Source organism: Amblyraja radiata, chromosome 16, assembly GCF_010909765.2.
Source record: "Amblyraja radiata isolate CabotCenter1 chromosome 16, sAmbRad1.1.pri, whole genome shotgun sequence".
NCBI classification, from domain to species: domain Eukaryota; kingdom Metazoa; phylum Chordata; class Chondrichthyes; order Rajiformes; family Rajidae; genus Amblyraja; species Amblyraja radiata.
This window is the reverse complement of record NC_045971.1, coordinates 20,301,749-21,455,181: the sequence shown is the minus strand read 5'-3', so window position 1 is coordinate 21,455,181 and position 1,153,433 is coordinate 20,301,749. Positions and strand designations below refer to the sequence as shown.

Here is a 1,153,433-nt window from a genome sequence, read left to right as displayed (position 1 = left end):
CTTCATTTACTCCCCGGCCTTCATCTCTCCACCCCCGCGCCCCCGCCCCCGGGATTCATTTCCCACAGTACCTTTCCTAATCAAAACTCTGTCATTCAGGTGCAGACAATTATAGTTAATGGGTTTAGTTAGAGATTAAGTACGGAAACAGGCCCTTCGGCCCACTGAGTCCGCACCGACCAGCGATCCCCGCACATTAACACTATCCTACTGCTAAGGACAATTTTACACATATTCCAAGCCAACTGACCTACATACCTGTACGTCTTTGGAGTGTGGGAGGAAACCAAAGATCTTGGAGAAAACTCGCTGTCTGGAGAAAGTTTGATAGTTTCTTTGTATACCTTGTGGATAATGTGCTTCCATTGCTTTCTCCAATTTATCTCCTGAATAGCCAAACACTAATCTTGAACGTTTGCCACCTGGTTAAATATAATCCCAGGAGAAGAAACAAATCTGTAATAGCTCTAAAGTATCCTTTTAATAATTTTTGTAATTATCATTTTCACTATGGAATTCAGTCAAACCTAAATTTCTAATTTAACCCTTTAAATCTAGGTATACGTCGAGTGAAATATAACACTATTTGTAAGTTTAGGAATTACATATAGTACTAATAGCTACAGAGGTCAAGAGAAATAGTGACAGCGGAAACAATGTACTGAATTTGGATGAGCATGATCACGTTGAATGATGGAGCAGGTTTGAAAAATCAAAATGGCCACCTTGCTCCTTGCTTCATTTTTTCTATTCCCAATCAAATGTAGTGCTTAAAACTGAACGCATTATTCAGATTTGTGTCTGTTGATGGGTGTTGCAGCATAAACATAATATCCCCTTATGTTCCCTTCCCAGCCGCTCCCGTATGAAGGCCAGTGTTCCATTAACAATATATGTTACTCTTTGTACCTGTGCCCCAGTTCTAATGAGTCCTCCCACACAACCAAGTCCACATTTTACTCTCTAGAAACAAGGGACTGCCGGTGCCGGTTTACAACAAAAAAAGAGGAATGTGCTGGAGTAACTCAGTGAGTTGGGCAATATCACTGGTGATGTTTTGGGTCAGGACCCGTGTTCAGATGGATTGTAGGGGAGGAAAGCTGGAAAAGAGGGAGGGCAGGACAAAGCGTGGCAGGTGAACACAAGCAGAGATTTTTGATAGGCAGATGGTTGAACAAAGGCTCTGTCTCCCCTGGCTTCCCACTGCTGTGGTACCTGGATGGAGGCGAGGTAGGAGATACAGGGACAGGTGTTACATTTCACGTGGTTACAGGGGAAAAACCTGGGAAGGGGCGGGTTTGGATGGGAAGGGTTGAGTGAACCAAGGAATTTCAGAAGGAGCAATCTGCAGGAGGTGGAAAGATGTGGCTGGTGGTGGTATCATGTTGGAGGCAAATGTGTTTGTTGCACATGCTGGCAGAGTGAAATGTGAGGACCAGGGGATCTCTGTCTGAAGAAGGGTCTTGACCCGAAACATCACGCATTCCTTCTCTCCAGAGATGCCGCCTGTCCCGCAGAGTTACTCCAGCATTTTGTGTCTATCTTGGATCTCTGTCTTTGTTGCATCTTGGGGGGAGGGGGAGCAAGAGCAGAATTACAGGAGACACGGGTGAGGGCTCCTTCTATGACAGCTGGGGGGAACAACGTTTACGAAAGGAGGAGGACATCTTGGATATTGTCGATTGGAAAGCCTCACTTTGGGAGCAGTTGCAGTGGAGACAGATGAATTGAGTGTACGGGGATAACGTCTTTGCAAGAGGCAGGGTGGGAGGAAGTATAGTCCAGTTAACTGGGAGTCGGTAGGTTTGCAGTAGAGGTCAATCGAAAGTCTGTCTACTGTGATGGAGACAGATCAAGAAAGGGGGGAGAGAGGTATCAGAGATCGTCCAAGTCCAGGGCAAAGTAGAAGTTTACTCATTTTACTCTGTTACTGCTGATTTTTCATTGGTGAAATTAGATTATTTTTCTTTCGGCAGTGGGCGGCTTGACTTAAAGTTCTAAAGCAAAGCTCTCTTCTAACATGTCTACATGCTCTGTCCACATGCCTTTATTATTTCCTGCTCTCATCAAGACAGATTGTTGACCTTCGTAGCACAGTAAGTCACAGGCATTGATATACAACGTTCTAGCCCAACCCATTGATGCATTTGGTGAAAAGTTTGAATTTACTTGTTGAATGTCACAAGCCTCTTCGTGCCAATCAAATACCTTTCCCATATCTCTGTGGTCTCCCACTTTCAAAACGATTGCCAATATGTGGCACAAGATTACGACCTTCAATTCTGTATACTCCTTGGTAGAAAACCTTTGGAGCTTTCATTGAAACTTTAGTGTAGGTTTAAATAGTCAACATATGTGGATATTCTTTTGTTTATTTGTTTATTCAGTACTTGTCAAAAATAATTCAATTTCACAGATGAGATCTAACTCATCAGATTCATCTTGTAACTGACCTTAATAGGATCTTAATTGTTCGACCAACTTTTTGGCTGAGACACTGTTTTACTTGCATGCCAGTCCTCCTGAGTGTATTAATATTCTCCATATTAGTGATCAAAAAGTAGGTTTTACTTTGCCAGTGAATAGCATGTGTTTGCATCACTTTTTCTGTTTATTAAAAGAAAACTTGCTCTTGAGGTGCTTATTGGTTTGTGGAAGCTGCCAGATGTTAAATGAGAAAAAAAATTATGGTATTTTGCTTGGTTTTGTTCATCTCTCTTCCTTTCTTTTAGGTCGAAAAACATTTTAGAGATTTGGAAAATCAGAAGTTAATGCAGCAACGTTCACAAGCACAGCAAACACAGAAGGAAACTGCTTTGTCGTCCTGAGTGGCTTGAATAGTCCTTTGCAGAGCCTAATGGGGGAGGGATAGGGATTTTTTTTTCCTGGGATGGGGAGGGAGTAGTCCACATGTTTTTTCCAGGGAGAATCTACAGTGAGCTGACATTTCCACTTCGAGAAGAGAATAGACTTTACAAAAAAAGCATCCAAGACAACACTTATTGTAACTTGACTAACCATAAATTACCTTTTTTCTTTGTTTGCTTTTAAAAAAAAATAAAGTCATATTTTGTTAATTTTATTTTTTACATGTTCATTTGCTTTTCATATTGTCATTACACTCATTTTAGGTAGATCCTAAATTGCTGTCTGTGATCTGCACAACACAACTTTTCAAACATTTGTTAATGCAAGAAACCAGCTGGTCATAGTAACGGTGTTCTAAAGAGGGAAAAAGCAAAGCAAGAAGGTAATTTAATGCGTTAAGTGGTTGTCCCATGTAGGAGAAATTTCCTTTCAAGTCCTTTTCTTTTCCAGAAGCTTGTTCCCAGAAGGAATAAGTCCAGATTTTTTTTTAACGTCACTGAAAAGTCTTCCAGTGAAGAATTGAGTATCTGATGATGGAAGATTTGGCTCATGAGCTTATATCCTCTGACTGTGTACAGAATAGGTTTGTCTTGCTAAGACAATGCTTACGGAGAGAGTGGTCATGTTAAGGATATAACTGTTCATGCAGTTTTGCATGTGTCATGTACTGTACACTTCATTAAATTGGAAGAAAAAAGGTGTCGCCTGGTCTTTGCATAATAAAATTAGACAGTAACAGTCATTTAAAGTCCTTTTTATAGGCTGGTGAAGAATCTATGATAATGTATATTTTTATTCGCAGTCCCTGTCAGCACAACACTATAATATAAATTGGAGAAATTTAAAAAACATTTTAAAGCTGAATCTGTTATTGTCTTATTTTGATTGAAAATATGAAATTAAAGAGAGTAAGAAGAAATGTGTAACCAGTGTTCTTTATTCGGTACACTTATTTTCCCTGTAGAGATTTTATTAAGTCGGGGGGCGTTTTGTCACAATTTCCATGACACCTTTCTGGAATATCTGAAAATTTAATATGTTCTTTGTTCAACTTTTTTTTTAATTCCAAGCTATCACTTTTAGTGGATTCAAGTCACAAACCATTTTGATTAGTCTAGAACTGGATGGAGGAGTGAATTTGTTGTAGAATTGTAAATCATTTTCCTACACTTAACACTCTTATTTCCTTTGCCCATCTCTTCCTCCCAAGATAGACAAAATGCTGGAGAAACTCAGCGGGTGAGGCAGCATCTATGGAGTGAAGAAAATAGGCAACGTTTTGGGTCGAGACCCTTCTTCACACTGATCCAAGATACAATTTTACATGTGGTATTACATTGTTCAATTTTATTGATTAAATAACACAATAAATAGACATTGTTGCAATCCACTACTTTGCTTAAAGTTTACTTAGTAACTATTTGTAATAGCCTGAGCCAAATCACTGCCTTTTGTGTAGTGAGGTGATTTCTACATTTGCCCCCCACTTGGTGGACTATTGGCAAAGGAGAGTGGGTTTTCCAGTTGCAACAATAAACATCCTCTGCCCAGCTCGGATTTTATTCATCCAGGGACTGCCATAGTGATTCTTCAATTAAATTAAGCATTTTATTTTATAAATTATGTATTCTTCGACCAATGTGAAGATAAATGAGTATCATTGAGTAAATTTTCACAGAAACAATCATTTTATGCAGTTATTTAAAAAGCTTTGGTTAAATCATTTTACGAGTTTCATGAACAATGCACTTAAATTTTGGTAAGTATGTATTTGAGCCTTTTTCATGTTTGGATCAAAGAAAGAACTCTGGGAAGGGTGGTGCAGAACTTGCTAAAGTCGCTGCTCCTAAGGCAAATGACAATCTGGTTTAATAATCTGGGTTGATCATTCCCTGCACCTGTGGTTCATTGTGAATTTAGCATGATATTAGCCATTATAATGCATGAAAATAATCAAATTAAAGTACAGGTGGCGCTTGAGGAAAAACAATTGGGTCGGCACCCTTGCACCTTATTGCTCAGAAGAAGTCCTCGTGTTCATTGATGGACACCAAGCAAATGAGATGCATTTCCACCGACTTTAGAAGCTTTGGCTGCACACTGCAATTGGTGCATGAGATTTCAGTGTTTAGTATAGGTGGTGCCTATTTCATAGTTGTGTTTGATGCCAGGAATAAATTATCCTTGCATAGAATTATCAAGCTCAAACTGTTAACATGGTAAGCACAGATGTACTTCTGGCCTCAAAGCAAAATTGGATGAATAATGTTTGTGCAGGCTGCTGGTGATTTGATTCCAGGCCAGTCTCCTGAAGGTTTAGTTTGAGCACCTTTTGCAGAAATGTTTCCCCCCAAATTGACCTAATTGACTTGGCAATTGTGAGAAATGGTGAGTACTGTAGACAACAAATAGAACACAAGCTGACCAAGTAGGCCAAATCCAATGAACACATTTTTTAATCTTATATTCATATTTCCTCATTTTAAATTTGGATGTTTCAGCCCATGTATGAGGCTGACATGTGCAATGCATTTGACCATCATAGACAACTTGTAACGTGGATTTATCTAATATTTTGTTAATCAAATTAACTTTTGTGTTTTTATTTCTTGGGTGGGTTTATTTTTGGAAATGCAAATTGACCAAATATAAGTAAAATGGAAATGGCATCTGAAACAAACATTAAAATCAGTTCCTTTACTTGGTATTTGTAGCCTTCTAACCTGATTAATATCATTATTCTTGTGAATAGTTTTTCTCAGAAATTAATTTAAACCATTAATGTGCCTACCAAGTGTTAAATTTATGAAAAGGCTACCATCTTGTAACTGATAATTTAGCACTAGGAGTAAAAATGATAGTTATGGAGATCAAATGTAAAATGGTTTAAAGCTCATTCTTGTGAAATTTTCAAAGCTATCAAATGCCAGGAATGCAAATTAGTTAAAGCTTGTATCATTTTAATGTCTGGAAATAGTATGGGGTTTTTTTCTAGTCCATTTTCAATGTAGTTGAATGCATTGATGGCTACCGGCAGTACAGCCCTATCCAACCAAATTGTCTACTCGTGTATTGTAGTGTATTTGGATGCTTGGAACTGACTCAAAAGAACTCTCAGATACAGGAGTAAACTAACAAGCTTCTTTATTGCAGGACGCCACCATGAGTCTCCCCCAGCGCATGCGTCCCCTCGCACAAGACATAACTTATGCTAATTATATTACATGCATCACACTGCTCCCCCTTTAACTTGGAGGCAGGTAACACCATTCACATTATATACATTACACTGCTCCCCCTTTAGATTGGAGGCGAATAACACCATTTCTAGTACATTAAATATAATTGATTAACACACAGTTGCAAAATTATATTATTGCAGTCATCTTACATTACATCCTCAGAACTTAAACTGTATCTAAACTTAGCACTTATAATGGTTCATTCCACTCATTTTCCTTAAACCAAATACATTACCCCTTGGTTTATGTGTTATCCTTCTGTGTAAATTGCACACTCTTTCTAATCACTCTAGCTCTACCTGTACCTCTGCCTCTTCCCTTTTTAAATATCCTAATCTAATTTGCAGATTTCTTCCTGTTCTTGAAATTCTGCTAAAGTTAACATTTCATCTGTTTCTGTTCTTTATTTGTAGGTGGGATCTGACACATGACTGCAGGTTTTTGTTTTTCTGTCGCTCAATTTCCTGGCCCTACGTATTTATCTGCTCTTGTTGTATAATGACATTCTGCAATGCATCACCATTTGTCCATTGCTCAGTGAAGGAAGCTCCATGCTGGACTATACTGAAGTGTCCTAATCGCAATCGGTCCTGCATACTTTTGTCTCGACCGACAAGCCTCTCATCTTTAGACTTTTCTGTTAACACCTTTTTGCTCATCGTCACACATTTATTTAACCGTTCTTTGCAACGTTTAAGCCTTGTCTGCTGTTCGTCTATTTGTCTTCTTAAATCACCTTTCTGGTTATTCATCAAGCAGTAGGATCTATACTGTCCTTGCAATACAGCAGTGGCTTTGATTTGCGCTCTGTATATTTCTCTTACTACATAAGCACGATAGTGATACTGCACTACAACTGCTGTATAAATCGGTTTGAGGAAGTCTTTCCTATATCGTTTAAGCCTTTTGTATCGTTTCAGCCTTTTCTGTTGTGCATCTATTTGTCTCCTTAGGTCTTTCCTATATGAACTCATACGGAGTACTGACTGCACTTTTACAGTAGCTCTCTTTTGCTTAACCACCATACTCTTGTAGGCAGTTTGAATGGTAATAGTTGCATCCCTCATTGACTGATATTGCACAAACTGGGAATGCCCTATTTTACATGCTTTGTACCATCTCTGGATCGAAATGACTGCTTGTCGCATAGCTCTGTACCGTACCCTTAATCGGTAACCACGGTATGCAGCTTGCAGAGTGACTACAGCCGCCTTTTGCATCAAGAAATGCTTTCTTGTAATGCACATTCTTATGAATGACTTGGTTTTCTCTACCAATACTCTGGCTTTGATCTCGCGGTATAAGGCCTGAATACACACCACTGCTTCTCTTAAACTTACGCTGTCTCACTTGGACATCTCTTATCTGGCATGCTCTGTATCGTTGCTGTACCGCAATGGCAGACCAGCGTAGTTTCTTAAAATACTGACGCTGTTTATACATCTGATAATAAGTCTGTATGACCTTGACAGCTTTATGCATGCCCCGCAGTTGCCTTCGAACAAGCATTCCACGGTAGGCTGCCTGAAGCAGTACAACGCTTCTGCGTTCCTTCATGTAAGTTTTGCGATCACTTTCCATTTGAAGGTGTGCCCTATAATGGGTTTGTACTATTATAGCTGCCAATCTCATTGCCTTGTATTGACGGTATACTCTGTGCCTTCTAAATGCTGCTTGTATTACCGTTGCTGCCTTCTGTTTGTTACGGATTTCTTTCCGTACATTCATACTTTGCACTTGACCTTTGTCCTTTTGCACTTGACCTTTATCCTTTTGCACTTGACCTTTATCCTTTTGCACTTGACCTTTGTCCTTTTGCACTTGACCGTTTCCCTTTTGCACTTGACTTGTGTCCTTTTGCTCTTGGCCTTGGTCCTTTGAGGGACTCTGCCCTCTTTAGGTGCAGGTCATCCTGAAAAACCCCGGGCATCCCCTCCATGTAATTCTGGAGAGTCAAAAGAGCACTCGGAACAACAACTGGCTCCTCTCCCTGCCCTGTAGAACGGAGCGGTTCAGGAGATCCTTCACCCCTGCAGCCATTAGATTTTATAATTCGGACCGCTAGGCTGTAGGGGGATGCGTTTTGCAATTTTTAATTGTTAATTATTGGTCTTTTTAAGTATTTATTGCTCTCAGGTAGTGTCCACATTGTATTCTATGTATTTTCTGTCTGTGTTCGTTTTGAATCTGTGGTTTTGTTGGTTGGGGGCTTCTGGACATCTGAATTTCCCTGAGGGGATCAATAAAGTATTTATTATGATTATTATTATTATTATTATTTAGTTCAGGCTCCTTACCTCTGGATGCCCTTGGAGGTTTTGGTGAGAAATGAGCCATTAATGCCTCCTTACACTCATACATTTTATCTGTGGGCTTTGCTGGCAGCAGTAACATACGTAAGGTTTGATAACCCTCTCTTCCTAAGCCTAATATGAACCATGCTCTCTTATTCTCTGCAGCGATATCATTGGAAATGAAACAAGCCTCCAAGACTTTGGTCCATTTCTCAAAATTACACCCATAATCTAACGGGCACGTTTCCTACAATTTGAAAAGCCATTCTACCTGTTGCTATTCAGGTGCACTATCTTCTTTTCTCTCACTGTGTATTCTGCACTGGACTTAATCCTTCTACACACTAAGAAGTGATCTAGCCCACTGACTATTACTAATTCTTATAATAATAGATTTATACTATTAACCAACATTTCATGTTAATAGACATTTAGAACATTTTAACCATATTCCTGCTATGCACACAGATTTACTATTAATAACAGTGACCAATGCATTACATCCAAACAGTCCCGCTTTTACTGTGAAGGAATAGTGAACAATGCATTACATTCAACAGTCCCGCTTTTACTTTGAAAGATTTCACCGGTCCAGCTTGTTGGCCTATGGACTCCGGTGCCTTCTCGACCTCTCGAGCTGTCCCCACCGGTACTTTTGCTGCTGGCCTCACCAGACCTCCACTTTTGCTGCTTTTGCTGGCTCCTCCGGGCTTCACCGTTACTTTTGCTGCCACTGGCTCGCTGCCAAATCGACTCCCGCTGCTCTGCTGACTTTCCTGCCCGCTGGCTCCACAGCCCTCCCGGCTGCTACTGGACCCGCTGCTCGGCTCGTCGCTGGCTCCGTGGACACCCTACCAAAGGTGTGTCGCTGCCAGTTACTGCGGCTAGTCCCCGCTGTTCCAAGCATCAGGACTGTGCCCCGCCGTCGGGGGCTGGCTAAGCGCTGTGTCCCGCTTCACCCTCGGCCGGACTTCCTCTCATGTCCGGGCTTTCCCCCTCGGCCGGTCCGCTTCTCTTACGCGGCCAGACTCTCTTTTCTGCTCACGGTCGGGCTGACTGCTCCCTGCTGGGCTTTCTCTGCTCACGGCCGTCTCTTGCGACCAGGCTTTCTCTGCTCACGGCCGTCTCTTGCGACCGGGCTTTCTCTGCTCACGGCCGTCTCTTGCGACCGGGCTTTCTCTCACGACCGGTCCGCTTCTCTCGTGGGCATTTTTTAAATTTTTTTTACTCTGCTGGACCGCTTCTCACGCGGCCGGCTTTCTCCCTCGACCGGGCTGGCTCTTCTCCCAGCTAGGCTGACTCCGTTTCGTCGGTGGCTTCAATGTCCGTGACGTACCCGGTACTAGGCCCTCACTCGATGTCGCTGGCGGCTCCTGGGCCTGGCTGTGGGCTACACAGCCCTGGAAAACGTCCGAAGTCGGTGGCAGCTGCTGGGCCTCTTCTGCCCCTTTGCCTTGGCTGCACAGCCCTGGAAAATGTTCCAGGTAAGTTGACACCGTCGCTGTCTTGCTGGTTAGGCTTCCAGCTTTCGGCAGCGTTCTTCGGTGACACTTACTTACTGCCCCACTTGTTTTCCTTGCTTCCTGTTCCGACCTTTCTTTTCTTTGGCGCCAATTCAAAACCATTTGGCGCCAAATCTTTTGGCTTGGTGCCGTTCCACTTTGTTTCCAAACACAACTTTTTAACTTTTCCTGACAGCCCTTCTTTCCTTTTTTGTTCTTTTTTCCTCGTCGTGCTGTTGTTGTGTGTTTTGGTGTAACAATTCACCTAAAACTTATACAAAGACTATTCAGCTTGAGGAATTTGACAAAAAAACCCCCAACTCCGTCTAAAATGAGTAACAATCCGAAGGACGACATCTTGCCACGTAGACACAACATAGAGATAGCCTGACAAAACTCACCAATTTGTACAGCTGATGTTTTAAATGCAGTCCCCGGCATAGAGGGATCTGCAGGCCTCTCTTGTCCCGCTCGCAAACAACTGCGACACAACTCCGTATCTACAGTTTAAACTTAAACAATCCTGTGTGTTGCAAAACAGTCCTGTGGGTGAGTTCACAAACTCTATCCCATCCTCGTCGCCAATTGTAGTGTATTTGGATGCTTGGAACTGACTCAAAAGAACTCTCAGATACAGGAGTAAACTAACAAGCTTCTTTATTGCTGGACGCCACCATGAGTCTCCCCAGCGCATGCGTCCCCTCGCACAAGACATAACATATGCTAATTATATTACATACATCCCAGATGATGACTGCTGGCAAACTATTCAACAGGTTCCAGTCTAGCTAAGAGTAGGGGTCTTGGCTCCTTTATAATTCCAATCTGTTGCCACTGGGTGCCTAAATTGATGTGTGTACTACTGCAGATGCCCTGGGCTATAGATGACTTAACTACACAATGTTGAAATGAAACTTGGTCCTGTGTTAGTTCATTAACATGTAGGATGCTGTCTTTATCTATAAATTAATGAAGAGTGGACAATTCTACATTTATCCTGAGTTTTCCTTGTCACTTGTGGCCAGTAATTTCATTCTTACTGGATTTTTCAATTTCAGGCAAGCAACTGCTTGCTTCCAGTATCAACTGACAAGGCTCTTGAGCTCAAGAAAATATCTTCCTCACTATAAACTCGAGGAAAATGACGAATTTTTCTCAAAAGATCACAGACACAGTTGTGACTGGAAAGTGAGCAGTTACAGAAATAATAACCGCTAGCCAGCCCCGCTGACTAAGTGCAAGAGATTCTGCTCGGCACTGCTTGGTTCGACTGCTTCCAGTTGTGACAGTGGAAGAGAGGAGGGAGGGAGGGAGTGGAGGGGGGGGAAGAAAAAGGTTGGACTATTGAGAGAGAAGGCATGTAGAAGATGCCCGCAGCAGCTGACAAACTTTCCCTGTTGCATCCAAAATCTTGTTTATATGTACAAATTGCCCATGAGTTGGGTGTAACCCATCCAACTCTTAAAAGTATTTCATAAACATTGCAATAGCAGGTGTGTAAGTTGTGTTAAATGAATGAAGAATTCATGTTTAAACCCAAGGTGGTTAATTATGATAGGCACAGAAGTGGTCCTGGGGAGATAGGATTTTATTGGATGATGGATCAAATCCCAGCCTATTCTGCCTCTCTTTATGCTCTCTTATTTCCTTTGGCAGTAAAATGATGCATGTTAAATACAGCAATACCCGTAAACTCGCAGGAGGTAATCTCTTGCTTTGTCTTACTTTGTTGATTCTATGATGCCCTCATGGAATTTATAGAGGTTAATACATATTTGGGCCACTTATCAATATTGTATCAAAAAATATGTTTGAAATGAGTTGGTCATCGAACAATTTTTAATTTCACTCTTTCCTCTTAAATGTCTTGATGTACAAAATTCATTTAAAAAATGATCGTTAAAAGTTTCGTCCCCGTTAAATAAGATCCAGCTGCTGAGAAGAAAAGAAATTGCACACATGCCAGAGGTGATCAGAACTTGCTGCTTAAGACCATTCGGCCAAGTTTATTTTATGTTCCTGAGCTTTAATGATCACTTATATTTTATGTTAGCGTCCTGATTCAATGGTAACGGGCCCATCTGAGCCGGAGGATCAACGATTCAAGCTCTATCTTAAACACGGTCCAGAATAACATTTTAATACAATGATGAACAACTGTCACATGGTCAGAGATAAGCCTTTGAGATAAAAGGTAAAATAAAGCATCCTTTTGTCAGGTAGACTAATTAGAATTGATATTTTAATGATATGCTTATAAAAATATATTTAATTATATAAAAAGTATTTGCACTTTGCAGAATTAAATGCAATATCGAGATGGGGTAGATTACAAAGATGGGACAAGTAATTTAAGATATCTTTAAATCTTGTAACACTGCACTCGGCAATAATTACATGGATGTGTATATTTACTCTGGGGAAAACATTTGATACTGTGCTAGAATGGTAATGTGTAATGGGAAGAGTGCCAAAAGGTTCCCGTGGAATCTTGATTTCAGTTATGGTCCTTGGGATAAATGTAGAGGGAAAGATAAGATTCAGTAGCATTGGCATTTTCCAAGGGACAGACTGAAAAGTTGAAGTCCTGGACATAGGATCTATTGAGCAACTGGGAACATTTTATTTCAATACAGACTGAGCTTGTTAGACCTGATATCAAAAGACCTATTAAAGCTCCAGCAAAACAAAATCCCAATAACTAAAGCGAAGGCCAACTTAATTTTACAATGGAGACAATTTAATATCTTAAATTCAATGTCCAATTGACTTGTAAGTCCAATTCTGAAAAAGTAAGTCCTTGTCAATGACCAATGATCACCACCACTTCAGATTATTTTGGCTGAACAAAACAGCAAATAGCAGCTAATAATGCAAGAGTGAAACTGAATTTAAAAAAAATATTATTTTTTCTTTTTGTCATAGATGCCAACAGCGTTTACATGGATTAGGTAGGGCATAGGTTTTTGGTAACTTGCCTGTGGAAGGAAGTTTCAGTTACTACTGTATATAAGGTGTGGTAATTCTGGTTATTGATGACCAGCCTGAAGTCATTTAGCTTGTCCATCATTCTTGCTTCTTTATTCATGCAAGTTATTATTTAGTGTCATTTAATTGATCTAAGATGTTAAATTTCAGTGGTTTGGGATTCTTATTCCACGTTCCTGCAGCTAGAAGTTCAACTTTATGAGTTATTTTCAACCTGAAATACAGAGTTTGCAAATTGCTAGGGCACTTTGTGGCATATTTAATCATTGTTTTATGTATTTCACCATCAATATCCACTACTTTATGTTTCTCAGTACTGAACATCTGTTCATTTGCTGATCTTTTATATAACGTCTCATGAATATTGTTCTCTGGACATCCTGCTGTTGCACGCTTCATTTTCATCAGCTTCATTTTTTTTGACTAATTATAATTCCAAGATTATGTGCAGATGTAACAAATCATCTATTCAAGTCCCTCATTCAAATCGGCCACATTTAAACCCCGCTTATGTTTTATGCCTGTGTGTTTTCGGTAGAGTTTAGGCCATTCTGAAACATGTCGGAACCCAACACTGCCATGTAAATACAAAGATGTGGCTTTTTTTTTTGCCTGGGCTACAAACACAGTGCCCTCCATAATGTTTGAGACAATGACCCATCATTTATTTATTTGCCTCTGTACTACACAATTTGAGACTTGTAATAGAAAAAAATCACATGTGGTTAAAGTGCACATTGTCCGATTTTAAAAGGGGTATTTTTATACATTTTGCTTTTAACATGTAGAAATTACAACCGTGTTTATACGTAGTCACCCCATTTCAGGACACCATAGTGTTTGGGACACAGCAATGTCATGTAAATGAAAGTAGTCATGTTTAGTATTTTGTTGCATATCCTTTGCATGCAATGACTGCTTGAAGTCTGCGATTCATGGACATCACCAGTTGCTGGGTGTCTTCTCTGGTGATGCTCTGCCAGGCCAATATTGCAGCCATCTTTAACTTATGTTTGTTTTGCGGACTAGTCCCCTTCCATTTTCTCTTCACCACATAAAAGGCATGCTCAATTGGCTTCAGATCGGGTGATTGACTTGGCCACTCAGGAATTTACCATTTTTTAGCTTTGAAAAACTCATTTGTTGCTTTAGCAGTATGTTTGGGATCATTGTCTTGCTGTAGAATGAACCACCGGCCAATGAGCTTTGAGGCATTTGTTTGAACTTGAGTAGATAGGATGTGTCTATACACTTCAGAATTCATTATTCAGTTGTATCATCAATGAAGGTAAGTGAGCCAGTTCCCTCAGCAGCCATGCATGTCCAGGCCATACCACCCCCACCACTGTGTTTCACAGATGAGGTGGTATGCTTTGGATCTTGGGCAGTTTCTTTTCTCCTCCATACTTTGCTCTTGCCATCACTCTGATATAAGTTAATCTTCGTCTCAGTCCACAAGACCTTTATCCAGATCTGTGGTTGCTCTTTTAAGTACTTAGCAAACTAACCCGGCCATCCTGTTTTTGCGGCTAACTAGTGGTTTGCATCTTGCAGTGTAGCCTTTGTATTTCTGTTCATGAAGTATTCTGCAGACAGTGGTCATTGACAAATCCACACCTGACTCCTGAAGAGTTTCTGATCTGTCGGACAGGTGTTTGGGGATTTTTCTTTATTACAGAGAGAATTCTGTCATCAGCTGTGGAGGTCTTCCTTGGCCTGCCAGTCCCTTTGCGATTAGTAAGCTCACCAGTGCTTTCTTTCTTCTTAATGGTGTTCCAACCAGTTTATTCTTGTTTCTCAGTCTCATAATGGCTTCTTTAACTTTCATTGGCACAACTTTGGTCCTCATGTTGACAACAGCAATAAAAATGTATAAAGGTGATGGAAAGACTGAAGGAAAGACTAGGTGTTGAATGTTCCCTTTATATCTCCATTACAGAGGCAATTAAACACACCTAAGCAATTACAAACACCGGTGAAGCCATGTGTCCCAAACATTATGGTGCCCTGAAATGGGATGGGGGGGGGGGGGGGGGGGGCGCTATGTATAAACACAGCTGTAATTTCTACATGGTGAAACCAAAATGTATAGAAATACCCTTTAATAAAATCTGACAATGCACTTTAACCATATGTGATTTTCTTCTATTACAAATCTCAAATTGTGGAGTACAGAGGGAAATAAATAAATGACGGGTCTTTGTCCCAAACATTATGGAGGGCACAGTATGTGTCAGAGTCCTACAGCATGGAAATAGGTCAATTGGACCAACTTGTCCCTGCTGACAAGATACCCCAATCAAGGTGGTCTCATTTGTGTGTGTGTGTGTGTTGGGTTCATATACTTCTGAAACTTTCCTATCCATGTACCTGTCCAAATGTCTTTGAAATGTTATTATAGTACCTCCTCTCCAAGTTTGTGGATGACACAAAGCTCGGTGGCAGTGTGACAGGATGCTGTGAGGCTGCAGGGTGATTTGGATAGGTTGGGTGAGAGGGCAGATGCAGTATAATGAGGATAAATGTGAGGCTATCCACTTTAGTGGCAAGGACAAGAACAGATTATTATCTGATTAGGAAAAGGGGAAGTGCTACAAGACCAGGGTGTCCTTGTACATCAATCACTGAAAGTAAGCATGCAGGTGGGGCAGGCAGCGAAGATGTTGGCCTTAAAAGCAAGAGTATTTGAGAAAAGGAGCAAGGAGTTCCGACTACAGTTGTACAGGGCCCTGGTGAGACCACACCTGGAGGATTGTGTGCAGTTTTGGTCTCCTATTTGAGGAAGGACATTGTTGCTATTGAGGGAGTGCAGCGTAAAGTCGCCAGTTTAATTCCCGGGATGGCGGGACTGACATGATGAAAGAATGGATCAACTGGGCTTGTATTCACTGGAATTTAGAAGGATGAGAGGGTCTCTTATAGAAACATATAAAATTTCATAAGCGATTGGACTAGTTTAAACTAAATAGTGGGGGGGGTGGGGGGGGGGGGGTGAAGGAAGACAAAGTGGAAATACAAGGATGGAGTTAAAGAGAAAGAGATTATAGGAAAAGTTAAGAAATACACCAGAATTAATGGGACTGGAAACTCACAAAAGGATAGAATATGGCAGTGAAATAGGAATCGATGTGTGAGATGAGTAATGGATTAAAATTATTATATATGAATGCAATAAGTATAAGAAGTAAAGTGGATGAGCTGGAGGCTCAGTTAGAGATTGGTAGATATGACATTGTGGGGATTACAGAGACATGGGTGCAGGAGGATCGTGTCTGGGAATGAAATTCACTGCCTTGCGAGAGGTGACATTGGGACTGACGATGTAGAGTCACTGTGGATAAAATTGAGGGATTGTAAAGGTAAGAAGATTGCCACTTTTCATTTCACTGCACATCTCGTATGTGTATGTGACGAATAAACTTGACTTGACTTGACTTGGCTAATGGGAGTTATCTACAGGCCCCCAAACAGTGGCCTGGATATAGGGTGCAAGTTGCAGCAGGAATTCAAATTGGCATGTAATAAAGGTAATGCCACTGTGGTAATGGGAGATTTCAATATGCAGGTAGACTGGGAAAATCAGGTTGGTTCTGGACCCCAAGAAAAGGAGTTTGTCGAGTGCCTCTGAAATGGATTCTTAGAGCAGCTTGACTGGAGCCTACCAGAGAGGGCAATTCTGGATTTAGTGTTGTCTAATGAATCAGATTTAATAAGGGAACTCAAGGTCAAGGAACTGCTAGGATGTGGTGACCATAATATGACAAGTTTTAATCTGTAATTTGAGAGGGAGAAGGTTAAGTCAGAAGTGTCAGTGTTGCAGTTGAACAAAGGGGACTATGAAGGCATGAGAGGAGCTGACCAAGGTTGACTGTAAAAGGATCCTAGCAGGAATGATGATGGAACAGCAATGGTGGGCATTTCTGGGCATAATCCAGAAAATGCAGGATCATTTCATTCCAAAATGGAAGAAAGATTCTAAGGGGAGTAAGAGGCAACCATGGCTGACAAGGGAAGTTAGGGATGGAATAAAATTAAAAGAAAAGGTGTATAATGTAGCAAAGAGTAGTGGTAAGCCAGAGGATTGGGAAACTTTCAAAGGACAACAGAAGGTAACAAAAAGATAGCAATACGGGGTGAAAAGATGAAATATACGTGGGTAAGCTGGGCCAAGAATATAAAGAAGGATAGTGAAAGCTTCTTTAGGTATGTTAAGAGAAAAAGATTAGTAAAGACAAATGCAGAAACGGGTGAAATTATTATGAGGAACAAGGAAATGGCAGAAGAATGACTACTTTCATCCTATCCCCACATTGTTTTATGTACCTTGTTTTGGTAATTAACATATCAAATGTTGCAGTGCCAATAACAATTTTGGATGTGTCTTGTACTTTTAATTCCATATTCCACAAAGGAACAGTGCATCCACCCCCCCCCCCCCCCCCACCCCTTGGATGCGCTACTAATTTGAATTTTTGTTCCATGAGACATGAATGATAAAATACCCCAATGCCACACCACCTTTAATATACAGCAGAACCTTTCATTGTTTAAAAAAAAAAGAGTGTTTGTAGAAAGTGACTGCGCTTGCTCTATCCTCCTATATGCTTATGTGATCTGGATTACTTATAGAGGGCACTATGGCGCAGCTGGGAGAGCTTCCGCCTCAAAGCACCAAAAACCCGAGTGCAATCCTAACCTCAAGCGGTCTGTGGAGTTCGCACATTCTCCCTGTGACCACAAACCCTGTGGGTTTTCTCTGGGTGCTCCAGTTTCCACCTACACCTCAAAGATACACAGGTTTGTAAGTTAATTGCCCCTAGTGTGTTGGGAGTGGATGTAAAAAATGGGATAACAGAACTGGTGTGAACAGTTTGGTGTGGACTCAGTGGGTCAAAGAGCCTGTTCCCACGCTGTATTTTTCCACCAATCATAACTGAAGGCAATGGTAATGTATCACCAATGTGGTCTTTGCAAACTCTCGTTCTTGTGTGCTCACTGACCAACGTCCCTAACATTGAGGCCCTAGTTATTGCTGGTCAGCTGCATTAGGTGGACTATATTCTTCGCATAGCCTACACCATATGAAGTTTTTGAAGAATGTGTGTGCAAACCTTGAAGCAGTACAATATCCCAACAGATTCTAGGAAGCCTGTGACTGTGACTGCTCAGAGTGTAGAAGTAACATTCAGGTTAAATTTGGAGTAATGTGTTTGGTTTTGGTCACCCCCTCTGTAGGAAATATCAAGTCAAGTTTATTCGTCACATAAGCATACGAGATGTGCAGTGAAATGAAAAGTGGCAATGCTTGCGGATTGTGCAAAAAAAACTACTAAACAGAATGGAACAAAATCAGTAATCACATATTTGTGGGAGAGAAAAAAAAGAAGGAACAGCAATTTTAAAAAGACACCACACAACAGTAAATTGGTACAGTAAGTTAGTCCCTGGTGACTTAGGAGTTTACAGTCCTAATGGCCTCTGGGAAGAAACTCCTTCTCATCCTCTCCATTTTCTCAGCATGGCAACTGAGGCGTTTGCCTGACCGCAGGAGCTGGAACAGTCTGTTGCTGGGGTGGAAGGGGTCCCCCATGATCTTGTTGGCTCTGGATTTGCACCTTCTGATGTATAGTTCCTGCTGGGTGGCAAGTGTAGTTCCCATAGTGTGTTTGGCCGAACGCACTACTCTTTGCAGAGTCTTCTTGTCCTGGGCAGAGCAGTTCCCAAACCAAATTGTGATCTTTCCGGACAAGATGCTTTCCACAGCCGCTGAGTAGAAGCACTGGAGGATTCTCAGAGACACTCTGGATTTCCTCAATTGCCTGAGGTGGTAAAGGCGCTGCCTTGCCTTACTCACCAGTGCTGCAGCATGTGATGTCCATGTCAGATCCTCTGAGATGTGGACTCCCAGGTATTTAAAGCAGCTCACCCTATCCACAGTATCCCCATTTATCTTCAATGGTGTGTACGTCCTCGGATGTTGTGCCCTCCTAAAGTCCACGATCAGCTCCTTATTTTTTTTGACATTCAAGAGGAGGCTGTTGTCCTGACACCAGAGTGCCAGATCAGCCACCTCCTCCCAATCGGCCTTCTCATCATTATCAGATATCAGGCCCACCACCACAGTGTCATCAGCAAACTTGATTATAGAGTTGGAGCTGAACCTTGCCACACAGTCATGTGTGTACAGGGAGTACAGTAGGGGGCTGAGGACGCAACCCTGGGGGGATCCTGTGCTCCGGGTGAGGGACTTTGATGTATTTCCTCCCATCTTGACTACCGGGGGCCTGGCGGTGAGAAAGTCCAGGACCCAGGCACACGGGGGTGTTGAGCCCTAATCCCAGCAGCTTCTCAACAAGTTTGGTGGGGACTATCGTGTTGAACTCTATGAACAGCATCCTCACATAGCCCCCCTTCTGGCTGTCAAGGTGAGAGAGTGGTGTGCAGAACCTGGGAGACCGCATCGTCCGTGGATCTTTTTGGACGGTATGCGAATTGTAGCGGGTCCAGGTTGCGGGGGAAGAAGGCGCATCAAATATGTTGTTAAGCTGGAAAGGGTGCAGAGAAGAGTTAAGAGAATGTTACCAAGACTGAGGGCCTGGGCTATAGGGAGAAATTAGGCAGACTTTGACATTATTCCTTGGAGTGCAGAAGGTTGAGAGGTGATCTTGTAGAAATGTATAAGATCATGAGAGGAATAAATGGGGGTAGAGGCACAGTCTTTTACCAGAGGACATGGGTTTAAGCTGAAAGGGGAAAGATTGAACAGGAACCTGAGGGGCAACTTTTTCCACACAAAGGGTAGTTGGTACATGAAATGAGCTGCCAGAGGCAGATACTATGACAACATTTAAAATGGTGGCCGACTAGGAAAAGGGGAGATGCAGCGAGACCTGGGTGTCATGGTACACCAGTCATTGAAAGTAGGCATGCAGGTGCAGCAGGCAGTGAAGAAAGCGAATGGTATGTTAGCTTTCATAGCAAAAGGATTTGAGTATAGGAGCAGGGAGGTTCTACTGCAGTTGTACAGGGTCTTGGTGAGACCACACCTGGAGTATTGCGTACAGTTTTGGTCTCCAAATCTGAGGAAGGACATTATTGCCATAGAGGGAGTGCAGAGAAGGTTCACCAGACTGATTCCTGGGATGTCAGGACTGTCTTATGAAGAAAGACTGGATAGACTTGGTTTATACTCTCTAGAATTTAGGAGATTGAGAGGGGATCTTATAGAAACTTACAAAATTCTTAAGGGGTTGGACAGGCTAGATGCAGGAAGATTGCTCCCGATGTTGGGGAAGTCCAGGACAAGGGGTCACAGCTTAAGGATAAGGGGGAAATCCTTTAAAACCGAGATGAGAAGAACTTTTTTCACACAGAGAGTGGTGAATCTCTGGAACTCTCTGCCACAGAGGGTAGTCTTGGCCAGTTCATTGGCTATATTTAAGAGGGAGTTAGATGTGGCCCTTGTGGCTAAGGGGATCAGAGGGTATGGAGAGAAGGCAGGTACGGGATACTGAGTTGGATGATCAGCCATGATCATATTGAATGGCTCGAATGGCCTACTCCTGCACCTAATTTCTATGTTTCTATGTTAATACATTTGGACAGGTACATGGATAGGAAAGGTTTAGAGGGATATGGGACAAATATGGATGGGTGGCATTAATGTAGATGGGGCATCTTGGTCGACGTGGACAAGTTGGGCCGAAGGGCCTATCTCCATGCGTTACGACTCGATCATATTGAGAATATCAGTACAATGCATGCGGAACACACAGAACCACCTGAAAAACTATCCACCTCACGTACTCTTGTCAGCTGCCTCAGCTTCATCCATGGAATAATCTGTAGTTTTGCCATTGAGATGTGACCACCTCGGATCCCACAAATCCAGAATGGAAACAAGCTCTCCTCAATCTGAGGACCACTACTAGATAAAATTCTTGAGTAGGAGTCCATTGTTGGAGAAGGTTGTAACTATAAAGCGATAGGCTTGCAATGGAAATGGGAATATAAGATTATACAATAGGAAAGATGTGAAATATTTAAGATGTTAACATTCAGTTAGGATTAAACTTTTCCTTGAAGCTTCAGTTTATTGAGCAGAGGTGTTAACTCTGGGATTAGCAAAGTTTGTCCCAAAATATGGATAGACAGATATTTAGCTCTGAAATGAGAGATTTCTTCATCAGAAGTGGCAAATCTTTGTAACTTCTTACCATGGAGGGAAATGAAGGCTAAGTCATTGATTGCATTTAAATGTGTCTTCCATATTGGATGTTGGTTTAAATTTCACCTGACTGGATCCCAGGGCATTTGTATAATTAAGAGACACACTTCTGACAAAGGCTCATAGAGTCATAGAACACAAACAAGTTCTCTATTCCACGTATATTCTGACCAGCAAGTTCCAATTTCTACTGAAAGATCTTAAATCTTGCAATCTTCTGAAACATTTTTGTTGGATATGCACTTTCCAAATTTATAGAGATCTTAAATTTATGTGTATCACTTGTCCTTTCTGCAAAACATACTCTTATAATTGAATTATAAAGTCATTTTATAGATCAATAGATGTCTAGATGTTAAAGGAGGCAAGGAATAGATGGAGAGGATATGAAAGCAAAGTTGGGATCGCGGATCAGCCAGGAATTTGTTAAATGGTAGAACAGGCTTGAGGGTCCAAATGGTCTATATTTGCTCTTTATTTCTTATTCAGTCAAGCTTCACATTAAAATATAATGAAATTATATTCTGCCTTATAATTGCTTAATATAATTCTATTACGTGGCCATGATTTTATAGGTTTTCATCAAACCAATGTGGCCTAGGTGCAGTAAATTCTTGTCAATAAATCATCACTGGAGAATTTCTGTGAAGTGATAGGGAGTTTCTTCTTTCAAGTACCTTTATTCAGCTTGCTTCCAACTGCTCGAGTTACAGTTTCCACAGTGCCGTATGACCATATTGCTTTCAATGTTTTGCTTTGAAATAAACATCACTTCTAGAGTCTTTGCTGTGACTCCAGAGAAGTTTTCTGCCAGAATTGTTTTAAAGAAACTTTAGTTGATAATATTTTAAGAGTCAAGAGTGTTTTATTGTCTTATGCCCCAGGTAGAACAATGATAGTCTTACTTGCTGCAGTAAACAGAATATGTAAACATAGTAAATTGTAAACAATATAATAAATGAGAGGGGAAAAAAAGTCCAGTGTGTGTATATATACGTATACTCACAAATACACATATTTATATATGCACGCACGCACACACAAACAATAGTAGTGCAATAATAAGAATAATATTTAGTCACTATAATTTGTTTGCCGTTTAAGTGAGTGAGGTTCTCAAAGCTGGAGCTGATGACAAATCATTTGAATTGTAATTTTTTCTATTGAGAAATGAATGACAGATTTTATTTGAAGCATTCAGATTTAAACTTTCCATTTCATTTAAAATGTCACATTTGCTAATAAAGGAACTGACGGAGCTAATACAGCATTTAAATATTTTTTACTGTAATCTGTGCAGCAACTGTCTAATATTCCTCATTCTTTCCAGATTATTTACTACCAGATAAATGTGTCTTCCATACTGGAGGTTGGTTTAAATTTCACCTGCTTGGATCCCAGGGGATTTGTATCATTAAGACACACACTTCTGACAAAGTATGAGTCTTTGAACACAAACAAGTTCTCTTTCCCATGTATATTCTGACCAGCAAGTTCCAATTTTGCAATCTTCTGTAACATTTTTGTTGGAGATGCACTTTTCCAATTTTCTAGAGATCTTAATTTTACTTGTATCTCTTATCCTTTCTACAAAACATACTCTTATATATGAATTAGAAAGTCATTTTATCGTTTCTTAATTTCTGAAGTAGATAATAGGTGCAGGAGTAGCCATTCAGCCCTTCGAGCCAGCACCGTCATTCAATATAATTTTGGCTGATCTTCCACAATCAGTATCCTGTTCCTGCTCGCCATATCCCCTAACTCTGCTATCTTTAAGAGCTCTTTCTAACTCTCTTGAAAGCATCCAGAGAATTCCACAGATTCACAATTCTCTGGGTGAAAAAGTTTTTCCTCATCTCCTTTCTAAATGGCCCTCCCCTTATTCTTAAATTGTGGCCCTTGTTCTGGATTCCCCGAACATTGGAAACATGTTTCCTGCCTCTAGCATGTCCAATCCCTTAATAATCTTATATGATTCAATAAGATAACCGCTCATCCTTCTAAATTCCAGAGTATACATGCCCAACCACTCCTTTCTATCAACATATGACAGTCCCGCCATCCCGGGAATTAACCTTGTGAACCTACGCCACACTCCATCAATAGCAAAAATGTCCTTCCTCAAATTTGGAGACCAAAACTGCACACAATGCTCCAGGTGTGGTCTCATTAGGGCCCTGTACAACTGCAGAAGGACCTATACTCCTATACTATACTCAACTCATCTTGTTATGAAGGCCAACATGCCATTAGCTTTCTTCACTGCCTGCTGTACCTGCATGCTTACTTTCAGTGACTGATGAACAAGGACCCCCAGATCTCGTTGTACTTCCCTTTTTCCCAACTTGACACCATTCAGATAATAATCTGCCTTCCTGTTTTTGCCACCAAAGTGGATAACCTCACATTTATCCACATTAAACTACATCTCCCATGCATCTGCCCACTCACCCAACCTGCCCAAGTCACCCTGCATCCTCATAGCATTGTCCTCACAGTTCACACTGCCACCCAGCTTTGCGTCATCTGCAAATTTGCTAATGTTACTTTTAATCACTTCATCTAAATCGTAATGTATATTGTAATTAGCTGCGATCCAAGCACCGAGCCTTGCGGTACCCAACTAGTCACTGCCTGCCATTCTGAAAGGGACCAGTTAATCTCTACTCTTTGTTTCCTGTCTGCCAACCAATTTTCTATCCATGTCAGTACCCTACCCCCAATACCATGTGCTCTAATTTTGCCCACTAATCTCCTATGTGTGACCTTATCAAATGCTTTCTGAAAGTCCAGGTACACTACATCCATTGGCTCTCCCTTGTCCATTATCTTAGTTACATCCTCAAAAAATTCTAGAAGATTAGTCAAGCATAATTTCCCCTTCGTAAATCAATGCTGACTCAGACCGATCCTGTTACTGCTATCCAAATGTGCCGCTATTTCATCTGTTATAATTGACTTCAGCATCTTCCCCACCACCGATGTCAGGCTAACTGGTCGAAAATTCCTTGTTTTCTCTTATCATATTATGGTCACCACCTCCTAATGGCTCCTTTACCTTGAGTTCCCTTATCAAATCCGGTTCATTGCACAACACTAAATCCAGAATTGCCTTCTCCCTGGTAGGCTCCAGTACAAGCTGCTCTAAGAATACATCACGGAGGCACTCCACAAACTTCCTTTCTTGGGGTCCAGTACCAACCTGATTTTCCCAGTCTACCTGCATTTTAAAATCTCCCATAACAACCATAGCATTACCTTTGTGACATGCCAATTTTAACTCTTGATTCAACTTGTACCATATAGCTAAGCTAATCAAGTGATTTGATGGATCTGAATGCCAAATTTTCTATACAGTAAATGGTAGGTGTGTAAAACATGCTGCCAGGACTGGTGGTGGAAACAGAGGTTTACGAGGCTTTTAGTCAGGCACAGGACTGGCAATGTATGGAGGTATCCTGATTATGTGTAAGTGAATGTGCAGTTTAATTTAGTGCCGTGGCTGGCACAGACATAGGACAGTTCCGTTATGTTCTAATGGCAACATTACCCATAGGTTGTGTGGAACCGTTGAGTGTCCTGATGATACTAGCAGAAGTGATTCAAACATAAGTATTGGCAGTTTAGAAGGATGAAATTACCATAGGTGGAGCTGCTGACTTACAGCGCCAGAGACCCACATTCGATCCTGACTATGGGTGTTGGCTGGCTGGAGTTAGTTCATTCTCCCTATAACTGTATGGATTTCCTCCGTGTCCTCCAGTTTAATAATAATATATCTTTTATTGTCATTGCACGTCAGTGCAACGAGATTTAGTGAATTTCCTCCCACAATTCAAAGACGTGCGGATTTGTAGGCTAATTGGCTTCTGTAAATTGCCCCCAGTGGGAAAGCATGGAACTAGTGTACGGGTGATCGGTCAGTGTGGACTTGGTCGGTTAAAGGGCATGTTAAAAGGCATCTGTATAACTAAATGTCTCATCTTGACCACTTCCTGTCTGCGCTGTATATTGATTTTAGAAAAAATGCTACCCTATATCGCTATGATTTTTGGCCATCTTACTCACAGTCCTCCTCCGTTGAGGCAGCCCCGAAGACTTTTCCGATCGATGAAAAATAAAAAAAGTTATGAGTGTTTAAAAAATCTTGAGATCAGCTGATTGGTCCTCTTGCCTGTCAATCACCATGATGAAGGTAACGCCCCGTTCGGGGGGGGGGGCGGGGGGCAGGACTATAGAACCCCGGATGCCTGGACATGAGTCAGTCACTCTGGAAGATCGCAAGGGAGAGTCCACGATTCTAAACTGTGAAACAACTGAACTGTGAGTCTGCAATGTACTTGCAATAAATGATTTGTTAGGAGCTTGAAATGCAATGAAATTGGATTTGGTGGCCTGCACTCTGCTTGAAAATGCTGTGCAATTTAATTTGCTGGCCTGCACTCTGCTTGAAAATGCTGTGCAATTTGATTTGCTGGCCTGTTTGAAAATGCTGTGCAATTGGATTTGCTGACCTGCACTCTGCTTGAAAATGCTATGCAATGGGATTTACTGGCCTGCACTCTGCTTGAAAATGCTGTGAAGTTTGATTTGCTGGCCCTCACTGCTTGAAAATGCTGTGAAATTGGATTTGCTGGCCTGCACTCTGCTTGAAAATGCTGTGAAATTGGATTTGCTGGCCTGCACTCTGCTTGAAAATGCTGTGCAATTGGAAGTAGTCAGCCAGTGAGTTCACAGGCTGTCAGTCCAGAGGCCATGAGTTAGTTCAGAGGCCGTGAGTCGGTGAGTGAGCCCAGAAGCCATGAGTAGGTTGCTTACCACCCCCCCACCCCCCACTGTCATCCCCCACCTCAAGGCGCTGCCCTCCGCCTGGCTGTAGGATGCTCCCCATCCCGCCCCCTACTGAAGCCGCTCCCATCCCCTGCTGCAGGACAATCCCCTCCCTCATCAGCTCACGACAGCCCGCACCTGAAGTCGTCCCCCTCCCTCGGCTGCAGGACGTTTGCCACCCCCCACCCTGACAGTCCCCGCCTCCAAATGTTTTACACAAATTCTTCAGTGTTCATTAACAACTGAAATTGTCTTTAGGCTGCTTTTTCAACATCATGTCAGGAAAAGGGACAAAAAGAGCTGCAGGATGGTCAAGCAAGCACGTAAAGGAACTTCGAGAAGCAGCAAGAATCAGAAGAGAACAAGAGACACAAGTAGAGACATCTCAACGTCTCGCAGATGACCGAGAAAGAAGACAAAGGAGAAAGGGTCAAGAGGCGCAACCAAATAGAACTAAACGTTTTGAGGATCAATGAGAAAGAACGCAAACCACAAGGGATGAAGAGATGCCACGAAGAAGAAGTGAGCGTCTCAAGGAACGACAAGAAAGAACACAAAGAAGGGATGAAGAGACACAACCAAAAAGAACTGAATGTATCAACAAGAAGACCACAAAGCAGTGGAAAAGAAAGATGACCACAAAGATGCAGTGAGCATCTCAAGGATCAATGAGAAAGATTGCAAAGAAGAAGGGTCCAAGCAACAGGAGATGAAAAAACTAAAAGACTGGCTGAACAGCAGGCCAGAGATACACCACTAACTTTTGCTGCATGAAGGGTCAGGTGAACATTGCTCCTCTGCGGGCACTGCCTGATGAACTCATGAGATTGTATGCTGTTGACATATCATAGGCAAACAAGTTCAGAAAAAATATTAGACAATACAACTGTCTCTTTCAACTGACATCATTTGGTGCCAAGGAAGTGGTGCCACCCGGATGGAATCCAACAGTGATCATTCAAGGCCAGGTTCATCATTTTATTGGTTCGTTGATGCCTGACCTAGACCAACAAAGTCGATTCTTGCAGAGCTATTTTATGGAGTTGAAAAAAGGATCTCCAATCATATTAATGAGAAACTTGGAACCGCCAAAGCTATGCAATGGAATGAGGACGATTGTGGAAAAGCTACACAATCATCTGATCATTGCAAAAATCAACATGGGAGCCTTCAAAGATGACATTGTTCTCATTCCTAGGATAGCACTCAATTTAACAGAAGGTGAAGACATTCCCTTTCAGCGGACCTAATTCCCTATTCAATCAAGTTTTGCTATGACGATCCATAAAGCGCAAGGACAAACAATGCAGAAGGTGTTGATCTACCTTGACAAACTGGTATTTCAGCATGGACAACTATATGTGGCTCTTAGCCGAGGAAAGATGAAAGAAAATGTCAAAGTTTTCCTGAAGGATGGAACATCGACCAAGAATGATGACCGTTGAATGATGACTTCTGAGGTAAATTCTCAGAGTTACTTTGCTAAAATTTGACCGCTCAATCTCTCTATATTACAATTGTCTCTTTTTATCAACAGCAATGAGACATCAAGAGGCAGTGAGCAGCAGAACACAACAAGAGACACAACAAGAACTGAACTTAATAAATCTCATCTTTAGCATTTAAATTGTTATATTTTAAGAGTCATTCACATTTTAAACTTTAATAAATCCTTTTTCCACTTTTCATGCCTGCGTGTTCTTCATCACAATGGGAACCTAATAGGCAGGAATGGCTGCGCTGTCGGAGAGCCACTATGAGTGCATGGGGGGGCGGTTGAGCGGCGATGAACTGAATGCGGGGGGGGGGGGGGGGGGGGGGGGGGATGGAAAGGAGCAGAGTGAAGGGGGGAGGGGTGACTGAGTGAACTGCCATGTGAACCAGCCTTGAGTGACTGGATTGCCAGCCCATCAGCCATGAGTAAGTGAACTGCCAGCCCACCAGCTGCAAGTGACTGACGTGCCAGCCCACCAGCCATGAATCACTGAACTGCGAGTCCAAGAATTCATTCAGTCCATAATGTCATACTAGCCCTCTGGAAACCAGTCCCTTCAGCCCACAACATCCATACTAACAGATACTACCAGACATCCAAGCAAGGATAGACTTTCCTCCTTCATTGCTGTGATCTGTAACAAAAGATGAAAATGTCTAAAATTGATTCTCCACCCTCTCCCCCTTCTCTCTCAGAGTCTGTCACCTGTTTTGTGCAAAATGTCTAGTAGTTTCTGAGCTGCCAGCCTGCCAGATCTCAGTTATTGAGCTGCCAGCCTGCCAGGCCTGAGTGACAGCTGCCAGCCCAAGAATCCATTCAACCCATAATGTCCATACTAGCCCTCTGGAAACCAGTCCCTTCGGCCCACAACACCCATGCTAGCGCTCCAGAAAGCACGCCCCCCCCCCCCAACTGGCCAGCAATATTGGAATTGGTGGAGAGGTGGAATATTGCATTGGGGGACCAGCCCTCCTGTGTGAAGCTGGGACCCAACTGGTCCCACTTAGTCTAGTGATATTTATTGGAGACACAAGGAACTGCAGATGCTGGAATCTTGAGCAAGTCACAAAGTGCTAGCAATACTTTGTGAGTCAGATAGATGGCATGTCAGGTTGGGATCTTTTTCAGACTGGTTTTAGTGTGTTGCGGGGGGGGGGGGGGGGGGGGGGGGGAGAAAGGTGGAAAGGAGAGGTGGAGGCAAGACAAAGCCTGGCAAGTGGTAGATAGATGTGGGGGGGAGGGGTGTTGATTGGCATATGGATGGAGTAAGTGACAAAGGGTAGAGGTGAAAAATAAAAGGCTGTCAAACGATAATATTAATAATAATAAATTTTATTTATGGGCGCCTTTCAAGAGTCTCAAGGACACCTTACAAAAATTGAGCATGTAGAGGAAAAACATGTAAGGGGAATGAAATAAATAGTAGAGACATGACTAGTACACAAAGTAAACACAGAATTCAATACAAAACACAGTATGAGGTAATTAATGCACAGATGAAAAGGGACGGGGACGTGGGGCTAAGGATAGGCAGAGGTGAAGAGATGGGTCTTGAGGCGGGACTGGAAGATGGTGAGGGACACGGAATTGCGGATCAGTTGGGGGAGGGAGTTCCAGAGCCTGGGAGCTGCCCTGGAGAAGGCTCTGTCCCCAAAACTGCGGAGGTTGGACTTGTGGATGGAGAGGAGACCGGCTGATGTGGATCTGAGGGACCGTGAGGGTTGGTAGGGGGAGAGGAGGTCAGTGAGATATGGGGGGGCCAGATGGTGGAGGGCTTTGTAGGTGAGGACCAGGATTTTGTAGGTGATCCGGTGGGAGATGGGAAGCCAGTGAAGTTTTTTGAGGACTGGACTGATGTGATGCCAGGATTTGGTGTAGGTGATGAGTCGGGCGGCTGCGTTCTGGACCAGTTGGAGTCGGTTGATGTAGGTGGAGCTGATGCCAAGGAGAAGTGAGTTGCAATAGTCCAGTCGGGAGGAGATGAAGGCATGGATGAGTCTTTCAGCAGCAGGCGGTGTGAGAGAGGGTCTGAGTTTGGCGATGTTGCGGAGATGAAAGAAGGAGGTTTTAATGACATGGCGGATGTGAGGCTCAAGGGAGAGGGTGGAATCAAAGATCACGCCAAGGTTGCGGGCCTGGGGAGATGGGGAGACAGTGGTGCCGTCGATGGTGAGAGTGGGGTTATTGATTTTGCTGAGTGTGGCTTTGGAGCCTATGAGGAGGAATTCTATCTTATCGCTGTTGAGTTTGAGGAGTGAAGTGTAATGCTGGAGGAAGGGCTGTAGGTAAAAGGTGGATGGATAGTGGGGGAAATGGGTACTGTATGTGCTGCTGGGGTTCGGGGTGGGGGGAGGGGAGAGGCACAAACAATAGGCATTCATATTGTTTAACAGAAAGGGGTCATTGTAACGAAATTTGGTGAACATTTCAAATATCCTTTTCTGGTAACTTCAAAGTGTATTAATATATGAATTCTGATGCTATATAGTAATAATGGGAAGGGGTAAATTATTTACCCCTAATCTACTCTTCGGCCGGAAACTATAATACATGATAACATTTTCATAATGCTCATAAATAATCCTTTATTATTCATTTACGTGCATCCATTGACCTCTACCATGAAAATGAAACACGTGCGCATAGTAAGAAAACAAAATGAATGAAGCCAAATAAATCATCCATTGTGTTGCACGGAACAAGCAAATAAATGGATAGATGGCAGTGCATTTGGGGCTGAGCTCCAGTTCATGCTTTTCAGACATTTAGAAATTGCTTAAACTTCATCTCATTTTATGAGGTAGTGATTTGAAACTGTGCCAACAATTTTGGCTATTCATTATCCTGTGATGGATAGTGCTTTGATCCTTTATAGATGAAACATTGCAGCATATTGAAGGAATTACAAATTCCTGGGGATTATCTACTTACAAATTGAAGTATGTGGTATCCTGGGCACGAGGTAGTGACTTGATTATACTAAATAATATTTTTCTCTGTGAATTGGCGATGAACAATTTATCATTTTTGTGTGACCTGTCGTTTAACTTTACGGCTGGCACAAGTGTCGCATCTTGTGGAGCTGCTGCCTCACAGCGCCAGAGATCCGGGTTCAATCCTGACCTCATGTGCTGTATGTGTGGAGTTTGTATGTTCTCTCTGTGACCGTGTGGGTTTCCTGCAGGTCACAGCATGGAAACGGGCCCTTCGGCCCAACTTGCCCGCGCCGACCAACATTTGTCCCATCTACACAAGTCCCACCTGTCTGCGTTTGGCCCATAAACCTATCCTGTCCATGTACATGTAACTGTTTCTTAAATGTTGCGGTAGTACCAGCTTCAACTACCTCATCTGCTAGCTCATTCCATACATTCACCACCCTTTGTGTAAAGAAGTTACACAAGAAAAAAAACAGACTGGTCTGGTTTCCCTCACACAACTGTAAATTGTCTGTAAATGGGTGGTTGAAGGTCAGCGTGGAGTCAGTGGGCCGAAGGGCCTGTTTCCATGCTCTATCTTTAAATGGATTTTACAATACAGAACTTTGAACGCTGTGACCAATGGATAAAATAGAATGTTCGATTAGTTACCATATGTCTACGGTTGTGCTATAATCCTACAATCAAATTATCATTCCATTTTCTTGCTTAATGAAACTCTGGTTCAAAATTGATACAGTATCTTATCAATAGGCCAATGCAGGCCCTGCAATTCTAAATTGGGAAAGAAGGGAGCAGTGCTGTTAGAAACAACATGTTTTATATCCTGACTGACAGCCAGCAGTGTTGCTTTTTATTAATATGGTGCTTGGTTAATAAATATTGTGAGACAGGTGATAATTTTCTCAGAAGTGGTTTATGTAACAGTACACACCTCACTCACCTACAACCATGCTGTAAATGGGATACGTAACATTGACTCACTAATATTGAATAACAGAATACATTCCTAGAATGGTAAGCTTCTGCCTGGAGGTTGCATTGTTATGTAAAAATATTCTTTTTGCAAAGAAGAAAGAATCGATGATCTTCTTTCTTTGTGAAGTATCTAGTATAATGAGCACTAGAGAATAACTGCACTAAATGTAATTTTAATCTGTGAAACCACTTTGAATTGGTGATGAACAATTCACAGTGGGTTTTTTTAGTGACATGTCAGATCTTCACAGAAAAAATACACAAAGTTGTCTTTCAGATTGTAATTGCACAATAAAACATTTTAGATGTGGCACAAAAGCAATATAATTTAATTCTATCAACCCTGGCACCTCATTTGTTGTGGAATTTTGACTGTAGAGAGTGGGATGTCCAAGTACCATTAAATGCAAAATCGTTATCTGCTTCAATAAGCTTTTTCTTCTGCTAAATTTTATAGATTAGTATTCACAATGTACTTTGTTAAAAGCAAATTATGACATAGTTTCTATTTTTAAATGCATTCATTTGAACTGTTTTTACTTTATAAATGATTCAGTATTGCAAAAGTCCCCATAGCTTAAGGGTATATTCTCAAACATTCATCACAGTTAAAATATAAAATGTTTCATTCTTGAATTTATGTCTTAATTTTCATGAAATTTAGACTTCTCTCCATTTCAAAGCTGCTGTTCTTCATACAATTTATTCAACTCATTTCATCATCCAGCTGTAGAAGGCCATAAAATGTCAGGTGTAGATTTAAACTTTACAAACTAAATTTTATTAAGGGTCTCCTTTGCTGTCAGAGTATTGAAGTATACTATTAACTCAGTGATTTACTTCAGCATTACAAGACTAAACATTCTAACTTCACGCAACCATCTGTTTGCCTAATTTGTTCCTTATGTTTCTTTGATTAATAAGACCTTTCTGGGATAAATATTCATCTATGTTCCTAATAAACACAGGTGTCATTACTCAGTTGTATCTCCAGTCCATGAATATTGGATCTTTGAATGAATGTTGCCCAGGTTTTGATTATCACGTATGACGAGTGAATGCAATAGATACCCGGACAACACAAAGTAACATTAATAATGGACAATTCTCCTGTTCAAATTTATTCATGACTGAAATTCCTCAGTCTATTATTAGACTCGAACATTAAGAGATCTTTATTACTGTTTGCAGAGGTATGCAGTGTAGTGTCATTCGATCCTCAGAAATGCAAAGATGTAAGGGTTTCCGAGAGGTTGGGTATATTCTCAAATTCTTGGGTGATCTGAGCTCCAACTGATAACACTTGGTAGAAAATTTCAATCAGGAGACTTCAATAGCTTTTTCACATATCTCATATCTCCTTCCAAGCTTTGATTCGATCAATGTAGCTGGAACTTTAGCTATGGCTATGTTGCTCTGCAAATTTGATTTTCTGGGAGTGTTTTGTTTTGGAACCTATAAGGGCCAATGTAACTCCAGTCTTTTGCCAGACAGGCGGTGAATCTGTGGAATTCATTGCCCTAGATGACTGTTGAGGACAAGTCATTGGGTATTTTTAAAGCGGAGATTGATAGGTTCTTGATTAGTAATGGCATGAAAGGTTACGAAGGGAAGGCAGGAGAGTGGGGTTGAGAGGGAAAAATAGATCAAAAATAGATTGAATGGCCTAATTCTGCTCCTGTGTCTTATTGTCTGAGAATGTTTAAGAAAATGATCAAGCACTCCAGTAGATCCTTTTGGATTTTATAAATTTCAAAAGATATATACTTCACAAGAAATCCACAAATAGGATTTTAAAACAAGGTTATGCCAATATCTTGCTGAAATTACACTAACTTAATCAGCTTTGCTAAATTCTCAGCGGAAAACTAACTTTATCTTTGAAGGTACAGTATATACACTGAGTTTCCTGCTGTTCTTAATATTATTTAATCTCTTTTGCTAAATCTGAATTTAACATCAAAAACATAAAATCGGAAACATATTTAACTTTGTGGTAATGGAATCCCTCAAAATGGTGGCACAAAATAGTCAATTTTAATTAACTATTTATTTCAAGTCTCGAAACATAGATTTGTACAACAGAGAAAAGGGCCCTTCAACCTATGTTTATGCAGATCTCTTTCCATGTCTACACTAATTGAATTTAGCCTCACCATATCTATCTCCTATTCTTTGCCTATTCAAGTCTTAAAAGACATAGTGTTCATATCTGACTCCATCCTTTCCTCTGGTTGCAAGTTCTGGATGTAAATCACTCTCTGTGTTAAAAAAAAAAGTTGCTCCCCAAATCCCCTTTAACACTTCTTCCTCGTGCCTTAAATGCATGCTGTCTTGTTTTTGATACCCGTAACATCGTGACAAGATTTTTAACTACTTACCCTTTGTATGCCTCTTATTAATTTGCATATCTCTATCACCATTACACTGAACTAAACTAAGCATTCCTTGGCATCCTTTGCTCCAGGATAAACAAACCCAACCTTTCCAAGATAGACACAAAATGCTTGAGTAACTCGGCGCAACAGGCAGCATCTCTGGAGAGAAGGAATGGGTGATGTTTTTGGTCGAGACTCTGCTTCAGACTGATCAGCCTTTCCAATCTCTCACAATAATTATAGTTCTCCAAACTAGACAACATCCTGGAAATCTCCTCTGCACTCTCTCCAGCACAACTGCAGCGTTCGTACAGTATGGAGACCAGAACTGCACACAACAGTCCAAGTATAGTCTAACCAGTGTTTTATAAAGTTGCACCATAACATTGCAACTTTTACATTCTAAGCCCCGACCTATGAATATAAACATGCCATGGCCGCCCCTACCATGTCATCTACCTGTGCGGCCACTTTTAGGAACCATGGACTTGAACACAAATTTCCGTCTGTTTATCGACATTCCAGCAGGCCCGACCATTAGCTGTACATGTCCTACCACTACTTGACTTCCAAATGAACCACCTCACACTTGTTGGGATTAAACATCATCTGTTGATGCTCCCCCAACTCTCCATCTGATCTACATTTTGCTCACCTGGAGAAAACTCAAGTGGGTACAGGGAGAACATACAAATTCCGTACATACAGCACACGCAGTCAGGATCGAACCAAGGTCTATAGCGCTGTAAGGCCGCAACTGTGCCACCCCAAATGTGGAACCTGGCAAATGCCTATTAAAGTTCATGCAGACAATATCTACCTCCCTGCCTTCACCAGTGTTCCTCGTTACCTGCTCAAAAGAAAAATTAGGAGCCGGATTCTTCCCACACTAAGCCATGCTGACTATGCCTGATCAGTCCTTGCCTTATCCATTTTCCATCACTACTTCGAAATATGGTCAATGTTCCCAAAGTACAGTATTTTCACCACATGCCCAGTTCCATTTATTAACATACGGTTAAGTACTGTTCTGTCTCAAGTAGACTCGCTGCAAGTTGTCTCAAACGTTGTTGATCGCGCTCAACAAATTCTGTCTTGTGAAAGCCTTGGGAATCAGACCATCTCAGGAAATGTTGGAAAAATTGTCATCTCACACGACTATATATTTAATAGACTCTGTCATCTCAGATCCTGGTTAGATGGACCGCTTGTTTGTGGTCAAGGGGGCTGTATACGGGTAGAATTCATCTGCTTTACCTGATCATTGACAAAGATCATGGCAACCATTCTAAAATCACTGAGATATACTGTGTGGTGACATCATTTATTTTGCATAACATAATGGCTTGGTAATTGTCAACAAATTAATTGCACCTTTAATTATTAATGTGCAACAAAATCAGCAATTTGTCACGAGAAGGTAATGTAAGTTCCTTTTCTCCACATATTGCCAGGCAGTTTGCTTCATGCTCTCGTTAGTCATGATAAAAACATAAGATTGTAATTATGCCATTAGACCCTAAATGCAATTAATTCCACTTTGTGAAATTTCTAGCTTGCACAGTATTTAATACTTGCATCTTATTCAACACTGGCATCATATCTCCACTATGGAGCGTTGGTAATTTATGTTGCAACGATTCCGTTAATGAAATGATTTATGCTCCTGACATTGAAGAAAACAAATGAAGCTGTGGAATCGCATTCCAGCGGATCAGGGATTTTTTTCAGGTAATACTTTTTGGGCACTTAGGTAATCATCTTGGTAATATTTTTGCCATCCATCATAATTTCTGTTATTTTCTTAGAAATGCAAAGTAGATTAATTTCTTGCAGAAAATAACTTGGCAATATAAGGCATAAGCAGGAATATTTTAATATATGTCTTGCTGCTCAAATTAACTTCCCCAGGGCGAACGCTATAATTCCACTACATTGGGGTTAGTTACCAGGTACTCTGATTATGCTGATTCATTGCTTTCTCTTTGATGTTTTAGTGGCTTTCCTTTCTTTCCATCTTGGAGCACCTCCTTTTTTTCCCTTCTCTATTTTTCTACATTTTCTGACATTTACTCTATTTCTTTAATGTAGTCGGTGGAGGAGAAAAATAATTGGGAACAAAGTTGATGACATTCTGCATATTGCGTTGACATTAGAATATAGAACCATACAGTACAGGAACAGGCCCTTCAGCCCACAATGTCTGTGCCAAGATAAACTAATCTCATTTATATACACATGATCCATACCCCTCCATTCCCAGCATAAACATAGATATTCCTAACTCTTAAACACTAATGTATCTTGGTGGGCGACGCGACTCTTGTCAGCAGCGGCCTCTGCAGTCCGTCTGTGTTTTTTTTTTTTTTTGTCTCGTTTTTATGTAGTTTTTGTTATTTTTTTTGTTGGGATATGTGTGTGGAGGGGAGGGGGTAACTTTAAAATCTTTCCCTGCACGGGAGACCCGACCTTTTCTTTGTCGGGTCTCCGTTGTCGTTGGGGCTGCAACGTGGAGCGGTCTCCAACAGGAACGACCTGGGGCTCCAGTTGTGGAGCTGCCGACTACTCACCTCACCGTCGCGGAGTTGGCCGAGTCCGGAGCGGGTGGAGCGGTGGTGGAGCGCTGCTGCGGGTCTGGCGGACAGCGGCACCGGGAGCCCGTGGGTCCCTGCTGGGAGACCGCTTTTCGGGGCTTCCGCAACAGCGACTTCTCCCGCCCGAGTTGCGGGGTTGAAGAGCACCTGGAGCGGGGCCTTACAGCATCGCCCCGCGCAGCTTGGAATGGCCGCGGGACTTTGCGAGCGCACGCTGGGGGCTCTAACACCAAGACCCGGTGCGCGATCTTGCATCACCCGGCGTGGCTTTAATGACCGCGGGACAATCGCCATCGCCAGCCGGGGGCTTTGACTTTGACTCTGACATCGGGGGGGGGGGGGGGGGAGTGCAGTGGAAAGATAAGTTTTTTTGCCTTCCATCACAGCGATGTGATGGATGTTTGTGTAAATTGTGTTGTGTCTCGGGTCTTTTTGTTTTGTAATGTATGGCTGCAGAAACGTCATTTCGTTTGGACCTCAAGGGGTCCAAATGACAAATAAATTGTATTGTATTGTATTGTATTGTATCTGCTTCCACCACCACCACTGGCAGCACATTCCAGCCACCCACCACCCTCTGTATAAACAAACTCACACCACACATCTCCCTTAAACTTTGTCTCACTCACCTTTAAAGCTATGTCCTTAGTCTGACATTTCCATCCTGGGGAAAAGGGTACTAACTGTCCACCCTATCTGTGCCTCTCATAATTTGATATACTTCTAACAGGTCTTCCCTCAACCTCCGCGTTCTGGCGACAACAATCTAAGTTTGTCCAACCTCTATAGTAGCCAGTACTAAGAATCAAGTGTGTTTAATTGTCATATGAGCTGACAACAGAACAAGTCAAGTCAAGTCAAGTTTATTCGTCACATGCACATACGAGATGTGCAGTGAAATGAAAAGTGGCAATGCTCGCGGATTGTGCAAAAAAACAAACAAACAGACAAACTACAAACAGAATGGAACAGAATCACATATTCTTTTACATATTAAATATTGTAGGCGAAAGGAAAAAGGGGAAAAAAACAGCAATTAAAAAAAAAACAGTAGAATGTTACAGTAAAGTTAGTCCCTGGTGAGATAGGAGTTTACAGTCCTAATGGCCTCTGGGAAGAAACTCCTTCTCAACCTCTCCGTTCTCACAGCATGTCAACGGAGGCGTTTGCCTGACCTTAGCAACTGGAACAGTCCGTTGCAGGGGTGGAAGGGGTCTCCCATGATCTTATTGGCTCTGGAGTTGCACCTTCTGATGTATAGTTCCTGCAGAGGGGCGAGTGAAGTTCCCATAGTGCGTTCTGCAGAGCCTTCTTGTCCTGGGCAGAGCAGTTCCCAAACCAAATTGTGATATTTCCGGACAAGATGCTTTCCACAGCCGCTGAGTAGAAGCACTAGAGGATCCTCAGAGACACTCTGAATTTCCTCAATTGCCTGAGGTGGTAAAGGTGCTGCCTTGCCTTACTCACGAGTGCTGCAGCGTGTGATGTCCATGTCAAATTCTCAGAGATGTGGACTCCCAGGTATTTAAAACAGCTTATCCTATCCACAGTATCCCCATTTATCTTCAATGGTGTGTATGTCCTTGGATGATGTGCCCTCCTAAAGTCCACGATCAGCTCCTTAGTTTTTTTGATGTTCAAGAGGAGGCTGTTGTCCTGACACCAGAGTGCCAGATCAGCCACCTCCTCCCGGTAGGCCTTCTCATCGTTGTCTGAGATCAGGCCCAACACCACAGTGTCGTCAGCAAATTTGATTATCGAGTTGGAGCTGAACCTTGCCACACAGTCATGTATGTACAGGGAGTACAGTAGGGGGCTGAGGACGCAACCCTGGGGGGATCCTGTGCTCAGGGTGAGGGACTTCGATGTATTCCCTCCCAGCTTGACTACCTGGGGCCTGGCGGTGAGAAAGTCCAGGACCCAGGCACACAGGGAGGTGTTGAGCTCTAATTCCAGTAGCTTCTCGGCCAGTCTGGTGGAGACTATCGTGTTGAATGCTGAACTGAAGTCTATGAACAGCATCCTCATGTAGCCCCCCTTCTGGCTGTCAAGATGGGAGAGAGTGGCGTGCAAAACCTGGGAGACCGCATCGTCCGTGGATCTGTTCAGACGGTATGCGAATTGTAGCGGGTCCATGTTGCGAGGGAGGAAGTCGCAGATGTGTTTCTTCACCAGCCTCTCAAAGCATTTCATGACTACCGAGGTGAGGGCCACCGGACGGTAGTCATTCAGACAAGCTGGGGAGGCATTTTTAGGTACCGGTACAATGATGGATTTTTTGAAGCAGGCAGGGACCACGGACTTATCCAGGGAGAGGTTGAATATTGTAGTGAGCACCGGAGATAGCTGCGTAGCACAGGACTTGAGTACTCGCCCCGAGATGCCATCGGGGCCTGCAGCTTTCCTCGTGTTCACCCGTGTCAGACATTGTGCTCGGACAACGAGAATGTGTGCACATTCCTCCCTTCAGCTTCAATTGCCAGCCCGCTGGTGGTGTTGTCGTTAGTCGGTAGACCTGGGGTGATGTTGCCCGTCTCGAAACGAGCGTAAAAGGAGTTCAGGTCATCAGCTAGGGAGGTGCCGGCACTTGCGGATGTGTGGAGGGGGGTGCTCCAGCAGTTGGTTACAGTTCGTAGCCCCTGCCACAGGTGTCTGGTGTCCTGCTGCTCCATCTGTGACTCCATCTTGTCTCTGTACCTCCTTTTTGCGTCCTTCACCGCCCTTCGCAGTCGGTAGGACTCTACCTTGTAGACGTCCATGTTTCTGGATGCCAAGCCCGAGTTGTGGGCAGCGGTGCGAGCATTCAAGGCAACACGAACGAACCTGTCCACCCAGGGTTTTTGATTCGGAAAGGTGCTTACCCTTACCGTGGGGACGATGTTGTCGGTTGTCAATGACATTCTTACTTGTTGCAGCTTAACGGGCCCATTAATACAATAACACGCAGATAAATATATAACAATAATAATACAATAAACTAATAACCAAAATATTAGGTAGCCATAATAGTGCAAAACCGAAGTCCATAATGCAGTCAAAGAGACAGTCAAGAGAAGATCACGGTTGCGGAGGGTAGTGTGCTGTGCCTTGTTCATTGTGGGGAAGAAGCTGTTCTTCAACCTGGTGATCATGCTGTTAAGGCTCCTCTACCCTGATGATAGTAGTGAAATAACTTGCATTTCTGGTAACAAGCACCACAAATAAAGTGAGATTTCTAAAACTGTGTATGGTAGGGTGGGGGGATATAGAAAAAGTTAAGTTCACCTTACTTATACCACAATATGTCGACTTGTAAATTTAAATAACGGAGAAAACTGGATGTCAATTCTAATTTGAACAGCCAGTTTCAACACCAGAGGAAACAGCTGCCTGTACATGTGACAGCTGAAATAATTGTAGATTGTCAGTTCATAATCAGCCACAGTGTCTGTAAACATAACTAAGTAGAAATATTAGTACTCAAAGTAATTTCTTTGCACAACATAAGGTAAGAATTACTGTTAGGATTGTTCTAATGAATACTGTTATTTTAAAGGGAACATTGACCTTTTAAATACATTAACACTGCTGTTAAAATCGCCCAAAAGGAACTTGATAAAGTGTGAAATATCCTTAACATAATATTGACAACAGTAATTTTCCGAGGGTTCAACAGAAATGCTTTGGGCAGGAAAAATCAACATACTCTCAGTCTGAAGAAAAGTCTTGACCTGAAACCCTTTCCCCAACTCTTAGTCTGAAGGCGGGTCTCGACCCGAAATGACACGTATTCCTTTTCTCCAGAGATGCTCTCTGACCCACTGGGTTACTCCATCTTTTTGTGTCTATCTTCGGTTTAAATCAGCATCTGCTGTTGCTTCCTACACATGCAACTGTACTACTTGTTTTGCATTTTTTAAATTCAGTCCCGAATTTCGGATGTCATTTGGAAAAGATAGCCTCAGCCCACAATGCTCCTTAATTGTTCCATGGTGGGAGCTGGAGGATGAACACTTTGGTTGTTTTTAGCAGGGATAGATCCAGATTCTGTTTCAATTTGATGGAAGTCGGAAAGCAATCTGTTTATAGGTGCCTGGGGAAACCTTGGGTCATGCAGAAAAGTTGATTCAAATTTCCTGCTGTGACCAGGTTCACTTGGTGTTCAGTTTCTTCTTCTGCAGAATATAAAAATAGATCAGTAGGAATGGGTTTTGCATTTAATTTTTGTTATTGACTGAGAATCAAGGTTAAGAATCATATCAAACTACATGTGATAAAGATATATTCTGCTTGGGTAGCCTTGAACCCAACAGTATGGATACTGAATTCTCTGATTTGAAGTAATACCCTAGCTCTGCACACATTTTACTAACCCCAGTCACCCTACTCATTTCTGCATCTCTGTATGTGTATTTCCCATCTTTGTGCCCCATATTTCCCTTTTATCCCTCTTATTCCTGTCCCCATACCCTTTCATCCCTTTCCACCCATTTCCTTCACTCAGGCTTTACATTTCACTCCTCCTCTTTCCCTGACATCCTTTTTGTCTCTTTTTACCTCTAGTCTTTGTCACTTATTCCACCTATGACCATAAGATAGGCGTAGAATAAGGCCATTCAACCCATCGAGTCAATTCCAACATGGCTGATCTATTTTACCCTCTCAACCCCATTCTTCTGTCTTCTCCCCATAACCTCTGACTCCCTTACTAATCAAGAATCTATCAATCTCCGCTTTAAAAATACCATAGGTCTTGGACTCCACAGCCATGTGTGGCAATGGATTCCACAGATTCGCCACCCTCTGGCCAAAGATATTCCTCCTCGTCTTCATTTTTAAGGTACTTCCTCTTATTCTGTGGCAGTGCCCTCTGGTTCTAGACACTCCCATTACTGGAAACATATCCACTCTATCTAGGCCTTTCATTATTGCATAGGTTTCAATAAAATCTCCCCCCTACCATTCTAAACGCCAGCGAGTACATGCTCAGAACCATCATACGTTAAATCAATCATCCCTAGGATGATCCCCCTGAGTTACTCCAGCATTTTGTGTCTACCTTCGATTTAAACCAGCACCTGCAGTTCTTTCCTGCACATCCCTAGGATCATCTTGCCTGTATCCATCTATCACTTGCCAGCCTTTGTCATAACCCCACTGCATTTCCATCAGAATGGCCCAGACCCTGCAACTCCATCGTTTATTTATTTATTTTTTTCCTGTCAACTAAGTGCTAGTAAGTGACATTACTTCTGAAAAGATATTTATTTTGCTGTGACGGCAACAGTTAATCTTCATTAACGGTAGCTGTAAAGCAACTGGCTTTTAAATAATTAATCTTGGTTGATGAGGGTAATCTTAATCAAATCTGCGTTGCCGCTCTGTGCAGATGGAAGCTTCCAGGTGTAACATCTGTGGTGACGGCAGAAGGGCAAGTCGGAAGAAAACGAGAAATGATTGGAAGGAGTTTCACATGTGACGGTCTCGGCTCTATAAAACAATCAGTACAGAACCAGACCTTCAAACCGAAAATACCTTCCACCTTGCAGAGAGGGGTAAGTGATATCATTGAGATATTCAGATCGTGTTACCAACATGTTATTAATCTAATCAATTGCTGCCCTGAGAAGCAAAAAGAGAAAAAATACTTCATGCACTGTAAATTTTAAACATAGTTAATGCTGGAAAAAACACACAATGGGTCAGCTGTCATTTATGGATATTTCAGCCAACTTTTATTTCTAGAACAGGTTCTGAAAATTAAGAGAGCTGCAGACATATTCCGAGGAATGGAAGAGGTAGTTATCAAATGACTGACCTGCTGCGCGTTTCCAGTATTTGTGTTTTTGTTGGATTGCCTGACTGCTTAGAAAAATATTGAAACATATGCAGTAATTTCTTATTAGTCGCAGTGAAATGAAACAGGCTGTTGCATCATATCTAATATATCTTTAAATGGAAGACTGCTGACACACTGGACATCTTCCTAGAGGTTGGGGGAAAATCTCAAAGGTGTTCATAACGCCCAGGAATGTTTTCAGTTCCGTGACTGTTTGCACTAAATTTGCCCACAAGTGCTTTGAGCCTTTGTCTAATATTTCTAAAAGCAAAGTTATATGATCATCATTTACAGAATGCAGACTGACTTTGGAGAACTTCAGCTAACCTGCTCTTTAAAAAAAAATTTTTTTACTGACACCAGCTGGTGGAAATGCCATTGAGAGAAGTAAGAATTTTGTTGCAAATTATTGTTTTATGATATGTTTCTTTTTGTAACTGATTGTCTTCCAATTAATTTGTTGGTTTAAGCACAAGCTATTTATTACAGTGCTGTGAATATTTAAATTATTATTTTCTTGTTAAATTCATAAAATCACAAATAAAAAACAATTGAAAAAGAATGCCCGGACTTGATTCATAGCACAAGCCACCACTGGGTCCATTGTCACAGCGCTGATCTTTTGTTCTCACTTAGACCCATGCACCTACACCAATCTCAACCCATGAATGTGTACACACTTTGCCCAGTTTACATTATCAATTTTGAACATCTGATGTGGATCTCATTACGGATGAAGAGTATTTTTATATTTTTGCTTATCAGTGCAGCAATTGATTACATTAATAACCAAAGGAGACTGGTTTCCTTAATTGTTTGGGAAGGATGCTGCTTGACACTGAAGATAGGCACAAAATGCTGGAGTAACTCAGTGAGTTAGGCAGCATCTCTGGAGAAAAGGAATAGGTGACTTTTCAGGTGGAGACCCTTCTTCAGACCCCAAGTTAGACCATCTGAAAAAAGGTCTTGAGCCGAAATGTCATCTATTCCTTTTCCCAGGAGATGCTGCCTGACCCGCTGAGTTACTCCAACACTTTGTGTCTATCTTCTTTAATTGCTTCTTGTTCCAGGTTTTGGCTTGTAATAAGAGCATCGAAATAGAAGCAGGGATAGGCCACTCTTACCCTAAAGCTAATATCACCATTCACAAGGTCATGGATGATCTTTCACCCACTTTCCTGCATTAACCCAATATCCCTTGATTCTCCCTTTCAATCAAACGTCTATTGAATTAGATCACAGATGGACAAGTGACTGAGCCCTCAGTCTCTTGGATACAGTATTTGAACTATTCCTCACTGCTTTGGTGAATAAGTCTTTCCTCACCCAAATTCAGAACGGCTGATCACTAATCTGAAGACTGCGATACCTGTCTTCCTGTTAACTTGTATTTTATCATCTTAATGGCAGAGTTATCCAAGACTGGACCTAATATTCACATTGGTCTAATGATTTGCTCTGGTTAAAATAATACCATAGCTGGCATGTTCTGTCATAAATTCAATTTTATGATATAATTCCTTGGAAAACATACCACAAGTTTAACCAAAAAGTCAAGAGTGTTTTATTGTCACATGTACCAGATAGAATAATAAAATGCCTACTTGCACCAGCACACAATATGTAAACATAGTACACTGTAAACAATATAATAACAAGAAAAAAAGTTCAGTGTGTATACACACATATACACACACACACACACACACACACACACACACACACACACACACACACACACACACACACATTACACACAGACACATTACATACACACATTACACACACAGACACATTACATACACACATTACACACACACATTACACACACACATTACACACAGACACATTACATACACACATTACACACACATTACATACACGCATTACACACACACACACACACACATTACACACACACACATTACACACACACTCACACACATCACACACACACACACACACACACACACACACACACACACACACACACAATATACCTAATATATGTAATATAGCAGCGGTTCCTGTAAATCAGATGGTAATAAAGGATTAGAATGTATATTTGTTGTCAGCATTTTGTGGACCAGGGGAGAAAAATTTAACATTATGCTAAGTCATGTGATTTTTTTATTGTTATAGGTACAAGAAGGTATTTGTAGATTTGGATGTTCTTTAAGTTGACGCAGTCAAAGACCAAAGGACAAAGGGGTGTGACTATGCTGACAAAGTAAATGTATCAAGAATGAAGAAAGATCCTGGGTGACCATTGGCAAGACGTGGTTGAGGTGACACAAGTTAATGGAAAATAACGGTCATAAATTTATGACTGGGAAGGTCAGCTGGCTAAATATTTTTGGAATTTGTCCCTGACTCTCCAAAGCCTCGGTTTCCAAAGCACTTGGACGAAAATTGAAAACAGAATGAACCCAATAATTACCATTTGCCTCGGTGCCTTGTTAAGCATCCTGAAGATCGATGGATTTAAAATGTGCCCCCACCGTTGCTCCTGCTACGATTTCTCCCACTTTGTGGACTGTAAAAGGCGGTCGCTGACTGCTATCCCGAGGGATAACCCTCATGGCATTTGGATGCTGGATATCAGATACAACAACCTGACGGAACTCCTCGACGGTGCCTTCCGCGGCCAGTGGTCCACGCGGATTGTCCTGCTGGCTGGCAATGGAATCCAACACATCCAGTCAGGAGCATTTGAGTCCTTGAATTTTCTGGAAATCTTGGATCTGGATCAAAATCGGATAAAGTATCTACCGGGCTATTTTTCTGACAGTCTGGAGCACTTGATAGAGCTGAGGTTGTCCAATAACCTAATTGAATACATGCACGGGAACAGCATGCGGAATCTAGAAAACCTGCAGAAGTTGGACCTGAGTGGCAACTGGATCACGGCGATGGAAACGGGGGTTTTCCGAGGTCTGTCCAAACTGCGAACCCTGTTGCTGAATAACAACAGGTTGGTTGTCATTGAGGATGGTTACTTCCTCATCCTCCAGAGCCTGGAAGCTCTCCACTTGGAGAATAATACCATTTCGGCCATTCAGGGAGAAGCCTTTAGTTCTCTGCGGAGCTTGAACCTCCTGTGTTTGAACGGGAACCGCTTGAGTCACATCAAGTTCAAAACGTTTCTGAACATCCAGACCCAGGGCACTCACCTGCAGCTCGCTGACAATCGCTGGGCGTGCGACTGTGATCTTCAGAGAGTCTTCGTGAAGTTCTTTAGCGTCCGCCACCTACACGTGGACGATTACAGCAACATCACTTGCTCGGAGCCCGGACATCTCCAGGGTCAGTCGCTGTTGGCCGTGGATTCCCAGCTGTGTGTGGCCGAGACCGCCACCGTGCTGGTGATCACAGGCACCGTGCTAGTCACCGTGATCGCCGCCATCGTCATGGCCGAGAGGAACCGAAATAAAACCAGGAACAAGAGCTGGAACGACAACGATGGGCCCTCCGACCCACAGGAGAAGTGATGCTTGCCCGAGGTACCTGATACACGCCGCCGGCCAAGTCGTTGCACCGGCTGCCACAGAGCATCCCATCACCAACACACAATCTCCCCCCAAAATGCTCTTGACAAATTGTAATCACCACCTTCTCAGAAACGAACATAACCATTTTGTTTTTTAATGGGAATCCCTTTTATCCCAGGGTCTGTCAGGGCCAAGTCAAACTGTGAATCGTTTATTATTGAGACCCGGGGAATTGCAGATGCCGGAGATCGTTTGCAAAACACAATGTGCTGGAGGAACTCAGCGGGTCAGGCGGCGTCTGTGGATTTCAGCGTGACTATGTTTCTGATTGGGACTAATTGCAACAGGGGGAGAAAGCTGGGAAAGGGATGAGGGCGGGACAAAGCCCGGTAAGTGATAGGTTTTGCTTTTTGATCAAGAATGAACACTTTCCAGGGACATTCACAAACTCCCGCCTCCTCATCTGCCAGAGTTACTCCAGCATTTTGTGTCTATCTTCTATTTTCTATGCATGATCTATGATATATATATCGATCTATAGATATGTCCATAGATAGACACAAAAATCTGGAGTTACCCAGCGGGACAGGCACCATCCCTGGAGAGAAGGAATGGGTGATATTTCGGGTCAAGACCCTTCTTCAGACCTGGTAGCCTGTCCCGCGGAGTTACTCCAGCTTTTTGTGCCTATTTTCGGTTTGAACCAGCATCGACAGTTCCTCCCGACACACACTAGATATATCGATTATGGATCATGAAAATCAGAGGGATTTGGAAGTAGTCCCACCTGCTGTCGGACCAGAGGCTCTGGTCGAAGGAGTTCTTCATCTTCGGTGGTGCGGGGTCTCGGGGAACTGGAGACACAAAGCAGTGACGTGGGATATATATGTAACACAAAGGTATCAGGCAACTGCTATATTGATTAGTGCCTACTTAGTCAAGGGGGAAGTCATTGCTCTTGAATTTCAAAGTTATCTTTGAATAACATTCGCTATGAAGGGGATATTATGCTCTTTTTGCATCTCAAGGTATAAAGACACATGGAGGATTCTGAAGAAGAGTCTCGACCCTCCAGTATTTTGTGTCTTTCTTCAATATTTACTATTAACTATTTCCTTAAGTTTGACCCTCAACAGGAGTGTTTTTTCCCAATAATATAGATTGACAAATTGTTCCTTGTACTTTGCAAATTATGACTACCGTTTGCAATGCATGCAAAAGCATTTGGGAGATTTGAACTCAATGCAACTATTTTCCGCTCACGTTTAAACTTGCAGAATGTATCATTTTTAATTGATGGAAAACTTCGGTCAACAATCTTGATTTTATATTTCATATTTAAAGTAAATAAATGTTCTTCTTTCGTATGGCGTGCACAGCATAAAGTTGTAGGTCAACTTGTTCTATTTGATCTTGTTTGTGCAAGTCGGGTTGATTGCATTAGTCGAAACAGGGTGGACCACGTGAAGGTTGCAATCTCCCACCACAGTAAATAAATTACCTTAATAAATTACCTTTAAAAACTCAAAAATAATTATTGACAAATAGATCCTGGTTCTACTGCATATATTTTGTCAGGAAATGCTACACAAATCTAGTTAATCGGCAAGACTATGTTCATGATATCATCACTTATTAATTGACAATAGAGATAGGTGCAGGAATAGGCCATTGGCCCTTCAAGCCAGCATCGCCATTCAATGTGATCATGGCTGATCATCCACAATCAGTACCCCGTTCCTGCCTTCTCCCCATATTCCCTGACTCCGCTATCTTCAAGAGCCCTATCTAGCTCTCCCTTGAAAGTATCCAGAGAACCGGCCTCCACCACCTCTGAGGCAGAGAATTCCACAGACTCACAACTCTCTGTGTGAAAAAATGTTTCCTCATCTCTGTTCTAAATGGCTTACCCCTTATTCTTAAACTGTGGCCCCTTGTTCTGGACTCCCCCAACATCGGGAACAGGTTTCCTGGCTCTAGCGTGTCCAAACCCTTAATAATCTTATATGTTTCAATAAGATCCCTTCTCATCCTTCTAAATTCAAGAGTGTACAAGCCCAGCCGCTCCATTCTGACTGGAGCGGCTGGGCTTACCCACTGACTACAAAGATGCCCTCATTGCTGCAAAATCTGCCTACCTCTCCTCCATATTCACTGATCCCTGCCTAAACCACAGAACCCTCTTCTCCACAGTGGGCAACCTCCTCAAGCCTCGAGCCAACACTCTCCCTACCTCTACTCCGGTTCTCTGCAACTCATTCCTCCACTTTTTCGCTGATAAAATCAGCACCATCTATCAATCTTTATCCCCTGTACCCGACTCCCCAGCATCTACTCCACCACCTACCAAGGCCCCTCCTTTCAACATCCCCACTGACCTCCTTACCCCTCCTCCACACTGCTTCCTCTCCCAGTTTGACCTGGTCACCCCTATTGAAATCTCCAAACTCATCAGCTCTTCCAAACCCACTACCTGCTCCCTCGACCCTCTCCCCACTCCCCTGTTGAAGTCCTGCCTCCTCGTTCTCTGCCCCTACCTCACTAATCTCTTCAACTCCTCATTGTCCCAAGGAATTGTCCCCTCCGCTTTCAAAACTGCTGCCGTTACACCAATCTTAAAGAAACCTGGTCTTGATCCCTCCTCTCTCATTAACTACCGCCCAATCTCAAACCTCCCCTTTCTTTCAAAAACCCTGGAGCGTATCGTTGCGTCGCAACTTCATTCCCACCTCCTTGCGTATAACCTACTTGAACCCCTCCAATCTGGCTTTCGCCCCCTCCATAGCACAGAAACTGCTCTCCTCAAAGTCCTCAACGACCTCCTCACCTCTGCTGACACTGGTTCCCTCAACATCCTCATCCTCCTCGACCTGAGCGCAGCCTTCGATACAGTGAACCATAACATCCTGCTCACCAGACTCAAAGACCTCGGCATTGAAGGCTCTGCACTCAGCTGGCTCCGTTCCTACCTTTCCAACAGATCCCACTTCATCTCTCTCCACAACCACACCTCTGCTACAGCCGCAGTCACTCAAGGCGTTCCCCAAGGCTCCGTACTCGGCACCCTCCTCTTCATCATCTACATCCTCCCCCTTGGTCAGATACTCCGCCACTTCAATCTGGACTTCCACTGTTACGCTAATGACACCCAGATTTACCTTGGCACCAAATCCCCCCACAACCCCCCCCTCTCCCATATCAACTCCTGTTTGTCAGCTATAAAAACCTGGATGCAACATAATTTCCTCAAACTCAACAGCGATAAGACAGAATTCCTCCTCATAGGCTCCAAAGCCACACTCAGCAAAATCAATAACCCCACTCTCACCATCGACGGCACCACTGTCTCCCCATCTCCCCAGGCCCGCAACCTTGGCGTGATCTTTGATTCCACCCTTTCCCTTGAGCCTCACATCCGCCATGTCATTAAAACCTCCTTCTTTCATCTCCGCAACATCGCCAAACTCAGACCCTCTCTCACACCGCCTGCTGCTGAAAGACTCATCCATGCCTTCATCTCCTCCCGACTGGACTATTGCAACTCACTTCTCCTTGGTATCAGCTCCACCTACATCAACCGACTCCAACTGGTCCAGAACGCAGCCGCCCGACTCATCACCCACACCAAATCCTGGCATCACATCACTCCAGTCCTCAAAAAACTTCACTGGCTTCCCATCTCCCACCGAATCACCTACAAAATCCTGGTCCTCACCTACAAAGCCCTCCACCATCTGGCCCCCCCATATCTCACTGACCTCCTCTCCCCCTACCAACCCTCACGGTCCCTCAGATCCACATCAGCCGGTCTCCTCTCCATCCACAAGTCCAACCTCCGCAGTTTTGGGGACAGAGCCTTCTCCAGGGCAGCTCCCAGGCTCTGGAACCCCCTCCCCCAACTGATCCGCAATTCCGTGTCCCTCACCATCTTCCAGTCCCGCCTCAAGACCCATCTCTTCACCACTGCCTATCCTTAGCCCCACGTCCCCGTCCCTTTTCATCTGTGCATTAATTGCCTCATACTGTGTTTTGTATTGAATTCTGTCTTTACTTTGTGTACTAGTCATGTCTCTACTATTTATTTAATTCCCCTTACATGTTTTTCCTCTACATGCTCAATTTTTGTAAGGTGTCCTTGAGACTCTTGAAAGGCGCCCATAAATAAAATTTATTATTATTATTATTATTATTCTCTCAGCATATGACCGTCCCGCCATCCCGGGAATTAACCTTGTGAACCTACGCTGAACTCCCTCAATAGCAAGAATGTCCTTCCTCAAATTTGGAGACCAAAACTGCACACAATACTCCAGGTGTGGTCTCACTAGGGCCCTGTACAACTGCAGAAGGACCTCTTTGCTCCTATACTCAACTCCTATTGTTATGAAGGCCAACATGCACTCGCTTTCTTCACTGCCTGCTGTACCTGCATGCTTACTTTAATTGACTGATGAACAAGGATCTCCAGATCCCGTTGTACTACCCCTTTTCCCAACTTGACACCATTTAGATAATAATCTTCCTTCCTGTTTTTGCTACCAAAGTGGATAACCTCACAATTATCCACATTAAACTGCATCTGCCCACTCACCCAACTTGTCCAAGTCACCCTGCATTCTCAAAGCATCCTCCTCACAGTTCACACTGCCACCCAGCTTTGTGTCATCTGCAAATTTGCTAATGTTACTTGTAATCCCTTCATCTAAATCATTAATATATATGTAGCGGTCCCAGCACCGAGCCTTGCGGTACCTCACTAGTCACTGCCTGCCATTCTGAAAGGGGCCTGTTAATCCCTACTCATTGTTTCCTGTCTGCCAACCAATTTTCTATTCATTTCATCAATTAGGGCACATAATACCATGTGCCCTAATTTTGCCCACTAATCTCCTATGTGGGACCTAATCAAATGCTTTCTGAAAGTCCAGGTACACTACATCCACTGGCTCTCCCTCATCCATTTTCGTAGTTACATCCTCAAAAATTCCAGAAGATTAGTCAAGCATGATTTCCCCTTTGTAAATCCATGCTGACTCAGACCGATCCTGTTACTGCTATTAATGGAATAAGATTGGTATACACGCATAAATAAGTAGCGGGAATACTGTACTACATCCCCAAACAATATGATCATAATAACTTGTATTTACTTATTAATCTGATGTTTTAACGACCCCCTCATTTCTTGGTTTCCCCAAAATAAAATTGTATTTGTACAATATGGAACATTACAATAATTATTTTCACGTGAGCAAGACGTTGCATTTGTTTATCATATTTACACTATGTTAATGTGGCGTCGATTTTTCACTCCCAAACATTCCAGTAGCGCTAGTCTTTCAAGTTTACATTTTTACCACCCCTCTACAGTGTTCGCCTTTACCTGTGGCCCCATGGACTGTGCTGGGTGCGCCAAGCTTCAGTGACTGTCTCAGCTCATAGTCCTGTTGCTTCCAATGTTGCAGATTGTTGCATTCTGCTGTGAACAATCCCATCTGCTGGAAGATCAGGTTTAGACAGACCAAAGTGATGATATTCCAGCAGTTGTTGATATTTGTTTTGGTGTGCACCCTTAGAAATACCATATAGAGCCCAGGCTCCTGAGTTGAACCTTACAAAAAACATGGCGTCTCTTTCAAGACTCTTCACACACACACACACACGCACACATCCACACACACGCACACACACACACACACACACGCACACGCATGCACACGCACAGAGCTTCAAGTTCCCAAGAGTGATTATCAACAACAACGTGTCCTGGACTAGCCATATCGTAGCAATAACCAAGAAAGCACACCAATGCCTCTACTTCCTTATAAGTTAGGGTAGTACACTAAACTAGGAAGTGGATTACAGCCTCGTCTGTGTTGCAGCCACCTTGATGGCAGCATGAGATGGAGTTGACTTTGGATCTGACAGGGAGAATCCTTCACCAGTCATCGCCAGCCAAGCCAAATTGGTGTTTGAGTATTCTGGTGATGAGGCATTCTATCAAATGACTTTGGCAATCTGCTCAAGAAATTGTGCACCAGGATCCCCATCTCCTTTTCCCAGAGGGCCTCATGGAGATTTCCTACACACCACTACCCGATTGACTTGTTTTATAGCACAAACCTTTCCACGAAGAACATGGCACATTCGGTGGTAATGTGGCCAGACCTAACCTTCAATACACAGAGGACAATTAGAATCTCAGCATGTTGTGACATTTAGTGATTGTGGACACAGGATCCCAACACACGATGTGGCCCCACACATACAATACAATTCCATTTATTGTCATTTGGACCCCTTGAGGTCCAAACGAAATGTCGTTTCTGCAGCCATACATTACAAAACAAAAAGACCCGAGACACAACACAGTTTACACAAACATCCATCACATCGTTGTGATGGAAGTAAAAAAAAACTTATCTCTCCACTGCACTCTCCCCCCCGATGTCAGAGTCAGAGTCAAAGTCAAAGCCCCCGGCTGGCGATGGCGATTGTCCCGCGGCCATTAAAGCAACGCCGGGTGATGCAAGGTCGCACACCGGGTCTTGGTGTTAGAGCCCCCGGCGTGCGCTCGCAAAGTCCCGCGGCCATTCCAAGCCACGCGGGGCGGTGCTGTAAGGCCCCGCCAGGTGCTCTTCAACCCCGCAACTCGGGCGGGAGAAGTCGCCGTTGCGGAAGCCCCGAAAAGCGGTCACCCAGCAGGGACCCGCGGGCTCCCGGTGCCGCCGTCCGCCAAACCCGCAGTTGCAGCCTCCGAATCTCCGGGGGTCGGGTGGCAGCAGCGTCCACCACAGCTCCACCCGCTCCGGACTCGGCCAGCCCCGTGACGGTGAGTAGTCGGCAGCTCTGCAGCTGGAGCCCCAGGTCGTTCCTGTTGGAGGCCGCTCCACGTTGCAGCCCCAACGACAACGGAGACCCGACAAAGAAAAAGTCGGGTCTCCCGTGCAGGGGAAAGATTTTAAAGTTACCCCCTCCCCCCACCACCCCACACACATACCCCAACAAAAAAAATAACAAAAACTACATAAAAACGAGACAAAAAATAATAAAACACAGACGGACTGCAGAGGCCGCTGCTGACGAGAGTCGCGCCGCCCACGATCACAGACACATGGAAGTTATTATCAGAGTGAAGGCCACACTGCATATATTTTTCTTTCATATGTACATCACAGTCCTACCAGTGCAATCCATTTGGGACCTTCATCTTCATTTAACCCTAACTTATCCTCAGACCTGTTATCCCAACAAGTCTCAGTCCTGCACCAGATTGAGCTCCCATTGCAGTATTCACACGATGAATGAAAACTCCATGAAATGTCTCTGACTTAACATCTTCATATTCAATGAATTCATTAAATGTTTTTGAAAGTATACCCTTGATCATATATTCCATCAAAATAGACTACATGCACAAAGCCTCATAAGTCACATATACAAATTTACATCCATATAGTCCTTACAATATCTCTGTGAATGTATGAACAGAATGGAGTTGGTGCATAAGAAAAGGTCCAAGTAAAAACAAACAACAAACCCAGCAGAGCACTTACATTGTTGTTTGCTCAGAGACAATCTTCCTCCAGTCTCTGTAATATTAAAAGTCAACAACATGACAATCTGTTTTCATTTTTGTCTGCCAATCACTGTTGCATTTTTAAGAGCAATTCACCACTGCAATTTTCTACTTCATGGCAGAAGAATGCAGGGCTGGAAATGCAGAGACATCAACCCTGCCAAACTGGATTGTAATTATTCATCGAATGCCATCTGTTAGTCATGCGTGAGAAACCTGGAGCATTAGAAGAGGATGAAATGTCTCCTTACCCACAATAACTAATTAAAATGATCCATGAAGCCTGAAGGTTTGTTGGTAATTGAATTGGAGCTCGGTTCATTTTGGAGACCCGCTTGTATATGCTGGAGTGCGTTGGGAACTTTCTGTCACTTAGTGAGTGCAGCGGCAGGGGGTGAGCTTAAATGTCCTTGTTGTGACGATTCTTGTTGTTTTGCAAGGAGTAGACCCATTGCCTTGCTATTTCAGTAAAGAGCCTGAGTCACATTGCCAACGCTCAGATAAAGCAGCACCTTGTTCCCACATGACCCAGACCACACACAGCTGGACAGATAAGTGACAAATGCCATGCTTGTTGTACAAGTGCCATTCAATGTTCCCCTTTGAAAAGAGACCATCTCACCTTAACCAAAAAACAAAGTGCTGAAGGAACTCAGCGGGTCAGGCAGCATCTGAGCCTTATGACCCGCTGAGTTCCTCCAGCACTTTGTTTTTTAGCTCAAGATTTCAGCATCTGAAGTTTCTGTGTCTCTTCCTCACCTCGATGACTTCCCCTGAATAATCCAGCATCAACTTCCTGGACCAGAAACCTACCTGGACTTAGCTCATTGGATATCCCTTGATGTGAATCTCACCTTTCAGATCCTCAAAGACTTTAACCCCATTTACATGCCGCATTAGTGTTATGATGGAAACAATTTTATCAGTATTGATTTTCTCTACTATCACAACATCCAAGAATATTAACATTATCCAAGACTGAAGCTTAATTTGTAATCCATCTATCACCTTGAATATGGGGTCAAGGAAAGAGCGTTCATGTCGTGGCCCTGTTTCCACCAATCTTTCCACCACTACTCACAAGAAGCGCAAGAAGCTCAAGACGCCATTGTATGCAGATGCCGAGAAGTGTGTTCAGCTCTGGCTGAACAATTTCTAATCTTGTGATGTGGATTCGATAAGAAGACCTTGAATATACCCACCTTCCTGCATCAAAAAAACATGGTTCCAGTATGTACTTCTACCTTTTAAAGAGCTTCAGCTTGCCAAGTTTCCATACAGCATGCCCATCAAAACCCACAATCTCCTCCACATAGAAAGGCAAGGGGAGAAATAATATGGGAACACCACCACCTGGTGCATTTAGGGAGGTGTTACAGGAGTCATTTTGCTTTACCAAATGTTGGTGGAATTCATCGGGTCTGGCGGCACCTGAGGCAAATGACCCACTGAGTTCCTCTAGCACTTTATTTCTTCAGGGCCAACGTGAAATTAACAGAATGATATTAACATAGGAATCATACTGAAATATAACATAGTTATAAAATTGTAGTACTATACGTAGAAAGAAAACTCTATATAGCTGATATAGAATATAAATTCTTCAGGATTTCTCATGAAATCCAGGCTTCTGAGAGGATAAATTGTCAGACTAGCTGGGAGGAAATAACTTTAAAATCTATTCCGCTGACCAATTAAAAAGTGTTAAAAATTAAAAATGTTAAAAAATCTATTCCAATGACCAATTAAAAATTAAATTTCCGACCCAAAATACCGCAGCACTACAAGACTGTTTCAAAACCACACAGTGGGCCATTTTCAGAGAGGCAGCAACAGATGACAGTGGCATCAACCTCCAAGAATACACAGAATCCGTCATCGGATACATCAATAAATGCATTGATGATGTAACGGTGGTCAAAACCGTCAGGAGGCGTGCCAATCAGAAACCTTGGCTAACTGGGGAAGTGTGTTCCCTACTGAGAATCCGGAATGCTGCATTTAAATCTGGGGACAACGCAGCATACAAACTGGCAAGGAGTAACCTATCCCGGGGGATCAGGGAAGCGAAGAGGCTGTATGGACAAAAACTTAATAGCCACTTCGCAAATGACAAAGACACACGTCGCTTGTGGCAGGGATTTCATACCATCACTGACTACAAGCCCCCCCCCGTTGCGGATATGCCAAAACGACCCCTCTCTACCAGATGAACTGAACGAGTTCTACGCACGGTTTGAGGTAAAAAACAGCACCCAGACACGTGCACTAATGCCATCTCCCAGTGACCAGTCGCTCAGGCTGTCCACAGCTGGAGTTAAAAAGGCCTTTGCCAGCATCAATCCACGCAAAGCTGCAGGGCCGGACAACATTCCTGGATGCGTTTTAAGAGACTGCGCCGAGCAACTGAAAGATGTCTTCACAGACATTTTTAACATCTCACTCAGCCAGCCAGTAGTGCCCAACTGTCTTAAGAGTGCCACCATCGTCCCTGTCCCGAAGAAACCAAACCCAGCCTGCCATAATGACTTTCGACCAGTGGCTCTAACACCCATAGTAATGAAGTGTTTTGAGCGACTGGTTATGCAGCACATCAAAAAGAGTCTACCTGCCGACCTAGACCCACTGCAGTTCGCCTACAGAGCCAACCGATCCACAGAGGACGCAGTCTCATCAACACTGAACCTCGTACTGTCACACCTTGATCGGAAAAATACTTATGCCAGGATCCTCTTCATAGACTTCAGCTCTGCTTTTAACACAATCATTCCGCAGCAGCTGGTGGAGAAGTTGGAGCTATTGGGGGTTGATGCTGGCATATGTAACTGGGTCCTGAACTTTCTATCGCAACGGCAGCAGACAGTCAGGATGGGCAGTAGGACATCAAAAACCATAGCTGTGAGCACTGGCTCGCCCCAAGGCTGTGTCCTAAGCCCCCTGCTGTTTAGTCTGCTTACACACGACTGTACTGCTAGACTCAACAATAACTTCATCAACACGTTCGCTGATGACACAACAGTGGTGGGTCTCATCAGTGACAATGATGAGTCGGCGTGCAGGATGGAGGTGGAGCTGCTCACAGGATGGTGCAAATCCCACAACCTCATTCTCAACATGGGAAAAACTAAGGAGATGGTGGTTGACTTCAGGAGGGCGGAAAAACAACACCATACACCTCTGCACATCGATGGAGCTGATGTGGAAAGGGTCAGCAGCGTGAAGTTCCTAGGACTCCACCTGTCAGATGACCAGCAGCGACTACACCCTCTCCGAAGACTATGGAAAGCAGGTCTCCCCACTACACACCTACGAACTTTTTATAGGGGGACAATCGAGAGCACATTAACCTACGGCATCACTTCCTGGTTCGGGAGCTGCAAGGCGTACGAACGGCACCAACTAGACAGGATTGTGAAGACTGCCAGCAGGATTATTGGTGCTCCACTCCCTTTTCTGCTGGATATATACAGGAAGAGATGTATCAGCAGAGCCATCTCCATCATCAAAGACCCCTACCACCCATCGCATCACATATTCTCCATCCTGCCATCTGGAAAGAGGTACAGGAGCATTAGCTGCAAAACCAGCAGGATGCTCCTCAGCTTCTTCCCGCAGGTTATAAGACTGACAAACGGACTTTGCCCCCTGCCAAAGTATCGCGCACCAACCACCAACCTGGACACACTGCAGCAGAGCCACTGTGGTGCCGCTGCCGATTGGAACGCCTGTTGATGTTTAGTAGAGAGTAGAGTGTTTAATTTGTTCATGATGATATATGTATTTTTATTTCTATTTATTTTTTACTGCACACTGAATGGACACTGGTTGAGCAACGTTTTTTTGTTTTCTCTGGGTATGTGAGTACTCAGGAAAATGACAATAAAGATATACTTGATACTTGACTTGACTTGAAAATAACTTAATACAAGTACAAAGATCCGTAACTTTGTGTTGGGTAGGGGTGTGGGAGATGTGGAGAGGGTGGGATGTGAGGAAGAGGTTGCGGGGGATGTGGGGGAGGGAATGGGATGGGGGTGCAGAGAAGGTAGAGGGGTAAGATGGGTGGGGGTAAGAAAAAAATTACTGGAATGCTTCCAGGGTCGAGCGATTTCAACGCTAGGCTACAATATAAAGGTTGCAGTTATTCTTCTTCAAACAAAATAAGTTGACAGGAGTTGTATATGGTGATTGGTTGAGGTAGTGTAACTAGAGGAATTGCTGTTTCCATTAATAATGATTTAAGAACCAAGAGACAGAGTTTTAACATTTCGGCTGATCGAAAAAAAAAAAGCTGTTTTACTGAGAAAGTGCTAAGCATGGGATTTGTTGCCTGTAAGAGTGCTGGAAACAAAATCAATCAGTGTTTTTAAAAGATAATTATTCAGGAAACAGTCATTGGCAGGCTGTAGGGGAAATAAAGTGAGATGGGGTTGCTTTCCCAGGATCCGGTACACATTCAGTGGACTGAACAGCTTCTGCCTGTTCTGTAAACATATTATTGTGTGACCGCCCTTGTCTTTATTTATGTTAGGTCGGCCTTTTTTCCCCTGGAGCATAGGAGACTGAAGGGTGACCTTATACTTTATATGAAATCAAAAGGAGGCGAATAAGCACAGTCTTTTCCCTTGGGTTTGGGAGTCTAAAACTACAAGGGATAGATTCATGGTGAGAGAGGAGAGATTTAAAATGACCTAAGGGACACAGAGGGTGGTGTATCCATGCTTGATGGGGTGGCAGAGGCGAGTATAATTTATACATTTAGAAGTCGTATGGACAGATAATCGATAGGAAGGGTTTAGTGGGCTATGGGCTAAATGCAGGCAAATAGGATTAGCACAGTATGCCACTATGGTCAACATGAGTAGGGTTGTCCGAAGGGCCTGTTTCCGTGCTATATAACTCCATGACTGTATAAATAGCAGAAGGAATGCATCTCCTCACCCACTACCATCATGGCCACTCTATCAGGCACCTTCTGCTCCATCTAAAGAGAAGTCCACTATTCTCCAGTCCACTCCAGTTTTGGATATTATGAGGTGATTGCTGAGGCCAATAATATCACCTCTTAATACCCAAAACTCGAATGGACTCTCAAGCCCTTCTCAATCACGGGAAGCTGCATAAGAAGGTGTTGCTTACTGGATGTTACATTGACCTGAACTGCAAATGTTCAGTTTAGTTTATTGTCACGTGTCCTGAGGTACAGTGAAAAGCTTTTGTTTCATGCTATCCAGTCAGCAGAAAGACAATACATGATTAGATACATTAGACAATACTGACAAATGCTGGAATCGTGTGCAAAAGACAAAGTGCTGGAGGAATTCAGTGGGTCAAGCAGCATCTGCGGTGGGGAATGGACAGACAGCGTTTATGGGTCGGGAGTCTTCTTCGGGCTCAGTGGTAAAGAGATTAGAGAATCAATTCTTTCAATCAACATCTGACCATTCATATGACTGCTTATTGATGACCTTTACTTATTGCCTCTTGTTTTGGCCTACATAGAAACATAGAAAATAGGTGTAGGAGTAGGCCATTTGGCCCTTCGAGCCAGCACCGCCATTCAATATGATCATGGCTGATCATCGAAAATCAGTACCCTGTTCCTGCTTTCTCCCCATATCCCTTGATTCCATTAGCCCTATGAGCTACATCTAACTCTCACTTGAAAACATCCAGTGAATGGGCCTGGCTCCCCCTCCCATTCCCAATCCGACCTCTCTGTCCTGGTTCTCCTCCATTGCCAGAGTGAGCAACAGCGGAAATTGGAGGAACAGCACCTCATATTCCGTCTGGGGACCTTGCGTCCTTATGGCATTAACATTGAATTCTCCCAATTTGGCTAGCCCTTGCTGTCTCCTCCCCTTCCTTAACCCTCTAGCTGTCTCCTCCCACCCTCCCATCCGCCCGCCCTCGGGCTCCTCCTCCTCCTCCCCTTTTCCTTCTTTCTTTCCCCACCCCCCATCAGTCTGAAGAAGGGTTTCGGCCCGAAACGTCGCCTATTTCCTTCGCTCCATAGATGCTGCTGCACCCGCTGAGTTTCCCCAGCAATTTTGTGTACCAGTGAATGGGCCTCTTCTGCCTTCTGTGGCAGAGAATTCCACAGATCCACAATTCTCTGGGTGAAAAAGTTTTCCTCATCTCAATCCTAAATGGCCTACCCCTTATTCCTAAACTGTGACCCCTGGTTCTGGACTTCCCCACCATCGGGAACATTTTTCCTGCATCTAGCCTGTCCAATCCTTTATGAATTTTCTATTTTTCTATAAGATCCCCTTTCATCCTAAATTCCAGTGAATATAAGCCCCATTCTTTCATCATATGTCAGTCCCACCATCCCGGGAATTAACCTGGTGAACCTACGTTGCACTCGTTCAATGGCACAAATGTTCTTCCTCAAATAAGGAGACCAAAACTGCACACAATACTCCAGGTGCGGTCTCACCTGGGCCCTGTACAACTGCAGTAGGACCTCCTTGCTCCTATACTCTAATCCTCTTGCTATGAAGACCAACATGTCATTTACTTTCTTCACTACTTGCTGTACCTGCATGCTTACTTTCAGTGACTGATGTACAAAGACATCTAGGTCTTGGTGCACCTCCCCTTTTCCTAATCTGACATTATTCAGATAATAATCTGCCTTCTTGTTCTTTCCACCAAAGTGGATAACATCACATTTATCCACATTATACTGCATCTGCCATGCATCTGCACTCTCCTTTCCAAGTCACCATCACAGCATCCTCCTCGCAGCTCACACTGCCACCCAACTTTGTATCATCTATAAATTTGGAGATAGTACAACATTTGTACATAATCCTAGCTCAAACTACTCAATGACTGTGAAGGATCTTTGTGCAAAAAAACACGTAACAGCAAATTATATGGTACTACATTGACACCATTCAAAATAATGTCACTGTTTCTTTGAACCATTTTAACTGCTGCAATATGCTAATGATAATACATGCTTATTCAAATACAAGTTTCGGTGGAATGGAAGTCATAACTCATAAACTGAAACTTTGGAAAACACGGTTCTGACTCTTTAATTTCGTAAAACGTGAAACACAATAGACTAGATTTATTTTTGATGAAACCAAACAAATAAACTAACTAGTTGGGAATTATTTATTGAGCCAGAGGGATGAGCTTGTGTAGAAGGCAGGCGGGCGGCCGGGGGGGGGAACCAGCGCTCGGAGACCGGGTTTCCGGACGGACCCGAGTTGTGGTCGGGCGGCCATGGCGCTGGATGTTCGCAGGCGCTTCTTTAAATTCCTTTTGCGCTGCGGCGCCGCCATCATCACCCGGTTCCCCTTCTGGAACTGCTTCAGCATGTTGATGCTGTTCGCCGAACGAGCTGATCAGCGCAGGTGAGCGGGAGGTGGGGCTCGGGGCAGAGTGTGGAGAGGGGAGGGGAGGGGAGGCGATGATGTGTGGGGGGAAGGTAGGGGTGTGGGAGATGTGGAGAGGGTGGGATGTGAGGAAGAGGTTGCGGGGGGTGGAATGGGATGGGGATGCAGAGAAGGTAGAGGGGTGTGGGAAAGGGGTGAGGGTGTGTGGAGAGGGTGGGGTGTGGGAAAGGGGTGAGGGGGTGGGGTGTGTGGAATGTGGGTGTGGAGAGGGTGGGAAAGGGGAGAGGGTGGGGTGTGGGAAAGGGGTGAGGGGGTGGGGTGTGTGGAATGTGAGGGTGTGTGGAGAGGGTGGGGTGGGGAGGGTGTGTAGAGGGGTGTGGGAAAGGGGTGAGGGTGTGTAGGAGGTGGTGGGAAAGGCGAGCGGTGGTGGTCACCGGGTCCGCTGTGTGGTGTTGTCCCGGGGGCGGGTGTGGCGCGGGTGGGGTGTGGGCGGTGTGTGTCGCTCGGGTGTGCCCGGGCGCTGGGGTGGGTGGTGTGGCGCCGGTGCGGGTGTGGGCCGGGCGTTGGCGGGGCGCCTGTCTAGTGTGGGGCGATGTTTTGGACCTGGCGGGGGGTGTTTGGGTTGCTGGCGGGCTGATGTGACAGGGTGGGAGAGAGGTTGGTGTGGTTGGGAGTGTGGAGGAAGGATGATGTGGTAGAAGAGAGGGAGCAATGACAGTGCTGGGTCTCACATAGAGTGTCATCCAGGTATTTTCGTCACAGGTTATGGAATTCCTACCTATGTTTCCCTGGTCATCCACATCGTCACTTCCTCTCTTCCCCCATCTGACTTATGAAAGTGTTTAATTATGAGACCACATCTATTATCAACGGCAGGACAAATTCACATAATGCATGATACATGGCCTCTTTGGAGTTATCACAAATTAAACACCATTTAATTTTGCATCCTTGAAAATTACAAAGACAAAATGTGCAATTTGGGTTCTGGGGAATATGATCAAAATCAAAATGCACCTGATATTTTGAATGAGGTATTTCATATAATTCTGTGGTTGCATGCTTCTCTGAGCTATAATATGAGATGCAAGACTCTCATATGTGTTGTTCATTTGGTTCTGTTTCTTTGTATGTCTGATTTTATTTGCTACAGCGTTTCCACCTGTGCCTTCAACAGCCAACACTCTAAGCTCCAGGGAAACCTTTTGTTTCCTTACATTTTTTTCCTGTTGAGGCACTTGAAACTATGACCCACATTTTAGTTGCCTGATTTCCTATCTCCTTTGTGTCGTGGCATCCCATCTCCTGGAAAGTGTTGTGGAATATTTTATCATGTTAGACTTTTTATTTAAATATAATTTATTATTTTTGAAAGGAATTGCCATTCATTCAGTTAAGTTTGGGAGGTGGGCAATTGATATGTTGTTCTGTTCCAAGTAAAAATGTCATTGATCGTTGTTGGTACAAATGACAATTAAACACTCCTGACTCTTTATTCTTGAATAACAAGTTGTGCAATGCATTCCACCATTGACTAGTGATTGTATCAGATGTTTATTAGTTACCTCAAATAAAATGTATTTAGTTATAAGGCAACTGTTGTGGGCACATCATTACAATTGTGCAGTACTTTTTATCAGTGCTCTGAATGAAAAAAAAATTTCTGGAACCAAATGTAATTCTGGTGGATCTCAAATATTTTGTGACACTCTGGAAATTGGTCCAGGCATTTTTGTTGTGCTTGAGCAGATCAACTGTTCATTACTGTTTAAAGAACATTTGAATGTCAATTCATGTATTTCAAAAGCACTTTGTTTTAGGGCAGTCTTGGCTCAAATGGGTTTTACTGGACTGCAGAAGTGTGATTATAGGAGGGTCCAACCTGAGCAGGTCACAGCCCATTACTGGGAAAATAATTTGGTAATTTCTATAACCACCCTAACCATTTGCCACCAAATCACATATACGGGGTTGCTTGTCCACCACACCCAGATTCTTTACCCCCACCAGATATGTGGTCCGGAATCACCAAAGCAATATGGCTGACAAGTAACCTAAGACCTGCTCGCCTCTCCTTTCGGAACCTGGTCATGACCTGAGCCTACCTATTACCCTCCATACTTTGTGCGCTCTGCACTGGCGCAGTGGTGCCCTGGTTTGTGACTAAATTTCCTTGAGATTGGCCCAAAGGTCACCGTTCCACTGCACAACATTTGACAGAAGCACCTCTGCAGATGCTGGTGAATTTCTGGGGCATCCTGTTGAAAGTGCATTCAGTGGCCTTCAAGCAAAAGTCAAGCCTGTTAGCTTAAAACAGAATTACATTAAAGTAAACATGCATTGCTGGAGTAACTAAGTGGGACAGGCAGCATCTCCGGAGAGAAGGAATTGGTGACGTTTCAGGTCGAGACCTTTCTTAACCTAAAACGTCACCCATTCCTTCTCTCCAGAGATGCTGCCTGTCCTGCTGAGTTACTTCAGCAGTTTGTATCTATCTTCGGTGTAAATCAGCATCTGCAGTTCCTTCCTACACATGACATTAAAGTAATCTCTGAAATAAAAAAGGTGCAATGTTAAAATGAAATATAGTGACTCATGGACTTTTAGGAAGGGAATTGGCATGGCATTAAAACTCAATAAAATTCATTACACATTGTATTTTTCCTCCACTGTCAATTTTAATTGCATTCTTGCTAGATTGCCAAATATCATCTGTAAATATCGTATTCAAGCAGCCTTTTAAAATCATCTTCCCAAAACATTTATTCTTCATATGTGCGTTAACAGGAGGTGGCATGTTCTTTGTGTCCAAAGGATTTGGAGCTGTGGTAAATGTTCAACAACGCCAGTGATTCATGTTCAGTCTTGAACCCCGTTCTTTGTGTGAAATGCGCATGTTTTTAGTTTATTTTAGAGATACAGGGCGGAAACAGTCCCTTCGGCCCACCGGCTCCGTGCCGACCAGCGATCCCTGCACATTAACAGTATCCTACACACACACTAGACAATTTTTACATTTACCTAGCCAATTAACCTACTAACCTGTACATCTTTGGAGTGTGGGAGAAAACCGAAGATCTCGGAACAATCCCACATAGGTCACGGAGAGAACGTACAAACTCTGTACAGACAGCATCCGCAGTCAGGATCGAACCTGGGTCTCCGGCGCTGCATTCGCTGTAAGGCTGCAACTCTACTGCTGCGCCACCGTGACTGCCCTTCTCCCGATGAGTTTCTCCCCTGAGTTCCCCGGTTTCCAAAGTTGTGTGGATTGGCAGTTTAGTGTCTCAAGGTGTCCCAAAGTATCTGGGAGTTGGAGGGGGAGAAGAGATTAGTGGGAATGGGATTAATCCGTGTCTTGGCACAGACAAGATGGACTGAAATTGTTTCCCATCTTTCAAACACGTTGATTCTTTTTAATAATGTAATTTATTTGGCACAAACGTAGGGCCACAGGGCGATTCCTGTGATACACTGTTCTATGTTATATTTATCTTGCCTTTTTACCAATTTGTTTTACCTCAATCTTGCGTTTCTGCTTAAATTAAAGTTTTTTTGGAAGGCGGCTATGGTTGGTGGATTCTATCCTTATTGTGAGGAAATGATGGATATACATTTTGTGAAATTGTACTTGTAAATATCTTGCTATGATGAATTGTTATCAATGATGTCAAGGCTGGTTTATATTGGCAGCATAAATGCCTGTTCAAATGTACAACTGTATATTTCTCTGGCTGTCCAGTGAAAGTGATTGGCTTTCTGCCTTCTTTTAGGAAGCCGGATATTCCAGTGCCATACCTCTATTTTGATATGGGAGCTGCAGTTATCTGTGCCAGTTTCATGTCCTTCGGTGTGAAGAGGAGATGGTTTGCCTTGGGAGCTGCCCTTCAGTTGGCTATCAGCACATATATATCATACGCTGCAGAACAGGTGCACTACGGGGACTGGCTTAAGGTACGAAAACCACAGTTTGAGCATTCTGCACTATCTCAAACTCCACTGCAAGACTAGCTCCACTATAAATGGAGGTGGCAAGAAGTAATTGCCTCTGCTATAATTTCCATGCATCTGTTTCTATTGTTAATGTGAAGTCTCCTACTCCATGGACACAAAGTGCTGTAGTAACTCAGCGGGTCAGGCAGCATCTCTGCAGCACATGTATAGGTGACGTTTCGGGTCAGTACCCTTCTTCAGACTGGAGTCAATAAGTCTCAAGAAGGGCCTCCAGGGATGGTGCCTGACCCGTTGAGTTACTCCAGCACTGTCCTTTTGTGTAAACTTGCATCTGCAGTTCCTTGTAGGTATGTTACAAAACATACCTTCAGCGGCGCTGCAGTACTGCCACTGGCCGTGTGCGCGACTTTGGCGCCTTTGAGGAGGGGGAGGGATTAAAATGCCGTTTTCTCCTGCCTGTTGGAGTCGATCTTTCTCAGGCTGTTCAGCTGCTGCAGAAAAATCGCTCCGACATCCGTTCTCTGAAGTTTTTGAAAAACATCGCTGGACAATTTAATCGCAGGAGTAAAATAAAAATCTACTTTCAACGCCGACAACGGGACGGACCTCCCGTATGGGACAAAACATAAGATAAGCCGTTTACTTTACATATAAACTTGCTTCTTACTTTAATCCAAATTTAATCGGCAAAAAGGTGATTTAGGCCCCTTACGAACCGGCAGTATTTTTCCTGCCGATATGGGGTTTAAATTCACCGCAAACCGCAACGTTCCAAACGATCGCGTTCCACAAAATCCCACTCGCAAGATGATTTAAATGCCCATTAATTTACGGGAATTAAACACTAAATTCCTTCCATTTGGCCTATAAATTCATGACAACGAGATTTTTAAATCATGTTATATTGTGAATTCTTGTATGAATGTTATTTGGACACTTGGGCTATTTAAAAATGTTAACAATTTCTTAAGAAATGGATAGATGTTTAGATCTAGTAATTGAATTTTGCAATTAGCTACAATTAGGCAACTAACTAATTATATGCTTTAATTTCAGGTCATCCAAGTAAGATTGTTTCATATTTGTTTCAGATTGCTTCAATCTATAATAACTGAAAATTTATTTCAGTTCTCTTAATTTTTAAGAAAGATATGAGCTTTTGACTGTCCTCGAACACAGCTTTTGAGTTAAGTCAATGGAAAAGCAATAGGGAACAAGATGCTAATTTCAGAGTATGAGAATGGCCATAACTTTTTTTAATACTGATGATATGAAAGTGAATTAGGTGTCATATTAAACTTCTTTTTATGCTTTATCTGATGGGATAAATTGCAGACTTGATTTTTTAAATCTCAAAATTTTGTGACATTGCTATTCCTTGTTTCAACATTTCTCCTACTCTTATGTTCAGGTTAACTGTTTACTCAATTACTTGCTCTTTCTGACTATTCAGATGGTGAAATTGAAATAATCCTGAGATTGACTTTATCCTCCACCTTGAAGAGCAATGGTTCTTGGTGATGTATTTTAACAATAGGATAAACATCCATTACGCTATGGTGTGGGGATGCTTCTATTTTAAATTCATTATTTTAATCAATCTAAAAGCAAAAACAGGTGATTAGAACTTTTTCCAAAGTAATTAAAAAGAAATAACTGAAATATCATATTTACATAAGTGTTCAGACCCTTTACTCAGTACTTTGAGGCTCCTTTGGCAGCGATTACATTCTCAAGTCTTGTTGGGTATGACGCTACAAGATTGGCACACCTGTATTGGCACACCTTACCTCGGTAGTCATGAAATGCTTTGAGAGGCTGGTGAAGAAACACATCTGCGCCTTCCTCCCTCGCAACATGGACCCGTTACAGTTCGCATACCGTCCGAACAGATCCACGGACGATGCGGTCTCCCAGGTTTTGCACACCGCTCACTCTCATCTTGACAGCCAGAAGGGGGGCTACGTGAGGATGCTGTTCATAGACTTCAGTTCAGCCTTCAACACGATAGTCCCCACCAGACTGGCCGAGAAGCTACTGGAATTAGGGCTCAACACCCTCCTGTGTGCCTGGGCCCTGGGACTTCTCACCGCCAGGCCCCAGGTAGTCAAGATGGGAGGTAATACATCGAAGTCCCTCACCCTGAGCACAGGATCGCCCCAGGGTTGCGTCCTCAGCCCCCTATTGTACTTCCTGTACACACATGACTGTGTGGCTCGGTTCAGCTCCAACTCAATAATCAAGTTTGCTGATGACACTATGGTGGTGGGCCTGATCTCAGACAACGATGAGAAGGCCTACCGGGAGGAGGTGGCTGATCTAGCATTCTGGTGTCAGGACAACAGCCTCCTCTTGAACATCAAAAAAACTAAGGAGCTGATCGTGGACTTTAGGAGGGCACATCATCCGAGGACGTACACACCATTGAGGATAAACATAGAAAATAGAAACATAGAAAATAGGTGCAGGAGTAGGCCATTCGGCCCTTCGAGCCTGCACCGCCATTTGATATGATCATGGCTGATCATCCAACTCAGTATCCCATCCCTGCCTTCTCTCCATACCCCCTGATCCCTTTAGCCACAAGGGCCACATCTAACTCCCTCTTAAATATAGCCAATGAACTGGCCTTAACTACCTTCTGTGGCAGAGAATTCCACAGATTCACCACTCTGTGTAAAAAATGATTTCCTCATCTCGGTCCTAAAAGTCTTCCCTCTTATCTTTAAACTGTGACCCCTAGTTCTGGACTTCCCCAACATCGGGAATAATCTTCCTGCATCTAGCCTGTCCAACCCCTTAAGAATTTTGTAAGTTTCTATAAGATCCCCCCTCAGTCTTCTGAATTCCAACGTGTACAAGCCGAGTCTATCCAGTCTTTCCTCATATGAAAGTCCTGCCATCCCAGGAATCCTCCTCACAGCTAACACTGCCCCCCAGCTTCGTGTCATCCGCAAACTTGGAGATGTTGCATTCAATTCCCTCGTCCAAATCATTAATATATATTGTAATAGCTGGGGTTCCAGCACTGAGCCTTGCGGTACCCCACCAGTCACTGCCTGCCATTGTGAAAAGGACCCGTTTACTCCTACTCTTTGCTTCCTGTCTGCCAGCCAGTTCTCTATCCACATCAATACTGAACCCCCAATACCGTGTGCTTTAAGTTTGTATACTAATCTCTTATGTGGGACCTTGTCGAAAGCCTTCTGAAAGTCCAGATATAACACATCCACTGGTTCTCCCTTATCCACTCTACTAGTTACATCCTCGAAAAATTCTATAAGATTCGTCAGACATGATTTACCTTTCATAAATCCATGCTGACTTTGTCCAATGAACTCACCACTTTCCAAATGTGCTGCCATCCCATCTTTAATAACTGACTCCAGAATTTTCCCCACCACCGATGTTAGACTAACTGGTCTGTAATTCCCCGTTTTCTCTCTCCCTCCCTTTTTAAAAAGTGGGGTTACATTAGCTACGCTCCAGTCCTCAGGAACTACTCCAGAATCTAAAGAGTTTTGAAAAATTATCACTAATGCATCCACTATTTCTGCGGCTACTTCCTTAAGTACTCTGGGATGCAACTTATCCGGCCCTGGGGATTTATCGGCCTTTAATCCATTCAATTTACCTAACACCACTTCCCGGCTAACCTGGATTTCACTCAGTTCCTCCATCTCATTTAACTCCCGGTCCCTTGCTATTTCCGGCAGATTATTTATGTCTTCCTTAGTGAAGACAGAACCAAAGTAATTATTCAATTGGTCTGCCATGTCCTTGTTCCCCATGATCAATTCGCCTGTTTCTAACTGCAAGGGACCCACATTTGTTTTAACTAATCTTTTCCTCTTGACACATCTATAAAAACTTTTGCAGTCAGTTTTTATGTTCCCTGCCAGTTTTCTTTCATAATCTATTTTTCCTTTCCTAATTAAGCCTTTTGTCCTCCTCTGCTGGACTCTGAATTTCTCCCAGTCCTCTGGTAGGCTGCTTGTTCTGGCTAATTTGTAGGCTTCCTCTTTTGTTTTGATACTATCCCTGATTTCCCTTGTTAACCACAGATGCACTACCTTCCCTGATTTATTCTTTTGCCAAACTGGGATGAACACTTGTTGTAGTTCATCCATGCAGTTTTTAAATGCCTTCCGTTGCATATCCACCGTCAACCCTTTAAGAATCGTTGGCCAGTCTATCTTGGCCAATTCACGTCTCATACCCTCAAAGTCACCTTTATTTAAGTTCAGGACCCTTGTTTCTGAATTAACAATGTCATTCTCCATCCAAATGAAGAACTCAACCATATTATGGTCACTCTTGCCCAAGGGGCCACGCACAACAAGACTGCTAACTAACCCTTCCTCATTACTCAATACCCAGGCTAGAATAGCCTGCTCTCTCGTTGGTTCTTCTACATGTTGGTTTAGAAAACTATCCCGCATACATTCCAAGAAATCCTCTTCCTCAGCACCCCAGCCAATTTGATTCACCCAATCTATATGTAGATTGAAGTCACCCATTATAATGGTTTTACCTTTGTTGCACGCATTTCTAATTTCCTGTTTGATGCCATCCCCAACTCCACTACTACTGTTAGGTGGCCGGTACACCACTCCCACTAGCGTTTTCTGCCCCTTAGAGTTTCGCAGCTCTACCCATATCGATGCCACATCCTCCAAGCTAATGTCCTTCCTTTCTATTGCGTTAATCTCCTCTCTAACCAGCAACGCTACCCCGCCTCCTTTTCCTTTCTGTCTATCCCTCCTGAATATTGAATATCCCTGGATGTTCAGCTCCCAGCCTTGGTCACCCTGGAGCCATGTCTCCGTGATCCCAACTATATCATATTCATTAATAACTATCTGCACATTCAACTCATCCACCTTATTACGAATGCTCCTTGCATTAAGATACAAAGCCTTCAGGCTTGTCTTTACAACACTCTTACCCCTTACGGCAGATTGCACAATGGGCTAAGTGTTCGGCTGGCGACCGGAAGGTAGCCGGTTCGAATCCCGCTTGGAGTGCATACTGTCGTTGTGTCCTTGTGTCCTTGTGCAAGACACTTCACCCACCTTTGCCTGTGTGTGAATGTGTGTGAGTGATTGGTGGTGGTCGGAGGGGCCGTAGGCGCAGATTAGCAGCCACGCTTCCGTCAGTCTGCCCCAGGGCAGCTGTGGCTACAGAAGTAGCTCACCACCACCGAGTGTGACTGAGGAGTGAATGAATAATGCGATGTAAAGCGCCTTGAGTATTCTAGAAAGGCGCTATATAAATCCCATCCATTATTATTATTACAATTATGTTGAAAAGTGGCCCTTTTTGATTTTTGCCCTGGTTTTGTCTGCCTGCCACTTTTACTTTTCACCTTGCTACCTATTGCTTCTACCCTCATTTTACACCCCCCTGCCTCTCTGCTCTTGCACCCATCCCCCTGCCACATTAGTTTAAATCCTCCACGACAGCACTAGCAAACACTCCCCCAAGGACATTGGTTCCATTCCAGCCCAGGTGCAGACCGTCCTGTTTGTACTGGTCCCACCTCCCCCAGAACTGGTTCCAATGCCCTAAAAAATTGAATTCCTCCCCCTTGCACCATTTTTCAAGCCACGTATTCATCTGCAATATCCTCCTATTTCTACTCTGACTGGCCCGTGGTACTGGTAGTAATCCAGAGATTATTACCTTTGAGGTCCTACTTTTAAGTTTATCTCCAAGCTCCCTAAATTCACCTTGTAGGACCTCATCCCTTTTTTTACCTATATCGTTGGTGCCAATATGCACCACGACAACTGGCTGTTCACCCTCCCCCTCCAGAATGTTTTGCAGCCGTTCAGTGACATCCCTGACCCTTGCACCAGGGAGGCAACATACCATCCTGGAGTCTCGTTTGCGGCCGCAGAAACGCATATCTATTCCCCTTACAATTGAATCACCTATTACTATTGCCCTTCCACTCTTTTTCCCCCCCTCCTGTGCCGCAGAGCCACCCATGGTGCCATGAACTTGGCTGCTGATGCCTTCCCCTGATGGGCCATCTCCCCCAACAGTATCCAAAATGGTATACCTGTTTAGGAGGGAGATGACCGCAGGGGACTCCTGCACTACCTGCCTACTGCTTTGCTGTCTATTGGCCACCCGTTCCCTTTCTGTCCTCTTACCTTTTACCTGCGGTGTGACCAACTCGCTGTACGTGCTATTCACGACTTTCTCAGCATCGTGGATGCTCCAGTATGAATCCAGCCGCAGCTCCAATCGTTCAAAGCGGTCTGCCAGGAGCTGCAGCTGGACACACTTCCTGCAAACGTAGTCACCAGGGACACCGACCATATCCCTGATCTCCCACATGTTGCAGGCTGAGCAAACCACGGGGCCAATCTCCACTGACATAGATTACTCCCAAATTAACTCTATATTAAATATTTAAAAAAACTTTATCCTTTAAACTGTACCTTTACTAATAAATACTGTACCCTTAACTCCCAGAATCCTTAACTCCCAGAATCCTTAATTCCCAGAATCCTTAACTCCCAGAACCCTTAACCTGAAAGCAGAAATGTAAACCTGGGGTTGCACCCAATCAGCTGCTTCCTCTGGTCCTCTTCCACCAATCAGAGGCTTCCACCAGACCCCTTCTCTGGAAGTGAGATGGAACGCTGCAGATTTTGGTAACTCCTCCTCGCACCAACGGCTCCCCGGGCCTCTCTGTGGATAGGGTGAGCTGTTTTAAATATCTGGGAGTCCACATCTCTTGAGGATATGACATGGACATCAATATGACATGGACATCAACATGGACATGGACATTTGGGGTGAACTTGGGGTGGGGACTGGACATTGTGCCTTCCCCCACAGTGCTACCCACTGTGGGGGGATGATTTTTTTGTCTAATTGTAGTCCTGTAGGTCTGTGTCCAAGATGGCTGCCGTGAAGAGAGAGTGGATGTTGGCGCGCTTTGGCTGCCGCTGCTCTCTCTTCACACTGTGTTTTTGATTTTCTGTTTTTGGATTGAATTCTGTTTTTAATTTGTGTCTCTGTGATGTCTTTATTACTTGTTATATTCCGATTATATGTTATTCCGATTACTATGTAAGATGTCCTTGAGATGTCTGAAAGGCGCCCATTAAATAAAATTTATTATTATTATTATTATCACACGCCGCAGCACTCGTGAGTAAGGCAATGCAGCGCCTTTACCACCTCAGGCAATTGAGGAAATTCAGAGTGTCTCCGAGGATCCTCCAGTGCTTATACTCAGCGGCTGTGGAAAGCACCTTGTCCGGAAATATTACCATCTGGTTTGGGAATTGCTCTGCCCAGGACATGAAGGCTCTGCAGAGAGTAGTGCGTTCGGTCGAACGCACTATGGGAACTTCACTCGCCCCCCCTGCAGGAACTATACATCAGGAGGTGCAACTCCAGAGCCAATAAAATCATGGGAGACCCCTTCCACCCCTGCAACGGACTGTTCCAGCTGCTACGGTCAGGCAAACGCCTCCGTTGCCATGCTGTGAGAACGGAGAGGTTGAGAAGGAGTTTCTTCCCAGAGGCCATTCGGACTGTAAACTCCTATCTCACCAGGGACTAACTTTACTGAACCTTTTTCCTTCCGCCCACAATATTTAATATGTTAAAGAATATGTGATTCTGTTTGTAATTTGTTTGGTTGTTCGTTTGTTTGTCTTTTTGCACAAAGTCCGCGAGCATTGCCACTTTTCATTTCACTGCACATCTCGTATGTGAATGTGACGAATAAACTTGACTTGACTTGACTTGATTTGGGAAATTTCTCCCATTCTTCTCTGCAGATCCTCTCAAGCTCTCAGGTTGAATGGGGAGTGTCGATGCACAGCTATTTTCAGGCCCCTCCAGAGATGTTCCATCGGGTTCAAGTCCGGGCTCTGGCTGGGCCACACAAGGACATTCACAGACTTGTCACATAGAAACATAGACACATAGAAAATAGGTGCTGGAGTAGGCCATTCAGCCCTTCGAGCCTGCACCACCATTCAATATGCTTATGGCTGATCATCCAACTCAGTAGCCCTCTCTCCATACCCCCTGATCCCTTTAGCCACAAGGGCCACATCTAACTCCCTCTTAAATATAGCCAATGAACTGGCCTCAACTATCTTCTGTGGCAGGGAGTTCCAGAGATTTACCACACTGTGTGAAAAATGTTTTTCTCAACTCGGTCCTAAAGGATTTCCCCTATATCCTTAAACTGTGACCCCTTGTCCTGGACTTCCCCAACATCGGGGAAGACACTCCTGCGTTGTCTTGGCTGTTTGCATAGGGTTGTTGTCCTATTGGAAGGTGAACCTCCGCCCCAGTCTGAGGTCCTGAACGCTCTGGAGCAGGTTTTCAACAAGGATCTCTCTGCACTTTGCTCCGTTCATCTTTTCCTCGATCCTGACTAGTGTCCCAGTTCCTGCCGTTGAAAAACAACCGCACAGCTTGATGCTGCCACCACCATGCTTCCACCTGGTTTCCTCCAGAGGTGATGCATGGCATTCAGGCCAAAGAGTTCAATCTTGATTTCATCAGACTAGAGAATCTTGTTTCTCATGGTTTGAGAGTGCTTTAGGTGCCATCTTGGTCAGGCCTCCCTGACCAAGGCCCTTCTCCCCCGATTGCTCAGTTTGGCTGGGCGGCCAGCTCATTGAAGAGTCCTGGTGGTTTCAAAGTTCTTCCATTTAAGAATGACGGAGGCCTCTGGGCTCTTCGGGACCTGCAATGCTGCAGAAATTGTTTTATACCCTTCCCCAGATCTGTGTCTCGACACAATCCTGTCTCGGAGGTTTACGGACAATTCCTTTGTCTTCATGGTTTGGTTTTTGCTCTGACATGCACTGTCAACTATGGGACCTTATATAGACAGGTGTGTGCCTTTCCAAATCATGTCCAATCAATTTAATTTACCATTGGTGGACTCCAATCAAGTTGTAGAAACATCTCCAGGATAATCAATAGAAACAGGATGAACCTAAGCTCAATTTTGAGTGTCATAGCAAAGCGTCTGAATACTTACGTAAATGTGATATTTCAGTTATTTCTTTTTAATTACTATGTAAAAATTTCTAAACATCTGTTTTTGTTTCTTCATTCTGGGGTATTGTGTGTAGATTGATGATTTAAAAAAAATGTATCCATTTAATCCATCCAACACCAGCCTGTTTGTGATGTAATGGCACTAATATAGACATTATTTTTGGAAAACAAAATAATTTGAGTCTGAATAAGGGTCTAGACCCAAAACGTCACCATTCCTTCTCTCCAGAAACGATGCCTGCCCTGTAGAGTTACTCCAGAACTTTGTGTCTACCTTCCATTTAAACCAGCATCTGCAGTTCTTTCCTATTAATTTTGGTCCAGTTGTGGCCTACATTCTAGTTATTTTAATTTCACGTTTTACTGGTATAGGCAGACACGGAGTAGCTTGAGTTTGGGGAATGGCCTGTATTTGTGTCAGTATTATAAGTGATTTTGTTGAATTTTTATTCTCTTAACAAAATTACTTTGTATTGATATGTATTTCTTTTATTTTCTCTCTTCGCACACGAATCTCGCATCACACATGAAGTTCGGATTGTAATCTATATTAGAGAGGTAAATGTGCTCCAGCTACCCATTTCTATGGTTGATCAGCTAAAATAAGTGAACATGCAAGGGAACTTGCAGGACATCAAACATAGGTTTTGATGAGGCTTTCACTATTGCTCTGTCCACTGCAACAATTTTTCTCCATATGCTGACAAAATACTGGTTTGAGAATGCCCAAATAACTCTCAAAAGGGATTTTGGGATGGCTTGCCCATAAAGACTTTGCCCAAGCAACATTTCTTTTTTAGATTGGTTTTAACAGCATAAATCTCCTTGACTTCACTGCAGGAAATAGTTTAGTTTAGAGATACAGTGCGGAAACAGGCTCTTCGGCCCACCAAGTCCGCGCTGCCCAGCGATCTCCGCACACTAGCACTATCCTACACATGAGGGATAATTTGCAGTTATACCAAGCCAGTTAGCCTACCGGCCTGTACAACTTTGGAACGTGTGAGAAAACTGGAGATCTCGGAAAACCCACACAGGTCATGGGGAGAACGTACAAACTATGTACAGACAGCATCCGAGGTCAGGATTGAACCTGGAACTCTGGCGCTGTAAGGCAGCAACTCTTCCGCCGCGCCACTGTGCCACCCTGAGTAATAGAAGTGTATTTGTTCAGTCTAATGATCAAAAACCTAAAACATTTGATGTAGTAAGTTTCAGTTCAAAGGTATCAAAGGTATTTTATTAGTCACATTCCCAGGTGTAGTGAAGTGAAATGCTTTTTGCCATTTTGCAGCACACAAAAAAAAGAATACAGACATAACACCAATAAGAGTCTTAAACACAAAGAACATCCCCCCACAATGGCTCCCACCATGAGGGAAGGCACAAAGTCCAGTCCCCAACCCCAGTTAACCCATAGTCGGGCCCATTGAGGCCTTCACAGTTGTCTCTATGGAGGCCCGATGTTCCAGGCCGTTCTCGCCGGGTGATGTTGCTCCGGCGTCGGGAGAGTCCTCCCAGCGGCCTGGGAACCCTGGAACGGCTGCTTCCGCACTGGAGGCCGCGGCTTCCGAAGCCAACAAGGCCGCGCCGGTTGGAGCTCCACAACTGGCGATCTCATCTAGAGATCCCAGGCTCCCGGTGTAAAGTTCAGCGCCGCCGCCCGCAGCTGGTCGCTCCACAGTCCCGCAGCTCCGCGATGTTTTCCCCAGCGATCCTCAGCTCACCGGACCTCCAGCGCGGCGACCCGGGCAAGGCATCGCCCGCTCCACGATAGCGCTCCAGCGCTGTGCCGCCGCCGAAGCCGAGGTTCTGGGCGGTCCCCGACAGGAAACGCCGCTCCAGGCCCGCTGGTAGGCCGCGAGGACGGGTCGAAGCTGCAGCCCGGAGAAAAGCTGCCTCTCCGACCAGGTAGGGACCCTGAAAGGTAGTTTCCCCCTTCACCCCCCCCCCCCCCCCCCCCACTCCCCACATAAAAAAGTCTAGACCTCCAAACAAAACACTTAACTAACTAAAATAAAAAATAAAAAGATGAAGAGACAGACAGCTGCTGGCTGGGCAGCCATGCACAGGACAGCGCCCTCTACAGTTGGACCCTTTGTGATGTTTGTGTCTCTGGCATGTTTCAATGTTTGAATCCCAATGGATATTAAAGGGATATCAAAATCCAATTTATGTCTTCCGGGCAGTGATTGAAATCTGGTGAAATGTTATTACTGGGCGATGTCATTATTCAAATATAAAATACTATAAACCTATATAAACAAAATGTGATGAGATTGATGTAGTAAATAAATCCTGTATTGCGGAAGTAAGTAAATGAGCATTTTGAATTCCACAGGTAAGGATGTATTCCAGGACTATAGCTGTAATTGGTGGATTTCTGATATTAGCGAGTGGAGCTGGCGAGATATATCGGCAGAAGCCTCGTACAAGGTCGTTACAGTCCACGGGGCAAGTGTTTCTTGGCATCCACCTTATTTGCGTGGTGAGTAATTGACCTTTTTGACACTACAAATTATAATTTTTATATGAGCAACTTTCATCTATACATGCGAATGTTGTGAATACTGATATTTTATTGCTTTGTGTTTTTGAATAAAAGAAATGTGAGCTAATCCTAACCTAATTCACTGTGGCTTCTAATTCCCCCCCCCCCCCCCCACCCAAAAAAAGCCTTTCAGCAGTGCTGAATTGTATTTCAGTTAGATTTGGACTGAGGTAGTGGAGATTATAGAAGTTAGAAATTAATGGTGACAGAGTGGCACAGCTGATCGAGCTGCTACCTTACAGCACCAGAGACCTTGGTTCAATCCTGACCTACGGTAATATAGGTTCTATCGTGACCTCATGTACTATCTTCATGAAGTTTGCACATTCTCCCTGTGACCGCATGTATTTCTTCCAGGTGCTCCAGTTTCCTCCCACATCCCCAAAACGTATGGGTTTATAGGTTAATTGGCCTTTGTAAAATTGCCCCTAATCTACAGGGAGTCGATGAGAAAGTGGTATAACATAAAACTAGTGTGATTGGGTGATCAATGGTTAGAGTGGAATGAGTGGGCCAAAAGGCCTGCATCCACACACTGTGTCTACAAACTGAACGATTTGTTCATTGGCACAGACAACAGTTATAATAGGTGCCAGTTTAAATCATGATATTCTAATTCTGTTGTATTTAATCTTTAGGCTTACTCCCTGCAGCATAGTAAGGAGGACCGCCTGGCCTATCTGAATCACATCATAGGAGGTGAAATTACACTGCAGTTGATGTTTGTATTTTATGCTGTGCTGGCTTTGTCTTTCCTCTCTGGATACTGTGTACGAACTGCAGCCCAGATGCTTTCTATTCTTATGCCCATTGTAATTCTGTTCATTGATGGAAATGTGAGCTATTGGCACCATTCACGCAGGGTTGAGTTCTGGAATCAAATGAAGCTGCTTGGGCAGAATGTGGGCATTTTTGGTGCTGCCATAATTTTGGCCACAGATTGCTAATGTTATTTTAAAGGTGAAGTTCCTCATTGCATGGCACTAATAAAACCTTGTACTGCTATTTATTTGACATTTAAAAAAATGTATAGGTTCTTAAATATATTTTCAATATAGAAGATATTCTCTCACAATTCTAAAGATAAAGTGAACTGTGTGAGCAATTGCTTAGATCCTGGTGAACATTCAATCTAACCGAGGGACAACATTTTTGCTCCTGGCACTGTATCTCACTTTCCAGGACTGTATTGAGATATTGGGTGCTTGCCTTAGGCAGATGAACATTTGCACCAGCTATATGTATCTGAAATATTGGCTCATTTTGTGTTAATTGATATATTTTCACCAAATTCCATGTGCTGCATCATGAATGATAAATACGGCCTGTAATTTGTTGCAACATGATGTCCTGTGATTTATATTACTTATGATTCCATTGTTCCTTGTGGTATAATACTAAACAGTTCTATTATCGTGTACGAATTGATTTCCTCTCTTAAAAGCATACATTTTTTTTTCCAACCTCCATTTCCTTCGTCTGCTTCCCATGGTTATTTATGCAAGCAAGATGAACAACACCCACACAGCTAGTGTATATTAGTTGTTCTAGTTGGCAGCCTAAACACACTCCTTACTTCTTGAGACCGTGGATCTGTGACAATCCACAGTTGGGGCACCATCACATTAATATTCATTGTGATTGAAATTTCAGTTTTGTTTGCAATGTCAATGATTTTTTTTTCTTTCCTCCAATTTCACTTTGTGCTATAATTCCCTCAGTGCTATAATTTTCAGTAACAGATTCTGCAGGGTTACTCTTCTGGAGTTTCTCCCTTGGCTCTGTAGAAGCTGGATCGGTAAATCAGAAGACGATTAAGCCCAAAAGATATGGTGAATTTTTAGGGGGTAATAATGACCACGGCAGTATAAGTATTGTCTTGAGTCCTGGCATCAATCCTTTGAGTGAAATTATCATTGTTTTAAACACACTGATTTATTTTTTTTCATAAAGTAAATAATTGATCTCGCCTTTTAACCATTTTGTGTTGATTTGTTTCACCTCAATCCTGTGTTTCTGCTGAAAATTTAAAAAATGTTGGTGAGCTGTGGTTGTTGGCGGTCAATCTCTCTGGGTAAATCACGAGCTACGATGAGTCGTTGCTTTTGGATTTATGTTAAGTTATAGTTTTTTTTTTTAAATGCCTTTTTATAATCTAAAAGTTAATGAGGCCCACTGTTTCCAAAGTGTAACGGAGATAGTCAGAACTTTCATGAATTCGTGGGAGTACATCAACTCATCAATAGCTTCAGATTTACTGAGAGCTTTTCTTTTTCCCCTTCATCCAATCCCTATCTACTGAACAAAATTGTACTAAAACTTTACAATCCCTCAAGCTGTTGTGCTCATCCTGCAAACTGAGTTTAAAAAATGAAATCGGGTTTAAAACAAATGAATTGTCTTTGTGAAGAAATGGAGGATCTCTAGTTTCTGTTAATTTTATAAATTGTTCAGCATGTGGACCCTCTCCAAATGATGAAGGCATCGATTGTGATGAAGATATGAATACATATCATGGCCTGTCTAAAACAATAAAGCTATTTTATCCCATTTCTCCATTGTGATCTCACTTAAGTACAAAGGATTTCCTCTTTGTAAGAAAATAGGCTGAAATGCAATTCAATTTTAAATGGACATTTAATTAAAAATACAGAGACACAGCGGGTTCACTATGTTTAATATTTGTAGGCTTTATATCGAATTATCTTTTTTATAATATTTGTGACTACTTATGCAGGAAGAGAAAGAGCTTGAATGAATATTTTACAAAGACAATGAATTCAAAAAAAGACAACTAATTCACAATAAAACATGCTGAATGTTGAAGTGATTTAGGATTGTAAATTGAAGGGGTTGTGAATTGTGGCATCTGAAAACTAGGATTTATATTGTACATGGTAAAACTGCAACTGCCCTAACTGCAACTGATTCTAAAATGTTTGTAAATTTGACTAGATTTCAGTGGGATTTAAAGCCGCGAGTTTCTATAATCTGTACTGAAGAATGTAAAACAAAATCAAATCTATCTTTGTCTATATTGTCATTGTTACTTTCCTTCCATGAAGAGTATGTTTGGATTAAGTGAATGGTGGGAATTTGGATCAGCTGGATCCAGGCCCCTCACTCCTAGTTGTTTCTTGCAGGTTGATCTGTATTGTATAAGGCTTCAGTTGTGTTTGTCTCCGAGCGATTACATTGTGATACTGTATAAGTAACATATTGGGAGTAAAATGTTCATTAAAAATTATATCATATAAATGAACAAATGGCCATCATTGATCCCAGGCAATTGTTTGAATGACATGATCTATAGAAAGGTTTGAATGCTCCTTTGTTTAAAACGTTCATGATGAAGAAAACTAAACTCAGCAAGTCAGTCAACATCTGTGATGGGAATGGACAGAAAACTTTCCGGGTTGGCACTCTTCTCTTGAGAAATTTTTAAATGGAAATCCATTTTCCACAGATAGCTTTTGAACAAATATTCTATTTTCAATATAATCTACATTTGGAAAAATGGGGATTACCAGTCAACTGAAATATGTACCAAGCTGTGATTCGTTCAAGTATTCATTGAAGAGCTTGCAACCATAAATTATTTATTAAAATGAAGTGTAGTTACTTTCTTCGTAGGCAGCATTCAAGGGCAAGGATGATTTGCTTCCTCTGGAGTGAAGAGTAGAAGATGCCTCAGTGTGATTTCTTTCACTGGGGGATGATTGTTGCATATGAGTTACCTTAAGGTCTTGGCAGGGTGATGCCTTGGTCTAAGATGATTAGAGCTGGCCTTGTTCCATAGACTTAACATGAACTTGCATAAGTGCCTGTATCTATATGCTTGTACCTGTATTCACACGCAGGTACATTCCATCAACACATGGGCAAACACTATCACACATGCTCTTATCCACACACTTCCTCACCCCACCACATCTCTCTCCCTCTCCCAGACTCTTGCCTATGTATAGTCAGTGAAATTCAATCTAAATATGTTTACAATGCATAAGTAAGAGCATTAATATAGTTGTAATTCAAATATTTTGTTTCACCATTTAACACTAGGCTGATTGACATTCTCCATGAATTGTTTGTATTTATGTAACTTTTTTCTAAACATATTGGAGATGGAAGTTGCTAATTTCATCAAGTAAAGAAGAGCCTAATGAAATCCAATTCATTGCAAAATCTTTTTACTTATTTATACCACACCAATAAATATAGTTGAGATTTCCTCTATAGAAAACACATATTTTGTAATTACTTGGGCAACATTTCTTCAATTGCATCATCCCTTATTGTTCATATGGAATCCCTTTTGATGTGAGAACTGATGAAAGAAAGGACTACATTAAATACAATTTCAACAAAATACAATTCGTATTTGGAGAACGTTTCAAGCTGAAGGCATACTTTGAGGATTTTTTAAATGAAACGTGTAGTATCTCTGGTGCAGTGAAATGAAACCCAATTTTTCAATACTTTTGCTGGTTATTTGAATAAAGGGAATTAGCAAATGAAACTGTTTTAAGCTTTAGAAACAAACTTGTATTGCAATGAAGTGTCCAAACCGTACTAGGTTGATCTAAGTCAAATGTTGATCTGTCCATTTAATATCTTTGTATTTAAGTCAAAAATACGTACGTTATTATTATAATTAGAAAACTCGGGTCCACCAGATTGATTAAATGATCGTATTCATATGTTCATAGAGTTTTATAATGGGGAAATATTTCTTTTTTAAGGCAAATCTATGTTATTCCCATTGGCTCATATCGCTCCAAACCTTTCCCTGACCACATACCCCATTACCTGTCCAAATGCTGTTTCAACATTGTAATTGCATCTGTCTCAACCACTTTCTCTGGCAGCTCATTCCACAATGCCACCTGTGTGGAGAATCTTGCCCCTCGATTCCCCTTTAAATCTTTCCTTTCCCCTTTGAATCTTCAACATACCCCATGGTCTCTAATCTTGGACTCCCCCTAACCTGGGAAAATACTGTGATTATTTACCCTATCTGTGCCCCGTATAATTTTATACACCTCTTTAAAGTCACCCTTTGCTTCAGGGAAAACAATCCCAGTCTAATCTCTTTATAATCCAAACTCTCTAATTTAGGCAAACTTCCCCTGAATCTTCTGGATCCTCTCGGGTTTAATCAAATCCTTCATATGATGATTCTCTTTGGATAAACAATCTTTTATTAATAACGTACGTGCCAATTGGAACATGAACTAGTAACCGTGAATTATTTACTGTGCGAACTTGTGTAAATTGTTTACGTAACCTTGATGTCAGCGACTTTGACGTCAAAGTGTTTTGTAATTAAATGACAAGAGTACCTTTTTGTCTACTGTCTTTCTATAACCCCAATGATGTATCGTGAACTTTCTACAAATACTTTGACTTTTTTGTGACTCTGTAAGTACAGTGTGATTTTTGGCAATGGAAATCTTTTGATTCGCGTAGATGCTGATGAAATGTGTTACGACATGTTTAAAAAAAAAAAGAGTTCATGTGCACACTGCTAAATCTGATCCTCGGTTATGTTAAATCAATCTGCACTTCCCTCAGTAACTTCTCCAAGAAAAAGGATTGAAAACCAAAATCTGACTTATTTAGTTGTGCTGTAGTTTACAAAAATGCCAGGAGCAGTGATTTTAGTCCTTTATAAGAGCGATGGTCATACAGCACAGAAACAGGCACTTTGGCCCAACTTTTCCATGCTCACCAAGATGCCCCATCTAAGCTAGTTCCAACTGCCTGCATTTGACTCACATACTCTAAACTTTTTCTGCTTCATGTATCTATTCAAATGTATTTTAAATGTTATTGTACCTGCCTCAACCACTTCATCTGCCAGCTTGTTCCATGTACCCTCTGTGTGGGAAAACCTGCTCCTCGGGTTCCTGTCAAATCTCTACTTCACCTTAAACCTATGCCCTCTAGTTATTAAAGACCTGATTCTAGGAAAAAGACATCCAATGATGCCCCACATCATTTTATACCACTGTAAAATCACCCCTGACACCTCGGTCACCTATGCTCCAAGGAATAAATTCCCAACCTGTCCAACCACTCCCAATTACTTAAGTCTTGTAAATATTTTCTACGGCTTAATCCTTCCAATAGCAGAGTGATCAAAACTGAACACAATAATTCAAGATAGGCACAAAATGCTGGGATAATTCACCGGGACAGGCAGCATGTCTGGAGAGAAGGAATTTATTGTTGGTGTGGGCCTATGGCTGGAGAATGGGGGTGTCGGTGGGAACGGCAGCTAGAGTTATGGTGATCTGAGGGGAAGAATAGAATTAGTCCTGATGGTGGTTTGCTGATTGGTGCAGACACAACAGGCTGTTTCCATGCTGTATGATTCCGATGAACAATCTAAGAAAATGCATTGAAATTATATGTTTGCTAAAATGTTAAATATTTTCCAACCGATTTAAAAAAAAAAGGTAGTTAAGATGAGAATTTGAAAAAATTGTTCAGCAGTGATTTCGATTTAAAAACTAATGTAATCGGCTGCTCAGAAAGAGTGCACTTTACTGTTTCTTTGTCGCCAATTGACAATGAATGGCTGAAAAAATAAAGTGAAAAAGCACATGTAAATTTTATAGAAGGTTCAAACCACCTTTTCATTGGGTAACGAGGTATGTACTCCAACCTTTTATTTGGTTCATGTTAAACCCTGAATTAAAGTTTAGAATTTTATCAAATGTTTCTCATGCTCTAGATGAAAATGTGAATTGTATGTAACTTCAGCAATAAATGTAATAAAGTTTCAAACAATATTTTGTGTCACTTCTTAATCCCGGGAAAAATAGTTTTTTCAGAAACTTGTTATCAATTCGTCTTAAAGTTTGCATGTTAAATATTCATTTTGGTTAGTTTGCTGCAAGAGTATTAATATTTTGTTGTAATGTATAAACCTTTCTTCGATCGCACATTCAGCTGCGATCATGGGCAGAATTATTATCATTAGTTGTGCCCACATGAGAGGTTTGGGTTTATTATTGTCACATGCACTAAAGTACAGTGAAAAGCTTTGTTTTGCATGCTGTCCAATGTCTATTAACAAGCCATTGCGTGGTTCTTGCATAGTATTTAGTGGTATCTCTTAGAATACTTTATTTTCCTTTTTTTAAAAATATGTTAAGAGTTTCTTCCCACATTAATCAGAAATAACCATACATCTTCTTTCAATCTGTAAAGCTTTTAATATGTAAACTATTTCCAACCAAATAATTATTTTCCTTTCTCGTTGTTCAATTTAAACAGCTGTATCTCCATTTTTATTTTTACCCTGCACCTTGAATTTCCAATATTTGAATGCCCCAGTATTTCTGGGCCTTCATAAAAAAAATAATTATCAGCATTTTTATGTAAAAATAATTAAATGTCAAATGTGGAAGTGTCAAATCAGAAAATCTGAAATAAAGTAAAGAATGTTGAAATGTTTAGTAGGCCAGACAGCATATGTAGAGAGAGAAGCAGTTAATGTTTCAGATTCACGACAGGATAGTGCTAGTGTATGGCGTGGTTACTGGTCGGCGCAGACTCAGTCGGCGCAGAAGCGTGTTTCCGCGCTGTATCTCTAAAGTCTAAAACACTTTATTTTCCAGGTGAACACAGCCCCAATATCTTTTAAGGCAGCTCATTAGCCCCAGGTTAAACAACCCATTTGACTTGTCTTCATAATTGTCCCCCTAGAGCTGTAGTGCATGCCATCTACAGAATGCAGAACAAGGGCATCAGAAGCCGAGGAACTTTGCAGCTAAACTTCCAAGTTGCACATTATCCTGACTCACCTTATTATCATTCTGTAATCATTACTAGATCTTGCTCTCGGAACTCCCTATTCAACAGTTTTGTCGAAATACCTTTACCAGAAGGACTAAGTGATTTGAGAAGGCAGCTTGCCATCACCTGAAGGCCAGTGCGGGATGAGCTGCGTCTGCAGGCTTTGTTCACCATGTTAAGAACCTGAAATCTCAAAATAAAATAAAATATTTTTTTGTTTTGTTGCATTTATCAGTTTGCCTTGAAAATTAAGATTTCGTTCACAATGTGGGTGAGGTATTTGTTCATTGAATTTTACTAAAAAGGAGATGTATGGTAGAACTGACTGTAGTAAATATGAATGTTTTAGCAGGATCAGCTTCAGTTTGATCAACCAGGTATTGTCCTACATTTTCCTCAATTCTCACTTAAGGTTATGTATGTATCAATCAGATTTTCTTTAAGTGTTAGTCTTCATTAAAATAATGAAGAAATGATTTTGTGTTTTTATAGATGGGATGATGCAGAAGAAAAGAATGACAGGAAATGGAAATAATTTTGTTAAAATGGTTGCTGATGCTGCTTTGCAAAAGTTCAGACGATTCCTTGCAGTAAATAGGGATTCATTGTGTTCCTCAAACTCTGTATTGCAATTTACTGCAATGAGAATCCCATTTCCTATTAAATCTCTCTCCTGTGGAATTGTTTTCTCTCAACGATTCCGCAGGTAGGCTGTTTATAGCCAAGAGAATTCTCGAAGAGTGAATTTTTATTCCATATCTCAAATTTTGGGTAGCGATTTATAAATTTGTTTGTGTGAATTTCTGTTACCAGAACTGTGTAATTCTGGCGTTGTCTGGATTGTATTGTGAATTATTTGAGACAGGTCAAAATGTAGAAGGACACCAACTATTTTGTGTGTGTGCGTGTGTGTATAATTAATACAATTTATGCTCAAATGCACAACATTAGGACTCAACAAACTTCCCTTGCTAATAATGTCAGCTTGTGTGAAAATTGGAAGAGTTGGCCCATATACAGACTCCAGCACCATCATCTCATCTTATGAATATCCATGAGGTGCAGTGGGCCAATGGAAGGAGAATTGTACTCCCCAGAGCTAACATTAACAATTATGTACCTCATTCCTCCATGACATTCAAGCCAGGCAATCCAATGCAATGAGGAAGATGGACTGAAATATGTTCAACCAAATGTTGGTTGGTAGTGCAAAGTAGAGGAGGGCTTCAGCGATCTCTATCAAAGAAATGGGGATCAGTCCTCGGTCGACTTGATATACTTCATGAGGTAACAAGAAATAAATTAACCCATTACATGCAGCACGAGTATTAGTTCCTAACAATTTCTTGGAACTGATGCTTTGAATTTAATCTGAATAAAGGTTTCCGATTTGATTGGACTAAAAGTAACTGAATTTTAGAGGTGAGATCAGAGTTAATTCCCTGGACATCAAGGCAGCGTTGGACAAAGTCTTAGCTCCTGAATTGCTTTGTCAAGATGCAAGAAACTGCTCGTGGTGTAATCTTGAACAAAACACAAAGAGCTGAACGACATCAGTGGGTCAAACAGCATCTATGGAGGGAATGGACAGACAACATTAAGGGTTGGGACTCTTCTTCAGACTGACTAACAGGGAAGTGAAAGCTGGAAAAGAGCTGGGGGAAAAAAAGAACAAAGCCTGGCAAGTGATTGGTGGATATTTCACTGCTTCTTTGTCATTAGTTTTCCCACCACTATAAGATCAGGAATGACAAAGCCAAGACTTTCAACAATTGCTCTCGTGCACAAACTAACTTCTCTGCCTCTAGCTTGTCTCTGGCTTCTCTTGTTTTTTTTGCAGTCTTTTTCTTTTTGGTTTTATAAAAACCTGTGTATAATTTAAATATGTTTATGTGCCTGTGATGCTGCTGCATGCAAGATTTCCATGACCTCACTACTTATGCATGACAATAAACTGCAATTTAAGACTGAAAGAGTAAGGAATGACATTGATTGGCAGTTTTGTAGGCCTCATTATCTGGCAATCTTCATTAAATTGTACTAAAATGGGTGTGTACAATGCTGAAGATATTTAAAAAAAAACCACAATAAATGTTCATGGTGGGTAGCACATTATGTCACAGTCACGTGCACAGGCCCATTTTGCCTCACTCTGACAATGGAGGAGACCTAAGACAAAAAGATCAGTGTGGGAATGTGAAGGTGAATTAAAGTGTTTAGCAACCAGGAGATCAGGTAGGTCCAGTGGACTGAGCGAAGGTGTTCAGCAAAACGACCGCCCAGTGTACGTTTGGTCTCGCCGATGTACGAGTCCACATCTTGAACAACAGGTACAGTAAATGCAGCTAAATGCAAATTGGAGGAACAGCGTCATATTTTGCTTGGGCAGCTTACAACCCAGTTGTATGAATATTGCTTTCTCTAACTTAAAGTAACCCTGGCATTCCTTCTCTGTATCCCTCCCCCACCCAAGTCGCACCAGCTTCTCGTTTTCACCCAACAAACAGCTAATAATGGCCTGTTTCCTTTATCATCCTTACTTTTTTGGATCTTTCATTCAATTTTATTTCTCTACATCATCGTCTATATCTCATTTCCATTTCCCCTGACTAGTCTGAAGAAGGGTCTCGACCTGAAACGTCACCCATTCCTTCTCTCCAGATGCTGCCTGTCCCGCTCTTACTCCAGCTTTTTGTGTCTATTTTAGGATTAGGTTATTATCCTATTTAAGATTAGTTGCCACAACTGCCTGAAGAATGAGTATGGGAATGAACTGTAGGATGACTGTAGGCATCTGTGGTTCTGTTTACAGCACGTTTAGAATAGAAAGTGTTTTAATAGCCTGGTGATGGCAAAAACGATGGAAGTGAAGAGGTCCATAATTTGAGCTATTGGGAATGAACTGAGGTGATGATTTGGGGCGAAGGAAGAATGCAGCAAGTGGTAAATTTTGGCTGTGTAAATTGAAATTCCATTGAAGCAATGATTAAAGTCTGCGTATTAGTTGGTGGAAAGGAATTTTCACCCTGCACATAGAAAATAGGTGCAGGAGGAGGCCATTCGGCTCTTCGAGCCAGCACCGCCATTCATTGTGATCATGGCTGATCGTACCCTATCAATAACTCATCTGAATACCAAAAAACATTTGTCATCATTCCACCTTTGTGAAGAGTAAATTTGCAAACATTGCTCTGTAATAACAGGTACAGAATCTCACACATTAAGGAGTAATACCTTGACAACTTTTATTTTATATTATGGTGTTCAATCTGTTTGTCAGACCAGCAATTAGCTATGTGGACTGTTTCCGGGGAAGTATAATCACTGTTTAGAGTAGGTTCTGGCAAGGATAAAGCACACACTGGAGGAATTAAATGGATCAGGCAGCATCTGTGGAGCAAATTGGACAAATAACATTTTGGATTGGGATTCTTCTTCAGACTGTAAATTTCAATTTACGTAGCCAAAATTTGCCAGTCGGTGTATTCTTACTTCTCTACAAATCATCACCTCAGTTAATTATCAAAATTCATTATGACCGTTCTTGTTCATTCATTTCCAGGAGATCAAATTATGGACCCGTGCCAGAATCAACTTGCACTTAGAATAGATATGACAGAATCATTTGTTGGCTGCACAAGTATGCGGATTGAATAGTTAATGCAGTTTCTAAGAGATTGGGCAGCACAACAGCGCAGTGGTAGAGTTGCAGCCTAGTGTCAGAGACCCAGGTTTGATCCTGACTATGGGTGCTGTCCGTATGGACTTTGTACATTCTACCTATGACCGTATGGTGTTTTCTCCAGGTGCTCCGGTTTCCTACCACACTCTAAAGACATACAGGTTTGTAGATGAATTGGCTTCTGTAATTTGCCCTAGTGTATAGGATAGAACTAGTGTATGGGTGATTGTTGGTCAGCCTGGTCTCAGGGGGGCAGAAGGGCCTGTTTCTATGCTGCATCTCTAAACTAAACCTACCCATGTTAATTCCATGTTTATTAACAAAAAAATATTAGCAACTGAACTGTTGTAAAGTGGCAAATACCAAAAATATCAAGGAAGATATTTGAAGAGAAGCAACAAGATTTAGTTTGGTTTGAAACAAAAAACAGAAGGCGCAACAAAAGAACAATGTAAAAGCTATGAAAAGCCCAGCAAACCAGGGGCGTCTATCGGGTGAAACAGAATTAACTGGCCAATTCTAATACAAAACAAATATTGTGGAATTTGACATTGCTACCAGAAGGTGCCCGGTTGGAAGACGAGATACTGTTCTTCAAGTTTGTGTTGCACTTCATCAGAACTGTGCAGGAGGACACAGACCAAGAATAAGGGGTTGGCCATTTAGAACGGAGATGAGGAAAAACTTTTTTACCGAGAGAGTTGTGAATCTGCGGAATTCTCTGCCTCAGAGGCCAATTCTCTGGATGCTTTCAAGAGAGTTAGATAGAGCTCTTAAAGATAGCAGATGGGGAGAAGGCAGGAACGGGGTACTGGTTTAATCCAAAGATAGACATAAAATATTGGGAGTAGCTCAGCGGCACTAGCAGCATCTTTGGAGAGAAGGAATGGGTGATATTTCGGATCGAGACCCGTCTTCAGACCTGTAAGGTGGTCACTGAAACTGCATCTGGTTTCTTCAAAGTAAAGGAGACTACATTGTGAATGCAATACCCTCAACTAGATGGAGTGTAAGTGAATTGTTGCTCCACCTGGAAGGACTGTGTGTCCTTAATGACATTAATAAAAAATGTCTAGTTTGTGTAGGATAATGTTAATGCGCGGTGATCGCTGGTCAGTGTGCACTTGGTGGGCCGAAGGGCCTGTTTCCGCATTGTATCTCTAAATTAAACTAAGGGCAATTTACAGCGGCCAATTAACCTACAAACCTGCACATCTTTGGAATGTGGGTGGAAACAGAGCAGCCGGTGTTGTGAGGCAGCAGCTTCACTGCTGCACCACTGTTCTGCCCCATTAGATATGACAGAAACAGAATTGGAGAGAATGGAGATTCAACCGGAACAAAGTAGTTGAAGATTGCTGAGGAAGTTGTTGGGCATAAAGTGGGGATTGGTTGTTAGTGCATTACCTAACAATTACACTAAAGTCATGCAGAAGTTTCTGCGATGGAGAAAGGGAAGAGTTTGGTGTTTTCTGAAGCACGAGTTGTATTAAATGAACATTAGATGTAGCAGATGAACAGAAGTTTGAGCAAGATGACACAGCAAAAGTAATATATACAGCAGAAGGTACACAAAATTGCTGGGGAAACGCAGCAGGTGCAGCAGCATCTATGGAGCGAAGGAAATAGGCGACGTTTCGGGCCGAAGCCCTTCTTCAGACTGATGGGGGGTGGTTGGAGAATTGCTGGGTATGCCGGTGGATAGCCAGTCGGTACCGATGGTCCGGTTGGGGTCCGAACTGGGAGGTAGGGAACTGGAGCTGGAAGCCGTGGGGTATGAGATGGAGGCGCAGGCAGGCCCCGAGGAAGCAAATGTGGCTGTGGTATCGAGTCTGGGTAAGGGTATGGTCGTACAGTTGGAGGGCAGGGGGGATCACAGAGGGTGTGCAGTTAGAGAGGAGGTTGTGAAACTGTCTCCGGAGAGAGGAGGAGAACTTCTTCAAAGTAGGCATACCTTGAGGAGATATCGCAGTGGAGTAGACAAAGTGTTCAAAAAGGAACTGCAGATGCTGGAATATCGAAGGTACACAAAATTGCTGGGGAAACTCAGCGGGTGCAGCAGCATCTATGGAGCGAAGGAAATAGGCGACGTTTCGGGCCGAAACCCTTCTTCAGACTGATGGGGGGTAATATATACAGCAGATTGGTTGGATCAGAGTAGGAATTGGGGATCTTATTAACGCAAAAAGTGACAAAGTTGAACAGGCATCATCTCTGGAGAGAAGGAATGGGTGACACTTTGGGTCAATCCCGACTACGGATGCTGTCTGTAGAGTTTGTACATTCTCCCTGTGACTCCAGCTCCCTCCCACATTCCAAAGACATGCAGGGTTGTAGGTTAATTGACTCCAGTCAAATTGTAAATTATCCTGACTGTACGATAGTGTTATTGTACGGGGTTGTCACTGGTCGGCGTGGACTCAGTGGGCCGAAAGGCTCGTTTCCGCACTGTATCTCTAAAGTCTAAAGATGAATAAAAGCACATGCATCAATTTTTAGTAAATTAGGTTAAATAAATCACTCGTACAATAAATATAGAACTTTATTTTAGATATATTTCCCCAATGCCTAGCAGGATTATATCACCACATTTTTAACAACCTGTTCAAAGTTATATACACTTTATATTCTTTTTACAATTCTTACAATTCACTAAAATCTGAGGCACTTGCTCAATTAAAAATATATACAATTCAAGATGGGTTTTTTAAAATTTCGGATGGGAAACTAGCAGATTTAGTCTGATGAAGGGTCCCGACCCAAAATGTCGCCTGTCTATTTCCCCCACACATTCTGCCTGAACCACTGAGTTCCTCCAGAACTTATTTTTTTGCAGCAGGTTTAGGTAATAGTGCAGAACGATGCAACATCAACATCTGTATAATACAGATCAGTAGAATAAAAACTAAATGTGATAAGAAACACAAGAAACCAGCCAGGTGTATCAATATTGCCTTTATTCATGAATTCCAGAAAATGGCTGTTGTACAGTCACATTATTGCAATCACAGGCTATTCTCTACACTTTACAAGCAGAATAGTGATCACAGCAGGACCTCAGGTTCCACTTCTCCCTATTTCGCCTCTATAGACTGGAGATAATTGTAGCTTTGCTCCTATCCCATCAAGAGGAACTAACTCAGCACAGTACTAACTAACTGAACTGTGTGATTAAATTGGATTAAACTTAAATATGTCCAAGTAGTTGATCACAGTCAAATACCAAGTTCCCCTGACCAACTTCTGCATGACTTTAGAGTAATTCAGCGCGGAAACAGGCTCTTCGGACTGACTTGCCTATGCCGACCAAGATGCCCCATCTACGCCAGTCCCACCTGCCCGACTTTGGCCCATATCCTCTAAACCCTACCAATCCATGTACCTATCCAATTGTCTTTTAAATGTTGTTATAGTAAAGAAACTTTGTAAACAAAAAAGTTCCAATTTCATTATGATAATTGTGTACACACAGGAAAGTTTATAGTCTGAAAATCAACCATTTCACCAGGACTTATTCTACTATGTACACTGCTGAACAAAATAAACCTGTGCGTAAACAGGGATGTGGGAAGCATAGATAAAAATAATCAGTTAAAATACATTCAGATGCTAATTAAAATATCTCATAACAATGCACTTACGCATTTTTTAGATATTTGTAATGCAGAACTTTTTGCTAATTTAATTTCCTTAAGGTGATCTGACATTTGGCATGTGACTAATGTCTGTCAATATTTAAGTGATGTTATCTCTTTCCACAAATGTTTTTTTAAAGTCAGTCCATTCTATGACTTATGGCCTTTTAATGTTTATTTTAGTGTCATGATACAGGACAAAATAGATTGCACCATAGATTACAGTACTCAGTAATTTTGCTGCTCCAAGATCTCAAATGGTTAGATTAATTACAAATGATGCTGAATGACTTATGCTGACAAAATTACGGGTTTCAAGATCATTTTTCTAAATTTGCTGGTTGGTTGTATTTGCCTCCATTCAATTTCTTTAAGTTTGATATAATTGAATGATCAAAACTAAATACAACTAAGTTCTCAGCATGGCCAATACAGTGGCACAGCTGACAGAGCCTCAACAGTGCCAGAGACCTGGTTCAGTCCTGAATTTGTGTGCTGTCTGCATGGATTTTAAATGTTCTCGTTGCAACTGCATGGGTTTCCTCCCAAACCCCTAAGACGTGAGTTTGTAGGTTAATTGGCCTCCGTAATTTGTCCCTTGTGTGTCGGGAGTGGTTGGGAAAGTGGGGTAATGTAGAACTAGTGTGAACGGACGTTCAATGATAGGGCAAAAGACTGATTCCACGTTGTATCTTTAAGCTAAACTAAACCTTTTTTACCCCTCTTCCCCATGTAACCCCCCCCCCTCCCCACCCATTAATATTCCTTCCTCTTGCTTCACAATTCACACCTCTTCTCTCGACTCACCACATATTTTATCTTTTTTATCACTGGCCTGAGTCCAGTCAACTCCCCCCTCACCTTTGTCCCCCCGTTACCACAGTCTGAAATACCCACCCAAAACATTGCCTTTCCATGTTCTCCAGAGATGCTGCCTGACCTGCTGAGTTACTCCAGCACTTTGTATCTCTCTTTTTAATCAGCATCTGCAATTCTTGTGTCCACACTAAACTATGCAACCCGTGCAGTCACGGGAAGAACGTACAAACTCTGACAGCACCCATAGTCAGGATCGAACCCCGGTCTCTGGTGCTGTAAGGCAGCAACTCTACCGCTGCAGCACTGTCCATAAATATGTGTGTGTGTGGTGCCAGTCAATTATAATTTTTCATTTGCACCTCTTTTAAAAAAAAGAATTAGGGTAAATCCATCCAAATACAAAGAACTGAAGTTTGGAGAAATGGGACATTTTCTTTATTGCACTTTTTACAAGCTCATCACGGGTCATTTATCAAGTAACTACCCCCAAGCAGATTTCCTGTGGCTATCTATCCACAGGAAATATGCCATGTTATAAAACAGCTGGATAATTGCAAATTCATCTCATGTTGTATAAATTGGAACCATCCTTTATGAATGTGTATTAGAGTTACTGAGTCATACAGCATGGAAACATGCCAATAGGCCTGACTCGTTCAAGATGACCAAAGTGCCTTCCTGAGCTAGTCCCATTTGCCCCATATATCCCTATAACTGTCCTATCCATAACTGTCTTTTAGACACTGCAACTATACCTGCCTCCACCACTTCTCCTGACAGCTTATTCCATGTACCCACCAGAGACAGCCCAGAAAGTACATTTGTGCACAAAATACTTATCCCCATTATAAAGATTTTAAGGCGTAAACATTTCATGTCATTGAAGTACAATAGCATTTGATTTCTTTTTTGAAAGAATAGTTATAAAGGAACACCATGGTTTATGTAGCATCATATTTTTGCTATATTAATGGTCTGAATCAACGTTTAAAGAGGAACAGCTGAAGCAGAATTAGACACCACATCAGAAACAAATCCTCATAAATGGACCCATCTATGATCATCATTGCACTAATTAAAAATACAAACCGAGTCACTCCTATCACCACACTATGTTATTATTCAAATAGTTTCATTAATAAATAGATTACTAAAATATAGTTTCCCTCTCATAGTAAAGATTTCCACTGATGTGATCTCTGAGATGTAAAAGACTCTCCCAAAAATTGGAGAAGAGAATTAAAGCAAAACACACATTTGCTTTTTCTTTGCACATCATCCTTGTCAACAACCATGAAGGTTGCAGAAGGCAGAGGATTTGAAAGCCCTCAAGAGCTCAGAATTCAAAGTATTGTCACCTGAAGGTATCAGAAGTGCAGTATTTGACATTTTCATTTCTGCTACTAAAACATTTCATTATGTTGCAATGAAAAATTTAAGACTTTGAGGATTGCAGGATAATTAAATACTAATCAAGAAAACAATGATCGTTGAATCAAAAAGCTTAAAGTTGCCTAGATTCTAGCCTTTTAGTTTAAAAAAAATCTTTCAGATATTTGTACAGACACTATTATGGCTTGTCTGTACCAAGGCAGGCACGCACATCAATAGGTTGATAAGAATTTGCCTTTTGGTTGAGAATATACAGAAAGTACAAACTGGTATGACCCCTTTTCTAGGAAGGAATGATGAAAACTTTCATTCACTAGATAAATGGAAAAATGAAAGAAAAATCTGGCACAAACTCTTTTCGAGTAAATAACGGGTCTAGAATTGAGGGTAATTCTTTCAGTTAATTGATGCATTCATGCTTAGTGCTTGGCTACCTTCCATTTAGAAAATATAATCACAATGTTCTTTTTAGTTTCTCTATAAAACAAGGGCTTGGATGAGAAGCAGTTCCTTCGGAAGAAGGATATTTCTTTTGACCATTCTGAGATCCCTCCCAGGTGGCATCTCTTTAGTGAATGGTATATATCCCCCCTTCCCTCATGCAGGCAGGATCTGCCAGTCTACCATATCCATCACTCTGACATTAGGTGGAGCAGCAAAACCAGATCTGGCTGTTTTTCAACAAAGCCAATTGCGACTTTGCAAATCAAATATATAATTTGATCATCAGGGATCAGGTCCGCAATGATCCTGATATTCACTTACAACTTCCATCCACTAATGCTAAGAAAGCAAAATATGGTCAAGGAATAATAATAATAAATTTTATTTATGGGCGCCTTTCAAGAGTCTCAAGGACACCTTACAAAAATTTAGCAGGTAGAGGAAAAACATGTAAGGGGAATGAAATAAATAGTAGAGACATGACTAGTACATAAAGTAAAGACAGAATACAATTCAAAACACAATATGAGGCAATTAATGCACAGATGAAAAGGTAGGGGGACGTGGGGCTAAGGATAGGCAGAGGTGAAGAGATGGGTCTTGAGGCGGGACTGGAAGATGATGAGGGACACGGAATTGCGGATCAGTTGGGGGAGGGAGTTCCAGAGCATGGGAGCTGCCCTGGAGAAGGCTCTGTCCCCAAAACTGCGGAGGTTGAACTTGTGGATGGAGAGGAGACCGGCTGATGTGGATCTGAGGGACCGTGAGGGTTGGTAGGGGGAGAGGAGGTCATGTCCAAACTGACTTCTAATAGATTGCACTTTGTGTTCATTCTTTCCCAAAATCAACCCGACCCCTCTTCCTGCCAAAATAGATGCTCAATTGTCTCCCAAGGCAATCTAACCGAGTCATTTAGTCAGGTTTTTGATAAACTTGGTCATAAGCTTCCCTGTTATACTTGATCTAGCTTTAATTAAAGAATGCTTACTAATTACTTTGTTACCATCGATCACAAAATATTAAAATCCAGTGACAGACTAGGGAAGTTAGCTTTAAAACCATCACGTTACTGGAGGTTTCATTAGCTTTAGTTTTATTCACAAAAGCATGGTTAATTTAAGTAGACGTCACCCCTCTTTTACCATAATTAGTATTTGAAGGTAAGCTTGTAAAAAAAGAGCGATTCAAACCAATAATCTTTGCAATAAACTGAAGCATGTCTAACCTTGCAGTACAATTGTTTTTTGGACATAGATGGAAAAAAATAATAATGCATTAAGTGAAGCAATTTAGTTTTCTGTCAGAGAAGAAGTTTGCTCATTTACAGGCACCTTTGGTTTGATAAAAGAATCGGGCAAATTTTCAGCATAGTCCACCAAGTCGTAAGATTCACGCATATTCGATAGGCCGTACCAAAATACTATCCATTGTCCAGTTGTAAAGCTTCCATCACATTGCTTGAAATACCTGCACAAATGAAAGGCATCTGAGATTGGCTGCGTACTGACTTGTCTATGGTAACAATAAAGGACACTAACTCTTTCGGAAGAAAAGAGATTAAAATAAAAGATAAAAGAGGAAGAAATGCAGTAAAATAAATGAAAAACTAGTGCACTTACACACTACAGGGTGAAAAAACATGCCGTGCTGGAGGAACTCAGCAGGTCAGCAAGGTCTGAAGAAAGGTCCTGACCTGAAGTCTGAAGAAGGGTTTTTACCCGAAACATTGCCTATTTCATTTGCTCCATAATTGCTGCCTCACTCGCTGAGTTTCTCCAGCATTTTTGTCTTCCTTCGATTTTCCAGCATCTGCAGTTCCTTCTTAAACATCCTGACCTGAAACGTTGCTTGTTATTCAGCACTGATTATCTTTAATGTGCTGTTGTGTTCCTTGAAGCCCTCTCTAATCACATTGATTGATAGATTCAATTCACATTGTGTAAATTCTATGGATAAAATTAGAATTATCTGAAGCCTCACTATTGATATGTAAACTTTGTAGTGCAGATTACTTTAAAATATAAAGTATAGTTCAAAGATAAATTTACCAAGGGTTGATTCTGTTTGTTGCTCTTGATCTCCAAAAAAGTGACTCAAAGTCCTGTTGAATACATTCCCATAACATCAGACTCGTCCCTTGGCCCCGTTTACTCGTACTGACAACAAATTTATCAAGATAGGGCATCCCATTCAAGACAGCTTCTGTGGTGATAATTGCAGCGGCACTGTACCTGTGGGAAGATAGATCGAGATTAGCTGAGTAAGCAATTTAAAATCCATTCTCACGTTATAATTTATCGCAACATTTCATACCGAATGTCAGTATTTTGGCTACAAATTAATGTTGCACAAAAAATGTGCCTCATTACATTTCAATGTATTCAACAATAACCTGCCTTAGTTCTGCTTCAGTTTTAGATCTGTGTTACACCAAATGATGTCAAAGCCACAGCTGCATCATTTTGCATTCCTCGGAATAATTAAATGCATTTTTATTTCCCATTTGGATTTTTCTGTGCCATATAGCCGCGGAGGCATCCTTAGACTTGTGTTCAAGCAGTTATTAATTAAATCTGTCTACTTGTTGGGGAATAAGCCAGAGTCGGACTCTGCTCTGCATTGAGTTAGTCAGTCTCAGTTAGGAAGATAGAGGGATTGTCACAAACTGGCCTCAGTAGGTTTGAGCCAGATGAGGGAGTGGGAAGCATGGAAATGGGGGAGAAGCAATTATGGGTCCCATTCTTGAGGGTCTTCTGCAAGTGTAAAAATCAGGCGAGCAGTGAAGTTGCATTCTTCTGCAATGGCCTAAACATTCTGGTGCTCCAGATGCGATGTACTAGACTGGCAGTATGTAGTAGGCCAACATATATTCTGAGTTTGGGGCCAGCACCGAGTTTCATCGTGTGAGGTCCAAGATACCTCAGATAGATTGAAGGAAGAGAAGGGAGCTAGGCCGGCAATTGGCCAGCGATTGTAGTGCCAGCCATTTGGGGGAGGTGGGGGTGAGATCTCTAGGTTTGATTTTGGCTTTGGGGAATCTGGGTGGGATTGTTATGTTCTGCTCCATGGTGGTAGGAGTCAACCATGATTGAGTGGGTGCAGAGGAGGTTAGAGACAAAGTCTGGGTGGTGGTGGGACCACAAATGGGTTGGGTTTTGTTAGTACAGAGGCCAAAGAAAACCTCTCCAAGTAGGTAGCTTAAAAGGGTTCCACCAAGAATTGTTGAAAGTGGGTCAATCCACAGTGTCTGATTTGGTCAGATGATCTTCTTTAGATCTTGATGAAGCAAGTCTCATATTGATTATGTTCATTGTGAAAGTCACCATCTGCAAAGGTGGGTTGATCTATCTGATGGGACAGCTGAATTTGGCAGAGGTGCTGTCCAAAGGTGCGATGTACACCGATGTGTGGCACTGGATACTTGTTGAAGGACTCTGTGCCTGGGGTGCATTCACAGGGAGGTCCCAGAAGTAACTCTCCCACCTTTGTGAAATGAGCAATCGAAGATGTGCTGGCGTTGGAGAGGGTCCAGAGGAGGTTTACGAGTATGATCGCAGGAATGATTGGGTTAGCATATAATGAGCGTTTGACGGCACTGGGCCTGTACTCCTGGGAGTTTAGAAGGATGAAGGGGTATCTCATTGAAACTTACTGACTAGTGAAAGGCTGGATAGAGTGGATGTGGAGAGGATGTTTCCACTAATGGGAGAGTCTAGGACCAGAGGCCATAGCTTCAGAATAAAAGGATGTACCTTTCAAAAGGAAATGAGGAGGAATTTCTTTAGTCAGAGGGTGGTGAATCTGTGGAATTCATTGCCACAGACGGCTGTGGAGGCCAAGTTAATGGATATTTTGAAGGCAAAGATTGACAGATTCTTTATTAGAACGGGTGTTGGTGGCAATGGAGAGAAGGCAGGAGAATGGGGTTGAGAGGGACCTATAGATCAGCCATGATTGAACGGTGGAGTAGACTTGATGGGCCGAATGGCCTAATTCTGCTCCTAGAACAATCAAATACCCAATTGCTTGGCTCATCCAATCAGAATACCATTCCACGGTGTAGACATTGTGATGGCTGTGGAGTCTCTGGCCTTGGGTTTTTTTCTGTCTGTGATAAATCTCAACTTGGATTTCATTAATGCCCCTGATTTACCTTCATCCTTCCTATATTATGCATTAGTTTCACTTCCCAATCATGTCTAAGTTAACAATAACCAGCTGCAACCATTTGCAGTTATTACACCACTTGAGGTAGAAAAAGGTGTACAAGATAAAGGAGAAATAAACGGCAGTGGTAGCAAATCTCTTACCCTTCAGACAAATAAACAGAATGTAGCTTGGGCTTTATTGCTGACATGTAGTCCTCGTATAGCTCTTTCCCAAAAGATTTATTTATGAGCATTATTAGACGGCCTGTGTCTATTTCCTCAAGGTTTGTATACTTGCGGATGGGTTCTGCATTTTTGAAAAGAGTTCCCGCTCCTGAAACAAATTCAGAAAGAATATTCAGGGGTCATCTTCTCAAATGTGGTGCAAAGATGTTAACGTTATATTTTCCTCGGTTCTTCTCAAAGCTTTGCATTCCTTGATGGGGAAATCTTCCCTGGATAGCAGCCACTCTGTATGGGCACTCAGTGTCCATTGTTACTAAAACATTGCTACTAAAACAAGCCCCATCTTGTCCCAGTACAACACTAACCATACATGTTTCCAGAGACTGGTAAGACAGCAAGTACAAACCCTGGACATTTCTTCCCCTCCAAGCCCAGCTAAAATTACAATATTTGCAGATTGAACCTGGGGTACTCTTAATCTATTTACCAAATAAACTTAAAGACAGACACAGAAAGCTGGAGTAACTCAGCGGGTCAGACAGCATCTCTGGAGAGAAGGAATATGTGACGTTTCAGGTTGAGACCTTACTTCAATCTGAAGAAGGGTCTCAACCTGAAATGTCACCTATTCCTTTTCTCCAGAGATATTGCCTGACCCGCTGAGTTTCTCCAGCTTTGTGCGTCTGTCTTTGTTTAAATCTAGCATCTTCATTCCTCCCTAAACATACCAAATCAACTTGTTGAGTCAATAGAAATATTGATCAATATTCAACTTTATTTTCTGAGTTTCAACACCCTTCAGTTATTCAGTGAATACTGACAGTGACTTTTTATTGTCAACGTGATGTGTGTGGTGCTGAAAGTGACAGGGTTTAATGTCTATCCTAGACTACTCTTGAGAAAGTGGCAGATAGCCAGATATTCAAATATATGCTTTGTCTTAGACGGCATTCAGCATTTTGAGTGCTGGATTTGCAGATATACAAAAAAGTGGAAAGTATTGAATCAAACTTCTTCATCATGAAGACAGTGGAAAGGGTTTGGAGACGAGACATCTATTGCAGAAATACCCAGCCACTGATCTGCTTTTGAACCACACTGTATCTATATCATCAGTTCTGTTAAGTTTCGAGACATTGGTGAAAATTAGGGTATTGGTGGGGTTGTTTTCACAAAGGTGATGCTCTTGAGTGACATGAAGAGCGCTTTGGGGATAGTCATTGCTTGCTGCTTGTGTATCACTTGTGTTACATGCTACTCTTCCACACATCTCCATTAGGGTGGAAGTGTCCAACACTAGACGGTATAGCTATAAGATAAGAGCGGGGACGTTCAATGGAAATGTGTTGGTCGGGTCATTTTACAGAGTGGTGGGTGCCTGGAACGCATAGCCAGGGGTGGTGCGATAGTGTACACTTAGAGGCTTTTAGACAGGCACATGGCAGGGGAGGCATTTGCTTATCGGATATGACATCCCAATATTTTGGTAAGATTGATATGGTTCAGTTCAATTGGATGGTATGCATTCATTCTGAACAAAGTGGAAGCATATGGCCTCACTCATTACCACAATCAACATTAGTTTTGAGGCCCAGCATAGTGTGCAGGGCAAGAACATAGTGTGCAGGGCAACAGCTTACCAGCAAATTTCTGTCTTAGCTGGTGAGCTACCAGCAGTCAACAGTATCGTGAAAACTGTATAAGATTTTTTAATTGGTTCTCTCTTATTCTACTGCATATAATGATCAACGCAAGCTCATTCCTGGTAAAGGAAATGTATAAATCCTCAAATAAACACGGCTGGCTGCCAGTACCTCAGGCACTCCAGCTCATTAGTGGTTTCACTGATAGGCACCAGGTCCACTTTAAGAAAAATATGCTTTTAATAGCACACTGCTCAAGGGCATGGTTTGTGCTGGGGTTTTAATTAATTTCTACCCTTGCATGTTATCACATTATGTGATAACATAAAAAGGGAAATCAAAGAAATGGGAAAGCATTAAGGTGGATTAGAGGATATGGAAATCTGCACCAGGGAAACATGTGCTTGTAGGTGATCTAATCAAAAATGTATTAGAATGAATCAGGAATCAAAGTGCAGCTGTGGAGGGTCAGATAGAGATATCTGGAGGCTGTTAGTTCTTTGATTGGCTTTCTCTGCAAGTAGAGTGAGACCTGATGGAAGTATATAAAGTTATGAGAGGTAAAATGGAATAGATAGACAGTACCTTTTTCCCCCAGGGTGGAACTGTCAAAGACTGGAGGTCATAACATTAAGGTGAGAGTGGGAAACTTTAAAGTTTCAGATTTAGTTTAGTTTATTATCACGTGTGCCGAGGCACAGTGAAAAGCTTTTGTTGCGTCCTATCCAGTCAGCAGAAAGACAATACATGATTACAATCGAGCCATTTAGATTGTATAGATACATGATAAGGGAATAGCGTTTAGAGCAAGGTAAAGCCAGCAAAGTCCGATCAAGGATAGTCCCAGGGTCACCAATGAGGCCATAATTCTAATTCGCCCCTTTAATGTGGATGTCCCAACCTTGTCGACAGATCCTGCCAGTGAGTCTGTCGTTATGATCTGCTGCTGACTCTGTGGCGTGGCGCAGTAGCAGAGCACAAATTCCAACATTTTGCAGCATTTAAGTTGGCAAGTCCGCTTGTGAATCCTGTGCCAACGGGTCAGGAGGGTATGGAGGGGAGGGGGTTATGGAGGGAGTGACTGAGGGTAGGGAGTGACTGAGGGTAGGGGAAAGGAGGGAGAGATAAGGGTGGGAGGGGAGTGAAGAGGAGGGGGAGGGAGTGTTGGGGGATGAGGGGAAATGAGCCGCACCTGCACAGTTGGGGCTATGGGTGAGTGGTGGAATATTGCGTTGGGGGAACGGGTGAGTGGTGCAATATTGCGTTGGGGATACGGGGCCCAACGGGTCCCACTTGGTCTAGTTTCATTTTAAATTGTGATCATTTCCTAATCATTTTGATTACTCAATTGTGTTAACTTTATCGTAGAATGCAATGCATTCCCTAATAATGTACATTATTTAATATAATTCAAATATCGATAGGATTAGGGTTGCAGGAAAGTAAGTAAAATTTGATGAGGCAGTCCGAAAGAATATTCAGTCTATATTAATAGGAGAAGAGAGGGAATTAGACTATATCAGTCTGTAGGGTCCCAACCTGAAAAGTCACCGATCCATGTTCTGCAGAGCAGCTGCCTGACCCGTTGAGTTACTCCAGCATTTTGTGTCTTTTTTATGGATATCTAAACAGGTCTTTTGTCTCGCCCTGAACCAGTTCACTGGAAATTGCAAACTGCATTCTGAGCTTATCTAGAACAGATTTAGCCAGGTTTTGAGTTGGGACAACAGACACCCGAATTATGGAGTTTAATATTCGATCTAATGAAAAATTATTATTTTCTTCTAACTATCTCTATTTTAAATGATAGCAGGCTTTTCCATTCCGGTTTTTTCACTCCTTGACTAGTAAGATAGTCCTTGCCGAGCTAACAAACCCTCAAACCCAAACCAGATAAATCACTGAATTATGAAAAGTACAAATACACAGGATTTGCTAGCTTTGTGCAGGACTTGGGAACAAGTGGCCCAACAGGGAAGCATTAAACAAGAACATCCTGCTGTTCACTGTTGCAAGTCAGAGCAAGGCATCCCACAGGAGGGATGACATGTAATGCCAGGAATGGGATAAGGATTCCGATATATTACAGTGCAGTCATAACTTTGCTATCTTTAGCATGGGACCAGAGTATTCAAGACCTCTGTCTGAAAGTCAAGCGCATAAAGTTTCATTGTACTGAGATCAATATATCTGTCCCACACAATTGTTAAACCTCAGGGATCACAGTGGCCCAGATCTTGCTGTGCTAAGCCAGTGGTGTTGTGAACCATTTGCATTTACCCAGATGATGCGGATGTGGGTATCTGATTTTGTGTACTCATTACTTCTGTGATCATTAGCCTATATTGTCTTCCAGATTGTCAATGCCTCTTTTTTTAAAATCTGGATCCATGTTTTATAGTTTCTCCAAGTCCTGTGACAATTACTTAATTCCTACACTTTTCCATGATCTCGGCACTCCCATAATTCTGGCCTATTGTCCAACTTCAGTTTTAATTACTGTGTCATTAGCAACTGTGTCATCAGCTACCTGGGCCACAAGTTCTAGAATTCCAATTTCATACCTTCCGAGTCTCAGTATATGGAAATGAGGTACTGCAGATGCTAGTTTACCAAGGAAAGACACAAAATGCTGGAGTAACTCAGCGGGTCAGGCAGCACCCGTTTCAGGTAGGTCCTGATCCAAAACATAATCCATGTTCTCCAGGGATGCTGCCTGACAAGCTGAATTACTCTAGTATCCCTGTCTCTCATTTTGGCTTCATCTTAAAATATATAGTCTTTTGCGGCTCAGTGTAAAATTGTGTTTTATAATGCTGCTGCGAATTTACCCGGGGAAGTTTTGCGATGCTTAAAGTGTAATATAAAGTTATTCAAAAAACAAAAGTCTTTGTATTGAAAAATCTAACATCCATCCCTAACTATAGTTTCTTCTCTCTCTACATGTTTTGACTGTTGACTAAATGGAACATTTTTGTTTGTGATTGTTGATATCTCTCATTTTGAATTACCACTACCAAAATACTACTCCGATCTTGCTAGCATCAAGGTCGACAAAAAAAAGCTGGATTAACTCAGCGGGACAGACAGCATCTCTGGAGAGAAGGAATGGATGATGTTTCGGGTCGAGGTCCTTCTTCAGACTGAAGAAGGGTCTCGACCCGATACGTTAAAACCCGAAAAGCTGAGTTACTTCTGCAGTTCCTTCATCAAATTCACTTTCTGGTTCTCACAGCGAGGAAACAGTGAACTCACAACATTGCAGCATGATTATCTTCAATAAACAACTAAGAAACATACTTTTTAAAAAAAAGTTGATTTTATTGGTAAAATATGATTATTATCCGATTTATTTTCACCGTGTCTCAGTAGATGTGACAAGAATAAATCAATACCTTTTTTCAAGTTTCCTCCGAGCTTCAAATACACATCCCTCTTTGCTTTTCACAGTATTGAAACCCATCACATATTTACTCCCTCACAAAATGAAGATTCAACACACTGCTCCCCACATCCTTCTGAACCACACGTGTTTCTGTGCCAAGCTTGGCATTATTTAATTACTACATACCAATTTTACCTTGTTTCAACCTATTGTATGCCATGCCCATCTTTAGTATGTTATATTAGAAACATAGAAAATAGGTGCAGGAGTAGGCCATTCGGCCCTTCGAGCCTGCACCGCCATTCAATATGATCATGGCTGATCATCCAACTCAGTATCCTGTACCTACCTTCTCTCCATACCCCCTGATCCCTTTAGCCACAAGGGCCACATCTAACTCCCTCTTAAATATAGCCAATGAACTGGCCTCAACTACCTTCTGTGGCAGAGAATTCGAGATTCACCACTCTCTGTGTGAAAAATTGATATTGAGCCTGCTATTCAGATGGTTCCTAGCCCTGTTACTGTTGACAGCTATTATTGTTATTATGAGCAATGCATAGAGTACTAGAAGAACTTGGCAGGTTCTGCAGCGTCTGGCAAGGAAGTTGACTGACAACGTTTCGGGTAGGGTCCGTCTTCAGAGTTTGCATCTCTTTATGTGTCAGTGGTGGTGATGGGGACAGATACAATAGAGGCATTTGAGGCTTTTGGATCGGCAAAGAGACATGCAGGGAATGGATCATGTGGAGGCTGTTGAGTTTAGCATAGAGTTGCGCCATTTTTCAGTGCAGGGTCAGAGGGCCTGTTCCTGTGCTGTACCTTTCTATGTTCTATTGTTGTTATTATATACACTATCTAAGTAAGAGAAAATAAATGTAGAATCTATCAATTGCAAGTAAAGTAGAAAAACATATTTTACAATGTTATTCTACTGACGATCTTTCAATAGTTCCTATTTCCATTATACAAATGCAGTAACACCCTTAATGACAATGGTACCTTTGTGACTGAAGAGCTCTGCGAGAATGGTGTCGGCTGATGTGATGACTGCAGAAGATTCTGAGGGCATGTGGTTGAGCAGATCGGTTATCACCTTGGCTTTCTGTTCCTCTTTGTCAGTAATCCAGTTAGTATTTGATAGAAGATCGAGGTCAGATGGAAGATTGACCTGTCCCACCACCTGTGTCGTGTAAAAGGGCACATCACTGAGAACTGACAGAAACAGCAAAGACATTTTATGATTACTTCATATTACATTTGGACCTTTACTTGGGAACGGTAAATCTGGGTGAATCAGGAAATGCTATACAATTGGGACAGAAGAGATTGCAGATGCTGGAATCTTGAGCAAAAAATAGTGCTGGATGAAGTCAGCAGGTCGGGCAGTATCTGTAGAGAGTATGGTTAAATTACATTGCGAGTCTGGATCTTTGGACTGAAGAAGGTTCCAGACTGAAAATGTCATCAGTCCATTCCCTCCATTGATACTGACTGACCCATTAGGTTTCTCTAGCATTTTGTTTTTTTGTTCAAAGTTATACAGTTGCTGCTTTAAATCTTATGAAACTGCTATTAACTTATCTACTACCCAAATAGTGGCTATATTTTTTAAAAGGGTACAAATTTATTTTATGGATATTAACACTATATCCTGATTTCATCCCCCTTAACCCTTCCTCAGGAATATACTGATATTAAGTATCGCCATATCATTACTATTAATATATTTATATGAAGAATTTCAGAAGATGTTGATAGTTATTTTATTTTACAGAGAGCACCAAACCATTTAAAAAGTTTGGAGACCTTACCTCACAGATTAATTATTCCCCAATTTTACTGCAGATAGTCACCATAGTAAGGTTCAAAATCACAAAGTGGTACTGGCCATATTAAAAATATCAATATTCAAGGATATTATTAAAACCTTTGATGGGATAAACATATCTAACAATCACTAGAAATATCTGAGGCAGATTATTTAATTGGCTGGAACTATTTTGGAATAAATGCTAAAAATCCAAACCAATACTGAAATGAAGGGTTGGGTGATGTTTTGGGTTGAGACTACCTTATCTATACACTTCCTTATCTATGTACCTCCCACTCCCCAGACATTAGTCTGAAGAAGGGTCACGACCCGAAACGTCACCCATTCTCTCCAGAGATGTTGCCAGGCCTGCTGATTTACTCCTGCTTTTTTTTGTCTATTCTCTCTCCAGAGATACTGCCTGTCTCGCTGAATTACTCCAGCATTTTGTGTCTATCTTCGATTTAAACCAGCATCTGCAGTTTCTTCCTACACATACTGAAATGAAGGGTGCTTAATAAATGACGTTACAATTGGACATCATACTGGGGGGTACTTTGGTTGTAAATTTGTTCTGTGTCACACGTGCTAATACATTGTGTGTTTAATGCATTTATATTGTATGCTGCTTCTGGCTCCATTGTCATTCACTTCCAAGATGCTAGAAATCTCAGACACAAAGAAACTCCAAAATTTCAGAAATACTTGGCAAATCATGCAACTCTTATCCCGAGAGAAACAGCTATAAATGGTCAACTAAATTACTTTTAACAAAACTGACAAAGGCCAATAACATGAAAGGTGAACACTGTTTCTCTCTCCGCAGTTGATGTCTGACCTGCTGAGTATTTCCAAGATTTTCTTCCCTTTTATTTCAATATAAAACATGACCATGCAAATTTTTATTGCTAAATCGTACTTTTCTCAATGAGCCACAATAGTAAAATGCAAAGCTCAATGGAGAAAACTAGACTTTTGCAAGTTCATCATAGCTTTTGTAAATCAATGAACTACCTAGAATTTAAAGTCTTTACAGGATCTGTTATTATTCTAGTCAGATCGTAAATGTGAGGTTTGGCCATTTCGGTTCAATTGACACCGTTGATTATGATTAAGAGTAGTAGTTTCACCTTTGCTTAATCAAAAGTTGCGCATTAATTTGTGGGGATTACATAGGTATTATAAACAAACATCAGTGAACTGATTTTCCATGTAATGATAATATATATTGTATACTTTAAGAAAGCTTTGTTAATGGTGCACAATTACAAGATGACTGACATACAAATAGTTAGATGTGTATGAAACAGTAATAATGTTTAGCTGACAGGTAAACATACAAATAAATGTTACATCATTGGTATCATATAAGGATGTAGATTACTGGAAATAAACTATATTACGTAAGGCAGAAAAATGAGAAATATCTATATTGGGTAACAAAGTTTGAGAAAGGTATATGTTAGATAACAAATTATTGAGAAAGTTATACATTAGATAAAAATTACTGAACAATAAATTATATGTCAAATCATTGGGTGATTATACATTGGGTAAAATTACTGAACATTATCTTTATATTGGGTTACAATGAAAATTATTGTAAAGTAAATTAGATATCAAAGCTGCAAATTATTGCGAAAAACATATTACGAAATATCCATTAGATTCCATCTGTTCAAAATATCCGCCCACTGTATCTCAAACATGCACATTACATGCACAATGCTCCTTCAGCCTAATACACAGCCATTGCATCCACTTGCAACTAACTGCAGCTTGCATGCTACAAAGCTTGTCACATTCTGCACATCCTACCTTTTTACTGCCACAATAGTAAACAGCTTGCACCACACAAAACATAGACTGAATGTCCATCAATGTAAACCACATTAAAAAAAAATCACACAATAAAGACACACAAAAAGAATCCTAAAGGGCCATTTAAAAAAAAGATACATGCCGAGGGCTCCTGTTTGTGTGAAGGCGGAGAGTTGTATTTCAGATCCTATAATGATATTCGTTCCGCGCTTGGCTGGCCTCAAACCTCACGAGGAACAAACATCATTGTCATGGATACCAATATGTATCCTCTATTACTGTTCACATTTAAAACTCAATAATAATTATACTCAACCAATTCAGTAAATGGTTCAAATCAATTATTTCACTAATATTTGCAGCTTCATGTTTGCTTTTGTTTCCTAAGCTCATGCATGGAGTATTGTGTGCTCGATCTTATTGTGCTGAAATCAAAACCCTTCTCATTTTTGGATTGGGGAGAGAAATGCTAGACATTGTCACATTCTGAATTCAAGTTATGAAACTTGGTGAACTCACCTCAGGCCTGTTGCCAAAGGGAAAACGGGATTATCAGAAGCTCTTTGCCAAGGCAGGTTCCCTACACCATTTTGAAAGGCACCATTTTGAGAGGCTTCTTCCCAGAATGAAAGATTGCAGGACTCTGGCAGATTAATAGAGGATTAATGAAAAAAAGGCCAATCAAAATTGAAAAACAAATAATTGCTCATCACTTGTTCTCAATCACCTCCAATTCTGTATATTTAATTTTTATTGTTCCAATCTGTATTTGTCAGCCTGACCCTTCTACCAGCTCCTTTTTTGATACACTGCCACTGGAGTGCAGATGCTCAAATCTTGAGCAAAACACGAAGTGCTGGTGGAACTCTGTGGGTCAGGCAGCATCTGTGGAGGGAATGGATGGTGACATTTAGGTTCGAGTCTGTTTTTCAGACTTTGAAGAAGGGTCTCTATCTGAAATATCACCTATCCATTCCCTCCACCGATGTCCCACAGCCTGGCCCACTGAGTTACTCCAGCATTTTGGTTTTTGATAGTGTTTGATGTTTGCATTGTCTTGCTGACCACTTTGCTAATTTGCAGCCATCTGGGAAGTATTTTAAAGGTTTTCACCAAATTGTTTTGAATTTAGTTTGTTTAATTGAGGGTACATTTTCATTCTGATATGGACATGCAAAAATGTTGGTTGCACTGGAGTCGGTCTAGTCTGGCACTGGTCGCTTTCCTGTGAGTTTTTCTTCCAGCTTGGCAGATAAGGACATCCTGGCTGTAACATTGTGCCTCACCTTTGTGGTACAATTGAGATTTGGTCCTCCAAGGTACAGCCTCTGTGGATCTCAATGATTTGGAAAAAAAATACAAAAATAAGTAAGACTGAAAAAGACTGGAGGGATCTTGGTTATCAAAACATTGGCTGGCATAACACTAAAATAGTCACAAAAAACCCCCATGAAAGGTGGGACATGGATTTGGTGTACTTAGTGAATAATTGTACTCAGTCTTCCATTGGGGCAAGTCCATATGCCAGGGTCTGTACTGTTGCCAGCAGAGGCAAAATGAACAAGGAAGAAGTGGAGTGTATTCTTCCAACCATCTCAATGGACTCGTGCCAGAAATGACTCCACAAAACGTACCTGTAGACTCTCCTCACAGCTGGTACCAACAGAGATAGTCCGACCCTGAAAACGCACGTTGGCACTTGAAGCAGCGTTTTGACAACGACGAAACTGAAAAACAATTACAATGAGGTCTTCTTGTCTCGTGCAGGCCAGCCTCAGAAGTGGGTCTGAAATTGGCAACACCAGGGACCATGCTGGCAGTGGGTGGTCCGTGCCAGTCTCCTGGTTCATGATCTGAACTTCCTTCGAATGGCACAATTTAACAAATGTGGCATGCAACACATTGGTGAGGCCGCATTTGAGTATTGTACTCAGTTCTGGTCACCAAGCTATAGGAAGAATGTCATTAAGCTGGAAAGAGTACAGAGATTTACGAGGACGTTGCCAGGACTCGAGAGCCTCAGCTCCAGGGAGGTTGGGCAGGCTAGGACATTATTCCTTAGATCACAGGAGGCAGAAGGGTGATCTTATAGAGGTGTATAACAATCACAAGAGGAATAGATAGGGTGAATGTACTGAGTTTTTGTTTAAACCCAAATTAGTGGAATTAAGAACCAGAGGCCATATGTTTAAGGTGAGAGGGGAAAGATTTAATAGGAACCCGAGGGACAATTTATTTCTGAGTATGGTGGGTAGATGGAACAAGCTGCCAGAGGAGGTAATTGAGGCAGGTGCAAGACAACATTTAAAAGACATTTGGACAGATATATGGATAGGAAAGGTATATAGGGATATGGGCCAAACGCAGACAAGTGGGACTAGAGTACATGGGGTATTTTGGTCAGCATGCACAGGTTGTATGACTCTAAACAGGCCACCCTCTTGCAAAGGTACTGAAACCACAATGAATTATTACAATTCTGTTGAACCCATTGTCAGCATTGAGCACGTCTGTGTTAGCTATGGTACAGCTCATTACAGAGTAAAGCTCCCTCTACCCTTACTGAGCAAAATACTTTCATTCCAGTTTTATTTCCAACGCAACATAATTTTGATTCTTCAAAAGAACTTGGAAGTTTAGTGGATAATTGTGCAAAGTAATGGGTACAGTGGTGTGGGAACACCTCAACTAGAATTAGAAAGAGGGTAACCAGACCATTTGAAACCACCTGAAGGAGAAGATTTTCACCTAGGTCATGTGAATTACAGGTCCTGAGGTTCAATCACTACCTAAAACCTTAAACAAAGGAAGCCTTGGCCCCACTGTTAAAGAAGAAGGAAAGTATTACGGCGCACTTTAAAAACAAAGTAGAATGTTACTTATACATCCAATTAACAAACATAAAGTGTTGATTCCTATATTCTTATTGGTAAAGACACGGGTTCGATCCCGACTACGGGTGCTGTCTGTACGAAGTTTGTACGTTCTCCCTGAGACCTGCGTGAATTTTCTCCGGGATCTCCGGTTTTCTCATACACTCCAAAGACATACAGGCTTGTAGGCTAATTGGCTTGGTATAATTGTAAATTGTCCCTAGTGTGTGTAGGATGGTGTGCGGGGATTGCTGGTCGGCGCGGACGGTGTGAGTCTATTTCCGCACTATATCTCTGAACTAAAGTTCACTACTTGCAGCAATAATCTGGGCTGCATGGTGGATGAGCAAGAGCTCAGGAACTGACACTGGTAGGATCCCATGCAGAGTTAGATATAGCTCTTAGGGCTAACGGAATCAAGGGAAATGGGGTACTGATTCTGGTTGATCAGCCATGATCATATAGTATGACGGTGCTGGCTCGAAGGGCTGAATGGCCTATGTTTCTATGATCAAGAATTTTGTTTAGAGATACAGCAGAGAAACGGGCTCTTCGGCCCACCGAGTCCACACCGACCATCGATCACCTACCTGTTCACATTATTTCTATGTTCACATTATTTCTACTTTCTCATCCACTTCCTACACACTGGGGACAATTTTACAGAATCTAATTCACTTGTAGACCCGCAGGTCCTATGATGTGAGGGAACCGGAGCACCTGGAGGAAACCCACACAATCGTAGAGAGAACGTGCAAACTCCACAGACAGTACCCAAGGTCAGGATCAAATCCAGGTCTCTGACACTGAGGCAGCGGCTCTTCCAACTGCGTCGCTCAACCATTCTGTCAACCCGGGAGAAAACAGCTGATCTGTGTTTCATGAAGACCTGCCACTTTCTGCTGGCCACAAAGCAGGCCGCATTAGATTAGATTATTCCTTTAATAATCCTTTTCAGGAAATTACAGTGCCACGACAGCTTCAAGACAAACATAACACCACGCTTTCATACATAACAAGTTAAAATACGTTAAAATACAAGTTAAAATACAATTAATTAAAAAAAAGTGCAGTTATTTATGCTCATTAAAAAGTCTTATAGCAGCTGGTAAACAGGACTTCCTGTATCTCTCCGTTTTGCACATTGGTGCAATCAGCCTCTGGCTGAAGATGCTGCTCTTGATCACCTTCAGGGCATGGAGTGGGTGAGTGGGGTTTGTCATTATGGAACCTAGTTTATTTAGAGTTCTGGCCTCTGCCACCTCCTTCAACACTGGTATCCACAGTTGTAACATGGGGGTTGGATGCCACATGTCTGAGCTTTCACTGTATCATTACTAACAAAGTCAACATTTAATTCTCATCCCTAACTGTTAGTCTTTAGTAATGGTGCTGGTAAGTACAGGCCCACACCCCTCGTGAATCAATGAGGTCCATCCAGCGAGGACAGAGATCTGGTGTAGTCCCTGCTGGGACATATCATGGGACAGTTGCAAGTCATAGAGTCCAACAGTGTGGAAATAGGCCCTTCGGCCCAACTTGCCCACACCGGCCAACATGTCCCAGCTACACTAGTTCTAGCCCCAGATACATTTGGCCCATATCCCTCTAAACCTGTCCTATCCATGTACCTGTCTAAATGTTTCTGAAACGTTGCGATAATATACTGTAAGCATAAGTGAACCATACTGTTGTGGGGCTGCAGCCTAATCTGAATGAGGATGGACAGATTCCCTTTCCTTGGGAATCACCTTTCCAAATATCTGGTATTTTCAGGGGCATCATTATTGATGTTATTTTTTTTAAATAACATTTGTCAGATTAATGTAGTCCCCAGATGCTGAGGTGAGATTAAAACTCTTGTCTTTCATTATTCCAGATCTCTGAATTCTTAGTCCAGTAACTCATGCACTAAACAGCATAGTTGGTGCTGACTCAACAAAGCACAATTGTTTTGATCATTTTGATTAGCTGTGCATATATATCAATGCTGCAGCCTGCACTGAAGCAAACCTGTAAATGTCATTTTGACTCTACTGCACTGGTTATTGCACTGTGTTCAGTCCTGATTTCATCCAGCATCTGATGACTGAGCATCCCAATCCATTTGAGAATTCTCCTCACCTTATTCCAAGTGCCTGAGCCCTTTATCCAGAGACTGCTAGTTCCAGATCCACAGGGTCCTTGCGACCACCTTGCCAATCCCTCTCGGAATCTCGTTTTCACTTCTCAGAACTACCGAACAGCAGAGATGTTGTTAAACGGAAAGCTGTGCCGATGTGGAATTCATTTTCTGGGTTTGGAGTTGAGCCCGAGACTGTCAACATACGAGATAAGATTGGATATGGCAAAGACCCAAACTTGTTACAGAACAAGTTATGTAATTAGGATAGAAACTAACTGCTCAATTGGAAGGTAAACATAGACATTGTCTGACCGGTCCAAGTGATCTGTCGCTGTGTTGCAACATCTATGCATCTCTGCATATTATTTGCCTGTTTACCAACCTTAAGTTTTTGTATGTAGTAACTAATCAAAGCTATCAAAATTATTTATTTAATCTATAATTGGTTATGAGGGTGACCGGGTTCTATAACCAGTGAAAAGCCAATGCTGAAAGCTATCTAACCAGACGGTGGCAAAACACATTGAACAATAAACATTTCCCAAAAGCTAACAGTTCTTAATAACATAACTCACTGGCTACTACACTGAGACTTAATGTGTTTGTCAGATTCCTATTCCTATTTTTGGTTTAAAATAAATGTCTTCACTCTTCCATTAAAATTTAATTCAAAGCATTGAACGTTCCTATTTTAACATCTCAAATTCCTTCATTTCATTACCTTCAATAATTTGGAAGGGTACTCCACTCATGCTTTCACTCTGTATTTACAAAAACAGATCCACATCAGGGGTAGAAATCCAGAGACACCTTTCTTCCACAATTCAGTAAAATAATTTCTTAATGCTAGAATTAATGGAACAATGATTCCTCCCACAAGAAAATATCAAATTATTATCTCAGATTATTATTTTCGGAGTTGATTTAGCGGAATTCCAAATGAAAGGACTACCTTCTACTTGGCTGTGATTAGCCTCCTTGATGAAAAGCAATGAATTAGCATTTCCTCTATTTCAGTTTCATTAATTATCTTCTATACCCACATGGAAGTTAGAAAGGGTATAAAAACATGAAAAAAGGGCCATGCGCCCATGATCCAAGAATGAGCATTGTTTCTGTTGATTTTTGGTACATTCCTGAACCAACAGCTTACCAAATGTTTTGAAGAACAGCTTGTGGTGTTTTAGTTCTGAGCCAATAAATCCTATTTTACTTCGGAGTCACGTGAGTGACTACGTGAAGAACCCGCCAGGGTTCATATCGTCTAACGCATGTCATATCGTCTAACGCATTGCGTACGACTGGCAGGCTGAACGTGTTTCTCCTGCCAACAGTCAGACCTGAAGGTAAGTTTTTAAAACTTTTCCCAGGTTTTATCTTCCTACAGGGACCTCTACTTAGAGGTCCTGTTAAAGCCCGGGGCGAAGTCCGGAGGACCCAGTCAAGGGAATACCGGTCACGACCTCGGGCATACCCGACATATAGCCGCATTAAAGACCGCGGAATGCGGGAGCGGTGAATTCGCCTCTCGGGCCGCTAGCGTTGGAGTCAGCAGCTTCACCCTGGTGCCGGTGGCACCTGGGGGGGGGGGGGAACATCGTGGATACCCCGCGACACAAACCACTTTTAAGACCGCGGAAGGCGGGAGCGGGCGGCGGTGAATTCGCCTCTCGGTCCGCTGGCATTGGAGTCAGCAGCTTCACTGGTGCCGGTGGCACCTGGGAGGGAAAACATCGGGGATACCCCGCGACATATGCCGCTTTTAAGACCGTGGAATGCGGGAGCGGACGGCGGTGAATTCACCTCTCGGGCCGCTGGCGTTGGAGCCAGCAGCCTCATATTACTGGCACCTGGGAAACACAGTGGGGATACCCCGACACACAGCCGCTTGAAAGACCCCGAAATATGGGTAGCGGGCGGCGGAGAAGTCGTCTCTCGGGCCGTTGGCGTTGGAGCCAGCGGCTTCATACTGGTGCCAGTGGCACCTATATAGCGGGGATACCACCCGACAATGTATATCGCGGCTATCCCTTTCACAGGGACCGCGGGGATACCCAGCACGGCGGGGGGGAAGGCCCGACTACTAGGGAACCCCGGCTGCATACAATGACCTCGAGAACAAGCTCGAAGGGGGGTGGAGCGTTCACCCCGCAGCAGAAGGTTTAAAATAGGACCTGCAGGTAAATTCTTTACTCTCAAGTTGTTTAGTTCTATTTCTGTGAGGATGTGTTACAGGAAAGGAACCATGGACTAAGTACAAACGGAGACTGACTGCGGATGACCGCGGGAGTGCGGGCAGTCAGCGGTCGGCTACACCTGGACCGCTAATCGATCATCAGTCTCCGACCTGGCACCTGCACAGTCGGAATCGACACCTCAGACTGACGGGAAAGTCGGGCTGTGAAGACTCACCGCCGGCGGGAGCACTGTGATCGCATATCCCGCATGGAGCGGTTGATGGAGCAGATGCTCCAATGTGACATGCTCCGGTATATGGAGTCTAGTCACCATGGGGTCCTAGGACGCCCAAGACAGCACCTTATTGAGGGCTGCATAATGCATCTCCCTCGACAGAGGGGAGCATTAGGAGTCACCTCTGGGCTGACTCTGAAGACAGGGGTTTGGCTGAAGATACCAAAAGTGTGCAGGGGGTGCAGGAACAGCAAAACCAGCAGCAGGAGCTCGACGAGGGCCATCGGGCTCAGGAAGGCCACATCATCACACAATAACTCACATCCCCGGCGGCAGCACCCCTACGCACCCACCAGCAAACCACGATGCACTAAAGCTGGTGAAAGCTTGAAGGCCGTACAACCAGAACATAGGTCTTTTTTAGGCCATAGCCCAGAACAGCCTTCCTGGAAGATGCACCAACCCCCTACTCGAGCTCCTCTACCTCTCAGGAGGAGCAGAAGTGCAATCATGCACAAATGGTTGAGGCAGCTCCTGGGTCGGGTTGCATAAGTCCTCCCATTCGGATAAAGGTATGGAGCCACATCGATGACGTCTCCCGTCACGGATACAAGTTGGTAATACTTAAACTGGTTTGAATATTTACACTGGTTTGGGATAACATAAGATTAGTTTATACTGCACAACAGGTATGGTGGAGTTTGCCTTTCAAGGCAGGCTCACAATATGGGATGTGGACTGATCAATGTCAACAGCCTCAACCCGCATGTGCAGTATAGACATTTCTGAATAACTTCCATGTGATCATTTCCTTTCACAGAAGATATTTGAAATTTAACTGGATGAGGCAATGATACACTCAGTAGCGTTGCAAAATGGGCTAACTTCAGTTTCCAGATTATTACCAAATCACTACAATCAGTGCTTCGACTGCACAGAGCTAACAAATAAGTGGCATGGCCAATCTGGATGATATTGAACATACTGTATTTTACTAAATTAGCCTTATCAGCCACATAGCTATATTTGAGAAATTGAGGTTCTCACCCGTCCAGTTAAATTCAAATTAAGTTGATACCAACTGAAACTATTGATTATTGGGATACAATCAAATCATTTATTTGTCTGCGATCAGCTCTGAGACAAAAGATTAGACCTCTGCTATTCTCAGCTGAAACTAACAAAGTCACAATGATGGACGAACTGTATTCAGCGTTGCTCCACTAAAAACCTCTCATCTGTAAATCTTCAGTCATTTCCAAACTGATGCTATTGCCCAAAGATGGGAAATCTACTAATATCATCTCTAGATACGGAGGCAGATGGGATTAGCATGAGTTATCAAGTGTTCAGTTATGGTATCAACTGCCAATGGACACCAGGTGCATTCTGTGCATTAAAGGGCATGTGGATATGCATAACCTGCATGCACAAGTCCAAGGTGATACACTTTGGTGGTGGTATATGTTAATCACAAAGGTACAATCAAATCAAAGTATCCGGTGATAGTTTTCCCTAACCGCATTTAGCACTGGTGTATTATCATGCAAAATTAATGACAACACAGAATGAATGTGTGATCACAAAGCATTTAATAACATTGTGGATCGATGGAACACTAACGATTGAGATGCTTACATCCAGGCTCAATCAACAGTTGCAAAAAAATACAAGGCATATTAGTGGCGAAGGGTGCATTCTCGCTACACAAGGGAGGAATGTTCTTTATGTCTTCCTCCATTTGGCCTCAATAGACGGGTCTTGCAAAATTCAGCAAGATTCCCGCTTCCAGGTTTCCTATAACCCTGCCTGGGTTATATACCCATGATTCCCGCTGATGTGGGGAATGAGCATAAAACCTCACATGGTAATTTCTGGATAAAAAGGATGCTGGTTCAGTTGTAATGTTGAAACCATCCTCTGCATGATATAATCAATTCATAGACTTACAGACTCTGAGAGACCGTTTCCTGCGGCTCGGGTTGTCTAACCATAAGCATTAGGAGTGCTCACTGCAGATTGCAGGAATAGCACCAAATAGCAGCAAACCGAATAGGAGATGGGAAGTATTGTTTATTCTTCTTCACGTTTAACTCGGCACGGATGACTGACACATTGAAATTCAGTTTTATGGGATTATAACATCAAGTTAAAATTCCATTTACTGTGCCTGAAGTACCTCCTCATCATTTGGCTGCGGAGAATATAAACCACTCTTTCCGGTCTCACCCTCTGACGTCTAGATTATGAAGGGTATCGTCAACTAAAAATCTCCTAGGCCTAGGGACGCAGAGATATGGGTTGTTAACATTGTGCTACGTCACTTCGCCGATAGGCACCAGCAACATCCCTGTCCTTGGTCAAACTCACGTACTAGTGGTTATGCCATAGCATTGAGTACAGCGCTACGGGTCCAGTCACTGGATAGAATGATCATATCTGTGGGCTATAATAACATGTTTTGTTTATGATTAGTCAAGCAGAGTAGACAGGGACACAGACCAAACCAGATGTTGCAAATACCATGGACCTTGGGTTGCGTGTGATCACGCATCTACACCAATGTGTCAAGGTCCCTAAGAGCCTCATAGACTCTGACTAGCAATATTGTTAGTTACATAAAACCTCGTTAGAAGGAATCACTACAAATCTTCTCCAGAGGGTTAAATGGGTCTGGCATATACAGGAGTGTACATTGAAATTGAGTCCCACTCTACCAGGACCGCTATACCTCAGCAGCAGGCTTGTGGACCACATCCTAGCGGCTGCAGGATGGTCAAACTATTAATCTGTACAAATATTCAGAATAAACCTATTGCCAGATCGGGGGTATTTGCCAATTCTATGTTAGGTATGGTTCATACTTCCTCCAGGTTGAGGGAGGTTACGATTCCAACTATTGTTCATTAATGGCATCAACATGTCTATATCTATGTCATGTCTGAATGCTATATTAATGTTCACTCATCATTGGCCCACTGATGCTGTGTATGACGCCTGGACTCGTTTCCACGGCATGAAATCACAGAGCTTTAAAATCTTCACGTAGTCACTCACATGACTCCGAAGTAAAATAGTAAGATTAAACGAGAACTTACCAGTTTGAAGTTTGATCTTTATTTTATGAGGAGTAACGCTGAGGGATTACGTGCCCTCCACGCCCACCCTCGATCATAAAGTTCAACTGGTATCCTATTTCTCTAATCTTACTATGCTCAGTTCATTTACTGTTATCTGTGATTTCACACCGCTGCTTTGATGATTGACACGCATGCGTCCTGGCGGGTTCTTCACGTAATCCCTCAACATTACTCCTCATAAAATAAAGATCAAACTTCAAACTGGTAAGTTCTCGTTTAATCTTATTATTTTGTTTAATTCTCCTAACCATGTGGCTTGTGCTCTTATTACACCTATCAGATAACCTATCTTCTTGCATATTTTTCGGCATATCATTCCCATCTTACCTGCAACGCAGTGTTCTCCTTGGAAAGAATTCCCAATATTGAGTTTTTGAGATGGAGGTTGGAGGAGTAAAATATGTTAGGTTGGAAAATATTGTCCATGCAGAAATCAGTTCACTAACTGGGTTGGGGAAAAGCATTGTTACAGCAACGAGGGCAGTGAGGGCTGAAAAGGTTTTCTGCTCACCAGTGGGCAACAGAAGCACTAATAATTTATAGCACTGATAGCAACGAGGTGGAAAGGGTTCATGTTGATGTCAGATGAACTGACCAGATTGGGAAATTAGATCAAAGGTAGATGGGATACCATATCTTATCAAGCCCATACCATCTTCTCAAATGTTAAAATAAAAATATATTGGCAGCTCTCCTTAGGACCAAAATATATTTACACATTCCACAACAATTTAGTCAACTGTCTTTTATAGAATATCCAGATGTAACAAGTGTACAGTGCACAAATAAATGTTTTACTCACCTTTTGATTACTGTCCCGAAGACCTCCCGAGTTGTTCAGAAACATCACTTTCAGAGGCTGCATGATCTTTGCAATGTGTGCCGTGACACCCAAGGAATTTAAAGGCACCAGTTGTCCATCGGAGGTCTCTCCCACAGAGCAGATGATAGGAATGTGACCCAACTCCAAGCTCCAACTTAGTAGCTGCTCGTCAACTGAAACAACGCTCCCAAATCTGTGCAAACAAAATCAGTTCATCCAAGGGGGGGTCCAATGCACATAATATGGCCATTAAACCATCAATGAAATTTCTTATTTAATAAAAACACCAACAAGAGCATATTTATAATGACAGCGAAAACAATATTAAGGTGTTTGCAGACTAAAACTCATTCCTAATTAAATAGATGGATCTGCCAAGTCCAAAGGCTGAGTTGATTTCACCAATCTGCACACATGACATGGTACTTCATTGCTTGTATTGTTTGCTTTAAAATCAACTTCTAATATATTTTAATGCCTTTCTTAATTATATCAATTTTGTTTTAAAGAGCAAGTACATTTCTGAAACTTCCATGCACTTTATTTGAAAAATGATAGCTAAAACTTTTAAAGGAGGAACTGATTCTCCAAGTGGGGGGTGTTCAGAATAGATTTGATCATTGGAGCCAGGCTGCTCAGAGTGAAGTCCTTCACATTAAGGACAATCCAATCACTTCCCTATAAAGCAACTGAGCTGAGATGATTGGATATTTTGAAATAAGATTTGATTTTTTTTGTTACACTAGGGTATTAAGAGTTAGGGATCAACAACTGGTAAGCAGAGTAAACATATAATGAAGTAATCCTTGTGACACAACTGGTAGACCTGCTGCCTCACAGCGTCAGAGACCCAGGTTGTATCCCGATCTTGGGTACTATCTATGTGGAGTTTGCACTTTTTCTGTGACTGCATGGGTTTCCTCCGGGTGCTCTGGTTTCTTCCCACATCCCAAAGACGTGCGGGTTTGTAGGTTAATTGTACAATTTCCCCAGCATTTCCCCTAATGTGTAGGGAGTGGATGAGAAAACGGAACAACATAGAGCGGGTGTGAACGGGCAATTGATGGTCGGCCTGGACTTGGTGGGCCAAAGGGCCTGTTTCTATGCTGTATCTCGAAACTAAACCGAATATAATAAGTCTATGAACAGTACAACAGGCCTAGTCTAAGAACATAACTGAAATAGTCCAGGAGATCCCAATAACTATTACATTTTTAGCCAAGATTGGAGGATCGGGTCAGCACCTTAGCTTACGGTAGGACCGTACAGGTACGATATCAGAGGATAAGCTGTTCCCGAGTCTGGTGGTACACGCAAGGTTTTTTTAATCTATTTTTCTTTATTTCCCTGTGCATTTATGTTCTTAAACAATTTACAGTTTAATGATTTGAAATGTGATTGTCTAGTTTATTTTTTAAATTATTTAAATAGGTTTCACCTGATTTTTAAACGCAGTAAAAGGCCATCAGGGTGGTCTGGGCCTGAGGTTACATGATGCATCAGCTCGAGGCCTGGCTGCACCTTTGTCCTAATTCGCCTGCCAGGTGGGCAGAGCAAAGTGGCTCTCCAGGTCACTGGGACTCTTGTGCCTGCAGAGACTATTGCAGGTGTGCAGCGAGAATGGTTGTGGGCTTGATTGTGTTATTGGACATTGGACTTTTTCTCTAGAACTAGAGGTTACACCTCTAAACTAAATATAATAAGTCAGTGAATATTGAAACATACATGGTCTTGAGAACATAACTGAAATAGATAGAGTGGATGTGGAGAGGATGTTTCCACTAATGGGAGAGTCTAGGACCAGAGGTCATAGCCACAGAATTAAAGGGCGTTCCTTTAGGAAGGAGATGAGGAGGAATTTCTTTAGTCAGTGTGTGGTGAATCTGTGGAATTCATTGCCACAGAAGGTTGTGGAGGCCGTAAATTGATATTTTTAAGGCAGAGACAGATAGATTCTTGATTAGTACAGGTGTCAGGGGTTATGGGGAGAAGGTAGCAGAAAGGGGTTAGGAGGGAGAGATAGATCAGTCATGATTGAATGGTGGTAGACATGATGGGCCGAATGGCCTAATTCTGCTCCCATCACTTATGAAATAGGCTGGGAGATTCCAATAACAATTACTTTTCTAGGCTAGACATTTCAAAGATTAAGCATTAGCTGAAAACCTCATGGACATCTCCCTCTGCATTTTTGTGAGTTCTTGCTGGAGCTCACTCCAGGCAGAAAATGAATTAAATAAACAAATTTCCATGCAACTGCTCTCTTGAAAAAGTGACCTAATTCTATTCTGATTCACACTGATGGCTGGTGAGTCGTTCCATGTAGAATAGTAAGATTAAACGAGAACTTACCAGTTTGAAGTTTGATCTGTATTTTATGAGGAGTTACGATGAGGGATTACGTGAAGAACCCGCTCAGCACTCATGCGCGGCATACTTCAAAACAGCGGTGTGGAATCACAGATAGACAAGGTTATTGAAGTAAACATAGTAAAGACAAGGAGACATCAGTTTATGAATTTGACCCATATTATTGAGGGTGGGAGCGGAGGGCACGTAATCCCTCATCATAACTCCTCATAAAATACAGATCAAACTTCAAACTGGTAAGTTCTCGTTTAATCTTACTATTTTACTTCGGAGTCACGTGAGTGATTCTGTGAAGATTTCAAAGCTCTGTGATTTCAAACCGTGTAACAGTTATTACTACATCACTGCCGAAGTATTTGAGGGAGGAAGTGTGTTATCGTACCAACCAATGAATCTGTTTGTAGAAAAACACAATGGTATTTTTTAACAATAACAACAAAGAAATTAAATTGCTCCCTTGGGCTTAAATTAAATATTTGCAGTCTTTCCTGCAAATAAAACAGGTTTTGCCAGCGGCTTATTATAAAATTTCTGAACGGTCTTTCCCCCCACCATCCTGCTGTAGCCAGGATGTGGTTTATAGGCACGTCCATTCTTTTAGCCGTCGACGTGGATGCTGCCCTGGTGGAATGAAATTTGTACATGTTAGTTTTTATCCAAGCAGCTTTTAGCACCTGCTTGAGCCATCTCGAAATGGCTCGTCACCCGACCATAAGGTTTTTTATGACTGACCCACAAGGCTTTTCATCTCCCTCGAGTATTTTGGTTGTGTCTATGTAGGATAGTAGGGTCATGGCACATAACCGTGTTTATGACGGGTAAGCCCGGAATTCCACGACTGGATTAGGTGTTCCTGGTCTGCTCTGTTTGATCATTCCCTGGATAACGACAGAGATCTGGTCTGGAGCTGTGAGCATGGTGTCCAGTCGCAATAGGTGTAGTGACTGGACCCTCTGTGCAGATACAAGTCCCATCAACATTAGTGTTTTGAGCATAGATGGTTCCAGGTTGAGGGATCTGGCTGGTGGCCATCCCCTGAGGTATGTCAGGACCACACTGACATCCCATATATGGGTGTACCTTGGTCTAGGGGGTTAGAGTTGTAAATACCCTTCATTAGTTTGACCACCAGCTGGTGGGACCCCATGGCCTGTTGTCCTGGAGCTGGTTTTAAATAGACAGGCAGGGCAATTCTAGCTGTGTTGATGGCTCTGTAGCTGAGTCCTTCATCGTGGTGAAGGTTCGCCAGGAATTCCAGTACGTTGGTAACTGTAGCGGTTGAGTAGGTGGTCCCTGTATCCAAGCAGTGCTTCTCCCATTTATTGATGCTGGACAAGTGCTGTTTTTTAGTGGATGTTCGGTTGGATGCTGACATGGTGCCGACGGTTTGTTCTGATAATCCCAGTCCCAGAAGTGGTTTGTGCAGAATCTGCAACCCAGGAGTTTGATTTTTTCATGGCACAGGTGGCTTGTGCCCGACACTGGGTGTTAATAACTCTGGGTCACTGGGGAATACCATCGGAGTTTCAACAACCATGTCATGGAGTATTGGGAACCATGGCTGTGTAGGCCAGTCGGGTACTATCAAAATACCTGAAACAGAGTCCATTTGTACTGTGCGTAGTCCCCGACTGATGAGGCAGAAGGGAGGAAATGCATAGAAGAAGAATTTCCCCAATCCAGCGCGAACGCATCTACCGCTGCTGCCTCAGGGTCTGGTTCCCAAGCGACATACATAGGTACCTGGTGATTTAGCCTTGATGCAAATAAATCGATATCTGGCGTGCCATATTGCTTTTTTTGGGGGGTTTTTAACATCCATTCGATGTTGTCATTAAATTTACGTGACCTGGTGTCTGCCACTGTATTTAGCTTACCTGGCAGGTAAGTTACTGATAGCCAAATATGTCTTTGGACACACCATTGCCAAATTGTGTTGACCAACTTGTCGCATGATACCGATTTTATGCCGCCCATATGGTTAATGTAGGCCACCATCGTAGTATTATCTATTTATAACCGTACATGCAAGTGATGCATATTTATGCATATGCTTTTAAACCATAAAATTCACCCAACATCTAGATAATTAATGCCCATTAATTATAAGTGTAAGTGGTAACGATGATTCTGGGTTAGTCCATCTACTACTTGTGCTGGATATAGAGTTAGTTGCTCCCCAGCCTTGAGCACTGTCATCTGCTTGGATAACTGACGTAGGGTTAGTGATGATAATAGGCTGAAAACTATGTCAAACGTTTTTTGCCCACCACTGTAGTTCTGATATTACTTCAGTGGGTAACTTCATGAAATTATCATAATGACCTGTATGTTGTTTTTGGTACAAAGGTCCGAATTATGTAGCCGGAAATGCTGCTACCATTTTCCCAACTACTCTGTTACTTGTCGAGTAGTTGGTAGTTTGTTGACCATTAAATTGTTGCATGATTGTGCCAATTCAACTATTTTGTCTCTTGGCAATGTTACAGTCACGTAGACTGAATTAATTGTGAAGTCCATGATAGTGGATGGCTTCAACTTAGATTATCTGGATGTAAGGCAACCCCAGGGTTTCGAATAACTGTTTGGTAGCTGAACAGCTAACATAGTCAATTTCATGGTCTTGCCTACCATTTAGGATATCATCAAGATATGCCATGACAATATGTTTTTGTCTTCTGAATATTGCCAGAGCTGGTTTTAGTGTCTTGGTGACACTCTTGGCTGATGTGAACCCATTAGGTAACGCTTTAAACTGCTATAGCTGCCCCATCCAGGTAAATCTGCGATGATCCTTGTGAATGGTACTAAATAGTAAACATCTTTAAGATGAATGCTTGCCATGAAGTATCCTTTGGAATTTAGTTGTTTGGCAGTAACAACCGGTTCCATTTTGAAATGTATATACTTAACAAACATATTTAGTGAAGTTAAGTCAATGATGATGCGACATCCACCATCTTTTTTGGGTTTAGTGAATATATTTGATACGAATTGCAAGGGTTTAGGTTTCCCCATGATACTCTTTGTAATTATTCTCACCAGTTCAGCTTGTCCCTCTTGTTTCTTTAACGGAGAGGGGTAAAAAAATACCCTCTGGGGTGAATGTTGACCTGGTGGCAATTTTTCTAGTATGAACTGTATTTGTATTCACTAATGCCATTGAGTATATACTGATCACTCGTGATAGACTCCCATGTGTTAGTATTACTCTATATACTGGTAGGAACCAGACCCACCTACCTCCATGGTTATGGGTATTCTTCTGTTTCCTGCCGGTCCAACGAGTGTTGCACGTCGTCTGACATGGCGGTGACGTTGGGGGGTGGCACATTTTCCATGGGGTCCGCTCTGGGCCCTGGTCTAAAGAAGACTTTCGATGATAGAATGCGGACCCCGAGCTTTCATCAGTCCGATATGGTAGACGTTGACTGATGGACGCGATGGGGTGCTGCTGCGTAGGAATTACTGTTTTTGGTTTGCTCGTCCCGGCCCTGCCCTCATGAGCCGAAAGTTTTGTAAAAACCTCTTGCATGTCCTTCATATGCTTTGTGAGGTTTTTGCCAAAGAGCAGTGGGTCTGGCTCAGTGGCTGGGGTATGCACAACCCCGCAATGTAGGATTTATGGCAGGTCTTATGACTTGTTTACGAAGGTTGTGGTCATCTCCGTATTTGTCCATGGAACGAGGAGAAACGATGTGATGGCTGACGTCAGGCTTTTAACGGCCTCATGTACGTGGGGTTTCCACGTAGCTGTCCACCACACCTAGCAGCTCTTCCTGTTCCTGCACCCCTTGCATACTCCCGAGATCTTCAGCCATTGCCCCTGTTCTTGACCAGCCCAGTCCTGGTCACCAAAGCTATCCTCTGGAAAGGAGGAAGCAATGGACAGTGCACAAGGCACTGTGGAGGGAGTGCCTGACCCCCCCCCCCCCTGCGAGGGCACCCTTCCTGGGGTGCACCTCGCTGGAGCTCCTGCTCCAAGAGCCGCTCCATGCGGCTCAGGCGGCTGTCCCTCCCCCGCCTGGGTGGAGAGACGTCCCCGTCCGATAAGTTGGAGCCACCGGCCGGACGCCTCTTCCATGGCTTTACTTCCAGCCCGCTGCTCAGACGCTAGCGGGGCTGGGCTCGGCGTCGGGGAATAGCGGACCGCCCGGTAAGCGGTCCTACCGCCTTGTTGCTGCCCCCGCGAGATGGAACGCTCCTCCGTGGAGTCGAGCGGGGGCAGGTCTGTTCAGGCGGCTGTCTTTCCCCCCGTGCGGGGGGAAAGACGTCCCGTCCGATAAGTCGGAGCCACCGGCCGGACGCCTCTTACGTGGCGGTACTTCCAGCCCGCAGCTTAGGCGCTAGCGGGCTGGGCTAGGCGTCAGGATAGCGGAGCGCCGGGTAAGTGATCCTACCGCCTTGATGCTGCCCCCTAGATGGAACGCTCCTCCGTGGAGTCGAGCGGGGGACAGGTTTGTTCTAGAGCCTTTCTTCTCTGCCGGACAGCGGAAGGCTCCCTGTGAAAGAAAACCCAACGTCAGCTTAACTGACGGTCCGTTCTTTCACCTCCATAGCGGGAGCGCCTGACTCCCGCTGTGCCGCTGTTGCTCTGCTGGACATAATGCCGCGCATGCGTGCTGAGCGGGTTCTTCACGGAATCACTCACGTGACTCTGAAGTAAAATTAGCTATGGTGTGCTTGTCAACACAGAGCTGACTTCCAGACATAACCACTGCAGTGTGAAATTACAGAAGGTGCCAAAGGTCAACTGACCCTGAATGCACCAAGTATGTATTTAGGTTTATTATTGTCATGTGCATTGAGGTACATTGAAACACTTTTGTTGGCATTCTATTCCATAAAATCAGGTATTACTTTATTTTAATGCACTAACCAAAACTCAAGTGCAGAAAGTAGAGCAAAGAGAAAGATCCCCTCGTTCAGAATATGGTTCTTAGCACTGAAGCGTAACAGCTCCAGAGAAATAATCCAGTGTCTGTAATATGAGCGGTTGCAGAATCAGGACAGTACCAGAAGTCTGTTAACAGAGGGGAAGAAGCTATACCTGAGTCTGGTGATACGTGATAAGTTATCTAATTTTATTTCCCAGGGCATTTGTGTTCTTAAATAATTTACAGTAGTTTAATGTTTTTAAATATGATCGTCTAATTTACTTCTTTAATTATTTAAATCAACGTCACCAGCTTTTATAACAACTGGGCAGTCGAGGGCCATCAGGGTGGTCTGGGTCTGAGGTCACATGATGCATTCGCTCGAGGCCTGGGTGCACCTTTGGTCCAATTCACTTGGCAGGTGGGCAGAGCAGAGTGGTCTTCCAGGTCACTGGGATTCTGTGCCTGCAGCAGATGTGGGCCTGGTCATGTTATTGGACATTGGACTTTTTCTCTGTAGCTATCACCGCTCTGTAAGTGTTGCTCTGTAACTGTTGCGGCACAATGCTGTGAACCAGCATTGCTTGGTTCCCTGGACGTTCAGTAAAGAGCATTTTCTCGCCTCTAGGTCCCCCTCCCCCCTTCCTCCCTCCCCTTGCCCACCTCTATCTTTCAGTTTGAAGAATGGTTCTGGCACGAAACATCACTTGTTCATTTTCTCCGGAGATGCTGCCTGACCCACTGAGTTACTCCAGCATTTTGTGTCTATCTTCAGCTGAGAACTCATAGTTCTCTGATATCTTTTTCTTCATGCAACCTGTTGTATGCGAGTTTGGCTTGTTCGTACTCATGTATAGGATTATCTGATTTGATTGGATAACACACAAACAAAAGCTTTTCACTGTTCCTTGGTACACATGACAATGATGAAGTTGACCATGATGAAGCAACTATAGAAACATAGAAAATAGGTGCAGGAGTAGGCCCTTCGAGCCTGCACCGCCATTCAATATGATCATGGCTGATCATATAACTCAGTATTCTGTACCTGCCTTCTCTCCATACCCCCTGATCCCTTTAGCCACAAGGGCCACATCTAACTCCCTCTTAAATATAGCCAATGAACTGGCCTCAACTACCTTCTGCGGGAGAGAATTCCACAGATTCACCACTCTGTGTGAAAAATGTTTTCCTCATCTCGGTCCTAAAAGATTTCCCCTTTATCCTTAAACTGTGACCCCTTGTTCTGGATCCTCTGTGGACTATGCGTGTGGTTGGACTTTAGTTTTGCACTACTATGTTCCCCATGTATTACGGCTATTAATTTATTGTATTACTACGTAATTATCTGTGTGTTATTGCGTTGTCGGGCCTGTTAAGCTGCAGCGAGTAAGAATTTAATTGTACTGTTACCACTACATAAGACAATTAAACACTCTAGATGAATCCTGTTTAAAATAGGAACTGCAGGTTTGACACAGTGCGACTGAAATGCATTAGCTCTGAAATCACCACTGCCTGCTGCTAACAAATCAAATCATCTACAATCAATGGGAGTGACTATGGAAATATCTCTTGTTGGATCAATTGAAATGCCAATAATTATTTCCCTACTGTGGTTGGTAGTAGAACTGGGGATGCAGAGGATGGGACCACTCTCTGATGCCTCTCTTTATCCAATGTGACTGAATTAGACCAGTGGCAAGTACATATATCTTGCATTATATCAATTTTTTAGCTTCTGTTAAATGTTAAGAACTTCACAATCAGTCATAATTATGTCCAAATCAATGACACTTTTAAACTTGTGTTGATTTGCCCACACAAACCATGGTTATTTTAGGTCGTAAGTAATGCAGCTGTACCTATTGGGAAATGAAGGCCTCTTTGCATGGAGCATGGCCCCGCCATTAAAAAACGGCATGGTGACAGCTGAGTTCCTGTGCAGTGCGTCAGTCAGGATCTTGCAATTCCTCAGTAGTAAGGATTTAGTTTCCGCAAATGAATGTGACGTTTCTTCACTGTACTGACTAGATAATCCGATTACAACAACAGGCTTCATGTCCATACGTTGCAGGAATGCCAAGCCAAACGCCAGACTGGACACCATCTCTTTCGAGCAAAAGATCTCTTCATCCACCTGATGAACATAAAGATAGGGTTAGTTGACATGACGGATCAGTTCTTGGGCAGCCACTGGTGCTGTTCTATTTTCAGACCATTAGCACACGGCATATTTAGATTCCTCTTTTCACTGGCTCTAAGTTTTTTTTTAAAACCACAAGTCATGTGAATCCTGGGTTGGGACCTGGGAGTTGTTATGTAATCTCCTCAAAAATCAGTATAGCAGACTATTCACTTGGTAGAAAGAAGAGAAAGTGGATTTTCTATAGATGATAAACCATTAGATGTTTGCATTGAAAGGGAATGAAATGCCCTTGTTTGCAAAATACAAAGTTAGCATACCACTTCAGCTGTAGCAAAGAATAATCAAATTTCCTGACATTATCTTTAATTTGCCAGCCAGCTGTTTTATTAAACCAGTATCTTCCTTTGCAAACTCTGTCTACCTCAAACCTTGCTTTCTCACCCACTTTGTACTATTAGCAAACCTGGTTACTTTATGTTCTGTCCCTTCTGTTAACTTGATAATATAGATGGTAAATGTAAAGGCTCTCCAATGATTTTCATCCAAACCCTCCAATAGCCGACCAAAAAAAGACCCACTGTTTTCAGCAATTTAACTAATCCATGCTAATATCCACACTTGAATGCACCTTTATCTGTGGAACAATCATTAACATGTCACATCTTATCAAATTCCTTTAGAAAACCCAGATATCCAATAGCTCCCTCTTATCTACTCTCCAGAATCCCTCAATAGGTTTTCCAGGATTGCACAAGCCTTATTTGTCTTCCTTAAAACCATGTTAATGTTGTTTTTTCTAACTTTACTAGTACATTGTTATCATGGCCTTAATAATGGGTTCCAGTCTTTACCCTTCAACTGTTCAGTACCCCCCCCACCCCCCTCCCCCCCAAGCCACCACGATAATCTTGAAAGAGCAGCAACTACATTTCCACAAACAGAGATAATGACCATTCAATCATTTTTTTGAACAGTCATGTAAGAGATAAATGTCACTAGAGACACGAGGAATGCCCCCTTGCTCTTTTGAACTTTTGTGTTGTTTATTATGGGTTTTACAGAGCACTATGTTTATATCTGTTGTACTGCTGCAAGTAGGAATTTCATTGTTCCGTTTCGGGACATACAGTGCCCTCCATAATGATTGGGACAAAGACCCATCATGTATTTATTAGCCTCTGTACTCCACAATTTGAGATTTGTAATAGAAAAAGAATCACATGTGGTTAAAGTGCACATTGTCAGATTTTATTAAAGGCCATTTTTAAACATTTTTGTTTCACCATGTAGAAATTACAGCAGTGTTTATACATATTCTCCCCCATTTCAGGGCACCTTAATGTTTGGGACACAGCAATATCATGTAAATGAAAGTAGTTATGTTTAGTATATTGTTGCATAACCTTTGCATACAATGACTGCTTGAAGTCTGTGATTCATGGACATCACCAGTTGCTGGGTGTCTTCTCTGGTGATACAAGTTCAACCATATTACAACCATTTTTTGCTTATGCTTGTTTTGGCGGTTAGTACTCTTCAGTGTTCTCTTCAGCATATAAAAACATACAATTGGGTTCAGATCCGGTGATTGACTTGGCCACTCAAGAATTTACCATTTTTTAGCTTTGAAAAATTCCTTTGTTGCTTTAGCAGTATGTTTGGGATCATTGTCTTGCTGTAGAATGAACTGCCGGCCATTGAGTTTTGAGGCATTTATTTGAACTTGAGCAGATAGGATGTGTCAATACAATTCAGAATTCATTATATCAGCAGTTGTATCATCAATGAAGATAAGTGAGCCAGTACCTTCAGCAGCCATACATGCCCAGGCCATCACACCCCCAACACCATGTTTCACAAATGAGGTGGTATACTTTGGATCTTGGGCAGTTCCTTCTCTCCTCCATACTTTGTTCTTGCCATCACTCCGATATAAGTTAATCTTCGTCGCATCTTTCCACTAGACCTTTTTCCAGAACTGTGGTTGCTCTTTTAAGTACTTCTTGGCAAACTGTCACCTGCCATCCTATTTTTGCATCTGACCAGTGGTTTGCATCTTGCAGTGTAACCTCTGTATTTCTGTTCATGGAGTCTTCTGTGGACAGTGGGCATTGACAAATCCACTCCTGACTCCTGAAGAGTGTTTCTGATCTGTCAGATAGGTGTTTGGGGATTTTTCTTTATTATAGAGAGAATTTTTCTGTCATCAGCTGTGGAGGTCTTCTTTGGCCTGCCAGTCCATTTGCGGTTAGTAAGCTCACCAGTGCTCTCTTTCTTCTTAATGATGTTCCTAACAATTGATTTTGTTAAGCCTAAGGTTTGACTGGTGTCTCTAACAGTTTTATTCTTGTTTCTCAGTCTCATAATGGCTTCTCTGACTTTCATTGACACAACTTTGGTCCTCATTTTGATAAACAGCAATAAAAGTTTCCAAAGGTGATGGAAAGACTGGAGGAAAGACTAGGTTCTGAGAGCTCTCTTATACCTACATTAAGGAGGCATTTAAACACACCCGAGCAATTACAAACACCTGTGAAGCCATGTGTCCCAAACATTATGGTGCCCTGAAATGGGGGGAGCTGTAATCTTTACATGGTGAAACCAAAATGTATAAAAATGGCCTTTAATAAAATTTGACAATGTGCACTTTAACCACATGTGATTTTTTTCTATTACAAATCTCAAATTGTGGAGTACAGAGGCAAATAAATAAATGATGGGTCTTTGTCCCAAACATTATGGAGGGCACTGTATAACAATAAAACACTCTGACTACAAATAGTTGTGAGATATTCTATGTTCAACTGAGAGGGAAGGCAGGACCTTGTTTTAATGACAACCAAAGAATGGTGTTTCTGACTGCGTAGCACCATCTCCATACTGCATTAGACTCTTGCTCAGTAGCTAGAGTGGGACTTGAATCCACACAATCTCTGACCCCAAGATGTGAGTGTAATAGCACGATTGACACTCCAGTGCTTTACTTGATTAATTTTAAAATATAGCACGGAAACAGACCCTTCGGGCACTGAGCCCACGCTGACCATCGATCACAGATTCACACTGGTTCTATGTTATCCCGCTTTCTCATCCACTCCTTACACACTGAGGGCAATTTAAAAAAGCCAATTAACCTACAAATCAGCAAGTCTTTGGGTTGTGGAGCAAATCAGAGCACCCAGATAAAAGCCACGTGGTCATTGGGAGAACATGCAAACTCCACACAGACAGCACCGAGGTCAGGCCCGAACCTGGATCTCTCATTGAGAGGCAGCTGCTCTACCAGATGTGCCACTGTGAGCCCTCACCGAGCAACTATGTGGCGTCATCCTTTATATGGAGGGACTTTTTCTGCTCTCATGCCTCTTTTGATCAGAGAAACATAGTTGGCGGTTGAATCACAATCTATGCCAAGTCCATGACGCTTAATGCAGTTAAACTAAAACTGGAGGTTAATCTTCAAGCCAGTTATACAACACATTATGAGAAAAATTCAGATTGGGAAAAGGCCAAAATAGTAACTCATCAAATGTAGCTTCTGTTCTTATTTCTACTACTCCTTTTGTCAGCATTTATGCTAAAGCATAGATTAATCAGTGCAACAATTGAAACTAATTTCTGGAATTGAAATTGCCAGCACAGCAATTCTTTTCATTAGATATATCAGTGTTTTAGGAATTTTTAAATGAAGATTAAAGATAGGCAACTGTTTTTTCCTTCATGTCCTTGTAAAACATAAAGCATTCTGAAAATTCTATTACTTTTAATTGTGGACATACTTTGCTACTTTGCCCCCAAGTTCGTTGTTCTCGAGTATCTATCCAAATAACGACCTTCTGAAATGTACGTTTGGCTCAGTTTTCTATTTATGTGAAGACCACGTGAAGGATATGTGGCAGACATTCTTTCCAGGAATAAATTTCACGGCCGTGGTCTGGCTATTGCCACCGTTGTTACTGCCCAGATCTGTAGATTAAGTTTATGTCTATGTTGTAATAACAGAGGATATTCAGCCCATCGGGTCCATACAAGCTCTCAACAGAGCAAGTGCACCAGTTCCATTCCCCTTCCACCTTCGCTCCTCGCAAGCCCATTGGCTCTCTTTACAAACTCTTCCCAAATGTTTATGTTTTAATCTGCAATCTGCATCAGAAAGTAAGCAATTATGACTAACTGGGATAACATTGCTAGTTACCAATGTGTTTATTTCCTTTGCTGAATCTGCACAGTGTTCAATTGTGATCAGTTTTTAGTTCAATTCTCTATACCCCCCAGTTGTGATCAAACATTAAAACACCTTTGAACACGGATTATACAAACTAAGACTTTGCACCTCGACCTTGCTGAGCTGCTACGGAAAATCTATTCACTAAATACCATGCTAATTTTACTTTTCTATCTGAATAAAGGTGTCAGATTGGATTTAACATTTCCTTGTAGGTGAAAAGAGTTTGGCGTTTTCTGGCAAGTTCCATTATCAAGTTTGCTGGCAGTTTAGTACAGTTTGTGCCACTGTCTCACAGCTCCCGGCTATTGGCTCCCAGGCTCAATCCTGCCCTTGGCTGCTGCTTATGAGGAGTTTCCACATTCTCTCAGGGATCATATGGGCTTCCTTTGGAAGCTCTGTTTTCCTCCCACATCCCAAAGACATACTGGTAGATTAATTGGCCTCTGTAAATCACCCTTAGTTTAGGTAAATAGTGAAATAAACGGGGAGTTGACGAAAAGGTGAGAGAGGATAAGGTGCAGACATATGAGTAGGTATGTTGCAAAGCCTACCTGAAGCGTCGTTGAAGATCTGCTGCTGAGGGTGTGCGCGATTTTGGCGCCGTTTAGAGGGGGCGGGTTTAAAACCCGATTTTCTCTAAGCTGTTCCAATCGAAAATGTTCAGCCTAGTTAATTATTAACGAAAAATCGCTGGAAGACCCCGTCGCAAAAGCTATTATTAGGTTTAAAGGCCTTGAATAATAGTTATAGTAGTTTAAAAATCAATCTCTAAACCCGCGACCGCCAGCAACCGCAGGGTCTCATAAAGCAAATGGCAGAAGTTAGGTTGTATATTTTTACATTAAAAAGGGCTTCTAAAGATCCCTTTATACTAAGTTTAATATTGCGAGTAGCTCAATTTGGGCCCATTATATCCCGCAGTATTTTTCTCGGCATTTGGGGCACAAATCTACCGCAATGTGAACGTTCTAAACCAGCGCGTTCCACAGGGACCCACTGGAAAGCTGATTTAAATGGGCATTTATTTACAGCAATTAAACACTAAATTCCTTCGATTTGGCCTATAAATTAATGTAAATGAGATTTAAAAATCATGTTTTATTGTGAATTATTTGTGAATATTATTTGGACATTTAGGCTATTTAAAAATGTTAATCATTTATTAAGAAATGGATAGATGTTTAGATCTAGTAATTGAAGTCTGAAATTAGCTACAATTAGGTAACTAACTAATTATATGCTTTAATTTCAGGTCATCCAAGTAAGATTATTTTATATTTGTTTCAGAATGCTTCAATCTATGATAACTGAAAATTTCATTCAGTTCTCTTAATTTTTAAGAAAGTTATGGGCTTTTGACTGTTCACGATCACAGCTTTTTTGTTATGTCCATAGAAAATCAATAGGGAACAAGATGCTCATTTCCCAGTATGAAAATGGCCATAACTTTTTAAATACTTGAGATATGAAAGTGAATTAGGTGTCAGATTAAACTTATTTTTATGCTTTATCTGATGGGATAAATTACAGACTTGATTTTTAAAATCTCAAAATTTTGTAACATTGCTAATATGAGGAACTTGCTCAGCTGGGAGCTAGCACCGACTGACGGGGCAGAAGTCCTGCTCTATTGTAGTAAGTTTAGTTTAGAGATACAGCATGGAAACAACCCCCTTCACCCCATTGGATCCACACTGACCCGTTCACACTAGTTCTACATTATCCCACCTTCTCATCCACTTTCTTCACTCCAGGGGCAATTTTACAGAAGCCATTTAACCTCCAAATCCGCACGTCTTTGGAATGTGCGAAGAAACCAGAGCACCATGAGGAAACCCATGCTGTCACAGGAAGAACGTACAAATTCCACACAGACAGGTCATGACCGAATGGGTGTCTCTGATGCTGTGAGGCAGCAGCTCTACCAGCTGTGCCACTGTGCCGCCCTACAGCAAATCCATGAGCCATTACAAAACAAAACAAACTGCTTTCAAATTGCCATGTTCTTCTGCGGGGTTAGACTCAGCATGCGTTCCAAGGACTTCTTGGTGAACAATCAGCATGCAGTATTCTGTGCAACTATAGGTTATTGGTCAGATTTGCTTAGAATCTGCTTTGTGAATCCCTGCCTGAAATTTCAACGCTTGATGTGAATCCATTCCTTCCTTGCCACCTCGCTGGTGCAGTGCCTTTGTATGGTTCTATCATGCGGATGTCCTCACCCAAACTTTATTCCTTGGTGCACAACAGGCAAGGAGTGATCTTATAGAGGTGTATAAAATCATGAGGGGAGTTGATATGGTGAATGCACAGCCTTTAACCTGGGGAAGGGAATCAAGAATCAGAGGATGGAAGGTTAAGGTGAGAGGGAAAAGATTTAATAAGAACCTGAAAGGCAAATTTGGGTATATGGACAGCTGTCATGCCAGAGGAGATAGTTACAGCAGGTACAATAACAACATTTATCAGACAATCTGCTACCTCCTTTTATTTTTCCTACCTCCGGTTCCCTCGTCTACTTTCATTTTGAAGAAGGGCTCCCACCCTAAACGTCACCCACTTTTTTCTCCGGAGATGCTGCCTGATCTGCTGAGATACTTCAGCGCTTTGTGTCTATCTTCAACATTTATAAGACACGTGGAGCATGGATAGAAAATATTTCGATGGATATTGACCAAATGTCGGCAAGTGAGACTAGCCTAGATGGTGCAACTTGGTCAGAGTGAACCAAGTTGGGTTGAGAGTCCTGTTTCTGTGCTGTATGACTCAAACGATGAGCCTGCAAAGCAAAATTACCAGATGTTGCTGGGAAGTTAACATTTATCAGTCTATGTTTGGCAATCTTGTCCAGATACAATAGTCCCCAATTTATTGGCTGTGTTCTGTTAACTGTTTCCCAACAGCTCAACTCTCTGACATTTTCTGCTGGGAAATGTGTTCTCTAATCCCTTAGAGAGCTTGGACCCTGTATAGAATCTGAGAGTTTATTCACCTGAATGATGATTATACTTATGGGAGCTTTCATATTATTTAGTGTTCTGAATATTGAGACATTGAGAGACACGGAACAATTCTTTGGCAGTGACAAAGCTGGGGCAGGACTTGCCAGCTGTCTAAGAAATCCCCTGGGAAGGGCCTGTACTAGCCTGCCCATATCCCTTCATTGCGTTAAACAGGGTCCAATTTCTTCTCTGGGTCTTGTTCCCTGACACTAGAAATGTCTGTATTAGCGCAAGGAATGGAAAACAATGATGAGAGTATAGCTGGTAAAAAATATGCCAACATCTTTTGCTTTGATGAAGGGGAAAGATAAAATTATTTTGGTTTGGGGATAATGTTAATAAAGTCATATTTATATCTCACCGTTAGATATGTATATATTTTCTTGTAATATTCTAAAGAATATGTATTATCTTAGGCACATCAAACATACTGCAAACTGTGTCATTGTATACCAGTTGCTTTTAAGGCTTTCGTTCTTAAATTACTGTCTGATATGTTAAGTAAATTGTATACTACATTCAGTGACAGGTCGTATTTGGCTCAACAGGAGTGAATCTGAGTTTGTGCTCCCTTTGCAGAACCAGAACTGAAATGAAATGCATGACAGTGCAGAAACTCCAAAATATTTCATCAAAACACCTTCTGGAGTTGGCTGCAAGAGTGAAAATGATCTGTCACTTGAGATGATAATAGTCAGTCAGACTTCCATATATATATATATACATATACATATGCTGGAAAGGAGACCCATCAGGAAAGGCTGGCAGGAGGTGGTTCTGGTAGCCACCTCCATGTGTTTTGAGTCCCCGCGGTGCAGGAAGAAATGTGATATCCTTACTAGTTCTGTGAGAGTGGTTTGCACAGCATTGTGTATATCTCCAGAGTGAAAATGCATCTTATGCCGAGTTCCTTAAGGAAGGAGCCAGATATCAAGAAATGCAGAACATTGTGACAAGCTACTTAAGTAGGTGGAGCAAGGATTAACTCAATCTTGCATTATAATTGGTGCAGTTGGATGAAAAGGATTCTGAATTCCATGCGATTTACTGGAGATAACAATTGAAGGATGGAGAGTAGCGCTTGGGCTCCTCTCGATACTGTGACTTGCAACATCCTCAGTGTAATTATCACTGTATCACGCAGTTCTAGATAGATTATATAATTTCTTCATGATTGCAATGTATTGATGATGTTGTGATCAGCAAATTGGGAAAACTGACAACTGAGCCACTGGTGAGGAAGTTGAGATTCAATGTGACCTTGTTCACCATGGTCCATGATGCAGGAGACCCTGCTGGTCTTCCTGCAGAATGTCACATATCTCAGGGATGACTGCCTTGGGAAATCTGAGCCAGTAAGTATATCGCTCAAAGGAAAGTCCAAGTCAGAAGACTCCTTACCTCAGAATGAATGCCACATTTGTAGATAGTTAGTTAGTTGCTGGATGCTACAGAGCAACTTCCCTGTTGGTTGTAGGAGACTTTGTAATGAACAAATTGTAGTTAGTCCTAAATTTGACCATTCTGAACTCCCATTGTTGGCAGTAAAAATTTAAAATGTGAGTAACTATCAAGAGATGTTCCTACATATTATAAAACTTTTTCCATAACAGTCACAGATAGATTGGTGCTTTCAGTTTCAATTTACATCAGACAATTTACGGACTGAAATGGGGATCACACAAATGGAAAATTACAGGACAGGTATGCTAACATGGAACACACACGGGAGTGCCCATTCTAATTTACATGACTTCACCAGGAAATATTTGGTGGTGTGATCACAAAAAAAGACCCTAGACCCCAGTGTCTGAGCTGAACGTGATTAAGAAGTTAGACTAATCTCTACCTGCACGAGCTCCATATCCCTGTGCCAACCTAAAAACCTCTTAAATGTCACTCCCTTACCTGCCTCCACCATCAACCCTGGCAAATTATTCCAGGCACCCACTACTCTGTGAAAATAAACACTTGCCCTGTCCATCTCGTTTAGACTTCCCATTCCACCTTAAAGCTATATCCTCCAATCTGTGACATTGATTGTGAAAAAACGTTCTGACCGTCTACCTCATCTATTCTTAGAATGTAATATACTGTTATCAGGTGTCCCCTTCAACTTCCAACGCTCTATAGAAAGCAATCTAAGTTTGTCCTACCTCTCCTTGTATCTAATACCCTCTAATCCAGGCAGCACTCTGGTAAACCTAGCCTGCACCCTCTCCACATCCTTCCTGTAATGGGATGACCAAAACTGCACAACACACTCCAAATGTGGTCTAATCAAAGTCCTAGAAAGCTGAAACAGGATTCCCTGACTGCTAAACCCCCAGAACGATGAATGCAAGATTACCATACGCCTCTTTACCACAACACTGTGTTTCCAAGAATAACCAATAGACTGGGGCACCTTTACTCAATAAACTGATCGACCATAGCAGGTTGATTTTGTCCCACTAATGCAAAATCTGTCACTGTCAAACTTAAATTATTCACAACCACAAACTAGAAATAGGTATCTCGATGCGGGCGGTTCAGAAAGCTTCCCGTCTGACTCACTTTACTCCCAGCAATGGAACCGAATAGTGGGAAGTTCATGACACAGGCACCAACTTGTCTGTGCAGCAGATGAACTGCAATTTGATTTTAATTTGATTTGATTTGATTCAATTTATTGTCATTGCACTTTTCAGTGCAACGAAATGGTTTAGCCTGCAGTCATAACATAGAATAAATAACAAACACTCAACACAGTTTAAAGTCCCAAAGTCATTATCTCTTCCCTCCTTGCTCGCCCTCTGCGCTGAGGCAATCCAAGCCTCCGATGTTGTGACCCCGCCGGGTGATGGTAGGCAAGTCCCGCGGCTGAATCCGAGCTCCGCAAACGGGCCGGTTCAAACTCCGCGGCCCGGGGCGGCCGAAGCTGCCGTCCTCCAGTCCAGCGGACGCAGCTGTAGTTGCGGGAGCTCCGGAAAACAGAACTCGAGCTCCCGATGATGTCGTCCGCGGCCGAACCTCCAAGGCTCCAAAGTCGGGTCGCACCGTAACCACAGCCCCGAAGTCGGCCAGGCTCGCGTTGGTAAATCCTGGCTCTGCCTCCGCAGCCTCGAGGTCGGTCGCAGTTGGAGGCCGCCAGCTCCGCGATCAGCCTCAGCGCAGACAGACACGGAGACGGGGGATACGGCAGGAAAGGTCGCACCCCCCCCCCCCCCCCCCCCCGAAGGAAGTCAAAAAACATGTTACACCCACCCACCCACACATACACAACTTCCGGTAATTCTACAATAATCCACCAAATCTCACCCATGTTAATTTTTTACCGTCCCATCCACACCCTACCAACACCCACCCTCCCCCATCCGCGGGGCAACAGTGGGGAGAAACTCTGCTCGTTTAACACAAACGTTGTAAGATTTACAAGCGCTGTCGACTTCTGCAACCACCCAGTCTCCCCTTTCCCCAGCCCCGCTCAAAGCCGGCTCGGCTGCACGTCAATGCAGGATTAAAAAGTAAATTGGGGACAGTGCGATCAAATAATACATGCCTAATATATATATATATATATATATGCTCAGCGGGTCAGTGAATATATATATATATATATATATGCTCAGCGGGTCAGTGTGTATATATATGTGTATATATATATACACACACATACTGACCCGCTGAGTTACTCCAACACTTTGTGTTTTGACACAAATGCATGAGCATATGCACAAATGCATAATCAAAACACCAAGTGCTGGAGTAACTCAGCGGGTCAGGCAGCATCTGTGGTGGGGAATGGACAATGCTTCTGGTCAGAACCCTTCGCCAGACTGAAATGACCTCAAAACATCCCCCTGTCCATTCCCTCCGCAGATGCTGCGCGACCAGCCGAGCGCTTGCAACAAGTGATGTTTTGATCAAGTTTCCAGCACTTGCAGTTCCTCCTGCCTCCGTGTATATAAACATTTCAAACGAAATGCGGTGATTATTTTGGCCACACGGTCACCCTCCAAGCCATTTTGGGGGCTAGATCTTTGCAGACCAGCTGTCCATAGCTGCAAACCGTGAAGCCAATTTGACCGTTTTTTTCCCAACTGCACTACTTTGCAACTGAAGGCATAAGAGTGAAAGTAACTGGCATTGGATTGAATGTAAAGGGGGGTCCGTGAACTTACTTCCACCACGGCGAAGAGCCTGGTGCTGGCGTTCTGGAACTGGGTGAGCCAGTAGCGGGCTTCCCGGGGGTCGGCGCCAATCTCGTTCAGGAACATCCTGACGTCTTTGTAGACCAGGGAGCGGGCGATCTGGTGGTGAGCGACCAGCGGCGCCGAGCGGTCCACGTCTTGCAAGGGAGCGCCGCGCAGTTTGCAGCTCCGGCCCGCTTGCACCGCGCTGAGCCGGCGGAGTCCCGGACCGCACGGCGCGGCTCGTTTGGACGAGAGGAGACGGCCGGCTGTGGCCACCGCACGGCTGCCGGCTGACGCCGAGGTCGCTGAAGCCATGATCTGCCTCTGCACCTCCGAGTCTGGGTCCCGGCCCTGTAAAAGTTGCCGAGCCGTCAATCGGGAGTGTGTGTTTACCAGCAGCAACCTGGTGCCTGGGGGGTTGGACATACGGCACCACCCACCCAAGCCTCAGGCTTACTATTGGAGAGCCACCTCACTGCTCACCGAAAGGCCCGCCTTCCACTTGCTCAAACATTGCTCCTTTCCAAATGTAAATAAAGCGCTTGGGGGCAACGAAGTGGAACTTGTTTCCTTGATGCCAATACATTTTCTTTCATCAAAACGCAACAAAATGTTCGAGGAACTTGCAAAGTAACATAAAGGCACTGCAGTTGCGAGTTTACACCGACGATAGTAGTCACAACAACAAGGTCTTAAGGAAGACATTACAGTAGAGTTTCCTCTGCAACTTCTTGGTTCACTCATCTCTTCCAACCCAAACCACCCCCTCCACAGGTACTTTGCCCTGCAACCTGTCCTTATTCATCCTCCCTCAACTCCATCCCGAGACCCCAGCAGTGGCAGTGGCAGAGTTGCTGTCTTACAACGCCAGAGCCCCGGGTTCGATTTTGACCTCGGGTGCTGTATGTGCGGAGTTTATACATTCTCCATGTGACCCCGTGGGTTTTGTCCGGGTGCTCCGGTTTCTTCCCACATTCCAAAGACGCGCAGGTTTACAGGTTAATTGGCTTCTGTAAATTGTCCCTACTGTGTCAGATTGATCAAGTGTACAGGGTGATCGATGATCGGCGTGGACTTGGTGGGCCAAAGTGCCTGTTTCCACACTGTATCTCTAAAGTCTAAAGTAAAGTCTAAAGCAATGTTTTCAGGTGAAACAGTGTCCTTGTGCACCTCCTCTAAACTCATCTACTGCATCTGGTGTTCCCGATGTGGGTTCCTGCACATTGGTGAGACCAATCGTAGACTTGGCAACCACTTTGCCAAACAATTGTGCTTGGTTCGCCAAGGCCTACTGGATCTCCCGGTTGCTAACATTTTAAACTTCCTTTTCCATTCCTGCACTGACCTTTTTGTCTCGGGCCTCCTTTGGGTCAGTTCTTCAGACTGATTTCGGGCGGGAAAAAAACCAGGAAATCGTGTAGGCCTTCTCCCTTCCCTGCTATATCTCACCTTTGTCCCAACAATCTGCGTATCCGGGAATCTGTTGCCAGCTGCGATTTGTCCGGCCCCTGCTCACTTTCGATCTTTATTCTGCTCATCCCTGCCATCAGTCTGAAGAAGGGCCCTGACCCAAAATATCATCTTTTCATTTTCCCCAGAGATGTTGCCTGCCCACTCTAGCACCTTATATCTATCACTGGTAGAGCTGCTTCCTCAATGCCAGAGACCCTTGTTCGTCCTGACCTCGGGTGCTGTTTGGGTGGAGTTTGCATGTTCTCGGATAACATAGAATGAATGATCAATGGTTGGCGTGGATTCGGTGGGATGTAAAGCATTTTACCCTGCTGCATCTCTCAAATCAATCGATCAAAAGCTCAGCAGACCAGGCAGCATTTGTGGAGGGAATGGACTGACCATCATGCAACCCTGCTGCTCCTATTAACTATCTATACTTCATACTTCCTTGATAAACGGACAATATAACAAGAAAATAATGTTTAATTGTCATATGCACCACAAAGTCTTACTTGTTGCAGTTTTACACTCTGCACTCCAAAGAATAGCTTGCCCTATCTTTCCCTATAGATCAGGCCCTCGAGTCCTGGCAACATCCTTGTAAAACCTCTCTGCACTCTTTCCAGCTTAATCACATCCTTCCAATAGCAGGGTGACCAAACTGAACACAATACAGCAAATGTGATCTCACCAACGTCTTGCACAATTGTAACATGATGTCATAACTTCTATACTCAATACTTGGCTGATGAAGGGCAATATACCAAAAGCCTTCTTTACAACCATACTTATCTATGATGCCACTTTCAGGGAACTGTGTCACTTTACACCGAGATCCCTCTGCTTTACACCACTCACCAGAGATTCCTCATTTGGACTTTAATTTTAATGCTGGCATCAATGCACGAATTGCCCAGTCTAGCCAGCTCATGCGGGATCATATTGTCCGGTCAACCCATCAGTATGGATCAATAGGGAGATGGGTAGTTCAGTACCTTTGAAACATTGGGAACTACCTGAGGGCATATTGCACAATTTTGTTTTGTTTATAGTTTAAGCGCAGCTCGTTATTATTACAGGTCTTTGCAATGCTGCTAAATATCAGTCAAGCTACTTGGCAATTCTAATTAATAAAAACATGCTGATAATAAAATAAAGAGCTAGATGTTCTCATGGTGCATATGTACAACTAGAAACAGAGACAACCTTTCGTTAACATCCATAGTATTTTGTTTTTAATCCAATGGATATTTGGAATAGGTAACACCAGGTCATAATGTCATATGGCCATAAGTGACAGGAGTAGAATTAGGTCATTCGGCCCATCAAGTCTACTCCGCCATTCAATCATGGCTGATCTCTCTCCACTTCTTAACCCCATTCTCCTGCCTTCTCCCCATAACCTCTGACTGTACTCATAATAACCTCTGACTGTATTCTGACTCATAACCTGTACTAATCAAACTTGATCATTTAACAGTCATTCTTATTTAGTAAGTGTTTTCTACACATTTACAGCTTTAATCAAAAGAAGAATAGTAATTGTGTATTTAGTTTCATTCCCAGACTTGATCACCGCTTTCACTCTTGTCTCCCGATAATAAGTTGGGGATTCGTACAGTATGTACTGATGTGAATGGAGCAGACGAGTAAATTGATGGTTGAGTAAACACTGCTTGAGTCAGAGGTGTTGCCTTTTGGATGAGACTTTAAACATGTCTCATTTGCCCATTCAATGTGAGATATTGCTTTTTCTGGCGTTGCTAAAAAATTTCGAAACCATCTTAAAAATCCTAATTGCTGTTTGTGAGACCTTCCTGTGTGCTTCTCGTACGCAGCAACTATTGGTAGGCGCCAAAAATATTTACTTCATTGGAGTCACCTGGGGTGGCTTAATTCATGAAAGGAGATATAATAAAGATGAAAATCCTCTGCCGATGATTCTCAATCCAGTTTCTTACCCTTGCAGAGCGAAACTTCAACTCCACAGTGATATTCTTTCACACTCCATACAACAGGAATTCACAGTCAGACAGATCTAGTCTAATGAGTCTATCCTCAATTATCAACAATACGATGAAAGAGTCATCAACAATGTCTGCTGGCAATGCCCAGTTTGGGTTTTACCAGCACTACTCAGCATCCAATCTCACTACTGATGCTAACACTAGTGGGAGAGTCTAGGACCAGAGGGCACAGCCACAGAATAAAAGGATGCTGTCAAAAGAGAGATTAGGAGGATTTTTTCTAGCCCGACGGTGGTGAATCTAGAATTCATTGCTACTGGCAGCTGTGGAGGATAAATCTTTGGATATTTTTAAAGCTGACAGTGACAAGTTCCTGATTAATAAGGGTGTCAAAGGTTATGGAGAGAAGGCAGGAGAATGGGTTTCAGAGGGAAATATGTTCAGCCATGATTGAATGGTGGAGTAGACTTGATTGGCCAAATGGCCTAATTCTGCTCCTATGACTTATGAACTACAGCCATGATCCAACCATGGACCAAAGAGCTGAATTACGATGGCAATGTGAGAGGGATTGCCTTATTTTGAGGTCTGGAAGTCAATCATCACAGCCCAGGACAACATCGTGAAAGTTCCACATGGCAATATCCCGGGATCAGCCATCTTCATCAATGAAGACCCTTTGATGATTGGCTCTTGATTACACAATGTTGAATTCCATTCTCATTACCCCAGCAAATGAATTAATCCTTGGCTACATAAGTTCATAAGGTAAGGTGACATTCATGAGGTAACATTCAGGTAAGGGGTGAACAAATGGCAAATGTTGTGACAGAAATGTGCAGACAACAACCTTTTCTAGTAAAACTCCAACCATCTACCCTTGATAATCAATAGCATTAACATCACCAAATCACCCATCGTTAACATTCTGTGGATTCCTATTGACCAGAAACTTAACTAGATCACTATAAAAAAAAGTGTGGCTACAAGAGCAGGTCAGAGGTTGAATATGGCGAGGTGACATGCCAAATCCTTTCCACCATCTGGAAGGCACAAGTCTAGGGCATGATGGAATAATCTCCACTTGCCTGGTAATTCGAGTTTCACTGTACCTTAATTGGTTCACCTGACAATAAACAGACCTTTGAACCTTTGAGTGCAGCTCTAACAACACTTCAGAAACTCAATATGGTCCAGGTCAAAGCAACCCAGTTGATCAGTTCCCCATCCACCCCCCTAAATATTCATTCCCTTCATCCACAGTGCATTGTGACTGCAGTGTGCAACAGCTACAACCTGCAATACCATTCCTTATCTAGGATACTCCAACAATGTGCCCCAAATACATGCTTCTATGGACAAGTGATTCATTGAGATGGACAATATCCTGACCAAGAAATGTGTCACTGTTCCTCCATTGTTGCTTGAGTGCAAATTCTGGGACATCTTCAATAACACACCATGGAATTCCATTCATCATGGCTCCAATTGTTCAAAGTGTCAGCTCACCATCACGTTCTCAAGGGGATTCAGGAATGGGGAGCCCAAATGTTCATTCTCTACCACTGATGTACAGTGGCTGCATGACCCTCGAATGAGCAATGCAATTAATATTAGGGGTGCACAGTGGTGCAGCGGGATAGTTGTTGCGTTAAAGCATCAGAGGCTTGGGTTCGATCCTGTCTATGGGTGCTGTCTGTATAGAGTTTGTACGTCCTCTCTGTGATTGTGTGGATTTTCTCCGGGTGCTCCAGTTTCCTCCCACATTCCAAAGACGTGCAGGTTTGTAGGTTAATTGGCTTCTGTAAATTGTCCCCAGTGTGTAGAATAGAACTGGTGTACCGGGGACTCGGTGGGCCGAAGGGTCGGTTTCCACGTTATATCTCTAAACTAAACCACTCACCTCAGCTACTCTGAAACAGCTGCCAAATCCTTGACCTCTACACCAAGAAGGCCAAGGGCAGCAGGCACGTGACTTTGATGATCCCTTCCAAGTTGCACGCATTCCTGAAATAGAATATGTATCCTTCACCATCACGAGGTCTAAAATACTGGAAATACTTTCACCTGAAGGACTGCGGTGGTTCATGAAGTCAGCACAACCCGACCTCCTCAATGGAAACTAGGTGTAGGCAATAAACGCTGTCTTGCCAGCAACACACAGATCCTGGAAAGTGAATAAACAACAACAAAAATAAAAATGTTCTCGACGTCTGTAAGGCAGCAGCATTACACGTGGTGTATGTCAGCAGACATAATCTAGAATGGCCTTAAAACCAAGTTTCTGAGAGTGTCTATGACCTTGGATTTGGCTTTTAAGTGCCATGCTAGGGTTTCTGGGATTGCAGATGAGAATGAGGATGACCTTGTGGATATTAAAGATTGTTCATGTAGGCATACCTGCTGCAGCTAAAGTGTGGTTTTCTGTGAAATCAGGGTGGACTAGGTGTGCTACTTTGTTGCAGATGGCCTGTTCCTGTTTTTCGCTAATTTCTCTTGTGATGGCCATGGAATCACCTCTCCCATTTTCAGGATTTCTTCTTGCATTTCTGCCCACTAGACTTTGAGGGGGAACCCACTGACATTATTGGTGCTATGATGACTGCATGATGAGTTTTGGTCATTTATTTGTGAATTGTCTTGCAGAGAGTGTGCAGCACTTGGCTTAAGAATGCAGGACAAATGAGTTAGGCCACATATAATATTGCAGAGGATCTTAGAACATCAGTGCACACTAGTTCTGCTATAAGCATATCCTATTGATCACTGTTTGGACCACAATGGCTGAAAATCTCACTGGAGACCAAATATTGGTCACAGTGCTACTGCTGATGTTCTCTTTGATAAACTGAATTCCAGAAAAGCTCCACTTAGCTGTGGTTTTAGAGATACAGCCCATCGAGTCCGCACTGTCCTGCAAACTCCGTACATTAATCCTATCCTATGCACACTAGGGACAATTTACAATTATACCAAGTCAAGTAACCTACAAACCTGTACGTCTTTGGAGTGTGGGAGGAAACTGGAGCTTTCGCAAGAAATCCCACGCGATCACAGGGAGAATGTAAAACTCCATACAGCCAGCACCGCTAGTCAGGATTGAACCCGGTTCTCTAGCGCTATAAGGTAGCAACTCAGCCACTGTACCGCCCATGAACTTGGCTACAAGAAAATCTCTCTTCAAGAATGACCAATAACCTCTGGAAATGTGCACAGATTGCTAATGCAAGAAATAGTTTGTTTTTCCACACGACCTTGGTTTCATTTGATGGGAGAAATGAAATGAGATGAGAAAAGAAAAACACTAAATTGCAACAAGGTCAATGTTCCATAGTTATCAACTGAGGATGGACATCAAATTTACTGACAGCCACAGATTAAAGGGGATTTAGACCCACAATGAGGTTATTGCCTTACAGCTGCAGCTCAAGCCTGCATTCTGCTTCATTGTAATTCTCTTAGTCAGTGCTTTTAATGTCCAATTCTTTATATTTTTTGCCCTCATACCCCCCTCTCTTTTTCCTCTCAAACTGCTGCCAGTACACCTAACATTGCCAACTACAGAAATATGAGCTTAGATTGCAGCTCTTTTCCATCTAACTTTTCTCATTTTTACCCCTGAGCTGTCAATCCAGCTCATGTTAAGTCAGGAGTGTTTAATTGTCATAACTACCCAGCCAGAACAGTAAAATTCTTTCTTGCAGCAGCATAACAGGTCTGTAAACATTACTCAATAGGTAACATAAAAACAAATCTATAAATAACATTCAATACATAAGAAATAAACGATATTAGTGCAAATCAAACCAAAAGTCCAAAGTCCCTAATTCAAGCAGGACCTTTTTGTTGTTGTTTTGTAGTGTTCAATAAATAGCCTGATCGTTGTTGGGAAGAAGTTGTTCCTGAACCTGGAGATCATGGTTTTTTGGACTCCTATACCTTCTTCCTGATGGCCAGGGTGGTGTGGGTTGATGATACTGGCTGAGCATAATGTGTTGTGAATCTTTGAAAGCATCAATGCTCCAGTCAAGCCTTGTGCGATATTAATGCAAATCTATCGATTGCCATTAAAGAATGAGCGCAAGAGGTTGTGCCTGTGAAATGATTAATAATCAATTGACTTTTTCAAAGCTCAGCTGTTCTTAAATTTTGAAACAAGGAACAAGGAATATTATCTGAATGGTGGCCGATTAGGAAAAGGAGAGATGCAACGAGACCTGGGCGTCATGGTACACCAGTCATTGAAAGTAGGCATGCAGGTGCAGCAGGCAGTGAAGAAAGCAAATGGTATGTTAGCATTCATAGCAAAAGGATTTGAGTATAAGAGCAGGGAGGTTCTACTGCAGTTGTACAGGGCCTTGGTGAGACCGCACCTGGAGTATTGCGTACAGTTTTGGTCTCCTAATCTGAGGAAAGACATTCTTGCCATAGAGGGGGTACAGAGAAGGTTCACCAGACTCATTCCTGGGATGGCAGGACTTTCATATGAAGAAAGACTGGATAGACTCGGCTTGTACATGCTAGAATTTAGAAGATTGAGGGGGGATCTTATAGAAACTTACAAAATTCTTAAGGGGTTGGACAGGCTAGATGCAGGAAGATTATTCCCGATGTTGGGGAAGTCCAGAACTAGGGGTCACAGTTTAAGGATAAGAGGGAAGTCTTTTAGGACAGAGATGAGAAAATCATTTTTTACACAGAAGGTAGTTGAGGCCAGTTCATTGGTTTTATTTAAGAGGGAGTTAGATGTGGCCCTTGTGGCTAAAGGGATCGGGGGGTATGGAGAGAAGGCAGGTACAGGATACTGTTGGATGATCAGCCATGATCATAGTGAATGGTGGTGCAGGCTCGAAGGGCCGAATGGCCTACTCCTGCACCTATTTTCTATGTTTCTATGTGTCTATGAACTGCAGTTGCTGGTTTACACATAATGCTGGAGTAATTCAACAGGTAGAGCAGCATCTGTGAAGAACATTCCACCTATGCATTGGTGCCTAACCTGCCGAGCCCCTCCAGCACTTTGTGTCCTGCTATTCAATTTATACCACATTTTTTATAGAGTAAAACCTGTTTAAATCCAGATATTGATTTGTGGAATTCGCGAGATAAAGCTTTTGGGACTCAAATTAGGATTCACAGTAGCTGAAAGGTACTGTACTAACATACATAAAAATTATGACATTCATACATGATAGAAACAAAGTTTACTTTCATAAATCAAGTTGCAAGCAAGAAAGAATTCAACTAATACTCAGTTTCTTGCCTTGCTTACTTTAGATGAACCATTGTCAGTATACTATTGGTATAAAGTGGTGTAGGAAGGAACTGCAGATGCTGGTTGAAATCGAAGATAGACACAAAATGCTGGAAAGACACAGACTAATCAGTCTGAAAAAGTGTCTCGACCCGAAACGTCACCCACCCCTTCTCTCCAGAGATGCTGCCTGTCTCGCTGAGTTATTCCAGCATTTGGTGTCTATCTTTGCTATAAAGTAGTAGCGCGGCATTTTGCTCATTACCCTAAAGACATTAAAGTCACTGATTCCTGTGGATAAGTAAACGTGCAATTTCTAGGTCTTCTAGTACAGCGAGATGGCCGTCAGGGAATGTTGCCGACTGGCCTATTCCAGACCTCAGGAGTACGTGCTGAGGAAAGCAGTGAAGCTCGGTGAAGCCTTGGTGAAGGCTCTGTGGGGGACGACTACAGTCTAGGGTCCATCCACTGCTGGACATTGAGAGGCAGAGTCCAGTGGGCACACCCTTCAAAGAAGGGAAGGGATAACACACCAGGGGACACATGAGTGGCAATGGTGTTTTGTTTAAAGATAAGTGTGAACACTACTGAGTATGACACTATTGAACGTGTCAACACTGAAAATGCCAGAAAAGGCTTTGCACCGTTTATGTTTTATATATTTTTTTTATTGTGAATAAAATTTATTTTTGAAATAAAATTAAAAAAAATCAATCTGCAGCATGGCCATGAAGAAGAGAAGCAATTGTACATTGATGAATGACTGTCTAACATGGGTGGAAGTAGTAATCCCATTTTAATTGAATCCCAACATTAAATTTACAAGAACATCCACTTGATTATTTTCTAGCTGACCATATTTCATAACCACGTGCACATGTTTAAAACATTAACCAAAGAAGATGCAAAGTCTAATCCAACTAAGAATGTAAAGGAACCTGAATGCTCAATAAACATTTTTAACCAGTGGGTTCATGGATCGTGTTAATGTAAACGTCATTGAAATAGCCTGGGGAAAATAGCTTTAAGAGACAGCACCTTATGTTACTGGGTGGGGAAAAAGTGTCATGCTTTGAACAGCTAAGGCTGATCTGTAAAAAAAGGACAGACTTGTGATTGAAGACTTTTTTTTCCGACTTCCAAGAAGTCACTACAATTTTAAAATAAAAAAGATATCTTCATAATTTATATAACAGGTGGTTGGAAACTATCATCTTACATTAAACATAAGTGTTGCTTCTTCACACTGTCTATTTTTATCCCACTTGATTAATTTCCAGCTTACCATATTTCAAATGACCACATGCACTATCTTACCCTGCAATAATTAAACAGAATACTGTTTGTGCAAAGTCTCCCTGATTATAAATAAGAAATATACGAAATGCTCGCACTGCGACTCCGAAGACGTAATTACTGCATTCAATTCTTTGCCAAGACAGATGGAAACTTATGACACAATGTGCCAAGTTAGGAGATTAAGACCATCCAATCTTTATTGACTCATTACGTTTCGTAGTGAGCCAGCAAATATAATTTTAGATTGTTTAATATGCTAACTAATTTGAAATTGCATTATACAGTTCAAAACGGGCTAGAAAAGTAATGCATAACAAAAATAATCCTTATCAAGAAATTTTAGATCTTTAAACATAAGATCCCAAACATGAGTGGATAGTTATCATTGGTGACAGATTGTTATAGAGAATCAGCAGTTATTTCAAATAAATGTACATCTTTACCAATTTCCTTTCTGTTTTAATTTTTGTGTGCTTTATATTAAAATAATGTGGAACATTTTGCTAATTGTTCTTAAATTCTCATGTTATTTTAATAATATATATAGCTAATTAAATAACAACCCAGAAACATGTTTTGAAAGATTGCCTGGGTAACTCTAAGTTGCATATTTAGTTACCCAGGCATGTGCAATACAAAATAATGAACTCACCTTGGAGAATGTAGAAATGTCATATTTTCTAAGTAGGAAATTTATTTTCTTAGCACAGCGCACCAATCCTTAATTGCTCCTCTCTTTCCCTCTCGAGGTAATTTACAAGCATTCCCTTGAGAATCTTCAAACTAGCTGAAAAAAAGCTGCGTAGGAAGGAACTGCAGATGCTGGCTTAAACCAAAGATGGACACAAAGTGATGGAGTAACTCAGTGGGTCAAACAGCATCTCTGGAGAAAAGGAATAGGGGATGTTTTGGGTTGAGACCTTTCTTCAGACTGAGAGTCAGGGGAAAGCTGCTTCATTTGTGTGCTTATTCTTTAAGCAGTAGAACAGGTGTAACATAGCTCCTTTAAAAGCAATGCCTGGAGATGCAAAGATCCATGGAGGGCTGATGTTCACAGCAGGCTTAATGGATCCAAGGCCCAGTAACAAAGAGGCAATGAATTACCTATCTAGGAGGGGGGGGGGGGGGGGGGGGGGGGGGGGGGGGAGTGAGATTTCTACATTCTCCAGACATCTAGATAGTTTCACAGAAGAGGAATGTTCCTCTGAGACACAAATGCAGTTATTCAACTAAGCTGGTAAAGGAGGAGAGAGAGAGAGATCCGATTGAGAAGGATGGTTACCCTGGGAGATGGCAATCTGCAGGTAAGGCAAATAGACAAGAGAAAGTTGTGGTTGAGCAGGGAATCAAAATGCTCGTGTAGTGGTGGCTAGATTGGGTGGGAGAGGCTGCGACTGGAATAGCAAAGGCAAGCAACAAATGGGGAGGTTGCGGATATGGACACATCAATTTCCACATACAGTGCAATGTTGGGATTCACTTTGTGTCCATCCAGGAAGTATTCAGACCCCTTCACTTTTTCCACATTTTGTTACGTTACAGCCTTATTCTAAAATGAATTTAAAATGTTTTTATCATCAATCTACACACAATACCCCATTATAAAAAAAGTGAAAACAGGTGTTTAGAAATATTAAAAAGAAATAACTTAAATATCACATTTACATAAGTATTCAGACCCTTTACTAAGTACTTTGTTAAGGCACCTTTGGCAGCAATTAGAGCCTCAAGTCTTCTTGGGTATGACGCTACAAGCTTGGCACACCTGTATTTGGGTAATTTCTCCCATTCTTCTCCACAGATCCTCTCAAGCTCTGTCAGGTTGGATGCAAAGCATCGATGCACAGCTATTTTCAGGTCCCTCCAGAGATGTTTGATCGGGTTCAAGTCCGGGCTCTGGCTGGGCCACTCAAGGACATTCACAGACTTGCCTCGAAGCCACTCCTGCATTGTCTTGGCCGTGTGCTTAGGATCGTTTTCCTGTTGGAAGGTGAACCTCTGCCCCAGTCTGAGGTCCAGAACGCTCTGGAGCAGGCTGTCATCAAGGATCTCTCCATACTTTGCTCTGTTCATCTTTCCCTCGATCCTGACTAGTGTCCCACCCAGTTCCTGCTGCTGAAAAATATCCCCACAGCATGATGCTGTCACCACCATGCTTCACCGTGATGAGTGGTGCCTGGTTTCCTCCAGACGTGATGCTTGGCATTTAGGCCAATGAGTTCAATCTTGGTTTCAGACCAGAGAATCTTGTTTTTCATGGTCTGAGAGTCCTTTAGGTGCCTTTTGGCAAACTCCAAGCGGGCTGTCATGCGCCTTTTGCTGAGGAGAGGCTTCCGTCTGGCCACTCTACCATAAAGGCCTGATTGGTGGAGTGCTGCAGATGTAGTTGTCCTTCTGGAAGGTTCTCCCCTCCACAGAGGAACTCTGGAGCTCTGTCAGAGTGACCATCGGGTTCTTGATCTCCTCCCTTGCCAAGGCCCTTCTCCCCCGATTGCTCATTGGCCAGGCGGCCAGCTCTATGAAGAGTCCTGATTGTTCCAAAGTTCTTCCATTTATGAGTGACGGAGGCCACTGTGCTCTTCGGAACCTGCAATGCTGCAGAAATTGTTTTATATCCGTCCCCAGATCTGTGTCTCGACACAATTCTGTCTCGGAGGTCTACGGACAATTTCTTCGTCTTCATGGCTTGGTTTTTGCTCTGACATGCACTGTCAACTGTGGGACTTTATATAGACAGGTGTGTGCATCTCCAAATCATGTCCAATCAATTTAATTTACCACTGGTAGACTCCAATCAAGTTGTAGAAACATCTCAAGGATAATCAATGGAAACAGGAAACAGGAAACAGCTCAATTTTCAGTGTCGTGGCAAAGGGTTTGAATACTTATGTAATGTGTATTCATATAACAGCTGGATATATGACATCTGATCATGCAGTTATCTTCAAGCCACTCTGTTGTTGGACAAGGTTTAAGTAAATTACTGTGACCTTAAAACGTACATCGTTGACATTGATCTACAAATAAGCAGAGCCAGCCAGTCTAGGAAAGACAGACTTTTGATCTCTCCGACATACTGTCATCGTTCATTTCAGCAAACCTGCCTTCCCTTCTGATAACTGGATATTTGCCTGCCATACACTGAGATAGAAGATAGATACAAAATACTGGAGTAACTCAGCGGGGCAGGTAGTATCTCTGGAGAGAAGGAATGGGTGACGTTTCCGGTCGAGATCATCTTCAGACATAGAAGGCTGTCAGCTCATCATAAAGTCTGACTTGCTTTGACAGAGGTAACAGTATCTCTCTCTCCCTCTCCCTCTCCCTCTCCCTCTCCCTCTCCCTCTCCCTCTCTCTTTCTTTCTCTTTCCTGAAACTAACCCCATCACCATCAGTAAATAGAACAAGTCAGTCCATCTAAAATTTTCACTATCAAAACTGAACCATGTTAATCGTTGACTTAATTTTCGATCTAGTATGGGTTATGAGCAAAGTTAATGATCACAAATAAATCGGATTCCTTTTGGACATTAGTAGGCACAATATTTGAATTGCCAATCAATATGACTATAATTTTTTAAAATATTGTATTATCTAAAATTTTAATGAAATTGGATCATGTGAAAAAGGAAATTGTTTGAAAGGGAACCTATTTAATGTGTAGTTGCTGTAGTAACATCTGGAATTAGGCCAAATGTGTTGCAATCTTTCCCTATTGCTTCAGGAGGTAGTTTCAAGCAAATGAAGGATTGCCAACAACTCTCTTGCATAAATTATTCCAACACTGTGCAAGCTTATCAATAGTACACAACTTCAGAGTTTTTTAAAACATTCAGCAAAGTTCATTTTCAGCAATTGTTGTTTTCCTCAAAGTCATAAATGGGTACATAATTAGTTCAAGATGTTTACATTGAAAGTGAGAGAGGGGAAAGGGAATAATTAGACCTTGTAAACCTGCAGTCCTCCAGAAAACTGGATTAATTAACTTTCTATTTAAATATCCAGAGAATCTCGAGAGTTGATATTCCAGTAGCTGGAAAGATCCCTTGGTGATCTTTAACCAGCTGAACCCCACCTACTACATGCAACAGGAGTTTGGAGCTTGCTCACTGAAGTGTAGGATGCAGAGTAGGTTTGGACTTGTTCATCCCTCACTTTTAGCGACATGAAAGATCAGGGACTCGATCATTGTTCAGTACGAGCTGGAGAGTTTGCATTGCCAAGTTTTGTTTTGGTTAGTAATGTTAAAAAGTTGCAAATTTTGAATGGTGTGAACATAGAAACATAGACAGGTTAGGCAACAATGCATAGGTGGAATGTTCTTCACAGATGCTGCTCTACCTGCTGAATTACTCCAGCATTATGTGTAAACCAGCAACTGCAGTTCATAGACACATAGAAACATAGAAAATAGGTGCAGGAGTAGGCCGTTCGGCCCTTCAAGCCTGCACCGCCATTCAATATGATCATGGCTGATCATCTAACTCAGTATCATGTACCTACCTTCTCTCCATACCCCCTGATCCCTTTAGCCACAAGGGCCACATCTAACTCCCTCTTAAATATTGCCAATGAACTGGCCTCAACTACCTTCTGTGGCAGAGAGTTCCAGAGATTCACCACTCTCTGTGTGCAAAATGTTTTTCTCATCTCGGTCCTAAAATATTTCCCCCTTATCCTTAAACTGTGACCCCTTGTTCTGGACTTCCACAAAGACCTTGGTCACCTGTCACACAGAAGCTGAGCGTCAACAGATGTCACATGAAATAAAAACAGAGTCCAATCGCCCTGCTGTCGACATATTGTGCTGTTATTTTAAACATAAAGAGAGAAATAAACAATGTGACGTGAGTCGCCCAGGCCTTTTTTCTCACTTCTGAAACATTGGTTCACTCTGCCTTATAGTGTGTTTGACCTGGCTGGAGGCTCAGAGAGATGAAATGGGGGAGAGTTAGACAGAATTCGAAGCATAAAAATACTTTGAACACTCATACAGGATCGTATTGTAAGATATTGATGACGCTATAAATGAGTTATTACCTTTGAAGTACTTTCAAAATATATTTGCAAGATATTTATTTCACTTTTGTTTATTCAAGGTATCTGGGGTCTCAAGAAAGTCAGTGATTTATTCAGTGCCCTCTCCCTGACATGCAGTTTAAAGAATGGACTCGACCTGAAACGTCACCCATTCCTTCTCTCCAGAAATGCCACCCATCCCTCTGAGTTACTCCAGCATTTTGCGTCTATCTTCAGTTTAAACCAGCATCTGCTGGTCCTTCCTGCACTGTGGTTTATTCATCCATGGTTTCCCTTGAGCAGGTGATGCAGCCTGTGGTGAACAATGTTTTTCCAGTAGTTTGTCCTTGAATACACAAGTTCAGGGCTATCATAACCATGGAGTACATTGGCTAGGAATACCCAATCGAAGAATAAATGCTGTTTAATCCGATGGATAAAAAAACAGAGGGTCTGCTTGAGAAAAAGCAGCATGTTTGGCACCTAGGGAGGAGGGAAGGAAGGAAGTTGATGCTGTGACAATCCACAATTCCACACTTCTGGGCGTCCTGAACAGTATCCTATCACATTGGAGAAAACATACTTGGACAAGTACATGGATCGGAAAGGTTTAGAGGGCCATGAACCAAATGCAGGCAAATGGGACAAGGTTAGAGGAGGCATCTTGATCGGGCATGGTCAAGATGGGTTGAATGGCCTGTTTCCGTGCTGTCGATTCTATGTTTCTATTCATCATTGTTTTGGTTGAACGTGCACTAACCTAGAGTTTATTGCCTGATAAAAGAAAACCAATACTAAAGTTCCCGTACATGCAAAGCTAGATATACCCCGCGAACCTCCCCCCGCCCCTGGTGCTAAATCTAAAGTGAACGGGCTGCGAAAATGAAACGCAGCACATAAAATTCTCTCAATCTTAGTCATGCTGTCAAATCTCAGATTTCCTTGGAGGGATGGGTTGACATTTTCTTCTTACAAAGGAATCAATTTTACAAAATAAGATTTCCTTCATGTGACTTAAAAAAAAACAGGTTTTAAAATCAACTTCTAAATATGATGTCATTATTTAGCACTACTGCTCAACATGTAGTTTCAATCTATCAGGAACAAAAACAAAAGTGCTGCAAGAACTCAGGCAGGCAGGCAGCATCTGCGGTAAGGGAAACTCATCGGCGTTTTTGGCGAGTGACTCCTCCTCTGATCCTATTTCTTCCCACATTTCAGTCTTAAGCAGTTTCCAGTATCTGCAATTTTATTTGTTTTCCTTCTGCCTGTTAAATCTGGGCCTTGGTGAAGATCGCAGCTTTCAATTATATTCTGCACTGTTTGATGGGCGTCACATGCCAGCAGTTCATTTTGCACAGTATTGCTCTGAAGTGACTGCATTCCGAACTTGCTTTGATCAACCTGACTTGCCTTACTGTGTATGGACACATGCAACATAGCTTCATCTGGAATAGTAATCATATATCACAGGACCATTTCAATTGTCAACCATTCGGGTGGAGTCCTTTATTAATAAGTGTAAATCTAAAAGTCTCCTGCCGGGTAATCAAACTCCAAGAATGAAATATTAGCCTTTGGGGAAACTTGTTAAAGGTCTTTTATTCTTTTATCCATCATCCTTTTATTCTTTGCAATTTATGCCTTTGTTGTTCAGCCAAATAGAAATGTTTCTCAAACCAAATATTACCACAAGGTGGCACTCAGACGAAGAAGTTAACATGCTCGCAATCCTAAGTTTTCCTTATCATATACAGTCCTCATTTCTATGGAAGATGTTTAATTGAATTTTGAAGTGGAAACAAATGTTTTAAATAATTTAGTTATGCTAGCTACCAATAATGCAATGCCAATTTTAAGTTAGCTTGCATGGCTAATTTCATGCTTATATTGGCCATTGGCAGCTTACACTGTTTCAACACCACTTAAAAAAGGAGTATATGACCAATTCACATTCAGTGCTATAACTGAGAATGTAACCATATATAATGAAACCCGAGGTTCCACAGTGTGAAACCCTTAATGCAAAATTGTACGTGTTATCATCTGCCCATATCTTGCTTTTGTTCTTGTTCCTGCGCTTTGAACTATTTATTCTAACACCTGTCTATCTGTGTACCTACATATTATATGTGATAGAGTAATACATTGTACACTAAATATTGTTATATATAACATGCGAATGAGGATGGGATAAAAATAACATCAATGCCAAATATCAATTGTTACGATAAACATTGATTCCAAAATTGTAATCTGCACAAAATACAAACTTAAACATTTATTTAAATTCACTTTGATCTCTTTGTGTAGGTCTCACTGTTTGGGCTTTGGTTTTCGGAAGAATATTAGCAAGGTGATGATTTATTGTTCTTCTGAAAGAAAGTGTGAAGTGTTGCGGATTGTCTGACTTCGGCAAATGAAGAAAGCGAAAGAAAGTGATCTGGGCAATCTAATCTCATTAAAAAATACATTGTAATTGGACAGAATGTAGGAAATCTAAGGGTTAACTTGTCCTTTGTCAGATCTTTCAAGTGAAGCGTCAAGAGTGTTTGATTTTCAAATGTACCAGCAATGAATGAATAAAATTCTTACTTGCTGCAGCTTTACAGAACCATCAATGCAATAGCATACAAATAAAAATACTATGTTTAAGAAGGAACTGCAGATGCTGGTTTAAACCGAAGATAGACACAAAAAGCTGGGGTAACTCAGCGGGACAGGCAGCATCTCTGGAGAGAAGGAAAGGGTGGCGTTTCAGGTCGAGATCCTTCTTCAGATTGTAAAAATGCAATAATGAGTACTACAATAAATTAATAATTAGTAATCCTAGGTGTTCAGACCACAATAGTGCAAAACCAATGTACAGTACTTAGTGTAACCAGAACAATGTCAGAACCAATGTCAAAGTCACCCACCACTCTCGGTGTAAAGAACTTATCTATCTATCTATCTATCTATCTATCTATCTATCTATCTATCTATCTATCTATCTATCTATCTATCTATCTATCTATCTATCTATCTATCTATCTATCTATCTATCTATCTATCTATCTGTCTATCTGTCTGTCTGTCTGTCTGTCTGTCTGTCTGTCTGTCTGTCTGTCTGTCTGTCTGTCTGTCTCTAAAACTCTTCTCTTGTTTGTGTGTATGTATATGTGTGTGTGTGTCATCTGAGCACAATCTGGTTAATTCCTATTTTCTTCCAAACGCTAGGCCACAGCCTTCCCATTTTCACACATTCCACTCACATTTTCCCCGATAAACATCTTCCCATCGCATTCCCACCTATATTTCTGAACTTTTTAATCGCTTAAAGTTTTAAAAACAGCCTGAATACTCGCCCATTTCGGGGAAAAAAAACCTCGAGTGACGTCACAATGGACTCGCAAGGCAGGACGGGACACTCTGGGAGGGAGGGGCCACTCCAGCGCTCGTGCGGCGGCTGCCGGCGCCCAACATCTGGTGGCAAAGATTGGTGCCGCGGGCCCTGGCTGGAGCCGAGCTGGAGTGAGAGCCGAGCCCGGGGCTTGGGATGGGGCCAGGACCGGGGCCGAGAAAGAAGCCGCCGCTGGAACCAAGGACGAGCCTGGGTCCATCATTATAGACGAGCCCGCAGATAAAGGCGTAGCCTGCACTACAGCCCATGCAGCGACCAAGCTGGCGGCTACAGTCTACAGCCAGGGCCGGGGCGGGTACGAGAACCAGGCCGAGTTCCAGGTCCTGACGCTGCTCTACGACCTGGGTAGGTCCTGGGCAGGGAATGGGAGTGAGGGGAGGTGGATGAGGGAAATGAGGAGGAGGGAGATGGGGTGGGGAGTGGGGTGGTAGAGGGAGTTGGGGGGGGGGGCGTGTGGAGGAAGGAGATGGGAAGGGGTGGAGGAGGGAGATGCCCCCTCCCTATCTACCCTCACTCCCACCCTCTCTACCTTCTCCCTCTCTACCCCTCCCTCTCTACCACTCACCCTTGCCCTCTCCCTCTCTACCCTCCCTTCCCCCAACTCTACCCCCCTCCCTCTCCCTCTACCTCCCTCCCTCTCCCTCTACCCCCTCCTCCTCCCTCTACCCTCCCTCTCTTATTCCCTCCCTCTCCCTCTCTACACCCTCCCTCTCTACCTCCTCCATCTCCCTCTCTACGCCCACCCTCTCTAGAAGAGGGAGGGTGAAGAGGAAGAGGAGGGAGTGGTGGGGGATGAGAAGAAATGAGCCGCGCCTGAGCAGTTGGGGGCTATGAGTGAGTGGTGCAATATTGGGTTGGAGAAATGGCTTGCGTTGGGGGAGCAGGTGACTGGTGGAATCTTACGTTGGGGAGCAGACCCAACCAGTCTGCACTTGGTCTAGTCTCCTATAATCTTTCCTCTCACCTTAGAGCTATGCCCTCTAGACTTTGACATTTCCACCCAGGAGAAAAAGGTTCTGACTGTCTATCCTACCTGTGTTTCTCATATTTTTAATATAAATTTATGTAGAAGGTTTCTTTTTTCTTTCGGTTTTCTTGACTTGTCCAATTCACCAGTGAGCAACTGACTGGCACATGTGACACAAATCAACAGAAGCAGTCTGCAAAACTGCCACTTGAGGTTGGTTTAACAAGCAAACAAACAAAACAGTCAATGTCAAGTTCTCCCTCATTTAGAGAATCCTTGCCCCAGGATTCTTCAGAGGGCTTTTATGCCCATTTAGACATATTTTGAGCAAGGTTTCTCAGCTACAATGTGATACCAACAGCAGTCACATCTTCCCCTCCCAATCCCTTTCTGTTTTCTGCCAGGCCCACTCTCTCTTTGAATCCTTGGTTCACTCTCTCACCTCAAGCACTTTCCCCTGAATCCGTACACCCTCTCTCTCACCTCCATCCAGGGACCTAAACAGCCTGCCCAGTTGTGACAGTGATTTGTGTGTGTAACAAAATATATGTAGGAATCAAGGATTTGGGTCTATGAATGGAGAAAGCACATCTCAAAGAGCACAAATAACACATTATTAAAGCAAAATGGTAGTAAAATACAAAAATACTATCAATAAAGTAACAATACAAAATAACAGGTCTCATGGCCCTCTGCGTATTCGAGTCTGTTATCTGCACTGGCTGGCACCATCACACACCACTGTCCTAGCTCTCTTTTTCCCTCCCCGAAGGTGAAGCTCTCCTCTAGCAGCGCGTTAGTCATTTCTACTTTTTTTGAATTTTTTACTATGTCCAAATGTCTCTCAGTGTGTCTTGTGTGTGTGTGTGGGGGGGGGGGGGGGGGGGGGGGGGGGTGGTGAGGGGGGGGTAAGGGGGAAACCGCTTTTGGTCACCTCCTCCACGGAGAGGTGATTTTTTCCATGTTGCCTCCCTCGTGGCCTAACACCAAGGATTGGTGTGGCCTTTCCCGGAGTCGGGCCCGGAGCTTCAGCAGCGGGCGCAGCGTGGACTTTCCCCGATCGTTGGCCCGTTCAGCCTGGAGTCGCGGTCTGCAGAGCTTCTAGCCGCAGGTGCGGCGTCCGGAGCCTGAGATCCCTCGTTGGGGACCCCCGGAGAAGAAGAGCTCCAACCCACGGGCCCGCGGCCTACAACACCTTGAAGCCGCGGACTGCGGAGCTTTTAGGTGCGGCGTCCGGAGCCTGGGATCCCTCGTTGGGGACCCCCGGAGGAGAAGAGCTCCGACCGCCGGCCTGCGGCCTACGTCATCCTGAAGTCTTCGGTAGGGAAGCAACGATTTGGGACACCTTCCAGCCTGTCATCTGGCCTCCCGAAGCAGCGACTGCGGAGGTTATGGCCCCGACCACGGGGAAAAATGGAGGAGGGCTGACAATACTTTGTGCCTTCCACCACAGTGAAGAATGCTGTGGTGGATGTTTGTGTTATATTTTTATTGTGTATTATGTGTTCTTTTTTATTGTACCGCTGCTGGCAAAATTCATTTCACTGCATTTTATTGTGTATGTGATGAATAAATCTGATTGATTTATTGATTGGAAGAATGCACTTCTATAGTAACTTTATCTCTGAGAACAACAGATGACTATGTGTCAAAACTAGCTACCCTCCTTGGTGCATAATGGTGTGAGTTATGTGTCCTATCAGACACCGGGCTCGTCCCGGATGTCTCGAGGACAGCAAAGCTTATCTTAGTGACCTCGCAAATGGCTTCAAGAATTACTGGTCCCTTCAAGTTAGCCTAAGTATTCTTTGAAAACATCTACTAAGCAGAGTTTGAAATGTGGTGCTGCTAATTTAGCTGACAGCTCCATTTTAGCGGACATAGTCGGTTTATCCCTTATATTACAATATGCTCTTCCTCCAACCTCTCCTATTGCATTAGAAGCATCTTGCGTGGCTTCCTCTATGCTGCTGAGACCAAGCACAGACTATGCAACCATATTGCTAAGCATCAGCACTCTGTAAGCCATGGGGACCTGGAGCTCCTGGTTTCAAGCCATTTGAATTCCTCTTTCCATTCCCAAACCAACTTGTCTGACCTCAGCCTCCTCCACTGTCAGGATTAGGCCAAATGCAAACTGGAGCACCAGCATCTCGCATTCTGCTTCGGTAGCCTACAGCCCAATGGCATGAATATTAAAATTTCCTATTTCAAACAGCCCACTTTCTGCCTGTCCTTTTCTCTCTCTTTCTGATCAACATAGGTCCTTTCACGCATATCCTTCTTTTCCAAAACTTCCTTCCCCGGAACTTGAACACTCAGTTTCTTTCCCTCCGCTATCTAGATCATCAGTCTGAAGAAGGGTCTCGACCTGAAATGTCACCTATCCTTGTTTTCCATCTATGCTGCCTGACCTGCTGCGTTACTCCGGCACTTTGTGTCTTTTTTTTTGTAAAGCAGCATCTGCAGTTCCTGGTTTCTATGTCATCTGCCCATTGCCCACAGGCTCATCCCACAGAGTTCCTATCGCCTCCCATTCCCATCTGCCCACATTCCCCGTCCTTGTCTGCTTCCACTCTTCCTTTCTTATTAGATTTCATAATCTGCAACTCTTTGCTATCTCCACCCATCACCTCCCAATCTGTATCACTATCTCCAACCTTCTACTTGACTCCATCTGCCAATTAACCCTCCCTCGTCCCATAGAGTCAGCGTGGAAACAGGCCCTTCGGCCCAACATCTGGATCCACCTATCATCTACCTTGCCGCACTCCAACCAATTCCATTTTTTTACTGGCAATCTCCTCTCTATTCTTTTAATGCAGATGGCCTCAACCTGAATAGTTAACTGTCTATTTCCTTCCACAGATGTTGCTTGGCCCACTGAATTCCTCCAACACTTTTGTAAATCTCAGCTGATCTTTGTAATTTAAGTGTTTTTTTTTGTCCTGTGACCTTTGCCAGTTTGTGAGTCAATAAGCAAACCACAAAATGGTGGAGGAACTCAATGGGTTTGCCAGCATCTGTGAAGGGAATGTACAGACAATCTTTTGGTCTGGACCCTTCTTCAGACTAGAGAGTAGGGAGGAGAAAGCTGGAAAAGAGAGGTGATGGTGGGTCAAGGCTGACAAGTGAAAGGCTTGTTACAGATGGGGCATTGATTGGCAGATGCATGGAGTAGGTGACAATGATCAGAGGTAAAAAGAAGACAAAAGGGTCTCAAATAAGGAGGAGGAGTGAAATGTAAAGCTGAATGGCGGGATATGGGTAGAAAAGGATAGGGGGAGGGGAAAAAGTGGGGATAAAAGGGAAATGGAGAACTTGGGGATGGGAGATGAGCATACGGAGGAGGGGAAAGGAGCAGTGTGTCTGAGTGAGGTGGAGGTGGAGAGAGAAACGTGTGCGCACCATGGTGGGGGTGCAGCGGAAGGAAAGGGGGGTAGGTGGGCGGTGGGCATTGCTTAAAATTGGAGAATGTAATGTTCATACCATTGAGTTGTAAGCTACCCAAGCAGAATATGAAGTGCTGTTCCTCCAGTTTGCGTGTGGCCTCACCTTGGCAATGGAGGAGGCCTGGAACGGAGACATATGGGAAGGTGCATGGAAATGCCATGACCTGGAGTTTCCTTCCTTCCTTGGTCATCAGTTGCCAGCCACCCTGATTTGTTCTGACATTTTCCTACCTCCAGTTCGCCCCCCCACCCCCCTCACCTCCAACCGCTCGGATTTTAGTCTGAAGAAGGGTTCCGACCCGAAACATCAAGTGTTGCTTTTCTCCAGGGATGCTGCCTGATCCGCTGAGTTGCTGCAGCACTTTGTGTCTCTGTCCTAAAACTGATCCACCCTGACAGTTTTGTCAGCTGGCAAAGCCCCATCTCCAGCACTACTAACCATCTAAACTGTAAGGATGCTCCTTTTCATTAAATATCACTGATATTCAGTGCCATTTAAAAACCATTAAAATCCAAGAACATTTTTTAAATAATTAATTAGCAAAATCGATAAATTATTAAAAAAATTAAACTAAACCAAAATAATTTTAAAGAAGAATCTTGCCTTCCTCTTTGCTTCCCAGTGTAAAAGTTCCCTTGAAATCACTAGTGGGCTGAAATGCTCTGTCAATTTAGACCCGGCACAGGATCTGAGAGACAGACCTCTGGTGTGATGCGTAGGAAGGAACTGCAGATTTTGGTTAACTCCCAAGATAGATAAAATGCTGGAATAACTCAGCGGGTTAGGCAGCATCTCTGGAGAGAAGGAATGGGTGACGTTTCGGGTCTGAAGAAAGGTCTCGACCCGAAACGTCACCCATTCCTTCGCTCCAGAGATGCGGCCTGTCCCACTGAGTTACTCAAGCATTTTGTGTGGATCCCTAGTGTAATGTATTTGCCTGTGAATGCATGGAGATATTGGACTTAACACAGCATAAACTGCTCTATTGTTCTGCCCGAAACCACCAGCATTAGTTAGGAAATTTTGGTGCTGTATGTGACTGCTGATTTATCTTGTGTTTGCATTATTATCTTCAGTGTAAAGTTGCAATATATAAAGTTTGTCAGTTTAATCCTGAAGGAGATGTGAATATTGAATGGAATATTTAGATGGTGGCATGATTGACACTGCAATCATATTCTTATTTGTGTGTTGCTGAGTCTATTAGGTTTTTGGTTCTTTTATTCCTTTCCCCACGGAGTGCATTGCAACAAAGCAAGCTCAGGAATTAAATGGGATTCAATGCTTATTTATATCAGTTAACCTTTTTAAGTAGGATTGAGCGAATCAGCACTTTTTATCTTCACTTGAATTTGTTGAAGGTAGATAAATGTACAGTAAATTGTGTTAAATTGCAGATCAAGTCAAACAACTGACTGTTCTTTTCAAAGGAGAAAGTAACTAAACCATGGTAGGAGCAAGAATGGGGGTGTATATTGCGTACTGAATATCTGTATTTTTCATATATTTGCTTTATCGACTTTTATTAAAGAAGAAGCAGAGAGGTGAATACTAACCTTTCTTTACTAAACCTGGTAGAAAGTAATGACAGTAATTTCTGATAATCCCATTACTTGGTAATCCGAATGGTTCAGCATCTGGTTTACCCAGTGATGTTTCCCACTTTCCCGTTAAATTCACCGGGTAGGGTTGCCAACTGTCCCGTATAAGCCTGGACATCCCATATATTGGGCTAAATTGGTTTGTCCCACACGGGACTGCCCTTGTCCCGTATTTGACTGCTACTACTTGGGTCGAGGGGACTGTCGGGTCGGAGCGGCACGTCCGGCCCCGCCTCACCCGTCCCGACATAGTGCAGCCTGTGGAGTGCAGCAGCAGTGCCTCTCCCATGGCCCTGTCGGTTGGCGGCCTGGCTGGCTGTCCGACCTTCGGACCGTTGCTTACCGCCGACACCACCATCCCTCCTTCTCATGGCCGATCATCAGTTCATGAGTTTGATGCTGTGCCGGGCCAAAACTCCTCAGCTTCCCCATTGGCTGGGCTTTGTGTGCAGTCCAGCACCCGGGCCAACTCATCATTCACCCAGCCATGGCCGAGTTGGTCAACAAATTGCCATCAGGAATTTGTCCCTTATTTTGATCTTTCGTCCCTTATTTGGGAGTGTGAAAGTTGGCAACCCTATCACCGGGACTCCATTGCTTGTAATCCATTTTAACTCACTGGCCCCCATTTCCTGTGCTCCAGTGAAACGCACCAGGGCCCTGTTTCTTGAGCTCCCCTTAAGCTCAAGGGGCCCTGTTTCCTGCTTTCTCTTCAAACCTACCCAGACCCTGTTTCCTACGCTCCCTTTAAACTCTCCAGGACCCTATTTTCTGCGCTCTCTTCAAACTCATGGGGACCCAGTTTTTCACACCTGCTTGAAACTCACCACATTTATTTCCCATGCTCTCTTGCAATCCACTTGTTTTCTTAACTCCCCTGAATGTCACTGCTTTCCCTTTCTCATATCCTTTTAAACTCAGCAGGGCCATTTCCTGCGCTTTCGTTAAACCTACTGGGTTCATTGCAATATTTATTTAGCGACCAAGTAACATCTCAAATTTAGTGAATTAACAATACCGTGGGATATTAATAGGTACAGCAGCCAATAGTGCTGCAAATTTGGCAGTCTGGCATCACTGTGGTACATGGAATAGTACAGCATAGGAACAGGCCCTTCAGCCCACAATGTCTGTGCCAAACATGATGCCAAGATAAACTGATCTCACCTGACTGCACATGATCCATAACCCTCCATTCCCTGCCTAACCAAAGTCTCAACCATGCCAGATGAATGGAATTTTACTGTATCCTTGACAAATGTAGTCTGATTTGGAGCGTACACTTTGCTGATTTCCGACAACCAAGAAGCTCAGCGAGCTCGTACTTTTACGATTGCAATGACAGGGAAACTTTACGTTTGCCGTCACTGTAATGAGAAACCGACGGCAATTTTGGAATAGCTGTGAGCGAGAGTTTAAATTCTTAAGTCGCTGTCAATGATTCAACCCACACTCACTCTCATGGTGCAGTGTTGGCAGCCCTCTCCACCACAACCCAGGGGAATAAATGATCAGGCAAGTGTTTCTGAAGTAACCTCACTTTGACAGGCTCTGAAATAGTTATGCTTTTGATGAGGTCCCAGTGAGCATTTAATGATATACAACGCCAATAATACCCAAGGTAAATAGTAAATTCATTGAACCTATAAACAACATATATATATTAGAATATATATATTTCTAAATAATATGACTTTTAAATAATGTTATAATTTAAGTTATAATTTTGTCTTTTTAAATAAAGTTTAGTATTGATATTTCAAATCCAAACTTAATGAGTACATGCTCCAATTTTTATTTTGTGTTTCATAAAACATTTGAGGCATGTGATAGAAGTTTTCTTTTCAAGATGGCCCCGAATCTTCTCCATAAGGCTATCAGGGTTCCAGGCAAGAATTGCAGAACATGCGAAAGGCTCCATTTAAATCATATAGATGCAAGGAGACTGGCCGGGCGTGAATAAACATCAGGGATGACAAGAAACAAATTAGGGACAACCCCTGCCAAAGGTGCTGGGTGAGCTTAATGCCTTTTGCATCTGCTTTGAGCAGGTGAACCAAGGTTCCCCCCACTCCCCTCCGGTTTCCCTCTAGGTCTGTCCTATATAGTCATAGAATGGAAACAGGCCCGTCTGCCTAACTTGTCCATGCTGATCAAAGTGCCTTTCTGATCGTCCCATTTGCGTCCATTTGGCTCGCATACCTCTAAGTCTTTCCTATCCAAGTATCCGAGTGACCTGCACGTCCAAGGGAGGCAATGGCTAGAAGCCTAGATCAGTCTTGGGCTTGCCTGGAACGGGCAATGCTCATAACAATTAGAGCGTGAACTGGACTTTGAAAATGGTGCCAAAACATGGCACCTCCTGCATGCAGGATCAGTGGACTATTTCCGTCCACTTGCTAATTGAGGATGTGCTCGGGTGTAACAATGCTCGACTGGACGGTTTGTGAGAAAATAATTTCACAATGCGTTTGCATTTCGCACCTGTGACAATAAAGGCACCATTGAATCATTGAACATTGCAATTGTACCTGCCTCTATCACTTCCTCTAGTAGCTCATTCCACAAACCCATCACACTCCGGTCCCTCTAAATCTTTCCCATCTCTCCTTAAACTTCTGGTCGTTGAAGATAATGACACTCTGTTACCATTGTCTTTGAAGACGTTCTCCTCCTCTCTCTGACGAGGGTTCTGCACCCCCTCTGTGTTTCCTCCTGCTCATTTGTTCTACATCACTCTATAATCACCATCTATATCTCTCGTTTCCCTTTCCCCCGACTCTCAGTTAGAATAAGGGTCTCGACCAGAACTGTCACTTATTCCTTTTCTCCAGAGATGCTGCCTGACCCGTTGAGTCACTCCAGGTTTTTGTGTCTATCTTCGGTTTAAACCAGCATCTGCCGTCCTTTCCTACACGTCCTGTTGTACTGGTTGGCTATTGCAAAAACCCGCTGTGCTAAATTTTGACTGCTTAAAACTGAATTCACCTTCGGCTGGTTCAGTGCTTACTGCACAGCCTCTATCACATCAGTAGCTTAGCAACCATATGCATTTTATTGCATCACAACCACAGCAGTACATTTCTCTGCAGTGTGGGGTTAGCAAATAGTGTTGGTCGCTTTCCAAAGATGTTGCATTTCTGTGATCTTGGACATATTTAAATATCTTGGGCTGTGGTGAAACAATTATTTTTTAATTGAATTTTGTATTTGTCGGGCTAACATTCTCTGTGCTGGGGAATTATGTTCATCTTCTTTACATTATTAATTCTTCCAATGACAAGCACAGCATGAGCTTGCAGTCAAATCTCATCTTCATTACTGCATCCTACAGTCCTGTAAAAACAGAGCTAGAATACGAGGCAGGTTGCCTTTTTACATTAACAAACTTTAGGATCGGAAGCTGGAGCAAGCCATTTGTACCTTCACGTGCTCTCCTTCATTCAATAAGATTGTGGCTCCACACACTTTATTTCACACCAGATCAACAGGGGTTGCGATTTTCTGGCTCTCCGCTCTGCACTGGACTACTTGGACGGTTAGAACACGCACATCAGGCTGTTGTTCATCAACTAAAGCTTGGTGTTCAACATAATTACCACTTCCAAACCTGTTAACAAATTGGGGTCTCTACTCATCCCTACGCAACTGGATCTTTGACTTCCCCTTGGACAGACCACAATCAGTATGGTTTGACAACAACTCTTCCTCTTCGATAACCATTAGCACAGGCGTACCTCAGGTCTGTGCGTGCATTCCCCTGCTCAATTCACTCTATGCCGAAGATTGTGTGTTGAGACACCGTTCCAATGCTATTTTTTAATTTGCCCACGTCACCACTGTTGTCAGAGCATAGGGGGGAAGTTCAGAAATCTGATGAAATGGTGCCAGCACAACAATCTTGCTCTCAATGTCAGGAAGACCAAGAGGTTGATAGTTACTTTAGAAGAGAAAGCCAAGGATCCATGGCTTTATCGTCAGGATAGTGATGGAGAGGGTCAACAACTTCAAGTTTCTTGGCGTACATTGTCTCTGTCCTGGACCCAGCACATTGGTGCAATCTTGAAAACGGCACATCACTGCTTCTTTATCCGTAAAAGATTATGGAGATTCAATATGTCGCCTAATACTCTCTTGAACTTGTTGCATGGTAAAGACCATACTGACTGAGTTAGTTTAGTTTATTATTGTCATGTGTACCGAGGTAGAGTTAAAAACTTTTTGTTGCGTGCTATCAAGTTGTATCTCGGCCTGGTTTGGCGACTCAAATGTTCAGGAGCAAAGGAGATTACAGTTGTAGATGCTGCCTGGTCCATCGCAGGTACTGACCTCACCAAAAGTATTGTTTAATAAAGCATTCTCTTTATCTTGAAAATCGTCAATCTGCTTTCAAGCTAACGAGAATGCTTTATTATGAACAAAACATGCAAGGTCAAATAGAGTCACAGAGTCACACAGCACAGAAACAGGTCCTTCAGCCCAACTTGTCCATACTGGCCAAGATGCACAATCTATGCCTGTCCCAATTGCCCATATTTGGCCCACATCCTTCTTAACCTTTCCTGTCCATATATATACCTGTCCAAACGTTTTTTTAAATGTTGTTATAATACCCACCTCACCTATCTCGTTTGGCAATTCATTCCATATACCCACCACCCTCTGTGGGGAAAAAGTTGCCCCTCAGATTCCTCTCTTTCCCCTCTCACCTTAAACCTATGTCCTCTGGTTCTTGATTTCCCTAATCTGGGTAGACGTCATTGTGCATTTGTTTTATCTATTCCCCTCATGATCTTATACACCTCTATATGATCACCTCTCAGCCACCGCCGCTTCAAGGAACAATGTCCTAGCCTGACCTTGCTCACCCTATAGCTCAGGCCCTCAAGTCCTGGCACACCCTCGTAAATCTTCTCTGCACTCTTTCCAGCTTAATGACATCAATCCTATAGCAGGATGACAAAAACTGAACACATGTCCAACGCGTTGTATAGCTGTCACAACTTGAGGACAAGTGCTGGAGTAACTCAGCGCGTCAGGCAGCATCTGGAAATAGATAGATGATGTTTCGGATCGTGACTCTTCTTAAGACATAGAACTCTTTAGATTTATACATATGCAAGGCGGCACAGTGGCGCAGCGGTAGAGTTGCTGTCTTACAGCGTCAGAGACCCGGGTTCAATCTTGACTATGGGTGCTATTTGTATGGAGTTTGTACTTTCTCCCTGACCATGTGGGTTTTTCTCCGGATGCTCCGGTTTCCTCCCACACGCCTAAGACATGCAGTTTTGTAGGTTAATTGGCTTCTGTAAATTGTAAATTGTCGCTAGTGTGTAGGATAGTGCTAGTGTACGGGGCGATCGCTGGTCGGTGCGCACTCAGTGGGCACAAAAGACGCTGGATCTCTGAAGTCTAGATAGTAAAGGAATATAAATTCAGGATCACCAAACCCAGTAGGGGGCACTGTCCCCAAACTTAGAAAATCTCAGCAAGATTACTTTGAGCAAGGCTGAAAAATGAAAGACAGACCTTATTTGAAACTGCAGAGCAATAAGTACTCAGTTCATTAACTACAAATTGTGAGAGGCTGTGCAGTTTTCTTAACATACTGTGCATGATTGTGATAATCAAGATAAAAAAGCTACACTGTATGAAATTGGGGATTTGCTCGTCTATCAATGTCATCGCAGGTTAAATGTATCCTCCAGTTGCAGGTTACCCAACAATGTTACAGAAACCATCAGAAATGTACTAAGTCTCATAGACTAATGCTAATTAAAGCACCAATTAAGCAAATAGTTCCATACTTTTACCAGAATGTCTTCATAATTTATTTTTGTCATACTTTGAATATTCCCTGGCGATTCAACTAAGTAATCACTTAATGCATCGGAAATAAGTATTTTGTGTCTGAGTTGCCCAACCATGGGCATGGTACTTGGCTTACCTGCCCACACTAGCCAACATGTCCCATCTACACTAGTCCCACCTCCTTGCATTTGGTCCATATCCCTCTAATCCTGTCCTATCCATGTACCTGTTTATTTGGATGTTCTGGTGAAGGTTCTTTAACATAAAACATTTCTCTCTCCACAAATGCTGCCTGACCAGCTGAGTGTTTCCTGTTTTTTTAATTCTTCATTACTGGGTCTGATCCTTGTTTGGGTCCAGACCCAGAGGATTATAGTTACCTTAACTTCCGTCTGAAGGGGCGCAGCAAACACTTAGTTGTACTAAAATATCATTAGAACTCTTCAGCCAGCACAATGAATTCAATACTTTGTCCAGTTGACATTGTGAACTTCTTCCCATTAGTTTAAGGAATCTGTGCTCTAATTGGGAAAGCTTGGTCAGTCGAAGTTCTGGATATTAACTAGTAGGGCATATGTATTTGGAGGTAATGCTACGATCAGGAGAGAATGGGCCTCAAAATCATTAATGTTGTCTCGTAATCACCTTAAGTCTTATGGCAGCAGATCAAAATTGGACCAGGTAGCCTCTGCTAATTGCGACCTATTAACCTCCCTCAGCTGTTCCATTTGCATCACTCCACGTTGAACACCACGTGACAAAAACAAGGACATCTTCTTCATGATGGGGAGCTTCAAGAGATAGCGGCACCTCTGCTGACCAAGTTGGTCTGATCCAGGAGGTTAAACCAATTGGACTGCACTAACTGCAGAAGGTAAACCAATTTAAATTCATATTCACCTGATGTATTTGGTAGGAGTCTTCTCTGCCTGGTCTTGGTGGAGATAAAGCCTATTGTATGGCAGTATCACCATGTGAATTCAGGCGTGTGTTAGCTGTGTCTCTCAATATACATAGTGGGTAGTCAGAGGTAGCAAACCTTTATCTCAGCGTGGCATAACCCACATCTACCACAACCATTAGAACATTCCATTTGGAATGTACAAAAGCAACACCAGACCTACCTACAAGCACGGTGCCAATTTAATGAAGTTAAGGGCCTGTCCCACGAGCATGCGACTGCATGCGGCAAGCGCGACCAAACCGGAAGCGGGGGCCGCGCGGAGGTCGAGTGATCCCCGTACAGGGCCTGTCCCACCAGCATGCGACTGCATGCAGCGAGTGCGACCAAAGCGGGGCCGCGCGAAGGTCGAGTGATCCCGTACTATTTGACGTGAAGTCCGCAGGAAGTTCGCGTGTGACGTATGGCGTCAAGACGCTGCGTACGGCGTCAAGACGCTGCGTACGGCGTCGAAACGCTGCGCACGCCCGTCGAGGCGGTGCGTACGGCCTCAATGCAGCTGCGGGCAGGCAGGCCGTTGCCGCGCGGAATTTTTGGACAGTGTCAGTTTTTCGGAGCCCCGCGCGATGTCGGGACCAGCTCTGCACAACTCCATACGGCTCCGACGATCGTAGTGGGAGCGGCCCCGCGAGGCCGTATGGCTCAAGCGACCACGTTAGGTCGCGCTTGCCGCATGCGACTGCTCGTTGGACAGGCCCTTTACAGCCGGTTTTGCACAGTGGTGGATAATGGAGCAGGCTTCAGAAGAAGGAGCCTCTTGTCAACACTATCCTCAACACTGGCAAGTGCCCAGCATCAATGCTCAGTCTCAGCCCAGTCAATGCATTTCAAGTGATATCCAGAAATGAGTGATTGCCTTGGAAAATGGCAAAGTCAATAGATCAAAACAATATGCCGACAGCCATGCTGGAGATAATTGTTCCAAGATTACTTGCACCTCGAACCAAGTTCCTGTCATAGACACATCCTCCCGAGGTTACCAACACCCAACTTATATTTGGCTAATACATGCAAACAAGCTTTTGGGAGATGGTCAGAATGGATATGTCGGTTGCAGGCATCTTCTGGCATGTGGGAAATCGGTTCATTGACAATATCATTGCATCTTGCAGTGAAATCTGAATGGTTGAATTAAACGCCCTGCTTTAACTACACATTGCCCGTGTTTGGCCTATGTTTATATTTAGAGATATTGTTGGGCAGCTACATTTCCAGCTTGCAAACTCTTTATTTTTTTAATTTAGAGATATAGCATGGAAACTGGCCCTTTGGTCCACCGAGTCCACACTGACCATAACCACCCATTTACACTAATCCTACAATGATCTATTCCAACTTTACTTTAAACGCCGATCAGCGTTCATCCCGTACACTATCACTATCCTACACACTAGGGATAATTTACAACATAGAAACTAATTAACCTACAAACCTGTACGTCTTTGTAATGTGGGAGGAAACCGGAGCACCTGGATAAAACCCACGCCATCACAGGGAGAATGTACAAACTCCTTACAAACAGCACCCGTAGCATGGATTGAACCGAGGTCTCTAGTGCTGTAATGCAGCAACTCTACCACTGTGCTACTATGCTGCCCTTTTATAATACCAAATTTTATTTGGTATTATAAAACACATAGAATCCATAAACGATATCTATGTAAACCCAAAGAAATTGGTGGACTGGCTCTCCCCAATTTTTTATACTATTATTGGGCAACGAATATTAAAAACGTAATCTATTGGTTGGCCAACACATGCCAACAGGTAAAATGGTTAATAATGGAGAGAGAGGATTGCTCGCCTTTTAATATAGGCGCGATTCTTCTCTCTCCAATAAATTTGAAGAAAACACTATATGAGAAAAATCTGATTATCCACATTACCTTATGAATCTGGAGACAAGTGAAGTCAACCCTTAAACTGAGGAATTTATCTCTTCTCTCAACAATTGCCAACAACCCTTCGTTCAAGCCATCTATTTTAGACAAAACGTTCACACATTGGGAAAGATTAGGAATCAAAAAACTCAGAGATCTTTATGAGATGGGAACTCTTCTCGCATTTCAAGAATTACAGTCGAAATATCACCTGAAAGGTAATCAATATTTTAGATACCTTCAAATTCGAGACTATCTGAAATCATATACCCAAGACTACCAATCTTTGTTGCCAGGCCTACTAGACGAATGTATGAATAGAAACTCGGAGTCAAACAAGTTAATATCATATCTGTATAACACCCTTTTAAATATAGAAATCCCATCTTCAGAAGTAATTAGAAGAGCTTGGGAAGATGAACTTGGCCTAAAAATTCTAAAAGACAGACGGGAGGAAAACCTTCTCTATATACACAATTGTTCGATTAACGTTAGGCATTCGTTAATTCAATTTAAAATACTGCAGACTCTAATATTCAAAGTCTAAACTGAATAAGATCTTTCCAAATGTATCTCCTATTTGTCTCTTGTATAAAGTTACATAATTTCTGGAGAAGAATTTTTGAATTTTTTTCAAAAACACTAAAATAAATAAATAAATAAATAAAATAAAATCCAGTGCAACCAATTGCCTTCATAAGTCACCTAATTAGTAAATAGAGTCCACTTGTGTGTAATCTAATCTCAGTATAAATACAGCTGTTCTGTGAAGGCCTCAGAGGTTTGTTAGAGGACATTAGTGAACAAACAGCACCATGAAGCCCAAGGAACACACCAGACAGGTCAGGGTTAAAGTTGTGGAGAAGTTTAAAGCAGGGTTAGGTTATAAAAATATATCCCAAGCTTTGAACATCTCACGGAGCATTGTTCAATCCATCATCCGAAAATGGAAAGAGTATGGCACAACTGCAAACCTACCAAGACATGGCCGTCCACCTAAACTGACAGGCCGGGCAAGTAGAGCATTGATCAGAGAAGCAGCCAAGAGGCCCATGGTAACTCTGGAGGAGCTGCAGAGATCCACAGCTCAGGTGGGAGAATCTGTCCACAGGACAACTATTAGTCGTGCACTCCACAAATCGGGCCTTTATGGAAGAGTGGCAAGAAGAAAGCCATTGTTGAAAAAAAGCCATAAGAAGTCCCGTTTGCAGTTTGCCACAAGCCATGTGGGGGACACAGCAAACATGTGGAGGAAGGTGCTCTGGTCAGATGAGACCAAAATTGAAGTTTTTGGCCTAAATGCAAAACGCTATGTGTGGCGGAAAACTAACACTGCACATCACCCTGAACACACCATCCCCACTGTGAAACATGGTGGTGGCAGCATCATGCTGTGGGGATGCTTTTCTTCAGCAGGGACAGGGAAGCTGGTCAGAGTTGATGGGAAGATGGATGGAGCCAAATACAGGGCAATCTTGGAAGAAAACATGTTAGAGTCTGCAAAAGACTTGAGACTGGGGCGGAGGTTCACCTTCCAGCAGGACAACGACCCTAAACATACAGCCAGAGCTACAATGGAATGGTTTAGATCAAAGCATATTCATGTGTTAGAATGGCCCAGTCAAAGCCCAGACCTAAATCCAATTGAGAATCTCTGGCAAGACTTGAAAATTGCTGTTCACAGACACTCTCCATCCAATCTGACTGAGCTTGAGCTATTTTGCAAAGAAGAATGGGCAAAGATTTCAGTCTCTAGATGTGCAAAGCTGGTAGAGACATACCCCAAAAGACTTGCAGCTGTAATTGCAGCGAAAGGTGGTTCTACAAAGTATTGACTCAGGAGGGCTGAATACTTTTGCACGCCACACTTTTCAGTTTTTTATTTGTAAAAAAAATTGAAAACCATGTATCATTTTCCTTCCACTTCACAATTATGCACCACTTTGTGTTGGTCTATCACATAAAATCCCAATAAAATACATTTACGTTTGTGGTTGTAACGTGACAAAATGTGGAAAAATTCAAGGGGTATGAAAACTTTTGCAAGCCACTGTATATAGGTTAATTGGCATGGTGTATGTGTAAATTGTCCCTTGTGTGTGTAGAAGAGTGTTAATGTGCGGGGTGATCGCTGGTCGCCGTGGACTCGGTGGGCCGAAGGGCCAGTTTCCGCGTTGTATCTCTAAACTAAACTAAACTAAAAGCATATAACGAGCAAACATAACCTGCATTTTATGGGTTTCTCATCAATTACATTTTCCAAGATTCTTTCATAAAGCATTATTGACACTTTTTGTACATAACAGTAGGAATTTTTAAATTCTTGTTATACTGAGAGTCAGAGTGTGCTACCGTGGTCATTTTCTGCTCTCATCTATAAAATTCACTGTCCTTATGTAATGGTCACCTTAAAATTTAGAAATACTCCCTCGGGGAAATCCATTTATCAAATTGTACAACATAGAAACTGACCTTTCGAACCACGTGTCTAAACTGATCAAGATGGCATATTGGGCCAGTCTCATTTGCGTGCTATATCCCTGCAAACGTTTCTTATCCATATATTGTCCAAAAGTCTTTGAAAAGTCGTCTTCTTCTGCAGCTTTTTCTGGCAGCTCAATCCAGGTACGACCATCCTCTGAGTGAAACAGTTGCCCTGAGGTCCCTCTTAAATCTTTCCTCACTCACCTTAAGCCAATTCCTCTCTCACCTTAAGCCATTGTACACCTCAATAGGGTTGTCCCTCAGCCTCCTGTGCTCCAAAGAAAAAAGTCCCAATCTATCCAAACTCTCCCGATAACTCAAGCTAACATCCCAGACCACATCCTGGTGAATCACTTATCCAATTTAATGACCACTTTTTTGTAGCTGAGCGATCAGAATTGCACACAATACACAAAGTGTGGTCTCACCAACGCCTTGTACAGCTGCACCACAATGTCCTATTTCCTTGGCTCCAACACACCTATTGCAGTATCCACGTCACAGGATATTCTCCATTACTTAAACCTTATTCCCTTGATTTCATTGTGAACCATTATAAAATGGGTATGAAGTACAAGAGCACCACTACTTAATATTTCTTACCTTGATGCACATACATTTCATAAAAGCAGCAAAAAAATCAGATATCTGTCCATTTTTATTCATATCCTGGAGCTATCATATATTTGTCAATTTCCAACCACAGAAAAATTGAGCTTAATAAACAGCAAGCTCCAGCATTTTTCTTAATCAATATAATCTTCAATTGATGAATTATATTTAATTTAGATTCTATGTTCCCTGCACTTTCCTATTGCCAGGAAAATGTACAGTTTCTATTTATATCCTTCAATGATAAATAGATGGCTTGTGGAGGTTCACAGTGCCATCTGATCAGAAATCTGATAGCTTTACTTTAGTTTAGTTTAGTTTAGAGATACAGTGCGGAAACAGGCCCCTCGGCCCACCAAGTCCGCAACGACCAGCGATCCCTGCACATTAAAGGGCCTGTCCCACTTGGCCGTCATTTGCGCGCCATTTAAGCGACCTCCAAAAATGTGGTTGTCCACATTTGTCCTGCGCTACCCACATGGGTATGGAGGAGTGTGGAGTTGCGCGCGGCATGGAGTGTGGAGTTGCGCGGTATCACGCGACGCTCCGGGATTTTGTGTTGCACGAAATCCTCGCCCGCCACCTGCGTGACGTATCGTGTATGCACGCTGACGTGTTGGGTACGCATGCTGACATATTGGCGTCGCACGCTGGCGTCATGACGTCTCACGTCACCGTGCATAACCACCAATCACGTGCACCAGACTGTGATTTGCGCGCGATGTCGCGCGTAACGACGTGTCGGCCTAATTTACATATGACGCGTAAATGAGGCACAAATGACGGCCAAGTGGGACAGGCCCTTAACACTATCCCACACACGCGAGGGACAATTTACATTTAAACCAAGCCAATTAACCTAAAATACAAAAAGCTGAAGTAACTCAGCTGGACAGGCAGCATCTCTCGAGGGAAGGAATGGGTGACGTTTCGGGTCGAGACCCTTCTTCAGTCTGACACATTCCAAACATCACCCATTCCTTCTCTCCAGAGATGCTGCCTGTCCCGCTGAGTTACTCCAGCTTTTTGTGTCTATCTTTAGTTTAAACCAGCATCTGCAGGTCCATCTTACACAATTAACCTACAAACCTGTATATGTTTGGAGTGTGGGAGGAAACCGAAGATCTCAGAAAAAACCCCACGCGGTTACGGGGAGAACATACAAACTCCGTACAGACAGCACCCATAGTCAGGATCGAACCCGGGTCTCTGGCACTGCAGGTGCTGTAAGGCAGCAACTCTACCGCTGCGCCACCGTGCCACCCACGTGCCCTGCCCTACCATGTTTCTCCAAAGTTGCTTCTTTATATCTTTACCTCGTTCAAAAAGCATTAATTATCTTTCCTCCACCTATAGCCAGGAAGCTTCTCCGTGGATTGTCACCTTGTCGTGGTGGAGAAGCTTGTGTGGTCCTGAGATCCTGAAAGCAATGCCGTCTGGAGCTATGCTCCTGGTAGGGCCACCCTTGGCGGTAAGGTCGAGGGGGGGAGGACTCTGACAAAGAGCAATCCAACCAAGTCCTCAACTGTGGAACAGGCAGAAGATGATGGCTGACCTTAGTGGAGCATCACAACAGCTGGGAAGGCGGATGAAGGCTGCAGCAGAAAAGGGTCTCCGGTCGTCTTGGACTCCATGCCACTGGATCCTGACCCAGATCTGTCAAGGACCGTGTGGTGGCTGTCTGTGCACCAGTCTCCCCACGTTAAGCAAAGTCGCGCTCTGGCGTCCTCCAACCCTGGAGACACCCATGGTCAGCCATCACCAAAGGGGGCCTAAGAAGTCAGGAAGAATTACAATTTTCGGTATCTTTCATGATATGTGGTGTCTTTTAATGAGCCACACCGAGAGTTGTGCTGAAGATGAGCCAGGTCCGTACTCAGCAAGAGAAGACACTCAGAGGAGACCTGCTGATGGAGTCTCTCTGAACTCAAGATATTTCGTTTTTTTACTCTTTCAGCACCAAAATATAGGTGATTAGGCGATTGAGGCATAAATAGGGCAAACAGTCAGAACCTTTTTCACAGGGTGTTAAATATCAAAGATTAGTGGACATCGGTTGAAGGTGACAAGGGCAAAATTTAAAGGAGACTAGACCAAGTGGGACTCATTAGGCCCTGTTCCCCCAACGCAATATTCCACCACTCACCCATAGCCCCGAACTGCGCAGGCGTGGCTCATTTCCCCTCATCCCCTAGCACTCCCTCCCCCTCCTCTTTACCCCCCTCTTCTTTCCCCTCTCCTCCTACCCTCACCCACTCCCTCCCTCACCTCTCCCTCCCTCTCCTTTCCCCTACCCTCAGTCACTCCCTCCCTCCCTCCATCACCCCTCTCCTATCCCTACCCCCACCTCTACATCTATCTCCCTGCTCCCCCCCCTCCTCACCTCTCCCCTATCTCACCCCCCCCCCACTGAACACAATGTTTAAATAAAATGTCTCCTCCTCCCCTTCCCCACTATCCCTCTCCTTTCTCCTTTCCCCTACTCTCAGTCGACTCTCTCGCTCTCCTCTTGTTTGTGTGTATGTATATGTGTGGGTGTGTCATCTGAGCACAATTTGGTTAATTCCTATTTTCTTCCAAACGCTAGGCCACAGCCTTCCCATTTTCACACATTCTACGCACATTTTTCCCGATAAACATCTTCCCATCGCATTTCCACCTATATTTCCGATCTTTAGCAGATTTATGAGACATAATTTCCCATGCACCAAGCCACGCTGACCATCCCAAATCAGTCCTTGTCTCTCCAAATGTTGGTAGATCCTGTCCCTCAGAACCCCTTCTTGTAATGCACCCACCACTGACGTCAGGCTCAACTGCATGTAGTTCCCTTGCTTATCCTTGCTGCTCTTCTTAAATAACTGTACAGCATCGGCTACCTTCCAGTTTTCAACCTGTCACATGTGGCTAAAGAGGATACAAACATATTTGCAAGGACCTCTTCTGTATTGTTAAAAAAAATGGGGCAAAGTTTAAAGCTGCACTTTCTTAGAACTGAGATTTTCAGAGTTCTCAGTGTTCGGTTTCTCAGAGTTCGATTAAAAGCAAAGTTGAAATTTAACAATGCATCTTTCATTAAATGGGTTCATAGAGTCAAAGAACCATCGAGTCTATGACTCTATGGAAACAGACCCCTCGGCCCAACTTGTGCCAACACCGGCCGACATGTCCCATCTACACTAGTCCCTCCTGCCTGTGTTTGGCCCATATCTCTCTTAACCTGTCCTATCCATGTACCTGTCTAAATGTTTCTTAAGATTCCTGAAGAAACCTATGGGTTCCCAAAGATACCTTTGAGCTAGCCTGGCCTTCGAATTCATGAAACAGTAAGGGTTTGAAAATAACGAGGCCTGAACACTTGGGATTCGAAAGGAGCAGCTGATGTGACATCTGATCATTTTTCAATATGAATTGTTGGTGGAATCTTTATATTTTTTGCATTAGGCTCGGCAGCTGCCGCAACTATTATAACGATAGATGCCTCACATTATTGATGCTGGTAATTTTAGTGAATGCAGCCTATTTTTCGTCAATAATTCTCTGTTTGAAAAGGCCAACATTTGTCTCGTCTATTCCCTTTCTGGAAGATCTTGGTTTGGCTAGCAAACTAAGGATTATGTTGAAGATAGACACAAAATGCTGGAGTAACTCAGCAGACCAGGCAGCATCCATGGAGAAAGGAAATAGGTGACGTTTCAGGTCGAGACCCTTTTTCGGACCAGCATCTGCAGTTCCTTCCTACACACTAAGGATCATGTTGATAGCACTTTCAGATTGTTTGACTGAATTTGTATGTGAATCTAAACATTGATATTTTTATGATATTTGAATCAATTCCCTCTGGAAGGCGACTCCGGACTGTCAAAGCTGGCACAGCCAGACATAAAAACAGCTTTAAAAACACGAGTAGTAGCTCTACTCAATAACCAAAAATATGTAGCCTCCTTTTGCTCTGGTATTTTATTTAATTCACATGTTTAATCGATAATGTTTTCTTTTTTATGTTTTAAGTCTCATTCTTAACTGTCACTGTATGTCATGTTGTCATTTGTGGGCAGAGCACCAAGGCAAATTCCTTGTATGTGAATACTTGGCCAATAAACTTATTCATTTCATTCATTGATATTTTATAAGGATTGACAAAGCATTGAGGGGTTGATGAAACAATGGTTCAGTCTGAGAATAAACTTATCAGGTTCTTTTATGTTAAATTTAGTTTAGTTTAGTTTAATTTAGAGATACAACATGGAAACCGACACTTCGACTCACCGATCCATGCCGACTCTTGATCACTCGTTCACACTAGTTCTATGTTATCCCACTTTTGCATCCACTCCCTACAAGTAGGGACAATTTATAGAGGCCAATTAACCCAGTGATTCCCAACCTGGGGCCATGGCAAATTTCAGGAGGCCACAGAATTTTTTTGGGATTTAGGGGGCCACAGGTTCAATGAAGGGGGCCACAGAGCTGCCACCCTGTTGCCTCCTAAATTTCAGTTCTAATAAATTTAAATCTTTTTATTTTTTTTAATTTAATTTTTTTAAAATTTATTTATTTATTTTTAAATTAGAAGTACGGTAAATTACAATACTACACAACACATATGTCTTAATACATTTTTTGTACCGCTTCATTTTTTGAGCTTTAAGAAATAAATTTAAATCTATGTAGTTGAAATATTTTTGATGTTTGTGGAATAGAATAAAAGAGAATATATGTGCAATTAATAGACACTGATATTTTTATGGAAGGTATAATATTGAAGTACTTTTTTTCCGCTAATAATGTCAGGGGGGGGGGCACAGAAAAATTAAAAGATCCCAAGGGGGCCATGAGCTAAAAAAGGTTGGGAACCACTGAATTAACCTACAAACTCACATGTCTTTGGGTTGTGGGAGGAAACCAGAACACCCGGGGGGAAACGCACACAGTCACAGTGAGAATGTGTAAACACCACATGGGCAGCACATGAGATCAGGATTCAACCTGGGTGCCTGGCATTGTGAAGCAGCAGCAGCAGCAGCTGTACCACTGTGCCGCCCTTTTGAAGCACTTTATCCCTGCAAAGGGTATTGAACATTCAATGGTGTTTTGGCAGTTACAGTGTATTCCCATTGTAAATATGTAAATCTGCAAAGCTACCTGTCTACAAATGTTAAAGCTAAGTAGGTAATTATAGCTCCTGAAACTGTAGTTAAATGGTTATTGAGCAAAGTACAAATTGCTGGACGAACTCAGTGGCCCAAGCAGCATCTGGGGAAGGAATGGAGGGGCAACGTTTTGGGTTGGGTCCTGTCTGGAGAAGGATTCCAACCTGAGATGCCGCCTGTCCCTCTTCCTCCCCAGATGTTTCCTGACCTGCTGAGTTCCTCCAGCACTTTGTGCTTTGCTCACGACTTCACCATCTGTAATCTCTTGTGTCTCCGTTAATTGTTTCCTTTGTGTTTAAAAGATATGGAAACCCGATGAAAACTTTGAGTTTGTACTGAGATGGTCATCATGAGAACGTCCCAAGAGCTATAGCAGCTCTGAACCGGCCCTAATGAGTGCCCCCCCACCCACTCCCTTTGGACAGTCTCCCTCAGATGGTCACGTCAATCAATTCAGCTTGCTTATTTATGTATTGTATTTATTTACCTTTCTTGTACATCAGTGGAGCTGCACACTAAATCTCGTTGCACTGACGTGCAATGACAATAAAAGATATTATTATTATTAATATTATTATTATTGTCTGGTTCTCCTGATGAATAAAGATGTTCATATCTACGACTCCAGAGTGACTCAGTTCACAAGTCACAATTATGATAATGGTTTAATAGAGAACAGTAACCTTGTCTTATCTGTGTACTTATGGAGTAAGGATGCCAGTCATTCATTCACTGTATGTGGACATCGCTGACAAGGCAGGCTTTTATCGTCCCATCTAATGATCTCCAGGTTTTTAAGATTGCACTATATTAGTGGTCCATGTGTTACAGTATATAGAGGATTTCTTTCCAGCCAGATGATAATATTAATTACAAGGTGGAATATTAATTCTTCACGCTATTAAGCATGTGTTCTTCAACACTCCCGTCCATCTGCTCATTTTTCATTCAACGGCAGCTCTCCGTGATTAACCACGCAAGAATTTACTCATGATTAAATATTGAAATCTGACTAAGGAAAATTATAGAATCATCTATTATCTATGAATCGTCTATGAATTATAGAATCAAGTGCAGACTTTTATCTGCACTTCACAAGGCCAACATAATCAAGGGCCATTTTCACCCCAGTCATTCCCTCTTCTCCCCTCTCCCATCAGGCAAAGAAATCAAAGCTTGAAAGCAAGAGCGGAACTCGTTATCAAAACATGGAGGGGACCGGGGGACACAATTTTTTGCCGGCCACGCACGCACACACACACACACACACACACACACACACACACACACACACACACGCACGCACGCACACACACACACACACACGCACACACACACACACACACACACACACACACACACACACACACACACACACACACACACACACACACACACACACACGCACGAGGCTTCGGAGGCTCAATCCAGCGCTAAATGCAGCTCAACTCTGCCTGTCTCACCGGGTTAGCTACAGCCCTGTCTGGACTGACGGGATACCAGCGCTGCTTCTCCACGCTGGCCATATTTCCTGCAAGTCCAGGAAGGGCTGTAGGCTTACCTGGTGGGACAGGCAGAGTTGAGCTGGGTTTAGCGCTGCTTCTCTGTGCTGGCTGTGGGCCTGGGGGCACCGCGCCCGTCTGACTCCCGACCAAAGATCCTATAGCGGAGGATTTTTGCTGCCGACCTCTCTGGCCACTGGGGGGGGGGGGGGGGGGGGTACGCGGGAGGAGACGGCACATGCCGGGGAACCGGCCGGGAACGATCCTGGCTGCGGATGAGGCGCAGGTCTGTGCCCCGTCTCCCTCCTCCAATCACCGCACTCGATCCTCAGTCCCACCCCCCCACCCACTCCTCCCTCCTCCAATCACCATGCTGAATCATCATGTCCCGCCCCCATTGCCTGCTGACCGACGTCTCTCTTGTCCAATCGGCGCCCTCGATCATCAGTCCCACCCCCACTGTCTCGCGGAAAGCGGAGATTTCACCGGGTTTTAAAATCCGGATTACAAAAACTTGGGGGGGATGTCCTACCTCGCAAAAAATGGGGGGGCGTGTCCCCTCTGGCCCCCCCGGGTTTTCCGTCCCTGCTTGAAAGCACGTACCACTAGTTTGAGGAACAGCTTTTTCTCCAATGTTATCAGGCTACTAAACGGCTCTTTGATAAGCTAGAGGGTAGACCCGATCTTCCAACCTACCTCATTGTGGACCCTGAACTTTTTATAACTGAAATTTTAATGCTAAAATGCTGTACCATTATATTCTACACTCTTGTAGCTTTTTTTTTTGCACGACCTGCTGTACTTGTGTTTGGTTTAATTGGACTCATGTATAGTTTGTTTGCTGGATAGCACGCAAACAAAGCTTTTCAATGTATCTCAGTACATGGGCGGTACATGTACAATGCATGACTTAACAATCCTATCAACAATTAGAGAGCGGCCCTGAACTACCATCTACCTCAGTGGAGACCCTTGGATTATTTTTAATTGGACTTTACTGGACTTTATTTTACACTGTGGACAGCTTCATTGTAATCATGGACAGTTGATCTGCTGACTGGATAGCACGCAACAAAAAACTTGACTGTACCACAGTACACATGCCAATAAACAAATACTACACGCATGGCAATAATATATTAATATCAATATCAATCAGATGGTATATTTTAACAGGGGAAATGAATAAAGATTCAACTGCAGAAAAAGCCATGAAGTGTTATGATTAAAATATGGGATGATTGTCATCTTGTATTTCAATCTCATTGCTGATTGAACAAACTATCTGTACAACAACATTCATATAGTGCAAGAAAAACTGACAGGAATATGTCTGGATTTGTTCCTGCAACACTACTGTAAAGGCTAAAATGATAAAAATGCTGAAAGCTAGTCCAGTCTGAAGAAGCATCCCGACCCAAAACGTCACCTATCCATGTTCTCCAGAGATGTTGCCTAACCCACTGAGTTACTCCTGCACTTTGTGTCTTTTTTGTGAACCAGCACCTGTGGTCCCTTAGGTGTACAAACAAAGCAGTGGTAATTTTACTTTTCAAAATGTTTTTATCCTTTTTAAGTGTAAAGCTATTTCAGCAGTAAGCTATTTTTACAGTGGCTCAGCAGAATGTGGCTGCAATCCCCATTACGGGGAGGGGGAACTGTCGGGGGAGGGGGGGGGTGGTGGTGAATGCAATTGCAAGGTACTTAAAATGCAAGGATGGAATTATTCTTCCTGTTGCCCTTTTCTAAATCTACTGGTTATACAGCTTGTCCGTCAATCTTGTGTCATGATATTTAAGTGTACACTTTCCACCTAAGGGACTTACACCTATGAAACAAACTATTGCTGAGTTAAGTTTTAGACTGCAATAAACATTTGCAGTTGAAGATCTTGCATCAAGCTGAGAACAGATTATTTTACAGCTTTGTGGTAAGAGTATAATTTTTCCATATTAGTACTTACTGTTATTCTTTCGACTTTAAAAAATGGTTCTGCAAATGGAGTGATTAAATGAGTTTATTACTTCTTCTGCTCCCTCAATATATATTAACATTTAACAGATCAAAAGCTACTGAAGTTATTAAGGAGTTTATAGTTTCCGAGTGAAGCGATTGACATATGTGAGGAGATATTGGACAGATTATCTTCCATTTTGACTGTCTGATTAAGCAGCTTTCTACACGTATTGATTGTCTGTCAAAAAAATCAATGAGCTTCATTTAGAGATACCAATGGCTAAAACCAGTTTTAAGTTGCAGCAACTATTTCCATTTGAAGTCGTAGAAAAGTATAAATGACCCATTTTGTCAGATTGATGAAGAAATGGCTGTGCTGAAGGAAAGAAGTTTGAAAGGAAGAAAATCAAATGAATACCGTCAACTGAAGAAAATATAATGACCCTACGGGGTGAAATTAAATTTGCCTTTAACCCTGCTTCTTTGAGCAAAGTTCAGTGCTGAGAGCAGGGAATAACTAAATTTATCTCTACACAATAAAATGGGTGATGGCATTATGTCAGTCTTTCATATGAAGTGCAGTGAGCTCCAAGAAAATTGCATTTTTGTGACATATTTGTCAATATTACTACTTTTCTTCGTACTTTGCTGACAGGGGCAATTTCTGCAAATGGTCTTGTTTGACGCCACTGGTTTTTGAAAACCTATCATGAGAGTGGAAGCCGAGATTGTGGGGGTGAGAAGTTCAACTGTTTGCCAAGGAAGCAAACACTGGTGTTGGTCTTCCAGATTTTACTCACTGACCGATGGAACGAGCTGCCAAAGGAGGTAGTTGAGGCAGGGACTATCCCAACATTTTAGAAACAGGTAGACAGACAGGTACATGGATAGTACAGGCTTGGAGGGATATGGAGCACACATGGGCAGGTGAAACTAGTGTAGAGGGGACAGTGTGGGCCGAAGGGCCTGTTTCCACACTGTATCACTCCATGTCCTGGCATCCACCATTTACACCAGATATGATGGCAGCATTAAGATACTTTTAAGAGAGGCAGGTAATGGAGGGATATAGATCATGTCCAGCATTTGGGAGTAGTTTATCTTGGCATCATGACTGGCACAGACATTGTGGGCTGAAGGGCCTGTACTGTTCTATGTTTGATGCTATGTTCAATTTGAAAACATTTGATGGGGCTGCCTGATACAAGTCTTAAGTTTCTTATAAATCCAAGTTGTCATCTTATAGCTGTTGTTGCATCCAAGCTGAAAAACAGAGGTGCAACTAATTAAGCAATATATTGTGCTTTCATCCTTTGTAGACCAGGTATAGGATCACCTAACAGTTAGTGTTTGTGCTCTCAATTAGGCAAATCCTGACCAGCTGTGGGCTCCTATAAGGCACGACCTGGGACTGTTCTCTTCGCTCAACGTGGTCATCAGCGTTGAGCTGGTTGATGCCTGACCTTCAGAGGCTGGCAGGTTAGATCAAATGGCTGTTTGGTGGCAGAGACATGTTATTAAATCCTCCAACCCACTTACAGAGCTAAAGTTGTCTTGGAACTCGGATTGGATTGAAACTGCATACAAACTCAATGAGAAGCTTCCGTAGGTGCAGCAGAAATTTCCGACTTTTTGGGGATATGTTATGGGTCCAGCACTTTAAATAAAATGTTTAAGCTTCTGAAGAATGTACTTAAACAGAGCTGAGTTCTTGTGAGAAATCGCCAATGAACTTCTTGAAAATCAGTTTCTGCCCAAAGTGGCTTCATTAATGGGCGATGATTGTTATTACGTGGGTCTGGTCAGGTGCAAGAGATTTCTATCCCACTTCCAACCAGGCGGCAATGGCACTGGCTAACTGGATAGGATCTGGGACTTAATCATATTTCCTGCATGGAGTACCATTGTTGCAATGTGAAACACCTCTATATTGCTGCCATATGCCAGGATTCCTACAGGGCATAATTAGCTTTGCTTGTGACACTGTTGTCTCTTTGTGAAACACTGTGCCAGTGAGGAATAAAGTGGAGGTTCCACCTGTGCTTGGATTCTGTGTACCCACAGGAGGGGAAATAGGAACAGCAATGCATGCACAGCTCATTGGTAATTGTGTATGCACAATTTGGCAGCAACTTTGTATTTTTATATGTAAACCAAGAACAGCTGCAATAATGTCTTAAGAACCTTTAATTGTAATTTGTGACATCAATGCTGTACTTTGCTGGATTTGATTTGTCCTATGGCATATCTTTCATTCGTTTGTCCTTTGTACCTTCATATCTCTAGTTTTCCTCTCCCCTGACTCAGTCTGAGGAAGGGTCTCGACCTGAAACATTACCTATTACTTTTCTCCAGAGATGCTGCCTGACCTGCTGAGTTACTCCAGCATTTTGTGTCTATCTTTGGTGTAAACCAACATCTGAAGTTCCTTCCCACCCAAGATTTTAAGGCGTCTTTTTAAATTAACAAGCTATGGAGAAAAAAAAAATTCAAAATTAAGTAGCTGTAATCTATTTTTACTTAACCAACATTTTTAAATCTGCTGAAAATCTTGACATTGCAGATGCTGAAATTAGGACAGAGAATACTGGAAACACTCAGTAGGTCAGGCAGTATCTGTAGGAGGAGAAACAAAGTTAGTTTTTCAGATCAAAGACCTCTTGGGAACTCCTGACAAAGTCTTATTGATGTGAATCATTAATTCTGGTTCCCTTTTATAAAGATGCTTCCTGACCTGTATAGTCTTTCCAGCATTTTTCTTTTTTGACAACAGTTGAGAATTTGTTCTCTCGCAGTCATTCTTTCCTCCTCCTCCTCCTCCTCCTCATCCTCCTCCTCAATTTCTTGAGTTCTCCTCCTCCTTCCCTCGTAGTCATTTTCTTCACTGCTCCTTTGAGCTGGTGTGGATTTCTGAACAAGCTATCATTGTAAAGAGCAGACACGAGCCGTTTTGCCATCCTAACTACCGCAAAATTTGGGCCAAGCGATCTTTCATTTCAACTGCCTGCAAAGACTCAACAATGGTCCCTGCACTACATTGCAGACTGTTCTGGATTGGCCTCCCTCTAATCCCTGCATGATGAGTCAAAAGCAAGGTGTACGAAGACCTTGGATACTTGGGCCACATCATAACTCTTCAGCAGCCTCTGGTGTTGGCCTTGATTCTCCAGGAAATTGACGGTAGTTTTGGGATTTCTGAATGAGGTAGATTATTTCGGAAAAGGAGAAGATGCTGTCAGCCATTCAGCACGGTATGTACCAATGCTGTCTCCAGCATTTATATGATTATGGAAATCAATGATGCAGCGTGAATTAACTGCTGCCACTTAAAGATAATTTGTTCAAAGAGTTTGCACCAGCTCTAAGAGACGCAAGGTGTGTTTTTGCATAGCAGAAGCTGATTTTAATGGAAGAGAGCAGCTACAAGAGACCCAGGTAGCACAATTTGAAATGCTAGTTAATTTATAAATGATTAAAAAAAAATTCCGATAGCTTAATGATTTAGAACCATTTTTTTCAAATAGATTGTTAATTTAAAAAGACTTCGCTATAAAGTCTTCGTAATCGTTTTTTAATTTAAAAGAAAAGCCATTTAAAAATATTTTCAAGACTTTTAAAAACAAAATTGACCAATAGCTTATTAATTTGAATTTTTACAAAAATCATGAAAGCTTTTAAAACTTCAAACACTGCTTATTTCTTGCAACAGTTCAGATTTAATCTAAAGTTGATTTTTTCCCTGTTTTTTGGGGGGAAGACCTAGACTTTATTGTCCAAGAATATGCCACGATGCATAATGTCAAGCCGTAAAAACTTTGCAGTGCTCTTTCTATCTTCATATTGGAAGAGCTTCAGAATGTTAATATGTGTAGGAAGGAACTGCAGCAAAGAAAGACACAATGCTGGAGTAAATCAGCGAGACAGGCAGCACCTCTGGAGAGAAGGAATGGGGGATGTTTCGTGTCGAGACCCTTCTTCAGACTGTTTTTCATTGAATTTGGCAATGACTGTAATTTCGCAGCTGACTGCAAATGCTCTGCCTCATGTCATTTGGCCCACTGAATATTTTCATAAAGTTTGGGCCAAGAATTTGAGATAGCCACTCGCATATCCATAAAGATTTTAGGAAAAACTTTCCTCGGAGAGTGGCGAGATGTGGAACTCCTTACAAATTTGGTGTTGTTGAAACAAACAACATATAGATGCATTCAAAAGGAAATTTGATGACAATGAGAGGTTGAAAGCTATGGAAGAATATGTTAGTGGGGTGAGTTGAAACTTAAACAGAAGGCTCCCCCTGGTTTGAAGAGCGAGACTGGATGTCTTGTTTCAGTGCTGCAAGTTCTCCACCCGGATATATGCTGGGTAAAACAAAAGCAACACAATTTTACAGCTCCAGGTATCTCCAAATGCTTGACAATCCATTACATTTTGAAATGCGGTCACTGCCACGACATAGGAAACGTATGCAGGGATATCCAACATAAAAGCCAGGTAATTTGCGTTCTTGTTGTGAATTGAGAAATAAAGGCTGGTCAGTTTACAAGAGCGTGCAAACTTAAGTTAACGCCATTGGATCTTGAACAGTTGCATGACAGACCAGGAAGAGTTCTGCTTAATACCTCATCCAAAAGACACTCCACCAACACTATAGCACCAGAATGCCAGTTTGTGCTTGGGTGGGATTCAAACCCATGTACATCTGCCTGAGCCGCAGTTTACACAGTGGGATCAGATAATGCACTATAGCCTGATGCCTAAAGTTTAAAAAAAAACTTGAATCATCAAAATATTTTGTGTTCAATTCTCTAGCATTAATGGATGTGTATATCCTTTTTTTCTGGCATCTGGGTGTATTTTTTAAAGATTGAAAGGATAGTTTTGCAATGGTGTACTCTAAAATCTTTAACCACGTTTCCAAGTAAGTCTGATTAATTATCTGTCCCTGAACACTATTTTCAAAGGAGCCTTCTTCCCACAAATCACCGACAAGGGACAAAATAAATTGCAGCAGACTTCTGTGCCTTGGTGAGATCAGAAGTGTAAATGAAAAAAATGAATGTTGCAGATTTATAATACACTTGGGCTGCAATGTCCTCCATCTGTACTGAGAATCTCCCCCACAATGTTTTTGTGCTATCATTCACACTGATCCTGTCATTCTGAGCCAGCCCAGCATTTTCATCACTGTCTCATCCACAGCCTTCTGTTGGTATGTGATGCTAGCAAACCTAGCACTATGCCTTGTTAAAAATCCTATTCCCAGTGGTGTAGCTCAAAGACGCACCTAGCTTGGCGATTGTGGCAATCTGACTAGAAGGTCCAGATGTGTTAGAAATAGCTCCCTGACAGGCCGCGTGACATAAAGTCACTTCCCAATGGGCCACAGCCACGCCCGACAACAGGCCTGGCTCATTGGCCCGGTACCAAGAACCAGCTCGGTAAGGTTGCCGCCTGGCCTCTTCTCACCCCGAGGACTGGAGAGGAGGGTGTCGTGCCGAAGGCCAGTAAGCACACCAGAGGCGGGAGGTAGTGCAAGGCCTGCTGGAGGCCCTGCAGCATCCTGGGGCTTGACCAGGCGAGCCGTGGCCATATCCCAACTGTAAGCCCAGCTAAGGGGTGTTGCCTCCTACTTCCTCGGTTGATTGTGGGAATGCGCCCTGTCCCACCTCCTGGGGAATAAGGGCTGAAGAGGGTCAGGCGTAGAGAAGAACATCAGTTTGCAGACGGCTGGATGGAAGCAATGGCTGCAACAGGCCTTTGTGGCTCGCTGCAGCTGAGATTGTAAAATGGTACATCTTCCACATGTACTCAGTGGGCTGCTCTGCACATTCTGTACTAACCAAGGGGTTGTGCTTGTGTACAGGGATAGTCTTACTGTATGCAAAAAAATGTACATAACTGTGCCTGATACACATGACAATAAAGAAACCATTTTATCGTTGAAATGTGTATGTATTTTGATCAGCATCGTGTCCATACCATTTCACAAGGACATCTGAGATGCGGAATGCACACACTTTAAGATGCCCATTATCTAAAACCAACATCTGCAGTTCATTCCTACACATCTAAAACTGAGTGCTTGAGGAATTGATGATTTTGATTAACTGGATAAGTTCTTCAAATCTACAACGGGATAGTGGGATTGTAGATCCAAGTGGAGCATCCTGCAAGAAGATGGAGAAGAGGTTGGGTTGAGTTCCTCCAGCTGTAATTTAAAGAACTGAGAAGCAAGTTAAACGTAAGGACTTCAAATCACCTCCACTCTTCTTGCTGGTTCCAACGTCTTGTGAAATATTCAATTGAAACCGCACTGTATTCCACTCCAACTCATTCTTCCTCAAATTCTTAAAGCAAATGGGTTCCTTACATCCTTCTAATTTTTATTTTGTCATATTCATCTAAGATCCAGATTAGGCAATAACCCGTCACTGCCTCCCAATTTGTCTAGTTAATCCATTAACCCTGACTGTAGGCCACGTGAATCAGCCTTTGCTTCATTCTTCAATAAGGGGGAGAGAGGGGGAGAATCTAGTAATAGGATAATCCCAATAGATCTGTAAGAGGCTAAATAATAAACTCTGATAAGGACAGTACACTTTCCTTTGGCCCCCACATCAGCAATATCACACGCTCTGCATACTTTCATCTCCGCAACATCTCCAGACTCCGCCCCTCCCTCTCCAAAGACAATACAAAAGTCCTCATCCACGCTCTGGTCACATCCCGCATCGATTACTGCAACGCCCTCCTCACTTGCACCTCCAATAAACTTCTTCATCGCCTCCAATGCATTCAGAACTCTGCAGCCCGGATCATCACCCGCACCAGATCATCGGACCACATCACACCCATCCTCACTCAACTCCACTGGCTCCCTGTGCACCACCGGATTAACTACAAGATTTTACTGCTGACCTTCAAAGCCCTACACCACCTTGCTCCCCAATACCTCTCTGACCTGCTGCTACCATACACTCCTTCCCGGTCACTTCGTTCCTCCTCAGCTGCAATTTTAACTGTCCCCACATTTAGACTCAGCACCATGGATGCCAGAGCCTTCAGCTGCTCTGCCCCACGTCTCTGGAACACTCTCCCACCTCCCATCCGTCACCTGGACACTATCGATCAATTCAAATCACAACTCAAAACACACCTGTTTAGATTAGCATACCCGACATAACTTCCACCATGTTCACCCTGATTTTAATGACTTAAAATGTTTTGTGTATTTTTTGTTTTTTTTGTTTTTTGTTTTTAATCGACTTGATTTTAATATTGATAAATGTATTGTGATTTTATGTCCTGTAAGGTGTCCTTGGGTGTCCAGAAAGGCGCCAGCAAATAAAATGCATTATTATTATTATTATTATTATTATAATATCTCCTGTTTGTTGCTGACTATACAGTTACATTTCACTTTCTTATGTTATTGATGTCTATTTAATGTTCTTTGAAATCTGATAATCGCGTCCTCCTGGTAAATAGTTTCAGGTATTGAAAGTATTCCTTGGCATATGAATCTGAATAAAATGTATATACTACAGTTCAGGCGATGGATTAATCTTCAATTTTGTCCCTTAAGGTTCAGTAATAATGGGAAGCAGTGGAGGAGGTGGAAGAACTTCGTCTTAATTACGAGGAAAGCATTCAACTCTTTATGTATGCAGTTGTCATATAATTATTGTTATAGTATCTACTTACTAAGCAGTCCCTTGGGATTGAGAATGCCTTGCTTCCATTATAGTTCTGTAATTCCTGAGAGGGCTAATGAGGCCAATGTTTGAACTGGAGACTCTTGGAACATGGAAACAGGCCCTTTGACCAAACTTGCGTGCGTGCGTGCGTGTGTGTGCCCCCTCCTTGGCTTCCTATAACATATTTACTCCCTCCCCTTAAATCTGTGTCCTCTGGTTCTCGATTCCTCCACTTTGAGTAAAAGACTCTGTACATTTACCTTATCTTTTCATCTCATGACCTTCCATGCCTCTATAAGATCACCCCACATCCCCTGTGCTCCAAGGAATAAAGTCCTAGCCTGCTCAACCTCTCTCTATAGCTTGGGCCCTCGAGTCCTGGCAACATCCTCGTGAATCTTCTCTGCACCCTTTGCGGCTTAACAACATCTTTCCTATAACAGAATAACCAATGCAATACTCTAAATGCAAAACTCTGCATCAGTGGGGTTAGAAACAAATTGACATTTTGTATTCAAAAGCCTTATTAAATCGAGAAAAGAAAGCAAACAAGCATGTGATGTTGAACAGTTTGCTATTAGTCCTGAAGATGACCTCCACTCCTTTAATATTTTTATTGAGGTGAAGCACCCTGCAAAGGAAGATTGTAAAAAATGAAGTCAAGGCAATGATGTAGCCTTGTTTGGTGCTTATCTATTCTGTGAATAGCTCTTTTGTAGTTCTGTTGATTAGGAATGTGGCTTTCATGTCATCATGAAGCCGACAAGATGGATTCAGAGTTCAGCTGGATCAGTGGCTGAGGAATATGATCTACAGTTCCTTATGTTTGGAGTTAAAAACTCTAGTGAATCTGAAAATGGTAATCTCCTTTGGTCGGAGCTGATTTTAGGCAGCGCAGAAACCGGTCCTTTGACCCACCGACTCCACGCTGACCGGCGATTACCTAGTACACTGGCGCTATCCTACACACTAGGGACAATTTACATTTTTAAGCAAAGCTAATGAACCTACAATTCTCAACATCTTTGGAGTGCGGGAGGAAACCGGAGCACCAAGAAAAATTGGTGTTGAGGCTTCAAGATTGGTGTTGAGGCTTCCCTGAATAAGCTGTTGTATGACAAGAGTCAAGGGCACTCATATCCAAGGTCGTCTTGGTTGAAGAGATTCTCCAAACATTTCTTCCAGTGGCTGTCTCTGCATTATTGATAAATTCACTTCCACTCTCTGCCTTCAGTGAGGTGGAGCCTTGCCTATAGATTGTGTTGACAGTAATTTATGATGATACTGGAACAATAGTCCAAAGAAATTGGATTCAAATCAATGTCCGAGCAAATGAGAATTTGATTTATAGTTAAGGACATAGATGTGTGTTGGACTGTAACATGCATGCATTTTAATGAAATTAGTTTAATATACTGTTTATCTTTATAATTCTTTGCAGTCACATGCTAATACTATTGATTATTTTATGCTTGCCTCTTGATTGCGACTAACTGTGTAAAATTGCAGCATAGATTGAGGCATACAGTGTACTGCGAAGATTTAAGACGACCGATCACACCCTTCTCCAGGCAACCAGAGGTAGGTAATAAACACAAAATGCTTGAAACACCCAGCAGGTTCGGCAGCACCTGCGGAAAGGGAAACCAAGTGCATTCTTCATGTCCAGGACCCATCATCAGAACCAGTCAGTCAATCTGATGAAGGGTTCCCGACCTGAAAAATTAACACTTTCTCTTTCCACAGATGTCGAGGGTTTTTTTTAGTATCTGTTTTATTGCAAATTTTTATTTCAGTTCTTTTATTTTCATTTAGGGTTGGATACTTAACACAGTCTTTATCACCGACAGTCATATGCCAAGAATATATTAAAACAAGATATTTGCAATATATTACAGATATGACCTAAAATTAAAAGGCATTTTTGTTACTGGAACTCCATGGTTACTTATCAATTCTTCTTTCAGTACTTGCTTAAAGTTTCCAATAGAACATCAGAAGTTGAAAGAAAGAAATGTTTAATGTTATTTCTGGTAGGATCTAATGGCCCGGCTATTAGTCACCATCAGAGCCTTGTCCCCAAGATCAGATACAGCACCGGCAGCAAACATTCATGGTTTCTGCCCTGATGTATTGCATCTCTGTTTAGTTTAATTTGAAGATGGATCTGCCACAACGATCCTTCCTGTCAAATAAGCAGAAGCAGGTTTTCAATGCAATTGTGCTTAATTTCAAGATGACTATGGAAGGAATTGGCAGGGTGTAAATTTCTCTGAAAACGTTACCTAAAGTGAAGCACTGAATTCTACCAAGCAGCCATCAAGAGCACTCGGATGTGCAGTGATATTTATTGAGGCCACAGTTCAAAAATACACTTCTTGTGCTCTCGTAAGTTGGATTTGACACGTGAAAAAATACTTGATGTCACCTTCTGTATTCCTTTTGAGGTTTGTTTGAGGCATAAGTAGGTTAATCTGGACTTTTCTTGCAGGGAGGAAATGCCAAAGACTAGAGGCCATTGCTTTGAGGTGAGAGGAGCACAATTTAAAGGTGAATGCCTGAAATGTGTAGCCAGGGGTTGTGGTGGAGACTGATAAGATAGTGGCCTTTAAGAAGATTTTAGGTAGGCAATGGATTTGCTGGGAATGGAGAGATATGGATCACATGCAGGCAGAGGAGATTCATTTAAATTGGCATCATATTTGACAGACATTGTGGGCTGAAGAGCCTATTCCTGTGCTGCACTCTTTCTACGAAACCACATTTGATTTCAAACTTTACCCAGTTCTGATGAAAGCTATTGAAACATTAACTTTGCTTTTCTCCTCCTAGATGGTGTTGGGGCTGCTGCATATTTCCAGCATTTTGGTTTTTATTTCAGGTTTCTACCACCTGCCGTTTTTTTGCATTTTGATTCTTTTCTGACTCTGTTCCACAGCAGAGATCAGAGTTAATTTAACACCAGCAGCCTCTGCTGCACCATTTTAGTGATGAATTGGTAAGGATAAATGTATGAGATAGCGAGCGTCACTGTAATGTTTTTATACCAGGTATTTGTGTCGTCTTTCTGTGTGAGACGTGCAAATTCACGTCAAATGATAAAATGTTTCATATTGCAAGATTACGGATATCTGTGTTCTAGTTCTTGTGCTTTCAGCTGCATGGGCTCTAAGCTTTTGAATCCTTCTTTAAACCTATCTGCCCCACAACCTATTATCAGTTAAGGTGCTATCTATCCAGCATACCTATGCTTCTTTATCCAGACTTTTGGCATTGTCCAATTAGTTTTAAATGGGATAAGTATACTTTTATAATGAATCTCCTGTTAATCCCCTTTGCATATTTTGCCATGCTAGTGTAGGTATTAGATTCATAGAGTGATACAGTGTGGAAACGGGCCCTTTGGCCCAACTTCCCACACCGGCCAACATGTCCCAGCTACACTAGTCCCACCTGCCCGCATTTGGTCCATTTCCCTACAAACCTTTCCTATCCATGTACCTGCCCAACTGTTTCTTAAACGTTGGGATAGTCCCCGCCTCAACTACCTCCTCTGGCAGCTTGTTCCATACACCCACCAGTTAGTAATAGGTTGAAATATATCGGGAAGCCGACTAGGCGATCCAGATTCTGGTTTCTCATGGAAGACTAGATGGAGGGAGGAAGTTCCGAGCAAAAAATTAGCCTAGGTCGGGTGCATCAGTCATTTATTGTTAATAATCATCAACCTAATCTCGCCAAACCCCAGAGCCATATTACAATTACCATTACTTTAATATGAAATTTAATAAATGTCATCCCCACTTTCATTTTTATTGGGGGATTTTAAAGAAGCCCGATCTGCAATGATGTCTCTTTGATCAGATGTTGTTTGATTCGTGTTATAATGTGTTGTAACGATTCCAGAAGATTCCCGCAGCCAGGCTGAGCAGCAATTTTGTCAGCCTGTGCATCATGAATGTGAATGAATCTCTGACGTACACAGTTTCCACGCTCAATTAGGTGTAACTAACCAAGTTCATCATCGGATTAGTTGATTGACGGGAAGTGTCAATTTGATTTGTGTAGATTGTCAATAAGTCATTAGCATGATAGAAATTTGCTGCCTGCTATTTCTCTCATCTGTGTGATTGTGTGCAATTTCATCCCTTGCTTGCTTTCATGCACAATTAAGTATATTTTTCTAAATTACATTTCACAGCAATTAAACTTGCTGTTCAGATCTGAACCACCAGATCTCTGGCATTTAGACATCATAATATCGGGAACACAATATAATGCTTTAAACTGTACAGTATTGTTAGACTTTATGCTTCCTTTATTTTATTTAGCTTTTCCAAATTTGTAGTAGTTAGCCAACATCACGGAAATGCTTGCTTACTATTATGCACATGTAACTACTTGAGATGAAGCCAAATGCTCTTTTTTCCACCCATGTAAAGAGCCAAGTCTAGGTTAATTCAGTTTCTTAATTGCTTTATATGCTTCAGGAATAACAAGCAGGCATAGATTGAAGTTGGGAATAGGAACAGGCTGGAAGTAGATAACCTTTCTTGGTATAATACCATTAGTTTGTCCAAGTGTTTCGAACTAACTTTAATTTCATTGGAACCAAAGTGTTGTGAGAAATGTTACCCAAAAGCCTGTTGCTGGACACTACCAGGTGCTGACTACACAAGTGGTGGATGCTGCCAATGATCTTCAGTTGTACAGGATTGCCTGCTGTACAAAATTGTCTGCCAGTGATGAAAGCAAATTTGAGACTCTCGATTATTAAACTTAAGGGGATTTACCTGACCAGGCTTGGCAGTCTCATCTCTTGGCCCCATTCTCTTGGCTTGGCCCCATTCTCTTCTTCCTGTATATGCTCCCCTTGGGCCAAGTCATTCAAAGGCACGGCATATCCTTCCATTGCTATGCAGACGATACACAATATCTCCCCCTGAAGCCCAACAACCGATCAAATCTACTTAACCTTATCCACTGCCTCGAGGATATAAAGTGTTGGATGGCCCAGAACTTCCTCCAACTAAACGAGAGTAGGTCTGAGGTCATCCTTCTTGGCCCCTCGGACTCAATCAAAACTATAGTAGGCAGCCTTGGAAGCCTTAAGCGGCCTTTTCACGGGGCGACTTGACGCAAGAGTTAACCAGAGCTTAACATCGTGGGAACCTCGTGCGATAACAGTACGGCATTCGTGGACCACCGTGGACCACCGTAGCGCTAACGGCAGGTAATTGTGTATCTTGGTCACTCGGGAGAAAATTCAAGAAAGTTTGAATTTCTCCAAGAGTGACTTGCACACTTGTGGTTGAACATTGCAACATTATATGGACGTAGTGGCCAGTGCGATATCCGTAATAACTCTTGCGGGTACCGTGGGAACTCCTGCGAACGGTGAACCCGGAAGCTGGACAGAGGGGACAGAAGGTGAGTAAAAATTGTCTTCTGTGGGATTGAATTTAAAAAATAAATAAAAATAAAGATTTGCATCCGCATATGGACATCAACTTATTCATGAGTTATGTTAATGAGATTCAAGAAAATAACTATAATCTTTAAAAGGGACTTTAAAAGGGACTTTACTGAAAGGTTACGCATTTTTATGGTCCGTGAGAAATTTTTCACATGTACTTCTTTGAGAGATACAGGTCGGAGTCCTCGCCGACTAGCGATCGATGCCTTTCCGAAGCAGGGTCCGGAACGCTACCAATCAATGTTGTACAGAGACCCGTGTAAGGAGTGAACTGCACATGCTGGTTTAAACCGAAGACAGACACAGAAAGCTGGAGTAACTCAGCGAGTCAAGCAGCATCTCTGGAGAAAAATAGCTGATGTTTCGGGACGAGACACATCTTCAGACTCAATTCCGATTAGGCTGTCTGAAGAAGGGTTCCGATTCGAATCGCCACCTATTCTTTTTCTCCAGAGATGCTGCCTGACCCGCTGACTTACTCCAGCTTTTTATGTTTTTCTTCCCAGATCTGACTTACCTGCTGAGTTACACCAACATTTTGTCTCCTTCTGTGCGTATTAACCAGCATTAACCAGCGTCTGCAGTTCCTTTAGACATTACCTAACTTCAGATTTTAGAGATATAGCGCGTGGGAACTCCTGCGAACGGTAAACCCGGAAGCTGGACAGAGGGGACAGAAGGTGAGTAAAAAAGGTGGTCTCAATATCGACAAGGGAACATGTGTCCTTCGAGGACGTCCCACCTAATTGTCATTGTTGGATAATCTTTTTAACAGGAACACTTGCAGAGATGGCTCCCAGAAAATCTCAAAGAAAGGGGGTAAAGCGTGTCAGAGATGTTTTTGCCATGTTGCTCTATTCAGTTTCTATATTGTTTCAGTTTCTATATCTATATTGTTGCTCTATTCAGTTTCCCAGGGGGTCGGGACTGGACTGGAGTTGGGAGGGAAAGGTGGGGGAGTCGAGGGAGAGGAGGGGGAGACAGATGGGGGTGTCTTCATTTACTGGCGGCGGGTGTCTGTCACTGAAACAGGCAGGTGAGATTTCACATCCACCTTGTGTGTGCCTCTCTCTCTCTCTCCCTCCCTCCCTCTTACACAGGCTGAGAGACTCTGCCTCTGTGAGTGTACGTCTCTTTCTCCCCCTCTCCCACACACAGTAAGACCGAGGTACTGTGCTCAGTCCATCTGTGTCTCCCACATACACAGTAAAACATGTCTCCAAATGAGCCAATTCAACCAAGGGAGGATATTTATAGTGTGTGAAAAAAAAAGTTACATCATTTGTGTCACGTGTAGTTCACGATGTTCATTCAAGATTTAACGCGAAAGCTCGGGAGACGGACAAGTCACTCGCACAAATAACAGAAATGCCGAGTACTGTGGGAACTCTTTATCTACCCCCCGTTATATCGTGCGAGACTCGTGCTGGACCACGACCACATCACTCTGGTGACATCTTGCGTCAACTCGCCCCGTGAAAAAGCCCCATTACCCCATTACTCAAACCTCACGTCAAAAACCTTGGCGTGATATTTGACTCAGCGTTGAAATCTGACAAACAAGTCAATGCCGTGGTAAAAGCTAGCTTCTTCCAGCTTCGGACGATAGCTAAAATAAAACAATTCCTCCAGTTTGACGACCTTGAAAAAAATCATCCACTCATTTATCTCCTCCCGCCCCGATTACTGCAACTCCCTTTACACTGGCATCAGCCAATCTTCCCTGTCCCGCCTGCAACTGGTCCAAAACGCCGCAGCGAGACTCCTGACGGGCACCTGAAAAAGGGACCACATCACCCCGATCCTGGCCTCTCTCCACTGGCTCCCTGTGCGGTTACGAATAAATTTCAAGATCCTTCTTTATGTTTACAAAGCCCTTAACGGGCTTGCCCCCTCCTACATCAAAAATCTGCTTACCCACTACACCTCCTCCAGGTCCCTCAGATCGGTCGACTTGGGGTTACTGACCATTCCGCGGTCTAGGCATAAGCTCAGGGGCGACCGCGCCTTTGCGGTTGCAGCTCCTAGACTGGAACAGCATCCCTCTTCCCATCAGAACTGCCCCCTCCATCGACTCTTTTAAGTCGAGACTTAAAACTCATCTTTACTCTCAAGCCTTTCTTGACGTCGTCTGAGGGAGGGCTATATGTATGTATTTATGTATGTACTTAATCTATGAACCACTGTTGTATAATATTAGTACCTCCACCAATGTAAAGCACTTTGGTGAATGAGAGTTGTTTTTTAAATGTGCTATAGAAATAAGGCATGATTAGAACATCACTGCACCACATCCAAAATCCTTCCTGGGACAACATGGGTTTTCTCCGGGTGCTTCGGTTTCCTCTTACATTCCAGTTGTACAGGTTTGTAAGCTAATTGGCTTTGGTAAAATAGCCATCGACTCTATCTGCATTTCATGCTACTTCGGGAAAAGCAGCCGACATAATTAAAGACTTTTCCCATCCCGGCCATTCTCTCTTCTCCCCATTCCAATCGGGCAGAAGATAAAGAAGCTTGAAAGTGTGCACCATGAGACTCAAGAATGGCTTCTTCCATTCTGTAGTCGGGCTTCATGAACAGCTCTTCCACAGGCCTGGGTGTAGTCTGATTTTCCTGCATCTCATTGTGGACATTGGATTTTATCTCGGGAACTGTTGCAATGCTGCGTTCGACATTCTGCACTCTGTACCTTTCCCATTGCTCTACCTATTATACTTGCGTTTGGCTTATGATACATAAGTACACTGAGTATTTATGTATAATATCATCTGATTTGATTGAATAGCATTCAAAACAAAGCTTTTTGCTGTACCTCGATACATCTAACAGTAACAAACCTAAGTCTAAGTCTAAGTAGAGGAACCTGGGTGTCCTTGAACACTGATTACTGAAAATTAAAATGCAGGTAGAGGGAGCATGCCATATATTGGCCTTTATTCTGGGAGGATTTGAATTCAAGACTAAAGACTGAAGAAGAGTCTCAACCTGAAAAAGTCACCTATTCCTTTTCTCCAGAGATGCTGCCTGACCCGCTGAGTTATTACAACTGTTTGTGTCTCTCTAAAGACGCTTTCATACTATTGCATAGGGCCCTGATGAAGTGCATCTGGAATATTATGTGCGTCACAAAGAATGGATATAATTCAGTCCGGGAAATGCAGCAAACATTCACCAGATAAATTCCTTAGATGGTGGATTTATCCCATGAAAAGAGATTAATCGGATTAGGGGCTCAACACTGCAGCATGAATCTGTGCGATTTTCCAAGCAAGAGGGCAGTGGAGGCTCAGCTGCTGAACTTAACACTGAGATCAATAGATCTCGGCGATTAAGGGATACGGAATTAATGCAGGAAAAGTGGTGCTGAGATAAAGGCAACCACAAGCTATTGAATGGCCTATTCCAGCTTTTATTTCTAAAGTGCTTATCTTTTTCTGTTCACTTTGTATAATTTAATGCATGGTGTGTGGAGCAGACAAAGCTAAACAAATATTTGCTGTATCATTCATTACGTTCAGATACATCAGTTATCTAATATTTTATGATCCACTAGTTTGCTTTGGACAATGGGATGCATTTGTTATCGTTTAAAAGTTTACTTGATGACAGGAACACTATATAACTTTCACTTTTCAAGCTTTACATATCACCTATCGTCCTTGGGCACATTATGTCTCAGGGCAGAAAAGCAGATGTTGTCTTTTTGATTAACATTGTACCCCAGCGGAACACCAAGAAAACAACCTTTATTAATCCTAAAAAACATCTGCTAAAATGTCCTCTCAAGATTGACACAAAGTGCTGGAGTAACTCATCAGGTCAGGCAACATCTCTGGAGAAAAAGGATGGATAATGATATTTTGGGTTGGGACCCTTCTTCACTCAGCAAGTAGAGGGGAGGGAACTGGAGGTAAGAAAAAGTCAGAACAAATCATGGCTAGCAACAGATGACCAAGGAAAGGTGGAGCCCACAATGGTCCATTGTTGATGTTGAAACTAAGAGAATATTCACTGGCAAAACATTTAAATTGTGGCATTCATATCTGTCTCTATAACCTCTAAATTAACTTCTCATTAGATGATATTTACCCATCTGGGCACATTCCACTGACCTGTTTCGATGAGTAAAATTGTCACAGTGGCATCAACTTTTGGAACATTTTGTTTTGCTAAGTTATAAAAAGAATCTCTGCTGATAAATATGCTTCTTGGAGGGTTCTGTGCTGTTGTGTTTGCAATAAAGTGAGAAGCTGGCTTGAAATAAAATAGAAAATGTTGGAAATTGCTCAGCTGGTCAGGCACCATCTGTGGAGTGAGAAACGACAGTCGTGTTTGAGCCTGGTTACTTTTCACTAGACCTGGCAAATATTAGAGATTTAGCTCATTTTAGGCATGTTAACAGCCAGTGAAAGGTGCAAGAACACAAGGTGGGCCTTGGAACTTGGAACATAGAACAACACAGGAACAAGTGTCCATGCTGAACATGATGTCATTAAACTGATCTCCTTGGCCCGCATATCCTTCCATTCCTTGTATATCCATGTGCCTATCTAAAAGTCTCTTAAATGTTGCTATCTGCTATCATATCTGCATCAGCACATTCTGGGCACCCACCAAACTTTGACTCTCTCACCTTAAAGTTATACCCTCTAGCATTTGATATTTCATTCCTGGGGGAAAAAGATTCTCAATAACTACCATATCAATGTTGTTCATAATTTTATCTACTTCTATCAGGATTCCCTCAGTCTCCATTCCAGAGAAAACAATCCAAAGGCATTGGGGTGAAAGGGGGTGGAAAGACTAAATTCAATTCAATTCAATTCAACTTTAATGTCATTGCACAAATACTGAGTATCGGTACAATGAAATGCAGTTTTGCGTCAGTCCGTAGTAGTGCAATATAGAAATTAAAAAAAAAGAGGATACAGAACAATAAAAAATGCAAAATAATTAAACAATGGGGGACGGAGGGATCGGAGGAATCTATCGGCGGGACTCCAAGTTCAGCAATGCGACGGTATGATTGTAGAAGCTGTTCCTCATCCTACTGGTACGAGACCTGAGGCTCCTGTACCGCCTCCCTGATGGGAGGAGGGCAAACAGTCCATGATTGGGGTGGGAGGGGTCTTTAATGATCTTCCCAGCTCGTTTCAGACACCGTTTTCGGTGGAGGGCATCCATGGCAGGGAGCGGGGCGCCGATGATGTGCTGCGTGGTTTTCACCACCCGTTGTAAAGGGGTTCATGTGCAAGGAAAGGGGTTCATGTGCAAGCATTGTTCATGTCCACTAAAGGGGTTCATGTGCAAGGAAAAGGTGATGGTATTGGAACAAAACAAATACATTGGGTATAGAATGGAAATTACTACTGTAGTTCTGTAGGAGGTGATAGTGGTGGTGACAGTAGGGGGTGACCAGTAAAATAGATAAGGGAGAATCCATGGGTGATTTCTAGAGGCTTTTGATAAGGTCCTGCATAGGTTGGTCAACAAAATTGGGGAGCATGGGAATATGAGGAATGTACTAGTGGGAATTGATTAACAAAGAGAAAACCGTGGGATTTAATGAGTCCCAGGGTGGTAGGCTGTGACTATTGGGTACCATGAGGATCTGTGCATGAATCCCGGCTGTTAATAATCTGCGTCAAACACTTGGCTGAGGAGATGAACTGCCATACTGTATTTCCATGTTTGCTGGTAACACAGACATGAGTGTGAGTTAGAGCCGGACAGTAATGAGTGAGTAATCTTCATTATCTTTATATAGTTATCACAAAGGGAAAGTTTATTTCTAGGATGTAAAGGGTTGATAGTTGGTGTGAGAATGAACCACTTTTGCACCTGGACTGTGACTTGAATGAGTCAGATTTGGTTGCTGGGCAAAATAGCTCAACATTTAAACCTGGAATAAAATCTTCAGCTAACAAGACTTGACAGTGCTGTCAACATTGATAAGTTGGATGGACCTTCACCGTGATATGATTCTGGTACTTTGAGGACAAGGGGGTGTTTAAGGAGAGTGGCAGGACATTGGCACAGTGGGTAACACTGCTGCCTCACAGCACCAGAGACCCAGGTTCGATCCTGACTGTGTGTGCTGTCTATGTGGAGTTTGCACATTTTCCCTGTGACTGCATGGGTTTCCTCCGGGTGCTCCCGTTTTCTCCCGCAGCCTGAAGACGTGCAGGGTTTATAGGTCAACTGGCCGCTGTACATTAGAGGTGAGGGGAAGTTGAGATAATATAATATCAGTGTGGGACAGGGAACTGGGCGGTATGTGAAGTGGCGTGCCACCTCCACTTATGCAGGGTTGGAGACACAGCAAGCGATACAGGCTGGAATCTTTATTTATTTTTTTTTAAATTGCTAGAGGAACTGAGTTCATTTCTGCAGTTTGTTTTTTTACTTATGCAGGGTTTCTGTTTGTTTCTGATGCATGACTGTGAGTCCTCCAATACCATCCCAAATGGTCCTCTTATGCTCTGAGCGGCCAAGGTCCAAAGGGTTTTGAGAGTCGTGAAGATATTGCACTTCTGCTAGGAAGCTTTGGGCCATGGTGTTGAGGATTCTTTAAAAGACATTTGGACAGGTACATGGACTGGAAGGATATAGAGGGCTATGGACCAAATGCAGGTAAACGGGGCAAGCCCAATATGCCAACTTAGTCAGCTTGGGCAAGGTGGGCTGAAAGACTTGTTTCCATGATGTGTAGCTCTAAGACTCTGCTGGTTACCATTACATATACAAGTTGTAATTGGTATATGGTAACAAAATACAAATATAAATTCAAGAGACCAAAGACAAATGGTAACTTCATGAATCTCTAAATGATGCAACTGGTTTGAAAACTGCTGAAAATGAATATTATTTTTGTGTGTAAACCTTTTTGATATATCTTCTATCCAATGACTATAAAGCTGTCAGCAAACTGCTGATGCCAGATTAATTATGTTCTTGTTTGCACTCAGTATCGGGTATATGTACTGTATGTATTTAATCATGCCATTTAATTCAAGACCTTAAGTTGTTCTTTAATTGGCCTAAATTTTTGACAGAAATATGACAACGAGACCTGGCTAATAAGCAGAACACAGATTTCCTGTAACGTTTAATGCATGTTAGTACAAGGATCCTGCCTAACAGCTGGAAGAAGCAAAAGCTAAAACAAAGTTAAGGTGCAAAACAAATGGAACTTCATCTGTGACATTTACACTGACTATCAAAGGTAAATGTTTCACCAGTGCATTCAAATGAGTGGATTAAATGATAACACATTTTGCCATAACCTTTATTTGCTCCCATGGTACTCCATTGATTTATTAGTTCCTATCTCATTTCGTTTAACTTATAAACTCGCATTACAAACCTGAAATAAAACCTGATGTTCTGTCTCCCATGGACTGATGCTGGAGCTGAATCACTCTTTTCAGAGCTGCACAATTGAAAATGATGCTACTTATTTTGTGTATTATTGATATCATTAATAAAAGTACTCGAACGCTTATTTCCACACCATGGACTGGGACTTTGAGAACACAGTGTTGCAATGATTTGGACCAAATTGTTCGTGGAGTGACATTCACTCCCAGGGCAACCATGTGTAAGTAACACATTGCAAGATTGGGACCTCTAAGTTTGGAGCTTGATTTGCCATTAATAGTTTGCATCCCATTCCCACCGCACCCTCTTTTCACCAAATCCTTCCCCAAAGCTGCAACAATACCACTCTTGATCCACCATAGGCACTTGGACAGGTACACTGAAATGAAAGGTTTGGACCCAATGTGGGAAAATTGGATGACCTTAGATGGGCCATCTTGGTCAGCATGGGTGAGTTGGGCCGGGGTGGAAGATTGCAACCTTCACGTGGTCTGCCCTGTTTCGACTAATGCAATCAACTCGACGTGCACAAACGGAAGATCAAATAGAACAAGTTGTCCAACAACTTTAGGCTATGCACGCACACGAAAGAAGAAGGTGAGTTGGGCCAAAGGGCCTTTTTTTCCTGCCATATGACTCCATGACCAGCCTCATTGCCCTGATTCCTGATGCCTTATTGGACAGGAACAGCTGCTTTCCTACAACTGCAAAGTTCTTGAAATGATCCACACAATTCTACACCTACCTCAACCACTGAACACTATGGACTACCTCTTGCACTACCATAGGCTATAAACATCGACCATGTTTTTGTACTAATGTCTTGTTATTGCACAGTCTTTTTCTTTTTGTTGTCTTGCATGCTTTGTACAATTTATACATTATGTCGGCTGGTCTTTGTGCCTGTGATACTGCCGCAAGCAAGGTTTACATTGTACCTGTATCTCACTGTACTTTTCTGACATTAAACACAATTTGACTTGACTTGATCCTCTGAATGTTCAAACACCTTTGGGGGGAGGTCATGTAGATGGTCCAAAAGCTTCTGAGGGCAGAGATCCTCACACCCAAGACATCGACCTTTCATTACAGTGTTGAGACATATCCTACATATCCTGATTAACGCATCGTGGCAGGGATATGCCATGAACCATGTGTTAATACAAGAGATGGCCTCTCAATGTCTTACCTCATTTCAGCAGGGTGATTTGAATGAGAGTCCATTAATATAAACATTCACCCATTGGCCTCTGCGTAGTTATAATGGTAACAATTCAGAATATCCCACACCCGATAATGGGCTCAATGGCCTTATTGTTTTTCTATTTTGAATATTTGGATCTCATTTTAATTAATATATTCTATCCACATAATTTTATTATTCCTGAATATTCTCTAATGCTTTGTCATGGATGGGCAACGTTTGACCTGCTGAATTACTCCAGCACTTTCTCTTTTTTTGTAAACCAACATTTGCAACTCCTTGTTTCTATTATTCTTTCACAGCAGTCTCTGATGTCTTAAGATGTCCTCTTTTTTCATTAAATGTGATTTCCCCCGCCTGCTGTTATGGATGGAGCCCTTGCCAGCATTTGTGTTGCACAGTTCTCTCTCTCTCCCTCCCTCCCTCCACATGGAACAAGATGGAGTTCCACTGGTCCTCGCCTTCACCCCGTCAGGCTCTGTATCCAACACATCATTCTCCGACGTAATTCAATGTGATCCCATCACAATTCACATCTTCCTGTCCTCAACCCTTTTTGCTTTCAGTAGAGACTGTGCTCTCTGCATTTCCTTAGTTCGCCGCCCAAATCACCCCCTCCCCAGCTACTTTTCCCAACAACTATGGGAGGTGTAACACCTGCCTCACCACCTCTCACCTCTACCCATGGATCACTGCAGCTTTTCCAGGCGAGAGAGAGATTCACTTGCATCTCTTCTAACCCCGCCTTTTGCATTCGGTGCTCCTGATGTGGCCTCCTCTACATCAGCAAAACCTAGTGTGGACGATGCATTGGTTTCACTGAACACCTGCGCTCGGTCCATCAAGAACTGCTCCATTTCACAAATGCCAACCATTTTAACTTCCCTTCCTATTCCCATACCCACTTTTCTGTCCTGAACTTCCTCCACTACCAGAATGAAGCTACACCCAAAATGGAAGGACAGCACCTCATATTCCACATGGAACTTGCAACCCAATGGTACCGCCTATTACCTCAACCCACCCTTGGTGTGCATACGTTTCTCCCACCATCCCTGTCACCCTATTCCTTTAGATAGACACAAAATGCTGGAGTAACTCAGTGGGGCAGGCAGCATGGCAGCAGCTTTTGTGTATATCTTTGGTTTAAACCAGCATCACCAGTTCCTTCATACTCTCCCTTTACTTTTCTTGCCTTCATCTCTCACCCATCTCACCTGTGTCACCCATTTTCTCTATTATTCCCCTCCCCCCCATCCATTTCCACTTAAACCCCTCCCTCTGGCTTTACATTTCACTCCTCTTCTTTCCTTATCTGATGCCCTTTTCATCGTTATCTGTTAATCTTATTACTTTAAATTTTTTCTTCAACAAACGTCTCACCAGCAAAAGGTTATATTTAAAAAAAGTAAATTGGGTGTGGTATACATCTCCAACTTTAGAGAACTCAGTTTGGGGGTGGCCATCTGTGCTGTGTTAAACTGAATGACCCAATGCAATGAACTGATGCTGAAGTCCTAACTGCAGCAACTTGAGCAGCACAAATTTGTGCAAATAACTCTGGCTCCATCAAGTCTAGTCCTTTTTAAACTTCTGCCATTACCTTTCTTCAGTCGTTCAAATGACAATGGGGTTTTATCTGCCTTAGCAGCCAGATTTGCCAACTGCTTGCTTGTGACATTTGCAAATGGATACTGGTCATTAGGAGAGCTCAGTGTCAATAAAGCAATGACATTTATATGCACTAATATTTACACATTTGATGAAGAGATTGAGTCTGTAATGGTCAGAGTAACACGGATAATAAAAAACTATGATTAAGGAAAAGTTTAATAGTACCCTGGTTATATAAGCTGTCGATAACTGTTTACTTTCAGGAGGCTTATGGGCTTTGAGACAGTGACTACATCACCCTGCATTAAAACACAGGCTGTGAGATTTTAACCCATGGATTGACCAGAAGGTGGAAGTCTCAATCTTATTACAGATGCTTAGAGTGAGTGAGGAATAGATCGACTTTGCCTCAATGTCTAGAGTAGATGGAGCCTGAATGTGAGAAGAAGGGATGAGGATGAGTTCAAGGGCCAGAGAGAGCAGAGAGCTCCTTGCACAATCCAAGTGGCTGGTGGCAATGAGGTTGTGGCTCAGGCTTGGGTGGACACAGGGTACCAAACTGTTTATTCATGTAGGGATCATGTTTAGTTTAGAGATACAGTATGGAAACAGGCACTTCAGCCCACCAAGTCCGCACCGACCAGCGATCCCCGCACATTAACACTATCCTACACACACTAGGGACAATTTGACATTTATACCAAGCTAATTAACCTACAAACCTGTACCTCTTTGGAGTGTGGCATGAAACTGAAGACCTCAGAGAAAACCCATGTAGGTTCACGGAGAGAGCGTACAAACTCCTTACAGACCCGTAGTAAGGGTTGAACCCGGGTCTCTGGTGCTGCAAGGCATATATACACGCCCATGGCTGGCGGTATAATGGGAAGGGTTGACTCAAACATGAAAATAAGAAACCAATTTCAAACCTAAAAGTATGAAAGATAAAAGAGCAGTTATTCCTAAAAACAGACGGTGGGAGAGATTGGCAGGTCAGGCAGCATCCCCAGAGGCTAGAGGGTGTCTCTTTTGCATATCAAAAATAAACTTGATATATAATAAAAAGTAGATTCAAATCAAATACTGTACAAAACTTGTATTACATTAGTCATATATTTTGCACTCAATGTTGCTGGTGTTATACAGGTAGTGTTAGTACCACCTTCTTTCCTTAAACTTAATATTAAGTTAAGGCTGATGATTGTTTGGGTCAAGACTCAGGATCGGGAATGAGAGGGAAGATTGGCAGTATATAATGGCATGACGGGAGGGGGGGGGGGGGGGGGGGGGGGTAGGACAAAGGCTGGTAGGTGATGGATGGAACTAGAGGTTGGAGATGATGGGCAGACAGAGCCATGTTGGGAAGGGAGATGGGGACAGGAAAGGTGAACAAGAAGAAACCTAGATATACAGGTGAATATGTGTGGGAGGAGATCACTGGGAGTGTGGGTTTTCTGAAATTTGACAATTCAGAATTGGGTTGTAAGCTATTCTAGAGGAATATGGAAGGTTGTTCCTCTAATTTCAATTTGGCCACACCAGAATGGAAAAGGCTGAGGAAGGCAGTGTCGTGTGGGAAGAAGAGCTAAAAGATATGAAACCAGAAGCTCAAGATGGAATCTGAGCAGTGAGATCCTCAAAATGGCTATCTGGTTCCTGCAACATATCTATGATAATATACTGTAAGCAATTTATTTGATTAAAAATCTAATTGAAACAAGGAACTGCAGATAACTCGGTGGGTCAGGCAACATCTCAGGAGAATATGGATAGGTGACGTTTCGGGTTGGGGCTCTTCTTCAGACTGATCTTTATGGGCTGGAGGATGTGCGGAAGTTACGAATGACTTGATATTCAGAGTTCTAATGTGGATGGCACATTGCAATTGATGTTTGCTGCAAACATTTCTCCCTACAACTTTGTACAAAACTTATACATGTTGTTCCCCATCACCCAATCCCTACTTTGCATTTGGGTTTTCACCTGCTTTTTAAAGCATTGGAGAATTTATCTAGCTATCTTACTTTGATTCTGTTTTGTTTAGATTCCTATTCAATAGTGTAGTTTGGATTCATTTAGAGATACTGCACAGAAATGGGCCCTTCAGCCCACCTTGTCCATTCACACTTGTTCTGTTTATCCCACATTCCATCTTTGAATAAACATCTCTGAGGGACACCATCTTTCCTGTGTGAAAGATGCTGCAATTTTTACATTGTTCATATATTGTGCTAGTACGTTGGTATTTCTGTGGATGTCTGCAGGAATCAATAGTGAGGTTCACACATCTGGGAAGGCAAGAGTGGTGCATTATTTGCCTCTGAGCAGAGATGCTGAAGGGAGAGCTTTTGCCATAGTTAGTTTTGATCTACTTTTCCTGTTACTTCAAGCAGTTACCGATGCTCTGTGATTCTAAAGGGCCTGTCCCACCAGCATGCGACTGCGTGCGGCTAGCGCGACCTAACGTGGTCGCTTGAGCCGTACGGCCTCATGGGGCCAGTCCCACTTCGATCGCCGGAGCCGAATGGAGTTGTGCGGGGCTGGTCCCGACATCATGGGGCTCCGAAAAACTGACACTGTCCAAAAATTCCGCGCGACAACGGCCTGTCGGCCCGCAGCCACATTGAGGCCGTTCGCAGCACCTCGACGGGCATACGCAGCGTCTCAACACCGTACGCAGTGTGTCGACGCCGTACGCAGCGTCTTGACGGCGTATGCCTAGTGCGTGGCGTTGCGCGATGACATCACCGCCAGGCGTGTCGATGCGTGATGACGTAGCCGCCCGACGCCATGCGACGTCCAAATTCAGTCGGCCCGCCTCCTGCCCAGCTGATTGGTGAGTATGATGTCCGGACCAGCCCGCACAACTCCAGACGGCTCCGTGGTTGGAAGTGGGACCGGCCCCGCGAGGCCGTACGCCTCAAGCCACCACGTTTGGTCGCGCTAGAAGCATGCAATCACATGCTGGTGGGACAGGCCCTTAATTGCCCAACCTTGGTGGATGTTCTGACCCTTGTTATGGATGCTCGCTGCATTTGTTATTTCTAGGTATCTGCACAACTGCAGTTATACAAGAAAATCCCAAAGTTGCTGTTAGGTTTAGATTTAAGTTGCTGATGATGAAAGCCTACAGTGTTGCAGTCTTCAGTGCAGAGATGTGTGATTTGAAATGAACTTCATTACTCGGACAGTAAAAACTATTAAAATTATCATGAGTGGGTGCTTTTGTAATCGCAAACCACGGAAGTGGCGGCGCTGTGATACAGCTGCGGCTCGCCTGCAGTCTGTCTGTTTTTACTTTTTATGTTGTTTTTTTTTGTCTAGTTTAGTACATTTTTTGGTTATTAGGTGGTGTTATGTGTGTGGGGGGAGGGTGAAACAGAGCTTTCTGTCTCTCCCTTCGGGGGAATGCGACTTTTTGTCGTATTCCCCTTCTCTTCCCCCGTCTGCGCTGAGGCCTAATGGCGGAGCTGGCGGCCTCCAACCTGCGACCGACCTCGAGGGTCCGGAGGTAGAGCCAGCCAGGACTCACCAACGGGAGGCTGACCGTCTTCGAGCTGTGGCGACGTCCGGGTAGCGGCACGACTCGGCGCTCCGGTGAGGGCGAACGGTGCGGGGCTGAGACACTCCCGTGCGGCCGGCACAGCTACTGGCTGGAAGGCGCTCCCGTGTGAGCAGCCTGGTGCGGGGCTGAGACGCTGCCGTGCGGGCGGACCGGCTCCCGGCTGGAAGGTGCTCCCGTGTGAGCAGCCCGGTGCGGGGCTGAGACGCTGCCTTGTGGGCGGCCCGGTGCGGAGCGGAGACGGTGCTACGGCGGCTGAGGCGGCGGCGACCTGGATCCGGGGCTCGGCCGCGGGCCAATGGAGGACAATGTCAGGAGCTCGCAGGTCACAGGCTGGTGCCTGTTTTCCGGAGCACCCGTTGCAACAGCTGCGGGCAGCTTTGACCACCCCCCGGGCCGCGGAGCTTGAACCGCGGACTGACTTACCATCGCCCGGTGGGGTATCGCCTCGGCGCAGAGGGAGAAGAGGAGGGAAGAGACAGTAACTCTAAGACTTTTGCCTCCATCACAGTGAGGAGGTGTTTGGTGAACTCACTGTGGTGGATGTTAATTTGTGTTTATTGTGTTTTGTTATTATTACATGTATGGCTGCAGGCAACAGCATTTCGTTCAGACCGAAAGGTCTGAATGACAAATAAAGGATTCAATTCAATACAACTGCTGCTGAACAACTTCTCTTTGTTTCTGTGAAACCAATTTTATTTGTGTGGTTTATAATTTTCACTTCATTAATGCTGCAGAACCTGCTAAATGTTTGCAAGATTCTTTGGATTTCCATTATCCACATTAATTGCTTCTGGGTTTTCTATATATAAAATATTTGTTGTTGCCGCTCTTTATGTGGCAACTCTTTGCATACTGTGTGTATGCAACAAAGGCTTTTCACTGTATCTCTGTACATGTGACAATAAACTAAACTGAAACTATAGTATGCAAAAATAAGAATTTCACTGACATGTCACGTAATAATAAAGGATCCATCAATTAATCAAATTCTTTGGTTTCATGATAAGAATTATTTTTCCCTCGCTATTTAGGTTTAATTTAGAGATACAGCATGGAAACAGGCCCTTTGGCCCACTGAGTTCACACCAACCAATGATCCCTGCACAACAAGGTCATCCTACACCTGCTGGGGGCAATTTACAATTTTATTAAGCCAATTAACCTATGCGTCTTTGGAGTGTGGGAGGAAACTGGAGCACCCGGAGAAAACCAACACAGGTCACAGGTAAAACGTGCAAACTCTGTACCATAGTCAGGATCCAACCCAGGTCTCTGACAATGTAAGGCAGCAACTTGACTGCCGTGCCACTCCTAAAGCTTGCTTATGATATTTTCATTTCTAACTTGTTACCATCTTTTGTGCCTTTACTACTTGACAGGCTGCAGGCGAGAACTCTTCCATCTGATTAGCTGCTGAGACCTCATGATGAGTGTAGCTGAATCCCCTACACAGGTGCCTGTTGGAATTCCCAAGGGAAAAAGCCACAGCATACCATCAAAACCTAATTAGTCTTTGAATGTGCTCCATAAATCTTAGTCGAATTTCCTAAGCTGTCTTCGGTGTGCTCAGCACTTTAGGTGCTGGGGTAGTTTAAATCTTAGAGTCTGGTTAGTCTGCGGAAGGGAAACTGAGTGACAACAGGAGTTAATGGAGAGAGGATAAGATCAGCAAAGATGTTTTTGCAGCAGACTGCACAAATTGAATGCTTTACTCCTGATGTTTTTGCCTCCTTGCTCCATTTTGTGTTAAAGTGCAGTTTGAGTTTTGAAGCTCTTGTGATTTAATTTGGAGGAGTTGTGTAATGGTGGATGTGGGTGAGAGAGGGGTTTGGGGTTGGTGTTGTGTTGGTCACTGGCATTGATACAAAAACACTGACCTGGAAGAAAGAAACTAAGATAAGGGAAGACGGATGGGATAAAAATCAGAAAGAGATGGAGAGCATTTGCAGGTCAGGCAATGTCTGTGGAGAAAGAGAGAAATAATGTGTAGGAAGGAGCTGAAGATACTGATTTCAACTGAAGATGGACACAGAGGGCTAGGCAGCATCTGAGAGAAAGAATGGGTGACGTTTTGGGTCGAGACTAGGGTTGCCATCTTTCTCACTCCCAAATAAGGGACAAAAGATCAAAATAAGGGACAAATTCCCAATGGCAATTCGTTGACCGACTCGGCCGGTGCTAGGTGAATGATGAGTTGGCCTGGGTGCTGGACTGCACACAAAGCCCAGCCGGCGGGCCAGCTGAGGAGTTTTGGCCCGGGCACCGGACTTTGCGTGTGACGTTGCGCGCAAAGTCCGGCACCCCATCCAACTCATGAACTGATGGTCGGCCATGAGAAGGAGGGGTGGCGGTGTTGGCGGTAAGTGAAGAACCGAAGGCTGGACAGCTGGCCGGGCTGCCGACTGTCGGGGCCATGGGCGAGGATCTGTTGCTGCACTCCATGGGCTGCACTATGTCGGGATGGGTGAGGTGGGGCTGTACGCGGCGCTCCCCTTGACCCAAGTAGTAGCAGTCAAATACGGGACAAGGGCGGTCCCGTATGGGACAAATCAATTTAGCCCAATGTACGGGATGTCCCGGCTAATACATGACAGTTAGCAACCCTAGCCGAGACCCATCTTCAGACCTCAATTAATTAAATTAACTAATTCAGAATTAATGTGTCAGGCTGCTGACTCTTCCTCAGAATAATAAAAAAAGTAAAATTGTGCCATCTTGCAATTAATGGAATTGAATTCAGCTGTTATCATTGGGAAGCATTATCCTACGGTTTCAAATCAGTACTTCTTTGGGACTGAGTGACATGATGCCCTGTGCAGCTTTTGTTAATATCATGGGAAAACAATGACTTGTACCCATAGCAATACCATCAAAATAACTTCACTTAATACTTTCAAAATTGTTTACTTTTTTTTTAAGTAAGAAAAATAGTAAAAATGAGTGTATCTGTTTCTTGGACAAGATCAGTGTCATTAACACATTGCTAAAAATGGTGCTGGCAGATGGTATTCTGGGATGTGTCCTGCATTCCATTCTCCCCATTCTTCTTGGGTTTAGTTTGGTGATACAGAGCTGAAACAGGCCCTACGACCCACCGAGCCTGCACCGACCAGCGTTCCCCGCACATTAACACTATCCTAGGGACAATTTACCAAGCCAATTAACCTACAATCCTGTATGTTTTTGGAGTGTGGGAGGAAACTGAAGATCTCAGAAAACCCACGCAGGTCACGGGGAGAACGTACAAACTCCATACACACAGCACCCATAGTTGGCAGCAACTCTACCGCTGCGCCACCGTGCCACCCCATCTGGTCTGTTGCAGCTGTTCTAAGAATGATCCCACACTGGGCCTTCCAACATGTCTCCCAGTTTGCAAGTCCTCTCCACTATCATTGTTGACATTGTCATAATTTCTATTGTTCTATTTCCTGCAGCTCTGATCTCTCCTCCTTCCCTCACAGATCTCAAATGACTAAATTAAACTTCTCATTTGTTCTATTTAAATTTGAATGTTCACTTGCTAGTATTCTACATAGAGAATGATGAGATTCCAGCATTTCTGGCCATCATGGTGTGATTTAAAGTTCTATTGTTTTTTTGCATTATTTCTATTTTATATAGCACATGATATATTAGTCTTGTGTTATATCCATTTTATATTTTATTCAACTCCGATGAATGGTTTTCAACATCAAACATTAACTGCTTTACCTTTCCACAGATGCTGTTTAACTGGCTGAGTTTTTCCAATTTTTCTGTTTTTTGTTTTGTATAATATTTATTGGTGAAACATTTTCTAAAGAGCGCAAAGGAAAATGACTCCACAACATGATGCTGTTGTTAGAACAGCATCTTTCATCTATTAACATCCCGACAGATCAGTTCAGGACTAAACTGTTATCCTGTATTGCCTACTCTTAAAACGACTCCACCGCTTCTTGGCTTGTTTCACTTCATTCCCCATTTTGTGAAAATCATTTAAAAAAAAAACCCAGCAGATGCTGGAAATATGAAATATGAAACAGAAAACATTGGAAAATCTCTAAGACAGATAACATCTGTGGAAAGAGGCACAGTCAATACTTTGGATCTGTAACCCTTATAGTGATAATGTCACACAGAGTCCATGCTGGCCAAGATGCCCCATCTACACTTGTTCCACCTATCTGTGTATGGCCTATATCTCTCTAAACCTTTCCCATCCACATACCTGTCCACATGTCTTCCACTACTTCAGAGTTTTCCCATTTTACCGCTTTGCACCTCCTCATAATAATCCATATGTTCCTCCTTTAGAACGGTTTGCCTCAGAAAGTAACTTTCAAAAACTATGGGGCATTGCTTTAAGGTGAGAAGGGTAAAGTTTAAGGAGACATGCGGGGCAAGGCTATTAGAGGGTGGCGAGCACACTGTCGGAGGTGGTGGTGGAGGCAGATAAAATAATGGCATTTAAGAGGCTTTTGGATAGGCATATGGATATACAGGGTTGGAGAGATGGGGATTATCTGTGTGGGCAGACAAGAATTGGTATTTGCATCGTGTTAAGCACAGATAATGTGGGCCGAAGGACATGTTCTTGTGCTGTGCTGCTCTATGTTCAATGTTCTTAACTGATTTTGATAGCTTGATGACAAATAGAACATAAAACATGATCATAGAACAGTGTAGGAACCAGCCCGCGATATCTGTAGGGAGCATGATGCCAAGTTAAACTCATCTCCTCTGCCCACATGTGATCCATATCCCTTAATTTCCTGCATATCCACATGTCTCTAAAAAACTCTTAAATGCCACATATGTATCTCCTCCACCACCACCAACCCTGGCAATATGTTCCAGGCACCCTGCCCCTTCTGAGTAGAAAAACGTATTGCCCTGCACATCTCCTCAAAACTTTATTCCACTCAACTTCAGGCTATGTCCTCTAGTCTTTGACATTTCTACCCTGGGATAAAGGTTCTGACTGCCTATTGATAAGCTCAGATAAATTAAAAAATATAACAAACGACACATTTGAATTTGAGAATGATCAGAATTGAATCAGGTTTCCTGTGTGGGACATATTTTCAGAATGCACAGGTTTCATTTTAATTTCTGTTAGCACTGACTGTTGCTATCGCATTAGAGTGCATCAGTTATACAATTAAACATAGATGCAGGGCTGCCAACATTGGGTGAGAGTTGGGAGTGAGAAATCGCTGCAGTATGCACCATATTGCACAATTCCAGTGGGGGGGTGTTTCTTGGGAAGAGGGTGTCCCCCTCCCATTGGAATTGTGCAATATGGTGCATACTGCAGCGAGTCTTTTAACTTACACTTGAATACAATATATATGCTTTAAATTGGATTGGAGCATTTTTGAAAGGGGGGAGGCTGTGCGATCACTTATCACTGGCCTTGGGGCTACCCGGTGAGGGAGTGGAGCAACCGAGTGGGGAGAGGGTGTGGAAGAAGGGTAGGAACTTTTTGAAATTTGATGTATTAAAATCATGTTTTAGTGCACTGTAGAAGTATGATTTCAATGTTTTTTGTATGAAGTATTTTTAAGACGTAACTTTTTAAGGGGTAACTTTATCCACACAAAGGGTGATGGGTGTATGGAACAAGCTGCCAGAGGAGGTAGTTGAGGCAGGGACCATCCCAACATGTAAGCAAAAGTTAGACTGATACATGGATAGGACAGGTTTGGAGGTATGGACCAAAAGCAGGTGGCGTAGCTGGGACATGTTGGCGGGTGTGGGCAAGTTGTGCCGAAGGGCCTGTTTTCACACTGTATCACTCTATGACTACATTATACCTCCACCATGCATGAATGCTTCAAAATCAAGTGATCGAGTTTTATTGCCATATACTCAAGCATAGAAACATAGAAAATAGGTGCAGGAATAGGCCATCGGCCCTTCGAGCCAGCACTGCCATTCAATATGATCATGGCTATTCATCTAAAATCAGTACCTCTTTCCTGTTTTTCCCCCACATCCCTTGATGTCATTAGCCCCAAGAACTAAATGTAACTCTCTCTTGAAAACATCCAGTGAATTGGCCTGCACTGCATTCTGTGGCAGAGAATTCCACAGATTCACAACTCTCTGCATGAAGAAAGTTTGTCCTCCATCTCAGTCCTAACTGGCCCCCCCCCCTTTATTCTTAAACTGTGACCCATGGTTCTGAACGACCCCAACATCGGGAGCATTTTTCCTGCAGTTACAGTAAGTGAAAATCTAGCAGGCAAGCAGGATGCTTTCACCAACCACCCCCATTTGAAGTCCACTATTTTCCACCGTTTCTACCCAGTGCTTGGTACTTACTTCCAGCAGCCACTGGTTGTCCTCCAGGATGCACTCTCTCTCCTCTCAACCCCTCTCTCTCCCCCCCCCCTCCATCTCTCCCCTCCATCTCTCTTTCCCCTCTCTCTCATCCTCTCTCCCTCTCTATCTCCACTATCACCCCTCTCTCCCCCCTGTCTCCCCCTCTCACTCTCTCCCCTTCCCTCTCTCTTCTCTCCCCCCCTCTCCCCCCCTCCCCTCTCTCTCTCTCCCCCCTCTCTCTCTCCCCCCTCTCTCTCTCCCCCCTCTCTCTCCTCTCTTCCCCTCTCTCCTCTCTCTCTCTTCCCCCTCTCTCCGTCCCGCCTCACTCTCCCCCCTCTCTCTCGTCCCCTCTCCTCTCTCTCCCTTCTCTTTCCCCTAACTCTCTCTCCCCTCTCTCATCTCTTTCCTCCTCTCTCCTCCTCTCTCTCCCCTCTCTCTTTCTCCTCTCTCTATCTCCTCTTTCTCTTTGCCCCCCCATCTCTCTCTCTTTCCCCGTTTCTCTCTTTCCCCCTCTCTCCCTCTTCCCCCTCTCTCTTTTACCACCCCTCTCTCTTCCCCCTCTCTCTCCCATTCTCTCCTACCCTCTCCACCCCCTCTCTCTCTCTTCCCCCTCTCCCTCTTCTCTCTCTCCATTAACCCCCCCCCCTCTCTCTCCCCTCTCTCCTCTCTCCCCCCTCTCTCTCCCCACTGTCTCCCTGTCTCCTTCCCCTCTCTCTCTCTCCACCTCCCTTTGAGAGTCTGTCCCTTCGGTACAGAGACTCTCGCGGCAGCGGTAGCGGTGCTTCCGACGCCTCCGACGGCCCGGACACTCGCACTGTCCGGAATGCTCCATGGCCGAAGCTGCAGCGAGCGGCTCGCTAGCCGCGCAAATATTCGTCAGCCCCGCAAACTCACCAGCCCCAGCTCCCCGCATCTGTATCCGCCCGCTGCTCCCATCCCTCCCTCAGCCCCGGCTCTCCAACACCGCGGACCATGCAGCTTATCCGAGTTTTGACATTTTTGTTGATCACAGAATTTCTCACCACAGAGCGTGAGAAAGTTCTGATCAGCGTGAGGGCGTGAGAGTTTGCTTGAGGGCGTGATTCTCACGCTCAAAGCGTGAGAGTTGGCAGCCCTGTAGATGGTTGTGTTGATAAATGCAGTGCACAGCACAACTGTTTATTACAAAGGGCCAATGGGTTTGTGCTCATTTAGTAAATTACAAATTTCTCAACTTTGTGTACTTCAGATGGAAAACTCAGCAATAATTTCTGTATGTGATTGCCAGAATCTGCACTCAAAATAGTTGGTTTGTACTCTGGAGCTTTCTTGTGGCCAAAATTATTGCTAGAATAGACTGCTATACAGCCAGTAAATTCAAAGACTGGAGCAGACAAAGTGACTGTGGAAACAAGTCTCTGTTTGAGCTGATGCTTTTGGGAAGGAAAATTGTTATAATGTCAGCATAAAACGTGCATGAATGACAATTTATATAATTGTGGAAAGGTTTGCAACTGAAATCACTTTGATAATAAAATAATAAATTCTTTGGGCAGCTTTGAAAGAACTTCTTTACAAATTAAAGGGTGGTTCAGCGGTAGAGTTGCTACCTAACAGCGCAAGAGACCCGGGTTTGATCCTGACTACGGGTGCTGTCTGTACCAGGGGCGGAAAACCCGGGGGGGTCCATAGGGGACACGTCCCCCCCATGTTTTGGGAGGCGAGGGACATCCCCCCCAAGTTTTTGTCATCCGGATTTTAAAATCTCCGCTTTCCTAGAGACAGTGCAGGTGGGACTGCTGATCGAGGGCGCCGATTGGACGAGGGAGACGTTGGTCAGCAGGCAATGGGGGCGGGAAATGATGAGTCAGCGTGATGATTGGAGGAGGGAGGAGTGGGGGGGGGGGGGTGGGACTGAGGATAGAGCGCGGTGATTGGAGGAGGGAGACGTGGCACAGACCTGTGCCTCATCCGCTGTCAGGATCGATCCCGGCCGGCTCTCCGGCGTTGTCCCATCCCCACCCGAGTGCCCCCACTCCCCCCCCCCCCACGGGTGGCCAGAGAGGTCAGGAGTCAGACGCGAGCTGTGCCCCCGGGCCCACAGCCAGCGCAGACAAGCAGCACTAAACCCAGCTCAACTCTGCCTCTCCCGCCAGGTTAACCTGCCTGGGCTTGCAGGAAATATGGCCAGCGCGGAGAAGCAGCGCTGGTGTCCCATCAGTCCAGGCAGGCTGTAGTTAACCCGGCGAGCCAGGCAGAGTTGAGCTGTATTTAGCGCTGGACTGAGCCTCCGAAGCCTCGCGCATGTGTGTGTGAGTGTGCGCATGCGCGCGCGGCCGCCAAAAAATGATGTCACCTCCCGGTCCCCCGGTCCCCTTCATATTTTGATAGCGAGTTCCGTGCCTGGTCTGTACAGAGTTTGTACATTGTGACCGCATGGGTTTTCTCTGGGTGCTCCGATTTCCTCCAACATTCGAAAGCTGTACAGGTTTGAATGTTAATTGGCTTTGGTAAAAATTGTAAATTGTCCATATTGTGTAAGATGATGTTAGTGATCACAGATCGGTGCGGCCTTGGCGGGCCGATGGGCCTGTTTCTCTAAAGTCTAAAGTATTGGCCAAAACATTCCTTTGCAGTTATCAAGAGGAGGAGCCATCTTGGTGAACGGCTGCTAGCCAGCAGCCGTCCGTTTTAAATCCGTTTTTTTAATAGTTTTTAGTGAGTCCTGTTTTTTGTTTGTAGGGGATATGGTCTTTTTAATGTGGGGGGTAGGTGTAAACTTTATTTCTAGGTCCCTACCTGGTCGGTGTGGCAGCCTTTTCTCCGGGCTGCCCGTCGACCCGTCCTCGTGGCCTACCTGCGGGCTTGGAGTGCCGTTTCCTGGCGGGGACCGCCCAGCACCTCGGCCTCGGCGGCGGCACACCGCTGGAGCGCTATCGCGGAGCGGAGTGGAGCGGGCGACGCCTTGCCTGGGTCGCCGCGCTGGAGCTCTGGCGAGCTGGACCGCCGAGAGCAACATCTCCGGGCTGCGGGTCTGCGGAGCGGAGAGGCGGCAGTGCGGAGAGGCGGCAGTGCGGAGAGGCGGCGCCGACTTTTTAATCGGGAGCCTGGGAGCTCCAAACCGGCGCAGCCTTGTCGGCTTCGGCAGCCGCGGGCTCCAACCAGGAAGCGGCCGTTCCAGGTGGCCCAGCCGCCGAAAGGACTCTCCCGACGCCGGGGCAAGACCACCCGGTGAGAACGGCCAGGGACATCGGGCCTCCGTAGAGGCAATTGCGGTGGCCTCAGTAGGCCTGACTTTGGGGTGAACATGGGGTGGGGACTGGACATTGTGCCTTCCCCCACAATGCTATCCACTGTGGGGGGATGATTTTTTTTTGTCTAATTGTAGTCCTGTAGGTCTGTGTCCAAGATGGCTGCCGTGAAGAGAGAGTGGACGCTGGCGCGCTTTGGCTGCCGCTGCTCTCTCTTCACACTGTGTTTTTGATTTTCTGTTTTTGGATTGAATTCTGTTTTTAATTTGTGTCTCTGTGGTCTTTATTTCTTGTTATATTCCGTTTGTATGTTATTCCGATTACTATGTAAGGTGTCCTTGAGATGTCTGAAAGGCGCCCATTAAATAAAATTTATTATTATTATTATTATCAAAGTCATTGCACTGCAGTGTTATATAAATAGCTCTCTAAAAGAAACTTAAGTTTACTATATTTCAAGTAACCAACTATTTCAGTTTTGGTGAAAGCAGTTATTGACTTCATAACACTTTTTAGAGTTATAACAATAAATAGTGCAAGATACTGCCCTTTTTTAAAAGTGATGGCTATCCTTTAACTTTTAATCTGTCATGGACATTGATTCCAGGCAGTAACTGAAACTGCATCTGTCCACAGTAAATACAATAAATTGTAGATTTTCCCAGGTCATGTGGTGGTCCTGTCAAAGAGATTGGATGTGCTTCTTATTGATGAGTGTACCCGTATATTTAATGGGTAAATCAGCAGAAAGCATTTTGTAGATTTAATCCAAAGTTTGAAACACCAGTCCAATGTTTATATAGTGAAGGCAAGTTTATTCTCTTGCACATGTACGGTGAGGTACCAGTACATTGAAAATCTTGCAGCAGCATTACAGTTACACAGACTCAGACAATGCAAAAACATAATTATTCATAAATGACATACATATTCTGCAGACAATGAAAAGACTGTGCAAAAAAAAAAATAAGACATTGGTGCAAAAATGCACGATTAGAAACTAGTCCATGGTAGTGCAGGAGTGGTTCATTGTGTTCAGTTGTCCCGATGCAAGTTAGAGTCATAGAGTTATACAGCATGGAAACGGGTCCTTCAGCCCATCTTTTTCCCCCTTCCTCTTACTCTCCTCAGAAAGATTCTAAGGGGAGTAAGAGGCAACCGTGGCTGACAAGGGAAGTTAGGGATGGAATAAAACTAAAAGAAAAGGCGTATAACATAGTAAAGAGTAGCGGGAAGCTTTTGGGAGACTTTCAAAGGACAATTCAGAATGGCACGCAGTGGTGAGTGGAGTGCCACAAGGCTCGGCGCTGGGGCCACAACTATTTACAATATATATTAATGATTTAGATGTTGGGATTAAAAGAAACACTAGCAAATTTGCAGATGACACAAAACTGGGTGGTAGTGTGAACTGCAAAGAGGATGCTTGGAGGTTGCAGGATGACTTGGACAGCTTGGGTGAATGGGCAGATGCACGGCAGATGCAGTATAATGTAGATAAATGTGAGGTTATCCACTTTGGCAGCAAGAACAAGGAGGCAGATTATTATCTCAATGGTGTCCGATTAAGAAAAATTGAAGTGCAACGAGACCTGGGTGTCTTTGTACACCAGTCACTGAAAGTAAACATGCAGGTATGGTAGGCAGTGAAAAAAGCTAATGGCATTTTGGCATTCATAATGCGAGGATTTGAGTATAGGAGTAAAGAGGTCCTTCTGCAGTTGTTCAGGGCCCTGGTGAGATTACGTCTGGAGTATTGTGCGTAGTTTTGGTTTCCTAATTTGAGGAAGGTCATCCTTACTATTGAGGTAGTGTAGCATAGGTTCACGAGGTTAATCCCAGGGATGGCGGGACAGTCATATGAGGAAAGATTGGAAAGACTGGGCTTGTATTCACTGGAATTTAGAGGGATGAGAGGGTATCTCATAGAAATGTATACATTCAGCCCATGCTGAACAAGATGCCCCATCTACACTAGTCCCACCTGCCCATGTTTGGCCCATATCCCTCTAAACCACAGGGCTGCCAACTCTCACGCTTTGAGCGTGAGACTCACGCCCTCAAGCTCATCAGAAATTTCTCACGCTCAGTGGTGAGAAATTTTGTGATCAACGAAAATTTCAAAACTCGGATAAACTGCATGGTCCGCGGGTGTTGGAGATCAGAGGCTGCGGGAGGGATGGGAGCAGAACCAGCGGCCGGAACAGATGCGGGGAGCCGGGACGGATGAGTGTTTGCCGGGGCCGGCTTGTCGCTCGCTGCAGCTCTGGCCATGGAGCACTCCGGACAGTGCGAGTGTCCCGGGAGTCGGAGGCGTCGGCAGCGTTGCGCCGCTGCCGCTGCCGCTGCCGCTGCCGCTGCCGCTGCCGCTGCCGCTGCCGCTGCCGCTGCCGCTGCCGCTGCCGCTGCCGCTGCCGCTGCCGCTGCCGCTGCCGCTGCCGCTGCCGCTGCCGCTGCCGCTGCCGCGAGAGTCTCTGTGCCGAAGGGACAGACTCTCAAAGGGAGGTGGAGAGAGAGAGAGAGGGGAAGGAGACAGGGAGAGGGGGGTGAGAGGAGAGAGAGGGGAGAGACAGGGGGGGAGTGAATGGAGAGAGAGAAGAGGGAGAGGGGGGGGGGGAGAGGGGGGGGGGGTAGTGAGAGAGGGGTGAGAGGGGAGAGAGAGGGGTGGAGAGGGTAGGAGAGAATGGGAGAGAGAAGGGGAAGAGAGAGGGGTGGTAAAATAGAGAGGGGGAGAGGGGGAAAGAGAGAGATAGGGGGCAAAGAAAAAGAGATAGAGACAGGAGAAAGAGGGGAGAGAGGGCAAGGGGAAGAGTGAGGTAGGAGGGAGAAATGGGGAAGAGAGGGGGGAAGAGAGAGAGGTGAGAGGAGAGACAGAGAGAGAGGGGAAAGAGAGAGGGGAGAGTCTGTGGAGAGGGAGAGAGAGGGGGAGATAGAGAGGGAGGGAGAAAGAGGTTGGGGGAAGCGAGGGGGAGAGAGAGGAGAGAGAGGGGGGAGAGAGAAGAGGGGGAGAGAGAGAAGAGAGGGAAGGGGAGAGAGTGAGAGGGGGAGACAGGGGAGAGAGAGGGGTTGAGTGAGTTAGGGGAAAGAGAGAGTTAGGGGAAGGAGAGAGAGGGAGGGGGGAAGAGAGAGAGGGGAGAGGGGACAAGAGAGAGGGGGAAGAGTAAGGAAGAGGGAGAGAGGGGGGAAAGAGAGGGGAGAGAGGGGGGAAAGAGAGGGGGGGAGAGAGAGAGGGGGGGAGAGAGAAGAGAGGGAAGGGGAGAGAGTGAGAGGTGGAGACAGGGGAGAGAGAGGGAGAGAGAGAGAGTGGAAAGAGAGGGGGAAGGGAGAGATAGAGGGGGGGGAGAGAGAGAGAGGGGGGTTTAGAGGAGAGAGAGAGTGGAAGAGAGGGGGGAGAGAGAGAGAGTCTCTGTGTCGAATTTGCCCAGGTGACCGGCATGGATCAGGCTGCGGCTCGGTGCATCCTGGGTAGAAACGGTGGAAGATAGTGGACTTCAAATGGGGGCGGTTGGTGAAAGCATCCTGCTTGCCTGCTAGATTTTCACTTACTGTAACTGCAGGAAAAAAGATCCCGATGTTGGGGGCGTTCAGAACCATGGGTCACAGTTTAAGAATAAAGGGGGGGGAGGGCAGTTAGGACTGAGATGAGGACAAACTTTCTTCACGTAGAGAGTTGTGAATCTGTGGAATTCTCTGCCATAGAATGCAGTGCAGGCCAATTCACTGGATGTTTTCAAGAGAGAGTTACATTTAGTTCTTGGGGCTAACGACATCAAGGGATATGGGGGAAAAACAGTATAGAGGTACTGATTTTAGATGAATAGCCATGAGAATCAAATACACAGGACAAGATGTTAAGAAGTCCCTTGTGCCAATAGGTGGGGAGCATTTCACGACATTCGTTGATTGTTGAGAGTGGTAGACGCTCAACATCTGTGGGGGGGGGGCGGGGGGGGGGGAGTGGATACGTATATCTTGGCCTGGGTAACCTTCAGGACAGTTGGGCACAGGACACATCATCAGTAGTGTACCCTTGCATCACTGGGTGTTTCGGCCTTTTAACACTATACACCCTCCACAAGGGCGGCCCGCTGCAGGATGATCAGCCCTCAGCGCGTGTGCCGTGTCAAACCGTCCCAAAGATTCACCCTGAAATACTTGGGGCCCAGCATGGGTCTTTCCGCTTGAGCCAAATCCACCGGCTGCTTCTTTCAGCCGCCTCTGAGAGTGATCTTATGGTCTTCCGCAGAGCCTGACCGTGGATTCCAAGCTCCTTCAGCAGTCTGATGGTAGATGACGCAACAAATCCTCTGCATCCCACTTCAACTGGATAGACTTTGGTGTTCCAGCCACGCTGCGTTGCCTCTGCTGCAAGCTCTGCGTAACGCAGCTTCTTACGCTCATAGGCCTCCTCAACAGAGTTCTCCCATGGAACTGTGAGCTCTATGATGTAAGCAGTCTTCTGTGAAGGGGACCAGAACACCAAGTCTGGCCTGAGGTTGGTGGAAGCAATTTCAGGTGGAAAAACTAGTATTGAATGGCAGTGCTGGCTCGAAGGGCCGATGACCTATTCCTGCACCTATTTTCTATGTTTCTATGCTTGAGTAAATGGCAATAAAACTCGATCACTTGATTTTGAAGCATTCATGCATGGTGGAGGTATAATGTAGTCATAGAGTGATACAGTGTGAAAACAGGCCCTTCGGCGCAACTTGCCCACACCCGCCAACATGTCCCAGCTACGCCACCTGCTTTTGGTCCATACCTCCAAACCTGTCCTATCCATGTATCAGTCTAACTTTTTCTTAAATGTTGGGATGGTCCCTGCCTCAACCACCTCCTCTGGCAGCTTGTTCCATACACTCATCACCCTTTGTGTGGATAAAGTTACCCCTTAAAAAGTTACCTCTTAAAAATACTTCACACAAAAAACATTGAAATCATACTTCTACAGTGCACTAAAACATGATTTTAATACATCAAATTTCAAAAAGTTCCTACCCTTCTTCTACACCCTCTCCCCACTCGGTTGCTCCACTCCCTCACCGGGTACCCCCAAGGCCAGTGATAAATGATCGCACAGCCTCCCCCCTTTCAAAAACGCGCCAATCCAATTTAAAGCATATATATTGCATTCAAGTGTAAGTTATAAGACTCGCTACAGTATGCACCATATTGCACAATTTCAAGCTGAAAAATGTTCCGTCCCAATGGGAGAGGGACACCCTCTTCCCCCCCCCCCCCCCCACCCACCACCCCCCCCCCCCCCCTGGTCGCGATGCTCCCCCGGGCTTGGTCTCTCGCAAATTTCTCACTCCCAACTCTCACCCAATGTTGGCAGTCCTGAAACCATTCCATCCATGCATAAACCTTTCCTATCCGTGTGACAAATTTCCTTATGGTGACTATTATTGTATTAGCTGCCACCACTTTTTCAGATAAACCGGGAAGTGGTGTTAGGTAAATTGAATGGATTAAAGGCCGATAAATCCCTAGGGCCAGATAGGCTGCATCCCAGGGTACTTAAGGAAGTAGCCCCAGAAATAGTGGATGCATTAGTGATAATTTTTCAAAACTCTTTAGATTCTGGAGTAGTTCCTGAGGATTGGAGGGTAGCTAATGTAACCCCACTTTTTAAAAAGGGAGGGAGAGAGTAAACGGGGAATTACAGACCAGTTAGTCTAATGTCGGTAGTGGGGAAACTGCTAGTCAGTTATTAAAGATGGGATAGCAGCACATTTGGAAAGTGGTGAAATCATTGGACAAAGTCAGCATGGATTTATGAAAGGTAAATCATGTCTGATGAATCTTATAAAATTTTTCGAGGATGTAACTAGTAGAGTGGATAAGGGAGAACCAGTGGATGTGTTATATCTGGACTTTCAGAAGGCTTTCGACAAGGTCCCACATAAGAGATTAGTATACAAACTTAAAGCACACGGTATTGGGGGTTCAGTATTGATGTGGATAGAGAACTGGCTGGCAGACAGGAAGCAAAGAGTAGGAGTTAACGGGTCCTTTTCAGAAGGGCAGACAGTGACTAGTGGAGTACCGCAAGGCTCAGTGCTGGGACCCCAGCTATTTACGATATATATTAATGATTTGGAAGAGGGAATTGAATGCAACATGTCCAAGTTTGTGGATGACACGAAGCTGGGGGGCAGTGTTAGCTGTGAGGAGGATGCTAGGAGGCTGCAAGGTGACTTGGATAGGTTGGGTGAGTTGGCAAATGCATGGCAGATGCAGAATAATGTGAATAAATATGAGGTTATCCACTTTGGTGGCAAGAACAGGAAAGTAGACTATTATCTGAATGGTGGCCGATTAGAATGCCACAGAATGTATTTGATGCAAGTTCATTAGCTATATTTAAGAGGGAGTTAGGTGTGGCCCTTGTGGCTAAAGGGATCAGGGGGTATGGAGAGAAAGCAGGTACAGGATACTGAGTTGGATGATCAGCCATGATCATATTGAATGGCAGTGCAGGCTCGAAGGGCCGAATGGCCTACTCCTGCACATATTTTCGTTGTTTCTATGTTTCCATGTTTCTATAATACATTCCAGAAAATAACCGCAGGTCTCCATGTCCTTTACTTACTTTGCCTTTAAATCTGTGCTCTATGACCACTTATTCCCAGTAAGTGGAAAGCATTTCTCCTTACCTAGACAATTAATACCCTCTTGATGTTCCAATCCCTACTTGCCCACATAATAGCAATTAGCAAGCATCAAAATCAAACTTCTCTCTTTGTGGCCAGTTTAGTTTAGAGATACAGCATGGAAACAGGTCCTTCGGCCCACCGAGTCTTCTTCAACCAACGATCACTCATCCACTAGATCTATACCCTCGGGACAATTTACGGAAGCCAATTAGCCTGCAAACCTGCACGTTTCTGGAATGCAGGAGAAAACGCATGCAGTCACAGGGAGAACGCGCAAACTCCATACAGAGAGTACCCATAGTCGGGATTGAACCAGGCTCTCTGGCACTTAAAGGCGGCAACTCTACCACTATGCCGTCCTCGGGTTGTGACCACAGAGACAATGGAGACACCAGAGACTGCATGTGCTGGGTTGTTGAGCGAAGAACAAAATGCTGGGGAAACTCAGCATGCTAGGATGGAAATGGACCCTTCTTCAGTCGTCTGCCCATTTCTCTCCACACATGGTTCCTGGCCTGCTGAGTGTCTCCAACCCTTTTTTTTGCACAGAAACATTGGCTATGGGGATTTATTTATTTTGAAGTATTTGACTGAATATGGAGGCAGATGATGCATAAATGCAATACGGTGTTATTTTAAAAAAAACCTTAAAATGAACTTGGACAGTGAGTAGAAATCTGGACGGGAAAATGCCTGAAAGAAAATTATAATTACACCTGTCTACATCAGCCTTTTTTATGTAGCCTTTTCTCGTATTAAATTATGTGAAATGGACTACTGTTTCCATATTTGTGAATGTGCTGCTTTGAATATCAATGAGGTATCTCAACTGACCTAAAACTATAAATAGTCTCATTGCCTTGGGGCCCTATTCTGATAAGATTGCTCCTGACTCATTTTTTACCTAAGATTGTTGTAATACCTGAGAAGGGTGAAATGAGAATCTGTATGTACTGCTAAAGTCTGCTATTGTTATTCACAAACATAAGTGCAATGTGAATTTTAGTGCAAAATGTAGGGCAGTGGTAGATTTTTTTTTGCAGTTCAATGAAACCATCTTTGTGCAATGATCCAGGGGGTTTAAGGATTCATTGGAATGAATTGGTTTTCACTGTATTAAAAGTGAAGTGTTGACAAATCCTGGACCAGAAAGGCAGAACTAAGATGCATGGCTTTGTAAGTTAAGAAAGAGAATTAAGAAAGACAACAAACTTTGTTGTAAACAAAAAATGTTGGGAGTTGTGGGATTATTATTCCTGTCAAGTTTTTAGTGCCTGGAGACAAAATAAATTAATAGACATTCATGGAAATTGTGAAATATGGTCATTTTCATGATTTGTGTTCAAGCCTATTCATTGATTTTACTTCGGAGTCACATGAGTGACTACGTGAAGAACCCGTCCAGCACGCATGCGCGACATGAGGATGGTCACCAGCTAGATCTCTCACCTTAGAACAGCTAACCCTGAAAACGGTCATGCTGATGGCACTAGTCTCAGCAGAAAGGGTCCAGTCCCTACACTTACTTCGACTGGTCAACATGGTTATAACACCAGACCGCATCACATTCACTATTCAGGAGCTGGTCAAGCAGAGCAGGCCAGGAACTTCAGGCCTTGTCATGGATTTCCGGGCATACCCACCTGACCCTCGGTTATGTGTCAAGACCATTATTGTTTTACAAACAGATTCATGGTTGATTACGATAACATACTTCCTCGGATGACTTCGGCAGCGAGTGAAGTATGAACTGTTACACGGTTTGAAATCACAGCGCTTTAAAATCTTCACGTAGTCACTCACGTGACTCCGAAGTAAAATAGTAAGATTAAACAAGAATTTACCAGTTGAAGTTTGATCTGTATTTTATGAGGAGTTACGATGAGGGATTACGTGCCCTCCGCTCCCACCCTCAATTATAGAGATCAAATGGTAACTTAATTCTCCTTTTCTTTACTATGTTTATTTCAATTACTGTGTTGTTTTCTGTGATTCCACAACGCTGTTTTGAAGTATGTCGCGCATGCGTGCTGGACGGGTTCTTCACGTAATCCCTCATCGTAACTCCTCATAAAATACAGATCAAACTTCAAACTGGTAAGTTCTCATTTATTCTTACTATTTTAAATGATTCTCCATTTTACAGCTGCATTAAGTGGAAAGATGCTGGATTTTCACTACACTGATTAGTATAGACAAGCTTAAATGGTGAGGTTTTAGTGTTAGCTCAGGGGAGCTCTTTGCATCATTCCTCTGGTGGATAAGAAAGGTGTTGTAATTAAAACTATATTGGTGGTGGTGCATTCAGCGCCGCCGCGGGGCTCCCGTGTGGAAGGGAGAGAGGGACTAGGAGTTGGCGGTTGGCATAAACTGGTTTGTGACTGGATCAAATGGCAACTCAAGTAGGATTAGAGGATGACGAAGATCAAGATGATAGGGCTTATGGTGACTGGACGGCAGTGTCTAGTCGGAGATTAGGGAGGAATCAAGGAGAAGGAGGAATCAGGCAAAACGAGCTCAGCCAAAACAGCAAAAGGAGTTTTGAAGGGAACAGTTCAGAAGAGGATAGGAGAACGGTTCGGAAAAAGGTTGAAAGGAAGGAGGTTAAAATAATACTGAAATTTAGAAAGGAAGATGAGCATGTCAATTTAAGTCCGATAGCTTTATCCAGGGAGCTAAAGAAGAAGGTAGGAGAGGTGGAAACAGCTAAGATTTTGAGAGACGGGAACTTGTTAATAATATGTAAAACGGAAGAGCAGAAAAATAAGGCTCTGAAGATTGAAAGTGTTTGCAAGAAGATGGTTAGTGAAAGAAAGACTCTGGGTGAGAGTAGAAGGGGAGTAATAACAGGTATTCCGGTAGATGAAGACCTGGAGAAACTCAAACGGAGTATTTTTGGTGGCCAGGTGAGTGTAGCTAAGAGATTGTTAAGGACAGTGGAGGGTAAGAGGGTAGAGAGCTTGTCTGTGCTTCTGGAGTTTCAGCAGACTGAACTACCAGAAAAAGTGAGAATCGGCTGCATGATCTTTCCAGTGAGGCCTTATATCCCTCCACCGCTCCGATGTTATAAATGCCAGAGGTATGGACATATAGCAGCGGTGTGTAAGGGGAATCAGAGGTGTCCCAAGTGTGGAGGAGAGCATAGATTTGAAGAGTGCAGAGAAAATATGCAGGATAAATGCTGCAATTGCGGAGGACCGCACAGGGTAACGTATGGGGGATGTGAAGTCAGGAAGAGGGCTGTGGAGATTCAGCAAGTGAAAACAGTAAGTAACATAAGCTACTCAGAGGCAGTGAAGAAGGTGCAAGGACAAAGGGGAAGAGTGGATATTAATGGGAGAGAGAATCATCCGTTTTTGAGATCAGAGGAAAGTCAAGCAGTCAAAACTCACACAGAACTGACAGCTGATAAGCTAATTGTTTTCATTGCATATGTAATCAACTGTACTGATCAGGTTAAACACAAAACAGAAAAAATAAAAATCATTGTTAAGGGAGCAGAGAAGTTTTTGGGTTTAAAAGAAGTATCATGGGAGAGTATCAATAAAAAGCTTGAAGGAGATGGAAGGGAGGAAGGTTCTGGTGATAGGTCAAATTGATTATATTACAATGGAACGCAAGGAGCATAATAACAAATGGACAAGAGTTTAAAGGATTCATTAAAGAGTTAAAGAAGAAACCAGAAGTCATATGTATTCAAGAAAGCTGGCTTAAGCCTTCATTAGACTTTGTCATCAAAGGTTATGATAGTATCCGTAGAGATAGGGGGGAGGGAAGTGGAGGGGGGTGTGTAATATTTATAAAGCAAGGAATACAGAATAGATTGTTGGTGAAAGGAACAGAATTAGAATATTTAGTGGTGGAAATTTGGATAAGAGAAGGTAAGGTTAAAATTGTTAATTTTTATAATCCGTGTAAAAGGCTTTCATTGGAGTTGATGGATGAACTTGCTGGGTATTTAGGGGGGAAAGTTATATGTTGTGGTGATTTTAATGCTCATAGCACGTTGTGGGATGATTCTAATGATGAAAATGGGATGGTGATTGAGGATTTAATGGAGAAGAATAACCTTGTGTGTCTTAATGATGGAAGTGGGACACGAATCAACATCAGAACAGGGTCAGAATCAGCCATAGACCTCACACTAGTGTCAGACTCATTGGCGGGTGTTTGTTCATGGGAAGTAATTCGAAGAACAACGGTAGGAAGTGACCACTACCCGATAGAAATAGTAGTAGGAGTGAGTTTAGAGGAGTATAATACAGAGAGAATACAAAAGTGGTCTTTTAGTGGTGCGGATTGGGAAAAGTTTAAGACTATTAGTGATCAAGAAATGGAAAAAATTGATATTTATGAAGATGTGGATAATTTAAATATTTCTGTTTGCGAAGCCATTTTAGAGGCAGCAACAAAGTCCATTAAGAGGAAAGGAGGTAAGCACAACAAAAAGAGCGTACCATGGTGGACTAAGGAATGTGACAAAGCAATTAAGTGTCGAAATAAAGCTTTTAAAATTTTGAAAAGAAATCACAATTTTCAGAATCTTATTGAATACAAAAGGTTGCAAGCAAGTGTAAGAAGAGTAATAAAAAATGCAAAGAGGGAATTTTGGAGGACATTTTGTAACTCAGTGGGAAGGGAGACAAAAGTAGGTCAAGTTTGGGGAATGATAAGGAGAATGAAAGGAATTAAAAGAGAATACAAATATCCAATCCTAACTGACGGTGAAATTACAGCAGTGAAAGATGAAGAGAAAGCAGAGATGTTGGCAAAATCTTTTGCTAAAATTCACAGTTCAGACAATGTTAGTGAAGAAGGAAGAAAAGGAAAAGAAAATACCATAGCAGAGAATAGACCGTTAATACGACATGAGGAAGACACTAACGATGTTCTTAACAAACCATTCACAAAGACAGAATTCAACCGAGCTCTTAGAAAACCAAGATGTCAGCACCAGGTAAAGATCAGATTTGTTACACCATGTTAAACCATCTCAGTGAAACATCCAAGGATTTTTTGTTAGAATTTTATAATAAAGTGTGGGAGGGTGGGAAATTACCGCAAAGGTGGAAGGAGGCAGTAGTAATCCCAATAGGAAAGCCAGGTAAAGATCTGACAAACCCAGGGAATTATAGGCCTATTGCGTTAACATCCAACATATGTAAAGTAATGGAAAAAATGGTAAATGAAAGGTTAACATATTATGTAGAAAATAAAGGATATTTATCCAATTACCAGAGTGGTTTTAGGAAGGGGAGAAACACCATGGATCCAGCTATATGTTTAGAACATGAAATTAGGAGAGCACAAATTAATAGAGAAAGTGTAGTAGCTGTATTTTTTGATATTGAGAAAGCATATGATATGATGTGGGGAGAAGGGTTATTAGTGAAACTAGGTAAATTGGGGATTAAAGGTCGTATATTTAAATGGATTAAGGATTTTTTATTTGGGAGGTCAATACAAGTACGAGTTGGAAATCAATACTCAGGAACATTAGATATTGTAAATGGAACACCTCAAGGGAGCATAATAAGTCCTTTACTATTTTTAGTAATGATAAATGATGTGTATGATGAAATTGTAAATGAAATGGGAGTTTCACTGTTTGCGGATGATGGGGCAATCTGGAAAAGGGGGAGAAATGTGAAGTTTATTGTGCAGAAACTACAGAGGGCTATAATAAAGGTACAAGAGTGGTCTTATAAATGGGGATTCAAATTTTCTGTGGAAAAGACAAAGATAATGTTTTTTACTAGGAAGGAAATTGGTAGTGAGGTTAAACTAAAATTATATAACCAGGAATTGGAGAGAGTAAAATACTATAAATTTTTAGGTTTATGGTTTGATGAGAGGATTACATGGATAGTTCATATTCAGAAAGTAGTGGACAAATGTAAGAAGATACTTAATGTAATGAGATGTTTAGTTGGATGTGATTGGGGGGCAGATAGAAAAGCTTTGAAGGCTATATACAATGGGTTAATTAGATCTGTGTTAGATTATGGTTGTGTGGTGTATGGGTCCGCATCAAGTACTTCTCTTAAAAAAATAGACAACATTCAATATCAGGCATTGAGAATATGTACAGGTGCAATAAAAACAACTCCAACAGCAGCATTACAGGTTGAAATGGGGGAGATGCCTCTAGAGATGAGAAGGATACAGCTTTCATTAAATTACTGGATTAACCTACAGGGCCAGAGTCAAGAACACCCAGCACAAGTTACTATCAAACCATGCTGGGAAAAGGAGAGAAGGGAAACAAAAAGTTTTGGATGGACAGTGACCCAGAGAGCAGTACAAATCGGCATAGCACAATTAAATGTGGTTCCAACAGTTCCATTACCTTCAATTCCACCTTGGATACTTCCAGATGCAACAGTAGACTTTACAACATTAGAACAGGAAAACAAGGATAAACAACATAGGTATAATTCAGTCATCATACAGGAATACATTGACAGATACTACAGTTTTGTCCAAATTTATACAGATGCATCAAAAGATTCAGTAGATAAAGTAGGAGTAGCATTTATTGTACCAGAATTTCACATCAAAGTAGGGAAGAGGATCAATAATGAGGTCTCAGTATACACAGGTGAAATGATTGCAATATTGTTAGCGGTACAGTGGGTCGAGGATACTAGGCCTTTAAGGACAGTTATTTGCTCAGATTCAGGTTTAGCAATAAAGAGTTTACAGCACAGCCATTCAGACAGTAGACCAGACATTTTGATTGAAATACAACAAACACTATTCAGAATTCAAATGATGGGGCTTACAGTCATATTTTTATGGGTACCAGCACACATTGGCATTAGAGGAAACGAAATGGCAGATAAGGTAGCAAAAGAGGTAGCAAAAAGAAGTAAAATTGATTTAAGTATTAACATAGGTAAAACTGAAATCAAAGACATTATTAAGCAAAGACTGAAGGAAAGATGGCAAAAGCAATGGGATGAAGAGCGGAAAGGACGGTGGTTCTACAGAGTCCAGAGGAAAGTGGGAGAAATGAGATGTGCAGGAAAAAACAGAAAAGAGGAGACAGTAATCTCAAGAATTAGATTTGGACACACTGGTCTGAACAGTACACTTTTTATAATAGGCAAGCATAATACAGGTAGATGTGAATATTGTGGGCAAGAAGAGACAATAGAGCATGTCATTGTACATTGTGAGAGGTATGAGGAGGAGAGAGAACGGATGAGTGAGCAGTTCAGAAAAGAAAGAATACAATTTGATTTGGTAGATATTTTGCAAGGAAGTTCATATAAGTGCTATCAAATCCTGTTGCATTTTCTTAGGGTAACCAATTTGTTCGGAAGGATATAGGTTATTAGTATATGTAATGGTGTTGTTTGATCCACACTCCATGCCAGTTGGTGGCGGTAATGCACCAAAAAAGTTGTTTGCCAACCGCCAAAAAACACCACATAGAAGAAGAAGAAGAACTATATTGGTGGAAGTCTTTGTCAGGTCACGACTGAAGCCCTAGAAGCAGGTATATCTGATCAGAAGAAACTTGGGTTTTATCCCTGGCCAGGCTATAACCCCGTTAGACTGGTAGCCTTGTAGAGTCATCTGAAGGCTCCACTCTGAGGACCAAAAAGAAATCAATAGAATGTGACTGGAATCTTGGCTCAGTTTACCACTGTTCGAGTGGACGCTCAATTAATTAAACGTAAAAATCACTTAAAATATCACACTGTTTCACAACATGTTGGAATCCAGTCAATAAATTGTTCTTTCTTGAATTATTAATGAAAAGCAGAGTGCATATAAACGGAGACTCGAGAAAATGCAGGTTAGAAAATTGAGCAAAAAGCCAAGCACTGAAGGAACTCAGCAGGTCAGCCAGTATCTGTGGCGTGTCAATGTAGTTTCTGGCAATCTTTTAAAGTCTGTTATATTTTCAATAACATTTAACTATTAAAATATATATGGAGATGAGGCTGCAGATGTTGGAATCTTAAGCAAAACCCAAACTGCTGGAGGAACTCAGTGGGTCAGGAGCAAGTTTAGTCTGCAGAAAGCTCCCGACCAGAAAAGTTCTCTGTCCATTCTCTCCAAAGATGCCAACTGAACCACAGAGTTCTTCCAGCAGTTTGCATTTTGTGGAGAGACTTGCTTTGGCTTGTAATTGATGCTTAATCAGATCATTAACTTTCACCTCAGTTCTTTCATACCATCAAATATAAATGCAAGAATTTTGGTTCCAGCTTGCTCATCGAGGATACAAAAATTCATATTTTCTCACCACAGATAAATACTGAAGTTAAGATCACTTTAGGATTTTGGATCTGCTCTGAACTTTTTCTTTAAGCACTTGCTCCCGCATTTGACATTACTTTCAATATTTAATCTTTAGCCCCATACGGTGTGGAGAGCATTTTTGCTGTAGATGATATCTGACTAAGCTCTTGAGAGATAGCAAGACCCTCTTGGGAATTAATGACTTTGAAAAGCAGGATATTGGTTGTTCCAGACTGTGAAGTGGTTTGGGGTGGGGAAAGTAGTGGCAATGTACAATTTTGATCAACCATTAGAGTTTTAAATAGAAATCACTATATATTGGAGAAGGCCAAGGACATTTTGGAGTCCACATAGAAACATAGAAAATAAGTGCAGGAGTAGGCCATTCGGCCCTTCGAGCCTGCACCGTCATTCAATATGATCTTGGCTGATCATCCAAATCAATATCCCATACCTGCCTTCTCTCCATACCCCCTGATCCCTTTAGCCACATCTAACTCCCTCTTAAACATAGCCAATGAACTGGCCTCAACTACCTTCTGTGGCAGAGAATTCCACAGATTCACCACTCTCTGTGTAAAAAATGATTTTCTCATCTCGGTCCTAAAAGACTTCCCTCTTATCCTTAAACTGAGTTCCCTTGTTCTGGACTTCCCATTTCATTTTGAATCGCATTTAACTAATCAAATTATATGGAGACGCAAGATGCTGCAGATACTGGAACCTTGAGCAAGGTACAGTGTTGGAGGAACTCAGATGGTCAAGAGAAATTGAAGTCTCATCTCAGTTGTTAGTCCATTCTCTCGCCAGATGTTGCCTGATCCGTTAATTTCTTCCAGCACTTTGTGTTTTAATCAAAGTATAGGTTGCATTCTGAATAAAATTTGACATCATCAAAAAGGTATTATTAGGTTGTCTCATTAGTGCACAGATGTAAACATTGGCAATTTGTTCATCCCAGTCTATTTTGTATCGGTGTGTAAATAATGTTGTGCTGCATAAGTTTGTGATCAGTGGCCTCCTCATTTGTAGCTGGTCAGCTCCATCCCAGAATGGGTTGGAGAGTCAATGAGACCCATTCCCCACTCACTAGCTGCCACAGGCATTATAGTGGCCCCCAAATCTCTATCGTCTTTCTGCAGGTACTATTGTAAGATTTAAAAAGTATTTAGATAGGCACATGGCGGATAGGATAGGTTTGGAGGGATATGGGTCAAACTCAGGCAATTGGGACTAGTGTTTATGGCTCAGATAGACACAAAATGCTGGAGTTACTCCAGCTTTTTGATTCTATCTTCGGTTTAAACCAGCACCTGCAGTTCCATCCTACACACTATGTAGATGGGGCATGTTGGTTGGTGTGGGCAAGTTGGGCCGAAAGGGAACGTCCGAACTAAGGCTGTTTTCCAGAGCTGTATGACTCTGACTCATTACATTTCCTTTAATTAAAAAATGCTATTTATTATTCTTGGAGTTAATGTTTTTCCTCATTGATGTGAGACTCGCATCTCTCTCCCAACAATATCTCTATAACTGTTTGAGTTGTGTTTAGATTGCTGGCTGTTATTTTTTAATGGCAACTTCAGTATGCATTAGTTCCAGATTGTTAAACCTCTGCTGAAGTAAATAAAAGAGAACTTTTTATCTTTATCCAGATCTCGTGCTGTTTACAAAATCGGCCAGCTGAAGTCCACAGTTTCCCCCTGTACATGTTATGTAAAAGTTTTCTCTTCCTCTCATGCTGGATAATTGATTCAAGTGGAGTTTGGCTTTAGGTCATTTTTCACTTTCTAGCTTTGTAAGACCTGCTCAAATACTGACGGACAACGAAACAGTAGGTAACTGAACTCTCCCTCTCCAAATGTAAAATTCTATGGATGCTGGAAATTTGAAAGAAAAACAGTGCTGGGACTGTTCAGCTGGTCAGGCAGCATCTGTGGAAAGAGAAACGGAGCTCTCATTTCATGTCATGAACATTACGTAATGAAGACAATGGTACCTCATCTGTGGCTGAAGATAACTATCTGTTCCCGATGTTGGGGAAGTCCAGAACAAGGGGTCACAGTTTAAGGATAAGGGGGAAATCTTTTAGGACCGAGATGAGAAAAACAGTTTTCACACAGAGAGTGGTGAATCTCTGGAATTCTCTGCCACAGAAGGTAGTTGAGGCCAGTTCATTGGCTATATTTAAGAGGGGGTTAGATGTGGCCCTTGTGGCTAAAGGGATCAGGGGGTATGGAGAGAAGGCAGGTACGGGATACTGAGTTGGATGATCAGCCATGATCATATTGAATGGCTGTGCAGGCTCGAAGGGCTGAATGGCCTACTCCTGCACCTATTTTCTATGTTTCTATGTTTCTATCTCTGCCAAGGCCTCTGCAATCTCTTCGCTAGCTTCCCATAATGTCCTCTGCGGTACCCGGGGACATATCCAGCGTAATATGCTTTACGAAGGCCAGCTTTCTCTTTTGTAATGTTGAAATGTTCCAAACATCACAATTTATTTCTCTTAATTCCTTAGCTGCCATGATCCCCTCCATGGTAGTTGCAGATGAGAAATATATTCATTTAAGAATATTTGGGAAGACATAATCTGAAAATAAATGATAATATACTGCAATAAAACCAACAGAGTTGGATTGTGTGCCTTTTAATGCGGTTCAATGTTTTTATTGATCTGAATCTGGTTTACTCTTTTATATGCTGTTGACATTAGTTTTATATTTTTAGTTCTTATGTAAACAATTCCAGCAGTAGATTAATCTCAATCAATCCTTTCTGTTTTATTCTATCAGATAAAATCTGATTTCTACTGTTCACAAGCTTGCATATAGTTTAACTTAATCCTATAATGAGAGTTATATGTAATTATTGATTGATGGATGTTTGGATTCTGTCATGAGCATTTTATATACCATTTCTCAGCTTTGCGCAGTCAACTTTGATTGTTTGGTTGAAAGATACATCATGGAAACGAGTCCTCAACCCATCGCGTCCACATCCACCATTGATCACTTGTTCACACTAATTCAGCAATACCCTGTCCCACTTAGGAAACCTGAACGGAAACTTCTGGAGACTTTGTGCCCCACCCAAGGCTTCCGTGCGGTTCCCGGAGGTTGCAGATGGTATCCGGAGGTTGTAGGTAGGGAGACTAACAAAAACCTCCGGGAACCTCCGGGAACTGCACGGAAACCTTGGGTGGGGCACAAAGCCTCCAGAGGTTTCCGTTCAGGTTTCCTAAGTGGGACAGGGGCATTATTCCTCTTTCGCAGCCATTCTCTACACAATAGGGGCAATTTGCAGAGGCCAATTAACTTCCCAACTCGCACGTCTGTGGGATGTGGGAGGAAACTGGAGCACCATGAGGGAACGTGCAGCCTCACAGGGCAAATGCACAAATTCCACAAACTCCACACAGACAACACCGAAGGTCAGGATCGAACCTGGGTCTCTGGCACTGTGACGCAATGTTCTGCCTTTGTTTTACAAAACTAAGGCAACAGCTTTACTTGGTGTATGCCTTGGATACAAGGGTAATAAACACATTTTCATTTTTGGATTTGAATGTTTTTAAATCACCGGGGGAATCTGAAGATGATGTGCCGCAGATAACAAACCATTGATTTAATGCTACCTTTTTTTTCTGAAAAAACATTTGAGATACTAATGTAGGTCTAAAGAAATAATTCAATTCCAACATCACTGTTTGAATAGTTGAGAACCTGCTGATTTAAATTGTGAGATTCCGCACTTGAGGACTATGGCAGATTCGAATGCTAAATTATTGAAGGCAGAACAAAACAAGACTTCACATTCCATTCGGCTTCAGCGGGACTTTTTGGGTCTGGTCACAACATCAGCAAAGCAACTGATTCTGCAGGTGGTAACTGGAATAGCTGAGCTGCTTTCTGAATGTAGATTTCAACATAAAATGCCTTAAAAACCATAAGGATTAGATCCAATCTGTCCAGTCAATTTATCATTCTGGGGAGCGGTAAAGTGAAGTTCATCTGCTCAGTGGGAAGCAGACAAGATTATACTGGCTACCTGTTTTATATCCAACTTGGAATTGATGGAAAGTAAAATTGGATCGTGTATAAATCCAGTGCCTTATCTGATCCTATTCTTATTCTACCAAATGGAGAAATTAAAGTGAACTTTGTGATTTTGTGCTTGGGTACTTTAGTTTAGAGATACAGCATGGAAAGAGGCCCTTCTGCCCATCGAATCCACGCCGACCAGCAATCACCCGGTACACCAGCACTATCCTACACTCTAGGGACAATTTACAATGTTCATGGAACACTGTTTGTATTACACAGTCCAAATTGTTTTGATAATGTGATTTTATGAATTAAGAACACAACTATTGACTTGTAGAAGAACCACCTGAATATAGGCCTCAGGATGATGCAGTAAATTTGACAGAAGCAAGGCAGGGAGTTCAATGAGGAGACCTCTTAAGTGATGGGTATGTGGAATGGGCTTCCAGAGGAGGTAGTTGAGGCAGGTACAATAGCAACATTTAAAAGAGTTTTGGATATATACATGGATAGAAAAGGTTTTGAGGGATGATGGGCCAATTTCAGGAAAATGGGACTTAGATGGGGCATCTTTGTCAGCGTAAACAAGTTGGGCTAAAGGGCCTTTTCTGTGCTTATCACTGGAGAAAGGATATTCTTTAAATTACACCATTTTGAAAAGTGTAAAAAAGCAGAGATTATTTGTTATCCACTGGCACAAACCCTTAAAGGAGTGAGTCTTGAAGTGTTTTCACAGATTTGTGGGTTAATATTGACATTTAGTAACAAAATGGCCTCAATTATTGAAAATCATTAATGCAGCAGATTGCAATCTTTGAAGCTGTAGACAATGTGCCGCTGAAACCTCCTTTGTAATCTGGTCAGCGGGAACAAAAGAGGTCAAAACTTTCAATCAAATTAACTGCTTCTTCAATGTTAGCCACCAGAGTTGATCCATGCTGTTGTGTGCACTGTGCCTACTGCAGCTCCACTATCAGGGTTGGAATGCCAAAGACTAGAGGCCATGGTTTCAAGGTCTGAAAGGCAACGTTTAAAGGAGATGTCAGGGCATTTTTTTTAATGTACAGAGAGAAGTGGGTGCCTGGAAGGTGTGATTAGAGTTAGTGATGGAGGCAGATATGGTAATGACATTTAAGAGGCTTTTTGATGGGCATAGGGATATGGATCGCATGCAGGCAGGGAGATTATTTTAACTTGGCATCATGTTCGGCACAGACATTGTGGCCCTCAGCGACTATTCCTATGCTTTTCTGTTCAATTTTCAATGTTAATGGTAATCCAGTGATATCTATTGAATTGTACAACTGTGTCAGAATGGGTTTGTGTTAAATTATGTCAATGAAAAGATTGAAATCTTATAAGGATGAACAGGTTTCATTGTGAATCTTTCCTCTCTACCTCGTTCCTGATTACTCGCTGGTTAATTCTGTGAAGAAGATTCAAATTATTACTTCATTGATTTTCTCTAATGGTTATCTGTTTCTCTAAAATGAAACCAGGAAGTGTTAGACCACTTCATTAAATTTCTTAATGTCACCTTAATTTTCTCTGTTTAATTTGTCAATTTTCATCAAAGTTTTGCGTGTTCACTTGATACTGATAAAGTTGCATGCCAGATGTGTAGGTTCATGTGCGCCCCACGTATACTTAGACGCCGTGCATTCTGTTCGTTGCTTAGCGGGGCAGTAAATTGCAGGATAGTACTTTGTAAGACTGTGAAAAGGTTCTGTTGGATTCTTGTCTCGGAAGAAACTCTTATTTAGATTAGAGATACAGCACGGAAACAGGTCCTTTGGCCCACCGAATCAGTGCCGACCAGCGACCCCCGTACACTTACACTATCCTGCACCCATTGAGAATAATTTACAATTATACCAAGCCATTTAGCATATGGACCTGTACGTCTTTGGAGTGTGGGAGGGAACTGGGGCTTCCAGAGAAAACCCACGAAAACCCAGAACGTACAGACAGCACCCACGGTCAGGATTAAACCCGGGACTCTGGCGCTGTAAGGCAGCAACTTTACCGCTGCACCACCATGCTGCTCATCAGGTGGCTTCCTCAGGAAATCACCTCCAAATGAAATATTTGTACCAATGAAAGTACCAATGAAATATTTTCATTTCCTGTGTTTAATATAGAAACCAAGTTAATTTGCAGTGAATTTGATGTAATGCAGTGAATTTTGTGGTTGGCGGCGGAAGATCAAGGTTCAGATTAAACTCATTTCATTCGGGTGATTGAGTGTTGCCAGAATCAATTTGGATAGGAACAGAACTCTACGCTATTGAATATTAAAACAAAATTATTTTGTGCAACTGCAATGTATGAGCTTCATGTTCAGCCTGGGGCAGATGATGACAGCTAACTTGCAGCCCACCTTGTTTGAATGTCACTTACTTGGAACACCACGACTAATGACATCAAATTACACACAGACGTCAAGGAAAAATCTTCAGGTCAAGAGTGCAACTTTTGATTTTCTGCTTGATATGATTTTTGCATGATTAGTTATTTACTTCATTTCGGACAAGGTACGCTAATATCAATTAATTCCCTTTGGAATAAAACATTCTTTCTGTAGATGGGTTTCCTATAATCATTTCCTTAACATCAAATTCTCGACAAGCTCAATGCCACTTGAATGAAATCTACACGACAATTTGGAGACGCAAGAAACTGCAGATGCTGGAATCTTGAGTAAAACAACTAATCGCTGCAAGAACTCGGTGGTTCAGGCAGCATCTGTGGAGGGAATGGACAGGTGATGTTTTGGGTCGGGACGCATCTTCAGACTGATGGAATAGGGGGGGAAAACTGGAAAAGAGAGATGGGGGTGAGACAAAGCCTGGCAGGTGATGGGTGGATACAGGTGGGGATGGGGGGGGCGTATTAATTGGCAGATGGGTGGAGTAATTGACAGAGGCGAGTGGTGAAAATGGGAAAAAAATTGTGTCAGGTAAGGAAAGAAGAGGAGTCAAATGCAAAGCCAGAGGGAGGGATACGGGTGGAAAGGGACAGGGTGGAAGGGAAGGAAAAATATGGGACTGTGATGTGAGATGAGTGTACGAATGAAGGGAAAAACACAGGGAGATTGAGGTTGTATGAAAAATGTGTGTGAACTGGTGGAGGGTGAAGGGGAAAAAGCGAGGGGGTGGTGAGACAGTGGGGTTATTACTTGGAGAATTCATTGTTTTACGGTTGGGTTGTTGGCTACCCAAGTGGAATATGAGGTGCTGTTTTTGCCAGTTTACCATTATACATTACCTGATATAATTAAATATTTCAAATTGTTGAGCATTAATATTTTCAAACCAAAGTTTGACACTGAAACTCAGAAGTAGGAGACGGGACAAACTACCACTGAGTAGAAAGCAGGTTACTGCCCTCCCAAGCCTGATCAGGCATTCAACATAACTCATACAGAGTAATACAGAATGGAAACAGGCCCTTTGGCCCAACTCGTCCATGCTGACCAAGATGCCCCATCTAAGCTAGTCCCATTTGCCTGCATTTGGCCCACATCTTGAACCTTTCCTATCTATGTACCTGTTCAAATGTCTTTTAAATGTTATAGTGTCTGCCTCAACTCCTTCCACTGGCAGCTCCCATATATATTCTGTGTGTGCCTGCCTGGCAGATCCTTGTACCGGAGGCCCTCAAGTCCTGGGAACATCCTTGTATATCTTCTCTGCACTCGTTGCAGCTTAATGGCACCTGACCTTGGCCTTGATTCCATTTTGTTACTGGCTCCCCATAATCCTCTGTTTTATTTTGGGGGACCCCTTCCCCCCCCCCCCCCCCCCCCCCCCCCATTGACCAGTTTTGAACATAGTCAATGATCTCTGGGTATAAATTTCTAAAGCAGCTTAGTTCACTGGGAGAAGGAAGTCCTCTTGATCTTCATTTTAAATGAGCATCATCTTATTCTAAAACTGTAATATGCCCCACCATAAGGTGAAACAGCTGGGGTTTTTTAATCGGTCTGAAACAGGGTCTGACCTCTAACATCATCTGTCTATTCCCTCCATAGATGCTGCCTGACCTGCTTTGTTTATCCAGCACATTGTTATTTTCCTCTTTTAAAATGATCCCCTCTCAAGGAGAACAGGAGATTGAAGTGGTGTTTTTAAGCAGCAAATTTCCGAACCACCAATTGTGTAGCAATCAAAATCCTGTCTGGTTTAAATTGACCTGAATCTAGATTGCAGAAATCAGAGGCCCTCAAAATTACACTGACACTAACCACACTAATCCTGCATCTATCCTATTATTTATTCTCTGCACCTTTTCATCAACTCCCCCCAAATTACCCAACCTACCTATATACTGAAGGCAAGTTATGGTGGCCAATTAACTTACTAACCCACAAGTGGGAGGATTTCAGAGCACCAGGAGAAAAACCGCAAGATCCTAGGTAAACTCACAAGATCCCTGGGAGTTACACAAAAATGCTGGAGAAACTCAGCGGGTGCAGCAGCATCTATGGAGCGAAGGAAATAGGTGACGTTTCGGGCCGAAACCCTTCGGTGACATTTCGGGCCGAAACCCTTGGGAGAGTGGGTTAACTCCACCCCGAGGTCAGGATTGAATCTGGGTCTCTGATGCTTTGAGGCAGTGGCTTTACCTACTGCACCTCTGTGCTGGAGAGAGAATGGTAGCATGGAGAAGTTGGGCGATGAGGGATTGGGGAACTTAATGGAGCGGCCATGGAGGGACTTGAAACAAAAATTAAGATTTGAATGCAGAGTTATTTTTGGTATGGCAGTAAGTGTAGGTCACAAATGAAGGGGTGGTGCAGCAAGATATGGTTAGAAACGTACAGTATAGTAACAGGCCCTTCCTGCCCTCCATGATCATCACGATCAAGATGCATAACCACACTAATCCCGTTTTCCTGCATTATTACTGTATCTCTGTATTCACATCCTATCTTAAGTACTGATCCAAATGCCTTTTGAATGTGGTGATTGCTTCTGCCGCCATCACCTCCCCCAGCAGCTTGTTTCAGATAGTACGGCAAAGGGTAGGTGGGCAGTAAATGCTACCTTTGCCAGCAATGCTCACAGCCTGAAAAATGAGATTGGAAGGCATAATTCAAAATGTTGCAAAATCCCTTTTTAAATATACTCAGATTGACAAGTAAATATAACTCAAGTTAGACACAAAATCCTGGAGTAACTCAGCGGGACAGGCAGCATCTCTGGAGAGAAGGAATGGGTGACGTTTCGGGTCGAGACCCTTCTTCAGCCTTCAGACTGAAGAAGGGCTTTGACCCGAAACGTAACCCATTCCTTTTCACCAGAGATGTTGCCTGTCCCGCTGAGTTACTCCAGGATTTTGTGTCTATCTCAAGATTTAAACCAGCATCTGCAGTTCTTTCCTACACATTATAACTCGAGCTATTTTGCTGCGTGTAGGGGCTTATCACAGGCTGATTTTTTGCTGTGAAACATGAAACAAAATGCATGAGTTGACATTGAGACATTTGCTTATTGCGAATATGATGTATTTGATGGGAAATTAATGTCAAAACACCAAACCCATGGCTCACTGACCCCAGCTCCTGGAGGGAGTGATTGATATAAAAATATATTTAAAATCAATTCTTACTCACTGAAGGAAAAGGCAATTTAACATGAACTGAAGTTGAGGTTAAAGAGTTCACTTTATCCTCCTAAGATAAGGAAACAATAAAACGGAAAAGAAGAAAACAGTGGTGGCAGATTTGTTTCCTGCTATGAGATCCCGCTTATTCAAATTTAAGTTTCCAGCAGCAGTGAGGTGCTGTCCCAGCCCTTTAATTAAGCCAGTATCACAAATAAAGCTTATCAATTCCTCTGTTTCCTACCAAGATTGAGGAGATTTGGTATGTGGCTGAATACTCTATCAAAGTTTTACAGGTATAGTGTAGAGAGTTTATGCTATCATGCTCCTGCATTAGTAAGCTGGTAGAATCTAGGACGAAGACCAGTATTGGCAAGCTGAGTGTCCAAAGCTTATCTTGGAACTAGAGTTGGGAGATTCCGTTGGTATAGCAGAGAAGAGACCTCGGTCTTCAAGGAAACTGTGAGCAGTTGGATAATGGTAAGAGATATCTCACTTGTCAACAGCAATGTAAGTGAGCCTCATTGAGAAGGATTGATGTGGCTATCCAAACAATCGCCAAAGATAAGGGAGACATGCTAAAAGGTGGTGACAAAAGGAAATGCAGATGCTGGTTTACAAAAGAAAGCACAATGTGCTGGAGTAACTCAGTGGCTCAGGCAGCATCTCTGGAGAACATGGACAGGTGACGTTTTGGGTCAGGATCCTTCTGACTGATTCTGATGGAGGGGTGAAATCTGGAAAAAAGTGGGGGCAGGACAAAGCCTGATAGTGACGGGTGATAGGCAGATGGTTGGACAAAGGCCAGAGCTGAAGAGCCAAAAAGTGTGAGATAAGAATAGAAGAGAGAATTGTGAAGCCAGCGGAAGGAATACAGGTGGAATGGGCCAGAGGGGGGCAGAAGAGTTGATATTGATGTGAATCCAGGTGGATTCATATTGGAAATAAATTTTTGATACTATTTCTGTAGTTTTAGGTATTGATTTACAACCTCATCCTATTACTGCAATTTTTGGGCTACCAATGTTAGATTCTATTCACCTATCCCGTTCAGCCCATCGGTTGATTGCTTTTACTACATTAATTGCCAGAAGATCTATTTTATTTAAATGGAAAGACTCTAATCCTCCTACCACACTTCATTGGTACTCTGAAACGATATCATGTTTACATTTAGAAAAAATGAGGAGTGGCATTGTTGAACCATTGGTTACATTTGATAGGACTTGGTGAAGCTTTATTCAATATTTTCACACGATATAAATTGCCTCCTCTCCAACCGTTATAATAATTTTCGTACCTTTATACGGTGGAATGGATTTGGCGGCAACAGGGATCTAAATTGTTGAAATTCTTTGCAGCCCAGATTCTGTTTTTTTTTTCTTTTTCCTTTTTTTTGTTTTGCTTATTTTAGTTTAGGGGTTCTGTTTTTCTCTTTTTTCTCTTTTTTTTTCTTTTTATATTTTTGTTTTTACATATACAAGTTCTCTTTTAACCATTCAACTATATTTACATAGAGACCGGGAGGTCTATACCCAATGTGTATTTTGACACTGGATTCATACTTAGGTTATACTTGTTGTTAATGTAATCCTGATCCCTATGTATCAATATCACTGTTATGTTTATCATTGTTTTTTTGATTTTGAAAAATTAATAGAAAGATCTTAAAAGAAAGAAAAGAAATTGGAGAATTTGGTGTTCATACTCTCCAAGCAGATTTTGAGATGTTGTTCCTCCAGTTCATAGATGGTATTATGAAGAGCAGGCCACAGAACATTTCAACCTCTTTGATTTGCAAGTTAGGGTATCCCATCCAGGGTTAACTGGGCTTCTGTGTCACAAAGTCCCACTGCCCACTCTCGAGCCTGTGTTCCCATGCCACAGCGTAATACGGTGTGGAAACAGACCCTTCGGCACAACTTGCCCACATCGACCAACATGCCCCATCTACACTAGTTCCACCCGCCTATGCTTGGCCCATAGCCTCAACTACCTCCTTCGGCAACTCGTTCCATATACCCATCTTCCTTTGTGTACACCCTGGGTGTACCCCTCCGTTTTCTTTTAAATCTTTTTCCCCCCTCACCTTCAACCTATGTCCTATGCCAAACTTTCTCTTATTTGGGAGATGCCCATCTGGACATTTTTACACCTCGTGTGGTTCTCGCATTTTGGATGTTACATTTCGATGCACAAGGAACAATCTGCTACAACTCTCAAATGACTCATGTAGAGTAATTAATGGAAATGCACTGGCTTTACTTATTTAGAAAACTGATGAAAAAATATGGATACCAAATCTTAAAGTGATGTTTTCATGCCTCTGTGCCAAAAAGCACCCATACGGATACTCAGCAGTGACATATTATTTTCTTGGCAATATCTTGTCATATATAACGTATTCAACACTGTTTCATTTCTAGATGCACCTTCAGACAGACATTAGTCTCACAGACAAATTAGAGAGAAAAGAATAACATGCCTCTTCAGACTAAATATCCCTTATTAAAGGAAGCTTTTCACAAGTGGTTCATTGGCAAGTGCTTCAAGCAATAATTGCCAGAATTAGTGCACTGGTTGGCATGGACTCGGTAGGCTGAAGGGCCGGTTTCCACACTATCTCCAAACTAAACTAAACTAAACCTGAATTTTATACTCTAGTCCCTTACCGATGAAGGCCACCGACAGCTGTGGAGGCCAAGTCTATGGAAATTTTTATGGCGAAGATTGACAGGTTATTGATTAGTACGGGTGTCAGGGGTTATGAGGAGAAGGCAAGAGATTGGGGTTCAGAGGGAAAGGTAGATGAGCCATCGCGGAGTAGACTTGATGGGCCAAATGGCCTAATTCTGCGCCCAGAACTTATGAACTAAGAATGTAGAAGCAGAAGTGATGGATGGTGCGTTGCAGTGGGTGTGGGTCATGGTGTTGGTGGAGGCAACCAAGGAAGGCCCTGCAGCAGCCGGGTGAGTGAGTGGATTGAGCGCAGCCTGCGGCAGCTGCACAGGGCAGCAGTGTTGGGAGCCAACAGCATCACGCCCTACCTCATTGTTCCTGTGGCGTCAGGACACTGGGCCTGAAAGTGCGAAAATAAGAAACTGCATATCTCCCTGGGCCAACATCGGATGTTCCGGAGACTTAGAAGTTGCATGATAAGTGCCAGAACATGGCAGATCTCTGTGGCTGTTGTAGAAGAGGATCGATTGTACTATTAAGGATCTGTTACATGGTATGATTTGACACAATGGTATGCAGAGAAGCATTTCACTGCATCTCTGTACATCTCTGTAGAGCGGCATGGTGGCGCAGTGGTAGAGTTACTGTCTTAAGGGCCTGTCCCACTTGGCTGTCATTTGCACATCATGCAGATGGCGCGCAAAGATTTTGTACATCACAAAATCCTGTGACGGCGCGCGCGGCCGCGCGTCACTGCCTATGTCATCACGCACCACGAGCGCGTAATGCGCTCCATGCGCACATCACATGCGTGTCATGTCGCATAAATTACGCGCAAATGACGGCCAAGTGGGACAGGCCCTTTACAGTGCGTGCAGCGCCAGCGACCCGTGTTCAATCCTGACTACGGATGCTGTCTGTACGGAGTTTGTACGTTCTCCCCGTGACCGCGTGAGTTTTCTCCGAGATCTTCGGTTTCCTACCACACTCCAAAGACATACAGGTTTGTAGGTTAATTGGTTCGGTATAATTGTAAATTGTCCCTAGTGTGTGTAGGATAGTGTTAATGTGCGGGGATCACTGGTCAGTGCGGACTCGGTGGGCACGAAGAGCTTATTTGCGCGCTGTATCTCTAAACTAAACTAAATAAACTACACTAAATGTGGCAATAATAAACTAAACGAAACAAATCTAAAAATGCTGTTTCTGCATCAGTTTCAAAGGAATTTGATATGTCAGGAGAATCGTGCGTTTAATACTAGAGGGATATTATTGGCATCTCTCCTCAGTGGGCAACAGATTGTTCCCTTCAGGAGATTTGCATCACATGAGAATTTTCTCAGGAACATTTTTAAATGATAGTTTGGGAGCAGTCTGATAAGGGTACCACACGGCGAAACGCACTTCACAGTACCCTAGGAGAAAGAAATGCAATCTGAACAATCCCCAGCTGCTCTCTGGCAAATCTCAACGTGCTAACTCCTGGATTATGGTACAATGTGAAAAACATTTCTTGATCCAAATATCAGCAGTTTCATTCAAAGTTTCTCAACTCAACTATAACCAGGAAGCACCAGAAATGCTCAGAAGGTTAATGGGAATGCGTGGTGCAAAAGGACAAAAGTTCACCAGAATTTGGGACATTTTATGCTTTTGGCAGTGCAGGAAGGAAGGTTGCAGGGAACATTGTGAAAGGATGGAAGGCAGGAGAAACTGAACAATGAAGTAAAAATAGACGCAAAATACTGGATTAACTCAATGGGTCAGGCAACTTCTCTGGAGAAACGGAGTAAGTGACGTTTCGTGTCGGAACCCTTCTTCAGAAAAAGTGTCTATTCCTTTTCTCCAGAAGATGCTGCCTGACCCGCTGAGTTACTCTAGCATGTTGTGTCTATCTTCACTGTATACCAGGATCTTCAGTTCCTTCCTACCCAATGAAGTAAAAATGATACAAAGCAAAAGGGGGTAGGAATAGGATTGGAAAAGAGAAAATTTGATTTATTTAAGCAAAGTCGAGTCCAGAAGGTTGAAAAATGTCTTTGAAGTGTTGTTCCTTGAATTTGTCTTGACTTATTCCAGAACAGTGTAATAGTGGCGTTCAGAGTGGGATAGGCCTCTGGTGTAAAGGTCAGAATACAGACAGATCAGAGGAATTAAGCAAAGGTTATTTAAATCGATGCGCTCAAAGGAGATCATGTCATCGGCAATAGATGCAATATACAAAGTTGAAAGAAGTATAAACGTATTGCTGTATCGCATAGAAAGAGTGCTTGAGATATTGGACAGTGGGAGAGAAAATAGGAGTCAAACGGACAAGTGTTGCATCTGCCACAGTTGCACAAGACTGTTGCAAGTGAATGAGTGAGAGCAGGATATTGTGGAGAACCCTGTTGCCTCTTAAAAAATGCTGAAAACGGACAGAAGCGATGATGTATTTTATGGTGAAATCATGATGAAAATTACAGAAAACCCCCCAGAATAAACTATAGAAAATGGAGAATGGAAAATGGGATGGAAGCTGAGGATAATGGGAAGATATCCAGTGCCGAGAAATGGAGTTGAGTGGGAACATATCAGACATAGTAACGGTTTAAAAGGTGGGGAAGTATCTTTGGTTGTGGATATAGAAAGACATAAACAATACATTACAATAGAAGGTAACTTCATCAGCTCAACTATGTGGGGATTGAGGAACATGAGGAATGAACTAGAATTGTTAAAGAAATAACAAAAGTAGAACAGAGCATCTTCAGGGTAGCTTTAAGAATTAGAGAGTTGACAGGGGACATTGCTTATTTACTGATCGGTGGAGTTGGAAGAAGGGAAATCAATAAGGTGAAGATTTTGGATAAAGGAAAGTAAGGGAAAAGTGGGAATTACAAAACATAGCTAATTTTGTAATTCGTGCAAAAAACAACAAGAAGCTGGTCAAACTGGTTAAACGAGCTAGCTCAGTGCTGGAGGGGAGAGTAGACTCTGGGATGGATGTGCTTGAGAGGCGTATGAGGCACAAGGTGCAGGTCATCCTGAAAAACCCCGGGCATCCCCTCCATGTAATTCTGGAGAGTCAAAAGAGCACTCGGAACAACAACCGGCTCCTCTCCCTGCCCTGTAGAACGGAGCAGTTCAGGAGATCCTTCACCCCTACAGCCATTAGATTTTATAATTCGGACCGCTAGGCTGTAGGGGGATGCATTTTGCAATTTTTAATTTTTAACTGTTAATTATTGGTCTTTTTAAGTATTTATTGCTCTCAGGTAGTGTCCACATTGTATTCTATGTATTTTCTGTCTGCGTTCGTTTTGAATCTGTGGGTTTGTTGGTTGGGGGCTTCTGGACATCTGAATTTCCCTGAGGGGATCAATAAAGTATTTATTAATTCCATGAAACAATTCATGCTATGAAACCACAGGAATAGCTGGATCTTCACTGGTTCTCTTGATTTTGCACTTTCTTTTGGAGAAAGTGTTTGAATTCAAGGGAAATTGTTTATTTTGAGAACATGTTCAGTCAAGTGATGAACTCAGCGCGTCAGGTAGCATCTGTGGAGTCGTGGACAGGTGACTTTTTGGATCGGGACCCTCCTCCCTTCCACAGACACTGCCTGAGTTTCCCCAGCACCTTTCCTTTTGCTCACGATTCCGACCAAATTTCTTGCGTCTCTCAGTCAAGTGGACGATGGCAATGGCTATGTCTTTGACTTAGGTTTAGATTTTGGTTTATTATTGTCATGAGTAATGAGGTCCAGTAAAAAGACAAAGAACAAAGACTTTGTTCCTTTCTCGTTGAAGAAAGAAACATCAATGGAAACATCAAGAAAGAAAGCTATAGTAAGAGAAATGGTAACTCTTAAAGTAGCTAAGAAAGTATTGTGGATGCCAGGATTTTTTGTACACTGGTTGGACAACCATGAGAGACTGTAAAAATGTCTTGTGGAGATGAGGTCAGCAACAACGGTGCCTTAGTTTTGAACACAATAGATCACAAAGTGGCACACAGCAGCAGCACTCTTTATGAGCAGGTTTAGTGTTATCTCAGTTCACTTTGGGAGGTTGAATGTAAGGGGAAAGTATACAGTTAATGGCAAGACCCTTAATGGCATTGGTGTAGAAGAGGGTTCCTGGGGTCCTAGTACATAACTCGCTGAAAGTGGCAACACAACTAGATCGGGTGGTAAAGATTGTATGCTTCACTGGTTGAGGCATTGAGCATAGACTAAGGAAATCATATCTATAAGACGTTGCTATAAGATGTTGGCTAGTTTGCATTTATAATGCTGTGTGCAGTTCTAGTCGCCCCATTGCAAGAAGGATGTGGAGACTTTTGAGTGGATGCAGAAGCGGTTTTCGAGAATGCTGCCTGGATTAGAGGGTATATAGACTATAAGGAGAGCTCGGATAAACTAGGATTGATTCCTTTGAATGGTACATAAAATATTGACAAGAATAGGGCAATGATTAATCAACATAAAAGGCGTTGGCTGAATGGATCACTATGGCTTGGTGATCTAACTAGGGTTCCAGAGGGATTGGAGTCAGGGCCTTGGTTATTTACAATCTGCAGTAAAACTGTTAAGGGCCTGTCCCATTGTACGAGGTAATTCAAGAGCTCTCCCGAGTTAAAAATCAAAATCAAACTCGGGGTAAGCACGTAGTATGTACGTAGCAGGTACGTCGGAGCTCGGGACATCTCTTAGCAGCTCGTAACGCTAACGGTAGGTACTCGGGAAATGCGGTAAGCTTGTGAAGATTCGTGAAGATTTTTCAACATGTTGAAAAATGTCCACGAGAGCCCCGAATACCTACGAGCGGCTTTTACCGTAATTCTCTGAGTTCGAATCAGGGGAAACTCGGGAAAACTCTTGAATTAGCTTGTACAGTGGGACAGGCCCTTTAATCTGTCTAAATTGGGACTTTGGCACTGGACTAATGGATGTTGAGAGCATGATTTTCCCAGCAGGAATACCTGGAAGTAGGGAGGGGACCATAGTTTCAGAATAAGGCATTATCTGTTTTTAAGACAGAGATGAGGAAGAGTACTTTTTCTTTCTCTCAGAAGGTTGTGATTCTTCGGACTTTTCTATGCCAGAGAGATGTTTAGAATCAAAAGTGTTCAACTCTCATATGTACTGGCAATGGGATAATGAAATTCTTACTTGACGTGGCTTAACGGGCATTACTAATGCAAGAGCATACAAATAAATACAGCATACATACAAATAAATATTAAGTAATCAATGATCCAATACATTAATAAAGGTAATACTGGGTAATCATAATAGTGCAAAATCGAAGTCCATAGTGAAGCCAAAGACACAGCCCATAGAAGATCATAGTTGCTGAGGTTAGTGTTGTGCAGTATTCAAGAGCGTGAGGGTGGGAAGAAGCTGTTCTCGAACCTGGTGATCATGGTTTTCAAGCTCTTGTACCTTCTTCCTAATAGTGGTCAAGAAATTAGTGCGTGGCCAGGGTTGTGTGGATCTTTGATATTAGCTGTCATTTTGAGACGGAGCTTATAGATGCCTACGGTGGTGGGGAGGTCAGTACCAGTGATGGACTGGGCAGTATTTACCTCTTTGTAGCCTCCTTTGTTCCTGGGTTTACAAGTTGCCGAAACAGGTCGTGGGCAGGAATTGATAATCATTTAAACTGCAAGGGAATTGGAAGGGTGGGGAGGGAGGGGGTTTAGGGAGAGATTGGTGTTGATGCTCAGGGATTGATTGACCTGATCCTGCTTATTTTTGGTCTTCCCTAGTTAATCCTTAAGGGAGAAGCATTTTACCTAGATGCTAGTGCCAGTCTTAGCTTCCTAGTTTCAAGCCATTGCGGCTGAAAACACAAGAACTGACTTCTTTGAACCAATTTTTGACTCAGAAATTGGCATTAAATTAATTTATCTTGCAAAATCATTTTACTGATTGATTCAGTTAGTATTTCTATCATTAGTTGTTACGAAAAATAAGCACCTGTATGATCCTCATCTTACTTTACGCTTCCTTGAGTATTCTTCCTAATTACTCTCGAATTAATATCGAAATACTGACTGTTGCAATGAAATTAAAATGTAACATGCTGACCTATTTTAATCTTTTTTTAATTACTGTTGGAGATAAGCAAGTGTTTCACCACTGTAATAGCAATACTGCTTGAAGATTATTAACGTAAATTACTAAAGTACCTCCACTTGAATATTTTATCGTCTTGACCAAATTGTGCATCATCAAAGAGTGATATACCACTTTCTAAGTGCTAAATGTTATATCAGATATCATTGATATTTGATTAATATCTGATTTCTCTTCAAGATGTAGGTCTTTAAATTTTTGCAGGCTAGAATGTATTTTACCAGTCTGAAGAACGGACTCAACCCAAAACGTTGGCCATTCCTTCTCTCCAGAGATGCTGCCTGTTCCGCTGAGTTACTCCTGCTTTTTGTGTCTATCCATGCATATTATCAGTTGGGTTTCCTGTGCCTTGGATTCTAACGTTCATTTTATACCATTTTAAAATCTTTCCTGCAACAGCGTGATATTAGTTCTTGCAGCAACTTTGCTTTGATCTTTACTGTGATTATTTAAAAAAAGCTAAAATTCAATATATTTTGCACTTTGTTGCAGAGGTGGCGTTGCATAGCGGCAAACCAATCAACTGACTGACCTGCATGGTGCTGTGGAAAATGGATTGAAGAAAGTCGCTTTATTTCTGGTGCTTTGCAAGCACTTTACAAACAATTAAGTACAATTGAAGTGTTGTCAGTGTAGTAAACTGGGGAATGCAGCAGCTGATTCATGCGAAACCATCTCCCAAAAATAGCTGCCTGCTGTTTGTTGCACCCACTCCCTGCACTTGCCATTTCCCCCATCAATAGTATTCTTGCACCTGATTTATTTTTGGCTGAGGGGGTCAGTTGAGCTACAGAGCTTTAGCAAAACACAAAATACTGGAGGAACTCAACGGGTCTGACAGCGTCTGTGGAGACAATGTTTTGTGTTGGGAGCCTCCTTCAGTTTGATGGAGCAGGGGAGAGAAACCTGAAAATGAGGTGTGGGTGGGTCGAAGCCTGTCAAGTGATATGTGGATACTGGTGAAGGGGGGGGGGGGGGGGGGGGAAGGGGTGAAGGGTTGATTGGCAGATGGGTGGAGTAAGTATCAAGGACTAGAGGTGAAAAGGAGACTAAAAGGCATCCGATAAGGAAAAGAGAAGTGAAAGGTAAAGCTGGAGGGGTTTAATCTACAGCCTTTGACAGCTGGGATTGAACCAGGAGTGTTTTAAAATAAGCAGTAAAGTTGCATCATCAGACAAAGTCAACCTGGTTTCAATGGAAGAGAAATATAATTTGAAAATGTGTTTGATTTCTGAACTAGCAGGGCAGGTAAGAAGGCGCACATGGATGTGAAGTGGATTTCCAGAAGGCTTTCAGTAAAATCTGTTATATAAAAAAGGCACGAGGCTAGAAATATATTCGCAGGACTCCAGAAAAATAGTTGCACTGTTGAATATTTGCATAACCTAAATGAAACAGTTTTGCCCACATATCTGTGGATCCTAGTACCTGTGAGAAAATTAATCCACTCAAATTCTGTGGGTTATTTCTTGTAATCAAACCATAAAAACCTGTGCCTCAAGGTCAATGTTGGACTGTTAACATAGATGAAGACGCAAGAAACATCAGGTGCTGGAACCCTGTGCAAAACACAGTGCCGAAGGAACTCGGCAGGTCAGGCAGCATCTGGGGAGGGAATGGACAAGTGATGATTCAGGTCAGGACCCTTCTGCAGACTCGGACATAGATGAAGAACTGAACATCATGCCTCCACATTTGATTCCAACAAATAGATATGCAGGAAAACAAGTTGTGAGAAGCTCCCAGACTCAATAAGAGGATGCAGTCGGGTTAATTAAGTGGGTAAAAATATATGGCAAAGAGATTAAAATGAAAGAAGATGTGAGGATATCCACTTTGGTTAGAAGAGCAGAGAAGCAAAATATTATTTAAATATGTAAAGCAATTGAATGTTGGTATTCAATTGAATAATAATAATAATAATACATTTTATTTATGGGCGCCTTTCAAGAGTCTCAAGGACACCTTACAAAAATTGAGCATGTATAGGAAAAACATGTAAGGGGAATGAAATAAATAGTAGAGACATGACTAGTACACAAAGTAAAGACAGAATTCAATACAAAACACAGCATGAGGCAATTAATGCACAGATGAAAAGGGACGGGGACGTGGGGCTAAGGATAGGCAGAGGTGAAGAGATGGGTCTTGAGGCGGGACTGGAAGATGGGGAGGGACACGGAATTGCGGATCAGTTGGGGGAGGGAGTTCCAGAGCCTGGGAGCTGCCCTGGAGAAGGCTCTGTCCCCAAAACTGCGGAGGTTGGACTTGTGGATGGAGAGGAGACCGGCTGATGTGGATCTGAGGGACCGTGAGGGTTGGTAGGGGGAGAGGAGGTCAATGAGATATGTGGGGGCCAGATGGTGGAGGGCTTTGTAGGTGAGGACCAGGATTTTGTAGGTGATCCGGTGGGAGATGGGAAGCCAGTGAAGTTTTTTGAGGACTGGAGTGATGTGATGCCAGGATTTGGTGTGGGTGATGAGTCGGGCGGCTGCGTTCTGGACCAGTTGGAGTCGGTTGATGTAGGTGGAGCTGATGCCAAGGAGAAGTGAGTTGCAATAGTCCAGTCGGGAGGAGATGAAGGCATGGATGAGTCTTTCAGCAGCAGGCGGTGTGAGAGAGGGTCTGAGTTTGGCGATGTTGCGGAGATGAAAGAAGGAGGTTATAATGACATGGCGGATGTGAGGCTCAAGGGAGAGGGTGGAATCAAAGATCACGCCAAGGTTGCGGGCCTGGGGAGATGGGGAGACAGTGGTGCCGTCGATGGTGAGAGTGGGGTTATTGATTTTGCTGAGTGTGGCTTTGGAGCCTATGAGGAGGAATTCTGTCTTATCGCTGTTGAGTTTGAGGAAATTATGTTGCATCCAGGTTTTTATAGCTGACAAACAGGAGTTGATATGGGAGAGGGGGGGGGGGGGGGGGGGTTGTGGGGGGATTTGGTGCCAAGGTAACTCTGGGTGTCATCAGCGTAACAGTGGAAGTCCAGATTGAAGTGGCGGAGTATCTGACCAAGGGGGAGGATGTAGATGATGAAGAGGAGGGGGCCGAGTACGGAGCCTTGGGGAACGCCTTGAGTGACTGCGGCTGTAGCAGAGGTGTGGTTGTGGAGAGAGATGAAGTGGGATCTGTTGGAAAGGTAGGAACGGAGCCAGCTGTGTGCAGAGCCTTCAATGCCGAGGTCCTTGAGTCTGGTGAGCAGGATGTTATGGTTCACTGTATCGAAGGCTGCGCTCAGGTCGAGGAGGATGAGGATGTTGAGGGAACCAGTGTCAGCAGAGGTGAGGAGGTCGTTGAGGACTTTGAGGAGAGCAGTTTCTGTGCTATGGAGGGGGCGAAAGCCAGATTGGAGGGGTTCAAGTAGGTTATACGCAAGGAGGTGGGAATGAAGTTGCGACGCAACGATACGCTCCAGGGTTTTTGAAAGGAAGGGGAGGTTTGAGATTGGGCGGTAGTTAATGGGAGAGGAGGGATCAAGACCAGGTTTCTTTAAGATTGGTGTAACGGCAGCAGTTTTGAAAGCGGAGGGGACAATTCCTTGGGACAATGAGGAGTTGAAGAGATTAGTGAGGTAGGGGCAGAGTACGGGGAGGCAGGACTTCAACAGGGGAGTGGGGAGAGGGTCGAGGGAGCAGGTGGTGGGTTTGGAAGAGCTGATGAGTTTGGAGATTTCAATAGGGGTGACCAGGTCAAACTGGGAGAGGAAGCAGTGTGGAGGAGGGGTAAGGAGGTCAGTGGAGATGTTGAAAGGAGGGGCCGTGGTAGGTGGTGGAGTAGATGCTGGGGAGTCGGGTACAGGGGATAAAGATTGATAGATGGTGCTGATTTTATGAGCGAAAAAGTGGAGGAATGAGTTGCAGAGATCCGGAGTAGAGGTAGGGAGAGTGTTGGCTCGAGGCTTGAGGAGGTTGCCCACTGTGGAGAAGAGGGTTCTGTGGTTTAGGCAGGGATCGGTGAATATGGAGGAGAGGTAGGCAGATTTTGCAGCAATGAGGGCATCTTTGTAGTCAGTGAGGTGGAGTTTGTAAGCTTCAAGGTGGACTGTGAGAGATGATTTCTTTATAAGTCGTTCGAGTTGGCGACCAGTCTGTTTCAGTTTACGAAGTGCAGGTGTGTACCAGGGTGAGGATGTGTTGAAAGTTACGGTTCTTGTTTTGAGGGGGGCCAGAGTGTTGAGGGAGGTAGACAAGGTGGAGTTGAGATGGTTTGTGAGATCATCAGGTGAGATGGGGGCTGAGTCCAGGGGGAGAGTGGTGGAGAGCAGGTCAGAGAGATGGAGGGGATCAATGGATTTTAGATTACGGAAGGTGATTTCTCGGAGGAAGCGGGGGCGAGGTGTCGGAGAAGGGATGGTGAACCGTATAAGCTTATGATCAGAGAGGGGGAAGAGGCATGGATGGAGGTCGAGTACCGGTTGATTTGTGGAGCAGACCAGGTCAAGGATGTGACCTTTGTCATGGGTGGGAAAGGTGACGTGCTGAGTGAAAGAGAAGTTGTCCAGTAAAAAGGCGAATTCAGATGCGAGCTTGCAGGTGGGGGAGTCCATGTGAATATTTAAGTCACCAAGTAGCAGCAGACGTGAGGAGAGGGATGAGGCAAGTGTGAGGAGTTCAGTGAAGTCAGATAGGAAGGAGGGGTTTGGTTTAGGTGGCCGGTAAATGAGGATGACTGTCATGGAGGAAAGGGCTTTGAAGGCGAGGAATTCAAATGATGCTACTGGGGGGAAGGTGAGTTCAGTGATACGAAAATTCTGGTTAAAAATAACAGCGAGGCCACCTCCATGGCGGGAGGGGCGGGGTTTGGAAATGTAATTAAATCCAGGTGGGGATGTTTGATTGAGGGAGAAGAAGACATTGGGTTGTTGCCAGGTCTCAGTGAGCAGAAGGAAGTCCAGAGTGTTGTCAAGGATTAGTTCATGGAGGGCAAGGGCTTTGTTGTTGAGCGACCTGGTGTTGAGGAGGGCAAAGTTGGCATTGTGAGAGGGTGGAGGGATGGGGGCAGGCTGGAGAGATCTGAGGTTGTCCCGGTTGACAGTGCGTGCGGTCAGCTGGGATGGGGGGTGACGCGGTTGAGGGGGGGCAGAGCGTGGTAATGAGCAGACGGATGGAATGGAACGTCCGTGGTTGAAGCAAACACGCCTGCGCTGAGAGCCTCTGTGGATGTAACGGGGTCGACGCAGAAGTCCAAGCTGTTTAACGACCTGGATGCAGGATGGGATGTGGTTGTTGCAGAAACCAGCCATCTGCAGAGTTGAGTATTTGAGCATGATGGTGAGGGTGCAGAGAGGTGTCCAGCGGTGCAGGTGCAGGTGGAGAGAGTATCCAGCGGTGAGGGAGCAGAGAGGTTGTCCAGCAGAGCGGGTGCAGCGAGGTGTCCAGCAATTGAGGGAGCAAATAGGTTGTCCAGCAGAGCAGGTGTAGAGGTAGTCCAGTGATGAGGGTGCAGAGGTAGTCCAGTGATGAGGGTGCAGAGAGTATCCAGCAGTGCAGGTGCAGAGAGGTTGTCCAGCAGTGCAGGTGTAGAGAGGTTGTCCAGCGGTGCGGGTGTAGAGATGATCCAGCTGGTGCAGGGAGGTGTCCAGCGTCCAGCGTCGATGGTGCACAGGCACAGGAGGTGCCCAGCATCCAGCGTCCAGCATCGATGGAGAACAGGCACAGGAGGTGTCCAGCGTCGATGGTGCACAGGCACAGGTACAGGCAGGTAGGTAACAGTTAACAGGTAGGTAACAGACGTCGGGGTGGGGGACAGCGGGCGGAGAAGCGGCGAACAGTCAACGCCAGCGTCCTCTCCAGGTAGCGTGCAGGGATTCAAGCGGTTCTGGCGGCTAGCTGTATAGGCCGCAGGGGGACGATCGTTCAACGGTCGAAAACGGCCAAAAAAGACCACAGACCACCTCAACTGGAGTGACCCTCCAGTGGTCCCATGACAGGTGGGGTAGATCAAGACCTCGTCCGGGAAGAAAATATACCGCAGTCGGCAATTGAAGGAGATGAAGCCGATTCGTGGTAAGGGACCGTTGTTAATTTGAAATTCCCGCCGCCGCCATTTTCCCGAATGTGTGTCCTCATTTAAAAAAACACAGAAAATTAGCATATTGATATTCGGAGTAACTTGGAAGACATTTTAACTATTGGTTCTAATGCAAATAGTTTGGAATCCTAAATGAAAATCTTCTGCAATTAGTTTAGTTTCCACAGTATGGAAACAGGCCCTCGACCAACTGTGTCCATTGATCATCCCCGCTCACGAGTTTCATGGTGTCCCACTTTCGCATCCTACACACATTAAGGGCGAAGTTCAGAAGCCAATTAATCTACAAACCAGCACGTCTTTGGAATGTGGGAGGAAACCGGAGCACCGGGAGAAAACTCGTGCAGTCACAGGGAGAACGTACAAACTACACATAGACAGCCCCTGTGGTCAGGATCGGACCCGGGTCTCTGGCGCTATCAGGTTGCTGCTTTACCGCTCAACTACTGTGTCGCTCCTAAAGCATTTGGTTTCTTCAAAGCAGGAGAAGGCACCCTGAGTCATAAAGCTGTACGCACGGAAACAGGCCTCCAAACCACCTTATCCATGCCGACCAAGTTGGCATCATGGGCTCATCACATTTGCTTGTATTTGGCCCATGGCCCTCTAAGCCCTTCCTATCTGTATATCTGTCCAAATGTCTTTTAAAAGTCGTAATTGTATCCACTTCCTCTGGCAGCTCATTCCTGATATGGATTACCCTCTGAGTAAAGGAAAGAACCGCAGATGCTGGATTAAACGGCAGATGGATACAAAAAGCTGGAGTAGCTCAGGGTCTTGGCCCGAAACGTCACCCATTCCTTCACTCCAGAGGTGCTGCCTGTCCCGCTGAATTACTCCAGTTTTTTGTGACCCTTTAAGCGAAAATGTTGCTCCTGAGCTTCCTCTAAAATCTCTCCCCGCTCCCCTCTCACCTTTAGCCTATGCCCTCTAGTTTTAGAATCATCCATCTTGCAGTGTTGCGCTCTCTCTAGTAGGGCCCTCCATGTATTGATTAAAGGAACGGCATGATTATGTTGGCATCGCAAGCACTGCCATCTCTGGTGGAGCTTCTCTAAATTGCCTTGGAGAGAATGAGAGATGAATTAATTGAGACATTGTGGATTCTGAGGGATTGACAAGGTAGACTCTTTGAAGACTTCAGTCCATTTTGCTATTCCTGGCCATTTGCAGTGGAGATGATGCCCTGAGAGAGGCAGTTTGACAAATTTGTCATCGGGTCTGACAGCATAAGCTGTACATACTCTCATTAGTTCAGTATATTTTTTTATCATTTCGACTGTGCTTGTCAATTTAGATCCCGCTGGGCTCAGACTCTCCTCTCTGCCAGCTGTCTTGATAATGGCAATTACATTCATGGATGAAGCAAATATTCAACAGAGACAAGGCAGGAAAAAAAAATACTTAAACCAGTTGTTTTTTCCCCACTGAAATTTCCAGAAGTAGTGTACTGTAAAGAAATAAAAGCAGTGCATGTTTTGTGATCGCATACACTGGTGAGGCATAATTGTACCTCTGAAAAGTGAAAAGCTATTTCATTTTATAGCCACGTGACATGCATATTTATTAATCGTGTCTACTGGCACCTTTTTAAATGTACAAAAATAGCACTGATTAAAAGTAAAACATGTTTCTATTTGCCATTTATTGTAGAATAAGGTTGATAATTTTCTTCTTTTAAGCAATGTTCATACAACTCTCTTTGTTTGTCCCACCACACTTAAGCAGTTAAACACTGGGTGACCCATTTGGGTGCAAAGGTGCCCTGAAGGTATGATGTACCCGATGGTCATTTTGCTCATTGGCAGCCTGACGCCAGCCTCAAGCTCATGATCCCATTGAATGGCGGCGCAGGCTCGAAGGGCCAAATGGCCTACTCCTGCACCTATTGTCTATTGTCTATTGTCTATCTCAGAGAAAACCCATGCGGTCATGGGGAGATCGTACAAACTCCGTACAGACAGCACCCGTAATCGGGATCGAAAGCAGGTCTCCGGCGCTGCAAGGGCTGTAAGGCAGCAACTCTACCCTTTGTATCACCGTGGCCGTCCATCTGTATGCAAAACAACAAATTTCGCTGTGACCATCTCACGTATGATAATAAAGTATCAATCAAACCTCCCTATAGTGCTTAAAATAGTACATTAAATGGGCTACATAAAAATGGTACATAAATGTGTCAAGTGATCTTCAGGTCAATCGCCTCTGCAGTGAGACAGTTGAAGATTACAAGTTCTGGGCTCAATGACCAGGAGAAAGTTACATCCTCTCTGCTTTTTGTGCTTGACATTTTGAAATGATGGGCCAGGGATGTGTCTGACACGTGCAAGAAAGCTTTTTTTCCCCTTCAGATCGGTGTGTTAAAAGCAGTCTCAAATCTTTTCTTTTCTGAGCGCTGCAAAGATATTTGCTATGCATTATTTAGAAGGCAGTTGAAGAAAGCGCATGGGGTTCCCAGCCATGACAGCTGAGATCACAATCAACTTCACTAATTCCTGATCAAACCTCAGAGTGTCGTTGCTTTTCATTGTTTTCCTTCCCTTTGTAAGGGCAATCGCATGGTAATATATTGAAGATTTCAAAAGGTAAAAGTCAGTAAATGTTTCAACCTTTTTATAAAATGAATGGTTGCCATTAACAATGCATTAATGAGTTTGTGTTTATCTTCCATTACTGCACAACAATCCCTACTGATGTGGAGGGCAAGCCCCGTGCTGTCACTCTATTACAAGGCTGATCGCAGTCTGGGATCCTTCTGCTGCTGGACATTGGGGGGCAGCGTGCAGTGGTCCACCATCCCAGCCCTGCCTTACGATGCCACCCCCGACTCGCAAGGTGCACCAGCGAGCCTTTCTTCACCCACTGCACAGTTGACATGGCTGTATATTTAGATTAGTTTAGAGATTCAGACGCTTTGGCCCACTGAGTCCACACGAAACGAGCGATCCCCGCACATTAACACTGTCCTACCCACACACACACACACACACACACACACTAGGGACAATTTTACACGTGCATCAAGCAAATTAACATACATATCTGTACGTCTTTGGAGTGTGGGAGGAAACCGAAGATCTCGGAGAAAGACCACTCAGGTGGGCCTCCGTCCCCTCTCTCCTGCTGCTGCTTCTTCCTGTCGGCCCGTTGCTTTTTCCACCTGGCCTCCATTCATCCCCCTCACCTCGTTCTCCCCTGGAGGAGCGGATATATTCCACCTTGGAAGATGTCAGCAACTCGGGGGGAGGAGGAGGCGGCGGTGGTGAGGTGGGGAGCGAAAGAGAGGAGGGATCCCCATAGTGATCGAGCGCATCCTGTCATTAGCGGCGGCCTGAAGAAAGTGCGGCCTGTCCGGTGCTACAACGTGAGCCGCAACAACAGCTGTGTCAACCGTCGAAGAAGGGCTCGCTGATGCAGGACGGCGGCATCGGCACCTAGTTTCCTGATGAAATGACACAAAGTGCTGGAGTAACTCAGCAGACTGAATCAGTCTGAAGAAGGGTCCCGACATTACCTATCCATGTTCTCCAGAGATGTTGAACGATCTGCTGAGTTACTCCAGCACTTTGCGTCCTTATGTGTAATAACCATCATCTGCAGTTCCTCGTTTCAACTACATACAATGATAATACCTTACTTGGTTATAGCGGACAATCGGCAATAACGGACACCATTCCCACCAACCTCCTGTCCCATATGGTCCGTTATAACAAGGTTTTACTGTACTGTCTTTTGATCCTGCAACCAGTCTAAACCAAAGATACTAGAGGAGCTCCTCTAGTATCTTTGGTCTAAACCATATAGTCCTTATATGTGGAGTGGAGCCCCTGCCGGTCACAACTTGCAGCTGTCTGTCCTGTCTGTCTTTTCATCCATTTTTGTTTTGGAGGTTTTTTTGTATTTTTTATGTGGGGGGGAGGGAGGGGGAGAAACCTTTCCAGTCGCTACCTGGTCGAGGATGCGTCTTTGCTCCGATCCGCATCTTCGCCCCCTCCTAATGGCCTACCATCTGGATTGGCGTGGCCTACGCTGCCGGAGACCGGCCAGAGCTTCAGCGACGGCGCAGCACTGAGTTACCATCGTGGAGCGGGCGATTCCAATCGGGGATTGCCGTGTTGGGCCAGCTGATTACATCGTGGAGCTGTGGTTGCGGAACTTCCAGCCGCGGGCGGCGCTGACTCTAACATAGCGGAGCCTGGGATCTTTGCCGAGGTTCGCCATCATTGAATCTCCGCCCAGCTCGGCCTGTGGACTTCGGTAGGAAGTGGCCGATTCGGAAACTCCAAGCCACAGAGTGTTCTCCGTTCCGACACCGGATCTCCATCATATCGGCGACAGGGCCTGAAACATCAGGCCGCCGTTGCGGCAAATGTGGATGCCTTAAAGGCCCCGACCACGGGTGAACAAGTGGAAGAAGACTGAACTTTCTTGCCTTCCCTCCCAGTGGGAAACGTTGATACCGCTGTGGGGGATGTTTATGTTAAATTCTATCGCTGTTTGCCCTGCCTCTGTTTGTGTCTACCTGATCTGGTCTGTACAGCACTTTGGTCAACGTGGATTGTTTTTAAATGTGCTTATTAAATGAATATATTATCATTATTTTTATTATATCTTTGTTTCTTCACAGCAGGATTCTTGGCACTGTTTTGAGTACTTAAGTCACAAAGCATTTTCAATTGCTTTGTAATTTGGAGATGTGTTATTGCAGATTTATTGTGAAATAGTAAATTCTTATTATTGTGCAAGTCTTTCAGTTGATTACTATCTTGGAATTGCCGTTATGTTTTCATTACTGCTGATGAAAATCGTGTTTCCTTGATTCCTTCAGGTGATCAAAAGCTGAGAAGAAGGAAAGAATACACAAACTTAAAATGTGAAACCATTAAGAAGTACATTCCCTGGTGACTGCTCTGAAATCAATGATCTCAATCCACTTATCTACTGATCTGAGTATCAAAGGGGTTTACAGTGAAGGGCAGCGGCCAAGAAAATACTGCTTATATTATCTTCGGATATGAAAGAAGGTAATTTTGCCCATCGGTTTTATTCTGGCTTTCTGTGCACCAGACCATTTCCCCCCCCACAAACCCCCCCCCCCCCACCCCCCCAACTTACTTCACTGTAACCTGTCCTCATTCACGTGCCCATCAAGTTGCCACCCATTACCCTGGGGCTAATTTACAGTCAGCAACTTAACTACCAAGCAGCTCATAATCACATAGGGCGGCATGGTGGCGTACAGGTAGAACTACCACCTTACAATGGCAGAGACCCGGGTTCGGTCCTCACTACAGGTGATTGTCTGTACGGAGCTTGGACGTTCTCCCCGTGACCAGCGTGGGTTTTCTCCGAGATCTTTGGCTTCCTCACACACTCCAAAGACTTACAGGTTTGTCGGTTAATTGGCTTGATTATAAATGTTTAAAAAATTGTCCCTCGTGCATGTAGGGTGGTGTTAATGTGTGGGGATTGCTGGTTGGTGCAGACTCGGTGGGCCGAAGGGCATGTCTCCATGCTGTATCTGTAAACCAAACAAAATCAAGTCAAATTTGACACACAGAGCTGGAGTAACTCAACGGGTCAGGCAGCATCTCTGGAGAAAAAGGATGGTTGATGTTTCGGGTCGGGTCAGGACCTTTCTTCAGAAGGGTCATGCATTATTTTCCTCCAGAGATATTGCCTGACCCGCTGAGTTACTCCAGCACTTTGTCTACCTTCTGTATTAACCAGCATCTGCAGTTCCTTTCCACACACTTCAAGTCAAGTTTATTGACACATAGTATGGCAAGGTACAGGTATGATTAAAAGCTTGCTTGCAGCAGCATCACAGTCACATAGACTCAAACAACACCCAAAGGGTGAAAGATGTGTTGGAAGGAACTGCAGATGCAGGGTTAAACCAAAGGTAGACACAAAGTTTCATTGTCTGTAGAACTCGATAACACCAACCCCACCGCTAACAGTTGACAGTGCGGGCTCCACCTTTCCATGATCATCGTTGCTTTTTGCATATCTTTCATTCACTTGTTCTATATCTCTCGTTTTCCTTTCCCCATGACCCTCAGTCTGAAGAAGGGCCTTGACCCGAAATGTCACCCATTCCTCCTATCCATAGTTGCTGCCTGTCCCGCTGAGCTACTCCAGCATTTAGTGTTTATCTTTGGTGAAAAGGGATGTACATAAGCCCACGTCTCGGAGCTTGGTAATTAATTTGCAGGGGATGATTGTGTTGAATGTCGAGCAGTAGTCAATGAACAGCAGCCCGATGTGTGTGTGTTCTTATTATCAAGAGCAGAGTGGAGAACCAGAGAAACAGCATCACTGCCATAACCAACCTTTTGAAGCATTTCATTATGGTGGATGTAAGTGCAACTGGACAGTAGTCATTGAGGCATGCTCTATTTGGGTACTAATCCAATAAGTACCCATTAGAAACAAGTAGGAACCAGACTGCAGAAGAATGGCCTTGAACACTCAGCCAGTTGAGCCGCACAAGTAGTTAGTGTTCAGCCAGGTCCACCAAATACATTAATCCACCCTCTTGAAGGATGCTCTGATGTAGGCCTCAGCGACTGAGATCACAAGGTCATCAGGGGCTGTCGGGATTCCTGTAGGTGAGCCATTGCATAATAGCCCGTGGTGATGTGGCATTGCCACTTCTGCAACACGGATTTGCATTGTCGGAAATGATGTTGTAAACCCTGACACAACAATTGGGCATCCATCTGTTATTCCAGTTTAGTGTGGAATTGTCTCTTCATGCTCGCGATGGCCTCGTGGACTTCGTACCTAGCCAACTTGTATGAATATAGGTTGCCTGTCCTAAACGCCATGCATATAGCCTTCAACAGATTATGAACCTCCTTATTTATCCAGGGTTTCTGTTTTGTTTACATTAAAGGTACAGCATGGACACAGGCCCTTCAGCTCACCTAGTCCACACCGACCATCAATCGTCCATGCATACTTGTTCTGTTATTCCACTTTCGCATCCACTCCCTGCACAGTAGGGCAATTTTACTGAGGCCGATTAACCTACAAAGCAGCACATTTTTTGGGATGTGGGAGGAAACCGGATGAACCCAATGTGGTAACTTGGAGAACGTGCAACCTCCATCCAGCCAACACCAGAGGTCAGGATCAAACCTGGGACCCTGGTGTTAGGAGAAGCAACTCTACCAGCTGCACCGCTGTGAACTTGGTGACTATGGAACATTTATTCAGGACCTTGAGCAGTCTATTGCTTTGAAGCAGACCTATATCTGTTGGGTGCATCGGATAATCAAAAGACTGCTCATGCATTTAAATGGCTTGCAAGCCTCTTCCTTGCTACTGTACTTCTAGTTGCAGATTTCAGCTTTAGAAGTTCAAAACACGTGTGCCCATGTGTTCTTGTAAAATAACAGGAACCGCACATGCTGGTTTACAGAAGGGGACACAGAGTGCTGGGGTAATTCAGCAGGTCAGGTAGCATCTCTGGAGAACATGGATAGGTGACGTTTCAGGTCAGGACTCTTCCTCAGATTAATTGTGTTGGAAGGAATTGCAGATGCTGGTTTACATCAAAGAGAGACACAAAACTTTACCCTTCTATATCTCTATGTCTTCTCAGTCGAAAGAAAGGTCGGCAGGTAAGAAGGGACGGCACTTCACCGCCAGATGTTCCAGGTGCTGAGAGCACGAGTTGGACAGGAACACTAATGCAATTATCAAGAAAGCTCATCAGCGCCTCTACTTCCTGAGAAGATTACGGAGAGTCGGTTTGTCAAGGAGGACTCTCTCTAAATTCTACAGGTGCACAGTAGAGAGCATGCTGACCGGTTGCATCGTGGCTTGGTTCGGCAATTTGAGCGCCCTGGAGAGGAAAAGACTACAAAAAGTAGTAAACACTGCTCAGTCCATCATCGGCTCTGACCTTCCTTCCATCGAGGGGATTTATCGCAGTCGCTGCCTCAAAAAGGCTGGCAGTATCATCAAAGACCCACACCATCCTGGCCACACACTCATCTCCCTGCTACCTTCTGGTAGAAGGTACAGGAGCCTGAAGACTGCAACAACCAGGTTCAGGAATAGCTACTTCCCCACAGCCATTAGGCTATTAAGCCTGGCTCGGACAAAACTCTGATTATTAATAACCCATTATCTGTTATTTGCACTTTATCAGTTTATTTATTCATGAGTGTATATATTTATATTATGGTATACGGCCACACTGATCTGTTTTGTAGTAAATGCCTACTATGTTCTGTGTGCTGAAGCAAAGCAAGAATTTCATTGTCCTATACAGGGACACATGACAATAAATTCACTTGAACTTGAACTTGAGGTCTCGACCTAAAACGTCGCCCCATTCCTTCTATCCAGAGATGCTGCCTGTCCCGCTGGGTTACACCTGTAGTTTGTCTCTCTTCTTCAGACTGTTCTCCTGTACACTGCTTGCAAACTGTCACCTCTCTCCAGCATCAAAGAGATGTGTGAGGAAGCCAGGGCACCAAATAAAACCCATGTAGTCTGAGCAAGGACACCAAACTCCAGACAGCATCAAAGGTGAGGATTGAACCTTGGTTTCTGGAGCAATGAGGTAACAGCACTACCTGCTTCACCATTGCACTGTTGCCCCTTTGTTGCCCTACCAACCTTTTGTTATTCTAGGGTTTCCTGACTTCAACCTTGAAAAGTCCTTTCCTGACTTTTTGACCTATGCCTCTTCCTAAACTCTCCAACTCCAATAAGAGTTGCATCATATTTTATTGCCAATAAAATCTTGAATTAATTAATTCAACCCTAAATGTCTGGAAATATTGCCCTGACGTATAATTTCTCTGTCGCTCTGTGTCATTTTAATCTTGAAGACCAAGTCTCACTTTGCAACTCATTGCAAAAACACTCTGTGTTTTTGAAGGGGTATCTAACTAGAAGTTTGTAAAGTTATAGCATCACTTTGATCTTTGTAGTCTTTGCATTCAGAACTGTACATTCAACAACCAGTCTGATTTGTTTTTGTAAAATTAATGAAAATCAAATGAAAATGCTGCAGGAGCTGGAAATCTAAAAAGACAATGGAAAATGGTGCAAATACTAAACAGGCCAGGCTGCATCAGATGTAGTACAACTTGCTGAGTAATTCCACCAGTGTCTGTGACTTTCTTTTGTATATGTGCACAGCATTTAAAAAATCTATCAATGTGAATCACCCAGGTGTCTATGGACCTGCCTTTCCACTGTTAAGAAAATCATCTTCCATTCTCCTTTATTTAAATTTGCCTTTGCTGTAATGCATTTGACACTGTTTTCTCTGTACGTTTAATCATCTTACATCTTACTGATCTGCAGCAAAACATGGAGTATTTCTGTCATCCAATGTGCACACACTAATTAAAATATTTCTTCAAAGGCATCAGATAAGTTGTACATCTTAGTGCTACAGGCAGATCGTATTTCAGTATTTTCTCTCACTTCAGGTAGCCCCGGCATTCCCCCTCTCTCTCTCTCTCTCTCTCTCTCTCTCTCTCTCTCTATCCCTCCCCCACCCAAGTCGCACCAGCTTCCCATTTTCACCCTACAAACCGCTTACAATGGCCTGTTTCCTTTATCATTGCTACTTTTTTTGCATATCTTTCATTCCTTGTTCTTTATCTCTCCACATCACCGTCTATATCCCTCGTTTCCCTTATCCCTAATCAGTCTGAAGAAGGGTCTCGACCCAAAACGTCACCCATTCCTTCCCTCCAGAGATGCTGCTTGTCATGCTGAGTTTCTCCAGCTTTTTGTGTATCTTCAGTATCTCTGCCAGTGTGAAATAGTAACATTTCTTCCATATGATAAAATCATCATTAATGGTTCAAGAGTAGAATCAATAGAGAGTCAAGAGAGTTTTATTGTCATGTGTCCCAGATAGGACAATGACATTCTTACTTGCTGCAGCACAACAGAATATGTAAACATAATACAGAACGGGAGATAAAAGTTCAGTGTCCATAGACTATAGACCATATATATACACATTAAATAAACAGATATAGTGCAATAGTAATAATACACTGTTATTGTTCAGAGCTTGTTTGATGTTGTGTTTAATAGCCTGGTGGCTGTGGGGAAGTAGCTGTTCCTGAACCTGGATGTTCCAGATTTCAAGCTCCTGTGCCTTCTTCCCGATGGCAACGGAGAGATGAGTGTGTGACCAGGATGGTGTGGGTCTTTGATGATGTTGGCTGCCTTTCTGAGCCTTTTCCACGAGGTTTTTAGGTTTAGGTTTTTTATTGTCACGTTTACTGTGAAAACAGCGAATGGCTCTTATTTGCGTGCTATCCAATCAAATCAAGTAATACTATACATGAATGCAATCAAGCCAAACAGAAATACAAAAGTAGAGCAAAGAGAAAGATACCAGAGTGCAAAATATACAGTAGTTTCCAAGCATTGCAGCATAGCATTATCGGAGAAAATGTCCAATATTCGCAATAGAAACATAGAAACATTGAAAATAGGTGCAGGAGTAGGCCATTCGGCCCTTCGAGCCTGCACCGCCATTCAATATGATCATGGCTGATCATCCAACTCAGTATCCTGTACCTGCCTTCTCTCCATACCCCCTGATCCCTTTAGCCACAAGGGCCACATCTAACTCCCTCTTAAATATAGCCAATGAACTGGCCTCAACTACCTTCTGTGGCAGAGAATTCCAGAGATTCACCACTCTCTGTGTGAAAAATGTTTTCCTCATCTCGGTCCTAAAAGATTTCCCGCTTATCCTTAAACTGTGGCCCCTTGATCTGGACTTCCCCAACATCGGGAACAATCTTCCTGCATCTAGCCTGTCCAACCCCTTAAGAATTTTGTAAGTTTCTATAAGATCCCCCCTCAATCTTCTAAATTCTAGCGGTTACAAACCGAGTCTATCCAGTCTTTCTTCATATGAAAGTCCTGAATCAGTCTGGTGAACCTTCTCTGTACTCCCTCTATGGCAAGAATGTCCTTCCTCAGATTAGGAGACCAAAACTGTACGCAATACTCCAGGTGTGGTCTCACCAAGACCCTGTACAACTGCAGTAGAACCTCCCTGCTCTTATACTCAAATCCTTTTGCTATGAATGCTAACATACCATTCGCCTTCTTCACTGCCTGCTGCACCTGCATGCCTACTTTTAATGACTGGTGTACCATGACACCCAGGTCTCGTTGCATCTCCCCCTTTCCTAGTCGGCCACCATTCAGATAAAAGTCTACTTTCCTGTTTTTGCCACCAAAGTGGATAACCTCACATTTATCCACATTATACTGCATCTGCCATGCATTTGCCCACACACCCAGCCTATCCAAGTCACCTTGCAGCCTCCTAGCATCCTCCTCACAGCTAACACTGCCCCCCAGCTTCGTGTCATCCGCAAACTTGGAGATGTTGCATTCAATTCCCTCGTCCAGATCCTTGCAGTAGGATGGAAAATCAGGGCTGGATCATAGCTTATGGAAGGACCATTCAGAGGTCTGATAACAGAAGGGAATATACTGTTCTTGAGTCTTGTGGTACATGCTTTCAAACTTCTGTATCTTCTACCCGATGGGACCGTGGAGAGGAAGGAAGGACAAGGGTGCAGAAAGTCTGCAGAGATCTGTGCAGGAACATCTGCTGATTGTGATCTCCAGATCTCCAGTAGATCTCCAGATGACACCAAGATTGCTGGAGTGCGGGCTGGGAGGAAGGCTGTCAAAAAATACAATGGGATATTGATCAGCTACAGAAATGGGTGGAGCAGTGGCCAATGGAGTTTAAAATGAGCAAATGTGAAGTGTTGCAATTTGGGACGTTGAATGTCAGGGGAAGATTTACTATTAATGGCAAGACCCTTAACACCATTGAAGTACAATGGGATCTTGGGATCCAAGTCCATAACTCCCTGAAAGTGCCATCACGACTAGATAAAGTGCTAAGGAAGCATTTGATATGGTTGCTTCATCGGTAAGGGCATTGAGTATAAAAGTCAGGAAGTTGTGATGGAGCTTTATAGGACTTTGGTTAGGCCGCATTTGGAGTATTGCGTGCAGACCTGGTCATTTCATTACAGGAAAAATGTGGTAGGGTCATTGGAAAGGGTGCAGAGGAGGGTTGCCAGAATGTTGCCTGGATTAGACAATAGACAATAGGTGTAGGAGTAGGCCATCCGGCCCTTCGAGCCAGCGCCGCCATTCAATGTGATCATGGCTGATCATCCACAATCAGTACCCCGTTCCTAATAGACAATAGACAATAGGTGCAGGAGTAGGCCATTCGGCCCTTCGAGCCAGCGCCGCCATTCAATGTGATCGTGGCTGATCATCCCCAATCACTAGATTAGGGGGTATTAGCTACAGGGAAAGATTGATAGACTTGGATTGTTTTCCCTGGAACACCAGAGATGGAAGGGAGAATGATGGAAGTACATAAAATTATGAGAGACATTGATGGGATCGATAGTCATAATGTTTTTCCCGGGGTAACAATCTCAAATACTAGAGGGCATAGGTTAAAGGTGTGAGGAGCAAAGTTTAAAGGGGATGTGGCCAGCAAGTATTTTACACAGAGGCTGGTGAATGCATTTGGAACATGCTGCTGGCGATGATGGTGGAGGCTGATATGATAGTGGACTTTAAGAGAATTTTGATAAGCACATGGACATGCAGGGAATGGAGTGATATGGATTATGTGCTGTTAGATAAGAGTTGGCATCATGTTTGGCACCGACATTGTGGGCCAAAGGGCCTGTTTCTGCGCGGTACTGTTCCATGTTCTATGTGCTGTGAGGATGGCAGCAGGGTGCCGATGGCAACTTCTGTTGGAAAACATAGTCCTCTTTCCCCTGTACTACTCCAAACTGAGCACCACACAGCAAATGTCAGCCTGCAGCAGAAACCAAGTCAGGGGCAGATTAATGCCCGACCGCACGTAGTCAAATTTCCTGAGCTACGCAGTGACCCAGAAATACTTGTTATTTCATTTCACTCTGGAAAATAATCTATTAACACTAATATAACACTGAGAAAAAGCACCATGTAATTGAATTTTAAGCTGCGATCCCTTCTTTCCCTCTGGAACAAGGGCTCCATTAAACCACGTTGTGTTCTCCCCACACACAAATTTAGCATTGTATGTTATCCTTTTATACCTTCAAGTGTATTGATTAATTAAGTGTCAAAAGCATAAAATCTGCTGTGCTGCACATTAGTAACTGCTTTTGCTTTACACATTTCCCATTTCTTTCTGCATACTAACAGGTGATTAATAATTCCTTTTGCTAACTTCCTAAATGTAAATCTGTTAATCTTTCATCCAAATTGACTCAGTTTAACACTCCATTAATCACCAACTACTAATGTCTAGCCATTATACATATCATAGTCAGGCTACCAAAGGTTTTCTGTTACAGCAACACACTATTATTAAAATTAATTACAGAAACTTGTCATCAAGTGTCCCCAAGTTGGAATAACATTGGAAATTGAGGATCACATCTACGGCTGATTGAGTAACTAATTCCTGTGATTGCACATTAAGTCTTTTGCAGCATTGCTACCTTACCTTGTCATAAAGATGTCACATCGTAACTTTAAGTGCATTTTATCTACAATCAGCCCTTGGCAGAATGGATCTTGAATCATGAAAAGGGTTCAGAGATTCATGCCAGTCTTTCTCCTCCAGCTAGATAAATGACCTGTCTGTCACAAGTGGGAATTAGTCAGATATGGCATCTTGATTACAACGAATGTCAGCTGCAGAGGTAACGGACTGCACCAGCAAGATACCACCAGTACAGCATACAAGCACCAGGAGGAAAGGTCACATTGCAAGATGACACTGCTCACCTGCGTCACAGTTTGATTTCGGATACCACTGCACAAGGGCTTGTAGGAATGATGGAGTTTTAATGAGATATTGGAATTAGATATTGGGGAAGTTCATTGATTTTGCAAATCTCTTCTGGCAAGCAGTTCTTCTTCTTGTGTATGGCGTGCACAGCCTAAAGTTGTAGGTCAACTTGTTCTATTTGATCTATTTGTTTGTGCACATCAGTTTGATTGCATTAGTCGAAACAGAAGTTGAAAAATTCACACACATTCACATGGTTGTTTCTATGCAAAGTATCTACAGTTTTTTTTTTTTTTTTTTAAAGGTGTCCATGCTTGGTCCTCTGTTGTATTCTGTTAGGTCTGACAAAGTGTTTGTTATTTTACTCCTAAACAGGCCAGTGATGGAAAGCAGTAATTTGAAGCTATTTAGTTTAATTTACAGCGTGGAACCCTTCGGCCCACCGAGTCCATGCCCACCATCGATCACTCGTTCACACAAGTTCTATTTTACCCCACTTTTTCATCCACTCCCTGCACATTAGGGGCAATTTACAGAGGACAATTAACTCACAAACCTACACGACTTTGGGTTGTAGGAGGAAACCAGAGCACCTGGTGGAAACCCATGCAGTCACTGGGTGAGCGTGCAAACTCCACGCACAAAGCACCTGATTTCAGAATCGAACCCGGGTCTCTGGCGCTGGGAGACAGCAGCTCTACCAGCTGCCGTAGGAAACCTGAACGGAAACCTCTGGAGACTTTGCGCCACACCCAAGTGTTCCGTGCGGTTCCCGGAGGTTGCAGGTGGTTGCCGGAGGTTGCAGGTGGTTTCCGGAGGTTGCAGGTAGTGGAAGCAGGTAGGGAGACTGACAAAAACCTCCGGGAACCTCGGGGAACCGCACGGAAACCTTGGGTGGGGCGCAAAGTCTCGAGTGGTTTCCGTTCATGTTTCCTAAGTGGGACAGGGGCATAATTTCTTCCGCCCATATTTATTGCAACTGTACATCTGGTCATAATTGTATGTCTTCCCTTTCTTCTACGGTGCTGCGTGCTTACTGACAAGTGCACACCCAGGTTGGCATGGACAAGTTGGGCCAAAGGACCTGTTTCTGTGGTGAGACAATTGCAATGAATGTGGACTATCATGCAGCAAAGATGATGTTTCAGATTGGTGAGCCACCAGCATGTACTGTGGGTATCAGGTGCAATTGTGGTGGGTGGTTCTCTCATCCTTGAGCCAGGCCCGGGTCCTACACCAGAGCCCATGTACATGAACATTCAGGCTGGTGGAATCCTGCAGGGAATGTGGGCACACTATAGATGCTGCATTAGAATGAGGCGTTCCAAGAAGAGCAGAGGGGGTAATTGGGGCAGGTAGTATAACAACATTGAAAATACATATGGACAGGAAAGTTATAGACTGATGTGGGCTCAATGCAGGCAAATGGGACCAGCTTAGATAGGGCATCTTGGTTGTCATGGGCAAGTCAGGTCAAATGGCCTGCTTCCGTGTTGTCACCCTCTTAATTGCAGCTCAGATCAGAACATACAGGGAAAATCTCATACAGAATGTATGAATTTCTTGAACCAGTAAATTTATTCAGGGTTTGTTACAGCGGGTACTGCCCTGCACTTTGGGTGAGAGGTTAGATATTCCACTGACTCAAAACACCTCCAGCAATTCATTTGCATTACCATAGTCACATGCATATTTAACATTTGCACACTAATTCATCAGTAACCTATTTTTCTTTGCAGAATCTGATCCTTGTTTATCTCTGTGCAGTTGCCTCTTTCTGCCTGACAGCTGACATTTGTCTTCATTTAGGAAGAAGAAGGGTCTTTCTTGACACAAAACATCACCAATTCCTTCTATCCAGAGATGCTGACTGTTCCGCTGAGTTACTCCAGCATTTTGTGACTATTTTCGGTGAAAACCAGCATCTGCAGTTCCTTCTTACACATTTGCATTCAATTGCCTGAAAGCTATTTTCCCCATTTCCATTGCAAATGGCCACTATTATTTATGATCATGTCATGCAGTCTTGACTCGGCTTATCTTACGATCTGTTCCTCTGCACTTGGCCTGCACTCAAACTCCATTTGTTTATTGGACACATAGTGCTGTAGTAACTCGAGGATAGACACCCAGTGCTGGAGTAACTCAATAGGTCAGGTAGTATCCCTGTTGGGAGCCCCCGAGATGCTGTCTGACCCGCTATGTACACCAGTATTTTGTGTCCTTTTTTTGTAAACCAGCATCTGCAGTTCCTTGTTTCTCCATTTGTTTATATTTGCTCCAACTAAGTATGCCTTATAATTCCTACTTCTTCCAAAGTGACAATAGACAATAGTAGACCATTCGGCAGTAGGCCATTCGGCCCTTCGAACCAGCACCTCCATTCAATGTGATCATGGCTGTTAAAGGTCACAATGTGACCTTTAAGCTTCCTTCACAATTGGCCTAATTTCGTACAATCCATTCCCAGTTAGTATAGAACCTCAGTTGACCATTTACAAACTTCTCCATTTCACATATAATTCCCAGAGATTCCTTCTATATGGTGTTTGTGTCTTAGTTATTGATTTACAAGGCTGAGCATTGCCATTATTATCATAAAATAAACTAATCTCCAGATTAAGAACATACACCTGTACCATTAACTCTACCTTTTGCCTCAGATGCTGCCTGGCCTGTTGAGTATTTCTGGCATTTTCTGTTTGTTTCAGATTACCAGCAACAACAATTTTTATGGGGGGGGGTTTGGTAACTCCACAGGTGGCACAGTGGGGCAGCGGCAGAGTTGCTGCCTTACAGTGCCAGAGACCCAGGTTCGATCCGGACTACAAGTGCTATCTGCAGGGAGTTTGTATGTTCTCCCTGTGACCTGTGTGGGTTTTCTCCGGGTACTCCGGTTTCCTTCCACACTCCGAAGACGTACAGGTTTGTAGACTAATTGGCTTGGTAAAATTGTAAACGGACTCTGGTGCGAAGTAGCGCTAGTGTGCGAGGATCGCTGGTCACTGCGGACCTGGTGGGCCAAAGGGCCTGTTTCCATTCTCTATCTTTAAACTAAACTCTCCACCTTCCATTTATTCATTGATAACATAAACTAATTTGACGGGCATTTCATTTGTAATACCTTTACATATTCAGTCTAGTAATCTACTTCTGCAATTGATGTAGTAATATTGGAGGTCATTTCTGTGGCTACTTGATTTCTGTACCTTTGACAAAAGTTGTTTGTCATTGAACACCTGGAAGATTAGTTAAACCAGTTATGCTGCTGTTAAAATCAATTATTTTATCCTGAAAATACACAAGATCTATGTTAAATAACCACTCGCATTTCCCTATGCTATTTTTCTGAGAATAAATGAGCAAGCTCTAGCCTGAATAAAGCTAGGATCAAAATAATAATACAAAAACCGTACATCAAGCTTCATTATTATAGGAACAAGCACATTATTTCAAAAACTCATAAATCAAACATGTGTAAAATCAGCAATCCTGCATATATAACTAACCTTGATGGAAGTTTGGTGTCACAAAATGAGGCATTTAAAAAAAAAAAACTCTCCTTCATTCTTCATAATAATTACACGGAAACATTCTTTACAGTTAAAATATGTGGATAAAACAAATTTCATTCGAATGCAACTAGCAGCTACCAATGAAATACTTGTCACTAAAAGCAAATGAAAGTGTACAAAGGATATAAATAACAGTCAGTAGCCCACCCTCTCTTTTGAAGCTGCCAACATTCAACTTTAAACTATTCTGGCTCTCGTCGCTGATGGAATTGTAAAAAAAAAGACAGGTCAAAGGAGCACACTGGTAAATGGAGTAGAGGTTTAGGAGAACTCTGGAGTGATTGCCAATGCTTTCATCTTGTTATGAAACTCTCTGCAAGGCATTCCACATCTCTAACCGTTTTTCTTAAAGTACACTTTATCTGGATTTGAAGGAAGATCAAGGTCAAGCTATTTCTAAGTCCCTCTCTCTCAAATGCTCAGAGTTCTTGACTCCACATCAGTTTCCGAGAAGGGAATTATGTGCCTGCTCGGGTAATGAAAGTAACTTTATAGTGAGTCATAGTCATACAGCATGCAAACAGGTCCTTCTGCCCAACTCGTCCATGCCGACCAAGGTGCTCCATCTAAACGCATCTCATTTGCCCACCTCTAAATCTTTCCTATTCATGTACCCATCCAAAGGTCTTTCAAATGTTGTTATTGTACGTGCCTCAACTACCTCCTTCACAGAAGCCTTTTGTTTAATTCAATCTTCTACCCCCTTTGGAAAGGCAATTGGATCTGATTATTTTTTTATCTAGTAAATGCTTGGGATTTTCTTATCACCCTCAGCACAAATTATGACGATATTCAATGAGTTTCACTGCGGCTTTTTAAGATTGGTGTGGGAAGCCACATCTCGCAAAGTATGTGGCATTCTGCTCCAAATAGCGGCAAAACATGGCGCCTCTTGCATGCGGTCTCAGTGGACTATTTCTGTGCACTTTGCTAATCGGGGTTTGTCCTAAAGTATGGCAATACTTCACCAAACTGGATGAAAGAAAATAATTTCACTGTGCATTGGTACGATAGGAAGGCACCATCGCACAATGTGAGTGGAAATCATCCTTTTTACCCTTCCTGGATCAAAGTTTTCAAATAATTAATTAACCATATATTAACATAAAATGTTGCACACATTACTTCACTCATACATGTTGTACTCAATTGTTAGGGATCGAGTTTTTACATTTTCAGTTAATTCTGCCAATTATTTATGCTGTATTATTAGCACAGAAAACCGATGGTAATAATCTATATCCAGAAATCAATGTTCAATCATATAACACTATTTATTTCTGAGCGATGTGATTTAAGACAGACATCTTGAGTGAAACACGATAATAACCACTGCTGATTTTTGTAGACAAAAGATGCCAGTACACATATTGTCCCTTGATGTTGGTGTCTCTGGCGCATCGTTGTCCAAAAGCTGCTTAAACGGCCTGATTGCCTCATTTTCTTTTTTTAATATTACAAATTTTAAAATCCCGTTTTTGACTTTTTGAAGGTACCATGTAAAACATATTCGGCTTGTGTCGTGAACTCTGGAGATTTAACTGTGTACTTCTTGCTGTAAATGTCTCCTTGTGTATCTGGTGAACTTTTCCCTGGTCAGCATCCCTCCTTGAACAATAAACCCATGTTGTTTCAAGGACTGATCACTACCAGTGCGGACTGGGATTGTACCATGTTAAGCGAATACTAATATGCAAGGGCAATTTGAGGTTAAGGAGGAGGAGGAGGTGTTGGAGCTCTTGAAGTGATGGTCATGGCATGACGTTCACCACAGACATTATGGATCAAAGGCCTGTTCTATGATGCGTCAGATTTTATAGTGTTGATTCTTTGTCCACACTGAACCCAGGTCACTGTAGCTGTGATTCAGGTGCACCTCCTGCAGCAATAATGTTCTGCTGAGATTCAGCAATGGCCAATGCCTTGACCTGCACTTTGTTGCTCAGTAAGCACTTGACATACCATCTATGTCTTACTATGAATTGTAAACCGATCAGAGTTTCAATGCCTTTTGTTTATGAACTAAGAAGGGGGGCTCTTGAGTGAAACCCTCTGGTATAGATGGTGATTTATTATTGTCATATGTACTGAGATGTACTGCGTATAAAATATCATTGAATTGACAAGAGACAATAGGTGCAGGAGTAGGCTATTCGGCGCTTCAAGCCAGCCTAAGAGCTCTATCTAACTTTCTCTTGAAAGCATCCAACGAACCAGCTTCCAGCTTCTCTGAGGCAGAGAATTCCACACACTCTCAGGAAAAAGTTTTTCCTCATCTCCGTTCTAAATAGCTTACCACATTCTTAAACTATGTCCCCCTGGTTCTGGGCTCCCCCAATAGTGAGAACATGTTTCCTGCCTCTAGCATGTCGAAACCCTTAATAATCTTATATGTTTCAATAAGATTGCCTCTCATCCTTCTAAATTCCAGAGTATACAAGCCCAGCCATTCCAATCTATCAACATATGACAGTCCCTGGGGCATTGTGTTACATGCTATCTAGGCAGCTCATGCCATATATAATATCAGGTTGTGCAAAAGAAAAAATAAGTGCGTAGAATATAGTGTTACAGCTACAGAGAAAGTGAAATTGTAAAAAATTGCAAGGGCAACAACGAGGTGGTTTGGAAGACTGAGTCCATCCCTAGCTTATGACAGGTCCGTTCAAGAGTCTGAAAACAGCGGGGAAGAAGCTGTTGTTTGTGCTTTCAAGCTTTTGCATCTTCTGTCCCAGGAGAGAGGGAAGAAGGGAGAATGATTGAGGTGTGAATGGTCCTTGATTATGCTGGCTACTTTCCAGCATGTTGTCTTCTTTTATCACATTCACTTTAACCCCATGAAATATAAACAGAAAGCATTGAAAATTCTCATTGGAATAGGAAAGACTCATTGCAGTCCCATTGATAGGACTTGAACTTGAAATTTTAACATATTCTGTATTTTTTTTTTTAATTTTTCAATTACTTTCATCATGGATGAGTCACTGTTGCAGACTTGAACTGAGGCTAACCATCCACTTTATCCATTGCTTTAATGCAAGTGCATAATGAATAACAGGGAGTTGATCTTTTGCCACAGGCTGCACCCTCCCACTCTTGCTGAATGTTGCCCTTTAAGTTCCATAATGATGAAGAACATTTTGCTAAGAAAGGGAAGTTGATTGACTGTGCTAATGAAATGCGTGTGTCACGTACAGAGAGAAAAAGACAAATGGCATAGGCAAGCCCTCGGCTTCTCAATCTGCTTGCCAGTTTATATCTATACTACACAATGGGATCACAACACTTAACAATAGCATAATACAAGCCCCGAGAAACATGAAACATGTCAGCGTCACAACACCACTGCCTGAATCCTAAACACCTGCAAGAAGCTGGAAAAAGATAGAACCTTGAATATTACAACAGCATGCAACTTTGAAATTATTCATTTTATATGGTAGTAACACAACATCCCTGTGGACTTTGTGAATTTGTTAATTAAAACAATTCAAGGCTATACATTTTCAGGGAATTTATCATTGTGAGATATTTTTCCGAAGATAGACACAAAACGTTGGATTTGCTCAGCAGGGTCAGGCAACATTTTTGGAGAAAAGGAATATGTGACGTTTTTGGGTCGGAACCTTTCTTCAGGAAAATATTTCAGGGAAACAAATATTTTTCCCTTTTTATATATATTAGAGTAAAGGTTTTTAGCTCTGTATAGTACCTAAGGGTCATGGAGCTGTACAGCGCAGAAATAGGCCCTTCGGTCCACGTTATCCATGCCAACCAAATGGGTATATCAGATTAGTCCCACTTGACCCACAGCCCTCTAAACCCATCCTATCCATATATCTGTCCAAAGGCCTTTTAATGGGCAGAAGTAGCCCAGAAATGGGGAATCTTACGTTAGGTCATCATGCTCCTCTGCCATTATGATTCTCAATTATCATTATCACACTTGTTAAACTTCTCATTTACGATCAGTTTGGCTTTTATAAAACCATAGAAATTAGAAGAAAGGGATAACATATCAAATATCACATCTTTCAAAAACAGTGAGAAGGATTATATAAACCCAATTTCATAGAACGTTGACCAGTACAGCACAGGAACGGCCCTTCCACCTACATTGTCTGTGCCGAACATGATGCCATGTTAAACTAATGCCTGCACTCAATCCATATCCCTTCCTTGCATATCCAGATGCCTATCCAAAAGGCTCTTAAATGTTACTATCGTATCTGCCTCCCCATCCTGGCAGCGTGTTCCAGGCACCTACCACTCTCTGTGTACTGAACAAAAACTTATGCCCAGCATATCTCCTTTCAAATTTCAGTTGGGAAATATCAAGTGTGTGTTTGAGATAGCTGAAGATCACAGCGATAAAGAATGAACGACAAAGTGTTACAGTTGTGGGAAAGGGTGATCTGGAATCGGTAACTGCTTTTTTTATGGGGAGGCAAAAAATGAATTATTTATATTCATGTCAATGCATAATACTTCAGTAGACGGTGAATACAGAATGACGACCATGTGATTCTTCAATTTGTTAACAGGGAGAGTAACAATGTGAATGCAACATTGTGAATGTAAGATGTAATGAAAATCGTACCATTTATAATGGTTTGAGCAAAAGGTTATGGCTTTGGTACACAATTAATTGCATTGATGCTCGCTCAAAGAGCTGAAATCTTTCCTGAGTTATATATCATCTGGAAAATGTGGTTCAGAAATGTGGTTCAGAAATGGTTCAGAATTGATATCACATCAAAAAGAGAGGCATGAAACAAAGCAAGGAAATTATAGGTCAGTAAATTTTGTGCTGATGTTAAGAACTGCTTGGAAATCTCGTCTCAAAAATATCATAGAGAAACATCGAGCTGCCAAGCTACAATGAAATTTAGTAGACATGGATGCAAAAGTAAAAGGGCTGTCCCACTTGGGCGACCTAATCCGCGAGTGTAGAAGAGTTTAGGCGAGTTTTAAAAAAGTGTCATGGTCGTGTTGACTCGCCGAAGTAGAACACCTCCTGCGACCTTCCTCGACTATGTATAGAACCACCTACGAATATGTTCAAGACCCCCTTCGACTATGTAGAAGACCTCCTTCGATCTCCTTCGACCTCCTTCTACTATGTTGAAGACTAGCTTCGACTATGTACGATTTAGTCGAGGATGGTCTCTAGCAAATTGGACCCCGAATAGTGGAGAGTGAGGACCACCCCCTTTGACCTCAGTCGACTACAACGAAAGCCAACTACGAATAGCGACGAGTGGCTGCAGCTCAAATGATCATCAGAGAAGATGAGATCATGTTAGCATTTTCTTTTTCACTATAAAATGCCTGCCAGATTAAAAAAAAAATCATTCTGAGCCATGCGTGCAAGGAAGGAACTGGTGAGGAGGATAGCAGTAAAAATACAACTCCTGCTGTTTGCACCAGCCCTTTTGCTTCTGCAGCCTAAAGGCAGAATGGTAAGAACAAGGGTGAAGAGGAAGCACAAAAAGAGGTCTCAGTGGGTGAAGCCCCTCTTGCAAAGAAGATTCAGGCTTGGACAGTATGAGAACTTGATAAATGTCAGGATACTCCTTCACCTTTCCCTCGAAAAATCTGATCTTCTTGTCCCTGTCCCTGTACTCCTCGTTTTCTTTATCATACAGGATGGCATCCTGCTGGAACCATTCAACAAGGTCTCTCTCCTGCTTCCTGGTAAAAGTATAGGGCAAAACCTTCCTCCAGCCCTCCCTCACCACCTATGGGGCATCTGCCTCTGATGCTGTGTCAGACACAGTAGAAAGGGCTGCTTTGCTGCCTTCAAATGAGGCAGTGAAGGATGGGGTTGTGGTGGGGACATTGCCTACCTCCCTGGTCTCCTCCTCCAGGGAGCTCTCATGCAGGGCTTCCTCCTCCTGCACTCTCACCTCCTGTGGCATCTCCTCCTGCCACTCCTCCTCCTGGGTGGGCAACACCTGCATGGCAGTTTTTTTTTAGGGTTGTGCCCTGCCCTTACGCTGCTGCCTGTTTGGTGCCATCTCTAAAGTGTCTCCTCCAAAAAACTCTCCAGCTATGAATGAACACACCCTGGAATGACAGGACGTCACGTGCTGCTGTTTACATTATCTTTTTTTTCTATTCACCTTTTTTTTCTCAAGGACCTTCGACTACCTTCGAGTACCTTTGATTACCTACGATAGCATTACGACCTACTACGAACTACCTCGACTAAACCTATGAGTAAAAAAGTATCGATTTTTACCATGGCGAACATTTTTTACTCGCCGGCATTTTTCAACATGTTGAAAAAAACGCCACAACCTAGCTGAGGCCTCGAGTACGCGGGGACCACTCTCGAGCATGAAGGAGAGTTACAAAGACCTCCTAGGACCTCGTGTCGACCATGCTGCGAGTCTGAGTCGAGGGCAAACTCGCCAGAACTCGCGGATTAGGTTACCCAAGTGTGACAGCCCCTTAAAGCTCATGTTTGACCCACAGTGAATTCTTTAAAGAAGTAACGAAAAGAGTAAACAATTGTAACATAATTGGTGTGACATGTGGAGTTGCCAAATACTTGTGATGATGTACTCATGACTCATGATTAATAATAGAATATACTAGACCAGGTGCGGACCCGTTGGGCACCATACCCCAAGGACATATTCCACCACTGACCCATAGCCCCCAACTGCACAGGCGTGGCTGAGGGGTTCCTATTGAGACGCCAGGGATCACTGATGTGACGCGAGTCACAGCAACTCTCCCCCAACTGCGCCTCGCCATACCTCTTCCTAACCCTATCCTCCTCCATTCCCCCTCATCCCCACAGCACTCCCTCTCCCTCCTCTTCACCCTCCCTCGTCTTTCCCCTCTCCTCCTCCCCTCCCCCCACTCCCTCCCTCACCTCTCCCTCACCTCTCATTTCCCCTACCCTCAGTCACTCTTACTCCCTCCATAACCCCACTCCCCTCCCTACCCCCTCCTATCCTGCTATCCCTCACCTCCCCCGCTCATCACCCCCCCTATCCCAACCCCCCCACACTCCCTCCTCACCTCCCCCTCTGCCCTCCTCTCCCTCTAACCCCCACTCCCTACCTCCCACTACCTCCTGAGTTTTTTTGAAAGTCGCGATTTTTTAATTGTAATTAGATTCGGGATCAAATTGTGGCATCATTGTGACATCATACGCAGCTAACAGACAGGGTGTGGAAAAGTGATTTTTGAAAAGTGGGTTTTGTAAAGTTTAAAATATGAATAACTTGTAAAATATAACATCAATCCGAATGAAACTTGCCACAGCACACCCCAGGACAATGGTGAGTAAGGCGGGCAAAGATTTGTAGCACTATTGTGCACCATTTTGGTGTAGTTCCAGGATCACACACCACGCATACAAACAAACAAGATGAGAGTTTTACTAATATATAGATGTAGTCAAAAGAAGTAGCAGAATGGTCAGGAAACTGGCAACAAATCCAAATAATAAAGCCTTCATGTTTTTAAGACCAGTAAGTAAAAAATGGAATTTCACATGGATTAATGCAAGGTATACCATTCATAATTTGCATAATATTTCATACTTGTTACTCTAAAGCGGAATATCAAAATGAGCTAAGATATGGTGCCCAAAATTGCTCACAATATTCCAAATGCGGCCTTACCTGTGCCTTATAGAGCCTCAACATTATATCCCTGTTTTTGTATACAACCCCTCATTAAATAAATGAGCAGCTTACTGATCTGGCTGGGTATAAATGTAAAATTGTCCCTAATGTATATAGGGTAGTGTTAATGTGCGGGGATCGCTAGTTGGTGTGGACTCGGTGGGCCAAAGGCCAGTTTCCACGCTGTATCTTTAAACTAAAAACGAAGCTTTCCATACTGGGTCCAAATTGTGTTCAAACACACTAATCCTGATAAAGTGCCAGGTTAGAGGATTCTAAATCTAGAGAGTACAAGCTTAAGGTGAGAGGCGAGAGTTTAAAATGGACCTCGGGGCCAAAATTTTCACTCATATCTGGAATGAGCTGCCAGAGGGAGCTATAGAAGTGGATCCAATTCTGACTTTTAAAATGCATGCGGACAGATATATGGTCAGGGAGGTTTAAAAGGATATGGGCCAAATGCAAGTAAATGGAACTAGCGCAGCATGCCAGCTTGTTCGGCATGGACAAGGTGGGCTGAATGGCCTGCTTCCATTCTGCATAGTTCTTTGACTTGTAGATGCTCTTTAAAAAAGACCCAGAAGCCATTCAATGTCAAGAAAGTAGCACATCACTGCCACCTCAAGGGAAGTTAGGTGTAACTAAGAAATGCTGATCTTGTCAGTAATTCCACAGTGCATAAATGAATGGAAAAAGCCAATGAGTGTATGGAAGGAAGATGGTTAAATTATTGAAACCAAAAACATAATTTAAAAGCCAATTATCTAATCTCTAATTTGCATGTGGAGAGTGAAATTATGTAGCCTTTGTGTGAAATGAATTTCGAGTTTGGCTGTAATGGAAATTATAATATGCTTTGCCTCATTTGAAATAATTCTACATTCCTCATTTATATTTCTGACCTATATTCCCATAACCCGTGATTACAGTAGGAAGGGCCCATGTAAACTCATCACTTAACCACCAGTACTGGACATAGGAACGTGCTAGAAATTAATAATCAAATGCTTTACAAAGAGGAACACTGGGACACAGCATACAGCACAGGAATAGGCTCTTCGGCCCACAATGTCCATGCCCAACAGGATGCCAATTTAAACTATTCTCTCCCTGCACATGATCCATATCCCTCCATTTCCCTGCATATCTTAGTGCCTGTCTAAAAGCCCCTGAAACACCACTGTCATATCTGCTTCCACCACCACCCCTGGCAGCGTGTTCCCATCACTCTCTGTGGGGGGAAACATGTAAGAAGTTACCCCACGCAACTCTTTTAAACTTTGCCCCTCTCACCTTAAAGCTGTGCACTCTAGTCATTGACGTTTCCACGCTGGGGAAAAAGGTTCTGACTATCTACCCGATCTATGCCTCTTATTATTTTATACATTCCTGTTAAGTCTCCCATTGTATTTAATTTCAATAAAATGTTTCTAACTGTGAATGAACTGAACAATCTATAATCTTTTGGGGAATAAAATGGGGGAATGCCTTGAATGAAAATTCAGCAGATGGTTGCAAACTATGACATCTATAACCATCTAGAACAAGAGGAAAAATGAAGATAGCAGTTATGAAAATTTCAGAAATGAAGGGTGTTATTTTGTTGGATGTGAATTTGATGGGTTAGACTGGATTTCAGACTTTCTCATTATCGATTGGAAAGGTTTGGCAGACTAGAATGCATTGTGCTATTTCAGCTTGTCCTTCATTTAGATGCTCCATATCTCTCAGTGGTGGAAATAAGCCCATTGATCCCATTGAATTCATCAGCAGCCTATCTAGCAGGCCTAGAGAGAATTAATAATTGAAGGACTGTCAAAGTTTGTGCTGTCCAGTATGAACGGAATGTTTAATGGAAAAAAAGAAATGTCTTCTTTTATCTTCTGCTTTATCAGTTTCAGAACATCTTAAACCTGGGACCACATCACTGCTCTTTTTATCTTTATGAAGTTATAAAGCTTGAACAGTGATTAAAAAACATTGCCTTTTAACCCGAATAAAAGGAAGCACTTCAACTCAGTTAGAAAATTAATTCTTGCACTTAATCATGGACAATTTGAGCTTATTGTTATATGCACAAGTACGGTAGAGTACCTTGCTTGCAGCAGCATCACAGGCACCTGGACTCAACCAAAAACACCAAGACATAAATCATACAAACATCACACAAAATTCTCAAACTCAGCGACGCAGTAGGTAGTGCTGCTGCCTCACAGCACAAAGTACCCGGATTCAATCCCGACCTCAGGTGTTGGCTGTGTGGAGTTTGCACATTCTTCCTGAGATGTGTGTTTCCTTCGGGTGCTCCAGTTTCCTCCCGAGATCCCAGCTATGAGCAGCTTTGCAGATAATTGGCTTGTGTAAGAATGTTTAGGGAGGGGTTAAGTAAATGGGATAACATACAGCTGGCTTGAATGGGTGATTGATGGTCGGCTTGAAGGCGGTGGACTGAAGAGCCTGTTTCCATGCTGTATCTGTATCTTAAATAGTAAATAGTAAAATGGCTGTGTGTTATATGAGAATTGTGCCCGAACAGCCTGTGACCCATATGCTGTGGCCATGGCGCTATGTTTAAAGCCCATAGCGATGCAGCCGACAACTCTGTTTAAACTTTTACGCGCCAAACTGGCAGCGCTGTGTGTATTGATTTGCGCGCCAACTGTAGTGCAGTGTATTGCTTTACGCGCCAGTTTGCGGCTGATAGCACTTTGTTCCCAAAGGTGGGGAGGCCTCGCTCGGATGCAATCCCATGTTATAGTTTGAATTTGGGAGCAGCGCTATTGGCCAGTATTTACCGGCGGTTATTGATAGAATGGAACGACTGGGGTTGTATACACTGGAGTTTAGAAGGATGAAAGGTAATCTTATAGAAACATATAAGATTACGAGACTAAGTGGGACCCGTTGGGTCCCAGCATCACACGGGAGGGCTGGTCCCCAACGCAATATTCCACCTCTCCATCAATTCCAATATTGGTGGCCAGTGGTGGGGGGGGGGGGGGGGTTTCTGGAGCGCTAGTATGGGTGTTGTGAGCTGGACTGGTTTCCAGAGGGCTAGTATGGACATTGTGGGCCAAATGGATCTTGGGCTGGCGGCTCAGTCACTCAAGCCTGTTGTGCTGGGAGCTCACTCACTCACGGCTGGTGGGCTGGTAGTTGATTCACAGCTATTCCATGAAATTCCATTTCAAGCAGGGTGCAAGGCCACCAAATTCAAGTGCAATTTCTTACCACTTCAAGCAGGGTGCAAGGCCACCAAATTCAAGTGCAGTTTCATACCATTTCAAGCAGGGTGCAAGGTCACTAAAGACAGCGAGTCGTGACCTCTCCCTCCTCCATCTTGCAGAAACTGAGCCACGCCCACAATTCTGGGTTTTATAGTCCCTCCCACCAGAAGGGGCGTGGCCTTCATGGCATGATTGACAGGAGAGAGAATCTCAACATTATTTAAACACTAATAACTCTTTTATTTTTCATCTACGGGAAAAATCCTCAGCACCTGATGAGCGGAGGGGGACTGAGTAAGATGGCCAAAAATCACAGCCATACGTGGTAGCGTTTTTTCTAAAATCAATATAAAACGCAAACAGGAAGTGGTCAAGATTAGAATTTTAATTATATAGAAGGCAAGGTAACTTTAATTAGGCAAGGCAACTTTAATTTGGCAAGGCAACTTTAATTAGATAAAGCAACTTTAATTAGGCAACACAGCTTTATCATTTCCAAACCAAAGGCAACACAGCTTTAGCATGTCCAAACCAAAGACAACACAGCTTTAGCATTTCCAAACCAAAGGCAACACAGCTTTAGCATTTCCAAACCAAAGGCAACACAGCTTTAGCATTTCCAAACTAAAGGCAACACAGCTTTAGCATTTCCAAACTATATTTTCCAACCACATTAAGGGTACTGACAGGTCAGGAAAACCACTCGCAGTTTAGTAGACATGTGTTCAGTGTTATTCACTGCTCAGACTGAGAGATGTGACCCTCTCGCTCCCCCATCTTGCAGAGACTGACTGAGGCACTCAACACTTCTGGGTTTTATAGTCCCTCCGAAGGGGCGTGGCCTTCTGGAGAGAGAATTCCAACATTTTTTAAACACTAATAACTCTTTTATTTTTCATAGATGGGAAAAATCCTCTTGCCCTGTGCAGCGGAGGGGGACTGAGTAAGATGGCCAAAAATCACAGCCATAAGTGGCAGCATTTATTCAAAAAATCAATATACAGAACAACAGGAAGTGGTCAAGAATAGGCTTTTAGTAATATAGATTAAGGGATTTGACATGCTAGAGGCAAGAAACATGTTCCCATTGTTGCGGGAGTCCAGAACTAGGGCCCACAGTTTAAGAATAAGGGGTAGGCCATTTAGAAAGGAGATGAGGAAAAACTTTTTCACCCAGAGAGTTGTGAATCTGTGGAATCTGCCTCAGAAGGCAGTGGAGGCCAATTCTCTGGATGCTTTCAAGAGAAAGTTAGATAGAGCTCTTAAAGATAGCGGAGTCAGTGGATATGGGGTAAAGGTAGGAACGGGGTTTGATTGTGGATGATCTGCCATGATCACAGAGATTGGCAGTGCTGGCTCGAAGTGCCGAATGGCCTACTCCTGTACCTATTGTCTATTGTCTATTTCAATGACTGATTTCTTACCTGTATAAAGGGAGCTAGGAAGCCATGTTAGTTTGATAGTTTAGGTATGAGGGGGGTTTACTATCGGGCTGAGTCGCGATCAGCGCCGTGGACGTAGGCAGAGAGAGAGAGAGAGAGAGAGAGAGACATCTGCTGCTGTAAAATGGACCCCGCACATACCACGAAAAGTATTGTTTCTGTTGTCTCTTGACAATAAAACTGATTTGTATGTAAGCAGACGAGTGAGCCTTTTTCTGTCCTTCTTGTCAGATCCTTAAACCTGTTCACTTGTAACATTTGGTGTAGTCGGCAGGATCTGACGAGTTGAATAGAAAATGTTTGATAAAATAAAATAGCAAACGAGATGGTACTAGTGCAGGCCCAAGTACCCCCTGCAACAAGCTGCTGTCCTCAGTGCCCGCAGCAGGCCCTGCTGCAGGTGGGACCAAGAACCTCGAGTCTTCAAGCTCCTCTAATGCTTTTAACGGGTCCCAAGAGAAAAGTTTATTGTTGTAAATTTCACCTGAATAGATCAACACTGGCATCTGCAGGATTTGATCGACTCGCATTGTTTTGGAATGTATATGGCGACCGCGATAATTATGCTACATTGGAAGGTCACAGTGGTTCAGTGATGGAATTGCATTATAACACAGATGGCAGCATGCTTTCTCCAGCATCAACAGACAAAACTGTAGCAGTGTGGGACAGTGAAACAGGTGAAAGAATCATTGGACTTAAAGGTCACACATCCTTTGTGAATTCATGTTATCCAGCCCGACAGGGACCACAGTTGGTCTGTATAGGAAGTGACGATGAAACAGTGAAGCTATGGGACATTCGGAAGAAGGCTGCAATCCATACGTTTCAAAATATGTACCATGTACTGGCAGCAACATTTAATGACACAAGCGAATAGATTATCTCTGGTGGTATTGATGACGGCATTAAGGTTTGGGACCTCTGATAAAACAAGTTAATTTCTATCATGCGTGGTCATATATACTCGGTGACTGGTTTGACCCTGAGTGAGTAAAAGAGAATATCACCAACCTTGCTGACCACATCCAGGAAGTAGGAGAGAAGATTTGAAGGGTCGAAGAAAAGTACCACGACTACAATCCCACAGGAGGATGGTGGACAACAGTGGTGCACTGGGGACTGACCATTGGGACAATCTTGTTGGCCATAATATTACAACGTTGCACGTGCGGTTTGGCATCACGACCACGTGGACTTTACTACAGCCTGTGGGCCGGATGTAACGAGGTAACGCTTGCGGGCCAGATGTGACGGTAAGCAGACTGTTCGAGGGGTGGAATGTTTTTGAGAATTTTGCCCGAACAGTCTGTGACCCATAGCGCTGTGGCCATCGCGCTATGTTTAAAGCCCATAATACTATGGCCGGTAGCGTTATGTTTAAAGCCCATAGCACTGCGGCCAGCAGTCCTATATTTAGAACCCATAGCGCTGCGGCCGACAGCTCTTTGTTTAAATTCCCACCCAATAAGCCGATGGCGCTCTGTTTCAACCTTTGTGCGCCAAACCGGCAGCGGTGTGTGTGTTGCTTTACCCGCCAGTCTGCAGCTGATAGCGCTTTGTTCCTAAAGGGGGAGGGGGCTCGCTTGGATGCAGTCCCCTGCCATTGGTTATAGTTTGAATTTGAGAGCAGTGCTATTGGCCAGGACTTACCGTCGGTTATTTCAACGGCTGATTTCTTACCTGTTTAAAGGCAGGCACTAGGAAGCCATAGATTAGTTTGTTAGTTTAACCATCAGAGGGGTTCACCGACGGGCTGAGTCGTAATCAACGCCACGGACGGAGGCAGAGAGAGAGAGAGCGAGAGCGAGAGAGAGAGCGAGGGGTGCTACTGTAAAACGGACTCCGCGCATAGTAAGACAAGTATTGTCTGAAGAAGTGTCTCGACCCAAAACGTCACCCATTCCTTCTCTCCACAGATGCTGCCTATCCCGCTGAGTTACTCCAGCATTTTGTGTCTACCTTTGATTTATACTAGCATCTGCAGTTCTTTCCTACACAAGTATTGCGTTTTCTCTCTTGCCAAAAAAACTGATTTGTAACTAAACAGATGAGTGAGCCTTTTTCTGTTCTACTAGTCAGATCCTTGAACTTGTTCCCTTGCAACACTGTTTACAAAAATATAGATTCATGCAAAACGCAATGCCAAAATAAAAGTTTGTGGTTGTGCATGGATTGGTCGTAGTGTTCTGTTGTTGAGGCAGGGTTAGGGTTGTGTGAGGTCGGGTTAGTGTTCTGAAGAAGAGTCTCAAGAAGGGTCTTGACTAGAAACGTCACCTGTTCCTTTTCTCCAGAGATGCTGCCTGACCCGCTGGGTTACTCCAGCATTTTTTGTCTATTGTCTGCATAGAGACTGTATTGTCTCCATAACATGAAGAGAGTTTTTAGAAACATAGAAACATAGAAAATAGGTGCAGGAGTAGGCCATTTGGCCCTTCAAGCCAGCACCGCCATTCAATATGATCATGGCTGATCATCCAAAATTAGTACCCCATTCCTGATTTCTCCCCCATATTACTTGATTCCGTTAGCCCTTAGAGCAACATCTAACTCTCTCTTTCAGTGCTTCATTCTCTGGACCATGGGTCAGATCCCTCTTACCTCAGACATGACAGCCACTGAGGCACAGACAACAGAATCATTGTTATCTTTGCTTTGGGCGATATCAATTTACTTAATGAGACGTCTTCAGTTTTAGAAGAGAGATGTTTCCATGATGCAATGTTTCTGCTTTTCTATATCTTTCATATCACAAAGATGTTTTCGGAGTGAATCGGTATTGATTAATGAAGGGATCCTGCCGTGGTTAACTACCGTCTGAAATAACCAGTGAACTGTTCACTTTTCTCCAACCATCCGGAACGGGCTAATAGTGCTTTGTCAGTGAAACCCATGTCAAGAGAATGAATGAAAAGGAACCTCCTTCAAATTATACTGCGTCTAATAATGTTAGCAAAATTGACTGAAAACTCAACATCAGCATTGTTCCTGAATGGAGAGCAAAAGGCTTATGTGGGTATTGCATTCTTCAAAAATGCCTTGAGTTGTTTCATGTTTGATTAATTATTCTAACCTGTAGTCCTAACCTGTTTTATTAGTTGTCCTTCACACTAACCGTGCGATGATGAATGACCAGCTACTACTCATGATTGGTGTTGAGAGTGGAGTGCTGGACAGAATTTTTATTCCAGTTCAGTGGGACTTAAACCGCACAGGTGGGGACTTGATCTAAATTCTTAGCAGAAGAAGCATTTTGAACAATGCACCAATGCCTCAATAATGGGGTGAGGATAAAATACTCAAACCGAGTTTCAAACTGAGATTTACGGTAATGGCTGCTCGTAGGTACTCAGGGCTCTCGTGGACATTTTTCAACATGTTGAAAAATCTTCCCGAGTCTTCCCGAGCTTACCGCGTTTCCCAAGTACCTGCCGTTAGCGTTACGAGCCGCTAGGAGACGTCCCCGAGCTCCGACGTACCCGCAACGTACATTCCACATGCTTCCACGAGTTTGATTTTTTTTTAAACCCGGGAGAGCTCTTGAATGAACTTGTACAGTGGGACAGGGCTTATATTCCAGCATTTTGTGTTTGCCTTCTATCATGCAGACCGGGCTCCCCACCATTGACTCCATCTCTATTCCTCCGGAAAGCAGCCAACATAATCAAATACCTTTCCCACCCCCGTCAATCCTTCTTCTCCCTGCTCTCATCATTCACAAAATACAGATGCTGCAAACTGCACACCACCTGACTCAGCTTCTTCCCCTTTGTTATTAGAATTTTGAATGGTTCTCTCATAAGCTTTTTCTTTGTAACTGTTTGCCACATTGCTGAGAACTACATGATGGACTCTGTTTCTTCCTCCTCACTCTACCTTTTCTACGGGGTTGGCTTGATTGTGTTCATGTGTAGTGTTATCAGATTGGGTTAGATAGCACACAAACAAAAGCTTTTCCTCGGTACAAGTATCAATCATCAACCTATAGCAGGTGGGCACTCAGATGTCCCCAGGTCGCATATTGCCTTTGATCCTTCAGATTCCCACATTCACCAGGTGGCTCTCTCCTTTTTTCCTTGTGCTCTCCCCCTCTTCCTCATGCATTCTCTCCTTACATCCCCTCCCTCCTCCTCATTTCTCCCTCTGCCCATGCACTCTCCCTCCTGACACTCTCTCCTTCCTTGCTCTCTCTCTGTCCTTGTGCTCTCCCTCCTTGCGCACTCTTTCCCTACTACTTGCCCTCTCTCCCTCTCTCTCTCTCTCTCTCTCTCTCTCTCTCTCTCTCTCTCTCTCTCTCTCTCTCTCTCTCTCTCTCTCTCTCACTCTCATGCCTCGTATGCTCTCTCACTCCTCTCATGCTCTCTTTTCCTTGCTCTCTCCCATCACCCCTTCTCCATCTTCCACACACTCTCTGGCATTCTCATCTCCATAGTATGCAATCTCTCACTTCCAGACTTTTTCCTTTTCTGCACCCTATCCTCTCTCGCTGTCTGCCCTCACCTCTCTCTCCATAGTTAATGGTGCTTTATTTGTCACATGCAACTGCACAGTGAAATTCTTTTTGCATATATTACACATGTTGGTGCCACCATTTGTGGCGGCATTATTCAAATTCCAAAGTCCGTTTGGCCCACACGCTCTGTACTGGAGCAGTTCCCGCGAACCGACGTCGCTTTCCCTTCCTAGACCAGCCATCTTTGTTTCCCTGCAGCCACTGGACCTGAAGGCGCTGGAGGCATTATCCAGGTTCACCCTCCTGCCGGTCCTTACACCTCGCGTCCGACTTCTCCAGTCCCCTCACGGTTACACCATCCACCGAGTTTTCGGGCGGGTTCCCGGTCCCGTTGACCGTCGAGCTTTCGCTCGAGGTACCGTCGACTGTGGGTGGGATCCCGGTCCCGCCAGAGACCACAGTGAGTAAGCCGGGCCTACTGAGAGGGTCCTCCGTCTTCGGTCCACGGCGGGCAAGTCAGGCCTGCATGCAGGGAGCGTCCCGGCCCACTACTCACCCCTCTATTCCCATTAACGCCTCCCAAAACCTGTTCAAAGAACAAGCATTTTACTTTGGACTGTTCTGTGACAAATAATTGAATTTTGAGCCATAAAGACTGCAATTTGTTTACGATGTATTTTTAATTACTCAATAGCCCCATCGCTGTGACATTATCTATTCGTTCAGAAGGATAAAAATTTCAGTGAAAGTTATTTTTTGTTGCTTCCGAACTTCAGGATTTGCAGAGCAGTGCACACAGCTACAGAAATGGAGGAACACTTTTATTTATTATTATCCCTGATTCTCTACTATCTGTTGGCAAAAAAATCAATCACTGTATTAATGAAACTAATAAATTGCACATTTGTAATAATTGTAAGATATTTATTTGGTCAGAAAATCAATACAATTGCTGAGGCTGCATTCCTTAGAACTGACTCATCCATAGCTATTCAATAACAAAAACTGTAAATAACAAGTGTAGGAATGATATATGGAGCGAGTGAGAAGGTGAAGGCAAAGGTTTGCGCTTGTTTGTATCTCTGGTGTAAAAGCGGTGTTTATATTGTTAACATTGGTGGCTGGATCCATTTTTCAGCATGGTGGATATAGTACTGCATTAGCAGTTCGGGGGCCCGTGCTAGTTTCTTAGTTCCTCATAACACTGAGGAAGGCATGTTTGGCCCATCATGTCCGTGCCAGCTCCCAGAGAACACACATCAATCCCGTTCTTCCAACTGATTGTCCCTCTAAGCCATTCTTTCCACATTGCCATCAACACTCATAGGTTCTACCACCCACCCTCACTGGGGGTAATTTACAGTATCCAGTTAACCTGCAATACTGGGGAGAAACTGGAGCATCTGGTGGCAATCCACATGGTTGCTGGATGTACATGTAAACTCCACACAGACGTCCCTCTAGGCCCGAACTGAACATGGGATTGCTGGAGCTCTTCTAGTCACCACTGTTCTGCTCCAGTAATCCATCAGGTAGAGTCACAGTCATACAGCATGGAAACGTACCCTTCATCCCAACTTGCCCACACCGACCAACATGTCCCATCTACACAAGTCCCACCTGCCTATGTTTTGCCTGTATATCTCTAAACCTATCCTATCCATATACCTGTCCAAATTATTTGTAAACCCTGTATTAGTACCTTTCACAATTATGTCCTCTGGCAGCTCGTTCCATATACCTACCACTCTTTGTGTAAAAAAAGTTGTCCCTCAGGTTCCTATTAAATGTGCCTCCCCCCCCCCCTCCCCTCTGCTCCCCTCTTACCTTAAACCTATATCTGGTTCTTGGAAGTCTTGCAGGCCTGTAGGAGAAGGCCACAATGGAAGCTGTGGGATGGTTTCCTGAAAAGACTGTCAAAACCTTTTGGCAGAATGTCTCATCACCTGAACTCACCAAGACCTTTGCTTGGCTGGCATTCACTCCTCGTGCACACTGCCCCTGAGATGGCTGTGGTGTGGATGAGACCATTGTCTACCTCTTTGTGGACGGTGCCTTCCTAAGAAGCTCTGGAAAAGGATGCAATGGTCACTGTTGCGATTTGAGCCTTGGAGCTGTGTAACAGTGGACTCCTGATCTGCAGGCTGTTCCCAAGGACGCTTTCTGACCCAATCATCAATTAGATCGTCAACTTATTGATCTTCTGAAGAAGGGTCTCGACCCAAAATATCACCCATTCCTTCTCTTCTGAGATGCTGCCTGCCCCGCTGAGTTACTCCAGCACTTTGTGTCTATCTTCTAAGACTTATTGATCTTCCAATGCAGAGTGATGTCTGGGAATGGTGCTAACAGTTGCATTGCAAGTTGCAGATGGACATGTAAGGGATGCATTGAAGTGGCACAACCAATGAAAAGGGGAAGGACTACAGTCAAGGTCCTGCCACTACTGCACAGTGTGAGGCTGAGTCCTATGTAACAGCCTCGCAAACACCTCCTAGATGTCTTAAAGAAGACACATGAGAGGTGCTGATGCATCGTAAGAGAATGTATTGATTTGATGACACAATCAATGTAAAGGACGATACATATCGAATATTCTTTGGTAAAAATATTTATGTATAGTTTTGAAAAAATGTAATCAGTTGTGTAATATTTACAGACAGTCACGTAAAGGCACAGAATTCAATGGGCCAAACTGAACTAATGGATAATCAATCCTTCCATAGAGAACCGTTCAGCTGTTAACATCTTCAACATCAACACATATTGGGTCGAACACAGAAATCTGACCCTGTGGATAAAGGTAGGCGGTTTGATTATTTTGCTCTGTTCCTCTATTCTGATGTTTTTAGGTGTTTGCGAATATCCTAATGAATTAAAATAACTTCAAAAACAATTATAACATTTTATTTTTACATTGAATAATATATTTGAATTATTCATAGTTACAAACAAATTTAAAAAGCTTACTTTTTAATAGTTTTTAAATTAATTTTATTTGTAAATGTCAATAATTCAAAAACTGGCTGCCAGAAGCCATCAGACCATTACAGGGATGGCGTTTTGGGCTCCAACTCCTGAAGACTGCTCCTGGTGTGGAGCTTGCTTTGCCACATCTTTTGGGCTCTGTCCTCTGTGACTGGAAAGTTTAATGGTTGGCACCTCAGACAGTGACTCACCTCAGGCATTGAGTCTGGGCAGGGGGCTAGATGCAGATTTGTTCTGATCTACTTAAAATATAGTTTAGATACGCAGCAAGGGTAATCAATGAAAAGAGATAGGTAGAAAAAGTTACAGCATAAAGTGAATATTAGAAAATGTCATTCCATACGTTTGACAGAAATCAGTTTCAGACTTTTGGAAGGTGAAAAAGCAGTTCAAACTCGATGTGGGACTTTGCTAATGATATTTATACCAGTTCTTCATTAAATTGTATTGAATCTAGAGGAAAGCAGAACATGAAACAATGAAAACCAATTACATATTTATTTAATTTTCTGTCTTTGTCTACACCGGCAGATCTCAAGCGTTTCATCCCCAGTGGTGCCTTAGTTGGAAGTGGTGAGGTTGTGGGTGATTCACAAAGCAAGCATCATCCAGGTGTGTGGGGATGGGATGGAAAAAGTGTCACTTCTGCAGAAGTTTTGTGAGATGGAAAGCTGTGCAATCTGCATCTCAACCTCTTTTCTCAGGCGAAGGACACTTAACGAAAGAAAGAAATGAGACTTTTGGTGCAATTTTCACAATCTTATGTTGACCCATGAGAGTAAGAAACGACTTTCCCAGCATATCATTGCAAAGTATTTTATCTAAAGTCCCTCAACCTTCATCTGGTAATGACTAGGTCATCCAGTATCATTGATTTTATTCCATGGGACAGGGGACTTTTTTAAAAAAAAATTTACCAAATCCAGGTCGATCCTGGTTTATGTCAGGGTTCCATTCCTGTGAACTGTTCATATCACAAACGGTTCACAAGTCGGAAATTTGTCAACCTGAGTTCTCACGCAGCAGAAGATTTCTGCAGCTCTGTTATTGCTAGCAATCCATCCTTGTTCATCCATATGGGCTGTACATTAGTCGGGCGTTCATAAGATGAGGAGGACTTGTATGGGCAAGCAGTAAAAACTTCAGTTTGGCATCTCATCCAAAGTTGAACCATTTAGCAATCACACACTCCCTCATTCCTGCACTGACGTTGAGTTTAGTTTTGAGATACAGCATGGAAACAGGACCTTTGGCCCATCGAGTCCACACCTACCACTTTCTCATCCACTCCTATACACTGAGGTAATTGATGAAAGCCTCACTTACAGAGTCCAATTATCCCACAAACTTGCACATCTTTGGGATGTGGGAAGAAACTGGAACATCGGAGGAAACCCATGCGGCCACAGGGACATTGTGCAAACTCCACACAAATAGCACCCAAAGTCAGGATCAAACCCAGGTCTCAACTGTGAGGCAGTATCTCCTCCAGTTGTGCCACTGTGCTGCCTATGAGTGACCAAATATTTGTCCTCTGTTTTTGTTCAACTCATGACCTTGTCACTGATGGGTGAGATTGCTGGCTGGATGAATAATGTAACTGTGTGCAAGCTTGCCTAATGATAATGTGCCACAACTAAACAGCGCAGGGCTCCACGGCCGATTATAGTGGTGACATTGTGGGAAGTTTCTATTGCTTGCTGGCAGGTTTCTGCAATCAGTCAGTTCATCCCCAGTAAAGAAGTGATTAGAAATAAGTGGGATGATTGCTTGAAATTACTGCGTTAGAAAAGGCTGTGCATCAAATGGTTTGTTGTCATCTGAAAGTGTATTATTCTTTGGTGGTAGGGTTATGTTGGGAAGAAGAAGACTGGTGACTATTAATGTTATCGGATGGTAGTAGAATCATGCAATGTCTTTTTATCCATTAATGGGTGAAATTATTTGTTCCATAGTAAAACCCTCACTTTGGTAAGGGCGTCCCAGTGGCACAGCTCATAGAGCTACTGCCTCAGAGCTCCAGAAATCTGGCTTCGGGCCTGACCTCGAATGCTGCCTGTGTGGAGTTTGTATGTTCACCCTGTGACTGTGTCGATTTCCTCCGGGTCTTTTGGTTTCTCCCCACTTTGCAAAGACATGCAAAAGTGTTTACAGGTTAATGGGCCTATGTAAAATGATCCCTAGTGTGTAGGGAGTCGATGTAAACGTGGGATAACATAGAACTAGTGTGAAAGGGCGATCGATGGCTGGTGTAGAATTGATGGGGCTGAAGGTCCTGTATCTCCAAACTCCACACCCCTCAGTCTCCTACACTCCAGGAGAAATGAACCCAGCCTATCCTATCCCTCCTTACAACGCTTCAATCGCAGCAACCTCCACGGCACCTTCACCAACACGATCACATCCATTCCATCGTGTGTTGCCGTATCTCCTCCATGTTAATCATCCAGTGGCTGCCCGATCTGTGAACCATTTCACTGTAGTGATCCTCCTGAGTGCCCTCAAATAGCCTTTGGAGAGAGAAATACAAATCTATTTCTGAGCTGCGGAAATCGCGCTCTGCAAGCGTTGGAGTCGTCAGGCTCGTGATCGCAGCAGCTGCTGAGCTTCATAAATAGTCATTGGGAGTGTACCCGGTGAACCCAGGGTCCTTGCAGCTGCTCCATCATCAGTTCTCCTTCTGGCTGATGGAAACATAATCTCAGTGGGCAGCCAGGCCACAGCTAGTGCAGAGCCGTTTATTTAGTTTGCCCTGGCTCTTTCCCACGCACATGTTCTTTCGCCTTGTTCCTCTGATTCTTCCCTCCTTGCAAGTACTTATCAAAATCCCCTCGGAAGGGTACAAATTAATCTATGCTCGCACTTGCACCTCATCCAACCTCATCTAATGTATTCGCTGTTCCAGGTGTGGACTCCTGTATAATGGCGAGACCAAACGCAGGCTCAGTGATCGTTTTGCTGAACACCTCCGCTCAGTCCGCCTGAACCTACCTGATCTCCCGGTTGCTAAACACTTTAACTCCCATTCCCACACTGACCTTTCTGTCCTGGGCCTCCTCCATTGTCAGAGTGAGGCCCAGCTCAAATTGGAGGAACAGCATTTCATAATTTGTTTGGGAAACTTACACCCCAGTGTTATGAACATTGACTTCTCTAACTTCAAGTAACCCTTGCTTTCACTCTCTCTCCATCACATCCCCCTTCCCAGTTCTCCGACCAGTCTTACTGTCTCAGACTACATTTGAGACTCTGTTTGCTTTGTTGTTACCTTCTCCCAACTAACGATGATCTATTCTATATTTTTCTTGACCTCCGTTCCCTTTGTCCTGTTTTCACACCTTACACTTCCTTATCTATACACTTCCTTGTCTATACACTTCCTTATCTATATACCTCCCACTCCAGGCAGTATCTCTGAAGAACAAGGATAGCTGACGATTCGGGTCAAGGTCTTAATACAACATTTGTGCAGTTGTTTGTTTTCCCTTCTCACCTATATCTTGGACACCTCAAGGGGCTGTCCCACTGCGGCGACCTAATCTGCGAGTTTAGAAGAGTTTGCTCTCGACTCAAACTCGCAGCATGGTCGACACGTGGTCCTAGGAGGTCCTATGAGGTCAATGGAACTCTCCTTCATGCTCAAGGGAAGTTCCCGCATACTCGCGGCCTCAGCTAGGTCGCGGACAATTTTTCAGCATGTTGAAACATTTTCCGCGAGTAAAATTTAGTCGGCATGGGTCTTTTTAACTCGTAGTGCAATGGAGTGGGGTCGCTATTTAGTTACAGGCAGTCGAGGGCAGCTGTAGGCAATCTCTTTCTCCCCACCACTTCATCAGCCTCCAACTTCTAGGGCCATTGCCTCATCTTTATCATGTCCATTCCCTTCACATTTCCATTACCCATCAGGAAGGCCACAACTTCAGCTGCTTCCTAGTACAGAGACCCAACCTGTTCCCGTTAACAGGGACGGCACGGTTCCACAGCGGTAGGGTTCTTGCCTTAGAGCGCCAGACCGAATGCCTTAGATTCGGCTTCCTGAAGTCGATCACCAGTTACTTTGTTTTGCTGATGTTGAGGGCGAGGTTGTTCTATTGACACCATGGGACTGAGTCCTCTATTTCCTTCCTGCATCTCGCCATCATTTGAAATCCAGCACACTAAGGTTGGGTCTTATGCAAACTTGTGAATGGAGTTCCTCGAGCAGTTTGTTTTTGGCTCAAGATTCCAGCATCTCCAGTCTCTTGTGTCACTGTTTGTTTTGCATACCATGTATAAACCCTTCAACCATGTGCAATTACTTAATTTCATTCGCACTACTTAAACCCTTCTCAACTTTAAGCACGTCTGTCAAAGCCTTTCCCTGCTCTCATATGAAAATCGATTCATTCTCCAGTTTATTCCGTGATCCCCTGTCACTGGACATATTCCAAGGAATCTGCACCATACCCTTTGCAATACTTCAGTCGTGTCCAAAATCTGGTGTTGGAATCAGGCACAATATTCCAGCTGCAACTGAACGAAGAATTTGTACGGATTTAATATAGCTTTCTAAGTTCTATTTCTATTTATAAACCTCAGAAGCTCACATGATTTATTAACTTGTCCTGTCACTTTAAAAGATGTGCGGAAACAGCCTACAGGCCACTCTGTTGTCGAACTTGGGTTTAAAATGGAACCATTTAGCACGTATTCGTTCCTTTAGTTTCTCTATTAAAATAACAGTGGTGAGAACGGCACAATGGTGAGGACGGCACAATGGTGGGGACAGCACAGTGGCGCAGCTGGTAGATCCGCTCGGCACCAGAGATCCGGGTTCAATTCTGACCTCGGGTGCTGCCCATGTGGAATTTCTCCTTGTGACTGCACAGGTTTCTTCCGGCCGCTCCAGTTTCCTCCCACATCCCAAAGATACGTGGGTTTGTAGGTTAAGTGGTTTTGTAAAGTGTCCCCAGTGTGTAGGGAGTGGATGAGAAAGTGGGATAACATAGAACTAGCGTGAATGGGTGTTTGATGGCTGGTGTAGTTACGGTGGGCTGAAGGGCCTGTTCTATGCTGTATCTCTTAAGCTAAAACTAAAACATTTCTGGAGTGCCAAAAACATTCTTAGATGATTGCTGAGATGGGAAGATTTGCATTCAACCCTCATATCTGGCACAAGCTGAATCTATATTCTAGATTACCACCATTAAAATGTTTACAGAATCTGCATCAAAATGGTGCAAACTTGATGAACAAACAATCTAGGTGTCTTTCTGCACCACAACATTAATTATTTCTCCTGAGTTTATTTTCAGCATCAAACATTCAAAAAAGCAGGTGACATTTTGCACTGTAATTAGAAACATAGAAACATAGAAAATAGGTGCAGGACTAGGCCCCTCGAGTCAACACAGCCATTCAATATGATCATGGCTGATCATCCAAAATCAGTATCCCGTTCCAGCCATTTCCCCATAATCCTTGATTTCATTAGCCCTAAAGAGCTAAGTCTAACATCCAGTGAATTGGCCTCCACTGCCATCTGTGGCAGAGAACTCCACAGATTCACAACTCAGGGTGAAAAAGTTTTTCCTCATCTCAGTCCTAAATGGCCTACATCCTTATTCTTAAACTGTGACCCCTGGTTCAGAACTCTAACATCCGGAACATTTTTCCTGCATCTACCCTGTCCAATCCTCTAAGAATTTTATATGTTTCTATAAGGTGTCCTAAATTCTTGCGAATACAAGCCCAGTTGACCCATTCTTTCATCATACGTCAGTCCCGCCATCCCGGGAATTAACCTGGTGAACTACGCTGCACTCCCTCAATAGCAATAATGTCCTTCCTCAAATTAGGAGACCAAAATTGCACACAACACTGGAGGTGTGGTCTCACCAGGGCCCTATACAACTGCAGTAGGACCTTCTTGCTTCTAAACTCAAATCCTCTCGCAATGAAGGCCAACATGCCTGCTGTATCTGTATGCTTACTTTCAGTGACTGATGTACAAGCACACCCAGGTCTCGTTGCACCTCCTCTTCTCCTAATCTGACACCATTCAGATAATAATCTGCCTTCCTGTTCTTGCCACCAAAGTGGATAACCTCACATTTATCCACATTAAATTGCATCTGCCATGCTTCTGCCCACTCACCCAAATTATCCACGTCACCCTGCAGCTTCATAGCATCCTCCTCGCAGCTCACACTGCCACCCAGCTTTCAGTCATCCGCAAACTTAGAGATGTTACATTTAATTCCCTTGTCTAAATCGTTAATCTATATTGTAAACAACTGGGGTCCTAGCACCGAACCTTGCAGCACTCTACTAGTCACTGCCTGTCATTCTGAAAAGGACCCGTTAATTCCTACTCTTTGCTTCCTGTCTGCCAACCAGTTCTCTATCCATGTCAATACCGTACCCCCAATACCATGTGCTCTAATTTTGCACACTAATCTCTTGTGTGAGACCTTGTCAAAGGCTTTTTGAAAGTCCAGATACACCGCATCCACTGGATCACCAGAACCTGCCCCTTGGGAAGGCAGGCCACTCCGTTTATGGTTGAATAAGCATGGGTAGTAGTGTTGGTTCAGTCAAAGGTGCCTATGTGCCATGGATAGGTGGGAGTCTGTGTCGTTGATTTCTTTAATGTTTAGGTTAGAGGCACAGCATGGAAACAGGCCCTTCGGCCAACCGAGTCAGCACCGACCAGTGACCCCAGCACACTAACACTATCCTACACACGCTATGTCCTTCATTTACACCAAGCCAATTAAATTACAAGCCTGTACATGAACCTACAAACCTGTGTATGGGAGGAAGCCAAAGATCTTGGAGAAAACCCACGCAGGTCATGGGGAATGCATACGAACTCCGTACAGACAGCACCCATAGTCAGGATTGAGTCCATGACCCTGGCGCTGTAAGGCAGCATCTCTATTGCTGCGCCATCGTGCCGCGCTTCTCTCTTCCTTCTCCAATCTGACAATCAACCGCTCCTGAACTGTATTCACCCATCACTTGCCAGCTTTTGCCCACCCCTCCACCTCGCCTCTTTCCACTCTTTCTGCCCTCCACTCTTTCATTCCAGAGGAAGGGTCCCAAACTGACACGTTGGCTGTTGAGATACAATGTGGAAACAGGCCCTTTGGCCCACGAGTCCACACCAACCAACAATCACCCATATACTAGTTCTATACTACACCTTAGGGACAATTTGCAGAAGCCAATTAACTTACAAACCTGCATGCAGTGTGTGCTCGTGGAACAATTTATGTGATGGATTGACTACTGGGTCTAATTTCTGAGAATGCCTGGTATCCACATATCTTCTGATTAAAATTGACATTCTGCCCTAACAGGCAGACATGAATAACGAGCATTGTCCTTATTGAAATGCAGTTAAACATAGATTATGTAACATCAACACCAATCATTTATAGCTGAGCAAGAATGACAGAGGAATTAGAAGATTGGTGTGGGAGCAGAAATAGATCAGAGTGGCCATGGTAGATATCTGTAAGATTTCAACTTTGTAAAGTGACTGGTGCTCTAAGGGTGGCAAAGTGGCACAGCTGGTGAAGCTGCTGCCTCACAGCACCAGCAACCCAGGTTCAATCCTGACCTTGGGTGCTGTGCGTATGGAGTTTAGGACATTCTCCCTGCAACCACGTGGGTCTCTTCCAGGTGCTCCGGTTTTCTGCCACATCCCAAAGACGTGCAGGTTTGTAGGTTAATTTACCTCTGTAAAAAAAAAAATCCCTGAATGTGTAAAGGAGTGGATGACTAAGTGTGATAACATAGAACTAGCATGAATGATTGGCTTGGGCTCAATGGGCAATGTTTACATGCTGTTTCTCTGTACTAAATCCAAGGGAACTAAATGAAGGGAAAACCAGAAGTCGTTTAAGGAAAAGCAATTCATTTGCAAGAATCTTCACTGCCCCAGGCCTGTTGAGTTGCACAGCAGCAGATTTCCAGTTAACATCTGCTTCCACAGTTGAGGGTCCATGCTGTTCTTGAACGCTGTTGGTGCACTGAAAATAAAACACAGGAACTATTAGTAATGCATTGTATGCTAATTGGCATCACGCAGCCTTCACCCATACACGCATCACGTGTGTTGAGCATCACACGACAACTTACCAACACGCACCATCTGTGCACAAGCACAGTCGATTTCCTGATAAAGTTCCATCACATGGAACATAAGAATGTGACGGTACACAGCAGAATTGTTTGTGCTCACAACTCTGGCGATGTTTCTTTATTAACATCTTCTCTGCCTCAGTTTTATTATTTCCTTCGGCATCTGCTCCCTCTTTGGTATTCAGCATAAGTATTATCTCACTCCCTCCGCCCATCCCAATCTATACCGAGTGTGGGGTGGAGGATAAAAAGACAGGGAAATCCTTAATGTGCAACACCTCAAGGGTGGTGAATGGCAGCAGAAAGCACATAATTTGGGTCCAGAAGGTTGCAAAGATTGTGCAACAATACCCTACTCATGACCACATATCAGGATAACACCTTCTTTGTGCATTAGTTCTGTTGCGGTTTCTCTGCCTCAGATAGATTGGTTCCTTTTGCATCTGTTCTGATTTTGTCTTGTGATTTTTTCCCCCCTGCCACCTGATTGCAGACTCCTTTAGTGATTCTGCAATGTTTTCTTGCGCTGGCCCATGCTTTAAAAAAGACTGAATAACTGGTTGCCTGATAAACAGATTAGCTCAATGATACCAAACCAGATCAATAGTGTTTTAGTGATATGCTAGACTGTGGGACCCATTGGGCCCCTTTCCCCCAACGTAATATTCCACCACTCACCCGTTCTCCCAACGCAACCCGATCCCCCAACACAATATTCCACCACTCACCCATAGCCCCAACTGCTCAGGTGCGGCTCATTTCCCCACATCCCCCAGCACTCCCTCGCCCTCCTCTTCACCCTCCCTCTTCTTTCCCTTCTCCTCCTTCCCTCCCCACGCCCGCCCTCACCTCTCCTTTCCCCTGCCCTCAGTCACTCCCTCCCTCCATAACTCCTCTCCCCTCTCTACCCCATCCTCTTCCTCTATCTCCCTGCTTCCCCACTCCTCACCTGCCCCCATCCCACTCCACAACTAAAGAGAATGTTTAAATAAAATTAAACAACAATCCTCGCCCTCTCCTCCTACCCTCCACCAGTCCCTCTCTCTCCTTACAACAATGTAACAAATCTCTCATTGCACTGGGTGTTCTGTCATGTGTAACATGGTAACAGGCAGGGCGTTTTAAAGTGAAAAGTTTGATTTTTTTAAAGTGAAAAGTTAATTTTGTTAAGTATAAAATGTGAATAACGTAAAATATAACATCGATCTGAATTGAACAATGCTGTGTTCTTTAAAACTGACTTTTTTTTTAATGGAAAAGATCCCATTGTGATGTCATTGTGGGGTGGAGCACTGCTGATGGGCAGTTTATGTAAATGAGATCCCATTGTGATGTCAAACGCTGCTAACTGCCAGTGCAAGTTCAAGTGATTTTTGTCAAAGTGGATTTTGTAAAGTTTAAAATGTGAATAACTTGTAAAATATACCATCAATCTGAATAATGCATACCACAGGACAATGGTGAGTAAGGTGGTCCAAAAATTGTAGCGCTATCGTGTACCGTTTTCACGTAGTTTCGGGATCACACAGACAGAATCACAGACATAACAGCAAACAAAGTGAGAGTATTAGTAATATACTAGACCAAGTGGGACCGGTTGGAGGAGGCAGGGGGACAGGAGGCCTGGTCCCCCAACGCAACCCGTTCCCGAAACGCAATATTCGACCACTCACCCATAGCCCCCACGGGAGGCCTGGTCCCCCAATGAAACCTGTTCCCCAACGTAAGATTCCACTACTCACCCGTTCCCCAAACACAACCCGTTCCCCCAATACAATATTCCACTACTCACCCATAGCCCCCAACTGTACAGGTCGGCTCCTTTTTTCACTGTCCCTCATTTTAAACTTTTTAAAAAATGCAATTGCACTGACATTTTTTTATTCTTTAATGTGATGTAGATGCCACTGACAAGGCCATCTTTTCTTATCCAAATCTAATGATTAAACTTCCAATTTAGAGAGCAATTAAAAGGCTTTGCAATCACACATATGCAGGGTTAGGCTGGCAGATTCTTCCCCTACAGGGCATTTGCTGGCAAGGACTCTGGGATAGCAACAGTGTTCTGGGATAGCAACAATGTAGCGGGTAGGGCTACAATCCCATAGCTGGGAACTGCCAGTGCAGATTTGAAGAAATCCTTCTCAAAGTGGGATTTTGTCAAGCTAAAAATGTTAATATCGTTAAATATAACATCAATCTGAACGAAACTTGACACAAACCACCACAGGACAATTGTGAGTAAGGTGGTGCAAAAAAATTTAGCACTAACGTGTGCCGTTTTGGCGATGAGAGTTTTCGTAATATATAGATAGATAGATGTACTGTATATATATATATCTAAATACTTTTAAAACTCTGTGTGTGTGTGTGTGTGTGTGTGTGTTTGTTTGTGGATGTATGTCTGATTAGATTTTCAGATTAGATTTTTGGCCTTTACAGGAAGGATGTGGAGGCTATGGAGCTGGCGCTGATGAGGTTTAGCAAAATATTGCGTGGATTAGAGGGTATTAGCTATAAAGGCAAGGTTGGAGAAACTTGGATTGTTTTCTCTGGAACGTGGGAGGCCGAGGGGAAATCTGATAGAAGCGTATAAAATTAAGTGAGGCATAGATAGGGTAAAAAAAAAACTTTTCCCTAGAGTGGAAATGTCAAAGACGAAAGGGCATAGTGTTACAGTGAGAGGGGGAAAGTTTAAACTTTTCCGATGATTCGCCACTCTTTGAAGATGGATAAATCTCCCCGACCTGATCAGGTATATCCAAAGACACTGTTGGAAGCTAGAGAAGAAATTACAGGTGCCCTGGCTGAGATATATGAAACTTTATTAGATACGGATCAGGTACTAAATGACTGGAGGATGACTAATGTGCCTCTATTTGACAAGGGCTGCAAGAAAAAGCATGGGAACTATAGGCCAGTGAGCCTGACATCTAAGGTAAGCAAGTTAGTGGAGGGGATTCTGAGGGATAAGATATATATGCATTTGGATAGATAGGGGCCAATTAGAGAGAGTTAGCATGGTTTTATACATGGGAGATCGGGTCTTACAAATCTGTTGCGATTTTTGAAGAAATAACCAAAAAGGTTTAAGAGGTCAAAGGCAAAGACATTGATATGGACATCAGCTAAGCATTTGATAAAGTTCTGCATAGTAGGCTGCTCTGGAAGGTTAGGTCACATCGGATCCAAGCTAGCTGATCAGAGAGAGAATTGGCTTCATGGAAGAAGGAAGAGAATGATGGTGAAGGGTTGTTTTTCAGACTGGAGGCCTGAGACTAGCGGTGTGCCTCAGGGATTGGTGCTGGGGCCATTTCCGTTTGTGGTTCTTCTTCTTGTGTATGGCGTGCACAGCCTAAAGTTGTAGGACAACTTGTTCTATTTGATCTTATTTGATTGTGCACGCCGGGTTGATTGCATTCGTCGAAACAGGACGGACCACGTGAAGGTTGCAATCTCCCACCCCCGTTTGTGGATTATATCAATGATTTGGATGAGAATGTAGAAAGCACAATTGGTGAGTTTGCAGCTGACACAAAAGTGAGTAATATCAAAGAGAGTGAAGATTGTTATCAAAAATTACAGCAGGATCACGATCAGTTGGGCAAGTGGGCTGAAGAATGGTCAATGGAGTTTAATGCAGTTAAATGCAAGGTATTGCATTTAGGGAAGTTAAGATATGGTGGCCAAGAAATCTTTCAGTACATTGGTCTTTATCAGTCAGAGTATTGAGTATAGAAGTCGAGATGTTATGTTACAGTTTACAAGATGTTGGTGAAGCCACACTTGGAGTATTGTGTTCAATTTTGGTCACAATATTATAGGAAGGATGTTGTTAAGCTGGAGTGCAGAAATTTATGAGAATGTTGCCAGGACCTGAGGGCCTGAGCTATAGGGGGAGGTTAGGCAAGCTGGCACGCAGGAAGATGAAGAGATCTTAGAGAGGAATGTGAGAGGAATAGATAGGATGAATGTAGTCCTTTACCTGGAGTGAGGTAATCAAGAACCAGAGGGCATAAGTTTCAGGTGAGAGGAGAAAGATTTAATGGAAACCTGAGGGACATTTTCCACATCGAGGGTGGTGGAACAATTATGGAACAAGCTGTAGGAGGACGTAGGTAGATACTATCTTCTTCTTTTTCTTGTGTATGGCGTGCACAGCCTAAAGTTGTTGGTCAACTTGTTCTATTTGATCTTGTTTGTGCACGTTGGGCTGATTGCATTAGTCGAAACAGGGTGGACTACGTGAAGGTTGCAATCTCCCACCCCAAGGCAGGTACTGTAACACATTTAAAAGATATTTGGACCGGGACATGGATAGGAAAGCTTTAAAGAGATATGGGCCCAATGTAGGCAGGTGGGACTAGCGTAGACGGGGCATCTTCGTTGGCATGGGCAATTTTGGCTGAGTGGTCTGTTCCCATGCTGCATGACCCTTTGACACTAACTGTAAGAAATTTATCTTTATTTCAGTCCAAAATGGACTATATATTTTGAGAATATGACCCCTCGTTCTAGACTCCTTGGCAAAGGGAAACATTCAGTTCCATTAAGCCCTCTCAGAATTTTTTGTTCACTCAATTTCTTCTGAACAGGGATTGAACATGCTCTCCTCATGTGACAAGTACATCATTGCAGGAACCAGCCTGACAAACCTAAAATATTCCCGGTGTGGCTTCAATTGCAGTAAAATACAGAATGCTGGAGTGGCTCAGTGTGTCAAGCAGCATCTGTGCAGGAAATGGACAGGCGACATTCTGCTCATCTTCAAACCGGTCATTCCCACCACAGATGCTGCCTGACCCACTGAGTCTGCCAGCACTTTGTGTTTTGCTCAAGATTCCAACAATTGCAGCATCTTGCGTCTCCGTATGATTGCAGTGCTTTGAAAGCAATTTCTTAGGCAATTTACCTAATCAATAATAGAAAGTAGGAAGTACTTTGTCCCACTATTCATTCATTCCTGCAACAGCCCCTCTTACAGAACGAAATAACAACTGATTTCAGATTCCCAACCACAAATGTCACATATCCATGTACTCTAGGCATGCTGACTGACCCGCTGAGTTACTCCGACTTTGGAAAGAGTTACAAGATGGAGGCACAGGCAAGCATTTAAGACAGTTCCCTCAGTAACTCCGTGGTCAATTCGTCCCTTCCCACCCAGACCACCCCCTCCCCTGCAACCGTAGAAAATGCTACACCTCCCCCCTAAAGTGTCGCTTTACCTCCCCCCTCGATTCCATCTAAGGACCCAAACAGTCTTTCCAGGTGAGGCAGAGGTTCACCTTCACCTCCTCTACTGCATCCGCTGTCGTAGGTGTCACCTTCTCTACATCGCCGAGACCAAGCCTAGGCTCGGTGACCGCATTGCCAAACACCTCCGCTCAGCCCGTATTAACCAACCTGATCTCCCGGTTGCCCAGCAAATCAACTCCCCCTCCCATTCTGAATCTGACCTTTCTGGCCTGGGCCTCCTCCATTGCCAGAGTAAGGCCCAGTGCAAATTGGAGGAACAACACCTCATATTTCACTTGGGTAGTTTACACCCCAGCGGTATGAACATTGACTTCTCTAATTTCAGGTAGTCCTTGTTTTCTCCCTCCTACCCCTCCCCCTTCCCATCTCTCCCATATAGCCTACTGTCTCTTCCTTTCTTTCTCCCCCCCCCCCCCCCCCCCCGACATCAGTCTGAAGAAGGCTTGACCCGAAATGTCGCCTGCTCCTTTTCCCCATAGATGCTGCCTCACCCGATGAGTTTATCCAGCATTTTTTGTCTAGTTTCGCCGAGTTACTACAATATTTTGTGCCTTAACAGATATCAGAAAGGTGTGTTTGTTCATCTGGCAAATTAAATCTTTTATTTTCAGGTAAACAGAAGGCTGAGTGATTGCTCGTAATAGCACCAATGAAGTGTTAATGGCTTTGTTAAACCTTTTCTGTGGATTACTTTAATCTTAATGGATCTTATTTCAACATCTGCATGGAGATACAGATCTAAATAGTTAACAACTACTGACGCTCAGCCTGGTTATGTAAATATATGACACTGTATAAATCATCACTTGTATTTCAGGCAAGGTTCTGTCAGTTAGTGAAGTGAATGTAATTTAAGTTTCTTTGACTGGAGAATAGTGCTCTAAATAGACATTTTGAAATCCAAGCAGCTTCATTTGAATCCTTTTGATTGCCGACCTGCTGTGGTTTGACTCACAGGCTGAGGTGGATCAGTGACGACACTAACTAACGTCTTGGTCTTGCAGCATACCTGACACACTGCTGAATCAGACTCAATTTGCAGCTAATTCTCAGTGTGAACTAATCCGTCACGCTTGTCACTAACGGCTTTGCGTCTAAAGTGCAGGATATTTTTACAAAAACCCATACTGGAGATTATTAAAGGGCGAGATCACAAAAGCACTCAGGAGGCGTGAGCAAGGAGGAGTGAAACTGGGTCACGGTTCAGATCTGGTTGGGTCAGAAGTGCTTGGTCTTGGATACAAATTCTTGAATGAAGTACTGAGTTTGTGATGCCTGTCGTACTGCCCGATGGCATTGGCATGATGCAGACCAGGCACAGAGAACAGGCACATTGCTCCTCATTCAGCTGGTTTTCAACAGGAATCAGTCTATTTTCTCAGATTGGAAATGTAATCCTAAATTTAGGAAGATGGAAGAAAGAGGTAATTTTGATTGGATTGCAGTTATATAGGGTGGAAACAGGCCCTTCAGACCACCGAGTCCACACTGGCCATCGATCACCCATTCATACTAGTTCTATGTTATCCTACTTTTGCATCCACTCCCTATACACCAGGGGCAACTTACAAAGGCCAATTAACCTACACACCTGCACGCCTTTGGATGTGGGAGGAAACTGGAACACCGGAGAAAACCCTCGCGGTTACAGAAAGAATAAGCATACTCCACACAGATAGCACCTGAGGTCAGGATCGAACCCTTGTCTCTGGCACTGTGGGGCAGTGACTCTACCAGCTGCACAACTGTGCTGGCCAGTGATATTGGGAAGTTTCAGTAACTATCAATCTCCCCACACTTCCTCCTACACTCAACTCCTTTGGCAGACTGCAAAGAGGCAGGACTGTCAAGGTAACAAGATGACATAAAGCTGGGTGGCAGTGTGAACTGTGAAGAGGATGTTAGGAGGTTGCAGGGTGACCTGGACAGGTTGAGTGAGTGGGCAGATGCGTGGCAGATAAATGTGAGGTTATCCACTTTGGTGGCAAAAACAAGGGGGCAGATTATTATCTCAATGGGGTTAGTTTAGGTAAGGGGGAGGTACAGCGAGACCTGGGTGTCCTTGTACACCGGTCGCTGAAAGTTGGCATGCAGGTACAGCAGGCAGTGAAGAAAGCTAATGGAATGTTGGCCTTCATAACAAGAGGATTTTAGTATAGTAAAGAGGTTCTTCTGCAGTTGTATAGGGCTCTGGTAAGAACACATCTGGAGTGTTGTGTACAGTTTTGATCTCCTAATTTGAGGAAGGACATCCTTGTGATTTAGGCAGTGCAGCGTAGGTTCATGAGATTGATCCCTGGGATGGCAGGACTGTCACATGAGGAAAGATTGAAAGACTAGGCTTGGAGTTTAGAAGGATGAGGGGGATCTTATAGAAACATATAAAATTATAAAGGACTGGACAGGCTAGATGCAGGAAAAATGTTCCCAATGTTGGGCGAGTCCAGAACCAGGGCCCACCGCCTTAGAATAAAGGGGAGGCCATTTAGGACTGAGGTGAGAAAAAACGTTTTCACCTAGAGTTGTGAATGTGTGGAATTCCCTGCCACAGAGGGCAGTGGAGGCCAAATCACTGGATGGATTTAAGAGAGAGTTCTAGGGGCTGGTGGAATCAAGGGATATGGGGAGAAGGCAGGCACGGGTAATTGATTGGGAACGATCAGCCATGATCACCATGAATGGCGGTGCTGGCTCGAAGGGCCGAATGGCCTCCTCCTGCACCCATTTCCTATGTTTCTATATTTCTATGGGCCATGTTCGTCTTTGGTGCTCGCAGAGGACAGTATAATTCAAGAGAGAGTTGAAAGGTGCTGAAAAAATGCAGAAATTATTTACGAGGATGTTGCCAGGACTTGAGCTACAGGGAGAAGTTGGGCAGGCCAAGACTTTATTTAGTTCAAGTAGTTAACATTATATGTGAAAAAGATACATCTTCTAGATGCGCTGGGACGCATCCTCAGTGATGTGACCTGGGGTCATCGGGTGTTTCGAGTCTCACAACATCAGGCACCCCCGCCCAGGCGACCCAGCCGGGGTTGATCAGGCCCCGACTTGCGTCCCAGCAGCAACCGCCCACGGATCAGCCATCTTAATAACTGCTCTGCAGGGGTTGGGAGACTCTAGTGTGTGGAGGGACTGGGCTCTGTGGGGTGAATACCGTCGTGCTCCTCCTGCGCCTCACCAGGTTCAAGGCCTGTGTGCTGCACCTCTTTCCCCTTCTCCGAGCATTTCATTCTTGCCTGATGGATTTTTAGGCCACGGTGGTTCATTAGGTCTTTCCGTAGCTTTGTTGGGTGTCTTTCTCACAAAAGACACAAACTGGGGTGCTAACCCAGCCTGTCCCGGGTGCCGTCTTTCCGTGCCGTCAACTCTCTCCAGTAGACACCAAACTATTCGTGGTTGTCACCCGGTCTATTCCTAGGTGACACTGGCTGAGCCAGACTTCAATGTGAAAAATATAGATTATTGCAAATTATATGTATTTATTCAGAACTTCTTGATTCTGCTCACAAATCCACTACAGCGGTTAGAAAGTAATTTATTTCTGAATACGTAACAGAGATCTTGATGGAAACATGAAAACCGAAGTTATGAACATGATATGTGAGCAAGGAAAACGATCTTAGAAGTAAGGTCCCAACCTGAAACACCAGCTATCCATGTTGTCCATCGATCTGCCTGACCTGCTGAGTTACTCCAGCACTTGTGCGTTTCTTCATGGAATAAAATAGTTGTAGATTTGGTTTAAGTGATTTGAACTACATGAATGCCCAACCCCCAGTCTTATTGCTCAATTGTGATTTTTTTTTTAACAAAGACAAGTCTTTCAGTGAAGATACTGTCGACCCAAAGTGCTGCAGTAACTCAATCAAGTCAAGTCGAGTCAAGTCAAGACAATTCAATTTCTATAGCACATTTAAGAACAACTCTCTTGACCAAAGTGCTTTACATTGGTGCAGGTACTAACTTGTTACACACAGTGGTTCATACATCAACAGTACATACATAAATACATACAGCCCTCCATCAGAGGACGTCAAGAAAGGCTTGAGAGTAGAAATAAGTTTTAAGTCTAGACTTAAAAGAGTCGATGGAGGGGGCAGTTCTGATGGGAAGACGGATGCTGTTCCAGTCTAGGAGCTGCAACCGCAAAAGCACGGTCGCCCCTGAGCTTATGCCTAGACCACGGGATGGTCAATAACTCCAAGTCGGCCGATCTGAGGGACCTGGAGGTGGAGTGGTGGGTAAGCAGATTTTTGATATAGGTGGGGGCAAGCCCTTTGTAGACATAAAGAAGGAGCTTGAAATTGATTCGGAACCACACAGGGAGCCAGTGGAGAGTGGCCAGAATAGGGGTGATGTGGTCCTTTTTTGGGTGCCCGTCTGGAATCTCGCTGCGGCATTTTGGACCAATTGCAGGTGGGACAGGGATGATTGGCTGATGCCAGTGTAAAGGGGAGTTGCAGTAATCAAGGCGGGAGGAGATAAATGAGTGGATGATCTTTTCGAGGTCGTCAAATTGGAGGAATTGTTTTATTTTAGCTATCGTCCAAAGCTGGAAGAAGCTAGCTTTTACCACGGCATTGACTCGTTTGTCAAATTTCAATGCGGAGTCAAATAATACGCCAATGGGTCTGGCAACATCTCTGGAGAAAAAGGATGGGTGGCATTTCGGGTCAGGACTCTCGTTCGGATGCCTGAAGACGACCCTTCTTAACCATATATAACCATATAACAATTACAGCACGGAAACAGGCCATCTCGGCCCTACAAGTCCGTGCCGAACAACTTTTTTCCCTTAGTCCCACCTGCCTGCACTCATACCATAACCCTCCATTCCCTTCTCATCCATATGCCTATCCAATTTATTTTTAAATGATACCAACGAACCTGCCGCCACCACTTCCACTGGAAGCTCATTCCACACCGCTACCACTCTCTGAGTAAAGAAGTTCCCCCTCATGTTACCCCTAAACTTCTGTTCCTTAATTCTGAATTCATGTCCTCTTGTTTGAATCTTCCCTATTCTCAAAGGGAAAAGCTGATCCACATCAACTCTGTCTATCCCTCTCATCATTTTAAAGACCTCTATCAAGTCCCCCCTTAACCTTCTGCGCTCCAGAGAATAAAGACCTAACTTATTCAACCTATCTCTGTAACTTAGTTGTTGAAACCCAGGCAACATTCTAGTAAATCTCCTCTGTACTTTCTCTATTTTGTTGACATCCTTCCTATAATTGGGCGACCAAAATTGTACACCAAACGTTTCTTCAGACGTTCTGACCCGAAACATCACCCATCCTTTTTCTCCAGAGATGCTGCCTGGCCCATCTCAGGTAGGCACTCTGTGTCTATCTTCAGTATATACCAGCATCTGCAGTTCCTTTCTATACTCATCCTTCAGTACTTTGACTTTGAGATGATCTGCATAACATCTGCAAGGATGTTACAGGAGATTGTGTAGGATTAGATAGTTTGTGGATTCCAAGGTGTGCATTGAAAAGGAGGCTGCTCAGTAATAAGAATCTGAATGTCAAACAGCCATTTGATATTGCTCAATTAATGGAGAAAAAACACAAGGCTGAAGAAAGGTCCCGACCCAAAATGTCATCTGTCCATTACCCCCCACAGATGCTGCCTTACCGCTGAGCTCCTCCAGCAGTTCGTTTGGTTGCTCATAATTCGCACCGACATCCAGTGAAGATCCAGACTCCTAACTAGTTGGGTCCCATCGACTACATCTTCTCAAAATGGAAGAATCACCAGACGAGATCACACAACGCTAGGTTTAGTGACCATTAACGTGGAACTAATACACCAGAGAAACAGGATCTTCAGTTACCATGTCTGTGCCAGATATGATGTGGTTCAACTAATCCCTTCTGCCTGCATATATATTTTGTATATCTTTCATTCATTTATTCTATATCTCCATATCACCGCCTGCATCTCTCATTTCCTTTTCCCCTGACAGTCAATCTGAAGAAGGGTCTCGACCCGAACGTCTCCTCTTCCTTTTCTCCAGAGATGCTGTCTTACCCGGTGAGTTACTCCAGCTTTTTGTGTCTATCTTCGATGGGTGGAGTATGTGACAAAGGCTCGAGGTAAAATGGAGACAAAAGGTATCAGATAAGGAGAGGAGGAGATGTGAAATTTAGAGATGGTGGTTGAAATCTGTGTGCAATGGGGTTGGATGGGGCATAAATAAAGAGGGGGGGGGGGGGGTAATACTTGAAATTGGAGAATTCAAAGTTCATACTGTGTAGAAAGGAACTGCAGATGCAGTCTGAAAAAGAGTCCCCACCCGAAACATCAGCCATCCTTTTTTTCCAGAGGTGCTGCCTGACCCAATGAGTTACTCCAACACTTTGTGTCTCTCTTCAATATTCATACTGTTGGGTTGAAATCTACTCGATTCTGCTCTTGCAATTTGCATTTGGCCTCACCCTGGCAATGGAGATGTTCAAGGATAGAGTGGCCAGTAGAGGAATGGGTAGGGGAGTTAAAATGGTTATGAAGCATTTCACATCAGTCTGAAGAAGGGTCTCGACCCGAAACGTCGCCTATTTCCTTCGCTCCATAGATGCTGCCTCACCCGCTGAGTTTCGCCAGCATTTTTGTCCACCTTCCATGTTTCTTTGGTCATTTGCCTGATTTCACACAAATAAAACTATCATTAAATTCTATTGAAATCCTTTTGTGCTCTGGGTTTAAAATGTTGCCATGGTAGAACATCATTCATTTTTTGAGGGTCTCTTTTGTTTTAAATCTACAGGTTAGGATATTTGAAGAATATTTACACAAGAATTAATAATAATCAATTATATTATTGGTAATAGGCAAAGTGATTTGAAAACTTGCTGATAGATTTTTAATTTCCACTTTCCTAACTATATCTGGACATTAGTTATCTCAATGAGTTATGTTTAAAAACAGATGCATCACTTTTCATTAAAGTATAAATATGGTGCTATTAAGTATAGCAAGGCAGTCAATCATGCAGAAATGTATTTGATCTTTTGCAGCTAACTGCGACAGAATAATCACAAGCCTGGATATTAGATTGAAAAGTCGCTGTAAACATTTGTTGATCAATTCATGAAAAATGACATTGAATCTGAACTCCCCCTATTTAAAAGGCATAGGCCTTCACTCCTGTCAAATACCATTGAATTGTTAATGGGTTGATGCACTATTATAGCAGTTTCCAAACCAATTTCATGTCCTCCAGCATTTATCAAATTTCATCAGAAGGTTAAAATACGGTAGATTATATGTACACTCTAATGATGATAAGTACATTTCAGAAAGATTGTATTGGCAGCAAAGCTAGGGTTGTGAAGGTGTCGAAATTACTTGCTTTTCAGTTGCACGGATAAGTATATTCTATTAAGTTTCTACATTTGATATTTGGAAGAGGTGTTAACCCATTTAACATGTTTATAGTCCAAACCACAGCCTCCACAAGAACAATAGTCCATGATTTTTTTTTGGTTTAGTTTAGAGATGCAACATGGAAACAGGCCATTCGGCCCACCGAGTCCACGCCGACCATCGATCACCTGTTCACTCGAATTATTTCACTTTCTCATTCACTCACTACACACAGACAAACCCGTGCGTCTTTGGGAAGTGGGAAAAAACTGGAGCACCCAGCGGAAACCCAGGTGATCACAGGGAGAACATGCAAACTCCACACTGACAGCCCCCAAGGTCGGGATCGAACCTGGGTGTGGAGTGCTATGAGGCAGCAGCTCCACCAGCTGCACCACTGTGCTGAGCATGTCTTCTACCATCCTGAGATTGTCCTTCATTGGTGCCTTGGTCCATGTTGCTGCTGCTGTTCCACCTGTCCCAGGACAATCTTTCCCCTGTTCAGTGAGACCCAGGAGAGCGCAGAGCCTAGGGCAGTCCAAGAGTCAAGTGTTTACTTACCAAATGTACTGGCAATGGAACAATGGAACTCTTGCTTGCTGCAGGTGAGCAACACCATGAATGCAATAGCAATCGCAAGGGGACAGCTATATGCCCATAGTGGTTTTACCGGATAGTGAGGCCTTGATTATCCACACCCCCCCCCCCCCCCACCCCCCCTTCACCTCCCCACCCCACCACCACCACCACTCCCCACCGACCACAACAGCATCACTGACTGTCAATGCTGCCACAGTTTTCTTGGTGGAGTTTGCACGTTCTCCATGGGTTTCCTCTAGGTACTCCAGTTTCCTCCCACGCACCAAAGACGTGCAGATTCGTGCGTTAATTGGCGCCTGACAATGGATGAGAAAGTAGAATAACATAGAACTAGTTTGAACAGGTGGTCGATGGTCAGCATGGATTCAGTGGGCTGAAGGGTTTGTTTCTACGCTGTATCTCTAAACTAAACTGAGACATGTTAAAAGTAAAAGTTACGTTAAGAATATTAAAATAAGGGTTCAAAGATTGACAGATACAGCATAGAAACAGGCTCTTTGGCTTATCGAGTCCACTGACCATAGATTAACTGTTCACACTAATTGTAAGTTATCTCACGTTTGCATCCACTCCCTACATACTCTGGGCAATGGCAATTTACAGAGGCCAATTAAACTGCAAGCCTGTATGTCTTTGGGATGTGGGAGGAAACCGGAGCACCCAGAGAAAACCAACTCTGTCTCAGTGAGAACATGCAAACTCCACACAGATTGAACCCAGGTCTCTCATGCTGTGAGGCAGCAGCTCTACCAGCTCCCCCACTGTGCTGCTCAACAATTATTAAATTAAACAGAGCTGGCATAACCCACATATCCTGCAATAGCAATTCTGCTGAAAGGACGGCTGTGTTGTATCCCAGCCATGGTACACCTACTGCAAGGCCATGGCTGAATCTTTACAGGTTTGGTATTATTGTAAGCTGCTACAATAATAATCAGTGGTGCAGTTGAGCCCTCCATTCATCCACTCCCCAACAACCCCCTTTCCCCACGTTGGGTTAATCTTCTAGCTGATTGAAATGACACCCATCCTGTTCAGTGCTGAATTGACACAAAGTCAATTCCAATGTTGCCGGAACTCGAGGGTCTGAGCTATAGGGAGAGGTTGAGCAGGTCACGGTGGCGCAGCGGTAGAGTTGCGGCCTCACGGCAGAATACAGCGCCGGTGACCTGGGGTTCGATCCCGACTAGGGGCGCTATCTGTACGGAGTTTGTACGTTCTCCCTGTGATCTGCGTGGGCTTTCTCCAAGATCCTCGGTTTCCTCCCACATTCCAAAGACGTACAGGTTTGTAGGTTAATTGGCTTGATAAATGTAAAAATTGTCCAGTATAAAATTGTCCAATTTCCAGTATAGTTCCTGGTGGACTCTTTGGAAGGTACAAGGTGCAAGGCTGGGACTCTATTCCCTGGAGCGCAGGAGGATGAGGGGTGACCTTATAGAGGTGTATAAAATCATTAGAGAAATAGATTGTGTGGACGCACAGAACCTCTTGCCCATAGTGGGGGAAATCAAGAAACCGAGGGCATAGGTTTAAGGGGAAAGCGGAAAGATTTTATAGAAATCTGAGGGGTGACTTTTTCACGCAAAGGTTGGTGGGTGTATGGAACTAGTTGCTGGAGGAGGTAGTTGAGCCAGGACTATCGCAACATTTATGAAGCAGGTTCATGGATACCTTGTGCTCTCTTATTACTGGGTAGATTACTCCAGCCTGCCTTGCTGTGATATGATTTTTACATCAGTGCACAACCAGTAAACTCCGGGAAGCGGTGCACCTCCACAGGATACAACCTCGCTCTACTTCAACCTTGATACAGCTGAAAATTATGGAATGCATTTAGCAGACGTACTACACTGCTCTTTTGTCTATTGTTTATAATGTTCCATGTATTCTAGGGCGGCATAGTGACGCAGTGGTAGAGTTGCAGCATTACAGCGCCAGAGACCAGGGTTCGATCCTGACTACAGGTGCTGCCTGTACGGAGTTTGTAAGTTCTCCCTGTGACCGCATGGGTTTTCTCCGGGATCTCCAGTTTCCTCCCACACTCCAAAGACGTACAGGTTTGTAGTTTAATTGGCTTGGTATAATTGTAGATTGTCCCTAACGTGTGTAGGACAGTGTAAATGTGCGGGGATTGCTGGTTGGCTAGCCGAAGGGCCTGTTTCTGCGCTACAAACTATTCTGACATGAAGTATATCAGATCTCGTCAATTGAGCAGAACCACCGACTGAGTGTATAGACAGGAATGAGATTAGGATCATTTTCTACATAGTGCTCTAATTGGATTGATCTAAAAATACTAATGCATCAAACCAATGGATGCAGTACACCCACAGCAACATGAGTCAGAAACGAGATGTAGAAAGTACACCCTCCTTCGTAGAAATACTTGAAATAAAATGGTAGATGTATTTTATTGCTTACAAATTTTCCCTGTGGATTTTGCTCCCTTCCTGAAGATTTTTGGTCCTTCCCGAACACCAGGTACTCATTAATCCCTGACCATTCTCTTTGGTTGCCAGGCCATATTCCACATCTTCCTAAACCAGGTCCAATCCTGGTTGAAGATCCATATCCAGGATTTCCAATACTCTTTGCTGGAGACAAACCTGGAGCAGGAAATTATTTCGAATACCCACACATCCTTAGTCTGGGAGTATGAGGACCAGTGGTAAAGGCTCTAATGATGTCGCAGCTCTGAGCGACATAGACAAGACTGAATGGGGGAATGTCTGGAGTATAATAGGTCGTCAAATGAATTCACTGTGCTTTTCAACCAGTTGCAGGACAAATTTCACAAGTCAGAAGATCTTTTTGCCAAGTTCTTGTTTTGCCCATATTTTTTATTCTGAATAACGTTTATTTTGATTTAAAAAAAATCTAAGTTCTACAGGGTGTCAAGTGTTGTGGGGAGAAGGCAGGAGAATGGGATTGCGAGGGAAAGATTGATCAGCCATTATTGAATGGCAGAGTAGAATTGATGGGCCCAATGGTCCTATTCTGCTCCTAGAACTTACGGACAATACTCCAAATGTGACCTCACCCACGTGTTGTATAGCTGTCACATAACATCCCAACTTCTCTACTCAACACCCTGATTGATGAAGGCCTATGTATTGAAAGCCTTCTTGACCACGCTATTTACCTGTGATGCCACTTTCAGGGAGCCATGAACCTGCACTCCTAGATCCCTCTGCATTATGAACGTATAACTTATGGTGGAAAATGTATCAGATGTAAATTTATTTTTTAATAATCAGTTTAGGATACACAAGTTGAGGATACACAAGGGAGCGGCACGGTGGCGTAGCGGTAGAGCTACTGCCTTACAACGCCAGAGATCCGGGTTCGATCCTGACTACGAGTGCTTTTCAGTACGGAGTTTCTACGTTTTCCCTGTGACCTGCGTGGGGTTTCTCCATGATCTTCGGTATCCTCCCCCATACATGTTTGTAGGTTATTTGGCTTGGTATAAATGTACAATTGTCTCTCGTGTGCGTAGGGCAGTTAATGTGCGGGGATCGCTGGTTGGTGCAGACCCGGTGGGCCGAAGGGCTTGTTTCCAATATTCATCATTTGTGCTAATTTCATACTATTTAAATATGTTCAATGACTTGTCCTTTTTACATGACATTGTTATTATTATGTGTACAGTTTCAACACTCTTCAATAGTCATTGGTGAGTACATGAGCTTTAATTAGGCTCAGTTTGGGTAATTTTGTGCATTAACTTGTGACATCTGTCATCTGCAGAGTATAAACAGCCTTTTGGCAGTGAACCTAGGTCATAAACATAATTTGCATCAAACACACCCTGGCCCCTGTCATGCTAAATATGATTTCAATCTTCAAAAATAACCAATTTAGGTTTTTTAACACTTTGTTGCTGCAGGAATATTTAATTCCTATAATCTGTAAGTCTTCAACGATGTAATAATTATGTTGCGTGAAATTTTGACAGAATTCAAGGTAATAATTTCATTGACCGAGACCTTTTCAGTTGCTTAACTCAATGGCATAGAAGTGATGCTCTTCACATCACATGAATCACAAGCACACCAGAGACTACACTACCAGCTCAGGAGAACTTCAATTGCAATTTGAGTTTTTAACCAATGTATGTAAAGCAGTCCAACAATAGCGGTGATTTCTCAAAATACCTTTAATGAGCACACTGATGTTCTCCATTTTAGACAGGGCTGGAATCCTCTGCAGTTGTATTCTGATGAATCTACTATTCTGAAGCAATCAGCAGACGTCTGGAAGTTCTGTTGTATCGTGCAATGTTTGTGTATCTCCATGAAAAGGTGTTTGTTACTTTTCCCAAAACCATGCTCCATTTTGTTCTTCTCTGCAATGGCTGTTCTTGGACAATTTGCAGAAGCCAATTGACCTCCAAGCCTGCACGTCTTTTGAGGAAACCGGAGCACCCGAAGAAAACCCAAATGGTCACTGGGAGAACGGACAAACTCCGCACAGATAGCACCTGTAGTCAGGATCAAACCCATGGCTCTGGCACTGTGAGACCCGCAGCTCTACTGCTGAGCCACTGTGCCACCCTAATAAGTTAGAAAAAAAGTACACATACCCATTTTCTTAGTCAAAGAAACATATTGAATTTGGCTGACAAAATTTGTAAAATTAAATGCTCGGGTTTCCTCGTACATGTTTAACTATCAACTGTAAATTATTGCTAGTAGAGGTAAATGGCAAAGAATGGAAGGAAGTTGTTGAGCATGTCAAGGAGAATAGGTTGCGGGGCTGCAGGGGAATGAAGTCCTCACTCCCACTCACCCTGGATCAGCATCAATTTGCGTATAGAGCTAATAGGTCAACGGAAGATGCCATCAACACAGCTCTACATTCTGCACTGGCACATCTGGAGCATCCTGGCTCATATGTGTGGATGTTATTTGTAGATTTTAGTTCTGCATTTAATACTATCATCCCCAGCAGAATGGTGGACAAACTGTCTGATCTAGGTGTTAATGCAAACACATGTGGATGGATTAAGGACTTTTTAACAGACCGCCCACAGACTGTCAGGATGGGGCCCAATTACTCCCCAGTCCTGACGCTTAGCACAGGTGCGCCACAAGGATGTGTGCTGAGTCCCATCTTGTATACAATATACACTTACGACTGTATACCAACACACAGTACAAACAGGATCATCAAGTTTGCGGACGACACGACTGTGGTGGGACTGATAAACAACGATGACGAGTCTGCCTACAGGGATGAAGTCCAAAAACTGACCGTCTGGTGTACCAAAAACAACCTGGTACTAAACCCATCAAAGACAAAAGAACTTGTCGTTGACTTCAGGAGGAAGAGGAGAGAGGAACCTGCTCCCTTATACATCAAAGGAGACATGGTGGAGAGAGTCAACGACTTTAGGTTCCTGGGAATAAACATCTCCCAGGACCTCAAATGGCAAATGAACACCGTCACTCTCTTGAAGAAGTCTCATCAGCGGCTGTATTTCCTGAGGTCTCTACGGAGAGCTAACGTCTCACAGCCGCTGCTGCTGTCCTTCTATCCATGTGCCATGGAAAGTATCCTCACCTATGGAATCCTGGTGTGGTTTGCCAGCTGTACTGTGGCTGAGAGGAGGGCGCTGCAGGGAATTATAAAAATTGCGCAGCGCATTACAAACGCTAACCTGCCCTCCTTGGGTGACATATACAAGGCCCGATGCTTGCGCAGGGCCATAAATATCAAGAAGGACACATCCCACCCTGCCAACCACCTTTTTACTCTGCTACCCTCGGGGAGGCGACTCAGGTCTCTGCAGGCTCGCACCGGTAGACTAAAAAATAGTTTCTACCCATGTGCGGTAAAAGAGCTTAACTCCAATAGTGAACACTGGGAAGCAAGAAGTAACTTCGAGGAATACCGTTAAATTCTTTTAAACTCTTTTAAAAATGTATCTATTGTTTTACTATTAACTGTACATATGTGTATTGGTTGTTGTGTTGTATTTCTTTTAACGGAGGAGAAGCAAATGGAATTTCGTTGCTCAGTTTTGTGCAATGACAATAAAATATTCTATTCTATTCTATTCTATAAGATGAATGGGATTGTTCTGCTGGGCCATTTTGTATCCAATGGATTAGTGGTAACCCTATGTGTTATAAATATGTTACATTTATGTGGTGCCTTTTATATCCCTTTCAGATCTTCCAGCCAATGCACTCCTTTTAGAATACAGTAAATGCAGCTGCTACTTTCTGCACAATGAGCTTCTGCAAACAGCAATGTGATAATTATCAGGTAACGTTTATTTTGCGAATGATAAATGAGGGTCTCATTTTGGTCAGAACCAAACAAACGGAGTAGGTTGTGAGGGGAGGAACTGCCGATGCTGGTTTAAACCTAAGACAGACACAAAAAGCTGGAGTAACTCACCAGGTCAGGCAGCATCTCCGGAGAAACGGAATAGGTGATGTTTCGTGTCGAGACCCTTCTTCAGATGAGTTGTTTGTATTTCATCTTAAATCAATGGGGAATGAGTCAGTGGGGCGGAGGGGTACTGGGACTGGGCTGAGGAGTTGCCAGGTGGTGTGTGAAGATGATGACATTGTCTGCTGTGTATCTGCCCCTAATCCAAGGCCTCAAGCTTCTTCTTCTTCTTGCTGTGTCACTGCATAACGCAGGCTCTGGCACATGGGTTGAAGACCTTGAGATCTTCTGGTTTGCAGGACTCTGGGAGGAGGGGGCAGGTAAGTAAGTGCTACATAGTTTGGGTTGCCTCCCCACAGTCACATATGGTTGGTCCATCGTTGTTGTACCCCCACTTCTGCATGTGGCCTTTGCATCGTCCGACCGGTGTTGTGGGGGCAATTGAGGCAGAGCCAGACTGGCCATGTCTCTTTCACTCCCAGTGGAAGGGACTCCTCAGGGTATAGTGTCAATGTGTGGGGGGTTTTGATTGTAGGTGTGTCAAGTAGACAGAGTAGTAAAGAAGGCTTGCCTTCATCGGTCCGGGCATTGGGTATAAGAGTCAGGAAGTCATCTTGCAGCATTATAGTACTTTGGTTAAGCTGCACTTGGAGTGTTGTGTGCTGGTCTGGTTGCCCCATTACATGTAGGATGTGGAGGCTTTGGAGAAGGCACAGATGAGATTCATCTGACTGCTGGGTACAAGGAACTGGAGATGCTGGTTTCCAAAACATGACTCAAAGTGCTGGAGTAGCTGCACTCCAGCACTAGGTACAGGTCTGAAGAGGTGTCCCTACCCAAAACATTGCCTATCAATGTCCTCCAGAGATGCTGAGTTACACCAGCACTTTGTGTCTTGTTTGTCAGAATGCTGCCTCAATTAGAGGGTATTACCTATAAGACGAGGTTGGACAAACATGGATTGTTTTCTCTAGAGGGTTGGAGGATGAGGGGAGACCTGATAGAAGTGTATGAGATTATGAGTGAGGCATAGTTAGCATAAACCATTCAAAACCTTATTCCCAGGATGCAAATGTCAAAGACTAGAAGGCATAGCATGAAAGTGAGAGGCGCAAAGTGTAACGGATTTGTGCGGAGCAAGATTGTGGAACACAGGTGGGTGTCAGGAATGCTAGTGGGGGTAGATATAATAGTGGTGTTTCAGAGGCTTTTGCATAGACACATGTATATGCAGGCATTGGAGGATCGTGGATCATGTGAAAGCAGAGATTAGTTTAACTTGGCATCATGTTCGACAGACATAGTGGGCTGAAGGTCCTGTTCCTGTGTAGGAAGGAACTGCAGATGCTGGTTTACACCGAAGATAAACACACAATGCTGGAGTAACTCAGTGGGACAGACAGCATCAGGCAGGTCTGTTCCTGCGTTGTGCTGCTGTTCTATATTCTACGATTAGTTCTTCTGCAGGTATCATTGGTCAGGATGTTTTTACTCTGCTACAAAGCTCGTATGGATGGATAAAAATACATTTCTGATTGCTGGTAACTGTGACGGAGATAAAGGCTGACAGAATCAGTGTTTATTTGCGCTTGTGTGAGAATCGCCACATTTTTAGCACCACTTGGATTTCCTTGGGTAAAATGACACCTGAGCACAGTGTCATCTACAGTGTGTTCAAATCAGCATCAGACATTGCAGTCAGCTGTAATATCTTTGTTTCCTGTGTTTCTGAGTTTGTTAGTTTTTGCTCTGAGCTTTCGCAAGCGGCAGAGGAACCAAGGGAAACAGCGACAAGAATAAACTGTCGAGATTAGTCACCATATATGCGTATGGACAACAAGAAATGTATGCTTGACAGGTATCACTGCAACCTTGCTGTGGCCATTAATGCTTTAAATTATTGCTGTTCTCCTTTTGGATTGAGTACTTGTTTTGATAGTTTATCACACTATTCCTGTTACTGCAGAGTCACTGGGGAGCAGAGATATAACCTAAGGTGCTCCAAACTAGACACGCGTGGGTTTTCTCCAAGATCTTCAACTTCCTCCCACACTCCAAAGACGTGCAGGCTTGTAGGTTAATTGGCTTGGTATAAATGTAAATTGTCCCTCGTGTGTGCAGGATAAGTGTTAATATGCGGGGATCGTTGGTCGGCGCAGAATCTATGGGCCGAAGGGCCTGTAACCACGCTGTATCCCTGAACTAAACTGAACTGAACTGAACTGAAGATCACACCTAATGGAAGCTCACACCTAAAGTGATTAACCTCACATGCAATCAGTTCCTCATACCTTAATTTCCTTGTATTATATGATGAATAATAATATTGGATTATGAAGTGACATCAGGTCTTGGCAACGTTTCAGAAACATTTAGACAGGTACATGGATAGGACAGGTTTAGGAGGAGGGGGTGGGGGGGAGGGGGAAGTGGAGAACTGGAGATAGGGAAAGCCGGAAAAGAACAGACTGGCTTTTTCCTACAACCAGTTCCCCCCTCCACCTACTTTCAGTCTGAAGAAGGGCACCAACCCGAAACATCACCAGTTTATTTTCTCCAGAGATGCTGCCTGACCTGCTGAGTTGATCCAGAACCTTGTGTCCATCTTCGGTATAAACCAGCATCTGCAGTTCCTTCCCACACATTTGGATTTAATAGACCCTGACTGCACATACTTATCTAGAATAGAGCAGTCCACCTTACCTAGGGTGGCACGTTGGCACAGCAGTAGAGTTGCTGTCTTATAGCGCCAGAGACCCGGGTTTGGTCCTGACCACGGGCGCTTGTCTGTACGGAATTTGTACGTTCTCCCCGTGACCTGCGTGGGTTTTCTCCAGAATCTTCCGTTGCCTTCCACACTCCAAAGACAAACAGGTTTGAAGGTTAATTGGCTTGGTAACATTGTAAACTGCCTCCAGTATGTAGGATCATGTTAGTGTTGGAGATCTAGCGAACGGCTAAAGATGAGAGCTGACCAGTGGCTTCTGTCAAAACTTTTTATCATTTTTAATTGTTTCTAACAATCAGAAACAATTACAAACTATTAACATGTCTGTCAATATTTTCAGAAATAAAAATCACTAATAATTTTTTTTATATCTCATTTTTACCCAGAAGTAAAAATAAATCTTATTTTTTCCTGCAAGTTTTCAGGTAGAGAATTGCCAGTCAAATACATTGAGGCTGATCCTACTCCAAAACACATTGGGGAATGATTTAGTATTTAAGTTTTAGAGATACGTGGAAACTGGCCTTTCGGCCCACAGAGTCCATGCCGATTATCGATCACCTGTTCATACTAGTTCTATATAATCCCAGTCTCTCATCCACTTCCCACACACCAGGGGAAATTTACTGTCCAATTAGCCTACAAACCTCAGTCTGAAGACGGGTCCCGACCCGAAACATCACCTATCGATGTTCTCCAGGGATACTGCCTGATCTGCTGAGTTACTCCAGCATTTTGTTTCTTTTCTTGGTAAATCAGCATCTGCACATCCTTGTTTCTATACCCTACAAACCCGCACATCTTTGGGATTAGAGCATCAGGAGGAAACTCACGTGGTCACAGGGAGAACGTGCAAACTCCACACCCGAGGTCAGGATCGATACTAAGTGTCTGGAGCTGTGAGGCAGCAGCTCTATCATCTGCACCAATGAGCTGCCCTCTGTCTCTGAGCCACCTGGAGAGGTGGATTGCCTGAAGTAACACTGAGGAATCCCAGTGAAAGAGCAACCTGCGGGTGGTGGTGTTCTATGTGTAGGAAAGGACTGCAGATGCTGGTTTAAATCGAAGGTAGACACCAAATGCTGGAGTAACTCAGCAGGACAGGCAGCATCTCTGGAGAGAAGGAATGGGTGACGTTTCGGGTCGAGACCCTTCTTCAGATTGATCAGACAGACTGATGGTGTTCTATTGTACCTGCTGCCCTTGCTCCACTTGTGGTGGAGGTGACAGGTTTGGGACAACCTTGGTAAGTAAACGTAGTCCGTGTTATAGAAGATAGGAAACTTTTCTTTGATTTATTTTTTGATCTATTACATATAAGACTCTAGTGAAGTGACTGACTATTTTCCACTTTAAACTTTCCATCTCAAAAATGCAAACAGTAACTAAATTGCTGTTTGCTCAGCACCACTACTATCTTTAAAAGGAAAGTTAATACCACAAGGATAAGGCGACCTCATTGACAAATGATTGGAAAGATGTTTACCTAGTGGGTGGGAAGCAGATACTAAGTGGCTCCCTCCATTGCCTGTGTGGGTGTTCACTCTGCTAATGGACCAGCGCCTTTGATTGGGTGCTTGATCAAACCTTGGACTTGACACCTGAAAGTTAGGTCATTTCATCCTAGCAACACCAATGAGCGGAAAGAAAGTGGTGGAAGATATGTTTCTAAAAGTAATTATCGTTTACATTATCTGTGGGGATGCAGAATTGCTAACCATGTTTTAAAATATCTCTGCACCAGAACCATGAACAATACAGCACAGGAACAGTGTCTTGAGCCCACACTGCTTGTGCTGAACATTATGCTATGTTCGCCTAATTTAATCTGCCTGTAAATGATCCATATCCCTTCGTTCCCTCTATATCCGTGTGCTTAGCTAAAAGCCTCCTAAATGGCATTATTTGCCATCTGCCTCCACCACCATCCCTGGCAGCAGGTTCCAGGCACTCACCACTCTCTGTGTAAAAAAAACAGACTTGCCCTGCATATCTCTTTTAAACGTTGCCCCCCTCACCTTAAAGCTACGCTCCTCAGTCTTTGACATTTCAGCCCTGGGGAAAACATTCTGACTGTCCACCCTATCCATGCCTCTCATAATTTTATATTTTTAAGTTTCCACAGACCACACTATGGCAAAAAACAGTCAATTTGTAATCAATAAATGCCTGAAGTATTGAGCATTGATGGCAAGGTTAGTATTAATTTATATATCTAAATGTCCTTGAGGAGGTTCTGGTGATCATTTTCGAGAGAGAGAGAGAGTCAAGAGTGTTTTATTGTCATATGTCCCAAAACGGAACAATGAAATTCTAACATACAGCAGCACAACAGATATGTACACATATTACTCAGTAAAACCATAATAAACAACAAAAAAGCTCAGTATATATAACCAAAATGGACAAATAAATAGACAATAGTAGTACAAAGTAATGTTCCCAAGTCTATGTAGTTTGGATCCTATTTGGTGGTTGTAGTGTTTAATAGCCTAATGGCTGTAACAAGAAGCTGCCCCTGAACCTGGACGTTATAGTTTTCAGACTCCTATACCTTCTTCCAGATGGCAGGAGTGAAATAGGAGTATGCTCAGGGTGATGTGGGTCTCTGATGATGCTGGCTGCCTTTTTGAAGCAGTGACTCGTGTATATCCTTTCCAATGACGATAGGGCATGGCAGGATTCCAAAGCAGGGCATGGCAGGATTTTAGACCCAGCCAATAAAAAAATACAAATCTCCGACAAACGCAACCATGTTCCTTCATTCTTCTCCAAGTCGGGGCGTTGTGCATGTTGATGGGGCACACGTAGATGGAGGTGTTCCCATGCACCTGCTGCCCTTGTCCTTAGTAGCAGTAGGGAGCAGAGGTCTGCGTATGTTTTCAGAGTCCAAGACATTTTATAGAAATCACACAGTGCCACACTATGTAGCGGTGGTGGATAGAATGCGTTTATGACACTAGAAGAGGTGGCAATCAAATTGGATCCTTTATCCTCAAAGATTTAGAGAGTATTTCATTATGCTTGTGACTTTCCTGTAAATAATGTGAAAGGCTTGGGCTAGCAATGGATCAATCATTCATTTGCCTTTGGGCACACAGCCTGTGCCCTGTTCTTCTATTTGTATTATAGAGTCACACAGCAGGGAAACGGGACTTTCAGCCCAATTTGTCCATGCCGACCAAAATGCCCGATCTAATTAGTCCCATTTGCCTGTGTTTGGCCCAGGTCCCTCTAAACCTTTCATATCCATGTTCCTGTCCAAAGTGTTTTTTTTTAATGTTGTTATAATAACTGCTTTGACTATCTTCTATGGCAGCTCATTCCATGTACCCGCCACCTTATGTGGTTGGCCTGCTTAAGTTTCTAGTCACGTTATTTCCTACATCAATCTCTGTCTTGATGATATCTAGATGACGCTACATGTTGGCATGCACTGGATCATTAGTGAAGAGATGTGATGGGACTGATCATTGTGTAATCATTGGCAAACATCCCCACTTCCAACTTTATGAAGGAAGAATTGTCATGATGAGCCCCTAAAGATGGCTAGCAATGTGAGGCAGCTGTGAGGAATTCTAGCACCAATGCCCTGGAGCTGGGATCCATTGATTTCCAACTAACACAACCATGTTCCTTCATTCAGTTGTGATTCCAGCCAGTGGAAGGCTCGGATGTTCCCGATGTTGGGGGAGTCCAGAACCAGGCGTCACAGTTTAAGAATAAGGAGTAAGCCATTTAGAACGGAGACGAGGAAACCCTTTTTCTCACAGAGAGTGGTGAGTGTGGAATTCTCTGCCTCAGAGGGCGGTGGAGGCAGGTTCTCTGGATGCTTTCAAGGGAGAGCTAGATAGGGCTCTTAAAAATAGCGGAGTCATGGGATATGGGGAGAAGGCAGGAACGGAGTACTGATTGGGGATGATAAGCCATGATCACATTGAATGGCTCGAAGGGCCGAATGGCCTACTCCTGCACCTATTGTCTATTGTCTATTGTCTATTGGTTCTTGATGCCATGGGCCAGTTGGCAGTCAAATGGTGTTTTGATATTACGGGTAACTCAATGTTTTAAATCTTGCCATTGATTTCCTATTCCTGTTCTTCTCTAACATTTCCATATGCTCATAAGTTCTTCTCTAACATTAAAAGTTCTTCTCTAACATTTCCATATGCTCATAAGCGGGCGATGCCTTGCCTGGGTCGCCGCGCTGGAGCGACGCGCTGGACCGCCGAGAGCAACATCTCCGGGCTGCGGGTCTACGGTGCGGAGAGGCGGCAGTGCGGAGAGGCGGCGCCGACTTTTTCATCGGGAGCCTGGGAGCTCCAAACCGGCGCGGCCTTGTTGGCTTCGGCAGCCGCGGGCTCCAACCAGGAAGCGGCCGTTCCAGGTGGCCCAGCCACCGAAAAGACTCTCCCGACGCCGGGGCAAGACCACCCGGTGAGAACGGCCAGGGACATCGGGCCTCCGTAGAGGCAATTGCGGTGGCCTCAATAGGCCTGACTTTGGGGTGAACATGGGGTGGGGACTGGACATTGTGCCTTCCCCCACAGTGCTACCCACTGTGGGGGGATGATTTTTTTGTCTAATTGTAGTCATGTAGGTCTGTGTCCAAGATGGCTGCCGTGAAGAGAGAGTGGACGCTGGCGCGCTTTGGCTGCCGCTGCTCTCTCTTCACACTGTGTTTTTGATTTTCTGTTTTTGGATTGAATTCTGTTTTTAATTTGTGTCTCTGTGATGTCTTTATTACTTGTTATATTCCGATTATATGTTATTCCGATTACTATGTAAGGTGTCCTAGAGATGTCTGAAAGGCGCCCATTAAATAAAATTTATTATTATTATTATTAAGTTCATAAGTCGTCAAGAGTCAAGAGTGTTTTATTATCATATGTTCCAGATAGAATAATGAAATTCTTACTTGCAGCAGCACAACAGAGTATGTAAACATAGTACACTGTAAATTAGAAAGAAAACAAAAGTTCAGTGTGTGTATATATATACACATCCTCACAAATACACAAATATATAGATCATGTGTATATATACACGGGGAGTCTTTTTTCAGCAAGTTTCTAATTGAAGCAGCACAGATTGGGAACTAAATGGAGGACTAGATCTGTATCAAGCACACTAACAGTATGCAACAAAGAATCACAGCAGCCTTTTAATTCAACGAAGTGGTCATATTTATCCCGAAAGACCCCACACACCAAATCATGGTCAGTTATCTTAAGGAACAAGTATCTCGATATCTGTAAACTGAACGTGTAGCTAGGAACTACAGATGCTGGTTTAAACCGAAGATAGACACAAAATGCTGGAGTAACTCAGTGGGACAGGCAACATTTCTGGATAGAAGGAATACGTGACGTTTCGGGTCGAGACCCTTCTTCAAACTCAGTCATTCTGAAGAAGTGTCTCGATCCGAAACGTCACCTGTTCCTTCTATCCAGAGATGCTGCCTGTCCCGATGAGTTACTCCAGCATTTTGTTTCTATCTTCATCTGTAATCTGAATGTCGAGGAGACACCTCCGTAAAATCAATTTATTCTTAAGAAGTTCTTAAATATCCATGGAAGACTATAAGATCATTGATCCAATTGTGAAAGAAAATCCGGGACAATAACACTGGCAATAGTTTTCCACCCCGAGATGTTTTGAAGTTAGGCCGGGCTGCCGAAGTCAGAGCGGTAGCTTATTGCGACACCTATACGTTCTCAGGGTAAATAACAAAGGCGAATGAGAAATGATTAACAAGGTTCGAGCTGTGGAAACTCCCCGAGAGCAAGATTGCAGGAAGGTCTGTCAGACCTGAGCCTAAACAACGATTCTCCTCTGTAGTTAACCCTCAGCACCAGTTCAACGTCTGTCTGTCCGCCTGGCTTTCTTTCCAACGCAGAGCAGAAAGCAAAATGCTGGCGGAAACTCTGATGCAGAGCTTTGACCCAAAACGACGACAAATCCTTTCCCCTCAAGAGTCTGTCATTGGTTTTGTCTTTTTGCACTATTATTGTTTCTTTGTTTGTTTTACGTGTGTGTATGTAGTTGAGCCGAAGGACCTTTTTTTCCACGCTATATGACTCTCTCTCACGTATATGTGTGTGTGTGTATATATGGTCTGAAGAAAGTCTCGACCCGAAACATCACCTATTCCTTCTCTCCAGAGATGCTGCCTCACCCGCGGAGTTACTCCAGCATTTTGTGTCTATCTTCTTTATACACACACTGAACTGGTTTACAGAGTACTATGTTTACATATTCTGTTGTGCTGCTGTGAGTAAGAATTTCATTGTTCTGTTTGGAACATATGCCAATAAAACACTCTTGACTCTTGAAGAGTCCCGACCCAAAGCGTCGCCTGTCCATTCCCTCCCCAGATGCTGCCTGACCCGCCGAATTCCTCCAGCACTTTGTGATTTGCCCAATATTCCAGCATCTGCAGTCTCTCGAGGCTACCTTCCTAATCCATCTCAAAATACCAAAGTTGTCTTTTCTACACTCCGTAGATTAATGGTGGGGAAAATTTCCAAATTGCACATATATTTCAGTGCGGTTCGCTTTTTTTCTCCTTGGCTAAGCAGATATTGACAAAATTGTGAAATATTTCAACAAACTACCAGCGCACGATGAAAGTTGCTGTTCAAGTAATCAGTCATGTTCTGTCAAGTGTAGCACTGCTGAATATCGTTTAGTAAAAACGCCACAAAGGAACTGAAATATTTAGAAATAATCGGATGAAGTTATGTGCACTGCTACGATTAGTATTCGAGCGATTGTGTGACCTTTGTTGAGGTGGAATCATGAAATGTAGCTGCACAATGAATTGCAGATACTGGAATCCTGAGCAAAACACAAAGTGCTGGAGGAACTCAGTGGGTTAGACAGCATCTGTGGAGGGAATGGACAGGCGGCGTTTCGGGTCGGGACCCCTCACCCGTCTGAAGAGTCCCGACTCGAAACGTCGCCTGTCTGACCCACCAGTTCCTCCAGCACTTTGTGTTTTGCTCAGATGTAGAAAGTATATTTAACACAAAAAATTGGGGGGAGGGAGGGGGCTGAAGCGTTTGATGTGTAGAGTTGGGGAATCGTGCAATGAGGACCCAGCCGTTCGGTCCCCCATGTCCACGCTGAACAGTAGAGGACCACAGATATCAGCCCCTGTCTCTAGCAATTGGTTGAAATGTGTAGGAATGAACTGCAGATGCTGGTTTACACCGAAGATAGACACAGAAATGCTGGAGTCACTCAGCGGGACAGGAGGCATCTCTGGAGAGAAGGAAATGGTGACGTTTCGGGTCGAGACCCTTCTTCTCCAGTTACCCCAGCATTCTGTGTCCATTTCCAGCATTTGATCCACAGACGTGTACACACTTCTTACAAGCAGTCAGCGAAACTGCATTAACTGCTCTCTCGACAGCGTGTTCCAGCTACTCACCACTCTGCGTGAAAAAAAAAAAGATTTGTTGATAACAATTCATCAGGTGGGGTTTACAGTGAATCACAGTTATTAATTCCTTAACTGAGGGATGGGAGAGTGAATGTTTCTCTGGGCTGTATCTGTGACAGTCCGGCATCACCGACATGGCGAATCCATGTTAAATATAGCTATTTTTAAAGTGTTTTGATAATGGCCTAGATTTATGCTTCCAATCCTACGGTTGCGCCAGGTCTGATGCAACTTTGAAAGAGACTTCAATTTATTTTATGGCATCGTTCATACTACACACGAACAACGCTCAGCGTTGGAAGGAACTGCAGATGCTAGTTTAAACTGAAGATAGACACAAAAAGCTGGGTTAACACAGCGGGTCCGACAGAATCTCTGGAGAAAGGGAATAGTTGACATTTCGGGTCGAGACCCTGGGTTTAGTTTCGACCATCGGTGTTTGTGGACTTGCACACTACTGCTTCACTTGGATTTAGTTCACCGCCACCCTTTCCCCGTGTTATCAGACATGTAAACTCTCGCTTTTAGATTATACAAGTGAATCAGAAGTTGATTCGTCTAATATGCAAGAAATGGGGGCGGGATTACATCTATCATTTAAGTTTTATTTATTCAGATCCACATTCAAGGGGATTTGTGTTATTTGAGTTGGTACTAAAAGTAGATCAATCGATGTCATGATTTCAAAATGTTTTAGGGATACTCTCAGTAAAAAAAAACCTCAAGTATTTTAAATTCTGCTCGAATCATTTTTAAATTAAAAGATTAACTGACTAAATATTACTGCAATGACTGTAATACATTATTTAAACATCCTTTCTGTCTACTAACTCGTTAAAACAACGTGTCTATTTCCCAGAAGAAATATATATATATATTTAAAAGCTGGCATTAGAATAGTTTTGTAGTGACCACTTATATATATAACTATTGCATGCATCGATGGAAATGACCAAGTGGGCATTAAGGTAGCTGGGAAATGATTCTTAAATGTCAGTCTGCTACGTGTCCGTTAGTTCTGCCTTGACAACTTTTTACTCTGGTCGAAAGCGTTTGCTTTATAGGATTATTTAAAAAAAAACGGAGGTTAGGTTATCTCCGTGTGGGGTAACAAGGACGGTTGAGTGGATATCGATTTTCCTATAATTCATTAATGCAAAGTAAGTCAAAGGAGGTGATGACAATGAAGCGCCTCCCTCGTGGTCTTAGAGTCCGCTCATATAAAAGGGACCCGGGATGTTGAGCGGCATCAGATGCAAGCTGGGGACGGCTGAGCGAATCAGTCAGGACAGGTACAAGGAGATTTTCTTTGATCGTCGGCAAGACTCTCAGACAATAGAGAACGTGAGTACATGTCTTCTTTATCCAAGTGCATTGCTTCCAATGCCCGAGTTACTTTATACTGTTTTCCTCCCCCACCCCCATCGACACCCCACCCCCAGTTGAAATGTTCTAATCTCTCAAAATGAACGTGTAAAATTATCTAGCGGTGACAGCAACAACCGGCGCAGGCAAACTTCAGGGAACACAACTTTCTGTCTCTGTAGTACTACTCCGTGCTAGTTTGCTAGCTCTAAGTTAATATATAGTCCCTATCATTCCAATAGGTGTATGTTATCCATCTCTGTGTTCTCTGAGGTGTGGGATGTGGGTGCGGAGGAGAAGGCATTGATTTGTCTAAAGGATACACAAGCTGTTTAATAAATATCTTCGGCTGCTTTCATCCTAGAAGCTTAGCATTTTTGTGTTTTGAGGGGAAACAAAACTGCTTTATTCATGCTTAGCGTCCATTGATTGATCATGGGCTGTTGTACATAAAATCACACACATCTCTCTTTTAATGGAAAATCATTTTAACGTCCTGCAGTTTGCACTGTTGTGTGTTTGCCTTGCTCTGGCATAACTTTAATGGTACAAAGAAAACTCTGCTGAGCTGAATTAGATTTGCAGATAATTAATATCATTTCTGTGTCTGATTCACAAGCGAGTGGGAGCAGGAATCTGTATTTTTGGAATTACTCTTCATCTACCTAAATGCCACTGCATTGGTTAGTGTTGGACATTGCATGGTTATAAGTGCGGGGGAAATAACTCATTATTAAACACCTTTAGCAGCAATAGAGGAAGAAATATGGGGAACTTAAAAATATATATAATTTAAAAGATACAGCATGGACACAGGAGGCCCTTCAGCCCACCAAGTCCATGCCAAACATTAATCACCTGCTCACACTAGTCACACAATGTTATCCCATTTGCGCATCCACTCCCTACACACAGGGACAATGTAGAGAGGCCAATTAATCTACCAACTCTCGTTTCTTTGGGATATGTGAGGAAACCGGAGCACCCGGAGGAAACCCATGTCGGCCCAGGGAGACCGTGCAAAATCCACACAGGCACAACACCTGAGGTGTGGATTGAACCCGGGTCTCTGGCACTGAGGGGCAGCAGCTCTACCAGCTACGCCACTTTTTATTGGTAACTCATGGTAACTTTTCTCAGTTACGTTCACTGTTTTTATGTCACGGTGAGCGACAAAGGGTGTATGGAATGGAGAGAGTGTAAGGGAATGAACATGGGTGTAACAGAGCTACAATTCATGAGAAATCTGCTGTATTTGTGCAAATCAGCAAGAATTCAGAATCTCTATTAAAATGATCCATTTATTAAGAATGTAGAATTCAATGTCTTTAATCATTAATGTTATGATATATGTATTATGATATACTCAGATTATTTATTCAAAATCTTCAAAACATTTCCGTCCATCATTTGCTCTCCCAGAGGTTATTTTATTTAATTGAGCTTGAATAAGAAATCTCCTCTATTTTCCTTACATATTTTTATGTCTGGAAGCTGAATAAAGAAATGTTTTCTTTTCCATTTCTCTTCCACATTTGGCATAAGATGTGTAACATAGTAGTGAAGGTATATCATAAGTAATGTTATGTGATTAAATTTATTATGCAATTAATGTAGAAAACAGTTTGGCGTTTTACCTTCTTCCTCTCCCATTGTATTTCCTCCTTAATTTTACCATTGTTTTATTTTGTTTTATTTTTGTGCTGATATCACATGTTTGCAGTTTAATTCGGGATTATCTGAATTCCATTCATGTGTTTGTAATATCCAATTTCAAATATTGTGTCTGTTTGTCCAGCATACCTAAAAACATATTTTTTGACTGAACAACTTGAGCCCTATAATACATTAATATTTTAAAGTTATTTAGAAAATTGAAACCATGCAATAAGGCTTTTTTTCTGCCTAGTTATATTTGCTTGACAATATTTTTATTTGAAACCAGAATAGGTGAATTTAGTATTAATTCCAGGTTAAGTTCTTGTGATCCTCTCTCATAGACAAGAGTGTTCTAGTTTGTGCGTCCTCACCCAAACCTCACGCGCATCCAGTCGTTCCAGGTACTTCCTCTTCAATATCTGTCACTTGACCCTTCTCCCAACCAGGTTGAAAATGTTTTGAAACAAAGGACTGCAGATGCCGCTTTACACCAAAGAGAGATACAAAGTGATGGAGTAACGCAGCGGGTCAGCATTTCTGGAGAAAAAGGATGGGTGACGTTTTAGGTCGAGACCCTTCTTCAGGCTTAAAACCAAAGATAGACCCAAAGTTCTTCAGTCTGAAGTAGGGACCCGACCCGAAACATCACTCATCCTTTTTCTCCAGAGATGCTGCCTGTAATGCTGAGTTACTGCAGCACTTTGTGTCCAGCTCAGGTTGAGAACATCAATGTTCATCCCACCACTCAATGCAAAGTTTAATGAAACTCGTGAATTTCAATTAAGGCAGTTGAGCTCCTTTCTGTTTTTGAGAATCCCTCTCTTTAATCAGTACTCGTTGTTAAAACACTACTTCTAAATGTGTAAAAGGACTTTGAAAGTGTTCCAAGGTCAAAATAAGATAATGTTAAGAATTTAAAAACTAAAACAAGCTTCTAGATAATCTCAGTGTGAAGAAGAGTCCTGACCTGAAATATCCCCGCCACAGATGCTGCCGGACACATTCAGTTACTCCAGTACTTTGTGTTTAGCTCGAGGTTCCATGTGTCTCTCTTCTATTCTAATGTCGAATAGATATTGTGAATGCACAGAGTCTTATACCCAGAGTAGGGGAATCAAGAACGAGAGGACTTGGGTTGGAGGGGAAAGGTTCAGTAGGAATGAGGGGCAACTTTCACAAAGAGGGTGGTGGGTATATGGAATGATTTGCCATAGGAGCTAGCTGAGGCAGGCAATGTAACAATATTTTGAAGGCATATGGACAAGTACATGGATAGGAAAGGTTTAGAGAGATATGCCAAAATACAGGCAGCTGAGACTAGCATATGTGAGCTACATTGGCCGACATGGACAAGTTGGGCCAAAGGGCCTGTTTCTGTGCTGTATGTCTATAATTCTGGATAATTTAGGTCTACTGTACAACTTTAGGGAAGGGTTTTTGCTGATTTTCCAGAGTCTAATCTTGGTGCACTGCACTGATATCAGTTTTTCTTTTTCTCTATGCAACAGATGGTAGCTGTGCAGAAACCTTGGACCACCCTGTTTGTCCTTGCAGTGTGTGTGCTGGTGTGCCTAGGGACCTTGGTGGATGCCTACCCTCCGAAACCAGAGAACCCAGGAGACGATGCACCTCCCGAGGAACTGGCGAAGTACTACTCTGCTCTCAGACATTACATCAATCTCATCACACGACAGAGGTAAGCTGGTACCACACATCATTGAAAATGTAAGATAACAACTAAGTTAGCATCTATTCACACCGCATATTAATACCTCACACTACAGTCAGATCCTGCTGCAGATCATTAGCAGTGCTAAGCTGTCGTATCATGTGATTGATCTGAATACTTTACTCCCTTTGTTGTTTAATTTTTTTAATATATACAATATAGTCATAAATCTCTCTGTAGCTTTGGTTGATTGAAAGATACAGCACGGAAGCGGGTCCATTGACTCACCGAGTCCACGGCGACCATCAATCACCCATTCACGCCAGTTCTACTATATGTTATCCCACTTTTGCAAACACCCCCTGCACATGAGGGGCAAATTACAGGGGGTGATTAACCTACAAATGCGCACGTTTGTGGAATTTGATCTAGATCACCCGGATGCAGCCCACGTGGTTACAGGGAGAATGTGCAAACTCCATACGGATGGTACCCGAAGGTCAGAATTGAACCTAGGTCTCTGACACTCTAAGGCAGCAACTCGCCCGGGTGTGCCACTGTGCTGCTCTTTTGGCAAGTGCACTCTTCACAGTTCAGGCTAAATCCTAGGCAGGGTTAGGCCCATTAATCATGACTGTTGCCGGAAATTGTTTGTGCTTGTAGATTTGTTGAGCAACGGGAAAAACAAAATGTTTCAAACAGAAAAACTCAACAAGCATCCTCTGGATGTCCTAGTGATGCTCTTTCCTTGGAGTGTAGTTGCTGTTCTAACACATGAGAAGGGCATCAGGCCTTTCTCCCTGTTTCCAGTGGCCTGCCATCAGGAACAATCTAGCCACATATTAGAAATTTAGCTGCTTCTGTGAAGTACCAACAGTACTCGACGCATAAACCAACAAAAATGAAATGAAGAAGCAAGGAACTGCAGGTACTCGTTTATAAAAATAGACACAAAGTGCTGGAGTAACTCAATCGGTCAGACAGCATCTCTGGAAGGAGGTATAGGTGATGTTTTGAGCCAGGACCTTTCTTCAGACTGAAGAATGAGATGGATGATCGACAGTCTGAGGAAGGGTTCTGACTCAAAGCATCATCTTTCCATGTTCTCCAGAGATGCTGTCTGACCCACTAAGTTACTCCAGCTCCTTGTGTCTGAGAATGAAATGAAGGCAATTTTGAAGTTTCTGTCTCAAGTATTGCAGCTACATGTCTTTACATCTTGTCTTTGAATCGAAGCTTAAAGCGGTGATTTGCAAAATCTTCTTCCTGCACGATAGTATCCTATTCAAGAGCAGTATGGTTATTGTGGGAAGATGAAGACTTAGTGAAGATGAGCTATTTAATTTCTAATTGCTTTTTGTAATTTTGGTTTGATATCAGAAAAGGATTGAGAACAATTACATTTATTGAGCCAATATTTTATAAGGAGTGCACGACTCAACATCACATTAGAATATATGGAAACGAAATAACTTGCAATTATAAAACACTTCCAATAACCTTGAGATATCAGAGTACATATAGTCAAAACACTTGTGAATTGAGGTCACAGTAGGAAACCAGGTAGCCATTCTTATTGGGAAATATTTCTCTTATAAAGTACAGAGAACAAGTACCCATGCATTCCAAATATTTGTTTTCAAGAATGCATTTTTTGCTTAAGTATAAATAGAAAATACTCAGCAACTTGCATGGCACAGTGCCGGAGACCTAGATTCGGTCCTAACCTTGGGTGCTGTCTCTTCAGAATTTGCACATTCTCCCTGTGATTGCGTGGGTTTCATTCGAGTAATCCGGTTTCCTCTCATGAACCAAGGAAGTGCGGGTTTGTAAGTTAATTGGCCCTCGTGTGTAGGGAGTGGATGCGAAAGTGGGATAACATACAACTAGTGTGAACGGATGATTGATGGTCGGTGTGGACTTGGTGGGCCGAAGGGCCTGTTCCCATGCTGTATTTCAAAATTAAACTAAACTCAAACCAACACGCCAACAGTGCTGAGATTTCCGATCTATTAGATTTAACATTAGAAATCGCAAATTTTTCCCATGTGGAATGTGGCTGACTCTGTATATATTTTCCAGCTTCAATTGCTCTTCACAAACTAGTGCAGAGCTGCCTCTTAAAATCCTGCCGTCCTCATCATGCATTGCGATCTGTCCGGCTGTGATAATACTCAATAGTATTAAACCATGATTTCAACAGACAAGATCTCGTTCCAGTTATTTGCTCTTAAGTGGATCTTAGTTTCTGTGCCACATTTCCGTACATTATTCTCAGTTTATTCTGAATTAAGGCATCTAGGTGCATTCCAGGAGTTTTAATCTTGCTCCCTTGGTACAATCATTGTTAGAGTAAAGATTTTCCTATATCTGCACGTCGTCATTCATTATAGCTTTGTAGATGGCACACACTCAAATGTTGCAAGATTCATTGATGCAACTTTAAAACAATCTCATGATTCTACCAGTTGATGAGAAAATGTTTACCCAAAATAAATATAAACATGTGTTGTACATTTTATGCTTGACTGTAGCCATGTTGCCAAGTTGGAATGCTGGAGCTAATTAACTTCCTGACCTTCTGTTTACTGATGATCCTGTTCCATCTTAAATCAGAAATCTGACAGTTCAATTCACTACACCGTTCTTATTGTACATGTCATAAGAATAGGAGTAGAATTAGGCCATTCGGCCCATCAAGTCTACCACCATTCAATCATGGCTGATCTATCTCTCCTAACCCCACTCTCCTGCCTTCTCCCCATAACCTCTGACACCTGTTCTAATCAAGAATTTATCTATCTCTGCCTTAAAAATATCCACTGACTTGGCCTCCACAGCCTTCCGTGACAAAGAATTCTACAGATTCACCACCATCTGACTAAATAAAATTATCTTCATCACCATTCTAAAAGAATGTCCTTTAATTCTGGGACTATGACCTCTAGTCCTAGACTCCCACTAGTGGAAACATCCTCTCCACATCCACTCCATCCAAGCCTTTCACTACTCTGTATGTTTCAATGAGGTCCCCCCTCATTCTTCTAAACTCCAGCAAGTATAGGTCCAATGCCAACAATGCTCATCATAGGCTAACCTACTTATTCCTGGGATCATTCTGTTAAATCTCCTCTGGACCCACTCCAGAGCCAGCACACCCTTCCTCAGATATGGTGCCCAAAATTGCTCACAATATTCCAAATGCGACCTTGCCAGCTCCTTATAGAGCCTCAACATTACATCCCTGTTTTTGTATACACACCCTCGAACTAAATGCCAGCATTGAGCTTGTCAGCAGCTTACTGATCTTATCTTCACACCAGTGGCTTTCTGATAGTCTTTCAAAAGAGTACTGTCAAAAACAATTTCCTGAAAAGGATTTAAAGGAGAGTAATATTGTTAAAAGCACAAGGTTTCAAACAGGCCCCGATGTAAGTTAAAAAAGATTGCTGGATCAGACAGTTATAGGGTGGCACAACAGCGAGGCTGGTGGAGCTGTTGCCCCACAGTGCCAGAGACCCGGGTTTAATCTTGACCTTGGGTGGTGTCTGTGTGGAGTTTGCTCACTCTCCCTCTGACCATGTGGGTTTCCTCCAGGTGCTCTGAATTCCCTCCACATCCCAATGACATGCAGGTTTGTAGGTTAATTGGCCTCTGTAAATTGCCCCTAATGTGCAGTGAATGGATGAGAAAGTGGGATAATATGGAACTCGTTGGTGATCGTTGCCCGCCATGGACTAGGTGGGCTGAAGGGCCTGTTTCCATGCTGTATCCCTAAACTAAATAAAATTGAAAAAAAGAGAAAAATAAAACTCATGAATGCAGGAAATGTGAAATAAGAACAAAATATTTTGAAAATTTGCAGAGTATAAAGCTGCCTCAGATGTGTACCTTCATGTGTAATCCTTCCAGCTGGTGACTGATATGTATTTGCAATGTTTTAACCTGTTTGTGATAAGCAGTATTTACCTGGAGTGATGTCATAGTACATAATGGATTCTTAGTACTTTCACATTGTCTGTAACATCAGGAACATTTAGCCCATTTGACAACATTGTGTGTTTTATTTACACAGATGAATTTAGTAAATGACTCTCCCTTTTTCTTGGTTCTACGTTGAAAAAAACCAGAACAGTTTTGTCTTGATTTTTTTATGTGGCTTATAAACAACTGGGGTAATAAATGTGATTAGAAGCCAGCTTAGTTAAGGAACAATGTACTACTGGTTTCTCACTATAGGTCTTTTTCAACAGTTCCCAGATCAATCCCTCAATTTAAAAATTCTCAAACTTACCTCTCTCTCTCTCTCTCTCTCTCTCTCTGTGTATTCCAACATGTCCCGGCAACCCTCCAAGATGTTTTTGCTCCCCCACTTTTGACTGCTTTTAAATTCCTGCTTGGAATCACTACACCTTTGGTAGTCAATTCTTTAGCTGCTTTGGCCCTGAGCTTCATAATTTCCACTCTAACCATTTCACCTCTTCAATTTCTTTGTTCCTTGCTCTTTGTTCTATTTCTTCACTAAGCTTTAGCTCATCCTAAGACCCCAAATCAAATATTGCTTGTAATATTTTTGTAGAATATCTTGGAATGTTTTACTAAGTAGAAAGCACTATGGGGAGGCACAATGACACAGCTGGTAGAGCTGCTGCCTCACAGCGTCAGAGACCCAGGCTTGATCCTGACCTTTGTGGCATTTGCACGTTCTTCCTGTGACTACGTGGATTTCCTCTGGGTGGTTTCCTCCCACATCCCAAAGATATGTAGGTGTGTGGATTAATTGCCCTCTGTAAATTTCCTCTAGTGTGTAAGGAGTGGATGAGAAAGTGGTATAACATAGAATTAATGTGAGCAGGTGATCGATGGTCGATGTGGACTTGATGGACCGAAGGGCCTGTTTGCATGCTGGATCACTAAACTAAACGATATAATTGCAAGGTAGACATAAAATGCTGGAGTAACTCAGCGGATGAGGCAGCATCTCAGGAGAGAAGGAATAGGCGACGTTTCCTGGGGATTCCCTGGTCAACTCGTCCCTTCCCACTCAAACCACCCCCTCCCCAGGTACTTTCCCTTGCAATCAAAGGAGATACAACACCTGCCCCTTTACCTTCCCCCTCGACTCCATCCAAGGACCAAAACAGTCTTTCCAGGTGAGGCAGAGATTCACTTGCACCTCCTGCAATCTCATCTATTGTATCCGCTGTTCCCGGTGTCAACCTCTCTACATCGGCGAGACCAAGCGCAGGCTCGGCAATCGTTTCACTGAACACCTTCGCTCACTCCGTCTTAACCTATCCGATCTACAGATGGCTCAGCACTTCAACTCCCCCTCCCATTCCCAATCTGACATTTCTTTCCTGGGCCTCCTCCATTGTCAGAGTGAGGCTCAACGCAAATTGGAGGAACAGCGCCTCATATTTTGCTTGGGTACTTTACACCCCAGTGGTATGAACATTGACTTCTCTAACTTCAGATAGCCTTTGCTTTCTCTCTCCATCCCCTTCCCAGATCTCCCACTAGTCTTACTATCTCCAACTACATTCTATCTTTGTCCCACCCCCTCCCCTGACATCAGTCTGAAAAAGATTCTCGACCTGAAACGTCACCCATTCCTTCTCTCCAGAGATGCTGCCTCACCCGCTGAGTTAGTCCAGCATTTTGTGTCCACCTTTGATTTAAACCAGCATCTGCAGTTCCTTCTTATATTATATAATTGCTATCTTTTCTTGTGCCCCAGTACACTTTACAATCTGTGGATCTCGTTTAAAGTGAGGTTATTGTCAATGTAGTCAAATTGAAAACCAATTAGCAAAACATCAAAATATCATTTTGCTATTTTAAAATCTTAAAAATCTATTTAAAAATCTTAAAATCAGCAAAAGATTGGATGACCAGCTGGTTGTATTGGTTGAGATATGGTTATTGATCAAGATAATTTTTCAACATAGCACAATGGATTATTTATCTCACTTGAATTGGCAGGTAGTGCTGTAGTTTAGCATTTCATCCATAACAGAGCTGTCTGAGGCTTTAACTTAACTTCTGCATTTAAATCCTAGTCATGTGCTCCCTTCTAAATTAAGTGAATGTGCTACCAATGTAACAAACCTACATCTGGCGTGTACATGTTAGTGATGTTAATGGTAAAAAACTTGACTGGCAGATGGGTCCTTAATTATTATCTTTAGGACTTGTTGTGATGTGTTTTATACACACACTCAACCCAAATTTAGGGACTATGCAGTCATTAGTGACTCACCAATTAGTTGTATTAAATTATTGCAGTTAAAATTGCTTATTTTGATTAGACCAACATAATTTCTGAGTATAAATAGCCAAACGGGCTTTAATCCAACATTGTTAATCAAGTGTAGGTGTTTTATCTTGCACCATTTGCACTCAACCCAAGCTGTTGCATAACCACATGTAGCACCCAGCCAGGGATAATGAGGGAAAATAGTTGGCAAGTTAGTTGACTTGCTTTTAATTATAGACATGGCATGGATTCATATTTACAGTGGCATGAAGTTACAGGCGAGCTGCAAAATTATTCATTTAACTGCAGGTAGCTACAATGCAGAGATAGTTCAATCATGGAATGATAATCCGACCTTCATGCCATGGGGATATTTGCAGAGTGTGGAAATGGAGAGGTCTGATGCTGCTCTTGATGTGCAATCTGCCAAGGGTTTTCTGAGTCCAGCATTCAGACACAAAGAACAGTCATGTCAGAAATGGCACTGAAATATCACCAGTGCCAATTCCAAGTATAAACCGTGGAAGGAGGAGACATTTAGCCAAAAAGAAGATTGATCTAACTTTTTTTTTAAAACGCATCCAAAACTTTTAATAAGATCAATTACAGTAAATAGTCCACAATTATAGAGAGCACAATATCCTGAAGATGGACACAAAGTGCTGGAGTAACTCAGTAGGTCAGGCAGCATTTTATGGGGAAAAAGGATGGGTGACGTTTCGGGTTGGAACCCATCTTCAGATCCTGAAATAGTATTGGATTGCAGAGCTGAGAGGCAGTATAATGTATTCTGCTGCCTTGATCTTTCATTGACCTGACTGCATTAAGAAATCTTCCCAAGCCATTTGGTGCCAATTAGTTTAAAGTTGACCTCATGGTTTCCCAGTTTTTGTGTTAACATTATCATCTTATTGCCCATGTAGAAACAAGGAATTTGAAATGCTGGATTTACACAAAAGGACATGAAGTGCTGGAGTATCTCAGCGGGTCAGGCGCCATTTCTGCATAATATGGATAGGTGACATTTCTGAAGAAGGCTCCAGACCCGAAACATCACCTATCCATGTTCTCCAGAGATGCTGCCTGACCCGCTGAGTTACTCCAGCACTTTGTGTTCTGTCATCTTCTTGCCCATCTTCATTCTGGTGTTCATCCCATTTCACTTTAGTTCTCCTGATTTTCCTGCTCGGCAGTAAATTCAGAGAAATAATATATTAAAACAAAAAGCATGGAGTGAGAGAAACTCATATGTATGTGCTCCAAAGCATCCAAAAGCCAATACAGAATATTTATCTAATCTTTCAATATGAATTATTCATTCTTGACCACTTGCCTACTAAGGCATCTGTCAACCTCAAAATAGGCAGGAAATATTAAGCTTAGGAAATAAATTTTAGCAGAAATCTTTATCCCAAAACACGGTACCATTGAGTTAAAGCGAATAACATGGATTTACTTGAAGGGAAGCTAAGTTAATGAATGAGAGAGGGATAGAAGGATATGTGGATTGCGTGTGATGTCTTACATGTGGCATAACATATCTTTACAGATCACTTGGGCCTCGGATTCAATGTATTTTATAATAATGAAACTTTCACCCAACTGGTCCAGACAATTTTATCATTCTCAAACTCACAAAGAAAGCATTACATGCTTTGCCTTAGGTAATTTCCTGTTCTCTTACAAATACTGTACTGCTCCAGCACAATCAACAGCAGTTCCACTTATATATTATATGCCTTCAATTTCGATCAACTTTGCACACAAAAGATGTGTGGAGAGTGTAATACTCATGTTATCTCACGACTGACGGATGTGGCATACAACTGTTTTGCAGCTAGCCCTGTTTTCACAGAGTAAGATCAGAAATCACTCATTAAATACCATCTGTCACATGTTCCGAACTTGCGTCTTTCCAAAGTGTCCCAGGATAATTAAAATAAATCAAATGCACATTTCTCAGTTACTAATGGGAAACTTGCACAATATATTTGTACAGGTGACTGGAAATCTGTATGAACTATTTTATTCCAATTAGAGGGCATACGTTCATAAATTCCCGGAGCAGAGTTAGGCCATTCAGCCCATTAAGTCTACTCCGCGATTCAACCATGGCTGATCTATCTTTCCCTCTCAACCCCATTCTCCTGCCTTCTCCACTTAACCCCGACACCCATACTAATCAAGAATCTGTCAATCTCTGCCTTAAAAATATCCATTGACTTGGCCTCCACAGCAATGATTTCCACAGATTAACAGAGTTGTCATTGAATGGAAAGTATAGTGATATATTGTAGCTTGATGTACAGGGGTGATTATTAATCTGTAATTGAACATTGTTTTTCTTTTCTCTGTAACAGATATGGAAAGAGAGATAATCCAGAAGCTTTGTCAGATTCCCCCTTTGATGAAAGCAGAGATCATGTTGGGAAGTCAAGGTAAACACAGCCTGCAGAATGTTACTAATGCTTGAGCGGACTGCATCCTGCAGTCAATTGAAACTGACTCACTCACTCAGATAACTTTAAAACCAACTCAGTAATCATAAAGATAGGCACAAAATGCTGGATCAACTTAGCAGGACAGGCAGCATCTCTGGAGAGAAGGAATGGGTGACGTTTCAGGTCAAGACCCTTCTTCAGAGCTTTCTTCAGTAATTATAAAGATGATTCCCGCCTTTTCCAAAGAATACACGGATTTTCTTCTGCCAATAGAAGAAACCAATTAATTTAAATTACTCTAATATATATATTTTTTAAAGTATGATTTCAATAGCAACTGCAAAAGCTGCACTCCAATGTAAATAAAATTATTTTTTCCAGTGAGATGGTTTACTCAGGTGTAATAATGCCTTAGCAAAAAATTAGTTTACCATTCTTGGTGAATTTTATAATGAATAACTCATTATTAAAAATTCAGATTGGGTATTTTTCAAGGGATTGTATGGTCAGACTAATTCATCAATAGCTTAAATGTGTAACAGTCTGATCGATTGAGATAATGTCAGTGGACAAAGCAGACAATAGTTCATCCTATGATGTGAGCCCCAGACAACTGAGAGCAATTTCAGGGCTTTCACATTGAAAGTATTTGGGATGTTCACAAGTATTTAGATTCATGATTCAGGTGAGGGAGGTGCAGTAAATGTAAACTCTCCTTAGTGGATGGTACAAAGTTGGGGAGGATCATGAGATGTGAGGAGGATATGGAGAATCTCTAGAGGTATTTGGACAGATTGAGAGAAAGGCCCGATGCGGTCTGACCCGCTGAGTTCCTCCAGCACTTAGTTTTTTGTTCAGAACGTGGTATGATGTGGATAAATGTGAAGACTAAGAAAGGCAGCGGTACAGAGTGACATGGATATCTCTGTGTACCAATCAATGAAACTAAGCATGCAGGTGCAACAGGCCATTAAGAAGGCACCAGGTATGTTGTATTTTATAACCAGAGGGAGTGAGAAAAGGAACTGGAATGTCTTGTTGCAATTGTACGGAACTCAGTGACACCACACCCTGAGTAGGGTTTGAATCTTGTTATCTGATAGAACGTGGAACAGTACAGCAATAGACAATAGGTGCAGGAGTAGGTCAATTCAGCCCTTCGAGCCAGCATCATCATTCAGAGTGATCATGGCTGATCATCCACAATCAGTACCTCGTTCTTGCCTTCTCCCCATATCCCCTGACTCTGCTATCTTTAAGAACTCTATCTAACTCTCTCTTGAAAGCATTCAGAAAATTGGCCTCCACTGCCTTCTGAGGCAGAGAATTCCACAGATTCACAACCCTCTGTGTGAAAAAGGTTTTCCTCATCTCCGTTCTATATGGCTTACCCCTTATTCTTAAACTGTGGCCCCTGGTTCTGGACTCCCCCAACATCGGGAACATGTTTCCTGCCTTTAGTGTGTCCAAATCCTTAATAATCTTATATCAATAAGATAGCCTCTCATCCTTCTCAATTCCAGAGTATACAAGCCCAGCCACTCCATTCTATCAACATATGACACCTGCCATCCCGGGAATTAACCGTGTGAACCTACGCTGCACTCCCTCAATAGCAAGAATGTCCTTCCTCAAATTTGGAGACCAAAACTGCACACAATACTCCAGGTGTGGTCTCACTAGGGCCCTGTACAACTGCAGAAGGACCTCTTTGCTCCTATACTCAACTCCTCTTGTTATGAAGGCCAACATGCCATTTGCTTTCTTCACTGCCTGCTGTACCTGCATGCTTACTTTCAGTCACTGATGAACAAGGACCCCCAGATCTCGTTGTACTTCCCCTTTTCCCAACTTGACACCATTCAGATAATAATCTGCCTTCCTGTTTTTGCCACCTCACATTTATCCACATTAAACTGCATCTGCCATGCATCTGCCCACTCAACCAACCTGTCCAAGTCATCCTGCATCCTCATAGCATCCTCCTCACAGTTCACACTGCCACCCAGCTTTGTGTCATCTGCAAATTTGCTAATGTTACTTTGAATCCCTTCATCTAAATCATTGATGTATATTGTAAATAGCTGCAGTCCCAGCGCCGAGCCTTGCGGTACCCCACTAGTCACTGCCTGCCATTCTGAATGGGACCTGTTTTTCCCTACTCTTTGTTTCCTGCCTGCCAACCAATTTTCTATCCGTCAGTACTCTACCCCCAATACCATGTGCTCTAATTTTGCCCACTAACCTCCTATGTGGGACCTTATCAAATGCTTTCTGAAAGTCCAGGTACACTACATCCACTGGCTCTCCCTTGTCCATTTTCCTAGTTACAGAAGGCAGTTTGAGATTTAATTATTAACTATATTAAGAAAGGTTGTTGGACAGAGTACTACAGGCTAAAGAGATCAAGGAATATGGTAAAAACTGGAATAGTATTCATCAGTTCATAGTCACATAGTCAGCCCAGTTCACCCACACTGAACAGGATGCCCCATCTACACTAGTCCCACCAACCCACATTTGGCCCATATCCCTTTAAACCTTTCCTATCCATTTAGCTGTCCAAATATGTTTTAAATGTTGCTAGAGTACCTGGCTCAACCACCCTCTATGTGAAAAAAAGTTGCCCCTTAGGTTCCGACTAAATCTTTCCCCTCTCACATGAACCCTATGTCATTTGGTTCGTGGTACCCCTACTCTGGGTTATGATCCTATTGAATGGCGGAAGAGATTCAGAAAGGTTAATGGTCTATTACTGCAGCAAGTGTTACTGTTTTTGCATTTGCAAGCATGTAAAGAGTTGTCACTGCTGTATGTGAACCCTGGAAGTCCCGCTATATTTACCACTGCACAGTCTGTGCTCATGTGGCTCAAGGAATGGGAACGGGGATTGGTGTGACATGACAGTACAATGTAAATCCAGTATTCCACTGGAGAAAGCTCTCTCAGTGCATGCAAACTCTGCTGATATAGTACACCTGGTGGTGCCTTGCACAGACAAACTGCTGAGACTTCTACCGACTTGGCTGGCTGGCTGGCTGGCTGTCTGCCTGTGCATCCACTTCAGAAGGTGAAGATCAGAACGAGACAGAAAGAGAGAGCGAGAGAGAGTTCTAAATGTAAGTCGTCTAAATAATGGCATTCAGTTGCAGGAATGGAATCAAATTTGCAGTGGTGGTTTTGACTTAGAAAGGGTTTCTTTCGTGTTACATGACAAGAAACGTAATTTCCCACCAGGGATGACGAATGTTCCAGTCATTTTCATGTAAATATTGATAGTTTGATTCTCACCCAGATATAGTGATGGCAGGAACACATTACATTGTCTGCCTTCATCTCCTGGATTAATCCCATGTTTATCAATGATGGGGACAAGGAAAGGTTTCAGTAGTTTAGTTTAGTTTAGAGATACGGTGCTGAAACAGGCCCTTCGGCCCACAAGTCTGTGCCGGCCAGTGATCTCCTTCGACTAACACTATCCTACACAAGAGGGACGATTTATAATGTTTACTGAAGCCAATTAACCTACAAACCTGCACGTCTTTGGAGTGTGGGTGGAAACTGGAGCAGGCGGGGAAACCCACTTGCCCACGGGAAGAACGTACAAACTCCGTACAGACAGCACCTGATGTCAGGATCAAACCCGGGTCTCTGGCGCTGCGCCACTGTACTACCCGTAATCCTTGCACAAATTGTTCAGCTATTTAGTTTGGTAACTTTCCCAATTTGCAGGAACCTGGGGGTTTTTCAATGACGCTGCCTATTCCTGATAGAACGGAATTGAAATTACTGTTCTACTCACATTACCAGATTTTGATCTTAGTGTGTTCACAGACAGAAAATTTAAATTCCAAATGGCACCAGTATGCACTAATTATCAAAGCTTCAGGACATGCACACCGCATAAGAATGTCACTTAAACTGAGATCTGAAGAACAACTGGTAATCCAAATGAAACTCTTATTAGTTCTACATACATACGTTATACTGTGTTCACATAATAACATCTCTGAATGCAATTCAAATTGTATTGCATGGGATCCAAGGAGAGATAGCTGAATGGATAGAAAATTGTCTTAATGGAAGAAGCAGAGGGTGATGATGGAAGATTGCTTCTCAGACTGGAGACCTGTGACTAGTGGTGTGCCTCAGGGTTCGGTGTTGGGCCCGTTACTGTTTATCATCTATATCAAAGATTTGGATAAGAACATACACGGCAAGATTAGCAAATTTGCAGATGATGCAAAAGTGGGTGTTTTTGCAGATAGTGAAGATGGTTGTGAAAAATTGCAGCAGGATCTTGATTGGTTGGGCAGGTGGGCTGAGGAATGGTTGATGGAATGTGAGGTGTTGCATTTTAGGAAGTGTATCATAGGCAGGACCTACACTGAATGGTAGGGCTCTGGGGAGTGTTGTGGAGGAGAAGGATTTAGGAGTGCAGGTGCATGGTTCCTTGAAGGTGGAGTCACAGGTAGATAGGGTGGTCAAAAAGGCATTTGGCACATTGGCCTTCATCAGTCAGAGTATTGAGTATAGACGTTGGGAGGTAATGTTGCAGTTATATAAAATGTTGGTGAGGCTGCATTTAGAGTATTGTGTTCAGTTCTGGGCATCATGTTATAGAAAAGATGTTGTCAAGCTGGAAAGGGTACAGAGGAGATTTACAAGGATGTTGTCAGGGCTAGAGGGTCAGAGCTACAGGAAGAGTTTGCGTAGGCTGGGATTCTATTCCTTGGAGCGCAGGAGAATGAGGGGTGATCTAATTGAGGTGTATAAAATCATGAGAGGAATAGATCGAGTAGATGCAGAGTCTCTTGCCCAAGTAGTGAATTGAGGACCAGAGGATGTAGGTTTAAGGTGAAGAGAAAAAGATTTAATAGGAATCTGTGGGATAACTTTTTCACACAAAGGGTAGTGGGTGTATGGAACAAGCTGCTAGAGGAGGTAGTTGAGGCAAGGACTATCCCAACATTTAAGAAGCAGTTAGAGAGGTACATGGATAGGACAGGTTTGGAGGGATAGTTTGGTGGGACTAGTGTAGATGGGAAATGTTGGCCGGTGCGGGCAAGTTGGGCCGAAGGGCTTGTTTCCACATTGTATCACTCCGTGATTCTTATGACTCTGTGACTCAAGAGCCTTAGTTAAACTGAAACAGTTTAGACAATTTCAGAGCCAGGCTTTATCCCACTCCCATCTCTCTTTTCCATCTTTCTCCTCCCTACTCCGATAAGACTGAATAAGTATCCCGACCCAACACATCTCCAGCCCATTCCCTTGACAGATGCCGTCTGACATGCTGAATTCCTCCTGCATTTTTTGTTTTGGTTTACATTTAACTGCATTGGAATATATTTCAACCTACTGTTATAACATACAATTTAAGTGTTATGGAACATTACTTTTGCTTGCTTATTTTACCTTTCGCCGACTGGTTCCTTGCTGGATCAGTTTTTTAAAGTTTATTTCTAAACTCCTTTGATGTCACCTTGTCCCAGTAAAAAAGCATAGCCCTGAAGTAATGATGTATTTAATGAAAATGATTGAAGAAAAAGCATAAATACACATTGAGAACATTGTGTTGGAAAGAACTGCAGAAACTGGTTTAAATCGAAGGTAGACACAAAATGCTAGAGTAACTCAGCGGGACAGGCAGCATCTCTGGAGAGAAGAAAGTGACGGGTCGAAACGTCACCCATTCCTTCTCTCCAGAGATGCTGCCTGTCCTGCTGAGTTACTCCAACATTTTGTCTCTACCAAGGAGAACATTGTATTTGTTTTATTGAAAAACCTGAGAAGGACCCATTGTGAATTATTAATTGGAGTGACTTCATGTGAATCAAGGAGTACTAACTAGGATGTGTAACTAGGATAAAGCTCTTTTTTAATTAATAACAAACCTGCCCATTTAATAATGTGCACAATATAATTATGCCAAATATTTAAGTACTTGCTGACACAAAGAACTGCAGACGATGGAATCTCGAACAAAACGCAAACTGCTGGTGAACTCTGAGAGTCAGGCAAGAAGGGTCCTGACCTGAAACGTCGTATGTTATTGAAACATAGAAAATAGGCACAGTAGTAGGCCATTCGGCCTTTCGAGCCAGCACCGCCATTTAGTATGATAATGGCTGATCATCCAAAATCAGTACCCCATTCCTGTTTTCTCCCCATATCCCTTGATTCCGTCAGCCCTAAGAGCTATATCTAACTCCCTCTTGAATACATCCAGTGAATTGGCCTCCACTGTCTCATGTGGTAGAGAATTCCAGAGATTTACAACTCTCTGGGTGAAAACGTTTTTTCTCATCTCAGTCCTAAATGGCCTACACCTTATTCTTAACCTCTGCTGACCTTGAAGTGTCAATTAAGTGTCCATTTCCTTCACAGATGTTGCTTGACTCATTAAGTATCTCCTGTTCTTTGTGTTTTGCATTTCACTACTGTCATTCCTTGGACATTTTAATGGGTGTAAACCTCCACTTAATATACGGTTTTAACTTTTTACCTATTTCAATATTCCTTTTCACAGATACGATGATTCCTTGATGTGGTGATTTCATCCTCATTATACCTTTTGTGTTTATGCATTTTAATTATGATGCAGAAGGACCTGATCTCTGAAGAATTATGAGAAGATTACACCAAACCAAAAGGATCATTGCATGCAAACCTTTTTCATGCATTGAGAAACCATCAAAGCTTTTTTTTTGTGGCAGACAATTGTACATAATTTATTGTTTAAAATAATATACAGCAATCAAGGAAAAGAAAACAAAATGTGGGGTCTTTCTGAGGAAAATAATCTCGTTTGTATTGTAAAAATGTTTATGTGCAAATAAAGTTTAATGGATCAATCAAAATTGCATCCGAATGATGTCTCTGTTTATTTGAAATCACATGCGCAGACATTCTCGGACAACCCCTTTCAATTTTTTTATGATCTTCAAGAGTTATACAAGTTCAGGGACTTCACAAACTGTTCACAGAACATTTTGAAATGTTGTCCCAATTGAAGGAAGTACCATTACTAATTTACATACATCAAGCTCATATGAAAAGGATAATTTGGTTCAGTTAAGCATGGATGCAAATGTTCGCTCACTATTTGGATACTGGCATGGATCTTTTATACTCGCTTCAGAAGGTATGCACTGCTTTAAAGGCAGACCCTCTGACAGACATCTGGGGATGGCACTATGGCGCAGCGGTAGAGTTGCAGCTTTACAAAGCCAGAGACTCGGGTTCAATCCTGGCCACGGGTGCTGTCTGTACAGAGGTTGTATGTTCTCTCCGTGACTATGTGGGTTTTCTCCCAGTGTCATCAGGTCATAGGTGATAGCAGAATTAGGCCATTTGGCCCATCAAGTCTATTTCGCTGGTACACAAAATTGCTGGGGAAACTCAGCGGGTGCAGCAGCATCTATGGAGCGAAGGAAATAGGCAACGTTTCGGGCCGAAACCCTTCTTCAGACTGATGGGGGGTGGGGGGGGGGAAGAAGAAGGAAAAGGGGAGGAGGAGGAGGAGCCCGAGGGCGGGCGGATGGGAGGGTGGGAGGAGACAGCTAGAGGGTTAAGGAAGGGGAGGAGACAGCAAGGGCTAGCAAAATTGGGAGAATTCAATGTTAATGCCATAGGGACGCAAGGTCCCCAGACGGAATATGAGGTGCTGTTCCTCCAATTTCCGCTGTTTATGAGGTGCTGTTCCTCCAATTTCCGCTGTTATGTATGCACTGCTTTCGCTATTCTGTCATGGTTGATCTATCTCTCCTTCCTAACCCCATTCTCCTGCCTTCTCACCATAACCCCGACACCCATACTAATCACGAATCTGTCTATCTCTGCTTTAAAAATATCCATTGACTTGGCCTCCACAGCCTTCTGTAGCACAAATTCCACAGATTCACCACCCTCTGACTAAAGAAATTCCTTCTCATCTTCTTCCTAAAGGAGCGTTCTTTAATTCTGAGGCTACGACCTCTAGTCCTAGACTCTCCCACTAGTGGAAACATCCTCTCCACATCCACACTATTCGGTACGTTTTGCCCCTCATTCTTCTAGTCTCCCCTCACTCACCCAGTGCCCTGGATTCCTCCCACACTCCAAAGACGTGCAGATTTGTAGATTAATTGGGTTCGGGAAAATTGTAAATTGTCCCTAGTGTGGAGGATTGTGTGTGTGTACGGGGTGATTGCTGGTCGGCGCAGACTCAGTGGGCTGAAGGGCCTGTATCTCCAGAGTCTAAAGATCTCGAGAAACACTTGAACCCAAAGCTTCTGATATAAAGCAAATCACAAACTGTTGGCTAAGTGGGTTAGGCAGCACCAGTGAAGGGAACGGTCAGATGACATTTCAGGTTAGGACCCTTCTTCAAACTGATGGAATGGAGGGGAACTAGTGGTGGGGCAAAACCTGGTAAGTGATAGGTGGATCGACATGGGGGTGGGGTGATTGGCAGATTGGTGGAATAGGTGACAAATGCTAGAGGTGAAAAGGAGACGAGAGTGCCAGGTAAGTAAAGAAGAGGAGGAGTGAAATGTATAGGTGGAAGGGGAAAGAGGGGATAAACGATAATTTGGGATTAGCGTTGGGAGAGAGAGGTGTACGGAGGGGAGGAGCAGGGTGATGGTGAGGCAGATGGATGCACAGAGTGGTGGGGGTGCAGGGGGAAGGGGAGAGGGGAAGGGGAGGATTACCTGAAACTGGAGACATGTTGAAGTCTTCCAGCATTTTGTATTTTGCTCACGGTTCTAGCATCTGCAGTTCCTTGTGTCCTCATTTCTGATTTAAAATGGCGCAAGTAGCTGAATTAATTGTGATGCCTTTTGGATGTGGTGGATTTTGGTATGTCATGGAGCAAACCAACTTTTAGCTTTTAGTTTCAGAGATACAGTGCAGAAACAGGCCCTTTGTCCCACCGAGTCTGTGCCGACCAGCGATCCCCGCACACTAACACTATCCTCCACGCTTGGGACATAATTATATCCCATCTAAAATATGCCAGCTATAAGTTCTGCCCTTTGCTTTCCATGTGCTTTAATGGCTGTCTGGTTCATGGTGTCTTGCCAAATGATATTATGTCTGTAATGTTAGTGCCTGTGATTAAAGATAAAGCTGGTAGGCTCAACAGTATTGATAATTACCGACCTATTGCACTAGCCAGTATCTTATCTAAAGTACTGGAGAGAATATTGCTGACAAAGCTAGAACTGTAAGTCCTTACTACTGACAATCAGTTTGGGTTCAAAAGAAAACATGGAACTGACCTGTGTATCTATGCTCTTAAAGAGATTGTGTTCAGGTACACAAGCCTGAATTCATCTGTATCCCTATGTTTTATTGATGCGTCCAAGGCATTTGATAGAATTAACCATGAACACTTGTTTGTAAAATTGCTAAATAGAGGTGCCCCTAAATTCTTAGTGAGAATCTTAGTGTTCTGGTATGCCCATCAAACGTTTTACGTTAAATGGGACAATGTTGTATCTGCTCCATTCTGTGTTAGTAACGGAGTGCGGCAAGGAGGAATTTTGTCTCCTATTTTATTTAATGTTTATATGGACGAATTGTCAAATCAGTTAAATAAGCTAAAAACTGTCTGTCTTGTGGGCAACACTATTGTTAATCATCTGATGTATGCAGATGACCTGGTCCTGCTCTGTCCATATAGTGCTGGGCTGCAGCAGATGCTGAAGGTGTGCTCTCAGTATGGCCTTGATTATGACATTAAGTATAACGCTAAGAAAAGCCGCATAATGGTAATTAGAAGCGCTGAGGACAGGGAATCAACTTTTCCGACCTTTTATTTGTCAGACAGTCCTCTTGCTGTGTGTGAGGAAATTAAATACTTAGGTCATGTCATATCTGATGACTGGAAGGATGACAAAGACCTCTACCGACAGCGCTGTAAAATTTATCTTCAAGCCAACATGCTTATAAGGAAGTTTTATATGTGCTCTGCTTCTGTGAAGTGTTCCCTGTTCAGAACCTACATCACACCGTTATATACTGCTCAATTGTGGTCTAATTATAAGAAAAAGTGTATGCAGAGGCTTAAGGTTGCATACAATGATGCAATGAGGTTGCTACTTCGTGTCCCTAGGTGGCATAGTGCCAGTCAATTGTTTGTGTCCACTAGAGTGCCAACCTGTGAGGCACTCTTAAGACAGCTGATGTTTAGTTTTATGTGTCGCCTGGACAAATCAGAGAACCACATAATTGAAGCCCTAGTCAGCCCTCTGAAAAGCTGCTATAGATTCACTTCTAGGCTAAGACGGCATTGGTGCAATAGCTTATATATATTTTAGGCTAATATGCAATTTTTTAATGTATCTTTGTAATTCTTTGTACTGTTTGATGTGTTATATGGACCTGTGTCTGAAATAAAGCTTTAATAATAAAATAAATAATAATATACCAAAGCCAATTAGCCTACAAACCTGTACGCCTTTTGGAGTGTGGGAGGAAAACGGAGCTCCCAGAGAAAACCCCCGCAGATCACAGGGAGAACATACAAACTCCGTACAGACAGCGCCCGTAGTCAGGATCGAACCAAGTCTCTGGCACTGCAATGTAATATACTCTGGCGCTGAATATATAAAAGTCAGCATGTACTCTACAAGACATTTATTAAAATATGAATGATTTGTGTAGAGAGATGATTTTATTTCAGACTTTGAATTGGGACATCCTGTTTATATTTTAGCGTTGAAGGGCAGCACAGTGGTGCAGCGATAGATTTCCCGCCTTACAGCACCAGAGACCCGGGTTCGATCCTGAATATGGTTGCTGTCTGTTCAGAGTTTGTACATTCCCCTTGTGACCACGTGGGTTTTCTCTGGCTCCTCCGGTTTCTTCCCACATCCCAAAGAGGCGCTGTCTTGTAGGTTAATTGTCCCTAGTGTGCAGGATAGAACTGGTGTACAGGAGAACGCTGGTCAATGTAGACTCGGTGGGCTGTAAGGCCTGTTTCCATGCTGTTTTGCAAAAACTAGAACTAAAATATTATCCCACGGAAGGAATGGGTCAGATGGCTTTTACATGAGATTTGCTGATGTTTCCAAGAGGGGTCGCTGTAACCTTAAATTGCTGGATTTCACTGGGACATTACTGGAGGTGATTTGACCAGCTCTGCAAACTATAATAACAACTCCTCATTTGCTTATCCTTCTCTTCACCACAACTTACAAATAACAATTGTTGGAACATTCTAATATGCTAATGAGCTCAGAAATAAGTAGTTCATAAATATTGGAATTGATCGTGTTGGTTCAAAGCGTTTGTCACTGAGAGCTTATAACCTAACCAGACTCTCCCAGTACAGGCCAGGTGATAGCTCTATTTTAAACACCCCCACGCTGTACTCAGCCGTCCTAGCTCACCCCATTCACCCAGGCATCAACCAACCATTTACTATGTAGACCCTGCCAGGGTTTGACTTACCAAAATGCAACACCACACATTTACCTGAATTAATCCGTATCTGCCATTTCTCAACCTATTTGCCCAGTTGATTATGATTGCATTGACTCTTAGATAAACGTATTTACTGTCCATAATACCGCCAATTATAGTAACATTCGGAAACTTACTAGCCATGTCACCTACATTCCCATCCAAATCATTAATATAAATAACGAACAATCGTAGAGCCATCACCAATCTCTGGGACACACCTTTTGTTCCAAGCCTCCAGTCTGAAAAACAGCCTCTTATCACCATCCCGCCTCCTACCTTCAAACCAATTTTGTATCCAGATGGCTAACTCATCCTCAATCCCCTGTGATCTACATTTCCAGACTAGTCTACCATGTGGTACCTTGTCAAAAGCCTTGCTGAAGTCTATGTTGACAATGTCTACCACACTGCCATCTGCTTTCTTGAATATCTCTTCAAAAAATTCATTTGAATTTGAGAGACACAATTTCTCACACCCAAAGCCACACTGACTGTCATTAATCAATCTGTGCCTCGTGAAGGATTGCTTTTTTCCAGTGTGAAATTAAATCAATAGCGGCTGATAATTTGCGGCATGGTGGCATAGCAGTAGAGTTACTGCCTTACAGCACCAGCGACCCGGGTTTGATCCTGACTACAGGTGCTTGTCTGTATGGAGTTCTTACGTTCTCCCCGTGACCTGCATGGATTTTCTCTGAGATCTTCGGTTTCCTCCCATACTCCAAAGAGGTGCAGGTTTGTAGGTTAATTGGCTTGGTATAAATGTAAAGTTGTCTCTATTGTGTGTAGGGTAGTGTTATGCCCCTGTCCCACTTGGGAAACCTGAACGTAAACCTCTGGAGACTTTGCGCTCCACCCGAGGTTTACGTGCGGTTCCCGGTGGTTGCAGGTGGTTGCATGTAGTGGAAGCAGGTAGGGAGACTGACAAAAACCTCCGGGAACCTCCGGGAACCGTACGGAAACCTTGGGTGGGGCGCAAAGTCTCCAGAGGTTTCCGTTCAGGTTTCCTAAGTGGGACAGGGGCATAAGTGTGCGGGATCGCTGATCAGTGCGGACTCGATGGGCTGAAGGGCCTGTTTCCACGCTGTATCTCTAAACTAAACTAAACTTTCCCCCTGAGCCGGTACTGTATCTGAACAGCGTGTTCATAAGGAAATGATTGTTGTCATGGAGAATTGGGTTGAGAGGGAAAGAGAGATCAGCCATGATTGAAAGGCTTAATTCGGCCCCTGCATCTTATGAACAGGGTACGCAGCAATTAATTGCCTTGGCATTTGGACAGAGTTAGCAGAAGAAAAAAAAAATTTGATTGTGTGGGCCATGTTTAGCATGGACCAATCAATTACTTTAGAAGTTAAATATAGTATTGCCAATCAGATGGTCTCAATGAGGAGTAGTGGTCATCGGTTAAGAAGACCCTTAATTTTTTTTATCATTCACTTGGTTGAAAAACACAGACTTTTGCCTGTCTTTGACCTGCCAGCAATACTCATGAAGATACTCAGGCATTCGAATTTAATCATCCAGAAGGTGAAAGACATGAGTCGCAACTTTTTCAAAATTATTTTGATGTTGGAAAAGATTTTTTGCACAGAAATAAGCCTTTTGGCCCACCTCGTCTACATGGGCCATCAAACAGTCATGCGCAGGAATCCCATGTGCAAATCCCATTTTATCCTCCCCACATTCCCAACTTCCCTCCAGCTTCGAACATTCACTTGAACACCAAATTAAAGTGACCAATTAACCAATCAGCCGGCATATCTTTGAGATGTGGATGGTAATCAGAGCACCTGGAGTCGAAATCCACACGGTCACAGGGAGAATGTGCAAACTCTACACAGACAGCAGCGAGCTGAGCTGAGCTGAGCTGAGCTGAGCTGAGCTGAGCTGAGCTTTGAATTGGGTTGCTGGTGTGGTGGTGGCCGGAGATTAGAACCTGGATCTGGAAATTTAGGTTGCTCATGATTGAGGCACATGCACACGTTAAACCTGTGAGAGTAGAAGAGGGGCCACAAGGCGTGTAACTAAATAAGTAAAAGGGGTTCTGTCTGCGTCATTCTTCTACTGCTGGGCTGGGATCAGTTTTAGGTGACGACCAACGCACCTTGATACAACGTGATCTAACTTCCTGCTTTGGAGGAATGACATTATCCCAGTCACCACTGATACATGTATTTGCATCATCAGGCCTAATCGTCCCATTGCAGGATGTGGAGGCTTTGTAAAGAATGCCGAAGAGGTTTACCGGAATGCTGCCTGGGTTAGGTGGTATCGGCAACAAGGGGAGGTTAGACAAACTTGGATTGTTTTCAATCGGACCAGAGGTTGAGAGGAGATCTGATGGAAGTATATAAAATAGTAAGATTAAACGAGAACTTACCAGTTTCAAGTTTGATCTGTATTTTATGAGGAGTTACGATGAGGGATTACGTGAAGAACCCGCTCAGTGCGCAGGCGCGGCATACTTCCAAGCAGCGGTGTGGAATCACAGATAGACACAGTTATTTTGAAGTAAACATAGTAAAGATAAGGAGACATCAATTTATTAGTTTGATCCATATAATGAGGGTGGGAGCGGAGGGCACGTAATCCCTCATCGTAACTCCTCATAAAATACAGATCAAACTTCAAACTGGTAAATTCTCGTTTAATCTTACTATTTTACTTCGGAGTCACGTGAGTGACTACGTGAAGATTTCAAAGCTCTGTGATTTCAAACCGTGTAACAGTTTCATTTCACTCACTGCCGAAGTTCTTGAGGGAGGAAGTGTTATCATAATCAACCAATGAGTCTATTTGTAGAAAAACACAATGGTATTTTTTAAACAATAACAACAAAGAATTAAGTTGCTCCCCTGGGCTTAAATTAAATATTTGCAGTTCGTAAATCTTTACTGCAAATAAACCAGGTTTTGCCAACGGCTTATTATAACATTTCTGAACGGTCTTTTCCCCCCCCCACCATCCTGCTGTAGTCAGGATGTGGTCTATAGGCATGTCCATTCTTTAGCCATCGACATGGATGCTGGCCTGGTGGAATAAAATTTGTACATGTTAGTGTTTATCCCAGCAGTTTCTAGCACCTGCTTGAGCCATCTCGCAATAGTTTGGCTCGTCACCCGACCATAAGGTTTTTGTGACTGACCCACAAGGCTTTTCATCTCCCTCGAATATTTTGGTTGTGTCTATGTAGGATAGTAGGTGGGTCATGGCACATAACCGTGGTTCTGGTGGGTAAGCCACGACTGGATTAGGTGTTCCTGGTCTGCTCTGTTTGATCAGTCGCTGGATAACGACAGATCTGGTCTGGAGCTGTGATCATGTTATCCAGTCGCAATAGGTGTAGTGACTGGACCCTCTGAGCGGATACAAGTGCCATCAACATGAGCGTCTTTAGTGTAGCTTGCTCGAGGCCGGGGGATCTGGCTGGTGGCCATTCCCTGAGATATGTCAGGACCACACTGATATCCCAAATATGGGTATACCTGGGCTTAGGGCTTGATATTGTAAATGCCCTTCATCAGTTTTACCACCAGTGGATGGGATCCCATCGCCTGTTGTCCTGGCGCTGGTTTGAGATAAGCAGAAAGAGCACTCTGCGCTGTGTTGATGGCACTGTAGCTGATCCCTACATCGTGGTGTAGATAGGCCAGGAACTCCAGTATGTTGGTGGCTGTAGCTGTTGCGTAAGTTGTCCCTGTTTCCTGGCAGTACTTCTCCCTTTTTTGATGCTGGTTAAGTACTGCCTCTTGGTGGATGTTCGAAGGGATGCCGACATGGTGGTGATGGTTTGTTTGGACAATCCCAGTTCCAGGTAAGGTCTGTTCAAACTTGCAACCCAGGCGTTTAATTTTCTCATGGCATGGGTGTTTAGCTTACCTGGTAGGTAAGTAGCTGATAGCCAAATATGTCTTTCGACACACCATTGCCAAATCATGTTGACCAATTTGTCGCATGATAATGATTTTATGCCACCCATATGGTTAATATAAGCCATCACCGTAGTATTTATCAATTTGTAACCGAACATGCAAGTGCTGCATATTAGATACATATGCTTTTAAACCATAAAAGGCGCCCAACATCTCTAGATAGTTAATGCCCAGTGTAAGTAGTAATGATGACTCTAGGTTAGTCCATCTACCACCTGTGCTGGATATGGAGTTAGTCGCTCCCCAGCCTTGAGCACTGGCATCTGTTTGAGTAACTAAAGTAGGGTTAGTGATAAAGATAGGGCTGAAACTATGCCAAACGTTTTCTGCCCACCACTGTAGCTCTGATATTGCTTCAGTGGGTAAGTTCATGACACGATCATAGTGACCTGTATGTCGTTTTATTGCTTGTACCTTTGCTCTCTGTAAATATTTTGATAGTGCAAAGGTCCGAATTGTGTAGCCGGAACTGCTGCTACCATTTCCCCAATTACTCTTGCTACTTGTCGAATAGTTGGTCGCTCGTTGACCATTAAATTGTTGCATGATTGTGCTAATTCAACCATTTTTGCCTTTGGCAAGGTAACAGTCATATGGACTGAGTTAATTGTGAAGCCCAGGTAGTCCATGATAGTGGATGGCTTCAACTTAGATTTATCTGGATGTAGGACGAACCCCAGAGTTTCGAGGAGCTGTTTTGTAGCTGATACTGCTGCCACAGCCAATTCCATCGTTTTCCCTACTATCAGAATATCATCCAGATATGCCATGACAATATGTTTTTGTTTTCTTAGTATTGCCATGGCTGGGTTCAATATTTTGGTGAATAATCTTGGGGCTGAAGTTAGCCCATAGGGCAATGCTTTGTACCATCCAGATAAATTTTAGGTATCTGCGATGATCCTTGTATATGGGTACTAGATAGTAAGCATCTTTAAGATAAATGCTTGCCATGAAGTGTCCTTTGGAATTCAGTTGTTTGGCATTAACATATGTCTCCATTTTGAAATGTATATACTTAACAAATTTGTTTAGTGATGTTAAGTCAATGATGATGCGACAGCCACCATCTTTTTTGGTTTTAGTGAATATATTCGATACAAATTCCAAAGGTTCATGTTTGGTCTTTTCGATGACCCCCTTTGTGATAAGTCTCACCAGTTCAGCTTGTCCCTCACGTTTCTCTTTGACGGAGGGAGAAATACCCTTTGGGGCCATTGTTGAAATGGCGGCGTTTTTTCTGATATGAATTGTATTTTATATCCACTAATGCTGTTGAGTATATACTTGTCACTCGTGACCATACCCCATGCTTCTTTAAACAAGTGTAATCTCCCCCCTGTTAATAAAGCACCCTTATTCTCTATATGCTGGTAGGGACCAGACCCACCTACCTCCATGGTTATTGGCGATTCTGTTTCTTCATTTTCCTGAAGATTTTGTTCTGACGTGCTGGCGATGTTGGGGGGAGGCGTATTTTCCAGAGGGTCCGCTGCGGGCCCTGATCTAAAAAGATCTTTGGGGATAATGTGCGGACCCCAAGCGTTCACCAGTCCCATATTGCGGACATCGACTGGTGGATGCCGTGGGGTGCTGCCGCTTGGGTATCGGAGGTCTTGGTTTGCTCGTCCCGGGGCCTGCCCTCATTAGGCCGAAGGTTTTTGATGCTTCCTGCATCTCCTTCAGTTTTTTATTGAAATCTTTCCCAAATAGCAGCGCGTCCGTCTCCGCAGCTGGGGCTTTACACAAGCCAGCAAATTTGGGATTGAGGGCAGGTCTTATGTTTCCCTCCGGAGATTGTTGATCTTAAATTGTGTGGTACACATTAATGCCAGCACATCCTGCTGGCAGGTATCAATCTCCGTGGTCTCCACGGAACGAGCAAAGGCTGTGATGGCCGACGTCAGGAGCCTTAGGATCCGCTGTAGCTTGAGTTCTTGGAACCGGATGTGTGACCCCACATGCCCCCAGATTTGGCTGTTGACACTTTTTACTTTGAGGGCCTCACAGTTTTCTGGTGCTGTGTGTTGTTTCAGCACCTCAGCGAGCACCTTTTCCAGTAATGGTTTATTGGATAGATGGTTGATGCTGGCCGCCATTCTTGGTTCCAGCGGTGCTCCAGCCCGTGGGGTTGCTACAAAGCGGTCCATCACACCCAACAGCTCTTCCTGTTCCTGCACCCCTGGCATACTCCCGAATTCGTCCGCCTGCCCCTGTTCCAGACCAGCCCAGCCCTGGTCACCAATGCTAGCCTCCAGTAATGAGGGAGCAGAGGGCAGTGCATGAAACACTGTGGAGGGGGTGCCTGACCTCCCTCCGCGAGAGCGCTCTGTCTGCGCATCTCGCTGGAGCTGCTCCAATAACTGTTGGATGCAGCTCAGGCGGCTGTCTCTCCTCCATTTAGGTGGAGACATGTCCCCGTCCGACGAATCGGAAGCCACCGGCCGGATGCCTGTTCGGATGGCTAGACATCCAGCCCGCAGTTCAGGCACTAGCGGGACTGGGCTCGGCGCGGTGATGGGGATAGCGGAGCGCCCGGTAATTGTTCCTACCGCCTTCTTCTGGAGCTTTTGTGCCTTGCAGTAGCGAGAGCGCCCCTCAAGCAGCGCGTCTCGCAGGCACCTGCTCCGAGAGCCGCTCCAGCGGCTCAGGCGGCTCTCTCTCCCCCCGTGCGGGTGGAGAGACGTCCCGTCCGAAATCGGGAACACCTGCCGGATACTTCTTCGGGTGGCTATGCATCCAGCCCGCTGCTCAGGTACTAGCGGGCTGGGCTCGGCACGGTGTCGGGGAATAGAGGAACACCGGGTAAACGCTCCTACCGCCTGTTGCTGCCCCCCTCCCCGACGGGAAACGTTCCTCCTTGAACGGGGGACAGTTTTGTTCCAGAGCCTTTTTCTCTGCCTGTAAAAAACACAAGCAGAAAAAGGCTCACCTGTAAAAGAAACCCGACCTCAGGGTACTCACCTGACGGTCCGGTTCATTCTGTAGCGGGACCGCCTAACTCCCGTTGCAGCCGCTGTTGCACTGCTGGCGTAATGCCGCGCCTGCGCACTGAGCGGGTTCTTCACGTAGTCACTCACGTGACTCCGAAGTAAAATTATGAGCGCCCTAGATAGGGGAGAAAGTCAGAACATTTATTCCTCAAGATGGAAATGCCAAAGACTTGAGGGCAAAGCTTTAAGGCAAAGTTTAAAAGAGTTGTGTAGGGCAAATGTCTTTACACAGATCATGGTGGGTATCTGGACCATGCTGTCAGGGGTGATAGTGGTGTTTAAGAGGCTGTTAGATAGATAGGCATGTGAATATGGAGGGGTATGGATCACTTGCAGGCAGAGGAAATTTGTTTTTGTGGGCCAAAGGGCCTGTTCCTGTGTTGTACTTTTTCTATGTCCTATGTTTAGTGTTAGGGTGCTATTCAACTGATGGTGTCCAGGTAAATCTCAGGAATAGCGTGTTCTCTCCAGAAGTATTGTTAATTACATTCTGCTCTGGGAATAAACTATTTTCTTTCCCCTGATGCACAGCCCTTCTTTCGTAGGACTAAATGTATTTTATTCTTTGCATGAAATCAATACAGTAGGGAGAACATCAGTACAAATAAAAGATAGTTCAAGATGTGCAACTATTCAGAAGAATTACAGTTAAAATCAGCTCAGCAATGTTATATCTGAGTGGTGTCAACATTTATTTGGCTCTCAAACCAGAAATGACGGCATGCCAAACTAAGCAGAGCAGTAATTTGTGGTTGGTCTCGAAACGTGTGCTGTCAGTTTTCCAGTTGAACAATTGCCACTGGGAAGCTAAAGTGATGATTATGACACTGCAACAAACTTGGTACGTTTCCTGGACCAATGATGCTGTAATATTTTGCAAGGAAGTCTCAAAAAGTCTGCAGTTCTTCCCCTCCTTATTACCTTCACTGCAGCCCATGTGCAGATGCAATGAAGACCCACTCAGTATGAGGTAGAGCTTAAGATTTTACTTCGGAGTCACGTGAGTGACTACGTGAAGAAGGGCCGTCCGTCTGCGTGCGCGTCATTACGTCTGAACGCAACGCGCGCGACGGACTGGCAGAGGCATTGTGCCCTCATAGCCCGTCGGGATGGGCAGGTAAGGGAAGTTGAATTACTTACCTGCGTTCTTTCGGGCTTGAAGCTTTTTGTAGTTTCAGGGCCCAGATGTCGAGGAGACGGCAGGGAAGTCGGCTGCCGAAGACCGCAGCATTCCCAGTAGCGGGCGACGGTCTTGTTTCCCGACATTTAGCGCTGGCAGCAGAACCGGCAGGAGACTTGTTGCAGGAGGAGGAGTTCCGTTGGTGGTCCCGGCGGGACATAAATCCACCCGCAAGTCAAACAAACCCGTTGACTCAGATGAGTCCGGGGGGGAAAAGGGATACGCTCCCTCAACGGAGAGCGTCTGAGGACGACTCTCCCACATGGAGCAACTTGTTGGAGAATTTGCTCCAACAATGACCTGCTCTAAAGGAGGGAGCTGTGTCAGCCCGGGGCCTACAGCAGTGCCAGGAGCCTCGCACATGGGGCAGTCCAATGTCTTCCCCATTGGAGGGGGAAGTACATATGGAAGAAACCACTCTGAATCAGAGTACAAAAACAGGGGGGGGGGGAAACCTTCCCAGGGACAAGCAGAAGAAAGGAAGTAAGTAAGTAACTTTTACTTATATAGCACTGTTTAAGTTAACTTGCATTGACACCAAAGTGCTTTACATAAAATAAATAATAAGCACAAAGAAAATAAATACTTCTGCAATCATCCAGGTTCCACTGGGTGCTTCCCTGGATAGAGATCTAGCAAATGTCTCCTGCTCTGAGGAGAGGAGCATTCACGGTCAGTTTCAGTCTGACCCAAAGCAAGAATCTCATTTAGGCCCGCTGGAGGGGCCATGTCAGCGCAGGTATCCTCAGGGGCCTGCGGCAGCACCTGTTTTCAGGGCTGCCTACAAATCTCACTCTCAGTGGAGGGCAGTGTGAGTGATCAGTAGGTAACTGATCTCGAATTAAAGTATGAACATACTGAAGCACATGCATATGGCCTCAAGTTGGCAGAATATCCGCACAAATGCCGGCAAGGGAACAGCGCTATCAGGGTGACTTTGGAGAAACCAGCCGCCCAATCCTCTCTTCAGGTAAGACCAGAAGAAGGAAGCAAAAGCTGTCGGACCAATCAAGGTACCATCAGTAGGCAACAACACACCCCACACCTCCATAGGGGGTAAGCAGTTCACTGAAGCCGGTGGTAGCTTGAAAGCTGGGCACGGAAATATGATCAGTCGTCTTTCTAGGCAGACTCAGAATTATGGCCAGAATTGCCCTACAAGGCAGGCTCAGTATGATGAGGTTTTCAGACCAAGACCCAAGCAGAGGTCAGGAGAAACATGGAATCCACACTCCCTACCAGTCCTACTCCCAATCAAGGAGAGAAAAGGAACCCGCATCAGGGGCCTTTGGGCTTACCACAAGACCACCGGTAGCCATGGATGTAGGTGGGTCTGGGTTTACTGAAACAAGGGATTGTGGACCAGTTACATGTTGGTGATTTTACTCTTTGTGTTTTTGTTCAAAATGACAATAACATGAATTTCAGATCTGGTTTTAAAAAACAGATAACAACATGTGATTATTTTTTACTGCACAACATACATAGGGGTCAAGCAGACTTGGAACTCGGACCGGAGTTGTCTTCAAGGCAGGCCCAGTATTTTGGGCAGGATTGCCTTCCAGGACAGGTGACAGATGGAGGATGTCACTTCATCCAGGTTTAACTCATTTGTACAGTACAGACTTTCAGAAACAGCAATTTTTTGTTACGGTCTAACTACTGTTTTATAGGAGCTTCCTATAAAATGGTCACATGGCATGCATCGACCTCAAAGATGCATACTATTCGGTGTCTTTTCACTAAGAACAGGAGATATTTGAAATTTAACTGGATGGCATGGCTCTGCCAAATGGGTTGACATCAGCTCCTAGACTATTAACTAAACTACGGAAACCAATTCTGGGGCTACAAAGGTCTCAAAACCACATAGTAATGGCATGTTTGGAGGACATTTTCATTTTTTGAGTCACCAAGAATTGGCAGAAGCATCAGTCAAAGCAAACCAAAATCCTGTTTGAAAGAATTGTTTACCTCATCCATCCAGTTAAATCAAAATTGACACCTACAAGGGTAATTGATTACCTAGAATTTACTATCAAAAACAGTAAATATGTTGGTGACTTCCAAGGCCAAGGTACACGGACACATGGGATGTGAGCATGGTACTAACCTTATTTTGACAGTGGGGACCGCCTATAACTAACCCTGAAGGTGGTATGCTGACAAAGAGTCCAGACACTGCAAAAGCTACGGTTGGACTACATGACCACCAATATGAACAACATAACATTCCTAATCAGGAACCTGATAAAACAGAGCAGGCCAGGAATGCCAGGGATGAAGATCCAGTTCTTGGCATATCCAGAGGACCAACGGCTGTGTGTGTGGTAACATACTAACACCACTATCTGAGAGTTACGGAGAAACTCAGAGGCTAAGAACAATCGGTCCTCATCAGCCATAAAAAACCGCACCAAAAGGTGTCAACTCAAACCATCTCCAGATGGTCAAAAGAGGTAATGGCGGTAGCAGGAGTAAACATTTATAAGGTTAAATCTCACTCCACCAGGGCTGCATCTACGTCGGCAGCAATGGCTATGGACGTGCCTCTTGGCGACATCCTAGTGGCTGCAGGATGGACGAATGACATAACAGTCCACCGGTTTTATAACAAACCCATAACCGGGCTGGGGGTGTTTGTATGTACCATTTTAAGTTCTGTCCCTTAGTTTCCCCCCAAGGTTGGGAGGGGTAACTATTTAAAAAAAAACTTTTCTTTCATTTAAAGCATCAGTGTCTTTACTTAACTACGTAATGTCTGAATGCTTAAATGATTACACGCATCCATGGTCAATCCATTCAGTGTGTGACGCCTGGATTCTTAACCGGCGTAAAATCACAGAGCTTTGAAATCTTCATGTAGTCACTCACGTGACTCCGAAGTAAAATAGTAAGATTAAACGAGAACTTACCAGTTTGAAGTTTGATCTTGATTTTATGAGAAGTTACGATGAGCGATTACGTGCCCACCGCTCCCACCCTCATACTATCAAGGTCATATGGAAGTTCTAGTTTCTTCACAATCTTACTATTCTCAGGTCTTCTTTTTATCTGTGATTTAACAACACTGCTTGGAAGATTGACGCACACGCAGACGGATGGCCCTTCTTCACGTAATCGCTCATCGTAACTCCTCATAAAATCAAGATCAAACTTCAAACTGGTAAGTTCTCGTTTAATCTTACTATTCTTCACCGCTAATAATTAACTACTGTGCACAAGAAAGCATCAGAGTTATATCACCTGGTACATTTAGGTTCTCAAAGCCTATATGTATATGTATATATAGTGAAGTTAAGATTAGTTTATATATATATTCTTATACTACAGTGTGCAAACGTAGGTCTAAAGGCTCTACTTGCTTTAATAATAACAGAAAATGTTGAATCAGGCTGGAATTATAGTTGTGGAGGCCAAGTCTGGCCATTTTTAAGGTGGACATTGACGGATTCTTGATTGGTAAGGGTGTCAGAGTTTATGGGATGAAGACAGGAGAATGGGGTTGAGAGGGAGCGATAGATCAGCCATGATTGAATGGTGGAGTATACCATGAGCCGAATGGCCTAGCACTTATGAACTTATGATTGTGCAGTTTTATGATAATGGTATATCCCTCGTAGATATAGCATGGTACTTTTCTAAAAGATGGTAGCTCATCTCCAATGACGGGCAGCACAGTGGCCCAGAGCTCTGGCAACTTGGGTTCAATCTTGTGCTGTCAGCGTGGAGTTTGCACGTTCTCCTTGTGAACACAATGCTTTCCCTGTGACCACTGGGTTTCTCGTGGGCACTCTGGTTTCCTCCCATATCCCAAGGATGTGCCGATTGGTAGTTTAACTGACCATTGGCTTGGTATGTAGCGTGAGTCGTAGATTCTTAGGTGATTTGATGGGATCAAAATTGAACTAGTACACATGGAAGCTTAATGGCTGGTGCAGTCTGCAGTGGACCAAGGAGCTTGTTTCCATGTCGTATCACTCTATCGTTTATAACAGTTACCTTTCTTGTAATCTCACAGCAGAATGGCAGAATGCCAATGGAAGTATCCAAGTTCATAAGTCGTAGGAGCAGAATTAAGCCATTCGGCCCATCAAGTCTACTTCGCCATTCAATCATGGCTGATCTATCTTTCCCTCTCAAACCCATTTTCCTGCTTTTTACCCGTAACCTTTGACACCCTTACTAATCAAGTTGTAATATCTTTCAATTGGTTTTCCTATTGTTCTTAGTTCATGATTTGTATCATTACATTTCTTTCCTCTGCAGTGTTTAGATTAATTTTCTGCCATCAATACCTCAACAGAATTCTCAAGCCTCTTATGTTTGGGCCACTTCTGCCATAGTTTGATGGGTTCAGAATTGGTCATGTCTGTTTAATTTAGTTGAGCGATATGACCTGGAAATAAGCTCTTCAGTCCACCAAGTCAGCGTTGACCATTGATTACCCGTTCACATCAACTCTGTGTTATCCCTCTTTCTCATCCACTCCCTGCACACGAGGGGCAATTTACAGCAGCCAATTAACCTTCAAACCGCACGTCTTTGGGATGTGGGGGGGAGAATGGAGCAACTGGAAGAAACCCACCCGGCCACAGGGAGAACTTGCAAACTCGACACAGTCAGCACCCGAGAACAGGATCAAACCGCGGTCTCTGGTGCTGTGAGGCAGCAGCTTTGGCCATTGGCACCACCGTGCTGTTTCTCATGCTTACTGAAACTGTAACTTTAGGCTCTTCCACAGAGTTACAAAGAGCTGAAGTATGCAATGGAACAAAATTGTTTGTGACTCTTTTAATTCAATCATATATATATATATATATAGTTCAGGGTTCATATTTTGTTGCACCATTCACTCTGCTTATGGCTTGGCAGATTTGTTATGATTTGTTATTTTGTAATTATTCGTGCATCATCATACCCATCACCATGTTCATTCCTTGACAGCTGCTTTTGTGAATGGCTACAGATGGTACACTAAAGTTTTTCCCATTATAGGTTTGGGTAGAAAAAGCTAGGATTTAACACAGCAATACATCTCCTGACTGTAGAAACAAGGAACTGCAGCTGCTGATTTATAAATAAAGACACAAAGTGCTGGAGTAACTCAGCGGGTCAGACATCATCACTGGAGAATATGGATAGGTGACGTTTCGGTTTGGGGCCTTCTTCCGACCAAAGGAGGGTCCCAATCTGAATTGTCATCCATCAATGTCCTCCAGAGATATCTGAAGTAGGGTCCTGACCTGAATTGTCACCCATCCATGTCCTCCAGAGATGTTGGCTGACTTGTCCTCCAGCACTGGAGCATTTGTTTTTGTTAATCAGCATCTGCAGTTCCTTGTGTCACCTGAATATTGTGCACACGTCTGGTCTTTTAACCAAGAAAAACATATACTTGAGATCGAGAAGGTTCTCCAGATTGATTTCTGAAATGGTGGGTTTGAACCACGATGAGTGATTAAGCTGGCTAGAGATGAATAAGAAGTGAGTGCAATCAAAGATACAACATTGTTAGTGTTTCACAGAGTAAATATTGCAATTATGTTTCCTTTCTGATCCTAAGGGGTTGGCAAGTTCAGGACTATGGTAGATCTTAGTGAATATCTATAATTCCCTACTGACAAGCATACCATAAATCAATTTTTTGTATATGTTAAAGATAGTTGGGCAAACTGTTGACGTTAAGGAAATCAAGGCAATGGTAAAGTGGTAGGTACACAAAAATGCTGGAGAAACTCAGCGGGTGCAGCAGTATCTATGGAGCAAAGGAAATAGGTAACGTTTCGGGCCGAAACCCTTCTTCAGGGAAAGTGGTGCTGTGTTAAAAGTTCAGCCACAATTAACTAGTTAAACTAGCACAAGGACTGAATAAGCTACTTGTGCGTTCATATCATGTGTGCCTGTGGATGGTGTATGTTCTATCCTTCTCTCCACAGATGGAGAGAGTCAGACATGGGAGATACTTCTGACGAAAGATGGTTGTCTTGAAATTTAAATTATATCGCGCTTTCTTTTCCACCATTGTATAATTGAAAATCATTCATTCTGTTTCCAGATTGAGACAATATGATGACTATTTCTGTTAACTCTGCATCTCTCCAAAAATTTGCCTGGGCACTTCCTGGTATCAATCGCCCTCGTGACTCTAATGTGATTTCTGGGATGACATCAATGCTTGCGCAACGCTTCTTCTGGAGCAATGGATGTGCGCTGTGTTTTTCCTCATGAGTGGCTCCTGTCTCCACTGCCACCATCCCCTGAGCTGCAGACCATCCCAGATCCCTGAAGTGATTAACTACCCACCTAGATCACATGACTCCCACCCACGGACAGGGAGCGTGAGTCGGCTTTCCTCACAATCACCCTTCCACCCCCATTGTTCCTCCCCACTCACAACCTAAACGGCCGATCCTCCGCACTCCCCCTCTGCACATTTTCATGTGCTGCTTGGTCCACTTTGCCTCACCCCTGATTAAACTTCTCACCACAAGCACTGGACTCTCCACCTGCACCCCTCTCCCATAACCAGGGCTGTGATTCTGTACTTCACGGTCCTTCACTAGGCCGCGGGTACAAGTGGTGATCAGATGATGCCCTAGAATTCCTCGACAAGTGTAGCACACTGTCGACTTTTAACTTCTCATCTCGGTTAGTGGACTATACCAGACATACACCCCAATTATTTTCTTATTTTCTTATTTTGACAATCGTGAGCTGCAAGTTTAAACAAAAAGTTGCAGCTTGATTTTAGCCATTGTAATTTACCCAATATTCCACACGGTGGTGCCATGGGCCAAATTGTAGTTAAATAAAAGAATGGTCTGCGATCTCTAAAGTCCAGTTATGTGTGAACTTTTAATCTTCACTCATTTTTCTGCAGGGAAATGGGCTGGGCCCATGACATTCAAAGGAACCATTGCCAATTTAAGAACAAAATGAAAGCACTGTTCCTATAGTTTAGGGATACAGCGTGGAAACAGGCTCTTCGGCCCACCAAATCCAAGCCGACCAGCGATCACCCGTATACTAGTTCTATCCTAGAGACAAGTGACAATTTACAGAAGCCAATTAACCTATAAACCTGCATGTCTTTGGAGTGTGGGATGAAACCGGAGCACCAGGAGAAAACTCTTGTGGTCACAGCGAGAACGTACAAAGTCCGTACAGACAGCACATGAGGTCAGGATCAGACCTGGACACTGCTGTGAGGCAGCAGCTCTACCCTTGTACATCTAACCTATTGCCAAATGAAGCATGCTCATCAAGTTATCACCGAGGTTCACACTTTGACAATGTGTCCCTTTGCCAGGGTGAAGTTCATTGTAAGGATGTTTTATGTGTTGGAAGGAAATGGAGATGCTGGGTTAAATCAGACACAAAAAGCTGGAGTAACTCGGACAGCATATCTGGAGAAAAGGAATAGGTGACAGATTGAAGAAGTATCTTGAACTGAAACGTCACCTATTCCTTTTCTCCACAGATGCTGTCTGACCCACAGAGTTACTCCAGCTTTTTGTGTCTTTGTAAAGATGTTCTACATGGTTGAAAAGTCGTACTCTGTCCATTCTCTCCAATCATATGTCCATTCCCACTACAGATGCTGCCTGGCCCGCTGAGTTCCTCCAGCATTTTGTGTTTTGTGTTGTGGAAGATTGTAGTCTCTTGGTGACTGTTGTTGCTTTGACCTGGGCATTTGCTTCGTATATAGAGTCTGGCACAAGAAACCGATGTGAAAAAGTATAAAGCCAAAAACCAGATAGCCAAGCATCTAGGCACTATTAGAGGCATTGAATGCAGAAGACAAATGTCAATAGGCAATGCTAAGAAATGGCCCACACTTGTTTCATAGCATTGATCTAGGAGATCCATTTGCAAAAGTCTGCAAATTCTGGGCAAGATATATTGTGAGGAAGTTAAAAATTCTGAATACATAGGATGGTATGGCGGGCGAATAAGCAAGCCACGGGTGGTGAATCAAAGAGATCTTTATTGCTGAAGTAAAGAGAACAACACACACTGGATGGGGGAAGGCTGACCCGGGGCTGAATACTTATACTAGGGCACACCTCTAAACCTTGTGACAACTCCTTCCCGCCATTACCATCACGTGACCCTACCCCCGACTGCTGAGGCTTCGCATAGTAAATGGCCTAACCACCGGGTGGCGCCACAGTGCCATATTAATGGTGGTACGTACAAACTCCATACAGGCAGCACCCGTAGTCAGGATCGAACCTGATTGTCCCTTCTTCTTGCAAATCAGTTTGCATCATTGAAAACATTTCTGAAGTATTTTCTCTCCCATCCAATGATGTAAGTATCATTAATTTGCCTGAGCTGCATGATATTTGCTGAGTTTTGTTTGGTTCGACCCAAGAGTGGCTTTTTTGCTCTGGATGCATTCGCCTTGTTTGGCCATCTGCACTACGTACTCCCAGAATAAGCATGTTGTTGGAAGGTTGCTATTAATTCGATACATAAATACACCATTCACTTCAAAATCTAAGCCAACAACCCTTCATTGATAACCAGTGAACAAACACAATCAGTGCTCTCTTATTGTGTGAGTAATGTTTGATCTATGTGCTACCAAGCATTTTAACATCAAAGCTTATCAATCTACCCTTTGTTACCTTGTGTTTGGTAATATCACATGAGTATCAAAGCCTAACATTGATAAATGGACAATAATTGCTGCCAACATTTGGTATTCTCTGGAATATTATCGATCGTGCTGATGACCATAGGCAGTCACTTGTAAATTAACTTTCAATAAAATAGCACATTATAATTATTGGTGAAACTGACAGACATGGGATTAAAGGCTCATGGGAGTGTGGGTAGTATTTGGCTAATGGGTATAGAGCAGGGAATTGTGAGCAATTAGTTTAGTTTAGGGTTACAGCACAGAAACAGGCCCTTTGGCCCAACGAGTCTGTGCCGACCAGCGATCCCCGCACACTTATACTATCTGCCACACACTAGGGACAATTTACAATTATACCAAGCCAATTAGCCTACAATCCTGCTCGTTTTTCAAGTGTGGGAGTAAACTGGAGATCCGTGAGAAATCCCACGCAGGTCATGCAGGGCCGGATTTAGATGAAGAGAGGCCCAAAGCTATTTTACTTGTGAGCCCCCCCCCCCCCCCATCTCAATCCCCCACCCCCATGACTAGAGGGCCATGATTCCCCGACAGTGACAGTGTGACACTTTTAGATCCTGCTGTATGTTGTCATTAAACAGTTGGTTTTAAAATACATATTGGATTCACCGCGGAGCGGGCGATGCCTTACCTGGATCACCGTTTAAAGCTCTGGAGTGTTGGGCCTGCTGCTTCAACATCATGGAGCTGTGGCTTGCGGAGTTGCCAGCCTCGGGCCGCGCTGATTTCAATATCGCGGAGCCCTGGGATCCCTTTGCCGAGGGCCGCCAGCGTGAATCTCCGCCCAGCTCAGCCTGTGGTCTTCTGGAGCCGCAGTCTCCGGTAGGAAGTGGCCTATTCGGAAGTCCAAGCCGCTGAGAATGTTCTCCCATTCCGACGTCGGTTGGTGACCCCCAAATTTCATTGTACCAATGGCCATGGGGGGGGAGGGTCCAAGAGGAGGGGGTCCATTGGTTCGGGAAAAGGGGTCATCAATGGGGGCGAGGACTCCTTCCCATGGAAGAACGGTGTGAAGTGGAGGCAACGGAAGAAGAACTCCAAATCGCGGCGAGTTTGGAACTCATTGAGGTGGGGACGGAGGGGAACAAAGGTGAGGCCTCTGCTGAGGACAGACCGTTCGGTATCTGAGAGGGGGAGGTCAGGGGGGATGGTGAACACACGGCAGGGATGGGGGTTGGGGCCGGAGGAAGGCAGGTGAGTGAACTGAGGCCAAGGCGATGTCTGGTGGAGGGGTGGAGGGGTGGTGGGTGGTCAGGGGATGAGGACTGTAGTGTGGGTGGGGAAGAGCTGGGGTCACATGGTTTGAGGAGAATGGGAAAGACCCAGTGGAACAGCCACTGAAGTTATCAGAATGGGGGGGGGGGGGGGCGGGGGGGGGGGGGGGCTAGCACTAGGACCCAGCGCAGTCAAACCCAGGGGAGTTGGAGTCTGCAGCCTGGAAACTTCAGGCCCGGTGCTGAGTCCAGGCTGCAGGTAAGGCGATGGCTGCGGGCTGCTGGAGAGCGCTGGAATGGCGCGGGTCAGCAGGCAAAGCGTAGGAGGCCCCGGTGGGTTGATGGTCAGTGGGGCGGCGAGTTTTGACAGGTCCGGTGAGGCAGCCTGTGAGGTGGGGAGGTGGGTAGGCCCCAGTGCGGCGGGGAGGCGGGTAAGCCCGGTGCGTTGGGGAAGTGGGTAGGCCCGGTGCTGGGGGAGGTGGGTAGGCCCTAGTGCGGTGGGGAGGTGGGTAGGCCCGGTGCTGGGGGAGGTGGGTAGGCCCGGTGCAGCGGGGAGGTGGGTAGGCCCGGTGCTGGGGGAGGTGGATAAGCCCTAGTGTGGTGGGGAGGTGGGTAGGCCCGGTGCGTCGGGGAGGTGGGTAGGACCGGTGCTGGGGGAGGTGGATAGGCCCGGTGCAGCGGGGAGGTGGGTAGGCCCGGTGCAGCGGGGAGGTGGGTAGGCCCGGTGCGGCTGGGAGGTGGGTAGACCCCAGTGCGGTGGCGAGATTTTGCGGGGAAAAAGGGTTAAATAAACCACATACCTTTTGTTTTATCTTGCACATGCGATCCGTGATGTTGAAGGTGTTTTTATTCATGTAGAACGGATTTTCAGCATCAGGTCTGAGGATCTTTGGAGCAAATTCCTCTCCACAACGATTATAAACCTCACCTGCATTTTAATCCCGCCCCCCCCCCACCCCACGCCACCGAAGCCTCCGGAATCACAAGCACAGCATCACTGATGGTAGGTTTTGTAACATCGCCACTATGTCAAACGTTTTATACACCTTGGTTGAGCGGGCCGAGGTCCCCCTAGATCTTGAGGTCCTAAACTTAAGCTAGTCTAGTTTATACGTAAATCTGGCTCTGAGGTCACAGGGACAAAGTACACACTCCGTACAGACATGTACCCGTGGGATCAGACTTGGGTCTCTGGCATCGTAAGACAGCAACTCTACCGCTGCTCCACCGTGCCACCCAATTCTCAGCAGTGACATTCAGGAAAGGTGCCAAATTATAGAAGTAGGTGAAGAGACTTTTAATTCAATGGTATCAGAGATGAAACCTGCTATGTGTAGTGACATTTTGGGTATAGTACTGATTGCAGTGGAAGAGCAGTCAACAGGGGAATGTGCATGAATCTAAAAAAAATGGGAACCTGCCAATCCAACATAAGATGCCACCAATCGATGTTCTCCAGAGGTGCCGCCTGACCTGCTGAGTTACTCCATCACTTTGTACCTTTATTTAAACTGAATTCATTCTTGAACTCTGCATGCTACTGTCAGAAAAATGTCCTTTAGCAACTGTCTGCCTGTCACTAATATTCAAATATACACTCAATAAAGTAAGAATTGCAACACCAGGTGACCTTAATAGCGCAAAGGTGAAAACCATAGTGCAGCAAAGGCACAGTGTGTAAAGGATCATCATTGCTGAGGTTAGTGTTGTGCAATGTTCAAGAGCCTAATGACGGCTGGGAAGAAACTGTTCTTTAATCTGGTAGTCATGGTTTTCAGGTCCCTGTACCAGCTTCTTGATGGTAGCAGTGAAATGAGAGCACTGCCGAGAACACACTGAACTTTTATCTCCCGTTCTGTATTATGTTTACATATTCTGTTGTGCTGCAGCAAGTAAGAATTTCATTGTCCTATCTGGGATATATGACAATAAAACTCTCTTGACTCTTGATGGTGTGGATCTTTGATAATATTGGCTGCCTTTGTGAGTCACCTGTAGATCCCTTTGATGGCGGGGACGTCAGTACCTGTGATGGACTGGACTGTGTCTACTACTCTCTGTTATCTCCTTTGTTCCTGAGCATTCAACTTGTCAAATCAGGCCGTATGCAACCAGTCAGTGTGCTCTCTTGCTTCCATCTGTAGAGGTTTGATAGAGTGTTCACCAACATGCAGAATCTCCGCGATCTTCTATGAACCAGAGGAACTTTCCCCTCATGCCCTCTTTTGGCCAATGTAAGTAACTGCATTGCTACAATCTGATGGCTGTTAACGTTGTCAATGATCATTCAGAGAAAATCCTACCTACTGTCACTATGTGAATAGTCTTCATCAGAGAGCTGCCCTGGTTCATGGAGAAAGCCATCAGCAACCTCTGATAGCAATATGCATGCGTAAAATGTGTGCGAATCAATGAGGCATCAATATGGCCTTATTACTGGTCAAATGTATTCCAGGAACTTTCCTCGTGTTCAATCCTGATATTTATACCAATTGTAATCTGGTAGATTTATCATCTCAATGTAAGTTCATAGGAACATAATTAGGCCATTCTGCCCATCGTGTTTATTCCGCCATTCAATCATGGCTGGTCTATCTTTCCCTCTCAACCACATTCACCTGCCTTCTCCCAATAACATTTGACACCCATACTAATCACAAATCTGTCAATCTCTGCTTTAATAATACCCAATGACTTGGCCTCCACACAGCCGTCTGTGGCAAGAAATTCCACAGATTCACCACACTCTGACTAAAGAAATTCCACCTCATCTCCTTTCTAAAGGTACGTCCTTTTATTCTGAGGCTGTGCCATCTGGTCCTGGACTCTCCGACTAGTGTAAACATCTTCTCCACATCCACTCTATCCAGGCAATACATTAATTGGAATTGTAAATCATATGTTCTCTGTCACGAAAATGGATGTTTCTTGAGTGTTAGTCAAGCAATTATCCTCCCCACCTCCAAAATATTCTGTGATATATCATGCTTTTGAAGAAAAAGAAGTGTAAATATGTGTTTACCTTTTTTCCCCTGGTGCCTGGTGATGGAAAGTAGTTGTTAATTCTTGGAGTGTCAACAACACTATTCACACAATAGAACAATAAATAATCATATTCCTCACGAAGGTATGTACAATATCACACAGCGACCAACACATTTTTTCCCTGGACATACATAAAAGCTCACTGTAATACTTGAATGTTCAAGCTGTGGTCATTCTGAAACAAAGTATGTTGTACCTTTAAGCCATCCATTCAACTATTGAATTGTTCCTTTAAAACTTAATGTTTTTTTTAAATCATTTTTTAGCTAACAGAATAAAATAGTGTATCATTAGAAAGATGAGGGGGATTTCTTCAGCCAGAGGGTGGTGAATCTGTGTAATTCATTGCCACAAACGACAGTAGAGGCCAAGTCTTTGGGTATTTTTTAAATGGAAATTGATAGGTTCTCGATTAGTAAAGGTGTCAAAGGTTATGTGAAGAAGACAAGAGAATGGGGTTGAAAGATAGATCAGCCATGATTGAATGCCAAAGTAGATTCGATGGGCTGAATGGCCCAATTCTGCTCCAATGACATGAACTCCCAGTCAAGTAGAATGCCCTGAACAATTTGCATCCACTCTCTATAATGGGCAGCTCAGTGGCATAACTGGTGGAGCTGCTGCCTTGCAACACTAGAGACTCAGGTGTGTTCCTGACCTCAGGTGCTACCTGTTTGGAGTTTGCACATTCTCCCTGTGACCACGTGGATTTCCTCTGGGTGCTCTGGTTTCTTCCCACATCCCAAATTTTGTAAATTGGCCTCTGTAAAATTGCACTTTTGTACATGGAGAATGGATGAGAAAGTGGTATAATGTAGAACTAATGTGAACAGGTGATTCATGGTGGGTGTGAAGTCAGTGGGCAGAAGGTCCTGTTCCCATCTCTAAACTCTAAAGTTAATATAATGGCCTACTCTTCACCCTGTCTCCATGCCCTCCAATTGCCCCATAGCATTTGAAGAACACCGTGTTCTTTCATTTCCAGCCTCCATTGCATCTTTACTTCCCCTTGCCTTCAATTAGGGATCCATTCCACTTCAGCTGCCCAGCCCCAGTCTGCTTAATAATTAATTTTAGATTTCTGTTTGTCTATTACCAGATGCTGGACAAATACCTATCTACATAAATGTCGTGAAGATGTTGAGAGCGAGGTGATGATTATTGATGTTGGAAGCAAACATGGATCCCAACGTCTGTTTTTAAAATGCATCCCAAAAGGACAGCATGTTGGGATTGGGAGGTGTCCAAGAATAGATCCTTAGTGGATTCTGATACCAATATGCAGATGGAAAGGTAAAGCACAGTGAGTGTGATTGGAAGTAAAAGATAAAATCAGCTGGACAATGGAAGTTTAAAAAAAAGACAAAGTGTTGTAGTAACTCAGCGAGTCAGACAGCTTAACTAGAGAACATGGAAAGGTGGCATTTCGGGTCGGACCGAAGAAGGGACTCGGACCGAAACGTCACCTATCGATGTTATCTCAGGTATTGCCTGAATTACTCCAGCACTTTGTGTGTTTTTTTTTTGTAAACCAGTTCCTTGTTTCTACACTGGAAGATAGGAGAGGAGTGTTTGAGGAGGATTCTGAAGAAAAAAAAGGCATAAAAAATTACCTGTGGGTCAACATTGCCCATCGTGAGCAGAGAATATCAGTAGCGTTCTTTGTTGCTGTGCTGGAGGTTCTATTACAGGAATAATGGGTTTAGACTCAGAAATAACCTGTGTGTTCGGTATAAATTTCCATTCACTGCACATGTTCAAAATGTAATAACAAATCAGCCATTCATTGCTGCCAGGATTGGAGGGTATTGCCCATAAGAAATGCTTGGATTGTTTTCTCTGAAAAGTCGAAGGTCGAGGGGAAGAAAGATATACAATTATGAGAGGCATAGATAGGATAGACCATCAGCACCTTGTTTCCCAGGGGATAAAATGTAAAGGACTAAAGGGCAAAGCCTTAAGGTGAGAGGAGCAAAGTTTAACGGAGATGTGTGGAGAGTGGTGGGCACCTGGAACATGCTACCAGTGGATGGTCGAGGCAGATACGATAATGGCATTTATGAAGGATTTAGATAGGCACTTGGATATGTGGGGAATGGAAGGGTATGGACATGTGCAGGCAGAGATCAGTCTGGCTCGGCATCTTTTTTGCCATGGGTGGTGAGGGCCAAAAGACCTGTTCCTGGCCTATGGCCCAACCTGCCAATATGCCCCAGCTACACTAGTCCCACATGCCTGCGTTTGCCCCATATCCCTCTAAACGTGTCCTATCCATGTACCGGTGCGATACTGTTCTATGTTCTATGTCCCATATAATGTAGAGATTGATATGTCACCCCTGCAATGCAGGTTCAGCATTTGTGTAGTAGCATTTTCCCAATTGTGGGCACAAACTACTGCATTTGCCACTTGGCAACGGTGGTCTAATCAATTTCAAACAAATTGCTTAAATACAATAGGTATTGAAAGAGAAGTATTGTGATCAAGGCTATTCTACAACAATGTTTCTGCGAGAAACATTGAGACATGTTACACAGTAATGATGATATTAATGGCATTATTCTCCCATTTGTATTGAATTCATTTCTGATAGGGACACCCAATGCTCTACCCTTTCACAAAATACATTTTCACAGCAACATTTGGAACCCTGCCACAACTTGTTCAGCCAGAGATAATACAGAGTTATTCTGCAGCTTGAGACAGACATTATATAATTCATTTCACAAAACGAAAACTGATAAAATGAGACTTACGAAAAAATCATCAAGAAGCCAAATTCATAATCACCAAAAAAAACTCTATTGGGACGGTTAAACAACTGAAGAGATATCTCTATAACTGTTTCAATGAGAAAAAAAAAAGTTGAAAATCGTTCACGGCAGCGGCAAGAATGAAAAGTAACATTTCTTAAGGCACTGTATAGATTGCCCGTGTCAAAGGTTAATCAATGGTTTGATGCACCGTGCTAAATGGGGCCCTTTACCCTGAAGGATGACTTGAGAAAAAAGATCATCAGGCTGAGAAAGTGTTTAAACAACTGCCTTGCCACTCTGTTACTGTATACTAATGTGTGATGAGAACTTTATTGCTTGTGCTGATTTATATGTCTCTGCTGGACTTGAACTTTACATAACACTGATGATTAATTCCACAATTATGATATTTAATCCTTTGTAACATATTTGAATTGTGTAGTAAATTTAATTAAACATTTGGGTCACTGTGACTTTGAAAGAACAGACAAAACTGAAGAAGAGAATTAATCACGTTTGGCCATACTAAACGGGCAAGCTAGATTTCCCTGCCGATGTTGAGTGTGTTTAATTGTCATGTGTACCAACAATGAATAATGAAATTATTACTTGCAGCAGCGTAACAGGCCTGGAAACACATTGCTTATAGATAGAATATAATAAATAACATTTCAAAAAATTAATAACCACAATATGAGAGCAAAAAAACCCCCCAATGTTTTTGTATAACAATTAAAGATAGTCCATTGAAGTTAATATGTGTAGTAATGACCTGAAGAAGCTGGTTTACACCGCAGATAGACACTAAATAGAAACATAGAAAATAGGTGCAGGAGGAGGCCATTCGGCCCTTCGAGCCAGCACTGCCATTCATTGTGATCATGGCTGATCATCCCCTATCAATAACCCGTGCCTGCCTTCTCCCCATATCCCTTAGGGACTCCACTAGCCCCTAGAGCTCTATCTAACTCTCTCTTAAATCCATCCAGTGACTTGGCCTCCACTGCCCTCTGTGGCAGGGAATTCCATAAATTCACAACTCTGGGTGAAAAAGTTTTTTCTCACCTCAGTCTTAAATGACCTCCCTTTTATTCTAAGACTGTGGCACCTGGTTCTGGACTCACCCAAATGATTCACATATTCTGTTGTGCTGCAGCAAGTAAGAATTTCATTGTCCCGGGAAATATGGCAATAAAACACTCTTGACTTGAAATGCTGGAGTAACTCAGCGGGTCAGGAGGCATCTCTGGAGAAAAGAAATGTGATGTTTTGGGTCGAGACCCTTCAGACTGAGTCAGGGGGGAGAGAGAGAGAGAGAGAGAGAGACCTTTTCCTGTCTGCCCTGATTGTCAGACTGAAGAAGGGTCTTGGCCCGAAACGTCACCTTTCCTTTTCTCCAGAGATGCTGCTGAGTTACTCCACCATTTTGTGCCCTTTTGCATAAACCAGCATCTGCAGTTCCTTGTTTCCACATTGTGATGAATCTCTTCCCAGTGCTCAATGATTGGCAGCTGTGTTGTATTGCTCCACTTGGTAAATGGCAGAACCTTTCTTGACATGTTAAAGGAACAATGGGAGTTCTAATTTTAGTAACCAGGAGATAATATTTGGATGGAGACACAATGAACTGCAGATCTTGGAATCTTGAGCAAAACACAAAATGCCCGAGGAACTCAGCCAGGCAAGGCAGCATCTGTGGAGAGGATGGACAGGCAATGTTTTGTGTTGGGATGATCTTCAGACTGATGTCTAATATTTAGATGGCAGATTCGTCGACAAGTAAGTACATTTTGTACCAGGTACAGCTCTGTGGATTCTGTTGCCTGAGTTTACCTGCCATTGCTAGAATTTATCACTTTATGATGTGATGGCAGGATTAAGAAACAATCTATAGAACAATCAATGATCACAGTGCATTTATATCATGCACACTTAATTTGTTATCATCTGAGGACATTAAAAAAGACTGGTCTGCCCCAACAGCTGCTGACAACGTTCTACCGCTGCACCACGGAGAGCATACTAACGTATGGCATCTCTGTGTGGTATCTCAGCTGCACGGAGGCGGAGAGGAGAGCTCTTCAGCGCGTCGTCAACAGAGCGCAGAGGATCATCGGGACAGAGCTACCAGCCTTGGAGGGCATCTACCACACGCGGTGCCTCAGGAAGGCCCTCAGCATCCATAAAGACTCATCACACCCCTGCCACGGTCTGTTTCAACTACTTCCCTCCGGCAGACGTTACAAGGCCTTCTACGCCCGAACCTCCAGACTCAGGAACAGTTTCATCCCAAGAGCTATAGCGGCTCTGAACCGGCCCTAATGAGTGCCCCCCCACCCACCCCCTTTGGACAGTCTCCCTCAGATGGTCACGTCAATCAATTCAGCTTGTTTATTTATGTATTGTATTTATTTACCTTTCCTGGACATCAGTGGAGCTGCACACTAAATCTCGTTGCACTGACGTGCAATGACAATAAAAGATATATTATTATTATTATTATTATATATGACAGTGACATATTGAGTTAAATCATTATGCCTATGTTAATCATTCACAAGCATCATTAATCTTGCTATATTGCTACTTAAAAGTAAGAATATTGCCTTTATGAAGGGATGTGAGTGTAGAAGTTTCCTTCGACTTTAAAAAAGTGAAATGCCTGTACGTTCAGCTCTGCATGCCTAACTCCCACCCATTATTTGGAGGGTGGCCATTTAGAACGGAGATGAGGAAAATCTTTTTTACCCAGAGAGTTGTGAATCTGTGGATTTTTTCTGCCTCAGAAGGCAGTGGAGGCCAATTCTCTGGATGTTTTCAAGAGAGAGTTAGATGGAGCTCTTAAAGATCGCGGAGTCAGGGGATATGGTGAGAAGGCAGGAACGGGGTACTGAATGTGAATGGTCAGCCAAGATCACAGTGAATGGCGGTGCTGACTAGAAGGGCCGGATGGCCTACTCCTGCACCTATTGTCTATTGGTTGAAATTTCACCCTGCGCTATTAACGCCAAAAAATTAAATTGAGAGTCAATTACGAAAAAGACATTGCGACAGACGTATGGATTGGAAGGGTTTGGAGGGGTATGGGCCAAATGCAGGCAGATGAGACTAGCCAAATATGACAACTTGGACAGAGTGGGCCGAAGGGCCTGCTCCTGTCCTGTTCAGCTCTCTGGCTACACTGCACCCACTTCCTTGTAATTTAAAGATGTATATTCCAAGCTCCATTTCCAATTGATTCAGACATGGATTCCATCCCTCTTAAACAGAGTGGCTGGGTTCAGATCAACAGATGCTGTGATTTTGATTTGATTTTTTTTTAAACACACATTTCTATAGTCTTAGCCCCAGGCAAGGAAATGATGGGAAGAGTGATGTACTGTGGGCCTGGGTAGATATGTGAGCAGCTAAAAGCTGTTGTGGAAAAATGCTCTTTGAGTCAATCTGGAGATGCAAAAATGGATATTGTACAGGACATTTAACCAATCAAGTCCTTTACAAATTATTTGCAAATTAGCCAACATCCTGAGGTTTCGAAAATAATGATTTTTATGTCAATTCCTGTTTTAATGATATTAATATTTTAATTGAAATATTATGGAGAGCCATCCAAATCAATAAATTTTCATTCACTAAAGAAATTATTTCCTAAATTTCCTCATTCTCTTTTTTGCTCTTTCTGAGGATAAATATTTATTTTAGCTGACCAGAAATTATCCATCAAATCAGCTCGTTCTTGTTTCAAGTGCTTGTTTAATTACTCCGAGGTATAATAAATATGTTTTTCTAGCTCTTTAGTTTTAGATTATGCTGCACATTACTCATTTACATGATGCCAAGAATTCCCATGTGTATGCTTTATGTAATTAATAAGATATTTCAAGGTGGTATCTAGGTGTGTTGTCAAACCACATCTGACACAAGGACATTAGGGCAGCTAACTTAAAGCTTGGCTAAAGAGGTTAATGTGAGAAGAGTCTCAAAGGAGGGGAAAAAGGTAGAAATGCGGGAGTGATAGTAATAGGCAGCTGAATGCACAACCACCAGCGATATATCAATCAAAATCGGGAATGTGCAAAAGGCCGGAGCTGGGAAATGACAGATAATTTAAGGTTTCTGGGTGTGATGAAAGTTAGGGATATGAATACACGGATGAATATGGAAAAAAGAACTGCAATTGAATCATTGCAAGCCAAGGAGTCAATGATGATTAGTGTTTAGAGATACAGTGTGGAAACAGGCCCTTCAGCCCACCGAATCTGCACTGACCAATGATCACCCATACACTAGTTCTATGTTGTCCCAGTTTCGCATCCTACACACACGGGGCAATTTACTGAATTAACCTACAAACCCCCATGTCTTTGAAATGTGAGAGAAAACTGTAGTATTTCAGAAGAAGGATCCCAACATGAAACATCACCTCTCATGTGGTCCAGCAATGTTGCCTGATCTGCTGAGTTACTCAGGCAGCATCCATGGAGAGGGGAATAGACAGATTATGTTTCAGACTGACGAAGGATCCTGACCTGAAACGTCATTTGTCATTTCCTTCCGCGGATGCTGCCTGACCCGCTGAATTCCTCCAGCATTTTGATATTAGCTTAACTTTATGAAAAATGGATTGAGATATTGCTTTGAGATACAGCCAGAAGTAATTGCTTCAATAACCAAGTCAACAATGCTAGGGTGCAGAGTGTCCAGAACTCCATCATCTCATTACTGCATCATGATACTGAGGAACCACAGTATTGTGGGTGTAGTGAATGAGGCCACTGGGCTGGTCATTAGTCCCACTGATGATAGAATTTGGCTTTATATTCATTGCAGAATGTCATTGAAGAGCTACGATTCATATCCTAACAGGCACTACCGACAGTCCGATCAGTCACCGAAAACATTTCTTTGAGCTGACAATAAACACAAAATGCAGGAGTAACTCAGCGGGACTCTACCAGACGGGCAGAATCTCTGGAGAGAAGGAATGGGTGACATTTTGGGTTGAGACCCTTCTTCAGACCGAGAGTCGGGAGAGGGAAACTAGAGACAAGGAAGGGACAAAGAGCATGTAAGGTGTGAAAACGACAGATCAAAGAAGATGGTGATCAACGAAACGTACAATGATTGATTGTCGGCTAAGGGGAAGGTGACAACAAGGCATGCAAACAGTAAAATTAATCAGTCGGACAGTGAAACGAGTACGAGAACTATGGTGGGGGAAGGACGGAGATAGAGGAAAAGCAAGGGTTACTTGAAGTTAGGGAAATCAAGAATCATACTGCTGGGTTATGAGCTGCCCATCCGAAATGTAAGGTGCTGTTCCTATACATTTCATTGAGCTGCTTGCTGTTAGTTTACGAAATAGGCTAAATCAGTGCAGATGTACTTAGTGCCAGTTAGTTCATGATACCAAGCTGTGCATCTTTTCAGGCAAGCTTGCCTGGTTTGGGGAATGCAATTAGTGGACTGAAGTGCAATGTGTTACTGCACTGGAGAGCACTGTGGCAACAGCTGCAGCTCATCTCCACGGCAGTGCAGAAGGAATTTCAGTCAACCTTTGTGACAACACCAGGAGTCAGACAATGTTTTGAAGGTATTTGTTAGATTAGTCCTCATTGTCTCCTTTTGTGAGGCAGTCCTTGTATAATGCAATAAACTAGGATTAGAACAGGCACAAATTATGCTCCCAGATATATTTCCGAATCCAAATGTGATGTATTTGAAGTAAGTCGAACATTTCATTGTGAACACAAATTAATTTTAACTCCGGCATAGTGATGGACGTTATTTGTGTGACCATTCTGTCAAACTGTAGACAGCTCAGTACCAGTGTGGAACTAATTACAACTACACTAACTTATCTTACTTTGTAAACTGTCAGAAAAATGCAAAAGAGAATGTTATTCCATCAATTGGGAGTGATCTGAGAATACAGCAGCGATGGTTAGCATTTGGTTCACATATGCTTCAGCAAGACAGGGAAGATGATTTCTGTTGTCATAGGAGATCCTATGACTGAACCAATTTGCTGATATTAACCAGACATGAGAGGCTGGTTTCCCTCAATGGCCTAATGCAATAAGATAATGATTCACTATTGGACACTCCAGAATAATAATATAGAATAGTGCAGTATTGTACCTTAAAACAGATCATTGTTGCGGCAGCAGAGTGTTACAGCAGTTGCCGGACAGTTCCAGTGACCGAGATTCAATCTTGGCCTCCAGTGCTTTCTGTGCAAAGCTTGCACGTTCTCCTGGGATATCACGAAATTCCTCCAGGTGCGCCACTTCATGTTCATAAGACGTAGGAGAATACTTAGGCCATTCGGCCCATCAAGTCTGCTCCACTATTTGATTATGGTTGATCTACCTTTTCCCCTCAACCCCATTCTCCTGCATTCCCTTACTAATCAAGAACCTATCAATCTCGGCTTTAAAAATACTCAACGACTTGGCCTCAGCTGTCTGTGGCAATTAATTCCACAGATCCACTATTCTCAGGCTAAAGTAATTCCTCCTCATCTTCATTCCAAAGGTACATTATTTTATTCTGAGACTGTGCCCTCTGGTCCCAGACTTTCCCACTACTGAAAAATCCTCTCCACATGCATTTTATCGAGGCCGTTCATTATTCAGAAGGCTTCAATGAAGTCCCCTCTTATCCTTCTAAAACTCCAGCCAGTTCCACGTACCAAGAATTGCCAGTTGGGAGGCTAACAGGCCAATGTAAATTGCATTGGAGTAAATTGCTAGAGTAATTGAGGGAAGTTGAGGGTGCTATTGGATTGCAAAGAAAATTGGATGGGGAATATGATTGTTATGTGAGCCAGCTTAAACACAAAATGAATGACTTCTGTGTTGTAAGGAAAGATGGATATGTAATCTAAACTTTCCTGTATTGGACTACAAAAATACTGGAATTGCAGTCAAGATTCCACTTCCATTTATAATCTTTGTATTTGATCACTGATTTGGGAGCAAGGCTTCTTCAGCAGTTTTAGTCGTTGGTTGCAACCATTCAGTGCGGGCATAAACCTGGGGGGGGGGGGGGAGGGGGGGAAGAGAAGGGGGGGAGAAGGAGTGGAGACACTTTTAAGAAGTCAGACAACGTTTAATAAAGTTTATCGGGCACTTAACCTACAGGTCGGTTTTCCTTGGTCCTGAAAACTCCAGTGAGCCAATTAAAATGCTCGGTCAGCGAAGGAGATTGCCTACGGCTGCCCTCGATTGCCTGTAACTACATAGCGACCCCTGCACTATGAGTTAAAAAGGACCATGCCGACCAATTTTTACTTGCGGAAAATGTTTCAACATGCTGAAAAATTTTCCGCGACCTAGCTGAGGCCGCGAATATGCGGGAACTTCTCTCGAGCATGAAGGAGAGTTCCAGTGACCTCAAAGGATCTCCTAGGACAATGTGTTGACCATGCTGCGAGTTTGAGTCGAGGGCAAACTCGTCTAAACTCGCAGATTAGGTCCCCGCAGTGGGACAGCCCCTTAACAGTGCAAAGCCAGAGTATTTATCACAACCTAAATGTAAAAGGACTTGCTCGACACACAAAGTCTTTTACTAAGTATCTTTATTAAAGGCACTACACACATTATGCCCTAGCTGTCCGTGGTCATCACTGGAACTAGAGAGCGAGCTGGAGGTGGGGAAGCTACAATTATACAGGAGACAATGGGGAGTGGTTAGTAGTGGTGAGGTCACTATGTTAAAGGAGCATGCACTGATCTACATCCTTCCTCTTGGAAACAAAAGCGACCACGGCTCATACGCTAGAATCAGACCATAAGCAGGGAACAGTTAGACAATCATGATACAGACTACTCGCACACTCCGTACTGGACAGGCGGCTTGACCAACCGCCCAGAGCGGGTGCGCAACCCGCCTTCCCCTTCAACCGCAGGAGCTGCAGGTACGGGGGCAGAGACAGAGGTGGGAGATCCGGGTGAAGAGCGCCCAGGGGAAGGAGGAGAAGGGGGGGGCGAAACAGGTACATCTGCAGGTGAGGCAGGAGAAGGAGGCTGGTGTGTGCGGGGCACAGAGAGCTGAGAGGGCAGTGTCTGGGGCATGCGAGGAGTGACAGGGGCAGGAGGAGTTTCGGGCAGTGGGGAAGAGATCAGCGGCGAAAACGGGTCTGCGGGAGGCGGAGCAGGCTCGTTGACAAGCAGCAGGTGCTGGCGTGTCCGACGGTACACGGTGCCCTCGTTTCAATGGTGAAGGAGTTGCCCAGAATGTAGTCCTTGAATTTGGAGCATGCGAACACCACGGCAAGGAGCTCCTTTTCGATCTGAGCGTAGCGCTGCTCAGCAGGGGTCATGGTGCGAGAGGCGTAGGAAACAGGCAGCTGCCGATTGTCATAGAGCTGCAGGCAGGCGGCACCGAGGCCGAACCGAGATGCATCGCAGGTGAAGACGATTGGCCTGTTCAGGTCAAAGTACTTTAAAGTCGGGGTGCGTGCGAGCTTGGACTTCAGGGCCACGAAGGCCGACTGGTGGTGCGGGAGCCAGACCCAGGCATTGTCCTTCTTGGTCAGCTCCCTCAGGGGGGCACTCAGTTCGCTGAGGTCGGGTATGAACTTCCCCAGGTAGTTGACCATGCCCAGAAAGCGCTGCAGGCCGGGCACGTCGGTGGGAGCGGGCATTTCGGTGACCGCTGCCATCTTCTGGGGGTCTGGCTTTAGTCCCCCGGCCGTGAAAACGTGACCTACGTAAGTGACTTCCTGAACGCGGAACCGACACTTCTTCGGGTTAAGTTTGAGATTGATCTCACGAGCCCTGTCCAGGACTTGACGGAGGTGCAGGTCGTGCTCAGCGACGTCCCTCCCGTACACCAGGATGTCATCCACAATGATAGCGCACGGCAACCCGGCAAACAGCTGTTCCATGGTGCGCTGGAAAACCTCGCTAGCTGAGTTGATCCCAAAAGGCATGCGGAGAAAACGGAACCTGCCGAAAGGTGTGCTAAAGGTAGTCAGGAAGGGGGAACGTTCATCCAGAGGGATCTGCCAAAAGGAGCTCTTGGCATCTAGGACCGAGAAAACTGTGGCCGGACCGACCTGTGCAGCGACGTCCTCCACCGTCCGCATGGGGTAGTGCGGGCGTTGGATAGCAAGGTTCAGGTCTTTTGGGTTGATGCAGATCCTGATCTCGCTCGCATCCTTCTTGGCAGCGACGACCATGGTGGAGACCCACAGGGTGGGAGCGCTCACCTCCTTGAGGATGCCCGTGGCCACCGTGTCACGCAGTGTGGACTCCACGCGGCCCTTCATGGCAAAAGACACCCGGTGGGCCGGTCTAATTACCGGGTTGACCCCCGGGTCAACAACGATTTTGTAGGCACAGGGCAGTTTGCCCAGAACGTCATCAAAACGGTCGGGATACTCGTTCAGGGGGTCCATGGGAGCCTGCACCAGGTGGATGTCGCGGTGGAAAGAGACCAAACCAAAGTCCTGGCATGCACGGGCGCCCAGCAGGGTGACGTTTTCAGATTCCAGCAGGAGAAAAGTGAGGGGCCGAGAGGTCTCGAGAACTGTACAGATAACCGTGGCCTTCACCACGGCGACCAGAATACCTCCCCCATAGGCATGAAGGCGGGAGTCATCGGGAGTCACCATCTCCCCCGAGCTTATCTGCTTGAAGAGGCTAACAGACATAACATTGGCAAACGCACCAGTATCGACCTTCGCAGGGAAGGAGTGTCCATTGACAGTAACATGCACGGAAGGATCTGTTATCAATGCAGTTGCACCCAAAAGCGAAAACACAGTTGAATCACCATGGGAGGAACTCGTATCAGAATCAGGGAGTTCAAGCTGGTACTGGGAACCAGGCGCGCTATCACAGTCCGCAAGGTTGTTTAGACTCCTTCTAGGAGCAGGGACAGGTTTCCCACGCGATCGACAAGCTGCAGAAAAATGGTTCAGCTTCCCGCAGGAATTACAAGTTTTACCCTGCGCTGGGCAAACGTTGAACTGGTGTGAAGAGAAATTACAATTGGGGCAGCGACGAGGGGTGACCTTAGCGGGTGCAGAGGGGGTGAACCGGCGTGGCGGGCTATTGATCCGCCGGCGGCCAGCAGTACCGGTGAAATTGATGTCCTGGGACACCAGTTGAGATACGGAGCCAACAGCAGAGGCCATGCGAGCGGAATGCATGGCATCCTTTAGCGATAGATCAGGCTTCATCAGGAGCTCTTCACGCAGCTTAGAGTTTAGGAGACCGTTGACCAGGACGTCCCTGATCATTTCGTCCGGTGTAATCGCTTCAAGGCGGCACCGCCGAGCCATATGTCGCAAGGAGGCAATGAAAGCGTCAATGTGCTCACCTGGAACCTGACGCCTTGTGAAGAACTTGAAACGCTCAATAATGTTATTGGTGGGTATATCGCATAGGGCAGTGAATTTGGCTATGAGACATACCGGGTCGTAGCGGTCTTCCGGAGGGGCGAACTCGAACGATGCATAATGTTCCATTGCCTCCGGACCAGCCAGGTTGAGGAGTAGGTGAGCCTGTACCGCAGGAGTGGCACCAGGATGAGCGATCGCGATGTAGTGTTCATAGTCGCGCTGGAAGACAGTCCAGCGGTGCACGATGTCCGCGTCAAAAACGAGCTTGTCGGGACGACGACACGAGTTAGCCATAGTAAAATGTTGAGGTGGGGACACAACTGGGATAAACAAATAATAAAATAAAGCCGATTAACAGGAGACGCAAGTCTACCGCGCTGACACCATGTAAAAGGACTTGCTCGACACACAAAGTCTTTTACTAAGTATCTTCATTAAAGGCACTACACACATTATGCCCTAGCTGTCCGTGGTCATCACTGGAACTAGAGAGCGAGCTGGAGGTGGGGAAGCTACAATTATACAGGAGACAATGGGGAGTGGTTAGTAGTGGTGAGGTCACTATGTTAAAGGAGCATGCACTGACCTACACTAAATAAAATCCATAGTAGATCATAGTTACAGAGGTAGGGTTGTGATTCGTGTTGTGCAGTGTTCAAGAGCTTCATGGTTGCCGACGGTAATCTGTTGATGCTTCAGCCCTTCATGTGCACCCTTTCTTCAGCCTGCCATTGAATTTTCTTTTGGCCTCTCACTTAAGTGAAGGAAATATGATTGTTTTCATCAATATTTTCCTGAGACAATGCAAAGAATAAGGACAACCTATCCATCGTTTTCGATCAAGACCCTGAAAAATTCCAATCAATCAAGATACTTTTTAAAATCCAAAAGTACTGAATATTGATTTATTCCAGTTATCAAGTAAGTATGGATACACAAGCAAATGCAGATGCTGGAATCTTTAGCAAAGTGCTGGGGTATGTCAATGGGTCAGGCTGCATCTGTGCAGGGAATGGATAGGCGAAGGGTATAAAGAAGGGTCCCAACTTGAAACTTTGCCTGACACAAAGTGCTGCAGTAACTCAATGGGTCAGGCAGCATCTCTGGAGAAAAAGAATAGTGATGTCTCAAGTCGGAACCCTGCCCCAGATTGAAAGTAGAGGGATGGGGGAGGAGAATAAACTGGAGGCAAGAAAAGGCCAGAACAAATCAGGGCTGGCAACAGATGACATCAGGAAGGGCGGAGCCCATAATGGCCCATTGTTGGCTAGGAAAGGTTCAAAAGCTCATGTGTTAGGAGCAGAATTCGGCCATTCGGACCATCAAGTCTACTCCGCCATACAATCATGGCTGACCTATCTTTCCCTCTTAATCCCATTCTCCTGCTTTCTCCCCCTAACCCTTGACTTAACAAGAGGGATACAAGGAACTAGTTGGATGATTAGAGGAGGGGGGAGAGAGGGGAGGGAATGCCTATCCATTCCCTCCACATGATGCTGCCTGACCTTCTGAGTTACTCCAGCACTTTGTGATTTGCTCAATTAAATTTCGGAAAGGAATAAATTTCAAAAGGCACATTTCGGGAAATAATTAAAATGTAACCATAATCTCCACCTAAATTTGGCTCGGAAGAGGGAATATCGACTGCAAAAGTTTTATTTCAGGAATAAATGGTCTACCTTTGCTCTCTCCTGATCTTGGAGAGTCTCACTTATCAATGATTTTAATTGGGATCTCATGTATGAACTATGGATTTCGCCACTAGAGCTCAGTAGACGATTAAAAGCTCTTTTTTTAAAAAAGAGCTCTGCATCTCAGATGATTTTGGAGGGGGGTCGGACTTTACGGCTGTGTTATCAAGGATAAGTCAATGCCCCTGAAAGAGAAGCAGGAGCGATGTGGGTTGAATCATTTCCCCCCACGCCTTGGTAAGCAGGGGGAAGCATTGCCACTTTAAGAGTCAGTGGATGAGACCGAACTGACAGCAGCTCTGTTCCGCCGGGGCAGACCGACACGCCACTCTGGAAGACACACAGAAGCGAAAGGGAGGATTTTGCACGGGGAGAATAAAAATAATAATAATAATAAAAGGTAAGATGTGAATTGCGTGGCGTGCCAGCTGCTTGCAACTTCGCACAATTGTGCAGAAGCACCAGACGAGAGAGTGCAATTGATTTTTTTTTGGATCTAAACTGTAAACAAGATGCGACTCCCCGGGTGGCAATGATAAGATGCATGAGATGGGGCTGATGCCGGATAACGCAAGTATTTGACTATTAAGAAGTGATTAGTAAAGGGCGTATTAATATGTCTTGGAAGTGTATGTACATCCAGCAATAGCGCCTTCTTGCTTAACTCTGGTTGTATTGATCCAGCATTTCTTCACACATCTCGAAATACAAATGTTTTGCAAATGTAATTAGGGGGAAATAAATCAGTGCATTCGGGTTATATTAAGGCCGCACTGTGTGACCAGGCGAATCTCTTCCTGGCCACTCTTGGTCTTATCGCAGTGATAAGGAATTCTTCTGGGTCCTGCCGCCCGCAGCTTCATGGTTGTATTGTGTAAATATGTCATATGGGCTGCATCGTAATCTGTACGTTTAACTTCGCTTTGTAATAAGAACTGCCTCTTGTCCCAGCAAAATAATGTACACATTTTAATGAGGGGCGCACCGGCTGAGAGGCGAGTAGTCTCGAAATATAAAAGTGAAACTAAATGGTGGAAATGCTCATCAGGTGAGACTGTCCCAATAGAGAGAACATTTCACAACTGATGTCAGTTCATTAACTTGAATTATTATTAACTGTTTCACTTTTGAATGCTGTTGAGTATTTTCTCTTTCCTGCATCAATGTAGGTTACTCCCACTGAAATAATTTATTAGAATTAGTCTGTAATAGCCAATATCTTGAAAAATGTTCATTAATGTTTCAAATGGAAAAGTATTAATTCCTCTGGACCTGCCCCGACAAGGAATAAACTCGTTGTTTAATTGTAACAGACCAATATTGCAAGTAGTTTATAATTCGGGTCATTTTGCATTGAATCGTATAAACATTGAATTATTGTATAGTTCTATCAAATCATAATGACAAACCAGATGACAAGCATAATATTAAATGTCATATGTCATCATATGTCTTTTGAATTTGATTTTATATTGGATGATCTTTTAACATGTTTTCAGCTCTCAAAATTGTGTTGTGCCCATTGTACTTGAAGTAGAGGAATTGATTTATTTTGGGGGAACGTATGTTGTTACTGAGCCCTTCTAGTCAAATAGAATGATAGTAAATATCCTTAAAGCTACCCCAACAACATGCTTTGGACCTTTTCTACCCATTTGATGTTGTTCCTCATTCCCTGTAATGCGTTTCTGATGTTGTTAAGTAAGGTTGTCAGTATAACACAGAGTATATTGAGCTGTGCAAATGGACGCAAAGTACTAGAGTACAGCGGGTCAGGCAGCATCCCTGGAGAACATGGTCCTTTTCCGTAAACCGGCATCTGCAGTTCCTTGTTTCTGCTCTATGGACTGCGCTGTGGTCTTGTAATAGAGCTGGGTGTTTACAAACCAAGATCTCTAAGCCAGATGATTTCAGAGGCTTCACCTGCCTTTCAGAATCGATACAAGGAGCAGATTCTAAAACCACAAGCCACTTCATTACATTTAGTACTTATTCCTTTATTATAAACTAAAAATATTCAAAAGGCCATTTGTATAATTGGGGAATGATTTTAAAATTCACCTACACATTGCAGATAACTGAGGATCCCCATCTTTTATCAGTGTTGCAACTGATAATATCTTTTGCAAACTGGCACCTGCAAAATATTCCAGTGTACAATGTAACTGGATGTAATCATGTATAGTCTTTCGCTGACTGGATAACACGCAACAAAAAGCTTTTCATTGTACCTCGGTACACGTGACAACATTAAACTAAACACACATTAAAATACGCCATATACGGGAGAGATGAATAGTTGCCAATACAATTGAAAATGGAACAGTCCCAAATATTTGTAATTTTATGCCAAGGAATGTAGGTGCCAAGGTATTATTGATTGTGTATAGGAATTTGAGATGTTGTTCACTGTTTTATCAGTGAGGCTGGAGTACAAGACCAGGGTGCATACCATTCATTAAAGCAGTCATGTTCTGAAACTTTTAATTCATTAAAGTGCCTGTTCCGTATTAAAATTTGGGCCTTGTTTATTGATCTGCTACACATGAAAAGACAGACCGCATTTAATTCCTAAGTCCCTCCGGGGACGGCCAATACTGCACATTCCGTGCAATTCTGGTCATCCATTGCAGGAAGATCTGGAGGATTTGGAGAGGATGCGGGAGAGATTTATCAGAAAGCTCCCGAGCTTAGAGGGCACTATCTACAAGGAGGAGTTGGACAAGGTTAGATTGTTTTCTCTGGAGCATCGAAGGCTGAGGGAGGACCTGACAGAAGTACATAACACTATGAGAGGCAGAGATAGTGTAGACAGAACCTTTTTGCATGGGTAGAATTGTCAAGGACAAGAGGGCAAGGTTTTAAGGTGAGAGAGGCAAAATATAAAGGAGATGTGTGGGGCAAGTTATCATTACACAGAGACTGGTGGACTGGTGGCATTTAAGAGGCTTTTAGATAGGCACATGGATATGGAGAGATGTGGATCATTTGCAGCCAGAGGAGATAAATTCATCGTGGCATGATGTTTCGCATGGACATTGTGCTATATCAAAAGAGACTAGCTGAGCATAAAATATTACTCAATAATTAGTTCCCTTCAAAAATTAACACTGAATGTAAGACTATTATTTACTGTGGCTAAAGCATTATACTCAAATGTTTATCAGACAGTAAAATATATTTCACTGAACAAAAACCAACTGCCGGAGGGACTTGGTAGGTCAGGCAGCATCTATGGACAGATGATATTTGTGGGTCAGGCAGCATCTATGGAGGGAATGGACAGATGACATTTCCAGTTGGGAGCCTTCTTCAGACTGATGGAAAAGAGGGGAGAAAGCTGGAGAAGAGAGGTGGGAGCGGGACAAAGCCTGGCAAGTAACAGGTGGATACCTAATAGGGGAGTGGTGATTAGCAGATGGTTGGTGTAAGTGACAAAGGCTAGAGGTGAAAAAGAGCCAAAAGGGTGTCAGATAAGAAAGGAGGAGGAGGAGTGAAATGTGGATAGAGGGAGGGAAATGGGTGATAGAGGACAGAGAGAAGAGAAAGTGGGGGATAAAAGGGAAAAATGGGATTCGGATGGGAGAACATATGGAGGAAGGGAAAGGTGGAGGGTGACTCGTGTGGTGGGAGATGGTCAGGGAAATGCATGCACACCCTGGTGGGAGTAGGGGCAGCAGAAAGGGAGGATGGGTTTTGTGGGGGCAGATTATTACTTGAAATTGAAGAATTCATTATTTATAACATTTAGTGGTAGGGTACCCAAGTGGAATATGATGTGCTGTTCTTCCAGTTTGCGTGTGAGCTCACAGCAACAGCAGAGGCCGGAATGGGAAGGGAGCTAGAATGGTTTAAAATGATTGATTATCCTGGGAGCTCTAGCAGGTCTTGACAGACAGAGTGCAGGTATTTGCAAAATAGTTGCCTAGTCTATTGCATACATTTGACTTTTATTAGTGCAGTGGCAATGTCTGTCCGGTTCAAGTCTGTCTGTTGGTCCGATCTATTCTAATAGCTAAAAACTAGGGGTCACAGTTTAAGGATAAGAGGGAAGTCTTTTAGGACCGAGATGAGAAAGTCATTTTTTACACAGAGAGTGGTGAATCTGTGGAATTCCCTGCCACAGAAGGTAGTTGAGGCCAGTTCATGGGCTATATTTAAGAGGGAGTTAGATGTGGCCCTTGTGGCTAAAGGGATCAGGGGGTATGGAGAGAAGGCAGGGATGGGATACTGAGTTTGTTGATCAGCCATGATCATATTGAATGGCGGTGCAGGCTCGAAGGGCCGAATGGCCTACTCCTGCACCTATTTTCTATGTTTCTATGTTTCTATGAATGTACCAGGCAGAACCATACGGTACAATTGTGTTAGTTAACTTCCGATAATATGTCTTAACAAATAGCAGCTCCATTGATTGAAAAATGCAGCACGGAAATAGGCCCTTCCATCATTCACCTGCTCTAGCTCGTTCTATGTTATCCTACTTTCTCCTCCGCACCCTGCACATGAGGGACAATCTGCAGAGGCCTTTTAACCTGCAAATCCGCACATCTTTCATATGTGGGAGGAAATCGGAGCAAACCCACGCACTCACCAGATAAATGTGCAAACTCCGCCCAGACAGCACCCGAGGTCAGGATCGAACCGGGATCATTGGCGCTGTGAGGCAGCAATTCTACCAGCTGTGCTACTGTGCCACGTCATATTTTCTTACGGTGTACAAGAAGGATTTTCTCACTCAGTCTATGCTGGTTGACAGAGAGATCCCATTCCCAAGTGGTTTTGTATGACCCTTTATCGCTCACGTTGACTTCAATTCTTTCTTTTAAAAAAAATAATTCTTGGAAAGGAATGTGTGATGCTGGTGTAAAAGATTAAACTTTTGTTTCACAAAATAAGCCTTCAACACTGTTTAGCTGAGCCATATTGAAAACTGTTTTTCTCAAACTCTTGAAACATTTGATGAGAATTTGAGATATAATCTTTTTCCTAGGTGGTCACTGAAGCAGATCAGTTTTCCAATCTCTTGGACCTAAAGGGCAAGAGAGAGATAGAGATGTGCCGGAGCAGTGTGCTGCAGTGAATATTGCCGTGAGTGTAGCTGAGGATCTCATTTTGAAGTTTTTGGCAACCTTTGCGTCTAAAGTTCTGTGTATTAAAGTTTTTCAAGTGCATTAGAGGCTGAGAGGAGACCTGATAGAATTATATAAAATGATGAGAGACCTGGATAAGGTAGACAGTCACAACCTTTTTCCTTGGCTGGAAATGGCTCTGGACCAGAGGACAGAGCTTTAAGGTGAGAGGGGCAAAGTTTAATGGAGATCTGTGGGGCAAGTTTACTTTTACACAGAGGGTGGAGGGTGCCTGGAAAATGCTGCCTGGGGTGATGGGAGAGCCAGATAGGACTGTGGCCTTGAAGAAGCGTTTGGATAGGCATATGCAGGGAATGGAGGGATATGGATCATATGAAGGCAGACGGGATTAGTTTGTCCAGGCATCATGTTCAGCATGGACATTATGGGCCAAAGGGCCTGTTTCTGTTGTATCTGTTTCTGATCTGTGTACTGTGAAATATTGATATTGCTATCTATTGGTAACACGTTCGTTGCTTTTATTTGTTATCAAAGTCTTATGAGATTTACAACCAGTAAACCTTTTATTATATAACAACCCTCAAGAACAGTCGGAATAATTGGATTCTTCATGGGTATTTCTGTTGTTTTGCATTAATCGAAGTATATTTTTCTTCGCCAATTTTCATTTTGTTTCTGCTTCCCCCAGACGGCATTGACTCCTTAATGAACAATGATTGCAAGGTACTCTGTCCTTTCAAGGCACTTGCAGACTGTCAGCACATGTGTTGTCGAATTTTGTGACAAGCTCCTGATCACAGAGGACATCAAGGTCGAGACTGAGTTGGTGTCTTTTGCTGCTGAGCTTGGGTGACTTCTGTCAGTGCAGAAGAGCTGCACTGACCCCTGTCTTCTATAACCACAGGTCACTGGCATGAATTGTGAAGCCTTTGCTGACATCTTGGCGGAGCTCAGCTAACTGTGTACAGATTGCAAATTGAACCTGAGATTGCACTATTTTCTGCAGCTTACCTGTTCGCTGAATTGAGCTCTGATCCTTCAAGGGATTAAACAGCCCATCCACCTCTGAAATGTTCTTTTCAGATGGGCATACAACTGGTTGTTTTCAGCTGAGCCATTCTCGTTGTTTGAGAATGTTAAAATGTTTGAACTCATTGTATACAATAGAGCAGGGTGACACAGTGGCTTAACTGGTAGAGCTATATCCTCACGGTGCCAGATACCCAAGTTCGATCCTGACCTCCGGTGCTGTCTGTGTGGAGTTTGCACATTCTCCCTGTGACCTCGTGGGGTTTCCTCCTAGTACTCCAGTTTCTTCCCACATCCCGAAGACGTGTGGATTTGTAGATTTCCCCCTAGTGTAGGGAGTGCATGTGAATGTGGAATAACATGGACCTAATGTGAATGATGATCGATGGTCAGCGTGGGCTCGGTTGGCTGGTGCCTGTTTCCATGCTGTGTCTTTCAATCGATTCAGTTAAAACCATCTTCAACTATAATATGAAATCTCAGTGGACACAATGGTAATTCAATACAGTGGCCTGACGAATAATAATTGAGAACTAAAATTATACATGATAAAGTTTGGTTTGCTAAATTATTGTTCTTAAGTTTGCATGGTTGGATGAATAAGCAAAATAAATACATTTTCAAAATTTCCAGTGATAATGTGTGTTGCAAAGAAAAAATGATTACATTTCCAATTTGTGTCCTTGTAATTGGGATGTACAGCTTCAAGTGAGCATTTATTTCCCTCCATAAATGTGTGATCCATTCGGCCATTAGTGAATCTATCGTGTCGCTCTGGGATTTGTATTCACAAATGATCCAGAATAGGAAAGGCAGATATTCTTCCTGGAGGAATATTATTGAAGCAGACAAATTTTTATGGCAATCCAGTTATTTCAGAGCCACACTTCTGATGGTTGCATTTTAAGTCCAGATTATTTAAGTAACTGCATATAAATTCCATGATGTGGGAAAGGCATAGCATGACATACACCATCATGAAGTGCTTTGGAGTTGTGTGCTAGAACCTGTACCGGGGTTAAGGTGCACAATAACTCCAGCCTCCCAGATCGCCTAGATCCAGTGCAAATCACCAACCTCCAAAACAAGTCCACTCAGATGCCCTTTCCCTGGCCCAAGATTCAACCCAGGAACATCTGGCTAACAAGGTCAGCAACAATAGGCTTCTATTTATTATTGACTATACCTCTGCCTTTAACCACAAAATTCAAACACCTGGATGTAGGATTCAAAGTACCCTGTGCAACCCCCACCCCCTCTCCTCCCACTGTCTGTAACTGGATCCTTGACTTCCTGACCCCTAGGCTGCACTCATAAGGTCATGTGATAGGAGTATAATTAGGCCATTCGGCCCATCACGTCTACTCCACTCCTCCATTCAATCATGGCTGAACTTAGTAAGCATAGGCGACAAAGCATCCACCACGTTAATCCTGAACACTGGTCTTCAGCACGGCTGCATTCTATGCCCTTTAATATATTCCCCATACATTCACGACTGTGTGGCCAAATTCTGCTTTAATTCCATGTACAGGTTGCAGATGATACCACTGTGTTGGGCCAGTTTGCAAACAACTGCGAGACGGAGTAGAATTAGAATTAGAATTAGAATTTCCTTTATTGTCATTCAGACCTTATGGTCTGAACGAAATTTCGTGCCTGCAGTCATACATACAATAATACAATAATAAACAACAATAAACACAAATTAACATCCACCACAGTGAGTCCTCCAAGCACCTCCTCACTGTGGTGGAGGCAAAAATCTTAGGGCTGCAGTCTCTTCCCTCCTCTTCTCCCTCTGTGCTGAGGTGATACCCCACCGGGCGATGGTACAAACAGTCCCGCGGCTCACGGAACCCCGCAAACGGGCCGGCTCAAACACCGCGGCCCGGGGTGGTCGAAGCTGCCGCCCTCCAGTCCAGCGGATGCAGCCGCTGGCCCACGGCTGAACCCCGGACTCAGGTCACCGCCGCCAGAACGCCGTCCCAGCCACCGGAGCACCGTTCCAGCCCCGAGCCGGATCGCCCTCACGTGAGTGCCGTTCCTCCCTCGAGCTGGGCCGCCCCGACGATAGAGAGATAAGTAGCACGGTCTGAAGACGACAACCTTTGTCTTAATGTTAATATAACATAGGAGCTGGTCATCGACTTCAGGTAGCGGGGTGGACTACACACCCCAGTCTGCATCAATGGTGCTGAAATGGAGTCGGTCAAGAGCTTCAAATTCCTTGGTGAAAATATCACCAACAATGCTAGCATGCAAAGAAAGATTGTCATTGTTTGTTGGTACACGTGACAATAATAAACCAATGTATATGCCAATACAATTCAACATCTGACTTGTGGTGGGCAATGTATATTTAAGAGTTTAATGTAAAATGTTCAGTTTTTGCTGTTATACGCTGTACATTTGAGAGTCAATTGTGTTCTTAAATGTAGGGAATTATTGAATGTGTGACAGGCTAGTGTTTGCTATTTTGCTTTGCGGTTTTAAAACAGTGTGTATTTTATTCAATCCTTCGCACAGAAGCATCTTTATAGTTTTAATGTCCTTCAGAAAGCATGTAATGTAATAAGTCAGGAATTGTTTTTTTTTGAGAAATGCATTATATTCATTAAATGTAATCAAATGTCCTATCAGTGGTGCCTTTGGGATAAACTGAAGGGTATGCTTGTAGATTTGGCTCATGGGTCTGATGGTTGAATATAACACTTCATTTTAGCATTGCACAGAATAGATCCCATTTAAACTCCAAAGACTGAATCATTCATTGCCACTGTTTCACAAATTTGTCTTTGTTTCAGTAAACACACACTTCTGCAAGTATTTGTTGGTTCCACCTCTTCAATCTGGAGCTATAAGCAGTGTCATTTGCTGCAAATTTTATTTCATTGGTTATCTCAAAGCAGCCAGCTGCAGAATTCTGTGTATCAATGGAAGTTGCAGTTGGTTGAAAAGTCTGATGCTGTTCCCCTTGGAGTTTTGCATTATTTTCCAGATTTTTACAGAAAATTGTTAGCTGTAAATTATTACAACATCCTTGTGCAACCTTTCCCTTCTCTCTCATCCATATTCTGGAAGCATCAACATCATTGAGTCAGCTTTCAAGAAATGGCTAGTGGAATTCACCTTTTAGAGCTTAAAATATCATTCATCGTGGATTTCTTGTGTGCCAGCAATCTCATGGACCAAAGCCTTTGGTTCCTCATTCTTCCACCCACCCACCCAAAAAAAAATATTTGAGATTCCTGTTGGCAGCTGATGTTTACATATAGATTGTTTTAATAGACTGTAGCAGCCAAATGGAGAAACCCTGATGTCTGGGTTCTGATTGGGAATGATCAGCCATGATCACATTGATCATGGCTCGAATGGCCGAATGGCCTATGTCTGCATCTATTGTCTATTGTCTCTCTCTCCCTTCTTGCAGAGGGTGGTGAATCTCTGAAAGGCATAGATAAAGTGGATGTGGAGAGGATGTTTCCACTGGTGGGAGAGACTAGGATCAGAGGGCACAACCTCTGAATAAAAGGATGTACCTTTTCAATGGAGATGAGCAGGAATTCCTTTATCCAGGAGGCGGTGAATCTGTGGAATCAATTGCCACAGACGAATGTGGAGACCAAGTCATTGGGTATTTTTAAAACCGATCGATGGGCTCTTGATTTGTAAAGGCTTCAAAGGAAACATCCTCTCCACATCCACACTATCCAAGCCTTTCACTATTCGGTAAGTTTCAATTAGGTTCACCCCTCATCCTTCTAAACTCCAGTGAGTACAGGCCCAGTGCCGTCAAACGCTCATCATGTGTTAACCCACTCATTCCTGGGATCATTCTTCTAAACCTCCTCTGGGACCTCTCCAGAGCCAGCACATCCTCGGATTTGGTACCAAAAATTGCTCATAACACTCCAAATGTGGCCTGGCCAGTGCCTTATAGAGCTGCAACACGACATCCCTCTTTTTGTATTCTAGTCCTCTTGAAATAAATGCTAGCATTACATTTGCCTTCCTTACCACCAATTTGATTTGCAAGCTTGATGCATGGGTGGCCTATCCTGTTCTTATTGTCTTATTTATTGTAGAAAATGCTGAGGAATATTCTAACTGTGGTGTGAATGGAATCAATACAGACCAATGTGTGTCTGTGGTTAAGATATTGATTTTAAATATTGTAACTTCAGCGGGTACCACTTGAGTCAATAGTACCTCTCGTATAGAGTAGTTTTGTATGAATTGGTGGTTGGATTAGAATCTCCTAGATCCTGTATAATCTAGAAATAAAGATCACTCACAATTATGAAGATGTCATTCAGTTAATCTTCAGAGAAAACACATTTTGGAAATTATGTAATCAAAGTTGAGCCATTTATAAGGTTATTTTGACAAAGAAGTCTTTTTATGTCATCCGTTTAAAATTGGTTGTGAAATAGTTAGTTGTTAACTCAGTGGGGAAGAATTTTACCCAATAGAGGGAAATACTTCCAAACCATTTTCCATTACTCTTTTTAATGTAAAAACTGCCAAACATGCAAGATGTCTTATGGCAAAGGTCAAGTGAAGGTGACAGCACAATGTCATCTTTGTGTTAAGATTAGTAAAGGAATGAATTAAAACCCGCAAGACCAGATTTAGCAAATTTGCCCTCTTGGTAAAATTCACATAGACGTTTGACCTTGACAGCAAAAAACTGTTATCTTTAGTTTAGTTTTGAGATACATCGCAGAAACAGGCCCTTCGGCCCACCGAATCTGCGCTGACCAGCGATCCCGGTGAATGAACACTATCCTACACACACTTTACGGACAGTTTCCAATTTTTAGAAAAGCCAATCAACTGACAAACCTGTACGTCTTTGGAGTGTGGAGGGAAACTGGAGCACCCGGAGAAAACCCACGTGGTCACGGGGAGGACGTACAAACTCCGTACAGAGAGCACCCGAACGCGGTTCTCTGACATTGTAAGGCAGCAAGTCTACCACTGTGCCACTCAGACTGTTAATGGACTCATCTGTTAAAAAATAATGATGTTCAATAGAGGTATCGCCACCTGTTGAGCGATATTTTAGCCCAACGGTTAATTCTCTGACCAGAGGAGATAGAGCTCCCTTGATTTCCTACGTTTGGAATATCCTATTGTAGTTTCATTCACATTGGATCTTCAGATGTTCCAAAAAGCATTCTTGCTTCCCAAGAACTTTGAGTGGAGCTGCAGAAAAGATGCTCAGCTGTCAGGAGAGAAACTCTGTACAATGATCTTCTGGGTTGCTTCATTGCAAAGAAGATCCCTGTCTCCTAACTGCTTGCAACTGGAGCGGGCATTGGGCTACACTTTTGAAGATTGAAGAAATAAGGTATGTTGAAAAATACTCTGTAGAACCTCTACAGGTGTATGGCAGAGAGCATATTGGCTGGTTGCATCAAGGTCTGGTTCGGCAACTCGAACGCACTGGAACAAAGGAGGTTACAAAAAGTGGTGAACACAGTTACTGACTTCCCCACCATTGAGGGGATCTATAGGAGACACTGCCTCAAAAGGCTGCCAGTATTATCTAGGGCCCACACCACAACTCTCATTTCACTCCTGCCATCTGGAAGAAGGTATAGGAGTCAGAAAACTGTAACGTCCAGGTTCAGGAACAGCTTCTTCCCACCAACCATCAGACTATTGAGTACTACGAACTCCAACTAAACTAGGAACTGCCTGGGTGCATGAGGGACTTTGGGCTTTGGTTTGTTTTTGAGGTTTATAGGCTTTGCTTATTGAACTTCCTTTTTTGTTCATTATTTGATCTATTGTGTACTGTGTTTGCAGACGTGTTACGCTGCTGCTGCAAGTAAGAGTTTCATTGCTCCGTTATGGGACATATGACCGTAAAACACTGTTGTCTCTCTTGACTTGCTGTTACCTTCCCACTTTTGCTCCAGTCATTTAGCAAGGGAAGGAGGGAATATGTAACTCCAGCTGAGGGGGAGAAACCGGATGCTGATTAACTGGGAGCCTGTGTCAGTATTTTTCCTGCGGGGATCTGTTGAAAAGATTTCAAAAGGACTTTCTCCTCTCTGCAATGCGTTAATGTTTTTTGGGCATGTTTTTTTAATAATAAATGGGCATTTGTCTGCAGCCTTGAGGTGGGAACAGTGTGCATTTAAAACTCCAGACACACAGATTGCAGCATGTGTCAGATGATGATTTCCAACCCTGAATTGTCAGTTTCTTTTATTTCCCTTTGGATGTGTTGTCATTTTCGAGAGCCTTTTGCAGTCATGGCACCATGTCTATTGAGACTAGCACGTTTGTTAAAATGACAGTGGGCATCAGTGACCAAGATGCAGCTGGTTTCATGCCTGTCGCGGCCAGGAGCTGGCTCTGGAGCCTGGCTGTTCACCCGGGCTCTTCACCCCATTCAATAGATTCACCTGAAGTCGAAGACGGATGTGGTGTGAAGACCTCCCTGGAACCTGAACATTTATCGTAACTGCAAGGTACCTGACAGCCTTTCCTCTCGTTTAACTTGAAATCTCTAATTTTCCATTTCAAATTACTGACCTTAAACACCAGAGCTGACATGACCTCATATTGTGCTTGTAGAAAGTTCCACAGGCAATCATTTAGTTGTACGACATGGAAACAGGCCCTTCAGCCCAACTCATCCATGCTGACCAAAATTCCTTATCTACTGTAAACTAGTCTCATTTACCTGTGCTTGGCCCATATCCCTCTAAACCTTTCCTATCCATGGGCATGAACAAGTTTATGTATTTTCAATGTTGTTATTGTTCCTGCCTCAACTATCTCCTCTGGCAGCTCGTTCCATATACCCACCACCTTCTGAGTGGAAAAAGTTGCCGATCATGTTCCTATTAACTCTTTCCCCTCTCATCTTAAACCTATGCGTCTTGATTCCCCTACCCTGGGTGGATAAAACTCCCCAATCTCATTCACCGTATCAATTCTCATCCACCGTATCAATTCTCATCATGATTTTATACACCTTTACAAGATCACAACCTCCAGAGCTGTTTGCTCTAGGTAGGATTCCAATCATTAGAGGGTTTACCCCTGATTTGCATTGACTCCAGTATAACCAGGGCTCCTTAATACCAGGCGCGATCCAAAGCTGCTTAGATGTCAAGAGTAATTCACCTTGCGTCATCTTGGGAGTTTAGCACTTTGGTCCATGTTTGGACTAGGTGTGGAAGGTCCATAAGAACCTACATTATGATTGTTTACAGTTCTGCAGGTAGGTAATGCTTCCCCTATATTCCTTGTCGCTGCCAGATTCATACCGCTAGATCTATTCTTAATCGATCCTCTTCACCAGTGATGATAGTGCCACATACCATGATGTGGCGTATTGGCAGCTTGATATCCACTGCAGTCTCGTCCATTTAATGCTGCTATGGATGTATCTGCGAGAGCTAGATTGGTCAAAATGAGACCAAGAAATGATTCTCCTGTTGGTTCTCATGCCCGTGATGAATTGTGTCTGGCAGCTTTGTGCTATTGGACTCGGTGAATTGACAAGCTATTCTTCCTGGAAAACTAAAGCAAAATATCGTAAATACTTTGTGGGTCAGGTAGCATCTGTAAAGAGAGTGTTGATGAGTTGCCGTTAGTTAATTGTCAGGAAACAAATCATTCTCAGTCTCTGGATTTGCAGACACTGAGGAAGGCTGTCAAAGTATACAGCGGGATATAACTCAGCTATAGAAATGAGAAATGTCAGATGGAATTTAATCCCATGAAATCCTGGTTGGCGCAGTGGTAGTGTTGCAGCCTTACAGGTCTGTGCGTGCCTGGAACGTGCTGCCAGAGGTGATCGTGGAGCCAGATATTATAGTGGTGTTTAAGAGGCTTTCAGATAGGCACATAGATATGCAGGGAATGGAGGGATATGGATTATCTGCAGGCAGCGGAGATCAGTTTAACTTGGCATCATGTTTGGTGTAGACACGGTGGGCCGAAGGGCCTGTTCTTGTGCTGTACCACTCTATGTTCTATGTCTCTGCAGATGCTACCTGACCTCTTGATTATTTCTCAGTTTTAATTAAGGTTTTCTTCAAGATAGACATTGAAGCGCTTCAACCCCAAGACAGTATGTTGCAAGCCTTGACACAAACAGTGGGTAACATGGGCAGTAATAATTCAAGAGATGAGTGATGATAATGATTGGTAAACTAGTGGATGTTTCATTATCAATATTTGTTATTGATACAAATGAGACAGCAATATTGGAGTCTTTGGGCCACTGCCTCCCACCTTGTACTGCCATCTGCCCCATTCTTGGTGAATTTGTTTTGCTGGTGTCCCAGCCACACCAATGAATATCTTAGTCATCATTTATACCCGCAGAACTGTACGTGAGTAAGGCTATTGCTTGACTTTTCTACAGGGCAGGTCTAGCCCACACCAGTCAACAATGGAACTGTGTGGCTCTGCGTTTGAATGGCATGATGTACCTAAGCTCTAGGTGAGTGATGTACTGACAGCTTCAGAGGGCGGTGAAGAATCGATGATGATGAGCATAATGTAATGCCGATCAAAGGAAGAAAGTATTAAATGCCACGTTTAAATTCAAGAAAATTCGTGCTTAAGTTCATGTCAAACAGGATATAAGAGAGAACTGCATCTAACCTTTGGGGATAATCTTCACTTCTCTATCTGTTAAAATATTCTTAAGCGGCTTGTCCCTTATTATGAATGTGTTGACAAATAATATGGGACCTCGTGTTTACTCATGGTGCGTGTTCAAATGTATTGAGCTTTCATGAGGCGACAAATAGACCATTTTTTTCCTTTTTATGATTTTATAATGGAATGTTGAACCGTTTAACAAAATTGCAGGACTGAAATATCTGTACTATGGACAGCATAAAATCTGTCATGGGAGAAACTGTGAAATACGCATAACATTGTTCCAAGCAACTATATTGGGCCCAACCATTTTATTCAGTCTGACTGTGTATAATTTCTGTCTGAGGGATGATTTTTTTTTATTGCCTTGGTGGAATATATTTCCAGGTACATACCATCTGAATTGTTTTATGAAAAAAGATTAAACAGGAGTGTTCAATGGTTACCTTTAATCGGGATTATATTCCCAGCGGACTCCTTGAACACTCTCGCTGCACAGTTTTTAATAATTGGTTCTATTACAATGCAACATAAAATCCTGCTTCATCTTTAAATAAAGATCACATCATAGTTGGACTCGAGTAACTCAGCAGATCAGGCAGCATCTCTGGAGAACGTGGTTAGTTGGCGTTTTGGGCCGGGACCCGTCTTCTTTATCCTTTTGTGGAAACCAGCGACAGCCGTTCCTTGTTTCTACATCACGTTACAGTTGGTGTCCACTGTGGCCAAAACTGTCCGATGTTTTTAGACTTTAAAGATACAGCGTCGAAACAGGCCTTACAGCCCACCAAGTCCATGCCAACTAGTGATGGCCCTGTATACTAGCACTAAACTACTCCTCAGGGGCAATTTACAATTTTACCAAAACCATTTAACCTACAAACCTGTATGTCTTTGGAGTGTGGGTGGCAACCGGAGCACCTGGAGAAAACCCACGCAGGTCCCTGGGAGAACATACAAACGCCATACAGGCAGCACCCGTGGTCAGGATTGAACCTAGGTCTCTGGTGCTGTAAAGCAACTTTACTGCTGCACCACTGGACCACCCTGGACCATCAGAACCTTTTGCCTAGGGTGGATATGTCAAAGATTAGAGGGCATATCTTTAAGGTGAGAGGGGCAAAGTTTAAAGGAGATGTGTGGGCAAGCTCTACTGTTGTGCCACCCCAGTTACTGTTACTGCAGATGATTTGCCAGATCATTAAAGACTGCATTGCGTGCACCCTCACGCACAACCACCCCCTCGCACAAGCATGCACTCACACGGTGACACGCTCACACTCTTACAAACTTCAAACTTCAATGTACAAAATCTTGATGGAGATTTACTGGATGATTATTTTCCATGTTATTATGAAAGGGACTTCATAAGATTGAATAAAACATCTATTGAATCTTTTCCTGGAAGCTCACTTATGTTTGGTTCAGGTTTTAGTCCTGTTTAGTCTTGTATTATTTATTGGCTCAATATGTTTTTTTTCTGAAGCGCCACAGCTGCAGAGGAAAGCGTACAGTCCAATCAAGTCTTGCTCCTAACTACCATATGGTTTTCAACATTTTATTGTGTAGGAAGGAACTGCAGATGCTGGTTTATGTTTGTAGAACAAAAATTTGCCTGGCATAATTCTTCCTGCCTATGAACTCACCTGGTGAACATCTATATGGAGCCTTTCATGTGCTGGAAATGTCCAATAGAACAGTGTGTTTGCCTGGGTTTTTACACTACGTTTCATTTAAATACAATGAACATTTAATCCTTGGAACTTCTTGCAATTTTGCAATTTTATTCAGGAAGTCTAATTGATCCAGAGTGAAGTTTCTGGAATACAATTAAGTCATGCTGTGCATTTAAGAAAAGAAGCTGGCTTAATTCCCTGAAACAATTCAGATATTTATCTGCTTGTAGTCTTGGCTAGATGCTTTAATTAACCGTATTTCGCCTTGTTCTCGCTTAATGCAGATAACGCCGAGCTTTACACTTCCAGAAAATTATCCACTTTTTTTTAATGTTAACTTTCAATATTTCATCTAGAGGCTGCCATGATTTCATTGTCTGACTTATTTAATGCTTTATTGTCCCAGTTTCCCTGTTGTGATAAAGTTATATCAAGAAGGTAGCAATGTGGACAAGACCTTTCTACAATGCTTAGTGGTGACCATTGTAATGAATAATTCTGAGTTACATGTACTGATGTGCTAGAGTCGCAGGGTATAATTTGCACAGATTGCCTCTTTGCTCCTTATAACTTTTTGGCAATACTCGCATGGGTTGATAATGCCACCTCTCTCCTTTCCCTTCCCACTCTTTGTTTCCACGCCAACTTGTCTGGTCAGTAGGATGTTGTTGACAATGGCAGTTTTCTTCCATCCTAAGCCCAGCTCCAGAACACATCGCAAAGGCATATGTACATCGTGTTTTTCTCTAGAAAGCTCCCAACAGTTTGGGAAATTGCAAATGTGAACCTCCGTTCGAGAATTGTGAAAGAGAAAACTTAGGAAGTAGAATTTGATAACTCTAACATCAGTCATCAAGGTGGTGTGTAATTGTCATATGTACCAACAACGGAACAATGATGTTTTTACTTGCTGCGGCTTTTACTTTTTTTTAACTTGTTTTTTCTTGCTAAAACCTGCGACAGATCCACTACTGCAAAATGCACAAATAAATGTACAATAATCAATAACATAATCAATTCATAATCAGTAATACTGGGTAATCCGACCATAATAGTGAAAAAAAACCTGAAGTCTGTAATGAAACTATAGTCCATAGCAAGGTATAGTTGTTGAGATAGTGGTTCGTGTTGTGCAGTGTTTACTGGGAAGAAACCTGATGGTCACAGTTTTCAGGCTCCTGTATCTTCTTTCCAATGGTAATGGCGAGATGAGAATGTGTCCAGGGTGGTGTGGCTGTAGAATCATATCAGCTGGTTTTTTTTTTAAGACTGTACCTCCTGTAGATCCCTTCAATGGTGGGGAGGTCAGTATCCGTGATGGACATGGGAAAAATCCACCATTTTCTGCAGCCTCCTTCATTCCTGGGCATTGGAAAAATACTGGAATCCATTAAGAATGCAATAGTGGTTAACTGGGAAGAATATTATTGGGCAGAATCACCATTCCTGAATGAAAGAGCAATGTTATATAACAATTTTTATTTGGAGTTTGAGGTTGGATCTTGCGGGTAGTGGGTGGGCAGCCAAAAGAGATTTGATCACGTACCACATAGCCACTGTACAATATAAGGAAGTTGATTGCAATAATGTAACAAGGAATGAGGATTGATTTAGTTTAGAGACACAGCGCGGTAACAAGCCCTTCGGTCCACTGAGTCCGCACCAACCAGCGATCCCTGCACATTAACAATATCCTACACACACTCGGGACAATTTACATTCATACCAAGCCAATTTACCTACAAACCTGTACATCTTTGGAGTGTGGGAGGAAACAGAAGCTCTACGAAAACCCATGCAGTCACGGGGAGAGCGTGCAAACTCTGTACAGACAGCATCCGTAGTCGGGATCAAACCCGGGTCTTTGGTGCTGCAAGCGCTGTAAGGCAGCAATTCTATCGCTGTGCCTTCTGATTGACCAAAGAAAAACAGGATAAGGATTATTTAGTTATTTTTAGATTGACAAGCTATAACTTGTGAGTTGCTTCAGGGATCACCTCAAATCAGTAATTTAAAATATGCATTCTATTATTAATGGTTTAGATAAATGGGTTAAGTGTAATCTATCCAATGCTGTTGATAATTGTGCAAGTTGGAAGACAGATTGCAAAGGGATATTTGTGATAAGTATTGGCTTATTATAGTCACTTGTACAGAGATACCGTGAAAAACTTTTGCATGCTATACAGTCAAATTATACTTCACAGGAGTACAATTATGCCATGTGCAAGCACAACAAATAGTACAAAGAGAAATGTGCCAGAATGCAGAATATAGTGTTAGAGCATTCTAGTGACCCAGTTACAGAGAAAGTGCAAGATCTGCAATGAGGAAGGTGCAAGATCGGGACTACACCGTAGCATATTCAGATTCAGATTCAAACTTTATTGTCATTGTGCAGTGTACAGTACAGAGACAACGAAATGCAGTTAGCATCTCCCTAGAAGAGCGACATAGAATATGAGCAATAAATATATTTACGTACATACAGTCGTGGTAGTGCAAATGTTTTTTTCTGGTGGAAGGAGTGTCCGGGGGGGGGGGGGGTGACTGGCAATCACCGAGGTACAGTGTTAAGTAATGTAACAGCCGCAGGGAAGAAGCTGTTCCTGGACCTACTGGTCCGGCAACGGAGAGACCTGTAGCGCCTCCCGGATGGTAGGTGGGTAAACAGTCTGTGGTTGGGATGAGAGCAGTCCTTGACGATGCTGCGCGCCCTTCGCAGACATCACTTGCTTTGGACAGACTCATGGAGGGGAGTGAGGAACCGGTGATGCGTTGGGCAATTTTCACCACCCTCTGCAGTGCTTTCCGGTCGGAGACAGAGCAGTTGCCATACCATACTGTGATACAGTTGGTAAGGATGCTCTCGATGGTGCAGCGGTAGAAGTTCACCAGAATCTGAGGAGACAGATGGACCTTCTTTAGTCTCCTCAGGAAGAAGAGACGCTGGTGAGCTTTCTTGACCAGAGTTGAGGTATTGTGGGTCAAAGAGAGGTCATCAGAGATGTTGACCCCCAGAAACCTGAAGCTGGATATGAGAGACCATTCACTAGTCTGATAACAGTGCAGAAGAAACTGTTCCTGAATCTGGTGGTATGTCCTTTCAAGCTTCTGTATCTTCTGCCAAATGGGAGAGGAGAGAAGATGGAATGACCAGAGTTGAGTGATCCTTGATTATGTTGGCTGCTTTCCCGAAACAGTGTGAAGTATAGGTGGGGAGTCTGGTTTGTGTGATGGACTGGGCTACCTCCACAACTCTGCAATTTCTGGCGGATTTGGGCAGAGTTGTTCCCTAACCAGGCTGTGATACTGACCATTGAAGGGCACATATTTGGTAGAGGGGTATACCAGGCAATGCAGCACATGAAGGAGAAGAACAGAAGAGATTGATTATATGTACCAAGAATAGATCAATGAAATTCTTACTTGCTGCAAGATTGCAAGCATTTAACACAAGGTAAGTAGCTGGATCTACCAACTGGGAGCACTAAACATGTTTTGATGCCAGTCCCCACCCTGACTGCGGGTACTCGTGCGGTGTTTGTACGTTATCCCCGTGTCCTGCTTAGGTTTTCTCCAAGATCTTCGGTTTCCTCTCACACTCCAAAGACGTACAGGTTTGTAGGTTAATTGGCTTGGTATAAATGTCAAATTGCCCCTAATGTATAGGATACTGTCAGTGAGAGGGGACTGCTGGTCGGTGCAGACTCGGTGGGCCAAAGGGCCTGTTTCCGCAATGTATCTCTAGTTTAGTTTAAACTAAATTAAACTGCAGGTGCTGGAATTCTGTGCAAAAACACAAAGTGCTGGAGGCAGCATTTGCGAGGGAATGGACAGGCGACATTTCTGGTCAGGACCCTTCTTCAGATCTTCAGGAATGTATCGTCATTCTTGTGCAATTCTAAAACCGAGCTTCAGGCACACAATGCTGTTTGCCACTGAGACACTTGCATCAACTTCCTTTACCATTATATCATTCCTGTAACTGATATCCACAATTTCAGTTATTTTACTTCCAGTCCGTAGCATTCGGACTATGATCAGTCTTATTGCCTGCGATCAGGTGTGATATTTTTTATTCGTATTCTATATTTGGTGGTTTTCAATAAATCCAAGTTGCTGGAAGTGATTATCCTTTTTGTTATTACACTCTAAGTCCTCTTTACCTGCAAGGCATAGGGGCACAGACTTTCTTTGGATAACACAATTACGGATACTTCTTAAGCCCCTGGCAATGTCACCAAGTCTGTAATGATATATAGCTGTCTACCCATCCGTGGACAGAGCAACTTGCAGGTCACTTCCAGCTTGTCAAACCATGCACAGTTTGCTTTTGATTTACTGCTGCCTTGCAGGGAAGGGATTGACTAGCTTTGGACTTTTCTCTACATCCAAGACGGCTGGTAACTGATGTGTACCTCTGAAGAGACTGGATTGGCAGCAGAATGTTCGCAACTAAAAAAAATATATAAAAATATCTAAAATAGATATTTGGAACAGTATTAAGGAGGTCTACAATCAGAGGGGTGCATTAAAATCGGAGCTATGTGGGACTGTGTCCAAGACCTTTGAACTCTGATTTTTGTAAGAAAATCTTTCTTGTAAAAGAAAATGTATGGATTCTTTATGGGAGGCTATTTGGGCATAGAAGGAAGTCCATGGATGTCTGCAAATGTGGGAACCCAGTAATGCTGGCAAATGGCATTGTCCAAATATTCCCCGTTCTTTATTTGTCAAAGTTTATTGGAAAGTGCAGGGGCAACTCTGCGGGTCAGGCAACATCACTGCAAGACATGGATAGGTGACATTTTGGGTCTGAACCCTTCTTCGGACATCCACAATGAGTCTAATGTAGGGACCCGACTCAAAACGTTATCCATCCATGTCCTCCAGAGATGCTGCCTGACCTTACTGAGTTACTCCATGCTAGCCCTATGCTAATGCTGAGTTACTCCAGCATTTTGGCTTCTGATCTGTAACCAAGCATCTGCAGTTCCTTGTGTCCACTCTTTGTTGGAAGGACCTCTCCTGTGAATGAAATGTCTGGGGGATCTCTGGTGGAGTAATGAGCGACAGACTGGAAGATAATGAAGCCATCTGCTGTATTGCTGAGAAAGATCTTGTTGAAAAGATATTGAGAAGTGGACAAATCAAAAAGCAAAGTCTGGTGGTTGGATATCAGTTAAAAACAGGAAACATGAGAAACACTTAGAAAGCCAGTCAGCACTTGTGGAGAGGATAACGCAATCAACATTTTGGGTCAATGAACCTAACCTTCAGGCAAGTAGCATGAGAGTGTGACTGAGAGTATTCCCATGTTAGATGTTTTATCTGGGAGGACAGCCTTGGAAAACCTACTAAGCCTAAAAACAGATTGTAGAAACAAGGAACTGCAGATGCTGGTTTACACAAAAGGACACAGAAACATAGAAACATAGAAATTAGGTGCAGGAGTAGGCCATTCGGCCCTTCGAGCCTGCACCGCCATTCAATATGATCATGGCTGATCATCCAACTCAGTATCCCGTACCTGCCTTCTCTCCATACCCTCTGATCCCCTTAGCCACAAGGGCCACATCTAACTCCCTCTTAAATATAGCCAATGAACTGGCCTCGACTACCCTCTGTGGCAGAGAGTTCCAGAGATTTACCACTCTCTGTGTGAAAAAAGTTCTTCTCATCTCGGTTTTAAAGGATTTCCCCCTTATCCTTAAGCTGTGACCCCTTGTCCTGGACTTCCCCAACATCGGGAGCAATCTTCCTGCATCTAGCCTGTCCAACCCCTTAAGAATTTTGTAAGTTTCTATAAGATCCCCTCTCAATCTCCTAAATTCTAGAGAGTATAAACCAAGTCTATCCAGTCTTTCTTCATAAGACAGTCCTGACATCCCAGGAATCAGTCTGGTGAACCTTCTCTGCACTCCCTCTATGGCAATAATGTCCTTCCTCAGATTTGGAGACCAAAACTGTACGCAATACTCCAGGTGTGGTCTCACCAAGACCCTGTACAACTGCAGTAGAACCTCCCTGCTCCTATACTCAAATCCTTTTGCGATGAAAGCTAACATACCATTCGCTTTCTTCACTGCCTGCTGCACCTGCATGCCCACTTTCAATGACTGGTGTACCATGATACCCAGGTCTCGCTGCATCTCCCCTTTTCCATTCGGCCATCATTTAGATAATAGTCTGCTTTCCTGTTTTTGCCACCAAAATGGATAACCTCACATTTATCCACATTATACTGCATCTGCCAAACATTTGCCCACTCACCCAGCCTATCCAAGTCACCTTGCAGTCTCCTAGCATCCTCCTCACAGCTAACACTGCCCCCCAGCTTAGTGTCATCCGCAAACTTGGAGATATTGCCTTCAATTCCCTCATCCAGATCATTAATATATATTGTAAATAGCTGGGGTCCCAGCACTGAGCCTTGCGGTACCCCACTAGTCACTGCCTGCCATTGTGAAAAGGACCCGTTTACTTCTACTCTTTGCTTCCTGTTTGCCAGCCAGTTCTCTATCCACATCAATACTGAACCCCCAATGCCGTGTGCTTTAAGTGTAGCACAAGTTACAGTTACAGTTACTGTAGCACAAAGTGCTACAGTAACTCAGCGGGCCAGGCAGCATCTTTGAAGAACGTGGATAGGTGACGATTCATGTCGAGACCCTTCTTCACAATAGTTTGCTCGACAGAAGGTCCCAGCAGATGTGACGTCTCTGTCTGCTTTTTGCGGGTGAGCAGATCTTTTTCTGGGTTCCGCGAGATCTCGGAGCCTCCCTGCGCTCTGTGCCACACTGATGCCCCAGGGAACAGGCTGGCAGCAAGGCCACCACTCGGGCACCAATTGAATGAGTGAGTGAGTAGCTGAATTCTACAGAAAACACCGACTTAGTTTAAACACACTCGACACACTTGGGGAAATTGCTTTACCAACCTGCAATTAGCTCTGAAGCTGCCTGATTCCAGCATCCTCCCTTTACACCATGCTGCTGCATTCATAGTTTTTATGAATCCTTAGTTGCTCTGAGACGGTTCAGAAATGATTATTGTTTGCATTCTAACGCTCCAGTAAGGATGAGTCGGGGTGTTTTGTGAACAGTGATGTCATGAGATAAATATCTAATGCAGAGCAATGTCCTCAGTGCTAACATAAATAGAATTCTCTAGCGCCTGGTCCAATTTCCCAATGGTGCTGCTTCACCTGGAAAAGATTGCGAGGGTGATTGGCTGCAGGTTGAGTCCATTTTTCTTTATGCATGATTTGTGCTTGGAAAAACTGGTTGTAATCAGTCCAATTTCACAGATGTCATCTTAGTCTCCTTCCTTACCCCATACTTCAAACCCCCTGGTGACAAATGGGAAATGTGTTATTTCCAGCAATGCCGTGACTGCACTGTAATATATTTGTATTGAAAATGGCCATTCCTTTTAAACATTTGTTTGCTACTGATTATTCCTTCAGCTGCAGAAAATACACATTGTGGTCTATTTGTGCAGGTTGCCCTTTCAGAGGTCTTGATATGTAAATGTTTGATGCTGCTGTTGTTTGTAGATTACGAATGAATTCCCTATTCAGTGTCAGAATCAACCTAGTGTATTCTGCTTCAAACTGGAAGCTGATTTTTTTTTTGTTGGTAAATCCATATGAGATCCGGAGACATTTTTCTATGTCCTGGTTATCTTTCAAAAGAATTGGAAATATTTCGCAATTCATATTTATTTTGGGGAGCGGAAAATGTTTAGTTTAGAGATACAGCACGGAAACAGGCCACCCAGTCCGCACCGACCAGCGATCCCTGCACACTACAAAATCCTACATACACGAGGAACAATTTACATTTAGACCAAAGCCGATTAACCTACGTCTTTGGAATGTGTGAGGAAACCGGTGAAAACCCACGTAAGTCACGGGGAGAACGTACAAACGTAAATAGCACCCGCAGTCAAGGATTGAACACTGGCCTCTGGCGCTGCAAAGGGCCTGTCCCACTTGGATGACCTAATCCATGAGTTTAGAAGACCCTAGACGAGTTGAAAAAAATGTCAAGGTCTTGTTGACTCGCCGAAGTAAAAGACCTCTGACGACCTCCTACGACTATGTCTACGTACTCCTACGACCCCCCCCTCGACCTCAGTCTTCCACACCTAAGACCAACTACGACTAGCTACGAGTGGAAAATTATCACATGATAAAATGATGTCATGTTTGCATTGTTTTTCTCGGGCCAGTTACCGACCTACGACTACCTACGACTACAATCATGACCTACCAAGACCTACCTACGACCTGCCTACGAGTAAAAAGTATCAATTTTTTCCATGGCGACTTTTTTTTACCCGTGGACATTTTTTATCCGGCTGGAAAAAACGCCGTGACCTACTTGAGGCCACGAGTACGTGGAGAGCATTCACAAGCACGAGGAAGAGTTACGAAGACCTCCTATGATCTCGTGGCGACAATGCTGCAAATATGAGTCAAGGGCAAACTCGGCAGAGGTCGCCAATCAGGCCGTGAAAGTGGGACAGGGGCTTAAGGCAGCAACTCTATATTGTGCCACCTGCGCTGGCATAAGGTGCTGGCAAAGCTGTCAATGTTTTGCTGCGGCAGTTGAGAGTCAATCGGAGATACAGTGTGGAAGATATTTGGCCCACAGAATCTGCGTTAACATGCAACCTTTGCACTTATCCTACATCATTTCTTTACTAAACTAGTGATGTGTTTTCCTGTTCAGTTGAAGCCACCATTACACCATTACACCAGTGATGGTGTAATATGAGATGATTACACCATTCTGATATAATTCTGATCTCCTCCAAACTTGTGTGCTTCTAGAGGCAGAGTCACCAGCATGGAAGCATGCACCTCAAAGCATTGTTTCCATGCTGATCACCTGATCACCTAAGTTATTCAATCCCATTTAATTTCCCGCAGGTTCCCGATATCTCTCCTCGGATTCTTCCGCTTGCTTACATCCCAGCGGCTGTTTACAATGGGCAGTTAATTAACCAACCAGTCATTGGAGTATTAGTCTGAAGAAGGTTTGGCCCGAAACGTCGCCTATTTCCTTCGCTCCATAGATGCTGCTGCACCCGCTGAGTTTCTCCAGCATTTTGTGTACATTGGAGTATTGTGTGCATTCAATGCATTCCAATGCATTTCGTTGTCTCTGTACTGTACACTGACAATGACAATTAAAATTGAATCTGAATCTGAATCTGAATCTGAATCTGTGTGCAGTTCTGGTCACCCCATTACAGGAAGGATATAGAGGCTTTGGTAAGGGTACAGGGAGGCATACGAGAATGCTGACTGAATTCGAGGGTATGGGTTATAAAGAGAAGTGGTCAAACTTAGATTGGTTTTCTGTGAGGTTGAGGGGAAACTTGATAGAAGTATTTAAAATTGATAGGGTAGACATTGATAGGGTAGACTTTACTTTAAGACTTTAGAAAAACAGCGTAGAAATAGGCCCATCGGCCCACCAAATTCGCGCTGACCAGCCATCATCCCATACACTTAGCACTATCTTACACACCAGGGACAATTTACAATTTTTACAAAAGCCAATTAACCTACAAACCTGGATGTCTTTGGAGTGTGGGAGCAAACTGGAGCACCCAGAGAAAATCCAGGCGGTCACAGGGAGAAGGTACAACTCCGTACAGAGAGCACCAGTGGTCAGGATTAAATTCGGGTCTCTGGTGCTGTAGGCAGCAACTCTACCGCTGGGCAACTATGCCGACACTGTCAGAACCTTTTTCCCCCACAGAGATTTGTCAAAGATTAGAGGGCATATCTTTAAGGTGAGATGGGGCAAAGTTTAAAGGAGATATGTGGGGACAAGTTTTTTTTTAACACCGAGGTTGATGGGTGCCTAGAACATGCTGCCAGGAGTGGTGGTGGTGACAGATATGATAGTGGTATTTGAGGGTTTTAGCTAGGCACATGGAGATGCAGGGAATGATGAGAGGAATAGATCAGGTAGATGCACAGAATCTCTTGCCCAAAGTAGGGGAATCGAGGACCAGAGAACATAGGTTCACGGTGATGGGGAATAGATTTAATAGGAATCTGAAGGGTAACTTTTTCACACAAAGGGTGGTAGGTGTATGAAACAATCTGCCAGAGGAGGTAGTTGAGACTGGGACTAACCCAATGTTCAAGAAACAGTTAGACAAATACATGGATATGATGGTTTTGGAGGGATATGGACCAAGCGCAGGCAGGTGGGACTAGTGTAGCTGGGACATGTTGGCCGGTGTGGGCAAGTTTGGCCAACAGGGCTCTTTCAACACTATCACTCTATGACTCTATGACATGGACTATATGCAGGCAGAGGAGATGAGGCATCGTGTTCCACACAGGCATTGTTGGCCAAAGGGCTGAATCTGTGCTATATTGTTCGATCTTGTCTGTGAGGCAACCGGTCATCCTGGCCAAATCCACATAGTGGCAGGAACAACAGGAGATCAGGATTGACCAAGGGTCCATGGAGCTCCGTGGCAGTGCTCCACTAGCTGCACCAAGGGTTTCCGGTATCAGTGAAGACAGCGGATGCTGGAATCCAGAGCAAAAATTTAAGCAGCTGGAGGAATTCAGCAGGTCGGGAAGCATCTGTAGAGACCAAGAGATGATCGATGTTTCGGGTTGAACCCCTGCATCTGCATTTAGAAAGGATGTCCCAACTTGCCCAAAAACTTTCCTGACCATTTATGGCAACCCACAAAATCCCATTCCCACATTTTATTTACTAGTTTTTATAACTATCGGGTCTTTAATATGTTTCAGAATGTGCAGAAGCAAAGTGTGTTGAATGTTGATGCTTACAACATTGAAACACATTTTAGACCAGGTCAGATTACGTAAAAATTCTATTCAAAAGTGCGCACTACCTCACATGTCCAATATGTGTATAAGATGATGAGAGGAATGGATAGGGTAAATGCACAGTATTTTACCCAGAGCGGGGGAATCAAGAACCAAGAACATATGTTTAAGGTGAGGGGGGGAAAGATTTAATAGGAACCTGAGAAACAAATTGCTACTGAAAAGGTGGGTGATATGTGGAATGAGCTGCAGGATGAGGTAGTTGAAACAACTTTTAAGATACATTTAGACAGGTACTTAAATAGGATAGGTTTAGAAGGATGTGAGCCAAAGGGAGGCTGGTGGGACTAGCGTGGATGGGTCATGTTGATCGGTGTGGACAAGCTGGGCTGAAGGACCTGTTTCCATGCTGTATGACTCTATGACAATATACTGGCTTTGGAGCAGTCTCCTTGTTTGCTTTCGTTTATTGCAAGACCCAAGGGTTTGCTTGGCAATCTTGAGTCCTGTGTCATTAGAGATCAACTCTGTTGAATAGTGTATGTGTGCAGTTACTGTCGCTCACATTACAGGAAAGTTGTTGAGGCTTTGGAGAAGGTGCGGAGGGTTGCACCATGACCTTGGTATCCATCAGAGAATGACCTGTGTCAGAGTGAGCATTCCAGTAGCTGCGTCTGTTGAGGATGTTGTGAAGTGAGCCATGACTGTCTTGACCAGATCTGGTTGGTGTCCTGCCCTGAATGTCTCCAGGACACCTGGCATGGATAGTTTGGAAAGAAAGTATTGGTTATGTAGCACTCATGATGCAACTGAGGCCTCGAGGTCTCTGGTCATGGTGATTGATTGTTCAATGTCCATGGTGACTGAGGGAATTTGGGCTCCCCAACTCTTTTTGTTGAACTCCCAGAGTGGGTCCGGATAGCTTGGGAATTTTTACAATGGTAGTTTAACTGCTTCAGTGCCACCCCTGAGTAAACTCTGGTCCTGACCAATAGTGGGGAAAAAAAACTTGGCAGTGAACAGGTTAAATCTCCTCATAGAACTGACCTTTCATCTGTGTGGCACACCACACTGTTAGATCAACCTCTCCTATGCACTTAACTAGTAGATGAAAATAACACATCCCAAGGCATCTACCAAGATTTGCAGTGGATGTCTCAAAGCAAAGATTCGTTCTTGCTGATGCATTTCCACTGAATTCCACCCCAACCAGATGAATGGGTGATGCTTCTTTTTCCGTAGTCTGTTGGTGTACACATGAGATCCTTCCCACAGAAGCAAGCACTAAAGGTGGTATTGTCTGCATTCCAGCGGTCCTGTTGACTCCAAAACAGCGTTCACCTTTGTGGAGTCCTCCAGTGTTAGAGTGATCACATGCTACTTATAGCATTAGCCTCTGACTGTTGTATTACCAGCCATTAATTTCCATTGCATTTGGGAGGGATGATGTCAAGAATAATTGAGGCCACACGATACATATAATGGCAGTGCATAATCACAGAGTATCTGTAGCAGTGCTTTTCAGTGCAGTTTTTCCATTCACTCTGGAACACTTTCAATTAAATTGAATTTTGTGATTTTTTGGGGGTAAATTTTGTTATTCATACCCATGTTTACTGTTGCCTTAAAAGAGATATTAACATAATTGTTTTAAACAGGGTGGTTCCATTAACGTTGCAGGCAATGCTTGATGTTCAAACTGGATGTAAAAGTGGACAGGATTTTTCATTTGTGATTTAAATTTCGATATTCAGTTTTACAATATCAATGATGTGACAAAGTACTTCTGCAGTGATGTGGGTTGTAGGGGAATGGGGGTGGGGGTTAGAGGGGTTTAGTGAGAGTAGGGGGAAGAGATTTTCATTTCATTTCAGTGATCAATCAATGAAAGTCCCCGTCACGACAAATTAGTCTCATACTGACAGTCTATAGTATTTGGGCTGTGCTTCCTTAAATCTCCTGCAACCCACTGCACTGCTCCCCAGTATGATAGCTTCTGATGGAATACAACCACCCACCTCAGAACAGCAGTTTACCTTACATTGTGCACGAGAAACTACTCACTTAAACAATAATTACATTTGCAGTTTTTAGAAAATGTGGTCTGAAATAATAATAATAGTGGAAATGATGGGGGGGGGGGGGTGAAATTCCTTCTTGTAAACATGCAGGCACTAGGGTTCATTATGCAATGAGTTGACTGGTGCATTTCTGATTATTTGACCTCTAGCTAATGTCAGTGGACTCCGCTGGTGTTCTCATGTACCAGTATTGTGTAAATCCTCAGTTAAATAACGAGCAGTACACGAGCAGACTATTAAATAATGCACGTGGACACTGCTGGCGAACTCTGTCCTTTTGCCTGACTCTAAATCCGCACACGAGATTGTATTTTGGAAAGTGCCATCCTATATTTATAAGCTGCTACATACTTTACCTTATGGATTTCACTAACCTGCCATTAAAGGTGTCTTTCTTTATATTGAATAGTGAAGCTCGCACTCTGATGGTAATAACATTTTATTCTAATGGTTTAGAAGATCGAACCCGAGGAATGTTCTTAAAACTTGGAGTCTCAAAATGTGGAAGATGGTAGGAGGAGATTTTGTGAATCTTTTATGAGTGTAGCAGCAGCTTGTTTGTTTGCCTCCAAAGTTAAGTGAAAGGTGCTAATGTTATTGTGACATGTTGGTTGTTTTCTAGTTGCAAGGCAACTCTTCTAGCCCAACGTCATGGCAACCCGGAAGCTGGCCAGCAGTGTTTCAATGTTGGCGTCAGGCCAGAAAACAGTTCCCTCCAAAATGATTCCACTTTGTAAACACATGATGCATGACAATGAATGGAAGTGTATAAAATTATGGGAGGTATAGACGGCCAGAATCTTTTTTCCAGGGTGGAAATGTCAAAGACCAGAGGGCATAGCTTTAAGGGGAGAAGGGGCAAAGTTTAAAGGAGATGTGTGGGAAATGGCGGGAGCCTGTAGCATGCTGCTAGGAGTGGTGGTGGAGGTAGATACGATAGTGACATTTAAGAGTCTTTTAAATAGGTATCTGGATATTCGGGGAATACAAAGGGTATAGATATTTGGACTGAGATCAAGAAAAGAACATTTCACCCAGAGTTGTGAATCTGTGGAATTCTCTGCCAATTCACTGGGTGTTTTCAAGAGGGAGTTAGATTTAGCTTTTAGGGCTAAAATAATCAAGGGATATAGGGAAAAAACCAGAACGGGATACTGATTTCAGATGATCAGCCATGATCATAATGAATGGCGGTGCTGACTCGAAGGGCCGAATGGCCTACTCCTGCGCCTATTTTTCTATGTTTCTATCATATGTGGGCAGATGAGATTAGTCATCTTGGTTTGAATGTTCGACACAGACATTGAGGGCTGAAAGGCCTATTTCTGCGCTGTCCTGTTCGTATTTTCATTATCTATGTTCTAATGTTTACATGGGTTTTGTAACTTTAAGCTAATGATCGCTGCCTTGAATATAGTCAGCAACTGAGCCTTCACAACCCTCTGGGGTGGGGAATTCCATAGACTAAATGTAACCTCATCCCATATCTCAGTGCCGACCCTTATTTTTAGCCTGTGACCTCTGGCTGTAGACTCCTCGACCAGGGGAAATCTCGTCCCCCGCATCCACCCTGCCAATTCATGGCAGAAATTTGTAGGTTTAAATGAGATAGGTTTTAAATTCTTCTAAACTCAATGGAGTAAAGACCCAATTTGTTTAACCTCTCGAAGGTCAGCACAAAATGCTGCAGAAACTCAGCGGGACAGGCAGCATCTCCGGCGAGAAAGAATGGGTAAAGTTTCGGGTCGAGACCCGTCTTCAGATGCTGCCTGTCCTGCTGAGTTACTCCAGCATTTTGTGTCTACCTTCGATTTAAACCAGCATCTGCAGTTCTTTCCTACACATTCTTTAACCTCTCCTTGTGTGTCAACTTACCATCGCAGGGATCGCTGCTCTGAACCATTGGTGAACTCCCTCTGGTGATCCACAGGTGAAAATGCATCCACAGCGCGAATGGGTAGAGTCCTGGGTTTAGAACAAGTGATTGGGGGAAAGTGCCATACCTCCAGGTAATGTGTAACTTAAAGGGAACCTGCAGATGGTGCAGTATTCCTTTAGAGGCAGAGAGTCATTCAGCATGGAAACTGGCCCTTCGGCCCAACCTGACCATGCTGACCCAGATGCTCCATCTAAACTCGTTCCATTTAGTTTAGAGATAATGCATGGAAACAGGCCCTTTGGCCCAAGTGAGGGATGAACATAAGCTGGGACATCGTGAATAACTTCTTTGCTCTGATTTGAGAGAATTCCATTGAATCTTTCACTTTAACCAAGGAGAGCAGAATTAGCTGTGGTTTAAAGTTTCAATTGGAGTCAGTTCATGTTTGTTTGTCACACAGGTGCAGTGAGGTGTGGGTACAGTGACAATCTTGGTTGTGGCAAAATCACAGACACATAGATTTGGCCGACATATTATACACAAATTACACACAAATTATACACTACTATAATGCTAAAGATTGTGCAAAACAAGACATTAGTGCCAAAACATTAGTCGAAACAAGTCCACGTTAGTGCAAGAGGTGGCCCACAGTGTTCTTTGCTGAGGTAGGATTAAGCTTGTGTAGGTCAGTTTGAAACCCTGCTAATTGTGGGAAAGTAGCTTTAGACTTCACCTCCTATGGGCTTCTGCACCACCTGCCAGAAGGTAGCAGTGGCAAGAGGGCCCGGCCCAGTTCTTGATGATAAATGCCACCTTTGTGAGGCAGCGTCCCACATTGACGTTTTCAGCGGTAGGGAGGGCTGTGCCTATGATGGACCAGGCTGAATCCACCACTCTGCATTCTCTTGAGTTCCTCTGTATTGGAATTGCCATACCAGTCCACAATCCAACCACTAATGAGCCTGTCCCACTTTGGGGATTTTTTTCGGCGGCTGCCAACGACTGTCATAGTCGTAGCAGGTCGCCGAAAAAATGGCGACTGGACCCCCCTACGACAATGTCTACAACAACCTACCACCTAGTCGACGTCAAGCTACGGTAAGCTACCGACAACCTGTGACCCATTAGGACGTACACCTACGACCACACCTACGACAACCTACGTCCACCCGCGTCAAGCTAGAACAAGGTAAGACAATTCAGTTGCCGGCACCTGTCGGCGGTTGACGTAGGTTGACGTAGGTAGTTGCCAATGGAATTCGCCGAAGTCAGCACTGGTGACTACCTACGTCATCCTGGCGACAACCTACGTCATCCTGGTGACAACTTACGACAGCACCTACGTCAGGAGAAGTCAAGATACGACAAGTCCACGACCGCTGACTGTCGCCGAAAAGTTTTGAACATTTCAAAATCCAGCGGCGACCAGAAAAACACTATGATTCTTTGGGCGACGGCGGAGACCAGCGACCGGGGTGTCGCCTGTATGGTCTCCTCAGTCGCCTGTAGTCGCCTAACAAATCGCCTAAGTGGGACAGAGGCATAAGGATACTTTCAACACTACATCTGTATAAGTTTGTGAGCGTATTCAGTGACACACTGAATCTCCTCCAATTTCTAAGAAAGTGGATCATAAGATCATGTGATAGGAATAGAATTAGGCCATTCGGCCCATCAAGTCTACTCTACCATTCAATCATGGCTAATCTATCTCTCCCTCCCAACCCCATTCTCCTGCCTTCTCCCCATAACCCATGACACCAGTACTTATCAAGAATCTATCTACCTTTGCCTTAAATATATCCACTGACTTTTCCTTCATAGCCTTCTGTTGCAAAGAATTCCACAGATTCACCACCCTGAGACTAAAGAAATTCCTCCTCATCTCCTTCCTAAAAGAACGTCCTTAAATTCTGAGTCCTAGACTCTCCCACTAGTGGAAACATTCTCTTCACATCCACTCTACCCATGCCTTTCACTATTCTGTGGGTTTCAATGAGGTCCCCCCCCCTCATTCTTCTAAACTCCAGCAAATATAGGCCCAGTGCCATCAAACGCTCATCATATGTTAACCTACTCATTCCTGGGATGCCTTTGTGATCACATCAATGGGCTGGGATCATGTGTAAGAAAGAACTGCAGTTGCTGGATTTAATTGAAGGTAGACACAACTCAGCAGGACAGGCCGCATCTCTGGAGAGAAGGAATGGGTGACGTTTCGGGTCGAGGTCTGAAGATGGGTCTTGACCCGAAACGTCACCCATTCCTTCTCTCCGGAGATGCTGCCTGTCCCGCTGAGTTACTCTAGCATTTTGTGTCTACCTAGGCTGGGATCAGGACAGGTCATCTAAGATGGTAACACTCAGAAATTTGAAGCTGCTAACTCTCTCCACCATTGTTATCTCCCACCTATCACTTTCTGAGGTTGGTGATCAGTTCCTTGGTAGTATTACTGCTGAGCGAGAGGTTGTTTTTGCAGGTCCACTCGACTAGATGTCCTGTCCATCTCCTGTGCTCTAACTCATCAACACCCGGGACGGCCAACCCACACTGATGTTTTCTGCAAAGTTATGGAGGCCATTGAGGTTATGTTTAGTCTTTCAAAGCTTATAGCCTCTCAATGTGGAAGCATGAATGTTACCATGTGTGTCACAGCTAGCATGTGGATGGTGCACCACTGTTCAATCCCGTTTCTTCTACCTTCCCTCATCATCATTCTCAACTTGTGTTTTCTCTGGCATTGATTAGCCTTGCTCCTTTGCTAATTCTTTTCTTGTTCAATTCCCACTCCTTTCATCCTTGTGAGGTTTACAATTCCCTGCAATGCCGTCTTTTTCCCCATCCCTAACATTCCCACCGGCTGTGCTGTCATCCCTGCCCACTCTACAGTGGGGCCCCAAATAGCCACAGATTTCCTCTCCCACCCGCCGCTCCTCCTGTGAGCATTAATGCTACTTGTTGATGCATCTGACACTTTCCTTTCATTTCTAGCACGACAGATGGTTCAATGCCTGGTGGGGAGGAAAGAAATTCTGTTCTTGCAAACATTGGCAGTGAGCAGCATGCGTTATCTGTAGTTTGTGCCAGGAATGGAAGGGAGAAGGGTGGGACTTGGATACGGATTGTTAGTACCCAAACGTGCAAAGAACTGGGACCAATGCCTCTTGCTTACTCCTTTTGGCAACACTGACCTATCTGCCCAGATGACAAGCTTGGCTGTTAAGTAATGGTGTATGTTATCATTTACAACTACTAATGTGTATTATGTGTGTGCGTAGAGTAGCTTGTTTTACAGGCCGACCATCTTCCCATCGTACTTAAGGCCATTTTCAATAAGAAACAGAACATTTCCTCTGTAGCTATTGATTTTGTTAATTACATTTTCAGAATTTGTATCTCTCAAACATCCTGTTCCTGTGATTATTTAAAAAAATATATAATTAATCACTAGGTTAATTGCCAAGAAAGGACCTGTATACTCCAGGGTCTTTTTGTAAGAAGCTAGCTTGTGATCTTTCCATTACATGCATACTCCGCTTCCTGAAAGAATAAGATAAATCTTATTCACCGCCACTCACCGCCTCCCTGGGGCCACCGATGCTGTTACTGTCGACATGTATCTTTACTCCAACCCCCCGCGGACCTCCACCAGCCACTCTGCCGACCCTGGCTTCTCCACCGCCCAGCCGTCGCCACAGCTGAGTTCCAGGCCCAGCAACAGGCCCACAACCTCCACGATGCAGACTCCAACACCACGTGGCCTGACTCTGCTGCGTCCTACTGCTCCCTCCCTCCCTCCTTCCCTCCCTCCTACAGGGAACCACACTGGGTCTTCCCCTTCCCGCTCTTTTAACCAGGTCACCCCGACCACCCCCCCCCAACTGCACACTAATCCTCCCCCCTCCTCTCTGAACCCCCACCATCTCCCTAACAGACCTCTCCTCGGCCTCCGTCCACTCCCCGGCCCTCCTCTGACCCCTACCCGCACTCTTCACCACCCCCCCCCCTCCCTTTCCGATATGGAACGGACTGTCCTCAACAGAGACCTCGCTTTTGTTCCCCTCCGCCCCCACCTCAACGAGTTCCGGGTCCACCACGACATAGAGCTTTTCTTCCTCCGTCTCCGTGCCTTTTGTCTATGGGAGCAATCCTTAAACCCCCAGTGATCACCCCTTCTCCCGTTGCCACTTGCAACATGTTAATATTATTTAATGTTGAACAGATTCATTGACAAGCTGTTCGTATACCCAGGTCTAAGATAGGTTTCTAACTCCCTGTCATCTATAATAAGATTGCCGACTCCTGCATCTGATACTTTGCTTGTCTTTGTACCATCCCAGCCCACCTGCAACTGACAGATTTATTTTTGCTCTAAGGGCCTGTCCCACTGTACGAGGTAATTCAAGAGCTCTCCCGAGTTTAAAAAAAAAAATCAAACTCGTGGTAAGCACTCAGAATGTACTTAGCGGGTATGTCGGAGCTCGGGACGTCTCTTAGCAGCTCGTAACGCTAACGGCAGGTACTCGGGAAACGCGGTAAGCTTGTGAAGACTCGTGAGGATATTTCAACATGTTGGAAAATGTCCACGAGAGCCCCGAGTACCTACAAGCGGCTATTACCGTAATTCTTCGAATCAGGGGAAACTCGGGAAGCTCTTGAATTAGCTCGTACAGTGGGACAGGCCCTTTAGCTGCATCCAGGTTTCTCGTGTTCAAATCTTCCTGTTGCTCATCTCGTGTATTTCTGTAACCTCCCGCTGTGAAAAACTCCGTGAACTTTGCATTTCTCCGTTGTTGTCCTCTCGCCCACAACTTCACTTCACTTCACCAGGATTAGATGACAGAATAATTTGTTCCTTTAAAACTCTTTGACATTTAGACTTTAGAGATACAGCGCAGAAACAGGCCCTTCGACCCACCAGGTCTGCGCCGACCAGCTAGCACCCCGTACACTAGCACTATCCTACACACTTGGGACTATTTGCAAAATACAATTATGCCCCTGTCCCATTTAGGAAACCTGAACGGAAACCACTGGAGACTTTGTGCCCCATCCAAGGTTTCCGTGCAATTCCCGGAGGTTGCAGGTAGTGGAAGCAGGTAGGGAGACTGACAAAAACCTCCGGGATCCTCCGGGAACCGCACGGAAACCTTGGGTGGGGCACAAAGTCTCCAGAGGTTTCCGTTCAGGTTTCCTAAGTGGGACAGGGGCATAACCCTACAAATCTGCACCTCTTCGCAATGTGGTTGGAAACTGGAGCATCCGGAGACAAACCAATGCGGTCACTGGGAGAATGTACAAACTCTGTACATGCAGCACCCTTAGTCAGGATCGAACCTGGGTCTCTGGCACTGTAAGGCAGCAACTCTACCACTGTACCACTGTTGCTTTCTGTCTCTTCTGAACTGCAACAATAAACAGAAATTGCGGTGAAACCTGGTTTTAAAATGTGAGCTGACCCACAGTGCACACAAGAATGATCAAAATTATCCATCAAACCAGTTTCTTTAAGCAAGTTGTAACTGACCCATCCGAGCGCCCTTGGAGACACGAAGAACTGCAGATGATGGAATCTTGAGTAATTATTTGACATCTTTTTGTCTCCTTTTCGCCTCTCGCCTTAGTCACTGACACCTTGAGAGAAACATTGGGTTCAGTGACAAAAAATAAGATGTAGTATATTTCTGTTAAAACATGAGAATATGGCTACGTACAGGGTGAAGCCAATAGTTTCAATGCACCATCTAACACCCTAAACATTTGTATCTGCCTCTCCTGTATAATGGCGGCAGTGCGTAACATCTACATGATGCAGAGCATCACTTTGCAAACTCCTGGATTGACAGTACCAAGCTGCAGGCACCAAGTGCGTGGGAATACTTTAAAGAGCGCAAAACTCAAGATATCTTGACTTGGAAATACATCAGAACTCCCCCATTGTCTCCAATCTTGTCAGGTCCAGTCTAGCAGCACTGGGAGTACCTTTAGCTCACCATCTGCAGTGATGCAAGGAAGAGGTTCAGCATCACCATCTTGGGAGTGGTGGAAGGATTTGCATGTATGACCTGCATCCTGAATCTGGCTTTCAGATGGGGCCCAGTAGCCTTCTTAATTACGGCTCACATCGGGACACCACACACAAAGAAAATCTCATAAAGTGGTGGTGAGTTTCTTGAACAAGTTGATTTATTGAGGCCATATTTCAGTATATAATCGAGAGCACTCCTGGGGGATCTCAAAAATGATCTGCTGGTCCAGAAATCTTACAGAGCTTTATAGTATTTGTGTTACAATAGTGACATGCAGATCCTACAGTTTCACAATAAATCATCACAGTCCTTATCTTCATAATTAAGTGTTGTGGCCATTGGGTATTAGTTTGTACAGGGTTTACCTGCTAGTATCCTTATTGTAGTTAACCCTTTCAGGCTTGTGTAAGAAAGAACTGCAGATACTGGTTTAAATCTTCAGTCTGAAGAAGGTTTCGACCCAATATGTCACCCGTTCCTTCTCTCTAGAGATGCTGCCTGTCCTGCTGAGTTACTCCAGCATTTTTGTGCCTACCCTTTCAGGCTTGAGTTCTAACCATTGTCATATTTTGCTTCTCTTGTGAATCATCCTACATTCTAACTCCAATACATTGCTATCCTTGTTCTAATTGAGTAGGAAGGAACTGCAGATGCTGGTTTAAACCGAAGATAGACACAAAAAGCAGGAGTAACTCAGCGGGACAGGCAGCATCTCCGGAGAGAGTCTGAAGAAGGGTCTTGACTCTAAACGTCACCCATTCCTTCTCTCCAGAGATGCTGCCTGTCCCGCTGAGTTACTCCAGCTTTTTGTGTCTATCTTCTTGTTCTAATTGACCTGGCCTTGCAGTCTCCCACTCTAATTACTGCACTGGTCTTTTCTACTGTGACCTTTGAGTTACCTTTACTAAGTTAGCCTGATTTCCAAGTTAAAGCCCGTCCCACGGTACGAGTTCATTCCAAGAGCTCTCCCGAGTTAAAAAAAAATCAAACTCGGTGTAAGCATGGAGAATGAACGTAGCGGGTGCGTCGGAGCTCGGGGACGTCTCTTAGCGGCTCGTAACGCTAACAGCAGGTACTCGGGAAGATTCGCTAAGCAAGGGAAGACTCGTGAATATTTTTCAACGTGTTGAAAAATGTCCACGAGAGCCCCGAGTACCGACGAGTGGCCATTACCGTAAATCTCCGAGTTCGAATCAGGGCAAACTCGGGAGAGCTCTTGGAATGAACTCGTACCGTGGGGCAGGGGTTTTAGGCACTTGAGGTGACCGTATAGCCAACTTTCCCCATGTCTTCATGATTCCTGGAGATTCCTTCTGCAGAAGTATGTGGAGATGGGTTATAAATTCTGAGCCTGACAACAACACCCACTTCCCACAGTAGAAAAAAGAAAAGAAAAAAAGAACGATTAGAAAATGTATTAAAATGCACAAGGTGGTGAATTAATGAACCAGATAGAAACTGTGAGGAGAATGAACGGAAGTCGTCTTTGTTCGTCTTCAGACTGAAGAAGGGTCCCATCCAGAAATATCGCCTGTACGTTCTCTCCACAGATGCCGCCTGATTTCCTCGAACATTTTGTGTTTGTTGCTTAAGATTCTGCTGTTCCTTGCGTCTCTGAAAATGTGTTACAGTGCCTGATTATACAATAAAATACATTGCTCCCAGCTACCACACCCTACTGGTCTGATCCACTATCCAATTTGTCCAATGACCAATCAAAGAATCAAAATGGTCGTTTTGCCGACTCCCTCTTTAAGTAATCCATTTTTATAAAAATGTTCTTCAATTATGGGAAAATTGAAACGCATTTAGCAGCTAATAACACCAACATGAACAATTTACTGGGAAGGGGAATATATGCAAATGGCTTCAGGATATTTTGTGAACTTCCTAATTTGCTTTGCACATTTTAAATTGTTATAGCTGCAGTTCTTTTTTCTTTATGTATGTGTAGCTTTTTCCCCACATCTATTTTGTTTGCCTTGTTGATATTTCATGAACATTTCTTCACCTGAAAGCAAATCTAATTTCTGTGACCATTCAGTTCTACATAATCTCATAAATGTTGCCATCAATGTAAACATTAATAACTTCATTCGGAATGTTAATTTTAAGCCACCTTATACATTTTTCAAAAACGTTTTCTTTCAACTTCTGAATAGGATTATGAACATTAAGAATTTTATTTGTGAAGAAACAACTTTATCCTGGCCTCTGGTTATATGTGCTAGTCCAGGAGTCTCTTGAGACCATTGCAACATAATCCCTGGTAGCTGCAGATGTGTCAAAATAGCCTGAATGTTGTGGGTCATTCTTGCTACATATAGCTTGCTGCAGTTCTGAACGTTGTGCAAACTAGGAAATGCCAAAGGCTTCAGCTAATGTCAAAGGAAATCTCTGTGCTATTTGCTTCTGATCTCGCGGCAGTGCAAGTGAAGGACACTTTGCCCTTCCCGCCACTTCAAGTGTTCATGCCTGCAACACAACTGGAACAACTCGAGAGTGAGCTGCAGAGGGACGATCGCAGGCATATTTAGACTTGGAGGTGCAGTGGCAAGCATGCCTCAACTGATTTGAAGAAATATTCTTTATCTTCAGCAATTAGTCAATTGAAAATTGACTTCTAGATTACAGATTCTCTAATGAATCAAGCCCTATGGCTGGAAGCATTTCTGAACGCTTCTTACAATGTGAATAATTATGACCACATCATTCATGCCACTACTGTCTCTTGAGGCAGTGTATGAGCAACAGTAACTGGCTGTCTCTGGCAAGCTTGCTGTGTGGCGAATCTCTTAGGACTTGGACCTAATTTTATTTTTGTGTTCTGTAGCCACATACTGTAGGGTAAGATAGCTTCTTTACAAAATGTTGCATATCTGATATATCACGCTATTGTTTCTGACATTGCAAAATAGATTCTCTTAAGGCTATTGAGAACATTGTCAAAGCTTTTGTTGGGCAGTATTTACAGATATCTAATCATCAATGTTTTACATTTCTCAAGGCTGGTGTAATTACAAATAAATTACATATTTTAAAAGATAAAATGATCAGTGTCTGTATGCCGAAGCAGTTAAAATCTGCTAAATTTCCTGCATTGTCCTTTTTTAAAGACTTCAGACTTGATTATTTTTAAAGTACGATGGCTGAAGGAAAAACAACAAAGTGCTGGAGGAACTCTGGGGATGGGGCAGTTTCAGGTCGCCTCTGTGGTAGGAATGGATAGATGATGTTTTGGGTCGGGATCCTTCTTCAGACTGATTGTAGGTGGTGGGGAGAAAGCTGGAAATGGGATGTAGAATTATAAGTAGATACCAATGAAGAGAGAGTGATTGAAAGATGGGTTGAGTCCCAGTCTGAAGAATAGTCCCTCCGCAGATGCTGCTTGACCTGCTGAGTTCCTCCAGTACTTAGTGTTTTGCTCACCATTACAGCGTCTGTAGTTCCTCCTCCTCCTCCTCCTCCTCCTCCTCCTCCTCCTCCTCCTCCTCCTCCTCCTCCTCCTCCTGCGAGGTGGAGGATAAATGGTTGCAGGAGGGCTGTGATTGGAAACTAAATATTCCAGGATTTCGTTGCTTCAGGTGTGATAGAATTGGGGGCAAGAGGTGGAGTGTTGTATTGCTTATCAGGGAAGATATTACAGCAGTGCTTTGGCAGGATAGATTAGAGGGCTCGTCTAGGGAGGCTATTTGGGTGGAACTGAGAAATGGGAAAGGGGTAGCAACACTTATAGGGGTGTATTATAGACCGCCAAATGGGGAGCGAGAATTGGAAGAGCAAATATGTAAGGAGATTGCAGATATTAGTAGTAAGCACAAGGTAGTGATTGTGGGAGATTTCAATTTTCCACACATAGACTGGGAAACACATTCTGTAAATGGGCTGGATGGGTTGGAGTTTGTAAAATGTGTACAGGATAGTTTTTTGCAACAATACATAGAAGTACCTACTAGAGAAGGGGCGGTACTGGACCTCCTGTTAGGAAATGAGATGGGTCAGGTGGCAGAGGTATGCGTTGGGGAACAGTTCGGGTCCAGTGATCACAATACCATTAGTTTCAATATAATTATGGAGAGGGACAAAACTGGACCTAGGGTTGAGATTTTTGATTGGAGAAAGGCTAACTTTGAGGAGATGCGAAAGGATTTAAAAAGGAGTAAATTGGGACAGTTTGTTTTATGGGAAAGATGTGGAAGAGAAATGGAGTAGATTTAAAGGTGAAATTTTAAGAGTACAGAATCTTTATGTCCCTGTTCGGTTGAAAGGAAATCGTAAAAATTGTAAAGAGCCATGGTTTTCAAGGGAAATTGGACACTTGGTTCGGAAAAAGAGGGAGATCTACAATAGTTATAGGCAGCATGGAGTAAATGAGGTGCTGGAGGAGTATAAAGAATGTAAAAAGAATCTTAAGAAAGAAATTAGAAAAGCTAAAAGAAGATATGAGGTTGCTTTGGCAAGTAAGGTAAAAGTAAATCCGAAGGGTTTCTACCGCTATATTAATAGCAAAAGGATAACGAGGGATAAAATTGGTCCATTAGAGAGTCAGAGTGGCAAACTATCTGCAGAGCCAAAAGAGATGGGGGAGATATTGAACAGTTTCTTTTCTTCGGTATTCACCAAGGAGAAGGATATTGAATTATGTGAGGTAAGGGAAACAAGTAGAGTAGCTATGGAAACTATGAGGATCAAAGAAGAGGAAGTACTGACACTTTTGAGAAATATAAAAGTAGATAAGTCTCCAGGTCCGGACAGGATATTCCCTAGGACATTGAGGGAAGTTAGTGTAGAAATAGCAGGGGCTATGGCAGAAATATTTCAAATGTCATTAGAAACGGGAATAGTGCCGGAGGATTGGCGTACTGCGCATGTTGTTCCATTGTTTAAAAAGGGGTCTAAGAGTAAACCTAGCAATTATAGACCTGTTAGTTTGACGTCAGTGGTGGGCAAATTAATGGAAAGAATACTTAGAGATAATATATATAAGCATCTGGATAAACAGGGTTTGATTAGGAACAGTCAACATGGATTTGTGCCTGGAAGGTCATGTTTGACTAATCTTCTTGAATTTTTTGAAGATGTTACTCGGGAAATTGATGAGGGTAAAGCAGTGGATGTTGTGTATATGGACTTCAGTAAGGCCTTTGACAAGGTTCCTCATGGAAGGTTGGTTAAGAAGGTTCAATGGTTGGGTATTAATGGTGGAGTAGCAAGATGGATTCAACAGTGGCTGAATGAGAGATGCCAGAGAGTAATGGTGGATGGTTGTTTGTCAGGTTGGAGGCCAGTGACGAGTGGGGTGCCACAGGGATCTGTGTTGGGTCCACTGTTGTTTGTCATGTACATCAATGATCTGGACGATGGTGTGGTAAATTGGATTAGTAAGTATGCAGATGATACTAAGATAGGTGGGGTTGCGGGTAATGAAGTAGAGTTTCAAAGTCTACAGAGAGATTTATGCCAGTTGGAAGAGTGGGCTGAAAGATGGCAGATGGAGTTTAATGCTGATAAGTGTGAGGTGCTACATCTTGGCAGGACAAATCAAAATAGGAGCATTGAGTATAGAAGTTGGGATGTAATGTTAAAATTGTACAAGGCATTGGTGAGGCCAATTCTGGAGTATGGTGTACAATTTTGGTTGCCTAATTATAGGAAGGATGTCAACAAAATAGAGAGAGTACAGAGGAGATTTACTAGAATGTTGCCTGGGTTTCAGCGACTAAGTTACAGAGAAAGGTTGAACAAGTTAGGGCTTTATTCTTTGGAGTGCAGAAGGTTAAGGGGGGATTTGATAGAGGTTTTTAAAATGATGAGAGGGATAGACAGAGTTGACGTGCAAAAGCTTTTCCCACTGAGAGTAGGGAAGATTCAAACAAGGGGACATGACTTGAGAATTAAGGGACTGATGTTTAGGGGTAACATGAGGGGGAACTTCTTTACTCAGAGAGTGGTAGCTGTGTGGAATGAGCTTCCAGTGAAGGTGGTGGAGGCAGGTTCGTTTTTATCGTTTAAAAATAAATTGGATAGTTATATGGATGGGAAAGGAATGGAGGGTTATGGTCTGAGCGCGGGTATATGGGACTAGGGGAGATTATGTGTTCGGCACGGACTAGAAGGGTCGAGATGGCCTGTTTCCGTGCTGTGATTGTTTTCTTCTTCTTCGAGGAGGAGGGAGGCGGAGGAGGAGGAGGAGGGAGGAGGAGGAGGAGGAGGAGAGGAGGAGGAGGAGGAGGAGGAGGAGGAGGAGGAGGTGGAGGAGGAGGAGGAGGAGGAGAGGGAGGAGGGGGAGGGGGAGGCGGAGGGGAGAGTGATGATGCGGATTTTAGTATTTGAGTTCGTAGTCTCTGTTCTTCTTTTCTTTCTTCTTCTTCTTCTTCTTCTTCTTCTTCTTCTTCTTCTTCTTCTTCTTCTTCTTCTTCTTCTTCTTCCCCACCCCTTATTCAACTGCTTATAATTATCTTATACAAATTTAGCAGCTATATGTACACCAGCAGCTATATGTACACCAAATTATTTACATTTATACACTAATCAAATATTTACAAAGCCATACAAAAAAACAGAAAAAAATAAAAATATATATAAAAAAGAAAATAAAGAAGAATAAAAAAGAAAAAACCCTCATATACTATACAGTATCTTAGTCATATATACAACCCATCACCCTATAATCACCCTTCCCAATACAATCAGTATAACAAATATCCCACTCAAAATCACCTATCCTCATCCCAATATCCTTTAAAAAAAAGTGTTTTTGTACATCTTTTTAAACTGAATTATGTTTGTGCTAAGTTTTATCTCCTGTTCCAGACCATTCCACAAATTCACCCCACAGATTGCTAAGCACATACTTTTAAGAGTTGTTATGACATTGAGTTTTTTTAAATTAAGTTACCCTCTCAAATTATACCCACCCTGTCTTTCTATAAACAGTTTTTGTATATTTCCGGGAAGTAAATTATTTCTTGCTTTGTACATTGATTTGTGCAGTCTTAAATTTAACCAGATCGGTGAACTTCAGTGTATGTGACTTTAAGAATAATAAATTGGTGTGTTCAAGATATCCAACGTTGTTGATAATTCTTATTGCTCTTTTTTGTAATGTGCATAATGGCTGTAGGTTGGTTTTGTAGGTGTTACCCCATATCTCCACACAGTAACTCAGAGTGTATTATACAGAGTATGTAATGATTTGTGGTCCAGAATGTGTCTTGATTTTCCCAATATTGCTATAGACTTTGCCAGTTTTGCTTTAACGTGGTTTACAGTATATGTGGTTTCCAGCAGATTTTGTGGTCTAAGATCACACCAAGAAATTTATTTTCATATACTCTTTCTATACTTATGTTATCCATTTTCAATTGTACTTGAGAGTTTGTTTTATGTTTTCCAAATAGCATAATCTTTGTTTTGCTTAAATTTAGAGACAATTTGTTGACACTGTTTTAATTTATTCATTTCTGATGTGATCCTTGTGATTCCGGTGGCTGAACGAGTGCTTGATGAGATTCCTGCTTCTCAATTTGAGAATAAGGAGAGAGATTCTTTCAATGTAAAAAAAAAACCCAACAAACCTCCGAGGGCATTTGTAAGCAATCCTATTTTACCGTTTGCTGATTCCAGCAAATTCCTTTCCAATTGCATCTCCTGACCTTTAGGATTTGACTACATTTCTTTCCATTCATAAGCGGTATTCCCACATGCTGAACCTCTCTCAGTAGCTGCACTTAATCCTCTACAATGTACAAGTGTGTTCAAAACATGAACGATGCTGCCAGCTCCAATTTACTTTTATATTCTTGAGCAAGACAGAAGAAAGAGTTTGTACATCAAAAGAAAACTGGAAGCACTCGGTATTTGAACCCGTGAAGATCGTTGACATGACGCTTTAATTCTCTTTTTCCACAGATACTGTTGAGTGTTTCCAGTGATTTCTGTTTTTGGTTAACAAGGGAAAATTTAATGCCGGGTGCAGTACTGGTCCGCCACCGATTTCCCCAGCAATTGGTGGTTCGGGCCCCCCCCTCCCCCCCCCCCCCCCCACATTTTAATCTGGAACCCCCCCCCCCCCCCCCCCCCCCCAAGGGATGCCCCCCCGAAAATGTGGCACCAAGACTGGGTGAGGTGGCCGATCACATAGAAGCATAGAAAACAGGTGCAGGTGTAGGCCATTAGGCCCTTCGAGCCAGCACCGCCATTCAATATGATCGTAGCTGATCATCCAAAATCAGTACCCCGTTGCTGCTTTTTCCCCATATCCCTTGATTCTTTTAGCCCTAAGAGCTAAATCTAACTGTCTCTTGAAAACATCCAGTGAATTGGTGGCAGAGTAGCACTGCGATAGATTTGCAGCCTTACAGCACCAGAGACCTAGGTTTGATCTTGACTATGGGTGCTGTCTGTGTGGAGTTTGCACGTTCTCCCTGTGACCATGTGGGTTTTCTCCGGGTGCCTCCCACATTCCAAGGCATGTGGGTTTGTCAGTTAATTGGCTTCTATAAATTGCCCCTAATGTTTAGGAAGCAAAACTGGGTGAACTAGTGTGCAGATGATCGGCACAGAGTCGATGGGTCAAATGGCTTGTTTCCACCAGGTATCTATAAATTAAACTAAAAACAAACTACATGAAATATATACAATAAAGTAAGGATGCACCATTCTCAAAGAGTCATAGAGTGATACAGCGTGGAAAATTGGGCCAACATGCCCCAGCTATACTAGTCACACCTGCCCCCGTTTGGTCCAAATCGCTCCAAACCTGTCCTATCCATGTACCTGTCTAAATGATTGTTAGACATTGGGATAGTCCCAGCCTCAACTACCTCCTCTGGAAGCTTGTTCCATACACCCACCACCCTTTGTATGAAAAAGCTAACACTCTGATTCCTATTAAATCTTTTCCCCTTCACCTTAAACCTGTGTCATCTGGTCCTAAATTCACCTACTCTGGGCAAGACACTCTGTGCATCTACCCGATCTATTCCTCTCATGATTTTATACACCTCCATAAGATCACCCCTCATCCCCCTGTGCTCAAAGGAGTCCCAGCCTACTCAACCTCTCCCTATAGCTTAGACCCTCTAGTCCTGGCAACATCCTTGGTAAAACTTCTCTGTACCCCTTCCAGCTTGACGATATCTTTCCTGTAAAATGGTGCCCAGAACTGAACACAATACTCTAAATGCAGCCTCACCAATGTGTTATACAACTGCAACATGACCTCCCAACTTATATACTTAATACTCTGACTAATGAAGGCCAATGTGCCAAAATCACCTGCACTCCTAGATCCCTCTGTTCTACAACACTCCCCAGACTTCCCAAAATGGAACACCTCACATTTTTCTGAATTAAATTCCATCAATCATTCCTCACCCCACCTGGCCAATTGATCAAGATCCTGCTGCAATTTTTCACAACCATCTTCACTATATGTAAAACCACCCACTTTTGTATCATCAGTAAACTTGCTATTCTTGCCATTCTCATCCAAAATCGATGAAATCATGGTGACGTGTGAAAGTATAGTGCCGAAACTAGGGATGTTTAGGCTAGTTTAGAGATACAGCGTGGAAACAAGCCCTTTGGCCCACCGAGTCCATGTGACCATCGATCACCCGTTCACATTCGTTCTTTGTTTTCCCTCTTTCGCATCCACTCCCAACACACTAGAGGCAATTTTAGAGGCTGCTTAATCTGCAACCATGCACATCTTTGGGATGTGGGAGGAAACTAGAGGAAAGCCATGCGGTCACAGACAGAACGTACAAACTCCATACTAGCAGCACCTGAAGTCAGGATAGAGTTCGGGTCTCTGGCACTGTGAGAAATTAATTGTGAAATTAAATTGATGTGCTTCGTGGAAGATTCCATGAGAAATAGAAATGCAAAAATACTGAGGATTTGCACATGAATTGCAAGGCCTGTGATATATTTTTCCCAATTCATTTTTGCATTGCTGAATAATACAGAGAGGGTGTAGGACATGTGCAGTGACATCCATTAACATGAAGCCCACGTCTACTCACCACTTCAGAGCTTTCAGTTTATTTGTCATAGCCCGGCATGTTGCTGGCTACCTCGTGTAGAAGCAGGCTCTCTGCAGTTTAGTATAGCTTGCTTCTGTTTAGCTGCGATCTCCCCATCCCAGAGAGATACTAGTCTGCCACTGGGTCCATGGCTGACGCAACCATTTTGATCACGGGCCCCACCGCTTGCAAATACAATTGCACTGACTCTCAAGGCATTGGATGGAACTGAATCAGCCTTGCTGTAGGTGAAACCATAGGAGCTCATGAGTAGGCAGTACTGTAAGGGCCGTGGGAGTTAGTTACTGCCAATGGTTGTTGTTGGCAGGGGATTCTGGTCAGTAATGGAGGTGAGGAATGATGAGTTGGAAATTGGAAGAGTGGTGGAGAGGGTGGATGGGTGGGTCCAGCGAGTGTTGTAAGCTGTGGGGAAGGGGTTGGTAGTCATGGGAGACAGCAGAGGAGCTGGTATCGGGAACAATTTTCCTGCATCTAGCCTGTTCAATCCCTTAAGAATTTATATGTTTACATAAGATATCCTCTCATCCTTTTAAATTCCAGTGAATACAAGCCCAGTTACCGTCCGGCCCAGCGACCGCTCGCAGCCACCCGAGCTGCTTCCCTCCCTGGCCTCAATGCGGTGGCTCCGTGCAAGGAGCATCGCAAGTGGGTTACTGGCATGATCCCCTCCTTCACAACGCCCCTGCCCTCCCTGCAACTTTACCCCAGGCTTTACCCCAAACGCTGTGAAATGAATCCCCCCCCCCCCCCCCCACCCCGGGAAATACGGTATTCAAAACATAAAGCACCAAGAAATGAACTTACCACATTATTGGTACACAAACTCCATTCTTCTCTCTTTGTTTCCTAAGATACTCTTAAGATAATGGCAATCCATATTTGAAAAAACCCGGCAAGAAACTAGCGCTGTGCATGCGCAGTACTGCAGAGGCAGAATTTCAGCTGCCTTCAGCCCCGCTTGTCATTGACGGCTTGAAGCAGCACTGACGGCATGTGGGCTGTACAGACCTTCGCGTGTTGCAAGTACTGCGGGTGAAAGGCACGGAGAATTATGCCGACCTAAGAGATCGATCTCTAAGATAGGCATAATTCTCCTATGCCTTTATAATTTATAATTAGTAATTACCATTTTATAATTTTAGTCAGGGTAGGCAGTGCCTACCTTGCCTACCCGGACGTCACATGCCTGGTGGATAGATACAAAGAGTTGGAGTAACTCAGCGGTAGCATCTCTGGTGAAAAGGAATAGGTGACGTTTTGGGACAAGACCCTTCTTCAGATTGAGAATCAGGGGAAAGGGAAACGATGGATATAGATGGTGATATACAGATATAGTACGAAATATGAATGAAAGATATACAAAAAGCAACGATGATCAAGGAAAGGTGGAGCCCACAATGGTCTAATGTTGGCTGTGGGGTAGGTGATAATGGTTGTTCAAACTGAACTTGCATGAAAAGGTTTATTCACAGTAAAGGGGGATGATAAGGACAAATTTGGAGTCTGTGCAGCGTCTCAATCCCTCACAGCAGATGAGAAGGCACTGGCGGTCTTGTGCTTGGCCCGGTAGCTCAGTCTTGCTCCAAGTCTGCAAAGGAAGGCAAGGTTAGTAGGGAGTCCCCCACTTTCTTAATTTACACTGGCTAGAACTTCCCTTGGTCTTAAGGAGCAGGGTTGATGAGGAGCAGGTGGGTCGATCCTATACTGGCTCATGGGATCGAACTGTTGCTCCTCTGGCTGTGGCTTGGCTCAGCCTGGAGCACTGTCCAGCATGCCGGTGTATCCCGGCAGACAGGTGCTGTCCATGGTGCTGGTATTCAGCTGTCTGCTGGTAACAGGGATCAGAGAAAGCCTTGGAGAAGATCTGTCGTCACACCCTCCATTCCATATCCATGTGCCTGTTATACCCTGGATCAGAAAACTGGCATTGGAAAACGTTGAGTGTTGAAAGAAGGTGAATAGGAAAATGCATTGTGATACGGTTTGTAGAACTATTGCCTTGTGGCTCCAGTGACCTGGTTGCAAGCATGAGCCTCCACCACTGATTGTGTGGAGTTTGCACATCCTCCCTGTGGCTGTCTGGGCTTCCTCTGGATGCTCAGGTTACCTCCCACATTGGAAGGATAATAGACCATTGTAAATTGTCTCTACTATGTAGCTTGGTTTAGTTTAGAGATACAGTGCAGAAACGGGCCCTTCGGCCCATCGAGTCCGCACCGACCAGCGATCCCCGCACATTAACACTACCCTACACACACTAGGGACAATTTGCACTTATACCAAGCCAATTTACCTACAAACCTGTATGTCTTTGGATGTGTGGGAGGAAATTGAAGAACTCTGAGTAAACTCATGGGGAGAATGTACGAATTCCGTCCAGACAGCATCCGTAGTCGGGATCTAACCCGGGTCTCCAGTGCTTTAAGCCGTGTAAGGCAGCAGTTCTACCGCTGCGCCACCCTGCCGCCCATTTTAATTTGTTTTTTTGAGGCTATTCATCCTACTGCCACAATGTAGGTGCATGGTAGAATCTGGGATGAGTTGATATTTATGTCGGGAAAATAAAATGGGATTAGTATAAATAAGTGGTGCAAAGGGCATGTATCTCTGCAGTATGATGCAGGATGGATGATCGGATGTCAGAATATAACGGGAGTAATTTAAGCAGGGCCTTAGGAGCAACTCTTTCACTCAGCGGGTCTTTATTTGGAATGAGCTGCCAGAGGAAGCTATAGAAGCAAATACAATTATGATTTTTAAAAGACATTTTGACAGATATATGGTTAGGAAGGATTTAGAGGGCTTTGAGCCAACTGCAGACAAACGGGACAAGCCGAGCATACCAACTTGGTCAATGACGGCTAGGTGGGCCCTCGGCCCTGTTTCCGTGCTGTGAACATTTGTGACTGTATATGGATGAAACCGGTAAAAGGCTAACTCATGACCCATACTAGAATTGAACAAATAATTACAGCTGATACATAGGTGATGTATTGGAGGTAAGCACAGTGCAAGCATTTGAAATGATAATCTATTGTACTGGAAAATGAGAGCGAGGAACTAGTTACCAGTGTTCAGTGGGTAGCCTGTACTTTGTTTTAGACTTTAGAGAGAGAGTGTGGAAACAGGCCCTTTGACCCACCGAGTCCATACTGACCAATGATCACCCCGTGCCAATTAACCTAGAAACCTATACGTCTTTGGAGTGTGGGAGGAAATTCCCAGTGAAAACCCACACTCTCACAGGGAGAGCGTAAAACTCCGTACAGGTCTTGATACACCCGTAGTCAAGATGGAACCCGGGTCTCTGGTGCTATAAGGCAACAATGCTGCTGCTGTACCATTGTGCTGTTCTGTGATATTTAAATATCATCATTCCGGATTTTAGTTTTACTAACCTGTGCTTTTGGCATCACTTCATGGTTTAAGTCATGATTCAGCGGTGCATTTAAAAATGGGCGAATTAATTTAGTTGGGCTTTGGAACTGAAGTCATCTTGCCAGAATCCAAATAAAATTGAAACCAACTAAGAGGTAATTAAACGTTCAAGCACCAAATGCATGGAGTTAAAATTGTCTGTAAAATCATCCTATCGATAGCATGAATAGAAAATAAATTAATTAAATTATCTTCATAAATTTTTAAAAAGCCATTAAAAAAAAAATACATTCTCTCCCATCTCTGATCCTGCTCCCTTTGCTTTCATTCCCCTTCTATCTCTCCTCCTGATCTCCCCAATCCCATTTTCCTCCCCCCCCTCTCAGTCTCCACATTTCATCCCTACTCTCTCATCTGCGCTTCTCTCGGTCTCTCTACTCCCGTTTTCCCGCATTCCATCCGCTCTCCCATAGTTGCATCAAGGCCTGGCTCAGCAACTCGAATGCCCAGGAATGAAGGAGATTACAGAGAGTGGTAGACACTGCCATGGTCATGTTCTCATTTCATTCCGACAACTGGGAAGAAAGTACAAGAGTCTGATTTGTTGCATGCTTCAATGTCAAGCTGCTTTTTGCTGCTTCATTGTCACTCCTGCTGTGAGATTAGCATTTTTCTGCTCATGCGTATGATGTACCCTGCCCAACTTAGTCAGAAGAAGGATCTCGACCCGAAACGTCACCCATTCCTTCTCTCCAGAGGAGCTGCCTGACCTGCTGAGTTACTCGAGCATTTTGTATCGATCTTCAGTATAAACCCGTATCTGCAGTTCCTTCCCACACATTTTGTCTGCTCCACTGCAAAATCTCCCCAACGTAGCAGACTGAGAATAGCTTGGTCCTCAGTAATAGAATGTTTGCCTGGGGGAGAACACTGACGTTGGTTTGCTTTATCTTCCGGTGAATTTGGAGGAATTTGTAGAGAAAGCACTTGGTATTTTCCCAGTACCTTAAGATGCCTGCTGAGGGTGGCCCAAGCGTATAGAAGGATTCCCGCTGCTCTCTAACATCAAATTCCCCAAATAGATACTCTATCCCAAGTAATATCATGGGAAGAGATTGCCAGGTAGACAGAAGAAAAGATTCAAAGAAATGCTCAATGAAAAAAATGCAATTTCCTTGCTCAAAGTTGAGGAGCAGCTTTCAGCATGGTGTTGAGAACCTCGTGTCCACGCATTACGAGCACATTGAGGTGGTGCGTGAGTGGTTGGAGAATCAAATCATCTCTCAAACTATCTGCCTGCCAGCTGTCCCACCCGTGGAAGCATTTGTGGCAAAACACAAAGTGCTGGAATAACTCAACGGGTCAGGGATAATCTGTAGAGCACGTTTCAGGTCAGGATCCTTCTTCATCAGAAGCATCTGTAGTTTCCATGTTGGCTTCAACTGTGAGTCATCTTTAATCCCGAGGGAGTGCCCAAGAGGAAGAATGGTACTGCTCAGAGAAGAAGTAGATGATCCAATGAGAAGCATAACACACCCGTCAGAACTGGATCTCCCACATTACATCTGTAAAGGATATTTTTGTCAAGATACAGCGTGGAAGCAGAGCCTTCTGCTCAGTGAGCCCATGCCAGCCATCATTCACACCTTGACAATAGTTCTATGTTATCAAACTTTCATATCCACTCACTACACACTAGGGGCAATTGACAGAGGCCAATTAACGTACAAACAAGCACGTCTTTGGGATAGTCAGACAGCGTGGAAACAGGTCCTTCGGTAAAACTTGCCCACTCCGGTCAACATGTCCCAGCTACAGTAGTTGCACCTGCCTGCTTTTGGCCCATATACTTCCAAACCTGTCCTATCTATGTATCTGTCTAACTGTTTCTTAAACATTGGGATAGTCCCAGCCTCAACTACCTCCTTTGGCAGCTTGTTCCATACACCCACCACCCTTTGTGTGGAGGGTATGGGAGGAAATGGGTGTGCTTGCATTGGACAGTGTTTACTAATGTCCACCTAGCATTACTGCATACTAAACCATATTTTCCTTGAAATGTAGCCCTTTTTGCTCTTGCACCTGCACTTAAAATCTTTTTTTGCAATATATCATCATAGTTGTCAAGTTGGAACAAATCCTGTGCACTGCCATATAATTATAACAAATTTAGAGTGACACTTGCTCTGCAAGAAATGACTGTTTTCTTGGAGTGGAGAATTTAACTACAGACTAAATCATCACGGCAAATGTTCTCCAGCGGCAGTCTACTTACAGTTGATGAAACCTCATAGTCATTACTCTGGTAGAAAATACCATAGTCATTGAACAAAACAGACAATTGAGCAAGTCCGGCAGTATTGGCAGAAAGAAAACTAGTTAATGCTTGAGGTTGAAGACTAGGAAAGAGAGGAGGAGATGTGTAGGAAACAACTGCAGATGCTGCTTTAAATCGAAGATGGACACAAAATGCTGGAGTAACTCAGCGGGACAGGCAGCATCTCGGGCGAGAAGGAATGGGTGATGTTTTGAGGTCAAGACCCTTCACCTGAAGAACGGACTCAGCCCGAAACATCAGTCATTCCTTCTTTCCAGAGATGCTGCCTGTCCTGCTGAGTTACTCCAGCAATTTGTGTCTATCTAAGAGAGGAGGAAAGTTGCACAGAGGTTAAAGAAGTGAGGGACAGACAAAGGAAATAGAGATTTTTGCAAAATATAAAAGTGCTGGAGGAACTCAGTGGGTCAGGCAGCATTAGAGGGAATGGAGAGGCAACTTTTCGAGTCGGGGCCTTTCTCCACAATGCTCAGAGATCTTCAGAGTTATTGCCTCTACCTGGTGTAGCCATTGATTGTCTTGTATGCATGAGGTCTGTTAGTTTCCACGGTGGTTGCTGAGAAGAGAATAAACAATTTAACACAAATTATGCTCTTCACTTCCCTTCTTTATGAAAATAATTTAATTGACTGTGGAAAAGCATCGCTGTATCCTGAGGTTGAGCGGGTGAGTGCATAAATGCAATTCTTTCTTGGCTATTAAGAGGCTTTGGGATACGCACTTATCCATTGAGTTCACCATCTCAACCAAATGGAGGGATATTGAGCGCAAGTAGGCGCAGGAGATTTGTTTAATTTGGCTTCAGGTTCTGCTTGGACATCGTGGGCCAAAGTGCTTGTTTCAGTGCTGTGCTGTTCTAAGATCCTTCCTCAAAGCCACAGCTGTTGGAAAGAGAATCAAAAATATTGAGTTGAGAAGAGAATTCTCAAGACTACATTAACAGCTTTGAGGAACAACTGATGGAATGCAATGGGAGATGTCAGTTGAATTCCATCTTTATTCTTTGTCTCGTTGATGAGCTAAGAAAATTAAAATATCTCAAGTTGGGTTCAGAAATGTAACAAAATTCCTGGCAGCATCTTTAACATGGCTTTGAATCAGTAGATAGACACAAAATGCTGGAGTGACTCAGCGGGACAGGCAGTGTGTCTGGAGAGAAGGAATGGGTGACGTTTCTTCGGACTCCAGAAGGGTCTCGACCCGAAACGTCATCCATTCCTTCTCTCCAGAGATGCTGCCTGCCCCACTGAGTTACTCCAGCATTTTGTGTCTATCTTCAGTGTATAACCAGCATCGGCGGTTCCTTCCTACACTTTGAATCAGTAGATTCAGATTTCATTTTTTATTAATATATCTTGATTTTAGAGGGACTTGACATGAAATTCAGATCAGATTTAACTTTCTGAATACTAGAAGGGTATCTACATTGGACATGGACGTAAAACTTAAGCTGTGTCAGACGAGGTATGTTGCATTGCCATCTTTTTGAAACTATTGTTGTGATATGCTGGATGGGTGTAGGATGTTCTGATGTCATGTGACCAGGAGCAATCTGCAGTGCAGGTGCAGAGCAGAAGCCCTTATGAGCAGCAGCCATTTTAAGTTTGAAGTTATTAAATGTGACCCATGACACCAAATGGTGTCTCTGTTCCTTCTGTTTATTTGGAATTTACAAACGGAAGTAAAAATCAAGACGAGGTATTTGTGAGTGCCTTGTTGATGTGCAGTAAATAAAAAAGGTAAATTATGATGTTACTAGGTCCACAATTCTGATTTGATTCCATCTCACACATTTTTTCAACTGAGATAAAAGCTCAGCAAAACCAGTGGACATAGTTCTGAGGAAGGAATTTTGGAGGGGATTAGAGGGAAAGGTTTTTTGCATGGAATTAAATTGAGTTGAATTAATATTAGAATTAGTAGTACAAAGACGCACACTTTTGTAGGTTGATTGGCTTTGGTAATTGTAAATTGTCCCTAGTGTGTAGTGCTAGTGTAACAGAGATCGCTGGTCGGTGCCGACACGGTGGGCTGAAGAGCCTGTGTACGCACTGTATCTCTAAAGTCGAAAGTAATCCGGCCTTGATCTTATTGAATGGCTGATCATGCAAAAGGGGCATAATAGCTTATTCTTGCTTCCATTTATTATGCTTTTACAAACTCCCTCGCATCAGGTAGAGCTTTTAGGGGATTCACCAACTCGGGCAGTTTTCCTCCAGCTACTGATGCGATTATACGTTTTATCGTTTTATGTTTCAGCCTCTGCAACAAAGATGGACAGCGGGAGGGAGAAGGAGTCAGAGAGCCAAATGCCAGCGCGCGTTGGGGGTGGGGGGGGGGGGGGTGGGGGGTGGGGGGTTGATGTAACTCGGCCTCGCGACGTCCGCAGCCGTTGATAACTGCCAACTGACAACAGCCCTTTAAAGCCGCTAAGGCAAGACGCGTTCGCCCAGGAGCGAGCGTTGACAGCAAAGAAGCACCGGCTGACTCTCTGGAAACCCACAGCTGGAATGAGTGCGCAGGGGATGGGAGGGGCGCGCAGGCGGGCGGGGCTTCGCGAGCTGCGCCGGCTGCGAGGAGAAAGTTCAGCGATAGCGGAACGGAGCTGTAGAATGTTTGTTCTGCAGAACATATGAGGAGAAGTTCAGCGCGTGAGGAGTCGCTACCCCGAGATCTGTAGAACAAAGAAGCTATAGCGGAACGGAGCTGAGAATCTTTGTTCTGCAGAACTTTCTCGATCTTTCTGCACCCTTAATCCACAGCGGTGGGGGTGGGGGTGGGGTGGGTGAGCCTGGATTGTTGGGCATGTGGGCATTGTGACGTCAGCAGCAGCGTTTATATTTAAAAAATTGAATTTTGCGAACAATTTTATTCAAAATCTGGGGAAATAATTGACCAAGGAGTGGATTTCTGAACTCATAAGTTACCTACCGAAATTGTAAAAATCTCCGCGTTTTTGCGTCTGGTTTTCGAGGAGATACGTTTCACATGCAAAGTGACACACCCACATCCACACCCACCCACCCACCCACACACACACACACACACAGTTTTAAAAGTATACTAGACTAAGTAGGACCCGTTGGGTCCCAGCATCACACAGGAGGGCTGGTCATCCAACGCAATATTCCACCTCTCCACCAATTCTAATATTGGTGGCCAGTTGGGGGGGGGGGGGGCTTTCTGGAGCGCTAGTATGGGTGTTGTGGGCTGAAGGGACTGGTTTCCAGAGGGCTAGTATGCAAATTGTGCGCCAAATGGATTCTTGGGCTGGCGTCTCAGTCAATCAAGCCTGTTGTGCTGGCAACTCACTCACTCACGGCTGGTGGGCTGGTAGTTGACTCACGGCTAATCCTTGAAATTCTATTTCAAGCAGGGTATAAGGCCACCAAATTCAAGTGCAGTTTCTTACCACTTCTAGCAGGGTGCAAGGCCACCAAATTCAAGTGCAGTTTCATACCATTTGAAGTAGGGTGCAAAGCCACTAAAGACAGCGAGTCATGACCTCTCCCTCCTCCATCTTGCAGAGACTGAGCCACACCCACATTTCCGGGTTTTATAACCCCTCCCCCCCCCCCACCGGAAAACGTGTGGCTTTCATGGAGTGATTGACAGGAGAGAGATTCTCAACATTTAAAAAAAAACTAATAACACTTTTATTTTTCATTGATGGGAAGAATTCTCTGCACCTGCTCAGCGGAGGGGGACTGAGTAAGATGGCCAAAAATCACAGCCGTAAGTGGTAGCGTTTTATCTAAAATCAATATACAGTGCAAACAGGAAGTAAGTGCATTTACAGTAGTGCATTTCAACTTCAAACCAAAGCACCCAAGCCACCATTTGCAGTAAGTACTGCCTTTCAACTTCAAGCCAAAGCGCCCAAGCCACCATTTGCAGTAAGTAGTGCCTTTCAACTTCATGCCACCATTTGCAGTAAGTAGTGCCTTTCAACTTCAAGCCAAAGCAACCAAGCCACCATTTGCAGTAAGTAGTGCCTTTCAACTTCAAGCCAAAGCAACCAAGCCACCATTCTTCTTCTTCTTCTTCTTTGGAGTTTTACGGCAGCCGGCATCCGCAATGTTGCATTGCTGCCACCTTCTGGCTTCATTCCACAGTACTCATGTCTTTATATTAGATCCTTTTTATAAGCCCAGAGGCCCTCGAGAAATCAAACAACAACTTTATTCCTTTTCCTTTCCCTCCACACTCTAGAATGTTCTTTACTGATATTTCTGTCAATCCAGTTTTCCTCATTTCAATGATCATAAATCCTCTTTCTGTCTCATATCTCCTACATGCAACTAGGGCATGCTGAACTGTTTCTGGTTGATGGCATTCCTCACACAGCCCAGTAGGGTGTTTTCCCAATATTTTTAATGTGCTGTTCAGGTTAGTGTGTCCTATCCTCAATCTTGTTAATACTACCTGTTCCCTCCTGTTCCCCCCTCTTCTTGCTGTAATGCCCACTCTGTTTTGTAGCGAATAGAGGTGTCTCCCCTTTGTCTCCTGTTCCCAGTATTGTTGCCATTCCCGATTTATTTTCTTCCACACAATGTGTTTTCCTTCAGATTTGGATAGTTGTAAGTTTACCTCTATGTTTCTTTTTTTTACAGACTCCTTTGCCAATTTATCCACCTTTTCATTCCCTAGAACACCAATGTGTGCTGGGACCCACAACAAAGTCACGTCACTGCCCCTCCTTGTCACTTGGCTTAATAGTAGCAGGATTTCATAAACTAAGTCAAGCCGCCAATGGGATGCACCAGACCCAATACTCTGGATTGCAGATAATGAGTCGCTACATATTAATACTTTGTATGGTTGCACCTGTTCCATCCACCGAACTGCCATCAAAATAGCGTACAGTTCCACTGTATATACTGTCAAATAGTTGTTTGTTCTTTTGTAAAGCTCAACATTCATCCCCATGGACTACCACAGCCGCCCCTGTTGTTTCAGCTACTGGATCCTTTGATCCATCTGTGAAAATTAAGAGGTGTTCCCTGTATCTATTATCTATATGGCTATGATATTCTGTCTTTAGGTCTGAATTTTTGTTCCTCCTTTTTGCCTCCCATATCTCCAGATCAACTTTTGGGATGCTCAGTAACCATATTAGCACAGATGGCCACAATACTGCAGGGCAGAACTCTTTGTCCTCTACTCCCATGTCCAAGCCACCATTTGCAGTAAGTAGTGCCTTTCAACTTCAAGCCAATGCACCCATGCCCCCATTTGCAGTAAGTAATGCCTTTTAACTTCAAACCACACCCAAGCCACCATTTGCAGTAATAGTGCCTTTCAACTTCATGCTACCATTAGCAGTAAATAGTGCCTTTCAACTTCAAGCCAATGCACCCAGGCTACCATTTGCAGTAAGTAGTGCCTGTCAACCTCATGCCACCATTTGCAGTAAGTAGTGCCTTTTCTACTTCAAGCCAAAGCACTCAAGCCACCATTTGCAGTAAGTAGTACCTGTCAACCTCATGTCACCATTTGCAGTAAGTAGTGCCTTTCAACTTCAAGCCACAATTTGCAGTAAGTAGTGCCTTTCAACTTCAAGCCAATGCACCCATGCCCCCATTTGCAGTAAGTAATGCCTTTTAACTTCAAACCACACCCAAGCCACCATTTGCAGTAAGTAGTGCCTTTTCTACTTCAAGCCAAAGCACTCAAGCCACCATTTGCAGTAAGTAGTACCTGTCAACCTCATGTCACCATTTGCAGTAAGTAGTGCCTTTCAACTTCAAGCCACAATTTGCAGTAAGTAGTGCCTTTCAACTTCAAGCCAATGCACCCACGCCCCCATTTACAGTAAGTAATGCATTTTAACTTCAAGCCATTGCACCCAAGCCACCATCTGCAGTAAGTAGTGCCTTTCAACTTCAAGCCACACCCAAGCCACCATTTTCAGTAGGTAGTGCCTTTCAACTTCAAGCCACACCCAAGCCACACCCAAGCAATCATTTGCAGTAAGTAGTGCCTTTCAACTTCAAGTCAAAGCTCCCAAGCCACCATTTGCAGTAAGTAGTGCCTTTCAACTTCATGCCACCATTTGCAGTAAGTGGTGTCTTTCAACTTCAAGCCACACCCAAGCCACACCCAAGCCATCATTTGCAGTAAGTCGTGTCTTTCAACTTCAAGCCACACCCAAGCCACCATTTGCAGTAAGTAGTGCCTTTCAACTTCATGCCACCATTTGCAGTAAGTAATGCCTTTCAACTTCAAGCCAAAGCAACCAATCCACCATTTGCAGTAAGTAGTGCCCTTCAACTTCATGCCACCATTTGCAGTAAGTGGTGTCTTTCAACTTCAAGCCACACACAAGCCACCATTTGCAGTAAGTAGTGCCTTTCAACTTCAAGCCAAAGCAACCAAGCCACCATTTGCAGTAAGTAGTGCCTTTCAACTTCAAGCCAAAGCAACCAAGCCACCATTTGCAGTAAGTAGTGCCTTTCAACTTCAGGCCAAAGCTCCCAAGCCACCATTTACAGTAAGTAGTGCCTTTCAACTTCATGCCACCATTTACAGTAAGTAGTGCCTTTCAACTTCAAGCCAATGCACCCACGCCCCCATTTACAGTAAGTAATGCATTTTAACTTCAAGCCATTGCACCCAAGCCACCATCTGCAGTAAGTAGTGCCTTTCAACTTCAAGCCACACCCAAGCCACCATTTTCAGTAAGTAGTGCCTTTCAACTTCAAGCCACACCCAAGCCACACCCAAGCAATCATTTGCAGTAAGTAGTGCCTTTCAACTTCAAGTCAAAGCTCCCAAGCCACCATTTGCAGTAAGTAGTGCCTTTCAACTTCATGCCACCATTTGCAGTAAGTGGTGTCTTTCAACTTCAAGCCACACCCAAGCCACACCCAAGCCATCATTTGCAGTAAGTCGTGTCTTTCAACTTCAAGCCACACCCAAGCCACCATTTGCAGTAAGTAGTGCCTTTCAACTTCATGCCACCATTTGCAGTAAGTAATGCCTTTCAACTTCAAGCCAAAGCTCCCAAGCCACCATTTGCAGTAATAGTGCCTTTCAACTTCAAGCCAAAGCAACCAATCCACCATTTGCAGTAAGTAGTGCCCTTCAACTTCATGCCACCATTTGCAGTAAGTGGTGTCTTTCAACTTCAAGCCACACCCAAGCCACACCCAAGCCATCATTTACTTCAAGCCACACCCAAGCCACCATTTGCAGTAAGTAGTGCCTTTCAACTTCATGCCACCATTTGCAGTAAGTAATGCCTTTCAACTTCAAGCCAAAGCAACCAATCCACCATTTGCAGTAAGTAGTGCCCTTCAACTTCATGCCACCATTTGCAGTAAGTGGTGTCTTTCAACTTCAAGCCACACACAAGCCACACACAAGCCACCATTTGCAGTAAGTAGTGCCTTTCAACTTCAAGCCAAAGCAACCAAGCCACCATTTGCAGTAAGTAGTGCCTTTCAACTTCAAGCCAAAGCAACCAAGCCACCATTTGCAGTAATAGTGCCTTTCAACTTCAGGCCAAAGCTCCCAAGCCACCATTTACAGTAAGTAGTGCCTTTCAACTTCATGCCACCATTTACAGTAAGTAGTGCCTTTCAACTTCAAGCCAATGCACCCACGCCCCCATTTGCAGTAAGTAATGCATTTTAACTTCAAGCCATTACATCCAAGCCACCATCTGCAGTAAGTAGTGCCTTTCAACTTCAAGCCACACCCAAGCTTTAGAACCAATAGTCATTTTTTGCAAGCTTTAGAACCAATAGACACTTTTTGCAAGCTTTAGAACCAATAGACATTTTTTTGCAAGCTTTAGAACCAATAGACATTTTTTTGCAAGCTTTAGAACCAATAGACATTGTTTTGCAAGCTTTAGAACCAATATACATTTTTTTGCAAGCTTTAGAACCAATAGACATTTTTTTGCAAGCTTTAGAACCAATAGACATATTTTTGCAAGCTTTAGAACCAATAGACTTTTTTTTGCAAGCTTTAGAACCAATAGACATATTTTTGCCAGCTTTAGAACCAATAGACATTTTTTTGCAAGCTTTAGAACCAATAAGACACATTCTGCAAGCATTTTAGAACCACTAAGTGCACTTACATTTGAGTAGACATGTGTTCAGTGTTATTCACAGCTCAGAGAAATGTGACCCTCTGCCTTCCTCCATCTTGAAGAGACTGTGTGGCACACCACTTCCTGGTTTTATAGTCCCTCCCCCCTGCCGCCAGCGGGGGCAGCAGAGAGAATGGGGAATTTTGTAAAAACATTAATATCTCTGTTATTTTTAATTGACGGGAAAAATCCTCGGCACACATGCGGCGGAGGGGGGCTCTGAGCGAGGTGGCCAAAAATGACGGCCGTAGATGGCGGCGTTCTCTCGGAAATCGCAGCACAGATGGCCAAAACCGGTCAAGAACAGACTTTTAGTAATATAGATAGATAGATAAATAGATATACGGGCCCCTTTTTTTTGCACACAGAATAGAGGGTGCCTCTGATGCACTGATGGGGACAGATATGATAGATAAGATAGTAGCAGATAAAATAGTGGCATTTAAGACGCTTTTAGATAAACATATAGATATGCAGAGAATGGAGGGAGATGGATCACCTGCAGGTTTAGGAGATTAATTTATCTTGGCATTATGTTTAGCACCAACATTGTGGGCCAAAGGGTCTGTTCCTGTGATTCATAGAACGTAGGATAGTGCAGGAAAGGAACAGGCCATTTGGCCCACAATGTCTGTGCTGACCTGATGCCTGAGATAATCTGAAGCACTTCACCTCAACATGGCCCCTCTCCCGCTCGACCGTTCCCAAAAGGCCTCTCCGCTACACCGTTCCTTACTTTTATTGGCTGCTGAGCCTCTCAATGAGCCAATCTACCAGCTCCCTCTTTAAATTTCCCGCTGCTACTCCAAGTTTGAAGTGGACAGCCTCAGTACCTCCAATGGTTTCCGTTTTAAATCTCCCACAGCTGCTCGAACAAGCTTGCTCCCAACGTGTAAGGCCATGCACAATAGTGGGCAGGTGTATACATTATAATATAACTTTCCAAAGAGGCTGCATGTTGACTGAACGGAGCACTCCAGCATGTAATGCATTTCAATGTGCGATTTTTAATTGAGGTTAACACGAGGCTGTGCATTTTTCACGGTTGGAAAATCCTTTGCCGTGAAAGAGCCTTCCCTCCCTGAATTTAATCATCGACAAAGCATGTAAGCCTGTGCAAACGTACAGCGCTGCTTTCCTGCAATTATCCTTGAATCGTATAGCTCATCATCGTTGATAAATATCTATTAACTTTGAAGATCATATTCTGCGCTTTGGTTTTTTCTTTTTTTAAAAATCAGAATCCATGTAATGCTGTTAATGAAAATCCACGGAAATGGTAAAGAATATTAGCGATATTTTCAAAAGGCCCATTCTCATTCCGGAAATCCTTTGAGTAATAAAACAATAACACTAATGAAGAAATATTTTAGTAATCCCAAAGTCGAAATGGAATGTTCTGTTGCTGTGATACGTGGTGCGAATATCTATTTACTTGTCTTGAGTTCAGATCCCCAGGTTCTTAAGCAGTTTAAAGTCACGGCCAAATAAATCCTCGTGAACTGGAATGACTGATTCCCTGGTCATTCCTATAACCAACAACCTTTGGCTGTTGTTCGAAGACACACGAAACTACAGATGCAGGCATCTTTAGCTAAAATACAAAGTGCTGGAAGAACTCTGTCTAAAGAGGGGTCCCAATCCAAAACGTCTTCTGTTCATTTCCTTCCACAGCTGCCGAGTTCCTCCAGCATCTTTTTTTTTTGCTGCACCATTTTCTGTTCTTAATTCAGCTTTTCAGCCTCTGCAGACTTTCTTTTGAATTTCACTTGTGTTCATACTGATCTCACTGCAGTAAAATGTTTAAACTGCTTCATGGCTGTAGGAGCAAATGGAAAGGCCACGCGGAGTTGGAGTTCGTAGGAACTGGTGCACTCTATAACATAATCAATGCAGTTCCTGAAACATGGGTGTCCTCACCCCTGCATCCCATGTCTCTGAATTTAGGCTTTGCCTGTGGTTCCCTGTCACCACATTAGTACAATCCACATCCCTATTTCCTAACTATTTGCCTTCACTATTCTTTTCCCGACAGCTATGGCTGTGTTTACCAAACAAAACAAACATTTTGTTGGACCTCAGATTCCCAAGGTTCAAGAAGGAACTGCAGATGCTGGAAAATCAAAGGTATACAAAAATGCTGGAGAAACTCAGCGGGTGCGGCAGCATCTATGGAGCGAAGGAAATAAGCAACGTTTCGGGCCGAAAGCCTTCTTGAGACTGATGCAGGGTGGGGTGGGGGGAGGGGGGCGGGAAGAGGAGGAGCTAGAGGGCTGAGGGAGAGCTGAGAAGGGGAGGAGACGAGCAAGGGCTACTGGAAATTGGAGGTCAATATTCAGGCCACTGGGGTGCAGACTGCCCAAGCGGAATATGAGGTGCTGCTCCTCCAATTTCCGGTGGTGGTCTCTCTGGCAATGGAGGAGGCCCAGGACAGAAAGGTCGGATTCGGAATGGGAGGGGGAGTTGAAGTGCTGAGCCACAGGGAGATCGGGTTGGTTAATGCGGACCGAGCGGAGGTGTTCGGCGAAATGATCGCCAAGCCTACGCTTGGTCTCACCGATGTAGATCAGCTGACATCTAGAGCAGCGGATGCAATAGATGAGGTTGGAGGAGGTGCAGATGAACCTCTGTCGCACCTGGAAAGACTGCTTGGGTCCTTGAATGGAGTCGAGATTCCCAAGGTTTCCTGGGAGATGGGTGTCTATGTAATGCCTCGAAGGAAGAAAGAGGATTGGGGAAGATTTAGCAAGGGATTCAGGATCAACAGTGAAGGCACTGAGGCTAACGGTGAACTAATTTAATTCCAAGGAGCTGAATGTTGACTTTAGAAGAGGACGGCCGAGGATCCACCTTCTCCATCGATGGGATGATGGTGGAGAGAGTGAACAACGCCAAGAAATGGGAGTTGTTAAGTCTGGAAGTAAGAGATATGGATGAGAATTTCACTAGTCGATGCACCGAGGCAAGGTCAGATCGACCAATACATTACAGAGGAGGATATAGTTTTAAAATGACACTGATAAAACTGCCATTGATTTTATATGCTACAAAATAAAAGGGATGAGGGCAGATGTGAGGTGAGACCAAGCAGGGACTGGGTGACCATTTTTCCTATCACTTCTTCTTGGTCAACCAATGTTTGCTGGACCTCCTGGTTGTTAACCGTTGTACCTCTCCTTCCCATTCCCATACTGGCCAATCGGTCGTGAGCCTCCTCCATTACCACAGTGAAGCCACACGCAAAGTTGAGGATCAACACTATCATACTCCACTTGCGTAGCTTACCGAATGCTATGAACATTGACTTCTCCAATTGTTGGTTAACCCTCTCATTTTACCCTCTTTCTTCCCTGTGCCCCACCTGGATGCATGTCTATTTCTCCCATTCCCCATCCCTTCCCCTCCCTCCCTTCCACCTGTATTCCTTCCTCTGGCTTCACACTCCACACCTTTTCGGTACATCTCCTTATTTCCTACCACTTGTCTTTCCTTCTCTGGCCCTTGTCCAACCATCTGAAAACCTAACCCCACCCTTACCTTAATCCACCTGTCCTGTGCTAGGCTTTGTCCCGCCCCCCACCTCTCTTCTGTTTGTTTCTGCCCCATCACGATCAGTCTGAAGAAGGTTCCTGATCCAAAACATCACCTATCCATGTTCTTCAGACATGCTTCCTGACCCAATAAGTTACTCCAGTACTTTGTGCCGTTTTAGTTTAGTTTAGAGATACAGAACGGATACAGGCCCTTTGGCCCACCGAGTCCACACCGACCACCGATCCCCGCACATGAACACTATCCTACACTAGGGACAATTTTTGCACTTACACCAAGCCAATTATCTTACAAGCCTGTATGCATTTGGAGTGTGGAAGGAAACTGAAGTTTTCAGAGAAAACCCACGCAGATCACGGGGAGAATGTACAAAATCCGTACTGACAAGCACCCGATCGAACCCGGATCTCTGGCGCTGTAAGCACTGTAAGGCAGCAACTATACTGCTGCACCACCGTTTTTAATCAGCTTTCTGTTGACTCGGAGAAGTCGGGTGATCAGTGCAAATAGCGTTGAGGTGAAAGGAGGTAAGTCCCACGTGGACTATGCATCCAAAAGTTATGGTGTGCATTTTACGTTTTAATTGATCATACAGAAAGAATACGAGTCCTATGAAGAGCTTCTAAGGCATTTAACCATTTAGAACGGAAAGTACTAGAGGAACTCAGCGGGCCAGGCAGCATATGGAGAGGAAATGGACAGATGCTGTTTTGGGTCGGAAGCAGGTGTCCCAACCTGAAACGTTGCCTGTCCATTTCCTCCACAGATGCTCCTGACCTGCTGAACTCCTCCAGCAGTCTGCATTTTTGCACAAGAGTCCAAAATCTGTGTAGTTCTGTGTGACTCGTTTAAACAATTTAAGTTAGTTCAATAAAATATCTGTCACAAATGTGGAATAGTAATTAATTGTAATAGGTTTATTGTGCTATAAAACTAACTTTTCAGGCTGCATCACAGTTATTGAGGACAGAACCTCTTGACATGGAAAGCGTGCAATAATTTTCTTCTGTCAAAGTGATGTGTATAAAGAATGAGTTTATGTGCGGAAGTATTTATTCAAGTCATAGGCTATTAAACAAACATCACCTATAGACAATCCACTCGAAAAAGAAGTCAAAATATTAAGAAGACAAATTGAAAGGTATCCTTTATGGGTTTTGATCTGATCTATTTATTGACTGAACCTGATCCACAAGCTGTAAAGTAGCAATTAGACCTTTACTGCCTGAGATCCTGATTAGTTTTTATGCGATTACCTGTCAATGGCTTTGTAATACAAGGTGAGAGAGTCACAGTTAAACAGCATGGAAGCGGGCTTCAACCCAACTTGCCTATGCCAACCAATGTGCCCCATTTACACTAGTTCCACTGCCTATGTTTGACCCATAGTCCTCTAAACCTATCCAATTCATGTACCTGCCTAAATTTTTCTGAAACATTTTGATTGTACCTCCTTCAACTACTTGCACCACCAGATTGTTCCAAAGACCTACCAACCTTGGTGTAAATAAAATTGCCCCTCAGGTTCCTATTAAATCTTTTCCCCCCTCACTTTAAACCCATGTCCTCTGGTTCTTGATATCCCTACTTTGGGTAAAAGACTGTTAATTTAATCTATCTATTCCTCTAATGATCTTGTACACCTCTATAAGATCATCCTTCATCCTCCTGCGCTCTAAGGAATAAACTACTAGCCTGCTCAACACCCTATAGCTCAGGCCCCCCAAGTCCTGGCAGGTGGCAGCGCCTAATGGCAGCGGCTCGACTACAGTCGTCCGTCTTTTTTTTAATTTTTGTCTTGTTAAATGTATGTTTTGAGCTTAGTTTTTATTATTTTTTAGCTGTGTATATGTGTGTATATGTGGGTGGAGGGGAAACCGTTTAATCTCTTCCCTGTACGGGGACCCGACTTTTGCCCTGTCGGGTCTCCGGTGTCGTTGGGCCTAACACTGAGGAGCCGTCGGCGGACTCCGGCCAGGACCAACCTGAGGGCTCCAGTCGCGGAGCCTGCGGACCTGACAACGCAAAGCTGGCCGTCTTCAGAGCGGGGAGAGCTGTGGTGGCGCGCGGCTGCGACCCGACTTTGGAGCTTCGGAAGCTCCGGTTGCAGGCCCGGTGGACAGGAACATCGGGAGCTCCAGGTCCCTGGGGGAAGACGGCTTTTCGGAGCTCCCGCAATGGCAGCTTCCCCCGCTGGAATCGCGGGGTTGAAAGGACACGGAGCGGGGCCTAACATCGCCCGGTGCGAGTTAGTGGCCACGGGGACTTACTATCGTCACCGGGGGCTCTAACATCGGAGCCCCAGTTCGCCTAGACGCTGCAGTTGAACTGCTGGACTGGTTGGTCTGCTTGATCCGCGGGGTTTAAAGGACACGGAGCTGGGGCCTAACATCACCCGGCGTGGCTAAATGGCCACAGGACTTACCATCCTACCAAGCGGGGGGCTTTAACATCGGAGCCACAGTTCGCCTCAACGCTGCAGTTGGACCGCGGGTGGAGAATAAAGGGAAGAGATAAAACTTTGCCTTCCATCACAGTGAGGAGGTGTAGGAGACTCACTGTGATGGATGTTTATGTAAATTGTGTTAAGTGTGGGTCTTGGGTTTTTTTGTAATGTAAAAAACTGTAGTAAATGTAATTACGTTCAAACCTAGGTTTGAATGACAATAAATAAATAAATAGCATTCCATTCCATTCCATTGCAACATCCTCGTAAATCTTTTCTGCACCCTTTCCAGCTTAACAACATCTTTCCTATAACAGGGTGACCATAATGAACACAATTACTCTAAATGTTAATTTAAAAAGTTCAAAGGTTTGTCAGAACATAGGAAAGTACAGCACAGGAACAGGCCTTTCAGCCCACAATGTCTGTGCCGAACGTAATGTCAAGATAATTTATCTGCGTGTACATGATCCATATTCTTCCATTCCCTGCACTTCCATGCGCTTATCTAAAAACATCTTAAATGCCACCTTCATATCTGACTCCACCACCTCCCCTGACAGCACGTTCTAGGGCCCCACCACCCACTGTTTAACTAGCCCTGCACATATCCTTTAAACATAGTGATCTATACGTTTGTGATAATTGGGTAGTGAGCTACACGATAAATAATTCATTGACGAACTTTATGATCATATGCCAGATGCTTCTGTGTTTATTTGCATATTTTCATTGTTTTAGTGAGCGGTGTAGTCTCTCCTGACATTGATGTGGTGCTCAACATGAAAAACTATGGCAGTGAGGAAAATAAAACAATATAAGGATCACTGCATATAGTAAATGATATATTTTTCAAATTAATAAACATTTTAGAAATGTTACTGTGACAAACTGTGTTGTTCTATGCCGGTACGGCCCAATTGGTTTTCATTCTGTGATTTGATCTGTGAAAAATGTGTGAAATGTCTTATAACTTTCACCCTTTCTGACTCCATTAATCTGTGCAAGCATAACTGTGACCAAAAGCAAGAAATGGCCCTTTATAAAAACCGAGCCCAATTTATTATCTGGGCACCAAATGCTCTGAGCATTCAATTATTCAAGCTGACATTTGAAAATTGCATTCTGCGTTCCATTGATAGCACTAACCCAAACTGCTCCCATGAAAGCCTTTACTTATTGCTGCTCAGTTAACAGCAGTCAAATTGACTGAGCCAACAGGAGGACATCTAGTTACTGAACCCACATATCTTATTACACGGATGTAAATTCACTCTAGTTCTGGATGCAAATGGTGGGCAATGTAAAGGAAATGTCGTCACAGGGAAAGAATGATTTAAAGGGTCATTATGTCATAAATCAGTTACTCCTCTATCACTGAAAGTCAACCAAACTGCATATGCTAGAAACAAAGTCAAAACTGTTTAATTGCCATGTATGTGATTTTGATTATGTATGGTATGACTTGACAGGATGGCATACAAAACAAAGTTTTTCACTGCATTATCAGCGCACACAACAATGAGGCTCTCATCCTGAGTTAGGATCTGCAGGCTTGGACGAACAGGTGCACAATGACCTGCACTGTAGGCAATGGGCCATCCAATTGAATCCCACTAATTGGAGGAATGTCTTTAATAAGTGAGGGATCAGCAGTTCTGGAAGAAGGTGAATTAATCGTGCATGTAGTTCTGTCCAAACTGCCCAGTGACTGGAACATTTCACGCTGGTGGGGTTAACCTTTAAGATGTAGATTTCAGAGATACGGCACGGAAACAGGCCCTTAGACCCACCAAGTCTGAGCTGACCAGCAATCACCCCGTTCACTAACCTACATACACTTGGGACATTTAAAAAAAAAACACAATTAATCTACAAACCTGTACGTCTATGGAGTGTGGGAGGAAACCGGAACACCCAGAGAAAACCCATGCCGGTCATGGGGAGAATGTACAAATTCCGTACAGACATCCAACATAGTTAGGATTGAACCCGGGTCTCTGGCGCTGTATGACAGCAATGCTACCGCTGTGTCACTGAGTCATCCCATCCTGTCACAATACAATGCTTTAGCTCTGCATCACTTTCTGGCTTTTGTGCACTGCTGGCTTTTCCAGGACACTTTGGGGGATACTTTGCAAATGTACATCAGTCACCAAGATGAGCGCAAAATTATTTTCAACAAAATAAAAATGGAAGGGTTGACATATGGATGTTGTCTCAAACAACATTCAAATTGGTGATTGTGCAGGATCAGTATAAGTAAGAGGCAAATATTTATTGAATAGAAAGCACAAATCTGCAAGTCTGAAACTGCTGGAGTTGCTCAGCGGGCCAGGCAGCATCTGCAGAAAGAGAAACAGATCTTGTGTTTTATGTCCTTTATCAAAACCTATTAAACCTAACCAACACAACCATTCCAACACAAAGCTCATCTTCAGTGTTGGAATTCAGAGTCAAAGAGTTGGATTGCTTTATTATTTCTTTCTGGAGTTGGAAACCAGCAAAGCCAGATCAGGGATCTCCCTGGACTGATAAACTCAAAAATGGATCGTACGGCCTAAAACATATCAGCTTCATCTCAGTCTGAAGAAGGGTTCCGACTCAAAATGTCATCTTATCGCCGGAGATGCTGCTCGAACTGTCGAGTTACTACAGTGTCGATCCCAGTTTACGCCTTTTGGTCTGAGGCTTTGTAAATAAAGGCACTTAAAGTATGATCAGACTTTCTGCCTATATCACTCTTTGCAGATGCCCACCTTCCTCTCGATCAAAATATTTCTCCTCCTTAATTCCTTCCACTGGCTTTCAAGTCCATACTTGAAGGTTGGGTTCCAAGGGTCAAGGTCAGATTGATGGGCTCGATGCTTTACTGCTAATTCTCTTGCAATCTGACATTTGGCTCATTCCATGAAGTTACACAGTAAGTTACAATGCAACCATAAATCAAATCACACTGGCTTCTTCTCAATTGCTTTCAGAGCTCAGCACATCATTGGATGGGCTTACTGTTGCTGAGATACTTCATCCCTCTGCAATCAAGTTCTGCTTTGATCTCTGAAGCCTGCTGTGGTACCAGTTGTGATGTGAACTATTTGACTTAATCGAGATTGTTACCCCTGCAGTCAGTCATCACTTGATCCATTTTATTGACTTCATTATTAGCCACCTACCGGTGGAGTGCAATGCGTTGGCTGATTTGGAGCTCTTGTTTCAGCTTGTTTCTTGAGCCGTGTTAAATTGGCCTTGTGTGCTCTCAATCAAGTTGCTTCAAGGTATATCAATGCTCTCAATATCAATGCTCTCATGGAGCTGGGTGTTTTTACTTTCTCTGCCTGCTCGCTGACCTCGGAATCTGCTTTGAGGAAAAACTAGCTGATTATGCAGAAACAAACGTGTTTTTTGATCAAAGATGGCAAGAGAGTCAGGAGAGTCTCTCCTGTCTCGTCTCCTTCTCAGCTCTCCCTCAGCCCTCTGGCTCCTCCTCTTCCTTTCTCCTTTCTTCTCCCCGCCCCCTCCACCCTACATCAGTCTGAAGAAGGATTTCGGCCCTTCTATTTCCTTCGCCCCATAGATGCTGCCTCACCTGCTGAGTTTCTCCAGCACTTTTGTCTACCAGGAGAGTCAAATGTCGAGTGTTTAATTGTCGTATGTACTGACAATGGATCAATTACATTCTTGCAGCAGCATAGCAGACCTGGAAATACTATACAGATAGATAATGTATAATAATAAAAACATTTCAATAAACTAATCATAATTTTAGTGTAAAAAAATCCATAGTCTTTAGTGCAACCAATGACAGAATATAGAAGTTCATAGCTGAGGTTAGTGTTGGGTAGTGTTCAAGAGCCTGATGGTTGTTTAGTGTAGTTTAGTTTAGTTTAGAGATACAGCACAGAAGCTGGTCCTTTGGCCCACCGAGTCTGCGCCGACCAGCAATCCCCGCACACATTAACACTATCCTACACACACTTGGGACAATTTGCGCATACACCAAGCCAACTAACCTACAAACCTGTACGTCTTTGGAGTGTGGGAGGAAACTGAAGATTTCGGAGAAAACCCACGCGGTCATGTACAAACTCCATACAAACAGCACCCGTGGTTGGGATCGAACCCGAGTCACCAGCGCTACAAGTGCTGTAAGACAGCAACTCTACCATTGCGCCACTGTGTGGCAGTTGGGACGAAGCTATTCCTGAATCTGGTGGTCACGGTTTTCAGGCTCCTATTGCTGCATTGTGATGATAAGGGTGAACTGAGAGGGTGGCCAGGGTGGTGTAAGTCAAGCGTGGATGCCTTTTTGAGGCAGCGCCTACTTTCGAGATCACTTCGATGGTTGGATCACTGACATTTTGCAATCTGGCTTTGGACTAAAACTTGGGTCGGCACGGTGGCGCAGCAGTAGAGTTGCTGCCTTACAGCACCAGAGACCTGGGTTCAACCTGAATACCGGTGGACCAGGATCTGTACAGAGTTTGTACGCTCACCCTGTGACCTGCGTGGGTTTTCTCCGAGATCTTCGGTTTCCTCCCACACTCCAAAGACGTACAGGTCTGTAGCTTAATTGGCTTGGTATAAATGTAAATGTGTGTGTAGGATAGTGTTAATGTGTGGGGATTACTGGTCGGTGTGGACTCGGTGGGTTGAAGGGCCTATTTCCTCGCTGTATATCTAAACTAAACTAAATAAAACTACTGCTCAACTAATGTTTTGTCCGTTTTGGCCACTGAAGGGATGGCATGACATAATGGCCTATGGGCGGTGGGGAGACCTGCTTGCAAATTTAATGGAGTAAGCTTGTTTGGTTTTCTTCTTTTCCAGTTGTTGTCAGATTGTTGGAGATTTAGTGATGTTCGGCAGCTCTGATGTCATCACTGCTTGGCTGATCGGAGTGTGAAGAAATTGTAGTTGGGCAGCGGTAGAGCTTCTGGTGTACAGCAGCAGGGGCCACGGTTCGATCCTGACTATGGGTGCCGGTTGTACGGAGTTTGTACATTTTCCCTGTAGCTTTGCTCTGGGTGCTCACACACTCCAAAGACATGCAGATTTGTAGGTTAAGTGGCTTCTGTAAATCGCCCGCCAGTGTTTAGGATGCAAAAGTGGGATAGCATAGAACTATCTAAACTAAGGTATCTAACTAAGATATCACTAAATTGAGATATCTAAAATTAAACTAACCTAGTGTGAACGGGTGATTGTTGGTCAGTGCAGACTCGGTGGGCTGAAGGCCCTTTTTCCATGTTGTATCTCTAAACAAAACTAAATCTGAGGCAAGAAGTAGAAAGCCCTCATTTATATTTGTAAACATTTTACAAAAAAGGTTAAAGGGCCTGCCCCAATTGCGTTTTTTTTGGGGCGATTACCGGCATCATTTCAGTGTCGCCAAAAGATTTTGAACATATCAAATTTCAGCAGTGACAAAATAAATGTTGCGACACTTGAAAAAACACCGCGAGTCATACTGCCGCATCACGCCGCAAATTTTTCGGTAACCTGATACGTCAGTGATTGATGCCGGCAGTTGCCGAAAAAATCGTCAAGTGGGACAGGCCCTTAATGCCCCTGTCCCACTTAGGAAACCTGAACGGAAACCTCTGGAGACTTTGTGCCCCACCCAAGGTTTCCATGTGGATCCCGGAGGTTTTTGTCAGTCTCCCTACCTGCTTCCACTACCTGCAACCTCCGGCAACCACCTGCAACCTCCGGGAACCGCACGGAAACCTTGGGTGGGGCGCAAAGTCTCCAGAGGTTTCCGTTCAGGTTTCCTAAGTGGGACAGGGACTTAAGTCTCCTAGGATTAAGATAAAATCTAATATTTCATAAATAGACCAAGAAAGGTAGATCAGATCGTGAGCTGAAAAGCCAGTAATTCTGCTTGGAACTTTGACTCAGCTAAGCAGAGGTCGAGTACTCTTGGACTCGACTGTGTTCTCTTCAGTTGTACCCAGATACCAGTTCTGCACCATTGTTTTCCTCATGGTCCACTGGCGCAAGCTAAACTGCCTCAAATTTCCCAGCTCCTTGGCAGATGTGTGTGCCCGAAGGTATGTTCTAAGATTTGAGCAGACTTTGATCCCACAGATCAGTAAAGGATAGAGTCATAAAGTCATATAGATTGGAAAAAGGCCCTTCAGCCCAACTCATCCATGCCGACCAAGATGCCCCATCTAAGCTAGTCTCATGTGCCCAAGTTTACCCCAAATCCCTCTAAACCTTTTCAATCCATGTACCTGTAAAATGTAATTTAAATGTTATTGTATCATCCTTCACTACTTTCACGCAGCGTGCTCCATATACGCACCTCTCTTTGTGTGAAATAGTTGCCCCTCGGGTTTCTATTAAATCTTTCCCCTCTTATCTTAATCCTATGCCCTCTAGTTCTTAATGCCTCTATCCTGGGGAAAAAGATCTGGTGTACTCATTTTTTTCAAATAAAATATATTTTTCAGTGTTCTAAGGGAATGATAAAAAAACGTGTAAAATTAGTTTAATACAGGTAGTGCCAGAGGAATTGTTCAGTGGTAATTATATATTATACACCATTCAAAAATCAGTTTCATCTCATTCAACGAAGTTTAACTGCAGCAGTTGTCTTTACTTTGAGAATAGTGCATAAAATAGTTGTATGAAAAAGGCTGACCTGTTGATTGCACCTAGAAATGTTACAACAGTGCATTGGAACAGAGCATCACTAATGTTTTTTTTTGCTTCTGCATTGAACTTCATGTTTAGTTTAGTTTAGAGATACAGCATGGAAACAGGCCCTTCAGTCCAGCAAGCCCATGCTTCCCAGTATTCACCCGTACAATGGACCATCCTACACACTAGGGACAATTTGCAATTTTACCAAAGCCAATTAGAAGGGTTTCGGCCCGAAACGTTGCCTATTTCCTTCGCTCCATAGAGTTTGAAGAAGGGTTTCGGCCCGAAATGTTGCCTATTTCCTTCGCTCCATAGATGCTGCCTCACCCGCTGAGTTCCTACAGCATTTTTGTCTAACCTACAAAAATGCACATCTTTGGAATATTGGAGGAAACTGGAGCACCCGGAGAAAACCCATGTGGTCACAGGGAGAACATACAAACTCTGTATAGACAGCACCCGTAGATGGATCGAATCCGGGTCTCTGGCGCTATAATGCAGCAACTCAACCGCTTTGCCACTGTGCCGCACCTTGTGCACAAGGTTGCTGGTCCTTTCACAAAGTAATGTTGGTGAATGCTGGCCATCGTTATAAATGCAATTCCTAAGTTGGCCTGCAGTTGTAATGGTCCTTTCTGTTTCCTGGATACATGGATCTTTAGGGCAAATAATGCTGGTTTCGAGAGACACCTCTGACCTGCGTCTGTCTAACTAGCAACAAGCCAGGGGCATGCACACTTGACCAAACTCTCTGAAGGACCGGTAATGATGCATTTGTCAGCAATGCCACATGTAGTTCAGCAGCAGAGTTCCATCTTACCTCTCAGATCCAACAAGAGGCGAGACCGAGGACAAGATCTGATAACGCATTGATTTATAAGGATGTCATGTAACAGTCATTATAAAACAAGGCAGCTAATGCAATATGTTGTTTTTAATTATTTTGGTTTGTTTTTATATTTTCAATGGATATTTTTTTTAGGTTTTATTTTTAATTTTTATCTTTAATTTTTGATGTTATTGAATTCTTGCATGACACTAAACCTTGCTTTTACAGCCAGCAGAATTGAAGGTGAGGCTTTGTCAGGGCCTTGTCAGAGATCCACTACCAAAAGCCATACGTTCAAGTGATAGAAGCAGAATTAGGCCATTCGGCCCATCAAGTTTACACTGTTATTCAATTATGGCTGATCTATCTTTCCTTCTTGACCCCATTCTCCTACCTTCTCCCCATAACCCCTGACACCCATACTAATGCCCTGCCGCATGTGAATGGGAACCTGTTCAAATACCTGGGGGTCGGGCAGGTAAGGTCTTTCATCCAGAACAACTATGTACAGGCGTGAGGAGACCTGGTGCAAAGATTCCTCCCAAATGATTCGAACCTGCTTCCACCATTTAAACTGTGGGTGCTTCAGAAGTGTACCATAAGAACATGGCTTTGCTTGGAGTGCGGGATGTTAGAACTTAATCTTCGATAATGTAACATGATATTGCAAAACATGAACAATGCACTATGTTTTAAAGTGCAGGAATCTTTTGGAAGTAAAGTTCAAAGTTCACACATTATTATTTTGTGTGATAAGCTTGGATCTTCACGTAGATGGACAAGTAGATAGGAAATGTTTAGAGGGATGTGGACCAAATGCATGCAAATGGGACTATCTTAGATGAGGCATCTTGGCCAATATGGATGAGTTGTACCTAAGGGCTTGTTTTTGTGGTCTCTGACTCTATAGCGACTGCGCTTCCTTGGAGCACAGAAGGAAGAGGGGTGATCTTATCGATTTGTACAAAACCATGAGAGGAATAGATTGGATAGACGCACAGTCTCTCTTGCTCAGAGAAGGGAAACTGAGAACCGGAAGACATAGGTTTAAGGAGTGGGGGGGAAAGATTTAATAGGAACCTGAGGGATAACTTTTTCGCACAAAGAGTGGTGGGTGTATGGAACGAGCTGCCGGAGGAGGTAGTTGAGGCAAGTACTATTGCAACGTTTACGAAACATTTGGACAGGCACATGGATAGGCACATGGTTCAGAGGGATATGTCAAAAGCAGGCAAATGGGACTAGTTAAAATGGGGCATGTTGGTCGGTGTGGGCAAGTTGGGCTGAAGGACCTGTTCCAACTGTATAACTCTCTGACTCAATCGATGGTTAGAAATGTAATCCTCTACCAGTGCTGTTGAAGCAGAATCAGTTCATTCTTTTGAAGGTTAGTTATTCCTCGGGCAAGAAAATGCATATCAGCATGCAAGTGGGAACATGGGATTACGTTAAGTGGTGAATGGGGGAAATAGTGCAGATTTATGGGTCAAATTACTTTATTCTATGCTGCAGTGTTCTGCTTTTACAATTTAGAAACTTAGCAATTTCGAAAGTGGTCAAATTTTGCTGCCATCATGCTTTTTAAAACTAATTGAAACATTATTTATATTGCAAATTTTCTTTGCTGATTTTCTTTCGTCATCATTTCTCCAATTTGCAATGTGATACAAGATATTGACTCTTGTCATTCAATCCTTTAGGCACATCAAGGTTTTTTTTTAAACACAGGCTTGCTGTACGATTAAGGTATAATTTATTGCACATGCCAATTATTGCCGTTGTAAATTCAGCATCTTAATGAAATGATAGTGAAATATCCTGCTTGAAAGGTTAATAGAAGCCAATGTAATGTAGTTTTCATTAACTAATCGTGGGGAAAATGCAGGGTAGTGAAACTGATTGCTCTTTCAAATAGGTAACATAGGCACAGAGCTCCTATCTCACTATAAACAATAAAGACTAATGCATGCAGTTTTACGCAGCCTTGTTGCAAGTATTGGTTTGACCCCACTGCAACCTTAACTGCATACATACATGCATTCCTCTATTGAGTTTCCCAGGAAATGGATAAAATTGGATAAATGGAATAGATTCACATCTCCTGCCAACCTCTCCTGGGGGCTGTGCCTGAATAAGGTTATCAATATCTATTTCCAAATGTACAAACTAAAATTAGAAGACCAAATGTATTTACAAGTTTTAATCCATGAGTATTTTTATTTTTTTTAAATGGTTTCTTCACCATCGCCTATTAAGAATGAGTTAGCTTGCAGTTAATTATGGCTGACAAAGCAGCAGCTTATTTTGGTGGCAGCCTGATTTCTGACTCCAATTATGGTTTCTTTTCATATAGTGTGGGAAAAAAAGCTTTAGCTGTACCAAGCGGAAATTCATTAAATCTCCAGTGCAGGTAATTCTATTTGACATTTTGTGTGTTGTGTGTTTCTGTGCACTAGAGAATTTTATTGGCTGTCAAGTATTTGAGTCGGTTCTCGGAGCAATTAACATTTCCCATTTAAAATGTTAACATGCTAATCATGCAGAATTTGAGGAGGGGGAAAAAAATCTTGTGCTAAATGAGGAAATTATTATAGGTGTAGTTGATTGAGTAGCTCCTTCACAAGTGCTTTGACTCATTGATGCAAGGCTCATAGGAAGGTTACAGTGTTCCTATAAGGTTTGTTTTCTTTTAGTTTTAGTTTGATGATGATGATACTTTATTATTACTTGTACCTAGCTAGCTAGGTGCAGTGAAATTCATTGTTTTTGCATACAAAGTAATAATAATAATAATAAATTTTATTTATGGGCGCCTTTCAAGAGTCTCAAGGACACCTAATCGTGGGGAAAATGTACCAAAAGAGTCACCACAAAAGTGCTGACAAAGTTACAAAAAGTACTCATCGCTTCTTCATTCCCCACAATGCCGGGTCCCCTGAAATACAACATGGATACAGGTCCTTCAGTCCACCGAGTCCACGCCGGCCAGCAATCACCCATACACTAGTTGTATCCTATATGTTGGGGACAATTTACAGAAACCTTTTAATCTACAAACTTGCAGTCTGGAATTGGGAAGGAAAAAAATTGAGTTTCCAGGGAAAACCCACGTGGTCAAAGGGAAAACGTACAAACTCCATACAGACAGCACCCATAGTTAGGATCGAACCTGGGTCTCTGGTGCTGTAAGGCAGTATGAAGGCATTGTGGTTTATCACTGAGTTAAAAATCATCTTGCATTAAACTGTCAAACGTATTCTGGTTTCCAGTATGCAAATCAAAGTTAAGGGTCTTTTGTTTGCAAGTTCTGTGGACCATTTTAAATTAAAGGGAGACCCACTAGAAGTGTGTAATATTATAAGGCACGTACGTAGTCAGCATCTTTTTCCTAGCCTGGAAATGTCAAAAATTGGAGGGAATAACTTTAAGATGAGAGGGGCAGACTTTAAAGAAGATGTATGGAGAATGTTTTTTTCCACAGAGGATGGTGGGTGCCTGGAACAATCTGTCGGGTGTGGTGGAGGCAGGAACAGTAGGGGCATTTAGGAAGCTTTTAGATGGGCACAAGCAGAGAATGGAGGAATATGGATCATGTGCAGGCAGAAGAGATTAGTTGAAGTTGGCATTATATTAGGCATGGACAATGTGGGAGGAATGGCCTGCTCCTGTGCTGTGTTGTTTAACGTTCCATGTTCTATGTTCTAAGTTGTGATCTATGTTAGCAAGTGGTTATTCAAAGGGCAAATACTTAAATTATAGGAGGAAAATCAGGCCAATCAGCCCATCCAGTCTTCTCTGCTGTTCAATCGTAGCTGATCTATCTTTCCCTCTCAACCCCATTCTCCTGGCTTCTCCTCTTAACCCCTGACACCTTTAATCTGTCAATCTCTGTCTTAAAAACATCTAGTGAGTTGGCCTTCAAGTCCATCTGTGGCAATGAATTCTTTAGATTCACCACCTGCTGACTAAAATAATTCCGCCTCAGCTCCTTTCTAAAGGTACGTCCTTTCATTCTAAGGCTGTGGCCTCTGGTCCTGGACTCGCCCACTGGGGGAAATACTCTCTCCACATTCACTCTGTCCAGGCCTTTCACTATTCGATATTCGAAGCACTCCAGTGCTTTGTCAATGAGATTGTTTTTCCTCCATTCAAGGTATTTGTAATATTAGTGCATTCTGAACTTGGAAGTACATTGCAAAATGTTCAAAAATCTCTGCTTTTACACCCTATAATAAAACATCCACTTAAATTTAGAAAATTGCAGGAGGTTCCACTAGATCTTTTCATTGTCTATGAAAGGGCATCATGGTGACGGGAGGACACTGGCTTTGTGTTGTGCTTTTGCTTTCCAACCCAAGTTGGCTCATGGAATCAGGCAAAACAGAGTTTTTATTCTGTGTAGGAAGGAATTGCAGATGCCAGTTTAAATCGAAGATAGACACAAAATGCCGGAGTAACTCAGCGGGACAGGCAGCATCTCTGGAGAGGAGGAATGTGTTATGTTTCGGGTCGAGACCCTTCTTCAGTCACCCATTCCTTTTCACTAGAGATAGATATTCTGCCTGTCCGCTGAGTTACTCCAGCATTTTGTGTCTAACTGATTAGATTTTTTAATCTTCCAGGACTACATGGCAGCATAGTGGTACAGTTGATGGAGCTGCTGTCTCACAGCACCAGAGACTCGGGTTCGATTGTGACCTGTCTGTGTGGAGTTTGCATGTTCTCCCTGAGACTGCCTGGGTTTCCTCCGGGTGCTGTGGTCTCCTCCCACATCCCAAAGGCATGCAAGTTTGTAGGATAATTGGCCCCTCTAAATTTCCCCCAGTGTAGGGAGTGGATGCGAAAGTAGGATAACATAGAACTAGTGTGACCAGGTTGTTTGATAGTCAGCGTGGACTCAATGGGTCGAAGGACCTGTTTCAATGCTGTATCTTTCAATGAAACAATGGCTAAATCCATGCCCAGTGCCTCCTTCAATGCACCATCACTGTTAAGCCTATGGCTCAATATTTGTACAATGAGGAGTGCTCAACAACATGGGGGGCATTGTAGCAGTGCACCTAAAATGAGCTGCTAACCTGACAAGCTGCAACACAGGTGTGGACATCTCCTGAAGTTTAGCAGTGGTTCAAGAAGACACAAAAAATTCAGATGCTGGGATCTTGAGCAAAACACAAAGTGCTGGAGTAACTCAGCTGGTCAGGCAGCATCTGTGGAGGCAATGGACCCACAATATTTCAGGTCGGGACTCTTCTTCAGACTGGTCAGACAAAGTTTTGGATTGTGTGAAGGAAATGTTGCCTGCCCGTTCCCTCCACAGATGCTGCCTGACCTGAGTTCCCCCAGAACTTTGTGTTTTGTTCGGTGCCTTCAGCGTTATTTACAAGCAGTTATGAATGAGGTATAATTCTGGTGATATCCATGTCCCATAAATATAAAAAAGAAAACCTTGCTATTGAGTACTTGGTAGAAATTAGCAGGGTGCTGCATTAATCTGTTCTCTCAACACAAAGAAGAAGGGATAGGGCATCTTGGGCAGCATGGGCAAGTTGGTCCGAAACGCCTGTTTCCGCGCTGTATGGCTCTATGAGTAAGAAGAAAGGATGTGGCAATTGGTTCTTCTTAAAATTCCATTTTTATTTCGTAAAGTTTAATACCAATATCTCTATAGCTAAAAGGATTAAAATAATTTGGCATGCACTAAACGTCTTACATAAAAGAACGGAATTCATCAAGAAGGCATTTTGAAGAGATTGATCGCAGCAGCACTTATTTATCCCAGAGTGGAAATTTGTCTCCTGGTCTTTCAATTCCATTCACAAAGATGCTGCATGTGTGTTGTAACATTGACCTAAAGAGTAATAAGTAAAAATAAATAGCTGCAGCCTTTGACTGTGGGCATGCAGTGTAACAGTGAGATTGCCAGCATTGAGAGTTTGTTTTTGGGCAGATATGAATATGGACAGAAATGGAAATTGGTTTTGTAGACTCTCTGAAGCATGCTGAGGAAAGGCACCAACTTCTGGAGCAGTTGTTATTTTTCCTTTCTGATGGATGTGAAATTCTGCGGGATTGTTTAAAAAGGCTAGTGTGTGCTCTTTCTGGTGGCATGGTCAATATTTATCTCTAAATCCCAAATTAATCCATAATTGATTTGATTATTACCTCATTGCTGTTCATGTGACCTTGTTAAGCACATATTGAGTGCACCATTACTCACCGCGTGGATTCCCTTGAATTCCTCCCACATCTGAAAGATGTGCTTGTTGGTAGTTTAATTTGCCAATGTCAATATTTCAAGTGTGTAAGTGAATGCTAGAACCTGCGAGCAGGTGATGAGAATATGGGGAGAGAATTAATGCAGGAATAGTATAAGCGGATGGTTGATGGTTGGTGTGGACTCAGCGGGATGAAAGGGTCAATTTCTTCGTATCATCCTATAATTCTCTTTGAAAGATGGTATATAAATGTAACTTTTTTCATTGAATTTATGTAACACCATGCCAAACTTCAGGCTGTTCCAAAGTGCTTCTTCTTCTTCTTTCATGTGGTGTGCACAGCCTAAAGTTGTTGGACAACTTGTTCTATTTGATCTTCCGTTTGTGCACGTCGAGTTGATTGCATTAGTCGAAACAGGGCGGACCACGTGAAGGTTGCAATCTTCCACCCCCCCCCCCCCCCAAAGTGCTTTAGAGATACAGAAGGTATTTCTGAATTGCCACAGTCATAAAGACAATACCATAGTCACTCCTCTTACCGAAACCTTCTTTATTTCTGGATCCGGACCTCTACTGTTATTTAAAAGTAGGTAAATAATTGTGTGTTCTGCCACTGTATAGGTTTTACAAAACCTTACTGGTACAGAAGATATCCTCAGAAAGAAGTCGTGCAAAAGATATCCTGACTTGATATATTAATCACTTATTTAGGATAGTGTGAGCGCATGGTGTGATCGCTGGTCGGCGCAGACTCTGTGGGCTGAAGGGTCTGTTTCCGTGCCGTATCTCTAAAGTCTACTTTGTCCACAAATGGTGCCTCGCCTGAGTAGCGATTTAAATTTCTCTTTCCTTTTTATTTGCTAAGTAGGTTTGTTGCTTTCCTCTGTTATTTCTGCTTGTTTTGTTTCATCATCTTTTGCCCAACTTACTATTTTTGGAGTTTTATGGAAGGCTTGTGCTTAGCCTGATGATATGTTGTTTCATTCCCGTTAACTCAATTATACCTCCCGGGTGTTTTTTTTTATCAATCTGGTTTGAATTTTGACATTTGCTTCCTCAACATACTTTTTCATTGTCGATGTTTTGTTCATTATCTTGTGCCTGCTGTTCCAAAGTTTGGCCTTTTGTGCAATTTTTCAAATTCTCATTAGAATTTAAGCACTAATGATACGTCATGGATCTGTAATGCTCTTCCATTCCAATTTATTTCATGTTCTCTGTTTCATATAAAACATAGAGCTGTACAGCAGTGGAACAGGCCCTTCAGCCTACAATCCCCATGTTCAACTAGGTTCCTCTGCCTGAACATGATCCACATGCCTCCATTCCCTGCCTATCTAAAAGACTTAAATACCACTTAGGGGCAGTGCAGTGCCGTAGAGATATAGTTGCTGCCTTACCGTGCCAGGGACTGCGTTTGATCCTGACTCAGGGTGCTGTCTGTATGGAGTTTGTACGTTCTCCCTGTGACCACGTTGGTTTTCTCCGGGTGCTCAGGTTTCTCTCCACATCCCAAAGACATGCAGGTTTGTAGGTTAATTGGTTCCTGTAAATTGTCCCTAGGGTGTAGGATAAAACTAGTCTAAGGATGATCGATGGTTGTCGTGGGCCGAAGGGCTTGCTTCCATGCTGTACCACAAAAACAAAAAAACAAAAAAACACTATCTGCCTCCATCACCACCCCTGGCAGTGCATTCTAGGTGCCCAAAAATCTGTATGTGGAAAAACAAAACCTGTCCTGTACATCTCCTTTAAACGTCGACCTTCGTGCGTTAAAGCTATGCCCTATTGCCTTAGACATTTCTACCCTGGGGAAAAAGGTTCTGATTGTCAGCCATATCTATGACCCTCATAATTTTCTCTGCTTCCATCAGGTCTCCCCTCTACCTCCAATGACTTGCCTTCATCTGACGATACTTCCTGTTCCTGTTCTGACCATGATGGATCCACAGTACAAGAAATCTTCATCAGATCACTTGCAGACTATTCTCACAGGAAGTCCAAGATGTTAATTAATTCATGAATACTTTCAGTATCATGGAGTCATAAAATCTACAGCACAGAATTAGCCCTTTCAGCACAACTCATTTTGCCAGCCCCATTGCCAACCAAATGATGGTCCTATTTGCCTGCATTTGACCTATATATGCATTTCCTTTCTAAAGGTTCGGTTACTGATTCTTGCCAGTTGGATTTTTTTCTAGTCAGATTTTCCATGTACACTTTCATGTCAGATGTCACCTTGAGCAGAAGCCAAATTGTTGGAGGAGTTCATTGGATTAGGCAGCATCTGTGGAGGGAAATGGACATGCGTGGTTTCAGGTCGAAGCCCTTCTTCAGTCTGATGGAGTAGGGGGGAGAAAGCTAGAAAGAAGATGGGTTGGGAGAAAGCCTGGCAAGTGATAGATGGATCCAGCTGAGGGGGTGATTGGTAGATGGGTGGAGTAAGTGACACAGACTCGAAGACAATATGGTATCAAATAAGAAAACAAAAGTAGTGAAGTAAAAAGTGGAGGGAGGGATGTGGGTGGAAGAGAACATAGGGGAGAGGCAAGAAGAGGTTCACTCCTCATCTTTCCTTCTCTGACACCCTTTGCTTCCTTTTCACCTCCATCCTTTGTTGCTATCTCCAGCTGTCTGTGAATTACCTCCCTCCTCACCTGTATCTACCAGTCGTTTACCCCATCTCTCTTTTCCAAATTTCTCCCTCCTACACCATCAGTCTGAAGAAGAGTCCCGACCCGAAACGTTGTCTGTCCATTCCCTCCACAGATGCTGCCAGACCCACTGAACTACCCCCAGCCTTCAGTTTCCTGCTCAAGATTCCAGCAGCATCTGCAGTTTCTTGCCTCTCCCTCAGCTGAAAGCTATTGAACGTAACAGTAATTCTTTAATAATAATTACAAATTTGACTTTCTTGTTAAACAGACCTTGAAGCAGAGGTGAAGTCTGTTTGTGAATCCTCTGCCAATGATTTCATACTGACTCCTGGCATGGCATACAATACTGTATTTATTTTCAGATTAAGGCAGCATTGAACACTTGCACGCTCTAGGACTTGGCATATCGAATGGTGGCTTATATTTCTTCTTTGTTCTGTTGTCAAGACTCTCGGGTCTTGTTTCTTATTCCCATTCTTGTATTTAAGTTCATGAGTTCCTGTGGACATGAAATGTGCAGTTGAATTTTTTAAGACTCTTTTTGTTTCCCTTTACTGTGCCATTTCCTTTCTGACACTTTCTTACCCCATTAGCTTTCCTCCTTTTGGCTCTGTCATCCTCGAGACTTGCCACGGCTTAAATTGTACAATTTTCATCAGCAATTTGCAGTGGACTAAAATATCATCTGAGTTATTGCATTGCCAAAGTGTTCCAATTATCTCATCGCCCATCAATCCGTTGAGTTAGCAAATGAGTTTTTGTTTTATGGTATTCCTGTTACCGTCCAGTACTTTTTAAAATGTTAAACTTAATGTCTTGCCAAACATGATGCCAAGATAAACTAATCTCCTCTGCCTGCACGTGATCCATATCCCTCCAGTCCCTTCATATCTAAATGCCTCTTAAAGACCACTATCCTATCTGCCTCCTTCACCTCCTTCACCTCCCCGGCAATGCGTTCCAGGCATATAATATGTGTTATATTATTAATATAATGTGTTATATTATAATAATGATTCTTTTTTAATTGCCCCATACTAGTTTCCCCTCGGTACTTCAAATGAAGCATTGGCATTATTTTTATGTATGACTCGTATCAACCACGGCTGGGTCGCCTGGGTGAGGGTGTCTGATGTTGAAAGACCCGAAACACCCAATGACCCTAGGTTACATCACTGATGATGTGTTCAGGAGCATCTATCGATGTATTTGTATCAATCAGTTCACATCAAGTGCAAGGATAAGTCTCACCAGGAAATGCTGGTTAAATTTCCAGATTGATATATAAAATGACCTAGAAATACTCATTAAGGTAAGAATTATCGTATCAGGTAATGGAGGGATATGGATCATGTACAGACAGAGAAGATTTGTTTAACTTGGCAGCATGTTCAGCACAGACATTGTGAGTTGAACGACCAGTTCTTATGCTGTTCTCTGTCCGAACTGATAATCTGATGATTGGCGGGTTCTTGGAAGACAGGAGAATGGGGTTGAGAGGGAAAAATTGATCAGCCATGATTGAATAGCAGAGTAGACCTGGGCCAAATGACCTAATTCTACTCCTCTGTCTTATTAACCTATGAACTTATAACACAGAACATGATTGGAAATTTAGCCTGGTGGATTTCTAATGGTTTAATTGGGGGGAGTTGGAGAGACTGAATACGTTTATCAGAACCAGTTTGTGAAATGTCAAGATTAGAATTCTGCTTCATGTTGATACAATTAGTTGTCAAATTCCAATTTGGTGATGATCCATTTTTGCAGATTCCATTTGGGACATTGTAGAGTCTCATTAGAGGTAGCACACTTGTGGACAATATCCTGTCCACTTCGATCTACCCTGGTCGTGAGAGGGGGGTTTAGAAGGGGTATATGTTTTTAAGAGATGGAAGGAGCTGTAGATCACAATCACAATCTCAATCAATCACTATAATACTTTATAATACTTTATAATGGCTACATCGACAGCTCAGTGCAAAAGGGAGGCTTATCTGGAGTGCCGGGGTGTCTAGAGCACACGGGAGTGGTGACCCAGCTCATCAGAGAAGCCAGGGAGAACAAGGGTGACCTGACAGTGCTCTGGCTTGACCTGGCCAACGTCCAGGCTCCATCTTGCACAAGCTGATCCAGACAGTCATGGCCAAGCATCATGTGCCGGGCCAAGTGGCAGATCTCATCCTGGGCAATTACAACCAGTTCAGCATGAGAGTCTCATCAGGGTCAGTAACATCAGTGGCACAGACTGGAGGTTGGGATCATCACAGGCTGTACCATCTCTGTGATCCTTTTTGCCTTGGCGATGAACATGATCGTCAAGTCTGCTGAACCAGAGTGCCGGGGCCCTCGGACCAAGTCAGGAATGCGCCAACCACCAATCAGAGCCTTCATGGACGACCTGACTGTCACCACTGAGTCAGTGCCAGGAAGCAGGTGGATCCTGCAGGGGTTGGAGAAGCTGATTAGATGGGCAAGGATGAGGTTTAAGCCAGGAAAATCAAGGTCACTGGTGCTGAAGAAGGGAAAAGTCATGGACAGGTTCCGCTTCAGCATCGAAGGGACACCAATCCCAACTGTCTCCGAAAGGCCAGTGAAGAGTCTTGGCAAAGTGTTTAACAGCAGCCTGAAGGATACAGCATCTGTCCAGTCAACCTGTCAGGAGCTGGAGAGTTGGTTGAGAGCAGTGGACCGGTCGGGGCTTCCCGACAAGTTCAAGGCATGGATTTACCAGCATGGTATCCTGCCAAGGATACTCTGGCCATTGCTTGTCTACGAATGCCTAATATCCATCGTAGAGAGATTGGAGAGGAAAGTCAGCAGCTTTCTCAGAAGGTGGCTGGGACTGCCCAGGAGCCTTAGCAGCATCGCCCTTTACGGAAATAACACCAAGCTCCAGCTGCCCCTGAAGTCCCTGGAGGAGGAGTTCAAGGTGACTCGGGCCAGAGAGGTTATGCTGTACAGGGACGCCAGCGACCCAAAGGTGGCTCAAGCAGGGGTGGAGGTGAAAACTGGGAGGAAGTGGAGAGCCGGCGAAGCCGTGGTGCAAGCAGAGTCTCGGATACGCCACAGAGTCCTGGTGGGAGCAGTGACTCGGGGAAGAGCAGGCTTGGGAATCTTCCCATCTCCCCAGTTTGACATGGCCAAGGGGAAGGAGAGACGCAGGCTGGTCCAGGAGGAAGTGAGGGCAGTGGTGGAGGAGGAGAGGTGTACCAGAGCAGTTGGATTGAGGCAGCAGGGAGCCTGGACAATGTGGGAGCAGGCCTTGGACCGAAAAGTCACATGGACTGCTCTCAGGCAGGCTGAACCACAGCGCATCAAGTTCCTGGTCCAGGCAGTGTATGATGTCCTGCCCAGCCCATCGAACCTCTTCATCTGGGGCAAATCGGAATCTCCAGATTGCCAGCAATGCTCAGGCAAGGGGACGTTGGAACACATCCTGAGCTGTTGCCCAAAGGCTCTTGGGCAGGGCCGGTACACATGGCGTCACGACCAGGTTCTCAAACCCATTGCAGAAGCCACCAGCATGGGAATCAGCAGCTGCAGACGAGAACGCCCCACCACCCAGATGATCACCTTCGTGAAGGCCGGAGTGCAGCTGCCAAGAACCACAGCAGCCAGGAATCTGTTAGGAATCCTGGCCACTGCACAGGACTGGCAGCTTTCCGTATACCTGGTGAAACAGCTGAAGTTCCCACAGCACATTGCCACGACCACTCTGAGGCCAGATATTCTCCTGGTCTCAGAGGCGACCAAAAACATCGTCTTGTTGGAACTGACAGTGCCATGGGAGGACCGTCTGGAGGAGGCCCACGAGAGGAAGATGGCCAAATATGAAGAGCTGGTCATAGACTGCCGCAAGCAGGGTTGGAAGGCAAGGTGTATGCCCATCGAGGTTGGCTGCAGAGGTTTTGCAGGGCAATCGCTCTACAAAGCCTTGAGTGCACTGGGCATCAACGGAGTGGCGAGGAGAAGGGCCATCAAGAACACCACAGAGGCAGCGGACAAAGCCTCAAGATGGCTCTGGATCAGGAGAGGAGGTCCATGGGGAGGAGCGAATGCCACCTGAACACAAGTCGTGGTCTGATCAACCACGGCTGGGTCGCCTGGGTGAGGGTGTCTGATGTTGAAAGACCCGAAACACCCAATGACCCCAGGTTACATCACTGATGATGTGTTCAGGAGCATCTATGTATTTGTATCAATATTAGCCAAGTATGTTTTGCAACATACGAGGAATTTCATTTGCCAAGTCAATCATACGAATAAAAAGCAACGGAATACACAAAACACATTTAAACAAAATGCTGGAGTAACTCAGGAGGTCAGGCAGCATCTCTGGAGAAAAAGAATAGGTGATGCTTCGGGTGGAAACCCTTCATCAGAGTACGATGGGTCTGGACCCGAAGCGTCATCTATTCCTACTCTCCAGAGATGCTGCCTGATCCGCTGAGTTACTCCAGCATTTTATGTCTATCTTTGGTGTTAACCAGCATCTGCAGTTGGTAACCTTCTTCACACTCATCGGTTGTAGGGGTGGGCTGTGCTGGAGACCTAGACAATACGAATGATGCTTCCCACGCCACATCCCTGCACTGCAGCATGAAGACTGGGGACGAGCTGGATAGCTGATGCCAGAGCTGATGCTCCCCTGGTCTGCTGCTGCATTTACCTCCCAGACCACCAGTGCTTCCAAAATATATTGAGCTGAGGGACTGAATGCACTTTGCATCCGGCTGCTACACTTCACGGCAGCCTGGCAGGTAGGCATGCAGTGACTCTGTTCATTTGAACGGGTTACCCTGCATTTAAAAAAATAGGCTTTTGCTTGTTTCATTGCAATTTTCTGTCTATTAAGGGCAATAATCTTTAACACAATTTGTATACATTTTCATTTAATTACATTTCATATATATTTTACATACATTACCCATTTAATGAAGTGAGTAAGTAACTCTGAGTGATATTACAGATGGTGAAAGAAGCCTTGGATAGCAGCAAGCTGTGGTGATTGGGCCTTGATGTACCCATGGCATCTTCTGCTGCTTGGATGAGAGACAGGGTGGGGGACTCTGACATAACTCACGGCACCCTAACAGTGAGCATGGCCATGATATTGTACAGTGTTGTACTTTATTGTCCAGAGTGGGTGTGATCGTGTTGAGTGCAGGCAGTGAATCGAATCAACCACCATCTGGCCCATCAGTAGTAGTTAGTAGTTGTTTACTTTCGAGAAACAGCATGGAAACAGGCCCATCAGCCCACCGAGTCCATGCTGACCATCGATCACCTATTCTCGCTAGTTCTATGCTACCCCATTTTCGCATCCACTCCCCACACACTAGCAGCAATTTACACAGGCCAATTAACCTACAAACCTACACATCTTTGAGATGTAGGAGGAAACCCACAAGGAGAATCTGCAAATTCCACATGGACAGCACCCGAGGTCAGCATCGAACCTGGGTCTCTAGCGCTGTGTGGCAGCAACTCGACGCACTGTGCCGTTCTAATATTACATTTACCTTACAGGTAATGAATTGCCCTGCAAGTAATTACCGTAGAGCCTCCACACTGGTGTGAAGCAGTTCCTGACTCGCATTGACATAAATGTGAGGACATGCACCGATTTCGAATCAGTTGTGAACTTGGCCCTTAATGTGGAGACGGGCTGCATTTGCACAGCACATGCAGAGCCTGTGTGTCAGTGCCATTGTGGTAATCTGTCCTAAATCTGTCTTCGTGAGTCATTGAGCTTGCCGTTTCAGCTGGCATCACACAAAGCATAGGGCTGCAGGTTTGTGAATTAAATTCAAGTCACTGTCTTGAAGACAAGAAATATTGCCTGGAGTACATGCTTGCTTCAAAGCATTAAATGATCTAATGCACGTGCATTACAAACGTTTGCTCCAGCGGTAATACAGTAAATATTTATTGGTGTGGGTCACTCAAGGCTCTGTGGGGATCTGAGCTTTGCAATCTTTTTGTACAGTTCCATACACATTGGGTGGCACAGTGGCTCAGCGGTAGAGTTGCTGCTTTACAGCGCCAGGGACCCGGGTTCGATCCTGATTACGGGTGCTGTTTGTACAGAGTTTGTACGTTCTCCCTCTGACCTGCGTGTGTTTTCTAGTTCTTCATTACAGTGGAGCTCAATGTGGGAAATGGACATCAGCGTACGCTACTCTGTCCATCATACCAAGTCTTCATTGCTGTTGGGTTTAAATCCTGGAACGCCCTACCCAACAGCTAGAGTTACTTTTCCCCGCTCTCCCCTGTGTCCAATCTGGACACAAATCCATTTTATCTTTCCTCCTCCCCATCTGTTTCTGAATTGGGAATGACCATGCACTGCGCGTCTTGTGCGGAGAGCCGTTAAATCAATGATTCTCATCTATGAGAAACTGCGGCAGAGGTGAAGTGAGCCGGCGAGGTGTGTGCAGACCCTGACACGCTGCTTCTGTGGTGATAGTGACTGAAATGGAGAGGGGGGGAGAAAGCTGGAAGAGAGGAGGGGCAGAACAAAACCTGGCAGGTAATAAATTGATACAGATAAGGGTGGTGGAGGGGGGGGGGGGGTGATAGGCAGATGATGGTTAAAGGCCAAAGATGGAAAGACAGAAGCTGTGAGGCAAAAGGATTGAACAGTTGCGGATTGTGAACCCCAAGGAAGGAATGTAGGGGGAAGGGGAGGAGGAAGGGAACAATGGAGGCGTGTCCAGGTTGGACATGGTTGAATGGGGAAAGGTAACTCTGCTGTTGGGTAGGAAGTTCTAGAATTTAAACCCAGCACCAATGAAGGCTTGGTATGATGGGCAGAGTGACTTACGCTGATGCCCATTTCCCACATTGAGCTCCGCTGTAATGAAGGACTAGATCTACTCCAGAGTGCTCAGCCCCTTCCTCCACATGTCCATTTCCGTCCTCATCACCAGAGAGGCAGTGTGTCAGGGTCCCCACACACCTCACTGGCTCTCTTCACCTCTGCTGCAGCCTCTCATAGATTGGAATCATTGCTTTAACGGCACTCCGCACAAGACACACAGTTCGTGGTCATTCACTATGAGCATATGCCGTTAGTTTAGTTTGGTTTCGAGATACAACGCGGTAACAGGCCCTTCAGCCCATCGAGTCCGCATGAGAATGGAGGGATACGGATCACATGCAGGCAGAATTGATTAGATTCACGTAATCATGTTGGGCACACACATTGTGGGCCAAAGGGCCTATTCCTGTGCTGTACTGCTTTATGTTCTATGAATGGGTCCTTCCTTTTCTTTGGGCCTGCTATATTGTGAATGGTCCACTCTATTACTTTGAAGTTTATTCCCAGTCATTATGGTGCTAACTGTATTGAGTGATTGACTGAGTTACTGGAGCGCTTCATATGAATCCTGTTCACTTGCACTGACAGACATGGTCCAATATTTCTCTCTTCCTCACGGATCTCCTTTTGCTATCAGTTTGGTTCCAAGGTTAAATTCTATGGTGAATGAAAAATTGTGCTATGCAATTAAATATCTAGGACATTTGAGTTTAATAGTAACATAGTGTCTTTCTTAAAAATGCCACGAACATGATGCATATTCTATGTATGCAGTCTAACCTTACTAATCAGTTCTCTAATTCGAGTCACCTTTCTAATACTTTTGAAAAATGCATGACTGCATAAAATTAAGTGCATACATCATGCGCAGTGTAAATACATTTACATCATCCTTTATCTCTTTTACACAATGGTGCTCTTTGTCAAATAGTGATTAAGGAGCTGACATTGTCCTAAACATGACGGTATGATTTGAATTCCTGGAAGATAGCCAATGTCTTCATTAGAAACATTCATTTCTCTCCAAGACTAGCTCACCATAGTGGGTACATGTACCATTTTCAGGCTGTATTGGAGCACCTCACCAGGACTTTGATGGCACTTTGGGTGGTACGGTGGCGCAGTGGTAGAGTTGCTGCCTTACAGAGACCCGGGTTCGATCCCGATTACGGGAGCTGTCTGCATGGAGCATGTATGTTCTCCCTGTGACCGTGTGGGTTTTCTCTGAGGTCTTCGGTTTCCTCCCACACTCCAAAGACGTAGGTTAATTGGCTTGGTTTAAATGTAAATTGTCTCTAGTGTGTGTAGGATAGTGTTAGTGTGCGGGGATTGCTGGTCGGTGCGGACTTGGTGGGCCGAAGGGCCTGTTTCCGCGCTGTATCTCTAAACATAGACAGAAACTTAGAAATCTGTGACCACCATTATCTTGAAGGGCAAGGGAAGCAGGATAAGTAAACATCGCCATCTCCATGCTCCATTCAAACAACACTCCATTCCGACTTTAATATATAAAGATTTAAAAATCCCTAAAAGTCACCTGGTCAAAAATTGGGGAACTTACTTAAAACCAAAGTGGGAGCACATTCTCCTCAAGGGTGACATTGAACAAGAACCATTTCATGGTGAATTGGAGATCAGTGGTTTGATTCAATGCTTCAATATGCTTTATTTGTCACCTGTACTGAGGTACAGTGAAATTCATTTTTGCCTACAATTCAGTACAAGTATCATTATACATAAACCCTCAGATACATCTTAGATAAGCATTGTAGATACAGTACAAGTGTATAGCAGTAGTACACCGAGTCAGTATGAGGATTTGGATTATTTTAAGTCAATCTTTAGTTTAATAAAATTCAATACAAACACTTGTTACAACTTAACAATTTCTATTACAGCGCTGTAGAGTTCTTAGCACTCGCCACACAAGCCAGCGGCTCCGAAGTGCAAGTTGTAAGAACTGACTAACAGTCCAGAAAAGCAAAGATTATATAGTCATTAAGCATCCGTATACAATATTACAATATGGTACGACACATTCTTATCCTATCAGCATTGTCATTAGGCACAGCTTATTAGCATCATCCAATCACCTAAATTAACAAATATAATTTATGTATTTGATATCGCACACGTGCAATTTGTACAAACTGTTGTACAACTTCGTTTATCGTAGTAGTGAATCATTTTGCGGTTTGGGTGTTACTCAGGTACAGGCAAGATGCGTCCTACACAATACTAGCCGTACGTGCGACCACAACTCATATGCCGCTGATAGTAGTAGTACATGAGGTGCGTGAGCAGCCCCCCCAACACAGATAATAGTCAGTACGTGCTCAAGCAAACAATTCATACAGCTCCTTAGCACTGATAAGACACGGCAATACGTACTTTCAGCGAGCAGCTTCTTAGCACCGATAACAGTCAGCATTTTCACTGTCAGTGAAGCTTACAGCCCAATAATAAGAAAACTGAATAGTTAGTTCTTTTTATTATTTGTAATCTTGTTTTATTCTTAATACCACAAGTATCGATCATTGGGACAGAGCTACCAGCCTTGGAGGGCATCTACCACACACGGTGCCTCAGGAAGGCCGTCAGCATCCATAAAGACTCATCACACCCCTGTAACGGTCTGTTCGAACTACTTCCCTCCAGCAGACGTTACAAGGCCTTCTACCCCCGAACCTCCAGACTCAGAAACAGCTTTATTCCAAGAGCTATAGCGGCTCTGAACCGGCCCTGCTGAGTGCCCCCCACCCCCCCTGGACTGTCTCCCTCGGATGGCCACGACACACAGCTTATTTATTTATTTTACTTTTCTTTTTCATCGGTTGGAGCTGCATACTAAATCTCGTTGCACTGACGTGCAATGACAATAAAAGATATTATTCTTCTTATTATTATTATTATTATTATAGAGTCGCCAGTTTTTGGTTCCATTTTCAAGTCCCAGTTGTTTCAAGTGCAGGGTTCTTAACCTGCCCATGAAGGGCCAATGTCCTGACGGTGTGTGCAAGAGGTGCTGGCCTTGTCATTGGTGTCCTTGGATTGTGGAAGAATTGTCGAGGGCAGTGCTGTACATGCGATTGTGAGACTTCATAAGGGCCTTGACAAGGTCCCATGTTGGAGAACTGTCAGAATGATTATTTGTATAGTCAGATAGCTATGGGCCAACCGGGCAGACTGCCTGGTACTATTGTTCGACAGGACAAGTTTAGTTTAGTTTTGAGATACAATAGAATAGAATAGCCTTTTATTGTCATCCAGACCGAAGTCTGAACGAAATTTAAGCAGTCATACATATAATACAATACAATAAAAACAACAATAAACACATATTAACATCCACCACAGTGAGTCCACCCAACATCTCCTCACTGTGATGGAGGCAAAAGTCTTCTTAGGGCTGCAGTCTCTTCCCTCCTCTTCTCCTTCTGCGCTGAGGCGATACCCCCGGGCGATGTTAAAACCTGTCCTCGCGGCTCAAACACCGCGGCCCGGGGTAGTCGAAGCTGCCGCTCACCAGACCTGCTGACGCAGCCGCTGGCCCGCGGCCGAACCCCCAGTCTCAGGCCACCGCCACCAGAACTGCCGTCCCAGCCCCCGGAGCATCGTTCCAGCCCCGAGCCGGATCGCCCTCACGTGAGTACTGCCACCGTCTCAGCCTCGCGCCAGGCCGCCGCTCCTCCCTCGGGCCAGGCCGCCCCGAACGGGCGCCGCTCCTCCCTCAGGCTGGGCCGCCCCGACCGGGCACCGCTCCTCCCTCAGGCTGGGCCGCCCCGACCGGGCGCCGCTCCTCCCTCAGGCTGGGAACGCCGTACCTCCCCGAGCTCGGCTACTCCGACGGGAGCACCGTTCCTTCCTCGGGCCGGCCGTCACAGCCCCTCACGAAAGCCCTGTTCCAGCCCCGAGCCGGGCCGTCCTCACGGGAGCGAGCTCAGTGCGAGTCCTGGCGGGCTCTGCCTCCTGAGCCTCGAGGTCGCCAGCTCCGCCATTAGGCCTCAGCGCAGACGGAGGCAGAGAAGGGGAATACGACAAAAAGTCGCATTCCCCCGCAGGGAGAGACAGCAAGCCCCGTTTAAAACCCCCCCCCCCCAAAACACAAACTAAAAACCAAAACTAGACTAACCAAAACGAAAATAAGCGTGGAAACAGGCCCTTTGGCCTACCGAGTCTGCGCCGACCAGTGATCCCTGTACACTAACACTATCCTACACGCACTGGGGACAATTTACAATTATACCAAGCCAATGAATTTATAAATCTGTATATCTTTGGAGTGTGGGAGGAAACCAGAGATCTTGGAGAAAACTCACACAGGTCACAGGGAGAACGTACAAACTCCGTATAGAGAGCACCTGTGGTCAGGATCGAACCCGGTCTCTGGTGCTGTAAGGCAGCAACTCTACCGCTGCACCACCGTGCCACCCAAGGTACAGAAGCTTGAAGTCCCTCACCACCAAGTTCTGGAACAGTTGCTTGCCTGCAACCACCAGGTCCTTGAGCTAACTTGAGCAATCTTGAAGGGCCTGTCCCACTATGACGACCTTATTTGCGAGCTTAGGAGAGTCTGCGCTCGCCCCAAGCTCGCAGCATGGTCGACACATAGTTGTAGGTGAGTCTCCTTCATGGTCGAGGGGAGTTCTCGCATAGTGGTTACTACATAGTGGATACAGTTTGGTCGAGGAAATTATTAAATGCCCTCTAAACTTCACAGCTGTGTATATCTGGCTTATTAAAAGTCGTCTGGCTTCTTAAAAGTGTCTCCAACCCTTCTCTCTCCTTCTCTCCCCTTCTCTCCCCTTCTCCCCCCTTCTCCCCCCTTCTCCCCCCTTCTCGCCCCTTCACCCCTCCCCCAACCCCACTCCTCGCACTTTTAAAAGACTTACCCTGTGCCAGTCTTCTTTAACCTTCCTGTTCATCTTGGCTTTGTACCGTGTGAATTTCAGACATCGCTCCCCCGCTTTCCCTGGCCCCCGCCATTGTGATGTGTGTGTGTTGTGTGTGTGTGTGTGTGTGTGTGTGTGTTCAGCGCTGACGGTCAATCCAGCTCGCGGTTTTTCAGGCGAGTGCCCCCGAGCTTGAAAGTCGCAGCCAGTTTGCTGAAAGTGGGACAGGCCCTTAATCATATCTCATTAATGGAACCCTAATCCGACCTCATCAGTGACCAACCCTTGTTAACTTGTTCCTAATTGTGTTTTCTGCAATTATGTCTTGTTTTTTAGCACAATCTTTATTCACGGTCTTGCACAATTTATGTTTAATTTATGTTTATGTATATTGTCTGTCTATGAGCCCGTGATGTTGTGACAAGCAAGATTTTCAATGTTCCTGTACCTCAGTACTGGTGCATAAAATGGACCTGACTCTGAATCTGTCTCCTGCTGATGTACCCGATTAACCAGACATGAAGGAATTAACATTTTGTTATACCTGATGTGAGTGGAAATGTTGAATACATACGACTTTACATATTGAAAGCAAATTGTTAGAATATTTTAAAATGTAGTCATACATTGTGGAAACAGGCCCTTCAGCCCATTTCGCCATTTCATAAAACATAGAACAATACAGCTCAGGAACAAGCCCTTCAGCCCACAATGTCCGTGCTGAACATGATCGCACAGACACATCTGCACTTTAGTCTGTTTGAACTGTTTTGACTATTTTACTGTTCTTTTGCAAACCATGTTCTCGGGGTATCTAAATCTAAATTTTATTAGTTATTTATGTTATGACATCGGATGGAAGCTGCATACCAAATCTTGTTGTGCTTATGTGCGATGACAATAAAAGATATTATTATTATTATTATTATTATGCCAAGGTAAACTAATGTCCACTGCCTGCATGCAATCCAAATCCCTACATTCCATGCATGTTAATGTGCCTATCCAAGAGCCTCTTAAATGCCTCTATCGTATCTGTCTGCACCACCATCCCTGGCAGCGTGATCTGCACATCTTCTTTAAACTTTGTCCCTCTCACCTTAAGAGGGCCATGCCCTTTTTAATCTTTGACATTTCCACCCTGGGAGAAAGGTGGACAATTGTGAACCTGAGCAATGCCTGCAGTTACAAGGCAGTGTGGAGCACCACCATTGTTAAAGCCTGGTGGCCAGAATAAACCTATGCTTCAGAATGATCGCCAGCGCTTGGAGCTGAATGATGCTGATTCCAGCGCACGCAGCATCCACAGGGGACTTGGCCATTTTGTACAAAACGGCAGAGAGGGATTTAGCTTGAGGCAAAATAAAAAGTCAGAAACAGATCAGCTCATTCTCCTGGGACCCCTGCAGAATCGATCAACAAAGCAATGCAGAGAAAAAAATAAATAAATTATGTATTGTGTCCTGATTTATTTTGCTTCTGTTGCTTCAGTAGTGTTCCAGAAAAAACTCAATGCAATTAATGTATGACAGAGAGTGAATTAAAAGCATTTATTTGCAGCTCTGTGGTTAGATTTATGGTTTATAATCTTTGTGGGATTGCTTGCCACTAATTCTAGATGCAAAATCTAATATTCCCTAATTATTATGATTCAGATTTGATGCTGGCATTTGTAACATATCATACAGTATATCCTCCCAGGCAGTTGATTCATGTTGGAGAATTCCCTCTTGACAGATCTGCCTCTGCAACTTATGCCAGCAACTTACTGCTCTGTGTGACATTGGGTTTGACCTTACAGCACCGAAAACTATATAAAGAATGGCAGCGTTTGGGTGGTGAGCTGTCTGCATAACGGAGCGAATTAATTTGCATTTAATTAAAAATATTCTACAGAATTGGTTTAGAGGTCAACCTTGACAATTTCTATTATGAAAAAAACGATGGGATTTGAATCCATGCCTCCTTGGGCTGCTGGAGAGTTGATTTCTGTAGCATCCAGCACCATTTATTTTCTTCAGATAGCCTCAGGAGCATTCTGACTGTTCCATAGGTAGATGCTAATTGCTGGGAAATAAACAGAAGCTAACTAGTGAAACTCATTGAAGAGTTGAGTGCCACTGATATGCTGCCGTGGAAATGTGCAATTATAGGAATTGCATTAATGCCGGCTTCATAATTAATCCACTTTGAATAGACCATTGATATCTTTAGAAGAACCATTGATTGTTTATGAATGCTATTTACATGGGAAAAAAAAGAAAAAATGAAATGAGCCATTCTCCCATTTACATCATCACACAATGTCAATGCAGCATTCAGCCCAAAGGGTGTTAATTTGACCAGATGTAAATTATAAATTCATGTTTTACTATTTCATATAAATGGTGTGAAACTGGGAAATGGGAAAACAAAATGGGGAAGTCGGTCATTTCATAGGTCATGCTTGTACTTTGAATAACTTCCAACCAGTATGATCTTGGCTTGGCAATAGACAATAGACAATAGGTGCAGTAGTAGGCCATTCGGTCCTTCGGGCCAGCACTGCCATTCACTGTGATCATGGCTGATCATCCACAATCAGTACCCTGTTCCTGCCTTCTCCCCATATCCCTTGAGTCCGCTATCTTTAAGAGCTCTAACTCTTGAAAGCATCCAGAGAATCTGCCTCCACTGCCTGAGGCAGAGAATTCCACAGATAACTCTCTGGGTGAAAAAGTTTTTCCTCATCTCCGTTCTAAATGGCCAACCCCTTATTCTTAAATTGTGGCCCCTGGTTCTGCACTCCCCCAACATCGGGAACATGTTTCCTGCCTCTAGCATGTCTAATCCCTTAATCATCTTATATGTTTCAATAAGATACCCTCTCATCCTTTTAAATTCCAGTGTATACAAGCCCAGTCATTCCATTCTTTCAACATATAACTGTCCAGCCTTCCCGGGAATTAATCTTGTGAACCTGCGCTGCACTGAAATAGTTTAACAGGTGCTGATTCGGGCTTTGAAGGATTAAATCATGAGCCCGCAACATAGTAAATTGAATGTAATTCACTGTTAAATGCTGTGTGATGGAGGCAGGCAAAAGGAATTTTGGTTTTTAACTGGTCTGGTTCATGAACAGTACTATTGAAAACATTCTCTTGGGCCTAATTATTAACCGCTGTGGTATAAAATTGACGATCAATTAACAGTTTTCAAACAGCGCAGGGGTGATTAGGAATTTATATGACCACTGAGGGATCTATGGTGTTCTACTTTAATAAAGCACAGTACTTTTCTGGAGAAATATATTGTCTCCTGAAAATGAAACACCTTCCCTTGGATGAAAGACGAGTTATGAACACACTTAACCAAGGCTTAATCCCCACCTCAGACTTATGACTGTTTTCCTGTGAAATGACATATCTCAAGGATTGCAGTTCACTTGCATGCCCCACGGAGGGGAACCTAGAGTCATGTAAACTTCTCTTAATCTGGTCAAGTAAGACAATGTGTCAACTGCTCTTAGTGAATTCATAGTTTTCTTTTTTTTCTGGAGAATAGGGATAATTACATTAATTAAGAAGCAAAATGCCAAGTGTTGGAAGAACTCCTGCTTTATCAGTCTGCAGAAGGGTCTCGACCCAAAGTGTCATCTGTCCATTCCCTTGTTGGGAGGTCAAATATAACGGGAAAATATGCATGACCCTTAACAGCATTGATGTACAGAGGGATCTTTGAGTCCCAAACTCTGTAAAAGTGGCAACATAAGTAGAGAGAGTTGAAAAGAAGCATATGGGATGCTTGCTTCCCAGGTCATGGCATTGAGTATAAGTCAGGAAGTCATGATGCAGCTTTATAGGACTTTGGTTAGGCTGCATTTGGAGTAATGTGTACAGTTCTTGTCGCCCCATTATAGGAAGGATGTGGAGGCTATGGAAAGGGTTGCCGGGGTGGTTTGGCAGAATGATGTCTGGATTAGGGGATATTAGCTACAGGGAGAGGTTTGGCAGATTTGGATCATTTTATCTGGAATGCCAGAGGTTACGGTGAGACTTGATAGAAGTTTATAAAATAATGAGAGACATAGAAATGGTAGATAGTCAGAACTTTTATCCCAGGATGGAATGATCAAATGCTAAAGTTTAAAGGAGAGGTGCTGGGCAGCTTTTATTTTCACATAGGTGGTGAATGCCTGGTAGGTGCTGACGGGGTTGGTGGTTGAGGGAGGTGCGAGTATTGGCATTTTAGATATGCAGGGATATGGATTAAGTGCAGATAGATAAAGATGGTGCTAGCATCATGTTCGGCACGGACATTGTGGGCCTGAAGGGTCTGTTCTTGTGCTATGTTCTAATTATTAAAAAAATATCTTGCGGGGTTTGAATTGTGTTGACGAAGTAATGCTTCAGTTTCACAAATTCTTTAGCTACCTAATGTCTGACGTTTTTGTATCAAATCTGAGGAAGAATATATTGACGTTGTAAGAGGTATTGGGCAGAAAATATCAACATGATAGGGTTAAATTAAGAGAATAAATTATGTCAATCTCTCATCATCTCTGGAAGGAATGGATCCTGACCCAAAACATCACCTATCCATTCCTTCCACAGATGCTGCCTGACCCATTGAGTTCCTCCAGTGCTTTGTGTTTTGCTCAAGATTTCAGCATCTGCGTGTTCATTGTGTCTCCATGTCAATCTGGTAACTATTGCCTTAAATTTAGAAGGTTGAATAATTTAAAACAAGCAAATGTGCTTAGAGTGAGAGACCAGAACTTAAAGGTAGAACTTGGACAACCTCAGAGTGGAAAGAGGAAGGACTTTTTTTTCCATTTTATGGGCAGTGGAAGTCTGGGACTTTTCTTTCTCCTTTCCAAGTACGATGGATTCTGAAACAATTGAATATTTTCAAAATCATCACGAAAAGACTATATTGGATAAGCACAAAAAGGTTTATGGAGCAAAGATGAATGGAAGAGATTTATGGAAGAGAGCAACAATTATCTTTTTGGTGTGGTGGACTCTTTAACATAATTATATGAGAGGATTAATCCTTGCAATCAACATGCATTAGATTGCATTCATGAAGTCTAAAGTCTAAAGTAGCAAGCCAATCTGCTCCTGCCATATCATACTACAACATCCCATAACCTCCTCTCGCTGAGTGACTAAGAGAAAGAAGGAACATATTGAAGAAGTTCAATGTAACTTTTATGATTAAAACACAAAATGGTGCAGGAACTCAGAGGGTTGGGCAGAATCTGGCGAGGTGATGGATGTTTTAGGTAACCCTTCCTCATTACCCTATTTTAGACTGGGTATTGAGTAATGAGGAAGGGTTAGTTAGCAGTCTTGTTGTACGTGCCCCCTTGGGCAAGAGTGACCATAATATGGTTGAGTTCTTCATTAGGATGGAGAGTGACATTGTTAATTCAGAAACAATGGTTCTGAACTTAAAGAAAGGTAACTTTGAGGGTATGAGACGTGAATTGGCCAAGATTGACTGGCAATTAATTCTAAAAGGGTTGACGGTGGATATGCAATGGAAGACATTTAAAGACTGCATGGATGAACTACAAAAATTGTTCATCCCAGTTTGGCAAAAGAATAAATCAGGGAAGGTAGTGCATCCGTGGATAACAAGGGAAATCAGGGATAGTATCAAAGCGAAGGATGATGCGTACAAATTAGCCAGAAAAAGCAGCATACCGGAGGACTGGGAGAAATTCAGAGACCAGCAGAGGAGGACAAAGGGCTTAATTAGGAAAGAAAAAATAGATTATGAAAGAAAACTGGCAGGGAACATAAAAACTGACTGCAAAAGTTTTTATAGATATGTGAAAAGAAAGAGATTAGTTAAAACAAATGTAGGTCCCTTGCAGTCAGAAACAGGTGAGTTGATCATGGGGAACAAGGATATGGCGGACCAATTGAATAACTACTTTGGTTCCGTCTTCACTAAGGAAGACATAAATAATCTGCCGGAAATAGCAGGGGACCGCGGGTCAAAGGAGTTGGAGGAATTGAGTGAAATCCAGGTTAGCCGGGAAGTGGTGTTGGGTAAATTGAATGGATTAAAGGCCGATAAATCCCCAGGGCCAGATAGGCTGCATCCCAGAGTACTTAAGGAAGTAGCTCCAGAAATAGTGGATGCATTAGTAATAATCTTTCAAAACTCTTTAGATTCTGGAGTAGTTCCTGAGGATTGGCGGGTAGCAAACATAACCCCACTTTTTAAGAAGGGAGGGAGAGAGAAAACGGGGAATTACAGACCAGTTAGTCTAACATCGGTAGTGGGGAAACTGCTAGAGTCAGTTATTAAAGATGGGATAGCAGCACATTTGGAAAGTGGTGAAATCATTGGACAAAGTCAGCATGGATTTACGAAAGGTAAATCATGTCTGACGAATCTTATAGAATTTTTCGAGGATGTAACTAGTAGCGTGGATAGGGGAGAACCAGTGGATGTGGTGTATCTGGACTTCCAGAAGGCTTTCGACAAGGTCCCACATAAGAGATTAGTATACAAACTTAAAGCACACGGCATTGGAGGTTCAGTATTGATGTGGATAGAGAACTGGCTGGCAAACAGGAAGCAAAGAGTAGGCGTAAACGGGTCCTTTTCACAATGGCAGGCAGTGACTAGTGGGGTACCGCAAGGCTCAGTGCTGGGACCCCAGCTATTTACAATATATATTAATGATCTGGATGAGGGAATTGAAGGCAATATCTCCAAGTTTGCGGATGACACTAAGCTGGGGGGCAGTGTTAGCTGTGAGGAGGATGCTAGGAGGCTGCAAGGTGACTTGGATAGGCTGGGTGAGTGGGCAAATGTTTGGCAGATGCAGTATAATGTGGATAAATGTGAGGTTATCCATTTTGGTGGCAAAAACAGGAAAGCAGGCTATTATCTAAATGGTGGCCGACTAGGAAAAGGGGAGATGCAGCGAGACCTGGGTGTCATGGTACACCAGTCATTGAAAGTAGGCATGCAGGTGCAGCAGGCAGTGAAGAAAGCGAATGGTATGTTAGCTTTCATAGCAAAAGGATTTGAGTATAGGAGCAGGGAGGTTCTACTGCAGTTGTACAGGGTCTTGGTGAGACCACACCTGGAGTATTGCGTACAGTTTTGGTCTCCAAATCTGAGGAAGGACATTATTGCCATAGAGGGAGTGCAGAGAAGGTTCACCAGACTGATTCCTGGGATGTCAGGACTGTCTTATGAAGAAAGACTGGATAGACTTGGTTTATACTCTCTAGAATTTAGGAGATTGAGAGGGGATCTTATAGAAACTATTGCTCCCAATGTTGGGGAAGTCCAGGACAAGGGGTCACAGCTTAAGGATAAGGGGGAAATCCTTTAAAACCGAGATGAGAAGAACTTTTTTCACACAGAGAGTGGTGAATCTCTGGAACTCTCTGCCACAGAGGGTAGTCGAGGCCAGTTCATTGGCTATATTTAAGAGGGAGTTAGATGTGGCCCTTGTGGCTAAGGGGATCAGAGGGTATGGAGAGAAGGCAGGTACGGGATACTGAGTTGGATGATCAGCCATGATCATATTGAATGGCGGTGCAGGCTCGAAGGGCCGAATGGCCTACTCCTGCACCTAATTTCTATGTTTCTATTTCTATGTTTCTATGATCGTTGTTCCGACTGATGGAGCATGATGGGGACAGAATGCTGGAAAAGAGGTGGGCCCGGAAAAAGTCCGGCAAGTGATGGGTTGTTGCAGGTGATGGGGATTGCATTAGAAAATGGGAGAAAGTGAGAGGTGAATGGTAGACAAAATGGTATCCGATAAGGAGAGTTGTGAAGAGAAATATAAAGGCAGAGAGAGGGATGTGGGTGGATGGGGACAATTCTTATTTATAGATTTTGTTTTACATGTTGCCTTGAATCTTTGGAGAATGGGTCAGTTGAAGCAAGTGTAATTTTTTGAACTTTTAGAAAAAAATGTACATATAGTTTAATACAATTATGACTGAACACTAAATGATGAGTATGAATGACTAGTCAACTGTGAGAATAATTTTCAGGCCCTGATCTCTTTTGGTAACAAATCATCTGCTGTGTCGTTTGCCAGTTTGCAGGATAACATATATATTGGTTAATTGAGTTTGGTCCTTCCATTTTAAAGTGATGTAGTAATCCAAGTCTTTAAAACATTCAGAAGCATTAAAAATTTAAGTATATCAAATGATTTAACTTTGGCTGCGATGCAGTTTAACGTTTATAAGGATCAAGTTCAATAAGATATTCAAAGAATATATTTTCCTGGACCTTGGTGGTTGTGGAATTAATTTAATCCCACTTTTACCTCCTTCATGGGATGCCAGCAGAATTAGTTTATTTACTGTCTATTGTTTATTTATTTATTTACAGTTTAAAATGCTGTTTCTGAATGCTTTCTAGTCAAATCACCCAATAAATACACTGGTACAGTACATCCTCTTCTGGAACAGCACACTGAGAGCCATTGAGTTTTTGTTTATCATATATTATCTATGAGTATTGTGTTTCCAGGCCTGTTAGCTGTTACCAGTAAAAATTTCATTGTTCCCTTGTCAGTACAAGGGCTCTTGGCTCTTGTCTCGCTTGCAACTTCCAAGCCTCAGCGTCTTTGAAGAGTCTGATCTTGGCCCAATGAGATGTGCGATACCTTGTTTTCTCACTTTAAGGCTTGGTGTCCTGGTGGCATTGGATCGATGATGTAGGGGTCGGCCTGGCTCAACTCGATGCCTTTGGCTCCTTCCACCGCCGCCTCGTGCAGCTGCCGCAGGCTACGCTCATTCTGCTCACTCGCTCGCCCAGCTGCTGCAGGGCCTCCCAACGCCGCTTCCATCAACACAACGACCCGCGACCACCGCAAACGGTCCGCCGCCTCCAGCAGCCGCCTCTTGGAATTGTACGTGGGAATGCCTGGATACCTGGAAGTTCCTGGATTGTGGATTCTCGCTGGAGTTTAGTAGGATGACGGGGCACCTCATTAAAACCTACCGACTAGTGAAAGGCCTGGATAGAATTAATGTGGAGAGGATGTTTCCACTTGTGGGAGAGTCTAGGACCCGAGGCCCTGGCCTCAGAATAAAAGGACGTACCTTTTGCAAAGAGATGAAGAGGAAGGGTGGCAAATCTTTGGAATTCATCGACACAGAGGGCTGTGGAAGCCAACTCAATGGTTATTGTTATGGTGGAGATTGACAGATTCTTGTTTAGTAGGGGTCAGGGGTTGTGGGGCGAAGGCAGCGAATGTGGTTGAGAGAGAAAGAAAAATCAGAAGAGTCGATGGGCCGAATGGTCTAATTCTGCTCCTACAACCTATTAATGCCACCCTCTGTGCAGGAGGGGGGGGGGGGGGGGTCCCTTTGCTGTGGGTGACTAGTTAACCACTTGGGTTTACTTTATATAGAGCAGCTGTTGCAGTTATTTCCCGCTAACCCACAAATATCAGGACTTATCAAATTAAATGTCATGTATTGCCACAGTGACATTTGAACTCACAGTCTGCAGACTGCCTGCTCAATGTCATAATAACAAGACTGCTGTTCCCGCAGTTGGACAAATGTGTGGCTTTTGTATTGACTGAAGGTTGTGCAGCTGGTAATAAATGGATCAATTAGTCAGCACATCAGGAAATAACACGATGGAAAAACCACCTGCATACAACAAATATTCATAGTTCTACAGTGTAATCAGCTGAGAAATTATTTTGCATTTCTGTATTAGTTTTAAAGGATTAGAAGAAATATAAGAATATCAATTTCTCTCTAGTTGCCAGCAACATTCATGTACCAGAGTATATTGTCAATGTCCTCTGGTGTTCAGTTTCATTGATTTTAGTGAGGCACATCTGAAAAATGTGGACATTTGAGCCCATTTAATTGTGGATGAATGTGGGATCGGAGGTTACATTTCCCAGTCTTTAGAAAGCCAAAGTAGATTTTTCAAATTTGTTTCAACAGCTGAATTTTGGAAAAACATTGATACGAGGACCTGGAGATGCTGGAATCTTGAGCATAATACAAAGTGCTGGAGTAAATCAGCTGGTCAGGCAGCATTTGTGGTAGGAATAGATAGGTGATATTTCAGGTTGGGACCCTTCTTCAGACTGATTATGGTGGGGAGGAGCAAGCTGGCAGAGAGGTGGGTTCATGACAAAGCCTGGTGAGTGAGGGGTGGGTACAAAGCCTGGTGAGTGAGGGGAGGTTTTGTTAGGCTGATAGTTTAGTTTAGTTTTTAGTTTAGTTGGAGATAGCGGGCGGAAAAAGGCCCTTCAGCCCACCGAGTCCGCACCGACCAGTGATCCCCACACATTAACACTACCCTGCATACAAACTCGGGACAATTTTTTTACATTTATACCAAGCCAGTTAACCTAGAAACCTTGGAGTGTGGGAGGAAACCGAAGATCTCGGAAGAAACCCAAGCAGGTCACGGGGGGAACGTACAAACTCCGTACAGACAAGCACCCATAGTCAGGATCGAACCCAGGTCTCTGGTGCAGTAAGGCAGCAACTTTACCGTTGTACAACCCACACGAAGGCCAGATATGAAAAGACAAAAGTGTAGATACGGACACAAGGGATATGAATTGTGAAGCCAGAGGAAGATATATAGGTAAAGGAGGGCAGGGGAGAAGTGGGTGCAAATTCAGATGAGTCACAGGAAAGAGATGTGGGAAATATGGGGGGGGGGGGGGGGGGGGTTGTTTGTCAGCTAGTTTCCTAACATTGGAGAATGCAGTGTTGAAACTGTTGGGTTGTAAACTACCCAAGTGGGATACGAGATGCTGTTCCTCCAATTTGTGTGTGATCTCACTCGGGCAATGGAGGAAGCCCAGGACAGAATGGTCAGTAAGGGAATAGGAAGGGGAGTTGTTGGTGCACATGACATTTAAACACTCTTGACTCTTGTCTTCTCTGGGTTGACCCACAACTGCATCAAAAGCTGCAAGTGTGGCCCACGGCATTTGAAAGATCGTGACTTCAATTTAAAAAACTCGCTGTCACAGATCCATGTTTCCCCAATGACACAAAGCTGAGTGGAAAAAGTGAGGAGGTGCAGAAAGCAAAAAGACTTAGACTGATTAAGCAAATGTGCAAGAAAGTGACAAATGGATAATAATGTGGGAAAATGCAAGGACTTTAGTCTGAAAAATAAAAATGTTATTTAAGAAGTGAGAAACTCGCAAGTTTTGGTATTCACAAGGATCTTGATGTACTGGTTCATGAGAATCGCAACTATTAGATATAGTAATAATTTGAAATGCAAATTGTACATTAGCTCTATTGCAAGGGTTTGGATTACACAAATACAGAAGTTTTGCTGAGTTGTACAGGACTTCAATGAAATCCCATTTGGAGAAATGTGCTTAGTTTTGATTTCCATACGTAGAGGCAGTCTGCCTGGCTTGGAATTAGAGCAGTATTTCAGGAGTTATGAGAATCAAGAATGAAGTCAAGAAGGTTTAATTGTCATACTGTATGCACTGGCAATGGAACAATGAAATTCTTACAAGCTGCAGCTTAACATATACATAAACGCAATAACACACCAGTATGATTAAAGGGAGCATGAGAGAGAGCCCCAGTGAGTTTGAAAGGAGCATTGGAAGCCGGAGCTCCAGGGAGTTTAAAGGATGCCATGTAGACAGGGCCCTAGGGATAAAGAGCAGGAAGAGGGGTCTGCAATGAATTAACAGACCTGTAAACACAATACATTTAGACAATATATAATAAACAAAACTTCAATGAATTAGTAACCATGATTCCCTGAAGTCCTTAATGTGTCTACAGATCATGGTTGAGGTCAGTGAAGGGTGGAAGGGAGAAAGGGCTCTAGTGTGTTGAAAAGGAATAAGGAAGTAGAGCCACAGTTGATTTAAAGGGAGTAAGGGATTCAGAACCCCACTGAGTTTAAAGGGAGCACGAGGTCTGGTGAGTGTAAAGGGACGCTAGGAAGTTAATGGCCAGTGAGCGAAATACTGAAATGACCAGGTCTTCCAAACAGTTGGATAACAGATTACGATAGTGTTACTGTGTTTTACAATTTGAAACGGGGCACAGATGTTGCTATTTGTGAAGGGTGGTGAAGTGTAGCGCTAGCAGGTGGTGGAAGCTTGGGGAAGTTGGTGGGATGCAAATGGTGGGAGAGAGATATCGAGCCTGCGTGATGAATGATTTTAAATCTGGAGTGAGAACTCATGGGGCTTATACAACCTGGTCAATCGAGTAACCTATTTTTCTAAGGAATTGCTTGTGAAGAACTCTGATTATAATTCTAGCTGCAGGTTCTGTCATTTAAAGCAGACAATTTATTCGAAGCAGCCTCCAAGAATTAATTATTTGCTTCCCTTCAGCTCCACTTGCCATGGGAAAAGGAATGTTTTAATTGAATATTAGAATTAATTATGCATAATTTCTTCAAGGCTTCAAACGCATTACTTACGTAAAAACAAAACAATTCTGGAACATAATTGCGAACCCACTTCTTCTATCTGTTCATTGGATTTTAGACTTCATTGGGTAGCCATGTTTGTCTCTTAATTGAATATTAAATTGAATGATTCATTTGTACATGTAAGAAGATAGTTATGAGTCAATTATATAGGTAGGTTTGGAGTCACATCAAGCGAGGCAAGAGTGTTTAATTGTCATACGTGCTGACAATGCAATAATGAATTCCTGATCATGGTTGAGTTTAGTATTGTGTTGTGTTCGGGAGCCTGATGGTTGTTGGGAAGAAGCTATTCTTGAACCTGCTGGTCTAGGTTTTCAGGCTCCTGTATCACCTTCCTGATGGTAGGAGCAAAATGAGAGCATGGCCAGTGATGTAGGTTTTTGACGATCGATCAATCAATCAATCAACCTTTATTGTCATCTTGCAAGCAAGTTGTACAGTGCAAAATGAAAAGACGTTTCCCAGGGAATAGCGGAGCATCGCACATGAAATTTAAAACATTTCACACATAATACTAAAAACAATCCAGTCCCTGATGGAACAGTATAAATAGTTAAAAGCAGGTAAAACACAACGTTAAAATACAATAAACCAATCATAAAATGTCCGGGGCAGCTGATTTGAGTGGCCAGTGCCAGTTATTAAAGTGGCCAGTGCCAGTTATTAAAGTGTCCGTGCCAGCCGCAGAATCAAGTGACTGTGAGTACAGAGTGACTGTTTAGCAGCCTCACAGCCTGTGGTAGGAAGCTGTTTAGCAGTCTTGTAGTCCGGGCTTTGATGCTTCGATATCTCTTGCCTGATGGCAGGAGATCCAGGTGTATGTGGAGGGGGTGCAGTTTGTCCTTAGCAATTCTCTGAGCTTTTTTCAGACAGCGGCTCTGGAACAGTTCTTGTACCGCGGGTAGGGAGATGCCAATGATCCTCTCTGCTCCCCTCACTACCCTCTGCAGAGCCTTCCTGTCCGAGCAGTTGCAGGTGGAGTACCACGTGTTTATGCAGTACGTGAGTACAGACTCCACCGTACCCCTGTAGAAAGTCCTGAGGATGTTGGTGGGGAGTGAGGCCTGTTTTAGTTTCCTCAGGAAGTGCAGTCGCTGATGGGCCCATTTGACGGTCCCAGTGGTGTTCCTGGACCAGGTGAGGCTGTCTGTAATTTGCACACCGAGGAACTTTATGCTCTCCAATCTCTCCACTGTAGTGCCACTGATGATGAGGGGTGTATGCTTTGGCTGCGCCCTCCTGAAGTCGACAACCATCTCCTTCGTTTTGTCGACATTTAATTCTAGATTATTTTGCCGCACCAGTCCACTAGTTGTTTTACTTCCTCCCTGTACATTGATTCGTCATCTCCGCTGATGAGTCCCACCACTGTTGTGTCATCTGCGAATTTTATGATCTTATTGTCCCTGAATCTGGCAGCACAGTCATGTGTGAGCAATGTGAACAACAGCGGGCTGAGCACACAGCCTTGAGGGGAGCCGGTGCTCAGCGTGATCGAGCCTGAAGTGTTCTTGCCAACACAGACTGACTGCGGTCTCTCTGTCAGAAAGTCCAAGATCCAGTGACACAGGGTGGTGTTGAGGCCCAGCAGGGTTAGTTTCTCCACAAGTCTCTGTGGGATGATGGTGTTAAACGCTGAGCTGAAGTCAATGTACAGGATTCTGGCGTAGGTGTTTTTGTTTTCCAGATGCGTGAGTACTGTGTGCAGCGTGGTAGAGATGGCATCCTCTGTAGAACGGTTGGGGCGATAGGCAAACTGGAGGGGGTCTAACGATGAGGGGAGGCTGGCAGTAATGTGGGGTTTCACCAGGCGTTCAAAACACTTCATTATTATTGGGGTCAGGGCGACAGGGCGGTAGTCATTTAGGCAGGCAACCACTGGTTTCTTCGCTATGGGGATTATCGTTGGAAGTTTTGAGGCATGTGGGGACAATGGCTTGACTAAGAGAGATGTTAAAGGTGTCTGTTAGCACATCTGCTAACTCCAAAGATATTCGCTGCCCTTTTGAGATGGCGCCTCCTTTGATGATGGGGTGTCTGAAGAAGTATCCAGGAGTCTGAAGAAGTGCTCCAGTTTCCTCCCATGTTTCAAAGATGTGCAGGTTTGGAGGTTAATTGGGTTCTGTAAATTGTGTGAAGGATAGAATTAGTGTACGGGTGACCACTTGTTTGCATGGACTCAGTGTAAACTAAACTAACACTAAATGGTGGAAAACCAGTATTTATGTTATTGCTATTACCGTTAATTACTTTTTGTTCCAGTTTTATTTAATTACTTGATTTTAAATGGCCTAGGTCCATGGCAGGATGTAAACATAGTGGATCTAGAATTCACCCAGTGTTGTGATTACTAACTTAGTAACATGGCCAGTTTACTACATTGCCCAATGGTAGAAATGCTCTGCACAAAAATAAGGACAAACATACACTCAAGTACAGTACACTCTGAGCAATATCTTGCGGCGATATTAAATCAACGCCCTGGAGCATCCTGCATGAAATTCTCTATTATTGGCCCTCTTTTTGTTATTCAATCATTACCTTTCTTAAAATGTCAAATGAATGTTTGGATTTTGAATGAGAGCACATTGGGATTACCAGAGGTCAGAACTAATTGCAATTAGCACTGATATTACAAGCATGAGTCACATAGGAAATGTGCAAACTCTCACTGGTGCAACAGGTTTGCCATCCAGTGTAGTAGACTACTGTGTTGGAGAGTAGAGGGGACATTGCAGTAGTGCCCTTTAAACTACACATTTTCTTCTTAATGTTTGTGGTGGTGAAAAGGTCCCATTTGCAAACAAGGTTTTCTGACACAGGATATGAAAATGTATGTTGAAGAATTACCTTGTTGATTGGCCTTTGAATTCCCATTTGCTGAATTGGATTCAGGTGATAAGTGAATGGAAAATTAGAGTGGGAATTGTTTTAGGAATTTAGTTCCAGCCTCATCAGTCATTTTAATCATGGATTTGTCTTTTAACCTGGATATTACTTTCACACCACTCAGTGTTTTGGTAAGGAAAACCTAAAGATGTCACTGCAATGTATACGTATTAATGAATAGTATATGTTTCTGTATCAAAATTTAGATGCAGCTGTGTCAGGCAGCATCTGTGCACTCAATCTAAAACTGATCTCTTTCTTTGCCTCAAATCTTGCTAATATATTGACCCATAATTTAACGTTGCTGATGTTGTTAGCTTTTTTCCCCTGATAGTCAGTATACTAACAGCAACTTATGGAATTTGTACCAATATAGATGAGTGGGAATTTCTAAATTGAGAAGGGCCTGTTTCCATGCTGTAAGATTAAACTAAACTGCATCATAACTTCATAACTATTATACTCTTTTATTGTTGGATTGATCTTGATTTCAAATCACATAGGATTAGGAGAAATCAACACCATAATCTCGGTTGCAAAACTCCTTGCACAAGATCCCAACCAAACACCGTCAGCAAGAGAATCCAGATGATCATTGTAAATGCATTTTGATGTTATGGTAGGAAAGAGCTTTGCATTTTCACTTGTAGTTTCAAAGCCGTCTCCTTGAATATATTTCTTACAGCATAATTTTAAATGTTAAGGAGAAAACCAATTGTCTTATCTTTTGAAGTTTCGAGGTATGGAACATTAAAAATTAACAATATCAATTAAGAAGCATGATTGATATTTATAACAATCATTTACTGATGGGGGGGGGGGGAGATTGAAAGTGCAGATAGCTTTACTGATTGACATTAGTGTTTATACTTATCATTTTTATGACTTGGGTTGTTTTCTCTAGAAAGTCAGAGGTTGTGGGGAGACCTTATGAGAGGCATGGATAGGGTGGATAGTCAGAATCTTTTTCCCAGGGTGGAAATGTCAGGGACTAGAGGACAGCTTTTGTGGTAAGAGTTTAATGGAGATGGTGCGTGCTTGGAATGTGCTGCCAGAGATAGTGGTGGGAGCAGAATGGATAGTGGCATTCAGGACACTTACAGATAAGCACATGGATATGAAGGTAATGGAGGGATATGGATCCGGTGCAGGGAGAAAAGATTAGTTTAACGAAGGACCAGTTCCTGTGCTGTATTGTTCTATGTTGCCATAGTTGCAATTGATGACATCAACAGATATTCTTTGGTTGCTTACATTATCTAAGAAGTGTACCTTTTTTTTCCTGACCAACGCAATTTTTATTTTTGGTAAACCTGTGGCTGCAATCCAAAGTACTGCAGTTTTTCTCTATTTTTATTGATTATATGCTTGGTGCCTTGGTATTTAGTGATAAATTAAACCTCGTATATGAGGTGACTGAAAACCATGTGCATGAACAATTATTTTGTAAAGGTGAATTTGAGGCAGCATTTGTATTCTGTTTGTATACAGTATGAGATTTTAAAATGGTGCCCTTTTATAGAAGCTAATATAGACTTTCATACTTTCTGGAATGTTGCTGCACAATGCAGGCCCTTCAATATATTGATGGTATTGTTATTTTCATGTCACTCTCCGAGTTTAATTGTAATTTCATTGCCTCCTGCAATCTCTGCCCCCTATTATGTCTGACGCAGATAGCTAATTTCCTTTTTAAAGTATTTTAATGGCTGGTTTGTGGCAGAAAATTCCATATTCTAACTGCCCTCTGTGTAATAAGCATTCTAATCTCCTTTTCTGCTCATGTTAGATCTATGCCTTCCAGCTTTTATCTTGCTGGTGAAATGCTAACACTCAATTATAATTCAGAATGCTTCACAATTTGAAGATCTGTTCTACGTCACCCTTTTTATTTTAACATCTAAAATCTCTCTAACTGCAGTTCCTTCACCTGGATGGCCATCTAGGGGCTACCTGCCCGGCCCCCCCCCCCCCCCCCCCCCCCCCCCCCCCCCTGGCTTTACATTTACGCTTCTTCCCTCCTTATTGGACATCCTTTTGTTTCTTTTTCATCTCTAGCCTTTGTCACCCATTTGCCAATCAACTCCCCCCCCCCCCCCCTCCAATCTTTATCCACCTATCACTTACTAGGCTTTGTCCTGTCTCCCCCACCGCTTTTTCAACTTTCCCTTCCTCACTATAGTCAGTCTGAAGAAGGGTCCCGACCCAAAACATCACCAATCCAATCCCTCCATGACCTGACCCGCTGAATACCTCCATCTCTGTGTTTTGGACAAGCTAGTAAATATTAGCAAGCTTGTATAACTTTTTTCTCCATTGGTTTACATCCTCCATTTCATGAAGTTTTCATAATACAGAGCGTTCTAAACTATGTATTAATGAATTGTATAATACCATAATTTACCCACTGCTATCACTTTTGATACTGGTTTGTGATTTGCTTTTATTTGACACAATGAGGACCAAGTACCAAAGTTGACATTAATGTCCATTCTTAAATGATTATGATGTTGGCGGTGGTGGCTGTGGTAGATTGAGGTGCAGTATACCACGTCCTGTAATGCTGCTGTCTCACAGCTCTAATGATCTGGTTTCAGTCCTGACGTCCATTGTTGGCTGTGGATTTTGCACCTTGTCCTTGTGACAGTATTGATTTCTTTTTTTGGGAGCCTCGATTTCCTCCCCTGTCCTATGTTCAGAGAGGTTGGTAGGTTAGATAGGGTAGATTGGTGGCAAGGGGAATTGGTGGGAGATTAGTGGGAGAATGGGCTTGGTTGGTGCAATGATACACACTCAGTAGGCCTATGATTTTTCTTTGTCATAAGAAAATATGAAACATGGAAATATCATTGTCCCCAATTATTGAAACGGCATACTGAAGGCGGCTTCAAGGCTATTGGGTGGAAATTTTAAAAATCAGACTATGACAATGAATGAAGGCCATTAAATATCTGTCGTAATGGAGTTCGAGTTGGAAGGAGCTTCAAGACAATGGTGTCTACCATCCTTGAATTGCCTTTGTCTTAGATTAGTTTAGTTTATTATTGTCACATATACGGAGATACAGTGAAAATATTTTTTGGTGCGTGCCATTCAGTCAGTGTAAAGACTATACATGATTACAATCAAGCCATCCATGGTGTACAGATATAGGATAAAGGGTATGGCGTTCAGTGCAAGGTAATGTCCGATTAAAGATAGTTCGAAGATCTCCAATGAGGTGGATAAGAGGTCAGGACCACTCACTAGTTGGTGAGACGATAGTGCAGTTGCATGAATACAGCTCCAGTTTCCTCCCACTATCCAAAGATGCACAGGTTTGTAGGTTAGTTGGCTTCGGTAAAATTGTGCCAAGTGTGTAGGATAGTGCTAGTGTACGGGTGATCGCTGGCTGGCACAGATTTGGTGGGCCGAAGGGCCTGTTTCTGCGCTGTGTCTATTAAGTAAAGTCTAAAGCTGGGAGTGCTGTGACAGCCGTCAAGGTAAACGGTGAGCATTGCAGTGCGTGGTGGAAAAGTGTTGGGAATTCGGGAGGTGACTGACATCGAACCTCTTGAGCCAGCATGGTTCATGGGTAAATTCATAGGTTCTAGGAGCAAGATTAGACCATTTGGCCCATCAACCTTGACATTTACACAAAATGCTGGTGTAACTCAGCAGGACAGGCAGCATCTCTGGAATGGGTGACGTTTCGGGTTGAGACCCTTCTTCAGACTGAAGAAGGGTCACGAACCGAAACATCACCCATTCCTTCTATCCAAAGATGCCTGTCCTGCTGAGTTACTCCAGCATTTTGTGTCTATCTTTGGTTTAAACCAGCATGTGCAGTTCCTTCCAACAACCTTGACATTTATGTAGCTCATCGACTTGTTTGTAACTCAGTGACTATATTGTAGATGGTAAGCGAATAAAACAACGATTTGCTGCATGACATTTGGTAGACTTATCCCTGCTTTATTTTACAAAGCGTGGCACACTTCCGACCTTTCAGTTGTCTAGCATGATTTTTCTTCATGTGTTGGAAAATAATAATCTGTCACTGAGATTTATCTACATTCCTTTGTGACTGTTGTTGTATATAAAATTCCATTGCTCGCCTGCAGTCTGTCTGTTTTTACTTTTTCGTGTTCTTTTTTTTGTCTTGTTCAGTTAAACTTTTGGTTATTAGGTTGTGTTATGTGTGGGGGGGGGTGAAACAGGGCTTTCTGTCTCTCCCTTCGGGGGAATGCGACTTTCTTGTCGTATCCCCCTTCTCTTCCCCCGTCTGAGCTGAGGCCTAATGGCGGAGCTGGCGGCCTCCAACCTGCGACCGACCTCGAGGCTCATGAGGTAGAGCCAGCCAGTACTCACCAACGCGAGGCTGGCCGGCTTCGAGCTGCGGCGGCGTTCGGGCAGCGGCACGACTCGGCGCTCCGGTGAGGGTGGACGGTGCGGGGCTGAGACACTCCTGTGAGGGCGGCCCGGCTCCCGGCTGGAAGGCGCTCCCGTGTGGGCGGCCCGGCTCCCGGCTGGAAGGCGCTCCCGTGTGGGCGGCCCAGCTCCCGGCTGGAAGGTGCTCCCGTGTGGGCGGCTCGGCTCCCGGCTGGAAGGTGCTCCCGTGAGGACGGCCTGGTTCCCGGCTGGAAGGCGCTCCCGTGGGGGCGGCCCGGGGCGGGGCTGAGACGCTCCCGTGTGGGCGGCCCGGGGCGGAGATGGTGCTCCGGTGGCTGAGGCGGCGTTCTGGCGGCGGTGACCTGAATCCGGGGCTCGGCCGCGGGCCAGTGGATGACATCATCGGGAGCTCGTGGGTCACAGGTTGAAGCCTGTTTTCCGGAGCTCCCGTGGCAACAACTGCGTCCGCTGGACTGAAGGGCGGCAGCTTCGACCACCCCCGGGCCCACGGAGCTTGAACCGCGGGACTGACTTACCATCGCCCGGTGGGGTATCGCCTCAGCGCAGAGGGAGAAGAGGAGGGAAGAGACAGAAACCCTAAGACTTTTGCCTCCATCACAGTGAGGAGGTGCTTGGTGAACTCACTGTGGTGGATGTTAATTTGTGTTTATTGTGTGTTGTTTATTATTACATGTATGGCTGCAGGCAACGACATTTCGTTCAGACTGAAAGGTCTGAATGACAAATAAAGGATTCAATTCAATTCTCTCATCCATGGAGATTGAGATAAAGTGCTCAATATGTTATTCCTGACTCCTTCAGATGCTGCACTGAAGGCTCACTGCATCATATTGTAGAGTGCTGCCCAGTGTATAGTGAAGACAGCTTTAATTTTATGTGCTGGAGCGTTGGGCTGCCATTTTGAAATGGCCCATCGACAGCATGAAACATTCATATTTAGTTTAGTTTACAAGTACAGCACGACACAGGCCCTTTGGCCCACCTGGTCGACCATCAATCACCCGTTCACACTAGCTCTATGTTATCCCACTTTCTGATTTGCTCCCTACACATTAGGGGCAATATTTACGGATGCCAATTGGCCTTCAAACTTTGAGATGTGGGAGAAAACCCACGCAGTCACTGGAAGAACGTGCAAACTCCACATAGACAGCACCTGAGATCAGGATCAAACCCAGGTCTCTTCGCTGTGAGGCAGCTGCTCTACCAGCAGTGTCCCTGTGCTGCCCGATGGCAAATCTCACTGTGCAAGTCAATTAACACATCGCCTCCCTTCAGACGATCCCAAGAGATCTTAGATAGTTCCGCCAGATCATGAAGGATTATTCGTTCAGAGCGATGAAGCAGGTTACCAAAATATAATGCTACACCCGCTTTAGATCAACTGAGGAATTGGCATTCAATTGATCAGAATATTATATGTTACAGCAGTAAACTAAATCAGATTATTATTGGGAATAACATTTATGACATGGTGGGTAGTGAATAGAGAGATAAGAGAGGGCACCTGGAGTCAGGCAATGAGGAACCTATGTAAACTTGACGGCCACTAATTATTTTGTATTGAGCGTAGGATCATGCCATGTGCCTTTTGCACAACAGGGAACATGCCAATTAGAGTGAAACCAGTTGCAAGTAACTACTTCATGGAGGTTTCCAGCGGCAGATCTGCAAGGTCAGGGCTGCTGGAAACCTGTATCACTGCTCATTTATTTAGTTACCAGTTGTCTTGTGGATGTGTCACAGCCTCTCGCCCACGCAGTACCGTATGGGGTCAACTCGCTGCCCAAAGAAACTAAAAGTAGTTCTGTGATTTGTATCGGACTCCTTGTTTGTATCCGATCAGCTGAGCGGTTTGTGATCGTCAAAAGTGCAGTTGTTTGAGAATTTTAGGTACAGCTTCATGTGAACTGAAATTAGACTTTAGAGATACAGAGTGGGGAAATAGGCCCTTCGGCCCTCCAAGTCCATGCCGACCAGTGATCACCCGGTATCTTCATTCTATCTTACACAGTAGGGACAATTTACGGAAGCCAATTTACCTACAAACCTGCATGTCTTTGGAGTGTGGGAGGAAACCGGAGCACCTGGAGAAAACCCACACGGTCACAGGGAGAACGTGCAAGCTCCGTTCAGACAGTACCTGGAGTCAGGATCAAATCTGGGTCTCTGGCGCTCATTGGCAATAACTATGCCACCCTTATGCCATTATTAAGGTGGGAAATAAAAGATTGTTTGAAGTAGATTAGTCATAAAACCAGGAATGCGAATTAGCTGGATTGAGCTTCATTTAACATTAGTACTGGGCTTTGGGTGAAATGGGAGACTTGTCATGAAAACATGGCTGACTGGGCTTGATGAGGGCTCTAGTAGTAACTCGCCTATCTTTAATGACCCTTAGACACCTCCATGGGGGTCAGAGTGTTATTTATTGCCTGCGTAGATTTCAAGGAAATTGAGGACCATAAAGTACTGGGAGGCTCCCTGAGGACCAATCATTTTGTGGTGCATATCCAGAAACTAAATTATGACATATTAGAATGTCACGTGCACATGTTTTTCATGCATAGATCCAAGATGGGCTTGATTTTTGGAGGCATCTTTGGAATACGCTGAGTATGTACAGTTGTGAGTGCAGTATCACTTGCAGGTTTGGTTCTGAGTTGTATTTTATGTTAACCACGAGTTCATAAGTCACAGGAGCAGAATTAGGCCATTCGGCTCATTGAGTCAACTCCATTCAATCATGCATGATCTATCTTTCCATCTTAAGCCCATTCTCCTGCCTTCTCCCCATAACCCTTACAATACAATACGTTTTTTTTTTGTCGCATTGCACATAAAGTGCAAGTGAAATGAACCTTGACACCATTACTAATCAAGAATCTCTCAATCTCTGCCTTAACAATAACCAATGATTCATCACCCTCTGACTAAGGAAATTCCTCACCTCCTTTGTAAAGGTATGTCCCTTTATTTGGAGCTGTGCCCTCTGGTCCTAGACGCTCCCACTACAATACAATACAATACAATTTATTGTCATTTGGACCCCTTGAGGTCCAAACGAAATGCCGTTTCTGCAGCCATACATTACAAACAAATAGACCCAAGACACAACATGATTTACATAAACATCCATCACATTGCTGTGATGGAAGGCCAAAAAAACTTCTCTCTCCACTGCACTCCCCCCCCCCGATGTCAGAGTCAAAGTCAAAGCCCCCGGCGGGCGATGGCGATTGTCCCGTGGCGATTAAAGCCACGCGGGGTAATGCAAGGTCGCGCACCGGGTCTTGGTGTTGGGGCACCCGGCGTGCGCTCGCAGAGACCCGCCACCATTCCAAGCCGCGCGGGGCGCTGCTGTAAGGCCCCGCTCCAGGAGCTCTTCAACCCCGCAACTCGGGCGGGAGAAGTCGCCGTTGCGGAAGCCCCGAAAAGCGGTCTCCCTCCAGGGACCCGCGGGCTCCCGGTGCCGCCGTCCGCCAGACCCGCAGTTGCAGCCACCGAATCTCCGGGGGTCGGGCCGCAGCAGCCAGGACTCACTAGTGGAAACATCCTCTCCATGTTCACTCTATCGAGACCTTTCACTATTCAGTAAATTTCAATGAGGTCCCCCCATCCTTCTAAACTCCAGTGAGCACAAACCGAGTGCTGTCAAACGCTTACCAGGTGTTAACCCAGTCATTCCCGGGATAATTCTCGTAAACCTCTTCTGGACCCTCTCCAATGCCAGCACATCCTTCCACCGATATGGGGCTGAAAACTGCTCCAAATAAGGTACGCCCAGAGCCTTAGAGCCACTGCATTACATTCCGGAAGTGGCGGCGCTGTTAACAGCTGCGGCTCGCCTGCAGTCCGTCTGTCTTTACTTTTTTCTGTTGTTTTTTTTGTCTTGTTTTGGTTAAGTTTTAGTTTGTTGGGTTGTGTTTGGGGAGGGGGGGGAACATGTTCTCTGTCTCTTCCTTCGGGGGAATGCGACTTTTTCGTGTCGTATCCCCCTTCTCTGCCTCCGTCTGCTCTGAGGCCTAATGGCGGAGCTGGCGGCCTCCAACCTGCGACCGACCCCGAGGCTCTGGAGGCAGAGCCAGCCAGGACTCACCAACGAGAGGCTGGCCGTCTTCGGGGCTGAGGCAGCGGTGGCCCGACTTGCTGGTGCGGCGTTCTGGCTTTCGGCGGCGGCCTGGAGCTGATGCAGCGGGGCTCGGAGCTGAGACTGCGGGACCCGGAGCTGGGGCGGCTGCCCGGAGCGGAGACTGCGGGACCCGGAGCTGGGGCGGCGGCCCGGAGCAGAGACTGCAGGACCCGGAGCTGGGGCGGCGGCCCGGAGCGGAGACTGCGGGACCCGGAGCTGGGGCGGTGGCCCGGAGCGGAGACTGCGGGACCCGGAGCCGGGGCGGCGGCCCGGGGCGGAGACTGCGGGACCCGGAGCTGGGGCGGCGGCCCGGAGCGGAGACTGCGGGACTCGGAGCTGGGGCGGTGGCCCCGAGCGGAGACTGCGGGACCCGGGGCTGGTGCGGCGGCCTGGAGCTGGGGCGGCTGCCCGGAGCTGATGCTGTGGCGGGCCGTCTCGGAGCGGAGACGGCGTTCCGGCTTTCGGCGGCGGCGACATCACCACGGAGGTCCGCTGGACTGGAGGGCGACATCTCCAGCCTGGATCGATCTCCTCAGCGCAGAGGGAGAACAAGGAGGGAAGAGACGGAGAATAATAGGCCTTTCTCACGGGGCGACTTGACGCAGGAGGGAACCAGAGTTGAACATCGTGGGAACCTCGTACGATAACCGTACGGCATTCGTGGACCACCGTGGACCACCGTGGCGCTAACGGCAGGTACTCGTATAACTTGTCGACTCGGGAGAAAATTCAAGCAAGCTTGAATTTCTCCAAGAGTGACTTGTACACTTGTGGTTGATCATTGAAACATTATATGGACGTAGTGGCCAGTGCGATATCCGTAATAACTCTTGCGGTTACCGTGGGAACTCCTGCGAACGGTGAACCCGGAAGCTGGACAGAGGGGACAGAAGGTGAGTTTTAGTTTATTTTAGTTGTTGGCCACTCACCATTTGGTGTGACATCTAGAGTCCTTATGTTAATGTGTGTTTTTTCCTCTTGGGCATTACTTTGTTTCTGTTGGAGGCTCCACATTTTATTATAGCCTGAAGTGTGATAAAGCTTTTAACTCAGCAGTTTGATTGTCAGTGCTTGTTTACCTCATTGTTAAATAAATATATTTTTTACTATCAGATTGATGTCTGCAATTCTTCATTAACACATCACTACAAGATGAATGTCTCTAATGTTATAATCCCTCTCATGCTGAAACACAAAATAGTTGAAGGGAGGTGATATAATCACATTTTCATTCTTTTTCATTTTTGAGTGTTCATGTCCATCAATTGCTGAGCTATTTAAATGTTTGAATGTTTCACCTCTCAGTAGATAATTAAATAAGACAATCATCACGGTCAATGTGAGACAAAGTCTTTATTCCTATTTGACAATATAAAAAGACGACTTCTTGCACATATTGAGAGAAGGTGCATCACACCAAACAACATTTGTCTAAAAAAGGGCTTCGCAAACATGAAAATCAACAAATGAGGCACGCTAGATTTTTAAAAACAGATTCTATTCATTAACCTCCGCAACAAGCCTAAACTCAGGCAATAAAAGGGACAATGCAATGTGCTAAATGGCAGGTTTTGCGGATGACCATCTTATAGGAAGCACTTTTCAGAGGACAACACTAGAAAGTGAAACAAAGAGAAGTAAGCAGGATTACAACGGGACATTATTATCAGCTTATTTTCTATGCATGTCTGCTAACATGCAGTAGTGTTCCTGTGGTCGGCTACCTCTTCCTCTTAATTCTCTTTTTAATTAATCTCACCCTTCTGCCTTCACGCAAGCGTCCTCGATTCACATAGAGGGCTGCTGCATACATCGCGTCAATGAAAAACACCACCATCCTGTACTCGAAACTACTTGGTACAGGCATGTCTCCAAATGAGCCAATTCAACCAAGGGAGGATATTTATAGTGTGTGAAAAAAAAAGTGACATCATTTGTGCCACGTGATGATTTATCAACACTTCACAGTTCACAATGTTCATTCAAGATTTAACGGGAAAGCTCAGGAGACGGACAAGTCACTCGCACAAATAACAGAAATGCCGAGTACCCGTGGGAACTCTTTATCTACCCCCCGTTATATCGTGTGATATCGTGCTAGACCACGACCACTTTACTCTGGTTACATCTTGCGTCAAGTCGCCCGTGAGAAAGGCCTATAAGACTTTGCCTTCATCACAGTGAGGATGTGCTTGGTGAACTCACTGTGGTGGATGTTTAATTTGTGTTTATTGTATGTTTTGTTTTTATTGGTTCTGTGTATGACTGCAGGCAACATAATTTCGTTCAGACCAAAAGGTCTGAATGACAATAAAGGAATCTAATTCTTTCTAATTACATCCCTGTAATCCTTTGTACTTGGGCATAAACCATCGTTCCTTCATTGTTGCTGCGTTCAATACTCGCTGACCATTCGGGCTAATCGGAAAGAGGTAATTCAGAAAAGTGAGTTTCCGCTGCCTCAGGGCAATAAGAGATGAGCAGTAAATGCTGGTCTTGCTAGAGATTTCTTCCCCAATGTTTTGTGTGTATGTGCTAGGAGTATTGAGCACTGATATCCTGCGCTGAGGATGTGTTACTTGGCTTTTGGAATTGGTTGATTATCAATTTGCCTGGGGAGGTTGTACAGCTGCTGGCAATTAATGGAAGTAGTGGAACAGCAATAAATAAACTAACTTAATTTGCTGTCATTTTTAGTTTGCAGTATACTTTGTTACAAGACCCGACATTCTCTGAAATCAGAATCTTTGCCTCCGCAGCAAAGTTCATTTCCTCCTCATTAAATGTTATTCCAAAAGTAATTCACTGAATGCAATCTCCTCTTTGGATAATCTGAAAAGGTTCCAAAAATCCACAATGGAAGCCCCCCCCCCCCCCCCCCCCCCCCCCAGATGCACTGACTTTTTTGACCACTGTCCTAGTCACTCTAGCTCTCTGTACAACAATCTCCCATCTCTGGGTCCCATAATTTCCTTTCATTTCCCTCCCCTCTTTCCCCTCTCCCCAGTCACCTTCAGACTTATGTACCTCCCTCCGGCTTTATGTATCACTTTACGTTTCCTATTCTCTTCATATCTGACCATTTTCTCTCCTTTTCATCTCTACTCTTTGTCACTTATCCCATCCACCTGCCAATAACTGCCCCCACGCCACCCCCCCCCCCCTCCCCACCACCCCCAATTGCCTGTATCTACCTATCACTTGCAGGAAAACACAAAGTGCTGGAGGAACTCAGCGGGTCTGGCAGTATATGCAGGCCCGTATGAAGTTTTTCAAAAAGGGGGGTGGCATGACAGGATTACAAAAAACTTAATGTGAAATAATGTGCGCGCTGTGCACATCACGAGCGCGAAGCATGAAGTCCCTCGATGCCAGGGCCCAGGGCACGCTTAAGGGCCTTGGAAGCTCAGGGGTTTTAGATGCTCTCTGATGCATTCTGAGCCTTATTTTGGAGCATTTTTGCACGAAATTTATGACCAATATTTCAGAAATTAACAGGAACCTGAGAGGTAGCTTTTTCACACAAAGGGTGCTGGGTGTATGTAATGAGCTGCCAGAGGAGGTAGTTAAGGCTGGGACTATCCTAATGTTTAAGAGACATTTGGACACGTACATGGATAGGACAGATTTAGATGGATATATGGGCCAAACGCGTGTGAGTGGGACTAGTTTAGATGGGACATGTCAGTCGGTGTGGGCAAGTTGGGCTGACGGGCCTGTTTCCACACTGCATCATTCCATGACTAAAAAGTGAAGAAGAAAAATGCATGTATAAGTAGAGCAGATTTGAAAGAGGAGTGAAATGTAAAGGTAATGAGAGGTTTATGGGTGGAAAGGAGCATAGGAAAGGAGGGGGGAGAGTGGGCTTGGGCAGATGGGTGAAGGGAAAATAGTCACAAAGAGCTGGAGTAACTCAGTGGGTCAGGCAGCATCTGCGGAGAATATAAATAGGCGACGTTTCACAGAGTGCTGGAGTAACTCAGCGGGTCAGGCAGCATCTGTGGAGAACATGGATAGGTGACATGTCACAGAGTGCTGGAGTAACTCAGCGGGTCAGGCAGCATCTCTGGAGAAAAGGTATAGATTATATTTCGGGTCAAGACCGTTCTTCAGTAATATTCATGATGTGCCATGCATAGACATTCCTGAATGTTACCCAAACCATCGTGAGCTACTTTGTTACGGTGCTTGCCTTCTCCTATAACATCTCTGCTGCCTTGGGTGATGCAGGACAGGTCACAAGCTTTGGGACACGGTGTGGAGCTGTAGCCGTCTGTCCCAGCCTGGTAAATACCTGGATGGAGTGGATTTGGAGAGGATGTTTCCACTAGTGGGAGAGTCTAGGACCAGTGGCCACAGCCTCAGAATTATAAGACATTCCTTTAGGAAGGAGACGAGCAGGAATTTCTTAAGTCAGAGGGTGGTGAACTGTGGAATTCATTGCCACAGACAGCTGTGGAGGTCAAGTCAATGGACATTTTTCAGGAGGCGATTGATAGATTCTTGATTGATACAGGTGTCAGAGGTAATGAGGAGAAGGCAGGAGAATGGGTTTGAGAGGGAAAGATAGTCATAGAGTGATAGTGTGGAAACAGGCCCTTCGGCCCAGCATGTCCCATCTGCACTAGTCCCACCTGCCCACGTTTGATCCATATCCCTCCGAACCTGTCCTATCCATGTACCTGTTCCATACACCTACCACCCTTTGTGTGAAAAACATACCCCACAGATTCCTATTAAATCTTTTGCCCTTCACCTTAAACTTATGTCCTCTGCTCCTCGATTCACTTACTCTGGGCAAAAGACTCAACCATATCTATTCAAATCATGATTTTATACACCTCTATTAGATCATCCCTCACAGAAACATAGAAACATAGAAAATAGGTGCAGGAGTAGGCCATTCGGCACTTCGAGCCTGCACCGCCATTCAATATGATCATGGCTGATCATCCAACTCAGTATCCTGTACCTGCCTTCTCTCCATACCCCCTGATCCCTTTAGCCACAAGTGCCACATCTAACTCCCTCTTAAATATAGCCAATGAACTGGCCTCAACTACCTTCTGTGGCAGAGAATTCCAGAGATTCACCACTCTCTGTGTGAAAAATGTTTTCCTCATCTCGGTCCTAAAAGATTTCCCTCTTATCCTTAAACTGTGACCCCTTGTTCTGGACTTCCCCAACATCGGGAACAATCTTCCTGCATCTAGCCTGTCCAACCCCTTAAGAATTTTGTAAGTATCTATAAGATCCCCCCTCAATCTTCTAAATTCTAGCGAGTACAAACCGAGTCTATCCAGTCTTTCTTCATATGAAAGTCCTGACATCCCAGGAATCAGTCTGGTGAACCTTCTCTGTACTGCCTATGGCAAGAATGTCTTTCCTCAGATTAGGAGACCAAAACTGTACGCAATACTCCAGGTGTGGTCTCACCAAGACCCTGTACAACTGCAGTAGAACCTCCCTGCTCCAATACTCAAATCCTTTTGCTATGAATGCTAACATACCATTCGCCTTCTTCACTGCCTGCTGCACCTGCATGCCTACTTTTAATGACTGGTGTACCATGACACCCAGGTCTCGTTGCATCTCCCCCTTTCCTAATCGGCCACCATTCAGATAATAGTCTACTTTCCTGTTTTTGCCACCAAAGTGGATAACCTCACATTTATCCACATTATACTGCATCTGCCATGCATTTGCCCACTCACCCAGCCTAATCCTCCTGTGCTCCATGAAATAGAACCCCAGCCCACTCAACCTCTCCCTATAGCTCTGGCTCTCTAGTCCTGGCAACATCCTCATAAATCTTCATTGTACCCTTTCCAGTTTGATGACATATTTCCTATAACATGGTGCCCAGAACTGAACACAATACTCTGAATGCGGCCTCACCAACTTCTTATGCAATTGCAACATGATCTCCCAACTTCTCTACTCAGCCTGGCCCGCTGAGTTACTCCAGCACTCTGTGAAACGTCACAGAACAGGGCAAGATTAGCAAGTTTGCTGATGATACAGAACTGAGTGGTTTAGCAGATAGTGAAGATGGTTGTGAAAGATTGCAGCAGGATCTGGATCAATTAGCCAGGTGGGCAGAGGAATGGTTGATGGTTGCATGGTTCCTTGAAGGTCGTGTCGCAGGTATATCAGGTGGTCAAAACGTATTTTGGCACTTTGGCCCTCATCAGTCAGAGTATTGAGTATAGAAGTTGGGAGGTCATGTTGCAGTTGCATAAGACTTTGGTGAGACCGCATTTAGAATATTGTGTTCAGTTCTGGGCACCATGTTATAGGAAAGATGTCAAACTGAAAAGAGTACAGAGATCCACACCCTGGATCAGTCCAATCAGGATTGTGTCATCCGCAAACTTGAGAAGCTTGACAGAGGTGTCTGTGGAGGTGCAGTCATTGGTGTGGCGAGAGTAGAGGAGAGGGGAGAGTACGCATCTTGCGGTGCTCCTATGCTGAGCGTTTGCGGGTCCGAGATATGCTTTCCCACCTCACATGCTGCTTCCTATCTGTCAGAAAGCTGGTGATCCACCGACAGAGGGGTACAGGCACAGTCAACTCAGAAAGTTTGGAGCGTAGTAGCTCTGGCACAATGGTGTTGATTGCAGAGCTAAAATCAATAAAACAAAATCCTCGCATAGGTTCCCTGGCGGTCTAGGTGCTGGAGGATGAAGTGCAGGCCCAGATTGACTGCATCATCCACAGATCTATTGGCCCAATATGCAAAATGCAGATGGTCCAGCAGAGGGATTGTGATATTTTTCAGCTTGGCCAGCACAAGCCTTTCAAGAGTCTTCATGACTACAGAGGTCAGTGCAACCTGCCTGTAGTCAATAAGACCAGTAATCCTTACCTTTTTGGGTACAGGGACAATAGTGGAGTTTTGAAGCAAGCAGGGACTGGTTAAAAATGAGTAATTGGATGTGAAGTGGTGATTGGAGTGGGGTGGGTGTAGAAGGCCCCAGTCTTTGCAGACTGAGGTCAGGCTGTGAGTGGGTGTGAAGTGTTGGTTGGGGTGGGAAAAGGTCCACTCTTTTCATACTGGAGTCTTGCCTTAAGTAGGTGTGAAGTGGTGAATGGGAAGGAGAGGGTGCAGGGTCCATTCTTTGCAGACTAGGGTCTGGCTGTGTTTGTTGGGGAAGGGATACCAGGGTTACGTTTCTGATTTTCAAACCTGCATTAAAACTCATTTAGGTCGTTCGTCAGCTGACGATTGTTCAAAGAGCGGTGGGCTTTCCTATTATAGCTGGTAATTTCTTGCATGCCCTTCCAAACTGAAGAAGAGTCATTAGCTGAGAACTTGCTCCTCAACTTCTCAGAGTACTTCTCAGAACTTCTCTTTTAACTCTTTAACGATTAGGCTATCGGCTTGACGCATATTTGCCCCCAGTGGGGGTGGCGTGGGCCCAGCGGGGGGTGGCGTGGGCCCAGCGGGGGGTGGCGTGGGCCCAGCGGAGGGTGGCGTGGGCCCAGCGGGGGTAGCGTGGGCCCAGCAGGGATGGCGTGGGCCCAGCAGGGGTCAGAGAGGGTGGCGTGGACCCATGGGGGGTGGCGTGGACCCAGCGGGGGTCAGCGAGGGTGGCGTGGACCCAGCGGGGGTGGCGTGGGCCCAGCGGGGGTCAGCGAGGGTGGCATGGACCCAGCGGGGGTTAGCGAGTGTGGCGTGGACCCAGCGGAGGTCAGCGGGGGTGGCGTGGGCCCAGCGGGGGTGGCGTGGGCCCAGCGGGGGTGACATGAGCCCAGCGGGGGTGGCGTGGGCCCAGCGGGGGTGGCGTGGGCCCAGCGGGGGTGGCATGAGCCCAGCGGGGGTGGCGTGTGCTCAGTGGGGGTCAGCGGGGGTGGTGTGGGGGGAAGATCGCTTGGGCCCCGGCGGCGGGGGGAGGCGAGGGGAACGGGCTCCGCCACAGTGGCGTCTGGTGTTGGGGTTACAGCCGTTGGGTTCAGATTCAGCCACTCTTGCCCGGCGACGGGAGAACAGAGAACTGGCCATTTTCAAAGCGGAAACGTTAATTTTATTCCCCCCGATTTTTAAATTTATTTATTTATTTATTTTTAAATTTAATTTTATTTTTTTTGTGATTTTTTCTTAGGGGGGAAAAAGGGGGGTGCGGTCGCACCCAACGCACCCCCCCCCCCCCCCTTCGGACGGCCATGATATGGGGAGTGAATCTTGCAGGCGACGTTTCGAGTCGGGTTGGATCAATGTAGGCTTTGCCCCACCCCCTACTTTATTGCTTTTTATCAAATCTTTTACTTTGCATTTGTTTTTCCAGAATCTATGGACTAGGTAACCAGTAGCTAGATATAGCTGAGATGACTGAAAGCAACACTGAGACCAATAAAAGTGTGTAACCATTGAGGGAATTTAATGGTGAACCACCTTTATGCATCATTAAATTTAGTGTGATCAATTAACTGATCTGTGTGGTGCCATGCGTGTATTTGCCGCTTCCCATATAACCTCTTGCTGCTCTGCCACAGGTTTGGATCATAGGAAACAGGCTGGTATGTCCCCACTAGAGTTTAGAAGGATGATGGGGATGTCATTGAAACCTACTGTTAACGAAAGGCCTAGATAGAGTGGACATGGAAAGAATGTTTCCAGTAATGGGAGAGTTTAGAACCAGAGAGCACAGCTTCAGAATAAAAGGACGTACCTTTAGAATGGAGATGAGGAGTAATTTCTTTAGCCAGAGGCTGGTGAATCTGTGGACTTCATTATCACAGACAGCTGTGGAGGCTTATGCCCCTGTCCCACTTAGGAAACCTGAACGGAAACCTCTGGAGACTTTGCGCCCCACCCAAGGTTTCCGGTCGGTTCCCGGAGGTTGCAGGTGGTTGCCGGAGGTTGCAGGCAGTGGAAGTAGGTAGGGAGACTGACAAAAACCTCCGGGAACCTCTGGGAACCGCACGGAAACCTTGGGTGGGGCGCAAAGTCTCCAGAGGTTTCCGTTCAGGTTTCCTAAGTGGGACAGGGGCATAAGACATTAGATATTGTTAAAGTGGAGATTGATAGATTCTTGATTAGGAAGAGTGTCAGAAGTTACTGGGAGAAGAGAGGAGAATGGGATTGAGAGGGAAAAGTAGATCAGCCACAATTGAATGGTGGAGTAGCCTCGAAGGGTTGAATCGCCTAATTCTACTCCTATGTCTTATGGAAAGCTCTGCGGCAGAAATAGATCATGACCAAAGACGTGAGAAAAATATACATGGGAGTCAAAAGAAGCATCAGATGCTGAAATCTTGAGCAAAAATACAGTGCTGGAGGAACCCGGTGGGTCAGGCGGCATCTGTGGAGGGAATGGACAGACTACATTTCAGGCTCTGACCTATTTTCAGACTAAGAGAAGCATCCCAACCCAAAACATTGTCTGTCAATTCCCTCCACAAATGTTGCCTGACCCACCCAAAGATGCTGACTTACTCCAGCACTTTTTTTCATAGAAATATGTACCACTTGTCCACAAATAAACAAAATAAAGAAATACAAGGCAATAAGTTTATTGAATTCCAATACCTGTGGCATAGCTTAGTGGAATTTAGTTCTAAATTCAATGACTGATGGAAATTTTTTTATGGTCCCATTACTCTCTGTGAATTCTGGTTCCTATTCCTCTGGTAGCCTTTACATGAAAGGTATTTTGACCATTAGGCTTGCCGCAGCTTTTTCTGTCTTGAGTATTACAAATAAATCATTAATGACCATGGAGAGCTGATTCTTTTTTGAGATAATGGGTTGTAGTTTGATTGGCTTTTGTAAGATGCCCCTAATGAGTAGGGTAGACACAAAATGCTGCCGTAACTCAGCGGGAACGGCAGCATCTCTGGAGAGAAGGAATGGGTGTCGTTTCGGACCCGAAACGTCACCCATTCCTTCTTTCCAGATATGCTGCCTGTACCGTTGAGTTACTCCAGCATTTTGTGTCTACCTTCGATTTAAACCAGCATCTGTAGTTCTTTCTTACTCCTGATGAGTAGGGAGAGGATGAGAAAGTAGGATCACATAGAACTCGTATGAAGAGGTGATCAATGATCAGTATGGACTCAATGGGCATCCTGTATCTTTCAATCAATAAACCAGTTAATCCATTAATTGGGGACCATCGCTTTGTTTATTTTTGGTGGAATGATCGGGATTGACATTGGAATTTGGTAAAATATTATCAATCCAAAGGATAAAGATGAGTCATTTGCTGATCTGTTGAGCATCCTGTCCAGTGTTGCATTGGAACCATCCTATTATCCTGGAATAACCTAACGATAGACCTAAAAACAATGTCTCCTAGTTCTCCTGCAATCCCAAAGTACCATTGAATGGAGAACGCACCTTCCTGTGTGTTGGAGTTTAGCAGTGTCTTGTATTTGGAAATGCACAGTCAAATATTCACAATGATAAGAAATAACCTGGAGAGGGTCACTGAAGAAAAAACAATGTTGTGTCAACGAATTTCCAGGTAAAGTGTCTCATATAACAAGTGAGTCAGGAGAGTTTAATTGCACTGAAACAGAACAATAAAATTCATGCTTGCAGCAGAGCAACAGGTCTATAAACACAATATTTGGGTCTGCTCGCTCAACGCACCCGTTCCCTTCCCGTAGCCCCCACGGGAGGTCTGGTCCTCGAACTCAAGCCGTTCCCCCAACGTAAGATTCCAGCACTCCCCTTGCCTCCCTCAGCAGTTCTCTTTTAAAAAAAATCCAATTGCACTTGCCCTGAGTGTTGCAATAGCAATTCGCCCTCCCCCTGCTAGTCTATCCATTGTGACATCATCAGTCGAAGCTGCCATTGTGACGTCATCAGTTGAAGCTGGTCGTTTTGAAATTCATGGTATTTTGTTTTTTTTTACTTTAATCAGTAATAAGTCGAGAAATAAAGCATAAAATGTTCAGTGAAAGTGATCTCTGCCAAGAGGGGAAAATGTGAATCAGAATATGTAAAAATCTTGTAAAAGTTGGCATTTTAAAAGCCTTAATCGCGAATAATGTGTCAAATATAGGATGAAATCTTCACTGAGGGTGTTCACTGCTAGCAGAGCCATTGTGACGTCATCAGTTGAAGCTGGTGGTTTTAATTTCAAAGTCTTTTGACTTTTTTAGACTTTTAATCAGTAATGTCGAGAATAAATCGAGAAATAAAGCATAACATTTTCAGATAAGGTGATCCTGGCCTCGATGGGGGAAAAATGTCATTCGGAATATGTAAAAATGTAATCGCTACTGCGTAGTGTTTTTGTGAAGATGTAAAGACAACCACATATACACATAGATACACACGTACAAGATCAGACTTTTAATAAGTATATGATAACTTATTAAAAAACACACAAACAAAGTTAAATTAAAAAACTATTTTAATACAAAACAAAAGACCAAAGTCCCCAGTTTTGTAGGTCGGAGTTCAGTTGTTAATTGTCGTGTTTAATAACCTGGTGGTTGTTGGGAAGAAACCGCTTCTGAGGTGCCGGTTTTCAACTCCTACACCTTCTTGCTGATATAAGATGTTACAAGGCAATTACATTGTTGACATGATGTTTTTGATAAGGGCCGCGACTGCCTTTCCAACAAACTCAATGCAGGGTTAGCTGGTAATACATTGTAAAAAAAAAAAAATTTGGCTAGGTTAGGTTAGTTTGCTTCGTGAAGGTGCTGTGTTTCTTTGGATACTGAACACCTGCCTCTGAACCTCGGAAGCCGTAAGTACAATGCTGAGCCTTCAGGCTGTGCCATTGTATTGTTGAGTAGAGTAGGCATTGTGCTATATGGTACAGGTAAGGGTCTATACACACTGGCATCTTCAAAACGGGAGTTTAAGAAGGATCAGCATTGTACTTACTGCTGAGTTAAGAGGATTGGTTACAAGATAAAGTTTCCTGTTACTAAGAAGAATTGCAGAAATTGAGTCAAATTGTAGATACTTGTACTTCGCAGGAACTCAGGGGAACATTATTCTTCATTGTTTCCAGTAAATTGATAGTGCCTTTCTTGCTGATTGACTGAAAGATACAGCATGTAAAAGGCCACATTGATCAGCCGTTCACACTGGTTCTACTGTACGTCATCCCACTTTCGCATCCTACACACCAGGGATAATTTACAGAGGCCAATTGACCGACGCATCCGCACGTCTCTGGGATGTGGGAGGAAACCGCAGCACCGGGAGGAAACCCACGTGCAAACTCTACACTGACGGTATCTGAGTATGGGGTCGAACCCCAGTCTCCAGCATTTGGAGACAGGAGCTCTACCAGCTGCGCCACAGTGCCACCTTTGTTCCAGGTGTGTAGCAACTCTCCAGACTCAGTACACTGTATGGCCTTCATGGCCAAGGGATGGTACTGTGGTGATGTCCCATGAAAGCTAATCCCATGGAACAGGCGATTGGTAATCAGCATGGACTTAGTGGGCTGAAGGGCCTGTTTCCTTGCTATATCTTTCAATCAATTAATTTATCAAAGTGCTCTTAAATGGATTCTTATCTCATAACAGTAAATATTTTAAACCCTGCCGATTTATTATTTTTATTGACTAGCCACGCAGTTTGTCATAATCCAGTTATCTGATTGGCCATGCAAGATATTATAAACCTATGAACTTATTAAAAAGTGTGAGAAATATATATATTAAAAAAAAGTAATGGCTATTTTGAGTGATTACTCTCTCAGCCAACTAAACAATTTAATGAATAAATAATGAAAATCAAAGTTCCAGTGCATTACATCTCCAATAAATACTCAAATCGAATAAAAAATGGACAAAAAAAATCAGTTGATTGTTTTAGTTGAGTAAGAAATGTCGAATCAGGAGACTGTTTCTAGATGATGGACTCATGGCTGATCCAAGGCTGACTTGGAAGGATTGATTTTGCTGGAATGTGCGATTGAGGCTTTAAGCAGCTTAATGCAAGGATAATAATGGTGGGATTCAATTGGAATAGTATTTATTGAGAGGACCATGCAGCAAGTTCAAACTTGTTTCAAATTAGATGCAGAATTGTATAATTAAGAAATCTATATCACCAAAGAAGCAGGTGCTTGGATGAAGCGACCTGCCTTTGTCACATCACCTTTATGCAAAATGCGATACAGTTTCTGATTATAGTATTACTGCGGTTACATTAATGAACTAGTGCTCCAGAAGCCTAGTTAGTACAGAAACAGGGATTCAAATCCCACCACAAACATTAGAGAATTTAAATTCAAGTAACTAAATATGTTTGACATTTAAAGCTAGTATCAGTAACAGTGGTCATTAAACACTTTAAGAAAGGGAAAGCACCTTCCTTACCAGCCTGATCTATATGTGAATCCAAACCCTCAGCAAATGGTTTCTACAAGTGGTTCAAAACCACTGTTATACCAATTTTGACACCAGTTGACTAGCTCACCAGGGGTTCCATGTGACCTAACCTACCAGACTAGCCTACCACGTGAGACCTTGTCAAAGGCCACAAAGTCCATGTTGAAAATGTCCAATGCTCTTCCCTCAACCCACTGATGAGGTCTTCAAGAAAGCGCTGGAGATATGATTTCTCACACAAAGCTGTGCTGACTATCTCAAATCAGTCACTGCCTATCCAAATGTAGATGCTGTCCCTGCAGAATCCCTTCCAACAACTTTTCCATCACTGACATTGGGCTCACTGGCCTGTAGTTCCCTGTCCTTGCTGTCATTCTTAGATAACAGTATAACAATTGTCATCCACCAGTCTTCTGGGGCTACCTGTGGCTACAGATGCAAATATCTCTGCAAAGGTCTGTGCAAGTCCTTCCTTTGCATTCACAGACCCTGTGAGAAGCTTTCATCAAGATCCCTAATGTTTCATCCCTAAACATTCCATAAGTGAAACGTTTAAGAGGCTGTTACACTAGCCCAGCCCCTCCATGTCCAGAGGTGACAGGACCCTAGACCAGCGATCCCTACACACTAGCACCATCCTACACACTAGGGACAATTTATCTTTTTTTTTTAACCAAAGCCAATTAATCTACAAACCTGTACATCTTTGGAGTGCGGGGGGAAACCCGAGCACCCACTTGGGAGAAAACCCACGCTGCCTCGGGGAGAACATACAAACTCTGTACAGACAGCACCCATAGTCAGAATCGAACTCTGGTGTCTTCTGCTGTAAGGCAGCAACTCTACCACTGTGAACCGTGCCGCTCTGACTTGTATTAAGATAATTACGTTTTCTTAAACAATAGAAGATAGACACAAAAAGCTGGAGTAACTCAGCGAAACAGGCAGTATGTCAAGAGAGAAGTAATGGGTGATGTTTCAGGTCGACACCCTTCTTCAGCCAATGCACTTCAGACTTAAATAATACACCTACTTAAATAATTACATATTTATAAAGTACTGTTCACAAAATTTGAATAGGGTTGGTACTGACCATCAGCAACACTTAGCTGATCTTTGACGATGGTAGTGACCCAATTACGTGGTTTGCAAGGAAAACTCAGAGGGAAATTTGGATCTGTCTGGTGCAGGTCTACAAAGATAAAAACAGAAAAATAGGTGCAGGAGTAGGCCATGTGGCCCTTCTAGCCAACACCGCCATTCAATATGATCATGGCTGATCATCTAAAATCAGTATTGTGTTCAAGAAGGAACTGCAGATGCTGGAAGATCGAAGGTACACAAAAATGCTGGAGAAACTCAGCGGGTCAGCAGCATCTATGGAGCGAAGGAAATAGGTGACGTTTCGGGCCGAAACCCTTCTTCAGTACCCTAGTCTTGCTCTTCCCCCCCCATATCCCTTGATACCTTTAGCCCTAAGAGCTAAATCTATCTCTCTCTTGAAAACATCCATTGAAATGGCCTCCACTGCCTTATATGGCAGAGTATTCCACAGATTCACAACTCTCTGGGTGAAGACATTTTTCCTCATCTCAGTACTAAATGGCCTACCCCTTATTCTGAAACTGTGACCCCTGGTTCTGGACTCCCCCAACGTGGGGAACATTTTTCCTGCATCTACCCTGTCCAATCCCTTAAGAATTTGATATGTTTCTATAACCCTTCTCATCCTAAATTCCAGTGAATACAAGCCCAGTCGACCCATTCTTTCATCATATGTCAGTCCCGCCATCCCGGGAATTAACCTGGTGAACCTATGCTGCACTCCCTTAATAGCAATAATATCCTTCCTCAAATTAGGAGACCAAAACTGCACACAATACTCCAGGTGTGGTCTCACTGCAGTAGGACCTCCTTGCTCCTAAACTCAAATCCTCTCGAAATTAAGGCCAACATGCCATTAGCTTTCTTCATTGCCTGCTGTACGTGCATGCTTTATTTCAGTGATTAATGTACAAGCACACCCAGGTCTCGTTGCACCTCTCCTGTTCCTAATCTGATACCATTCAGATAATAATCTGCCTTCCTGTTCTTGGCACTAAAGTGGATAGCCTCACATTTATCCACATTATATTGCATCTGCCCACTCACCCAACCCGTCGCCCTGCAGCCTCACAGCATCCTCCCCGCAACTCACACTGCCACCCAGCTTTGTGTCATCCGCAAACTTGGAGATCTTACATTTAATTCCTTCATCTAAATCGTTAATGTGTATATTGTAATTAACTGGGATCCCAGCACTGAGCCTTGCGGCACCCCACTAGTCACTGCCTGCCATTCTGAAAAGAACCCGTTAATTCCCACTCTTTGCTTACTGTCCGCCAAACCAGTTTTCTATCTATGTCAATACCCTACCCCCTATACCATGTGCTCTACTTTTGCACACTAATCTCTTGCGTTTGACCTTGTCAAAGGCCTTTTGAAAGCCCAGGCACACCACATCCACTGACTCTCCTTATCCATTCTACTTGTTACGTCCTCAAAAAATTCCAGAAGATTAGTCAATCATGATTTCCCCTTCATAAATCCATGCTGACTTTGACAGATCCTGTCACTGCTTTGCTAATGCGCTGCTATTACATCTTTAATAATCGACTCCAGAATCTTCCCCTTTACGGATGTAAGGCTAACTGGTCTATACATTTACGTTTTCTCTCTCTCCCCTTTCTTAATAAGTGGGGTTACATTTGCTACCCTCCAGTCTGCAGGAACTGATCCAGAGTCGAGAGTACATTGGAAAATGATCAGCAATGTATCCACGATTTCTCGGACCACCTGCTTGAGTACTCTGGGATGCTGACCATCAGGCCCTGGGGATTTATCTGCCTTCAGTCCCAACAGTTTACGTAACACAGGGCTGCCAACTCTCACACTTTGAGCGTGAGAATCACGTCCTCAAGCAAACTCTCACGCCCTCACGCTGATCAGAAATTTCTCACGCTCTGTGGTGAGAAATTCTGTGATCAACGAAATTTTCAAAACTCGGATAAACTGCATGGGCCGCGGGTGTTGGAGAGCCGGGGCTGAGGGAGGGATGGGAGCAGAACCAGCGTTGGGAACAGATGCGGGGAGCCGGGACTGGCAAGTGTTTGCCGGGGCTGCGAGTGTTTGCGGGGCTGTCGAGTGTTTGCGAGACTGGCGAGTCGCTAGCTGCAGCTCCGGCCATGGAGCTGTGCAAGTCCCGGGCCGTCGGAGGCGTCGGAAGCGTTGCGCTGCTGCCGCGAGAGTCTCTGAGCCGAAGGGACAGACTCTCAAAGGGAGGTAGAGAGGGAAGAGACAGACGGGGAGTGAATGGAGAGAGAGAAGAGGGAGGGGGGGGAAGAGAGGGGAGGGAGAGGTAGGGAAGAGAGAGGGGGAAGAGTGAGGTGGGAGAGGGGGGGAAGAGAGAGAGGGGTGAGAGGGAAGAGAGAGAGGGGTTGGAGAGGGAGGGGAGGGTAGGAGAGAATGGGGGAGAGGGAGGGGAAGAGAGGGGTGGTAAAAGAGAGAGGAGGGAGAAAGAGAGAAACGGGGAAAGAGAGAAACGGGGGAAAGAGAGAGAGATGGGGAGGCAAAGAGAAAGAGGAGATCGAGACAAAGGAGAGAGAGCCAGGGGGAGAGTGAGGTGGGAGGGAGAAATGGGGGGGAGAGAGGAGGAGAGAGAGATGAGAGAGAGAGGGGTAAGAGAGAGGTGAGAGACAGAGAGAGAGAAGGGAGAGTGTGTGGAGAGGGAGAGGGAGAGAGAGGGGGAGATGGAGAGGGAGGGAGAAAGAGACAGAGAGGGGGTGAGAGAGAGGGGGAAGCGAGGGAGAGAGAGAGGGGGAGAGAGAAGAAAGAGGGAGAGAGAGAAGTAAGAGGGGGAGAGAGAGTTAGGGGAAGAGAGGGGAGAGAGAGTTAGGGGAATGAGGGGAGAGAGAGTTAGGGGAAAGAGAGGGGAGATAGTGGGGGAGGGGGAGAGAGAGGAGAGGGGACGAGAGAGAGGGGAGAGTGAGGTGTGAGGGAGAGAGGGGGAAGACAGGAGAGAGAGAGAGGGGGGGAGAGAGGGAAAGAGAGAGTGAGGGGGGAGACAGGGGAGAGAGACGGGGTGAGAGGAGAGACAGAGAGGGAGAGAGTAGAGAGAGAGGGGGAAGGGAGAGATAGAGGGGGAGAGAGAGGGAGGTTGATAGGAGAGAGAGCGGAAGAGTGGGGGAGAGAGGGGAGAGAGAAAGGGATGAGAGTGAGGTGGGAGGGAGAGAGAGGGGAGAAAAAGAGAGGTGGAGAGAGAGGGGAGGGAGAGAGGGGGACGAGAGAGGGCATGGGCCGCGGGTGTTGGAAGCAGTAGCAGCGGCGGGAACAGATGCAGATGGGGAGCGGGGTTGGCGAGTGTTTGCCGGGCTGGCGAGTCGCTCACTGCAGCTCCGGCCATGGAGCAGCCTCAGTGCAAGAGTCCCGGTCGGTCGGAAGCGTCCGAAGCGTTGCGCCGCTGCCGTGAGAGTCTCTGTGCCGAATTCGCCCAGGTGACCGGCATGGATCAGGCTGCGGTTTGGTGCATCCTGGAGGACAACCAGTGGCTGCTGGAAGTAAGTACCAAGCACTGGGTAGAAACGGTGGAAGATAGTGGACTTCAAATGGGGTTGGTTGGTGAAAGCATCCTGCTTGCCTGCTAGATTTTCACTTACTGTAACTGCAGGAAAAATGTTCCCGATATTGGGGACGTTCAGAACCATGGATCACAGTTTAAGAATAAAGGGGAGGCCAGTTAGGACTGAGTTGAGAACAAACTTTCTTCACGCAGAGAGTTGTGAATCTGTGGAATTCTCTGCCACAGAATGCAGTGCAGGCCAATTCATTGGATGTTTTCAAGAGAGAGTTACATTTAGTTCTTGGGGCTAACGACATCAAGGGATGTAGGGAAAAAACAGGAAAGAGGTACTGATTTTAGATGAATAGCCATGATCATATTGAATGGCAGTGCTGGCTCGAAGGGCCGATGACCTATTCCTGCACCTATTTTCTATGCTTCTATGCTTGAGTATATGGCAATAAAACTCGATCACTTGATTTTGAAGCATTCATGCATGGTGGAGGTATAATGTAGTCATAGAGTGATACAGTGTGAAAACAGGCTCTTCGGCGCAACTTGCCCACACCCGCCAACATGTCCCTGCTATACTACCTGCTTTTGGTCCATACCTCCAAAACTGTCCTAGGCATGTATCAGTCTAACTTTTTCTTAAATGTTGGGATGGTCCCTGCCTCAACTACCTCCTCTGGCAGCTTGTTCCATACACCCATCACCCTTTGTGTGGATAAAGTTACCCCTTAAAAAGTTACCTCTTAAAATACTTCATACAGAAAACATTGAAATCATATTTCTACAGTGCACTAAAACATGATTTTAATATATCAAATTTCAAAAAGTTCCTACCCTGGGAGGGGGGGACACCCTTCTTCCACACCCTCTCCCCACGGTTGCTGCATTCCCCCAAGGCCGGTGATAAGTGATCGCACAGCCTCCCTCCTTTCAAAAACGCTCCAATCCAATTTAAAGCATATACATTGCATTCAAATGTAAGTTAAAAGGCTCACTATAGTATGCACCATATTGCACAATTTCAAGCTGAAAAATGCAAATGTTCCATACCAATGGGAGGGGGACACTCTCCCCCCCCCCCCCCCCCCCCCCCCCCCCCCCCCCCCCCCTCCCGGTCGCTATACTCCCTCAGGCTTGGTGTCTCGCAATTTCTCACTCCCAACTCTCACCCAATGTTGGCAGCCCTGTGTAACACCATTTCCTAACTAATGTGGATTGCCTTCAGTTTCTCCCTCCCACTAGATCCTCGGTCCCCTAGCAATACTGGGAGATTGTTTGTGACTACCTTAGTGAAGACAGAACCAAAGTACTCAATTAACTGTTCTGCCATTTCCCTGTTTCAAATTGTAAATTCACCTGTCTCTGATTTATGAGCGCTGATGGCTGATTTATTTTCTTAAAGGACATTAAAAGCTCTCTTTTAATCTGACAAATTACCTGACGACTTATCAATCTCTTTTTGTAACTAAAGTGTGAGAGGAAAGTGTTTTCCAGCAAACTGAATTTAAATTCTTGAATCAGCACCGTGGAATTCAAACAAGCTTTCAGGATTGCTAATCAAAATTTCTGCAATGCTTACCCAGCACCACTAAGCCACATCGCTCCTTATTTTTGCAGCATCTTCCCTGACTGCAGATGAAACAAGCACTTTACAGCTATTTGCATATTTATCTGAAATGAAGTCGCTATCTCAAAGTAGGGACAGATGCACTGAAGTCGATTTTCATTGAAATCATCATCAAACAGCAAAGAGGAAAATGATGTATTTTAGTGATCTTGGTTGAAGGGTAAATATTTCCTGACTAAAAATTAGATGGCTGTTCATTGAGTGGTGATGAATCCACCTGAACTTCAATACTATCTGTGCACTTAAAGTGTATTTTATTCTGTTGGTATATTTATTAAACTGCAAAAATAACTGGTGTATTTTGGAATTTTGAATTGCTTATCAACAGAGTATGAATGAAGATAAAAACATTAAATTGAATTGGAATGGAGCAAAAGTAAACTCAATTTATGCAGTCAATATCGAGAGAGATTGTGCTCAGGGTCACTGATGAAGGTGAGGCAGACCTAGAGAATGTAAGGAGGAACTGCAAATGCTGATTTACACCGAAGATAGACCCAAATTGCTGCAGTAACTCAGTGGGGCAGGCAGCATCTCTGGAGAAAAGGAACAGGTGACGTTTTGGGTCGAGACTCTGAATCTGTAGAAGGGTCTCGACCCATGATGTCACCTGTATCTTTTCTGCAGAGATGCTGCCTGACACGCTGAGTTACTCCCAACATTTTATGTCTATCTTGGGAAATTTAAAACTGGGACAGAAAAACATGCAATTTGCCCCGGTGAAGGTCATTGAGTCAATACTCTGACCAATTTGCTTAACCAGAATGATGGTTGATTTAAGAAATAAGCAATTTATCTTTGAAAGGAGAAAGATCAAAAGATAGTGAGCAAATACTATTGAGGAGAAGAAAGTGCACCTTTTAGCTTCAGAGAATAATTTGAGGCTAGAACAGATTTCTAGGGGTCATAGAAAATGGGAAGGCAGCACTAGGATCTCCAAATACTTCCAAGGTTCCATTCTGCAATCGTGGGAACATAGGGAAAGTAACTCCTCCCCTCTCCCATCGGGCAAAACGCTTAGAAGTGTGAAAATGCACACGCACAGATTCAGGGACAGCTTTTTCCCAACTCCTATCAGGGAACTGAACCACCCTACCACAACCAGAGAGCAGTCCTGAAGTTTTCAAAACTCTCGCAATCGTCGGGTTGAAAGCTCTTTGAGGCAATAGTGTCTTTTTTTTATAAATCAAATCTTGCTGGTAAGTTGTGAATGGTCTCAATTTTCATGCGAGATTCTTATTTCTCGATGTTAGAAAATTCATTAAAAATTGTCTGGAACACTGTTGAGTTGATTTTGATTAGCCTAAAATGTAGACTCCAACCTCCCTTCCTTTGACTCCATTTATATCTCACACTGCCTCGGCAAGGCCAGCAACATAATCAAGGACGAGTCACATCCTGGAAGCTCCCTCTTCTCCCCTCTACTGTTGGGCAAAAAGTGTAGAAGTGCAAAAACGCCCACCACCAGATTCAGGGACAGTTTCTTCCCAGCTGTTATCAGGCAACTGATCCATCCTACCGCAAAAAGAGAGCAGTCCTGAACTACTATCTACCTTATCAGGGACCCTCGGACTATCTTTGATCGGACTTTACTGGCTTTACCTTGCACTAAACGTTCTTCCCTTATCATGTATCTGTACACTGTGAATGGCTCGATTGTAATCGGATTGTCTTTCCGCTGGCTGGTTAGCATGCAACAACAGCTTTTCACTGTACCCCGGTACACATGACAAGAAACTAAACTGATGTTGCGGATTAGACTTGATGTGCCGAATGGCCTAATTCTGCCCCTATAACTTATGTTAATCAGCCCCTTGTGCCTGCATAATCTTTGAAAGAGTTGATCAGTGATTTAATTGCATTTATCCTTTTCCCTTCATCCATTAATCCATTAGCAATAGCGCACAACTTTACACTTCAAATAAACAACTGACTTTGCAATGCTTGTTAAGCCTCGAGATGTTTTAAGAATTAGCTTTCACTGAATAAAGCAGGATATTTATAAAAGGAATACATTGTGCATCTCTTAAAAGGCATATGAAGCAAAACTGACTCAGGTATTTGGCGAATGAGTGAAAAGGGAGTATAGATTAGAACTAATTACCAGCAACTGCCAGGTACCCAAAGAAGAACTGAGTTGCATATCAGAAAGATGCTAATAAAGTTATAGAGTTTCTTTTAGAACTGTTTTTTACTTTCCAAAGAGAAATGTAAACGTTTGATGAATTTGTGTCCCAAAGGGTATTGTGTTTCCTGTTATTTCCACAGTATTCTGATCATTCCAAGTGAAACCTGACTTTTTATCTGACATGAAAAGGAATATGTTTTAATACTTAGCCTTGCTGTGGATTATTTGTCTGAATTTAGTTGGTGAGAATGGAAACTCTGGGCATTGGTTTATCATTGCCATGTGTACCGAGATACAGTGAAAAGCTTTTGTTTGTGTGCTGTCCAATTAAATTGGATAATTGTTTACATGAGTAAAATCAAATCATACACAAGTACAACTGGTAGGGTGGAAAGGTTGGATTTGTGAATGCATGTTGGATTGTAGTTATTCCAGATTCAATATCTCGGCAGATGACAATTTAAGTATTGCCCTTTGACAAGAATTGCAGGCTGGATAAAAATCAGGTTCAGTGGCATTGTCACGGATTTGCTAGAGAATCACTGGTTTTTAATATAATTTTTCCTTTTCTGGGGATTTCAGGTTGATTTGAAAGGCTGGGTGGAATGAATTTCTAATAGAAAAGAACTCGAGTGCTGTGAATTGTAAGTGTCCTTGTGCACGACCTTTGCAGTGAAATGTTTCAAATTAAAATTGAGTTGAATTATTTAAGGTAATAGTGAGATTGGAGCTTCATCCATTTTCCGTTTATTTATTTTCCATTGTCAAGGTGCGACATGCAGAACCATGGTGCTGCTACAGCGGGAGATATTAATTAAGCATTCGACAAAAAATACTTCAGTTTTGTCTTTTATCCTTTTAAATCTTCACATTTTTAATCAGTGTGAGCAATACATTTTTCTCATCACTATAAAATAAAGTTGTAATGGGAAAGGAAGACTCAAAACCCAGGAAGAGTTCCTCATTCAGATCAAATGTGCATAAAGGAACTGCAGATGCTGGTTTACACCGAAGATAGACACAAAATGCTAGAGTAACTCAGCAGGAGATTTTATCTCTGTATGCTTCATTGCCACCTTCCCCGAGCTGACAATGATCAATTGTACATTTTCCTTGATTGTCACCCCCTTTGATGTTTAGTTTTCACACCTTGCCCTTCCATATCTCGGTGTCTCCCTCTCCTCTGACTGTCTGAAGAAGGGTCTCGACCCCAAATTTCAACCATTCCTTCTATCCAGAGATGCTGCCTGTCCTGATGAGTTACTCCAGCATTTTGTGTCTATCCTCATTCAGATCATCCTGTCCCAAAATGGTTTTGGTCTTACCAGGATCCTGATGTTAAATTATGTTTCAAATGTACTTTATTATTGGGCCAATATTTGTTGCCAGTAGCAAACACTCACATTTATCATTGATCGTTTGTTCTGCAGACTATGGGTGATCCTTGCAGCTTGAATGCCTTCAGGTTTATTGTCATATGCACAAGCACAGAGAGACTTGGGTACAATGAAAAATCCTGTGGGTCTGGTCTGCGCACAAGACACACCATGAAATGGCTAAAGAGAAACATTTTGGCATCTGGTGAAATCATGCCAGCTGTCAAGTCTGTCAAAAGCTTTGAATGATTTCTTATGGCAACATTTAGCAAAAGGCAGAGTAGTTGAATGTATAAAAATTTAAAAAAGGAGTATTTTCAAATAATTAAAAATTATCAAGTCAATTAATTCAAAAACTCTTGTGAAATACCAAATATCTTTCTCTCTGATGGCCACTCTTTTCCTTTGAAATTATTGATCTTGTGAGCAGATTCTCCTGCAAAGGTTTGCGGAAATGGATACAATTTTGCTCTTTGCTTCGGGATTCCTCGAGGAGTCAAACATCGGCTTCCGGATGGTAAAATGACCAATGACGTACAGCTAGCAGATTCAGGACTTTCAGGTTTACAAAGCATGTGCACACAGAGCATGTGCACACAGAAGTGCTGGCAATGCTCACCGGGAATGGCCTAAAGTCTCTAAATATGTGAAAGTATAAATGGATTTAAAAAAAATCAATAACTCTGATCCAAAAAGTGGATTATAGTTAAGTGATTAAATCAAGTGGTCTGTGTGTTTCTAAAAATAATTGTGATGAGGTCTATATCTAACGAGATGAATTAATTACACATCAGAATATAGGAGTTCTGTCTTGTCATCAATATAGAGATCAGGTTGTAAAATAGCCAAGTTTGGGAATTAAAGATTCTAGTTTACTTTAAAGAGGGGCAAAATGGAAAAAGAGGTGAGGTTGCTTTGATATTTAAGAATGGGACAAAGGCAGTGGAAAGGAATGTTCTTACCGCAGAAAATTGGTTTTGTTTTGTTTATTATTGTCACGTGAACAGAGACAGTGAAATGCTTGTGCATGCTATCTTGTCAAATCATGCTATACACTGTATATGGATGCAATAGATCCTCTTCTGGAACAGCAGGCGGTGAGTTGTCATATTCTGGCACCATCTTGCAACTTCCAACTTTCTTAAATGTCTAGGAAAGAAGAAGAGTCTCGACCCGAAACGTCACCCATTCCTTCTCTCCAGAGATGCTGCCTGTCCCGCTGATTTACTCCAGCATTTTGTGTCTACCTTTCTTAAATGTCTGATCTTAGTCCAAGGGGAAATGCAATTTATTATTTTCTCACTTTAAGGTGTCGCTGGTGTAGGGGTCGGTCCGGCCCAGTGCAGCACAGCATAATGCCGTCAGTCCCTTCCACCGCTGCACCCTGCAGTTGTCGCAGGCTGTGCTCGATTCACTCACTCACCCAATCGCCACCTCTGCCGAGGAGCTCTATAATCTTTGGTCATGACCCGTGGCCACTACAAACATGCTGCCAATGGGCTCCAGTAGCCTCCCCCCCACTGCTGCGTGCCACTTCACGAGCCGATCACAAAACCTCCGGGTGCTATCCGAGGCATGGGCGATGAGTCTGTGGACCGTTCACAGACATCGACTTTCCCATTCGCATTCCACCACTATCAACAGACAGTTTGGCTTCTCCTCTCCTGGGGCACACCTAGGAAGAAACAGACAAAGTGTGTATGAAGGAACTGCAGATGCTGATTTACACTGAAGATGGACACAAAATGCTGGGGTAATTTGGCAGGACAGCCAGCATCTCCGGAGAGAAGGAATGAGTGACATTTCAGGACAAAACCCTTGTTCAGACCCTTCTTCAGAAGGGTCTTGACCCAAAACATCACACATTCCTTCCCTCCAGGGATGCTACCTGTCCTGTTGAATTACTCCAGCATTTTGTGTCTATTTTAGTAAGAAGCAGAGCCAGTTTGAGCTGAGCTGCAACATTGAGGGGAAAAAAACATTGAGCATTGTAATGGCCCCGATAAAGTATTGGTAAAGCAGAGCATAGTATATATGAGAGGTGTCTGTAATAAGGGTAATACTAGCAATCATAGGAGCATTTAATTTAAAGGTAAACGGCGCATGTGGTGGATTAATTCATCCATATAAAAGATAATTTCCTCAATCAGTATGCTGATAGTGCACAGCATAGTGAGGGAGCAGGCTGTTTTCCGTCTAGTATTGTGTATTGAAGAATGGCTAATTGATTATCCAGTGGTTACAGAGCCTTTGGGGAACAGTTATCATAATAGGATAACATTTTGTATAAAGAATGAAAGTGATTTTGTCTCAACCTGAAACCTGAATCATCTAAATGAAATAACATTCAAAGGCATGAAGTATATTTTGATTGCACTAAAATTGGGAAACTACATTCAAAGGAATGTTGGTTGATAAGCAGTGCCTGACGTTCAAAGGCTAGGTGTACAAATAGTTTATGTGAACAGGACAGGTGCTCTGCCTGTAGCCATAAGGAGAATGATTGATTGAAAGATACAACATGGAAACAGACCCTTTTGACCAGAGTCCACGCCAACCATCAATGGTAGACACAAAATGCTGGAGTAACTTAGCAGGTCAGGCAGCATCTGTGGAGGGCATGGTTTGGTGATGTTTTGGATTGGTACCATTCTTCAGACTGAAAGTAGGGGGGGGGGAAGGTGGTTGGCGAAGAGCTGGAGGCGAGATGGTTCAACGGTACTTTCTCATCAAGTTGGCCCAAGCACAGTGAAGTTCTTTTATTGCATGCAGTTCACTGACACATTAAGTAGAATCAGAGTGTAATGCCCGTGTCCCACATAGGAAACCTGAACGGAAACCTCTGGAGACTTTGCGCCCCACCCAAGGTTTCCATGCGGTTCCCGGAGGTTGCAGGTGGTTGTCGGAGGTTGCAGGTAGTGGAAGCAGGTAGGGAGACTGACAAAAACCTCCGGGAACCGCACGGAAACCTTGGGTGAGGTGCAAAGTCTCCAGAGGTTTCCGTTCAGGTTTCCTAAGTGGGACAGGGGCATAAGATAGGGAACCACATTGAGTCAGTACACAAGACTCGCCATGTTTTCTGCACCATCTTGCTGAATCGGGCAGTACCCAGGCTTATGGAAGGACCATTCAGAAGACTGATAAGAGGGGAAAATATTGTCTGTCCATTCCCTCCACAGATGCTGATTAATCCATGGAGTTCAGTAGCCTGATAACGGTCTAGCTGATATTTTTTTTTTTTAAACGTTTGAAATAGTTATTTTTGTGCCTCACTCATGGATAAGGAAATATTTTACTCGCTATTCCCATGTGAGGAACACCTATCACACCTTTTAAAAGCAAGCTGTTTAAGAAGAAAAGCTGTAAAGGTATTTATGCAGCTTTTAATAACGGATCATAATTTATCGAGTAAATTAATTGCTGTTTCTTATCTCTGTTGCTGTGTGGCACCTTTTAGTGTTGATACTGAACCTTCTTTCTTACACTAAAGCTTTACTGGCTTGCAAGGAATTAAAAATGTGTTGTTTAATAGAAATTGCTACATTACGTAATTGCAAGTTTGAAATTAGAGATGGTAATGATTATTTCCCAAGGCAAAAATGTGGCAACAAAATACCTAACGAAGCATTTAATTGTGCAATGTACCAATCTAATTATTTTAATGCCCCTAATGGAGGTTGTCAGCAGAAGCTGCTGCAACTGCAATGATCTTAACAGTTTGAAATCCATGGAATTTTGCATCGGGGAGACAGCTGGACATTGGCTAATAAATTAAAGATGCACATCCCCAGTATTTTAACACAAGAGGGTAGGATCAGTATCTAGCCCAAGTGTGGATCCATTTTTGAGTCAGGGCAGCACAGTGGCACAACTGGTAGTGCCACTGCCTCACAGAGACCTGAGTTCGATCCTGACCTCGGGTGCTGCTTGTGTGGAGTTTGCACGTTCTCTCTCCAGAGCACTGCGTCGATTTTCTCCGGGTGCTCCACATCCCAAAGATTTGTAGGTTAATTGGCCACTACAAATTACCGCTAGTAGGCTGAGCATCAAAAATGTGTCTAGAAATCAGTTTACGTGACCCAAGTCACCAAACTACATGACATTTTCCACAGATTTAGATGAAATATAATTGAGAAGGATGTCATAACTCGTCATTGCCAAATGTTGCACATTAATTAATTAAACTAATTAGAGAATGAGATCGGGAAAATAAGCGCCATCTAGTGGCCAATGCCCGTATTACACCATGGGCAGCCTATTTCCGTGTTGCAGTCCATTTAAACTATATATTATACCTATATATATGTAACCTGTAAATATGAATGTAATCACATATAATTAAGTATAATTATATTATATAAAAATAATATGATGAATATAATTGTGAGTGTGTTTTTTTAATGACACTGTCGCAGAGGTCCTGCTCCTGAACCAGCCTAATTAATGGGTTAGGGCAGTTCTTGTGGGTTCCTCCCTTTACTGAACCCCACTGACTGCCAGTGCGCAGAGTGGGGGTAACGGCCATAGTGGGACCGGGGCAGTGCCAGGCAGGCATGTTCCAGTCGCTTTAATAGGAAATTAAATGAGACTGCAGCAGATGTCCCAGGTATTAAAGGCTCATGAACCTGCCTAATTAAAGGGTGAGGACAGATCCTCTAGATTTCCCCATTTACTGAACCCCGCTGACTGCCAAAGTGGGGAGAGTGGGGGTGACGGCCATAGTGGGACTGGGGCAGTGCCAGACCTGTAAGAGACCTGTCTTATTTCTGATGTAAATGTCACATCCTGGCCAAGAATCGAATGCTCTGATGTTTACTTGATGAATATTCATTTTAAGCTACAATGAGCTTATATTTATGTTATAGACCCCCCCCCCCCCCCCACCCGATGGTGCCTTTGCAAATGAGGGCTATTACCTTTAACCTAAAAGAACCCTAAAAGTGTTGCATTGTTTATCTCTAGTTTGTGTGTGTGTGTCTGTGTATGCCTTTCAAACGTGTATCTGTGGATGTAAGTGTGTATGTACGTGTGGATGGATGGATGTATGCATGTATGTTAGGATGTGTATATGTATGTCTGCGTGTGAATGGATGGTGCCTTTGCAAATGAGGGCTATTAGCTTTAACCTAAAAGAACCCTAAAAGTGTTGCATTCTTTATCTCTAGTTTGTGTGTGTGTGTCTGTGTATGGCTTTCAAACATGTATCTGTGGATGTAAGTGTGTATGTACGTGTGGATGGATGTATGTGTGCATGTATGTTTGGATGTGCACATGTATGTCTGCGTGTGAATGGATGTGTGGGTGTGTGTGTGCGGATTTATGTGTGCATGTATGTGTGTGTTTGCATGCATGGAAGTGTGCGTATGGATGTGTGTGTGTGTGGATGTGCGTATGTATGTATGTATGTGTGGATCGGTGGGTGGATTGTCGCAGTCATTCACCGGCACGCCATTATCATAAGTAATTCACTCATTGTTTAAATAATTTGACCAAATAAACAGTGAAACGATCCACATTAAAATAAAACTTTATATAATCATTGTTTCCCACAATTTATTTCTTTTGTGACCTTTACAAATGATGCAATGCGCTGGTAGGACATGCCTACGGTCAGTGTGCTCGACAGTTGCTGTTTGTTGACTATGACTTGTCATGGATCGAAGCAGTCTCTTTGGGGCCGGCTCATCTGCTTCACCATCAGGAACTGCCTCTTGAGGTGATTCACCTGCTTCAGGCTTTTCAGTGTCTTGAACTCAATTGAAAGAGGAAAAAGAAAACAGAAAAGGAATGAAAAGTAAAATAAATCAACATCCTCAAATATATCTTATCATTTTTCAAAGTGACATCGTATGACCATAAGTAAAAAGATTTGTTGTTTGAGTCCTATCATTACCTTTCTTCCTTCTAGACTTTGCTATCCCTCGATTTATTGTTGTTATGTTGCAGAAGTGACTATAGCACTCTGCATGATAACCCGGAATACACTGCTGCCTCCTAATAATAGAAGATAATATGTGTCAGAGTGTATTTTACATATTTTCATGTTTTATATTATGTAAGAATATCGACATATCAATGAGGAAATTAAACATGTATGCATGTCCAGGTAGATGGGATGGCAAGTCTGCAAATTATCAAATTAGTGTTCATTAAAGCACAGTGAATGTCCACACAAAACACTTTTGTGTGGACAGGCTCTGATGAGTGGAGGGGCAGAAGCTGCAGAAAAAAAATATCATATTACTTAGGTTTGCATGGACTTCAATTCATAAAATGTCAATCTCTTCTTAATGTCATTGAGACTGACACTGTACTGTAATTCACTGCCATAGACAAGACTTCAAGTTCAAGTGCAGCATAGCTAGAGAAAGAAACATCACATAGTACCTAGGTCTGCATGGACTTCCATTCATAAAGTGTCAACCTCTATTTAATGTCAATGGGACTTACACTGTAATTTACTACAATTAATCAGTTATTTCAAGTTTAATTAGAGGCTACAGAAAAAACACTCATAGTCATTAAGTCTGCATGCACTTCAATTCATAAAATTTAAACCTCTTCTTAATGTGAATAAATTTTGATAATTAATAATTATTAATTAATTAATTAATAATTGTTAATAAATAATGTTAATTAATCTTAATAAAATTCCACCTCCAGTTTAAATTCCATATGGAATATTTTGGAGGACCAAGAAACCAAGAAGAATGTTAATGAGAATAACAATAGGTTACTACCATAGAAAAACTAGTTCAAGTTCACATATCACCAATTCATTTCTACAGAAACATCAACCATTTCTGACCATTTCTCACTGCAATGGAAGCCTATAAATTGCGATCGATATCCCTCCGTTTTTCTCCCGTGGTCGGGACCTGAAAACGGCCGCTACAGACGGCACTATGTCCTGCCTCCACCCCCCCCCCCCCCCGCCCGCGGAGATGGTCCGCGGCTCCACGTTCGCGAATCAGCCGCTTATTAATTGAGACCGCGGCTTCACTATACCGCGAGTACCTAGGCCCCGCGATCGGAGCACTTTTTCCCGGTAAGTTATCGCAGGCAGCTCCGAGATTGGCTGTTAAAGACTTATTAGACTACAACACGCTGGCATTAGTGACAATGTTTAATTGACTGTGTTATGGAAACATATAGTTTAGGCCCTCAACTTCATGAATGAATGAGTGAATGAATGGAGTAAGTGAATGAGTGAATTTCTTCACATTATAAAAGGGTACAATTAAATTAATTAAAGTCCATACAGATAGATTTTCATAAATTCAGACTTTAGATCTTACCTTTCAGTTAGAGTTGATTCCTGGCTGTCTTCTTTGTGTTCCAGCACCTCAGCAGGAACTTTTTTTTCAAGGCTTTCTTCCTCTTCTATCCACTTAGCAGCACATTCTTCAACCTTTTTAATGATTTTCTCACTAAATTCAATTACCCTGCTGCAAGTTTCCACAACATGTATTCCACAGAACAACAAATCGGAATCTCCAGTAAAACAGGCATCAGTGAAGTCCCCTCAGCCATTTTGTGTGCTAGCCTGAAGCAAAGCGCATGATTGGCCAACTGGCAGACAACTCAATGTTAAACATGCTTTGATTGGACTAAAAATTACCCGAAATGTTACCAGTTTTTCTCTAATTTAATAATAAATGTGCAAGTCTTGTTCATGACGAGTTTCAGGGGTGATTTATATGATTTTTTTTACACAATATGTGAAAGTTTCATGTAGTTTGGTGACTTGGGTCACGAAACTGCAGAATAAAGCTCCTCGGCCCACAGCCTATAGTGTAGAAAATGGGATAACATAGAACTAGTGTCTAAGGGTGATCGATAGTCTGCGTAGGCTTGGTGGGCAACGAGCCTTTATTCTATGCCGTATCTGTCAAGCATTCAATGCCAATAGAATTCAATCCCCTGATCTTTCAAAAATGTATCTATCTCCATTTTAAATACTTCTGTGATCTAGCCAATTCATTTTTCTATTTTAAGAATTAATTTTTTAATATACATAGGTATTTGGAATTTCCAGCAGTCAAATTGAGCCCATTTCAGTTTTAATAGCAGGCATCTATATAACTAAAAATCTCATCTTGACCACTTCCTGTCTGCAATATATACTGATTTTAGAAAAAAACGCTACCATATATCGCTTTGATTTTTGGCCATCTTACTCACAGTCCTCCTCGGCTGATGCAGCCCCGAGGATTTTTCCGATCAATTAAACATAAAAAAGATATGAATGTTTAAAAAAATCTTGAGATCAGCTGATTGATCCTCTCGCCTGTCAATGAAGGTAATGTCCCTTACGGGGCTGGGGGGGCAGGTCTATAAAACCCCGGATGCCTGGACGTGAGTCAGTCACTCTGGAAGATCGCGAGGAAGAGTCCACAATTGTGATTCTAAGCTGTGAGTCTAAGCTGTGAATCAACTGAACTGTGAGTCTGCAATGTACTTGCAATAAATGATTTGTTAGCCCTTAATGACAATGCAATGAGTTGTTTGGCCTGCCCTGTGCTTGAAACTGAAATGGCAATGGAAATGAAATGAAATGAAAATGAGATGTTGTTTGGCTTGCCCTGTGCTTGAAACTGAAATGGTAATGTCAATGAAATGAAATGAAAATGAGATGTTGTTTGACTTGCCCTGTGCTTGAAACGGAAATGGCAATGGAAATGAAATGAAATGAAAATGAAATGAGTTGTTTGGCCTGCCTTGTGCTTGAAACTGAAATGGAAATGAAATGAAATGAGTTGTTTGGCCTGCCTGAAACCACTCATTTCGGCCCACAAGCCCCCTATTAGTCGAGAAACCAGTACCTTTTGCCCAAAATGCCCGTATTAGCTCAGGAAGAGCATTTTGGCCCAAAAGGCCTGTGCCATGCCAGGAAAAGTCCAGGAAAAGTGCCTTTCACTGAGATTTCACTCAGATTTATTTTTTTAAAGAGTCCCTTGGATGTATCAGGCCTGTACTAGCTCAGGAGGAGCATTTGACCCATCAGTAAGTATTCCCCCTACAAGTATTAAACCTCACCCTAGTATTTTTCTCACCTCCTTCATTGACTCCCTGTGAGAACCAGGCCAGGACTGACTTTCCTCCTTCATTGCTGTGATCTGCAGAAATAGATGAAAAATGTCTAAAATTGTTTCTCCACCCTCTCCCCCTGCTCTCTAACAGTCGCTCACCTGATTTGGGCAGAATTTCTGGCAGTTTCTGAGCTGCCAGCCCACCAGCCCTGAGTGACTGAGCTGCCAGCCCACCAGGCCTGAATGGCTGAGCTGCCAGCCCACCAGACCCGAGTGACTGAGCCGCCAGCCCACCAGACCTGAGTGACTGAGCCGCCAGCCCACCAGACCTGAGTGACTTAGCTGCCCTCCGGAAACCAGTCCCTTCAGCCCACAAAACCCATACTGGCGCTCCAGAAAGCCCCCCCTTCCCCCACCACACTGGCCACCAATATTGGAATTGGTGGAGAGGTGGAATATTGCGTTGGGGGACCAGCCCTCCCGTGTGAACATGGAACTCAACGGGTCCCACTTAGTCTAGTAGCTGTATTATTAGGAAGAGTGAAAGCATTTAAGGTTGGATCTCCTTGCGATGGGCCAGCTGCTCAGCTTGTTGTCATGGCTTCCACCCGTTTGCCGACTCTGCTTCCAGATGTAGAGTAATCTGTCTGCATTCAATACGTGTTCTACAGTGTGCAGACCTGCCAAGAACATGCAGCACAGTGGCGCAGCAGGTAGAGCCACTGCTTCACAGTCCCAGAGACCCGGTTTCAATCCTAACCTCGGCTGCTCTCTGTGTGGAGTTTGCACACTCCCTCTGTGACTTTGTGGGTTTTCTCCGGGTGCTCTGTTTTCCTCCCACGTCCCATAGACGTGCAGGTGGTAGGTTAATTGACCTCTGTAAATTGCCCTTAATGTGTAGGCAGTGGACGTGAAAGTGGGTTCATTTAGAACTAGTGTGAATGAGTGCTCGGTGGGCAGAAGGGGTTGTTTTCATGCTGTATCTCTAAGCTAAACTAACCACTCTTTGAAGGGTTGCTGGTGGGAAAAGTTATTTTAAAGAAATTGCAAACTTTTCGAACATAATTTTAATAATGAAAAATAAAATTATATTTATGTAATAAAATGATGCACATTAATGCTCCAAGGAATAATTAAAATGAAAAAAATTAAATAAAATTAAAATTTGCTCTAACTTTTTTGTACAAATTAGGATGACCACATTTAAATAAATGTTAGCACTGTTCTGCCAGCTCTTGATCTTGTAACGCTGATGATCTGGATAATGAGAAATCCGAATGATTTTGTACTTTGCGTATTTGTACTTGGTAAAAGTTGGCACTAGAGGTTGTATTTTGTAAAGAAAAATTAATCTTTAGTTGTAAGTAACTCGAGTGAATCTCCATTATCTGGGAAGGAAGCAGGTTCGCTCGACTATTTGTCAACCCATGGTGCCCATGTTATTTCGCGGCTCATGTAAATTAAATGGAAGGCTGCTGGAAGATTATGGCTGAGCTATTCGGTTATTGCTGGTAGTCATACTGAGAGCAGCAATGGAATGTAAAGATAATGGAGCAGATATTTTAACTGGAGTTAATGTAGAGCATGTCAATTGGATAGTAATGCAGATACTACACATTTCACAAAGCTCTCCCCTGGAATGCTCCTCTGTGGGATCTCAAAAATCTCTATAAGCGGTTGAAACGTAATTTTACAATACCACTTTGTACGTGGTTGTAAAAGGACGCACATGGAAATCCTTGGAAATGAGAAGACTCGGGAAGCTAATGTACAGCCACAAAAAAGACCACAGATTACTACAGGAACTCAGTGGGCAGACAGCATATGTTGCGGGAGGAGGAGAATTGATCTGAACAAGGGTCCCTGACCTGAAACGCCACCGTCCATCTTCTCCAGGGATGCTGCCTGACTTGCTGAGATATTTCAGCATTTTTTGTCGTATCCATGTAGGAAATGGGCAGATGACGTTTTGGATCAGGACTCTTCTTCAGACCGATCCACTTCTCTCCACAGATGCAGCCTGACCCATAACTTCCTCTGGCACTTTGCATTTTGCTCAAGATTCCAGCATCTGCAGTGCAGGGAATGGGTGGGAGATTGCAACCTTCACGTGGTCCACCCTGTTTTGACGAATGCAGTCAACCTGGCATGCACAATCAAATAAGATCAATAGAACAAGTTGTCCTACAACTTTAGGCTGTGCACCCCATATGCAAGAAGAAGAAGAAGAAGAAGAAGAAGAAGAAGAAGAAAGAAGAAGAAGAAGAAGAAGAAAGAAGAAGGAGAGGTAGTGCAGGGAATGGACAAATGTTATTTCTCTTCAGACCCTGAAAAAATGGGCCCATGGCATTCTTTAATAACTGTTTGCAATAATTTCCTTGAGTTGATTACTGCACAAGTACTGCGGAGAAAAAGTATTTTATTTTGACCCAGATAGGTAGAGTGAAAAATACAAACTCCGTTCACACACATCTTTTCACAGCCTCAGAATTTTAAAAGTGATTTACAACCAGTATTTTTTGTATAGTATTGGCTCAATTTAGAGTAAGTTCACCATTTTATCATTGAGTTAGTGTTGAAGTTTAATCAATCTTCAAGTTGTTTTGCTGAATGTTGTAACTCCAGCATTTTGTAACCACAATTCATATGCACAGTATTTTAGGAGAGTCCCATGAAAAATGGTATTGCAATGTTCTCATTATAAGGCGATGCTGGAAAGAGTGAGGGACCTGTTATTCCTTAGGTCATTAAAAAGTTAATTCTCGGAATGGGAATAGGACATCTTTTCATTGGTAGTCCAGGAATTAGTGGATATCAGTGAAAGCACTTTGCGATCTTGGGAAGCAAAGTAGTTGGGGAAAATAAGTTAATGGCCCTCTCTCTGGGCTCTGCAGAGATGCACCTTATCGAATGCAGTTGGCTGCTATGTGGAAGAGGCTGGCTTGTCACCTGCTGAATCCATGGCTCCAGGATTGATGTTGCAGAACTCCCTAGCGAATGAATGGAAAGAACTGCAGCTGAGGAAATTGAGGTCTGTGGCTCATTTTAGCTCTTCGGTGGAGATAAAAGACAGCCAGGTCTCTCAGTGGCAGTTCTTAATGTTTAATAATGGTTAATAGCAGCTAGGCTGAAGTCTAATTTCCTCTTGTGCAGCTCTTCAGATAGTGCTGGTAATAATGTGCATGGTTAGAGCTATCTCTGAGCAGGATGATAGACACAAAATGTGTCTCATGTAACTCAGTGGATCAGGCAGCATCTCTAGAGAAAAGGAATAGGTAACGTTTTGACCCTTCTTCAGACTGGATTATTAACCATTATTAAACATTAGAACTGCCACTGAGAGATCTGAAGCTGTTGTTTATCTCTACCGAAGAGCTAAAATCTGAAGCTTCCGGCGACAATCAGTGGAAGCCATCACTTGTCACAGTAGATGATGGTCAGGGCCAGCCTTAAGCCAATTGGACCAATTGCTCCAATTGGGTCCTGCGCCTAAGGGACCCCCCGCGCTATAGTAATCTACTCTCAGCTCGGGTAGATCTGCCCTGGGTGGAGGGGGAGAGAGAGGGGTGGAGAGAAAGTAGAGAGGTGGAGAGTGAAGAAAGGGGTAGACGGGGAGGGGTGTGTGAGGGGGAATGGAGAAGGGGGAGAGGGGGAGGTGGGTCGTTCCCTCACGGTCCCGGGGCAGCGCTCCCGCCCCTCCAGTCGCCATGCTTCACGCACACAGCCCTGGCTACACCCCTCTCTCTCCCCGGGGAGACGCGGTGAACAATACAGGGAGGGCCGGGCCGGGGGTTGGGGGGGGGAGCACAACGTTTACACAACCTCGGGCCTCAGCTCAACTTCCATCCCGCCCGGACCCCGCATCCGCTCCTGCAGACCGGACCCTCTCTCTCCTCCCTTCTCTCCTTCCCTTCCTTCCCTCCCTTCCCTTCTTCCCTTCCTCCCTTATCCTCCCCTTCCCTCCTTCCTCTCTCTCGTTTCTCTTCTCCTCCTTCTCTCCCTCCCTGCTTTCTCTCCTTCTCCTCCCTCGCTTCTTTCTCTACTTCCTTCCCTCCCTTCTCTCCATCCTCCTTTCCTTCTCTCCTTCCCTCCCACATACATCACGTGCAGACAACTAACACACACACATCATGCATAGACAACTAACACACACACACAACTAACATACACTCACACAACTAAGTTAGGATGGGTTAGAAGTCCAAAGGGTAGGATGGGGCTGGAGCCCAAATGTAATGCCTGGACTGTTTTTTTCACCAATGGTTATTGGTTTTTCCGGATCTAGTTAATTAAATTACTTTTTTTTCATTTCACAGTCACTAAAACAAGTGGTATTGTAACTATGTACTTTTCAGAGGTGATCTACAATTTTGTTTGTTACTTGTAGGCTTCCATGTATGCAATTTTATATTAAAAATGTAGCTAGATCTGTTTGGTCCATTAACTCGCAGGCACTTTTTAAGCGCACATTTTGATTACTTTCCATTCTACCATAGAGATATTAAGTCTATAATAGACTTTATTTATATTTCTATGATTCTACAGACCTTGGCTGGGAACCTGGGACTCACCAAAATTGTTCCCAATTGGGCGCCGCACCTCCTAAGACCGGCCCTGATGATGGCGGTAGCAGAATTAGCTCGGAATACTTCCAGTTTCCAGCCCCGCGCCGTGGACACTTCTGCTATGGTGCCTGTAAATGCACTATTACAGTGGCTCGGGTTCTTCATGTAATTCACACCCACAATTTCAGGAGATCAACAACCATTCTTGAATTTGGGATCAATGCTTTGTTTACATGTCCTTCATCTCCGATCGATTGAAGAGCATTTCATTTTCTTCTGCCAGAGCCCTATGGTAGATATGCACAAACATTCTCTGAACATATACTAAGAGCCTTGAAAGGACTGATTTATTCTGGGCATGCTAGGCTGAAAAAGCCTTTTGAAGCCAGGAGTGGAACTGAGACAATGTGCGAATGGTTTATATTGAAATTCAAATGCCTTCAACATTAAAAATCATACATTACTGACACAATATAATGGGTAGCTTTGTACAATGAGCAGCACTTTTCTTTTGGAGATAAAATTTGAAGATAGCTGCACCTGGATTTGTACTGATCAATTAAAACAAACCATAGTTCTGTTCCAGCAAAGAACAGTACCCTGTTGCCATTAAAACTGCCTTGGACTTTTCTGGGTTCCCAAATATCAATGTTCTACAAAGGGCCTCTTGATCTGCGGAGGCAAGGTAGTGCAGCATTGGGGGTGTGAATGCTGTCAAGGACAGCGTTAGAACTGGCACCACCCTGGACACGCTCTCATCTCGCTGCTACCATCGGGGAGGAGGTACAGGAGCCTGAAGAAAAGGACTTCAGGTACAAGACTCCAGACTTCTGCCCAGCAACCATCTGGCTCTTGAACACTACTCAACACTTACTCCAACCCTACCTCAACAACGATGATCTACTATGGACGATAGTCACAAAATGCTGGAGTGACTCAGCGGGTCAGGTAGCATCTCTGGAGAAAAGGAATAGGAGAGAGTTTCTCTCTCCCTTGACTCAGTCTGAAAAGGGACTCGACCCCAAACATCACCTATTCCTTTTCTGCAGAGATGCTGCCTGACCTGCTGAGTTACTCCAGCATTGTGTACCTTTGTCCAGTATAAACTAGCATTTGAAATTCTTTCCGACACATTTTCTTCTATGGACTTTGTTTTGGATGCACAACAGGCTTTGGTTTTACACCATTAGGGTCTGGTTACCTAGTTTTACTGATTATTAATCTACTGTTATTATGTATTTATTTTGTGATTGGATTAATGGGCCTGTAAAACTGCAACAAGTAAGAATTTTGTTGTTTCATTGCTGGTGCATATCACAATTAAATCTCTTGACTCTTGAAACGTTGACATCCTTATGACTTTCCTCTGCATTCAAGGAACGAAGATACATTCATATCTTCCATTGCTGGATTCTCCATTTGGAGTCCAAGTTTGCAATGCAGTTATTTAAAGATTATATTTAAAGATTTGTAAAGTGCGGCACAAATCTTGACATTTGAGATAACATGCTGCCATGTTTACTTTGTCGGTCAGGCAATTAAGTAATCAGGGCTCCTGATTAAATTTACTTCGTATGCCTCATTGTCACCTTCCTCTAGCTAGCTATGATCTATTCCACATTTGCCTTCAACTTCGTCCCCTTTGATATCTCGTTTTCACTCCTTACCCTTCCATATCTCTCGTTCCCTCTCCCCTGACTCAGTTGGAAGAAGGGTCTCCATCCGAAACGTCACCTGTCCCTTCTCTCCAGTGATGCTATCTGTCCCGCTGAGATACTCCAGCATTTTTTGTCTATTTTCAGTGTAAACCAGCATCTGCAGTTCCTTATTATACCTTCTGTATGAGAGTCCGGAAGTCATGATACATCTTTATAGGACTTGTGTTAGGCAGCATTTGGAGTATTGAGTGCAGTACTGGTTGCCCCATTACAGGAAGGATGTGGAGGCTGTGGAGAGGTCTGTTCCTTTGCTGTACTGTCCAACATTCTATGACACAAAGTCTGCATTGGATTCGCTTTGAAATGAGTACTGCCTCTTTGTTGCTGGTCAGAATACCTGGCTCAATATTTGTATTGAAATTATTTTTATAAACTTCCAAAAGTATTGCAAGTCATAGTCAAACAGCACGGAAACGGGCCTGTGTCCCTGCCTGTGTTTGGTCCACCTGCCTCTAAACCTTTCCTAATGTCTGTCCAAATGTATTTTAAACGTTGTTTTGTTCACGCCTCAACTACCAGCTCTTATACAATACAATACAATACAATTCAATTTATTGTCATTTGGACCCCTTGAGGTCCAAACGAAATGCCGTTTCTGCAGCCATACTTTACAAACAAATAGACCCAAGACACAACATAATTTACATAAACATCCATCACATTGCTGTGATGGAAGGCCAAAAAAACTTCTCTCTCCACTGCACTCTCCCCCCCGATGTCAGAGTCAAAGTCAAAGCCCCCGGCGGGCGATGGCGATTGTCCCGTGGCCATTAAAGCCACGCCGGGTGATGCAAGGCCGCGCACCGGGTCTTGGTGTTAGAGCCCCCGGCGGGCGCTCGCAGAGACCCGCTGCTATTCCAAGCCGCGCGGGGCGGTGCTGTAAGGCCCCGCTCCAGGTGCTCTTCAACCCCGCAACTCGGGCGGGAGAAGTCGCCGCTGCGGAAGCCCCAAAAAGCGGTCTCCCTCCAGGGACCCGCGGGCTCCCGGTGCCGCCCGCCAAACCCGCAGTTGCAGCCACCGAATCTCCGGAGGTCGGGCCGCAGCAGCGTCCACCACAGCTCCACCCGCTCTGGACTCGGCCAGCTCCGCGACGGTGAGGTGAGTAGTCGGCACCAGAGCCCCCGGTCTTCCTGTTGGAGGCCGCTCCTCGTTGCAGCCCCAACGACAATGGAGACCCGACAAAGAAAAGGTCGGGTCTCCCGTGCAGGGAGAGATTTAAAAGTTACCCCCAACCCCCCCACACCACCCCCACCCCCCCACACACATACCCCAACAAAAAATAACAAAAATAACAAAAACTACATAAAAACATAGACATAAAATAATAAAACGCAGATGGACTGCAGAGGCCGCTGCTGACGAGTCGCGCCGCCTACCGGAATTTTCATATACTCTATGGAAAATGTTGCCCCTCAGGTCCCTATTAAATCTTTCCCCTCTAAACTTAAACCTATGTCCTCTGGTTTTTGATTCCCCTACTCTGGATACAATTCCAACTGAAAATTCCTGTCAGCAGCATGCAATGAAGATGTTTGCAGATGAAGACAGCGAGTGCATTGGCAAAAAGTAAAGCAGGAAATGTGCTGAGTTAGTGGTGTAATTCCAGGGAGTGTTAATGCTCGACAGGTAGGATCACATCCTTTTATCAGACTCTATCCATTTATGCGTGTCACTCAACAGGCTAAGCTTTTAAAAATGTTTGGGGATTTTGAGGTTGTTCGTTTTTCTTCAGACTACGTGCTCAGCATGGTGAAATCGAACTGTCCGCACCTTGCTGGCTGGCACGCTGCAAGTTTACAGCAGCTGTCAAGGAAAGAGGTGGAGAATTGTAAGAAGCCCACACAAAAAATACAAAATGAACAATTGATTTAACGTAGATTAGTGTGTAGTCCCTCCTGACCTGCCTCGATTTACCCATTACAACAGCATCTTCTCCACATCCACTCTGAAATTCCCTGAGTACACAGTCGAATCTTTCAAACCTATATGTGAGTGATCACTGTCAACAATGTCAAATTAAATTCTCTGCTTGACCTTTTGAGCTGTTGGTTTTCAACCTTCTACTATCTATTGATTGTAATACAGGAGAGATTTCAGCAGCAGTCAAACTCTGAAGAAATTTTTGAAATGTACAGAAGTATTTTCCCATGGTATCATGTTCAAATTGAGAACTTACAAGTACCTGGAAAGGAACAAGGGAGTGTTTTTGTTTGGAGATGCTCTGAATTTCAGAACACCATCGTATTTCGTAAGTGATACAAATGAGAAATTGGGAAGATTTAAGACTTGTAAATGTTTTACTGGCGAAGTGTACCTCAGACCACTGTTGAATATAATTGTTGATGAACTGATATCAGTTTGCATTTAAATCTTGTGTGAGAACACCTCTGGATACTAGACTTTTAATTTTAATTAAAATGTTCTCCTTTGTTAAACCCCAATGTACAAAACTCTGATTGTGGTTATTGCTACTAATGATCTCTTTAAAATCTGCACGAATTGCGGTGCAATTAAATTACAAAAGATAGTTACAATCTTTCCTTAACATTTTAAACTCGTACACTGTCCAATTTAACTATCCAATTTATTTTTAAATGATAAAAACGAACCTGCCTCCACCACCTTCACTGGAAGCTCATTCCACACAGCCACCACTCTCTGAGTAAAGAAGTTCCCCCTCATGTTACCCCTAAACTTCTGTCCCTTAATTCTCAAATCATGTCCCCTTGTTTGAATCTTCCCTACTCTCAGTGGGAAAAGCTTATCCACGTCAACTCTGTCTATCCCTCTCATCATTTTAAAGACCTCTATCAAGTCCCCCCTTAACCTTCTGCGCTCCAAATAATAAAGCCCTAACTTGTTCAACCTTTCTCTGTAACTTAGTTGCTGAAACCCAGGCAACATTCTAGTAAATCACCTCTGTACTCGCTCTATTTTGTTGACATCCTTCCTATAATTAGGTGACCAAAATTGTACACCATACTCCAGAATTGGCCTCACCAATGCCTTGTACAATTTTAACATTACATCCCAACTTCTATACTCAATGCTCTGATTTATAAAGGCCAGCACACCAAAAGCTTTCTTTACCACCCTATCTACATGATATTCCACTTTCAGGGAACTGTGCACAGTTATTCCCAGATCCCTCTGTTCAACTGCATTCTTCAATTCCCTACCATTTACCATGTACGTCCTATTTTGATTTGTCCTGCCAAGATGTAGCACCTCACACTTATCAGCATTAAACTCCATCTGCCATCTTTCAGCCCACTCTTCCAACTGGCATAAATCTCTCTGTAGACTTTGAAAATCTACTTCATTATCCACAACCCCACCTATCTTAGTATCATCTGCATACTTACTAATCCAATTTACCACACCATCATCCAGATCATTGATATACATGACAAACAACAGTGGACCGAACACAGATCTCTGTGGCACCCCACTAGTCACTGGCCTCCAACCTGACAAACAACCATCCACCATTACTCTCTGGCATCTCCCATTCAGCTACTGTTGAATCCATCTTGCTACTCCACCATTAATACCCTACAATTGAACCTTCTTAACCAACCTTCCATGAGGAACCTTGTCAAAGGCCTTACTGAAGTCCATATATACAACATCCACTGCTTTACCCTCATCAATTTCCCGAGTAACCTCTTCAAAAAATTCAAGAAGATTAGTCAAACATGACCTTCCAGGCACAAATCCATGTTGACTGTTCCTAAGCAGACCCTGTTTATCCAGATGCTTATATATATTATCTCTAAGTATCTTTTCCATTAATTTGCCCACCACTGACGTCAAACTAACAGGTCTATAATTGCTAGGTTTACTCTTAGACCCCTTTTTAAACGATGGAACAACATGCGCAGTGCGCCAATCCTCCGGCACTATTCCCGTTTCTAATGACATTTGAAATATTTCTGTCATAGCCCCTGCTATTTCTACACTAACTTCCCTCAATGTCTTAGGGAATATCCTGTCCGGACATGGAGACTTATCCACTTTTATATTTCTCAAAAGTGTCAGTACTTCCTCTTCTTTGAATCTCATAGTTTCCATAGCTACTCTACTTGTATCCCTTACCTCACATAATTCACTATCGTTCTCCTTGGTGAATACCGAAGAAAAGAAATTGTTCAATATATTCCCCATCTCTTTTGGCTCTGCAGATAGCTGTCCACTCTGACTCTCTAATGGACCAATTTTATCCCTCGTTTTCCTTTCGCTATTAATATATCTGTAGAAACCCTTTGGATTTACTTTCACCTTACTTGCCAAAGCAACCTCATATCTTCTTTTAGCTTTTCTAATTTCTTTCTTAAGATTATTTTTACATTCTTTATACTCCTCAAGCACCTCATTTACTCCATGCTGCCTATAATTATTGTAGATCTCTCTCTTTTTCCGAACCAAGTGTCCAATTTCCCTTGAAAAACATGGCTCTGTCCAATTTTTACTATTTCCTTTCAACCGAACAGGGACATAAAGATTCTGTACTCTTAAAATTTCACCTTTAAATGTCCTCCATTTCTCTTCCACATCTTTCCCATAAAACAAACTGTCCCAATTTACTCCTTTTAAATCCTTTCGCATCTCCTCAAAGTTAGCCTTTCTCCAATCAAAAATCTCAACCCTAGGTCCAGTTCTGACCCTCTCCATAATTATATTGAAACTAATGGTATTGTGATCACTGGTCCCGAACTGTTCCCCAACGCATACCTCTGCCACCTGACCCGTCTCATTTCCTAACAGGAGGTCCAGCACCGCCCCTTCTCTAGTAGGTACTTCTATGTATTGCTGCAAAAAACTATCCTGCACACATTTTACAAACTCCAACCCATCCAGCCCATTTACAGAATGTGTTTCCCAGTCTATGTGTGGAAAATTGAAATCTCCCACAATCACTACCTTGTGCTTACTGCTAATATCTGCAATCTCCTTACATATTTGCTCTTCCAATTCTCGCTCCCCATTTGGCAGTCTATAATACACCCCTATAAGTGTTGCTACCCCTTTCCCATTTCTCAGTTCCACCCAAATAGCCTCCCTAGACGAGCCCTCTAATCTATCCTGCCAAAGCACTGCTGTAATATCTTCCCTGATAAGCAATGCAACACCTCCACCTCCTGCCCCTCCAATTCTATCACACCTGAAGCAACGAAATCCTGGAATATTTAGTTTCCAATCACAGCCCTCTTGCAACCATGTTTCACTGATCGCCACAACATCATACTTCCAGGTGTCAATCCAGGCTCTAAGTTCATCCACCTTTCTTACAATGCTCCTAGCATTAAAATATACACATTTAAGAAACCCACCCTCTCTTATTCTCTGTTTATTGTCTTTTTTTTCTCTCTCCCCTACATTTTGGGTCAGAGTGCTACCATTCTCTGCCTCCTGCCTCACACACTGACTGCTAGCTTTCCCAATTTGAGTCCCTCCCCCCAACCATACTAGTTTAAAGTCTCCCCAGTAGCCTTTGCGAATCTCCCCGCCAGGATATTGGTCCCCCTCGAGTTCAAGTGCAACCCGTCCTTTCTGTACAGGTCGCACCTTCCCCAAAAGAGGTCCCAATGATCCAGAAACTTGAATCCATACCCACTGCACCAGTCCCTCATCCACTCATTTATCCTCCACCTCGCTCCATTCCTACTCTCACTATCGCGTGGCACAAGCAGTAATCCTGAGATTGGTACCTTTGCAGTCCTTCTCCTTAACTCTCTACCTAACTCCCTAAATTCTTCTTTCAGGACCTCTTCTCTTTTTTTACCTATGTCGTTGGTACCTATATGTACCACAACCTCAGGTTCCTCTCCCTCCCATTTCAGGATTTCTTGGACACGTTCAGACACATCCCTAACCCTGGCACCAGGGAGGCAAACTACCATCCGGGTCTCCTGTCTGCGTCCACAGAATCGCCTATCCGACCCCCTGACTATAGAGTCCCCTATTACAATTGCCCTCCTCTTCTTTTCCTTACCCTTCTGAGCAACAGGACCGGTCTTTGTGCCAGAGGCCCGGCCGCTGTCGCTGCCCCCAGGTAGGCTGTCTCCCCCACCCTTACTCAAATATGAGTACTTATTTTCAAGGTGTACAGCCACTGGGGTACTCACTAGTCCCTGCCTCTACCCATTGCCCTTCCTAACTGTGACCCAGTTTTCTGTCTCCCGTGGTCTTGGAGTGACCACCTCCCTGTAACTCCTTTCTATGACCTCCTCGCTCTCCCTGAGCAGACAGAGGTCATCGAGTTGCTGCTCCAGGTTCCTAACACGGTCCCTTAGGAGCCCCATCTCGACGCACCTGGCGCAGATGTGGACGTCTGGAGGGCACTCAGACTCCATGACCTCCCACATCTGACATCCAGAACAGTAAACTGCCCTGGCCCTCATTCTCCCCCTTATCCGAATACAATAAAGCCTTACCCGGGATACAAGCCAATCGGCTGCTTCCTCTAGTCCGTTCGACCAATCAGCGGCTTCCACCAGCCCCCTTAATTTGAAGTGTGATCTGCGAATGGAACGTTGCAGATTTTGGCTCCTCCTCCCTCTGTAACGGCTCCTGGGCCTTAAATCCCAGAATCCTTAACTCCCAGAATCCTTAACTCCCAGAATCCTTAACCTGAAAGCAGAAATGTAAACCCGAGGTTGCACCCAATCAGCTGCTTCCTCTGGTCCTCTTCCACCAATCAGAGGCTTCCACCAGACTTCTTCTCTGGAAGTGAGATGGAACGTTGCAGATTTGAGTAACTCCTCCTCGCACCAATGGCTCCCCGGGCCTCTCTAGAAGCAAGCCCCGGGCTGTTTTTATACTCACAGCTCCAGGTAACTCCTCCTCGCACCAACGGCTCCCCGGGCCTCTGTAGAAGCAAGCCCCGCGCTGTTTTTATACTCGCAGCTCCAGGTAACTTTCTTATACATTGCCACTTTTAAAAACTTTCCTACATATCTATTTTACAGAACTATGCACATTAAGTACTTTTTATGGACACACTAAGCACCTTTACTGATCGCCTGATATAAATGTTATATTCTGCTGCTACTTGAAGAGTCAATGCAACGAAATTTCGTTCAATGTGCGCTGTGTCTATGTGTATACCTGAATGACAATTAAAGTTATACTCTATTCTAACTCCTCCTCGCACCAACGGCTCCCCGGGCCTCTGTAGAAGCAAGCCCCGCGCTATTTTTATACTCACAGCTCCAGGTAACTCCTCTTCGCACCAACGGCTCCCCGGGCCTCTTTAGAAGCAAGCCCCGCGCTGTTTTTATACTCACAGCTCCAGGTAACTCCTCCTCACGCCAACGGCTCCCCGGGCCTCTGTAGAAGCAAGCCCCGCGCTGTTTTTATACTCACAGCTCCAGGTAACTCCTCCTCACACCAACGGCTCCCCGGGCCTCTGTAGAAGCAAGCCCCGCGCTGTTTTTATACTCACAGCTCCAGGTAACTCCTCCTCGCACCAACGGCTCCCCAGGCCTCTGTAGAAGCAAGCCCCGCGCTGTTTTTATACTCACAGCTCCAGGTACCTCCTCCTCGCACCAACGGCTCCCCGGGCCTCTCTAGAAGCAAGCCCCGTGCTGTTTTTATACTCACACCTCCAGGTAACACCTCCTCGCACCAACGGCTCCTCGGGCCTCCCCGGACCCGGACCATCAGTAAAGTCCAATCAAAGACAGTAAGAGGGTCCCCGATGAGATAGATAGAAGTTCAGAACTGCTCTCTGGCTATGGTAGGATGGATCAGTTGCCTGGTAACAGCTGGGAAGAAACTTTCTGGTGGTGTACGTTTTTGCACTTCTACACCTTTTGCCCAACGGGAGAGGGGAGAGGGGAGAAGAGGGCGCTTCCAGGGTGCGACTCGTCTTTGATTATGCTGCTGGCCTTGCCGAGGCAGTGTGAGATATAAATGGAGTCAAAGGGAGGTTGGAGTCTACCTTTTACTAGATAAGATGTCCTATTCCCTTTCCAATGGTGTCATTTTAAAAAGACACTATTGCCTCAAAGAGCGTTCAACCTGACGATTGGGAGAGATTTGACAACTAGCAAAGGGTGACCTAAAAATCCTTAAAACGGCAAAAATTATAAAAGAAAATACCACAAGATTTTCCACATGGAAAAGGAAGCTAATTAAAAAAACAAAAACGAGCAAGGTGCAGAGGGGATAGGTTTAAATGGATGAATAAGAACGTTGCTAAAGCAATCAACAAATAGTTTTGCTATCTTCAAAGTATATAACCCATAATCCTAGGGAACCAAAGACATAATAAAGCCGAGGAATATATAAATAATGAAAGAGAAGTACGTACTGGACAGCTAAGAAATGTTCTACACTACAATTGGAGTGGGTGTATATGTCAACATGTCATCTGCCAACATTTTTTAGATAAGAGTTCCAGTGGAAAGGAAGCTAACACTGCTACTCAAGGAAGCTAAATCCATGTTTCTATGGGTTATTGATATGTTTCTATGGGTTATTGATTGGGGACGATCAGCCATGATCACAATGAATGGTGGTGCTGGCTTCAAGGGCCGACTGGCCTCCTCCTGCACCTATTTTCTGTGTTTCTATTTTCTATGAAGGGGGAAAATAAAAAGATATGAGTCTCTTGACTAATGAGCCTGACATCAGCTATTGCAAACATGTTGAAATCCATTTGTACAGGCACAGAAAGGTGGCCTTTTGAACACCATGTAACTAGGCAGAGATGACATGTTTTTTATTGAATCGAATTGGTGAATGACCAATCTGAGGCTTTGAAGATGCAACTTGCATGATGGACATGGCACTCGCAGGTCATTATAACATCTTTTGACAAGATGTCGCACTAAAGGCATTGGCGTGAAGCTCTTAAATTCACTTCATTTGCTCGGTTGGATTCTACGTTAATAAACAGCAAACGCATGATACCAGATGCTGAAAAATACTCGGTCGGCCAGTCAGCATCCGTGGAGGGAATGGACAGATGATGTTTCTGGTCAGGACTTTTCTTCAATAGTAAATAGGAGCCTGGGTGGTGCACTAGAGGCAAAAGCAGCAGGAGCTGAGAATATGGGGAAGAGATCTTCTTCTTCTTGCGTATGGCGTGCACAGCCTAAAGTTGTAGGACAACTTGTTCTATTTGATCTTATTTGATTGTGCACACCAGGTTGATTGCATTCGTTGAAACAAGGCGGGCCACGTGAAGGCTGTAATCTCCGACCCCTGGGGAAGAGATGAGGTGCGCTCAATCAATATAGGATTTTTCAATACGGCATGTTACCATGCCCTTGATAATGGAGTCTTCCATTTTCCCCATTGGGACATTAGACTTACTGATCTGCAGCTCTCCTTCCTCCTGTGTATTATACAGGAGTCAAGAGCACACAAATCCAAATGTAGAATCCAATGCCTTCTCATACTATGCAAGGGACTTTATTTAATTGACCGACTGATCCCTAAATGTGATCAGATACTTGGGGCAAGGGGAGGAAACATTGGGACGTTGTTTTGGTCTCACCTATGCAAAGCTATTCTGAACACAAGGGTCTATGAATGGCATGAATCTTGTGCAGTGAATCTTGCTTTCATTCTTATTTTGCTCTGCTTTTGTGGTGGCCAGACTCAGCCACTGAGTAGTTTAAGGCATCCATCATCTTCCAGCTATTTCCCCTCTGTTTTCTTGGTAGTGGACTCTAATATTTTCACCAGCCATGACTACTGATTCTGCATGTTCATTCCAAGCCTTTCCCATTTCTGATTGCTAGCCCCTCTCCAAGAGATTTAAGGCTTGATTCCATTCTGGTAAAATTCCTCCTACACTTGCCATCACCTCTTTCCCCTTCACGGTGCAGAGCCACCTTAATTCCCGACATTTCATGCACAAGAATTCTCAATGCAATGAGCGGAAGTTTGGTGAGATCATGCCTGGCGATTACATACAATTTGTGTTTCCATCATAAGGAAGGATAATTTACAATGCAGCTAGATGTTAACCCACTAAATTTATGTAAAGAGAGATTTCTCAAGGCTGGGAAGCCTGGAACGAGGAGGCATTTATCAGGGCATTTTGTGGACAAAAATGAGAGAGATCTTTAGTCATCGCTGTTGCCTACATTCAAGAATTGAGAGAAAAGGCAATGAATGGATGCTGGTGACAAAAGGGAAGCCTAGTGGTGCAGCTGGTAGAGCTGCTGCCTTGCAGTACCGGGCACCTGGATTTGCTCTTGACCTCGGGTGCTGTCTATGTGGAGTTTGCAATTCTTCCAGTGACTGCGTGGGTTTCCTCCCCATGCTGTGGTTTCTTCCAACATCCCAAAGACGTCTGGTATCGTAGATTAATGGCCGCTGTAAATTGCCCCCAGTGTGCAGGGAGCGGATGAGAAAGTGGGATAACATAGAACTGGTGTGAACATGTGACAAATGGTCAGCATTGACTCGGTAGGCCAAAGGGCCCGAATCCATGTTGTATCAATCAATTACATTTAATCAATTAAAATGGAGAATTAGTCAATCTTGTTGGATGGCAGAGTAAACATACGATAGAACTTTATTTATCCCAGGAGGGATATTGATCTGTCAACAGTCATAAAAACACAAAATACGTGAAATTAAAGTGATGAGTGGTAAGGATTGGGGATATGCAAAGATTGGGTAGTTGGGTGGGAGAGTCAGTCTCGGTCTACTCCATGACAGAAGAGGGAGGAGTTGTACAGTTTGATAGCCACAGGGAAAAAGGATCTCCTGTGGCGTTCTGTCCTGCATCTTGGTGGAACCAGTCTGTTGCTGAAGGTACTCCTCAGGTTGACCATTGTGTCATGGAGGTTGTGAGCTGTATGGCCAGGATGCTCTGCAGTTTGAGAAGCATCCTACCCACCAAGACCTGAACCTGAGGGGTTATTGGCCTAATGCCTGCCTCTGTATCTTGTTTGTATGAATTTGTCATTGGATTTATGTAAGCTGCCTTTCTTCGCATTTCTTTACGCTGCCTGGACTCCATCTCTTCTATGGACTGTGAGTTTCTGCATAAAGTCACAGTATTTGCTTTAATGTACTGGAAATGATTTTCCAGTTGCTGTGAGCTGGAAGTGGTTCTGGTAATGGATCTCAAGGTATTGTCAAGCAAATCAGTCCAAATGCATTATGCATTATTTGTGTGCTGCCGTCATTGGGATTTCGGCATTGAAGCCTGCCTTCTGAATAATGGCTCCTTAAAATGGAGCCGTTGGATGTGAGGGGAAATGTAATCAAGTGAATGTTGCACTTGTTCATACTTTTATGCCATTTTTAAATGTGCTGTTCTAATGAAGTTGTTTACGCTACAAAAAAAAAATCCAATTAATTATTGTGTTTAAGTAGCACATAAAGGAATTGGTGTAAGCTGGTGCACAAAATTAATACTCTCAGCAATTTCAACTCATTGGCCTCACTGAATTGTACTCAATAGCACCATTATTGCAGCATTATACTGTAGAACTGTACTACGGAACCAAGCTGTTAGGCCCATTATAGCTCTCCTTTATTGAACAGTACGCCAAAATAGTGTATAATGACAGTGAGGATGCGCTATATGTGAGCAGCTATTGCAAATAGAAAGGCACAGTTCAAAGTGATGTGTAGCAAGGAACTGCACATGCTGGTTTACACTGGAGATAGACACAAAATGCTGGAGTAACTCAGCGGGTCAGGCAGCATCTCTGGAGAGAAGGAATAGGTGGCGTTTTGGGTCGACACCCTCCTTCAGACTGAGAGTCAGGGGAGAGGGAAACTAGAGATATGGAAGGGTACAAAGAGCATGTAAGGTGTGGAAAGAGCAGACACGTGGCTGTGATGGCGAGTCTGAGTTCAAACGTGATTGTAGAACTGGGAGGAATCAGAGGGGGAGCAGTGAGAGAGGGTGTTGCAGAACTCTCGTCAGAGAGAGGAGGTGAACTTCTTCAAAGTGGGCATACCTTGAGATTTCGTAGTGGAGCAGACAAAATGTGCAGGAAGGAATTGCAGATGCTGGTTTACATCCAAGATGGCTGGCATTAAACAGAGCTGATTTTCACAATCGCAATTACAAAAATACTTTATTAGCCAAGTATGTTTTGCAACATATACGAGGAATTTCATTTGCCATGTCGGTGGAACAAGTAAAAAGCAATGGAACACACAAAACACATTTTAACATAAACATCCATCGCAGTGACTCCATATTTCTCACTGCGATGGAAGGCGAAAAAAAGTTAAATCTCTTCCCTTTGCTCTCCCGCGATCAGGGGCCTCGAGCCCTCTGTTGACGGGATGATCTTGATTCCCGTAGCCGGTGGCGGGCCCTCCGTGTTGAGGTGATCGGCTCCTGCATCGGGGGAGATGTCAGCTCCCCCGCGCCAGACAATCAAACCCCGCGTCGGGGCTAGTAGAACCTTCCGCGACGTTGGAGCTCGCGACATCCACGGCCTCTCCCGAGACTGCGAGCTCCCAATGTAAAGTCTGCAGGTGAAGGGATTGACTCCCTGCGGTGGGGCCCAAGGTCAGTCCGAGGATGCCTCCAGCTCCATCGATGGTAGGCCGCAGAGCGACCGGAGAAAGCGATCTGAAAATTAATCGCATCTCCGGCAAGGCAAGGTTCCCCCGACCCCTCCCCCTCCCCACACATTAAACAAACCGGAGAACATTTACACAAACTTTTAACACGTACTAAAAATATTTAAAAAGCCGAAAAAACAAACAGACTGTTGGCGGGGCTGCCAATCGTGCAGTGCCCCTGGCGGTAAACCAGCAATGGACTATTGTAGGCTCCACCCTTCCTTGGTCATCTGTTGCCCACCCTGCCTTGTTCTGGCCTTTTCGTACCTCCAGTTCCCTCTCCTTTACTTTCATTCTGAAGAAGGGTCCCAACCCGAAACGTCACTCATCCTTTTTCTCTAGAGAAGCTGTCTGACCCGTTGGGTATGTCCAGCACCCTGTCTATCTTCTCGCTGGTTTTATGTTTGGAGATGCAAGGAATGGCAGATGCTGGAATCGTGAGTAAACACAAAGTGTAAGGTGGAACTCAGCTGGTCAGGCAGCATCTATGGAGGCAATGGATAGGCGACTATGCGGCTCAAGTCTGGACCTCTTCATTTTCTCTTGGCTTTGACTTTTGTAGATGGCTGAGCGCACTCTGCATGGCGCATTGTAATGAAATGGGCAAATAGTAAATAGTAAAGTTGCAGGATCATCACCATGCCTAAGGTACACTGTGGCTGGATGTTGCTGGACTTGCCCTCTTACCTGGGATCATTGCCTGAGGCCCCCGTGCTCACAATTAACTGGGCTGGGCACAGGATGCCGACTCAATGCTTCAATTATATTTTATGGTCACATGTACCTAGTTACAGTGAAATGCTTTGTTTTGCATACAACCCGGTAAAATCATGTAGCAGACCTCACCTCGGCTGTGCATAAGGGTCCCCACAAAGTCACAAAAGATCACCAAACAGTCATATGTACTTACTGCCTGCCGCCGCTCATAGCAGTAGCCCCCCCCCACCCTTGCCTGGTCCTCATTTCTTCTCGGTGGCCTCCCCCTGCCAAGAAGCCCCCTTCATTCACCCCCCCCCCCCACCCCCCTCTCCCCTGGCTGTGTCCAAACTCTGCTGGGTTTCCAAGCCCTTGATTGGGGCAGAAATCTGCAACTTATCACAGTGTGGTGGAGCTTTCGTTTCTCCCGGTGATCTTGTGGAGTTTAATTTCTTAACTGTCTCTGATCATTGAAGTAAATAATTAAAACATTTTGGGGTTGTCATGAACAGTCATTGATGCAATTATTCTCCATCCTTAATTTCTATTAAGAAGTAATTAATTCAAGTTGCGTAAAAACACTTAAAGTTTTTAATGATTTCTAGAACAAATTATTAAAGGAAATTATTAGGGGGGGCACAGTGGCGCAGCGTAGAGTTGCTGCCTTGCAGCGCCAGAGATCCGGGTTCAATCCTGACTACGGGTGCTGTCTGTACGGAGTTTGTACGTTCTCCCTGCAACTGTGTGGGTTGCTCTGATTTCCTCCCACATTCCAAAGACGTGCAGGTTTGCAGGTTAATTTGCTTTTGTAAATTGTTGCAAGTGTGTAGGATAGAACGAGATAACGGGGTCAGGGGATATGGGGAGAAGGCAGGAACGGGGTACTGATTGGGGATGATCAGCCATGATCACATTGAATGGTCGTGCTGGCTCAAAGGGCCGAATGGCCTACTCCTGCACCTATTGTCTATTGTATGGGTAATTGCTGGTCAGTGCAGACTTGGTGGTCTGAAGGGTCTGTTTCCACCCTGTATCTCTAAACTAAATTAGACTAACAGTTTGTATTTCCCTTTTATCCTTGATGAGCAAACCAGAATCACTGTTTAAATCAATGTCACAGATTCTCATGCCAGATCTGTTCTGATGGAGGATCTGAGAGGTGGCAATCTGGGTCTGCCTTGGGCACGAATGGCTGACACCAGTGATCTTCTGTCCTTTCTCCCTGTTTCTTCATGAATATTCTCAGCATTCCTAGCAATTGTCATTCTGGAGGCATAGTGATCATAAGGGCAGAAGCCTGCCAGACACTTGGCATGATCTTTAAGGATGGAGAATAATTGCATCAATGACTGTTCATGACAACCCCAAAATCCAATATATTTCAAAATGCAAGGGACAAACAAGAAGGTGAAAACCCCCTTGGTGTTTCTTGGCTCAGCAAAGAATATTAATTAATTCCAAGAGGAACGGCACATTTTCTATGTATAATGATAATGGAAATTCAACCGCTTTGCAGGATTTGAAAATTGTATTAACGCGGTTTAGTTTAGAGATACAGGGTGGAAACAGGCCAATCGGCCCGCGGGTCTGTGCCAACCGACGATTACCCTTGCACTGGTTCGATGTCATCCCAGTTTCACATCCTACACACTAGGCAATTAACCTACAAGCCTGCATGTCTTGGAAAGTGGGAGGAAACCGGACCAGCCGGAGAAAACCCACGCGGTCACTGGGAGAACATACAAACTCCATAAAGACAGCACCCGCAGTCAGGATCGAATCTGGGTCTCTGGCGCCGTAAAGTAGTAACTCTATCGCTGCACCACTGTGCAGGAATGCAGACATTCTGCAGTTTCTTGACTGCCCTGAAAGCTGGCTATAAATATTGTCTGTTGTGCCTGGCGAGATGTTTGTGTTCGCTAGTCTTGTCATGCAGTCGCCAAACTAGTTCAAATGGAATCCACACAGGAGCACAACACCCAATAGTTATCAGCCAGATTGGTGCACATTCAAAGAACCAGCTTTTACTAATACTGAACCTTAGTTTAGTTTGGAGATACAGCGCGTAAATGGGTCCTTCGGCCCACCGAGCTCGTGCTGGGCAGCGATCCCCGCACACCTACGCAAGTTCTACACAGTCTAGGGAAAATTCACAATGATACCAAGCCAATTAATCTACAAACCTGTACGTCTTTGGTGTGTGGGAGGAAACCCATGCAGGTCACGGGGAGAACGTACAAACTCCGTACAGACAGCACCCATAGTCAGGATCGAACCAGGAACTCTGGTGCTTTAAGGCAGCAACACTACCACTGCGCTACTGTGCCGCCACTGCCGAATATGTGAAAGTAACATTAAAAGGGCAAACCACACTGAACCTGTGTTCATAGCGTGAACACCATCACTCACACACACACACACACACACACACACACACACACACACACACACACACACACACACACACACACACACACACACACACACACACACACACACACACACACACACACACACACACACACACAGCATGGGCTGCATATCGCTCATTCTAAACCTGCACCTTTGCATCTTTAAACATAAGTTCATTAGGGAATAAATGCACAAAGTCTTTTACCCAGAGTACGGAAATCGAGAACCAGAGGACATAGGTTTAAGGTGAGGGAGGGAAAGAGTTGAAAGGAAACTGAGGGGCAACTTTTTTTTTACACAAAGGGTGGTAGGTATATGGAATGAGCTGCTGAAGCATGTAGTTGAGGCAGGTATTATCTCAACGTTTAGGAAACATTAAGGCAGGTGCATGGATAGGATGGGTTTAGAGGGATATGGGCCAAATTGGGACTAGTTTTGATTGGGACATGTTGGTTGCTGTGGGCAAAATGGGCTGAAGGGCCTGTTTCCATGCTGTATGACTCCATGACTCCCAACCAACTCTGACTTCCATTGTCTATTGCCCTGGTTAAACACTCTTCTTCATGCATGACATGACCATGTGCATGATGTCTCCCAGGCACCTAAGGGACTATGCCGCAGGTGGTGGATAAGAACTGGATACCTGGCATTGCAGGGTAGGTAGGATAGGGCGGCACAGTGGCACAGCGGTAATGTTAATCCTTTACAGCGCTTACAACGCCAGAGACCCTGGTTGATCCTGGCTATGGGTGCTGTCTGTACGGAGTTTGTACATTCTCCCCGTGATCTGCGTGGGTTTTCTCTGAGAACTTCCGTTTCCTTCCTTCAAAGACGTACAGATTTGTAGGTTAATTGGCCTGGTTTAAATGTAAAAAAATTGTCCCTTGTGTGTGTAGGATAGTGTTAGTGTGCAGGGATTGCTGGTCGGTGTGGACTCTTTGTGCCGAAGGGCCCGTTTCCGCGCTGTATCTCTAAACTAAGCTTCTAGAGCATCTGCAAACTCATACAGTAACACCTTAGCTATAAGCTCACACACGGGTCCTCAATCTCCGTTTCCCAGACTTGGGATCATGCCATTCTGCACCTGTTGTGATATTCCATATCATTACTCGAGGGCAACTCAAAAAAGACTCTTCTAGTGTTCTTCTTTTACTTCCCCCTCCCACCAGCAAACCTGCAATCCGTCTGATGAAGGGTCCCAACCCTAAACACCTATCCATGTTCTCCAGACCTGATGAGTTACTCCAGCACTTAGTGTCCTTCTGCAAAGTAATACCGTGTAGTTGGGGTTGTAAGCGGTATTCAGCAGCCTGCCAGTGTGCCTCACTGCTCCGCTCTGCACAACGTAACTTGGGCCATCAGCCGAGTTTGGCCGCTGCCGGGCAGAATGGTGCAAGCGAGGACCGGCAGTGAGCAAGAGGCTGACAGTGGCCAGAAGGGCGAGCGCGAGGTGCTGCAACTGTAAGATGAGGGCGAGCAGCCATTTTGCCAACGAGCACATGCCAAGCTTCCCTGAGGGCAGCCTCTTCTGAGGCATGCAGTGTGGATAACCTGGGGATGATCCTGCAAAGAGTCTCTCTTGCTCTCTGACATCCATCTCTCCCTGCAGACTCATTCTCAGGGCACGTTGGGCATTTGTTGTCAGGCCTTTTTAAAACTCTGTGGTATCGAAGGCGTAGTAATCTGTTTGTGTGACACAAGTTAACTACTTTCACCTTTGCAGCACAACCATGCTGCAGCTGATAATGACTTCCATTAAGTTATTTTAGCTCAAAATTAGTGCAGACTTTCAGAGACAGAACAGCAGGCTTAACTTTACTCACTGGTTTCAATCATGTAGGACAACAAAAGTTGATTAAAAAGCGCTGCAGGCATATCTATGTTTTTGTTGCCACAGCAGCCTGATGTTCCCTGCATTGTGGGCCACGGATATCCTTAACTATTGTCCGTTGATATTAGTTTGTGACTAGAATCTGAGTGCGTGCATTGATGGTGTCAAATGGACCTCATCTAGGTCGACCTCTTACCTATAGGGAGAGGTCGGGAACAACTTGAACTGTCTTCTCTCGAACATCAGAGGTCGAGTGGAAACCTAATAGAAGTGTATAAAATTATGAGTAGCATGGAAAGATAGAAAGTCAAAATCTATTTCCCAGGGTGGAAAGTGAATGTCTAGAGGGCAGAGCTTTAAGGTTAGAGGGCCAAAGTTTGAAGGAGATGTGTGAGGTGAATTTATTTTACACAGTGGTCTATGCCTGGGACGCACTGCTAGGGTTGGTGGTGGAGTCAGATATGACAGTGGTGTTCAAGATTAGTTTAACTGGGCTTCAAGGAGAGAGAGAAGGGGGCGCAATGACTACCAACCACCGTCAGTCTCCACTGCCCACGTTGCACCAAGGTGTGTGGATCGCGGATCGGCCTCAACAGACATCTGCAGACCCACAAGTAAACGATCCTATGGATACTTGTCCATGGATCCTATGGCCAGACATACTAGTTTTGAGTGACCGCTGATGATGGTTGAAGTTTCTGTGAACCCTTGCATAAGTCAGATTTTTCCCAAATTGAAATCACCATCCTCATGCTCTGCCTGAAGTAACTCGCTGAGATTATTAACTGTCTCAGTGACTTCCGGCTGCGGCCAGGGCACTTTCTGTGGCGCATGGCCTTCTGGGTAAGAATCGCCGCCATTGCTGGCATGTTTCCGATGTAAACTTGAGTGATCATAATTGTGGAAATTACAATCTGCCTTGATTGCACGAGAGACAGAGTCCAGAATTGTTTATGTAAGTGTGGGTTTGCGTAAGTCACCTATTGTGTAAGTCGGGGAGTGTCTGTGTAACGAGCTGAGCTGGGACTGGTACTTGCTGGCACAGCTAGGCTCTAACCCAGGGGTGACTGAGTGTATGTATTGCTATCAGAGGACATGGCATGACTGATGAAATGTTAGATAAAATATGAGCTGGGCTGATCTGAATGCATCTGTATGTTTTCTGATTTAACTGCACTGATTGATATTGGAACTCCCTTGTGTTGAACGGGCAACTGAAGGGCGAATGAGTGAACAAGACCAAATTGTAAAAGACAGGAAACACTGAGGAAAATTGTTTTACATCTAACAAACGCAAATTTTTGGAATGGCAAAGAAGAACTGTTGTCAGTGTTCCCTGGACACAGCAACACACACACACACACACACACACACACACACACACACACACACACACACACACACACACACACACACACACACACACAGCTATGCGATGTACATTTCAATCCTTGTACGACTCAATTAGGGAGCAAACAGTGGATCGAACGAGTGTAGATTCTGCAAAGATAAATTAGATCCACATATTGATTTCTGTATTCCCATTTCTCTGGTCCGTGTTTCTGGTGGTAAATCCGACACTTGTATAATTATGTTGTTTCCTCGCTTAAAATATGGCAGCTTGTCACATACTGGAGTGAGTTACTCTCTGGGGGAATAGCCAACTGCTATTTGGTGCTGTTCATATTTTGCTATTTGACTCAATATTGGCTCCTGCCACGAGTATAAATTGGGTGAAGCTGCTGAGACCATACGATGGAGGTGGTTTCCTCATGGCTTTTAATACTGCCTTGTTTTCTCAGTTTGTTGGCTCCATGGAGGCAGGCAATCCACGGAATGTTTGCAGATAGACACAAAGTGCTGGAGTAACTCAGCAGGTCAGGCAGCCTCTCTGGAGAAAAGGAACAGATGATGTTTCAGGTAGAACCCTTCCTCAGTGTTCCATTTCTCCAGAGATGCTGCCTGACCCACGGAGTTGCTCCAGCACTTTGTGTGTATCTTCGGTATAAACCAGCATCTGCAGTTCCGTCCTACACCAGGGAATGTTGGGCCTGAATGTACCTTTTTCCATTCATGTTCAAGTTACATTTATTGTCACAAGGGCCCAGCAGCAAGATAATATGGACATTTCTCATCCAGCTTTTCTTGGCTGTTACTCTGAGTTACGATGTCAGAAACTATCAGAATCGAGCTGTCAATCGAAGTCGCTAATTGGAACTACAGTCACTGGTTTGCTAAAAAAAGGACTCCAAGTGTTGGAGTAACTCGGTGGATCAGGCATCATCTCTGGAGATCATGGACAGGTGATGTTTTGGAAGAGAAGCAGTGGATGTTTCTGTTAATATTGATGTAATGGTCTAAAGAAGGGTCCTGACCTGAAATGCCACCATCCATGTTCTCCAGTGATAGGTACACAAAATTGCTGGAGGAACTCAGCGGGTGCAGCAGCATCTATGGAGCGAAGGAAATAGGCGACGTTTCGGGCCGAAACCCTTCTTCAGACTGATGGGGGGTGGGGAAAGAAAGAAGGAAAAAGGGAGGAGGAGGAGCCTGAGGGCGGGCGGATGGGAGGGGGGGAGGAGACAGCTAGAGGGTGAAGGAAGGGGAGGGGGCAGCACAGGCTAGCCAAATTGGGGGAATTCAATGTTGATGCCATAAGGGCGCAAGGACCCCAGACGGAATATGAGGTGCTGTTCCTCCAATTTCCGCTGTTGCTCACTCTGGCAATGGAGGAGACCCAGGACAGAGAGGTCGGATTGGGAATGGGAGGGGGAGTTGAAGTGCTGAGCCACCGGGAGGTCAGGTAGGTTAAGGCGGACTGAGCGGAGGTGTTCGGCGAAACGGTCACCCAACCTACGCTTGGTCTCACCGATGTAAATTAGCTGACATCTAGAGCAGCGGATGCAGTAGATGAGGTTGGAGGAGATACAGGTGAACCTTTGTCGCACCTGGAACGACTGCTTGGGACCTTGAATGGAGTCGAGGGGGGAGGTGAAGGGACAGGTGTTGCATTTCTTGCGGTTGCAACGGAAAGTGCCCGGGGAGGGGGTGGTGCGGGAGGGAAGGGAAGAATTGACGAGGGAGTTGCGGAGGGAGCGGTCTTTGCGGAAGGCAGACATGGGGGGAGATGGGAAGATGTGGCGAGTGGTGGGGTCACGTTGGAGGTGGCGGAAATGGCGGAGGATTATGTGTTGTATTTGCCGGCTGGTGGGGTGAAAGGTGAGGACCAGAGGGACTCTGCCCTTGTTGCGTGTGCGGGGATGGGGAGAGAGAGCAGTGTTACGGGGTATGGATGAGACCCTGGTGTGAGCCTCATCTATGGTGGCGGAGGGGAATCCCCGTTCCCTGAAGAACGAGGACATTTCCGATGCCCTGGTATGAAATGTCTCATCCTGGGAACAGATGCGGCGTAGGCGGAGGAATTGGGAGTAGGGGATGGAGTCTTTACAGGGGGCAGGGTGGGAAGACGTGTAGTCCAGATAGCCATGTGAGTCAGTGGGTTTGTAATGTATGTCGGTCAGGAGTCTGTCCCCTGCGATGGAGATGGTGAGGTCAAGGAATGGTAGGGAAGTGTCGGAAATCGTCCAGGTGTATTGGAGTGCCGGATGGAAGTTGGTGGTGAAGTGGATGAAGTCAGTCAGTTGTGTGTGGGTGCAGGAGGTGGCACCAAAGCAGTCGTCAATGTAGCGGAGGTAGAGGTCGGGGATGGGGCCCTGGTACGCATCGAACAAGGATTGTTCAACGTACCCGACAAAGAGGCAGGCGTAGCTGGGGCCCATGCGTGTGCCCATAGCTACGCCTTGTGTTTGGAGGAAATGGGAGGAGTCAAATGTAAAGTTATTGAGGGTGAGGACCAACTCCGCTAAGCGGAGGAGAGTGTCAGTGGCTGGGTAAAGGTTGCTCCTCTGGTCGAGGAAGAACCGGAGGGCTCTGAGGCCATCCTGGTGGGGGATGGAGGTGTAGAGTGACCGGACATCCATGGTGAAGATGAGGGGGTGAGGGCCCAGAGAGTGGAATGCGTGGAGGCGTCGGAGAGTGTCTGAGGTGTCTAGAACATAGGTGGGGAGGGATTTGACCAAGGGGGATAGGATGGAGTCAAGGTATGTGGAGATGAGTTCGGTGGGGCACGAACATGCAGAGACAATGGGTCTGCCGGGAGAGCCGGGTTTGTGGATTTTGGGGAGAAGGTAAAAACGGGCCGTGCGGGGCTGGGGAACGATGAGTTCTCCAGTGATAGGCTCCACTGACCTGCTGAGTTACTCCACCACTTTGTGCCAAATTAAGTGACATATTGATTGAATGATACAGCCTAGAAATAGGCTATTTTACCTGTTGAATCGATGCCTATCACCTTCACACTAATTCTATGTTATCCCACTTTTGCATGCGCTACCTCCCCACTCTAACTATTAATGAACAAACCTGTGCATCTTTGAGATGTAGGAGGAAACCCATGCATTCACAGGGAGAACATGCAAATTCCACACAGACAGCACCAGAAGTCTGGATCGAACCCAGGTTCTTGGTGCTGAGAGACAGAAGCTCTGCCACTGCATTGCACTGTAACAAAAACGACCATTCAGCCCATCACGCTTACTTTGGTTGTCTCCATGATTGCCAATGGTACTGTGATACTTCCCTCAATATCCTTTAATGTTTATTAAATGATTACACAATTATTAATTTTCTAGATGCTGGGAAATCTCAGGAGGTCAAGCAGCATCTGTGGAAAGAGAAACTGTTAATGTTGAAGGTTTTATTTGAACTTGGGCAGCACGGTGGCACAGAAGTAGAGTTGCTGCGTTACAGCGCTTGCAGCGCTTGCAGCGCTGGAGACACGTGTTCCATCCCGACTACGGGTACTTTCTGTACGGAGTTTGTACTTTTCCCCCCGTGACCTTGTGGGTTTTCTCAGAGATCTTTGGTTTCCTCCCACACTCCAAAGATGTACAGGTTTGCAGGGTAACTGGCTAAGTATAAGCGTAAATTGTTCCCAGTGTGTGTAGGATAATGTTAATGTGCAGTGATCCCTGGACAGTGTTGACTCGGTGGGCCAAAGGGCTTGTTTCCGCAACTCTCAACTAAACGGAACTGTTTCTCTTCGATGCTCCCTGACTTGTTGAGTTTTTCCAACATTTTCTATAAATTTTCTGGCCTGATTCAGAAATAATTTGTGGCAGACACTAATGCATGCTGCTCGCCTTCTGTGAAGCACTCATTTCCAATCTCCCATTTAATTATTTTTGCAACAACCTTGCGTTGTGATTCTTGCAATGCCAAGTTATTGAAGCAGTCTGCTGCTAATTACCCCATCTTGACTATCCATGATCACACCGAAAATGGCAGTTTTCCTAAATAAACTATTGCCTGCCAAGTAGTTTCCTGCTCTGACCATCAGTAGGTCTATAGAATGAATTTATGAACCTTCTCCCGAAGAAGAAAAAAGATGCCTGGAATCTATCTATCTATCTATCTATCTTCTATCTATCTATATACTATTAAAACTCTCATGCCATCCGACCGGCTGCCGTCCGGCTGCCTTTCTGCCTTTTGATTTGTTGACTTTCTGCCTTTTGATTTGTTGACGGCTGCTCCTTCCTATCAGCTTCCAACACACTTCGAAACAAACTTGCAAGACAGGAACACTCTGAACCTTTCACTGCTGCAGCAGGCAGGGGAGGTGCAATTTGATTTTTTTTTTAATCCACTGCTGAGGGAGGCAGGGGAATGCTGGAATCTTACATTTGGGAACGGCTTTAGTTCCATTGGAGGAGACGGGTGCATGGTGGAATATTGGGTTGGGGGATCACACCATTGGGGTAGCAGACCCAACGGGTCTGCACTTGGTCTAGTTAATATATAAAACTCTCGTGCCATCCGACCGGCTGCCGTCCGGCTGCCGTCCGGCTGCCTTTCTGCCTTTTGATTCGTTGACGGCTGCTCCTTCCTATCAGCTTCCAACACACTTCAATACAAAGTTGCAAGACAGGAACACTCTGAACTTTTCACTGCTGCAGCAGCCAGGGGAGGTGCAATTGGAATTTTTTTTAATCCACTGCTGAGGGAGGCAGGGGAGTGCTGGAATCTTACATTTGGGGACTGCTTCAGTTCCGTTGGAGGAGACGGGTGCATGGTGGAATATTGGGTTGGGGGATCACACCATTGGGGGAGCAGACCCAACGGGTCTGCACTTGGTCTAGTATACTATTAAAACTCTGTGCCTGCCGCCTGCCGTCTGGCTGGCTGCCTGTCTGCCTTTTGATTCGTTCCCAATACTCGCAGATGTCCAATCGGAATGGCCGATGCTCGCAGATGTCCAATCGGAATGGCCGATGCTCGCAGATGTCCAATCGGAATCTGCCGGCTGCATTTCTTCATTTGATTCATTGCCACGCCGAATCCAGACGCTCAATCTCCGACATCATTTCCATTTCGCTAGAGATTTCGCTTTTCTTTCTAAGTATCCGCTCCTCATTACATTTCGTCGTCTTTAAGCACACGTTTTTAATCAAATCCTTCTCCCCCCCCCCCCCCCCCCCCCCCCCCCCCCACTCACTCATGTTGTCGCCTCCTGCTGGCCAGCGACCATAAAGGCTGCTGGCGCCCGCATCTCAACCTCAAGAGACGCCATTTAAAAACGGCCTTTCGGGGACGGCTTTACTTCGACGACCACGTCTCCCGTGGGGCCTACGGGTAGGGAACGGCTGCGTTGGGGGATTATACTTTTAAAACTCTGTGTGTGGAGGTGCTTGGTGTGTGTGATGTGTGTGATGCCGCCCCGCCTCCCCCCCCCCCCCCCCCCGCAATCGCACGTTGGGGAAACGGACCCGACTTCGACAACCACGTCTCCTGTGGGGGCTACAGGTAGGGAACGGCTGCGTTGGGGGAGCAGACCCAACGGGTCTGCCATTGGTCTAGTATCCTATAAAACCTGCAGTTGGGCACCCATGATGCTGATATGCAAAATGATGCCTCTCCTTGGAGTAAAGTGCAAATGCAGAGAATGCAATGGACATCGGTTAAGTCTGGATAGAACACAAAGTGCTGGAGTAACTCTGCAGGTCAGGCAGCATCTGTGGAGGACATGGACTTTCTGCCTGTCGAGATCGAACCTGGGTGGCAGCAGCTCTACCCTGCCCCAATTTCTAGCAGAGCATTTTTCACCGGCTCCTGACTGTGGGTGGAAGAGACGGTAATGCTGTACCCATGATGGGAGCTTCACAGCAGGTGTGCATGGCACATTGATGCTGGCAAATGGCTTTAATATTAATTGGAATCTGCTAAGTGGAAGCTCTTACTGGTCAGTGCAGTACATGGAAAAATATAATCTGTAGTGATGGTATATTTATTCATTTACTCAGGCCATGTGCACTTTAAACAAGAAAATATTGCACCAATTTTAGATTTGACATTTAAACAGAATTCTAAAATCCAATCTGCAGAAATTCCTTTATTAATCATCCTAGTGGTTTTCCTGCACAGATGGCTGTGGTATAATGGAGGATTAGAAGGTTTTTGGAAGCACGCTCTGTATCTGCTCAAGCTGATTTTAATACATCAAGACTTTAGACATTGGCAGAGTAAATGCTTTCTGTCTCCGATGCAATAAAATAAACTGCTGCCTCTTTATTTCTTTGAATGGCTGGCAATCCCAGCTGTGAGCTACAGGCCTCAGTACGATTCAGCGGCACAACGCTACATTTCTCCTGTGCACAATAGTGTTAATCACGATGGATGTGCAGCCTCTTAAGAAAGCTTGGAATGGAGAGCCTTTTTTGATATTAAGTCGAACCTAAACCCTCAAGCCATTTTCTTCCCTGCTGCAGTGGACAATGGATCAAAGTGGGAGTGAGAGTTATCACAGGTTGTGTTTGAGTTCTCTGGGATGAATGATTGGGAGATAAAACGCAGGGATGCGGTGATTTCTTTTGGCTGTGAAGGGCTGGTTGGTACAGAATAGATGGGCTGAATGGCGGCCTCCTGTGCCCTAGCAATGTTAGTGATGCAACTGGATTACTCTGAAAGAGCTGACCCAGGCTCCACCAGTGCTGCACTATTCCACCATGCTCTGACGTACCATGTCTTCATGCCTCGGTCACATCTGGATTGACTTTGATTTTAGCAGTAATTTAAAGTTGGCAAGTTCTCTCCTGGGTTGATATTCTGCAACTCTGCAATGTAGAAATAGTCAGTTCACTCTATAGGGGTACGGTGATCTTATGGAGCGCTGTATAACTCATGAGGGGAATAGGCAGGGTGTTGGAGAGGTGACGGTTTCCCACCTCTTCGCAGAGTGTGGATTTGCAAAGAGAGTCTGGTACAAAGAGAGGTTTGCAAGGGTCCCTGTCACAAGTTATTCCGAACAGCTCCGTCACAGAGGACCCTGTCATTTACGGACTGTTCCCAGGGACGGATTCAGAGACAGACATCGAGTGCTGCTGGAATGTCATCAACTTGGTGAAAGACTCTTTGGTCTGCCCGAGCTTTGTCCTCCCAGCAGCGAGATGTCCATCGGGGAATGTTGCCGACTGCCCCACTACAGACTGCAGGAGTATGTGCTGAGGGATGCACTGAAGCTTGGTGCAGTCAATGGCAAGGCTCTGTGGGGGAGGACCACAGTCTGGGGTCCTTCCGCTGCTGGACATGGCGGGCAGCAGGGTCGGAAATCCCGGGGGGGGGCAGGGGGGGTCAGGGGGGACACCCCCTCCCCCCCCTATTTTGAGAGGTGGGTGATGATTCCCCCCCATTTTTTGTAACCAGGATTTTAAAACCCGGTGATATCATCACTTTCCGCGAGACAGTGGGGGTGGGACTGCTGATCGAGGGTGCCGATTAAATGAGAGAGACGTCGCCAGCAGGCAATGTGAGCGGGACATGATGATTCAGCGCAATGATTGGAGGAGGGAGGTGTCGGTCAGAGGCAGAAGTAGGGTGGGTGGGACTGAGGATAGAGCGCGGTGATTGGAGGAGGGAGACGTGACACAGACCTGCGCCTGATCCACAGCCAGGATCTATCCCGGCTCTCCGGCGCTGTCCCATCCCCACCCGAGTGCCCCTCCCCCACGCCCGGGGTTGGCCAGAGACGTTGGGAGTCAGGCGGGAGCTGTGCCGCCAGGCCCACAGCCAGCGTGGAGAAGCAGCGCTAAACCCAGCTCAACCCTGCCTCTTCCGCCAGGTTAACCTTCAGCCCTGCCTGGACTTGCGGGAAATATGGCCCAGGTTTACAGCCAGCGCGGAGTAGCAGCGCTGGTATCCCGTCAGTCCAGGCAGGGCTGTAGATTAACCCGGCAAGACAGGTAGAGTCGAGTTGCATTTAGCGCTGGATTGAGCCTCCGAAGCCTCGTGTGTGTGTGTGAGTGTGCGCATGCGCGAGCGGCTGCCAATAAATTGTGTCCCCCCTGTCCCTCGGTCCCCTCCATATTTTGATAGCAATTTCCGTGCCTGGGGGGCAGGGTGTGATGGAGACCCCCCCCCCCCCCTCAAAATAAGGGAAGGGATTCTATACCAGTGGGCCACATGAGTGGCAAGGCTGTGGGGGTAAAATAGTGTAATTTGTGTAAACAGTATTGAGTGGATGTATAGCCACTGTCGGATGGAGTTTTGTAAGGATCATGTATTTATTTCTCGAATAAAGTCTATTTTGAAATAAAAAAAAGCAGGGAGAGGAAGCTATGGCTAAGGCGGTGTGTATCTTTGATATTAACTACCTTCTTGAGGCAGCACTTCCTGCAAATACCTTTATTCGTTTCGGGCTTAATACTTCTGATGGACCTGCAGCCTCCAACGTTCTTGGGTATTCACATTACTACCAGTCAGTATGCCCTCCCATATATGTTTGGGAGATTATTCAGTGAGGGACTGAATCTCCTCCAACTTCAGGAGGTACAGATGGTGATGGACTTTCTTTGTGATTGTATCAATGTGTTGAGCCCAGGACAAATCATCAGAGATGTGCACACCCTGGAACTTGAACATCAATGGTTCCTTTCCCCGACAGATGCAGCCTGACCTGCTGAGTTCCTCCAGCCGTTTGTTTCTTGCTCAAAATTCCAGATCTGTGTCTACTATGTTCTTTTGTGTAGGTTCTTTTGATGATGTTCTCATTGCTCCTGGTTTCACTCTATCAGAGACAACCACTTTCCCCACCTCACTGCAGCTGAACCAGCTTATTTTGTTTTCTTCCCAGTTCCAATGAAAGGTCTTCGACCTGAAATGTTAACTCTGCTTCTCTTCCAACAGATGTGGTCTGAGTATTTCCAGCAATTTTCTTTTATTTTTTGTTTATTGTGAAGGAAGGTGATGCAATTGAACCCTTGAACAACCATGCTCACTCTCAAAGAAAAGATACAAAGTGCAGTAGTAACTCAGCAGGTCAGGCAGCATCTCTGTAGAACATGGATAGGCATTGTTTCAGGTCAGGACTCTTCTTCTGAAAAGGGTCCCGATCTGAAACGTTGCATATACATTTTCTCCTGAGATGCCACCTGATCTGCTGAGTTACTACAGCACTTTGTGGCTTTTTTTTTGTAAACCAGCATCTGCAGTTCCTTGTGTTTACATGCTTTCCATCATCTTCCCTGTTTTGAAATCTGTCCTTAAAAGGCTTTCATTCTTTGTTCCCAATCGAACAATTTCATGGATATATTCCAGTTCAAACATTCCCTTCTTTCTTTGATATTAAATGTCCCGTGACATGATATCATCCTGCACAGACACAAGAGACTACAGATGCTGGAACCCAGAGCAGCAACAAGTTGGTGGAGGAACTCGGTGGGTCTTTGGAGATGGGGCAAGGAATTGTTGACATTCTGGGTCAAAACCCTGCATCAGGACCAAGAGAGGAGAGGGAAGATGGCCAGGATGGAGAGGAGAGGGGAGAGTGCTGAGATGGGAGCCAGTGGTGATTGCTGGACTGAGGGGGGGGGGGGGGGAGAAAGATGATGGGCAGCTAGTAGAGCTCCTCCCTCACAGTGCCAGAGACCAGGGTTCAATCCTGACCTCTGGTGATGTCACCCTGTGACCACATGGGCTTCCTCTGGGAGCTCCGGATTCCTCTCGTATCCCAAAGACGTGTGGGTTTGTAGGCTAATTGACCTCTGTAAATTACTCCTGGTATGGATATGAAAATGAGGCAGCACAGAAATAGTGTAAACAGGTGATTGAAGTTTTGGTGTGAACCTGGTGGGCTGATGGACCTGTTTCCACGTTGTATTTCTAAACTAAACTAAACTAAATACATTGAGCCGGTTAGAAGAGGGGGAGGAATGAAGTTGATAGACATTGGCAAGCTGTTTCCATCAGCAGCAACCTGTCTCTTCCTTAAGCAGATGGGAGACTGTCTTCATTTGACAAATATATGTTTTGTGGAATGATTTTGACAGCGTAAAGAAATGTATTTTACAGAAATAACATTCTGACCTCTGTAGAATATGAAAATTATTTTGTGGAAATTGTTATGAAAGTTTTTATTGATGTAAAGCCCTCTGACCCATGTCTCAAAACTCATTACTACACCACTGCTCTGTTTCATTGGGAAGACTTTGGCATTATAGAGGAAAATATTGTATACAACTTTCTCTTCCAAAGGCAGAACACTATCATTCATGGGGGCTCTTCAATTGACATTTCCTCTGATTACATTCTCTAGTCTATCTGAATACAACTCCTCACCAATCCAACGTTTGATGTTTAAACCTTTAGTGCCTTCCTCCCCACCAGCATCACTGAAGCTGATCAGTGATTGAACACGTGGCCATTTTTCCTTGCTCCCCTGCTTGTGAGGAGAATCACGAGACTGCCTCCCAGTGCAGAAAACCCATGCACAGGGTTATGCTTAGGATATTTAGGTGTAGTTTTGGGTTTAGTTTAGTTTAAGAATACAGCATTGAAAACGGGTCCTTGTGCCCACCGAGTCCACGCCGACCGTCGATCACCTGTTCACACCAATTCCATTATCCCACTTTCGCACCCACTCCTTACACACTTGGGGGCAATTTACAGAGGCCAATTAAAGTGCAAGCATGCACGTCTTTGGGACGTGGGAGGAAACTAGAGCACCTGGAGGAAACCCACACGGTCACAGGGAGAACGTGGAAACTCCACACAGACAGCACCTGAGGTCAGGATCGGACCTGTGGACCTATGAGGCAGTGGCTCTAGCAGCTGTGCCACTGAAATGTGCTGTGAAGGTTTGTGTTTCCATGCTCTTCCCACCGACCCATCCATAAAACCCCACAGTGTTCCAAACTCCCACACTCCTGTGTCTTTACACTCTGGGCAACCCTTCATTTACCACTCCGTTCGACATTTATCCTCTCCCTGCCCCTGCCCACCCCGACGCTAAGTGCACATTAAAGAAATAATATTCAATAATACAATAAATTAATAATCAGACATACTAGGTGAGCAGAGAATAATAGTGCAAAACCGAAGTCTGTAGAAATCTCAATGAGAATATAATCTGATGGCCATAATAATAATAATAATACATTTTATTTGTATAGCGCTTTTCAAGGACTCACAAAGTCGCTTAACATGGTGAGTCAAGAACAAAACAAAATAGAGCAGTAAGACAGAGATGCAAAGGGGAGGGGGACATGGGACTAAGGGTATGCAGAGGTGAAGAGATGGGTCTTGAGGCAGGACTGGAAGATGGTGAGGGACTCAGAATTTCGGATCAATTGTGGGAGGGGGTTCCAGAGCCTGGGAGCTGCCCTGGAGAAGGCTCTGTCTCCAAAAGAGCAGAGGTTGGATTTCAGAATGGAGAGGAGACCGGCTGAAATGGATCTGAGTGACCGTGAGGGTTGGTAGGGGGAGAGGAGGTCAGTGAGTTAAGGGGGGGCCAAGTGGTTGAGGGCTTTGTAGGTGAGGACCAGGATTTTGTAGATGATCCGGTGGGAAATGGGAAGCCAGTGAAGTTCTTTAAGGACTGGGGTGATGTGGTGCCAGGATTTGGTGTGGGTGATGAGTCGGGCGGCTGCATTTTGGACCATAGGAAGATTGCATAGGATGAAGACACAGAAAGTAAGATAACAACCTCACAATGCATACAAAGAGGATGAGCAGTGTACATTTTCTGTCAGTAATTCCATTGGGAATCTATTCTAATCAGTGTTGTTCTGGTACAGCACCACACGGCTGTCACATGTGAGTGCATCTTCACACCCAATGTTATCAATGGAAGGAGACATTTTAAAAATACTTGGAGATTAAAACAAAATATTTTACTTCGGTGGGGGGGAAACAAATGTTCATAAGTTATATTTTAATAGTAAGTCAGAGAATACACAGATCACTCACCATAGTAACCGTACCTCTACAGTATTGTATTGAGTGGCATATAAGACTGATAATGAAGAACAATTACCAGATATGGTTAATGAGTAAAAACGAGTTCTGCTGCACGCGGGAAGGATTTTTTTAATGTAACTTGCACTTCTGAATTTAATGATGCTATTGGAGTTTGCTTGTATGTAGGGTTGTCCATAAGTCGGCTGTTTGTAACCCGGGGCAGTCTGTAGAAATTCAATGGCAATGCATGTTTTTCTATGCACTGTGGCATAGAAATGAATATATTCAGCTTCTAGCATGCAAAACTCCATTGCACGTGATGCGACTACACATGAAGGTTGCTGGGCATGCAGTTGCTGCACGGGACAATTAAAACACTCCTGACTCTCTCTTGTGTCACTGATACAGGAGCAAGAGTGTTTAATAGTCATATGTACTGAACAATGAAATCCTGACGTGGATAATAAACAATGAAGTTAATAATTTAATAAATTAATAATCATAAACAAAACTGTAATAAATGAATGACAGTGCAATTATGCGACTGGTTTCAAAGTGAATGGCAAATATGCTGTGAAGAAACATCAGGAGCTACAAACTGAAGAGCGAGCACTGGCTGATGAATGCAGGCTGAATTTTATGTGGGTTAAATGATATACAGTACCTGTGTTGTGGAGTTGTGGAGTCCCTTCAAAAATGGTTGGACATAGTCAAGTTTAGAAATAAAAGCAGGTAGGTCAGAAATTCATGACTAATATATGGGAGTTTTTTAGCCTCAGAGGGAACACACTTCCCCAAAGGCAGTGGAGGCAGACTTAAATATTCCAAGGCGGAGGTGGATAGACACTTGTAGGCAAGGAGTTGAAAGGTTATCATGGCCAGAACAGCAATGGAGAGCTGAGGTTACATTGAGATCAGCAATTACCTTATTAAAAGGAAGAACATGCTCGAGGTGTCCACTGACTTGCTGTTGTTCCTCATTCATCGGTTGTATGAAATTCATAAGTAATAGGTGCAGAATTAGGGCATTTGGCCCATTAAATCTACTCCACCATTCAATCATGGCTGATCTATCTTTCCCTCTCAACCCCATTCTCCTGCCTTCTCACCATAACCCCTGACACCCTTACCAATCAATGTTGTGATGGAAGAGATTTCAGATGTATTTCATTTTGGTTAAGGCTTCTGTTAATCTTCTGTGCAGGATTTTCATTTCTCTCAGACACGAGCTTTGAGGCATAGTCGGAGGGATGCTGAGCCTGCTTGGTACCTTGTCCATCACCCCAAGCCACCACAGTACGAACAGCAGGCTTTGCTGCCCAGGACTGCGAATTTGAGCCCCCGAGATTAGTTTTTGGTTCTCGTACATCTCCTGAACTCGTGCGCGGTTAATTATAGTCGCATAATTTGGGCTCAAATTGCACGTGCATTTTACTATTTCTGTATAGGAAACTTGCTCCTCAGCAGAACGTGGATAAGCTGCCATGACCTCTCCACCCAGCACCGGTTCAGTATTTATTTTTCAAGCAGTCGGGAACCTTGATTTCCAGAAGAGGGCACATGATGATTTTCAGGCTCTCGGGATTCAGTTAACACCTTACACAGCCTTGTGTACTAACACAGACAGTGTTATCTAATGTGTCGGAAGGAACTGCAGATGCTGGTATATACCGTAGATAGGCACAAAGTGCTGGAGTAATATGTTATATAATGTTAGTCAATACTGTCATACAATTAGTCATTGCTGGAAAAACCTTGTGCAAGAAGGAATTGCAGATGCTGCTTTACACGAAAGATAGACCCAAAATGCTGGAGTAACTCTAATGAGGGCAGCAGGCTGTCCGGAGGAGTCCAAGAGGAGGGGGATAGGTGGAGACTGGAGACGGGGTCATTACTGGGTGAAGGCCACATCACAGTGTCTGAAGGGTCTCCACCCGAAACGTCACCCATTCCTTCTCTCCAGAGATGCTGCCTGTCCCGCTGAATTACTCAGCATTTTGTGTCTATCTTTGCTGGAAAAGCCTTGTTCCATTTAGTAAACTTATTGAATTTGTTATCTGTCATTTGTATTCCATCTGTGTTTAGATTTAAATGTTCTTGGCTGGTATTAGTTCAGCTTCACCTGTCACCCCTAAAAAAGGGATATGGGGAGAAGGCAGGAACGGGGTACTGATTGTGGATGATCAGCCATGATCACAGTGAATGGCGGTGCTGGCTCGAAGGGCTGATTGGCCTCCTCCTGCACCTATTGTCTATGTTCATGGAACATTTCTCAGAATAGGCTTGAGTATCTGCTCTTTATGTCTAAACTGGATTGGCAATGACAATATCCGGACAATGGATGCTCACTCACGTTCTGGGACTTGAGCCCAATGTGTTAGAGGAACTCAGCGGGTCAGGCAGCATCTGAGGGGGGAATGGCCTGACAATGTTTCGAGTCGGGACCCTTCTTCAGATTAATCAGTCTCCAAGTTGGAAAAGAAAAGAGAGGTAGGATCAGTCTGAAGAAGGACCCTGATCCGCAACTTAGCCTGTCTGTTCCCCCCACAGATGCTGCCCGACTTGCCGAGTTCCTCCAGAACTTTGTGATTTGCTCAAGATTCCAACATCTTCAGTCTCTTGCCTCTCCAGTTCAGTTCTGTTCAGTTTAGTTTATTGTCACGTGTACCGAGGCACAGTGACAAGCTTTTGTTGCGTGCTATCCAGTCAGCGGAAAGACAATACATGATTACAATCGATCCTTTTACTGGGCATAGATACATGATAAGGGAATAACGTTTAGTGCAAGGTAAAGCCAGCAAAGTCCGATCAAGGATAGTCCATGTGTCATCAAAGAGGTGGAGGACTATGACAGAGGACTGTGCTTAGAGCTTCTGAACTGGCATTGACACTTGCTCCTCCAATGTAAATTCGAGAGCATTTTAGATTATGGAAATTGCTCCTGTAAGCCAACTCAATAGTTTACAGATAATAGCAATTGGAGGCATTGTGGGCGGTTTTATGTAAACTATGTTAAATGAGCAGTGTGGGGAGCAGAGGGTTTTGAAAATACTGCCAGCCAGGCAGCTACTGCTTCACGACACAGCTGCAATCTGCTGAGGGGGACGGAGGAAGACTCCCCCAGTGACACACAGTAGGTGGTCACCGGGGCATTCTTTGTGATAGCATGTTTACATTTTGCTTCTGCCTTTGTGGGCATCGTGATGGTGTGGTTGCCTGTCTAAAGGCTAGCCTGGCCATTAGCGGGGATGAGGAGGGGGATGCATGTGGAGAGACCTGCTTTAGGAGCTGTCAGCATCGCGGCGTGGGTAATAAGCGTGCATCCATTCAGTGGACTCTCTGAGACCGTCACCAGGACAGTGTCACAAAGGCTCATCCACACTGCGCTTCAGTGACCAGCTCCGTGGCAGATGGAGTGCAAACAGGGCTGCATGCTAACAACATTAGCTCAGCCGATGACAAGCTGTCCCTGACATTATACTCAGTAATATTACGAGCAATCGTGTTAATCATGTTTCTATAAAATTTGTCTATTTGGTTTCTTACTGATTTTTCGTGGTGCGGGTAGTAAGCAGAACTGATAAATTCACCTCAGTATCATGAGTATTATTCCTGGCAGCAGACCTTGGGTTATTTCCCACTCCAAAGACGTACAGGTTTGTAGGTTAATTGGTACAAATGTAAATTGTCCCTAGTGTGTAGGACAGTGCTAGTGTCCGGGGATCATTGGCTGACGCAGACTCGATGGGCCCAAGTGCTTGTTTCCGTGCTGTATCTCTCAACTAAAACTAAACTAAACCTCAGAGTCTTACATGGAACACAGCACAGCACAAGAACATGCCCTTTGGCCTACAATGTTCATGCCAACCATGATGCCAAGACCAACCTGCACATAATCAATATCCCTTCAGTCCCTGCATATCCACATGCCTATCCAAAACCCTTTTATATACCTGCTTCAATCACCAATCCTGGAAGCACGTTACAGGCCCTTCTGCCCGCACATCTCCTTTAACCTTTACCCCCCTCATTTTAAAGCTATGCCCTCTAGTATTTGATTTTATCATTCTGGGAAGGAGCTTCTGACTGTCTATTCTATCTTTGCATCTCATAATTTTAATTAAAACATAATAAAAGATCGAATGTACATCTATCAGGTCTCCCTGCAACCTCCGACATTTGACAGAAAGCACTCCAAATGTGTCCAAACCCTCTCTGTAGCTAATACTCCATATTCCAGGCAACATTCTGTGTAAACCATCTCTGTACCCTTCCCAAAGCCCTCACACCTTTCCTTTAATGGGGCGACCAGAACTGCATGCAATATTCCAAATGTTGCATCACCTGCTGTCCTATACAGCTGCAGCATGAGATACTGACATACTCAATGCCCTGACCTATGAAGGCAAGCATACCGTATGCCTTCTTTGCCATTCTATCTACTTGAGTTGCCACATTCTGAAGCTCTTGACCTGAATGCTATGATCCCATTGTATATCAATGCTGTTGAGGGTCATGCCATTAATTTTTTATTTCCCTTTAAATTTGACCTCACAAAGTGCAACACCTTACACTTACATGGATTACTGATTGGATAAACTTCGAGAGGCTGCATCACAGTCTGGTATGGAGACATCACTACAGAGAGTGGTGAAGGCGGCACAGCACATCATTGGCAACTGTCTCCCGGCCATTCAGCACATTTTCCACCGGTGGTGCCTGCGGAAGGCACACAGCGTCATCAAGGACCACAGCCACCCAGCACGCAGACTGTTCTCCATGTTACCGTCAGGCAGACGATACAGGAGCATGGCTGCACGTACCACCAGACTTAAGAACAGTTTTTACCATCAGGCCATCAGGCTTCTGAACTCATAAACACATCATATATGTTGATTATGTTACTGTTATCTTTTTTTTTTTAAATCTTATTTTTATCTTTGTAATATAATTGCTGAGGTGACCCGTTGTCTTGTGAAACACATTTCATTGTACCGTTGACCCTGTGTTAACCTACATATGACAAATTAAACTGAACTGAACTGATTAAACTCCATCTACCATTTCTCTGCCCATTTCTGTTGAAGATCTATATCCCGCTGAATACCATGCCAGCCTTCCTCATAGTTCATGATCGCAGTAATCTAGGTGTCATCTGCAAACTTACTAACCAGTCTGTCTTAGTTTACCGTCCAAGTCACAAAGTGCACCACTTTCATTAATTGCAAGATAAACTGCAAAGAATGGTTTGACCCCCACCTCAATCAATTTTGTTGGATGGATACACAAGGAACTACGTTTGCTGATTTATATATACAGCTCTATATTACTAAAACTGCTATATTGTTTGTTTGTCCGTTTGTTTGCCCGGTTTGTATTTGCGCAAAAACGGTACACGATAGCGCTACAATTTTTGGCCCACCTTACTCTCCATTGTCCTGAGATGTAAATTAAACAAGTTTCGTTCAGATTGATGGTATATTTTACAAGTTATTGATGTATAAAACTTAAAAAAAATAAAACAGTGCCCCCACTTGCCCCGCCCCCATTTGCTGTCTTTACTTGACAGGTGTCACACAGGACACCCCACGGGACTTCAGCTCACCTTGCAGACGTCACAAAGGATACCCGACGGGTCCTCAGCAAGGCCTTTGCACAATTTCTGACCACCATCTTTTTTCCCCATCTCAACCCTCCCCCCCCCCCGGGTCCTGGACTGGGGTTGGAGCCGGTGCGGGGTCTGGGGGTGGGAAGGGGCCACACCGGGTACCCTCGGCCTCACCCTCTCCAGGACGCTCACCCCCCCCCTCCCCCGAAAGCCCCCACCTCAAGCTCTCCCCCTCCCCTGGCTCCAAGATGCCCTCCCCTTCCCCCGGCTTCAGGATGCTCGCCCCCCCCCCCACCCGACAGCCCCCATCTCAAGCCCTCCCCCTCCACCGGCACCAGGACGCTCGCCCCCCTTGCCTCAAGCCCTCCCCATCCCCCGGCTCCAGGACGCTCACCCACCCCCCACCCGACAGCCCCCGCCTCATGCCCTCACCATCCCCGGCTCTAGGACGCTCCCCCCACCGACGACAGCCCCCGCCTTAAGCCCTGCCCCTGGCTCCTGGACACTCGTGCCCTCCCCCCCGACAGTCCCCGCCTTAAGCCCTCCCCCCCCCCCCCCCCCGCCTGCCCTACTGGAGGAAACTGGGCCAGCGGTGGTTTCCATTGAGATCCTGGGGAGGTGAGGAGGGAGACGGGGGATTGAGGGAGAGGAGGGGTAGGGATGGAGAGGGAGGGGAAAGTGGGGGAAGTGAGGAGGGAGAATGGGGAAGATGGGGATAGAGGGAGAAGGGGGTAGGAATGGAGAGGGAGGGGAAAGTGGGGGAAGTGTGGAGGGAGAATGGGGAGGATGGGGATAGGGGTTATAGAGGGAGGGAGGGAGTGACTGAGGGTAGGGGAAAGGAGAGGAAGGGAGAGGTGAGGGAGGGAGTGGGGGAGCAGAGGAGGATAGGGGAAAGAAGAGGGAAGGTGAGGAAGAGTGGGTAGGATTGCTGGGGGATGAAGGAAGATAGGGTTAGGAAGAGGGATGGCGAGGCGCAGTTGGAGAGTTGCCGTGATGGCAAGGCGCAGTTGTGGGAGGGTCACAACGGGAACCTCTCAGCCGCGCTTGTGCAGTTGGGGGCTATGGGTGAGTGCTGGAATATTGCGTTGGGGGAATGTATTTCAAAAAAAGATACAAAGTGCTGGAGTGGGTCCGGCTGCACCTCTGGAAAACACGGTTAGATGATGTTTCAAGTCGGGACTCTTCTTCAGAACTGTGATTCAGATTCAAACTGTGTGTTTGAGACTGAAGGGTCCTGACCCAAAATGTCACCTCTCCATTCCCTCCACAGTTGCTGCCTGACCTTCTGCGCTCCTCCAATACTTTGTGTTTTGCTGTGTTGAAATAGATTGGTAGAAAAATTGTATTAATTATGTGAGAAGATTGTGTATTGCCTCCTGGTGGGGTCTTACCACTCTACAGATTTGTTTTGGGCAGTTCCCCTACCAATAGGAGTTAACTTTAGTTGTCCGCATCCACTGCAGTTCATCCACTTTCATTGAAGCATTTGCAAGATGTTCTGAATTGTCATTTTCTTCCGAGATGAACATGATTAATTAGTGCCCTGTCAATTGCATCATCGTCGCTGGGAGGTGTACCTTCACCAGGTAACAGTTTCATTTTCCCAAGGTGACTGTTCTGTTAATTACTCTCCTTTTGTCATGAATTTATTTCTCTGACAAGCCTGTTAAGACCGTCACAGCTGTGGCAAAGACAAATGTCAACTTTGCTAAACCCATAGTCATTTATCCTGAAGGTGCCTGTATAATTTGATAATCATTGTTCCTTTACAAATGTTCTCTTGTGCTCCATTGCATGCATCACAGTTCCCTGTTACTGGCAGCAAATTTGCACGTCTTTATTTATTCTTTCAATGGGAATTTTCTCCTGTAAATGTCTCCTGCTCGATGGCTATTTCCATCTGGAAGCCGGCCAGGCGGGCAACCAGCAAGCTTTTTTACATGGAGGGTGTTGAGTGCCTGGAACACGCTGCCAAGGTTAGTGGTAGATACATTAGTGGTATTTAAAAGACTCTTGAATTGGCACATGGATTTCCGCAAGGAATGGAGGGATATCGATTATGTGCGGATAGATAAGTGATGGTCTTGGAATCATGTTTGATACAGACATTGTGGGCTGAAGGACCTGTCCTTGTGCTTTATTGTTCTATATATATATGTCACGCCATAGCTTCTCAGGTCATCACTGAACTCGTGCCATTAAACAATCTTGATCCCCACTGCCGTCTTCACTCCATAAACTCCGACCTTCAACAATGTACTGCACTTCTAAAGATGTGTAGTCATGACTGTCCTGGTGGACCCATGACTTCAGCCTCGGGTTTAACTTTTCTCACCTGGACTACCCCTGCCCCGCTCCAGTTCTTGCAAAATCTGCACGTGCAACTTATTTGATGCGCTCTGCCATTCTAAGCGTTTCCACTATCCCGTTGGAGACACAAGAGACTGTGGATGCTGGAACCTGGAGCAAAAAACAAAAAGTGCCGAAGGAACTCGGTGGATTAGGCAACATCTGTGGAGGGCATGCACAGACGGCGTTTCGGGTCAGGAAGAGGGTCCCGACCTGGAACATATATTTTAGAATTTTAGAGATATAGCACGGAGACTGGCCCTTCGACCCACCGAATCGGCGTCGACCAGCGATCCCCGTACACTAATCCCCGCACTCGGGACAATTTTCACAATTTGCCAAAGCCATTTAACCTACAAACCCGTCTATCTTTGGAATGTGGGAGGAAATCGGAGCTCCCAGAGGAAACCCACGCAGTCACAGGGAAAATGTACAGACACCGTACAGACAGCACCCGAGGTCAGGATCGAATCCGGGTTTCTGGTGCTGTCAGGCAACAATGCTGTTGCTCCACTGTGCTGCTTATATCTGTATATTTCCCTCCACCCATGCTCCCTGACCCATTGAGTTCCATCAGCATTTTGTTTTTGTTTTTTGCTCCACTTCCCTGTTCATTGATTTGAGCCACAGTCTTCTGTGCTGAATGTGGAAATCTCAGGGACATTTAGTCCGTGGGCAGAGGGGCCTACAATGCACCCCCCCCCCCCCCTATGATCCTACTCCTTGGGTGTCATTTTGTTCATTGGTATCTCTTCTGTCGGAAAAATGATGTTCCCAAGAAAAAAACTCATTTGGACTATGTTTTTTAACCCCTTATTTCAATCCATGTCAAAATTGTGTTTTTTCACACTTTGCCCTCTTTCTTGTGGCCCTCTTCCATCATCCTATGTCAACCGGAAAGATTTTCGTGTGCAGCACTGGAAGCGTGATGATGGGGATAAAGCATTCAAACAGTGTACAAGAAAAGATCTGGCATGGATGCTTTCCCGGAAAGCGAGTAGTGAGAAAAGTCAAGAGCTTCCAACTTGCGCTAGATTTGTCTCAGCAACAGGTGAGGTGCCTTCAAATGTGACCACAGTTGACTACTATCCTGTGATCAATCATCCCATCACGGAATTTAGTACAGTTCAAGAGTGTTTACGAGCTTCTGAAGTAGCAAGTCATGAGGTTGGCCAAGAATATGTCATTACAACATTCGACTTGGGTGCCTGCATGAAGGCATATCCTCTCGTGTGGAGTCATCCTGCAAATTACAAGAAACACATCGTGTTGATTGGCACATTTCATGTCATTTGTGTATACTTCAAAATGCTTGGAATGGAAATGGAAGGATCCGGACTTCAGGATGTTCTCATGGAATCGGGACTCATGTCTACTGGTTCTATGAAAGATGTTATGACGGGAAAGAACTACGATACTGCCACAAGACGATGGTGGAGTGCTTGGAGAGGCTCCTTCTTGATGAATTCCTGTCAATGGCTGGAAAAAATGCAGTATACCAGAGGAATCAAAGGGCATCTTTCAAGGGCTAATTCGATCACCAACAAAGCAGGCACTTGCTGAAGTCATGGCCAATGCAAATCTTAACACATTGATGGAGTCATGTGAGAGCTTCAAAGCTGATGTTCGAAAAGGATCTCTCGGGAAGACTGCACAATTTTGGCTGTCGTACATGGATTCTGTGTGGATTGCTCTCTCATTGATTAGGTCTATGAAAGAGAACAACTTTCCGTTGTACTTGCACTGTCTGTTTGTTATGCCCGATCTCTTCTTCACCTTTGGTGGTCACAATTACTCCCGCTATCTGACCTACCTTGTTGTCTTCTTGGCAAACATCAAAGAATCACATCCTGGTGCCCTGGCTTTCCTCGAAAGAGGTGCCATCAGTGTCACCAGGTCGTTCATATCAGGAAGCCGATATGCTGTTGACAAAATGATTGAGGAGACGATCATGAAGCATGGCAAATCTCGAGGTGGTGGTAATAATAATAATACATTTTATTTATGGGTGCCTTTCAAGAGTCTCAAGAACACCTTACAAAATTTAGCAAATAGAGTAAAAACATGTAAGCGGAATGAAATAAATAGTAAAGACATCACCAGTACACAAATTAAAGACAGAATTCAATCCAAAGACAAAAATCAAAAACACAATATGAAGCTGAGTGTTGTTGGGCTCTCTGGCATTTTGGAGAATCACAGTGCTTATCAGAGATGGGTTCAAACTTCAATAGAAAGGGCACACTTTCTCTCTGCAACTCTCAGCCTCACAGACATGACTTCTGGTACCAATCGCGGAAGCAAACATAGAGATCAACAACCAACTGAGATAAGGAAAAATGAGGCATGTGTAAAGAAAGCCATTGTTGCTGTAAAGAGCTTCCTGAATCCTTTTGACATAGATGACAAGCTGGGTTGTATGTCTTCTCTTCTGGTGCACGTGTTCTGGCTGAGGTTGAGAAAGATGTCATAAAGGTACTTACCACAGGGAAAGAACAGAAAGAGAAGTTCATCAGAGAGCGACTTGAGAAAAAGACAGCATTCTCCGAACCCATCAAGAATCTGAAGCTCAAAACTGTGGCAGAAACAAAGAAAAGAGTGAATCTGAAAACATCTGAACGAAAGGTTATAGAGTACAAGCAACAAGGAGATATTGCTTTTCAACTGATGTTCAAAGCACAAAGTTCTGGCAGTCAACTCAAGCTACGGGAGATTATGAAGTACTCTCTGACTCCTGTACCCTACTCCATTGGTACATCAGACAACTTCTTTGCAGACTAATAAATCCAAGGGCCTACACTACCTATTGAAAAATGTAGACAACTCATATCTCCTGCCAGTAACAAGACATTGATTGTGGAAGATGGCAATTCTGCATTTTACTATCTCAAAGAGATTCCTGCAAACTTCAAAGAGATTGGCATCAAAATCTTCATCTAATGATGTAGTCTTCAGTACTGATATGTACAAACCAAATTCAGTGAAGTCAAGTGAACGGACACGGCATGGGTGTGCGGAGAAGAGAATAATCAAAGGAGGAAAGACCAAAAATCCAAGAGTTTGGAAGCCGTTCTTGACCAATGATGAGAACAAGAAACATTGAATAATTGAACTTGATATGTGGAGTGAGCATGACATGGCAAAAAGGCTACATGGAAGGAAGGTGATCTTCATTAAGGAATGGGGGGCCACACTTCTTACTTCTCAGAATAGGAAAGAGACACTGCAGTCTGAGATTCAATCCCTGAAGTCAAACCAAGAAGAAACAAACTCGCCAGTCATCCTATACTGCAACTCTGGCAAAGAGCAAGGATATGACCACGTACAAGTCAAAATGATTGAGGGGTGATCTTATAGAAACTTACAAAATTCTTAAGGGGTTGGACAGGCTAGATGCAGGAAGATTATTCCCGATGTTGGGGAAGTCCAGAACTAGGAGTCACAGTTTAAGGATAAGAGGGAAGTCTTTTAGGACCGAGATGAGGAAATCATTTTTTACACAGTGAATCTGTGGAATTCTCTGCCACAGAAGGTAGTTGAGGCCAGTTCATTGGCTATATTTAAGAGGGAGTTAGATGTGGCCCTTGTGGCTAAAGGGATCAGGGGGTATGGAGAGAAAGCAGGGATGGGATACTGAGTTGGATGATCAGCCATGATCATATTGAATGGCGGTGCAGGCTCGAAGTGCCGAATGGCCTACTCCTGCACCTATTTTTTATGTTTCTAAAAGCCCAGACAGTGATATCTTTTTCATATTGCTTCACTATGCAAAAACAGCATTCAAGACACCACAGTGTTCTTTGATACAGGGAGAGGCAACAGGCAAAGACTAATAGATGTCACCCATTTTGCAAAGCAGTCCCCCTCAGAATACTGTTCAGCATTACTTGGACTGCATGCCTTCTCAGGCTGTGGCTCAACAAGTGCCTTCAAAGGAATCGGAAAAAGTCAAGCCAATCAAACTGATGCAACAGCGTAACAAATTTGTGAAACCTCTGGCAGAGCTTGGTGATTTTCATAGAGTTGAAGATGATAGGGTCCTAATTTAGTGGATGTTTTATGTATTTTTACCAAGAAACAGACTCAATTGCAAGTACAAAATTCGCAGACCCCAAGAAAGAGGGCAAAGTGCGAAAAAACACAACTTTGACATATATTGAAATAAGGGTTAAAAAAACATCGTTCAAATGAGTTTTTTTTCTTGGGAACATCATTTTTCCGACAGAAGGGATACCAATGAACAGAATGACACCTAAGAAGTAGGATCATGGTCCACGGACTAATTGTGTTTGATTTCTACGTGCCCTGACCTTCATGGAGTCGTCCTTCGACCCCAACATCCTTTATTTCATAACTGTGCATGATCTGTTGACTAATTTAATCATGAATTTCACTAACTCCCACATCTACCTTCCTCCCTAGAGAGACATGTAAATGCTGGAGTACCTCAGCGGGTCAGGCAGCATCTATGGAGAAAAGGAATAGGTGACGTTTCAAATCAGAACCCTTTTCCTGCTGAAGAAGCGTTCCAACCCAAAACGTCACCTATTCCTTTTCTCCACAGATGCTGCCTGGCCTGCTGAGTTCCTCCCGTATTTTGTATCTATCTTCAGTATAAACCAGCATCTACAGTTCTTTCCTACACATTTTCCCACCTTCCTCCCTGTCACAGCCATTGCATTTTCAGTTTCTCTTGCAGTTTAGTTCAGAGATACAGCATTGAAACTGGCCCCTCGGCCCACCAAGCCCAAGCCAACCATTGATCACCCATTCACATTAGTTGTACATTGTGCCCACTTTCTCATCCACTCCCGACATATTAGGGACAATTTTACAGCAGGTCAATTAACCTACAAACCCACACGTCTTTGAGATGTGGGAGGAAACCGGTGCTCTCTGAGGAAACCCACGTGGTCACTTGGAGAACATGTGTACTCCACACTGACAGCACCCGAGGTCAGGATCGAACCCGGATCTCTGGTGCTGTGAGACACAGTTCTATCAGCCGCCATAAAGTTATGTTGCTGGGAAGAGTCTGCATCTTTTAGCATTAGAAGTACATTTAATATTTTTGTCCTGTGATTATATTTGAACATACAATTTTTTTTAAATGTATAATTTGTAAGATTTATAATAACTCTTGTGTTCTTGCATCAGGTTGCCCTAGTTTTTGACTGTGAAGCAGTGCTGCTTTGCATACAAACACCCTCAAGGGAACGAGAATGCTGGTTACTGAGTAGCTCTGAATGTCAAGAAAATTGCATCAAAATAAATCACTGGTTATGAAATGGAGTTTGTAGCAATTCTAAAGATCTGGGAAGTTGCAAAGCCATTACATCAAATCAAGATTTCAGTTGCTGCATTTCAAGCAGTTGTTTCTAATATCATGACAAATAAAAGCTATGATTAATGAGGCTGCATTCTGTACGTCGGCTGATGAAAGGTTTTAAAGTTGCAGTCTGTGGGAATGTATTCGTGGAATGTCCAGAATGCACCAAAGTTTGAAAGCAGTTGTGTAGAAAGGAACTGCAGATGCTGGTATATACTGTAGATAGACACAAAGTGATGGAGTCACTTTCGGGTCCCGACCCTGAAACGTCACCCATCCTTTTTCTCTAGAGATGCTGCCTGACCCATTGAGCTGCTCCAGCAGTTTGTGTCTATCTTTGGAAACAGTTCCTTCGTTCAGGGTGATATGTTGGTATCTGTTGATGAGAATGTTCTTGCCTACATCAGGGTATGTAGTTTTCCAATGTGCACTGGTAACTTTGGACAAAAACGTGTGCATGAATAGAAGAATTTGGTCTGTGATTCACGATATTTTTTCTCTACAACCCTGTATGTTAAATGTAATGCAGGAATTCATCAGGCAAATTATGCTAATAAAGAATAATTAACTCTGGTATTTACCGTACAACATCCTGTTTGGATGTAAATCTTATTTACTGCTAATTATGTTTTCTAGCTGTCAGTTTGATGGAATTTGAAAAGTAGGATGCTGCAAACCAGCAATAGATAGCACAACATAACTGTGGGAAATCTTGATAGTATTTGTGAATTTCAGATTAACTACTGTTCAATTAATTCTTGATTTCTCAGGTTGTAAAAAAGACTGAATGTGTAGGATATGCCTCAGCAAGTGAATAGCAATCATGCGAACGCTTTCTAATTTTATTAAACACTAGACCAAGTGCAGACCCGTTGGGTCTGTTTCCCCAACGGCGTTTGCGGGGGGGGGGGGGGTGAGAAGAGGGTAGGGAGGGGAGAGGAGGAGGAGGAAACGGGATAGATTTGGGAGGGAAAGGAGAGCGGGGTAGGGGGGTGAGAGATGTGGGGAGAGGGGGGATGGGGAAGCATGGGAGGGGGGATGGAGGGGGAGAGGGGTGGGGAAGAGGTGAAAGAGTGTGGCGGGATGGGGTCTTTGTTCTCGAGTTGTGGAGGAGGGAGGTTCTCGTGTTTGGTTGCTGGACGCGGGCCCCGGGCTGGGGGAAGTTTGGGGCGTGGAATGGTGGGTGGTGGAGGGTTTTTTGGGTGTCCCACAAGAACCATTGACATTAAGTGCAGGATTAGGGCCATTCGTCCCCTTCGAGCCTGCACCACCATTCAATATGATCGTGGCTGATCATCCAACTCAGTATCCTGTACATGCCTTCTCTCCATACCCCCTGATCCCTTTAGCCACAAAGGCCACATCTAACTCCCTCTTAAATACAGCCAATGAACAGGCCTCAACTACCTTCTGTGCCCGTGAATTCCAGAGATTCACCACTCTCTGTGTGAAAAATGTTTTTCTCATCTCGGTCCTAAAGGATTTACCCCTTATCCTTAAACTGTGACCCCTTGTTCTGGACTTCCCCAACATCTGGAACAATCTGCCTGCATCTAGCCTGTCCAACCCCTTAAGAATTTTGTACGTTTCTATAAGATACCCCCTCAATCTTCTAAATTCAAGCATGTACAAGCCGAGTCTATCCAGTCTTTCGTCATATGAAAGTCCTGACATCCCAGCAATCAGTCTGGTGAACCTTCTCTGTACTCCCTCTATGGCAACAATGTATTTGAACATTGGGCATTGTGACATCACACAATGGAACGTTGACCAAGTGTTTGTGCTCCTGCAAAGGCATATGTAAATGAATCCATTCCGATTGGACATCTGTGAGCATCGGGCATTGTGACATCACACGATGGAACGTTCACCAGGGGCTGGGGCTGGTGCTGCTTCTATGGGTGAGAAGCCAGTTTATTTTTGAAATATTGGGGGGGGGGGGAGAATGATTTGATTAAAAACGTGCACTTAAACACGACGAAATGTAATGAGGCGCGGATACTTAGAAAGAAAAGTGAAATCTCTTCCGAAATGGAAAAGATGTCGGCGATTCTGCTTTCCCCCTTATCCTTAAACTTTGACCCCTTGTTCTGGTCTTCCCCAACATCCGGAACAATTTTTTTTGCATCTAGCCCGTCCAACCCCTTAAGAATTTTATACGTTTCTATAAGATACCCCCTTAATCTTCTAAAATCTAGCGAGTACAAGGCGAGTCTATCCAGTCTTTCTTCATATAAAAATCCTGACATCCCAGGAATCAGTCTGGTGAACATTCTCTGTACTCCCTCTCTATGGCAACAATGTATTTGAACATTGGGCATTGTGACATCACACGATGGAACGTTCACATTGTCTGGGGCTCCTGCATAGGCATATGTAAATGAATCCATTCCGATTGGACATATGTGAACATTGGGCATTGTGACATCACACGATGGAACGTTCAGCAAGGGCTGAGGCTGGTGCTGATTCTATGGGTGAGAAGCCAGTTTAGTTTTGAAATATTGGGGGGGGGGAAGGATTTGATTAAAAACGTGTACTTAAACACGACGAAATGTAATTAGGAGCGGATACTTAGAAAGAAAAGTGAAATCTCTACCGAAATGGAAAAGATGTCGGCGATTCTGCGTCTGGTTTCGGAGTTGCAGGGAATCAAAGGAAGAAATGCAGCCGGAAGCCGTACATGTAAATGGATCCATTCCGATTGGACGTCTGCGAGCGTCGGGCATTGCGATTGGACGTCTGCGAGCATCGGGCATTGTGACATCGCACGGCGGGAACGAATCGAAAGGCAGAAAGGCAGCCGGACGGATGTCGGACGGATGGGGCGAGAGTTTTATATATTAACTAGACCAAGTGCAGAATGGTGTGATCCCCCAAGCCAATATTCCACCATGCACCCGTCTCCTCCAATGGAACTGAAGCCGTTCCCAAATGTAAGATTCCAGCACTCCCCTGCCTCCCTCAGCAGTGGATTTAAACCCTGCCTGCTGCAGCAGTGAAAAGTTCAGAGTGTTCCTGTCTTGCAACTTTGTTTCGAAGTGTGTTGGAAGCTGAAATGACTGCTTGTATGGGTGAGAAGCCAGTTTATTTGTGAAATAGTGGGGGGTGGGGGGGTGTGGGGGAGAAGGATGTGATTAAAAACGTGTACTTAAACACGCCGAAATGTAATGAGGAGCGGATACTTAGAAAGAAAAGCGAAATCTCTACCGAAATGGAAAAGATGTCGGAGATTGAACGTCTGGATCCGGCGTGGCAATGAATCAAAGGAAGAAATGCAGCCGGCAGCCGTACATGCAAATGATTCCAATCCGATTGGACATCTGCGAGCATCGGCCATTCCGATTGGACATCTGCGAGTATCGGGCACGAATCAAAAGGCAGAAAGGGAGCCGGACGGCAGCTGGACGGATAGCCCCAGAGTTTTATAGATATATAGATAGATAGATAGATAATCTGGTTGGGAGTTAATAGTAAACACGGTGCTAAATTCTCAACTGAGTTTGTATATTAAGGTGGGGACAGTTATATTTTCCAAAATTGTAGATGCAAGGATCTAGTGAGGAGTTGAATGGTGAGGAGTTGAAGCTTCATTGTATGGTCTGCACCATTTTGTCATCAGGTCTAAAACGTAAGAGATTGATTTCAGTTCTTTTTTTTTCTTTTTTTATTATTTTATTTTATTAGAAGTAAGTACAATCATATGGCACCAAAGTGCCTAATATATATTTTCATAATACATTTTATGTACAGCTTCTTTTGTTGTTGTTGTTGTATTAAAGAAAGATTAGAATAAGAAAAAGAAGTTAGATAGTAAAGGATAGAAAGACGTGAGATATATAGTGTGTGAAGAAAAAGAAAAAAGACGAACGAGTGAAGAAAGTTGAGAAAAAGAAAATAGAAAAAAGAGAATAAAACATTATAAAAAGAAAAAAAAAGTAAGGAGATCATTGTTTCCTTGAGGAGGAGGAGCCATCTTGGGGAACGGCTGCTAACCAGCAGCCGTCCGTTTTAATTCACTTTTTTTTGTAGTTTTAGTGAGTCCTGTGCTTTGTGGGAGAGATAGACTTTTTAATGTGGGGGTAACAATATTTCTAGGTCCCTACCTGGTCGGTGAGGCAGCTTTTTCTCCGGCCTGCCCCGTCGACCCGTCCTCGTGGCCTACCAACGGGCGTGGAGCGCCGTTTCCTGGCGGGAACCGCCCAGCACCTCGGCTTCGGTGGCGGCACAGCGCTGGAGCGCTATCGCGGAGCGGAGCGGGCGATGCCTTGCCTGGGTCGCCGCGCTGGATCGACGCGCTGGAGCTCTGGTGAGTAGAGTTCAACACCTCCGGGCTGCGGGTCTGTGGAGCGGAGCGGGCGGTGCTGACTTCAACATCGGGAGCCTGGGAGCTCCAAACCGGCGCGGCCTTGTCGGCTTCGGAAGCTGCAGTCTCCGGTAAGGAAGCGGCCGTTCCAGGTGGCCCAGCCGCTGAGAGGACTCTCCCGACACTGGGGCAACAGCACCCGGCCAGAATGGCCAGGAACATCGGGCCTCCGTAGAGGCAATAGCGGAGGCCTCAATAGGCCTGACTTTGGGAGAACTGGGGATGGGGACTGGACATTGTGCCTTCCCCCACAGTGGTAACCATTGTGGGGGGATGATTTTTTGTGTGTAAGTGAATATTTTAGTTCGTGTCTTTAATTTGTGTATTGGTGATGTCTTTATTATTTATTTTACTCCGATTATATGTTTTTTTACTCTTGTTAATTTCTGTAAGGTGTCCTTGAGACTTTGAAAGGCGCCCGCAAATAAAATTTATTATTATTATTATTGTTTATAATCTTGACCAACCCTCATCCAGTCCTGAAACAGTTATTTTTTACAATTGTGTTGCACCATATGATTCCAAAAAGACGACAAATGGAGACCAACTCGTTATGAATTGGTCTGATTTATCCATTAGGAGGAATCGCATTTCCTCAAGATGTGCGGTGTCCAACATACTTGCAATCCACATTTTAAGCGTTGGTATTGATGTATTTAAGTATTAATTTTTTTGCTATTATTAAACCTTAGTTAAAAAATAAATTTTGAGATGTGTTCAATTTATTCCCATCTTCCATTATGCCAAATATAATCATTTCAGTATTAGGTTCCATTCTTATCTTGAATAATTTTGTAAATATTTCGAAAATATCACTCCAAAATCTATAAAGTTTTATGCAGGAAACTAAGGAGTGTGTTATAGTTGCATTTTGGGATAGACATTTATCACAAATGGCGGATATATTTGGATTAAATTTGTTCAATCTATGTAAAATTTTTAATTGAATTAGATTATGTCTTACATTAATCGAACATTTGTGAATATATATCAAGTACTTGTCCCATGTAACCTTCGTAATTTTTATCATTAGTTCCCGTTCCCACTCTTCTCTAAGTACCTCTGTCGATGGTAGGTCTATATTTAGAATACTATTATATAAATATGATATTAATTTTTGTGAGTCAGCTTCAATATTCATTGCTTCTTCCAATAATTCAGGAGTTATTTTTTGATATCCTTGTATATATTTTTTCATGAAATCGCAAATCTGAAGATATTTAAAATATTGGTTGTTTTTCAGTTTAAATTTTAATTGTAATTGTTGGAATGATAGCAAGTTTCCCATTTCGTACATATCTCCGATCCTTCTAATTCCGAGACTTTTCCATTGGTTATATGTCTTATCAATAAGAGATGGTTTAAATTAAGGGTTATTCGCTATTGGCATTAACAATGATAGATTTCTTAATTTTAAAGATACTTTTATTTGTTTCCAAATTCTTATTGTACCATATATAATTGGGTTCTTCTTATATATTGTGTTATTCATCCGTCCGGCTGCCTTTCGATTCGTTCCCGCCGTGCGATGTCACAATGCCCGATGCTCGCAGACGTCCAATCGCAATGCCCGACGCTCGCAGACGTCCAATCGGAATGGATCCATTTACATGTACGGCTTCCGGCTGCATTTCTTCCTTTGATTCCCTGCAACTCCGAAACCAGACGCAGAATCGCCGACATGTTTTCCATTTCGGTAGAGATTTCACTTTTCTTTCTAAGTATCCGCTCCTAATTACATTTCGTCGTGTTTAAGTACACGTTTTTAATCAAATCCTTCCCCCCCCCCCCCCCCCCCCCAATATTTCAAAACTAAACTGGCTTCTCACCCATAGAATCAGCACCAGCCTCAGCCCCTGCTGAACGTTCCATCGTGTGATGTCACAATGCCCAATGTTCACATATGTCCAATCGGAATGGATTCATTTACATATGCCTATGCAGGAGCCCCAGACAATGGTGAACGTTCCATCGTGTGATGTCACAATGCCCAATGTTCAAATACATTGTTGCCATAGAGAGGGAGTACAGAGAATGTTCACCAGACTGATTCCTGGGATGTCAGGATTTTCATATGAAGAAAGACTGGATAGACTCGCCTTGTACTCGCTAGATTTTAGAAGATTAAGGGGGTATCTTATAGAAACGTAAAAAATTCTTAAAGGGTTGGACAGGCTAGATGCAGGAAGATTGTTCCAGATGTTGGGGAAGACCAGAACAAGGGGTCACACTTTAAGGATAAGGGGGAAATCCTTTAGGACAGAGATGCGAAAAACATTTTTCACACAGAGAGTGGTGAATCTCTGGAATTCTCTGCCACAGAAGGTAGTTGAGGTCAGTTCATTGGCTATATTTAAGAGGGAGTTAGATGTGGCCCTTGTGGCTAAAGGGATCAGGGGGTATGGAGAGAAGGCAGGTACAGGATACTGAGTTGGATGATCAGCCATGATCATATTGAATGGTGGTGCAGGCTAGAAGGGCCGAATGGCCGACTCCTGCACTTAATTTCTGTTTCCCTCTCTTCACCCCTCTCCCTCTCCCACCCATCACTCTCTCCCCCACCCCCCTTCCCTCTCTACCCCATCCCCTTCCCTCTCTCCCCCACCCCCTTCCCCTCTGTCCCTCTTCCACCACTCCCCCTACCCCTCCCTCTCCCACTTCTCTTCCCTTACCCCACCCCACCCCTCTCCCTCCCTCACCCCCCCTCCCTTCCCCTACCCCTCTGTCCCTCTTCCACCACTCCCCCTGTCCCTCTTCCACCACTCCTGCTACCCCTCTCCCCCTCCCTCCCTCCCCTCTCTTCCACTTCTCTCTCCCCCCACCCCTCCCCCCCTCCAATTCCACTCTCCCCCTCCCTCCACACTCTTCCCCCTCTCCCTCCTCATTCCCTTACCATGTACAGTCTCTGTCTTTAAGAAGGAACTACAGATGCTAGAACATCAAAGGTAGACATAAAAAAATCTGGATAAACTCAGCGGGTGCGGCAGCATCTATGGAATGAATTGAATGGTCAACTTTTTTGGCCGAAACCCGGAAGAAGGGTTTCGGCCAAAAACGTTGCCCTTTTCCTTCGATCCATAGATGCTGCTGCACCCGCTGAGTTTATCCAGCTTTTTTGTTGTTGTACCAGCCTCTCTCTCTCTCTCTGCCCTTTTCTCTTCTCTCGACTCATGCACGCCCGCTCCAACCCCTCCCCCCCCTTCACCTCTCTCCCCCATCCTCTTCTCCCCCCCCCCTCCCCCTCTCCCTCTCCACCCTCCTCCTCCCCTTCCTCACAAAATATTTTTTGTGGGAGCGGGTCCTCAGTGTGTGTGACTGTTTGTGGAGGCGGCCACGCGCTCTCCATTCAAGAAGACGCTCATCTGTTTGTGGAGGCGCGTGCTTAGTATGTGACCAAAGATCTTATAGCGGAGCTCTCCGCTACAAGATCTTTGTGTGTGACGACACACGCCCCCCCCCCCCCCCCCCCCCCCTTTGGTGCAGGAGGCGCGCGCAGCATGTGAACGCTCAGCGAATATTCAAATTCTTCACTAACCGTCGTTCGGACTTTGCTTGTGAAGAGAAAAGTCCTGAATTGCATTTGTCTGATGCAGGAAGATTGTTCCCGATGTTGGGGAAGTCCAGGACAAGCGGGTCACAGTTTAAGGATAAAGGGAAAATCCTTTAGTACTGAGATGAGGAAAACATTTTTCACACAGAGAGTGGTGAGTCTCTGGAACTCTCTGCCACAGAAGGTAGTTGAGGCCAGTTCATTGGCTATATTTAAGAGGGAGTTAGATGTGGCCCTTGTGGCTAAAGGGATCAGGGGGTATGGAGAGAAGGCAGGTACAGGATACTGAGTTGGATGATCAGCCATGATCATATTGAATGGTGGTGCAGGCTCGAAGGGCCGAATGGCCTACTCCTGCACTTAATTTCCGTGCTTCTATGTTTCCCTCTCCTCACCCCTCTCCCTCACACCCATCCCTCTCTCCCCCACCCCCCTTCCCTCTCTACCACCACCCCCTTACCCCTACCCCTCTGTCCCTCTTTCACCACTCCCCCTACCCCTCCCTCCCCACTCTTCCACTTCTATCCCCTTACCCGACGCCTCTCCCTCCCCCACCCCTCTCTCTTCCGCTCCCTTCCCCTCTCTCCCCCACCCCTTCCCCTCTGTCCCTCTTCCAACCACTCCCCCGTCCCTCTTCTACCACTCCCTCTACCCCTCTACACTTTTTTTTCTTTGGAAAGAGACAAATTACAACTGACTGAACATTTTCAATAACAAATCGTTGAATGGATGCCGATTCAGAATTGGATTTCAGATCAGCATCCCGTCTGCCACAGATAATTCTGGTTTAAATATCCATCTTTAACATGTATGTCAAATCTTTGTGGTTATCGCCTTTTTCTTAAACTTGGCTGCCTCTTATGGCATCAGACCGTGTTTCATGTTGTTCATTTTATGCTGACATTAAATCAAAGTGCAAATTATGTGCTTTGGTGTGATAAACAAACCTACTGATGGGCTCACTTTATTGTGTTTCTGTAATGAGCATATATTATATGAGTAAATCAGTGAATAAGTGTCTCGATGAAGTTGTTCGAACTATGTGAAATCATGGGGGGGGGGGGGGGGGGGAGTGCCAAGATACACAAAGTCGGATCGGAAGTTGGGTATGGGAGTGAATCTGCTGACTCTGGACAGGCTCCAGACCCCTGGCCTTGGCACCACATTTTCAGGGGGGACATCCGGTGGGGGTGGGGAGCGGGATCATTTTAAGTGCTCATAATTTTGTCTGGATTAAAGGAGGTACCAGACCACCAGATGCTGGAAAATCGGTGGAGAACCTGTATAAGGTCATTCAAAGCTCTGATGCCCAGATCCTAATTCTAATTAACACCCATGTTTTTGTTACTTCTCCTTGTTTCCAATTACCTAAGGCCATATTATTTAAGCTATCACTCATTTTCAAATCCATTCCTCGCCTTCATGGATGCTAAATTGGGATAACATAGTTGTGATGGAAACAGACCCTTCGGCCCACCAAGTGCACCCATCCCTCGTTCACTAGTTCAGAATAGTTCTTGCTCATAGGCTTTCCATTTTCTGGAGTCTCCACTGGGTTAACTGCACCCTTTTAATTCTGCTCTCCTGGCTTGCAAAACATTCAGTGAAACTGACTTCTTTGGATGTGTTCATAGCTTGCCCTTATTTCTCTGGAGGTGGTTGTCCAGCAATATTTGTGGATCTCCTTGCGATGTTTGGATGAATTGCAGTTTCTGTAAACATGGAGATGCTGGAATCTTGAGCAAAACGCAAAGTGCTGGAGTCACTCGGCGGGCCAGACAGCAGCAGTGGAGGGAATGGCTGCGTTGCAGATCAAGGAGTCTGAAAGAGGAGCCCAACCTGAAATGTCGTTTGTTTGTTCATTCCCTCCAGGGATGCTATGCTGCCTGACCTGTTGAGTTACTCCAGAACTTAGTGTTTCACGGTAACCATGGAAGTAGTAGCTGTTGTTGTTGATCTTTGTTGAGCAAAAGAAGCCCACATTCCTAAAATAGGCACAAAAAGCTGGAGTAACTCAGCAGGACAGGCAGCATCTCTGGAGAGAAGGAATGGGTGACATTTCGGGTCGAGACCCTTCTTCCTAAAATTCAGCAAGCTGTTGGATCAGGTTACAGTGTAGAACCCAACAATTCAACAGACTACAGCTGGAGGGGATCGTGTGGTGTTGTTAGGACAGCAGATGTAATAGGTGTCACTCCTGAGAATAAAAGCTTCAAGTTATAAAAAGACTGTGTGCTCACTGAAGGATTGTTTTCAAGCAATTACTTTGTTTACTCGTGGTAAAACAGGGATATGAACATGTGTGGTGCCTCATCTCAAGATTGCTCTTGATTAATTTGGCATCCAGTTGCTTTAATGAGGATACCATTGAGGCTGAAGTCAAAGAATATTTAACATTACGCAGAATCTATTTGTTTCCTTCTATGCTCTAAATGTGCTGGCAGTGTTATCTAACAAACGCTTCATTGTCTAGAGGAAGCTCTGAGGGACTGTGAACTGCATGAACTTAATTATTTTTGAAATACTCTCTTTGACAAACGGATGAACTCTGGGATAGTTTCTGGCAGCCTTCTGAAACCACATAGATTTCCTCTGACATTATGGCAACCAACCAACTCCTGGATTATGAAACCAAATCCATGAAGTGTGTTCAAGGAACTATCCACCACAACAGGTGCATCACTAATCTGCTTTCTGCAGATAAGTGAATGTTTAAACCTGATCTTCACATAATCCAGTTAAACCTTTTAAGAATAATGAATGGAATCATTTTCTGCCCTTGAGCCTTGTTTCTTACTGTGACAGACTTCCTTCAAATGCGGGTGTGTTCCTTGTTCAGGGAGTGTCACTTTATGGGTATTCATTTACTTATTTCGATGTGTTCGTAGCTTGCCCTTATTTCTCTGGAGGTGGTTGTCCATCAATTTTTGTGGATCTCCTTGGGATTTTTGGATGAATTGCAGTTTCTGTAAACATGGAGATGCTGGAATCTTGAGCAAAACGCAAAGTGCTGGAGTAACTCGGTGGGCCAGACAGCAGCTGTGGAGGGAATGGATAGGCTGCGTTGCAGATCAAGGAGTCTGAAAGAGGAGCCCAACCTGAAACGTCGTTTGTTTGTTCATTCCCACCAGGGATGCTGCCTGACCCGTTGAGTTACTCCAGAACTTAGTGTTTCACGGTAACCATGGAAGTAGTAGTTGTTGTTGTTGATCTCTGTTGAACAAAAGAAGCCCACATTCCTAAAATAGACACAAAAAGCTGGAGTAACTCAGCAGGACAGGCAGCATCTCTGGAGAGAAGGAATGGGTGACGTTTCGGGTCGAGACCCTTCTTCCTAAAATTCAGCAAGCTGTTGGATCAGGTTACCAGGGCCGGATTTACGTATAAACTAGACAAGTTTAAGCTTAGGGCCTTGAGATCTAGGGGCGCCTACTCACCTCGCTGCCTCACCAGACCGGTCGAACCTCGCCTCCCCACCGATCATCCGCCCACCGGGACCTCCTACTCTTTGCTCGCTGACCTTGGCCACTCCACCGCCCTCCAGCAGCCCGCAGCCATCGCCGTCGCCTTACCTGCAGCCTGGCCTGCAGCTTCCACGCTGCAGACTCCCACTCCCCTGGGTTTGACTGCACTGGGTCCTAGTGCTAGTCAGCCAACCCTGGTAATCTCAGTGGCTGTTCCACTGGGTCTTCCCCATTCCCCTCAAACCATGTGACCCCAGCACTTCCCCACCCACACTACAATCCTCATACCCCCCCTACCCCCTGACCACCCATCACCCCTCAACCAGACATCCAGAACCAGGGGCCACAGTTTAAAAATAAGGAGTAAGCCATTTAGAACGGAGACGAGGAAACAATTTTTCTCACAGAGAGTGATGAGTCTGTGGAATTCTCTGGCTCAGAGGGCGGTGGAGGCTGGTTCTCTAGATGCTTTCAAGAGAGAGCTAGATAGGGCTCTTAAAAATAGCGGAGCCAGGGGATATGGGGAGAAGGCAGGAACGGGGTACTGATTGGGGATGATCAGCCATGATCACATTGAATGGCGGTGCTGTCTCGAAGGGCCAAATGGCCTACTCCTGCACCTATTGTCTATTGTCTATTGCCTTGGCCTCAGTCCACTCACCTGCCTTCCTCCGGCCCCAACCCCAACCCCCTTCCCTGCCATGTGTCACCGTCCCCCCTGACCTCCCCCTCTCAGATACCGAACGGTCTGTCCTCAGCAGAGGCCTCACCCAGGGCCTGCCTTAGGAGGTGCGGGATCCCAATTGGAAACAATTTTGATGAGCCCCAGGTTCCCAGCCAAGGTCTGTAGATTCATAGAAATATAATTAAAGTCTATTATAGACTTTATATCTCTATGGTAGAATGGAAAGTAATCAAAATGTGCGCTTAATCTGCTACCTCAAGAATAACGAATGGAATCACTTTCTGCCCTTGAGCCTTGTTTCTGTGACAGGTTTCCTTCAAATCCAGGTGTGTTCCTTGTTCAGGGAGTGTCACTTTATGGGTGGAACACAATGCTGGAGTAATTCAGTGTTTCAGGCAGCATTTCTGGAGGACATGGATAAATGACGTTTCTGGTCAGGGCTGATTTAGTTTAGTTTAGACATACAGCATGGAAACAGGCCCTTTGGCTCACTTAGTCCACACTAACAAGCGCTCACACGTTCACAGTAGTTCTATCCTGCACACTAGGGATAATTTACCAAAGTCAATTAACCTACAAACCTGTTCGGCCTCAGAATGTGGAAGGAAACTGGAGGACCTGGAGAAAATCCATGCAGGTCACAGGGAGAATGTACAAACTCCATATGGACAGCACAATTGAATCCGGGTCTCTGGTGCTGTAAGGCAGCAACTCTGCTGCTGCACCACTGTGCTGCCCTTCATCAGACTGACTGTGGTAAGGAGGAGAAAACTGGAAAAGCAAGGTGGGGGTGGGACAAAGGCTGGCAAGTGAGAGGTGGATACAGGTGAAGGGGCACAAAGCACAAAGTCTCGATGAAAAGGGGGACAAAGCGAGACGATTAGGAAACAAGGTGACAAAAGTGTGTCAGATATGGAGATGTGTGAAAATGGAATGAAATATAAAATCAGAGGCAGGGATATAGATGGAAGGGGGTGGGAGTGATGGGGATGGGCTGGTGGGGGAAATGGGTGCGGACAGGAGTGGGGGCATAGGAACTAGGTGGGGGGGGGGATGAAAGGGATGGTGTTTCATCTAGAGTTGGATAATTTATGTTCGTACTGCTGGGTTGTAAGTTATTCAAGCCAAATATGAGGTGCTGATCCCATAATTGATGGGCTTCATTCACTCTATTTTAGACTGACTGGACTGTATGATGGGCCTCTGACTATGGGTGGGAAAAAAAGTGGAATAACTGAGTCACAGTTGTCCTGTCATCTCTGTTCCTCAACACCAGAATGCATGTGGAGACGCTCTCCTTGCTGTGAGGGAGAATGCAGAGAGAGACACTGGAACACTGTGCATTGAGTAAGAGCACAGAAACAAAGCAAGTCCATCCCTTTGGGTCATGTTAAGAAAGATTAGTTGTACTATTTGAACTGAAGGAACCTGATCAAATAACACAGTTTAACAGTCTATCTGTTTTTTTATCGGATTGTAGAAACAAGGAACTGCAGATGTTGATTTACAATAAAAAGACACAAAGTGTTGGAGGCATCAGGCTTTGTGTCTTTATTTTTTTTATCAGATCGTACTTTCTTAGTTTCCCTACAAAGTAATTGGAGAAGTATGTATGCGAAAGACATGAATATCCTGATCAAATTTAAAGAAACTATTATTGGTAAACCTGTAAATAGATGTGGTACATGATCAGCAGGCAGTGCATCCCCTAAACGAGAGGCATAAAAATGACTTGTCCAACCAGCTTTTATATCCAAGTAACTATCTAAAGAAAGTTGTCCCATCTCAACCAAAGGCTGATAAGGCGGTGTACAATCTCCAACCTGACCACATTCTGATTTTGGGGCTTAACATATCCAAGTTAATTATGTAATTACTGGCACAAGCAGGCTTTTATTATTGAAAAATAAGCAAACAAGCTTCCTCTATCTCCTAGGAAAGTTCACGTTATAGGATTAGAATTAGGCCATTCAGCCTATCGAGTCTACTCCACCATTCAATCATGGCTGACCTCTGGCTCCTAATCCCATTTTCCTGCCTTCTCCCCATAACCCTTGACACCCGTTCTAATCAAGAATTTGTCTATCTCTGCCTTAAAAATATCCACTGACTTGGCCTCCACAACCCTCTGTGGCAATGAGTTTCACAGATTAACTACCCTCTGAGTAAAGACGTTCCTCCTCACCTCCTTTCTAAAAGAGCGCCCTTTAATTCTGAGGCTATGAGGCCATGCAGGCATCAGATTTCTCTGCGGACCCGCAGATTTCTGCGGATTTTAAAATTCGTTAAAAAAGAAATCTTGGAATCCTACCAGGGGGCAATGCCCCATGGGCCCTCATCTCTCTTCCTCTTTATACAGTTTTTTCCCGTCTCATACCTGATCTGGTCCTAGACTCTCCCACCAGTGGAAACATCCTTTCCACATCCACTCTATGCCTTTCATTATTCTGTAAGTTTCAATGAGGTCCCTTCTCAAAAGGATATGGATTATGTGCCAGTAGATAAGTGATGGGCTTATTACCATGTTCGGCACAGACTTGTGCTGAAGGGCCTGGCCTGGTGCTGTACTGTTCTATGTTATAAGTGGACGGTGGTAGATGATAAAGTCATTTGATTTCACATTCTGAGGTACAAATTCATAAAGTGATTTAAATGGTGGATGTCTTAACTGTGGATACTGGTGAACCCCTGGGCCAAAGGCATCCAGGGTAGCGCTGGCCCCATGTGGTTGGATAGGCATTGTGATGTGCAGGCCCTTGATCATCATCTGGTGGCCAGCTTCCCCACGAGAGGCTGTGTTGGGGAGCGCACACATGGGACTTGTATGTGTAGGAAGGAACTGCAGATGCTGGTTGTCACCGTAGACAAATCAAAAAGCTGGAGTAACTCGACGGGACAGGCAGCATCTCTGGAGAGAAGGATAATGTTCTGGATAGAAAGAATGGGTGACAAAATTTTATGGTCCCCCCTGCTGGTCAACAGAAGAACACATCGAATTGTTAGAATTTCTACCACTGGAAGCCATTTGGCCCGTTATGTCCATGCTACTCCCTGCTTACTCCCTACCTGGTCGGAGAGGCAGCATCCCTCCGAGCTGCTTCTTCGCCCCGTCCTCGCGGCCTACCATCGAGAATGGAGCGGCGTTTCCTGTCGGGACCGGCCGGGACTACAGCTTCGGCGGCGGCGCGGCGCAGGGACACCATCGCGGAGCGGAGCCGCGGAGCGGGCGATGCCTTGCCGGGTTGCCGTGCGGTGGGCTCCGGAGCGCTGTGGCCGCCGACTCCCGACATCGCGGAGCTGTGGCTGCGGGCGTCTGGCCGCGGGCGGCGTGGATTTGGAGCGCCGCGGAACCTGGGATCGAGTTCGCCGGGGTCGGAGCTCCAACCGGCGCGGCCTGAAGTCTACGAGTGCCCCGGTCTCCGGTCTCTGGGGAGGAGGCAGCCGCTACAGACTTTCCAAGCCGCTTGAGGAATTGTTTCACCCGACGCCAGAGTTCCATCTTCACGGCAAGAGGGCCCTGAAAATTATCGGACAAATGGGCCCCGACCTCGGGTGTTTCAGAGGAAGAGGACTTAACTTTCTGTTGCCTTTCCGCACAGTGGAAACTTTTGATTCTGTTGTGGGGGGATGTTTGTGTTGAACTCTATAATGTGTTGTGTCCATTTTCTTTCTTTCTTTATTTTTAACCTTTTTCTATGGTTTGTATGGAAACTTATTATTTAATTTATGTAAAGCACTTTGGTGTCAATGCAAGTTGACTTAAAACGTGCTATATAAATAAAACTTACTTACTTACTTACTTATAGACCAGAGCAGTGCGGGTTACTACTCTTCAAGGGCTCAGCCAGGTATTTTTAGCCAATGAGTTCTAGACACTGACCAGTCCTCCGAAAAACTAGGATGTAGTCCCCATCTTCCAACCTGCCTCATTGCAGACCTTGCACTTATTTCTATCTGCACTTTCTCTTTAACTGTAACGCTCTAACACTGTAACACGAGATTCTGCCCTCTGGTGTTTTTCACTTTGTGCTACCTTATACATGAATGGATTGATTGTACTCATGAATGGTATTATTTGAGTGGATAGCATACAAACAAAGCTTTTCAGTGTATCCTGGTACATGCAACAATAAATGCATCAAACCAGATATCTAGGCATTTGTAAGGTAATAGAATTTACATCATGTTCTATTGTCAGGAAATGTAATGCTGTTCATTATACCATTAAAAAAAGATTCAAGCATAAATCTGTGTGCTTTGATGACAGCAGTCAACATTATTTGTATCTCTGTAGGACATTGTCGAACAACAGGGCAACTTGTTCTTGACTTTATAGATACCGTTGAGTGAACATGGAGTTGGAGAGCTTATTGGTATTTCTACTGAAAGAGCAATGACAAGTTGGAACATGTATTTCAGTCTCACAGTATGCAAACTGGAGGATCTGACTCTAATGTTGGTATAATATAGCATTATACAGGGTGGCACGGTAAAAACATCCTTTCATAGAAAAGTTGTGATTATACCTGCGCATAATTTATTGAAATTAACATAATTTGGAATGGAACATAAATGATCAAAGAGAGGTTTAAAAATAACGAGTCTAGCATGCAGTCAAGTTGGAAAAGGTACAAAGAAGATGTATGCGGATGTTGCCAAGACTTGAGGGTCTGAGTCATAGAGTGATAGTGTGGATACAGGCCTTTCGGCCCAACTTGCCTACGCCGGCCAACATTTGGTCCATATCCCTCCAAACCCGTCCATGTACCAGTCTAATTGCTTCCTGAAGTTGGGCTAGTCCCTGTTTCAACTACCTCCTCTGGCAGCTTGTTCCATACATCCACCAACCTTTGTGTGAAAGGGTGTGGTTGAACAGGCTGGGACTCTGTTCCTTGGAGCGCAGGAGGCTGAGGGATGATCTTATAGAGGTGTATAAAATCATGAGAGGAATAGATCGGGAAGATGCCCAGAGTCTCTAGCTCAGAGTAGGTGAATCCAGGACCAAAGGACATAGGTTTAAGGTGAAGAGGAAAAGATTTAATAGGAATCCAAGGGGGATCTTTTTGCTTGGTAATTTCTTCCTATGACAGAGCTGGGAAATATTCCCCAGAAAAGACACAAAATGCTGCAGTAACTCAGCGAGTCAGGCAGCATCCCTGGAGAACATGGATAGGTGCCGTTTCCAATTGGGACCCTTCTTGGGAAGTCTTGGGAACGTTTCTGAGCATTTCTCAGTGTCTGACACCAACGAGATGTGCAGATGTTTCAGATTCCTTCCTGCATTGCATCCTTTATTGAAGAAGAAAGTTCATTATTTCTTTGGGTCAAGAATGTAAAATCTCCAGTGCGCCACTTGTGCAATGGGATTGCATACAGAACATCACTGTGATCTGCAGGAGGACAGATTTATTCAAGGGTTAGTATTGACAGCTATGCAGAAAGGAATTGCAGATGCTGGTTTATACCGAGGATGGACACAAAGTGCGATGTAAAGTTTGGGACTGGAGAAGAGTTCCGACGCAAAACGTTACCTGCCCTTTCTCTCCAGAGATGCTGCCTGACCCGCTGAGTTATTCCAGCAATTTGTATCAATCTTAGTATTGATGGCTGATAGGTTAATTATCAAATTGCTCTGATGGAAGAATGAATTTGAGCTGCCAAGTATGAGCTTTTCCCCCCCGGTAACAGACATTGGACACGAGAATATAAAATTAATATTTTCAAGTCAGCAAAGCTCCCTGGGTTGCCACAAGCTTTGTGCTCTGAATTGAATTGAATTGAAAGACACAGCAGGGGACCAGGCCCTTTGTCCACAGGGTCCACACCGACCATCGATCACCCATCCACATTAGTCCTATGTTATCTGAGAATGTATTTGTTAAATTCACTCAATTATCTTCTGTCCCAAGAAACCCTGATGATGGAGCACAATGCCTCGACAATGTGCTGAGTGAGCATGTAAGGAATATAGAACCATCGTGTATGAAGGAACTGCAGATGTTGGTTTAAACCGAAGGTACTGTAGACGCAAAAAGCTGGAGTAACTCAGTGGGACAGGCAGCGTCTCTGGAGAGAAGGAATGGGTGACGTTTCGGGCCAAGATCCTTCTTCATACAAAGAGGGGTCTCGACCCAAAACGTCACCCATTCCTTCTCTCCAGAGATGCTCCCTGTCCCGCTGAGTTATTCCAGCTTTTTGTGTCTATATAGATCCATTGTTTGAAGCTCCATCCTGTTTAAAGCACAGATCTGTACAGCTATTTCAGTGTTGCCGTTTATGCACTTCTGTTATTTTCTGGACCAGCGCTGCAGGAGGACAGATTTATCTAATAGCGGCAGACTCTGTTCATCAGTCATTGATGTCAACTTGGATGCAAATGGGAGAACAATGAACGAGGGCTGCTACTTGGGACCTTGCCGCACCACTGCTTGACAGAAGCAAAGACATTTATCTTTCGCTTAAAACATGGTCTAAAGTCACTGGAGAACGGACAAAGACTTGATATTTTTTTATTTTTGGGAGGCACAGTGGTGCAGCGGTAGAGTTGTGGCCTTACAACAACAGAGGCCCGGGTTCAATCCTGACTATGGGTGCAGTCTGTACGGTTTGTACGTTTTCCCTGTGACCACGTGGGCTTTCTCCAGGTGTTCCGGTTTCCTCCCACATTACAAAGATGTGCACCTTTGTAAGTTAATTGCCTTCAGTATATTGTCCCTAGTGTGCAGGATAGAGCTAGTGTATGGGTTATCTAGTGGGCGATTTTATTGTGCTCTATCATGTTATATCTCAAATCTTAATTTAATGTAACCTAAATTGGTATAGTTAATCAGAAGCCAAATACATAAATAACAATACAATACTAGTTATTTATCTACCTGAAGAAGGGTCTCGACCCGAAACGTCACCCATCCCTTCTCTCCAGAGATGCCTGTCCCGCTGAGTTACTCCAGCATTTTGTGTCTACTTTCGACTTAAACCAGCATCTGCAGTTCTTTCCTACACTAGTTATTTATGTAATTCGTATCTAATTTTATTTCTCAGTTAAAAATAATTAGTTGCTAAGAGTTTATCAGTGTTTTTGTTTTCTGTAGAAGGATTGGGATGTGGAACAGAATCCTTATTCAGTAAAGTTCATGCTTTAATCTTCGATCCTCATAGAGATGACTTATCCTGAATACTTTGCACGCTGGTCAGGTTTTAGGTCATAGTTTCTGAGTGACTGCAATCAAAAAAGTGATGAAACAAAGAAAATGTTATATTGGCCAAGAAATTCAATTGCGTTATATTGTTTCTTTTCAGCATTAAATCAATTGGAAATTGTCTTGAGCTGGAGTGAATATGAGAACATCCATTTTGCATTATTTCGGAAATGTAACCAGGCACTTCTCTGAATAATTCACTCTTGTGCTTGATGTGATTTCTGCATCTGTTCCTCGTATGATTTTCCTTTTGGGTTAATTTAGGAGAAACTGGACCAAGGTAGAGCCACACAGCATGGAAGCCGGCCATTCGGCCCACTTCATCCATGCCGACCAAGATGTCCCATCTAAGCTAATCCCTTTTGCCTGTGTTTGGCTCATATCCCTCCAAACCATTCATTAACCCATGTCTTGAGATTGTCTTATAAGCCACTCCCAAAACAACCATGTTTTAATACTCCAGTACTAATTTGGGACTGTTGTAAATCCCATACTTTTGAGCCTTTAGGGTCTTCCCCATGGGAAAATGTCCCCCATCATTTCCCCCCTCCATCAGCACCTCTGAAGCTTGAGACATGGACTCCGCCTACCTAGGAGGGTGAACCGGGGTAATGCCTCCCACTCCTTCAGAAGGCACCCCCGGGGACACAAAGATGGCTGGACGAGGAGAGGGACTGCTCCAGTACATCAAGCGCACGGCCCCCTGGTTTTTAGACTTTGGAATTGGTGCCAAAACATTGCGGCGCCCACATGTGTAATATATGTCAAAATAGTTTCACTGCATAGTTGCATATGTGATAAATATAGCACCAATGAAGCCTTGGCCCTTTACCTGGTTGCCTATCCCAGATACCACATTCCCCTTGCTCCATCGCTGCCTATGTATCTGATCTCCACCCAAATCTCAAGCCCCAATTCTCCTCTGCCTGCCCAGTCCTTACTGGTTTGCATAGAAGGATAAATGTTGAAAAGGTAGCAGAGCCAACTTCTCTTAAGATCAGCTCTGGGATCTTTAAATTCACCGGAACTTTAGGACAAGTAAAGAGTGCTTAGGTTTACACCTGAATCTAATGTTAACAAATTTGGCAGTACTCAATAATACTTAAAACCAATAAAAAAAATTAATCCTCAATGATACATTGGTGTGTCAAACTTGATAGTGTGCTTGAGGCGGGAATATCCATTCAACCAACGGCCTTTTGAATTGGAAGTTGGAGCGAAGAAGTGTCCTGACCCGAAATGCTGTCTGTACATTCCTTTCACAGATACTGCCTGACCCACTGAGTTCCTCCAGCACATTAAAAAAAACAAAAAAATCCATCTAGTTTGCTTCTAAACAGTGGACTGGCCTCTGGTCTCAGAACCTAGCTGGGGTTGAATCCTCCACAAAAGCTATAAATTACATCCCCTACAAAAATAAACAAGATTATTTGTATAAATAAGAAAGCACACTATGGCATTGTGAGGAATAAACTTATTTTCTGGTCAATGATGTTTACACTCATTTTACAGATAGTTTTGATATCCCAGCTTAATTATAATTCCTCGGGATGTCCATTTTCCGCTCAATTACTTTATCTACCTGTGCAATGTCACTCTCTGGACTTCTGAAAGTTCTTGAACAGCACCTTTTTCACACACAGGTGGTGGGTAGATGGAGAGAGCTGTCAGGAAAAGTTGTTGAGGCAGGTGTAAAAACGGTGGAGTAGCAGTAGAGTTGCTGCCTTACAGCCCCAGAGACCTGGGTTTGATCCCGACTACGGCTGCTGTCTGTATGGAGTTTTTACGTTCTCCCCGTGACCTGCATTGGTTTTCTCCAAGATCTTGGGTTTTCTCCCACACTCCAAAGAAGTACATGTTTGTAAGATAATTGGCTTGGTGTAAATGTAAAATTGTATAGGGTAGTGTTAATGTGCAGAGATCGCTGGCCGGTGTATCCCGTATCTCTAAACTAAGAATTTTACAAGATATTTGGACTTGCGTGGGTAGGAAATGAGCCTGGCACAGGCATAGAGGCTTAGTTTAGCTGAGGATCTTTGTCGACGGACAAATTGGGCTGAAGGGCTGTTCCTGTGCGGTATTGCTCTATAACAAGGACTCCCCATTACTCTTTTATGTGACAGCCGGAATAGCTCGACACTCTACAAAAAACAAAACCTACTTCCACTCACATGGAATTTGGTACAGAATTTATTTCTTCAAATTGGGCAAATGTTGCATTGCTTTATTTTACCACACCTGACAGTGAAGAATGAATGGTCAGCTATTTACAGAAAAGTGGTCTGTTTGATGTTCTGATGTACTGTAAGTGATTGAACAGTTGCGTTTGGAACTAAATTGTAACATCTCTCTCTCTGCCTCGCTCTCTCTCTCTCTCTCTCTCTCTCTCTCTTTTTAAGTTTTTTTTTGGCATCTGAATAATGATGGTGCTCTCTCTCTCTCTCTCTCCCTCTCTCCTCTCCCTCTCCCTCTCCCTCTCCCTCTCCCTCTCCCTCTCCCTCTCCCTCTCCCTCTCCCTCTCCCTCTCCCTCTCCCTCTCCCTCTCCCTCTCCCTCTCCCTCTCCCTCTCCCTCTCCCTCTCCCTCCCTCTCCCCCCTCTCTCTCTCACTCTCCCCCCCTCTCCCTCCCTCTCTCCCTCTCTCTCCCTCTCTCTCTCTCTCTCTCCCCCCCCCCCCCCCCCCCCCCCCCCCTCCCCCCCCCCCCCCCCCCCCCCCCCCCTCTCCCCCCCCTCCCCCTCCCCCCCGCCCCCCCTCCCCCCCTCCCCCCCTCCCTCCCTCCCTCCCTCTCCCCTCTCTCCCTCTCAAAATGATAATGAAGGAAGCAATGATGTGCTTTCAGCTTTTATCACTTTAAAGACTTTAAGGTCTTGCTGTGCTTCACTGGTTATTTCATTAACGTTCGAACAAATGGCACATAAACTTAACGTTTGTGATCTGATCGGTAAAATGAAATTGCTGTAAACCGGGTGGCATCGTGGAGCGCTGCTGGGTTCTGTTGGTGAGCTTCCCCATCCTCCAGGGCCAAACCGTCTCATCCTTGGCATCAGCAGAGGGTGTCAACTCTTGCGGATTCGGTGGGAGAGTTCTGCCAGGCTACAATATCATATGCTCATAGTGCACTATCATTGCTTAATTGACCTTACTGAGTAACACTTCTCGCTTGTAACATGCTGTATTTAAGGCTCTTATCTCAAAATGATTTCAATTTCAAAAATGTACTAAACCTTGACAAATGAATTCAATAAAATGTTCAGTTAATATTCATCCATAAGGTATAAAAATAGCATGGTTGGAGGTCTAGATTCATCCCAATGGAGTGCAAATGGTCTCAGAAAGCTAATAAATGACATTGTCCCGAGCATAATACTTCAGCAAAGTACGTTGATGGATTTTTATTTCACTCAAAAGTGTAATAGTCGGGGCATAAAATGGAAATATTTTATCTCATGGAGAGTGAGCTTGCAGAACATTGAGACAAGTGTGAGGGAGGATATTAACACTTGAACTGGCTTTATATTAAAGCTTGATGGTGTCACCATAAGGGTTAAATTAATCAGTCCCCAATACTTGACTGATTGATTGATTGAAAGATACAACATGGAAACAGGCCGAATCCTTGCCAACCATCATTAACTTGTTCACACCAGTTCTACGTTATACCACTAGGGGCAATTTACTGAGATCAATTAACCGACAAACCCGCACATCCTTAGGATGTGGGAGGAAAGCAAATAGTCACACGGAGAGCATGCAAACTCCGAACAGACAGCACCCGACATCAGGATTGAACCCAGGTCTCTGGCACTGAGGCAGCGGCTCTCCCAGCTGCCTTGAGTCTTGGCAATGGTTCGAGTTCACAATGATATACAGAGCAAGCTAATGGTACTGCTTCTTGCAAAAACAAGTAAAGTGCGTCTCAAGGACATTGTTTGGAATTGGTAATTTTAAATTGGAACTTAATCATGAGACAAAACCCTTGCATGTGTGTTTCATTATCTGAATTATGGTTCTGATTTTTAGCCAATTTTCAACTACTTGTAGTTTTGAAACTACTCAGAACAAACTGTTTTCTTGTCAAACGCTTTATTGAAGTAATGATTACCAAATATTTTCCTGGTTTCAAAACAAAAAATAAACTCCTGGAAGAACTCAGCAGATCAAGCAACATCAGTAGAAGCAAAGGGACAGTCAATGTTTTAGATTAAGATGGTTCTGATGCTGGGTCTCAACCCACAACGGCAATCATCCTTTGCCTCCACAGATGCTGCTTGATCCACTGAGTTCTTCCAGCAGTTTATTTTATGCTCCAGATTCCAGCACATGCAGCCTCTTGTGTCTCGAGGTTTACTTGTAATCCTTGAGGTCAAAAGCTGGTTTTGAGATACTCATAAAAAGACACAAAGTGCTGGAGTAACTCAGCGGGAGAACATGGATAAGTGATGTTTTGGGTCGGGACCCTTCTTCAAATCTCAGAAAGTAATGAAATGTCATCTATCCATGAATCTGAAGAAAGGTCCCGACCTGAAACGTCACCTATCCATATTCTCCAGAGATGCAACCTGACTTGATGAGTTACTCTAGCACTCTGTATCTTTTTTTTTTATAAACCAGCATCTGCAGTTCCTTGTTTCTATCTTCTTTGTCTTCCGTATGTACACATCTCATAGATGCATAGATACATGGAAAATAGGTGCAGGAGTAGGCCATTCGGCCCTTCGAGCCTGCACCGCCATTCAATATGATCATGGCTGATCTCCCTACATTCAAAACTCCACTGAGGACGTCTACAGCTTTTTGAAAACCATATCTTGACCACACTGGCAAAGATGAGGTCAGGTAGTTATTCCTTCCAAAGTAATTCCTCTGAGACCTTCTCTACAAGTTGTTACAGTACAACAATGCTGAAGGGCCATGTCTAATTTGACTGCACTACCTGATTCAGGTCCCCACGTACAGTTGCTGAAGTGCTTAGTAAAGTCAAGTTCATCTGTCAGTATGTTTGAAAATGCAGTTATGAGGTAATGTTAAATTAATTTTTGGTGCTTACCCTCTGTCACCAAATTTTCAGCCCCCCCCCCCCCCCGTCCTGAAAAGGAATACCAGAATACGGCCTGGGCTCAGGAGTACTAGCTGCAAGGGGAGGTTGGAAGAATTGTATTGTTGTCTCTGGATCGCCGGAGGTTGAGGGGCGACCTGATAGAAGTATATGTGTAGGAAGGAATTGCAGATGCTGGTCTAAACCGAAGAGAGACACAAAAAGCTGGACTCAGTGTGTCAGACAGTATCTCTGGAGAAAAGGAATAGTTGACGTTCCAGGTCTCGACAAGAACCCTTCTTCAGACTGGTTAGTTTGTTCTAATATGATCTAATTTGTTGTGGTTGTGGAGAGATAAAGAATTGCAGATGTTGGAGTCACAAAGAGCTGGAGCAACTCAATGGGTCAGGTAGCATCTGTGGAGGGAATGGACAGACGATGTTTCGGGTCGGGATCCTTCTTTAGACTGATTGAAGAAGGGCCTCAAGCCGAAACGTTTCTTGTTCATTTCCTCCGTGGATGTTGCCTGACCTGCTGAGTTTCTCCAGCACTTTGTGTTGCAAGAATCACTACTGACTTCCATTTAATTGTATGTGGTATAGAAAAGGAAACAACCACCGCTGTGGATTTATTGAGTCAATCCAATAGAATGTAAACTATGTTGTAAGGTCAAAATTAATTTCCCCAACTGCACCAAAAAATTGAAGATAGAAAACTTGAGATGAACCAACTGTAAACTTTGACAAATTCTTATTGAGCTGTTGATATTTTTTGAAGTTTAATATGATCACAAGGGGGTGATATTGAGTGAGATTGATCTTACTGGACAAACTAGATGCAGGAAAAATGTTCACAATGATGGGAGAGTCCAGAACCAGGGGTCACAGTCGAAGAATAAAGGGGAGGCCATTTAAAACTGAGATGGAAAAAAACCTTTTCACCGAGAGAGTTGTGAATTTGTGGAATTCTCTGCCACAGAAGGCAGTGGAGGCCAATTCGCTGGATGAATTTTAAAGAGAGTTGGATAGAGCTCTAGGGGCTAGCGGAATCAAGGGGCATGGGGAGAAGGTAGGCACGGGTTATTGATTGTGGATGATCAGCTATGATTACAATGAATGGCAGTGCAGGCTCGAAGGGCCAAATGGCCTCCTCCTGCGCCCATGTTTCTATGTTTCTATGTTATTTTCCTTAAAATATGGTAAAATTACATGCAATTTTTCTCGATTAAATGCAAATATTAATTGGACGCGTACAGCATGTGTTGTCACAGATGAAATGTTTAGCTACTTGTATTCTGGAAATATTTGGATATGATGTGAAACATTAAAATGCATGATAATTATACCATCTGCATTTATTACGCTCTTATGCCGACGGTGAAGCACAGCAATGAGTGACTTGCAGTGAATCAACAAAGTTGGAGCTGCCAAAGGTAGAACTAGGTTCTGCATTGTTACTGGTGTGGAATTTGGATAGTACCCGAAAAATGGAATTGAGTGTTGGAAAATAAAGAAAAAATAAAATAATTAAAATAGTCAGTATTTCAGGCAGCATCTATGGAGAAAGAAACAAGAGTTAATGTTTCAACATTTCATGAGGGCCGAGATGAGTTGAAAATCAAAGATGTTTTACGTTGCAGAGACTGATGTGAGAACTAAGGAACTGCCTCTGTGAGCCACAGTCCCAGTGAGACTGAATGTTTAGGTTAGTTTGGTTTAGAGATAAAGAGCCCGAGTCCACGCCAACCCGGATGCCAGTACCATCCAACACACTAAGGGACAATTTACAATTTTTACCAAAGCTAATTAACCCACAAACCTATGCATCTTTGCAATGGGGGAGGAAACCGGAGCACCCGTAGAAAACCCACGCGGTCACAGGAAGAATGCACAAACTTCATACAGACGGTACCGTAGTCAGAATCGAACATGGGTCTCTGGCACTGCAAGGCAGCAATTCTACCGCTACGCCTCCATGGTGTGGCACCAGAGGCTGGGTAGTGATGGCTAAGAGAGAGTGGTAATGAGGCATCAAAGTGTACAAATAAGATAGACACAAAATGCTGGAGTAACTCAGCAGGACAGGCAGCATCTCTGGAGAGAAGGAATGGGTGACGTTTTGGGTCGAGACCCTTCGTCTGACGGTCTGAAGAAATGTCTCGACCCGAAACATCACCCATTTCTTCTCTCCAGAGATGCTGCCTGGAGTTGGTCCAGAATTTTGTGTCTATGTTTGGCCCTTCATACACATAGTGTACAAATAATTGAACTTGAGCAAAAATGAAAGCACTGGTGGAACTCAGCGGGCCAGGCAGCATCTGTGGAGGAAACGGACAGGGGACTTTTTGAGTCTGGCTATTTCCTTAGAATCTGAAAGTTCCATACCCTAAACGTTGTCTGTCCATTCCTTCCACAGATATCTTTGAGATAGGCACATGTAAGTGCATGGAATAGAGGAATATGGATCAGGTTTATTGCTGGTAAGTGTGAGGTGTTACATCTTGGCAGGACAAATCAAAATAGGACGTACATGGTAAATGGTAGCGAATTAAGGAATGCAGTTGAACAGAGGGATCTAGGAATAACTGTGCATAGTTCCCTGAAGGTGGAATCTCATGTAGATAGGGTGGTAAAGAAAGCTTTTGGTGTGCTGGCCTTTATAAATCAGAGCATTGAGTATAGAAGTTGAGATGTAATGTTAAAATTGTACAAGGCATTGGTGAGACCAATTCTGGAGTATGGTGTACAATTTTGGTCGCCCAATTATAGGAAGGATGTCAACAAAATAGAGAGAGTACAGAGGAGATTTACTAGAATGTTGCCTGGGTTTCTGCAACTAAGTTACAGAGAAAGGTTGAATGTTAGGTCTTTATTCTCTGGAGCGCAGAAGGTTAAGGGGGGACTTGATAGAGGTCTTTAAAATGATGAGAGGGATAGACAGAGTTGACGTGGACAAGGTTTTCCCATTGAGAGTAGGGAAGATTCAAACAAGAGGACATGACTTCAGAATTAAGGGACAGAAGTTTAGGGGTAACATGAGGAGGAACTTCTTTACTCAGAGAGTGGTAGCAGTGTGGAATGAGCTTCCAGTGGAAGTGGTGGAGGCAGGTTCGATTTTATCATTTAAAAATAAATTGGATAGGTATATGGATGGGAAAGGAATGGAGGGTTATGGTCTGAGTGCAAGTAGATGGGAATAGGGGAAAATAATTGTTCGGCACGGACTTGTAGGGCCGAGATGACCTGTTTCTGCGCTGTAATTGTTATATGGTTATAGTGTATATGGTTATATGGTACAGGCTGATGAGGTCAGTTTATCCAGGCAACATGTTTAGCACAAACATTGTGGGCCGAAGGGCCCATTCCTGTGCTCTACAGTTCTATGGTCTAGATCAGCCATGATTGAATGGCGGAGTAGACTTTAATGGCCAAATTGCCTAATTCTACTCCTCGCACTTATGATTTATGACCTTATGCCGCATGACCCACTGTGTTCCTCCAGTACTTAGTGTTTTGCTCAAAATTTCAGCATCAGCAGTTTTCTGGTGTTACCAATTAACTGAACTTGCAGCTTCCAGAGCAGGCAAGCAGATAGTAGCATTCGCTCCAGGATTTGTATTTGGGACCAGAGCTGAACATTTTTTATTGAATAATCCCTCAGCAGGTGTTCCGCCAAAGCTGTCCTGCAAAACTTAGAGCACGGCATGGGGCACAGCGGGAACACATGGGAGCCATCCATAAGCAAATTGAACGTTGATGATGAGGTGATGTTGCCCACAATTTCCACAATTAATCAATTTGTTTTGGGATGTTTATTTTATGTTGTGTTTGCTTTTGCATTGTCATTGATTTAAAGTAAGTAGTGGAACTGTTAGTGATGGGGAATTGGGTTTGTGTATCTCGGTATTGTTGTTGGCTGGTTTATGGACTACTGTGGGACAGTTGAGGTTGCCTACCCCCCTCTGTTTCTCTTTGCTTCATCTTCTGCCCTCCTTGCAGTCGAGGGGCTGGGATACCTTGATGAGTGAGACTGTGCGCAGCATATCCCCCCCCCCCCCCCACCAACCATGAATCTTGAAATGCCCTCCATTGAGCACAGCGGTTCTCCCCGACAATGATACAGGCAGCAAGATAAATGTCCTAGAATGCCATTGGTCTTCTGTGTCCGCATGGGTGTATCTCGTGCTGAGTTGGTGATAGTCCCCGGCACCTCGGGTGCTACCTGTGTGGAGTTTGCAAGTTCTTCCTGTGACCACGCAAGTTTCCTCCTGTGCTCTGGTTTCCCCCACATCCCAAAGACGTGTGGGTTTATAGGTTAATTAGCCTCTGTGTATTGCCCCTAGTGTGTAAGGGAGTGGATGAGAAAGTGAGATAACGTAGAACTACTGTGAATGGGTGATCGATGGTCAACACCAGAGAACCATGCCCTTGTAGTCCTGTAGCCGGTCTTTGGTTTGATCTGATGCTTCAAATGGCATGGTAGGTCTCCACTGGTGTCTGTTGCTGGAGTCTAGCATGTAGGTTCTGCAGCATGTAGGTTCTGCAGGTAATGCGCGTAGAATTGTCCATGCATTGTCCAAATGCTGCAAATCTGTAGGAGGTGCATGCTCTGAGCTGAGCCCAACCCTCTCTACTGGGCAGTGGAAACCATGGTAATATTCTTTCCTTGTCCATTTGCCTGTCCAATCCCGCTGGCACCTTGAGCCACTATAGTCCTACTCTGGAGGAAGAAGGAACTGCAGATGAAGAAGGGTCCCGACTGGAAACATCACTTACCCATATTCACCAGAGATGCTACCTGACTCGCTCAGTTACTCCAGCACTTTGTCTATATTTATAGTACAATTCCACCACCGTTCTTCTGGCAACTGGTGGTCCAGCACCCCCTTTAATCCGGAAAATATTATGAGAAACATAGGAAAGAACTGCAGATGCTGGTTTAAATCGAAGGTGGACACAAAATGCTGGAGTAACACAGTGGGACAAGCAGCATCTCTGGAGAAAAGGAACAGGTGACGTTTTGGTTCGAGGCCCTTCTTCATTGCCTTCAATATTATGAGAGTGCACTTGAAATCCCCCCCTGGAAGCCCCCCCAAAAACATGGCAACTAGGCTGGGTGAGGTGGCCGATCGCGACCTCATCAGGACTTCCGCAGATGATCGGCGGGTAGAATTTGCCCCCTGTGGCAGAGTCTCTGGAACTCCGGCCAGTCCTCAGCCAACAAATCTGTTCCCATAGCTGACTTCCGAGGCCAACCTTGCGGACTGGTATCTCGGCCCCCCGGTGGACTGGGAAGACCATTCTGGTATCGTTGGACTCCTCTTGGAGACTCGCATCGGACGGTGGGGACAAGCCGACCCTCATCAAGACTTCCATGGACAATTCGTTAACTGCCGCCTGGGTTGCTCGTGCAAGAAAAGCAAGTTTTGCTGTAAAATTAATTTACAATTATTTGTTTTATTTAAGTTTCTAGCAGTCCATGATGCTTTAGAGACATGGGAGGGGTATGATTAGTTGGTCGGGGGTATATTGTTGGGTCATTTTTACATGATCTCTGTATTAAAATATTTTTCGAGACAGTGCATGATTTTTTATGGTCTGCTTGTGGCTGTGTCAATGTCACCAAGTAGAATGTTGAAAATAGAGATAGTACAGCTCAGGAACAGGTCCTTCAGCCCACAATGTCTATGCTGAACGTGATGCCAAGATATACTGATCTTATCTGCTTGCATGCTATCCATACTCCTCCATTCCCTGCATTCCCATGTGCCTGTCTAATGGACTCTTAAATGTCACTAGAGTATCTGCTGCCACCACCACCCTTAACAGTGCATTCCTGGCACCCACCACAAAAAATACAAGTCCTGCACATCTCCTTTAAACTTTACTCCGCTCACCATAAACCTCTGCCCTCTAGTCTTTGACATTTTCACCCTGGGTGGGGGGGGGGGGGGGAAGGTCTGTCTGTCTATGCTATCTACACCTTTCATAATTGTATATGCTTCGTTAGGATCTCCCACAAACCTTCGAAGCTCCAAAGAACAAATCCAAGTTTGTCCAACCTCTCCTTAGAGCTAATACTCCATAATCCGGGCAGATGAGATGACTTCTTGATGAAAAACTACTTGCAAAGATCGAATAGCGTTATATTGAAATAACGTGAATGAGGAAAGAATGCGTGGAGGCCAATTCATTTGGTATTTTTAAAGCAGAAATTGATAGGGTCTTAAATAGTAAGGTTACAGGGTGAAGACAGAAACATTGAGTTGAGAGGGGAAACGAGATCAGCCAAGATCGAATGGTGGAGCAGACTTGATGGCCTGAATCTCCTCCTACAGTGTTATGGTCTAATTCTACGAGTGGTAACAGCCACAAACACATTCTAACTGCAGCAATTTGTTGCAGATTTAGCAATTAACTTTCGACAAACTTATAAAATGTCCAAATTGACTTGTTAACAGTAGGAGCACAATCTACAAAATGTTCTGAGTGCTTCATGGGTAAAAATACAATTAAGGACAGAAATGCTTAACCAAGCAGCCAGGACTGATGCCAAGCCGAAATATGTCTTCAGGTAATGAAATGGTCCTTCAAACTATGTGGATTTTGTCAAGTGATGTTGGACGATACAAGCAAGCTAATCGGGATGACTGCTCAAAGAATTAAATGTGGGAACATGCCATTACATTGTAATTGTCGGAAACAATTAAAACGTTGGCTCCTCTTTCTGTTACCTGCATGCACAGCGCCAGAGACCCCGGTTCGATCCTGACTAGAGGTCCTGACTGTATGGAGTTTGTATGTTCTCCCCGTGACCTGCATGGGTTTTCTCAGAGGTTTATGCTTTCTTCCCACACTCCAAAGACGTACAGGTTTGTAGGTTAATTGGCTTGGTATAAATGTTTTTTTTTAAATTTGTCCCTAGTATGTGTAAGATAGTGTAAGTGTGCAGGGATAGCTGGTTGGTGTGAACTCGGTGGGCCGAAGGATTTGATTCCATGCTGCATCTACAAACTAAACTAAACATAATAACTGTACTGTTTGTGCCCTTGGAATTCACTTAGCATGCAGGTAACAGAAAGAGGAGCCAACGTTTTAATTGTTTCCGACAATTACAATGTAATGGCATGTTCCCACATTTAATTCTTTGAGCAGTCATCCCGATTAGCTTGCTTGTATCGTCCAACATCACTTGACAAAATCCACATAGTTTGAAGGACCATTTCATTACCTGAAGACATATTTCGGCTTGGCATCAGTCCTTGCTGCCTGGTTAAGCATTTCTGTCCTTAATTGTATTTTTATTCATGAAGCACTCAGAACATTTTGTAGATTGTGCTCCTACTGTTAACAAGTCAATTTGGACATTTTATAAGTTTGTCAAAAGTTAATTGCTAAATCTGCAACAAATTGCTGCAGTTAGAATGTGTTTGTGGCTGTTACCATTGGTAGAATTAGACCATAAGACTGTAGGAGCAGATTCAGGCCATCAAGTCTGCTCCACCATTCGATCTTGGCTGATCTCGTTTCCCCTCTCAACTCAATGTTTCTGTCTTCACCCTGTAACCTTACTATTTAAGACCCTATCAATTTCTGCTTTAAAAATAACAAATGAATTGGCCTCCACTGCCGTCTGTGGCAATGCGTTCCACAGATTCACCACCCATGAGAAATTCTTCCTCATCTTCATTCTAAAATTCCTTTTATTCTGAGGCTGTACCCTCTGGTCCTTGGCTTCCACAAGTGGAAACAATCTATCCATGTCTAATCTATCTAGGTCTATCACTATTTAGTGGGTTTCAATGAAATTTCCCCTCCTACAGACCCACATTACCCTGGCCACGCTCTCAAGTCACTCCTGCCATCAGGAAGAAGGTTTAGGAGCCTGAAAACTAACATCCAGGTTCACATTACAACCTCCAAATAGGCTCCGAACCATATAGACTTGGTGGGATTATTTTTTGATTTGCTCCATTATTGCTCTATAAATGTTATTTTTTTGTCTATATATATATGAAACTGTTTTTTGTTGTATAGTATGAATTCTACAGAGTATGTTTACATCTGTGTTGTGCTACTGCAAGTAAGAATTTCATTGTCATATGTTTCTGAACGGAATAATAAAACACTCTTGACTTGACTCTCGAGTTGAGTACAGGCCGCAGAGCCAACAAACACTCCTCATATGTTAATGAATTGAGTCTGCTGTCAGAAGAATTCTACATGGAGAGGCTGTTGCCAAATAGTTGACAAACCTGGAACGTTTTCCTGTGTGATAATAACCTATGAGTTTTGAGCCCTTGAATCACTGCCTTGGCAGTGATAATCAATTAAAGTATGTAGGTTGCTTCAAGCACCATGTACAGGGATCCTGAATGTCAGTCATATCTGGTGTCCATTATGGATTTCTTTAATATCTTTGCATGCTTTTTTACTTCCTACGGCCTGACAGCTGAGGAGAATTGTGGCGCACCACAAAATGGTTGATATGCCCCTGGAATATCAGAGGTGCCTTTTTAATTGTGCATGCAATGCCCCCTTTTACCTCAGGCTGGCAAGTTGGTTCCTTGATAATTTCATGATGTTAGGCACTGGCTACAAACATTTCAACTGTTACGTGATTATCTGCAAAGTCAGTCTCCTGATGAGTACTTCAGGTTCACTCATTACAGTGAAGAGCTGCTAACCATATTATAATTGGCATTTGGTGTCAATTCCAGATTGTCTTCGTTAATTGGAAATGACTTCTTGAATTGAGAAGGTTTCAAGAGAGACCAGAATGATGAGACCCTGCTTTGCATTGACAGTGGGCCAGAGCATGTATTCATGAACCGAGATGAGAAAAACTTTTTTCACACAGAGAGTGGTGAATCTCTGGAACTCTCTGCCACAGAGGGTAGTTGAGGCCAGTTCATTGGCTATATTTAAGAGGGAGTTAGATGTGGCCCTTGTGGCTAAGGGGATCAGAGGGTATGGAGAGAGGCAGGTACGGGATACTGAGTTGAATGATCAGCCATGATCATATTGAATGGCGGTGCAGGCTCGAAGGGCCGAATGGCCTACTCCTGCACCTAATTTCTATGTTTCTATGTTTCTATGAACCGCTCCCATCTCAGGTTACAAAATGGATTGGGTCACCAAGGGGCTCATCAGAGTCCGTCAGCTTGATCCACTTCTGAGGTTCCTGGAAAAAAATAGTAAATATTCCATTAGCTCTGAAGGAACTGTACCTCTTTGGAAAAAGTTATCAATTTCTTCCTGGATCTGTTCTGCATACAGTCCAATAGCTTTATCATGACATGCAGAAGAGATTCACCAGGATGTTACCTGGGCTTGCAGTCTTGAGTTAAAGGGAGAAGTTATAAAGGTTGGGACTTTATTCTTTGGAGTTTCGGAGGCTGAGAGATGTTCTTATTCAGGTGTACAAGAGCATGAGAGACATGGATAACGTGAATGCTCACAGTCTTTTCCCCCAAGTCAAGGATGCTGAAGCTAGAGGACAAAGGTTTATGGTGAATGGGGAGATTTATATGGACAACATTTTCACTCGCAGTGTAGTCCATTTCCGGAATGAGTCGCCAAAGGAAGTTCTAGAAGTGGATACAATTACAAGTTTTGGAATGCCTTTAGACAGATATGTTTAGAGGGCTATGGGCCAAATGCAAGCAAATTGGAAGAGCTTGGTATGGCAACTTGGGCAACATGGATAAGTGGGCTGAAGGGTCTGTTTCCGTGTTGTATGACTGACTATGAAGCATGAATCCCATGGAGACGCTTTTGGATGTGATGGGGTCAGGTGGAGCAGTGTTCGCTATTCAGCCGCCAGTTCGAGGGTCTTGCCTGATTACTTTTATCAGGATTAAATCTGGGAAAAGTGGGGCTGTCTCTAAATTTTGTATCGATTGTAGAAGACCCTCTTAGAACATCGCAGCCACAGAATTAAGACGAAAGATGAGACATTCCTGCCCGGTAATTTTGTAATATGTCACCAGGACTTCATGAGGATATTTTGAATGAATGAATGAATGAATGAATGAATGATTGAATGAATGAATAAGTTTATTGGCCAAGTATTCACATACAAGGAATTTGCCTTGGTGCTCCACCCACAAGTGACAACATGACATACAGCGACAGTTAAGAATGATACATAAAATATTAAACATTAATAATAACACATTATTGATTAAACATGTATATTAAATAAAATACCAGAGCAAAAACAAGCTACAGATTTTTGGTTATTGAGTAGAGCTACTACTCGTGGAAAAAATGCTGTTTTTATGTCTGGCTGTGGCAGCTTTGACAGTCCGGAATATCCTTCCAGAGGGAAGTGATTCAAAGAGGTTGTGGCCAGGGTGAGAGGGGTCAGAGATGATCTTACCCACTCGCTTCCTGGCCCTTGCAATGTACAGTTCGTCAATGGAGGGAAGGTTGCAGCCAATAACCTTCTCAACTGATCGGACGATTCGCTGCAGCCTCTGGGTGTCGTGCTTGGTGGCTGAGCCAAACCAGACCATGATGGAGAGGTGAGGGCAGACTTTACAATGGCCATATAGAATTGGACCATCATTTCCTGTGGCAGATTGTGCTTCCTCAGCTGCCGCATGAAGTACATCCACTGTTGTGCCTTTTTGACTGTAGAGTCGATGGTACTTAAGGTCCTTGGAGATGATGGTTCCCAGGAACTTAAAAGACTCCACAGATGTGACTGTGGTGTTGTTTGATGATGAGTAGGGTGAGGGGAGGGGGAGCTCTCCTAAAGTCTACAATTAATTCCACTGTCTTAAGAGCATTGAGCTCCAGGTTGTTGCGATGGCACCAGGACACCAACTGTGACACTTCCTGTCTGTAGGCAGATTCCTCCCCATCCTGGGTCAGTCCAATCAGGGTTGTGTCATCCGCAAACTTGAGAAGCTTGACAGAGGAGTCAGTGGAGGTGCAGTCGTTGATGTAGAGGAGAAGGGAGAGTACACAGCCTTGCGGTGCTCCTATGCTGAGGGTTTGCGGGTCTGAGATGTGCTTTCCCAGCCTCACATGCTGTTTCCTGTCTGTCAGGAAGCTGGTGATCCACCGACAGAGGGGTTCAGGCACAGTCAACTCGGAAATTTTGGAGTGTTGTAGCTCTGGCACAATGGTGTTGAATGCAGAGCTAAAATCAACAAACAAAAACCTCACATAGGTCCCCTGGCGGTCTAGGTGCTGAAGGATGAAGTGCAGGCGCAGGTTGACTGCACTCCATCCATAGATCTATTGGGCTGATATGCAAACTGCAGAGGGTCCAGCAGGGGGTTTGTGATATTTTTCAGCTTGGCCAGCACAAGCCTTTCAAGGGTCTTCATGACTCCAGAGGTCAGTGCGACAGGCTTGTAGTCATTAAGACCAGTAATCCTTGCCTTTTTGGGTACAGGGACAATAGTGGAAACTTTGAAGCAGGCAGGGACAGTACAAGTTTGCAGGGACTGGTTGAAAATGTCTGTGTAGACCGGTGCCAGTTGTTCGGCACAGAGCTTGAGAGTAGAGGGGGAAATGTTGTCTGGTCCTGGAGATTTCCGGCTTTTCTGTCTTCTTATAAGCCTCTCCACGTCCTCTATTTTTATTGTTGATGATGGAGAAGTGATGTTGTGCAGCACAAAGGGTGTGGGTGATTGGGTGTGAAGTGGTGATTGGAGAGGGGTGGGTGGGGAAGGGTCCAGTCTTTTCAGACTGGAGTCTTGCTTTAGGTTTGTGTGAAGTGGTGAATGGGGAGGAGTGGGTGTAAAAGGGCTCAGTCTTTGCAGACTGAGGTCAGGCTGTGAGTGGGTGTGAAGTGTTGGTTGGGGTGGGAAAGGGTCCAGTCTTTTCAGACTGGAGTCTTGCTTTAAGTAGGTGAATGGGGAGGAGTGGATGCAGAAGGGTCCATTCTTTGCAGATTGGGGCCTGGCTGTGTTTGTTGGGGAGGGGGTACCAGAGTTACGTTTCTGCTTGTCAAACCTGCAGTAGAACTCATTTAGGTCGTTTGTCAGCTGACGATTGTCCAAAGAGCGGAGGGCTTTTTGAGTACGAAGAGCTTGTGTTAGATCACCACATTAAGCTCTGTTTTCTTTTCCAGCAGTTTGATTGTACAACGAAGAACGAGTAAGCTGCCGTAGACCATCACTCGAACGGTAACAGAAAATCTTTGTCTTCGATCAACGGGTGCCAAGATGCCTGTGGCGTCAGCTCATTCGGGCGATTCAGGTGTGTTGTGCAAGGCCTTGTTTGCCACTGGAGTTCATTTGCAGAGTTTTTGTGCATTAGTTTTATTTTTGAATACGGTTAATTGTTGGTCTGCTTTTTTGTTTGGGAAGTAAATGCAATTATCCCGATGTTTGAGAGTATTTGGATGCCGCGGCAAAGAAATGTAAGGTCTGACTGTTCGAAAAAAGGATTTATCTCGATATGTACTTAATGACGCAGGGACATTGTGTGTTTAAGGACCTAAGGGCTGCATGATGCTATAATGCTATAACTACAGTTAGTTTTCTCACTTGCTGCTTCTTTGCCTGAGGTTTGCTACTGTGAAGTAATTTGGGGCAGTTTATTATATCAGGGCGATACAAAACAAATATGTTGTTGTGCACATTATTTAATTTTATTATTATCACATAGGTTCTACATTTTAACTGCTTTTCTGTGAAATGGTTTGATACTCCTTGGAAGAGAAATGCCAAATTTAAACCTTTTTAAACAATACACAAATGACATCATAACCTAGTAATTTGGTATATATTTTAGCTATAAGGACTAAATCAATGTAAATTAGACATTTTAACTTGAAAATTTATTCTGGCGTTGTTTGCTCTTGTTTGTTTCATGCATTTAGTTTAGAAATAGAGCACGGAAACAGGCCCCTCAGCCCACTGAGTCCACGCCAACCATCGATCACCCTTTCACATTAGTTCTATGTTATCCCATTTCCTCATCTACTCCCTACACACTAGGGGCAATGTACAGAAGCCAATTAACATACAAACCTGCATGTCTTTGGGATGTGGGAGGAAAACGAAGCACCGGATGAAATCCACGGACATGGGGAACGTGCAAACTCCACACAGACTACACCGAGGTCAGGATCAAACCTGGGTCACTGGCGCCGTGAGACAGAAGCTCCGGCAGCTGTGCCACTGTGCCGCCCTGTCGCTTAATGTGATTTGAGATGTGTATTGGATTCCACGGGCAGGTTGTTTCATTTGTTCCCCCGGCAGCAGGCTTATTACAGGTTATATTCCAGGCAATCTCTCAGCGGAGAATTTCACCCGGCCTAAGTCTGCTTATTCAGAGAGTTGCTGAATGCACTGATCTCTTGCTCCGCATGGTGATCGTGGGAATGGTTGAACTTTATATCTCCTTCTTCCAGCCTCGTTTTATTAGCCTCATTTCATTAGCCAGATTGCTTTATAGTGCAGGCTCTAATGTTGATGTAACAGATAGAGTTGATCTGTGATGGGAAACCAGCCCCAGAGGTGGAATTCTCTTCTAGTGTTAAACAGTCAGAATCTCGTTTGCACCGGTCTATTGGTGATTTTTTCCTCATCTTGCTCTTGGCTGATCCAAAACATAGTTGAAATCTCCCCCGATTATCAAGTTTTGCTGGGTGGAATCTGAGATTATATTAAAAATGTTGTAAAAAAATTGTGGGTTATCAAAGTTGGGAGCGTAGATGTTCACCATTGTAATATATCTCCCCAGATACTATGACGTACCTACCATCTTTATCTGGTATGGTGGTTTTATGTTTAAATGGTATACCCTTACGGATTATAATTGCAGTACCTCTGGTTTTGGAGAGGAAAGATGAGTGATATATTTGACCAATTCAGTTAGCCTTCAGCCTGATATGAGCTCGATCTTTGAGGTGCGTCTCCTGTAAAAATATTATATCAGCATTAATCGATTTTAATTGGGCAAGAACCTTACCCCGTTTAATTGGCTCATTAACGCCTCTAATATTCCAGCTACAAAATGTAATTCCTCCAGTTTTCTTCAGAGGGTCGTCTTGCATTATAGCTTCCCCTGTTTCAGATGGGGCAACACAATAAATTAACCTTCTGGATGTTGGGTGGGTGATCCCAATTTCAAAACCCTGCTGATGTATCACAAGAAAAAGTGCCATATGAAGAAAAAGCAAAAAAAGTGCTAAATCACAAAATCAAAATCCAGCGAACTTCTAAATACGTATATAAAAAAATACAAATATAACAGACGTATGGAGGAATGCAAATCCATCCAGAAGAGAATACTCCTTTTATTCATCCATACATAAAATTTATACACGTATTGACTATTTTCTGGTGGACACAAAATTAATACCTTTTACAACTAATCCCAAATACCATAATAGTATTATTTCCGATCATTCCCTGCTAACCTTCTCCCTAAAACTAGAAGGAATGTACAATAAAAATTGTTCTGGAGGTTTAATCCCCAAATACCAACTAACCCAGATTGCTGTATATATTTAAAACAGCAGATGGAATTCTTTTTTGAGACCAATGATACTCCAGGTAATTCGGCCTCGATATTATGGGAATCTTAAGGCTTTTATTAGAGGTTCGATCATTTCATATCAAGCATATCAAAACAAAAAGAATAGGATGGAACAATTGCAACTAGAGGAACAGATCAGACAGCTGGACTCAGAAAATGCGACAGATCCGTCTTTGGATAAACATAATAAGATAGCAGTATTAAAATTCAAGCTAAATCGAATTCTCTCTGCAAGAGTTATCAGGCTATTTCAAATTACTAAACAGGAAAACTTTGAATTCGGCGACAAACCGCATAAACTTCTAGCACGTCAGTTGAGAAAAGTGGAAAAGGATCATACTATTAAAAAAAATCAGATCAGATAAAGGTGAATTGTTTACACTTCCAAAATATATTAACGAAAGAATTGCCCAATTCTATCAAAATTTATATACATCCAAAACATCAACAGAAATGAGAAGAATTACAAACTTTCTTGATAACTGTAATCTTCCGACATTTAATGCGGTGGAATGAGATGAATTAGGAGCAGAGATTACAATTAAAGAAATCGAAGAGACTATCAATTCATTGAAGAATGGCAAAACACCAGGCCCAGACGGGTTTAGTAATGAATTTTATAAAAGATTTTACGAGGTAATTTCCCCGCGTTTACATAACCTTTATATACACGCATTTAAAGAATAGACGCCACCACAAACCTTAGCCGAATCAACTATCACACTTATATCCAAAAAAAATAAAGATCTGGAAGACCCGGGAACATACAGAGCAATTGCCCTGTTAAATACAGATCAGAAATTATTAGCTAAAACACTGGCAAGAAGATTAAGTAAATACATTAATAAATTAATACATTCTGATCAAACTGGGTTTATACCCAAGAGACACTCGTTTAACAATTTGAGACGCCTGTTTAATATAATGTACTCACATAGAACGATAAAGGAAGACTTATCAATTATTTCATTAGACGCAGAAAAAGCATTTGACCAAGTAGAATGGAAATAACTTTTCACAATATTGTAAAAATTCCAGTTGGGAGGAAATTTTATTTCATGGATGAAATTGCTATATGACAAGCCGACTGCCAGAATACTGACTAATCATGTACTCTCATCTAAATTTCAGCTATCCAGGGGCAATAGATAGGGATGTGCATTATCACCCCTGTTATTTGCCCTCGCGATTGAATCTTTGGCAGAAAGTATAAGAGTACATCCGAATATTAACGGCTATAACACTAAATATTCCAATTATAAAATATCATTATATGCAGATGATGTATTATTCTATATTACCAATTCCCAAGATAGCATTCCAAGTATACTAAATCTTATAGAGGAATTTGGTTCCTTTTCTGGATATAGAATAAATTGGAACAAAAGTGAAATTATGTCAATAAAACCTCAAGAGCCGACACACCTCCTAAAATTCCCTATCAGAATTGCTATGGAAAAAAATAAATATCTTGGAGTTCACGTAACTAGAAAATACATTTCTCTATTTCAAGCAAACTTTCCTCCTTTAATTACCAAACTAAATGCTCTTACTCAGGTAAGATAGGTAAATTGAATGGATTAAAGGCCGATAAATCCCCAGGGCCAGATAGGCTGCATCCCAGAGTACTTAAGGAAGTAGCCCCAGAAATAGTGGATGCATTAGTGATAATTTTTCAAAACTCTTTAGATTCTGGAGTAGTTACTGAGGATTGGAGGGTAGCTAATGTAACCTCACTTTTTAAAAAGGGAGGGAGAGAGAAAACGGAGAATTACAGACCAGTTAGTCTAACGTCGGTAGTGGGGAAACTGCTAGAATCAGTTATTAAAAATGGGATAGCAGCACATTTGGAAAGTGGTGAAATCATTGGACAAAGTCAGCATGGATTTATGAAATGTAAATCATGTCTGACGAATCTTATAGAATTTTTCGAGGATGTAACTAGTAGAGTGGATAAGGGAGAACCAGTGGATGTGTTATATCTGGACTTTCAGAAGGCTTTCGACAAGGTCCCACATAAGAGATTAGTATACAAACTTAAAGCACACGGTATTGGGGGTTCAGTATTGATGTGGATAGAGAACTGGCTGGCAGACAGGAAGCAAAGAGTAGGAGTAAACGGGTCCTTTTCACAATGGCAGGCAGTGACTAGTGGGGTACCGCAAGGCTCAGTGCTGGGACCCCAGCTATTTACGATATATATTAATGATTTGGACGAGGGAATTGAATGCAACATCTCCAAGTTTGCGGATGACACAAAGCTGGGGGGCAGTGTTAGCTGTGAGGAGGATGCTCGGAGGCTGCAAGGTGACTTGGATAGGCTGGGTGAGTGGGCAAATGCATGGCAGATGTAGTATAATGTGGATAAATGTGAGGTTATCCACTTTGGTGGCAAAAACAGGAAAGTAGACTATTATCTGAATGGTGTCCGATTAGGTAAAGGGGAGATGCAACGAGACCTGGGTGTCATGGTACACCAGTCATTAAAAGTAGGCATGCAGGTACAGCAGGCAGTGAAGAAGGCGAATGGTATGTTAGCATTCATAGCAAAAGGATTTGAGTATAGGAGCAGGGAGGTTCTACTGCAGTTGTACAGGGTCTTGGTGAGACCACACCTGGAGTATTGCGTACAGTTTTGGTCTCCTAATCTGAGGAAAGACATTCTTGCCATAGAGGGAGTACAGAGAAGGTTCACCAGACTGATTCCTGGGATGTCAGGACTTTCATATGAAGAAAGACTGGATAGACTCGGTTTGTATTCGCTAGAATTTAGAAGATTGAGGGGAGATCTTATAGAAACGTACAAAATTCTTAAGGGGTTGGACAGGCTAGATGCAGGTAAATTGTTCCCGATGTTGGGGAAGTTCAGAACAAGCGGTCACAGTTTAAGGATAAGGGGGAAATCTTTTGGGACCGAGATGAGGAAAACATTTTTCACACAGAGAGTGGTGAGTCTCTGGAATTCTCTGCCACAGAAGGTAGTTGAGGCCAGTTCATTGGCTATATTTACTAGGGAGTTAGATGTGGGCCTTGTGGCTAAAGGGATCAGGGGGTATGGAGAGAAGGCAGGTACAGGATACTGAGTTGGATGATCAGCCATGATCATATTGAATGGCGGTGCAGGCTCGAAGGGCCGAATGGCCTACTCCTGCACCTATTTTCTATGTTTCTATGTTTCTACTCAATTTTGGAAAACGCTTCCGATGTCTCTCATAGGCAGAATAAATGCCATAAAGATGATCTTCCTCCTACAAATCCCGTATTTATTTCAATCAATACCGATTTATCTTCCTAAATTTTTTTTTTTAACAAAATGACTCCCTGATCACAATCTTTATTTGGGATTATAAAACACATAGAATCCATAAACGATATCTATGTAAACCCAAAGAAATTGGTGGACTGGCTTTCCCCAACTTTTTATACTATTATTGGGCAACGAATATTAAAAACGTAATCTATTGGTTGGCCAACACATGCCAACAGGTAAAATGGTTAATAATGGAGAGAGAGGATTGCTCGCCTTTTAATATAGGCGCGATTCTTCTCTCTCCAATAAATTTGAAGAAAACACTATATGAGAAAAATCCGATTATCCACAGTAACTTACGAATCTGGAGACAAGTGGTCAACCCTTAAACTGAGGAATTTATCTCTTCTCTCAACAATTGTCAACAACCCTTCATTCAAGCCATCTATTTTAGACAAAACGTTCACACATTGGGAGAGATTAGAAATGAAAAAACTCGGAGATCTTTATGAGATGGGAACTCTTCTCTCATTTCAAGAATTACAGTCAAAATATCATCTGAAAGGCAGTTAATATTTTAGATACCTTCAAATACGAGACTATCTGAAATCATATACCCAAGACTATCAATCTTTGTTGCCAGACACACTAGACGAATGTATGAATAGAAACTCGGATTCAAACAAGTTAATATCATATCTGTATAACACCCTTTTAAATATAGAAGTCCCATCGTCAGAAGTAATTAGAAGAGCTTGGGAAGATGAACTTGGCCTAAAAATTTAAAAAGACAGATGGGAGGAAAACCTTCTATATATGCACAACTGTTCGATTAACGTTAGGCATTCGTTAATTCAATTTAAAATACTGTACAGACTATTATTCAAAGTCTAAACTGAATAAGATCTTTCCAAATGTATCTCCTATTTGCGATAAATGTCTTCTTCAGGAAGCAACTATAACCCACTCCTTTGCCTCTTGTATAAAGCTGCATAATTTCTGGAGAGGAATTTTTGAAAATTTTTCAAAAACACTAAAAATAAAATTGGATCCTGACACGGAACTGATCGCTCTAGGTACGTCAGTCAGAAGCATGTTCTGAGCTATCACTATTTCAAAGACGCTTCCTTAATTATGGCCTGATAACGGCGAAAAAACTAATACTCAAATTTTGGAAACATACATCAGTCCCTACTCTTACGATGTGGATTATAAACATCAAGTATATCAAGCGTCAAGTATACAAACTTAAAGCACACTGTATTGGTGGTTCAGTATTAATGTGGATAGAGAACTGGCTGGCAAACAGGAAGCAAAGAGTAGGAGTAAACGGGTCCTTTTCACAATGGCAGGCAGTGACTAGTGGGGTACCGCAAGGCTCAGTGCTGGAACCCCAGCTATTTACGATATATATTAATGATTTGGACGAGGGAATTGAATGCAACATCTCCAAGTTTGCGGATGACACTAAGCTGGGGGGCAGTGTTAGCTGTGAGGAGGATTCTAGGAGGCTGCAAGGTGACTTGGATAGGCTGGGTGAGTCGGCAAATGTATGGCAGATGCAGTATAATGTGGATAAATATGAGGTTATCCACTTTGGTGGCAAAAACAGGAAAGCAGACTATTATCTAAATGGTGGCCGATTAGGAAAAGGGGAGATGCAACGAGACCTGGGTGTCATTGTACACCAGTCATTGAAAGTAGGTATGCAGGTGCAGCAGGCAGTGAAGAAAGCGAATGATATGTTAGCATTCATAGCAAAAGGATTTGAGTATAGGAGCAGGGAGGTTCTACTGCAGTTGTACAGGGTCTTGGTGAGACCACACCTGGAGTATTGCATACAGTTTTGGTCTCCAAATCTGAGGAAGGACATTATTGCTATAGAGGGAGTGCAGAGAAGGTTCACCAGACTGATTCCTGGGATGTCAGGACTTTCATATGAAGAAAGACTGGATAGACTCAGCTTGTACTCGATAGAATTTAGGAGATTGAGAGGGGATCTTATAGAAACTTACAAAATTCTTAAGGGGTTGGACAGGCTAGATGCAGGAAGATTGTTCCCGATGTTGGGGAAGTCCAGGACAAGGGGTCACAGCTTAAGGATAGAGGGGAAATCCTTTAAGACCGAGATGAGAAAAACATTTTTAACACAGAGAGTGGTGAATCTCTGGAACTCTCTGCCACAGAAGGTAGTTGAGGCCAGTTCATTGGCTATATTTAAGAGGGAGTTAGATGTGGCCCTTGTGGCTAAAGGGATCAGGGGATATGGAGAGAACGCAGGTACAGGATACTGAGTTAGATGATCAGCCATGATCATATTGAATGGCGGTGCAGGCTCGAAGGGCCGAATGGCCTACTCCTGCACCTATTTTCTATGTTTCTATGTTTCTATGTCCGAGACGCTACATCTTGAAAATATTAGACTTGTCTTGGCAGAAAAAACAGATCATATTTTGAAGACATGGACACCATTCATTGATTTATTACAAGGATAGTATGGCACAACACCACTTTGGAATTAAATCTAATTGCGGGTTGGGTGAGGTGGGTGGGGAGGGATGTGAGGCAGGTATATCACCACTTTTATTTCTCTTTTTCTTTTTGTCCGTTTATTTATTTTTTTCTATTCCTCTCTTCTTTCTTTCTTTTTTTTATTCACTCTTTGGCTACACCATTTTGGTAGTCTAGGGGTTCTATCTTAGCACATCTCACTTTTTCTCTTTCTTGCTTTTTCTCCTTTCTATTCTTTCATTCCAAGCTAAAAAGTTAAAATTGCTGTGCGATAACTGTATAATTTTATATGCCGTTGGTTCTATTTTTGTACATTTGCTTCTAAGAAATAAAAATATTTTAAAAATATAATTTAAAAAATCTTGCTCTTGGCTGGAGAGGCTTATGTCGTTCCAAGACTTGGTGTTGATATGGACATGGTTAGAGCTGTTGGAATTTCAGCTATCGTGAAATTTGCTAATTCGCTGATAATTCGTTCGTAATTATTTTTAACTAGTTGCCTTGCTTGAGAAGCGAGCAAATGACCACCATTTAAGGACTTGAATAAATTCATTAAACACGATGACCATTGCAGTTGGCAATGATGGCGGTCATGGGTGCTGAGTTTGGTGTTGTTTGCACAGAGGCCTTTGTGTAATCTTCCACATCAGAGCACAGTGGCTCGGCAGGTAGAGCTGCTGCCTCACACCACCAGAGACCCAGGTTCGATCCTGACCTCAGTTGCTGTGAATGCGCAGTATGCACGTTCCCTCTGGGACCATGTTGGTTTCCTCTGGGTGCTCTGGTTTCCTTCCACATCCCAAAGACATGATGGGTTTGTAGGTTATTTGGCCTCTGTAAATTGTCCCTGCTCTCTAGGGAGTAGAAGTGAAAGTGGTATAACAGTACCAATGTGTGAATAGATGATCGGTGGTCAGTGTGAACCCAATGGGCCAAAGGGCCTGTTTCCAGGCTGCATCTTTCAATCAATCAATTAATCAATTCATTCAGAGCAATGGAAAATGGACAGAGTAACACCAGAGTAAAATTGAGGAGATGGCAGCCCCTGAACTTGAGACATAGACGTTTTGGAATAATTATTTGGGATCTGCTGGAGAACATGGTGATTCTCTTCCCACACAGAAATTTAAATTGGATATAATTTTGCTGTTCCATGTTCTCTCTTTGAGCTATAAGAGTCAGATTCAGAGATCAGAGGAGAAATGTGTGCGGCTAGTCAGAGCTAACAAAAAAAAATTACAGTATCGGATTTGTTCCAGAATTGGGAATTAGTAATACTACTGATATTATTGTCACGTACACTGTGATACAGTGGAAAAATGTGTTTGCGTGCTATTGAGGCAAATCATATCATGCATAAGTACATCAAGGTAGTGCAAGAGAGAAAAGAAATAGCAGAGTGCTGAATATTGGGTCATAGTTATATAGAAAGTGCAGATGAAAGAAATGTAAGGCCCGCAATGAGGTAGGTTGGGAGATCAAGAATTTTAGCATATGACAGGTCCATTCAAGATGATAATAACAAGAGGCAAAGAAACTGATCTTGAACCTGGTAGAATGTGCTTTCAAACTTTTGGATCCTTTGGCCGATAGGAGAATAGAAAATGGCAGAGGTGTGAGTGGTCCATTATTATGTTGGTTGCTTTTCTGAGGCAGCCCTGAATGTAGGAGGAGCAGAAGAGGGGGAGTGAGTGGAGGCTGGTCTGAGACGGGGCTGTGTTCACAACTCTGCAATTTCTTGATGGTACAGAAGGTGATTTACCTAAATGCTGCCTGGATTACAGGGCGTTGGTTATTAGGAGATGTTGGACAAATTTGGAATGTTTTCCCTGGAGTGTCAGAGAGGAGATCTGATAAAATTATGCAAGGCATAGGTAGGCAGTCAGAACCTTTTTTCTAGGGTGGAAATGTCATAGACTACAGGACATAGATTTAAAGCAAGAGGGGCAAATCTTAAAGGAGAATTTCAAGCCATTTTGTTTAAAACACTGAGTGTTTTAGCACTGCCAGGAATAATGGTGCAGGCAGATATGATAGTGGCATTTAAGAGGGTTTAGATAGGCACGTGGATATGCAGATAAAGGAGGCTTATGGATCACGTGCAGGGAAAAGGGAATAGTTTAACTTGGCATCGTGTTTGGCACAGACGTTGTGGGCCGAAGGGCCTGTTCCTGTCTGTTCTATGTTCTATATCGTGTCTGCTTCCTGAAGTCTATCTCTGAAGACATTAGGCACCAAGTATGGCCACTTATGTGCGTATTCGGTCAGTGGGAACCTCCATTGCTGGAAGGGTTCCTGCCCTCACCAAATGTGTGGCCAAACTCTTGTAATGCAATGTATTTTAAGCCTAACATGCGGTGTTTAAAATAAAATGGATTCAATTTATTTAAATCTCTGAAAATTCTGCAGATCTCCCTTTTATAAGATGGCATGAAAATGTATCGCTGGCTGTGCTTTTCAGTTTATGGGAATGTGCTTGAATTTCTAACAGCCCCACTGACATAAATTGATAATGTAATGTTAATACAATACAATTCAGCGGCCTCTCGTCGTTCAGTGAATCCCGTGCTCAGGAGGCGTTAAAGGGCTGGGATCAGCAGGACTCGCTGAGCTGTCTGAGGTGAATTTTAAATGCGCTGCTGGTTGAGGACATAGAGAAATGAGTTTGTTGTCTGTAACTATGGAAAATAAAACATGCAAGCTGGAAGCTAAGGGGTGATCATACAGAGGTGTATAAAAACCATGAGTGGAATAGAGGGGATGAATTCACAGAGATCTTTTCCTATGGTAGGGGAATCAAGTTGATTTTTGAGTTTTGTTTATTGTCACGTGTACCAAGGTACAGTGAAAAGATTTTGTTGCATGCTAACCAGTCAGCGATATATGATTACCATCGAGCCACCCACAGTGTATAGATACATGAGCCAGAGGACATAGGTTTAAGGTGAGAGGGGAACAACTTAATAGGAACCTGAGAGGCAACATTCTCACTGAGAGGGCATTGGATATATGGAGCAAGCTCCCAGAGGAGGTAGTTGAAGCAGATACAGTAACAACATTTAAAAGGTACTTGGATAGCTACATGATTAGGAAAGGTTTAGAGTTATATGGACCAAATGTGGGCAAATGGGACCAGCTTAGATGGGGCATCTAGGTAGGCAAGGGCAAGTTGGGCCAAAGGGGCTGTGTCTGTGCTGTATGACAACAGATAAGATACAGCAGAGAATTTTAACCTCAAACCTAGATTCTTTTTATTGCAAAAAGTATTAACAACCATGGCCAATAGATGGAGTTAGGATAGAAACATAGAAATTAGGTGCAGGAGTAGGCCATTCGGCCCTTCGAGCCTGCACCGCCATTCAATATGATCATGGCTGATCATCCAACTCAGTATCCCGTACCTGCCTTCTCTCCATACCCTCGGATCCCCTTAGCCACAAGGGCCACATCTAACTCCCTCTTAAATATAGCCAATGAACTGGCCTCAACTACCCTCTGTGGCAGAGAGTTCCAGAGATTCACCACTCTCTGTGTGAAAAAAGTTTTTCTCATCTCGGTTTTAAAGGATTTCCCCCTTATCCTTAAGCTGTGACCCCTTGTCCTGGACTTCCCCAACATCGGGAACAATCTTCCTGCATCTAGCTTGTCCAACCCCTTAAGAATTTTGTAAGTTTCTATAAGATCCCCTCTCAATCTCCTAAATTCTAGAGAGTATAAACCAAGTCTATCCAGTCTTTCTTCATAAGACAGTCCTGACATCCCAGGAATCAGTCTGATGAACCTTCTCTGCACTCCCTCTATGGCAATAATGTCCTTCCTCAGATTTGGAGACCAAAACTGTATGCAATACTCCAGGTGTGGTCTCACCAAGACCCTGTACAACTGCAGTAGAACCTCCCTGCTCCTATACTCAAATCCTTTTGCTATGAAAGCTAACATACCATTCGCTTTCTTCACTGCCTGCTGCACTTGCATGCCTACTTTCAATGACTGGTGTACCATGACACCCAGGTCTCGCTGCATCTCCCCTTTTCCTAATCAGCCACCATTTAGATAATAGTGTTCAAAAGGGAACTGCAGATGCTGGAATATCGAAGGTACACAAAATTGCTGGGGAAACTCAGCGGGTGCTGCAGCATCTATGGAGCGAAGGAAATAGGCGACGTTTCGGGCCGAAACCCTTCTTCAGACTGATGGGGGGTGGGGGGGGGGGATACTGAGTTTTTTCTTTCCCCCCCCTCCCACCCCCCATCAGTCTGAAGAAGGGTTTCGGCCCGAAACGTCGCCTATTTCCTTCGCTCCATAGATGCTGCTGCACCCGCTGAGTTTCCCCAGCAATTTTGTGTACCTTACCATTTAGATAATAGTCTGCTTTCATGTTTTTGCCACCAAAATGGATAACCTCACATTTATCCACATTATACTGCATCTGCCAAACATTTGCCCACTCACCCAGCCTATCCAAGTCACCTTGCAGTCTCCTAGCATCCTCCTCACAGCTAACACTGCCCCCCAGGATGTAGATCTACCATCAATCAACTGGATGATGGAACAGCACATGAAGAACTCACTAGCGTATTAAGGTTCCTACATTATGTGCAAAAGTGTAATAGTGTGGGTTTTCATAACAGACATTGAACAATTCATTTTCCATGTACCATTATAGATTCTCTTTTATATACCGATATAATTTCCTTCTCCAGACCAGTAATGTAATAAATGGTTGATTAATTCATAGAACGTAGTACAGTGCAGGAACAGGTACATTGGCCCACCAAGTCAATACCAAACATGATGGACAGTTAATTGTTTCACTGTTTTACTTCTGTTAATTCTATTAAAGGAAATAACCTTCAATAAATTTTTGGTTTGCAATAGTTGAGATGAGAAATCTTGAAAGTGTTTCCAGTTTTCATTGGCATTGTTGAATTAGGTGAAGCATGTTTAGAAAATTAGAAAGCGGCTTTAAGGTTCAAGGTTTCTCACTTAGTTGAAACCAACTTGATTTTCCCATCTTCACAAAATGTTTTATCAAGGAGAGACAATAAGCAACTGTTGATCTGCCAGTGTACACAGAGTTAAAATTGTTTCTCTCTGCTGGTTGTGTCTGAAAACAAATTAAGGGTTTGTATTGATTTAGCGATCTTCTGTTTCATAAATGTGTTTTATATCTTTACTGATGGGAGGAATATTGCAAGTTGATATACATTTTAGTAAATTGCTTGGAACAGACATTTAAGATGAGATGATCTATATGTTGAGACCAGTGGTTCAATAAATAAAAGAGCAAAAACTGATAGTTTTTGCTGGTGTTTGCTTTATTTTTATCCCATTAAGTGCAAAATGTTAGAATTATTTTCAGTATCCAGATGCAATTTGTTTTTATTATTTTAATATTTCAGGTTTGAGTTGAAGGCCTTGTCCTGTTTTGATTGAGTAATGGAACCCAGAATTGAGCCTCGCCCTACCACAATCTCAGCCTTATGTATATCGATGTCTCTCATTTCAAGTAACCCTTGCGTTCTCTCTCTCGCGTCCCTCCCCCATGCTAGTGGTCTTGCTGGTTTCACTGTTTGTATCCCTTAATTATCACCACTTCCACAGCCAACACTGGACCATTGTGGGCTCCACCTTTCCTGAGTCATCGGTGCCGGCTCTGATTTGTTCTGTGCCTTTTCATACCTCTAGTTTCCCTCTCCCCTGACTCTCAGTCTGAAGAAGGGCCTCGGCCTGAAACCTATTAAATCTATGCACTGAGCAGAGAGGGAGAGTGCTGTAGGTGGCTTTCTAAACGTTTGTCTGGAATACCTAAACTACTGAAGAATAAAGGCCCCTGCTCATGAAGATCAATCATTCTCTTAGTTTACATTTTCCCGTATATGAAATCCAATAGGTCCATGTAAAATTAATGCAATGCTCAGCTCACTAGGACATTAATAAAACCATGACAGATATTTCAATATAGGCAGTGAAAATAAATCTAATATGTGGCACACACTGAATAATGATAAACTATAAATATGGAGCTCACTGAAATGAGCAACTACAGATTTTGTGGAACTAATTGATTAAATCGTCCTCATTTCCATGCTGAGAACTGGCCGAGTTTAAAGGGGCAATGTCCTCAAATAATTTCTTGTGGAAAGAAGTGAACTAATGGACTTGTTAACATGATATAAAGATGTTTTAGTACGGAGAACCAATTAAGTTTCACATTAAGACAACACAAGAGTAGAGCATAGGAACAGAACCTTCGGCCCAGAAGTCCATGCCAAACACAATGGCAAGATAAACTAATCTGATCTTCCTGCACGTGATCCATATCTCTCCATTCCTGTATATCCATGTGCCTATTTAACAGCTTTTTAAATGGGACTATCGTATCTGTCTCCATCAACACCCCTGGCAGCATGTTCCAGAAACCTATCACATTCGGTGCCAAATAAATATTGTCCCACACACCTCGTTCAAACGTTGCCCCTCTCATCTTAAAACTCTGCCCTCCAATCTTTGACATTTCCACAATGGGAAAAAGGATCTAACTGTCTACCCTATCTATGCCTCTCATATTTTGCGCATTGGGTCCATAAATTCTTTCTCATCCCTCAGTTAGGGGCAGCACATTGGTGCAGCGGCAGTGTTCCTGCATTACAGCGCCAGAGACCTGGGTTTGATCCTGACTAGATTCAGCATCTCATCCAGGTCATTGGCCTTGCATGTGATCGTGTACATTCTTGGCTGTCATGCCTTCCTATGTGGAGAATATCCTTCATCAAATGATTTATTGGAATAGAAGCACAACGGGATGTGCTGGAGAAAAAGTAATGCCAAAACAAACATTTTTCTCTCAAGAGAAATGAATAAGGTGAATTCTTACAACCTTTTTCCCCAAGGTAGAGGATTCTCAATCTGCTGAGCATAGGCTGAAGGTGAGGAGAGAGAGAAACATAGAAAATAAGTGCAGGAGCAGGCCATTCGGCCCTTCAAGCCAGCACCGCCATTCAATATAATCATGGCTGATCACCCAAAATCAGTGCCCCCCTTCCTGCTTTCTCCCCATATCCCTTGATTCCATTAGCCCTAAGAGCTATATGTAACTCTCTCTTGAATAGATCCAGTGAATTGGCCTCCACTGCCTTCTTTGGTAGAGAATTCCACAGATTCACAATTCTCTGGGTGAAAAAGTGTTTCCTCATCTCAAGTTCAAATTTTCAAGTTCAAATTTTATTTTGGTCACATACACCTTTCGGTGTAGTGAAATTCTTTTTGCCATGCAGCACATAAAAAAAGAATACAACATAACAATAAAAGATAGTTTCAACATCAAAACATCCCCCCACAATGGTTCCCATTGTGGGGAAAGGCACAAAGTCCAGTCCCATCCCCAAGTCCACCCATAGTCGGGCCTCCTAACTCGAGACCGTGGCTTCCGGAGCCGACAGGGCCGCGCCGAATGGAAAGTTCAGCGCCGCCGCCAGCAGCCGCTCCACAGACCCGCAGCTCCGCAACGGACCCAGCTCCAGTTCAGCGAAGTCACCGCCAGCCCCACAATGGCGCTCCAGCGCTGCACCGCCGTCCTCCGACCCGCAGCTCCGCCGCCGCTGCTGAGCCGATGCCGGTGCCGCCGCCGCTGAGCCGGTGCCGCCGCCGCTGAGCCGGTGCCGTTGCCGCCACCGTTGAGCTGGTGCCATCGCCGGTGCTGAGCCGGTGCCGCCGCCGGTGCTGAGCCGGTGCCGCCGCCGCCACCGATGCCGAAGCTCCAGGCGGTCCCCTCAGGAGACGCCGCTCCAGGCCCGTTGGTAGGCCGCTGGGACGGGTCGAAGCGCAGCCCGGAGAAAAGCTGCATCTCCGACCAGGTAGAGACCCTGAAAATTAGTTTCCCCCTCCCCTCCCCCCTCCCCCACACATAAAAAGCTAGAACTCTTCAAACCAAAACACTAAACTAACTAAAAATAAGAAAAAGAGACGAAAAAAACAGACAGCTACAGGCTAGGCAGCCATAGGACGGCGCCCCTTCCCAACCATCTCAGCCTTAAATGGCCTAATCCTTATTCTTAAACTGTGACCCATGGTTCTGGACTCCCCCAACATTGGGAACATTTTTCCTGCATCTAGCCTGTCCAATCCCTTATGAATTTTGAATGTTTCTATCAGACCCCCTCTCGTCTTTCTAAATTCCAGTGAATATAAGCCCAGTCGATCCATTCTTTCATGATATGTCAGTCCCGTCATCCTGAGAATGAATCTGCTGAACCTACGTTGCACTCCCTCAATAGCAAGAATGTTCTTCCTCAAATTAGGAGAATAAAATTGCACAAAATACTCCAGGTGTGATCTAACCATGGCTCCTGTACAACTGCAGTAGGACCTCCTTGCTCCTGTACTCAAATCCTCTCGCTATGAAGGCCAACATGCCATTTGCTTTCTTCAATGCCTGCTGTACCTGCACTCTTACTTTTAGTGACTGATGTACAAGGACACCCAGGCCTCATTGCACCTCCCCTTTTCTTAATCTGACACCATTCAGATAATAACCTGCCTTGTTCTTGAGAGATTTAAGATGGATAGCTTGTTCATGCAGCCAGTAGTTGGGACGTGGAATCAGCTGCCAGAGGAAGCAGATACAATTATAACTTTCAAAAGACATGTGGACAGATATATGTGTAGGAAGGAACTGCAGATGCTGGTTTAAACCGGATAGACGCAAAAAGATGGAGTTCAGATTGAAGAAGGGTCTCGACCCGAAATGTCACCTATTCCTTTTCTCCAGAGATGCTGCCTGTCCTGCTGAGTTACTCCAGCTTTTTGTGTCTATCTTTGGACAGATATATGGACAGGAATATAAAAACAAGGATGTAATGCTGAGGTTTTATAAGGCACTGATCAGACCACATTTGGAGTATTGTGAGCAGTTTTGGACCACATATCTGAAGAAGCATGTGCTAGTGTTGGAGAGGTTAGAGAGGCAGTTGAACCTGCTAATATAAAGTGGTGGATGGAAGAGTAAAATGCAAATAAAAGTTTAAACCACATGCACACTAATGATTGCACATCAAATGCATGACTGGTGGGGATGCAAACACCTTCATACAAAGTAATTAATACATGGAATAATAGTTGGAGCAAAAGATTTGTTTTATTAATGGGCAGATTGATGCCATGGTAAAAGCACAAAGTAGCATTTGGGGAGGGAATGGACAGGTGACGATTTGGGTTGCGACCCTTCTTCAGACCGTACCGACCCGAAATGTTGCCTCTACAGACGTAGCCTGAGTTCCTCCAGCACGCTGCCCACACCATCCCAGTCTTGTACCGCCGCACCTGCTCTTTATAGCCCCAGCTGCCCACGCCACCCCTGGCTCATATTGCCTCCCTTGCCGCTTGCAGACCGCGCCTGCCGCTACTACCACCACCTACCCACACTCCAGCTGCTCATGGCAAGCATCGAGTCCGCTGATTCTCGCCTCTCCCCCGGCAACTAGCAGGCCAAGGCAGCAACTCACCTGGATTCCAGGCCCATTTCCGGACCGAGAGCCTGAAGAAGAGTCTCGACCCAAAATGTTGCTTTTCCATGTTCTCCAGAGATGCTGCCTGACCCGCTGAATTACTCCAGCACTCTGTGTCCTTTTGTGTATTAACCAGCAACTGCAGTTGTTTGCTTCTACTCCTTATGCAATGATAGTACCTTACTCATTTGTAGAGGACAATCAGCAATAATGAACATCATCCCACCCCTCCCCACTATGGTCTGTTATAACAAGGGTTTATTGTAATTAACATAGAACATAGCACAGGAGCATGCTCTTCAGCCCACAATGTCCGTGCTGAACATGATGCCAAGTTACACAAACCTCCTCAGCCTGCCATGTCTCTCCATTCCCTGCATATCCATGCACTTACCTGAATGTCTCTAAAACACCACTATCATATCTGCCTCACCACCATCACAAGTCAAGTCAAGTCACATTTATTTATATAGCACATTTAAAAAACAACTCTCATTGGCCAAAGTGCTTTACATTTGTTATAAGAATAGCACAACAAAACAAACTACATACATATATACATGTAGCCCTCACTCAGAGGACGTCAGGAAAGGCTTGGGAGTATAGATAAGTCTTTAGTCTTGACTTAAAAGAGTCAATGGAGGGGGCAGTTCTGATGGGAAGAGGATGCTGTTCCACAGTCTAGGGGCTGCAACCGCAAAGGCGCAGTCGCCCCTGAGCTTATGCCTAGACCGTGGGATATTCAGCAACCCCAAGTCGGCCGATCTGAGGGGCCTGGAGGTGGAGTGGTGGGTGAGAAGACTTTTTATGTAGGTGGGGGCAAGACCATTGAGGGCTTTGTAGACATGGAGGAGTATTTTGAAGATTACCGCGGAACCGCACAGGGAGCCAGTGGAGAGAGGCCAGGATCCGGGTGATGTGGTCCCTTTTTCGGGTGCCCGTCAGGAGTCTCGCTGTGGCGTTTTGGACCAGTTGCAGGCGGGACAGGGAAGATTGTAACTACTGCTGATGCCAGTGTAAAGGGAGTTGCAGTTATCTAGGCGGGAGGAGATGAATGTGTGGATGATCTTTTCCAGGTCATCAAACTGGAGGAATTGTTTTATTTTAGCTATCATCCGAAGCTGAAAGAAGCTAGCTTTTATCACGGCATTGATTTGTTTGTCAAATTTCAGTGCTGAGTCAAATATCACGCCAAGATTTTTGACGTGAGGTTTGAGTAGTGGGGTAAGGCTTCCAAGGCTGCCTGCTATCATTTTGATTGAGTCCGAGGGTGGGGGGGGGGGAGGGGGAAACTACCTTTCAGGGTCCCTACCTGGTCGGAGAGGCAGCATTTCTCTGGGCTGCAGCTTCGACCCGTCCTCGCGGCCTACCAGCGGGCCTGGAGCGGCGTTTCCTGTCGCGGACCGCCCAGAACCTCGGCTTCAGCGGCGGCACAGCACTGGAGCGCTATCGTGGAGCGGGCGATGCCTTGCCTGGGTCGCTGCGCTGGAGCTCCGGTGAGCTGAGACCGCCGGGTAAAACATCGCGGAGCTGCGGGACTGTGGAGCGACCAGCTGCGGGCGGCGGCGCTGAACTTAACATCGGGAGCCTGGGATCTCACGACGAGATCACCAGTTGTGGAGCTCCAACCGTTGCGGCCTTGTTGGCTTCGGAAGCCGCGGCCTCCAGTGCGGAAGCGGCCGTTCCAGGGTTCCCAGGCCGCTGTGAGGACTCTCCCGACGCCGGAGCAACACCACCCGGCGAGAACGGCCAGGAACATCGGGCCTCCGTGAGAGGCAACTGTGGAGGCCTCAATAGGCCCGACTATGGGTGAACTGGGGTTGGGGACTGGACTTTGTGCCTTCCCTCATGGTGGGAGCCATGGTGGAGGAATGTTCTTTGTGTTTAAGACTCTCATTGGTGTTATGTCTGTATTCTTTTTTTGTGTGCTGCAAAATGGCAAAAAGCATTTCACTTCATTACACCTCGGTGTATGTGAATGTGACCAATAAAATACCTTTTCAAGGGCTTTTGAGAGGAAAGGCAGTTTAGAAATGGGTCTGTAGTTGCTTGGCAAGGTGGGGTCGAGGTTAGGTTTTTTCCTGAGTGGTTGGACCACCGCATGCTTGAAGCAGGTAGGTACAGTGCCAGTGGCCAGAGAGCTGTTGAAGATGGCGAGGATGCTGGGACCAGCTGTTGTAATGACGTCCTTTAGGAGGGCAGAGGGGACAGTGTCGAGGGGGAAGGTAGTAGGTTTCATGGTGGTGATCAGTTTTACAAGGGAGGGTAGAGTAATGGATTGGAAACTGTCTAATTTTGAATAGCAGACCAATGAGACAGCCAGGTCACGGGTGGGAGGGGAAATATTTGTTCTTATATTCTTTACCTTGCTGGTGAAAAATGTGGTAAATTCCTCGCACTTAGCAGGGGACCCAGTTAGGCTGGTGCTGGTGGCAGGACAGATGATGGAGGTGATGGTGCTAAAAAGGACCTTGGAATTTTGTGCGTTTTTGGAGATAAGGGTGGAAAAATATTTAGTTCTTGCAGATTTTACTGCTTCCTGGTATTTGTCAAGATTATTTTTCAGGAGTTCAAAGGAAATTTGAAGCTTATCAGATTTGTACTTCCGTTCTGATTTTCTGCATTCTCTTCTTAGGGCTCTGGTGGTATCATTGAGCCACGGCTCGCCTTTAGGCTTAGGCTTTTTCATTTTAAGAGGAGCAACAGAATCCAGGATGGAAGAGCAGGTATTATTGATTAAAGAAATGAGGTCGTCGGTACTGAGGTGAGGGGTGGACGCCTCAATAATGCAGATGTCGGGGGCGGCTATGAGAGCCTCAGAGAACTTATTGGCTGTCGTGGAGTTAACGTAGCGGGAGTAGCGAGCAGGGAGATGGGATTTTGAGGGAGAGAAAGGCAGAGATATATCAAATATAATAGCACTATGATCAGATAGGCAGGCATCAATAATATCTGTGTTACAAGTTGGGAGACCAGACGAAAGCTCTAGGTCTAGTGTATGGCCAAGTGTATCACAGTGTATCACATCACTACATTTAAAAAAAGAACTTACCCCGTACATCACCTTTAAGCTTTGCCCCTCTCACCGTAAAGCTATTAAGGTATTAATCCATGTTACCAATGAGCTGACAGCTGAAATTACGTATGTTAGCACAGAAAGTAGGGTATTTGTAAAGTGTCCAAATTTAGTTTGTTTTAATGTTTTCTTGGCCAAAGGCAAAATTGTTCCCCAACCACAGAACAAGATTCCAATAGATATCTCTAAATGGAATTAATTTCCTCATGAAAAGAGCTCATACTGAAAGAATTAGTTTCACATTTAAATTACAAATTACCCTCTGAAGGGAGATATTGGCAGCTGTATTATATCATTCTCTCTTTTTTCCAACTGCAGCACAGAACAGCAGGCAGATAATGCGAATGATATTTAAGAAAATGGCCTGTTTAATGAATAATGGCAATTCAACGGTGACGTTTGTTACTCATTTCATAGAATCAAGAATCATTGAAGGTTCGATTGACCTGTGGTGAGAAGTAGTGCGGCAGAACCAAAATATATGAATTTACCAGGAGATGTTAAATCGAGCTTCAGTGATGATGTGAATTTTATTTGTATAAATGTTTCAGCTGTAGGAGACAGTCTGGAGAGGTAATTTGAGATGGGCACATAGTTTGGTCGGCATCCTTTATGTGGCGACTCTTTGCATACCTTGTGCATGCAAAACAGAATCTCACTGTGACTTGTCACATGTGATAATAAAGTATCATTCATTCATTCCATTATACAGGGAATAGAGAGATATGGATCACGAGCAGGCAGTGGAGATTTAGTTTAAATCGGAATCATGTTTGGCATGGACCTTGTGGTGCTGAAGGCTGGCTGTCTGATCCTGTGCTGTCTGAAGAAGGGTCTTGACCTGAAACGTCAACCATTCCTTCTCTCCAGAGATGCTGCCTGTCCCGCTGAGTTACTCCAACATGTTGTGCCTATCTGGGCTGGACTGATCTATATTCCAATGCAAAGAGCTGGCTCAGTACAGGAAATCCTTACATATGCCCATTGCTTTCACTTTGGGGATGGTTGCAGCACAATAATATTTTATTTTTTGTTTATTATGTTATTTGACCAGTTATTGCTTGACAAAATGGCATAGAGGCACACAGCATGGAAACATGCCCTTTGACCTATTTTGTTCTTCCTGACCAAGATGTCTCAACTAAGCTAGTCCCATCTGCCTGTGCTTGACCATTATCCCACCAAACCTTTCAAACCCATACACCTGTCCAAATGTATGTTAAGTGTTATTATTGTACCTGCCTTAACTACTTACCCAGGCAGCTCATTTCAAATGCCCGCTACCTTCTGTTGGGGAAACGGGTTGCCCCTTGGGTTCCAATAAAAAATGTTCCCCTCTCACCTTAAACTTATGCCCTCTAGTTCTTGATTCCCCTACCCTGGGAAAAAGACTCTATGCATTCACCCTAACCATTCCCCTCATGATTTTATACCTACAGCCTCTTGCGCTCCAAGGAATAAAGTCCTAACCTTCCCAATTTCTCCCAATACCTCAGGCCTATGAGTCCTGGCAATATCCTCTTAAATCTTATCTGTACCCTTTCCAGCTTAATGACATTGAATTCTAGTTTCACGACATGAACACTTGGACGTGCAATCACTGTCGTTGAACGTATTAAATATAGATCCAGCCTAACAGTATTTGAGTTTATTTCGCCCGCTTGCATGTACCATTAAATGTAACTACAACCCCGACCCACTGCTATCAGACTCTTGAATGGAACTAAAGATATATTCCCAAACTTTCAAACTGCCTCATTGTAGTCCTTGTCCTTTTTTTAATCTCCATTTTCTCTGGAGCTGTAACTTAAAGTTGTTGACTCCCTCCACCGTCATCCCGCTGATAAAGACAGGTGCACGGTCCCTTGGCTTTCCCATCCTGAAGTCAACGATCAGCCTCTTGGATAGACACAAAATGCTCGAGTAACTCAGCGGGACAGGCAGCATCTGTGGAGATAAGGCAGAGATAGTAGATACAATAGAATCTTGATTAGTACGGGTGTCAGGGGTTATGGTGAGAAGGCAGGAGAATGGGGTTAGGAGGGAGAGAGAGATTGGCCATGATTGAATACAGACTTGATGGGCCGAATGGCCCAATTCTGCTCCTATCACTTATGAAGAAGGGTTTCTTCAGACTCTGAAGAAGGGTCTCGACCCAAAATGTCATCCATTCTTTCCCTCCAGAGATGCTGCCTGTCCTGCTGAGTTACCTCAGCATTTTGTGTCTACTGTGTGAACCAGCTACACAATTGTGATTCCTACACAATCAGTTTCTTGGTCGTGCTAATGCTGAGAGCAAGATTGTGCACTCTGTTTCCTTCCATTTTTTCTTTTGCACTACCCATTGTACATGTGTGTGCTATGATTGTATTCATGCATGGCTTGATTGGCCTGTATATCACGCAACACAACGTCTTTCACTTTACCCGTAACAATAATAAACCAAACCACTTTCACTGAAATTTGCTGAGTTGCTCTTTTCCCTCATAGAGCTGAACCAAGTCATAATTATGTCAAATTACAAGAGATTCTCGGCAGGAGCATAACAGCTTTTTTGCCACCAAATTCTGGAGACCAGTGAAGTATCTCCATACCTGCTGGCTTTGCCACAGTGGTTAATTTCTAACAGAGGACCTGTTTCAGTACATTTGACAGATATCATGTGAGCTGCACAGTGGCAGATTTGCATAACTTACAGATAAAATGTCAGTGTCATAGCTTCACAGATGTTACTGGAATTAGTAAAACCAAGGCAAGTTGTGCAGCTTTGAAGACATTCTTCAGTAAAAAGGCAAATATCTTCTCAGCTCCTCAGCCCCATCTTCAAGTTGCCTATTTTTATGCTATCATGGCAAGAGTGTGGGTGTACCTTGAGGAACTTTGTACACTGTGTGGTTTGAATGTTCATACATTGTTCTACCATTCATTCAGTGAAAGATACTTTATAATCACATGTGATATGTCACAGGGAAATTCTGTGTTCAATGTAGCCCCAATGGTCCCCTCTTCCCTCTCGGTGGCCCCCACCCACACTGGGTCCCTCTTTCCTTGTTACTTGCCTCATGGAACAGGCAGACAAGAGTCCAATTACCCCACAGTTAAGATTAAAGTCAGTCAAATACCCCAATGGTTGTCTATAAAGAATACAGGAATAAAATTTGTTCTTTGTGTAAAAAGGTACCTTGAAAATGGTGCTGTCTACGGGAAGTGACCAGTTCTCATCCTGACATGGGAGAGCAACAAACTGCGTAGGACAGAACTGCAGAGGCGGGTTTAAATCGAAGATAGACACAAAATGCTGGAATAACTCAGTGGGACAGGCAGCATCTCTGGAGAGAAATAATTATTTTTCTCAAAAGATGCTGCCTGTCCCGCTGAGTTACTCCATGGGAGAGCAACATGTACATTGTGTGAAAATCACCAGGCACAATAGTTTTGTGAATCCCGTGTATGACTAATAGTGAATAATGGTGTTTTGGGGTCTAGGTGAGAAATTGCATGCAAATTGATGGCACTTAAATCTGTCCACAGGCCATGATGTACACATCTGCAGCATTAAGCAATCGGGTTTTACATTAATTAATTATGTGATTGATTACCGGACATCAGTCCAATGTTATCTTTGTTTCACAGTACAGTAGCTATCATATCCTGGTTATACAGCTTTGTTTCGGGGCTGTGCATGTATCAAAGCATGCTTCATGGTTTATTACTCCTCACACATTGGGATCATTATGATCCTTTAATTAGTTTCTAACCATTTCTCCTGTACAATATGAACACAAGAAGATGCAAGCAAAACACATAGTGCTGAAAGAACTCAACGGGTCAGGCAGACTTTATTGGAATGAATGGATTGGCGACGTTTCAGGTCAGGATCTTTCGAGAAGGTTCCCAACCAGAAATATTGCTTTAAAAGAGTATGAAGAAGGGGCCTGACCCAAAACGTCACCTATCCATTTTCTCCGGAAATGCTGCCTGACCAGTTGAGTTACTCCAACATTTTGTGTATCTCAAAATTATTGTCCGTCCATTTCCTTCCACTGATACTGCTTGACTTGCCGTGTTCTACCAGCACTTTTTATTTTTTATTTTTTTTACAATGATACAATTTATTTGTTGTCATTTGAACCTCATTGAGGTTCAGACGAAATTTGGTTTCTGCAGTCATACACACAATAGAAGAACCAAGACACAACACAATTTACACAAACATCCATCACAGCGAATCTCCTCCTCACTGTGATGGAAGGCAAAGTCTTATCTCTTCCCTGCACTCCTCATTCTCCTCCCGATGTCAAAGTCAAAGCCTCCGGCGGGTGATGGTAAATAAGTCCCGGGGCCATTTAAAGCCGCGCCGGGCGATCCAAGGCCACGCTCCGGGTCTTGATGTTGGAGCCCCCGGCGGGCGCTAGCAAGTTCCGCGGCCATTTAAAGCTGCACCAGGCGATGTAAGGCCCCGCTCCAGGTCATTTTCAACCCTGCGACACGGGCTGGAGAATCCGCGTTGTGGGAGCTCCGAAAAGCGGTCTCCCACCGGACCCGCGAGCTCCCGATATCACAGTTCACCGGGCCGGCGGCTGGAGCCTCCGAATCTCCGGGGTCGGGCCGCTGCAGCGCACCACCACAGCTCCTCCCGCTCCGAACTCGGCCAGCTCCGCGATGGTAAGTGGTCCACAGGCTCCGCGACTGGAGCCCCAGGTCGTTCCGGTTGGAGGCCGCTCCACTGTGCTAGGCCCCAACGACAACGGAGACCCGACAGAGAAAAGGTCGGGTCCACCCTACAGGAAAATATTTTAAAAGTTTCCCCACCCCCCCCGCCCCCCCCCCACACATGCCCAGTTAAAAAAAACACTATAAACTACACTCAAACGAGACAAGAAAATTAAAAAAAGACAGACGGACTACAGAGGCCACTGCGACATGAGTCGCACCGCCCACCCAAGATTTGCTCAAGATTTCATAATCTGCAGTTCCTTGTCTGTCTACAAGAAAGTACGGAATAGGAAGAGGAGTAACTCTTCGAGCCTGTACCACACCTCATCAAACTCAGGGCTGATCTTTGACCTCAATGGAATTTTCCTGCGCTATTCCCACATCCCTTGAAATTGATGATTGATATTTGTTTTGAATCACCTGAATGACTAAACTTCATCAGCGCTGTGGGGTAGAGAACTCCAAATATCTTCCTCCATCTGAATGTGGATATTTCTTCTCATTTCAATCCAATTCAATGGTTATTTTTGAAGCAGAGACAGATGGATTCTGGATTAGTACGTGTGTCAGGGGTTATGGGCAGAAGGCAGGAGAAAGGGATTAGGAGGGAGAGATAGATCATCCAGGATTGAATGGCGGAGTAGACCTGATGGGCCGATTGGCCTAATTCTGCTCCTATCACTTATAACCTTATGACCTTATTTTGAGACTGTGACCGTGGTTCTGGACTTCTCAGCCAGGGGAACAATCCTCCATGTGTCAAATTCCTTTAGGGTTTAGGTTTAATATTGTCATGTGTACAGAGGTACAGTGAAAAGCTTTGTTTTGCATGCTATCCAAACAGATCCGCTATACCATACTTAATGCAGTCAGGTCAAACTTAAGTACCATAGATAGACCAAAGGGGAATTATACAGAATGCAGAATATAGATCTTAGCATTGTAGCGTATCAGTTTCATGGTCTTATAGAAACAAGGAACTGTAGAGAGACAGAAAAAGCTGGAGTAACTCACCGGGACAGGCCGCATCTCTGGAGAAAAGCAATGGGTGACATTTCAGGTCGAGACCCTTCTTCGAGTCTAACAGATTTTTCGTGCTGGAAACCTGTACCTTCCAAATTAAGTGCATGTGTGAAGCCCCTGTCCCACTTTCCCGAGTTACTCACGAATTCTCCCGAGTTTTCCCTTTGATTCAAACTCGGAGAATGTCCATAGCGAGGCCATAGGAGTCCGTAGATATTCCGTAGTGGCTCGAAATGCCAGCCGTAGGTACTCGGGGCATCAGGACGTTTTTTCAGCATGTTGAAAAATGTCCACGAGTAAACAAAATAGCCCCGTGTACCTACGTCTAGCATCCCCGAGTTTGAATCAAGGGGAAAACTCGGGAGAATTCGTGAAAGTGGGACAGGGGCTTTACATTAATGAAGCAAACGGCATAACATGACGCTGGATACTGAGTATTTAAATTAAATCAATGTTTTCTTGGCGTTGGTGAGCAAATGATCTATGGCCTGTGTAACGTTTATCCAATGTTATCTGACAATGAGTTAAGTTGTGCTCTAATTACATTTTGTACCTTACCATGGAAATGAATCCCTTAAATAATAGAGCAGCAAAACGACACAAAGTGCTGGAGTAACTTAGCAGGTCAGGCAACATCTCTGGAGAGATACTATTATAAATACTATTGTTCTCATCAAAACACTGCCTGTCTTTGATTGCGGGTGCCTAATGAGTGGTAGCATAATGCAAATCCCTGGGATTTGCTTCCAGGACAGTTCTGTTGTGTTAACACAAAGGAGAGAGAAAGCCGGGTTGTTTTCAAATGAAATAGAAAAACAATTTATTTACATTTTTCTATTTTAAGCATTAATTTATATGCTTAATCTTTGTCACAACCATATCAAAAACAACAACATAAAAAATAAACATATATCAATCTACATAATCTAGGTATAGTAATCTGGCCACTAGAGTTTTAAAAATCTAATCAAAGCAAGACTTGCATTAAAGAGAAATGCTCGGTGTCTTTGCAGCTCTGGTTGAGGGATGACATTTGCAGGGTTTAACCCGAATAGCATAAGATCTAACAAACTGCTCGTATCTTATGAACCTTCAAAACCTTTGCAATGTTGAATTCATCAATGTCCATTTTTTTTCTTATTTAGTTATATTTATGATAAGGCGCAAAGGCGGGGGCCAGGGAAAGCGGGGGAGCGCTGTCTGAAATTCACACCCGCGATGATGAGGAAGGTAAAAGACGGCTGCACAGTAAGTCCTTCAGAGAGCGCAGGTGGGGGGGGGGGGGGGGCGGGGGGAGTATGCGGGAACTTCCCTCGAACATGAAGGAGAGTTCCAGTGACCTCATAGGACCTTCTAGGACCATGTGTCGACCATGCTGCGAGTTTGAGTCGAGGGCAAACTCGACTAAACTCGCAGATTAGGTCGCCGCAGTGGGACTGCCCCTTTACTTGATTATTGCAGAACGTACTTTAGAAGACCAACGCACATTGCAGCAGTTGGAGGCGGGTTTGGATTCATACAGGAATACTCATTTGAAGTAACTCAGCAGACCAAGCAGGAGGACATGAAAAGGTGGCGTTTTGTGAAGGGTCCTGACTTGAAACGTTACCTTTGCATGTACTCCAGAGATGGGACGGCACAGTGGCGCAGCAGTAATGTTGCTGCCTTACAGCTCCAGAGACCTGAGATCGATCTTGACTACGGGTGCTGTCTGTATGGAGTTTGCACGTTCTCCATGTGACTGTGTGGGTTTTCTCCGGGTGCTCTGGTTTCTTCCCACACTCGAAAGACTTACAGGTGTGTAGGTTAAATAGCTTAGGTAAAATTGTAAACTATCCCGAATGCGTAGGATCGCTAGTCATCTTGGACAGTGGGCCGAAGGGCCTGTTTCCACGCTGTATTTCTAAAGTCTAAAGATGCTGTCTGACCTGCTGAGTTACTCCAGCACTTTGGCGGGAGCGTCCCACTCTGTCTCTCTCTGTCTCTCTCTCTGTCTCTCTCTCTGTCTCTCTCTCTGTCTCCCTGTCTCTCTCTGGCGCGCACACACACACACACACACACACACACACACACACACACACACACACACACACACACACACACACACACACACACACACACACACACACACACACACACACACACACACACACACACACACACACACACACACATCCTCTCTCTGCACATACTCTTGGACACTTCTCTGCAGCAATCCATCACTTTAGACAGGTCTTTGGTGGTTAAACATTGTGGATTTCGGGCTTGGTTCTTCCTAGAGCCATTTATCTACATATCAGAGCTCCCTTCTCAGAGACAGTGGACATCTGTCTTCACTTTGGTCAAAGAATTTACAGTGCAACTTGCATTGTGCCAGATAGCATGATGAAGTTGTTTGAGCCTGGAGGGCATATGTATTCATCAATGTCTGCTCAATCCACCTCGATGGGAAATTGATTGTTTCTGGCAGAGTTCCCAGGAAGAGAATGCACAGTAGCTATTAGGAAATTCGCATGAGTAATGTCTATGTCTGTTGACCTGCCGTCAGCTCGGTGATGCAGTGCGCTGTCTATTTTCCTTCAATCAAACTGGTTTATTAACATTTTCAGTTTGCGCAGCAGACTCTTGTCACCTTCTGCAACCTCTCTGTAAATGAATCCTTCTTGAGGTCAGGTCGATCAAATGCCTAGCTCTCTAAAGCACAGAGATACCCCCTTCCCCATGGTCATGTTGCAATGTGCAATTGGCTTCATCTGCAGGAATGTCTATGTCCCCAACTGATGGGAGGAGACAATTTGCAAACATTTTCGGTATTATTTAGTGCTTTTGGTCTCAACTTCATTTCTCTCTTCATAACGTGCTGCATAATCTATAATCTGTTTAATAATCTATATTTGCCTGTGCTCCTCACTGTTCTGATGCCATTTATAGTGGAAATTGTTTCTGATTCCAGCAACGATAAACTTTAACAGCACTGTGCTGAGTAGATCAGCATTCAGTTGGGTTCATTTTTTAAATTTTGTTTTGAGTTCAGTGGCTGAAGTACAGCCATTCTTACTTATTGTTTAAACTCAAACAGATCAAGTCCTTATCTTCATGCTTAGCAACATGCTTATGCGATTTTTCTCTCTCAAACACTCTTCTGTTGTCTCTGTTTCATTTCCAATTCATTCTCGTTCCTTCCATCAGTACATGAGAGTGTGTGGAATGTGTACATGAGTGTACATGGGGATCGACTGGTGTGCAGAGACTTGGTGGGCCAAAGGACCTTTTTCATACTGCATGATTATATGATAATTTCAGTATTGGGTGGACAAAGAGAATGTTCAAACTCCACACAGACAGCACCTGAGGTCAGGATCGAACCTGAGACTCTGGTGCTGTGAGGCAGCAGCTCTACCGGCTGCACCACCATGCCATTTAAAGTTGTCTTCTTGCTGCACGTCTCCTATGCTGCGAATCTTCTCATTTTTCTTTTTGTTGCTCTGTATGTGCCCATATGTTTCTCACCATTTTGTTCCCTGGACACAGAGATCGGGAACCCGACCAATTAACAACCTCTCGCCATCTGTTATGAAAATATTGTCAAGCTCTCATTTATCTTTGTCCACCCTACACTGAAAATATCATATCATCATGCAGTATGAAACGGGTCCTTTGGCCCACCAGGTCTCTGCACACCAGTCAACTCCCATGTACACTCATGTACATGTTCCACACACTCCCTTGTACACATTTTATTCTCCGCACATCCACATTGCTTTCCATCAGATTCTACCATTCACATACACACTACAATTTGCAGTGGCCAATGAACCTATCAAAGCACAAGTCTGTAGGAGTAAACCAGAGCACCCAGAAGAATCTCATTTGGGAGAATGTGCAAACTCCACAGTGAAGCATCACCTGGGATGAGGATTGAACCCTGAAACTGTGGGGGTGCTGGTCATTTGGCTGTGCCACCGTGCCACCCCAAGTTGTGAGCAACTGACTGGTATGTAATCAGTCTCTGGAGTCTCTTGCACCAATGTTTCTTCTTTGTAACAAAGCACCTTTGCTGAACTGGGAGATATTTGGCATGAAGGTTTGCCTTGCGTTTCCGTATCATTTTAAAATGACAAATCGGGCAATGCACTATTGAAACTTTAATACAATCTGAGGAAATAATACTTTTGCAGTTCAAGCAGAACAACTAAACTGAAAGCACAGCACACATTAAATATTAAATATTGAAGAAGGATCTGGACCCAAAACGTTGTATGACCATTCCCGCCACAGATGCTGCCTGCAGCACTTTGTGTTTTCCAGCAACTGCGGTTCCACACCAAATGTGACTGACTAGCCCCGTAAGGATTGCTAAGGAAATGAAGATGGGTCAGAACATTGTTAATGAAATTAGCTGTACTTGCTTTTGATTACAACACTTTATCCTTTTTGGGACTAAGAACTCAGCAGTTATTTTTCAACACAGCTTTCTAAATGAATCTTTGTAGTAATCTTAGTGAGTACATGCAGAGTGCCTTCCTCTTGAAGAGAAATCAATAAACTTTGCACAATGCCATCATTTGGCACTTGATTCTCCTCTAACCAAACAACTATAGTCATTAACTCCCCCTTCCTTTAAATATTTATCAATCCTGCCAGCGTCAGCGGGGCACGAGAATAATCCTGCTCAACGTGAAGGAAAACTGCCTTTGATCAAGGTTTACATTGTCACTGAAATAATTGCTTTGTTTTCTACAGTGGTCTCTGTTCCTCAGGGCAGGGAGAGGCACCAAGCTGGTACCTTCGATTTTCCAGCATCTGCAGTTCCTTCTTAAACACCAAGCTGGGCAAATTTGCCAGAGGCAGCTCGTGGTTCACTCCTCACCGCCTGAGTTTGAATAGGAGATGAGGTAAAGCCAGTCATATCTCCACTGGAGAAGACCTGGACAAATTGGAACAAGAGTTGGCCCTGCAGCATCTGCAGTCTCCTGTGTCTCATGTATAGATCGTACCCTCTCTCCTGCAGAGTAAATAGCAAATTGCCAGGATTTGCTACATCCGACGAGCCATTCTTAGTGGGTCATCGGAACCAATGGCTTTGAATAGTCTAAAAGCTTCCTTTTTGAATTACAATCTCTGCTGTAACACCTCTGCTCCTGAAATCCTGACAGATTTAAGAATAAAGACGTCAGACACCAAAGAGAGTCACAAAATGCTGGAATAACATTGTGACAGGCAGCAGCTCTGGAAAGAAGGAATGTAAGATGATTCGGGTCGAGACCCTACTTCAAACAGACCCAAAACGTCACCCGTTCCTTCTCTCCAAAGATACTGCCTGTCCCATTGAGTTACTCCAGCATTTTGTATCTCTCTTCGGTATAAACCAGCATCTGTAGTTCCTTCCTACACACGTCAGACACCATCGCTTCTCAATAAATTAACTTGGTATATTTTCCTCATAAATTTCAGAGGTCCACAACCATTTTTATAACTCCCGACTGTACTCTCTCAAGTTCAATATATCCATTTTGTATTATGCAGTAGTTGTTCCTGCACTGTTCCCATGAATGGGGTTGATCAGTAGAAATACTGGGCGATGAATCGGTGAGAGATTGGTCTGCATGATTTATAATGAGATGATCATTCCGCACATCCATCAACCATACGAGGACGGGGCAGTCTCTGAGAATGTATCTCCTTGTGACAGGAACAACAATAAGTAGATTGAGCACTCAGATAGAAAATCTAGTTTAAAAAATCTAAACTCCACTGTGTGTTGATTTTCAACACAGCTCAGAATACAAAGGTGCCCTGATATTGGCATTTATCCTACAGCAAGTGGGCTCATTGCGAGAAGGAAGAAGAGTGATTCGGCAGTCGGATTGTGTGTGAGGGGACGGGAGGAGGGGTGGGGGTTGGAAAGAGGGAAGGAGCTGACTTAAAGTCTGTTAAATTTTACTGAGAATAGACACAAAAAGCTGGAGTAATTCAGCGGGTCAGACAGCATCTCTGGAGGAAAGGAATAGGTGACTTTTCGGGTCGAGTCCCTACTTCAGACTGGGAGACAGGGGAAAGGGAAATGAGAGATATAGAGGATGATCCAGAGGGATACAGAACAAATGAATGAAAGAAATGCAAAAAAGTACCGATGATAAAGGAAACAGGCCATTGTTAGCCGCGGGCTAGGTGTAAATGAGATAGACTGTGAAACTCCCCAGGAAGACATTGAAACTAAAGGGCCTGTCCCACTTGGGCGTCATTTGCGCGTCACGCAGGTGGCGTGCAAAGATTTTGTGAATCCCAAAATCCTGGGGCACCGCGCGCAACCGCGTGTCACTGCCTACGCCACCACGCCTCACCATGACACGTCGTGACACGTAAATGATGTCGCGTAAATGACGTGCAAATGACGCCCATGTGGGACAGGCCCTTTATACACAACTAGGGTGGGGGAGGGACAGTGAGAGAGAGGTGATGCAAGGGTTACTTGAAGTTAGAGAAATCAATGTTCATGACACTGGGTTGTAAGCTGCCCAAGCAACTGTTTCTTTACCCTGCAAGGGCTTCTGTGCAATCCACCCAAAAATGTGCACCTAATTACCACTACGAAACCAAAGCAAATTGCACTATCTTAAAAAAAGCTGATTGATTTAATGCAATTCCCTTTGTGTATTTCAGTCCTGAAGGAGCCATACATTGTAATTTCCATGGGCATCAGTGAGACGAGGGACAGTGCTCCACCCTGCATCATAGCAGCAACTTCTCTGTAGTTATGGAAACAGGAGCCACAGTATCTGCAGCAGTGATATAAACCAGCACGCAGGCCTTTGTTATTGTAATGGAACATATAGCAATGGAAATAGAAATATTTGGGAAGGTACATGGATAGGAAAGGTTTAGACGGATATGGGTCAAACACAGGCAGGTGGGACTAGTGTAGATGGGACATGTTGGTTGACGTGTGCAAGTTGGACTGAGGGGCCTACAGTATGCTGTATGACTCTTGGGCTGTTCTATGGAATTTTTTTTACAGTAGTATTGCAGTTACTGATTTATTGTTTTTGTTTATTATATATTATCCATATATAATATATTTATGTTTACAGGCCTGTGAAGTTGCTGCAAGTAAAAATTGCACTGTTCTGTTAGATGATTAAACACTCTTGACTCTTGAAGAGGGGGTTTTGTCAATTCATCTAATAGAATAAAAATGAAACACATTATACCATATGGCTTTTTCACAGGGAAAGGCAAATTTGTCACCTTACTGAACTCTGACATTTAGAATTCTAGATGCAACTTTAGTTTGCCAGTCTTGTCAGCGTCTTATCCTTCATAATCATTGAAGACCTCTACTAGTTGTCCTGAAGTTTATCTTTCAACACAAACAAATTAGATCCTCTTTTTGAGTGTTTGCGACTGATTCATGTTTTAAATTACATTTCTTGTTAAGTAGATTCAATCTGCTGCAGATTACTACTGTATTTTAATCAAGAAGAGGGATAAATACTGCACGTGTACTTCATCGGGGAAATGGGTTAAGGTAATCAGAGTAAGTCACTCACTTCCTCGAGTTGAGATATAGATTACTCATGAAAAAAGACAGGAGGTGTACGGGCGGCACGGTGGCACAGTGGTAGAGTTGCTGTCTTGCAGCGCCGGAGACCCGGGTTCGATCCTGACTATGGGTGCTGTCTGTATGGAGTTAGTGCGTTCTCCAAACTCCCCCGAGTGGGTTTTCGCTGAGATCATTGGTTTCCTCCCACACTCAAAAGACATACAGGCTTGTAGGTTAATTGGCTTGGTATAAGTGTAAATTGTCCCAAGTGTGTGTGTAGGATAGCATTAATATGCGGGCCGAAGGACCTGTTTCTGCACTGTATCTCTAAACTAAACTAAACTAAATTGCTGGAGTAACTCAGTAAGTCAGGCAGCATCCTGCAGAACATTAATAGGTGTCGTTTTGGTTCGAGACCCTTCTTCAGACTTTATTTCTACGTGGAACTGCAGGTGTGGTTTTAAAAAAAAGACACAAAGTGCTGGAGTAACTCAGCAGGTCAGGCAGCATCTCTGGAGAACATGGATAAGTGACGTCCTTTCTGTCTTTTTACAGTGCATTGTTTCCCTCTAGAGACTATTTATCACTATCTTAACCTTTACAGTACAAATTTGTGTAAATATACAGCTTACAACCCTTTGGTATGAACATTGAATCTCCAATCTCAGGTTCTACCCCACTATCGTGTCCCGCCCAACCCGCTCCAATGTGCACGCATTTCTCCCACCGTTACCACCTCAACAATCATCCTGCCCCTCCCCCCTTCTTCACAGTATCACCTCACCTTCTTTTTCTCAGGCTCTAGATTTCACTCCCTTCCTCTCCTTATCTGACACATTTTTCATCTCTAATCTTTATCATTCACTCTATCCTTCAACCAAACACCCCCCCCCCCCCCCCCACCACGCACCTGTATCCATCTATTATTTGCCAGGCTTTGCCCCACCCCACCTCTCTTCCCCAGCTTTCTCCACCCCCCTACTCCATCAGTCTGAAGAAGAGTCCCAACCCGAGACATTGTCTGTTCATTCCCTCCACAGATGCTGCTTGCTCCATTGACTTCCTCCGGCACTTTGTGTTTTGCGAAAGTATACAAAGATCAGTCTTAAAAGTTGCAATTGATTACCATTGATAACGTTTTACGAAGAGTGAGAGAAAAAAAATTCTACATTTCATCCATGGATTCCGTAGACGAGATCTGAAGATCCCTTTCTTACTGAGAGGGATATTTTGTTTATTAGACAGCAGCGTCAGTTGAATCATGAGATTTAGTTGAATGAATGAATGATATCCTTATTTCGAACGATTAAAAAAAAGAAGAAAAGAAAAGATGAAAATGAATAAATAAAAAGAAAATTATATATATACATACATATATACATAAATACATACACACATACATACATATACATGTACATATATACATACATACATACATACATACATACATACATACATACATACATACATATACACATATACACATATACACATATACATAACATATATGTACATATGAAACAGAATTTCGTTAATGGTATTGTATTGTATTGTATTGTATACATAAATTAAAAAATCAAAAGCCAATTTCAACATAATACACATTAGACTCGTTCGAAAAGGGATAGGAAGAAGCCTATGCTTGTCAAGTCCTACCCCCATTCTTCACCATTAACAAATGCAAAATTCAATAAAATAAACTAAACAGACAATTCAAATAAAACTACTCCAATCAAGCTATTAAGAAAAAAAGAACAAAAAAAGAAAAGAACAAAAAGAACAAGCATCATTAACATCTGTGAGATTTACATTCTCCTTCCTCATTACTGTACTTTTCAAAGATATATCTTTTGTACATTTTTTAAAATTGCATTATATTCATACTTTGTTTAATCGTTTCGTCAAGACCATTCCACAAAACCACCCCACAAATGGAAATACACATACTTTTTAAATTGGTCCGAGCATAATGCTGTTTCAAGTTTAGTTTCCCTCTAAAGTTATAACCCCCCTCTCTGTCTTTGAACAGTTTTAGTATGTTTACAGGTAGCAGTTTATTTTTTGCTTTATAAATTATTTGTGCAGTCTTAAATTCTACCAGATCCTTAATCTTTAAGGTGTGTAATTTTAAATACAGTATATTGGTGTGTTCATGATATCCTACATTGTTTACTATACGAATAGCTCTTTTTTGTAGTGTGCTTAGTGATTGTAAGGTGGTTTTGTAGGTGTTGCCCCATACTTCCACACAGTAATCTAAATACGGTAACAAAAGTGAGCTGTACAGAATATACAGTGCTCTTTCATTCAAAACATGCCTTGCTTTCCCCATCACTCCAATACCCCGTGCTACTTTTGCTCTCACATGTTTTATATGGGGTTTCCAGCAGATTTTGTGATCAAGAATCACACCCAGAAATTTATTTTCATACACTCTTTCTATTTCAACATTATTTATCATTACTTTTACTTGTGTATTTATTTTGCGTTTTCCAAACAGCATAAGTTTGGTTTTGTTTAAATTTAATGAATTTATTCAAATCAAACCATGTTTTTAGTTTTTAGTAATTACTGCTGTGACCACCTCCAAAAGCTGCTGCAAATTGTCCCCATCACAGAAAATATTAGTGTCATCTGCAAATAACAGAAATTTCAAGACGTTTGACACCCTACATATATCATTAATATACAAAATAAATAATTTGTACGTGAGTGAGCTGATTTAATGAGTAGACACAGTCAGTAACCTAAGGACCTGCTGCCCACAGTTGGGATGTGTACGCAGTTAGCTCACCACATCGTTAGGCTCCGCTCCTTGGAGCGTGATTATATCACCAAAATTCTTTCCGCAAAAATACTAAACAGCAAATAAAATAAAGTGGGCCAAGGATATTGGTATTTATGTTGCAAGCATTCAGCTGTGTTTGTGTGAAAATTCAGTAAAATACTGAAGATCGTTACCAACTGTTATCAACCTTCATCAACTTCACGTCTAATATCCATCCTGCACTCAAATTCACTTGGACCATCTCCAACATCTAACTACCGTTTCTGGATCTCACCGTCTCCATCACAGGAGACAGACACTTATTGACCGACATCTACTACAAACCTACTGACCCCATAGTTAGACCCCTAGATAGACGACACTTCTTCTCACCTTGCTTCCTGTAAAGACTCTATCCTCTACTCCCAATTCCTCTGTCTACTCCACAACTGGGCCCAGAATTAGGTTTTCCATACTTGATCATCGTAGATGTTCTCATTCTTTAGGAAACGGGGGTTCCCCTCTTCCATTATAGATGAGGCTCTCACTCGGGTCTCCTTGATATCACGCAGCTCCGCTCTTGATCCCCCTCCCCCCCATTCGCAACAAGGACAGAGTCCCCCTTGTCCTCACCTTCCACCCCATCAGCCGTCAAATACAGCATATATTTCTCCATCACTCGCCACCTCCAACGGGACCCACTACTAGCCATATCTTCCCATCTCCACCCATTTCTGTTTTCCACAGAGACCGTTCCCCCCCAACTCCCTGGTCAACTCGCCCCATCCCACCCAAACCAGCCCCTCCCCAGGTACTTTCCCCTGCAACTGCAGGAGATGCAACACCTATCCCTTTACCTCCCCCCTCGACTCCATCCAAGGACCCTGACAGTCTTTTCAGGTGAGGCAGAGGTTCACTTGCACCTCCTCCAACCTCATCTACTGTCTCCGCTGTTCCAGGTGTCAACTTCTGCACATCGGCGAGACCAAGTGCAGGCTCTGCGATCGTTTTGCTGAACACCTCCGCTCAGTCTGTCGTAACCTACCTGATCTCCCGGTTGCTCAGCCCTTTAACTCTCTCTCCCATTCCCAATCTGACCTTTCTGTCCTGAGCCTCCTCCATTGTCAGAGTGAGGCCTAGTGCAAATTGGAGGGACAGCACCTCATATTGACTTCTCTAACTTCAAATAGCCCTTGCTTTCGATCGCTCTCCTCCTTCCAGTTCTCCCACCAGTCTTACTGTCTCCGACTCCATTTTATCTCTGTCCCGCCCATTTCACTGACATCAGTCTGAAGAAGGGTCTCGACCTGAAAAGTCACCCATTCCTTCTCTCCAGAGATGCTACCTGTCCCTCTGAGTTACTCCAGCATTTTGTGTTCTACCCACAATTACCTTTATTGGGCTAACGTAGACAGTCTGATGTTGTTTAATATTCTTTACGTAGGAAGTACAATAATTTATCCTTAGCATTTGGTTTGCTTTCCCCGAGGCAAGTTTCCTTAAATCATGTTGATACAAAATAACATTTTATCGTGACCTAAAAATGTAAAGTGCTGGAGTAATTCAGTGGGTCAGGCAGCTTCTGTGGAGAAGGTGGCATGGTGGTGCAGCTGTAGAGTTGCAGCCTTAGAGACCCGGGTTTGATCCTGACTACAGGAGCTATCTGTACGGAGTTTGTATGTTCTCCCTGTGACTGCGTGGGTTTTCTCCGGGTGCTCCGATTTCCTCCCACACTCTAAAAACATATAGGTTTGTAGGTTAATTGGCTTCTGTAAATTTTCCCTAATGTGTAGGATAGTGCTAGTGTATGGGGTGATCACTGGTCGGCGCGGACTCGGTGGGACGAAGGGCCAGTTTCCACACCGTATCTCTACGGTCTAAAAGTAAATAGGACCAATGTGAAATGGGCCACCCATTGCTCGAGCAACTACTCATAAAAAAGGACAACATAAATCAGTCGCTACTGTATCTTTCCCCATATAGCAGTGACCACCTTTGCATTAGAAACTTCCCAAACCATAAATAGTATGGCACAGTAGCACAGCTTGTAGCGCCAGAGTCCTGGATTCAATGCTAAGCTCGGGTGCTATCTGTGTGGAGTTTGCACTTTCGCTCTTGACCACACATGCTTCCTTCAGGTGCTCTACTTTCTCTGCAAATACCAATGTCGTGCAGGTTGTTGGATAATTGCCCCCTTGTGTGGGTGGGTAGAATCTGGGAGGACCTAATGACGAATAAATGCAGAACAGTACAGCAAGGGTGAAGGCCCTTCAGCCCATGATGTCTGTGCCAAACATTATGCCAAGATTAACTAATCTCATGTTCCTACACCTGATCCATATCCCACCATTCCCTGCATATCCATGTGCCGACCAAAAGCCTCTGAAACTCCACTATCGTATCTTCCTCCAACACCACGCACACCTGGCAGCTTATTCCAGGCACCTTTAAATCTTTTCATCCTCTCATCTTAAAGCTGTATCCTCTACTTTTGTCATTTCCACCTGGAGAAAAAGGTTCTGATTACCCTATCCATGCTTCTCATCATTTTATGTACCTCTATCAAATCTTCACTCAGCCTCCAGAGATCTAGAGAAAACAATCCAAATTTGTCTAACCATTTCAACTAGAAAACGAGGAGGAAGGGGTCTAGAATTCACCGATGTGAGAATATGAAAAGAAAATGAGATTCATGAAGGATGGTTAGCAGGCACTCAGCAGGCGGAAGCTGAGTCCATGCTAACCATCCTTCATGAATCTCGATGAATCTCTAAAACCATCAGGCATTTGCAAGGTTGAATCGTGTTTTGATATATTTTCTATCCCTGTGTGGTTGATCATCCAAAAATAATGGTGAATTATACTGAGAGTAATTAAATTGTTATATTACATTATAAAATTATAATAACAGTCTGTGCACCTTTGTAAGTGAAACATACTCAGTTTTTTCATTCCTATTGTTAAGGTAATATGGGCTTTGGAGCATATGCCTCATTTATTCAGAATGACCGTGCATCGTGTGGTCAATTAACAAAATAAATCTCTGACAGCTGGCTCCAATTTATACTGGATTATAATCACCATTCCTTGTTAATGAAATGTTTTTATTACCTTCAGTAGGAACAATGCTTTTGGTTGGTGAAGTCTCCACAAATTATTTTCATTTCTGTGTCAAGGGAAGCAACAATGTCGGGTAGATTGGGTTTTTTTGGTTCCAAGTATTGTAATTACTTATAAAAGAAAAAGAACGTTGGGAGTTTATTTGATTTTTTTTCTCATGGCTGGTAAACTCTTAAAATGTCACCTGCAAGATGTAATAGAGCAATTGCAATCACTCTGTGGATGCACGACTTCAACTCAGCTGCGCAACTCTTGTCAGCCTGACCAGATATATAACATCAGTGGCGCAGCGGTGGATTTGCTGCCTTGCATCGCTAGAGACCTGGGTTTGATCTTGACTATGGGTGCTGTCTGTATGGATTTTTGTACATTCTCCCTGTGACTGTGTGGGCTTTCTCCGGATGCTCCGGTTTCCACCCACATTCCAAAGATGTGCCGGTTTGCAGGTTAATTAGCTTCCGTAAATTGTCCCAAGTGTGCAGGACGGAACTAGTGTACAGGTGATCGCTGGTCAGCGCAGACTCGGTGGTTGAAGGGCTTGAATCTTCGCTGTATCTCTAAACTAAACCCATATTCCAGAATACCAGCACAAACTTCCTAGGGGCAAGCGTTGATAGTTTTCCTGTTGCGGCTACTTCAATATTGAGGCCAATGGGTAAGAATTCCAGCAGCTCCTCTATGCAACCAAGACCATTCATTGTTGGAGGTGGCTTGCTCCTTAAAACTGCTGCAGTTGCATTTTAGTTTTTGAATGGCTACATATGTGAATTATTTTAATCTCTGATGAAGGAGGAATAATTATGCTGTATACAGAAGCCATGCTGAATCAACTTTATATTAAACCCCTTCTGATAAGGTGTAAAGTGAAGGTATAGCGGCAGTGTTAACATTTGCAAAGAACGTGATCTTTTCCCATTAACCAATCTTTTCTTGTTCTCATGGTTATCATCTTCTTTCGAAATTGTCTTGCTTAATTATTTTTGATGCCGGTTTTTAAGCCGTGTTTCTAATCCCCATTTCCCTCCGCATGACTCCTCTTCCCATTTGTCCTCGATAATAGTGTCTCGCTCTTCTACTGTTAAGCCTTTCAGCTCATCGCTAACAATTATTATGTCATCCAGTGCTCTACACATCAGTATTCCAAGGTTGCATTCAGGAAATTATCAGGGTAAAATGCAACTTCACTCTTTCAACATCTGATAAAATATTTATTTGCAAAGTAATCCATTGGGTTTGACAGACATCTCATTGACTCTTTCGAAGGCTAATAAATAAGAATGTGCACTTTGATTGATTTAAACTGTCAACTCAAAGCCAAAGAAGTCAGGAGATCGAAAACTTAAACCAGTTACTGTGTGTGCATACAGGATTGAGGTTGGCCACGTATATGCAGGGAATGCAAGGCACTGGATATTTTTCTCTGTTATAGGATGGATAACTAACCCACTTATCCTCGACTGGAATGAGAATTAGATTGTCAAAATCGATGGAATTTAGAGGGAATTGAGATGCTTAAAGATGAAGTTGCCTTTTACCTCTCCACGAGAGATGTCAGTGAATGTGTATGTCTTCCCCTTCAATCACACATGTCACACATTGAGCTTTCTATTCCGTCAGACTGGCAGGTTTTATTTCCTGTAAGGAATGGCAAAGATGTATTTCATTCCATTTCACAAAGCATTTAAGAAATCATAATACTGGATGTTCTTGGGTTAAGTCAAGTTTAAATGATCTATGTGTGATGCCATGTTTGATCAATCTGCAATTAAATGGCACGGTGGCTGCTTCTGCAACATCTTTATTTTCAGATTGGGTTGGATGGGGCTCATAACCTCATCGTGCATCATCAGGCAATTCTTGAATATTCAAGGACACCTGGAGTGATTGGGATCAAATTAATTCTGTTGATAAACACAGCAAGTACCGCAGGAAATCCTTTTATTAACCTTAAAACATATTTTATCTTTCCACAAGCTTTCAAACAGGTCCTAATGTAAAGGAAAACAAAAACAGCTGGATTGGACTGGGTGACACAGTGGCACAGCTGGTAGAAATCCTCTCGCAGTGCCAGAGACCTGAGTTTGATCTTGACCGCGGGTGCTGTCTGTGTGGAGTTTGTGCATTCTCCCTGTGACCGCATGGGTTTGCTTCAGGTGTTTTGGTTTCCTCCCACATCTCAAAGAGCTGCTGCTCTGTAGGTTAATTGGCCCTCAGTAAATTGCCCGTAGTGTGCAGGAAGTGGACGCAAAGGCAGGATAACTTATGTGAGCGGCTGATTTATGGTCGGTGTGGACTCGGTGGGCTGAAGGGCCTGTTTCCATGCTGTATCTTTCAATCCATCAATTGAAAGGAAAATTAAAACAGGCTACACTTGCTGGCAATCTGAAATAAACACAGAACATGCTGGTGAGGCAACATCTGTGGAATGAAATACAGTGTTGCTGTTTCAGGTAGAAGACTCTGTTAGTTATGAAGCATTAACTCTGTAACAGATGCCACTTGGCCTGCTGAGTGTTTCTAGTGTATTCTGTTTATAATTGTAATTACTGATTTTGTTTAGCTTCAGAACCGGCTCAGCTGGTTCCTTATACCTAACAAGCTGACTTTGCCCAATGGAGCATGTCCCTCATTGTCCAGGTGGAATTGGAAAGATATGGGGTGAACTTTAAAACATCTCCCTGAACTGAAGGCAATGAAATGAAATCCAGGAATTTCTGCCAGACCCTGTGGATTTGACTCTGTGTGATTTGTAAACAGCTTCAGGTATGAGTGGGTCGGGGAGTGCAATAATATTGTAACTTCCTGAGAACACTGTAGAATCAAATGAAAAATTACTTCCGAATTGCTGATCTCTGGCCTTTGAAGTGTAGCCTCGACGTATTTGGAGCTGTTGACACAATGCTGTGGCACACGGGTGACCTTATTCATGTAATGTGTGGATGCTGTGTTTGTAAATGAGTGTTGACACTGCATTAAATAGGAAGTGAAGCGCGGAACATGTACGTTTTGTTGAGAGGATTTGCTTCAATGTTTTAACACCTGGGAAACATTGACATAAGCTAGACACAAAATGCTGGAGCAACTCAGCGAGACAGGCAGCATCTCTGGACAGAAGGAATGGGTGACGTTTCGGGTCGAGACCCTTCTTCAGACATTTCCTAAACATTGACGTAAGTCCTTTTGAATAAATTGTTAAGAAAAATGTGAAGAAATGGCTGGCTTTATGAAGAAATAAATTTGCACAAGTTATGAAGTTTGAAGTGAGAAGAAACAGAATTCAGGATGGATATCGGTGAACATAACAGAATAAAAACACCCTTCAACTGGATTACAATAGGTAGAGAGATTATTATTTAGGCAAAAGATAATTGCAAAATAGAAACGTAGAAACACAACCATTCGGCCCTTTGAGCCAGCACAACCATTCGGCCCTTCGAGCCAGCACAGCCGTTCAATATGATCATGGCTGATCATCCAAAATCAGTTCCCCGTTCCTGCTTTTCCCCCATATCCCTGATTCCTTGAAAATGTGTTTGAATCTTCTTCCTAAACAACGATTTTATGGCCAGTGTTCATAAGTTGGCTGGAACAGAATTAGGCCATTCGGCCCATAACGTCTACTCCGCCATTCAATCATGGCTGATCTATCTTTCCCTCTTAACCCCATTCTCCTCCCTTCTCCCCATAACCCCTGACACCCGTACTAATCAAGAATCTATCAATCTCCACCTTACAAATATCCTTGACTTAGCATTTACAGCCCTCTACCTGTCCCGCTTAGCATTTACAGCCCTCTCCCTGTCCCGCTGAGTTACTCCAGCATTTTGCGGCTTCATCATATTTTCTGATTGGAATCCCACCCTATCATTCGAATAAACATTTGTCGTTTTAAATAATTGCTATAAAACATTGAGTTTAAAAATCTGTTGTGGAGGACACCATTTAGATTAATTGATTGAAAGTCTGAAAATTAATTCATGGATATAGGCCATTCAGCCCATCAAATCCACACTGACCATCCATCAACCATTCCCATTAATTCTACATTAGCCTATTTTCTCATTCACTCCTTACAAATTCGGGAAAGGTATACAGAGACCAACCTAAAAAAACGCATGTCTTTGGGCTGTGGTTGGAAACTGGAGCACCTAGAGGAAACCAACGTGCTCACAGGGAGAACGTAGTAACTCCACACAGACAACACCCGAGGTCAGGATCGAACCTGTGTCTCTGACTCTGTGAGGCACCAGCTGTTCCACTGTGCTGCCCCATTACATTGTTATTGATATAATTATAGTTAGAGCCATCTCCTGAGAATTTGACAGATTCTCGATTAGTACGGGTGTCAGGAATTATGGGGAGAAGGCTGGAGAATGGGGTTGAGAGGGAAAGATTGATCAGCCATGATTGAATGGCGGAGTAGACTAGATGGGCCGAATGGCCTAATTCCGCTCCTAGAACTTATGAACATGAATTTCTTTGGCATTTCTGTGCCATTGATTTGTATTTTAGAAGATATTTTCATCTGGTTATTCATTTACATTTAATTATTTAAGGGCCTGTCCTACTATACGAGTTTACCCAAGAGCTCTCCCGAGTTTAGAAAAAATCAAACTCGTGGTAAGTACATAGAATGTATGTAGCGGGTACATCGGAGCTCGGGACGTCTCTTAGCGGCTCGTAACGCTAGCGGCAGGTACTTGGGCAACGCAGTAAGCTCGTGACGTTTTTTTCAACATGTTGAAAAATGTCGACGAGAGCCCCGAGTACCTACGAGCGGCAATTACCGTAATTCTCCGAGTTCGAATCAGGGGAAACTCAGGAAAACTCTTGAATTACCTCGTACAGCGGGAAGGCCCTTTACTTGTTCTCCCACCACCTAATTTCTGACCTTTCATGTCTGGCATTGTAAGGCAGTTGTTCTTCCGCGACACCACCGTGCCGTCTGTGGCAAAGTATTCCACAGATTCACCACCCTCTGACTAAAGAAATTCCTCCTCATCTCCTTCCTAATGGGCCTGTCCCACTTAGGCGACTTTTTAGGCGACTGCGGGAGACTATGCAGTCGCCACATGGACGCCACATGTTCGCGGGTTGTTGCCGGGGAGTCACCTTCATGGTCGTGAGGAGTTCCCGTATTCTGGGAACTAGTCGCGGCCTCATTATGGTCGCCGTGAATTTTTCAACATGTTGAAAAATTAGCGGAAACCAGAATGAAGCCGCCATGGAGAGTAGCGAGAATTCTCGAGCCATAGGTGGGTCGGCAAGAGGTCCTAGTGGGTTACCAGGTGGTCAAAGGTTCTCGGAGGTTCTATTAGGTTGGAACTGGTGCTGACCGGTGAATTTCATTGATTAATTGGGAAAAAGTGGTATGCAATACTTTTCAGAACCAAGGATAACCGATGTTAAATGTCCGCCGAGCTTCACAGCCGTGTATCTCTGGCTTCTTAAAGGTTGTCTCCACTCCTTCTCCCCCCTCTCCCCCCCTCTTTTAAAGGACTTACCATACACTGTGCTTTAGCCGTCTTTTTACAGCGCCAACCTTCCTGTTCATCGCGGTGTGTGTCTGTAACTTGCACCGTGTGAATTTTTTAGACAGGGCAAGCGGAGGGAGCACTGTCTAAAAAATTCACACGTCCTTTAATTCTGAGGCTATTCAGATTCAATTTTAATTGTCATTGTCAGTGTACAGTACAGAGACAACGAAATGCATTAAGGAGTCTATGGTCCTAGACTCTCCCACTGGTAGATTTGTATTTTAACAGTGATAGTTTTGAAGCTGCAGTCTCGTTATGACAACAAACACTTGACATACTATGCATTGTCAGATTTACAGACTGGTGTGGATTTCTAATCCAGTGTGTAACAGCTTCGAACCTTTTTACTTCTAAAGCACCTCTTTTCTTTTTGTTATCGCTAGGGAAGCTGACCCTTTTCAGTTGCAGACTGTTGCTAATTGGAAAGAGATTCAACAGAACAATATATCTCAGTCCAGCTTGTCAGTTTGAGCTATGATTTATGGTGGTGACCTTCTTAGGATCGGGCTTGTCTAGTTAATGCTGCAATAAAAAGCTCATTAGACTAACACAGAATAGAATATTTCCCATTTCCTTTTGGGCTGAGGGGGAGTTGTGTGTGGATGCATTCATTTCCTTTGTGCTTATTTCTGAGGTAGCTCTTGATTGTATCTCATTTGTCACAGACTATGAATGTGAGCAGAGCCTCTTCTTGTGCTCATTACGGAGACGGATGATTGTGCTGAACGACGATATTTCCAATTTGTACACATTGACATGTGTAACGTGAAGCACCGACTGCAGACACTGTCGGCAATAAATGGACCTGCAGGTTAGAGGCCCTTCAATGGAGAAATGTTGCTCTCTTGACACCTGCTATTATCTACTCGAACCTGAGCCTCTACCTGTCAGGTGCGCTACCCTCTGGTTGAAAGTATCTGTAAATGGCTCGATTGCAATCATATATTGTCTTTTCGCTGACTGGATAGCACGCAACAAATGCTTTTCATTGTACCCTGCTCCATGCCACAGTAAACAAAACTAAAAAGTATTGACTGATAAAAACACCAGTCAGCTGGAAGTGAGCAGGGTAGTTGCTTCACCAACCCGTGGTCTGGGTTAATCACAGGTGAAACCAGAATGGCAGCGCTCAGTGCAAGGCCTGGCCTGGGCACACTCCCCTACTCATCATGAGGTCACCTGAGGGCAGGATTGAACCCAGGTATCTGTTGCTTTGAGGCATTGACTCCAGTAGCTGAGCTTGCTAAGTTATAACTTCCCTTTTACTGATTTCATTGAAAGATACAACATGGGAACATGGGACCAGCCCATATGACAGTGTTATGCCACACAGAGCCAGGCTTTTTATACAACGTTACTATTTTTTGTTTGTTGAGGTTCGTTTAAGATACAGCATTGGAATGAAGCCCTTCAGCCCACTGTGTCCATGCCGACCATCCATTGCCCATTCGCACTAGATTAATGTCATCCTGTTTTCCCGGCATACACACCAGTGGCAACTTAGAGAGGTCAATTAAATTGCAAACCAGAATCTCTTTGCGATATGGTAGGAACCCGGAGCTCCTGGATGAAACCCACGCGGTCACAGGGAGAACTTGCTAACACGGCATCGACAGCACCCGAGGTCAGGATCAAACCCAGGTATCTGTGAGGCAGTGGGTCTATCAACTGCACCACTGTGCCGCCCATCCCAGCTGCTGTAAAGTACACATCATCTCAAACAGATTATATTGAGAAATGGAATGTATTTTGCATCATTTGACTCAAACAATTAATGTTAGACTGTTTGGAACAGTCAGCTAAAGGCACTGGGAAAGTGATGTCAGTTTTTTTTTTTTCAGTTGCAGGACCTCTAATTCTCCCTCAGGCCTTGGAGCTAAATTATAGGCTTCTTGCCTTCCGCGCCACAAGACTACTGGCGTGTCTGTGCCCACACTGCCGCCAGTGGTTGTCCACTAATTCCATCCCAACCATTTCCTGTGGAATGTGCACAAACCCCGTGGTTCAAAGCGTGTGTCCTCCTCCGTCAGAATCTGCGTGAAGCGGCAGTGGTTGTAACCACAAGGCTGGCGCATTTCCTAGACTCAGTCCAAAATATTCCTCTCCAAATGGGCGGCGCAATGATACTGTGAATTTGCTGCTTTACAGCGCCTGAGACACCGGTTCGATCCTGACTACAGGTGTTGTCTGTACGGAGTTTGTACGTTCTCCCTGTGACCGCTTGGGTTTTCTCTGGTTGCACAGGTTTCCTCCCACATTCCAAAGACGTACAGGTTTGTAGGTTAATTGGCTTCTGTAAAATTGTAAATTGTCCCTAGTGTGTAGGGTTGATCGCTGGTTAGCGCGGACTTGTTGGGCCGAAGGGCCTTTATCCCTATTTCTAAAGTCTAAATGCAATTTCATTTTATTTATTGTGAAATGATGGAGAGCTATTCTGTTGCCAAACTAAATTGATTTTGATCACATTTGTCCTGTGTAATTGGGACCTTGAGAGCAGATATCAGTGGATGAGAGAAATTTATTATGGGTGATGATTGAGGAGGGGTGTAGGTGTGCTTGATAAATAACTGAATAACGTAAAATAAAATTGCTTTGGATTGCTAAAACCTGCTTTGTGGAGCAGTAGAATGGGGTTCCTTCAGATTAGAACATGGAACCGTACAGCATAGGAACAGGCCCTTCAGCCCACAATATCTGTGCTGAACATGATGCCGAGATGAACTAATCTCCTCTGCCTGCACATAAACCATATCCATGCATCCCCTGTGTATCCACGTGCCTATCTAAAAGCCACTCCTGGCAGCGCGCTCCAGGCACCCACTTGCCTCCCGCACATCGTTTAACTTTACCCCTCTCACCTTAAAGCTATGCCCTCTAGTTTTTGACATTTTCACCCTGGGGAAAAACAAGGATCCTAACTGTCTGCCATATCAATGGCTCTCATCAATGTATATACCTCTATCAGGTTCCCCGCCCTCAACCTCCAGTGTTGCCAGGTTTTCTGCCACATTCTGCGACATCGCACCACATCATTCGAACCTGATTGGTGCGAGAGTGCGCTGTGGAACCATGTGAACTAACATCCCAGGCAATGCCTCAAGGGGAATTGAAGCGGAATTGATACATAGATACATAGACAATAGGTCAGGGGTAGGCCATCCGGCCCTTCGAGCCAGCACCGCAATTCAATGTGATCATGGCTCATCACCCACAATCAGTACCCTGCTCCTGCCTTCTCCCCATACCCCTTGATTCCACTATCCCAAAGAGCTCTATCTAACTCTCTTTTGAATGCATCCAGCGAATCGGTCACCACTGCCTTCTGAGGCAGAGAATGCCACAAATTCACAACCCTCTGGGTGAAAACGTTTTTCCTCATCTCAGTTCTAAATGGCCTACCCCTTATTCTTAAACTGTGGCATCTGGTTCTGTCCCCAACATCGGGAACATGTTTCCTGCACCTAGCGTGTCCAATCCCTTAATAATTTTATATGTTTCTATGATCCCCTCTCATTCTTCTAAATTCCAGTGAATACTAGCCCAGTCGCTCAATTCTTTTATCATATGACAGTCCCGCCATCCCAGGAATTAACCTTGTGAACCTACGATGCACACCCTCAATAGCAAGAATGTCCTTCCTCAAATCAGGAGACCAAAACTGCACACAATACTCCAGGTGAGGTCTCACCAGGGCCTTTACAACTGCAGAAGGACCTCGTTGCTCTTATACTCAACTCCTCTCGTTATGAACGCCAACATGATATTCGCTTTCTTCACTATCTGATATACCTGTATGCTTATTTTCAGTGACTGATGTACTAGGACACCCAAGTCTCGTTGTGCTTTCCCTTTTCCTAAACTGACAACATTCAGATAATAATCTGCCTTCCCGTTCTTGCCTCCAAAGTGGATAACCTCACATTATCCACATTATACTGCATCTGGCATGCATCTCCCACTCACCCAACCTGTCTAAGTCACTCTGCATCCTCATAGCATCCTCTTCACAGTTCACACCGCCACCCAGCTTTGTTTCATCTGCAAATTTGCTAATGTTACTTTTCATTCCTTCATCTAAATCATTAATGTACATTGTAAATAGCAGCGGTACCTGCACCGAGCCTTGTGGCACCCCACTTGTCACTGCCTGCCATTCTGAGAAGGACCTGTTTGTGTATATCTGACCTTCATGACACACGATCGGGGAAACGAGGATTCCTGAACATGTGCCTGCTCAATTGAATGTCTGGATTTGGTGCACTTCCACTCAGAAATGGTCCTAAACACATTCCATTGGACAAACATCCATGTTCCTGGAATATCCCAGGTCTTTTTTGTCCCAAAAGTAACTGTTATATAAAAACCCAGCTCTGCACTGAAGGTCTTCCTGTATGAAATGATTTATAGAAACATAAAAATATAGGTGCAGGAGTAGGCATTTCGACCCTTCGAGCCAGCACCGCCATTCCTGCTTTGTCCCCATATACCTTGATTCCGTTAGCCCTATGACAAGGGTTCCCAACCTATTTTGTCCCGTTTACCCCTGGCAAATGTAATAGCACATAATAATGTAATTTCACATTTATGAACACTTATTTATGAATGATGAACAGATACTGGAATATCAGAACCAAACACAGTAAATGAGAAAAAATATGTACAAATCCGGATTCAACAAATTTTCCCCCTGAGTAGGCGAAATTTACCCCCTTGACCTAAGAGCTAAATCCAACTCTCTCTTGAATACAGGATAATTCATCAATTTAGAACAGGTCGGTTATTGGGGTTGGGGGTGGGTTGACTAGAATGATGTAAATCATTCTGATTCCGATCTGGATCTGGTCACCCGATGCATCGAATGTGCACATTATTACCCACGAATCTTCCATGCCAAAATAAACCAGCCCTGATCTCATCCTATAGCAAAGACCATTGGAAAGTGATGAACAAATTTATTGTTTGGTGAATGTTTCAGTAATTACAACCACCCTGAAGATGTGTAGAAAGGAACTGCAGATGCATGTATATGCCAGAGATAGACAAAGTGCTGGAGTAACTCAGTAGGTCAGGCAGCATCTCTGAAGAGAAAGGATGGGTGATGTTTCGGGTCGAGACATAGAAACATAGAAACATAGAAATTAGGTGCAGGAGTAGGCCATTCGGCCCTTCGAGCCTGCACCGCCATTCAATATGATCATGGCTGATCATCCAACTCAGTATCCCTTCTTCAGACTGGGGATAATATTCCCTGTGGGTATTACCTGATGACACTGATAAGGTATTAGCGGATTACTCTGAAATTGATTCTCTGGATTCGATTATTTCACACTGCGGACATTAGAACTCAGTTAAAATGAGTAGATGATTGCAAGGTTCCTTAATCCCACGTGTGGGGGGGGGGGGGGGGGGGTCACAAAGGGTGACCTGGCACGGGGATACTGCAACTTTGTAAGTGTTCATTATGGACGACTATTTGCATACCTTGGGCATGCAAGCAAAATAATTCACTGTGACTAGTCACATGTGACAGTAAAGCATTCATTCATTCATTCATTCATTCAGAATATGGGATTACGGTGGATATCAATTTCAAAACCTGCATTTGTAGCATCCCAAAATGTCAGTTTTCAACCAGGTATGTGGAATTTCTTGCAGCTAGTCAGTTAACTGTGAAGCTACCAAATAGATTATATTCTCACTGTAAAACACAACGTGCTGGAGTAACTCGCAGGTCAGGCAGCATCTGTGGAGGGAATAGACAGACAGTGTTTTGGGTTGGGATACTTCTTCACACTGGTCTGAGTGGCCCTGATCTGAAACAACGCCTGGTCATTCTCTCTCTTGGAAAATTTCTCTTCCACGGTGCCTCAGAAAGGCAACATGCAGAGTCTGATTCTAGCTGCAGCTCTTTAGCTACCAGAAGACGCGGGATGAGGTGGACTCTGGTGGACTTTACCTGTGTAAGGCAACGGGGGAGTCCATTGTAGCTCTTGCTTTCAAACTTGTCTCTTTCTTGTCTTTCTTGTTTGTATGGATTTTGTACGTTCCCCCCCTGTGACCTGCGTAGGTTTTCTCCGGGAGCTCTGGTTTCCTCCTACACTCCAAAGACGAACAGGTATGTGGGCTAACTTGTCTAAAGAAGGGTCTCGACCCAAAACGTCACCCATTTTTTCTCCAGAGATGAAGCCTGACACGTTAAGTTACTTCAGCATTTTGTGCCTATATTTTGAAGATAGCCAAGATGATATCAACACCAAATTCTCTGGCATATTTTCCTCAGAGGTGAGATTTGAATTTGCGACTGAAGTTCTTCTCTGCCAAGTTTCATTCGCTCCCATCGATTTGTTATTTTTCATTTGGCAGATGGCTGTTTCAACTCCTGGTTGATGTGTGGGGAGAATGAGACTGGAACTCACAGCATCTTTTGATGGGCTTATGTCAAGGAGAGAGTCACAGCTGAGAAACGTTTCAAAGCATTCCTTCCAGTGAGCACTCACTACTCTTCGTCTGTGATACGTTTACCCCCTGTTCTTGCCACTTGTAGAGTGTGCCTCTGGCTACTCCACTTTATCTTCATAAGACAAAGTCAGAAGGGCCAAGAGGGGACAGGAAATAGCTCTGGCAGATAATATTAAAGATATTCCAAACAGATTTTACAAGGGTGGCACAGTGGCACAGCTGTAGAGCTGCTGCCTTACAGCGCCAGAGACCCAGGTTCGACCTTGACTAAGGGTGCTGCCTGTATGGAGTTTGTATGTTCTGCCTGTGACTTGCCTGGGTTTTCTCCAGGAACTTTGGTTTCCTTCCACACTCCAAAGACCTACAGGTGTGTAGGCTAATTGGCTTTGGTAAAATGGTAAATTGTCCCTAGTGTGTATGGGATTGTGTTAGTGTGCGGGATCACTGGTCGGCGCAGACTCGATGGGCCGAAGGGCCTGTGTCTGCGCTATATCTCTCAAACTAAAAACGAAACTAAGATATATTAAGGTAAAGAGGATAATTAGACGGAGAATAGGCCCCTCTGAAACCATAACAGTCATCTCTATGTAGAGCCACAGGAGATGGGCAAGACCCTCAACAGGTATTTCTCCTCTATTTACCGTGAAGATATGAGGACTGGGGATCATGAGATGGTTAATGGAGATGTCTTGACTATGGTCGAGGAACCTCTGGACGTTGTAAGGTAGATGAAGCTACCATGCCTGATCAGATATCTGAGGACACCGTGGAAAGCTAGAGAAGAAAATTGCAGGAGCCCAAGCTGATATATTTGAATCATCATTAGTCACGGGTGAGATGTTAGAAGACTGGAGGATGGTTAATGCTGTTCTGTTATTAAGGGAGACTGCAGGGAACTATAGATCGGTGACTCTGTGGTGGGCAAGTTACTGGAGAGGATTCTAAGGGATAAGATGTATATGCATGGTTTTGAAGACAAAGTGAAGTTTAATCAAAGTGCTAGTCGTGGATACATGTGAATATATGCAACTCCTGGAACAGTGCACTAGTTGATGCAGGTTCATCTATCAATATGATGACTGATCCACTATCCTAATCTAGTTCAGTTAGTTAATACTAGAATATTTCTTTACGATAGAGCTTTCTTTTGATGCTCCTGGAAACATGTTCTTCACGTATTGATCAAATCAATGAGATCTTCTACCTAATCTCAGCTGGCTGTGATAATCCATCGCAGTTGCAATGTATCATAGTCACATTGGCAGTGCCTACAACCCGACACCAAACCACAGTGGTCCACAAGACAAGGCCACTGAACAGCAGTTATGCTATTTGAAAGGCAATGCCCACAAGCGTAATACTGATGACTACAAATGTTATGGTGCAACATCTTTCTCTGATATCACTGTGTATTGACCCTAATCCCGTCACCAAGTTGAATCATATTGGAAACCATGTGATATTGCCGATGTGTTGCAAATTTAGCATTGACTTTGGAATTATGGATCATGTGTTTCAAGATTGTCATTCCACAGTCGTTAATGTGTATAGTTTTTACACATTGCTCACCAAGACCAAAGAAGACTCGTCAATGCTCGAAAGTCAAGAGCGTCTAGTCATGAGTGTTTCATTGTCAAATGTATCGGCGATAGAACAATGAAATTGCTAGATGAATGAATAGAACAATGAAGGTACACAAAAATGCTGGAGAAACTCAGCGGGTGCAGCAGCATCTATGGAGCGAAGGAAATAGGCGACGTTTCGGGCCGAAACCCTTCTTCAGACAATAGAACAATGAAATGAGTTAGATATTGCTCTCAGGGCTAACGGAATCAAGGGATATGGGGAGAAAGCAGGGACGGGGTCCTGATTTTGGATGGTCAGCCAAGATCATATATAAATGGCGGTGCTGGTTCGAAGAGCCGAATGGCCAACCCCTGCACCTATTTTCCCCGTTTCCATGAAATTCTTACTTGCTACAGCTTTGCAGGACCATTAATGCAATTACAGACAAATAAATATATAAAGATCAATGGTATAAAAATTAGTAATCAGTAACATTAGGTGCAAAAAATTAAGTCCATAGTGCAACCAAAACAAACTCCAGTGTAAATCATAGTTGCTGAGGTAGTGATTTATGTTGTGTAATGTTCAAGAGCCAAATGGCTGCTGAGAAGAAGCTGTTCTTGAACCTGGTCATCATGGTTCGCAGGCTCCTGAATCTTGTTCCCGGTGGTAGTAGTGAGATGAGAGCGTGGCTGATGAGAAGGATGCTGTGGGTCTTTGATAATATCAGCTGCCTTTTTGAGGCAGCACCTCCTCATCCCTTAGATGGTGGGATGCTCAGTATGCATGATAAAGCAGGCAAGTCTCAAGGTAAAATTCCTCAAATTGTCCATTTGGTGGAAAAATAGATGTCAAGCAAACTTGATGATAGGTGTACAGAAATCAATAAAGCGCCTTGTGTTAACAAGTTTGTTTTGCAGATGTACAATGTGTTGATGTTTGCTCATCATTATAAGCAACAATAGTAGATTCTATGCTGTACCTTCCAATGGTGAATCTACCATAGATGTCACCAGTTGTAAACAAAAACTTGAACATTATATCTTTGCTTACAAAGCTGAGAACTATTCTGCACTCTGTATCTTCCCCTTTGCTCCATCTGTTGTGCTGGGGGTTAACTGGATTGTATTAGTGTATGGTATATCTGTTCTGTTCGGATAACATTCAAAATAAAGCTTTCACCATACCTCAGTACATGTGACAATAATAAACCTAAACATAAACCATGAGTTAGTGTATTGGAACAGTGAGGCTGGTTAATGGAACATCATTTATCAGCGATGCTTTCAGCAAATTTGTAATCTACTCTGATTTCACCAATCATAAAATTACCCTCCAAAAATGGTACAAAGCGCTGGAATAACTCAGCAGGTCAGGCAGCATCCCTGGAGAACATGGATAGGTGGCGTTTCCAATTGTGAATCTTCTCCAGGCTGAAGAAGGATCCTGACCCACCTTAAACCTATGTTCTCTGGCTCTTGATTCTCCTACTCTGGATAAAAGACTGTCTATTTACCCTATCTATTTCCCTCATGATCTTATACCCCTCTATAAGATCACCCACACCCTCCTGCACTCCAAAGAATAAAGTCCTAGCCTGCCCAACCTGTCCCTGGTGCTCAGGCCCTCAAGTCCGGGCAACATCCTCGTACATCTTCTCTGCATTGTTTCCAGTGTAACAACATCTTTCCCACAGCAGGGTGACCAGAACTGAACTGAATACTACAAATGTGGCCTCACCGACGTCTTATAACTGAAATACTTTGTAGAAAGTAAACAAGGTCAGATGTTTCTGTGGGAGGGGATGTCGTTTGTTAATGTTATATTATTGTTGTGCTTTGTTAGCACATTTCCTGCTTGTATTTCCTCTTTAAGAATGTTCTGAACATGCTCAGTATCTTGGGCGTTGCAGAACAGAAATAAAACATTGTTTACATTGTGCTCAACAGAGTGACAGGGTTATTAAGTAAAGACAATCAGATGTAAATTAACATTATGGTTTTTGAAAGAGATCTTTTGGTCCATCAACTGGTTTACGGAACTGATGTGCTACTATACTGAGAACTATATTCTTCATTCTGTTTCTTTCCCTTTGCTCCATGTATTGTACTTGAGTTTGGCTTAAGTGTATTTATGTATAGTATTATTGGTGGCATGGTGGCACAGCATTGCTGCCTTACAGCGCCAGAGACCCAGGTTCGATCCTGACTACGGGTGCTGCCTGTACGGAGTTTGAACGTTCTGCCCGTGACCTGTGTGGGTTTTCTCTGGGGCCTCTGGTTTCCTACCACACAGTAGATAATAGACAGTAGACAATAGGTGCAGGAGTAGGCCATTCGGCTCTTCGAGCCAGCACCACCATTCAATGTGATCATGGCTGATCATCCACAATCAGCACCCGTTTCTGCCTTCTCCCCATATCCCCTGACTCCGCTATCTTTAAGAGCCCTATCAAGCTTTCTCTTGAAAGTATTCAGAGAACCGGCCTCCACCGCCCTCTGAGGCAGAGAATTCCACAGACTCACAACTCACTGTGTGAAAAAGATGTACAGGTTTGTAGGTTAATTTGACTTCGGTATAAATTGTAAATTGTCCCTAGTTTGTAGGATAGTGTTAGTGTTCGACGATTACTGGTCAGGGTGGACTCAGTGGGCTGAAAAGCCTGTTTCTGCACTGTATCTCTAAACTAAACTAAAAGCAAAATCTGATTTGATTTATGCAAGACAAAGCTTTTCACTGTACATGCGATAATAGTAAACCTAAACCTAATCTATTCAGCTCTACCTGATAGTGATCCAGCAATTCCCACTGACATCCTTCTGTCAGTAGCCTTTCAAATTCTTGTCGAACTACCTTCTAAATGCTAAATACAATCTACCTCTGATCATAGCCCAGGGACTGTATTCCAGATCCTAACCACTTGCAGTGTGACCAAAAAATGGAAATGAAACTGAATTAAATAGATGTAGATACTTTGTTAATTTTCACACTAAGCACGTTATCCGCATCAGTGAATTTGTAACTGTTATCGGGATCTATTTTTGACTCACTAACATGCAAAATAGGAGTGCAGAACTCTTTGTGGCCTGCACTAGTAAGTCCTTTCAACCCCGATTAAAGAGGAAATCATGGTGAATTCAGTCCTGGGCTCAGCTTGACACTGCTGAATTGGATGTCATGTTTTGTGTTGTAAGTGAGTAGCTCTACCATTAGTAATTCAGCGAATGCTGCCAGTGCTGAATTCGACTCTGACCTAAAATAATTGTACGTGAAGGCTTTCCACTTCAGACTGTGGGAATTCAATCCTCGATTCATCTATATACTTCCAAACCTCAGAGCCCACAGATCTAGCTGCAATTTTGAACGACCTTGTCACCAGTGAGAACATGTGAGGACAAGATTGCCCATTGAAAATTATTTTCCCTTTTCAAACTGACCGAGAAATTAATTCAAATCGCAATTCTTGAATCTTTTCCAAGGCTTAGTTTGACTGTAATGTTCACAGTAGCCAAATGCGGATTGTAACATGTTCCACAAATACAGCCTCAATCCCACACTGGGCTGTTCATTGCCAGAACGTGAGGTGGCACAGTGGCACAGCTGCTGGTCACAGTGCCAGGGAGCCCAGTTTGATCCTGACCTTGGGTGCTGTCCGTATAGAGTTTATATGTTCTCCCTGTGACTGCGTGGGTTTGCTCCGGATTTTCCGATAGCCTCCCACATCCCAAAGAGGTGCGAGTGTGTAGTTTAATTTGCTCTGTAAAAATGCCCCTAGTGTGTAGGGAGGACAGGAGAAAGTGGGATAACATAGAACTAGGGTGGCACAGTGGTGTAGCAGTAGAGTTGCTGCCTTACAGCATCAGTCACCCGCGTTTGATCCTGACTGCAGCTGCTGTCTGTATGTTCTCCCCGTGACCTGTGTGAGTTTTCTACGGGATCTCTGGTTTCCACCCCGACATATAGGCTAATTAGCTTGGTAAAATTGTAAATTGTCCCTAATGTGTATAGGATAGTGTTGGTGTGCGGGGATCGCTGGTCGGTATGGACTCGGTGGACCGAAGGGCCTCTTTCCGCACTGTATCTCTAAACTAAATTAAATTAAACTGGTGTGAATGGCTGATCAATGGTCAATGTGGAATAGGTGGGCTGAAGGGGTTGTTTCCACGTTGTATTACGAAACTAAACTGAAGTTTAGTAAACTAAACTACTATTGGGCGGCTGGGCAGCACGGCGGAGCAGCGGTAGAGTTGCCGCCTTGCAGTGCTTGTAGCACCTTTGGTGGTTCGAACCCGACTACGGGTGCTGTCTGTGCGGCGTTTGTACTTCCTTCCCCTGACCGCATGGGTTTTCTCCAAGATCTTCGGTTTCCTTCCATCATGGTCTGGTTAGGCTCAGCCACCAAGCATGACATCTGGAGGCTGCAGCGCATCGTTCGATCAGCAGAGAAAGTTGTTGGCTGCAACCTTCCCCCCATCGACGAACTGTACACTGCAAGGGCCAGGAAGCGAGTGGGTAAGATCATCTCACCCTGGCCACAAACTCGTTGAAGTACTTCCCTCTGGGAGGCGACTTTGGGCTGTCTAAGCCCCCACAGCCAGACATAAAAACAGCTTTTTTTCCATGAGCAGTATCTCTACTCAACCACCAAAAGATTGTGGCCTCCTTTTGCTCTGGTATTTTATTTCATTCTTCACATGTTTAAAATATAATGTTTTATTTTTAATTGTCTTCTGTATATCGTGTTGTTATTTGCGAGCAAAGCACCAAGGTAAATTCCTTGTATGTATACATACTTGGCTAACAAAAGATGTACAGGTTTGTAGGTTAATTGGCTTGGTATAAGTGTAACTTGTCCCTGTGATCTTTGGTTAATACTAGGAAAACGTTAATGTGCGGGGATCGCTGGTCGGCGCGAACTCGGTGGTCCGAAGGGCTTGTTTCTGCATTGTATCTCTAATCTAAACTAAACTAAACTAAACTAAACTAAACTAAACTAAACTAAACTAAACTTGCTCCAGCATCATCCAGCACAGCGTTGTGTGATATTGTTAGACGTGGATGTTTGGGCTGCTCACACGATTAGCAGCTGCAACACTCACCTTGATGCCACATGCGTTTGGCCAAGATGAAGTGAACAGCAGGCAGGGATTCATAACCAGATGTCTGGGCCACCACTGTTGGAGCTGCTCTGTGCTAGATCCCCCTAGGATCCACGGGAAAGGTGATTCAAACAAATCTGTCTCACACTTTACATTTTGAATAATTCTGCAGGCAAAATACCAAGCAAGCATAAATGCACATGGTTAAAAGAGATATTTTCGATTTAGACTTTCCCAACAATTCATTGTCGAGTCATGTAGCACAGAAACGCGTCCTTCAACCCACCATTCAGACTGTGAAGAAGGGTCCCAACCCAAAACGTCACCTATCGATGTACTTCAGGAATGTTACATGATCCGCTGCGTTACTCCAGCACTTTGTGTCAGACCCTCAATTACTTGTCTATGCTATGCAATTATGATATAGTTGGGATCATGGAGACATGGCTCCAGGGTGACTGTAGACTAGTGCATGTTCCTTTAAAATAGTGACCTCACCACTACTAACCACTCCCCATATCACCAGTATAATTGTAACCTCCCCACCTCTAGATCGCTCTCTAGCTCCGGTGACAGACCACGGACAGCTAGGGCAGTAATGTGTATGAGTAGTGTGATCAGTAATAAAACAGTAGTGAAGACATAGTGCGCTTTGACTTGTCTTTACATGGTGTCATAGTTGTACCTCGCGCCTCCTGTTTATCGAGTTTACTTTTCGCCCAGTTCCCTACCCATCATTGTTTCTCTCCTGTGTCTTTACCATGGCCAACTCTTGTCGCAAGCCTGGAATGCTGGTTTTCGACTCCGACATTGCCCATCAGTGGGCTGTCTTCCGACGCGACTTTGAGCACTACATTGCGATTGCCCATCCTGATGCCAACCCTGCGACGCAGTCACACCTGCTCCTCAACTTGGCTGGCCCGGAGGCCCTGGAACGATCGGAGTCATTTGAATACGCTGCTGGTGAGGATGCTCGGGACCCGGTATGTCTTTTGGCTAAGTTCACCGGTCTGTGCGGCATTCCCACCAACTGCATTCTAGAGCGATTTAAGTTTTTCACTAGGCGCCAGAGCCCCGGTGAGCACATTGACACCTACATTGCCGCGCTACGGCATCTGGCACGGCGTTGCCGCCTGGACGCGCTGACCCTCGATCAAATGACCCGGGATGTCCTGGTGTTCGGTCTCCAGGACGAGAAACTGCGGGCTGAACTTCTAAGGAAGCCCGATCTGACTTTGACCGAGGCTCTGCACGCCTCTCGCATGGCGGCGGCTGTCGCCTCCGTGGTATCGCCTGCAGCTCAGGACATTAACGTTGCCATTGTTTCTGGCCGCCGGCGGATCGATGGCCCGCCGCGCCAGCGTGGTTCCCCTGCCCCCTCGAGGGGCAGCCCGCGTCGTTGCCCCAACTGCAACTTTGCATCTCATCAGTTTAATGTTTGCCCCGCGCTAGGGAAGACTTGTAATTTCTGCAAAAAGTTAAATCATTTTTCTTCCGCATGTCGCTCCCGTGGGAAGCCTGTTCCTGCTCCCAGGAGAATGCTAAACAACCTTGCGGAGGCTGATAGCGCGCTCGGTTCACAGTATCAGTCGGACGAACTCCCTGATTCTGATACCAGTTCCTCCCATGATGAATCAAGCATTTTTTCACTGTTGGGTGCACCTGCACTGATAACGGATCCCTCGGTGCGTGTTACTGTGAATGGGTCGACCTTCCCAGCGAAAATCGACACGGGGGCGGTGGCCAATGTTATGTCAGTGAGCCTCTTTAAAACGATAAGGTCTGGTGAGAAGGTCACTCCCGACAACTCCCGTCTACATGCCTATGGGGGAGGCGTGCTCGAACCAGTCGGGAAGGCAACCCTTATCTGCAAGGTTTTGAAGGCCTCTCGGCCCCTCACTTTTTATCTGCTGGACACTGAGAACATCACGCTGTTGGGCGCCCGTGCGTGCCAGGACCTCGGTTTGGTCTCCTTTCACCGCGATATCCACCAGGTGTGGACCCTCCTGGACCCCCTGTGTGAGTACCCTGATCGTTTCGACGACGGGCTGGGCAAGCTGCCCTGCAATTACAAGATCGTTGTTGACCCAGGTGTCGAGCCTGTGATCCGCCCGCCACACTGCATCTCCTTTGCTATGAAGGACAAGGTAGAGTCGACTCTGCGCCACATGGTGGCTGTGGGCATCCTCAAGGAGGTGAGTGATCCCACCCGGTGGGTCTCCACCATGGTTGTTGCTGCAAAGAAGGATAAGAGTGAGCTTCGCATTTGTATAAACCCCAAGGACCTGAACCCTGCCATTAAGCGCCCGCACTACCCCATGCGGACGGTGGAGGACGTCGCTGCACAGGTTGGCCCGGCCACTGTCTTCTCAGTCCTCGATGCCAAGAGCTCTTTCTGGCAGATACCGCTGGATGAACAGTCCTCATACCTGACCACCTTCAGCACACCCTTCGGCAGGTTCCGTTTCCTTCGCATGCCATTCGGGATCAATTCTGCCAGCGAGGTCTTCCAGCGCACCATGGAGCAGCTGTTTGCCGGTCTGCCGTGTGCTATCATAGTCGACGACATCCTGGTATACGGGAAGGACGTCGCTGAGCACGACCTCCACCTCCGCCAAGTCCTGGACAGGGCTCGAGATATCAACCTTAAGCTTAACCCTAAGAAGTGCCGTTTCCGCGTCCCAGAGGTCACGTACGTGGGACACGTCTTCACAGCTGAGGGGCTGAAGCCTGACCCGCAGAAGACAGCTGCGGTCTATGGGATGTCTGCACCCGCCGACGTGCCCAGCCTGCATAGCTCTCTGGGCATGGTGAACTACCTGGGGAAGTTCATCCCCGACCTCAGCGAGCTGAGTGCGCCCCTGAGGGAGCTGATCAAAAAGGACACTGCCTGGGCTTGGTTCCCGAAGCACCAGATGGCGTTTGACATCCTGAAGTCCAGGCTGGTTAGTACCCCCACTCTCAAGTTCTTCGACTTGCAGCGACCAATTGTCCTCACCTGCGACGCCTTGAAGTTCGGTCTTGGTGCCGCCTGCCTGCAGCTCTACGATGGCCTGCAGCTGCCTGTCTCCTACGCTTCTCGCACCATGACCCCCGCTGAGCAGCATTATGCTCAGATCGAGAAAGAGCTCCTCGCCGTGGTGTTTGCCTGCTCGAAGTTTAAGGATTACATCCTGGGCAACACCTTCACTATCGAAACCGATCACCAGCCGCTGGTCACGATCCTGAATAAACCGATCCACGTCGCCTCATCCCGCTTGCAGCGAATGATGCTGCAGCTCCAGCGCTTCACGTTTCGGGTTGTGTACCGCAAGGACATGTTCGTGGCCGACACACTGTCCCGCGCACTGCTGACGTCCACTACCCGACACCCATACGAATCGTCTGACCTGATGGTGTTAAACGTTAATATTGTGCCTTCACAGCAGATGCAGTCCCTGGTCCAGCACACTGCCAAAGATCCTGCCCTGCAACAGCTTGCCAACATCATCCGGCGTGGTTGGCCTGACCGTCGCTCATCCTTGCCGGCCGGTGCCGTGCCCTACTTCCTGGTCCGGGATGAGCTTGTGCTGCACGACGGAGTGGTGGTGAAGGGCCCCAAGGTTGTGGTGCCTGCTGCGCTGCGGGACCACTACTTTCAAACCGCCCACAGCGGCCATCCCGGGGCCGAGGCCACTCTGTCCCAGGCCCAGAGCCAGTTCTATTGGCCCGGCATGGCCCCGGACATCCGGGAGAGGGTCTCCGCCTGCTCCACCTGCAATAGCCTCTCTCCCCATCAGCAACGGCAGCCGCTTCTGCAACAGCCTGCCCCCGATCTGCCATGGATGGCAGTCGCCACTGACATCTTCGAGTGGCGTGGCAAGCACTTCCTGGTCCTTGTGGACTCCTACTCCAGCTGGTTCGAGGTGGACCAGCTGCCCTCCCTCACATCTGCTGCTGTCATTGGGAAGCTGCTCTGCCACTTCGCAACCTTTGGCTCCCCGCACCGTCCGCAGTTCCAAGGAGCTGCTGGAGCACTGCAGACTTTCCCGGTCGGATTTTTACCTGGCCCTCCTCAACCTCCGCAACATTTCCCGATACCCTGCCCTGGGGTCGCCTGCTCAGTGGCTCATGTCCCGCACCACGCGCCCTCCGATCCCTGTGTCCCAGCGGTCTCTGGTGCCTTCTGTCCTCCGCCCTGCTGCCGTCAAGGAGCGCATTGCCCAAAAGCAAGAAATACAAAAACGCTCCCACGACAAGTCCTGCCGTCCCCTTCCGTGTCTGTACCCTGGTCAGGTCGTCCGGATGCAGTCCCCCTCCGGCCACTACCGACTGGCGGTTGTCGTCAGCTCTGCCGGCTCACCGCGCTCTTACCTCGTCGACCACGAGGGTACCATCTACCGCCGGTCCCACCAGCATTTGCGGCTGGTCAATGAGCCCGCTCCGCCTCCTGCTGCCCCTTTTGCCCCCCCCCCCCCGATTTCTTCCTCTCTGCCTACCACTCCTCGCATGCCCAGCACTCTGCCCTCTCAGCTCTTTGTGCCCCGCTCCCCTGCTGCCAGTCCTCCCTCGCCTGTTCGTTTGCCCGCCTTTGTGCCGGTTTCCCCTCCCCGGTCTCCGCTCCATCCCTCTCCTGCCCGATCTCCGGCTCGTTCGCCCGCTCCCGCTCCCGCTCCTGTTCCTGTTGTTCCTGCGGAGGAGGCGGAGGGCGAGTTACGTACGCGCTCCGGGCGGTTGGTCAAGCCGCCTGTACGTTACGGGGAATTTGTTTAACTATTGCCTGACTGTGTGTGTGTGTTTAACTGCTTGTAGCGTATGAATCGTGGTCGCGCTGTCACTGCTGTACTGCTTTGTTTCCAAGGGGAAGGATGTAGACTAGTGCATGTTCCTTTAACATAGTGACCTCACCACTACTAACCACTCCCCATATCACCAGTATAATTGTAACCTCCCCACCTCTAGATCGCTCTCTAGCTCCGGTGACAGACCACGGACAGCTAGGGCAGTAATGTGTATGAGTAGTGTGATCAGTAATAAAACAGTAGTGAAGACATAGTGCGCTTTGACTTGTCTTTACAGTGACCAAGGCTGGGAGCTGAACATCCAAGGATATTCAATATTCAGGAGGGATAGAGAGAAAGGAAAAGGAGGTGGGGTAGCGTTGCTGGTTAGAGAGGAGATTAACGCAATGGAAAGGAAGGACATTAGTTTGGAGGATGTGGAATCGGTATGGGCAGAGCTGCGAAACACTAAGGGGCAGAAAACGCTGGTGGGTGTTGTGTACAGGCCATCTAACAGTAGTAGTGAAGTTTGTAGATGGTATCAAACAGGAAATTAGAAATGCGTGCGACAAAGGCAAAACAGTTATAATGGGTGACTTCAATCTACATATAGATTGGGTGAATCAAATTGGCAGGGGTGCTGAGGAAGAGGATTTCTTGGAATGTATGTGGGATAGTTATCTAAATCAACATGTAGAGGAACCAACGAGAGAGCAGGCTATTTTAGACTGGGTATTGAGTAATGAGGAAGGGTTAGTTAGCAGTCTTGTTGTACGTGCCCCCTTGGGCAAGAGTGACCATAATATGGTTGAGTTCTTCATTAGGATGGAGAGTGACATTGTTAATTCAGAAACAATGGTTCTGAAATTAAAGAAAGGTAACTTTGAGGGTATGAGACGTGAATTGGCCAAGATTGACTGGCAATTAATTCTAAAAGGGTTGCCGGTGGATATGCAATGGCAGACATTTAAAGACTGCATGGATGAACTACAAAAATTGTTCATCCCAGTTTGGCAAAAGAATAAACCAGGGAAGGTAGTGCATCCGTGGATAACAAGGGAAATCAGGGATAGTATCAAAGCGAAGGATGATGCGTACAAATTAGCCAGAAAAAGCAGCATACCAGAGGACTGGGAGATATTCAGAGACCAGCAGAGGAGGACAACGGGCTTAATTAGGAAAGGAAAAATAGATTATGAAAGATAACTGGCAGGGAACATAAAAACTGACTGCAAAAGTTTTTATAGATATGTGAAAAGAAAGAGATTAGTTAAAACAAATGTAGGTCCCTTGCAGTCAGAAACAGGTGAGTTGATCATGGGGAACAAGGATATGGCGGACCAATTGAATAACTACTTTGGTACCGTCTTCACTAAGGAAGACATAAATAATCTGCCGGAAATAGCAGGGGACCGCGGGTCAAAGGAGTTGGAGGAATTGAGTGAAATCCAGGTTAGTCGGGAAGTGGTGTTGGGTAAATTGAATGGATTAAAGGCCGATAAATCCCCAGGGCCAGATAGGCTGCATCCCAGAGTACTTAAGGAAGTAGCTCCAGAAATAGTGGATGCATTAGTGATAATCTTTCAAAACTCTTTAGATTCTGGAGTAGTTCCTGAGGATTGGCGGGTAGCAAACATAACCCCACTTTTTAAGAAGGGAGGGAGAGAGAAAACGGGGAATTACAGACCAGTTAGTCTAACATCGGTAGTGGGGAAACTGCTAGAGTCAGTTATTAAAGATGGGATAGCAGCACATTTGGAAAGTGGTGAAATCATTGGACAAAGTCAGCATGGATTTACGAAAGGTAAATCATGTCTGATGAATCTTATAGAATTTTTCGAGGATGTAACTAGTAGCGTGGATAGGGGAGAACCAGTGGATGTGGTGTATCTGGACTTTCAGAAGGCTTTCGACAAGGTCTCACATATGAGATTAGTATACAAACTTAAAGCACACGGCATTGGGGGTTCAGTATTGATGTGGATAGAGAACTGACTGGCAAACAGGAAGCAAAGAGTAGGAGTAAACGGGTCCTTTTCACAATGGCGGGCAGTGACTAGTGGGGTACCACAAGGCTCAGTGCTGTGACCCCAGCTATTTACAATATATATTAATGATCTGGATGAGGGGATTGAAGGCAACATCTCCAAGTTTGCGGATGACACTAAGCTGGGGGGCAGTGTTAGCTGTGAGGAGGATGCTAGGAGACTGAAAGGTGACTTGGATAGGCTGGGTGAGTGGGCAAATGTTTGGCAGATGCAGTATAATGTGGATAAATGTGAGGTTATCCATTTTGGTGGCAAAAACAGGAAAGCAGACTATTATCTAAATGGTGGCCGATTAGGAAAAGGGGAGATGCAGCGAGACCTGGGTGTCATGGTACACCAGTCATTGAAAGTAGGCAGAAGGTACACAAAAATGCTGGAGAAACTCAGCGGGTGCAGCAGCATCTATGGAGCGAAGGAAATAGGCGACGTTTCGGGCCCGAATTATAGGAAGAAAGTCAACAAAATAGAGAGTACAGAGGAGATTTACTAGAATGTTGCCTGGGTTTCAATAACTAAGTTACAGAGAAAGGTTGAATAAGTTAGGTCTTTATTATCTGGAGCGCAGAAGGTTAAGGGGGGCCTTGATAGAGGTCTTTAAAATGATGAGAGGGATAGACAGAGTTGATGTGGATCAGCTTTTTCCTTTGAGAATAGGGAAGATTCAAACAGGAGGACATGACTTCAGAATTAAGGGACAGAAGTTTAGGGGTAACATGAGGGGGAACTTCTTTACTCAGAGAGTGGTAGCGGTGTGGAATGAGCTTACAGTGGAAGTGGTGGAGGCAGGTTCGTTGGTATCATTTAAAAATAAATTGGATAGGCATATGGATGAGAAGGGAATGGAGGGTTATGGTATGAGTGCAGGCAGGTGGGACTAAGGGAAAAAAGTTGTTCGGCACGGACTTGTAGGGCCGAGATGGCCTGTTTCCGTGCTGTAATTGTTATATGGAAACCCTTCTTCAGACTGATGGGGGGTGGGGGGGAGAAGGAAGGAAAACGGGAGGAGGAGGAGCCCGAGGGCGGGGGGATGGGAGGAGACAGCTCGAGGGTTAAGGAAGGGGAGGAGCAAGGGCTAGCAAAATTGGGAGAATTCAACGTTCATGCCATCCGGCCAAGCAACCCACGCGGAATATGAGGTGCTGTTCCTCCAATTTCCGGTGTTGCTCACTCTGGCAATGGAGGAGACCCAGGACAGAGAGGTCGGATTGGGAATGGGATGGGGAGTTGAAGTGCTGAGCCACCGGGAGTTCAGGTAGGTTATTGCGGACTGAGCGGAGGTGTTCGGCGAAACGATCGCCCAACCTCCGCATAGTCTCGCCGATGTAAATCAGTAAAAAGTTGAAAGTAGGCATGCAGGTGCAGCAGGCAGTGAAGAAAACGAATGGTATGTTAGCTTTCATAGCAAAATGATTTGAGTATAGGAGCAAGGAGGTTCTACTGCAGTTGTACAGGGTCTTGGTGAGACCACACCTGGAGTATTGCGTACAGTTTTGGTCTCCAAATCTGAGGAAGGACATTATTGCCATAGAGGGAGTGCAGAGAAGGTTCACCAGACTGATTCCTGGGATGTCAGGTCTGTCTTATGAAGAAAGACTGGATGGACTTGGTTTATACTCTCTAGAATTTAGGAGATTGAGAGGGGATTTTATAGAAACTTACAAAATTCTTAAGGGGTTGGACAGGCTAGATGCAGGAAGATTGTTCCCGATGTTGGGGAAGTCCAGGACAAGTGGTCACAGCTTAAGGATAAGGGGGAAATCCTTTAAAACCGAGATGATAAAAAAAAAATTCACACAGAGAGTGGTGAATCTCTGGAACTCTTTGCCACAGAGGGTAGTTGAGGCCAGTTCATTGGCTATATTTAAGAGCGAGTTAGATGTGGCCCTTGTGGCTAAGGGGAACAGAGGGTATGGAGAGAAGGCAGGTACGGGATATTGAGTTGGATGATCAGCCATGATCATATTGAATGGCGGTGCAGTCTCGAAGGGCCGAATGGCCTACTCCTGCACCTAATTTCTATGTTTCTATGTTTCTAATCCCTTTTGCCAGCACATGGTCTGTAACCTACTATGTCTTGGCACTTCAAATGCTCATTTGGATCAATCTTAAATGCTGTAAGAGTACCTCCCACCACCCACTCACACATTGGATTCCATATTCCAACTATCCTTGAGGTTAAAAATATTCTTCCCCAGGTTCTCATTAAACCTTTTCCCCCTAATACCAGATGTTAGGCTTTAGAGTGGCCCACCGAGTCTGCGCCAACCAGCGATCATCCCGCACACTAGCACTATACTGCACATTAGGAACAATTTACAATTTTCCAGAAGCCAATTGTACATCTTCGGAGGGTGGGAGGAAACCGAAAGCCCCCGCATTCACAGGGAGAACGTACAAACTCTGTGCAGGCAGCACCCATAGTCAGGATCGAACCCGGGTCTCTGGCACTACAAGGTAGCAGCTTTACTGCTACACCACTGTGCCGCCACTAATCCTGTGTCCTTCAGTTTGGAGTCATGGATTTATACTACACTAGACCAAGGGGAACTCGTTGGGTCCCATCCCCTCAACGTGCGGTAGCGAGTGGGGGGGGGGGGAGGCGTCCTGCGGCGTCAATCACACACTAACCAACCCCCCCCCAGACACTAACCACATCCCACACACACACACACACACACACACACACACACTAACCACAGCCGGAGAGTGGGAGAGAGAGAGAGGAGTGGGGCGGGGCTGCAGCTCGCGGGGGTGATTTGCAGTTGAGCCCGGAGAGGAGGTCGTCCCCTGTGACGGGTAGAGAGGAGAGGGGAGAGAGGGAGGAAGGAGAGGGGAGGAGGTGAGAAGAGGAGGGGGGGAAATGGAGGGAAGCCGGGCGAGTAAGTGGGATGCGAAATGCGGCTGCATTAATCCGGGGGGGGGGGGGGGGGGGCACAAGGAAAGGTATTGTGAGGTCAGCAGCTGGGCAATCTTAATATTTGTTTTAAATGTCATTTTGGTGATAAATTTTAGTAAATATCAGGAAATAATGGACCAAATTTATAGAGGATTGGATATGATAGATTGTCATAGGGTACTGAGTTAGTCCCACTCAGTTGTTCTTTTCCATCCCCCCCCCCCCCCCCCCCATGTTTCCTCCCTGTGGAAAAAAACAATACTGTGTTTGACAGCTGCTGTTTAAGCTGGATCCTTCATCCTACCAGCTGATGTATTCCAATTCTTGCTAATTCGAGTCATAGTCCTACAGTTATACAGTACGGAAACAGGCTCTTAGGCCCACCCTGACCAAGTTGGCTTCTTGGACTAGTATATCTAGTATATTGCCGACAATTTGCCCGTAGCCCTCTAAACCCTTCCTATTCATTTATCTTTCCAAATGTCTTTTATGTCATAATTGTCTCTGCTTTGAGCTTCCTCTTGCAGCTCATTACAGATACGAATTACCCACTGAGTGAAACCGTAACCCCTAAGGTTCCTCTTAAAACGTTCCCCTCTTACTTTAAGTCTATGCCCTCCAGTGTTAGAATCCTACACCTGGGGGAATAGAAACTATGAGCGTTCACTTTACCACTGCACCTCATGATCCAGCACACTGCAGTAAGGTCACTCCACAGCCTCCTATCCTCCAAAGTGAAAACACCCAGACTTTCCAACTTCTCCCTGGAACTCAAGCCCGCAAGCACAGGTAACAAACATCCTGCTGAATCTCTTTTGTATCCTTTCCAACTTAACGCCATCTTTCCTATCGGTATGTGCAGCTTGCTTTCAACAGGTTTAAGCCTGATATTGACTGCCTCTGAATCTCTTTATCAGATCTCTCCTTAACCTCTAAGAAGAAAACTCAATCTTCCCCAACAGGTCCACATAACCACATCCCTTCATCCTTGGAGCTTGTAAAAGTACACAGTAAATGGTAGAGCCCTGGGGAGGGATGCAGAAATGAGAGATCTGGGAATACAGGTGCATGTTTCCGAGTGTGGTCTCACCAACGATTGTACAGTTGCATCACAATGTCCCAATTTAGTCCTTGATACTCTTCACAATGAAGGCAAGCGTGCCAGACGCTGCCTTCACCAACCTGTCCAGCTGATTTGCAACATTTAGGAAAAGTGTGCATCTGTACTCCAGATGTCTCTGTTTTTCAACCCTCTCTGGGGCTGTACTAGTGGGACAGGGGCATTACTCTGCAAGTTACTGGTATAGCAACCGGGCAGCACGGTGGCATAGCGGTAGAGTTGCTGCCTTACAGCACTAACAGCGCTGGAGGCTCGGGTTCGATTTCGACTACGGCTGCTGTCTGTGCGGAGTTTGTACGTTCTCCCCGTGATCGTGTAAGTTTTCTCCAAGATCTTTGGTTTCCTCCAACAATAGACAATAGGTGCAGGAGTAGGCCATTCGGCCCTTCTAGCCAGTATCGCCATTCACTGTGATCATGGCTGATCATCCACAATCCGTACCCTGTTTCTGCCCTCTCCCCATATCCCTTGACTCCGCTATCTTTAAGAGCTCTATCTAACTCTCTCTTGAAAGCATCCAGAGAATCAGCCTCCACTGCCTTCTGAGGCAGAGAATTCCACAGATTCACAACTCTCTGGGAGAAAAGGTTTTTCCTCTTCTCTGTTCTAAATGGCCTACACCTTATTCTTAAACTATGGTCCCGGGTTGTGCACTCTCCCAACATCGGGAACATGTTATCTGCATCTAGCTTGTCCAATCCTTTAATAATTTTATATGCTTCTGTAAGATCCCCTCTCATCCGGAAGTGGCGGCGCTGCCTTGCAGCTGCGGCTCACCTGCAGTCCGTTTGTCTTTTCTGTTTTTTGTTTTCTCTTGTCCCGTTTTTACAGTTTATTTCGGTTTATTTAGTTGAGTATGTGTGGGGGGGTGGGTGTAACATGTTTTTTGACTCTTCCTTCGGGGGGATGCGACCTTTCCTGCCGTATCCCCCGTCTCCGTGTCCGTCTGCGCTGAGGCCTATCGCGGAGCTGGCGGCCTCCAACTGCGACCGACCTCAAGGCTGCAGAGGCAGAGCCAGGACTTACCGACCGGGGCTGTGGTTGCGGTGCGACCCAACTTCCGACCCGACTTTGGAGCCTCGGAGGCTCGGCCGCGGGCCAGTGGACGACATCGTCGGGAGCTCGAGTTCTGTTTCCGGAGCTCCCGCAACTACAGCTGCGTCCGCTGAACTGGAGGACGGCAGCTTCGGCAATTTTGACCGCCTCGGGCCGCGGAGTTTGAACCGGCCCGTTTGCGGAGCGCGGATTCAGCCGCGGGACTTACCTACCATCACCCGGCGGGGTCACAACATCGGAGGCTAGGATTGCCTCAGCGCAGAGGGAGAGCAAGGAGGGAAGAGACAATGACTTTGGGACTTTAAACTGTGTTGAGTGTTTGTTATTTATTCTATGTTATGACTGCAGGCTAAACCATTTCGTTGCACTGAAAAGTGCAATGACAATAAATTGAATCAAATCAAATCCTTCTAAATTCCAGTGAATACAAGCCCAGTCACTCCATTCTTTCAACATATGACAGTCCAGCTATCCTGGGAATTGACCTCATGAATGTACGCTGCACTCCCTCAATAGCAAGAATGTCCTTCCTCAAATTTGGAGACCAAAACTGCTCACAATACTCCAGGTGTGATCTCATCTGGGCCCTGTACAACTGCAGATGCACCTCTTTGCTCCTATACTCAACTCATCTTGTTATAAAGGCCAACATGCCATTAGCTTTCTTCACTGTACCTGCATGCTTACTTTCAGTGACTGATGTACAAGGACACCCAGATCTCGTTGTACTTCCCCTTTTCTTAACTTGTCACCATTCAGATAATAATCTGCCTTCCTGTTCTTGCTACCAAAGTGGATAACCTCACATTTATCCACATTAAACTGCACCTGCCATGCATCTGCCCACTCACCCAACCTGCCCAAGTCACCCTGCCTACTCACAGTTCACACTGCCATCCAGCTTTGTATCATCTGCAAATTTGCTAATGTTACTTTTAATCCCTTCATCTAAATCATTAATGTATATTGTAAATAACTGCGGTCCCAGCACCGAGCCTTGTGGTACCCCGCTAGTCACTGCCTGCCATTCTGAAAGGGACCTGTTAATCCCTACTCTTTGTTTCTGGCCTGCCAACCAATTTTCTATCCATGTCAATACCATGTGTTCTAATTTTGCCCACAAATCTCCTATGTGGGACCTTATCAAAGGCTTTTTGAAAGCCCAGGTACACTACAGCCACTGGCTCTCCCTTGTCTATTTTCCTAGATACATCCTCAAAAAATTGAGTTTGATTGGTTTGGTATAAGTGTGAAATTGTCCCTAGTGTGTGTAGGATAGTGTTAATGTGCGGGGATTGCTGGTTGGTACGGACTCAGTGGGCCGAAGGGCCTGTTTCCATGCTGTATCTCTAAACTAAACTAAACTATGTTCTACAGCCCTTATTTTGTGCATCTTGCTCTCAATTCTTCAGCCAGCAGTTATGGTTTGCCTCTGGGCTGAAAGTCGGTCAGAATCTCTGCTGCCTCCTCCCTCTTCATAAGCAGCGACTGAACTCCACTTGTAGAATAGAATGCCATTTTATTGTCACTATACACATGTACAATGAGATTAAAAGCAGCTCCTACTCAGTGCAGACATGTAATTAGTTCAAAAAAACAAAAAACAAAACAAAAGGGGGGGGGGGGGGGGGGGGGGGGGATAAGGTGCACAGTTCTGCGGCGCTATATACATATCTATAAAAAGTCGGGTGAATAGAGTGAATAAATAGGATTCCTATATACAGTATGGGTTATTGCACATATTAAAAATTACAGTTACAGTACAAATTACAGTAGGTGGATAGATGGAAGTCCGGGGGTTAGGCTGTGAAGTCAGTGCATGTTCAGAGATGTTATAGCTTTTGGAAAGCAACTGTTCTTGAGTCTAAGGTACACAAAATTGCTGGGGAAACTCAGCGGGTGCAGCAGCATCTATGGAGCGAAGGAAATAGGCGACGTTTCGGGCCGAAACCCTTCTTCAGACTTGAGTCTATTTGTCCTTGTTCTGATGCACCTATAGCGCCTCCCTGAGGGCAGCTGGTCGAACAGGCCAAATGCAGGATGGGAGCTGTCCTTGATGATGTTCTTCGCCTTTGAGTTCCCGGCTGCTTTGAAGCCCAGCAGCAGGGCAAAAGCAATGCCATTCCCCTGTAGTCACGCTGAGGTTTGATTGCCATTAGATCATTGCAAGAGAGAAGGGTAGACTTGAGGTGATTAACACATTCTTGATAATTAAATTCTCTTTAGTGTTTTTCATTGTTTAAAAAGTGCTTTAAGAATGTAATTTTTTTTAAAGAAAATTTGTAATTGTGTAAATCATTGACTTTTAATAGTTTTTCAATATTCCAGAGTGTCGGTGACATTCAGAAGTATTCAAACTCTTTTAAGCTAGGAACCTTGATAGGAAGATGCACAACTTTATCGGCTATCATCTTTCCACTGTTTTCTGGGGGTGACATGTTCTAGACAACTGATGTGACAGTATTATGACACAAGGCCTTTTTATAAGCTGTTGCTATTTTCTGCTTGTTTAGTTTAGTTTAGAGATACAACACAGATACAACAGGTTTGGATAAAGTGGATGTGGAGAGGGTCTAGTGGGAGAGTCTAGGACTAGAGGTCATCGCCTCACAATTAAAGTACTAAAAGTTATTTTAGGAAGGAGATGAGGATGAATTTCTTTAGTCAGAGGGTGGTGAATCTGTGGAATTCTTTGCCACAGAAGACAAAATCAGTGGATATATTTAAGGCAGCGATAGATAGATTCTTGATTAGTACCTGTGTCAGAGGTTATGGGGAGATGGCAGGAAAATGGGGTTAGGAGAGAGAGATAGATCAGCCATGATTGAATGGCGCAGTAGACTTGATGGGCTAAATGGCCTAATTCTACTCCTGTCACTTATGATCTTATGAACATTGGATATAGCGATCCATTGGGCATTGATATATCAATTCCTCCCCAAAACAGAATTCCTTGTAATGCTACAGATTGGTTAGCAAGTTGTCTATAGCTTACAACATACACAAAGCCCTTGAGTGTGGTTTGTACCCAAGCCTTCTATTTCAGATGTAAAGCAGCTCCAAACTTGCATATAGCTAATACCTTGGCACAAACTTGAATCCAAATGAAACATATTGCAGAACTTTTCCACACTTTGTCACGTTACAACCACAAACGTAAATGTATTTTATTGGGATTTTATGTGATAGACCAACACAAAGTGGTGCATAATTGTGAAGTGGAAGGAAAATGATACATGGTTTTCAAATTTTTTTACAAATAAAAAACTGAAAAGTGTGGCGTGCAAAAGTATTCAGCCCCCTTTACTCTGATACCCCTAAATAAAATCCAGTGCAACCAATTGCCTTCAGAAGTCACCTAATTAGTAAATAGAGTCCACTTGTGTGTAATATAATCTCAGTATAAATACAGCTGTTCTGTGAAGTCCTCAGAGGTTTGTTAGAGAACATTAGTGAACAAACAGCATCATGAAGCCCAAGGAACACACCAGACAGGTCAGGGATAAAGTTGTGGAGAAGTTTAAAGCAAGGTTAGGTTATAAAAAAATATCCCAAGCTTTGAACATCTCACGGAGCACTGTTCAATCCATCATCCGAAAATGGAAAGAGTATGGCACAACTGCAAACCTACGAAGACATGGCCGTCCACCTAAACTGACAGGCCGGGCAAGGAGAGCATTGATCAGAGAAGCAGCCAAGAGGCCCATGGTAACTCTGGAGGAGCTGCAGAGATCCACAGCTCAGGTGGAAGAATCTGTCCACAGGACAACTATTAGTCGTGCACTCCACAAATCGGGACTTTATGGAAGAGTGGCAAGAAGAAAGCCATTGTTGAAAAAAAGCCATAAGAAGTCCCGTTTGCAGTTTGCCACAAGCCATGTGGAGGACACAGGAAACATGTGGAGGAAGGTGCTCTGGTCAGATGAGACCAAAATTGAAGTTTTTGGCCTAAATGCAAAACGCTATGTGTGGCGGAAAACTAACACTGCACGTCACCCTGAACACACCATCCCCACTGTGAAACATGGTGGTGGCAGCATCATGCTGTGGGGATGCTTTTCTTCAGCAGCGACAGGGAAGCTGGTCAGAGTGATGGGAAGATGGATGGAGCCAAATACAGGGCAATCTTGGAAGAAAACCTGTTAGAGTCTGCAAAAGACTTGAGACTGGGGCAGAGGTTCACCTTCCAGCAGGATAACAACCCTAAACATACAGCCAGAGCTACAATGGAATGGTTTAGATCAAAGCATATTCATGTGTTAGAATGGCCCAGTCAAAGTCCAGACCTAAATCCAATTGAGAATCTCTGGCAAGACTTGAAAATTGCTGTTCACAGACGCTCTCCATCCAATCTGACTGAGCTTGAGCTATTTTGCAAAGAAGAATGGGCAAAAATTTCAGTCTCTAGATGTGCAAAGCTGGTAGAGACATACCCCAAAAGACTTGCAGCTGTAATTGCAGCGAAAGGTGGTTCTACAAAGTATTGACTCAGGGGGGCTGAATACTTTTGCACGCCACACTTTTCAGTTTTTTATTTGTAAAAAAAATTGAAAACCATGTATCATTTTCCTTCCACTTCACAATTATGCACCACTTTGTGTTGGTCTATCACATAAAATCCCAATAAAATACATTTACGTTTGTGGTTGTAACGTGACAAAGTGTGGAAAAGTTCAAGGGGTATGAATACTTTTGCAAGCCACTGTAAGTGGAAAGTGTTGGAGGAACTCAACAGGCCAGGCAACATCTGTGGAGAGAATGGACAGATGCTGTTTTAGGTTGGGACACTTCTTCAGACTACTTGATCTTTAAGTGGATATTGTAGGAGTAATGTTTTTTTTAAATATTATTTATCCTTAACTTTTTTTATATGTTTTTGTGTTCCTGAATTTTATTTAGTTCCTGGTGACACTGAAGCTCTCAATAGCAGACGGACAGAAAGGCCTCTTTTTTGTAATACCTTTCACACCATCATGATGTGCCAACGTGTGTTACTGCAGATAAAGTGCTCATGAAACTTAGAGAGCTCAAGAAAACATAGAAATGGAGGAGTAGACCATTCAGCAACTTTGATCCTAATTGCCATTCAAGAGAATCATGTGTTTAATTGTCACTAGACCAAGTGCAGACCCATTGGGTCTGTTTCCCCAACGGCGTTTGCGGGGGGGGGGGGGGGGGTGGGGGGGGAGAGGAGGAGGAGGAAACGGGATAGATTTGGGAGGGAAAGGAGAGCGGGGTAGGGGGTGAGAGATGGGGAGAGAGATGTGGGGGAGGGGGGGATGGGGAAGATGGGGAGGAGGGAGGGAGGGGGAGAGGGGTGGGGGAGAGAGGGGAAAGAGTGGGGAGGGAGGAGGAGAGGGGTATGGGGAGTGATGGAAGAGGGATAGGGGGAAGGGGGTGGGGGGGAGGGAAGGGGGTGGGGTAGAGAGGGAAAGGGTGTGGGGGAGAGAGGGATGGGAGAGGGAGAGGGGTGAGGAGAGGGAGAGGGGGAGGAGAGAAGGGGGAGAGAAGTGGAAGAGTGGGGAGAGAGGGGTAGCGGGAGTGGTGGAAGAGAGACGGGGGAGTGGTGGAAGAGGGACAGAGGGGTAGGGGAAGGGGTGGGGGAGAGAGGGGAAGGGAGGGGAAGAGAGAGGGGTGGCGGTGGGAGAGGCATCGGGTAAGGGGATTGAAGTGGAAGAGTGGGGAGGGAGGGGTAGGGGGAGTGGTGAAAGAGGGACAGAGGGGTAGGGGTAAGGGGGTGGTGGTAGAGAGGGAAGGGGGTTGGGGGAGAGAGGGATGGGTGGGAGAGGGAGAGGGGTGAGGAGAGGGAAACATAGAAGCATAGAAATTAAGTGCAGGGGTAGGCCATTTAGCCCTTCGAGCCTGCACCACCATTCAATATGATCATGGCTGATCATCCAACTCAGTATCCTATACCTGCCTTCTCTCCATACCCCCTGATCCCTTTAGTCTCAAGGGCCACATCTAACTCCCTCTTAAGTATAAACAATGAACTGGCCTCAACTACCTTCTGCGGCAGAGAGTTCCAGAGACTCACCACTATCTGTGTGAAAAATGTTTTCCTCATCTCAGTACTAAAGGATTTCCCCTTTATCCTTAAACTGTGACCCGCTTGTCCTGGACTTCCGCAATATCGGGAACAATCTTCCTGCATCAGACAAATGCAATTCAGGACTTTTCTCTTCACAAGCAAAGTCAGAATGACGGTTAGTGAAGAATTCGAATAATCGCTGAGCGTTCAGATGCTGCAGCGCCTCCTGCACCAAAGGGGGGGGGGAGCGTGTGTCGTCACACACAAAGATCTTGTAGCGGAGAGCTCCGCTATAAGATCTTTGGTCACATACTAAGCACGCGCCTCCACAAACAGATGAGCGTCTTCTTGAATGGAGAGCGCGTGGCTGCCTCCACAAACAGTCACACACACTGTGGACCCGCCCCCACAAAAAATATTGTGTGAGGAAGGGGAGGAGGAGGGTGGAGAGGGAGAGGGGGAGGGGGGGGGAGAAGAGGGGGTGGAGAGGATGGGGAGAGAGGTGAAGGGGGGGGGTGAGGGGTTGGAGCGGGCGTGCATGAGTCGAGAGAAGAGAAAAGGGCAGAGAGAGAGAGAGAGGCTGGTACAACATCAAAAAAGCTGGATAAACTCAGCGGGTGCAGCAGCATCTATGGACCGAAGGAAAAGGGCAACGTTTTTGGCCGAAACCCTTCTTCCGGGTTTCGGCCAAAAACGTTGACCATTCAATTCGCTCCATAGATGCTGCCGCACCCGCTGAGTTTATCCAGCTTTTTTTATGTCTACCTTCGATTTTCCAGCATCTGTAGTTCCTTCTTAAAGACAGAGACTGTGCACGGTAAGGGAATGAGGAGGGAGAGGGGGAAGAGTGTGGAGGGAGGGGGAGAGTGGGATGGGAGGGGGAGAGGGGTGGGGGGAGAGAGGGGAAAGAGTGTGGGGGGGGGAGGGTGGGAGAGAAGTGGGAGAGTAGGGAGGGAGGGAGCTGGAGAGGGGTAGCAGGAGTGGTGGAAGAGGGACGGGGGAGTGGTGGAAGAGGGACCGAGGGGTAGGGGAAGGGGTGGGACAGGGAGGGGAAGAGAGAGGGGTGAGGGAGGAAGAGGGGTGGGGTAAGGGGAGAGAAGTGGAAGAGTGGGGAGGGAGGGGTAGAGGGACTGGTGGAAGAGGGACAGAGGGGTAGGGGAAGGTGGCGAGCGGAGAGAGGGAAGGGGGTGGGGTAGAGCGGGAAGGGGGTGGCAGAGAGAGTGATGGGTGGGAGAGGGAGAGGGGTGAGGAGAGGGAAACATAGAAACATAGAAATTAAGTGCAGGAGTAGGCTATTTGTCCCTTTGAGCCTGCACCACCATTCAAAATGATCATGGCTGATCATCCAACTCAGTATCATGTGTTCAAAAGGGAACTGCAGATGCTGGAATATCGAAGGTACACAAAATTGCTGGGGAAACTCAGCAGGTGCAGCAGCATCTATGGAGCGATGCTGCTGCACCCGCTGAGTTTCCCCAGCAATTTTGTGTACCTTCAGTATCATGTACCTGCCTTCTCTCCATACCCCCTGATCCCTTTAGCCACAGGGGCTACATCTAACTCCCTCTTAAATACAGCCAATGAACAGGCCTCAACTACCTTCTGTGCCAGTGAATTCCAGAGATTCACCACTCTCTGTGTGAAAAATGTTTTTCTCATCTCGGTCGTAAAAGATTTACCCCTTATCCTTAAAATGTGACCCCTTGTTCTGGACTTCCCCAACATCTGGAACAATCTTCCTGCATCTAGCCTGTCCAACCCCTTAAGAATTTTGTAAGTTTCTATAAGATACCCCCTCAATCTTCTAAAATCTTGCGAGTACAAACCGAGTCTGGGGCTGATTCTACGGGTGAGATGCCAGTTTATTTTTGAAATATTGGGGGGGGGGGGGGGGGGGGGGGGGGGGGGGGTGAAGGATTTGATTAAAAACGTGTACTTAAACACGACGAAATGTAATGAGGCGCGGATACTTAGAAAGAAAAGTGAAATCTCTACCGAAATGGAAAAGATGTCGGCGATTCTCCGTCTGGTTTCGGAGTTGCAGTGAATCAAAGGAAGAAATGCAGCCGGAAGCCGTACATGTAAATGGATCCATTCCGATTGGACATCTGCGAGCATCGGGCATTGCGATTGGACATCTGCGAGCATTGGGCATTGTGACATCGCACGATGGGAACGAATCGAAAGGCAGAAAGGCAGCCGGACGGCAGCCGGACGGATGGGACGAGAGTTTTATATATTAACTAGACCAAGTGCAGACCCGTTGGGTCTGTTTCCCCAACGGCGTTTGCGGGGGGGGGGGGGGGGGGCTGAGGCATCACACTCATATTAACCACCCCCCAAACACACCGGGGGGGGGAGGGGGGGGTGAGAAGAGGGGAGGGAGGGGAGAGGAGGAAACGGGACAGATTTGGGAGGGAAAGGAGAGCGGGGTAGGGGGTGAGAGAGGGGGATGGGGAGAGAGATGTGGGTGAGGTGGGGGGGATGGGGAGGGAGGGGAGGAGGGAGGGAAGGGGAGAGGGGTGGGTGGAGAGAGGGGAAAGAGTGGGTAGGGAGAGTGGAGGGGAAGGGGGGAGAGAAGAGGAAGAGTGAGGAGGGAGGAGGAGAGGGGTAGGGGGAGTGATGGAAGAGGGACAGAGGGGTAGGGGGAAGGGGGCGGGGGGAGAGAGGGAAGGGGGTGGGGGAGGGATGAGGAGAGGTGGAGAGGAGTGGGGAGGAGGGAGGGAGGGAGGGGTAGAGGGGTAGCGGGAGTGGTGGAAGAGGGACGGGGGAGTGGTGGAAGAGGAACAGAGGGGTAGGGGAAGGGGTGGGGGAGAGAGGGGAAGGGAAGGGAAGAGAGAGGGGTGGAGGAGGAAGAGGGGTGAGGTAAGGGGAGAGAAGTGGAAGAGTGGGGAGGGAGGGGTAGGGAGAATGGTGGAAGAGGGACAGAGCGGTATGGGGGAAGGGGGCGGGGGGAGAGAGGGAAGGGGGTGGGGTAGAGAGGGAAGAGGGGTGGGGGAGAGAGGGATGGGTGGGAGAGGGAGAGGGGTGAGGAGAGGGAAACATAGAAATTAAGTGCAGGAGTAGGCCATTCGGCCCTACGAGCCTGCACCACCATTCAATATGATCATGGCTGATCATCCAACTCAGTATCCTGTACCTGCCTTCTCTCCATACCCCCTGATCCCTTTAGCCACAAGGGCCAGATCTAACTCCCTCTTAAATATAGCCAATGAACTGGCCTCAACTACCTTCTGTGCCAGTGAATTCCAGAGATTCACCACTCTCTGTGTGAAAAATGTTTTTCTCATCTCGGTCCTAAAAGATTTACCCCTTATCCTTAAACTGTGACCCCTTGTTCTGGACTTCCCCAACATCTGGAACAATCCCCAACATCTGGAACATCACACTCACATTAACCACCCCCCAAATACACAGGTGGGGGGAGGGGGGGGTGAGAAGAGGGGAGGGAGGGGAGAGGAGGAGGAGGAAACGGGACAGATTTGGGAGAGAAAGGAGAGCGGGGTAGGGGGTGAGAGAGGGGGATGGGGAGAGAGATGTGGGGGAGGGGGGGATGGGGAGGGAGGGAGGGGAGGAGGGAGGGAGGGGGTGAGGGGTGGGGGGAGAGAGGGGAAAGAGTGGGGAAGGGGGGAGAGAAGTGGAAGAGTGGGGAGGGAGGAGGAGAGGGGTAGGGTCTGTGTGAAAATGTTTTTCTCATCTCGGTCCTAAAGATTTACCCCTTATCCTTAAACTGTGACCCCTTGTTCTGGACTTCCCCAACATCTGGAACAATCTTCCTGCATCTAGCCTGTCCAACCCCTTAAGAATTTTGTAAGTTTCTATAAGATACCCCCTCAATCTTCTAAAATCTAGCGAGTACAAGCCGAGTCTATCCAATCTTTCCTCATATGAAAGTCCTGACATCCCAGGAATCAGTCTGGTGAACCTTCTCTGTACTCCCTCTATGGCAACAATGTCTTTGAGCATTGGGCATTGTGACATCACGCAATGGAACGTTCACCATGGGCTGGGGCTCCTGCAAAGGCATATGTAAATGAATCCATTCCGATTGGACATCTGTGAGCATCGGGCATTGTGACATCACACGTTGGAACATTCACCAGGGGCTGGGGCTGGTGCTGCTTCTATGGGTGAGAAGCCAGTTTATTTTTGAAATATTGGGGGGGGGGGGGGGGGAATGATTTGATTAAAAACGTGTACTTAAACACGACGAAATGTAATGAGGTTCGGATACTTAGAAAGAAAAGTGAAATCTCTACCGAAATGGAAAAGATGTCGGCGATTCGGCGTCTGGTTTCGGAGTTGCAGTGAATCAAAGGAAGAAATGCAGCCGGCAGCCGTACATGTAAATGGATCCATTCCGATTGGACATCTGCGAGCATTGGGCATTGTGACATCACACGATGGAAACGAATCAAAAGGAAGAAAGGCAGCCGGACGGACGGCAGGCGACAGGCACACAGTTTTATATATTAGATAGATATGTACCAATAATGGAAAAATGAAATTCTTTCTTGCAGCAGAATAACAGGCCTGTAAACACAATACTCATAAATAATATGTTTAAGATGGAACTGCAGTTGCTGGAAAATCGAAGGTATACAAAATGCTGGAGAAACTCAGCGGGTGAGGCAGCATCTATGGAGCGAAGGAAATAGACAATGCTTCGGGCTGAGTCTGAAAGTAGGAATGCAGGTGCAGCAGGCAGTGAAGAAAGCAAATGGTATGTTAGCATTCATAGCAAAAGGATTTGAGTATAAGAGCAGGGAGGTTCTACTGCAATTGTACAGGGTCTTGGTGAGACCACACCTGGAGTATTGTGTACAGTTTTGGTCTCCTAATCTGAGGAAAGACATTCTTGCTATAGAGGGAGTACAGAGAAGGTTCACCAGACTGATTCCTGGGATGGCAGGACTTTCATATGAAGAAAGACTGGATAGACTCGGCTTGTACACGCTAGAATTTAGAAGATTGAGGGGGGATCTTATAGAAACGTACAAAATTCTTAAGGGGTTGGACAGGCTAGATGCAGGAAGATTATTCCCGATGTTGGGGAAGTCCAGAACTAGAGGTCACAGTTTACGAATAAGAGGGAAGTCTTTTAGGACCGAGATGAGAAAATCATTTTTTACACTGAGAGTGGTGAATCTGTGGAATTCTCTGCCACAGAAGGTAGTTGAGGCCAGTTCATTGGCTATATTTAAGAGGGAGTTAGATGTGGCCCTTGTGGCTAAAGGGATCAGGGGGTATGGAGAGAAGGCAGGGATGGGATACTGAGTTGGATGATCAGCCATGATCATATCGAATGGCGGTGCAGGCTCGAACGGCCGAATGGCCTACTCCTGCACCTATTTTCTATGTTTCTATGTTTCTAAGAGCCTGATGGCTGTGTACTTGAACCTGGTGGTCAGGGTTTTCAGATTGCTATACCTTCCTCCTGGTGGTAGGAGTGAAATGAGAGCGTGGTCCGGGTGATATATTGGTGCCTTTTTGATGCAGCGCCTTCTCTAGATCCTTTCGATGGTAGGGAGATCAGTACCTGTGATGGACCAGGCATTGTCTACCACTCTGTAATCTCCTTCATTCCTGAGCGTTCGAGTTACTGCACCAGGCTGTGATGCAACCAGTCAATATATGCTCTAGATTAGATTAGATTAAACTTTATTAATCCCCTTATTCAGGGGAAATTCTGATGCCCTTGCAGCACACTAATAAAAATACAACATAGCATTCAAAAAGAAGTTCAACACAAAAACATCCCCCCACAGTGATTCCCACTGTGGGGGAAGGCACAAAGTCCAGTCCCCATCCTCTTGTCCACCCAAAGTCGGGCCTATTGAGGCCTCCACAGTCGCCGCCACGGCGCCCGATGTTCTCGCCGGGTGATGGTGCTCCGGCGTCGGGAGAACCCCCAGCGGCTTGGGGTGCCAGGAACGGCCGCCTTCCCACCGGAGACCGCGGCTTCCAAGCCAACAGACCGCGCCGGACGGAGCTCCGCACACTGGCGATCTCAGCAAGAGATCCCAGGCTCCGGGATGTAACGTTCAGCGTCGCAGCTGGCCGCTCCACAATGTTCTTATCGGCGGTCCCAGCATACTGGAGTTCCAGCGCGGCGACCCAGGAAAGGCATCGCCCGCTCCGCAATAGCGCTCCAGCGCTGCGCCGCCGCCAAAGCCGATGTTCTGCGCCGCCGCCAAAGCCGATGTTCTGGCCAGGTCCCCTCAGGGAAACGTCGCTCCAGGACCCGCTGGTAGGCCGCAAGGACAGGTCGAAGTCGCTGCTCGGAGGAAGGCAACCCCTCCGACCAGGTAGGGACTCGAAAAGCAGTTTCCCCCTTCCCCCCCACCACCCCCCACACATAAAAAGATTAGGCCCCCTGACTACACACTCAACGTACTAAAAATAATAAAAAAGAAGGGAAAAAAAACGGACAGCTGCAGGACAGGCAGCCGTTCAGGACAGCGCCTCCTCCTCCTCTATTGTGCACCTGTTAAAACTGAAGGTTATGTTGACATACCTAATCTCCTTAATCTTCTGATGAAGTAGAGGCGTTGTTGGGCTTTCTTTGTGCCGGGCCGAAAATTCAGAGATGTGTACGCCTGTTGACTCTCTCCATTGCCAAACCATCAATGAAGATTGGATTGTTCATCTATACAATTATGACTGTTCTTCTCTCTCTCTCTCTCAGAATTGTATATATTTCAACGAGATCTCCCATTATTCTTCTAAACATTAATGAATAAAATATAACAGCATTTGTAAATGCCAGACGGATGTCTCATAATCAGATGCCACGTTATCACATTTTGCAAGAGCAAGCCTCAATCAACTGCCGTTGGGAATTGTAACTATATGACATGGTAGCTTTAAAAGTGAACGTGTTTGTTTCATTGATTATAGAGTCTGCTATGAAATGAAAGAATTGGCCATAATATAGATACTGTGAATCATCTACTGCACCAGCTGTATTGGCTGTATTAATAATTCACTCATACTCGGAGCTAAGGTACCATCCAGAGAGCAATTTCGGTGACATTAATGGCCTCGGAGATTTTGTCAATTATGCATACACATGCCTGAGATCTCCTTTAATGCTGAGTCAGCTCTCTGCTTCCATTTCCCATTTGTGCAATATAGTGGTCCCATTTTAATGGACATTCTGATCAGGGAGACTTCTACGCAGCTGTTCCAGAAACAATTTGAGGATTACAAACACTATTACTGTTTTCCATTTCAAGTTGGCTCCAGGGGAGACACCAGGCACTGCAGACACTGGAATTTTGAGCAGAAAGCAACTCAGCAGCTCAAGCAGCATCTCCACAGATGTTGTTTTAGTATACGTCACATTTGGTTCTGGTCGCATTTGGAGTATTGCATGCAGTTCCGGTTGCCTCATGACAGGAAGGATGTGGAGGCTTTGGAGAGGGTGCAGAGGTGGTTTACTAGAATGCTGCCTGGATTAGAGAGTTTCAGCTACAGGCAGAGGTTGGCTAGACTTGGATTATTTTCTCTGAATCGTTGGAGGTTGCGGGGAGACTTGATAAAAGTGTATACAATTGTGAACACTTTACTATGTAGAAAAACACTTTTTTTCCTCAAATTGAGTCCTATTTCTTTCCAACCATTTTAATTCTTTGCTTTGTTCAGATGTTGATCACGTTATCTTCAATGGCCATTATTTGTATTATATTCCAAATCTTTAGCTCTGTGATTTGTTTTAATGTTCCCATTCTGACTTTTTTTTTTAAGGGTGGTTGATTTATACTTCTGAGACTAACCTTAAATTGTAGAGGCATTTCCTTGGATATGGCCAGCCATTCTACAGATGAAACTCGCTGTAGTTTATCCAATGCTGCATTTAGACAACGTTTGTCTAAATAATGACTCAATGTTCAATGTGGGACAGATCTGACCCTATGTCACCGTAAGGTCCATGATGGTAGCAAATTACTTCTCAAAGACATTGGTACTCTATTTAATTTTCTTTATTAATCACTACATTGTGCCCAGGTTCTGCATAATAAATATGTTTATTTTTTTAAGATTTAATTTTATACTCGCTCATAATAAATAGTCTGACCCTGGTAAGGATACCTGTTAATAGAGCATCCACAACCTTACCAATTCTGTTGAAGGTGGCTAAGGATCTTACAGGAAAGCAAGTCCATTTGTTGGGTACAAATTAAGGATATTAATTCTAAAATATATGAGTCAACAGCATAATCAAAGTAAGTTTTTTATGCAATAGCCAGAATATCTTTTGGTATCATTATGCGATATCACAGTTTAGTTTAGAGTTACAGTGCGGAAACAGGCCCTTCGGCCCACCGGGTCTGCGCGGACCAGTTATCCCTGCACACTAACACACAATCTTACACTATCCTACACGCAATAGGGGCAATTTACTATTTTTACCAATTTATCGACAAACCTGTCCGTCTTTAGAGTGTGGGAGGAAACCAGAGCTCCCTGAGAAAAGCCACGCAGGCCATGCAGAAAATGTATAGATTGGGTGCAGGTAAGCACCCGCAGTCAGGATCCTATCTTACAGCACACAAATTGGCTGCTTGGACCTGTCAGGTCTGAGACAGCCATCAAGAACCCATTTACATAAATGTTATTTAATTCTCCCCACCAGCTTCCATCAGCTTCCTCCAGATTCTACCACTCATCCAAAAGCAATGCATGATTGACCGTGGCCAACTGACCTACCATTACAGAATAAATATATAGAAGATCACAGCAATCAATACCCAAAACTCTTGTCTGTATAGTTATGCTGCTATTCCTCCATTTCCTGCATATCCATGTGCGTATCCAAAAATCTTTAATATGTTACTATGGCAGGGGTTCCCAACCTTTTTCGTCCCGTTTACCCCTGGCAACTTTACTGGCACATAACAATGTTATTTCACTTATTTATGAACAAATAATGATGAACAGATTCAGGTATACCAGAACCAAACACAGTCAGCCAATGAGAACAAATATGTACAAAACCAGAATCAACAAATTTACCCCCTGGGTAGGCAAAATATACCCCACTGGGGGTAAATTTACCCCGGGTTGGGAACCCTTCTACTCAGGTATCCACCACCATCCCAGCCACCCACCAGCCTCTATGTGTAAAAGAGGCTTGCCTCGCACATCTCCTTCAAACTTTGCCCCTCTCACCTTAAAACGGTGCCCTCTCGTCACTGACATTTCCACCCTGGGTAAACGGTACTATCTGACCTCCCAATGTTCCATTGAAAATAATCCAAGTTTGTACAATCTCCTTGTAGCTAATACCACCTAATCTCGGCAACATTCTGGCAAATCTCTGCTGTATTCCTGTTTCTCTTGGCTCACTCTTTTTCATTTGTTGAGGTAGGAACTGCAGATGCTGGTTTAAACCAATGATAGACACAAAAAGCTGGAGTAACTCAGCGGGACAGGCAGCAGACAGAGAAGGAATGGGTGACGTTTCGGACTGAAGAAGGGTCTCGACCCGAAACGTCACCCAATAATCTCCAGAGATGCTGCCTGTCCCGCTGAGATTATTGGGTGACTCTTCGGGTCGAGACCCTTTTTCAGACTCAACAAGGGTTCCGACCCAAAACGTCACCTGTCCTTTCCAGAGATGCTGCCTGACCCGCTGAGTTATTCCAGCAATTTATATCAATCTTTAGTATTGACGGCTGATAGGTTAATTATCAAATTGTTCTGATGGAAGAATAAATTTGAGCTGCCAAGTGTGAGCTTTTCCCCCCCGGTAACAGACATTGGGCACGAGAATATAAAATTAAAATTTTGAAGTCAGCAAAGCTCCCTGGGTTGCCACAAGCTTTGTGCTCTGAATTGAATTGAATTGAAAGACACAGCAGGGGACCAGGCCCTTTGTCCACAGGGTCCACACCGACCATCGATCACCCATCCACATTAGTCCTGTGTTATCTGAGAATGTATTTGTTAAATTCACTCAATTATCTTTTGTCCCAAGAAACCCTGATGATGGAGCACAATGCCTCGACAATGTGCTGAGTGAGTATGTAAGGAATATAGATCCATCGTGTAAGAAGGAACTGCAGAAGCTGGTTTAAATATACTGAAGATACTGTAGACACAAAAAGGTGGAGTAACTCAGTGGGACAGGAAGCATCTCTGGAGAGAAGGAATGGGTGACGGTTCGGGTTGAGACCTTTCTTCGTCTGAAGAAGGGTCTTGACCCGAAACGTCACCCATTCCTTCTCTCCAGAGATGCTGCCTGGCCCACTGAGTTACTCCAGCTCTTCGCGTCTATCTTCTTTTTTAATTTGTTGTTTGTTTATCTTGCTTCTGCCTTCTTCTCATTCATTGACCCTTGTTTGCTCATGTCTCTCAGATCTGTTCAAAACCATTAATTGTCACTTTCAATCCTATTGTCTTTCTCCGATTCTCTAATTTGAAAAAAAATGCATTTTGATTGGTCAAACAAAATATACTTCCAAAAAATTGCCATCTGTTATAATTTCAGGGATGATTATTTTTAACGCTTAATTATATCTTTGTTTAATGTGTGATTGAGCTGTCAATGATGATCAGCCTTAAAGCAGTTTATTAGAAATTCATGGTGATCAAAGTCTAAAACCCAATCGAACTATTATTAAGCTCAGATTAAGATTGTTTTTTTTCTGAATTTAAATTTGTATTCTGACAGGTTTTATTGGTGAAAATTAAATCTGTTGGACTCGAAGTTCAGTTAGAAGGCACAACATGTTTGTGTGAAATGCATTATTATCTATCATGTATTGAGGTCCTCTGTGTCCATGCAACACACTTGCTCAAATTCAATCCAGGTGTGTGTGTGGTGTGCATACACAGAGGCGTTTTGGAGTACACACAAAGTCACATCAAACAGCATGGAATCATGGAATACATGTTTTGATATTATCTGTTTAAAGTTTATTTGCAGAATTGATCTCTGCTGTGATTTAGTCAGAGATGTTGTTTTCTTGCTGGTATATGGTTATGGGGAGAAGGCAGGAGAATGGGGTTGGGAGGGAGAGAGATCACTCATGATTGAATGGTGGAGTAGACTTGATGGGTTGAATGACCTAATGCTACTAACACTTATGATCTTATGACAATAGACAATAGGTGCAGGGGTAGGCCATTCGGCCCTTCGAGCCAGCACTGCCATTCAATGTGATCATGGCTGATCACCCCCAATCAGTACCCCGTTCCTGCCTTCTCCCCATATCCCCTGACTCCGCTATCTTTAAGAGCCCTATCTAGCTCTCTCTTGAAAGTATCCAGAGATCCGGCTTCCACCGCCCTCTAAGGCAGAGAATTCCACAGACTCACAACTCTCTGTGTGAAAAAGTGTTTCCTCATCTCTGTTCCAATAACACACAGATAAATGTATAATAATTATAATACAATAAACTAATTACAATAATAGTTAACCATAATAGTGCAAAAACAAAACCCGTAGTGCATCCAAAGACACAGACTATAAAAGATCATAGTGGCTGATGTTAGTGTTGTGTGGTGATCAAGAACCTGGTGGTGCAGAGAAGACGCTGTTCTTGAACCTGGTGGTCATGGTTTTCAGACTCTTATACCTCCTTAGTAATGAGAGGAGCGAAATGAGAGTGTGGCCAGGATGGTGTGGATCTTTGACGATATTGGTTGCCTTTTTCAGGCAGTGCCTTCTATAGATCCCTTTGGTGGGAAAACTGTACATTTAGTACAGTCACTGCAGCCTCCAATCTCCCATTTCTAGTGACTGCAGGCACAACCCCCACAACTCCGCAGCAGTCTCCTCTCCTAAACGCTTTCTCCTTGATTCAATAGCAGGTCTCTCTTTGCACAACTTGTCCAGGACTTGGCCGATCACTCAGAACTGCAAGGCCTTTTATTGCTAACGTGTTTACCATCCCTCACAGTTTGAAAGACTTTCCAGCTAATCTCTTTCAGTACTGTTGTGTGGTCATGATCCACTGCAATGCTGCGCACCTAATGTCACGTCAACAGAATATACACCTCTGTGGTTTGCAAAAGGAATTCATTGTTATAACTGATAATGTAGCTGACATCAGAATTTGACAGAGATCGGGTGAGGTTTAACTGAGGCTTAATGTCCCACATTAGTGACTGAACCTGTTATGTATCCTGCCATCCAACCAGAAGAGTCCCGAGTAATGCTTAAATTACATTGGATTGGGACTGAGTGTATCGGCGGGGCGCCTTTGAAAGTACCACTGGATATCGAGAAGGAGCTTGCAAGAGGTGACCTCTCCTGGTATAGATCAGAGAGATTTCAGCATAGATATAGCAAGCAGCTTTGCAGCCTCCGAGGGACCAGAAGCTGCAGTCAAACTGATGCAAGGAGAAGTGTCTCATGATGAAGAGGCTGATTGTAATGATTTGGCTCTGTAATTGCCTCTCTGAGCCTCTTCCAAACTTAACTGAGAGAAGAAGACAACTTTCCTTACACAATTCCTGGGACAGATTGCCATGATCCAGTCTTGCATCATGGGTTGACTGGAATTTGCATAATGGGGAAAGTCAGGCAGTGACGATCGCAAGCCTTTGAAGAAGCTTACCCAATATTCCATACCTCATTACATTTGCAAAATTAGATGGGCATGCGATATTTTTTGTCTAATTTTCCTGCATGCACTGCTTTCACATAGCGTTGGGAAGAATTTACATGTGACTTACATGTTGGGCGACACAGTGGCAGAGGCCCGGGTTCGATTCTGACAACGGGTGCTGTCTGTACGGAGTTGGTACATTCACCCCGTGGCCTGCGTGAGTTTTCTCCGGGATCTCCTTTTTTCAACCACACTCCAAAGACATACAGGGTTGTCGGCTAATAGCCTTGGTAAAATTGTAAATAGGCCCTAGTGTGTGTAGGATAGTGTTAGTGTGCGGGGATCGCTAGTTGGTGCGGAATCAGTGCGCTGAAGGGCCTGCTTCTGCACTGTATCTCTAAATTAAACTAAACAACTTCTTCCCAGCAGCTATAAGAATCTTGAACCCTGCACAGAACTAACCACAACCCCAGCAATGATGAACTACTGTGGACATTTTTGTTGCACTTCAGACTTTGTTTTTGAACTGAAATGGCCTGGTTACCTAGTGTTACTGCTTATTAATTTATTGTGTTATTGATTATTGTACACTTATTTGTGTGTAATTGCATTGTGTCCTTAGTTTAGTTTAGAGATACAGCGTGGAAACAGGCCCACCGAGACCATGCCAACCAGCGATGACCCATACGCTAGTTCTATCCTACACACTAGGGATAATCTGCGGAAGCCAATTAACCTGTAAACCTGTACGTCCTTGGAATGTGGGAGGAAACCAAATCACCCGGAGAAAGCCCACGTGGTCACTGGGAGAATGTACAGATAGCACCCATTGTCATAATTGAACCCAGGTCTCTGGCGCTGTAAGGCAGCAACTCTATCCCTACGCCACTGTGACGTCTGTTAAGCTACAGCAAAAAAGAGTTTAATTGTTTCATTGCTGGAGCATATAACAATTAAACAATTTGATTCTTGAAAAAGTGGAACATTCTGCGGCTCAGCTACACTATCAATCAGCAGAGCTTTGGAAATTCAATGTAATAGAAGTCTCATTGATCCACCATGCTCCTCCTTGCAAGTCTATTTATCTTGTAGTTGCCCTGTGTATCAATTGTAAAATGACCAACGTCATGATGAAATCTCACCACATTTCTTTCAGCCATGTAATCTCCAATGCCCAGCTCTGACTACCCACCCACCACTAGTGACTGACCCTCTGGCCCCCGGAATTCCTGTGCTAAACCTCTTTTCTCCTTTAAAACTCTCATTAAAACCCACTGCTTTAACCAAGCTTTTCACTAAGTGCTCTAATCCCCTGCAAAGTCCTTTGCAATGTTTTTCCATGTTAAACGGGTTGGACAAAATTAATCACAGCATTCATTGTTGATGGGAAATTGTTTCAATCCTCTGATTTCCCAGAAATAAATTAACCAATGCTTTCATGAAGCGAGTCCTAAACCAAAATTCGACATTACTATTTTGGAGCCTGCTTCAATAATTAAGTGTTGCAAACCCTTTACAAGTAATATTATTTTTATGTTGAAATAAGGAACTTCAGTCTGAAGAAGGGTCCCTACCCCAAAAGTCACCTATCCATGTTCTTTGGGGATGCTGCCTGAGTTACTGCAGCCTTTTGTGTGTTTTTTTTGTAAACCGGCGTCTCCAGTCTACTTGTTGACTAAGTATGAATCAAGTATTGTTAAATAGGATGAGTATAAATATGTATTTGATGGCCAGCAAAACTCAAAGTGCTGGAGTAACGCAGTGGGTCAGTTCTAACGGAAGCCAAGTCTACGTTTGGTCTCGCCAATGTACAGGAGGGCACATCTGGAGCAGTAGACGAGGTTAAAGGTGCACGTGAAACTATGTCTCACCTGGAAAGACTGCTGGGGTCCCAGGATGGAGTTGAGGGAGGGGGTATTTGGACATGTATTACATCTCTTGTTGTGGTTGCAGGGAAAAGTGCGCTCTGGCCCACCCCTTGCACCACCATGCATTTGTTTATTTTTTTATTTTCTAATAATGTTTTCGCACTAATGTCTTGTTTCTCATGGTCTTCTTTCTTTGAGTTTTATGTGTAATTTATGTATAATTTAATTGTGTGTGTCTGTCTGAATCTATACTGTCTGTGATGATAGAAACATAGAACATAGAAACATAGAAAATAGGTGCAGGAGTAGGCCATTCGACCCTTCGAGCCTGCACCGCCATTCAATATGATCATGGCTGATCATCCAACTCAGTATCCTGTACCTGCCTTCTCTCCATATCCACTGATCCCTTTAGCCACAAGAGCCACATCTAACTCCCTCTTAAATATAGCCAATGAACTGGCCTCAACTACCTTCCGTGGCAGAGAATTCCAGAGATTCACCACTCTCTGTGTGAAAAATGTTTTCCTCATCTCGGTCCTAAAAGATTTCCCCCTTATCCTTAAACTGTGACCCCTTGTTCTGGACTTCCCCAACATCGGGAACAATCTTCCTGCATCTAGCCTGTCCAACCCCTTAAGAATTTTGTAAGTTTCTATAAGATCCCCCCTCAATCTTCTAAATTCTAGCGAGTACAAACCGAGTCTATCCAGTCTTTCTTCATATGAAAGTCCTGACATCCCAGGAATCAGTCTGGTGAATCTTCTCTGTACTCCCTCTACGGCAAGAATGTCTTTCCTCAGGTTAGGAGACCAAAACTGTACGCAATACTCCGGGTGTGGTCTCACCAAGACCCTGTACAACTGCAGTAGAACCTCCCTGCTCCTATACTCAAATCCTTTTGCTATGAATGCTAACATACCATTCGCCTTCTTCACTGCCTGCTGCACCTGCATGCCTACTTTTAATGACTGGTGTACCATGACACCCAGGTCTCGTTGCATCTCCCCTTTTCCTAATCGGCCACCATTCAGATAATAGTCTACTTTCCTGTTTTTGCCACCAAAGTGATAACCTCACATTTATCCACATTATACTGCATCTGCCATGCATTTGCCCACTCACCCAGCCTATCCAAGTCACCTTGCAGCCTCCTAGCATCCTCCTCACAGCTAACACTGCCCCCCAGCTTCGTGTCATCCGCAAACTTGGAGATGTTGCATTCAATTCCCTCGTCCAAATCATTAATATATATCGTAAATAGCTGGGGTCCCAGCACTGAGCCTTGCAGTACCCCACTAGTTACTGCCTGCCATTGTGAAAAGGACCCGTTTATCCCTACTCTTTGCTTCCTGTCTGCCAGCCAGTTCTCTATCCACATCAATACTGAACCCCCAATACCGTGTGCTTTAAGTTTGTATACTAATCTCATATGTGAGACCTTGTCGAAAGCCTTCTAAAAGTCCAGATATAACACATCCACTGGTTCTCCCTTATCCATTCTACTAGTTACATCCTCGAAAAATTCTATAAGATTCGTCAGACATGATTTACCTTTCATAAATCCATGCTGACTTTGTCCAATGATTTCACCACTTTCCAAATGTGCTGCTATCCCATCTTTAATAACTGATTCTAGCAGTTTCCCCACTACCGACGGTAGACTAACTGGTCTGTAATTCTCGGTTTTCTCTCTCCCTCCCTTTTTAAAAAGTGGGGTTACATTAGCTACCCTCCAATCCTCAGGAACTACTCCAGAATCTAAAGAGTTTTGAAAAATTATCACTAATGCATCCACTATTTCTGGGGGTACTTCCTTAAGTACTCTGGGATGCAACCTATCTGGCCCTGGGGATTTATCGGCCTTTAATCCATTCAATTTACCTAACACCACTTCCCGGCTAACCTGGATTTCACTCAGTTCCTCCATCTCATTTGACCCCCGGTGCCCTGCTATTTCCGGCAGATTATTTATGTCTTCCTTAGTGAAGACAGAACCAAAGTAGTTATTCAATTGGTCTGCCATGTCCTTGTTCCCCATGATCAATTCACCTGTTTCTGACTGCAAGGGACCTACATTTGTTTTAACTAATCTTTTTCCCTTCACATATCTATAAAAACTTTTGCAGTCAGTTTTTATGTTCCCTGCCAGTTTTCTTTCATAATCTATTTTCCCTTTCCTAATTAAGCCCTTTGTCCTCCTCTGCTGGTCTCTGAATTTCTTCCAGTCCTCTGGTAGACTGCTTTTTCTGGCTAATTTGTATGCTGAAAGAAGATTTCTTATTGTACCTGCACCTCTCAATATTCATGCATGTGCAATTAAACTTGAAATGTTTCTCCTTCAGGAAAGAATACTGGTTTTAGGACTGTAGAAATCTTTTTGATATCACGCAAAACCATTAAAACATGGAACATGGAACAGTACAGCACAGGAAAAGGTCCTTTCAGCCCACAATTTCCATGCCAAACTTGATGACAAGATAAACTAATTTTATCTGCCTGCATATAATTCACGTTTGTCAATTCTCTGCTTATCCACACACCAATCTAAAAGCCTCTTAAATGCTACTACCATATCTGCCTTCCCCACTACTGCGGGCAGCAAGTTCCAGGCATCCACCACTACATGTAAAAAGAAAACTTACCTCGCGCATCATCTTTAACCTTTGCCCCCTTCATCTTAAAGCTACGTCCTCTCGACTCTGATATTTCCACACTGGGAAGAAGGTTCTGCCTGTCATTTCACAAGCTAGCTGCAAATTCAAACCTTCTCATCAGTACGACAATAATTATGGCACAATCACACGTACATTACTGCGCTGGAATGATATTTTATTCAATTTCTACCACCCATCATGGTATGAGATTACCAATTAGTTCTGAAATAGGAAGCAATTATTACTGCAGGCCCATGTTCATTAGAATTTCAATTATGCGTGTTCAAATATATTTTCAACCAAGCATTAGTTCAACACTTTTTACATTGCAATGCTCAAATGTGAGTTTCTTTGTATTTATAATGGCCATTAATACACATGAAGTATTATTGCCGAAATGTTGTAATCCCTCTGAACTGCTCACACGATACTTTAAAGAAAATTATGACAATTGACCAATTTTAAAGAAATCATTGATTGGGGATTCTTGGTTCTTGGTTTCTTGGTCCTCCAAAATATTCCAAATGGAATTTAAACTGGAGGTGGTGAAGGGAGGGCTTAAGCCAGAAAGGGTTATTGGGAAGAAAGAGCTACTTTAAATTTATGTAGCAGCTTTCAAGTTGGCTGCTGAGAGCTCATTTTATAAGACTTCTCCACAAGCACAAAGTTCACATCCTCCAGTCAATAAATCAGTATCAGAGGATGTTTTTGATAAACTTATAAATCAACAGTTTGTTTGGGTTTTTCAAAGTTCTCCTTTATAATGGAGCAAGAATAGAAAATAAGTGAAAATTGTGCTACTCAAAGCACACTACTGTTGTCAATCTTGCATGGTGAATATTTGCAAATTCTTTTTTGGTGGTGCAATATAGGGTGGACAGTCTTATTTCATAGGGTCGAAACATCAAATGCTGAAGGACAGAGCTTTTAGGTGAGAGGGGCAAAGATTAAAGATGCGTGGGGCAAGCTTTTTGAAAATCTGGTGGTTAGTGCCTGGGATGTGCTGCTGGGGGTGATAGTGGCAGGGCTGGCAACATTGGATGAACGTTAGGAGTGAGAAATTGCGAGAGACCAAGCCCGAGTGAGCGTAGTGACGGGAGGGGGGGGGGGGGGGGGGGGGGGGGGGGAGAAGGGTGTGGAAAGGGGAGTGTCTTCCCTCCCATTGCTACGGACCTTTTGCATGGTTGGGGTAGGGTAGCAGTGGTTTGTGGGGAAATGTTGGGGCTGAGGTATGAGCAGAAGAGACCCCTGAAAGAAGCAGGGTTGTTGTTGTCTCAGTCAACAGGGAAAACTTCTGAAGAAAGAAATGCCTGGAAGATGCATTGAGGAGCACTTGGTTTGGAAGACTTGCTGCTGCTCTGGAGGACTGGGTTCACATCGTGGTGAAGAGGTTCACAAGTTATAGGAGTAAAATTAGGCCATTCGGCCCATCGAGTCTACTCTGCCAGTCAATCATGGCTGATCTCTGCCTCCTAATCCCATTTTCCTGCCTTCTCCTCATAACCCTTGACACTCATTCTAATCAAGAATCTGTCTGCGAAGGCGCTGTTTCTCCCGGGAGTGGAAGTTCTCCAAACACCACTTCTAGCCCGATGATGGAGCACGCCCGATTGTGGCTGAATGCTGCTGTGTATCACCAGTTCAACTTTTAAAGGAAGTTTTGTCTTCCAATCTCCGGTCACATAGAATCATGAAATTGTTCCAAAATAGGAACACAACCATGTGCGGCTTTCATTTTTCAAACTGAATCAAGAGAATCGGGAACCCACATGACACCCAACATCCTGTCAACAGGAAGCGATTGTGGGTGTGGAGACTGATATTGCCAAGATCTGATTAAACCACCCTTGTTTCGTTTCATTCCGTACGGGACATGGGAAGAATGAGGAAATCAACGTGAATTGTAATGAGGTAATAACACCGTTAACTTTCCAATTTCTTTGGGATTGATTCCGATTCATGTTGACTGTCAGTATTGAATACTCAATGCTATTTTAACACTTTAATGTTGCAGATAATTGCCTGCAAATGGGATTGTTCCTCAGGATTAGCTAATTAACTTCACAAATGCTGGTATAAGCACGCAAGTTTGTGCACCACAAAACCTGGATTTGATTCATTGCTTTATTCAGTGCTACAGGTACTTTAGCTATCCGGGTCATGCATGCATGTCTTTACACAACTCTGATCATCAGTCACATTGGATAGCATCTCCGCGTGTGTAGAGCACGTACGCCCATTGCAGAGAAGGAAGACTGAGATATTAATCATGGTGCAACAAGCTTTGAAATCAGCATAGCCACCTTAGGATCTTGGTGGCTAAACCTGGCGACTTTTATGTTGGCTCAGTGGTCCATTTCTTTATACTTTGTACTGATCTAAGATTGGGTTTATGTTTAGTAATGTTTTACTGAACTGTATGCAAAGAAGAATTTCTCTGTACCTCGGTATATGTGACAATAAAGAACCTTTGAAGAACCATTGAACCATTAGGACGCTGATAATGCAGTTAACAGCCTTTATTTCAGCCATGAGAGAAGGCTTCTTCAGGACTACCTGAACATTTGGGATTTGATCCAAGTAACTATTATTGTTGTGGAGTAATTGGAGTTAACTTTGGGATTCATTTAGCATCTGTGGACTTCTCTGCTTCAGAGGGCAGTGGAGTCCAGCTCTCTGGATACTTTCAAGAGAGAGCTAGATAGAGCTCTTAAAGATAGCGGAGTCAGGGGATATGGGGATAAGGCAGGAACGGGGTACTGATTGGGGATGATCAGCCATGATCACATTGCATGGTGGTGCTGGCTCGAAGGGCCGAATGACCTACTCCTGCACTAAAATATCGCAAGGCTGCGGAAGTTGGTGTTTGCATAGCACAAGGAATCAATCATAACAAGGAAACGTGAGTGTCCAGCTTGCTGCAAAAGGAGGAGTGTCCCATCTTTCAAAGGTGTTTAGAGATGTTGAAATGAAGCTTCTGAGACCTAAAACATTAGCTGGTTTCAACCTATGCTGCCTGATCCTGGTGAGTGTGTTCAGCATTTTCTGTGTTAAGAGACCAGACTATTATTATGTACAGCAGGGCGAGGAGCAAAGTTTCAGGTCAGTTTTATGAAGGGGGTGGTCACGGAGGTTCTGATAGGACATTAGTCACAGAGCAGGTCCAGAATGTCATTGGTGGTGCCAGTCAAATTTATGATGGCTCTGAATATTTAGTCTTGGGGCTTCATTCAGGCAGTAAGCTACCCACTTCAATCACCCTCTTAGGCAGTGCATTCCAGGGACATACCACTCTCTGGGTAAAGAAGGCACCCCTCATATCCCTCTGAATTTCTTCCCCCTGAACCTTACCTGGATCCTATTCTCCTCTAGCTTTATCTACCTCTGATACAGAGAAAGATGCCCTGCATTCTGCCCTCTGCTCACCTGAAGACCAGATAATAGGAAGCCCTTCAGCTCGCTATTAAATGTGACATTGGTAGATTCTTCAGCACATTCACTACCCATGGCCTAGTCATCTGAGAGCAAAGAATGAAGGGGAATTTACCCAGTATACAGGGGTAGTCAGAAGCTCCAACACTTTCCATGACCTGGCCATAATTTTGCACCTTTCAACAAATATCCTGCTGCAGGGAAGCTAATCCATTTGGGAAAAAAAGGGGAAATATTTTCTTTTCTTCTAGAACCGTCTGCTCAAATTCAGACGTTCGGCTATAGTACAGGGATGATGCTTGGACGTGTACATGTTAGGATGCAATGTTCTGAGTCATTTATTGAAGATCAAAAAACTGTAGATGCGAGAAATCAGAAATAAGAGCAGAAAATGCCAAGCTTTAGGATGCTGCTGGGATAAGTGTCTGCTTCCACAACCTTGCAATATTTTAGTTGGAATATATAACTTAAAACATAGAACAGTAGGGCACTCCGACAAGCCCCTTGGCCCACAATGTCTGTGCCGAACATGATGTTGAGACCATCCCTTATCTACCCGTGTATGATCCATATCCCTCCAGTCCTAGCATATCCATATGCCTATCCAAAAGCCTCTTAAATGCCACTATCGTATGTAACTCAACCACAAACCCTGGCAGTACGTTCCAGGGACTCACCACCCTTCGTGTAAAATAAAATCACCCTGCACAACTCCTTTAAACAACCCCTCTAGCCTTAAAACTATGCCCTCTGCTATTCGATATTTCCATCCTGGGAAAAATGCTCTGACTGGCCGCTTTCATTTCTTGCCCATTAGTACTGAGGAGCTATAAACCCCCTTCTCTCAATAATCATGGAATATTGTTTGGAAAGGTCACTTACAATTCAGTGAAGGTCCCTTCGCTGAATTGGTTTATCTGCTGGCACTGCAACACCCCTATCTAACCACACCAAGAAACACAATCTTTCGACAGTAGACTTTAGATTTTAGATTTTGGCGATACTGCATAGAACCAGCGCCTTTGGCCCATCGAGTCCGCATCGACCAGCGATCTCCGTACACTAGCATTATCCTACACACTAGAGACAATTTTACAATTTTACCGAAGCCAATTAACCTACAAACCTGTATGTCTTTGGAGTGTGGGAGGAAACCGGAGCACCTGGAGAAAACCCACGCAATCACAAAGAGAAAGTACAAACTACATTGAGACAGCACTCCAGGCGTTGGCCAAGCATCAAAAATATGTCTTGAAATCAACTTTCGTGACGCATGACCAATTTTGCACAGATTTAGATAAAATAAATTGAGAAGGAAGTCATAACTCGTCAGTGCCAAAAGTTGTACATTAATTAATTAAACTGTGTGCAGAGTGTGGGTCACCATAGTGGGACTGGGCCAGTGCCAGGCTGGGAGAAGGCTAAGGCATCTTCCACTGACAGGAAAATGCCGAACCCTAACCCTAACTCGCCCCCCTTCCAGAGCTGCCCACGGCTGGAGCTGGAGCCGCTTTGGGACCGACTGCGGGTTCCGTACGTGTGGCTCCACAGCGTGTCCACTCGCAGCACCCGCCGGCCGTCCGACCACTCGCAGCACCCACCGGCGGCCCGGCCACTCTCACCACCCACCGGCAGACCGACCACTCTCACCACCCACCGGCGGCCCGGCCCAACTCTCACTACCCACCGGCCATCCGGCCACTCTCACCACCCACTGGCAGACCGACCACTCTCACCACCCACCGGCAGACCGACCACTCTCACCACCCACCGGCGGCCCGGCTACTCTCACCACCCACCGGCGGCCCGGCTACTCTCACCACCCACCAGTGGCCCGGCCCAACTCTCACTACCCACCGGCGGCGCGACGGCCCGATAGCCCGACTGATCCTCCTCAGCATCCATAGCCTACTGACAAGCCCGACCGACAGACTGACCATCCGACCGACTGACTGAATAACCGACTGACTGGCTGACCATAATCCTAACCCTAGCTCTACATTTGTTATTTATCATTTTTATTTAACAGTTCACAAGATAAATCAATTGAAAACAAGATTATCAGCAAGGTTAGCATTACCTTTATTCCTTCAAAACTTTGTTATTGTTTTGATGTAACTAGGAGGCAGCCATGATCCCAGGGTCCTCGCTGCCTAGTGACCATAAAACAAAGCGGGGGATTGGTCAATTTGCGTCTGCCCTCAATGTCAAAGGTGCATTGATTGGATAATTACTACTCGGAAAATTGGAAGTTTTTCTGATATTTAAAAATAAATGTGCAGGTTTTGGTCTGCACGGGTTTCAGGTATGATTTATATAATATTTTTACACAATATGTGAAAAATTTAGGCAGTTCTGTGAGTTGGCTCATGAACTTGAACGAAAAAGCTCCTCGGCCCACAGCCTACTCGGAGTCAGGAACTGTGAGGCAGGAGTCTACCGCTGCGCCACTGTGCCGCCATCACAGTTGCTCTGACTGTTGCCTCCACGCTGAAAATACCAGAATGTTCAGTGTGAAACTATTTCAAAATCTGTTTTCCCAAGGCTTGTACAATGACTGCTCTGTGCCTTCATTCAACACAACCTTGTTCTGTTGACAACTCATGTCATCCACTCTAGCATAGTGTCATATGTTCAGCTGTGCAATTGTCACATGCATCGATGCTATCTACCTGCTATCTTTTTGTTTCTTTGATCAAAACACAAAGTGCTGGAGGAACATCAGTGCATTTTTGGAGGGAATGGATAGGCTCCATTTCGGGTTGTGACCTGTCTTCAGACGCAAGGGACCTATCCATTCCCTCCATAGATCTGACTGACCCGCTGAGTTACCCCAACACTTTGTGTTTTGTTCAAGATGCCAGCATCTGCAGTTTTGTGTCTTTTTAGCTATCCCCATTGCAGTCACAAGAAAATCATCATCTACTGTTTTCTTAGTTATGTTGCATTCCAATTGCATCTAATTCTAGCCTAGAATAAACCAGCTCCACATATATGAATGCACATTACTGTTTGTGTGGCCAACTTAACGCTTCATCTAGTATTCAAAGATTTTCGACTTTGGGACTTAATGGTACTATACATCATCTTCATTGTATTGACAATAATCTGAACTTCATAATATCTTCTCTATTGGAGCATGCCAGATCTTCAGTGATGCTTTAACACATCATTTTAATACAAATACAGGCCCTTATGTGTATTAATTGACAAACATTGCTGACACTTCTTATCCACATTCATCATGCATTTGACAGATTTAGTTTGGTGAAAACCTTCTTCATATAGATTCTGTGAGGTTATTAATGGATACAGTTTCTCATCAATGGCTAGGTTCAATGTAATTTTGTCATCACCAGAGAATTCACAGCAAATGGCTCTTTCGCCATTCGTGCTGACTCTGATTCGTTCCATACCTTTTCATACCTCTACTTTCCCTCTCCCCTGACTCTCAGTCTGAAGAAAGATCTCAACCCGAAACGTCACCTATTCCTTTTCTCCAGAAATGCTGCCTGACCCGCTGAGTTACTCCAGTATTTTGCGTCTATCTTCGGTATAAACCAGCAGTTGCAGTTCCTTCCTGCGCATTGAATAACTTCGATGGTTTTAGGTCACGTTGCAATTGGTGTTGCTCATTTACTATGTCTTGACTTCACTGGAACTTTATTTCATTCGGAGTCTCCTGACTCCCCTTCCAACTCGTCCTTTAAGTTTTAGGTTGAGGTTTACAGAAACTGGATTTGTATTTGGCTAGGTATTGACATTATAACATGTAATACATATGTTTGTATTCTGCACATCGTGCTTGCTTTCCCAGGTATATCTCAAGCAAATTTGGTACTGAAAATATCTCTCCAATCTTGCTCCAATTCTTCGAGTCAATCCTTGCCCATCGATGTCAGCAATGGGAAAATTAGCTACAACAACTGATTATATAGGTTCCTAACCATTATGACTTTCATAATCTGTTTATGTGGCCAACTTAACGCCTGTTTTCATACTCACTCACTCACAGACGATTTCACAATTTACCAAAGCCAATTAACCTACAAACCTGTATGTTGTGTGGGAGGAAACCGATGTAAACGCCCGCAGTGACATGGAGGACGTATGAACTCTGTACAGACAGCACCCATAGTCGGGGTGGAACATGGGTCTCTGGCATTGTAAGGCGACAACTCTGCCACTGTGCCATGGTGCTGCCCTCATTTCTTGAGACAAAAATATTTTTTGTTATCTGAAAAGGCACTGCTGATTTTTACTCTAAATATCCACCTCACTGGGTTGAATTAAAAATTGCTTTGAAAACATAGTTATAGAGCCATAAAGCACGGAAACAGGCCTTTCAGCCCAATTTGCTCATGTTGGCCACCACGTCCCATCTAAACTGGTTCTACCTGCCCACGTTAGGCCCATATCCTTCTAAACATATTTTAATTGAAAAAATACTCAATACCACTCAAAAAGAAGCCCATATATTGAAGTGGCATCATAAAGCAATGCCAACCTAATATCATTTACAGCAGCTGATATATTTAACAGTATCTTAGAGTTTGTGGCATCATTGTTGAAAAGATAATATTAGGTTGGCCAAGCTGATAAGAGTTTGATATGAATAGTTGTCTGGTGGTTTTGGGATTTCAATGCCAACAGAATAAAGGCATATAAAGGCAATTGCTGTGATTCTGCCCTTAGAAAACATCTTTCAAGGCCCCTATACATTTGGTACTGAAAATATCTCTCCAATCTTGCTCCAATTCTCAGAGTCAATCCTTGCCCGTCGATGCCAGCAATGGGAAAATTAGCTACGACAACTGATTATATTGGTTCCTAACCGTTATGACTTTCCAAACATTTTGTCTGGGCTAAAGTCCTCAGTACTTTGCTTGAATATATTTTCAGGTTCTCCATCATTTTCACTGATGCTACTTGGCTTCACTTATGGGTGTGATTGCCCGTGATTCAGCATCTTGGTGCCAAATTAATGCTCGTGCCGACAAACGAACTGCATAACCATAAAAAAAGACACACAGTGCTGGAGTAACACAGCAGGTCTGGCAGCATCTCAAGAAGACATGGCTAGGCAACATTTGGGCCAGGGTCATTTTTTTCACTGAGGTATGTGTCGCAATCAATGTTTTCCTTGTGACAGTACCTATTTAAAAAAGTTTAAAGACTAGCTTTTCAAATTTTAAATATTTTAAAAATTACTAAAGTCTAAAACATCCAAAAGGCTTACTCATGCTCTTAATTCTTTGGCTCTTGAATTATTATAGTAACTGTGCCTTTTATTGGATACAATTCGTCAGCCTTCCATACGTCATATCTATTGTCGAGATAATTTTGTGAAAAATTGCAGCAGGATCTGGATTGATTGACCAGGTGGGCGGAGGAATGGTTGATGGAATTTAATACAGAGAAGTGTGAGGTGATGCATTTTGGGATGTCGAACAAGGGCAGGACCTACACAGTAAATGCTAGGCCTCTGGGTAGTGTTGTAGAGCAGAGGGATCCAGGGGTACTGGTGCATGGTTCCTTGAACGTTGAGTCGCAGGTAGATAAGATGGTCAAAAATGCTTTTGGCACTTTGGCCTTTATCAGTCAGAATATTGAGTATAGAAGTTGGGAGGTCATGTTGCAGTTGTGTAAGACGTTGGTGAGACCGCATTTGGAATATTGTGTTCAGTTCTGGGCACCATGTTATAGGAAAGATATTGTCAAGCTTGAAAGGGTTCAGAAAAGATTTACGAGGATGTTGCCAGGACTAGAGGGTGTGAGCTATAGGGAGAGGTTGAGTAGGCTGGGTCTTTACTCCATGGAGCGCAGGAGGATGAGGGGGACTCTTATAGTGGTGTACAAAATCATGAGAGGAATAGATCGGGTAGATGCGCAGAGTCTCTTGCCTAGAGTAAGGGAATCGAGGACCAGAGGACATAGGTTCAAGGTGAAGGGGAAAAGATTTAATGGGAATCCGAGGGGTAACTTTTTCACACAAAGGGTGGTGGGTATATGGAACAAGCTGCCAGAGGAGGTAGGTGACGATGGGACTATCCCATTGTTTAAGAAACAGTTAGACAGGTACATGGATAGGACAAGTTTGGAGGGATATGGACCAAGCGCAGGCAATTAGGACATTGTTGGCCGGTGTGGGCAAGATGGGGCGGATGGCCTGATTCCACACAGTATCACTCTATGACTATGACTCTATTTAGTGAATCTTGCCTGCAGCATGAGCACAGATCACATATATCATTCTGTGGCTACATTGGATCAAGGCAAGTTCAATCCTGTCCTTGGGTGCTATCTGTGTGGAATTTGCACGTTCTCCCTGTGCCCTGGTTACCTCCCACATTCCAAAGATGTTTGGGTTTGCAGGTTAATTGGTTTCTGTAAATTACCCTCCGTGTGTAAGGAGCAGATGTGAAAGTGGGATAATGTAGAATGGATGATCAATAGTAGGCGTTGACTTGCTAAGCCAAATAGCCTGTTTTCATACTCACTCACTCACAGACGATTTCACAATTTACCAAAGCCAATTAACCTACAAACCTGTACGTTGTGTGGGAGGAAACCGGTGTCAACACCTGCGGTCACATGGAGGACGTACAGACAGCACCCATAGTCGGGGTGGAACATGGGTCTCTGGCATTGTAAGGCGACAACTATACCGCTGTGCCACGGTGCTGCCCTCATTTCTTGAGGCAAAAATATTTTTTGCTATCTGAAAAGGCACTGCTGATTTTTACTCTAAATATCCACCTCACTTGGTTGAATCAAAAATTGCTTTGAAAATATAGTTATAGAGCCATATAGCACGGAAACAGGCCTTTCAGCCCAATTTGCTCATGTTGACCACAACGTCCCATCTAAACTGGTTCTACCTGCCCACGTTAGGCCCATATCCTTCTAAACATTTTTTAATTGAAAAAATACTCAATACAGGTACCTTGCAAAAAGAAGCCCACATATTGAAGTGGCATCATAAACCAATGCCATCCTAATATCATTTACAACAGCTGATATATTTAACAGCATCTTAGAGTTTGTGGCATCATTGTTGAAAAGATAATATTAGGTTGGCCAAGCTGATAAGAGTTTGATATGAATAGTTGTCTGGTGGTTTTGGGATTTCAATGCCAACAGAATAAAGGCATATAAAGGCAATTGCTGTGATTCTGCCCTTAGAAAACATCTTTCAAGGCCCCTATACATTTTTGAAATCACGGGTGGGAGGAAAACTGGAAAAATTATGCCCACGCAATTATTCAAAAAATCAGAACTATTTTTGGCATGCATTTTATTGAACAATATGCTGTGTGCCTTTTATGCTGCACAGTCTTTTATATTGATGAGAAACTATGATAACGTAGGAAAGAATTGCAGACGCTGATTTAAATCGAAGATAGACACAACATGCTGGGGTAACTCAGCAGGACAGGCAGCATCTTTGGAGAGGAGAAACGGGTGACATTTCTGAAGAAGGGTCTCGACTTGAAACGTCACCCATTCCTTCTCTCCAGAGATGCTGCCTATCCCGCTGAATTACTCCAGCATTTTGTGTCTATCTTTGATAACATGTAGTTATACATGGCTGCGTGAATGCGGATTACATGGTACTGGGAGCCACTCAGTATAATTCTGATGTTAGCTTGAATAGATCTAGAAGTAAAATCATCCCAGATGTGAAACCGAAAAGGGACATTACAATATGACTGAAGAAGGGTGCCGATCCAAATTGTCACCTGTGCATTCCCTCCACAGGTGCTGTCTGACCTGCTGAGTTCCAAGGAGCATTTTGTTATTTTTCTTTCTATGAGCAATTCATGATGGCACGCTTTTCATCTTCCCAGAGTCAGCAAGCACCAGGTGTTGTCATTATTTTCACCCATTTCCACATGTTTTGACAGAAATTGGGGCAGTGGGTTCCTCACTGTGGTCATTGTAAAGCCACCTTGGTGGAATTAAGAACACGTCATGCTCATTCATTGTCTTTTAAATGTCGTTATAATGTCTGCCTCGATTACCTCCTCTGGAAGCTTGTTCCATACACCCACCACCCTCTGTGAAAACTTTTCTCCACGAGGTTTAAATTAAATCTGTTCCCTCTCAGCTTAAACTTATGTCCACTGCTTTTTGATTCCCTTACTCTTGAGTAAAATACTCTGTGCATTCAGCCTACCTATCCCCCTCATGATTTTATACACCTCCATATGATCCCCATAAACCTCTTGTGCTCCAAGGACTAAAGTCCCAGCCTGCCCAACCTCTCGCTATAGCTCAGGCCCCCAAGTCCTGGCAGCATTCTCGTAAATCTTCTTTGCACCTTAACAACATCCTTCTGATAGCAGGGTGACCAAAACTGAACACAATATTCCAAATGAGGCCTCGTCAACATCCTGTACAACTGTAAAATAACATCCCAACTTCTTTATTCAATACCCGGATTGATGAAGGCCAATGTACCTAAAGCCTTCTTGACCATCCTACCTACCTGTGATGCCACTTTCATGGAACTATGCCTCTGTACTCTGTACTGGGGCGGAAGATTGCAACCTTCACGTGGTCCACCCTGTTTCAACGAATGCAATCAACTTGGCGTGCACAATCAAATAAGATCAAATAGGACAAGTTGTCCTACAACTTTAGGCTGTGCACGCCATACGCAAGAAGAAGAAGCAGACGAAGAAGAAGATCCCGCTGCTCTACAAAACTCCCCAAGGCCCTGCTATTCACTGTGAACGTCCTCCCTGATTTGACTTCCGAAAATGCAACACCTCTCACTCATCTGCATTAAACTCCTTTAACCATTCCTCAGCCCACTTTCCCAGCTAATCAAAATCCTGCTGTAATTTTTGATAAATATCTTCATTATCTACAATACCATCCACTTTAGTATCATCTGCAAACTTACTAATCATGTCTTGTGTATTCTCATCCAAATCATCGACATAAACTATAAACAGCAATGGGCCGAGCACTGATCCCTGAGACACATTACTAATTACATGCTTGGTCTGAAAAACAACCTTGCAGTATCATCCTCTATTTCCTTCCATGAAGCCAATTCTTTATCAGCTTGTGTAGCTCTGCAAATGCATTTGGATGGTTAGGGGCTGTTTAGGGATAGTCAGCATAACCTTTTATGTGGGAGATTATTCATGTCGTACATGTCTTTAGTTTTTTGGAGACGTAATCAAGAAGGTTGATGAGGGCAAGACCATAAAAACATTGTCTATATGGACTTAAGTAAGGCCTCTGATAAGGTTCTGCATGGTCGGCTGCTCTGGAAAATCGATTGCATGGGATCAAAGACTAATTGGATACTTAATTGGTTGGAGGAAGGGATATAAGGAGACCAGGGCACGATGGGTAGCAGGAGCATCAGTAGACATGACCTGCAACCTTGTCTGTCCAATCCCTCCACAGATGCTGTCTAACCCGTTGAGTTCCTCCAGCACTTGGCATTTTACACACTTAATGTGCAGTCTCATTAAGGCCCTTATAAATGCAGTAAGATTTTCTTGTAATATGTGAAGGAAAATGATTATGGATAATAGAAATCTGTAATAAAAACAAAGAATAGAAATGTGCTGAAGCTCAAATGTAATGGTGGTAAGACACCTCTTTCTTTAAATGTGTTTTAAATTGTGCTGTCATTTGTTTACAGTCTCTCAGTTGTTTAAATGAAAAATTTAATTCACTCTAGTTCAGTAAAAAATCACAGCTTTAGAACTTAAACAATCAGTTTGATTAGTCACCAAAGCAATTGCCAGCAGATAATGATTTTTGAAGGAGTATAATTAGTAGCTTTCACAGAAATGTGCGAGATTATGACAAAGCACGAGAGGCAAAGAGTGTGATTGGATGCCTTTGGTTACTGATGAAGAAGACTACAGCAATTGATGAGCAATCCTCTATTGTGTTCTTAAATTGCTTTAACATTTTTTAATCTATCGTTTTCTCTGAATATGATGGTTTAGTTGGAGCTTCCAATATGTGGGAGAACATGTTAATGGCCCCCAAGGAATGATTTTCTGATGGAGTATTGTCGGCTTGTAAACTCTTTCAGTTACACGAGAGCAAGGAGTTCGCAAGTGTTAAGGCCCTTTCCCACATGTGTCCTTGGCACGCAAATTACTCAACCTCGTCGTCGCGTTGAGGTGCAAGGGTATCGTGTGGCCGCACGGGGTCGGTCCCACTGAGAAGCGCGGAAGGGTTTGGAGTTGTGCGCGATATCGCGCGGTGCTCCGAAATTTTGTAGCGAACGAAATCATTGCGCGCCACCGGCCTGTCGCGTAACTGTCAGCCAAAGTGGGACAGGCCCAAGATCCTGGCGCGACGCAACGTCTCACCTCCAACAGCAGCAGAAGGAGGCAAACGATCGTCGAACTTGGCCTGGGGCTCATGGACATTGCTCTTCCCCCCACTTCTACTCCCAGAGTGGGGCCAAGAAAATTGAAGATAGACACAAAATGCAGGAGAAACTTAGCGGGACCGGCAGCATTTCTGGAGAGAAGGAATGGATGACGTTTTGGGTCAAGACCCTTCTTTCAGACTGAAGAAGAGTCTCGACCCGAAACATCACCCTTTGCTTCTCTCCACAGATGCTGCCGGTCCTGCTGAGTTACTCCAGCATTTTGTGTCTGTCTTCAAATTACGTCACGCACTCCAGACGGCTGTGCAGACGCATGAAGTCGCGCGCGACCTTTGCGGGACCGTCCAAGGACACGAAGTGGGACAGGGGCTTTAGTGGTTGGCGGTAGGTGGAATGGTAATTAACAGCTGCCGGTGCATAGATAATTCCTGTATTATTCCTGTTGCTAGTGTTTAAGCGACGTTGTGGATGGGTGATGTTTTGAATCGGGAACCATCTACAGACTTATTCCCTTATTCTCCTAGTTAGACAAAAATGCTGGAGAAACTCAGTGGGTGCGGCAGCATCTATGGAGCGAAGGAAATAGGCGACGTTTCGGGTTGAGACCGTTCTTCAGACCCCAGTCAATTTGTCAAGTTTGCAGAGACAGTGTTGGTGGTATTTATCGGTGTCTTGACAATAAGATGTGAAGTGATAGGCTCAAGTTATTATCACCAACTTTAGCCTTTTGAAACATTCATTAAATTTACCTTAAACCAGATTACGTTGGAAGGTAAAAAGTATGTGAGAAAAGAGGTAGAGAAAAACTATTAGTTTTGTTTATTGTCACTTGTACCGAGGTAGAGTGAAAAGCTTTTTGTTGCGTGCTGACCAGTCAGCACAAAGACTATACATGATTGCAATCGAACCATCAACAGTGTCCTAATACAGCATAAAGAGGATAATGTATAGTGCAAGGTAAAGTTCGGTTAAAGAGAGTCCGAGGGTCGCCAATAAGTTAGATGGCAGCTCAGGACTGCTCTGTAACTTGTCACTTTGATGGGACTGAGTGGGGCAGGCATTTGCAGTTCACATCTACAATACCCAATTAAGGATTCATTTATTTTCCATTTGAAAAGAGTGAATAGCTCAAGTTCAAGTTCAAGTTCGCATTTATTCTCACTTAACCAATTACGGTGAAGATCCTACTCTGACAAAGTAAATTCACACTGGAGAAAGAAATGTTCTTAATTTACACATTTTGTGAAGGAGCGTGTTCATCATGGGCGCAAGAGAAGTTGTTTCTGGAACACAGCCGGACTCCTGAGGTTATTTCTCCGTGTGAGTGGAGCGCACATAAAATACCAGTAGGTTGCTTTCGGTCAGCATATCATTTTGACAGCGAGAGAGAATGCGTGCTAAATACCTCCTCTTGGAATGATTTTGGTTCTTGAGCACAGTATCACTGTTGCTCTAGGTTAATGGGCATCAACAATCACTGGTGCATTTGGGAGAATCAGCCCTCTGTTTGTGGCCACCCTATTTAACAAAGGATCTTTCAGAGAGTTAAATAAACACGCTCCAATTTTACAATTTAAGAAACCTGTTGAGACGAGGATCTGGTAAATAGGTGGCATGGCGTTCTGTTTTTGTGGGCTGCATAATCTAGTTCTTGGGAAAAAATTTAATGTAATGGATTACCATGGCCTTACTGTGTGGATCAGGAGGCTTGCAATGTTAATTCTAGGATTCGCTCACTGTTTATCATAGAACTTATAATGTAGAACAAGGATGGGCCCTTCGGCCCACAATGTTTGTGCAACCACGATGCTGTTAAACAGGTCTCGTCTGCCTGTCCATGATCCATATTCCTCTCTGCCTTGCATGTGCCTATCTAAAAGCCTCTTAAATGTCGCTATTGTTGCCCCCACCACCGCCCCAGGCAATACGTTCCAGGCTCCCACCACTCTCTGTGTAAAATTAAAGTTTTCCTGCATATCTCCATTAAACCTTCCTTCCCTCACCATATAGTTATGTCCTCTAGTGTTGGCCATTTTCATTCAGGGGAAAAGGTTCTGACTGGAAATCCTATCTATGCTCCTCATAATTTAATGTACATTTAATTTAAAGATATAGATTGGAAACAGGCCCTTTAGCCCAACATATCTGCGGCAACCATCAATCACCTGTTCACACGTGTTTAATGTAAACCCACTTTCTCATCCATTCCCTACACACTGGGGACAATTTAGAGAGGCCTACACACCTGCAGATCTTTGAGATGTGGTAGACAACCAGAGCATCTGGAGGAAACTCTTGTACTTGAGGTTGGCTTGATGGTATTTATGTATAGTATGATGAAGGGTCTAGACCTGAAATGTCACCCATTCCTTCTCTCCAGAGATGCTGCCTGCCTGCTGAGTTACTCCAGCATTTTGTGTCTATCTTATGTATAGTATTATTTGCAATGATTGGATAGCTTGTGAAACAAAGCTTTTCACTATTTCTCCGTACACGTGAAAATAACAAACCTAAACCTGAACCTCTGTGCACCTGTTGTGCAAAGGATAGTGGACCTGGAGGTGTCCACTCAACACTATAGAACGCGTGGCTTAATGCCACCTCCAGGATCTTTGGAATGGGCCAGTCACTCCTGCTGCTCACAGTAGGGTGAGACCTGGAGACACAAGCAACTCCAGATGTTGGCATCTTGAGCAAAACACAAAATGCTGGAAGAACACAAGCAACGTCAGGCAGTATCTGTGGAGGGAATGGAGAGACAATGTTTCGGATCGGGACCCTTCTTCAGAGTGATTGGAGCAGGGAGAAAAAGCTGACAAAGAGAGTTGGGGCAGGACAAAGCCTGGCAAGTGATAGGTGGATACAGGTGAAGTGGCAGATGGGTGGAGTAAGAAACAGAGGTTAGATGTGAAAAAGAGACAGGTAAGGTGAAGTATACACAATACACAATACACAATACGCAATACACAATACAATTTATTTGTCACTTGAACCTCATAGAGGCTCAAATGAAATGTTTCATACACACATGAAAAAAAAAAGACCCAAGACACAACACAATTTAAACAGACATCCATCACAGCGCATCTCCTCCTCGCTGTGATGGAAGGCAAAAAAACTTAACTCTCCCCTGCACTCCCCATTCCCCTCCCGATGTCAGAGTCAAAGCCCCCGGCGGGCAATGGCAATTGTCCCGCGGCCATTAAAGCCACGCCGGGCGATGCAAGGCCACGCTCCGGGTCTTGTTGTTAGAGCCCCCGGCGGGCTCTAGCAAAGTCCCGCAGCCGTTGAAGCCGCGCCGGTCGGTGACGTAAGGCCCCGCTCCAGGCACTCCTCGATCCCGCGACTCGGGCGGGTGAAGTCGCCGTTGCAGAAGTCTCGAAAAGCGGTCTCCCACCAGGGACCCGCGGGCTCCCGATATAACTGTCTGCCAGACCTGCGGTAAGCCTCCGAATCTCCGGGGGTCAGGTCACAGCAGCGCGCCACCACCGCTCCACCCGCTCCGGACTCGGCCAGCTCCATAATGGTGAGTAGCTCCGCAGCTCCGTGACTGGAGCCCCAGGACGTTCCTGCTGGAGGCCGCTCCACGTTGCAGCCCCAACGACAACGGAGACCCGACAGGGAAAAGGTCGGGTTCTCCGTGCAGGGGAAAGATTTTAAAAGTTCCCCCCCCACCCCCCGCCCCCCCACACACACACACACACACACACACACACACACATACCCCATCAAAAAAATAATAAAAACTACATTAAAACGGGACAGAAAATAACAAAAAGACAAACGGAATGCAGAGGCCGCTGCGACGTGAGTCGCGCCGCCCACCGGAATATGTGGTGTGACCTGCGTCTTCATGATGTTAGGGGGAATTCAACTCTCTTCAAGTTAATCAACTGCTGGCCCTTCTACAGGCCTCAAATGTTGCCTCGTATAGCACCCACTGCACGCTGCAAGCCAACCCCATGCAAGCTCGGAACCCTTGCACGTTCTAATTCCCCATTCAATAATCCCCAGTGACCGTACCTCACCCCCCCACTTCATGCCGCCGCCCTCCCCAACCCAAAAATATCCTCATGGAGTTTGTGGAGCATGGGCCAAGGATTGCAGCCTCCATCGCCAGCAACAATCAACACCCTGTCTCTCTCCCTATCCATGACACACCCTCATCTTGAAGCCTCTCTTCCATGCAATTCCCCACACTGAGATGCGGGTCCAAGACTTAATTGACTACATTTGCATTCTCTGCTCTGATGCAGTGCTCCAAGGAATGATCTTTCCTTGAGTACAGTTAATTCAATTGCACCTAGTGCCTTTCGCCTCGGCTGCTAATGAATTTCTAGGTGGTGAGGATAAGGACAGAAAGTACAATAGGTGCACCAGACACCGACTGTTTAAAATGTCTCTGCTGTTGGTGAGAATATTCCACCAAAAAGGTTGTGTCTGAAGGACAAGACCCATTGAAGCAGTCATCGTAAAGATAGTGCCGATTTATTTTCCATCTTCTGATATATTTTCTGTATTTTTAACTATGAGCCTCAATTGGTTTTCTAAATTTCTTCCTCGCGCTTGCTTATATTCTCTGTTGGTTTCCGCGTAAAAGCACAAAACATTGAATGTAAGTCAGCTTCCTCTGCATTTGATCATGAATAAATCATCTACTTCAATTTACTGGGAACACCCTTATTTCAAATCAAGAGTCAAGAGTGTTTAATTGTCGTGTGTACTGGCAATGGAACAATGACGTTCTTGCTGTAACTTTACAGGACCATTAACACAATAATACACTCATAAATATATAATAATCAGTCAAACATTAAATTAATAATCAATAATACTAAAGTAGCCCAACCATAATAGTGCAGCCAAAATGAAGTCCATACAAAACACAGCTTATTTCCACGATAATGATTGGTTTGACCATTATACAGTCAATGGTTCAATGGTACTTATTGTCACAAGTACGTAGGTCAGTGAAATTCTTTTTTGCATTCAAATCAGTAAAAAATCTTACTATATCTAAGCACAATCATTGCTAAGTACAAGAGTGTCGTCGAGTCATAGAGAATGGAAACAGGCCCTTCGGCCCAAATTGCCCATGCTGACCAACATGCCTATCTAAACTGGCATCACCTGTCGGTGTTTGCCCCATAGCCCTCTAAACCTTTCCTATCCATGTACCCGTCCAAATGTTTTGTGGTAGTATCTGTGTAGTATCGAAATAATAGATTACAATGAGGCAGTACACAAGCGTCAACACGTTTCTGGTGTCATCTTGTATCCTTCAGGTCTCAAAGTTCTTAAAAACTTCATCTCATCTTAAATGCCTATTGTCTTGCAGGCAGCACTGGGTCGGTGAAGCAGGGATCAGCCTGGCCTGCCGATGATGTTGGTGTTCTGCACCCTGCCGATGCAGGACATGCCTGATCCATGCCTGATAGAATAATAACTATTATTGTTCTTATTGCGCAATTATCGTTTGTTTTTTATGTGTACGTATGTGTGTGTGTGTGTGTGTGTGTGTGTGTGTGTGTGTGTGTGTGTGCACACACACATGCACACATGTACACACAAAAATAAGTAATAATAGTGCAATAATATATATATATATATATACACTAATGTATATATTGCACTATTATTGTTTGTTTTTTGTGTGTACGTATGTGTGCATGTGTGTATGTGTATATACACATGCACACATACATACACACAACAAACACAACAGTGCAATAATAACAATAATATATATGATCTATATATATGTGTATTTGTGAGTATGTGCATATATACACATATTGAACTTTTTTTCTCTCATTTATTATATTGTTTACAGTGTACCATGTTTACATATTCTGTTGTGCTGCTGCAAGTAAGAATTTCATTGTTCTGTCTGGGACACGTGACCTTAATCCACACACCTCTTGATTCACACACTCGTCTTGCCTCTGTGGGGTCTTCAGAGATGCCTGATCCAGTAATTCCCCAGCTGTTGCAGGGCCTCCAGCGGCCACTCTATGGGCAATTCGATCCAGACACGGTGACCCTCGCCTCTCACCGTCAATGCTCTGACTCCATGCACCGCGGCGCCTCTCGCAGCCCAGCTGGCCAGGTTCATCTGAGCGGAAAAAGATACAAAGTGCTGGAGTAACTCAGCAGGTCATACAAGCATAGAAACATAGAAAAATGGTACAGGAGTAGGCCATTCGGCCCTTTGAGCCAGCACTACCATTCGATATGATCATGGCTGATCTTCATGTTCCTGCTTTCTCTCCATATCCCTTAATTCTGTTTGACAACATCTCAGGAGAACATGGATAGATGACGTTTTGGGTCGGGACCCTTCTTCAGACTGTTTGCATATTCCAGGATAACGGTGTGGATATCTTCCAGTTTCCCCAACATCCATAAAGTGTGTGGGTTGGGAGATTAATTGTCCACCGTTAACCAGAGGGCAGAGAGGAAACCCATCACCACAGTCACAAGTTCCACACACAGTTAGACTGGAAGTCAGGATGGGAATAGTGCTGCCTAGGACTAATAACCAGATTGTTGCCTCGTTTAAATTTCCATGATACGCTATCCCCCACTGCTACAGGGGATAAGATTGAAGCCATTTGGACTAAATTATAGGTCACAAAGAGACCAGTGGAATAATATATTAAAAAGTTGAGTGCCATTCGATTTAAATTGATGCTCATGAAGCTGGGCTTGAGCCGGGATTTGGCCACACCTTGGTCAGATGGTTAAGGAAAGTTGCAGCATAGATGTTTTGTCAGCGAGAGGCAGGTGAGATGTTAAAGAATGCGCCACTTTGAAAGATACAGCCTGAAAACAGGCCCTTTGGCTCAACGAGTCCACACTGACCATTGATCACTCGTTCGCACTCGTTCTCTGTTATCCCACTTTCTCATCCACTCCCTACACACTTGGGGCCATTTACAAAGAACAATTAACCTGCAAACCCACACGCCTTTGGGATGTGGAAGGAAACCGTGGAACCTGGAAGAAACTCTTGCGGTTACAGGGAGAAAATACCACTCCACACAGAAGGCAGTTTATTATCTGAATGGTGTCAGATTAGGAATAGGGGTGGTCCAACAAGACCTGGGAGTCCTTGTACATCAGTCACTGAAAGTAAGCATGCAGGTACAACAGGCAGCGAAGAAAGCTAATGGCATCTTGGCCTTCATTGCGAGAGGATTTGAGTTTAGGAGCAAGGAGGTCCTACTGCAGTTGTACAGGACACTGGTGAGACCACACCTGGAGTATTGTGTGCAGTTTTGGTCTCCTAATTTGAGGAAGGACATTATTGCTATTGAGGGAGTCCAGCGTAGGTTCACCAGGTTAATTCCCAGGATGGTGGGACTGACATATGAGGAGAGAATGGACTGACTGGGCTTGTATTCACTGGAATTTAGAAGGATGAGAGGATATCTTATAGAAACATATAACATTCTTAAGGGATTGGACAGGCTAGATGCAGGAAAAATGTTCCCCATGCTGGGGGAGTCCAGAACTAGGGGTCACCGTTTAAGAATTCACCCAGAGCGTTGTGAATCTATGGAATTCTCTGCCACAGGAAGCCACTTGACTGGATGTTTTCAAGAGAGAGTTAGATTTAGCTCTTTGGACGAACGGAATCAAGGGATATGGGGAAAAAGCAGGAAGGAGGTACAGATTTTGGATGATCACCTGGGTATTTGGCATTGTAAGACAGACACTATCCCTACGCATCAAGTGATTCCAGATGGGCAATAGATCTGCTTTGTGAACTATTGTTCATTAGCAGCATTGGAGGGAAACATGGGCTGGAATTAATGCATCAGTCAAAATTAATCCAGAACATCAGTTTGAAGCAAAAATTATTTTTAGATATATTTAAACTTAGTTATGAAGGCACATATATGGCGATTGCTTACGAATTTAACTATTATATGACGTGGAAGGAAATGGAGGTTGTTGATCTAATAGCCACAGTTTGTGGCTATTAGATTTTACTTCCCACACATGAGTATAACAGAGCCTGTTGGAAAATCTGCTTACTGAACATTGCTGTGAGAATTACCCCTCAATGTTCCATTTATAGAAATGAATGATACTTGCAATAAACTCAATTGTTATTGGGATTAGTATTGCTGCTTTATTTACTGATCGTGGTCTTTTTAATTATTTAGACTTTTGGCAATCTATGTTGCTTATGCAGAAGCTCTTTTGTTGTGCAGACGTGCAGATTAGCGTGAGATTGTGTTTTTATGGTGTTGTTTATTACCAGTCTTTTAATACTAGGACGTGAAGAAACAATGTCTCATGCATTGCACACAAATATGATTGATTAGGCCTTAAATAGATGTATTTGCATAATATTTGGTCATTAATAACTGAACAGGAATGCTTTAACACGTATTTTCCAAATAATAAATCCCACTTGATAGAGCTGACTTATTCTATACCCTGGATCTAGGCCTGCCCTTTAATCAACTACATAAGGTTCACAAACAAATATTTATTATTCCACAGTTACATCGGCACCAGCTTGGCAGTCTCCTTACCAGATTTTTTCCACACTTCCATCGGAATTAAAAACCTTGAGATGCTGCTGTTGATTATTTCTGCTAAAAACTGAAGGTGGGTGGTAGGCTAGAGGATTTGTTAACTTTAAAGAGGATCGATTAACTTTCAAGATTTTGTCCTATAATTGCGATTCCATTAACTCGATGACAAGCTTCTTTGCAGGATGCCATTACTATCTTCAGATAGATTACATTATCGTCACTTCTTTTCATTTGATGCACTTTATTTTGAAGATCCATTTAGTGCCTCGATATCTGCTTTCGACATACAGGTTGTAATTTGAAACCATCCGGTGACTTAAATTTGGCGACTTTAATTAAGAGCGGCACAACAGTAAGTCTACCGAACAGTGTATTCAACGTTGCTTTCACCCACGGCAGGGAAAATGCTGCTGGATCTCGCAGGAGTCAGCAGCAAATATCAGTGCATGAACTTGCTCTAATGTTCGAGTCACAAAGTCTTTGAGCTGTACTGTACAGAAACAGACCCTTCGCCTCAACTGCTCTATGCTGACAAGGTTGGCAAATTGGGCTAGTTGCATTTGCTTACATTTTGCCCTTATCCCTCTAAATCTTTCTTATCCGTATGTCTGTCCAAATGTCAATTAAAAGTCACAATTGTATCCGATTCTATAGCTTCCTCTGGCACCTTCTTCCAGATACTGACAATCCTCTGAGTGAAAAAGGTACCCCTGCGGTCCCTGTTAAATCTCTGAAGAAGCCCATTCCTTCTCTCCAGAGTTGCTGCCTCAAACGCTGAGTTACTCCAGCATTTTGTGTCTACCTTCGATTTAAACCAGCATCTGCAGTTCTTTCTCACACAAATCTCTCCCTTCTCCACATAAGCCAATGCCATCCTCTACCCAGGGATAAAGATTGGGAGTGTTCACTTTATCCATGCCCCTCATGATACTCTCCAAAGAAAAATGTTCCAGCCTTTGCAACCTCTCCCTATAACTTAACCCACAAGCCTAGGTGGCATCCTGGTCAACCTCTTCTGTACCTTTTCCAACTTAATGACAGTCTGAAAAAGGGTCTCGACCCGAAACGTCACCCATTTCTTCTCTCCAGAAATGCTGCCTGTCCCGCTGAGTTACTCCAGCATTTTGTGTCTATCTTCTGTTTAAACCAGCATCTGCAGTGCTTTCCTACACATTAATAACCTCCTTCCTGTATGTGGGGACCTCAACTATACACAGGTGTGGTATCACCACCAACCTGTACAACTGCATCCTAATGCGTCACCTTTTATCGGAGCTATCAACTTTTTAATGTTTAAATGTTCTGATATTCACTGGGGTTCAGGGTCCTCCTTTAACCCAAGTACACACTGTAAACTATCTGCCGTAAACTTTTTGGGACATGTTAGAAATAAACCGTTGCATCCATGGAAAACAGAGGGTCAATCACAAAATGATGATTTAATCAAGATCTTGAAAAGGAAACATATTGATGAAGCAGAAGTAATTTGTCAAAAACTGGAGGCTTGATGATTATCTGTAACATTATACTATATACGCTAACATTTATTTTTGTTTTGCATCAGTATGGAATAATAATAGAGGACCTCTCAATGCACTGACTGATTGATTGGACCTCCTTGGATATCAGGCTACTTTAGATGTTTGGGGTAATAAGAACGCACCTTCCTTTCAATAAACCAGTAATTTCGTTGTGGTATTCAGATAAGGATTATGCATCAGTCAGACATTAGCTTTGTGCTTTTTGATATCTGACTCATAAATTGGAATGTTATTTTAATTCATTATTCTTTTGTGATCAATTCGTTTACATAGCTGAGCATAATATTACACTATCTGAAAGCAAAACTTGCAATAATGCAATGTCTCATATTGTTCCCATTGCAAATATTTCGAAGTGCTTCATACACAGTGAATGATCTTTGAAGTTGCCTATTCCCGTGCTTGTGAATGCATTTGGCATTTTTGTTTGGAATAAAACAGAAAATTACGGAAATACTCAGCAGTCAGGCTGTAACTGTTGAAGTGGAGAGAAAGTTAACCTATCACATTGGTAGCTTTACATCAGATCTTTACACCAGATGTTTGCTCTCATTTGTTTTTAGTTGGGTTTGTCTATTATAGACACAAAAAGCTGGAGTAATTCAGCGGGACAGGCAGCATCTCTGGAGAGAAGGAATGGGTGATGTTTCGGGTCATGGCCCTTCTTCAGACTAGTTAGAGATAAGGGAAACGAGAGATATAGACGATGATGAGGAGAGATAAAGAACAATGAATAAAATATATATGCAAAAAAGTAACAATGATAAAGGAAACAGCCCATTGTTAGCTGTTTGTAGAGTGAAAACGAGAAGCTAGTGCGACTTGGGTGGGGGAGGGAAAGAGAGAGAGGGAATGCTGGGGCTACCTGGGGAAGGTACCTGGGGAGGGGGTGGTTTCGGTGGGAAGGGATGAGTTAACCAGGGCTGTGGAGGGAACCACCCCCTCCCCCGGTACTTTCCCTTGCAACCGCAGAAGATGCAACACCTATCCCTATACCTCCTCCCTCGACTCTGTCCAGGGACCAAAACAGTCCTTTCAGGTGAGGCAGAGGTTCACCTGCACCTCCTCCAATCTCATTTACTGTATCCGTTGTTCAAGATTTGCCCTTATACATCGGCGAGACCAAACGCAGACTGGACGATTGTTTCGCGGAACACCTTCGCTCAGCCCGCCTGAACCTACCTGATCTCCCGGTTGCTGGACACTTTAATTCTCCTTCCCATTCCTACACAGACCTTTCTGTCCTCGGTCTCCTCCATTGTCAGAGTGAGACTAAATGCAAATTGGAGGAACCGCATCTCATATTTCGTTTGGGAAGCTGACAGCCAGTGGTATGAATATTGATTTGTCTCACTTCAGGTAGTCCCGGCATTCCCTCTCTCTCTATCCCTCCCCCACCCAATTTGCACTAGCTTCTCGTTTTCACCCTACAAGCAGCTAATGGCCTGTTTTCTTTATCTTTGTTACTTTTTTGCATATCTTTTATTCATAGTTCTTCATCTCTCCACATCATCGTGTCTATCTCTCGTTTTCCTTATCCCTAACCAGTCTGACGAAGGGTCTCAACCCAAAACTTCTCTCCAGAGATTCTGCTTGGTCAGCTGAGAAATTCCAGCTTTTTGTGTCTCTCTTCAGTTTAAACCAGCATCTGCAGTTCCTTCCTGCACTTGGTCTATCTATTGTCGTTTATACGGAGATAGATCTGTTCTGCATGCTATCCAGTCAAATCATACGGTACATGACTACAAGACATCTTCTTCTGGAACAGCACGCAGGGTGTTGCCACGTTCTGGTGCCGTCTTGTAACGTTCAAGTCTCTGAAAAGTCCGATCTTGGTCCAAAGAGATATTCACGACTCACTCTCTCTTTCCAGTACCCACCCACATCCTACCCTGGTATGCACACATTTCTCCACTGCAGCACCCGTAGTTAGGATCGAACCCGGGTCTCTGGCACTGTTAGGCAGCAACTCTACCGCTGTGCCACTGTGCCAGAAAACCTTACTTGCTGCGGCTCAACAGGCCTATAAATTCAATAATGCACAGATATAAATATATAACAATTAATAATACAATAAATTAAAAACTGATACTAATAATAGTGCAAAACTGAAGTCCATAGTGCAACCTGAGATCATGATTGGCATAGATGTTGTGGGCCGAAGGGCCCGTTCCTGTGCTATGCTGCTCTATGTTCTATGAACACATTGCTAGAAATGTAAGAGTTTGTGACTATGCAGTGACTATGCTGCAAGAGTACTTAAATTACTGTAAAGCACTATGAATTGACCGGAGATTGTGAAAGGCACTATATAAAGACGAGTCTTCTTTTCAAGCTAGCAAGTAATTCAGCTGAACATGTTCACGGGATTGCTGGGATGTATTGCCATTGAGGGGCGGCAATGGAGAGGAACATAATCACTGCTTGAGTCATTTGGTATTTAGAATGAAGGTTTTTGTGCATTATTACGAAAATGGGATGCTAGATGTACCAGACAAAAAGCCAGCCTCCAAATGTTAAATTATCATAGTTATGCAAACCTACCTAAGTGGCCAGTTGTTGAGGGGCGTTCATGAACCAATAATTACCCAGCCACGATATGAGAAGCAGATTCTGTTATCTTCCACTTGGACCCAGGGAAAATCATTGGCAGGGAAAACGGATAGGAAGTAAAACGTCACTAATTCACACGGAGGTTTGAAAGGTTGTTTAAGCTGTAAGGGGAAATGTACAATTATAGTTTTGCTTTCAGGGCTGTGGAGGTAGGCAACTAGTAGAACTACACAGAGTGAAGGTAAGGTAGCTGATATCAATTACATCACCTGACAGTGACTTCCCCATTGAAGACTCTGGCCAATTCAAATTGTGTGTGTGTGTGTGTATAAAGCAAGGCTTGGAGTACTTAGCTGGACAGAAGCCACTGAGAAGGACCGTAGGCATATTAAACTGCTCAGTCAAACATAAAACCTGTCAGCTTCTCTTCTCATTAAAGAACTCAGTAACAGCCAGCTGGCGTGCAGCTTGCTTGACCTCTCGAAGAAGAGAGAGGGCCATGAGACTCTGCTCCTTTCCCACAGAGAGCGGAGGCAGAAAGACATTTCTGAGCTTGGGGAGCTAATGGTCAGCCTCAGAGAGCCTCCTCACAAGAGAGTTCTTTAGCATCTATTGGAGGGACCGACTCAAGTCAAAGCAAAGGAGGTAAGATTCCCGTCATGAATGAGCTACGAATCATTATTATCCACAAAGTGTCTGTTGTAATGAGGATTTAGTTGTTGTTTTCAGACGCATAGTATAACCCAGGGTGATACGTTGATCACAGTGCACAGCAGTACTGCTTGTTGAGCTGCTCATTAGAAGGAATTATATTGGAATACAAGCTTTGTTGCAACTCTGTACGCTTTGCTAGATTCTCTGAAATAATTGTAGCTTATTCGTTTCCTGTGTACTTTGGCTTAGCCCTCTTCGAAACGGTAAAACAATGAGAGAAGAGGAACAATGAAGAACTGTTAGTGCAAGGCTGCAGAAGCTAATGCCAAGTGTCAAGTCTAGGCACAGAGTAAGGCGAGGATTAAACTTGTCCTGTCACCAGCAGTACTGAGAGTGAGGTATTTTACCTTGCCATCTCTCTGAACGACACAGAGCATTTCGGTGAGAAAAAACATCTTTGCCAGGTTACACTAACACCCCGAGTGTGCAGAAACGATTTGCATTTCAATCAGTTTGGCTGCTGTCTGAACATTATTTAAAGATGGAGTGGCTGTTTTGAACTGTACTTTCTGCTGGCACAAAAAAAACCTCAGAGTTTCTGCACTGTATTTACTGCCCGGTGAGATGTAGTTACAGCAGTGGAAATCAATGCAGCTGCACACATGTTCACAGCGTCATTTACAAGCTTACGTTCCTGTTGTTTTAAAAGCTAAACCATTTAGAATAAACCTTGAAACAAAGCGTGGGCATAGAAAGCTCAGATTTTTATCAGTCAAAGAATCTGTTATGTGAAGCCTACCTGAAACGAATGTACTACACAAAACCCTTATAAGGAGCAGGTATTGTGGAAATTAGGATCGAAAAATAAACAAGAATTAGAATAGCTGAGCGAAAGTTGGATAACGTGTTCTCGTAGAATGTAGAACAGTACAGCACAAGGACAGGGCCACAATGTCCTTGCCGGACATAACGACAAGTTAAACTAATCTCCCCTACCCACACGAGATCCATATCCCTCCATCCCCTGCATATCCATGTGCCTGTCTAAAAGCCTCTTCAATGCCACTATCGTATCTGCCTTCACCACCACCCCTTTCCATCAATTCCTCTTGGGGAATATCTTTGACTTTCTGTACATTATCTGATGAACAAAGCACGATTAGTACCCGGGACATGGATAGGACAGGTTTGGAGGGATAACAGGTGCATGGATAGGACAGGTTTGGAGGGATTTAAGCCAAAGGCAGGCAGGTGGAACTAATGTAGCTGGGACATGTTGGCCAGTGTGGCAAATTGGGCCAAAGGCCCTGTTCCCACGCCGTATGGCATAAAGTACTGGAGTAACTCAGCGGGTCAGGCAGCATCTCTGGAGAAAAAGGATAGATGATGTTTTGGGTCGTGAATGATGGTTATCTCTTTAAACCTGATACAGAGATCTATTTTTGTGAATGTTAAATCTGAATTTTTAGTTGGATATTTAAGGGAGAGATTAATATGCTTCACTGAATAATTTTCCTGCGAACCTTCAAAACAATGATGTATATGTTAGATGAGGAAGCTGATGACTGCCTTTATACATGGCTCTATGTATGTTATGTCTTGTGCTGTATGTTCCACGTTGGACCCCCTCGAAAATTAGATAACTGTCCATCTCAAGGGGTTATCCATGAATAAACTTGTTTCAAGTGTAAAACATGTGTTCCTGGTGTGGCTTGTCTTGGTACATTAGAAAGCTTTAGTTTGGTTTTACTTTAGTTCAGAAATACAGCGCAGAAACAGTCCTCCCATCGAGTCCGTGCCGACCAGCGATCCCCGCACACTAACACTATCTCATACACACTAGGACCAATTTACAATTTAACCAAGCCACTTAATCTACAAAACCTGTAGGTCTTTGGGGTGTGGCAGGTAACCGGAGCACCCAGAGAAATCCCACGCAGGTCACGGGGAGAACGTAAAACTCCGTACCAACATGAGTCAAGAGTCAAGAGTGTTTTATTGTCATATGTCCTAGATAGAACAATTAAATTCTTACTTGCTGCAGCACACCAGAATATGTAAACATAGTACACTATAAACAATATGATAAATGAGAGAGGGGAAAAAAAAAGTTCAGTGTGTATATATACACATACTACCAAGTACTGTACTACTGTACCGCTCTATGACTTAAATTGAATCCTTTCAATCTTTATGTAGAAACAAAGAACTGCAGATGTTGGTTTACACCAAAGATAGACACAAAATGCAGGAGTGACTTAGTGAGTTAGGCAGCGTGATCCGCTGAGTTAGTCCTGCACTTTCAATCTTTCACCAGTTAAACCGAATATTCGGATTTCTTTTTATATCAACAAAGATGATGACTTCAGGTTTTGTCCATATCTTTTCTCATTTCCCATGTCCTTGCCCACTGACTCAGTGGGTCAGGTAGCATCACTGAAGAAAAGGAATAGGGGATGTTTTGGGTTGAGACCCTTCAGACTGAGAGTCCTGGGGGGGGGGGGAGGGAAACTAGAGGTGCTTCCCCCCCATTCTCCCCTGACTGTCTGAAGAAGGGTCTCAACCTGAAACGTCACCTATTCTATTTCTCCAGAGATGTTGCCTGACCCACTGAGTTACTCCAGCATTTTGTGTCTATCTTCAGTGTAAACCAGCATCTGCAGTTTCTTCCTACCCATTTACTCAGCCGGACTCTTTTTTCCTCCAAAGCCTCCCCGTGCCATTCTCCTAACTTGTAGTGCAGTTCCAGCATTTTCTGTTGTTTAGTTAGTTAAGTTTAGAGAAACAGCGTGGAAACAGGCCCTTTGGTCCACCGAGTCCACGCCGCCAAGCGATCCCTCGACATTAACGCCATTCTACACTTACTAGGGACAATTTACAATTTTACCAAAGCTAATTAACCTACAAACCTATACATTTTTGGAATGTGGGAGCAAACTGGAGAAAATCCACACAGGTCACGCGGAGAACATACAAACTCTGTACAGCCAGCACCCGTAGTCAGGATCGAACCCGGGTCTCTGGCGCTGTAAGGCAGCAGCTCTACCGCAGTGCCACCATGCCTCCCTAACTGCCAGTGGGCCTGCTGCCTTGAATCATCAGTAGAATAGAACAAGACACTCAGTGCTGATTGGGATGAGTGGGAAGCTGTGGCCGATGACTGATGTGAATAATGTCTTTGGCTGTGGATAGGAATGTGCCACAATAAAAGCCAATGCTTTTGCATCATAAACACGTCCACAGAATCATACATCACCTTACAGCATTAGTCAATGAGGCTTTTAGCCATTACACTTATAGCACACTCTGCCTTTTCACAATCGGCTTATTTAATCATCAATGGGAACACTGTGCATCAAATGGCTTGACCACAGTCTCAAAGCTGCCGGTCATCTTGAGAGAGGATATCAGTCAACCAGGCAACTGTAAATGTCACATTAAAGGAAAAAACCCCAATAAAACTAATGATAGGTCGCAGTTAAAGTTCACGATATAGTGGCCATGGTTTTCCAAAGAAACTCTGTGAAAATGGGAATTGTTTTTTCATTCAAAGCACATTGGATAAGAGGATCTCTTTGAGGATTCTCAGATTATGCAAGGTTTTGAAAAGGTAAATAGTGAAGGATTGTTTGCATTGATTGAGAAATAGCTAAACGTGGGGGTTATCGTGAGGGGGAGTTAAATTAAATGAATGTACGCTAGGGATATCTGACCATCTAAAGCTCTCACGTTAGTTGCTGGGTTTGATCATTTGCCAGCGTTGTTGAGCTGCCTGCCATGTCCTGATGTGCTAGCTTGGTTGACAAGCTCCATGCCTTAAAGGAAAAGTCTGAAAATAACCCCAGAGGATTTAACCTAATTTGAGAGAGAATGTGATCTGCGTATATATATATATATAAAGAAGAGTACGAAGGGATCGGAGAGGAAAATGTGATTAAAAGATATGGTTCAAACTGAGAAGCCAATTAAGTGGTCGGGCACAGTCTGCTGGGAGATGGCCCCTTGCGTTTCTCTGATGATGTGACATAGGTTAGATTTTACATTGAGATTCTGCAAGCTGTCTCTGAAGCCATCGGATAACATCTGTTAGATGTGATTTTTTTTCAGCAAACCAGTTTAGTCCCAACAGTGGAAAATGCAAATGGAGCTGGAACCTTGAGATTTCACTAATACTTCCTCACGCGCGTTTCAAGATCATTTTCTTATGATTTCTAATAGCGTAATGTTAACTTCCTTTCATTTTAAAACACTGACTGAGTCTGGTTCCATGCAGCCTCTCTCCATTATTTTATTCGTGCCCTAGCTTCCTGCAACAAGTTTTTTTCCTGCATTACAGTTGACAATTCTCTTAGCGTTGCCCAGAACTTTTTATTAAATCCAGTGTATGAGATGAATGTCATTCACTGCATTTGCAAATTAAGATTCTATCTCAGTGCTAAGCATTTCAGGTAAAATACTTTTTGTAAAGATTTTTTTAGCTGTATGAGGCCATTTATTGAAACATATAAGATTATTAAGGGTTTGGACACTCTAGAGGCAGGAAACGTGGTTCCAATGTTGGGAGAGTCCAGAACCAGGGGACACAGTTTAAGATTACGGGGTAGGCAATTTAGAACGGAGATGCGGAAAACCTTTTTCATACAGAGAGTTGTGAATAGACAATAGACAATAGTTGCAGGAGTAAGCCACTCGGCCCTTCAAGCCAGCACCGCCATTCAATGTGATCATGGCTGATCATCAACAATCAGTACCCCGTTCCTGCCTTCTCCCCATATGCCCTGACTCCGCTATCTTCAAGAGTGGATTGGTAGTGGAGGCCAGTTCTCTGGAGGCTTTCAAGAGAGAGGTATATAGAGCTCTTAAAGATTGCAGAGTCAAGGGATATGGGGAGAAGGCAGGAATGGGGTACCGATTGTTGATTATCATAGAAATGTTTATTGTCTATTTCATTAAATATATTTCTTTTGGGGGTTATTTTACTGCTTATGTGTTAGAAAACTGTTATGTAAACTACCAGCAGAAAGCTTGAAAATCACTTTCAATTTACTGAAAATGCAGGAGCTTCAGGAGACATTGTTTCCTGAACCTCCACTGAGGCACTGCCCCTGGAACCCGCCAGTGGCCTAGCCTGCCTGTCGTGGAACAACCCCATTGAAGAAGATACCAGTGGTTACCCAGACCTCGTTGCTGGTTGTGAAGGGGCCCCCATAACTGTTCAAGCTTCAGGGCCTCAAAAATGTAGGTCCGCCACTGGGCTACTGTAAGCATGGTATGCATTACAGTATGGGATGGCTCACAGATAATTATTACAAATGTCTAAAGGGTTGTCGAAGTGCAATATGGAAACCATAACAATATAATCAATTTCATGTACAGTTCTGCAAAGTTTTCATTGTATAATGTTTGCATAACTCATGTAGAAACCTCTAACCTTTTATAAATCGGCAGGCACATACTTTTAATTCTGTTAATGTGCCTTAATTCATCAGTAGTTTTATGTTATCTTACCTTGCAAATGAATGAACTGCAGTAGTTAATGTGTGTAGGCACAAGTGCACATAAAACACATATTAAACATAATGGCAAAAAAAGTATGCTTTTAATTAAGCAATACCTGATCAACCTGTTCCTGTTGCTGCTCTGTCGATTTATAACCCATAAACGCAGATTTAGGCCATTTGGCCAATCGAGTCTACTCCACCATTCAATCATGGTTGATCTATCTTTCCCCCTCAACCCCATTCTTCTGTCTTCTCCCCATAACCCTTGACACCCTTACAAATCAGGAATCTGTCCATCTCCGCCTTAAAATTACCCAATGACTTGGTCTCCACAGCCGTCTGTGCCAATGAATTCCGCAGATTCACCACCCTCTGGCTAAATAAATTCCTCCTCATCTCCTTTCTATAGGTACGTCCTAAACATCCTAGTCTATTCACAAAGGTGCATCAGATGTTTCAACATGCATCAATGCATCAATAACACATTCCAGCCCGCTGAGGACTGATGTGAATAGTTTGGGTGTTAAATTGGAGGCGCAGTTGGTTAAACAGATCAAAATACCTTGAACAGCACAGGCTCCATAGCACTAAGTTAAAAGGAATGGGAAAGCCAAGAGGACAGAAAGCTCCTGAGGTGCACATTAGGTACACTAAATTAGTATTACAGTAACATTACACTTTACACCTCCTTCCTCCACCATTCAACAGTTTAAACAAAAAGTCTGGGAACAATGACTGTCATATTAACTGATAGTAAATCAGATTTCCGAGTAGGGCACTTTCATACTGGAATTAAGAGTGAGGATCAAGGGAATAGTTTCAATGCTTTTTCATTGAAGGCACAGGAACTGAATGTATGTTAGTTATTCATTCAGTTAAGGCAACAAAAAAAAAGGCAAGTCTGACCTTGTTTAATCTTCATCCCATATCCATGCAAAATTTCACAGGCACCATTGGAAACTTTGATTCTTCCCAGAGACAGGACACAGATCAGTTGTAGACACAAGAAACTCCAGCTGGTGGAACTTTGAGCAGGAGGTCGGGTAGCATCTGTGGAGGGAATCGCAATGTAGTTTCTCAGTGACCAGCATGGGTGGACTCGGTTGATTATGTACAACTGGAAGATGAGCAGGGAAACTTGTACAATTTGGAGGAAGGAACTGCAGATGCTGGTTTAAACCGAAGATAAACACAAACAGCTTGAGTAACCCAGCGGATCAGACAGTATGTCTAGAGAAAAGGAAAAGGTGACATTTTGGGTCGAGACCCCTCTTCAGAATTACTCAAACTTGTACAATTTGTTTGACTCATCGATAGAAAGGCCTGTTGAGAGAGAGTGGTCTATCTCTTCAACTTAAGACGATTTCACTCAGCCATTCCCTTATGAGCCTATTATTTTAATTATCTCCTTGCATTTGAAGCTGCTCCATTAATCTGTTTGAGCGCACAGGTAGTTTACTTCCCACGTGGTAACCGATGTCCGAGATTGGCTCGAGCTGCCAAATTCTAGTAGATTGTGAAGAGCATTCATTCATATCGCATCTTTCAGGAGGTTGGAAGTAACTCAAATAGCAGGAACTCAAAGGTAACAATCGCATTATTACTTCCTCTGCCACATGTTGGTGGGCAGAGAAAGAGATGGATTAGATTAATGTGTGGCTGAGAAGGTGATTTGGAAGGGAGTTAAGGGCCTGTCCCACTTAGGCGATATTTCAGCGGACTGCCGGCGACTGTCAAGTTGCCAGCACTCGCCTGAAAAACCAGGAACTGGAATGGCGACTTTCAGAGTGGAATACACACACACACACACACACACACACACACACACACACACACACACACACACACACACACACACACACACACACACACACACACACACACATCGCAAAGGCGGGGGGCCAGGGCAAGTGGGGGGAGCGCTGTCTGAAATTCACACGGTGCAAAGCCAAGGTGATACAGACACACACTGCGTTGAACAGGAAGGTTAAGACTGCTAACACAGTGTACGGTAAGTTCTTTAAATGAGGAGGGAGGGGAGAAGGGGGGGGGGGGGAGGGAGTGGAGACACTTTTAAGAAGCCAGACAACTTTTTAATAAGCCAGAGATACACAGCCTGAAAGTTCGGCGGGCATCAGTCGATTATCCTTGGTTCTGAAAATTGGTGCTTACCTTTTCCCCCCCAACGAACTAATGAAAACGACCGGTCAGCAAAGGCGATTAATTAAAACTACCTACGACTACCTCGACTAGGTATAACTACATGGCGATCCCACTACAGCTGCACCTACGACTACAGGATAATCGATTTTCTCCATGGCAACCGATTTTTGGTCGCAGAAAAATGTTCAACATGTTGAAAAATTTGTGGCTTGGTTCTTGGTTTCTTGGTCCTCCAAAATATTCCAAATGGAATTTAAACTGGAGGTGGACTATACTGAGGCCGCGACTAGTTCCCAGAATGCGGGAACTCCTCGCGACCATGAAGGAGACTCACCAGAGACCACCAGCGAACATGTGGTGACCATGTGGCGATCATATGGCGAGCGTAGAGTCTCCTGCACTCGCCTAAAAAGTCGCCTAAATGGGACAGGCCCTTTAGGATTGTGGGGCATTGGGACTGGTTCCTGGTAATAGATGTCCAATTCTGGCACGTTGAAGGGCTTTCATTTATATGGCACCTTTAAGGAGGTTGGAAGTAAGTCAAATGGCAGAACCTCAAAGTTGGAGTGAAGTAGGGGGATGGGACTAAACAACGATTTGGAGACTCCTGCACTCAGGATATAACTCTAATTTTGAATAACTTCAAACCGCATATATATATTAACAAACCATATTAAAAACATTGCATCTGAGGAGGCGTCTCTGAAGTGCATTTCTGATGGCTATTCGCTTAAGTAACTTGAGGTGCCATCTGGAGAGCAGGCTGTACTTGGTTGGGGATGAAAATGTGTCAATAAAAAATCTTAGATAGACACAAAATGCTGGAGTAACTCAGCAGGTCAGACAGCATCTCTGACCTGCTGGAAAGGAATAGGTGACGTTTTGGGTCGAGACCCTTCTTTTGTGGGGTCCCCTGGGTACGAGAGACTGCAACTTGATAGAAATCTTTATTAACATGGAGACTGAGAAAGTTGATTCTGAGACTAAACTCCTGAATCTAAATAAATGATAAAGGTGTGGGCTACTAGTTGCTTATGATAAATTGAAGAACATTACTTTGAGGTTTGACACTGGATATGTAATGGGGAGCATGTAAAGATCAGACTGTATTTAAAAACACTAAATCCCCAGGGCCCCATCATCTGCAGCTTAAAGTGCCTGTGGAATTCATCCCAGAAATAGTGGAAGCATTTGTGGGCATTTTCCAACCATGTTTAGAATCTGGATCAGTTCCAATTGATTGGAGTGCAGCTAATGGAACTGCAATAGTTGAGAAGGGAGGGAGAGAGAGAGATTAGACTGTTTAGCCTAACATTGATGGTGAGGGAATGGTTAGATTCTGTTATAAAATATGTAATGGCAGAGCACTTAGAGAGGAGTACACACAAAATTCTGGAGTAACTCAGTGGGACAAGAAATGGGTGACGTTTCGGTTCGAGAACCTTAGAGAGGAGCGTCAGGAATAGTTTAAAAAAAATCAACATGGATTTGTGAAAGAACAATTATGCTTGACACATCCACTGGGATTTTGAAAATGCAACTTGCAGAATAGATGAGGCAGAACCAGTGGATATGGTGTCCTTGGATTTTCAGAAAGCTTTTGGTAAGATCCATTGTAAGAGATTTGCATGCTCAATTAAAACACGTGGAATTTGAAGTATAGTATTAATAATAATAATAATAATAATAATAATAATAATATATTTATTGTCATTGCACGTCAGTGCAACGAGATTTAGTGTGCAGCTCCACTGATGTACAAGAAAGGTAAATAAATACAATACATAAATAAGCAAGCTGAAGTGATTGACGTGACCATCTGAGGGAGACCGTCCAAAGGGGGTGGGTTGGGGGGCACTCATTAGGGCCGGTTCAGAGCCGCTATAGCTCTTGGGATAAAACTGTTCCTGAGTCTGGAGGTTCGGGCGTAGAAGGCCTTGTAACGTCTGCCGGAGGGAAGTAGTTGAAACAGACCGTGGCAGGTGTGTGATGAGTCCTTATGGATGCTGAGGGCCTTCCTGAGGCACCGCGTGTGGTAGATGCCCTCCAAGGCTGGTAGCTCTGTCCTGATGATCCGCTGCGCTCTGTTGACGACGCGCTGAAGAGCTCTCCTCTCCGCCTCCGTGCAGCTGAGATACCACACAGAGATGCCATACGTTAGTATGCTCTCTGTGGTGCAGCAGTAGAACGTTGTCAGCAGCTGTTGGGGCAGACCAGTCTTTTTTAATGTCCTCAGGAAGAACAGTCGTTGCTGCGCCTTCTTGACCAGCGCGGCGGTGTTCGTGGACCATGTGAGGTCTTCTGAAATGTGAGTGCCCAGAAACTTAAAGCTGGACACTCTCTCCACACTTTCCCCGTAAATGGAGATTGGGGCGTATTCTCCAGAATGGGACCTCCTGAAGTCAATAATCAGCTCCTTGGTCTTGGAGGTGTTTAGTGCCAAGTTGTTATTGGCGCACCAGTCCGCCAGGTTCTGCACCTCCGCTCTGTAGTTTGTTTCATCACCATTGGTGATCAGCCCAATCACTGTTGTGTCATCTGCAAACTTCACGATGGTGTTGGTGTCGAATGCAGGGACACAGTCGTGAGTGAAGAGGGAGTAGAGCATGGGGCTTAGTACACAACCCTGTGGTGTGCCGGTGCTCAGGGTGATGGTGGAGGACAGGTGCGGGCCCAGTCTCACTGCCTGCGGTCGCTCCGTGAGAAAGTTCAGGATCCAAGCGCATATCGGTGAGCTGAGGTCTAGCTGGTGGAGTTTGGTGGTGAGCTTGGTGGGGATGACCGTATTGAATGCAGAGCTATAGTCAATGAAGAGCATCCTCACATACGTGCCCTGTCTGTCCAGGTGAGTCAGGACAGTGTGAAGGGCCAGAGAGATGGCATCCTCTGTCGATCTATTTGCCCTGTATGCAAATTGATGGGAGTCCAGTGAGGCAGGGATGCTGGATTTAATATGGGAGAGGACCAGCCTTTCGAAGCACTTCATAGGGATTGGAGTCAGGGCAACCGGGCGGTAGTCGTTGAGGTTGGTGATTTTGGACTTTTTCGGCACCGGCACTATGGTGGCTGTTTTCAGGCACTTGGGGACCGTTGCCAGAGATAGAGATAGATTGAAGATTCTCGTGAATACCTCCGCCAGCTGTCCAGCACAGTCCTTTAATACTCTTCCCTGGACTCCATCCGGGCCTGCAGCCTTGCGTGGATTGATCCTACTCAGAGCGCACTGTACCTCCTGAGTGCTCAGTGTTAAGGCCTGTCCCTCCGCAATGGCCGGGGTTATTCCACTCCTGGTGGTGTTGCCAGTTTCGAACTGGGAAAAGAAGGTGTTTAGTTCATTGGCCAGTGTGATATCACCGTGGGGGCAGGCGGGGCTGCTCTTGTAGTCAGTGATGTCCCTGACACCCTGCCACATGCTTCTGGTGTCCACGGTATTGAAGTGGTCTTCTACCCTTTGCCTGTGGATGACTTTGGCCTTTTTTATGCCTCTGTTCAGGTTCAACCTGGCCGCACTGTAAGCAGAAGTGTCCCTGGATTTAAAGGCGTTGTTGCGTGCCCTTAGCAGATCCTGAACCTCCTTGTTCATCCAGGGTTTCCGGTTTGGGAACATCTTTATTTGCTTGTCCACTGTGACAGTCTCCACACAGCAGTTGATGTAGGAGAGCACAGTGGATGTGTACTCCTCCAAGTCTACCTCTGTACCACTGGTAGCCTGTTGTGCAAACAGGTTGTGCAAACAGGATAGAATAGAATGCCTAGAATAGAATAGAATTGAATGCCTTTTATTGTCATTCAAACAGCTTGGTTTGAACGAAATTGCATTTTCTACAGTCTTACATTACAAAATAACCCAAGACTCACACTTAACACAGTTTACATAAACATCCATCACAGTGAATCTCCAACACCTCCTCACTGTGATGGAAGGCAAAGTCTTATCTCTTCCCTTTGTTCTTCTCCCGCGGTCCATCGGTCCAACTGCAGCGTCGAGGCGAACTGGGGCTCCCGATGTTAAAGCCCCCGGCGGACAATGGTAAGTCCTGTGGCCGTTTAAGCTATGCCGGGCGATGTTAGGCCCAGCTCAGTGTCCTTTAAACCCTGCAATACCAGCGGGAGAAGTTGCCGTTGCGGGCCCTGTGAGCTCCCGATGTTCCTGTCTACCGGGCCTATGGCCGGAGCCTCCGAAGCTCCGGAGTCGGGTCGCAGCCGCGCGCCACCACATCTCTCCCCGCTCCGAAGTCGGCCAGCTACGTGATGTCAGGTCCGCATGTTCCGTGACTGGAGTTCTCAGGCTGGTTCCGGCCGGAGGCCGCCGCCGGCTCCACGATGTTAGGCTCAACGACACCGGAGACCGGACAGGGAAAAAGTCGGGTCCCCGAATGGGGGAAGAGATTAACAGTTTCCCCCACCCCCCACATATACACAGCTAAAGAAAAATAATAAAAACTAGGGTCAAGACATACATTTAACGAGACAAAAATTTAAAAAAAAGACAGACGGACTGTAGTCGAGCTGCTGCCGATAGGCGCCACCACACCACAATTTGATAGAGAACAGACAGGGGGAAAAGAGTAGGGATAGGTGGATGTTTGTCCACGTGTCAAGCAGAGACTAGTGCAGTAACACAGGGATCAGCAATGGCAGTTTTGCTGGTCATGATATAGATTCATAATTTGGATGTTATTAAATGTAATATCTTCAAGTTTACAGATGACCAACTGGCTGGGAGTTTGGGTTTGAGAGGAACCCAGAGAAATTCCAGCTTGATTTGAACAGCTTAAAGGAATGGTAGATACAGTATAGTGTGAAGTTATTCAATACAATAGCAATTCAGTCATTAACTGCATAGTGAGAGATTGAGAAAAGGTGAGGTGGAACGTGTGGGCAGGCAATATTTTCCATTGTCTATCCAGTGTCAAGTATCAGGGGAAAGAGGTACAGGTATGAAAATGCATTCCTCCAGATTCACAGACAGTTTTCTCCCAGCTGTTATCAGGCAACTGAACTGTCCTCTCACCAGCTAGATTGCGGCCCTGACCTCCCATCCACCTCATTGCAGACCTTTGTACTATCTTTAACCATACTTTTTTCGACTTTACCTTGCACTAAATAATATTCCCATTATCCTGTATTTGTACATTGTGGGAGGCTTGATTGCAATCATGTATAGTCATGCATAGTCTTTTTGTTGACTGGATAGCACGCAACAAAAAAACCTTTTCACTGTACACATGACAATAATAAACTAAGCTGAAGTGATCTTCACCAATCTATCATGGCCAACTCACTATATGCCTCTTACCAGGCACTGAAGGGGAGTATGCAGGTGTACCAGTTGATTAATAGCAAGAGGATTTTTATAAAGGAGTGGGGATGTCTGGTTGCAGTTCTACTGAGCATCAGTATGAACAACTACCCAATGTAATTTTGTGGACCAATCCATTGGGGACTGGGCCAATATGCAGAATCTGCACAGCAGGTCTGGGACCAGAGGGCATAGCATCAGAATAAAAGGAAGTACCTTTAGAAAGGAGATGAGGAATTTCTTTAGTCAGAGGGTGGTGAATCTGTGGAATTCATTGCCTCAGAAGGCCGTGGAGGCCAAGTCAATGGATATTTTTAAGGTGGAGATTGACAGATTCTTGATTAGTACGGGTATCAGGGATTATGGGGAGAAGGCAGGAGAATGGGGTTGAGAGGGAAAGGTAGATTAGCCATGATTGAATGGCGGAGTGGACTTGATGGGCCGAATGACTTGATTCTGCTCCTATAACATCAATTTATGAAAGGGTAAACTCCAATTTCTAGGCGGAGACTTCTATTATGAAAGATAGAAGGCAATGTATGTTTGCATTACCATTAATAGTTGTAGACATCCAAGTGGGAAATCCAATCTGCTTCTCGCTATTGAATAGCACTCTCCTCAGAAAGCTTTGATTTCTTCATCCCTTTCCCTGTGTTTTTTTCCATGTCATTCTGAAGGCTGTTGGAACAAATGACAAATAAGTGCATACAACTTGCTCCCCTGCTGCTGTTGCTTTAGCATCCGCCACGAGGTGGATACAACCCAATGTTAATCTGCTCAGCTTCCGTTCTACCTGGGACCAGACTATAATAGCATGCTAGCATGGACAAAAAGAGCTGAAGCTGGAAGGTGAAATGGGGATGACTTTCCCTGGCATCACTGCTGAATGTGGCATAAGAGATCTCTGTAGAATAGAATTTGCACAAAGGAACAGAGTTGTGATTGTTGAAAAGTTGTCATTTGCAACTGCAGGACACCCACTCATGTAATCCTTAGCGAGTGCATTAGACTAAGCCATCTTGTGTTGTTCTGTTGATAGCCCAGAAGTGGGGATGTTTTACTGAAGACTGCATTGTGTTTGATTCTGTTCACATTCAGACATTTGACATTGCAGACTACTTTGTGCAAAATGTCCTCAAGTTATGCTTGCTTTGAACAGGTTCCACTCCTCTCTCTGACGGGAGTTCTGTGAGACCCTGTCTCATTGCTCCCCCTGTGTGACTCCTGCTCTATGACCATGTTCTGACCCCGGATCACTACCACAGCCACGTGTGTTTCTGCTTATCAACCCCCCCCCCTCCCACTTGTCGCCTCTGTTCTATTACCTGCCATGCCATATTCTTCCCCTCCTCTCTTTTAGCTTTCTTCCCCACTCCCCTCCCCACAATCAGCCTGATGAAGCGTTGTGACCCGAAACATCATCTATCCATGTTTTCCAGAGATAATGCCTGACCCGCTGAGTTACTCCAGCACTTTGTGTCTCTTTTTGTAAACCAGCATCTGCAGTTCCTTGTTTCTACATTGCAGTCTTTCCCTGCATGCATTTGGATAATGTTCAGACATTAGTTTGCAAGTGACAGCTAACAATGTTGCCACATAAGTACCAACATCAATAACAAAATGCCCAACAATATACCCGCTATACAAATGCAACTGCCATTGATGATATCATTAATCATCTACTCCTGGATCACCATTGAAAATAAACTTGATGGGGCAGTCATTTAGGAGTTGTAGTTATACAAGCAGATCAAAGGCTTGATATACTGTGGTGAGAGATTCATCTCCCCACCATTAACTCCATCTACACTTCACGCTGCCTTGGAAAAGCTGCCAACATCTGCTTCTCCTGTCGGGCAAAAGGTACAGACTTGAAAACTTGCATCACCAGACTCAGGAACAGCTTCTTTCCTCCTGTTATCAGGCTTCAGAACAGTTCTTCCATAATCTAGAGCACTGTTCGATTCACCTCTACCCCATTTTGGATATTGCACTTTGGCTATAAAACCCATGCGCTACAATACTGAGAACTATATTCTGCACCCTGTATCTTCCTCTTTGCTCCACCTATTGTACTTGAGTTTAACTTGATTAGTTTATTTTATCATTGTCACGTGTACTGAGGTACAGCAAAAAGCTTTTTGTTGCATGCTATCCAGTCAGCGAAAAGACTATGCATGATTACAATCAAGCTCCCAAACTGTACAGATACTGGATAAAGTGTGTGACGTTTAGTACATGGAAACATCGGATTAACGATAGTTCGAAGGTCTCCAAGGAGGTAGATGTGAGGGCAAGTCCACTCTCTAGCTTTTGAGAGGATTGTAGGTATTATCTGATCTGATAACGGAATCAAGGGATATGGGGAGAAAGCAGGAAAAGGGTACTGATTTAGGATGATCAGCCATGATCATATTGAATGGCGGTGCTGGCTCGAAGGGCCGAATGGCCTACTCCTGCACCTATTTTCTATGTTTCTGATGGGAAAGCATGCTGAACGAAACATTTCACTGTACTGCTGTATACATGACAATAATAAACATAAACTCAATCCAGACTCCTGAATGCATTTTCATTGTCTATAAAGCACATGTCAGGAGCAATTGATCCTAGACTCAATTGATTCCCACAGTTTGAACTGTTTGATTGGGCTCAGCATTGCCTCATGACCTCAGGTTGTTCACCTGAAATATTACATCAATGTCCATGAAAGTTTGCCACTTTTTCATAATGCTGTGGTCAGCTCAACAATCTCACTGTCTGTGACCCTGGAAGTCAGGCCCAGGGATATCAATGCTGTATAGTAGTTTATTTTATGTCATAGTGAGGGGCAGTACTTGATCCATGCTATCAATGGGCATAAAAGTAATGTCTGGCAATAGGCAAATTGTTGAAAATACGTCTCTTGATTGCTTGAATAATAGATACAGCATGGAAACAGGAGCTTCCCTCCACCATCCACGCTGACTAGTTCACACCAGTTCTATGTTACACCCCTTTTTCATCTATTCCCTAGAAACGAGGGGCAATTTACAGAGGCCAATCAACCTATGAACCCACACATCTTTGGGATGTGGGTGGAAACTGGAGCACCCAGAGGAAACTCGATCGGTCCCCGGGTGAACGTGCAAACTCCACACAGGCAGTACCGAGGTCAGGATCGAATCCGGATCTCTGGCGCCGTGAGGCAGCAGCCCTACCAGCTGCACCACTGTGTCACCCTTTTGTCCAATACCTTTTGATACAGTCCTTCTCAGAATGTGTTTCGTAGGGTACTTTGTGCAGAATAGAGGAAAAGCAAAGACATTTATATCCTGATCTATTATTGTACCGTGGCACAAATCCAGTAATACCTGACATGGCCATGCCTTAACAGGATTATCTTGGTGTTCTTGAATTATAAATCAAAAGAAAGAAGGAAGCAGCATATTGCACTAGTGATAGGCCAAGATATCACACAATGAGTTCCAAATAGGTTTCATTCTAACTGTCTAGTTGTAAGGATTTTGTTGCTGCTGATTACTTCACTGGTTCTGTGGTAATTGTAAGGTTGTGTGAGGCATTTTCCAGAGTTTAGTAATGTTCCCACACTAAATGCTACTCCTTTCAAAAGACACAACTGGCCAAGACTTGTTTAAGTGCAACACCTCAATAAGATTGTTTGTTTCTCTCTGCGGTTGTTCGGTGAAGCATTTTCTTTAGAAAACCACAGGAATCGTTACGCCACTGTACTTAATCTGCATTTTCATTCAAAATTGCCTTTCCCTATACATTTGACATTGGAAGAAGGAGCTTCTAACATGTTCAATGTTCTGAGACGATGTTTAGTTTAAAGATTCAACATGGAAACAGCCCTTTAGCCCTTTGAGTCCAAAACAACCATCAATCACCCATTCAGATTAATTTAATGTAGAAACAAGGAACTGTAGATGTTGGTTTATAAAAAAGTCACAACGTGCTGGAGTAACTTAACGGGTCAGACAGCGTCCCTGGAGAATATGGATAGGTGACCCTTCGGGTCGAGACCCTTCTTCAGACTCATTGTAGGGGGGGGAAAGAAAGCTGGAAGGGAGGAGGGGCAGGACAAAGCATGGCAGGCAATAGGTGAACACAATTGAGGGGGGTTGTTGATAGTCAGATAGTTGGACAAAGGCCAGAGATTAAAAAAAACAAGGTGTGAAAGAAAATTATTGAAGAACTGCAAATTGTGCCGCCAGAGAGAGGAATCTGTGTGGTGGAGAAGGGGAGGGGAGTAATAAGTGTGAGTCCAGGTGGGCCAAATGGAGGGGGGAGAGCGAAAGGAGGGTGTGGGGGAGAAAGGGGAGGCGGAATGGAGTGGATGTCAGAGGTTACCCAAAATTGGAGAATTCAATGTTCATGCCACTGGGTTGCAAGCTGTCCCAAGCACAACATAACACATTAGTTCAATGTTATCGCACTTTCTCATTCACTTCCTACACACTAGGGACTATTTACAGGGGCCAATGAACCTACATGCCTTTGAGATGTAAGAGGAAATGGGCACCTGGAGAACTTGTAAACTCCACACAGACAATATGCTGCCTGAGTGCTAGAGACCTGGGTTCGATCCTGACTATGGGGGGTTTTCTTGCGGAGGATGTATGTTCTCCCTGTGACCGCATGGGTTTTTCACTGGGTGCTCAGGTTTCCACCCCACACTCAAAGATGTACAGGTTTGTAGGTTAATTGGCTTTGGTAAAATTTGTAAATCGTCCCTAGTGTGTGTGGGATAGTGCTAGTGTGTGGGGTGATTGCTGGTCGGCGCTGATTCGGTGGGCCAAAGGACCTGTTTCCATGCTGCATCTCAAAAGTCTAAAGTAAATTATATCTAAAACTAAAAAACACTAAAGCATTACTCATTTTGGTGGGTGTGGCGGGGTTTCTGGTCTCCAGCTTGGGAGAGGTCCCGAACTCCAGCCATAACCACAAGGTTGACTTAAAGCCTTAAAATAAAACAAATGTAACTGTCTGTATTCCTCAGTAATTAAAGGCTCTTGGTATTCCTTTCTTAAGTAGCGTACGATTATTTTAGGAAACAGTGTATCATGATAATTGTGGGGTGCTGCAGCTTTAAAATTCGCTCTTGTATGAGTGCGGCTGGTACAGTCTTCAAGTCCGCTCTGTTGAGAAGGGAGATGCAGCACCGAGAAGTTTGATTTCAGCTGCAATCAAAAATCGTAGAAACTCAGATGATTGAAAACACCGAGTTTGTAAGTTACGCCTTAAAACTAATTTTCAGAAGGTTCAACTGAGCTTTGGAGGCATTGGAGCTTTAATTCACTGTTTTTAAATTGAATTAACTCCAGCTGTTTAAATTGTGGGACCAAATCGACAATGGAGAATAGAAGTTAATATGCTGATTGATTGGGTGAAAGTAGACTTTGAGATTTTAAAAAGTATCGTCTCGATGACCCAAGGATAATTTGTTTGACGCCATTGATTTTTGAAGGCATGTTCCAGCACTGGGCTGTATTTCACCAGCCCCTATAATGGGTAAAATCCCTTAAGAATGATTAGATTGTGACAGATTATATTGCGCTACACTTGCACCATTTTGAAAGTTAAATAAGAATTCAAAAGAAATCGAAAAAGATGCATTTGGAAGGTGCCTTTCTTGAGCCCCAGCAATGTTTTCATTGCACCTGCAGCTCACTGCAATTGTACACATGGGGGGGGGCAAGAGATTTGGAGAAAATCAGAGGAAGATTCGGAATCTGAAATGCATTGCCTTATTTACAAAGTATCTTAATGAGCATTTGAATAATAATAATAATAATAATAATATTATCTTTTATTGTCATTGCACATAAGTGCAACGAGAATTGCCAAAGCATCAAAGACTCCAGACCAAGCTCTGGTAAATGGGATTAGAACACTTGGCAATCTGTCGTGTGCATGGACATGGGAGTGGGCCAAAGGATCTGTTAGTGTGATGTACCATGATGTCTTATCAAAGAACCATGTGATTAGGGCAAAACGGCGTCCGGTGTTGAAGGGTCCTAATACCCTTGATGGGAGAATCCTCAAAACTGGGCATAAATGAAAAGTGCCGGAAGATGAAGATCGCAGCACAAAATTCTACAATGCCACTCCTCTCTCTGATCTGTTGGGTACTGTGCCTATAATCTTAAGGCACGTAAATCTGTTCCTTTGAATGATATTTTCACTTAGCCTTTTGATGTTTTGTAAAATTAAAAGTTAGATTTTGTTCAGGCATGTTTATGTAAAATACCTGTGTACAACAGCAAGACTGCTGCAATATAGGGTGGGGGTGATTGGATGAATGGATTGTTGTTCAAGACTGATATCTGTGTTGATTTAAATTTCTGTGCTGAAATTTATTAGCTACTATCCTCCACTTACTGATTTTTTGCTCTGGATGATTTTACGCTGCTCTTGTTGGGAGAAGTTTAGTTTCTTTTATAAGTTCTATTTCCTCCATTCTTTAAACATACTCTGTTCTGAGCAACTTGACTATTATGAGCCTGGATGAATGGCCCAACCCATTTCCAACCTATTGGTTGACATAGTGTTGTCAATGGAGACTTTGCTGTAAATATAGAGTGCATTTACTGCCTTGTCACAGTGAACTTTGGACTTGCAAGGAAGAGATTCTTTTGCATACAGTAGTTGCTTCAACTCCCTTTCGTTAGACAAAAGCAAATTCACAAACTCAGCAGAGCAGTGGGATGAAGGTAATACATTATTCCTCCTATTTCAAAGTCTGGTTGTTCATAAAGGAATCTGGAATTTGCTCAGTTTGATTTCTAAAACATATTTTTGTGTATAAAAGGCCAAACATTATCGCTGGATTCTGAGCCGCTGGTTTGTGAATTAATGCAGAATCATAGAGGTTTTAGTGGTTTTACAAACATTTACAGAAACTTTTGCTGTAACCTTAAAATGGGAATTTAATGCAGGTTCTAAGGAATAGAAAGAGGATCAGATTGGCAGCTGCCTGCCAGCGCCAGGGAGATGGGTTCGAACCTGACCTCGGGTGCTGTCTGTCTGGAGTTTGTACTTTCACTCCGTGATTGTGAGCGTTTCCTTCGGGTGCTCAGGTTTCCTCCCACATCCCAGAGGCATGTGGGTTTGTAGGTTAATTGGACTCTGCAAATTGCCCCTAATGTGTTGGATGTGAAAGTAGGATAACATTGAACTTGTGTGAATCGATGCTCGGAGTGGACCCAGAGGGCCAAAGCAACTGTTTCCGTGTCGTATCTTTCAATCAATCAAAAATCCAGCAGGTGAACAGAATTATTATCTTTAGTGCTCTGCCACAAGATTGTAATGCATTGATCTTTTCTCTTCACTGATCAGAAAACTGTCCCCTTCCTCCCTTTCACCTTCCCCATCCATGCCAATCCCACCACCAACTAATCAATATATTGCCATCGAAGGTAGACACAAAATGTTGGAGTAACTCAGCGGGATAGGCAGCATCTCTGGAGAGAAGGAATGGGTGACGTTTTGGATCGAGACCCTTCGTCAGACAGCAGAAGGGTCTCGACCCGAAACCTCACCCATTGCTTCTCTCCAGAAAAGCTGCCTGTCCCGCTGAGTTACTCCAGCATTTTGTGTCTACCTTCGATTTAAACCAGCATCTGCAGTTCTTTTCTACACATTATATTGACATCCTTATATTTATCGCCAACCACTCTCCCTTCTCTTTTCCACACCAGTAGCCTCGTTTTCTCATCCTTTCCACTCGGTGGGCCAAAGGGCGTATATCCATGTTGCATCTTTCAATTCAATGAATACATCTCCTTCTCCTCCCCACCGCCTTCTATCAATGTGTTACTGAATTTCATCTAAAATAGTCAGGAACACAACTCATAGGCGCATGGTTTCCAAAACCATATCAGCAAAATATGAGGTAAGTTAAGGATAACTTGCCTTACCCCATAGTAATCCTTAAGGGCTTATCCCACTTTCACGACCTAATTCACGACCTCTGCCGAGTTTGCCCCTCGACTCATACTAGCAGCATGGTCGTCACGAGGTCGTAGGAGGTCATAGGTAGGTTGTAGCAGGCCATGATGCTAGTCGTAGGTACTCGTGGCATCAAGTTTTTCTAGCATGATGAAAAATGTCCACAAGTAAAAAAGGTTGTGAATTAGGTTGTGAAAGTGGGACAGACCCATTACCTTACCCCACAGTAATCCTTACCTTACTTCTTATTTTGCTGATATGGTTTTGAAACATTGCGTTTGTAAGTACTGCGTGATGGTCTCTCCACCCAGAGCTTTCGCAGCTGGATATCTCTTCAAGTCAATTAGATCTCTGTCTCCTGATGGTGATTTTACCACTTGCTGGCATCCAAATCTGGCAACTATATCATGCAGAACTCAGTTGGCTTGTCAGTATGAGATAACATTGAGCAACCCAGAGTACAGTACATAATGTGTCCTTGCTGTTCCCCAAGTCGCTTAGCATGAGGGAAGTACTAATTTGTCAGTTGATGACATCAAATCACTTGGAAATAAAACATGACTAGGTTAGTTTTATATCTGGAAACAATGAGAGATTATGCAAGACTGAAGTCGCAAACCCCAGTTGGTCTATCCATTTGGCTGATGTATGTGCATCTATTCCTGTTGCTTAACTACTATGTGGCAGCTCTCCCAAGTTGATCTATTATTTTTTGCACGAGAGGTTACAGTTGCTTGAGTCGCATCCTGGCCTCCTGCCAACAGGCTTGTCCAATATTTCTCTAGTGATTCCATTCCATAATTGTTTTACAACTAAGTGTCTAGCTGGTCCATTAAGAGCCAAGCATTCAAACCTCTTGCTTCTACCAGGCCCTAAGAGATATTAATAAATAGTCTTTTTTTTTGCAGTGATTATATAATCTAATATCAGCTTAACTAATGTTTAACTTCATAACCTGCTATGATGGGATTTGAACTGTAGGTCAAAAGAGCAGATGACTACCCTACCCTATCCAGTTGCCAATCACGCCAATGCTGTTGGTCATGTCTCCTTCGAGGGGTTGTTCAATGCCAGAATACACTCAAGTGTGCTTCGATGCAGAAACCTCACTGCAATGTTACTGAAGCGTGCTCATGAATCTGTCTACATGATTCACAAGGAGTGAATGTCATGGCATTGTGTGTATGTCTGCCCTTTTGTAAGCATGCTGCTGAACCTGCCCTCCCCATGCTCTGGTTCATCACTCCATATCAAAGATATTCTGGCTAGCAATTGACCAAAAGATAATATTTATATGGATGTCGCCATTAACCCAGGTGTTTTTCTGAAGTGCAACATGGCAGGTACACAGTGTTAGTTGATGCATAGACAGTATTAGGGCAGCACAGTGGCACAACAGTAGAGTTGCTGCCTTACAGAGCCTGAGACCCGGGTTCTATACGGACTATGGGTGCAGTCTGCACGGAATTTGTACGTTTGCCCCGTGACCGCGCTCCAGTTTCCTCACACATTTCAAAGACTGGCAGGTTTGTAGGTTAATTGGCTTCTGTAAATAGTTTCTAGTGCATAGGATAGAACTATTGTACAGGTGATCGTTGAGCGGCACGGACTTAGTGGGCCGAAGGCTGTATCTCTGAACGTAAACTAGTTACAAGATTCTTCCTTGTTTCAGAAATCCTGTCTACCTTTGACAAATATGTTTTTGTTGGAGCGTGGAAGATTAAGACGAATGTTAATGGCAAACATTACTTCATGCTTTACTTCTCAAGCCTTTAAAGAAATTCTTGAGACAATTCTGTGTAGTTCTTTCCCAACTTTCAAGTTAACAAGTATTCAAGCACTCTAGTGGAATGAGTTTGTACTAGGGACCATTCCTGCCAGTTCCTGCATCGATTCCTCTCTTTCGCTTAAAGCCTCAACATCCATTGCTTTCTCTCTTGAATATATTCTATGACTGAGCCTTCATTGCTTCTTGTTCACAGTTCAGCAGCACAGCTGGGTGTTGGTCACTGGGCCCGTGTTCCCAAAGCCTAGACTAATAATCTCAAGGTCTAGAATCAAATCCCACCCTGGCATTGGGGAAATGAGTCTCTTCTTTAAAGATTGCATCCACAATAGTGATGATAGCTCTTGGATATTAAATGGATTCAGGGATGTGCGGTTAGGGCAAGGACACAACCTCTAAACTCAGATCCACTTCTTCATATAAATCACTTTCTTCATATCTGTTTAATAAGCAGTTGTGTTATTTCCTTGTCTTTGATTCAGGTTTATAGTGACTATCTCGGTCATTTTATAGTTGAAATGACTCATGCTCATGCTATTTCTGGATAGAAAACTATATATTATGCCATGATTATTGTGTTGCTAAATTTGAACTTTGTGAGATAATGTTGTAATCGGTTGAAAATGTGAATAATGACCTTGAATGATAGGTTGTGAGTCATACCAATAGAAGAGGTCATGAAATCCAATTGGGGTGTTAGAACGTGCAAACTCCACATAGAGAGCTCTCGACGTCGGGATTGAACCCGGGACTATAGCACTGTGTGACAGCAACTCTACCAGCTGCGCCACTGTGCCTCAATGCCTAATAAATAGGAGTCAGGTGCTACTCATTACATTAACCCCCCCCCCCCCCCCCCCCAGGTGTCTTAATAAGCTGTTGCATGCAGCCAAATGAAATAACTATGAGTAACAATGTTAAACAAAGTACAATAAGCGAGTCTAGAATGTTGAAACGTTTCTTCAAAGAGTGGTGAAGAAGGCATTTGGTGCACTTGCCTTCATTGGTCAGCGTATTGTGTACAGGAGTGGGACCATCAATCTGGAGCTGTACAAGACATGAACAAGGGCATATTTGGAGTATGGTGTATGGTTCTAGTCGACCTGCGATAGGAAGGACTAGAAAATATGCAAAAAAAGATTTACGAGGACGTTACCAAATCGGGAAGATTTGAGCAATAAGGAAGGGCTGGAGAGGCTGTATCTTTGTTCACTGGAGCATGTGACCTTATGGAGGTTTGTAAAATCACAGAAGCATAGTTACGATGAGGGACTGGAGAGTTTGGATTCAAAACAGCCGTGGAGGCAGGTGAAGAAGTTTGGATTCAGATCAATTGGAGAAGTTTGGATTCAGAACAAATGGAGACAGGTGTAATTATAAAATTGACATAGAACATAGTACAGCACAGGAACAGGTCCTTCGGTTTGTGCTATGCAAAACTGAATTTATCTGCCGTACACGATCCATATCCTTCTATTCCTTGCACTTCCATGTGCCTGTCTAAAAGGCTCCTAAACATCATTATCGTATCAGCATCCAGGCCCCACCACTCTCTATGTGAAAAAACATGCTCCACACAACTCCATCAAACTTTTCCCCTCTCACCTGTTAGCTATGCCCTCTAGTGCTGGACATTTCTATCTTGGGAAAAACTTCTGACAGTCTACCCTGTCTATGTATCTCATAATGTCATGCACTTTTATCAAGTTTCCTCCTACCACCAACGATTTAGAGAAAACAATCCAAAGTTATCCAACCTCTCATAGCTGAAACCCTCTTATTCAGGTAGCATTCAGGTGAATCTGCTCTGCACCCTATCCAAAGCCTCCACATCCTTCCCATAACTACACACAATAGTTACGGTGACCAGAACTCCACACAATACTCCAGACGCGGCTTAACCAAAGTCTTAGAGAGCTGCATTACAAAAGACACATCCAGGGTAGGAAAGGTTTGGTGGGAGCTGGGCCTGAAGTAAGCAAGTCAGATGTTTGTTACTTTAGCCCTGACTGATATAGCCCTCTGTAGATGCCCTGTATAGCTCTATAACTCTATAGCTGCTGTCCCTGTAAATGGATGCATCATGAACAATTGCGCTTGCTTGAATTTCTGCAAGTGCCCAAAGCGTACTGATTCCATTCATTTCAACAATCTGCATGAATGAAATTTAAACACCTATTTTTGAATGAAAACTGTGCATCTCATCGTTTCCCACCCAAACCACGAAGTCCACAGGTGCTTTCCCCTGAAACGAAAGGGGATGTAACACCTGTCCCTATACATCCCCCCTCACCTCCATCCAGGGACCTCAGCAGTTCTTCCAGGTGAGACCGAGGTTCAGGTGCACCACCTCTAACCACATCCACTGCATCTAGTGTTCCCGATGTGGTCTCCTGTACATCAGCGAGAACAAATGCAGACTCAGCGACCATTTCTGTTAGAACTTGTCTGTTTATTGCACTTGTGGAACAGTAACATTTAGGTCTTGAACACAGAAGAGGTGAAGAAAACGATGGGAAAAGGTATGTAATGGATTTTGAAGATGAACATACACTTTTCTGCATTGTCAAATTGAGCAAATCTAGGAGTAATTAAAGAGGGAACCTGATATCCATTTTGCAGTGTTTGGCATTGGAACCCTTCTAGTTTTTCAGAACATGACATGCTTATTCTGCCAACAGTGAATAAATAAACTTATCACAGTGAGAACTTTACATTAAATGGCATGGTGTATTTGTTTAGCCCAAAATTACTGTGCCAGCAGATGTGAAATATGAGGAAAAATCCACATGAAAATTGGCCTTGATCTCGAAGGATTTCATCATGTTAAAATAGTGGAGATGCAGAGTCTTAACTGTCTTCAGGTCTCTTTAAACTCTAGAATATTAATGTACAATTGATAAACCAATTTGTGTAGGAAATTCCTTTCCCATTCCTTCTCTCCAGAGATGCTGCCTGTCCCGCTGAGTTACTCCAGTAATTTGAGTCTACCTGATAAACCAATTTGTTTTATTGAACAAAAATAGAAACCCAGACTCTAATCAAGCTCCTTGTAGGTGATGAGCTTAATTTTAATTGCATTCATGAAATGTTTCCCAGTGAATAATGATATTAAAGCAGCATTGAGTGGTGTGGGCTTCAGATTACATTTGGAAATTAGTGTAGTGTTATCTAGCCTTGCCCAGGGCATCAGCAAGATATTTTCTTTGCAAGGTTTGACTTTAGTTAGGGAGCTTGCTTTTGCTTGATGGTAGGTTGTTAACCTGAAATGCTTACCATTTCTTTCTCCATAGATGCTGGCTGAACTGTTGGGTTGACCATTTTCAATACATGTGTTATTTATTGACGCCTTTTACATCCAAAGGATGTCCGAAAGTATATGACTGCCAACAAAGTACTTTTCTGGTGTAGTCACACCTGTAATGTTGAACTGGAATCAACACCCCTGGCAATGCGTTCCAGGCACCTACCACTCTCTGTTTAAAAGAGTCATAAAGCAAGGAAATAGTGCCTTTAGCGCATGCTGACCAAGCTGCCCATCTACACTAGTCCCACCTGCCCATGTTTGGCCCATATCCTTCTAAACCTTTCCTATCCATGTACCTGTCTGAATGTTTTTTAAATGTTTTTATAGTACTTGCCTCAACTACCTCCTTTGACAGCTCGTTCCATATACCTACCAAACTCTGTGTGAGGTATTTGATTTGCCTACTCTGGGTAAAAGACTGTGCATTCACCCTATCTATTTTTTTCATAATCCAGGCTGCATCCTGATTAAAAAATATGTTGGAAAGAACTGCAGATGCTGGTGTAAATCAGGATGCAGGTAGACACAAAATGCTGGAATAACTCAGCTGGTAAGGCAGCATCTCTGGAGAGACGGTATGGGTGACATTTCATGTTGACACCCTTCTTCAGACTGGTGTCAGGGGAGGGGTCGGGACAAAGATAGAATGTAGTCGGAGACAGTAAGACTAATGGGAGAACTGGGAAGGGGGAGAGGATTGAGAGAGAAAGCAAGGGCTCCCTGAAGTTAGAGAAGTCAGACGCTGCAAGAGCTACCTGAAGTTAGAGAAGTTAGCCGCTGCAAGGGCTAACTTCAGATAGCCCTTGCTTTCTCTCTCCATCCCCTCTCCCTTCCCTGTTCTCCCGAAGGGTCGAAGGGTCTGTGGGCCGAAGGGTCTGTTTCCATGCTGCACAGCTCTATCACGCTATGGTTAGGGGAGCATTGGATTTATAGAGTCGAATGGTAATAAATACCGGGATGAAGTTTGCAGTGACAGCTGAGCTGAGACGTCCACTGTATGGGGGATGTGGAGGAGGTCGAAGCAATTGTCATTGACCGAACAGATATATTGCTCTTCGTTCTTGGCCACATCAAATCTGACACCAATATTTGAGCGTTCTGGTTTAGCCTTAGATAGTTGTCAAGGAGAGGGATGAAGCGGTGTTACAGAATGACTTCTGTGGTTATTGACAGTGGCAATTCCATGATTCAAGTTTGATCACTAGCATCCACTTGTTCAGGATTCTGAGATAATTTTTGATCCAACCTGGATCTACAAACGCACCCGCCGAGAGTATAAAGAATCACTTTAGAGTCATAGAGTGATAATAGTGTGGAAACTGGCCCTTCGTCCCAACTTGCCCACACCGGCCCACATGTCCCAGCTATACTAGTCCCACCTGCCTGTGCTTGGTCCATGTCTCTCCAAACCTGTTCTATCCATGTATCTGTCTAACTGTTTCTTAAATGTTGGGATAATCCCAGCCTCAACTACCTCATCTGGCAGCTTGTTCCACCCTTTGTGTGAGTACGGAACCCTTCGTGTGAGTATGACCTTGCAGGTCAGCCGTGGATTGGCAGAGGCACTTTTCCTTTCCTATATTCACTCCCTCTGACAGTGTTAAGGCAGAGTGATTGCCCTCAAAGTAAACCATTACCTAATGAAGGCTATTGTTTCTTTCAATTCAAGTCAAGTTAATCGTCGAGACCCTTCTTTAGACCTGAAATGTCACCTATTCCTTTTCTCCAGCGATGCTGTCGGATCCGCTGAGTTACTCCAGCTTTTTGTGTCTACAGTTTAAAACCTGCATCTGCAGTTACTTCCTATACGTCAAGTTTATTGCCATTGAATGGTGATGTACATCTATAATGAAAATCATGTTTGCAGCAGCATCACAGGCACATAGTCTCAGACAAACATGAAAACATAAATATTCATAAATTTTACAAGGCAATTGAATGGAAAAGACATCAGTGCAAAATCCAATTAGGGAACAAGTCCATGGTAGTCAAGAGGTGGCCCACAATCTGATGATGGGACCCGACCCGAAACATCACCAATCCATTTTCTCCAGAGATGCTGCTGAACCACTGACAGCACTTTGTGTCTATTGGTGGTCCAAAATGTTCTGCTGTCAAGGTTGGGTTAGAGTTGTGCAGGTTGTTTCAGGAACCGGATGATTGCAGGAAAGTAGCTTTTCTTGAACCTAGTGGTTTGGAAGCACAGACATCTGTACCCCCTGCCCGACAAAAGCAGCAAGAATAGCGCATTGCCTCGATGTGGGGATCTTGGATGACGGATGCTGTCTTCTTAAGGCAGCACCTCATGTAGATGTTCTCGATGGTGAGGAGAGGTTTGCCTAAAATGGAACGGGCTGCGTCCACCACTTTCTGCAGACTCTCGTCAGGATACTTTCTAGAGTAGATAGACACAAAAAGCTGGAGTCAGGCTGGTCAGGCAGCATCTGTGGAGAAAAGGAATAGGTGACGTTGCAGGTCAAGACCCTTCTTCAGATCCAGGATCGTTCAGAGCCCATCCCCACCAGTGCTGAACCCCAGTATTATACAGTGAGTTACTCCAGCATTTTGTGTCTATCTACGGTGTAAACCAACATCTGCAGTTCCATCCAACATCCTTCCTACATTTCTTTGTTAAAGAGTATTTGCTAACGCTCTTTAATTGTCTAAGAAAGTAGAAGTACTGGAACTTCTCCATCATTACATGTACTTGCTGGGTCCAGGATAAATCATCCAAGATGTTCACCCCACAGAATTTGAAGCTGCTAACTCACTCCATTAGCAACCCGCCAATGAAAACTGGCACTTTAACTCCAGTTAACATGAAATGAAAGGCTGTTGTTATGGCACCTCTCAACAAGGTATTCTATCTCTCTATGCTGGCTCGTCACCATGCCTGATTCCACCATCAATGGAGTGTTGTCAATGAATTGGTAGATGGCATTGGAGCTGTGCTTAGCTGTACAGTCAAGTGTGTAAAGAGAGAAGAGTTGGGTGGCTATGGATGCAGTCTGGAGGTGCATCTATGATGTTAGTCAATGAGGTGGAGATGATTGAGGTGCGGATTCTGTGTTTATTACGACATCTCCAGAGATTGCCTTTGTCCTAATTGCTATTTTTGATCTTGTATCATGAAACTAATAACATTTCAAATATTTTATTTTCTCCAAATATCTTAGCCTTTAAATAAATGAAATTAGTTTTTAATGCAATGACTCGAGAGATTTCATTGCAAGCTATTCAACTGTATCTTAATTATACGATGTGCAACAATAGGCATAAGAATTGACTTTGTTACAGGTGACAGGAAATTATAGGTTCATGTTTTTAACCAGTTCTTCTCCCAGGGATCTAATTAAAGATTAAAAAAAAATTAAATTCCAAGATTTCACTAATGCTCGAAGGGTCTAGTATTTATTATTTCTCCTTGATTGCCCTTGAGGAGGTGATGGTGTCCAGCTGGCTTGAACTGTAACAATTTTTTGGTGAAGATGTTGTGGTTAGGCCACTTACTGAGCGAACCCTCGGCACCAGGACGGGCAGGGTCACATGACGGTGTTTGGCGGGAAGAAGTTGTCACGTGTTTTAGGGGTGTGCCCTGGTATATAGAACTCTTGGTGAACCCTCCCCAGTCGCGTGTGTGCTGTTCTCTGTATAACTCAATAAAGATCACTTAGTTTCACAACACGTGTCTCGCTATAATGTATCAATTGTTTTGCAGAGTCAGTTCTTGCATTTAGACCCATTGAAGATTGGTGATATATATGCTTGTTAAGGGCCTGTCCCACGAGCATGCGACTCCATGCGGCAAGCGCGACCTAACGTGGTCGCTTGAGCCGTCCGGCTCGCGGGGCCGGTCCCACTTCGATCGCAGGAGCCATATGGAGTTGTGCGGAGCTGGTCCGAAAAACTGACCGTGTTCAAAAATTCCGCGCGGCAACGGCCTGCCGGCCTGCAGCCGCCTCGACGCTGTACGTCACGCGCGAACTTCCCGCGGGCTTTGCTCGAACTTCATGTCACTCACTCAACCTCCGCGCGGCCCCCGCTTCTGGTTTGGTCGCACTTGCCGCATGCAGTCGCATGCTCGTGGGACAGGCCCTTTTAGGTCGCGCTTGCCGCATGGAGTCGCATGCTCGTGGGACAGGCCCTTAAGGATGGTGTATGATGGTTTAGTTTAGTTTAGAAATACAGTGGGGAAACAGGCCCTTCGGCCCACCGTGTCCACACCGACCAGTGATCCCCGCACATTAACACTACCCTACAAACCCGCAAGCATTTGGGTCGTGGGTGGAAACCGGAAAAATCGATCGCAGGGAAACCCTGCAAACTTCACACAGACAGCACCTGATACCGGGTCTCTGGCACCGTGAGACCACAGTGCCACCCAGGTTCTGTTGAAAGACCAGAACAACACTCAGCGAGGGTTTGAAAGATGATGTAGTGGGGAGGGAATCGTAATGCTGCTTAAAGCTGAGTGGGTAAAGTTACAGCAGACCATAATGATGCCAGTGGTTGCTGCTAGAAACTACAAAGCAGCTCCACAGAGGCTCAATTCTTCTGATGTGAATAAAGAATTGCTTTTGGTTCTTCTCTTCAAAGATGACACGAGCTTCTGATGAATTTGATACGATTGCGAGCTAATGTACCAGCATGCAGAAACAAAACAGTGGAAATTGAGAAATAATTTTCCGACTCCATTGATCATGAGCTGCAGATGAGTCCATTCCCAAACTCTGAAGTGGTGCTCAGTGCCAGCTTATCTCCCAGGTGTACAAACATGCAAACTTTCTGCAAATAACTTAGACTAACAAAAGTTTTCCAGCATCCATCGGGCTCTTGAACACTGCACAACTCTAACCACAATCTCAGCAGGTATGATCTACTACCAACTTTTATTTGGTTGCACTATGAAGTTAGGTTTTTCAATATTATGATCTAGTTATCTGGTATTACTGATTATTAATTTATGATATTGCTGATTGTTGTATATTTATTTGTGTGTTTGCATTAATGGGCCTGTAAAGCTGCAACAAGTAAGAATTTCATTTTTCCGTGGCTGATACATATGACAATTAAACACTCTTGACCAGTGCTTATATTGTAGACAAGAGGGTGCTGTTATGCATGTAATATCATAATCATAATCATACTTTATTAACCAAGTATGTTTTGCAATATACGAGGAATAGTTCATGCAACGCTACTGATTATTATACATCAATCTAGTTTTCAACTATAGGGGGCGGCACAGCAGCATGTGGGCGGCACAATAATGCAGCGGTAGAGTTGCTGCTTTACAGTGTCAGAGATCCGGGTTCGATCCTGACTGCAGGTGCTGTGTATACGGAGATTGTACATTCTTCCAATGACCGTGTGGGTTTTCTCCAGGTGCTCTGGTTTCCTCCCACACTCCAAAGATCTACAGGTTTGTAGGTTAATTGGCTTCGGTAAAATTGTAGATTGTCCCTAGAGTGTAGGATAGTGTTAGTGTACGGGGTGATCGATGGTCGGCATGGGCCAAAGGGCGTGTTTCCGTGCTGCATCTCTGAAGCCTAAAGTCTAAAAAGTAAAGGTACATGTATGCCATACTGCTGGATACCCTCGCGAAAAAAAAGCACAACTCTTGTCGCTTGGTCTTGTATATATAAGAGTTTGTATTCCAGAGCAGTGCAAGTAGATTAGGGCTTGAAGCCTTTCTATTAAAGAATCAAAAGTTTAAAATAAAAGGATTGCTGCAAGCTCTTCCTGCTTGTCATCAACCAAAATAGAACACAGCCCTCAGCTGTGGTACTGTAATAATGCATTCAATATACCTCAAATAAGATTTCAGAAATGCTCTGAGGGTTTGTGATGAACCAGCTCGATATTTGTCAACTTAATTATTGCTACAGTTTCAATCAAACACTGCTTTAGACTCATTAATTTCTGGTTGATCTGATATATCTGAAAACAAGTTACGAGAATTCCCTTTCAGTCTAACTTCTGACCATCTGCAACATGTTTTCCTTTGTCTAGTTTTATACAGTGACTGATCGATCCCCACTTTGTATTGTACCTCAGTTATACAGTGACAGTCCTGCCCGCACCAGACTGTACCCCAGTGTTATACAGTGACAGACCCATCCCCATCAGGACTGTACCTCCGAGTGTTATACTGTGATGGGCCCATCCCCACCAGTACTACTCCAGTGTTATAATGTGAGACACGTTGCCACTGGTTCTATACCCCAATATCATACAGTAATTGACCCATCCCCACCAATGCTGCATCCCACTGTTGTATAGTGACAGACCTATCCCCACCAGTACTGTACCCCAATATTATACAGTGAGGTGCTTTGTCCAGTGAAGGTGCATTTTTTCCCTGTTTAATCCATTCGAAGACCTATTGTTGCAGGGGACAGTCTTAGTGCAACATGTCAATTGTTCTAAGTGATTGATAGAATATGATTTATTATCTGAAGATTCAGCAAAATTACTCTAGAGGCAATTTGGCCTCTGGCCCTCAATGCTTTGGGTTATTTTAATCAACAGTAATGAGCAGCTAACTTATTTTTGGAAGATTTGGAGGCAGAAGGGTACAAAAGCTGGTTATAAATCTTGATTAATCATGGTAAAATGTGACATTGAAAAATGGAACCATTTTCACCTACTGAGTATGCATGACTTTTGTAGATATGGTGCTACACTGTGTAACCTTTTCCCACGATAATTTTGACTTTTACCACATAATGAGAGCTTGATGGAATTTACACCAGAATTGTTTAAACATTATCAACATATTTTCCCAGAATTGGTAGTCATCTGAATTAAAACTCTCTTTCCTCATTTCTAGAACAAGGCCATATAGAAAGTATTCATTATTGTATAGTTGTAAGTGTCCTTCATTAAACAGGTCTGAACCCTACTTTTACGGGGCTAGTGTTCATTATCCATCCCTAATTCCCTCTTAAGCCAAGTAGCATGTTCCATTTAGCATTCAAATGTCAAACCCATTGGTAGTCTGGAGTCAAATAAAGGCCAAATGTGTAAAAGGCAGCAGGATTTGTTCACTAATTGGTGATTAGTGAGCTTTTTCAATTATCATGTAGTTTCTTGGTTAACGTTGACAACAGTTTTTTTTAGTTCAAATTAGTTTAATTATTTGAATTATAATTCCTTGGATACGAAGTGGGGTTGCAACTTATATCTGAGCATTTACATGTAGAGGCAAGTGGGACTAGCTCGGTTGGGTAACTGGTCCGCGTGGACAAATTGGGTCAAAGAGCCTATTTCTGTGTGGTGTTCCTCCATGACTCTTTCTCCAGGATTATCCATCTGAACACTAATCCATTAATTAAATCAGTGTACAATTTCCAATGCTTGTTAAGGAAAACACATAGTGCTGGAAGAACTCAGTGGGTCCGGCAGCCACAGTGGAGGAAATGGACAGACAATGTTTCGGGCCGGGACCCTTCTTCAGACTGATGATAGGAGGGGGGAGAAAGCTGGAAAAGAGGGAGGGGTGGAGAAAGAACTGTCACGTGGTAGAGGGAAAGAGGTGGGGTAGGTTTGATTGGTACATGGGTGGAGTAAGATGAAAAGGAGACAAACTGGTGTCAGATAAGGAGAGGGAAGAGGAGTACAATGTAAACCCAGAAGGAAGGATGTAATGGAAGGGCAAAGAGGGGTTGGATAGGAGAGGCTAACTCAACTGAAGATAGGCGTTCCTGTTATCCAAACTTCCATAGAGGAATGTAGAAACAAGGAACTGAAGATGCTGGATTACAAAAAAAGGCAAAATGCTCCAGTTACTCAGCAGTTCAGGCATCATCTCTGGGGAGTATGGATAAGTGACATTTCATGTGGGACGCCATAAGGCCGCGACCTTAAACGTCATGCATCAAAGTACTCCAGAGATGCTGCCTGACCCTGCTGAGTTACTCTAGAATGTTGTGTCTTTTTTTAATCCAAACCTCTATCTTTATTTCATATCTCCATATTTCATAATGATTTCCCTTCACCTTTAGGGAGCAGGGATGTGTTACACAACAAGACACATGCTGACACTTCCTCATCATTAACAGCCAGAACAGAAAGCGGGAGGCAACTGGGAATTAGAAGCACATCACTAATCTGCAGAATTCTTTTTTTTTAAATGCCACGATTTGTTCCCTTGACATTTTAGTTAAGTTTTATTTGCTTTCGGCCTTTATATCTTCCTGCGCTTCATGCATTAATCTCAGCCACATCATGCAACAAATTATTCCCTTACAGCCTTCTGATTGTACACATTTCTCCTGGCTTGTCTTAACACAAATGTCATTTTAAAATGCATACCCTTTGTCAAAGAAGGAATTGATTTTCTCCATACTTGTTAGCTAAAGTTCTTCATAATTTCTACATTGGTAGTAATCAGGTTCTTGGCATTCTGTAATCCAATCAAAATGTTCAGAATCTCCAAGGATCTCTTTCTACACAATATTTTGAGAAGATGGAATGTAAGGTGACCAGTAATCACCATCCTTTCTGCAGCTGTGTAGTGGAGGAAAAACCAGTAGTAACTATATTCTTGTGATGGCATGTGCTTTGTGCTGGCAGTTCTTCAAATATACATATCAGTATGTTTGAGTGGAAAACTGACTTAATTTCTCCTCTAAATAGTAGATCAGTCTTAAATTAATAAAGTAAAAGTAAAGGTTAAGGGTCAGAGAGTCTTGCAGCATGGAAACGGGCCCCTCGGCCCAACTCGTCCATGCCGGCAATGATTCCACATCTAAGCCAATCCCATTTACCTATGCTTGGTCCTTATCCATCTAGCCTATCAGTGTACCTGCCTGAATTAATTTTAAATGTTGTAATATTTTGCAAGAAAAATAATTTGTTTAGTATATCAACTAAAAAAATGTAATACATGACGTTAGTGTGCATACAAGACCTCTCCTTCCAGAGTGCAGTGGGGCCTATGGTAGAGAAGGGGGACTATTGATTGCCATTGGGAAGGGTGGGAGGCACAGTCCTGCTTGGCTGAATCTTTTATCCTCGCAGTAAGAGTTGCTTGGTACTAAATACAAACTACTGAAGGAATCCAGTGGGTCAGGCAGCATCGGTGGAGGGAATGGACATATGGTAGCCGTCGAGACCCTTCATCAGTCCGAATGAAGGTCGTGATTGGAAACGTTTTCTGCCCATTCCCCCCACAGATGTTGCCTGACCCACTGAGTTCCTCCAGCAGTTTGTGTTTTCCTTAAGATTCTAGCATCTGCAGTTCCTGGCATCCCCATTCAGTTGCTCAAATCTGCAGTGTACACGGTACTGGGGTCCACCAGTTCCAGCCACTGACTGGTGTGAAGAACCCTTACGAAGGGTCTCAACTAGAAATATCAAAGTGGACGAAAATAAAATCACTATCATGCTTCCATAAAGAAGAAGAGCAGCACAGTACTGAATCCTGTAGAGCTGCTGCCTCACGGTGCCAGACACCCGGGATCAACCCGGACCTTGGTCGCTGTCTATAAGGAGTTTGCCTGTTCTCCCTGTGGCCGCCTGGGTGTTCTTGTTTCCTCCCACATCCCAGGGATGTGCAAGTTTTCTTTTGATTGACCGGGGTGAACCAGGATGAGGTGGTCACTGCTACTGGGAGTCTCTGGCACAATTCCTGACCTGAAGCTGATCAGCTCAGGGACTGGGTGTTATTTGCATTCTTCTGATGACTTTAATGTTCTCTTTTTCTCATGTGACTGCATTAACCTAATCAGCCGCCTGAGAAAATGAAGTGGAGACAAATCAACATTGAATCTAGTGGACTGCCAAGATGATGAGGAATCAGAAACTGTACATTATATGTTAAATACCACTCTTTTTCTAGCCCCATACAGATGTTATAACCTTCACTCTGCTTAGAAACCCACAAAACCCTTTTGAACCTTTCACTGGCTGACGTTATTTGCGATTACACCAAGTTACTTTTAGATCAAGTGGCAATATACACGACAAGAACGATCAAATTCTCTTTCTCCTTCCATTGAGGAACTATTGAGTAGGAGCCCAGTGTAAAGCCGATGAAAACAAAATCTATATTATAAGCTTCCATTAAGAAGAAGGGCAGCACAGTGGAGCATACTATAGAGCTGCTGCCTCACAGCGCCAGTAACCAAGGTTCAACCCTGAACTTGGTTGCTGCCTGTGTGGAGTTTGCACCTTCTCTCTGGAACCAGGGTATTCCAGCTTCCTCCCACATCCCAGAGACATGCAGGTCCGTAGGTTACTTAGCCACTGTAAATTGCCCATAGTGTGTAGGGAGTGGATGCGAAAGTGGGATAATATAGAACTCATGTCAACGGGTTGGTGTGGACTCAGTGGGCTGAAGGGCCTGTTTCCTTGCTGTATCATTCAATTTAAAAAAAAGCACTGAAGAAAGACAAGAGGTAAGTTAATGGGAGAGTGAGTTGTTGAACTTGGTACTGGAATATCTCCTTGTTGTGAAGCAATTTACAGTAATAGAAGACAAATTATTCAGCATTTGTAGGATTTAAGGTCAAATAAGGATGAGATACAACTTGATATTGCAAGCATATTGGCCATATGTCAAAATTATAGCAGCTGGATATCTTAGCAACTTAATTAAATGTATGGTCAATTAAATTGAGGCTTTTTTGCATTTGTGGTTTGGATCATTATGTATCTCCAGCTGTTGCCTGTTTTTCACCTGTTTCACTTAGTTTACTTTAGAGATAGTTTGGAAACAGGCCCTTCAGTCCACCAAGTCCACACCGACCATTGATCACCCGTACACTACTTCTCTATTATCACACTTTCACATCCTACACATTCGGGGCAATTTACAGAAACCAATTAACCTACAACCTGCATGCCTTAAGAATGTGGAAGGAAACCAGACCACCCACATGGTCACAAGGAGAACTTACAAACTCTGTACAGACAGCACCCATAGTCAGGATCGAACCCGAGTCTCTGGTGCTGTAAGGTAGCAGCTCTACCGCTGCGCCACTGTGCCATCTTGTTCTTTGATCCTGATGCTGTGGGTCATGACCAACTTCGCACAATACTGTTGGGTCCAAGAACATGAGTTCCAACAAGCTAAGGAACTAACCAGGTGCATTTCAATGTCACCAATTTATAGTGAAAGTACATACAAACGTGGGAATGGAGCCAGGTGAAGGATATTGTCGGCAGATTTGTCACCATTTACGGCCACTTGTGATTAGTGACAAGAGTGAAGCAGTGGAGCGAATAGAATACTATGGAGTCCATGGCTTCATTAATTCTTAATTCAACTCTGTTTACAGTAATGCTATTCATAACATAGAAGGTGACAGTACTATCACAGAACAGTTACGCTTGGTCCACCAAGGCCTGCGGGATCTCCCGTTTGTTAACCATTTTAACACCGCTTCTCATTCCCACAGTTTATCTCCTGGGCCTCCTCCATTGAATTCAGTAGTTGCCTGACTTCAATTTAGAGTACATTTGACACCAAACTTTAGTGCAAACAAATGAATGTGCTGGGTTGACAATTGCAGTGAAGTTAGACACAAAATGCTGGAGTAACTTAGCAGGTCAGGCAACATCTCTGGAGAAAAGGAATAGGGACGTTTCTGGTCAACACCTTTCTTCAGACTGTAGAAGGGACTCGACCCCAAATGTCACCTATTCCTTTTCTCCAGAGATGCTGCCTGACCCACTGAGTTACTCCAGCATTTTGTGTTTATCTTCAGTGTAAACCAGCATCTGAAGTTCCTTCCTAAACATTTACTCAGCCAGACTCTTTTTTCCTCCAAAGCCGCTCTGGAGCATTCACCCAACTTGTAATGCAGTTCCAGCATTCTCTGTTGTTTAGTTTAGTTTAGAGAAACAGCGTGGAAACAGGCCCTTTGGTCCACCAAGTCCACGCTGACCAGCGATCACTCTACATTAACGCCATCCTACACCTGCTAGGGACAATTTACAATTATACTGCCTGACCCGCTGAGTTCCTCCAGCATGTTGTATCAATCTTCATTGTAAACCAGCATCTGCAGTTCCTTCCTGACATTTGCAGAGTTTAGGCTTTAAATGCTTTCATATCCAGAGAAGTGCTGCCTTTACTTAAGGCACATTTTGAAGCACAAGGAACGGCACGTGCTGGAAGTGCAGGGGGACTCAGCGAGACAGGAAGCATCTAGGGAATGGATACTGAAGAAAGGTCCTGACCCAAAACGCCATTCGTCCTTTCTATCCACAGATGCTGCCGAACCCCCCTGTGTTCCTCCAGCAGTTTGTGTTTAGTACAGAGCAAGTCTTCTTGCAAGGTTATACAATTCAGTCAAGTAGGGCGATGTCTCCCGACTGGGCTTGTATTCACTGGAATTTAGAAGGATGAGAGGGTATCTTATAGTAACATATTAAATTATTAATGGATTGGACAGGCTAGATGCAGGAAAAACGTTCCCAATGTTGTGGAGTCCAGAACCAGGGGTCAAAGTTTAAGAATAAGGGGTAGGCCATTTAGAACTGAGATGAGGAAAAATATTTTCACCCAGGGAGTTGTGAATCTGTGGAATTCTCTGCCACGGAAGGCAGTGAAGGCTAATTCACTGGATGTATTCAAGAGAGTTGGATATAGGGCTAATGGAATCAAGGGAAATGGGGAGAAAGCAGGAATGGGGTACTGATTCAGGATGATCAGCAATTGAATGGCATTGCTGGTTCGAAGTGCCGAATGGCCTACTCCTGCATCTATTTTCTACGTTTCTATGTTTCCCACAATTCCCAGTGGCAGTCAGTGGCTCCCTTTCTGTAGCACAGGCCGCATGTACTCTAGAAAGATGAGTCTCATATGCACACTGACATCTCATGTAACACATCCTTTGAGTTCACGTACTAAATGAACTATTTTCCTTCCGAAACAAAACAATTAAAAGACATTCGGACAGGAACACAGTGAGGAAAGGTTTCGAGGGATACAGGTGGGATGTTCGTACAAGATCCTCGACTTCCTGACCTACAGACCCCAATCAGTGAGGATAGGGGACAAATCATCCTCTGCAATAATCCTCAACACTGGTGCACTGCAAGGATGCGTTCTCAGGCCCCTTCTTTATTCCTTGTCCACCCACGGCTGTATACGCGATAATACTAAACTGAGGAGGGATACAGGTATGAGGTGAAGTTACAGGGAGGATGGGGCTCAACAAATGGTGTTAAGGATGGTGTGAGGCGATGATTGGGGCAGGGGTCAGAAGCATTGATATGTATGTGGGAGAGTAGTGGCTTGAGGAATGGGTCTGCTTCTGGGAAAGGATTGGCATAGAACATAGAACAAAGAACATGGGAAAGTACAGCATGGGAACAGGCTTTTCAGCCCACAGTGTCTGTGCCGAATATGATACCAAGTTAAACCAATCTCACCTGGCTGCACATGATCCATATCCTTCCCTTCCTTGCATATCCACACACCTATCTAAAAGCCTCCTCACTACCACTAATGTATCTGCCTCCACCACCACCCTTGGCAATACATTCCAAGCTCTCACCACCCTCTGTGTAAAAAAACAAACTTTCCCCGCACATCTCCTTTAAACATTGGCCCTCTCACCTTATAGCTATGCCCCTTTGGTCTATGATACTTCCACCTGGGAAAAAGTTCTGAATGTCTACCCTATCTTTGCATTGAAAGTTGTTCGGGGAGGAGGTTGGGGGGGGAGATGAGGATGTGAGCAGTGATCGGTGCATATTGACAGTGGCCCTGAAAGGTAAAATGTACAATGGTTGCAGTGAGAGGAACTGGAGTCCCAGAAATTACTTCCAGGGTCGAGGCTCCCCCATAATGCTTCAGAACAAGTGTCACACGACGAGCGGGAATGGCATAGAATCCTTGGCTGGTCATAAGTAGTTTACACCAGTTACATTTTCCGAATGACTCAAAACAACCTGAAAATCGATTTATCTCATTTCATTCCAAAACAAAAGATTGATTTTCAATTGTTTCACATTTGATTAAAACAGCATTATGGGATTAGAATTCGAAGCAGTTATCATTCTGGTGTTTGTGACAGGGGTGTTTGACTGGTGATGAGAATGAGCGTCAAAGTCTCATTAGCTGGAGATTTAATTCAACATGGAATGCTGTGCGGTAGTCTTGGTTTATTTCTGATGGATTCTGAACTGCCTAATCGATCCTTCACAGGCAGCTAAAGAAAACAGGGTCAGGACCAAAGAGTAAATAAAGGGCCTGTGCCACTTAGGCTATATTATGGGCGACTAGCCTGTTGCCACATGGTCGCTGAGCCATCGCCTATATGGTCGTGAGTAGTCTCCTCAGTCGCCGAAAGAGTCGTAGCATCTTTCTGGTCGCCGCTGGATTTTCAACATGTTCAAAATTTTTCGGCAACAGTGGGTTTAACGCCAATGAGCGTAGTCTTGACTTCTCCTGACGTAGGTGCTGTTGTAGGTTGTCGCCAGGTGATGTAGGTTGTCGCCGGTGCTGACGTAGGTTGTCGCTGGTGCTGGCTTCGGCGAATTCCATTGGCGACTACATACATCGACCTACGTCTACCGGTGACTGAATTGTCTTCATTTGTCACCGACAGGGTCGTAGCTTGACTCGGGTGGACGTAGGTTGACTTCGGTTATCGTAGGTTGTCACCTGTGTGGTCGAGGTGTGGTCGTATGTGTACGTCCTAATGGGTCGCCAGTTGTCGGTAGCTTGCTGTAGCTTGAAGTCGACTAGGTGGTAGCTTGTCGTAGACATTGTCGTAGGGGGTCCAGTCGCCGGTTTTTCGGCGACATGCTACGACTATGACAGTCGCCAGTAGTCGCCTAAAAAATCACCTAAGTGGGATAGGCCCTTAATCGAAGAATGATGAGCAAAGTTTCCACGCTAGCCAGATTCATTCAACTGGTACAGAAATCTAATAGATTTATCGGAGATTCCCTCAGCAAAATATACTGAGTTTTCAATGCTCCTGAATTATATAGTTGAGAGATACTACATGTAAACAGACCCTTTAGCCCACTGAGTCCATCGACCATCGATCACCCGTTCACAATAGTTCTACGTTAGCCCACTTTCCCATCCACTACCTACATATTAGAGGCAATTATCAGAGGCCACATAGCCAACAAACCCGCACATCTTTAGGATGCGGATGGGTTTAGAATCCGCATGGGTTTTCTCCGGGCGCCCTGGTTTCCTCCCATATTCCAAACACGTGTGGGTTTGTAGGTTAATTGGCTTCTGTAAATTGTCCCTAGTGGGTCAGATGTAGAACTAGTATAAGCGTGATCGATGGCCGGCACTGACTTGGTGGGCCGAAGGGCCTGTTTCCAAGCAGTCTCTCTAAACTGAACTAACCTGAGAGAAAGTGTAAACACTTGATGTTCTCTGGTAAAATCCTGTATTATCAACATCTTGGGATCAACTTTGATCAGATGCTTAACTGGAGCAAGTACATAAAAGCATGGCTGCTGGAACAGGTCAGAGGTTGGGTACCTGTGGGAACGGACTCACTTACAAACCCACATCACTTTTCCATCACCTACAAGGAAGGGCAGGAGTGTGCTGAAATAATTTCTATTTGCATTGATGAATGCAGTTTGAACTCTTGAGTTCAGTACCATCCAGGCCGAAGCAGTTTGTCTGATTACCATCTGATCCATCATCTTAACATTCCCTCATTTCACTGCCAGGACACTGAGCTGCAGAGTTTGCCATTGTCAAAATGTCACAGCTATTACATACCAAGGACTCTTTCAGAGCACATCACAAACACAGTGACAGAGTTGGTCACAGCGCCAGAAACCCTGGGTCCATCCTGACCTCGGTAGCTGTCTGCGTGGAGCTTCTGTCACATCCTAAAGACGTGCAGGTTTGTAAGTTAATTGGCCACTGTAAAATTGCCCCTGGTACATAGAAGAGAAAGTGGGATAACATAGAACTAGTGGGAACTGGTGATCAATGATCTGCACGGACTCAATGGGCCGAAGGGACTGTTTCCATGCTGCATCTCTAAACACAAATAAAGTTCACATTCACAATTAAAGGCGTAGAATCAAGCCATTCAGCCCATCGAGTCTACTCTGCCATTCAATCATGGCTGATCTCTGCCACCAAAACCCATTTCCCTGCCTTCTCCCCATAACCCTTGACACCTGTTCTAAGGCTATAAGACTGATAAACGGACTTTGCCCCCTTCCAAAGTATCGCGCACCAACCACCAACCTGGACACACTGCAGCAGAGCCACTGTCGTGCCGCTGCCGATCGGAACGCCTGTTGATGTTTAGTAGAGAGTAGAGTGTTTAATTTGTTCATGATATATGTATTTTTATTTCTATTTATTTTTTACTGCACACTGAATGGACACTGGTTGAGCAACGTTTTTTTGTTTCCTCTGGGTATGTGAGTACTCAGGAAAATGACAATAATGATATACTATACTATAATCAAGCCCTTGTCTATCTCTGCCTTAAAAATATCCACAGACCCGAAACGTTACATCCGCTGAGTTACCCCTGCATTTTGTGACTATCTTCGGTATTATCCAGCATCTGTAGTTCCTTTTTACATAACAAGAAGGATGGAGTTATCTGGTGTGCAAGTTGCACACCATTCTGGCCTGGAACAGGCATTCCCTGACTTGAGTAATAGGCGACTTACGTAAACTCGCACTTGCGAAAGCAATTCTTTAAGCCCACTGCGTTATTTCCGAGTTATGTGCCTCAGTAGTCTCGGTAGCAGTGAGCTTCTGTGCGTGTATCCGTTTCTGCAAGTTAGTCAGCTATTCTCGTGGACATTCCCACGTGGTCTCCACATTGCAGCTCCCATGTGGTCTCCCACTGGTACTACACAGTATGAATAGTCATTTGCACGTGCACAGCAGCTTTTCCGTTTCTGACTCCAGTAACATTTAACTTATGCAAGGATCCGCGGGGCATAGCACGTATGTAAGTCGTGGAGCGTCTGTATATCGGTGTTCCTTCACCTTCGCTTGCTAAGAATTCCTGCACTACCCTCCGCAACTGCATTGCAACGATTCAAGGAAGAAATTTGCCATTGGCTTTTCAAGACCAGTTAATGATGAGCAAAAGATACTGCCCTTACCAGTGACACCCACGTCCAACAAGAAACAATAACACACTCTTGGAGTTGGCAATGTTCACAAAATGTCCCTGGAAAGCCTTCCTGCTGGTGCTCTCTCTGTGCCTGATCAATTTAATTTCTGTCTGAACTCCTGTGAAAACTATGGCGCTGGTCTTTTCAATAACTTACTCCCAGGCTGCTAAGTCCATCTCAATTGGCTTCACCATCATTCCTCACCGGCATTGTTTCAAGGGTCAAGTCAAGAGTGTTTAATTGCCATGTCTACCTGCAATGAGATTCTTACTTTCTGCAGCTTAACAGGCCCATTGATGCAAGAACACACAGATACATACATAATAATCAAAAATACAATAAATTAATATTATTACAACCATAATAGTGCAGAAACTGGTCTGCAGGGCAACAAATGAAGATCACAGCCCATCACAGATACTGACTTCACCACCTACAGAGAGACCTACAGGAGGTGTTGCCTCAACAAAGCAGCCAATATCATCAAAGATTCAAATCACCCTGGCCAATCTCTCATTTTGTTCCCCCCCATCGGAAATAATGCACAGGAGTCTTAAAGCCGTGACCACCTGATCTAAGAATAGCTTCTTCACAACAACCATTAGGCTCTTCAACTCCACCCAACTTTAACCTCAACTGTGAATTTCCTCCGACTGTCTTTGGTGCATTGTCTTCAATTTTGTTTGTTTTGCACAAGTATTACGGCTATTAACTTATTGATATTTTTTATTATTGCATATTATCTGTGTGCATTGTGTTTATACACCTGTTAAGCTGCAGAAAGTTAGAATTGCATTGTTTTGTTGTCTTTGCCTATGACAATTCAAACACTGTTTTTTGAAGATCATCGTTGCTGAGGTTAGTTTTGTGCAGTATTCAGGAGACTGATGGTTGCTGGGCAGAAGCTCTTGTCATGGTTTCAAGCTCCAAATAAGACAATATCCATTGTAGATCGCTTTGCTTCTCACTCTTAGTTTACAGTTGTTAGTTTTGCCTTTAAGAAAGCATATCAGGTAATTTTCCAAGAGAATGAGGCTTTCTCTATGGGGAACAGAAGAATTTAAACTTGCTCTATGCAGCTGGCTCTGCCTCATAATTTGATTATCTGTCAATTCTCTATTAGACATGAATCAGACCAAACCATTCACTGTAGCGATATTAACAGTTGCGATTCTGTTCTGATTTAAAATGCCCAAACCTGACTATGGGGAAATGATAGAGAGAATGATAAGCATGGCTCAAAATGATCAGCAAATGGTATGCTAGAAGTTGAAGTTTTCTGATGGAGTGAGTTGAAGTATTGAACTAAGTGATTGCAATGGGTTCTGCCATGACAATAGGAATTGATGTTTGAAATTTTGAGTTTAATGATACTCTTTGTGAGGAAGAAAGAAACAAAAGTAAATTGAATTGACAAGATTATGAGCATCACTTAAAGAGATAGCATTTCTGATGTGAGACTTAGTGATAAGTTCTACAATTCATTTTTATTTCAATTCTTCCAATGTATCTTAATCAAATCAAATACCAGAGGGTATGGATTTAAGGTGAGAGAGGAAATGGTTAAAGGAGATGTGTGAGGAAAATTGCACCGGATGTGCCAGAAACTCTGCCTGGGATGTGGTCGAAGCATATATGATAGCAACGTTTAGGAGGCATTTGGACGTTCACACAAACAGGAAGAAAATAGAGGGAATGAACTGGGTCAGGCAGCATCACTGAAGTACAGCATATGAACAGGTGACGTTTCGGGTCAGGGCCCTTCTTCAGACTAAGTTAGCCTTCTTCAGCAATCTTGTTCAGCCTTTTGTGTAAACCAGCATCTGCAGTTCCTTTTGTTGTAGGATATAGAAGGATACAGATCATGTGCAGATAGGTAGGATTAGTTGAGACTAGCATCATGGAGCTTGCAGACCTCGTAGATTGAGGGGCCTGATTCCTGCGCTGTGCTGTTCTATGTTCTATGTTCTTTTGCCAGAGCAGCCAGTTTCAAAAGCTTCATGAACAAAGCAGTCAGATGTTTATGCCGTTCTGAGCAAAACTCTGAACTTGAAAGGGGGTTGATACTGCAAGATGGCGCCGGAGTGTGGTGACTCTTTGTCTACTAGTCCCAGAGGAGGATCTACTGTCATCCGATACGATCCCTCCACTCTTTTAAACCTCTTTTCCACTTGTAAATCTATCACTATTTCAAGTCTTACTAAGAATATACTCTTTAATCTTCTTTGAACTATTTTATGTCCTCTGGTATGTTTCTCTTTGCTTTTCCTTTTGAAGTTGTGGTTGACGTGATTTTAGTCACGTGGTATTATCTGATTTAAATGGATAGTGTGCTTACAAAAGCTTTTCAAGGTCCTCGGTACACATGACAATAATAAACCTAAACCTTAGTGTCTGCAAAGTCTAATTATTTCTTGATGAAAAGTCTTGGGAAACACTGCCGAATATTAAGTGAAAGAATTTGGCCGTGATATTCCTTTCCCTCCTATTTTAACAGGCAATATTCATTTATTTATAATGGATTAGAACAACTACTAAATAACTTGAATGGAATTACATTGTGCAAAAGGCAAGGTTCACATTTTAATATTCACATGGCGTAGCTTCTGGGCCTAAGCATGTTCGTTGCCTGTCTTCTTCAATCCCCCTGAGGAGGAGGTGGTTATGAAATTTGTGTTATGTCAATGTGCATCTCTATAAATGAGCACTTAAAACACAGCTTTAAAATGTTTTGTTAAAAATGTACACACATCAATGGCTTTCGCATTGCAAACTGGGTCATCTCCACAATAGAGGAATTTACTTATTTAACAGCACTGTTTCTTTGCATCAGCAATGAACTGGAATCTTAAGATCAAAACGCACAGTGGCATTTCCTTGCCTCAGTCAATCCAATCCTTGCAGCTAAAACCATCTCCTGTTGTAATAGAATGTTTTCTCGTGCTCTTTGGCCCCCTTGTTGAAGTCCTGCAGTGTTTGGCAGTGGCTGTCACCTATTTTTGTTAGCTTGTGCTAGTCTAGATTTAAAGAGCAAAAAGCCTATGAATTAGGTGCGGTTTATTCTATTTATTTTTGTCAGCTGGCAATGAACAGTTTAATTATTAAAATAAATATCTGAAGAGCTAATTCTCCCATATGCTAATAAAATTAGAAATTATATTCCAGTCATAATTCCTTATTTACAATTATTCATTACGCAACGCTATCCTCAACAATAAACATCTGCCTTCGGTTGCACGAAGGACCATTTTTTTGGATTAGTATTGTAGTTATTCACTTATTGAATTTTTGGTTATCATATATTATCAATGTGTATTGTGTTTACAGGCCACTATGCTGCTGAAAGTAAGAATTTCATTGTTCTGTTATCAGTACATCTGACAAATAAACATTCTTCACTTAACCCTTGACTCATTACTGTTGGTTAAAAATTCAAAAGAAGTAAGCGAACCAGGTCCTATCATTGACTGCTATAATTTCTCATCCGTAAGTGGGATACAGCAAATCTCTTTGTAAAATTGGTCCCTTGAAGCAATCAAAAGAAAGCAACGTGACTTTAGAGATGAAAGTGTTTGTGCATGAAACTTTTTGGAGCTATCGGTTTGCAGTAGATCTTTATATTATCCAGGTTACGATGATCTATTCAGTACACATTTAAGTGGGGAACTCTATACTTAGATTTTGCTCAACAAGCTGGTTTTGTTTTTCGCATTTTTTCATACAGATGAAGGGCGAAGGGCAGGACAAGGCTTGCAGGCTATTTTTACACTTCTGTTGAATTGAGTATGTTTATGCCTGAGGTCTCCAGGAAATAAAATGGATTTTGAAAATGGTACAAATACCATTGCATCAATTTCATTTTTGTTTTCTATTTACGTAACAAAGTCCTGCTCAAAATTTAGAAGGTATACATCTGCAAACGAGCCTTTGAGTTTTTACCTGGGCATTGTTTAGTTTAGTTGAGAGATACAGCATGGAAACAGGCCCTTTGGCCCACCAAGTCTGCACTGACCAACGGCCCCTGTACACTAACACTATCCTACACACTGGGGACAATTTTACTTTTATACCAAGCCAATTAACCTACAAAACTGTACGTCTTTGGAGTGTGGGAGGACACCGAAGTTCTCAAAGGAAACCCACGCAGGTCACAGGGCGAACTGGTGCCGTACCCTGATACCGTGTTACCGATTCGTTCTTTACTTGTCAGATTGAGTCCCGAAAGCTATCCCATTTACCAACCCGTCTGTCACCGTTCCTTAAAGTACTCAGAGCATAGTTGAATTTGGAGCTACTTAGCGTTTTCCATTATCGACCAACATGCATCCAAAGGCAGAGGAGATCAGCAACGTTGACTTTCTTAACAGAATGGACCAGGAGGGAGAGGGACACTGAGGGACACTGGAGCGCAGAAGGTTAAGGGGGGACTTGATAGAGGTCTTTAAAATGATGAGAGGGATAGACAGAGTTGATGTGGACAAGCTTTTCCCTTTGAGAATAGGGAAGATTCAAACAAGAGGACATGACTTCAGAATTAAGGGACAGAAGTTTAGGGGTAACATGAGGGGAAACTTCTTTACTCAGAGAGTGGTAGCGGTGTGGAATGAGCTTCCAGTGGAAGTGGTGGAGGCAGGTTCGTTGGTATCATTTAAAAATAAATTGGATAGGCATATGGATGAGAAGGGAATGGAGGGTTATGGTATGAGTGCAGGCAGGTGGGACTAAGGGGAAATAATTGTTCGGCACGGACTTGTAGGGCCGAGATGGCCTGTTTCCGTGCTGTAATTGTTATATGGTTATATGGTTATATGGATGCAGTGAAGAGAGAATGATCAACGGGGAACTATAAAGAAAGATTGGCTACTGAAATTGGGAGATGGTGGGTAGTGGGGATTTGAAGGGGAAGTTACGGATGTAGTTGATAAGAAATTAAGGCCTCCTGGGAATGGAGGGCTGTGGAAGAAACGTTGAAGTGATTAGTTCATTGGGCTTCTACCAAATGGTCGACAGAAAATAATTGGAAGTGAACATAGAAAATTACATTTCCCAGAAACGTAGAACCAGTAGGTGTATGGTAGCCAATTGGAGCAGCATTGAACAAGGAGCTGCCAACAAAAGAGTGATAAAAGTCCCAGAGGCCTTTGTTTATGGAATGAAATAGTATTTCAATGATGCTTGAATACAAATGCTGACCAAGACGCCTTATCTACACTAGTCCCACCTGCTGTGTTTTGCTCGTATCCCTCTCCTATTACAATTCAAGTACCAGTCCAAATATTTTATAAATATGTAGTGTAGAATATCTGATCCTACCAGTCTGATTCAGTGTAGGTTATCGTATTATTGTTAATTAACCAAACAAAATGAAGCAATGGCGTTTCAACCATCGTTGCACCTTGGGTGGTCGAATAAATGATAGTATATAAAATTAAGGGAGGCTCAGATAGGGTAGGCAGTCAGAACCTTTTCCCCAGGGTGGAAATGTCCAACACTAGGGAGCATAGCTATAAGGTGAGAGGAGGAAAGTTTAATGGGGATGTGCAGGGCAAGTTTTTTTTTTACAGAGTAGTGGAACCTGGAACACATTGCCTGGGGTCATGGTGGAGGCAGATACGATAGTGTTTAAAGGCCTTTGAGATAGGCTCATGGAAGTTCAGGGAATAGTGGGATATGGATCATGTACAGGCAGATGAGATCAGTTTAACTTGGCATCATGACTCGTGTGTACGTATCTCTCAACCACCATGCGGTTGGGCATCAGATGGAATTTAAACTGACAGATTTAGCCCGATACATGTTTAATAACTCAAAATACAGTGTTTAGAGTGTATTAGGTTTTTAAAATAGGCAAAATTTCAAAAATGGGTTTAGTTCAAGAATGCTGAATTCTAAATTGCAAGAAGGTTTACACCCACCTTAAAGATTACTCAGTGGTTTATACATATTTGAATTGAAGAGTACAGTGCTTTCTGGTGACTGTATTTGCTGGACCAGCACCAATTGAAAGTTCAATGTAATTGTGTAGGGAGGAACTGGAGATACTGGTTTAAACTGGTCAGGCACAAAAGGCTACAATAACTCAGCGGATCAGGCACTGGAAAAAGCAATAGGTGACGTTTCTGGGCGAGACCTTTCTTCAGTAATTATTTTGTTTACCAGCCATATGTCACGTATGTTTATTAATCTTGCGTGCCAGCACCTTTTGTCCACAGAAAAACGACAGGAAGTGCAGTTGTAAACTTGGCCTACCTAGATCAAAGCCTTCCTGAGATGAATGCCTTGTTGGTTCCCGGTATTTATAAAACCACTTTGATCTTTAAACAAGAGGTAAAAGTGTAGCATCTACAGACCTGCTGTGTGTACCCACATTTCTACCTTCACTCTCTTGCCCTCGCTGCCAAGTTAATTCCTCGCGCACAGGAGCTTAGTGTCTTACACTCGGCTTTATTTATGCTCGGTGGCTTCACTAATGAGTAGTTTGATGCAGGGAGAGGAAACTCTCCACTGCACTTGGCACCCAAGTAATTAAAATCTTCAGCCAAATATCCAAACCCTAACGGTAAATTCCTTTCAAATAGAGCACATCCCAAATGTCTCAATGATGCACAGGCTTGTATTCACTGGAATTTAGAAGGATGAGAGGCGACCTTATAGAAACCTCTAAAATTCTTAAAGGATTGGACAGGCTAGGAAAAATGTTCCCGATGTTGGGGGAGTCCAGAACCAGGGGTCACAGATTAAGAATAAGGGGTAGGCCATTTAGGACTGATATGAAGAAAAACGTTTTCACCCAGAGAGTTGTGAGTCTGTGGAATTCTCTGCCACAGAAGGCAGTGGAGGCCAATTCACTGGTTGTTTTCAAGAGAGAGTTAGATATAGCTCTTAGGGCTAAAGGAATCAAGGCATATGGGGGGAAAAACAGGAACGAGGAGGTACTGATTTTAGATGATCAGTCATGGTCATATTGAATGGCGGTGCTGGCTCGAAGGGCTGAATGGCCTACTCCTGCACCTATTTTACTATGTTTCTGTGCAAATTTCTAAGTGCGGCCTTACGACTGTTTGCGAAGAAAGTGCCCATGTCAAAGAGTCAAATGTTCTCACTTATTTTGATTTATTTTCTTTATTAAACACGAAAAGTTTTAAGTTGGCAAAACAACCACTTGTAGAAATTTACGTTATTGTATGAGCTGTGCTAAAACCTGTACGCCACAGAGCTTTTAAAGAAACTCAACACAACATGTAACAATTGCAGGATAATGCACAGGCTCCCTGGAGCAATAAGGGAATGTTTTTTTCCCCTTACAGGTCCTTTTGGGAAACTAGAATCGTTGAACAAAGATTGAGATAACCATTGTGACAATAAATGTCCTTTGTCCTTTATTATTTAGGAAACACTGAATATAAATATATAGGAAGGAACTGCAGGTGCTGGTTTAAACTGACACCGAAGAAGGGTCTCGACCCAAAAAGTCACGCATTCCTTCTATCCAAAGATGCTGCCTGTCCCGCTGATTTACTCCAGCATTTTGTATCTATCTTTGAATATAAATATTCTTGGTTGTGATGAAATGTTGAGATGGTTGGCTTGTAGGAGTTTAAGAGTCTTTTAGATGCGCACATGGATATGTAGTGAATGGTAGGGTACTGCAGATAGAGGAGATTAATTTATCTTGGCATTGTGTTAAGCATGGACATTGTGGGCCAAAGGCCTGTTCCTGTGCTGTACTTTTCAATGTTCAATGTTCTAAATCAATGCACTGAACCAGTCTAGCCTCAGTGTTGTCTCTGAGACCCCTACATATTTATAGCAATTTTCACATTGCTGCAGGATTTGCCCAGCTTAGAACTCCCTACTGATAAATTCCTTTCAAGTTGTATCCTTCCCAAATGCATCAATGATGCAAATTTCCAAATGCAGCCGTACAATTCATTGGGAATATTTTTTAGATTATTTATTAGAGCTCATATACAAATACACTGAGGACTTAATTAGCCATCTCTGAACAATGTATGGGCAAAGTTCCAATTATGCACATTTAGCAATTGCAAAATATGATATAAGGAAAAGGTCCTTTGTCAGTGATAGTGAAGATTATCAAATAAAACAATCAGGAATGTAGGGACAAAGAACTGTAGATGCTGGTTTATACCAAAGATAGACACAAAGTGCTGGAGTAACTCAGCGGGTCAGGCAGCATCTCTGGAGAAAAAGGATGGGTGACATTTTGTATCAGTGTAGCGAGGCCAGACAGGTTGAGCAAAGTGATTTTTATTTTGAATAAAAACGAAACAAAACTCGTGAAGTTTGCGTGTCTGACTGAACTAACAATAATAGCTCCGGTTACCAGGAGGAGCGCTGACTGACTAACACACCCTAGAAAAGCCCGCGGTCACCTGACAGAACCGACCAATGATGAGGGTTCTGACCTCCCAACCCCACCACTAGGTGCCACTACATCAGGACCCTTCTTCGGACTCGCACTTCGGGTCGAGATCCTTCTTCAGACTCAGAGTCCGAAAGCAGTTTCCAAACTGAAACGACACCCACCCTTTTTCTCCAGAGATGCTGCCTGACCCACTGAGTTCCTCTGATGCTGGCCTCCTCCTGCACCTATTTTCTATGTTTTCTATATTTCTTCCAGCACTTTGTGTCTACCTCAGGAATGTAGGGAACTAAATGCTAGCATTACATTCTTGTTTCTTTATTATAATTTAGTTTTTGTTAGGGGGGAGGGTGCTGGGAAAGATGAGGAATGACAAGTGAAAATAACTGGTATTAAACTTTAATTACCAGTACTGGCAGGCTTCACCCGGAGTCAACAAAGTTCTGTGGAAATTACTTTCTTATTAAATGCTTTGATGTTGGTTGTTTCCAGGTGTGTCCAGTGAAAGATTAAATGTGCGAGATATCATAATTAGTTATTTATTAAATCATGCTTGGAATTAATGGAACTCTTGGTGCAAACAGGTAATTTCTTAGCAAGTATTACGTATGTTGAGTAGGATTCAAGTGTATAAATAGCTGACAGACTTATGTGGACTCAAGGTTTATAGATTTGCTTTCCTCTCCGATGCACTGCATTTTATTAAAAGCTCATTAACATAGAACATGGAAGAAATACAACACAGGAACAGGTCCTTCGCCCACCATGTCTGTGCCGAACATGATGCCAGGTTAAACTAATCTCATCTGCCTGCATATTATCCACATCCCTCTATTCTCTGCATGTGCCTATCTAAAAACCTCGTAAGTCACAAACCACCTCTGGCAGCGTGTTCCAGACTCCCACCACACTGTGATGAAAACACTTGCCCTGCCAATCTCCTTTAAACTTTACCCCTCTCACTTTTTTTTAACAGTATTTTATTTATTAGGTGAGTACAATACATTGGTACAAAAACGATGTTAACATATTACATTCTCTGTACAACTTCCCTTTTTTTTAAAGAGAGAAAGAGAGAAGTGAGAAAGGAGAGAAGAAAAAGAGGTTGTGAAAAATGAAGAATAGATTAGTGAGCGTAGGTGAAAAACCAATAAAGAAAAAGTGAAAGAGAAGGAATAAGTGAAGAAGGAAAGCAGGAGGGAGATTATTCCATTGCCACAGTGAGATCTTTTTTTAAAAAATATTTTAAATCATTTTTCACCCATACCTGAAACTGTTGGTTTTCATGATACTATGTCACCACATGAATCCAAGAAATCAATAAATGGGGACCAACTCCTTAAGAATAGGTCTTGTTTGTCTATTAGGAGGAGTCTCATTTCTTCCAAATGTGCTGTGTCCAGCATATTACTGATCCACATTTTAAATGTTGGTATATTAGCATTTTTCCAAAATTTAAGTATAAGTTTTTTTGCTGTTATTAACCCATAATTGAAAAATGAGTTTTGGTTTGTATTTAATTTGTTCCCATCTCCACTTACTCCAAATATAATCATTTCAGTATTAGGTTCCATTTTTGTCTTAAATAGCTTTGAGAATATATCAAATATATCACACCAAAATTTATAAAGTTTTGAACAAGAGACAAATGAGTGCATAATATTGACATTTTGAGAAAGACATCTATCACAAATGGGAGAAATATTTGGATAAAATTTATTCAACCTAGTTTTGGAATAATATAATCTATGTAATATTTTAAATTGAATTAAGTTATGTCTAGCATTGATCGAACATTTATGTATATGTATCAAATATTTTTCCCATGTTTCTTTTGAGATTTTTATCATTAATTCTTTTTCCCAGTCTTCTCTAATTGCCTCTGTTGATGGTAATTCTATATTTAAAATACTGTTATACAAGTATGATATTAATTTTGTTGACTCTGCATTGATATTCATTACTTCTTCCAGTGGGTCTAAAATTATACTTTGGAATCTTGGTATATATTATCCCTCTCACTTTAAAGCCATGTCCTCTAGTCTTGGATATTTCCACCCCTGGGTAAAAGGATTTGACTGTCGATCCCCTTCATGCGTCTCATAATCTCTTACATGTTTCTATCAGGTCTACCCTTAGTTTATTATTGTCACATGTACCGAGGTACAGTGAAAAGCTTTTGTTTGCACACAATGCAGTAAAAGCAAAGACTATACACAAATACAATCAGCGATGTCCTCAGTGCGAAATAAAGGATACAACATTTAGTGCAAGATATAACATTGAATGTAGGAAAATATGTTTCTGTACATCTCTGTCCCGTAGGGACTCAGTTAAACTGTGTAGATTGAGGTTGGGACACTGTGGGTTAAATTACTATTTGTGCATTGTAGGGAAACATGTTTCTGGCTTGTGTGAATGTGGGAGTAATGAGACAGTTAAGCATGTTTTCCTAGAATGTAAAAAGTACAGGGTAGAAAGAAAAGTATTGTTTGTTAGACTGACAGGACTTGAGGCTTTTTCTGTTTCATCTTTGTTTGGACACAGTGAGAAACATCAACTGATATCCAGGGCTGTTCTTCAATTCCTGCAAGTTACAGGACTGTATGTAAGAATTTAGTTCAAACTTTGACCTATGGAGGGCAGTAATACGCTTAGCAGCATCTACACTGCCGGAATCCTACAAGAAGAAGAAGTAGAAGATATAAACTAACTGGTGTTCCACAGAAAACAACTTCAAGTTTGTCCAATCTCTCCATGTAGCTAATACCATCTAATTCCAGGCAGCAAATTGTTCTGTTTATATATTTATTTCATGATTTGGGGGGGGGAAATTCCAAGGCAACAATGTTTGTTGTGGCATTGACAAAACGTAAGAAATAGACCAAAGTGTGACTTTAGTTTGTTTTATAGGAACACTTTTAATCACCATTAGATAGACACAAAGTGCTGGAGTAACTTAGCGAGTCAAGCAGCATCTCTGGAGATAAAGCATGGGTGACGTTTTGGGTCAGACTCTTCTACCCATTGCAACGTTTCTAATGCATAAAATTATTTAGTGCTCAATTAAAATGGCAATTTCTGTACAAATATTCTGCAGATTAGACAAACATTTGCTATTTCAGAAGCATGTCACATTTTCACAGCGCAGATGCATTAATAATATTGATTGAATCATGCAATTAAATTATTGTACAGTTTGTTACTACCAAGTATTAAACATTATTGATAAATAGAATTTCCCCAGGAATAATGCATCTCTTAATTTGCTATTTCCACAGATTAACTTTACTGTAATTTTCAGTGTATAGCAATATTGGTCTTGCTGTAGTATTGGGGCTGACTGTTATTTTCTGTAGGCAGTTTTTACAAAGCCATGGCTTGGTTAGTGGAGGTGGTAAAATATTTTGTTAACTGTGATTTATTAATGTAACACTGGCAAGATGTAGGTGGCTTGCCAAGTTTCTGATGCCCAAAGGTCACCAGTTGTGGCAAGCTCCACCACAGTTACCACAGAGATTCCAATGTTGGGTAGGCATAGACTCATAGAGTGGTACTGCTAACCAAGTTGGTATACTGTGCTAGTTGATGTATTCAAGGGAGAGTTAAAAATAGCTCTTAAGGCTAACGGAATCAAAGGATATGGGGAGAAAGAAGGAATGAGGTACTGATTTTGGATGATCAACCATGATTATATTGAATGGCGGTGCTGGCTCGAAGGGCCGAATGGCCTACTCCTGCACCTACTTTCTATGTTCTATGTTAGTCCCAGTTGCCTGCATTTGGCCTGTCATTCACTAAATCCTTCCTATACATATATCTGACTAAATGTATTTCTATAAATTTCTCTAACAACTCATTCCAGATATGGACTATTCTCTGTGGAAAAAGTTGCCCTTGAGGTCCCTCTTAAACCACTTTCCTCTCTTCATAATTAGATTAGATTAGATTAGATTAGATTCGTTTTATTGTCATTCAGACCTTTCGGTCTGAACGAAATTTTGTTTCCCTGCAGTCATACATATAATTTTTAAAAATGGCAAAAACACACAATCAACACAAATTTAACATCCACCACAGTGAGTTCACCAAACACCTCCTCACTGTGGTGGAAGGCAAAATCTTAAAGTCTCTGTCTCTTCCCCCTTTGTTCTCCCTCTGCGCCGAGGCGACGGTTCAAACTCCGCGGGTGGTTGCTGCCTCCGCCGCAACTCCAGGGCCGAGTCGGGTCTCCGCCGCTGCTGCTGCTGCTGCCGCCACCGCAGCTTCTGTGCCGAGCCGGGTCTCCGCTGCTGCTGCTGCCGCCGCTAGAGCTTCGGGGCCGAGTCAGGTCTCCGCTGCTGCTGCTGCCGCCGCCACAGCCTCGGGGCCGAGTCAGGTCTCCGCTGCCGCTGCTGTTGCTGCTACAGCCCCAGGGCCGAGCCGGGTCTCCGCTGCCGCTGCTGCCGCCGCCACAGCTTCGGTGACGAGTCCGGTCTCCGCTGCCACTGCTGCCGCCGCCACAGTTTCGGGGCCGAGTCAGGTCTCCGCTGCTGCCGCCGCCGCCGCCACAGTTTCGGGGCCGAGTCAGGTCTCCGCTGCTGCCGCCGCCGCCGCCACAGTTTCGGGGCCGAGTCAGGTCTCCGCTGCCACCGCTGTTGCTGCTACAGCTCCGATGTCGCCAGCTCCGCCATTAGGCCTCGGCTCAGACGGAGACGGGGAATACGACCGAAGAAAAAGTCGCATCCCCCGAAGGAAGAGACCAAAACATGTTTCTCCCACCCCACCCACACACATACACAACTTAATAAAACAAAATTAACTAAAACATGACAATGAACAAAACGAAAGAAAAAAAACAGACGGACTGCAGGTGGGCCGCAGCTGTTAAGCCAGCGCCGCCATCTTGGAGTCATTCATAAGTCCTTGCCTCTAGTTTTAGGATCCACTACCCTGGGGAAAAGACAGCAAATATTCATGTTATCCATGCACCTCATGATCTTGGATATCTCAGCCTCCTATGCATGGAAGAAAAAAGTCCCAACCTATCCACCCTCTCACTATAACTCAAGCCCACAAGCATCATAAAATCACTGAAGAGCAACACAGTGGTGCAGTGTTAGTGTTCATGCCTTACAGCACCACAGGCCCAGGTTTAATCCTGACTAGGGGTGCTGTAGTCAAAAGGCCCGTTTCTGCGCTGTATCTCTAAAGCCTAAATCTCTAAAGCCTAAATCTCCAAAGCCTAAATCTTTAAAGTCTGAATCTCTGAAGTCTAAACTCTCAATCTTGGTGAATCTCATCTGCACTCTTTCCAACCTAATAATATTCTTACTATAGCTGGGTGACTAGAACTGCACATAGTATTCTGAGTGTAGTCTCACCATTGGCTTGTATTGGCAGAGATTTAGGAGTTTCTGAGAAACTGCCAGGTTATCTTGGATCCACTGGTTACCCCACAGTTTAACACTTGATGATGCATGCATGTTGTACAAGTTATTTATTTATACCTGAAATGTAGTTGGACTCTTAGTAGGAGACAGAATTCTGAGGTGTGTACCGGTGCACAGATCCAACTCAACATAGTGTTGTCCGGCACTTGCTGCGAATTGGGCTGTTGAGTTACTCCATGTGTCTCCATTCACAGGGATTAGTCCTCTGTTTTGCAGGTGAATGGGTGACCTTCACATGATTATTTTACACAGACCCTCCATATTTTATTTGCTTTGTATTGGATGTATATTGAGGAAACGTTGCTTGAAATAACTGCGCAAACATGCCAGAATATGACAGTGTTTAATTTTAGTTCAGTGATACAGTGTGGAAACAAGCTCTTCAGCCCACCGTGTCCGCACCGACCAGCGATCCTCACACACCAACATTATCCTACAGACACTCGGGATAATTTACAATTTTAACTAAGCCAATTAAGCTACCAATCTGTACGTCTTTGGAGTGTGGGAGGAATCCCGGTGTACCTGGAGAAAACCCACGCAGGCCATGAGGAGAATGTACAAACTCCGTACAAACAGCACCCGTGCTCAGGATCGAACCTGGGTCTCTGGCACTGTAAGGCAGCAACTTTACCGCTGCGCCACCATGCTGCCCTGCATGCCATCCCATTGTTGGAGCTAGTCGTGCTGCTGCCTTATAGCTCCAGCCACTCAAGTTCAAACTTGATGTCTGGCGCTGTGTGTGGGTTTTCAGGTTTCCCCAAATTCTTCAGTTCTTTCCACAACTACCACAAGTTGGTAGTTTAATCGGTCACTGTGAAGTGTAGGGTCTGAGGGAAGCTGATGGGAATTGTAGAGAATAGGTTGTAGGAAATTGTGCTTGGAGTCAGAGGATGTATGCAAGGTACTAAAGGAGTACTTTGCATCTGTTTTCACTAGAAGGACATGGAGGACAGTGAGATCAGTATTTGAAAATGCTAATATGCAAGGATAGTTTGAGATTAAGATGAAGGTGTTGGGGGTCTTGAAGGGCAATAAGGAGGATACATTCCCAAGGCTTGATGGGATCTATCCTGGGCTATTGAGAGATTGCAGAAGATCTTTGCATCTCTTCTGCTGGAGGCAGATATGATAGTGGCATGAAGAGGCTTTTAGGTCGGCACATGCAAGGAATGGAGGGATATGGACCAGGTGTAGGCAGAAGAGATTAGTTTATCTAGGCATAATGTAAGGCACAGACATGTGGGGCGAAGGGCCTGTTTCTATGCTGTACTCTTCTATGCTCTATGATCTTAGTGACTTCCTCGTGTACTATAAGGGAATACGTAGAAGTTTAATACTCAACCATATGATCGGCATGGAATGAGTGCATTTGAATCAGTATTCCGAGTGGAATCAACATCATCCATCTCTCCTGCCTTTGTACAAAATTTGACTAAACGGCAATAGGCAATAAGCGCAGGAGTAGGCCATTCGGCCCTTCGAGCCAGCACCACCATTCAATGTGATCATGACTGATCATCCCCAATCAGTACCCCGTTCCAGCCTTCTCCCCATATCACCTGACTCCACTATCTTTAAGAGCCCTATCTAGCTCTCCCTTGAAGGTATCCAGAGAACCGGCCTCCACCGCCCTCTGAGACAGAGAATTCCACAGACGGCATTCTTAAATGGTTAAGAAACTGGTTAAAAGTTTGTAAATTAGTTGCTTTGTCTTGGAATTTGTTATCCTGAGCAGTGTATTGAATTGCACTTAAAAGATAATTGAAGCACTTTTAAGCTTAATTATGAATGAATTGTATAAGGAATGGTGTCAACATTCTATATGGAAGTCTTTAATTCCTTTGTGAGCTTTTTGAATGGTGCCATTAATCTTTGTACAGCTAATTGTACGCTAAATTTATACCTCTGCTTCTTTTCCCACACAGATTTAGATAATTTGGCAAGGAAAATCAAATTTGAAAAAGTTCAATGGTTCGGATTGCAGTCTTTTTGCACTTATGGTTTCCAGTTAAAGTTTGAATGCTGTCATCTGATGGTGCCATGCTGTGGTGTTGTCTGCATCTGATGCCAGATGGTATGCAGCACTGTAGCAATGCCTGCATGCTGTAACTGGGTAATCCGGACACCCACTTCAACAGAGGAATTAATGCTGAGGTCAAAGCTGGAATCCTGAAAAGTGGTTTACCTGAGATACTGAAACTGGAAAATAATTAAAGCCAAAAATTGTGGAACGTCGGAGGTTGAGGGGAGACTTGATAGAAGTATGTAAAATGATTAGAGACATAGATACGATAGACAGCCAGAAGATTTTTCCTAGAGTGGAAATGTCCAATACTAGAGTGCATAGCTAGGGGGGAGGTTTGGAAAGTATTTTTTACTGCGTGTGGTGGGGACCTGGAACGCGTTGCCCGGAGTGGTTGTGGAGGCAGATGCGATAGTGGTGTTTAAGATGCTTTCAGATAGGCATGTTGAAGTGCAAGGAATGAAGGAATATGGATTATTTACAGGCAGATGAGATCAGTTTAACTTGCCACAATGTTCGGCACAAACATCGTGGGCCCATTCCTGTGCTGTACTGTTCTGTGTTGTATATGTTCTATGAAATACTCAGTGGTTCTGTGGGCTTTTGTGGTGAAAATAGCAGTCAACATCTCAGCTCAGTGACCCTCAGTCTACTGATTGTCTGAAAAAGGGTCCTGACCCAAAATGCCACCAATCCATATTCGTCAAAGATGTTGCCTGACCCACTGTGTTATCCCAGCACTTTGTGTTGGAAGGAACTGCGGATCATAATCATAACAATCATAATCGTAATTTATTAGCCAAGTATGTTTTGCAATATACGAGGAATTTGGTTTGCCATACAGTCATAACAAAAAAGCAACAAGCCAGACAACTGCATAAAAATTGACATAAACATCCACCACAGTGGCTCCTCCCAGTTCCTTACTGTGATGGAAGGCAATAAAGTCTTATCTTCTTTCCTCCTTTCCTCCCGCGGTCGGGGAAGTCGAACTATCCGCAACCGGCAATCGAGCTCCCACATCGGGGCCGTCTAAGCTTCCGCATCGGGGTGACCGAACTCCTGTGGCTTGGAGTTCCCGAAATCGGTCTCTCACCAGAGACTGCATGCTCCATGATGTTAAAGTCTGCAGCTCCCGCAGGTTGGAGCACCAAAGGCCAATCCCTGGCAAAAGTCCGCAGGCTCCGTGGTTTTGGAGCTCTAGAAGTCCCAAACAAGAGGCCACCAACGGCACGATGTTAGGCCGCAGTGCGGACGGAGATACGACATGGAAAAAGTTGCATGTCTGTCGAGAAAAGAGACAAGAAACGTTTTCCCCCACCACCCTCCCATTACCATTTCAAAGGAAGTCCAGATTCTGTTGTGATCTGTATCGCTCTAAGATTTTGAATAACCAGAATACTTTATACTAGCATTGAGTGCAGCCATTGCATTAATCACGGTCTGTGTTTCTTGTGCTCTTTCTATTAAATTAAAATCAGATTCTGATGAAGAATTACAGACCTGAAATGGTGACTATTCATTTTTCCAATAGATCTTTCCTGACGTTTATTGGCTTGGTATAAATGAAAATTGTCCCTAGTGTGTGTAGGATGGTGTTAATGTGTGGGGATCGCTGGTTGCTATGCTAAAGAGCCTGTTTCCGTGCTGTATCTCTAAACTAAACTAAACTAAAAGCTAAACTCAGCTATCATCTGTGTGGAGTTTTGCACATTATCCCTGTGACCGTGTGGGATTCCTCCGGGTGCTCCGGTTTCCTCCAATGTGTGTGTTTGAAGGTTAATTGGCCTTCGTAAAATTGCCTCTCCCCCGTGTGTGTAGAGAATGGATGTGAAAGTGGCATAACACAGAACTGGTATGAATGGGAGATCGAGGGTTGGCACGAAGGGCTTGTTTCTATGCTGTATGTTTCAATCAATCGAAAATGATTCGCTGGATAATTCCAAAGAAAGTGTGCCAGTACTAGACCCTCACACAGAATTGCAACCTTCTGCCTAGGGTATAGCACAGCACGCAGAGAATCGACTATTGAACAAGATTAGAAAACAAAGCCCACAGTTAACTGCATTGTGGCCAATACCAATGCCAGCCTGCCTAATGCAGCATCTACAGTTTCTTGCTTCTCCAAGCTTTTCTAAAGCTGGCCTACTTTTTAGCATTTCATTTTGTCCCACACAATAGCCAAGATAGATAGATGAGAAGAAAATAACACTGCCAGGCAGTATGTGGCTCTGGGATTGTTAATGAGGAACTTATGAAAGAGCTGGAGGCTAATTCCAGCAAATCCAATATCGATTTAAATGCTAAATGTGGAATTAGAGGCACTCTGTCTTTCTGCAAGAGACCCTGGAATGATAATGTGATCTGAGGGACTGCTGGGAAGTGTCTAAACTGTTACTGTGGCTAATATTTGGGGACAGAACAAGGGAAGGAGATGATGCAAATGTGTAGGACTCGCATTAAAGTAATTTTAACATTTGATTTTTATGTAGAGTATTTGCATTGGATCAGGTTTAATAATTTTTCTCTCAGCACTTTCCAAGGTGCAAGCAAAATATCAAGGAAGTTTACAAAATAATACCCACAATGTACATCACCAGTCATTTCATGTATGTGTTATTGGATGACCCGAGTCTCATTTACATAGATTTGGACACATTAACATCAGCTGCTGGAGCTGCTGCCCCACAGTGCCAGAGACACCGGTTTAATCCCCATTCAGGCATTGTCTTTGTGGAGTTTGCATATTCATCATCTGATGATTTCATCATCCGGTGCGTTTCCACCGGGTGCTCCGGTTTCCTCCTGCATTCCAGTCTTGCGGGTTTTTAGGTTAATTAGACTCTGTAAATTGCCCCTAGTGTGTAGGGAGTGGATGTGAAAGTGGGATAACATTGAACTAGTGTGAATGGTTGGTGTCAACTAGGTGAGCCGAAGGGCCTTTTCCATGCTCTATCTTTCAATCAAAATGTAATGACGGGCGTTCTTAGTGCCTGATCGTGAGACCTTTATTCAGACTGAATGGAATGCTGTTTTTGCAGCTTTCACAAAGGCATACCCAAGGATAAGACTTCACACGTGATATCATTGACCTCTGCAATGATATTTATTTCATCTGGTCTTCCTCATAGAGTCATACAGTGTGGAAACAGGCCCTTCAGCGCAACTTCCCCACACCAACCACCTGCCCATCTACACTAGTTCCACCTGCTCACACTTGGCCGGTAAACCCTCTTAATCTACCTTATTTGTGTACCTATCTAAATGTCTATTAAATGTTATGATAGTACCTGCCATCAAGAGAGGCAGAAGAGTCTGAAATGCACTGGAGTCAGAAGAATAGTGGCTGCCTCGCCTGCAGCTGTCTGTCCTCTCATCCTATTTGTTATTTTTAGTCTGATTTAAAGTTTGTTATTGGGTCTTTAGTCTTTTTTATGTGGGGGGTGGGGTGGGGGAAACCGTTTTTCTTAGTCACTTCCTGGTCAAGGATGCGTCTATCCTCCGAGCCGCATCTTCACCCCTGCCTCGCGGCCTACCATCTGGATTGACGCGGGCTTTCCTACCAGAGACCGGTCAGAGCTTAAGCTTCAGCAGTGGCGCAGCACTGGATTCCATCGCGAAGCAAGCGATGTCTTACCAGGAATCGCCGTGTTGGAGCTCCGGAGTGCTGCGACTGCCGACTTCAACACCGTGGAGCTGTGGTCTGTGGAGCTTCCAGCCGCGGGCTGCATTGACTTGACATTGCGGAGCCTGGGATCTCTCACTGAGGTCACCAGTGTTGAATCTCCGCCCAGCTTGGCCTGTGGACTTCGGGAGCCGTGGTCTCCAGTAGGAAGCGGCCGATTCGGGGGCTCCGTGCCGCTGAGAGTGTTCTTCTGTTCGAGGGCCTGAAACATCGGGCCGCCATTGCGGCGACTGTGGAGGCCTCAATAGGCCCTGACCACGGGTGAACAGAGGAGGAGGACTGAACTTTGGTGCCTTCCCTCACAGTGGGAAACGCTGATTACGCTGTGGGGGGATATATTTTATGTTTTATGTTAAATTTTAAAGTGTTGTGTTTATCTTATTTGTGTGCTGCATGGTAACTCAAATTTCATTGCACCAATTGGTGTATGTGACATGGTGGGTAAATGGAACTGAAAGTTTGCCGTTAAATATTTAGAAGTTGTAAGCAACCACTGGGCTTCTGGGAGCCGACACTGATTGTGGATGATCAGCCATGATCACATTGAATGGCGGTGCGGGCTCGAAGGGCCGAATGGCCTATTCCTGCACATATTGTCTATTGTCCATTGACACGCTGAGTTTGACACTGTAACATTGAAAGAACATAAATATTGTCCAAGTCAGGATAGTGAATGACATGGAGGGAAACCTATTGGTGATAATGTGCCGATGTGCCCTCTCTTGTTATCCCCTCAGTGGCAGAGACTATGAGTCTGGGAGGTGCAATGATCTCAAAGTCAACGGAAATGTACAGAAAATCGAACAGTTTACAGAAACGAGATACAGGTTTCAAATTACCTCAGACCCATAATAACAGATGAAATTTAACTCTGACAAGTGTAAAGCGACACATTTTGGGAAGTTAACCCGGGGCAGGAATACAACGTGAATGGCAGGCCTCTGGAGAGTGTTGTAGGACAGAGTATAAGTGCATAGTTTCTTGAAAGTGGCAACACAAATAGCCAGTCTGTCTCTAGTTGCCAGGTAGTCCTTATCTTCAATGTGAGGCCACATGAGGTGATAGAAGCAGTAACAACATTTAAGAGGCATCTGTGAAGATATTTGAAATATACCTAGGAGGTATGGAATTAATGCAAGCAAGTTAGATTAGTATGCTGGAGAAACTCAGCGGGTGCAGCAGCATCTATGGAGCGAAGGAAATAGGTGACGTTTCGGGCCGAAACCTGTCCTCAGACTGAGGAAGGGTTTCGGCCTGAAACGTCACCTATTTCCTTCGCTCCATAGACACTGCTGCACCCGCTGAGTTTCTCCAGCATTTTTGTGTACCTTCGATTTTCCAGCATCTGCAGTTCCTTCTTGAACAAGTTAGACTAGTATATTTAGTTTAGTTTAGTTTAAGAGAAACAGTCTGTAAACAGGCCCTTTGGCCCACGGAGTCCACACTGACCATCAATCGCCCGTGCACTAGTTCTATCCTACATACTAGGGATAATTTACAAAAGCCAATTAACAGACAAACCTGCACGCCTTTGGAATGTGGGAGCAAACTGGAGCACCCGGAGTAAACCCATGAGGTCACATTAAGACTGCATTCTGCATGTGTAATAACAGATCAGTCATGATCCCGCCAATATAGTTGGACATTTTAGCAACATTACCATTTTTACCTCAGCAAGTATGCACTTGTGACCCAAATGCTTTTAGTAACCAGGTTATTTGATTTTGGGCATGCAAAAAAAACTGAGAAGATGCACTGATAATTTCCCTGCACTCCATAATGTGATTCTACTTCTACTTATGAGAATACGTTGGATGTCAGGTTGTTATGTTGCGAGGTTCCATTTTTAGTTATTGAATACATACATTGCATACACATCCTCATTTGTTAATGGAAAGCATAATGCTTTGCGCAGGTAAGTGAATTACAAACATAGTAGGTGGTGGTTTCAGTTTCGGTTAATAATTACAAAATAAATTAATAATTACAGTAAAATTCTAATAATTTTTTTAGATACCTGGCTCACCTGTGTCATACTCACTTCCTTTAAATCCAGCAGGACCCCATTTCCTGAACACCATTAAATTTATTTGTGCCCTATTTCCCAGGCTTCCTGCAGTACTTTCAAACTTACTAGGCCCCTGATCCCCATGTTTGCTTAGATTCACCAGGTTCATTGAAAAAAAAAGTATTATTCTACTAAGTAAGATTGAACGAAAAGGAATTAAATGGTATTAACAGGACTAACTTCCATTAGTCTGGAAACTCTACCAGTCAGGCTCTGCCAATGAGCCAGATTATTGGAGTTTTGCTCTGAAAGATTCCAGCATTCGGCACGATGCTGTGCGTTTACTTTACTGATTTGGCAAAGTATGTGGATGTGAGCAATCTTTCAAATTGTTGCACATTATGTACAGATATTTTTGGAATCACCCATGGATAGTTATGATCTGAAGAAGCTTCCAACCTGAAACGTCACCTGTCCATCCCCTGCACAGATGCTGCTTGACTGCTGAGTTCCTCCAGCACTTTGTTTTTTATAATAATAATAATAACTTTATTTATAGAGCACTTTAAAAACAACCACTGTTGCAACAAAGTGCTGTACATGACTAATCATGGACAAAAAATTATTACACGACAACAAAAACATTAAAAGAGAGAGTAAAAACAATAAAAAAAACATTAAAAACACTAAAACAGGAGCAAAGTCTCATGCAGGGTCAAAAGCCAAGGAATAGAAATGGGTTTTAAGACTGGTTTTGAAGATGGACAGTGAGGGGGCCTGTCTGATGTGCAACGGCAGAGTATTCCATAATGTCGGAGCAGCAACTGAGAAGGCCCTATCCCCTCTGAGCTTCCGCTTAGACCTCGGTACCTCCAGGAGCAGCTGATCAGCTGACCTGAGGCACCGGGCAGGAGCGTAGGGATGAAGCAGCTCAGAGAGGTAAGGTGGGGCGAGGCCATTTAAAGATTTAAAAACAAATAAAAGAATCTTAAAATGAACTCGAAAGTACACCGGGAGCCAGTGGAGGGAGGTCAGAATTGGCGTTATGTGCTCCCTCTCCCTTTTTAGCTCAAGATTCCAGCATCTGCAGTTCCTTGTGTCTGCATAAAAAGTAACTACTCGTTAATTTTGTATAATTGTACGTAAAAAGAATTAAAGTTCAATTTTATTTTTGCTGATTCGACTGCATGCAATTATTTTGTTGTACTAACTCTGGAGCACTCCACCCCGTCGATAAACATGGGACGGTGTGTTTACTATGAGTCAGTGAAGCATAACAGCAAGATTTTATTGCTTTAAAAATTCTGAATAAAATGTGTCCCGTAAATTGAATCAATTTTTAGCACTAGGATTTATGCAAAACAGTTGTGTGGACTCTGTGAGCCGAAGGATCTGTTTGCACATTGTATTACTCTATGGAAATGAAAGAATTATGTTATGCTTTTTAATCCTTATTCTAGTCTTCAGTTCAAAAACATCACCTGCCTGTTTCTCTCTGTGTATTTTGCCTACTGCCATTAGTTGGCTCATTTATTAAGGGTGAACAATCAAAATTGTGGCTGAATATGGTTAAATTATCCATGGTGGTGGATAATTCTTTCAGTTTAGTTTAGTTTATTATTGCCACGTACACCGAGAAGCAGTGAAAAGCATTTGTTGTGTGCTATCCAGTCAAAAGCAAGACTATATCTGATTACAATCAAGCCCTCCTGAGTGTACAGATAAAGGATGAAGGATAAAGGATACCACATACAGTGCGAAATAAAGTCTGATTACAGATAGCTCAAAGGTCTCCAATGATGTAGATGGGAGGTCAGAACTCCACTCTAACTAATGAGAGGACCATTCTGTTGCCTGATAATAGCTGGGAAGAAACTGTGCCTGAATCTGGAGGTATGTGTTTTCAAATTCCTGTGTCTCGGGATTGATTGGAGCGAAATTTAATTTATAAATGTATTTTTGGGTTAACAATCAAGCACTTAGTAAAGAAAGCCTTATATTGTGAATTGTCTGTGCAAATATAATATATATATATATTAATATATATATATTAATATGTCCTGGGAAACGGCGAGAATATATCCAAAGAAGATGTGTGAGAAGGCATGAAAGGGATAGTTTAATGGAGATGTGTGGGTCAAGATTGTTTTAACATGATGGGTGACTGGAACACATTGCCAGGGGAGTTAGTAGAAGCAGATACAATAGCAATAATAATAATAATAAACTTTATTACGGACTCGAAGTCCAGACAAGGGGCAACATTACATTAAAAAAAAATGCCATAATGGATAGGAGTAGAATTAGGCCATTCGGCCCATCAAGTCTTCTATCCATTCCATCATGGCTGATCTATCTCTCCCTTCAAATCCCATTCTCCTGCCTTCTCCCCATAACCTCTGACACCTGTTTCAGAGGCATTTTGATAGATACATGAATAGACTGTGAATAGAGGCATATATACCATGTCGTAGCAGATTCAATTCAATTCAATTCAATTCAACTTTAATGTCATTGCACAAATACTAAGTATGGGTACAACGAAATGCAGTTTTGCGTCAGTCCGTAGTAGTAGTGCATATAGAAATTTAAAAAAAAAAGAAGATACAGAATAATCAAAAATACAGAATAATTAAACAATGGGGACGGAGGGACCAGAGAAATCTATCGGCGGGACTCCGAGTTCAGCAATGTGATGGTATAATTGTAGAAGCTGTTCCTCATCCTACTGGTACGAGACCTGAGGCTCCTGTACCGCCTCCCTGATGGGAGGAGGGCAAACAGTCCATGGTTGGGGTGGGAGGGGTCTTTAATGATCTTCCCAGCCCATCTCAGACACCGCTTTCGGTGGAGGGCATCCATGACAGGGAGCGGGGCACCGATGATGTGCTGCGCGGTTTTCACCACCCGTTGTAGTGCCTTCCTGTCCGCAACAGTGCAGCTGCTGTACCATACCGTGAAGCAGGTGGTCAGGATGCTCTCGATGGTACAGCGGTAGAAGTTGGTCAGGATCTGGGGGGACAGGTGGGCTTTCTTGAGCCTCCTCAGGAAGTAAAGGCGCTGCTGTGCCTTTTTGATCAGCTTGGAGGTGTTGAGGGACCAGGACAAATCCTCCGAGATATGTACCCCGAGGAATTTGTAGCTGGAGATGCGCTCCACCTCAGTCCCGTTTATATGGATGGGGGTATGACTGCCTCCTCTGACCTTCCTGAAGTCGACAATAATTTCCTTCGTCTTCTTGGAGTTGAGGACGAGGTTATTGTTGGCACACCAGGTTGTCAGGTGCTGGACCTCCTCTCTGTAGGCTGACTCATCGTTGTCACTGATCAGTCCTACCACCGTGGTGTCGTCAGCAAACTTAATGATGGCGTTGGATCCGTACTTAGGGATGCAGTCGTGGGTGAAGAGGGAGTAGAGGAGAGGGCTGAGCACACAGCCCTGTGGCACGCCGGTGTTCAGTGTTATAGTGGAGGAGGTGAGGTTGTTGACCCTGACAGACTGTGGTCTGTTGGTGAGGAAATCCAGTGTCCAGTTGCAGAGGGAGGTGGAGATGCCAAGTCCACTGAGTTTGGTGATCAAGCTGGCGGGGATGACAGTGTTAAAGGCAGAGCTGAAATCAATGAACAGCAACCTGATGTAGGAGTTGTTGTTGTCCAGGTGGGTCAGGGCAGAGTGTAGGGCCGCCGATATGGCGTCCTCTGTAGACCTGTTGGCCCGGTAGGCAAACTGATGGGGGTCCAGTGTGCGGGGGAGGCTGGCTTTGAGGTGAGCCAAGATCAGCCGCTCAAAGCACTTAGCAATGACAGGGGTGAGTGCCACTGGGCGGAAATCGTTGAGACTCCCTGTGGCTGACTGTTTGGGCACTGGCACGATGGTTGATATCTTGAGGCAAGTGGGGACAACACCCTGGGCCAGTGAGAGATTGAAAATGTCGGTGAAGACTGGGGATAGTTGTCCAGCACATGCCCTAAGAACCCAATATGATTAGTTGGGCGCTCATCATGGTTGACGCAAGCATGGTGGGACAAGGGGCCTGTTTCTGTGCTGTACAGTTCAAAGTTCTAATCTCTGACTATTATCAGTATGATTTCAACCTGATAACATTATGCACAGGTTACTTAACATTATTTTCCATTTTTTAAACAATTTTTGCAAAACAAATTGAATTATTCAACTTCAGGCGAGGAATTTATGCCTCATAAATTCAATTTATTAGATAATTTGTAGAAAATAGGAATCCAGAGGAAGTGGTTGAGGTAATAACTGCAGCCGTTATTCCTCACAGCACTGGAGGCTAAGGAGTGACGTTATAGAAGTGTATAAAATAATGAGAGGAATAGATAGGGGGTATAGATAGGGTGAATACATGGGGTCTTGTTCCCAGGGTAAGGGAATCAAGATCTAGAGGGCATAGGTTTAATTTGTAAGGGGAAAGATTTATTAGGAGCCTGAGGGGCAATGTTTTCACACAGAGGCTGGTGGGCATATGGAACGAGCTGCCAGAGGCAGTAGTTGAAGCAGGTACTTTGATCATATGTCGGCTTCGGCAGCCGCGGGCTCCAACCAGGAAGCGGCCGTTCCAGGTGGCCCAGCCGCCGAAAGGACTCTCCCGACGCCGGGGCAAGACCACCCGGTGAGAACGGCCAGGAACATCGGGCCTCCGTAGAGGCAATTGCGGTGGCCTCAATAGGCCTGACTTTGGGGTGAACATGGGGTGGGGACTGGACATTGTGCCTTCCCCCACAGTGGTGTCCATTGTGGGGGGATGATTTTTTTTGTCTAATGTAATCCTGTAGGTCTGTGTCCAAGATGGCTGCCGTGAAGAGAGAGTGGACGCTGGCACGAATTGGTTGCCGCTGCTCTCTCTTCACACTGTGTTTTTGATTTTCTGTTTTTGGAATGAATTCTGTTTTTAATTTGTGTCTCTGTAATGTCTTTATTACTTATTGTCTTTATTACTTATTTTATTCTGATTATATGTTTTACTATGTAAGGTGTCCTTGAGATTTTGTATGAAAGGCGCCCATTAAATATAAAATTTATTATTATTATTATATTTAAAATACATTTGGGTAGGTACATGGATTAGGATCGTTCAGAGAAATGTGGGCAAAAGTTGGGCAAATGAGACGCTTAGATGGGGCATCTTGGTCAGCATGGATGATTTAACAAGGTTAACATATGATGAGCGTTTGATGGCATTGGGCCTGTACTCACTGGAGTTTAGAAGAATGAGGAGGGACCTCATTGAATCGTACAGGAAAGTGAAAGGCTTGGATAGAGTGGATGTGGAGAGGATGTTTCCACTGGCGGGAGAGTCTAGGACTAGACGTCATAGCCTCAGAATTAAAGGACGTTCTTTTAGGAAGGAGATGAGGAGGAATTACTTTAATCAGAGGGTGATGAATCTGTGGAATTCTTTACCACAGAAGGCTGTGGAGGCCAAGTCAGTGGATATATTTAAGGCAAAGATAGATAGATTCTTGATTAGTATGTCAGAGGTTATGGGGACAAGGCAGGAGAATGGGGTTAGGAGGGAGAGATAGATCAGCTATGATTGAATGATGGAGTGGACGTGATAGGCCAAATGGCCTAATTCTGCTCTGATCACATGATCTTATGATATGATTTGGATGGAAGGGCATGTTCCCATGTTGTGTGACTCTATGATGCTGTATGAGTCTAAAATCACATTAATGCAAGAGAAATTGTGATTGTACAAGCAGTATTCAGCCAATATGCGATTACCTATTGACTATCAAATGATCAACACACATCTCATCTGCGTTATTGAATAATGTGTTGAAATCTTCCCCATCTGTTACTGTGTAGCAATAACTTTGGAGCTAACATAGAAAAGGCAATTATTACAGTGGAATAGTTATTCAGTGATACAGCTTGGAAGCATTCCCTTCGGACCAACATGCCCACACTGACCAACATGTCTCATCTACACTAGTCCCCCCTGCCTACTTTTCCTATCCATGTACCTGTCTAATTGTTTCTTAAACGTTGAGATAGTCCCTGCCTCAGCTACCTCCTCTGGCATTTCGTTCCATACACCCACCACCCTTTGTGTGAAAAAGTTACCCCTCGGATTCCCATTAAATCTTTCCCCCTTCACCTTATGCCTATGGCCTATGGTTCTCGATTCCTCCACTCTGAGCAAGAATCTGTGCGTCTACCTGATCTCATGATTTTATACACCTCTATAAGATCACTCCCCATCCAAGGAATAGAGTCCCAGCCTGCTCATCCTCTCCCTGTAGCTCAGATCCTTGAGTCCTGGCAACATTCTCGTAAATTTTCTCTGTACCCTTTCCAACTTGACAACATCTTTCCTGTAACATGGTGTCCGGAACTGAACACAATGCTCTAAATGTGGCCTCACCAACATCTTATATTATTGCAACATGACCTCCCAACTTCAATACTCAATAGACACAGGATGCTGGAGTAAAAGCTAAGGAAGAACAGGTCAGTTGCTGTGATTGAAGCAATCAGAATGACGGAGCATTATTGTGATTTGAAATTACAGGAAGTTTTAGGAAAGAAAAAAGGAGAAACATATTATTGGATTGTAAAGTTGGGGTATTTACTACTGGGATTAATGGAGTCAGCACTTAAGAATGGGTTGAATGGGTGATTGAACAAGGCTAAATAGGGGGTGGCACGGTGGCACAGCAGTAGAATTGCTGCCTTACAGTGCTTGCAGTGCCTGTAACCTGGGTTCGATTACGACCACGGGTGCTGTCTGTACGGAGTTTGTACGTTCTCCCCGTGACCGTATGGGTTTTCACCAAGCTCTTCGGTTTCCTCCCACACTCCAAAGATGTACAGGTTTGTAGGTTAATTGGCTTGGGTTTGTATACTTGGTATAAGTATAAATTGTCCCTAGTGTGTGTAGGCTTGTGTTATTGTGCAGGGATCGCTGGTTGGTGCAGAGTCAGTGGGCCGAAGGGCCTGTTTCCGCGCAGTACCTCTAAACTAAATGTAACAGCAGCCAGGATTAAAAACATTTATCAAATGAAAATTTTGCACTAAATTGGGTTGATTGGATTAGCTGATCTTTGTCTGTGTGGGGATCACTCTGTATTTACTGCCTGTACATGTAATTAAAGGTAGGTTGATTCTGGCCAGACCATAACAAACATTTCAGCCTGGATTAGTGAGATCGCATTTGAATATTGAATACGTTTTGGACACACTAACTTGAGGAAAACATCAAAGCCTTAAAAAGGCTCCATATAGGGAAAGGGGACTGGAAAAATCACATTCTATGGTGTTACTGTTCTCAGTAATTAAAGATTCTTGTGTAGGAGCTGCAGGTGCTGATTTAAATCAAAGGTAGACACAAAATGCTGGAGTAACCCAGCGGGACATGGCAGCATCTCTGGAGAGAAGGGATGGGTGACGTTTCGGGTCGAGACCCTTCTTCAGAATGATCAGAAGGGTCTCTACCTGAGACGTCACCCATTCCTTCTCTCCAGATATGCTGCCTGTCCCGCTGAGTCTCCAGCTTTTTCTGTCTAATTAAAGATTCTTAATTGATCCCATCTCAACTAAACTTCAATTGGCGCTGATAAAACGAATGAGAGATGTGACTTTGGCTTTTAAACTTCTGATGCTGGCACTGATTGTTTAAGCTGGAGAGTATTCTAAAAATAAATATTACGAGCTTACAATTAGCAAGTCCTGAAATGTGAGTTTAAAAGATTTCTTTCCCACATAATAATTAAGTAGAACAGTGTTAGATGAAGCGGTGTTGGCACTGCAATGATGAACACTTTTAAATAAAGGTGGACAAGTAGATAATTGGGAATGATGATTAGAGGTTTATGAACGTAAGGATAAAGCAAAAAGGGTCACATGCTCCACAGAACACCTGATTACATCCACGCTTTCGGGATGAAAGATTAGGTGCATAGATGGGAAAGGTGTAGAGGGAGACACAAGGAATTGCAGATGCTGGAATATTCAGCAAAACACAAACTGCTGGAGTAACTCAACAGGTCAGGCAGCATCCCTGGAGGGAATGGATAGGTGATGTTTTGGGTCATCGAAACATTGCTGATCCATTCCCTCCAGTGATGCTGCCTAACCCCCTGAATTATTTCAGTGCTTTGTGTTTTGCTTATGGTTTAGAGGCATATGGGCCAAATGCAGACACATGGGACTATCCAGGTTGGGGTATCCAGGTTGGCATGGCAAGTTGGGCCAAAAGGCCAGCTATACAGCTGTATGGCTCTGTAATTTGTGTTGTGTGTAATCTATTTTAAGAGCTGGACAAAATTGGATGGAAGAGCTTTCAGAAAAAATTATAATTCTGGAGATTTGCTTGTCAAGCTTTATATTCATTGTTTTTCCTCAAAAGATTAATGAGTGGCAGAGAATGTATATCAAAACAGATTACAAGTGACCTGTAAGATGACAGAACATTGTGGGGGAAAATGATTTTTTTCCCCTCTCATTCTACACTATTTTGTGTTGCACCTATCACAATGAAGGTGATGTCTGAGGTAAGGAACAGCTTTCTTACTGATGGATGATATAGAATTTGCGGTTGGGATGAATTGTGATGTGAATGAATGAACTGAGGATATGAAGGCAATGGTGGACATTTTTGATGAATGAAGTGTTGATCCTTCATTCTCCTCTCTCCAGCATCTTGTACAGATGCTAACTTAATTATGCAATTACCCCCACTATTGGGTATATAATACATGGCCGCCACTTTCTTCAAAATGTTCCGTCTACTATAAGTGAGAATCTTGACAAGGAATACATTTCTATATATATATATATATATATATATATATATATAGATATACGCACACACATACACATAAATACAAAGAAACAAACAATAATAGTGCAAAAAGTCAAAGCCAATGTCCCCAAGTCTATGTAGTTCAGAGCTTATTTGGAGGTTGTAGTGTTTAATAGCCTAATGCAGGTGTCGACAATCTTGTTCTGCATAGGGGCCAGGGTGCATGTCTGTGAGCGGATGGCGGGCCACATCTATCGTGTGTACACATGGATCGCGCCCCCATTCTGCCCCGGATGGCAGGCATCAAATCACGTGTTCACAGAAGGTAGACAAAAATGCTGGAGAAACTCAGGGGGTGAGGCAGCCTCATGCAATCCTTGCATGTCTCATCCGCCAAGTTTCTCCAGCATTTTGTCTACCTTCGATTTCTCCAACACCTGCATTTCTTTCTTAAATGTGTTCACAGAAGGTGCACGCGATAGATGTGGCCGGCGGCTTTGCGCAGGATGCGGTACAGCCAGAGCTCGACAGGGCCGGATGATTATGGGGAAAAAAAATCAGCCTGCGGCTGGATGATTTCGGGTTACGGGCCGCATTCGGCCTGGGGGCCATAGGTTGCCGACCCCTGGCCTAATGGCTGTAGGGAAGAAGCTGTTCCTGAACCTGGATGTTACAAGCTCCTACAGTTTTCAGGCTCCTATATCTTCTTCCCGATGGCAGGAGTGAAATGTATTTTGTGTGAAACACAAAATATATTGGCTACAGCAGGCCTTTCTTAATAAAAGGAGATATAGAAATCTATTTTAGATAGCTATTACACTGTCAACTGAGGATTTGTATACACTGTTGTAAACATTAGTTTTTCTATTCTATGCAGAACACTTGAAACAAACCTTTACTTGTTTTAATAATTCCATGTTACTTTGCTGAAATTCAAACGCTAAGTCTACTAAAGTAACTTGGTGAGTTCCAAATTGTCCAGTCATAAAAAATAAAAATGACTTTGGGACAACTCTGACTCTGTGACTAACTGAACCCTTGACAATTTTATCCATGCGATACACAGGAAGTAGTGCATGACTGCAAACAACCCTTTGTTAGCTACAGGATTTGCCTGCTGCTGTTTAGATATGACTGTCCCCTTGATTAAATGTTATCCCTGTATGCTTTGTCATCACCTTCTAGCTAAAGATGATCTATTCTACATTTTCCTTTTGCCTCATCCCCTTTGATGTCTCTTTTTTACACATTACACTTCCTTATCTCTGTGTCTCCCTCTCCCCTGACTCTCAGTCTGAAGAAGGGTCTCCACTTGAAACGTCACCCATTGTTCTCTGTTTTTATCTCTTTTTTATCCCTCCTTTTAGAAAGAATGATTCTTCTGTTGTTGTTTGCTATTTCATTGATGACTTCTCATGCCTCATTGGGGGAAGACCACTTTACAATTAGATCGGTCCCTGATGCATATATATGCAGCCATTTTCTCTACTCCCTATTCGTAAAGCCAGAAGACTGTCCCTTGCAGCTTTCTATTGCAATGGCACTGAAGGAGAAGCTCGACAAAGCATAATTCCAATGGTCTTGGCAGTTCTATTTAAAAAAAGTCTATTAATAAGTAGTATTTGTTTCTCATCATTATAATCAATATTTTTCTTTCTCATCTCTGCCTTTATTTTTCTTTATTTAAACCCAATAGTGTTTTCCACTCCTACATCCTTCTGATTTTGGGGGGATTTCTCTTCACTATAATTGAAAACGTGGGCCATCCACACAAGAGTAGCAAACGTCACTACATCCTTGGCTCAGGATGGGACTTAAGTGAATAATCTTGACTTGAATATCTTTGACTTGAATAATATATGCCACCACCACAATATTAGCAACAGGTTTCATGCAGAGTGTTATGCGACATAATTGGACCTTTAATTGAATGCTACCATTGCATTTTCAGGTTTGACTTGGCACCCTGATGCAAAGTCAATACTGAGTCAGTCATGGATAAATGCCACTAACCGTGGCATCACAGCAGGGAATGTGAGTCCATCATTATTGAGACAAATGTCTTTCTGATACAAATATCCACTGTCGCATTCTTCACACGAAAACATGTTATTGTCATGATCTTCAAGATGCCTATCTGAATATCTTAATCTTAGCACTTACAGCTTTTTTTAATTTTCAACTCAATTGCAGACTGCTTTAAAAGAAGCAATTAGAATTTATCACTATAAAGTGTTAATTTAGTTGTGAATAAATCAAAGCAAAGAGTGATGGAGAATATTATTTATGTAATGGATTCCATCAGTGCTTTTAAAAAAATAATAAACAAAAATTTCAATTACAAATTAAGCCACATTTATCAGTTTTTTTACTTTAGAGATACAGCAAGGAAACAGGCCCTTCGGCCCACCGAGTCAACGTCGACCATCGACCAACTAGTTCACACTAGTTCTATGTTATCCCACTTTCTCATCAACTCCCTACACACTAGGCGCAATTTACAAAGGTCAATTAACCCACAAACCCACACGTCTTTGGTATGTGGGAGGAAACCAGAGTAACTGGAGTAAACCCACGCAGTCACAGGGAGAACGTGCAAACTCCACATAGATAGAGCTCGAGGTCAGGATCGTACCCATGTCTCTGGCGCCTGCTGCAACACTGTGCTGCCCTTAACATTCTTTTTTCCATCAATATCCCTAACGTTGGGGACACCTTCACTTGTAATATAATAACTGAACCCTAAGTTTGTAACAAATATGTGTCCTAATTCATTCTCTTACATTATCCATTAGCTAAGCACGGTTAATAAAAGTGCATGTCACATTAGTGGTGCCGGTATGCCATACCGTCACAAGAAAAGCACTGGATTAATTCTATTTCAATATTTAATTTAATACACACTGCCATATCAGGCCAAAGTGAACCATTAGGAGTTAGAATTTTATGCAGTAAATCAACTGCGATCCCTGCCACTATTCTTTAACTCTGCATCCTCTACCTGTCTAAAACCTTTTGCCGACAAAAATGGAGCAGTGTAATTAAACAAGTTAGTGATTTGGGACATGAGGGAACAAGATGAGCAAGTGGGTATCTCCTTAAATTGAATATATTTAAAGATGGCCAAATAAACCAAGGAAATAATGATCAAGGAAAAACTCAGATTTTCAGATTTACTGATTTACTTTATTCAGAATAAATTGAGAGGGGAGTGGTGATGTTAATTTCAAAGCCGATCCGGAAAGAGAAATATGTTTGGATGTAGATTTCAGAGTGACAGTGAGAAAAAGATTTGATATTTCCTTAAAAGCTTCAATAAATGAAGGATTGCCACATCTTACTGTAATTACGTACACTAATACCTTGCTTAATGTTTATGATGTATTTTTGGGGACAAGAGTGGGAGTGGAATTGCTGCTAAAAGGAATCATTATCATATTATATGAAGAACCATGTGCTGTCAGCACTGCAGCAACGGGAATGTAGTACAGGTCCCTGCCCTCACTGGTGGCCTGGCAGCAATGGATTGTCCCTGCCTCGGTGTGTTGATGCTTCCTGTGAACAGGGGTGTTGGGGCGTGTTGAAGCTGCCTGTTGACGTGGGTGTCGGGTGTGTGTTTTTGTCTGCCTGTGAATGCCTGTGTTGGGCTGTGTTAAGGCTGCCTGTGAACGCGGGTGTTGGTATGTGTTGAGTGCCTGTGAACATGGGCTGTTAGGGTGTGTTGAGGCTACCTATGAACATGGGTGTCGGGGTGTGATGAGAGTGCCTGTGAACAAGGGGGTTTAGGGTGTTGCATGCCTGTGAACGCAGGTGTGTTGAGTCTGCCTGTGAACATAGGTGTGTTGAGGCTACCTGTGCGGATGGGTGTCGGGGTGTGTTGAGTGCCTGTGTAGCCGGGTTTGGGAGTGTGTTTGCCTGTGTAGCCGGGTGTCGGAAAGACTGAAGCAGTGGTGCGGCAGCACAATGCTGCGATGTGGGGTCAGGGCAGCCCCTTGTCCGGCATTGTCAATGTGAACTACTGCTGGCGACTGCCACTGCCAAGCGCTGACAGGCAGCATCAGGTAAACACTCTACTTATTTCTCCCCATCTGTTGGGGATATAATTTTCAAACTTCTCGTCTCAGTCAAGTTTGTCTGTTTGTTATCTGTTTGTCATCTCTCGTTATTGTTTATATATTTAATAGAAAATACAACACCTCATGACAGTATATGCAAAACCTATGAGTTTTACTGCATATACTGTCATGAGGTGTTGACCTTGTAACAACCATGATGACGTTCTTGACTCAGGACATTTCATTTCCCTACATCAGCAGTTATTATTCCCTTGAATCAGCTTTGGGTAAATCTGCATCAACTCCACAAACTCTATTTTCTTCTATTGTATTTTAAAGCACCAGTTTGAACTCAAAAGTGTGGTAGCAAGGGGCAAATGAGCAACAACAGTATGGATAACTCTCCATAGGGCATTATAGGGTCAGATGATTCATCTGTAAAGGACTTCAAACACTTGAACTTTGTTGGCAGTCAGTGAATTGTCTACAGGGTTGAAAGGAGTGTACGTGTGCACGCATGCATGCATGTGCGTGTGTCAGTGTGTGTGTGTCAGTGTGAGTGTGTGTGTGTGTGTGTGAGTGCGTGTGTCAGTGTGCATGTGTCTGTGTGTGTGTCAGTGTCTGTGTGTGCGTGTCAGTGTGAGTGTGCGTGTGTCAAGGTGTGTGTCAGTGTGAGTGTGCGTGTGTGTGAGTGTGCTTGTGTCAGGGTGTGTGTGTCAGTGTCTGTGTGTGTCAGTGTGCGTGTGTCAAGGTGTGTGTCAGTGTGAGTGTGTGCGTGTGTGTGAGTGTGCTTGTGTCAGGGTGTGTGTGTCAGTGTGAGTGTTTGAGTGTGTACGTGTGTCAGTGTGAGTGTGTCATTGTGTGTCAGTGTGTCAGTGTGGGTGTGTCAGTGTCAAGTCAAGTCAACTTTATTTGTCACACACACATACAAGATGTGCAGTGAAATGAAAATGGCAATGCCTGCAGATTGTGCAAAACAGAACAGAACCAGTATTTACATTTTAGAAAAATAAAAAGATACAACACAACTGTAAATTAGTGAGTGTGTGTGTGTGTGTCAGAGTGAGTGTGTGTCAGAGTGAGTGTGTGTCAGTGCGTATGTGTGTAAGTGTGAGCGTGTGTGTGTGCGAGCAGTTAAAGCAATTCTTTTTATGCGTTCTAATTGTCTTGTCTTTGCTTGCAGCTGTATTTAGCATGAATAAAACATGCCATGTATATTTAAAGAGTTGCAGATTTGCTTTATATGCATACTATAGGGTAGATTCATTAAGGAAACTTCTCGCAGTTTATTCCCAGTGTCAGCCATAACCTTTCTCCTACAGGGCCACCTGCTGCTCAAAGAAATAGCAGTAGAACAATGTGGTGCCTATTCCAGATGTACCTGCTGCTGAGTCTACCGACCGGAAACAGTCACATCTTCCATTAACCTGCTTCATTGCTTCTCTCTTGTCGATTGAATTGATTGAAACAGACAGCACGGGAACAGGCCCTTCGGCCCACCCAGTCAAAGCCGTCCATCGTTCACCTGTTTACACCAGTTCTATGCTATCTCCAATTTCACAACCACTCCCTGCTCGTTAGGAGCAATTTACAGAGGCCATTTAACCTGCACACCTGCGTGCCTTTGGGATGTGGGATAATTAAAGGCTTAGATAGGGTGGATGTGGGGGTAACTAAAGGCTTAGATAGGGTGGATGTGGGATAATTAAAGGCTTCGATAGAGTGGATGTTGACAGTAGTGGGAGAGTCGAGAACAAGAGGGCACAAACAGCCTTAGAATAAAAAGGTGTATCTATAGAATGTAGATGAGGAGGAATGTATTTAGCCAGGGGGTGGTGCATCCATGGAATTATTTTCCACAGAAGGCGGTGGAGGCCAAATCACGGGGTATTTTTAAAGCAGTGATTGATAGGTTAATTGATACAGGCATCAAAGGTCACAGTAAAAGGCAGGAGAATGGGGTTGAGAGGGAAAAATATATCAGCCATGATCAAATGGTTGAGCAGACTCGATGGGCCAAATGGCCTAACTCTGCTCCTATGTCTTATGGTCTCATGAAGCTACGAAGTTGCAAACACCACACAGACAGCACCCGAGGTCAGTATCGAACCCGGTTCTCTGCCGTTGTGAGGCAGCGGCTCTACCAGCTGCGCCACTGTTGAGATTAGTAATCCCTCACGTGGTCCTGCATTGCTAAAACTGAGAAGCTGATATTTGTGGGCACATTGGGTTTGATTGCTCTAATTCCCACCAATGTTTCACCTGAGAGCCTCAGTATTTGATGACCAGATCCGTAAGAACCCAGCTGTATGTGCCAGGTGTGGTGTGGGTCCGAATAATAATTCTATCAGATTATTGGGTTAACAACATGATTGGACTCTGGTCAGTTAGTCATGCCCCACTGGCCAGTTCCATGCTCTTACATGGTCAGAATGATTTACTTGCTGTTATTACACGTTAGTAACATTGTTAAATGTATGATAATTGTCAAGTCATGTATGATCAATGCCACAATTACCTGTACAAGTACAGACATAAGTCTGAAGAAGGGTCTCGACCTGAAACATCACCCATTCCTTCTCTCCAGAGATGCTACCTGTCCCACTGAGTTACTCCAGCTTTTTCTGTCTATCCACAAGTACTCGAGCTTGGGTTGAATTTGGATATTATCCAGGAAGCACGGTTCTGCGGCTGGCAGAGCCCCACAGCGCCAGAGACCCAGAATCCTGAAACCAGGTGCTGTCTTTGTGGAGTATTACGTTCTCCCTACGTCCACGTGGGTTTCCTCCGAGTGCTCCAGGTTTCTCCCACATCCCAACGAAGTGTGGGTTTGTGGTTAATTGACTTCTGTAAAATTGATTCTAATGTGTTGGGAGTCCATGAGAAATTGGGATAACACAGAGCTAGTGTGAAAGGGGGAATTGATGGCCGGCACTGGCTCAGTGGGCTGAAGGGTCTGTTTCAATGCAGCATCTCTAAAACTAAAAAAACATTTTTACATCAGTTCCCCCCCCCCAAGGTCAATGTCTCATTAATTACCAATTGTATTTACCGCACTTAAATCTTCCTCGATTAACAACCTTATCTTTCCCCATTGCCTTCCTAGCCTGAAGCTCCCCTCTTCCCAGCCACATTGCAAATGCCTCCAAGACATCCCATCTCATCTTTCATTGCCACTTCCTCCATTTACATTCATCCACTCCCAACTTGCATGCCTTTTCCCTGCTCCTTCTGTTCCAATATTATTAATGGAATGTAATATTTTGGGATTCCTTTTCTCAGAGCCCAGATCCTCTCTCAAATTATTTTTTTTCAGTTTACTCTATACCTTCTCCTCACTTCCTCATCTGTACCCTCCTCTGTACCCCTTCTCCTCACTTCCAACACAATATTCCACTTGTTATGTAAAAGGTTCTAAGAAAGTGATTTAAAAAAAAACATTTGCATAGGTACAACCTTCAAAATAATTATACGATCCTTTACGCCACTTTTTCGGAGAAGTACAACTCAACTAAAGATTTGTTTTCATAATGCCTGGGTATCAGGCCATGCAATTGACCAATTAATTCGTATTCATCCTTTGGTTTAGTTTGGTTTAGTGATACATCATGAAAACAGGCTCTTCGGCCCACCGAGTCCATGCCAACCATCAACTAGTTCACACTAGTTCCCTTTCTCATCCACTTCCCACACAGTAGGGGCATTTTTTATAATGGCACCAACCCGCATATCGTTGGGATGTGGGAGGGAAACGGAGCACCCTGTGGAAACCCACATGTTCACAGGGCGAACGTGCAAACTCCACACGGACAGCACCCAAGGTCGAAACCCTGGTCTCTGACGCGGCAAGTCAGCAGCTTGACCAGCTGCACCACTGTGCTATTAAAGATGTTTAATGGTTTCCATACGTAGAAACTTCCAATCTGAAATGTACACTTTGTTTTCTCTGCAGCTATGCAGCAGGTCCTGAACAACTTGAATGACTTACCAAACTCTACTGGAGCCAAGGATCTAGACTTGCTCTTCCTGCGAGGAATCATGGAAAGCCCAATTGTTCGGTCACTAGCTAAGGTACCTATTTATTCTGTGTACATTTCTGTGTTGCATTCCCTGCTTTGTTTTTTTTCCTAAGAAAAGTGTCAATCAAAATAAACCACAATGAAATAAGATGAAACTTCATCTATTGGAAATGAAGTTGGAAAGGGTGCAGAAGAGATTCACCAGCTCGGACTTGCAGTCTTGAGTTGTCAGGAGAGGTTGGGTAGGCTCAGACCTTTTGCTTCGGAACGTAGGATGCTGAGGGATAACCTTATTGAGGATTATAAAATCATGAGGGACCATGGATAAAGTGAACACTCACAGTATTTTTTCCAGCGAAGAGGATTCTAAAACTGGAGGACGTGAGCTTCAGGTAGAGGGGAGTTATTTAAGAGGAAGATCAGCGATGATCATACTGAATGGCGGTGCTGGCTCGAAGGGCCGAATAGTCTAATACCGCACCCAGTTTCTATGAACCTCAGGGGCCACTTTCTCTTTCCCCTCCCCCCCCCCCCCCCCTCCTCACCCCCCCCCCCCCCCTCCCCCTTCTCCTCTTCCCCCTCCGATCCTTGGCACAGTGAAATAATGTGGTGGTCGGGGTCCGTGGGTGGTGGGGTGAATCACCCCGTGTGGGGGTTGTGGTCTGGGGGTCGGGTGAATCACCCCGTGTGTGGGTCGGGGTCCGGTGCCACTGCAGCGAGGTTAGTGATGGGTGGGCGGAGGGACCTGACTGCAGCTGACGGGGATGTTGCCGGGTTTTGTGTCCCTGTGTGTCTGGTGGCCGGACAGTGCTGATCCCGTGGGGAGAGTGGGGGCTGTCCCGAGGGATCCGCTCCTTCCACCGCTTACACTGGGTGTTTGAGTGTCCCTTGGTGCTCGGGTTCAGAAAGCTCAGTCACCCTACAACCCCGGGCGGTCGTGGGCCGGGACTTTCCATCAATCGCCGGCACGCTGCCCTTTCGCAGGTCAGTCACAAAAAGCATTTGTATCTTCCCTCTGTCCGGGAGCAGCAGTGATGTGGCGGTTTTTACCAAGTAAGAACGTACATGTTGCGTGTGTGGTACTGCAGAAGGCTTGAGCGACTCCGTGCGTCACCTGCCTTGCGAGTGCATTGTGACGTAACTCTTTTTTTTCTCCAAAATTGGTGGGGTTTCAGGCTGTTTTTAAAATGTCAACGATTAATAACTTCGGAAATATAGGTGGAAATGTGGCAGGAAGATGTTTATCACCACCACGGGAAAGATGTGAGTAGGATGCGTGAAAATGGGAAGGCTGTGGCCTAGAGTTTGGAAGAAGATAGGAATTAACCATTGACACAGAGACACATCGTGGGCACAAACCATAAACTTTTAGTTATATAGAGATTTGGACAGATATATGGATAGACCGGGCTGAGAGGGCCATCAGCCAAATGCAGGCAAATAGGTCCAGACCAATATGCTGACTTGGTCGTCAAGGACAAGGTGGGCTGGAGGGCCTGTATCCTTGCTGTGCAGCTGTATGACTCCATTGCAGGCTGATCTCTTCTGCTGTACAGATTTTGCCAATCTTTTGCGAATGTAATTAAAAGCATACACAGCTACGGCTTTCAACTTAACTGCTGACAAAACATTTAATTGAGTAAAACAGGTTGATTCCTCTCGGGGTTCAACAGGGTGGTGTGAAGAGCTAACTACGAATATCTTGATTAAATTGATCCAAATTAAATTGATCCAAATAATTCTGACAGATAACCTTGTTCTTTCCTCGAAACGGCTTCATATGTGAAGAGCATTTTAACAAGAAACTGTAAGTGCCATCTTTAATAGTTAAAGGATGCTATGAGTTTTAACAACATAAATGAAAAGCGTTTTACATAATTTTCAATGGTTTAAATATAAAGCAACTTTAGTTTTAGTTTAGTTTAGAGATACAGTGCGGAAACAGGCTCTTTGGTCCACCAAGTCCACGCTAACCAGAAATCACCGCACACTATTTTACAGAAGCCAATGAACCTACAAACCTGTACGTCTGTGGTGTGTGGGAGGTAACCGTAGCTCCTGGAGGGAATCTACGCAGGTCACAGGGTGAACGTACAAATTCCGTACAAACAGCACCCGTAGTCGGGATCAAACCTGGGTTTCTGGCGCTGTAAGGCAGCAACTCTACTGCTGCGCCACTGTGGCACCCCTGTTCTCTTCTGAATTAAAGGGTTTCAAATGGTCTTTTATTGTCACATGCACCAATTAAGGTACAGTGATATTCGTGTTACCATACAGCTATATTAAAAAAAGCAACAAGACACACAACTACATAAAAGTTAACATTAACATCCACCACAGCAGTTTCCCCGCATTCCTCACGGTGATTGAAGGCAATAAAGTCTAATTGTGAGCAAATTCTAAATATTGTTTTTTGGAACAATTTTTGGATCGGTTTTTGTTCCAGTGCTTAAGATTTGCCAGGCAGTCTGCAGGGAGGAATTTTATCTCAGACGTTTTCTGATGAAAGATTCTTCAATGCTATCATAGATGGAGATACTGGAAATTGCCCAGCATATGTTATTGTTGGCAGGAGAATTCTGCACATAGAATACTGGAGTTACTCAGCGGGACAGGCAGCGTCTCTGGAGAGAAGGAATGGATCGAGTTTGAAGTTCAGTTCAGACAGTCTGAAGAAGGGTCTCGACCCGAAACATCACCCATTCCTTCTCTCCATAGATGCTGCCTGTCCCGCTGAGTTACTCCAGCACTTTGTGTCTATCTTCGATTTAAACCAGCATCTGCAGTTCTTTCCTACTCTACAACAAAGGCAGGTCACGAGAGTACGTCAAGCACTGCTAAATACGTGTGTCTTACTTTGTAAGATCAGCCAATTAATTGGGAAAGCAATTTCTTTCAAGCCAACGGGATCTGGTGACACGTTTTACAGCATCAGCATGTGATAGATATTCTTGTTTCCAACTATGATTAGATTAAAAAGAAATAACATTATTAAACTAATGTCATTATTATGTTTTGCAACAGAATTATTTGCAACAGGTTCTGCAGTTCCGTTGCTAACAAATTCTATGGATTTGCTATGGCCATATGGTGCGGAGTGGCTTTAATTGATGCACTGTTAGCATTCACACCAGCTATTAGAAACTCACACTGACTGACAATCTTTCTAGGTTTGTGTCCGCTTGTCAGTTTCTGCTGACAAAAAGCAATCAGATTAAAGCTTCCACTCTGCCTGGCCACTCCATTGAAAACATCACAGATTGTTGCAGAGATAGACACAAAATACTGGAGTTACTCAGCGGGAGTATTGTTATTGTTATTGTTGGCAGGAGAATTCTGCACATAGAATACTGGAGTTACTCAGCGGGACAGGCAGCGTCTCTGGAGAGAAGGAATGGATCGAGTTTGAAGTTCAGTTCAGACAGCCTGAAGAAGGGTCTTGACCCGAAACATCACCCATTCCTTCTCTCCAGAGTTCCTGCCTGTCCCGCTGAGTTACTCCAGCATTCTGTGTCTATCTTCGATTTAAACCAGCATCTGCAATTCTTTCCTGCACTGAATGCTACAATCTCTTCTGCATCTGCTCAGGAATAGCATAATATTGGCCCAATACCAGCTCATGTCCCGGGCAACACGGTGTCACAGTAATTTCATCAAAGTCACGAGCTTACACTTCAAAAGATAATGATTAATATTCAGCTGAGAGGCTGCAAATTAGCACGGCAAATTAAAGTGAGGTTTTGAACACCATTGGGTTGCATTGGTGAGGTTGAGATTAATTTCTTCTGCAGTGATGTTGATTTTTGAGCAATTATTTTGAAATGTTGCTAATCAAAATTAAGTTTTCTGTTTGGCTAAAACTAGCAGTGGGTTTTCCTCTGTGAATCAAATGATTGAAGCTTTTTTTTCTGGGCTTTGGTCTAATTATCATTGATTAGACTTTGATGAATCTTCAGTTTTTTCAGAAAACTCCAGTCAAGGTCATGATATGAAAGGAACCTTTCTGCCTTTCACAGTGGTGCAGCTGATAGAGCCAAGTTCGATCCTGACCTTGGGTGCTGTCGGAGTGAAGTTTGCATGTTCTCCCTGTGACAATGCAGGTTTCCTCCGGGTGCTCTGGATTCCTCCCACATCCCAAAGACATATGAATTGGTAGATTAATTGGCCTCTGTAAATTGGCCCAGGTGCATAGGTGAGAGGTAGAACCTTGGTGGACTTGGTTAGAATCTGGGGTGAATAAAAATATTGGGAATAATGCAGGAACAATGGAAATGGGTGTTTGGTGTGGATCCGCTAGGCCAGTTTCTGTGCCATATTGCTCTGTGTCTCTGAGAAATATACTTCAAGCCAGTGGCAAGTTCACTTCAACACAATGTCTGGAGTTTTAGTTTAGGGATATACAATTGAAACAGGTCCTTCAGCCCACTAAATCCATGCTGACCATCACCTTTTGGATACATTGGGTCAAGAATGTGGCTCACTATCACTTTCTCAGCGGCAATTACAGATGCGCAATAAATATTGACGGGTACTCAGTGGGCGGAAGGGTCCGTTTCCATGCTGTATATCTGTACCACATAACTTAAATATTTCCAAACAAGCAAAACATCCGGGCCCGATCAGTAAATAAAACAATGCCTCTTTCACAAGAAAAATCCCAATCCAAATTTCAGGTTTGCAATATGCACACGTCATAGGGTTGTACAGACCATGGAAACAGGCCCTATGGCCCACTGCATCCATGCTGACCTTTTTGCCCATCTACATTAATCCTATTTGCCTGCTGTATCCTTCTAGGCCTTTATTCTTTAAATGCCTTTCTGAATGTTTCCCGGGCATAGTGAATATACCTTTTTCCAGCATCCTCTCTGGCAGCACATTCCAGATATCAACCCCTTCAGTACACAAAAAAGCTTAGCCTTCATCATCATCATCATCATCATCATCGTTGTAAACATTAGCGACGCAGTGGTGCTGGTTTCCGACTGGCACCACACATCTCTGTCCTCCAGTTCCTGCGGAAGTTCACCGCTGGAAGTACAAGATTTTGGTGTGTGTGATTTATCATCATTCTTTACAATGCTATGTACGACAGTGATCGCAACTTCTACTGAAGTGTGGATGGCCATTGGCTCGCTAGAAGCTCATTCACCCTTTGATAGGTCTTGTTTTTGGTCCTGCTGGGGGTCCACAGCCTCCTCCTCACCTGGAAATTCAGGTGGGGGAGATGGTTTAGTCGCCGACTATCCGACTATCCGACCATGGAGCAGGTAGCACGGGATTACATGGTACCCGTGGCGAGGGGAAATCTCCCCGACTTGACCAAAGATCAGCTTTCAGGTTCCCTTTAAAATTGCTCCGTTTTATATGAAACCTATTCCTAAAAGGACACCAAGTGCTGAAGCAACAGGGACAAATGGAACTGCTTTTGCTGCCCAATTGTGTGAAAGAATGAATGCTTTTGGATGTTGGCACAAGGAACTGCAGATGCCGGTTTGCACAAGTAACTGGAGTAACTCAGTGGATCAGGCAGATCTCTGGACAACATGGATAGGTGATATTTCAGGTCGGAGCCCTTCTTCAGACCTGGACCCTTTTGAAACCGATGCCTTCTTGACATGAGAAAAAAATGATTCTGACTATCAACCTTGTCTATAGCCATCATAATCTTCTATGCTTCCATCAGGAATGCTTGTAAAGTATCAACACTTTATCAGCAACACACCATATGGAGATTACCACTGGGTTTCATTCCAGGGATTTATTTTTATAACTGAATGGAGCCATCGCTCTTGCTGAAAGTATTGCAACACAACAGATGTAAATCAGTTTCTTACCCCAGAAAGCAAAGGGCTACAAACTGCCTGGTGTTTCTCCTTGTTATCGGTCAATCTACATATTCATAATTGTTAGAATCTGCTCTAAGCCGTAATCCTTTCTGTAGCAGCACGAACCAACAGTCTCCCCACTTGACCTACAGTGAGCAATGGAGGTAATTATTTGTAGATATGGTCATTATATATCCGAGAGTGTTTGAAATGTATTGAAGTTCAGAGATTGCAGGGTTTGGAAAGAGTGTTTTGAAGTTTGGCTGAAAGTAGTAGGAACCAACTGGTATAGTGAGAGAGTGAGAGAGAGAGAGCGAGAGAGAGAGAGAGAGAGAGAGCAACAGAGAGCAACAGAGAGGGAGAGGGTGAGATAAAACATGGAAACAGACTCTTTGGCCCACCATTTTCACACTGACTCTAATCCCTGGAGCGCAGGAGGAAGAGAGGTGATTTTATAGAGGTGTAAAAAATCATGAGAGGAATAGATCGAGTAGGCGAATCTAGGACCAGAGAACATAGGTTTAAGGTGAAGGAGAAAAGATTTAATAGGAATCTGAGGGGTAACTTTTTCACACAAAGGTTGGTGGTTGTATGGAACAAGCTGTCAGAAGAGGTAGATGAGGCGGGGACTATCTCAATGTTTAAGAAGCAGTTAGTACATGGATAGGACAGGTTTGGAGAGATATGGACCAAGTGCAGTCAGGTAGGGCTAGTGTAACTGGGACATGTTGTTTGGTGTGGGCAAGATGGGCCAAAAGGCCTGCTTCCACACTGTATAATAACAATAATACATTTTATATATGGGCGCCTTTCAAGAGTCTCAAGGACACCTTACAAAAATTTAGCAGGTGGAGGAAAAACATGTAAGGGGAATGAAATAAATAGTAGAGACATGACTAGTACACAAAGTAAAGACAGAATTCAATTCAAAACACAATATGAGGCAATTAATGCACAGATGAAAAGGGAGGGGGATGTGGGGCTAAGGATAGGCAGAGGTGAAGAGATGGGTCTTGAGGCGGGACTGGAAGATGGTGAGGGACACAGAATTGCGGATCAGTTGGGGGAGGGAGTTCCAGAGTCTGGGAGCTGCCCTGGAGAAGACTCTGTCCCCAAAACTGCGGAGGTTGGACTTGTGAATGGAGAGGAGACCGGCTGATGTGGATCTGAGGGACCGTGAAGGTTGGTAGGGGGAGAGGAGGTCAGTGAGATATGGGGGGGCCAGATGGTGGAGGGCTTTGTAGGTTAGGATCAGGATTTTGTAGGTGATCCGGTGGGAGATGGGAAGCCAGTGAAGTTGTTTGAGGACTGGAGTGATGTGATGCCAGGATTTGGTGAGGGTGATGAGTCGGGCGGCTGCGTTCTGGACCAGTTGGAGTCGGTTGATGTAGGTGGAGCTGATGCCAAGGAGAAGTGAGTTGCAATAGTCCAGTCGGGAGGAGATGAAGGCATGGATGAGTCTTTCAGCAGCGGGAGGTGTGAGAGAGGGTCTGAGTTTGGCGATGTTGCGGAGATGAAAGAAGGAGGTTTTAAAGATGGCGGATGTGAGGCTCAAGGGAGAGGGTGGAATCAAAGATCACGTCAAGGTTGCGGGCCTGGGGAGATGGGGAGACAGTGGTGCCGTCGATGGTGAGAGTGGGGTTATTGATTTTGCTGAGTGTGGCTTTGGAGCCTATGAGGAGGAATTCTGTCTTATCGCTGTTGAGTTTGAGGAAGTTATGTTGCATCCAGGTTTTTATAACTGTATCTCTCTATGACTTCACATAGACAGCACCCATAATCTGGATCGAACCCGGGTCTCTGGCGCTGTGAGGCAGCAATTCTACCGCTGCGCCACTGTGCCACCCCCATCATCAGGCAGACTTTTTATCTTTTGGTTTCGCCAAAAGTGAAAGTGAAGAAAAAATGAAGCGAGTTCTTTGCCGTAGTTAACATTCTGGATATCTGGGGTATTGGCAGCACAAGGTAATTGGAAAGCAGAACAGAATGATAGTCATAGAATCATACAGCATGGAAATTGGCCCCACGCTGGCCAATGTACTCCAACTACACTCCCTATAACTCTAGGTTTTTGTTTACTTCCAACTATTTATTCACTCCCCTTTTGCAAGCCACAACTAAATCTGTATCTTGGTAGAAGCTTTAGTCTCTCTGCGCCTCTGTTCTCTCCACTTTCACTTTAAATCTGTGCCTCAGTGGTGTATTTTCACTAGTTTTCCAATAGGTGGCAATGAACTGCAAGAATTCAACAAATGTATTTAAGGAACAAATATTTCGATATCATATTCGGCTTGTCAAAGGGTTAAACAACAATGAATTTAGTCTTTAGTTTTAAAGATACAGAGTGGAAACAGGCCCTTTGGCCCACCGAGTCCACACCAAACAACAATCACCCCGTACACTAGTTCTATCCTACACTCTCGGGACAATTCACAGAGGATGAACCTACAAACCCGCACGTCTTTGAAATGTGGGAGGAAACCAGAGAACCTGGAGAAAACCCACGCAGTCACAAGTGCAAACTCCACACAGACAGCACCTGTAGTCAGGATCCAAACCGGGTCTCTGGCGCTGTAAGTCAGCAACTCTACCGCTGCGCCACTGTGCCGCTCCAAACTTGTACCATTTACCTGACGTAATACTAGGGGTTTTAAAACATTTTGGTTTAGTTCGACCAGCAGTGAACAAGCATGGATAACGCAGTTTTAATATCGGCTTGAGTTGGTGAAATTAAAACCGACAATCTATCAGCATTCACACTTTACACCTAAATGGTGGCCGATTAGGAAAAGGGGAGATGCAACGAGACCTGGGTGCCGTGGTACACCAGTCATTGAAAGTAGGCATGCAGGTGCAGCAGGCAGTGAAGAAAGCGAATGGTATGTTAGCATTCATAGCAAAAGGATTTGAGTATAGGAGCAGGGAGGTTCTACTGCAGTTGTACAGGGTATTGGTGAGATCACACCTGGAGTATTGTGTACAGTTTTGGTCTCCAAATCTGAGGAAAGACATTCTTGCCAGAGAGGGAGTACAGAGAAGGTTCACCAGACTGATTCCTGGGATGTCAGGACTTTCATATGAAGAAAGACTGGATAGACTCCGCTTGTATTCGCTAGAATTTAGAAGATTGAGGGGGGATCTTATAGAAACTTACAAAATTCTTAAGGGGTTGGACAGGCTAGATGCAGGAAGATTGTTCCCGATGTTGGGGAAGTCCAGGACAAGGGGTCACAGTTTAAGGATAAAGGGGAAATCCTTTAGAACCGAGATGAGAAAAACATTTTTCACACAGAGAGTGGTGAATCTCTGGAACTCTCTGCCACAGAAGGTAGTTGAGGCCAGTTCATTGGCTATATTTAAGAGGGAGTTAGATGTGGCCCTTGTGGCTAAAGGGATCAGGTGGTATGGAGAGAAGGCAGGTACAGGATACTGAGTTGGATGATCAGCCATGATCATATTGAATGGTGGTGCAGGCTCGAAGGGCCGAATGGCCTACTCCTGCACCTATTTTCTATGTTTCTATGTTTACTTCAGTACATTAGTTACACTGGTGAATCCTTCCCCATGTCCACATCAAGACATCCAGCTGCCCATCTCTCCCGACCATGACAGACAGACATACACAGCTCACCATGGCATTTTTGATATTGCAGATTCTCCAAACTTCCTGGATCCTGCCAGTAAATCTCAGTCAGCAGGCCAGTTCAAAGGATAGAAAACTCCAAAGGACAATTTATGGGAAACCTTTTCCTCATCTTTCTTCCAATAGACTTTTTATACTTGCCAACCTAGAAGCAACAGTGGACCCAGCTCCATTCCCAGCAAAATATCAGTGGCCACAGGCCTGCAGTCAGAAAAAACAATCCTCCACAACTATCCTCTGACTACTTCCAGGCAACCAAATTTTGAATCCAATTTGTTAACTTACCTTGACTTTCTTGTGATCAAACCATCCAGATTAGCTTAATATGCGGGACCTTGTTGAAGGCCTTGCTAAAGTCCATCTAGACAGCATCCACTACCTTGTCCTCCTAGTGATCTCTTTGAAAAACTCTAATGGTTTCATGAGACACAATTTCCCACACATAAAGCCATGCTGACTATTCATGTCCTCATGCTTTAGGGAACGGGGATTCCCCTCTCCCATCAGATGAGGCCCTCACTCGTATCTCCTCAGTATCCCACAGCTGCTCCCTTGCTCCCCCTCCCCCTAGTCGCAACAGAGACAGAGTCCCCCAAGTCCTTACCTTTCACCCCATCAGCCATCGCATACAACACAATACTCTGAAATTTTCGCCACCTCCAACGGAATCCGTGCACCAGTCACATCTTTCCATCTCCACCCCATTCTGCCTTCCGCAGATACTGTTCCCTCCACAACTCCCTTGTTAATTCATCCCTTCCCACCCAACCAACCCCTCCCCAGGTACCTTCCCCTGCAACTGCAGAAGATGCAACACCTGTCCCTATACCTTCTCCCTCGACTGTCCAAGGACCCTGACAGTCCTTTCAGGTTAGTCAGAGGTTCACTTACACCTCCTCCAACCTCATCTACTGTATCCGTTGTTCAAGATGTATACTGAAGTAAAGTGTGACTAGATCGGCGAGGCCAAACGTAGACTGGGCGATCGTTTTGGTGCACACCTTTGCTCAGTCCGCCTAAACGTACCTGATCTCCCGGTTGCTAAACACTTAAATTCTCCTTCCCATTCCCACACTGACCTTCTCCATTGTCAGAGTGAGGCTACACGCAAATTGGAGGAACAGCATCTCATATTTCGCTTGGGCAGCCAACAACCCAGTGGGATGAATATTGATTCCTCTATCTTCATGTTGCATGAATCGGCATTTTCTCTCTCTCCATCCCTCCCCTACCCAAGTCGCATCAGCTTCTCTTTTTCACCCAACAAACAGCTAACAATTACCTTTCTTTTATCATCGTTACTTTTTTGCATATCTTTCATTCATTGTTCTTTATCTCTCTACATCATTGTCCATATCCCTCGTTTCCCTTATCCCTAACCAGTGTGAAGAAGGGTTTCGACCCAAAACATCACCCATTCCATCTCTCCAGAGTTGCTGCCTGTCTCTCTTGTTGTTGGTGTAGGATTGTCGTAAATATTGAAGACGGGCACAATATGCTGGCGTAACTCAGCGCGACAGGCAGCATCTCTGGATAGAAAGAATCGGTGACATTTTGGGTCGAGACCCTTCTACAGACTGAGAGTCAGGGGAGAGGGTGACACAGAGATGAGGACGTGTAAGGTATGAAAACAAGAGCAAAAGGGAAATGTAGAATAGCTCATTGTTAGCTAGGTGACAGCAAAGCAAATGTGATCAAGGGGACAGTCAAACTGGTCGGAGAACTGGGAAGGGGAGTGATGGAGAGAGAGGGAAAGCAAGGGTTTCGAAGTTAGAGGTCAATATTCATATCGCTGGGGTGTAAGCTGTAAATATCTCTATTTTCAACCAATAATTGCCTCGCTGCACATGGGCAGGACTTCATCATCGCTCCACAAAAATCAAAACCTCAAGATTGTGCAAATCATAAATTGTTAATGCCAAGAATGAAAGTTATTGATAGTAATTGGGTGACTGGAATGATATGGCAGAGCAGGGGATTAAAAGTATTTTGATCAATATTCCATCAGTCATGCTGTCATAACCAATCAGAATTTATATTGATCCCACAGTGAGACTATATTGAATTTACATTATTGTAGTATAAATTTCATACTCTGGCAAATGCATTTAATGTAAATAAATAAACATTTTCTTTTAGTGAAATCAGCTTTAAACTTTCTTGTTTGGTATGATAACACTTTGGGAAAGCCGGCCTAATGTTGAGGAGTACAAAATATTTCTCTTTTCTATGATCATCATCTGACACTGCCCTTTACTTAGCTTTGTCAGGGAGCACTTCACCCAGGAATGAAACGAGAAACTCGAGTCTATCTTCACTGTATTTTACCCATGTGTGTAGGTTGCAAAGTTGAACCTACACACATGTGGCTAAAAATGAGTATGTGTTATGGAAGATGAACACTTTAACAAATTTATTGCAAGAATAGCGTGGAGTCTCATGGTTATGTCTAACCTAACCTCAACAATAGAGCTCAATGATCTACCTCTTGCACGATTGTGATCTTGTTTTCTCCCGATTAAGTTTTGGATGTTTTTTGTCTCGTATTGTGTTATTTTTTGGCTATCTATTTTACGTTTACAATTTTTACGTGCATTTTATGTAGTTGTGCGTTTGTCTGTGTCTGCCTGTGATGCTGCTGTGAGCAAACTTTGTTATTGTACCTGTACCTCACTGGACATGTGTATGTGACAAGAAACTCAACGACTTGTGGCTCAGCATCGAAACAGTTCTTTGTAATTGTTAACGTGCCTACTTAAGGATCCCTCTGTGAAATTTGTCTTTAATGTGGAAAACAATTTGACCTGATCTGTTGAGGGCACCTCAATAGTCACAACCAACCAACGTGTTTAGCTCTTTAGTTAGTAATTGGGGGACTGGAATCATAAGGCATAGGAGGGGATTAAAAATTATTTTGATCAATATTCCGTCTTACTGAATTCACACTTAACATTCCCATTTACCACAATCCCACCATCGCCTCAAAAATCTAATTTGTTTATCGTGGTTACCGTGGTGGAAGGATAAACAGAATTGATTTCTGGGGATGGTGGGAAATTGGAAAGTTTGAGCTCATTAAACATGCATACTCGTGATTTTATAAATTTGAGTGGTGATCTTATTGAAATGAACAAAATTCATCAGTGTTGACTGTATCAGACCAAGAGATTGGCCTTGAGTGCACATTTTAAAGCAGCAGTGGTGCAGCTGAGGAGATGCTGCCTCATGGTGCCAGAGACCCAGATTTGATTGGGACCACGGCTGCTGTCTGTCTGGAGTTTGCATGTAAGATAGACACAAAGTGCGAAAGTAACTCAGCGGGTCAGGCAGCATCTTAGGCGAGAAGGAATAGGTGATGTTTTGGGTTGGAACCCGAAGATGGGTTTAGCCTTGTGAAGCCAGAGGAATGAATGTAGGTAGAGGGGGAGAGATGGGGAGATATGGGTGCGAGTCCTGGTTGAGCACAGGGGAGGGTTGTTTGGAGTCAAGTGTGTTTAATTTTCATATGCACCAGGAGCAGAACAATGAAATCTTTACTTGCTGCAGCCTTATAGGCATATTAACACAATAATACAAATAAATATATAATAGTCAATAATACTAAAAATTTGTAGTAATACTAGTTAACCAGGCCATCATTGTGCTAACTGAAATAAGTAGCGGCATACAAAGTCCATAGCAGATTGTTGTTGAGGTAGGGTCTCTGGCGCTGAAAGCACTGTAAGGCAGCAACTCCATCGCAAGAGTCTGATAGTTGCTGGGAAGAAACTGTTCTTGAACCTGGAGGTTATGATTCACAGGCTCCTGTACCTGTTTTTTGGTGATGGCAGTGAGATAAGAGTGTGTTAAGGGTAAGGTTCATTAGTTCATAAGTGATAGGGGTAGAATTGGCTGCTTTGTGAGGTGGCGATTCCTGTAGATTTCTTTGATGGATGGGAGGATAATTCTCGTGATGGACCAGGCTATGTCCACCACTTCCTGCTACCACCTTCAATCTTAGGGATGCTTGTCACTGAACCGGGCCGTCATGCCACCAGTCAGTATGCTCTCTGCAATACACCTGTAGAGGTTAGAAAGAGTATTTAGCAACATTATATGTTTACTTTAAACAACGTCTGTCAAACCAGTTGAACACAAATGTCTAGCTCTGGGAATCTGGTCTTACACAAAACAAAGTTGTATTTGTAGTTTAGACATAATGTGATCATGACACAATTTCCTTACTATAATAAGAAACCATGTAAAAATGCACTGCTTTACAACAAATTCCTCATATGTTGCAAAGCATACATGGCTAATAAAGTAGTATTGTATTGTATTGTATTGTATAAGTCTTTAATGACTTTCTAGAGTTGTGACTCCACCTAAATATATCATCACTTTCAATTCAGAAAGAATCTTGGAAAGGGAGCAGTTCCAAAATTGCATGATGATAATTCGCGATTTTATTTCCTTTTATTTAAATTCAGTCAGTGAATTCTTGACAGAAATAAGAAATTGCAGATACTGGTTTGTATAAAAAAAAACAAAGTGCTGGAGCAACTCTGCAAGACAGGCAGCATCTCTGAAGATAGAGGATAAGTGACGTTTCGAGTTGGGTCTGAAGAAGGGTCGAAGGTTCTCCAGAGAAGCTGCCTGCCCTAGTGTCAATTGAAGCCTTTTATTAAAACTTTGATGTGAGTTCCTATGCATGTGAAATTTGGAGATTGAATCTCCAAGCGTAAGATTGAATCTTGCCTGGTCTGGAAGTTATTTCATTGAAACTCTTTACCATAGGTAATTTGTTGCAATTTGCCAACAGATGGAAAACCGAGGTATTGAAGCGCACTCACTAGAATGAGTTGTGCGGATGCAGTAACATTGCATTGTTGTCAGCAAATGTGTGGTTTAGTTTCTTTAGTTTTCATTTTAGAGATACAGCATTGAAACATGCCCTTCGGACCACCGAGTCCACGCTGATGTATGATCATCCATACACTAGTTCTATCCAACACACTTTGGATAATTTACAGAAGCCAATTAACCTACAATTCCGCACATCTTTGGAATGTGGGAGGAAACTGGGGCTCCTGGCAAAAACCCACGCGATTACAGGCCGAGCAAGCAAACTCCACACAGACAGCACCCGTGGTCAGGATTGAACCTGGGTCTCTGGCGCTGTAGGGCGGCAACTCTACCACTGCGCCACTGTGCCACCACTGTGGTTGGCTCCAGAGGTCTGGATTAGATGTCACAAGGCTTTTATTTAAGTTCCATCGTAGAACATAGAAAAGTACAGTACAGGAACAGAGCTTTCAGCCCATAATTTCCATGCTCATCATGATGACAAGATAAATGAATCTCATTTGATTGCATATGATCTATGTCCCTCCATTCCCTGCATATCCATGCGCCTATCTAAAAGACTCTTAAATGCCACTATCATACCTACCTCCACCACCACCCAATCCCTATGAAAAAAAACTTTCCCCACACATGTCCTTTAAACATTACTCTTTTCTCCTTCAAGATATGCACTCCAGTCTTTGGCATTTCCATCAATGCAATAGTTCAATAGTTCAAGGGAACTATTTAATAGTTTAAATATTTAAATAGTTTAATTCGTTTGCATGATTAAATCAATTTGAAAATTGGCAGAAACAGAATCAATAATCATAACCATGAAAAGTTGTGAAAACATCACTGATTCATTTGTGTTTTTAAGGGAAGAGCATCTCTCACCTTTAGAATTTCCAGCTTGAATATGATTCCAGGTTCACCAATCTAGGTGATCCTTTAATGACATCTGAACTAAGCTCACAACACACTCAGTGGGTATATATGGATAGGCAACAACAATCCACATTTCATGCAAAACATAAAGTGCTGGAGCAACTCAGCTGGTCAGGCAGCATCTGTGGATGGAGTTGATGTTTTGGGTCGGGACCCTTCTTGAAACTCTAGTGAGAGAGGGTCTCACAGAACACAGATCAGAGAGAGGAGGAGAACTTCTTTAAAGTAGGCAGTAAAATTGAGACACAAAAAACTGCAGATGCTGGAATCTTAGGCTAAGCACAAAGTGGGTCAGGCATTCCCTGTGGAGGGAATGGATAGACAATGTGTCGGATCGGTTCCTATCTACCAGATTTCATGAATGAGTGGACTTTAAAGTCTGACACTCTCCTTTATCACTCCCTTTCATTTTCAGAGCTGAATGAAAGCTCTTCAATTATTTGTAAAATAAGATTTTCACAATTGTGACTCCCTACGGTACTGGCTAATGAAATCTAATGCTTTCTATCATTAATTAATTAATGACCTCAGTGACCTGGAAGAAAAAACCCGACAAAAATTAGCATTTTGCTTCTTTGAATAATTATATTTCTGAAGGCAGATAATTATTAGACATTTTGTACATGGCTTTCAAGATGAAATGTGCAGACTGCCTCGGATAATTGTTTTTGATCGTGGAAAAATATAAATTATACACGAACCATTGGAAATATGACAAGATGCTTGAAAAGTGGGTATTACACACATTAATTCACACTGTGTATGAGCGGCAGAACTGCAGAAAATGATACAGGGTGTTTTGTTTTTTTACACAGAAGGCAGTGGGCGCATTGTTATGCTGTTCATGGAGGGGCTTGGATCATGTGTAGGCAGATGAGATTAGTTTATCTTGGCATTATGTTTGAAGAAGGGTCTCGACCCGAAACATCACCCATTCCCTCTATTCAAAGATGCTGCCTGTCCCGCTGAGTTACTCCACCATTTTGTGTCTATCTTCAGTTTAAACCAGCTTCTGCAGTTCACTTCCTACACATTATGTTTGGAGCAGACTTTTTAGGCTAAATGGCCTGTTCCTCTGCTGTGCTGTTCTACGCTCTATGATCTGCAGGGATGTGTGCAGTGTAAGAGGCCAGTGAGGGCAGAAACGTTTCATATCTCCCTTCTTCCCCCCCAACTACAGTCAGCACACACCTTAAGGTTGTATGTATGAAGTCATAGGAAAGGGTTAGTTTAGTTTAGGGATACAGGGTGGTAACAGGCCCTTGACCACACAAAGTCTACACCGACCAGCGATCACTGCACATCAACACTACCCTACACACACTAGGGACAATTTTACATTGCTGCTAAGGCAATTAATCTACAAACCTGTATGTCTTTGGAGTGTGGGAGGAAACCAAAGATCTCGTACAGACTAGCACCCATAGACAGGATCAAACCCGGGAGTCTGGCGCTGGGAGTACGCCACCATGCCGCCCACAAAGGTGTGTCAGGATCGTGTGGGACTGAGTTGGATAAAACGATTTGAGAAGGGCCATTGAGAACATCAGAGAGCAGTCAGCAGATGGTTTGAGACAATTGCTGGCAACATTGCAAGACCCCAGTTGCAAGCTTCATTTGTATGGCATCATTTCATCCCAAGTGATTTCAAAAGAAGCGTTGCTGTCATTTGTTATCATGATGACCATTTGGTTTGTGACTAAATTTCATGAAATCTCACTGACAATCTATCCTGGACCAACCACATGCAAGCTATGGCAAAAAAAAAAAGCACGCCAATGTGTCCACCTCCTCAGGAGACTAAGGAAGCTCGGCATGTCTCCAACAAAGCTCACCAACATTTACAGGTGCACCGTAAAAATCATGCTTTGGTTGCATCGCAGCTTGGTTTGGTGAAAAGCTTTGCCCAAGACCGCAGGCAATTACAAAGACTTGTGAACGTAGCCCAGTCCATCACACAGATTCAACTCACCACCATCGAGTCCATCTACACTTCTTGCTGCCTTGGGAATGCAGCCAACGTAATCAAAGACATTTTTCATTCTGGTCATTCCCTCTTCTCCAGCTGGGCAAAAGCAACATTCCACGTCTCTGGAACAGCACAAACACATGCTCTTCAGTGTATCTTGGTACACCCGATAATAAAATAGCAATAAGTGAGTTTGGTATTCCGACTGTGCATGCCCAGGTCATAGGTCACTACAGATAAACATTGGGGGGTGCGGAACTGCTGTGTGTTATCTTTGGTTAACAGACCTTAATTTCTGTGAGTACTTTATGCTTCGTGCTACTCCGTGGGGTCAGGGTCATGGTTCATGGTCGGGGTCGGGCACGCGCATGGGTCTCCGGCGCCGCCGAGCCGCCGCTGGGTCGTCCCCGTCCCACCCCGGGGGTCCCGTCCCCGTCTGGAGGCGGTCGGAGGTGTTGGGCCAGGCTTGCAGCCGGCGCACAGATGGCTCGGCGCCGGTTCCAGCCTGGCTCTGCTCCGGTTCCCGGGAGGGCCGTCCCCCGGCGGGCCAGGGTCCGCAGGCCATACCTCTGTCCCTGTCCAGTGGTCATCAGTTGGCCCCTTCAGTGGAGGGTGCTGTGACTCAGACAGAGAGGTATGGTGGCGGTGGGGGCCAACCGCTGGCCACAGGCGGGCCAAGCAACATCTCTGGAGAAGGGTCTCGACCTGAAACGTCACCCAGTCCTATTCTCTGGGGATGCTGCTTGTCCAGCCGAACCACCGCAGCACCCCGCGCACGCCCCCGCCTGCGCTCGGCCCCTGACTTAGCTCCCCGGCGCTGGTGGGCGCCTAGAGCCGGCAGTCGGTGGGGGTGCGCGTGGGGTGTTGCGGTGGTTCGGCTGGACGGGCAGCATCCCCGGAGAAAAGGAATGTTCCTCGGGAGTAGGAGCAGGGCCGGGCTGGCTCAGGCGCCACCTGCGGGGGGGGGTGGGGGGGTTGTAGCGGCGACTCGGCAGCGTCCACGGCTCCGGGGACATGGGCTTGACCAAGGCTGCAGACGAAGTGCGGGTCTGTGCGCACTCTCCCGTCTCCCACTGGCATCTGCCTCTCTCTCTCGCTGTTACACCCGCTTTTCCGCTACCCAACATCCCGGTTCCTCAGATTAAATATATTTTTAATTATAAAAAATATATTGAATATATTTTTACACATTAATCATGAATAAAGATAGGAATTTACATACAGTTTATGCAGCCAGCACCTTGTTCACTTTTTCATTATAGCCAGTGACCTTTGACATATCCCATGATTCCTTGCGTGTTTCAGAATTCCGAACTCGCTTATACTGGTAATAATAAACCAGTACTGAAAATAATATACCAATGCTAAAAAAATACACAAAGTGCTGGAGTAACTCAGTGGGTTGGGCAGCATCTTTGGATAGATAGATAGATAGATATAATTTATTTGCCACACAGCCAGGCTGGTGGAAATTTGGGTTGTCTGCAGCGATACAATAATAAAGAACACACAACCACAATAAAACTGTAACACAAACATCCACCACAGCATTCATCACTGTGGTGGAAGGCACAAAATTTGGCCAGTCCTCCTCCATTTCCCCCCCGTGGTCAGGACCAGAGTCCAGAGTCAGTCCAGGATCGGCTCTTCCTCACCGGAGACCGCGGCTTTAAGTTGGTGTAGGCCGCAGGCCGGCGGTCAAGATTTAAAGTCCCCGCCGCAGCCAGAAGCACCGTAGACTGCAGGGCCAGCGGTCGAAGCTCCCCTCCAGGGGTGATGGTAAGTCCATGCCGGCCCCACGGTAGAAGTTGGCCGCGGGCCGTCAGTGATGGCTTCTTCTTCCCCCGGGTCCCCAACGTGAGATCCCGGGCTGTAGACGCCGCACCAGCTGGAGCTCTGCAGACCGCGGCTTCAGGCTGCGACTTCAGGCTGCCGGCTGCCCCGGGCCAGCGAAACGGAGCGCTCCCCTCCAGCGAGCCCCAGCGAGGGTCGCCCGCTCCACGCCGAGAGTCCACACTGCGCCCGCCGCTGAAGCCCCGGGCGCGTCTCCGGGAAAGGCCGCGTCGCTCCTTGATGTTAGGCCACGGGGGAGGCGACCTGGAAAAACTCGCCTCTCCGTGGAGGAGGCAACCGAAGCGGTTTCCCCCTTACCCCCCCCACACCACCCCCCACATAAAACACATGAAGAAACATCAAATACAGACTTTAAAACATACTAAAAAAATAAAAAAAGGTTGAAAAACTGACGAGCTGCATGACATGGCTGCTGCACAGAGCAGCGCCCCCTACAGAACATGGATAGGTGACATTTGTTGTCAAGACCCCTCTTCAGACTCAGGAATCAGAAGGGGAGCAGAACATCCATCAGAGAGAGGAAGGGAACTTCAAAATAGGCATACATTGAGGAGATTTAGCTGTGGAGCAGTAAAATGTAGACACAAGGAACTGCAGATGCTGTATTACAAACAAAAAAGCACAAAGTGCTGGAGTAACTCGGCCCCAATGTAGTTTCAAGGTCAGTATTTGAGCAGTGAACATATTCGGCCAGGAATAGTTCATAGCTCAAATTCTGACCTTGAAATGATAATGATGGCCCTATAGAAGTCAGTGTTATATCTCAGTGATACGGAAAACAGCTTCCAGATTTGCTGTAAGTAGGGTTTAATGTTGGAACATCAGTGATTTAATCTTTCTCCACAACATTACTGCAGTCCTCCACTATAATCAAAGGAAATCAATGGTAGGATGAAAATCCCAGGTATTGACAATCTAATGCATTGTTGCCTAAGATATAAAACAAAATGTATTTTAATGGAATGTTGAAGCCTAGTTTTGTTTAGCATGCTGAGTTAAAGAACTAATTTAGTGCACGTGCATTGAAAATATTTTAAAATATAAACAAATTTAATTACGAGTTGCGATTTTATATTTCAACCCCGATAATCTTATGCATCTGTTCCCACTTTATTCTGCTCTTTGCAAAATGTAAAAAGCATTAACTAAAAATTGTACCTCTTTTGCTGTGGTATTGTAGGATTAACGGTAAAATGTAGCCCAGTATTAGATTACGACAGTCAATATTACTTCTACAGTCAATATTATTCTACTGCCGTCAAATTAAACATAATTTAGAAAATTACAATTTTAAATTAATTTTAGAAATAAGAAGCTCTTTGAGATTCTAATGTCAAATTAATGTCATTGGGAGATGCCTTACTCCCTTGCAACAGTAGTAAGAAGCTTACCATAATATGTGCTTGTCACTAGATTTTTAATTGGAGAGCTGAGTAAGCTAAACGTTCAGCTATTCAAGCAAAGATATATACACGTGCATATGAAGAAAGACTGGATAGACTTGGCTTATACTCGCTAGAATTTAGGAGATTGAGAGGGGATCTTATAGAAACGTACAAAATTCTTATGGGGTTGGACAGGCTAGATGCAGGAAGATTGTTCCCGATGTTGGGGAAGTCCAGGACAAGGGGTCACAGCTTAAGGATAAGGGGGAAATCCTTTAGGACCGAGATGAGAAGAAACCTTTTCACACAGAGAGTGGTGAATCTCTGGAACTCTCTGCCACAGAGAGTAGTTGAGGCCAGTTCACTGGCTATATTTAAGAGGGAGTTAGATGTGGCCCTTGTGGCTAAAGGGATTGGGGGTATGGAGAGAAGGCAGGTACGGGATACTGAGTTGGATGATCAGCCATGATCATATTGAATGGCGGTGCAGGCTCGAAGGGCCGAATGGCCTACTCCTGCACCTATTTTCTATGTATCTATGTATCTATGAAGGAAGTGCAGATGCTGGTTTAGACTGAAGCTGGTGAAAATGGAATAGGTGACGTTTCTGGTTGAGAAGAAGGGTCTCGACCAGAAACATCACCCATTCCTTTTCTGCAGAGATGCTGTCTGACCCGCGAAGATATATACATCACTTCTTACTTAGAAATACATAGAAAATACGTGCAGGAGTAGGCCATTCGGCCCTTCGAGCCAGCACTGCCATTCAATATGATCATGGCTGATCATCCAAAATCCAAAATCAGTACCTCGTTCTGGCTTTTCCCCCCATATCCCTTGATTCACTTAGCCCTAAGAACTAAATCTAACTTGGAGTTAGATGTCTGGTGATAGTGTATTGGTATTATTTTAATTAATTCTTCTTCAGAAGTGGTCCATTTGCGTGCAGAAGGATGCTCATATCAATTCACTGGTTGGAACAACCCAGTTGAAGTCATGGCCGGATTTACGTATAAGCTGAAGGTTAGGTATGTGATAATTAGCATATGTAATTATGTGTCCGAGCCTTTATTCAAGTGTGCTAAGCATCCCGAATACATAACACTGAACAAGCTTCAGCTTTTGGCCTCGAGATCTAGGGGGGCCTCGCAGAGCCGGATTTACCACTAGGCATCATAGGCTGAAGCCTAGGGCCTCGAAATCTAGGGAGCCTCCGGCCAAGGCAGGCCACCTGCCGTTCAACTCTGGGCGGGCCCCCCTCTCTATCTCTCTCTCTCTCTCTCTCTCTCTTTCTCTCTCTCTCCTCTCTCCCATTCTCTCTCTCGCTCTCTCTCTCTCTCTCTCTCCTCTCTCTCTCTCCTCTCTCTCTCATCTCTCTCTCGTCCTCTCTCCCTCCTCTCTATCTCATCTCTCTCCTCTCTCTCTCTCTCTCATCTCTACTCTCTCTCTCCTCTCTCTCTCTCTCTCTCTCTCTCTCTCTTCTCTCTCTCTCTCTCTCTCTCTCTCTCTCTCTCTGTGTCTCCCCCCACTATTCGTGTTCGGGCCGCCGGGCTCTAGGCCGCCTTGCACATGCGCATTGCTGTGGCCTGCAGTACTCCCCCTGCACATGCGCACAACCACGGCCCGCACATCATCGGCCGCCCTGCCTCCCTTTGAATAGTGGGAGATTTGGCCGCCATTGCTGTCCGGTCGCTGCCTCATCGCCAGCGCTGAATACCAACGCAGAATCACTCCCTGACCCTGGATCAGGAGTATCTCCCTGGAGTAACTCTTGCTTCTGGTTTCCTGGTCCTCCATAAATATTCTAAATGGAATTTAAACTGGAGGTGGTGGAGGGCTGAACAATAACAGCCTATTGCATTTTATCTGTTTATTTATTGTATATATATATGGTCTATGGTATATAAACACACTGAACTTTTATCTCCTGTTCTGTATTATGTTCACATATTCTGTTATGCTGCAGCAAGCAAGAATTTCATTGTCCTATCTGGGACACTTGACAATAAAACTCTCTTGACTCTTGACTTGGACTTAATCAAAAAAGGGTTCTTGGGGAAAAAAGAGGTACCTTAAATTTAGTTGCATCTGGTTGGGTAACTATAGTAGGGTGAAGACTATTCCATGCTTTAATTGTGCGGGGGAACTCCATGGAGCAGCCAGCAACTCAGGATAGAAGAAATTGGGTGATGTTTCGGGTAGAGACCCTTCTTTAGACTCCCTCTGGTTTTAGTGTCTTAGTTTAATTTAAAGATACAGCGTGGAAACAGGCCCTTTAGCTCACCGAGTCCACGCCGACCACTGATCACCCGTACACTAGTTCTTTGAATAGTGGGAGATTTGGCCACCATTGCTTGGCCACACATTAGCCGAGTGAGTCAAGAGTCAAGAGTGTTTTATTCTCTCACATCCCAGTTAGAACAATGAAATCCTTACTTGCAGCAGCACAACAGAATATGCAAACATAGTACTCTGTAAACAATGTTATAAACGAGAAAACAAAATGGTGTATATTTATATATGAATAGATAACTATATAAATATATATATATGTGTGTGTGTGTGTGTGTAATATATATACCCACACACACACACACACACACACACAATTTCCCTCCTGGGATGAATAAAGTTCTATCGTATAGTATTGTGTGTGTAGGGAGGAAGTGCAGATGTTGGTTTAAACTGAAGATAGACACAAAAAGCTGGAGTAACTCAACAGGTCAGACAGAATCTCTGGACAAAAGGAAAATATTACATTTTGGGTTGGGTCTGAAATAGGTTCCTGCACACCTTTGGAATGTGGAAGGAAACAAGAGCACCTGGAGAAAACCCATGTGATCAAAAGGAAAAGGAGTAAACTCCATACAGACAGCACCCATATTTAGGATCAATTCCGGGTCTCTGGCACTTTTAGGCAGCAACTTTATGGCCAATGTACAGCCCCATAGTCTTGAACTTAATTAAAACGACAAGTGTGGCAAGGGGGGTGACATGAAAAAGAAAGGAAGAGGCGGAGACAGTCGGCTGTGGGAGAGCTGGGAATGGAAGGGGAAGGAGGGAGAAAGCAAGGGCTACCTGAAATTAGAGAAGCCAATGTGCATACCGCTGGGATGTAAACTACCCCAAGCAAATATGAGGTGTTGCTCCTCCAATATGCGGTGGGCCTCACTCTGGCCATGGAGGAGGCCCAGGACAGAAAGGTCGGATTCGGAATGGGAAGGGGAGTTGAAGTGTTGAGCCACCGGGAGATCAGGTTGGTTATTGCGAACTGAGTGGAGGTGTTGTGCGAAGTGATCGTCAAGCCTGCACTTGGTCTCACCGAGGCTGATCATACACTGAATATTCCAACCACATTTTTGTTTGGAAGTGGAAAGAAATAATAGAAATTGCATTCATTGCAGCGTGTAAAAAGAGTTGAGATACTGTATTATAATTTTGCTGCATGTCATTGTGGTATATATCATGTCTTGATTGGTGAATATGTTTAGTTTGTGGCTTTATTTGAAGCAGAAGTAATATGTGAGTGCTTCATTGAACATAATTCCGACTGATATCTACGCACTTTGCCCAAGCACATTATCGCACGCGTCATGCAAACCGTCTTAAATGACCACCTAAACTGTCATTTGGCAACTTAAAAAGCTGCCAAGGTTGCCCGGCTGACAACAGAGAAAAAAAATTATGTGTGAGCCCTGCAAGGTGTATAATATTTTTGACACTGTCATAGGCCTTTCTGACATATGCTGTCACAACGCACTGTAGTCTCTAAACAACCCTTCAGTAATTTTCCTTGCCCTCCTTCAGAATAATAGTGTTTTAAGCCAATAACTCGACACTAGCTGTGGCAATAAATAAATAAATAAATAAATAAATAAAGCACAGCTTTCCAGCCCCTTATCTCATTGGCCACGCTCGGCTGCAAATCGGTGTCAATCTGGTGGACCATCTTCCTCTAGTCGTGGGGGTGGGGGATTGGGGGGGGGGGGGGGCTCACAAGTGGAACAGCTTAGGGCCTCTCTTCATCTGAATCCGGCCCTGGTTGAAGACTTTTTAATATACGTTTGGATTCAAGTCTATAATTCAAGCCGGTTCGAATCCCGCTTGGAGTGCATACTGTCGTTGTGTCCTTGGGCAAGACACTTCACCCACCTGTGTGTGAATGTGTGTGAATGTGTGTGAGTGATTGGTGGTGGTCGGAGGGGCCGTAGGCGCAGATTGGCAGCCACGCTTCCGTCAGTCTGCCCCAGGGCAGCTGTGGCTACAGAAGTAGCTTACCACCACCGAGTGTGACTGAGGAGTGAATGAATAATGCGATGTAAAGCGCCTTGAGTATTAGAAAGGCGCTATATAAATCCCATCCATTATTATTATTTTTATAATGCCTTTAATATTGACCTTTGGCTGCATCTTCATAAAAACATGTTTGCGCAACTATTAAGTAGTAACATTGTAACTAATGGGCCTGTCCCATTTAGGCGACTTTTTAGGCTACTGCAGGAGACTCTGCGGTCGCCACTTGGTCGCCACATGTTCGCGGGTGGTTGCCGGGTAGTCACCTTCATGGTCGTGTGGATTTCCCGTATTCTGGGAACTAGTCGCGGCCTCATTATGGTCGGCGCAAATTTTTCAACATGTTGAAAAATTAGCAGTGACCAGAATGAAGCCGCCATGGAGAGTAGCGAGAATTCTTGTGCCGTGGGTGGGTCGGCAGGAGGTCCTGGTGGGTTGCCAGGAGGTCGAAGGTTCTCGTAGGTTGTAGCCGGTGCTGACTGGTGAATTTTATTGGCTCATTGGGGGAAAAAAACGTAAGCAGTAGTTTTCAGAACCAAGGATAACCAACCGGTAATGTTAATGCCTGCCGAGCTTCACAGCCGTGTATCTTTGGCTTCTTAACAGTTGTCTCCACTCCTTTTCCCCTCTTTCTCCCCCCCCCCCCCCATATCTTTTAAAGGACTTACGTGACCCTTCCCGTACACTTAGCTTTCACCATCTTAATTACAGCGCCAACCTTCCTGTTCATCGCGGTGTGTGTCTGTATCACATTGGCTTTGCACCGTGTGAATTTCACTCAGACAGCGCTTCCCCCGCTTGCCCTGTCCCCGCCTGAATAACGTGTAGGAAGGGGGGGGGTGTCTACTTCTTCTTGCGAATGAAACATAAATAAACCAAAGCAATAGTTAGATCTCAAGCCGATTGTTGAGCAGCCAGGTTGTTGCCTCTGTGTCAATGTCTGCCAGGCCCTGAGCTCCATTTGGTAGGTGGTAGAGCGGGCACTCAGAGATGACATGGTTGGCTGTCTGTTGTTCTGCTCCACATTCACAGGCTGGGCTCTGGCGGAGCCCCCATCTCCACAGGCTGGAATTGAAACGCCCAACTCCAGTGCGGAGTCTGTTGAGCTTCACCCATGCTCCTATGGGGAGGTCAGACCCTGTTAAGCTTTTATCTGGTGAAGAGATGCAGCTGTGTAATGCAGATGAGGTTGCCTTCCTATGTGTGTCTGTGTCTGTGTGTGTGTGTGTGTGTATTCGTGTTCCACTCTGACAGTCGCCGTTCCAGTTGCCGGTGTATCAGGCGACTGCCGGCAACTTGACATTCACCAGTAGTCGCCTGAAAAAATCACCTAAGTGGGACAGGCCCCTGAGGCGATTGGCTCCTTATGTCTTTTCCGTCAAGGAACATAGAACTATAGAGTGCAGAAACAGGCCCTTCGACCCATAGTGACTGTGCCAAATATGATGCCACGTTAAGCTAATTTCATCTGCCTGCTCATGATCCACATTTTTCCATTTATCTATGTACCTATCTGAAAGCCTCAAAAAAAATCACTATCGTATCTGCCGCCACCACCACCCTTAGCAGCATGTTCCAGAAACCTATTACTCTCTGTGTAAAACAAAAATCTTGTCCCGCACATCTCCTTTAAAAGGCTCTCTAACCATCAAACTATGCCCTTTGGTCTTTGACATTTCTACCATGGGGAAAAGTTTCTAACTGTGTCTATGCCTCTCATCGTTTTATATACTTCTATCAGGTCTCCCCTCAGCCTCCAGCATTCCAGACATAACAATCTAAGTTTGTTCAACCTCTCCTTGTAGCTGATACCACCTAAACCAGGCAGCATTCTGGTAAATCAATGTACCCTGTCCAAATTCTTAACATCCTTCCTGTAATAGGGTGACCGGAAATGCACGCAATACCTACCCAAAGCCTTATAGAGCTGCCTCATGAGTTTCTGAACCTTATACTCAATGCTCCGACTAATGAAGACAAGCATACCATCCTCCTCCTTTACCATTCTATCTACTTGTCTTGCCAATTGCAGGGAGGTTACATAGCAGAGTTTTAATTATATATTATTCTGATGCTCTCTCTCCTCTGCATAGTGTTATATCTTAGCCAAGAGGAAAACTGTGCTACAATTTGAATTGCACTGTTTATCCAATAGATATGATAAAGACTATCTATCCAAATTAACAGACATGGAACTAGAATTTATCCTTTGTCATTTTCTCTAGATGCACACAATGGCCATTGGAGCCAAAAACAAATTATTGACATTGAATATTTATAGGAAATCAGATCATACATTTCCTCACACCTACATGTGAATGTTATTAAATGTCACAAATATAATTTCTACCATAATGGATATTCCCTGTGAACCTTTCACTTTGTAGACCTGCCATAAAAGCAGCCAACATAATCAATCAAGGACTTTTTTCGCCCCGGTCATTTACTCTTCTCCGCTCTTGCAGAAGATACAGAAGCTGGAGAGCACGTACCATCAGATTCAGGATTAGTTTCTACCCCTCAATTACCAGAATACTGAATGGTTCCTCGCATAAATTAGCAGTGAAACCTGATCTTCCAACCTACCTTCATGGCAGACGCTGAACTTTTTCTCTTTAACTGTTACGCTACAATGCTGTAAAACTATATTCTATACTCTGGCATTTTTCTCTTTGCACTACCTGTTGTATTTGTTTAGGCTTGATTATGTGGTGTTATCTGTATTGTATGGTATACATGGTATTATCCTGTATGGTATTATCTGATTTAATTGGATCGTACGCAAGCAAAGGCATCTGTATCTTGTTACACGTAACAACAATAAACCAATATCGATACCAACTCTTATTAATAAATTGATTTTTTTTATCATGTAGGCCCACGAGAAGCTGAAAGACACTCAGCTGGAAGCTGTGAGTGATAACAACTTGGAGTTAGTGAAGGAGATCATCGATGATATAACCCCAATTGCCAAAGAGAATGACACTGCAGCAGAACTCTCTCAGATTCTCCAAGAACCACATTTTCAGGTGAAATGCAGCCACAACAATTAATTTTTTTAAATTTTAACTGGAGTTAAAATGCATTTAATTTCTAGTTTGAATAGCACTTGAGATTCGTTGGGTGGTAATGTTATCCATGTACATTAAAGTACTTACAGAGTGTGGATTTTGCCTAGTAGCTAGGGCCAATGAATGAAATTGTAACTAACATCTCTGCCACAGTTCTGAATGTGTAGAACATAGGACAGTACAGCACGGGAACAGTCTCTTCAGCCCACATGTCTGTACCGAACATGATGCCGACACCAACTCTTACCTACCTGCACATAATCTATACCTCTCCATTCCCTGCATATCTGTGTGTCTCTCCGAAAGTCTCTTAAATGCCACTATCGTATCTGCCTCAACCACCACCCCCTGCAGCACATTCCAGACATTCACAACCCTCTGTGTAAGAAACTTGCCCCGTACATCTCCTTTAAACTTTGCCCCTCTCACCTCAGACCTACAGTGCATTCAGAAAGTATTCAGACCCCTTCACTTTTTCCACATTTTGTTACGTTACAACCTTATTCTAAAATGGATTAAATTCATTTTTTAAATTATCAATCTACACATAATACCCCATAATAAAAAAACGAAAACAGATGTTAAGAAATTTTTGCAAAGTAATTAAAAAGAAATAACTGAAATATCACATTTACATAAGTATTCAGATCCTTTACTCAGTACTTTGTTGAGGTACCTTTGGCAGCAATTACACCCTCAAGTCTTCTTGGGTATGACGCTACAAGCTTGGCACACCTGTATTTGGTTAATTTCTCCCATTCTTCTCTGCAGATCTTCTCATGCTGTCACATTGGATGGGGAATGTCGATACACAGCTATTTTCAGGTTCCTCCAGAGATGTTCGATCGTCCGGGCTCTTGATGGGCCACTCAAGGACATTCACAGACGTCACAAAGCCACTCCTGCATTGTCTTGGCTGTGTGCTTAGAGTCGTTGTCCTGTTGGAAGGTGAACCTCCGCCCCAGTCTGAGGTCCAGAACGTTCTGGATCAGGTTTTCATCAAGGATCTCTCTGTACTTTGCTCAGTTCATCTTTCCCTCGATTCTGACTAGTCTTCCAGTTTCTGCCGCTGAAAAACATCCCCACAGTATGATGTTCCCACCACCATGCTTCACCATAGGTATGGTATTGGCGGTGATGAGCGGTGCCTGGTTTCCTCCAGATGTGACGCTTGGCATTCAGGCCAAAGAGTTCAATCTTGATTTCATAAGACCAGAGAATCTTATTTCCCATGCCTTTTGCAAACTCCAAGTGGGCTGTCATGTGCCATTTACTGAGGAGTGGCTTCCGTCTGGCCACTCTACCATAAAGGCCTGATTGGTGGAGTGCTGCAGATATAGTTGTCCTTCTGGAAGGTTCTCCCATCTCCACAGAGGAACTCTGGAGCTCTATCAAAGTGACCATTGGGTTCTTGGTCACCTCCCTGACCAAGGCCCTTCTCACCCGGTTGCCCAGTTTGGCCAGGTGGTCAGCTCTATGAAGAGTCCTGGTGGTTCCAAAGTTCTTCCATTTAAGAATGACGGAGGCCACTGTGCTCTTCGGTACCTGCAATGCTGCAGAAATTGTTTTATACCCTTCCCCAGATATGTGTCTCAACACAATCCGGTCTCGGAGGTCTACGGACAATTCCTTTGTCTTCATAGCTTGGTTTTTGCTTTGACATGCACTGTCAACTGTGGGACCTTATCAAGACAAGTGTGTGCCTTTCCAAATCATGTCCAATCAATTTAATTTACCATTGATGGACTCCAATCAAGTTGTAGAAACATCTCAAGGATAATCAATGGAAACAGGATGAACCTAAGCTCAATTTTGAGTGTCATAGCAAAGGGTCTGAATACTTATGTAAATGTGATATTTCAGTTATTTATTTTTAAATACTTTGCAAAAATTTCTAAACACCTGTTTTCACTTCTTCATTCTGAGGTATTGTGTGTAGATGATGATTTAAAAAAATGAATTTAATCCATTTTAAAAGAAAGCTGTAACGTAACAAAATGTGGAAAAGTGAAGGGGTCTGATTACTTTCTGAATGCACTGTATGCTTTCTAGTATTTGATTCTTTCATCCTGGGGAAAATATTCTGACGGTCCAGCTTATCCATGCCTCTCATAATTTTATATACACCCCACAACATCTGGGGTTACAGAAAAAACAATCCAAGTCTGTCCAATCTCTCACTGCAGCTAATACCTGACATCATTATGTTGAGCGCAAAATGCTGGAGTAACTCAGCGGGACAGGCAGCATCTCTGGAGAGAAGGAATGAGTTGAGACCCGAAACGTCACCCATTCTTTCACTTGAGAGATGCTGCCTGTCCGCTGAGTTACTCCAGCATCTTGTGTCTACCTTCGGTGTATAACCAGCATCTGCAGTTCCTTCCTACACACATCATTCTGTTAAACCTCCTCTGCACCCATTCCAAATTTAATTATGGTGTTAGTCCTGTGATCTCAGCACCTGTATATCATACAAAATATACAAACATAGATTAGATTAGAAAATAAAGTGCTGTACCCTCCTTTCCGTAACACTCCCTGTTACATTGAAGCGTAATGACCGTGTATTCTGCACTTCTGATGAAATCAAAATGCTGGAAATCTGAAATAAAAACAGAAGATGTTGGAAACACTCAGTGGGTCAGGCAGTATTTGTAGGAAGAGAACAGAGCCAATGTTTCAAGTAGGAAATCCAATTCTGGCAGAGGGTCCCTGACCTGAAACATTAACTCTCTCCACGGATGCTGCCTGATCTGTTGAGCATTTCCAGCATATGGAACTAAGGTTTTTAGTTTCATGTTTTTGCACTTGCACCAATTCTGCACTCACAGATATCATGCTATTGGTCATCGTAACTCTATTTACTACCTAGGTTTTATAAATGACTCTAATACCCTCTAATACCAATAACTCAACAATCTCCAAATCCAGAGTTTTATAAGTACATTAAGGGAAAAGGTGTAACCAGAGAGATAATAGTGTCCCTCAGGAATCAATGCTATCATCTCTGTGTGGAGCCACAGGAGATGGGAAAGGTCTTTAATCCGTTTTTCTCCTCTGTTCTTATGATAGAGAAAGACATGAACACCTGGGATCTTGCGACAGCCATTGCGGAGTAGGTGAAGTCAATATTGAACAATATGTTTTTTTCCAAAAATTAATGCCAATTGAAATTCAGAACGTGACCCACCCATTTCACCCCATGCTTCAAATATCCAAGCTGTTCCTTGGCAACTGCTCCTAGAACTTATGAACTTATTGCAGAATGAGGTTGAAAGGGAAAGATAGATCAGCCATGATTGAATGGCGAGTGTACATTTGTTGGGCCAAATGGCCTAATTTTGCTCCTAGAACATGAACTGATGTTGACTCTTGAGTTGTCTATAGACCAGACTAAGAGGAACACAGATTGCCTTTCCTAAAGTACGTCAATGAATACAGGGCATCTTTCATAACGGTTGTCACGGATTTCATCTACTAATTCTGAATTAGTTCACGTTCTTATCTAAATTGAATTTTCTCAGTTGTAGTGGTGAGGATGAGTCAATAGGCCACTAATAAGTCATCGTCATTCCTCAGGAGTATGTGAAGTGCAGAAACTCGCTGATAACAATAATCAACCTTAACCTGCCACACATCAGTAGCATTTGATTCTTCTGGAATTGTTAGGCATCATCAATTATTGCCGTTTTAACATTCCCTTTCAATGATCTTGTTCTGTTTGCTGCTTACCAGATAGCTGCTTTGTCAAAGGGTGATTGTGTGATGAAAAGGCTTCTCAGAGAACTGTCCAGAAAGGCATGATATTATTGAATAATTTAAAGATACAGCATGGAAACAGGCCATTCGGCCCACTGAGTCAACGACAACTATCTATCACCCGTTCGCACAAGTTCTATGTTATCCCACTTTCTCATCCTTTCCCTACAAACCAGGGTCAATTTACCTACAATCCTGTTGCTTTTGAAATGTGGGAGAAAACTGGGGCAGCACGATGGCGCAACGGTAGAGTTGCTGCTTACAGTGCCAGAAACCCCAGGTTCAATCCTGACTACAGATACTGTCTGTAGGGAGTTTGTAAATTCTTCCTGTGACCGCGTGGGTTTTTTCTCCAGGTGCTCCAGTTTCCTCCCACACTCCAAAGACTTACATCAAACCCGGGTCTCTGGCAATGTAAGGCAACAGCTTTACCAGTTGCGCCACTGTGCCACATTAATTATCTGTGGTTAGAAGTATTAGATGTACATCTAGTGTAGGTCTTGATTACAGCTAATGACATCTAGCAGCAGTGGGCATAATCATATATTTTTGATTGTACCAACTAGGTCATGAACAACATGTCTCACGAGTCACTGATATAGCAACATTCTATTAAATCATAATTTCTCACTGTTTAAGACTAGATAGCCAACATCCTTCAAATTTGCTGACTTTATTACATATTCAGCCTCTGTTCACGACAGCTGGGATGAAACTTATTTTTAATTCCTCTAAAGTGTAAATGCAATCAATGCCAATCATTTCTTAGCGATTAACACAAACATGTTGCAATAAGTGCAAATGAAATCAGTTTTGTAACAGGATATGTTTAGCTACAGACTCAGGGATATGCAAACAGCAAATTATAGAAATTGCTGTTTTATGACTACAGATGGGTCAGTTAGCAACTGTAGGATGTTGTAGCTCTCAGCCTCTTGCATTGGAAGATACATGACTCACATCTGTGCTGGGATAATGTAGAATTATAACCTTATGGGCTGAAGACAACTAATTAAGGATATATGCAAAGTAGAACATCTGTGGAGCGTCTTTGCCTGACAGCAAGTTGATTGTTTCTCTGCCTATCCCCATTTCCAGAGGAGGGGAGGATATTATGGAGGGAGGTGATATAGTTTCCATATTCAAGGAAGAATATATTATACAATTGGAGGCAGTGTGGAAGAGATTTACTAAGCAAATTCCTGAGATGAGAGGTTGCCCCGTCACTAACAGCTTAAAATGTGAGATATTTATTTGTGGTGGCACAGTGGTGCAGCTGGTAGCCAGTGCCAGAATCCAGGTTCAACCTTGACCTCTGTATGGAGTTTGCACGTTTGCCCTGTAACCTTTGGCGTGAGTTTCCTCTGGGTGCTCCTGTTACCTCCCACATCCTAAAGATGTGTGTGTTTGCAGGTTAATTGGCCTCTTTTAATTCCTCCTGGTTTCAAGCAGTGGATGCGAAAGTGGTATAACAGAAAGTGAGGAAGACGGTGTCCTGGAGTGTATATGGGTTGGTTTTCTAAGCTGGTATGTAGAGGAACCAACTAGAGGGCAGACCATCTTGGACTGGGTATTGTGTAATGAGGAAGGATGAGTTAGCAATCTTGTTGTGCAAAGCCCGCACAACAAATGAATTACAACAATTGTTCATCCCTGTCTGACATAAAAATAAAACAGGGAAGGCGGCTCAATGGTGGCTAATGAGAGAAATTAGGGATAGTGTTAAATCCAAGGAAGAGGCATATACATTGGCCAGAGGAAGCAGCAAACCGGAAGACTGAGAGTAGAGGGGAAAATGCTTGAGTTGATTATTAAAGATGTAATAGCAGCGCATTGGGAAAGCAGTGACAGGATCGGTCAAAGTGAGCATGGATTTATGAAGGGGAAATCGTGCTTGACTAATCTTCTAGAATTTTTTTGAGGATGTACCAAGTAGAATGGATAAGGGAGAACCAATGGATGTGGTTATCTGGACTTTCATAAAGAACTTTGGCAAGGTCCCACACAAGAGATCAGTGTGCAAAATTAGAGCACATGGTATTGGTGGTAAGGTATTGACATGGATAGAGAACTGGTTGGCAGACAGGAAGCAAAGAGTAGGAATTAACGGGTCCTTTTCAAAATGGCAGGCAGTGACTAGCGGGGTGCCGCAAGGCTCTGTGCTGGGACACCAATTATTTACAATATATATTAATGATTAGACAAAGGAATTAAATGTATCATCTCCAAGTTTGCAGATGACACACTGCTGGGTGGCAGTGTGAGCTGCGAGGAGGATGCTATGAGGCTGCAGGGTGACTTGGATAGGTTGGGTGAGTGGGCAGATGCATGGCAGATGCAGTATAATGTGGATAAATGTGAGGTTATCCACTTTGGTACCAAGAACAAGAAGGCATATTATTTTCTGAATGGTGTCAGATTAGGAAAATGGGAGGTATAACAAGACCTGAGTGTCCTTCAGTCACTGAAAGTAAGCATGCAGCTACAGCAGGCAGTGAAGAAAGCAAATGGCATGTTGGCCTTCATAGCGAGAGGATTTGAGTATAGGAGCAAGGAAGTCCTACTGCAGGTGTACAGAGCCCAGGTGAGACCGCACCTGGAGTATTGTGTACAGTTTTGGTCTCCTAATTTGAGGAAGGACATTCTTGCTATTGAGGGAGTGCAGCGTAGGTTCTGACACATGATGAAAGAATATTTCATACATATTTACGGTGTTTCATAGTGAAGTGTGATTTTACAGCTCAGACTGGCAATAAATATCCTTGATTTTACTAAAAAAAACTACCAAGTCTACATTTGGTCTCGCCGATGTATGTGTTGTACATTGACAAAACCAAGCGTAGACTGGGCGATCGTTTTGCTGAACACATTCACTCAGTCCACCTGGACCTTCCTGATTGGTCACTGGTTGCCAAACACTTCATTCCACTTCCAATTCCCACACTGGCCTTCCTGTCCTGGCCTCCACCATTGTCAGAGTGAGGCCAGACGCAAATTGAATGAACAGCACCTTCATCATCCTTACTTTTTTTGCATATCTTTCATTCAAATGAGTGACAATGACATTTATCTCTCTATGTCACTGTCTATATCTCTCGTTTTCCTTTCCCCTGACTCTTAGTCTGAAGAAGGGTCTCGACCCGAAACGTCACCTATTCCTTCTCACGAGATGTTGTCTGACCCACTGAGTTACTCCAGCTTTTTGTGTCTATCTTTGGTTTATACCAACATCTGCAGTTCCTTCCTACTGCTCTGATCTGTGTTCTCTATTCCACAAATCAGCAGCATTACTGAGTCAATCACATGTGGAATTACTAGCTTTTTCATTTTCTTTACAGCAAAACTTCAGCGGTTTGGCTGTATTTTATTCAAATAAGATATGTTAGAAATAACAGGCAGCATTTGTGGAGGAGAGAAACGAGCCCTGAAGAAGAGTTCTGACCTGAAACGTCACCATATCTCCAGAGATGCTGCCTGACCTGCTGAATTACTCCAGCATTTTGTGTCTATCTTTGAAAAGAATCAATGTTTAATATCAAGGATCTTGTATCAGGACACCAGGTTGACTGATTTGAAGGGTTTACTGTGAATCACTCCCAAACATGCTGCTTCATCTGCAGAGGCTGCATGCATTTTTATTTCAGAATTTCACAGTTTGCAGTGTTTTCATGTTGCATTAGTATATGTAAGTGTAATATTTCAGCCTCAAGGCAGTATGTTGAATAATTTTGTAAAAGTTGAACTATTGAATGTGTTTAAAATGGTTGGTTTCCTGTTCTGCCTGCAGTCACTGCTGGAAGCTCACGACACAGTCGCCTCTAAAAACTACGAAACTCCACCTCCAAGTCCAGAGTCGTTCATGGACTCCACGTTCAACAATCAGCCTGTGCCCCCTGATGCTGTCCGAATGGTGGGGATTCGCAAGGTCAAGGGTGAGCATTTGGTAGGTACAGAGATCCACAAATGACATTTATATTAGAATACATTGTGTATTTAATAGATAAGAAGGTCTATGTATTTTTGCATTCATTTTTGCAAATTTATTCAAGTTTAGCAGGAACATATCCTATCGAAATACTGAGTGTGCCGTCACTAGAATGAGGTTACAGATCTGCAGCAATCTCTTTAAAAGGCAGAACAATCTTAAAGGGCTTTATAACCGACTCATGTTCCTCTGTTCACAGCAGTTGGTGGATCTTTGCTCTGCAAGCACACAATATGTTCTGAATAGGGCCCTAGGATTGAGAACATGGAAAGTACAGGAACAAGCTCTTTGGCCCACAATGTCTGTGCCGAAGATGATTCCAAGATAAACTAATCACTTTTGCCTGCACCTGATCCATATCCCTCTATTCACTGCATATCCAAAAGCCTGTTGAATGCTAGTATTGTATCTGCCTCTACCACCACCCCTGACAGCATGTTCCAGCCTAACATTATTTTAGTAACTTCTATCAGGTCTCCCCTCAGCCTTTGGTGATGCAGACAACTGTGGCAGCAAGGTGGCTCTGTTCACAATTCAAGGTCTGAGCAGTAATTTTATAGCAGGCAGTGTGCATTGCAAGAAAAATATACTTCCAACTCTGTAACATCTTATAAATCTTGAAGCACAGAATTAAAAGAAGATTGTGGAGGAAGGAACTGCAGATGCTGGTTTAAACCGAAGATAGACACAAAATGCTGGAGTAACTCAGTGGGACAGGCAACATCTCTGGAGAGAAGGAATGGGTGACGTTTTGGGTTAAGACCCTTCTTCAGACTGAAATTCACGGGAAAGGGAAATGGAAGATGTAGACGTAGACAGATATAGATGAATGAATGATAGATTTGCAAAAAAGCAATGATGATAAAGGAAACAGGCCATTGTCAGCTGTTTGTTGAGTGAAAACGAGAAGCTGGAGCGACTTGGGTCGTGGAGGAATGGAGAGAGAGGGAATGCCAGGGTTACTTGAAGTTAGAGAAATCAATAATCATACTACTGGGCTGTAAGCTGCCCAAGCGAAATATGAGATACTGTTCCTACAATTTGCCTTTAGCCTCACTCTGACAATGGAGGACAGAAAGGTCAGTGGGGGAAAGTGTTAGCAACGTGGAGATCACGTAAGTCCAGGCAGACTGAGCGAAGGTTTTCAGCGAAATGATCTCCCAGTCTACGTTTATACTGAGAGTATTAACTGCCTCAGTGGCGTCTGGGGCCCTTTCTGCGGTGCACAGCCTTCTGGGTAAACACCGTCGCCCAGTGTCAGCTTGTTTCTGATATAAACTTGAAATTACAAACTACCTTGATTGCACTAAGGACTGAAGGGGGAATGAAGCGAAATATGTGGCGCTGCTCCTCCAATTTGCGGTGGGACTCGCTCTGGTCATGGAGGAGGCCCGGGACAGAAAGGTCGGATTCGGAATAGGAAGGGGAGTTGAAGTACTGAGCCACCGGGAGATCAGGTTAGTTAATGGCGGGGCTGCTGTACTTGGCGCAAGTGTGGCCTGTCACTCCCTCCTATGCCACAGGGATCACCCAGGCCGTCTTCCAGTTCATCTGGGGGTCAAGGATAGACCGGGTGTGACGGGCCGCAATGCACAAGTCGGCAGACAAAGGGGTTAAAGCGTGCCCAATGTCGCCCTCACCCTGATGGCCACCTTCATGTGTGGCTTCATCAGGCGGAGTGTAGAGCCAAGGCACGTGGGCAGGAAGTGTCTCTACTTGCTGAGGTTCTACCTGTCCCCGGTGTTGCGAAGGATCGGCCTGGTGCAAATGCCACGCAATGTGCCAGTCAGCTGGACATTGCCGCCCCATCTGTCGTTTGTGGAAAGGTTTTTCCAGACCAACACCTTTGACCACATGTCCATCGGGCAGTGGTCAGCACGGAACGTCCCGCAGGCACTGCAGGGAAAGGACTCGATGGATCTGGTGGCGTGGTTCCCAGAGTATACTGCCCAGCTTGTCTGGCAAAATGCCTCATCGCCAGAACTCACCAACAAGACCTGGCTTGGCTGGTGGTGAGAGGAGTCCTCACAGTCAGATCCTTTCTGCACCATCGGAACCTCACTACCAGCACACGCTGCCCTCGGGACGGCTTCTATGGAGAAGAGACGGTTGCCCACGTCTTTGCAGAGTGTGGATTTGCAAAGAGAGTCTGGAGAGGTTTGTAAGGGTCCCTGTCACAGTTTATTCCAAACAGATCCGTCACAGAGGACTCTGTGATTTATGGACTGTTTCCAGAGACGCATTCAGAGACTGACATCGAGTGCTGCTGGATGGTCATCAACTCGGTGAAAGACGCTCTTTGGTCTGCCCGAGCATTGTTCACCACCCAGCAGAGCGAAATGTCCGTCAGGGAATGTTGCCGACTGGCCCGCTGCACACTGCAGGAGTACGTGCTGAGGGACGCACTGAAGCTCGGTGCAGCCAACGCCAAGGCTTGGTGGGGGAGGACCACAGTCTAGGGTCCTTCCGCTGCTGGACATGGGGGCAGGGCGTGGTGGAGACGCCCCTCAAAATAAAGGAAGGGATTCCACGCCAGTGGGCCACATGAGTAGCAAGGGTGGGGGACAAATACCTGAAATTTGAGCAATGTATATAGACTTACTGAACAATTTGTATAGTATCCGAAAATGTCGGATTAATTTTTTGCACGGTTCATGTATTGTATATATTTATTACCTGAATAAAGTCTATTTTGAAATTTAAAAAAGAACTGAGCGGAGGTGTTGGACGTAGCGATCGCCAAGCCTGCACTTGGTCTCACCGATGTAGAGCAGTTGACACCTAGAACAGTGGATACAATTGATGAGGTTGGAGGAGGTGCAGGTGAACCTCTGGCTCACCTGGAAAGACTGCAACAACAAGTAAGCAACAAGTGTAGCATTTCCTGCGGTTGCAAGGGAAAGTACCAGGGGAGGGGGTGGTTTGGGTGGGAAGGGACGAATTGACCAGGGAGTTACGGAAAGCCGAAAGGGGAGGAGATGGGAAGATGTGGCCAGTGGTGGGATCCCGTTGGAGGTGGTGAAAATGTCGGAAGATTGGCATTTTACACCCCAGCGGTATGAACATTGACTTCTCCAATTTCAGGTAGACCTTGCTTTCTCCCTCCTTCCCCTCTCCTTCCTAGCTCTCCCACAGCCTACTGTCTCCCCCTCTTCCTTTCTTCGTCCCACCCCCCCCCCTCCCCAGTCTGAAGAAGGGTCTCGATCCGAAACGTCACCTATTACCATAGATGCTCACTCACCCGCTGAGTTTCTCCAGCATTTTTGACTAACTGCACTAAGGACTGAGTAGAGCATTGTTTATATAAGTACGAGTGTATGCGAGTCACCTATTGACTAAATCTGGGTGTGTTTGATACACTTGTAGATTTTGAGATTAAAGATGTTAGCAAATTTGGTAATTTGATATTCATTCAATGGCTACAATTCTGTGTGATGATTGTAACAAAAATGTAGAATAGATCTTTGTTAGCTTGGAGAAAGTGACAAGGAAGCATACAGAGATAATATTTATTCAGGGAACAGTCAGGCTGGTTGGAGAACTGGGAAGGGGGAGGGATGGAGAGAGAGGGAAAGCAAGGGATACTTGAGGTTAGAGAAGTCAATATTCATACCGCTGGCGTGTAAGCTGCCCAAGCGAAATATGAGGTGCTGTTCCTCCAATTTGTGCTGGGCCTCACTCTGACAGTGGAGGAAGCCCAGGACAGAAAGGTCAGTGTGGGAATGGGAGGGGAAGTTAAAGCAACCAGGAGATCTGGTAGGTTTAGGCAGACTAAGCAGAGGTATGCAGTTATATCCATAGAGGTTGTGATGTTATGTTGCAGCTGTACAAGGTGCTGAAGAGGTTTCATTTATTACTTGGAGCATAGGATGATGAGGGGAGTCTTATAGAGGTGTGTAACCGTACAGTCTTTTACCCAGAGTTGGGGTAATCAGGAACCAGAGGACATAGATTTAAAGTGTGAGGGAAAGATTTAATAAAACCTGAGTGGCAACATTTCCGACACAGAGAGTTGGGGATATATGGAACGAGCTGCCAGAGGAGGTAGTTGTGGCAGGTACTGCAACAACATTTAAAAAACATTTGAACAGGAAAGGTTTGGAGGGATAGGTACCTAATGCGGGCATGTGGGACTAGTGTAAATGGGGCATCATTGTCGGCGTGGGCAAGTTGGGCCGGAGGGCCTGTTTCCATGTGTATGACTCTATGACATCCAAGTTGGCTGCAATTGAGCCCAGACTACTCATAATTTTTATTTCAAGAAAAAATCACTTTGTCACAAAGGTGCTCAAATCAATATATAAGCACTGCTTGACATAAAACGATTGCTCATAAAAGGTTTGTGATATCAAGATGAGATTCTGACCTTTTTAGTGGCAGTAGTTGAGAAATTACTGATACAATAAAATGTGCAGTCTTTAAGGATCAAGTGCTCTACAAGATGTAACTGCTGTGAAGTATTTAGCTGAAAAAATGTTTCAGTGAAAATGTACAGAGATGCCAATATGCTATTATAATATCCCAAGCTTCCATTTCCTTTTGGGACAAAAATATTTGCTCTTATTTTAGTGTAGAGATACAGCGCGGAAACAGGCCCTTCGGCCAACCAGGTCCACGCTGACCAGCGATCCCCGCATATTAACAATCTCCTACACACACTAGGGACAATTTTTCACATTCACCAAGCCAATTAACCTACAAACCTGTACGACTGGAGTGTGGAAGGAAACCAAAGATCTCAGAGAAAACCCACGCAGGGCACGGGGAGAACGTACAAACTCCGTACAGACAGCACCTGTAGTCGGGATTGAACCCAGGTCTCCGGCACTGCAAGCGCTGTAAAGCAGCAACTCTACCGCTGCACCACCATGCCGCCCTGTTGACAACCGGAGAAGTTTAAAATAAAACACCATTTCTAGAGAGACGCTGTTTTTCTTGTAATCTTCTCAGAATAATAAGATGCCAAGCAATGTTGCAGCCGTATGTCTTGTTAATGCCAGCAGTGAGGCTCTCAAGTGTTTGAATGGAGTGAGGTTGAGAGGATGATAACAGCAGAGTTTATGTCAACAGATGGCTGAAATGGAAATTCAATAAATAGCCTTTTACCTTGCGGTAACAGTAACCTTCAAAGTTTTATGACGTCTCATTTTATGTGTGAAATAGGACAGATTACTTTATGCTCCTGAATAGAATGTAAACCTCTTGTTCAGGAAATATAGTCTATTATAGAAACATAGAAACATAGAAAATAGGTGCAGGAGTAGGCCATTCGGCCCTTCGAGCCTGCACCACCATTCGATATGACCATGGCTGATCATCCAACTCAGTATCCCATCCCTGCCTTCTCTCCATACCCCCTGATCCCTTTAGCCACAAGGGCCACATCTAACTCCCTCTTAAATATAGCCCATGAACTGGCCTCAACTACCTTCTGTGGCAGAGAATTCCACAGATTCACCACTCTCTGTGTAAAAAATGATTTTCTCATCTCGTCCTAAAAGACTACCCTCTCATCCTTAAACTGTGACCCCTAGTTCTGGACTTCCCCAACATCGGGAATAATCTTCCTGCATCTAGCCTGTCCAACCCCTTAAGAATTTTGTAAGTTTCTATAAGATCCCCCCTCAATCTTCTAAATTCTAGTGTGTACAAGCCGAGTCTATCCAGTCTTTCTTCATATGGAAGTCCTGCCATCCCAGGAATCAGTCTGGTGAACCTTCTCTGTACTCCCTCTATGGCAAGAATGTCTTTCCTCAGATTAGGAGACCAAAACTGTACGCAATACCCCAGGTGTGGTCTCACCAAGACCCTGTACAACTGCAGTAGAACCTCCCTGCTCTTATACTCAAATCCTTTTGCTATGAATGCTAACATACCATTTGCTTTCTTCACTGCCTGCTGCACCTGCATTCCCACTTTCAATGACTGGTGTACCATGACACCCAGGTCTCGTTGCATCTCCCCTTTTCCTAATCGGCCACCATTCAGATAACAGTCTACTTTCCTGTTTTTGCCACCAAAGTGGATAACCTCACATTTATCCACATTATACTGCATCTGCCATGCATTTGCCCACTCACCCAACCTATCCAAGTCACCTTGCAGCCTCCTAGCATCCTCCTCACAGCTAACACTGCCCCCCAGCTTCGTGTCATCCGCAAACTTGGAGATGTTGCATTCAATTCCCTCGTCCAAATCATTAATATATATTGTAAATAGCTGAGGTCCCAGCACTGAGCCTTGCGGTACCCCACTAGTCACTGCCTGCTATTCTGAAAAGGACCCGTTTACTCCTACTCTTTGATTCCTGTCTGCCAGCCATTCTCTATCCACATCAATACTGAACCCCCAATATCGTGTGCTTTAAGTGCATACTAATCTCTTATGTGGGACCTTGTCGAAAGCCTTCTGAAAGTCCAGATATAACACATCCACTGGTTCTCCCTTATCCACTCTACTAGTTACATCCTCAAACAATTCTATAAGATTCGTCAGACGTGATTTACCTTTCATAAATCCATGCTGACGTTGTCCAATGAATTCACCACTTTCCAAATGTGCTGCTATCCCATCTTTAATAACTGATTCCAGAATTTTTCCCACCACCGATGTTAGACTAACTGGTCTGTAATTCCCCGTTTTCTCTCTCCCTCCCTTTTTAAAAAGTGGGGTTACATTAGTTACCCTCCAATCCTCAGGAACTACTCCAGAATCTAAAGAGTTTTGAAAAATTATTACTAATGCATCCACTATTTCTGCGGCAAATTCCTTAAGTACTCTGGGATGCAACTTATCTGGTCCTGGGGATTTATCGGCCTTTAATCCATTCAATTTACCTAACACCACTTCCCGGCTAACCTGGATTTCACTCAGTTCCTCCATCTCATTTAACTCCCGGTCCCTTGCTATTTCCGGCAGATTATTTGTGTCTTCCTTAGTGAAGTGAACCAAAGTAGTTATTCAATTGGTCTGCCATGTCCTTGTTCCCCATGATCAATTTGCCTGTTTCTGACTGCAAGGGACCTACATTTGTTTTAACTAATTTTTTCCTCTTCACATATGTATAAAAACTTTTGCAGTCAGTTTTTATGTTCCCTGCCAGTTTTCTTTCATAATCTATTTTCCCTTTCCTAATTAAGCCCTTTGTCCTCCTCTGCTGGACTCTGAATTTCTCCGTTTTCTGGTAGGCTGCTTTTTCTGGCTAATTTGTACGCTTCATCTTTTGTTTTGATACTATCCCTGATTTCCTTTGTTATCCACGGATGCACTACCTTCCCTGATTTATTCTTTTGCTAAACTGGGATGAACAATTGTTGTAGTTCATCCATGCAGTTTTTAAATGCCTTCCATTGCATATCCACCGTCAACCCTTTAAGAATCATTTGCCAGTCTATCTTGGCCAATTCACATTACATACCCTCAAAGTCACCTTTCTTTAAGTTCAGGACCCTTGTTTCTGAATTAACAATGTCACTCTCCATCCTAATGAAGAATTCAACCATATTATGGTCACTCTTGCCCAAGGGGCCACGCACAACAAGACTGCTAACTAACCCTTCCTCATTACTCAATACCCAGTCTAGAATAGCCTGCTCTCTCATTGGTTCCTCTACATTATCCCGCATACATTCCAAGAAACCCTCTTCCTCAGCACCCCTACCAATTTGATTCACGCAATCTATATGTAGATTGAAGTCACCCATTATAATTGTTTTACCTTTGTTGCACGCATTTCTAATTTCCTGTTTGATGCCATCCCCAACTTCACTACTACTGTTAGGTGGCCTGTACACAACTACCACTAGCGTTTTCTGCCCCTTAGTGTTTCGCAGCTCTACCCATATCGATTCCACATCCTCCAAGCTAATGTCCTTCCTTTCTATTGCGTTAATCTCCTCTCTAACCAGCAACGCTACCCCGCCTCCTTTTCCTTTCTGTCTATCCCTCCTGAATATTGAATATCCCTGGATGTTCAGCTCCCAGCCTTGGTCACCCTGGAGCCATGTGTCCGTGATTCCAACTATATCATGTTCATTAATAACTATCTGCACATTCAACTCATCCACCTTATTACGAATGCTCCTTGCATTAAGATACAAAGCCTTCAGGCTTGTTTTTACAACACTCTTACCCCTTATACAATTATGTTGACAAGTGGCCCTTTTTGATTTTTGCCCTGGATTTGTCTGCCTGCCACTTTTACTTTTCACCTTGCTACCTATTGCTTCTACCCTCATTTTACACCCCTCTGCCTCTCTGCTCTTGCACCCATCCCCCATTAAATCCTCCCCGACAGCACTAGCAAACACTCCCCCAAGGACATTGGTTCCTTTCCAGCCCAGGTGCAGACCGTCCTGTTTGTACTGGTCCCACCTCCCCCAGAACTGGTTCCAATGCCCTAGAAATTTGAATCCCTCCCCCATACACCATTTTTCAAGCCACGTATTCACCTACAATATCCTCCTATTTCTACTCTGAATAGCACGTGGCACTGGTAGTTTCCAGAGATATTACCTTTGAGGTCCTACTTTTAAGTTTATCTCCTAGCTCCCTAAATTCACCTTGTAGGACCTCATCCCTTTTTTTACCTATATCGTTGGTGCCAATGTGCACCACGACAACTGGCTGTTCACCCTCCCCCTCCAGAATGTTCTGCAGCCGTTCAGTGACATCCCTGACCCTTGCACCAGGGAGGCAACATACCATCCTGGAGTCTCGTTTGCGGCCACAGAAACGCATATCTATTCCCCTTACAATTGAATCCCCTATTACTATTGCCCTTCCACTCTTTGTTCTCCCCTCCTGTGCCGCAGAGCCACCCATGGTGCCATGAACTTGGCTGCTGCTGCTGCCTTCCCCTGCTGAGCCATCTCCCCCAACAGTATCCTAAATGGTATACCTGTATAGGAGGGAGATGACCGCAGGGGACTCCTGCACTACCTGCCTACTGCTTTGCTGGCTATTGGCCACCCGTTCCCTTTCTGTCCTCTTACCTTTTACCTGCGGTGTGGCCAACCCGCTGTACGTGCTATTCACGACTTTCTCAGCATTGTGGATGCTCCAGTATGAATCCAACCGCAGCTCCAATCGTTCAATGCGGTCTGCCAGGAGCTGCAGCTGGACACACTTCCTGCAAACATAGTCACCAGGGACACCGACCATATCCCTGATCTCCCACATGTTGCAGGCTGAGCAAACCACGGGGCCAATCTCCACTGACATAGCTTACTCCCAAATTAAATCAACTCCCTCACACTATAAAAATATTTATCCTTTAAACTGTACCTTTACTAATAAATACTGTACCCTTAACTCACAGAACCCTCAACTCACAGAACCCTTAACTCACAGAACAATTAACTCACAGAACCCTTAACTCACTGAACCCTTAACTCACTGAACCCTTAACTCACTGAACCCTTAACTCACTGAACCCTTAACTCACTGAACCCTTAACCTGAAAGCAGAAATGCAAACCTGGGGTTGCACCCAATCAGCTGCTTCCTCTGTCCTCTTCCACCAATCAGAGGCTTCCACCAGACCCCTTCTCTGGAAGTGAGATGGAACGCTGCAGATTGGGTAACTCCTCCTCTCACCAATGGCTCCCCGGGCCTCTGTGAAGGCAAGCCCTGTGCTCGATTTATAACTCACCGCCCAGGTAACTCCTCCTCTCACCAACGGCTCCCCAGGCCTCTGTGAAGGCAAGCCCCGCACTCGATTTATAACTCACCGCCTATGTAACTCCTCCTCTCACCAACGGCTCCCTGGGCCTCTGTGAAAGCAAGCCCCACGCTCGATTTTTAACTCACCGCCCAGGTAACTCCTCCTCTCCAATTCTATTCTATTACATATTGTATGTATCCACCAAATCCACCAATTTAATTTTAAGAATGAATACCTTTATAAAAAGCATTCACAATAGTCGATGTACATTATGTTGTACATATGATGATGAAGGTTTCCGATCCGAAACGTCACCTATCCATGTTCTCCAGATATGCTGCCTGACCCGCTGAGTTGCTTCAGTATTTTGTCGTTTTCTATATGCTATTATGCTATTTTGGATAATAAAACTCTTTCCGTGGTTTAGATTTTGAAGGAAACTTCTCCAGAATCACATTAATTGAGAGCAAATTTAGAATGCAAAGCAATAATCTAAAACACAACAGTGTTGGCACTCTTTCTCAACCGGAGATCCTAAATCAACAATTATTTTAAATGTAAAATGAAACAAAAATGCAGCTGCTGTAAATCTGAAATCAAAACAGAAAATTCTGGGAACGTTCAACAGATCTGACCTCAGAATCTTTAACAAACCCCAATGTGCTAGATTGAGTCAGGCAGCATCCGTGGAGGGAATGGAGAGGAGACGTTTTGAACTGGACTCTTCTTCAGCCTAACCATTCCCTCCACAGATGCTGCCTGACACGCGCAATTTATGTTTTGCTCAAGATTGCAACGTCTGCACTTCCTTGTTTCTCTGTGTAATCTTTAAATCCTGTTTAAGATCCTGTTAGTATCATGGCTGCATTCCTATTGCTGCTGGGGTTGTCAAAATTCAGACGATTGTGCCAAGGTTTTTTTTTACTGTGTATAAAAAAAAACATTTAAAGATATTAACAATAAAGGAAGGGAATGGGCTGGAGGCAATTTAACACATGAATCTAAAAAGACACAAAATGAAATGGAGGAACAAAGGTTCTACAAGAAGATTTTATCAAGCAGGTAACAGTGTCCAGCTTTGCTCCGTGCACTAATAGACTCAGTCATACAGCACATAAACAGGCCTTTCGGCCCAACTTATCAATGATGACCTCCAAATAAAGGCTGAACTATTAAATAATTGAGCAATTATACTGCAAGGGGAATTTGCATGCTAAACTTGTAAAAGAACTGGACGCCATTTTAAAACCAAATTCTTTCAAATTAATACATTGAAGTATATAAAATAAGACCCATTTCATTTAGTATTTAGTATTTAGTCACAAATAATAGATTTTCTGAAAATTTCCCTTGGTAAATAGTTGGAGATCTTTATGGTGTTGTGAAATTTTAACAAATTGTGCTATGATTAGTTTCAAATCAAGTTCTTCACTGCTCAATTCCAAAAAACAAAAGGAGATTATCATGAATATTATTCTTGGTTTGATTCAAGTGTCAGGTGATTTCTGCCAGATCTTCTCTCTGAGGGGAAGATTTGTAGAATTAAGCCATACACAAAAGGTTTACAACAGTGACTTACCCTTGATAGCTCGAACATTTCACTTGCAGCTGCCTGGCTTGAGCTGGAATGTTGCATGAACCAGCTGCTAGTCGGAAATCAAAGCTCACCAATCAATTTGTTCACCTTTGACAATTTGTTCCCCTTTAAGCAGCCCTGTCCAAGGCGCTGCTGGCGCGGACTATCCCATAGTCCCGCACTGACACAACTCCTGCTGTTAGAGTGTATCTAGATGGAGCTTCCTCTCCATTAGGGGTTCCATCCTGGCAAACCTCCAAATTTTTTCTCCTTACCGGAAGGGAACCTTCCCGGCACCAGGGCTGACCACTTTGGTCGGTTTACCCCATATCTTGGGGACCTCTGCGATCTGGGCACCGCATTGCTGCTGGATTTCCCCTCCCCGGGAATCCCAGCGTCCATATATATTACCGGAGGGAAAAAACCCTACGGCACCAGAGCTGACCGTTCCGGTCCGTTTAACCCCTATCCTGTGGACCTCTGTGGTCTGAGAGCCGCATTACTACTGGATTTCCCTTACCCGGGAACCCCAGCATCTATATGTGTATCGGACGGAAACCCTCCCAGCACCCAGTCTACTGGAGGTCCCCTCTCCGGGAACCCCAGCGTCTACATGCCTATCGGAAGGAAACTCTCCCAGCACCCGGAGCGCCTGAAAACCGACCTCGCGAAACCCGACATTCCCCAGCTATCCGCTTCCGCGGCGAGAACCGGGGTTACCTCTCAGCCCATAGCTGGTTCCCTCATCGGTCCTCGCGAATCATCCAGCAGGAAGGATCTGGAACAAGAGGTTCCTGCAAGGAAACAAAACAGGTAAGAAATACAAACTTACCTGAAGTTTAAACTTACCCGCTGGAGGAGCTTTGCTGCTCCAATTGGTCGCCTGCACCAATGCGTCTGGCGTAATGACGCACGTGCGGCTGTACGGGGTTCTTCATGTAGTCACTCACGTGACTCCGAAGTAAAATTATTTTCCAGAGGTATAAGAATGAGGAAGGGCTGCGATGACGATTAAGTTTTATTTTATTGACGCAGTTTTATTTAATTGGTTATAAACTGTATATATGTATGTTTGTGTGGCTTATGTATGGATATATGTATATTTATGTATATATGTAGATGAGATACAGTTTATGAGGGTAGGAATAAATAAGTGTATACTTCCTCCTACTCCTTTTCGAACATGTAAGATTTAATTTGTGATGTCTCTGAGAAGTTATTCGATGAGTTGTGTATTAGTTTATTGTTCATTTCATTTTATTGTTATTTTGCTTTGTTTTTAACTTTTTTTGTTTTACATGTTCGAAATAAAAAAATATATACTACTTCTACTGTGTCGCAGTACAATTGACAATAATAAACCAAAAAGCAATATCAAAATTTCATAAGTGATAGGAGCAGATTTAGGCCCTTCAGCCCATCAAGTCTACACTGTCATTCAATCAAAAAAGTGATTCCAACATTCAGAAAATGAATAAGAATGATTTATAATGGTCTTCCCAGATGGCCAGACAAATCCATAGGAAATCATCTAGTTTACCTCTGGCAGTCAGAAAAAAATGTGGAGACAGAAAACAAAATAGGATTTGGTAAAAAAAAAATGTTTTAAAATCTCATGTAACAACAGGTTCATTGCTCCCTTTCTTGGTTTCCCAAGGCTGTTTAATGTCAGATCAACAAACTGCATTCATAACAGCATTCTTCCAACGTGACTTGGTCGGCTAGATCATTGGCATGAATGTAACTTCCAACCTTGTCATTTTATGATATTCCATTTTTTTCAGTGGGATGTTTACACGAAAAGCATTAGTTTGGCAAAACTGACAAAAGCAAACAGAGCTCACAATTTAGCATGGAATATTTCCAAATACGATTAATACATGTTCTCCGAAATCATCCACACAATGCCTCTGCAGTCCATCTGTCTTTTTTTAAAAATTTTTGTCCCGTTGAGTGTATAGTTTGTAGTGGTTTATATATTGATTTTAACTGTGTGTATGTGTGGGGGGGGGGAGGGAAACTTTTAGATCTCTTCCACGTACGGGGGACCCGACCTTTTCCCTGTCGGGTCTCCATTGTCGTTGGAATGACCTGGGGGCTCCAGTCGCGGAGCCTACGGATTCGCCATCGCGGAGCTGGCCGGCTTCGGAGCGTGGAGAGCTGTGGAGAGGCGTGACTACGACCCGACTCCGGAGCTCGGAGGCTCCAGCTGCAGGCCTGGTGGACGGGACATCGCCAGCTCGCGTGTCCCTGGTGGGTGACCGCTTTTCGGAGCTCCCGCAATGGTAACTTCTCCCGCCCAGGTTGCGGGACTGAGGGTGACCCGGAGCAGGGCCTTGCATCGCCCGGCGCAGCCTTAAATGGCCGCAGGACTTGCCATCGCCCGCCGGGTGCTCCAACATCGGGAGAAGAATAAGGAACAGGGAAGAGACAAGACTTTGCCTTCCACCACAGTGAGGAGGTGTTTGGAGATTCACTGTGATGGATGTTTATGTAAATTGTGTTTTGGGGTTTTTTTCTTGTTTGTATGACTGCAGAAACACTCTGCAATCTATACTGCTTTACAGAAGTTGTATTTGACAGGGTAACTTAATTTAGTCTACTCAATATTTTGCTAACATTAACAAGAGGATTGCTTAAAGCAGTATGAGATGCAGATTTCAATATTTCTATCAGGAATCAAGGCCGTTTATAACCATAATCATATCATATATTATTTCGTAAACAGGTGCATTGTGTGGGAGTATGGGTGGAAAAAGGAAAAAGAAGATGATGTATCTGACCACCAAAAATGCAGGTAACTATATTTGTCAATGGGTAAGTAAAGATTCTGCGCTCTCTCTCTCGCTCTCGCTCTCGCTCTCGCTCTCGCTCTCGCTCTCGCTCTCGCTCTCGCTCTCGCTCTCGCTCTCTCGCTCTCGCTTGTATGAAGTATTTTTAAGAGGTAACTATTTAAGGGGTAACTTTATCCACACAAAGGGTGATGGGTGTATGGAACAAGCTGCCAGAGGAGGTAGTTGAGGCAGGGACTATCCCAACATTTAAGAACAAGTTAGACTGATACATGGATAGGACAGGTTTGGAGGTATGGCCTGCACTGCCTTCTGTGGCAGAGAATTCCACAGATTCACAACTCTCTGCGTGAAGAAAGTTTGTCCTACATCTCAGTCCTAACTGCCCCCCCCCCCCTTTATTCTTAAACTGTGACCCATGGTTCTGAACGCCCCCAACATCGGGAACATTTTTCCTGCAGTTACAGTAAGTGAAAATCTAGCAGGCAAGCAGGATGCTTTCTCCAACCACCCCCATTTGAAGTCCACTATTTTCCACCGTTTCTACCCAGTGCTTGGTACTTACTTCCAGCAGCCACTGGTTGTCCTCCAGGATGCACTCTCTCTCCTCTCAACCCTCCCTCTCTCTCTCTCCCCCTCTATTTCTCCCCTCCATCTCTCTTTCCCCTCTCTCTCTCTCTCCTCTCTCCCTCTCTGTCTCTCCTGTCACCCCTCTCTCTCCCCTGTCTCCCCCTCTCACCCTCTCCCCTTCCCTCTCTCTTCTCTCACCCCCTCTCTCTTTTCCCCCGCTCTCTCTTCCCCCTCTCTCTCTCTCCCCCCTCTCTCTCTCCTCTCTCTCCCCCTCGCTTCCCCCTCTCTCTCTCTCCCTCCCTCTCTCTCTCTTTCTCCCTCCCTCTCTATCTCCCCCTCTCTCCCTCCACACACTCTCCCCTCTCTCTCTCTCTCTCTCTCTCTCTCTCTCCCCTCTCTCCCTCTCTTTCTCTGCTCTCTCTCTTCCTCCTCTCTCTCTCTCCTCTCTCTCTTCCTCCCCTCTCTCTCTCTCCCTCCCTCTCTCTCTCTTTCTCCCTCCCTCTCTATCTCCCCCTCTCTCCCTCCACACACTCTCCCCTCTCTCTCTCTCTCTCTCTCTCTCTCTCCCCATCTCTCTCTCTCCTCTCACCTCTCTCTCTTCCCCCCTCTCTCTCTCTCATTTATCTTTCTTCATCTCACCTCCTCTCTCCCTCTCTCTCCCCCATATCTCCCTCCCACCTCACTCTCCCCCTTGCTCTCTCACCTCTCTCTTTCTCCTCTGTCTCTATCTCCTCTTTCTCTTTGCCCCCCATCTCTCTCTCTTTCCCCCGTTTCTCTCTTTCCCCCTCTCCCTCTTCCCCCTCTCTCGTTTACCACCCCTTTCTCTTCCCCCTCTCTCCCATTCTCTCCAACCCTCTCCTCCCTCTCCACTCTCTCTCTCTTCCCACTTTCTTCCCTCTCACCCCTCTCTCTCTACCCCCCCCCCCTCTCCCACCTCACTCTCCCCCCTCTCTCTCCCCTACCTCCCTGTCTCCTTCCCCTCTCTCTCTCTCCACCTCCCTTTGAGAGTCTGTCCCTTCGGCACAGAGACTCTCGCGGCAGCGGCGCTTCCGACGCCTCCGACGGCCCGGGACACTCGCACTGTCCGGAATGCTCCATGGCCGAAGCTGCAGCGAGCGACTCGCTAGCCGCCCAAATACTTGTCAGCCCCGCAAACTCACCAGCCCCGGCTCCCCGCATCTGTATCCGCCCGCTGCTTCCATCGCTCCCTCAGCCCCGGCTCTCCAATACCCGCGGACCATGCAGTTTATCCGAGTTTTGACATTTTTATTGATCTCAGAAATTTCTGATCAGCGTGAGGGCGTGAGAGTTTGCTTGAGGGCGTGATTCTCACGCTCAAAGCGTGAGAGTTGGCAGCCCTGATGTTCTATCTATGAACCAAATACTGATACCAATAATTAGGGATGCTAAACCAAAGCCAAATCTATTTTGTTAGGCAGCTGTTAAAGACCACATGCCACTAAAACATAAGTGCAGCATTTAAATCTGGTGTCTAGGCCAATGTTTATCGCTAAAGCCAAATCACTAAAACACTTTATCTGAAACTTTTAACATTACTGTTCATTGGGCCTTGTTTAATGAAGATAAAACATTAAAGGGTATAAGTGCAGGAGAATGTGGAGAAGTTCCTTTACTACCTCTTTCAACAGAGCTCTTCAACATTTATTTCAGAAGATTACCTCCAATAAGATTATGAATGTAACGATGTTAAACTGCCAGTATCTCACAGATCATCTCAGGGTGCATTTTCTTAGCTGCTTTGTGAGAGGCTATGTTAAATAAACACCATTATCAATAGGGGTTGAGTTTATGGCCCTCTTGCTCAGAGTGAGAAGGATTCTCAATTTAAATTCATTTCAGTGACTTGAATGAGGAACTGAGAGAGTGTTGTGCTGCTTAAGCATCTTTCTTTGGAGTCTGACTTAAACTAAAGCCTGGCTGCCCTCTTTATGTGAATAATTTTTTCCATCTAATGTACTGCTTCAGCTGCAAGTGTGGAAATTTCCTGTTAGCTCCACCCTTATTTGTTTGTGGAATGCATTCTGTCCCTTAAAGAAAAAACACAAAGTGTTAGAGTAACTCTGCAGGTCGGGCAGCACCTCTGGAGAACATAGATCGGTGATGTTTTGGGACACTTCTTCATTCTTTCCCTTGTCTGGAACTGGCCAGTTAGACAGGTACATGGATAAGACAGGTTTAGAGGGATACGGGCCAAACGCTGGCAGGTAGGGCTAGTGTAGCTGGGACATGTTGGCCGGTGTGGGCAAGTTGGGTCGAAGGGCCTGTTTCCACGCTGTATCACTCTGTGATTCTGTGACTGTGATGAAAAGCGTTGTATCATTCATATTTGCTATTCAGATAATTCTTCTGTTTAATTTCTAGAATTTGATCGACACGAGCTTCTAATCTACGAGGAAGTAGCAAAAATGCCACCATTTCAGAGGAAGACTGGTTCTTATTGGGGCACAAGGAGTCGGGAGAAGAAGCTTGAAGAACAGACTCATCATGTCTGATCCAATGAGATTTGGAACCACCATTCCTTGTGAGTAGAAATAGACTTGTTTTCCCACAACCTTTGATTAGCAGCTAATCCCGGGATCACCATCTCTGGTAATTTAGCTGGATTGTGACAAAATAACAGATTTGGAGCAAAGAGGGGATTTTTTAAACTGAAAATGGCAGTCTGACCATGGAAAGTCAAATCAATAAAACAAGAATATCCAGTCTGTTGAAGCAATAAGGGCGGCATTGTGGCACAGTGGTAGAGTTGCTGCCTTACAGCGCAAGAGACCCAGGTTTGATCCTAACCACGGGTGCTGTCTGTGCAGATTTTGTACGTTCTCCCTGTGACCACGTGGGTTTACTCCGAGTGCTCCAGTTTCCGTCCACATCCCAAAGATGTGCAGGTTTGTAGGTTGATTGTCTTCTGTAAATTGTCTCCTAGTGTGTAGGATAGAACAAGTGTATGGGTGATCATGAGCTGAAGGGCCTGTTTCCACAATGTATCTCTAAAACTCTAAATAAAACAAATCCATGTCAGCACACCATATATGAAATAATTATCTTTTAATTAACTTCTTCTTATCGAGACCACATTGCAAGATTAGAAATTGTTCAGCCAGAGATGAACACACTTCTCGGCATCTGCATACAATTGCGTCTTGCGCTTCTTGTGCGTGATGGTGGTGGAAAGATTTGTGGAAACAGGGCCGCGACGTGAACGCTCTTTCCTTGACCCCTTTTAGTCAACTGATTATCATTAAACGCCATGTAAAGTGCACGTGGCTCTTTTGAGGATTACATTTTTAGTTGAAAGTAGAATAGAGAGTCTTTGATGACAGTAATTAGGAATACTCTTCTCTTTGGTAAAGTTGGATGATTTCAATAGACAATAGACAATAGGTACAGGAATAGGCCATTCCCCCTATGAGCCAGCAACGCCATTCAATGTGATCATGGCTGATCATCCACAATCAGTACCACATTCCTGCCTACTCCCCATATCCCCTGACTCTGCTATCTTTAAGAGCTCTATCTAGCTCTCTCGTGAGAACCGTTTCCAGAGTTTCCAGAGAACCGACCTCTACTGTCCTCTGAGGCAGAGAATTCCACACTCACAACTCTCTGTGTGAAAAAGTTTTTCCTCATCTACGTTCTAAATGGCTTACCCCTTCTAAATGGACCCTGGTTCTGGACTCCCCCAACATCGGGAACATGTTTCCTGCCTCTAGCTTGTCCAAACCCTTAATAATCTTATATGTTTCAATAAGATACCCTTTCATCCTTCTAAATTCCAGAGTATACAAGCCCAGCCACTCCATTCTATCAACATATGACAGTCCTGCCATCCTGGGAATTAACCTCGTGAACCTACACTGCACTGCTTCGATAGCAAGAATGTCCTTCCTCAAATTTGGAGACCAAAACTGCACACAATACTCCAGGTGTGAGCTCACTAGGGCCCTGTACAACCGCAGAAGGATCTCTTTGCTCCTATTCTCAACGCCTCTTGTTATGAAGGTCAACATGCCATTCGCTTTCTTCACTGCTTGCTGTACCTGCATGCTTACTTTCAGTGACTGATGAACAAGGACCCCCAGATCTCATTGTACTTCTCCTTTTCCCAACTTGACACCATTCAGATAATAATCTGCCTTCCTGTTTTTGCCACCAAAGTGGATAACCTCACATTTATCCACATTAAACTGCATCTGCCGTGCATCTGCCCACTCAACCAACCTGTTCAAGTCATCCTGCTTTCTCATAGCATCCTCCTCACAGTTCACACTGGCACCCAGCTTCGTGTCATCTGCAAATTTTCTAATGTTACTTTGAATCCCTTCATCTAAATCATTAACATATATTGTCCCAGCACCGAGCCTTGCAGTATCACACTAGTCACTGCCTGCCATTCTGAAAGGGTCGCGTTAATCCCTACTCTTTGTTTCCTGTCTGCCAACCAATTTTCTATCCAAGTCAGCACTCTACCCCCAATACCATGTGCCCTAATTTTGCCCACTAATCTCATATGTGGGACCTTATCAAATTATTTCTGAACGTCCAGGTACACTACATCCACTGGCTCTCCCTTGTCCATTTTCCTAGTTACATCCTCAAAAAAATTCCAGAAGATTATTCAAGCATGATTTTCCTTTCGCAAATCCATGCTGACTCGGACCGATCCTGTTACTGCTATCCAAATGTGCTGCTATTTCATCTTTTATGATTGACTCCAGCATCTTCCCCACCACTGATGTCCGGCTAACTGGCCTATAATGCCCTGTTTTCTCTCTCCCGCCTTCTTAAAAAGTGGGATAAGATTAGCTACCCTCCAATCCACAGGAATTGATCCTGAATCTCTAGAACATTGGAAAATGATCACCAATGCATCCACGATTTCTAGAGCCACATCCTTAAGTACCCTGGAATGCAGACCATCAGGCCCTGGGGATTTATTAGACTTCAGTCCCATCAGCCAACACCATTTCTTGCCTAATGTGGATTTCCTTCAGTTTCTCCCTCACCCCAGATCCTCTGGCCACTAGTACATCAGGAAGATTGTTTGTGTCCTCCTTAGTGAAGATGGATCCAATGTACCTGTTCAACTCATCTGCCATTTCCTTGTTCCCCATAATAAATTCCAAGTATTGCATCATCTCACAACTTGTCATATCTGATATTTTGTTCTCAGACATGTGTTTTAATCTTAGAACAATCTCATGAGTTTGTACAAGAATCCCATAGGATCCCATTAGGATTAACAAACTCATCAAGAAGGCTGGCTCCGTCCTAGGGGCGGAGTTGGATTCATGGGAGTTGGTCTTGGAGGGGAGGATACTCCTCAAACTCCTCCTCCATGACACACTGGTCAACCTGAGGAGTACCTTCAGCAACAGACTGGTTCCACCAAGATGCAGCACAGAACACCACAGGAGATCCTTCAATCCTGTGGCTATCAAACTGTACAACTCCCCTCCTGTCATGAGGCACACTGCCCCCCCCCCCCCCCCCCCCCCAATCTTTTCTACTTGTCACTTTAATTTCATGTTTCATGTATTTTGTGTTTTATGACTGTTGCCAGATCAATTTCCCTCCTGGGATAAATTAAGTTCTATTGAATCGTACCATAGTTTTATAGTCACAGTTAATGATGATATATCAATATTCAAGTATTAGAAATTAAAAAACGTCCTTACCTTTCAAAGTAGGATCTGGAATATGGATTTAACTGTCTGGATTATTACTTAATTAGTACAACACAGGAGCCCATGATGATTTTCCAGTACATGGGCCAGTATGATCCCTCCTTGGATTAACTATCCACATAGTTTCTCTTTGGATAAACCAAAGTAATTCTGCCCCGGCCATGCCCGTTGTACTGAATACGTCCCAGATATATTGCGAAGTTTAAAAAAAAGAACACTAATTGCTGGAGTAACTCAGCAAGTCAGGCAGCATCTTTGGAGAACATGGATAGGTGACATTTCAGGTCGGGTCTCGTCTTCAGTTTCCCCACCACAACAACACTCTTGTTTTTGGATATTTCCGAAATCTTTCATTTGTGTTTTCCCGCTGTTTCCTGCTGGCTATTGGGAGGCAGGTAGTGTAATCCCATTAGAATGATTGCACCTTTCTTAATTTTGAGCTCTATATCTGTGGCCTCAGAGGAGGAGCCCTCCAGGATATCCTTACCGAGTGCCGCCATGGTAGTCTCCCTGATTAGCAGAGCAACTCCTCCACCTTCTTTACTTCCCCCTCAATCATATCTGAAACATTTGAATATCACTGTACCTTAATTGGTACATGAGGCAATAAAAGACCTTTGAAACATCAAAACCCTGGAATATTGAACTGCCATTCCTCTCCCTCTCACAACAAATTTTTCAGAATGGCCATGAAATCATAATCCCAAGCATTGATCGAGACTCTAAGTTCATCTGCTTTACCCACAATAGTTTAGTTCAGAGATACAATGCGGAAACAGGCCCTTCGGCCCAACAACCACGATCCCCGCACATTAACGTTATCCTACACACACACACACACACAAGAATGCCAATTTTACATTTATACCAAGCCAATTAACCTATAAACCTGTACGTTTTTGGAGTGTGGGAGGAAACCGATGATCTCGAAGAAAACCCATGCAGGTCACGGAGGGAATGTAAAAACTCCGTACAGACAGCACCCGTAGTCAGGATCGACCCCGGGTCTCTGGCACTGTAAGGCAGCAACTCTACCGCTGCGCCATCATGCCGCCATATTTATGCGAATACATTTTTTTTATTTTTTATTTTTTTATTTTTTTTTTTTATTAGAAGTACGGTAAATTACAATAATGCACAACACATATATCTTAATACATTTTTTTGTACCTACCGCTCAATTTTTTGGAGCTTTAAGAAAAAGATAGAAGTAAGGAGAGTAAAGAAAGTGCGCAAGAGTCGTGAAGTGCAAGAGAGTGTTGGGAAAAGAAAGCCCCTTAGAAAAGAAGTTAGAGAAGGAAGTGAAGTAAGAAAGTAGATCCTAGAAAAGAAAGAAAAAGAAAGTAAGGACAGTCGCTCTATTATAACATTGAACTCCGCAGAAAGACTACCAACCAAGTCTGTTTTTGTTGTTTTACCTCCCATTGCCAGGTCCTGATACCATTTATTTATTTATTTATTTTAAAAATTACTATTGCACCTCATGCTTGTAATAGGTCCATAAACGTAGACTACGTCTTTTGGAATTGGTTTGCTTTACCTGCTAAGAGGAATCTCATCTCTCCCAGATGTAATGTTTCAAACATATTTGATGTCCACATTTTTATTGTTGGTGTGGGCGCATTTTTCCAGAATTTAAGTATGAGCTTTTTTCCCATTATTAGCCCGTAATTGAGTAAATTCTTCTGATACACGTTTAATTCAGGGATACCTTCCGATATCCCAAAAATGATCCATTCTGGTTTTGGTACCAGTTTTAGTTTAATTAATTTTGAAAAAATATCAAATATTCCATGCCAGAATTTTTGGATTTTTGTACAAAAAACAAAAGAATGCGCTATGGTAGCTTCTTGACACAGACATTTATCACAGATTGGTGAAACATTAAGAAAGATTTTATTTAATTTAGTTTTTGAATAATATAGTCTATGTAATGTTTTGAATTGGATAAGCGTATGTCGTACATTGATCGAGCATTTATGCACCTGTAGTAAATGATTGTCCCAGCTCTCTTTTGAAATTTTTATAGCTAATTCTTGTTCCCAGTCTCTTCTAATTCCATCTGTTGTGGGTATTTCTATGTTTAAAATGATATTATATGTACGATATTAGATTAGCTGAGTCCGCCTTTGTCTTCATTGCTTCATCCAGTAAGTCGGAAGGCATATTATGATAGTCTTTTGTGTATTTTTTCAGATAATCACGAATTTGAAGATATTTAAAATATTGGTTATTTTTCAAATTATATTTCAGTTGTAGTTGTTGAAATGATAGTAATTTTCCCACTTCATACAGATCTTCGAGCGTTTTGATTCCCATTCTTTCCCATTGTATAAATGATTTGTCTATGATTGATGGTTTAAACAATGGGTTATTGACTATTGGTATTGAGAGAGATAGGTTTCTTAATTTTAGATTCTGTTTTATTTGTTTCCATGTTCTAATTGTGCTATGTATAATTGGGTTTTTATTATAATTTTTATTATTCAAATTTATTGGTGAGAGGATAATCGCTCCTATATTACTCGGGGAGCAGTCCCCTTTTTCCATTACAATCCAGTCCGCCTGCTGGGCAGAATTGTCCAGCAGGTGAATCATATTTTTAATATTTACTGCCCAATTATAATACATAAAGTTAGGGAGCGCTAGACCCCCCCCACTCTTTTCGTTTATTAAGGTGTGTTCTTTGTATTCTATGGGGTTTATAATCCCATATGAAATTTGTAATGTCTGAGTCCAATTTTTTGAAAAACATTTTTGGGAGATATATAGGTATTGATTGAAATAGGTATAGAATTTGTGGTAAGAAAATCATTTTTATAGCGTTTATTCTGCCTATTAAGGACATCGGAAGTGTTTTCCAGAATTTAATCAAATTATTTAATTTCTTAAGTAAGGGATTATAATTGGCTTTAAACATATCCTGGTAATTTCTAGTAATTTCAATTCCCAAATATTTGAATTTTTCTGTAGCTATTTTAAAGGGGAATTTCCTGAGGTGTGTTGAGTCTTTTGGTTTTATCGACATAATTTCACTTTTGTTCCAATTTATTCTATATCCTGAAAAGGATCCAAAGTCCTCAATTAAATTTAATATATTCGGTATACTAATTTGTGGTTTTGTGATGTACAGTAGTACATCATCGGCATATAGGGATATTTTGTTATTTGAATATTTTGTATTATAACCGTAAATATCCAGGTGTGTTCTTATTTTTTCAGCAAGGGGTTCAATTACCAAAGCAAATAACAGCGGAGATAATGAACAACCTTGTCTATTGCCCCTTGATAGTTCAAATTTCGAGGATAATATATTATTAGTTAGTATGCTAGCCGTAGGTTTATTATATAATAGTTTTATCCATGCAATGAAGTTCTCTCCCAATTGGAATTTTTGCAATACTTTAATCATATAATCCCATACTACTTGATCAAACGCTTTTTCTGCGTCCAGTGAGATGATAGATAACTCTTGGTCATGAGATTTATGTGAGTGCATTATGTTAAGCAAACGTCTCAAGTTATTGAATGAATGTCTCTTAGGTATAAATCCTGTTTGATCCTCATTTATTAGTCTACTAACATACCTGCTTAGTCTACTGGCTAGTGTTTTATTTATGCGAATACATGCGCTGAAATAAACACACTTCAGCCCATGAATTTCACCTTATTCATTAACCTCTTCCTGCCTGTCCTTTTATTGAGATTTGCTGGATTTAAACTCTACCTTCTCATCAGCCCTTCCATTTGCTGACCTTTTTGAGTACCAGCTGTGGGAACAAAGTTACTGACCCGAAATGTCGACCTATTATTCAGCTTTTATGACATTTTCTCGAGTCTCTGTTTTTTCAATTTCTCCATTTCCATCTTGGTTCTTGGTTTCTTGGTCCTCCAAAATATTCCAAATGGAATTTAAACTGGAGGTGGTGGAGGGAGGACTTAAGCCAGAAAGGGTTATTGGGAAGAAAGAGCTACTTTAAATTTAGTTGCATCTGGTTGGGTAACTATAGTAGGGTAGAGATTATTCCATGCTTTAATTGTGCGGGGGAAGAACGAATTGCTGTACACATCTGTCTTTGTAGCTAGGATCACAAATTGGATCAAATGCCCTCGTCTGCTCCTAATTGGTTTGGGTTTGGTGTAGGTCTTGTAATCTATGTCGAGCTGACCATTTAACATTTTGTAAAAACAGGTCAAACGGTGAGCTTCACGTCTGTCTTGGAGAGGGTTCCACCCCAGAGAATTCAGAAGTTTGGTGACATCGCTTCTCTCTCATAGGTGTTAGTAACAAATCGAGCTACCTGTCTTTGGACACGTTCGATGGAAGAAATGTTTTTATTTGTGTATGGGTCCCATGCTGCAACTGCGTAGTCCAAATGAGGTCTAACGAGGGTGAAGTATAGCTTCTCCTTGACAGAAGTTGAACGATGATGAAAGTTGCGCCTCAGAAAATTTAGGACACCTGTTGCTTTCACCGTTGCATGATGAGTCTGACCATTCCAACGCAGATCATTCTGCAATTTGATGCCAAGATACTTGGTTTGTTTGGATTCTTCAAGGGTGGCACCAAGTATATTGTAAGATGTTTCGCCTGGATTCCTCTTTCTGGTGACACGCATGGTTTCACATTTGGAAGGGTTGAACTGCATGCCCCATTGTTGTGACCACTCAACCATAGTATCGAGATCCTTTTGGAGAGCATCTTCAAGTACTGGGCCAAGTACTGTGCCCTGAGGTGTACCACTCAACACTGGATCAACTTCTACTTTCAAGCGAGCACTCGTTTATGTTGTACACTCTCTCTGTTACAGTCACTTCACGGAAACCGAAGGAGGATGAGAATGACGGACATATTTATGCCTTCGTGTCTCGTGCTGAAATGGAGAACGACATCAAGAGCAGCAGGTATCTTGAACACGGTGAATACGAAGGGAACCTTTACGGAACAAAAATCGATTCCATTCACGAGGTGGTTGAATGTGGAAAAATCTGCATCCTGGATGCAAACCCACAGGTATGGGACAGAATTGATATTGAAACAGAATGTCCCTATTACTTACAATTTAAAATTGAACATCCCTAGATCTTTCTAGGGAACACGCTCTTCCTGCAATACAAATTAACAATTGCAATAAATACATTACGCCAGCGGTTGAAATCCATAATAACTAATTTACAGCAATGAAGATGGAATTTCAATTCCGTGCACTTTAAATTAAGGCGCTTTGATTCTGAATTTAAATCTGATCCCATTCAGCTCTTGTTTTAGGGCTTCAGAAAGGTTTTGAAATTGTGATTTTTAGAATAAATTGATTATTTATTTGCAGGTCTGATAGCACAGTGAGGGATCAATAAGAGTAGTTTAAATGGAAGAATTGTACTGTGGCAGTCAATAAGTATTTCTCTTTGCAATCACACCAACATAGTTGTCCCATTATATTGGTTATGTGACCACTGATTTAATTACAGATTCAGGGCAAGTATCATTTTCTGTAAATGTACATCATGAATTCAAATAAAAGTTGTCACATTCATAGAGTGCACTTCCATCAGATTTGAACTCTCATCACACAAACAACAGGATGAATTTATGATACAAATCTGGAACTGGAGGTTGGCAATGGTCCCTTAGACTTAACCCCTTAGACCATTGGTGCACTCTGCTCCTATTGATCGTTCAGAGTGACCTGTAAGTAAAAATCAATTTATTCTACAATTACAATTTCTGGCCTTCAATGATTTGTATCATAAATTCCAATAAAGCTTGCCACATTTTGGTTATGGGGTGTATCTTAGTTATATTTGTACTCCCGGTCACGGTGGCACAGTGGTAGAGTTGCTGCCTTACAGCGAATGCAGCGCCGGAGACCCGGGTCCGATCCTGACTACAGGTGTTGTCTGTACGGAGTTTGTCCGTTCTCCCTGTGACCTGCGTGGGTTTTCTCCGAGATCTTCGGTTTCCTCCCGCACTTCAAAGACGTACAGGTTTGTAGGTTAATTGGCTTGGTAAATGTAAAAATTGTCCCTCGTGGGTGTAGGATGGTGTTAATGTGCGGGGATCGTTAGTCGGCGCAGACCCGGTGAGCCTGTTTCCGCGCTGTATCTCTAAACTAAACTTAACTAAACAAGGAAGAGGGTGAAGTTTTCTCATCCAGAGAAGGTGTACAAAATCACGCGAGGAATAGAACGGGTAGACGCACAGAGCCTCTTGCCCGGAGAAGGGGAATCGAGAACCAGAGGACATAAGTTTAAGGTGAGAGGGGAAAGGTTTAATAGGAACTTGAGGGGTAACCTTTTTACACAGATTGGTGGGTGTATGGAACGAGCTGCCGGAGGAGATGGTTAAGGCAGGTACAATCAGAACATTGAAGAACCATTTAGACAGGTACATGGATATGATAGGTTTTGAGGAATATGGATCTAACACAGGCAGGTGGGACTAATAGAATGGACATGTTGGCCGGTGTGGGCAAGTTGGACCGAAGGGCCTGTTTCCACACGCTATGATTCTATGTCTAAGTGTCTGGGCGTCCATTTCTGACTGAGTTATTGGGATCTGACAAACATAGGTGCTGCTGACCTAAAACAAACCTCAATTCAGCAATCTTGTCTATTCACAGCACCACATATTCCGCTTGGCTAGCTTACAACCCAGTAGTATGAACATTGAATTCTCCATTTTCAAATACCACCCTCCTATCCCCTCTCACTTCCCTGCCACCCCCAACACTGGTATGCATACGTTTCTCCCACCATTTCCCACAATTTCTGTCCGTCCCACTGCAGGAAGGATGCAGAGGCTCTGGCAAAGCAGCCGAGGAGGATTACCAGAATGCTGCCTGGATTAGAGGATATAAATCTGACCTATGTTCAAGATCCAATCTCTCCCGACCTATGTCCAAGATACCTCACATGCCCTTTGTCTCTGATAACGTCCGCTTTCCGAGCCCCCATTCCCTCATCTTTACTGTGGACGATCAGTCACCCTGCACCTCCATCCCCCACCAGGAAGGCCTTTTCTTCCGTTTCTTCCTTGACCGCAGAACCATTCAATTTCCCTCTACTAACATTCTACTCCGCCTAGCGGAACTGGTCATCACCCTCAACAACTTATTTGACTCCTCCCACTTCCTCCAAGTCCAAGGCGTAGCTATGGGCCCCTACATGGGCCCCAGCTATGCCTGCCTCTTTGTAGGGTACGTTGAACAATCCCTGTTTCAAGTGTACACTGGCCCTATCCCTGAATTCTATCTCCATTACATTGATGACTGCATCTGTAGTACCTCCTGCACCCATGCAGAACTCATGGACTTCATTAACTTCAACACCAATTTTCATCCTGCACTCAAATTTACTTGGATCATCTCCGACACCTCCCTCCCCTTTCTTGATCTCACAGTCTCCATCACAGGAAATAGACGATTGACTGACATCTATTACAAACCCACTGACTCCCACAACTATTTCAACTATACTTCTTCCCACCCTGCTTCCTGCAAAGACTATCCCATACTCCCAATTCCTCCGTCTACACCGCATCTGATGAGGTGTTCCGTACTCGAACATCCAAGAAGTCCTCATTCTTTAGGGAACGGGGGTCCTCTCTCCCATCATAGATGTGGCCCTCACTCATGTCTCCTCGGTACCCTACAGCTCCACCCTTGCTGCCGTCCCCCCCCCAGTTGCAACAGAGACAGTCCCCCTAGTCCTTACCATCCACCACATCAGCTGTCGCATACAACACTTAATCCTCCGAAAATTTCGGCACCTCCAACGGGATCCCACCATTAGCTACATTTTCCCATCTCCACCCCTTTCCGCCTTCTGCAGAGATTGTTCGCTCAACAACTCCCTGGTTAACTCATCCCTTTCCACCCAAAGCACCCCCTCCCCAGGTACCTTCCTCTGCAACCGCAGAAGATGCAACACCTGTCGCTACACCTCCTCCCTCGACTCTGTCCAGGGTCCCCAAAAGTCCTTTCAGGTTAGGCAGAGGTTTACTTGCACCTCCTCCAACCTCATCTACTGCATCAGTTTGTTCAAGATGGGGACTCTTATACATCGGCGGACAGAATGGGTGATCGTTTCGCGGAATGCCTTCACTCAGCCCGCCTGAACCAATCTGATCTCCCGGTTGCTGGACACTTTAATTCTCCTTCCCATTCCTACACAGATCTTTCTGTCCTCGGTCTCCTCCATTGTCAGAGTGAGGCTAAACGCAAATTGGAGGAACAGCATCACATATTTCGCTTGGGCAGCTTGCAGCCCAGTGGTATGAATATTGATTTCTCTCACTTCAGGTAGCCCCGGCATTCCCTCTCTTTCTATCCCTCCTCCACCCAAGTCGCACTAGCTTCTCATTTTCACCCTACAAACCAAAGATGCTAAAAACAGCTAACAATGGCCTGTTTCATTTATCATTGTACTTTTTGCATATCTTTCATTCATTGTTCTTTATCTCTCCACATCATCGTCTATATCTCTTGTTTCCCTTATCCATAACCAGTCCGAAGAAGGGTCTCTCCTCCGAAACGTCACCCATTCCTTCTCTCCAGAGATGCTGCCTATCCCGCTGAGTTACTACAGCTTGTGTCTATGTTCTATTATTGGTTGGGTAAAACCTGATTATTTCCTCTAGTCTTTGAAGGCTGAGGGGATATTTAAAATTCTGAGAGGTATAGACAGGGTAGACAATCAATATTTTTTCCCAGGGTGGAAATGTCAAAGACGAGAGGGCCAAGTTTTATGTGTGAGAGGCAAAGTTTAAATGAGGCAAATGGGCAAAGAGATGTGAGGGGTAGTTTTTTTTGGCTATCTCCAGGTTGGTAGGTGCCTCGAATATGCTTCCAGGAGTGGTGGTGGAGTTTAAGAGGTTTTAAGAGAGGCACACGGCTATGCAGGTAATGGAGGGATATGGATCATATGCAGGCAGAGGAGGTTAATTTATATTGACATTGTGCTCGCCACAGACATTGTGGGCTGAAGGGCCTGTTCCTGTGCTGTACCGTTCTATACTCCAGGAGACAGTCATTTAGTGTTCAAATCTTTTGCAGGCACTGAAGGTTCTACGGACATCTGAATTCATGCCTTACGTGGTATTTATTGAGGCTCCAGACTTGGACACACTTCGAGCAATGCACAGGGCAGCTATTGATGTGGGAGTTACAACAAAACAATTAACTGTAAGTTGCATTTTTATAAATCTATGTACTTCTCGGAACGGTCATCACATTTTAACTCATTAACAATCTTTCAGTATTGTTGACACTGGTAAGTAAAATTAAACACCTCTTTAATAATAAAGCAACAGAATTTGATTGGATGGGAAAGTGGGATAACATGGAACTAGTGTGAATGGGTGATCAATAGTCAGCTAGGAATCGATGGGCTGACGTGTCTGTTTCCATGCTGCAACTTTCAATTAACCAATAAACATTTCACAGAAATTTAAGTTGGGTGTTTCTTCAGTAAAACTCCTCCCATGGTTGATACCCCTCAAAACCTGTTCCTGAGCTTCCTCCGCGAAGATTGATCAATGAACAGAGGATGCTTTGATCTTTACTGCTTGCAAACCCTGAAAAAGCTCACCTACTGAAATTATTTTACACCGAGGCAGCACTGTGGCACAGAGGTACAGTTGCTGCCTTACCAGAGACCCAGATTTGATCCTGATCGTCTGTATGGAGTTTGTACATTCTTCCTGTGACCGTGTGGGTTTTCTCCAGGTGCTCCTGTTTCTTCCCACATTCCAAAGATGCGCAATTGGCTTCTGTGAATTGTTCCTAGTGTGTAGGATAGAATAAGTGTATGGTTGATCGGTGTTCGCAGTGGACTCAGTTAGCCAAACTGCCTGTTCCCATGCTGCTTCTCTAAACTAAGCTGATGAAGCCACACTTGCAGACAAAATAACAATTCCTAGCAATCAATAACATTTAACAGCATTCGAGAACTATTATTGAAACTAAACATTAAAGAATGAAAATGCTTGAAGCACAAACACATTAAAATATACATAAGTTCATTCCAATAGCACAGAAAAATGAAAGGAGGGTGTGAAAATATCACATAGCTGCAAACCAATCTTATATAATGATGACAGTTCCTTTGTAATCTACAAGAATTGGTCCCATTCATAATTAAATCGTTAGCACATCTACCTTAGTAGTGGGCTGGTTAGTGGCAGTGCCGCACATATTCCCGAGGAGTTGGGTGTATGTCACAGTCTGTGGATCTCATGTTGGCCTCGTTTGTTATCTCAAAGGAAGTAATGCCTTGATCTCTTAGAACGATCTCAGTTGAACTCTTCATGAGACCTTAAGCATCAATGCATAGTTTAATTTAGTTTAGAGATGCAGTGCGGAAATAGGCCCTTCGGCCCACCAAGTCCGCGTCGACCAGTGATGCCAGCACATTAACACAATCCTACACACACTAGGGACAATTTTACAATGTGTGGGAGAAAACCGGAGTTCCCAGAGAAACCCACGCAGGTCATGGGGAAAATGTACAAACTCCGTGCAGACAACCCCCCTGTCGTCAGGATTGAACTTGGGTCTCTGGTGCTGTAAGGCAACAACTCTACCGCTGTGCCACCATGCTGCTCTTGAGCAATTATTGAGCAGGTACTCGGAGATAGAAACCGGGTCTTGGTCTCACAAGGTGGAGATGGCTGCACTTCTAACTCCAAAGTTTGGTTCTCCTTATAAATTTCAATCTCACAGCCCTTTATAATTTGTCTGTTAATCTGTTATGCTTTTTTATTATTTTGTGAGACAGAGCACATGCATGTACCATCAAAGTGATAATAATTCCCAATCTATTTTATTCATTTTAAGGACACAGATTTGAAGAAAACTGTGGACGAGAGCTCCCGCATCCAGCGAGCATACAACCACTACTTCGATCTCACCATTATGAATGATAATCTTGACAAGGCCTTCCAAAAGCTTCAGACAGTCATGGAGAAACTCTGCATAGAGCCCCAGTGGGTGCCTGTGAGCTGGGTCTACTAATGTTCTTCCAAAGAGGTAGAGAAATATGTTTTACACAGAGCACCATTAACTTTGTAGAAAAAGTCCCTTAGATATAAAGGGACACCAATTTGGACAAGTCATAAGGAGGCAACGCGTCATGCTTCTAACCAATATATTTGTGCCAATCAACATTAAATCTTAAATTAAATGGTTATGAAAGGAAGGGATGGGAATGCTCCCATGTTACTTTTATGATTTTGTTGTTCAAACAATTATGAAATGGGCAAATTCCATTGGCATTGGTGTCCAGTTTGTTGATTTATGGCAGATTCTGCTAGATTATATCAATTTAATTAACAAGATAAAACATTAGATACATAAGAACCTGCAGATGCTGGAGTCTTGAGTAAAACTCAAAGTGCTGGATTAACTCAGCGGGTCAGTGGAGGGAATGGACAGGTGGCAAAGTGGCAGAACCGCTATTTCACAGCACCAGTCCCGGCTTCGATCCTGACCTCAGGTGCTATCTGTGTGGAGTTTACACATTCCTCCTGTGACCGTGTGGGTTTTCTCTGGGTGCTCCCATTTCCTCCCACATCCCAAAGATGTGCAGGTTTGTAGGTTAATTGGCCTCTGTAAATTGCCCCTAATGTGTAGGATGCGAAAGTGGGATAATATGGAACTAGTGTAAGGGCGATCAATGGCATGGCTATTCCACACTATATCTCTAAACAAAAAGTTTTGGATTGTGACCCTTTTTCTGACTGTAGTGGGGGAGGGGGAGAAAACTGGAAAAGAGGTGGGTGCCTGACAAAGCCTGGCAAGTGATGGGTGGATACGTGTGGGTTTTTTTAACATATGGTTGGTCAAAGGGTAAAGATGGAAAGGAGATAAAAGGCTCTCAGATAAGGAGAGAAAGGGGATTAAATGTAAAGACAGTGAGAGGGATATAGGTGGAAGGGAAAGAAGAGGAAGAGGGACTTTTACTGCTCTTTGCAGCATTTCACCAGGACAATGAACAACTATGCAATGTAAGATATTGTGGTTGGTGGGAATCTGAGAAGAAAAGTGTGTCAGATGTAAAAATGGGGTAACATAGAACTATAGCTGAAAAGTATTCTGGAAAAGGAAGCATCTCAACCTGAAATTCTTGCTGATCCATCCTGATGTACCAAGGTTTTCCAGCATTTTCTGTTTTCAGAAATAATTGGCACATTCCACTTGAAGGAAAATAATCCTGGGCACATTGGTGTTGGAATCTAAGTTATTGGGTTTGTTTAAACATTTTCACTTTTATTCCATTTCAATGCTTTTAAATTATCCTAAAATGGACAAGTGTCAGAATTTGAATTGAATGATTGTTGTCCAGAATCAAACTGGAAGTCATTGCCATTAATTTGCAAAGGATTCTGTCAAAATTTGTTTCAGTTGTACACTTACTTGAGGCTGCTGAATCCTGGGGTCCCAGTTGTGTAGCAATAACTGCACACATAAGAAATATTTGCACATGAATGCTTTAATACAATTGTTTGGTTCAGTTCTCTGTTTTTCAAGAAGGCAAACTACTTGAACATACATATATTGATGTGTTAATTAAATGGTGGAGGATGTATTTTGTAGAAACATGTTAAAGCACATGTGCTCATAATGGTCAGCACAGGTTTAACCCAGACTGTCTTACACTTGTGACTCCTTCAAATTGTTCATCAAATCGGGCACGACTGTGGCTTTGACTTAGCACTGGTTGTTTCCTACAGGCCTTCTTCTCTAGTGCTTTTTCATTCAGATTTAATCTAATATTTACTAATAATAAGGTTCTCTGTGAGTGAGTATCTCTTTTTAATGGTTTACGAGTGGGAGAAAACAATGGTTAATTGGGCCTTTCATGGGGTACTGCCTTCAAGTTTACTGCTGAGGTATAAGTTGTGCTGAAAGTGTTTGGAATGATAGAAAGAGTTTAGTTTTTTTACATTAATATAATTTAAGTATGTCAAGTATGTTATGCCCATAACAAAATAACGAAGTTGTTATTCCAAATTATGAATTACACTTTCACAGCAATAGTGATGTATATTCACAATCTTAAAACATGAGCTGAATTGGATCAAGTTCATCAACTTTAGTTCCAGTTTATGTATTGTCATTGCAAAATTGAATGCTCTTCAATTGTCATATGTACCAGAACAATGTGCACCAGAACAATGAAATACTTACTTGCTGCAGCTTTACATGGCCCACTAATGCAATAACACACTAATAAATATACAATAATGAATAATACAGTAAGTTAATAATCAGTAACCCTTGGTAACTGAACCATAACGTTTAACTTCATTGGAATACTGTGGGCTGCAACAAAAGCCAGACTCATCAAGGTGGAAGTCCAGACATTTTTTTAGTTTTTTCAATCTATTTCATTGTTTCAAAGGTGGCACAGAGACGCATCTGGCAGAGCTACTGTTTCACAGCACCAGAGATCCAGGTTCGATCCTGACCTCCGACGCTGTCTGTGTGGGCATTGCACTTTCTACCTGTGACCTGGTTTGCTCCCACATTCCAAGACATGTGGGTTTGTACGTTAATTGGCCTCTGTAAAATGCCCCTTAACTGCAGGGAGTGGATGAGAAAGTGGGATAATATAGAACTAGTATGAATAGGTGATCAATGGTCAACATGATAGTGGTGGGCCAAAGTGTGTTTCAATGCTGCAACTTTCAATCAACCAATCAATGTTTCAATAAAATATTAGCTAAAATTTAATAAAACTAGGATTAAAAAATGAACAGAAAGCACTCGTGGCAAAATACTCAAAATCTGAAGTAAAAGAAGTGATGGAATTATTCAGCAGTGCAGAAGCATTTATGAAAGGAGAAACAGCATTAATGTTTCTAGACTGATGAATTAATACTGTACATCTTCACAGATGCTGCCTGATTTGCTGAGGATAACATTTTCTGCATTTCAATTTTTTTTATTTTCTGAAACTGATACACACAAATTCACTTGTTGAAATATTCCATGTGTTACTTTAAGGGATAGACATTTCCATTGAAATCTTAGTATTATTAGAATATTTTTTGTAGGGCCTTGTTTCATTAGCTTTTACTTGAGAGATGTCTTGTTTATAATACTGAATCTTTCAATGTAAACACTTTAGATTATTTTCTAGTTTGCCTCCTTCTCCACACATGCAAGACCAAGAAAGCTCCTCGCGTTGATAGCTGTACTGAAAAAGTGAAATGTATCCTTGTTCACCATACTCACACTGCTGTGGTATTTGTGATTTCAGAAATGGTATATAATAAGCTGAGTATCATGCACATAGCAAGTAATCATGGACACATTTCTGTGTCTTTTAATTTTTTTCATTTATTCTTTCATGGAATGTTGGTTTCAAAGTCACTTGCTGTCTGCCCTAATCACTTCAGGTCGGAGGGGTTTCTTAGCGATTCCAGAGGATATCTATCTCAGACCACACTGGTGGATCTCAGATCCCATATAGACCAGAGGTGATGAAGATGGTAAATTTCCTTCACTTAAAACTCCACCATATCCACTTCATGAATGAAGTAGAGTTTTGCGGAGGCTGGAAACTTGAGCAGGCACAAAGTGCTGCAGAAACTCAGTGGGTCAGGCAGCACCTGCGGAAGGAATGGACAGACGACGTTTCAGGTCGGATCCCTTTCTCAGATTGCCCATTCCCTTTCACACATGCTGCCTGATCTTGTGAGTTCCTCCAGCATTTCATGGCTTGCTGGAGTATCACGTAAATGCACAACTTCTATGATTAACTTTACAGGTACTACATTTTATTTTTACATTTTATTTAATTGCTTAAATTCAAATTCTCAAGTTGCAGTGGTGAGATTTGAATTCACATCAGTCGCCTAGGACACTGGGTCCCAATGAGACAAGACATCCACATACCTATTATACTTGTCCAATCTCTACGAGTTATCAGAAAGCATTTTACCTTGCCAACTTGAGGATAAGCTGTGATAATAGATGAATAGCAACAGATATTGTTCTTAATTAAAAATATGATTATCCTTATAGATTTTGCTTTATGATGTATTTCTATTACTAGCCAATTGTAAAGAGATTTTGTGTCCAGTGACTACAGATCAAACCCATCTCTATAATTGATCAGTTAATATATTGAAGATCATTTTTTTAAACAATCCATCGAGGGTGCTTTTAAAATGTTGTTTGTTATTGTATTTTTAACTTTGTAACAGATTTAAAGAATCTCTATATATGTAACATGAAGAATTTATCAATGGAAAAATTAGACGGTATGAATTTAATTTGAAAAAAAGGGAGAGATGGTATACAATTGCTGTAAAATGTACAATTGCTGTAGATTACATTTAGCAAAAACAATATATGTAGAGTTTTGCAAATCTACTATTTTCTGTCATACTTTATACAACTGTGTTTTCCAGGTGAGCACAGATGATCAATAGAATTGTAAACATTTGTGACCCTTCTCCAGTACAGGTTATGGTTCAGTGCTTTTACTGATAAGTCAGAAGACACTGATGAAAGCGCTGTCATGCTTGATGAACTGTTTGAGGTGTAGCTACATGGAACATTGAACAAAATGATTGTTTTCAATGGATTGCCGGATGTTGAGGGGAGACCTGACAGAAGTATATAAAATTATGAGAAGCCTAAATGGGTTGGAGAGTCAGGACCCTTTTTCCGGGGGAGTTATGCCACTAGAGTTAGACTAGAGGGTATAAACTGAAGGTGAGAAGGGAAAAATGTAAAAGAGATGTGTAGAGGAAGTTTTTTACACAGTTGAGTGCCTGAAACGTGCTTTGAGGGGTGTGCTGGAGGCAAATATGTTAGAGGCGATTAAGAAGCTTTGAAATAGGCACATGGATATGCAGGGATTGGAGGGATGTGGATCATGTGTTGATAGATGAGATTAATTTATTTTGGCATTATAATTAACACAGGCATTGCGGGCCTGTTCCTGTACTGTACGTTTTCTAAGTTTTATGTTCTAATCTGGTCATAGTTTTCTCTGGTGGAAACTATGAAGTTACTTTGTTGGGTGTCCATGAATCTTGATCCACACTGGTTTTGAAGGCAACCATCCAAGCTCTCTTGTTTTTTGACTCAATGATTCATGTATTTAAGCTTTCACCTCACCAAAGGCAGCACTCTCAGGAGTTTAGCCCTTTGAAACCCACTGCCACCATCTTTTCCTTTATAATCCTTCTTTTAACCTACGTGCGTGCCTAAACTTTGTGTAAGCTTATTTCCTTCTTTATCAAAGCTTTCATTTATTTACTCCACATGAACTTTAATCAATATTAAATATATTTGATATTCCAATTATACGTCACGGTGGTGCATTGGTAGAGTTGCTGCCTTACAGCGCCAGAGTCCTGGATTCAACCCTGACTACAGGAGCTGTCTGTGCGGAGTTTGTACATTCTCTATGTGACCTGCGTGGGTTATCTCCGTGTGCTCTGGTTTTTCTCCCACACTTCAAAGACGGACAGGTTTGTAGGTCAATTGGCTTTGGTAAAGATTGTAAATTGTCCCTAGTGCATAGGATAGTGCTAATGTACGGTGATCGCTGGTCAGCACGGACTCGGTGGGCCAGAGGGCCTATTTCCTTGCTGTATCTCTAAACTAAACTAAACTAAAATTTACAACGTGTATATAGTACATAATTTTCTATCATTGTGCAAGTATTTTGAAGCATTTTAAATGCATGCTTGTACATGCCTGTGTCAAGTTGCCAAAATAAATGCAACCACCAATTTTTAGTTCATTAATTTAATTGGAAAAAAGTTGAAGCTGTTTATGTTTACAAATTTTAATGCTCTTTCAAACATTATATGCTTGAATTCGGAAAGTAGTATAAACACATTAGAGGTCAATATCATCTGTCAGTGTCCTTTTGTGTAAACCAGCATCTGCAGCTCCTTGTTTCTATGCGATGATTTGCTTTAGGTTCTCTCGGTTTCTTGGAGGAAGTTCCGAAGAGTTTTGGAAATGTCTTTCGAATTAGGCCAAAATAAACAAATTATTTCTCACATGTTAACATATAGAACATAAAACAGTACAGTACACGAATGGGCCCTTCGGCTCACAATGTTTGTGCCGAACATAATACAAAGTGAACCTGATCTCAACTTCCTGTACATGATCCATTTCTTCCTGTTCTCTATGCTTCCATGCGCCTATCCAAAATCTATCTTTCAAACAAATCTGTCAAACAAAGGCCGTTTTGTGTCTTTTGTACAAATATCAAGCAACTGAATCTAAAGATACAGCTCAAAGACTTTACATGAACCACATTTGGAGTATTCATGCTGTTTCTTCTGGAACATCGGTGGTTGTGGGGGGGACCTGATAGAAGTAGATAGGATTTATGAGAGGCATTGATAGGGTAGACAGAACATTTTTCCCAGAGTGGATTTGTCAAAGACGAGAGAGCATGGCAGGGTATAGAGAGGGTAAGCTGGGCAAGCTTTAAAGGAGATGTGCGGGGCAGGTTATTTTGTACAGGTAGTGGAAGCTTTTAGACAGGTACATGGATACTGATTATTTCTGAATTTCCCTGAGGGGATCAATAAAGTATTTATTATTATTATTATTATTATTATACGCAGGGAGTGGCGTGATTTGGATCATGTGCAGGCAGAGCAGATTAGTTTATCGTGGCATCCTGTTCGGCACAAATATTGTGGGGCAAGGGGCTTGTTCTTGTGTAATATTCTATGTGTTTCATTTACAGCCACAATGATCAATACATTGATTTATGGTGAATACCAATAAATCAAATAAATGGGCCATGTTAATTAAAAAAAACACTGTAGTTGTTGAAAATCTGAAATAAAATGAGTTCTACTTTGTCTATGGAACATGTGTTCCAATGCTGAAAATTATCTTCTGCACTCTGTTTCTTCCGCTTTGCTCCATCTTTTGGACTTGCGTTTGACTTGACTGTATTTATATATAGTACTAGACCAAGTGTTCCCCCAACGTGCGGTTGTGGGGGGGGGGGGGGGGAGAGGCAGCATGCAGCGTCACACACATTAACTATACCGTCCCCCCCCCCGGACACACGCTAATTACCCCCCTTGATATTATATTAATATTATTAATTTGCTCCTTTTACCCCATAACCACCCTATCTACTGACGCATAGCCCCCAATTTGCAGTCACATCTAGAGAGCGGGGCGGGGGTAGAGCGTGAGGGCAGAGAGAGATGGGGCAGAGACAGAGAGAGGGGGGAAAGAGGGAGAGGGGGGTGGAGGGGAGGAGAAGAGGGAGGGTGGGTGAGGGGGAAAGGTGGGGGAGGAGGGGAGAGAGGGAGGGGAGGAGAGAGGGGAGGGGAGGAGTGAGGGGGTGAGAGTGAGGGGGGAGAGAGTGAGGGGGAGAGAGGGGGGTGCTGAGAGCGGGGAGAGGTGCGGAATGGGGTGGAGGGAAGGGGGTGTGGAGGGGAGGGGGGTTTAGGGGAGGGAGGGTGGGGGAGGGGAGGAGGTGGAGAGAAAGGGGGAGAGGAAGAGTGGGGGAGGGGAGAAAGAGGGGGGGAGAGAGAGAGAGGGGGGGAGAGAGAGCGGGGGAGAGATATGTGAGAAAGGGGGGAGAAAGAGAGGGGGGAGAGACGGGGGGAGGGAGGGGGAGATAGGGGGGAGAGAGAGGGGGGAGAGAGAGGGGGAGGAGAGAGGGGGGAGAGAGGGGGGAGAGAGGGGGGAGAGAGGGGGGAGAGAGGGGGGAGAGAGGGGGGAGGAGAGAAAGGGGGGAGAGAGAGAGAAAGCGAGAGAGACGGGGGGGAGAGAGAAAGAGGGAGGGATAGGGTGAGAGAGATGTGGGGAGAGAGAGGAGGGGAGGGGAGAGAGAGAGAGAGAGTGCCTTTTTACTTCAACCTAAACCCCCCAAACAACCATTTGCAGGCAATACCTTTTTACTTCAAACCAACCATATTTTCATTTTCAAACCACATTAAGGGTACTCACAGTTGTGTAGACATTTGTTCAGTGTTATTCAGAGCTCAGAGAGACATGACCTCCATCTTGCAGAGAGTGAGTGAGGCACACCACTTCCTGGTTTTATAGTCCCTCCCCCTCCCTCCAGCAGGGACAGCAGAGAGAATGGTGAATTTTTTAAAAACATTAATATCTTTCTGATTTGTCATCGATGGGAAAAATCCTCTGCACCCGTAAGGCGGAGGTGGGCTCTGAGTGAGGTGGCCAAAAATGACGGCCATAGGTGGCGGCGTTCTGTCGGAAATCGCAGCACAGTAGGCCAAAAGCGGTCAAGATCAGACTTTTAGTAATATAGATATATCAGTCTGAAGAAGGGTTTCGGCCCGAAACGTCGCCTATTTCCTTCGCTCCATAGATGCTGCTGCACCCGCTGAGTTTCCCCAGCAATTTTGTGTACCTTCGATATTCCAGCATCTGCAGTTCCCTTTTGAACACTAGATATATCATCTGTTTGGATAGCATGCAAAACAAAGCCTTTCATTGTACTGTGGTACACACGACAATAATAAACCTAAACCAGACCCGATACCATCCATTGTTATGGAAAACTATTCTGGCTTGATGGCACTAATTAGTTGAATAGTCATGAGGCATTGCTTGATCTTTCCTGTTTTCATGTTCCTGAGCAATTTGGTAAGTAAAGCTACTGTTTCAGGAACGGAATCCCTACATCAGATCTGGGAAAGATAAAGTGAGAAAGATCATTAGAATTTGCAGAATAGATGGCTGGAGAGATGGAGAGAACCATGGGAATATCAATGATAGGCCGAGACTAAGTCACAGATGTTGATAAGGCAGCTGAGTGTGATTGTACTACTTCTGTTGCCCATCTGTGAACTGGTTGTGTAATTGGCAATGAAGGGAAATGCCACCCACTGTGGTTGCTGCATGGTGCTATTTGTCCATTGACTTTGCCTTACCAAAGATTAAACTAATACTGTTACCGCACAGGGTTACATTGAGGCTTTGCACAGATATAGACTGGTCCATGTGAGGTTTTCAGCTCCGATTGTCACACATTCAAAAAGATAAAAGATGCCACGGTGGTGCTGTGGTAGAGTTGCTGCCTTACAGCATCAGAGATCCGGGTTCAATCCTGACTATGAGTGCTGTCTGTACAGAGTTTGTACATTCTCCCTGTGGCCGCATAGGCTCTCTCCGGGTGCTCTGGTTTCCTCCCACAAAGACGTCCAGGTTTGTAGGTTATTGGCTTCTGTAAATTGCAAATTGTCCCTAATGTGGCGGATAGTGCTGGTGTACGGAGTGATCACTGGTCGGTGGGCCGAAGGGCCTGTTGCCACGCTGCATCTCTAAAGTCTAAAGCCATTATTATTATAGTGAAGGGCACTTTTAGAATTACTTGGTAACTGTCAATTTTATAACCTAGGTATCATTGCCTTCTGTGCAGTTTACCATTTGGGATTTTTTTTTGGTGAGACATCAAAGTGGAAATTCATCCCAAGTCAGTGGTATGATCACAGCAGCATATTGTCCTCCACTTCTGACGTTTGGTCTGGACAGACTCAATGGAGGGGAGTGATGAACCGGTGATGCATTGGGCAGTTTTCACCTCCTCCCGGACCACCTCCTCCGGACAGAGATGGCTCCCATTATTCCGGACAGAGCTGGCTCCCATTACTCCGGACTGAGCAGGCTCCCATTACTCTGAACAGAGTTGGCACACATTACTCCGGACAGAGCTGGCTCACATCCCTCCAGATCCAGTGCCGGCTCCCATTCTTTGAGTTCCTATTCTGCCTTCCATTCCTCCAGAGCCAATGCTGGTTCTCAACCCTCAAGATCCAGTTCCGGCTCCCATTCCCTAAGATCCATTAGAAACAAGGAACTGCAGTTGCTGATATTTCAAAAAAAGATGCAAAATGCTGGGAGGGAATAGGTGCAAGTCCTGGGTGCGCAGGATGAGGGGGGTATATGGGGAGGGTGGGAGGCTTTTATGGTTATGTAAAATTGGAGAACTCAATGTTTATACTGTCGGGTTGTAAGCTTCCGAAGTGGAAGTGCTGTTCCTCCAGTTTGCATGTGGCCTCACTCGAAACGTCACCAATCCATGTTCATGTTCTCTGAGCTGCTGCCTGACCCGCAGAGTTACTCCAAGACTTTATGCCTCCAGGTCCAGTGCCAGGTGGTAGAGATAATGGCTCACAGTTCAAGTGGCCTGGGCTTGATCCTGACCTTCGATGCTGACTCTGCATGTTCGCACATTGTCCTGGCCATCATGTGTGTTTTCATCCAGTCCTCTGGGTTCCTGCACAACTCCAATGTGTATGGGTTAATAGAACTGCAAATGACCACAGTGTAGGCCTTGGTAAAAATATATCAAAGGGGAAACTGATGGGTATGAGGAGGAATGCCCTCAATATAGATATTTCAATATCTGCATCCATCACCCATTCTGGCAGCAGATTGCAGACTCCTAGCATTTTCTGAGTGATTTATTTCTCTTCATCTTCAGAAGGAGGAAGGGTCGGGTGTCTTCAAAAAAACATTATGGTGGATAAATCATCATATGCTGACGGTATCTATCCCAGGATACTGAAGAAAGCGAGAGAAAATGTTGCTGGGGCAGAAATGTAAACCATTGGAAGAACTCAGTGGGTTGTGGAAGCTGCAGTATGACAAAGGTTAGGATAGCTGTATGGCACAGCAACCTTTAGGCATTGATTGGCGCACATAAATGTTCCTGATAGGTATTCATTGACATAGGTATTGTAGGTTTGTAGGTTTGGCTTCGATAAAGATTGTAAATTGTCCCCAGTGCGTAGGATAGTGCTAATGCACGGTGATCACTGGTCAGCACGGACTCAGTGGGCCACAGGGCCTATTTCTTCGCTGTATCTCTAAACTAAACTAAACTAAAATTTACAACATGTATTTAGTACTCAATTAATTTATATTTTTCTATCATTGTGCAAGTATTTTGAAGCATTTTAAATGCATGCTTGTACATGCCTGTGTCAAGTCGCCAAAAAAAAAGCAACCACCAATTTTCAGTTCATTAATTTAATTGGAAAAAATTGAAGCTGTTTATGTTTTCAAATTTTAATGCTGTTTCAAACATTATATGCTTGAATTCGAAAATTAGTATAAACACATTAGAGGGCAATATCATTTGTCAGTGTCCTTTTGTGTAAACCAGCATCTGCAGCTCCTTGTTTCTATGCGATGATTTGCTTTAGGTTCCCTAGGCAACTTGCACAATTACAAGCGCTAATCTTATACACCATAAACCTGCAGCTATATTCACACAAAAAAATATTTTTGAAGTCTACCAAAGTAAGGTATGAAGTTTGATGGTATATTATGTGACTTGATGTGCCCGCTGAGCAATAGCTTGTCCTTTTACTAAAATGGAAGGAAAATTCATATTGTCTGTAAAGTCACTGTTGTGAGTTACATAGAAACATAGAAAATAGGTGCAGGAGTAGGCCATTTGGCCCATTGAGCCTGCACCACCATTCAATATGATCATGGCTGATAATCCAACTCAGTATCCTGTACCTGCCTTCTCTGCATATCCGCTGATCCCTTTAGCCACAAGGGCCACATCTAACTCCCTCTTAAATAAAGCCAATGAATTGGCCTCAACTACTTTCTGTGGCAGAGAATTCCACAGATTCACCACTCTCTGTGTGAAAAAAAAATTGCACATCTCGGTCTTAAAAGACTTCCCCCTTATCCTTAAACTGTGACCCCTTGTTCTGGACTTCCCCAACATCGGGAACAATCTTCCTGCATCGAGCCTGTCCAACCCCTTAAGAATTTTGTAAGTTTCTATTAGATCCCCCCTCAATCTTCTAAATTCTAGCGAGTACAAGCCGAGTGTATTCAGTCTTTCTTTATATGAAAGTCCTGCCATCCCAGGAATCAGTCTGGTGAACCTTCTCTGTATTCCCTCTATGGCAAGAATGCCTTTCCTTAGATTAGGGTACCAAAACTGTATGCAATACTCCAGGTGTGGTCTCACCAAGGCCCTGTACAACTGCAGTAGAACCTCCCTGCTCCTATACTCAAATCCTTTTGCTATGAATGCTAACATACAATTTGTTTTCTTCACTGCCTGCTGCACCTGCATGCCTACATTCAATGACTGGTGAATCATGACACCCAGGTCTTGTTGCATCTCCCCTTTTCCTAATCGGCCACCATTCAGATAATAGTCTACTTTCCTGTTTTTGCCACCAATGTGCATAACCTCACATTTATCCACATTATACTGCATCTGCCATGCGTTTGCCCACTCACCCAGCCTATCCAAGTCACCTTGCAGCCTCCTAGCATCCTCCTCACAGCTAACACTGCCCCCCAGCTTTGTGTCATCCGCAAACTTGGAGATGTTGCATTCAATTCCCTCGTCCAAATCATTAATATATATTGTAAATAGCTGGGGTCCCAGCACTGAGCCTTGCGGTACCCCACTAGTCACTGCCTGACATTCTGAAAAGGACCCGTTTACTCCTACTCTTTGCTTCCTGTCTGCCAGCCAGTTCTCTATCCACATCAATACTGAACCCCCAATACCGTGTGCTTTAAGTTTGCATACTAATCTCTTATGCGGGACCTTGTCGAAAGCCTTCTGAAAGTCCAGATATAACACATCTACTGGTTCTCCCTTATCCACTCTACTAGTTACATCCTCAAAAAATTCTATAAGATTCGTCAGACATGATTTACCTTTCATAAATCCATGCTGACTTTGTCCAATGATTTCACCACTTTCCAAATGTGCTGCTATTCCATCTTTAATAACTGACTAGCATTTTCCCCACCACCGATGTTAGACTAACTGGTCTGTAATTCCCTGTTTCCTCTCTCCCTCCATTTTAAAAAAGTGGGATTACATTAGCTACCCTCCAATCCTCAGGAAATACTCCAGAATCTAAAGAGTTTTGAAAAATTATCACTAATGCATCCACTACTTCGGGGGCTACTTCCTTAAGTACTCTGGGATGCAGCCTATCTGGCCCTGGGGATTTATCGGCCTTTAAATCATTCAATTTACCTAACACCACTTCTCGACTAACCTGTATTTCACTCCATCTCATTTGACCCCAGGTCCCCTGCTATTTCTGGCAGATTATTTAAGTCTTCCTTAGTGAAGACATAACCAAAGTAGTTATTCAATTGGTCTGCCATGACCTTTTCCCCCATGATCAATTCACCTTTTTTCCATAAAGGGTGATGGTGTAATAGATTAAGCTGCCAGTGGAGGTAATTGAAGCAGGGACTAGCCCAACATTTAAAAAACAGTTAGACGGGTAAATGGATAGAATAGGTTTGGAGGGATATGGACAAAACGCGGGCAGGTGGAATGAGTGTAGCTGGGACATGTTGGCCGGTGTGGGCAAGTTGGGCCAAAGGGCCTGTTTCCACACTGTATCACTTTATGACTCTCTATAATTCTATAACTTTTACTGATCATCTTCCCACCTAATTTCCACATTAACCCTTTGATTTTTGAATGAATAGAAAGTAGATAGTTTTCATGAGTACACATGGGCTGATTTAGTTGTTTATAATGCACAGCATTAGAAAGGAAAGTAGAAAGTTGATGATTCTGCAAATGTAGTTATTGGGGACTTCGTGGTGGATTTTTTAGATTAATGTTCTGAACAATCAATTGGCACGGTGACATACCGGAAGAGTTGCTGCCCTACAGTGCCAGATACCCAAATTTGATTCTGGCTATGGGTTCTGTCTGAACAAAGTTTGTACATTCTCTCTGTGACCTGTGTGGGTTTTCTCCAGGTGCTCTAGTTTCCTCCTGTACTCCAAAGACATACAGGTTTGTAGGCTAATTGGCTTGGTGAAATTGTAAATTGTCCCTGGTGTGTATAGGATAGTGTTAGTGTGTGGAGATCACTGGTCGGCGCGGACTCGGTGGGCCGAAGGACCTGTTTCTTTGCTGTTCATCTAAACCAAACCAGAGAGGATACTGTAGATGTTGGAATTTTCAGTAAAACACAAAGTGCTGGAGGAACTCAGACTGTCAGAATACATATGTGAGGGCAATGGATAGACAAAATGTTTCAAGTCGGGCTCTGAAAGGATGGGTGAACAGATAACTATGGTTATTGTATAATGAGATAGGATGAATTATCAATCTGGTTGTGCAAATCCTTGGGAAGGAGTGTCAGCGGCATGGGTTGGTTCTGACAGTTTCTAAAGTGTTACATGCTACAAGATGAAAGTTACTTGGAAATGAGTTGCCAATGAACTTAATTTAAAGTGCTGGAATCTTTAGTAAAAGACAAATTGCTAGAGGATCTCCGTGGGTGAGGCTGTACCTGTGGAGGAAATGTATTGATGACGTTTTGGGGTGGGACTGTTCTTCAGACTTTAAACGGATGGGATCACATTGTATGAAATATTGTATTGGTTGTCATGAAATTAGATTGGGTTAATGTTTTGAGTCCTTGGGAAGAGTGTCCATGACAATGGTTGGTCCTGACAGATTAGAAGGTAGTGCATGAAAGGTGAATGTCACTTGAAAGAGGAATGTTAATTACTTTAATTTGAAGACTGCAAGTTTGAAACACGTCTTATTCCTTCTTCCCTGACCTAATCAGAAAGACAAAAACAATAATTGAGGCAAGAATTATGATAGCATTTCAAAGGTGTGTCGACAGGTAAATAATAGGAAAACTTCAGAGATATTGAGCAAATGCATATTGGTCAGCAAAGATGAGTTGAGCCGAAGGGGTTGTGGTGAAAACGTGTGTCGGTCAGAATCAGGTCAGGAATGGGGTAATTTACAATGGAGATGAAAGAAATAACATCCTATTGAAACCCTTACTTTCATTATGACTTTGCAAAGAGGTATATAAGTAACCTGCCAGAAATGTTGGGATTCATGAGTTATAAAGAGATGGAGGAATTAATTGAAATCAGTATTCACAGTGAAAATGCATTACGGAAATTTACAGGATGAAAGGGCAATAAATGTCCAAGGATTGATAATTTACATCCTAGGATGTTTAAATTAATGGCTCAAGAAATTGTAAATGCATTGCCTGTCCTTTTCCAAATTTCCACTGGAATGAATGGTAGATTATATAACCTCATGTTTTGAAAAATTGAGGTAAAGAGAAAATAGTGAACTATAGATGAGTTAGTCTGACGTCAATGGTGGGGTAGACCACTCAAAGAGTAGATAATGATCACTGAAATAATGCAGAGTTCAGATCTGGAACCCGGACATCCACAGCATCTATTAGTGATTTTGATGAGGGAATTAAGTATTTGCTGACAGCACAAAGTTCGTTGCCAGTGTGAGCAGTGAGGACAATGCAGAGAAACTCCTGTGTAGAATCACAGTCATACAGTCAAACAGGATCAACATGCCCATGCTGACTAACACGTCCCATGTAAAAGATTCCCAACTGCCTTCTTTTAGCCTAGATCCCTCTAAATCTATCCTATCAATGTACCTGTCAAAATGTTTCTGAAATGTTGCGATAATCCCTGCCTCAGCTATCTCCTCTGGAAGCTTGTTCCATACATCCTTCATTTTGAGGAGGGATTGATTTAATAGGAACCTGAGCGGAACTTTTTTCATACAACACTGTGACAAATCTGGTCACGGTACTCTAAATGTGGTCTCACCGACATCTTGCACAACTGCAACAGGACCTCCCAACTTCTATACACAATACTCTGACTGGTTCCTCAATCCACCTTCCCAAATGATCAAGATCCTGCTGCAATTTTTGACAACTATCTAAAATACCACCTACTTTTATGTCATCTGTAGGCTTGCTAATCGTGCCATGTATGTACTCATCGAAATCTACATTACTCAAGGTCTGATCTTGATCACTGCCTGGTGTTCTGTATATTGATTTTGGAAAAAACGCTACCACTTACGGCTGTGATTTTTGGCCACCTCACTCAGAGTCCCCCTCCGCTGTGTATGACAAGAGGATTTTTCCCATCGATTAAAAAGTAAAAGAGTTATTAGTGTTTAAAAAATGTTGAGATTACCTCTCCTGAAGGCCACGCATCTTCCGGAGGGACTATAAAACCAAGAAGTGATGAGTGCCTCAGTAAGTCTCTGCAAGATGGGGGAGCGAGAGGGTCACATCTCTCAGTCTGAACTGTGAATAACACTGAACACATGTCTACTAAACTGTGAGTGTGGTTTTACTGACCTTGAGTGCCCTTAATGCGGTTTGTAAATGAAAATGTGGTTGGTTTAAAGTGAAGCACTGCAAATTGCTGTCGGTGGTGGTTGGTTTGAAGTGAGGTGCTGCAAATGGCTGTCGGTGGTGGTTGATTTGCAGTGAGGCGCTGCAAATGGCTATCGGTGGTGGTTGGTTTGAAGTGAGGCGCAGCAAACGGCTGTTGGTGGTACACAAAATTGCTGGGGAAACTCAGCGGGTGCAGCAGCATCTATGGAGTGAAGGAAATAGGCGACGTTTCGGGCCGAAACCCTTCTTCAGACTGATGGGGGGTGGGGGGGGGGGAAGAAAGAAGGAAAAGGGGAGGAGGAGGAGGAGCCCGAGGGCGGGCGGATGGGAGGGTGGGAGGAGGACAGCTAGAGGGTTAAGGAAGGGGAGGAGACAGCAAGGGCTAGCCAAATTGGGAGAATTCAATGTTAATGCCATAAGGACGCAAGGTCCCCAGACGGAATATGAGGTGCTGTTCCTCCAATTTCCGCTGTTGCTCACTCTGGCAATGGAGGAGACCCAGGACAGAGAGGTCGGATTGGGAATGGGAGGGGGAGTTGAAGTGCTGAGCCACCGGGAGGTCAGGTAGGTTATTGCGGACTGAGCGGAGGTGTTCGGCGAAACGATCGCCCAACCTACGCTTGGTCTCACCGATGTAAATCAGCTGACATCTAGAGCAGCGGATGCAGTAGATGAGGTTGGAGGAGATACAGGTGAACCTTTGTCGCACCTGGAACGACTGCTTGGGACCTTGAATGGAGTTGAGGGGGGAGGTGAAGGGACAGGTGTTGCATTTCTTGCGGTTGCAACGGAAAGTGCCCGGGAAGGGTGTGGTGCGGGAGGGAAGGGAAGAATTGACGAGGGAGTTGCGGAGGGAGCGGTCTTTGCGGAAGGCAGACATGGGGGGAGATGGGAAGATGTGGCAAGTGGTGGGGTCACGTTGGAGGTGGCGGAAATGGCGGAGGATTATGTGTTGTATTTGCCGGCTGGTGGGGTGAAAGGTGAGGACCAGAGGGACTCTGCCCTTGTTGCGTGTGCGGGGATGGGGAGAGAGAGCAGTGTTACGGGGTATGGATGAGACCCTGGTGTGAGCCTCATCTATGGTGGCGGAGGGGAATCCCCGTTCCCTGAAGAACGAGGACATTTCCGATGCCCTGTTGGTGGTGGTTGGTTTGCAGTGAGCTACTGCAAATGGCTGTCGGCGATGGTTGGTTTGCAGTGCGGCGCTGCAAATGTCTGTCAATGGTGGTTGGTTTGCAGTGCGGCGCTTCAAATGGTTGTCGGCGGTGGTTGGTTTGCAATGCAGCACTGCAAATGGCTGTCGCAGTGGTTGGTTTGCAGTGCGATGTTGCAAATGGCTGTCAGCAGTGGTTGGTTTCTAGTGCGGCGCTGCAAATGGCTGGCGGCGGTGGTTGGTTTGCAGTGCAGCGCTGCAAATGGCTGGCGGCGGTGGTTGGTTTGCAGTGCGGCACTGCAATTGGCTGTCGGCGGCGGTTGGTTTGCAGTGTGGCGCTGCAAATGGCTGTCGGCGACGGTTGGTTTGCAGTGAGGTGCTGCCAATGGCTGTCGGCGACGGTTGGTTTGCAGTGAGGTGGTGCCAATGGCTGTCGGCGGTGGTTGGTTTGCTGTGAGGCGCTGCAAATGGCTAGCGGAGGTAGTTGTTTTGCAGTGCGGCACTGCAAATGTCTGTCGGCGGTGGTTGGTTTGCAGTGCGGCGCTGCAAAATGTCTGTCGACGGTGGTTGGTGTGCAGTGCGGCGCTGCAAATGTCTGTCGATGGTGGTTGGTGTGCAGTGCGACATTGCAAATGGCTGTCAGCAGTGGTTGGTTTGAAGTGCGGCGCTGCAAATGGCTGTCGGTGGTGGTTGGTGTGCAGTGACGCGCTGCAAATGGCTGGCGGCGGTGGATGGTTTGCAGTGAAGCCCTGCAAATGGCTGTCGGCGGTGGTTGGTGTGCTGTGAAGCACTCCAAATGGCTGTCGTTGGTGTTTGGTGTGCAGTGAAGCAGTGCAAATCGCTGTCGGTGGTGGTTGGTTTGAAGTGAAGCACTGCAAATGGCTGTTGGTGGTGGAAACTTGACAACTTCCTGTTTGCACTGTGTATTGATTTTAGATAAAATGCTACCACTTATGGCTGTGATTTTAGATACAATGCTACCACTTATGGCTGTGATTTTAGGCCATCTTACTCAGGCCCCCTCCGCTCATCTGATGCAGAGGATTCTTCCCATCAATGAAAAATAAAAGTGTTATTAGTGTTTTAAAAATGTTGATAATCTCTCTCCTTTCGATCAAGCCATCAAGGCCACGCCCCTTCTGGTGGGAGGGGGGAGGGATTTAAAATCCAGAAGAGCGGTGTGACTCAGTCTCTGCAAGATGGGGGAGGGAGAGGTCACGACTCTGTCTGAGCTATGAATCAACTGAACACACTGAATGTCTACTGAACTGTGAGTGTGGTGTTTTATGTGGTTTTATGGTGGTTTTATGGCGGTCTTATGGTGGTTTCACCCTGCTTGAAATAGTATGAAACTGCATTTGAATGTGGTAGCCTTGTACCCGGCTTGAAATGGTATGAAACTGCACTTGAATTTGGTGGCCTTGCACCCTGCTTGAAATGGTATGAAACTGCACTTGAATTTGGTGGCCTTGCACCAGGCACGTGCCATCAGCGTAGGCAAGGTAGGCATTGCCTACCCTGACTAAAATTATAAAATGGTAATTACTAAATATAAATAGTAAAGGCATGGGAGAATTATGTCTATCTAAGAGATCGATCTTAGCCTTTCATCCGCAGCACTTGCAACACGCGAAGGTCTGTGCAGCCCACGTGCCGTCAGCACTGCTTCAAGCCGTCAATGACAAGCGGTGCTGAAGGCAGCAGAAATTCTGCCTTTGCTGTACAGCAGCCTACTGCGCATGCACAGCGCTAGTTTCTTGGCGGGTTTTTCAAATATGGATTGCCATTATCTGAAGAGTATCTTAGGAAACAAAGCAAGAAGAATGGAGTTTGTGTACCAATAATGTGGTAAGTACATTTCTTAGTGCTATATGTTTTTAAATACCATATTTCCCAGGGTGGGGGTGGGGGGAGAGTTCCTTTCACAGCATTTGGGGAGTCTGGCCCCGGGTAAAGTTGCGGGGAGGGCAGGAGTGTTGTGAAGGAGGGGGTCAGAATCATGCTACTTGCGACGCTCCATGCACAGTGGCGTGCAATGCCACCACATTGAGGCCCAGGGGAGAAGTAGCTTGGGTGGCTGTGAGCAGCCGCCAGGCCGGACAGCGGAACCGGCTGCAACCACAGCACCTTTTGCCGGCCCCCGCTCACCTCTGGCAGCTCTCCGTCTAAAAACCTCTCTCCTGCCGCTCGCTGGCCTCACTCATGTCTGGTGCTTCCCCCAAATCCTTCAATTCCGACAGCGCAATTGAGGTTACTCGGCTTTGGGAATTTAAGGATTTTCAGGAAGCGGCTGACATGAGCGAAGTCGGCGAGCGGCAGGTGAGAGGTGTTCAGATGGAGAGCACTGCCAGAGGTGAGCGGGCCGGCAGAAGGCGCTGAAGTGGCGGCCAGTTCTGCTGTCGGGTCCCGGCAGCCGCTCCCAGCTACCCAAGCTGCTTCTATCTCCGGCTGCAAGTCCAGAGCGCTGCAGCAGCGGTGAGTGAGCTACTGGCATTATCCCCGACCCCCTTCTTCTCAACACTCCTGCCCTCCCCGCAACTTTACCCCTGGCACAGACTATCCACACGCAGTGAAAGGAACTGTCCCCCCAATTGGTCCCTTGAATAAGTATTGTCATTCAATAAGATGACAACTGATTCAACTTTTCCCTTTGCTCCCATTTTCCCCACCATCTCTTCACCTGCCATCACCCTTCACCCCCCCACCAATTCAGTAATTCAAAATAAAGGAGACTTGGAAGCCTTGGGCAAATTGAATTGTTACTGTCTTTATTTTTATTTTTTATTTTTACGGAGAGAACAATCTGTGCATGCGCAGTTTAAGGTTTTTTTTAAAGCCGAGTGACTACCTACCTGAGTAATTACTCACGGCACGTGCCTGCCTTGCACCCTGCTTGAAATGGTATGAAACTGCACTTGAATTTGTTTGCCTTGCACCCTGCTTGAAATGGTATGAAACTGCACTTGAATTTGGTGGTCTTGCAACCTGCTTGAAGTGGTATGAAACTGCACTTAAATTTGGTGGCCTTGCACCCTGCTTGAAATGGCATGAAACTGCACTTGAATTTGGTGGCCTTGCACCCTGCTTAAAGTGGTATGAAACTGCACTTGAATTCGGTGGGCTTGCTCCCTGCTTGAAGTGGTAGGAAACTGCACCTGAATTCGGTGGTCTTGCACCCTGCTTGAAAAGGCATGAAACTGCACTTCTATTTGGTGGCCTTGCACCCTGCTTAAAGTGGTATGAAACTGCACTTGAATTCGGTGGCCGTGCACCCTGCTTGAAGTGGTAGGAAACTGACCTGAATTCGGTGGCCTTGCACCCTACTTGAAGTCGTAGGAAACTACACTTGAATTTGGTGGCCTTGCACCCTGCTTGAAGTGGTGAGAAACTGCACTTGAATTTGGTGGCCTTGCACCCTGCTTGAAATGGCATTTGAATTTGGTGGAATTTCAAGGAATAGCCAAAAGTCAACTGCCAGCCCAGCAGCCGTGAGTGAGCTGCCAGCACATCAGGCTTGAGTGACTTAGCTGCCACCCCAATAATCCATTTGGCCAACAATGTCCATACTATCCCTCTGGAAAACAGTCCCTTCAGCCCACAACACCCATACTAGCACTCCAGAAAGCACCCCCCCCCGCCACACTGGCCACCAATATTGGAATTGGTGGAGATGTGGAATATTGCTTTGGGGGACCAGCCCTCCTGTGTGAACATGGGACCCAACGGGTCCCACTTAGTCTAGTAATTGATATAGATGCCAACCAGCAATAGGCCGAGTACCTAACACCACTATTCACAGACCTCCAGTCCAAAAAACAACCTTGCACCAGGGACCCTCTGCAGTCTTTCTTTGGTAAACCAGCATCTGCTGTTTCTTGTTTCTACATAGAAATACGTGCATAACACCTACTCTGCTATCTGACTGCCTTTTTGGTTTTTTTTAAATTGAAAATGCGGAATCTGAAACGTTGCAATAATCCCTGCCTCAGTTATCTCCTCTGGAAGCTTGTTCCATACATCCTTCATCCTTTGTGTATAAACGTTCCCCTCAGGTTCCTATTAAATCAATCCCTTCTCACCTTAAACCTATGTCCACTGGGTCGCAATTCCCCTACTCTGGGCAAGAGACTGTGCATTTACCTAATCTATTCCTCTCATTATTTTGTACACCTCTATAAATTCACTCGTCATCTTTCTGTGCTCCAAGAATAATGAGTCCTAGCTCTCATTTGCCTCTGGCTCTCACGTTCGAGCAATATCCTCGTGACTTATCCTCCTTCCTCCTTCCTGACCACCTTTATCACACCCTTCGGCAGGTTCCGTTTTTTCCGCATGCCTTTTGGGATCAACTCAGCAAGCGAGGTTTTCCAGCGCACCATGGAACAGCTGTTTGCCGGGTTGCCGTGCGCTATCATCGTGGATGACATCCTGGTGTACGGGAGGGACGTCGCTGAGCACGACCTGCACCTCCGCCAAGTCCTGGACAGGGCTCGTGAGATCAATCTCAAACTCAACCCGAAGAAGTGTCGGTTCCGCGTTCCGGAAGTCACTTACGTAGGCCACGTTTTCACGGCCGGGGGTCTAAAGCCAGACCCCCAGAAGACGGCAGCGGTCACCGAAATGCCCGCTCCCACCGACGTGCCCGGCCTGCAGCGCTTTCTGGGCATGGTCAACTACCTGGGGAAGTTCATACCCGACCTCAGCGAACTGAGTGCTCCCCTGAGGGAGCTGATCAAGAAGGACAATGCCTGGGTCTGGCTCCCGCATCACCAGTCGGCATTTGTGGCCCTGAAGTCCAAGCTCGCACGCACCCCGACTCTCAAGTTCTTCGATCTAAACAGGCCAATTGTCCTCACTTGTGATGCATCTCAGTTCGGCCTCGGTGCCGCCTGCCTGCAGCTCCATGACGACCAGCAGCTGCCTGTTTCCTATGCTTCTCGCACCATGACCCCTGCTGAGCAGCGCTACGCTCAGATCGAGAAGGAGCTCCTTGCCGTGGTGTTCGCCTGCTCCAAATTCAAGGACTACATTCTGGGCAACACCTTCACCATTGAAACTGACCACCAACCGCTGGTCTCTATCTTGAACAAGCCCATCCATGTTGCCTCTTCCCGTTTGCAGCGGATGATGCTGCAGCTCCAGCGTTTCACGTTCCAGATTGTGTACCGCAAGGGCAAGGATATGTTCGTGGCCGACACATTGTCCCGTGCGCCGCTCCCTTCCGTTGCCCGCCATCCATACGAATCGTCTGACCTGATGGTACTGAACGTTAACATTGTTCCTTCCCAGCAGATGCAGTCCCTGGTCAAACACACTGCCGCTGATCCTGCCCTGCAACAGCTTGCGGGCGTCATCCGCCGTGGCTGGCCTGACCGACGCTCTTCCCTGCCGGCTGGTGCCGTGCCCTACTTCCTGGTTCGGGATGAATTGATGCTGCACAACGGCGTGGTGGTGAAGGGTCACAAGGTCGTGGTGCCGGCCACGCTGCGGGATCATTACTTTCAAACTGCCCACAACGGCCACCCCGGGGTTGAGGCCACTTTGTCCCAGGCCCAAAGCCAGTTTTACTGGCCGGGCATGGCTCAGGACATCCGGGACAGGGTCTCCGCCTGTGCTGCCTGCAACAGTCTCCTGCCTCATCAACAGCGCCAACCTCTCATGCAGCAGCTGGCTCCCGAGTTGCCGTGGATGGCTATCGCCACTGACATATTCGAATGGCGTGGCAAACACTTCCTGGTCCTGGTGGACTCCTACTCCAGCTGGTTCGAGGTGGACCAGCTGCCTTCCCTCACGTCTGCTGCCATCATCGGGAAGCTTCGCCGCCACTTTTCAACCTTTGGGTCCCCGGTGACTCTCCAATCCGACAACGGCAGCCAGTTTTCAAGCGCAGAGTTCCGTGCCTTTGCCGCCCGTTGGAACATTCGCCACATCACCAGCAGCCCCTAGTACCCGCAAAGCAATGGCCTTGCGGAGCGCGCTGTCCGCAGCGCCAAGGAGCTGCTGGAACATTGTCTGCTTTCTCATTCTGACTTCTACCTTGCCCTCCTCAACCTCCGCAACATTTCCCGGGACCCCGCACTCGGTTCGCCTGCCCAGCGCCTCATGTCCCGCACCACTCGCCCTCCTCTCCCGGTCTCTCAGCAATCCCTCAAGCCCACGGTCCGGAGCCCTGCCGCTGTCAAGGAGCGCATCATCGAGAAGCAGGCCATCCAGAAGCGCTCCTTGGACAAGTCGTCCCGTCCCCTTCCCCGTCTGTTCCCGGGCCAGGTTGTCCGGATGCAGTCGCCCTCTGGTCACCACCGGCTGGCCGTTGTCGTTGGCAATGCTGACTCTCCCCGGTCATACCTGGTTGACTACGAGGGCACCGTGTACCGTCGGTCCCGCAAGCACCTGCTGCTTGTCAACGAGCCAGCTCCGCCTCCCGCAGACCCGTTTTCACCGCCTGTCCCTTCCCCCCTGCCCGAAACTCCTCCTGCCCCTGTCACTCCTCGCATGCCCCGGAAACTGCCCTCTCAGCTCTCTGTGCCCCGCTCACGCCAGCCTCCTTCTCCTGCCTCACCTGCGAGTGTGCCTGTTTCGCCTCCCCGTTCTCCTCCTTCCCCTGGGCGCTCTTCACCCGGATCTCCCGTCTCTGTCCCTGCCCCTGTCCCTGCGGCTCCTGCGGTTGAGGGGGAAGGCGGGTTGCGCACCCGCTCTGGGCGGTTGGTCAAGCCTCCTGTCCGTTACGGGGTGTTTGAGTAGCCTGTATCATGATATGTTTTAACTGTTCCCTGCGCGGTTTCTAATTCTAGCGTATGAGCCGTGGTCGCTCTGTGCAAGTGCAATGCTTTTGTTTCCAAGAGGAAGGATGTAGATCAGTGCAAGCTGCTTTAACATAGTGACCTCACCACTACTAACCACTCCCCATTGTCTCTTGTATAATTGTAGCTTCCCCACCTCCAGCTCGCTCTCTAGCTCCAGTGATGACCACGGACAGCTAGTGCATAGTGTGTGTAGTGCTTATAATAAAGTTATCTAGTAAAAGACTTTGTGTGACAAGCAAGTCATTTTACAACTGCACCCTGTCCAGTTTCACAACATTTTACCTACAACACTGTGCCAAATCTGGTCATGGTACTCTAAATGTGGCCTCACGAACATCTTACACAACTGCAACAGGACCTCCCCTCTTCTATAGTCAATACTCTGACTGGTTCCTCAATCCATCTGCCCAAATGATCAAGATCCTATCTACAATTCCACCCACTTTTATGTCATCTGTAAACTTGCTAATCGTGCCATGTACGTACTCATTCAAATAATTGATATAGATGGCAAACAGCGATAGGCCGAATACCTAACATCACTATTTACAGACCTCCAGTCCAAAAAGCAACCTTACACCAGGGAGCCCCTACAGCCTTTCTTTGTTAAGTCAGTTTCTGCTGTTTCTTGTTTCTACATAGAAACAAGTGCATACCACCTACTCTGCTATCTGACTGCCTTCATGTTTTTTTAATGTGAAAATGCGGGACAAGTATTGCCAAACTAGGTGTGGCTCGAAAAGGTACGTATAACTTTTCTGTGGTCGCAGACTGATCTTCTGACTATGAAGAGGGGGAGAACAGGTAACTATGTTGGTTATTGATTAATGATTAATGATATAGGATTAATTATCAACATTAGTGATTGTTAAATTAAAGGTGAATGTTACTTGAAAAGGGATTGCCAATTATGTTAATTTGAAGACTGCTAGGCTGAAATGCACTTTGTAATCTTTCCTATCTGGCACAAAGCTTCAAATAGAAATAGGAAAGAAGGTAGCTCTGGCAGGCGCTGTAACAACATTGAAAAGACACTTGGACATGTAGGTGGATAGGAAAGGGTTCAAGGGATATGGGCTAAAACGCACGAATGGGCTAGTTTAGATGGAGCATCTTGAATTGATGAATTGAGCTGAAGGGCCTGTATGATTGTATAATTCTCTCTATGGCTCTAACTGTTGAACTACAATATTGACATCTATGTTCTTCACTTGGTAACTTTCCCTTTGCACTGCCTGATGCATGACATTACGGTGCTTTATCTTTGTTACTACATCCAAATAATCACCATTTACCCATTTGGCCCAACAACGTGATAACTCATCGACACGGTAACCTATGCTCTCACTTTATCTGATGTTCCTTTTGCCTTGTCCATTTTACACAACACATTCTCTACATTTTAAAATTTCTCTTTCCTATATTTGACAAAGAGTCTTCAAGCCAAAACATTAATTCTGTTTCTCGGTCCTCACTTGCTGTGTGACTTGTTTGGGTATTTCTGGCATATTTTGTTTGTATTCAGATTTCCAGCACCTAATTTTGCTTTGATTTTAATTTACTGCTTCAGTAATATTGTCACCAGACTAAAAGAGCAATGCAGGCTGAGATATAGAGTCACAGAGTAATAGAGTTATAGAGTCAATCAGCATAGAAACAGGCCCTTCGGCCCAACTTGCCAACACCAACCAACATGTTCCATCTACACTAGTCCCACCTGCCTGCGTTTGGCCCATATCCTTCTAAACCAGTCCTATCCATGACCCTGTGTAAACATTTATTAAACATTGCAATAGTACCTGCCTCAACTACCTCCTCCGGCAGGTCATTCCACACACCCACTGCCTTTTGTGTGAAAACGTTACCCCTCAGGTTCCTATTGAATATTTCCCCCTCACCTTTGACCTATATCCTCTGGTTCTTGATTCTCCTGGCTGGACAAGAGACTCTATGCGTTTACCCAAACTATTCCTCTCATGATTTTGTACACCTCAAAATATCACCCATCATCCTCCTGCACTCCACGGAATAGGGTCCTCTGGAGGACCAGAACGTCAGTCTCCACAGTAGTTTTTGATAACCATCTTCATTATCTAAGATGAATGTTTAAAGGCATTGGCCCTATATTCGTTGGTGTTTAGAAGAATGAGGGGGATCCTCATTGAAACATACAGAACAGTGAAAGGTTTGGATAGAGTAGATGTGGAGACGATGTTTCCACTAGTGGGAGGATCTAGGACTAGAGGTCATAACCTCAGAATTAAAGGACGTACTTTTAGGAAGGAGATGAGGAGGCATTTCTTTAGTCAGAGGGCGGTGAATCTGTGGAATTCTTTGCCACAGAAGGCTGTGGAGGCAAAGTCAGTGGATATATTTAAGGCAGAGATAAATACATTATTTGTTAGTAGAGGTGTCAAATGTTATGGGGACAAGGCATGAGAATGGGATTAGGAGAGATAGAACAGCCATGAATACATATTGAGAAACGGTGGCTATGGTGCCTTTTGACTTTCGGAAGATTTTTCATGAAAATTTTAGAGAAACAACATAGAAACAGGCCCTTCAGCCCACTGAGTCCCAGCTGAACATTGATCACCTGTTCACACCAGTTCCATGTCACACTTTCTCATCCACTCCCTGCAATCGAGCCAATTTTAGAGGCAGTCTAACTTACAAATCCACACATTTTTGGCTTAATGGAGCAAACCGGAGCAGCTGGAGAAAACCCATGTGGTCATAGAGAGAACGTGTATACCCCTTACAGACTGTAGCAGAAGACACGATTGAACCCAGGTCTCTGGCGCTGTGATGCATGTAGAAATTACTGTGTAAAATGTTTAAATCTGGGATTGGAGAAAAAATACTGACATGGACAGAGAATTGGTTGAGAACCAGGAAGCAAAGAGGAAGAATATAATATCTATTTTCAAAGAGGTAGATAATGATCACTGAAATAATGCAGAGTTCAGATCTGGAACCCGGCCAATCACAGCATTTATTATTGATTTTGATGAGGGAATTAAGTGTTTGCTGGCAGCACAAAGTTGGTTGCCAGTGTAAGCAGTGAGGACAATGCAGAGAAACGCCTGTGTAGAATTGCAGAGTCACACAGTGTGGAAACGGGCCCTTCGGCCCAACATGCCCATACTGACTAACATGTTCCCAGTAAATTATTCCCACCTGCCTTCGTCTGGCCTATATCCCTCTAAATATATCCTATCCATGTCTAAATGTTCCTTAAAAGTTGTGATAATCCCTGCCTAAGCTATCTCTTCTGGAAGCTTGTTCCATACACCCTTCATCCTTTGTGTAAAGAAGTTCCTCTCAGGTTCCTATTAAATCAATCCCTCCTCACCTTAAACCTATGTCCACTGGTTCACAATTCCCCTATTCTGGGCAAGAGACTCTGCGCATTTTCCACAAAACTTCAAATAGAAATAGCAAAGAATGTAGCTGTGGCAGGTGCTATAACAGCATTTAAAAGACACTTAGACATGTGCGTGGATAGGAAAGCCTTTTCCTCGCCAACGTGCGCTCACTGGCAAACAAAATGGACGAACCCCGGCTAAGGATCACCTCCCACAACTGGATCAAGGACTGCAACATCCTGATCTTCACGGAAACTTGGCTCAACACTGACGTTCCTGACAGCGCCATCCAGCTATCGGGGCGTCATTTACTCCGAGCGGACAGGACATCAGACTCCGGTAAGACCAGAGGTGGGGGTCTGTGCATTTATGTAAATAAAGCATGGTGCACGGACTCCACCATCATCGAGAGTCACTGCTCAGCTAACCTTGAGTTCCTCTTGGTTAGATGCAGACCGTTCTATCTGCCCAGAGAGTTCACCTCCACTGTTGTGACTGCAGGCTATATCCCTCCTGATGCTAATGCCAAGCTTGCAATGAAAGAGCTGCATACTGCCATTAGCAATCAACAGACGCACAACCCCGAGGCAGCCTTCATTGTTGCGGGTGACTTCAATCACTCTAACCTGAAGACTGTACTCCCCAAATTCCACCAACATGTCTCCTTCCCCACTAGAGTAGACAAGACACTGGATAAAGTCTACACCAATATGGCTGAAGCTTACAAAGCCATCCCCCTCCCCCACCTTGGTCAGTCTGATCACGTCTCATTGTTCCTGCTCCCTAAGTACTCCCCACTCATCAGACGGGTTAAACCAACTGTGAGGACAATTAAAGTCTGGTCAGAGGAAGCGGACTTCACACTTCAGCAGTGTTTTGGAAACACTGACTGGAAGGCGTTTGCAGCCCAGGCCACCCTTGACTCCCACACGGACATTGATTCCTACACATCCTCTGTTCTGGACTTTATAAACTCCACCATCAATAGTGTCACCTCCCTCAAACAGGTGACCATATTCCCAAATCAGAAGCCATGGATGAACAGCGAGGTCAGGCTACTGCTGAAAGCACGGGACACCGCTTTCAGGTCAGGCGATGCTCGAGCCTACTGTTCAGCCAGGGCTAACCTGAAGAGGGGCATCAAGAAGGCCAAGCACTGCCATAAGCTCAGGATTGAGGAGCACTTCAACAACAACTCCGACCCCCGACGCATGTGGCAAGGCATCCAGGCCATCACGGACTACAGACCCTCCAACACCACCCCCACATCCAGCGACGCCTCCTTCCTTGAGGAGCTTAATCACTTCTTGGCCGCTTCGACAGGGACAATCTAGAGACAGCCATCAAGGCTGTGCTACCTGCCGATCACCAACCCCTCACACTCACCCCCTACGACGTATACGTGGCACTGAGTAGGATTAATGCACGTAAAGCTGCTGGCCCTGACGGCATCACCGGGCGCGTGCTCAGGGCCTGTGCTGCGCAGCTGACAGACGTCTGGACTGACATCTTCAACCTGTCACTTGCCCAAGCAGTTGTCCCCACGTGCCTTAAAACCACCTCCATCGTGCCAGTGCCAAAACACTCCACTGCGGCAAGCCTCAACGACTTCCGCCCAGTTGCACTTACCCCCATCATCACCAAGTGCTTCGAGAGGCTGGTCCTTGGACACCTCAAAAGCTGCCTACCCCCCACACTGGATCCCTATCAGTTTGCCTACCGCAAGAACAGGAGTACGGAGGATGCCATCTCAACGGCACTTCACTCCGCCCTCTCCCACCTCGACAACAGAGACACTTACGTAAGAATGCTGTTCATCGATTATAGCTCAGCATTCAACACCATTATACCATCAAAACTGATCACCAAACTCAGTAACCTGGGCATCGACCCCTCCCTCTGCAACTGGATACTGGACTTTCTAACCAATAGACCCCAGTCTGTTAGGTAAAACAAGCACACCTCTTCAACCCTCACACATTCTCCCTGTGACCACGCTGTACGTCAAAACTAAACTAAACATTAGCAAATTTGAGGAATTGTTCAAATATAATAATATTAACAATAATTTTATAATAATCCATTTTAATAATAATAATTAATAATTTTACTTTAAAAAAATCTATTTTCAGAAGCACAGAGGTAAATTGAAAGAACAGAGAAGATTGGATTGGATTGGATTCAATTTATTGTCATTGCACTTTTCAGTGCAACGAAATGGTTTAGCCTGCAGTCATAACATAGAATAAATAACAAACACTCAACACAGTTTAGAGTCCCAAAGTCATTGTCTCTTCCCTCCTTGCTCTCCCCCTGCGCTGAGGCAATCCAAGCCTCCGATGCTGTGACCCCGCAGGGTGATGGTAAGTAAATCCCGCGGCTGAATCCGTGCTCCGCAAACGGGCCGGTTCAAACTCCGCGGCCCGGGGCGGTCGAAGTTGCCGGAGCTGCCGCCCTCCAGTCCAGCGGACGCAGCTGTAGTTGCGGGAGCTCCGGAAAAACAGGTCACCACCTGTGACCTGCGAGCTCCCGATGATGTCGTCCACTGGCCCGCAGCAGAGCCTCCGAGGCTCCAAAGTCGGGTCGGAAGTTGGGTCGCACCGCAACCACAGCCACGAAGTCGGCCAGCCTCGCGTTGGTAAGTCCTGGCTCTGCCTCCGCAGCCTCGAGGTCTGTCGCAGTTGGAGGCCGCCAGCTCCGCGATAGGCCTCAGCGCAGACGGAGACGGGGGATAAGGCAGGAAAGGTCGCATCCCCCCGAAGGAAGAGTAAAAAAACATGTTACACCCACCCCCCCACACATACACAACTAAATAAACCGAAATAAACTAAAAACGGGACAAGAGAAAACAAAAAACAGAAAAGACAAACGGACTGCAGGCGAGCCGCAGCTGCAAGGCAGCGCCGCCACTTCCGGAAGATACAACGTAAACTCCATGAAAATAGTTATGCCAGTGCATTTCTATTAAGCGAAACAAGATGAAACATCACATCTTCATACACATTTTACTTTCAGTAACATTTGTTTCCATATATTTGGGATACCAGTCTATAATAGGTAATTTAAATAAAGATACAATTGTAAAAAGTGTTAAGGAAGATGGTCAAAGGTCAAAAGCGTTAAGGAAGCTGGAGAATATTCCAAAGGGAATTTGGACAGTAAATTCTGTTGGACGAATTGGCAACCAGATGGGGCAATATGCAACACTGTATGCTTTGGCAAAGCTGAATGGTCATCAGGCCTACATTTTGCCTGCCACGGCCACTTATCTGTCTCCTATCTTTAAAACTACCCTTCCAACCCTCCATGAAAGTTTGAGCAAAAAATTACACTTGAAGCCTTTCCAGCTCCATGACTGGATGGATGACGAGTATCATAATATTCCAGGGGACTATCGAATGTTCACGGGATACCCGTGCTCCTGGACCTTCTATCATCACTTACGAGAGGAAATTCTCCGCGAGTTCACCTTTCATGACTTTATCGTGGAAGAGACAAATGCATATCTGAGACGCATCAGGGGAGAGCGAAAGAATGTGACTTTTGTTGGTGTTCATGTTCGAAGGGGCGATTATTTACGCATCATGCCAAAGATCTGGAAAGGGGTTGTGGCAGATAAGAAATATTTAGAAAAAGCAATGTCTTACTTCAGAAATAAATACAAGAATGTAATTTTTGCAGTGACAAGTGATGGAATGGATTGGTGCAAGGAGAACATCAATAATTCCAAAGGGGATGTTTTCTTTTCAGATACATCGAACAGTCCAGGTCAAGATCTTTCTATTCTTGCTCATTGTAATCACACTGTAATGACGATAGGGACATTTGGGTATTGGGCTGGGTACCTCGCTGGTGGGGAGACTATTTTTCTCGATAACTACACTCTGCCTAATTCACTGTTTCTAAAGGTTTTTACGTACAAAGCAGCTTTCTTACCTCAATGGATTGGAATTCCAGCTGATCTCTCACCTCTTCTGAAGAAACCACCAGTCAAAAAAAAAACAATAACTAAATTAACCAAGCATTCTTGTGTCATACACCATGGAAAGCTCATCGGCCCAAGTTAAACAAGATGCAATTAGTATTTTAAATTGAACTATTTAAATCTTTCCCCTCTCACCTTACACTGGGTAAAACACTGTGCAATCACCCTATTCCCCTCATGACTAAATTGAACTATTTAAATCTTTCCCCTCTCACCTTACACTGGATAAAACACTGTGCAATCACCCTATTCCCCTCATGACTTTATACACCCCTATAGGATCACCCCTCAACCTCCTGCGCTCCATGAAATAAACACCAAGCCTGCCCAACCTCTCACAACAGCACAGTCCTCGTAAATCTTCTCTATAGGACCCCCCCTCAAAGGCGCCAAAATTGCGCAAACGGCCAGTGGCAGAACTGCAGCGCCACTGAAGGTAAGTATTGTAACATACCTACACTCTGTGTCCCTCTCTCCCCACTACCCTCCTCCACACCTCTCTCCCCACTCCTCTCCCTCCCCCTCTCTCCCCCTCCTCCCTCCCCTCCCCTCCCTCTCTCTCACCCTCCCTCCCACTCCCCCCTCCCTCTCTCTCCCCCATCCCTCTCTCTCCCCCTTTCCCCTCACCCTCTCCCCCTTCCTCCCACCTCACCCTCACCCCTCCCTCTCCCCTTCCCCTTCCTACCCTCACCCCCCCCATTCCCCCCCCGCCTCCTCTCCCCCCCCCCCCTGTGTGTGTGAGGAAACAGGGACATTTTTACATATTTCAGAACCTCATGATTTCAGAAATACACTCCTCTATTAATTTGGTTAATTATTTCCCGAGATTTTTACAAAAATTCTTCACCAAACTGACGTTTTTTTCAAATATAGCTTCTGGCCAGCGGCTGACGTCACAATGCCCTTGCTCGAGGCCCAGCTAGCTCGTGGCCCCGCCCTCCGTTCTGGATTAAAGCTGATGCTGTTAATGCACAAGCGCCCTCCCCTCTCACTCTCACTCCCCTCTCACTCTCCCCTCCCCCTCTCCTCCCCCTTCTCCTCCCCCTTCTCCTCCCCCCTCTCACCCCCCTCCAGCCCCCCACTCCCCTCCCCCTCCAACTCCCTCCCCACCCCTTTGCCCCCTCTCTCCCCTACTCTCTCTCACCCGCCCCCCCTCCTCCAACCTTCCCCCCCCTCCATCCCCCCTGCACTCTCCACTCCCCCTCCACCTCCATCTACCTCCCCCTCCCTTCACACTACTCTACCCCCTCTTCCCCCTTCCTCCCCCTCTTTTCCCCCCTCCTCTCTATCCCCCTCGCCCCCTCTGGCCTCTCCCTCCACCTCTCCCCTCCCCCTCCCCATCCACCTCCCTCCCCCTCCCTTCCCCCTTCTCCCCACTCCCCACTATCCCCCTCTCGCTCCCCCTCTTTCCCCCTCCTCTCTCTCACTCTGCCCCCTCCAGCCCTCCACATTGCCGAGGGCCGCCAGCGTGAATCTCCGCCCTGCTCAGCCTTTGCTCTACGGGTGGTGCGGGAGGGAAGGGAAGAATTGACCAGGGAGTTGCGGAGGGAGCGGTCTTTGCGGAAAGCAGACGGGGGGGGGGGGGGGGGAGAGATGGGAAGATGTGGCGAGTGGTGGGGTCACGTTGGTGGCAAAAATGACGGAGGACTATTTGTTGTATGTGACGGCTAGTGGGGTGAAAGGTGAGGACTAGGGGGACTCTGCCCTTGTTACGAGTGGGGGATGGGGAGATAGAACAGTGTTACGGGGTATGGAAGAGAGCCTCATCTATAGTAGGGGAGGGGAACCCCCATTCCCTGAAGAAGGAGGACATTTTGTAGTGTATTTTGGGTACTTGGAACTGACTCAAAAGAACTCTCAGATACAGGAGTAAACTAACAAGCTTCTTTATTCCAGGACACCACCATGAGTCTCCCCCCAGCGCATGCGTCCCCTCGCACCAGACATAACATATGCTAATTACATTATATACATTACACTGCTCCCCCTTTAACTTGGAGGCAGGTTACACCATTTACATTATATACATTACACTGCTCCCCCCTAAGCTTGGAGGCGAATAACACCATTTCTAGTACGTTAAATATAATTGATTAACACACAGTTTTTTTTTTGTTTTTTCTTTGTTTTTTTGTTTTTTTTTTCAATTTTATTATTTTTATTAGAAGTACGGTAAATTACAATAATACACAACACATATATCTTAATACATTTTTTGTACCGCTTCATTTTTTTGAGCTTTAAGAAAAAGATAGAAGTAAGGAAAGTAAAGAAAGTGCGCAAGAGTCGTGAAGTGCAAGAGAGTGTTGGGAAAAGAAAGCCCCTTAGAAAAGAAGTTAGAGAAGGAAGTAAAGTAAGAAAGTAGACCCTAGAAAAGAAAGAAAAAGAAAGTAGGGACAATCGCTCTATTATAACATTAAACTCCGCAGAAAGGGGACTACCAACCAAGTCTGTTTTTGTTGTTTTACCTCCCATTGCCAGGTCCTGATACCATTTATTTATTTATTTATTTTTAAAATTACTATTGCACCTCATGCTTGTAATAGGTCCCTAAACGTAGACCACGTCTTTTGGAATTGGTCTGCTTTACCTGCTAAGAGGAATCTCATCTCTTCCAGATGTAATGTTTCAAACATATTTGATGTCCACATTTTTATTGTTGGTGTGGGCGCATTTTTCCAAAATTTAAGTATGAGCTTTTTTCCCATTATTATCCCGTAATTGAATAAATTCTTCTGATACACGTTTAATTCAGGGATACCTTCCGATATTCCAAAAATGATCCATTCTGGTTTTGGTACCAGTTTTATTTTAATTAATTTTGAAAAAATATCAAATATTCCATACCAGAATTTTTGGATTTTTGTACAAAAAACAAAAGAATGCGCTATGGTAGCTTCTTGACACAGACATTTATCACAGATTGGTGAAACATTAGGAAAGATTTTATTTAATTTAGTTTTTGAATAATATAGTCTATGTAATGTTTTGAATTGGATAAGCGTATGTCGTACGTTGATCGAACATTTATGCACCTGTAGTAAATGATTATCCCAGCTCTCTTTTGAAATTTTTATAGCTAATTCTTGTTCCCAGTCTCTTCTAATTCCATCTGTTGTGGGTATTTCTATGTTTAAAATGATATTATATAAGTACGATATTAGATTAGCTGATTCCGCCTTTGTCTTCATTGCTTCATCCAGTAAGTCGGAAGGCATATTATGATAGTCTTTTGTGTATTTTTTCAGATAATCACGAATTTGAAGATATTTAAAATATTGGTTATTTTTCAAATTATATTTCAGTTGTAGTTGGTGAAATGATAGTAATTTCCCCAATTCATACAGATCTTCGAGCGTTTTGATTCCCATTCTTTCCCATTGTATAAATTATTTGTCTATGATTGATGGTTTAAACGATGGGTTATTGACTATTGGTATTGAGAGAGATAGGTTTCTTAATTTTAGATTCAGTTTTATTTGTTTCCATGTTCTAATTGTGCTATGTATGATTGGGTTTTTATTATAATTTTTATTATTCAAATTTATTGGTGAGAGGATAATCGCTCCTATATTACTCGGGGAGCAGTCCCCTTTTTCCATTACAATCCAGTCCGCCTGCTGGGCAGAATTGTCCAGCAGGTGAATCATATTTTTAATATTTACTGCCCAATTATAATACATAAAGTTAGGGAGCGCTAGACCCCCCAACTCTTTTCGTTTATTAAGGTGTGTTCTTTGTATTCTATGGGATTTATAATCCCATATAAAATTTGTAATGTCTGAGTCCAATTTTTTGAAAAACGTTTTTGGGAGATATATAGGTATTGATTGAAATAGGTATAGAATTTGTGGTAAGAAAATCATTTTTATAGCGTTTATTCTGCCTATTAAGGACATCGGAAGTGTTTTCCAGAATTTAATCAAATTATTTAATTTCTTAAGTAAGGGATTATAATTGGCTTGAATAGCTAGGGTTGCCCTTTGGATGGCAATTTCTCTTTGCCTTTGACATCTGCCACTTTGCATTTGCCCTTTGTCCCTTAGCACTTGACCTGTGTCATTTTGCACTTGACTTGTGTCCCTTAGCACTTGACTTGTGTCCCTTTGCACTTGACCTGTGTCCCTTTGCACTTGACTTGTGTCCCTTTGCACTTGACCTTTGTCCTTTTGCACTTGACCTTTGTCCTTTTGCACTTGACCATTGTCCTTTTGCACTTGACCTTGGTCCTTTGAGAGACTCTGCCCTCTTTAGTTCAGGCTCCTTGCCTCTGGATACCCTTGGAGGTTTTGGCGAGAAATGAGCCATTAAAGCATCCTTACACTCCTCATACATTTTATCTGTGGGCTTTGCTGGCAGCAGTAACATACGTAAGGTCTGATAACCCTCTCTTCCTAAGCCTAATATGAACCATGCTCTCTTCTTCTCCTCTGCAGCAATATCATTGGAAATGAAACAAGCCTCCAAGACTTTGGTCCATTTCTCAAAATTACACCCATAATCTAATTGAGGCACGTTTCCTACAATTTGAAAAGCCATGCTACCTGTTGCTATTCAGGTGCACTATCTTCTTTTCTCTCACTGTGTATTCTGCACTACACTTAATCCACACTAAGAAGTGATCCAGCCCACTGACTATTACTAATTCTTATAATAATAGATTTATACTATTAACCAGCATTTCATGTTAATAGACATTTAGAACATTTTAACCATATTCCTGCTATGCACACAGATTTACTATTAATAACAGTGACCAATGCATTACATCCAAACAGTCCCGCTTTTACTGTGAAGGAATAGTGAACAATGCATTACATTCAACAGTCCTGCTTTTGCTTTGAAGAATTTCACCGGTCCAGCTTGTCGGCCTATGGACTCCAGTGCCTTCTTGACCTCTCGAGCTGTCCCCACCAGTACTTTTGCTGCTGGCCTCACCAGACCTCCACTTTTGCTGCTTTTGCTGGCTCCTCCGGGCTTCACCGTTACTTTTGCTGCCGCTGGCTCGCTGCCAAGTCGACTGCTGCTGCTCTGCTGACTTGCCTGCCTGCTGGCTCCACAGCCCTCACGACCGGGCTGACTCTACTCCCGACCGGGCTGAAGTGCTTGAGTGCTGTCCTGCTGCTCTCGTGCGGACCCACTCTTTGCTCGGGGCTGGACTTCCTCTCACGTCCGGGCTTTCCCCCTCGACCAGTCCGCTTCTTTTGCGTGGCCGGACCCTCCTTTCTGCTCACGGTCGGGCTGACTCTGCTCCCGACCAGGCTTTCTCTGCTCACGGCCGTCTCTTGCGACCGGGCTTTCTCTCATGACCGGTCCGCTTCTCACGCGTGGCCGGGCTTTTTTTTCTCGCTGCTGGTCCGCTTCTCATGCGGCCGGCTTTCTCCCTCGACCGGGTTGACTCTTCTCCCAGCCGGGCTGACTCCGTTTCGTCGGTGGCTTCACTGGACCTGTCCGTGACGTACCCGGTACTAGGCCCTCACTCGACGTCGTTGGCGGCTCCTGGGCCTGGCTGTGAGCTACACAGCCCTGGAAAACGTCCAAAGTCGGTGGCAGCTGCTGGGCCTCTTCTGCCCCTTCGCCTTGGCTGCACAGCCCTGGAAAATGTTCCAGGTAAGTTGGGTGGGTGGGTGGGTGGGTGGGTGGGTGGGTGGGTGGGTGGGTGGGTGGGTGGGTGGATGGATGGATGGATGGATGGATGGATGGATGGATGGATGGATGGATGGATGGATGGATGGATGGATGGATGGATGGATGGATGGATGGATGGATGGATGGATGGATATATAATAGAAGATAGATATATATAAGCTCTTGATAGCTTATTTTTATTAACAACATTTTTTATGTTTTATTGATCCCAAGTGTAAATTAATGCTTATTGACAGTGAGTTCATTTGTGTGCATTAAGTGGCCCTGATAATAGTGACAACCTTGGCATCTGTGATTTGCCTCCATATTCAGTGAGAAATTGAGACGTCTTGGTGTGCAGAAAAAACTAGCTTGAATGCCATGTGTAGTCAGCTGCACAAACACTAGTAATTGCAAAGGGAAATTGATTATTCTGTTATTGTATTTTAATTTTTTTGTCACTACTTTGATTGCACTGTGATCAGCCTCCATTCTACTGTTTTACCGTCGTTGGTTGTGTTTATTGGTTGCATTTATCATTACTGTATGTATACACTGTTTACTCTGTGCGCTTCATGTGAATAAGGAATTATTGCATCCATGTGTATCAGACAATGAACTAATCGAAATCTGAATCTTTCTATTCACTACTCTCTCTCAATCACTGCTGTCTCTTTTTTTAATTTTTCAATTTATGATGCAATTTTCTGTCACACCATGAATTCCATACTCGTTGCGCTACTGTAATAACTTTCCTTGTTATTGAAATTATCTTCAAGGGCATTTTTCACATGTATGTACTTACATCCACTACAATTCCCAAACAGACCATGATCTGTGGCCTTTAGTAATCCAGCTTCACACCCGATAACTGTGTCTTGATGAGCTTCAATGATGTTCTCCATCAAGAAACATGGTACAATGGTGTCATTTTAATTAAAGGCACTAAAGATTGATAAGCAATGACCTGTATTTATTTAGATTCACTTCTTCTCTCATATTATAAAGCAAATTTGACAAAAATCCCATTTAAACTGAGTGACAAATGCATGCAAGAATTCAAAGTTGATTAAGTCTAAACAGATGTCTCTTGTGTACATCGTTGCTGCTTTTTGCATGTTGCTGCTATTGGCCCTGACATTGGTATTGGTTTATCATTGTCAGATGTACCATGATCGATAAAAAGGCTATTGTTTGGATTCACCCGTGGTTTACGGGAGAACCATTTAGTCATCTTTAAACAGCAGGGAAGAATTTATTCATGAATCTGGTGATATGATTATGTTGACTGCTTTCCCATACATGACATACAGATGGAGAGGATAGTGACAGATACATAGAGTCCCACTGTAAAGGAAATTGGTAGTTAGCTCAAAATTCAAACTATGGTGCCTGTCATACTATTTAATATTGACTATCCTTCACTTCTGTCTTTTCTCTGAACCAAATTATTCCCTGTTTTTCAGAAATTGGTTAATTGGAAATAAATGTACATTCTCCCCATGACCTAGCTGTATGTCAAAACTAAACTAAATATTAGCAAATTTGAGGAATTGTTCAAATATAATAATATTAACAATAATTTTATAATAATACATTTTTATAATAATAACTAATAATTTTATTTAAAAAAAATCTATTTTCAGAAGCACTGAGGTAAATTGAAAGAACAGAGAAGATACAACGTAAACTCCATGAAAATAGTTTTGCCGAAGTGCATTTCTATTGAGCAAAACAAGATGAAACGTCACATCTTCATATTCATTTTACTTTCACTAATATTTGTTTCCATATATTTTGAATACCAATATAAATATCTGTCTAAAATAGGTAATTTAAATAAAGATACAAATGTAAAAAGTGGTAAGAAAGATGGTCAAACCAGAGTGGAGAATATTCCAAAGGGTATTTGGACAGTAAATTCTATTGGACGACTTGGCAACCAGATGGGGGAATATGCAGCATTGTATGCTTTGGCAAAGCTGAATGGTCATCAGGCCTACATTTTGCCTGCCATGGCCAATTATCTGTCTCCTATCTTTAAAACTACTCTTCCAACCCTCCATGAAAGCTTGAACAAAAAATTACACATGAAGCCTTACGGGCTCCATAACTGGATGGATGACGAGTATCGTAATATTCCAGGGGACTATCGAATGCTCACGGGATACCCGTGCTCCTGGACCTTCTATCATCACTTACGAGAGGAAATTCTCCGCGAGTTCACCTTTCATGACTTTATCACGGAAGAGACAAATGCATATCTGAGACGCATCAAGGGTGAGCGAAAGAATGTGACTTTTGTTGGTGTTCATGTTCGAAGGGGCGATTATTTACGCATCATGCCAAACATTTGGAAAGGGGTCGTGACTGATAAGAAATATTTAGAAAAAGCAATGACTTACTTCAGAAATAAATACAAGAATGTAATTTTTGCAGTGACAAGTAATGGAATGGATTGGTGCAAGGATAACATCAATAATTCCAAAGAGGATGTTTTCTTTTCAGATACATCGAACAGTCCAGGTCAAGATCTTTCTATTCTTGCTCATTGTAATCACACTGTAATGACGATAGGGACATTTGGGTATTGGGCTGGGTACCTCGCTGGTGGGGAGACTATTTATCTCGATAACTACACTCTGCCTGATACACCGTTTCTAAAGATTTTCAAGTACAAAGCAACTTTCTTACCTCAATGGATTGGAATTCCAGCTGATCTCTCACCTCTTCTGAAGACACCACCAGTACAAAAAAAAACCCAATAACTAAATTAACCAAGCATTCTTAATTCAAACTGTCATACACCATGGAAAGAAGCTCATCGGCCCAACTTGCCCAAGTTAAACAAGATGCCCCATCCACATTAATCCCACCTGCCCACCTTAGGCCCATCTCCCTCTCACCCTTTCCTATACATGTACCTGTCCTAATGTCTTTTAAATGTTCTCATTGTACGCGCCTCAACTACCTCCTCTGCGAGCTCTTTCCATATACCCACCACCCTCTGTGTGGAAAACTTTGCCACTCAGGGGCAACTATTAAATCTATTAGTATTTTAAATTGAACTATTTAAATCTTTCCCCTCTCACCTTACACTGAGTAAAACACTGTGCAATCAACCTATTCCCCTCATGACTTTATACACCCCTATAGGATCACCCCTCAACCTCCTGCGCTCCATGAAATAAACACCAATCCTGCCCAACCTCTCACAACAGCACAGTCCTCGTAAACTTCTCTGCAGTCTCTCCAGCTTCACAACATCCTTCCTATAGTAACGTGACCAAAACTGAACACAATGCTCTACAAGAAATAGCAGATTCAGGAAGTCAGGCAGCAACTGTGGAGGGAATGGATAGGGAATGGGTAGGTGACATAATTGGCTGGCACTCTTATTCTGACAAATAGATTGGATGGGGTTGAGGGGAAAGCTGGAAAATAGCTGGGAGTGGGACAAAGCCTGGTAAATGATAGGTTGGTGTAGGTGAGGGGGTTGATTGTCAGATGGGTTGAGTAAATGACAAAGGCTTCAGGTGCAAAGGGTGTCTGATAAGGAGAGAAGAGGAAGAGTGAAATGTAAAGAAGGGGGGGGGGGACACATAGGAGAAGGAGCTGGGGAAATAGGGGGTATAAAAAGGAAATAAGGGAGATGGGAGAAGTGCGTACTAATGAGGGGAAAGAAGAAGGCTGACTGCGGGGATAACGGGCTGTCAAATCCATTTGAGTTCCTCAAGCAATTTGTGTTTTATCATTAATTGTATGTGTTTTGTGCTAAATGATTATTTTGAAGAACAATTCATTATTATGGTTTTTTAACCATCTTTCTATATACGAATCATAGCTTGTCACAAATCATGAAAACTCAAGTATGCTTAAAACTCTCCTCACTTAAAAGCCCAGAAAGGAAGGGACATGAAGATGTTTTACTAGTTTGCTGTATTCTTTATTGTTCTAATGTCAGCTCATGTCTTAAAACTTTATCCTGAAGACTAAAATTACAGATGAACCAATTCTAACTCATATGTTCAGGAAAGTAAACTCTGGCATAATTGTTAATTTAATAGAGTAAACATGTCTGCATCCTTATGTCTTCATTACAGTAAATGAGCTAAAAATAATTGTATAATAGTATTTAAATATGATGTGTTCTGATCACAAAGGGATGAAGAAGTTATAACTTCTTGATTGACCTTACAATTTATTATTTTTGCATTACCGGCAAAAGTCTGAGGTAAGCTCCTACAACTGCTACCTGTACAATATTTGTCCTCATTCTTCCCAACAGAGTATATAGTTTCTGTACTACCCTGAGTCTAAATTCATCATCCATGTTTTCTCCAGCCTAACATCTTAGAGTGATAGAGGAAGAGAGCACGAAAGTAGGCCCTTCGGCCCACCTTGTTCATGCCGACTATATTGGCATATTGGACTAGCCCCATTTGCCGGCATTTGGCCCACATCCCTCTAAACCCATTCCTCTCCTTATATCCGTCCAAATGACTTTCAAAGGTCATTTTCTGAACATCCACCTCCACCATTCACTTTATTGTTTATATTTTTCATGTTTTTCAATGTCCCAAAATGTTTAATTCCTCAAAAGTGGCAACACAAGTAGATAGAGTGGTAAAGAAAGTATATGGGATGCTCACCTTCCTTGGTTGAGGCATTTATTATAAGATTCAGGAAGCCATGACGCAGCTTTTTGTAAAAACTACGGATGCTGGAACTACGGATGATGTTGTATAAAAAGAGACACAAAGCTTTGGATGGTGTAGGTCGGAACCTTTAGGTCGGAACCTTTTTTGAGTCTGAAGAAGTTCCAATCCGAAACTTCACTTATCCATGTTCTTCAGTGATGCTGCCCAACCCATTGAATTACTTCAGAATATGTTTTTTTTCTTCTAAGACTTTGGCCACATTGGCCTATAGTTTTATAGGACTTTGGCCACATTGGAGTATTGCATGCATTTTTGGTTGCTCCAATACAGGAAATATTTGGAGGCTTTAGAAAATGTGTAGATTAGGTTTACCAGAATGTTGTCTGGATTAGAGAGCATTAGATACAAGGAAAGGGTGAACATACTTGAATTGTTTTCTCTGGAACATTGGAAGTTGAGAGGAGACCTGATAGAAACATAGAAATATAGGTGCAGGAGTAGGCCATTCAGTCCTTTGAGCCAGCACCGCAATTCAACATGATCATGGCTGATCATCTAAAATCAGTTCCCCTTTCCTGCTTTTTCCTCATATCTCTTGATTTCATTAGCCCTAAAAGCTAAATCTGACTCTCCCTTGAAAACATCCAGTGAATTGGCCTCCACTGCCTTCTGTGGCAGTGAATTCCAAAGATTCACAACTCTCTGAGTGAAAATGTTTTTCCTTATCTCAGACCAAAATGGCCTACCCCTTATTCTTAAACTGTGACCCCTGGTTCAAAACTCCCCCAACATCAGGAACATTTTTCCTGCATCTAGCCTGTCCAACCCTTTAAGATATTTATATGTTTCTCTATGATCCCCTCACATTCTTCTCAATTCCAGAGAATACAAGCCCAGTTGACCCATTCTTTCATCATGTGTCATACCTGCCATCCTGGGAATTAACCTGGCGAACCTACGCTGCACTCCCTCAATAGCAATAATGTCCTTCCTCAAATTAGGAGACCAGAATTGAACGCAATACTCCAGGTGCAGTTTCACCAGGGCATTGTACAACTGCAGTAGGACTTCCTTGCTCCAAAACTCAAATCATCTCGCAATCAAGGTCAACATGCCATTAGCTTTCTTCACTGCCTGCTGTACCAGCATGCTTACTTTCAGTAAGAAATATGTAAAATACCAAGAGCCATTGGTAGAGTAGACAGTCCGAACCTTTTCCCACAGGATGAAAATATCAACGGGCACAGGTTTAAGGTGAAAGGTGCTAAGTTTAAAGGAAATGACTGGGCAGGTTTTTTACATCGAGTGCATTGCGTGACTAGAATGCACTGTCAGGCTTGGTGGTGGAGGCAGATACAATAGTAGCATTTACAGAGGCATTTGAATGGAGAAACACATGGATATGCAGAGAATGGAGAGATATGTCTTATGTGCAGGCAGATAAGAGATGGTCTTGGAATCATATTCAGCACAAACATTGTGTGCCATTGAACCTGTTCCCAAGTTGTACATTTCTATGTTCTTTGTTACACACGCCATGCACCCAAATCCAGGCTATTAATACTGTACATCAAAAGGCACATGTTCCAGCACCATCACCTCCACCTCCCTAGTCCCATCCAAAGAACAATTGTTCACCATAACTCTCTAACAGGGAATTATTTTGTTACAGCTCTTTTTATTTCATGAGCAAACAAAAAGTGAATATTAATGGTTGCCATCTATATTTATAATTTGTATTATATTTGATGTTGTAGGAATTAGTTTCTAAGAAATAAACTTTGGCGTGGCTATAAATAGAAGTGTTCCATTCATCTACAATTCTAGAAATGAAATAATTGTGAAATTATGTATCATTGTGCAATGAATGTTTATAATTCTTTGGGTATAAATTTTTAAATCTCCAAGATTAAGGGTGAGTTCTGATCTAAGATTTTGCGCCTAAATTTGTTTACAGAGGGTGTTAGTGGCTAGAACGCAATAGGTGGAGGTGGAGGTAGATACAACAGTGGTTTTATAAGAAAAAAAGCGTAATGTGGAAGAAAATATTAACATCCTTTCTTACTTAATTCTGATTGGAATTGAACAAGGTAACGAAAGGGTGTTTGGATGTGACAATTGGCATCTCTCATTGACCAGATATAGAAGAAGTTCGTGGGAATCAGCAAAGTAAGATTAGACGTATTACCTCTTGTCTAGGAATGTGTCGAAGGGTGGATGGTAAATGTAAACATGAAATAGTAGATGTAGATAAGGAAGCTTGTTTCTCTCAGCAGTATGTTACAGTAGATCACCCATGCACCTTACCGCTAGCAGTGTAGACATGTTGCAGTAAATGGGGGGCTCATGATTGGCTTGGAGAGGGGAGGTGGCGCTGTCCGCCTAAAAGGTGAGATAGAATAATGTCAAGATGTCCTTGTATTGTGTATGACTTGTATTAACCATCTGTTGTTGAATAAGATTGACATAAACAAAATGTATGTTATGCCTAATTAAATAATTGGTACCCATGTAGTAGATAGTATATTTTCGTATAGTTGTATCTTTCAAAAAACAGAAATTGTTTACCGCACAGTATAACTGTCAGCTAATTCTGATGTGGTCAGAGAACTGGTGAGCAGTAAACTGCCGCCATCTCTTCATGATATTGTGCAATAAAATCAGGTTTACTTCAACCTGCGAAGTCTCCGCTTTTCATTTTCCTTTAATTTCCCTCAGAATTAATTTATTTCACAGATTTTGGCATAGTCGACAGGATCCGAATTGTAACGGGATTTGAACGAATACAAGTGGGAAATAAAAGGGAATGATAAAATAGTACTAACCGAAAGGCGGACAGGAGGGCTTCCCAGAGAGAAGGGAGAGTTCCCGGGCAACCTAGCTTATCTGGCTGGTGACTCATGCTGAGCCAAGAGGACTGTCTGGTGAGGCGAAATAACGGAGAAATAAATTTACTCATGTTGGGCGTAGAAGATAAATTGAAGCAGGTACCGTAAAGTGCACTATGGAAATTGAAAGGTGACTTTCAGATTTGCGGACGGAGTAAAGCCAGTGTGCGCAAACTGGTACACAAAACTGATTCAGAATAGACTACTTTTTAGTGGACTCTAAACTTATCCCATTTACTTACAATTCGAAATATCATAATATTATAATTTCGGATCATGCACCTTTAACATTCATGATTAAACTAAATGGAATGACCGAGAAGCAGACACAATGGCGACTTAACTCTCAATTTTTAAATTATAAAGCATGCTATGCATATCTTATTACACAGATTAATATGTTTTTCGAGACGAATGACCGCCCTGAAACATCTGTCTCCCTTCTTTGAGAAACATTCAAAGCATTTGTACGGGGAGCGTTAATCTCCTCAAAAGCCTTCCATAATAAAAAGAATCGTGCTAAACAACATGTATTAGAAAATGATTTCTATGATACATGATAGTCCCTTCTATGATAAAACATAATAAAATCACTGCACTTAAATATAAGTTAAATCAAATATATTCAGATCAAATCATAAAACTTTATCAACAGACTAAACAGCTACAATTTGAATTTGGTGATAAACCACAAAAACTATTAGCTCATCAACTTCGTAAATTGGATGGGGAAAAATCAATTCATAAAATTAGATCAGATATGGAAGAAACACTAACATTGTCCAAGGATATCAATGACAGATTTTTACAATATTACAAACACTTTATTCAACCAAAACAACAGTGTCCTGCGGGAATGGAAACATTTTTACAGAAATGTAATCTCACAGGCTTAGATCTGAAAGATAGGGAATTATTAGGTGGTGAAATATCAGTAAAAGATATTGAAGAGTCCATTAGATCTTTGAAAAACGGAAAGGCCGCTGGCCCTGATGGTTTAAACTCTGAATTTTATAAAAAATGTCATGATCTGATTTCTCCACGTTTACAGACATTATATAATTATGCTTTCACTCAACAGAAATTGCCAGAAACTTTAAACGAATCAACAATAACACATACCAAAAATGGATAAGGACCTTGAGGATCCAGGTTCATATAGAGCAATTGCTCATTTAAACACTGATCAGAAGATATTAACTAAAATTTTAGCCCATAGATTAAATTTAGTGATTCATAAATTAATACATCCCGATCAAACAGGTTTTATCCCAAAACGTTATTCATTTTATAATCTGAGACGATTATTTAATATCATTTATTCAAATAGAATAGCTAATGTAGATTTAGCTGTCATCTCGTTAGATACTGAAAAAGCATTTGATCAGGTGGAATGGCCCTACCTATTTTCGGACCCCCACAAAATTGAATTAAAAAACTTATAGTGAAAATCCGATAATATATAATGGTATATGAACTTGGAAACAATTAAAAATGACTATAAAATTGGATAATTTATCACTCATTCTCCCCATTGTAAATAATCCTTCATTTAAACCTTCTGTGCTGGATAAAGGTTTTGTACAATGGAAAAATTATGGAATTAAAAAGATGGGACACCTTTACAGAAAAGGTATTTTTCTTTCATTTCAGAATTATGGACTACACTCAAATAATTTTATAGATATTTACAACTTAGAGATTATGTTAAATCACATACACAAGAATATAGAACTAGGGAGCCAAAGATGCTTGACGAATGTTTGAATAAACATCCTAACACAGATAAATTAATATCTAACATTTATAATATTCTTTTAGATAGTGAGGTCCCATCGACGGATCTATATAGACAAGCATGGGAAAACTAATTAGCTCAACCCATAATGAAAGATATATGGGATGAAAGTTTACAACATTAGCCAGAACAAGCAGCCTACCAGAGGACTAGGAGAAATTCAGAGTCCAGCAGAGGAGGACAAAAGGCTTCATTAGGAAAGGGAAAATAGATTATGAAAGAAAACTGGCAGGGAACATAAAAACTGACTGCAAACGTTTTTATAGATATGTGAAGAGGAAAAGATTAGTTAAAACAAATGTTTTAACTTGCAGTCTGAAACAGGCGAATTGATCATGGGGAACAAGGACATGGCAGACCAATTGAATAACTACTTTGGTTCTGTCTTCACTAAGGAAGACATAAATAATCTGCCGGAAATAACAAGGGACCGGGGGTTAAATGAGATGGAGGAACTGAGTGAAATCCAGGTTAGCCGGGAAGTGGTGTTAGGTAAATTGAATGGATTAAAGGCCGATAAATCCCCAGGGCCAGATAAGTTGCATCCCAGAGTACTTAAGGAAGTAGCCGCAGAAATAGTGGATGCGTTAGTGATAATTTTTCAAAACTCTTTAGATTCTGGAGTAGTTCCTGAGGACTGGAAGGTAGCTAATGTAACCCCACTTTTTAAAAAGGGAGGGAGAGAGAAAACGGGGAATTTCAGACCAGTTAGTCTAACATCAGTGATGGGGAAAATTCTGGAGTCAGTTATTAAAGATGGGATAGCAGCACATTTGGAAAGTGGTGAATTCATTGGACAAAGTCAGCATGAATTTATGAAAGGTAAATCATGTCTGACGAATCTTATAGAATTTTTCGAGGATGTAGCTAGTAGAGTGGATAAGGGAGAACCAGTGGATGTGTTATATCTGGACTTTCAGAAGGCTTTCGACAAGGTCCCACATAAGAGATTAGTATACAAACTTAAAGCACACGGTATTGGGGGTTCAGTATTGATGTGGATAGAGAACTGGCTGGCAGACAGAAAGCAAAGAGTAGGAGTAAACGGGTCCTTTTCAGAATGGCAGGCAGTAACTAGTGGGGTACCGCAAGGCTCAGTGCTGAGACCCCAGCTATTTACAATATATATTAATGATCTGGATGAGGGAATTGAATGCAACATCCCCAAGTTTGCAGATGACACGAAGCTGGGGGGCAGTGTTAGCTGTGAGGAGGATGCTAGGAGACTGCAAGGTGACTTGGATAGGCTGGGGGAGTGGGCAAATGTTTGGCAGATGCAGTATAATGTGGATAAATGTGAGGTTATTCACTTTGGTGGCAAAAACAGGAAAGTAGACTTTTATCTGAATGGTGGCCGATTAGGAAAATGGGAGATGCAACGAGACCTGGGTGTCATGGTACACCAGTCATTGAAAGTAGGAATGCAGGTGCAGCAGGCAGTGAAGAAAGCAAATGGTATGTTAGCATTCATAGCAAATGGATTTGAGTATAAGAGCAGGGAGGTTCTACTGCAGTTGTACAGGGTGTGTTGTGAGACCACACCTGGAGTATTGTGTACAGTTTTGGTCTCCTGATCTGAGGAAAGACATTCTTGCCATAGAGGGAGTACAGAGAAGGTTCACCAGACTGATTCCTGGGATGGCAGGACTTTCATATGAAGAAAGACTGGATAGACTCGGCTTGTACACGCTAGAATTCAGAAGATTGAGGGGGGATCTTATAGAAACTTACAAAATTCTTAAGGGGTTGGACAGGCTAGATGCAGGAAGATTGTTGGGGAAGTCCAGAACTAGGGGGTCACAATTTAAGGATAAGAGGGAAGTCTTTTAGGACCGAGATGAGAAAATCATTTTTTACACAGAGAGTGGTGAATCTATGGAATTCTCTGCCACAGAAGGTACAGCTGCGGCTCGCCTGCAGTCTGTCTGTTTTTACTTTTTATGTTGGTTTTTTTTGTCTAGTTTAGTAATTTTTTTGGTTATTAGGTGGTGTTATGTGTGTGGGGGGAGGGTGAAACAGAGCTTTCTGTCTCTCCCTTCGGGGGAATGCGACTTTTTGTCGTATCCCCCTTCTCTTCCCCCGTCTGCGCTGAGGCCTAATGGCGGCCTCCAACCTGCGACCGACCTCGAGGGTCCGGAGGTAGAGCCAGCCAGGACTCACCAACGCGAGGCTGGCCGACTTCGAGCTGTGGCGACGTCCGGGTAGCGGCACGACTCGGCGCTCTGGTGAGGGCGGACGGTGCGGAGCTGAGACACTCCTGTGCGGCCGGCACGGCTACCGGCTGGAAGGTGCTCCCGTGTGAGCAGCCCGGTGCGGGGCTGAGACGCTGCCTTGTGGGCAGCCCGGTGCGGAGCGGAGACGGCGGCTGAGGCGGCGTTCTGGCGGCGGCGACCTGGATCCGGGGCTCGGCCGCGGGCCAATGGAGGACACAACAGCTGCGGGCAGCTTCGACCATCCCCCGGGCCGCGGAGCTTGAACCGGCCCGTTCGCGGAGCGTTCAGACCGAAAGGTCTGAATGACAAATAAAGGATTCAATTCAATTCAATTCAATTGGCTATATTTAGGAGAGAGTTAGAAGTGGGCCTTGTGGCTAAAGGGATCAGGGGGTATGGAGAGAAGGCAGGGATGGGATACTGAGTTGGATGATCAGCCATGATCATATCGAATGGCGGTGCAGGCTCGAAGGGCCGAATGGCCTACTCCTGCACCTATTTTCTCTATTTCTATGTTTCTATATACATCAATGCTTGTTAAATGCCAGACACTCTTTAATACAATTTAAAGTACGACATAGATTGCATTACTCTAAAACAAAATTAAGCAGAATGTTTCCAAATATTTCTCCTATCTTATCCTATTTAACTCATACTTTTGTAAACTGTACAAAAATTAAACAGTTCTGGACGGATATTTTAAAAATTATTTCTGAAGTTGTTAATACCCAATTGGATCCTGATCTAAAATTAATAATATTAGGAATACCAAAACAAAGCTTAAAACTTACAATAAACCAAAGACATTTCCTTGATTATAGTATAATAATTGGGAAAAAATTAATATTAAAATTTTGGAAAATCCAACAACCCCCACAATTAAAATGTGGATTAAGGAAATGTCTGAGACCTTACATTTGGAAAAAGTTAGACTTGTCGTAATTGACAAATCAAAATTATATGCTAGAATATGGTCTCCATTTATTGATTTTCTGAAACGGTAATTTGGTTCAGCACGGAAGCTTGACTGAAACTTGAATCCAGGATTGGATGAATAATTGCACTTTATAATCAACGGACCTATCTCCAAAATTGTGTTATTGGTAATTTATTTTATTTTTTATTTTTACTCCCTTCTTTCTATAATTCTATCTTTCAAAAAAATCTATAAAAAAATAAATAGAAGCGGTGTTAATATGTAACTGGTAAACAAATCGTGTTTTAGTTATGATATGTATATGCTTCCAATAAAAAAAAAAAAATGTAAAAAAAAATTGTACTAACCGAAGGCGGACAGGAGGGCTTCCCAGAGAGAAGGGAGAGCTCCCTGGCAACCTAGCTTATCTGGCTGATGAATCACGCTGAGCCAAGAGGCCTGTCTGGTGAGGCGAAATAGCGGAGAAGATCAATTTACTCATGTTGGGCGTAGAAGATAAATTGAAGCAGGACTATGTGCGCTTCATAAATTGAAGCGCACTATGGAAATTGAAAGGTGACTTTGAGGTTTGCAGACAGAGTAAAGCCAGTGTGCGCAAACTGTGAATATTATATTATAAGCAATTGTGTGCGGAAACCTAACTTTTGTTTTACAGAATTGTGAACGGAATTGGGGAGACAACAGTAGTCGATCGGAGAAATCTGATCCTACTGATGCAGAGAGGTAGAAGGAAAAGAAACAGGTGGTCCAGGAGGAAAAGAGAGAACATTGCCAAGGTGATTTAAAAAAAGACCATCTGACACTGGGAAAAGGTAGGGGATCCCATTGTTCCACCGGGATCGCCAGCAGATGTGGTAATAACAAAGAACGGAGATGACCATTGTGTGGTAAATATTTGTGGTAATCTAGCTGATCGATCAAATGAACGGGTCCCTTTCAGAATGGCAGGCATAGACGAGTGGGCTTGGACCGCTGCTATTTACAATATATTTTAATGATTTAGATGAAGGGATTGAAAGTAACATTAGCAAATTTGCAGATGACACAAAGCTGGGTGGCTGTGTGAACTGTGAGGAGGATGCTATGAGGATGCAAAGTGACTTGGACAGGTTGGGTGAGTGGGCCGATGCATGGCAGATGCAGTTTAATGTGGATAAATGTGAGGTTATCCACTTTGGTGGCATAAACAGGAAGGTGTAGCGGCGCCTGCTGCAGGGCTCGAAATAAGGGGTTGCCCGAGTGCCAATGGAAACTTACAGTCCCGCCAGGCAAACTATAAGCCATGCCATTTTGCCCGGCTTGGCAACCAACCGGGACATCCGCCCACCATCCGTGTCCGAGTCTCGGCTTTCGGCTCTCCGCTCGGTGCTAGCTCTCGGCTATCGGCGCTAGCTCTCGGTGATAGCTCTCGGCTGTCCGCTCGGCACAAGGCTCTCTGCTCGGCGCTAGCTCTCGGCTCTCTGCTCGGCGCTAGGCTCTTGGCTCTCGGCTCGGCTTTCGAGTCTCCGCTCGGCTCTCGGGTGTCCTCTCGGGTCTCGGGTCTCCGCTCGGCACGGCCAGCCGCATTATACATGCGCACTGCCATGGCCAGCACATCATCGACCGTGGTTGTGCGCATGTGCGGCCCTGCACGTGCGCACTGCCACGGCAACTGGTCGGCGTCGGCCACTTTCTCCCTCCCTTTGCATTGTGGGAGTTCTGGCCGCCATTGCTGTCCGGTCGCTGCCTCACCGCGGCCAGCTGAAAAATAACGCAGAATCACTCCCTGGAGCTGGAGTAACTCCCTGGAGTAACTCTTGCTTCTTGGTTTCCTGGTCCTCCAAAAATATTCGAAATGGAATTTAAACTGGTGGACCCACCACCACCAAACTCCAAACTCTGAAAAATAACAGCCTATTTTTATATTTTACTTCAGAGTCACGTGAGTGATTCCGTGAAGAAGGCCGCCAGTCCGCATGTGCGTCATTACGTCTACCGCATTGCGCAACGATGGACTGGCAGGCGAGCTGCTCCTCCCAGCGGTAAGTTTAAACCTGAAGGTAAGTTTTAAACTTATTCTCAGGTTATGCTTTCTTTTGCAGGTTTCTCTTACAGAGTCTTCCTGCTAAAATTCGGGGCGAAGTCTGGACGGGCCACAGTTGAACCTTTAGGACCGCGGGTAACCCCAGTCACGGACGGCAGGGAATCCCGATCATGACCTCGGGGAATCCCGGCCACGGACCGCGGGGAAGTGCGGGTAGCGGGCGGCGGCCAAAATTCGCCTTTTTCGAGTCGCTGGCGGTGGAGCCAAAATTCGCCTTTTTCGAGTCGCTGGCGGTGGAGCCAGCGGCTTCAGACTGGTGCCGGTAGCACCTACGCAACCCCGCTTGGAGGGTTAGCCACAAAATTATATCTCCCTCTCTGTGGAGGGGAGCATAGGGAAGAGGCCCGTTGACTCAAATGAGTCGGGCCAGGAGGATTCCTGATGGAGAGGATCCCCTCCTTCTATGGGTAACGTCTTTTGAACGTTCAAACCCACATGGAGCACCTGATGGAGAGGTGCTCCACAATGATATACTCCAAAGAAGGTAGTTATCAGCGCGGGTCTCCTCGGGGGCCCGCGGCAGCGATACCTCTTTCAGGGCTGCACAATGTCTCCCTCTCTGAGGAGGGGAGCATTCAGGGTCAGTTTCAGTCTGACCCAGAGCATAAATCCTGATATAGGTCCGTAGGAGGGGCCATGTCAGCGCAGGTATCCACAGAGGCCTGTGGCAGCACCTGTTCTCAGGGCTGCCTACGAGTCTCCCTCTCTGTGGAGGGGAGTGCGAGTGGTCAGTGTGTAACTGACTTCAAATTCGATGTATGTCCGTGGAACATACTGGAGCACATGCATATGGCTCTCAGGAAATACTCGCAAACGAAAGGGTTACTGCCGTGGGCAGAAAACCCGGAAGGGGCCAGAGTTCCCCTCACACTACAAGTTCCGGCAGTGAACAGCGTTATCAGGGGTGACATTGGAGGAAATGAAACCAGCCGCCGAATCTTCTCTTCAGGTAAGACTTATCCAACAGGTATACCTGGATGAGGAAGCTAAAGCTGTCAGGCTGATCAAGGTACCAACGACGAACAAAGCTTCATCGCATTGGCGACAACACACCCCATGCCTCATCGGCAGTAAGCAGTTCACTGAAGCTGGTGGCAGCTTGAAAGCTGCGCAGAGGCCAAGGTCCAAACCGGTCTCAGGAAATATGGAATCCACATACACTGCCATTCCTACTCTCCAATCAAGGACGGGAATAGAACCCACATCAGGGGCCGTAGGTCTTACCATATACCACCAGTAACCATGGAGGTAGGTGGGTCTGGTTCTTCCGAAACATGGGGTAATTGGACCATTTACAAGTTGGTAATATTTACAATTGTTTTTGTACAAATGATAATGAAAGCATGAGATTGGGTTGTTATTGCACAGTACAAGGGTACCAAGCTTGGCTTGGAATTGGGGCCAGAGTTGTCTTTCGAGGCAGGCTCAGTATTATGGCCAGGATTGCCTTCCGGAACAAGCTCAGAATTATGGCCAGAATTGTCTTTCGAGGCAGGCTCAGTATTACGGCAAGGATTGCCATCCGAGACAAGCTCGGAAATTGGCCAGAGTTGTCTTTCGAGGCAGCCTCAGAATTATGGCCGGAGTAGCCTTTCAAGGCAGGCCCAGTATTATGGCCAGAGTTGTCTTTCGAGGCAGCCTCAGCATTATTGTCAGGGTCACCTTTCGAGAAAGGCTCGAGAATCTGGCCAGATTTGTCATTCAAGGCAGGCACGGAATTATGGCAGGCGTGGCCTGTTCATTGTAAAAGATGGAGAATGTTGGTTCATAATTGATTTAACTCGCATTTGCAACATAGATTTTTCAGTATATGGAACTTCGTTACTGTCTAACAAACTGATTTCCTTAAGATCTTTATGGCATGCATCGATTTCAAAGATGCATAGTATTCAGGTCCCATTCACAGGGATCCCAGGAGTCATTTGGAATTGATCTGGATGGGGCATGATGGGATAGCAGCACATTTGGAAAGTGGTGAAATCATTGGGCAAAGTCAGGTTGGATTTATGAAAGGTAAATCATGTCTGACGAATCTTATAGAATTTTTTGAGGATGCAACTAGTAGAGTGGATAAGGGAGAACCAGTGGATGTGTTATATCTGGACTTTCAGAAGGCTTTCGACAAGGTCCCACATAAGAGATTAGTATACAAACTTAAAGCACACTGTATTGGGGGTTCAGTATTGATGTGGATAGAGAACTGGCTGGCAGACAGGAAGCAAAGAGTAGGAATAAACGAGTCCTTTTCACAATGGCCGGCAGTGACTAGTGGGGGTACCGCAAGGCTCAGTGCTGGGACCCCAGCTATTTACAATATATATTAATGATTTGGATGAGGGAATTGAATGCAACATCTCCAAGTTTGCGGATGACACGAAGCTGGGGGGCAGTGTTAGCTGTGAGGAGGATTCTAGGAGGCTGCAACGTGAATTGGATAGGCTGGGCGAGTGGGCAAATGCATGGCAGATGCAGTATAATGTGGATAAATGTGAGGTTAAAAAACAGGAAAGTCGACTATTATCTGAATGGTAGCAAATTAGGAAAAGGGGAGATGCAACGAGACTGGGTGTCATGGTACACCAGTCATTGAAAGTAGGCAGGGTACACAAAAATGCTGGAGAAACTCAGCGGGTGCAGCAGCATCTATGGAGCGAAGGAAATAGGCAACGTTTCGGGACGAAACCCTTCTTCAGACTGATAGGGGGTGGGGGGGAGAAGGAAGGAAAAAGGGAGGAGGAGGAACCCGAGGGCGGGGGGATGGGAGGAGACAGCTCGAGGGTTAAGGAAGGGGAGGAGACAGCAAGGGCTAGCAAAACTGGGAGAATTCAACGTTCATGCCATCGGGACGCAAGCAACCCAGGCGGAATATGAGGTGCTGTTCCTCCAATTTCCGGTGTTGAAAGTAGGCATGCAGGTGCAGCAGGCAGTGAAGAAAGCGAATGGTATGTTAGCATTCATAGCAAAAGGATTTGAGTATTGGAGCATGGAGGTTCTACTGCAGAAGTACATGTTCTTGGTGAGACCACACCTGGAGGATTGCGTACAGTTTTGGTCTCCTAATCTGAGGAAAGACATTCCTGCCGTAGAGGGAGTACAGAGAAGGTTCACCAGGCCGATTCCTGGGTTGTCAGGACTTTCATATGAAGAAATACTGGATAGACTCGGCTTGTACTCGATTGACGGGATATTTTATAAGATCCCCTATCTTATAAAAACTTACAAAATTGTTAAGGGGTTGGACAAACTAGATGCAGGAAGATTGTTCCTGATGTTGGGGAAGTCCAGAACAAGGGGTCACAGTTTAAGGATAAGGGGGAAATCTTTTAGGACCGAGATGAGAAAAACATTTTTCACACAGAGAGTGGTGAATCGCTGGAATTCTCTGCCACAGAAGGTAGTTGAGGCCAGTTCATTGGCTATATTTAAGAGGGTGAGATGTGGCCCTTGTGGCTAAAGGGATCAGGTGGTATGGAGAGAAGGCAGGTACAGGATACTGAGTTGGATGATCAGCCATGATCATACTGAATGGCGGTGCAGGCTCGAAGGGCCGAATGTCCTGCTCCTGCACCTATTTTCTATGTTTCTATGTTTCTATGATAACAGTTAATGCATTGTAAATGGGCTAACTTCAGCTCCCAGGTTATCTACCAATTTACTAAACCGGTGCTGAGACTGCTCAGAGCTCAAAAACACTTGTTATGGCTTAACTGCGTGATATTCTTAACACTGTGTTTTGCTAAAATCAACTGTTTTCAGCCGCAACTATATTTCAGAGATTGAAGTTCCTCATCCATCCAGTTAAATTTAAGTTGATACCAACTACATTGAATGACATTATACTGCAGTTGATTTCTGTTTTACTTTTAACTATTAATTTATCGCTCTGGGGCAAGAGATTGGAATCAATAGAAGCCTGTAACAACCTTGTTATCAAGCAGTCTTCTATTCATCAAGTGTAATTGGCAAAAAAGCAGCTGTGTTTCAGCTGTGCAATTGGGCCTTTGCATTATCAGAACTTACAACGTGCAAAGTAGTAATCTCTCAAGTGCCATTTAGGTCATTGTTAACAGACCTATGCTATTACCAGCTGAAGCCACCAGGGTCACAATGGTGGATGAACAATATTCAGCATTGCTCCAGTAGTTTTGGTCAATAAATTTACAATTGTATTTCAGACTGATGCTAGTGCTCAAAGATGGAAAATTACGAATGCCATCTCTAGTTACGGAGGGATGAGATTTGCATGAATTACCAATTCTTCAGTTATTGGTATCACCTACCTATAGACACTAGTTGCATACTATGGGTTAAAGGGTTGTTGTGCGGATATGCATGATCTGCATACTCAATTCCAGGCTGATACACTGTGGTGGTGGCTTATGTTGGTCACATGGGTGCAATCAAATCGAAGTATCCTGTCATAATTTACCCAACTTTATTTGGCGCTGGTGTATCATCACGTAAAATCAATGACAACACAGAATGGATGTTGGATCACTAAGTATTTTATGACATTATGGCTCGATGGAACAACGAATATCGATATGTTTGCATCTAGGCTCATTCACCCGTTTGTAAAGACATGTGGCATCGCAGTGGCGAGAGATACATTCTCGCTACAAGAGGGAGGAATGTTCTTTTGTGTCATTGCTCCATTTTGCCTCATCAGTCGGGTCTTGCAATGATTCAGCAAGATCCCGCTTCAGGATTTTAGTACTGTCTGACTGGCCTATGTAGCCATGGTTTCCCGCAAATGTTGGAAATTATAGTAGAACCTATATGGGTTTCTAAACATAAAACTTGCAGGTTCAGCTTGGGACTCGGGGAACCAGCCTCTGTATGATTAATCAATTCATTGCCTTACAGAATCTGAGAAGACAACTCCTGCGGCTTGGGTTGTCAGACCAATCCATGTTTGTGCTCACTGCTGAGTACAGAAATAGCACCAAAAAAGCAGTACATTTCCTCTTCAGGAGATGGGAAGCATTCTGTTTAAATGCCATGCTACATATAATATGGCATGGACACTGACGTCTTAGAGTTCATTTTCTATGGGCCCTTGACAATAAATTAAGTTATAGGTAAGATTACGTTTAAGTAAATTAACTGTGCTCAACGTGCTTTCTCATCATATTTGCTGCAGCGAGCGGGACCCAGCTCTGTCGGGTCTCACTCTCTGATTCCAGTTTATTAAGGATATTTTTGCACAGGTTCTCCCAGACACAAGTACACGGAAGTATGGGATATTGACATTGTGTTGACACTGCTTCGCCAGGGGGCTCCAGCTATATCCCTATCTTTGGCTCGGGGCTCATAAGGTGGTTATCCCTTGGCGCTGTTCTCAATGCAACGGGTCCAGTCATTGCATAAATTGGGACTGGACAGTATGGTTATACCTGCTAATAATATAATATTTAATGTTTACGATTTAGTTAGGCAGGGCAGCCCAGGGGTGTCAGGTCTCAAGCTAGTTCTCATGGCATACCCCACGCACCTTCGGTTATGTGTGGTCACACATTTACAACATTATGCGAGGGTCACCTAGAGGCTTAGAGGCTCTCATACTAGCTATGTTTGTTAGTTACTAAAAAACTCATAAGAAGGTATCAGTTCAGACCATCACCTGGTGGTTAAAACAGGGTTTTGGCATACAGGAGTAGATACTAATTTTCTAATCTCACTCCACCAGGGCTGCTACTTCATCAGCAGCCAGGGTTATGTACGGTCCTCTGGACCACATCCTGCCGACTGCAGGATGGTCTAACAAATGAGTTTCCAAACATTTTATTTTTAACCCATTGCCAGACCAGGGGTATTTGCCAACTCTATTTTAGGTTCTATTTTATAGTTTCCCCCGGACGAGAGGGGTTACTATTATTATTATTTGTTCATTTATCAGCATCAGCATGTTTTAAATTTATGTCATGTCAGTATGCATTATGAATGTTTCCCTTATCTGTGGTCAACTGATGCAGTCGTGCTTGTGTGGACTCGTTTTTTCCACGGCATGAAATTACAGAGCTTCAAAGTCTTCACGGAATCACTCACGTGACTCCGAAGTAAAATAGTAAGATTAAACGAGCTTTATTTTGGTCTTTATTTTATGAGGAGTTACGATGAGCGAGGACAAAGGGCTTAATTAGGAAAGGGAAAATAGATTATGAAAGAAAACTGGCAGGGAACATAAAAACTGACTGCAAAAGTTTTTTATAGATATGTGAAGAGAAAAAGATTAGTTAAAACAAATGTAGGTCCGTTGCATTCAGAAACAGGTGAATTGATCATGAGGAACAAGGACATGGCTGACCAATTGAATAACTACTTTGGTTCTGTCTTCACTAAGGAAGACATAAATAATCTGCCAGAAATATCAGGGGACTGGGGGTCAAATGAGATGGAGGAACTGAGTGAAATCCAGGTTAGCCGGGAAGTGGTGTTAGGTAAATTGAATGGATTAAAGGCCGATAAATTCAAGAAGATTAGTCAAACATGACCTTCCAGGCACAAATCCATGTTGACTGTTCCTAATCAGACCCTGTTTATCCAGATGCTTATATATATTATCGCTAAGTATCTTTTCCATTAATTTGCCCACCACTGAAGTCAAACTAACAGGTCTATAATTGCTAGGTTTACTCTTAGAACCCTTTTTAAACAATGGAACAACATGCGCAGTACGCCAATCCTCGGGGACTATTCCCGTTTCTAATGACATTTGAAATATTTCTGTCATAGCCCCAGCTATTTCGACACTAACTTCCCTCAATGTCCTAGGAATATTCTGTCAGGACCTGGAGACTTATCCACTTTTATATTTTTCAAACGTGTCAGTACTTCTTTTACTTTGAAACTCATAGTATCCATAGCTACTCTACTAGTTTCCCTTACCTCACATAATTTAATATCCTTCTCCTTGGTGAATACCGAAGAAAAGAAATTGTTCAATATCTCCCCCATCTCTTTTGGCTCTGCAGATAGCTGTCCACTCTGTCTCTCCAATGGACCAATTTTATCCCTCGTTATCCTTTTGCTATTAATATAGCTGTAGAAACCCTTTGGATTTACTTTCACATTACTTGCCAAAGCAACCTCATAAGTTCTTTTAGCTTTTCTAATTTCTTTCTTAAGATTCTTTTTACATTACTTATACTCCTCAAGCACCTCATTTACTTCATGCTGCCTATAATTATTGTAGATCTCCCTCTTTTTCCGAACAAGATGTCCAATTTCCCTTGAAAACCAGGGCTCTTTCCAATTTTTACTGTTTCCTTTCAACTGAACAGGAACATAAAGATTCTGTACTCTTAAAATTTCCCCTTTGAATTTGAATTGATTTTATTAGGGACAGTGCATATTAATAAAACATTTGCATGTAATATGCAAGATTGTAGCCAGTGGCTAATTTCCATCTTTAGTCCCACACAAAATAAACACATCCCAAACAAGGTAAAAAACAAAAGACAAAAACAAAAACAAAACAAACAATATGGTTTAGCCTGCAGTCATAACATAGAATAAATAACAAACACTCAACACAGTTTAAAGTCCCAAAGTCATTGTCTCTTCCCTCCTTGCTTTCCCTCTGCGCTGAGGCAATCCAAGCCTCCGATGTTATGACCCCGCCGGGTGATGGTAGGTAAGTCCCGCAGGCTGAATCCGAGCTCCGCAAACGGGCCGGTTCAAACTCTGCGGCCCGGGGCGGTCGAAGCTGCCGAAGCTGCCGTCCTCCAGTCCAGCGGACGCAGCTGTAGTTGCGGGAGCTCCGGAAAACAGAACTCGAGCTCCCGATGATGTAGTCCACTGGCCCACTGGCCCGCGGCCGAGGCTCCAAAGTCAGGTCGGAAGCCGTGCCGCACCGCAACCACAGCCCCGAAGTCGGCCAGCCTCGCGTTGGTAAGTCCTGGCTCTGCTCCACAGCTTCCACAGCCTCGAGGTCGGTCGCAGTTGGAGGCCGCCAGCTCCGCAGACGGACACGGAGACGGGGGATACGGCAGGAAAAGTCGCATCCCCGCGAAGGAAGAGCCAAAAAACACACCACACCCACCCCCCCACACATACACAGCCAAACAAACCAAAACAAACCGCAAAAACAGGACAAAAGAAAACAAAAAACAGAAAGACAAACGGACTGCAGGCGAGCCGCAGCTGCAAGGCAGCGCAGCCACTCCCAATTAAATGACCTCCATTTCTCTTCTACATCCTTCCCATAAAACAAAATTTCCCAGTTCACTCCTTTTAAATCATTTTGCATCTCATCAAAGTTAGCCTTTCTCCAATCAAAAATCTCAATTTAACATTTAAGATTTTTAAGGTTTTAAACGGCAGAGGCAGGAAACATGTTCCCGATGTTGAGTGAGTCTGTGGAATTCTCTGCCTCGGAGGGTGGTGGAGGCCGGTTCTCTGGATGCTTTCAAGAGAGAGTTAGATAGAGCTCTTAAAGATAGCGGAGTCAAGGGATATGGGGAGAAGGCAGGAATGGGGTGCTGATTGTGGATGATCAGCCATGATCACATTGAATGGTGGTGCTGGCTCGAAGGACAAATGGCCTACTCCTGCACCTATTGTCTATTGTAAAGATCTATCTATTGTAAGTGTATCAGACGAGGATGATCTTTGACCTTAACCGCAGTGCGGGTAGCTAGGAGCACCTGGAACGGTCCTTTCCACCGTGGTCCAAACTTCTTCCGATCCCAATTTCGGACAAGGACGTAGTTACCCGGCCACACCGTTCGTTCTTCAGGGCTGTCAGTCATCGGCCTTTGTCCTTCATGAATCTGGGAATGCAATACTGATAATGCATTTGTTAATTGTTGCACATAAGTTATTAGTTCATCACTGGGAGCATGCAGGTCGAAGCTAACCTCTACACTATGGTCTGCTCCCCAAGGAGTCCGCAACGGCCGCCTGTACACAACTTCCGCAGGTGTCAGCCCGGTGGCACTATGCGGGGTCACCCTCATCTCAATGGGAGCCTTCTATTCACTGGGATCTGTGGGCCAACGGGGATCGTAAGGGGGGAAGTCTGTGCGGCTGTCTTTGCTGTGGTGTCGGCAAAGGCATTACCCAAGGAAACCAGATCGGAGTCGCCAATATAGGTACTGCATTTAATCATTGCCAGGTGGGCAGGAATACCAAGGGCCTGCAGCAAGTTGCAGCATTCTTAATGGGGGTGCCGGAGGAGGTGCAGAAACCGCGATGCTGCCACAGCGCCCCAAAGTCGTGGGCAACGCCAAAAGCGTATCAGGAATCGGTGTAGATATTCAAATGGCGGGCCTTGCCGTGGATGCATGCTCGGGTGAGGGCGAAGAGCTCTGCCTGTTGTGCAGTGAGGGGTGACTAGAAAGCGACTCAATGACCAAGGTCGTAATTTGGACAATGGCATATCACGATTGTCATTGTTCGGTATCCGGTATAAAAGCGATGAGTCATCCATGAACCATGTGGCATTATCCTCCGGGAGGGGGGTGTCCTGCAAGTCCTCGCGTGTGGTGGTCAACAGTTGATTACGCCGAAGGCAATCATGCGGTGGCCCCACCTGATGATCCGGTGGAGAAGTGGGGAAGGCGGACGGGTTGGTGGGGATGCAAAGGTGGATGGTAAGGTAGGGAATAGCCAAGAGGGTGACATCATAGCGTCTTAGTCGGGCCTGCGTGAGCTACCTTGTTTGTCCGGTGGTAAGGAGCGGCGCAATGAAATGCTGGCTGTAAACCTGGACGTGTTGATGGAGAGTGATGTTGGTTGCTGCACTGATGGCAGCGTGAAGTCCGGGGAGAATCTGGGTGCAGGGAGGAAATCGTAGAGCCACAGGGTCCAATTTCACGAGTAGTAAGCGGCAGGACGCCAAACGTCGGAGTGGTATTGTTGAGGTCTGCGGACGCACAGTCATCCAAGATTGTGACCGAGAGCAGGAAAGGTCTGTCGTACAGAGGTCGTCCCACCGTCAGTGCAGTAGCAAGGGGCTGTTTAATGCACAGAATGCGGCGACCCGTTCTGCAGAAAGTGTGAACTGGCGTGGCGCCTTGGCGGAGGCCAAGGGGGAGAGTAGTTTGGTGTAAAGTGTGATGTTGGGAATCCATTGGCGTACCCCCAACAGTGGAGCACCTTTAACAGTACCTTCATGTCCGCATGGTTCTCTCTGGGGCCTATGCTGGTCAGGAGGAGATCGTCAACATATTGTATCACCGCGGAGCCATGGGGCAATCGGAGAGTTGTCAGCCGGCCACTCAGAATCTGGGAAAAGATTGTTGGCAAATGGATGTACACCTGGAGTAGTCGTGTCCAGGTGTATTGTCGCCTCGTAGGTGAAGGCAAAAAGGTATTGGCAATCCAGGTGCAGGGGCACGTCGAAAGATAGTCAACTATAGTGAAGATGGTGGCTTCTGCTGGTACCTGACTCAAGATGGTCATGGGATTTGGTCCAATGGTGTGCATAGGGATGACAACGTCGTTGATGGCCCGTAGGTCATGTACCAGCCGACATTCTGTGTGCCCTGGCTTGGGGACAGAGAATTTGGGGGTGTTACATGACGATTGGCGAGGGACCAAGATTCCCTGGTGTGATTGAGAGGTAACAAGTTGCTGTATGCTCCCTCTGGCTTCTGGCTTCAGCGGGTACTGTGGCATAGATGGCAACCGCACATTGGGTTTGAGGGTTACTACGACAGGGTCGCAATTGGTGCGCCCGACTTCGTAGGGCGAGGCGGACCAAACCTGTTCCAGTATTTGTGAGTCCCCTTGAGATCTGTAATGTTGGATGCACCCCTCCACTCGTTGGGAGCTGCACCAATACTCAATGGTTTCCTGTGGGAAATTCTGAGGACCTTTCTTGCTTTTATCCGCTTGAGTAACCAACTGGTAGACCAGAAATCCTAATTCTTTGGCAGAGTGCTGCAGATTCATAGAGGTGGAGACATGTGGGCACATTAATCCCTGCTGCAGGATCTCAGCAATAAGGGCTGTCCCTGGGGCACCTTGTATCGTTGCGGTGAGGGCGACAGTAGCAGGTGTCCGAAACAGCGGCATGTAAAAGTCTTCAGCTGCGCCGTCGCATCCAGTACAGAGTGACATGGGGATCATGGACATGGGGGTATAAGGTGGATAGAGGCAGATCAATTGCCCACCATTGTAGTTTGGAGTTTAAGGGCAGCCATCATTTGGCTCGAGGTTGTCTCTTGGAAGTGTATGCCTCGGTCAGAGCATGTGATATCCACCTCTAGTCCCATAAGGAGATCTCGGCCAGCTTAGTTGCATCCAAGGTTGGGGGTTATGGAAAAGGGGAGGTGGCTGGCGTTGCCGTACGTCACCGATAAAAACATGGTGGACGGGTATTCTTTGGACCGCCCTTCCAGCCCAGATAATTGTACCATTTGCCTGGAGAGAGGGCACCCGCAGGATTCCACCAGCTCCTGATCCAGAGTCGAAAGAGTTGCACTGGTATCAATCAAAAATGGAACCTGGATTCCCTGAACCCCCATGGGGATGACTGGTTCCTCCCCTAGTTCGGCAAAAAAAATTCTGGGAGGCACTGCATCAGTATGGCGTTAAATTGGGCTGAGATTTGTCCTTCATTATGGGTCTGGTCTCTGGCATAGGTCCTCTAAGCAGTGGTGAATCTTTCCCAGAATTCATGAGCAGCTTCCTTGGAGTTGGCATGGCACTCGATAACCTTACTCATGTCAATAGGGCACCTCAGACACTGGGTCAGTGCATCCAGGATGCATTAGACTTTGGTTCGGTGAGTATTATGCAGCTGGGTCAATGCCTCAAAATCAACGAACATAGCGCCTGCCCCTCCATGGCACTCTTTCATTTATCATCCTCCTCTGGGCTTAACATAGTATGGACCAGGGAGTACAGGTCCCTGGCGGTCGCCTCGTATATTGTCAGAGTCGACTGAATGTAGTTAACACATTTTACAGGGTCCTTTTCTCTGTCGGGAGCATTTTGTGCAATTAATAACATCTCCTGAAGCTTCCATGGCCAACTTGATTCACTTGGGGATTCGGCATAGCTCTCATGGGGTAGTTCCGGACACCCTTGGGTGGGAGTTGCTGATTGGTTTTAGCCCTTTCAGCCACTGACTTAGCTACTTCCCCTCCAAACATGTCTGTTCCTTCTCTTTCTCTTTCTTCTTCTTCCGGGTATTCCTTGTCTTGGGACAGATGGGGTAGATCCAGCCATGCCTCCTGCTGCTTGGCTGCCCTGGGCTTGGGGTGTGGGTGCATAAGGGGGTGGAGGAACGCTCCATTCTAGATCGCGTTCCTCCTCTTCTTCATCTAAGAACAGGGTCGCTATGCCAGTTAAGGGGTTCCTGGGGTTTTCTCGTTTTGGTGCCTGTGTTTTTTTGTTACCAATTGTCGCTTATTTTGCGACTCAATCAAACCTTTTTCTTTTTCGGTCTTTTCTTGTTGTTTATCATGCCAATTATCTTCTGCTTGCAACATATCCCAATTCTTAGGTATACCATCCTTTGTACATACTGCAATCCCTCTACGACCTGCATTATCCCTCCAAATCCTACTCCTGGATACATCCCACTTTTTCTGCGCCCTCTCTTATCCTCTTTTTCCATTTCTTACTTGCCTCTCTTTCCCATATCAATTGTTCTGCTTGTTTAATAGTCTCAACATTCCATGTTCCCTCTACTGACCAAATTTGCCCTCTCACTTAGAGCTACCATTCATGACAAATTTCACCCCCAAATCAATGATTATTCACATAACCAAGTGAAGGACATCAAACCCTGATATGTAACATATGTATTATATGTGATCTATATAATTAAAACTCAAATCTTGACCACTTTCTGTTTGCACTGCATACTGATTTTAGAAAAAACGCTGCCACTTACGGCTGTGAGTTTTGGCCATCTGACTCAGAGTGCCCCTCCGCTGCGCAGGACAAGAGGATTTTTCCCGTCGATTAAAAATAAATGACTTATTAATGTTTAAATAATGTTGAGATTCTCTCTCCTGTCAATCACGCCATGAAGGCTATGCCCCTTCCGGTGGGAGGGGGGGGGGACTATAAATCCGGAAGTGTGGACTGCCTCAGTCTCTGTAAGATGGGGGAGTGAGAGTTCACGACTCTCAGTCTGAGCTGTGAATAACACTGAACACATGTCTACGAAGCTGTGAGTGGTTTTACTGACCTGTGAGGGCCCTTAATGTGGTTTGAAACTGTAATTTGAAAATGTAATTTGAACTTATTCATGTCTAAAAAATGTTGAGAAATGTTGAAAGTAAAAGACTTATTCATGTTTAAAAAATGGTGAGATTCTCTCCCCTGTCAATCACGCAATGACAGCCACGCCCCTTTCAGTGGGATGGGGGAGGGACTATAAAACCCAGAAGTGTGGGCATGGCTCAGTCTCTGCAAGATGGGGAGGGAGAGGTCACGACTCTCTGCCTGAGCTGTGAATCAACTGAACACACTGAATGTCTACTGAACTGTGAATGTGTTTTTTATGTGTTTTTATGTGGTTTCATGGTGGTTTTGCCCTGTTTGAAATGGAATGAAACTCTATTTGAATTTGGTGGCCTAGCACCCTGCATGAAATGGTATGAGACTGCACTTGAATTTGGTGGCCTTGCACCCTGCTTGAAATGGTATGAAACTGCACTTGAATTGGTGGCCTTGCACCTTGCTTGAAATGGTATGAATCTGCATTTGAATTTGGTGGCCTTGCACCCTGCTTGAAGTGGAGTGAAACTGCACTTGAATTTGGTGGCCTTGCACCCTGCTTGAAGTGGTATGAAACTGCACTTGAATTTGGTGGCCTTGCACCCTGCTTGAAGTGGTATGAAACTGCAATTGAATTTGGTGGCCTTGCACCCTGCTTGAAATGGTATGAAATTGCATTTAAATTTGGTGGCCTTGCACCCTGCTTGAAATGGTAGGAAACTGCATTTGGTGGCCTTGCACCCAGCTTGAAATAGAATTTCAAGGAATAGACGCGAGTCAACTGCCAGCCCGCCAGCCGTGAGTGGGCTGCCAGCACACCAGGCTTGAGTGACTGAGCTTCCAGCCCAAGAATCCATTCGGCCCACAATGTCCATACTAGCCCTCTGCAAACCAGTCCCTTCAGCCCACAACACCCAGACTAGCGCTCCAGAAAGCCCCCCTCCACCCCCCCCCCACTGGCCACCAATATTGGTATTGGTGGAGAGGTGGAATATTGCGTTGGGGTACCGTCTCCAGTGTGAACATGGGACCTAATGGGTCTCACTTACTCTCGTAATAAATATATATTTCAGAATATACTCCATGTATCATTAAAACACAAATACTTCAACATTGCAGAGCTGGATGAAACACTTTTGTCTTGAACTATATTCAGTAGAGAAATACAAAGTGAATATTTTTGCCTCTATGAAAAATAATGGTCATTTAACTGTATTCAGTCCTGGGCACCATGCTATAGGAAAGATGTTGTCAAGCTGGAAAGAGTACAAGAAGATTTACAAGGATGTTGCCAGGACTAGAGGGTCTGAGCTATAGGGATAGCTTGAGTCGACTGGGACTATTCCATTGAACGCAGGAGGAAGAGGGGTGATCTCATTGAGGTGTATAAAATCATGAGAGGAATAGATCGGGTTGATGCAGAGTCTCTTACCCAGAGTACGTGAATCGAGGAACAGAGGATATAACTTTAAGGTGAAGGGGAAAAGATTAAATAGGAATTTGAGGCATAACTTTTTTACACAAAGTGTGGTGGTGTATGGAATAAGCTGCCAGAGGTGATAATTGAAGCAGGGACTATCCCAGCATTTAAAAAACAGTTAGACAGGTACATGGATATAATAGGTTTGGAGCAATATGGACCAAACGCGGGCAGGTGGAACTAGTGTAATTGGGACATGTTGGCCGGTGTGGGCCAGTTGGGCCAAAGGGCCTGTTTCCACACTGTATCACTCTATGACTTTTACTGACATCTTCCCATGTAATTTCCACATTAACCCTTTGAGCTTTGAATGAATAGATAGTTTTTATGAGCACACATGGGCTGATTTAGTTGTTCATATTGTACAAGCATTAGAAAGGAAAGTAGAAAGGTGATGATTCTATAAATGGAGTTATTGGTGACTTTATGCTTGCTTCGTGATGGATTTTTTAGATCAATATTCTGAACAATCAACTGGGCGGCACGGTACCCGGACCTGGCGCAGACGGACGAGAAGCCGAAGCAAAGAAGTGGAAGTCATATAACCGAATGGAAACGAGGCCGATACGCCAAATAACCAAAAGCGTACAAAGCCGAAACACCAATTAACCGAAGGGGCGGAATGCCTAAATGCAAACTAACCAAAAGGGCGGGATGCCTAAAAGCCAACTAACCAAAGGGCTCCGTCGCCTAAAAGCAAACTAACCGAATGGCCGTTCTGCCGAAACGACACCTACCCAAAAGGCGGCGTCGCCTTCAAGCGTTATGTGTCGAGACGCCTCAGACTCAGTCTTCAGGTCTGAAGAATTGTCTCAACCTGAAACGCCACCCATTCCTTCTCTCCAGAGATGCTGCCTGTCCAGCTTTTTGTGTCCATCTTCGGTTAAAACAAATTATCTGTGTTTTGTGCGTGGGAGCTTGCTGTGTGCGTTCCGCAGGCAACCAGTTGTAATAAATAAAATGTGCTTCTTGTCGTCAAGGGGGGGGGGGGGGGTTTGGGAGTAGATCAAATTGTTTGTTGTTATGCACACTTGTCATCGGCCCACCAGGGAATGTGTGTGTGTCCCCATGTTTTAAAAGTGATTTACTATGCCCCGAGCCGTCTGTGAGGGTGAATCACCTGGTGTGGAAGTCAGGGTCCGGGGATCGGAGGGGGTAATCATCCTGGTGTGGGGGTTGGGGCCTGATGGCAGTGCGTCACGGTCAGTGACTGTGGGTGGGCGGAGGGACCAGACTGTCCCACATCTCCGCTCCACCTGACCCACAGCCCATCACAGTGCGACCACATGGGGGAGACGAGGCGGAGTGCGGCCATGGCCGTGGGAGAGTGGGGGTGTCCTGAGGGATGCGCTCCTTCGGCCGCTTAAAACTTGGTGCTTGGGTTCAGATTGCCCAGTCACCTATGGCTTGAGTGGGAAAATGACCCCCACCTCTCTCCACTGGCAGTAGGGTGGGGGTCAGTTTCCCACACAAGCCATAGGTGACTGGGCAATCTGAACCCAGGCAACAAGTTGTAAGGGACCGAAGGTGCGCATCCCTCAGGACAGCCTCTGCCTCGTCTCCCCCAAGCTGCCGCACTGTGATGGGCTGTGGGTCTGGTGGAACGAAGGTGTGGGACAATGTCCATCCCTCCACGCGGGGGTCTGGACCAATCGCTGACAAGGCCCACCCCCCAGCAACGTCATGTCCGTTATTTGACTTTTCTGTTGAGCGGCATTCGGTTCGTTGGCTTGTAGGTGACGCCGCCTTTCAGGTAGGTTGCGTTTCGGCAGAGCGGCCATTCGGTAAGTTTGCTTTTAGGCATCGCCCTTTCGGTTAGTTTGCATTTAGGCGTCCCAACCTTTTGGTTAGTTGACGTCTCGGCTTTGTACGCTTTTGGTTATTTGGCGTTTCGACTTAGTTTACATTCGGTTATTTGGCTTACACTTCTCGATGCTTTGGTTTCCTCCCACACTCCAAAGATGTACAGGTTGTAGGCTAATTGGCTTGGTGGAATTGTAAATTGACCCTAGTGTGTTACCGTGCTGGGATCGCTGGTCGGCGCAGACACGGTGAGCCGAAGAACCTGTTTCTTTGCTGTACGTCTAAACTAAACTGGAGAGGACACTGTAGACACAAGGAACTGCAGATGTTGGAATTTTGAGTAAAGCACAAAGTGCTGGAGGTACTCAGCCTGTCAGAATAAATCTGTGAGGGCAATGGACATACAAAGCATTACTAATCGGGAACCTTCTTCAAACTATGAAGGGATGGGTGAACAGATAACTATGGTTATTGTGAGATAGGATTAATTATCATTCTAGTTGTGCAAATCCTTAGGAAGGAGTGTCAGTTGCATGGGTTCGTTCTGAATTTAATTTAAAGTGCTGGAATCTTTAGTAAAATAAACTTTTTTTCAATCTCTAAACTTCCCGGAGATGTGAAAGTTTTCCGGATCGTATCTCCGGTCGCTCTATGGTCTAACATCATGGAGTTGGAGGCCTTGCTCAGGACTGACTTTGAACCCCACCGCGGGGATGTGGACTTGCCATCGGAGCCAGCCTGGGATCGACGCTCCAATCACGGTTTACGGATTTTGAGGAGCTCGAAGTCTCGGGTAGAGCCCGATGTCGGGAAGCTCCAAACGACGCAGAGGTTGTGACCAGTTCCAACCCGGGGTCAGATCGTCCGGCGCGGGGAAGTGAGATTCCCCCACCGATGCAGGAGCTTGATTGCCCCGGCGTGGATGGCCCGACCGCCAGCTACGGGAGTCAAGATCGCCCCATCAACGGAAGGCTCAAAGCCCCTGCCGCGGGAGAACAAAGAAGGGAGGAGATTGAACTTCATTTTTGCCTTCCATTACTGTGAGGAATGTGGAAGAATCACTGTGGGGGATGTTTATGTTAAAATGTATTTTGTGTGTTCTGTTAATTTTAATTGGTACTAGACCAAGTGCAGTTCCGTTAGGTCTGTTTCCCCAATGCGCGTTTGCAGGGGGGGGGGGCTGCGGCATCACACTCACACGAACCACCCCCCAAACACACAGGTGGGGGGAGGGGAGGAGAGGGAGAAGGGGTGGGGAGAAGGGAGGGTGAGAAGAGGGGAGGGAGGGGAGAGGCGGAGGAGGAAACGGGAGAGATTTGGGAGGGAGAGGAGAGCGGGGTGGGGGAGAGAGAGGGGGATGGGGAGGGGGAGGAGAGTTGGGAGTGGGAGGAGAGCGGGGAGGGCAGGAAGGGGTAAAATGGGTTAGGGGGTGGGAGAGGGGTAGCGGGGAGTGGTGCAAGAGAGAGGGGAAGGGGGTGGGGGGGAGATGGAAGTGAAGAGGGGTGGGGAGGGGGAGAGAGAGGGGGTGGGAGGGGAGGAGGGAGAGGGGTGAGGAGAGGGAGATGGAGAGGGGGCAGAGAGGGGGAAGGGGAGGTGGACAGTGGGGTGGAGGAGTGGATGAGAGAGTGGTGGGGGAGGGGAGAGAGAGAGGGGTGGGGAAGGGGAGAGGGAGGAGGGGTGGAGGAGGGAGGGGGAGGAGGAGGGAGAGGGGGAAGGGGAGAGAGGGGGAAGAGTGTGGAGGGAGTGGGAGAGTGTTAGTGGGCGGGGGAAGAGTGGGATGGGAGGGGGAGAGGGGTGGGGGAGAGAGGGGGAACAGTGGTGAGGGAGGGGGGAAGATAATAGTGTGGAAGTGGGGCAGAGGGGAAGAGTGTGGAGGGTGGGGGAGAGAGTGGGAGAGAGGGCGAAGTGTGTGGTGGGAGAGAGCAGAGAGAGGGGGAAGAGTGGGGAGGGAGGGGGAACAGTGGGGAGGGCGAGGGAAGGGAAGGGGGGAGAGAGAGGGGTGGGGGAGGGATATGTGGAGGAGTGGGGGATGGGGAGAGAAGTGGAAGTGTGGGAAGGGAGGGGGAGATGGGTAGGGGGAGTGGTGGAAGAGGGACAGAGGGGTAGGGGGAAAGGGTGGGGGATGAGAGGGGAGGGAGGGGAGAGAAAGGGGTGGGGAGGGAGAGGGAGAGGTGTGGGGAAAGGGAGAGAGAAGTGGATGAGTGGTGAGCGAGGGGTAGGGGAAGTGGTGGAAGAGGGACAGAGGGGTAGGGGAGGGGGGTGGGGGGAGAGAGGGAAGGGAGCTGGGTAGAGAGGGAAGGGGAGGGGGAGAGGGAGAGGGGTGAGGAGAGGGAGATGGAGAGGGGGGTGGAGACAGGGGAGGGGGAGAGATGTGTGGGGGTAGGGGTAAGAGGGGGAAGAGTGTGGAGGGAGGGGGTAGAGTGGGGGAGAGGGAAGGGGGTGAGGGAAGAGAGGGATGGGGTGGGAGGAGGAGAGGGGGAGGAGAGGGAGAGGGGTGAGGAGAGGGAGATGGAGAGGGGAGGAGAGAGGGGTGGGGGAAGGGGAGAGAGGGATGGGGGAGGGGGAGAGAGGGATGGGGGAGGGATGGAGGGAGGGAGTTGGGGTAGGAAAGGGAGGGAGGGTGAAGAGTGTGGAGGGAGGGGGAGATGGGTGGGGGGAATAGGGATGGGAGCGGGAGGAGGAAGGGGAGGAGAGGGAGAGGGAGATGGAGGGGGAGGAGAGAGGGGTGGGGGAGGGGAGAGATGTGTGGCGGAGGGGGGAGGGAGGGGTGGAGGGCGATGGGGTAGGGGGGTGGGGTGAGAGGGATGGGGAAGGGGAGAGAAGTGTGGGGGAGGGGGGAGATGGGATGGGGGAGGGAGGGGGTAGAGTGTGGAGGGAGGGAGAGGCGGATGGGGGAGAGAGGGGAAAGAGTGGGGAGGGAGAGTGGGAGGGGGAGGGGGGAGAGAAGTGTATGAGTGGGGAGGGAGGGGGAGAGGGGTAGGGGGAGTGGTGGAAGAGGGTCAAAGGGTTAGGGGGAAGGGGGTGGGGGAGAGAGGGAAGGGGGTGGGGGAGAGAGGGATGGGGTGGGAGGAGGAAAGGGGGAGGAGAGGGAGAGGGGTGAGGAGAGGGAGATGAAGAGGGGAGGAGAGAGGGGTGGGGGAAGGGGAGGTGAGAGGGATGGGGAGGGGGAGAGAGGTGTGGGGGAGGGGGGAGGGAGATGTGGTAGGGGAGGGAGAGGGAAGAGTGTGGAGGGAGGAGGAGGGGGTGGATTAGAGAGGGGAAAGAATGGGCGGGAGAGTGGGAGGGGGTTGGGGGGAGAGAAGTGGAAGATGGGGGAGGTAGGGAGGGGGAGAGGGGTAGGGGACTGGTGGGAGAGGGACAGAGGGGTAGGGGAAGGGGTGGGGTGAGAGAGGGGAGGGAGGTGGAGATAGAGGGGTGCGGGAGGGAGAGGGGTGGGGTAAGTGGAAGAGAAGTGGTAGAGTGGGGAGGGAGGGTTAGGAGGAGTGGTGGAAGTGGGACAGAGGGGTAGGGGGAAGGGGGCGGGGGAGAGAGGGAAGGGGGTGGGGTAGAGAGGGAAGGGGGTGGGGGATAGAGGGATGGGGCTGGGAGAAGGATGGGGAGGCCAGGGAGAGGGGTTAGGAGAGGGAGATGGAGTGGGGGAGGGGCGAGGGGTGGGGGAGGGGAGGAGAGAGGGGAGGGGGGAGAGGTGTGAGGGAGGGGGGAGGGAGATTGGGTCGAGGGTAGAGGGGGAAGAGTGTGGATGGAGGGGGAAGGTTGGGGAGGGGGAAGGGGCTGGGGAGATAGGGAAGGGGGTGGAGGAGAGAGGGAAGGGCGCTGTGGTGGGGGAAGGGGGATAGAGGGAAGGGGGTGGAGGAGGGAAGGGAGAGAGGGAAGGGGGTGGGGGAGAGAGGGATGAGGGTGGGAGGAGGAGGGGAAGGAGAGGGAGAGGGGTGAGAAGAGGGAGATGGAGAGCTGGAGGAGAGAGGGGAGTGGGAGGAGAGAGGGATGGGGAGGGGGAGAGAGGTGTGGGGGAGGGATGGGGGAGGGAGGAGAGGAGGGAGATTGTGTAGAGGAGGGAGGGGGAAGAGTGTGGAGAGAGGGAAAGAGGGGTGGGGGGAGAGACGGGAAATAGTGGGGAGGGAGAGTGGAAGCGGAGGGGTAGGGGCAGTCCATCTGTTCCCCATTCCCTATCACCCCCAATCCTCTTTTTCTATTCCCACGCACGAGATGACGTGCTTCGACACAGGCTGCGGGGGTGGGGGGTGGCTGGGGCTGGTGCAAAGGCATATGTAAATGGATCCATTCCGATTGGACATCTGTGAGCATTGGGCATTGTGACATCACACAATGGAACGTTCACCAACATTCTATGGGTGAGAGATGTTTTTATTTAACATTTTGAAATTTTAGAGGGGGGGGGGCGGGAGAAGGATTTTATTAAAAATGTGTACATAAACATGACAAAATTGAATCAGGAGTGGATATGTGGATGTAAAAGTGAAATCTCTACCGAAATGGGGAAAAAAAGAGGGGGATGGGGAGGGGGAGGAGAGTGGGGAGTGGGAGGAGAGCGGGGAGGGCAGGAAGGGGGGAAATGGGTTAGGGGGTGGGAGAGGGGTAGCGGGGAGTGGTGCAAGAGAGAGTGGAAGGGGGTGGGGGGGAGATGGAAGTGAAGAGGGGTGGGGAGGGGGAGAGAGAGGGGGTGGGAGGGGAGGAGGGAGAGGGGTGAGGAGAGAGGGAGATGGAGAGGGGGCAGAGAGGGGGGAAGGGGAGGTGGACAGTGGGGTGGAGGAGTGGATGAGAGAGTGGTGGGGGAGGGGAGAGAGAGAGGGGTGGGGGAAGGGGAGAGGGAGGAGGGGGGAGGAGGGAGGGGGAGGAGGAGGGAGAGGGGGAAGGGGAGAGAGGGGTAAGAGTGTGGAGGGAGTGGGAGAGTGTTAGTGGGCGGGGGAAGAGTGGGATGGGAGGGGGAGAGGGGTGGGGGGGAGAGGGGGAACAGTGGTGAGGGAGGGGGGAGGATAATAGTGTGGAAGTGGGGCAGAGGGGAAGAGTGTGGAGGGTGGGGGAGAGAGTGGGAGAGAGAGGCGGAAGAGTGTGGGGAGGGAGAGAGCAGAGAGAGGGGGGGAAGAGTGGGGAGGGAGGGGGAAACAGTGGGGAGGGGAGGAGGGGAAGAGGGGGAGAGAGAGAGGGTGGGGGAGGGAGATGGGGAGGAGTGGGGGATGGGGAGGAGAAGTGGAAGTGTGGGAAGGGAGGGGGAGAGGGGGAGGGGGAGGGGGGTGAAGAGGGACAGAGGGGTAGGGGGAAAGGGTGGGGGGTGAGAGGGGAGGGAGGGGAGAGAAAGGGGTGGGGAGGGAGAGGGAGAGGTGTGGGGAAAGGGGGAGAGGAGAAGTGGGGAGTGGTGAGGAGAGGGGTTAGGGGAAGTGGGGTGGGAAGAGGGACAGAGGGGTAGGGGAAGGGGGGTGGGGGGAGGGGGAGAGAGGGAGGGAGCGGGGTAGAGAGGGGAGGGGAGGGGGAGAGGGAGAGGGGTGAGAAGAGGGAGATGGAGAGGGGGGTGGAGACAGGGGAGGGGGAGAGATGTGTGGGGGTAGGGGTGAGAGGGGGAAGAGTGTGGAGGGAGGGGGGAGAGTGGGGGAGAGGGAAGGGGGTGAGGGAAGAGAAGGATGGGGCTGGAGGAGGAGGGGTGGAGAGGTAGAGGGGTGAGGAGAGGGAGATGGAGAGGGGGAGGAGAGAGGGGTGTAGGAAAGGGGGGAGAGAGGGATGGGGAGGGGGATAGAGGGATGGGGGAGGGGGAGAGAGGGATGGGGGAGGGATGGAGGGAGGGGGGGAGGTAGTTGGGGTAGGAAAGGGAGGGTGAAGAGTGTGGAGGGAGTGGGAGAGGGGTGGGGGGAATAGGGATGGGAGCGGGAGGAGGAGGGGGAGGAGAGGAGAGGGAGATGGAGGGGGGAGGAGAGAGGGGTGGGGGAGGGGAGAGAGGTGTGGGGGGGAGGGGGGGAGGGAGGGGTGGAGGAGAGAGGGGTAGGGGGGTGGGAGAGGGAAGGGGGGGGGGGGTGGGGGAGAGGGGGGAAGGGTGGGGGGAGAGAGGGATGGGGGTGGGGGAGGGGTGGGGGGGGGAGGGGAGGAGGGATGGGGGGAGGAGAGGGAGGGGTGAGGAGGGGAGAGGGGGGGGTGGGGTGGGGGGTGGAGGAGAGGGGAGGGGGAGGGGGGGAGAAGTGTGGGGGAAAGGGGGAAGGGAGTTGGGGGAGAGGGAAGGATAGTGGGGGAGAGAGGGAGGGGTTTGAGGAGAGAGAGGGGGAGCGAGAGGTGAGAGGTGTGAGGAGAGGGAGATGGAGAGTTGAGGAGAGAGGGGTGGGGGAAGGGGAGGTGAGAGGGATTGGGAGGGGGGAGAGAGTTGTGGTGGGGGGAGGGGGGAGGGAGATGTGGTAGGGGAGGGAGAGGGAAGAGTGTGGAGGGAGGAGGAGGGGGTGGTTTAGAGAGGGGAAAGAAGGGGCGGGAGAGTGGGAGGGGGTTGGGGGGAGAGACGTGGAAGATGGGGGAGGTAGGGAGGGGGAGAGGGGTAGGGGACTGGTGGGAGAGGGACAGAGGGGTAGGGGAAGGGGTGGGGTGAGAGAGGAGGGAGAGGGGTGGGGTAAGGGGAAGAGAAGTGGTAGAGTGGGGAGGGAGGGTTAGGAGGAGTGGTGGAAGTGGGACAGAGGGGTAGGGGAAGGGGGCGGGGGAGAGAGGGAAGGGGGTGGGGTAGAGAGGGAAGGGGGTGGGGGATAGAGGGATGGGGGTGGGAGAAGGATGGGGAGGCCAGGGGGAGGGGTTAGGAGAGGGAGATGGAGTGGGGGAGGGGCGAGGGGTGGGGGAGGGGAGGAGAGAGGGGAGGAGGGAGAGGTGTGAGGGAGGGGGGAGGGAGATTGGGTCGTGGGTAGAGGGGGAAGAGTGTGGATGGAGGGGGAAGGTTGGGGAGGGGGAAGGGGCTGCGGGAGATAGGGAAGGGGGTGGAGGAGAGAGGGAAGGGCGCTGGGGGTGGGGGAAGGGGGATAGAGGGAAGGGGGATAGAGGGAAGGGGGTGGAGGAGGGAAGGGAGAGAGGGAAGGGGGTGGGGGAGAGAGGGATGAGGGTGGGAGGAGGAGGGGAAGGAGAGTGAGAGGGGTGAGAAGAGGGAGAGGGGAGTGGGAGGAGAGAGGGGAGTGGGAGGAGAGGGATGGGGAGGGGGAGTGAGGTGTGGGGGAGGGAGGAGAGGAGGGAGATTGTGTAGGGGAGGGAGGGGGAAGAGTGTGGAGAGAGGGGAAGAGGGGTGGGGGGAGAGACGGGAAATAGTGAGGAGGGAGAGTGGAAGCGGAGGGGTAGGGGCAGTCCATCTGTTCCCCATTCCCTATCACCCCCAATCTTTTTTTCTATTCCCACGCACGTGATGACGTGCTTTGACACAGGCTGCGGGGGTGGGGGGTGGCTGGGGCTGGTGCAAAGGCATATGTAAATGGATCCATTCCGATTGGACATCTGTGAGCATTGGGCATTGTGACATCACACGATGGAACGTTCACCAACATTCTATGGGTGAGAGGTGTTTTTATTTAACATTTTGAAATTTTAGGGGGTGGGGGGGGCGGGAGAAGGATTTTATTAAAAATGTGTACATAAACATGACAAAATTTAATCAGGAGTGGATATGTGGATGTAAAAGTGAAATCTCTACCGAAATGGGAAAAAAAAGAGGGGGATGGGGAGGGGGAGGAGAGTGGGGAGTGGGAGGAGAGCGGGGAGGGCAGGAAGGGGGGGAGAGGGGTAGTGGGGTAGGAGAGGGGTAGCGGGGAGTGGTGCAAGAGAGAGGGGAAGGGGAGGAGATGGGGGTGAAGCGGGGTGGATGAGGGGGAAAAAGGGGGTGGGAGGGGAGGAGGGAGAAGGGTAAGGAGAGAGTGAGATGGAGAGGGGGGAGAGAGGGGAGGAGGAGAGGGGGGGAGGGGAGGAGGAGAGTGGGGTGGGGGAGGGGATGAGAGAGGGGTGGGGGAGGGGGGAGAAATATTTGGAAAAATTCTGTTTAATTTTGTTTTAGAGTAGTGCAATCTATGCAGTACTTTAAATTGTATTAAAGAGTGTCTGACATTTAACGAGCATTGATGTATATGTTGTAAACTTCCATCCCATATATCTTTCATTATGGGTTGAGCTAATTCATTTCCCCATGCTTGTCTATATAGTTCCGTCAATGGGACCTCACTATCTAAAAGAATATTATAAATGTTAGATATTAATTTATCTGTGTTAGAATGTTTATTCAAACATTCGTCAAGTATCTCTGGCTCCCTAGTTCTATATTCTTGTGTATGTGATTTAACATAATCTCTAAGTTGTAAATATCTAAAAAAAATATTTGAGAGTAGTCCATAATTCTGAAATGAAAGAAAAATACCTTTTCTGTAAAGGTGTCCCATCTTTTTAATTCCATAATTTTTCCATTGTACAAAACCTTTATCCAGCACAGAAGATTTAAATGAAGGATTATTTACAATGGGGAGAAGGAGTGATAAATTATCCAATTTTAAAGTCATTTTTAATTGTTTCCAAGTTCGTATACCACTATATATAATCGGATTTTCACTATGTTTTTTTATTCAATGCTAAATCTACATTAGCTATTCTATTTGAATAAATAATATTAAATAATCGTCTCAGATTATAAAATGAATAACGTTTTGGGATAAAACCTGTTTGATCGGGATGTATTAATTTATGAATCACTAAACTTAATCTATGGGCTAAAATTTTAGTTAATATCTTCTGATCAGTGTTTAAAAGAGAAATTGCTCTATATGAACCTGGATTCTCAAGGTCCTTATCCGTTTTTGGTATAAGTGTTATTGTTGATTCGTTTAAAGTTTCTGGCAGTTTCTGTTGAGTGAAAGCATAATTATATAATGTCTGTAAACGTGGAGAAATCAGATCATGACATTTTTTTATAAAATTCAGAGTTTAAACAATCAGGGCCTGCGGCCTTTCCGTTTTTCAAAGATCTAATGGACTCTTCAATATCTTTTACTGATATTTCACCACCTAATAATTCCCTCTCTTTCAGATCTAAGCCTGTGAGATTACATTTCTGTAAAAATGTTTCCATTCTCGCAGGACACTCTGTTGTTTTGGTTGAATAAAGTGTTTGATAATATTGTAAAAATCTGTCATTGATATCCTTGGGCAATGTTAGTGTTTCTCCCATATCTGATCTAATTTTATGAATTGTTTTTTCCCCATCCAATTTACGAAGTTGATGAGCTAATAGTTTTTGTGGTTTATCACCAAATTCAAATTATAGCTGTTTAGTCTGTTGATAAAGTTTTATGGTTTGATCTGAATATTTTGATTTAACTTATATTTAAGTGCAGCGATTTTATTATGTTTTATCATAGAAGGGACTATCATGTATCATAGAAATCAATTTCTACTACATGTTGTTTAGCACGATTCTTTTTATTATGGAAGGCTTTTGATGAGATTAACGCTCCCCATACAAATGCTTTGAATGTTTCTCAAAGAAGGGAGACAGCTGTTTCAGGGCAGTCATTCGTCTCGAAAAACATATTAATCTGTGTAATAAGATATTCGTAGCATGCTTTATCATTTAAAATTTGAGAGTTAAGTCTCCATTGTGTCTGCTTCTCGGTCATTCCATTTAGTTTAATCATGAATGTTAAAGGTGCATGATCTGAAATTATAATATTATGATATTTCGAATTGTAAGTAAATGGGATAAGTTTAGAATCCACTAAAAAGTAGTCTATTCTGAATCAGTTTTATGTACCAGTTTGCGCACTCTGGCTTTACTCCGTCCGCAAACCTCAAAGTCACCTTTCAATTTCCATAGTGCACTTTACGGTACCTGCTTCAATTTATCTTCTACGCCCAACATGAGTAAATTTATTTCTCCGTTATTTCGCCTCACCAGACAGTCCTCTTGGCTCAGCATGAGTCACCAGCCAGATAAGCTAGGTTGCCCGGGAACTCTCTCTTCTCTCTGGGAAGCCCTCCTGTCCGCCTTTCGGTTAGTACTATTTTATCATTCTCTTTTATTTCCCACTTGTATTTGTTCAAATCCCGTTACAATTCGGATCCTGTCGACTATGCCAAAATCTGTGAAAGAAATTAATTCTGAGGGAAATTAAAGGAAAATGAAAAGCGGAGACTTCGCAGGTTGAAGTAAACCTGATTTTATTGCACAATATCATGAAGAGATGGCGGCAGTTTACTGCTCACCAGTTCTCTGACCACATCAGAATTAGCTGACAGTTATACTGTGCGGTAAACAACTTCTGTTTTTTGATAGATACAACTATACGAAAATATACTATCTACTACATGGGTACCAATTATTTAATTAGGCATAACATACTTTTTGTTTATGTCAATCTTATTCAACAACAGATGGTTAATACAAGTCATACACAATACAAGGACATCTTGACATTATTCTATCTCACCTTTTAGGCGGACAGCGCCACCTCCCCTCTCCAAGCCAATCATGAGCCCTCCATTTACTGCAACGTGTCTACACTGCTAGCGGTAGGGTGCACGGGTGATCTACTGTAACACACTGCTGTGAGAAACAAGCTTCCTTATCTCCATCTACTATTTAGAAACATAGAAACATAGAAATTAGGTGCAGGAGTAGGCCATTCGGCCCTTCGAGCCTGCACCGCCATTCAATATGATCATGGCTGATCATCCAACTCAGTATCCCGTAGCTGCCTTCTCTCCATACCCTCCGATCCCCTTAGCCACAAGGGCCACATCTAACTTCCTCTTAAATATAGCCAATGAACTGGCCTCAACTACCCTCTGTGGCAGAGAGTTCCAGAGATTCACCACTCTCTGTGTGAAAAAAGTTTTTCTCATCTCGGTTTTAAAGGATTTCCCCCTTATCCTTAAGCTGTGACCCCTTGTCCTGGACTTCCCCAACATCGGGAACAATCTTCCTGCATCTAGCCTGTCCAACCCCTTAAGAATTTTGTAAGTTTCTATAAGATCCCCTCTCAATCTCCTAAATTCTAGAGAGTATAAATCAAGTCTATCCAGTCTTTCTTCATAAGACAGTCCTGACATCCCAGGAATCAGTCTGGTGAACCTTCTCTGCACTCCCTCTATGGCAATAATATCCTTCCTCAGATTTGGAGACCAAAACTGTACGCAATGCTCCAGGTGTGGTCTCACCAAGACCCTATACAACTGCAGTAGAACCTCCTTGCTCCTATACTCAAATCCTTTTGCTATGAAAGCCAACATACCATTCGCTTTCTTCACTGCCTGCTGCACCTGCATGCCTACTTTCAATGACTGGTGTACCATGACAACCAGGTCTCGCTGCATCTCCCCTTTTCCTAATCGGCCACCATTTAGATAAAAGTCTGCTTTCCTGTTTTTGCCACCAAAATGGATAACCTCACATTTATCCACATTATACTGCATCTGCCAAACATTTGCCCACTCCCCCAGCCTATCCAAGTCACCTTGCTGTCTCCTAGCATCCTCCTCACAGCTAACACTGCCCCCCAGCTTCGTGTCATCCGCAAACTTGGAGATATTGCCCTCAATTCCCTCATCCAGATCATTAATATATATTGTAAATAGCTGGGGTCCCAGAACTGAGCCTTGCGGTACCCCACTAGTCACTGCCCGCCATTGTGAAAAGGACCCGTTTACTCCTACTCTTTGCTTCCTGTTTGCCATACAGTTCTCTATCCACATCAATACTGAACCCCCAATTTCATGTTTACATTTACCATCCACCCTTCGACACCTTCCTAGACAAGAGGTAATACGTCTAATCTTACTTTGCTGATTCCCACGAACTTCTTCTATATCTGGTCAACGAGAGATGCCAATTGTCACATCCAAACACCCTTTCGTTACCTTGTTCAATTCCAATCAGAATTAAGTAAGAAAGGATGTTAATATTTTCTTCCACATTACTCCTGCACTGTGTGCTTTTTTTCCTCATAAAACCACTGTTGTATCTACCTCCACCTCCACCTATTGCGTTCTAGCCACTAACACCCTCTGTAAACAAATTTAGGCACAAAATCTTAGATCAGAACTCACCCTTAATCTTGGAGATTTAAAAAGTTTATAACCAGGGAATTATAAACATTCATTGCACAATGATACATAATTTCACAATTATTTCATTTCTAGAATTGTAGATGAATGGAACACTTCTATTTATAGCTACACCAAAGTTTATTTCTTAGAAACTAATTCCTACAACATCAAATATAATACAAATTACAAATATAGAATGGCATCCATTAATATTCACTTTTTGTTTGCTCATGAAATAAAAAGAGCTGTAACAAAATAATTGCCTGTTAGAGAGTTATGGTGAACAATTGTTCTTTGGACGGGACTAGGGAGGTGGAGGTGATGGTGCTGGAACATGTGCCTTTTGATGTACAGTATTAATAGCCTGGATTTGGGTGCATGGCGTATGTAACAAAGAACATAGAAATGTACAACTTGGGAACAGGTTCAATGGCACACAATGTTTGTGCTGAATATGATTCCAAGACCATCTCTTATCTGCCTGCACATAAGACATATCTCTCCATTCTCTGCATATCCATGTGTTTCTCCATCCAAATGCCTCTTTAAATGCTACTATTGTATCTGCCTCCACCACCAAGCCTGATAGTGCATTCTAGTCACGCAATGCACTCGATGTAAAAAACCTGCCCAGTCATTTCCTTTAAACTTAGCACCTTTCACCTTAAACCTGTGCCCGTTGATATTTTCATCCTGCTGGGAAAAGGTTCGGACTGTCTACTCTACCAATGGCTCTTGGTATTTTACATATTTCTTACTGAAAGTAAGCATGCTGGTACAGCAGGCAGTGAAGAAAGCTAATGGCATGTTGACCTTGATTGCGAGATGATTTGAGTTTTGGAGCAAGGAAGTCCTACTGCAGTTGTACAGTGCCCTGGTGAAACTGCACCTGGAGTATTGCGTTCAATTCTGGTCTCCTAATTTGAGGAAGGACATTATTGCTATTGAGGGAGTGCAGCGTAGGTTCGCCAGGTTAATTCCCAGGATGGCAGGTATGACACATGATGAAAGAATGGGTCAACTGGGCTTGTATTCTCTGGAATTGAGAAGAATGTGAGGGGATCATAGAGAAACATATAAATATCTTAAAGGGTTGGACAGGCTAGATGCAGGAAAAATGTTCCTGATGTTGGGGGAGTTTTGAACCAGGGGTCACAGTTTAAGAATAAGGGGTAGGCCATTTAGGTCTGAGATAAGGAAAAACATTTTCACTCAGAGAGTTGTGAATCTTTGGAATTCACTGCCACAGAAGGCAGTGGAGGCCAATTCACTGGATGTTTTCAAGGGAGAGTCAGATTTAGCTCTTAGGGCTAATGAAATCAAGAGATATGAGGAAAAAGCAGGAAAGGGGAACTGATTTTAGATGATCAGCCATGATCATGTTGAATTGCGGTGCTGGCTCAAAGGACTGAATGGCCTACTCCTGCACCTATATTTCTATGTTTCTATCAGGTCTCCTCTCAACTTCCAATGTTCCAGAGAAAGCAATTCAAGTATGTTCACCCTTTCCTTGTATCTAATGCTCTCTAATCCAGACAACATTCTGGTAAACCTAATCTACACATTTTCTAAAGCCTCCAAATATTTCCTGTATTGGAGCAACCAAAAATGCATGCAATACTCCAATGTGGCCAAAGTCCTATAAAACTATAGGCCAATGTGGCCAAAGTCTTAGAAGAAAAAAAACATATTCTGAAGTAATTCAATGGGTTGGGCAGCATCACTGAAGAACATGGATAAGTGAAGTTTCGGGTTGGGACTTCTTCAGACTCAAAAAAGGTTCCGACCTAAAGGTTCCGACCTACACCATCCAAAGCTTTGTGTCTCTTTTTATACAACATCATCCGTAGTTCCAGCATCCGTAGTTTTTACAAAAAGCTGCGTCATGGCTTCCTGAATCTTATAATAAATGCCTCAACCAAGGAAGGTGAGCATCCCATATACTTTCTTTACCACTCTATCTACTTGTGTTGCCACTTTTGAGGAATTAAACATTTTGGGACATTGAAAAACATGAAAAATATAAACAATAAAGTGAATGGTGGAGGTGGATGTTCAGAAAATGACCTTTGAAAGTCATTTGGACGGATATAAGGAGAAGAATGGGTTTAGAGGGATGTGGGCCAAATGCCGGCAAATGGGGCTAGTCCAAAATGCCAATATAGTCGGTATGAACAAGGTGGGCCGAAGGGCCTACTTTCGTGCTCTCTTTCTCTATCACTCTAAGATGTTAGGCTGGAGAAAACATGGATGATGAATTTAGACTCAGGGTAGTACAGAAACTATATACTCTGTTGGGACGAATGAGGACAAATATTGTACAGGTAGCAGTTGTAGGAGATCACCTCAGACTTTTGCCGGTAATGCAAAAATTATAATTTGTAAGGTCAATCAAGAAGTTATAACTTCTTCATCCCTTTGTGATCAGAACACATCATATTTAAATACTATTATACAATTATTTTTAGCTCATTTACTGTAATGAAGACATAAGGATGCAGACATGTTTACTCTATTAAATTAACAATTATGCCAGAGTTTACTTTCCTGAACATATGAGTTAGAATTGGTTAATCTGTAATTTTAGTCTTCAGGATAAAGTTTTAAGACATGCGCTGACATTAGAACAATAAAGAATACAGCAAACTAGTAAAACATCTTTATGTCCCTTCCTTTCTGGGCTTTTAAGTGAGGAGAGTTTTAAGCATACTTGAGTTTTCATGATTTGTGACAAGCTATGATTCGTATATAGAAAGATGGTTAAAAAACCATAATAATGAATTGTTCTTCAAAATAATCATTTAGCACAAAACACATACAATTAATGATAAAACACAAATTGCTTGAGGAACTCAAATGGATTTGACAGCCCGTTATCCCCGCAGTCAGCCTTCTTCTTTCCCCTCATTAGTACGCACTTCTCCCATCTCCCTTATTTCCATTTTATACCCCCTATTTCCCCAGCTCCCTCTCCTATGTGTCCCCCCCCCCCTTCTTTACATTTCACTCTTCCTCTTCTCTCCTTATCAGACACCCTTTGCACCTGAAGCCTTTGTCATTTACTCAACCCATGTGACAATCAACACCCTCACCTACACCAACCTATCATTTACCAGGCTTTGTCCCACTCCCAGCTATTTTCCAGCTTTCCCCTCAACCCCATCCAATCTATTTGTCAGAATAAGAGTGCCAGCCAATTATGTCACCTACCCATTCCCTCCACAGTTGCTGCCTGACTTCCTGAATCTGCTATTTCTTGTAGAGCATTGTGTTCAGTTTTGGTCACGTTACTATAGGAAGGATGTTGTGAAGCTGGAGAGACTGCAGAGAAGTTTACGAGGACTGTGCTGTTGTGATAGGTTGGGCAGGCTTGGTGTTTATTTCATGGAGTGCAGGAGGTTGAGGGGTGATCCTATAGGGGTGTATAAAGTCATGAAGGGAATAGGGTGATTGCACAGTGTTTTACTCAGTGTAAGGTGAGAGGGGAAAGATTTAAATAGTTCAATTTAAAATACTAATAGATTTAATAGTTGCCCCTGAGTGGCAAAGTTTTCCACACAGAGGGTGGCGGGTATATGGAAAGAGCTCGCAGAGGAGGTAGTTGAGGCGCGTACAATGAGAACATTTAAAAGACATTAGGACAGGTACATGTATAGGAAAGGGTGAGAGGGAGATGGGCCTAAGGTGGGCAGGTGGGACTAATGTGGATGGGGCATCTTGTTTAACTTGGGCAAGTTGGGCCGATGAGCTTCTTTCCATGGTGTATGACAGTTTGAATTAAGAATGCTTGGTTAATTTAGTTATTGTTTTTTTTTTGTACTGGTGGTGTCTTCAGAAGAGGTGAGAGATCAGCTGGAATTCCAATCCATTGAGGTAAGAAAGTTGCTTTGTACTTGAAAATCTTTAGAAACGGTGAATCAGGCAGAGTGTAGTTATCGAGATAAATAGTCTCCCCACCAGCGAGGTACCCAGCCCAATACCCAAATGTCCCTATCGTCATTACAGTGTGATTACAATGAGCAAGAATAGAAAGATCTTGACCTGGACTGTTCGATGTATCTGAAAAGAAAACATCCTCTTTGGAATTATTGATGTTCTCCTTGCACCAATCCATTCCATTACTTGTCACTGCAAAAATTACATTCTTGTATTTATTTCTGAAGTAAGTCATTGCTTTTTCTAAATATTTCTTATCAGCCACGACCCCTTTCCAAATGTTTGGCATGATGCGTAAATAATCGCCCCTTCGAACATGAACACCAACAAAAGTCACATTCTTTCGCTCACCCTTGATGCGTCTCAGATATGCATTTGTCTCTTCCATGATCAAGTCATGAAAGGTGAACTCGCGGAGAATTTCCTCTCGTAAGTGATGATAGAAGGTCCAGGAGCACGGGTATCCCGTGAGCATTCGATAGTCCCCTGGAATATTACGATACTCGTCATCCATCCAGTCATGGAGCCCGTAAGGCTTCATGTGTAATTTTTTGTTCAAGCTTTCATGGAGGGTTGGAAGAGTAGTTTTAAAGATAGGAGACAGATAATTGGCCATGGCAGGCAAAATATAGGCCTGATGACCATTCAGCTTTGCCAAAGCATACAATGCTGCATATTCCCCCATCTGGTTGCCAAGTCGTCCAATAGAATTTACTGTCCAAATTCCCTTTGGAATATTCTCCACTCTGGTTTGACCATCTTTCTTACCACTTTTTACATTTGTATTTTTATTTAAATTACCTATTTTAGACAGATATTTATATTGGTATTTAAAATATATGGAAACAAATATTAGTGAAAGTAAAATTAATATGAAGATGTGACGTTTCATCTTGTTTTGCTCAATAGAAATGCACTTCGGCAAAACTATTTTCATGGAGTTTACGTTGTATCTTCTCTGTTCTTTCAATTTACCTCAGTGCTTCTGAAAATAGATTTTTTTTAAATAAAATTATTAGTTATTATTATAAAAATGTATTATTATAAAATTATTGTTAATATTATTATACTTGAACAATTCCTCAAATTTGCTAATATTTAGTTTAGTTTTGACATACAGCTAGGTCATGGGGAGAATGTACATTTATTTCCAATTAACCAATTTCTGAAAAACAGGGAATAATTTGGTTCAGAGAAAAGACAGAAGTGAAGGATAGTCAATATTAAATAGTATGACAGGCACCATAGTTTGAATTTTGAGTTAACTACCAATTTCCTTTACAGTGGGACTCTATGTATCTGTCACTATCCTCTCCATCTGTATGTCATGTATGGGAAAGCAGTCAACATAATCATATCACCAGATTCATGAATAAATTCTTCCCTGCTGTTTAAAGATGACTAAATGGTTCTCCCATAAACCACGGGTGAATCCAAACAATAGCCTTTTTATCGATCATGGTACATCTGACAATGATAAACCAATACCAATGTCAGGGCCAATAGCAGCAACATGCAAAAAGCAGCAACGATGTACACAAGAGACATCTGTTTAGACTTAATCAACTTTGAATTCTTGCATGCATTTGTCACTCAGTTTAAATGGGATTTTTGTCAAATTTGCTTTATAATATGAGAGAAGAAGTGAATCTAAATAAATACAGGTCATTGCTTATCAATCTTTAGTGCCTTTAATTAAAATGACACCATTGTACCATGTTTCTTGATGGAGAACATCATTGAAGCTCATCAAGACACAGTTATCGGGTGTGAAGCTGGATTACTAAAGGCCACAGATCATGGTCTTTTTGGGAATTGTAGTGGCTGTAAGTACATACATGTGAAAAATGCCCTTGAAGATAATTTCAATAACAAGGAAAGTTATTACAGTAGCGCAACGAGTATGGAATTCATGGTGTGACAGAAAATTGCATCATAAATTGAAAAATTAAAAAAAGAGACAGCAGTGATTGAGAGAGAGTAGTGAATAGAAAGATTCAGATTCCGATTAGTTCATTGTCTGATACACATGGATGCAATAATTCCTTATTCACATGAAGCGCACAGAGTAAACAGTGTATACATACAGTAATGATAAATGCAACCAATAAACACAACCAACGACGGTAAAACAGTAGAATGGAGGCTGATCACAGTGCAATCAAAGTAGTGACAAAAAGATTAAAATACAATAACAGAATAATCAATTTCCCTTTGCAATTACTAGTTGCACCGGTGTTTGTGCAGCTGACTACACATGGCATTCAAGCTAGTTTTTTTCTGCACACCAAGACGTCTCAATTTCGCACTGAATATGGAGGCAAATCACAGATGCCAAGGTTGTCACTATTATCAGGGCCACTTAATGCACACAAATGAACTCACTGTCAATAAGCATTAATTTACACTTGGGATCAATAAAACATAAAAAATGTTGTTAATAAAAATAAGCTATCAAGAGCTTCCATTTCATGGACAAAAAGATGGTGATACACATCTATATATATATATATATATATATATATATATCTTCTATTATATTCTAATCTATCTATCTATCTATCTATCTATCTATCTATCTATCTATCTATCTATCTATCTATCTATCTATCTATCTATCTCTAGAACTCTGAACTGTCCTCTTCCGGTTTGCATTGTTTTTACATTTGCGCTAAAACGGTACCAAATAGCGCTACAATTTTTCACCACCTTACTTGCCATTCTCCTGTGCTGCAAGTGCACCACGTTTTGTTACAATCGGTGAAATATTACAAAAGTTATTAAGGTTTAAAAATCGTAAAAACCGCACATGCACAGATTGGTCTCCTCTTCTGTCAGCAGATTGGATTTCTTTCTTATAATTCTCTGGGACGGCGACGACCCTTCCGGCACCCGCTGTCAATCACCTGCGGTGAAGCGGAGTGAGCAGAGTGGTGAGAGCGAGTTCAGGCTGTGGGCTGCGTCGACCACCACCACAATGAGCTGGGAGCACTGAGTGAGGCCAGAGGACGGGGGCCGGGACCGGGACTGGGAGTCACTGAGGGCGGCTGTAGCCGGGGCTGGGAGCCACTGACTGCGGCTGGATCGGGGCCGGAAGCCGCTGAGTGAGGCCTGGTCCGGGACTGCCAAGTGAGGACGGATCCGGGGCTGGGGCCAGATGCCACTGAATGAGACGGGAGGCGGAACCAGGACCAAAAACTGCAGAGTAAGGCCAGAGCCGGAACCGGAGCCAGAGCCAGAGCCGGGAGCTGTGAGTGCAGCCGGAGCCAGGGCCGGGAGCTGTTGAGTGCGGCCAGGGCCAGAACCGGCTGAGTGAGTCCAGGGCAGGGAGTCGTTGAGTGAGGCAGGGACTGGGGCCGGGGCAAGGAACTGCTGAGTGAGGTCAGGGCAGGGAGCTTGGGCTGGGAGCCATTGAGTGAGGCCGGAGCCGGGGCCAGGGTCTGAAGCCGTTGTGAGGGGCTGAGGCCAGGTCTGGGACCAGAAGACGCTGAGTGCCAGAAGCCACTGAGTAGGTCATGGCAGCGACAGGTCACGGCAGCAGGAGGCTATAACTGTGATAGGCTATGCCAGCGGCAGCGGTAGGCCACGGCAATGGCAGGGGTAGGCAGAGGCAGGAGTAGCCGTCCCCGCCCCCGGCTACAGAATGCTTCCGCTGACCCCGCTTAAAGCCGTACCCGTCGTCCAGCTGCAGCCCGTTCGGCCCAAAACACCTGTACTAGCCCATGAAAAGTAAATTCGGCCCACAATGTCTGTACAAGCCCTCCAGAAACCAGTCCTTTTGGTCCACAACAACTATACTAGCCCATGTACTAGTCCGGCTACAGCTGTAGCACGCTTCCCCACCCCGCCCCCCCCACCAGCCTCCGCCTGAAGCCATCCCCCACTGCCGGCTGCAGGTCGGTCCTTTCCCACCTTCACCCCCACCGGCCCCCGACAGCCCCAGCCTGAAGCTGCCCCCCTCCCCCGGCCGCAGTACACTCTCCCTCCCCACCGGCCCGCGACAACGCCCGCCTGGAGCCAGTACGCTACTGCAGCGGTAAGTCACGACAGCGATAGTCCACAGCAGTGGCAGCAGTAGGCGGAAGCAGCGGTCGGCCATGACAGAATAGGCAGCGGCAGCGACAGACCACAGCAGCGCTAGGCCACGGCAGCGGTCGGCCACGGCAGAATAGGCAGCGGCAGGCCACAGCAGCGGTAGGCCACGGCAGTGCTCCACCCCTCCCCACCAGCCTCCGACAGGCCCCACCTGAAGCCTACCCTCTCCCACTCCCCCGGCTGCAGGACGCTCACCGCTCCCCTACCGGCACACCTCTAAACCCCCTCTAGCCCCCCATTCCCCTCTAAACACACCTGAACCTATCTGAAGCCCTCTAAACATCTCTAAACCGTTTAAACCCCTCTAAACTAGGAGGCTGCAAGGTGACTTGGATAGGCTGGGTGAGTGGGCAAATGCATGGCAGATGGAGTATAATGTGGATAAATGTTATCCACTTTGGTGGCAAAAACAGGAAAGTAGACTTTTATCTGAATTGTGGCCGATTAGGAAAAGGGGAGATGCAACGAGACCTGGGTGTCATGGTTCACCAGTCATTGAAAGTAGGCACGCAGGTGCAGCAAGCAGTGAAGAAAGCGAATGGTATGTTAGCATTCATAGCAAAAGGATTTGAGTATAGGAGCAGGGAGGTTCTACTGCAGCTGTACAGGGTCTTCGTGAGACCACACCTGGAGTATTGGTACAGTTTTGGGCTCCTAATCTTGCCATAGAGGGAGTACAGAGAAGGCTCACCAGACTGATTCCTGGGATGTCAGGACTTTCATATGAAGAAAGACTGGATAGACTCGGCTTGTACTCGCTAGAATTTAGGAGATTGACGGGGGATCTTATAGAAACTTACAAAATTCTTAAGGGGTTGGACAGGCTAGATGCAGGAAGATTGTTCCCGATGTTGGGGAAGTCCAGAACAAGGGGTCACAGTTTAAGGATAAAGGGGAAATCTTTTAGGACTGAGATGAGAAAAACATTTTTTACACAGAGAGTGGTGAATCTCTGGAATTCTCTGCCACAGAATGCAGTTGAGGCCAGTTCATTGGTTATATTTAAGAGGGAGTTAGATGTGGCCCTTGTGGCTAAAGGGATCAGAGGGTATGGAGAGAAGGCAGGTACAGGATACTGAGTTGGATAATCAGCCATGATCATATTGAATGGCGGTGCAGGCTCGAAGGGCCGAATGGCCTACTCCTGCACCTATTTTCTACGTTTCTATGTTTCTATGTACCACATACTAGATACTCGCGACTGCAGGATAGTCAAACGAACGATCTTTTCAAACATTTTATAACAAACCCATTGCCAGACCAGGGTTATTTGCCAACTCTATTTTTAGTTCTGTTTATAGTTTTCTCCCGGATGAGAGGGGTTACTATTGTCATTTTGTTCATTAAAAAGCATCAGCATGTCTAAATCTATATCATGTCTGAATGCATTATTATTGTTCACTCATCCTTGGTCAATTGATGCATGGATTTGTTCCACGGCATGAAATCACAGAGCTTCAAAATCTTCACGTAGTCACTCACGTGATTCCGAAGTAAAATAGTAAGATTAAACGAGAACTTACCAGTTTGAAGTTTGATCTTTATTTTATGAGGAGTTACGTTGAGGGATTACGTGCCCACCGCTCCCAACCCTCTCTCGTAAAGATCAGCTGGTAGTTCTAGTTTCTCGAATCTTACTATATTCAGTTCATCAACTGTTATCTGTGATTTCACACAGCTGCTTTGAAGATTGACTCGCATGCGGGCTGACGGCCTTCTTCACGTAATCCCTCAACGTAAGATCAAACTTCAAACTGGTAAGTGCTCGTTTAATCTTACTATTAAAACCTGGTTTGCTCACAAACTCGACAGTGACAAAACTGAAATTTTACTTCAGAGTCACGTGAGTGACTACGTGAAGAAGGGCCGTCCGTCTGTCTGCGCCACGCCGCCAGTAACAACAGAGGTTGTTAAAACCACTTCCTCAGGGAACATACCAGTCAAACCTCACTTACAGGTGGGGGGAAGGTTAGAATACTTCTTAAAAGAATGGTGTTGGATTACTAAGGATCCATTCATACTGCACAGTATAGAAGGATTCAAAATTGAGTTCAATTTGAATTCATCACCACCACCAACACATTCTAATATTCGCACATATGTCTTTTCCCAAAAAGAGACAATGAATATACAAAAAGAAATTGAAACATTATCTGACGATAATGTTATTGAGAGGTCATACACAGAACCTCACCAATTTATATCCAGTTTATTTCCAAAAGAGAAAAAAGATGCAGGGATCCATATTATTTTGGATTTTACGGATCTCAATACATATGTGCAATATAAACACTTTAAAATGGACAATTTTGGAACAGCAACTCAGTTGGTTTTCCAAAAATGGCTATATGGCATGCATCGACCTCAAAGATGCATACTATACGCAAAGAGTATAGGAGATATTTGAAGTTTACCTGGATGGATCAATCATGGCAATACAAGGCTCTGACAAATGAGTTGACATCAGCCCCTAGACTATTTACCAAATTACTGAAACCAATTCTGGGGCTGCTAAGATCTCAAAATCACATAGAGTCATGGCATATTTGGATGACATTTTCATCTTTGGAGTCACCAAAGAATTGGCAGAAGCAACAGTCAAGGCAACCAAAACCCTGTTTGAAAAACTTGGGTTCCTAATCCATCCACGTTAATTCAAAATCAACTCCTACTAAGGTAATTGATTACCTAGGATTTACTATCAATACAGTAACCATGTTGGTGACTTTGCCTAAAGGCAAACAACAAGACTTGAGGAAAGCCTGCAATGATCTGATAGAAAAACACAAACCAACTATCAGACAAACAGCAAGTGTAATTGGCAAATTGGTGGCTGCCTTTCGTGCAGTACGCTACGGACCTTTGCATTACCAGCATTTACAGCGGGCAAAGGAACGAGCATTGAAATTGCATGCAGGTCAGTTTGGCAAATCTATGCGGTTACCAGCTGACGCCATTATTGAACTACAATGGTGGATGGCAAACATAAGACTCAGCTCAAGAAAAATCTTACTTGAGAGCCCATCAGTGTTCTCCAAACCGACGCAAGCGGTTTAGGATGGGGAGCCACAAACAGTCAGGAGCTGTGGAGGCAGATGGAATGAGCAAGAGTCTACTATACTCCAACTATATGAAATCAATTACCTAGAATTGTTGGGGGCACAATATGGGCTCAAGTCTCTCTGTAACAACATGCAACATGTCCATGTTCAAATTCAGATTGATAACACTACTGCGGTAGCATATATCAATCACATGGGTGGTGTAAAATCTGTATCCTGTGACAGATTATCTAACCTCATTTGGCACTGGTGCATCGAGAGGGATATTTGGGTCACGGCAGTGTATCTACCAGGAAGATATAACACGGTGGCAGATGCAAGGTCACGCATGTTTAATGACAATATAGAATGGATGTTGAATCGTACGGTATTCAATGAAATAACTATACGATTTGGCACTCCAGATTTGGATCTGTTTGCATCTAGATTAAACCATCAATTACTCAGATATGTGTCCTGGGAGCCGGACCCAGGAGCAGAGTCAGTGGATGCTTTTTCTCTAAACTGGGGAGGAATGTATATTTATGCTTCCCACCATTCTGCCTCATAAACTGATGCTTGACTAAAATCAAGCAAGACAAAGCCACAGGCTTTTTAGTAGTACCAGATTGGCTTACACAAGCCTGGTTCCTGAAAATATTGGGGATCATAGTCCAGCCATTAATGGTTGTACCTAAGAGGAGAGATCTCCTAGTAAACCCAGTTTCAGGGAGCAACCATCCACTTTCTGACCGGATTCATTTGTTGGTTTGCAGACTCTGAGGAGGCCATTTCAAGACATTTGACTATCCGAACGAACTGTGGATGTCATCACAAAGGCATGGAGGGACAGTACCAAAAAACAGTACGCCACTCATATTAAGAAGTGGGAAGCTTTCTGCCATGCAAACGATATAACATACAACACAGTTCGGATAACGGATATCTTGGAGTTCCTATCAGCCCTGTACTATGACAATAAATTAAGTTATAGCGCAATCAACAGTGCCAGCAGTGCACTATCCTCCTATCTGACTGGAGGCAGGGCACGGGCTGATAGGAACGCACCCCTTCGTAATAAAATTCATGAAGGGAATTTACAATTCGATACCCCAAGGCCTAGGTACACGGACACATGGGATGTGAGCATGGTACTGACCTTACTTCGTCAGTGGGGACAGCCAATGGCCTTATCTTTGTCAAAACTAACATTGAAAGTGGCTATGCTGATGGCGCTAATAACAGCCCAAAGAGTCCAGACACTACAAAAACTACGACTGGACTACATGACCAGCAATACGAACAACATAACATTCGTTGTTATGGACCTGATCAAACAGAGCAGGCCAGGAATGCCAGGGATGAAGATCCAGTTCCTGGCATATCCAGAGGACCAACGATTGTGTGTGGTAACACATTTACACCACTACCTGAGAGTCACTGAGAACCTCAGAGGCTCAGAACAATCGGTCCTCATCAGCCACGAGAAACCACACCGAAAGGTGTCAACACAAACTACCTCCAGATGGTTAAAGGAGGTAATGGTGGTAGCGGGAATAAATACACATATCTTTAAATCTCACTCCACCAGGGCTGCATCTACGTCGGCAGCAAGAACAATGGACGTGCCCCTTGATGACATCCTAGCGGCTGCAGGATGGGTGAACGAAAGAACGTTCCAGCGGTTTTATAATAAACCCATTATCGGAACAGGGGTATTTGCTCATGCCATCTTAAGTTCTGTTACCTAGTTTTCCCACAGGTTCGGAGGGGAAGCTAATAAAACATTTATTTTTCTTTATTTTAAAGCATCAGTGTCTTTACTAACTATGTTATGTCTGAATGCTTTAATAATACTCTCATCCATGGTCAATCCATTCAGTGTGTGACACCTGGATTCGTAACCGGCGTGAAATCACAGAGCTTTGAAATCTTCACGTAGTCACTCACGTGACTCTGAAGTAAAATAGTAAGATTAAACGAGAACTTACCAGTTTGAAGTTTGATCTTGATTTTATGAGGAGTTACGATGAGCGATTACGTGCCCACCGCTCCCACCCTCATATTATCAAGGTCATATGGAAGTTCTAGTTTTTCACAATCTTACTATTCTCAGGTCTTCTTTTTTATATGTGATTTAACAGCGCTGCTTTGAAGATTGACGTGCACGCAGACGGACGGCCCTTCTTCACGTAATCGCTCATCGTAACTCCTCATAAAATCAAGATCAAACTTCAAACTGGTAAGTTCTCGTTTAATCTTACTATTCTCCTTGTTGGTTCCAATTCCACCCTATCTAAATGTCCCAATTTCTCACTCACCATCGACAATTCCATAGTCCCTCCTTCCCCTCAGGTCAAACGTCTGGGTGTCATCCTTGATAGCACACTTTCTTTTGAAAAACACATCAATAATCTCACTCGGTCTGCTTACTTCCACCTACGCACTATCCACCATCTTCGTCCATCACTCACACCTAACAGCACTATTACTCTCATCCGCGCCCTCGTCACCTCCCGTATTGATTATTGTAACTCTCTCCTCTCTGGTTTACCCCACAAGTCCATCCATAAACTCCAATTGGTCCAGAACTCAGCTGCCCACATTATCACCAGAACCCCATCTACCGAACACATCACTCCCATCCTCAAACAACTGCACTGGCTCCCTGTCCAATACCGCACTGATTTTAAGATTGTCCTCCTCAATTTCAAAGCCCTCCACAATCTCGCTCCTCCATACCTCTCTGAACTCTTCCAGCCTTACACGCCATCCCGAACTCTCCGATCCCCTTCTTACTCCCTGCTCTCCACTCCATCTGCCCCTCGCCTCTGGAACTCTCTCCCACTATCCATCCGTACCATAGAGTCTCTCCTCACCTTTAAAACCTCCCTCAAAATTCACCTATTCAGACTGGCCTATCCCACGTAACTCCACTTTCTATCAAATTCATGGATATGTTGTTTTTGTTTCACTTTATTTATATATTTGTAATTTGCTTGTTTTAACTGTAAGGTGTCCTTGAGTGTTCTGAAAGGGCTCATAAATATAATGCATTATTATTATCATTATTATTAGAGAGAGATGATTCATGTCATTTATTGCATTTTTTTAAAAAGACCACGATTTTTATTGACTGATTTCATTCGAATCCTTCCATTTTCATTGACGACTAACAGTGTAATTAGGTTATTTTAAGGTTTGATTTGGCATTGTGTTTAGTGGGGGAGTGTGAAAGGGGAGAGGTGAGGGAGGGAGTGACTGAGGGTAGGGAAAAGGAGATATGAGGAAGGGAATGGAGGAGGAGAGGGGAGAGAAGAGGGAGAGTGAAGACGAAGGGGAGGGAGAGTATGAGCCACGCCTGCGCAGTTGGGGGCTATGGGTGATTATTGTGTTGGGGAATGGGTACATCACAATGGAATCTAATTTAGCAGCAAATCTGAGGGGGGGTTATAGTGTGTGGTGGGGGGGTTATTGTGTGGTGGGGGGGTTAGTGTGTGTGTGGGTTAGTGTATGGGGGGGAGAGTTAGTGTGTGTGGGTTAGTGTGGCTGTGGGGGGTTAATGTGTGTGAGAGGGTTAGTGTGTGTGGGGGGGGGGTTAGTGTGTGTGTGTGTGGGGGGGATTAGTATGAGTGGGGGGGCTAGTGTGTGTGGGGTTTAGTGTGTGTGTGGGGGGAGTTAGTGTGTGTGTGTGGGGGGGTTAGTGTGTGTGGGGGGGTTAGTGTGTGTGGGGGGTGTTCGTGTGCGTTGGGGGGGCTAGTGTGTGCGGGGGTTACTGTGTGTGGGGAGGGGGTCATGTCATAGTATATAGATTTCTTGGGCTACTCGAGAGTATTTGACTTGAATGCTGTAAACTTAGACTCCACCTGGCAGGGGACCTAACTTAGATGGTGCACTGACAGCCAAGGGAAATATGCAGAGTGCTTGGTGCCAGTAATATAGAGTCTTAGATGGAGTTGTAGAGCACGGACGACATGGTGGCGCAGCAGTGGAGTTGCTGCTTTACAGCACCGGAGACCCGGGTTCGATCCTGAATACTGGGTCTCCCCGTGACCTGCATGGGTTTCTCCCCGTGACCTGCATGGGTTTCTCCGAGATCTTCTGATTACTCCCACACTCCAAAGACGTACAGGTTTATAGGTTAATTGGCTTGGTATAAATATAAAATTGTATAAATGTAAATTGTCCCTGATGTGTGTTGATGTAATGGGCGGGGAAAACTGGTCGGAGCAGTTGGGCCTGAAGGATCAGTTTCTGTGCTGCATCTCTAAAAACTAAAATTAAACTAAACACGGAAACAGACTCAACGGCCCAACTCTTCTACTGACAAAGATATCACATCTAAGTTGGTTCCATTTGCATTTAACCAGGTTTGGCCCACATCCATCTAAACCTTTCCTATCCATGCTCATGGTCCAGTGTCTTTTAAAAATGTTGTATAGTACCCACCTCAACAACCTTCTTTGCTTTTTCTATTTAATATTTATGCCAGATAGGAAGAGAAGACCTGTACTTCACTGCTGAAGTCTTCAAATTAAAGCCATTGGCAACCCACTTCCAATTAAATAGAACCAAACTTTAAAACACATTAAAGAAGGGCTTTGTCCCGAAACATCACCCATTTCTTCTCTCCAGAGATGCTGCCTGTCCCGTAGAGTTACTCCAGCATTTTGTGCCTACCTTCGGTATCAACCAGCATCTGCAGTTCCTTCCTAACAGTAAAAATACTTCTTCAAACTTACAAATCACAAGAAATTCACAAGAAAGGTTATATGGAAACCACGGAATATTAATGCTGGAAATCAGAGAAATCTCTGTTGACAATAGTCGTTATGTCCAAGCATTTAACAGCTTTTATCTCTGACATTAACTACTGGTTCAGACGATTAATTGAAAATTGAAGTAAATGATCTGAAAGAACCCTTTTCCAAACAAAATTAAAATTTCATTATGAGGCAAATAAAACACAAATATAGTTAAATAGAATTAAAATAATTGCAAAATGTAATTCCCGGTGTTGGGGGAGTCCAGAACCAGGGGCCACAGTTTAAGAATAAGGGGTAGGCCATTTAGAACAGAGATGAGGAAAAATGTTTTCACCCAAAGAGTTGTGAATCTGTGGAATTCACTGCCTCAGAAGGCAGTGGAGGCCAATTCTCTGGATGCTTTCAAGAGATAGATAGAGCTCTTAAAGATAGCAGAGTCAGGGATATGGTGAGAAGGCAGGAACAGGGTATTGAATGTGGATGATCAGCCATGGTCATAGCGAATGGCGGTGCTGGCTCGAAGGGCTGAATGGCCTACTCCTGCACCTATTGTCTATTGTTAAATGATGGAGGCAAGAATCACATTTCAACTCCAACCACTTTAACAGCTTTCCTACCTGTTAATAATGATCCGTTTCGGAAACACTCTGCGCTTTCATCAGGCCACTGCAGAAATGATATGAAGGCTGCCGCACCCGCTTTGTTTCTCCAGCATTGTCTACCTGTAGAAAATCTAGCTTTTTGAGACACACCTAAATTGACAATACATTGCCACGCCTAGTTTGGCAATATTTGTTTTGCAATTTCACATTCAAAGAACAAAAAGGCTTCCCCTTCTCTCACCCTCCTCCACTCATCTCTCCCCCCTCCCCCTCTCCCTTCCCCCTATCCCTCCCTCCCCCTTCCCCATCCCCTCTCTCCACCCCCTCCCCACCACTCTCACATCCCCTCCCCCACCTCTCCCACCCCCTACCCCTCTCTCTCCCTTCCCCCCTCCCCATCCCCCGCTCTCTCCCTTCCCCCCTCTCCCTCCTCCCCTCTCCCCCCCCCTCAGCTCCCCTCCCCTCACCTCCCCCCTCTCCGCCCCGTCTCACCTTACACCTCCCTCCTCACACCTCTCCTCACCCCTCTCTCCCCCCTCTCCATCTTCCCCTCTCCTCACCCCTATCACCATCTCCTCCCCCCCTCCCCATATCCTCTTCCTTCCTCACTCCCCTCTCCCCCCTCCCCCCTCTCTCCCCCTCCTCCCTCCCTCCCCCCTTCTCCTCCCTCCCCTCTCTCTCCACCCCTCTCCGTCCCCGTTCCCCACCACTTCCCCACCCCCCTCTCTCCCTTCTCTCTCCCCCCCTCTCCCCCTCCCCCTTCCCCTCCCCACACTCTCCCCCATCTCCCTCTCTCCTCCTGCCTCCCTCCATCCCCCTCTCTCTGCCCCCTCCACACCCCTCCTCCCCAACCCCCCTCTCTCACATTCCCCCTACCCCTCTCCCTCCCCTTCCCCACTCTTCCCCATCCCCCTCTCACCCCCTCCCCATCTCCATCTCCATCTCCCCCTCTCCACCACCCTCTCACCCCCTCTCCATTACATCTCCCCCCCTCCCTCCACACCCCTCTCTCCCCTCATCTCCCTCCCCCCCCCTCACTCCCCTCATCTCCCTACCCCTCTCCTTCTATCTCTTTCTCTGCCCCACTCTCTTTACCCCTCGAGATAGGGTGGTGATGGGGTAAAAGGAGCCAATGAATAATATTAAAATTATATCAAGGGGGGGTGGTTAGTGTGTGTGTGTGGTGGGGGGGGGGGGTGTGGTTAGTGTGTGTGTTGGGAGGTGTTTAGTACGTGTGTTGGGGGGGTGGTGGTTACTGTATGTGTCTGGGGGGTGGTTAGTGTGTTTGTTGGGTGGTTAGTGTGTGTTTGGGGGGGGGTGGTTAGTGTGTGTTTGGGGGGGGGTTAGTGTGTGTTTGGGGGGGGTGGTTAGTGTGTGTGTGACGCCGCAACCTCCCCCCCCCCCCCAACTGCGCGTTGAATGGACGGGACCCCCTCCCCCTCTCCCCTCCCTTCCCCCTTCTGCCGCCCGCAACCATCTCCCCTCCTCCACTCCCCTCCTCCACCCTCCTCCCCTCCTCCAACCCCCGTCTCCCCCTCTACCCCCCACCAACCCCCCTCCAATCCCCCTCTACCCCCCCACCCCACCACGCGTTGGGGGGAACAGACCCTGCGGGTCTGCACTAGGTCTAGTTGCATTTAAAAAGTAAAACCGCGATTTTTATTAACTTTGATGTCGCTCCAATCCAGTTTTCATTGACGACTAACAGTGTAATTAGGTTATTTTAAGGTTTGATTTGGCATTGAGTTTAGTGGGGGAGTGCGAAAGGGGAAAGGTGCGGGAGGGAGTGACTGAGGGTAGGGAAAAGGAGAGGGTGCGAGAGGTGAGGAAGGTAATGGAAAAGGAGAGGGGAGAGAAGATGGAGAGTGAAGACGAGGGGGAGGGAGAGTATGAGCCACGCCTGTGCATTTGGTGGCTATGGGTGATTGGGGAACGGGTTACGTTGGGGGAATGGGTACATCACAATGGAATCTCATTGAGCAACAAATCTGAAGGGGGGTGGTTATTGTGTGGTGGGGGGGGTTAGTGTGTGGTTGGTTTAGTGTGTGTGTGGTGGGGGTTTTTAGTGTGTGGAGGGGTTAGTGTGAGGGGGGGGGGGTTAGTGTGTGTGGGGGGGGGTTAGTGTGTGTGGAGGGGTTAGTGTGTGTGTGGGGGTGGTTAGTGCGTGTGACGCTGCATGCCGCCCTCCCACCCCCCTACCGCAACCGGGCGTTGGAGGAACAGACCCGATGGGTCTGCACTTGGCTTAGTATTTTTTTTAAATGTCAGTTTGGTTATAAATTTTAATAAATATCTTGGGAAATAATTTACTAAATGTATAGCGGATTGGATTTTTGAAATCATAAGGAAAATTTCTACCAGAAGATGTAAAAATGTCACTGTTATTGTAACGTCAGCAGCTGGGCAGCGGTCAGATTTTAAAAAAAGGTCAGATTGGTCAACAATTTAAATTAAAAACTCAGGAAAATAATGTACCAAATATACAGTGGTGTGGATTTCTAAAATCACAAGGAAAATCTCTACTGAAATATGTAAAAATGTTCCCGTTTCGGCGTCTGGTTTTCGAGGAGATACGTTTCACATGCAAAATGACACACACACACACACACACACACACACACACACACACACACACACACACACACACACACACACACACGCGCGCGCGCACACGCACACACACACACGCACACACACACACACACACACTGTTTTAATAGATACCAGGCCAAGTGCAGGGTGGGGGGGGTGGTCAACATGCGGCGTCACACACACTAACCACCCCCCCACACACACTAACTACCCACGTTGATATTATATTAATATTATTAATTTTACCCCATTACCGTATCCACTGACGCATAGCCCCCAACTCACAGGCGCATCTAGAGAGGGAGGGGGGAGGGAGGGTGGGGAGGGGATGAGGTGGAGGGAAGGGGGTAAAAGAGTGGTGGACGTGAGGGGGAAGGGGGTTTATGGGAGGGAGGGTGGGGGTGGGCAGGGGGGGTGGGAGAGGAAGGGGGGAGAAAGAGAGTGAGGGGGAGAGACAGGACAGAGAGAGAAAGAGAGAGGGAGAGGGGGGAGAGAGAGAGAGAGAGAGAGATGGGAGAGAGAGAGAGAGAAGAGAGAGATGGGGAGAGAGAGATGGGGAGAGTCAGAGAGCGAAATGCAACTGGGCGCCACGTGTTCAGAATGTTCTGGAAATTAAGCGAGCGCGTCACATGCATGAAAGCTGTCGGCAGCTCTATGGAATTCAGGGGAAGAGCCTGAACCACACACACTGAACACCACCCCCCCCCTCCCACACACACACACACACGCACACACACACACACACACACACACACACACACACACACACACACACACACACACACACACACACACACACACACACACACACACACACACACACACACACACTGGTCCGATCTAAGCTGTCAATACTACTACTTCTTCTTCTTTGGAGTTTTACGGCAGCCGGCATCCGCAATGTTGCATTGCTGCCACCTTCTGGCTTCATTCCACAGTACTCATGTCTTTATATTAGATCCTTTTTATAAGCCCAGAAGCCCTCAAGAAATCAAACAACAACTTTATTCCTTTTCCTTTCCCTCCACACTCTAGAATGTTCTTTACTGATATTTCTGTCAATCCAATTTTCCTCATTTCAATGATCATAAATCCTCTTTCTGTTTCATATCTCCTACATGCAACTAGGGCATGCTGAACTGTTTCTGGTTGATGGCATTCCTCACACAGCCCAGTAGGGAGTTTTCCCAATATTTTTAATGTGCTGTTCAGGTGAGTGTGTCCTGTCCTCAATCTTGTTAATACTACCTGTTCCCTCCTGTTCCCCCCTCTTCTTGCTGTAATGCCCACTCTGTTTTGTAGCTAATAGAGGTGTCTCCCCTTTGTCTCCTGTTCCCAGTATTGTTGCCATTCCTGATTTATTTTCTTCCACACAATGTGTTTTCCTTCAGATTTGGATAGTTGTAAGTTTACCTCTATGTTTCTTTTTTTTACAGCCTCCTTTGCCAATTTATCCACCTTTTCATTCCCTAGAACACCAATGTGTGCTGGGACCCACAACAAAGTCACTTCACTGCCCCTCCTTGTCACTTGGCTTAATAGTAGCAGGATTTCATAAACTAAGTCAGGCCGCCTATGGGATGCACCAGACCCAATACTCTGGATCAAAGATTATAGAGGAGCAAGATAGACCACTCCTCGGCAAACGCGTAGTGTGACGTGTGTGATCGTCGACGCCATTTGTTGAGGCATTTTATTGGGCTGTCATGGCGGCGTCCTTATCTAAATCTTCACGTCACTGCTCTACTATCAATTGTTCTAATCGTAAATCTAGACAACCCGATCTGTCATTCTTTAGGTTCCCCAATAAAAAAGAAAGGTAAGAAAATATTATTATTATTTTCAGTCGATATTCTGTCGTGAAAATGTTATTTTCTGTTCTCCCATCAACGGCCATTGGGAAACTAGGTTTGTCGGTACATTAGAAAGTTATTAGACTTATTTTTAATAGATCTTTACTTACCATAATAATAAAGACAATTTTAACACTTCTGTACGTTTTTGGTTTTGTTCTTGTAAGGGATTGGTCTCCAAAATATGTCCCGCGGGACACATTAGGCCCAGTGACCAGGGGATTTTTCGAGCTCAGATTCGAGTCCGAGAACGCGGCGGCTGTTACCCGTTATATCCCTCGAATTGTCGAGACATCACAAGCAAAGATCACAAGCCCGCCGTGAAGAAGGGTGCAATCAAATATTATACAACTCTGCTCTATCATCTTTGGGTGCAATGGTGGGCCGGGGCATTCGGCGGCGGCCGCCGCAATCAAAGATACGAGAGGAGCTCTGCTCTATAATCTTTGGTCGGAATGGGACGGCTGCGCTTTATAATGTGCTATCGTTCCACTCCCTCTCCCCCTTCTCCCTGTCTCCCTGTCCCCCTTCTCCCTCTCCCCCCTTCTCCCTCTCCCCCCTTTTCCCCTTCTCCCTCTCCCCCCATCTCCCTCTCCCCCCTTCTCCCTCTCTTCTCTCGATCTCTCTCTCCCCTCTCTTTCGATCTCTCGCTCCCCTCTCTTCTCTCGATCTCTCTCTCCCCTCTCTTCTCTCGATCTCTCTCTCCCTCCCTTCCCTCTCTCCCTCCCTTCCCTCTCTCCCTCCCTTCCCTCTCTCCCTCCCTTCCCTCTCTCCCTCCCTTCCCTCTCTCCCTCCCTTCCCTCTCTCCCTCCCTTCCCTCTCTCCCTCCCTTCCCTCTTCGTGAGAGTTGGCAGCTCTGCTATGCCTTGGGTCCAAAAGAGGATAGAAAGAAAATACTTAATGGTCTTTGTAAGAAGATTTTAATAAGCTCTTCTACATTTAAGGTAAATTGACTTATTAGAGGCAAAAAGCATCTTCAACATACAGGTCTCTCCACACAACTGAAAACAATTGAATTTAAGTGATATATCATCCATTGTTCAGGCATGTAGTTATGATCATCTTTTTTCTTATTAGTTAATCCTAAATGATATCTCCTGTAATTTCAGATGTCAACAGTGGGTCCAGAATACTCGTCGACAAGATCTCCTGCACCGAACTGCAGAGTATTTGTCAAATAACAGCCGTCTTATGTACATTGTGTGAAATTGTGATTTGTTAACTGCACAAAACTAATGCAAATGGCGATATATTTATTATTGTATCTACGTTGGACATTTTGCTCTTTGGTGTCAGAACGCGGGGTGGGAGATTGCAACCTTCACGTGGTCCACCCTGTTTCAACAAATGCAATCAACCCGGTGTGCACAGTCAAATAAGATCAAATAGAACAAGTTGTCCTACAACTTTAGGCTGTGCACGCCATACGCAAGAAGAAGAAGTAGTAGTGTCAGAACGCAGTCTGAAGAAGGCTTCCGACCTGCAACGTCAGCTATTCCTTTTCTCCAGAGATGCTGCCTGACCCACTGAGTGACTCCAGCATTTTGTGTCTATCTCTGTTTAGATTGGACTCGTGGGTGGAGATTGCGGCTGGTCTGGTGATCTAGAACGAGGGCCAAAGTCTCAGAATATGGGTCATGATATTTAGTAATGAGACTAGGAGCAGTTTCTTCACTCAAGGGCTGGGAATCTTGGAATTCTTGATCGCGTGAGATGGTGAAAGTCGAGTCCTTGAAAGGAAAGATATTTTTTTTCAAATACGAAAAAGATGAAGGATAATGGAGAGAATGTGGGAATAAGGTGTTGAGGTGCAGGATCAACAATAATCTTACTGATGGTGGTGTGAACTTAGATGGCTTATCCTTGTTTCTATTTCTTATAGAGATACAGCGCGGAAACAGGCCCTTTGGTCCACCGAGTCTGCTTTGACCAGCGATCCCCGCACACTAACACCATCCTACACACACTAGGGACAATTTACACTTATACCAAGCCTACAAACCTGTATGTCTTTGGAGTGTGGGAGGAAACCGAAGATCTCGGAGAACACCCATTCAGTCACAGGGAGAATGTACGAACTCTGTACAGACAGCACCCACTGTAAGGCAGCAACTTTACCGCTGCACCACCATGCCGCCCTTAATCCACTAGGGCACTAGGTTACAATAAACTTCCTACATATTCCAGGAATGCATCTCATAAAAATGGGAGAGGTTTAAATGCATTGTAAAATCTGCTCTCAGTTTCCTAGATCGGTATTGCTCTAATGGCCTCTTTGTATCATTTTCTTTGATTTAAACCATCCATAGTTCTGCATTTAGATTTTATTTTTTCCCCTGTGGATCACAAGGCACTGTTTGTTTCAGGGGTGACTCTAATCTCCAGCGTAATTTGACAAGACAGCCAAGAGGGCAAACACAGGCAGTTCAGAGCTGCTGCCTGTATCGCATGAGAGAACAAGAATGAGACCAACTTGTTTTTTGCAGATCATCAACCCCTGACTGATGTTATCAATGCCGATGGTGACTCAAGGAGACTCAATCAGGTGGTGGTTTACAAAGGTCCATGCCCATTGTTCCTCATGGTATGCCACCAGCCTCAACAGATCACCTAGTCATAGTCTCACAGCGTAGAAGCAGGCCCTTCAGCTCAACTTGCCCACGCTGGCCAACATGTCCCATCTACACTGGTCCCACATGCCTGCATTTGGCCCATACCCCTCTAAACCTGTCCTAACCATCAAATAACCTAACAGAACTGTCATATGAGGAAAGATTTAAAAGACCAGGCTTGTATTCACTGGAGTTTAGAAGGATGAGGGGTGATCTTATCATATTGTTTACAGTGTACTATGTTTACAGATTATGTTGTGCTGCTGAAAGTAAGAATTTAATTGTTCTATCTGGGACAAGCTAGATGCAGGAAATTGTTCTACATGACAATAAAACACTCTTGTTAGATGCAAGGGGATCTTATAGAAGCATATAAATGAATAAAAGGACTGAACAAGCTAGATACAGGAAAAATGTTCCCAATGTTGGGCGAGTCCAGAACCAGGGGCCACAGTCTTAGAACAAAAGGGAGGCCATTTAAGACTGAGGTGAGAAATAAAAATTTCACCAAGAGAGTTGTGAATTTGTGGAATTCCCTGCCACAGAGGGCAGTGAAGGCCAAATCACTGGGTGGATTTAAGAGAGAGTTAGATAGATCTCTAGGGGCTCGTGGAATCAAGGGATATGGGGAGAAGGCAGGCACGGGTTATCGATTGGGGCTGATCAGCCATGATCACAATGAATGGCGGTGCTGGCTCGAAGGGCCAAATGGCCTTCTCCTGCACCTATTTTCTATGTTTCTAGAACACTCATCCAGCAATCCTCGAGCCCACCAGCTCATCCCGTAGTCAATTCATCAGCTTTTCCATAAGAACTTCCATCAGTTCTTCCAAAAGAATGACAATCAGACAATCTCGATTACCCTCAGCCCATCAAGCAGCCCCTTAATTCACCCAGAAGTCTGAACTATTGAATGCTCACTGCATCTCTTTCCATGTCGGCAAGTTAATATCCAGCTGCATGAACCATGTGAAAAGGGAATAAATAGATGCATGTGGTGCAGTGATATGTGCAGCACTATAGGCCTGGAGACCAAGAGGAGTTCACCATTGAACGGAGTTTGAACGGGGGGCTTGAGGCCCCCGACCGAGGAAGAACAAAAGGAAGGGACTTGAACTTCGCCTTCCATCACAGTGAGGAATGTGTAGGAGTCACTGTGGTGAATGTCCGTATTAAAATGTGTTTTTGAGTGCTGTTGCTTTTAATTGTATGACTGACCTGGTCAATGAAATTCCTCGTATGTTGCAAAACATACTTGGCAAATAAAATCTGATTATGATTCTGAAAAGCCTTTCCCTTCCATACTCTTTCCTCTCTTTGATCTTTTTGCAGTTGACTGCCTTTCTGTACTTGTTGCAAGAGATTTGTCGCAGCATCCTCGGAGAATGTAGAATTAAAGGCAGAGGCAATGCCAGTTTTAAAGATGGTTATTTGCCTCAAGATTGGGTTATTGTATCTCCAGAACCTTCCCAGAGGCTCTGGGAGACACAAGGTTCAAGAGGGAACACAAAAAGCCTAATTAGGAAGAATATTAAGAGTAAGATTTTCAATTAAAATACTGTAATTGATGGAACCTTGCCTTTAAATTGGTTCTTGGATGAAACCCTGATGGTTCTCACATTGTCTCTTTAAATTTACTCTCCTTTTCACACTTGCATTAAAACACACAGCCACCGCCATTCACAGTGATACTGCCCGGCAGTCTCATAATTACAGTCAACACAGCCGCCTTGACAGCCACACAAAATGATGTAAATAAAAATAGTTTTCCTTGTTTAAGAAGTTCAATTTAGAATTCTTTGAAATTGTGGGGGTTGGTACAAAATACTGCTGACCCACAAATGTGTTGCTATGAGACATTCACATTTAAAAAATCCATGTCTCAAAAAAAGCAAGAAGGTGCCCATGTTATTTGACCAACTTATCAGATGAATTTAAATATGTAGGTATGTATGCATTAGTTTTGCTCCTAATTCCCTTTTCCAAATCATTAATATATATGGTAAACAGTTGCGGCCCCAACATCAAGCCTTGCGGCAAAAAAATCTAGAAGATTAGTCAAACATGATTTCCCTTTCATAAATCCATGTTGACTTGGACTCATTCTTTTACTGCTATCCAAATGCCCCATTATTACATCTTTAATAATTGACTCCAGCATCTTTCACACCACCAAAGTCGGGCTAACTGGTCTGTAATTCCCCGTTTTCTCTCACGCGCCTTTCTTGAAAAGTGGGATAGCATTAGCTATCCTCCAATCCACAGGAACTGATCGTAAATCTATTGATCGTTGGAAAATGATCATATGTATAAATATATATGTATGTGTATATATGCATGTATGTGTATATATGCATGTATATGTATATGTGTGTATATATGTATGTATATATATGTGTATGTATGCATATAAATTTATCCATATGTATGTGTGCATTTGTATGTGTGCATATGTATGTGTATACGTGTGTATGTATGTACGTGTGTATATATGTATGTGTGTATATATGTATGTGTATATGTATGTGTATCAATATATATATATGCATATATTTATTATTACTATATAATTATATATATAATTGCCTTTATGGTTTATGCACATCATCTTACAAGACAAATGAATTAATAGTGATTATTTAAATCAAAGTTGCTTCTGATCCATGAGAATAAACTTTATTATCTCTAACTTGCCTCTCACACACAGACACACATTCATATAAATATATAAAATATATATACGTTAAATTTAATTTTGTGCAGTGTGTGTTAAAGCAATACAAGGGAAACTGCACAATACAATGCAAGGGAAACTACGCAAAGGAGGGGGCTGTTCCCGCTACAAGATACTCGAGGATCTTTGCTTTGGATCAAAGATTATAGAGGAGCTCTATAGTCTTTGCTTTGGATCACAGCGGGTGGCATACCGGAAGTCGCGTGTCGCATTAAGAAATGGCGGCCGTGACGTTCCATCACGTACTACACGTCAGTCCATTGGATTTCGGAGGAGTGGTCTATCTTGCTCTGCTATAAGATCTTTGCTCTGGATTGCAGATAATGAGTCGCTACATATTACATGGTTGCACCTGTTCCATCCACCGAACTGCCATCAAAATAGTGTACAGTTCCACTGTATATACTGTCAAATAGTTGTTTGTTCTTTTGTAAAGCTCAACATTCATCCCCTGGACTACCACAGCCGCCCCTGTTGTTTCAGCTACTGGATCCTTTGATCCATCTGTGAAAATTAAGAGGTGTTCCCTGTACCTATTATCTATATGGCTATGATATTCTGTCTTTAGGTCTGAATTTTTGTTCCTCCTTTTTGCCTCCCATATCTCCAGATCAACTTTTGGGATGTTCAGTAACCATATTGGCACAGATGGCCACAATACTGCAGGGCAGAACTCTTTGTCCGCTACTCCCATGTCCCTTGCCACAACTCCTCCAACCCAGCCGAAGCTTCCAGACTGAGCCACCCCTCTCTCCCAGCACTCCTGTACTACCTGTTTTGTTGGGTGGTTCTCTCCATGACCCTTAAGGCTTATCCAGTAATTAGCCATTAGTTGTCCGCGGCGAAGTCTCAACGGCATCTCCCCAGTTTCCACCTGTAGTGCACATACAGGTGACGTCCGCACAACTCCTATACAGACTCTTAGAGCTCTAAGCTGTCAATGAAGACAACAAATTTATTTATAAAAAAATGTCTTTGAAATTAAAACTTAATGTTAAGAATTAGTGATGTTAAGTGAGAAATAATTCAATTCAATTCAATGAAAACAATGGAATCAACAACCTTGCAGGCTGGGGGGGGGGGGGGGGGGGCAGTGCCGAGAGGGGCCAGGATGCAGGTGGGCCAGGTGCAAAGGTATTATGAGGTCAGTGGGGCGGGGCTGGGGCGGGGCCAGCAGGCAGGCTGGGGGGATGGAGCTGGGCGGGGCCAGCAGGCAGGAAGGGGTGGGGGGGGGCTGGGCGGGGCCAGGAGGCAGTTGGGCCAGGTGCAAAGGCTATGTGAGGTCAGCAGCTGGGCAACCTTTATCTATCTATATACTTTTAAAACTCTTGTTCGTTGGTTTGTAAGGGTTCTATTTCTAGAAAATTCGTTTAAGTGGTTTGTGAATTTACTCCTCCACCCTTTGCCGTTACAGAGAAATTTTTACATATTCCTGTAGAGTTTTTCCTCCACATTTTGTTTTGAAAATTAGAACATTTGATCCATCCTTTCACTGCTTTTTCGGTAAAAAATGTTAAAAAAAATCAAACAGCTTCTCACCCATAGAATGTTGACGAACGTTCCATCGTGTGATGTCACAATGCCCAATGCTCACAGATGTCCAATCGCAATGGATCTCATTTACATATACCTTTGCTCCAGCCCCAGCCCCCCCTCCCCCGCCTGATGTCGCAGCACGTTCCATTCTGCGATGTCACAATGCCATCCCTCACAGCCCCCCCCCCTCCCTCCCCGCTCCCTGTGTCGAAGCGTGTGATCACGAATGTGGGAATAGAGGGAGAGGAGTGGGGGTGATAGGGAGTGGGGAATAGATGGACTGCCCCTACCCCTCCCACTCTCCCTCCCCACACTTCCCCCTCCCTTCCTCCTCCCCTCTCCCCCAGCCCTCCACACTCTTCCCCCTCTCTCCCCTACCCCATCTCCCTCCTCCCCTCCCTCCCCAATCTCCCTCCCCCTCCCCCACAACTCTCTCCCCCTCTCCTCACTCCTCTCTCCTCACTCCTCTCTCCCCCTGTCTCCTCCCCCCACTCTCCTCACCCCTCTCTCCTCACCCCTCTCCCCACCCCTCTCTCATCTCCCCTCTCTCATCACCCCTCTCCATCTCCCCCTCTCCTCACCCCTTTCCCCATCTCCTCCCCCTCTCCCTCCTCCTATCTCCCCCTCTCTCCCCCTCCCCTTCCACCCTCTCCCCTACCTTCTCCGCCTCCCTCCCCTCTCTCCCCCTCCCTTCCCCCTACCCTTCTCTCCCCTTCCCCATCCCCTCTCTCCACCCCTCCCCCACCACTCTCACATCCCCTCCCCCACCTCCCCACCCCCCGCTTTCTCCCTTCCCTCCTCCTCCCCAATATTTCTCACATCTCAACCCTTCCTCCCCCCCTCTCTCCTCACCCCTCTCTCCTCACCCCTCTCCCCACACCCTTCTCTCCACACCCCTCTCCTCAGCCCTCTCTCCATCTCCTCCCCCTCCTCCCTCCCCCTCTCTCCCCCTCTGGCTTCTTCCTTCCCCCCTCCCTCCGCCCCTCCATTTCCCCGCTCTCCTCCCCATTCCCTCTCTTCCTTCCCCACTCACCACTCTCCGTCACCATTCCCCTCCCCACTCTCTCCCCATCTCCCTTTCCCCTCCCCGCTCTCTCCCCCACCCCCTCTCCATCTCCCCCTCTTCTCCTCCCTCCCGCCCCCCTCTCTCCACCCCCTCCCCCTCCTCATCCCCACTCTCTCCCTTTCCCCCTTCGCTCCCTTCCCCTCCCCACTCTCTCCCCAAACCCCCTCACCCCATCCCCTCTCCAACTCCCCCTCTCCAACTCCGTCTCTCCATCTCCTCTCCGCCCACCTCTCTGCCCATCCTCTTCCTGCCTCTCCACCCCCTCTCCCCCCTCTCCATCCCAATTCCCCCCCTCCCACCACCCCCTCTCTCCATCCCATCTCCCCCCCTCTCCCCTCTTCCCCCCTCTCTCGCGTCATCTCCCTCCCCTTCTCCCTCTCACTGTTTCTCTGCCCCACTCTCTTTTCCCCGCGAGATAGAGTGGGGATGGGGTAAAAGGAGCCAATGAATAATATTAATATAATATCAAGGGGGGTGGTTAGTGTGTGTTTGGGCGGGAGGTGGTTAGTGTGTGTGCTGGGGTGGTTGGAGTGTGTGTTGGGGGAATGGTTTGTGTGTGTGTGTGGGGGGGGGGGCTCGTGGTTAGTGTGTGTTAGGGTGGTTAGGGTGCCGTAACCTGCCCCCCCCCCGCAACCGCATGTTGAATGGACGGGACCCTCTCCCCATCTCCCATCCATGTGTGTGTGCGTGCGAGTGCGAGTGTGTGGGTGTGTGTGTGTGTGTGTGTGTCATTTGGCCTTTGAAACGTATTGCCTCAAAAACCAGATGTAATTGTTCACAAAACTTACTTAAAAAAAAAATAATCGGCGCTTGCCAGCTGCTGATGTCACAATGCCCGCATGCCTACCAATGAGGCCCACCTGCCTCCTGGCCCTCTCCCTCTCCCTCTCCCTCTCCCTCTCCCTCTCCCTCTCCCTCTCCCTCTCACTCTCCTCTCCCTCTCCCTCTCCCTCTCCCTCTCCCTCTCCCTCTCCCTCTCCCTCTCCCTCTCCCTCTCCCTCCCCTCTCCCTCTCCCTCTCCCTCTCCCTCTCCCTCTCCCTCTCCCTCCCCCCTCTCTCTCTCCCCTCCCCTCCCCTCCCCTCTCTCTCTAAACCCTCAGTTTAGAAGGATGAGAGGTTATCTTATTGATACATATAAGATTATTAAAGTTTGGACATGCTGGAGGCAGGAAAAATGTTCCCAATGTTGGGGGAGTCCAGAACGAGTGGCCACAGTTTAAGAATAAGGGGCAAGCTATTTAGAACACAGATGAGGAAAGACTTTTTCACACTGAGAGTTGTGAATCTCTCTCTCTCTTTCTCTCCCTCTCTCCCTCTCCCCCTCTCCCCTTCTCCCCCTCTCCCCTCTCCCCTCTCTCTCTCTCCCCTCTCTCTCTCTCCCCTCTCTCTCTCCCCTCCCCCTCCCCCTCCCCCTGTAGTTCAGATCTTATTTGGAGGTTGTATTGTTTAATAGCCTGATGGCTGCAGAGAAGCAGAAAATGTTGTAGCTACTCACTTCCCTCCCCCACCCCCTTTCCCCTCCCCACTCTTTCCCCTACATCCACACTCTTCCCCCTCTACCACCCACCCCATCTCCCTCCTCTCCTCCCTCACCCCTACCCCACACCATCTCCGCATCCCTCTATCCCCCCCTCCTCATCCCTCTCTCCTCCCGCTCCCCCATCCATCTCTCCTCCCCTCCCCATCCCTCTCTCCTCCCCCTCTCCATCTCCCTCTCCTCACCCTTCCTCCCCCTCCTCCTCCCACCCACATCCCTCTCTCCCCTACCCCCCTTCCCTCTCCCCCCTTCCCTCCTCCACCCCCTTCCTTCTCTTCCCCACCCCCCACCTCCACCCCCTTCCCTCTCTCCCCCACCCCCTTCCCACTCTTCCCCCTCCATCCACACTCTTCCCCCTCTACCCCCTGCCCCATCTCCCTCCTCGCCTCCCTCCCCTCTCCCCCACACCTCTCCCATCCCTCTCTCCTTCCCTCCCCCACCCCTCTCTTCTCCCCCTTTCCATCTCCCTCTCCTCAACCCCCTCCCTCTCCTCCTCCTCCTCCTCCCACCCCCATCCCTCCCTCCCCCACCCCCCTTCCCTCTCTACCTCACCCCCTTCCCTCTCTCCCCCGCCCCTTTCCCCCTACCCCTCTGTCCCTCTTCCACCACTGCCCCTACCCCTCCCTCCCCACTCCACTTCTCTCCCCCTTACCCCACCCCTCTCCCTCTCCATCCCCCACCCCTCTCTCTCCGCCTCCCTTCCCCTTCCCTCCTCTCTCCCCCCCACCCCTTCCCCTACCCCTATGTCCCCCTTCCACCAACTCCCCTACCCCTCTCCCTCTCCCTCCCCATTCTTGCACTTCCCTCCCCCCTCTCCATCCCCACTCTTTCCCCTCTCTCCCCCCACCGCCCCCCCCGTCCCTCCCCAATCTTCCCCCTCCCTCCCGTACCACATCTCCCTCCTCCCCTCCCTCCCCCATCCCTCCCCCACACCTCTCTTCCTCTCCCCATCCCTCTCCTCCCCTGCCAACCCCTCTCTCCTCCCCCTCCCCCTCTCCCTCTCCTCTCCTCCACCTCCCACAGAGAGTGGTGAATCTCTGGAATTCTCTGCCACAGAAGGTAGTTGAGGCCAGTTCATTGGCTATATTTAAGAGGGAGTGAGATGTGGCCCTTGTGGCTAAAGGGATCGGGGTATGGAGAGAAGGCAGGTACAGGATACTGAGTTGGATGATCAGCCATGATCATATTGAATGGCGGTGCAGGCTCGAAGGGCCGAATGCCCTACTCCTGCACCTATTTTCTATGTTTCTATGTTTCTATGATAACAGTTAATGCATTGTAAATGGGCTAACTTCAGCTCCCAGGTCATCTACCAATTTAGTAAACTGGTGCTGAGACTGCTCAGAGCTCAAAAACACTTGTTATGGCTTAACTGTGTGATATTCTTAACACTGTGTTTTGCTAAAATCAACTGTTTTCAGCCGCAACTATATTTCAGAGATTGAAGTTCCTCATCCATCCAGTTAAATTTAAGTTGATACCAACTACAGTTATTGATTTCTGTTTTACCTTTAACTATTAATTTATCTGTGACTCCGCTCTGGGGCAAGAGATTGGAATCAATAGAAGCCTGTAACAAACTTGTTATCAAGCAGTCTTCTATTCATCAAGTGTAATTGGCAATATAGCAGCTGTGTTTCAGCTGTGCAATTGGGCCTTTGCATTATCAGAACTTACAACGTGCAAAGTAGTAATCTCTCAAGTGCCATTTAGGTCATTGTTAACAGACCTATGCTATTACCAGCTGAAGCCACCAGGGTCACAATGGTGGATGAACAATATTCAGCATTGCTCCAGTAGTTTTGGTCAATAAATCTACAGTTGTATTTCAGACTGATGCTAGTGCTCAAAGATGGAAAATTACGAATGCCATCTCTAGTTACGGAGGGAAGAGATTTGCATGAATTACCAATTCTTCAGTTATTGGTATCACCTACCTATAGACACTAATTGCATACTATGGGTTAAAGGGTTGTTGTGCGGATATGCATGATCTGCATACTCAATTCCAGGCTGATACACTGTGGTGGTGACTTATGTTGGTCACATGGGTGCAATCAAATCAAAGTATCCTGTCATAATTTACCCAACGTTATTTGGCGCTGGTGTATCATCACGTAAAATCAATGACAACACAGAATGGATGTTGGATCACTAAGTATTTTATGACATTATGGCTCGATGGAACACCGAATATCGATATGTTTGCATCCAGGCTCATTCACCCGTTTGTAAAGACATGTGGCATCGCAGTGGCGAGAGATACATTCTCGCTACAAGAGGGAGGAATGTTCCTTTGTGTCATTGCTCCATTTTGCCTCATCAGTCGGGTCTTGCAATGATTCAGCAAGATCCCGCTTCAGGATTTTAGTACTGTCTGACTGGCCTATGTAGCCATGGTTTCCCGCAAATGTTGGGAATTATAGTAGAACCTATATGGGTTTCTAAACATAAAACTTGCAGGTTCGGCTTGGGACTCAGGGAACCAGCCTCTGTATGATTAATCAATTCATTGCCTTACAGAATCTGAGAAGACAACTCCTGCGGCTTCGGTTGTCAGACCAATCCATGTTTGTGCTCACTGCTGAGTACAGGGATAGCACCAAAAAAGCAGTACATTTCCTCTTCAGGAGATGGGAAGCATTCTGTTTAAATGCCATGTTACATATAATATGGCATGGACACTGACGTCTTAGAGTTCATTTTCTATGGGCCCTTGACAATAAATTAAGTTATAAGTAAGATTACGTTTAAGTAAATTAACTGTGCTCAACGTGCTTTCTCATCATATTTGCTGCAGTGAGCGGGACCCAGCTCTGTCGGGTCTCACCCTCTGATTCCAGTTTATTAAGGATATTTTTGCACAGGTTCTCCCAGACCCAAGTACACGGAAGTATGGGATATTGACATTGTGTTGACACTGCTTCCCCAGGGGGCTCCAGCTATATCCCTATCTTTGGCTTGGGGCTCATAAGATGGTTATCCCTTGGCGCTGTTCTCAACGCAACGGGTCCAGTCATTGCATAAATTGGGACTGGACAGTATGGTTATACCTGCTAATAATATAATATTTCATGTTTACGATTTAGTTAGGCAGGGCAGCCCAGGGGTGTCAGGTCTCAAGCTAGTTCTCATGGCATACCCCACGTACCTTCGGTTATGTGTGGTCACACATTTACAACATTATGCGAGGGTAACCTAGAGGCTTAGAGGCTCTCATACTAGCTATGTTTGTTAGTTACTAAAAAACTCATAAGAAGGTATCAGTTCAGACCATCTCCAGGTGGTTAAAATGGGGTATTGGCTTATACAGGAGTAGATACTAATTTTCTAATCTCACTCCACCAGGGCTGCTACTTCATCAGCAGCCAGGGTTATGTACGGTCCTCTGGACCACATCCTGCCGACAGCAGGATGGTCTAACAAACGAGTTTCCAAACATTTTATTTTTAACCCATTGCCAGACCAGGGGTATTTGCCAACTCTATTTTAGGTTCTATTTTATAGTTTCCCCCGGACGAGAGGGGTTACTATTATTATTATTTGTTCATTTATCAGCATGTTTTAAATCTATGTCATGTCAGTATGCATTATGAATGTTTCCCTTATCTGTGGTCAACTGATGCAGTCGTGCTTGTGTGGACTCGTTTTTTCCACGGCATGAAATTACAGAGCTTCAAAGTCTTCACGGAATCACTCACGTGACTCCGAAGTAAAATAGTAAGATTAAACGAGCTTTATTTTGGTCTTTATTTTATGAGGAGTTACGATGAGCGAGGACAAAGGGCTTAATTAGGAAAGGGAAAATAGATTATGAAAGAAAAGTGGCAGGGAACATAAAAACTGACTGCAAAAGTTTTTTATAGATATGTGAAGAGAAAAAGATTAGTTAAAACAAATGTAGGTCCGTTGCATTCAGAAACAGGTGAATTAATCATGAGGAACAAGGACATGGCAGACCAATTGAATAACTACTTTGGTTCTGTCTTCACTAAGGAAGACATAAATAATCTGCCGGAAATATCAGGGGACCGGGGGTCAAATGAGATGGAGGAACTGAGTGAAATCCAGGTTAGCCGGGAAGTGGTGTTAGGTAAATTGAATGGATTAAAGGCCGATAAATCCCCAGGGCCAAATCGGCTGCATCCCAGAGTACTTGAGGAAGTAGCCCCAGAAACAGTGGATGCATTATTGATAATTTTTCAAAACTCTTTCGATTCTGGAGTACTTCCTGAGGATTGGAGGGTAGCTAATGTAACCCCACTTTTTAAAAAGGGAGGGAGAGAGAAAACGGGGAATTACAGACCAGTTAGTCTAACATCGGTAGTGGGGAAACTGCTAGAATCAGTTATTACAGATGGGATAGCAGCACATTTGGAAAGTGGTGAAATCATTGGACAGTCAGCATGGAATTATGAAAGGTAAATCTTGTCTGACGAATCTCATAGAATTTTTCGAGGATGTAACTAGTAGAGTGGATAAGGGAGAACCAGTGGATGTGTTATATCTGGACTTTCAGAAGGCTTTCGACAAGGTCCCACATAAGAGATTTGTATAAAAACCTAAAGCACACGGTATTGGGGGTTCAGTATTGATGTGGATAGAGAACTGGCTGGCAGACAGGAAGCAAAGAGTAGGAGTAAACGAGTCCTTTTCACAATGGCAGGCAGTGACTAGTGGGGTACCGCAAGGCTCAGTGCTGGGACCCCAGCTATTTACAATATATATTAATGATTTGGACGAGGGAATTGAATGCAACATCTCCAAGTTTGCGGATGACACGAAGCTGGGGGGCAGTGTTAGCTATGAGGAGGATGCTAGGAGGCTGCAAGATGACTTGGATAGACTGGGTGAGTGGGAAAATGCATGGCAGATGCAGTATAATGTGGATAAATGTGAGGTTATCCACTTTGGTGGCAAAAACAGGAAAGTAGACTATTATCTGAATGGTGGTCAATTAGGAAAAGGGGAGATGCAACGAGACCTAGGTGTCATGGTACACCAGTCATTAAAAGTAAACATGCAGGTGCAGAAGGCAGTGAAGAAAGTGAATGGTATGTTAGCATTCATAGCAAAAGGATTTGAGTATAGGAGCAGGGAGGTTCTACTGCAGTTGTACAGGGTCTTGGTGAGACCACACCTGGAGTATTGCGTACAGTTTGGTCTCCTCATCTGAGGAAAGACATTCTTGCCATAGAGGGAGTACAGAGAAGGTTCACCAGACTGATTCCTGGGATGTCTGGAGTTTCATATGAAGAAAGACTGGATAGATTCGGCTTGTACTCACTAGAATTTAGAAGATTGAGGGGGGATCTTATAGAAACTTACAAAATTCTTAAGGGGTTGGACAGGCGAGATGCAGGAAGATTGTTCCCAATGTTGGGGAAGTCCAGAACAAAGGGTCACAGTTTAAGGATAAGGGGTAAATCTTTTAGGACCGAGATGAGGAAAACATTTTTCACACAGAGTGTGGTGAATCTCTGGAATTCTCTGCCGCAGAAGGTAGTTGAGGCCAGTTCATTGGCTATATTTAAGAGGGAGTTAGAGTGGCCCTTATGTGAATGCTTCATTGACCATAATTCCGACTGGTAACTACGCACTTCATCCGAGCACATTATCGCACGCGTCATGCAAGCCGTCTTAAATGACCACCTAAACTGTCATTTGGCAATCTGAAAAGCTGCCGAGGTTGCCTAGCTGGCAACAGGGAAAAAAAGTTAAGCGAGAACCCTGCTGCTGGCACACGCAGATATAAAAGCCGGCGTTCGGAAACCGCGGTCACGTGACTCGGGAGGGGATGCTGTTTTTAGCGCGGTTTCGTTTTCATGCCAGTTGTTTTCCTGACCACCGTTGTGATCAGACTTGTTTGCAGAGACCTGTTTGCCAACGAGCTATTGTGTAAATAAAACCGTTCAAAAAACTTGGTGTCGTTTCTGCATCCGCTAAATTGGTGACCCCGACCTATTGGTGGAAGTTTACCGTTGCTGGAGTCACCCAGCCGATATTGAGGGCAGACTTCTTGCGTTGGCCCTTCCCAAAAGGCCAATGCCAGCATGGAGGATTGCGGCAATGCTGAATCGTGTCTCTAGCAGGCGTGCGAGTCATTTGCGATGTCTCAATGGGTAAAGCCCACCCGATCGTCCCTCTACCCTGGTTGCCTCCAAGTTCGTCTGGCTCGGGTTACGAAAGAAGGTCGCCGCATGGGCCCGTACTTGTATCTCCTGTTAGACTTCCAAGGTGCAGAGGCATGTGCGCCAGCCCATGCAGGATTTCGCTGTTCCAAACGGCAGGTTCCTGCACATCCATGGTTGACCTGGTGGGTCCCTTGCCGTGTTCACGTGGGGCCACTCACTTACTAACTATCATGGATAGGTTCACCAGATGGTCGGAGGCAATACCGTTTACTGATACCTCCGCTGAGGCTTGTGCACGTGCTATTATCTCCAATTGGATCGCTCGTTTTGGGGTCCCTTCAGATATCACTACCAATCATGGGGCCCAGTTCATGTCCTCCCTGTAGTGTGCTATGGCGCAGCTGTACGGCACGAAGCTGCACCAGACCACCGCGTATCATCCGGAGACGAATGGTTTATTCGTGCGGTTTCACAGACACCTTAAGTCGGCGTTGAAGCCCGGCTCACTGGCCCTGATTGCGTTGACCAGTTGCCCTGGGCTCTCCTAGGCATCAGAAGGCCCAAGGAAGACCTCAACTCCTCCTCGGCCGAGCTGGTTTATGGCTCGATTTTGCGGGTATCTGGGGATTTTCTGCCCGCCACCTGCTATCAGGAGGTCCCGGCTTCGGCGGTGCTAGCTGACCTTCGCAAGTGGGCGCCCGCGTTGGTCCCGGTTCCCACCTCCCGACATGGGTCATCTGCGATGCATGTGCTATATTAAAGGATTGTGCTTATGTTTTCCTTCGTAGGGATGCTCACCGCTCGCCGTTACAGCGGGTGTATGAAGGACCGTACAAGGTGCTAGAGACTGGTACCTCGACGTTCACATTGGACATGGCTGGCAGAAAGGAGTTCGTCTCCGTCAGCCGCCTTAAGCCAGCCGATGTCGACAAGGATAGCCCGGTGGTTGTGGCCACTCCGCCGGCTGTTTTGCAACCCTCTGCACCTGTTACCCCCGGTTATGTTTCACCGGTCCCCTCTGTTATGCCCGTCCCTCGTTCATGTTTGTCGCTTCCCCCGGTTCTGTTTTGCCGGCTCCGAATGTTACGCTCACCCCACGACCTCAGACTACGCGTTCCGGTCGAACCGTTCAGTTACCAGTGCGTTTCCATACAGCGGATTCAGGGGGGGGCTGGCGCGCACAGGTAACGAACCCGGCGTTCGGAAGCAGTGGTCTCTCGTGACTCGGGAGGGGCTGCTGCTTTTAGTACGGTTTCACTTTCGCGTCACAGTTGTTTTGCCGACCACCATTGTGATCAGACGTGTTTGCATAATCCCGTTTGCCAAGGAGTGATTGTGTAAATAAAACCGTTCAGAAAACTTGGTTGTCGTTTCTGCATCTGCTAAAAAGATACATTATTATCTAATGGTGTCAAGTTGGGAAAAGGGAAAGTACAATGGGATCTGGGGGTCCTTTTTTATCAGTCACTGAAAGTAAGAATGCAGCTTCAGCAGGCAGTGGAGAAAGCAAATAGCATGTTGGCCTTTATAACAAGAGGAGTTGAGTATAGGAGCAAAGAGATCTTCTCGTTGCGATCAAGCATTGCCACTTTTCATTTCACTGCACATCTTGTATGTGTATGTGACGAATAAACTTGACTTGACTTGACTTCTGCAGTTGTGAGACCACACATGGAGTATTGTGTGCAGTTTTGGTCTCCAACTTTGAGGAAGGACATTCTTGCTATTGAGGGAGCGCAGCGTAGGTTCACAGGTTTAATTCCCAGGATGGCTGGACTGTCATATGTTCATAGAATGGAGAGGCTGAGCTTGTACACTCTGGAATTTAGAAGGATGAGAGGGTATTTTATTGTAACCATATAACCATGTAACCATATAACAATTACAGCACGGAAACAGGCCATCTCGGCCCTACAAGTCCGTGCCGAACAATTATTTTCCCTTAGTCCCACCTGCCTGCACTCATACCATAACCCTCCATTCCCTTCTCATCCATATGCCTATCCAATTTATTTTTAAATGATACCAACGAACCTGCCTCCACCACTTCCACTGGAAGCTCATTCCACACCGCTACCACTCTCTGAGTAAAGAAGATCCCCCTCATGTTACCCCTAAACTTCTGTCCCTTAATTCTGAAGTCATGTCCTCTTGTTTGAATCTTCCCTATTCTCAAAGGGAAAAGCTTGTCCACATCAACTCTGTCTATCCCTCTCATCATTTTAAAGACCTCTATCAAGTCGCCCTTAACCTTCTGCGCTCCAGAGAATAAAGACCTAACTTATTCAACCTTTCTCTGTAACTTAGTTGTTGAAACCCAGGCAACATTCTAGTAAATCTCCTCTGTACTCTCTCTATTTTGTTGACATCCTTCCTATAATTGGGCGACCAAAATTGTACACCATACTCCAGATTTGGTCTCACCAATGCCTTGTACAATTTTAACATTACATCCCAGCTTCTATACTCAATGCTCTGATTTATAAAGGCTATCATACCAAAAGCTTTCTTTACCACCCTATCTATATGAGATTCCACCTTCAAGGAACTATGCACGGTTATTCCCAGATCCCTCTGTTCAACTGCATTCTTCAATTCGCTACCATTTACCATGTACGTCCTATTTTGATTTGTCCTGCCAAGGTGTAGCACCTCACATTTATCAGCATTAAACTCCATCTGCCATCTTTCAGCCCATTCTTCCAAATGGCCTAAATCACTCTGTAGACATTGGAAATCCTCTTCATTATCCACAACACCTTGGTATCATCTGCATACTTACTAATCCAATTTACCACACCTTTATCCAGATCATTGATGTACATGACAAACAACAAAGGACCCAACACAGATCCCCGAGGCAGAGGCACCCCACTAGTAACCTGCCTCCAACCCGACAAACAGCCATCCACCATTACCCTCTGGCTTCTCCCATTCAGCCACTGTTGAATCCACCTTGCTACTCCTGCATTTATACCCAACAGTTGAACCTTCTTAACCAACCTTCCATGAGGAACCTTGTCAAAGGCCTTACTAAAGTCCATATAGACAACATCCACTGCTTTACACTCGTCAATTTCCCTAGTAACCTCTTCAAAAAATTCAAGAAGATTAGTCAAACATGACCTTCCAGGCACAAATCCATGTTGACTGTTCCTAATCAGACCCTGTTTATCCAGATGCTTATATATATTATCTCTAAGTATCTTTTCCATTAATTTGCCCACCACTGAAGTCAAACTAACAGGTCTATAATTGCTAGGTTTACTCTTAGAACCCTTTTTAAACAATGGAACAACATGCGCAGTACGCCAATCCTCGGGGACTATTCCCGTTTCTAATGACATTTGAAATATTTCTGTCATAGCCCCGGCTATTTCTACACTAACTTCCCTCAATGTCCTAGGAATATCCTGTCAGGACCTGGAGATTTTATATTTTTCAAAAGTGTCAGTACTTCTTTTACTTTGAAACTCATAGTATCCATAGCTACTCTACTAGTTTCCCTTACCTCACATAATTTAATATCCTTCTCCTTGGTGAATACCAAAGAAAAGAAATTGTTCAATATCTCCCCCATCTCTTTTGGCTCTGCAGATAGCTGTCCACTCTGTCTCTCCAATGGACCAATTTTCTCCCTCGTTATCCTTTTGCTATTAATATAGCTGTAGAAACCCTTTGGATTTACTTTCACATTACTTGCCAAAGCAACCTCATATCTTCTTTTAGCTTTTCTAATTTCTTTCTTAAGATTCTTTTTACATTCCTCATACTCCTCAAGCACCTCATTTACTTCATGCTGCCTATAATTATTGTAGATCTCCCTCTTTTTCTGAACAAGATGTCCAATTTCCCTTGAAAACCAGGGCTCTTTCCAATTTTTACTGTTTCCTTTCATCCGAACAGGAACATAAAGATTCTGTACTCTTAAAATTTCCCCTTTAAATGTCCTCCATTTCTCTTCTACATCCTTCCCATAAAACAAAATGTCCCAGTTCACTCCTTTTAAATCATTTTGCATCTCATCAAAGTTAGCCTTTCTCCAATCAAAAATCTCAATGTAACATTTAAGATTTTTAAGGTTTTAAACGGCAGAGGCAGGAAACATGTTCCCGATGTTGGGGGAGTCTGTGGAATTCTCTGCCTCGGAGGGTGGTGGAGGCCGGTTCTCTGGATGCTTTCAAGAGAGAGTTAGATAGAGCTCTTAAAGATAGCGGAGTCAAGGGATATGGGGGGAAGGCAGGAATGGGGTGCTGATTGTGGATGATCAGCCATGATCACATTGAATGGCGGTGCTGGCTCGAAGGACGAATGGCCTACTCCTGCACCTATTGTCCATTGTAAAGATCTATCTATTGTAAGTGTATCCAACGAGGATGATCTTTGACCTTAACTGCAGTGCGGGTAGTTAGGAGCACCTGGAACGGTCCTTTCCACCGTGGTCCAAACTTCTTCCGATCCCAATTTCGGACAAGGACGTAGTCACCCGGCCACACCGTTCGTTCTTCAGGGCTGTCAGTCATCGGCCTTTGTCCTTCATGAATCTGGGAATGCAATACTGATAATGCATTTGTTAATTGTTGCACATATGTGATTAGTTCATCACTGGGAGCATGCAGGTCGAAGCTAACCTCTACACTATGGTCTGCTCCCCAAGGAGTCCGCAACGGCCGCCTGTACACAACTTCCGCAGGTGTCAGCCCGGTGGCACTATGCGGGGTCACCCTCATCTCAATGGGAGCCTTCTATTCACTGGGATCTGTGGGCCAACGGGGATCGTAAGGGGGGAAGTCTGTGCGGCTGTCTTTGCTGTGGTGTCGGCAAAGGCATTACCCAAGGAAACCAGATCGGAGTCGCCAATATAGGTACTGCATTTAATCATTGCCAGGTGGGCAGGAATACCAAGGGCCTGTAGCAAGTTGCAGCATTCTTAATGGGGGTGCCGGAGGAGGTGCGGAAACCGCGATGCTGCCACAGCGCCCCAAAGTCGTGGGCAACGCCAAAAGCGTATCAGGAATCGGTGTAGATATTCAAATGGCGGGCCTTGCCGTGGATGCATGCTCGGGTGAGGGCGAAGAGCTCTGCCTGTTGTGCAGTGAGGGGTGACTGGAAAGCGACTCAATGACCAAGGTCGTAATTTGGACAATGGCATATCACGATTGTCATTGTTCGGTATCCGGTATAAAAGCGATGAGTCATCCATGAACCACGTGGCATTATCCTCCGGGAGGGGGGTGTCCTGCAAGTCCTCGCGTGTGGTGGTCAACAGTTGATTACGCCGAAGGCAATCATGCGGTGGCCCCACCTGATGATCCGGTGGAGAAGTGGGGAAGGCGGACGGGTTGGTGGGGATGCAAAGGTGGATGGTAAGGTAGGGAATAGCCAAGAGGGTGACATCATAGCGTCCTAGTCGGGCCTGCGTGAGCTACCTTGTTTGTCCGGTGGTAAGGAGCGGCGCAATGAAATGCTGGCTGTAAACCTGGACGTGTTGATGGAGAGTGATGTTGGTTGCTGCACTGATGGCAGCGTGAAGTCCGGGGAGAATCTGGGTGCAGGGAGGAAATCGTAGAGCCACAGGGTCCAATTTCACGAGTAGTAAGCGACAGGACTCCAAACGTCGGAGTGGTATTGTTGAGGTCTGCGGACGCACAGTCATCCAAGATCGTGACCTAGAGCAGGAAAGGTCTGTCGTACAGAGGTCGACCCACCGCCAGTGCAGTAGCAAGGGGCTGTTTAAATGCACAGAATGCGGCGACCCGTTCTGCAGAAAGTGTGAACTGGCGTGGCGCCTTGGCGGAGGCCAAGGGGGAGAGTAGTTTGGTGTAAAGTGTGATGTTGGGAATCCATTGGCGTACCCCCAGCAGTGGAGCGCCTTTAACAGTATCTTCATGTCCGCATGGTTCTCTCTGGGGCCTATGCTGGTCAGGAGGAGATCGTCAACATATTGTATCACCGCGGAGCCATGGGGCAATCGGAGAGTTGTCAGCCGGCCACTCAGAATCTGGGAAAAGATTGTTGGCGAATGGATGTACACCTGGAGTAGTCGTGTCCAGGTGTATTGTCGCCCCTCGTAGGTGAAGGCGAAAAGGTATTGGCAATCCAGGTGCAGGGGCACGTCGAAAGAGGCGTGTTGTAAGTCAACTATAGTGAAGACGGTGGCTTCTGCTGGTACCTGACTCAAGATGGTCACGGGATTTGGTCCAATGGTGTGCATAGGGATGACAACGTCATTGATGGCCCGTAGGTCTTGTACCAGCCGACATTCTGTGTGTCCTGGCTTGGGAACAGAGAATTTGTGGGTGTTACATGACGATTGGCGAGGGACCAAGATTCCCTGGTGTGATAGAGAGGTAACAAGTTGCTGTATGCTCCCTCTGGCTTCTGGCTTCAGCGGGTACTGTGGCATAGATGGCAACCGCACATTGGGTTTGAGGGTTACTACGACAGGGTCGCAATTGGTGCGCCCGACTTCGTAGGGCGAGGCGGACCAAACCTGTTCCAGTATTTGTGAGTCCCCTTAAGATCTGTAATGTTGGATGCACCCCTCCACTCGTTGGGAGCTGCACCAATACTCAATGGTTTCCTGTGGGAAATTCTGAGGACCTTTCTTGCTTTTATCCGCTTGAGTAACCAACTGGTAGGCCAGAAATCCTAATTCTTTGGCAGAGTGCTGCAGATTCATAGAGGTGGAGACATGTGGGCATATTAATCCCTGCTGCAGGATCTCAGCAATAAGGGCTGTCCCTGGGGCACCTTGTATCGTTGCGGTGAGGGCGACAGTAGCAGGTGTCCGAAACAGCGGCATATAAAAGTCTTCAGCTGCGCCGTCGCATCCAGTACAGAGTGACATGGGGATCATGGACATGGGGGTATAAGGTGGATAGAGGCAGATCAATCGCCCACCATTGTAGTTTGGAGTTTAAGGGCAGCCATCATTTGGCTCGAGGTTGTCTCTTGGAAGTGTATGCCTCGGTCAGAGCATGTGATATCCACCTCTAGTCCCATAAGGAGATCTCCGCCAGCTTAGTTGCATCCAAGGTTGGGGGTTATGGAAAAGGGGAGGTGGCTGGCGTTGCCGTACGTCACCGATAAAAACATGGTGGACGGGTATTCTTTGGACCGCCCTTCCAGCCCAGATAATTGTACCATTTGCCTGGAGAGAGGGAACCCGCAGGATTCCACCAGCTCCTGATCCAGAGTCGAAAGAGTTGCACTGGTATCAATCAAAAATGGAACCTGGATTCCCTGAACCCTCATGGGGATGACTGGTTCCTCCCCTAGTTCGGCAAAAAAAATTCTGGGAGGCACTGCATCAGTATGGCGTTAAATTGGGCTGAGATTTGTCCTTCATTATGGGTCTGGTCTCCGGCATAGGTCCTCTAAGCAGTGGTGAATCTTTCCCAGAAGTCATGGGCAGGTTCCTTGGAGTTGGCATGGCACTCGATAACCTTACTCATGTCAATCGGGCACCTCAGACACTGGGTCAGTGCATCCAGGATGCATTAGACTTTGGTTCGGTGAGTATTATGCAGCTGGGTCAATGCCTGAAAATCTACGACCATAGTGCCTGCTCCTCCCATGGCCCTCTTTCATTTATCATCCTCCTCTGGGCTTAACATAGTATGGACCAGGGAGTACAGGTCCCTGGCGGTCGCCTCGTACATTGTCAGAGTCGACTGAATGTAGTTAACACATTTTACAGGTTCCTTTTCTCTGTCGGGAGCATTTGTGCAATTAATAACATCTCCTGAAGCTTCCATGAATTGTAAATGTTCATTATTGCCTGTTGGCCAACTTGATTCACTTGGGGATTCGGCATAGCTCTCATGGGGTATTTCCGGACATCCTTAGGCTGGAGTTGCTGATTGGTTTTAGCCCTTTCAGCCACTGACTTAGCTACTTCCACTCCAAACACTTCTGTTCCTTCTCTTTCTTCTTCTTCCGGGTATTCCTTGTCTTGGGACGGTGGCGCGGATGGGATAGATCCAGCCATGCCTCCTGCTGCTTGGCTACCCTGGGCTTGGGATGTGGGGGCATAAAGGGCTGGAAGAACGCTCCATTCTAGATGGCGTTCCTCCTCTTCTTCGTCTATGAACAGGGTCTCTTTGCCAGTTAAGGGGTTCCTGGGGTTTTCTCGTTTTGGTGCCTGTTTTGTTTTCAAATGTCGCTTATTTTGCGACTCAATCAAGACTTTTTTTTTTTCGGCCTTTTCCTGTTGTTTATTATGCCAATTACATTCTGCTTGGATTGAGGCAGCTGGGAGCCTGGACAAGGTGGGAACAAGCCATGGACCGAAAAGTCACATGGACTGAGCTCTGGCAGGCTGAACCACAGCGCATCAAGTTCCTGGTCCAGGCAGTGTATGATGTCCTGCCCAGCCCATCGAACCTCTTCATCTGGGGCAAAGTGGAATCTCCAGATTGCCCGCAATGCTCAGGCAAGGGGACGTTGGAACACATCCTGAGCTGCTGCCCAAAGACTCTTAGGCAGGGCCGGTACACCTGGCAACACGACCAGGTTCATAAACCCATTGTAGAAGCCATCAGCATGGGAATCAGCAGCTGCAGACGAGCACGCCCCACCAACCAGCTGATCACCTTCGTGAAGGCCGGAGTGCAGCTGCCAAGAACCACAGCAGCCAGGAATCCGTCAGGAATCCTGGTGACTGTGCAGGACTGGCAGCTTTCCGTAGACCTGGTGAAATGGCTGAAGTTCCCACAGCACATTGCCACGCCCACCCTGTGGCCAGATATCCTCCTGGTCTCAGAGGCGACCAAAAACATCATCGTTGTAACTGACAATGCCGTGGGAGGACCGTCTGGAGGAGGCCCACGAGAGGAAGTATGAAGAGAAAGTCATAGACTGCCGCAAGCAGGGCTGGAAGGCAAGGTGTATGCCCATCGAGGTTGGCTGCAGAGGTTCTGCAGGGCAATCGCTCGACAAAGCCTTGAGTGCACTGGGCATCAACAGAGTGGCGAGGAGAAGGGCCATCAAGAACACCACAGAGGCAGCGGAGAAGGCCTCGAGATGGTTCTGGATCAGGAGAGAAGGTTCATGGGGAGGAGCGAATGCCACCTGAACACAAGTCGTGGTCTGATCAACCATGGCTGGGTCGCCTGGGTGAGGGTGTCTGATGTTGAAAGACCCGAAAAACCCAATGACCCCAGGTTACATCACTGATGATGTGTTCAAGTGCATCTATAGATGTATTTGTATCAATGCTTGCAACATATCCCAATTCTTAAATATACCATCCTTTGTACATACTGTAATCCCTCTACGACCTGCATTATCCCTCCAAATTCTACTCCTGGATACATCCCACTTTTTCTGCGCCTTCTCTTATCCTCTTTTTCAATTTCGTACTTGCCTCTCTTTCCCATATCAATTGTTTTGCTTGTTTAATAGTCTCAACATTCCATGTTCCCTCTACTGACCAAGGTTCATCTCCCAAACGTTTGTTTAACGCTGCCGACAATTGTCGATAATCTTTTCGCTTTTCTGGGTTAACATAACACATGTGTTGCACTGGGGCCCTTCCGTCACTTTTGTCCAAAACAGTGGCGGACCTACATTTTTGGGGCCCTGAAGCTTGATCTGTTATGGGGACGTCTTCGCAACCAGCAACGAGGTCTGGGTAACCACTGTTATCTTCTTCAATGGGGTTGTTCCATGACAGATCACCATAAATTTTAATTTCTGTCATAAATGTTAATAGGGTTTTAAATTATTTATAATTATTTTATATTAAATAGTTAGAATGAAACATCCTTAATTTGAACGCTTTTTGTTTACGGCTAGCCTACATGATACTTTAATAACCTTTTAATTTTAATTTTAACTATTTTATTTTGTATTGAATTACACTATATTATTAAAATTAATTTTGTTTTAAACCACTTCTCATACAGTAGACCCAAAATATTTAAGCCATGTGGACTAAGCATGATATTCACCTCCAGAAAAATAGTAGGAAGTATTGACCAGGGTCCAGGAGGCTGACAAGGCCCCCGGCGGGGTCCAGGAGCAGCGCCCCAGTGGGGGTTCAGGGTGCAACTGATTTTCAATAAATTGAAAGTGATTCTCAAGCTTACTGCTGGTAATTTACATAACAGCAGCTTAGAAGTTTTCTAACACATAAGCAGTAAAATAACCACCAAATTATATATAATTCATGAAATAAACAATAGGCGCAGGAGTATGCCATTTGGCCCTTCGAGACAGCACCGCCATTCACTGTGATCATGGCTGATCATCCACAATCAGTACCCCATTCCTGCCTTCTCCCCATATCCCTTGACTCTACTATCTTTAAGGAGTCAATCTATCTATCACTTGATAGCCTTCAGAGAATTGGCCTCCACTGCCGTCTGAGGCAGTGAATTCCACAGATTCGCAACTGAATTTGTGTGAAAAAGTATTTCCTCCTCTCCGTTCTAAATGGCCTACCCCTTATTCCTAAACTGCGGCCCCTGTTTCTGGACTCTCCCAGCATTGGAACCATGTTTCGTGCCTCTAGATTGTCGAAACCCTTAATAATCTTATATGTTTCAATAAATTGCCTCATTCTGCTAAAAAAAATCTTTACAAAATATGTTACCTGAAATGTCTCTTTGCCTAGCACTGATGAGAAAAAACGTCTTCACCCAGTTGTGGAATTCTCTGCCACAGAAAGCAGTGGTCTCGTCTCCTTCAGTATCACCTCGGTCACCCTTCCTGAGCTCAGACGCCCACTTCTCCTCACCTCACCTACACTCACTTCCCCTCACCTACACACCTACACCTCGACTAATCCCATCGCCTCACTTAACCCCTCGCCTCGACAATACCTCTCTACCAAACTTCTCCTCACACCTAAACCTCACTTCGCCTCGACTAGACCTCGCCCTCAAATAAACCTCACCTCACACCTTAATCCCACCTTAATTTAACGAAACCTCCCACCTCACGATTAAACTCCACCTGACACCTAATCCGCACCTTGACTAATCGCCGCCTCTCTCCCGCTCCTGCTATTTATAGCCCCCCACCCCCGGCCGTTGGCGGCGCCTCACGTGAGCGGGACGACTTCAACCAGGGGGGGCAGGGCTGAGTGGCGCAGGCACATTACCCAAGAGGACACAAAAAAGCTGGAGAAATTCAACGGGTGCAGCAGCATCTATGGAGCTAAGGAAATAGGCAACGTTTCGGGCCGAAACCCTTCTTCAGACTGATCGGGGGTGGGGGGGGCGGGACAAGAAAGGAAAAAGGAGGAGGAGCCCGAAGGCTGGGGGATGGGAGGAGACAGCAGGGGGACTGAGGAAGGGGAGGAGATAGCAAGGACTAACAAAATTGGGAGAAATCGATATTCATGCCCCCAGGATGCAGGCTCCCCAAGCAGAATATGAGGTGCTGTTCCTCCAATTTCCGGTGCTGCTCGCTGTGGCCATAGAGGAGACCCAGGACAGAGAGGTTGGAGATGGAGGGAGAGTTGAAGTGCTGAGCCACCGGGAAGTCAGCTTGGTTATTGCGGACCGAGCGGAGGTGTTCGGCGAAACGATCGCCCAACCTCCGCTTGGTCTCACCGATATAGATCTGCTGACATCTAGAGCAATGGATGCAATAGATGAGGTTGGAGGACATGCAGGTAAACCTCTGTCGCACCTGGAACGACTGCTTGGGTCCTTGAACAGAGTCGAGGGGGGAGGTAAAGGGACAAGTGTTGCATCTCTTGCGGTTGCAAGGGAAAGTGCCCGGGGAGGGGGTGGTACGAGAGGGAAGGGAAGAATTGACAAGGGAGTTATGGAGGGAGCGGTCTTTGCGGAAGGCAGATATGGGGGGAGATGGGAAGATGTGGCGAGTGGTGGGGTCACGTTGGAGGTGGCGAAACTGACGGAGGATTACTTTTTGTATGTGACGGCTGGTGGGGTGAAAGGTGAGGACTAGGGGGACTCTGCCCTTGTTGCGAGTGGGGGGAAGGGGAGAGAGAGCAGTGTTGCGGGGTATGGAAGAGAACCTGGTGCGAGCCTCATCTATGGTGGAGGAGGGGATCCCCCGTTCCCTGAATAATGAGGACATTTCAGATGTCCTGGTGTGGAACGCCTCATCCGTGGAGCAGATGTTACATTACCCGAGAGAGCTGGTGGGAGGGGAGGGGCGCACTCGCTCTGACGTTGACGTCGAGCCGAACCCCGACCCCCCACCAGCGGCGCCCGCAGCCCCTCCTCGCAGGAGAGAGGCGGCGATTAGTCATGGCAGGTATTATGTGTGAGGTGGGAGGTTTAGTCGAGGCGAGGTTTAGTGAGTTGAGGTTTAAGTGTAGGTGAAGTTTAATCGAGGCGAGGGGTTTAGTCGAGGTGAAAAATCAGATTAATTTCTAGGAAAACAAAACAATTGGAATTACGATTTAAATCAGAAGAATATGTACTAAAGTTGCTTCTGGGGCCCCTCCGGGATTAGGGGCCCTGAAGCTTAAGCTTCATTAGTTTCATAGTTCTGCCCCTAGTCCAAAGACTGACCCATCGTTATTTCCTGAAAACCTTTTTCTTATCTTATATAGACCCCACTCTGCGGCTTCTTCGCAGAGACTGGTTTCATTTAGCCTGAATGTTCAAGGTGTCCTGGGATCATGACAGATTTGACGTATTGTACTTTTTGATTCTGTCGAATATTGAATAGGTTAATCGAGACTTCTTGGAGAGGTTTCTGTGCGTGCTTGATGGTTGGAGATGTGATCTGCAGCACCATCCTCAAAGTTCAAATCTAAAGCTACAGATGGCAGAAAATAAGAAGCTGGTATAAGTTCCTTTCCCATTCGATGTTTATCATTAAAAAACTGGCTGCTTGATAAAAGATACTTAAAAAGTATCTTGTTACTTATTTATTACTTCACAAATTAATATGAATTAATATTAGTAAATATTAAGTTACAAATTGATTCATATAAATTTATAATTTCATCTATATTTTAATTTAATCAAACATTAATCAAAATCAATGCATCATCACCAATGGTGATTGCTGGTGAAAATTGTACAAATACTTTTCTCCTCCTCTATTGGGAGATTGCTGTAACTGGAAATCTCGATGTGACCAAGAATTAAAGATAGAGAATCACGAGGGAAGAGCTGGAGTGAAGGATAGAAGAGTCAAAGTCCAAGTCAAATTTATTCGTCGCATGCACCATCTAAGGTGCAGTGAAATGAATTAACCAGGCAGCGATACACTTTAAAAAAGAACACACAATAGAATTTAATACAAACATCCACCACACCATTCTTCACTGTGGTGGAAGGCAACAAAGTTCAGCCAATCCTCCTCCTTTGTTCATCCGTGGTTGGGGCCATAAACACTCCGTAGTCACCGCTATGGACGGCCGGATGTACAGGCCCTCTCGTCGGAATGATCTAAGCTCTGATATCGGGACGGTCGAACACACTCCGTGGCTTGGAGCGCCCGAATCGGCACTTTCCTACCGGAGACCGTGGCTTCAGGATATTTTCGGCAGCAAGCAGGCAGTCGGAGCTCTATCCGGCGATCCCCAGCAAGGGATCCCAGACTCCGTAAGTCCATGCCACGCCCGTGGCTAGAAGCTCCACAGACCACATTCACCAGGCCAGCAATCAAAGCACTCCTCTCTGGTGACCCCCGGCAAGGGTTCACCCACTCCGTGATGGAAAAGTTGATGCTGCACCCGCTGCTGAAGATCCAGGCCCGACTCTGGGAAAGGCCGCTCCAATCCAAGCTGTTAAGCCGCGAGAGAGATCACATGCAAAAAGTCGGAGGCGACCAAAAAGTGGTTTCCCCCCCACCACCCCCCACACAAAACACACCGAGAGGCACCTACACTAACAATTGGACACAAAAAAAAAAGCCGAAATAACGAACATGCTGCTGGCAGGGCAACCGACTCGCAGCGCCCCCCAACCTATCTTATCAATTCATGATAAGATATTGATCAAATTGGTATACCATTGTAAATTCAGTGTGGAGCCTTCAGTGCAAAAATAGGGACAGTGGGTCCCTGGTCCAAATTTGGAGTCATCTTTCATTTTCCTTGTGTTGTGCTGGTTGGCGGTGCATGTTGTGCTAATCACAGACACAATTCAATGCAGCACCTGGCATGTAATGGTAGCTTCATTTTTGACCAAGGAAAGCAGAGACGCAAAACACTGGAGCGGCAGGAGAATATCTGTGAGCCGATCAAAAAACATTTCACTGTATCTCAGTACATGTTAATAAACCAAACTGAACTGAACACAAGGAATTTTGTGTGCACTGGCTGGTGAAATACATTTGGGTGAAACAAATAATGTGCTTGAGAAACTCATTTAGCAAGGGTGTGTGAATGAAAAAATGTCTGAGATTTGCCCAAGAATCTTAAACTGTGTTGCAATGTTAATTTTGAAATTGAATCTGATCTATAAATCACACTTTTAAAGTATTACTAGACTAAATGGGACCCGTTGGGTCCCAGCATCACACTGGTCATCCAACGCAATATTCCACCTCTCCACCAATTCTAATATTGGTGGCCAGTTGGGGGGGGGGGGGCTTTCTGGAGTGCTAGTATGGGTGTTGTGGGCTGAAGGGACTGGTTTCCAGAGGGCTAGTATGCAAATTGTGCGCCATATGGATTCTTGGGCTGGCGTCTCAGTCAATCAAGCCTGTTGTGCTGGCAACTCACTCACTCACGGCTGGTGGGCTGGTAGTTGACTCACGGCTAATCCTTGAAATTCTATTTCAAGCAGGGTATAAGGCCACCAAATTCAAGTGCAGTTTCTTACCACTTCTAGCAGGGTGCAAGGCCACCAAATTCAAGTGCAGTTTCATACCATTTGAAGTAGGGTGCAAAGCCACTAAAGACAGCGAGTCGTGACCTCTCCCTCCTCCATCTTGCAGAGACTGAGCCACACCCACATTTCCGGGTTTTATAACCCCTCCCCCCCACTGGAAAAGGTGTGGCTTTCATGGAGTGATTGACAGGAGAGAGATTCTCAAAATTTTTTAAAAAACTAATAACACTTTTATTTTTCATTGATGGGAAGAATTCTCTGCACCTGCTCAGCGGAGGGGGACTGAGTAATATGGCTAAAAATCACAGCCGTAAGTGGTAGCGTTTTATCTAAAATCAATATATAGTGCAAACAGGAAGTAAGTGCATTTACAGTAGTGCCTTTTAACTTCAAGCCAAAGCACCCAAGCCGCCATTTGCAGTAAGTAGTGCCTTTCAACCTCACGCCACCATATGCAGTAAGTAGTGCTTTTTAACTTCAAGCCAATGCACCCAAGCCACCATTTGCAGTAAGTAATGTCTTTTAACTTCAAGCCAATGCACCCAAGCCACCATTTGCAGTAAATAGTGCCTTTCAACTTCAAGCCAAAGCAACCAAGCCACCATTTGCAGTAATAGTGCCTTTCAACTTCAAGCCATTGCATCCAAGCCACCATTTGCAGTAAGTAGTGCCTTTCAACTTCAAACCACACCCAAGCCACACCCACCACTATTAGCAGTAAGAGGTGCCTTTCAACTTCAAGTCAAAGTTCCCAAGCCACCATTTGCAGTAAGTAGTGCCTTTCAACTTCAAGCCAAAGCAACCGAGCCACCATTTGCAGTAATAGTGCCTTTCAACTTCAAACCAAAGCTCCCAAGCCACCACTTGCAGTAAGTAGTGCCTTTCAACTTCATGCCACCATTTGTAGAGCCTTTCAACTTAATGCCAAAGCACCCTAGGTACAATTTGCAGTAAGTAGTGCCTTTCAACTTCAAGCCACAATTTGCAGTAAGTAGTGCCTTTCAACTTCAAGCCAATGCACCCACGCCCCCATTTGCAGTAAGTAATGCATTTTAACTTCAAGCCATTGCACCCAAGCCACCATCTGCAGTAAGTAGTGCCTTTCAACTTCAAGCCACACCCAAGCCATCATTTGCAGTAAATAGTGCCTTTCAACTTCAAGCCACACCCAAGCCATCATTTGTAGTAAGTAGTGCCTTTCAACTTCAAGTCAAAGCAACCAAGCCACCATTTGCAGTAATTAGTGCCTTTCAACTTCATGCCAAAGCTCCCAAGCCTCCATTTGCAGTAAGTAGTGCCTTTCAACTTCAAGTCAAAGCTCCCAAGCCACCATGTGCAGTAAGTGGTGTCTTTCAACCTCAAGCCACACCCAAGCCACCATTTGCAGTAAGTAGTGCCTTTCAACTTCAAGCCAAAGCAACCAAGCCACCATTTGCAGTAAGTAGTGCCTTTCAACTTAAAGCCAAAGCAACCAAGCCACCATTTGCAGTAAGTAATGCCTTTCAACTTCAAGCCAAAGCTCCCAAGGCATCATTTGCAGTAAGTAGTGCCTTTCAACTTCATGCCACCATTTGCAGTAAGTAGTGCCTTTCAATTTCAAGATACACCCAAGCCAAGCCAACCAGGAGAGGGGGGGGAGAGGGAGGAGGGGCACTTTCTGGAGCGCTAGTAGGAACCATTTTAGAACCAATAGACATTTTTTTGCAAGCTTTAGAACCAATAGAGACACTTTTTGCGAGCTTTAGAACCAATAGAGACACTTTTTGCGAGCTTTAGAACTAATAGACATTTTTTGCAGGCTGTAGAACCAATAGACATTTTTTTTGCAAGGTTGAGAACCAATAGACATTTTTTTGCAAGCTTTAGAACCAATAGTCATTTTTTTGCAAGCTTTAGAACCAATCGACAATTTTTGCAAGCTTTAGAACCAATAGACATTTTTTTGCAAGCTTTAGAAGCAATAGAGACACCTTTTGCAAGCTTTAGAACCAATACTTTTATTTTGCAAGCTTTAGAACCAATAGACATTTTTTTGCAAGCTTTAAAACCAATAGACATTTTTTTGCAAGCTTTAGAACCAATAGACATTTTTTGCAAGCTTTAGAATCAATAGACATTTTTTTTGCAAGCTTTAGAACCAATAGACATTGTTTTGCAAGCTTTAGAACCAATAGACACTGTTTTTGCAAGCTTTAGAACCAATAGAGACACTTTTTGCAAAGCTTTAGAACCAATAGACACTTTTTGCAAGCTTTAGAACCAATAGACATTTTTTGCAAGCTTTAGAACCAATAGACATTTTTTGCAAGCTTTAGAACCAATAGACATTTTTTTGCAAGCTTTAGAACCAATAGACATTTTTTGCAAGCTTTAGAACCAATAGAGACATTTTTTGCAAGCTTTAGAACCAATAGACATTTTTTTGCAAGATTTCGAACCAATAGACATTTTTTGCAAGCTTTAGAATCAATAGACACATTCTGCAAGCGTTTTAGAACCACTAAGGGCACTTACATTTGAGTAGACATTTGTTCAGTGTTATTCACAGCTCAGAGAAACGCAACCCTCTGCCTTCCTCCATCTTGAAGAGACTGTGTGGCACACCACTTCCTGGTTTTATAGTCCCTCCCCCCTGCCGCCAGCAGGGGCAGCAGAGAGAATTGGGAATTTTGTAAAAACATTAATATCTCTGTCATTTTTAATCAACGGGAAAAATCATCAGTACACATGCGGCGGAGGGGAGCTCTGAGCAAGGTGGCCAAAAATGACGGCCGTAGGTTTTCTCTCGGAAATCGCAGCACAGATGGCCAAAACCGGTCAAGAACAGACTTTTAGTAATATAGATTTACAATATTAGCTGCCAGACTTAAAGGCTGCAGAAATAATGCTGTAGTTTCAATATTTCACTGATAAAAATCAGGGAGAAGCTCTTGACAACAGTGGAGCCGCATGTTGTACTCTGAACTGCAGTACAATCTCCCGCTTTGCAAATTGCTAAACTTTTTTAAGAACCAATTGTTTCAAACACCATTAAAATGCTATTCTCAGGACAGATATTTTTCCAATTTTGTGCACGGTGTTCAGTTATTACAATGTGTTCTCATTTACATTAGAAATACCAAATGCAAATGAATCAACCACTTTCAAATATCCCTCAATTTCGTCTTCCGCTAATATCAAACAATTTTGATCACTCTCTCAGCTCACTAATAATAATAATAATAAATTTTATTTAATGGGCGCCTTTCATACATCTCAAGGACACCTTACATAGTAATCGGAATAAAAACATATAATCGGAGTAAAACAAGTAATTAAAGACATCACAATGACACAAATTAAAAACAGAATTCAATCCAAAAACAGAAAATCAAAAACACAGTGTGAAGAGAGAACAGCGGCAACTACTACTCCCCATTAGGAAGAAGGTACAGGAGTATAAAAACCGTGACCTCCAGGTTCAAGAATAGCTTCTTCCCAGCACCCATCAGGCTTTTGAACACTGCACAACACTAACCATTTCCACAGTAACTATGTTCTTCGAAACAATGTTTTGGTCACATTGGGGACTTCGGATTTGCAATATTGTTCTGGTTTCCTACTATTATGGATTATTAAATTATTGCATTATTGATTGTTGTATATATATATATATATATATATATATATATATATATACTAGACTAAGTGGGACCCGTTGGATCCCATGTTCACACGGGAGGGCTGGTCCCCCAACGCAATATTCCACCTCTCCACCAATTCCAATATTGGTGGCCAGTGGGTGGGGGGGGGGGCTTTCTGGAGTGCTGGTATGAGTGTTGTTGACTGCAGGGACTACTGGTCTCCAGAGGGCTAGTATGGACATTGTGGGCCAAATGAATTCTTGGGGTGGAAGCTCAGTCTCTCAAGCCTGATGTGCTGGCAGCTCACTCACGGCTGATGGGCTGGCAGTTGACTCATGACTATTCCTTGAAATTCCATTTCAAACATTGCAAGGCCACCAAATTCAAATCCATTTCCCTACCATTTCAAGCAGGGTGCAAGGCTACCAAATTCAAGTGCAGTTTCATACCACTTCAACCAGGATGCAAGGCCACCAAATTCAGGTTCAGTTTCCTACCACTTCAAGCAGGGTGCAAGGCCACCAAATTCAAATGCAGTTTCCAACCACTTCAAGCAGGGTGCAAGGCCACCAAATTCAAGTGCAGTTTCATACCACTTCAAGCAGGGCGCAAGGCCACCAAATTTGTGCAGTTTCATACCATTTCATGCAGGATGTAGGGCCACCACATTCAAATGCAGTTTCATACTATTTCAAGCAGGGTGAAACCATCATAAAACCACACAAAACACCACACTCACAGTTCAGTAGACATCCAGTATGTTCAGTTGATTCACAGCTCCGACAGAGTTGTGACCTCTCCCTCCCCAGCAAGCAGAGACTGAGCCACACCCACACTTACGGGTTTTATAATCCCTCCCCCTCCCGCTGGAAAAGGTGTGGCCTTCATGGCGTGATTGACAGGAGAGAAATTCTCAACATTTTTTAAACACTAATAACACTTTGCTTTTTCATTGATGGGAAGAATCCTCTGCACATGATGAGTGGAGGGGGACTGAGTAAGATGGCCAAAAATCACAGCTGTAAGTGGTAGTGTTTTATCTAAAATTAAAGTAGTGCAAACAGGAAGTTGTCAAGTTTAGCCAAACAACCATTTGCACTGCCTTTTTACTTCAACCCAAAAACCCCCCCAAACAACCATTTGCACTGCCTTTTTACTTCAACCCAAAACCCCCCCAAACAACCATTTGCACAGCCTTTTTCCTTCAACCCAACCCCCCCCCCCAAACAACCATTTGCACTGCCTTTTTACTTCAACCCAATAAAAACCCAAACAACCATTTGTACTGCCTTTTTACTTCAACCCAAAACCCCCCAAACAACAATTTGCACTGCCTTTTTACTTCAACCCAACCCCCCCCCCCAAACAACCATTTGCACTGACTTTCTACTTCAACCCCCCCCCCCACAACCATTTGCACTGCCTTTTTACTTCAACCCAAAAAAAACCCAAACAACCATTTGCAGTGCCTTTTTACATCAACCCAAAAATAACCCCCAAAGTCATCTGCACTGCCTTTTTACTTCAACCCAAAAACCCCGCCCAAATAACCATTGCAGTGCCTTTTTACTTCAAACCAACCATATTTTCATTTTCAAACCACATTAACGGCACTCACAGTTGAGTAGACATGTGTTCAGTGTTATTCAAAGCTCAGAGAGACATGAACCTCTCGCTTCCTCCATCTTGCAGAGACTGAGTGAGGTATACCACTTCCGGGTTTTATAGTCCCTCCGCCCTCCCACCAGCGGGGGCAGCAGAGAGAATGACAACATTTTAAAAAAACATTAATATATCTCTGAATTTTCATCGATGGGAAAAATCCTCCAGTCCAGGCAGACGGAGGGGGGCTCTGAGCGAGGTGGCTAAAAATGACGGCCCTAGATGGCGGCATTCTCTCGGAAATCACAGCACAGCGAGCCAATAGCGGTCAAGATCTTATTTTTAGTAATATAGATTTGTGCGTTACTACATTAATGGACCTGTTATATTGCAACAAGTAAGTAAATCGTTATTCTGTTGCCAGTACATATGACAAATGAAATGCCTTGACTCTTGAGGAGTGACCATGAGGTTGTGTTTGCCCATTACCTTAATGGTCAAAGTGTTTAAGAAGGAACTGCAGATGCTGGAAAATCGAAGGTACACAAAAAGAAGAAGGGTTTTGGCCCGAAACGTTGCCTATTTCCTTCGCTCCATAGATGCTGCTGCACCCGCTGAGTTTCTCCAGCTTTTTTGTGTACCTTAATGGTCAATCCCACTCCATCTCTGACGTTCTGCATTTGGCCACTTGCACTATTCTGGCTTAACTCCTGAGTAAGTTCGAGGAACAGTATCTCATCTTTCACCCATGAATGGCATGTCCATCAGAATAACATTGAATTCAACATTTTCTGGTAATAAACCTTCCCAATTTGCATCAGTTTGAAGGTTTATCAATCTGGAATATTAACCGTGAATTTTCTCTGAAGATCAAAAGATTGCAGATGCTGAAAAACAGATTATACATCAACATATTTTTTCCTTTCAGATTTGTAGAATCTGTTTTGAGTCGAAGGAGGTAACTTGTCAGTATTTATTGACCTACTAAAGAAGTAACATCTGATTTTAAACGTCTGCCTTTTTGAAAGCAAAGGACACGTTCAGGTGGTATCTTGATATTTATAAAATATACTAAACAACACAAACACGGAATTGAGAGCACATTTGCTACAGTTATTGGCCAAATTGGGTTATTCTGGATCTCAACAGCTGAGAGATCAGTTGGAATTCCAATCCATTGAGGTAGGAAAGCTGCTTTGTACAAACACCTTTAGAAATGGTGAATCAGGCAAAGTGAAGTTATTGAGGAAAATAGTCTCCCCACCAGCGAGTACCCTGCCCAGTAACCAAATGTTCCTATCGTCATTATAGTGTGATTACAATGAGCAAGAATAGAAAGATCTTGACCTGGACTGTTCGAAGTATCTGAAAAGAAAACATCCCCTTTGGAATTATTGATGTTCCGCTTACACCAATCCATTCCATTACTTGTCACTACAAAAAGAACATTCTTGTATTCATGTCTAAAGTAAGTAATTGCTTTTTCTAAATATTTCTTATCAGCCACGACCCCTTTCCAAAGTTTTGTCATGATGTGTATATAATCGCCCCTTCGAACATGAACACCAACAAATGTCACATTCTTTCGCTCTCCCCCAATGCGTCTCAGATATGCTTCCATGATAAAGTCATGAAAGGTGAACTCATGGAGAATTTCTTCTCGTAAGTGATGATAGAAGGTCCAGGAGCAGGTATATCCCGTGAGCATTCGATAGTCCCCTGGAATATTATGATACCTGTCATCCATCCAGTCACGGAGCCTGTAATGGCTTCCAGGGTAATTTTTCAATCAAACTTTCATGAAGGGTTGGAAGGGTTATTTTAAAGAGAGGAGACAGATAATTGGCCATGGGAGGCAAAGAATAGGCCTGATGACTATTCAGCTTTGCCAAAGCATACAGTGTTGCATATTCCCCCATCTGGTTGCCAAGTCGTCCAATAGAATTAATTGTCCAAATTCCTTCTGTTGAAGTTTTCAAACTTGCAGAGACTTGCTCAATTTCCAGTTCATCTCCTGATTCATCTTCATGTTTCTCAGGATATGTGGGAACTTTCTTTTCATTCAAGAATGTATATATGAAGATAAAACATAATGTTACTGCAGCACCACTCAAAATTAATAAACACTATCTTCATCTTGTTTTGCCATGGACAAATCCCCTTCAGAAGATTCATTTCATCGCACTCTTCACATTATGATGTTATGATTCTCTTCTCAACTCTAGTCAGAGTTTCTGAAAACACAAAAAGCTCTATTACTAGAAAATCATTCATGAGTTTCAACAATTCTTCACAATTCATTAATGCATCTAAAGTGTCCAATTGTTCGCATTATAATAGCTACCATGACATCACTTCTAAAGTCCACCTGCTATCTATTCACAATTACTTACATATTTTTTTAAGTGGGCGGCGCGGCTCTTGTCAGCAGCGGCCTCTGCAGTCCGTCTGTCTTTTTATTGTTTTCTGTCTTGTTCTATGTAGTTTTTATTGTTTTTTTTGTCGGGGTATGTGTGTGGGGGTGGGGGAACTTTAAGGTCTTTCCCCTGCACGGGAGACCCGACCTTTTCTTTGTCGGGTCTCCGTTGTCGTTGGGGCTGCAACGTGGAGCGGCCTCCAACAGGAATGACCTGGGGCTCCAGTCGCGGAGCTGCGGATTTACTCACCATCACGGAGCTGGCCGAGTCCGGAGCGGGTGGAGCTGTGGTGGAGCGCTGCTGTGACCCGACACCCGGAGATTCGGAAGCTCCTACCGCAGGTCTGTGGACAGTAATATCGGGAGCCCGCGGGTCCCTGGTGGGAGACCGCTTTTCGGGGTTCCGCAACGGTGACTTCTCCCGCCCGAGTTGCGGGGTTGAAGATTACCTGGAGCGGGGCCTACATCACCGCCCCGCGCGGCTTGGAATGGCCGCGGGACTTTGTGAGCGCCCGCCGGGGCTCCAACACCAAGAGCCCGCCGGGGCTCCAACACCAAGACCCGGTGCGTGGCCTTGCATCACCCGGCGTGGCTTTAATGGCTGCGGGACATTTAACATCGCCCGCCGGGGGCTTTGACTCTGTCTTTGACTCTGACATGGGGGGGAGAGGGGAGTGCAGGGGAGAGATATGTTTAAGTTTTGCCTTCCATCACAGTGAGGAGGACTCACTGTGATGGATGTTTATGTGAATTGAATTGTGTTGGTGTGTGTCTTGGTTCTTTTTTTGTATGGCTGCAGAAACCAAATTTCGTTTGAACCTCATGTGAGGTTCAAATGACAAATAAAAGGTATTGTATTGTATTGTATTGTATTTCTGTGGTTGAAATAGTTTCCTTTCTTTAGTTTTGCCTTTAATCTATAGTTTTTTTAAAATATATTCTTCCTTCATATGCATTATAAAATAAATAACCACCATCTTCTTGTAGCTGCTGTATTCATGAATTTTGTTTGTGCCCTCAGTCCTTTCTTGAACTATTGGCTCCAAGACTCCATGAGATGAAATCCTCAACAATGACAAGTAGTGTATCTACCACTGGTTGGCGCTGTCAGCAATGGCAGCCTCACCAACGGTCTGTCTATTTGGTTATGTTTAGTATGTTTTAATAAGTAGGCGTTCTCTGGTTTGTTTTATGTAGGGGGTGGAGAGCATCGGGGGAAACCTTTTTCAATTTCTTACCTTGCCGGAGATGTGATTGTTTCCGGATCATATCTCCAGTCGCTCTCCGACCTAACATCGTGGAGCTGGCGGCCTTGCACGAGACTGACTTTGAGCCCCACCACGGGGCCGTGGACTTACCATCAGAGCCTGCGATCCCTTGCCTGGGATCGACGCTCCAACTGCAGCCTGCGGATTTCACCATCGAGGAGCTTGCAGTCTCGGGTGGAGACTGATGTTGGGAAGTTACAAAGTCGCAAAAGGTTCGACTAGCCCGGACCCGGGGTCTGATTGTCTGGCGCGCGGGAGCTGAGATCCCATCTATCTTTGGTTTAAACCAGCATCTGCAGTTCATTCCTACACGATCATATTAGGATAGGATAGGGATAGCCTTTTATTGTCATCCAGACCGAAGTCTGAACGAAATTTAAGCAGTCATACATACAATACAATACAATAAAAAAACAACAATAAACACATATTAACATCCACCTCAGTGAGTCCACCCAACATCTCCTCACTGTGATGGAGGCAAAAGTCTTAGGGCTTCAGTCTCTTCCCTCCTCTTCTCCTTCTGCGCTGAGGCGATACCCCCCGGGCGATGTTAAAACCTGTCCCGCGGCTCAAACACCGCGGCCCGGGGTAGTCGAAGCTGCCGCTCACCAGACCTGCTGACGCAGCCGCTGGCCCGCGGCCGAACCCCGGTCTCAGGCCACCGCCACCAGAACACAGTCCCAGCCCCCAGAGCATCGTTCCAGCCCCGGGCCGGATCGCCCTCACGTGAGTACTGCCACCGTCTCAGCCTCGCGCCAGGCCGCCGCTCCTCCCTCGCGCCAGGCCGCCCCGACTGGGCGCCGCTCCTCCCTCGGGCTGGGCCGCCCCGACCGGGCGCCGCTTCTCCCTCGGGCTGGGCCGCCCCCCGACTGGGCAGTTAATGAAAATAAAAAACATGTAGGTGCTGGAAATCTGAATACAAACAAAAAATGGTCTGAATACTCAAACAAGTCAGGCAGCATCTGAGGACAAGAGAAACAGAATTAATGTTTGGGTCTGAAGTCTTCTTGACAAAACTAGGAAAGGGAAATTAAAGTTTAGGTAATGTGGTGAGTGTAATGGATAGGGCAAAGGGAATACCAGAGATAGGATGAGAGCAGAGGTTACCTTGCGGATGATCTACAGGAGGTGTTCGGTTAAATGGGTTAATGGGGATCATTAGGATGTAGTAACATCAGTACAATACTGTAACATACAGGACATGCAAAGCATGTTACACCGTACCAATGGAGAGGGGAAAGCTGAACCAATATCACAGGTGGATGATTTACAGCAGAAACAGTCAAAGGGAGCAACCTATCCGATGATGGGGAATTTATAATGGAGGCTACGTTAGTTAGTTTAGTTTATTGTCACGTGTACCGAGGTGGAGTTAAAAGCTGTACATGCGGACAGAAAATGAGTCATTATTTCTCAATTTAAATTGAGCCTAGTTATAAATGCTAGAAGCTGCAGGGACAAGGATTAATCTGGCCATTAGTTGGAGAATGAAAGTTACATTTTGAAATTTTCTGACTTGAAAATAGCTTCACATCGTCCTTGTTAATCACTTCCGCTGAGAAAGTTTGCGACATTCCACAAACCAAGATTCGCTATAGGATCTTTGACACTAACCATTTTCTGTTTGACACGACCTCAGGTTAACACCATAGAAGCTGCTTGCGATAATCCTGCTTAAAACTCCTGAATTCTTGTCTTTATTCTTCATTGAGAACATTTCCTCAAAATGTTCCTTTAGTTATAGTCAATAATTAACATATTCAATTCAAGTTGGACCTGAATTGCTCACTTTAATTATGAACTAATTTCTAGTTAGTTTCACACACACAAGCACACAGTTATCCATTACCATTGCCTTAATGTACTCCTGCAGGCAAAAACCCATTGACAATGTAAACACCCCACTTCTCGCAGTACTCACTCAGTAACTATCTAAAATTTTGGGAGACATTTGATAAATACTCCCCATTTGCACTTATCCAATATACCTCCTTTTGTAACAAGCAGAACACAGAACATAGAACATGAATACAGGAACTAGCCTTACCGTTCACATTGTCTATGCCAAACACGATAAACTAATCTCCCTAAAACAAGTGGCAGAAACTTATCAGTCGCAAAGACCCTCCCTTTAGGCAAAATGTGTCACACAGGATGTGATTGCTCAGATGATATTGTGCGACCGGAAAGAGTGCAATGAAAAACTACAAGGATGATGCAAGTACTCAAGGTCTTGAGCTACAGTGAGAAATTGGGAAGGCTAGGACATTGTTTGTCAGAGCGAAGGAGGCAGTGGGTGATCTTGTATAAAATGAAGGGATTAGAGAGGTTGAATGTGTAGAGTCCTTTTCCTTGGATAAGGGAATCAAGGGGGCATAGGTTTACGGTGAGAGTGCACAGATGTAATAGGAACCTGAGGTGCAACTGTTTCACATGGAGGATGGCAGGTATATGGAACAAGCTGCTAAAGGAAGTAGTTGAGGCAGATACAATAACATGTGAGAGAGATGGTTGGTCAGAAGCACCTGCTCCTCGTGTGTTTAAACTAAAGATAGACACAAAAATCTGGAGCAGTTCAGGCAGCATCTCTGGAAAGAAGGAAGAGGTGCCATTATGGGTCGGAACCCTTCTTCAGACTCAGAGTCTCGGGGAAAGGGAAATGAGGGATAAAGACGACACATAGAACAAATGAATGAAATATATGCAAAAAGCAACTATGATCAAGTAGAAGGTACACAAAATTGCTGGGGAAACTCAGCGGGTGCAGCAGCATCTATGGAGCAAAGGAAATAGGCGACGTTTTGGGCCGAAACCCTTCCTCAGACTGATGGGGGGTGGGGGGGGGGGAGAAGGAAGGAAAAGGGGAGGAGGAGGAGGAGCCCGAGGGCGGGTGGATGGGAGGGTGGGAGGAGACAGCTAGAGGGTTAAGGAAGGGGAGGAGACAGCAAGGGCTAGCAAAATTGGGAGAATTCAATGTTAATGCCATCCGGATGCAAGGTCCCCAGACGGAATATGAGGTGCTGTTCCTCCAATTTCCGCTGTTGCTCACTCTGGCAATGGAGGAGACCCAGGACAGAGAGGTCGGATTGGGAATGGGAGGGGGAGTTGAAGTGCTGAGCCACCGGGAGTTCAGGTAGGTTATTGCGGACTGAGCGGAGGTGTTCGGCGAAACGATCGCCCAACCTACGCATAGTCTCCCCGATGTAAATCAGCTGACATCTAGAGCAGCGGATGCAGTAGATGAGGTTGGAGGAGATACAGGTGAACCTTTGTCGCACCTGGAACGACTGCTTGGGTCCTTGAATGGAGTCGAGGGGGGAGGTGAAGGGACAGGTGTTGCATTTCTTGCGGTTGATCAAGTAGAGGTGGATACCACAAAGGTTTATTTTTGGCTGTGGGGTAGATGACAACGGGTTATACATGCAGTGAAACTCAACAGGACGACAGTGAAACTAGAACGATGACTAGGGTGGAGGAGGGGCAGCAAGAGGGGGGATACAAATGTTACTTGAAGTTAGAGATATCAATATTCATACCGCTGGGTTTTAAGCTGCCAAGCGAAATATGAGGTGATGTTCCTCCAATTTGCGTTTGGCCTCATTCTGATAATGAAGAAGCGCCTGTCCCACTTGGAATTAAGGGATATGGGGAGAAAGCAGGAACAGGGTACTGATTTTGAATGATCAGCCATGATCATATTGAATGGCAATGCTGTTAGAAGGGCCAAATGGCCCTCTCCTACATCTCTTTTCTATATTTCTATGTTTCTATCTGCCCTTTTATTTCTCTTTTTTTGTCAGTTTATTGTCTGATTTACAATTACCAGAAGTAAGTACCTGGCATTCACAATGGTTATGTATAATTCCAGTGAACAGTTGGGTTTTGGGTCATGAGACAACGGACTAGCAACAGTCTTTGCCAACATTTGCAACCACTCATTTCAAAGGTCTATTGTCCCCAGTATCTACAAGGAAACTTCCATCATTCCAGACTCCAAGAAAAGTAAAATAGACACAAAGTGCTGGAGTAACTCAGCAGGTCAGGCAGCATCTCTGGAGAAGAAGGATAGGTGAAGTTTCGGGTCGGGACCCTTCTTCAGGCTGAAAGTAGGAGATGGGGGATGAGGAAGAGCTGGAGGTGAGAACAGGCCAGGAGATATCAGGGCTGGCAATAGATGACCTCAGGCAGGACAGTGCTGTGGTAAGCGCCTGTCCCACTTGGCGATTTTTTCGGCGACTGCCGGCATCATTGAAATTTGCAGCGTGATGCGGCGGTTACACGGCATGACGCGGCGTGATGACGTATGACGTGCAGTGTTTTTTTCAAGTGTCGCAACATTTTATTTGTTACCTCCGGATTTTGAAATGTTCAAAATCTTTTGGCAACACTGATATGACGCCAGCAGTCGCCGAAAAAAATCGCCAAGTGGGACAGGCCCTGCAGGCCAATTGTTGTCTAGGGAAGGTGTGATGTGAAGAGGTATGCATTGTGGTGAACTGTGGAGCAGATTAAACGATTAGGGTGGAGGAAGGGGGCAAAGTGGGAGGGGAGGGAAGTATTAGTAGAAGTTACTTAAAATTTGAGAATTCAATATTCGTATCTCTGGGTTGTAAGCTACCCAAGCAAAATATGAGGTGCTGTTCGGCCAGTTTGCACATGGTCTCACATGGCAATGGTGGAGGCCCAGGACAGACAACCTGCGGACTTTAACATTGTGGAGCTCGCGGTCTCTGCTTAGAGACCGACTTCGGGAACTCCAAGCCACAGGAGCTTTGACCGCCCCGACGTGGGAGAGTAGAAGGGGGGTAGAGAGCGAGGGGGGTAGAGGGAGAAGTAGAGTGGGAGTAGGGAGGGTAGAGAGGGAGAGGGCTAGGGAGAGAGAGGGAGGGGGAAGAGAGGGTGGTAGATAGGTAGGGGACATCTCCTTCCTCCACACCCCCCCCCAGCCCCTTCACCATCTCCCTCTACCACCCCACTCCCCACTCCCCACCCCATCTCCATCCTCCTCATTTCCCTCATCCTCCTCCCGCCGCTCCCAATCCCTGCCCCATGACCTACGCAGGTCGTAGAGCAGCGCCAGGGCATGGAACTCGGCCTGGTTCTCGTGCTCGGCCTGGCCCTGACCTGGTTCCAGCGGTGGCATTTTATTTGGCCCCGGGCTCGGCTCCCACTCCAGCTTGAGCACTAGGCTAGGCTCCAGCCAGGGCCCGTGGCTCCACCCTCACCACCAGGTGTCGGGAGCCACGCGAGTGCGCTGGAGTGCCCCTCCCTCCTGGAATGTCCCGTCCTGCCTTGCGAGTCCATTGTGACGTCACTCGGGTTTTTTTCCCCAAACGAGTGAATTTTCTGGGGTTTCTTAAACATTAAACGATTGAAGCATGCAGAAATATAGGTGGGAATGGGACAGGAAGATGTTGGGTCCCATGTTCAGTTGGGAGGGCTGGTCCCCCAACACAATATTCCACCTCTCCACCAATTCCAATATTGGCGGCCAGTGCGGGGGGGCTTTCTGGTGCACTAGCATGGGTGTTGTGGGCCGAAGCGACTGGTTTCCAGAGGGCTAGTCTGGACATTGTGGGCCAAATGGATTCTTGGGCTGGCAGCTCAGTCACACAGGCCTGGTGGGCTGGCAGCTCAGACACTCAGGCCTGATGGGCTGTCAGCTCAGTCACTCAGGCCTGGTGGGTTGGCAGCTCAGTCACTCAGGCGGGGTGGGCTGTCAGCTCAGTCACTCAGGCCTGGTGGGTTGGCAGCTCAGTCACTCAGGCGGGGTGGGCTGGCAGCTCAGTCACTCAGGCTGGTGGGCTGGCAGCTCAGAAACTGCCAGAAATTCTGCCAAAAATAGGTGAGAGACTCTGTGAGAGAGAAGGGATAGAGGGTGGAGAATCAATTTTAGACATTTTTCGTCTATTTCTGAAGATCACAGCCAGCAATGAAGGAGGACAGTCTATCCTGGCCTGGATCTCACAGGGAGTTAATGAAGGGAGGGAGAAAAATACTGGGAGATGTTTAATACTTGCAGGGGGAATACTTTCTGATGGGCTGAAGAGACTGCTCTTGGGCTAGCACAAATCTGAGTGAAATCTCAGTTCTGGACTTTTCCTGGCCTGGCACCTGCCCTTTGGGCCAAAATGCTCTTCCTGTGGTAATACGGGCATTTTGGGTAAAAGGGACTGATTTCTCAGTTAATAGGGGCCTTGTGGGCTGAAATGAGTGGTTTCAGGCAAGCCAAACAACTCATCTCATTTTCATTTCATTTTATTTCCATTGCCATTTCAATTTCAAGCACAGGGCAGGCCAAACAACTAATCTCATTTTCATTTCATTTCCATTGCCATTTCAGTTTCAAGCACAGGGCAGGCCAAAAAATTAATCCCATTTTCATTTCATTTCATTTCCATTGCCATTTCCGTTTCAAGCACAGGGCAGGCCAAGCAACTCATCTAATTTTCATTTCATTTCATTTCCATTGCCATTTCAGTTTCAAGCACAGGGCAGGCCAAACAACATCTCATTTTCATTAAGGGCTAATAAATCATTTATTGTACGTACATTGCAGACTCAGAGTTCAGTTGACTCTCAGCAGAATCTCAGTTGTGGCATCTCCATCGTGATCTTCCAGAGTGACTGACATGTCCAGGCATCTGGGGTTTTATAGTCCTCCCCCCCCCCCCCCCCACTCCGGGCAGGGGCGTTACCTTCATCATGGTGATTGACAGGCAAGAGGACCAATCAGCTGATCTCAGATTTTTTAAACACTCAAAACTTTTTTATTTTTCATCGATCGGAAAAATCCTCGGGGCTGCCTCAGTGGAGGAGGACTGTGAGTAAGATGGCCAAAAATCATAGCAATATAGGGTAGCAGTTTTTCTAAAATCAATATACAGCGCAGACAGAAAGTGGTCAAGATGAGACTTTTAGTTATGTAGATATATTAAAACGGAACAGTAAAATTCTTATTTTCAGCAGCAGAACAGGTATGAAAACAAAGTTTTCAATATATAATATAATAAACAGCCCCCAAAAATAAGAGGTTCATTAAATAAATAAAGCAATATAGTGCGAAAACAAAACCAAGCCCTAAGTCCCGTGTACAACCAAGGCAGTTCATAGTTCGGAATTCAGTGGAGTTTTGTAGTGCTCAATAGCCTGATGGTTAGCTGGAAGAAGCTGTTCCTGAACCTGGACATTAATGTTTTCAGACTCCTATATCTTTTTTACTGAGGGCAGGAGTGAAATGAGAGTGTGGCAAGCGGTGGCGAGGGTTCTTGATATGTGGAGGTGATGGAGGCAAAAATATTCACTTTGTATTTCTCTACTGAATATAGTTCAAGACGATAGTGTTTCATCCAGCTGTGCAATGTTGAAGTATTTGTGTTTTAATGATATATACAGTATATTCTGAAATATAGATTTATTTTTTAAATTAGAAGTAAGTACAATAATATGGTACCATAGGTACCTAGTATATATTGGCATGTTACAATTCATGTACAGCTTCTTATTATTTTTATTTTAGCAATAAAAAGGAGACAGAAAAAGAATAGAAAAGAAATAGAGAAGTGTGTGATATCAGAAAGTGAGAAAAGGAAAATGAGAAAAGACAGAAAATGAGGAGAAAAGAAGCAGTGTTAGAAAGCAGAAGAATAAAGGAGCGATAACTATTTGTTATTCTTGACCACCATTCACCCAGTTCTGAAGCGGATCTTTTCTACGTTTGTATTGCACCATATGCTTCTAAGAAGTCGACAAATGGAGACCAAATCCTTTGGAATTGGTCTACTTTGACTGTTAGGAGGATTCGCATTTCTTCAAGATGTAGAGTTCATGTTTGAAATCCACATTTAAGCGTTGGTATCGATGTATTTTTCCAAAATGTCAGTATAAGTTTTTTTGCCATTATTAAACCATAGTTAAGGAATGATTTTTGAAACGTATTCAATTTATTCTCGTCTTCCATTAATCCAAATATAATCAATTCAGTGTTAAAGGGCTTTCTCACGGTGCGACCTGACCCAAGACCTAACAAGAGTTTGACATCTGGGAACCTCCTGCGATAACAGCACGGCATTCGTGGACCACCGAGGACCTCCGTGGCGCTATCGTGTAACTTTGTAAGGTCGGGAGAAAATTCAAACATTTTTGAATTTCTCCAAGAGTGACTTGAGCACTTTTTGGTGAGCGTTGCAACATTGTATGAAGCAGATGCCAGTGCGATACCCATGCGATATCCGTAATGACTCTTGCGGGTACCGTGGGAACTCCTGCGAACGGTAAACCCGGAAGCTTGACAGAGGGGACATAAGGTGAGTAATAGGTATTAAAGGGGGCTTGGGGGGTGGAGGAAGGGAAGGGTGGGGGGGGGGGGGTGATGCTCTGGGTGATTACAATGCTCTCTGGGGTGCGGGAAGAAGGGTCTCGAAAAGCAACTCGCCGCTTTGCTCTTAAGACAAATTGCTTCGATTTGAATCTCCCCACAGTACAAGGAAGTAGAGGTAAGGTTGCGCCGTGTGTTGGAAGGAACTGCAGATGCTGCTTTAACCCGAAGATAGACACAAAAAAACTGGAGCACTTCATCGGGTCAAGCAGCATCTCTGGAGAGAATGAATAGGTGATGTTTCGGGTTGGGAGACCCTTCTTCAGACCCGAAACTCTCGAGCCGAAACGTCACCTATTCATTCTCTCCAGAGATGCTGCTTGACCCGATGAAGTGCTCCAGTTTTTTTGTGTCTATCTTCGGGTTAAAGCAGCATCTGCAGTTCCTTCCAACACACGGCGCAACCTTGCCTCTACTTCCTTGTACTGCGGGGAGATTCAAATCCAAGCAAATTGTCTTAAGAGCAAAGCGGCGAGTTGATTTTCGAGACCCTTCTTCCCGCACCCCAGAGACCATTGTAATCACCCCGAGCACCCCCCCCCACCCCCACCCCCCCCCACCCTTCCCTTCCTCCACACCCCAAGCCCCCTTTAATACCTATTACTCACCTTATGTCCCCACTGTCAAGCTTCCGGGTTTACCGTTCGCAGGAGTTCCCACGGTACCCGCAAGAGTCATTACGGATATCGCACGGGTATCGCACTGGCATCTGCTTCATACAATGTTGCAACGCTCACCAAAAAAGTGCTCAAGTCACTCTTGGAGAAATTCAAAAATGTTTGCATTTTCTCCCGACCTTACAAAGTTACACGATAGCGCCACGGAGGTCCTCGGTGGTCCACGAATGCCGTACTGTTATCGCAGGAGGTTCCCAGATGTTAAACTCTTGTTAAGTCTTGGGTCAGGTCGCACCGTGAGAACGGGCCATAAGGATCAAGTTTTATCTTAAGTAATTTTGTGAAAAGATTTTGCTCCAAAATTTGTGTAATTTTGCACAAGAAACAAAAGAGTGTGTTATAGTGGCATTCTGAGATAAACATTTATCACAAATGGGGGAAATATTTGGGTAGAATTTGTGCAATCTAGTTTTCGAATAATATAATCTGTGTAGAATTTTAAATTGAATTAAATGATGTCTTGCATTAATCGAACATTTATGTATATATATCAAGTGTTTTTCCCAAGTTTCTTTCGGAATTTTTATCAGTAATTCTCGTTCCCATTCTTCTCTAAGTGCCTCTGTCTGTGGTAATTCTATATTTAAGATACTATTGTATAAATATGATATTAATTTCCTTGATTCAGCCTTATTGTTCATTGCTTCTTCCAATGAGTCTAGAGTTAAGGTTTGGTATCCTTGTATATATTTTTTCAGGAAGTCAGGATCTGAAGATATTTAAAGTATTGGTTATTTTTCAGCTTGTAATTTGATTGTAATTGTTGAAATGACAGCAAGCTTCCCATTTCGTACATATCACCGATCCGTTTAATTCCCAATTTTTCCCATTGGTTATATGTTTTATCAGTGAAAGATGGTTTAAATGCTGGAATATTAACTAATGGGGTTAAAAGTGATACATTTCTTAATTTTAAAGTTAATTTTATTTGTTTTCAAATTCGTATTGTATTATGGATGATTGGGTTCTTCTTGTATATTGTGTGGTTCATTTTTATCGGGGAGAAGAGGCTCGCTCCTATATTAAAAGGAGAACAATCCTCTTTCTCCATTTTTATCCATTCTGACTGTTGGGCCGAACTGTCCAACCAATAGATTATATTTTTCATATGCACTGCCCAGTAGTAGTACAAAAAGTTCGGGAGTGAAAGTCCCCCAGCGTCTTTGGGTTTACACAAATGTTTTCTTTGGATTCTATGTGATTTATAGTCCCAAATGAAATTTGTAATATTAGAGTCTAGCTTTTTAAAGAAGTTTTTTGGTATGTATAATGGTATTGATTGGAATAGGTATAATATTTGTGGTAAAAAAAACATTTTTTATAGCGTTGATTCTGCCTATTAAGGACAACGGCAATGTTTTCCAGAATTGAATCTGCGCATTCAATTTAGTTGATTACGGCATGAAATTAGCATTAAATAATGATTTATATTTTCTAGTAATTTGGATACCCACGTATTTAAATTTTTCTATTGTGATTTTAAAGGGAAATTTTAATAAATGTGTCGATTCTTGAGGTTTTAATGTCATAATTTCACCTTTATTCCAGTTTATTCTATAACCTGAAAAAGATCCGAATTCCTCCATTAAGTATAATAAATTTGGTAAACTAGTTTGTGATTTTGTGATGTATAAAAGTGTATCGTCTACGTAAAGTGAGATTTTATTATTTGCATCTTTGGTATTATATCCCCCAATATTCGGATGAGTTCTTATACTTTCTGCTAAGGGCTCTATCACAAGGGCAATTAGCAAGGGTGATAGTGCACATCCTTGTCTATTGCTCCTTGATAGTTGGAATTTTGAAGATAACATATTATTGGTTAGTATTCTTGCCGTCGGTTTGTCATACAATAATTTTACCCATAGACTGAAATTCTCTCCCATGTTAAATTTTTGCAGTACTTTATACAAATAGTACCATTATACTTGATCAAATGCTTTCTCTGCGTCCAGAGAAACAATTGATACAGCTTCTTCTTCTATTTTGTGTGAATACATTATATTAAACAAGCGTCTTGCCATTTTTCAGCGAGTTTATTGTTTCCTCTATTTCTTCAAATGTAATCTGAGCTCCTCGTTCCTTCTGTTCCAAGGTGTCAAGTTTTGGAAGGTTACATTTATCTAAGAAGTTTGTAATTTTATTGTCATCTACTGTCATCTACTGTGGTTTTAGATGATTTACAAATTTTGATAAAATTGGGCAAATCTTTTGTTAATATCTTTAGGTAGTGTTAATAATTCATCGTTCTCTGATTTAATTTTAATAATTGTGTTTTCCTTTTCTCGCTTTTTTCAGTTGACGAGCCAACGTTTATGTGGTTTATCACTGAATTCAAAGTTTTCCTGTTTTGTAATTTGGAATAATCTTACCACTCTTGCCGATAAAATTCTGTTTAATTTAAATTTCAATAATGTTATCTTATTATGTTTATCTGTATTTGGGTCTATGGCATTGTCTAACTCTAATTGTCTGATTTCTTGTTCTAACTTCAATTGTTCTATATTATTTTATTTTTTTAGGAAGGTTTGATATGAAATTATAACACCTCTAATAAATGCTTTAAAAGTTTCCCATAATAAAGAGGTTGAAATACCTGGCGTATCGTTAATCTCAAAAAAAAATTTAATTTGTTGTTTTAAGTATGTGTAACCTTGTTGGTTATTTAGAATTTGGGGGTTAAACCTCCAGAAGGATTTTTTACCCGGCATGCCTTCAACTTTTACTATAAATGTTAGCGGGGAATGGTCGGAAATAATGCTGTTATGGTATTTGGAATTAATTGTATATGGAATTAATTTCGTGTATACTAAGAAATAGTCAATTCGTGAGTAAGTTTTATGTACCGCTGAATAAAATGAGTATTCCCTTCCAGTTGGGTTAGCAATTCTCCATACATCTGTTATATTAGTATTTTTTATATAAGTGTTTAAATGTTCGCTAGTCTTGGATTTTATGTTACATCTCCTTTGTTTTATAGATTTATCTAAATATGGATCTAAAACACAATTGAAATCCCCCCCTATTATTACATTTTGATAGTTAAACTCTGATATTATATCCAAAATTTTATTAAAGAATTGAGGGTTATCAAAATTAGGAGCATAAATATTTATCATAGTAAATTGGGTGGAATACATTTCTCCCAAAACTATAACATACCTTCCCTCTTTATCTGATATAGTATTCTTTAATTTGAATGGTATGCCTTTTCGGATGATAATAGCCGTACCTCTAGATTTAGAAGTAAATGAAGAGTAGAATGTTTGACCTATCCAATTTACCTTAAATCTTAGGTACACAAAAATGCTGGAGAAACTCAGCGGATGCAGCAGCATCTATGGATCGAAGGAAATAGGCGACGTTTCGGGCCGAACCCCTTCTTCAGACTGATGGGGGGTGGGGGGAGAAGGAAGGAAAAAGGGAGGAGGAGGAGCCCGAGGGCGGGGGGATGGGAGGAGACAGCTCGAGGGTTAAGGAAGGGGAGGAGACAGCAAGGGCTAGCAAAATTGGGAGAATTCAACGTTCATGCCATCCGGACGCAAGCAACCCAGGCGGAATATGAGGTGCTGTTCCTCCAATTTCCGGTGTTGCTCACTCTGGCAATGGAGGAGACCCAGGACAGAGAGGTCGGATTGGGAATGGGAAGGGGAGTTGAAGTGCTGAGCCACCGGGAGTTCAGGTAGGTTATTGCGGACTGAGCGGAGGTGTTCGGCGAAACGATTGCCCAACCTCCGCTTAGTCTCGCCGATGTAAATCAGCTGACATCTAGAGCAGTGGATGCAGTAGATGAGGTTGGAGGAGATACAGGTGAACCTTTGTCGCACCTGGAACGACTGCTTGGGTCCTTGAATGGAGTCAAGGGAGGAGGTGAAGGGACAGGTGTTGCATTTCTTGCGGTTGCAACGGAAAGTGCCCGGGGAGGGGGTGGTACGGGAGGGAAGGGAAGAATTGACAAGGGAGTTGTGGAGGGAGCGGTCTTTGCGGAAGGCAGACATGGGGGGAGATGGGAAGATGTGGCGAGTGGTGAGGTCACGTTGGAGGTGGCGGAAATGGTGGAGGATTATGTGTTGTATTTGCCGGCTGGTGGGGTGAAAGGTGAGGACTAGGGGGTCTCTGCCCTTGTTGCGAGTGCGGGGATGGGGAGAGAGAGCAGTGTTGCGGGGTATGGATGAGACCCTGGTGCGAGCCTCATCTATGGTGGCGGAGGGGAATCCCCGTTCCCTGAAGAACGAGGACATTTCCGAATGGAACAGCACCTCCTCCATTGCCAGAATGAGCAACACCGGAAATTGGAGGAACAGCACCTCATATTCCGCCTGGGTTGCTTGCGTCCAGATGGCATGGATGTTGAATTCTCCCAATTTTGCTAGCCCTTGCTGTCTCCTCCCCTTCCATAATCCTCGAGCTGTCTCCTCCCATCCCCCCGCCCTCGGGCACCTCTTCCTCCCTTTTTCCTTCCTTCTCCCCCCCCCACCCCCCATCAGTCTGAAGAAGGGTTTCGGCCCGAAACGTCGCCTATTTCCTTCGCTCCATAGATGCTGCTGCACCCGCTGAGATTCTCCAGCATTTTTGTGTACCTTCGATCTTCCAGCATCTGCAGTTTCTTCTTGAATACCTTAAATCTTATCTGTGTTTGTTGTTTCATATGTGTTTCCTGCAAAAAAAATTATGTCAGCGTTGAATGATTTTAATTGCGCAAGGATTTTGCCCATTTTAATTGGTTCATTAGCACCCCTTATGTTCCAACTACAGAACGTGAATCCTCCATTCTTTGTATGTCTGTCGTCTTGCATTTTGAATCGATTTGATATATTTAAGTCATATGGTGCAGACAAATACCTCAGAACTTTGGGCATTAGGTGGTCGTCCCGAACATTTGCGTTTATTTGGCATCTCCTTTCTAAAGCACACCTTAAAAAAAATAAGAGAGTGTGTTGTGATAAATATAAAAAAGTAACAATCGTGGTGATAAAAAAAAAAGAAGTGATTTTAAGGTATCTAAGAGGAGATACCTTAAGAGAGAGGGGCCACCTACAAGTGGCAAGAACTTGATAGACTTCCGTTGATGTTAATCTACATTCGGCTCCACCCCCATGACCAAGTGTCCTAAAAGGCTGACGGGCCGTTTAATATTTATGGGATTTATTCAACCAGAGCAAGAAAGGAGAAAGAGAAAGGCATTTAGTTCTAAATATCTTAGTTCTAGATATATATATGCCTTTCCAAATAATCTAGCAATAGGTATATACTAAGATTTACCATATATAAATTATATGCCCATGTATACGCTCGGCGTTGTTACATTGTTTCCCCCATTTAAAACCCAGTCTTATATCTTAGGCAAAAGCAGGTTCTGAGGGGTTAAACATAGCATCATGTATATGACTCTCCTCCCCCCTCGATCACCCACGGTTATGTTAGTATTATTATTAACATTTTAGTTAATTACTATGTATTTGTATACATAGAAACATAGAAACATAGAAATTAGGTGCAGGAGTAGGCCATTCGGCCCTTCGAGCCTGCACCGCCATTCAATATGATCATGGCTGATCATCCAACTCAGTATCCCGTACCTGCCTTCTCTCCATACCCATTATTTTTACATCATTATTATCTTTAAGCTTAATTAAAGTTTATTAATTGAAGTTAACTAAAGTTAATTAGCGTCATGAGCTAAGCATCTTGTGGGTTAGTCATTCTTAGAATTACGTTAGATGTAAATTAGTATTATTGAGATTGTTAAGTTAATTGATTATTTACTATTAAAATATGATAATGTAAGGCTTTCTTAAATCAAAAGATTTTTATATTTTCCAGTCCATTAATATTTATTCCATGTTCCCAGACCGATTTTGTATCTGTAATCTTCAGCTTCATTTTGTTTATCTTTGAGTCCTCCTTTCAAGGTGAAAGCTGTACTGTGCGCTCGAAAACACATTCCAGGGAGATAACATGTCTGGCCAGTGTCTGTAAAGGGATTCCGCCATCTTAATAAATGCAATTTATTTTGTTAAAAATTCTTATCTTCGTCGGTGTTCGATTCTAGATTTAACTTTGTTCCTTTACGATGTCTTGTGCATATTTAAATGCTTGTTCTGGGTCCGTAAAAGCACGTTCAGCAGAGTTATAGGTGATCCTCATTTTTGCAGCATACATTATTCCATATCGTACACTGGGGAGACCTTTCAGAATATGTCTTGTCTTTGAGAACAATTCCCTTTTTTTTCACAATTTCAGGCGGATAATCGCGAAAAAATCTGAGATTATCTCCTTCATATATCAGATCCGATCCGTAGGGAATCTTTTTCATTATGTCTTCTAATGCAGAATTGTCAAGAAATTTCACTATTATCTGTCTTGGGGGAGCACCTCGTCTGTTTTGTGAACGTTGCACCCGATGAGCCACGTCTATTCTCAGGTTTTCCGGCAGTTTAAAAACTTGTTTAAGTAGGAGGGTAACGAATTCCCGTGTTTGAACTCCGATCTCTCGTCCCTCCTTCACTCCAACAATTCTCAAATTCTGCCTTCTCGATCTCGCTTCCAAAGCCAGACATTTATCAGTCATTTTTGCCAGCTGCCCCCCTGCAAATTTCTGTGCTTCTCTCAAATTCTGTATCTCCTCAGCCATTTCATTCATTATATAGAAATCCGAAATGAAATATAGATTTATTATGACATATAATACATATGTTACATATCAGGGTTTGATGTCCTTCACTTGATTATGTGAATAATCATTGATTGAACTTACTATAGATGAACAGTAGAAAGCATACTATCAGGTTGTATCCCAGCTTGGTTTGGGAATAGCTCTGCCCAAGACCACAAGTCCATTACACAGACCGGACTCCCTATCATCGACTCCCTATCATCGACTCCCATCTATACTTCATGCTCCCTGTTTGATGTCGATCACAGAAACCAGGCTGTTTGATAAGAGATTTCCAATTAAAAATTAAAAAATATATATTTTACTGAACAAATTAATAATAATATATATTAATACTATTTGTAAACATGATTTTAATAATCAATGTTTATACATTTATAATTACATATTTATAATTTTTATATGTTTTAATGTAATTAAACATTAATTAAAATCAATGTAAAGAGTGTTAGTATCATCATCAATGCTGACTGCTGGTGACATTTGTGGACATTTCTCTTCAACTGGGAGTTTGTCAGCAATGGAATTAAACAGGGTATGCAATCTTGATGTGACCAGGAATTAAATGTAGAGAATGATGAGAGAATAGATTAAGTTAGTAACAGAGGTACGAATTAGTGATAACGCATTGATCAAATGGGTATTGCGTTGTTAATTCAGGCGGGATTCTTTGGTGCAAAGATAATGACAGTAGGGTCCAGTCTATTTTTGGGGTCATATTTCATTGAGTGATGCCAGTTGGCAGTGTATGTTGTGCTAATCACAAAGAGATATTTGAATCTGCTGCTGAGGCCTCTGGCATGTAATGATAGCTTCAACTTTTGGCCAAGGAAAGCTGAGAAGCAAAACCCTGGAGCGGCAGGAGGATATACGAGAGCCAGTAACAAGGAGTTTTGTTTTGCACTGGCTCATTAAATACTTTGGTAGACACAAATGATGAGATTGAAAAACTGACATGAGATTTTCCCAAGGATCTTCAGCTGTGTCGAAATGATAATTGTTAAGCCGGAACTATAAATAGTAAGATTAAACGAGAATTTACCAGTTTGAAGTTTGATATTTATTTTATGAGGAGTAACGTTGAGGGATTACGTGAAGACCCCGCCAGCACGCATGCATGCCAATCTTCAAAGCAGCAGTGTGAAATCACAGATAACACTTAGTTGAACTAAACATAGTAAGATAAGAGAACTAGAATACCAGTTGACCTTTATGATAGAGGGTTGGGCGTGGAGGGCACGTAATCCCTCAATGTTACTCCTCATAAAATAAAGATCAAACTTCAAACTGGTAAGTTCTCATTTAATGTTACTATTTTACTTCGGAGTCACGTGAGTGATTACGTGAAGATTTAAAAGCTCTGTGATTTCATGCCCTGGAAACGAGTCCATGCATCACACACTGCATCAGTAACCAATGATGAGTGAACCTTAATAATGTATTCAGACATGACATAGATATAGACTTGTTGATGCTAATAATGAACAAATAATGATAATAGTAACCTCCCTCAACCGGGAGGAACTATGAACAGAACCTAACATAGAGTTGGCAAATACCCCCGATCTGGCAATGGGTTAGTACTAAATGTTTGGAAAGATCGCTAGTTTGACCATCCTGCAGCCATTAGGATGTGGTCCCGTTAACTTCCATAACCCTGCTGCTGAGGTTGTTGCAGCCTTGGTGGAGTGAGACTTGAAATGTCAGTGTTTACTCCTGTATAAGCCAGACCCGTATAACCACCTGGAGATGGTCTGTAGTGATACCTTCTTATGAGGCTATATGTAACTAAAAACATTGCTAGTTCAGAGTCTCTAAGGCTCTTAGTGACCTAACATTCTGGTGTAGATGTGTGTCCATACACAATCGAAGGTCCATGGGATATGTGAACAAATCTAGTTTGAGACCTGGTGCCCCTGGTCTATTCTGCTTGACTAAGTCATAAACATAAGTGTTATTCAGCCTGCAGATATAATCATCCTGTCCAGTCACCGTTTATGCAATGACTGGACCCGTTGCGCTGCACTCAGCGCTATGAGCATAACCACTTGTAAGTGAGTTTGACCAAGGACAGGGATGTAGCTGGAGCCCACCGGCGAAGCGACGTAGCACATTATTAACACCCCATATCTCTGCGTCCCTAGGCCTGGGAGGTTTCGAGTTGAAGATATCCTTCATAATCTAGATCTCAGAGGGTGAGACCCGACAGAGTGGATTCTGCTCCCCCCAGCCAATATGATGAGAAGGCACTTTAGGCATAGTAGATGGCACTTTTAATGATTGTCAAGCCCTCATATGAGCCTGATCGTCAAGACGTCAGTCATCCGTGCCAAATTATATGTAATATAAGCATAAAACAAATACCTCCCATCTTCTTATGAGGAAATACTGTTATTTTGGTGCTATCCCTGCGATCTGCAGTGAGCACGTTCATGGTTGGTTTAACAACCCGAGCCGCAGGAACGGTCTTCTCAGAGTCTGTAAGTCAATGAATTGATTATATCATGCTGAGGATGCTTTCCCGCGTCACGGCTAAACCAGCAAATTTTGTGTCTAGAAATGGCTGTCTAAGCCAGGCAGGCACTATGAAAATGCCTGAGGCGGTAACTTGCTGAATTTTTGCAAGACCCATCTGATGAGGCAAAAAAAAAATGGAGGAAGACATAAAAGAACATTCCACCCCAGTGTAGCGAGAATGTATCCATCGCTACTGATATGCCACATATTTTTTGCAACTGGTGATTGAGCCTGGATGCAAGCATCTTGATCTTTTAGTGTTCACAATGTAATTAAATACTTTGTGATCCATCACCCATACTGTGTACCCAAATGAGGTTAGGTAAACTATCACTGGATACTTTGACTTGATCGCACCCATGTGATTAACATTAACCACCACCGAAGTGTATCAACTTGGACTAGAGCATGCAGATTTTGGGCTTATTTCTTTGCATGCTGTATAGTGCTGATTGTGCAAAGGCCAAATAGCACAGCTGAAAGCCAATATACTGTCATTATACTTGATGAACAGAAGGCTGCTTGATAATAACAAGGTTGTTACAGGCTTCAATTAATTCCATCTCTTGCCTCAGGGCGGAGTCCCAGACAAATTATTAGAGTTAAAGGTAAATCCCAATAATCAATAATTTCAGTTGGTATCAACTTAAATTTAACTGGACGGATGAGGACCCCAATTTCTCAAATAAGTTTTTGTGGCTGATACAGCTAATTTAGCAAAATACAGCGTTTAAAATATCATGGCTAGCCCATTTTGCAATGTTTTTTAACTGTATCATTGCCCCATCCAGCTAATTTTCAGATATCTCCGGTGCCCTGTGAATGAAAACTGACCCCATGGAAGTTAAATGGTCACGAAGTTTCCTTTTCAAAAATGTCTATACTGCACATGCGAGTTGAGCTTGTTGACAATGAACAGGCCACATCTGCCATAATAGCGAGCCTGCCTTGAGAGGCAACTCCAGCCATATTTTCGAGACTGTCTCGCTTGTATACTGTGCAGTATAAATTAATCTCATCCGTACAAAAACAAAGTGTAAATATTACCTACTTGTAAATGGTCCACAACCCCATATTTCGGAAAAGTACCAGACCCACCTTTCTTCATGGTTATCGGTGGTTTTATGGTAAACCCAAAGGCCCCCGATGCGGGTTCTATTTCCGTCCTTGATTGGAGAGTGGGGCTGCTGGTGTATGTGGACCCCATATTTTCCTGAGGACCGGTTTTGGGCCTTGGCCTAAAAGTCCTGCGCCCACTTTCAAGCTGCCACTAGCTTCAGTGAACCGCTTCCTGCCAATGGATGCGTGGGGTGTTTTGTCGTCGACACTTTGACCAGTCCGACAGCTTTGTTTCCTCATCTCAGTGTTTGGACAGTTTTCCCGTGAAGAGAACATTTTCATCTCCTGGGTTTTCATACCACCTCCAATCTCACCCCAGATGGTGCTGTTCCCAGCCGGCACCTGTTCCCCAGACATACTTCCGAGTTCAGAGTCAGTTACCAACTGACCCCTCACACTCACCTTCACAGAGAGGGAGTTTTGTAGGCAGCCCTGAAAAAGGTGCTGCCGCAGGCCCTCGAGGAGACCTGCGCTGATATGGCTCCTCCATTGGCCATATCAGAATGGGTAAAAACATCCAAGGACGTACCCATGTCGGAGGGGAACCCTCCTGGCCTGACTTCAGTCTAGGCCTTTCAGACTCCTGTTTTAGCTCTTACCTTCCTCGGGCAGCCGGAGTCTGAAGTCGCCGCCGGCTACCCGCACTTCTGCGGTTCGTAGCCGTGTCTTCCACATGGTCCCCGTAGCTGAGGCTTCCTCCAAGCACGGTTCTACCCGCGGTCTTCCACACCGTCCCTGTAGCTGAGATTTCCCACAAGCCGGGTTTACCCGCAGTCTTCCACACGGTCCCCGTAGCTGAGGTTTCCCCCCAAACACGGTTCTACCTGGGGTCTTGCACACAGTCCCCGTAGCTGAGGTTTCCTCCAAGCCGGGTTTACCCGCGGTCTAACCATGGTCCCCGAAGCTGGGTTACCCGCGGTCATCCCACGGGAACGGGAAATTGAGCTGGACTCTACAAGTTTGAAAACTTCAACCAAGGGAATTTGGACAATTAAGTCTATTGGACCACTTGGCAACCAGATAGGGGAATTTGCAACACTGAATGCTTTTGAAACATAGAAACATAGAAAATAGGTGCAGGAGGAGTCCATTCGGCCCTTCGAGCCAGCACCACCATTCATTGCGATCATGGCTGATCGTCCCCAATCAATAACCCGTGCCTGCCTTCTCCCCATATCCCTTGATTTCACTAATCCCTAGAGCTCTATCTAACTTTCAATTAAATCCATCCAGTGATTTGGCCTCCATTCTGCGGCAGGGAATTCCACAAATTCACAACTCTCTGGGTGAAAATGTTTTTTCTCACCTCAGTCTTAAATGGCCTCCCCTTTATTCTAAGACTGTGGCCCCTGGTTCTGGACTCACACAAAATTGGGAACATTTTTCCTGCATCTAGATTGTCCAGTCCTTTTATAATTTTATATGTTTCTATAACATACCCCCTCATCCTTCTAAACTCCAGTGAATACAAGTCTAGTCTTTTTAATCTTTCCTCATATGACAGTCCTGCCAAATACATTTTTTCCATTACATATCTCCGTCCGCATTGCGGCCTAACATCGAGGAGCTGGCAGCCATTCCTGGAGACCGATGGGCGCTCCAAGCCGCAGGAGTCTGCAGGACTTTAACATTGCGGAGCTTGCGATCCATTTGCCGGGGATCGAAGCTCCAACTGCGGGGCCTGTGGACTTTAACATCGTGAAGCCCGCGGTCCCTGGCTAGAAGAGTCCGACTCGGGAGCTCTATGCTGCAGAAAGAGATTCAACCGCCCCGACGTGGGAGTTCTGATCACCCCGACGGCTGCAGGGGCTTTGATTGTCCCCACTGCGGATGCGTTGATTGCCCAGACCACAGGGGAACAAAGAGGAAGACGATTGAACTTTATTGCCTTCCATCACGGTGAGGAATGTGGAATCCACTCTGGTGGATGTTGATGTTCACTTTTATGTGGCTGTATGTCTTGTGGCTTTTCACTTAGTATGGGTGTATGGTATCTCAAATATCACTGTACCTTAACTAGTGCATGTGACAATAAATTGACCTTGCCCTTGAACATATGTTACATATCAGGGTTTGATGTCCTTCACCTGGTTATGTGAATACTAATTAATCTTGGGGTGAAATTCATCAAGAATGGTAGCACTGAGTGTGAGGGCAAATTTGCTTGGATTTCAAAGTGATTTCATCTCTTACCAACATCTACAGATGCACCGTGGAAAGCATACTATCAGGTTGTATCGCAGCTTGGTGTTGGAACAGCTCTGTCTAAGACAGCAAGAAATGGCAGAGAGTTGTGCATATGGCCGAGTCCATTACCCAGACCAGACTCCCTGCCATTGAATCCATGTATACTTCATGCTACCTCGGGGAAGCAGCCAAGGATCTTTTTCGCCCGGTCAATGCCTCTTATCCCTACACCCATTAAAACTTGAAAGCATGTGTCAACAAATTCAGGAACAGTTTCTTCCCTGCTGTTATCAGATTACTGAACAATTCTCCCATAACCTGGAGTGTAGTCCTGATCTTCCAGTCTACATCATTGCGGATCTTGGACATTTTCTCGGTAATTGTAACACTCCACTGGTGTAACATCATGTTCTGCACTATTTTTTTCTGTGCACTACCTCTTGTATGGCTTGATGGTAATCATGTATCTGCCCATTCCATCTGCAGATGCAGCTTGATCACCTCGTACACTCGCACTATCCTACACACCAGGGACAATTTACAATTTTTACCAAAGCCAATTAACCTACAAACCTGTACATCTTTGGATTGTGGGAGGAAACTGGATCACCCGGAGGAAATTTATGCGGTCACAGGGCGTACAAATGCCATACAGATAGCCCCTGTAGTCTGTTGCTGCCTGACAGTGCCAGGGTCTCTGGCCCAATAAGGCAGCGACTCTACCGCTGCTCCACTGTGCTGTCCGATGTCTCCTCTTTATTTTCCAGTGTTCTTTCTTTAAGAATTTTTAATATAATTTATGTATAGTTTGTTTTCTGTGTTTTTGTCTGAGTCTATGTGCCCACGATGCTGCTGCACGCAAGATTTATTATTGTACCTGTACCCCACCATATGTATGCATGACTATCAACCTGAACTTAAAATTGCTATTCCTTATTAAGTCTCTAGAGCCTTTGGAATGGAGATTTTCAAAGGTTCATCAGCCCCTGAGGGTAGAATGTGTTCATATCAGTGTTATACCTGTATTCATATCACAGCTTTTCACACATTCTTTGGCACAGACACACCCTCCCTGCATCAGACCATCTAATTCTTGATAGGATTACCTTTGTTTTGTTGAGACCTACTTTTATTCTACAAAATTTAGCCCTAGCCTTATAATAAACAATGACCTTATTCAGATACATTAATAGGAAATAAATATATTGACTTTATTATACAATCATATCAGCAACTGTACCAGAAATCAGAATTCCAGCTATGCTACAACATACATAATCATATTTCATGTAAAGTCAAGAATTATTGCTGCCGGAGTAATTTAATAAAGATTTCATCAAAATGCACCACAATTGTAAATCAATAACACAAATTCTCGATCGATTTTTTGTGGGCAGAGTTTTGGCAGTGTAGTTGTTTACTTTGGCTGGACGGACTTGAGAATAAAAGTATAGATAAAATACAAGGATAATTTAATCACAGGGAGAGTGGTGAGTGCCAGGAAAGTGCTACCAGTGGTGATGGTGGAGGCAGATGCGATAGTAGTGTTTAACAGGTTGTTAGATAGGCACATGGATATGCAACACTGGATGGACGTGTGTGTGTGTGTATGTGTGTCATTTTGCCTTTGAAACGTATTTCCTCGAAAACCAGACGCCGAAACGGGAATATTTTTACATATTTCAGTAGAGATTTTCGTTGTGATTTTAGAAATCCACTCCTCTGTACATTTGGTACATTATTTTCCTGACTTTTTAATTAAAATTGTTGACCAATCTGACCTTTTTTTATAAATCTGACCGCAGCCCAGCTGCTGACATTACAATAACAGTTAATCTTTTACATCTTCTGGTAAAAATGTTCCTTATGATTTCAAAAATCCAATCCTCTATACATTTGGTCAATTATTTCCCGAGATATTTACTAAAATTTATAACCAAACTGGTATTTAAAAAATATTATTAAGGTTGCCCAGTTGCTGACCTCACAATGCCTTTGCACCTGGCCCAACTGCCTCCTGGCCCGGCCCCATCCCCCCAGCCTGCCTGCAGGCCCTGCCCAGCCCCGCCCCATTGACCTCACAATGCCTTTGCACCTGGCCCACCTGCCTCCTGGCCCCGCTCAGCCCTGCCCCCCCAGCCTGCCTGCTGGCCCGGCCCAGCCCCGCCCCGCCCTGCCCCCCCCCCCCAGTCTGCCAGGTTCTTGATTCCATTGGTTTTCATTGAATTGAATTGAATTATTTCTCACTTAACATCACTAATTCTTAACATTAACTTTTAATTTCAAAGACAGTTTAAAAAAAAATAATTTGCTGTCTTCATTGACACCTTAGATCGGACGCACTGTGTGTGTGTGTGTGGGGGGGGGGGGGGGGGGGGGGGGGTGGAGGGGGGGTGGGGGCATGGTTAGTGTGTGTGTGGTGTGGCAGGCTTCTCCCCTGAATTCCATGGAGCTGCCGACAGCTTTCGTTTATGAGATGCGCACGCTTCATTTCCAGAACATTCTGAATGCGTGACGCACAGTTGCACTCTCCCACCCTCTCTCTCCCCTCCCCTTCCTCTACCCCACCCTTCCACCCTCCCCCACCCTCCCTCCCCTAAACCGCTTTCCCCCTCCCCTCCACCCCTCCCCTGCACCCCTCCCCTCCACCCCTCCCCTACCCCCTTCTCCCCACACCATCCCCTCCCCACCCTCCCTCCCCCTCCCTTATCCCCATCTCTCCCCCTCCCTTCCCCCCCTCCCCCTTCCCTTCCCCTTCCCTCCACCCCATCCCAAACGCACCCTCTCTCCCCCGCACCTCTCCCCCTCTCCCCTCCCTTCCCTACCTCCTCTCTCAGCCCCTTCTCTCCCCTCTCTTCCCCTCTCTCTCCTCCCCTCTCTCTTTCCTCCCATCTCTCTCACCCCTCCTCCCCCACCCTCCCCCCCCTCACCCTCCCCCCCTCACCCACCCTCCCTCTCCTCCTCCCCTCCAACCCCCTCTCCCTCTGTCTCTTGCCGTTCTGTCTCTGCCCCTTTTTCTCTGTCTCTGCCCATTCTCTTTCTGCCATCACTCTCTACACCCCCCCCACCCCTCTCTAGACGCACCTGTGAGTTGGGGGCTAGGCATCAGTGGATAGGGCGGTTATGGGGTAAAAGGAGCAAATTAATAATATTAATATAATATCAAGGGGGGTAGTTACCATGTGTGTGGGGCGTAGTTAGTGTGTGTGATGCCGCATGCCACCCCACCCCAGCCCCCCCCCCCTCCCATGCAACGGGTCTGCACTTGTCTAGTATATAACTAAAACTCTCATCTTGTGCTCTTCCGGTTTGCGTTGTTTTTACATTTGTGCAAAAATGGTACCCTATAACGCTACAATTTGCCAGCTTACTCGCCATTCACTTGTGCTGCACGTGCAACAAGTTTTGTTCCAATCAATGGAATACTACAAACGTTATTAAGGTTTAAAAATCATAAAAACCGTGCATGCGCACATTGGTCTCCTCTTCTATCTTCTTTCCTACCATTCGCCGGGCAGCGACGCACCTTCCAGCACCCGCTGTCAATCACCAGAGAATAAAGCTGTAGGAGCGGAGTGAGCAGAGTGTGGAGAGTGGGTAGGTCTGCGTCTGTGGGCGGCGGCGACCACCATGATGAGCCGGGAGCCGCTGAGTGAATACTGGAGCCACTGAGTGAGGCTGGGAGCCAGGAGCCAGGAGCTGCTGAGTGAGACCAGGAGCCTCTGTGTGAGGCTGGGAGCCGTTGAGTGAGGCCGGGAGCCAGGACCGCTGAGCGAGGCCAGGAGCTGGGAGCCACTGAGTTAGACTGGGACCGCTGAGTGAGGCTGGGAGCAGCCGAGTGAGGCCAAGGCCGGGAGCTACTGAGCAAAGATCATAGAGGAGCAAGATAGACCACTCCTCCGAAATCAAATGGACTGACGTGTAGTACGTGACGGAACGTCACGGCCGCCATTTCTTTAAGCGACACGCGACTTCCGGTATGCCACCCGATGTGATCCAAAGCAAAGATTATAGAGCTCCTCTATAATCTTTGATCCAAAGCAAAGATCCTCGAGTATCTTGTTCAAAAGGGAACTGCAGATGCTGGAATATCGAAGGTACACAAAATTGCTGGGGAAACTCAGCGGGTGCAGCAGCATCTATGGAGTGAAGGAAATAGGCGACGTTTCGGTCCGAAACCTCGCCTATTTCCTTCGCTCCATAGATGCTGCTGCACCCGCTGAGTTTCCCCAGCAATTTTGTGTATCCTCGAGTATCTTGTAGCGGGAACAGCCCCTTCCTTTGCGTAGTTTCCCTTGCATTGTATTGTGCAGTTTCCCTTTAACACACACTGCACAAAATTAAATTTAACGTATATATATTTTATATATTTATATGAATGTGTCTGTGTGTGAGAGGCAAGTTAGAGATAATAAAGTTTATTCTCATGGATCAGAAGCAACTTTGATTTAAATAATCACTATTAATTCATTTGTCTTGTAAGATGATGTACATAAACCATAAAGAGAGGGAGAAGGGGGGAGAGGGAGAAGGGGGGAGAGGGAGAAGGGGGGAGAGGGAGAAGGGGGGAGAGGGAGTAGGTGGAGAGGGAGAAGGGGTAGAGGGAGAAGGGGGAGAGGGAGAAGGGGGAGGGGGGGAAGGGGGAAGCGGGAGACGGGGGAGAGGGAGAAGGAGGGAAGAGGGAGAAGGGGGAGAGGGAGAAAGGGGAGAGGAGAAGGGGGAAGAGGGAGAAGGGGGGAAGGGAGTGGAACGATAGCACATTATAACGTGCAGCCGTCCCATTCTGACCAAAGATTATAGAGCAGAGCTCCTCTCGTACCTTTGATTGCGGCCGCCACCGCCGAACCCCCCGGCCCACCATTGCACTCAAAGAACAAAACCAAAAACGTACAGAAGTGTTAAAATTGTCTTTATTATAGTGGTAAGTAAAGATCTATTAAAAATAAGTCTACTAACTTTCTAATGTACCGACAAACCTAGTTTCACAATGACCGTTGATGGGAGAACAGAAAATAACATTTTCACGACAGAATTTCGACAAAAAATAATAATAATATTTTCTAACCTTTCTTTTTTATCAGGGAACCTAAAGATTGACAGGTCTGGTCGTTTAGATTTACGATTAGAACAATTGATAGCGGAGCAGTGAGGTGAAGATTTACATGAGGACGCCATGACAGTGTGGGGGAAGCCCAAAAAAATGCTCAATAAAATGGCGTCGACAATCACACACGTGATACTACGCGTTTTTCGAGGAGTGGTCTATCTTGCTCCTCTATGATCTTTGCTACTGAGTGAGGCCAAACCCGGGGCTGGGTGCCGATGAGGATGGCCAGGGCCAGGAGCTGATTAGCGTGGCATGAGCTGGGACCGGGAGCCGCTGAGTGTGGCCGCTGATTGAGGCTGGGGCCAGGAGCCGCTGAGTGAGGCCAGAGCTGGGGCCGGGAGCCGTTGAGTGAGGGCAGTGCCGAGGCCGGAGCCGGGGCCGGGAGCTGATGAGTGAGGGCGGTGCTGGGGCCGGGACCACTGAGTAAAATCTTAAAAATAGTGCATGCGCAGTTCGGGGAGGTTTCCTGTGCGCGTCTTTACCGGTTGATAGCAGAAGGCCACGGCAGCAGTAGGCCACAACAACATTCTCCCCTCCCCACCGGCTCCCGACAAGCCCCACTTGAAGCTGGCACCCTCCCTCGGATGCAGTATGCTCCCCCCTCCCCCACCAGCCCTCGACAGCCCCCGCCTGAAGCCACGCCCCTCCCCCAGCTGCAGTGCACTCCCACCAGCGGCCCCTGACAGACCCCGCCTGAAGCCGTCCCCCTCCCCCGGCTACAGGATGCAACAAGAGACGCAACAAGAAAGGAATGGACTGAATAAATCCCATCTTTAACATTGTTGTTATATTTTAAGAGTTATTCACTTTTTAAACTTCAATAAATCCCTCTCCACTTGCCATGCAGTTAACTGCGCCTGCGCAGTTATACGAGCGTGTCCTACATCACAATGGGAACCCAATGGGTGGGAATGGCTGCGCCGCTGGAGGGCTGCTATGAGTGGATGGGAGGGGGGGTTGTTGGGGGATGGAGTGCGTCCATGGGGGGGTGAAGGGCAATGGGCAGAGTGGGGGGGGGGGTGATGGGACCAGGAGGGTCACTACAGGAACCCGTCAGCCGCAGCTGCGCAGTTGGGGGCTATGTGTGAGTGGTGGAATATTCTGTTGGGGGACCAGGCCTCCCGTGTGTCAATGGGACCCAATGGATCCCACTTAGTTTAGTAATACATTAAAGGTGAAATTGCAAAAATCCTCCTTTGTGGCGGGTATTCTGAAACAATATACTGATGACTCAACTAGAGAACAGTTAATGAAGCCACAAGAACTGCAGTAAAGGCTACATATGTGGAGGGAATGCACAGATGATATTTCTTATCGGGACCCTTCCTCAGACTCTGCAGAGATGGGGAGACCAGATAACTATATTGGTTATTGTATAATGAGAGGATTAATTATCAACTCTGCTGTGCCAGTATTTGGGAATGAGTATCGGTGACAACATAAGACATTGGAGCAGAATGAAGCCCACTCTCCCAACCTGTCAAGTGTTATCCGTCATTCAGTCATGGCTGATATATTTTTCCCTCGCAACCCCTTTCTCCTGCCCTCTCCCCATTATCTTTGACAGCCTTACAAAGCAAGAACTAATAATACCCAACGACTTGGCCTTCACTGCCACCTGTGGCAATGAACTCCACAGATTCACCACCCTCTGGCAAAATAAATTCTTCCTCCATTCTTTTTTTCTATGGATGTGCCCCCTGTTCCTAGACTCTCATACTACTGGAAACATCCTTTCCAAATCCACTCTATCTTGTCCTTTCATTATTTGGTTGCCTTTAGTGAGACCCTCCCTCATCCTTCTAAATACCAGTGAGTACAGACCAGGAGACATCAAACGCTCTTCATACATTAACGCAATAATCTCTGGGATCATTCTCACAAACCTCCTCTGGACTATCTCCAATGGCAGCACATCCCTCCTCAGATATGAGGTCCAAAACTGCTCAAGATATTCCAAATATGGTCTGACCAGCATCTTATAAAGCTTCAGCATTATATCCTTAAAGGCCTGTCCCACTTAAGCAATTTTTTAGGCGACTGCCGGCGACTGTCATAGTCGTAGCAGGTCACCAAAAAAACGATGACTGGACCCCCCCTATGACAATGTCTACGACAAGCTACAACAACCTACCACCTAGTCGACGTCAAGCTACAGCAAGCTACTGACAATCGGCGACCCATTAGGATGTCTACCTACGACCACACCTATGACAACCTACGACCACACAGGTGACAACCTATGACAACCAAAGTCAACTTACATCCACCTACATCACCTGGTGACAACCTATGACAGCACCTACATCAGGAGAAGTCAAGCTATGTTCATTGGTGTCAACCCACTGTCGCAGACTGTCGCCAAAAATGTTTGAACATGTTGAAAATCCAGCGGCGACCAGAAAGACGCTAAGACTCTGGGCGACTAAGGAGACTACTCACGACCATATAGGCGACACCCCGGCGATCATGTGATGACAGCCTCGTCACCTGTAGTCACCCAAAAAATAGCCTAAGTGGGACAGGCCCTTTACTTTTACACTCCAGTCCTATCCTAATGAATGCTAACATTGCATTTGCCTTCCAGGACACCCAAGTCCCTTTTAATTTGTGATTTCATAATCTTCTCCCAATTTAGAAAATATCTATGCTTTTGTTCCTCCTACCAAAGTGCATGACTGCACACTGTGCTATACTATATTCTATCTGCCACTTCTTTGCCCACTCTCCCAAGCTGTCCAAGTCCTTCTGCAGCCTCCCTACTTCTTCAACACTACCTGACCCTCCACCTATCTTTGTATCATCCACAAACTTGGCCACAAGGCTATCAATTCCATCAACCAGATCATTAACATATAACGTGAAGTGTAGTGAACTCACCAGTGACCCTTGCGGAACACCACTAGCCACTGGATGCCAATCAGCAAAGGCCTCCTTTATTCCCACTTTTTCTCTTCCACCAGTCAGCCAATCTTCTATCCATGCTAGTATCTTGCCTCAAATTACATAGGCTCCTATCTTGTTTAGCAACTATGTGTAGCACCTTATCAAAGGCATTCTGAAAATCCAAGTAAATCCACTGACTCTCCATTGTCTATCCTGCTTGATACTTCCTCAAAGAAGTCCAACAAATTTGTCAGGCAAGATCTCCCCTTAACAATACCATGCTGACTTCGGCCTATTTTCTCATGTGCTTCCAAGTACTCCAAAACATTGTGCTTTATAATGGACTCTAAAATCCCAAATGTCAAATATTAGATGGCATGAGTTTAGGGTGAGATGGGGGAAAATTTTAAGGAAATTAGCAAGGCAAGGATTTTGGTGGTGTGTGGAGCAAGTGCAAGTTGGTGGAAGCAGACGTACTGAGATAGAGACATGAACAGGCAAAGAATAGTGGGATGCGAGCCCTGAAAATGCCAAGGGGATTGATCATAAGATCATAAGATCATAAGTGATAGTAGAATTAGGCCATTTGGCCCATCAAGTCTACTCCACCATTCAATCATGGCTGATCTATCTCTCCTTCCTCACCCCATTCTCCTGCCTTCTCCTCATAACCTCTGACACCCATAATAATCAAGAATCTATATATCTCTGCCTTAAATATATCCACTGACTTCGCCTCCATAGCCTTCTATGGCAAAGAATTCCACAGATTCACCACCCTCTGATAAAATTAATTTCCTCCTTGTAGATTGGCTATTTCCTACTAGCCAATTATAGTGCTTGTTAGTAGTGACTCCGCTTATTATGCGCTTTAAATTATCAAGAGCTTGCCGACGCTAGTTAGTACGAGTAGATCTATGCTGTAAGTAGATTTAATAAACATGTGTTGTAACTTGATATGTGTTCAACTCAGCTCATGTCCTTCCTGAAAGAACGTCCTTTAATTCAGAGGCTATGACCTCTAGTCCTCGACTCTTCCACTAGTGGAAACATCCTCTCCACATCCAAATTGTCCCCATTTACATAATTGTTGGCATAGACATAATGGCTAAAGGCTGTGTTCCTATTCTGCGTTTCATTGTTTGCGTTTGTTGTGCAATGCATTGCTAGGGAAATGTTTTGCATTTGGAATATTGTGGTGCATTTCTGTCAACCGATTACAGGAAGGATGTGGAGGCTTTTGAAAGGGTGCGGACGAGGTTTATCAGAATGCTGCCTGAATTAAGTGACCCCTTTCCAAACATTTGGCATGACATGTATGCAATCACCCCTTCAAACATAAACACCAACAAATGTCACATACTTTCGCTCTCACATAATCTGTCTCAGATATGCAAGAGTCTCTTAAGACTACAGTAGAAACAAGGAACTGCAGATGCTGTATACAAAAAAAGGGCACAAAGTGCTGGAGTAACTCAGCGGGCCAGGCAGCATCTCTGGAGGACATCAACAGGTGACATTTCGGGTCGGGAACATCTTTATTCTGAAGACCCAAAAAGTCACCAGAGAAAGACACAGAGAAGCTCACGTTCTCCAGAGATGCTGCCTGACCCACTGAGTTACTTGTGGATTAAATTAATTTAGGGAGAAATTAAAGGAAAATAAAAAGCAGAGACTTCACAGGTTTGCTTCAAGAGACTTTATTGCATGATATCATGAAGAGATGGCGGCAGTTTACTGCTCCCCAGTTCTCTGATTTTGCAGCAGAATTAGCTGACAGTTATACTGTGCAGTAAACAACATCTGTTTTTTTGTTAAATACAACTATACAAAAATATACTATCTACTACAATGGTACCAATTATTTCATTAGTCATAACATACTTTCTGTTTATGTCAATCTTATTCAACAACAGATGGTTAATACAAGTCAAACACTATTTTCTATGTTTCTAATATTCACTTTTTGTTTGCTCATGAAATAAAAAAGAGCTGTAACAAAATAATTGCCTGTTAGACAGTTATGGTGAACAATTGTTCTTTGGACGGGACTGGGGAGCTGGAGGTGATGGTGCTGGAACATGTGCCTTTTGATGTACAGTATTAATAGCCTGGATTTGGGTGCATGGCGTATGTAACAAAGAACATAGAAATGTACAACTTGGGAACAGGTTCAATGGCACACAATGTTTGTGCTGAATATGATTCCAAGACCATCTCTTATCTGCCTGCACATAAGACATATCTCTCCATTCTCTGCATATCCATGTGTTTCTCCATCCAAATGCCTCTTTATGCAAAAATTATAATTTGTAAGGTTAATCAAGAAGTTAAAGTTCTTCATCTCTTTGTGATCAGAATAAAACATATTTAAATGCTATTATACAATTATTTTTAACTCATTTACTGCAATGAAGACATAAGGATGCAGACATGTTTACTCTATTAAATTAACAATTATGCTAGAGTTTACTTTCCTGAACATATGAGTTAGAATTGGTTAATCTGTACTTTTAGTCTTCAGGATAAAGTTTTAAGACATGAGCTGACATTAGAACAATAAAGAATACAGCAAACTACTAAAACATCTTCATGTCCCTTCCTTTCTGGGCTTTGAAGTGAGGAGAGTTTTAAGTATACTTGAGTTTTCATGATTTGTGACAAGCTATGATTCGTATGTAGAAAGATGGTTAAAGGGCCATAATAATTGTTCTTAAAAATAATAATTTAGCTCAAAAAACATACAATTAATGATAAAACGAGAAGTGCTTGAGGAACTCAAATGGATTTGGCAGCCCCTGTTATCCCCGCAGTCAGCCTTCTTCTTTCCCCTCTTTAGTACGCACTTCTCCCATCTCCCGTATTTCCTTTTTATACCTCCTATTTCCCCAGCTCCCTCTCCTATGTGTCCCCCCCCCCCCCCATTTCACTTCCTCTTCTCTCCTTATCAGACACCCTTTGCACCTGAAGCCTTTGTCATTTACTCAACCCATCTGACAATCAACACCCTCACCGACACCAACCTATCATTTACCAGGCTTTGTCCCACTCCCACCCATTTTCCAGCTTTCCCCTCAACCCCATCCAATCTATTTGTCAGAATAAGAGTGCCAGCCAATTATGTCACCTACCCATTCCCTATCGATTCCCTCCACAGATGCTGCCTGACTTTCAGAATCTTCTGTCTCTTGTATCTTAGAGTAATGTGTTCAGTTTTGGTCACCCTACTATAGGAAGGATGTTGTGAAGCTGGAGAGACTGCAGAGAAGATTGACGAGGTCTGTGCTATTGTGAGAGGTCAGGCAGGCTCGGAGTTTATTTCATGGAGCGCAGGAGGTTGAGGAGTGATCCTATAGGGGTGTATAAAGTAATGAGGGGAACAGATAGGGTGATTGCACAGTGTTTTACCCAGGGTAAGGTGAGAGGGGAAAGATTTAAATAATTCAATTTAAACTATTAATAGATTTAATAGTTGCCCCTGAGTGGGAAAGTTTTCCACAGAGAGAGGTGGGTATATGGAAAGAGCTCACCAAGGAGGTAGTTGAGGCACGTACAACGAGAACATTTAAAATACATTTGGACAGGTACATGTATTGGAATGGGTGAGAGGGAGATGGGCCAAAGGTGGGCAGGTGGGACTAACGTGGATAGGGCATCTTGTTTGACTTGGGCAAGTTGGGACGATGAGCTTCTTTCCATGGTGTATGACAGTTTGAATTAAGAATGCTTGGTTAATTTAGTTATTCATTTTTTTTGTACTGGCAGTGTCTGCCAGAAGAGGTGAGAGATCAGCTGGAATTCCAATCCATTGAGGTAAGAAAGCTGCTTTGTACTTAAATTCCTTTAGAAACGGTGAATCAGACAGAGTGTAATTATCGAGATAAATAGTCTCCCCACCAGCGAGGTACCCAGCCCAATACCCAAATGTTCCTATCGTCATTATAGTGTGATTACAATGAGCAAGAATAGAAAGATCTTGACCTGGACTGTTCAATGTATCTGAAAAGAAAACATCCCCTTTGGAATTATCGATGTTCTCCTTGCACCAATCCATTCCATCACTTGTCACCACAAAAATTACATTCTTGTATTTATTTCTGAAGTAAGTCATTGTTTTTTCTAAATATTTCTTATCCGCCACAACCCCTTTCCATATTTTTGGCATCGTTTGTAAATAATCGCCCCTTCGAACATGAACACCAACAAAAGTCACATTCTTTCGCTCTCCCACGATGCGTCTCAGATATGTATTTGTCTCTTCTGTTATAAAGTCATGAAAGGTGAACTCGCGGAGAATTTCCTCTCGTAAGTGATGATAGAAGGTCCAGGAGCACGGGTATCCCTTGAGCATTCGATAGTTCCCTGGAATATTACGATACTCGTCATCCATCCAGTCATGGAGCCCGTAAGGCTTCAAGTGTAATTTTTCAATCAAACTTTTATGGAGGGTTGGAAGAGTAGTTTTAAAGAGAGGAGACAGATAATTGGCCATGGAAGGCAAAATGTAGGCCTGATGATTATTCAGCTTTGCCAAAGCATACAGTGTTGCATATTCCCCCATCTGGTTGCCAAGTCGTCCAATAGAATTTACTGTCCAAATTCCCTTTGGAATATTCTCCATTCTGGTTTGACCATCTTCCTTACCACATTTTACATTTGTATCTTTATTTAAATTAACTATTTTAAACTTAAGTTTATATTGGTATCCAATAGTTATGCAAACAAATGTTACTGAAAGTAAAATGAATATGAAGAAGCGACGTTTCATATTGTTTTGCGCAATAGAAATGCACTTTGTCAAAACTATTTTCATGATGTTCACAAGTTGTATCTTCTCTGTTCTTTCAATTTACCTCAGTGCTTCTGAAAATAGATGTGTTTAAAATAAAATTATTAAAGTTATTATTATTAAAAATTATTATTAATATTATTATATTTGAACAATTCCTCAAATTTGCTAATGTTTAGTTTAGTTTTGAGATACAGCGGGGTCATGGGGAGAATGTACATTCATTTCCAATTAACCTATTTCTGAAAAACAAAGGGAATAATTAGTTTCAGAGAAAAGACAGAAGTGCCCCCAAGCTGTGGAATACCCTACCTAGGGCTATGAGAGACATCCACACACTTGACATTTTTAAACGGCAGCTAAAGACTTACCTTTTTAATCAAGCTTTTAACTGATTTTACTTCCTTTGTCCTTTTACACTCTCAATTTAATATTTTATATTTTCATATAAATCTGTGCTTTTTATGCCATTAACAGCCTATGTTCTTACTGTTTTTAATTATATTTTTGTTTACACCTAATTCAACGTGGAAAGCACTTTGGGTTTCATTCAATTGTATGAATGTACAAATAAAGTTATTATTATTATTATATTATTCTGCACACCCAAGACGTCCTAATTTCTCACTGAATATTGAGGCAAATTACAGACTTGTCACTATTATCAAGGCCACTGAATGCACACAAATGAACTCAACGTTAACAAGCATTCATTTACACTTGGGATCAATCAAAAGTTTAAAAAAGGTTGTTAATAAAATTAAAATATCCAGAGCTTCCTTTTCAGGGACAAAAAGGTGTCGGAACACATATCAATTAAAATTTAGCTGCATTTATCCACAATTTTTTTTCACTATACCCCCTACTTCTATTTTGATTTTGTGATCAATCAACTTCTAATGACAGGGTACAAACTATCGACTGATGTCTACTACAAATCCACTGACTCCCACAGTTATCCCAACAACACAGGCTCTTTAACGTAGGAGTCCTTGGTGACTATGTGTTCCACAGTTGAGTTTAGAGCCAGGGAGATCGTGTCTGCTGTGGACCTCTTGGATCAATAACCAAATCTACAGTGGATCAAATGTGTATGAAGGAACTGCAGATGCTGGTTTACACCGATGATAGACACAAATGCTGCAGTAACTCTGCTGGTTAGGCAGCATTTCTGGATGTACTGAAGCATGATGCAGCCAACGGCAAAGGCTCTATGGGGGAGGGCAACAATCTAGGGTCCTTCCGCTGCTGGACGTTGGAAGGCAGGGTGTGGTGGAGACATCCCGCAAATAAGGGAAGAGATTCAACCCCAGGGGGCCACAGCAGTGGCACGGGTACCGGGTAAAATTGTGTACACACTATGTTACGACGCATTGAATCTACGTATAAACTCCGAGAATGTCGGAGAATTTTCACACGGTACCTATTTTGTTTTTGTTTTTTACTCTGAATAAAATTTATTTTGATATTTTTTAATAAAAGCATCTCTGGAGATGAATAGGTGATGTTTCGTGTTGAGTCAATTCTTCAGATCAGACTTCCTCAGTCCGAAGGAAGGTCTCGACCCAAAACGTCACCTATTACTTTTCTCCAGAGATACTGCCTGACCCGCTGGATTTATGCAGTGGATCAGGGATGACTGAGAGGCTGGAGTTAATGTACGCCATCAATAGTCTCTCAAAACACCTTATGATGGTGGATGTTAGTGCCACTGGATGGTGGTCATTAAAGCACGCTACCTTACTTTTCTTTGGCATTGGGAAGTTAGTGGTCTTCTTGAGGTAGGTGGGGGTTCAGAACAGAGTAGTGAAAGGTTAAAGATGTCTGTGAATACATTTGCCAGCTGGTCCGCACAGGTTCTGAGGACAAGGCCAGGGACTCCATCCAGACCAGGTACTTTCCGTGGATTCACACTCCGGAAGGCCAATCTCATATCTGATGCAGTTACTGTTGGGACAGGCACACCTGCGATAGGTGGGGCAGGCAATGTGCCTCCACCATCCTTCTGTTTAACATGGGTATAAAATGTAATGAGCTCATAGGTTGCCAGTGATACTGCCCACCTTTGATTTATAGCCTGTAATAGCGTAAACGCCTTACGACAAACTATTGGTTTTGGTAGATAGATTTCTTAGACCACTTGAAAGCGTTTGACTTGAATGCTGCAAATTTAGACTCCACCTGGGAGTGGACCTAACTTAGACGGTGCATTGACAGCGAAGGGAAATATACAGCATGCTTGGTGCCAGCAATATAGTGCAACAGTCAGAGTCATAGAGGGAGTCATAGAGCACGGGCGACAGCAGTGGAGTTACTGCTTTACAGCACCGGAGACCCGGGTTCGATCCTGACTACTGGTGCAATCTGTATGGAGTTTGTACGTTCTCCCCGTGACCTGCGTGGGTTTTCTCCGAGATCTTCTGATTACTCCCACACTCCAAAGATGTACAGGTTTATAGATTAATTGGCTTGGTATAAATATAAAATTGTATAAATGCAAATTGTCCCTAATGTGTGTAGATAAGTGTTAATGGGCGGGGATTACTGCTCGGATCAGACCCGGTGGGCCAGAAGGGCCTTTTGCTCTGCTGTATCTCTGAAAAATAGAACTAAATTAAACAAGGAAACAGTCTCTTCGGCCCAACTCATCTACTGACAAAGATATCACATCTAAGCTAGTTCCATTTGCATTTACCCAGGTTTGTCCCACATCCCTCTAAACCTTTCCTATCCATGCTCATGTTCCAGTGTCTTTTAAATGTTGTACAGTGCCCACCTCAACTACCTTCTCTGCTTTTTCTATTTTAATCTTTGTGCCAGATAAGAAGAGAGAAGACCTGTACTTCACTGCTGAAGTCTTCAAATTAAAGCCATTGGCAACCCAGTTCCAAGTACCATTAATCTTTCATGTAACACTCCCTAATCAGTTAGAACCAACCCATGTCACAGACACAGACCAAAGACCCACGCCACAATGAATCCTATCTCAATGCACAATAACCAAGTGATCTCCACATCCCTTCTGAGTCTGAAGAACAGTCCTGACCCAAAACATCACCATTCCATTTACTCCTCAGAAGCTGCCTGACCCGCTGAGTTCCTCCAGCAATTTGTCTTTTACTGAGGATTACAGCGTCCGCAGTTCCTTGTTGTACATACATAGTATATACTATGTTGTATACACATAGATTACAAAGTGCTGGTTTACCAAAGAGAGACTGCAGAGGGCCCCTGGTGCAAAGTTGTTTTTTGGACTGGAGGTCTGTGAATAGTGGTGTTAGGTACTCGGCCTATTGCTGGTTGGCATCTATATCAATTACTAGACTAAGTGGGACCCGTTGGGTCCCATGTTCACACAGGAGGGCTGGTCCCCCAAAGCAATATTCCACATCTCCACCAATTCCAATATTGGTGGCCAGTGTGGGGGGGGGGGGTGGGGGGGTGCTTTCTGGAGTGCTAGTATGGGTGTTGTGGGCTGAAGGGACTGTTTTCCAGAGGGCTAGTATGGACATTGTGGGCCAAATGGATTCTTGGGGTGGCAGCTAAGTCACTCAAGCCTGATGTGCTGGCAGCTCACTCACGGCTGCTGGGCTGGCAGTTGACTTTTGGCTATTCCTTGAAATTCCACCAAATTCAAATGCCATTTCAAGCAGGGTGCAAGGCCACCAAATTCAAGTGCAGTTTCTCACCACTTCAAGCAGGGTGCAAGGCCACCAAATTCAAGTGTAGTTTCCTACGACTTCAAGTAGGGTGCAAGGCCACCGAATTCAAGTCAGTTTCCTACCACTTCAAGCAGGGTGAAGGCCACCAAATAGAAGTGCAGTTTCATGCCTTTTCAAGCAGGGTGCAAGACCACCGAATTCAGGTGCAGTTTCCTACCACTTCAAGCAGGGTGCAAGCCCACCGAATTCAAGTGCAGTTTCATACCACTTTAAGCAGGGTGCAAGGCCACCAAATTCAAGTGCAGTTTCATGCCATTTCAAGCAGGGTGCAAGGCCACCAAATTTAAGTGCAGTTTCATACCACTTCAAGCAGGTTGCAAGACCACCAAATTCAAGTGCAGTTTCATACCATTTCAAGCAGGGTGCAAGGCAAACAAATTCAAGTGCAGTTTCATACCATTTCAAGCAGGGTGCAAGGCAGGCACGTGCCATGAGTAATTACTCAGGTAGGTAGTCACTCGGCTTTAAAAAAAAACTTAAACTGCGCATGCGCAGATTGTTCTCCCCGTAAAAATAAAAATTAAAAATAAAGACAGTAACAATTCAATTTGCCCAAGGCTTCCAAGTCTCCTTTATTTTGAATTACTGAATGGGTGGGGGGTGAAGGGTGATGGCAGGTGGAGACATGGTGGGGAAAATGGGAGCACAGGGAAAAGTTGAATCAGTTGTCATCTTATTGAATGACAATACTTATTCAAGGGACCAATTGGGGGGACAGTTCCTTTCACTGCGTGTGGATAGTCTGTGCCAGGGGTAAAGTTGCGGGGAGGGCAGGAGTGTTGAGAAGAAGGGGGTCGGGGATAATGCCAGTAGCTCACTCACCGCTGCTGCGGCGCTCCGGACTTGCAGCCGGGGATAGAAGCAGCTTGGGTAGCTGGGAGCGGCTGCCGGGACCCGACAGCAGAACTGGCCGCCACTTCAGCGCCTTCTGCCGGCCCGCTCACCTCTGGCAGTGCTCTCCGTCTGAACACCTCTCACCTGCCGCTCGCCGACTTCGCTCATGTCAGCCGCTTCCCGAAAATCCTTAAATTCCCAAAGCCAAGTAACCACAATTGCGCTGTCGGAATTGAAGGATTTGGGGGAAGCAGCAGACATGAGTGAGGCCAGCGAGCGGCAGGAGAGAGGTTTTTAGACGGAGAGCTGCCAGAGGTGAGCGGGGGCCGGCAGAAGGTGCTGTGGTTGCAGCCGGTTGCGCTGTCCGGCCTGGCGGCTGCTCACAGCCACCCAAGCTGCTTCTCCCCCGGGCCTCAATGTGGTGGCATTGCACGCCTCCATGCATGGAGCGTCACAAGTAGCATGATTCTGACCACCTCCTTCACAACACTCCTGCCCTCCCCGCAACTTTACCCGGGGCCAGACTCCCCAAATGCTGTGAAAGGAACTCTCCCCCCACCCCCACCCTGGGAAATATGGTATTTAAAAACATATAGCACTAAGAAATGTACTTACCACATTATTGGTACACAAACTCCATTCTTCTTGCTTTGTTTCCTAAGATACTCTTCAGATAATAGCAATCCATATTTGAAAAACCCGCCAAGAAACTAGCGCTGTGCATGCGCAGTAGGCTGCTGTACAGCAAAGGCAGAATTTCTGCTGCCTTCAGCTCCGCTTGTCATTGACGGCTTGAAGCAGTGCTGACGGCACGTGGGCTGCACAGACCTTCGCGTGTTGCAAGTGCTGCGGATGAAAGGCTAAGATCGATCTCTTAGATAGACATAATTCTCCCATGCCTTTACTATTTATATTTAGTAATTACCATTTTATAATTTTAGTCAGGGTAGGCAATGCCTACCTTGCCTACGCTGATGGCACGTGCCTGGTGCAAGGCCACCAAATTCAAGTGCAGTTTCATACCATTTCAAGCAGGGTGCAAGGCCACCAAATTCAAGTGCAGTTTCATACCATTTCAAGCCGGGTACAAGGCTACCACATTCAAATGCAGTTTCATACTATTTCAAGCAGGATGAAACCACCATAAGACCGCCATAAAACCACCATAAAACCACATAAAACACCACACTCACAGTTCAGTAGACATTCAGTGTGTTCAGTTGATTCATAGCTCAGACAGAGTCGTGACCTCTCCCTCCCCCATCTTGCAGAGACTGAGCCACACTGCACTTCTGGATTTTAAATCCCTCCCCTCCCACCAGAAGGGGCGTGGCCTTGATGGCTTGATCGATAGGAGAGAGATTATCAACATTTTTTAAACACTAATAACACTTTTATTTTTCATTGATGGGAAGAATCCTCTGCATCAGATGAGCGGAGGGGGCCTGAGTAAGATGGCCTAAAATCACAGCCATAAGTGGTAGCATTTATCTAAAATCAATACACAGTGCAAACAGGAAGTTGTCAAGTTTCCACCGCCGACAGCCATTTGCAGTGCTTCACTGCAAACTAACCACCGCTGACAGCCATTTGCAGTGCTTCACTGCAAACCAACTTCCGACGACAGCCATTTGCAGGACTTCACTGCAAACCATCCACCGCCGCCAGCCATTTGCAGTGCGTCACTGCACACCAACCACCACCGACAGCCATTTGCAGCACCGCACTTCAAACCAACCACTGCTGACAGCCATTTGCAGTGCTGCATTGCAAACCAACCACCGTCAACAGCCATTTGCAGTGCTGCATTGCAAACCAACCACCGCCGACAGCCATTTGCAGCGCCGCACTGCAAACCAACCACCACCGACAGACATTTGCAGCGCCGCACTGCAAAACAACCACCGCCGCTAGCCATTTGCAGCGCCTCACAGCAAACCAACCACCGCCGACAACCATTTGCAGCGCCACACTGCAAACCAACCGCCGCTGACAGCCATTTGCAGCGCCTCACAGCAAACCAACCACCGCTGACAGCCATTTGCAGCGCCGCACTGCAAACCAACCGCCGCTGACAGCCAATTGCAGCGCCGCACTGCAAACCAACCACCGCCGCCAGCCATTTGCAGCGCCGCACTGCAAACCAACCACCGCCGCCAGCCATTTGCAGCGCCGCACTGCAAGCCAACCACCGCCGCCAGCCATTTGCAGCGCCGCACTAGAAACCAACCACTGCTGACAGCCATTTGCAACGTCACACTGCAAACCAACCACCGCCGATAGACATTTGCAGTGCCGCACTGCAAAACAACCACCGCCGCTAGCCATTTGCAGCGCCTCACATCAAACCAACCACCGCCGACAGCCACTTGCAGCACCTCACTGCAAACCAACCATCACCAACAGCCATTTGCAGTGGCTCACTGCAAACCAACCACCACCAACAGCCGTTTGCTGCGCCTCACTTCAAACCAACCACCACCGATAGCCATTTGCAGCGCCTCACTGCAAATCAACCACCACCGACAGCCATTTGCAGCACCTCACTTCAAACCAACCACCACCGACAGCAATTTGCAGTGCTTCACTTTAAACCAACCACATTTTCATTTACAAACCGCATTAAGGGCACTCAAGGTCAGTAAAACCACACTCACAGTTTAGTAGACATGTGTTCAGTGTTATTCACAGTTCAGACTGAGAGATGTGACCCTCTCGCTCCCCCATCTTGCAGAGACTTACTGAGGCACTCATCACTTCTTGGTTTTATAGTCCCTCCGGAAGATGCGTGGCCTTCAGGAGAGGTAATCTCAACATTCTTTAAACACTAATAACTCTTTTACTTTTTAACCGATGGGAAAAATCCTCGTCATACACAGCGGAGGGGGACTCTGAGTGAGGTGGCCAAAAATCACAGCCGTAAGTGGTAGCGTTTTTTCCAAAATCAATATACAGAACACCAGGCAGTGATCAAGATCAGACCTTGAGTAATGTAGATTTCGATGAGTACATACATGGCACGATTAGCAACCCTACAGATGACATAAAAGTAGGTGGTATTTTAGATAGTTGTCAAAAATTGCAGCAGGATCTTGATCATTTGGGAAGGTGGATTGAGGAACCAGTCAGAGTATTGTGTATAGAAATTGGGAGGTCCTGTTGCAGTTATGCAAGATGTCGGTGAGACCACATTTAGAGTACCGTGACCAGATTTGTCACAGTGTTGTATGAAAAAAGTTCCGCTCAGGTTCCTATTAAATCAATCCCTCCTCAAAATGAAGGATGTATGGAACAAGCTTCCAGAGGAGATAGCTGAGGCAGGGATTATCGCAACATTTCAGAAACATTTTGACAGGTACATTGATAGGATAGATTTAGAGGGATCTAGGCTAAAAGAAGGCAGTTGGGAATCTTTTACATGGGACGTGTTAGTCAGCATGGGCATGTTGAACCTGTTTGACTGTATGACTGTGATTCTACACAGGAGTTTCTCTGCATTGTCCTCACTGCTCACACTGGCAACGAACTTTGTGCTGTCAGCAAATACTTAATTCCCTCATCAAAATCACTAATAGATGCTGTGGATGTCCGGGTTCCAGATCTGAACTCTGCATTATTTCAGTGATCATTATCTACTCTTTGAGTGGTCTACCCCACCATTGACGTCAGACTAACTCATCTATAGTTCACTATTTTCTCTTTACCTCAATTTTTCAAAACATGAGGTTATATAATCTACCATTCATTCCAGTGGAAATTTGGAAAAGGACAGGCAATGCATTTACAATTTCTTGAGCCATTAATTTAAACATCCTAGGATGTAAATTATCAATCCTTGGAGATTTATTGCCCTTTCATCCTGTAAATTTCCGTAATGCATTTTCACTATGAATACTGATTTCAATTAATCCCAACATTTCTGGCAGGTTACTTATATACCTCTTTGCAAAGTCATAATGAAAGTAAGGGTTTCAATAGGATGTTATTTCTTTCATCTCCATTGTAAATTACCCCATTCTTGATTCTGACCGACACACGTTTTCACCACAACCCCTTCGGCTCAACTCATCTTTGCTGACCAATATGCATTTGCTCAATATCTCTGAAGTTTTCCTATTATTTACCTGTCGACACACCTTTGAAATGCTATCATAATTCTTGCCTCAATTATTGTTTTTGTCTTTCTGATTAGGTCAGGGAAGAAGGAATAAGACTTGTGTTTCAAACTTGCAGTCTTCAAATTAAAGTAATTAACATTCCTCTTTCAAGTGACATTCACCTTTCATGCACTACCTTCTAATCTGTCAGGACCAACCATTGTCATGGACACTCTTCCCAAGGACTCAAAACATTAACCCAATCTAATTTCATGACAACCAATACAATATTTCATACAATGTGATCCCATCCGTTTAAAGTCTGAAGAACAGTCCCACCCCAAAACGGTATGTGGTCTCACTCTGGCAATGGAATAGGCCCAGAACAAAAAGGTCAGCGTAGGAATGGGAAAGGGAGTTAAAATGGTTAACAACCATGAGATGCAGTAGCATGCAGTTTGACATTCAGTGAATTGTCTGGTACAAATATGGGGTAATCTGAGGTTGTTTTCCTCAATGTCACTCGTGATTTTTTGTTTACAGTTCAAACTGATTTTCTGGTTCTGAAGCATTTTGAAGCATTCAGAGGCTTCTTTGATTTGATTTAAGGGCCTGTCCCACTTAGACGATTTTTTAGACATCTGTGGCGACAGTCACTGTCGCGGCGTAATGCTGGAATAACCGGCTTTTTGCACCTACCTCCGCGACAAGCTACCACCTAGTCGACGTCAAGCTACGACAAGCTGTCAACCGGCGACACAATTCCTCACTTCTTGGGACGTCCACCTACGACCCCACCTACAACGACCTACAACAACCTTCGACCACACAGCGACAACCTATGATACCCAAAGTCAACCTACCTCCACCAGCGACAAGCTACGACAAGCTGTCGTACGACCCTGTCGGCGACAATGAAGACAACTGAATACTTCTCTTGACGCCGGAACTGTCGACGGTTGACATAGGATGACGTAGGTTGTCGCCAATGGAATTCACTGAGGTCCTGACCCGGCAACAACCAATGTCACCTGGCGTCATCCTGCGACAACCTACAACAGCCTATGACAGCACCTACGACAGGAGAAGACAGGCAACGTCAGGCAACGTCAAGCCCATTATCGCCGAAAGGTTTTGAACATTTCAAAATCCAGCAGTGACAAGAAATAAGTAACGACACTTGAGGAGGCCGCTCACGACAGGTGTCACCCCGCATCAAGCCGCGACTATGTGGCGACAGCCTATTTTTCGGCTGTTGCCACAAAAATCGCCTAAGTGAGACAGGCCTTTTAGTTACAGTTGTGAACATAATTTCTCTCCCCCATAAATTGCAAATAAGTGCATCTGTTTATTACCAGTTAGAACACTGAATACAACACAGTTTAATATTGATTTTGTAAGTGCGAGTAATCAGTGCTGTAAACTGATTTGTGATGGAACAAGATGTGGATGAACATGGAAAACTGTGAGGGAATGGTCTGAGTTACCGGGTGGGGCAGGCCGGTCCTGACCCTGGTCCTGAGGAAAAAAATACCTTGACCCCCATCTAAATGGGTCAAATGGATGATCAGGGGGACATAGTAGTCCAAAAAAAAGGGATTGAGTCAGTTGATTAACTAAGTTTCAAGGGGAAACTTAAAATTATGCAGAGTCACATTTTCTTTTCTGTTTGTGTAAATAAAGTTTGAGATTAGGGAAATGGGAAAGGGTGTCGACACTTCCCTTGGGAATGATGTGGACTGTGATTGCAACTGATGTTGATTCCTGCTAATCCACTGTTCCTTTCCGAATGCCGTTAGAAAGGTTAGAGGAGGTGCACGTAAACCTCTGCCTCACCTAGAAGGACTGTTGGGGACCTTGGATGGATGTGAAGGAGCAGTTATTGGGACAGGTGTTACATCTACAACATTCGGTGTTCCCGATGTGGCCTTCTTCACAACTGCGAGACTAAGCGTAGACTCGGCGACTGTTTTGTTCAACGCACTTTCGCTCAGTCGGCCGCGGCCTGCTGGATCTCATGGTTAATAACTATTTCAACTCCCCTTCCCATTCCACTAGACCTTTCTGTCCTGGGCCTCCTCCATTGCCAGAGTGAGGCAACACGCTAACTTCTTCTTCGAGTCCGTTGCAATCTCAGATGTCGTTCTGCCAGTATCTGGCGCAGGTCACAACTGGTCGGGTCGGTTCAGCCAGGTCCTGGGGGCTGCACTGCGGGGCGTCGTCACACTCCAGTAGGTGGGACATTGTCTGTACTGCTCCACAGCTGCATGTGTCTTCTGCCTGGTAGTTCCATGCTTTCATAAGTGCTTTGCACCTCCCCTGCTCCACTCGTAATCTGTTGAGGGTCTTCCAGGTTGGCCATGGGAGGTCGTGTCCGCTGGCGAGGCATTCAGTCGGAGTGATTCCTCTCTCCATCCAGTCGTGGGCTCGTGTGTTGAGCCGGTTCCATTCATCTTTCCAGATGTTGGTCCTTGCTGTTTCTTTGGTTGTCTGGAGAGGTGGGACTGTCTGCAAGAAACTGGCTCTGGATTTCAGTCGGGGTGGAGGTGCTGTGTGTCCGTGCAGGGGGTGCCTGGTATCGATCTCCTGTGCTTTCCGCTCGTCTTGGGCGACGATGGATCGTCTGATATGGGGGGGGGGGGGGCAATACCAGCTGGGGCGTAGAGGCACGGGACTGGCGTTGTCTTTATGCATCCCGTGATAATGCTGCAGGTGTTGTTGAGGGCTGTGTCAACCAGTTTGGTGTGGTGGGAGCGGCTCCAGCTTGAGCACGCGTATTCAGCTGTGGAGAAGCACAGGGCTAGGGCAGTTGCACGGATGGTTGGTGGATCAGCGCCCAACTTTGAGTTTACCAGTTTGCGCAGGATGTTGTTGCAAGTGTTGACCTTGGCTTTGGTGTTCTGAAGGTGGGTTTTGAAAGAGAGTGTCCTGTCGAGTGTGACTCCGAGGTACACGGGGTGGAAGTGGTTGGAGAGTTTGTGGCCATCCCATGAGACGCTCAGTTGTTTTCCTGCATCTCGATTTTTAAGATGGAAGCTGCATAGTTGGGTTTTTGATGGGTTGGGTTTCAGGTGGTTGTTATTGTAGTAGGTTGTCATCTCTTGGAGGGCGCTTTCCAGGACAGACTCGATCTTCTGGAAGTTCTCCTGTTGGGTGGTGATGCAGAGGTCATCAGCATAGATGAAGCGGCGGCATTGTGGGGGAAGTGGTTGGTCGTTGGTGTAGATGTTGAAGAGGAGGGGGGCCAGTACGCTGCCTTGTGGTAGGCCATTCTTTTGGGCTTTCCATTTGCTCTTCTTGTCGTTTAGTTGAACGAAGAAGCGCCTGTTGTTGAGAAGGCTTTTGATGACTTGGCACAGGTCGAGGTCACCAGTCATGTCAAAAAGTTTCCTGATCATGAAGCGGTGCTGGACAGTGTCGTAGGCAGCGGTGAGGTCTATGAAAGCTGCTCCGGTGATGAGTTTGCACTCAAAACCGTCCTCAATGTGTTGGGTGAGGTTCAGTAGCTGCCCGGCACAGGAGCGGCCAGGGCGGAAGCCAGCTTGATCTTTAGTAAGCTTGGAGTCTATAAGTGGCATAAGGCGTTGGAGTAGTAGCCTCTCGTAGAGCTTGTAGGTGATGCAGAGGAGGGAAATGGGTCTGTAGCTCTTTGGGGATGATGGGTCCTTTCCAGGTTTGGGGATTACGACAGTCTTGGCCTTTCTCCATACAGGTGGGGTTGTTTTCTGTGCCATGCATGAGTTCAGCATTGCTAGGAGCCAGATCTTTGCTTTAGGTCCAAGGTGCTGTATCATTTCCGTCAGTACATCATCGATTCCTGCTGCTTTCCCAGGTTTCAGCATGCTCATTGCAGCTTCGAGTTCTTCTAGGTCGAAGGGCTTGGTGAGAGCGCTGGCTGGTTGTAGGCGGTCTGTTACCGCTGTCCGGCGGTATTCTCCTGTGGGTCTGCGCCGGTTTTGGCTACGACCGTTTGCCACCAGCTGTGCTGCAACTGAGTTTGCTGTGACTGTTGTGAGCGTGGGCGGTGTGGTATGGTCTTCACCGAGGCGGCGGATTGTGGCCCATGCCTTCCTGCTGGTCATGTTGGTGTTTTCTATCAACTCCTTCCAGACTTGCCTTCGGTCCTCCCCGACTGTGTTCAACAGGATCTCTCCGAGTTCCATGGTGGGGAGGAGAAAGGGTCCTCGTGGTATGCCCTGTGGTAGGCTTTCAGTAGATCGCTGGATGTTTCCGACAGCCCGGGGATGTACTCGGTCTGGCATCCTCTTGGTATATGTCGCTTGGCTGACCTTTTCAGCAGTTCTATGAACATGGTATAGTTGTTGGGGTGTGATGGAATGCTGGGGATGGAGTCTTCGATCTCCTGTTGGAATGACAGCCAGTTGGCCTTCTGCAGATTGAACCTTCTGCGGAAGGGGACGGTTGTTGCTTGGAGAGCGGATCGGATGGTTATGGTGATTGGCCGGTGTTGCGTATGTGGAATAGGGTCCAGGACCTCTTTCACAGCTCTGGATGATAGTTCGCTGCTCACACAAACAAGGTCTGGGTTATATCCTCGTTTCCATCTGGCACTGTGGAAAGATTTTGGCAGTTTGGCGTCATGGATCAGGGTCAGGTGTTTCGACTCGAGCCAGGTTTCGACTTTATCTCCATCTTGATTGTTCACTTCTACTGCTAATACAGAAACCTCCCCGTGGTGCAGCCTGGGAAACACTGAATGGTATAATCTGATATTATTACCACCAGTAGGCCAATATCTGTATACTTACCCAAGCAATCTACTAGATGACGATGCCGAAGCCCCACAGACACTCGCCCTCCTCGGGGCCTGCACTGTCAATCGCCTCAATCAATATTGAAGGCTTCTCCAGATGCAAGGCAGACATACTAGCGACAGCGGCCAAACGCTTCGACATAGTGTGCATGCAGGAAACCCACACCGGCCCTACACAACACCGACCAGCCATCCCTGGAATGAAGCTGGTGGCCGAGATCCGACACAGACAGTATGGGTCAGCTGTATTCAGCAGACCAAACCTCGCGATCGAAGAGGTCTGCACCCACACCACCGAAGGGCAAATGGAAACCATCACAGTTGCCCTCCCAAACATCTCTGTCACATCAGTGTATAAACCCCCCCAAAGTTCGTTCCTCCACTCTGAACTGCCAGACAGATGCAAGAGGAAATGCCACATTAGCATTGGGGACTTCAATGCCCATAGCTCATTGTGGGGCTATGAAGTGAACAACACACTAACTGGAAGAACAGCACCTCATATTCACCTTGGGTAGCTTCTAACCTAACGGTATGAACATTAAACTCTCCAATTTTTGGAAACTAACCTCTAAATAACCCCTTCTTTCTCCCTCCTCTCTTCCCTGTGCCCTACCTAGATATGCACCCATTTCTCCCATTCCCCTCCCCAACCCCTTCCACGTATATTCTTTCCTCTGGCCTCACTATTTTCACTTCAGAGGTTATAGTAGTCGAATTAGGCCATTCGGCCCATCGAGTCTACTCTGCCATTCAATCATGGCTGATCTCTGCCTCCTAATCGCATTTTCCTGCCTTCTCCCCATAACCCTTGACACCCATTCTAATCAAGAATTTGTTTTTCTCTGCCTTAAAAACATCCACTGGTGTGGCCTCCACAGGCCTCTGTGGCAATGAGTTCCACAGATTAACTACCTTCTGACTAAAGAAGTTCCTCCTCACCTCCTTTCTGAATGAGTGCCCTTTAATTCTGAGGCTATAAACTCAAGCAAGAAGAGCCCAGTGATGTCAAACGCTCATCATATGTTAACCCACTCATTCCTGGGATCATCCTTGTAAACCTCCTCTGGACCCTTTCCAGAGCCTGCACATCCTTCCTCAGATATGGGGCCCAAATTTGCTCACAGTGCTCCAAATGCGGCCTGACCAGTGCCTTATAGAGCCTCGGTATTACATCTCTGTTTTTGTATTCCAGTCCTCTTGATATAAATGCTAGCATTTAATGTGCCTTCCTTACTACCGATTTGGGGTCAAGGAAAGAGCGTTCACGTCACGGCCCTGTTTCAACCAATCTTTCCACCACCACGCACAAGACGCACAAGAAGCGCAAGACAGACACCATTGTGCAGATGCCGAGAAGTGTGTTCAGCTCTTGCTGAACAACTTCTAATCTTGTGTGTGGACTCGATAAGAAGAAGAAGACTACCGATTTGACTTACAAATTAATTTCAACTATCCTTATCTCACTTTATTTTAACTTTTAATCTCTGGCCTTAGTCCAACCATCCACCAATCCAAGTTCAAGTTCAAGTGTCATGTGTCCGTGATAGGACAATGAAATTCTTGTTTTGCTTCAGCGCACAGAACATAGTAGGCATTTACTACAAAACAGATCAGTGTATCCATATACCATTGTACAAATATATACACACATGATTAAATAGACTAAAAAAATCCAGCGCCCCCCCCCCCCCCCCCATTACCTACACCCATCTACTACTTTCCAGGCTTTGTCCTGCTCACACCTCTCTTCCAACTTATTCCCTCCTCATCACAATCCGTCTGAAGAAAGGTCCCAATGCAAAATGTAGCCTATCCACTTTCTCTAAAAAGATGCTGCCTGACCTGTTGAGTTTTCTGGCACACCAGCATCTGCAGTTCCCCACAGATCATGCAACATCAATATCATGACAACATTGAGTTAGTGCCCAGTTAGTTCCTGGCAGCGTATCACACCTCTAAAAAGTTAAAATCTAGGTTTTCAATTTTTTAGAAATTATAATATACAAAAGGATTACCAATGTGATGGCCAGGCCGTTCCTCAGCTTAAGCAGTTTATAGAACAATTATCTGCCATTGTCACTAACAGCAAGGAATGGTATTGTGGGCTGAAGGGCCTGTCCTGTACAGTACTGTTCCATAATGTAACAAAAAAAAAGGTACTGCAGATGCAGGTTTATACCAAAGGTGGACACAAAATACTGGAATAACTCAGTGGATCATGCAGCATCTCTGGAGAAAATGGATAGATGACGTTTCGGGTTAGGACCCTTGTTCAAACTGATTCAGTACTGTTCTATGATATTCAAATGACACCTCTCTACAAAAATCAATCATTGGTACTTAGGATAGAGGTAATAGGCAGAGGGCTTTATAAATAGTAATTTTACATAAACAAGCGCATGGTACCTTTAGACTTCTGTAGTGTACTGCAGTAAATATTATCAGGGGAGATATTAGTGTGAACATCTGTATTTGTGGACAAGGTGGCAAAAGTGAGTGTAATTTTGAAGTAACCCATCAAACAACTAAAAATGGTATCAAGAAAGTGCCTATCTGAGCCACAAAATGCTTCAGTATCTGAAACAGATCTCAAGCCCTAAACATAGTGTGAAATATCGTTCCCAGCAAATTAGTTATTTTCTAGTCTGAAGAAGGGTTTATGCCCGAAACGTTGCCTATTTCCTTCGCTCCATAGATGCTGCTGCACCCGCTGAGTTTCTCCAGCTTTTTTGTGTACCTTCCAGTTATTTTTTAAACATTGGTAATCCCTTTGTATATTATCATTTCTAAAAAATTGAAAACCTCAATTTTAACTTTTTAGAGGTGTGAAACGCTGTACTGTGACAAGCAACTAACTGGACATTAAACCAATTGATGTTGATGTTACATGATCTGCGGGGAAATGCAGATGCTGGTCTGTCAAAAAAGACACAAGGTGCTGGAGTAACTCAACAAGGTGCTGGATTAATTCAATCAGTTATTGTGTCAAGATGTACGCTATGAGGCAATTCCAGATATTTTAAGTATGACCATGTGAAATAACCAACCTGATGTAAAAGACACCCAAAGGGTTACACACAGTAGCAATGTTACAAAATTTTGAGATTTTAAAAATCAAGTCTGCAATTTATCCCATCAGATAAAGCATAAAAATAAGTTTAATTTGACACCTAATTCACTTTCATATCTCAAGTATTTAAAAAGTTATGGCCATTTTCATACTGGGAAATGAGCATCTTGTTCCCTATTGATTTTCTATGGACATAACAAAAAAGCTGTGATCGTGAACAGTCAAAAGCCCATAACTTTCTTAAAAATTAAGAGAACTGAATGAAATTTTCAGTTATCATAGATTGAAGCATTCTGAAACAAATATAAAATAATCTTACTTGGATGACCTGAAATTAAAGCATATAATTAGTTAGTTACCCAATTGTAGCTAATTTCAGACTTCAATTACTAGATCTAAACATCTATCCATTTCTTAATAAATGATTAACATTTTTAAATAGCCTAAATGTCCAAATAATATTCACAAATAATTCACAATAAAACATGATTTTTAAATCTCATTTACATTAATTTATAGACCAAATGGAAGGAATTTAGTGTTTAATTGCTGTAAATAAATGCCCATTTAAATCAGCTTTCTAGTGGGTCCCTGTGGAACGCGCTGGTTTAGAACGTTCACATTGCGGTAGATTTGTGCCCCCAAATGCCGAGAAAAATACTGCGGGATATAATGGGCCCAAAATGAGCTCCTCGCAATATTAAACTTTGTATAAAGGGATCTTTAGAAGCCCTTTTTAATGTAAAAATATACAGCATACCTTCAGTTGACTGCTTTATGAGACCCTGCGGTTGCTGGTGTTCGCGGGTTTAGAGATTGATTTTTAAACTACTGTAACTATTTTACGAGGCCTTTAAAACTAATAATAGCTTTTGCGACGGGATCTTTCAGCGAGTATGTGGCAACACATCGTTAATGATCTGTGAAGCTACACAAGTGATTTACATGCAGATAAAGATTTGGAAAGAAGCTTCCACTTTGTTAAAGCAACATCGCATGATGGGCTGACTGCAGGTGCGGTGCTCTTGAATAGAGGAGGAAGTTGGTGGAAGGGATGTGGGTGGAAGGGGGGGAAGGAGGGAGGTGAGAATGTTGAATTCTCCAGCTTCAAGTCTTTCTGTCCCTGGCCTCGCCCACCTGCCAGAGTGAGACCACACGCACACCAGAGGAGCAGCTTCTCATAGAAACATAGAAAATAGGTGCAGGAGTAGGCCATTCGGCCCTTCGAGCCTGCACCGCCATTCAATATGATCATGGCTGATCATCCAACTCAGTATCCTGTACCTGCCTTCTCTCCATACCCCCTGATCCCTTTAGCCACAAGGGCCACATCTAACTCCCTCTTAAATATAGCCAATGAACTGGCCTCAACTACCTTCTGTGGCAGAGAATTCCAGAGATTCACCACTCTCTGTGTGAAAAATGTTTTCCTCATCTCGGTCCTAAAAGATTTCCCCCTTTTCCTTAAACTGTGACCCTGCTTGGGTCGCTTACAACCCAACGGTATGAACAATATATTCTCCAACTTCGAGTAATACATCTCTTGCCCCCTCTTTCCCCATGCTCCTCCACCCCCAACCCCACCCTGATCCCACTGCACCCCTATTGCTCCCGCCATCTCCCAAATCCACCAAATAATTGCCCTGTTCCATCGCCGAGTCCCTCCTTTCAATTTTATCCCCCTCTTTCCCCTCCCCATTGTCCACCCACAATCCTCACGAGAACTTTACATTTCACTACTCATTTTCTCTCCATATCTGTCACACTTTGGTTTCCTTTTCACCCCTTGCCTTCGTCACTTGCTTCACCCACCTTCCAATTCAACCCACCCCGCTCTCCTGTGTCCACGCACCACTTGCCAGGCTTTGACCCCCCTTCCCTGCCCATCTCTATTTTCCAATCTGTCTGAAGAAGGGTCCCCACCCAAAACATAATCTGTCAATTCCACTCCCCCCCAGATGCTGCATGACCCGTTGAGTTCATGTTCAAAACTCATAGGTGCAGAATTAGGAAATGCGGCCCATCGAAACTACTCCGTCATTCATTCATAGCTGATCTATCTTTCCCTCTCAACCCCATTCTCCTGGCTTCTCCGCATAACCTTTGACACCCTCACCTAACAAAAACCTATCAATCTTCAGTTTAAAAGTACCCAAAGACTTGGCCTCCACAGCTGTCGATAGCAATGAATTCCATAGGTTCACCACGCTCTGGCTAAAGAAATTCCTCCTCATCTTTCTAAAGCTACGTCCTTTTATTCTGAGGCTGTGTCCTCTGGTCCTAGACTTACCGACATATGGAAACATCCTCTCCACATCCTGACACAGTTCATGACACTGATACCAGTTAACAAAGCAAGTGTGACTCAGAATAGATTTATTGACAATGCCTAGTTAAATCAAGAAAGAAAAGTAGTCGTTTAATTTAGTTTACTTTAGCTTGGTGTGGTGAATTTGTGGAATTCATTGCCCCAGAAGGCTGTAGATGCCAACTCAATGGACATTTTTAAGGCAGAGATAGATTCCTGATTAGTATGGGTGTCAGGAGTAATGGGGTTAAGAGGGAAAAATAGATCAGCCTGATTGATTAGCGGAGTGGATTGGATGGTTCGAATGGCCTAATTCTGCTCCTTTTACTCATGGACTTTAGTTTAGTTTAGTGTTGTGACACAGCATGGAAATAAGCCTTTCGGCCCACTGAGTCCATGACAACCAACCAGCACCAGTTCACACTAGTTCTGTTATTCCGCTTTCACATCCACACCCTAAACGTTGGGGCGAATTTTACAGAGGCCAATTAACCTACAAACTCGCATGTATTTGGGATGTGGAAGGAAATTGGAACAACTGAAGGAAACCCATGTTGTCAAAGGAAGAATGTGCAGACTCCACACTCTCCTATATCAGGAGGTCAGGATTGATCTCGGGACTCTGGCTCTGTGAGACATTGGCTTTGCCAACAGTAGATTAAAAGCATTTACAGCAAAGCAATTATATGAGTAACAGTTACATGAGGATCTGATGGCTCACATTGCTTATAAATTCTATTTTATATAGATGTTGGAAAAACAGATCAACTCATAAGAAGGGAGACACAAGGAACTGCAGACACTGGAATCTTGAGCAAAACATAATGCGCTGAAATAACTCTGCAGGTCAGGCAGCATCTGTTGAGGGAATGGACAGATGACGTCTCGAGGCGGGACCCTTCTACAGAAGGAAGTTTGAAATGTCGACTTTGGGGCAGGCCAGAATGGTATGTGCATGATTTACAGAAATGGTTGGTAGACGAAAATCACCAGTTTAGAGATATTGGAGGAGGGATATCATTAGCAATGAACATCCATGACAGATTATAAAACTTCATTTGATGGGAACCCACGCAAATGAAGAGGGATAATTGAGGATTGATTTTTTATTGCATGCGTTTTGTGATGTTTCTAACGAGACAATATTCGGGGCAGTATTGAAACACATAACCTTAAATCACTCCAAAGAGTGGAAAGTTTTGGTCATGTATTATTGTTAGAAATAGAATATTGAGCTAATACTTCTTGTGTAGATTATAGTGTCTCTATAAGCAGAGCCGCTGTGGCTTCTGTTTGTAACTAACATTATTTACCAGCACTGGCACTTTGGCCTCAAGGCTTGCCCTTTGGACCTTTGTCATAGTGGAGCCCTTGCATAATCCACAGAATCTCTGATAATGCCAAGATCACCACCATGACTGGATGGAGTTATTTTTATCACAGTTACCATGGTTTATTGTCCAATCTCTTCACAGGCTATGAAATCCTAAGATTGTGCAATTAATGGTCTGTCTCATGGAACAGAGAACAAAGAACAGTACAGCATAGGAACAGGCCCTTCAGCCCACAATGTCTGTGTCAAACATGATGCCAAGGTAAACTAATCTCAACTGCATGCATGTCTATATCCCCCTATTCCCTGCATATCCATGCCTCTATCCACAAAGCATCTTAAACACCACTATTGTATCTGCCTCAACCACCACCCCCTGGCAGAGCGTTCAAGCCATCCAGCACTCTCTGTGTAAAGAATCTTGCCCCGCACATCTCCCTTAAACTTTTCCCCTCCCACCTTAAGCCTGTGCCCTCTAGTCTTGGACATTTCCATCCAGGGAAAAAGGTTCTCACTGCCTGCCCTAACTATGTCTCTCATAAAATGATATGCTCTCACCATCTTAACTGATGGCTTCTCGAAATGCTCCACCTCCATCCTGTACCTCTTTGTGTTGGAGATACAACATGCAAACAGGCCCGTTTGCCCACAATCTAGACCAGGAGTCGGCAACCTTGTTCTGCATAGGGGCCAGGACCCGTGTCTGTGAGCGGATGGCGGGCCACATCTATCGCCATAGTGTGACACTTGGTTTGTTTTTCGCATTAGCAGACTCTAGACTGACCATCAATGAAAAGTAGCAATCTATGAGACTTAAAAGATGTTTGTTATATCATATTTTCTGATATAAAGAAGTCGTTTTTTGAAGTCAACTGCTTCACAAATTTCTCTCTTCCTTTCCTGAAGATTTCACAACAAATAAATTATTTTACCCTTTCAACTGGCAATGTTAACTGTCCAAAGCTTGTCTTGTGTTTTGTCTTGTGTTTAGCCCTAAGAGCTATCAGTGAACAGGCCTAAATTTAAGGTCTTGTTTATTTACACTACTGATTCTAATGCAATTTGAGCTGCATTTTTTTAAAACAAATCTTTGATTGTTGTCCAGCTCTGCTTAAATTATTCAGCCTTCAGCATGCTGTTGTTATATAAAACATGACGTTGTAATATAAAATATTTTTTTAAATTTAAATACCAAGTTGTGATAACTTGAGTCCCTGATTTTACTCCTTGCGCTTATCTTTCTCTGGCTGATCCTTGCACTGAATTGTTATTTGACTTTGACTCCTCATTCCTGGGCTGTTAATATTCAATCAGCATGTTGCTCCTTCTCTCTCTCGGGCTTTGTTGCCTTTTAGCAGTTTTACTCAATTTGATTTTTGGCTCAAATCCCAATCCTTTTGCTGTTGACACCAGACGGCCACCTCAACCTTTAGTGCTGAACCAGAGAACCAGGAACAAAATCCTTAAACGAGGTATGTTGCTTCAGTTGTGATTACACCCTGCAAATCACTAAAACTTGCAACTCCATAAAGCAGAAAGAAATGTTGTGTTAATGTTATGGCTTTAAATTTTTTTAAGTCTTCTGTTATTATTGTAGACAAACTAAGCTTTGAAGGGTAACTGGATTGAGAGCTTTGGAAGTGGAATAGATAGAGACAGCACCTCATATGTCGCTTGGGCAGCTTACAACCCAGCTGTATGTATATGGATTTCTCTCATTTCAAGTAACCCTTTCATTCCCTCTCTCTCTGTCCCTCCCCCACCCCAGCCATCCTGCTAGTTTCATATCTAGTAAGTAAGTAAGTAAGTTTTATTTATATAGCACGTTTTAAGTCAACTCACATTGACACCAAAATGCTTTACATAAAATAGAAAATAAGTTTGCATACCATAGAAAAAGGTTAACAAATAAAGAAAATGGACACAACACATTATAGAGTTCAACACAAACGTCCCCCCACAGCAGAATCTGTTGGTTAACCTTTGTTGTCACCTTTTACGCAGCCACTGGGGGCCCCACCTTTCTTGGGTCATGCATGCCGGCTCTGATTTGTTCTGTACCATTTCATACCTCAAGTTTCCATGACACTCATTCTGAAGAAAGGTCTCGACCCGCAACGTCACCTATTCCTACTCTCCAGAGATGCTGCCTGGCCTGCTGAGTTTCTCCAGCATTTTGTGTCTATCTTGTAACAGAGTTGATCAGTAAATATGTGCAGAATCCAACTGTTTTACTCTACTCCTGTTATCTCCAAGCACTAGCTGTACTGTTTGTTCTGGACACAAATATTTGGCTGTGTATCTAAGTACACCCACCTAGTATTAACATGGAGACCTGATGGTTGGTGTTGAGGGACAGGGAATAGACAGGAATCAATGCCAGGACTTGGAGTGGGATTTGGACTGTAGTTGAAGCTATAGGGGAGCAGGATATATCAGGAAGTGATAGGGAGTGTGTTGGGAGGAATCTTCCTTCTCCTCCAGGTTACAGTATAAGAGTAGGTTCATCTAACCTTATAAATTTGCAAATATTTCCAATGTTACTAACTATTGCCATTGTTGGAGTGAAAGATCAAGATAGGAAGTAAAAACAGGGATTCGTGTTCTCTCTGTGAATACATGGTATTAAAATGAGAAGATCTTTTATATAATAAAACTTCCCCAGACATTAGTCCGATTGAAGATAATTCAAAAGTCTCCAATGAGGTAGATTAGAGGTCAGGACAGCACTGTAGCTGATGAGAGGACCGATCAGTTGCCTGATAACAACTGAGAAGAAACTGTTCCTGAATATGGCCCTATGGTTTTTCAAACTTAGGGAGTGACCAGGGTGAGACTGATCCATGATTATTCTGGCATCCTTGCCGAGGCAGCGTGGTGTAGATAAGGCCCAACGAGGATGCACTTCCTGCGACAGCTGATAAAACACAATCTGCCATAGGCAATGATGATCCAGTTTTATACTGCCATCATAGAGTCTGTCCTCAACTTCTCCATCATGGTCTGGTTTGGCTCAGCCACCAAGCATGACATCCGGAGGCTGCAGCGCATCGTTCAATCAGCCGAGAAAGTTGTTGGCTGCAACCTTCCCCCATTGCAAGGGCCATCTCTGATCCCTTTCACCCTGGTCACGAATGTTTTGAACTATTTCCCTCTGGGAGGCGACTGGACTATTAAAGCCGCTACAGCCAGTCATAAAAACAGCTTCTTCCCATGAGCAGTAGTACTACTCAACAGCCAAAAGTCTGTAGCCTCTTTTTACTCTGGTACTTTATTTTCACATGTTTAAATTATAATGTTTATTTTTATAATCTGCTGTATATCGTGTTTTTACCATGTGCGAGCAAAGCACCAAGGCAAATTCCTTGTATGTCTACATACTTGGCTAACTATATGTATTCAATTCAATTCAATTCAATTAATCTATGGTCTCAGTATGTTCCTGGAAGGGACAAGGAAAGGAAAGTTGAAGCCAGAGTCAAAAAGATAGATAGTGAAGTAGCCAAAAAAGTTGCCTGGTTGTGAATGGAGATCCAGTCGATTACATTACCTGAAATATCGGCTATCCACTCACTCCATGATTGCTGCCTGACTCAATGACGAACTCCAACACGTTCAGGATCACAGCAGTTCCTTCTGTTTAGATTTGCAAAGAAAATCAGGGAGGGAAAGATTGTATTCGAAACCAAAATCTGTCAGGAAACCCAAACGTATTTCATTGGATGTGAGCAGAGGTTTTGTAAGAGGACAAATGAGACTTTGCCCTCCAGGCTCCCATGGCAACTGCTGAACTCAAGTTACCCCACATTGGAGCAAATCCTGTGCAGATCTTACTATCAAAGTGGAAATGAATCAACCTCGGGCCTGAGGGACAGCGGAGGATGATGAAGCAGGCAACCGTTGTTTGGGAAATGTTGCATCTTTTGTAAAAGTTATTAAAATAAAACCAAAATGCTATGTTTTTTTTCTGCATATTGTTAGAGCAAATCTCCATGGTCAATGTATGGAAGAACTAGTCAAGTTCAAGTTCAAGTTAGTTTATTGTCATGTGTCCCTGTATAGGACAATGAAATTCTTGCTTTGCTTAAGCACACAGAAAATAGTAGGCATTTACTACAAAACAGATAAATGTGTCCATATACCATGATATAAATATATACACACATGAATAAATAAACTGATAGTGCAAATAACAGAAAGTGGTTGGTAATAATCAGAGTTTTGTCCGAGCCAGGTTTAATAGCCTGATGGCTGAGGGGAAGTAACTATTCCTGAACCTGGTTGTTGCAGTCTTCAGGCTCCTGTACCTTCTACCTGAAGGTAGCAGGGAGATGAGTGTGTGGCCAGGATGGTGTGGGTCTTTCATGATACTGCCAGCCTTTTTGAGGCAGCGACTGCGATAGATCCCCTCGATGGAAGGAAGGTCAGAGCCGATGATGGACTGGGCAGTGTTTACTACTTTTTGTAGTCTTTTCCTTTCCAGGGCGCTCAAATTGCTGAACCAAGCCACGATGCAACCGGTCAGCATGCTCTCGACTGTGCACCTGTAGAAGTTAGAGAGAGTCTTCCTTGACAATCCGACTCTCCGTAATCTAAACTAATGAATTCAACGTTGATAAGTGTATGATGCTGGAACGCTACCAGGTTTCCACATACTCTGAACTCTCCTAAGATAAGATAATCTTTATTGTCATTGTACAAGACAACGAAATTCTGTTGGAGCAGTCCTCCAGCTGCACAGGAATATAAGTATAAAAATACAATTTAAAAAAAAAGAACTATTAAAAAATGTAACTATAACCATAAACATACAGGAGTATTGGCGGGTGTGTGAGAGAGAGGGGGGGGATCAATGTGGGAGGGGGATAGAGTTCAGTAGTGTCACAGCTCTATGGTAGAAGCTGTTTTTCAGTCTTGTCGTGCGGGCACTCAGTATCCTGTATCGTCTTCCTGAGGGCAGAAGGGTGAAGAGACAGTGTCCAGGGTGTGTGCTATCTCTAAGGATGCCCTTGACCCTCCGGATGCAGCGGGTCCGGTAGATGTCCTCCAGACTGGGGAGCTGGGTGCCAGTGATCCTCTCAGCAGTCTTGATGACGCGTTGGAGAGCTTTCCTGTTCTCTGCGGTACAGCCAGAGTACCATACTGTGATGCAGTATGTAAGAACTGACTCAATGGCTGACCTGTAGAAGCTCACCAGCAGCTGTTGTGGGAGACGTGCCCTCTTCAAGCACCTCAGGAAGTGAAGCCTTTGAAGTCCTTTCTTGGCCGTCGCCGTGGTGTTGACGGTCCAGGTCAGGTCGAGGCTGATGTTGACCCCAAGGTACCTGATGTTCTGCACAGCCTCCACTGTCTCGCCGTTAATGGTGATGGGCTGATGGACGAAGGTCTTCGGTCTCCTCCTGAAGTCCAGGATCATCTCCTTTGTTTTTTTTGCGTTGAGGATCAGGTTGTTCTCACGGCTCCAGCTCACCAGGTTCTCTACCTCTGTCCTGTAGGCGGCCTCGTTGTTACTCGTGATCCTGCCTCCTGCACAATATTGTTTGTTAAAATTGATCCACTGAGACTCAATTGAACATCATTAATTGTTTTTAAAAATGGCACTTGAGAGACATACAACCAGCATGCAGGAGAAGAAAGGTCAGAAGAAAGGTCACTCCCTACACAGATGCTGCCTGACATACTGAGTTCCTCCAGCGCTTTACTTTCATGCTTTATGCAGGCGCACACTTTCTTTACTCACCTTTGAACCTTTTCATTTCTAAATATTTTTGCACTCATTGTCTTGTTTCATTTTTTTCTTTTTCTTTTCACTATTTTGTAAGATTTACGTGTAATTTTACGTTCCATGTCATAAGGTCATAAGGAATAGGAGTAGAATTAGGCCATTCTGCCCATCAAGTCTACTCCGCCATACAATTATGGCAGATCTATCTCTCCCTCTTAACCCCATTCTCCCCATAACCTCTGTCACCTGTACTAATCAAGAATCTGTATCTCTGCTTTAAAAATATCCACTGACTTGACCTCCAGAGCCTACTGTGGCAAAGAATTCCACAGATTCACCACCCTCTGACTGAGGTATATATACATAAACTATGTATGATCTGAGTCTATGTTCCTATAACTTTGCAGTAACAGGAATGAAAAGTAAGCTTTTCATTGTACCTGCACCTCACTGGACTTGTGTCATAGATTCATAGAGTGTGGAAACAGGCCGGCTCGACCCACCTTGCCCACACCGACCAACATGCCCCATTTACGCATCCTGCTTGCTTTTTGTCCATACCCCTCTAAACCTGTCCTATCCATGTACCCATCTGAATGTTTCTTAAATGTGCATATGACAATAGCCTCAACTAGACTTAAATTATATGTGTTATGGATCTTTCGAAGCTGTTGACAAGTTCATCTTACACATTTCATTTGATCTATTCCCCAGTGATACAATTTTATCAGGGATAAAAATAACTGCTTTTGGAGCCCAATTGTACGAATGAATGAATGATTTTGGATGTGGACACAAGGAAGTGCAGATGGTGGTTTGTACAATAGGACACAAAGTGCTGGAATAATTCAGGGGGACAGGCAGCATATCTGGAGAACTTGGATAGGTGACATTTTGGGTTGGGACTCTTCTTCAAAAAGGCTGAAGAAAGCTTGCAACCCGAAATGTAACCTATCCGTGTTCTACAGATGTGCTGCCTGACCGCTGAGTTACTGTGGCACTTTGAATGCTTTTAGTTTAGTTTAATGTAAAGATGCAGTGTGGAAACAGGCCCTTTGGCCCAACGTGACCTCGCCAACAGTCACCCGTTAATATTAATTCTATCCTACACACAAGGGACAATTTACAGAAGGCAATTAACTTAAAAACCTGCATGTCTTTGGGATGAGGGAGGAAACCGGAGCATCTGGAGAAAATCCACACAGTCACAGGGAGAACATAGAAACCGTACAAACAGCACCCATAGTCAGGATCAAACCTGGGTCTCTGGGCACTGAAAGGCAGCAACTCTACCGCTGCGCCATTGTACCATCTTGGATAACTGGAAACTGTGAAAAGTGTCGCAGTGGTGACTCGTGAATGCCTTTCTCCAAACACAGTTGATGCAGCAGTCAGTGTTAAAAAGATATTTACCATGTGTTGTCTTTTCAGGGTTTTTGATAGACAGAGTACCAGCTCATCTTGATGCCATCGTGATTGGCAGTGGAATCGGAGGACTTACGGTGGCAGCAGTATTGGCTAAAGCTGGCAAACGTGTTCTGGTGCTGGAACAACATGAGAGGGCTGGAGGCTGTAGTCATACATTCGAGGAAAAGGGATTTGAGTTTGATGTTGGTAAGCCGTTGCATGTATCACATTCCTCTAATGTCGAATATGTTTCCTCATTTGGTTTGCAGTAATGGCCCTTTAATGTGATTGATTGAATCATTGAAAGACACAGCATGAAAACAGGCCCTTCGGCCCACCATGCCGACCGTCAATCGCAAGTTCACACTAGTTCACACTAGTCCTATGTCATCTCACTTTTGCACCCACTTTTATTCCCTGCACACCCGGGGCACTTTACAGAGGTCAATTAACCTGCAAATCAGCACTTTGGTCGGGTGTGAGGGGAAACCAGAGCACCCGAAGGAAACCACTGTGGTATCAGGGAGAAGACCATAACACTAAATGATATTGGAGCAGAATTAGTCCATTCTGCATACGTCTGCACCGCATTTTGATCATGGCTAATCTATTTTCCCCTCTCAATCACATTCTTCTGCCTTCTCCCCTTTGATGCCCTAACTAATCAAGAACCTATCAATCTCCTATTTAAAAATATTCAATGTCATGGCTTCCAATGGTTTGTGGTAATGAATTCCACAGATTCACCAGCCAATGGCTAAACAAATTCTGCTCATCTCCGTTTTAAAAATAAGTAATTTTTATTCTGAGATTGTGCTCTCTGGTCCTAGACTCTCCCACCGGTAGAAACATCCTCTTCACATCCACACAGACATTACCTGTCAGGGATCAAGATTGAACCAGGACTCTGACCATGTGAGGCAGCAGCTCTACTAGCTACACCACTGAACCACCCTGTGAGACAATAAAATGCTCTACGATCTACATTTCTTTAATGTACTCATGAAACTTCACATGGAATGAGCACACACACTCAGCACAACAGCAGGATATGAAATATGTTCAAGAAGGAACTGCAGATGCTGGAAAATCCAAGGTAGACAAAATTGCTGGAGAAGCTCAGTGGGTGCTGCAGCATCTATGGAGCGAAGGAAATAGGCAACGTTTTGGGCCGAAACCCTTCTTCAGACTTCGATAGGATATGAAATATGTCTGATATCTGAACTTTGAAAAAGTTCCAAGAATGCAAAGAAGCCATTCAGGAAAGACTTTAAAGGAACATATTTCTACCTCAAAACAAAGGAGGTTTGTTTGCATTAAACTAAGAAGGTTGGTTTGTATGAAAGGGAGAAGGTTGACACAAAATGCTGGAGTAACTCAAGGATGCTGCCTGCACTGCTGAGTTACTCCAGCATTTTGTATCTATCTTCGTTTTAAACCAGCATCTGCAGTTCCTTCTTAGACAAAGGAAGAAGTTTGTTGTTGCATAAAATGAAAGTATTTGCTTGGCATAAAATTAAGATTGTTGTTTTGCATAAAACAAGGCAAGTTGCATAAAATGCGATAGGATGGTTGGCAACAACCGAGGAAGGTTGGGTTGTATGGAAGGCCGGAGGCAGGTGAATGACAGAGTGGGACAAATCCAAAAGGCAATGTACAAGCCAAGTTTATTGCAGAATAGTAAACCACCAGAAGTCATGGGCTGAAGAGCAAATTCAGAAATAACAAAAGAAACAGGCATTTACAGCTTTGGATTTTGGAGTGTGTGAAGAAACTGGAGCATCTGGAGAAAACCCATGCAGGTCACGGGGAGAGTGTACAAACTCCGTATGGACAGCAAATGCGGTCATGATCGAACTCGGGTCACTGGCGTTGTAAAGCAGCAACTCTACCGCGGCACCACTTTGCCGTCCCTCTGACTAGATCTATTATCGTCAATCTACATTCCTCCTGAGGTCAGCTGACAGTAAATGCATTGGAGGAGATGACAAAAGTTTAGAAAAGGATTCTGTGACCTCTGTGGTAGATTCTCTTGGGGGGGAATTGATCATCAGGAGACATAAAACAGAACTCAAAAGATTTTATTAATAGTACCACGTCATGGACCTGTCAGCGGCATTGATGCAAGGATAAGTTAACAGCATAATTGACGGGACTGACATAGAGCGGAGAACATCAAACCATGATCATCTTTCAGATTCGGGGCAGCCCACTACTCTTCTAGATATATTCATATCAGTTGAAAGACCACCTGGTCACAGGCAAAACATGAGAGCGCCAGAGGTCAGGAATGAATCTGGATTGCTGGAGCTGTGCGGGACCGTACTACCTGCTGCATCACTGTGCCACCTATCACAATCTACAAAATTTAACATCATATTCTGCTTTGCGCTTATTCCTTTGATTGGCTGTCCTTGAAATGTTGGCAGGGGCATGGGATATAGTCAGTGACTTTGGTGCCAGGGAAAGTCCAGATCAAGATTGCTTGCAAGTATTGTACAGTCATAGTTAACCTTTGAATATGAAAGTGTCTCACTTAAGTATGTACTGAAGCTTGTAGTGTTAACTGAACCATCTTGCCAACAACTAGAGAGCAGTCCTGAACTACTATCTACCACATTGGAGACCCTCGGACTATCTTTGATCGGACTTTACTGGCTTTATCTGGCACTGAACGTCATTGCCGTTATTCCCTTCATCCTGTATCTGTATGCTGTGGATGGCTCGATTGTAATCATGTATTGTCTTTCCGCCGACTGGTTAGCACGTAACAAAAGCTTTTCACTGTACCTCAGTACACGTGACAATAAACTAAACTAAACTATTCAATGACTCTTGTTCTGAAGCAGGAATGCTGGCAACTGAGCCAAAGTAATCCAAGCACAATTAAAGTTGTTGTTGCATAATTTGGCAGAGATGAATTGAGGTCAGCACAGATTGGACAACCAGGAGGTCTCTTGATGTTATTGCATAAAATGCCATCATAAGATCATAAGTGATAGGAGCAGTATTAGGCCATTCAGCCGATCATTTAATCATGGCTGATCTATCTCTCCCTCCTAAACCCATTCTCCTGCCTTCTCCCCATAACCTCTGACACCGTACTAATCAAGAATCTATCTATCTGCCTTTAACATATTCACTGACTTGGCCTCCACAGCCTTCTGTGGGAAAGAATTCCACAGATTTGCCACCTTCTGACTAAATAAATTCTTCCTCATCTCCTTCCTAAAAGAGCGTCCTTTAATTCTCAGGCTATGACCTCTAGTCCTAGACTCTCTCACTAGTGGAAACATCCTCCACGTCCACTCTATCCAAGCCTTTTACTGTTCTGTACATTTCAATTAGGACTCAAGAGTCCCATAAATTAACGGGCTCACTCCTCCGACTGCAGGCATCCATTATATCGGACAAATGCACGAGTGTGGACTGCTGCGGGTAATCATGGATCAAATCACCGACGGGCAGCTGGAATGGACTCAAATGGATGATCAATACGATAACATCATCCTGGGCAGCGGAGACAACACCCGTAAATATGAACTTTACAGTGGCAAGCAGGGCTTTATTGATGCATTGAAGAGGCAATTTCCTCAGGAGGAGCAAGCTATCGAAACATTTATGAAACATTTAAAGGTAATTAAATATATTCATTTCCTGCCCTTCTTCCCCAGCGACTGCCCCACCCACACCCCACATCGCCCTCCACCCATATCACTCCCTCTGGCTTTACATTTCACTCCTTATATATCAACCTTATTGCATCTCTAGCTACCATCTCTTACACCAACCATCTGCTAATCAAACCACACCCCCTCCCCCCTCCTCCCTCCTCCCTCCTCCCTGTATCCACCTAGCATTTGCCAGGCTTTGTCCCATCCCACTTCCCTTTTCCAACTTTCTCCCCCCCCCCCCACCACCACCCCACTACAATCAGTCTGAAAAAGAGTCCCGACCTGGAAAGTCAGCACCACTTATGCTGTCTGACCCAGTGAGTTATTTCAGCTCTTTGTGTTTTTCTCAAGTTTCCATCATCAGGAATTATTCTATCATTTTGTCAACTCAATATCTTCCTTTTTTGTTCTGCTGTTCACACACTGCTTACACAGTCCCAGTTCTAGTTCAGTTCATTAATCTGCAATTATGAAATATTCAGAAAGTTCAAGAATTTATTATTAAAATTTAATCCTTATTGTGTTTGCTACTGGAATAAGAAAATATTCCTTGTGTTTGAAACATTTTCTTATCTTTATTCATAATTTATGTGTAAAAATATATGCAATTTGAGGTAGGCAGCGACTGTATCAGTGGGATGTGGGCTGATGCTTTACCTACAGGTGGTGTGAATGTACTGTTAAGGCAAAGATTAATCTCCGAGGAAAACTAAGTCCTGTGAAGGAGCTGCCAACCTGATATAAGACATTTAACTGTGAAATACCTGTCCTTTAGTATTGGATAGATTGAGTGGAGGTGTCTGTGCTGTTCCAAGTTTGCGGTGGTTGCGGTGCTTTTCCCCAACCATCTCGCCCAGTGCACGTTGACCAGCACAGTTCGCCAGCCCTTGTTAGCAGAGGCTCTTTGTGCAGGTGTTACTCGAAGTCCAAAGGTTTGTGGAGGTTCTGCGTTAGGATCGGGCACGCAGCGAGCTAGCAAGAGGGCTGTCGGATCAGATCAGCCCAGGTTGCCAAGTGGCCGCAGGGCAGATTTTAATGGGTCGTTATTAAACTGTTCCGTCTGTGCGGCATCACCATCTCTCTCTCTCTCCCAGATCCCCCACCCCAATTGTCGACAAAGTCTGATTGAGAAAATGCTCGTGCTCATATTACGAGTTGGCTCCGCATTTGCCAACTCGTTGGGGCGGGCGGCGCCTCCTTCAACGAGAGCGAGAACAGGTCCCGTCAGCTGGGGAGCTGCAACCCACTCCTGAGTGAAGCCTCTGGTTTGTCTGCGGCTCAAATGGCTGCAAATTCTCATAATTATCACTGCCCGGTCACCCGGACCCGGCACAACTGTGTGCCCTGACACACTGGAACCAACCCCAGAGGTTAAAGTGAAAACATCTTTATATAAGCCAATCCACCTCGAAAGTTTAACCAGCCTGTTCGAATCCAATCTGAACTTTCCTACCTACTCCCCACACAGTACATTCTCCTCGTTTCCTTCCATTCAGGAAGGTTGTTTATATAGGAATGTAAGGACTGTCTCAAATTGGTTGACCACGCAACTTGTAATTCGTGTAAATTAATATCGACTTTGAATAGCTGTGACTCAGGCTAATGCCAGGGATTTGATCATTGACAGGCTCGTTCCAGGCATTCTTGTATTTTCAAGGCTGGTGCTGTATTGAGTCAATAATTTAAACAGTGGATTTGTGCAGCCTGCCATATGCTGTGGCCTACGGCTGACATATTTGACGGATACATTTATTTATAAATCTCATTGAAATGAATACGCAGGTCCGTACACACACAGTAGCTCAGCTGGCGAGAATGTTTATCCCGAATGACCCATGATCTTGGCATGCGCAGTTGTTATACCGAACTCGCTTATTGAAACAGAAACCTGCAAGTCAGGAATGGGCGCCTGGGTCTCTGAAATAGCTTCATCTGTGGCATGTTTCTGTAATACTAATGGCATTCAATATAGAACATATCACCCTCGAAGTAATGTTCATTGCATTCACATAATACCAGTTGGTCATGATAGTGCTTTAAACAAATATATAACATACAGATTGATCAAATACAGTAAACCCTTGTTTTAATGGACCCCTTTATAACAGTTGTGGTTATAGCGGACTGACCTACCAATGCTGCCCAGGACACCCGCCGGTTGTACCATCTCCACGGCAGCTGACAGCCCCGGCTGCCCCTGTGCCGCCGCCAGTCCACACAGCTTCCTCAGCCACTTCCAGGCTGTACCTGCTGCCACCACCACCGACTCGTATCTGCATTCCGGCCGGCCGCCCGCGGACTACGACCATGGACTCTGCTGATCTTCGCCTCTCCCCCTGGGTGCCAGCAGGTCAGGGCCGTCAACTCACCTGGTTGCCAGGCTCAGTTACGGACCACGAATCTGAAGAAGGGTCTCGACCCGAAACATTACCTATCCACGTTCTCCAGAGAAGTAAGCTGACCCGCTGAGTTACTCCAGCACTTTGTGTCCTTTTGTGTATTAACATGCAACTGCAGTTGTTTGTTTCTACTACTTATACAATGGTAATACAGTAGCGGCAGCTGCTGGTGCCCGCAGGTAATCGAACCCTGCGGCCGGGTGCCTCGGACATGTGATTCTGGGCAGGGGTTGTGTTTCGCGCACTTTCTGGGCGATGCCCCTTCAGTCGTTCTGGACCACCATTGTGGCTGGATCTGTGTATTGGCTGTGTTGAGTTGTTTCGTTGATTGCATCATTTTATTAATAAAACTCGTTTGGAAAATCAACTCGCGTCTCATCCGTCAAATTGGTGACCCCGACGCGTCCAACCGAAGATTGGATGACACAATGCAGGACAATTATCTTCCCGCCGCTCCTCCCGACGTCCATCAAAACGCCGTCAGCCTGAAACTGCCCGTGTTTTCGCCAAATCAGCCTCAGGCGTGGTTCGCCCACGTTGAGGCACAGTTTCATCTGCACAACATTGTTGCAGACAAAACGAGGCACTTCCATGTAGTGGGAGCACTGTCACAGGAGTCCGCTTCCCGTCTACTGCCTTATCTTCGGACCCTCCCGCAACCGCTAAGTATGACGGCCTCAAGGCCCTCCTTTCGCACACCTTTGAACGCAGCTGCCGGGACCGTGCTGCCCGCATCCTTCACATGGACGGTTTGGGAGATCGCCGGCTGTCCGTTCTCATCGCCAAGATGCTCGCGTCATGGACGGCCACCGCCCGTGCCTGTTGTTAGAACAGGCGTTCCTCGAGCAGATGCCTGACGATGTCCACCTGATGCTCGCCGGCGCGGATTTCACAGATGCCCTGCAGCTCACGGAGTGGGCCAACGAACTCGGGATGACCAGACACTAGGATATCTGCACCATCAGCCGCGTGCCCGCACCAGCGCGCCTTTCGCCTCAGCGGCTCCGCTTGGAAGTCACGCCCTCATCTCCCACCGAGCAATCACAGCAGCATCCCGAGACCAGCGGTAGGCACCGTTGGTGTTATTATCACCTCTGCTATGGCGCGGGGGCTCGACGCTGCTGCCATCCCTGCATGTTTCAGGGAAATGCCTCGGCTGATCGGCTGTAGAGGCCATCGCGATCGGCGCAAACAACCACCTCTATGTCCACGATCACCATTCCGGCCACCATTTCCTGGTGAACTCCGGTGCGATCGCCAGCATACTTCCCCCGACACTCTTGCTGGTAAGAAAGGCCCCGTTCTCTCGGCCGTTAACGGGAGCGATATCCAAACGTACAGTACGCGGACCCTTGCCCTCACTTTCGACTTCCGCCCGTACAAGTGGACATTTATCATTGCAAACGTTGCCCAGCCACCCCTGGGAGCCGATCTCCTACGCGCTTTCTCCCTCGTCATCGATTTACGGGGCGGTCGCTTGATTCACCGGTTGGCCATGGCACTTCTGCACTGCCCTCACCCGTTCCACGGCTTAACGCCATCGCCAAGGTCAAAAGTCCATATGCCGCCCTGTTCTCTGAGTTTCCCGAGCCCCGTTTCAGTGGGGTCGTGCATCACATCCCCACCGAGCGCCCCCCGGTGCATGCCCGGGTGCGCCGCCTTCCGCCGGACAATCTGCGCATCGCCCTGGATGAATTCCAACTGATGGAGGACATGGACATCAGTCTGACAACCCGTGTGCCTCCCCGCTACATATGGTCCTGAAAGCACCTGGGGGGTGGAGACCCTGCGGTGATTACAGGCACCTTAACGCGGTAACCACGGCAGACCGTTACCCAGTGCCTCATATCCAGGATTTCTCCACACACCTCGAGGGCGCCGCGTTCTTCTCTAAGGTGGACGTCGTCCGAGGTTACAACCAAATCCTTGTCCACCCCGATGATGTATCGAAAAAAGCCACTATCACCCTATCGGCCTAAAGAACGCTGCGCAGGCGTTCCAGTGGCTAATGGACCAAGTCGGTCGGGGCCTGCCTTTTGTTTTCATTTATTTGGATGGCATTCATGTCGCCAGCGTTTCCCAGATGGAGCACGTCACCCACCTCCGTCTTTTGTTTCAGCGCCTCCGCGATCACGGCCCGGTAATTAACCCCGCGAAGTGCCAGTTTGGCCTGCGTTCCATTTCATTCCTGGGACACTGGGTTACCCCGCAGGGCACTACCCCACTCCCTGCGAAAGTTGAGGCCATTCGGCAGTTTCTCCGGCCGCTCACCGTCAACGGGCTACAGGAGTTTGTCAGCATGGTGAATTTTTATCACTGTTTCATGCCAGCAGCTGCTGCTATCTTGTGCACCCTTTTCCCTGGCGGGCAAACCATGGGATCTGGTGTGGTCCACGGAGGCAGACACGGCGTTTGAGGGTGCTAACACCACCATGCTGGTGCACCCGCGCGCATCCGCACCCACAGCGCATACCGTTGATGCCTCGGATGCTGCCGTGGGTGCAGTTTTAGAGCAGTCCGTTGACGGCCGTTGGCAGCCGTTGGCGGTTTTCAGCTGGCAGCTGCGGGCCCCAGAGTGCAAATACAGCGCTTTCGATCGCAAGCTTTCGATCGCTCTACCTGGCTGTCAGACATTTCAGGTATTTCCTCGAGGGCCGCACGTTCACCGCGTTCACAGACCAAAAACCCTTTACTTTTGCCCTCATTAAGATTGTGGATCCGTGGTCTGCCCGACAGCAGCAACACCTTGCCTACGTCTCGGAATTCACGACAGATATCCGAAACATAGCTGGGAAGCTTAACGTCGTTGCCGACGCCTTGTCTCACCCTGCCATTCCCTCTGTTTCGGCCCTCGACCACGGCGTTGACTACGGCGAGCTGGCAGCAGCGCAGCGGTTAGATACCAGTATGGCGGACTACTGCACTGCCAGTACAGGCCTTCGGCTAGCCGATGTTTCTTGCGGTGCAGCCGGTACCAAGGTCCGTGCGACGTCTCCACAGGTCGCGCCTGTCCGGTCATCCCCGTTTGATGGAGACGGTGAGTTTTCGACGCAGTCCATGACCTGGCCCACCCGTCCATGCATACGATGTCCACCCTGTTAGCAGCCAAGTTCACCTGGCACGGACTCCGTAAGCAGGTGTCTGCCTGAAACAGCGCCTGCATCCCATGCCAGGCCTCCAAGGTCCAGCGACACTTACGGCCTCCACTGCAAGATTTCGCTGTCCCCGAGGGCAGGTTCCTGCATGTGCATGTGGACCTCATGGGTTCCTTGCCACATTCCCGAGGCGCCACGCACCTGCTCACCTTCGTGGACCGTTTCACGCGGTGGCCGGAGGCGATCCCACTTTCGGATACCTCTGCCGAGGCGTGCGCCCGGGTAATGGCGACCCACTGGATCACCCGGTTTGGGGTGCCCTCCGACATCACCACGGACTGGGATGCCCAGTTCACGTGCGTGTGGTCGGCTCTGGCCCACCTCTACGGCGCCCGGTTACACCATACTACAACCTATCACCCGCAGCTTAATGGGCTGGTCGAGAGGTTCCATCAACACCTTAAGTCTGGGCTGAAGGCCCGGTTTATGGGTCCGGACTGGCTGGTCCAGCTGCCCTAGGTCCTCCTGGGTATCCGTACCAGCCCTTAGGAGGATTTAGCTGCTTCCTCAACTGAGCTTGTGTATGGTTCGGCCTTGCGGGTGCCTGGAGATTTCCTGCCTGCCACATGCGGACAGGATGTTTCAGCCCCGGTGTTGCTGGCCGGCCTTCGTGAACGGGTACGCACATTGGCTCTCGTTCACACTTCCAGGCATGGGCCGCCTGCGGTGCATGTGCCCGCAGTGTTACAGCAGTGTGCCTATGTTTTCATCCGCAGGGACGCTCACCGCTCGCCATTGCAGCAGGTCTATGAAGGGCCAGAGTTGCCATGTTCATGTTGGACGTGGGAGGCCGGGAGGAGTTTGTCTCCATTGGCCGACTTAAGCCCACCCACGTGGATGTGGACAGGCCGGTGGTTGTTGCTCCACCGCGGCGTATGGGTCATCCGCCGGCCGTTTAGCCCATACTGAGTACGACTGTTTCTTCACCTGTTTCCGGTTTTGTTCAGCCGGCCTCAATTGTATTGCCCTCCCGGCCCTGTTTTGCTGGCCCCTCCTGTTATGTCTGCCCCGCCTTCGAGAACCATGCGTTCAAGACATCTCATTCGGGTCCCTGTTCGGTTCCGTACCTCGGGTTCTGGGGGGGACCTTGTCGCGGCTCCTACTGGTGCCCGCAGGTAATCAAACCCGGCGGCCGGGTGCCTCGGACATGTGATTCTAGGCAGGGGTTGTGGTTCGCGCGCTTTCTGGTGATGCCCCATCAGTCGTTCTGGACCACCGTTGTGGCTGGATCTGTGTATTGGCTGTGTTGAGTTGTTTTGTTGATTGTATCATTTTATTAATAAAACTCGTTTGGAAAATCATCTCCAGTCTCAACCGACCAAATACCATACTTGGTTATCGCAATAACGGACACCATCCCCCCTCCCTATGGGTAAATCCATTTAACTGGGTTTACTGTACTTTTGAATATTGTTCCATTAATGTTGGCCACTTTCAAGTGATGTTAAGGGCTTGTCCCACTGTACGAGGTGATTCAAGAGTTCTCCCGAGTTTCTCCTGATTCGATCTCGGAGAATTATAGTAATAGGCGCTTGTAGGTACTTGGGGCTCTTGTGGACATTTTTCAACATGTTGAAAAATCTTCATGAGTCTTCACGAGCTTACTGCGTTTCCCAAGTACCTGCCGTTAGCATTACGAACCGCTAAGAGATGTCCCGAGCTCCTACGTACCCACTACGAACATTCTACGTGCTTACCGCGAGTTTGATTTTTTTTTTTTAACTCGGGAGAGCTCTTGAATTACCTCGTACAGTGGGACAGGCCCTTTAGTCTCCGTGTTATTAGAAATTTACAACTTTTTCCATCATTCATCCCACAGTAGACTCTTAAACACCATCTAGTGACTTTATGTGTTTCAGGCAATACATACCATTTTTTTAAAAGGCTTTAAACCACAAATTTAAATTAGTAAAAGGACAACGGTGTCACATTTCATCTTTTGAGAACATTTATAGTTGGAATCCTTTGAAAGAGAGATGTTTGAAATCCTGTGATAGAAACATAGAAAATAGGTGCAGGAGTAGGCCATTCGGCCCTTCAAGCCTGCACCGCCATTCAATATGATCATGGCTGATCATCCAACTCAGTATCCTGTACCTGCCTTCTCTCCATACCCCCTGATTCCTTTAGCCACAAGGGCCACATCTAACTCCCTCTTAAATATAGCCAATGAACTGGCCTCAACTACTTTCTGTGGCAGAAAATTCCAGAGATTCACCACTCTCTGTGTGAAAAATGTTTTCTCATCTCGGTCCAAAAAGATTTTCCCCTTATCCTTAAACTGTGACCCCTTGTTCTGGACTTCCCCAACATCGGCAACAATCTTCCTGCATCTAGCCTGTCCAACCTCTTAAGAATTTTGTAAGTTTCTATAAGATCCCCCCTCAATCTTCTAAATTCTAGCGAGTACAAGCCGAGTCTATCCAGCCTTTCTTCATATGAAAGTCCTTACATCCCAGGAATCAGTCTGGTGAACCTTCTCTGTACTCCCTCTATGGCAAGAATGTCTTTCCTCAGATTAGGAGACCAAAACTGTACGCAATACTCCAGGTGTGGTCTCACCAAGACCCTGCACAACTGCACTAGAACCTCCCTGCTCCTATACTCAAATCCTTTTGTTATGAATGCTAACATACCATTCGCTTTCTTCACTGCCTGCTGCACCTGCATGCCTACTTTTAATGACTGGTGTATCATGACACCCAGGTCTCGTTGCATCTCCCATTTTCCTAATCGGCCACCATTCAGATACAAGTCTACTTTCCTGTTTTTGCCACCAAAGTGGATAAGCTCACATTTATCCACATTATACTGCACCTGCCATGCATTTGCCCACTCACCCAGCATATCCAAGTCACCTTGCAGCCTCCTAGCATCCTCCTCACAGCTAACACTGCCCCCCAGCTTCGTGTCATCCGCAAACCTGGAGATGTTGCATTCAATTCCCTCGTCCAAATCATTAATATATATTGTAAATAGCTGGGGTCCCAGCACTGAGCCTTGCGGTACCTCACTAGTCACTGCCTGCCATTCTGAAAAGGACCCGTTTACCCGTACTCTTTGCTTCCTGTCTGCCAGCCAGTTCTCTATCCACATCAATACTGAACCCCCAATACCGTGTGCTTTAAGTTTGCATACTAATCTCTTATGTGGGACCTTGTCGAAAGCCTTCTGAAAGTCCAAATATAACACATCCACTGGTTCTCCCTTATCCACTCTACTAGTTACATCCTCTAAAAATTCTATAAGATTCGTCAGACATGATTTACCTTTCATAAATCCATGCTGACTTTGTACAATGATTTCACCACTTTCCAAATGTGCTGCTATCCCATCTTTAATAACTGATTCTAGCAGTTTCCCCACTACCGATGTTAGACTAACTGATCTGTAATTCCCCGTTTTCTCTCTCCCTCCCTTTTTAAAAAGTGGGGTTACATTAGCTACCCTCCAATCCTCAGGAACTACTCTAGAATCTAAAGAGTTTTGAAAAATTAGCACTAATGCATCCACATTTCTGGGGCTACTTCCTTAAGTACTCTGGGATACAGCCTATCTGGCCCTGGGGATTTATCGGCCTTTATTCCATTCAGTTTACCTAACACAACTTCCCAGCTAACCTGGATTTCACTCAGTTCCTCCATCTCATTTGACCCCCGGTCCCCTGCTATTTCCGGCAGATTATTTATGTCTTCCTTAGTGAAGACAGAACCAAAGTAGTTATTCAATTGGTCTGCCATGTCCTTGTTCCCCATGATCAATTCACCTGTTTCTGACTGCAAGGGACCTACATTTGTTTTAACTAATCTTTTTCTCTTCACATATCTATAAAAACTTTTGCAGTTAGTTTTTATGTTCCCAGCCAGTTTTCTTTCACAATCTATTTTCCCTTTCCTAATTAAGCCCTTTGTCCTCCTCTGCTGGACTCTGAATTTCTCCCAGTCCTCTGGTAGGCTGCTTTTTCTGGCTAATTTGTACGCTTCATCTTTTGTTTTTATACTATCCCTGATTTCCCTTGTTATCCACGGATGCACTACCTTCCCTGATTTATTCTTTTGCCAAACTGGGATGAACAATTGTTGTAGTTCATCCATGCAGTCTTTAAATGCCTTCCATTGCATATCCACCGTCAACCCTTTAAGAATCAATTGCCAGTCTATCTTGGCCAATTCACGTCTCATACCCTCAAAGTTACCTTTCTTTAAGTTCAGGACCCTTGTTTCTGAATTAACAATGTCACTCTCCATCCTAATGCAGAAAACCATATTATGGGTCACTCTTGCCCAAGGGGCCACGCACAACAAGACTGCTAACTAACCCTTCCGCATTACTCAATACCCAGTCTAGAATAGCCTGGTCTCTCGTTGGTTCCTCTACATGTTGGTTTAGAAATCTATCCCGCATACATTCCAAGAAATCCTCTTCCTCAGCACCCTTGCCAATTTGATTCACCCAATCTATATGTAGATTGAAGTCACCCATTATAACTGTTTTACCTTTGTTGCACGCATTTCTAATTTTCTGTTTGATGCTATCCCCAACTCCACTATTACTGTTAGGTGGCCTGTACACAACTCCCACTAGCGTTTTTTGCCCCTTAGTGTTTCGCAGCTCTACCCATATCGATTCCACATCCTCCAAGCTAATGTCCTTCCTTTCTATTGTGTTAATCTCCTCTCTAACCAGCAACGCTACCCCACCTCCTTTTCCTTTCTGTCTATCCCTCCTGAATATTGAATATCCCTGGATGTTCCCAATTATATCATAGTCATTAATAGCTATCTGCACATTCAACTCATCCACCTTATTATGCATGCTCCTTGCATTGAGACACAAAGCCTTCAGTCTTGTTTTTACAACACTCTTACCCCTTATACAATTATGTTGAAAAGTGGCCCTTTTTGAGTTTTGCCCTGGATTTGTCTGCCTGCCACTTTTACTTTCAATACAATAATACAATACAATTTATTTGTTGTCATTTGAACCCAGAGGTTCAAACGAAATTTGGTTTCTGCAGTCATACAAACAAGAAGAAGAACCAAGACACAACACAATTTACACAACATCCATCACAGTGAATCTCCTCCTCACTGTGATGGAAGGCAAAGTCTTATCTCTCCCCTGCACTCCTTGTTCTCCTCCCGATGTCAGAGTCAAAGCCCCCGGCGGGCGATGGTAAATAAGTCCCGCGGCAATTATAAAGCCGCGCCGGGTGATGCAAGGCCCTGCTCCGGGTCTTGGTGTTGGAGCCCCTGGCGTGCGCTAACAAGACCCGCGGCCATTTAAATCCACGCAGGGCGATGTAAGGCCCCGCTCCAGGTCATCCTCAACCCCGCAACTCGGGCGGGAGAAGTCGCCGTTGCGGAAGCCCCGAAAAGCGGTCTCCCAGCAGGGACCCGCGGGCTCCCGATACCACCGTCCACCTCCGAATCTCCAGGGTCGGGTTGCAGCCGCGCGCCACCACAGCTCCTCCCGCTCCGAACTCAGCCAGCTCCGCGATGGTGGGTAAGTCCGCAGCTCCGCGACTGGAGCCCCAGGTCGTTCCGGTTGGAGGCCGCTCCACGGTGCTAGGCCCCAACGACAACGGAGACCCGACAGAGAAAAGGTCGGGTTCTCCATGCAGGAGAAAGATTTTAAAAGTCCCCGCCCCCCCCCCCCCCCACACACACACATACCCAGTTAAAAAAATAAATAAAAACATTCAAACGAGACAAAAAATAAAAATAAAAAAGACAGACAGACTGCAGAGGCCACTGCGACGTGAGTCGCGCCGCCCTCCCAAAAATCTGGGGATGGGAAATTGACTCCAGACCTATTGCTTCTACCCTCATTTTACACCCCTCTGTCTCTCCACTCACACATTTAAGAAACCCTTTCCCTTTAACTCCATCCTCAACTATCCCATTTGACACCCCACCCCCCTTATTCAGTTTAAAACCACCCGTGTAGCAGTGGCAAACCTGCTTGCCAGAATTTTGGTCCCCCACCTGTTAAGATGCAATCCGTCCCTTTTGTACAGTTCCCCCTTACTCCAAAACAGATCCCAGTGATCTAAGAATCTAAATTTTCTGCACTCTGTCCGTGACATCCTGGATCCTGGCACCAGGAAGGCAGCAGACCGTCCTCGAATCCCATCTGTTGCTGCAGAAACCCCAGTCCATACCTCTCACAATGGAGTCTCCCACTACAATGGCGTTGCCTGACATTGGCCTATTTGGTTTTTGGCTCAACAGCCCTTTTTGCTTTTCTGATGTATTGGTCTCGACTTTGCTTGTAAAATCCAGGCATACTGAATAGAACAGTTACTATTCACACTTTAAAATGTGAGTCTATCCATGATCTTCGTGCAAATGGGGGGAGATGGGAGAGACTGGGTGCTGCTGGGTAAAAGTGGGGGCTGGCATGCACATGAAGGTCTGAATGGCCTTCTTTTGTCCGATACATTTCTGTAATTCACGAGCAAAACACAAAGTGTTTGAGGAACTTAACAGGTCAGGCAACGTCTGCGGAGGGAATAGACAAACAACATTTTGGGTCAGGAGCCATCTTCATACTGATGTAGTAAGGGGAAGGAAGTTGGATAAGAGAGGTGGGGTGGGGGAAAACCTGGCAGGAGATAGGTGGATACAGGTGAGGGGGTGAGTGATTGGGAGAAGGGTGGAGTAAGTGACAGAGGGCTGGACATGAAAAGGAGACAAAAAGGGTGTCAGATAAGGAGAGAAGGTGAGGAGAGAAATGTAAGGGATAAGGGAGGAAGGGGACAGGGGAAAGAAGGGAGATTTAAAAAAAACAGTCTATCTAATTCTATGCAACAACACCATCTGCAGGTGTGGAGATTTATCTCACCTAGATTCTGCAGATGGGAAATTGACTCCAGACCTATATTTGGTGAGGAATGGTATTGGATCCTCAAGCCCACAGACTTCAAGCAGACAGTTAAGTCTGCGAGGAAGAGAGGAAAATATGTTTGTTTCCTTTTACATTATTTGTGATTTGTCTTGTGCCTCTCATTAATTTAAAAAAATCTTAAATTTCAAAAAGGTTGAGATAAGTGTTTCATATTTTGCTCGTTATTGAGAGTTACTGAATGTCAGAGAACGAAGGAACATTTTAAACAGCTGGACGTCAAAACATGAGGAGAAATTTGGGGTTGGTGCATTGTTTAATGTTCACTAAGAGCTCACTGCTGGAGGTCTCATGCCAACCTGTTCTGCTCCAATTAACAATATAGGAGAATAATTCCATCCAATGACCTGTTCAACGTACATCTACAGTAACTGAAGCTTGGCTCACGGGAGGGGAAAGAGTGGTCTTTTGTTAATTTAATTGTTTCTACATAGCGAAGATAGACACATAACACTGGAGTAACAGCTGGACAGGCAGCATCTCCGGAGAAAAGAAATGGGTGACATTTCGGGTGGAGACCCTTCTTCAGACTGAGGTATATCTCCTTTGCAGAGTCATAGAGTGACACAGTGTGGAAGCGGGCCCTCCTGCCCAACTTGCCCACACCGACCAACATGTCCCAGCTACACTAGTCCCACCTGCCCGCATTTGGTTCATGCCCCTCCAAACCTGTCCTATCCATTGTTCAGTTCAAGAAGAGTAAATGGGTTTAATTGCCTCTCTTGATGTTGCAGAAAGCTTCAAAACATGTTCCCCTGATGGCTATCCTGAAAATGATTCCTTTATCGTTGGCCAAATTTCTTATCAAGACGGGCATCATCCATTGGATTTCCACGATATTTAAGGATGCAAGCACAAATGTTACTCATGTTGTTAATAAACTGACAGAAAACAAAGATCTAAGAGTTGTCTTCTGCTACATGTTCACCGGTAAGTGGACGATTTTATTTTCCGCCTTATTCTTCGTCTGCTGTAACTGTAAGATCACAGATAAGAATAATTTCTCAGTTTATCACATTAGCCGTTTGATGCATTTCAGGTATCGCTTCAGTTGACATACTGTATGGCTTTGTGGTTAGTTTTGTTTCTATTAGTCATTAGATTCAGGAGTGTGCTTACTTCAGAAATCCAAAGCCGAACACATTTTTCTTTTTCACTCATGAATGCGCACTCACTGCCCTAGATCAACAGCTCTCTCCACTCCTAATGCCTTGTCTCACCATCTATCGATATACTGCAGATACTCAACAAGTCTTATAGAGCATGGAAATAGGCTATTCTGTCCAACTCATCCATGCCGGCCAAGATGCCTCATCTAAGCTAGTCCCATTTGACCGTGTCTGGCCCATATCCCTCTAAATCATTCCTATCCATATATCTATCCAAAAGCCTTATAAATACTGTTATAGTACCTGCCTCAACTACTTCCGCTTGCAACTCGTTCTATATATACCCACCACCATTTGAGCTAAAAAGGTTGCCTATTAAATCTTTCCCTTCTCAACTTAAACCTATATCATCTGTTTTTTTGATTCCCTACCCTGGGTAACTAATTGTGCATTCACCCAATCTATTTATCCTCATTATTTTATACATCTCTGTAAGAAAAGTCTTATCATGTAATTATTTTGCAGGTTGCTCACAAGCCCAGTTTTTATTGTCCATTGCTAATTTCCCTGGAGTTTATCAGCTTGTTTGACCATCTCAGTGTAAGTTAAAATTCAGCCACTTTGCTCTCAATTTGCAGTCACATTTTAGCCAGATAGATTAGGCATAATTTAATCAGACACATTTCATGTTTACTATTAACATTAAAAAAATATATAAATTCTAGATTTTAATGTATTTACTTATGGTAATGATTCTGTAGAATTAATTGCCACAGTACATTGTGGAAGCCAAGTCAATGGATATTTTTAAGGCAGAGATAGATAGATTCTTGATTAAGTAAGTAAGTTTATTGGCCAAGTATTCACATACAAGGAATTTGCCTTGGTGCTCCGCCCACAAGTAACAACATGACATACAGTGACAGTTACGAATGACTCAGAAAATACTAAACATGAATAATAATAAATCATTAATGATAAAACACCATTGATCAAGCATGTGAACCAACAAAATACCTGATCAAAGGGAGGCTACGGATTTTTGGCTGTTGAGTAGAGCAACTACTCGTGGATAAAAACTGTTTTTATGTCTGGCTGTGGCAGCTTTGACAGTCCGGAGTCGCCTTCCAGAGGGAAGTGATTCAAAGAGTTTGTGGCCAGGGTGAGAGGGGTCATAGGTGATCTTGCCCGCTCGCTTCCTGGCGAGCGGGCAAGATTAGTACTGGTGTCAGGGGTTTTGGGGAGAAGGCAGGAGAATGGGGTTGAGAGGGGAAGATAGATCAGCCATGATTGAATGGCAGAGTAGACTTGATGGCCAAATGAAATAATTCTACTCCTATCACTTATGAAGTTGTGAACATGATTTTATGCATTTCCCACTTCTATGGAATTTGTAGATAACAATCCAAGCCAATTGATTGCACAGCCAATAACTCAGCTTATTTATCCTGATTTGAGGAAAAAAACAAATTTTGACAGCACAGGTTGTTGTACAGCAGTAGGACACAAAGTGCTGGAATAACTTTGGAAGGGTGGCATGGAGGCGTAGCGGTAGAGTTGCTGCCTTACAGCGGCAGAGGTCCGGGTTCGACCTTGACCTCGGGTGCTATCTGTACGGAGTTTGTACGTTCTCCCTGTGACACATGTGCGTTTTCTCCGGGATCTCCGGTTTCCTCCCACACTCCAAAGACGCACAGGCTTGTAGGTAAATTGACTCGGTAAAATCGTAAATTGTCACTAGTGTGTGTAGGAAAGTGTTAGTGTGTGGGAATCGCTGTTCGGCGCAGACTTGGTGAGCCGAAGGGCCTGTCCCCACACTGTATATCTAAACTAAAGTATAGGAGCAGGGAGGTTCTACTGCAGTTGTACAGGGTCTTGGTGAGACCACACCTGGAGTATTGCGTACAGTTTTGGTCTCCTAATCTGAGGAAAGACATTCTTGCCATAGAGGGAGTACAGAGAAGGTTCACCAGACTGATTTCTGGGATGTCAGGACTTTCATATGATGAAAGACTGGATAGACTCGGCTTGTACTCGCTAGAATTTAGAAGATTGAGGGGGGATCTTATAGAAACTTACAAAATTCTTAAGGGGTTGGACAGGCTAGATGCAGGAAGATTGTTCACGATGTTGGGGAAGTCCAAAACAAGGGGTCACAGTTTAAACATAAGGGGAAAATCTTTTAGGACCGAGATGAGAAAAATATTTTTTACACAGAGAGTGGTGAATCTCTGGAATTCTCTGCCACAGAAGGTAGTTGAGGCCAGTTCATTGGCTATATTTAAGAGGGAGTTAGATGTGGCCTTTGTCGCTAAAGGGATCAGGGGGTATGGAGGGAAGGCAGGTACAGGATACTGAGTTGGATGATCAGCCATGATCATATTGAATGGCGGTGCAGTCTCGAAGGGCCGAATGGCCTACTCCTGCACCTATTTTCTATGTTTCTATGTAAACTAAACTTAGTGGGCCAGGCAGCATCTGTGGAGGACATGGACAGTCGATGATTTAGGTCAGGCTTCAGGCTGATTGGAGTGGGCGAGAGAGAGATGGAAAAGAGTTGGAATCTGTACAGCAGATTTTAATTATAATTGAAATCTTTATATTACAAGTTATGTTAGTTATCTATTGCATGGAGCAGATTATTGATTGTGCAACAGCATTGAAACAAGTCACGATTATTTTAGAAAAATATAATGTCGAGGAACTATACTGTGTCATGTGAACTAATAAATGCCAGATTTCCATATGTAACTCCGAATGGTTACAATGGCAGACCAAATAACATCACTGTTGATACATATTTTCCTGAATGTTCATCCCCAGTCTAAAGAGAAAGGTCTGTTATGAAGTTGCAGCTGCACCTCTATTGCAATTTCCCTTTCACTGAATGTCAAAGAAATTAAATTTCAGAAGAATAACACATGTTTAACATACATAATGCACTGTTTTAGATCAGATTAGGGGATAAACAGCAGAGGTGGGTTTCAAGGAGTTGAGAGTTCCAAATCGGTGCCTTGCAGAGACATTTCTAGATTATAATGAGTAGAGAACTAAAATTAATCAAAAAATCTGCACTTATGTAGACTGAAATTCCAATCAATTCACAATTCTCACTTTAGTTTAGAGAATAAGCATGGATACAGACCCTTCAACCCCACTGAGTCCACACTGACCACCAAACACCAGTTTTATGTTATCCTAATTTTGCATCAACTCCCTACACATTAGGGGCAATTTACGGAGAGCCAATTAACCTACAAACCCACACATCTTTGGGGTGTAGAAAGAAACTGGAGTGCCCAGAGGAAGCCCATGTGGCCATAAGGTGAACGTGCGAGCTCCACTGAGGCAGCACAAGAGATCAGGATCGCTGAGTTTCTGTTGCTGTGAGGCAGCAGCTCTACCAGCTGTACCTCTGTTCAATTTTAGAATCCTGTTTTATTTCAGAATGTAAACCATGCATGTTTATGGAGTAGTGATTTCAGAAAGAAAGAAGGAAATTATTGCATGGTTTTGCAGACTGTTTAACCGATTGCTTTGTCTCACCAGGTGTCCCTCCCAAAGAATCCAGCTTTGTTATGAATGCACTGTTGGTACATCACTATAAGCGTGGAGCTTGGTATCCCAAAGGAGGTGCCAGCGAGATTGCCTTCCATTGTATCCCAGTTATCCAGAGGACAGGTGGGGCTGTTCTTATGCGCGCCCGTGTGCAGCAGATTTTAATTAGCAAAAATGGAGAGGCCTGTGGTGAGTTTAAAGTCAAACCACTTCTTTGCCCCCTACTCTGACTCTTCCTCGCCACGACGGAAGAACAAGGTAGCCATCAGAAATTTATGTCTATTAATGTCTACTCATCGAAGATAGACACAAAATGCTGGAGTAACAGGCACCATCTCTGGAGAGAAGGAATGGGAGTCGATTTGAGTCTACACCGTTCTTCAGACAGAGAGTCAGGGGAGAGGAAGACACAGAGAAAAGGAAATGTAAGGTAAGTGGTAGTGTAAAGTGGAAGTGTACTTCCTTATCTCTGTGTCTCCCTCTCCCCTGACTCTCAGTCTGAAGATGGGTCTCGACCCGAAATGTCACCTATTTCTTCTCTCCAGTGATGCTGCTTGTCCCACTGAGTTACTCCAGCATTTTGTGTCTATCTTCGGTATAAGCCAGCATTTGCAGTTTCTTCCTACACATAATGTCTATTCATTTTTGGGCTGCTTCAAATAGATGCCAACTGGACTATTCCTTTCACATATCAACGTGACTTGCATTTCATATTCATTCAAATGGTCAACTTTTCACTCCAACTAGAGACTGATAGAGATATTATTCCAGGCAAGGATACAAACTCTGGCTTTCACTTTCAAAGGCCAATATCTAACAATTTTTGTTATTAATATTTCTTGTCCTTGTTTATTTAGACACTTTTAATGTTGAGTAGACGGTCAATTGGAAATAAGAATGTCAGAGTGTTCATGGCGTTTAGCACAAGGCTGGTTAATAGGATTTCGGCCTTGAAGGGTGTTAAAAGAGAGGTGAGAGGTGAAATTTATGAGAGGGAAAATAATGAAAAGTTAAACCTTGAAAATGAGTATGTTGAAATGAAGAAAATTCCAAATGCTCCCAAATTGTCTGGTAAAAGATAGAAAGAGGAAGATTACTGCACACACTATATGTTTCATGTGAGACACGTGGACAGATGATATTGAGAAATTCCTCTTGATGGATTTGGCCCTTGAATGAATTTACAGAGACAACAGCTCAGTATCAATTAAAAACTCATCAGATGCTCTAGTGACAAACATTTGGATGCCTCTTCATAAGGAGATTGGGCGTGGAGCTCTCTTAAATTGCAATTATCTTGAAGAAGGCTGTAATTTCCTGCTGAAGTGTAAATTGACATTGTTTGGGTTTATGGAGCCAAGTTTACATCTTCGGAATCTATAACACCATCAAATGCAAGCCTACTGGTGTACAACCAGTTGTGCGCCAATCATGGCCCATGGATCTACAGTGCCTTCCATAATGTTTGGGACAAAGACCCATTATTTATTTATTTGCCTCCGTGCTCCACAATTTGAGATTTGTAATAGAAAAAAAATCACATGTGGTTAATGTGCACATTGTCAGATTTTATTAAAGGGTATTTTTATACATTTTAGTTTCATTATGTAGAAATTACAGCTTTATTTATACATAATCCTCCAATTTCAGGGCACCATAATGTTTGGGACACAAGGCTTCACAGGTGTTTGTAATTGCTCAGGTGTGTTTAGTTGCATCCTTAATGTAAATATAGGCGAGCTCTCAGCACCTAGTCTTTCCATCATCTTTGGAAACTTTTATTGCTGTTTATCAACATGAGGACCAAAGTTGTGCCAATGAAAGTCAAAGCAGCCGTTATGGGATTGAGAAACAAGAATAAAACTGTTAGCGACATCAGCCAAACCTTAGACTTAACAAAATCAACTGTTTGGAACATCATTAAGAGGAAAGAGAGCACTGGTGAGCTTACTAATCGCAAAGGGACTGGCAGGTCAAAGAAGACCTCCACAGCTGATGACAGAAAAATTCTCTCTATAATAAAGAAAAATCCCCAAACACCTGTCCGACAGATCAGAAACACTCTTCAGGAGTCAGGTGTGGATTTGTCAATGACAACTATCCGCAGAAGACTTCATGAACAGAAATACAGAGGCTACACTGCAAGATGCAAACCACTAGTTAGCCGCAAAAATAGGATGGCCGGGTTACAGTTTGCCAAGAAGTACTTATAAGAGCAACCACAGTTCTAGAAAAAGGTCTTGTGGACAGATGAGATGAAGATTAACTTATATCAGAGTGATGGCACGGGCAAAGTATGGTGGAGAGAAGGAACTGCCCAAGATCCAAAGCATACCACCTCATCTGTGAAACACAGTGGTGGGGTGTTATGGCCTGGGCATGTATGGCTGCTGAAGATACTGGCTCACTTATCTTCATTGATGATACAACTGCTGGAGGTCATAGCATAATGAATTCTGAAGTGTATAGACACATCCTATCTGCTCAAGTTCAAACAAACGCCTCAAAACTCATTGGCCGGCGGTTCATTCTACAGCAAGACAATGATCTCAAACATACTGCTAAATCAACAAAGGAGTTTTTCAAAGCTAAAAAATTGTCAATTCTTGAGTGGCCAAGTCAATCACCCGATCTGAACCCAAATGAGCATGCCTTTTATATGCTGAAGAGAAAACTGAAGGGGTCTAGCCCCCAAAACAGGCAATACAGGCCTGGCAGAGCATCACCAGAGAAGACACCCAGCAACTGGTGATGTCCATGAATCGCAGACTTCAAGCAGTCATTGCATGCGAAGGATATGCAACAAAATACTAAACATTACTACTTTCATTTACATGATATTGCTGTGTCCCAAACATTATGGTGCCCTGAAATGTGGGGACTATGTATAAACACTGCTGTAATTTCTTTTTTTTTTTTTTTTTTTGTTTATTTTATTAGAAGTTAATACAATACAAAACAATACAGTGGCACCTAATTTTAGGTGCCAACTATGTCATACCGTAATCCATTCTATGTACAACCTCTAGTTTTATGTTATGAGTAGGCAAGACAAGAAAAAGAAAACAATAGAAAGGGGAAAGAGTGGAAAAATAGATGGTAGAGAGTAGAAAAATGTGAAGTGTGGATATAAAAAATAAAAATAAAAAAATAAAATAAAAAAGAAAAGGTGGAAAGTAGAAATAGAAGAAAAGGCCCCTTAAAAGAGAATTTTTCAAATCTATATTCAGAGATGTAGATCTATCCACGTCATGAACTGAAATCAGCAATCCTTATGGTACCGCTGCATCACATGATTCCAAAAAGTCGATGAAAGGAGACCAACTCCTTAAGAATTGGTCATATTTATCTATTAGTCGGAGTCTCATTTCTTCAAGGCGTGCTATGTCCATCATATTCCTAATCCACATTTTAACAGTTGGTATGGTTGTATTTTTCCAAAATTTAAGTATCAATTTCTTTCCAATTATTAACCCATAATTAAAAAAAACATTTTGGTCTTTATTTAAATTGGTATCTTCTCCTATTATTCCAAATATAATCCATTCCATTTTGGGTTCTATTCTTGACTTGAAGAGCTTTGTAAATATATCAAATATATCACTCCAAAATTTATTCAACTTTGTACATCCTACAAATGAATGTGTTAAATTAGCGTTTTGAAACAAACATTTATCGCATCTGGGAGAGACGTTTGGATAAAATTTATTCAACCTCGTTTTTGAATAATATAGTCTATGTAATAATTTGAATTGAATTAAATTATGTCTTGTATTAATAGAACAGTTATGTGTATTCATCAAATACTTTTCCCATCTATCCTTCGAGATCTTTATCATTAGCTCATGTTCCCAATCTTCTCTTAGTGCTTCTGTTGAGGGTGATTCTCTATCTAATATATTATTATAAAAGTATGAAATTAATTTTTGTGAATCAGCCTTAATATTCATTGCTTCTTCTAAAGGGTCTAAAAATATAGTTTGAAATCTATGTATATATTTCTTCATAAAGTCACATACCTGTATATATTTAAAATATTGATTATCCTTCAATTTAAATTTTAATTTTAATTGTTGAAATGATAACAGTTTACCCAATTCATACATATCCCCTACTTTCCTAATCCCCAGTCTATCCCATTGTTGATATGTGTTGTCGATGAGAGAAGGTTTGAATGCGGGGTTGTTCAATAGTGGGGTTAGTACTGATAAATTATTTAATTTCAAAGATACTTTTATTTGTTTCCAAATTCTTATTATATTGTGAATAATTGGGTTCTTCTTGTATATTATACTATTCCATTTTATCGGTGAGAGCAGGATCGTTCCTATATCGTGCGGATAGCACTCCTCTTTCTCCATTCTTATCCACTCCAACTGCTGAGTGGAACTATCCAGCCAGTACATGATGTTCTTAATATGCACTGCCCAGTAGTAATACATAAAGTTAGGTAATGATAAACCCCCAACTTCTTTAGATTTGCACAAATGCTTTAGTTGAATTCTATGTGTTCTGTAATCCCATATAAAATTAGTAACAGTGGAATCTAGTTTTTTGAAAAAATATTTTGGAATATATATTGGGATCGCTTGAAACAAATATATTAATTGTGGTAAGAAAGTCATTTTTATAGCGTTGATTCTACCTATCAATGAGAGCGGAAGTGTTTTCCAAAATTTAATCATATCATTCAGTTTATTTAATAGTGGTATAAAATTGGCACTAAATAATGATTTGTGTCTTCTTGTAATTTGAATACCCAGATACTTGAATTTTTCTGTTGCAATTTTGAAGGGGAATTTTAGTAAGTGTCTCGAATCCTGTGGTTTTAAAGACATCATTTCGCTTTTATCCCAATTTATTCTATATCCTGAAAAAGAGCCGAATTCCTCAATTAGTGTTAATAAGGTGGGTATACTCGTTTGTGTATTACACTGCTGTAATTTCTACATGATGAAACAACAATGTATAAAAATGGCCTTTATTAAAATCTGATAATGTGCACTTTAACCACATGTGATTTTTTTCTATTACAAATCTCAAATTGGGGAGTACAGAGGCAAATAAATAAATGATGGGTCTTTATCCCAAACATTATGGTGGGCACTGTATATCGTTGAATCCACCAGTGACGTTTAAAGCTCCCATAAACATATGGAAAGGGTTGAGCACATGATACATGCTGTTATAATAATGGAGCATGATGGATTAGGCTGTTTAACTCGTACTCTCACTCCAGATGCCTTTCCATGTGAACGGAAGCATTATTTTACGCAGAGGGGACAAATACTGTTTTGCATCTCGACTTTCCTGCAGAGGATTTAATGTTGCTCAATGCTGAAATTATCAATCATATGCAGAACACCATCTTTATGCCTCTCAAATTGGCTGTTGATGGGTTTCAATAAAAGAAAAGACACCAGGTCTCCAAAAATATGGTACAATGTCAAATAGATTTAGCTGGCAATGCTTTCCACAGACTAGGAAAACATAAATGAAAAGTGAAGCATTCACTGCAAATGTTCACATCAGATTAAATGGATACAGTGGATAGAATTATTTTCCCATAATCCAATTCATACCCTGTTAATGGACTCCCATTTACAATGTTGTCAGTCTGATGGTGGGTCCTGACCTGAAATGTTGCCTGTCCATTTACCTCCACAGATGCTACCTGACCCATTGAGTTCCTCCACCACTTTGTGTGTTACAATGTTGGCAGGTCAGGTGTTTCAAATTTCCCAGAAAATCCCCATGCCAATGTATTCTCATGCACACCACATACCAACAAACTTACAAACTCTTTGTGTTCTTGCCAACAAGATTACTGCATGACTAATTTTGGTCAAGGATTTAAGTTGTACAAGGTTAAAAGTTGCAGTTCTCCGTTCAGTTGGCTTCAGCAGCCCTCTAAGATTTATTTTTATGGGAAGTGAGATTAACTGCATTAATATTTTGACGCTAGTTTGGTTTTACTATCAACATATATCATTGTAGGTGTGACTGTCAAAAAAGGGCAAGAGAAAATAAATATTTATGCCCCCTCGGTGATCTCTGATGCCGGAATTTACAACACTTATGAATGTCTTTTACCAAAGGAAATCCAAGCCAAACCCGGTGAGACGATAATCTGCTGTATTGCGCTGTGGCCAATAGATCTTAGTGTAACAGCATCAATTTTCTTTAACTGGAATATCAATACAATGTAGCTCTCCAGCACTTGATTGATAAACAGCTGATCTTAGTAGATTTTCTGTTAAAAGCAAAAGCCTCTTTATACATTCACTTATAGACAGGTTATTAATGAAGACTACAACAGGTTCCTTGGAGTGACGGAGGCTAAAGGGTGATCATGTAATGGTGTATAAAAATCATGAGGGGAATTGATAAGGTAAATGCACAGTCTTTTACACAGGGTAGAGGAATTAAGAACCAGTGGATATAGGTTTAAGGAGAGAAGGGAAAGATTTAATGGGAAACTGAATGGCAATGTTTTCACTCGGTGGGTGATTTGTCTATGGAATAAGCTGCCAGTAGAAGTAGTTGAGGCAAATACAATAATAACATTTAAAAGACACTTGGACGGGAACATGGATAGGAAAAGTTTAGAGGTATATAGCAGGTTCCACTCAAGAAAATTCAGGTCATGGATACTGATCGGTGATCTTATTTCTTCCTATGCAGACATCCAGTCACAGCTTAGCATGGTGCGTCATAGCATGGGATCGTTCCTTGTGTTCGTCGGTCTCAAAGGTACAAAAGAAGAGTTAGGGTTGAGAGCAACCAATTATTGGATTTATCAAAACAACAACATGGATGAGCTGTAAGTCACTGCAATATTCATCTACATCAGTCCCACTGCCGTTAATTGAGCATTGGGCAAGGATAAGGGGAAGTGATGGTGGGGGTGTTCAAGTCATTCTGATCAGTTTAGTTTAGTTTAGAGATACAATGTGGAAACAGGCCTACCGAGTCCTCTCCAACCAGCGATTCCTACACTAGTACTATCCTACACACTAGGGACAACTTACAATTTTTTAAACCAAATCCAAATTAACCTACAAACCTGTGCATGTTTGGAGTGTGGGAGGAAACCAAAGCACCCGGAGAAAACTCACATGGTCACAGGGAGAATCTGCAAACTCCTGACAGACAACATCCGTAGTCAGGATCGAACCCGGGTCTCCGGCGCTGTAAGGCAGAACCTCTATCACTGCGCCACCAAGCCGCCCTTATACTCAAAGCTAATCAGTGACCAAATACATAATTCCACAGTTTCCCAATAGTTATGGTGAGACAATGATTATTGTGTACATTTCATTGGAAATTAAGGGCTGTGAGGGAGAGAAGTATATTATTGTCAATCTAAGGTGGACAAAAATGCTGGAGAAACTCAGCGGGTGAGGCAGCATCTATGGAGTGAAGGAATAGGTGACGTTTCGGGTCGAGACCCTTTTTCAGTCTGAAGAAGGGTCTCGACCTGAAACCTCACCTATTCCTTCGCTCCATAGATGCTGCCTCACTCGCTGAGTTTCTCCAGCATTTTTGTCTACCTTCGATTTTTCCAGCATCTGCAGTTCTTTCTTAAACTTATGGCCAATCTAGATTTTATGGAATTAACAAATTGGTATGGGTATTTTAATTATTGTAAGTGTAATTTGCATTTAAACTTAAAAAGACAAGTTTATATGCTTTTCAAACTCTCTGTTGATATTATATGTTGAGACATACCCCAAAAGACTTGCAGCTGTAATTGCAGCGAAAGGTGGTTCTACAAAGTATTGACTCAGGGGGGCTGAATACTTTTGCACGCCACACTTTTCAGTTTTTGATTTGTTAAAAAATTTGAAGACCATGTATCATTTTTCTTCCACTTCACAATTATGCACCACTTTGTGTTGGTCTATCACATAAAATCCCAATAAAATGCATTTACGTTTGTGGTTGTAACGAGTACTATCTTTACATGTTCAGTTGTGCTGTTGCTAGTAAGAATGTCATTGATCTATCTGGGACATATGACAATAAAACACCCTAGACTCTAAAAGTTTCAATTATTTTACTGTTTCAGAATGTGTCACACCATGCCTGCAAGCAAGGAGGAGTTTGTCAAAACTATTCCGATGTTATTTGTTACTTTTCCATCAGCCAAGGATATCACCTGGAAGGAACGATACCCAGGTAATTACCATCGAAGTGCGCTGAAAAAGATGGGCAGACAAACTGGGCATGGGATCCTTGAAATAATTATTAAGCATTCAACAGATGCGTTCGTGTATGTGTTCCACTCACTTTTTCAGTCAAATTTAAATTCTTGTATATTTCTATATTGCAAATAGATATCTAGTCTCCCAGAGCATCTCGTCTGTCTTAGTGTAATTTACTATGCTTACACTCTTCTGTTTGAGTATGAATGTGCTTATGTATAATAAGATTTTCCTGAATTGTGTGCAAAAGATAATCTCCCAGCGCAAAGGTATATCTGACAGTGAGGTACCATGACACCTTTGAATGGAGACGCTGGATCTGCAGATGATGGACTCTTGAGTTTTGGAGGATCTGAAGAATCTGGAAGAAAGTGCTGTAGGTTAGGCAGCATCTGTGGAGGAATGGACAGTTGATGGTTTGGTCCAGGACCCAACTTCAGTCCCTTCTTCTAGTCAAGACCCTTCTACATTTCCCCCACAGATGCTGCCTAACCTACTGAGTTCATCTGGCACATTGTGCTTTGCTTGAGTAGCCCAGAACATAAAGACTCATATGACTCAATAAGAGCGGGGAAGGCTGTTTGGCTCTTTGAGCCTGTTCCACCATTCATGGCCTATCCTTTATCTCAACACCATATCCTCACATCAAAGCACAAAGTGCTGGAGAAACTCAAAGGGTCAGGCAGCATCTGTGGAGGGAATAGATAGACTATATTTCAGGTCAGGACCCTATTCAGGCTAAAATCTCAAGTCCGACAAAGGGCAGTGAATGAAACGTCATCTGTCGATTCCCTCCACAGATACTGCCTGACCCGTTGAGTTCTTCCAGCACTTAGATTTTAGCTCAAGATTCCAGCATCTGCAGTTTCTTGAGTCATTATATTCCCGTAGTCTCTTCTAACTCCTTGATGTTCTTTTGTATCACTGTCCTTCTTGAACTAATTTAGTGACCTAGCGCCCACTGCCTTCTGCTGTCAAAAATACCACAGGTTTCACATAATTAAACTCCTAACTTGAGTCTGTGACCTCTGGTCCTCGACCTGTCCTTCCAGGGGAAACATCAAACTCTGTCAGAATTGTGTACGTTTCAATCAGATCTCCTCTCAATCTTAAACAATCTTATGAATAGACAATAGACAATAGGTGCAAGAGTAGGCTATTCGGTCTTTCAAGCCCGCACTGCCATTCACTGTGATCATGGCTGATCATCCACAATCAGTATCCCGTTCCTGCCTTCTCCCCATATCCCCTGACTCCGCTATCTTTAAGAACTCTATCTAACTCTCTCTTGAAAGCATCGAGAGAATTGGCCTCCACTGCCATCTGAGGCAGAGAATTCCACAGATTCACAACCCTCTGTGTGAAAAAGTTTTTCCTCATCTCTGTTCTAAATGGCTTACCCCTTTTCTTAAACTTAGCTCAGTCAACCCAATCTCCCCTCATCTGAATGTCCTCCCATCCTTGTCTTGCCCCGCCCTTTCCCCGCACCCCTTTCTCCCCACCTATTCATCAGTCAGAAGAAAGATTCCGACCTGAAACATCGTCTGTCCATTTCCTATCCACAGATGCTGCCTGACCCACTGAGTTCCTCGGCACTTTGTATTTTTTGCTAATGAGCAACTATTATGTTGTGTTCACTCTCCCCTGAAGGGCTTCACACAACAAGATCATTCCTGTTCATTGCACAGAACTCCTGCTCATTGCACAGCATCCAATCTAAGATAGTCTGCTTATGAGTTGGCTTCTCAATTGACTGGTGTGAAATGAAAACATTGTGGCGAGATTCCAGGTATTATTCCCAATTGCCAAGTGCACCCATGATTGCCAATAGTACTTAATATTGTTTTTGTTCGATGCACACCCATTCAATGTTTGGAATCCCATGGGCACTTCCCACTAATGGTTAATGTTTGCTGTCTCTTGGTGCTTCTTAGCTCTGGTTCCACACTGGTCCGACATTCAGATTTTCCGAGTCTGTTTCCTTGCTCACCATTGCACTGATTTCATCCATAGCAAGCACTTTCCCCCGTTTTCCTTTTCCTTTAATATTGGTCTTCCTAAATATCAACTCTCCTTCGATATTCAACTCCCAACCTTATCCACTAGAACTGTGCCTTTGCATAATAATTATGTCATATCCATATTTACATGTGTGTGGCTGCTAATTTGTTGATTCTATTTCAAAGGTGCCGTACTGAAACCACAGCATTTGTAATAAAATAAAGGCGTATGTAGATGTCAAGAGATTGCAATTCAATGATTCAATTATAGTTATTGTTACATGTACCTACTGCCTACATGTACCTGTTTGTAGTTTGTTTGGTTGTTTGTTTTTTAGCACAAAGTCCGCGAGCATTGCCACTTTTCATTTCACTGCACATCCCGTATGTGTATGTGACGAATAGACTTGACTTGACTTGACTTGACGTGACTACTGTAGGTGCAGTGAAATGGTGTTTTGCATAAAGCCTGATAAAATCATATAGCAGACCTCATCTAGGCAGTACACAAGTGTTGCCACATTTTGGCGCTGACAAAGTTACAAAAGTACCCCCACCCCCCCACCCTCACCGTCCCCCCTCCCACCACCCGCAAGGTCCCCATTTGATTTTATTGCCATTGGTGACTAAACAAATTTTAATAATACTTTGTTTTAATGTACAATGGGACTATTTGTCTTGCTATCATCCTTCTCTTTATATTTTAACTCAACCAAGTTCTAAAGGAGAGTGAATGTTTCAAGGAAAAGGGACTTCCTCCCATTAACAATCCACAGTGTTGATCAAAAGATACATTCTTGATGGAATTAAGAAGCAATTTGGAGCTTAATTCATCCGCACCCAATTATTAAAAGGCAGTCTGTGGAGAAAAGGAAACATTTGTCAAAAAACATTAAAACATTTTGGTTGATCTATATTTTACAATTGAGAATATTATTACTGTGTCTGATTACAAATGCCTGTGTTAAGAAGAAAAGTTAATATCGCCTCAAATCAGGCCTGATTTGCTTCACTAATCTTTCTGCAATATGCAGAGATAAAAATGTCATCAGACATTATTGATATGTATTAAATCTTTGGTCTTTACAAGCCATCTAGAGCAGTGGGACTGGAGAATAAAGCTACATGGCGCAGTTATACGGCTATATGTGCTATACGGTGGCACAGCAGTAGAACTCACAGTGCCAGAGAACCGGGTTCGATCCTGACCTCGGATGCTGTCTGTGTGGAGTATGCACGTTCTCGCTGTGATCATGTGGGTTTCCTCCGGGTGCTCCGGTTCCCTCCTACATCCCAAAGAACTGCGGGCATGTAGGTTAATTGATCGCAGTACATTACCTTTCGCGTGTAGAAGGTGGATGTAAAAGTGGGATAACGTAGAAATAGTGTGAATGGGTGCTCGATAATTGGTGTGGGCTCGGTGGGACGGAAGGCCTGTTTCAAGGCAGTATTTCTAAACTAAACGCAAACTAACATTTCTGATTATCAGGAAATTCGTGTATGACAATTCTGACCATGGCTCGCTACGAGTGGTTCGAGGAATGGAAAGATGAAAAAGTAAAGAGTCGGGGGGCGGACTACGAGACGTGGAAGATGGACATTGCCAGGAAACTATTGGACCGGGCCATAGATTTGTTTCCACAGCTGAAGGATAAGGTATCATTAAAACCGTGGTTCTTCTAGCTATTTATTTATTTGTTGCCAGTATTACTGGTCTGACCTCATTGCCCACTGAAACAAATGTCTTGCGGCAATATTCAGGGTGCTGTCAAGATGAACAAAGGAGGAGGACTGACTGAAAGTTATTGCATTCCACCACAGTGAAGAATGTTGATTACACTGTGGTGGATGTTCATGTTGTATTCTACTGTGTATTGTGCTCTTTTGATTGTATGGCTTCATGGTAAGTCAAATTCCACTGTACCTTAATTGGTGCATGTGGCAATAAATGTGAACTTGAACTTGAGTCAATCACCTCAGAGGCTCTGGGGCCAGACGTTGACCAGACCAGGTACGGGTGGCTGATTTCCCCCGTCGAAGAACACAAGTGATCAATTAACATATTGGTCTTTGGTGTGTGGGAGTACACCTATGTGGTTAAGGGGAGAACGTGCAATATAATCCCAATCAGTACTAGAGATCAGGTACAGTTTATTCCCAGCTGTTATCAGGCAACTAAATCATCCTATCAATAACTAGAGAATGGTCCTGAGCTATTATCTATCTCACTGGAAACCCTTGGACTATCTTTAATTGGACTTCACTGGATTTTATCTTGCACTAAATGTTATTCGCTTTATCATGTATCTGTTCATCTGTGGATGGCTCGATTGTGATCATGTATAGTCTTTCCGCTGACTGGTTAACATGCAACAAAAGTTTTCACTGTACCTTGGTACACGTGGCAATAAACTGAACTAAATTAAACTAAACCTGGGTCCCTGGAGCTGTGGAACTTTGCTTTACTGGGCACACCACTCTGCTGCACAAGATAGCCATAATGTGACATTATTTTACGATGTGTGTTGAAAGGAACTGCAGATGCTGATTTAAATCAAAGATAGACACAAAAAGCTAGAATAACTCAGCGGGGCAGACAGCATCTTTGGAGAAAAGGAACAGGTGATGTTTCGGGTCGAGACCGTTCTTCAGACTGAGAATCAGGGGAAAGGGAAACGAGAGAGAGAGGCGTGATCTAGAGAAATATTTGGGTTGTCTGGCAACGAAAGAAAATGCAGTAATCAATTTCTTCTCTCCAGAGATGCTGCCTGTCCCGCAGAGTTACTCCAGCTTTTTGTGTTTATCTGTCGTCATCAATTAATCAACGAGAAATTATTGTTTAAAATGTATGTGTGAAAATCCTAGATTGAATACATCAATGCGGCGACTCCTCTCAGTAATCAGTACTACCTGGCTGCACCTCGAGGGGAGATGTACGGTATCGAGCAGGACCTACATCGGTTCACTCCTGAAGTCGTCGCCTCCATCAGAGCCAAAACGCCCGTGAAGAACCTTTACCTCACTGGTAAGCATTCGGCTGAGTCTATTCCAACCAAGCAGGAATGTCGGTTAACTAGCTACTTCACTATGTTGACAGGGACAGAATCAGGTATTAATATAACAGCAAGAATGTAATTATAGGTTTGCCTCTGCATGTTGCAATTCTTCCAGTGCCAGGAATTGCCTGTAACCAGACCACAATTCTTCAACCCACATTTTCATAATTAATACATATAATTAATACATATTTTAGTCATGGAGTCATGCGGCACTGAAACAGAATCTTCAGCCCAATCTTCCATGCCGATCAACACTAGTTCCTCCTGCCCACGTCTGGGCCATATTCCTCTAAATCGTTCCCGGTCCAAATGACTTTTCAATGCTGTAACAAGGAACTGCAGGTGCTGGTTTACCAAGGAAAGACACCAAATGCTGGAGTAACTCAGCGGGTCAGGCAGCAACACTGGAGAACATGGATAGGTGACGTTTCTGGTCGGGACCCTTCTTCAGCCCGAAACGTAACCGATCTATGCTCTCCAGGGATACTGCCTGACCCGTTGAGTCACTCTACCATTTTGTGTCTTTTAAATGTTGTTATTTTACCTGCCTCAACTACCTCCTCTGGCAGCTTGTTCCATATACCCACCACCTTGGGTATATGTGTGAAAATGTTGCCTCTCAGGTTCATATTACCTCTCACCTTAACCCCGTGCCCACTAGCTTTCTGGCAGAAGATCAGATGTGACCATGTGCTTTGGCTGCTTCCCTTTATAACTTTGATCGTCACAGCTTGCACAGTATAGATCTTTTGCTGTACCTCAGGAATGGTTGTTGCACTATGAGAAAAGATAAGTGTGTCGATCGTGTCTCAAAGCTCAGTGCAAAGAAGCTGCCTGAGAGCAAGGACTGATGAAATCCTTCAGTGCCTCGTTCTATTTTTTTGCTTGTATTTCCCTTTTGATCATTCCGTTCCACACGAGCAAGACTTGGACACCCAAGGCAGAGATGGACAAAGTAAAAATTGCTCACTAATGGTCTCAGCTCTGGAAAAAAATGATTTGAGCCTGTTTGGGAAAATTTATTCTCAGCTGAAAAAAAAATGAATTTCATCAAATCAAAAAGTGAAAGGAAAGCCTTCAGATGTCGACTATCCCCAACGTTTTCTGTTTCAATTTCATAAAAGTGTTAACTTCATGGAGATTGTCAGGGAAAATGAATTTCCCAATTAATTTTTCAGTTTGGGCACTATTCAGATGACCACTGGTGTTCAACCTCACAAACATGTAACAACCAATGGCAATGCCGTGACAAATCTCTTCCACACAATCTCCATGGTTACAACACGTTTTAAGGTTTTACACGTTCTATAAAAAACTAATGCACACTCCCCTGGATATCCGGTGGCGCTGTTACTGGCTGCCTCCGCCCGCGGTCTGGTTTTTTGTTGTGTTTAGAGTGTGTTTTTATAGTTTTTTTCAGTATTTTATGTGGGGGGAAGCGGGTAGGGTAAGGGGGAAACCGTCCTTCATTCGCTTCCTGGCGAGGATGCGGCTATTATTCGAGTTGCGTACTCGCCCCCCCCCCCCCCCCCCCGCGGCCTACCAACTGGAATTACGCGACCTTTCCTGCTGGGACTAGACCAGAGCTGCAGCAGCTGCGGTGCTGCGCTCGATATATCGCGGAGCGGGCGAGGCCTTACCTGGAATCACCACTTGGAGTTCCGGAGTGTTGGGCCGCTGCTCCAACATCGCGGAGCTGTGGGTGCACAGCTCCCAACGCGGGCGGCGCTGACTTTAACATCGCGGAGTCCTGGGACCCTTTGCCGGGGGTCGCCAGCGCGAATCTCCGCCCAGCGCAGCCTGTGGACATCGGGAGCCACGGACTCCGGTGGAAGGTGGCCGATTCAGAGGTCCAGGCCGCTGAGGATGTTCTCCCGTTCAACGTCGGGGTTCCATCATTCCCGGCGAGAGGGCCTGAACATCGGGTCGCCTGTAGCGGCGACTACGGGGTGCTCGGGTGGCCCCGACCACGGGTGAACATTGGGGAACATCAGCGAGGAGGTTGACTGGACTTTGGTTCCTTCTCTCACAGTGGGAAAATTTGGTGCCGCTGTGGGGATGTTTGTGTTGTGGACTACTGTGTTCTGTGTTTTTGTTTTGTTTTGTTTTTTATTTTATTTTTTGTATGACTGTAAGGGAAAGAGAATTTTGTTGTCTCTTAACTGAAGACAGTGACAATAAATTAAATCTAATCAAATCAAATCAAAAACCATGGCAAACCATGTTTCAGGCCTTGATTCCTTTGGAGGGTGACACAGTGGCACAGGTGACAGTGCTGCTGCCTCACGGTGCCAGTGACCCGGGTTCGATCCTGAGCTCGGGTGCTCTCTCTGCAGGGTTTCCCGTTCTCTGTGTGTTTCCCCCAGGAGTCATAGTCATCCAGCACAGAAACAGGCCCTTCTGCCCAACTTGCCCATGCCAACCAAGATGCCCATCCACACTAGTCCCACCTACATGTGCTTGGCCCAGAGCCCTCTAAACCTTTTTATCTGTGTACTTGTCCAAATGTTGTTCAAATGTTGTTATAGTACCTGCCTCAACTACCTCCTTTGGCAGCTCATTCCATAAATACACCACTCTCTGTGTGAAAACGTTGCCCCTCAGGTTCCTATTCCAATTTCCCTCTCTCACCTTAAACCTATGTCCTCTGGTTCTCGAATTCCCTTTGCTGAAGAGCTGGAGGCAAGAAAGGACCAGGACCAATCTGAGCTGTCCACAAATGGCCTCAGGCAGGGCTTTGCCTGTTACGCCCATTGCTGGCTAGGGAAGGTGTAATGTCATGAGGGAAACAATGTTGAGAACTGTGGACAAAACAACATGAAGAACTGTGGAACTGGTTAAACAACTAGGCTGGTGGGGGGGGGGGGGGGGGAATGAACGTAGAAGTTACTTAAAATTAAAGAATTCAAAGTTCATACCGCTTGGTTGTAAGCTGCTCAAGTGAAATATGAGGTGCTGTTCCTCCAAATTGTCTGTGACCTCATTCTAGCCATGGAGGAGGCCCAGGACAGAGACGTCAGTATGGGAAGTAACCAGCAGATGCCATAGACCTCAACAGACCTAGAGAAAGTGTTCAACAAAATGATCACAGAGTCTCCGTTTGGTATATGAATTGGCCTCTTGAAATTCCACCTATTGTGTAGTGAATAGATGAGAAAGTGGGGTAACCTGGAAGTAGTGTGTTCGGGTGACCGATTGGCAGTGTGGACCCTGTGGGCAGAAGGGTCTGTTTCCATGATGTATCTCTCTAAATTCCAAACTGCAATCCATCCACTTATCTCGATGCATTCTCTTGCAGGTCAAGATGTCTTTTCCAATGGGATAGCAGGAGCTATGCATGGAGGACTTCTCTGTGCCTCTGCCATTCTCAGGCGAATTGTGTATGTAGATCTTATTTTTCTTAAACGGAGACTTAAGAAGAAACAACTTAAAAAAGTTGTGTGAACCTCTGACAGCAGGTTTAATCAGTGCTTCATGGCACTGTGAATAAAGGATGCTTGATTCAATTCCACCTGATTCTCAATTGATGTTTTGTTAAAATCTCTTCATTCTCAATTCTTTTGCTGCGTCCCCCCCCCCCCCCCCGCACCAGAAAAAGCCGTTGGGGAAACAGACCCAATGGGTCTGCACTTGGTCTAGTATAAATTAAAACTGTATTACGAAAAATGAATGTTAATCCATGGACCGTAGGATTTTGTTTTGAATTATTCACTTTCTGATAATGTTGAGAAAGGTCGACATTTGCAGCCCATCACTCATTGCCTCATGGAAGGTGACAATAACTGATCAGGTGTGAAACTTGGAGGACTTTTTCATAGTTTGGAGGATCATAAAACACAGATCAGTTAAAGAGGACAAGTTTTCTGCGTTGAAGAACAGTCGTGACCCAGATGGGGATTATACGAGTATCTCACATTTTTTTGAATATAGACACAAAAAGCTGGAGTAACTCAGCGGGTCAGGCAGCATCTCTGAAGAGAAGGAATAGGCGACGTTTCGGGTCAAAGGTTTCAAAGGTCTTTTATTGTCACATGTACTAATTTTTGCATGTCTTTCATCTATGGAAACATGCAAGTTCACCACTGAACCATGGTAATCCCTGGCGCATGACCAATGAACATGTGAAGTATTGCGGGAATGGAGTTCATGCATTGGCAGCATGCAGAGACTCAGTATTAGCATTTGCAGGCGAACACTCTCTTTCATACCATCCGCCCGTCCAATCAAACACCTTCTGCCCCATTGTGGAAATGTCTACCCATGACAGATTGGCAGCATCGGTCACTTCAGACCCACAGAACCAGACTGGAGAGAAGCCATCCTCAGTCCAACATAATTCCCAAGGGGGAAGGAGAAGATATTTATAGGCTGCTGTCTGGGGTAAAATGTGAGCTCAGTGCTGGAATGCAGAGGTGACATGGGATCAACTCCATGATTCAAATATAATAGTTTAACACGTTGTATAACTAATTATCCCCAGAAAACTCATGTTCATCTACGTTATGTTTATTCAATGGATTAACATTCATTTTTCGTAATACAGTTTTAATTTATACTAGACCAAGTGCAGACCCATTGGGTCTGTTTCCCCAACGGCTTTTTCGGGTGCGGGGGGGGGGGGGGGCTGCGGCATCACACTCACATTAACCACCCCCCAAACACACAGGTGGGGGGAGGGGGGGGTGAGAAGAGGGGAGGGAGGGGAGAGGAGGAGGAGGAAACGGGAGAGATTTGGGAGGGAAATGAGAGCGGGGTAGGGGATGAGAGAGGGGGATGGGGAGAGAGATGTGGGGGAGGGGGGGATGGGGAGGGAGGGGAGGAGGGAGGGAGGGGGAGAGGTGTGGGGGGGAGAGAGGGGAAAGAGTGGGGAGGGAGAGTGGAGGGGGAAGGGAGGAGAGAAGTGGAAGAGTGGAGAGGGAGGAGGAGAGGTGCAGGGGGAGTGATGGAAGAGGGACAGAGGGGTAGGGGAAGGGGGCGGGGGAGAGAGGGAAGGGGGTGGGGTAGAGAGGGAAGGGGGTGGGGTAGAGAGGGAAGGGTGGTGGGGGAGAGAGGGATGGGAGAGGGAGAGGGGTGAGGAGAGGGAGAGCTGGAGGAGAGAAGGGGGAGAGAAGTGGAAGAGTGGGGAGGGAGGGAGGGAGGGGCAGAGGGGTAGTGGGAGTGGTGAAGAGGGACGAGGGGAGTAGGGTGGAAGAAGAGGGAAGAGGGTTAGGAAAGGGGGGGGAGAGAGGGGAAGGGAGCGTGACGAGAGAGGATGTGGGGAGGCGAGAGGGGTGGGTAAGGGGAGAGACGGGAAGAGTGGGGGAGGGAGGGGTAGGGGGAGTGGTTGAAGAGGGACAGAGGGGTAGGGGAAGGGGGCGGGGGGTAGAGAGGGAAAGGGGTTGGGGGTAGAGAGGGAAGCGGGTGGGGGAGAGAGGGATGGGTTGGAGAGGGAGAGGGGTGTTGAGAGGGAAACATAGAAACATAGAAATTAAGTGCAGGAGTAGGCCATTCGGCCCTTCGAGCCTGCACCACCATTCAATATGATCATGGCTGATCATCCAACTCAGTATCCTGTACCTGCCTTCTCTCCATACCCCCTGATCCCTTTAGCCACATCTAACTCCCTCTTAAATATAGCCAATGAACTGGCCTCAACTACCTTCTGTGCCAGTGAATTCCAGTGATTCACCACTCTCTGTGTGAAAAATGTTTTTCTCATCTCGGTCCTAAAAGATTTACCCCTTATCCTTAAACTGTGACCCCTTGTTCTGGACTTCCCCAACATCTGGAACAATCTTCCTGCATCTAGCCTGTCCAACCCCTTAAGAATTTTGTAAGTTTCTATAAGATCCCCCCTCAATCTTCTAAAATCTAGCGAGTACAAGCCGAGTCTATCCAGTCTTTCTTCATATGAAAGTCCTGACATCCCATGAATCAGTCTGGTGAACCTTCTCTGTACTTCCTCTATGGCAAGAATGTCTTTGAGCATTGGGCATTGTGACATCACACGATGGAACGTTCACCAGGGGCTGGGGCTGGGGCTGGGGCTGCTTCTATGGGTGAGAAGCAGTTTATTTTTGAAATATTGGGGGGGGGGGAGAAGGATTTGATTAAAAATGTGTACTTAAACACGACGAAATGTAATGAGGAGCGGATACTTTGAAAGAAAAGTGAAATCTCTACCGAAATGGAAAAGATCTCGGCGATTCTTCGTCTGGTTTCAGAGTAGCAATGAATCAAAGGAAGAAAGGTGGCCGGCAGCCGTCCATGTAAATGGATCCATTCCGATTGGACATCTGCGAGCATTGGGCATTGTGACATCACACGATGGAACAAATCAAAAGGCAGAAAGGCAGCCGGTCGGACGGACGGCGGCAGGCACAGACTTTTAATATATAATAGATTTTAATATTCAAAATGATCTCTTGTACTTTCTCAGAGAATTTTGTAAATAGCACGACTAAGTGACTTTATAGAAAGGTTAGTCAATGACTGTTTGTGCAGTATATACTGAGCCCTTCAACTTAATTGAGTAATAACATGGTGTAATAGAATGCATCACAAGATTAGTTTCTTTTTATAATGTCCCTGCTGAAATTTATAATAGCTCTGCATTGCCACTGTCAGGACATTGTTAGTATTGCAACTGTCAGTTTTATCTTGAAAAAGGCACTAATAATAAAACTGATGTATCAAACACACAAAAAAGAAATAATTTACCTGCACTTAACTTACCTTTTAACTCGAGGTCAGCTTGAATAAATGGAGCCATGCTACTTTCTCTATTGCCCTTGAAGTAAAATTGAGGGACCAGATACAAGGAACTGCAGATGCTGGAATCTTGAGCAAAACACAAAGTGTTGGAGGAACTTAAGCAGGTCAGGCAATATCTGTGTGGGCAATGGACAAATGATGTTTTGGGTCGGGAACTTTCTTCAGACTGATGTCAGAACATGGTTGAAGAGCAGGAGAGCAGCAGGAATCATAGAGGGGGAGCAGTGAGCGTTGGGATACTTTTATTGTTGCATGTGACAAGTCACAGTGAGATGCTTCGTTTTGCATACCCAGGAATACAAAGAGTCGCAATGTGGAGGGTTAGCTACGGGGGGCTTTTCCGTACATCTGGAGTTGCATGGGTTTTCTCCGAGAACTTCTGTTTCCTCTCACACTCCAAAGACGTTTTTGCCCCAATGTCCCCCCCCCGTCTCACAGAACAGGTCAGAGAGAGGAGGAGAACATAGAAACATAGAAAATAGGTGCAGGAGTTGGCCATTCGGCCTTTCGAGCCTGCACCGCCATTCAATATGATCATGGCTGATCATCCAACTCAGTATCCTGTACCTGCCTTCTCTCCATACCCCCTGATCCCTTTAGCCATAAGGGCCACATCTAACTCCCTCTTAAATATAGCCAATGAACTGGCCTCAACTACTTTCTGTGGCAGAGAATTCCACAGATTCACCACTCTCTGTGTAAAACATCTTCAAAGTCGCCATATTTTGAGCAGATACCACAGTGTAGCAGAAAAATCGAGACAGAAGGAACTGCAGGTATGGAATCTTGAGCAAAACCCAAAGTGTTGGAGGAACTCAACAGGTCAGGCAAAATCAGTGGAGGGAATGGACAGGTAACGTTTTGGGTCAGGACCTTTCTTCAAACTGAGTCTTAAGCATGTCTGAGTGTTCAGCTCAGAACATCAATGTCCCACCATGGGACTTGGCGTTGAGTTCAGCAGTAGAACCAGGAGATCAGGCGAACCAACATCTGATCTCGACTTTGTGTCTATATTTCAACATCCAGGTACAAGAGTCATAAATGTGCAGAAGACCAAGCGGGAGTCTTAGTTTAGTTTAATTTAGAGAAACAGTGCGGAAACTGCGCTGACGTACAGACAAGCACCCCTTAGCCAGCCCTCTACGTCACGGCTCTTTGTATGCCTAGGTATGTAACACTAAGCATCTCACTGTGACTTGTTACATCTATCTATCTATCTTCTATTATCTATCTATCTATCTTCTATCTATCTATCTATTATTATATAAAACTGTGTGTGTGTGTTTGTTTGTGTGTGTGTGTGTGTGTGTGTGTGTGTGTGTGTTTGTGTGTGTGTGTGGGGTGGTGTGTGTGTGTGTGTGTGTGTGTGTGTGTGTGTGTGTGTGTGTGTGTGTGTGTGTGTGTGTGTGTGTGTGTGTGTGTGTGTTCTCTCACTAATTATATTGTTTACAGAGTACCTGTACTATCTTTACATGTTCAGTTGTGCTGTTGCTAGTAAGAATGTCATTGTTCTATCTGGGACATATGACAATAAAACACCCTAGACTCTAAAAGCCCCCAGCGCGCTCGCAGAGACCCGCAGCCATTCCAAGCCGCGCGGGGCGGTGCTGTAAGGCCCCGCTCCAGGAGCTCTTCAACCCCGCAACTCGGGCGGGAGAAGTCGCCGTTGCGGAAGCCCCGAAAAGCGGTCTCCCTCCAGGGACCCGCTGGCTCCCGGTGCCGCCCGCCAAACCCGCAGTTGCAGCCACCGAATCTCCGGGGGTCGGGTCGCAGCAGCGTCCACCACAGCTCCACCCGCTCTGGACTCGGCCAGCTCTGCGACGGTGAGGTGAGTAGTCGGCACCACAGCCCCCGGTCTTCCTGTTGGAGGCCGCTCCTCGTTGCAGCCCCAACGACAACGGAGACCCGACAAAGAAAAGGTCGGGTCTCCCGTGCAGGGAGAGATTTAAAAGTTACCCCCCCCCCCCCCCCCCCCCCCCCCCCACACCAACCCCACCCCCCCCACACACATACCCCAACAAAAATAACGAAAACTACATAAAAACATAAGACATAAAATAATAAAAACGCAGACGGACTGCAGAGGCCGCTGCTGACGAGAGTCGCGCCGCCCACCGAATGACAATAAAACACCCTAGGCTCTAAAGGTTTCAATCATTTTACTGTTTCAGAATGTGTCACACCATGCCTGCAAGCAAGGAGGAGTTTGACAAAACTATTCTGATGTTATTTGTTACTTTTCCATCAGCCAAGGATATCACCTGGAAGGAACGATACCCAGGTAATTACCATCGAAGTGCGCTGAAAAAGATGGGCAGACAAACTGGGCATGGGATCCTTGAAATAATTATTAAGCATTCAACAGACGCGTTCGTGTATGTGTTCCACTCACTTTTTCAGTCAAATTTAAATTCTTGTATATTTCTATATTGCAAATAGATATCTAGTCTCCCAGAGCATCTCGTCTGTCTTAGTGTAATTTACTATGCTTACACTCTTCTAATTGAGTGTGAATGTGCTTATGTATAATAAGATTTTCCTGAATTGTGTGCAAAAAATAATCTCCCAGCGCAAAGGTATATCTTACAGTGAGGTACCATGACACCTTTGAATGGAGACGCAAGGATCTGCAGATGATGGACTCTTGAGTTTTGGAGGATCTGAATAATCTGGAAGAAAGTGCTGGAGGTTAGGCAGCATCTGTGGAGGAATGGACAGATGATGGTTTGGGCCAGGACCCAACTTCAGTCCCTTCTTCTAGTCAAGACCCTTCTACATTTACTCCACAGATGCTGCCTAACCTACTGAGTTCATCTGGCACATTGTGCTTTGCTTGAGTATCCCAGAACATAAAGACTCATATGGTTTATAACCTTTTTATTGGCTATATTTAGGCTGCAGTAACCTTTAATGGCACAATATTGAAGGAATCTTTTGTACAAACACAAAGGTTTCATTCTAATTCCGAACTGATTTGCCCTTGCTCCTTATCCGTGGCCTTCTGCTGGAGAAGGGATGTACTGATCCAGCAGTGATGTATTTAATCACACAATATCTCCTTTTTGACTCACAAAGCTTCAGAAAAAAAGCTCAATCTAAACTCTGAATCTGTTGTGTAGTGTGTTTAATGATCAAACCACGTCTTCGGCAAAAATTTGAAGACTTATTGTCCACCAATTGGTCTTGCATGTTCCGTGGGACAATTTGAATACTGACCTCAGGTGGCCTCTTGTCTCTGGTTGTCTCTTGGATCCACCATGTACATTAATTCCCTCCAACACTACCTTCCAAGGCCATCCCAACAATACCCTTCCATTGCCACTTGAAAGAAAGATAACATTGACTCCAAGGAACCATTACTACCCTACCTGCTATCCAGATTCAGATTCACCTCCAAATTCAGGGACATTCCCAGCTATTATCATTCAACTGAACCATCCTACCAACAATTCGAGAGCAGTCCTGAACCACTATCTACCTCATTGGAGACCGTCGGAATATCTTTGATGGGACTTACTGGTCTTTATCTTGCACTCAATGTTATTCATGATATTGCCTTTATCCTGTATCTGTACACTGTGGATGGCCCAATTGTTATCATATCTTTCCGCAGACTGGTTAGCATGCAACAAAAGTTTTTCACTATACCACGTGACAATAAACTAAACTTAACTCCAAGTCGCACACCAATCCTACCAGGAAATAAATTGCTGCTCCTTCATTGCTGCAAGAATAAATCTTGAATACCTCTCCCTAAGGGTTCATCATCATCAACAGTTTAGTTTAGTTGAGAGATGGTTTAGTTGATAGCGTGGAAACAGGCCCTTCGGCCAACCATGCCCGTACCGATCAGCGATCCCCGCACATTAACACTACCCTACACACACTGGGGACAATTTACAATTTATACCAAGTCAATTAGCCTACAAAACTGTACGTCTTTGGAGTGTGGGAGGAAACCCGAAGATCTGGGAGAAAACTGCGCAGGTCACGGGGAGAACGTACAAACTCCGTACAGACATTGCCCGAAGTCAGGATCGAACCCGAGTCTCTGGTGCTGTAAGGCAGCAACTTTACCACTGCGCCACCGTGCCGCCCAAAAGTGTTTCAAAGTTTAAAGAAGCTAATTCATCACCACCTTTTCTCGGACAATTGGGAATGGACAATACTGGCCTTGCCAGCAACATCCATATCCTAAAAAAAAGGAATAAATAAAGGAAAATTAAGGGCAGAAAAAAAATCTCCAGAAACCCAGGGAACAAATCAGATAATTAATTATTTGTTAGTGTGCTTCTGATATAAAGCATCCCATGGATTTAGAGTTGCAGGTATTAGGATTACTACTCACAATAGTATCTCAAAGCCTCGTTTTAATTTACATAATTGAAATTGCAGCAGGTTTTCTCTTTGAAAGGTAATAAATCTGTGTATATTAGTCCCATTGAGACAAACATTGAAAAATAAGAGCGGGGAAGGCTGTTTGGCTCTTTGAGCCTGTTCCACCATTCATGGCCTATCCTTTATCTCAACACCATATCCTCACAGCAAAGCACAAAGTGCTGGTGAAACTCAAAGGGTCAGGCAGCATCTGTGGAGGGAATAGATAGACTATATTTCAGGTCAGGACCCTATTCAGGCAAAAATCTCAAGTCCGACAAAGGGCAGTGAACGAAACGTCATCTGTCGATTCCCTCCACAGATACTGCCTGACCCGTTGAGTTCTTCCAGCACTTAGATTTTAGCTGAAGTTTCCAGCATCTGCAGTTTCTTGAGTCATTATATTCCCGTAGTCTCTTCTAACTCCTTGATGTTCTTTTGTATCACCATCCTTCTTGAACTAATTTAGTGACCTAGCGCCCACTGCCTTCTGCTGTCAAAAATACCACAGGTTTCACATAATTAAACTCCTAACTTGAGTCTGTGACCTCTGGTCCTCGACCTGTCCTTCCAGGGGAAACATCAAACTCTGTCAGAATTGTGTACGTTTCAATCAGATCTCCTCTCAATCTTAAACAATCTTATGAATAGACAATAGACAATAGGTGCAAGAGTAGGCTATTCGGTCTTTCAAGCCCGCACTGCCATTCACTGTGATCATGGCTGATCATCCACAATCAGTATCCCGTTCCTGCCTTCTCCCCATATCCCCTGACTCCGCTATCTTTAAGAACTCTATCTAACTCTCTCTTGAAAGCATCGAGAGAATTGGCCTCCACTGCCTTCTGAGGCAGAGAATTCCACAGATTCACAACCCTCTGTGTGAAAAAGTTTTTCCTCATCTCTGTTCTAAATGGCTTACCCCTTTTCTTAAACTTAGCTCAGTCAACCCAATCTCCCCTCATCTGAATGTCCTCCCATCCCTGTCTTGCCCCGCCCTTTCCCCGCACCCCTTTCTCCCCACCTATTCATCAGTCAGAAGAAAGATCCTGACCTGAAACATCGTCTGTCCATTTCCTATCCACAGATGCTGCCTGACCCACTGAGTTCCTCGGCACTTTGTATTTTTTGCTAATGAGCAACTATTATGTTGTGTTCACTCTCCCCTGAAGGGCTTCACACAACAAGATCATTCCTGTTCATTGCACAGAACTCCTGCTCATTGCACAGCATCCAATCTAAGATAGTCTGCTTATGAGTTGGCTTCTCAATTGACTGGTGTGAAATGAAAACATTGTGGCGAGATTCCAGGTATTATTCCCAATTGCCAAGTGCACCCATGATTGCCAATAGTACTTAATATTGTTTTTGTTCGATGCACACCCATTCAATGTTTGGAATCCCATGGGCACTTCCCACTAATGGTTAATGTTTGCTGTCTCTTGGTGCTTCTTAGCTCTGGTTCCACACTGGTCCGACATTCAGATTTTCCGAGTCTGTTTCCTTGCTCACCATTGCACTGATTTCATCCATAGCAAGCACTTTCCCCCGTTTTCCTTTTCCTTTAATCTTGGTCTTCCTAAATATCAACTCTCCTTAGATATTCAACTCCCAACCTTATCCACTAGACTTGTGCCTTGCATAATAATTATGTCATATCCATATTTACATGTGTGTGGCTGCTAATTTGTTGATTCTATTTCAAAGGTGCCGTACTGAAACCACAGCATTTGTAATAAAATAAAGGCGTATGTAGATGTCAAGAGATTGCAATTCAATGATTCAATTATAGTTATTGTTACATGTACCTACTGCCTACATGTACCTGTTTGTAGTTTGTTTGGTTGTTTGTTTGTTTGTTTTTTAGCACAAAGTCCGTGAGCATTGCCACTTTTCATTTCACTGCACATCTCGTATGTGTATGTGATGAATAGACTTGACTTGATTTGATTTGACTACTGTAGGTGCAGTGAAATGGTGTTTTGCATAAAGCCTGGTAAAATCATATAGCAGACCTCATCTAGGCAGTACACAAGTGTTGCCACATTTTGGCGCTGACAAAGTTACAAAAGTACCCCCCACCCCCACCGTCCCCCCTCCCACCACCCGCAAGGTCCCCATTTGATTTTATTGCCATTGGTGACTAAACAAATTTTAATAATACTTTTTTTTAATGTACAATGGGACTATTTGTCTTGCTATCATCCTTCTCTTTATATTTTAACTCAACCAAGTTCTAAAGGAGAGTGAATGTTTCAAGGAAAAGGGACTTCCTCCCATTAACAATCCACATTGTTGATCAAAAGATACATTCTTGATGAAATTAGGAAGCAATTTGGAGCTTAATTCATCAGCACCCAATTATTAAAAGGCAGTCTGTGGAGAAAAGGAAACATTTGTCAAAAAACATTAAAACATTTTGGTTGATCTATATTTTACAATTGAGAATATTATTACTGTGTCTGATTACAAATGCCTGTGTTAAGAAGAAAAGTTAATATCTCCTCAAATCAGGCCTGATTTGCTTCACTAATCTTTCTGCAATATGCAGAGATAAAAATGTCATCAGACATTATTGATATGTATTAAATCTTTGGTCTTTACAAGCCATCTAGAGCTACATGGCGCAGAGTTATACGGCTATATGTGCTATACGGTGGCACAGCAGTAGAACTCACAGTGCCAGAGATCCGGGTTCGATCCTGACCTCGGATGCTGTCTGTGTGGAGTATGCACGTTCTCGCTGTGATCATGTGGGTTTCCTCCGGGTGCTCCAGTTCCCTCCTACATCCCAAACAACTGCGGGCATGTAGGTTAATTGATCGCAGTACATTACCTTTCGCGTGTAGAAGGTGGATGTAAAAGTGGGATAACGTAGAAATAGTGTGAATGGGTGCTCGATAATTGGTGTGGGCTCGGTGGGACGGAAGGCCTGTTTCAAGGCAGTATTTCTAAACTAAACTCAAACTAACATTTCTGATTATCAGGAAATTCGTGTATGACAATTCTGACCATGGCTCGCTACGAGTGGTTCGAGGAATGGAAAGATAGAAAAGTAAAGAGTCGAGGGGCGGACTAGAGACGTGGAAGATGGACATTGCCAGGAAACTATTGGACCGAGCCATAGATTTGTTTCCACAGCTGAAGGATAAGGTATCATTAAAACCGTGGTTCTTCTAGCTATTTATTTATTTGTTGCCAGTATTACTGGTCTGACCTCATTGCCCGCTGAAACAAATGTCTTGCGGTAATATTCAGGGTGCTGTCAAGATGAACAAAGGAGGAGGACTGACTGAAAGTTATTGCATTCCACCACAGTGAAGAATGTTGATTACACTGTGGTGGATGTTCATGTTGTATTCTACTGTGTATTGTGCTCTTTTGATTGTATGGCTTCATGATAAGTCAAATTCCACTGTACCTTAATTGGTGCATGTGGCAATAAATGTGAACTTGAACTTGAGTCAATCACCTCAGAGGCTCTGGGGCCAGACATTGACCAGACCAAGTAAGGGTGGCTGATTTCCTCCGTCGAAGAACACAAGTGATCAATTAACATATTGGTCTTTGGTGTGTGGGAGTACACCTATGTGGTTAAGGGGAGAACGTGCAATATAATCCCAATCAGTACCAGAGATCAGGGACAGTTTATTCCCAGCTGTTATCAGGCAACTAAATCATCCTATCAATAACTAGAGAATGGTCCTGAGCTATTATCTATCTCACTGGAAA

General features: G+C 44.2%; 11 protein-coding genes, 4 long non-coding RNA genes and 2 pseudogenes across 18 annotated transcripts in view; 12 read left to right on the top strand and 5 right to left on the bottom strand.

Annotated features, from left to right (window-relative positions):
* The window catches only part of lsm12 (LSM12 homolog), a 46,587-nt gene extending 42,800 nt beyond the window's left edge, over positions 1-3,787 (top strand). For both annotated transcript variants that reach the window (XM_033035310.1, XM_033035309.1), the window contains one exon: positions 2,733-3,787. Coding sequence is in view for 1 of the 2 variants with exons in the window: in XM_033035309.1 (XP_032891200.1) it covers positions 2,733-2,828 (96 nt within the window). In the remaining variant the exon portion in view is untranslated. The remainder of the gene's footprint in view (positions 1-2,732) is intronic.
* A 37,963-nt stretch (positions 3,788-41,750) lies between these two features.
* LOC116982033 (slit homolog 2 protein-like) lies at positions 41,751-47,373 on the top strand. Its single transcript, XM_033035307.1, has 2 exons — positions 41,751-41,872; positions 44,299-47,373. The coding sequence occupies exon 2, from the start codon at positions 44,580-44,582 to the stop codon at positions 45,645-45,647; it is 1,068 nt and encodes a 355-aa protein (XP_032891198.1). The 5' UTR covers positions 41,751-41,872; positions 44,299-44,579; the 3' UTR covers positions 45,648-47,373.
* Positions 47,374-60,441: 13,068 nt separating this feature from the next.
* Positions 60,442-82,587, top strand: tmem101 (transmembrane protein 101). Its single transcript, XM_033035306.1, has 4 exons — positions 60,442-60,599; positions 64,355-64,535; positions 75,928-76,074; positions 76,776-82,587. The coding sequence occupies exons 1-4, from the start codon at positions 60,469-60,471 to the stop codon at positions 77,082-77,084; spliced, it is 768 nt and encodes a 255-aa protein (XP_032891197.1). The 5' UTR covers positions 60,442-60,468; the 3' UTR covers positions 77,085-82,587.
* Positions 82,588-94,712: 12,125 nt separating this feature from the next.
* nags (N-acetylglutamate synthase) lies at positions 94,713-139,533 on the bottom strand. 3 transcript variants are annotated; one of them, XM_033035303.1, is made up of 8 exons: positions 139,074-139,533; positions 127,397-127,671; positions 118,264-118,477; positions 108,546-108,638; positions 104,280-104,460; positions 98,226-98,397; positions 95,964-96,146; positions 94,713-95,382 (listed from the first exon to the last, which is right to left on the bottom strand). In XM_033035303.1, exons 1-8 carry the CDS (start codon positions 139,509-139,511, stop codon positions 95,205-95,207), a joined length of 1,734 nt encoding a protein of 577 aa, XP_032891194.1. In that variant the 5' UTR covers positions 139,512-139,533; the 3' UTR covers positions 94,713-95,204. The 3 variants fall into 3 exon arrangements, with proteins under 3 accessions (XP_032891194.1, XP_032891195.1, XP_032891196.1); XM_033035304.1 differs by lacking the exon at positions 108,546-108,638 and adding an exon at positions 108,198-108,239; XM_033035305.1 differs by lacking the exon at positions 108,546-108,638.
* Positions 139,534-289,696: 150,163 nt separating this feature from the next.
* Positions 289,697-290,474, top strand: LOC116981744 (annotated as a pseudogene).
* A 29,043-nt stretch (positions 290,475-319,517) lies between these two features.
* Positions 319,518-334,666, top strand: LOC116982333. The gene is made up of 3 exons (XR_004414426.1): positions 319,518-319,642; positions 325,842-325,847; positions 334,639-334,666. It is a non-coding gene; the product is annotated as an uncharacterized LOC116982333 (long non-coding RNA).
* Positions 334,667-336,070: 1,404 nt separating this feature from the next.
* On the top strand, positions 336,071-355,117 carry LOC116982030 (peptide YY-like). Its single transcript, XM_033035302.1, has 4 exons — positions 336,071-336,205; positions 339,394-339,581; positions 348,174-348,251; positions 354,787-355,117. The coding sequence occupies exons 1-4, from the start codon at positions 336,098-336,100 to the stop codon at positions 354,809-354,811; spliced, it is 399 nt and encodes a 132-aa protein (XP_032891193.1). The 5' UTR covers positions 336,071-336,097; the 3' UTR covers positions 354,812-355,117.
* A 40,574-nt stretch (positions 355,118-395,691) lies between these two features.
* On the top strand, positions 395,692-902,911 carry mpp2 (membrane palmitoylated protein 2). The gene is given in 11 exon segments (XM_033034794.1): positions 395,692-395,947; positions 633,436-633,563; positions 835,546-835,664; positions 863,233-863,385; positions 870,974-871,133; positions 885,139-885,207; positions 888,155-888,221; positions 888,223-888,314; positions 896,289-896,491; positions 900,531-900,659; positions 902,313-902,911. Coding segments are annotated over 10 exon segments (1,203 nt in total). The 5' UTR covers positions 395,692-395,947; positions 633,436-633,529; the 3' UTR covers positions 902,490-902,911.
* LOC116982029 lies at positions 651,105-670,575 on the bottom strand. The gene is made up of 3 exons (XR_004414333.1): positions 670,453-670,575; positions 664,270-664,272; positions 651,105-651,116 (listed from the first exon to the last, which is right to left on the bottom strand). It is a non-coding gene; the product is annotated as an uncharacterized LOC116982029 (long non-coding RNA).
* A 30,064-nt stretch (positions 902,912-932,975) lies between the features above and the next one.
* LOC116981742 (galactoside 2-alpha-L-fucosyltransferase 2-like) lies at positions 932,976-942,435 on the top strand. The gene is made up of 2 exons (XM_033034793.1): positions 932,976-934,015; positions 942,389-942,435. The coding sequence occupies exons 1-2, from the start codon at positions 932,976-932,978 to the stop codon at positions 942,399-942,401; spliced, it is 1,053 nt and encodes a 350-aa protein (XP_032890684.1). The 3' UTR covers positions 942,402-942,435.
* Positions 941,350-942,432, top strand: LOC116982321 (galactoside 2-alpha-L-fucosyltransferase 2-like). Its single transcript, XM_033035585.1, has one exon. The coding sequence runs from the start codon at positions 941,350-941,352 to the stop codon at positions 942,376-942,378; it is 1,029 nt and encodes a 342-aa protein (XP_032891476.1). The 3' UTR covers positions 942,379-942,432.
* A 40,924-nt stretch (positions 942,436-983,359) lies between the features above and the next one.
* On the top strand, positions 983,360-985,108 carry LOC116982028. The gene is made up of 3 exons (XR_004414332.1): positions 983,360-983,384; positions 984,453-984,458; positions 985,015-985,108. It is a non-coding gene; the product is annotated as an uncharacterized LOC116982028 (long non-coding RNA).
* A 1,243-nt stretch (positions 985,109-986,351) lies between these two features.
* LOC116982027 (galactoside 2-alpha-L-fucosyltransferase 2-like) lies at positions 986,352-987,534 on the bottom strand. Its single transcript, XM_033035300.1, has one exon. It carries the CDS (start codon positions 987,532-987,534, stop codon positions 986,503-986,505), a length of 1,032 nt encoding a protein of 343 aa, XP_032891191.1. The 3' UTR covers positions 986,352-986,502.
* A 43,920-nt stretch (positions 987,535-1,031,454) lies between these two features.
* LOC116982332 lies at positions 1,031,455-1,031,574 on the top strand. The gene is made up of 2 exons (XR_004414425.1): positions 1,031,455-1,031,484; positions 1,031,528-1,031,574. It is a non-coding gene; the product is annotated as an uncharacterized LOC116982332 (long non-coding RNA).
* Positions 1,031,575-1,039,572: 7,998 nt separating this feature from the next.
* On the bottom strand, positions 1,039,573-1,062,619 carry LOC116981741 (annotated as a pseudogene).
* Positions 1,062,620-1,076,062: 13,443 nt separating this feature from the next.
* On the bottom strand, positions 1,076,063-1,077,340 carry LOC116982026 (galactoside 2-alpha-L-fucosyltransferase 2-like). The gene has a single exon (XM_033035299.1). It carries the CDS (start codon positions 1,077,253-1,077,255, stop codon positions 1,076,179-1,076,181), a length of 1,077 nt encoding a protein of 358 aa, XP_032891190.1. The 5' UTR covers positions 1,077,256-1,077,340; the 3' UTR covers positions 1,076,063-1,076,178.
* Positions 1,077,341-1,098,604: 21,264 nt separating this feature from the next.
* On the top strand, positions 1,098,605-1,142,082 carry LOC116982023 (all-trans-retinol 13,14-reductase-like). Its single transcript, XM_033035296.1, has 11 exons — positions 1,098,605-1,098,844; positions 1,104,529-1,104,711; positions 1,107,899-1,108,140; positions 1,121,373-1,121,568; positions 1,125,297-1,125,494; positions 1,131,303-1,131,422; positions 1,131,990-1,132,128; positions 1,133,377-1,133,486; positions 1,137,002-1,137,168; positions 1,138,378-1,138,537; positions 1,141,870-1,142,082. The coding sequence occupies exons 1-11, from the start codon at positions 1,098,688-1,098,690 to the stop codon at positions 1,142,013-1,142,015; spliced, it is 1,818 nt and encodes a 605-aa protein (XP_032891187.1). The 5' UTR covers positions 1,098,605-1,098,687; the 3' UTR covers positions 1,142,016-1,142,082.
* The last annotated feature ends 11,351 nt before the right edge of the window (positions 1,142,083-1,153,433 follow it).

Bases quoted from the DNA above. Each gene is read 5' to 3' on its own strand.
- LOC116982033 (XM_033035307.1), top strand. From the start codon at position 44,580: ATGAACCCAATAATTACCATTTGCCTCGGTGCCTTGTTAAGCATCCTG.
- tmem101 (XM_033035306.1), top strand. From the start codon at position 60,469: ATGGCGCTGGATGTTCGCAGGCGCTTCTTTAAATTCCTTTTGCGCTGC. The intron at 64,536-75,927 runs GTACGAAAACCA...TGAATTCCACAG, and splicing joins ACTACGGGGACTGGCTTAAG to GTAAGGATGTATTCCAGGAC. The intron at 76,075-76,775 runs GTGAGTAATTGA...TTTAATCTTTAG, and splicing joins GCATCCACCTTATTTGCGTG to GCTTACTCCCTGCAGCATAG.
- nags (XM_033035303.1), bottom strand. From the start codon at position 139,511: ATGTCCAACCCCCCAGGCACCAGGTTGCTGCTGGTAAACACACACTCC. The intron at 118,478-127,396 runs GTACAGCTGCAT...TTGTTTGCACAG, and splicing joins AGGCCTTCATTTCCCAATAG to ATTTGGGAGCGTTGTTTCAG. The intron at 98,398-104,279 runs GTACCATTGTCA...AATTTGTTTCAG, and splicing joins AGAGCTCTTCAGTCACAAAG to GAGCGGGAACTCTTTTCAAA.
- LOC116982030 (XM_033035302.1), top strand. From the start codon at position 336,098: ATGTTGAGCGGCATCAGATGCAAGCTGGGGACGGCTGAGCGAATCAGT. The intron at 336,206-339,393 runs GTGAGTACATGT...TCTATGCAACAG, and splicing joins ACTCTCAGACAATAGAGAAC to ATGGTAGCTGTGCAGAAACC. The intron at 348,252-354,786 runs GTAAACACAGCC...TCCTTTTCACAG, and splicing joins GATCATGTTGGGAAGTCAAG to ATACGATGATTCCTTGATGT.
- LOC116981742 (XM_033034793.1), top strand. From the start codon at position 932,976: ATGAAACATCACATCTTCATACACATTTTACTTTCAGTAACATTTGTT.
- LOC116982321 (XM_033035585.1), top strand. From the start codon at position 941,350: ATGAAACGTCACATCTTCATATTCATTTTACTTTCACTAATATTTGTT.
- LOC116982027 (XM_033035300.1), bottom strand. From the start codon at position 987,534: ATGAAACGTCACATCTTCATATTAATTTTACTTTCACTAATATTTGTT.
- LOC116982026 (XM_033035299.1), bottom strand. From the start codon at position 1,077,255: ATGAAAATAGTTTTGACAAAGTGCATTTCTATTGCGCAAAACAATATG.
- LOC116982023 (XM_033035296.1), top strand. From the start codon at position 1,098,688: ATGTTGCTCCTTCTCTCTCTCGGGCTTTGTTGCCTTTTAGCAGTTTTA. The intron at 1,121,569-1,125,296 runs GTAAGTGGACGA...TTGTCTCACCAG, and splicing joins CTTCTGCTACATGTTCACCG to GTGTCCCTCCCAAAGAATCC. The intron at 1,132,129-1,133,376 runs GTAAGTCACTGC...TTACTGTTTCAG, and splicing joins AACAACAACATGGATGAGCT to AATGTGTCACACCATGCCTG.